General features: G+C 47.1%; 3 protein-coding genes, 2 long non-coding RNA genes and 2 pseudogenes across 17 annotated transcripts; 5 read left to right on the top strand and 2 right to left on the bottom strand.

The window, feature by feature from the left end:
• The first annotated feature begins 31,698 nt into the window (after positions 1–31,698).
• ASB18 (ankyrin repeat and SOCS box containing 18) lies at positions 31,699–104,976 on the top strand. The gene is made up of 6 exons (XM_021924180.2): positions 31,699–32,039; positions 54,734–54,856; positions 58,098–58,365; positions 82,362–82,866; positions 102,265–102,378; positions 103,607–104,976. The coding sequence occupies exons 1-6, from the start codon at positions 31,835–31,837 to the stop codon at positions 103,790–103,792; spliced, it is 1,401 nt and encodes a 466-aa protein (XP_021779872.1). The 5' UTR covers positions 31,699–31,834; the 3' UTR covers positions 103,793–104,976.
• On the bottom strand, positions 72,793–73,909 carry LOC101017889 (annotated as a pseudogene). Its single transcript, XR_635918.4, has one exon. The product of XR_635918.4 is annotated as a prohibitin pseudogene (transcript).
• Positions 86,943–87,117, top strand: LOC116269336 (annotated as a pseudogene).
• A 25,717-nt stretch (positions 104,977–130,693) lies between the features above and the next one.
• On the top strand, positions 130,694–133,728 carry GBX2 (gastrulation brain homeobox 2). 2 transcript variants are annotated; one of them, XM_009183393.3, is made up of 3 exons: positions 130,694–131,518; positions 131,789–131,825; positions 132,527–132,635. In XM_009183393.3, exons 1-3 carry the CDS (start codon positions 130,996–130,998, stop codon positions 132,633–132,635), a joined length of 669 nt encoding a protein of 222 aa, XP_009181657.1. In that variant the 5' UTR covers positions 130,694–130,995. The 2 variants fall into 2 exon arrangements, with proteins under 2 accessions (XP_009181657.1, XP_003908171.1); XM_003908122.4 differs by lacking the exon at positions 131,789–131,825 and having other exon boundaries at positions 132,527–133,728.
• Positions 133,729–166,617: 32,889 nt separating this feature from the next.
• AGAP1 (ArfGAP with GTPase domain, ankyrin repeat and PH domain 1) lies at positions 166,618–805,697 on the bottom strand. Of its 11 annotated transcripts, XM_021924435.2 has the most exons (20): positions 630,377–631,449; positions 595,361–595,419; positions 586,709–586,796; positions 585,956–585,967; positions 560,396–560,481; positions 556,858–556,999; positions 551,149–551,283; positions 504,533–504,660; positions 502,903–503,058; positions 495,101–495,193; positions 415,804–415,908; positions 389,385–389,553; positions 368,027–368,185; positions 331,384–331,545; positions 285,978–286,052; positions 264,346–264,500; positions 260,250–260,340; positions 251,815–252,037; positions 178,501–178,756; positions 166,618–174,474 (listed from the first exon to the last, which is right to left on the bottom strand). In XM_021924435.2, exons 1-20 carry the CDS (start codon positions 631,332–631,334, stop codon positions 174,271–174,273), a joined length of 3,456 nt encoding a protein of 1,151 aa, XP_021780127.1. In that variant the 5' UTR covers positions 631,335–631,449; the 3' UTR covers positions 166,618–174,270. The 11 variants fall into 11 exon arrangements, with proteins under 11 accessions (XP_021780127.1, XP_021780135.2, XP_021780128.1 ...); XM_021924443.2 differs by lacking the exons at positions 585,956–585,967; positions 630,377–631,449 and adding an exon at positions 804,920–805,697; XM_021924436.2 differs by lacking the exon at positions 585,956–585,967 and having other exon boundaries at positions 630,377–631,448.
• Positions 805,698–938,061: 132,364 nt separating this feature from the next.
• Positions 938,062–995,049, top strand: LOC110740955. Its single transcript, XR_002516318.2, has 3 exons — positions 938,062–939,601; positions 945,726–945,786; positions 994,134–995,049. It is a non-coding gene; the product is annotated as an uncharacterized LOC110740955 (long non-coding RNA).
• Positions 995,050–995,246: 197 nt separating this feature from the next.
• On the top strand, positions 995,247–1,004,192 carry LOC116269214. The gene is made up of 3 exons (XR_004176671.1): positions 995,247–997,002; positions 998,226–998,308; positions 1,002,128–1,004,192. It is a non-coding gene; the product is annotated as an uncharacterized LOC116269214 (long non-coding RNA).
• Positions 1,004,193–1,005,276: the final 1,084 nt, after the last annotated feature.

The raw sequence follows: 1,005,276 nt of genomic DNA, 5'->3' as shown, positions 1-1,005,276 counted from the left end.
TTCAGACCTGGAGAGATATTGATGTAGCAATAATTTAATTTGTTGTAACTAGTTTCTTGCTCACTTTCATAGAGATTGAACTTTTTTTCTATATTCTGGAATATTCTGTGAATATCCTTGTCTTATTAGCTTAGAGTACCTCTTCATATGTTGAAAGTATTACTGTTTCTGGTTGTTTTATAAAATCTAAATGTTCTCTCCTAGTCTGTCTTTTGTCTTTTGATTCCACATACAAATATCTGCATACAAATATCTGTCATTTTTACCTAATCAAATTTGTTCATTTTCCCACTCTAAAGTTTTTTAAAATTTTCCTTTATTTTACTTTATTACTTTTATAGTTTTATTTAAAATCTAGTTAATACATCTGGAATATATTTATATGTGTGCTGTTAGTTAAGAATCTAACTGTACTTCTTTTCCAATGAAGGAAGTCATTCATCCCAATACTGTTTACCAAATTATCTATTCTTTCTATTATTGATTTTAAATTCCATGATATATGAGTCAATGAAAAAGAGTGTTACAAAACACGTTAAGTATGATGCTATCTTTGAAAAGGTCATAAAGGAAAAATATTAATGTGGTTATTACAGGAATATAGGATTATTTGTAGTTTTATAATTTTCTGTTTCTGTGTATTTTCTGATTCCCTATCATGAAGGTATAATACATTTAGATTTGTATTTGTGTTTGAGGTTTAATGCTTCCAAGTTGTGATAGCATGGGTGTGTGTACATGTGTATGCATGTGTACATGTGTGTCTGTGTCCACATGTCCAAACCCCTGGGCTTGCCTAGGTGTACACATTCCAACGGCCTCTGCCAGGTACTTCCAAGGGAAGCCCTGAGGTTAGGATTCAGTTTCACTGACCTATCCATATGCTTTCTCGTGATTGTCCTTATGTCTGAGCAGATGCATGGGCAGGATAACTGATTGAGCTGGGTGTCATTTATGTTTGTAAAATTAAGTGAAGACACTGGCCTAAGTGGCAACGGGCCATATGGCTGCAGATAAACACTGGTGGCCTTTCAGGAATGTCATGGCTCCAGTTCCTGTGGCCCATGGTGCCACATGCGATCGTTGTCCCTACTTGCAGTCGTTGGGCCCACCTTGTGGAAAAGGGATAACCTACTTCTCCTATCGGTCCCAACATCACAGACCTGTTTCCATCAGTACAAACCCGTGTCTGTCCAAGTTTTTTATCCCACCGCTCTAAATATTCAGGGTTAAGCATTGGCACCGCGCTTGGGTTACCTGGTAAGTATAGAGACAACAATGCGTTCCATACCAGAGAGCGGTTGCTCACCCATCACTCACCTCTATGGGCAAAGTTCAGACGCCAAATGTCGGGAGCTGACAGAGTGATCTATTAGGCCAGGTGTATGGTGCTAGCCCAAAGAATTGGCCATGCTCTTTCATGACCTGACTGTCCTGTAATTTGACACACCATTTCTCAGAAGTAACTGAAGCCAGAGTCAGAAATGGACATTAGACATGCCTTCCCCATTCCTGGCTATATGAGAAAATAATTTTAAAAACAGGGGTACATGACGGCAAAAAGGCAAGGAACCCAAATGGTCTTTTGTTAAAGTATAGATGCACCAGAACATGGAATTTCTTTGACAAGTCAAGTTCATCTGTGTTTATGTGAAGATTCAAATACACATACACACACACATTAAAAAAAAAAAAAGAAAGAAAGAAAAAAATAATAACTAAAATACTTCCAGATGCTTTGATTTTATGTCTTGCAGGAAACAAGTCATTGCTTGTATAATTGGTGAAAGGGAAATAGATGCAGAAATAGACTCAAAGAAAACCACTTTTTAGGCCAGATGGGGTGGCTCATGCCATATTCCCAGACGTTGGGTGGCTTACTTGAGGCCAGGAGTTCAAGGCTGCAGTGAGCTATAATCACATGACCACTCCAGCCTGGGCAACAGAGCAAGACTCTGTCTCAAAGGAAAAAAAAAAGAAAAACATTTTTAAAATCTTCCTACTGACCAGTTTGAGTAAAACCCTACAGGTTATCAGCAAGAGATAATTCCTTAAACTAAGAATAAATAAAAGGGAACATATGTTTTATCTAAAGCAACAAAAACAAGAAGCAGGAAAGGAGGACGGGAAAAAAACACAGAACAGTGAAGCCCAATCCTGCCACCAACAGGCACAGACAGACCTCGGGCAAGACTCGGTCTCCCCAAACCTCAGTTGCTTAGTCTCCAAAACCAGTCATCTGACTAGTCCAAGATTCATCCCAGGTCTAAGAATCTGAATGTTCAAAATGTACAACTTTACTGATTTTTATTTTGCTGCTTTTCTGTTGCTTTAAGAAGATATAAACAAACACACCTAATAACATTAAAAAAAAAAAAAAAAGTTAAGTGGAAAAACAACCCACAGGATAGAAGAAAATATTTGTAAATCATGTATCTGATAAGGGACTTATACTTAGAATATATAAAGAATATTTAAAACTCAATAATGACAAGGTAAGCAATCCACTTTAAAAAAAAAACAGACAAAGAATTTAAATGGACACTTCTCAGCCTCCCGTGTAGCTGGAACTACAGGATTGCTCCACAACACCTGGCTAAATTTTTAATTTCTGTACAGATAGGGTCACTCTGTGTTGCCCAGGCTGGTCTCGAATGCCTGGTCTCAAGCAATTCTCCCGCCTCAGCTTCCCAAAAGGCTGGGATAACGAGCATCAGCCACCATGCCTGGCTCTGTTTTTCTCATTTATTTTAATTTTTTCTGGCTCCTATCACCTGTGTTTGCTTAGGTAACCAAGAACATTGAATGCTATAATTTTGATTGAGAATATGACTGCATTGCTTTTATTTCCAAATTAACAGTTTCAGCCAGGCGCCGTGGCTCATGCCTGTATTCCCAGCACTTTGGGAGGCTGAGGCAGGTGGATGACCTGAGGTCAGGAGTTTGAGACCAGTCTGGCCAACATGGGGAAACCTTGTCTCCACTAAAGATACAAATTAGCCAGGCACAATGGTGGGCACCTGTAATCCCAGCTACTTGGAAGGCTGAGGCAGGAGAATCACTTGAACCCAGGAGGTGGAGGTTGCAGTGAGCCAAGATTGTACCACTGCACTCCAGCCTGGCAACAGAGTGAGGCTGTGTCTAAAAAAATAACTAATTTAAACAAAAAGACTAGTCTCACTTGACCTAAGTAGAAAGTAACTACACTGGCCAGGTGCGGTGGCTCACTCCTGTAATCCCAGCACTTTGGGAGGCTGAGGTGGGTGGATCACCTGAGGTCAGGAGTTCAAAACCAGCCTAGCCAATATGGTGAACCCTGGTCTCAACTAAAAATACAAAAATTAGTCAGGTGTGGTGGCATGCACCTGTAATCCCAGCTATTCGGGAGGCTGAAGGCGGCGAAAGAGAAAGAAGGAGAAAGAAAGAGAGAGAGAGAGGAAGGAAGGAAGGAAGGAAGGAAGGAGGAAAGAGAGGAAAGAAAGAAAGAAAGAAAGAAAGAAAGAAAGAAAGAAAGAAAGAAAGAAAGAAAGAAAGAGAGAGAGAAAGAAAAGAAAGAAAGGAAAGGAAAGAAAGAGAAAGAGACAGAAAGAAAGAAGAAGAAAGAAAGAGAAAGAAAGAGAAAGAAAGAAAGAAAAAGAAAGAAAGAAGGAAGGAAAGAAAAAAGAGAAAGGAAAAGAAAGAAAGAAAAAAGAAAGAACTAGGAGGGAGGAGGGAGGGAGGGAGGGAGGGAACGAATGAAATGAAATAAAATACAAAATTCTAGCGAGATATGATTGTCTGCAAAGGCTCTCACTCCAAAGGAGTCCTCATCTCTTATTGTTAAAAACAGTCGAAAATGGGCAACTGACTTCCTCACTAGGGGAGCCCATGTGTCTGAAGGCGGAGTCTGTGCATCTCTTAGAACCCACTCACCTCCCTCCAGTGACATCTGTCATATGAACGTGTTCTTGCGTTGCTATAAAGAAATATCTGAGACTGGGTAATTTATAAGCAAAGAGGTTTACTTGGCTCATGGTTCTGCACGCTGTACAGGAAGCGTGGCACTGGCATCTGCTTCTGGGGAGGCCTCAGGGAGCTTCTAATGATGGTGGAGGGGAAAGGGGAACAGGTGTCTCACATGGCAGGAGAAGAGCAAGACAGAGGAAGTAGGAGAGATGTCTAAACAACATTTAAACAACCAGATCTTGCAAGAACTCACTCACAGTCTTGAGGACAGTACCAAGGAGATGGTGGAAACCATTCATGAAAAACCCACCCCATGATGCAGCCACCTCCCACCAGGTCCCACCTCCAACACCGGAGATTACAATTCAAAGTGAGATTTGGGCAGGGACAAATATCCAAAATATATCGCCTCTCCTACGCTGATAGAAACTGGAGCTAAAGAATCCCATCCATCCATTCAACGGTGGGCTCTGAAGGGAAGTGCATGAACCTCAGGGGTGCTCACAATAGTCCCTTGGGATATAGAGAGGAGATACTAAAATTTTTATTTGTATTCAACTGTCTATCGAAAAAGGGAAGAAGTGAAGTTTTTTGCTTTTGCTTTTTGTTTTTTTTGAGACAGAGTCTCACTCTGTGGCCAGGCTGGAGTGCAGTGGTGCGATCTCAGCTCACTGCAACCTCCGCCTCCCGGGTTCAAGCGATTCTCCCACCTCAGCCTCCCGTGTAGCTGGGACTACAGGCATGCACCACCACGCCCAGCTAATTTTTGTATTTTTAGTAGAGACAGGGTTTCACCATGTTGGCCAGGATTTTCTCAATCTCTTGACCTCATGATCCACCCGCCTCAGCCTCCCAAAGTGCTGGGATTACAGGTGTGAGCCACTGTACCCGGCCAGAAGTGAAGTTTTTAAACACCAACCACATGTGTCAACCACAGTCCGTCTATATGCCGCGTAAACAAGTGAACAAGTGTGCATATGATGCTTTGCACATGCATTGTCTTCACTGATAGGAGGGCAAGGTCATATGCCATTGAGGCTGCCCTGCATTCAGCCAGACCTTTTCCCATGGTGCTGGCCTTTGTCTCCACTGCTGGGCCCTTGTCCGTCCAGCCTCCTGCCTGTCTGTAGCAGTTCTTTTCCAGAGCGAGAAGGGTCTCCTCTTTCGGGGCCCCTCTCTGTCAAGATGAGTCCTGCTCAGGTTCCAGGTGACAGGTCTTGACCCCCACTTCGAAGCTCAGCCCTTCCCTGAGGGGGGCCCACACGAAAGCCAGTGGATCCCAAACTCCATGTACAGCCCAGTGTTGAGCCTGGGCCTCCGGTTCAGGCTGCCCCTCCCAGGCCGGGAAGCCAGCTGGAGGAAATGGGAGGTTTCCCGGGGCTGCTAGCAGAAGGTACCACAAACTGGATGGCTTCAAACAACAGAACTCTATTCTCTCCCAGTTCTCCAGCCCAGAAGTCTGAAATCAAGGCATGGGTGGGGGTGACTTCTCCGGGACGCTGTGATGGAGGATCTGGCCCCTGCTTCCCTCTGGCTCAGCAGCTTCCAGCAATCCTGGGTGCTCCTTGGCTTGTGTCTTGGCTCACTCCAGCTTCTGCCTCTGTGACCACATGACCTTCCTATGTCTCTCCCCTTCTCTTCTCTTCCAAGGACACTGGTCACTGGATTTAGGATCCACCCAGATAATCCAGGATGGTCTCATCTCAAGATCCTCCCCATAGCAGCATCTGTAAAGACCATCGTTCCAAATGAGGTCACATTCATGGTTCCAGGAGGCATATCTTCTGGGGGCCACCATTCAGCCTGCTAACGGGGCTTCTGTCATTTCCCATCAGCAGGAGTCAGCACCCCCGCAATCCATCAGAAAATCTCTGATAAAATCCACCTGTGTGTTCCAGGCGCTCCGATCTAGAGATGGAGTTCCCTTTGCCCCCTGATCTCGTATGTACATAACTGAGAGAGGCTCCTCAAGACCAAAAATCTCTGCTCCAGATTGCTTTGCTATCTCCAGCTACATAAGAGTAGGGAGCATGACCCTGGCAGTTTTTAAATGACAGCTCTTGGAGAAAAAAAAAAAAAAAAAAAACTGAATGCCAGAATGCCCCATCTAATTTGGCCCATGTCACTTGTAAATGGAGACCTGAAAGGGAGGGGTAGTTAAGAGTATGGTAGTGGGTATCACGCCCAGATAACACAGCAGGCACCATCTAAGCCCTTTCCAAGTGTTACATCATTTGCCCCTCACAGCAGCCTGTGAGGTAGGTAGTATTGCTCTCCCCTTTACAGACGGGGAGTAGAGGTAAATGGACTCACCTAAACTCACACAGCAGTAAGGGGCAGAGCTGGATGCTAAACCAAGACATTGGGCTCTTAGGCCCCAACACCATACATAAAGAACCCCAAGCCTTAAACTGGGGTTCACCAGGCACTACAGTTATGTATTTTTGTTTTAGAGAGCCAGGATTTTGCTCTGTCACCCAAGCTGGAGTGCAGTGGCATGATCATAGCTCGCTGCAGCCTCAACCTCCTGGGCTCAAGCGATCCTCCTGATTGTTTAGCGACTTCATGGACGCCTTGAGAATCAGGATGGGTGGGTGCTGCCCTCTGGCCAAACAAACTTCATCTCAGAGGGACGAACAGGAGTCTAATGGCTTAGCCCCTTCCCTTGTTTTTCAATTAAACCGTTTATTTTTAGATAACTGCAGATTCGCATGCAGTTGTAATAAATAATACAAGAGAGATGAGAGATCCCGTGTCCCCTCCACCCAGTTTCCCCCAATGGTAACATCTCGCAAAATTATAATACAACATCACAAGAACACTGACAAAAATACAAAGCACTGATCTTACTCGAATTATCCTCATTTTGTGTATTCATTGGTGTGTGTGCACATGCGCTTAGTTCTATGCAATTTTATCATGTGTAGGATCCTGTATCCACCGCCACGGAACATTTACTCCAGAAGAATCTTTCTTGTTGCCTTCCTACAAGCACACCCACCTCCCTGCCCTCCCCCATCCCTTAGCCCTGGAAGCCACTATCTGTTCCCCAACTCCGTAATTTTGCTATTTCGAGAATGTCATATGAATGGAATGAGACAGTGTGTTACCTTTAGGGACTGACTTCTCACTCAGCATAATGCCCGTGAGATTCATCCGAGTTACTGCATACGTCTGTGCCTCTTCCATTGCTGAGCGGTACCCCACGGTATGTCTGCACCACAGTTGCTTTAGCCACTCACCCATTAAAGGACACTTGTGTTATTTTTGGTTTGGGGTAATACAAATAAAGTTGCTACGAATATTCATGTATAGGTTTTCGGGTGAACACAAGTTTTCATTTCTCTGGGATAAATGCCCAGGAGTGAAATTGCCGGGTCTATGGAAATTACATATTAGTTCACGAAGACGCCACCAAACTGTTTTTCCAGAGTGACTGCACCGTGTTACACACTCACCAGCCAGGAATGAGGGGGCCAGTTTCTCTCATCCTCACCAGCATGTGATGTCGCAATTTTTTATTTTAGCCATTCTGATCGGTGTGCAGCCATAACTCATTGTCACTTCAAGTTGCACTTCCCTGATGGCTAATGATGGTGAAATATTTCTGTGTGCATATTTGCCATCTGTACTTACCCTTGTCTGTTCATGTCTTTTGCCCACTTTCCCTTCTTTTAACTAAATTTAATTAACTGAAAAATGTGGTGCTACTTTTAGGGGAACAGGAAGCATGAATCCCGAGCAGAAAAAAAAAAAAATCGGAAGGTGTGCCTCCTCAAACGTTCATGGACCTGCGGAAACGGCCAGAAGAATTAGCTGAGTTTATTGAACAACTGTTGTCAAGAAGAATATTTAAATAACCTAAGCCGAAGCCTCAGTTGTTTCTGCCAAGTTCTTTGAAGGCTGCAGAAGAATATTCCTATGTGATGCTCTTCCACACACAGGTCAGCGTCTGTGCCTATTTGAAGGGGGGTGGGTGTGTTGAGAATAGGGCTAATGTGTCCTAGAGGGTCCATTAGGATGCAGTCCCAATCCTAATACAGTGTGTGATGAGCATCACATTAAGAAGCTATTTTGGTAGAAATGGACATTAAGGGGCGCCTGGCTTACCGTTTGCCCAGCCACGATCATCCCTTCTCTGCTCTGTGCTGTAGCATTCTGAAAGACACTTGGGTATTTGAGAAAATAAGCAAACTGGAGTTGCCGTATCTGAGAGAAGTCCCAACTCTAGGGAGAGGAATTTCAGCCCCTCCAAGCAGGGGCAAGGGACACACGATGAAACGAGGCACAAGAAGTGCCCTTTCCACCTTCACACCACGTTCACAGCAGCGTTACTCACAATAGCCAAAAGTGGAAGCAACACGCATGGCCATTGACAATGAGTGGGTGAGCAAAATGTGATTTTCTACATGCAACGAAATACTATTCAGCCTTCAAAGGAAGGAAATCCTCACACATGGATGAACCTGGAGGACGTTATATTCAGTGAAATAAACAGGTCACGAAATGACAAAGAATGTTTGATTCCTCTTAGATGTGGTATATAAGATAGTCAAATTCATAGAGACAGACAGCAGAATGGCGATTGCCAGGGGCTGGGGGTAGATGGGAATGCGAGCTGTTCAATAGGTTCAGAGCTTCAGTTTGAGAAGAAAGAGTTCTGGAGATGGTCAGTGTGATGATCTCACAATAGTATGAATGCGCTTAAAGCCATTGAACTTAAAAATGGCTAAAATGAGGCCAAGCACAGTGGCTCACACCTGCGATCCCAGCACTTTGGGAGGCTGAGGCGGATGGATCACTTGAGTCCAGGAGTTTGAAACCACCCTGGGAAACATGGAGAAATCCCATCTCTACAAAAAAATACAAAAATTAGCCAGGCGTAGTGGTCCCACCTACTCAGGAGGCTGAGGTGGGAGGATCACCTGAGCCCAGGAGGCCGAGGCTGCAGTGAGCCGAGATCATGCCATTGCCCTACAGCCTGAGTGAGACTGTAGTGAGACTCTGTCTAAAAAATAAATAAACAAATAAAAATAAAATAAAAAAGGCTAAAATGGCAAGTTTTACATTATGTGTATTTTACCACGACTTACAAAAAACGAGGCCAGGCATGGTGGTTCACACCTATAATCCCACCAGCACTTTGGGAGGCCGAGTTGGGTGGATCACTTGAGCTCAGGAGTTCAAGACCACCCTGGGCAACATGATGAAACCCCGTCTCTACCAAAAATATGAAAAGTTAGCTGAGTGTGGTGGTGCACACCTATAGTCTCAGCTACTTGGGATGCTAAAGTGGGAAGATCACTTGAGCCTAGGAGTTGGAGGTTGCAGCGAGCCAAGGTCATGCCACTGCACTCCAGCCTAGGCAATAGAGAGACTCTCTCTCAAAGAAGAAAAAAAGAAAGAAAAATGCCGGCCGCAGTGGCTCATACCTGTAATCCCAGCACTTTGGGAGGCCAAGGCAGGCCGATCACTTGAGGTCAGGATTTCAAGACAAGCTGACCAACAGGATGAAACCCCATTTCCACTAAAAATAGAAAAATTAGCCAGACATGATGGTGCATGCCTGTAATCCCAGCTACTCGGGAGGCTGAGGCAGGAGAATCACTTGAACCTGGGAGGTGGAGGTTGCAGTGAAGTGACAGAGCAAGACTCCATCTCAAAAAAAAAGAAAAAAGAAAAAAGAAAGAAAGGAAGAAAGATGGACTGTCCACTTTGGACATACATGGATCTGTGGCCTTCCCAGTCACTGGCTGGGCCTGCTCCAAAGTGCCTTGTTTTGATTCCCCACACCTCCAGGAAAGAGCAAAGTTTAACGATCTGGCAACGAATTCTCATTACCTTCTGAAGCAAAGAATACTTTCCAATTTGCCAGCAGCTGAGTCCAGCCTGATGAGGCTCACCTGGCAATGCTCCTCTGCCCTTCGGAGCTGCGGGAAAAAACTGGCTTTGGAGCAGGAATTTAAGGGAAATTGAGGTCTTGTTGGTATTAAATAGATACTTGTTCACATTTTTATCTCTATCAAATCCAGTGGACGCTGCCTGGGGAGAGTCTAAGCACTAACTCTTAAGAGATCAAGGGTTTCGGCGCTAGAATGGACCCCAGAGATAATTTCATCCAGGCTCATCATAGTCCATATGGAGAAACTGAGACCACTTATCAGGGCAGGAAGGGATAGACCCAGGATGCTGTCCATGGCCCTACACCAACCTTGGGCATTCAGCCCTCCATTTATCACACCATCCAGGCCCCAATTAGGCTGTTACTGTAGTCAAATGCCCCTGGGAGAAACACACCTCAATTTCCTACCTGTGGCCATACGGAGGTGAATTTTTTTTTCTTTTTTCTTTTTTTTTTTTTTTTTTTTTTGACATGACGTCTCATTCTATCACCCAGGCTGGAGTGCAGTGGGATGATCTCAGCTCACTGCAGCCTCAACCTCCCAGGCTCAAGCAATCCTCCCACCTTAGCCTCTCAAGTAACTGGGATTGTAGGTATGCACTACCATGACTGGCTAATTTTTGTATTTTTGGCAGAGACAAGGTTTCACCAGCTTGCCCAGGCTGGTCTCGAACTCCTGGGCTCAAGTGATCCACCTGTCTTGGTCTCCCAAAGTGCTGTGATTACAGGCATAAGCCACCTTGCCTGACCCACCCACGGATGATTTTTACCATCATGTACATGAGGCTCTCAGCTAAATAGATCTATTTTCCTCTCCCAGGAAGAGTTCAGAAACTCCTGTCCTCACAAATGTTACACCCACGGCCACAGAGTCCTGACTGAACTGCTGTACACACCAATGTGTACAGTGTCACATTCACGCCTCACTAAACAACATTCATATAATCATAAAGAAAGCATTGACTGAGTCCTTGCCGTGAACCAGCACCGTTTATGTGTTAACGCACGTGAGAGTGTTATGTTCCCCTCATTTGATGAAGGAGACTACTGAGGCACAGAGATGTCAGGTTACACCCCATGACACGTGGCTGGTGAGGGGTGTTAACCCAGGCGAGTTCCAAAGACTCCAGTGACAAGGGGGATTTGCCTCAACCTCAGGCTGATTGATTTAGGATCCAACTCTTACAGCTAACCCCACTCCCCTTCTACAGCATCCTGATGGGTGTGTCCTGTCACCACCTGCAAGGCCTCTTCTCCCGAGGCCTCAGCTCTGCGGGTTCTGAGCAGGTGTGAGCAGAGGCCGGGAGGTCAGCGGTTGGCCCCAGGAGAGACACCTGGGGGCTGCTGCCCCAGGCTCACCTGATCTGGGCTCATCAGCCACATTCCAGGGCCTACTATGGAGAGAGAGCCCCTGGGGACAGGCTTCTGGTCACTTCTGTGAGTGGCCAGTGGTGGAAGGACATCCCTCCCATCAAAATAGCTCCTCTCTCCCCGGCTGCTCTGAGTCTGGCAAGGCACAAGCAGAAGAGCTGTGAGAGGATCTCTCCACCTCCTGAAGAGAGCCTTAGTGAGCTTTCTCGTGTGGCCTGTGCCAGTTTGGAAGCCCTAGATGTGACCTGTCCTTCATCGCAGGAAAGAGTTCCATGTCGTGTCTCCTAGTGGTTAGGGAGCGGAGTCCTGTCAAAATGGAGCCCAGGACCTGAGCAGCCAGTTATCTGCGGCCGAACTCAAACCAAGATTCCATTAACTGTATTGGTCTGTAAGATACTTAGTCCAGTGGGGATCAACATGTCCTTTCATAAAAACTGTCTGTCAGCGTTTACAATCAGGGAGGTTTCCTGAACCAGACTCCTACTCGGGAAGTAAGTTAATCCATTTAAAATGTAAATGATAAAATAAGTCCTTTATTTCTGCACTATTTAGATTCAGAATTTTTGTGAACGCTGACTGCTACACTCGGTCTTCGGCAGCCGGCTGGCCTCAGGTTCTATGATGTTTACGCTGCACCAAGCAAGATACGAACACATCGCACAAAAATAACCCACAGTAGTGGCTCAGAGTGGGGGAAAAATATTTTTTAATTCCTACTTGGGTTTTTAAGGTAGTGAAAACATCCTGCATATCAGTTGTGACAGTGCATACATGACAACATGCATTTGTCAAAAGTCAAATCTTACACTTAAAATGAGGGAATTTGGCCGGGCGCGGTGGCTCACGCCTGTAATCCCAGCACTTTGGGAGGCTGAGGTGGGCGGATCACGAGGTCAGGAGATCGAGACCATCCTGGCTCACACGATGAAACCCCGTCTCTACTAAAATACAAAAAATTAGCTGGGCACGGTGGCAGGCGCCTGTAGTCCCAGCTACTTGGGAGGCTGAGGCAGGAGAATGGTGTGAACCCGGGAGGCAGAGCTTGCAGTGAGCCGAGATCGCACCACCGCACGCCAGCCTGGGCGACAGAGCGAGACTCCGTCTCAAAAAAAAAAAAAAAAAAAAAGAGGGAATTTTATTGTATGTCAATTATAGCTCAATAAAGTTGTGTTTGTTTATTTATTTATTTATTTATTTATTTATTGATGGAGTCTCACTCTGTTGCCCAGGTTGCGGAGGCACTATCTAGGCTCACTGCAACCTCTGCCTCCTGGGTTCAAGCGACTCTCCTGCCTCAGCCTCCCAAGTATCTGGGATTACAGGCGCCTGCCGCCACACCCAGCTAATTTTTGTATTTTTAGTAGAGACAGGGTTTCGCCATGTTGGCCAGACTGGTCTCAAACTCCTGACCTCAGGTGATCCGCCCACTTTGGCCACCCAAAGTGCTGGGATTACAGGCATGAGCCACCATGCCTGGCCATAAAGTTGTTTTTAAAAATATATATATATATTTACTTGGCAATGTTTTCTTTTGTGCAAGGTGGACCCATGTACTTTGTCTGGTTTTTTGCAAATCATCCTGTGGAAACCCGAGTTTGCTCTTCTCTATCCACACTCACCCTCTGTATAGCATCATCTCAACAAAAGGTCTCAAATGCCATCTAAATGCTGATGGCTTCCAAATTTCTGTCTTCCAGCTGGACCTTTTCCTCAAACTAAAAATAGTGGAGTGTTTCCAACTGCCTACTCAACCCCTGCCTTGGATATATTATGATGAACTCCAACTTTAAAAGTCCAAAGTTAATGTCCTGGGTTTGCCCACTGATGCCTTTTTCTCCCCAAGCCTTCCCTATCCCAGTCATGGACACTCCAAGCTCTGGTGGCTCAGCCCAAAAGCCTAGAGTCACCCTGGGCTCCTCCTCCTCTCACATCCACATCTGATCCATCAGGAAATCCTGACTCCTCTATCTTTAACATATTTTCAGTTTCCAAATTCTTCTCATGCCGTCCACTGCTACTGCACTGGTCCAAGCCACCAACTCTCACCTGAATTGTTGCAGTAGCTCCATTAAGTGTCTCCCTGGTCCCACCCCTGCCCTCTGTAGTCCACCCTCAGATCCTTTCAGCAACCAAAGCAGGCGAGTCATCCTCTGCTCCAGAACTCCAGTAGCTTCCCATCTCCCCCAGCAGAAAAGTCAGCCTCCTCATAATGACCTTTAAGCCCCTGCATGACTTAGCCACCCTTCATCTCACTGCACCCCAACCCAGTGAACCTCCTGGTTGTTCCTCAAACACAGCTAGCACATTCCTTGCCCAGGGGTCTTTGCACCTGCTGTTCTCTTGTCCTAGAACACTCTTCCACCCACCCCCACCCCCAATATCTGCATGGCTCCTTCCTCTCTTCCCTTGGTGTTTGCTCAAATGTCACTTTATCCAAGAAAGCGCCCAGATCACGCCACATCAGAAAGCAGCCACCCTTCACCTCTAGTGCTCCCCATCCTTATTTTCATTCAAGGCACTTTGTGGCCTCTGAGGTGTTTATTTGTTCACTGTCTCCCATAGGAGCATGGGGACCTTGTCTCTTGTTCACTCCTGTGACCCTGGTGCCTGGAACACAGGATCACTAACTGAGTTCCTGAATTAACCAGTGTGTGCTCAGTCCCCTTCTTCACCCTTGCCCTGCTTCTGCTGGGCTCTCCCGCCCTGCCCCTCCTCCGGAAGCCCCACTCTGCCTCTCTAAATCATACCCCGCTCTGGAGCAGGTTCAATGTCACCCCTTCCAGGAAGTCTTCAGAATACAATCCAAACTTACAATCATCTTTTTTCTTATGAACTCTTCCATCACTTACATATCATGTCTACCACCCTTGCCTTTGACATCATGCATTAAAATGTTCTCTAGACTTATGACTGGCTGTCAGCCATATTATAAAGCCTCGGCAAGAGGGATTATTTGGTTTTAATGTTTCTATCCTGTGCCCTCTTACAGAGTCTGGAACTGAAAAGACATGAAGCACACACTTGTTAAACACAGTAACTATTTTGCCCCGACATCCACACTTGAGAGGTCCTAAACTCAGGAGTAGAGGGGGCCACTCAGGGGGTGCTACCGTCAGTAGTGGGGGGCCCAAGTCCCTACAACCCCAGGCAGTCTGGAAGGCACCAGGAGAATGAGCCCCTCTTCTTCTTGGGCACACATTTCCCCCACCCCAATAGTGGCTTTGTCCCGCTGGTGGGACAGATGAGGGAAGGGGATTACCACTGCAGGACAAACAAGGCCCGCAGCTGATCCACCAGAGGGAGAGCAGCAGCTCTGCAGAACCACAAGTTCCCAAACATGCAGGCTGGTCCTACAGATCCACGTGAACCCAGCATCCCCTCCCCTCCTACCTGGGTTCCCTCCCTCCATCCTACCCAGCTCTCCCCTCAGGCCATCTGCACCACTGACGGGATTAGAATGGGCTGCACTTCCCTGCCCAGCTGGGCTCAGACATCCCCTTCCTTGGCTGTCACAGAGGGAATGTCTGGCATCCTGTGTAAATTTGTTTGGGGCCTGGACGTTCTTCTTGGTGATAACTGGGCTTCTAATTGATTCTAGACATGAGGGCAACTGGACTCTCCCATGCTGTACTCCAGCCGTCCTTTACAAGGCAGAGACTTGGGGGGGTTACATGAAAAACCAGTCACAACCAAAGGACACAACCCACCTCCGGCAATGGCCACCTCTCAAAGAAGGTACAGCTAGGTCAGGATGGCAAGTGGCCAGCACCGTTTAGAAGGCAAGAAACCTGGGAACAGCTGCATGGCCTTCAGAACTCTTCAGTAGAAACGACAGATGATCCTGATTGTTGTCTTGTGGTTACTTCCCCTCTACCCTCCTCCCTCTCATCACCAACAGAGAGGGAGCTTCGAACTAGAATACATTTGAATGACAAAATAATTTATGCTTAATTAGGGTGCTGGATTTAAAATTAGAAGTGTAAATGCATAATCACGTGGATTGTTTAATCTCATTGTTTTGCCACTCATTAGCCACTCTTTAGAGATCGGTGACACAGGAGCCATCTCTCTGCCCCCAGGTTCTCCTTTCCTCTCCTTCCTAGAAATTATGCCAGATTCACCCTCCTAAAACAGCACCCTGGTCATTTCACAAGTTTTCTCCAAAAAATTATATAGTTGCTCATGAACCGTCGATCCCTGGCGTTCAGGACCCTCCCTGCCACCCCAGCCTCTTCCTGAGGCTCCATCTCACTCGTGCCTTCCTCTCCTGCTGGTCTGTTCTACACACCTGTTGGTGTTTCCATATCATATCCCTTTGCTCACCCACCTCCTTCCAACCAGGAAAACCTTCCACCTTCCAAAATTATGCCCATCCCTTGGATTCCAGTGCAAAAGCCACCTGCCCATGAGTTCTGTGGTTACTATAGCAAGAAGTTGCCTCCCCCTCACCACCACTTATTGCCCGGGCTGATCAAGTTCCTTATTTTATGTTCTTATCTTCCCACTTCTTTTGGCTAGATGCCCCTAGAGACCATGAACCTTGTTCTGCAAGCCTAGCGCAGAGGCTTACTAGAATAATTCTTTGGGATTAAGGACAACTGAAAGATAGACCATGTCTCTCCTTAACCCTTCATGATAGATCAGAGAATAAGACCTGTGACAGGCTCAAAGGAGGGAACATCCCTTACTGCAGGTGCCACTAACACTCATGGTCTCTCCATGCTACCCTCCCATTTTCCCTTTGCTCCTAATCAGCTACCTCTCTGATATGGTTTGGCTGTGCCCCCCAGCCAAATCTCATTTTGAATTGTAGTTCCCATAATCCCCACGTGTTGTGGGAGGGACCCAGTGGGAGGTAATTTAATAAGGGAGGAGCGGTTACCCTCATGCTGTCCTCATGATAGTGAGTGAGTTCTCACAAGATCTGATGGTTTTATAACGGGCTCTTCCCTCTTTGCTCAGCACTTCCCCTTCCTGCCATCATGTGAAGAAGGATGTGTTTGCTTCCCCTTCCACTATGATTGTAAGTTTCCTGAGGCCTCCCCAGCCCTGCAGAGTTGTGATTCAATTACAACTCTTTCCTTTATAAATCACCCAGGCTTGGGTGTGTCTTTATTAGCAGTCTGAGAACAGACTAATATACTCTCCCACTAACCACAACAACCATTTCTAATGTTTACTGCTGTGCAAGCTCTGTGCCCAGCCATCTCTGCCTCTCTCTCTCAGCAAATGATTCTGACTCTTATTGTATTAAAAGATACCACTAGACTTCCTCTCTCACTAATCTGGACTCCCAGGACAAACTGACATCTGTCTGTCCATCCTTATTCCCTCCTGAACCAGTGGATGTTTTCCTGCTTCAGCTGGAGGTGAGACCCCTGACTCTGCGATCATCAGCCTTTCTGCTCCATCATTGTATTGGATGCAGTACTGGCTGCAGTACCTTCCATACAATGAAGTCTCTCTGTGGGCACTTTTACTTTTCGGGAATCAAGCATTGTCAAAGCTCTGCAGTCCCACACAAAAGGATGACAAGTCCATCCTTTTCCCTTCAAATCCTGCCTCCTTGTGACAGTGGACACTCAGTCTTCTCTTTCCTCTGGTCCAATTCTCAGCAAGGTGCAGCCTTCTGCCCCTGGGGTTTGACCAAAATGGTTTCCCTCATCCTCTGTCCTTCTACACTGCTCTGTGCCACTAAACACCGCTGATGACTCCCTGGCCTCAGCATCCCGCTCTGCCCTGGGTTCCGTGCTGATCCCCTCTTCTCTGATCATCCCCTCACACTTCTGTGCATGCTCCCCTTCCCCTCCACACCTCTGGGTATTGAAACGCTGGGGTTCTGTCCTTAGCTGCTTCTCTGTTTCTCTGGGTTTCCTGGGTGACCTCCTTCAAGAATATCATCTGTTGATGACCCTGTATTTGTTCTTCTGGTCCAGAATCCTCCCAGACATGAACATCCTACCACACCCAAGAAATCTCCATCTGTACATCCTGCAGTTCTACAGGTGCGACATGTTCAAAGTTGTTCCATCATTTCCCCTCTCAGAACAGTTCTCCTCTTCTCCTGGGTGTTTCCACCTGCCCTTAACCCCACAGGCACACAGCCCTGTGGCTCTTAACGCCTCTCCCTCACTGTCATTTCAGACTCTCCAGTCATTGCTCATCTCCCTACAGGGAAGCATGATTCAGCTGGCCTCCTGTCCCAGATAATGTCCCATTAATCCATTCTCCACAGTCCAAGGGAAGCCCACACCACCAGCAGTTAGCCAAGTGCACAGAGCCAGAACCAGAGAGCCAGCCACATGAAGCAGATGTCACATGACTCCTGGTCAGGATGGCCTCAAGCTGCTGCCTCACAGGATAGAGGATTTAGCCTGTGGCTCTTTACTCTTTGGAGGCCAGGGTGCTCTCCCATGGACAGGATTTAGGAGGCCCACAATAGCATTTGCCCCCTGGCCTTTTGCTGACAAACCCCCTTGTGACTCACCCTTCCTGGGTGCATTGATTCATTGTGTCATCTGAGAGCTGAGACTTACCAACCTGAAAACCATTCCCTCTCTTTTTACATTTCTATGTAAACTTATATATAAATTGCATCTACAGTGTACTCTCTTATAAAATAAATAGATGTCACTATAGAAAAAATACAGATAAGTCAACAGAAAAAAATGAAATGCATCCTTCAAGTCTTTTCTCTAAATAAATACATACTTTTTGGAAATATGGATCATAATATGCATTTGGTTTTGAAACCAGATGTGCACTTAACAATAAACTGTAAACAAATTTCCATGCCATTAAATATTCTACCAACACAGCATTTGTATGGCCACATAGAACTCCAATGAATCAACGTACCATCGTTTACTTAGCCAATTCCCCATTGTTGGATATTGGGTTGTTTCCAATTTAAAGGGGTTTAGTAAGCAGCCCCTCCCAGGGAAAGTTCCCCCTACAGGAATCGCTTGCAATCTTCCAAATGACAGTTTTTCAGCTTCAACAGTCTTGAGATCTAATATGCACCGAGGACTATTTCTAGCCCATCTCATCTACTCCATTAGTCTGTTAATTCCCACACTCAAACAACACTTCTAATCACTGTCACTTTGTACCTTCTAGGACACCCCCAATCTTTTACTCATTCCTCAAAGTTTTCTAAAGTAGCCTCATAAATGTATCCTTTTATTTAAAAAAAAAAATAGCTTTCAGTATGTTTACAAAAATAAGACCATCTTGTGGTAGAAAACTGAGACCACACAAAAATTGTAAACACTCATTTAGAGATAACCATGGTTAATATTTGGAATCTCCCATCTTTCTCTAAACATAATTTTAAATATACTTTACCAAAAATGAAATCATGTCATGCCATGCATTCCATCCTACAGAAACTTTATGCCCACCAGAAATGTACAGAAATGCCCCTTTTCTATAGGTATCCCAGCATATATACACATATTTTCAAAGTTTTATCAATTTAATATTTTAGTTTGCATTTCTTTGAATATTAGTGAGATGGAACATCACTTTTAGAAATTTATTGGCATTTTGACTTCTTTCACGTGAATTGGCTGTAATTGTCATTGGTCCTTTTTACCATCAGAGATGTGGAGGTGTCCTTACTGAATATTAAGAAGCCCTTGACATGTGAAGGTTTGACCCTCTGTGACATTTCTCACAGGTGCCCTTTCCACTTAATTTTTAAGGTTTTTTGGTATTTGGAAGTTTAAAATCGCTTGTGTGGGCAAATCTATCTTCGATATCCTACCTTTGTCTTGAAGTTTAGGAAGCCCTTCTTCAGCCCAAGGTAATAAAACTGTGTATCTACAGTCTCCTTTAGTGGTGGTATGATTTCATTTTCATTGTTTAAATTTTTAAATCATCCGGGATTTCTTTTGGTGTGTGGGATGACAGATTTAACTTGTATTTTTTTCAGTTATGCCAACTGCGTTTGTTGACAATCCTTCCTAGAATCATGACTTTAAATGTCACTCTTTTTGTTTGGGCTGCTACAGAACAATACCTGCAACTGGGTCATTAAAAAGCAACATAATTTTATTTCTCACCTTTCTGGAGGCTGAGAGTCCAGGATTGAGAGGCTGGCGATTCGTTGTTGAGGGCCTGGTCTCCACGTTCAAGATGGCACCCTGATGCTGCATCTTCTGTTGGGGAGAAACGCTGTGTCCTCCCAGGGCAGAAGGTGGAAGGACAAAAAGGGCTGAATACTGCATGAAGCTCCTTTTATAAGGGCCTTAAATCCCGTTCGTGAGGAAGGAACCCTCGCGGCCTCATCAATCTTACAGGCCCTGCCTCTTAAGACCATCACATTGCTAACACTTGAATTTTGGAGGGGACACATTCAAACCATCACAGCCACTATGTCATATTCTAAACCTATTTGTTAGTTCTGTTTCTGAATTTAGTATTCTTCCCTTGATCTTGCATGGATTCTTTTGCCACTACCACACTTTAAGAATTATTGTAGCTTCATAACATATTTTGTCAGTTTGGCAAGGCAGATTTTCTTCCAAAATTCTTTTATTGTATTTATTGGACATTGTTATGAATTTATTTTCCCAGGATCCCTCCTTCCACAACTTGCCCAATTTTCTAACTTTGCTGGTATAGGGAAAAGCCATTAATTCTGTCATTTAAGGAAAGCAATAGGCTAGCTTACCAAACACTTCTGTAAGCTCTAATTAATGTTTTTCAATTGATTTGCTTGGATTTTCTAAATAGCTATAACATTTGCAGATAACGACCAATCATTTTGATTTTCCTTTAAGATATTTACCATTCCCGTTTCTTTTTCCTGTCCTATCACAATGGCTAAAACTTCTCAAAGAGTGTAGAATACTGTTAGGGGTCCCCTTGACTACATGCTCCCGTATGGTAAAGGTTACATTTCTGTGATGCTCCTGACCTTCCTCGAATTCTCATATTTTCCTTCTTGGGAGCATTTGTTTGGGAGAAAGAATTTGCCCGCATGGCTTGGCCTCCTCTGGATTCTCTTTGAATCTGCCACCTGAGAAGGTAGCATTGTCTGGTTTTCTCTGCTTCCTGAAAGAGCCAGCCCTAGCTGGGTATGGGTGGGGAGAGTCAGAGCTGCCAGTGACTGTGGTATGTTGTGTAATTCAGGGACTGCTGGCAAGCTCTTCTGGCTTCAGATCTAAAGCCACATGCTGCAGTTGGCTTTATCAGTAATGAAGCTGACATTTTGACCCATGTGTCTGATGACTCCTCTCAACTGATTTCAAACTGAGACAGGGAAGAAGTGATGATGGTGAGCTTGCTTGTTTTGCTCTTGACCATAGTAAAACTCAGCATTAAATATGATGTTGGTTGTTACTTTTGGACAGATAATCTCTACCATATAAGAAAATATCCTTTAATTCTAGCTCACTAGTTTTAATAAGAAATGGATATTGAATGGTATTAAATGTTATTGTATCATCTATTGAGATACAATCGTATTTTATCATATTTTATTTTTATTTTATCTCATAATATACCAAAGGATGGTAAAACATGTTAATAGTGTTTTTAAGGCTAAACAAATTTTGCAGTCCTACAATAAACTATTTGATCATATGTATTATTCTTTGAGCACATTCCTGGATTTGATTTGTTGATCTTTTAGATACAATTTTTTATCTTTTTTTTATTTCAACAGTTTTTGGGGTACAGGTGGGTTTTTATTACATGGATAAGCTCTGTAGTGGTGAATTCTGAGATTTTAGTGCACCCCTCACCTGAACAGTGTACACTGTACCCACTACGTAGGCTTCTATACCTCACCATCCCAATATCCCCCCCAAGTACCCAAAGTCCATTATATCACTTTTATGCCTTTGCATCCTCATAGCTTAGCATACAATATTTGGTTTTTCATTCATGAGTTACTTCACTTAGAATAATGGCCTCCAGGCCAGGCGCAGTGGCCCAGGCCTGTAATCCCAACACTTTGGGAGGCCAAGGCAGGCGGGTCACTTGAGGTCAGGAGTTCAAGACCAGCCTGGACAACATGGCGAAACCCCGTCTCTACTAAAAATACAAAAATTAGCTGGGTGTGGTGGCGCATGTAATCCCAGCTACTTGGGAGGCTGAGACACAAGAATCCCTTGAACCTGGGAGGTGGAGGTTGCAGTGATCTGAGATCACGACACTGCACTCCAGCCTGGGAAATAAAGTGAGACTCTGTCTCAAAAAAAAGAAAAAAAAACAAGAACAATAGCCTCCAGCTCCATCCAAGTTGCTGCAAAAGACATTATTTCATTGCTTTTCATGGCTTAGTAGTATTCCATGGTGTATATATACCACATTTTCTTTATAAACTTATGGATCAATGGGCACTCAGGTTAGTTCCATATCTTTGCAACTGTGAATTGTGTGGCTATAAAACATTCAGTGCATGTTTCTTTTTCATATAATGACTTCTTTTTCTTTGAGTAGATATCCAGGAGTGGGACTGCTGGATCAAATGGCAGTTCTACTTCTAGTTTTTTAAGGAATCTCCATATTGTTTTCCATCATGGTTGTGCTAATATACATTCCCACCAGCAGTGTAAAAGTGTTCCCTTTTCACCACATTCATGCCAACATCTATCGTTTTTTTGACTTTTTAATTATGGCCATTCTTGCTGGAGTAAGGTGGAATCTCATTGTGGTTTTATTTTGCATTTCCCTGATGATTAATGATGTTGAGCATTTTGTCATGTTTGTTGGTCATTTGTATATCTTCTTTTGAGAAATGTCTATTCATGAACTTTGCCCACTTTTTGATGGGATTATTTGGTTTTTTTCTTGCTTGTGGTAAACTGTTTTATTTCAACAGTTTTTGGGGTACAGGTGGGTTTTTATTACATGGATAAGCTCTATTTGGTTTTTTTTCTTCCTAATTTGTTTGAGTTCCTTGTAGATTCTGGATGCTAGTCCTTTGTCAGATGCATAGTTTATGACTATTTTCTCCCACTCTGTGGGTTGTCTATTTACTTTTGCTGTGCAGACGGTTTTCAGTTTAATTAGGTCCCATTTGTTTATTTTTGGTTTTGTGGCATTTGCTTTCTTTGTCTTAGTCATGAATTCCTTGCCTAAGCCAACAGCCAGAAGATTTTTCCCGATGTTATCCTCTAGAATTTTTATGGTTTCAGGCCTTAGATTTAAGTCTTTGATCCATCTTGAGTTGATTTTTGTATAAGGTGAGAGATGGGGGTCCAGTTTCATTCTTCTGCATGTGATTTGCCACTTTTCCCAGCACTATTTATTGAATAGTGTGTCCTTTCCCTAATTTATGTTCTGCATGTTTTGTTGAAGATCTGTTATCTGTAAGTATTTGGCTTTATTTCAAGGTTCTCTATTCTGTTCCATTGGTCTACATTCGTTTTTTTTATACCAGTGCCATGTTGTTTTGTTAGCTATAGCTTTGTAGTATAAGTTGGGTAATATGATGACACCAGATTTTTTTCTTTTTGATTAGTATTGCTTTGGCTATGCAGGCTCTTTTTTTTGGTTCCATGTAAATTTTAGGATTTTTTTTCTAGTTCTGTGAAAAATGATGATGGCATTTTTGTGTGAATTGCATTGGATTTGTAGATTGCTTTGGGAAGTATGGTCATTTTCCCATTCATGAGTATGCAATATGTTTCTATTTGTTTGTGTCATCTATGATTTCTTTCAGCAGTTTTTTGTAGTTTTTCTTGTAGAGATCTTTTACCTTCTTGGTTAAGTATATTCCTAGATTTTGTTTGCCGTTATTGTAAAAATAATTGGGTTCTTGATTGGATTCTCAGCTTGGTTTTTATTGGTGTATAGCAGTACTACTGATTTGGGTACACTGATTTTGTAACCTGCGACATGAGGCACAATTCAGTCCATAGGAAAAGGTATATTGTATTACTTCTTTACTTATTATGTTCTCTCTACTCTTATTTCTCCTAAGATATACACATTTCCTGAATCTGTCTTTGGCATTACTTTTCTTTATGTGCATCATTTTGTTCCTTTCACACTCTGAGTTTGAGAGGATTTCTGTGTCTGGTCTTTTAAAATCACTGACTTGGTTTTCTGCAGTCTCAATCACTGTATAAATTTCATTTTAAAACTTGAAATATGGTTTTCATCCCAGAGGACTCTTCCTTGGTCCTCTCTCATTCCTCTTTCAGACAATGTTTATCTAGATTCTCAGTGATAGTATGGATTTGGGATTTTCACAAATTTTCTCACTTCTCGCAGCAACTCTTGTTTCATAAAAAGACATTTACCCTGGGACTCAAAAATCATCCATTCTTTCCCACTGTTGAATCAGAGTTCATGCTTTGCTTATCCTCGAGTGGGGAAGGAGAGAATGAGAAAGGGAAGGATAAAGTCTGTGACTTTCTTCAAATGCTAGTTAAGGTGGTATATTAATTATCTACTGCTGCATAGCAAATTACTCCAAAAATCTAAAGGGTTAAAGCAGCAAACATTCCTAATTTTACAATTTCTGCAGGCCAGGAAACTGAACATGGCTTTTGGTGGGTGGTTCTGTCTTTCAGGAGGCTGTCATCACCCTCAGGCTCCACTAGGGCTGAAGGTTTTCCTGCCCCTTCCCCAGCCCCACTTCTGGGGCTGACTCACCACAAGGCAGCTAGCTTCCCCCAAGGGGAGCTACTGAGGAGGAAGCTAAAGAGAGCACCCAACACCGAAGCCAAAGTGTCTTTATAATTTATAACCTAATCACAAAAGTGGCCACCCGTCACTTCTGCTTTAGTGGCACCATATCTGTGAGAAGCAAGTCACAAAGCGTGGCCCAGCCCATGTGAGAGCAGGTTACACAAGGGCATGTATATGAGGGCCATCTCCAAGGCTGCCCACCACAGATGGGTTGGATCACGATTATGTGTGCCTGTGGTCAAGTATTTTCAGGCCCAAAGAGAAGAGGACAGACATTAATCCTATGGAAATTTTATTTTTCTGTAACAGAGGCGTGGAAATTAAAAAAAATCTAGCAAGAGTGATGGCCAGGGACCTTCACCACTAAGGCAGGGTATTCCGTTCCTGTTTCTTGTGTGTTTCATTTTTTAATCTATACCATCCTGAATGGCAGGCGCTGTGCGCCTTTCTGAAGCATGCATGACTGCCCCCCAGGTGCCCACCACAGCCCTCCTCACCTTGCTCACTGCCGCCAGCAGCTGAGCGTGACATGAGATGCTGAGGTTCTGGGCACACTGTGGGGCTCAGGAGTCCTTTCTGAACCTGCCAATGAGGCAAGATCTGCCCCACTCTCACCCCAGGGCCCCAGCTTGCATTTCTGTCTACTCACACCCTTGGCCAGCTGGTCTACCCTTCCTCAAGCCTGCCCACCCGGTTGATGCCAGAAATGTCTTAAACTTTTTGTCACAGGGATGCACTTTGTCCTAAGTTTAATCACTGATACAGATTTTCTCCATTTTTCTCATTTTCCTTTATTTCAAAGATGATTTCAGATGGAGGTAGGGGATTAAATTTGAAAGCATATGCTCTCTCAAATTATTCTTCATCCTTTAAGTGACTTTACACTGTCCTGCTTTGATCTATTAGGATGATTTTAACCTCTAATTATCAAAGGGCAGACTTTTCACCTTACACCATTGTGCTTGACTGATGATCCTCTTACCCCCAATGACAGTGTCAGTTGAGGAAAAAATGACGAGACAAGTTCCAATCACTTTAGGAGGTTTGTTTGCCAAAATTAAGGACACACGCCCATGACACAGCCTCAGGACGTCCTGATGACACGTGCCTAAGGTGGTCGGGGCACAGCTTGGTTTTATACATTTTAGGGGGACATGAGACATCAATCAGTATATGTAAGAAGTACATTGGTTCCATCCAGAAAGGCAGGGACAACTTGAAGCAGGGAGGGGTCTTCCAAGCCACAGAGAGATGAAGAGACAAATGGCTGCATTCTTTTGAGTTTCTGATAAGCCTTTCCAAAGGAGGCCATCAGAATATGCATCTAGCTCAGTGAGCAGAGGGATGACTTAAAATAGAATGGGAGGCAGGTTTGTCCTGAGCAGTTCCCAGCTTAGTAATGTTGGGGTCTCAAGATTTTCCTTTCACAGCAGAGACTCACATAATTAGTTAAATAACTCTTTAAAAGCCATGACCCTTGTGGTCTAGTCTCAAATAAGCATCTTGATTAGGAAAACACCATCCAGCAACCAAGAGATTATATCAAAGTAATGGCCTTTCTTTCTTTATCCAATTCCCACCTACTCTCAAGCCTCTTTCTGTTGAAGTCTCCCCTGATACTCCTGATCCCTGCCTTAGCCTTTGCCCCTCTTCTCTTCCCTCCCACCCCTTCTACATCTTTTCTCACAAAACTACATATCAAGAAACCAAAATAACCGACAGGAAGTGTATTAGTCCGTTCTTGCACTGCTACAAAGAAATACCTGAAACTGAGCAATTTATAAAGAAAAGGGGTTTAATTGGCTCTTGGTTCCACAGGCTGTACAGGAAGCATGGCTGGGGAGGCTTCAGGGAACTTACCGTCATGGCCAAAGGTGAAGGGGAAGCAGGCACATCTTACATGGCAGGAGCAGGAGGAAGACATAGAAGGGGGAAGTGCTACACACTTTTAAACAACCAGATCTCATGAGAACTCAGTAGCACGAGAACAGCAAGGGGAAAATCCACCCCCATGATCCAGTCACCTCCCCGCAGGCCTCTCCTCCAACATTGGAGATTACAATTCAATGTGAGGTTTGGGCAGGGACACAGATCCAATCCATATCATTCCACCCCAGCCTTTTCCAGATCTCATGTCCTTCTCATTGCAAAATACAATCATTCATTCTCAATAGTCCCCCAAGTCTTAATTCATTTCATCATTAACTCAAAAGTTCACAGTCCAAAGTCTCATCTGAGACAAGGTAAGTGCCTTCCACCTATAAGCCTATAAAACCAAAAACAAGTTAGTTACTTCCAAGATACAATGGGGTACAGGCATTGGGTAAATATACTCATTTCAAAAGGGAAGAATTAACCAAAAGAGAGGGGCTACAGGCCCCGTGCAAGTCTGAAATCCAGCAAGGCAGTCATAAATCTTAAAACTCCAAAATAATCTCCTTTGATTGCATGTCTCACATCCAGGTCACACTGATACAAGAGGTGGGCTCCCAAGGCCTTGGGCAGCTCCACCCTAGTGGCTCTGCAGGGTGGAGAGTGCCTGCACCCAGGGTGGAGGCAGCCATGGCTGCCCTCAAGTGCTGGCATTGAATGCCTGCCACTTTTCCAGGTGCATGGCGCAAGCTGTTGGTGGGTCTACCATTCTGGGGTCTGGAGGATGGTGGCCCTCTTCTCACAGCTCCTCTAGGCAGTGCCCCAGTGGGGACCCTGTGTGGAGGCTCCAACCCCACATTTACCCTCCATGTTGCCTTAGTAGAGGTTCTCCATAAGGGCTCCACCCCTGCAGCAGACTTCTGCCTGGACATTTAGGCATTTTCATACATCCTCTGAAGTGTAGGTGGAGGCTCCCAAGCCTCAACTCTTGCCGTCTGTGCACCTGCAGGCTTAACACCACATGGAAGTCACCAAAGCGTCTGGCTTGCACCCTCTGGAGCAGAGGCCTGAGACACACCTGGGGCCCTTTTAACCACAGCTAGAGCTAGAGTGGCTGGGACACAGGGAGCAGTGTCCTGAGGTTGCACAGGGCAGCAGGGCCCTGGGTCTGGCCCATGAAACCACTCTTCCCAAATCCAAACCATATCAGGAAGGAAGAGGAAGAAGCTGACTAGGAGATGGAAGAACTCGGCACAGAACAAGAGGCAGGACCACACAACACTGGGATGCACAGCCAGCTGTGTGTTTGCATCTTAACCCATTTAATAGCCATGTGGCCTCAGCAGTAGCTCCCCACTCAGTTTCCTCATCTCTCAAGTGATAATAACCTCAGTACCATTGAAAGGAGAAAACAAGTTATATTTGCAACACCTTTAGAAAGTGTGTGGCACGTATTGTGAATTATATAATCAACATACACATCAAGAAGTGCCTGGCATTAACCAGGGTTCAAAAGGTGTTTACTGAATGAAAATCATTTGTGTGTTACTTGGGCTTTGATGATTATATTCGTAGGAAATACCCATATCTCCAATTGTAAAACTCCATCCTTGCATCATCACAAATCATGCCCCAATAGAGAAAAAAAATATTTCAAGAATTGTCAATGACTTTCTTCACGTCTAGTCTGTGCCCACATCCCATTGCATTGTTTCCAGCCTCGGAAGACACAGGGGAAATGAAAGTGGCCCCTGCTCTCTCATTGCACAAAGAACCACCTCAAGTTCAAGTACCAAGATTGCACTACAAAGTGGCTACTGCAGCCTGGTGGGTTGACGGGTGAGCCTGGCCCCATACAGAATGGAAAATACATTCACGCAAACATCTCGGTCAAACCTGTCAAGACAGAAAAGCTAGAAAAGACTCATTGAAAAGGAATTCAAATTGGGCATGGTGGCTCACACCTGTAATTCCAGCACTTTGGGAGACTGAAGCGTGAGGGTTGCTTGGGCCCAGGAGTTTGAAACCAGCCTGGGCAACATAATGAGACCCTCTCTCTGCTAAAAAGAATTTAAAAATTAGCCTGGCATGGTGGCACGCACCTCTAGTCCTAGCTACTCGGGAGGCTGAGGTGGGAGGATTAGATTGAGCCCAGGAGGTAAAGGCTGCAGTGAGCAGTGATTGTACCACTGCACTCCAGCCTGGGCAACAGAGTGAGACTCTGTCAAAAAAAATTAATCTTTAGCAAAATTAAAAAGCTTCTGACCACAAAGAGAAACATCTATGTCACTGGAGCTGAGAATTAGGAGAAAAAAAAATAAGACAGTGGGAATCAAAAACAGGAGAGAGGATGATGCGAGATGATGGAAGCCTCTGTCCTGGGAGCAAAGCCCCAGCTGACCCAGAGTGGGAAGGGCCCAGCAGCTGGATCTGGAGGCAAGGAAACACCCAACAGCACTCAGGGCACCAGAGGATGAAGGAGCTGCTCTCCACGCTCTCAGGGAAAAGCAGGGACATTTCAGGCCCAAAGAAGAAATGAGTCTCAGTAGTGAATCCATAGACAGGGCTATGTCTCAGTCACTTTGAGTGAGTCTAGATGGGCACAGTGCTTGTCCCTCACTCTGAGGTCACAGGAGGGTCTGAGGACTTGGAACTGTTCATTTCTCCCAGACCATGGCCTTCCTTTGGCAATGGACTTAGTGCTGGGACTAAATTAGACCCCAGTTTTATCAACTAATTTATTAGGCTTTGTTATTTTGCTGCAAATTTGTTCAAAACTAAAAGTATTGATGGAGGAGAAAATCACAAGCCTGGCAGTCCTGACCTCTTTGGATGCAGAGCCGTATGACATTAAAAATTCCAGACAATATTTATGCTTCTCTATAAGATACGTGTTATTAGTCCTCATCTAAACACATTTGTAAACATAACTTGATGTAAGTTACATACAATATGTCACTGAAAATACATAAATTATGGTACCCTCCAATGATTATTTAAAAATTAAAATAGAACAATAAAGCAATCTTTATCTATGCAGAGAAAGCCAGGATCCGTCTGTCACTGATTGCTGAAATATATTCTACACCTTTCAAGGACAATCGCTGAAGGAGAAAGTCAAACAGATGATTTCCTAGAAGTTAAAAGGGGAAATATTTGTGCTGGGTTCCTTTCTCCTCAAATGATGGTTTAGGCTGCAGGGGACTGGGGTGGGGAGGGGTTGACATTAGATAATCACAAAAAGAAAGAAATAGAGACTAGAAGATTTCATGCTGAAATAAAGAAATTCATGTTGCCTTAAATATAATTTGTGTTAGTTACATTTCAATTCCTAATTTATACATAGCAGGGTTGATAAAGAATTGCATTATAACGAAATTAGCTGGATTAATTAGCATAGTGTATGTGCCACTGATTAAACACCCAGCAGATAGCTTGGTAATTAAGATCAGTGAGTGTCGTATTTTGAGGCTTTGTCATCTTATTATCTGCCTAACAAGTGCTTCATCTTTACCTCCCTTCTGATTTGAAGTTTGATAGCAGTCTCTAATAATTCTCGTTTTGTTTCTTTAAATTGCCTCCCCCAGTGCTGATCATTTTCCTATGGTCACTACCCCCCATTTCATTGTACCTACACAAATGTACCAGTGCTAGATTTCTCCCTACATGTAAGATATTTGATGCTGCAAAGTATTCGTGCTTGGAAATTTAAGCTCAAAAATCTCCTTCAAAACCCCCAGTTCTTGGGCCAAAGAAAGAAGCCGAGACCAATTATACTCTGCAGTTCGGTCAAGCCTCTGAACAGCAGGCAGATGTTCGGAGTTCGTATTTCCCTTCTGGGCAGAGTCCATTACCAGAGATTCCAAGGATGTCTCCATTGGGGTCCATTTGTCAGGGTCTGTGACACTAAAAGGCAGTCACTCCAGTGGCACTGGCTGCTGCTCATTCATGAGCCCAACCTGTGGTGCCATTGCTCCTCCACTCGGGGAGTCTGGAGTTGGCTCTTGTCATTAAAAAATCCATTGGGGTTTTATCATAGAAGGCAGGGCATTACTATTATCAAAGAATAGAAGGCTTGGGAGGATCAACTCAAGTTCTTCACTGGCTGAGCCATTCCGCCTGCACCTCCTTAGACTAAAACCAGGACATTTCCATGATTGAAAGGCAGAGTAAATACACTAGCTGTATCAATCAAGAATGCCTTCAGCTGTAACAGAAAACACACAGAAAGTGCTTACGGCATAAAGACAAGAGGTCTGGTGGCTGGTGTTCCAGAGCTGGGGCAGGGGTTCAGAAATGTCATCCCCTGTCTCTCTCCCACTTTCTGTCCCACTCTCCTTTGTGTGATAATCCTTCATTTCATATCTGTTGCTTCCCGGCTGTGATGTGGCTGCTGCACCTCCAGATATCATGTCCATGTTTAAGGAAACAAAAACAGGAAAGAGAGATGCCAGCCACTTCTGTCCTTCTTGATCAGGAAAGCAGGTAACTTCCCAGACTCACCCCCGCAGCCCATGCCTGCTACCGCCAGCCAGAACTGGGTTGCAAGGGAGACTGGACATTGAGTAGCAAGCAACGGAGACTGCGACTGACATTACCGACCTAAATCAACGTGACTCATCCCCAGGGACTGGGCACAGTGCCCCCACCAAGAAAGCCAGGCCTTGTTGGGCAGGTGGAAGGAGAGTGGATGTTGGGCAGGAACTACAGTGCCTGGCACCTCAAGTGCAGATGGAATAGAAGCTGGAAAATCACACAAAGGAGCTGAAAGGAGGAAGAGGGTATATTAGTCAGTGTTCTCCAGAGGAACAGAACCAACACTATGTAGGGAGAGACAGAGAATTTCTCTTCAAGAATTGGCTCATACTATTGTGCAGTCTTGATAAATCCATCATCAGCAGGGTGGGCTGACAGGCTGGAGACCCAGGGAAGACCTGAGGTTGAGACCAAAGGCTGTCTGCTGCCAGAATTCCTTCTTGCTCAGGGAAGGTCAGTCTTTGGTTCTAATCAGACCTTCGGCTGACTGATTGAGGCCCACACCACATTAGGGAGGGCCATTGGCCTCACTCCAAGTCTGCCGGTTCAAGAAATTCCAATCTGATCCCAAAAACACCTTCATAGAAACATCTAGACTAGCGTTGGGCCAAGTCTCGGCGCACTGTGGTCCCGGCCAAATTGAGACAGAAAATTAAGCACAGGGGAGGAGAAAGTGGGGAATGGAAAAGGTGGCAAGATGTGAGGCAAGGCGAAGGAGGCCCTGTAAGCTCCACGGCCTTCACTGGGCCCTCAGAGACCACAGTACACTTCGTGTCAGCAGAGAAGCTGCAGGAACAGCTGTGCTTAGGCACAAGTTGTCATGCAGAGACCCAAGCACACTGAAGACACAGGTAAAGGAGAGAAAGCCCCACCTCTGCCCCAGGAGTGCACAGAAATCCACCTGAGGGCTCTGCACTTCCACAAGTCATGGAATTATAGGCTTTGAGCCAAGTTTACCAGCCTTGAGGCATGGGGAGGTCGCAGGTAATATTTAGGTTACTTTTTTCTCACTTCTGTGATGATTTTTTCTTCCTGAGATCAGCCAGTCCTTCTCTGAATTTGGAAACCAAAGATTCCATTCTATTCTATGCAGTTTGAGTCATGTCCAATTTACAGGTGACCAGACACTCCTTTTAGAGGAAGTGAAGGAACACAAGGGGTAGAATATTAGAAAATATTCCTCTCTGCAGAACTGAGGTCCAAGCCCAGTGCCAGGAAGAGGTTTTCAAAGTTTCAGGAGAGAGCCTCACTTTTGATAAAAGAAGACATTATTCAACAATACCCATGAAAGCTCTCTTTGAAAATATTGTCTCTCCTTCTTGCACCATTCACAAACATGTCTGCTGCCCCCATCTCTAGAATAATCCTTCGCTGAGGCCTCTGGAAAGATTACTTCACACCTCCCTGCTGGCAGGTGGCCCTCCCCAGGGACTGTAAGAGGAGCCAGGGTGCTGCTACTTATAGCAGCCCTCATGCCACTCTCGCGGACAGCTGCTGATTTTGGAGTCACTTTAGAGGAAGAAAAGAAGGGCTGGTCACTGCACAAACGACATAACAATGTCCAACTCGGATTACCTTCCAGACTACCCACTCAACTCAGATTTAGTGAAGAGATTAAAGTCTGCCCTGGATGCCAAAGATGAGGAGAGAGTGGGGGATTTAATCTGCACTGAAGTCACGCCCGTGGACGCCGTGATAGAACTGGCCAATGACGACTGGATGAAAGACCCCTCGGCTCAGCTGCCCCCCGGCATGCTGCTAGGTAACCAGAACGAGCCTGCTGCATCTGGGACTTTATTACTAAGTTACGCTGATGGGTGGGCAGATCCTGGAGGTAGAGGGGCAAATGTTTGAAAAAAGCAAATGATATGTACTCGGATATCTGAATCTCGCACATACGTGCATACACACGTACTGCATAGACCGTGTACATGCGTGTGCTACATAAGCAACAAGTGCAAGACAACACAAAAAAACTAACCCTTGGTGCCATAATCCACCACAGTGGCTGCTCTGTGGCTCCATTGTCTTCCAAGCTTGTCCATTTGCATGTGTAAATTTCACCCACTGATAACCATATCATACACATAATTGTGTGTTCTGCTCCCCTGAGATCTAAAAAATCTAAAGTATCTTCTATGTTGCCAGTCTTCCTAATTTCAATCCCCTCTTGAAATACTTAAACCAAATGCCTACAAAAATATAATATTTGGTTACCTTTTTGCTCCTATAAATAATGCTGTAACGAGCATCTTTATTAGGATTCATATGGCTTTTTTCTTATTTGGGATTATATCCTTACCATAAATTCCTAGGAGCCATATAACTGGAACAAGAACATAACATTTTTTCAAAGTGTATTGTTTCTAAATTGGTTCCAAATTGTTTTCCGCAAGGGTTTCTATTCCCTCTGACAGTGAGGTGATGTGTTTTGCCACAGCCTCACCATGGAGCATCGCTGGTAATGAATGTTTGTATTAAATTGCCATTTAATAAGCATACACTGGTAATTCTTCACTGCCTGCGCCCATCCTTTCTTTGCAGGTCTGGACGAAGTCTTGTCCACAGGATTTTTTCTTTGTAGGCCTCATCAGGTGCAAGACTTGTCTATTTGGGTCTTGGGCAGGAACTCTCCATTTCTTTGAATCATTTTTATCATTTTGTAGGACTTCTTTATGTAGCAATAGAAATCATCCCTTTGTTGTGCTTCCTGAAAGCGTTTTCCTGACCTGTGATTTACTTTTAGTTGTATTGTGCTGTTTCCCAGCTTGTCAGATTAGGGGACGAGGTTAGTCTTGGCCCCTAAGGGACGCTGAGGGCTCCTCTTCACCTCCATTCTCCCTTCCAACATAGGTGCACACATGCACACACATGTGTGCAACATGCAGGAGGAACACGGATGGGACATGCATGAGAGTTGCTGCTAGGGAATGGAGCTTTCAGGGTGCTGAGGTACTGAGGTCTGAGATTGGAACTTCTGAGGGGGTCCGCCCTACCCCCTTGGTTTGGGTCTACTTCCTGGGCTGCCTTGCAGCGGGGACTTAAGCAAGCCGCTTTAGGAAGGAACCTTCTCTTGCTTCCTATTCACCCTGGTTTTCCTAATATCTGGCAGGGGTCAGGAGCCATGATCCAAAACTTGGTACCTTCCGTCTCTCTAGATGATTGCCCTGGAGAGATGTGGTTAGGGAAGGTTGTCATCACAAGCAATGATTGGACCGGGAGTGCTGAGCTGTACATCTTGCATTCGCCCTCAAGGCCCACCGTACCCAAGCAGCCCCAGAGGCTGATCTCTGCAAACTGCATCAGTCCCACTTGCCCTCTGGCTCCTGTTGGGTGCCACTAATGAAAGGAGCTGGGGGAAAGCGAGGGCAGGGTGAGTGCTTCCCCGGCCCTCCTTGCCAGATTGCTGCTGGGTTTAGCACCTCCTTCTGCAGAAGGCTGGGCTCCTTCCCAGCAGCTCCTGCCCCTCCTGTGCCATCAGGTACAGGGTTAGGAATGGCCACCCACTGTGGCTGCTGCCACCTGTAGGTGGTCTCCTGTAGCTCCTGTAACCCTGCCTGCCTTCAGCATGCCCTGAGCTCATGCCATCTGCTTTCTGCTGAGATCCCGACTGCAGCAAGCGTCCTCTCAACAGCTCTTCCTTCATAAACCTGTCCCAGTCGGTTGAAGATTTGTGTATTGGGAATCTTGAACCTAAATATCCTTTCTTTTCACATTACTAATTGCCCTGCAAAATCTTTACTGTGTGTCTCATTTTACCAAACACTTGAAACTGTGAAAATGGTGATAGAAAAGTTACATTCCTTCCACAATGAATCCATTAAGTTATAAATTACATACTGATATGGTTTGGCTGTGTCCCCACCCAAATCTCATCTTGGATTATAGCTCGCATAATTCCCACGTGTTGTGGGAGGGACCCAGTGGGAGATAATTGAATCATGGGGGCTGTTTTCCCCCATACTATTCTTGTGGTAGTGAATAAGTCTCACAAGATCTGAAGGTTTTATAAGGGGCTTCCCCTTTCGCTTGGTTCTCCTTATCTCTTGCCTGCCACCATGTAAAACGTGACTTTGTTCTTCTCTCGCTTTCTGCCATGATTGTGAGGCCTCTCCAGCCATGTGGAACTGTGAGTCTGTTAAACCTCTTTGTCTTTATAAATTACCCAGTCTCCGGTATGTCTTTATCAGCAGCATGAAAACGGACTGATACATATACACATGTACTTTTTCCTACCTAATGATTCAGCAGTGCAGGAACAATTTGATACTGATGACATGTTTAAAGTGCTTGGGTCTCTCCAGGTTGCTTCAATTCAGGATGATGGTATGCTAAATGATTAAACAGGTGATCCTAGGGCACGCCTTATCAGTGACTTTATCACAGAGAAAGCAGGCTGGACTTCAGGATGAGGGTGCAGGGAGCGATACAGTCAGACGTTCATTTGCGGTATGCCACTCTGGCTAACATGGGAAACTAGGATTTGAAGGAGGCAGAGAAAGGCTAGGAAGAAGATGAATCTAGCTGGGAGTTCATTGAAGGCAGTTGCCCACGTGAGAAATGGCAAGAGTCTAAGCCAAGGCAGAGGAAGACACAAAGGCAAAGTGACAAAGATGAGAGGAAGGGGGCCCAGGTTCTTGCCTAAGCTCTCCCGTGACCTGTGTGACCTTGAACATGTCAGACCACTTCTTTGAACCTTAATTTCCTCATTTTCAAAAATGGAATTGGTCTGGATCATATCTCTAAGCATCTTTACAAATATTTGGGAGGCTCAATGGGAAGGCTGTGGTGATGAGAAGAGGATAGGGCCACCGGCTAAGATAGAAACAAGAGGGATCTGGGATTATGATGATTTATTGAACCTCTACTCCACTGAGCTATGTAAGCTCAGGAAAGTCACTTTCTCTCTCCAGACCAACGTCTCCACTTATTAACAAGGGTATGAGATTAGATCACTGCTTCCCACATAGAGACCCACAAGCTTCCTGAGAAAAGCTCCATGGTGGGATGAGCTTGGGAACTGCTTTCTGCTGGGTCCTCCCCTCAGAGATTGCCACGATGACATATCAAAGACTTGGAGGAGTTTTACCACAAAGGGACTTAAGGATTGCAATTGCATTTGGCGTGGTTTCTCATCTCACCCCAGAACCTCACTTCCATGTCTGCTGACAACCCATAGAATTGGTGATTTGCAGAGGCTCTTGGGGAACCGCTGCTGGCTTGGATCATCTAGGTTCCCTCCTTCTCCATGCTTCCCTGAAGCCATAATCCCAAAGACTCACTGTCGCAGCCTAAAATGGGCGTAGGCTCCTTTTTCCTGTGGGAACAAATGTTCTCTTTCTCAAGGCAAGGGAAAGTTTGGGGGGACCATCTTTCATGGGAGAAAGAGCTGTTTGGATTGTAAGCTACATGTAGGGTCTTTACAATTTTTGAACAGTGGTCAAAACTCATCACAATGACCTTGAAATGCAGCACATATTGGGAATAGACCCTGTCAAGCATCTAAATCCCCGAGAGGAAGAATGTGAAAAGGAAGGAATGATAACACAGGAAAACGGGGCTGGGCCAAGAGAGGGGCAGAGCTAGGGATGCCCACCCGGGCCAGGAGAAGGCAAGGGTCAAGGCTCATGTTGGCAAAAGTACCTGGGGGAAAGAAGAGGGAAGAGGTTTCTATCCCAAGGACAACCCCAGTAGACAGAAGAACTCTGAGTTTTGTTCAAAAAATGACAATGTGAAAAAATAAGAAAAAGAAAAGTAACCATTCTTTCTGCATGTTAACATGATCACTTGAGGACGTTGCCTCTTGCACTGCAATCACCATGCTCATTGGCCTGTAAACTTATTACTTCCACCAAATAGAACAGAAAGAAACAGAATATATTTTGATGCGTCCATGTCAACATCACCACAAAAAAAAAAAAAAAAAAGCATAGAGAAAAAGGGGTATCCAATGGTGGAAAGAACTTTTTCTGGAGAAGTCCCTCAGGTGAACATGTGCCCCCACCTTGGTGCAGGCAGAAGTCAAAGGAACTGAAAATTTTAGCCCTAGCAGACATTGGGGCAAAGCACAGAACATACCCTGAGGCAGGCATTAGGCAGGAGAATGGCCATCAATCCGAGTTCTCTTAAAGAGGCAATTGGCCCGTGCCCTTGCGAAGACACCTGCTCTCCTGCAAGGATGGACCTGGGACACTCAACATCCTGCTGGGCTCACTGAGGCTAACCCCCCAACTCCCTACAGTCAGCCTCCCCATCCCAACAGGATCCTCCCAGCCAGGGCTGCACCTCCTCTGCTCACCTTTGCCATCTCATCCTTCTAGACCCCAAGCAGGGGAGGTCACCTCCATTGGAAGGCCATCCCTGAGCTCTGGGACAGAAATCTTGCATCCTCCCTCCATGAAAGCATAATGCCTTTAGTCTCCATCCATTACTGAAATGCATGGCCTTGCTAGGCTGGTTTTTATATACCGACTGGACAATTCAAACCCAAATGCAACCTCCTCCAGGGCAAGAACCTCACCTAACACTCGATTATATCCAGAGCCTAGCACGGGGTTTTAGCCCTGAGAGAAAGCTCGGACTCTGGGTGCAGTGATTGGCATGGAGGAGTCAAGCTCCTTTGCTCACCTTCAGCTGGGTGGGCACAGACTGCATTTCCAGACACTATTGGGATTTGTGTTTCTGCAGAGAAATATTTAATTCTACTTTCTGCTAAAGCCAAGTCTCTATTGTTTAATATTAGTAACAACTGCATTATTTGTGCTTGCCTCTTTTCAATACCAATGGGCTCAGTAGCTGCAGAGAACACAGAGAGGGAGAAAGGACGGCTGGGGGAGGGGCAGTGAGACCCATCTCGCCCCCTAAATGCATCAACTGTACAATTTGGTAACTAGTGTAATCAAACGACTTAAGAAACAACTGATTACTAATTGCTATTATGAAGGATGTCAGCATTCCATGATTTTGCTGCTGATATATTATATACAAGTCAAGATGCTACTTGAATTCTTGATTGAAATAGAAAAATAGAGGCATTATGTTGTGTTTGGGGTAATGGTATTTAAGCATCCAGAGGAAAGTTAAAGAAATACTAATTGAGTTTTTATTAAGAGATCTCACCAGCCGCATGTATAGGTGGGGAATGAGTGCGGGTAAACACACCACGGACATGTGCACACATGTGAAAATGGGGTCCATTTGCAGAATTAGACTTCTCATCTAAGGCTTGATGCGGGGCGAACCATGACACATGGGCCATATCCCCTGCTCCTTTAAGTCAGACATCCTTCCTTATGCCTGGAGAATAACATCACTCAGGACAAACCAAATGGTTGACTCTAAGTTAAATGAGCACAGCTCCTGCCTTGGAGGAATCATTTTCCAATGCAATGACAAGAGCGTACCCACTGATGGTGGTGCCGAGACGTGGTGTAATGGGAAGGGCAAGGGACTGAGAGGAAGGGGACCCAGGTTCTTGCCTAAGCTCTCCCATGACCTGTGTGACCTTGAACATGTCAGACCACTTCTTTGAACCTTAATTTCCTCATTTTCAAAGATGGATTGGTCTGGATCATCTCTAAGCATCTTTACCAATTGGACTAACTCAGGTTCTAAGACGAATGGCTTGTGTTTGTGGAGGGGATGAACAAAGCCTCCCGACCCCCATTGCCTTCCCAGGATGATGGATTCTAACAGGGGCCTGTGTGGGCCACACCCCGCCTTGGAAGGAAGGGCTCCAGTGGTGAGGTTCAAGTCAAGAGGCAGTGAGGATACCAGCTGGAAGGTGCGTAGGGAGCTGGTGTACGAACTCATATGCACAGATTAAGCAGCAGCTTGGCTCAAGGCTTAGGAAGAATAAGTCCCCAAATCAGGGCATGTTCAAACTGAAACTGGGCAAACAGAGGCAAAGAAGGAGGAGTCGGCAATGCATCAAGGACCTGCTGTTCCCTGGAGAACAGGTGAGATCATCTCCAAGAGCTCTCACCTTTCCACTCCTCCAGCTGAGGAAAATGAGGCTTGGAGAAGTTGCATGGCACACCTTGGGTTCCACAGTCGGCGATATAAACCCAGTGCCCTTTCCTGTGCTCCACGGCACCTGTAGTTCATCCCACAGCTACGTTCTACAGACGGGAACACTGCTGCTCGCCTGTGTTGCTAGTTGACAGCCAGTTAGGAGCCGAGTGGGAGCAGGTATGCTTCCTCACTTGTAGTCAGGGACTCTTGCTGCCGACCCACCCAGAGACATTTTGCAGGAAGGTCCCTGAAAAAACTTCCCAGTGAAGCTGTCTACAACCCTTTAATCTGACGTGATGCACATATATGCATGTGTACACATGCGCACACACAGTCATGCACACATGCACACACACACACAATCTCAGTAGATGGAGTCCCTGGTTTCAAATCTTTGAGCAAAAATAATCCAAAAAATCACAGGCAAGTGAGTGGGGTGCTAGGCTGGAGAATAAAAACAGAAATGGGAAGCGAGAGGTCACCCATGGCAGGGCAGGCAGGAGGAGAAGCGTTCTGCTGTCTTGACTGCTCACCCCACCAGAGAGCGTGGGGGCAGGGAGACCCTGCTCGAAGCAAAATGAAATTAAACCTTTCTAAGTACTTATAAATCAGCACCTAATGACACTATCCCACCACCAGCCTGAGCATTGCTCTTATTACTTTGATTCACAAGCCAGGAAAAGATCCGGAATTATGCACAAATTATTGTCCCATCTTCTTAATTAACGCTGATTGCAAAATTCTTGCTAAAGTCCTTGCTAACAGACTCAATTATGCGCTGCCTGAATTGATTCACCCAGATCAAGTGGAATTTATTAGAAATACACTTTCCTACAATAACATCAGATTATCTTTGAATATAGTTAAATTATTTAGGAATAAAATGGCTGCAGCAGCAGCCCTCTCTTTAGATACAGAAAAATATCTCCCACCACCTAGAATTAAAATGTTTCTTTGCTTTCTATGAGACACACACCCTAGGCTCTTTTTTTTCCCCCAGAAGCAGGTTGAATCACACTGTGATGAGATGAGATGCATGCCTTAGAGCTAATGGTCCGGCTTCAAAGGCATATGGGCAAGAAAAAAAAATCCTACAGGGTCGCGTCTCAGCTCCCCCCAAGTACGAACCGTCACTGCCCGTGGAACACGGTGAAATTGCAATTAGACTAAATCAGGATATTTTCAGAATCAAAATTGAGAAACGGGCTAATAAAGAAATAATGTATGCTGATGACATACATCTATTAGCATCACTCCCAAGCACACTGGAGAGTTTGGAAAGAACAAAAAGAAATGAGAATAATAGCGAAGAGGCTTTTCTACCTTTCCAAGATGACGACAGTTTCCTGCCACAAGTGCTCGGCTTGAGAAATAAACATTCCGAAGGAACTAATTGGAAATGGCAGGCATGCTCTCTATAGCCTGATTCCAGCTTCCCATCCAATGCCCCACTATCTTTTAATGCCAGCCTCTGCACCTGGAGATTGGACAGGGACTAGGTTTGTCTTATTTGACACATCCTGCACATAGTAGGTACCTAATAAATATTTATGGGCTGGGCATGATGGTTCATGCCTGTAACCCTAGCACTTTGGGAGGCTGAGGTGGGTGAATCTCTTGAGCCCGGGAGTTTGAGACCAGCCTGAGTAACATGGCAAGACCCTATCTCTACAAAAAGTACAACAATTAGCCGGGCGTGATGGCATACACCTACAGTCCCAGTTACTTGGGGGACTGAGGCAGGAGGGTCACTTAAGCTGGAAGGTGCTGCGGTGAACCGGGATCGTGCCACTGCACTCCAACCTGGCAACAGTGAAAGTCAGTCTCCGAAAAACAAATGAATACATAGAAGTTAAAAATAAATAAATAAGAAATAAATATTAATGCGCCAAATAGCACAGGGAGAACACAGTAGAAATCCTCTGGCTCCACCCTCGAAAGAGGAGCATGTTCCTGGGAGACTGTGACCCAAAGGAAGGAAGCCCAAATAAAGGGAGGCCAGCAGCAAACGTAGGGCCCCCAAGGCATGGCACGTGGGACAGGGAAGTGGGACCCAACTGGGACTTGGGTGTGTAACTCAGAGAAGAGAGGAAGCCCCAGGCAAAGAGATTGGGACGATATTGTTTGAAGCCACAAATTCTAGGCACAGGTGTTCACACTTACTTGGAAAGGCCATGAGGAGCCATTCAGCAAAGGAATGAGGTCATCTTAATTTGTAAAGAAAACACCTGACTCTTTTACCTAACGAGAAGATAGAGGAGAAAGGACAAGTGCCAGGAGATGCCACCAGCTGCCAGCTGTCCCCTCACAACCACCCTCCTCTTCTGCTTTACCAGCAAAATCCTGTAGCGTGCAACGTGCCCACCTGAAGAAAGAAATACATCTCCCCACTGTGTTAGTCCCTTCTCACATTGCAATACAGAAATACCAGGCCAGGCGCCGTGGCTCACACCTCTAATCTCCAGCACTTTAAGAGACTGAGGTGGATGGATCACCTGAGGCCAGGAGTTCAAGACCAGCCTGGCCAACATGGTGAAACCCTGTTTCTACAAAAAATACAAAAAGTAGCCAAACGTGGTGGTGTGTGCCCGTAATTTCAGCTACTCAAGAGGCTGAGGCAGGAGAATCGCTTGAACCTGGGAGGCGGAGGTTGCAGGGAGCCAAGATTGCGCCACTGTACTCCAGCCTGGGCGACAGAATGAGACTCCATCTCAAAGAAAAAAAAAAGAAATACCAGAGGTTTAATTGGCTCACAGTTCTGCAGGCTGTATAGGAAGCATAGCGGCTTCGGCTTCTGGGGAGACTTCAGGAAACTTTCAATCATGGCAGAAGGCAAATGGGAAGCAGGCAGCTTACAAGGCAGGAGCAGGAGCAGGAGAGAGAGTGGGGTGGGGAGTGCTACACACTTTTAAACAACCAGATCTCACAAGAACTCACTCACTGTCTTGAGAACAGCACCAAGGGAATGGCACTAAACCATTCCTGAGAACTCGGCCCCCATGATCCCATCACCTCCGACCAGGCCCCACCTCCCGCATTGGGAATGACAATTCGCCTGAGATCTGAGCGGGGACACAAACCCAAACCGTATCACCCACTTCCCTTGAAGCTAGGGCTGGTCTTGTTCCCATCAACAATGGGCTTAACAGCAGATGGAGGAGGACAGAAGACAGAGCCGGCAAATTTGAAAACATCAATAGAAAAATATTTGATCTGAAGAAGAGAAAGTAAAATGATGGGAAATTAAATGACCAGGGTCTGTGGGACAAGATAAAAGGTTTAACATACACAACTGGAGTCCAAGAAAGAGAAGAACAATAACAGTGTGGAAAAAACGATTAAAGAAATAACTACCAAGCGTTTCCCAAATTTAGTGGTAAAAAACATAAGCTTATAGATCCAAGAAGTTCAGCCAACTAGAGGAAGGGCAGAGTTGACAGAAGGGAGTCAGCTGTGTGGGCTCGCATGCCTGGGTGCTCAATTCCTGTTGCTGAGTCAAGTTTACTCGGAGAATAAAGAGCAGGTTCCATGGGAGTGAAGGGGTGAAACGTGTGCAGAGAGAAGGGTGCAATCAGTTCGATATATGGAGATGCATCATGTAACTCTTCTTCCCACAAACCTGCCATGCTCTGTACTGCCTACAGCAAAGGCTGGCCTGTGGGCTGGCTGCCTGTTTTTATGAATAAAGTTTTATTGGAACTCAGCCACCTCCTTCATTTACATATTCTTTATGGCTGCTTTCATGTGAGTGTGGCAGAATTGAGCAGTTGCCACAGAGACCACATGACCTGCAAAATGTAAAATATTTACTGTCTGGCACTTTATGGAAAAAGTTTGGTGACTCCTGTCCAACAGCACACAGTTTAAATATTATAACAGGCATCGAAAGGCCTAAAGATGTACCCTGAGCTAACTCAGCCCTGCCGTTCGTTCTCTCCCGGCTTCTCTGCCATTCTCTCCCAGCATCCCTGCTGTTCTCTCCCCACATCCCTGCACCCACGGAGGCTGATTAGTCACAGGGCTACTCTGAATGTGGTGGGAGGCAGGAGTCACTGTGGGAAGTGTTTGACTGAAATTGACAGTAAATATTTAGACATATTTACAGCAACTTAACACATTAACGTAACATCTATGAGTTTGATTTGCAGACTCGTAATTACCTGTTGTTTTTCAGTTTTATTTTTGCCAGTAACTAATTTCATTGTACTTTGAAAGAGAATCAGACCAGGTGAAGTGGCTCAGGCCAGTAATCCCAGCACTTTGGGAGGCTGAGGTGGGAGGATCGCTTGAGGCCAGGAGTTAGAGACCAGCCTGGGCAACATAGTGAGACCCCATCTCCCACCACAAAAAATAATAATAATAATAATAATAAATTAACCGGCAAGTGGCTCTAGTCCCAGCTACTCAGGAGACTGAGGTGGAAGGATCACTTGCGCCCAGGAGTTTAGGTTACAGTGAGCTATGACTGTGCCACTGCACTCTAGCCTAGGCAAGAGAGTGAGATGCTGTCCTTAAAAAAATAAAAACAGGCTGGGCGCGGTGGCTCAAGCCTGTAATCCCAGCACTTTGGGAGGCCGAGACGGGCGGATCACGAGGTCAGGAGATCGAGACCATCCTGGCTAACCTGGTGAAACCCCGTCTCTACTAAAAAATACAAAAAACTAGCCGGGCGAGGTGGCGGATACCTGTAGTCCCAGCTACCCAGGAGGCTGAGGCAGGAGAATGGCGTAAACCTGGGAGGCAGAGCTTGCAGTGAGCTGAGATCCGGCCACTGCACTCCAGCCTGGGCGACAGAGCGAGACTCCGTCTCAAATAAATAAATAAATAAATAAATAAATAAATAAATAAATAAAACAAAAATAAAGACTGAGCCCCTTGAATGAGAATCAAACTGCAACAAATTAGAATCAGAAAATAAAAGAAAATTCGTAGTCCCTCACCTCGGGTGCTTAAGAAACTCTGGTCCAAGCCACATCTCCACAACACCTCAGTTCCCAGTCCGTTCCTGGCCTTTGCACAGACCTCCTCTGCTGCTTCCCGTCCTCTTGTGTGCCAGCAACACACCCACCATCCTCCCAGTGGCTTGTGAGCTCAGGGGTCAGCATTGGATGCTGAGCAGAGTTTGTTTCGCAGGAAACTTCATAGGATTAACACCTAGAAAGCCAGGCTGGCAAGGGCAGTGGGGATCCTTGACAACGCCTAACCATGCCTTGGCTGACCCCAGGGGCAGCTCTGGAACAGAGATGACCTGTCACAGGTTTCCCTGCTTGGGGCCAAAATGGCAGGACAGCTCTAGCGGCACCTGGATCCATCACTGGATCTGGCCACGTTGGGAGGAGTGTTCCTGGGTGAGGCAGCTCTGCAGCTGAGGCAAACCGTGGAGGAGCTAACAGCTGGGGTGACAAGTCCTCCCTACAGCTGGGGCCTGGGGGGCTCATCTCTGTGTCCACCAAACCATCTAGGCCCCTCCTCTCCTCTCAGTCCTGAATCACAGGCCTGCTGTCTGTGGCGGCTTCATTTCCTGCTCAGGTGCCCATCGGCCTGACCCCTCCGCGTCATCAAAGGGCTGGCTGCCTTCCTGACTGCACCTGTGTCCCCATGCACCATAGCATGGTGGCTAGTGACACCCGCCTCTTGCTCAGGCCAGAACATAGGGTACAGCTCCCCACAGCAATAGATCAAGAGGAGGAAACAGACATCCTGGGGAGGAAATGCACCTTCCGTGTCCTGCACCTCCCTCTCGCTTTGCTCAGATGCCACATTAGCAGAAAGCGGGCCCTTTCCCTAGCCCATCACTCTGATCCCTTATTTGAGGCATCCCCATCTTAATACCTGTACCTCCATACGACAGTGATCTGATTCCACCGCTAGTTAATGGTGGCCGTCTGCCCTCCCACTCAATTCAACACTCCTTAAAGGCAAGGATTTCTACTTTTTTTGTGTGTAAGACCGAGTCTCGCTCTGTAGCCAGGCTGGAGTGCAGTGGCACGATCTCGGCTCACTGCAGCCTCTGCCTCCCGGGTTCAAGCAATTTTCCTGTCTCAGCCTCCCGAGTAGCTGGGACTAGAGGCGCACACCACCACGCTCGGCTGATTTTTGTATTTTTAGTAGAGACAGGGGTTTACCATGTTGGTCAGCCTGGTCTGGAACTCCTGACCTCAGGTGATTCACCTGCCTCAGCCTCCCAAAGTGCTGGGATTACAGGCGTGAGCCACCACGCCTGGCCAGATTTCTATTTATTTCTGTAAGCTTCTAGTACCTGAAAAATGCTCTCTACATGTAAACTCCGAATAGAACATTTCCAAACTGAACAGAAATTTACCCTCCCACCTGCCAACTGGGAGAGCATTAGTGTCACTGAACTCTTCAAAAACTTGACTTTTAAAAAATCTTTCACAATAGGCAAAAAGATCTCTTGTCATTTTTAACTTGCATTTTAAGTTAGTAAAACTGAACATGATTAGCGGTCCTGTGGTTAAGCATCACTTACAGTTCTTATCATTTTTTTTGGAAGTTTAAAGTTCTAATTTTGGAATTTAACTCCATCAGACAAAACTGGCCTCACTTTGCTGTATGCAGTGTTGACCAAATTGTCTCCCAGACCACCCTTCTCCACTGCAGGATAGGTAAACTTCTTGTTTCTAGAAGGGATATAAAGGATCACAGGGCAGAAAAATCACACCAAACCAACGTCAAGAGAGAAGTATTTTGCTCTCTGTGTGAGATTCATAAAAAACAATCAGTCTGAACATGCAATTTGTCTCAAGAGGCAGGAGCTGCAATTTTATCATGTAATTAAATCCCCACGCAAGTTGTAAAGAAACTTTGTCACCTTTATCAGGGAGAGCTTCAATGATACGCTTTCCAGCAACGTCCCCAGAGTCTATAAATGTCCTTCCAGGGCTATTTACTCGTGGTTGTGCACGCTGAGGATTGGGCCGCTGCGTTTTGCACTCATCCACAGCGGATACACAGCGTTCAAGGGCACCTTTGTTTCTGAGCTTCCAAAAAAGCCCTCCTGGGCTGCCAATGAAAGCAGCACTTGACCTTTGGATAAGATCACATTAATAATGAGAAGCGACTGTTGTTCTGCATTATCTGCACTGGGCTTGGTAGCAATGACGGGAAAATAAGTTAGTGAGGTGGTTTCGAAACTCCCTTATTGTGTTCCTCCACTTGATGGAAATGAGATTTCTTAATAATGTGAAATCAGCACAGATAATTTAAGTCATTATTAATAGATGCACTTGATCTGAGGAAGTAAAATGTTTTAATGTTTTGTTAAATGAGGTGTGCTGTGCTAACATTGTTATTCAGAGAGGAGGTTGAGATACTTTAACATTTTTGATATTAATGTCTGTGTGACTAACTCTGGTGGATGGATGTGTCCTGGAACTCTTAAAAGCAGAACTTTATATACCTGCCCAGCTTCTTATTTTTAATTTTTTTTTAATTCTTCAGGGAGTAGGGTGAAAGAAAGGTGGCTTTAGACATTAAAACAGGAAGAATAAAGACCAGAAAAGGGTGAGAAAGTAACCCCACCGGAAGGCCTGGGGCTGCTGCACCAGTTTGTAGTGATGTTACTATCGCAAAGTCCAATCAGACTTAGTACACGGCCATTTACAGAAACCCTTCAGGTAAAAAAGGGGAGAAGGAAATTGACCAGGTCAACAATGTGCACTGGCATATTTAAGAAAGAGTGCACGGAATCTCACAATGTCCACAAGGGTAATGACCTTCTGCCCCTGTCTGTCCACTTGGACGTTTCCAGAAGGAAGCCAGACATTTGCCAATGACCTAGGAAAGAATCTGAACATTTGCCCTTCCCCAAGAACAGAAGAAAACGGCAGGGTTTCCTGCAGCCTCGAAAACTCTACCTCTTGGCTTGAAGGCATGGAAAGTTGTGACCATGGAGAAAGAGCGTGACCCTGCCACAAAGCCCGCCAGCCCCAGGTTTCAGCCTCAGCTGGATTAATCCTTGGAGGCTTCTGGGGAAAAGAAAATCACTAGTCAACTCAATGGCAGGAAGCAAAGATCCCAATGTCACGTGAAAATAATAATCACCATTCAAACGCTACCATTTGGATACCCCATTATAATTTCAAGGCGGATTTTACCTTTTTCATCTCATTTGATCCAGAGGCAAAAACTCCCTCTCATTAGCTACCTACACTATAGGACTCAGTTATAAAGAACTAGTGTTTGCGTCTCCTGCAGACGAAACATTATGCTTATTATTTAAGCCTCCAAAATATTCTTTGCAAAATTATATTTAAATCCAGTTGACTTACCTGGCAAATATTAGAGAAATTCGGTCTATTCACTCAGTTAGCCAGACACAAGCCGGGCCTCCTCTCCTGCTTGGAGATTCTTGCCTTCCTTTTCCTAAATTCACTTCATGGTCTGCAACAAAAGACCACAGCAATTACATTTGTTTAGTATTCTGCCACGGTCCACCCACACAAATGAGCTTCCTCATCAACTAAGTACACCATTTGAAAAACTAAAACTATTAAATGTACTGCCTTGGAGAAAGTTACATTCACCAGAATCCCTCTATTTCAAGAAGGGCACTGTATTTGTTTAGAAGCATTTCCTTGACCTGCACCCTGGAGTAGACGTTGAAACCCCACGGGCCCTGGCAATGCACAGAACAACACTGAAGAAAAAAGGGGGAGGATTTCCATGGCTGTACCCGAGAGAAAGGAAACAGGCATGGAAGTGAAAAGTGGAATAAGGCTGTGCAAACTGTGATAGACCCCTTCACATCCTCACTGTGATTGCCAGATACACTAAGTGATGCTATTAGTGGGCTAGCTTGAAAACAAACCAACCAACCAAGAAAAATCAAAGAAGCCCATGGTGGCCGCCATTGTGGGAGGAGAGCGGAAGGTACACAGTGCAAGCAAACACAGAGGTCAAGGACAACACCAGGAAGCAAAGTACAGGGGCTCTCAGGAGTTCTCAGAGGGACTCTCAGTTCTACAAAGCCAAGAGTGCCAATGAGAAAGGGAACTTAAATGGTCATCTGTCTGACATGAGTTACTCTTACTGTACAGACATGCTTTGAATGTTTTCAAATAATTTGCTGCATTTATGCCATCTAAATTCAGGTATAAATATCAATGCATCAAAACAACCAACAACATCTGAACCTGAAAACAAGAGAAATAAACTTCTAGTGCCCCAAACAGGGAACCCATAGCAGGGAGTCACTGTTTCAGCCACGCGATTCGCAAGGATAACAGATTCCTATGGGCCTGGGGTTTGAACGCTGCCTTGCGGCATTGATTGACTCAGCCTGTTGCTCTGATCTGTTGAGACCTTTTGGAATCTTGGCTGTGTCACGCTCCATGCCACCCATCTGATCGCTAACTTTCCACATATGCATTCAAATCACGATATGTATCACACAGAATGGAAGTAAGTCCAGGGATAAAAGCCATTCCACACTGCATTGAAAGGGTCACAGATTCCACGCCTGCCTTTCACAGCAATGGTTCTCAAACTTGGCTGCGTGGTAGAAGTTCCTGGGGACTCTTTTTTTTTGTTTTGGAGACAGAGTCTTGCTCTGTTGCCCAGGCTGGAGTACAGTGGCAGGATCTCAGCTCACCACAACCTCTGCCTCCTGGGCTCAAGTGATTCTCCTGCCTCAGCCTCCCAAGTAGCTGGGACTACAGGCACATGCCACCTTGCCTGGCCAATTTTTGTATTTTTAGCAGAGACAGGGTTTCACTATGTTGGCCAGGCTGATCTCAAACTCCTGACCTCAGGTGATCCACCTGCCTCAGCCTCCCAAAGTGCTGGGATTACAGGCGTGAGCCACCACGCCCAGCCACCGGGGGACTTTTTAACAGTCCTGATGCCCAGGCTGCACCTCCAGCCCATTATGCCTGAAACTCCCAGGTGGGCTCCAGGCATCGTGTTTTTTAAAGTTCCCCAGGTGATTCATTTTTGCAGCCAAGGTTTGAACCACTGCTGTCAAGGCATCGTGTGCATTATTTCTCCAGTTTGCATTATTTAGCCAAAGTTTCCTAAAGAAAGACTCACACTGCTTCCATCTCCTCCAAGAGGCTGTCATGAAACTGGCATTGCAGGTTGTTGCCTATACCCCCTCCGCATATTTATGATAACCCTGTCACAGAAGAAAATTCTAGTCCACCCCGACGTGTTCCTAGTGACTCACGGAGCTCCAGGTGATTCCACTCCGTTTTCTAAATGCTCCCAGACCATCTTTTTCATAATCCATGTAGGCATCTTGCCCAGGTCTAATGTCAAGATCATCAGTCTGAGCAATCCAAAGTCTCTTTCCATTTGAAAACTAAACCTCTAGACTTCTGGTCCTTTTTTTGTTTTATCACAGTTCCTCAAAGACTTTGACAATTATTCAGCAACTTCATACACAAATTCACTCTTGAAAGAAGTTGAATTTGTATATGTGCTAAAGTTGGCAAAGAAGATAAAACCTGAGTTGTATCTTGAGGCTATGTATTGGCTTTGACTAAGCGGAGAAGGGTGAGGACCAAAAAAATAATGAGATTAAAATGACCTGACCCAAGCAAGCTATAGATAATGTGAAGGCGGCAGGCAACAAAGACCACAGTCGAGAGCACTGGGTCAGAAAACAGTGTTATTCACGCCACTACAGGGCATCGTTCAGCTGCTGGGAAAGAAAACTAAAGAACTTCTGTCTGCTGGAGTCCTCCGCTCCTTGCTTTCTCCTGTTTGATCCTTGCAGGCAGGGGTATTATTAGGTTTTTTGCCTTCAAACCCTCAAACCTTAAGACTCACCCTAAAACATAAAAAAGATTAAATAAATGCTTATTGAATGAATGAATGAAAATGAATGAATGAATGGGTTGGTTTTTAGGTTTGTTTGTTTTAATGCAATCATCAACATGTGGCTATTATTGTTCTTTTAAAAAAAAAGACAGCTCTCTGCCATGCTTATGAAGTCATCTGCATGTCCTACTTATGAACTAATGCTATCTACCATGAGCTATTTTTAAAGCTCTCAAAAAAAAAAAAAGTCTGTTTCTTGACTACGATGCCTTACCTACTGAAATCAAGCTTGGATATTTAGGGAGCTGTTGATAAATAACACTGGAAAGCTAAATTTAGCATCTGGTGCAGTGTGGAATGGCTTTTATCCCTGGACTTACCTCCAGTGTCCCACCCCTTTTAAAAATAACCAATGACAAGCTATATCAGGCATCAGAAAATTTGCTAGTTTAAAGTGAAACACAGGTTCAAGTTGGATCAGATTATAGCTGTGCATGAGTAAGTCCTTCAGAAATTTATCTAATCACGAACAATCAGTCCGAGAAAAACTAAAATGGCAAAATGGCTATGCTTAGAGAAAGGAAAGACCCCGAGAGCTTCATATTGCGGGGAAATGAATAGTGCAACTATGGAATACATAACTGAAGGGGAAGGAGATGAGCCCGAAGCCCATCATGTTGTTCTGGTGGACATTTGAGAAGGGACATGGTCTCCACTGTGTTACTGTTGGTCATTGTATGCATGCAAACGCATTTGATCTCCAATGAAGGCTCTAAGTTCCTAACAAATACGGTCCATTTCTTCTTTACTGATGCATTTTCCACTGCCCCAGCAGAGTCCTGTGCACACAGTGGGCTCTTTGAAAAAAAATCTCTGCTGTTCCCACTGATGACATTGATGCTGCTTTTGCTACTGATGACGTGGATAAGGGAGATAAACTTTAAAAACATGTGAAACAAGGTTTTAAAGAGTTCTCAGGGGGCATACAGTAACCAAGTTTTTTGTTTTTTTTGTTTGTTTGTTTGTTTTGTTTTTTGAGACGGAGTCTCACTCTGTCACCCAAGCTGCAGTGCAGTGGCATTATCTCGGCCCACTGCAACCTATGCCTCCTAGGTTCAAGCAGCAATTCTCCTGCCTCAGCCTCCCTAGAAGCTGAGATTACAGGGGCGTGCCACCACACCAGGCTAGTTTTTGTATTTTTAGCAGAGACAGGGTTTCACCATGTTGGCCAGGCTGGTCTTGAACTCCTGACCTCAAGTGATCCACCCGCCAAAGTGCTGGGATCATAGGCATGACCTACTGTGCCAGACCAGGTCTTCTTACAAAACCTGGTAAGGATCTCTACAGGTGGGAGAAGATGGGCTGTGCAGTGAGGTCCACAGATCTGAGGTAAGTCCCCACACTGAGCACCCGAGATCTGCCCCAGGCCAGCGGAGCGTCCACGTTACTATGGTGTTCTTCCCTAAGGGCGAAAGGCAACAGATGGCCAAGAATAAGAGCAAGAACCACTGAGGAATTTTAACATTGAGCAAATTTCAAAGAGTCCAGTCCATTCGCTCTCTCCCTTATTGACACTGAAGACGTTCTCTGTGTGGAACACCATGCAGGGCATGGAGAACTTCCCAGAGAGGAAGAGGCAGCCCCCACCGTCCTCCAAAAAGCGCATGGTGAAGTGGGACACAGACAAGGAACCAGCAGTAATAGTTAGAGTGCCCAGTGCCATAGTCAGGGTGCAAGGACAGACATCAGGACTGGTCTTGGAGGTCAAGGGAGGCTAAGCTGTGTTGGAGGATGAATGAGGCTGGCCAGGCAAGGAGGGGAAAATAAGAACTGCAGGCCGAAGGAACAGCCTGCACAGACACCTGCAGAGAGGAAGGCACTATCCGGGGACCGCAGATCCCTATGCTAAGGTGTGGCGTGCTCCAGGGACAACAGTGAGGGCAAGGTAGGAAGCCCTTGTACTCACGGGAAGGTGCTTGGGCACAGCTTTATCAGGACTGAGAAACCTTGAGAAAGGTAACTGAATCTGTGAGTCCCAGTTTCATCACCTGCAAATGACCTCAAGGGTAACCACCTGCAGGGATACATCTGACACAGAGTCTCTAACAGTGGGTGTCCAGGGAGCAGTAGCCCCCGAGGGCAGCTGGCCCTGACCCCCCAAGAGCTAAGCCCAGTGGGCCCTTCTGCAGCCTCAGAACTGAGTCTTTGCCCAGAGGTCAGATAAACATGGTAAAAAAATAAACTCACGACCCCCATGGCAACCAACTGGGGTCGTGGCCAAGCCTCCCCCCACACCCAGCTGAGGTTGACTCTCACCCGTGTGAGCTCCTCAGCTTTCATGGCACAGCCCCTGTCCCTTAACCCCCCTGCATCATAGATGTCCAAACGTGGCCTCGTCCCTCCCCACCCAGCACCCTGCAGCCCTCCTCTATAGAAGAGAGGTGGGTTTTATCATTTGGGTGAACCTCCAGGCCTGGGGTCAGTCTGTGCACATAAACTCATGCTTGTAACAAGGGTCAGAACAAGGGTTCTACAACAAGGGTCAAGACACCTCTATATCAAACCATAAATGTGTGTGATTTCTACTCTACCCTTTGCTGCAACCTCTTGTAAGGAAAATCAAAGGTCTCCCTTTGCTGGGCACCCCTTAGTTACAAAAGATCTTGGTGAAAGGGGCAACCCAAAGGCCAGGTTACTTTTCCAAATAAAGAGCCCACATAGAAAGCCTGCTCTGGTTGGACACTCAGAGGTCGGGGGGCACTTAACGAGAGGTAGGGGGAGTCACAGGGCAGCCTTTGTGTGCAGAGAAGAATGAGAGAGAAGAAACTAGCATAAGAGGAAGCTTAGGAAGCTCGACTGTGACCAAGGATGCGCAGCCCAGTGAGCTGTATTCCTTTATTTCGCATCTCTTTTCCTGTTGCTTCTCTGCTGTTGCTTCCTGCAACACCATGTGGGGATGGGATCCCATGGGTCCCCAGGTCTAACACTGGCCATGAGCAAATGGGGGCTCATGCTAATGCCCACCTCCCTGGGCGAGGGTCTGCTTAGCTCTCCCGGGCACATACTCCACTGCCCTTCTCTCTGCTCATCCAGGCAAAGCTCTCCTGACCCTTTCACCTCCCTCCAGCCTCTGCTCACATAGTTTGTATTGTAACTCATGTGCACAAGCCAAAGAACTCTGTCGCTCACCATCATTGGCCCATTCCAACCTCCTAGTGGGGAAAAACAAGAATGGTTGAAAGAAAGAAAGAAAAACAGGCCAGGCACGGTGGCTCACACTTGTAATCCCAGCACTTTGGGAGACCAAAGTGGGCAGATCATCTGAGGTCAGGAATTTGAGACCAGCCTAGCTAACAAGGTGAAACCCTGTCTCTACTAAAAATAAAAAAATTAGCTGGGTGTGGGGGTGAGAATCTGTAATCCCAGCTACTCAGGAGGCTGAAGCAAGAGAATCACTTGAACCCTGGAGGCAGAGGTTGCAGTGAGCAGAGATCACACTGCTGCACTCCAGCCTGAGTGACAGAGCAAGACTCTGTCACAAAAAAAAAAAAAAGAAGAAGGAAGGAATTGCATATGATTTATATCACAAGAAAAAAAATGAGCTTATTTAATTTTTTGACAATAAAATAAAGCCCTGAACCAAACCTTAGTAAATAACTCATAAGTTACTAATCAAGAACTGTTACCATTCATTTGAAAAAAAAAACATGGCATTTCTCATCTTCAGCAAGGGACACACATTTGGGGATCAGTTATTCATCCCTGGAAGAACCTCACCGGTACCAGCACCCCAGATCATGTCTTTGGGAACCCCCTACTGTCCCATGGAGCCTCCTAACACCCAGGGACACTTATCTGGAACCTGGTCATTTGCAGTGTCCAGTGGGGTCTCCCTCACACATCCTCAGGCTGGCCACAACCCTTGGAACACACATCTGCTCATTACTGGTCATGGCAACAGAGAACATGGATGGGATAAAAAGCAAAAAGACACACTTCAAACCAAGAAAGAGAAGGCTCACTTATTTCAGGTAGTAATTACTTTTTTTTTGAGACAGGGTCTCACTTCACTGCCCAGGCTGGAGTACAGTGGCACAATCATGGTTCCTTACAGCCTCAAGTTCTAGTGATCCTCCCCACCTCAGCCTCCCAAATAGCTGGGACCACAGGTGCACATCACCATGCCCAGCTAATTTTTTTTTTTTTTTTTTTTTTGAGAGATGGGGTGACTCTTGCTCTCTTGCCTGGTCTCAAACTCCTGGACTCAATCAATTCTCCCATCTCGACCTCCCAAAGTGCTGGGATTGGCCAGACACGGTGCCTCATGCCTGTAATCTCAGCACTTTGGGAGACCGAGGTGGGCGGGTCACTTGAGATCAAGAGTTCGAGACGAGCCTGGTCAACATGGTGAAACCCCATCTCTACAAATAATAATAATAATAATAATAAATTACCTGGCCGGGGCAGCACATGCTTGTAGTCTCAGCTACACAGGAGGCTGAGGTAGGAGAATCACTTGAACCCAGGAGGTGGAGGGTTGCGGTGAGTATCATGAAACATTATTCTTCTTTTGATTTTTCCCAACTATTTATAAAAGTAGAAACCATTTGTAGCACCCAAACCATACAAGAGCTGGGAGTGGAGAGCGCCGACTAGTGACAGCAGACAGACCCTTTCAGCCCTATCACCCTGTGAGTAGGTCCTGCTACGTGGCACCGCCTTCACTTGGAGAGAGACTAAATCCTGGGCAGCCAAGAGCCCTCTCTGGAAAGTGGCTCCTGACAGTGCTGACCCAGTTCTGAGTAGGTCCTACCTGATGAACTGGAAGCCAGCAGAGTGGTGTGGGGGACAGAGGACGGACTCTTGAGACAGACGCACGTGAGTTCCAATCACAGCATAGCTGCCAGCTTGCCAAGAGGCCGTGGTCATGCTATTTCCTTCATGTGGTTGTTATTGGGAGTAAATAAATAAATATGGTAATACTTAAAAAGCAACTGGTATACAATGGGTGCTTCATAAATATTTGTTTCTTTCCTCTGAGCTTAAAACTTTTATTTCCAGATTCTAAATATAGTACTTTTAAAAAAATCTGAGAGGATATTACTTATTTGCTAAGTAGTCTGGTCACTGACGTCATATTTATAAGTGAGTCTCTTACTCCACATAAACAGGTAAATTCAATGCTATTTAAGACTGGGGAATCATCTGCCCAACAGCAGGATAAACAAGTCCATCACAATTAAATGTGTACTGGGAGTCTGCCCTCGGTGCATGGAGAGCTGCTTTGGAGCTATCCAGATGTGGCCTGTCTCCAGAATTAGCATCTATATCATCACAAAGGGGGTGGCTCAGCACTGCAACATCCCAGTGCTCACATGCCCCTGGTCATATCAAGTAACCATTATCACATCAGAGCCCACAGGAGTTATAAATACACCACCATCGAGCCCCAACTGGATGACAATTGAGTAATGACAATAGAAATAGCTCACACTCCATAAGACCATCTTTCCCGTTCCTGAACTGAAATCGACAGTATCGTAATGGAGAGACAGCCAGAGCCAGAGAGAGGAAAACTTCAAATCTTTCAAAAGACAGAGAAGGAGCCGCAAGCTAGAGCAGGGTCTCCAGTGCTGGAATATCACACCGCCCTGGTCGCAGGGGACCTGGAGCATCTGAAGCCCCTCATGGACCAGTTCTTCCAGGATGCCAATGTGGTGTTTGAGATCAATAAGGATGAGATGGAATGGCAGGTGAAATCTCCAGCCACGTTTGGACTGTCAGGTACCCTTGTTCTTTAAAGCTCAGTCATTTATTTTTAAGGGGCTACTAATACTCTCCTGGAATGTAAGGCTCCCGTGTGTAGACTGGGCACAGTGGCACTGGGTTTAACCTATACAAGAAAAGGACATCTGATGAAGTTTGCTCTGCAGTAGTTTTAAAGTGTAGGTTTTAAGTGATGGCCTATAAGAGATCCAACTGGAAAGGCAAAGCAGCGATTGGCGGGAATGCCTGTCTGATGACGCTGTGTGTGCCTCTTGTCTTTACAAAGGAACATTGGTTTGGGTGCAGAGCTGCCTGTGCCTGCATCTGGCAGCCAGGGAGGCGGGCGCTGAAGAAGGAAAGTCTCTCCTTCAATTCTGCCCGGAGCAGCCTCTGGCACATAGCTCTGTGTGAAGTTCTTCTATGAATCTGCAAATGCCACAGCTACAGCAGGGTGACCGGGGCACAGCCAGCACCAGTAGAGGCAGGACTCCAGGGCTCTCTGTAGATCCTCCTCCTGGAATCTAGGGAATCCCAAGAATGGGGAAGGAAAGGGGAAGAAACCAGAGGTCCTGACTTCGTACATGTCTGCAGGTGCTCTTGCTGCCTGAACATGGTGACTGTGCGCTGGGCAGACAAGCAGACCTCCCAAGTGGAGAGAGGTCCCCTCCTCCCCCTGCCTACTCAGGATGTGCAGACGCTTGCTGACCACCATGCTGCATCCGGGCCTTTCTCGGCTGGCACTGCTTTGGGCACCCCACCTGCCACCGGCTCAGATGCAACATATTTACCAGGAAGGTTCATGCGTTGGAATCTACAGCAGCTCTCCCAGATCATGGGATTTGAGAATCTGAGGTCAGTGGCCGGTGGCCAGTGTCCCATGTCCCTGATTCTTAAGCTCCGGCAGGCAAAGAATGACGAAGGTCGGCTTCCAAAGAACTGACACAGTTCTGTTTATACCTCACATGGGAGAAGAGAATAAACTCAAAACACTGTCAGTGGACCAAGCAGCTTCTGCCAATCAGTGAGGCGGTGGGGGCTGTGAGAAAGGCAAATGGCAGTTCCTGTCAGGGCTGCATGTCCCAGCCGAGTCCTTCTGGGCCTCCTCTCCCTCACCTATCCCAGGCCAAAAATACCAACTGCAGCTCTGGACATACACACACACAAATGTCACCGTTTCAAATAGATAGTCATGTTCACCCATCATTTGCACATTCTGTATCCAAAATCAGGTTCCTCTTTCCCTCCTGAGTCTTCCTACCCCTAAGTTCTGCTGCTGTCCTGTGGCACACCTGGACAACAGGACACCAGGGCACGCCCACAGTGAAGGGATGTGGGCTGATATGGAGGAAACCGCAGCCACAACGTGAGTAGTGGCCCGAGGCCTCCGCACAGGCTGGGAAGAGAGGAAGGCAAGCTCAGGCTGCCTGGATTCCAGTCTCCTTCAGCACAGCCACCTGACTGCCCGGCAGCAGATCCAGCAGCAGAAACGACCAGACCCTGTTTGAAAACAGTGGCCCCACGTGCTCTCCCATGAAAAGACTTCCCGGTGGCCAATTCCAGCTCCCCTGGTGGGGAATTGAGCACATGGAGCAGGTCCCCAGTGGCCACCACCTCAGTGCCCCTCCGTGATGGAATGCCGGCCCATCCAGCCCACAGTCATAGAGAGCACTGACATGGGTGAGCTGATGCTTAGAGGGACGTACAACATGCAGAGAAGCCTTAATCCATGTCCCTCCTGGTGGCAGAACTGGGACCAGAGGGCGGGAGTTACAGAAAGCGGATTCAGGCTTCCTGACTGCATCACCAAGGACATGGAGACGGTGCTGGCCCATACTGTGGCTGAGCTAGATCCCCACCTACGGCTTCTTCCCATCAGTCCCTGGGAAGACTCAGGAATCCAGAGCGGGTTTACTGACCTGCTAGGGTCAGGTGGGGCTGGGTTGGGGACTTAGCATTCCCCAGAGAAGGCAGTAAGTAGTTTTCATCTCTCAAAAAAACGAATCGAATCAAAAAACCAAGAGCTGGCGCCTGCAGGAATGTAGGTTATTGTTACCACCGGGATAACAGTGTAGATAGAGTACATCCATCACCCCCTCCAGATCGGACCTGGTCTTCACCGGGAAGGGCAGCTCAAACCCATGCAGGTCCACGTTCCCGGGGCCTCTGGCCACCACCATTCCACGCCAGTCCCACAGCTCCCCCTTCCCCCACCGAGTGCGCAACAAGCTCCAGGCTGGGCCTTGGGGATTCAGGGCGGCTGGAACTCGGCACCACATGCAGGTAGGTAATTAATGAATGGGCTTTCAAGGCTGCTCAGCATGGGTCCCAGGAAGGAGGTGGCCTGTGAAAAGGGTCTCCTCTGCGGCTCATTACAGCCACGGTATCGATTCTTCCATCATTATCAGAAGGCCTTCCTGCCATGTGAAATCCTGCCCCTTGATGTGTATTCACCAGGGACTACGTCCCCCATTTCCACGAGCGCTCCTGGCCGCTAACAACCTTCCACGGGCTTTTTGAAAGTGCCAAAGTTTTCAGAGAAGTAAAAATGTGTAGCACCTGCTCCATTCATCCCTCAAGAAAGAGCAACCCTATACACACACACACACACCCCTAAAAAGCGCAAAGAAACAAACCAGAATTGTGCTGAATGTGGACCGCCACATCAAAGCGTGCTTCTAAAAACTCAGCCACTTGCAAGAGAGCTCAACTTTCTGAGTCCTTTTCTTGAACAACCTTGGTGATGTGTGGGTCAGTTTGTTTTGTGCGTTGTCTCTTCTTAATGACAAAGGGACAAGTTTGGGGCTCAGCTAAGGGAGTACTGGATTCGGGAAAATTCCACAACCCACTTTCCTCTTTCAAGCTGCCCTAACTCAGGGCCTGGAACGGGTGGATTCCTCACTTAAATTCGCCTACCGTGCACCCTGCTTGGACAGCTTTTAACTGACCCCATTTCCCAGTCACCCCCGTATTTGGCAAAACCCTCTTGCTTCTCAATACCTGGCGCCCCATCTCTCTGGCTCCGTTTTAGCCTTCAATCTCTCCTTCGTATTTCTTCCTCTGTTTCCGCCTGTCTCTTCCCAGTGTGTCTCTCTGCTCTCTGTCTCTGTGTGCATCTCTGATTCTATGCTCTTCTCCCTACAGGCCCACCTGGTACCTACCTTTAAGAGACGCTTCACCCTCTTTCCGCCTTAACGAACACTGCCCACCACCACCACCACTAACCTCCCCCTGAGCTTACATTCCACCTCCCTCCCCGCAGGCCTCTGGACCCTGGAATACAAGCGCGAGCTCACCACGCCCCTGTGCCTCGCCGCGGCCCACGGCCACGCCGCCTGCGTGCGATACCTGCTCGGCCGCGGCGCAGACCCCGACGCCAGCCCCGGCGGCCGCGGCGCCCTGCACGAGGCCTGCCTCGGGGGCCACACCGCCTGCGCCCGCCTGCTGCTGCAGCACCGCGCCGACCCCGACCTGCTCAGCGCCGAGGGCCTGGCGCCTCTGCACCTCTGCCGCACGGTCGCCTCGCTCGGGTAAGGACGTCAGGTCAGGCCGGCGGCGCCCGCCCCACCCCAAGACCAGACCACTCCCCCAGGCCCCCGACCCGCCTCCGCCTCCGTCCCAGCCCCCGCCTCCGGACCCAGACCCTGCACCCTTGACTCTGCACACTGGATCCCCAGGGCCGCATCCGCCCCGTCCCTACCCTGGCCCCTGCTTCGGGACCCAGAGCCAAGACCCCTGACCCGGGACCCCAGACCCGGCACCTCCCGGCCCTCGTCCCGCGCCCCGGCCCCCGCGGGTTTAATTAGCGCTTGATTGCGAGCGCGCGCGGGAGGCGCCACGCCGAGGTAATGAGCGCGGTGATCACGGCCCAGCCGCCGGCGCCGGGGATGCTAAAAGGCCACTGGCGGGGTTGGAGGCTGAAAAATTAGGGTTTTTAATGATAATTTTATGCAGAATAATTGTCACAGTGTGACATAAATGGTTAGCTCCTCGGGCGGGGCTTCCAGGCCCGCTCGGAAACGGAGCTGTGCCGGCCTCTAGGGAGGCCCAGCGGCCGCGCAGCCAGTTCGCGCCCGGGCGCGGGGTCTGGGGGTCCCACAGCCCCCGTCCCTGGAGAGCGCCCTCCCAGAGGGTGCTCCGGGGCTCGGAGAAGAAGCGGGGCCACGTGTCTTTGTACGGGACTCGTGGTGGGGTTTCTCGGCTTGCATTGTGTCATCTTGACATTTCTGTTAGTCAGAATGCTCCAGCCCTTGCCCTTGGAGTTGTCATTGCGTGACCTTCTGTCTCTAGGGGAAGATTAAGGAAAGTCGCCCACGTTTAGCGCTGGGAACCCGTGCGGCTCTCAGAAACCGCGTCGCCCTTGCTGCTTCTCCACCGACTGTCAAAGCTGCTGGATGTCCTGCCCAGCAGGGGCGGCAATGCAGGCAGGCGGGGCTACTGGGCACTCAGGGACCCAGCCAGGGGACCCACCTAAGAAAGGTCACCTGAGTTCAGAGGGGGGACTCAGAGGGCCACGTGGACCCCCGCCAGTCTTGTGAATGAGGAAGGAAACAAGGTTCTAGCAAAGCTCTTTAAAAGCAGCTTTACCCAAGTGTGATTGACATTCAGCAAGCCGCACGTGTTTAAGGCGTACAATTTGATAAATTCCGCAGATTATACACTCGTGCAACACCCCACAGTCCGTGGAGGGCAGATATTTATCATTGTCCCTGTGGCCTCGCGGTGCCCACGGTTCTCCCTCCCACTGGCCCCTTCCTTATTCTCCATCCCTAGCGTCTGCTTTTTATTACTTGGCTTAGTCTGAATTTTCTAGAATTTTGTATAAATGGAATCTGCAGTCTTTTATCTGGCTTCTCTCGCTCGACATAATTATTTTGAGATTCATCTATGTTGCTGTGTGTATCCGTCGTTCATTCCTTTTATTCCTGGGTAGTGGTCCGTGGTAGGGATGAACCACAGTATGCTCATCCATTCATATGTTGGGAAACATTTGATTGTTTCCAGTCTGGGTCTTTTACAAAGTTATCATGCACATTTGTGTGCCAGCCTTTGAATGGGCATATGCTTTTATGTCTTTTGAATAAATACCTAGGATTGGAATGGCTAGGTCACATGATATGATTAAGAACATAACTGTTAGGCTAGGTGCAATGGCTCACGCCAGTAATTCCCACACTCTGGGAGGCCGAGATAGGCAGATCACTTGAGTTCAGGAGTTCGAGACCAGCCTGGGCAACACAGCAAAACCCCATCTCTACAAAAAATACAAAAATTAGTCAGGCATGTTGGCATGCACCTGTAATCCCAGCTACTCAGGGGACTGAGGTGGGAGGATCGCTTGAGCACAGGAGTAAGCCCTGTTCACGCCACTGCACTCCAGCCTGGGTGACAGAGTTGAGACCCTGTCACAAAAAATAATAATAATAATAATAACTAAGAAATGGCCCAACTAGTTTGCAAAGTTGTACCATTTTACATCCCCACCAGCGATGTCTGCATGTTCCAGTTGCTTCATGGTCTCACCAATACGTGGTATGGTCAGGCCTTAACTGTACACATTCTAACAGGTGTGTAGACATATCTTATTATAGTTTTAATTTTCATTTCCCTGCTAACTAGTGATGTTGAGCATCGTTTCATGAACTTACTTGCCATTCACATACAGTCATCTGTGGCTTAACAGTGGGGATACATTCTCAGAAATGTGTTGTTTCATCATTGTGTAAACATCATAGAGTATATTTCACAAACCAGGATGGCATAGCCCACTGCCCCCCTTGGCTATATGGTTTAGCCTCTAGCTCCCAGGCTGCAAAACTGGACAGCATGCTACTGTACTGAATACTGTAGGGAATTGTAACACAATAGGAAGTATTTGTGTATCTAAACATAGAAAAGGTACAGTATAATCTTATGGGACCACTATTGTATATGTGGTCTGTTGTTGACTAAAACCCTTGTTATAAGCTACATGACTGTATCTTCTTTGATAAAGTGTCTGTTCAAATCTTTTGCCCATTTTTTAAATTGGGTTGTTTTCTTATTTAATTTTGAGGTTTCTTGGGATATTCTATATATGAATCTCTTGCGAGATATGTGATTGATAGGTATTACCTGCCAGTCTCTGGCTTAGATTTTATTCTCTTAGCAATGTGTTTTGAAGAACAGAAGTTCTTAATTTTTATGGAGTCCAGTTTATCCATTTTTTCTCTTTTAAGGATTATGTTGGGTTATGGTATCTAAAAAAATTTTTGCCTAACCCAAGGTCACACAGATTTTCTCTTATATTTTCTTCTAGAAATTTCATAACTTTACATTTTACATTTAAGTCTGTGATCCATTTTGAGTTCATTTCTGAATATGATGTGAAGTATGGATTGAAGCTTTTGATTTATTTATTTATTTTTGCATGTGGATATCTGACAGTTCCAGCACTGTTAGTCGAAAATAAGTATTTGTGCATCTAAACCCTTCCTTTCTCCACCAAACGGTCTTTGCACCTTTGTCAAAAATGAATGGATTATATATGCATGAGTTTATTTCTAAGCTGTCTTGTCACGCATGTGCAAAACAGGGCAAGGTCTGACTGGTTCACCTGGTGAAGACGTGAGGAGCCACTTTATTACATAAACAGTGAAAGGAAGAGTAGCCAGTGGTGTTGGCTCCTCACGGTCTTTATCCCACACACCAAAAAGGGTAACACCTAGACAAAAGGGGCTGGATAACGGCAACGCAAGTTGAAGAATACCCCATTTCTGAGCAGCCATGCCTAGCTCTGAACTGAGGGGTTCATAGCCTGTATCTCTATTCTGAAGGGGCTGAAGCAGGAAGCTCCCTGCCTCCTCAGGATCCAGAAGGCATTGAGAAACCGTCTTATAGCAGCCTCCTAGGGGACATAGCCAGGCGAGGGGGCAAGGGCCTTATAGCAACTCCTTACAAGCATCCAACCCAGGAGTATCCAGGTGTTCTGCCGAGACGTAGATTCAGTACTGGTTTGCTTTGTGGCCTATGTGGATATGTGCAGGGTCACCAGGGTGCCACGGCAGAGCCATCCCCCTTCATCTCTATTCTGTTTCATTGCTCTATTTGCCTATTTTAACACCAATACCATACTGTCTTGAATACTGTAACTTTATAATACATTTTGAAGTCAGGTAGTATAAGTTTTCAACCATTGTTCTTCTTTCTCAAAGTTGTTTTGGCTATTCTAACTCCTTTGCATTTCCAGATGAATTTTAGATTCAGTTCATCCATTTCTACAACATAGCCTGCTGGGTTATGTTGTCCAATCTATAAATCAATTTGGAGAAAAATAAAAATAAAAATATTAAGGCTTTCAAATCATGCACACAATATACTCCTCCATTTATTTATTTCTTCCTTAATTTTTCTCAGCTGTGTTTGATAGTTTTTTAAGGTACAGGGTTTGCATATATTTTGTAAGATTTATCCCTAATTATTTCATTTTTGATGCTGTTGTCAACTGTATATTTAAATTTCCATTTCTGATTGTGTGTAGCTACTATATAAAATTTATAATAATTTATTTTTGCATATTGACTTTGTATCCTATAACCCTTCTAAACTCACTGTTCTAGTAGAATTCCACAGGATTTCTTGTAAGCAATCATGTCATCTATAAATAAATACAATTTTACTTCTTCTACAATCTAGATGCCTTTTATTACTTTTCCTTGTTTTATTGCACTGACTAGAACCTTCAGTGTGCTGCTGAATAAAAGTGGTAAGAGCAGACAATTTTTCTTGTTCCTGATCCTAAGGAAAGTATTAATTCACCACTAAGTATGATATTAGCTGTAAAATTTTGCAGATTCCTTTTTTCAGAGATAGAGAGCTCTCTTCTGTTTCTAGTTTGCTGACAGTTTGTATTACAAATTAATATTTAATTTTCTCAAGTGCTTTTTCTACACATATGGAGATAATCATATGATGTAAGTTTTGTCTGTTAATATAATACTTTATATTGATTAATTTTCAAATGTTAAACTAACCTTGCATTCCTGGGATAAACCACACTTGATCATGAGGAGTTATCCTTTTTTATATATTATTGGGCTTGATTTACTGGAAAAAATATTTAATATCCACATCTATGTTCATGAAAGATATTGGTCTGTAGTTTTATTTTCTTGTAATATCTTTGTCTGGTTTTGGTATCAGAGTAATGCTGGCCTCAAAAATAATTTGAGAAGTAGTCTCTCCTCTTCTATTTTCTGGAAGACCTTGTGTAGAATTATTATTTCTTCCTTAAATGTTTGGTAGAATTCATCAGTAAAGCTATCTGGACATGAGTCTTTTTGTGATAAGGTTTTTAACTATGAATTTAATTTCTTTACTAGCTATAGGGCTACTCAGATTCTTTCTCTCTTTTTTTTTTTTTTTTTTTTTTTTTTTGAGTGAGCATTTTAGTGCTTTAATAGTTGTATTTTCTAAGAGATTGACCTCTTTCAGCTAAGTTGTTGAACTTACTGCCATAAAGTTGTTCCTTATTATCCTTTTAAGCGCTGTAGATTCTATAGTGATATCACCTCTCTCATTCATGATAGTAGAATTTGTCTTCTTTTCCCCCTAGTAAGTCTTGCTTTTAGTTTCATTGTTTTTCTCTATTTCATTGATTTCCACTACACTCTCTATTATTCTTTCTTGCTCACATTTGGGTTTCATTGGCTCTTCTTTTCTAGTTTCTTAAGGTGGAAGCTAATGTCATTGAGTCAGGAACTTTCATGTTTTTTAATATAGGCTTTTAGTGCTATACATGTCTCACTACATACTATTTTAGCTGAATCCCACAAATTTTAGTATGAGTGTTTTTTCCTTCAATCAGTTTTAAATACTTTCTAATTTTCTTTTTTTTTTTTTTTTTTTAATCATGGGTTATATAGAAGTATGTTATTGTGTTTCCAAATATGTGGGGATTTTTCAGATATGATTTCTAATTTAATTCCATTGTGGCTAGAGAATTTATTTTGTATGACTTTACTCCTTTTTAAATTTATTGAGAATTGTTTTATGATCCAAGATATGCTATTCCTTGGCAAATGTTTCATGTATACTAGAAAAGAATGTATACTCCGCAGTAGTTCAATGGAGTGTTCTCATGTTCAGTGTTCAATGGAGTGTTCAATGGAGTGATAAATGTCAATTAAATCAAGTTGCCTAACAGTGTTGTTTAAGATTTCTATATACTTGCTGATTTTCACTGGACTTGTTTTACAAGTTATTGAAAGAAGAGTGTCAAACTCTCTAAGTATAATTGTAGATTTGTCTGTTTCTCTTTGCAGTTCTATTGGTTTTTGTTTCAAGTAATTTGAAGCTCTATTATTAGGTACATAAATGCTTAGCATTATTCTGTCCTTTTGAAGAATTGACCTTTTATCATCATGAAATTATTTATCTTTAGTAATATTCTTTGGTCTAGGTCAGGTGCAGTGGATCACACCTGTAATCTCAGCACTTTGGGAGGCCAAGGTTGGAGGACTGCATGAGGCCAGGAGTTTGAGACCAGCCTGAGCAACATAATGAGAACCCTTAGCCAGGGGTGATGATAATAAAAATGTATTTCTCACAGTCCTGGAGGCTGGGAAGTCCCAGATCAAGGTGCCAGCAGATTCACTGTCTGGTGAGGGCCTGTTCTCTGCTTCCAAGATGGCATTGTGTTGCTGCATTGTCACATGGCAGAGGAGCAGAAAAAATGGAAGAGGCAAATTTAATTCCTCAAGGCCTTTTATAAGGGCACTAATCCCATCTATGAGGGCCTAATCACTGCCTAATGACCCACCTCTTGATACTATTACATTGGGAATTAAGTTTCAACATGGATTTTGGAGGGACACAAACATTTCAACCACAGCATTTGTCATGTGGATCTCTCTGACATGAAACTTGCTTCATCAAAGTATGCAAACTGAGGAGACAATAGAGACGATCTGCTTGCAAGATGGAAGTTATACTCTTCTGTAATTTATTCACAGAAACAATCTCCTGTCACCTTTGCAATAGTCTGTTGATTAGCAGCAAATCAAAGGTTCTGCGCACACTCAAGGAGAGGAGAGGAAAGCATGGATACCACAAGATAGACTTCAATGGGAAACCATGCTAGAGACTGCCTACCACACCATCCTTTCATTTTTTAACTTACCTGTGTCTTTATTTTTTAAGTGGGTTTCTTGTAGGCAGATTATAATTGAGTCTTGCTTTTTTTAATCCAATCTGACAGTTTCTGTTTTTTAATTGGGTGTAGATCATTCATATTTAATGTAATTTTGATACGGTTAGGTTCAAAGCAAATGTCTATTTCTTTTCTGTTTGGTTCATCTATTATTTGTCTCTTTATCTTCTTTTCTAACTTCTTCTATTCTGAACATTTTTAATGATTTCATTTTACTTCCTTTTTTGGCTTACTAGATATAACTTTTTGTTGTGTTAAGTGATTTCTTTAGGGTTTATAGTATACATCTTTACTTTATCACATTCTACCCTCAGGTAATACTATTCGACTTCATGTGTAGTATAAAAACTATATGGCAGTATACTTCCATTTCTCTCCTCCTGGCCTTTGTGCTATTATTGGTAATATACATTTTACTTCTACATATAAGTCCCGCAATACATTATTATTTTTGTTTAAACAGAGAATTTTCTTTTAAATATATTGAAGTAATAAGAAACAAGTGTTTGTGTTTACTCATATAGTTACCACTTCCAGTTCCCTTCATATATTTGTGTAGCTCCAAAATTCCATCTAGTATCATTTTCCTTCTGCTTAAAGGGCTTTCTTTAACATTTCTTGCACTGTATGTCTACTGGTAATGGGTCCTTTCAGCATTTGTATGTTTGAAAAAGTCTTCATTTCACCTGAGTAATTGAAAGGTGTTTTTGCTGGATACAGCATTATGAGTTGACAGTTCAGTTTTTTATTTTCTTCTTCTTTTTTCTGCACTTTAGACCCATAACTGTACTGTCTTCTAACTTGGATTTTTTTAAATGAGAAATTTGCTATCCCCTTCTTGTCTTTGTTCTTTCATAATCTAATAAATATCCTTTTATCTGGCTTTAAGATTTTCTGTAATCACTGGTTTTAAGCAATTTGGTTATAAGGTGCTTTGATGTAGTTTTCTTTATGTTTCTTTTTTATTATTATTAGATGATGTCTCACTCTGTTGCCTAGATTGGAGTGCAGTGGCATGATCTTAGCTCACTGCAACCTCTGCTTCCCGGATGCACATGATTCTCCTGCCTCGGCCTCCCAAATAGCTGGGATTACAGATGCATGCCACCACACCAGCTAATTTTTGTATTTTTAGTAGAGCCAGGGTTTCCCCATGTTGACCAGGTTAGTCTTGAACCCCCGACCTCAGATGATCTGCCTACCTTGGCCTCTCAAAGTGCTGGGCTTAGAGGTGTAAGCCACCATGCCAGGCCAGTTTTCTTTATGTTTCTTATGCTTGGGATTCATTGAGTATCTTAGATCTGTGGGTTTATATGCTTTTCATCCAATTTGGAAATATTTTGGCAATTATTTCTTCACATTTTTTTCTATACAACCAGTACTCTCCTTCAGGGACTTCAATTACACATATACTATGCCACTTAAAATTGTTCCACAGTTCACTGATGCTCTGTTCATTTTGCTCAGCCTCTCTCTCTCTCTCTCTCTGATTGATTGATTGATTGATTGATCTTCTGAAATACCTGATCTGCCATGAACCTTATCCAGTACATTTTTATCTCCAACATTGTCGTTTCAACTTCAGAATTCCAATTTTAGGACTTACGTTTCTGTATTTTACTTAACATGGTCAGTCTTTCTTCTAGCTTCTCAAACAAGTGAAATATAATTATAACAACTATTTTAATGGCCCTGCCTACTAATTCTGTCACCTGTGTCATTTCTATGTCACTTATTTATTTATTGTAGAATTGGGGTCTTGTTTTGCTGCCCAGGCTGGTCTCAAACTCCTGGCTTCAAATGATTCTCCTGCCTCAGCCTCCCAAAGTGCTGGGATTACAGGCATAAGCCACTGCTCCCAGCCTCTGGGTCACTTTTGATTTTTTGTGCTTTTTTTTTTTCTCTATATTTCATTGGGTGTTTGATATTTTTGTATTCCTGTCAATATTCTTGATCTCTGCTCTGGAATGTAAAGGTACTTGGAAATAGTTTGATCCTTTGGGGTCTTGCTTTTAAGCTTTATTAGTCAGAATTCAATTGGCGGTTAGTCTAAGGTTAATTTTTTTTTTCTACTACTGAGACAACTCATTTTGGTACTCTCTCCATACCTAATTATTTATAAGGTTTCACACTTTGGTTGCTGAGAACAGCCATTATTCCTGAACCTGTGCATGTGATGAGCACTGCACCACTTCTGTCCTAGAAACTTTCTGGTAGAAATCCACCAGCCCACACTCTCAACCTCTATGCACACAATATATTTGACATATTTCAATCAGTTCTAATCCTTCCTTTCAGGTGGTTCTTTCCACAGCTTAGGCAGTTTCCTCATGCCCACACACTACTTAGTATTGAGCTGAATACTCAAGGGGGCCCTCTGCAAAGTTCTTTCTGTGTGAAGCTTTCTCCTCTCCAGCACCCTACCCTACAAACTCCAGCTGCCCTGGGATCCCTAGACTTCCAGTGCCATCTCCTCCACTCAGAGAGCTCACCAGGCTCTGCCTGGATCCTCTTCATAGAACCCTCAGCCTGGGAGCCCAGAAGGCCTTTGGGAGGTTGAGAATTCCAATGTTGCCAATCATACTGGGGAGTAAGTTCCAACCTTGTGACACATTTCTGTCCTTAGCTGCAGGCATTCTCCACTTTCCACCAGCAGGTTTTCTTTCCAATTATTAATTAAACATGGATTAATTTCTACCTTGCATTCACTTGCAATTTTTGTTCTTGACTCATCTGATAGATGATTTGCTGGGATGTGAAAAAGTGTCACCTTGTGAAAAAATTATAGAAATTCCATTTATTTTGAAACACACAGCTCCAAGGTCAACCAATATTGACTCCATTCCTGCAAGCATTCAATCACCAGTTATTGAACCCTGTGAGGGGCTGAAGCTGGGCTGCATTAGACATAGTCCCTGCCCTCAAAGTGCTTGCAGTTTCAGGGGAGAGGAAGGTAATGATATGGCAATGTGCCAAACATTGGACCAGAAATATGTCAAATATATTGTATGCATGGAGGTTGAGAATGGGATGCTGGTGGATTTCTACCAGAAAGTTTCTAAGACAGAAAGAAGCATCAGCTTTATTAAAGGACGGAAGCCAACCAAATCAATTGCAAAAGTCTTTCTATATACTAAGAAAAGAGGCAAAATTATTCAATTGTGCATTGAATGCATTCAAGTTTGATCACATTTTCATACAATACAATTTTATATCTATACTTACATATTTAACACATTTGAGGCCCAGGTTGAATTCTAATTCCAACACTTACTAGCTGTGCAACATTGGACACATTATTTAATTTTTCTGGGTCTCTGTGTTCTCACTTGTAAAATAGGGATGATAATTGAGCCTACTACATAGGATGGTTATGAGAATTGAATGAATTACTATAGCTATAGCTAATTTGCTTAGAAGAGCACCTACCAAATAGAATTACGCAGGTGCTGACTGCAATTACTGGGGCCTCATGTCTAATCACTGTATTTCTTTTATGGGAATTGAAACTATATTTTACTATTTCAAATTCATTTGGGAGCTTGATGTTTCTTTCCTTTATCTCCATAGTTGTTGGTCATTTATTACTTACTTGCTATAATGTCTTTAGTCAAGAATATAAACTCCCCATTATAACATGTTCCTATGGAAAATATAACCCACTTGATGATATTCCAAGTTAGGGTATTCACCATTCCTCCCTCCCTGCCTTGCCAAAATGCATGGTTATATTTATTATTCTCTTGTTCAAAATTAAGTTCTTTAAGTGCAACATGGTATCCTGCATTGGATCCTAAAATCGAACATGAACATTAGTGGGAAACATGGTAAAATCCAAATAAAGTCAACAGTTTGGTTAATAGTCTTGTACCATTGTTAATTTCTTTGTTTTGACAAATATACCATAATAATATTGGATATTAACTTTAGGGGAAGCTGGTGAAGGATATTGAGAAACTCTCTATGCTATCTTTCCTAAAGATATCTAAAATAATTTTAAAATAAAAAGGTTTTTAAAAATCAAGTCTGCTTCACACCTTGGGCCCCAACTTCTCTCCCACTTTAAAGGATCAGAAAAGTATTGCTTCTTACTAAGAAATGAGAATGCAGCACCCAATCATAGCACAAAATAAACACAAATGCTGTGAACCCTTACAGTACTCCTGAAGAGAAGCCAACAAGCTTACATTTGGACACCATAAGGGGCTGATGCCATCTGCAGACCACCAGAGCTACCCAGCTTACACGCTGCACACTAGAATCTAATATCCTGCAGACCACCAGAGCTACTCAGCTTACACGCTGCACAACAGAATCTAATATCCTGGCTTCTGTTGGTTTTACAAAAATCATACGGGCCCAGGCCATTGTTTAATAAGGACTTTTTAAATGTCTTTTTATTAGCGTGGGGACTTAAAAAAATCTCTCTTCTGTCTTCCTCTTCTTCCTCCTCTTTCTTCTTTCTTGTTTCATTTTCTCTTCTCTGTGCTGCTCTATGGGAATCTTTCCCTTTGGCTGTTTAATTTGACCCTCTTGACTTATTTAAATCCGGATTATTGGGGGAATGTTTAAGATAAGTGATGAATAAACCAGCATTTCAGGCAGAACTCTGTAATAGCTGACTTAGAATCCCTTCAATATCAATGATGATAATGGAATATGCTGGCAGGTCCCATTGAACACCTCTACAATAACACAGCCAACTACCTTGAAGGATAAAAAGTTAATAGATGTCGAAAGGGCCTGAGGTTTTGACCATGGCTTTTCAGCTCTAAAGAGTCCCCCTAAAGTCATACTCTGAGGAGGTCTGGCTTCGGGTAGTATAAACATTATCACTTTGACAAGAAAGAGCTACTTTCTCTGCAATCTTTTTAAACACAGTAGATTTTAGGTCATCCTTAATTTTTTTACCTCACAGTAGAGAGGGGGTCGCTGACCTACATACAGAGCCATTCCATTTTCTGACTCTTGATGACAATGGTCTCCACACCTAGGGACCCTGTTCTGCTCCATCCCCTTTTAGTTGGCAATTCGCCATGGGCACAGGACTTTAAAACCTTTGAGTCTCTGAGTTCCTGGGATTAAAAAAAAAAAAAATTACCTGTGCTTCCTTCCAACCAGCAAGCTTCAGAATTCAGAATTCAACACACTGAAAGGGATATCAGAGCTTTAATCTAGGAGCCTTTTGAAGAGATTTTCCCAAAAAGAAAAGTTCCAGTAAAGTTACTGTGTTCACATCAGTAGCCTGCATGCTAGCCTCGCCCTATTTATTATCAGATTCCTCTCCTTGATCCTTTTTTATTCGAGATAATTAAAATAAGAAAATAATGTGTTGATGCCCTGTTCTTTTTCTTGTCTATAGCTGTCTTGATTTAAACAAAAGTGAGCATGACTTGCTTTCCTCATGGAACTTATTAATGAAAAGCATGCAAGTTTACTTTTTGTCTCAGGTGTGTTAATTCAACTAAACGAAAAATAATTCATGTGGGCACAGTGGCTCATGCCTGTAATCCCATCATTTTAGGAGGACAAGACTAGAGGATCACTTGAGCCCAGGAGTTTGAGACCAGCCTGGGCAACATAGTGAGAAAAATTAGCAAGGCATGGTGGCACACAACTGTAGTCTCAGCTACTTGGGAGGCTGAGTCTGGAGAATCACTTGAGCCCAGGAGGTCGAGGCTACAGTGAGTCATGATCACGTCACTGCACTCCAACCTGAGTGACAGAGTGAGACTCTGTCTTAAAAACAAACAAACAAACAAAAAATGATTCATCAGCTGGAGTTGGATCTATAAAAGCAGCTAATTATCTTATGGGTTGGGGAACCCAGTAATCTCCACCTAAGAACAGGAAGTTCACCTGCCTGAGATGCCAGGTTCACAGGCATTGATACATAATCCAGAAAACAATACATTCTTTCCACATCCCAGGTGAGTGACTATTGGTTATTCAAGTAGAGAGGAGAACATGGTCTTGTTCAATAAAACTTTAAGGCATCTTGAGGAATACTGAAGAATGAGATGTCAGAGAAAGGCGGCCCCCAGTAGATGATTTAATATTTGCAGAATGTCACACATTCCTGAGCATTTGCAAATGTCTTATTTCCTCTGAACCTCTCAGGCCTGCAAGGCATGGTACAGACTAGAAAACCGAGGCTCAGAGAGAGTCCGTGTTATGCCGGTAAGGTGGCAAGGAACAGAAACCAGCAGAGCCAGGACCCAAAGCCAAAGTTTGTGAGAACGACGCTAAAAGATTGCCTCTCCTTTGTTAACTGAAGTTTTTTTTCCCAAAAACTGTCTATAATCAGGAAGTAGTCCACTTATCTCTGGCCACCTCCCTTCAAACATCCTCTGTTACAAGTGTGTCCCTTTCCCTGACCCTCAGTGGCATCCCAGGCACATTCTTCAGCTTTCTGGTCACTTGGCAAGTCCCATTTTAATACCCAAAAGCCAGTCCATGCCAAATCAAAACTTTATACTCTGGGCAAAAGCCTTGATCAGACACTTTCTGAACAACATACAAATGGCCAATAAGCAAATGAAGAGGTGCTCAACATCATTAATCATCAAGGACATGCAAATGAAACCACAAAGAAATATTCACCATTTCACCATTTCACTTTGAAATATTTCAAAGAAATATTTCACCATTTTTCATGGCAAAAAAAAAAAAACCCTACAACACCAAATGTTGACAAGATTAGGGAGCAACTAGAACTTCCATACACAGTTTTGGGTGAGTAAAATGATATCTCTTTGGAAAACTGTTTGGCAGTTTCTTACAAAGCTAAATACATACCTACCAGCAATTCCATTTTTAGGTGTTTACCTAAGAAAAATGAGAACATATGTCCTCAGGAAGACTTATACAAAAACATTCATAAAAGCTTTATTCATAATAGTCAAAAAATAGAAACATGCAAATGTCCATCAATATCAATGAGAAAATGGCTTAAAATTATGGTATATCCATACAATTGAATACGACTCAGCAACTTCAAAAAAGAATGAATTACTCCATGCATGCAACAATATGGATGAATGTGAACAGCATGATGCTGAGCACAAGAAGCCAGATACAAAACAGTGGAAAATTTTAGAAAATGCAAAACTAACCCACTGTGAGAAAAATCAGCACAGTGGTTGCCTATGGGGGTTATGACTGACTGGTGGTAAATACAAGAGAAATTCCTGGCAAAATGGAAATATTCTACATCTTCATGGAGGTATTGGTTACATAGGTATAGTCCTTTGTTGAAATTCCTTCAATTGTGCTCTTAAGACCTGTGCATTTCTGTGTGTGTACCTCACAGAAGATACTGTATTAAAATATATATATATACCTGCATGCATACAACGTTTCTCTCGTCGAGTTTAAAGCTCCCCCTGGCCGGGCGCGGTGGCTCAAGCCTGTAATCCCAGCACTTTGGGAGGCCGAGACGGGCGGATCATGAGGTCAGGAGATCGAGACCATCCTGGCTAATATGGTGAAACCCCATCTCTACTAAAAAATACAAAAAACTAGCCGGGCGAGGTGGCGGGCACCTGTAGTCCCAGCTACTCGGGAGGATGAGGCAGGAGAATGGCGTAGACCCAGGAGGCGGAGCTTGCAGTGAGCCGAGATCCGGCCACTGCACTCCAGCCTGGGAGTCAGAGCGAGACTCCATCTCGGGAAAAAAAAAAGCTCCCCCCACCTCACCCCATCCCTGTCTAAAAAGCTAGTAGAGTCTTTTATTTTCCATTTCCTCCTTTTCTTTCTTTTTTTTTTTTTTTTAGAGATCTGAAGTGATTTTACCTTTATTTCCTTCGCTGTAAGCCAATCATGAAATTTCACAGTGATTTCTGGGGTGGGGGCAGAAGGAAGGCTGTGTTAAGAATCATCGGGGCTGTGGCCCAGTCAGCCTGCAGAGGTGCAGGCAGGGTGGACCCTCACTGGGGCAGCTGGAGGAGCACGGACTGACCTACCAGCAGGGAGGTGATGTTCCGAGAACGTGAGAGCTGGTATGTGATGTCCACCGCGGCTTCCAGCTTGCGCAGCTCCATCAGGCCGTCCCCTGCAGTGGCCAGTGAGTTGGCAATCAGCTCAGCCGCCTTGGAGTCACCCTCAGCAGAGATGACGGCTGCCTTTTTCTGCTGCTCAGCCTTTTCCACCACAAATCTGGCCCTCTCTGCTTCCTGCTGAGCCACCTGTTTGGCTTCCACCGCTTCTGTGAACTCCTTCCCGAAGGTCAGATGTGTCAAGGACACGTCATCCAGGATGAGCCCAAAGGTGGCTGCTCGCTCTGTAAGATCGTCGCTCACTTGCCTGGAGACCAGCTCTCTCTGGGTGATTAGTTCTCCAGCATCAAAGCGAGCCACCACTGACTTGAGGATCTCGGTCGTGATGGATGGCAGCACATGCTCATCATAGTCCTGTCTGATGCTGGTGAAGATGCGAGGAAGCTGGCTAGCGACGGGTCGGAAGAGGATGCGCAGTGTGATGTTGACATTCTGTAAATCTTTGCTACCAGTGATGACTGGCACATTGCGTGGTCAAGAATGGCAGTCAAAGATAATTGGTTTCTGTACCCATGGGATGAGAAAGTGAGTCCCTTCCCCTACCACAATGTCCTGTACTCCACGGAACCGGTCAAAGATGACAGCTCTGTGCCCACCATCCACATTATATAAGGCAGAGTCCACCACGCCTCCTGCAACAGCTAAGGCCAGGCCAAACTTGCCAATGGACTCAAACACTTTGGCAGCCATGTTTGCTTCTGCTGGACCCTCTCACACCTGCTTCCACTCTGACCTCAATTTCCTCCTTTTCTTTCCTCTCACTCCGATGCTACTGCGTCTTCCTCTTCATCTAGTATATTGGGACCAGGGGATGAGGGAAAGAGGAAGAAAAGTTACGCATGCCTTACTGAGGAAGGGGCACCAAAGAAGCTTCCAGAAAGTCAGATGCTGCTTAGTGGGCATGTGAGGTGTATTAGGCCATTCTTGCACTGCTATAAAGAAATACTTGAGCCTGGGAAATTATAAGAAGAAAAGTTTAATTGGCTCACTGTTCTGCAGGCTGTACAGGAAGCATAATGCTGGGATCTACTTCTGGGGAGGCCTCAGGAAGCTTTTTACTCATGGCAGAAGGTAAACGGCAAGCAGGCACACCACACAGTGAAAGCAGGAGCAGGGATGGGAGGTGCCACACACCTTTTTTTGGAGACAGAGTCTCCCTCTGTCGCCCAGGCTGGAGTGCCGTGGCACCATCTCAGCTCACTGCAACCTCCACCTCCAGGGCTCAAGTGATTCTCCTGACTCAGCTTCCCAAGTAGCTGGGACTACAAGCGTGTGCCACCACGCCCATCTAATTTTTGTATTTTTAGTAGAGATAGGGTTTCACCATGTTGGCCAGGCTGGTCTCGAACTCCCCTCAGGTGATCCACCCATCTTGGCCTCCCAAAGTGTTGGGATTACAGGCATGAGCCACCACACCTGGCTGCCACATACTTTTAAACAGCCAGATCACCCATGAACTCATTATCGTGAGGAAAGCACCAAGGGGATGGTGCTAAACCATTCGTGAGAGATCTACCCCCATGATCCAACCACCTCCCACCAGGCCCCACCCCACCCCCAACATTGGGGATTACATTTCAACATGAGATTTCGGCACTGATAAATATCCAAACTATATCATGGGGCACACAGTGGAGCTGACTTTACAAATCTTGTTCACGAAATCATTTTTCAGTTTGCCAAGGTTCCATTTACAATGGGGAGAGAATTTGCCCAAAATAACATCATCCACTGCAATCATCCCACACTTCAGAGAAACATATGGCAGCCATTGCTCCAAGGGAAACCATGATGATAGAAATGGCCAACCAGTTTCTTTCTCAGTCGCCCTCCTACCCTGATGGATTTGTCTATTCATATCAGCCATTTCAATTGCAAACATTTATGCCTGATAGTCTCATAACTTAGCATCCCAGGAGAGAGGGAGAGAGAAGAAAATGCAGAACAGAAAGTGGGTAGACGGAAGATCCCCAAAGGAAAGCTTCAGCAGAAGGTCCAGGGAAATAAAGTGGAACTGCTCCTCCATCAAAGTCATGGAGCTGTGGCTTCCCCGTCCTTCATCGGAGTCAGCTGGGGCATAGACCCACAGGAGGGAACCTTCCTGCAGCAGCTTCATTAGAAAACACGGCTCTGTTTTCCTCCCAAGGCTCTCCCCCTACCTTGCCTTCATAGGCTGGCACATGCCCAGCACCCACCCTGGGACCCAGCCTTCAACTGCAGCCACACTTCCCCTGGGACGTGTCTCCAGCCCATCTGCCTCCATGTCATTCCTGAGGAGGAAAAGCAGCAGTAACAGTAATTCAACAAGATGAGCTCATATCACCCATTACCCCCACTGAATACACTGTGTAGTGCTCAACCCCTTTCTGTCTGTCAGAAGAGATTCCAGCAGCAGTCACGTAAGGAGAACAGGAGAAGGAGCTCAGGATTGCCCAAAGACTCCGGCGACTTCCGGAGACAGATGCTGTATTAGTCTGTGTTCATGCTGCTGATAAAGACATACCTGAGACTGGGCAATTTACAAAAGAAAGAGGTTTATTGGACTTACTGTTCCATGTGGCTGGGGAGGTGGAAGGTGAAAGGCACGTCTCACATGGCAGCAGCAAGAGACAGAATGAGAGCCAAGCAAAAGGGGTTTCCGCTTATCAAACCACCAGATCTTGTGAGACTTATTCACTACCAAGAGAACAGTATGAAGGAAACCGCCCCCATGATTCAATTAGCTCCCATCGGGTCCTTCCCACAACACATGGGAATTATGGGAGCACAATTCAAGATGAGATTTGGGTGGGGACACAAGCAAACCAAATCAGATATTTAACATTTCCAACAAAATGTTCAGAAGCAATGTCCTTTTCCCCACACACACACAAAAGAGGTGACATTTGAGTCTTGAATGCAGCCTTATTTTTAGCAGTTGTTTGTTGTTGTTGTTGTTGCATTGCTCAGTCAGCATCATCTTTCAATGGTTTGGAGTCCTTATATTCACCACTGGATAGCTGGGGGCTGGAGTTCATATGCCAAACAGAACACACTGACTGCAAGGCCACCATCCTCTGCCAGGCCCTGCCCTTGAGACCACTGCTTAAACCTCAAAGACGAACTCCTCACCAAAAATGAGGGAGGATGTCATCTACCATGCCAGGTAGCTGGGAGGACTGGGTGAGAACTGGTTACTGTGCCACGCCATAGAATGAGGTCCATGGGTCGCCTTGCCCTACCTTCAGTGTCCTGTCGGTGAGTCTATCCAGGAATTCTTGTGGAGTGATAAAAGAAGAAACACTTCTCCTTGCCTTGAAAGGAGCATGGCACATGTTCTCTGCTTACTGAATGAATGAAAAGGTCAGTGATAACTTGTGGAAAATGCCTAGAACAGAACCTGCCTCAGAGAAGGTGCTTAACAAATAAAACCAGTTGGAAGGGGCAGTGGAGGGGTGTGTGACTGACAGTTGGGAAGCCACATGAAGCAATGAGACCTCTGCTTTGCCACTTCCTGGCCACATGGCCTTATGCAGGTCACTGGCCTTTTAAGCCTCAGTTTCCCCAGCTGTAAATTCCACCTACAATGCAAAGTTGTTGCAGGGACTAAAGATAAATAGTTGTTTAAAAAAAAAAAAAAAAAGACCAAGTACTGGGGAATCCAAAAGACCTTTCAGTTCAGAACCAGGAGGCAGAGAAGCAGCATTTCCAGGGCTTTAAATAAAGAGGGTGATCAGGAGGCAGGGGAGACAAGAGAATGGAAGCCTGGACAGGCTCTGGCTGAGAAGAGGCATCTGGGCAGAGCGTGCAGGGGGCATGGAGGTTTGGCATGCACTTGAGACAGGTGGGAGCAGGTGGGTGAGACAGGTGGGCAAAGGAAGGAGCAAACAGTGGGAGAGCCCAGGCTGAGGCCTTCAGGCCTTGTGCCCTGGGAGGGGACTAGGAAAAGCCAGTGCTTTGGGAAGGTGCTAGAGGGTGGACGGGAGGGTGTGCAGGGAGTGGCCAAAGTCCCACATCCCCTGATCCCGTAGACATGAATTGGAATGACATTGATTCAACAGTCCCTGATGGGTTTATCTCTATTAACTCCTGCCTTTGGGCTTAAGTTACTTTTTCTTTCTGCTGTCAATCCTAGGCCCCTGTAACAGCCTGTCATTGTAGTCATTATCGAAGACAAAGATGAGGGACTCAGAGATGAATGTGTTTGTCCAAGGTGCTTCATATCAGAAGCTGCTGAGACAACATGGTGTCTCCTTAATCCTTGCAAGATAAAGACAAAGTTGTTCTGACATCCTCAGATGGGAATTCTACCCTTAGATCCCAACAGTGACTGCTCTACCCTGACCCCAGGCCTTTCTGACTTTTGCCTATCAGGAGAGCAGGAAACCCACTCACAAAATCTTGCCTTGGAATAAAAGGCTCAGCCAAGGCTGGGTCCCACACATAGGCCTGCAAAGCTTCAGGGACGCTTTCCCTACTGAGCTATTTCTTCTTCCACTGGTGACATTGATACAGAGAAGGCAATAAAATGACAAACAGTATGCTTTCCCCACTGGGCCATTTCTTCCACTGGTGACACTGATAGGAGGGATTGAAATGATAGTGTTTCAAGGATGGGCCTGGGTCCTGGGGTCAAGTCTGTTATCACTGAGTAGCTCCCAGCCAGCCCAGCCCTCTCCTCTCCTCACCTTCTCATGGGCATTGCCATATATATGTTCCAAAATGCTGCCTATACCGAAACAGATCAATGCAAATTTCAAGCATATTCTGGGAACCTGGAAAGCCAAAGGGGTATTCTTAGAATCCATGAGCTGTTGCTGGAGCAGGTAGGGAGGGTTTTGTTATTAATAACCTCTGTTGTGGTTCTTGTATCAAACTGCACCTTGACTTATTTTGGAAAACTTGAAAAATACATGCAGGCAGAAAGGAAACAGAAGCTCCCACTATGCCCATCATCCAGCGATAAACACACATTGCCCTCTAAATTTCTAGGTTTTTTGGCAGGGCACAGTGGCTCATGCCTATAATCTCAACACTTTGAGAGGCCAAGGCAAGAAGATCACTTAAGCTCAGGAGTTTCGGAGCAGCCTGGGAAACATAGCAAGACCCCATCAATACAAAAATAAAACAAAAAAAAAAAATTTAGCCGAGCATGGGGGCACTCGGCTATAGTCCCAGCTACTTGGGAGACTGAGGCAGGAGGACTGCTGGAGCCCAGAAGTTCAAGGCTGCAGTGAGCCGTGATCGTGCCACTGCACTCCAGGCGAGATGATAGAGCAAGATCCTGTCTCTAAAAAAATTAAATTAAAATTAAAATCAATTAAAAACTGAAATGAGAAATTTCTGGCATTTTTTTTTTTTTTTTTTTTTTTTGCGATGGAGTCTCACTCTGTCACCCAGGCTGGAGTGCAATGGCGCAATCTCAGCTCACTGCAAGCTCCACCTCCCAGGTTCACACCATTCTCCTGCCTCAGCCTCCCAAGCAGCTGGGACTACAGCCGCCTGCCACAACTCCCAGCTAAGTTTTTGTATTTTTAGTAAAGCTGGGGTTTCACTGTGTTAGCGAGGATGGTCTCGATCTCCCGACCTCGTGATCCGCCTGCCTCGGCCTCCCAAAGTGCTGGGATTACAGGCGTGAGCCACCGCACCCGGCCAATTTCTTGTATTCTTCATATACGCATAGATATATTTATGCTTTTTCAAAATGGGATTGTACAGTGGTGCTATTTTGTAACCTGATCTCTTCACATATCCACTGCAAATATATTTCATGCCATTAAATAGGCTCTCACACCTTCATTTTTAATGACTGCCGCTGTGTGCAAGCAGAGACATGCCCCAGTCAATTTGTTGTGTTGTTTCTTCCCCATGCCTGTGGTTCTGCAACTTAAACCATTGCCCACTCTAAAAAAGTGCCAAGGTTTAGCCAATTAGAAGCTCTTCATTAAAAACCAAAAGGGCATCTGCAGCCCTCCAGAGGGTGGGCCAGTGTCCTCATTCCTCTGAAAGGTATCTGTGTTGCAAATAGCAGCCTGGCCATTAGCCAGCGAGGCTGTGCATGTGGAAAAGCCTGGCCATTAGCCAGCTACAGGCTGTGCACGTGGAAAAGGGGACTGGTCGTATTTCCCTGTGGACTTCTTTAGAGAGGCTGAGCTGCTTAAAAGATTTTTTTCTTTAAAAAGAAGAAAATGTTTTGTAATTGTTTGCAAGTGCTCACAGGCTCAGTGGCAAAACGAGATGGAACCCTTGATTTCTAACCTCCTGCTGCACTGTTCAAAACTCCTCCCAGAGAAGCAAGTAGGAAGCAAAGTGAAGCACTCTACTGTAAAATTTGCATCCTCCCTTAGCCAATCCTGGTCCCAAAGGACTCCACATCAAACTGTACTTGTTTGTAAAGATCTTTCACTCAAGACAGACCACTTCTCAAGACACTGCTGATGTAGAAACGAGACAGTCCAAAGGGAGAATTTAAAATATTGAGAGCCTCTAGGTAAAAATATAAATGGATTTAAAGACAGCCGGGAAACCCTCAATGGATGATCTTGTTCAGAGCTCCAGTTAGGTAAATATAGTAGGAAAAGCAGCGGCAAAGAAAAGCTGAAAGGTGTTAATTAATGGAATGTGTTTGTTCAACATGCTTTTAGGGAATACCAATAGTGTGGTAGGCACTGGGAATCAGAGATAAACAAAGCCTCCATTTCTATACCCAAGGAGTTCAAAGTGCCATTTTTTTTTTTTAGACACAGTCTCGCTCTGTTGTCCCCAGGCTGGAGTTTAGGGGCACAATCTTGGCTCATTGTAACCTCCACCTCCCGGGTTTAAGTGATTCTCCTGCCTCAGCCTCCCGAGTAGCTGGGATTACATGCATCCACCACTACGCCTGGCTAATTTTGTGTTTTTAGTAGAGATGGGTTTTCACCATGTTGGCCAGGCTGGTCTCAAACTCCTGACCTCAGGTGATCCACTCACCTCAGCCTCCCAAAGTGCTGGGATTACAGGCATGAGCCACCGTGCCTGGCTCATGAAATATGGGGTGACTAATGTGGTGCCTGGGCACATAGTGCAAGGCATGTGACAACACAGAGGTGTGACCCCTCTTCCTCTGCCTGGTGGCACAGGAAGGCTTCTAAAAGGAAGGAAAGATGGGACTGTGTGGGCCGTCGCGTGCAGCGGGGCAATGTGGAAGAAGCAAGCAGAGGGCGTGGGGGCATGGCACGGCAGCGTATGCTCTCAGCACCATACCTGGTCAGGTAGAACTGAAGCATGGAGAGGTGGCGCCTCAGGAGGTGAACCCGGTGAGACCCCCAGGAGCTGGATCATGATGTGTCCTGGGTCTTGAGGAGAGCAGTGTGGGCTTCGCCCAGCAGGCAGGGGGAGTGGTGGGGGTTGTCGGCAGGCACATATCTGCTCCGCACTGGAAAGGTTCCTTCCACATAGTATGCAGCTTGCTAGATTGCAGCAAGGGGCAAATAAAGAGACTCATAAGCATTCAGAGAAACGATGTGGCCTCAACAAAGGACAGTGACAGTGGGAGTGGAGGGGGGAAGCAGTTCAGGTGATGAGATGGACCCAGCACGGCTCAGTGACCAGTTGAAATGGGGCAGGGAAATAGAAGGACATGAAAATGGCAAGGAGCAAGTCATCTAGAGCAAGACCCCAAAGAGGCCAAAGAGGACTAACTCTGGGTCAAGATGATCGAGAGGGAGTGCCTTCTTTAGGCATGAGGAAGAGGGAGGCAACAGCAGTTGTCAAAACAGATTCTAATCAGTGTTGAAACAGATGTGTTTGCAGAAGGCAGGCAGGTGAGGGAGTTCCTGGGAGCCGCACCCTGAATGAAGCCAGTGCAGACAGCTAAGAGGGAGGAAGGCGGAAAGAGGGCGGAAGCTTGAGGACCAAGGTCAACACTAGGAGTGGCTAGTGAAGAGCAAGGCAGGAGGAAGTGGCCTTACCACTGAAAGGTATCAGTTGGCCCAACTGAGACCAAGTCCAGCTCCATAAATGCTACGTCCTCCAACAGGGCTCGGCAGACCGGCAGAGAAAAGGAGGGGGGTGAAGAATGGACGCTGGCTTGAAGATTCGGCCATTTGAGTAGGGGATGGCCATGGTCCCCTCCATTCAAGGGAACTGAGGTTGTAGATGAGGAGGTGACCACAGTGCTGCCCAGGAAAGGAACTGAAGCCAGGAAGGGTAGAGAGAAACAAGAGGTCCAGGGCTTAGGTCTCTATAAAGCAAACATGGCGAGTAGGACCAACAGGCGCTGGGGAGCTAGAGGACCGGGGCTGTAGTCTGAAGTCGTCATGTTTGCAGACTTCCAAGGCTGGAGCGGCCTTATCGATGGCAGGTGACTGTGGGAGCAGGTGGCTGAAGTTGGGGGTGGACTTGTGTTTTTCAGTGTCCGTGAAGGACAAGGACCAGCGGAGGGAGGAGGGTCTGTATGAGTGTCTTCCCGCTTCCAGGCTGGAGCACACTCCTCACCAGGCATCTGAGCGAGGCTGAGCTGTTTAGCGTGCCCCCAGGGGATGGGAGAGGCTCTGAGGAAGCGTTGGTGCCTGGGGTAGAGGACAGCCATGCTCCTGGAGGCAGCAGAAGAAAGACACTCATCTCTGGGGGAGACCACAGGCTCCCATGGGGGTCTAGAAGCTCCTAGAGACCACTGGGGAATTTGGATGCAGCCAATATCCAGTCTGTTCAAGGAGCACAGGTAGGCTCACAACAGGGCATGGTTGTGCTTCCCACCTAATGCTCCCCGGACTGTCAGAGGACAGGGCGGTGCCAGGCTGAGTCAGTGTCCTGAGGGATGGGGAAAGTCCCTTCGTGGTGCAAGGCAAGGCTCGCCTCACACCCTCACAAAGCTGAGCGGTTTCCAGAAGGGCCAGTTGGGGGCCGAGAAAGAATCTGACTCCCAAGGGCCTCTCCCTAGAACTGTGACTGCCAAACGCTTAACCTCCGGGTGTGACAAACAGCCCAGGTAACCAGTGCATGGAGCACTGTCATTTGAACCACATCACCCTCCCAGGAAGCTCCAAGCAGGTAACATTTCCTTATAAAATGTAACTCTGCACGTAAATTCTTATGACATGTCCTTGGCTATTTCCACCACTCGGGAACTGGTGGTGCCATAATCTCTCTTTTTTTTTTTTTTTTTTTCCAGCTTAGTTTGAATTCCTGACGCCTTGGTATGGGAGAGCGGAGCATATCTTTTCATTCAGGGATCACTTGATATTTTGGAGCAGCAGGCCGGGGGTGGAAGGGTGCGGGCGTCCTGCGGGGCGCCCAAGTGATGGGCCCTGGCCTCCTACAGGTGCGCACAGGCGCTGCTGGAGCACGGGGCCTCGGTGCAGCGCGTGGGCGGCAAGGGCCGGGACACGCCGCTGCACGTGGCGGCGCAGCGCGGCCTGGACGAGCACGCGCGCCTCTACCTGGACCGCGGGGCGTACGTGGACGCGAGGAACGGCTGCGGGGAGACGGCCCTAAGCGTGGCCTGCGGGGCGGCGCGGAGACCCGATGAGCACGGGCGCTGCGTGCGCCTGTGCGCGCTGCTGCTGCGGCACGGGGCGGAGGCAGACGCGCGCGACGAGGACGAGCGCAGCCCACTGCACAAGGCCTGCGGCCACGCGAGCCACAGCCTGGCGCGCCTCCTGCTGCGGCACGGCGCCGACGCGGGCGCGCTCGACTATGGCGGGGCCTCGCCGCTGGCCCACGTGCTGCAGACCTCAGCCTGCGCGCTCCAGGCCGCACCGCAGCGCACGGTGCAGGCGCTGTTCAACCACGGCTCGCCCACTGTGTGGCCCGACGCCTTCCCCAAGGTAAGGCAGGATCCAGCCGGGCTGGCACGTGCCCTGGAGTTTTGCCACTTAGTGACCGGCCTGGGAGCTGGGTTGCATGCGGCGCTCTCAAACTGTAATGGCCCAGGCACCCCTGGGGACTTGTGAAAATGCAGAATCTGCTCAGGGGGTCTGGGGTGGGAGAGCCTGCATTGCTAACAAGCTCCCGGGTGTGGCCTAGACTGCTGGTCCTGGGACCCCATTTTGAGGAGCGGGAGCCTAGAAGCCTTCTGATTAGAGCCACTGGAGAATTAAGGGGTTGCATGTCAAGAATGCATCCTTTCAAAGTAGTCACCTGGGGACGGACGCCAGGCACTTATTTCGATGATGCAGTCAGAGCTCAAAATATTTTGGCAGCTCTCTTTAGGTATAATTTTCAGAACAATGAAAATCAGTCTCTTGCCGCATCTGGCATTTGATGTGAAACGAAATTACCCAATCTGATCATCCACCTTGTTAATGAGAGCGCTTCGTGCATTTGCAGACTTCTCTCATTCGGTCCTCACCACATTGCAGTGAAAAACAAGAGGCAGGTGATATTCTCCCTCCACCTGGGGTTCGGCCAGGTAAAGTGCCCTGCCCAGGTCATTGCAGTGTTGGGACCTCACCCCCATTCTGATGGCTCACCCTTGCAGACTTGACTCTGAACAACTCATCCTTGTTCCACCCGTCAGATCTACCCTGAAATAATAATGATAGGCCGGGCGCCGTGGCTCACGCCTGTAATCCCAGCACTTTGGGAGGCCGAGGCGGGCGGATTACGAGGTCAGGAGATGAAGACCATCCTGGCTAACACAGTGAAACCCCGTCTCTAATAAAGAATACAAAAAATTAGCCGGGCGTCGTGGCGGGTGCCTATAGTCCCAGCTACTCGGGAGGCTGAGGCAGGAGAATGGCGTGAACCTGGGAGGCGGAGCTTGCAGTGAGCCGAGATTGTGCCACTGCACTCCAGCCTGGGCAACAGAGCAAGACTCCGTCTCAAAAAAAAAAAAAAAAAAAAGAAAGAAAGAAAAAAGAAATAATAATGATAAAGAACAAAGATTTCTCACCTCAGAAAATACCCAAAAGACTGAAAATGTTTCCAAAATATTGGTTGGAGTAAGAGGTTGTCCTCCCCAAAAGACTTCATTGAAGGAGTCATTCCATTAGATGTAAAACCCAGATGCTTTTCATTTAAAAATTGTCTCCATCAACCAAGACTCATCACTCATAGGCATAAGACATATTTTGGCTTGATTAGTTTTGAACAAATAGCTGAAAAGCTAATATGCAAAAGGACAGTGTTCTCAGTGGTCTGAACCATTAAGAAGTGAGATTCACACATTTCTCTCAAATGCTAACTTTCCATTATAGATGCGTTCAGAGTAAAGACTCTATCTAGGAAAAGTTAGAAAACCCCCCAAGACAACTCCCCTCGTGTTTCCTTACTTGACAAACAGGATGGCACTTTCCCGATGCCATCTCACCCCCTCTATGGGTAATTGTCTTGTGGTGTTCCACTAATGCAGTGATTTCAATATGGTGGACTCCTGAAAGGGAAGAAATGCGAGCATTTTTATGTTCTGTGACAGCTACCTTTTATATTTATTATTTAAATTTTAATGTTTCCCATCATTAGCAGGCTTAGTCCATCAACTTATAACATGGAAACAAGACTCACCCACTGCCCTTCCCATGCACGTTATGTCTGCATTAAACCAACACACACTTCAACCCTTGTCATATGAAACTGCATAAAGAATGAAAAGAGGCCAGGCATGGCGACTCACACCTGTAATCCCAGCACTTTGGGAGGCTGAGGCAAGAGGATCACTTGAGTCCAGGAGTTCAAGACCAGCCTGGGCAACATAGCAAGACCCTATCTCTACAAAAAAAATTTTTTTAAAATTAGCTGGGCCTGTTGGCATGCACCTGTAGTCCCAGCTACTCAAGAGGCTGAGGCAGGAGTATTACCTAAATCCAGGATGTGGAGGCTGCAGTGAGCTGTGATAGCAACACTGCACTCCAGCCTGGGTGATAGAGCAAGACTCTGTTTCCAAAAAAAAGGAATGAAAAGAGAAAACAAACTTTACAGGATGGGCCACGAGGGGAAAATATCTGGGGCAATTTTTTTTTCTGACTTATTTCTCCAGGACAGAATGGGGCAATTTATTTTAAAGAAAAAGAAAGGAGTCAGTATATTTCAGTAGTGACTACAAGTAATCCTTTGTTAGCCTTGAAGTTATTTCAATGTGAGTGATCTCTGACCAGGCTTTCAAGTCCTAGGGGCAGCCCCACAGGCATCATTTCTTGGAACAGGACCTCTGACCCCTGGACTCTGTTCCCAAGGCTGTAGGAATTACCCTGCCTTGACTAGAGATGCAGGACAAAGCACAGTGCCTCCTCTCCGGGTGTTCAGGGGCCCTGTTCTGGGATGGGATCCCCAATACTATGTCAGCCACACAGGAATGGGGTCAGTCAGTGATGCCACTCATCCTCCATTCAGGTTGGGGGTAGGTTTAGATTTGGGGGACAGTTTGTTCTGGAGAAATCTTAATACCTTGAGGCTTTTACCAAAAAGCATTGCCCACCACTGCCTCCCTGAACATAGCGCCCGCAAGTGCCGACCTTCCACCAGTGTTTGCTGAATGAATGAAGGGATTCCAGCCACTCCGGGCTCATGGCCTGCACTAAATCTTTGTAAATAAGGAGTCCACCTCTTTGCACGGGGATTCCCCCAAACCTCCAGCAGGTACCCCTACACCTGGCCAGGAGAGGGTGGCAGATGGGGACGCATTCACCATGCTGAGAATCCCCTAAGCAAAGGCAGCAGTGCCTGTCATGTTCTAGCCTTGTCCCCACAACCGAAGCAAAACACTCTGGAAAGCTAGAGGCAGCCTCTTCCTCCACCCAGTCTCCCTGCAATCGCTCCTCCAGGGACAGCATCTAATCATGTGCGACATCAAAGCAACAGACCCAACAGACGCTGCAGCCGGCCACAAAGATGCTGGGCAGGCACCACACGGGCGCCATGGCGAGGCGAGCGCAGAGCCACCAGCACTGTCACAGGGCACGCCGTCCGTGGGCAGCAGCCGTACTGTGAATAGATGTAAAGAGACACCCATGGAGCACAGAATTACTGAGGCAAAAGGTTTCACAGCGAGCTTATGACATAAATCACAGCTCCCCATGCCCAGACAAAGGCACCATCGCCGCGGCAGGCGGACACAGGGCATCCTTCCGAGCCGGCGCAGTGCTCTGCACTGAGAATCAAAGCAGTGTCACGGCTTCGGAAGCCCGCATGTTGACAGTGCCAGGCCTTTCTGCCCGGCTGACCGCTCGTTAACACTGGGGGCAGGGACAGGGCGTCGAGGGCAGGCACGGGGCAGGCTGTGGATTCTGGCAGGTTTGGATTCTGGAAGGTGTCAGGACAGGCTGGGGCTGGGCCTGTTGGGCAGCAGGCAGGAAGGCAGAGAAGCGCACACAGATGTGGACCTGAATTTGTTTGGCACCTGCCACAGGTGACTTTGTGGGCTGGATGCTTGGTCTGGATAAAAGGCTGTGCTTAGGGGTCTCTTTCCTTCAGCCTCTCCTTAGCTGGAAGACAAATGTGTGAAACAGTCATGAAGTCCCACGTGATCTTTTTCCAAGGAAGCACTACTTTGCTCTTCTCACCTCTTTGAAGAGCATTTTTCTGGTTCCACCCCAGAAAATGATGGAGCATCAAAGAGTGTGGGAAGGTGTAAGTCTAGCCCCGCTCCAAGATGCTGATGGTAGCAGCACCCAGCCAGGGCTCACACCCCTGCCCTCCCCTGCCTCCTTCACAGGTGTTCATTTGGGAACCTCCTTGATTCACTGGCTCAGTTTACATGGCCAGCTCTATTTGTTCCTGGATGTCACCTGACGCCCGTCCATGAACACTTTTCATTCGCAGTCAGCATGCGTAGCCAGCACATTCCAGCCCCTCCTACCTTGTCTCCTATTTTGTGCTATTTCCCAAAGGCCCTTCTGTTTCCTGCGGTGCAGAGGCCAGCAGCAGCCCGGGAAAGCGCACCTGCAGGTGGCTGTAAAGAGTTCAGGCTCCCACCTGGCAGAGGAGATGCCATGATCACAAAGGTGGTTTTCTCAGGGTGAGACTTCTGGACTGCATTCCAGGTCTGATGACCCGCACGGTTTTCCCAGATACGAGAAACTCATAGATGCAGAAACTGCATGATTTGTGGTTGAGAGGGACTGCATTTCCACTTTCCCCTGTGTAAAAATGAAATACTAATAATACTTCACACTCAAACTTGTCCACCAGTCAGGGACGTGCAGGGACAACACCAGTAATGAACATTTTCCCCCAAGTCATGTAGGCATTGGCTGTGCTTCCCACGGGCATCCCTTTAGTACTTAGGTATTCATTCCACAAACATTTTGGGGGAACTTGGGTGCTTGGTACTAGAGTCACGGGGAGGAGCAGGAGCATACGTATTTCCCACCCTGGTGAGGCTGCTTGTCACGTGGATCAGCCAAGTGCACATACCAAGGTGAAGTTGCTGTGGTGAGAAGTGCTGCAAAGCACAGAACAGGGGTTTCACCTGGCTGGGGGGCAGGGTCCAAGGCTCCCTCAAGTGTGTGATGAGTGAGCCAAGATCTGAAGGCTGAAGGCTCAGCTGTGTGAAACAGGGGACAAACATTCTAGACAAACGTCCTGGGCAAATGTCCTGGAGCAGGACAGGCACGATTGTCCTGTGCAGTTGGAAAAATGACCCAGTCGCTGGAGAGGAAACAGCTAGGGGGCACCAGTTGAGACTAGGTAGCCAAGTGGGGCCTTAAGGGCCTGGGCCTCTGACTTGGGAATATTAGGAGTTGATTACATAATTTTCAAAGAAGAAGATTACATCATCAAATCAGTATTTTGGAATTTCTAAGCTCAACGTAGAGAACACACAAGGTAGGGGGTGGTGGTGGTCCAGGTGAAGGATTCACATAGCTCGCATGGGCGATGGAGGTTGATGCAAGAATAACAGACTCTAGGCCAGAGGCAGTGGCTCGTGCCTATAATCCCAGCACTTTGGGAGGCACAAGGATAACCTGAGCCCAGGAGTTTGAGACCGGCCTAGACAACATAGTGAGACCCCATCTCTACAAAAAATTAAAAATAAATTACCTGGGCATGGTGGCATGCACCTGTAGTCCCAGTTACTGAGGAGGCTGAGGCAGGAGCATTACCTAAACTCAGGAGGTGGAAGCTGCAGTGGGCCATGATCGAGACACTACACTCCAGCCTGGGCGACAGAGCAAGACCTTGTCTTTAAAAAAAAAAAAGCCGGGCGCGGTGGCTCAAGCCTGTAATCCCAGCACTTTGGGAGGCTGAGGCGGGCGGATCACAAGGTCAGGAGATCGAGACCATCCTGGCTAACACCGTGAAACCCCGTCTCTACTAAAAAAAATACAAAAAACTAGCCGGGCATGGTGGCGGGCACCTGTACTCCCAGCTACTCGGGAGGCTGAGGCAGGAGAATGGCGTGAACCCGGGGGGCGGAGCTTGCAGTGAGCCGAGATCGCGCCACTGCACTCCAGCCTGGGCGACAGAGGAAGACTCCGTCTCAAAAAAAAAAAAAAAAACCAGATTCTAGAAACATCTGCAAATCTCTGGTCTTCTCTCAGCTTCTGAGCACTAACCATACTGCAAATGGAGACCTAAAGTTTTCATGTTTTCTTTTAACCTAATTACAGAATCAGGTAAAGAGACTTCACTTATCCCGATTCCACAGGATTTTTAGTGGGAGATTTCTGAGGTAGCAGTAGTCAAAAACCAGGGCTTCCCCTCCCGTTTTCACAGAGCCGAGTGCACCCGGTCCCCAGCGGGAGGAGGGAGGAGAGATCATAAGTAGGGCGCCTGTGTTTTTCTTGCTCTTGTTTTATTTCTCCATCTACATATAAAGCAATGTGCCTGTGTGATTTTCCCCCTTAATTTTCTTTCTGCCGCCTCATTAGCTGAAGAGAGTGCGCGTGGATACTAATGACATCAGCATGTCAGAGTAATGTGGCAGCCGCCTCTCCGCAGACAGCAAGGAGGCAGCGGAGATTTTTAAACTGTGTTGGCGTAAAAATAATGAAGGCAGCCAGCTGCCTGGCAAACACGAGGGGGCACGATGCAGAGGACGGGGAGGGGCAGGGAGCCCCAGAGAGGTGGAACAGAGGAGAGACAGAAAATGAATTCCCAGAGACAGGCAATAAGACTCTGTCACAGTCTGTGACCCGGTGGGGGAGGGGCGGGAGGAGGCGGTGCTTTTGCTCTAAGGAAGGGCAGCTCTTCCCAGGGTGGGGCATGTCTGGGTTACCTGCGGTCCCTGGGAGCCATTTAACATTTTGCAGAGAAGTGACAGGGCCAGTGGGAGGGTCGCTGGAGGGCTGCGATGAGCAAGACCTGAGCATCGCCTAGGGTACCAGATAAATAGCAGCAGACTCCATCCCGAGGGGTCCAGCGTGAGTCCTTCTTAATGGCGTGATTTTTTCCCAACACAGAAGGGGATAATTGAAATCAGAGACTGCCGTGCACAAGGAAATGGCATGTTAGTGGGGCTCATGATAGCCGGAAATACCAACATGTGTGGGGCGCAGAGAGGGACAGGGCTGGTGAGATGGACTGGGAAGATTGTGGCGGCCCCAGGCCACCTGCCAGGCATTCCCTCTGCGGCTTGGTCTCTCCGTGTCTCTGTGTTCATGCTCCGTCTCTCTCTTTCCCTAAAGCTTGCTAAGCCTGACTCAGTGACAGTAATGGATGAGAACAAAAATAATTGGGCGTGGGGAGGGGACCACCGATAATAGCTCTTACAGTGTCAGTATGATGCCCAGTCTAGAAAGAGCAGCTCCTGTTCTCTAAAAAATAGCTTTGAAGGCACAGATTAGAGGAAGGAAGAAAGAAAGGGAGAGAAAGAGAGAGAGGAAATCCACAGCAACAACAAGGCAACCTCATGTCTGAGTCTAGGAAGACCCAGACCCAATGTCCTTCTGCTGCACGGCCGTCAGTTTCCAGGCTGTCAGGCAGACATTACCAAAAAAAAAAAAAAAAAAAAAAAAACAAAGGTCAGCCAGGCAGTGGGGGACGCCTGTGAAGCCAGAGTAAAGTGCAGAGGTGAAAATCGCAGGAATCCCGGTTTCAGAGCAACCTGCCAACTGCAGGATGAGGGTAGCAGGAGGAAGCCTCCAGGCCAAAGCTCAAGTCCACCGGGCTAACCATCCAACTGGGAACGGGGCTGGACCAGGCCCTCGTCCCCCTCCCTGCACGCTGTCCCTCCGCAGCCTCCCGGGTGGGCACAGAGCAAGACCACAGACTTCCCCTGCATGTTGGCAAAATTTGCATCTGCTTCTCTCCTTAATCAAAGACTAATAAGGAGAAAAAGGAACGGATTCATGGGGGAAAAGAGGACAAACAAAGAAAAATAGACAGCATCCAGAAAACAGAAAGGAGATCCAAGAAAATCTCAGAAAGTATATGCCATCCTCTATGGAGTACAAGAAGACATAGCCTCTGGGATCCATCGAAACAGTACTAGTTAAGATGAAAACTCAATAGAGTGACATGAAACGGAAGATGGAGGAGACAGTATACCAAGAAACTAACAGCACAGATTGAAGTATACACTAAAGAAGGAAAAGGCAGAGTTGATTCATAAAGAATCAAATCAAATCCATGGGTGCTGGGCCATTGACCCTTGTGCCCTCAGACCCTTTTTCCTGCTGTTCCTGGGTCCCGCTCTGCATCCTGGGGGACAGGGGGAAAGGGAAAGCCCCCTCACACTGCCCTCAGAGCCCCCATCAGCTGGCTTCTAGTTGGACTCAGCCAGTGGGAGACACCATGGGAAACGAGTGTGGAGGAAGAAAGAAGCCAAGTATTTCTCCTCTTCTGTCTCTGTCTTGTGTAGCTTCGCCAGCAGCACCTGCATCTTCTCTGTGACACCAACACCCACCAGAAGCCCCTCCCTTCACGGCCCCAGTCCCCAGTGGGTAGCCCCTGACTCAACTTGGTTCCAGCAGATGGCCCTGCTCTCTGGACTCTGATTAGGCTACCTCATCCCACTGTCCCACCAACTCTAAGAGTAATGACAGCTTTCTATTTTGCTAATCTCTGGGCTACTTCACCTTCCCCTTGTTGGAATCTCAGCGGTTTGATTATCTATATAATCAATTCCATGTGTAAAGTTGTTTCTGGTTGAAATACCTGGATTGGTTTCCTTTGCCTGATTGGACTCTGATACGGGTGGTTTAAATCACAAGTAGCAGAAAACCCAATTCAAACAGGTTTAAATAAGGAAATGTATCTTTTTATCTCACATATCAGTAAGTGCAGAAGTAGCAGGCTTCAGAATTGGTTGTTTCAGTGTCTGGATGATGTCCTCAAAGAACCTGGTGCTTCCCAACTCTCTGCTGTGCCACCCTCAGTGAGTCAGCTTTGTCCTCAGAATGGCTGCCTCATGGCCACAAGATGGCTTCCAGCAACAATGGGTCCATTTCCTTGTTCATATCCAGTTGTTTCTTTTTTCTAGAAACCCTGAGAAAGTGTCATCAGTTGGCTTAAACCTGCCCTTCTCTGAACCAATAACTGGCAAAAGAGATTGGATTACCATGATTGGATTAAACTCATCATCTGAATTGTTGGAAAGTCAACCTCAATGTTCACTATAATGAAAGACTAATGTTAAAAACTCTTCTTAAGTGCAAAACAAAAACAAAAACAAGAAACTAAAAGAGAAAGTAATGGTAATAAAGGATAGAGTAGAGAGCCAACCCACACATAAGTGATGTTACTGCAGAAGAGCCTAGGACAAATGGATCAGAAATAATAACCAAAGATATAATAGAAGAAAACTTAGCTGCACTGAAAGTCTTAACTTTTGGTTGGCAATCGAAAGGGTGCTCTCTGCAAATCAATGACGGGAGGCACATACCTATATATGTTCTAACAAAAATGTTTTAAAAAGACATGGAAGAATCTGGCAAAGTATTTAAGCAGAAAACAGGCTATTCATAAAATAATAGAAACCAGGCTGGAGTCAGATATTTCTACTGTAATAGTAACATAGGACAATGAAATATCATCTACCGATTTTGAAAGGAAAAGTTTGGACACTACAATTTTAGACTCAGTGAAGATAGTTTCATTTTGATGACAAAAGACACTTTTAGATATCAAGCGTTCAAAAACATGCCTTTCTAATGCATTTTCTGAAAAAGAAAAAAATACTTCAATTATTTATCAGCAAGTATTTACTGAGCACCAGTCATGTCCCAGCAACATATTAGGCACATGGGATAAGTGAGTGAACTTATGAGGGAAAGAAGTATTCCTGCTATGTGGAGTTTACATTCTAATGGGGAAGACAGGCATTAAACACTGAGCATGATCAGCAGACCAAAAAGGTGATAAGGACTATAGAGAAATTAAAAGGGTGGAAGGCAGTTGCAATTTTAAGTTGGGCAGTTAGGGTCAGTGACTGCTGAACAAAGACTTGAGAGACGTGAGGGACCCACTGTGCGGATATCTGGGGAAGAGCAGTCCAGCAGAGGACCAGCCATCTGTAGCCTAAGGCTGGAGTGGGCCGGCCCTGCACACAGAACCACAGAGGACCAGTGTGGCCGGAGGTGGAAGGAGCTAGTGGGATGGGAGTAGGAGATGAGATTGAGGGGGTAGGGGAGAGGGCACAGGTTGTGTGGGGTCTACAGGACATTGTAATGACTTTGGCCATTGGAGGGATTTAAGCAGAGGAGTGACGTAATCCAACAATATTTTGTAAAGATCTTCCCCTCAGCACCATGTTAAGCAGATACTTGAGAAGGAGGAGAACACACATGGAAAGATGAGTTAGGAGGGTGTTGCTGTGGTTCACATGAGGGATGATGGTGGTGTGAACAAGGAAGGCAATCTGACCCTGGATATATTTTGGAGGTAGAGCCAACAGGATTTTTTTAACAGATTGGATGTGGAGTATAGGAGAAACAGGAGCAATGGATGACTCTGATTCCAGCCCAGGAGACTGCAAGAATGAGTTTGCTGTCAACTGGGAATGGGGCAGGTTATGGATAGCACAGCAGGTTGGGACCTGGTGAACCAGGGAGTTCAGTTTTTGGTATGTTGAGTGTGAGATACAGTCAGGTGGAGCTACAATGTAAGCAGCTGGGTATTCAAGCCCAAATGTGAGAGGGAGAGATTTGGCCAACTGGAGATATACCTTTGAGGGTCAGTGAAAAATGATGGTATTGTATTTAAAGCCAGGAAACTAGACAAGATCACTAGCAAGTGAGAGTAAATGGAAAAAAGGAACAGGCCTGAATGCAGAGACAGTCCAATATCTGAAGGATGGAGATGAGACAGCAGCTAAGGAAACTGAAGAGGGGCAACCAGCGAGGTGGAAAGAATGAGAGCACACCTTCCTCGAAGCCAAGTGAAGGCTGCATTGAGGTAGAAGACATCGTCAACATGTCAGGCATGGCTGACACAGCAAGTAAAGTGAGGCAGAGTATGGACCACTGGCAAGGCAGAGCCTGGGCCAAGAGCAGCATTGGTGCCCTTGGTAAGGACAGTATGGGGGAATGGCTGGGGCTAATGGCCCATTGAGGTGGACGTACTGCAGCTGACAAAGAGATAACACTAAAGAAGAGCTCAGGAATGGGGAAATCAATCCCCAGATTCTCCCCACTCTGCCCCTTAAATATCTCTCAAAATCCCCTACCCTCCTGACTGCCACCACCTGAGGTGAGGCCACCACCATCTCTCCCCTAGATGGACACATCTTCTTCATTGGGCTCTCTGTCTCCTCTAAACTCTTCCCCAGATTCAGCCTTGGTGATATTTCCTTGGTTGGTTGGTTGGTTGGTTGATTGGGTTGGTTTGGTTTTTGAGACAGGGCCTCACTCTGTTGCCCAGGCTGGAGTACAGCAGTGCAATCATAGCTCACTGCAGCCTCGACCTTCTAGGCTCAAGCAATCCTCCCACCTCAGCCTCCTGGGTAGCTGGGACTACAGGTGCACACCATCAGGACCAGCTAATTTTTAATATTTTTTGTAGACATAGGATTTCTCCATGTTGCCAAGACTGGTCTCAAACTCCTGGACTCAAGTAATCTGCCTGCCTTGGCTTCCCAAAGTGCTGGGATTACAGGCCTGAGCCACCACACCCAGCCTTGGTGATATCTCTAAAATTAAAATCAGACCCGGCCGCTCCTCCACTCATACCCGGCAAGTGCTCCCTGTGTCAGCCTCCTTCTCAGGCAAATAATGGACTCCATGGTCTTCCCTGCTTTGCTCTCCTGTTTCATTGCCGAGCACTCCCCATGTCAGACTCATTCCCCAGCCAACATTATTTGCTCCTTCTCACCTCCCAAACCTGGCGTAATATGTTTTCTCTGCCTAGAACGCTCTTGTCCCCAGAACTCTCCATGCCTTTTTTTCCCCCCGCTAACTCCTGCTCCACGGCCAGGGCTCAACTTGGATGTCACTTCATCCAGAAATCTTCCCCTGAACTCCCCCTCATATGACCACAGCACCTGCATTGTTGTTGTTATGTTTGGGACCATAAAGCTCTGTGAAGGTGGAGCTGGCCATCATAACACGCAGACAAAACACAATCCCTGTCTTCTAGTAGGAGCTCGGCAAATACCTACAGAAGGGATGACTTAAAGGACAGGTGGTGAGCATACAACCAAGCTAGAATAGTGACAAATAATTGGGAAGCGAGTTGTAAAACTAAATGCAAATACCAAAATGGTTACTGAAGGAGATATGCAATATAAAATATGATCATGTAATAATCACAAACTGAACCCAAACTCCAGTATTATTAAGAAAGGAAGGGAGAAGAACTGGTTAAGAGAGAAATGTGAGAGAAAGGGTGATGGAATATCCAGAACATAAAAGATACTATTTAGATTTTTAGAGAACTATAGGTTTATATATATATATAGAGAGAGAGAGAGAGAGAGAGTTTTTTTTTTTTTTTTTTAAACAGAGTCTCACTCTGTCACCCAGGCTAGAGTGCAGTGGCATGATCTGAACTCACTGCAACCTCTGCCTCCCAGGTTCAAGCGATTCTCCTGCCTCAGCCTCCGGAGTAGCTGGTACTACAGGTGCGTGCCACCACACCCAGCTAATTTTTGTATTTTTAGTAGAGACAGGGTTTCACCATGTTGGCCAGGATAGTCTCCATCTCTTAACCTCGTGATCTGCCCGCCTTGGCCTCTCAAAGTGTTGGGATTACAGATGTGAGCCACTGCACCAGGCCTAGGTTGGTATTTTTTTATTTTGAAGGTAACTAATAGCATTTTAAAGACAGTGCATACTTCCAAAATATGGAAGATGAATCCAAAGAAAATACAAACCTGTACAACAGAACCAGAAAACAAAGGAAACAAGAAGCAGAAAAAAACAAAAAGAATAAAGTGAGACTGGAGTGAGACCAAACACTTGATTTATAACAATAAATGAAAATCGCTTAAACTACCCTCTTACCAACACAGACTCGCAAACACATTTCAAACAAACTGAAACAAAGGTTAAAATTTAAAAATGAGGCCAGGTGTGGTGGCTCATGCCTGTAATCCCAGCGCTTTGGGAGGCTGAGGCGGGTGGATCACCTGAGGTCAGGAGTTCAAGACCAGCCTGGCCAACATGGTGAAACCCCATCTCTACAAAACTACAAAAATTAGCTGGGCATGATGGTGGGTCCCTGTAATCCCAGCTACTCAGGAGGCTGAGGAGGGAGAATCGCTTGAACCCAGGAGACGGAGGTTGCCGTGAGCCGAGATCTCGCCATTGCACGCCAGCCAGGGTGAAAGAGCGAGACTCTGTTTCAAAAAAAAATTAAAGAATGAGCAGAGTGCTGGGCACGGTGGCTCACGCCTGTAATCCCAGCACTTTGGGAGGCCAAGGTGGGTGGATTACAAGGTCAGAAGATTGAGACCATCCTGGCTAACACAGTGAAACCCCGTCTCTACTAAAAATACAAAAAATTATCCGGGTGTGGTGGTGGGCACCTGCAGTCCCGGCTACTTGGGAGGCTGAGGCAGGAGAATGGCGTGAACCCGGGAAGCAGAGCTTGCAGTGAGCTGAGATCACGCCACTGCACTCAAGCCTGAGCAAAAGAATGAGACTCCATCTCAAAAAAAAAAAAAAAAAGAATGAGCAAAGATAGATAATTCTGGCAAAAACAAACCCCCCAAAAATGTATTTTTATATCAATATGCAAATAGAATTCCAGAGAAATACACAAAATGAGAGGGGAAAAAATAGTCATTTGATATTGACCAAGGATACAGTCCATGGTGAAAAGATAACCATTATAAACTTTATGTGCCAAAGAAGATTGTGTTAAAATAGAAAAATTGACTGAAAAATAATTTAGGTGATTTTTAATTCATATCTGTCTATCACAGACCAAGTGAGCCAAGAAAAAAAAATGAAGTGCAGTAGCTCCAAATCATAAATGTGACAAACATATTTTGAAAGAAATGAAATGCGACTTCTGCTAATGCCGAAACAGACATTGTCTACAGCCATATTGCAATATACCAGAAAACTAATAGTAAAAAGCTTGTTAATTTTAAAAAATAACATAACCATTTGAAAACGTTATAGCACACTCCCAAATAACTACTGCCTCAACAGTTATTTAATTGCAGACCATTAAGAAAGATGAGCTGGGTGTAGTGGCTCACAGCTATAATCCCGGCACTTTGGGAGGCTACAGTGGGAAGATCACTTGAGCGCAGCCTGGGCAACATAGTGAGACCTTGTCTCTACATCAAAAATTTTAAAAATTAGCCTGGCATAGTGGCATGCGCCTGTAGTCCCAGGGCTACTCTTAGGAGGCCTCATGGGAGGGATTGTTTGAGGTCCAGGAGCCTGGCTAGCTGCAGTGACACGGATCCAACCAACGTGCTAACCCGCCACTGCGCTTAATGGCTATCATCCCACGCCCGCACGCACGGCACGGCACGCACGCACACGAATGCAATGAAAATAAAATGCAAATGATGATGATGATGATGATGATGATGATGATGAAGCACAAAATGGAAATAAAATGATGGATGGATGGCCAAATGAAAATGGAAGGAGGGGAGGAAGGAAGGAAGGATTTGACGGACGGACGGGAGGGAGGGAGGGAAGGAAGGAAGGAGGGAAGGAAGGAGGGAGGAGGGAGGGAGGAGGGAAGGAAGGAAGGAGGGAGGGAGGAGGGAGGGAAGGAAGGGAAGGGAAGGGAAGGAAGGAAGGAAGGAAGGAGGGAGGGAAGGAGGGAAGGGAAGGGAAGGATGGAGGGAGGAGGGAGGGAAGGAAGGAAGGAAACACTGCCTCAAAACTCTTGGCTATGACCCTACCAACGTTCAAAGGGAAATTTATACCATTTTAAAAGTTGCTTTTATTACGACTCTAGGAAAATGCTATGAAACTGATCATGAAATTGAATCCAAGGAGCATGAAAGAGAAACAAAACATACCTAAGAAGATCGGAGAAAGGAATTAATCATGATGAAGGCAAAAATTAATGGGTTAGAATATTTTAAAAGAGAACTGATCAACAAAATCCCATTGCTGATTTCTTGAAAAAAGGTGCAAAATGGAAAAACCTCCAGCAAAACTAAACAGGAAAACATTGAAAACACAATTACAGTGAATTTCAAATGAGAAAAGGGTGCTTATTCATCGATATAGTGAAGATCTCTTCCTTCCACCTTTATGGATCTGTATGGACCTCATTCTACAGCTCTCGGCCCTCTGCCTTCCAGCTGGGTTTAGCCAGTGGGGTGTCCTGGCAGCAGGAGGGAGGAAAGGAGAGTGAGGGCAGAACATGCATTCTCTGGGCTGGCTCTTTGCCTCAGGCTAGCTGTGTATCCCCAAGCAAGGATTGCTGCTTCTGCTAAGACAGCTCACTTGACTGGCCTTCAGCCCAGGATGGTAATACCTCTGCCACCAACCCCACATGACTACCCTGACCCTTGTCAGTTTCCTTGTACCCACGTCTGGTTAAATAGTTCCTGTATCAATAAACACTTCTGGAATGATCCCATATCGAACTCGCCATCTCTTTTTTTTCTTTTTCTTTTTTTAGACGGAGTCTTGCTCTGTCGCCCAGGCTGGAGTGCAGTGGCATGATCTCAGTTCACTGCAACCTCTGCCTCCTGGGTTCAAGCAATTATCCTGCCTCAGCCTCCAGAGTAGCTGGGACTACAGATGTGCATCACTATGCCCAGCTAATTTTGTTGTATTTTTGGTAGAGACGGGGCTTCACCATGTTGGCCAGGCTAGTCTCAAACTCCTGACCTCAGGTGATCCACCCACCTCGGCCTCCCAAAGTTCTGGAATTACAGGAGTGAGCCACCGTGCCCGGCCTCTCCATCTCTTTTCTATTGGACCTTGACTGGTACCTATGCAATGCTAAATTTCTTTAAAATGAAGATTATTTTCCAGGAAAATATAGATTAACAAAATGGACTCAAGAAGAAATCAAAATAAAATGTGCCAGTAAACATGAAAGAAATGAAAAATATCAAATTATGACCTGCAACTAAATGCCAGGCATAGGCAATGTCAAATGCAAGATCTACTGGGCCTTCCTAATTCCAATAATGGTCTGCTTTTTAAAATCTTCCCAAGTATGGCCGGGCGCGGTGGCTCAAGCCTGTAATCCCAGCACTTTGGGAGGCTGAGACGGGCGGATCACGAGGTCAGGAGATCAAGACTATCCTGGCTAATCCCGTCTCTACTAAAAAATACAAAAAAACTAGCTGGGCGAGGTGGCGGGCGCCTGTAGTCCTAGCTACTCGGGAGGCTGAGGCAGGGGAATGGCGTAAACCCGGGAGGCGGAGCTTGCAGTGAGCTGAGATCACGCCACTGCACTCCAGCCTGGGCCACAGAGCAAGACTCCGTCTCAAAAAAAAAAAAAAAATTATTCCCAAGTATTAAAAAAAAAACAAATTTTCTCAGATAGTTTTACTAAGTTAACATAACATGATGTTAAAACCTGACAAAAATAGCTCAAAAAATAAAACTATAAACCAAATTTATTTATTAAAAGAGATTTTAAAAAACTTAGTAAATTGAGTCTGGCACTGTATTATATATACTATACTATTTCAAATGAGAAAAGGGTGCTTATTCATAGATACTATAGTGAAGATCTAGCATGATCTAGTATATATAATAGCACATATATCTCTCTCTGATATATAGTGATATCATAATTATATTTTTTATATATAATATGTGCATTAAATATAGAAGAATAGCCAAATAGGGCCTGTTTTATGAAGGCAAAAATGGGTCAGTATTGGAAAATCTTTTTCTTTTTTTTTTTTTTTTTTGAGACAGAGTCTCACTCTGTCACCCAGGCTGGAGTGCAGTGGCATGATCTCAGCTCACTGCAACCTCCACCTCCAGGGTTCAAGCAGTTCTCCTGCCTTAGCCTCCCAAGTAGCTGGGATTACAAACGTGCACCCCCATGCCTGGCTAATTTTTGTATTTTTAGTAGAGATGGGGTTTCATCGTGTTGGTCAGGCTGGTCTTGAACTCCTGACCTCAGGTGATCCACTTACCTCAGCCTCTCAAAGTGCTGGGATTACAGGCATGAGCCACCACGTCTGCCTGGAAAATCTTTTTCTATCAACTTGGTTAGAAAAAGGCAAAACATGAAATTACATCTTAAACTTTGTAGTAACCTAGGAATAGAAAGATATTTTCTTAACTTAGAACAGAGTATCTATTTGAAACTAATATTCAAGGTTATATTTATGGTGAAACATTAGAGACAATCCTATTAAAGTTAGGAATAAGATAATTATGAATGCTATTAATGTTGTTATTTAGCATTGAACTGAAAAGCTCTAGCCAGTGTAATAAGAAATATTAATATTGAGGAGGAAAAAATCATCATAGACAAAAGTATTATCTACCTAAAAATAACCCTAATAAATAAAATGTACTTACAAATCAGTGAAGAAATGAACACACCAATAGAAAAATGAGCAAAAGACATAATTGAGCAATTCACAAAGGAAGAAAAACAAATGGTCAAACAAACAAAACAAAAGTAAATAGTCCATACTGGGCCGGGCGCAGTGGCTCACGCCTGTAATCCCAACACTTTGGGAGGCTGAGGTGGGCGGATCACGAGGTCAGGAGTTCGAGACCAGCCTGGTCAACATGGTGAAACCCTGTCTCTAATAAAAATTCAAAAATCAGCTGGGTGTGGTGGCACCTGCTTATAGTCCCAGCCACTTGGGAGGCTGAGGCAGGATAATAGCTTGAGCTGGGAGGCAGAGGTTGCAGTAAGTCAAGATCATGCCACTGTACTCCAGCCTGGGTGATAGAGCAAGACTCCATCCAAAAAAAAAAAAAAAAAAAAGAATAATTGATTGTAAATAGATTCACAATCTATTCTGCATGGAAAAAAATCAGATTTCAAAATCATATGCAAAGCATTCACCCATTGTTGTCATATATATTAATTTTCTATGTAAACACATAAAACATTAGCTTACACGAAATGTTAATAGTAGTTATCTCTGACCAAAGGAATATGAATTTTTTTTTTTAGTTTGTCATATTTGTATTTTAAAGGGGTTTTAGGCCTGGAGCTGTGGAGAAGGGAGCCAAGTTGTGAAGTGAGCAGCCAGTATGAGTGACTTCAGTACTTTCTTCTGTTTGACTCTGTGTCCATAGAGCCCCAGCAGACATGACGCAGGGCAGGCCCCGGTAGTAGTTCAAGTCATTGTTACAGATATATGGCAGCTGGTCTTAGTAAAGTTGCATAACTTCAGGTTTCTCAACCAAGAAGTAGAAAGAACAAATTGTACAACACTTGGCAAATCTTAGACCTCAAAAAGAGAGAGCTATGAAATTGCCCTGCACCTCTCCGAAATCTAATCTGAATTTGGTCCAGCTTCTTTTTTCTTTTTTTTTTTTTTTTTTTTTTGAGACTGAGTTTCACTCTTGTTGCCCAGGCTGGAGTGCAGTGGCACAATCTCGGCTCACTGCAACCTCCGCCTCCCGGGTTCAAGTGATTCTCCTGCCTCAGCCTCCCGCATAGCTGGGATTACAGGCATGTGCCACCAGGTCCGGCTAATGTTTGTATTTTAAGTAGAGACGGGGTTTCTTCATGTTGGTCAGGCTGGTCTTCAACCCCCGATGTCAGGTGATCTGCCTGCCTCACCCTGCCAAACTGCTGGTATTACAGGCGCGAGCCACTGCGCCTGGCAACTGAATTTGGTCCAGCTTCTAAATCCAACTACTAATTTACGGAAAACAGAGGAAGAGCAGCATGTCCACAAACCCCACAGGAATGTAATCAGCAAAAGCCCCACAGTGAGAAACACTACGAATAACCCAGTTCCCACCACAAATAAGTCACATGAAACCAAAAAAGACATCTAAAAATACATCACAGCAACCAGTCTCACTATGTCGGCCTTAACTAGAATGATTATTCAAACCAACAAATTATTTTGTTAATATAATGGCATTTAAGAGAAATCTGTGAATTTAAACACTGTATATGACATGATATTACAAAACTATTGTTAATTTCTCAGGTGCTATAATATTCTCTTTGTTTCTTCAAAGGGTCATATAAAAGATGCACTGAAATACAGATAAAATTATAGGATGCATGGAATTTGCTTTAATCTTACGGGAAGTGGATGGGGCAGGATTAACCATGGGTTGATGGGAGGGGTGGTACATGGGAGTTTATCATACTGTTGGTGCTACTTTTGTGTATGAAGGTTCAAACTTCTCCATAACAAAAAAAAAAGTTTATTTTTTAAAAGCAAATAGTGTTCCCATCTTTATGGTGAAGCTAATGGACTTGAATTATAAATTTGCGAGTAAGGAAATAGGAATCTTTGCCAGTGGGGACTGTGAAAATAAAATGGAAATGCCAAGTCAAGAGGAAATTCAACAGCAAAACAATTCCTCTCCCCCAGTTCTCAATTTCCTGACATTTGAAAATTGAGGTAAGAAATTGGGAACACCATCCTCGGGCCACACTTCCTCCTAACAGAACTTCATTCCTTTTCTCTGAGCAGCTCTCTGGGGGGCCAAGAAGGCCTACCGAGCCATCAGCATAGCCCCCGGGGAACCTGAATGCTTAAGCACTTGGCCCAGACTTCGCATGGGTGGCCATCATCACAGGAAGAAGGGCTCCCTTGCAGAGCCGTTGCCTTGTGTCTTTGTGTGCACTAACTCAGGTGATCCCTGCAGCAACCCTGTGGTACTGCTCTGTTGCTGTTTCCTGTGTGACTTGGGCATAGGGAGGTCACACAGCTAGGGAGAGCTTCCCCGCACACCCCCCTCACCCCTTCCCCACCGAGACCCAGAACCCAGTCAGCCTACGCTGCGCCTTTCACCTCTTCCCACCAGGTGCTGAAGACCTGCGCATCGGTCCCCGGGGTCGTCGAGGTGCTTTTCAACTCCTACCCTCAGCTCTGCGTGTCAGAGTCCTGGAAGGAACTGATTCCTGAGGAAGTATTCCAGGCAAGAGAGCTGCCTTTCCGCCTGCCTTTAGTCCAAAACTCTTGTCTGTTTTTGCTTCTTTGCATGGGGAGTTTTGCACTGATATTCAGCTAAGTGTAATACATCTGAAAAAGGAAGAATGGGAAATGAGGGTGTATTTGCACAATTTCTGGTTTTTTATTTTCTGGAGGCTCCATAATCACACAGCCAGGAGCTTGTTATAGTAGTTGCAGTGTCGTGGCCTCAAGGAGCACAGAGCCCCATGCTGGCCTGACAAACGCCAGGGTTCTCTTAACCAGTGTCCAAAGAAAGGCCGGAGCTGCCTGAATCCACGGGCCTAGCTCCATGTCAGGACATACTGTTCCGGTCCTGTGAATCAGCTTCATGCTCCAGCTGCTCAAGATATGACCAAGGAAGCAGTGGGCATTACATCTATCCACAACAAAGTCCACAGGTGACTGCCCATTAAAAGAGAATGAGAACAGGCCAGGTGCGGTGGCTCATGCCTGTAATCCTAGCACTTTCAGAGGCCAAGGCAGGCAGATCACTTGAGGTCAGGGATTCAAGACCAGCCTGGCCAACATGATGAAACCCTGTCTACTAAAAATACAAAAATTACCTGGGCATGGTGGCAGGTGCCTGTAATCCCAGTTACTCAGGAGGCTAAGGCAGGAGAATTGCTTGAGCCCAGGAGGCGGAGGGTGTAGTGAGCCGAGATCGCACCACTGCACTCCAGCCTGGGCGACAGAGCTAGACTCCATCTCAAAAAAAAAAAAAAAGAGAGCGAGAGTGAGAAGAGTTGTGTGTGTTTTTTCTGTTTCACTGACTTGAGTCATGTGTGCATGACTGACGACCAGACCAATGCCATGCACTCGCTCCTGAGCCCCTCCCTGGCAAAAAGGAAGAGCTGGTCATGACTGGGGGAGATGAACAGGGCCACCCCGGAACTGCAGGGCTGCTGTGCAAAGAGGATAGAGCAAAACGGAATTCGGGGAGACCACCTGGAGCATCTGAAGTCACCCCAGTCAGAATCCCCTCTCACTTGGCAGGAACTGTGCTTTGGGAGAGCACACGAGCCCCTGGGGCAGAGGGTGGTTCCCCACAAAGTGGTGCGTCTCTCTCCAGTGCGCTTATCAGGGATCAGTTAGCCATAGAAAAGCCCGCTTGTCCCATCAGTGGTCTAGCTAGGAAGAAAACGTATGTTGGTTTCACGTGCCCAGATTTCTAATCCACCTGCCTTCCCTTCCAGATGCACAAGCCATTCTACCAGTCCCTCTTTGCCTTGGCCCACACCCCACGCTGCCTGCAGCATCTTTGCCGCTGTGCCCTTCGCAGACTGTTTGGCAAAAGGTGCTTTGACCTCATCCCCCTGTTACCCTTGCCAAAGCCCCTGCAGAATTATGTACTTTTAGAACCACAGGGTGTTTTGCACTGAAACAACGCTGCAACCAATGCTGTTGTTCTCCTCGCTGCCCTTCTGTGGAGGCCATGTGTTGAGGAGAGCACCCTGGTGAAGATGGAGGTGATGGCAGTTCCCTTCCCAAGTGCTCTCGGTGGGACTGGGTGAAGCACAGACCTTGCCAAGCTGCAGGTTCACCTCGAAATGGAATTGGCAACAAAAGCCCTTTCTGCCTCTCAGGGTCGCCTGTGAAAATCCAGTGAAATCGTGACTATCACAGCACCTGGTCTTGGAAAGTACCTTTCAACAACAGTTAAGCCAAAAGGTACAGTGAGTCCTCGCTTAAGGTCTTCGATAGGTTTTGGGAACCAGCTTTAAGCGAAATGATGTATAACAAAGCCAGTTTTCCCAAGGTTAATTGATATAAACAAGAGTAACGTTCCCACAGCGTATTTCTGGTCACAAAAAGATTGCCACACTTCTAAATAAAGACCAATACAGTTCTAATAGTAAACATTGAAATAAATGCAAGCTACGCATACCCTTAAGAGATTAATAACAAGTAAGATAATTATTTGCCCAATTTGTAGTGAATCAGTAAGTGATGGTGTTTGTCCTGCTCATGGGTTAGATTAAGGAATAAATGTTTGCAAAACGAACCTTGTCAGGAGCACCTCCTGCCACCACGAAGTTCCGAACAGTCACCAATGTGGCAGGCTTGCTAGGCCCTCTCATACCGCATCATTTATTGTCATGCATTTGGATGATTACTGTATGCCTTATGAATTTTTACTTTACAATAATTTGTATTCATTCATTCGTATTCTAACGTGCTTATTCTAGTTCAGGGTCATGGGTGGTCAGAGGCCACCCCAGCAACTCAGTGTGCAGGGCAGGAACCAGGTCTGGACGGGGTGCTGTTCCATTGCAGGGTGCTCACACACCCCCACACCCACCCACACACACACACTGGGGCAATTCAGACACCCCAGCTCACCTCACCTGCTCAGCTTTGGGATGTGGGAGGGAACCGAAACACCCAGAAAAAACCCACACAGACAGTGGCCCTGACCAGGAATCAGTTTTGTTTCTCATCAGTGTTATAATAAAATGACGATAAACAAAACATTGCTGGCCGGGCGCGGTGGCTCAAGCCTGTAATCCCAGCACTTTGGGAGGCCGAGACGGGTGGATCACGAGGTCAGGAGATCGAGACCATCCTGGCTAACACGGTGAAACCCCGTCTCTACTAAAAAAATACAAAAAACTAGCCGGGCGAGGTGGCGGGCGCCTGTAGTCCCAGCTACTCGGGAGGCTGAGGCAGGAGAATGGCGTGAACCCGGGAGGCGGAGCTTGCAGTGAGCTGAGATCTGGCCACTGCACTCCAGCCTGGGCGACAGAGCGAGACTCTGTCTCAAAAAAAAAAAAAAAAAAATTATTTAAGGACCTGCTGTATACATATTTTTCCAATGTGGTAGCAGCCCTCATGCTGTCCCTGAGCCTTGGGACCCTCCCCTCACAGAGAGGCCTCTCACCCCGCTGGGGCCCGACCACCCGGGGAAGCTCCGTACCCTAGATCACGACAGAGCTGCGTGTTGAGAAAGGACACTTAGAACTGCCGCACACACACCTGCCCAGGGCCTGCTGGTGCTCCCAAGCACGTTACAGTCCAGAGCTCCCCTCAGTGCTCCCAAGCATGTTACAGTCCAGAGCTCCCCTCAGTGCTCCCAAGCACGTTACAGTCCAGAGCTCCCCAGGAGGACACCAGCAGGATGGTGAGTGAGAAGTTGCCATCCTGTGTGAGTCTTCGTGTGACACCTTCACCAGAAGCCACTGCTCCAGCTCCAGGAACAGTCCGGGAAGTCAGATACCAGGAACAGACACAGGTTGATTAAAGGGGCCTTCAGCTCAGCCTGAGAGTCACATGCCAAGAGAGATGCTCTAGACATCAAGGACTATATCAACCTTGTCTTATTTTCTCTATTCTATATATATATATATATATATACACCTTGAGGTAGAGGGTGGTTCCCACAAAATGGTGCATCTCTCTCCAGTGCACTTATCTGGGATCAGTTAGCCATAGAAAAGCCCACTTGTCCCATCAGTGGTCTGGCTGGGAAGAAAATGTATGTTGGTTCTGTGTGCCCAGATATATATATGCCAGAATCTCACTCTGTCACCCAGCGGTGCAATCATAGCTCACTGCAGCCTCGACCTTCTGGGCTCGAGTGATCCTCCTGCCTCAGCCTCCCATGCAGCTGGGACTACAGGTGCACACCACCACACTGGGATAATTTTTTCTATTTAAAATAGATGAGATCTCGCATTTTGCCCAGGCTCTAATTCCTGGCCTCATGTAATCCTCCTGCCTCTGCCTCCTGAGTACCTGGGATTACAGGAGTGAGTCCCCTCCCCTAGCTTACTTTCTCTATTCAGATTCTTCGACATCTGGGGCCTTGCTGATCCAAGAGGAGCTGACCGTCCCCCTGACCAACCAGGCTTAGCTAGTTCTTAGAGACAGTAAACAATTTCACACAGAGCATGCTTTTCCAATGTTAGCCAACCAATCTGGAGCCCAGAGCCCACACCTCAACCACCTCTTATATCCCACTCTTTCTCACATGCCAGACCACTGCCTACTCCAGAGCAGTTGCCACACAACTTGGGACAGCCCTATGCCCCCAGAGTCTGCTGAAATTATCAAACTAGCCAAACTTCAGCCTTGCCCTCTCCTGCCCAACCTCCTGAAAGACCCTGAGGCTTCTCCATGGGCTGCCCCATGTCACAGCATGCCCTCTGCTCTTAGGAACAGTGTGCAGTAAAACACCTTTTCAACAGCAATCATCTCCTGATCTGTTGGCCTATGAGACATCGAATTGTCTATGAATACATTGTATTTTAAAGCAAAGACTCTTCATGGTCATCCTCCAAGGAGAAGCAGTGGCTCTCCTGCTCCGATGAACCTCAGAGGAGACACTCCCTCTGTATTGGTCTGTTTTGCATCGTTCTAAAGGAATAGCTGAGGCCGGGCAATTTATAAAGAAAAGAGGTTTATTCAGCTCATAGTTCTGCAGGCTGTACAAGAAGCATTGTGCCAGCATCTGCTTCTGGTGAGGCCTTTCAAGAAGCTTTTACTCATGGCAGAAAGTGAAAGGGAGCCAGTGTGTCACATGGCAAGAGAGGGACAAGGGAGAGAGGAGGAGGGGCTGGGTTTTTTAACAATCAGTTCCCAAGTGCACTAATCCAGCAAGAACTCACTCAACACTGCAGGGAGGGCACAAAGGCCCTGTGACCCAAACACCTCTCATGGGGCCCTACCTCCAACACTGGGGATCAAACTTCAACATGAGATTAGGAGGGAACAAATATATAAACCATACTACCCTCTCATTGGTAGAGTCTGGAAAGAGAATTCAGACCCCAGCAAATAACTGCAGGGTGAGGTGGGATGTTGTATGCACCATGAGTATAGCCCATTATGGAGTGAAAGGGGGACCCAGCCTGAGCCCAGGAAGTGAGGATGGGCATCATGAAGGAGGTAGCCAGGCTGTAGCTTGGTGGACCATCAACTTTTAACACAGTGGATCTGCCCAGGGAGTGATAAGACAGCATCCCCCAGCTCCATCAGCTGACCCACCTTCACCCACCCTTTGAGATAGACAATTGATCTGTCCTACAAAAGGGCTATGTCAACTCAGCTTCAAGACCCCTCAGATCCCCATCCCAGGCAGATGATTCTCCCCAAGCCTTTCCTACATAGACTTTCAGGAGTTACCACTGCCTCCAAAGGAAAACTTGAATGAAGGCAGGGGTGCAGGGAAGTACAGGGTTTCATGGAGGGACAGTGATTTACCCTCCTGGCTGGGAGGATCCCCACGCTTTGGCAGCTGGAAGGAGGCAAGGCTGGAGAAGGTGGGGGCAGATCAGGAGGTACTTGGCTTCCAGACCTAAGATTCTGAACTTCACTGGACGGGCTATGAGGTACCACGAAGCAGGTGAGCAGGTTTGGTCTCAGTGGGACTCTAGGAAGATCGCTTTGTCCCGGAAAGGGATGCAATGCACTGGAAGATGAGTAGCAGCCCAAGGTAACGCCTTAGAGACAGGTACAGAGCTTCTCTACTGAACAAGAACAATGACATAACTGAAACTGGCTCAATTTGCTTACCTGGGAAGTGAACGTGTCTGCGCCTCTCTCACTTACTTAGGAATTAGTAAGATGTCTGATGTAAGGCAGGCCTTCTCCAAATTTGAAGGGATCTTGTTGAAATGCAGGTGCAGACTCTAGAGGTTTGCAGCGGAGCCCAGATTCTGTGGCTCCAAGCATTTGGATGTTTCTATTAACCTTGGATCCTGGTCTGCAGGCCTCACTGAACAGAGAAACTGCAAAAACCCAGGCCCAGAGCCTAACCCGGAGAAGGAATTCAATCCATGGTTCCTTCTGTTATTAGGATTGTTTTATCATTAGAAGAAGAAAACAGCCCAATATTAAGATAGAGACTGTAAAAAATGGGGAAAAATAGCAATTTTTTTTTTTTTTTTTTTTTTTTTTTCTGAGACAAGGTCTCACGCTGTCAGCTAGGCTGGAGTGCAGTGGCTTGAACATGGCTTACTGCAGCCTCGACCTTCTGGGCTCAAGTGATCCTGCTGCCTCAGCCCCTCACGTAGCTGGGACTACAGGTGCACACCATCAATTTTTTTGTTTTTTGTAGAGATGGGGTCTCGCTTTGTTGCCCAGACTGCTCTTGAACTCCTGGGCTCAGCAATCTGCCTGCCTCAGCCTCCCAAAGTGCTGGGATTACAGACGTGAACCACCATGCCCAGCCAGCAATGTTATTTAAATAGCATGGGTAAGAACAGTAAGAAATACAGCCACCATGGCCTTCAAGGAGCCCAGTCCTCACTGAATTCTGAAAATGGAAATATGCCTGTCTTCTAAGACTATACCCTCCAGCCACGCCTTCCACCCCACCCTACCATAGAAAACGGTTTGGTTGACATTCTAAAATTTTAAGTATGTATTGAAGAGTCCTGGAAGAATGCAGAGCTCTTTTAAAACATACTGACGATCGAGACCATCCTGGCTAACACGGCAAAACCCCGTCTCTACTAAAAATACAAAAAATTAGCCTGGCATGGTGGCATATGCCTGTAATCCCAGCTACTCGGGAGGTTGAGGCAGGAGAATCACTTGAACCTGGGAAGTGGAAGTTGCAGTAAGCTGAGATCACACCACTGCACTCCAGCCTGGACAACAGAGGGAGACTCCATCTCAAAAAATATATATATAAAAGAATACTGACTTAGCCGGGCATGGTGGCTCATGCCTATAATCCCAGCACTTTGGGAGGCAGAGGTGGGTGGATGACCTGAGGTCAGGAGTTCGAGACCAGCCTCTGACCAACATGGCAAAACCCTGTCTATACTAAAAATACAAAAATTAGCGGGACACAGTGACAGTTGCCTGTACTCCCAGCTCCTTGAGAGGCTGAGGCCGGAGAATCACTTGAACCTGGGAGGTAGAGGTTGCAGTGAGCCAAGACTGCGCCATTACACTCTGGCCTCGGTGACAGGAAAAGACTCTGTTTAAATAAATAAATAAATACATACATACATACTGACTTTACACTTCTAAAAATCTAATAAATAATAATCAATTATTAGGTTTCCAAAAACTTATTTTTCCCCAAATTGCAGCTTAAAAACAGCAACATGATTCTCACAATGATCCCCAAAGGTCTCCCCATAGCTGCCTGAAATTTTGTCAACATGGAGGAATTATTTCTTTTTCATTATTTTTACCCCTAAGAATTTTAAAATTCAGATGCTCCTGGGAAGAGTTAATCCATGAAGTTCCTTTGGAATAAACCATTCACTCGTTTGTTCATTTATTTATTTATTTTTATTTTTACTTTTTTTTTTTCCGAGATGGAGTCTCGCTCTGTTGCCCAGGCTGGAGTGCAGTGGCGCCATCTTGGCTCACTGCAAGCTCCGCCTTCTGGGTTCATGCCATTCTCCTACCTCAGCTTCCCGAGTAGCTGGGATTACAGGTGCCCACCACCATGCCCGGCTAATTTTTTGTATTTTTAGTAGACGTGGGGTTTCACCGTTAGCCAGGGTGGTCTCAATCTCCTGACCTCGTGATCCGCCCGCCTCGGCCTCCCAGAGTGCTGGGATTACAGCCGTGAGCCACCGCGCCTGGCCTATTTTTAATTTTTTTTTTTTACATTTTATTGTGGTAAAAAGCACATAATATAAAATTTTCCCAGCTGGGCACAGTGTCTCATGCCTGTAATCCCAGCACTAGGGAGGCCAAGGCAGGTGGATCATGAGGTCAGGAGTTCAAGACCAACTTGGCCATGATGGTGAAACTCCGTCTCTACTGAAAATACAAAAAAAACAAAAACAAGAAAACAAATTAGCCAGGCATGGTGGCGGGCGCCTGTAATTTCAGCTACTCGGGGGGCTGAGGCAGAGAATTACTTGAACCAGGGAGGTGGAGCTTGCAGTGAGCAGAGATCGCGCCACTGCCCTCCAGCCTGGGCGACAGAGTGAGACTCCATCTCAAAAAAAAAAGAAAAAAAATTTCCTCCTAGCTATTTTAAGGGTACAGTTCAGTAGTGTTAAGTAGATTCACACTGCTGTGTAATAGTTCTCTAGAACTTTTTCACATTGAAAAGCAACTCCCTGTTTCCCCTCCCCCCAGCCCTGGCGACCACCAGTCTACTTACTGTGCCCATAGTTTTGACTGCTCTAAATACCTCCTACTAAATGGAATCATACAATATTTGTCCTTTTGCAACTGGCTTCTTTGATCCAGCATAGTGTCCTCAACATTCATCCATGTTGTAGCATGCCACAGGATTTCCTTCTTTTTTGGGGGGTGGGGGTGGGGATTCAGGGTCTTACTCTGTCACCCAGGCTGAAGTGCAGTGTCATGAATACAGCCCACAGCAGCCTTGACCTTCTGGGTTAGGCTGATTCTCTTGCCTCAGCCTCCTGAGGAGCTGGGACCACAGGCACATGCCACCATATCTGGCTAATTAAAAAAAAAAAAAATGTTTTGTAGAAACAGGGTCTCGCGCCATGTTGCCCTAGCTGGTCTTGAACTCCTGGGCTCAGGTAATCCTCTCACCTAGGCCTCACAAAGTGCTGAGACTATAGGCATGAGCCCCCATGGCTGGCCTCTTTCTTTTTAAAAGCTGAATAGGCCGGGCGTGGTGGCTCACGCCTGTAGTGAGCACTTTGGGAGGCCAAGGTGGGTAGATCACGAGGTCAGGAAATCGAGACCATCCTGGCTAACATGGTGAAACCCTGTGTCTACTAAAAATACAAAAAAATTAGCCGAGCGTGGTGGCAGGCGCCTGTAGTCCCAGCTACTCGGGAAGCTGAGGCAGGAGAACTGCTTGAACCGAGGAGATGGAGCTTGCAGTGAGCCGAGATCGTGCCACTGCACTTCAGCCTGGGCGACAGAGCAAGACTCCATCTCAAAACAAAAATAAAAATTAAAAAATAAAAAATAAAAGCTGAATAATATTCTGTTGTATATACCACATTTTGTGTATCCACGCCTCTGTCAATGGACACTTAGACTGTTTCCACCTCTTGGCTGTGGTGAAGAATGCTGCAATGAATATGGGTGTGCAAACAGCTCTTCCAGATCCTACTTTCAATTCCTTTAGATATATACCCAAAAGTGGGATTGCCAGATGACACAGTAATTCTGGATTTAATCTTTTAAGGAACCTCTATATTATTTTTCCATAGCAGCTGCACAATTTTACCTTCCCAACAGCAATATGCAAGAGTTCCAATTCCCCCACATGCTCATCAACTGTAACTATTTTCTGGGTTTCTATTTTTTTTTCTTGACATTTGCTCACTCATTTAACTACCACTTTTGAAAGTCTGCTGGGGGTGGAGCCCAGTGCTTGGGGCCAAGGATCCATCATCAACAAGACAGACTTGACTGGTACCCTCCTGCTTTTGGTGCTCACAGCCAAGTATAGGACAGCTTGTCTCAAGGCTGCTGGAGAAACTTGGGCATATTAGGAAGGCATGGAGAGGAAGGGCTCCCATTCTTGGCCATGTTCTCTCTGCCTATGGGCCTGTGTTGAATGAGGGCTGTCATATTCCCAGGGCAGGTGGCAATTTGTGCACCGTGTGGCTTCCCTGGCCATTGCTCTCATCAGTGTCCCACAAGCACTCAGGCGATTTCTGTGATAAGCATTCCCTTAGTCCCACTCCGCCAAGTCAATATCACATGAACTATGGCAACCAGACGTTCAGCCAAGTGCTCTTGGTCAGCATGGACCATGTGCAGCAGTCATACAGCAATTAACTGAACTTCCTCAGAAAGAATCCTTCACTCTGCCCCTAACTTCTCAGGAACATACATCACAGCTGCAAGAGAATGGGTAGGAAATCAACTGGCACTAGAAATGAGTTCTGAGTCACCTGGGTTCTAGTGGCTGTCGAGATGTGCTGAATATTGTACCTGATTTATGGATGGCTGTGATTCTGTAAGACAAAAATGGCTCGTGGGTTCTCTGGCCCTATCTTAATCATCAGATGAGATGGAACTTATTCATAGTTTTGTAGAATTTACTGCTAGCAAATTGCTTTGTTAAAGCAAAAAATAAAATAAAATGCCTGACAAAAATATTGTTTCAATGACTGTGTTTAGCCATGCTCTGTGTTACACATGTTAGGAAGTTCTACAATTAAAGGACTTGCATAATTCCACATAGATAAGCGTATTAGTCTGTTCTTGCATTGCTATAAAAAATGACTGAGGCTAAGTAATTTATAAAGAAAAGAGGTTTAATTGGCTCAGGGTTCTACAGGTTCTATAGGAAGCATGGTGCTAGCACCTGTTCTCAGAAAGGGCCTCAGGAAGCTTCAGTCATGGCGGAAGGCAAAGGGGGAGCAGGTGCATTATGTGGCAAGAGTAGAAACAAGAGAGTGGGGAGGTGCAACATTCTTTTTTTTTTTTTCTTTTTTTTGAAATGGAGTTTCACTTTGTCGCCCAGATTGGAGTGCAATGGCACAATCTTGGCTCACTGCAACCTCCATCTCCCGGGTTCAAGCGATTCTCCTGCCTCAGCCTCCAGAGTAGCTGGGATTACAGGCATGCGCCACCACACCCAGCTAATTTTGTATTTTTAGTAGAGACGGGGTTTCACCATGTTGGTCAGGCTGGTCTTGAACTCCTTATCTCAGGTGATCTGCCCGTCTCAGCCTCCCAAAGTGGTGGGATTACAGGCGTGAGCCACCATGCCTGGCGCAACACTCTTTTACAACCAGATCCTATGTGAACAACCAGAGTGAAAACTCACTCATCACCAAGGGGACGGCACTGAGCCATTCGTGAGGGATCTGCCCCCATGATCCAAACACCACTCACCAGGCCCCACCTCCAACACTGTGGACTGCATTTCCGCACGAGATTTGGAGAGGACAAACACCACTCACCAGGCCCACCTCCAACACTGTGGACTGCATTTCCACATGAGATTTGGAGAGGACAAATACCCAAATCATATCATTCTAGCCTTAGACCCCTACATTTCATGTCCTTCTCACATTTCAAAATACAATTATGTATTTGCAATAGCCTCCCAAAGCCTTAGCTCATTCATTAAATCAAAAGTGCCAAGCCCGAAGTCTCATCTGGAGTGCCTTCCACCCATGAGCCTAGGAGGTCAAAAACAAATTATATACTCCTAAGATACAATGGTGGTACAGGAATTGAGTGTACATTCCCATTCCAAAAGGGAGAAATTGGCCAAAGGAAAGGGTCAGCAGGCCCACACAAGTCTGTAACGGCAGGGCAGTCATTAAATCTTAACGCTCCAAAACAATCTCATTTGACTCCACATCCTGCATCCTGGTGTGAGGGCTGGGCTTCCAAGGCCTTGGGTAGCCCCACCCCTATGGCTTCCCTGGATGCAGCCCACATGGCTGCTCTCACACGTTGGAGTTGGGTGCCTGCAGCTTTTCCACACTTGAGGTTGCAAGCTGCCAGTGGCTCTACCATTCTTGGGTCTGGAGGGTGGAGATCCCCTTCCCACAACTGCATTCAGCAGCTGAGCAATCCTGCATTTCCCCTCCGTATTGCCCTAGTAGAGGTTCTCTATGGAGGCTCTGTCCCTGTGGCAGGCTTCTGCTTGGGCACGCAGGCTTTTCCTTACATTCTCTGGAATCTAAGTGGGAGCTGCCAAACCTCTTTCACTCTTGCATTCTGTGCACCTGCAGTCTTAACACCATGTGGAAGCCGCCAATGTATATGGCAGCTTGTGCTCTCAAAAGCAGCAGCCCAAGCTATACCTGGGCCCCTTTGAGCTGATGTTGGAGCCAGAGTGGCCAGGATACAGGGAACAGTGTCCTGAGGTTGTACAAGGCAGCAGGGCCCTGGGCCTGCCCCACAGAACCATTCTTTCCTCCTAGTCCTCTGGGCTTGTGATGGGAGGGGCTGCCTTGGAGATCTCTGAAATGTGCTTTCAAGGCTTTTTTCCCATTGTCTTGGACATTAGCACTAGGCTCCCTTTTAGTCATGCTAATCTCTCTAGCAAATGGTTGCTTAATGGTCTGCTTGTATTCTTGTCTTGAAAATGCTTTTTCTTTCTCTGCCACACAGCTAGGCTGCAAATTTTCCAAACTTTTATGCATTAATTCTCTTTCAAATATAAGTTGCAACTTTAAGTCATTTCTTTGCTTCCCTAACTGTAGGTTGTTAAAAGCAGCCAGGCTGCCTCTTGAACACTTTGCTGCTTACAAATTTCTTCTATCAGGCTGGACACAGTGGCTCATGCCTATAATCCTCCACTTTGGGAAGCCAAGGTGGGCAGATCAGTTGAGGTCAGGAGTTTGAGACCAGCCCGGCCAACATGGTAAGGCCCCATCTCTACTACAAATACAAAAATTAGCCAAACACAGTGGTGGATGCCTGTAATCCCAGCTACTTGGGAGGCTGAGGCAGGAGAATCGCTTGAATCCAGGAGGCAGAGGTTGCAGTTAGCCAAGATCATGCCACTGGACTCTAGCCTGGACAACAGAGCAAGACTCCATCTCAAAAAACAACAACAACAACAACAAAAAACAGAATTTCTTCTACCAGATACCCTAAGTCATCATTCTTAAGGTCAAATTCCACAGATCCCTAGGGCATGGACACAATGCAGCCAAGCTCTTTGCTAACGGATAACAAGGGTGACATTTGCTCCAGTTCCCAATAAGTTCCTCATTTCCATCTGAGACCTCCTCAGCCTGGCCTTCATTGTCCATATCACTATCAGCATTTTGTCACAACAATTTAACCAGTCTCAAAGAAGTTCCAAACTTTCCTTTATCTTCCTGTCTTCTTTGGAGCCCTCCAAACTCTTACAACCTCTGCCTGTTACCCAGTTCCAAAGTTGCTTCCACATTTTCAGGTATCTTTATCATAACACCCCCCTCTTTGGTACCAAGTTTCTATATTAGTCGGTTCTTGGAATGCTATTAAGAAATAGCTAAGGCTGAGTAATATATAAAGAAAATAGTTTTAATTGCCTCAGGGTTCTGCAGGTTATACAGGAAGCATGGTGTTGGCATCTGCTCCTGGTGAGGGTGTCAGGAAGCTTCAATCATGGTGGAAGGTGAAAGGGGAACAGGCATGTCACACGGTGAAAGCAGGAGTGAGAGCAAGAAGGGGCAGATGCCACATTCTTTTAAACAACCAGAGCAAGAATTCATTCCTCACCAAGGGGATAGTGCTAAGCTATTCATGAGGGATCCGCCCCATGACTCAAATGCCTCCCACCAGGCCCCACCTCCAACAATGGAGGTTACATTTCAATATGAGATTTTGAGGGGAAAAACATCAAACCATATCAATAAGAGGAAGAGAAACAGCCAGTCACAGTGACTCACACCTGTAATCCCAGCACTTTGGGAGGCCAAAGCGGGTGGATACCCTGAGCCTAGGAGTTCGAGACCAGCCTGGGCAATATGGTGAAACTCCATCTTTACCAAAAATACAAAAAATTAGCCAGGTGTGGTCGCTTGCACCCATAGTCCTAGCTACTCGGGAGGCTAAGATAGGAGGATCACCTGAGCCTGGGAGGTGGAGGTTGCAGTGAGTCAAGATGGCACCACTGAACTCCCAACCTGGGTAACAAAGTGAGACCTTGTGAAAGAGAACAAAAAGAAAGAGAAGACAGAGAAGGAAGAAGAGGAGGAGGAGGGAGACAAGACTAAGAAAAGGAAAGGAGGCAATTAGAGAAGCAGCGAGGGAAAAAAAGGAGAGAGGGAGGTAAGTTAGTTGATAAACATCTAAAGGGGCATTCTACTTTAAGACTAGAATTATCTTGGCTTACTTCTTTTCCAGTGAACAAAATATACTCTGGTTTGTTTGTTTTATTACAGGGTCTAAAAATGTTTTCCTTTCTTACACAGTTCACATTGAACATCATTCTTTTTCTCACTGAATATATTATCCAAACTCAATTCTACAAGGCCTAAATTATTTCCTTTAATTTCAAATTTAGCTTTTAATGACACATTCACACAGCTCAAAATTCAAAAAGTAACAAAAGAGTAAAGGATGCTTTTACCAGCTGTTTCTACTTAAAAAAAAAAAAAAGAAAGAAAGAAAGATAGCAGAGGGCCAGGCACAGGGGCTCATGCCTGTAATCCCCACCCTTTGGGAGGCAGGAGGATCATTTCAGCCCAGGAGTTCAAGACCAGCCTGGGCAACACAGTGACACCTTATCTCTACAAAAATTTGAAAATTCACTGGGCATTGTGGCATGCACCTGTGGTCCCAGCTACTCAGGAGGCTGAAGCAGGAGGATCACTTAAGCCTGGAAGGTCAGGGCTCCAGTGAACTATGACTGTACCACTGCACTCCAGCCTGGATGACAAGAGTGAGACCCTGTGTCCAAGAAACAAAAAAGACAACAGAGGAATATTTTCCCTCCAACTTTTGTTGAATGTCTTTGATTATTACTTGTCATTTGACCACAGAGAATTAAAAAAGAAACAAGTGGCTGGGCACAGCAGCTCATACCTGTAACCTCTGCACTTTGGGAGGTCCAGGAAGGTAGATTTCTGGAGCTCAGGAGTTCAAGACCAGCCTGGGCAACCTGGTGAAACCCTATCTCTACCAAAAATACAAAAAATTAGCCAGGCGTGGTGGCACATGCCTGTGGTTCCAACTACTCAGGGGGCTGAGATGAGAGGATTGCTTGGACCCTGGTCGGCGGAGATTGCAGTGAGCAGAGATTGTGCTACTACGCTCCAACCTGGGTGGCAGAGTGAGATGCCATCTCAAAAAAATAAAATACACAAATGAAGCTCTCCACCAATATTGGTCCTGGGGAGGCTGGCATCTGTCAGGACCAACCATGCCAGGACACGAAGAAAAAATCACGGTTGGACCATCAGACACAATCCACCGTCCACAGGCAATTAGTACACAGAGCCAGCACTGTGTGACATGTTATGTTTAAAACTCTGAGCCCAGCATTAGGCTTGTCTTTTTAGTATATTTATGTTGATTTAAGTTACTTGATAATCACTGACTCAGTATGGTTTAAAGAAAATCAAAGCCACTGACTCTTTGAGTCTATGGAGCATTTGCTGATCCCAGTAACTGTATATAATTGTCAAATTTCCAATCTCTGAAATGACCCTTTAGACACATACTGATGGGGCAGGCTGTTGAACTTTTGCAAAGAACACTTAACCTTCTGCAGAAACAGTGTAAAATACAGGCTTGGGGAATGAGCTGGTCCACTCCAGCGCCCCCGCCTCCTGTCCACGCCAGGCACCTAAGAAATGCTCAATCACTACAATTTCAGGTACTATTAGCTTGCCAAGTGCTTTTCATGTCTTAAGGGCTGCCCTAGGACCCAGGGATAAACCAGGAATGTTGTATCTTTTATTCCATTATTTTAAGGATAAATTACTGCTTAGTCAAATTTGTTATGTCCAGATGGGATATGCAGAAACCCCTGTGTTTCAATTACGGTCAATACTGCATCTCATTTCTAGGATTTAAGTGTAGTTTGGGAACATCAAAATCCTTTTCAAACTCTGGGATTTGCCTTGAAATTGTTAACCTCTTTCTCTGTTAAAACAAAAATTAATTTCACTAAACTGCTAAAATAAGCCTGAGCAATCTAGAACCCCGCGGAAGATTGCATAGGTATTGAAATTCATTTTCAGAGAGGCCTGCAGGTGGCGCCATAAGCAAACGGTCTTACCCTCGCCCACCACCCTACTCTCCCCAGAATTAAAAAACGAGGAAAACAGGAAGATCTTAGCTCACACGGTAAAGGGGAGGACAGCCTAGAAAACTACAGATTCGTAAACTATCGTATAGAATCGTGCTGCCATAATAAAAAACTCAGTAATTAAAATATTGATTATGGAATTGCCTGCTTCCTTTGTATTAAATATGTGCAGTTTATAGGCAATGTGTTTATAAATAAATATAATTTTCAGTTGACTCTTTTATGATACCATAATAACAGCCCAATACTCATTTGTGTGTTAAACGTGTTCTTTAACAAAATTACACATTTACTATTGCAATGTAACTAGCTGGGTTTTCAGCCTTCGTCTAATTTTCCAGAATAGTATTTCTGCAGTCCTAACATTCTCTGCTTAATCACTCCAATAAAAACAGTGGATTTCTTTGTAATGCAATTTGTAAGCAATAAACATGATTGAGAATGCAGTATTTGCTGTCGACTATGTTTAACACAGGGTTTTAATTTAGTGGGTAATTATTCATTTGGTAGACACTTTTTCCATTCACATTTATTTTCCCTGCTCTTAAGAAAGTTCACAAGTTTGGAGAACCTTGGAAAACCAGGGTTGTGGCGTATTGATGTAAGCCAGAGTTTGATACAGATGTTACCGCAAGAGAACATTTTTTTTTATCTGCTAAAGACAGGAGGTCACATTAACTCGTAATACAGACACATAAAAATGTGATTATGGGTTCTAAACAGAACGCAGTAGGCTCCTAGTTAACACAATGAGATTTCTAGGAAGTGATGCATAAATTCTTCAAAAATGACACATTTCTCACGTTCCATTCCAATTAAATTACTGAGGCAGCTAACAGCCATGAGCACAAAGTACGGGATAAAATGAGGGTTTGCTTCTTGTAACTGTGTCTCTGTGAAAGTATATTTTTATGAGAAGCAGTTAATATTAAGCTATTATTTTTCAGCTGTGCTGGAAGGGATGTCTTGAGCCTTTCTTGTCGCGCTCTCCCTAGAAGAGCCTCCCCCTTTGTTTCTTGGGTTTGCTGATAGGAAGAGCGCGTTGCTCCACCGGCTACCGCCTTCACCTGGGGCTTTGGAGTGAAAGGGACCAGCCCAGGAAGGGGTCCCCAGGGCCAGTCCCCAAGGGTGGGTCTAATCGCTACCCAGAGGCCCTCAGCCAGGAGATTCAAAGGCGGGAGGCGGCCCCTCTGCTCCGCTCCCCCTACCCGCAGCGCCCGGCCGGGACGGGAGGTGCGGGGCTGGCCCCCACTAGCGATCCGCGAACACGCAGGGCCCGTCCTCCACGCCCAGCTCAGGCCTCAGGGACACGAGCGCCCCGCGGCTGCGCGGCGTGGGAGGGGGTTCCGACAGCCTGCGGAGCCCAGCCCCACTCTCCCCAGACCCGCTCGCAGCAAGAGGGGTTCAGGGCTGTTCCCCCGGGAAGGAGGCCCGAAGAGCGGGGAGCCGCCGGGCGGGGTGGGGCGGGAGGGGGCGTCGCAAGACAAAAGGATGTGAGGCTTTAAATTCAAAAAGATGTTTTGAAAGCCACGCGCTGGGGTTTGAAAGGCGCTGGGAGGACGGCGGCAGAGCGATCCCAATCAGAAATGCGATTTGAAGTCCTAATGAACTTGATTGCGTGAACATTTATAATCCCCCATGGCCCTAAATGAAATCAGATATAATCAGAAGATACAGGGAAGGGAGTGTTTACAGCCGACGCCGGGCGGCCGCGGGACGGGGAGATGCGGCCCCGGTATTGATGTCGAAAATGATGGATAACGCGGGAATGGCAAATATACTATTTGTCTAATGGCTCGGCAATTAAATTCCCCTGTAAATGACCCATGCCTCATTTCATCCTAATCTATGGAATTTTGATTGAATTCGTCAGCTCTAATTGAAAAATACTGCACTTTAATGTCTGCATTGCAGTTTCAGGACGAGAGTGGTTTTAATGAGACAGTGCCCCCATGACCCGGGAATATTTGAGACTTTTATTCGGAATTTAAAGCCAGGAGATTGCTCGACCGAGCCCTGAGATTTCCTCTCCTGTATCCACGTCCATCCATCTCCAGACGCGATTTAATAAACGCACTTGAGGATAAATGCGCCCCCGACCCTCGCGCCGACGTGTTACCCCACGGGCGCCCCTCCTCGGAATAAGGGACGGCGGAGGCCGGGGCGGTGCGGGGGTTGCGGGACTCCGAAGAAGGTCCTGGCCCCTCCCCGGCCCAAGCTTCCCTGCCCTCCCTGCCACCCTGGTCCCCAGGCACTGTCGCGAACCCCAGCCTCCGCCTTCCCTAGGCCAAACCTAGGTGACCTCCCTGGACGAGGAGGCCTGGCTGCCTGCCACCCGCTTACCGGGAGAAGAGACTCGCGCACTCGAAGGGGCCGGGCCCCGACGTGCTTTATATGCAAATGGCGAGGCGAAGCCATCCCTGAGAAATTAGCTACTTGCTGAAGCATATTTACTAGATTGAAATGAGTTAAAGAGAAACATTTTAAGTCGTGCAAACGAGATAATTGGGCCGCATTAAAGCTGGAAATGTTTGCTCCTTTCAAAAAAAAAAAAACGCCGGAGGAGGAAGACAACAGTAAAAGGAAGCGTAGAAATGAAGTCCCGGCTGGTCAGAGACCGGAAATCCGGTAGTGCACGGGACGGGTTCCCTCAAGGATCTCGGAGGGGATACCCGGACCTGGGAGGACCTGAAGGCAGCGCCACTCCCGCCCCGGCTCGCGCGGCCCAGTTCCCTCATTGCAAGGGGCCGATCCCCACCGCGGCCCGCAGGGGGCGCGCTCAAGCCAAGGTCCCGCGGCGAGAACGGTGCCCGGTGGGAGCCAAGGGCGAGGCCAGCCCTAGGTCCTTGGCCGGCAGTTCGGGTCCCGCCCCCAACTTTGCCCCCCTCCGTCCCCCCACGCTCCATCGCCAGCGGTGTTCAAAACTCTGATGGCATGGGGGGGTTAAGGGGGTGGCCCTGGGGAGACCGAGTGTGGGGGCAAGCAGGAGGCCTAGGTGCACGCGTTGCCACTCCCCGGCCCACAAGAATGTAGCTGAGGTTTTGCACACATATTTAAAGTAAAATAATCCAAAAAATGACAGAAAAGCCTTCTCCCTGGGAAGGCCATGCCTGGCGCCCTGGCGATGCCAGACTTGGTGCTGAGAGCAAACGCGGGAGGGAGGACTCTCCAGGGCCGGGGCCTCCGTCTCAGTTCGTGCAATGGGGATGGCGCTGTGCCCACCCAGTAGAGGCGCTCGCGGGCTCTCCCTTCCCGGGAGAGGCATCGTGTGTTGTGAAATGTCACACTGCGTCCTGTTCCATTGGGTGGCCTCTGATCTGTTTTTAGATGTTCCAGAGGCCGGACGCAGTGCCTCACGCCTGTAATCCCAGCACTTTGGGAGGCCGAGACAGGTGGCTCACTTGAGGTCAGGAGTTCGAGACCAGCCTGGCCAACATGGCGAAACCCTGTCTCTACTAAAAATACAAAAATGAACCGGGCGTGGTGGCACGTGCCTGTAATTCCAGCTACTTGGGAGGCTAAGGCAGGAGAATCACTTGGACCTGGGAGACAGAGGTTGCAGTGAGCCGAGATCACACCACTGCATTCCAGCCTGGGTGTCAGAGTGAGACTCTGTCTCAAAAATTAATTAGTCAATTAATAATAAATAAATGCCCCAGAATCTGGTGCCCAGAGGCTGCCCTCCCACGAATACTCTCACTCCGAGAGTACAGGCTTTCGCCCCTGGCTGGCCCGTGCTCCCCAAGCTCCCTGCAGCCTGCTTGCTCCTGCAGCTGCCCTCCCGAGCATCCTCTCTGGGCCAGGCTCCTGGCCCACGTGTGCTACACGATAGAGTTCAGTGCCCAGTGCTCACATCAACTCGTGCTATATTAATTATGCCCGTTTGGGGGACACAGTCAAGCCGCTGGTGGAGGAGAGCGGGGATTGCCGCCCACTAGGCAAATGGAACTGCAGAGGGAGGGTGGCCTCAGCCGCAGCCCAGGACCCTCAGGCCCAGGCGTCCGAGGTCTTCCTATCTATCCCCTTCCAGGACCTGCTCAGGGTGAGGCAGAGCCTGGAGAACCTTACCTGGATTCTATAAGGAAGCCGAGGCGGGTTTTCTAAGATCACCTCCAAAATCTGACAGTATTTCTTACACCTTCAGCAATCATGGAGGTCTGATTTTATTTCCCCATCGTTTATGACAAAGCCTTCTCTGGTGGCCTGGGTGTTTAAAATGAAAAGAAACTGGAGATCTTTTTCCTGTCCAACTATAGGCGTGAGAAAGACATACCTCTCGGCCCTTCTGACCCCTGGGGATGGACAGTCGGATCCTACCCTGGATTCCAGAGCCCAGCCAGCGTCCACCGCGGATGCCATTTCTTACGTGGTGCATAGGGGGCGCTCCGGGTGCTTGAGCGCCCTGCACACCCACGAGGATCTTCAGGTTAATACTTCAGAAATTGTGAAGCCTGAAATAGAACTGTTTCCTGCCATTCCCTCATTAACTATAAAATCTATAATACTTATTTGAGTTACGTTTACAGATATGAATAACCTTGTTAGACAGCTAAAAATATAATGTAAAACTACATTATGAAGTTCACTTCATTTTAAAGTATAAATTTCCAAATAACTTACAATATGGGGAATGAACTGAATGTGAAACTTTTTTGGTTAAACTTTAAAAAGTCTCTCATCTCTTAAGGTTTCCAGGATTGTCTTGTTTGTGCTTTAACTGGGTCTATAAGAAACTAGAGAACAAGGGGAAATTGATAATAATAACTAAGAGATAGACTAGGAATATCACGGTAACAATTAGATTCTACAACATTCACGTCCATAAAATAAGGGGATGGGGAGGGAATGAAGTTGGGTAAATAGAAGAAGAAGAAAGTCCCTGAACTCAATGAAGGTATCAAAGTTGGTCACATGATATCCAGTCCAATCATCGTCATTTTCTGAGCCATGATCAATTGCAGCTCCTTTTAAAGCTTCAATGTTCACTATTGTCACAGACTTCAGGGAACAGGTTTGTCCAGGTGGAGACAAGCCAGATAGCTTCTGACTTTGGTTCATTTCCCATACTAGTTTTTCTCATATGCCCAGAAGGAAAGCTGGGAGGCAGAGGGCCTGGAAGAGGCCCATTCACAAAGTCACTGTCAGCGGTGGCTGCTGTGCTGTGGCCTGGTCACACTAGGTATCTGACACACAGGGGACCCCCCCAGAACCAGCCCCCAGCTCCTCTTCTGGTGTCAATGGCTGTGTCCCCTGCAGATAGCAATTGCCCGCCTTCATGTGTGGGTGTAAAGGAACCGCAGGGAAATGACATACGGTCCTGTGAATGACTTCCCCCTGCAGGGGTGTTTTAAAGTCACTGTGCAGAATAAATACTAGATAGCAAGTCTGAACACCTTTTCTTTAACTCCGTGTTCATTATTTGGAGAGAAAAAAAAAAACCACTCACTATACACACACACACACACACACACGGACAACATGCCCCATACAAAATGTTTTCATTTCCTACAAAACCCAGAAATGTCCTCTAGGAATGTCTGAGAGGCAGCATTCTGGATTCCAGCAATTTTCTGGATTCTTCCCACTGTGACTCAAAGAATTAATCGCTCCTCATTCCCTCAGTTTCCTATTTATTTCACACGCACTCTAGCAGTTTTTGGTCCCTAGCTGGAAATACTTTGGGATCTTTGGATTTGTTCTCTGACCTCACTCTTGGTTCCCTCTTTTTCTAAAGCTTGGGAACTTCAGGCCACACCCATAGGGAGACATAATTGTTTGCAGCAAAGTCATGCAAATTGAGTTATCCGTATTTTTTCCCATGATAAATGGAAGAAACTCAAAGGTTTCAAAGGCCAAGGAGGTCACCATTCCCACTTATTTCTGCAATCACCAAGAAGGGGCTGTGTACTTAAAGAACCTGAGGCACTGGGAACAATTGCAGATCTAAAAACAAAGAGGCTCTCCTTCCTGTGAACTCAGCCCGACCTTCTCGGGCAGTGGCAGAGAATGATCAGGAGGTGTGACTTAACTGTGGAACTGCTGGAGATGGCCCCAGCCTACCTTGCATTTCTCATGGCTCAGGAGCTGGCTCAGCCTCTTGTGAGACCATGACCTCACAGCCCACCTTGGAGCCCAGGATAGATGAGGGTTCCAAGAGCCTGAAGTGGGTGGGGGCAGTTGAGTCTGTGGTCACTGGCTCTGGTTCTCCAGGACTTTCAAGTGTCTCAAACAAGAGCAAAGATCTACCCTGGGATGCTCCTCTAATATGGAAATATGTCTGCCCCAGGCGGTTTCGGGGCAAGTGTTCTTTTCTCTGATTCTGTAAACCTGGTGCCCTACTTTAAGTGAAGTGATCGTGTTTACTTTCTTTAAAGGATGGGAATCTGTTGCCCTCACTTTTTTGTAAACAGAATGGACCCCCCACCACCTCGCATCAGCGCACACTCCCCTCCTGTTCTCTCCTGGGAAGAGTCGGTCAGTTAGGGCGACTTTCCTGAGGAGCTTTCTCTGACAGGCACAGGGGTCCTTTGGAGCAATGTCAGTGGGGCTAGACACACCTACCCTTGAGTTTTCCAGATGAGCTTATTTCTGAGTGGCGTTTCCTGGGAATTCCAATGACTTTCGCCCGGGACTTCCACCTGGTGACAGAGGCCATTCCAATTCTCCCTCCCCGTTTAATCAACATCTCTCCTTTCCATTCATACCCAACCCCGTGCCCCTGTCTTGCGACATTCTTTTCAGGAGGAGGAAATAACCAGAGCAAATTCAGGCTCTGCTTTGCAGGATTTTCTGGAAGAAGAAACAGTTCTTGCTACAGCAATCACTGCTCATTTGGTCCCAGAAGAAGTTAAAGGTGGAGGGGTGCCCCCGTTGTGGAAGGCTGTTGATTCAACACCCTTCTGCTCCCTCCAGCGCGGTTTCTAAAGGGTTAAATGCGTGCCCTCCGGGCAGACCGCATCCTCTTTAAAATACTACGCCCCTGAAGGAGGTCCGGGCCATCGTGGAGGCAGCGGCTGGGGACTTGGTTTGGGGTGTCCAAGAGTCCCGGGGGTTCCAGCCTCCAGGAAGATTCATAGGGTCCATGACCTGCCTCTCCTAGACACACGGTCTCCTGGCGAGCATTGGAAGCTCATGGGGCCCACAGCTGAGCGCCGGCCATCGTCCCTGGCCTGCTGCTTCTTCCTCCGTGTGTTGGACGCTGACTGCGTCCGGCCCAGGCCCATTGCGACGCGCCCGCAGCCTTCCAGTACAAGGCAGGCGGGATGCGGCGCCCGCACGGTAGCGGACCCGGGCTCCTCAGGAGGGCTGCTCGAGAGGCCGTCCCGAAGGTCCCCAGCCCAGGCCAGTGCGCACCCCCTCACCCCTCGGTGCCCTCTGCCCGGCTCCCAGGCCGCGGTTCACGCGGTCCGGGGATTAGCATCTCTGTGAAGTCCCACAAACAATGCCTGCTGTGCGGGAGATGAAAGCCGGACTCCGGGTGGCAGGGCGCATTTGAAGTCCCCGAAAGGTGGGGCCTCGGGAATCGAGGGAGCAGATGGGAGGAGATAAAGCCAGGTGAGAAGCGCCTGGCGGCCGGCGTCTCCCTCACCAAACACTCCAGGGGCTGGGGTTCGCCAACACGCGGCCTCCAGAACCCCGGCAGGAGTCAGATCCGGACGGGACACGAGGGGACACCACTTCCATCCGCACCCCTGGCCTCTGCCCGCACAACTGCAGCCCTTGAGCCCGAGTCTCCAGCCTGGCCTCTGCCTGGTGCTCCCTCTTCCCAGGCTGGGAGCCCCGGGGCGGGCGTATGCCTCAGTCCCCACGGAGAATCCCCCTTTGCCTGGCTAGGTGCTCCCAGAGAGACGTGTGGTGAGCGCGGGCGCTGGGCTTCCAGGACGAAGGCGATGGGCGATCAGTTACCCCCGTGGTCTTGAACTCCCCAGCCTCAATCGTTAGGGCTGCTCTGAAAAAGAACTAGGACACCCGCAAGCGCCCTCGGACATCTGCATCCCGGCCGGAGGAGCCGAGCTCCGCGTGGAGTTGGGGTAGTCCCGGGCTCCAAGCGTAGGCAACGCGCACCCGGGTGCGCAGTCAGCGCCACAGCGCCCGCCCCCCCAGGGACTCCGGGGCTGTGCAGAATTCCATCCCCACCTTCCTGTCCCCAGATCCCACGAGGGCTCGCCTCGCGGGCCTAGCGGCTGTGGCTCCTCCGTTCCTCGTCGCTGGAGTGGAGAGGGTGGCGCAGGTGTAAAGGTCACGTTTCCCAGCCTTCAGGCCTGCGGATAACATTTTCCAGCTCCCAGGAGGAAATGAAGAAGAAGAAGAAGAAAAACCCTCCCCTTCACATTTCTATTTTGCAGTTGTTTTGTTTCTGCTACTTTGAGGGTGGGGGACAAAAAGCAAAGTTTCTACATAAGAATGTCGCAGCACACACAGTCCCGCAAAGTGTTTCTTCTTCAGGGCGCTTTAGAAAACCCCCTGTCCTGCTTTCTGCATGGTCAAGGAGCAGAATAATGAAACCAAAGACTTTTATTTTATAAACCACTTGATCTTTGCTTGGGAAACTCTATTAATTGAATGGGTTTGCCTTTTTTGCCAGTCCCCTTTATCATTATTTATGGGCTTTAAATTGTTTAAAGTTCCCTTGACGTTCAATTTACAAGTTTGGGGACTTTTTTTGTTCTGCCTTTTGTCCTGGAGAAAGACATCGTGTTGGAAGTGCTTTGAAAAGCCAAACATGAGAGGTTGGCAATGAAAGGGAAGCGGGCGAGATCCCTTTTAATTCCGTCCTGTTGGTGAATGGCTCTTTTACATAATTGCAGGAGCTATTTCAAAGCCAGCCAAGGGCTGACTTCACTTAGAACCACATGGAGTCTATTTTGGGCTTTCAGATTAAAAAAAAAAAAAAAAAAAAAGCTGAATAAAATGTTTAAAAAGATGAGGCTTCAATGCTTTCTGCTACTTGCAAATTGGTGTGTCTGATGGGGAATTTTACACAAGCACCCCTTTGTAAGTGCGTCCGGGCCTCGGGAGGGACTGTTCAGGGTTAGCTGGGTGTGAATCCCAATTGCCCTTCCATAAATAAAACCCATCCCAAGTTATTTCCCAACTATTGCCAGGAGCAAGAGCTGTGGCAATGACCAAACGATCGGGCTTCTCAAAATCCCTGTAAATAAAAACAACTCGGTTGCCCGAGAAACCAGCCTGTCGCCTAGGACTGGGCGACTGGCGGGAGCGCCAGACCCGCGAGGCCCGCAGGATTCCCCGCGTCCTCCGAGACCACGGGCGCCCACACCGTATCCTCTCCACGACCACCCGCGACCTCAACTCTGGCGGCGGCAGCGAAGGGCGTGATTCGCGGTGCTTCCTCCTCCAGACTGGGTTGGGCTGGGCTGGGCAGGCCAGCACAAGTTTGCTGCGTGAATATTCATTTACTTGTGCGTTTTCTATTTCACCCTCAACCTTCATACATCTGCATGCAAGTGCAGACTGGGACAACCCCGAAGCGAGGGGCCAACTTAATTACCATAACTTTTTCGGAATGTCTGAGGTTTTAAGTGGCATAATCTGAACCTGACACTAGCCTAGCACCTGTCGAGTAAAGTGCCCAGGGGCTGAGCTATCTTCATCTGGGTGGGGGGGAAGAGGGGAGGGAAGTTCACGAAGTTAACTGGAGTTGGAGGACCCAGTTCTCCCTTCGGGTGCGCCCTTCATTTTTCCTAATTGGAGGGGGGAGGGGATAAAGTTGCAAACATCTGTGCCCGGTGATTTTCCCGCGCAGACTGGGCCGAGCTGAGTCACGGAGGACTCTGCAGTTTGAGGCTGTTACGAGCTAAGGCAGGTAGGAATCCGGAGGATGGATAAGCCATGTATCTGTCGCTCCTGTCCATAAATCTCTCTGAGGATCCGAGAAAACTCTAAAGGCTTTTATTATCCGCAGTCCCCACGCTCTGAACGCTTTGCAGGTAGCTGAGGTGCCCCGAATGAGTCTTGTTAATCACGCCGAAACACAAGGATCCTTTTACGACACGAACAGTCGTTTTCTAAGCAGTTAGGCATTAGATGAGAAAGTATTACTGCATTGCATTTGCGAAAAAAGCACTAGTAAATAAAATTCATATTGATGAGAATTATCTGAACTCACTAATAAAAGATTAGTATTATAACCCCTGCAGTCAATACTTTCTATGGCAATTTATGGGTGCAAATAATATGCCATCAAATTATTTCAAGTGTAGCTATAATTCGACGGACCTAAATCTTCTTGCTGAACTTTAAATGTAGAATAATCACCAAAATAATCAAAGGAATCCCTGTCTCTCGGAGGGTAATCAGGCGACAAAAGTCCCTAGAACAATATTTTTGGGGCGAAATAGCAAAGTGCATGGCAAACCTGCGTAGGTAAAATGAATAACAGCTTCCCCCGGCATGCCAGTGGCAAGCCGGAAGGGCCCTGGCTGTAGCCACGTAAATGAAGGAAGGAGTGGAGCGTTTCTTAGTATTCAAAAAACAAGGTAATGGCACCCAAGGCTGTGTTACTGTAACTATCTCATAATGAGAGGGAGTATTTATTATGCTCATAAAGATATCAGCCTTTTGCCCTGGGATTCGATTTTTTTTCTTTTTCTTTTTCTTCTTTTCTGGGACTGAAGAAGGAGGGATAGAGCCTGGAAATCCCACAGACACCTCCTTCTCCATGGATCCCAAAGGGAATTCATTTCCCCTCACACTGCCTAAGCCACCTCGGGGTCTGGGCGTGAAGTCAGGGGAGGCAATCCAGGCAGCGTCCTAATGAATTCCTTTCAAACCGCCTGCTGCCGGAGCGATCTATTACTGCGGCCTGGAGTGGGGAAACGCGCTCGAGACGTCTTTGTCCGGGTGGTGGTGGGGAGGGAGGAGGAGGCGAGGAGGAGGAGAGGGCTGGCGGCGGGACCATCGAGTTTTCCCAGCGCCCTGGGGCGCCAAGGACACACCCTCCCCTCTTTCCTCCAGGCCCGCTGGATGGGCAGTGGGTCTTCGGCGGGACTCCTGGCGGAGGAGCTGATCTGGGATTAAGACGTCCCCCGGGGGGCCTTGGGGTTGGAGGGAGAGAAACAGGAAGAACGCGAAAAAAGAGCTTCAAAGAATCGGGTCGATAAATTCATAAAGATCGATTTATCTTTATCTCCCAATTAAATGTGCTTGTAAGTGATACATAACACACGTCCAACACGGGCCAACTCCCCAACCACTAGCTCCTCGGCGTGAGCTGATTTCTAATGACCGAACTAACAATGCCCTTCTTTTCTTCTCCCCAACCCGGTGCTGTTGGCGGTTCAGGGCTGACGTCTAGACCCGGGAAGTTGAAGCCCAGGCCTTGGAGTCGCGAGGAAGCCCCGCGCGCGCGCTGGTGCGCTCTGCACGGTCTGCCCTTGTCACGAAATTATTCCATTTTTAAAGGGAAGACAAGAGCTGAAAGTTTTTGTTTTAAAATGGAGGAGGGGATAAGAATGTCCCTGGTTTCCCTCCACCCCCAGATTCCCTTACTTCCAAATTTGGGGGTCTTTACCATTGTTGAGAACAGGGGAAACATCCTGAGGGGATCGGCTCCATCCCGCAGTCAGCAAAGAGGAACCGCGCGCCCTCGAGTCCTCGCGCTGGAAACCGGGCGGCGGCGCCAGGGTGAGCACTCCCTGCGTTCGCAACGTGCTTAATTAGCGCCTATTTACAAAACGCAGCTTTTATTTGAGCAAACATCATAAAGCTTTCATCAGGATAATCTCACGTTACACAATCTGGAGGCGCAGCAACTCCCCCCTTCCTCCCCGAGGATGGAGCAGATAAAGGACTCTCTTTATTATCATAATTATCGTGGTTGTTATTTTGGTGCGCGCTGGCAAAGTGTGTAAATAGGTGCGATGATTAAGAATGTCATGAAAAATGAGAGACGGGATCGCTCACGGGAGAGCCCAGCCCGGGATGGGGGAAGCAGCAGCCTCCCCGCCCCACCTGGAGCGCGGACCGGCAGGGAGCAACCCGGCGGGTTCCCGGCGGCAGGCAGGGCCTGCCTGCTCCCAGCCTTCGTCCCGGGGGCGGCTCTGGAGGGGTAGGACCCTGTCCCCAACTCCAGGATCCTCGCCCGGACCCCAGGAGCAGCCGGAGCACCCAGCGCTGGAGTGAGCCGCAGGCAGGTTGGTTCCATGACAAATACAGTAAAAGAAATAAAGCGCCCCCGGCCCAGCCGCGGGGGTGCGGGCTCCGGAGGCCGCCCTTCGAGGCGGCCTCGACAAGGCTGCAGGGCCCCAAGGTCCGAGTCTTGGAGGTGCCATCCGCCCCTCTCAGGTTTGCGCGGCGCGGGCTAGACACGCAGGCTCCGGCTCCCCGGCCCGCGCGCCTCCGACGGTGGCGCCCGCAGCCCGTTCGCGGCCAGCTTGGGTGGAAAGGGCGGGGCCCCGCTTTCGCCCCACCCCCTCCCCGCTCAGCCAATGGCCAGCGGCGCCCAGCCCCACGTGAGGCGAGCCGGGCCAGGCGGCAGGCAAAATGTGAATGAGAAAGAGGAGCGCGATTTAAAGGTGCTGGCGGCGCCCGCCGGAGACAAGTACGCCGGCTTTGCGCGCTCCCCAGCGGCCCGCGGGAGGCGACGGACGGCGGGACAGACGGACGGACGGACGGACGGACGGACGGCAGCTTACCGGGGCCTAGGGCCGCACCCGCGACGCGCGCGGGCTCCGACGGGCAAGCGGCGGACGGGGACTCCGGCGAGCCCGCGGGGCCCGGGCGTCCTCTCCACTCCGGGGCGCACGGTCTCACCCCGCACACACCCTGCACCCGCCGAGCATGCAGCGGGCCCAGGACTGAGGGGCGGAGGCGTCTGCTCTCGGGGTTCCGCTCGGCCCCTGCCCGACGCTCCCGGCCGTGCTCCCGGCGTCCGGCGGGCTTCCCGGCGGCGGCGCGGCGCGGGGACTTTTCGCCTCTCGCTGGCCTCTCCCGAGCGCGTCTATGAGCGCAGCGTTCCCGCCGTCGCTGATGATGATGCAGCGCCCGCTGGGGAGTAGCACCGCCTTCAGCATAGACTCGCTGATCGGCAGCCCGCCGCAGCCCAGCCCAGGCCATTTCGTCTACACTGGCTACCCCATGTTCATGCCCTACCGGCCGGTAGTGCTGCCGCCGCCGCCGCCGCCGCCGCCCGCGCTGCCCCAGGCCGCGCTGCAGCCAGCGCTGCCGCCCGCACACCCTCACCACCAGATCCCCAGCCTGCCCACCGGCTTCTGCTCCAGCCTGGCGCAGGGCATGGCGCTCACCTCTACGCTCATGGCCACGCTCCCCGGCGGCTTCTCCGCGTCGCCCCAGCACCAGGAGGCGGCAGCGGCCCGCAAGTTCGCGCCGCAGCCGCTGCCCGGCGGCGGTAACTTCGACAAGGCGGAGGCGCTGCAGGCTGACGCAGAGGACGGCAAAGGCTTCCTGGCCAAAGAGGGCTCGCTGCTCGCCTTCTCCGCGGCCGAGGCGGTGCAGGCTTCGCTCGGTGAGTCGGCGGCGCGCGCAGCCGGGACTCGGGGGCGGGAGGAGGCGGGGGCGGGCCAGCGCCGGGTTCCCGCGGGAGACCGAGGGGGCGAGGCCGCGCCCCCGCTCGACCCCCGCCGGAGGAGCTGGAGGATGAGGCCCGGCTGTGCCGCTGGGCCTCCGGGGGAAATTCAGAGCCACGCAACAAGCAGGGTCTCGCGGGGGCATTTAGCGCCCAGCGACCAGCTGCTGCCCTGGGCCGCATATCTATCTGAGGATGCGTTTGTCCGAGTCCTCCTCTACCGCTCCGTGGTGACCTGGGGTCCTGGGTAGGTTGCAGCCTCTAGGGGAGACGAGTTGGGCTGAGCGTCTCAGCCGTGCGTGTGCCCAGGGGCGCCCAGACTTTCTAAACCCCTTCGCTGGTCTTGCTACTTTCCGGGAGAACGGATTCCTGGGAGGCTGTGTGTCTGTGTGTGTGTGTTGTGGGTGTCTGGTGGGAACTTCTAAGGCCACAAAACATCCCTTTGACCAATGTTGTCTGTCTCAAAAAAGACGGTCTGGGATCTGCACGTCCCTACGCCTCCAGTCCGGTTAGGAGGCAATTGAGGTTCACTGAATTTTCACGGTGGGGGAGGCAGGATGGATCCTGAATCCCCCCATCAGTCCTCAACCAGCCCCCACCCCAGGGACAAAGCGGGCAATCTCTTGGGCCTCGCGCCTCCTGCTACTTCTCCTGACGCTGCCGAGGCTGGGAGGGTGCGGGGGAGGCATGGCGGCCCTTTGAGTGATGGTTCTGGGCAAAGGGCCGTCGCCTGTACTGCCTCCTCTTCTTTGAGCTTTCTCACGCTCCCCCCACCCCTCCTCTACCCCTCAAAGGCCAGGAAATCACAATGTGTTAATGTCATAGAAAGACAATCCGCTAAAGGGCGGGGAGCGGGAGGGGGGCGCGGAATGCCCAAGTGACAGTGGGAAGGAGAAAGGAAGGCCAGTGTGCGAAATGTAATAAAATGCCGTTTGGTTTTGCTTTCAGTCGGGGCTGTCCGAGGGCAAGGGAAAGACGAGTCAAAGGTGGAAGACGACCCGAAGGGCAAGGAGGAGAGCTTCTCACTGGAGAGCGATGTGGACTACAGCTCGGATGACAATCTGACTGGCCAGGCAGCTCACAAGGAGGAAGACCCGGGCCACGCACTGGAGGAGACCCCGCCGAGCAGCGGCGCGGCGGGCAGCACCACGTCTACTGGCAAGAACCGGCGGCGGCGGACTGCCTTCACCAGCGAGCAGCTGCTGGAGCTGGAGAAGGAGTTCCACTGCAAAAAGTACCTCTCCTTGACCGAGCGCTCGCAGATCGCCCACGCCCTCAAACTCAGCGAGGTGCAGGTGAAAATCTGGTTCCAGAACCGACGGGCCAAGTGGAAACGAGTGAAGGCGGGCAATGCCAATTCCAAGACAGGGGAGCCCTCCCGGAACCCTAAGATCGTCGTCCCCATCCCCGTCCACGTCAGCAGGTTCGCTATCAGAAGTCAGCATCAGCAGCTAGAGCAGGCCCGGCCCTGAGGGTCCAGAAGGGCCAGGGCCTGGCACCCACCTGGAGAAGCCCCCGCACCCAAGGGAACCCATGGTGGACTCCACTGTGTTTGAAGCAACAAAGTCACAGCCCAGTTGTGGCCATCCTAAGCAAATTGAGAATATATTCACTAAATGGGCTTAAAAGACTGCTTTTGAAGGGGCTTACAGCCACACCAGAAGACACGCTAAATATTTATTATACTATCCTACTTTGTACATAAATATCTCTATAGACTGGATCTCAGCTGCAGTATTTTGAAAGTTATAGGACTTAATTACCCAGTAATGTTCTCCACTCATTCCAGAAGAAAACAAAACCTCTGCTGTAATATGTGCGGTTAGCAGCCACCTTTCCATACTTTTCCAAAGGTAAACGTGAAACCCAAGAACAAGCGCTGGGGTTTAAACTGATTTTGGTTTGCGTTCTGGCTTTTTGAGTTGACCGAAAAGCAGACATTGTTAGGCAGCCTGGAAATTCGCTTTGCTTTGCTTTGGTTTTGCCTGGCTTTGGTTTCCCCTGGGGTTGCCTATCCTATCTGAGCCATGTGAAGCACGTCTCCGTTGTGTTAATTTATTTCAATGTAGCTTATTTTCTTATAAGTTATGACATTTAAACAATTTCAGTCTTGTGAATAATAAAAAGGAGAGAGGGGGGAGAAAGACCAATCCCTGGGCCTCATAAGTGTGTCCAGAATTTGACTGTCCCGGGCACTGCCAGGGTGTGGCTGGGCAACTGGTCTGGAACCAGTACTGGAGAAACATCCCCTAAAACCTGTTTCCTTAGGCAGCCTGGACTTGAGCCACCCAGCACTTTACCAGGTTTAAAATAGGAGGGCAAGAGCACCGATAGGGTTACGAATTTAAGAAAACCTAATTCTCACCTTAGAAATCTATATCCCCCTTTTGCACAGCCTAATCGATACCTAGTAGGCCGGCAAACTTCGGCCAGAGGAGGAGGTGGGTGCCCGGAGGAGGCAAGCGAGTGCGGGTATTGGTGGCTTTGCACAAACTCCTGATGCTCCAAATCGACTACAGCCAGGAAGGAAACGTCTTTCCTTTGCCCGAAAAGAAGCAATGCTCGCCTACTGGCAGAGTGGAGGGTCCATAAATCAGGCTCCGGGCGTTATCTGGCGACAGGAGCAAAAACCCAGCGAGCCCAGCCGGCTTCCCGGCAGCCCTCAGTCGGAGGCGGAGGCGGGCTGCAGTGCCCGCGGCCGCTGCGCCTCCCCCTCCGGGCGGGGTCGAGGGGGCGGGACCCGGCCACCGCCCCACCCCAAGGACGCCCCGGTATCCCGCACCACAAAAGGGGAAAAGGGGAGAGGCTACGCAGGGAGCTGGGAGTCGGTCTGCAGGGAACGGGGAGCTGCGCGCCTCCCCAACGCGGTGGGGGCGTGCCTGGTCCCCAAGCCCACTCCTGTCCCACCCCCGGCCCTGCGCTCAGAGCCCCGAGCTCCCTACCGGACCCAGAAGCGCGCCGCCAGATACTGCGGTCCGGCCCGCGGGAGGCTGCGGCGGACAGACCCCGGACGCCCAGGGGCGTGCAGCGGGCCAGCGAGGGTGAGCATGGTGCCACCAAGCCAGCAGCCCGAAGCGCGAGAGAAGCCGGGGCTTCGCCGGCCTCAGCCTTTCGAGTGGGGGAAGGAGCGGAGGCCCGAAGCCGCTGCAATACAGCGGCGCTAGGCCTTTGGCGCGGTTCTCAGCCCAAGAAGGGGAAGCGCGGCCCGCCATGGGTTAACACTAATATTGACTTAATTTTTACTACTTACAGGCCGTCACCTCCCCACGCTGGAGGGGCCTGGGGACCAAGACCTCCACCCAAACTTCAGGCGCAGGGTGAAGGCTGGGAGCGACCGAGTCACCCTTTCCCGCCGCGTTCCCAACAGTTCCGGTGGCAGAAAATGGCCCAGGCTTGGTTTTTGAGCCCAGTAAAATAGAAGGGCCAGTCCTCCGAGGGCCTCGGCCGGCTCTGCGGGGCGCCGAGAGCTGCAGAGGCTCTTGGCCGCGCCCCGCCCAGCGCCATGAAGCCTGACAGGGAGGAGATGGCGCCCGGGTCGCGCCCTGGCCTGGCGCGGGGGCCGCAAGGCCGGGATCCCACCCGCCAGGACGCGCAGAGCGCAGGTCGCCGGTGAGCGCCATCTGCTCGGGGCAGGTCCCCACTGGCCACACGACGCTGCTGCAGCATTCGAGGCCCGCAGGAACGCCGTTCCCCGACCCACACACCTGAGCCAGTCTGCCCGTGGCTGGGGGCGAAGAGTTTAGCCGGGAAGGTGGAGGAGCTGCGGCCTCTGCCCCGCCGGCACTGCGGGTCGGGGGAAGAGACCCTGGGACTCCCCGCAGATCCTGGAGTGCCCCCGACGTCCCCTTCCACCGTAACAAGTGTAACTCCCACCTGCCTTCTCCAAAAGCCCATGGCAGGGTTGAGGGGCAGAGGGACCGGAAGCCTTGACCGCGCAAACCCGGCGGGAAAGCGAAACCCACTAGGAGCTGGAGGCCGCCGTCAGGAAGCCCCGCTCCTGGGACCGAGCTCCGGGCCCTCCCAGCCTCGAGGTCCTCGCCCTATGGAGACACGAGGAGGAGAGGGCCCGAGCTGGCCGACGCCGCCCGCCCTCCTGCTCCTCGGGGCGCTGACCCCCTCCCGCCCCAACCCCTGAGCGCCCGGGCGCCCCCGAGAGCCCGGCAGGGAGGCCAAGGCCCGGGAGACAGGCCGAGGGGAGGAAGATAAACAAGCGGCGCTTGATGGCCGCTGTCATCATGGCCGTCATCATGGCTTTCATTTGGCTGCCTAATGAGTCACATCACAGGCAGAGAGAAAAATTGTCAATCGCCCGGGCCCTAATGAATTTTTTTGCAAATTGTAATCAAGCCAGGCCGTCTCAGCTGGCTGATTAATGAGACCCACGAGGCTCGGCCAGCACCTCCGCTTTTTATTCCATCCCGTCCTCCCTGCACTAAATTAACAGCAACTTGTCTGCGCTTCAAATTAACTCCCAATGATTAATTCTGATGGGGGGGCCTGAAGAATAGCTTGTTCTAATAGGCTCTGGCCTGAGATGCTGTTGGAAATTAATACACTTCCCCTTTGGCTGCCGGCTTTAATCCAAGGTTGGGTTTTGACATCACTATATTTGTTGTTACAATAAATTCCACTTACATCTGCAGATCAAATAATTACGCTTGGGAGCTCCTTGGACCTGCGCCCCTAGCCATGCACTGGGATGCCTCAGGGCTGCCTGCACCCCGCAGCCACCGACCTAGGCAGAGGTCAGAGGAGGGCCACAAGAACAGTCACTCCACCCAGTGACTGCCCTTGCTCCCTGGCAAGTCAGGCACCCCTGCCCCCTTGGAGAACCAAAGGTATGCTGAAAATCCGCAGCCATCTCCCAGTTCGTGGGGCAGGGCCCTCTTTAGCTTGGTCCTGGGCCTCAAGCAACTTCCTCTTCCAGGAGGAGCCCAGGACTACCTTCCCAGCAGCCAGGACCACCTGCACTGGAGGCTGCTCAAATCCCAACCTGCTCTGGAATTTTCGAGATTTAGTGCATGCTTGTGCATCCAGCCTTTGCCTCCTGTCTTCAGCCCCCTGGGTGGTTCTTTCACAGATGGCTTGTCAGCTAAATGGAGAGCAGGGAGTGGCCCTCCAGGCTTTTTTGAGCCCGGGGTTTGCCTCAGAGGACATCCTGACTCTATGGCTGTCTGTAGGTCTGGCCTTCAGCCTGGATGCTTATACCAGCCTGGGCACATCACTGGTACCTGCATTCCAAGAACCCTTTCTCTTGGGGTCAGCACCCTCTCCGTCTTGTTTCTGTTTGAGCTTAATGGGCTTAATTATTTCAGCTGCGTCTGGTGAGGCTCGCACAGGGCCTCCAGGGCTGCTCCCTCCAGCCCCAGACCTGTCGGGAACAGAGCCAACGTGCTATGCCCCATGACAGGTGGTTCTAGGTGCACTGAAAGCCGGGAGTGACCTCCTAGCTTTCCGGCCTCAGGAGCCTCTGGATCACCCTCTGGTTCTCACCTCAGGGCCTTCCTAGTCCCAAGTGGCTGGAGCCCACGCATTCGGCAGCACTGGCAGCAGAGACCCACTTGGGGCCCTTTTCTTTCCCCTGCTGGACTTCAGTGACGATGTGGCAGAGTGGCTCACTTATGCCCAGCTGTGGCTTCCCAGGGAAGGAGGTTCCAGTGCACACACCTATTTCTGTCCCCAGACCCCAGGCATCTGCCCAGGCATGCACAGCCAGAGCAGGTGGCCTGCTCCAACCTTCTGGCCACTGGGGCCTCCCAGGCAGCTTCAGTGCAGTGCTCAGGGCCCAGTTCCAGGGTAGCAGGGCTCTGGGGTCTTGGGGGAAGCTAAAGTCGGGGTTCTACAGGGACAGCCCGGATGAAGGGAGGTGGCATTAATCTTCATTTTAGGCCCTTATGGTGTAAACAGGAGAAATATGATCTTGGTAACCGAACATGAATGCAGATCACACCAGCAGAGTAATAAAGCACCTGAAACACCGACGCACAAAAGCAACACCATATGTATGAAGACAACCTGCATAAATTATAAATTACATCATAAAAATTGATTGCCTATTTGAACAGTTCAGAAGTGGGGGCCTAAGCTGACTTCCCCCCTGCCCTCCGTGGCTTTGGGGAAAGGTCAAGGCGCAGTTCCCCTGGACAGGCGGGACTGGAGTGACTGCACCGAGTCTCCCGGCAGCGCTGCATTGAGGCCTGGCTGGCACAGGGGGCCTGGGAGGCAGGCAGCACACTGTCACTGCAGTCGGCAAGCTCTGCTCTGCTGGGGCAGGGGGCAGGCCCACGCATTTGGGAGCCGCGGGAGGATCCAGGCTTCTTGGACTGGGGGACCAATGGCGGATCATGGCTTGGCGGGAGTCCCACCCCCAGGGAGGCTGCCCCTTGACCCAGGTCCTGGTGGCCCGTGCATGGTGCTGCTGCCCTGGAACCCGCTCGGATTTTCCAGCTTGAACTCAAAAAGGTCCCTGTGAGCGCCTCCCTCGATCCCCACGGAGTTGGCTCTGTGATGAGCAGGGATGTGAGCGTGCACGTGTGGACGGGTGTGCAAGTGCTTGAGTATGTGTGGGCGTGAGCAGGTGACAGTGGGAGTGTGTGTGTGCATATGCCATTCCCTTTCACGTCCACATTCCAAATAGCCAAGGGTCCGACCCCACTGGCTCAGCCAAAAATGCTGCCCTCAGGCACCCAGCAAAGCTGAACGGTCCCTGTGCCCCCGAGTCCGCCCCTGTGGACTGCTCCCTCTCAGTGTATCCCTTCCGTGGCGGGAAGCCCCTCCCCCCATTCTTTCCCCACTGCGTAGAGGACTCCCGCACCCCCCACCACTCTTGTCTGTGACTCCCACCCGGCATCCTACAGTCCACTTTCCCCCCACCGCCAGGGTTTGGCCTCTGAGCTCTCCCCACATACCCCCAACCTCCAACGCATGGAACACCCCCCACTTTCTGTGCCTGGGATGACCCCCTCCGCAGTTCACACTGCCCCCACCCCCACCTGGACTTCAGAGCTCTTCCGGGTCTGGCCTATGGGCTGTTCCAGCTCCCCACCTCCGCAGTCCACCATCAACACCCTAGCCTCCACCGCCAGGCGCCCCTACACTCTCTCTCTCTCTCTGCCTCTCTCTGTCTCTCTGTCTCTCTCTCTCTCTCTCTCTCTCTCTCTCTCTCTCTGCTCCTAAACTGACTCCCAGCGCCCCCACAGCCCATCCCCTTCATGCCGCAGTCGGGCACACCCTCATGCTCTCTCTGGAACCGGCCCAGAACTGCGCCACACGCTAGGCTAGGGCGAGGGAAACCGAGGCTAGGGTAGCCCAGGGGTAGGCCGCCAGGCCTGGTCCTGCAGGAAGTCGTGTACCCCGTGGGCCTTGAGGGAGAGAGGCAGGAGGTCCGGCTGCGCTACCGGCCTGGCAGCTTGGACACCCAGGGAGGCAGGGAGGCCGTAGCGGGACGCGGCGGCCCATCTCGGGCGACCTTGTTCTCCTGATACTCCCGGGGGCCTGAGACCTAAACCGGGGGCCGAGCCCCGAGGGTGCACCCACGGCCTGAGAGCGGCCTGGGCCCTAGGCGAAAGCCTGAGGCAGGGCCAGGCCCGGGGGCGGGGGGCGGACGTCACTCCGGGCACCCACCCCCAAAGCCTTCATCTCTTTATTTCACCGCCACTGGGTCCCTGACGGCCTTTGTCATGCCGGTGCATCTCTGGTGTGGCCGCCGTCGCCCTAAAGGGCCGGGCCCCCCAGCTTCAGCCCCGCGGCCTCCTGAATGACAATGGCTGAAATGGGATTACACAGACCTGATCCTATTAAGCCTGACCGCTAGCGGCCAGGCCCCCAGGCCCGGGCCCGGGAGGACACAGATCTCCTACCCCCACCTTCTCGCTTTCCCCTTCTCCCCGCCCCCCATCCGACTTCCCCGATGCACCTGGCTCGGCGGGGACCCGGCAGAGAACTGAGCGCCATGAGGGTTTGGAAGTGGCCGCCTGACCCCAGGAAGAGAGAGGCACCCGGCTATGAATAACAAAAGCCGAGCCTGACCAGGCGGAGAAAGGAAAGAAAGAGGGGCAGACCCCACCCCAGCCTGGCCCGGCCTCCGAGCGTGCAGAGGTGTGTGCAGTCAGACTGTCAGAAGCCATGCTTGATGGCTCTGCGTGGCAGTTTCCGAGGCACCTCTCCCACCACGCCACCTGGGGCCTGGGATGCCATAGAAACGAGAAAGAGGTGTCCTTGCACCCAGCACCTTACCTGCCCTCCAGTGTGGCACAGCCGCCCAGAGGCAAGGGTGAGGGTCCCTTTCTGCAGACAGAGCAGCCAGCCCGGGCAGGGGACTCTGGCTGAGCGGCACTTGCAGCGGGAACTGGCCTGGATCCCTCCAAATGCTGACCTCGTCCCCTCCACAAGCCTTGGGTTCTGAGCCAAGGCCACTGGCACTGACTTCTTGCCAGGGTCGGGGGCCAAGGCAGAGCCCCTTGCCTGCGGAGGGAAGGGCGGGACAATGGACGCCCGTCCTGGGAGAGGGGAGAACCAGAGTTTTGACCACCCCTGCTGGTGGATACCGGACAGTGCTTGGGGGAAGCTGCGATGTTTGCTCTTGTTTCAAGTTTTCCTTTTTCTTCTCTTCTCAGCCGAGTTCATCATCTTTATTTGAAGTTGGGTAGAACTTGTGGGAGAGGTGCACAGCTGTGTCCAGAGGCCAGAGAGGCCCCCGCTCCTGGTGGAGGCTCCCCTTAGCTAACCAGATCAAACCACTCCACACAGCAGAACCGTGCATGCCCTTTGCTTCTAGGGCACAGGTGTCTTGCAGACACCTTGGTTTCTCGGGGAGGGGAATGGTGTAGTAGAGGTGAAGTGCGTGATAACATCACACCCCCACGAGCAGCCCACTCAGGGCTAGGTTCACAGCTTTGAACTCAGACCACCTGACTTTCCATCCTCAGGTGGTTAATTCTCCAAGTCTCAGTTTCCTCCTCAGCTGGTCCAATGCAAGCAAAGGGTGCGGTGCCAAGCTGGGCACACAGTGAGTGCCGGTCACCATCAGCCTCCGTTTCTATTGCCACCCACACAGAGGCTGGCTCTTCTGCTGAAGGCTGAAGAGAAACAAGGTTCCAGGGCAGTCCTCCTGTGTGGCTCTACCTTGGTTAGGGTTTGCTGTGTGTCTGGCTCAGATTCTTCCGTGACAGCCCCTCCACCTGCTCGACCCAGGTCTGTCTTGCCACATTTTAAGGCCATGTCATTCAGTCCTATCCTTTGTGGAGATGGTTTGGAATTCATAGTAGCATCTTCTTTACTCACTTGGCAAACAGGCTTCAGATCCTCTGCTGGTGCCCTCCACCTGAGGAGCCTGAGGTCTGTGGAAGGAGAGAGATGGCGCTGTGGGCTGCTGACCCAGAGGTGCTTCCGTAGGACGGCTATGCACCTCTGTAACCCATATAGACCATCTCTGCTCAGTTGCCCCCATAAAACCAGAGGGTCTCAATTATCTTCATGTTCTATCTTACTGGACCTACTTTGATATCTTAGATCCAGAGACAGAGGGGTCCGGGGTTGGCCCGGGGCAGAGGCAGGATTCAGACTCTGTCTTATTCTTAGTCCTGGCAGGGGAGGTCTCAGTGAAGGTGTCAATTATGAACAATGAAGTGTCATTTCAGAAAGGCCTTTTCCATTCCTAGTATTTGCAAAATTCCTCCTTTGCAAGGGTCACCCACCTCCCTCAGAGGTGCCTGGTGGATTAGTTAGAAAGATGGCAGGAACCCAAGCATTGCAAAACCTAAGGCAAGAATTTCAACCCTGTGTTGTCACCATCCTTAGTCAAAGAATCTCCAAGCTGCGTAAGATCCTGCCAGATGAATCATTTGATTTTCTGGTAACTTGGGGCTCCGAGCCGCCTGGATGCAGAATGTTGACCTTAATGTGATCACATAGAGCGTTTCTATTACCAAAGCAGTCACTTCACACATATGTATGTGAGCATTACTTTTGAACCTGAGGTTATTGATCATTTCAAGTATGTTTATCAGTTGTCTTGAAGCAGATTTCCATTTTCTGTGACCACAGCTGGAATTTTCCCCCCAGTAATTTTCACATTTCAGCATTTTGAAAGCTACAAATTGCCAGAAAAGAATGATAATCGCCCATCTTTAAATGAGAAATTGTTAATTTGGGGTTTATAAAGGACTTTCTTTAATGAATAGTAGTGAAGACAGATTTGTCTTCCCGCCTCATTTTGCAAAGTCACATTTGTGAAGTCAGGAGATTTCCATTCTGCCTCTAATTACTCTCTCCCCCAGCAGGCCTGCAGCGAAGGAGAGGCCACCGCAGGTGAGCTGGGTGGACTGTGGCGGTGCCCTTGGTCCTGAGTAGTTGGCAGCCATATAGAGGATCTGGGGGCTGTCCTCTGGTTACCCCTACACCACCTACAGGCAGGGCTTTACCACCGGGGCTGTGGGCACTGGCACAGGATAATTCTTTGTGGTGTGGGACTGCCCATGAATGCCAGAGGGGCACCCTGTCATGTGACAGCCAAAAGTGCCCCAGAGGAAAGCAGACCTGTTCCCAGTTAAGTGTCCTCTGCAGCCACTGTGCTAGGCATGAGGGACTGACAGGCGCTTGTGTGCAATACAAGCCCTCAGGGGTTCAGAACCCACGGGGAAGACAGGTAGAAGCCGGTGTGAGGAGACCAGTATGCCCTGAGTTCACACAGGGGCCTCATCCCCAGAGTGGATGAGAAAGGTGCTCAGGGCCAGGGAGCCCTGGGCGGAGGCTGTGGGATGAGCAGGTATCACCCCAGGGAATGACTTTGCAGTGGAGATGCTTTGCGTCCCCATGGCCTGGAGTCAACATAACAGGGTTTGCATTCAGACCTCACTCAGACTGGCCACCTGGAACTCCATGCCCTCTGCCTAGAGGCCTCCAAGTTCACCGGTTCCTCCCCTCAGATGCCCTCTGGGCTCTGGCGGTCCTGCTTCCCTGGGGCTCTTCACTCTGCCTCTGAAGCTCGGGGGGATTTTGCCCATTTGAGCTCAGTGATCGCAGCCAACCAGAGCTGGGCAGTGGCTGAGGGATCCCTGCCCTGTGGGCACCTGGGCTTCATAGCTGACACCGAACGCAGGGCGAGTCCTTAGGTCTGGGCCTGGCCAGTTCTGTGCAGTGAGCCCTCCCTCTTTTCTCAAGGCACCTCTCCTCTGCCAAGGTTGGACAGCACGTATTTGGTTCAAGGGCCACTTCCTTGGGCTCAGGACCCTCTGGTCTGTCTCAGGGACATGAGGGCCTTCCTGGGGATCTGCTCTGGCCACCCAGAGCTCTTGAAGTGGCTGCTAACCCCACAGGCCTTTGGAATGCTTTCTCAAGATGAATGAATGAATAGTAGATGATGATGATGATGATGATGATGATGATGATGATGATAAATTTTAAAAAATAATAATAACCCTTCCTCCCCACATTACCCAGCCTCAGCCACCTGACAGCTAAGGAGGCAGTCTAATTTGGAGTCATTTCGCGAAGTCCTTGGTAAGGGCAAGTCTACAGCTTCTGAGTAATTCAGCACATTAAGCCCACAGGCTGCCTGCGCCCTGGCACTGCAGTGCTCCAGCTGGAGGAATTAGATGAGCTTTTCTGGAAAGTTTCTCATTGACATGATTCCTACTTGACAGAGATGCCTTAGTCTGAAAATCCTGATTTAATAAGATGAGCCCCCTTCCTTGCCCAGCCCTGTGTTAGACCCTCCAGATGCACGCCGGTAGTGGTTCCAGATGTTCAGCGCGGTCCACCTTCTCCCTTCCTTTCCCTTCCAGAGCACATGAAACCAACCCTGCTGGGGCCCTCAGAGGAGACTGGAGTCACCAGGGAGACCAGTGGGCACGGGGTGGGAGGACAAGGATTGCAAAGATGTCAGCGCTCCCCAAACTCATCTATTAGTTAAATGCAATCCCAATCAGATCCCAGTAGAGTTATCTTGGAAGCTTGACCAAATGGTTCTAAAGCACATCTGGGAGAATAAACATATGAATTCAGCTGGAGAATTTTTAAAGAGACACATCATGAAGAGGGGCACTTGCTTCAAGAGGAGTGATTGCCCCTTGTGCATGGGTGACGGACACTCTTTCTAGCATTTGACCTTGAAGCTCACAACAACCCTAGGAAGTAGGTATTACCTTTAACCATACAGAATTGCTGGTATTTGATGATTTTGAGGCCTAGGAAATGGCAATTTTCTGTTATCGTCATCTACATTTTGCAAAACCAAGGCACAGAGAAAATAAGAACTGGCGCAAGGTCACACAGCGCCATTGGTAGATCCGGAATTTAAACCCAGATAGGTTGGCTGCAGGGCTTGTGCTCATAAGATTACATTATATAATCAACAGATTATGTAACTCAGAGATAGACTCTAGAATAGGTGAAAATTTAATCTGTCATAAGGAAACCTCTGCAAATTTGTGGAAAAGGAAAAATTGTTTTGCATATGTGATATTTGGAAAAACTGGCTAATTGGAGGGAAAAGTGGAACAATCTTCACCTCCCACCTTGCCACAGATCAATTACAGATGGATTAATGTATTCAGTGTATAAAAGGCAACCTTTAAAACTATGAAAGAGGATTAGCTGGATCATTATCTGCTGTGTGGTGAGGACACAAGGGAAGAATAGCAAAGCTGTCTACATAAAAAACAGAGGTTTCTGTGCATTCCAAAGATAAAAAACAATGAAAAATACAAGGAACAATTGGGAAAAATGCTTGTCAGAAACATGACAAGGTGAATTAGTATGTTTCTACATAAAGAGCTAGAATGAAAGAGAAAGAAAATTGGAAAAGGGCATGGATGGCCAGTTCGTGGAGGGTGAAAAGCAAACACACCGATTCCACAAATATATGTGGGGCAGTCGTGACTTGTCAGATACCGTTCTGGTCTTGCGGCTGGAGCTTGCATTCTATGGGGTGAGGCTGACGCAAAACAAACCAACAGGTGATATGTAATATAACATCAGGTATTACGAAGACATGTAACTGATAGGAAGGAGAATAAGGCACAGTAAGGAGGTAGGGAGTGGAAGGGGCTATTTTAGATGAAGAGGTCAGGGACCATCTTGCTGACTATTGGGTAACTTTTTGAAAGAAGCAAGGGGCCAGGCATGGTGGTTCATGCCTGTAATCCCAGCACTTTGGGAGGCTGAGGCGGGCAGATCACTGGAGGTCAGGAGTTCAAGACCAGCCTGGCCAACATGGTGAAACTCCGTTTTTACTAAAAATACAAAAATTAGCTGGCCATGGTGGCACGTGCCTGTAGTCCCAGCTACTCGGGAGGCTAAGGCAGGAGAATAACTTGAAGCTGGAAGGTGAAGGTTGCAATGAGCCAAGATTGCACCACTGTACCCCCAGCCTGGGGAACAGAGCGAAACTCTGTCTCAAAAAAAAAAGAAAGAAAGAAAGAAGCAAGGGCTTAAGAAATGCACAGATCTGGGAGAAGAACACTCCAGGCAGAGGGACAGGCAATGAGACTAATGTAACTGGGTAAATTGGGCAAGGAGGAGAGTGATGAATGATGGGTTCACAGAGGTAGCCAGACATGCAATCATGTTTAATCGTGGGGAGGTTTGGAGGCTCTGCAAATAATTTTGAATTTTATTTCAAGTGATACAGGAAGACATTAGTGGAGTTAGAGCAGAGGAGTACATTTTTTCTTTATTTTTTAATAAACATATAAAATTGTTCAAACTCAAAAAGATAAACATTAAAACCAAAATGAAATATCAAAAAATTTTAAGACCAGACACTGATATGGTGCAGTTAGATGGACACTCATCTATGGCTGGAGGAAATACATCTGCTCACTACATCAATAGACATTCATTGAGCATCCACAATGAGCCATGAGCCAGGTAATGTTTTGTTTTGTTCCTTTTTTAGAGACAGAGTCTCACTCTGTCACCCAGGCTGAAGTGCAGCCGTATGTCAAACTTCTGGCTTCAAGCAATCCTCACCTCTTCACCTCCCAAAGTGCTGGAATTACAGGCATAAACCACTGTGCCCTTCCAAGCCAGATAATCTTTGAGGGGTTGGGGAGGCAGCACAAGATAAGAGAGACAAGGGATCTGTGTTCAGGAGGTACACCAAAAATGTTCTCTCAGCCTATTTTATATTTGTTAAACAATAAGCAATACACTTTACTATCAAAAACAGTAACGGGCTGGTCTGAGTGCAGTGGTGTTTATAGTTAATTGATCACAATGAGTTACAGATTATTTTGTTCCTTCTCCATTCTCACTGCTTCCCTTGACTAGCCTTATTAAAAAGAAAATAGGAAAACTACTATTATTACTTTTATTCAGCATTGTTACTATATAACCTAACCAAAGCAATAAGATAAGAAAAATAAACAAAAGGCATAGGATGAAGAAGGGGAAAGTCAAAGCATATTAATGAAAGATATATTTAAAACCAACAAAAATATAAAGCACACAGGAAAAATTATAGCTTTTTTTTGGAGACATGAAAGAACATCAGACCAGATAGAGAGAGACACCACAGTTTTGGGCAGAAAGATTCAATGTCATAAGCATGTCAGTTATTCCCAAAAAAAACCCCATGAAGATATTTGAGGAGCTTGGATTAAGAATAGCCTTGACCTGGCTGGGAACAGTGGCTCAGGCCTGTAATCCCAGCACTTTGGGAGGCTGAGGCAGGCGAATCAGGAGTTTGAGACCAGCCTGGTCAACACGGTGAAACCCCGTCTCTACTAAGAGTACAAAAAATTAGCTGGGCCTGTTGGCAAATGTTTGTAATCTCAGCTACTTGGGAGCTGAGGCAGGAGAATTGCTTGAACCCGGGAGGTGGAGGTTGCAGTTAGCCAAGATTGCCCCATTGCACTCCAGCCTGGGCGACAAGAGCAAAACTCTGTCAAAAAAAAAAAAAAAAAAGAATAGCCTGGACCCATGAGAAGAGGAAGATAAGCTGATGAAGGATGAAATATCCTGCCAGAAATCGGCCAGGTGTGGTGGCTCACGCCTGTAATCCCAGCACTTTGGGAGGCCGAGGCGGGTGGATCACGAGGTCAAGAGATCCAGACCATCCTGGCTAACACGGTGAAACCTCGTCTTTACTAAAAATACAAAAAAATTAGCAGCACATGGTGGCGGGCGCCTGTAGTCCCAGCTACTCAGCAGGCTGAGGCAGGAGAATGGCGTGAACCCAGGAGGTGGAGCTTGCAGTGAGCAGAGATCGTGCCACTGCACTCCAGCCTGGGCGACAGAGCAAGACTCCATCTCAAAACAAACAAACAAACAAAAGAAATATCCTGCCTGATATCAAGACTTGTAGGCCAGGCGCGGTGGCTCACGCCTGTAATCCCAGCACTTTGGGAAGCCGAGGCAGGCAGATCACGAGGTCAGGAGATCGAGACCATCCTGGCTAACACGGTGAAACCCCGACTCTACTGAAAATACGAAAAAATTTAGCCAGGCATGGTGGTGGGCGCCTGTAGTCCCAGCTACTCGGGAGGCGGAGGCAGGAGAATGGTGTGAACCCAGGAGGTGAAACTTGGAGTGAGCTGAGAACGCACCACTGCACTCCAGCCTGTACGACAGAGCGAGACTCCATCTCAAAAAAAAAAAAAAAAAAAAAAAAGACTTGTAAAGTTCTCTTAAGGAAGAAAGTGTAGCATTGACATGGGAATGAAGAAACCAGGTAAGGAAATAGAAGGAAAGGGCCAATATATATACCCCTTGCATCTCTGGAAACTTGATTTATGACAGAGATAATGGATTATCTTTTTTGTTTTCTTTGAGACAGAGTCTCACTCTGTCGCCCAGGCTGGAGCGCAGTGGCCAGATCTCAGCTCACTGCAAGCTCCGCTTCCCGGGTTTACGCCATTCTCCTGCCTCAACCTCCAGAGTAGCTGGGACTACAGGTGCCCGCCACCTTGCCCGGCTAGTTTTTTGTATGTTTTAGTAGAGACAGGGTTTCACTGTGTTAGCCAGGATGGTCTCGATCTCCTGACCTCGTGATCCGCCCGTCTTGGCCTCCTGAAGTGCTGGGATTACAGGCTTGAGCCACCATGCCCAGCCAAGGAAAGGATTTCTTAAACAGGTTGTAAAAGCACTGTCCATCAAATGAGGGGGGAAAAAAAAAAGCCATAAACTAGAAGAAAATATTTGCAAGGGATTGGTCTAAAGAATGATAAAGAACAGCTACTCATGACAAAGGAACAAATTAGTCCATATGAAATAGGAAAGAAAAAGTCTACAAACAGGGATTTCACAAAGGAGAAACCATGCTTGGCAAGTACATTTATGAGTATATGCTCAACCTCATTTGTAATCAGAGAAATTCAAACTAAAGCCATTTATTCATGGTATACGATTATACATTCATCAGATTGGCAAAGATGAAAAAGCTCGACAGTACCAAGTGGTGGCAAAGATGTGGAGTACCTGGAACTCTCATACGTAGTTGGTGGGGATGTCAATTTGTACAACCACGTAAGAAAACAGTTTGGCTTTTGTACTGTGAAGTCGAACACATGCATATCCTACCACACAGCAGCTCTACTCTTAGGGATGTATTCTAGAACAATGATTTCAAACAGAGATGCACACAATGATTTTCCAAGGAGTTGCAAGAAACTGACAGTCTTCAGGACTCTATTCAGACAAACTTCCAAATGTCCTCTTCTCTACATTTCCCCTTTCCCACTTCCCTTTCACAAGTGATGATTTTCCTACTTTCCCTTCCCCACGCTTAAATCTTTTCTTTGATATATCACTGCAGGTTGCAGAAGGTTCTAGACTGTCAGATGTAGGTGCACTGAGAGATATTGATGTCAGAATTGAAAAAGTGAATGACTACTGATTGCTTTATAAACTTATTGCAAGTCAGTTGGTTTTCAATGCATTGTGCTCAATGACATGGAAGAGGAAGTAATCAAGTTAGCAGCTGGTATAATTTTTTTTTTTTGAGGTAGAATCTCACTCTGTCACCCAAGCTGGAGTGCAGTGGCACGATCTCAGCTCACTCCAACCTCCGCCTCCCAGGTTCAAGTGATTCTTATGCCTCAGCCTCCCAAAGAGCTGGGATTACGGACATAAGCCCCTGCCTGTTCCCTTGCTTTTTAAAAGATAGTTTAGTTATTATACGTAACAAGTACTTTCGCTTATTTCTGAGCTTTATAAAACTAGAATATTCTCTTTTTACATTCAACAGATTTTCCAAGACACGTCCATGTCGTGTGTTACTGAATGGAGTTCATTCATTTGTACTTTCCAGAATGCACCACAATTTGAGTTTCCGGTTTTTGCCATCACCAACCAGGCTGCCAGGAACGTTCTCATACACTTTCCTAGTGTGCAAGAGTTTCCCTAGGTCTGTGGTCTTCCAGCTCGCCCCTCATGGACTCCCTAAAAGAGTTGGAAAAATTATGTATCCACTCACGTATTTTAAAGTTGAAATCTCAATTTTTTAAATCGTAAGTGTAATCATTGAAATATACATAATCTTGGCACATTGTAAGTATTAGCATTAAAAATAATTACACAAACTTTTAATTTTTGAAATAAAATAATTTTATTTCATTATATTTCAAGTGTACTATACAAAAAAAATTAGGAATACAAAAGTATTAGGAATTTTGTCAAATATATAAAGCAAGAAATGGCTGAATCTGTTTTGTTTTGTTTGTTTTTTGAGACGGAGTCTCATTCTATCACCCAGGCCAGAGTGCTTTGGCACAATCTCAACTCACTGCAACCTCCACCTCCTGGGTTCAAGCGATTCTCCTGCCTCAGCCTCTTCAGTAGCTGGGACTACAGGCACATACCACCATGCCTGGCTAATTTTTTGTATTTTCAGTAGAGACGGGGTTTCGCCTTGTTGTCCAGGCTGGTCTCGAACTCCCAGCCTCAGGTGATGCACCAGCCTTGGCCTACCAAAGTGCTGGGATTATAGGCATGAGCCATCGCTCCCAGCTCTGATTGTGAATAAATAACAATTTGCCTCTCTTCATGGCTTTTTTATTTTTAGTTCGAGACAGAATCTCCCTCTGTCACTCAGGTGGTGGCACAATCACAGCTCACTGCAGCCTTGATCTCCCAGGCTCGAGCAATCATCTCATCTCAGCCTCCTGAGTAGCTGGGACTACAGGTGTGCACCACCACACCAGGCTATTTTTTTTTTTTTTTTTTAATTTTTAGTAGAGATAGGGTCTCATCTCACTATGTTGCCCAGGCTGGTCTCAAACTGCTGAGCTCAAGAGATCCTCCAGCTTCAGCCCCCCAAAGTGCTGGGATTGCAGGCGTGAGCCACCATGCCCAGTCTCTTCACAGCAATACAGTTCTTTACTCTTCAAGCTACACTTTTTTTTTTTTTTTTTTTTTTGAGACAGAGTCTCTCTCTGTTACCCAGGCTGGAGTGCAGTGACATGATCTTGGCGCCCTGCACTCCAGCCTGGGCAGCACAGCAAGACTCTGTCTCAAGAAAGACAATATAACAAAAAAAAAAAAACATAAGGGAACAATTAGCACAGCATTCAAGATAGAGGTCACCTCTACGGGAGAAATACTCAGGGGCATTGGTAATTTTCTAGCACTTCAGTAGGACGGTGGGTTATTTTGTTATTCACTGTCATAGCTTCTATAAATCCCATTCTAGCATCACACCTTATCTAATGAAATCTATTTCTCAAATTTAAATATATAGGAAAATTAAAAGAATAGCATGTGAACTCCTGTATACGCTTCACCTACATTCAATAGTCACTAATATTTTATGGTTTGTGGTTGAATCACTCCAAACCCTTCACACATCTTCTGAGAATAAAGACATGTGACTAGGTTACTCTGAAATCATCACCCACCTAAAAATATTATCAGTAATTTTACAGTAGCTTTCAATTCCCAGTCCATATTTGGATTTCCTCAGGTGCTTCATATGTTATAGCTTTAAAAAAACAGCCATCAAGGTTCATAAATTGCATTTGATTATTATGATTTTTAGTCTGTCTTTCAGGAAAAATTTTTGCCGGGTGCCATGGCTCGCGTCTGTAATCCTAGTAGTTTGGGAGGCCGAGGTGGGCAGATCATTTGAAGTCAGAAGTTTGAGACCAGCCTGGCCAACATGGTGAAATCCCGTCTCTACTAAAAATACGAAGATTACCTGGGTATGGTGGCAGATGCCTGTAATTCCAGCTACTCAGGAGGTTGAGGTGAGAGGATCGCTTGAACCCGGGAGGTGGAGGTTGCAGTGAGCCGAGATTCCTCCATTGCACGCCAGCCTGAGCGACAGAGCGAGACTCCATTTCAAAAAATATATATATTTTTTTAATTTTAAAATTTTTTGTTTGTAGAGATGGGATTTCACTATGTTGCCCAGGCTGTCTTGGACTCCTGGCTTCAAGCAACCTTCCCACCCCAACCTCCCAAAGCACCAGCATTACAGGCATGAACCACAGCGCCCAGCCAAATTGGAGTCTCTCTTATTCTAGAACACCCACCTCCCCTTCCATGGCATTGATTTTTTGAAGGTTTCATGCAAGTATCCTCACCGAATGCGCTCCTGACTAGATTTGTCAAAGTATTATTTTCTTCTAGCCTTTGTATTTCCTATTGCTGATGCCTTGCTCAAAGTGCTGAGGGAAAAAAAAACCTTTAAGAAAAGACAAATGATGCGTTTTACTGTATAATTTTTACATAGGCAAAATCTGTCCATTCTTCTAAGCTTTTGATTTTTATATTTTGATGAGGCAAGCCTTCTTCAGTCCAGAATTCTAAAAATATGCCATATTTTTCTAATACTTTTGGATTTTGCATTTGCTAGACAAATTCTATTTGGAATTTATTTTTGCCTGTGGCAGGGTAGGAGTCTAAGGATACTTGTCCCTGAATGGTTGGCCAACTGTCCCTCCCTAGTTTGTTTGTTTGTTTGTTTGTTTGTTTTTGAGATGGAGTCTTGCTCTGTCACCAGGCTGGAGTGCAGTGGCCCGATCTCTGCTCACTGCAAGCTCTACCTCCCAGGTTCACGCCATTCTCCTGCCTCAGCCGCCCGAGTAGCTGGGACTAGAGGCGCCTGCCGCCACCCCCGGCTAATTTTTTTTTTTTTTTAGTAGAGATGGGGTTTCACCGTGTTAGCCAGGATGGTCTCGATCTCCTGACCTCATGACCCGCCTGCGTTGGCTTCGCAAAGTGCTGGGATTACAGGCGTGAGCCACTGCACCTGGCTGTCCCTCCCTAGTTATAAATAGTTCATTTTTTCCATTGATGTGATGTGCTACTTTTATGGAATTCTGAATTCCCATATGTTTATGGTCCATCTTCTAGAACCTAGATATAACTCTCATCTATTTGTTTGTTTGTTTGTTTGTTTGTTTTTGAGACAGAGTCTCGTCTCGTTGCCCAGGCTGGAGTGCAGTGGCACAATCTCTGCTCATTGCAACCTCCTCCTCCCCGGTTCAAGTGATTCTCCGGCCTCAGCCTCCTGAGTAGCTGGGATTACAGGCATGCACCACCACAGCTGGCTAATTTTTGTATTTTTAAAATTTTATTTATTTATTTGTTATTTATTATTATTATTTTTTGAGATGGAGTCTTGTTCAATCACCCAGGCTGGAGTGCAGTGGCAAGATCTTGGTTCACCGCAATCTCCAACTCCCGGGTTCAAGCAATTCTTCTGCCTCAGCCTCCTGAGTAGCTGGGACTATAGGCACCTGCCACCACGGTCGGGTAAGTTTATATTTTTAGTAGAGATGGGGTTTCACCATGTTGGCCAGGCTGGTCTCGAACTCCCAACATCGTGATCCGCCTGCCTAGGCCTCCCAAAGTCCTGGGATTACAGGCGTGAGCCACTGTGCCCAGCCAAGTTTTGTATTTTTAGTAGAGATGAGTTTCCACCCTGTTGGCCAGGCTGGTCTCGAACTCCTGACCTCAGGTGATCTGCCTGCCTCGGCCTCCCAAGGTGCTGGGATTACAGACCTGAGCCACTGCACCCGGCCTGATCTATTTGTTACTTCCTGCTCCAACACTGCATCACCTTAATTTTTCTAGTTTTGATACCGGTTGTGGGGAGCTCTTCCTTGTTGTTCTTCATTTTCCACTTTTTCTTAGCTAAGTTTTCACATTTTCTCTTCCAAATGAATTTTAGAATCATCTATTTGAGTTGTTTTGAAAATCCCATTTGGACTTTTGACTGCCAATGTCCTGAACTTACAGGCTACTGGAGGGCAAGGCGACGTTTTCACAATACAGTCTTGTGCGCGATCACGGGCCAGCTCTCCTGTTGTTCAGGTCTCTGCTGTGCTTCTGGAAAGATTTAGACTTTTGCTCACGTGGGGCTCGCACATGCCTTCCGCAGTGCATGCCTGGGTGCTTAACAAATATCAGTTGGTATTGTAAATTGGTAACCTTTATCTCACACAAAAATTTCAGATGTTATCAGTGTGCAGTTGATTTTTTTGTGGGGGTTCTCTCTCTTGTTCCAATATTTGTACCCCTTTTTATTCTTGTCTATTGCACTGGCTAGACCCTTCAATATAGTAATGAGTGCAGTGGTGATAATTTGCATCTTTGATGTGTTCCTGACTTTGCCAGGGATGGTTCACTTTGCTTTTTAATCTACGGCTGCATCAGGTTGAAGTTCAGCATGTGTACACACATGCACCCCACCAAGCCAGAGCTCAGATCACTCAACCAGGGATGTAGCTAGTCACATTTCCAGGGGTGCTCAGGCCTCAGTTTTGCCTTTTCACACAGTTATGTGGCCTTGGGCAGGTTCCTGACCTCTTGATGCCTCATTCAGTTCCTTTGTAAGATGGAGACGATTAGGAGCTCCTAGCTAGGGGATGCTTAACTCCTTCGTGGCTGTACTGCCCTGGCTTTAGATCATGGCTTTAGAGGGGATCACGGCTGTTATCATGGCTTTAGAGGGGATGACACACTCTATAGGCAAATTGGTCTAAATAGATCATGAAATATTTTAACTAAAAATACTGCCTTTTCCTTAGGATGTCCTTGAGAACGTAGTCACAAAACATGTATCATGCAAAAATCAATTAGTTAACATTAGACCTCCTTGCTCAACCTCTTCTGGGAGGCTTCACTATGCTGATGGGGGAACTGAGCCCACAGAGGCTGTTTGAGGTCCCATATTCAGCATTTTCCACATATATGTGTGACCACAAGGTCCTCTCTGAGGTTCTATAGAGCAGAACACTTTATTTCAGGTGTGGTGGGAAAAGCTTAACAACCAGCTCTGGGGGTGTGTGTGTGTGGCGGGGAGGACCTTGATTTGTAGCATTTGCCAATTTCCGTGGTGTAAATACTCCCACCTTGGCCAGTTCCCAGCTACCCATGTGATGTCACGGAACACAGAATTCGGAAGAAGTACTCACGAGCAGCCCATGAGAGGCGGTGAAAGCCATCTCCCGCGCATCACTGCTCAGGTACCTGACAGCTCACGAGACCTCTTCTCCCTGAGCACTGGATGGTGAGCCACTCACTGTGCTCCAACACAGGTCATAGTTTGTGTTCCTTCCAGAAATTATGTCTGTGCATGTATCAGTATGTATACATGGGTAAATGATATGCTTATGCGTTGCATTTTATACTAACAGAGATGTTTTACTCTGTACTTTGACTTTTTAAAAATTACTATATCACGGTCACTTTTCCATAATCAGAACATACAGAACATATGGAAGGGCCTGGCTCTTTTGGCCCATTTGGTCCCCCCCTTTTTCTTTTTGGAGACAGAGTCTTGCTCTGTCGCCCAGGCTGGAGTTCAGTGGCGCTATCTCAGCTCACTGCAAGCTCCGCCTCCCGGGTCCAAGCAATTCACGTGAATAGCTGAGATTACAGGCTCCCACCACCACGCCCAGCTAATTTTTTGTGTGTATTTTAGTAGAGATGGGGTTTCACCATGTTGCCTAGGATGGTCTCAAACTCCTGAGCTCAGGCAATCCGCCCGCCTCGGACTCCCAGCAACCGGCCAGTCCATAGCCTCTAACCAGCGCCCTCTATTGGACATTTCAGTGATTTCCTTTCCAGGCCTCTCCTGGGGCAGTCAGGGCTGAAGGTAACAACCCGGTTCTCCCCAAGCACACATTTCCGGGGCCTCCCTTGAGGTTCCACTCTGGGCCACCTGGCTCAGTCCTGCCTGTTCCCCATCGTGGACTCCTGCAGAGGGGCTGGGAACTGATTTATCTGGGGTGCTACTGCCTCATAACGAGCCAGGAAGTGCCCTTTCCCGAGCTCTTGGGGCTTTCCCCGTCCCCAAACCCACAGACAGGACAACTCTCTGGTGCGATGCAGCGAGGGGAGGTGGAGATTCTCCGGACCTTGGAGCAAGAAGGAGTCTCAGGCTGTGGCGGCTGTGTCCCATCTGTCTCCATCTCAAGATTCTGGGTTCTTGGCAGAGCAGCTGTTTCAGAGTCCGTCTGAACGTGGCTCAAAGCAGGTCCCAGGGCACACCAGGACACTGCAGGCAGGGAAAGCCAGCAGCAACAGCAATTGTGAGCTCCTCCTCGCAGCCACTCGGAAGTCCACAGGGATGGCCTGTCCAGCTGCTTTCCACTTGGCAACTCTGCGTGGCCAGGCCTGGGAGTCGGGGCAGACATTTCAGTGTAATTACAGCTGATGAGTTTCCAGAGCAGTGAGGGGAGGGGAAAACTGATGTATTCAGTATATTAACTAAACACTTTATGCAAGGTGTTGTTTTGGGTGCTGGGAAAAAGTGGCCAGTGAGATAGAGGTAGGGCCTGTCCTCCTGGGATCCATGTTCTGGAGACGATGTAGACTCCAGCAGGTAACAGTGCAGGTATGCTGTCACTCAGGAGCGGTAAAGCGCCCCAAAGACAAAGAAGGCGGAACAAGGGAAAAGAGAGTGTCGGTGGGGACTGAGTTACAGGGTCAGGCTGTGCTTCTCCGGGGAGATGAGCGTTGAACAGAGACCTAAAGAAGGCAAGGGAGGAGCCACGGGAGGACTGCATGAGGAGCTAACGGGGCAGGGGCCGGGGTGGGGGCGGGGCGAGGGGGAACCGCAAGTGCAAACATGGAAACTCATTCAGATTGTTCAGAAAAAGCAAGGCCGGTGTATCTGAGGGTGGGGGGCAATACATGGGGTGTGGGGGAGCTTGAGAAGGAGACATCAGAAGAGGAGGCAGACCAGATCACACAGGACCTTGCAGGGCATGGTAAGCATATTAGCACCTCCTAGAGACATGCAGGAAACCGTCCGTGTGGTGAAGCACGGGGCTTTCATGAGCTGACTTTTTTGGGATGGTCTCACTCTGCCCAGGCTGGAGTGCAGTGGCAGATCTCAGAGCTCACTGCAACCTCTGCCTCCCCTGGGTTTAATAGTCCTACCTCAGCCTCCCCGAGTAGCTGGGATTACAGACATGCCACCACAGCCTGGCTAATTTTTTTTTTTTTTTTTTTTTTTGAGGCCAGTCTCGCTGTGTCGCCCAGGCTGGAGTCGCGGTGGTGTGATCTCGACTCACTGCAAGCTCCACCTCGGGTTCACACCATTCTCCTGCCAGCCTCAGTAGCTGGGACTATAGTGGCCGCCACCTCATCCCGGCCCAGTTTTTGTATTTTTTAGTAGAGACGGGGTTTCACCATCGTAGCCAGGATGGTCTCGATCTCCTGACCTCGTGATCCACCAGCCTCGGCCTCCCAAAGTGCTGGGATTACAGGCTTGAGCCACAGCCGGCCCTGGCTAATTTTTTGATATTTTTAGTAGAGATGGGGGTTTCACCATGTTGGCCAGACTGGTCTCGAACTCCTGACCTCAGGCAATCTACCCGCCTCGGCCTCCCAAAGTGCTGGGATTATAGGCATGAGCCACTGCACCCGGCCGACTTTCACTTTAAGAGGGTTAGTCTAGCTTCCAAGTGAAGATGAAACCCAGAGGCAGCAGGAGCAGCAGGAAAGCCAGCCTGGGGCAACTGGAGTAACCTGGAACTCAGATTTGTGGGGGAGACATGGTCAACTCTGGGATGGATCTTTGGAGATGATAGGACAGACTGATAGGAGGGGGAGAGAGAGAAGTGTAGGATGGCTCCTCAGCATTTGGGCAAGCATCTGGGGAGGGCGAAGTGCTGCTTCCCAAGATGGGGCATATTTAGGAGAGTCGAACTGGGAAGGAATTGTGCATTTCTGTTTTGGGAGTTACACCTGAGATGACTATTTGCCATTGGAGGCACTGTTGCTTGGAGAAGGCAACACCTATTCCTGGCTCCTTTTTATCTTTCCCACCAACAGAACAGAGGCTGGAAGGGATAGATACTTGCTTTTCTAACCTCCCTTGCAACCAGTCATGGCCATATGACCAAGTTCTGGCCAATGAGAAAGTCACAGGGGAAAGTGTGCTAGAAGATGCCAGAAAATCTAGGAATGTCTTTACTCTCCTGATGGGAATGATAAATGTGGCAAGTTCCATCTATTTATCCCATTATTCTTGCTTTGACATGAATGTAATGCCTATAGTCATGGCAGCCGTCTTTTGACTGAGAGGTGGCAACCGGTTTGCTAATGAGAGTGGAGCAAAATGAAGAAGTTCAATTTAAAGAAGTAACATTGCTGAGCCACAGACCAGCTCTGGACTGTCTGCCTTTAAATATATTGTTATGTGATAGAATTAAATGTCTTCAGTACAAGCATTTGTCATTTGAGGATTCTACTATTTGCAGCCAAAAGCATTCCTAACTACATTCAATACCTACTCATCAGCGGATATGAGTCTAGAATCCAGGGGAGCAGCAAGGCTAGAGATACAAATTTGGAAGTCACAGGCCAATATTGGACCCTGTGGGACTAGATGAGATTGCCTAGAAAGTCCCATGGGTAGAGAATATCAGAGATTGAGGACTGAGTCCTGTGGCCTCCAATATTTACAAAAGAGGAGGGGGCAGAAGGGAAACCAAGAGGGACCACAGAATGTGTTGTGTATGTGTGTGTGTGCATGTGTGAGCACACACAGCCTCTGCTTTGGGGTCCTATGCTACATGTCTATACACTCCTCTGCAACTTGAATTTTTGTTTGTTTTTGTTTTTGAGACAGGGTCTCACTCTGATGCCCAGGCTGGAATGCAGTGGCGAGATCATGACTCACTGTAGCCTCAACCTCCCAGGCTCAGATGATCCTCCCACCTCAGCCTCCTGAGTAGCTGGGACTACAGGCGCTCGCCACCACGCCTGGCTAATTTTTTGTATTTTTTTGTAGAGATGGGGAATTGCCATGTTGCTCAGGTTGGTCTCAAACTCCTGGGCTCAAGTGAGCCACCTGACTCAGCCTCTCAAAATGTTGGGATGACAGGAATGAGCCACCACACACAGCCAAATGTTTTATTTAATAGTATATCCTGACCATCTGTAGGTCTACATGATTCTTTTCAATAGGTAAGGCTAACCTATCATGTGGATATTCCATAATTAATGTGTCATTCATTAAAAAAGACTTCCATCCTATTGTTTAATTGGCACAATTAGCTAACCATTTGGAAAAAGTAAAAATTTCACAAATGAACAATGAATGAAAATTTAAATGTAATAAAATGCCATAAAATAATAGAAGTCTACTAGAGAGAAACTGAGTTTTGGATACTATTGAACAAGGAAGAATTTTCATTTTTTTCCTTTTTTTTTTTTTTGAGATGGAGTTTCTCTCTTGTCACCCAGGCTGGAGTGCAGTGGCGCGATCTCGGCTCACTGCAACCTCCGCCTCCAGGATTCAAGCGATTCTCCCACCTTAGCCTCCCAAGTAGCTGGGACTACAGGCACCTGGGACTACAGGCACCTACCCCTGGCTAGTTTTTGTATTTTTAGTAGAGATGGAGTTTCGCCATGTTGACCAGGCTGGTCTCTGAACTCCTGACCTCAGGTGATCTGCCCACCTCGACCTCCCACAGAGCTGGGATTACAGGTGTGAGCCACCTCACCTAGCCGCAAGGAAGGGTTTTCTAAGCGTAGCACCAAAGACAGGAGTCATAAGGGTAAAGACTGATTTGAGTTCATAGTGTTAAAATTCTGCATATTAAAAAGTTGTAAGATTAAAAAGGAAAAAAATGAGATAAATGTTATAACACATTATGTTATATAAAGGGTTAGTATCCTCTAAGTTAACACATCAGTAACAAAAATATTGTGCCTAATGTCCCAGCTCCTCTGGAGGCTGAAGTGTGAGGATGGCTTGAGCCCAGGGGTTCGAGGCTGCAGTGAACTATGATCACACCACTGCACTCTAGCCTGGGTGACAGAGCGAGGTTCCATCTCTAAAAAAAAATAAAAAAATAAAAATAAATACAGAAGTGAACAAAGACTATGCAAGGGTAACAACACAAAGTGCAATCTGCATTAAACATAAAACTTTTATCCCTAATAGCAGTATAATGCAGATAAACTAAGAGAACCTATTTTTGGCCTTTCAAATTGGAAAAAACAGTGACCCCATATTGGTGAAGTATGGGGAGCCAAGCAGCCTGATTCCCAGTGGTCAGTGTTTCAATCTTGTTAGCTTTTCTTTTTCTGCCATGAAAAGTTGTTCATGCTCACTTAAATTCTAAGAAGTAGGTTCTCATGACAATTAAGAGCTCTGTGTGATTATTGATTAGATCTTGGATAAGGGGAAAAAATCAGCTGAGAAAGACATTATGGGACAATTGAGGCAATCTGAATATGGACTGCATGTTGTATCATACCAACAGTCCCATCCTGGGAGTGGTCATGGTCTTGTGGTTACAGCGGAGAAAGTCCTTGTGCTTGTGTATTTATTTAAGGGTGAAAAATCCTGCTGTTGCTCATTTACTTTAAAATGCGGCTGGGCGTGGTGGCTCACACCTGTAATCCCAGCACTTTGGGAGGCTGAGGCAGGTGGATCACCTGAGGTCAGTTAGAGACCAGCCTGGTCAACATGGTGAAACCCCGCCTCTACTAAAAATACAAAAAAAAAATTAGCCGGATGTGGTGGAGTGTGCCTGTAATCACAGCTACTCAGGAGGCTGAGGCAGGAGAATCATTTGAACCTGGGAGGCCAAGGTTGCAGTGAGCCGAGATTGTGCCACTGCACTCCAGCCTGGGTGACAGAGTAAGACTCTGTCAAAAAAAAAAAATTTTTTTTTTCAGCATGCTGTCTGTCTGTCTGTCTATCTAGAGAGATGCCATGTGTTAAAATGTTAACAACTAGTGAGTAGAGATGGGCATCTTTGGGTGTTCGCTGAACTATTCCATTCTTCAGCTTCTTTGTTGGCTTGACATTTTTCAACACAAACACTTGAAGGGAAGCATAGGCTATAAGATGGTTTGAAGAATGCTATTTTATTCTTAAAATAAAAGTACAGTGGGGCACAGCAGCTCACTCCTGTAATCCTAGCACTAGGGGAGGCCAAGGCAGGAGGATTGCTTGAGCCCAGCCTGGGCAACATAGTGAGACCCCTATCTCTATAAAAAATTAAAAAATCAGCCAGGTGAGGTGGCACATACCTGTAGTCTCAGCTACTCAGGAGGTTGAGGTGAGAGGATCGTTTAAGTCTCAGAGGTTGAGGCTGTAGTGAGCCATGATTCCACCACTGCCCTCCAGCCTGGGTGACAGAGCAAGACTTGTCTCAAAAATAAAATTATTTAATTTAATTTAATTTAATTTAAAAATACATGTGGCCTGGCACCATGGCTCACACCTATAATCCCAGCCCTCTGGGAGGCCAAGGTGCGTGGATCACCTGAGGTCAGGAGTTCGAGACCAGCCTGGCCAATATGGTGAAACCCCGTTTCTACTAAAAATACAAAAATTAGCTGGGTGTGGTGGCATGTGCCTGTAATCCCAGCTACTCAGGAGGCTGAGGTAGGAGAATCATTTGAACCTGGGAGGTGAAGGTTGCAGTGAGCCAAGATTATGCCACTGTACTCCAGCCTGGGCAACAAGAGCGAAACTCCGTCTAAAAAAAGAAAAAAGTACATGTTTATTTTAAACAGGATGCAGAATGGCGGAACACGTATCCACACCCTGAGAAGGCCTGTCTCTGGGGGTTGGTCATTGTTCATTTCATTTTCTTTCCTTCTTTTAAAAATAGTTATAGAAGTAATAATTTTTCAGACAAATAGTTCAAATGAGCAGAAAGAACAAATTAAAATCGAGTTTCATCTCAGGCTGGTGTAGTGGCTCACGCCTACAATTCTAGCACCTTGGGAGGCCGAGGCGGATGGATCGCTTGAGCCCAGGAGTTCAAGACCAGCTTGTGTAACATGGCAGAACCCCATCTCTGCCAAAAATTAGCCTGGCATGGTGGTGCGTGCCTGTGGTCCCAGCTGAGTGCGGTTTGGCAAAGGCAATTCGCCATACATTTGGAAAACCCACACAAGTGGGGCGCAGTCCTGGGCTACTCCATCCCCTCAGCTACCTCCCCAGCCTGAGGGCAAGAAGGCTGCTGCTGGCTGCACGGGCACAGTCACCTGGACAGGTGGCATCTATTGAGGACTTTGCAAGATATTCAGAGGACCCCGCATACAAGTGAATCACTGAATCCCTTAGCCAGAGGCAGCGCGATGCCAAGTTCCCATCATCCCTGCTAGTGGGGTGTGTGTGTGTGTGTGTGGGTGGTAGTTCCCCTTGTAGTGCAGTAAATGAGGGCGTTTTTTCCCCTCCAGCTTTAAAAATAAACAGATCTTGAAAGTGAGTGCAGCTAGAGCATTGGTCAATACCATATGCAAATAAATAAGTGCTAATTGCCTGCAGTGTCTTTGGATGTCAGGTGCGGTTATTGGACCACATTTATGGGCCAATTAGGAGCCTTACTGGACTCTAGTGGTGATAAATTGCGGCGGAGTGGCTTCTCGGAACATGCTGGAGACAGTAGGGCTGATCGTAACTCCTCCCCACTCGCGGCTGGAGTGGACTGCCAGGCTTTTGTCCATTGTACAGCTGCACGGTCATCTTTGCTGTCACCACGGGCAGGTCTGGGTGCAGCGAGGGCGGGGTGGGGAGCCCTGTATGAACCCAGGCTAGGGGAGAGCCCGCAGGTCAACAAGGGACCTGGCCCCTGGGACACAGGCCATAGCTGAGGTTCCACCAAAGTGCCATGGGCTGCAGGGGAGGGAGGGGTGAGCAAGCCTGGCCCTTCCTTCCAGGGAAACTGGGTGGGCCTGGCTGGAATTTGGAAGGAGGGTCCCTTGGGTGCATGGCCGCCCCAGCCTGTGTTTTGTCCTCAGTCCCGTCACAGTTATAATGAGGGTTGGTTTCCTGAAAAGTAGACGCAAAGAAAATTGCTGCTGCAGCTGGATGCTCGGCACTCAATTGCTCCAAGGCAGGCAAGGCCCCTGATGGGCCAGAGCTTGTTCCTTTGTTCATTCACTGGTTGGGTCAGTGGATATTCGTTCAGGCTGGGCCCTGGGCCCTGGGCGTAACCCACACAGATCCATGGTCTTGGAGCTCAGGGGAGGTGCAGGAGAGGGGTGAATGATCCCACAAGGAAAGGCCTGTGGTGAGCACCGCGGAGAGGGCAAGAGCAGGGAAGCCTGACGGAGCCAGGGCCAGGTACGGAGGCCTCTTTGAGGAAGGGACAGTTCATCGGAGACCCCAGAGATGACAAGGAAGAAGCCACAGAGAGCAGGGCCTTCCCAGGTGGAGGAAAAGGTGGAGAGCAGGATCAGATCCCTGGGAGGGACAAGAAAGGTCAAGGAGAGAACATTCAGGAGCCAGCATGGTCCCCTGGTGGGAGAGGAGGGGGCTGGGAGGGCGGCAGGAGGCAGGGCTGGCCTTCTGGAAGGTTCCCAACTGTATCTGGATGTTGTGGTCAGGGGTCAGTTTGAACTTTATTTCTTCAGATTCTGTAACTTACGGTTTGGTTTGCTCCTTATCGCAATGCTTCCTGATTTTTAAAAATTTATTTATCTATTATTTATTTATTTATATTTGAGATGGAGTCTTGCTCTGTCGCCCAGGCTGGAGTGCAGTGGCGCGATCTCGGCTCACTGCAAGCTCCGCCTCCTGGGTTCACACCATTCTCCTGCCTCAGCCTCCCGAGTAGTTGGGACTACAGGCGCCTGCCACCATACCCAGCTAATTTTTTTGTATTTTTTAGTGGAGACGGGGTTTCACCATGTCAGCCAGGATGGTCTTAATCTCCTGACCTTGTGATCCATCCACCTCGGCCTCCCAAAGTGCTGGGATTACAGGCATGAGCCACCGCGCCCGGCCTTTATTTATTTATTAGAGACAGGGTCCTGCTCTGTTGTCCAGGCTGGAGTGCAGTGGTGCAATCACAGCTCACTGCAGCCTCAAACTCCTGGGCTCAAGTAATCCTCCCATCTTAGCCTCCCGAGTAGCCAACTACAGGTATATGACGCCACATCTGGCTAATTTAAAAAAATTTTTTGGGCCAGGCGGGGTGGGCTCACGCCTGTAATCTCAGCACTTTGGGAGGCCAAGGCGGGTGGATCACGAGGTCAGGAGATCAAGACCATCCTGGCCAACACAGTGAAACCCCGTCTCTACTAAAAATACAAAAAATTATCTGGGCGTGGTGGTGGGCGCCTGTAGTCCCAGCCAGTTGGGAGGCTGAGGCAGGAGAATGGTGTGAACCTGGGAGGCGGAGCTTGCAGTGAGCCGAGATCTCACCACTACACTCCAGCCTGGGTGCCAGTGTGAGACCCCATCTCAAAAAAAAAAAAAAGAGTTTTTTTTTGGAGAGATGAAGTCTTGTTATGTTGCACAGGCTGATCTTGAACTCCTGGCCTCAAGCGATTCTCCTGCCTCGGCCTCCTAAAGTGCTTGAATTACAGGTGTGAGCCACCGTGCCTGGGCTCTTCCTAACTTAAAATCAATTTGTTTTCAGGATCAAAGTAGTTAACCAATGGTTTCTCCAATTTCAGCATGAGTGAACAATATATTAATAAAAAACCCCAAACACTTTCTTTAAAGTCTGTGGCAAAATGTGAGCTTCAAGATATGCCTCAATGTAACTTTTTACAATATAGGATAAGCATTGTGTATTCAAAATGTTTGGGACCAGAAGTGATCTGGCTTTTGAAGTTTTTCAGATTTTGCAATATTTGCAATGAGATATCTTGGAGAGAGGACCCAAATCTAAATACAAAATTCACGTTTCACACGTACCTTGTACACGTAGCCTGAAGGTAATTTTATGCAACATTTTCAATAATTTTGTATATGAAACCAAGTTTTGGCTGCAACCTGCCACATGAGGTCAGGTATGGAATTTTCCACGTATGGCATCATGTTGGTGCTCAAAAAGTTTTGGATTTTGGATTATTTTGGGTTTCAGATTAAAGATATTCAACCTGTACATGCTAATGGAGAAAATGGGAACAGTAAAGTATAAGAAGGAAACAAAAACCACCCAGAATTCCCCAAAGACAGCACTGTTAACATTTTTGGATATTTTTTCCTGGATATTAAAATATCTTTAATTAGGGATCACTCCTGTAAATACTTTTATATCCTAATTTTTTATTCATATTATTTCCCCACGTGATAAACACAGTTTGAAATGACTAAATCATCTTCCCCTTTATAGATGCAGGATGATATATTTAACTCTCCCCGTGTTGGCCTTTGACCTCGCTTCCAGTATTTTGTTACTCTAAATACCATAGACATGAACATTTTTAGGTACTTGTCAAAGTATTCCCATTATTCCCTGGCCAGATTCGTGGGCATTGAATTCATTCATGTGGTCAATAAACACGTATTGAGCCTCTATCGTGATGAAGGCGTGGTCCAGGTTCTGGCTTCCTGGGTCACGGGGGAAGCTTTTTTCAGAGTCTTTGTGCACAATTTCATATGGCTTTGCGGGAGCGCTGTCTCCACCAGCAGCGTGTTTGGGTTCGTCTCACCATGGCCTTGCCAGCACTGCATGTGATCACAGTAAGTCTTGGCTATGAAATCTAAACATTCAGTCTTGCTTTTGTGACCTGAGGGCTTCCCAGAGCACCTGGCCCAAGTACCTTGGTCTGGGAGGGTGATTCTGTTTTCCACCCCTGGGGCCCCGACATTTCCTAGGAGGGTGACAGATACTCCGAGGTTCACACAGAGCCCTGGAGGGAAGGTGGGTGTGGACAATGCTATGCACAGAGGAAGAGCCACTGAGCAGCAGCAGGGCAGGGACAGCCTGGCCCCGGGTCTCTCCTGGGGAGGGAGTGTTCTGTGTGCTGACCAAAGGGTGCATGTGAATGCTGGGGAAACAAGAAGGTGGCTGGGCAGGGACCTGAGCTGCCTATTCAATAACTGCTCTCCCCATCCTTCCACATCACCTCCCTCCCCCCATTTCCCAGCATCCCTTGCAGCCCTGAGGGACCCCACCCAGGCTGGTCAGTGGTGTGTACGTGGAGGCACGAGGGTGGCTTCTGGGGAAGCTGGTTAAGAGGGACCGACTCAGCTGCCTCTTCCGTCACCTCCTCTCTTCCTCCCACTGGAACACAGATGCTGGAGATGCAGCTCTCCAAGGTGCCCAGAGGTCACAAGCACCCGGGAGCCATGGTTGACCAGACGGCCGGGAGGAGGCTGGGCCCAGCAGACTCTGCAGCTGTTGGCCAGCCCAGGCTTGCCTCTCTCCAGGCTTCTTTTGGGAGGAAAAATAAACCCTTCATTTGTTTAAGCCACTGTTTTGTAAATATGTTAATAATTTCAACAGATAAGAAATATGCATTTTTTTTTTTTTGAGACAGGGTCTTGCTCTGTTGGAGTGCAGTGGCATGATCTCGGCTCACTGCAACCTCCACCTCCTGGGCTCAAGCGATCCTCCCACCTCAGTGTGCGCCACCACGCCTGGCTAATTTTTTGTATTTTTAGTAGAGATGGGGTTCTGCCATGTTGCCTAGGCTGGTCTGGAACTTCCGGGCCCAGGTGATCCACCCACCTCAGCCTCCCAAAGTGCTGAGATTACAGGTGTGAGCCACTGCGCTTGGCCATCTATATGCATTTAAATGGCACTGATTCCTCCTAAAAGCACCTCTCCTTGTGCTTTTTTTTTCTTCTGTATTTCTTAGAAGCCAAGTCAGCCCGGTACTTTTGTGCATGAGGCCTGTGGATGTCCTGTGACTGCAGATGACCAGGTCTGTGTGCTGGGTGAGGGGCTGCCCTGCCTGTGGCCTCACATTCCATGTTGGGGCTGTCCACAAGGCATTTCGTGGCACTGTGGGCTCCCATGCCATGGGAAAATGTCAACAAAAAATGTCACTAATGTGTCATGAGATCATGAGGTTCTCTATGTCTTGAATGGAAGAGTAGGGGGAAGAGGACACCCCTGTGTCTGCAGAGAAGAGTCTCTGGAAGGCATTCCCAAAATTAGTGGTGGCTTTGTTGTTTTGTTTTGAGATGGAGTGTTGGTCTGTTGCCCAGACTGGAGTGCAGTGGCGTGGTCTTGGCTCGCTGCAACCTGTCTCCTGGGTTCAAGCAATTCTCCTGCCTTGGCCTCCCGAGTAGCTGAGATTACAGGCGTGCCCCACCACGCCCAGCTGATTTTTGTATTTTTAGTAGAGACGGAGTTTCGCCATGTTGGCCAGGCTGGTCTTGAACTCCTGACCTTAGGTGATCCAACCTCCTTGGCCTCCCAAAGTGCTGGGATTACAGGTGTGAACCACCGCACCTGGCTAGTTTTCGTTTTTTTTTTTTTTTTTTTTTCGGGAGGAAGATATAATGTAGTTTGTATGCAAAAATTACAGTAATATTAATGATAATAATGGTATTAATCAGAGTTCTGGGATGGTTTTACTGCTAGCCACCTGCTGGGAACAGTTCTGATGACACACCTGGGGCATGTGGCACAGTGCAGAGATACAGAAGCATATGGAACTTCTGGGCCCAGTCAACCCTGGCTGGGCAAAGAACATTCTCTTGGAGTTCCTGTCCTTGTAAAGGAAGAAGTCAGAAGAGACACTCCCGATCTCTTTCCTCATTCCACCTGCAAATTCCCTCGGGCCTGGGGCAGCCCCTCCCCGCGGCAGACAAAGCCCCTTTTCTCATTTACCTTGCTTGGGTTAGAAACACAGTTAGTTGTGATAAATGACCAATGCCACCAAAAAAAAAAAAAAAAAAAAAAGAAAAGTCCACGGAAGCGGTGTAGACATATTTTCATTTCTTTATTAGAAAGAGGCCTCTACACCATAGCCACCTCTCTCTGTTACTTTACACGTCTTTCTTTTCCCCTTAGAATACTGTACAGCGGACACAAAAAAATCCCAAGGCAGGAAAATACAAACTGGCATATTTAATCAAAACAAGATCATATGAAATAACAAGCCAAGTGAAATGTCTGTCAATGGTTTTAATTACAGTACAAACAATATAAATAAAGCATCATTGAGTCATTGTGAAACATAAAGTTGCTGAATGAGGTAATAGAAAACATCCAAAAAAAAAAAAAAAAAAAACCTCAACCCATCTGTGGATAAGCCCACGCTGCCCTTCCACCTCTATACACTGCTATTTACAGAAACAGAAAACCGGCTGTAAGGTGGGCTGGCCTTCCCTGCCCCTGCCTAGAAATGCATCTCAGTTGTCACCTTTGACCTGCTCCGGCTCCCCTTTAGGAAACACGCCCCTGTGGCAAGATGAGAACCAAATTCCAAGCTGGCAGAAGGGAAGAGTCAGGGCAGGAGAGTGGGCCAGACCTGCCCCTGGGACCCGTGCGACCCTCCCCTCTCCAGGCTGAGCCCAACAAAGGCCTCCCCAGTGCTCAGGTGCTGAGGGCTGAGAGGGGCTGCATCTGGAGAATGAGATGTATTTCAGACACAAAACACCCAGCTGTGGGAGGGAAACTGATGCTTTTCAAGTCTGCAAGAAGGAATTATTTCTAACATTACAGTGCTGGGCCCTCTCCCCCGTTCTTAATGCCATGAAGCAGCTTCTAAATGCACACTTTGCCCATCCACCATGCAACTGCCCCGCCCCTCTCCAGTCACCTGTGCACCCTCAAAACAGCTGTGCTGAGAACCCTGCTGGGACCCTTGGGGCTGGGGAGGTCCCTCATGTGCCAACCTGAGCAGTGCGTGAGACCCACTCCCCAGACTGGCCCCTGGCTCACAACACCCTTGGAGCCTTCTCTGTTCTCCTACCCTGAGAACCCAGGCGGGAAATGCGTTTGCCCAGGGACCTCCAGGAATGTCAGGGGACACCCCAGGGCTGTGGTACTGGGCAGGGGCTGGGCTGCCTGCCAGTGTCTGCGTAAGGCCCATCAGGATTCCATGTGCCTGGACTGTCCTTCCTCAAGTCCAAAGGCCCCTGACATCCTCATGCACAGCTGCTGACTGAGTGGGCTTCCAGTGTCTTCTTTTTACCAGAGCTCTCCAAGCAGCTCAGGCATTAGCTTCCTGGGCCAGTGTAGACTGCTCGGCACCAGGGAGATGCAGGGAGATGAGGGTTTAATCTGATTTAGGGGCAGCTGTTCCCAACAGCTGGTGTGTTAAGGGGGTTTGCTCCACTGGGAAGATTCCCCAACGCACTCACGCCTTGTTTGGTTCCTTTCTTTCAGCTGCATCTCAAGGCAAAGGCCATGCAATTCCCCCAGAGAGCATTCTAGATCAGTCCGACATGGACTTCGACAAGGAGTCTCTATCATATGGTTTCACCATCCTCGGGTTGGGGGGTGCTCCCCACAGACGCCCTGTGCCAGGCCAAAATGAAAGCCAAGCCCTGAGCCAGCTCTCCCCACATTCATGAGGATATCCTGTTTCGGGCACATGGAGTGGCCCAGCTTGGGTGTCCCAAGGCCGGAAGCCACAGCTGCCTGCTGGTCTCACTTAGCAGCCTTAGGCTTGAGCACTGGGGCTTTCAGAGCCCATGCAAGTCTCTGCCGGCCACTCCGGCCCCATCTGCCCATCTCCAGGCCCTGAGGCCCATCTGTAGCGGGTGAAGGCCTCAGACAAGAACAGTTCTACCAAACAGGTGCAAAACCCCAAACCAAGTGCTGTCGTTTTACACCAAAACCAGCACCTCATAGGGAAAGACAGTAAGAATGGGTTTTCAGATTTAGGTTTGCTTACTGCTACTGGCGTGGGTGTTTACTACACTGGTGAACTTAAATACTTTCTCATACAACTCACAGGTTTAAAAAAACTTGTTGGTTTCACAGACTCCCTTTCCAGAATCACCTGCTAACGCAGACGTGTGACGCGAAGAAAGCCGCAGACACACCGATTACATGGGGCGGCGGAGGGGAGGGCATTCATATTTCAACAGCCTATTTAAGGGCAGTATTTCTTCTCTAAGGGGAAGAAAGTTTGTGTTTTTGAAACAGTAAATATCTCAGTACATATGTCTTCCTCCATGGAGAGGGGAGGGTCTGCCACAGGGGTTTCTGTCTCATCACAGACGGGGCACTGGTCACTTCTCTCTCATCACAGACAGCGCAGCATCCCAGGGGCCAGCGATCAGGATCACTTCCTCGCTGTGTCGGAAGGACCAGTCTGAGGACTGTGTCTTGGTGACCCAGCTACTCCAAGGAGATACACCTGCGCCCCTTCTGTTTCCCGCATAATGGGAGCAAAGCTGACATTTCGCTGAAAAGCAGCCTAACGTGCGTGGTGAAATGACAGAGGGCCCGTCCCCACAGGGCACACAGCAGGGCCGGGGCAGATCTGTCCACGGGGCAGGGCAGGGGGGTCTCCTGGCCCCACTATCACCTGGGCGTGCTGGCCTGGCCTGGGGGGACGGGGGCGGCATTAAAGCCGTGTGACCACAAGGGCTCCCTGAAGAAAGCCACTCAGAAATCCAAGCGCGAGCCTCGGAAAGGTGGAGAATGCACGCGGTGATGCCAAAGGCCCTTATTTAGCTTTTTGGGGAAGGATGAGGGTGACAATCATTCAAGATGTGACTTCACAACACATGAAACCCCCATCTGAGGCGGCGGTTGGAAATAAATTACATTTCCTTTGAAGGAAAGCTGTGTGTCTCCAGCACTTTTCTATCAGAACTCCTTCCTGACTGCTTTTCAATTTGTTTGCTTGAAGGCCATAAATACAACCCCAGGGAGTTCTAGAAAAGTCTCAACGACCTTGTGCAGGAGGTGAGGGATGGAAGCAGAGCACAGCCGTGCTGGGAGGGAAGCGGCCCCTCCAGAGGTTTGGGGTTTGCTTTCCAAACACCTTTGCCTCCTGAGTGGTTGCTGAGGCCTGATTATACCCCATCTCAGGGGAAGCTACATCGTTGCCAGGTTTCCCACCTCCCAGGGCAGGAATATGGATTTCTCCTCATTTCCAGAACATCCTAAGTGCAGGGAGGAAGAGTTGGCATCGTGGGCACCACGGGGACCCAGGGCGCCTACGGCACATTGCATGCTGCAGGCTGAGCAGGTCTCTCTTGTGGGGTAAGATGAGTCCACCAAGTTTAAGCACAAACACACTGGGAGCCTGGGGACGGGGAGAGAGGGACGGGCCTGCAGCCAAGCACGGCGACCCGGGGTGCTCTCCAGCAAGCTCCGATCTCAGACAAGAGGAGGAGGGGAGGCCCAATGCACGCGTGAGTCACGCAGCTCACGGCAACGGGAAGGTGGCATCTGAAGGGAGGGACGCTGTCCACGCCGACACCACCTCAACAGGCTGTAGGGGAGAGGGAAGGGTCGTCTTGGCCCTGACCAGCACCGGCGAACAGCACGAGGGCAGAACTCAGCCCCTTCCTCGCCTCTAGAAAATCAACTTCAGACTACAAAGTGGAATATCCATGTTGAGAAAAGTGGGCAGGTTCCAGAGAGGCTCTCAGGAAGCAAGGGATGCTGTTCCCCGCCATGTGGAGGGCCAGGGCAGGGCACTGGCAGGCTGAGAGAGGAGGGCCCCGGGCTCTACTGGAGGCGCTTGGCAAACATGCCCGTCACGGCCTCCCCTGGGTGCAGGCTGGAGGACAGTGTCAGCCACGGGCAGGTCTCCTGGTGTGTGTGCCGGCTTTGGTCCCATCAGTGTTTCTGCTCTTAACAAGTGCTCCTGTCTCCCCAGCATCCCCTGGCCAGGTGTGAGGCTGGCATTTATCACACGGGTTTGAAACCTCACTGCACCCTGCAACTTTCACAGATGAGGAAAAAGAGCTCAGGAAGCTGGGTGCCTGCCCAGAGCTGTGCGGGAATCCTCTGGAGGGATGGCAGGGCCGGCTGAGTCTAGGGGTCCGGCTTTTTCATCAGACCATGTTTCTCCCTAACAAGGTTAGCAGCAGCTCCTATGCAGACATAGGGAATGACCTCCAATGTGCAGATGTCACAAAAACAGGAAGACTGGTATCTATACTGGATGACAGAGGCCGAACCATGCAGACCTCATCAGGCTGGGCAAAGTCTCAGAAGAGGGAGCTTCAACGCAAGGCCCTTGTGCTGAAAAGCCACTGCCCAGAACTGGCCTGTGGACTAGGGGCCCTGCAGGAAATGCAATTCAATAAGATCCTGCTCTCTTCTGCGTCTGAGAACCCTGCGATTGGTGAACGACCTGCCGCCTTCGCCCTCCTTTCCGGTGCATATACACTGTGCACATACTTGGGAGATAGGACACTGCACCTGGTTTTGGGGCAAATGACTCAGAAACTTGTCACTTGCTCGCCCTTGGGCTGCTCATTTCCTGGGATGAAACAGAGAGAAGGACCAGGGACAGGACTGGGGTGCTGGGCGGGGCAAACCACTTGTCCGCCCCAGCACCCGAGGTCAGAATCAGAGTTCTGTCCCCGCGGGATGTTCCTGCTGCAGCCAGGTCTGCACCACACCCCTCCACTCCCCTCCAAGTTCAGTCTCTGTGAAGCTGAACGTCGGGGTGCAGACGTGTCCAGATCACCCACAGGGTTACACAGGCCGCTCGTGTGCCTCCCCCAGCTGGCTGTTTCTCGTCAAGGCAGAGTTTTAATTCTGAACAGGAAAGGTGAGGTGGCTCCTGCAGTGGTGATCTGTCATCATCACGTCACAGAACTGAACATGGAAATGAACAACAAAAACTCAACTCCCTTCTCAAACACGTTACTCCTAACTCCGCCCTCGGTCCTTGCCTCTCCCAGCCTTGGTGGTAATTAGCTTGAAAGTGGGAACAAGAGTGTGGTCAGCAAAGAAAGGGCTTCTGGTTAGACACCGAAATACAAACAGATTAGCCAGCTGTCTTCTTTATTTGGAAAGACCCTTGAAACTGCCTTTCCTTTTGCTACTAAAACTCGGGCCCTAGCAAGCGGCTGCGCGTGGAGCAGATGGACGTCGCTGAGAATGGCAGGGGAGGGGCTGTGTTTTCTGAGGGGGAGTCATGGCGGCCCGTGCTGGGGACCAGGAAGGGAAAGAGCCAATCTAGCATTCAGGTTGTGGAAGGCAAAGTGAAACAAGAAGTCATTTGGGAAAATATTATATTATAAACACATAGAATAATATGTACACAGTCATATACATCCCAAAGAGAAGCCTCAAGGAGTTCCGTTTCTTCTCAAAAGAAGCTTCCCTATGATAAAGCATTCCTATAGTGGGAATTCACTACAATGAAATAATTTAACCATTTCATTTATGCTATATTTGTGTCCACTACAGAGTCTACGGTGAAGGCTGTGTGGAGCGAGTGTGTCTAGTGGATTCGAACACCAACGCGCTCTTCAAAAATAGGCAATGACCTTTTTTTCTTTTCTATTCACATTTACAATAGCTACACAGTGACGAAACGCAGACTGAAAAATCAAATGGCAGGACGATGGGACTGTCGTCAAAGTTCTCAGACTTGTGGCTGCTGCACCTGTTATCCTTTTGGATATGAGTGAGCTCCACTTAGCTTCGTTAAGATTAGAAATTTCCATGAAACACTTACCCACATATAAATTATGTGTAAAGCCTTATTTTTTTCCCCACCTACTTTAATTTTTTTTAAAAAGTGAAAGAAGAGGAAAAACTCTTATAAAATATAAGGTTTAATATATGAGAGCAAGGAACACCCCGGAGGCTGCCAGCACGTGCGGCTTTGTGTTTCTGTGCTACAGGAGTCTAGTGTCCTCATCTTCAATCGTGACAACCCTTCTCCCCGCGTCACACTGCCAACGGGCTCTGGGCAAAGCTGCCCCGTTTGCTTTTAATCTAAGGGATGCTGTGGTTTGGCTGACTATGTTTGACTACCACCACGGAAGGCGGCGGACGTCTGAAGCGGCCAGATACCGCGACGATGGAAATCAGGCGAGGTACTAGCGTGGAGGGCCAGGCTGCCGGGTCAAGGTTGCCTGGGTTCTCAGGAGCCAGTCTGTGCCACAGAACCATCGGCATCTGCCTTCCGTAAGGCACCTCGGTCTGGCATTCGGAAAACCACCCCGTCTTGCCAGAGCCCCTTGGTCTTGGTTAGCAAAAGCCGTATCCGATCTACATCATGCTTTCAATCATGAGAAACCACATTCCTTCTTTCTCCTTTCTAATACACTTCAGTGTGTCTTTTTTTTCTTTCTCAATTTTAATAAGCAAATTGTACCACCGTCTTATTCTGAGATGCTCCTTTTTAAAAGCTGTAGATCACATTAATGGAAGTGTTTACTGCTGGGAATATCTTCCATGTACAATGATCTGTAACCCTCTTATCTCAACTAGTTGCACATTATTAGTTCACATCCAGTTCAATTTATAAATTAAGAGAGGTGCCATTTGTCTGTACAAAAATCAATGCATATTTATGAACTTCTTTTATTCAAATATATTTTCACACATCTTATCTAAATACATAATACAGAAGCCTGTGTGACTTGGGCAATGTGGCCCAGGAGGGCCTGAGACTAACACATCCACCTCGGCAAAAGGACATAAAATCTCTCTTACGGTCGGAAAAAATAGCCTTTTGTGTATTTACTTAGTTTACGAAATATACTCGAAATGCTATTGTTAGCTGAATTTGTGATTTCCTTTTGAATTTCTGAGTTATTCTTATTTATTTTTCCCATTTTGTTTTTGCACCAAGGAGACCGCAGTCAAATAATACTCAGCGACTGATTTCCTCTCTTTGGACTGAAAAATTAAACAGATACTAAATTATGACAGTGAATTTAGAAAGGAGGGCTCCAAGGGCTTGAAAGAACATGTCTGGGATAATATGATGCTTCTAAGAGTATTGCAATCACATCGTGGCAATCACCGGAGCGTGCCACGTAACTACCTCCTCGGCTAATATGCTTTCTTCTCGGTGATGACTAATCATGTTCTATTAAACAGCAGTAATGCTGGAAGAACTCAACTATACAAGTGTAATGAAGCCAGTATTCTCCCTGGACAGATTAGCTACAACTGATTTGACACATACCATCATAGGGGCTTCAAACCTGACAAACTGTGTGCTTGCTTCTGATTTATGCCGTCAAGCTCCTCAGAGAAGAGATGGAATCCAAGTGTTCCGTTTGCTAGAGGTGAAATGTACTATGTGCTTAACTGCCAGTTAACGAAAGTTGCCCCTTCTCCTTGTTCCTCGCCTCCCCTCCCCCTCACGTCCCCGTCCCTTGTGCCACCAGGACAAGGGTCCTGCGCCGTGTGCTATCGTCAAAGGGCCGAGGCCCGTCGCTCTCTCCTGCTTGTGGTTTAGGGGAGTTTATGAAAAGGAGCCACTTCTGCAGTCTCCCGGCCGCCTCTTCGCCCCTTGAGGATGTCCAGGTTTTGTGATTTTGTTTGGGGTGACAGTGGGTGGGCGGGAGGGAGGCGGCCACCAGGAAGAGGGAGGGGATGCGACGGGACTCACGTGCTGCGAATTCCGAGCGAGTATGCGGCAAGGCTGCCGCGTCCCGGGTGTGGCGAGCAGGCGGGCACGGCTGTTCCTCAGATGATGGTGGGCACCCTCCCGCTGCTGTTGTTCCGGTTATTGTTTCTCCTGGACAGGTTGGGAGTGGCCATGAGCACGAAGCGTTCGTCGGGGCAGCCGTACTGCAGCAGCACGTCGATGCACTCCTGGCTGGAGGCCTGCCGGGCGTAGGCCAGCGCTGTGTTCCCGTGGGCATCTCGGGCCATGACGTCCACCCCGTACTGCGGAGGTAACGGAGCCCACATTAGTATCCCGGGGGATGTGATGGAAGGAGGGGGCAGGGATGCTTTCTCTCAGCCCTTGTGCGTGGCTTGTGCTTGGACAGCGGGGCCAGCTACAGAACTGGCTGGCACAGCCTGCACCCGTGGCCAGCGGATTCTTTTAAGGAAAGAACGTGTCTTCTTTTCAACTGAAAGCCCCTCCTTTGTGCAACATTAAGGAATCAAAGATAACTTTAGTTTTGCTGTTTCTATTTTGACTTTCCAACTGCACAAAGAAAAAAAAGATCACTGTTTTGATCTCAGAATTTTCATTATAAGAAATATATAAATAACACATAAGAGCTCAAGAAGAAAAAAAAAAATCACCCATAATCTTGCTATTCAGAGATAACCTTTGTCAATTAGTGGATTTCCTTCCAATGGGTTTTCTTTGAATCTAAATGTGTATGTGCCTAATTGAGATAAGACTATACAAATACTTTGTATTGTTTTTCATTTTTTTTTGATCACTATACTGTGATCATTTTCTTACATCATTAAACATTACTCAGAGGCCTGGCGCGGTGGCTCACGCCTGCAATCCCAGCACTTTGGGAGGCCGAGGTAGGCAGATCACGAGGTCAGGAGATCAAGACCATCCTGGCTAACTCGGTGAAACCCCGTCTCTACTAAAAATACAAAAAATTAGCCGGGCGTGGTGGCAGGTGCTTGTAGTCCCAGCTACTCAGGAGGCTGAGGCAGGAGAATGGTGTGAACCCGGAAGGCGGAGCTTGCAGTGAGCCGAGATCGCGTCACTGCACTCCAGCCTGGGCAACACAGCGAGACTCCGTCTCAAAAAAAAAAAGAAAAAAAACAAAAACATTACTCAGAAGCATGACACAAGCTCTGTGCAGTGGCTCACTGCAGCCCAGGAGTTCAAGATTAGCCTGAGCAATATAGGGAGATCCTATCTCTAGAAAAAAATACATTTTTTAAAAACTAGCTGGGCATGGTGGCATGTGCCTGTGGACCCAGCTACACAGGAGGCTGAGGTGGGAGGGTCACTTGAGTCTAGGAGGCAGAGGCTGCCGTGGGCCGAGATCACACCGCTGTACTCCAGCCTGGGCAACAGAGTGAGACCCTGTCTCCCCACCCCCCAAATAGCATGACACAGGCAAGTCATACAATATTCCACCATAGGAACAGAATTCAGAACTCTCCCCTCAACTGTGCACTCTGTAAAAATTATCACTGGAGCTGGGTGCGGTGGCTCAATCCTGTAATCCCAGCACTTTGGGAGGCCGAGGTGGGAGGATCACGAGGTCAGGAGTTTGAGACCAGCCTGACCAACATGGTGAAACCCCGTCTCTACTAAAAATACAAAAATTATCTGGGCTTGGTGGTGTATGCTTGTAATCCCAGCTAGTCAGGAGGCTGAGGCAGGAGAATTGTGTGAACTCAGGAGATGGAGGTTTCAGTGAGCCGAGATCGTGCCACCACACTCCAGCCTGGGCGACAGAGTGAGACTCCATCTCAAAAATAAATAAATAAATAAATAAAAATTAAAAATTGTCACTGGAAGAAACAGTACCCGGATGTACGTCCTCACACAGAATCTTTCTCAGGGCTAAAGTACACAACATTTTTAAGCTTTTTGCTCATGAAAAAGAGTGAATTCACTTCCACTTCTGCCAACGCACAATGTGTGGGAGTCTGAGGCCGCTCAACAGCATGGAACCAGCGCCATCAAAGGAATTTTTGCTCAGTTGGAGGAGGAAACATGGCCTGTAATTTATAACTGTGTCCTCTGCTCCCACCACCAATTCGTATGTTTAAGTCCTAACACCCAGTACTTTCGCATGTGACTGTATTTGGAGATAGAGCCTTTATGGTGGTATATGAGCTTAAATGAGGTCACAATAGGGTTAGTATTTGTATGAGAAGAGGAAGAGGCTGTGCTGGGAGGCTGATACCTGTAATCTCAACACTTTGGGAGGCTGAGGTGAGAGGACTGCTTAAAGCCAGGAGTTCAAAACCCATGGGCAATATGGTAAGAACCTAACTCTACAAAAATTAAAAAAAAATTTGCCATTCATGGAGGTGCATGCCTGTGGTCCCAACTACTTGGCAGGCTGGCGGGGGATTGCTTGAGCCCAGGAGTTCGAGGTTACAGTGGGCTATGATTGTGCCACTGCACTCTAGCCTGGACAACAGAGCAAGACTTTGTCCCAGAAAGAAGGAGGGGAGGGTGGAAAGGAAAGATCTCCTAGGAGCAAGTGCAGAGGAAAGGACCTGTGAGAACACAGGGAGAGGGCGGCCGTCTACCAGCCACGAGAGGCCTCACCAGGAACCATCCCTGCCGGGCCTTTGATCTTGTACTTCCAGCTTCCAGAACTGTGAGAAAATAAATGTCTGTTGTTGAAGCACCTGTCTGTGGTATTTTGTTATGGCAGCCCTAGCACACTACACACAACTCTTATTTAATTTGCATTACATCACATGTATGACTAATGAGTAAAAGGCAGTATCTTTGATTTTGGTGTAGTGTCTGTATATCTCATCTCATTCTCCAACTGCACCCATCAAAAAAGTCAGATTAAGGCCAGGTGCAGTGGGTCATGCCTGTAATCCCAGCACTCTGGGAGGCCGAGGTGGGTGGATCACGAGGTCGGTCAGGAGTTCGAGACCAGTCTGACCAACCTGGTGAAACCCCGTCTCTACTAAAAATATAAAAATAGGCCGGGTGTGGTGGCTCACGCTTGTAATCCCAGCACTTTGGGAGGCCGAGGTGGGCGGATCACAAGGTCAGGAGATCGAGACCACGGTGAAACCCCGTCTCTACTAAAAATACAAAAAAAAATTAGCCGGGCGCGGTGGCGGGCGCCTGTAGTCCCAGCTACTCAGGAGGCTGAGGCAGGAGAATGGCGAGAACCTGGGAGGCGGAGCTTGCAGTGAGCCGAGATCGTGCCACTGCACTCCAGCCTGGGTGGCAGAGTGAGACTCCGTCTCAAAAAAAAAAAAAAAAAAAAAAAAAATTAGCTGGGTGTGGTGGCGGGTGCCTGTAATCCCAGCTACTCAGGGGGCTGAGGCAGAAGAATCGCTTGAACCTGGGAGGGTGGATGTTGCAGTGAGCTGAGATCACACAACTGCACTCCAGCCTGGGCGACAGAGCGAGACTCTGTCTCAAAAAAACAAAAAAAAAGTTAGATCAAAAACATGCAGAAGCCTGCAGCACTCCACACGTGCGACTGTAGAACGTTGCTGCCGTGCGGGACTGACCCATCCTGCCTTGCGAGTGGAGACAGAAGAGCCTCCAGCTGGGTGTCCCACCTCTGGGTGCCGTCCCCACTTCTGGGCACACGCTTGCCTTCCCTACCTGGGGAGCCTCCCTGCAGGTGGAGCCTGCCTCTGGTGGGGACCTGCCTCGGCTGAAGCCCCAGGGGTCCACGGGCAGCCCCTAGGTGGGCACGGCTTCCCAGACATAGCTCCCGTGTGGCACAGGCAAGGCCTCTCTTCTCATCCACTTTATCCTTCTCTTTTACTCTTTCAAGCATTGTGCCACATGCTTCAACAGGAATGTACAGAATACTTTTCCCCAGTAGAAATTCATCAGAATGGTTCAAAAGAAGCCCTCTGACAAACTCCTGCCACATCAGACCTCAAAGTTGAGGGTCCAGTATTTCTCTGTTAAGTCAATAAAAGCACCAAAGGTTTGGAAATGGCGAAACCCTACAAGCCATCCCGTTAATACACCGCCTTCTCTCCAGAAGATGATGGAAATGAAAAAGAGGGACACCACCAACCCTCCCTGACAAGGGGCAATCACAAAGTGGCAATTTTCAGAAACTCTGACAAGTACTGTACAAGGAGGACCGACTGTGTCTGTATAAGGCCCTCTGTTCTTCAATCGGAGTTTCCCATTAGGAACTGTTCCCACTTGCGGACAAAGAACAACAGCCTTCCGCCAGAAAGATGCCCATGGAAGCAGAACAAAGCAGACAGTGCCCCCTGTGGCCTCGTCCTCTGCCAGGGGTGCCGACCACCTACCCAGATCAGGAGCTGTGCCAGGACCACATTCCCCTTGCGGCAGGCCAGATGCAGCGCCGTGCGGCCGTCTCCCTCCCCACAGGTCTCGTTCACCTCGTCCCGGGAGCCATGTGCCAGCAGCAGGATGGCCGTCCGCAGGTCCTCGTCGGCGGTGGCCCGCAGCAGGTGCTGGCCCAGGGACAGCTCCGTGCAGGGTAGTGGGGCCAGGAAGAGCTTCTGCTCGTACTTGGCACGGATCCACCGTTCCTTCTCTTCCCTGCAAAGAGCCACCAGACAGGTGCAGTCACGATCAGGCCCGAGAACACAGGCTGCAAGCACCCGCCCCATGTGGTCGGGAGGAGCCGAGAGGGAAGTGAAGTCACAGAAAGCAAAGGTCCTCACTCGGCACAAAGCTCCCTGGAGGAAAGGTTTATCCACCTTCACAAAACAGTATCCTCACCAGCAGCATCAGCCCAGAAATGCAGGTTCTCAGGTCACGCCCCAGACCCCCTGAATCCGAACCTCTAGGAGTGTTTTAACAAGCCCTGCAGGGGATTCCAATGGGCCCAAGGTGTCAGAGCCGCTGATCTCAGGCTCATACGCTGTCTTGGTGCTCTTTGTTTCTGTCACTTTTAGTGCAGAATCTATCCTTAGAAAGAAAACTATCAAGTGAGGGCTCAAGGCCATGGCCTTGGATCAGTGGCTCTCACATGCCGACGCACAGGGGGAACCACCCTACTGCCTGGGACTGGTACGATGGAAGCATGGTCTCCGGGGCCGAGAGCTGTTTTACTGTAAGCAGGGCTGTAGTCAGGACTATAGGACACTTGGCTGAAGCTGGGGGGTGGGGGGACGGGACAGCCAGTGCGCTCCCCACACCTGGGGGTGCCCATGTGGTCTTAGCTCCAAACTCCGAAATAGGGTGTGTGTGTGTGTGGACTCCCCAGGTTTTCTAAACCCTTTCAGCTGAAGAAAACACGGCAACAGACTCAAGCAGGAGACGGCAGACTCCAATGAGGAGGTTTAGAAGGGAGATGCAGCTTTTGGAATCTCCAGATACTTGGGAAAGGCTTAAGTGGAAAGGACAGAATGTCAGGAATTCCTTAAATGACAAAGAACGGTTGGGTGTTCTGAGGGAAACTGTTCCAGGGCCTGGGAAACAAGCAGGTAGCTCCCAGAAGCCAGAGCTGAGCCCAGAGGCAGAGGAGAGGACGAAGCTGGGGAGGGGGTGCATGGGGTCGGTGGTGTGGGGAGCAGATGATGCTGGTGCCTGCCCGCCCCCAGCATCACAACCTGGCTAAGATGGGGCTGCCTGAGCTGGCCAGTGTAATACGTGGTGGTCTCCTCCTGGGGGGTCTACAGAGGATGGGGACCCTGCTACCCATCTGTGGGGAGGGCTGAGAAGGAGAGGACAGGACGAGATGAGAAGCTCAAGAAATAGAAGAGGAAACCGACAGTAAGACATGTTGACGTTGACCCAAAGGAAGGACCCCAGGCGAGCAGCTCCTGTACTCTGGCTACTCACGATGGTTTCTGGTTTCTTAAAAAAGAGTGTGAGAGATACTGAAAATTCAAGACTCTGTAGCACTGCTAGAGGGGGGAAAAAAGGTGGGGCGGTGGGGGACAAGAAATTTACAAAGAACAATGTGAGATTTTACAAGCAGCTCTTGAAATTTTACAAAGATCCCAGGAGCAGAGCCCAGCCAGGGAAGTGCTCCCTGCCTGCCTTTTTGATGAGTATGACAAAGAAAAGAGGCCAGGAGCAGTGGCTCACGCCTGTAATCCTAGCACTTTGGGAGGCCGAGGTGGGTGGATCACGTGAGGTCAGGAGTTTGAGACCAGCTTGGCCAACATGGCGAAACCCTGTCTCTACAAAAAATACAAAAATTAGCCGGTGTGGTGGCAGGTGTCTGTAATCCCAGCTACTCGGGAGGCCGAGGTAGGAGAATCGCTTGAACCCGGGAGGCAGAGGTTGCAGTGAGCCAAGACTGCACCACTGCACTCCAACCTGGGTGATAGAATGAGACCCTGTCTCAAAAAAAAAAAAAAAAAAAGTAAGAAAAAGGAAAGAAAAGCCCTACATGTAAGAAGGCACCGCAGTTACCCACAGAGACTTTAATAACGCGCTGATTTACAATTGCCCTCTCCAAAATTCAGGTTTCTCCAGGGGAATAATCAGAGTACACAGCTACAAACGACACGGAGAAATCACTCAGGGCCTCCGCGAAAGTCTAGAAAGAAAACTCATTACCCATGACATTTCTGCTTCCGAAGTACAGAGGAAAGGCCTTGTTTACACCTTTTACCCGTGTTTACATTGCACCTAGTGATCTAGTGTCGGGTTAGCCCTAATCTGTTTTTAAATACTTAGGCAAACAAATTCTTCCAGGAGTAAATCTGGATTAGTTTTGCTTCACTTCCTGGTACATGGGAGTGACCCCAGAGTGACCCCCAACTCTTTTCATTTGGAGATTTCCAGGACAAACACTTGGCTACAGCTGAGAACTGACACCAGCCCCCACAAATGCAGCGGAGGCAGCCCCCGCACCCCACTCGGGCAAAAACACAAGCACAAAAGCACTGACAATGTCTGGGAAATATGGGTTCAGGAGACAGACAAAAAGAAGTGCTTCTGATACTGTTTTAAAGGCCTTATTGAAAATGTATTAAACATGTGTTGATGCATTTCATAAATCACAAAAGAGAAGGAGCAAAACGTGAATTAAATGAAAAGGGATGACGGGGAAGGATACGTCCAGACTTTCCAGTTCCAATTTGCTAACTCTCATTTTTTGGTAGGCATTAAAATCACAACTATTTGATTCCGCTCCGATTGATTTTAATAGCCATTGCCAAATCACCCAGGGATAAACCAGATAACTTAACACAGTAGCTACAGTGCTAACTGCAATTATTCAATTTCTTTTTAATATTCGAACACCCCAGCCAAAGAATGAGTACAAACCTACAGCTCCTGAACCCTTCCCTGTGTCAGTATGTCCTCCCCGGGAACTGCTGGAGTGATTCTTTGTCCTCCCATCTCACCCCACAGGCAACCTCATCTGAACTGACAAGCTGATACACATTTGAATGAGCTGTTCTTTACTTTTAAAAATCAGGATTATTGGCCAGGCCCAGTGGCTCACGCCTGTAATCCCAGCACTTTGGGAGGCCGAGGTGGGCGGGTCACGAGGTCAGGAGATGGAGACCATCCTGGCTAACACGGTGAAACCCTGTCTCTACTAAAAAAAAAAAAATTAGCCGTGGGCGCTGTGGCGGCACCTGTAGTCCCAGCTACTCAGGAGGCTGAGGCAGGAGAATGGCGTGAACCTGGAAGGCGGAGCTTGCAGTGAGCCGAGATTGCACCACTGCACTCCAGACAGCCTGAAACTCTGTCTCAAACAAACAAACAAACAAACAAAAATCAGGATTGTTGATACCACCTTAATCCTTCAAGAATGGCCATAATCAAAAAAAATAAAAAAACAGTAGATGTTGGTGTGGATGTGGTGTACAGGGAACACTTCCATGCTGCTGGTGGGAATGTAAACTCGTGCAGCCGCTACGGTAAACAGTTTGAAGATTCCTTAAAGAACTAAAAGTAGAACTACCATTTGATCCAGCAATCACACTATTGTATCCACCCAGAGGAAAAGAAGTCATTACATGAAAAAGATACTTACACACACGTTTATAGCAGCACAATTCACAACTGCAAAATTGTGGAACCAACCCAAATGGCCATCAATCAACAAGTGGATAAAGAAACTGTGGTGTATATATATACGATGGAATACTACACAGCCATAAAAAGGAATGAGTGAACAGCATTTGCAGTGACCTCCAATGAGAGTGGAGACTATTATTCTAAGGAAAGTAACTCAAGAATGGAAAGCTAAACGTCGTATGTTCTCACTGATATGTGAGAGCTAAGCTATGGGGACACAAAAGGCGTAAGAATGATACAATGGACTTTGGGGACTTGGGGAGAAGAGTGGGAGGGGGGCGAGGGATAAAAGACTACAAATAGGGTACAATGTATACTGCTCGGGTGATGCGTGCACCAAAATCTCACAAATCACCACCAAAGAACTTACCTATGGCTGGCTGTGGTGGTTTACGCTTGTAATCCCAGCAATTTGGGGGGCTGAGGCGGGTGGACTTCTTGAGGTCAGGAGTTCGAGACCAGCCTGGCCAACATGGAGAAACCCTGTCTCTACTAAAAATACAAAATAGCCGGGGGTGGTGGCGGGCACCTGTAATCCCAGCTACTCGGGAGGCTGATGCAGGAGAATCGCTTGAACCCAGGAGGCGGAGGTTGCAGTGAGCCAAGATTGCACCATTGCACTCCAGCCTGGGTGACAGAGCGAAACTGTCTCTTTCTCAAAAAAACAAAAAACAAAACAAAACAAAAACCAAAAAATTAACCAAATACCACGTGTACCCCAAGAACTTATGGAAAAAATAATCAGCATTGTATAAACTATATAATAAAAGGTAGGTCCAGGTTTTGTGGGCCCGACACCCACAAATGGGAGACTGAGACAGGAGAATTGCTTGAACCCTGTGGAGGGTGGAGGATGCAGTGAGCTGAGATTGTGCCATTGCACTCCAGCTTGGGCAACAAGAGTGAAACTCCATTTCCAAAACAAAAGTTTTCAGCCAGGTGTGGTGGCTCATGCCTGTAATCCCAGCACTCTGGGAGGCCGAGGCTGGGCAGGCCACCTGAGGTCCAGAGTTCGAGGCCTGGCCAACATAGTGAAAACCCGTCTCTACTAAAAATACAAAAATCAGCCTGACGTGGTGGCACACCTGTAGTCTCAGCTACTCAGGAGGCTGAGGCAGGAGAATCGCTTGGATCTAGGAGGTGGAGGCTGCAGTGAGCCAAGATTGCGCCACTGCACTCCAGCGTGGGTGACAGAGCGAGAGTCTGTTTAAAGAAAAAAGAAAAGAAAAGAAAAGAAAAGAAAAGAAAAGAGGCCGGGCGCGGTGGCTCAAGCCTGTAATCCCAGCACTTTGGGAGGCCGAGACGGGCGGATCACGAGGTCAGGAGATCGAGACCATCCTGGCTAACACAGTGAAACCCCATCTCTACTAAAAATACAAAAAAACTTAGCCGGGCGAGGTGGCAGGCGCCTGTAGTCCCAGCTACTCGGGAGGCTGAGGCAGGAGAATGGCGGGAACCCGGGAGGCGGAGCTTGCAGTGAGCTGAGATCCGGCCACTGCACTCCAGCCTGGGTGACAGAGCCAGACTCTGTCTCAAAAAAAAAAGAAAAGAAAGCAAAACAGAAGCTTTCAATGCTGACTTCTGAGTCCTTTGGGACTGCAATATTTCAGCGTTTTTTGGACACTAGGAGGTGATCAGGCAGCTATAGGGGCAGTCACTGGGCTTTGTGTCTGCATCAGACGTGATTCTTGTTAGCAGCTGAAATCTAACTAGGATGAAAACAGGACTCAGACAAGGGCGCTGGGTTTTTTGGGTGCTACTTCAGCAACCTCACGCATGTCAGTCCCCTGCTGTGACTTGAAGCCCACCTCCTATGGATGTTCCCATCCTGATACCAGGGGCAAAGCTTAGCTCCCTGCACTTTCTGCAAGGCCCAAAGGCAGGAAAAGCATAACTCCCCACCAATACTGGGCTCACAGGCTTACTCTTAAGCATTAGAGAGATTGTGGCTTGCGTGCCTGCTTTTTTCGACTTGTGGTGCAGACGTTCACCTTTCTAATAACTTCTTGGACCCTCCTTTCCTCATCTGTCAAATGGGGACAGTGACATCTACACCAGGCAGGGCTGTTTTGGGATTTGGGATCATGCATTTGGATGACACCATGGCCACAGCAGTTCCCCTGCAAACAGCGGCTGTGGTTATGACCGAAGAGAACCTCTCTGATAATTCAACATTATGTGAGCAACAGGAGCTCACCAGTGGAAGTGGCACGTGTAGGGGAAGTGCCAGTGGCACAGGGCCGTGGGTACTGAAGGCCTGCTGGGTGCGGGAGGCTTCTAAATCACAGCTGTGTGTACATACGAGCTTCACGCAAGTCCTCATGCTCAGCATGGTACGGGGGCCGCTCTTGGCCAGAGGCCTTGCCAAGCCTGCTGGCATCTTGTGAGCTCCCCCCAGGGTGCAGAGGATCCTGAGACTCCGGGGTAAGGAGTTTGGCTGGTTTAAATGACCTCATAGCTGTCAGAGTTGCAGCAGCAACATCTGGTTGGCTCCTGCCCCATAGCCTTGAGATGTTTAAAGGCTTCTTGGATGTTAGAGGATGAGTCGTGTCCCACAAAATTCACATGCTGAAGCCTTAACCCTCAATGTTGCTGTATGTGGAGATGGGATCTTCAGGGAGAGAATCAAGGTTAAATGACGCTATAAAGGTACAGCCCTAATTCAATAAGCCAGATACCTGTATAAGAGGACGAGACACTGGCGATGTCTCCCCCACTCTGAGAGCACCTGGAGGAAAGGCAGGACACAGGGAGAAGGCACCATCTGAGCCAGGGAGAGAGGTCTCACCAGAACCAACCCTCTGGGCACCCTGACCCCGGACTTCCAGCCTCCAGAACCGTGAGACGTGAATGTCCTGCACTTAAGCCACTCGTGTGTATTACGTTATTATGGCAGCCTGAGCTGACGCATACTCTGGATAGCATCCTTCATCTTTCTCACTAGCATCTGCAAACACAGGCCACATGTGACCGAGGGACATGCTGACAATGGCTTCTTCTCGATGAGAATATTCCGTCTAGAGGCATTTGCCCTAAGAAGCCACGACGTCAAAGCACACAGACTCAGATGGTCACTTGGAGGCCGCGGTTCTACTTCTGGGATCCCTGGCTTGTCTTGGCTGAGCCTTTCATTTTCCCCAAGGAAGGCCAGTTCAAGAGCAGGCAGCCGGCAGTAGATCACCTCCCCTCATTCCAATCCCCGGGAGGACCACTGCTCACAGCCTCCGTTAGCTAATGAGCTAAAAAATGAATTATTGGCGCGGCCGGCCGTCAGCAGAAAGGAGGGGGCCCAGTTCCTCATTTGATGCGGTGCTGACACACCTTTAAATAAATCAACCGCAGGAGAGCGAGGGAAAATGAGGGAATGGGCAACTCAGCGGAAGAAAGGCACTGATACAATCCCCAAAATGAAAAGAAAAGGTACATTTAAGGCGCCATCGTATTTTATATTTGCTTTTCCTCCTGCCTAAAAGAAGACCTCTTTTGTAGGTGGCTCTTTACCTCTCTCTGGGCCATGTCAGGAAGCCATCTACAAGGACAGCCAGGCACTGAGCATAGGACATAGGAATCACTGGGTAGGTCGCAGGAGCCATGAACCCTCTGGTTTTTTCGGGGTCTGATAGCTCAGAGACAGACACTCTAGCATTGCTGCCTGATGGACTTTGCTGCACCTGACCTTGAGGGGTGGTGACTTGGCCAAGGTGGCTTTCCTGTGTCCACCCCAAAGACAATTATCTCAGACACTCCCCACCTGCAACCTGCATACTTAGTGCCCGCCACGCCAAATCCACCGCATGACTCAGCTGGCAAGGTGTAATCTCCATGTAACCAGAGCACTTAGTGTCGGGATAAGGATGACAGTAACTGACTTTATTGATCATTCCTGGTAACACCAGACTCTTAAGAGGACCCTCGAGCATATACACATTTAAAAAACAAACTCTAGCCGGGCATGGTGGCTCAGGCCTGTAATCCCAGCACTTTGGGAGGCTGAAGTGGGTGGATCACGAGGTCAGGAGTTCAAGACCAGCCTGGCCAACATGGTAAAATCCCATCTCTACTAAAAATACAAAAATTAGCCAGGTGTGGTGGTGGACGCCTGTAATCCCAGCTACTCAGGTGGCTGAGGCAGAGAATTGCTTGAACCCGGGAGGTGGAGGTTGCATGAGCCAAGATCACACCACTGCACTCCAGCCTGGGCAACAGAGAGAGACTCAGTATCAAAAACAGACAAACAAACAAACTCCGTATCAAATTTGGAACAAGATGCACACGTGACGGCAGAGCGGTGGCCATATTTTGGGAAATCACAGGAAAAAAGAAAGGCTGCAGGAAAGAAGAGAAGGTCGATTTTATTGCAAGTTTCAAAAGGGGAGAAGGAGTGGAGAGCCTAGAACTGACAGACCCGGCTTTTCCTTCCTTGAAAGAGAACAAGAAGGAAGGAAAGATCCAGGGAACTTTACACCATTCAGGCCAGACGGGGCTGCAGAGCACAAGCAGGGAGGCTCCCAATCTGGCCCCCACCTTCAGGACAGGCCTGGAGCCATGAGGTGGCCGGCTAGCACCTGGGAGGGCCAAAGTTCTCTTCTCTGGAAAAAGATGGATGCTGAGCCGCCTTCAACCTGCCCAGGGACCAGCCTGAGAGAGCGGGAGAGCCTCCTGTGCATGTACGTGTGAGCGTGCGTGCCGACTGAGAGAGCGAGAGAGCCTTCTGTGCGTGTGCGTGTGCGTGTGCGAGTGAGTGCCGACTCCCGACTCCTGAGCCCGAGCTTGGGCTGGGATGCTCACGCTGCTCCCAGTTTGCCCAGCGTCATACAACTCCCAGAACCTGCAAACAGAAAGCAGGTGCTGCACAAACAGCATGACAGCCAATCCAGTGACAACAGAATCAAGGCAGAGTCAATAACACATCAGGAGGGAGGGGATGGGGGATGGAGAGAAGCATTTGTGTTTACAAAAGAAAATGTGCAAGTCAGCGTTGGGGGAAGAGAGAGCTTTTCTTTCTCTTTTTTTTTGAGATGGAGTCTTGCTCGCTGTGCCACCCAGGCTGGAGGGCAGTGGCACTATCTTGGCTCACTACAACCTCCACCTCCTGGGCTCAAGCAATTCTCCTGCCTCGGCCTCCTGAGTAGCTGGGATTACAGGCATGTGCCACCATGTCCGCCTAATCTTTGTATTTTTAGTAGAGATGGGGTTTTGCCATGTTGGCCAGGCTGGTCTCAAACTATGGGCCTCAGGTGATCCACCCTCTTCGGCCTCCCAAAGTGCTGGGATTACAGGTGTAAGCCACCACACCTGGCCTCCAGAAAGTTTTCATTTCAAGCTCTGTGGCAAGGACTCAGGGTGGGGGCCAATCATCACATGTAGGCTGCACCGGGCTCTGTCTTGCGGTTACAGGTCCTGGGGTAAAAGCCCGAGGGAAGACCACATGGGAGCCCTCACTGCAGTGCCCACTGGAGAATGTACCTGAGCAAGACCATTCGCGTGACAACACTGTCGATGACTCCAATGAAAAAGCAACAACCAACTGTGATGGTTTATCTGTCCTCAAGTGACTGGGGGATGCCACAGGCAGGTTTGTGTGTCCCCGGCACTTCATGCTGCCCGATACTGGGATGAACCCTTTCTTCTTCTTCTTCTTTTCGAGACAGGGTCTCACTGTCACCCAGGCTGGAGTGCAGTGGCTTGACCAGGGCTCACTATAGCCTCAAACGCCTGGGCTCAAGCAGTTCTGTCAACTCAGCCTCCAAAGCAGCTGGGAATACAGGTGTATACCACCATGCTTGGCTAATTTTTTGTACTTTTTGTAGAGATGGGGTTTCACCATGTTGCCCAGGCTGGTCTCAAACTCCTGGACTCAAGTGATCCACCTGCTTTGTGCTGGGGTTACAAGTGTTGAGACACAGTGCCTGGTCTTCTTCTCTTCTTTCTTTCTTTTTTTTTTTTTTTTAAAGATAGGCTCTTGCTATGTAGACCAGGCTGGGTTTGAGCAGGCTGGACTGCTTTGGGCCCAAGCGATCCTCCTACCTCAGTCTCTTGAGCAGCTGTGACTACAGATGTGTGCCACCATGCCTCGCTTTTTGTTTTTTTGTTTTGTTTTGTAGAGATAGGGATCTTGCTATATTGCCCAGGTTGGGATTCCAGCAATCCTCCCACCTCAGTCTCCTGAATAGCTGGGCCTACAGGCATGCACCACCATGCTCAGCTGGGATCAGCCCTTTCTCATCCCAGTGACTGGAAATGCTGCAGTGAGGGTGCCTTCCCTGCACGGATTTATCAACAAAGTCTGCTCTTTTATCACTGCTATGTGTTTGTGTCACCCCCCAAATCCCTCTGCTGAAATCCTAACTCCCCAGGGTGATGTTATTAAGAGGGAGGGCCTTTGGGAGGTGACTAGCTGATGATGGCCCTGCCCTCATACATGGGATTTAGGGCTCCTACAAAAGAGGCCTGAGGAAGCTGGTTTGCCTCTTCTACCACATGAGGACGCGGCAATGAGGTATTCTCCATGAAGCAGAGACGGAGCCCTCACCAGACACCGAATCTGCCGGGGCCTCTGTCTCGGACTTTCCAGCCTCCAGAACCATCAGCAAGACACTCCTTTTGTGTATAAATTACCCCATCTAAGTATTTTGTTATAGCAGCCCCAGAGGACTAAGACAATAATGAACACAGGCCTTTCTGCATAATTTCTCCATCTTTATTTACAATGCTACCTGAGCCAAATGGTGGGTTTTAGGTGACTGATCATGGACATATATTTATATAATGTAGAGTCACTATTAAAATAGACAAACTGTGTTACACAGACTAGGAAAAGTATCAGTAATGTTCACAGCCAATGCTTATCAAGTATTTGTGATGTGCCAACCACTGACTTGAGGCTTTTTTGTTTTTGAGACAGGGTCTTGCGTTATCACCCAGACTAGAGTGCAGTGGCGCAATCACAGCTCACTGCAGTCTGGAACTCCTGGGCTCAAGTGATCCTCCTGCCTCAGCCTCCCAGGTAGGTGGAACTACAGGTGCGCGTCACCATGCCCAGCTAATTTTTAATTTTTTTGTAGAGAAGGGGGTCTTTTTTGGAGACAGGGTCTCTCTCTGTTGCCCAAGTTGGAGTGCAGTGGCTCCACCAGGGTTGCCCAGGCTGGTCTTGAACTCCTGGCCTCAAGCAATCCTCCCACCTTGGCCTCCCAAAGTGCTGGGATGACAGGTGTGAGTCACTGCACCCAGCCCAGGCTGAAGCTTTTGCACAATTACCTGATTTAATTCTGACAACACCTAGTGAGGAAGGTCATGTTCTTACCCGCATCTTAGAGGAGAAGGACAGTGATACAGCACACTGCCCAGGACCCCCAGCTGGGACACCTGACAGACCGGCTGCCCTGGCACTGTCTGACCTCTTGCTCAGGGATCTGATGCCTCCCAAATTAGGAAACTTCTTCCCATCTGCACAGCCACCACCTGGGCTTCGAGAGTCTAGGTGGATCCACAGCTCCACTCTTACTCTCTCCCTTTGGCCATCTCAACATTTGGTTCTGGTCTTTGGCGAAGGGTTAGGTAGGGTTTGCTTCAGAGAAAGAATCTAGAGATGTGCCCCCCCAATGGGGCAGCTATAAGCTGCCCGTGGGTGTAGATGTGAATTAATTGAAACAAAATAACATTAAAAACACAGTTCCTTTAGACACATTTTCACAGCTGCCTGATCCTAGAGTACGCGATTGGCAGCTGCCGCCACAGGCTGCTCGGATCTAGAGCACCGACACTGCCGCCGACTAGGACGTCTCCACGGCTGCCGGTCTAGAGCACCGACACTGCCGCCGACTAGGACATCTCCACGGCTGCCGGTCTAGAGCACCGACACTGCCGCCGACTAGGACGTCTCCACGGCTGCCGATTGAGAACACTTCTGCTATTACAGAGGATGCATGTATCTAGATCATCTCAGTTTTTCCTTCCTCCTCTTCTTCCCTATCAAAACTATCTATAATTTATAATAATAAATATTTATAATAATTACAAAGATTAATAATTCATGGAATTTTAGAATGAAGACAAAGATCACTAAAAGGAAAAGGCAAGTCATATAGATACCAGTACCCAAAACAGAAGTGCTGCCCAGGTAGGAGGTACTCGGCGGGGGGGGTGAGGCTGACCAGGCAGCTGAGTCCCAGAGGTGACCTTGGTCACTGCTAGTGGCAGTGTCATTTATGCACTGGCAAATCATTGTCAGCGATGAGCCAAGCGTAGACCAAGACCTCTGGGGACACCTGGAGAGCGCAGGGAAAGTCACACCTACACACAACTACCTTCAGAGAGAAACACTGTCTTCCCGCAATGCCCCATCTTCTGTTTCTCATGCATTTGAGAGCTACAAAGATGCAGTCTCACACAGCCACCATCAGCTGTGTTTTGGTCCTGGCAGGGAAGCGTCAGCACATTGCCAAGGGGTAATAAGGTTAATGGGTTGGATTCCCAGAAAAGAAAGTTTTAAGCAAATAACCACAAAGCTTCTGACTGCCTTTCAGCACTGTCTTGTGGCAGGGGCTGGGAGACGAACAGGACACAGACAAGGGAGTGGGCAGCCAGACGCCCGCCTTGGTCCTCACAGGGGCCGCTGTGTGTGGCAGGCCTGGGGCACTCTGGGATGCTATAAAAACGGTCTCTTGGTGGTTTCATCCTCAGCCTTCGAATCTCACAAATGTGGCTTTCTCAGCACGTCTATAAAACACTGAGCAAGAGCCTTTCCCGAAAGTGCACTCCAGGTCGAGTCTAATGTGTTCATTTTTATTGGAACCTCCTCTCTTCCAGTGTGAAAAGGCCAAAAGAATTTGTGTATGTGTGCCTGCCACTTGTCACAGTCTTCCCTTTGGAAACATCTTCCCTTGCCCCCGCCAACAGGTGGGAGAGGAGTTCAGCAGTCATATTCAAGGAGATTCTGTAGCAGAGGGGGCTGGCATGGAGGAACACCCTGGGGGTAAGGAGCAGGCACTGGAGGGGACCCGCCCGCCTGGTGTTGAAACTGACAGAGGAGGAGAGGAAGGGCAGAGGAAGAAGAGAAAAGAGGGCTAGCAGCAAGGAATTTCCAGAGTGCTTCCTGCCTCAAGCAAAACAGGAACTGGGAGGGGAGGCATGGAAGAGGGGGCTGGAACAATATGTGAGGAAGAGAGAGGGGCTTCCTCTCTCGGCAGGGGAAGACCCCGGCCCACTGCGAGGGGCGCTGACAGCTGCCTCCCCCTTGCATGCATGCCTTCTCCCCGAGCCGCGTTGCTAGGGGGTCAGGCGGAGGGACGGAGCACAGCCCACAAAGGCCAATGGATATTTATTCCTTAATTACTGAATGCTTTTAAGAAGCTGGCCACTGTAAATCCCGCACATGGGGAGCAGGAGTCAGTGGACAAGGATTTATGCTTGTGGGGCAAAGACAAAATAAATATCCCGCCTGACTTCTGATCAATATTATGAGTGTTTTTGCCAACCTGCAGGGTGTTTTATGAGCACAGAGGAACAGAAGAGGATCATTATTAATTAAATAAAGTCAACCATATTAGGCTTATTACTTCTGCAAGTCACAGTTAAATGTGCCTGGCCGCAGGTGTGGGGGCTGGCAGATCCCCGGCAGGTGCGGGCCCCAGGCGGCCCAGGAGAGCGAGGATGTGCCCGGGTGCTCTGGCCCCAGCCAGGTTTTCCTGATTCTGCACTGCCCTGTGCAGGGTGGCACAGCCTGTGTTGTTCCAGAAGGGATTGGGGCAAGGGGAGGGCCAGTTACCGGGAGGTGAGCTTGGTCTTGTCCCCAAACCTTCGCCTGAGGTTCAGGTTGAGACTTGGTGCACTCGTGGCTTTGCTGTCATTAGCCACTGGGCACTCCCAACCCTCCCTGCCTGTTGAGAACCTGACCAGCCCGAGCAGGATAATATTCCTGGATACAAGTCACAGTGCAAATGCAGCCTCATTCTTCTAGAGTTTTGAGGCAAACTATGGAGATTATCCGAGGAATCATGAAAGCAGGCACCTAGGACATGTGGGACCGCGCCAGCGGCCCACAGCAGCCCGCGAGGGAGGATGCGTGAGGCTAGCTAGTGAACTCAGCCAGCTCAGGCCCAAGGATCTGTTTGGTGTGTAGACGTGCCAAGCGCTCGAGAAGCAGCCAGCACAGAGGAGGAGGGACCCAGGCCTCTCTGGGCAGGGCCATGGTTGGCTGTGGGGCCCTGGGCAGCCCTCCTCTTCCAGGCCTCAGTTTCCCTCTAGAGAGGCTCAATGATTCAAGGCCTGCTGCCTCTGAAGTTTGAGGTCCTGTAGGAGAATCCGCTGGGGGGGGGGGTAAAGACAGGACAGAAGGCAGCTGCTGCCCCTCAGAAACAGAGAGCTGCCAGCGAAAGGCCTGCACAGCAGGTACAGACCCCACCCAGGGTGCTCTCTCACTGAGCCTCCTCCCAGGACGGCCTTGGCCCAGCTTGCCATGTTGACACATCTGTAAAATGCACCATAGGCCAGGGCAGCCACCCCCTCGTAGACTTCAGGCACCTCTGTGAGATGCAGTTGGGCAAGGAGGCAGAAGAGGTTCTTGCGGTCCTCTCTCCTGCGTCCCCATCGTGAAGCCGGACCTTGCCTGCTCCTCCCGGCCTACTCCCGCGAGACCTGCAGACCCCATCCTGCTGCCACCAGCACCATGACTAACACAGGTGGGAAAATGAGCCCATGGCCTGCAGACAGCCCTGCCCACCAGCTGGCTGTGTGTGACCCCAGCTGCTTTCTCCAACTGCATTCATGGGAGATCCACCCCAGAATGAAAGAACTGGCTTACATGAATTCTCGGGTCCCTGGAATCACAGCATGCCCCGCCGAGCCCACCCTTCTCGAAGCTTTTCACTGCCTACTTGGGATGCCACAAGGCTGGAAGAAGTGCAGCGTCCATCACACAAAGGGCAGGGGCTGGCCGAGTCACACACACAACAGCCCGGGTGGCACACAGGTGCCCCGGGGCCCCGCGCCCTGTGCCCTGCCACAGTGCCCGCACATTAACCCTCCTTAGGCCGGCTCTGGCGAGCTGCATATGGACATCTGCTTCCCACTCTGGTTTGGATGACATGCTAGGAAAGACCAAGAGAGGCTTGGCCACTGCTGCTCTGCAGATGGACCAAAGCTCCTTAGGCTTCAATCAAAGTTCTCAAACCAAGGTCCTCTCCAGCTCCAGCCACACTGATTCCAGTATGTGCTTTGAAACTGGCAAACAGAGCAGGCATCCTGATGCCCAGGGCCCGGCCCCAAAGGCTGCCAGTCAGCCAGCCAAGGGCAGCCGGAAAACAGTGATTTGCTACAGTGCAAGGTGTCCCTGGGAGGGGCCAACAGGAGCGCTGGTGTGTTCGTGCTCCCGAAAGTCACTCGCTGAAGCCCTAACCCCCCATGTGATGGTGTTTGGAGACAGGACCTCTGGGAGGTGATTAGGTCAGGAGAGTAGACCCCCATGAATGGGATTCTCACACCCTTACAAGAAGAGGCACAAGAGGGGCCGGGCGCGGTGGCACACGCCTATAATCCCAGCACTTTGGGAGGCCAAGGTGGGTGGATCACGAGGTCAGGAGATGGAGACCATTCTGGCTAACATGGTGAAACCCTGTCTCTACTAAAAATACAAAAACAAAATTAGCCGGGTGTGTTGGTGGGCGCCTGTAGTCCCAGCTACTCGGGAGGCTGAGGCGGGAGAATGGTGTGAACCCAGGAGGCGGAGGTTGCAGTGAGCCGAGTTTGAGCCACTGCACTCCAGCCTGAGTGATGGAGTCTCACACACACAAAAAAAGAGACGGAAGAGAGATGCCCTCTCCTCTCTCTTCCACATGAAGACACTGCAAGAGGCATCTGTCTATAAGCCAGGAGGAGGCCCCTCACCAGAAACAAATCAGCCAACACCTTGATCGTGGACTTCCCAGCCCTCAGAAGTGTGAGGAATACATGTCTGTTGTGTATTTTGTCACAGCAGGCGGAGCTCACAGAGCCTCTGTCTTCCTCTCTGTCCTTGGTCCCCCTGCCCGTCCCATCTTTCACCCCTACCTGGCTATCATGTTAAAACTGAAGTTGACTCAAGACTGTGTGCATGCCGGGTTCTTCATTTCAAAACAGGTAAGTGGGATGTTTTGGATTTTTCCATTCAGACCAATTCACCACTTTGCTTGAATCTAACTGCTTTTCCTTGCAGGTAGCCCGAATGCATGTCTTGCTGGCTTGGAAGGTCAGCCCTGATCTCTGCTCCCCTGGGTGAGGGCCGTGCCTTCTCTCACTGAGACAGACGGAAGGAACTCAACTTCATCTTCCTTCATAGCCTGTCTGTCCTGATGCTAACCTGCCAGGGTGGAGTTGGTGAAATGCAGTCAGAGCTACGGGCACAGGCTGAGACGGGCATCCACAGCTCTGCTCTGGTACCTCGAGGGCTCTCTGTGCACGCTGCTAGTACTTTTTTTTTTTTTTGAGACAGAGTCTCACTCTGTAGCCCAGGCTGCAGTGCAGTGGCATGGTCTTGGGCTCACTGCTACCTCCACCTCCCGGGTCCCAGTTCAACTGATTCTCCTGCCTCAGCCTCCCAAGTAGCTCGGATTACAGGCATGCACCACCACGCCCAGCTAATTTTTGTATTTTTAGTAGAGATGGGGTTTCACCATATTGGCCAAGCTGGTCTTGAACTCCTGACCTTGTGATCTACCCACCTTGGCCTCCCAAAGTGCTGGGATTACAGGTGTGAGCCACCGCACCTGACCTGTACACACTCGTCTTTGTAACCCAAGTTGGATTCTCTAAGAGGCGAGAGGGCTGTGGCTTTGTAAGGGATTCTGATGATGGTCCTGACCCTCACAGCCCTGTGCCACCATGAATCAGAGAAGGGACAAGGATTTTGTGAGCAGCAGACAGCACAGGTGCCAGTGGAGGGGCAGGATCCATCCCTGATACTGAGTTGTTTGATAAGGCTGCAGGACTGAAGTCTCCACCTGTCTAGGAGCACAGCTGGGGGACTTCTTAGTCCTGTGCAGCCAGAGGGCACTGGGGATGGAACAGGATGGGGTGCTGGAGGCTGGACTGCCTTGGGAAACTGGAACTGCCCGTGTCAGCCTGGCCTGGTGGTGTGTCTCTACAGCAGCCAACAGGCCTGGCCCTATCAGCGCCCCGGCTGCTGGCACAGGCCCTCAGCCTCTTCTCGCAGGCCTTTACACAGGTCTCCTGCCTTGCGGGGCTCGTGGGGCAGACCCACTGCCCAAGGCCCCCCACTTAAATGCAAGTGGGAAGTACCTAAGGTTTCACATTGCTGCAGGCCTGGGTTCGAATATTCAGTTTCCCTATCTGCAAAAAAGGGGATAAAACCCTCCACATCTCAGGGATACAGTAAGGATGCAAGGCGGTTATGCATGTGGCTCAATGCCTGGGTCAGCCCTTGGTAAACGCACAAGGGCAGGGTGGGGACAGAAGCCAGGGAGGATGGCGGGGTGCTTAGAAGGGGCCCAGGAGAGGCTGGGCACATGGTTCACGCCTGTAATACCAGCACTTTCAGAGGCCGAGGTGGGCAGATCATGAGGTCAGGAGTTCGAGACCAGCCTGACCAACATGGTGAAACCCTGTCTCTACTAAATAGAAAAATTTGGCCAGGCATGGTGGTGGGTGCCTATAATCCCAGGGAGGCTGAGGCAGGAGAACTGCTTGAACCCAGGAGGCGGAGGTTACAGTGAGCCGAGATCGCATCACTGCACTCTGGCTCTGGACAATAGAGCAAGACTCTGTCTCAGAGGAAAAACAAAAAGAAAGAAAGAAAGAAAGAAACAAGGGACCCAGGAGAAAAAGATGGAGCCTGTGCTGAGGTCGGGGGTGGGGAGTGGCCCAGCAGGGTCGGACTGCACAGGTTGTGAACAAAATGAGGACCAGCCAGCCCAGCTGCCCCCTTGGGGGCTAACATGCCCCGAACTGGGTGCTCAGGGCTTGTGACCAGTGGGTGGGACCATTACTTTGTAAACAGCAGAGCCTGGCACACGGGGTGACTGACCAGTGACCTTGGTGTAGAGATTTTTCCTTTTTCTGGGAGGCAGTGGGCAGAGATGAGGCCAGAGGATGGAACGGGACAGAGGTGCTGGTTTTGGTGAGGGAGACCCCTCCATGACTGTGTTGTCCAGACGTGCTGTCTGGAGCAGGAAGAGGTGCTATGCTGAGGGCTGTGTCTTCTGGGAGTCTGTTAATGGGGCAGGCGTTGGAGATGTGGCACCCAGGAGGCCAGGCCTGGGGGTGGGGGGTGGGCAGAAACCCCGGAGGGGAGGGGATAGGCAGAGCCAAGAGGTGGGGCAGGGGCTTGCGGTGGGGGAACAGAAAGCCATTTTGAAGTCTAACTTTTAGGAAAATGACTTTTGAAAAAAAGGTTACACTATTAGTGAAAGGCAAAACATCCAGAATGTTCCAGAAGCAGCCGAGATATTTTTAATTTTACAATTTCCCCACCATTTTCTAATCTGTTGTAAAAACAACACAACAAAACACGGAACGTCTGCAGGGAAAATTGTCAGTGACACCCCCTTAACTTGCAAAGTCTCTTTGTGTCTCTGAGCCCCTTCCTGCCATTCTCCACTTGCAGACGTATTTTACCTACTTGGCATTTAACACAGGTAACTTTATTATTCTGCTAAAAGGAAGTTTTTTTTTTTTTCCAGAGTCTTACTCTGTTGCCCGGGCTGGAGTACAATGACGCGATCTCAGCTCACTGCAACCTCCTCATCCTGGGTTCAAGTGATTCTCCTGCCTCAGTCTCCTGAGTGGCTCGGATTACAGGCATAAGCCACCACACTTGGCTAATTTTTGTATTTTTAGTAGAGACAGGGTTTCACCATGCTGGTCAGGCTGGTCTCGAACTCCTGGCCTCAAGAGATCTGCCCACCTCAGCCTCCCAAAGTGCTGAGATTATAGGCATGAGCCACCGTGCCCGGCCTCAAAGGAAGTTTTATAAGAGAAGTTTGTGAATTCATTTGGAAACTGTGTGCGTGTGTCTGCACAGAAACATAGCTAAGCCATGCTAGTCACACACAGAGTGGAAGTTTCTGTACTTCACCATCAGAAAACATGTGAACTACTGTTTTAAAGCATAAATCCTGATAAACGTGTGCCCAGTGAGAGGGAGCCTGAGCTAGTGGGGTGAGGCCGTCCTATACTCCGCGTAATGTGGCATGAAGCGCACGGCGGCCCTGGTGGTAGCAGCCCCCATCACAGCGAACTAAGTTCACCATAACAGTGGCTGATGTGATCTGCTTTGGAACATACCGCATCATAAACAGATAAGGGAAGAGAAATGGCCCTTTTCCTCCGCTCGGGATACTGTAAAGTGGATGCGAGCCCTTGCCGTACGTGTACCGATGCCCTTTAAACACCGGGGAGAGGAACAGCCAAGGCTCTTCTCACACGGGAGAGCCAGGGACAGGCTGGAGTGACTGCAGAGGGCACAGCACAGGCCGGTGGCTTCTCAGGGACTTGTTGGCTAAGTGGTTGTCAAACCTGAGAAAGAGAAGGTCGCAGGCTATGACACGGCAACACGTTTGGAAAAAGTTGCAGAGAACTCCAAGCAGGCTTCCAATAAAAACTGCCAGGCGGCTGTAAGAGCTGCAGCCTGTGGTAATATTATTTTTTAATATTACACACAGACACAGGACTCTTGCTTTGGAACAATAAGGAGTCTTCTTAATGTGGTATTCCTTTTAATCTGCTTGCGGTATGGGATTACAACAGTTACAACGGCCAAACAGCAGTACCAACAACCACACAGATTCTAAGAGAGGACAGGCATGGGAGTGGGGAATAACCAAAGGGAAACACATTGAAAATTAATTTGCATTTTGACTTTTTTCAAAATACGAAAACATGGAAACATGCTGAAAGCAGCTGACGGAATGAGGGGCCTGGGTCTGCAGATCCCTGTGTCAGCCTGGCTGACACTCACATTCTTTGCAATGGGGTTGCCTGGCATGAAGCCACTCCAGCCAAGATGAATTCCATCCGGGGTAATGACGACTGGAATTTTATTATAGACTGGATGGCGCTTTCAGAGAAAACCCAACAAATGTACAATACCTGGCTTTTCTTTCTCAACTAATTTTTTTTTTTTTTCCTTGAGACGGAATCTCACTGTGTTGCCCAGATTGGACTGTGCAGTGATGTGATCTCGGCTTGCTGCAGCCTCTGCTTCCTGGGCTTAAGCGATTCTCGTGCCTCAGCCTCCCGAGTAGCTGGGACAACGGGCGTGCACCACACCATGTCCGGCTAATCTTTTTTGTACTTTTAGTAGAGATGAGGTTTCACCATGTTGGCCAGGCTGATCTTGAACTCCTGATCTCAAGTGATCTGCCCGCCTTGGCCACCCAAAGTGCTGGGATTACAGGTGTGAGCCACTGCATCTGGCCTCAACTAATCTTAACCTTAAAAATAATACAAATATCAGAGTCAAATCTACACATCCACTAGGTTTCTTTCCCCCTCTAAGTTTGGCTGTGTAGCTGGAGAGCTGATGAGAACGATTCATCACGAACACACAAATTAATTCTCTAGAGTAAGGAAAGCATTATTATTTAACAACCTAAGTGAAATTCTTTCATTAAAATCACCAAACCTATCACTAATGGGATCAGGAGGCAGAAACTGGTCAGATGTTTTATTTTCTACAATCGACACCGAGTTTAACTTGCTCAATGTCATGGACTTTGATAAAGCAAAATCAAAACTTTCTGCTAAGCTTCTTGGTGGGGAAGGAACCCTAGAAGAGGGGCATAGAGGGGGCCTCGGGGCTCTGTTAGCCCAAGGCTGGCTACATGGGCGTGGGTCTCTATGGTTGCACAGGGCCCTGTGCTCAGAAGTGGCCCATGCTCGGTTCTGCTGTTACCACCTTGAAATTCTTTTTAATTTTTTTTTGAGATGGAGTCTTGCTCTGTTGCCCAGGCTGGAGTGCAGTGGCACGATCTCGGCTCACTGGAACCTCTGCCTCCTGGGTTCGACCAATTCTCTGTCTTAGCCTCCTGGGTAGCTGGGATTACAGGCGCATGCCACCATGCTTGGGTAATTTTTGTATTTTTAATAGAGATGGGGTTTCACCATATTGGTTAAGCTGGTCTTGAACTCCTGACCTCAGGTGATCCACCTGTCTCAGCCTCCCAAAGTGCTGGGATTACAGGTGTGAGCCACCGTGCCCAGCCTCAAATTCTTGATAATTATTTAAATGGGCCCCAAATTCTCTAGCTGATCCTGGAGAGCCCAGCTGCTTTCAAGTGTCGGTTGGTGGCAAAGATATCACCAAGTCTTCTGAGAAACAATATAAAACCATATAGTGAGGTTTTCAGAAAGCTAGATTTTTGAATTTGTAGGGCAATTCTGATGTTATGGCCTCCCTATAAAATGTCCTTTTTTTGAAATGATGGTTGACAGTGAATGACTTATTTAATGTCCTGAATTCTGCAAAATTAAGAACCAAGCACCCTATTTCTATTCCCCAAATACATTTTAAAACCTGACTTAACTGGGAAGCCCCATCCCCCCGTGCGTCCTTGCAGTGAAGTCCGTGCCCAGCAGCCTACCTGTGGCTGGTCCGCTGGGGAGGTGGGGTTAGTCTGCTCCTAGGCCTAGCCTCCTTCCTCTGTCCTTACGCACTAGGATGGTTGGAGGCCTTTAGAAAAGGCTTTTAGGGCCAGGCGGGCTAACACCTGTCATTCCAGCACTTGGGGAGGCTCACGTGGCAAGATCACTTGAAGCCAAGGGTTTGGGATCAGCCTGGTCAACAAGAGACCTTGTCTCTATAAAAATTAAAAAAAAAAATTAGCTGGGTATGGTGCTGCATGCCTGTAGTCCCAGCTACTTGGGAGACTGATGTGGAGGACTGCTTGAGCCCAGGAGTTAGAAGCGGCAGCGAGCTATGTTTGTGGCGCCGCACTCCAGCCTGGGCAGGAGAGCAAGACCCAAAACCCCGCTGATCTAAAAAAAAGAAAAAAAAAAAAGGGATTTCATTAAGTCAGCCAACATTTTAATTTAATTAATTTATTTTTGCATCAGAGTCTTGCTGTGTCACCCAGGCTGGATTGCAGTGGTGCAATCTCGGCTCACTACGACCTCTGCCTCCTGGGTTCAAGTGATTCTTGTGTCTCCGCCTCCCAAGTAGCTGGGATTACAGGCATGCGCCACTACGCCCAGCTGATTTTTGTATTTTTAGTAAAGAAGAAGTTTCATCATGTTGCCCAGGCTGGTCTTGAACTCCTGACCTCATGTATTCCCCCTAGGCCTCCCAAAGTGCTGGGATTACAGGTGTGAGCCCCCACACCTGGCCCAACATTATTTTAAATGAATAAAACATTCAGAATCTGAAAAAATGGTATGACAGTTCAGTATGGAATTAGTGTATAGTCCAGCAATTTCACTTCTAGGTATATACCCAAAAGAATCGAAAGCAGAGACTGAAGTAGACATTGGTATGTCCACGTTCACAGCAGTATTCTTCCCAATAGCTAAGATGTGGAAGAAACACAAGTGTTCATTGACAAAAGTTTAGATAAGCAAAATGTGGTCTATCCACACAATGGAATAGCATTCAGCTTTCTTAAAGGCTGCATATTCTAATATTCAGGGACAGAAATTCTAATATCTGCTACAACATGATGAACCTGGAGGACACTCTGCTAGTGAAGTAAGTCAGGCACAAAAGACACACACTATAGGATTCCACTCACAGGAGGTGCTGGGAGTCGTCATTTCATAGAGAAGGAGAGGAGAATAGCGGGGGCCAGGGGCCAGGGGATGTGGGAGTTTGTACTTCATAGGTACAAAGTTTCAGTTTGGGATAATGGAAAAGTTCTGGAGACGGATGGTGGTGATGGTTGTGCAGCAATGTCAACGTACTGAGCACCACCGAACTGCCCACTTAAAATTGGTTAAGATGTCCTAACCTCGTGATCCACCCACCTTGGCCTCGCAAAGTGCCAGCATTACAGGCATGAGCCACCGCACCTAGCTGAGACCAGCCTCGTCAACATGGCCAAAACCCATTTCTACTAAAATACAAAAACTTAGCTGGGCGTGGTGGCGCATGCCTGTAGTTCCAGCTACTCAGGAGGCTGAGGCAGGGGAATCGCTTGAACCTGGGAGGCAAAGGTTGTAGTGAACGGAGATCGTGCCACTGCACTCCAGCCTGGCGACAGAGCAAGACTCCCTCTCCAAAAAAAAAAAAAAAGGTTAGGATAAATTTTATGTTAGGTATATTTCATCACAATTAAAAAATCCAGACTCTGGGTACTCCTTTACTCCCTCAGACAGACACCACAGTATGAGTCAAGTTGCAAGCCCATATTTTGAAGGCCCACATTTAGCCAAAGAACTTAAAATTGATACATTTTTACCTATCATGGGTTTACCTATCATAGGTTTGGATCATACTCCTGAAAGACACAATTCCAAACACCATAATCCCAAATGCTGAAAAAAGTACAGCATTTTATTATAAACGCTTATTTGAAGATTTGAGGGACTTTGCAGGAGGAAATAGATTTCACTTGAGTCCCAAACCACAGAGACAGATTTGGAATTGGTGCCACCAAGGCTGCTGAAAGTGAATTTCAAGATATTACCAATAAACTTTGTTTTTTTCCATTCAGCACAATGCATTTGGTAAAAAAGTCAGATGAGAGGATTGGCCAGGTGATACTGGAAGGATGAAACTTGGGTTTAAAACTGCTTCATTTGGCCCTGCGGGGTGGGTCACGCCTGTAATCTCAGCATTTTGGGAGGCCAAGGTGGATCACTTGAGGTTGGGAGCTCGAGACCAGCCTGGCCAACATGGCGAAACCCCATCTCTACTAAAAAAAAATACAAAAAATTAGCTGGGCGTGGTGGCAGGCACCTGTAATCCCAGCTACTCAGGAGGCCGAGGCAGAAGAATCACTTGAACCGGGGAGGCGGAGGTTGCAGTGAGACGAGATCGTGCCACTGCACTCCTGCCTGGGTGACAACAGCGAGACTCTGTCTCAAAAAAGTAAAAAATAAAAAAAATAATAAAACTGCATCATTTGTCTGCATTGGCATTCCATCTAACTGATGACATTCCAGGAGCAGTTTTTCTTTCTTTTGAGATGGAGTCTCACTCTGCTCCCCAAGCCAGAGTGCAGTAGTGCAATCTTGGCTCACTGCAACCTCTGCCTCCCAGGTTCAAGGGATTCTCTCGCCTCAGCTTCCCAGTAGTTGGGATTACAGGTAGTTGGGATTACAGGCGCGCACCACCACGCCCAGCTATTTTTTGTATTTTAGTAGAGATGGGTGTTTCACCATGTTGGCCAGGCTGGTCTCAAACTCCCAAGCTCAGGGCTTCGCCCGCCTCGGCCTCCCAAAGCGATGGGATTACAGGCGTGAGCCACTGCGCCTGGCTGACATTCCAGGAGCTTTTAATGAGAAAAGTCACATTTGGGTGAAGAAGCCAGTGAAGTTACCTACTGGTTCAACAATAACTATGCACACGGTAGAGTAAGATATACAGCATTGCTGTTCTATCACCAGTACTGCTTCTACCAGATCTGTGGTTTGTATCTCAGTGAATGCAGAATGGATTTCCAAGTACCCAAAACAATGAAGAAGTATGGCACAGAAGCTGGGGAAATGTAATGGGAAATAACTCATGTTGGCAAACCCTGAATCACAGAAGAATTTCCAAAAGAGCAGTGTCGCACAGAAAATGAATGTGAACTTATTCTCTACAGAGAGTTACATCCTAAAAGGAAAAAAGCAGCTATGTGCCATGATGCAAAACTCAAGAATATAATGATCGTGAAAGGTGGCCAGCTCTTACGGACTATCTCTGTGCAACTACCCATAATCTATCCCTAAACTAATATACTTTTTCATATGTCAAATTTCTTAAAAGTTTTTCCCACAATTTTACATTGTCAGCATTATTCTAATTAGTTTTATGCATTTTTTGCAAACTTGACTCCATCAAAGTACATTTACCACAACACTGTAAGCACTGTGCCCATGTCAACATCTGCCAACATGAGAATTTCCTGTTACATTTTCCCTTTTATGTATTATTTAAAGAGAGTCTTTTTTTCATATTTGTAATCTTTTTTTATTTTACAGAGAAGGCATCTCACTATGTTGCCTAGGCTGGTCTCAAACTCCTGTGCTCAAGTGATCCTCCGGCCTCAGCCTCCCACAGTGCTGGGATTACACACATGAGCCACTGTGCCCAGCCAAGACAGGGTCCAAGTCTGTCAACCAGGCTGGAATGCAGTGGCATGATCATGGCTCACTGCAGCCTTGATTTTCTGGGCTCCAGTGATCCTCCCACTTCAGCCTCCCAAGTAGTCGGGACCACAGGCGCAGGCAACCACACCTGGCTATTTTTTAAATTTTTTGTAGAGAGGGGGTTTCACCACAGTTCCCTGGCTGGTCTCGAACTCCTGAGCTCAAGCAATCCACCCACCTTGGCTTCCCAAAGTGTTGGAATTACAGGCTGAGTCAGCTACCACGCCTGCCCTGCCCCGCCCCCGCCCCCCAACCTTTTTTGAGACAGTGTCTCACTCTCACCAAGGCTAAAGTACAATGGCTTGATCAGGGCTCACTGCAGCCTGGACCTCCTGGGCTCAACTGCTCCTCCTATCTCACCCTCAAGAGTAGCTGGGACCACAGGCACACACCATTACACCTGGCTAATTTTTTTTTTTTTTTTTTTGGTAGAGATGGGGTCTTGCTATGATGCCTAGGCTGGTCTCGAACTCCTGGACTCAAGTGATCTGCCTGCCTTGGCTTCCCAAAGTTTTAGGATTACAGGCATGAGCCACTGTTGCCCCGATCAATTTTTCCATCTTCTGTGCCAGGCTTTTTCATAGTTTTGGGTATGTGGAAATTCATTCTGTATGCATTTATATACAGTCCACAAATTTCATGAAATTTCTTCAATAAATGAACATCTGCATTTGTGAAAGATAAAATTTCTCCAGATCTCACTGGGTGCAGTGCTCATGCCTGTAATCCCAGTGCTTTGGGAGGTCAAGATGGGAGGATCGCTTGAATCCAGGAGATCAAGACCAGCCTGAACAACACAGTGAAGCCTGGGCTCTACAAAAAATACAAAAACTAGCTGGTCGTGGCAGTCTGTGCCTATATTTGCAACTACTCAGGAGGCTGAAGTGGGAGGTTTGCTGGATCCCTAGAGGTGGAGGTTGCAGTGAGCCATGATTGAGCCATGGCTCTCCAGCCTGAGCAACAGAGACCCTGTCTTAAAAAATATATATATATATCTTTTTTTTTTTTTTTTTTTTTTTTTTTTTTTTGGCCCAGGCTGGAGTGCAGTGGCCGGATCTCAGCTCACTGCAAGCTCTGCCTCCCAGGTCTACGCCATTCTCCTGCCTCAGCCTCCCGAGTAGCTGGGACTGTAGGCGCCCGCCACCTCACCCGGCTAGTTTTTTGTATTTTTTAGTAGAGACGGGGTTTCACCGTGTTTAGCCAGGCTGGTCTCGATCTCCTGACCTTGTGATCCGCCTGTCTCGGCCTCCCAAAGTGCTGGGATTACAGGCTTGAGCCACCGCGCCCGGCCAAAAAAAAAAAAAAAAAAAATATATATATATATATATATTTTCTCAGCTCTCAGCTCTTTTGGCTTTTTTTTAAGATACAGAGTCTCATTATGTTGCCCAGGCTGGCCTGGAAATCCTGGGCTCAAGTGATCCTCCTGACATGGCCTTCTGAGTAGCTGGGACTATGGTTGTGTGCCACACACTGGGTCCATCACAACTTCTGATCAATCTTGTCCAAAGACTGCAGTTGTTCATCACTGTATTTCAGGTGTTATAAAGCTGAGTGTACACAATTAGCAACCACAGTGGCATGCACTGATATATTTCTGACCTATGAATACGCTCTGCTTGTAACTGTTATAGCCGGATGACTGCTGTTAGTACACCGGGGGTTTTTATGCTTGCAAAAATGTATGTTATCGTTGCCTATTTTATCGTGAAAAGTGCTCTAAAAAGTGTTCTGTTGAGTTTTTACATGTTTCTCAGAGAAACCCCCTTTAAAAATGTCAAAAAATATCTTCAGTAATTTTTCAAATGATCTTTTCCAGGATTTCGATTTTTTGGGATTGTGATTTTGGGGATTTCACACTTGAGAGATTTCAGTTTTTCAAGATTTCAAGACTTGGAATTACGGTGTTTGGGGTTGCGTCTTTCACGATTATGACTGGTACCCACTGATACGTGGTCAATATTCAGTTTTCCCCAAATGATCAAAAAATATGTTCTAGGGCTGAATTTCTCTCCCAATCCAGGATATATGTTGCCTTTGGTCATCCTCTTATACCTCCTCCCATGTGAGAGTCCCTTCCAAACCCCACTCTTCTGTTTGGCCTTTCTTTACATTGGTATTTTGAGGATTTCAAGCTATTTCTATTGTAAAACGCCCCCGACTGTGTTTGTCCAATTCCATTTGGGTCAAAATATTACTACGGAGGTGCCACGTCTCCCTTGTATCACCAGCAGGAGGCACAGACTGTGAGTCATTCCACTGCTGAGTCTGTCTGAGTCTGTGGTTAAAGCAGGAGCTAATAGGCCTCTGTCCAGGTCCCCGTCCCCCTTTACAACGACCAAGTGATCCCTGGGCTGAGACCGTGAGGCGGAATATCTTGTTCCTCTCCTCCAAGGGGCGCAGCTTCAGTTGATGATCCCTGACTGAACCAATTAAAATATCACATTCTTGCCGGGCGCGGTAGCTCACGCCTGTAATCCCAGCACTTTGGGAGGCTGAGGCGGGAGGATCACAAGGTCAGGAGTTCAAGACCAGCCTGGCCAACATGGTAAAACCCCATCTCTACCAAAAATACAAAAACTAGCTGGGCATGGTAGTGCCTGTCTGTAATCCCAGCTACTTGGGAGGCTGAGGCAGGAGAATCACTTGAACCCAGGAGGCGGAGGCTGCAGTGAGCCAAGACCACGCCACTGCACCCCAGCCTGGTGACAGAGCGAGACTCCGTCTCAAAAAAAAAAAAAAAAAAAAAAAAAATAACATTCTTGGTTGCAGGATAGAGATCTTTCAGTTCCCTCATCCTGTCTGTTTACTGGTTGGCATTTTTTATAAAGAGCTTCTCCCCCACTGCCTTTCTGGAGTATCATCGTGGACCTATGTTTAAAAATTAAATGTGTCACATAAACTGCCACCAACACTATTCTTTTTGATGCTTCAATTGTTCCAGATTTGGCCAGTGGGAGGCCCGGAGCCGCTCTTGTTTCTGTCTGCTGCGTCTGCCCTGGTCCCTGACAGCTTTGTGCTTTCTTTCTGGCACAGCAGGATGTTCCCGGGCCATTCCCTACTTCTCAACCAGATCTGGAATGAGCCATTTCTCCAAGGAGCCCAGATTCTTTTAAGGGAAGCCACCTTTTAGTTTGCTTGATTGTTTTAAACTTTTCAGTAAACTTTTTTGAAATAGTTGTGGATTCACATGGAGTTTAAAGAAATAATACGGCTGGGCACGGTGGCTCACGCCTGTAATCCCAGCACTTTGGAAGGCCAAGGCAGGTGGATCATAAGGTCAGGAATTTGATATCAGCCTGGCCAACACAGTGAAACCCTGTCTCTACTAAAATTACAAAAATTAGCTGGGCGTGGTGGTGGGCACCTGTAATCCCAGCTACTTGAGAGGCGGAGGCAGGAGAACTGCTTGAACCCAGGCAGAGGTTGCAGTGAGCCGAGATCGCGCCACTGTACTCTAGCCTGAGTGACAGAGCAAGACTCTATCACAAAAAAAAAAAAAAAAAAGAAAAATAAATAATATAGAGATCTCATGTACTCCTTACCTGGTTTCCCCCCAAAGGCAGTATCTTGAAAAACTATAGTATATTATCACCATTAGGATATTGATACAATCCACCTGGCCTGTTCACATTTCCCGTTTTCCTTGCGGTCATTTGTATTTATGTGTCCATGTATTTGGTTCAATGCAATTTGATCACAGGCACATTCCTGTATCTAGCACCAGTCAAGGGTCTCTCTTGTTGCCTTTTTAAAACCTCACCCCCCACTCCATCCCTAACCCTGGACAACAACTAAGCTGTTCTCTAGCTCCGTAATTCTGTAATATCAACAGTGTGACATAAATAGAATCCTAGAGCATGTGATCTTTTGGGACTAGCTTTTTTTCACTCAATGTAATTCCCCACAGATTCACCTAAGTTGTTGTGTGTATTAAGAATTCAATCCTTTTCACTGCCAACTAGTTTTCCATAGTGTGGATGGTCTACAGCTTGTTTACTTTTTCACCCACCGAAGGGCATCTGGGTTGTTTCTGGTTTTGGGCTCTTACGAACACCACCACTAAGAACATTCACATACAGGTTTTTGTGTAAATCTAGGTTTTATGATTTATTTATTTAGGCAGAGACTTGCTCTGTTGCCCAGGCTGACTGTAACCTCTGCTTCCCAGGCTCAAGCGATCCTCCTGCCTCAGTCTCCTGCGTAGTTGGGACTACAGGTGCGTGCCACCACACCCGGCTAATTTTTGTATTTTTTTGTAGAGACAGGATCTTGCTATGTTGCCCAGGCTGGTCTTGAACTCCCGGGCTCAGCTATCTGCCTGCCTCAGCCTCCCAAAGTGCTGGGATTACAGGAGTGACCACCACGCCCAGTCTAGGCTTTTCTCTCTCTAGGGTGAGTGCCTAATAGCGCAGATGCTGAGTCATAAGGAAGGTGCATGTTTTGTTTTATAAGAAACTGTCAAACTGTTTTTCAGAGCAGAGGCAACTAAATGTTAAAAACAGTATTTGATAAAACCAAATTCCATTATGAAAAAGGAACGGTTGAGACCCTCAGGATTTAGAGGAACTTGAAATCCTCTGTGTCAGAGGGGAGGGCCCCAGGCGAGCTGGACTAGCAGTGACCTCCGTCTTCACCCCTCCAAAGTTCCTGCACAGACAGACACGCACAGCTGACTCAAATCTGTTTTTGGAAGTATACTGGACATAAAAATGCATGCAGATATGCAAACACACATGCATGTGTGTAGAAAACGCATGGCCAAGGACACGACACGCAGGCAGCAGATTGATGTGTCAGGAATGTGCTTACCAGGAGGGATTCCGGCCGGCGTGGCAGCTCACGCCTGTAACCCCAGCACTTCGGCGGGCCCAGGCAGGCGGATCACTTGAGGTCAGGAGGTCGAGACCAGCCTGGCCAACATGGTGAAACCTTGTCCCTACTAAAAACACGAAATTAGCCAGGTGTGGTGGCGCATGCCTATAATCCCAGCTACTCAGGAGGCTGAGGCATGAGAACTGCTTGAACCTGGGAGGCGGAGGTTGCAGTGGGCCAAGATCTTTCACTGCACTTCAGCCTGGGCAACAAGAGCGAACCTCCCTCTCAAAAATACAAAACACCACCACCACCACCAAAACAAAAACAAGGAAGGATTACATTTGCAAGCTGGGCAGTATAACTGGGAAGAGCCCCTCCCTGCTAGCTTTCAATATCAAAGTGATGAAAATAACACAAAAATCTGAACAACTAGAAACATGCTGCAGGAGGCAGGTCTCCCTCCGGCCCCCTCCTCTCACTCGCTTGGCAAAGCCCTTTTGCTTTTCCCTGCCTCTGTTCCCTCCCTTCACAGTCTCTTTGGGGGCACATTTGGAAATTATTTAAAAAGATAAAATGCCTCTAATCTGTTACCAATTAGAAGAAACATGTGAATATTATTTTCTAATTCGTGACTCTTGAGTGTGCGTCTCAAAAACCAGAGAGAAGTAATTGAAATAATTATGTCTGCTTCTGAATATTTCTATTATGCTCTTGAAATAAGAGGGTGGCTATGTCCTCTTTGCATGGTACGCCTGAGGGTTGAATGTATCAGTAAGAACATCAAAGTTCTGGGTGCGAACGGCCACAAAACTGCCATTTCTACACAGCCCATCCCCGGCCTGTGCAGCTGGAGGCCAGGATGGCAACAGAGGGGCGAGGGCATGGCTGGTCTCTTTGAAGGGTTCAGGCGCGCAGGGCAGTGTCAGGAGAGCAGTGGGTTTCCTGGTAAACACATGCTCCTCCCTGCAACTCCACTCACCCCAAACTTCTGTATCTGATGGAGTCATTTGCAGCCGGAGAGCCACTGTACAGGCATAAGGTTGATTTATAACAGGAGCAGTGTGGGTTTTTTTTTCCAACCTAGTCATAGTACGACTTGAGTGACTAACTCCTGAAAATTGGTAATTTCTTGGTGGTTAACAGTAGAAAGTCCACCAATGAGAAGTGAGGCATGCTAATAAATTTATAGGGCGTTATATGCCAATTAGACCTCGTCAGCCATTCAAGAGGCAGGGATGCCAGTCAGGTTATCATTCCACAAATGCACTCTTTATTGCCTGCACTCTTGCAATTCAATCCCCCATTTGTATGTCTGAAAAGCAGCATATTAATGCTGACTGTACAGGAATCAGAAATTTGCAGAGGACTTTTTGCTTACACAACCTCCCTTTTCTTCTGTGCAAACTCTTCTTTGTTCTCCAGCGCCAAATAAGGACTTCGGGATGAGCGTGAACTCTACATGGAACCAGATTCATTCCAGACTTTGGGTCCCATCAACAGCCAACAGGCGCAGGCCATCAGGCCACCTCCCAGCTGCTCTGCTCACTCTCTTCTGCCTGTACCCGGCAGCCTAGTAGGTGCTTTATCTCCAGCATGCAGTTCATTGGCAAGGACCTCAGCTTGACCCGGGATGGCATCTTTGCAACTGGGAGACTGAGAGGCACAACGGCACGTGTGTCCTTTACAGAAGAACAAGGAACATGTAGCACTGCCCAGGGAAACTGTGTGTCAGTTTGCTCTTTGTGTTAAAGCAATTGACTAGACTGACTTTAAGTTTTTATTTTTTTTCTTGGGAAAAAAAAAATCACACAAGTGTATGTGCTTTGAAAAGACCTCATCCACACAGAAATGTACAAACTGGACTTGGACGCTGCCACCCATGTGAGCGGTCTGACTTGTACCCTCTCCTTTTGGATCTTTTCTGCCCCAAGTGTGGCATCCCACTCTTTCTACTCCTTCATGTGATGGACGGTGGTGATGTACCTTCCACCTTCTGTACTTTGAAACATATTATACAAACCAGTTCTCTCTCTCTTTTGGTAGAAGTGAGTTCTTTGAATTTGATTTCAGCCCTGTGTGTCTTTAGGACTTTCACCATCACCATCGAATGCCTGTTAGGCATCCATTCTTTCAAGAAATACCAACTAAGCACTTGTGAGGAATGAGGTGCTGCACTGCACCGTGAGGTTCTGGAACACAGGTGAACAGAGGCAGATGGATACACAGATTCGTGACAATGGGGACAGGGCTACAATTGTGGTATAAACTGCTGGAATTCACAGAAACCAAACAAACCAAAGAGAATCTATGGTTTTTACTACGTAGACAGCTCTGGACTTAGTTTACAAACATTAAAGTGTAGTTAAACCCAGATAAATAATTAACACTATGTTCTGCAGCTTAAGAGCACAAAATGCCTCAGTAACCAGGAAAGCATCTATGAATCTGCCTGGAACCTGTGAGTCACTGAACCAACACCGAAGTTCACAGAGGCATCCTCCTCATGTCACAGCTACCACCCACGGACCCAACAGTGAGGAGGACTCTGTGGAAATGCCAGTCAACTCACGTGCCCACTGCAAGTGTCTTACCCTCCAAGACAGTCATTACAGAGTGTGGCAACCCAGGACCCCAAACTCCAGATGCTTAATGGGCCTTCGCACTTCCCAGCAGAGCTGGAGATATCTAGCTGATTCTTCAGTGTGCATTAAACCCCTTCAAAGCATCGCAGGAGAAAACTTTCCTTTTGCCAATTCCAAAATGAAAACCGTGCTGGCCTCTCAGTAAGGTGATGGAAGGATGCCACTGTCTGATGACACTCGGACACGTGATGAAGTTGGGGACTCAGAGATGGGGATGTGGCTAGGTGTCCTGGAGCCCAGCTGGGTATAAGGTTCACAATGAAAGGCACATTGGTGAAGGTCCCCACTTTGCTGGAAATAACAATCGTGGAGACTGAGGGTCTTTCTTGCTCATGAGGGAGTCCTGCCAGATAGCCATCATCAAACTGAATAACCTGGACCCCGGAGCCAAGGACACCAAGCAGGTCTCTCGCCCTCCCTGCCCCTCTCCTGGCTGTGTGAGATGCTGATGTTTTTTTTTTTGAGACTGAGTCTGGCTCTGTCGCCCAGGCTGGAGTGCAGTGGCCGGATCTCAGCTCACTGCAAGCTCCGCCTCCCGGGTTTACGCCATTCTCCTGCCTCAGCCTCCCGAGATGCTGGGACCACAGGCGCCCGCCACTTCGCCCGGCTAGTTTTTTGTATTTTTTAGTAGAGATGGGGTTTCACCGTGTTAGCCAGGATAGTCTCGATCTCCTGACCTCATGATCCGCCCGTCTCGGCCTCCCAAAGTGCTGGGATTACAGGCTTGAGCCACCGCGCCCGGCCGAGATGCTGATGTTTAATCAGGAACAGTCTTCAAGGTCTTTACATATCTTTAAGCAGGTCCCAACCAGAGAGGACCGCCGTAACATCTCCTCTCCACAAAGACCTCTGGTCTATTCCTCCCCACAGCCCATTCAAAAGCCTTGTGATAATAAATAGTCAATCTAGTTTAAGAAATTATAAGAATAATAACTTCTTCTTATTTGGTGCTTCATGGACATAGAAAATGGATATGTCCCCCGTTGTCACCTAACCAATAAGGCCACTTACATGCCTTATGAGACTATATAATGGACCACATGGAAACAGAAAAAAGCTTTAAAAAACGCCAAGAAATCACGTTATCACGTTTACCCAAGTGTCCCCATTCAGAACATCGCACTGGTCACAGGTGGGCATGAGCTGTCCAAGCGGCCAGTCATGGGGAAGTGTGCACCGCGGTCCCACACCGCATGTGCCATTTCAGCCGGGACTGTGGGGCGGGCACAAGCTCTCTCGGGAAGATGGTGTGGTAGAGCCATGACAAGTGTCTAGGTCATAACATAAAAGGTAAATGATCCTGCAAGAAGAGGTTGTCTGTCCTTGGAGCGGGGCTGTCGGGGACCTGGACTCTTTCAATGAACACACAGAGCTAGCCCCCGCCCCCACCCCTACCCCAGGCTCTGGCTTCCTCTCATTCCCACCTCGCCCCCTAAATAACACTGGAATGCCCTGTCCCCTGATGGGCTCCATAATGAGAAGGCCTGTCAATCACAGCTCCATTAGCCTGGACAGACTTTCACTTCCTGAAACAATTTATTGGATTCCCAGAAGCAAATGGGCCTTCTTCCTTTTCAGCTCTGTTTTTAGGGAGCTATTCAGAGGGAGTGTGTGTCCCTTCTGCTCCTGCTGCGCGGCCTTTGTTTCCTTCATTTACTCATGAAAACAGTTTCCTGAGTTTACCTACCTCCTCTGTCCTGGGTTTCCCGAGTGTTTGCCAAAACTTTTTTCCCCCACTGTTCAGTAGCCACACAAAACCCACCAGCTGCTTCCAGCTACTCAACCAGGGAGGAAGCGGGGAATTTTATTTGCAGATTTCTGGAGGGAGGGAGGTAGGGCAGGGGGGTGGGGGAGGGGAGAGGCACATACTTGAAGAAATTAAATTTATGCAAAGAAAGAAAGAAATAATGCTGATGAATACGTGCTGGCTGATGGATGCCCTCCTGTGTATCTCTGGGGTCCATGACTTCGTTCCCTTTCTATCTCATTCCTCACCAAGAATTTAAGCAGCTCTATTAAAAATGACTAAAGACGCCCTAGCTAAAATTTTATCCTAAGAATATTGAAAAATTTTTGGAATGTATGCACAACACTTCTCAGCTCTATGCTATAAGCGACGGTTAGTTTTGTTTGGATAAGACTTCCAGCTGTTTAAAAGAGAAACTATGGTACCTGCAATCAAATTGCTGCCCAAAGACTTTAGATGGGCAGTACTTCTTTCAGTTTCTGACTAGAAAAAGAAGATTTAAAATTACATAAAATAATATTTTCCTTCTACTGCTCTTCTTACAGAATAATCTACACTGTGCAACTATCCTTGAGCAGTAAGGCGATCTTCTGTTAGCATAAATCAGTTTAACTTTTAACCTGGGAAAACAGACTGAGGAAGACTGAGAGTTCTGTCTCGCCTTCTGAGAATTTCAAGTCAATAGTAAATTGGGGGGCACGTTAGTGCCACTGAGATCCAATCAGGATAAAATTATGCAGTCATGTAAGAAATAATATCTATTAGGCTAATTTAATCACCGAATACTTTACAGATGAATTAGAATTTAGAATCCAATTATTTCTTACATTCGGACTGTCAGAGCCGGTATCTAAGCAGGAGGAGGCGGGGGAAAGGCACTAGGAATAGGAAGATTAGGACAAAAAGGAAGATGAGGGCAGCTGTAAAAATGCAGTAAATGGAACAGATCCTGTCCCGCTCCAAGGCTGTGATAACAGCAGAGAAATGACGAGTGTGGTCAGGGTCGCTGCCATCAGCCTAGCCCAGCGGCCAGATGAACCCATGGCTAGGACGCTGGAATTTGCTATCACTGATGGACAGCCATTGTCCCCTCCAGGAGCCCTCCTCCTTGCGGTGGGCTTGCCTTCACAAAGGAAGCCGGCTGGGCCACATCCTGAGGTGGCCCATGGAGCCAGGCAGCTCCTTGGCCTGGAAAACCACAGGATGCCCCTGGGGGCCACCACATGGGCCCTGGTCACGCCCTGGGCAATGGGACTCGGCCCAACCCTCTTCTAGCCCCCGGTTCTCTTTAGGGCTGCGTTTCTTTTTATGAACAGTAAAGGCTGTCTGGAGATGGAGAGGAGAGAAATGAGAAAAAAGGAGCCCTGAGCCTGCTGGGCCTCTGGGATCCATGGGCTGCTCCTACCAGCTGGGACAGTGTTTATCGCTCCTTGTGTGGGGAAACTGGGGAGGAATGGAAACTCAGGCCGGGAAGCGAGGCTGGCACTAGAGACGCACTAGAGATTCGATCATCTGAGGAAGAACAAAACTAGCCTTACAGAGTGCTCCTCTCCCACACAGATCCTCTGGGCAGCTGGGGAGAGCGGCAGCAACAAAGGATGCTTCTGATTTGCACCCTGGTGCTCTAGCGTGACTGGGTGCTCCAGAAAGAATCAAACACCGCCCCCACCTTCTCTGTTTGTCCTGGCCAGTTCAGGCAGTCATAGAGTTGGGTAAATACAAAATTTTATTTTATTTTATTTTTTTGAGATGGAGTCTCGCTCTTTTGTCCAGGCTGGAGTGCAACGACATGATTTGGGCTCACCGCAACCTCTGCCTCCCGGGTTCAAGCGATTCTCCCCGCTCAGCCTCCCGAGGAGCTGGGACTACGGGCGCCTGCCAACACACCCAGATAATTTTTGTATTTTTGGCAGAGATGCGGTTTCACCATGTTGGCCAGGCTGGTCTCGAATTCCTGACCTCAAATGATCTGCCTGCCTCGGCCTCCCAAAGTCCTGGGATTACAGGCGTGAGCTACCGCGCCCGGCAAAAATTCTTATAATTGATATTTGAGTTGTGAATAGAACGACATATTTGTTTCAAGGTTTCAATTAGTTACAGCCAAACAGAGGTTTTCCTGAAAGAAAATGGCTGAAAATTAATTGTTTGCATGCTACACTTTCTTTAAGAAATAGAAATACACAGAAGCCCCTTGCATTATGGCTGTTTAAAAAAGCTCAACAATCTCCCACACTTCCAAAAGTAGAGTAGGAATGTCAGGGAAAAACCACTACTTATCATTCGTTCCAGAATGATCCTTACAGCGTGAAGTGAATGAATGTACTGTGAATTTAAATTTTAATATGCCAGCAGGTCACGGGGCTGGCCATCAAGACTGAATACACTTGTTTAAGTTTAAGGTGGCCGCAGAGACCCCTCCTCTTCAGGAAGCCACAACTAAAGCGAACCATCATTACAGCCATTCCCCACTGGGGCCTCCCAGCCCCACTCCAAGGCGGGAGCGGGAGTGAACTTTGGTGTTTACAGGCCGTAGGGGTTTTATGATGGGGGTGCTTCCTGCCCGGCTGAACAGAGAGTGCCAATCCTCCAGACTTTGTGAGTCCTCCTCCTGTACCTTTTCTTCCACCTGGCACACAATGAGTCCTTATTATCCCTTTAATTACTGAGCTGGATCCCTCTGTTCCTTCTCATCTAGAACCTTTGTGTGCATGTGTGTGTGCCTGTGTGTATGTGTGTGCCTGTGTGTGTATGTGTGCACATATGTGTGCCTGTGTATGTATGCACGTGTGCCTGTGTATGTGTGCACATGTGTGTGCCTGTGTGTGTATGTGTGCACGTGTGTGTGCCTGTGTATGTGTGCATGTGTGTGCATACACACGCACATCCCCATTTATCTCTGATTCATTTAATTGAGGGCAGGGCATCAAATGGGATCTCAGAAGAGGCACTCCTTGCTCCACGATGATTTATTGCGGCTCTTAAAAACACCTGTTCATCCATTCATCCTTTTGTAAAAAACCAGACTTAATGTGCAGTTTTTTTAAGGTATCAAAAAAAAACTTCCTATGTAATATATTAAGTAAAAAAAAAAAAAAAACCACATTATTATAAGAAAATAAACTAAGAATGATCATAAGAAAGCCTCCCAAATATGGGGTACTTCTCTTTCTATGTAGGTATAGGTGTGGGCATGGACACATTTACATGGAATTCCAGTGATGACGTCTTAGTTAAGCTGGTAACTGCTGGAAAATAAACAGGCTCTTCAAAATAATAGGAGAATTACTTGCAGCATTTAGGCACGAACTTTGATGGGTTCATACCAAAAATGTCTCTTCCTTGTAATAAAATGAAAACAATCCTTTAATCTTTCCTTTAGAGAAAATATCAGCCTCCAAAGCCACAACGTCAATGTAATAAGCCCGTGAGGAGGACGACGCTTCCTTGTAACAAACCGAGCTCATCACATGACATCTGCATTATTACGCACACACTGGCTGATCTGAAAAACCCAACACCGAAGCCTCTGCGACTGACAACAGCCCCTTCTTTGGCAAGTTCACGAGCCAGTCTAAGTGGAAGGCAGGGCCTCTTTTCTTTTTCTTTTCTTTTTTTTTTTTTTGAGGCAGAGTTTGGCTCTTGTTGCCCAGGCTGGAGTGCAATGGTGCGATCTCTGCTCACTGCAACCTCTGCTTCCCAGGTTCAAGTGATTCTCCTGCCTCGGCCCCCTAAGTAGCTGGGATTACAGGCGTGCACCACCATGCCCGGCTAATTTTGTATTTTGAGTAGAGATGGGGTTTCTCCATGTTGGTCAGGCTGGTCTCGAACTCCTGACCTCAGATGATCTGGCCGCCTCGGCCTCCCAAAGTGCTGGGATTACAGGTGTGAACCACTGGGCCTGGCCGATGGAGTTTTGCTCTTGTTGTCCAGTCTGGAGTCCAATGGCATGATCTCGGCTCACTGCAACCTCCGCCTCCAGGGTTCAAGCAATTCTCCTGCCTCAGCCTCCCCAGTAGCTGGGATCACAGGTGATCACCACCACGCCAGGCTAATTTTTGTATTTTTAGTAGATACGGGGTTTCACCATGTTGGCGAGGCTGGTCTCAAACTCCTGGCCTCAGGTGATCCACCCATCTCGGCCTCCCAAAGTGTTGGGATTATAGGCATGAGCCACTGCACCCGGCCCTCTTTTCTTCAACTAGGTGAATTTCGTAAACCAATCACACTGCAGGTGAGCTGTTTGCCCCTGATAGGCCTTTTGGGAACCATCTTCCTTTCTGGAGGGGATCGATGCTTAGGAAAAGCTCTCCCTCCCTGAGAGATCAAATGGGCAGCAGCCCCGTAGCAGGACCTGGTGGGTGAGCTCCCGCCACATGCCTAATTAATGACCCTGCTGGTCGCAGCTGGAAGAGCTGAGCTGGGGGTGATTAATTAAATTAGCTGGCAGAGGAAATTACAGTGGAAAAGCCAAGGTTTGATTGCTCCATAATTAACCGCAGTGCAAATAATATCTGCATCTATAACTTCCAGCGATGAGATCAGAAGCCAATTGAATTTGGCACTGATTGAAGCTGTAAATATCCCGTGGTGAAAAATGATAGGTTTGTTCTAGAGGGAAAACTTACAGAAATGGACATCTAGCAAATGTGATCGGGGGAAAGAAAAGGGCACCAGAGGAAACGGCAGGAAGGAAGCCTTACCTTTCATGCTGCCTTTTTCCAACATTAAAACAACTCTTTTTTCACATTTCTTTTGGATTAGTGACTAGGCGTGCTATATTTCCTGTCTCTAAATTTCAGGTTTGACTTCCCATGCATGGAACCTATGTTAGGGTTCCATCCCCCTTTCTCGTTCCAGGGATTAAAACCCAATTCAAAAATAATTTCATAGGCTAATAGGAGGGGACCGCTTTCATCTCCCTGAGAAGAAAAATGTTCTATTTAGACCATCAAATGCATGAGCTATTGCAGCTTTTCTGGATAACGACATTTTTTCTTCTTTGTAACAATTTTCATGTTCAAAATATGGTTTCATTAGCAATAGGATTCTACTTAAAAGAAAAAAAGTATTTTATACAGATAATTGCCCTGCAAAAAAAAAAAAAAAAAAAAAAAAACCACAGAACTTTCAGCAGACTGGAAACATTACTTTTTCTACCATCCACATATTCTCACTGTAAGTTGTTTTAAGGAAGGAGTCATGCATCTCTACTGGAAAAGCTTTGAAAAGTAATGACTTGGTGGCTTTGGACCAGGAGGTGTGGTTTCTGTCTGCAACTGGTCACAAAGAATTTACCCCAGGCTTGACACACAGACTCTCAGTTGGGTGGAGGACACAGTGCAGCTACTAAAATGTGACACAGAGAGTGTCTGTCCAAATGCAATGGGCTTCAGACATGCACCCCAGTCATTTTCTCCGCTGAGCTTCCATACAACCTGGGGGGTCAGTATGGCAGGAGTGCTTACTCTCTCTCTCTCTCTTTTTATTTTTAAAGAAGAAAGTTGAGGTTCTAACTGGTCGGTGTTGTAGCAGGACAAGACCCCGGCCTCCTGCCCATTGTCCTCACTCTAGCCAGGACTCTCCCTTCCCAGTTCTATGTGGTTTTCCTTCCAACAGACAACTGCATCTGCACCCTACGCTGAGATGTACCCACAGGCACCACCTGTCTGGATGGAAAGAAACAGGCAGGGCTGTGACTGTCATGGGGGTTTGATGACATGGGCCACAGTGTCTACGGAGGTCAGAATAATGTGGTAGAAGGGAAATGGCTCCCAAAGACGTCAACGTCCTAATCCCCAGGACCTGTGACTATGCAACCTTACATGGCAATTTAACTGCAGATACAGTTAAGCCAAGGCCCTTGAGAGGGGAGAGTATCTTGGATTATCCAGGTGGGCCCAATTTACAAGAGTCTTTATAAGAGGGTTATATGAATAGGAGCATCAGAGTCAGAAGATGTGAGGTCAGAGGGGATGCAAGGCCACCAAGATGAGTGGCAGCTTCTAGAAGCTGGAAAAGACAGGGGCATGGACTCCCTCATAGTCTCTAGAAGGAATGAAACCATGCAGACCCATCTTGGACTTCTGACCTCCAGAACTGTAATGGAATACATCCGTGTTACTTTAAACTACTTAGTGGGTGGTAATTTGTTACAGCAGCAATGGGAATCTTATACCTACCCTATTAGGAAGAGAAAGACTGAGAGGCTAAAAGCTGGATGGATGAAACGTGTACAAGACACGGCAGGTGGCTGTCCTTGGTGGCATCCATTGAGCTTGATGTCTGGTGTGATCTGTCCCTCTTGGCCAGCGTCTCCATAACACCTCTTCCCTTGGCCTGGGAATTCCACAGGCCTCTAAACTTGCCTGGTTCCAAACTGATGTCCTAATTTCCTCCTAGCTGTCCCTCCCAGACTGAGATGGAGGTTTCCGGACTCACAGAATCTAGACCAGAGACTTGGTGGAGGAGGCAGTTTGATCTCTGCCTTCCTTCCTTTGCCGGGTAACAATTCTTCTCTCTCCTTTCCCTGTGTCTTTCCAGCAGAGGCTCTGCCTGCCTTTTTTCCCAACTACCTTTACAAGAAGGTGCACAGGAAACAGCCTTGGACGACGGAGACAGCATCTCCCTCCAGAGCACACGGCAAATGTGCTTTCTGCCCACGGTAGAAGTTTGGGTTCCTAAGCTTAGGGTTCCATTCCTGCAATGCAGCCCTCGATGTGTGCGGATGCCATGGGGCCCTGACTGCATCACAGCTATGGGCACTGGGGCCCGGGAAATGACCCAGATGCTAATACTCTGGCTACTGCTATTGCTGTGAATAACGAATTTTTCTTTGTCTCTGACCCTGAAGTCTCGTATCTTAGACCAACTCCATGAAACTGGAAGGCCAACTTGCCAGGGAAGTAAAATCTCAAACCCATCACAAGTTCTCATTCCCTGGTAACCAGTGCCTCGAGTGTTAGTCTTCAGCAACAGTGGTATACATGTTAGCATACTGGGGGGTCCTCTTTTATACCTTTGCGTGGGGGTTCCCTTCATCTGTACCACCGCTTCCCTGTCCCACCAACTGCCTGTCAGGGCCACCATGTCTCAGGTTTTTTTCTCTGAGGCTTGCCTTGACCCTGCAGCCCACTTCCTCCTGTTTGCCCACCTCTGTTGCAGTTTTTGCATGGATCACGATATATATATATATATGTATGCATGTATGTGTGTGTGTGTGTGTGTGTATATATACACACTTTTTTTTTTTTTTTTTTGAGATGAGGTCTCTGTCACCCAGGCTGGAATGCAGTGGCACGATCACAGCTCACTGCAGCCTTAAACTCCTGGGCTCAAGCGATCCTCCCAACTCAGCCTTCTGAGTAGCTGGGACCACAGGCACGTGCCACCATGCCTTTTTTTTTTTTTTCTTTTTAATTTGTTTTTTTGTGGAGATAGAATCTCACTACGCTGTCTAGGCTGGTCTCAAACTCCTGGTCTCAAGGAACTCTCCCGCCTTGGCCTCCCAAAGTGCTGGATTACAGGTGTAAGCCATGGTGCCTGGCCAGCATGGGTCACAGTATCAAGCAATTTTTGGTGTGTCTGTCTCCCCTTCATGTTGTGAGCTTCCTGAGGGCAGGTGTGGGGCTAGCACAGTGCCTGGCACACAGCAGCTAGAGGGGACTCTGCAGAACCCTCTGTCTAATGCCAGGCCTGGCACAGCATCAGAGCCCTAACCCACCAGGCAGGGGTATGGATCAGGCTGTTTCAACCACCTCCGACACCCCCGGCCCCGGCGTCAGGTATCTTCCCCATGAGGGGATGAGGCTAATGGGATGGGACTGGAGCTTCACTGTTCAAGCCCATTGGGTCACTGTGTGAGGCTGGACCTTCTGCTGGAATGAAGAACAGAGCTGGAGGTGAGAAAGGAAAGGCAGTGGGTGTGGCCACCACTTAACCATGTGGGATGGGGCAGCTGCAGGGGTGGGAGGGTGGGCAACCGGCCTGGTAGAAAAACCAGTCTGGCTCAAACTTAGGATTCCTACAGGGAGAAGGGGCCGGAGGGTGGCCTGGGTCCCAGAGTCCCATCCCGCACCCAGCCACAGGAGCCAGGTAGGGAAGAGACGTGTGTGAAACATCTGGTATCGAGCAATGCTAGCACGCTGCTCAGCAGGTAGTTCAGCAGTAATACTTATCCAGGGAGATGACGTTTTCAAAGGCAAAAGTGCCCAAGAAGTGCAACCCACCCCTCCGGGAGAGGCAGCTTGTGGCTTTTGCCGGGAAGGAATTCTCAAGGCAGTTAAAGTCAGAGCAGGGTGACTCATGATCGGTTTCACATGTCAACCTGGCCAGGCCACGGTGTCCAGTGATTTCATCACACGTAACCTATGCACTGCTGTGAAGGCCTTTTGTAGATGTCACCTACAATCCGTGGACTCCAAGCAGAGGCGATTATCCTTGATAATGCAGGTGGGCCTCATCCCATCAGGTGAGGGCCCAAAGAGCAAAACACAGGTTTCCTGATGACGAAATCCTACATCAAGCATGCACCACTAACTTCTGCCTGGGTTTCCAGAACACCAGCCTGCTCTGCACACTTCAGATTTCACACACACACACACACACACACCCACCCACCCCCGGCTGGCCTGCCCTACACACTTCAGATTACACACACACAATTGGTTGTTTCTCTGGGGAACCCTGATGGATACAGCAGGGCTGAGGGCAGAGCAATGAGCCAATCGAAGCAGAGCTCTATGTGAGGCTGGCAGTGACCCTGGGGAGGCGCAAGGTGAGAAAGAACAGATACACACGGAGGGCGGCACCCTTCTGGAGAGTAGCACAGTGAGGCTGGATCAATACCTGAAAAAGTCCACAGCCTTTGACCTCGTTTGGCTCCTTCTAGAAACTCATCCTTAGAAATGAATTAATCATAAGCTCCATAAGCTGTACTCACAAACGTGCTCAATCCAGAAGTATTTCGATATTTCACTGCAAACCCATGTCTAAGGGGGATGATTATGTAATGACGGCTCAACCATGGATGGATTACTGTGACACATTAAAAATAACGCTTTAAAAGACACACATGGCCGGGCGCGGTGGCTCACGCCTGTAATCCCAGCACTTTGGGAGGTTGAGGTGGGCGGATCACCTGAGGTCAGGAGTTCGAGACAAGCCTGACCAATATGATGAAACCCCGTCTCTACTAAAAATACAAAAATTAGCCGGGTGTGGTGGCATGCGCCTGTAATCCCAGCTACTCAAGAGGCTGAGACAGGAGAATCACTTGAACACAGGAGGCAGAGGTTGCAGTGAGCCGAGATCGTGCCATTGCACTCCAGCTTGGGCAACAGAGCGAAACTCCGTCTCAAAAAAAAAAAAAAGACATACATAAGGACATGAGAAGATGTTCACGATATAGTGTTAGCCCAAAAAAGGCTCTTAAATTGTCTTTAAAGCATTGTTTCTTTCCACAAATGTTGCAGAGGAAGACTATATGTAATATGTCAAACATTAACTGATTATCTCTCGAAGGTTGGAATATATATATATATATAAATAATCATTATTTTTTTTTCTACTCTCTTTTTTTTTTTTTCTTTGAGACAGGGTCTCACTCTGTTGCCCAGGCTGGAGTGCAGTGGCGTAATCACAGCTTACTGCAACCTCTGCCTCCCAGACTCAAGTGATCCTCCCGCCTCAGCCTCTGGAGTAGCTGGGACCACAGACATGCACCACCATGCCTGGTTTTTTTTTGGGGGGATATTTTCTGTAGTGACAGGGTTTCGCCATGTTGCCCAGGTTGGTCTTGAACTCCTAGGCTCAAGCAGTCAGCTCACCTTGGCCTCCCAAAGTGCTGGGATTACAGGCATGAGCCGCTGTGCTGGGCCTATTTTTCTCGTCTGTAGGATATAGTCACTTCCCAAAATGTGGCTCTGGCTCACTGGAGGCATCTGTCTAGGAAGCATTCTGTTGCCAGGTATGTTCATGGTGCTGGGGCTTCCCTCTTTAGTGGTTTGGGAAATCATATGTACCGTAAAGAAGCCTCTGTAATTTTGTTTAATCCAGTTCTTAAACACAACAACTCCTTTTCCAGAAACATCTATCATAACTCTCTGAGATTAAAATTTCCAGGAGTATATTGTGGAAGTCACGGCTTTCCCAGATTCCATGGTGTCCTGGGTCACATGCTGAGAAGGTCAGGACAGCTTGTTATGGGCCATGTGTAAAGTCGTCAGGAAGTGGACATTCTCAACACTTTTTTCTGAGATGGAGTCTCACTCTGTCACCCAGGCTGGAGTGCAATGGCATGATCTCGACTCACTGCAACCTCTGCCTCCAGGGTTCAAGCGATTCTGCCTCAGTCTGCCAAGTAGCTGGGATTACAGGTGCACGCCACCCTGCCTGGCTAATTTTTGTATGTTTAGTAGATGGGGATTCACCATGTTGGCCAGGCTGGTCTCGAACTCCTGACCTCAAGTCATCCAACCACTTTGGCCTCTCAAAGTGCTGGGATTACAGGTGTGAGCCACGGGGTCCGGCCTCAAGATTTAAAAAAACTCCACAATATTCTCTTGTGAAACCAATCTGACTTTCAATTCCTAGATCTGATTGAGGGGTGCCTCTGAAGGAGGACCGCTATGACAGCACCGGTCTTGGGCCTTGGTAAGGAGCAGAGCTGCCCCCGGATCCCTGGTCTGTGTGAGGGGGTGGCACCGCCTCCGCCTGGGTGACCCACGCTGCCCTGGCCTCCTCTGCATCGTGGCCCCTGCTGTCACTCCCTGTGGAGGTTTGCTCTAATGGAACTTCTGTTGCTTCCTCTGAATATTTGTTTGCCTTCTCCAAATGAATTTCAGATTAAGCCACCTATTTGGCCACAGATTTCAAAGCCAGAATCAATGACGGCATCTTGATGACACTGGGCAGCTCTCAGCTCTCCCTGCTGTTTGTCAAAGGCTCCTCTTGGGACCCTTGTCAGGGACACAGAAAGGCCTGTGAGGTTTGGGAAGAGCTTGAAGGGGCTATGAGCTGCTCGAAGCAGTGGAGGAGAAAGGAGCTCCTCAAAGCTCCTGGGGGGCTTCCCCTGGAGGCCACTGAGGGGTACGTCGGCTGTTTCCAGTGCTGAAAAACCTGGCAGGTCCCATATTTACCTGGAAAGCTCTGAAAACCAAGGAAAAAGATCCGGGCCCAGCTTCCTTCATCCTCACCCAAGGCTACAACACTGAGCCACCGTGTCCAGCCTGGTTTCTTTCACTGAGAACTCACTATTAGGATGTCTAAGGGGGCAGCAGCCGGGACCCTTTGTGGCTTCAACCCCCATCGATCTGTCTTATGTTTTCCTTAGTTTTCTTGATAAACTGGGAGCCCTTGGGGCTGGGGATGGGCAGTACCAAGTCTTCTGTTTTCCCAACAGCTTTATTAAGGTATAATTTACATACCATAAGATCTACCTGTTTTTAGGGATACACTTCAGTGATTTTTAGTAAAAATCCCAGCTTGCAACCATCACCAGAATCTGGTTTAGAACATTTCTATCACCCCTAAAAGATTCCTCATGCCCACCTGAAATTCTCATTTCCACACCGATGCAACTGCTTCTCTTTCTATCTCTACAGACTGGCCTTTTCTGAGATTCCATATAAACAGAATCACAACACCTATATAGCCTTTTGTGCTTCGTTTTTTTTTTTTTTTTTTTTTTTTTTTGAGAGGTCTGGCTCTATCATCCAAGCTGAGTACAGTGGAGTGATCTTGGCTCACTGCAACCTCCAACTCTCAGGCTCAAACCATTCTCCCACCTCAGCTTCCCGAGTAGCTAGGACTACAGGTGTGCAACCACACCTGGCTAATTTCTGTATTTTTTGCAGAGATGGGGTTTTGCCATGCGGTCTAGGCTGGTCTTGAATTCATGAGCTCAACTGATCCGCATGCTTCTGCCTCTCAAACTGCTGGAATCACAGGCATGAGCCACCGTGCCCAGCCTGGTTTCTTTCACTGAGAACTCAGTCTTTATGTTAATTCTATAGACTCTAAGTAAACGAAAACAAGAAATGGAAATAAAAACCGAATCTGAGTGTGCTTTGCCCTGAAGAAATTTTTGGTCACTGTCTAATTCAATAAATGTTTCATAACATTGTTACACATTTATTTTGGTTGAGTGTGGTTCAGAATGCCTACTGTATGTACGCGTTAGGTTTTATGGAGACTATTATCTCGTAAGAGCAAATGGACTCTTTTAATGTTTAGAATGAACTGGAAACTGCTGAGTTTAAGCTTATAAAATTTAAGAACAGCCTGTGCCAGGCCAGATAAAAACTGCTCATTAACTTCCCAGAGTGCATAGTGTGCAGAGAACACCCCAGTATCCTTCTATGCTGATCCAAAGTCGTCCCAAAGAAATGGCTAAAGCTTTTACAGTTGATGCTATGGGGAGGGAGTGGAGAGAATCACACACTTCCCAAGCTAGCAGGGACTCTCCGGGGGTCTTCTTGCTTAGCCTCTCCCTTGCAGAGGGTACTGATGCTGACTTGTGGCCCAAATGGTCCAGGAAGGCAAGGTTTCTCACCAGGGCCCCTACTGCGTCAAGCTGCTCCTCACAGTCAGCTGGGATGCAATGGAGAAAACTCATGCAAACTGTCACTGGATCTTTAATGAGAAGGAAAGTTGTCTGCTAGGAAGGACTGTTTGGAAGTCCAAAAAACCATCGGCTATCTGTTCTGGGGGAAGCCATTTCCCCGGCCTTCTCTGAAGTGGAGGAGCCAGAATCGAAACCGAGGCACGCAGCAGAGGCAGAACCCGTCGTAATGCGATGCCAGACTGCTCCCGTTGGCAAAAGCACGGGATGGAGCATGGCCCCGAGCTCGCTCAACAGCTCCTCAGGAGGGTCTGTTCAAGCCTGGCCCTGGCCAGAGCTGGGCCTGTGTGTGGGCAGCCTGGCAGGGCCTGATGGGGACCAGCGTGGAAACCCCAGCCCACCCCCAGCCTTGCTTTTCTCTCCTCTTTCACAGCCATGTTGCCTGTCCCCAAAGCTGTGGTGGCTTTATCTGGGGGCGACAGTGGTTCGAGGTTCCTGATGACCCACGGGGCCCATCTCCAGAGGGGTTTCAGAAAAGCCCTTGCTCTGTTCGTTGGCCAGGTGTGGGCTTGTGACTCCCCTATGCAGCTTCTTCCTGGGCCTCTGCTCTCCGCCCCACCTCTTCATCCCTTCATTCAGACTCCGTCGGGCAGAGCTTCCCTAGCTTGGCTTTACACGCAAATCAGCTGCGGAATTTCTGCAAATTCTGAAAGTCTAAATCTCACCTCTGTCTAATCACAGTCTCTGGGGGTGAGGCAGACATCAGCCTTTTTAGAGCCCCAGGTGCTCTAGGGGGCAGCCACTCTCAAAAGTGTGGCCCCTGGACCCACAGCCCCAGCCTCTCCTGGGAACTTGTCAGAATGCAGATTCGCCCGTTCTGCCCCAGGCACACTGAGTGAGAACTTCTGGGCCTGGGCTGGGCTAGCTGGGCTTTCAACACGCCCTCCAGGTGATTCTGAGAACTGCGGCCCCAGGAGGGTTTCTGACCCTCAGCACTGCCAGGTAACTCTCTGTGGCAGGAGAGTTTCCCTGTGCATTACAGGCTGGCCAGCAGCATCCCTGGCCCTGCCCACTAGATGCCAGTGGCAGCTCCCCAGCCCCCCACCATGCTGGGACAATCCATAATGTCTCCAGGCATTTCCGAATGTCCCTGGGGGCAGATCAGCCCCAGGTGAGAACCTGTGCTCCTGGAGGAGACCCTGGCACCCAGAGGGTGGTTCTTGACCCGGGATGTGCAGTGGAAATGCTTAGGGGGAGGGGCATGCCCAGGCCCACCAGCATAGTGTGATTCTGTGGGTCTGGCGGGGGGCTGCAGGCCTCCTGCAGATTCTAAAATGTGTTGAGAAGGCCACGGGAGATGGTGGGGTAAAGCCATGTCGTGGCCCACGTGAACAAGCTGACCTGCCTGTACCCCCACCACTGATGAAGATACAAGTCACAACGGTTAAGCGGCTTCTAAGCTCAAAGTTGCTGTGGTGGGCCCTGGAGTTAAGATCAGGTTACTTAATCGCCATTCTCAGGTTACGTTACAGGTATTTATAAATTATTTTACATGCGAGCATCATTACAAGGTCCTTGTCAAAGACTAACTTACGACAATTACTCCCGACTGGCGCAACACCAGGATGGAAGAATCCAACACCCACACTCCCCAGCTGTTTTGCAAGGTGACACGGCAAATGTAACTCCTGCCCTGATAAGCCATCTAGACCCGTGATGGCTAAACATGGGCCACGTGTGGCCATCAGAAGCTTGAAACGTGGCTAGTCCTAACAGAGATGTGCTGTGTGAAATAACTTACTGACATATCAAAGGCTCAGAATAAAAGAAGAATATAGGCCAGGCACGGTGGCTCACACCTGTAATCCCAGCACTTTGGGAGGCTGAGGCAGGCGGTTCACGAGGAGAGGAGTTCAAGACCAGCCTGGTTAATACGGTGGAACCCCGTCTCTACTAAAAAATACAAAAATTAGCCGGGCATGCTGGTGCGCGCCTGTAGTACCAGCTACTCAGGAGGCTGAGGCAGGAGAATCGCTTGAACCCGGTAGGCGGAGGTTGCAGTGAGCTGAGCCCGCCCCACTGCCCACTCCAGCCTGGCGACAGAGCAAGACTCCGTCTCAAAAAAAACAAAACAAAACAAACAAAAAACCAAAACATATATATATATAAAAATATCTCCTGAATGCTTTTTTACATTGCTTGCTATGCTGAATTGACATGTTAGATATACTGGGTTAACTATATTATTAAAATTACTTCCATCAGGTTTTTTTGACTTTTTAACATGTAGCTACTAGAAAATTTAAAACAACACATGCGGCTCCCGGTATAGTTCAGTTGGACCGCAGACAGTGGTGATGGTGAGACATTAGAGGGGAAAATGTAAGAAAAGACTATTTTTGGGCTAGATGCAGTGCTTCACTCCTGTAATCCTAGCAGTTTCAGAGGCCAAGGTGGAAGGATCACTTGAAATCAGGAGTTTGTGCCAACCTGGCCAACAAAGTGAGACCCTGTCTATACCTACCTACCTACATAAGGAAGTAAATTAAATTACATTTAGCTGGTCATGGTGGCTCATACCTGTAATCCTGACTCCTCAGGAGGCTGAGGCAGGAGGAGCCTTTGAGCCCAGGAGTTTAAGGTTGCAGTGAGCCATGATCACACCACTGTATTCCACTCTGGGCAACAGAGTGAGACCCTATCTCTGCTTTTTTTTTTTTTTTTTGAGACAGTCTTGCTCTGTCCCCAGGCTGGAGTGCAGTGGCATGATCTCAGCTGAGTCACTGCAAGCTCCGCCTCCCGGGTTCAAGCAATTCTCCTGCCTCAGCCTCCCGAGTAGCTGGGACTACAGGCGTGCGCCACCACGCCCAGCTAATTTTTTGTATTTTTAGTAGAGACGGGGTTTCACCATGTTGGCCAAGATGGTCTTGATCTCTTGACCTTGTGATCCACCCGCCTCTGCGTCCCAAAGTGCCGGGATTATAGGCACAAACCACCGTGCCCAGCGACCTTCCTAAAACAAAACAAAACAAAACAAAAACAAAAACAAAGACTACTTTAGGAGAGGACATGGGAGACAAAAGCATTTTTTGAGAACTGAAAAACCACAGGATATGTGAGTCTTTAAAAAAGGTTTAGTTCTCTCCTAGAGATGGGCCAGGGACACCACTTGAAGGAGAATCATCTGGGGTCTTTGGACAATTTTAAGTTTACCACAACGGTGGATAATTCCAAAATCTGGATTGGTTTTTAAAACCGAGAAAAATTACGACTCTGTGTGCCAGCCACAGGCAGCTGTAGTGCTCCAACCTGTCTGTCTCAGGAGGCTGCTGGGAGCTTCCAGAAGACCCTGAACAGGGGCTGGGCAGCAGCGAAACTCCCCAGCCACACTGGGCACCACTCCCCTGCTGCTGGCCATTTTTTCCCCTCTTCATTTCTATTATTAAAACTCTCACTTTTAATTCAGCGCTTTCAGACACATCAGCCCAGATGGCTTTCCTAGGCTGGTCCTGGTCAGTCCACTGCAGATTAGGCAGGTCTTCCTGCATCGCACTGCAGATTCACAAACGCTGGCTAAACTGGTTACCATGAGTCCCCTCTGCACACACGGCACACACAAGGGTCTACGGATCACATGGCCCCAGTGTGGTTCTGGGAGAGTGGCTGTTGAACAAATGTTCCAGGTTGTATGTATCCTTGGGGTCAGGCCCTGCCACTCCCTGCTAGGCCCTCACAGTCACTTGGGTGGCCTCTGTCTGCTCTCTGTGCTAGAACCAATCCTTCCAGGAGTGGCTGGGACCACTGAGGTGCTCGGCAGGAAGCCATCTGCAGGCCAGGTGAGCTCAGAGTTGGTCCATGACTGTCCTGGACAGTTCACAAACCCCTTTTATTGTCTCAAATAAAATCTGTTGGACACTTCGAAAATCCTGCATATTTAGCGTGAGTGCTTCTTTGATTTTCTAAAAAGGATTCTTCGGGGCTAAGGCCACTGATGTTAAAGAAATGAACCAGTGCTGCCCTCCAAGCCCGACTGGGCAGGCAGTTCCCATCTTCTCGCTCCACGCCGGCAAAGCCGTGGGCTTCCTTACCGGTCTCAGAAACATGATCTCCTCCAGCTTTGTTTAAAACTCGGAACATGCTCTCTTTGATTTTTCCCACCACTTAAAATGTGGCATATCTTTTCTTTTTTCTGACAGCTTTGTTGAGATGTAATTCACATACCCTACAATTCACTCATTTCCAAATGCACCATTCAATGGTTTTCGCATTTTTCAGAGTCGTGGAACCACCATGACAATCAATTTTGGGACATTTTGATCACCCCAAAAAGAAGTCCCACTCCCATGAGCAAGGACTGCCCATCTCCCCGATGTCTCCCCACCCCTGCCCTGGCCCAGGGCCACCCCAATCCACTTTCTGTCTGTATGGGTTGGGCCTATCCTGGCCATTTCATATAATCACACGGTATGACGTCTTTTGTGACTGGCTTCATAAGGCTGAAGGTGCGTTCACATTGTAGTATACACCAATGCTTTAGTCCTCTTTGTGGCTGAACCATATTCCATTGTGTGGATACACCATCTTTTGTTTATGCATTCATTGGTGGATAGACATTTTAGTTTGTTTCCACTGCTTAGCTAATAGGAACAATGCTGCCATGAACATTTATGTGCAAGTTTCTGTTGAACACAGGTTTCATTTCTCCTGTGTACACACCTAGGGGTGGAACTGGTAGGCCCCAGAGTAGCTGTAAAATTACACTGAAGCTTTGGAGGAACTCAAAACTTTACAGATGCTCCTCACCTGCCAAGAGTCCTTCAGAATGAGCCTGAGGATTTACACGCAGCTCTTTTTCTTTTTTTTTTGAGATGGAGTCTCGCCCTGTCGCCCAGGCTGGAATGCAGTGGTGTGATCTCAGCTCACTGCAACCTCCGCCTCCCGGGTTCAAGCAATTCTCCTGCCCCAGCCTCCCAAGCAGCTGGGATTACAGGCGTGCGCCACTACGCCCAGCTAATTTTTGTATTTTTAGTAAAGACGGGGTTTCACTATGTTGGTTAGGCTGGTCTCAAACTCTTGACCTCGTGATCCGCCTGCCTCGGCCTCCCAAAGTGTTGAGATGACAGGCGTGAGCCACCACGCCCAGCCTATGTGCAGCTATTTTTCATTCATCCAGGTGGGTGAGTACGGCGTCTGGATGCTGCCCCTAACCACTTGCCCTGATGCCAAATCCAAACCAAGAGCAAACTGGGAACAAAAGGAGAACTAGCAGGTCCACTTCCAGAGGAGGAAACTGAGTCTGGGGAAGGCGCGGGTCACAGCTGCACAGCTTTCGGGAGCAATGTGGGGCTCACGTCCCAGTGGTACTCCTAACACCAACACTCTCATACAGTGCCACAGCCAGCAGATGCCAGGGCTCTAAGCGCCACTGTCACACTGGGTGAAAGGCAAGCCATGCCATTCATGTCAATGACACATCCCCGGCCCTCTATGGCTCTGATCTCATGGATAGCTTATTAAAAATCTGACCAAATTTTTTAAATGGCAGAAAATTAGAAAATAAAGATAAGCAATAAATAAGAATAAATCAGAACCCTATCCCCTAGAAAAAGAGTCACAATTAACAATTTGGGGTACACTGTATTTTAATGGAATACCATAGCTATCTCCCCATGTAATTACATTTTCACCTGTAGCACATTTCATGGCTTCAAAATGTTGCACTGGCCAGGTGCAGTGGCTCACTCTGGTAATCCCAATACTTTAGGAGGCTGAGGCGGGCGGATCACTTGAGGTCAGGTGTTCAAGACCAGCCTGGCCAAAATGGTGAAAACCTGTCTTTACTAAAAATACAAAAGTTAGCCAGGTGTGGTGGTGTGCGCCTGTAATCCCAGCTATTTGGGAGGCTGAGGCAGGAGAACTGCTTGAACCTGGGAGGCAGAGGTTGCAGTGAGCCGAGGTTACGCCACTGCCCTCCAGACTGGGCGACAGAGGGAGACTCTGTATCAAAAGAAAAAAAAAGTTGCACTGTTTATATCATGTGCTATAATCATTTGTATAAATAATGCATATACTTACCATATAAAATGTATACATTACATATAATTCATTACATTATACGAAATGTAAGATTTTATGATATATATTCAATTATACATCATGTTTACATTGCACATTGTCACATGTATACCACAAAATCATGTATTTTTTTTTTTTTTTTTTTTTTTTTTTTTTTTTGGAGGCAGAGTCTGCTGCCTCTGCAGGCTGGAGTGCAGTGGCAGATCAACTCACTGCAAGCTCCGCCCTCCAGTTTACGCCATTCTCTTGCCTCAGCCTCGGTAGCTGGGACTACGAACGCCGCCTTCGCTTGACTGGTTTTGTATTTTTTTAGTAGGGCGAGGGGTTTCACCCGTGTTATCAGGATGGTCTCGATCTCCTGACCTCGTGATCCGCCCGTCTCGGCCTCCCAAAGTGCTGGGATTACAGGCTTGAGCCACCGCGCCCGGCCAAAATCATGTATTTTATATAATGTAAGTATACGTATTACTTGCATACTAAAGTAATTATTTAATTGCCTATTTTGAATTTTTGCTTTATTTAAAATTTCTTTTCTTTTCTTTTCTTTTGTTTGAGATGGAGTTTCACTCTGTTGCCCAGGCTGGAGTGCACTGGCATGATCTCGGCTCACTGCAATCTTCACCTCCCGGGTTCAAGTGATTCTCCTGCCTCAGCCTCCTGAGTAGTTGGGATTACTGGCACGTGCCACCACGCCCAGCCAATTGTTGTATTTTTAAGAGAGACAGGGTTTCGCCATGTTGGCCAGTATGGTCTTGATCTCCTGACCTCATGATCCACCTGCCTTGGCCTCCCAAAGTGCTGGGATTACAGGCGTGAGCCACCACGCCCGGCCCACATCCTTCATTTTTTAGGATAAATGTTAAGAGAAGAACTGCTACGTCAAAAAGCATATCATTTTAAAGGCTAATTTAAAGGCTGTTGACACAGATTGCCAAGTTCCTTCCAGGAAGGTTTCCCCAACTTTCACTCTTACCAGCAGCGCCGGAGGAGAGGAAAGGGAGTCGGCCAACAGGAAGGGTTATTATATTAAGGCACTAAACAATCTTTATTTTTTATCATCAGATGTTTCATAGTGATTTGTGCTAATTATTTGATTTTTTCTTTTTTTGAGCTGGTGTCTTGCTCTGTTGCCCAGGCTGGAGTGTAGTGGCACAATCTAGGCTCACTACAACCTCTGCGTCCTGGGTTTAAGTGATTCTCCTGTCTCAGTCTCCGAGTAGCTGGGATTACAGGCACACGCCACCACGCCCAGCTAATTTTTGTATTTTTAGTAGAGACGGGGTTTCGCCATGTTGGCCGGGCTGGTCTCAAACTCCTGACTTCAGGCGATCTGCCTGGCTTGGCCTCCCAAAGTGCTGGGATTACAGGTGTGAGCCACCATGCCCGGCCAATTATTTGATTTCAGTAAGAGCCTCTCTGTCTTACAGGAACATACACAACATGTCCTTCTCTTTGCCAGATGAGCTAGCACAGGACGGATGGCTGACTCTGACAGCCCAGTGGTTATGATTTGGGACACGATGCAAAACATCCAGGAATGGTCATTACTCTGAGTCCCTTGTGAAAAACACTCGCTCTTCCTCGTCTCGTCTCACGTGAACACGACATACTGGAAAGAATGTGCAGAACGTCTCTGTTAAGAGACGAGGTTTCTTCCCCGGAACGGAGGAGAGACCGGACCCCATTCTCTTCTTCCAGTACGTGTTACTCTCCATCTTGGCCACATCATCTAGTGCACAGTAACATGGATTATTTCACACTACTTCCTAAGAAAATAATCGGACTGTCTTTCTAGAAACACCCTTCCTTTCTCAAAGGGGTCAGCTCAATCCTAGGCATTTCTGTAGATCCTGAAGACTTGTCCTGCCCACTTGATTTGGCACATTATAGCAAATATGAAAGGTAGACAGAATATTTTTCATTATAATTTTTAATGAAGTTTCTGAACTTGCTCAGTGTCTCCCTCTTACAACTTTTTCCCCTTTAAAAGCTTAGTGATTTTTCCTTAAGAAAAACTAATGGATGACTTCTATTTAGAATTCAGCCCTCTATTGAGAAGATTAGGTGCTCAGCATTGTGTTACATACATTGTTCATTTAATTCCTGAAATCATTCTGATGAGGCAGGTACTACACTTACCCCTCACTTGGCAGATTGGGAAACTGAGGCACAGTGAGGGTAACCATCCAGCCCAGGTCACACAGCAAGCCAGTGGTGAAGACCAGGTTGGATCCTGCCAGTCTGACCTGAGTTGGAACTCTGAACCCCAACTCCAAAAGCAGGTCTACACAGAGTACATCTGACATACAGTAAACTCTTAGGTCTCAGTGATTAAAAAAAAAAAAAAATTGGTTGCTGAGAAGACATTTTCAGATATCCCGTTACATGCGGAAAATGTATCACTGGTAGATACACAATCCTTTTCAATTATATTTTTGAGTGATAGCAGCCAGGCACAAAAACGTATATACCATATAATTCCATTTCCATGAATTTTCTAAGAGGCAAAACTAACCTATCCTGACAGATGTCAGATTCATGGCTGCTTCCGAACAGGGAGAATGAACAGGAGGGGGGACAGGGGAAGTTCCTGGGATGATAGGAATATTATTGATAGACCTATGCAGTTATCAAAACCAGTTGAACTGACTGTATATTCAAAATGTGTACAATGCAGTATGCGAATTATACCCCAATATAAATTTTTTTTTAAAGCTAAAAGAAAAATATGCCACTTGCTCTGGGTAATCCAACCATTTTAAGAGTTCATGATTTATCTCAACAATCTAAAAAGAATGGCATGATACTGGCACTTTGAGAATGAAGTATTCAAAATTCTAGTAATTTGGCTGGGCACGGCGTCTCGTGCCTGTAATCCCAGCACTTTGGGAGGCCGACGCAGGTGGATCAATTGACGTCAGGAATTTGACACCAGCCTGGCCAACATGGCAAAACCCCATCTCTACTAAAAATACAAAAATGAGCTGGGCGTGGTGGCGGGCGTCTGTAATCCCAGCTACTCAGGAGGGTGAGGCAGGAGAATCACTTGAGTCCAGGAGGCAGAGGTTACAGTGAATTGAGATTGTGCCACTGCACCAGCTAGGGCGACAGAGTGAGACTCTCTCAAAACAAAACAAAACAAAACAAACAACCCCCCCAAAAGAAAAACCAATAAAAAACAAAAACCAAAATTCTAGTAATTTGTGCATTCGCTGCAGCCTGCAAATCAGGGCTTCCTGAGGCCCATGTGTCAGTAAATGGATTTGCAAAGTGAGTGTCCCCTCCAGAGCTTGGGCAGGGTGGCGCTAGTGGGACAAGCAATGGAAGAAGGGTTTTCAGGACACACGGGCAAGTCATTACTGAGGGCACATCCCACTGAGGACCACGAGTAGTGACTCTGTTGCTGCTGGACACACGCCGACCACAGTGCCACCCCGGCCGCCAGATAGCTACTCCCTAGAATCTCAGCACAACAGCTGGGGACAAGCACAGTGACTTGTCACGTTTAATGACGCAAAGATCTTCCCATCTGATCAGGAAACTGCCGGACAGAAGGAAGGGCTCCGGAAGGCTTTGCTGAAAGCAGTGCTAGATGGTGGGTCCTAAGGCTTCATTTGTCCTGCAGCCCAACTGGGCGCCACAGAGCTCCGCAACCCAGCAGGAGGCAGCTGTCAGAAGAGCCCCGTTTTTAAGAGGGTGATGGAGATGATCTGTTCCGGCAACAATGGGATCCCACTCGTTTGCCTTAGGAAACAGGATTTTGTTGTAAATATGCACATTCAAAAGCATTCCTTTTTCTATGAGCTCTGCAACCCCTGTGAGCCTCCCTTTCGATAATCACCCAAGTGTCCACAGGCTGGCCGATCACTGTTCCTGTTCCACAGAGAGCCTCATGGAGGGTTAGCAACATGTCAGAAAAGCTTTCTAGGCTGCCTGTGAACAGAACATTTAGGGGAGCTTTCTTTGATGGCTGCTTCACAGCCAGATGAAAACTGGCCACGGGGCGAGTGTATTTCAGAAATAAAATGCATCCAGTTGAATGCAGAGTCACAAGCAGGCAGCAACAATAGGGGCCCGAGGAGCTGAAGACACCACCATCGACACGCCTAACTCAAAGCCAATGGACGTGCCCCTGTGTGTGAATCAGTTATTCAACTTCCGCTGGCTTGGCAATTTCAAAACCACAAGTGGGAATGTCAGTAACAGAGCCTGTTCCAACACCGTGTTGGATCCCAGAGGTGTTGACGAAGCCGGTGATGAAGGCAGCACGTAAGCCTTCTGGCCTCCGATAAGCTGCTGTCTGTCTGTATCTGCCTCACCTCTCCAGCAGTATCAGTCAGGTTGACAATCCACGGAGCCTTTGCCTGAACACTGACTTCCACTTCCTTTTTTACTCAGTCATACATTGCAACCCTAACTTTAGTTTTAGGGGAAAGAAACAATGAAAAAGTAACACTCTCTCTCAAATATTTATTGACTGACTACTATAGTTCCTCTGGAATGTTACGGAACAGGTGATTATTCTTATTTTCATTTTATGTGTTTAGAAAGGTAGAGTTTGGCCATTTAGAAGGAAAACATATTCCTCTTTCTCAGTTCATTCCTTCCACACTCCAAAGGAATTCTCCCAGGAAGGGTGCGAGGCTCTTCCAGGCCTTTTCCCGGGCTGCTGAAAGGACACCAGCAATCAGCTGGTGGGAGCCGAGCCTGGGTCCCTCTGCAGCACTGTGGGTCTAACTTTTGGGGGGCTCTTTCCATGCTCCTCAGCAGGGGCACTACTGGCATTTTGTTTATTTATTGAGTTTTGAGGCGGAGTCTTGCTCTGTCCTCCAGGATGGAGTGCAGTGGCGCGATCTCAGCTCACTGCAACCTCCGCCTCCCGGGTTCAGGCGACTCTCCTGCCTCAGCCTCCTGAGTAGCTGGGATTACAGATGTGTGTCACTATGCCTGGCTAATTTTTGTGTTTTTTTAGTAGAGACGGGGTTTCACCACGTTGGCCAGGCAGGTCTCAAACTCCTGACCTCATGTGATCCACCCACCTCGGCCTCCCCAAAGGGCTAGGATTACAGGCGCGAGCCACCGCAGAACCAATTTTCACTGTGTAGGAGTGTCCTGGGCTTTAGCATTGGAGGCTGAAAGCCACTGGAGGCATTTGCAGCCATAATTCTATGCTCCTAAGCCACGCTGTTGGCTTATCTCAGGAGTCTGTGGGTGACGGGTCCACAGGCTTGGTTAATTACAGGCCAAGTCACTTTTTCTGTCTGGGTGTCATCCTCTCAGATTTTAAATAGTTATCTCCTAATTTCTTAAGATGACAAGGATCAGTGTGAAGACACTGTGGCAGCTCTTCGAGGTTCCTGAGGAGAAACTTACAGGTAAGTCATCATGATTATGTATGTGTCCTCCAGCGTCATTTGTATTAGTTCACGTACATCAGAGATGCTTTTTATATGAGTGGATCCCTAAAACTGAGTGATGTGTACTCCAGAAAACGTTCATTTTCCAGACCCTGGTTGATTAAATTTTGTATCAGTTATAAATGACATTTAATTATTTGAAGCTTTAATGGTGTTGCCACTGCTGTTTTCCCTTCCTGGGCCTCAAGTAATTCTGTGAAGAAGTCAGATCTCTGCCCCCAGGAGTGGCTTGCTTTGCCCCACTGGCCTTGGACAGTTTGCCTCTGAAGCCCAGTGACCCGGCCACAAAGCCAAGACTGCACAGGTGAGGCTAGGCCTCTGCTACACTGGGTGGCCAGCCTAGAAATCAATCAATCAATCAATCAATCAATCAATCTTGTCAAAATCACCAGCACAAACGTGTGCAACTTCTACCTTTCTTAACATGAAAATAATCTCATCCAGATTTTAAGACCGGAATTATCTTTGTGTGTTTTGCATGTTGTTTAAAGGCTGCATCATCTTCCCAATGGCCCAAGAAAGAAACTAAACGTCCACGCGAATGCTTGTCTTTCCACACGGCACATTCACTTTGGTTAAGAGTCCCGGTGGCTCACGCCTGCAATCTCAACACTTCAGAGGTCGAGGCCAGTGGATTACTTGGGGTCAGGAGTTCAAGATCGGCTTGGCCAACATGGCGAAACTCCATCTCTACTAAATATACAAAAATTAGCCAGGAATGGTGGTGGGCACCTGTAATCCCAGGCAGGAGGCTGAGGCAGGAGAATCAGTTGAACCTGGGAGGCGGAGGTTGCAGTGAGCCAAGATCGCGTCACTGCACTCCAGCCTGGGCAACGGAGCGAGACTCCATCTCCAAAAAAAAAAAAGCAAAAAGAGTCCTGAGTACAGCCGGGTGCAGTGCCTCACACCTGTAATCCCAGCGCTTTGGGAGGCCAAGGCAGGAGGATCACTGGAGGCCAGGAGTTGGAAACCAGCCTGGGCAATACAGTGAGATCCCCATCTCTTAAAAAAAAAAAAAAAAAAGCTGATGGCCAGGCGTGGTGGCTAGTGCCCGTAATTCCAGCACTTTGGGAGGCTGAGGCGGGTGGATTACGAGGTTAGGAGTTCAAGACCAGCCTGGCCAAGATGGTGAAACCCCATCTCTACTAAAAATACAAAAATTAGCCAGATGTGGTGGTGGACGCCTGTAATCCCAGCTACTTGGGAGGCTGAGACAGAGAACTGCTTGAACCCAGGAGGTGGAGGTTGAAGTGAGCCGAGATTGTGCCACTGCACTCCAGCCTGGACGACAAAGTGAGACTCCATCTCAAAAAACAAAAAACAAACAAACAAAAAAACCGTGGAGGCACGTGCCTGTGTGCCTGTAGTCCCAGCTACTTGGGAGGCTGACTCGGGAGGATTGCGGATTGCCTGAGCCTGGGAGTCTGGGATTGCAGTAAGCTATGATCATGCCACTGCATTCAAGCCTGTGTGATAGAGTGAGATTCTGTCTCTAAAAAAATACATGAAATAAATGAAAAGTAACAACAACAACAACAAAATACGAGTCCTGAGTATGCTCCTAGAATCCCATATTAGCCTGACTCTGCCTCCCTCCTCTCCCTTCTGGCCATGGCTCCCTCTAGGAAGGTCAGATCTTGGCGGGGGAGGTTCTGGCCCATCCTGCATTCACAGGCTCAGGGAGACTCAGGCCTGAGTTTCCTCATCCAGCAAAAGGAAAGAATGACGTTGGTTTGTTGTATGGATTCCACAAGGCAGGGCTTGTCAAGTACCTGGTCTCTCCCAGGGACCCCCAGTATCTGGTGGTGATGATCGCTGATTCAGACTCACTTGCTCACCTGGATAGAGGCACCACCTTCCACCTGCTCTCACCCTCCTCTGGGACGTCCGCGGGGCAGAATTTGCCTGCAGTGCACATCCTGCTCAGAGCTCTGCTCCCCAGGCCTGAGGAGGGGCAGCCACACTAGCCCTTGCCCAGCACCCAGGCCCCGTTCCTGTGCACCAGCACCTTTGCCCCAGCTACTCTCTTTGTGGAACGCCCTGGCCCATCTGTTTTCTTTTGGAAACTCTTTTTTTTCAAAATTGACACAATTTATATACCGTAAAATTCACACTTTAAAAGTGTACAACTCAGTGGTTTTTAGTATATTTGCGAGGTTGTACAACCATCACTGCTGTGTAAATCCAGGTCATTTTTGCTGTCTCCAAAAGCAGTTTTGTACTCATTAGGCAGTCACTCCCTATACGTCATTGCCCCTCCCTCCCCTGCACCTGGCAAGCATGAATCTGCTTTGCATTACTATGGAGGTGTCTGTTTTGGCCATCAGACAGATGGAGTGGTACACGGTGTGGCTTCTGTGTCTGCTTCCTTTCCTTCAGCATCATGTTTTCAAGGTTCACCCAAGCTACAACCTGTGTCCACCCTTTACTCCTTCCCATGGCAGAATCACATTCTGGTGTATGGACAGACCATGTTTTGTCCACCCATTCATCCACAGATGGACACCTGGGTTACTTCCACTTTTTGGCTATTACGAATGACGTTGCTGTGAACACTCATGTGTACACTTTTGTGTGGACACGTGTTTCCATGTATCTTAGGTATAGACCCGGGAGAGGAATGGCTGGGTCATACGGTAACTATCGAGGTCTAACTTTTCTCTTCCCAAGTGGCTGCACCATTTGGCATTTCCGTCGGGAGTGTCGAGAGCTCCAGTGTCTCCACATTCCTCACCAACACTTGCCACAGCTGTCCAAGAGCATGTGCGGTGGGGGCTCACGGGTTTCTGATCTACATTTCCCTAAAAAGTAATGACATTAGGCATCTTTTCATGTATTTATTGGCCATTTTTATACCTTCTTTGGAGAAATGCCTATTTACATTCTCAGCCCATTTTTATTTTTTACTGATTTTATTTTTGAGACGAGGTCTTGTTCTGTTATCCAGGCTAGAGTGGAGTGGTGTGGTAATGGCTCACTGCAACCTCAAACTCCTAGACTCAAGAGGTCCTCCCACCTCAGCCTCCCAGGTAGCCGGGACTACAGGTGTGCGCCATTGTGCCCAGCTAATTTTTAAAAGATTTTGTAGAGGTGGGGTCTCACTATGTTGATCAGGCAGGTCTTGAGCTGTTGGCCTCAAGTGATCCTTCTGCCTCAGCCTTCCCACATGCTGGGATTATGGGCATGAGCCTCCGTGCCCAGCTCTTTGCCCATGTTTACATTGGACAATCTACCTTCTATTGTTGAGTTGTGTTTTTTTTTAAATTCTTATTTTTTTGAGATGGGGTCTCACTCTGTTGCCCAGGCTGGAGTGCAGTGCTGTGATCATGGCTCACTGCAGCCTTGACCTCCTAAGCTCAACCAATCCTCCTGCCTCAGCCTCCTGAGTAGCTTACCTATGACCACAGGTGCATGTCACCATGCCTGGCTAATGTTTTTTATTTTCTGTAGAGATGGGGTATCCCTATGTTGTCCAGGCTGGTCTCAAACTCCTGGGCTCCAGTGATCCTCCCACCTTGGCCTCCCAAAGTGCTAGGATTACAGGCATGAGCCACCATGCCCAGCTGTAACTGTTCTTTAAATATTCTGGATACCAGACCCCTATTAGATATTTAATTTTCAAATGTTTTCACCCATTCTGTGCATCTTTAGTTTCTTGACACTGCCCTTTGAAGCACTAAAATTTTAATTTGGTGAATATTCAATTTATCTATTGTTTCTTTTATTGCATTTACTTTAGGTATCATATCTAAGAAACCACTGCCTAACCTAAAGTCACAAAGATTTATCCCTTATTTTCTTCTAAAAGTTTTATAGTTTCAGTTTTTGCACTGAAGTCTTTGATAAATTTGGAGTTAATGTGCATGTGTGTGTATTTTTTGAGATGAAGTCTTGCTCTGTCACCCAGGCTGGAGTGCAGTGGTATGATCTTGGCTCACTGCAACCTCCAACTCTTGGGATCAAGTGATTATTTTGCCTCAGCCTCCCAAGTAGCTGGGATTACAGGTGCATGCCACCATGCCCAGCTAATTTTTGTATTTTTAGGAGAGATAAGGTTTCACCATATTGGCCAGGCTGGTCTCAAACTCCTGACCTCAAGTGTCCACCTGCCTCCACCTCCCAAAGTGCTAGGATTACAGGTGTTGGAGTTAATTTTTATATATAGCATTAGATAAGAGTCTAACTTCATTCTTTTGCAAGTGGATATCCAGTTGTCCCAGGACCACTTCCTAAAAAGACTATTCCTTCCCCATTGATGGGGAAGATATCTTGGCATCTTTTTTGGAAATCAACTGACCACCGATGAAGGGGCTTATTTCTGGACTCTCGATTCTACGTCATTGACGTATATGTCTATTTTTACACCAATATCACACAGGCTTGGATCACCATGGTTTTGTAGTAAACTCTGAAATCAGAAAGTGTGAGATCTCCAACTTTTTAGCACTTTTTTCAAGACTGTTTTGATATTTGATGGTCTCTTATCACACCATATGAATTTTAGGATAAGCTGTCAAATTTTTGGAAAAAAATCAGGCAGCTGAGATTCTGAAAGTGATTTTGCTGACTCTGTACATTGATTTGAAGAGTACTGCCATCTTAGCAATAAGTATTCCAACCCATTAACATGATGTCATTTCATTTAATTAGGTCTTCTTTAATTTCTTTCAATGATGCTTTGTAGTTTTCAGTGTACAGGTAATTTACTCCTAAATGTATTACTCTTTTTGATGCTATTTGTAAATGGAATTGTCCTTAATTTTATTTTATTTTATTTTATTTTATTTTTTTTGAGATGGAGTCTCGCTCTGTTGCCCAGGCTGGAGTGCAGTGGCCGGATCTCAGCTCACTGCAAGCTCCGCCTCCTGGGTTTACGCCATTCTCCTGCCTCAGCCTCCCGAGTAGCTGGGACTACAGGCGCTCGCCATCTCGCCCCGCTAGTTTTTTGTATTTTTTAGTAGAGACGGGGTTTCATCGTGTTAGCCAGGATGGTCTCGATCTCCTGACCTCGTGATCCGCCCGTCTCGGCCTCCCAAAGTGCTGGGATTACAGGCTTGAGCCACCGCGCCCGGCCCTTAATTTTATTTTGATTGTTCATTGCTAGTGTATAGAAATACAATAGTTTTTTTTTTTTTTTTTTTTTTTTTTTTTTGAGATAAGGTCTTGTTATGTTGCCCAGGCTGGTTTTGAACTCCCAGCTTCAAGTAATCTTCCAGCCTCAGCCTCCAAAAAACATTGGGATTTAAGGCATGAGCCACTGCACCTGGCCTTTTTGAATTTTTAAGAGTCAGAGTTGTGCTCTGTTCCCCAGGCTGGAAAGTGGTGGTGCAATTGTGGCCCACTGCAGCCTTGAAATCCTGGGCTTGAGCAATCCTCCTGCCTTAGCCTCTTGAGTAGCTGGGACTACAGGCCTGTGCCACCATGGCCAGCTAAGAGTTTTGCATATTGATCTTGTATCCTTCAATTTGGCTTAACTTGTTTTTTGTGAGTTCCTTAGGATTTTCTACATAAAAGATTATGTCATCTGGAAATGGAGGTAGTTTTACTTCTTCTTTTCAAATCTGGTTGCCTTTGGTTTCTTCTTCTTGCCTAATTCCCTGGTTTGAACCTTCAGTATAATGCTGAACAGATCTGGTGATATTCTTGTCTTGTTCGTGATCTTAGGGGAAAAGCCTGCAGTACTTCACCATAAAGTACCATGTTAGCTGTGGGGTTTTTAGAGATGTCCTTTATCAGGTTCAGCAAATTTCCGTTTTTCCTAGTTTGCTGAGTGTTTGTTACCAGGAAAGGGCAATGGGTTTTGTCAAATGTATTTTCTGCATTCCTTGAAAAGATTATGTTTTTTCTCTCTTTACTGTATTAATGTGGTATATTACATTGACTGATTTCTGTGTGTTGAACCAACCTTGCCTTCCTTGCATTCAATGCCACCTGATCACAGAGTATAATCCTCTTGTAGATGCTCTCTGGCTGTAACATCTGCTGGATATGCTAGGCCAGACAACAGTCTGGTAAAGGAAGAAAACAGAAGACTTGGGTCTCAAGAAGTGAGGAATAAAGTCCAGGGACTTGGACTAAGACAGTGAGTTCACAGGTGAGATTGTGGACTTTAATTTTTCCTACTTAGTGAAGACCAGAGTGTCTCAAACTTTAATGTGCATAAGAATTACCTAGAGAGTTAAAACACACCACTGGACCCTACCCCCTAGGGATGCTGACTGAGTAAGCCTGGGTGGGGCTCAAGAATATACTTTTCTATGTGATACTGATGCTACGATAAACCACTACATAGATACAAAGCAAAATAAACATGGACCACATCTTCTATATCAGCAGGTCCTCCACAACCACTGGGGAGGGCATGGACCACTTGTCCCTCTCACTGCCAGTATGCATGACCCAGACCTCAAAGCTGATTGTGTCTTCCAGATAAAAAGGAAGCCCAGGAAACTTCATAAATATTATTTTCTTTTAGCACTAATCTACATAATTAAGTGGCTGGAAAAATGACTAGTCTCTTCTTAGAAACGAGGAATTACCCTTCTTTTAAAAAAATTGAAATGGCAGAAGATGCTAGGCATGAAACCAGAACCAGGAACTTTGTGGCCTGAGATATGGCTCATATTGTACCATGCAGATAATAAACATGATTGTGAGGTCTCTGCAATATAGGCTTTACATTCCCAAAAGGCAGTGTTGGGTCAGGGACATGAGTAGGATGTGGTTTTGTGAAACATGGGGGCTCTAACTCTGCACCTGTGTGGGTGGATCTCAACATTTTACAGTTCTCAGTGCTGTTTTTTAGTGGAAGCTCTTAGGATTAGCACTGGTGGAAGAGAATTTAGACTTTAGAATCATGGCTGTGTGACTTAAAAGGTCAGGTTTTGGCCAGCCACACTGGCTCATGCCTATAATCCCGGCACTTTGGGGGGCCAAGGCAGGCGATCACTTGAGGTCAGGAGTTTGAGACCAGCCTGGCTAACGTGTCAAAACCCTAAAAATGTATTTTCTACTAAAATGTATTTCTCTACTAAAAATACAAAAACTAGCTGGCTGTGGTGGTACACGCCTGTAATCCCAGCTGCTTGGGAGGTTGAGGTAGGAGAATCGCTTGAACCTAGGAGGTGGAGGTCGCAGTGAGCCAAGATTGCGCCACCGCACTCTAGCCTGGGCGGCAGAGCGAGATGCCAACTAAAAAAAAAGAAAAAAAAAGTCAAGTTTGCTACATGAATGTAAACTAAAATGGAAGAGGCTTTATGATTACTTACATTACTGTAAGTGAAGCTACTGTACAGTGGAAAGACACTGTAGTTATATTATTATACATAAGTTTGCACTACTTATTTAATAAGTTTGACGCACGATGGCTACTGAGATAGAAACTGACCAGGGGCGAGTGGCAGGGGATGCTGCTAAATATGTCGGTTCTCTCAATGCCACTACTGACATGGATTTGGCAGAAAAGGAACAGGAGCAGCAGCAGGACTGCAGAGCGGCATCTGGAGTCAGATCCTGGTGTCTGCAGTCTGACCCGTGCTCCCACGTGACCCTGGCACACTCCTGGGAATGGGGATAATCCAAGCACACAGGGCACTGCAAGCTCCGGCCATGTTTTTGTCTCCCTCCTCTTCATTATGAAGAAGAAGAAAGAGAAAAGTGCCCTAGAAGACAGAGAATCCCTGGTACAAAATAAGCAAAACACCACTGAAAGACAGGGCCCCTTGGAAAATGCTCGACTGCTGGAGGAATCAAAATGAGGCCATATTTATTGGCCCATGTTATATAATTCAAGCCTAAAAAGGTTAATCTTCCCATTCCATTCCTTCATATACTCCCACAAGTAGACACGGGCTTGAACGTGGTCAGGACACCTGGAAGCCAGCTGCTGCCTGCTGATGACTTGCCTTCTCATCTGCTAGGGGTAGTAAGAATTCTTAAGCATCAGAAACTCCTTAATTGTCATGACGGTCATATTTCAGAACGTAAATGATAAGGATTTTCAACCCAAGACAGCTCTGTGGTAGCAAAGCCGGCTCCCAGCACACACTGGTGTCTTGCAGGATCAAACAAATAACTGGGGTTCGTGTGCGGCAGGCGGCATGATAAACCGAGAGCACCATTCTGTCCGTCTGGTTCAAAGGCAAATGTAAGTACAGTTATCCTTTCAAAAGCAGATCCCATTATACTTAACCTCATGGAGAATCTTCTTAGAATCACCGTTCTTATAATTAGAGCCAGTCTTTACGGAGAGCTTGCTCGAATTCCCACCAAGCTCCCTGTGGAGGTTCACTAGATGCACTGCTGTATCTGTTGTCAAGTGTAATCTATAGGTATTATTTTAAAGGCAGTGTTAACGTACTTCTCATTTGTACATTTTCCTAATTGGCTTAATATTTATAGCAGAATATTTCTGATCCGGGCCCGGAGCTCTAGTAAACTGAAGCATATTTAGCAGTGTGCTAATGAGGACCATCCAGTCATGAAGGATGGCTAAGTGAGTTATGGTTCTCTCGGTCTGATTCCAAGTTGGCTTGCTAAGAGAAGTTGCTAAAATATCTTAAGTAAAGGCTGAGGTCCCCGAGCAGCTGTTGCGTTTGCAGAGCTGAGAATGTATAAACTTTATTGGTAGTAAATGTCACTCCTGCAAGCAGACGGTGCGCCTGCAAACCCACGGCTCCTTGGAGGAGTCTGCCACTGTCGTGGCTTGAGCCTGGACGGGGAAACTAGGAGGGTGGACCCGCTCTGCGGCTGGGGCCAGGGCATGCCCACTGACAGGCACGCCGTGGTGACAGAAATTCACTTTGAGTTGCAATTAGTGGCACTGTCATTTTCGGGGGCTCCTGCCAATTAATTAAGCCTGTCAAATAGAAAAACCACAGCGTTCACATGATAATTTATATTGGAAGAGACGAGCCTCACAGAGCACAGCGGCTTCCTCCACAAACAGAATTCTCCCTCAGAGCACTGAAAGAAACACATGAAAACAAGGCACACAAAACCACACGCAAAAGTGTGCATGTGTGTACGTGTAGGGGGGTCTGCACGGGGAAGAAGAAAGTTAAACTGTCCTTGCTGTAATTGTTAACTCTGATCGCCGGAGTAGAAGACAGGCTGATTAAAACTCCAAACGAGCCCCCAGCTCCCTGAACCCTCTGCGTCCGGGATGATAGAATCAGAGGAGTTTATTCATACCATTAAGCCCCAGAGAACTTAATTGAAAGAAGAGCACAGCCCGGACCTTGACAAGCGGGAGGTCACAGTAATTGCTGCCGGACATATTTAACATTAAGATAATCAGGCCATTAATTACCCTTTGGATCATTAAATCAGCCAGTTGCAAAATGAAATTTCTGCCTCTATTACTCACTTGAGAGACCACAGGGGTGGCCTTTAATTTATCAGTGAGCTTGAGATACAAAGGCTGGGGCTGGGGGAGGGCAGCCGGGGAGGGGGCCCGGGCCCGGCAGTGGCGGCAGGGGCAGGGCATCAATCCGCCATGCTCGGTGATCGTGGCAAATTAACTAGGTAAGATAACCTCCGCTTCCAAAGGCAGGAGCTGGGGGTATGTAAATAGATGAGGGCAGACAGGGAGATCAGAGTCTGCACACCACTTAGCAGGATAATAAAGGAAATCATCCTTGATTATCAGTGCTAATTTGGACACTGCCGGTAGCTTGTTATGCGTGTTCTGAGTAGCATTTAATTAATTCAATTGCTTGTTAATGAGGGAAGTGACATGTGGGGAGCAGATGCCACCCAACTGCAGATGGACTCTGGTCATCGCGGCAAAGTCCTTTTTTTATTTTTTTTTTCTCCTTTCTCCCCCTCCCCATTTTTTTTTTTTTTAAAGAAAGAAAATAGGAAAAGGTGTCAAGCATAGAGGAACACTCAAAAGAGACAAAACATTGACCTCAGCAGGCCAAGAACTGTTGAAAAATAATAAGATGAGACAATCCTGGGGCTGTGTGGGCAGTCGTGTTCCCTGAGGCCACATTTGGAACAGTGCATCTTTATGCCAGAAATTTGAGCCCGAGATTACTATATTGTGATCTTATGATCAAACCTAACAAGACAAAGACACAGCCAAGTGGTACTGCTTTTAATATCTCAGAGTTAGCTGTAGGGATCCAATTATTTTCAGTTTGGATACATTTCCCCTTTATCAATATCTCCATGTGCATAAATAAGATGAAAGTGGAGTTCCAGAATCAAAGAGAGACGGAACTCACATCACTGGGCAGACTTGTTCCATCTGGAAGTGTACGGCCAGTCTCTCCCACGCAGATTTCTGATGTCTGGCCCCAAATCTTCCTATCGAAGGCGACATCTTTTTATAGGTTAAAGACGAGAAGGGAGTTTAGGCACGGAGGTGAACTTACAAATAACGGGGGGAAGAAAAAGAGAAAGGATGCTAAAAAAGGGAAAAGAACACGTACTAAATCAGCAAACTCGGTTCCCTTCCAAGTGGCATCAAAGAGATAATGGGTGATTTCAGTTGCGCTTAGAGCTCCTCTCATGGGCTCTTTCAGGGAATTGAAAACACTGTTCTCCACTTCCAGGTTCCTTTGATTTCCTGGCCCAAATCAGCAGGCTCCCAAACCCCCCGTGTAAACAGGCTACCTGCACTGAAATGCAAATAGCAGCGAGTCCCTGCAGGGCCTTGGGGGCCAAATGCTTTGACACCGGGACGCAGAGATGGGAGACGCAGCTTCTCGCAGAATGAGGCTTCTGCCAAGAGGAATGAGGCACCAGAGGGCTCTGCTCCGTCTTGCTAGGAAATCACTTGCACTGCAGCCAATCCCAAATGTTTGTAAGTGCAATGGGGACAACAACAAAGAACAACGGGCCAGGGCGCTGCCGTGCAGCCCCGGAAACACTGCTGTGCCGGGGAGAGAGGATGAGAGGATGGAGAGAGGGAGAGAGGATGTGCGTGGACGGGTTTACTGAGACGGCTTTGCTGGTGCTGCAAACGTCAAAGCCCCAGTGTCACTCACATGAGGAATTCCAAGGCGCCGAAGGAGCAAGAGCACCTGACATGTGTTCCATGATGACGAGTTCCCGCTTCCACTCAGTTACTCGTTCAATCATTCATTCATGCAGGAGACATTCGCTCCACTGTTTCAACATCTTCACCTCTGAGCTTATTACTCTTGCCTTTGAAAGGCTCACCAAGGAGCTTGGCAACTTCTCCCTACAGTAACACCATGTGCCTCTAACACTGGAACCCAGAGCCCTGCCTGGCTGGTAGCCCCCGGCCCCGCTGCTCAATGCCCTACAACACACTATGCTATGGTACCACACAAATACACAAGCCAGGTGTTATAAGTCCTGTCCTACACACAGCTGACTGCTCCCTTCTTAAAGCCCTAAAACCTAGTTAGTTCTGTCCACTGTTACTACCTCACCACCACTTCAACATCCCCACTTAAAATCAGTATTTTAAGTGTGTGCTTAAATGGTATCAATAGCAATTAGAGAGGGGAATTCTGATTCTACTCCAGATGTAGTTAATTGTTGTAGCATTGATCTGTTCTCTAACGCGCTTCTTTCTCCAAATTAAACCCCCATTACAGAGGGGGACGAAGGGCGTCCTCTCCCCTCCTGTGACAATAAATTTAATATCGAATGCACTGGGAAAAAATGGCAGTTGTTGCAGAATCCATCCAAAAAGATTGTTTTTTTCTTCCTGGGAGTAATTAAAAGATGCTTTTCTTGACTAATGATTCCCCTGTTTAGGAATGGGAAGTCAATACTGCTTCAGCCGTCAGCTTCGATTGATCATGATGCTGCTCAACTTTGAACGGCAGTTCTCAGGGCGGCAGAGATTCACTAGAACCAATTATAAGCCGTCCGAAGCGGCCCTAATCAGGGGTGCAGGGACACGGCAGAGGCCGGCTGTCCAGGGCGCCTGCTGTCCTAACTGGCCGCACAAATAGGTGACTCCAGTGTGTGGCAGTCTCTTTGGGGGAAGATCTGCTGTGTTCTACTTCCCCATGGTCTTGAATTGTGTGTGTGTGTGTGTGTGTGTGTGTGTGTTTGGGGGTGGGGGCAGGCGGAATGACGCATTTCTAATTATATTCCACTGTCAGAATGAATCTTCTGCACAAGATGGAATGGACCAGAGCTCCTCAGGAAAACAGCTGAGCCCTTTTTCAAAGAATTACACCGAATATATTGCACTTGGCTTTTCCTTCGATACAGATAAAAATTTATTAAAATATTTCTTTTTGGTATTACCTCAGGGCCACATTAAAAGAACCTTCCAGCTGTTTCTCCTAACAATCATAGGTTCTGCAGAGACCAGGAGGGGTGGAGGGAGCAGGGAAGGGGGAGCGGGGGTGGCTTCGAAAGGCAGAATCTTCTCACGTCATGGACAGAACTGCATGCGGAGATTCCAGCCCCAGCTTTCACTTTCCCATTTTCTATTGAGGAGGTGGTGAAGGTGGTGGGAGTCTGAATTTCTACTCTGTTATTGGGCTGGGTGTGTTTTGCTTTGGACAGTGTAGTTAAGGCTTCCCGCATGTTCCACCAGGACCCCGGCCTTCCAGCTGGAAGGGACAGAGACCTTGCTGGCTGCCTTTAGTCCTCTTGGGAACAGGTGGGACAGACAGAACCCATGAAGAGACAAACCCCTCCCCTCTCCCCTGCCCCCAGGGTTGCTTTTAAAGTGCCTGGCTCAGAGGCCCTTCCTGCTTCTGCTCTTTGGGCCTCCCCCATCCCCGCTCCTCCTCATTCATGAGAGGCTGCCATCCACGGTGCTGGACTCACCGACATGCACACCTCCCCACGGGCCAAGCCCGCACCCGCCGAGGCCACTTCCATCCTCCAACCAGCCTTCCCACCTGGTCCCCTGGCTGTGGCCCCGGGAATCACTCCCTATTCCAGCTCAGATGCCATCTCTCCAGTGACACTTCCCAGAACGCACCTACTGCCAGCACTCTCCTGAGCCCTGGCATCCTCAGGCGGCCCTGAGAACCTTCACCAATCACCAGGGAACTGCAATCATCACTTACTGTTTCTTTTCTACCAGAAAGTGCTCAATGATTATTTGCTGATTTTCATTGAAAACAAAACTCCCCAGGAAAATTACCACAGGCACAAAGAAACATTCAATTCTTGTACGTGTTTATCTTCTTAGGTGCGAAGGGAATTTGGAAATTCCACAGTTACTTTCAGCAACAGCAGGGAACCACATCACCAACACCACAGTCTCGGAGAGGAGTTACAACTCGACACTGCTCTTTAGGAAAGCTATGGTGACTGAAGAAAAGATGGGACTGACCTGCAACCACTGCACTTGTGAGAAAGCAAGTCTCGGCAATAGGTCTCTAAAATACAATGATGTGATGTATGTAACACTGGAAAAAAGACTGGGCTCTACACTCAAGAACTTAATTCAAGGATGCAAATTAGAACTATGAAATACCTGTGCACACACAATCTTCATTTATAAATGAAGACGAAATTATAAAATATTTATCAAGTAAAACATGAACCCATATATTTGCTTCTAATAATTCTAAATTGTTTCTAAATTGTAATGGATGGATAAACAAACTTTTCTAATAATTCAGGGTATTAAAAATAGTGAATGTGCTTCTTTTACATATAAAGAGTAAGATGCATCGTTTTTTCCAACTTATTTCAATGTTTTCTGCATTCATACATTCAGCTCAATCTAATTTCCAATCATTTTTCATTTTCAGACCCAGGTTTCCTCTAATGTTATTATCTTTTAAAAAATAGGTATTAAAACATGAATTCATGTTTTAAGCATGTCCACAGTCGATGACCCAGCCGATTTCTATGGTAGTGTTGAATCGAGAAAAATAATTTTTAAAGTCCACAATTTCTTCAGTTTGTAAGAAACTTACCCCTGTTTACACTATAGAGCATAACTCATAAAGTGCTCATGTATCAAAACCATGCAATTTTAAACAAATACGTTCTTTGCACCTTTCCTGTCCTCCCCACTACCACAGAATCCCTCATACGGAGAGCAAGATGAGTAACACACCAGCTTCATTCTCTCCAGTGAGCCAAAGGTGGCACCACAAATTCATTTTTCAGTGTTAATGAATTGAAGTCCACCAGCCCTTCTCACGTTCTTACTGCTCCGCAGTAGAAACCGGTTTCTGTGGCTGAACCACAGATTACCACTTGAACTTTCATTGTATCTGATCAGCAGCGAAACAAATCAGAGGAACCTAAAAAGTACCAGCGATGGGAGACCTCTCCTCTCCCTTCATCTCTTCAGACACCTGAGAGGCAAACACTGACAGCAAACCTCAAACCCCTACTTCCTATTGTGGGGGCAAAAACACGGCACCTGGGCAACCCTGGAAGCCACTTGCTTTAGACAAGCACGCAGATGAAATGCTCTATTCTGCCTCCACGTCACACGCCTTCTCGGAAGACATGCCATTTTATCACCTCTTAGGAACATTAAATATGTATGTGTACTCAAAAACGGTTTATAATAGCTGTAAATGAAAAATGAGAAACTAAACGGCCTCAAAATAAATGCGTTTTTTACACTGTTTAACAATTAACATTAATGAGGAGTTACACCATACATTATGCTGAACTTGGTTGACTAAATGTGTTAGAGATATATTTTAGAAAATAAAATATATTTTGTTACCATAAAAATAACTTTTGTGTGATGGTGGCGGGGGGGAGTGACAGAGCAGATGCTTATCAAAGCTATAAGAATAACAAAATTAAAGGATCAAAAATTCATAATTAGTGTCAACGGCACAGCTTATGCCTATTAGAAATGTATTAATTAAAGTAATATATTCATAAGGTTAGAAGCTTAATACATTTCTAAGAGGGGGAGAGAAATCCCCAAGGCCTAAAAACAAACATAAAAAATTAAGGAGTGTGAATTATCCACGTCTGCTTAAGACCAATTTTAAACACCGACATTCCTATGCCGGATGAATCAGAACTCCTGAACTCCTACAGGTTATCAGGACCATCCCAACTGTGGCTGTCATTACGATCACTTCCAGTTGCCTAACTGTTGGCAAACGTGTCGGGAGCCAGGCATCTTCCAAAGTTCCTACCTTGTGGAGTCTACTGAGGGTTTCGTCCGCCCCTGGCTGCTCTCTTCCCAGACGCTGTTGGCTAGCTCGTTCCCGATGGACGACATCACCTTGATGAGCTCGATTGGCCAGTCATCCAGGTCCAGAGATCGGACTCGGGAAAGGTGGGTGCCAAGATTCCGGTGGATCCCTGAGCACTCGATGCACATGAGGGCTCCCAAGTTCAAACTGGCCCAGTTAGGATCTATGGGAAGAGGAACAGAATGCTAAATGCAATCAGACCATCATCTCTCATTCCAACTGTCCTTAGAAATACAAGGCCACGAATCAGTCAAACTTCGCGTTGACAGGCTCTTCCTAGAACCACATCCATGGCTAGAAGAAATGCTCCGTAGCCAGTGCTCAGTCCTGTTTGAGGTGTCCCAAACGACTGGCAGTTGGTAGTAGCTTCAGAACACATTTGGCTGAAGCCAAAGCCTTGGAATTTCCTACACAATAAATAATTGACAGCGTTGGTTTGGATAGAAAAGATGCACTTTCCCATACGTCACAGCAGCTTTCACCTTGAGAGGGCTGACCTGTATGGGAAAAAAACACGTGTGACTCGGCATCCACTGGGGACAGCTGCTGCCAAGGAGAAGTGCTGAGGGGCAGCTGGGTGACACCGTGACTCTGGTCATTCCCTTATTGCTACCTCTGCAGCCACTGGCACATCAAAGTTTCCAGGAGGTACACAACGGGCATGCTTGCAAATTTCAAAGATGAGAGAGAGGTACACTACAGTGAAAAAATATCGTTTTCAGTGATCTTATTTAACTATAGCTACTGAAGCAACTGCACTGTGGGCAAGTTGGCGGGCAAGGCCCTTTGGTGGGGTTATCACGCAGCACAACCAACGCTGACTTGCAGAAGGAATGGTGACAGGCTTTGGGCTGTGAAACTAGACCAAGGACTAGTGCAAGGATTGTGCAGGACAAGAAATGGGTTCAGACAGCAGCACTGGGACCCCAGAACTGGAGCATTCACTGCGTGAAACTGGCTGGCATCATCAGAAGACCAAGAACTCAGGCCCGGGTTGACTTCATGCTAGAATCTACAGCTGATGTGCCAAGATGGGGTTGACCTTGAGAGTCAATGGCTTTCACCGCTGTTAAGTAGACACGGCTTACTCTCCTGGGAATAGGCAATGTTTACTCCGGGCACACTTGAACAGTCTACAAAAGACCAAGTAGCTCAGGTCACATTTGACTCACTGGGGAGACATCTTTTGTTTTATAAATGTCAAGTGACCAGCAATAGCGTTACGCCAGTTGATCAGAAATCAGAAAACCAGTCCTTTATTTAACATCTACTGCACGTGCAAGAAGGCAGTGATAGATACCACAAGAAATGTGAGAAGAAGCTGGGCACGGGAGCTCATGCCTGTAATCCCAGCACTTTGGGAGGCTGAGATGGGCGGATCACCTGAAGTCAGGAGTTTGAGACCAGCATAACCAACATGGTGAAACCCTGTCTCTACTAAAATTACAAAAAAGTTAGCTGGGCATGGTGGAGGGCATCTGTAATCCCAGCTCCTCGGGAGGCTGTGGCAGGAGAATCGCTTGAACTCGGGAGACGGAGGTTGCAGTGAGCTGAGATCCCTGCCACCTGCCTCCAGCCTGAAGCGACAATGAGACTCCTTCTCAAAAAGAAATGCAAGAAGAGAGGTCTGTGACCTCAGAGAGGTTCTGGCTGGGAAGGGGAAACCTATGCATCAAATGGAGAAAACCCAAGCAGAAGAGAACAGAGAAATGCAGAGACTCAATGCTAAACAGTGCAGTCAGAACCAATGCGCAGGTGGCATGGGAAGGAAGAGGGCGGCGGGGACAGGAAGGAGGGCAGCGGGGACAGAAAGGATGGCCACATGGGGGATGCCCTGGTCTGGGGGTGTGGAGGGTGGAGGCATGGCACACAGCTGGCATGGACCCCTTCTCACCTGTGGCTCTCCCTTTGTGTCTGCACAGCCCACCTCTCCACTGGCCCCCTCTGCTTCTGTACCTCTGGATCACTGACAACCAGGTCTCCACCTCCAGACCATGGATGCAGCACAGCCAAAGTCACCAGCCCCTTCCAGGGCTAAGCCCAAAAGACTCCTGTGGCCAACATTTCACTTGGCCTCTTGTGGGCTGGTCACTGCCCAACCCCTCCTCACAACATTGACTACTACTTTTTTTTGAGATAGGGTCTCTCATGGTGGCACAATCACTGCTTACTGCAGCCTTAAACTCCTGGGCTCCAGTGATCCTCCTGCCTCAGCTTCTTGAGTGGCTGGGACTACAGGTGCATACCACCATGCCTGGCTAACTTTTTACATTTTTTTTGCAGAGATGGGGTCTTGCTATGTTGCCTAGGCTGGTCTTGAACCCCTGGGCTCAAGCAATCCTCCTGCCTGGGCCTCCCAAAGTGTTGGGATTACAGGCATAAGCCACTGTGCTGGGCCAGTGCTAACTTCTGATACCTTTTTGGTCAACAACCTCTCTGGATTTTTTTCCCACTTTCCTGGTTGCTCTGTTGTGATCTGTTTCCCAGCTCTTCCTCCCTGACCTCAGGGCTCCTGTGGGGTCATCTCTTCCAACTCTGTAGTCTCTTTCAGGCCAACCCAACCCACACTTTAATCACCACCCAAGCACTAACACCTCTTCCTGGCTCCCGAATTATCATACACGCAACGACCACGTACATTTCAGTTGGGAGAATCTCCTCGTCAACATCCACTCTGCAAATGCATTCTTCTGCCAGGTCCTTCCTGTCTCAGCTATTCAAGTTGGGACCCCAGGGGTCCACCTTGATTCTTCCATCATTCCCACAGCCAATCACAACGTTCTCAACCTGTCGTAAGTCCAACCCTTTCTTCTTGAACCTACTGCTCCGATGGGCATCCTCACCAGTATCGCAACTGGGGTGCAAGGGGCTCCTGTCTGCGGCCTCGCCCGTCACTTCCCTGCAGACCTCTTCACACAACAGCCAGGGCCCCACTGAACACAGTACTGCTGATCATGTCACACCACCGCTCAAAACCCAGCACCTCTCCTGCTCCCTTACGTCCCCGCATCTGGCCCATCACTAAGTGCTGTGGGGAAGGGTCTCACACACTGTCCCTACTCACATCTGGATCCCTACAGCCACTTGCCTAAACTCTTGCCAGAACCTCTGATTTGGTTCCTATGCCCACCCCACCGCCCTCCATGCCACTGTGGGTTGCAGACACAGAAGCCACTCATGCTGGCCTCTCGTTCAGACCTTCGTGCACCTGCCTCCTACCTCCCCCAAGCAGTTCCCAGGCTGTCAGGTCCAGATCTGAAGGACGACATGAATGCGTGGGACACGTTCCTGTGCCTGGACTCTGAATTCTGTGAAACCCAAAATGCTGCAGGGGGCGGGCAGTAAAGTGTTCCAGGGCCCTGTGCTCACCACTCTCTGCTTAGAGACAGGGAAGGCTGGGGCTGACTGAGGGGAGAACCTCGCCTCTGCTCCAGCAGAGAATGACTCATCAGCAAGGGTTGGTATCTAAGCATCACCATCGCAATTTCCTTGAAAGACGTCTTAAGGCCAACTGGGACACTTCGCTGTGTCTCGGCCTGGGTGGAGAACCTCGGCCTGTGGCTGATCCCAGCCTCCTGGCACGGCCTCAGACCTCTGAACTGTCTCCTGCTCCCGACCTGGCTTCAGGCCCCGCTGGTTCCACAGCCCCAGGCCTGCCGTGCCTGCTCTCCAGGCCCCCATACCTGTGTGCGCGCCACCTGCCAGCACTGCCTTTCCACCTTTGTCCTCTGCAAGCCCCTCGCTCTCTGGGCCTCAGCTCCCCTCCTGAGAAATGAGGCTAATAATTCCCATTCTCAAGGGGCTGTCAGAAGGATTAAAAGCTACGAGGCACTTAGAGCAGTGGCTGCCCCATGGGAAGTACAGTGTTAGGTGTTGGCTGTAATTACATCTGTTCCTTCACATATTCAACCAATATTAACACACTGGCTTCTGGGGATACGGCGGTGAAGAAAACGGAGAAAAATCCCTGCCCATAGAAATGTAGGACGTAGATTCTATGGCGATAGACCAACCAGGAAAAAGTAAAAAAACCAGGCCAGGCACAGTGGCTCCCGCCTATAATTCCAGCACTTTGGGAGGCCAATGGGGGAGGATCGCCGAAGGCCAGGAGTTTAAGAACAGCCTGGGCAGCATAGTGAGACTACCTCTCCACAAAAATTTTAAAAAATCAGCTCGGCATGGTGGCATGCACATGTAGTCACAGCTAATCAGGAGTCTGAGGTGGGAGGATTGCTGGAGCCGAAGAGTTGAAGGCTGCAGTGAGCCATGATTATACTGCTGCAACCAAGGACAGGCCCTGAGAGGCAGCCCGTCTGCTGCACTGCTGCACTCCATCCTGGGCTACAGGGCAAGACCCCATCTCAACCCACTCCTGCCCCCGCCCAAACCAGAAAAGAGCTAAGAAAATTGTACGATACACCAGAGCTAGGAAGCCCCCAGGGCAGGACAGCAGGGAGTAGGGATGTGTGTGTGTGATTTCAAACCTGGTGGTCAGGGAAGGACTAAGAGGCAACAATGGGACAGAGACCCAACGTTGCGGGACCCGAGGTTCTATTTGTGGGCCAAGCTGAAGATGACAGCCTGGATGTGCTCCTACCGTAGGCTGTGGTGAGCTATCTGGTGGTAGCGGTGGGTGCCAGTTCCCTCTTGTGTGCAGGCCTGGAGTCCACAAAGGGAAATAAGGCAGGATTCTAGACATCGGAAAGGCCCAGGAGAGAGGGGCACGTGTGAGGTCCACGCAGCAGGGCGGGAGGGAGCAGCACATGGTCAGCTCTGACCAGGGCTTCACAGACGACATGGATGGGCAGACAGAAAGCAGCAGAAACGGTGGGCTGCCTCTCAGGGCCTGCCCATGAAGGTCAGACCTGCTGGTGAGAGCCACTGATGGTCCCAAGCCCTAGGATTCTCAGGGGCCCTCAGGTGTGGACTTCCCTTGGCATGTTCCTGGCAGAAGGCAGGCAACAGGCGCCCTAAACAAAGACCCCACTGTCCGATGGCCTGGGACACGCTGGGATGGGCCGTGCTAAACAGGTATCTTCAGAGCAGGACTCCTCAGAAGCACAGGTGTCCGAAGGCTGCAACTTCCTGGGAGGTAGATGCTGTTAAGAGTTTCCCAAATTCACTGGCTCTAGGAAACCCTTTATAGACAGGCACCCCCAACGCTCCAGCTCAGTGTCCACTCTGGAAACAGTGCTCTGGGATGTGCCCAGTGCGCAGACAGAGGGGGCTCCTGGCGGTCTAGAGCATTAGGGGGCCAGGGAGCTGTTACCACAATTCCAAATTCCACGCTGCATGAAAATCCCCAAGCCTCAAAAGATCCTACCACTCAGACACAACTGGTGCTAACCTTTCAGAGTTCAGCCTTACGATCTTTCCCCGCTAAATACCTGTAAATATTCGTTAGGCTCATCCAGACTCATTGTCATACCCCTTTTTCATTTTACAACACATTATGAAGTTTCTTTATCTCAATTAAGCCCCCCACCCTCCCTTTTTTTCCCTTGAGACGAAGTCTCACTCTGTCGCCCAGGCTGGAGTGCAATGACGCGATCTTGGCTCACTGCAACTCCGCCTCTCCAGTTCAAGTGATTCTCCTGCCTCAGCTTCCCAAGTAGCCGGGATTACAGGCATGTGCCACCATGCCTGGTTAATTTTTGTATTTTTAGTAGAGATGAGGTTTCACCATGTTGGCCAGGCTGGTCTCGAACTCCTGACCTCAGATGATCCACCCACCTCGGCCTCCCAAAGTGCTGGGATTACAGGTGTGAGCCACCATGCCCAGGCTCAATTAAGTCTTTTCCCATGATTTTGAAAGGTAGAAAAGAGAAGACATCACCATGAACTGCTTTTCAATTGTTAAGACATTTGGGATGCTTCTGATTTTTTCGCCATACAAAGCACTGTGATGAACACCTGGAAAGACAGATCTCTGCGCCTGCCTTGCTCAATCCCGTTGGTTTAGTTCCTGGAGTGTACACCTGGAGTCAAGGGCATCCACTCTTCAAAAGCTTTTATATACATTCTCAAAAGGCCCCATGGAGGGGTTTACAGTTCATCATCAGTGTGGGCAGTGTACCTATCCTGGTACTTTCACCAAAATTGGGTATTTTTACTTAACACATCCTTGCCAACGTGCTACATCTTCTGAGCCTTTCCATTCTTCTCAAGGCCCTTGTTCTTGAGAAAATACAGCAGGCTGGCCAACAGCTTGGTTTGAATCCTGCTACGGGACTTGCTATTTCTGTGACCTCAGACAAATGACTTGACCCTTCAGGCTCCTCAATTCCTCCCCTTTAAGTGGGGCCCACAGGAGCAGCAACCGTTAGGGTTGCAGAATGAAAAGACAACACATGCGAGGGTTTGGCATGGGGCTGACATAGACCACACATTTAGCAAATGCGTGCTTGCTATCGCCTCTTTCTCCTGAATTGTCAAACTCTGCCCTTCCCTTTGTCCCTGTCTATCTGCTCAGGTGGTCTTGCTCAGAACAAACTGGCCCACACCTCCCCTGCACTGGCCTCCCTTTCCCACCCCCATCCGCACTCACATGCACAAGCTCATCTCAGAGAGGACCTGCGACCTCCGATTTGCCAGGTATCACGGTCCCCGCAAGCCACGGATGCCCTTCTTTTAAAGCAACCTTCAGATGCACGGTGGAAACAACTGCAGGCATTTTCCTTAATGGATGTTCTAATATTTCTCAGGTTTGTGCTTTTAAAAAACCTCTTACTTTTAAAACTTTTTGATAGAAACATACTTCAAATAACTGCTTCTCTCTTCGAACTTCATTTCACCACACGTTTGAAAGTAAAACTTAAAAATTCAAACACAAGGAGGTGCTTTAAAGAAGAACCCCAAGATACTTGGAGAAGAACCCCTTCCCTCAGCCGCAGGACAGACTCCTCCACAGAGGCCGCGGACGGACTTTTGATCTCTCTCCTGCCTGCTACGTTGCTGAGTGCACTCTTGGAGGGGTGCTTCCCTTCCCTTTTGTCTGGAGCAGTCCTGGGCTCCTGTCTCCCTTCCCGGCCGAGCTGACCCCGGCTGGCCTCCTCCCTGCTTTGCCTCTATTCCAGTCTGTTCAAAATGGTCTGGCCAGATCCGTCTCCCCAAGTGGAGCTCAGGGTCCATCTCCTTCCTGCTCTAAAACTCCAATGATGTCCCTCTGCTTACAAATGAAGAACAAAGCTGGAAAGTTTCACTTAGCACTCACACTCCAACTGGCTTCTACCGGTTTCCCAGCCCAAACAACACCTCTGATCCTACAACCACCCGGAGAAGCTCTCCTCAAGCCGCTCACTTTGCTCCCAATGATTCCTTTGGCCCCTTCCCTGTACACACCCTGCCCATCTCCAGAGCCCTGCTGACAGACAGCTCCTGCGTGGGTGGCAAGGCCGCTGTGTGCCCCTGATGACTCTCCCCAGCGCTTAGCTCCATGGTCAGCAGGTCGGTGCTTTGTCCAGTGCGTTTCAGGCTTCAGGATGGCAGGACCTACCACGCCATGCACGTTTGACTCCTGGGCAGCACCCAGCCTGGTACCAGCACCTCTTACCTTGTTTGAACTGGACTTCCTTCTCTTCAAAACACTACTTAAAAAAAAAAATTCTGAATGGAAGAAGTTTACTGAATGTCTCCAATACTGTCTCTGGGCTGGGACTGCAACAATGAAAATAAGTCCATACTCTCAATATTATGAACAGCAAAATGGCTTTTTCAAAGGGAAGATAATAGTATGGATTAGACAACAGAAAGCATGAAATAAAACTGGGTTACTCTATGGCACAAAGCAGTACTTACAACTTCTATCCATTCAATCAGAGGCGTTAGTGGGTAATGGATTTAAGACCAAAAAAAAAAAAAACAAAGACATCATTTGATGGTGAAACCCAGAACATATGATTGTGAAATTAAAAAAACAATACCCAGAAATCTCTAGGCAGGAATGAACCAATTATATTCTATTTTTATGAAAAAAACATCAGTAAGTGATCACCGATTAATTAGAAAGTAAGCCAGCCACCATGCCTGGCTAATTTTTAATTTTTTGTAGCCCAGGCTGGTCTTGAACTCCCGGCCTTCCTAGCCTTGGCACAGGCTGTGGGGCCGAATCCTTCGCACCCCAGGTGTGACTGCTGCTCATCGGATGCCAAAGGCAAGGAAAGACTCAGAGAAACGCACCCCGCAGACAGGGGCGAGGCCTGTGTGGAAAGTGCTCTGTTAAGGTAAAATCCAAACAAAATATCTCTGTTTCCTAAAAGCAGTTAACTCTTATCTGCCAACAGGACAGATGTGAGTCCCCTGCAACCCGGGCCTAGTGGGACCACGTGGTCTCCAGCTGCAGAGTGCCAGCCCCTGCTGCCACCGCATACACTTACTCTGGGTATCGCAGTCCACACAGTGGGAGTTCCCGCGCATGTTCCGGATCGACTGCAGGGCCATGGCCTCGCTCTGGCTCGTCAGCCGGGACTGGGCACGAGGAAGACACAAATATAAGGAGAAACGCACATCACTGATAACATCGGGGAAAGATCAAACAGATTGGGAGCAAATGTAGGATGAGGGTAATTTCCAAAAAATCACCCGTTTTGATGTCTTTGGGAAAGAGCGTAACTGAAGGAGAAATCATCATGCATGGGGCTGGGGGAGGGAGGAAATGTCACATTTTAACACTCATCAGCTGAGAGGGACTCTGCCAGAAATGAGCAAAGAGGACAGCTCTGGATCATCTGTGAATAAACATGGACCATGGTCACCTGGAGAAGGTAAATGAGTAACCTTCTGGGCAGTAGCCACATGTCTACTTGGTATGAAGAATGAGAAAGAAATAATCCGTTTATAAGCCCAGGGTTAGGGCTTCATCAGCACTGTAAGAATATCTCATGGTTCCTTGTCAGAAAACCCCATCCGTACCACACATCACCCTGGGAGATGCACCTGTCATCTGAAGACCCTCAGTTGTCACAGTGATGAAGCCACTCACCAAGGTGGGGGCAGGGAGAAACATGAGCATAGCTGAGGGTGCTGATTCTTAACCTTACACTTGATGGCTTGCTTTATTTTTATTTATTTATTTATTTATTTATTTATTTATTTATTTATTTACTATTATTTAAGCCAGCGTCTCGCTCTGTGGATGAAGCTGGGGTGCAGTGGCACGATCATAGCTCACTGCAGCCTTGAACTCCTGGGTTCAAGTGATCCTCCTGCCTCAGCCTCCTATAGTGTTGAGATTACAGGTGTGAGCCACTGCACCTAGCTCTATGGTCTTCTTTAAAAAGGATTTAAAAACATACGTGCTCATTGCAGCAAGTTTAGAAAATACAGAGAGGGGAAAAAGAACATAAAGGTTTATAAACAATGATATGGCCATCCATAGTTAAGCATTATTAACATTTTGATATCTGTTCTTTCAGCCTGCTGTTTGAACACATCTACACACACATACGTACTTTAAAAAGCCAGCATAATACATATTGCTGCGTAGAAACCTGCCCTTTCCAGCCTAACGGAATCTGTTCATTGCTCAGTGCCATCCCATAGTCTCTGACGTCATCATTTTAAATGGCTGCATAGCATTCTACTTAGTGAAGACCTATTTATTAAGTTCTCTTTGGTGGACATTTAAGTCACTTCCAGTTTTTCTCTATCATAAACGATGCTGTAAGAACATACGATGGCTAAGTCTTGGTACACATTCATGATTATTTACTAAGAATACATTCCCGGAAGTAGAAGTTCTAAGTAAAAGGATATGTACTGGAGATGTACCTTTTTCCCCGCCTAGAGAGAAGATCTTGCTCTGTTGCCCAGGCTGGAGTACTGCAATCACAGCTCATAGCAGCCTCCATCTCCTGGGCTCAAGTGGTCCTCCCACCTCAGCCTCCTGAGTAGCTGGAACTACAGGTGTGAGCCATGCATCTGGCTACTTTAAAATTTGTAGAGACGGGGGTCTCCCTACGTTGCCCAGGCTGGTCTCAAACTCCTGGCCTCAAGTGATCCCCCCACCTTAGCCTCCCAAAGCACCAGGAGTGCAGGCGTGAACCATCGTGTCTGGCTGCTATGTAGAGTTTTTAAGGCTTATTTATTAAATATGCATTTAATACTATAGTTAAAGCAAAAATTGATCAATTTCAGAGGACAGTTACAATAAGCTTGATTTTTGTGTAAGAATTCTTCATAAATTGAAACATCTCATGTCAAATTGATGTGAAACAATATATTACTTGCTATATAATAATACATTGTAATGTATTAATTACTACTGTCTAATTAGCATCATGTGTTATTGAATTTTAATTCCCTTTGGTTAGATACCCAAGTATTCAAAATATTTTTAAACAGTTTACATTGGCTTCTGGAATGCACATGTATGATCTCACACACACACACACACACACACACACACGGATGTGCTTCTGTCTCTCTGTGTACATGTATCACTTCTGTGGTTGGTTGGTTTCTCTGTCTGTCTGTCTAGCTATGCCTATACTTGTATCAGCTCTCAATTATCCACTGGCAGGTAAAACACTATAAAGCTGGTGGTCAACTTGGCCTGTGTTTTTGCCCTCCTGCCACTCCTTGTGGAAAGTATTTCCATGTTTTATGCCCTCACACCTGTTCAACCAATGCCCAAGATGACCAGCTGTGAGTCGGCCACCTTCGGTTGCTCAACGCATCCTCCTCCCAAGGGAGCAATTCCCCGGAGCACAGGCGCCTAGTGGGGGCCAAAGGGCAGCATTCTAAAGGCTTACGTGTGCATCGGCTGAGACATGAGCGGGGAGGAGCCTGGCAAGGTGTGGAATGGGAAAGGCTGCCACCATCCCAGATCTTCCTGAATTAGGTCGAGATGGCATGGGCTCAGAGTCTGCTGTGAGAGACTGTGATTCTCCCATGAAGGCGGGAATCTGTGCCTCTCTGTTTGGTAACACATCCTGCCTCCCCGTCTTCCTTCGCACAATGAGCTGCCCACGCTTGGAGGATGCGGCGTGCTGTTGCTCCCCATCGAGGTGGCCCCAAAGCACCCTGTGCTCGTTTCAGGAGGCACATTGCGGATGCATGTGGACGTGACCCAGTAAAGCCAGGGTGTATGGAATGAAAGGCAGTGGTTCTTCCCACCTTGGGTATAAAACATCTTTTAAAAAGGGAAGCAAATTACATTATAATAATAATGACTGTGGTCTGGTTTACCCTGGTTAAAGAGGGTAATAAAATAAGACACTTTATCTTTCTGAAAGACAGACTCTCTTTTCAGTGACAAAGCCGCACATAAATCATTGGTAGAAATTTCTTTAAATGGTTACAAATGAAACTGCAGGTCGCTGGGTAACGTCCTGTCTCTTAGTTTCTAGTTGAACATAGTTTGAAATATCAAAATGCTCTCCAAAAGTCTAAAGCATCCCAACAAAGAGGTTAAAGAGAACCAAACATTAAAATAATGACATGGAAGCAATCCTTGATGGGAAAAAGGACTTTTGTGGAAGGAATATCACTGGGCAGTAGTCTAGAGAATACAGGTTAGGCCAGGTGCAGTAGCTCATGCCTGTAATCCCAGCACTCTGGGCATCTGAGGCAGGTGGATCACTTGAGCCCAAGAGTTTGAGACCAGCCTGGGCAACATGATGAAACCCCACCTCCACAAAGAATATATATTAAATCAATAAATATATAAATAAATAAGCAAGCAAGCCAGGCATGGTGGCACATGCCTGTAGTCCCAGCTACTCAGGAGGCTGAGGTGGGAGGAATGCTTGAGCTTGGAGATTGCAGTGAGCTGGGATTGTGCCACTGTACTCCAGCCTAGGTGACAGACAGACAGACTCTCCAGAGAAAAAAAAGAGAGAAAAAAAATACAGGTTAAAATCTTTTTTCTTTTTTAGCTAAATAACTACAAAAAACAAATTGCCTCTATTTTTTTAATATAAAAAAGAGCTGCAACACCACCTCTGATTATTGAATAAAACACATACCAGGCTTTATCAGTTTAGATAACAGAAACTTTATCTTCCCAAGCTCCCTGCACGCTCATACAGACCCTGTACTTTTCATTTATGTCCCTAACAAGAGACGGTTTTCCAACTTGATGTCAGTTTGAATTCTGGGCATTTATAAGAACAGTGCATCTTTTAAGTCCGTCTCTTTTTTTTTCTGAGCGTATTCTGTCCAAAACAAAAATAAATGTGGATCCAGAAGCCACAAGAGTCCAAAAGATTCCCTCTGGGATTGGCTGAGAGAGTGAAGATTTAACCTTGGCTCTTCTGCCAGGGAAGCACAGTCAGGCTGGAATACTCACATATGATGGTATAGACACAGGTGTTTCTGATCGTTTTAGTTATTGAGCTTTCTGCTCACAAAGAATAGCTAAGTCCTGTCATTCACACCGGTCCTCTATTTTCCCCTCCCTGGGGCATTACTTGGGGCCCGCATTCCCCCTGAGCAGCCGCAGCCTTGGTTTTGGGCAGCCTGGAGCCTCACCTTGTTCTTGCTGCTCTCGCACGACTGCAGGCTGGCCAGGATCTGGCTCTCGATGGCTTGGACCCAGGCGTCCCGCTCCTCATACGTCGTGGCTTCAAAGTGCCACGTTTGGCCAGTGAGGGACACAATGATAAACTCAAAGTTTTCTTCTTGTTCTGAAACACAGAGTGTGGGATGAAGAGTTTAGCTTTCATGAGACAGCAGTCCCCCTGCCGGCCCTCTGTCATAGAAGTGCCTCTGGGTTCAGCTGCCCCTGCACGGGCTGGTGGCGCACACAGCACTGGACAACCACGGCAGCGGAGATCTGAATCCATGCACCTCCCAACCCTCCAGATGCGGTTCCTAAGGCCAGCATGGCTTAGCCAGGTTTCAACCAAGGCTCAGGGGACAAGGCCTGATGAAATCGACGAGTGATGTCAGCGTCTCTGTGTGGCGCACACACAAAGCAACCTACGAGAATAACTATGTAACTCACGGCTGACCATCCTTATCTGTGGGATGAAAATTAAGTTAGGGCCGCTAACCTCCGGATGCAGGGTTAATTTCTACCCAAGCACTCGCATAGATCCACAGGCACTCCATGGAAAGAGGAACGTGGGAAGGTTTCTGTTCTTTTATGGCAGAGGACCTGTTACCGTGGGAGAGGCATCAAGTCCCATGTTTCAGTTGGCCAGAGTGCGTGGGATCCCGCGCGCCTTAGGAGGATCTCAGCTGAGACAGGCCCCAGACTTGGTAGCCACTCTGGGGCCGTGTCTGGAATGGGAAGAAAGGAACTTGGGGCTACCCCTGCGACCCCACCTGCCACATCTGAGTCTTTGGGCAAGTTCCTTGACTCCTCCGAGGTTCCTTTTTTCTAACCCATAAGATGAAGGCAAAGGGCACCAACTGTCTAGTGCTTTCCTGCTAGTTCCATGAAGTGTACAGACCCACGCGGACGTGGGGCCTGGTCCACGAGAGACACTCCACAGATTCACGTCGGCCTCTGCTCATGATTCCTGTCCTCACTCCCAGCCCCCAAGTCCCTGCCAAGGGAGGAGGCACCACTGGCAAAGAGCATAACTAATTGCAGACAAGCATGAATACTTTTTTTTGAGATGGGGTCCCACTTTGTGGTCCAAGCTGGAGTGCTGTAGTGCGATCACAGCTCACTACATCTTCCACCTCCCAGGTTCAAGCGAGCCTCCTGCCTTTGCCTCCTGAGACCCTAGGCTGGTCTCAAACTCCTAACCGCAAGTGATCCTCACTCCTTGGCCTCCCAAAGTGCTGAGTGACAAGTGTGAGCCACTGCATCAGACCCTCATTCAGAAATCTTCAGCTTGGTTTTTAGATGCAACACCTCATTTGACTCAATATTTCCAGGCCCTGGCCTGTGAACTAGCTGCATTAGAATCCGCTGGCGAGCAACTATGATTGGTACTGACTTTCATCTACCTGTCTGCCAACTACTTTACTTATCTCCGTCCCCAGCCTGTGGCCATTGGGCTGGCTCATGTCTACTGCATGGACCTCTGACCTTCCAGACTCTTGGTCCCTGTAGCCCAGCTTCCAAGCATGGCTTACTGCCTTTACCTAGGCTGGCTCTCCCAGGCCCTTCCTGGGACATAAGGACGTGCCACCCCACTCGCCCTTTCCCCTCTCCTTTCTGGCTGGGTGGACGTGCAGCCCCTTTGCGGCTGAGAGAGATCCCTTCCACCTGAACAGCCCACTGATGCTGCCAAGCCTCACTCCCAGGGGTGTGGGGACAGCGCCCAGCCAGAGAGGGCCCATGGCCTCCGCCAGCCCCTCAAAGGTCTGTGACTCCCCTAGGTGCTGACAGCCACTGCGCCCCGGGCATATTCTGGGGGCTGCAGGAAAGTGCTGTGATGTGGGTGCTGAGTGGAGGTTGGGCCTGAGGCCCTGGCTGGTTAGTCCCCCTTGGGGTGTCGGCACTGAGGCCCACCCCATCTGTGAAAGGGACTGATCTGGGCTGGAGTGGGAGGGGAGAGAAAAGTCTTCAGAGGAAGTCCTCGGCTGGCTCTCAGTCACCCTGGTTCCTGATTTCTGGAGAGCTGGTGACAAAGGTCAGGATGGGAGGGTCTGGTCGCTCAGGAATTTTATCCCAATCTACTGGGCTCTTGAATTTGAAGAACAAATGATCCCCCCCAACCCCACCACTTGTGTATTGATGCAGATGCAAACACTCCACCTGCTGTGGAAAGGGGGGTGGGGGAGGAAGGTGGGGGTCAGGGTGTCTGCAGGTCATGCCTTCAGTAATGACCTTAAACACTCAGGGACTTGGAGTTTTCATTAAAAAAAAAAAATCATTGTAACTGTAAGTTTCACATAGGTTTCACCATGGCTGACTTACAATGATACCGTGCAATTACTGGCTGAGCCACTGCCTCTGTGGGTCTTGGTCCAGCTTCTTGATCCATGGGCTTTTATGTCCTAGTACTATGAATTACAACATTTTCCTTACAGATTCTCATAGGATAGTGCCCCAATTCATGTATTTTATGCAAAACTCTCCTAGTGAACAGATAGGTAAGGTAAGAAAAAACTACATAACTCACACAGTTAGGTCATAAGGAACACTTGGTAATTCATGGGTGGGATGTGACAATTTTTCATTAGGAGATCAACTCAACAGGCTCACACTTTGTTTAATCTGTGAAATTCAAATACACGTATCAAAGCTCCCTCTGATCAGTGTTTATTGGATCTTCTAGTGAAAAAAATTACAACCATTAGCTTCCCGGTTAAATTTCTCCACAACTGGTCCCCTGTAAAGCTTTCCTGTTCAAATGTGTGGCTCTAGCCAGTCATGAGCTACAGTCACTGGAACAAAGGCCAAGAGCTGAACTTGCATTACACTGTACGGGTGCAGGTGTCGGTCACTGTGGTCCTTAGCTGCCCCCCCTCACATGCTAGGCACTGGGCTGGGTGGAAGGGATGCCAGCATGCAGAAGCCTGTGCCCTCTAAATGTCTACGTGGGAAGGACGGGCACACACAAGCAGGCAGATGACTGAACACAAAGTGATAAAAACAATGGAAATCTGAAGGAAGTTCCACGGGAACATCTCTATTTTTTGCCTCATCTCAATGCAGCAGCTGCTATCTGGTATCTTGCACTGGAATACTCTCAGTATCTCATGCAAAGACAAAACTTGCAAATTAAATTGCTAAAGCACAGTTTGGCTCTGCCCGATCAATTATGTAAACAAAATTTACCTATGCATGCAAACTCTACTTAGGGGAACAAATATATTTAAGTGTTCACAGGAACATCAGAACCCATTTCGAGCTGATTTCCAAATGTGCTCCCTACGGTGGCTGTTCTACGGCTTCATCACTCACTCTATTTATTTATTTATTTTTCGAGACAGAGTTTTGCTCTTGTCTCCCAGGCTGGAGCGCAATGGTGTGATCTCAGCTCATTGCAACCTCCGCCTCCCGGGTTCAAGTGATTCTCCTGCCTCAGCCTCCTGTGTAGATGGGATTACAGGTGGGTACTACCATACCCAGCGAATTTTATATTTTTAGTAGAGACGGGTTTCTCCATGTTGGCCAGGCTGGTCTTGAACTCCTGACCTCAGGTGATCCGCCCACCTTGGCCTCCCAAAGTGCTGGGATTACAGACATGAGTCACTGCACCTGGCTGAACATTCACTTTAACAATCTATCCCACCACCTGTCTTCTTATACTGGACACAAGTAAGTTCCCTTTTCTAGTATCTTCTATGTCACTCAACATTTCTGTCTCTCCTTTCAGCTCCTGGTCCTTTCTTCCCCTATCTCTCTGCATCATTTACCTGGTCCCCTTATACCTTCTTGTGGACCTGGATTTGGCATGGTTTCCTCACTCTCTTGCAAACTTGATGTCCCCCTTCTACAGACCTCCTGACCTCACTTCCTGATCTCACTCCATCCTTGAGAGATATCATCACCTCTTTTCTTCATCCTTCACTTGCACAGTGTGCAAAGCAGACACGTGTAAGCATGCATCCAGCTCTTTACCACACTGTCTTTTCTAATAATGCTTCCCCATCATCCACCCGATTGAAACCTCACTTTATAAGACTACAAATCAAGGAACAGCCAGGGGTCATGGGCTGTGCTCAGTCTTCTTTCTCACTGACCCCCCTCTTTTTAGACCACCTTATGGGGCTGATAGGCACCACCATCTTGTAGTATTTTCCCCCTTGGTCTTCTGAGATGCTTGATCACCCTGAAGACTCACCCAGATGTGAGCAAGGCATTTATCAGGGTGAATGAAAGAGATATGAATAGAGTTTCATGGATTCACAACTAAGGGGTACTAAGTAGCATAAACTAGTAGGAGGTCTGCAGTGGTCAACCATGGAACTTTTACCTCTGTTTTGCCTCATTCAATATTCATTATGTTTTATCAATGACTTGGATAAAGACATATAAAGTCTGCTTACCAAATTTTGAGAGCAAAGAGTTTTGGGGGATAGCAGATAAACTAAGGTTTTATTCCCATCCCCAGGGTCTAAAAAGAAGAGGACCTCTGAGCTGAACTGACAACTCAAATGGTCAAATGCATGACTAGAATTCCTTCCCTTGGACCCCAACAGCAAGAGGGGTTTGGGGGGAAGATTTTGCTTCCCAACTACAAATACGAACAGGCTGAAGGACTGCAGTGAACAGCCAGCCCATAATGGGGCTCCCGATGAAAGTGAAGGCTGTGAGTGTGTCATCCACAATGGTGAGGAGGTGGTCCTGTCTCCATCACTCAGGGTGGTAGTCAGCAGACACCACAGTGAGAGCCCAATGCCAGGGACTGCTCACTGGGGACTCTGAGCACAGGGGACTTCTGTCTGATGGAAGAGGGATGACACCTGTTCTGGGTGCCCTGGAGTCAACCCAGGACAGAAAAAAATGATGGAGACCCCGCAAGTGGAAGATTCTTTCCCTCTCACAACTATCCATAGATGGAGCTTATGGGTTCTGCTCCCTTGGGAGTTTCAGGCCCTTGAATATGGCCCTTTCAGAGGGAGACTGGTGGGAATTCAGCATCTCACAGGTGATTGGGAGGGCCCTTGCAACTCTGAGATCCTGTGGGAGTGATGCAAGATAGCTGAGAACTATCTTGCATCTGTGTTCTCAATGCAGGCAGCTTTGAGCAGCTGCAGAGAGTTCTGTGTTGAGATCTCCAAGGCTGGCTCCAGGCTCCTGGAGAAGGATCTGTGATTAGCTAGCAAGGTCTACCCCAGGGCAAGGAGGGGTGCCTGTGGCGTGCCTGCCATCTTCTCACTGTGCAACTATAGTTCTCTTTCCAGCTTTCTGATCACTGCTTCTCTTTCTCCTCCCTGGTTCCTCTGCATGTGGCCTTTAGTGAAGGCAAACTTCAAGTTTAATGTTCCTCCTTCCTCCTTCTTAAGGGTTCCTTTCCTTCCGAAGCTTAGTCAGTCACTTCCTACAGACATGTACAGTTCATATATACACATATATATACATATATACACACACACATATATAACTAATTCATATATCTAATCGGGTTTGGAATTTTAAATGCCTATGGATTGTTTCTCAAATACTTTGTCCTCATATCAAATTTAACACGCATCACATAGATTTGCCAGAATTTTCAAATGCTCCTCTTGGGGTTCTGTATTTCTCTTAATGATTACAATGCTATTCTAATCATAAAATCTCAAAATTACCTGGATTCCTCCCTCTCCCTCTTCCTACTGCCATCTCATCAGTCACAGCCCTGCTTAGCAATATCCGCCAATCTGTACCCTTCCACGGCCTTCTACTTTCAGCCCTTGCCTGACTGTGAAATTGGCTCTGGCCCAGCTTTAATCCTTCTCTGAGTTTACCGTCTAGGAAGTTTGTGCAGTTGCTCCCCTCCCCAACACTTAAGCACTTCTCCCTTGTTCCTGGGGCCTGGCTTCCCTTCCAAGCTGACTGCTTCACAACACAGCAGTCCACAGTGAGGCCTGATCTCCAAGAGGACCCTCCTTCTCCCTCCCCAAATCAAATACACGAGCTGAAACTAGAACTGTGAGCCTAAAGTGCTAAAAACCTGCAAAAGTGAAGGCTACCCTGAGAGGCAAACACCTTTGGTAGCACAACAGATAAGGTCCTAAGACAGGAAACATAAACCCAGGGTCCAGCACCCGGCAATCCTGCAAGGACAGGAGCCGGGAAGCCCCAGGTCTCAGAGCTCCCTTGGCTGCTGGTATCTTCTCTACAGGAAGGCTTCCCATGGATGGAGACCAATTACATCTGAACTCAAAACCAGAGGTCACCCAACACACTGCAAACAAGACAGCAGATTTAGATCCAAAGCATTACTGATACAGGCCGGGCACAGGGGCTCACGCCTGTAATCCCAGCACTTTGGGAGGCTGAGGCTAGTGGATCACCTAAGGTGTCAGGAGTTCAAGACCAGCCTGGTCAGCATGGTAAAACCCCGTCTCTAGAGACAGACTGGTCTTAAACAAATATTGAGACGGATCACAGACTTAAGAGTAACAGTCAGAGTCGCGAGAGTGTGGAATAATATCCTCAAGGGAAAATAACAGTGTAGACTTGAGACTCAGGAAAATTCTTGAGATTCACTCTGAAGAACAAGAGTGAAATACAGGCCAGGTGCAGGGGATCGCGTCTGCCATCTCAGCACTTTGGGATGTGAGGTGGGAGAATCACTTGAGCCCAGGAGTTCAAGACTGGTCTGGGCAACATAGTGAGACCTCATCTCTACAAAAAATTTGAAAATTAGCCAGGCATGGTGGCTTGCACCTGTAGCCCCAGCTACTTGGGAGGCTGAGGTGGGAGGATCACTTGAGCCTGGGAGATGGAGGCTGCAGTGAGCTGTGATCACACCACTGTACTCCAGCCTGGGTCACAGAGTGAGACCCTATGAAAGAAAAATCAGAAAAGAAAAGAGCAGAGAAGAAAAGAAAGGAAGAGAAAAGAAAGGGAAAGAGAAAAGAAAGAGAAAGAACGAAATACAATTTTTCTGCAAAAAAAACCCAAAAGTGCTTATTACCAATAGACGTCCACTAGGGAAATTACTAAATGATATATTTCAGGGCCAGGCACAGTGGCTCACGCCTGTAATCCCAACACTGGGAGGTCGAGGCAGGTGGATCATCTGAGGTCAGGAGTTCAAGACCTGCCCGGCCAACATAGCGAAACCCTGTCTCTACTAAAATACAAAAAAAAAAAAAAATGGCTGGGCATGGTGGCATGCACCTGTAATACCAGCTACTTGGGAAGCTGAGAAAGGAGAATCACTTGAACGTGGGAGGCGGAGGTTGCAGTGAGCTGAGATCACGCCACTGACCTCCAGTCCAGGTGACAAAGCAAGACTTCATCTCAAAAAAAAAAAAAAAAAAAATGTACTTCAGGAAGATCCTAGAAGGCAGGTTTGTGAAAGATGGGTTGATGAGCAAAGGAACTGATAAATACGTAAAAACAAAAATCTAAACAAAAACAATACCGACTAAAGCTGCTAATGACAATGCCTACCATGGGAAAAGTCAAAATGCTGGAGAACGTGAGAGTGGCGGTGAGGACATGGGAGTTAGGATGTCATAGGGGCCTTGGACTGCTGTACTGGGGGAGGTTAAGGACTCACTTCACATGTTGGTAAATTAAGTCTATGTGGTAAACTTCTGCAAGAAAAGAAGTAGAACGTGCAATTTCTCAACCAGAAGAAAGAAAAATAAATAAATAAAGAGAAAGAAGCATGATTAAAACTTCTTAGCCAACGAGGAATAGAAGAGAACTCCCTTACCTTGGACAGAGACGATCTCTCCCTAAACCCACAGTGTCACTAATCCTAAGGGTGAGATGTTAGAAACATACCTTTGAACACTCAGTTACAGGATGCTCAAGACAAGGACAGCCACCGTAACTGCTTTTTTTCGTCCCTGCTACCCAGTGTAGCAAGACAAAAATAAGGAAATAAAAGACCGAGAGATTGGAAAGGAAGATAAAGACATTCACAAGGTATATGACTGTCTTCATAGAAAACCCCAAATCACCTACAGATTATTAAAAACCTAACAGCAGTTGGCAAATGGGCAAGATACAAGATGAATACAGAAATATTAATTGCATTTCTGTACACTAGCAAACAAAAATCGTATTTAAGCAGGCCTTCCCAAATAATGGGCATATATTTATATCTGTGAGTAGCAAAGGAGAGACACAAAGACTCGTGAATGAGCTAAATACTTCCCTAAAAGTAACATAAAGAACCACTTGGCATCCGCAGCCGCTCAGAAGAGGTGGTAAAGAGAAGACTTCACACTTTGCCTGGAGGTGACGGATTAGCCAGAGTCTGAGGGTGGCCTGCTCAGGTTCAGGCCTCCTCTCTTGGAGAATGAAACCCTGGCTAATTGGCTAATTACCATGAAACACCAACAAGGCCCAGCAGAGTAAAGAGGAAACAGACGCAAGACACTCCGGGATCCAGGCTGATGGGCACCAGCTTCAGGTAAAGGCATGGATTAGGAAGGCCAGCCCCATGATAGGCCCTGCTGACCCAGGAAAGCACCGCTAAGCTTCGCTTCCCAACTAAGAACCAACTGTGCAACCCTAGGCTCACTTAAGATATTCTTTTTTCGAGGGGGAGTCCTGTGCGATAACTCTAAACCTGGAAAAGCACAGGATTATACAAATAATGAAGAAATGAAGACAAGAATTGCAATCCTCAGGATCAACAGCTCGGTGATAAAGTGTGGTGAGCAGGAAGCTGTGCCATCTCTGTGATCCTTGGGTATGGTCTGTCTCTGACGTGTACGAAGCACGCACAAAGGCCCTGTGATCACAGGGCAGGTCTTAACGCCACGCTTTTCCGTGTGAGTAGGAGTTCACCATGCAGTGAATGCAGTGAGATGCCGATGAACAGCTCTTTGGGGTTTCCGTTCTGTTTTGACTGGATGGTTCAGCCTATACCTGGAGAAGCAGAAGATGGCCCCCTCTGTCTCGTCAACGCAGGGTCCAGCACCAGCTCCCAAATCAAGAGGCAATGGTGCTGCTGACCCTGGGCTGGCCTCTCCCAGGCAGGGTGTGCTGATGGGGACCGGGGCTGAACTGTGTTGCAAACGTCTGGGACACCTGGAGGGGAGAGGCTCAGTCTGCCCTGGGGGAGGCAGGACAGAGGCGGGAGATGGAACCCTACACGCTCCATGCAGAGGCGGGCCCCAGCAGGGGGACTACCCTGTGCCCTCTTTTGGATTTTCAGGCCCTGAAATCTATGACAAGGATCTGAACAGCTGGACCTTGCTTCCTGAGGAAGGATTAACATCTGAGCACAGAGCCTAATTAAGGCCACTCTACACCAACACTGCCGAGTGGGATCCAGCTATGCTAGGCCCATGTGTTTCCTAGGATCCTGTCTTTAGGTGGCTTTATTTGTTTTATTTTCAGGGAGAGTAATAGGTGAATACCCATACGCAGAGTTTCAGATCTAATTTATATCTGCCATGTGACTTTTCTCTGCCTCCCAAGATTAAAAAAATAAGCACAAGGATTACAGAGCAACTGCACAGTCATGTTACAACTTTCAGGAAGAAATCTGTTTATCTGTAACAAATCTACTGCACGGAATAATAAATACAAAAAATAACACCGCTGGGCTCCAAATTCTGTACCAGGCACAATGCCAGGACTTTACAGCCATTATTGCGTGTAATCATTTTCCTCTCTTAAAGTGGCAGTACTCTTCCTCCATTTCCTAAAAACAAATTAACGTTAAAAAGAAGGAGCTCTCCTTGGGAATCAAAGATGGCGTAGGGGCCGGAAGGGTCTCCAGTGGCTTTCCATTATCTTCTCCTATTCCTCATGCCAAGAGAGCAAGATGGTTGGGCCTTTTGAAAGTAGTTTCCCCAGAAATCCCTCAACAGCTTGTGCTACTGTTATTCTTTTTTTTCCGAGATGGATTCTCACTCTGTAGCCCAGGCTGGAGTGCAATGGCGCGATCTCAGCTCACTGCAACCTCCCCTTCCCAGGTTCAAGTGATTCTCTGCTTCAGCCTCCCGAGTAGCTGGGATTGCAGGCGCCTGCCACCATGACCAGCTAATTTTTGTATTTTTAGTAGAGATGAGGTTTTGCCATGTTGGCCAGGCTGGTCTCGAACTCCTGACCTTGGGTGATCTGCCCACCTCGGCCTCCCAAAATGCTGGGATTACAGGCGTGAGCCACCGCACCCGGTCTGTCATACTTCTTTCTAACTGATGTCGGCTCACACAATCAGGCCAGTCTGGTAAATGCTGGGGACATGGTGCCCAGAGGTGGTGGTCCTCTGGGCCTTCCATGTGCCACCTGCTGGCTGTTTGGCTCCCTGGCCAGCACGGGGGGGCAGGGATGGCCCCATCTGTGTCTGTCAACTGGAGCATGTGATGACCCTGGCTGCTCTGATCAGTCCTGGTGGGGGCGCATCATCAAGTGTCCTCCAGCGTTTCACATCTGAGTTGGGTCCATCGAGTGCCTTCCCCTCTTATCTGGGACCTGTCAGGATGTGGTCCACAGGTGCAGGTGCCTCTGCCCGCTCCATGGGAAGGAGCACTTCTGCTATCGGGCCACTCCCTGTGGACAGGTACGAATGCTACTGCCCAGCAGTGAAGCCAGGGATGGGAGGTGGCAGGGAGCCTGGTGCCTCTGAGGTCCCTGAAGCTCCACCTGCCTGTCCTACAGTTGGTTACATGAGACATCCATCCATCCATCCGAGAAGGAGTCTCATTCTGTCTGTCACCCAGGCTGGAGTGCAGTGGCACAATCTCAGCTCACTGCAACCTCCGCCTCCGGGGTTCAAGTGATTCTCCTGCCTCAGCCTCCTGAGTAGCTGGGATTACAGGCGTAAGCCATTACGCCCAGTGTCTGACTCTTTTAAAATTGGATTTCTGTCGTTACTAAACCCAGTTCTGACTAATCCAGTGGAGAAGACCTAACCTCGTGGTGATCTCCTATGTGCTGCTCTGGTGACATTATTAGGTCAACACCTAGCAAATCTCAAGATTTAATCCGTGTTTACACTTTGGTGTGACCATTTACACTCATTATGTAAACAGTGAATAGATTTTTGGACCCAAGTGTTTTCCCTTCTTCTGTGTGGAGAGAACAGGAACATGCTCCTCCTGAGGTTCAAAGAAGAATTTTTAGCAGATGATAGAGCCTTATTCAAATCCCCGATGGCCCCGAAGGGCTGCAGCACATTACGAAGTGGCATGGTGATGACATTTTACTTATGAGCAACTAAATTAAAAATGATCAAAACAGTAATTGGCAGTGTGAGGCCCATCAGTCAGAGACAGAGCCGAGCATTACTCTCCGCTGCCACCCTCACTTCAAACGTGCAGAACAAGCACGAACCCGTGAGGATGCGCCGTTCCGAGCTTTCATTTTTCGTGGTGTCATTTCACTAATACAAACTTCCTATTAGTGACAATTGCAGTGGCTTCTATTTCATTCACTGTAAAAACGGATTTTGGGTTGTAGAAGTTCCTGATGGTATATCTATTAAAAGCATGTTGAAGTTTCAGATACACGCACAGACAGCCAAATTAATCCCCCTGCTCCTGAAAAATCAAAACGCCACCACGCCCCAAAGCCCGAAGTAACGGACGGTGTGCTGTTTCCCCGTGTGACATTCCAGGGCTTGGCTGTTTAATAAAGTTTTGTGATTGGGCTCATAGGGATTTAAACAGTTTTCTGTGTTTAACGGTTAACTGTGGAAAGGTCCACTATAATAGTATTTTAGCACCATGAACCTGTCGAAATCAACCTGCCCAATTATTCCAAACGACATTAATAACACCGGATATTACACTAATTGTGTCCAGTTTCTATGCAGACGAGGCCCCGTGGGGCTAATTTTGCCTCCTTAGGGGCAAGAAACTCAGCCATCAGACTGATTTCACAAGGAATCCCTCCTCATTACACGAATCCAGGCTGTCAAACTTTTTTTTTTTCTTAAAGGTTAATGGGCCAATCCGTCATCAATTATTTTTTGGCGGAATTCTAGCAGACAAAGGGTTAAAGGGCTAAAAACAGCTGAAAACCGTTTCACATTTGGAAGTTGCTTTCAACAGGAGGCATCTGACAAGGATGCATGGGGGAGCGTGGGTACCAGGCGAGGGAAGGAGGGAGGCACAGAGGCACACACAGGTCTCGGGCGAGGGGTTTGGGGAAGAGGACAACTGTACTGTGCTCTTGCAAAGGCCAAGAGGACCTGGATCTGTGTCCTGGACTATGACGCAAAATGGCTCAAAGCTGTTGATGGGGCCGGGCGTAGTGGCTCATGCCTGTAATCCTAACACTTTGGGAGGCTGAGGTGGGCAGATTGCCTGAGCTCAGGAGTTCAAGACCAGCCTGGGCAACATGATGAAACCCCATCTCTACTAAAATACGGATAAAAAAAATGAGCTGGGTGTGGTGGTGTGCGCCTATAGTCCGAGCTACTTGGGAGGCTGAGGCAGGAGAACTACTTGAACCTGGGAGGCGGAGGTTGTAGTGAGCCAAGATCACGCCACTGCACTCCAGCCTGGGTGACAAAGCAAGACTCCGTCTCCAAAAAAACAAAAAAACAAATTACTGATGGGTGCAGGTGCAATGCCGAGATCTGCTTCTCATCTGAATCAAAAAAGGCTCGAGGAGGATGTAGAAGTCACTCACTCCAAGTTCTTCAATGACCGGATGAGAATCTGGGTCCTGGGGTGAGAGGAGGTTCTCCCAGGGTGCCCTATAGCCTGAAATCCAGGATCCTGAGGCCCACCCAGTGTTCCATCCACAAGGCTAAGCATCTTTTGTGACACATTTAATGACAAACCCATGATGAAACCGAAATGTGCTATCGCAACGGTGCAGAGATGACACGCTCAGCGTGGAGGATGGGCATGTTCGCTGCACGAAGAGTCCAGGATCTACCAAGCCCAGAGGCCTCCAGACGGCACCACTGCAAAATGGCGGGACAATACAATAGCCAAGGCCTGAGCAGAAAGTAACCATCTTCTCCACTCCTGCCCTTGGTAAAAGAATTGGGACTTCTGTTTTAGGACACACCACAAAGCCCTGGTGAACACATTACCACCGATGCTTACCTTCCGCCAAGCCTTTTTTCTTTTTCCCCTTTTAACAAGTGAGTTTTCGCTATGGGTTCTCCCAGTTTCTGTCCGAACTGGAGCTCCAACTTTGGGGTTCTCTCTCCTGGAACCTACTTCCCACTCTGCCATCGACAGACTGGTGCCCATGAACAGCCCACTTCATCTTTCTGATTTCAGCTTTATCTGCAAGGGAGGTGCCACGCTGGACCCGGGATGACAAAGGGAAGCTCTCTCTCCTTTTCTTTGAAAAACAGACATTCCTAACTGTTCCTGAAGAGGCTGGTGCAGCCCCAGAATTCCTCTTCACACAGTTCTCCAGGTAGCCACTGTCAATGCAATGGGGTTGGAGACTCAGACGGAATGTACTCACTACCTTATGGTCTCTCTCCCTCTACCACGACCCATACCCTAAGCGGCAACGTGTGGCAATGTCAGGCACCCACCCAGGCTTTAATGCTATTTTCCATCGTATACTTTGTAAAATCCTACAGTATTTCTGTTTTAAAAGCATCTATTACATAGGCACGTGGCTTAGATATTTTACCCAACTATGCCAAAAGTGCACATATTAAGATGTCAGCCAAAGTGCAGTATTAAAAAGTCAGTTTTTATTTTCAAATTTTCTCCCGTTTTTGTAGGAAAAGATTGATGTGAAAGAAAGCCTGCTGGCCGGGTGCAGTGGCTCAAGCCTGTAATCCTAACACTGTGAGAGGCCCAGCGGGGGCAGATCACTTGAGGTCAGGAGTTCGGGAGCAGCCTGTGCGATATGGCAAAACCCCGTCTCTACTAAAAACACAAAAAGTAGCTGGGTGTGGTGGCGGGTGTCTGTAATCCCAGCTACTCAGGAGGCCGAGGCATGAGAATCACTTGAACCCTGGAGATGGAGGCTGCAGCGAGCGGAGATTGTGCCACTGCACTCCAGCCTGGGCAACAGAGTGAGACTCCCTGCCCCCCCCAAAAAAAAAAAAAAAAACAACAACAAAGAAAGCAGGCAAGCCTGGAGAATATGGACCAGGGTTGTACAGAACCAAGACCTATGGAAAATAACACATAAAGCCCACCCCTTACTATAATTGAGAAGTTATTAATTTTAAACAAAAACAAAAGATCATTCTAAACACACGCAGTTCACGGTTCTCAGGTAACTATTTTTGGAAACTCTGAATTTGGTCAATATCTTTGTTAAGCCAAGAGAGTCCAACAGAGGTGTTGTCCTGTGGCTTAATTTAGAAGAGTGTGATTAATTCTGCGAAGAAGCAAATCCCCACAGGTAAATTACAAGGTTAGGAATGTTTAACTACTAAATATTCCCCGGGAAGGTTCTCATGACGTACAAAGGACGCTTTTGTTTTTCAAACACATCATAAAGAGTTGGGATAGCAGTTCAAGGGCCATGTGTAAAGAAACTCCATTTGAAAGCGTTGGCTTCCAGATCTGTAGGATGCCATATGTGCCTTTTTTTTTCTCTTATTTTCTGAGACAGGGTCTCTGTTGCCCAGGCTGGAGGACAATGGCATCATCTCGGCTCACTGTAACCTCCACCTCCTGGGCTCAAGTGCTCCTCCCACCTCAGCCTCCCAAGTAGCTGGGACTATAGGCGTGTGCCACCACGCCTGGCTAATTTTTGTATTTTTTGTAGAGAAAAATTTGTTGCCCAGGCTGGTCTTGAATTCCTGAACTCAGGCAATCCACCCACCTCAGCCTCCCAAAGTGATGGGATTAGAGATGTGAGTCACTGTGCCTGGCCCATGCATGTCTTAAATTAAGAAAAGACTCCAAAACAAAGCTCTTGGAAAGAAAAAAAAAAAAGGTACCTAACTGCAAATTGAAAACATCTTGTGATATGGCAGGGGTGAGTGTTGAGGTCTCCCTTGTACTTTCTCCGTCCCAGACACCCTGTGAAAACTCCAGGCCCAAGTGTTCAGTTTAGAAAGAGAAAGCAATGAGAGGCGCGTGCTGTGATTTATCTCGATTTATCTCGTTCCTAAGCGGTAACCATTTGTTATTCATCCTGACACACTCCCCACTTTGCAGAGGTCCCCTTGGGCTCCTAATTATAGGAATAAGTCAACACGGTCACGCTGGGCAGGCCTAGGGCGGGTTCCTCTGCAAGAGTCCAGCATGGCCATCACGAGACCCGGCCCCCGGGCTCACCAGGAACCTGCAGTGGCACCCTCCACTGTCCACGGGGGGCTTCCTCTCCTAGGTGCTGCCCAGCGCCGAGGTGATGCCCAACACTGTCATCCTTTCAAAAGGAGGGGGCTAGAAAAATGAGCAATCTTGCTTCTCTCCCTAAAACGTCAATTCTAGTTATTCCCCGTGCAAGGGTTTCCTAAATCTGAAGTTACCTGCATTAGTTTTTTCCCGTGCAAGTGTTTCCCTAATCTGAAGTTATCTGCATTAGTGTTTTTTTTTTGAGACAGTCTTGCTCTGTTGCCCAGGTTGGAGTGTAGTGGCACGATCTTGGCTCACTGCAACCTCTGCCTCCCTGGTTCAAGAGATTCTTGTGCCTCAGCCTCCCAAGTAGCTGGCATTACACGCATGTACCACCACGCCCAGCTAATTTTTGTATTTTTAGTAGAGACGGGGTTTCACCACATTGACCAGGCTGGTCTCGAATGCCTGACCTCAAGTGATCCGCCCACCTCGACCTCCCAAAGTGCTGGGGTTACAGGAGTGAGCCACTGAGCCCAGCCTACCTGCATTAGTTCTTAGTTGGTGCTGCTCATCACTGAGGAGGGCTGGCTTTGGCCCGCTCTGCTCTGCACTGATACATGAAAAAGGCCCACCGAATAGTCCACAGATATTCTCCATGGAGTCTTTGGGTCATTTTTCTATTAAATGAGTCTGTATAGCAATTTAATAGCAGCCACGGTGGCCAGCTTACCCACGTGCCAAGCTCTGTGGGAAGCGCTTCACAGGCTTCACTTCATTTCTTCTTCAATCACCCTTCAAGGTAGGTTTCATTGTCTCCGTGCGAGAGGAAGAAAAGAGCAGAGAGGAAGGACAGATCCAGGAAAGCATCCCAAGCCACAGAGCTGGGAAGTGGCAGAGAGGGGATGAGACCCAGGCGCGTGTGACTCGACAGCTCACACTTTTAGCCAAATTTCTACAACTGACGATTCTTCTCAGATGGAGAAAGCAAATGGAAGCAGGAGGGTAGGTTTAAAAGTCTAGAAAACAGATTAAGCTTCATTTCTAAATTCCCCCCCTATGCTTCACAGGCAACGCTTCTTATCAAATCTCTGTTCCTGGCTACTTAAACAATATTCAAGCACTGCAATTTTCTTTGAATAACAGAGAGAATCTGGGTACTTGAGTACTGGGGCTTCTGGTCTCAGGCAAGGACCAATGCAGGGGCCATGTTCCACGTCTCTAGGTATGTTAGCTTGCCGACTCCTCCCCACACCCTGTGCAGTGGGCGTCATCACCCCAGTTTATAGGTGGGGAAACCGAGGTACAAGGAAGACACATCAAGAACCCAAGGTTAGAGCTATGAAGTGGGGATGTGGGACTGAACCAAGACCACCTGAGTTAAGATTTGGGCTTGAGTCTGGTGCCCACGCCTGCCTTGTACAAACAAGAGCAGTGATTCAGTGTGAAAGAGAACCCCGTCTGAGCCTGGAGAACGCTCACTGCAGAGAGCAGGTTCTGGAAGGCAGCCTCACACAGTGGGGACCTGCACGGGGCACTGGGGAGACTGCTGGGGCATTTGGCGGGGGCCTTGATCAGACACTGCAGTGAGTCCTTCAGGAAACACACAACACGATGGGTCACAGATTGTCAGGCAGGGCTGCCATCTTCCTCTGCTGGAGATGACGATGATGGCTGTCTGCAGATCTGTGGATCATCTAGTCCCCTCCACCGGTCCCAGTCCCAGAAGAATCCTCTGCACATACCTCACACTCAAGCCTAAGGGCGCGGCAGGCTCTGTACTGAGCCCCGTCCAGGTGCAGGCTGCTGCCTCCACCCAAAATTCCAGCCCCATCTCCCTGAGAGCTCCTGGGGCTCACACCTGCCCTTCTCCCAGGCTCGGTTTCTTCTTTATAAAACAAGGAGGAAAAGATCTCCCTCTGCTAGGGGTGCACGACAGGATGCAGGAAATTGCTCAGTGCCGAGGATGCGGTCGCTGTGGTTCCTGTCACATCCCGCAGGCCGTGACACCTGTCCTGACCCCTAAATTAAATGTAGTTCCACTCTCCACAAAGCCGCCAGAGCATCCAGGGCCTCCTCCCTCCTTCTGCATGAGATCCTTTGTGCAGCCTCCTAGACTGACAGTAAGCTCCCTGAGGGCAGTAGGCGGGTGCACCCTTACCCTCTCCATTGCCCCAGCACCCAGCATAGGAAATGGCGTATCTCGGCAGGGAGCTGAGTCAGGAACAAGCAGGCAGGCCTACCTCACACTCAGCAAGACCATCATTCTCAGATGTGGGTCTGTAATTTGTTTAACTGTGAATGAGTTGAAGTCTCAGAACTGTGACCAAGAATACGAGTGGTAGAGGGAATGGCCCACAAGTTAGGCCTGCTCACATCTGCTCAGAGAAACAGTGACCATCTGGGCTGTTCAGTGGAGAAGGCAGGTGCGGGTCTGACTGCAGGCCAGAGGCCCGAAGCTGTATCTGTGATGAAATCTCCAAAAGGAGGTTTGCTGTTTCTCCATGGCCACGCCTATGCTTGGAATCGCAGTGTTGGAGACTGGGTTCCAGCAATCTAGCCCACTGTCGTGAAGAGAAGTACCCAAAGCAGAGGTTTCCCAGGTCTGTTGCTGGGGCGAGCTCTAAATCCACAGAAATGAGCCTTTATAGACAGGCTCCAATTAGGACTTTAGGCCAATACTGAATCTCGCTAACACTTGCATGCAAGCGTCATCACTTGTGTGAAGAGGCCTATCTTAAGTATTCGTTCTGCTGCCAAGGAATGGGCTTGGTACCCCAAGAAGTGCCCCCTTGTTTCCTAAAACCTCTCTCCTTTATCTGTTTAGGTACTGGAAGTACTTTTCTTCTGCAAACACAGTGAGCTTAAACGCTCTTGAAAGAGCCCATGTGTTCACCCAACTCACAGCGGTTGACAACATCATCTGTGTTTAGCGGCATGGGGCAGGCAAGGCCTGGAGATGGGTCCAGGTGTTGTGCAATTCTGCCCTGCCGTGCAGCAATCAGAGGCCTCCCTCCCGAGTTTCCTCTTGCACAACGTCCACTCTTCCGCCACTTGGTCCACTTTGTTCTTTCTCCAATACACTTACTTTAGAGTTGAACATGTGTGAGTCTAGCCTCAGTCATCTGGTATTTAGAGCTTTTTCTCCGTTGGGTTGGGAGTCAGCAGTTTATTGGAGGATCATATCATTAAGACACCCTTCCATTCACAAGCTCCTGAGATGGAAAAGTTACAGCTGTATTCTGGTTGAAGAATATTCAATTTCACCCATCTTGAGAAAGTTCATTGTTAAAAAGCAACAAAAGTTTGTACATTAGTGCAATCATATATATCCAAAGTTTCTATCTCGGTTTCAGTGTTAGCCATAATGGACAGACAACAGATAAAATATTTTTGTTTTTTAATCTTGTCTGTGCGTTTCCCTTGCACGTTTTGTTTGTTTTTATCCACTCCTGATATCCATCCACAAACTCCTTCCACGTGGATCTGTGAGCAGGTCCCAGGGTCAAGAGATCCAGGCACACGTCCTGCCTCTGGTACATGCTAGCTTGTTCTGCAGAAAATCACTTGAGTTATCAGAATCCCAATTTCCCATCCATCACATGATACCTACCTGGCAAGGGGAGTGTGAAGATTAAATGAGATAATGTGGTCCAGGGGCCGGAAGAGAGAGGACATAGAAGAAAAAGGGCTTCAGAGAGATCCTTAGACTCAAAAACCGTGGCTCTGCCCATCTCTCCTAAACCTGGATCCCGAGGAAAGTTCCAGAACAGCTGAGTCCACTCCCATCTCCCAGCGGGTGTCTCCCCTTATCCCTGAAGCTCAAGTTCTCCCTCTAGACACAGGAAACTCTAGTGTCCACCTTACTTGGGTGGTGTTTTTTGGGTGCCTTTGAGTAAATCACTCAAGTGGGCCACTTTAAAAGGTACTCCACTTGGGGATGAGTGTATTTAGTGTAACACTCAAGACATGAGGTTAAACCAAAGCTAAAAAGTTCAGGATACAAATTTTCATGAAGGGTCACTTTATAGACAGTGAATATGTGATAACATCACACATCAAAAGGCTGCAAATCAGAAAGGAATTTGATAATTATTTTATGTAATTTTATAAATTCTGTAATGTACTTTGTAGTATGAGATGGGGTTTCACTCGTGTTGGCCAGGCTGGAGTGCAGTCGAGTGACTCCTGACCTCAGGTGATCCACCCGTCTCAGCCTCCCAAAGTGCTGGGATTACAGGTATGAGCCACTGCATCTGGTCTGAATTCTGTAATATATTATTAAAAACCATATGAAATGAGATTGCATGTGTACAGATGTTAATCTTAAACCCAAAGTAAATGAAGAATGCTGTCTTTTAATTGAAAATTCACACATGACCTTGAACACCAAACAGAAACCTACTGTAACTGAGAAAAATGAGAGAAAATGTGAGGGACAATTAGATATGCAGTCACTATTTAATATCCCCAGGAATGCCTTTCATAGCTACTGACAGAGGGACCCCAAGTTTGCAATGCTATACAGTACTGACAGATTTCAGAGAGGAATTCGCACCATCCGCCCCTCCGAAGTGCTGGGCAGAGCAGATGCTGTGTATTACCTGAGAAGCTAAGGCCGAGAAGCTCGCACTGCTGCAAATCCTCACGCTTGGTTCTACTGGGTCCCGTGTCACCCACCAGCGTCTCCAGGAAGGCCAGCAAGTCTCAGGGAACCATTTGCCCTCAAGGCTAAGGAGGTATGCCCCTTGCTATCCCCCAATTTTGTATACAACTGCATTTGAAATCAGACCTCACAATTTTTTTTTAAAAAGGCTGCAAGTCAATAAACAAACTTGTTGTGACAAACCTACATGCATACAAAAATAAATAAATTAATTAAAAAACCCCAACATATTTGGTAAGTACACAGGGAGGAGAAATGATATGCACGCTAAGTTGAAAAACTTTTAAAAAACAGTGAAAAGAGTACACTAATACGCTTTAAAATGCAACAAAAACGATACTGAATGTGACGTTTCTTAAATTCTATTCTTTTCCCCCTTTCATTTGGTGTTTCTTGAGTGCTTTGAAAGAAGATACCCACCAGGCCAAGCTCCATTGGTATCTTAACAGACAACAATTTCCCCTTGAGAAATGAAAAAAAAAAAAAAAAAAAAAAAAAAAAAGAAAAATTAAAAAATGGCTCTTTAACAAGCCATAGTGAAAATGTAGATTTGTTTTCCAGATTTCTTTCTTTTTCTTTTTCTTTTTTTCCTGGCTGAGAGCAGGGCTTTCAGCAGCAAGACAGGAGTAATTGTGAAAGAAAGAAAAAAGAGAATGGCGATATAAATCAGCAAAGGTTAATGACCGGGATGTGAAGAGAGGGACTTGTTTACAGAAATAGCGTGCAATTTAAAATTTACAAGAGATTTAATGCCATGGCTTGGCAATCGCTAAAATCAACAGCCCAGAAAACAGTGACATTAAGAAAAATATTACAGTTATAATAATCCCCAAATAAGTCAATTAGTGTTAGGGCACGAGCTTGCGATTACTTGACCCATTTGGCTTGCACTTAAGTGAAAAAAAATTTCCCCCTAATATACCAAGATCGCTGGATTGTGACCTGCTTTGCATCGCACCTCCTATACCCCCGCCTCCCTTATGTGTGCATGGGTGGATGGTGGTGGCTTTCCCTTGCCTGGCATCAAAATAATTCTGACCCTTGACATTTGTAATCATAAAAAAAAAAAAGGCAATTTATAATTGTGTTGTTCAAATGAAGGTGGGGGAAAAATTCAATCTGCTATTATACAAAAGCAATGACGGCTGTCTTCGGTGAAAAAAGCAACGCAAGTCAATTTGTGAACTTTGGCACCAAACGACCTTTAGAAACACAACAAAATACTGAATTTACAAGCAATAGCAGCCCATGCAAATGGCCCGGGCCTGCTTGCCTGTGGATTAGAGCTGCAGAGAGCATTATGGAGAATGCTTCCACAAAACAAATTAAGACTGTTACTTAAATGTCACGGCACACTATTGTATTTGGCTACAGATCATTACACCTGATACTAACACTTTTAAAAACTGTAATAACTTGGGAAATATTACACTGAGTGCCCACATGTATAAAGGAAAAGAAAAAAGAGGAGAAAATAGGTTTCTGAAGTAATTTAAACATCACTACTCTACAACTGAAGGGAAAGGTCAAAATTTAAGTAAGCTGAAAGGAACATGAATGGTAAAATAAAACACACAAACAAAAAGATGAAAAGACCACAGGAATGACTCTGCAAACACAATAAGGGAGCATGCGGTTTTGGGCAAATTGCATTTCCATGCCTGTGTTGAAAGGGAAGGGGCGGGCAGGGGATGAGGCGGGAAGAGGCAGGTGGAGGTGTGGGCAGGTGGAGGTGTGGAGGCGTTACCTTCGGTGTTGGTGCTGCTGCTGTATATATTTCGCAGGCTACCAACACGGTTTAGTTTCCATGCTTTGCGTTTGGCTGCATCCCGAGAGCAGAAAGGGGAGAGGGGAAAAAGAGAGAAAACAAAAAGGAAAAGAAAACAAATGAAAAGGGGAGAAAAAAAAAAGGTCAAAGCAGCACACGACGTTGCCTCAGAGCTGTCTGCGCGAAGCGGGTGGGTGCCATGGAGCTCCCTGGCCCGAGCCCTCCAACTCCCCCACAGTCAACAGAGGAACTCGGGAAGGCCGGAGGTGGACCAGGGTCATCAGGTTCGCATCTCACATCAAAGAAGTACCCACGCGCAGAAGCCTACTTCGTCCTGCTGGGTTTCACACGTGGCCACTCAAAACAGCACAAAAACTGGCCTCTGCCTTGAGAAAGGATGACGCCATTTGAAGGAGCTATGATGCCAGTCACCATAAGCCCTTTGATTCAGCCAAATATTAGCAGCATGTCAAATCAAGAGACCCTGGTTAGGAGCAGTTCATGCCTATGTGTTGCAGAAGGTAGGTTTTAAAACCAAGAGCTGTTAAAAGTGAAGTTGTCTTCCCCAAACAGATTTTTGATCCAGGCACTATCTACAGCAGCAAAACCCTAGTGCTGTTCTGCTGTCTTGAAAGGAGGAGTCCATTCTCTTTGACACTTGGGGGAGTTTCAGGCTCTAAATGGAGCTCCTGGGAACCAGAAGAGCAAACGCCACCTCAGGTTCTCAGAAGGAAGGACAAAACGCCTAGTCACCGACAGCGGGACGCTGGGTTAAGAAGAGAAGCAATTTAACAAGGGAGCACCAGGCCCACCACGCAGGCTGTGTGCAGTCCCTGGCTGGATCACTGAGATGGGACCCCCAACCTCCAGGGACACATTCCCCACTCCACCAGGCCCCCACCCTCCCAACCATCAACTCAGAAATGCTGACATCTGTGGCAGGGAAGACGTCGACTTGAGGCGTTCTCTCTCCCTTCAGGAGATACGTTATAAAAACCCAAGAGTTAAAGAGGGTGGCTCAAGTCTTCAGGCAAATGTAGGGAAAGGCACAGCCCCAGGTCACAGGGCTGGAGGGCTCGGCCTGCTGGACCGAATGCTTAGTGGCGGTCACTGCCATTCACCTTCTGAAGAAGGGGTCTCACAGGACCGTCTGTCTCTCTCAACTTCCACAGGCAGGAAGAGAAACCAGTGCACGCTCCCACGGGGCTCTATGTGGCCGTTTGTGTAATGCAGGTGAGCAGTGCTTATCTGGGACAGGCAGGCCTTTACATTTCCAGAGGCAGGTCTTAGGCCCACAAAGCAGGCAGCCAGGCTGACCCTTTGGTTGCCAAGGCATGAGTTGGCCAACGGTCAGCTCCCTAATCAACCCCAATGCGTTCCTGACTTATGACAGGTTAACTCTTCTTGCCTGCTGTGTTTGAGCCAAAATTCTCAATTTCAAACAGTACAGTTTAGGCTGTGGTTGTAGGTTCTGCGTGTGCACCAAGTTCTGGTGGCCACAAAATGACCCAGGGTGATGCCTAGGTCCCTGTGATGAGTTATGTTGCAGAAATGAATCTCAAGTGCTTCTAACTACACTGGATTTCTTTGTAGAGACAACACAAAACATACGTGACAAACCTGAACCTTTAAGGAAGTAAATAAAATTCTGCGATAAAGCACTGTATGCAAATTTTACGTCACTCACAAGTAAAAACTGGCTGTGATTTAGTTGCCTCTTGATTTAAAGTGATATTAACTTGTTATAACTAAACACATCTAACAATTCCTTTGCAGCATGAAAATCAACAAATAAGCCAGGTCCTCATGCCTGTAATCCCAGCACTTTGGGAGGCTGAGGTGGGTGGATCACTTGAGGACAGAAGTTCGAGACCAGCCTGGCCAACATGACAAAAACACTGTCTCTACTAAAAATACAAAAATTAGCCAGGCATGGTAGGGCATGCCTATAATCCCAGCTACTCTGGAGGGAGAGGTTGCAGTGAGCTGAGATCGCACCACGATACTCCAGCCTGGGCGACAGTGAGAGACTCCGTCTCAAAAAAAAAAAAAAAAAAAAAAATCAACCAATAATTTAGTAAGAAATAATCTCTAAACTAGCAGGCATCTGCAGTTTTACAGGATATGGGTCTACATTTAATTTTTCACAAGTGAAGTCTTCCTTATGTCTATATCTTCAGGTTTCTTCACTATCTATAAGGTCCTACCTAAGTATCTGTCTCAGGTAGTTCCAAACCTGGGAAAAGGATCTTCAGAACCCACGGGTACAAATACCTTGCATGAGGAACGAAGGAAACCAAACCCGTCACAGCTCTCAAATGTGCGCTTTAGAAATGTTTGATGGATATGTACCAGGGGCCCCAGGCATAATGATGCAGAATGAGGCACGGGCTTAATTTTTAACTGCTGCAGCTCTGGTGTCTGGGACAGTATTTCACAAGTTCCAGAAAGAAGTAGCCATGAGGAGGCTGCACTCCTCAGAGTACAACTTACCTCTTTCTGCAACATTTACATAGAAATAGGCAGCATGGAGGCTGGGCACCCCTCGGGAGGGGAGGGATGCTGGGGTGCAGGAAGCCTCTTTCCTCGCCTGCTCTCTGCCTTGCATTTTTCACACTCCGCTTTCCCATTACCACAGGATGTATAAGCAGGAAGTGAACTTGCAGCCTGGCTTTCTATTAACCTATTGATGAAATAATCCATTTTAATGTGCAAAATGTCGTGCCTGTGTCTTCCTCTTAAACAAATGGACGTTTTCTGGCTGATACCAAGGTCCTGATACGTGCATCGGTCTCCGGGGACATTGATTGCTCTAAGTTCCCTTGTTTAGAAGCTTCTCAACGAGAAAATACAATCCTATCATCATCAATAACACCTCGGGTTATGTCAGATGCTGCTGCCTGGAATCACGCCCGGGGCTACGGAGGCCCTGCACCAAATGGAACCAGGAGGCTCCGAGCTGATGTTCGGTGCCACCTGGCCACTGCCCACCACTGGCAGCCTCCCTCTGGTCTCAGGCCTTTGGAATAAAAGGTGATTCTCGGGGACTTCAGGGGCACTAGCTATAGACTAAACTTTCCAGGTCTTTATTTTAATTAAAATCAAATAAAAGTGTTAGTCAAATTCCTGTTTTATTTTCATGAATACAGTTTCTTCCTCTTAAACACAGGCTAACTTATTTTGATTTTGTTACTAATGTTATTTCTCACAAAACCTATTATTCTGATATCAAAATTTCACCTATTACTGACTAAAAAGGCAGCAGGGTGTGGGCATTCTGTTAGTGTTTTCCACTCTGCTATTTTGCTTGCTGCACAGGCAAAAGTCTCTTCCGTGAACAGAGTTTCACAATGCCTCCCATAGCTATGTACGCGGCGGGATGTCTCAGCACTCTCTCACATGTTTAAAAACACACATGCAAATCTCAATGGACATGAAATCCCACAGGTATAATTTCAGATGTGGTACAAACTGATTGTCAGCTCCAGTGTAGACAGCGAGATTGATCTCTTCTCACTTTAGTCTGCAAATTAAATGGAACTTTCTGAGCTCTAATCTGGGTACACGGAACAGTCAGTGGGCCTGGGGAGAGAATGCCACTCGTGGGAGGACAGCACTGTCCCCACAATGGTGCCAAAACGTGAACCGTGAACTCAGGTGAAACACAAGAGTGCTACATGTGGGTATCACAGCAAGAGGTACAACAAGAGAATCACCGCTGACTGCTGGGAATTTAAAACACACGTGGAAAACGCATCATCATACTGGCTGGAAGGTATTTTCTAAGGATTAAAAGGATCAAAACTTTGAAAAACTCACGTTAAGACAATGCAGGGAGACTCACTCCTAAACTCTAAGATAAAATGTTTACCCTTATCATAACAATGGTATTAATTTTCCTGCAAACACACACAGAGCCCTCCTGTTGAGGAACACCGAAGGCATTAGTAAACTGAATTCATAAGGCAGTCTTTGAATTATAAAGAGAGATCACTGTGGCACCTTCTGGTACCACAATCCTAACGTGGACAAAGTGTGCTTTATGTCTACACTGGCTATGTATGTATTTTCTACGTCTTCAGGTTGGCAGATGGGATGGGTGTCTCTCCACTCGTGAGGGTCTCACGTGGTGTACACCAGAGTGATGCATTTAAAGAAGAAAGCCTGATGGAAACTTTAATTCACAGAACATTTCTTAAGGCATCTGATAGTTATAAACAACAAATCTTGTGTCTGGATGACCAAACGAGGCCTGGCATAATATGCTCAACTCCTTGTAATTACTAACAGTCACAATCTTTTCAAAGAGACAGAAGGGGAAAGGGTGCAGCTTACTACGTCTTTCTACGAAGTTAGAGTAGCTGGAATCATTTAGCGTTAACAGCTCCCAATTATTACACCTCTCCTTACTTTTAGAAGCTACAGCTTTTCATCTGGATTCTTGCAACATGAGGGACTTCAATTTTTATTCTGAAATAAAATTTGTTAATTTGTTTCTCTAAAAGTTTTTTTTTTTTTTTTTTTTTTAAACTAACACATGTGAATGCCTGAAAACTTATCACCTGAGACTCTTTTGACTGGCTCTGTATAAGCAGAATAAAAATATTCTTTAGTCTGCCGGCATGCTCAAACGAGCAGGGTTTTATTCTAAACTCTTCCTCCATCATTGTACCAGGAAACCACAGGCTTATTAATGTCACCTCTGGTCTCCTCCTGACAGCACTCTTTGTTGATCAGATAAATATTCCTCAGATAGCTGATTAAAAAATGATGCAGCGCTGAGGCTGTGTGTCCAAGGCGCGTCGGCCATGTTGGACGTCCAAGTGTGCATGAATTACATCCTGGCGTGAACCGCGCAGGGCCGGCTAAATGAGGCACGCTGCAGCCCTCAGAATCAATTACGAGAACTAATAGGATCTTTTTACCTCCACGGAGGAAGGGGCTGGGTTGAAGAGGTGTGCCACTCATTTCTAACAATGTCTTGTCTCCGAATGAAACAAATAGCTCTCTCTATTCATAGAAGGGAGTGTAAATTTGTACCCCTAAGAAAAGTCAAATGACCACCTTGTCAGACAGCACTACTCTCTGTCCACATCAGACGCGTATTAATTTATTTTTAAAGATGCCATCAGTATAAATGCCACCGTTGCCGAGGGGAGCGTCTCTGCTCCTCGGAGTGTTTCAGGCTCACTGCGGCACCAGGATTCTTGATATAAAGACCATCCCCCAGGAACCTCGGCAGGTGTGAGCGGATTCTGCTGTGGTTTTGTGTCACTTCCAGTTTAGTGTGCCCGGTATCCCGTGATCTTTTGTCCGTGGCGATTTCATTGTGAGGTTAGAGATTGGGGATTTCTTTTGTGCTGGCCATTTGAACGTTCATTTGCTCAACAAGACGGTGTAAATGTTCTGTTCTCTTATAAAAAGGCAGTGGATTTCTTTTTTTCATAAGATGCAACCCAGAAGATTCTTCCACTATGTGAACTCACTACTTTAGCTGTGAAGGGGCTTGACATCATGGCCGCTTCCTAGCGGAGACCTCACAGAGAAGGAGTCATGTTGAAACGTCAGTTCAAAGGGCCTTTGAAGGGATTAAACAAAACCCGAGGCCAAGCAAATATATAGGACACATGTTCAGGAAGGAAAATAACTTTATCGTGATCAGTTTCTGGCAAGGCCAATAGTCTTCGTAATTTGGAGCCACAAAACACAGAAGATAAAATACCTAAGTAAAACTCATGAAATAAAAGTCATCAGTCTCGAATTAGGGAATTTGAATCTGGTTTCCAATAACTTATAATGGCTTTCTTTACAGCAAATACAACTTTCACATTGGTGGCTTCTTTCAACCTCTTACTCTGTGAAAACTGCCAAGGGCTTCTCCATAGCGGGCTAATGTAGGTGCACCCGGGAAATACCATCAAGCCGGGAAAATAGGGAAAATAAAAACGAAGCAAGACCTCCAGGATATGCAATAAAACCAGAAGTTCCAATTAGGTAGAGAGCTGGTTTTCCCTTTGGCCTAGAAACACGCAGAGGCAGAGATCAAGGGTACAGGTGCACCCCAAATCCACCGGGTATTTCGGTACAACACCAAGAGTAAGTTTTCACAGGGAGCGAAAAGTGGTGAGTTGAAGTAGAATATAACTTCACGATACATTTCTAATGTAGACGTTTTGTTTTGCACATTGTCATATGAACATGAGAAATGCATCAGTGAAAAACAGAAACTTCTCTCCCTGTTTTCACGGAGTGCCTGTTCATTTTGCAAAGGAAAGGCCTTTTTGGAGGATGGCCTGTCAGGGAATCGACACCGGGGCTCCATGGTTCCCGGCCTTCCCCTTCTGCGGGGTATATGACAACAGCACGAGAACAGAAACCGACGAGGCCTCCGGTGTGGCTGGGCCCCAGCCAGCATCATGAGGCATCCCCTGCCTAGAAAATAACTTCACCGTGATCAGTTTTATTTTCTAGGTCTAGTTATTCGGCTGCACAGTGTTACATGCACTCCAATCGTAACATACGTTAGGACTGAATACTTGGCAATCAAAATTGAAAACACACACACAGCAAACCAAATTCTCACTTAGAAAAAAATGAGGTTCAAATTAGTTTTTCAAAACCAAATGACGTGTGGAGTAACATGCACCTCTTTCTTGTGAGATTTGATCAGTTGTGGTCACACCATTGTGTGGGTTGAGCAGTAGTGGTGCCTGGGAGCAGCCGCAGGTCCCCTGACTTCTGCCCCTTCTCACATCCCCTCTCCAAGGACTGGCTGGCTGCTCTGTGAAGCGGATAGCAGGCTGGGGGCTGGGGATGCAGGGATGGGGAGGCTGGTGAGGAGGGGCCACCTCAGCCCTCCTGAGACAGAAATGGGTGATAATGGGAAACATTCATCTCTTTTTTTCCCTCATCCCTTTCTTCTTTTTAATTTCCTCTAACAGAATATATTGCAGGCCTTTTGGTTCTTTTTTTTCTTTCTTAAACACAAAATCTTTTTCAAACATTCCAAAAAACTTGTTTTTTTAATCAAACTCCAAATTGTGTTATCATATTTCAAAGGCAATGGGCAGCTCAAGCAACTCATCAAAGGTATAATTATGTAATGACTGCTGCTTGCGCTCTCACGCGGGGCCGTAATTGGGGGGCTGTGATCGCTGGACCACCAGCCTCCACAATGGCAAACAACCACCCTTCTGGAAGTATTTGATCTGCCATCTTTGTAGTTGAGTTCTGACAACTAGAGCGGGTGAAATGATACACTTCAGGGTTATCCAGTCAATCGTGTTCCTCTTATATGTCAGCCATCTGAACTGAAGACTGGTGGAAATATCTACTAGAGATAATTTTAGCTTTTCCATTTAAGGACTTCTCCAGAAATTCCCAAAAGTATCCTGATGTATGGTTTGAGAAATCATGAAACCCATAAGACACATGGCATTTATTCAGTCAATCAAGTATTAATACAAAGATCAGCGTGGAAAAACAAAGGAAGCATTCCCAACTCCGGACTCTTCTCGCTATTATGGAAATATCTTCCTTTAAACACTCACAGATTTCCTCCCATAACACTGCTCTGACTGTAACTTCACAACTTTTTAGCATGCTCTTTGGTTACTGTGAATGAGTAAACAAGGTCATTATTGATCTGGGAGGGCCTGCAAAAGCACTGCAGGGCTAACACAACAACGGAATAAAAAAAAGTCTCATTTCTTTCATTTAAAATTAAATACATCAACTTCATTCAGGTTTCAGCAAGAACTCATAGGAAGACTAATATTAATGAAGAAGCAAAGTTAATTTTATGTTAACTTAATATTAAGAATAAGCCATGGCTAATCTATCTTTTCCATTTTTCCTTTAAAGTTCTTATCCGTATACACACACAACTCAACAGAGACCTGTACTACTTTTTAATGTGAAGTATTGTGTTTTCATAGTTTTCCAAACTGTCCCTTATAACGGTTGCATCATGGAGGTAGTATAACATAGTTGTAGCCATTCCTTATGTTAAAACACTTAGTTATTTCCAATTTTATGCCAGTGAGAATATGAAATCTGTTAAATATAGATACAAATGGTTACATTTAGAAACATTTGTAGATATATATGCATATGCAGGTTAGTATACACACATTTATTTCTCTACTCTGTTGGCCAAGAGAACCAAGAAATGGCACCCCAGAAACAATGTGCACACCTAGCTCCACGACACTGATTTCTAATACTCTTCTCTGGTAAAAGGAACCAAAGCTCTTTGGGGAAACAGCTGATTCTAAGATTGTGGCAGGAAAGATACAAAATGCACCCTGTACTGACCGAAAGGAAGGAAAGTGCTCAAACAAAAGAAAACCCACAGAGATGGGGTGCAGGAGCAAAGGGCGCGGGAGCAGCCAGAAGAGCCCCTAGGAGCCACAGGTGGAATAATCTGAGCCACAGCAGTATTGGATAGCAGGCTAGATTACAAAATAAATATTCACAGGTCCATAGGAATATAAATAGACCATTGAATATATTCATAAATGGGGGACAGAGACAAATCTCCCCTGCAAAATAATTCTAAATAATTTACATAGGCACTCCGCCCTCAAGGACAGGGGGTCTAACACCCCACTCCTTAAGTGCAGAGTGACTTCCTTCCAAAAGTGCAGCATGGGCTGGGGAGGGGCACAATGACTTCACAGCAGAGAAACTTGACAGACACTACCTCCAGTCAAAGGATCAAGGTCGACATCAGCAGCCATAAATAAAATTGACGGTAGATACCCTCGCAGGATAGGATGGAAATAGCACATCACCCTGTGGTCTTTCTCCACAAAACTCCTCACTCAAGACTAATCCTGAGAAAAGCATTGCACAAATTCCAATAGAGGGACTCCTATCATACACCTGGCCCAGCATGCCTCAAGACCTTCAAGGTCATCAAACACAAGAAAAGTCTGAGAAAATGTCCCAGCCAAGAGAAGGCTAAGGAGACGTGACAACGGAATAGAATGTGGATCCTGGAACAGAGACAGGGCATGAGGTTAAAGCTAACGAGATGCAAAGAGAGTGTGGAATTTAATTAATAAAAACGTGTCAATATTGGCTCATTAACTGTAAGAAATGTACCATACTAATGAAAGAGGTAAATTAACAGGGGAGAGGGTGGGCATGGTGGTTTCACACCTGTAATCTCAGCATTTTGGGAGGCTGAGGTGGGCAAATCATTTGAGGTCAGGAGTTTGAGACCAGCCTGGCCAACATGGTGAAACCCCGTCTCTACCAAAAATGAAAAAATTAGCCGGTGGCACACTCCTGTAGTCCCAGCTGTTTGGGAGGCTGAAGGATGAGAATCGCTTGAGTATGGGAGGTGGAGGGTGCAATGAGCCAAGATTGCGCCACTGCACTCCAGCCTTGGTGACAGAGTGAGACCCTGTCATAAAAACAAACAAAAACCAAAACACACACACACATAAAACAGTGGAAACTTGTCAGGGGGAAGTGGTGGGAAGCCTATGGGAATTACCTATAATATCTCCTCAATTTTTCTAAAAGTCTAAAGCTTTCCTAGAAAACAAAGTCTATCAAATACACTCTAATAAGTATCTTGAACAGGAATATTATTTTTTCTTCCATTCATTTTAGTCGTTTCCATTGAATAAAATGCCAAGAGTAACACTGCCAAATTAAAGGCTGGAAGTATTTGATAGCTTGGAGTACACACAGAGAAAACTATTATCTCGTCACAATATGTCATTTCTTCTCCTCACTAAAGTTTACAAATTAATGACAATTTGAAATCTTACTGTGGCACACACACTATATGTCATATTTGGTACTGAACTGCTTAACAACTCAAAAGCCTGCCCCAACTGGCATTCACTTGTGACTGAAAGAAGTACTATTTAATTTACGATTGCGAAGATGGCTTTCAAAGTATGTTTGGTAACTAATATTCTTTGGAGGCAATAAGTTACCAATGCCAGTTCTTCCGGATACTGTGCTGTCTCCTTATATTTTATTTGAAATTGTGGGAGGAGGGCATAGCCTCCTGCTGCTCTTTGGGGTAGACCAGCTGTTTCCACAAAGACGCAGAACACTGCTTGAAATTATTATTTTTGCCTTTAACAGATTACAACGTATGCTTGAATCATGTTCCAGCTAATTTTCAGGATTAGCTTTTAATGATCAGAAATGAGTTTTGGCCCACTGGGAAAAAAAGGTTTGTGCTTATGTTGAATTTGGATCCCAGCTTCTAATCAGCGCACTAAAATCATCTTTTTAATAACAATGACAAAGTTCAGTAAAGCTGGAGACTTGGGTCACGCTAAGCTGGCTTTGTGAAATTCACCGAGGCACATCTGTGGTCGCTCATCTCCCCTGGGAAGGTCTGAACTCAGGAATGGTCTCAAGAACCCCAACTGCTACAGTCGGGAGACAAAATGAGCATCTTTCCTGAGACAGGAAAAACAGTGACAAAGTTACACAGGAGGAGATTTGCAGTCACCCAGGCATCCAGAATACACTGTCCTAAATAGGAATATGTGGGGCACAAGATATGAGGTGCCCACTGGCTATTTTCACCAAAACTCACTGCACCTGTAAAAGCCCCAAGTGAGTTGCCAGAAAAAGGAATACTAAACCACCCATTCCACAGAGCCACGGAGTCCAGGGGCTGACTGTCTGACCGCATCAATCTATACCACAAATGTATTATTTAGGGGTTCTCTCATATTCTTTCCTTTTCAATTCTTTGGAAAAGAAGTTACATACTTACAGATAGGGTAGGACACGTAAACTGCCAGAAAAAAAAGTAGCAGGACAGCGGTGACCCCTCCACAGTGAGCTGAACGCAGGCCGTGTCAGGTTTCAGTGGGGTTAATGACTGAATTGGATCAGTGTGGAAGTGCCCCCCCACCAGGCCCTCCTCTCTGCACTACCAGGTGCACGGCCAGAGAAAGAACAGGCGCAAATCCAAGGGAGAGTGTGGGGTGGAGAGAGCTCGGGTGTGGGTCTTAAGGTCACCCCATGCGGGTGGCAGCGGTGCAGGGCGGCTGGGGGTGACTCCAGGCCCTGGGCTGTGGGTCCCTTGTCTGTGCTCAGAGTCCACCTGCATCTCAGCATGGCCATGAGGAGGACGTGCGACCACACACACAGGGGGTAAAATCTTGGTGCCTTGGTGCGGGCCAGCATCCTCCCCTGCTGTGTGAGGTCAAGGCCCTCCAAAGGACAAAGACTCATGAAAAGAAAGCATCCTGGGCCGGGCGTGGTGGTTCACTCTTGTAATCCTAGCACATTGGGAGGCTGAGGCAGACAGATCACCTGAGGCTAGGAGTTCGAGACCAGCCTGGGCAACATGGCAAAACCCCGTCTCTACTAAAAATACAAAAATTAGCTGGGCGTGGTGGCATGTACCTGTAATCCCAGCTACTTGGGGGGTTGAGGCACAAGAACTGCTTGAACCTGGGAGGCAGAGGTTGCGGTAAGAGCTGAGATCGTGCCATTGCACTCCTGCCTAGGCAACAGAGTAAGACTCTGTTGGCACACAGTGGGCAAATATGTAAATAACTTTCTAACTGACTTCTGTGTTAGTTCTGTGGTTCCTGAGTCTTCTTTCTCTTGGTGAGCAAAACAAAAGAAGAGCTGGGTGCAGAGCAGGTATCTCGTGGCTGTGCCTGGAACCCAGTGACCCCGGCCCTCCTGTTCACCCACAAATTTCACCTTAGGAGGCTTGGTCATTTTTCAAACCACACTTAACTTGAGCATATACTGAATTCAATGCAAGAAATATCATATACATGTTTATATTTATAGAAATCTAATACGAATTGGACTTCTGAAACTTTTGGTAAAATTCAATACTTATATGAAATCTCGCTTTTCAGGGGGACTCTCACAGACCTGCCCATTTCTGTGTCCCCGCTTTAAAAGTTTAAGTGTCCTGTATTCATCCAGGAGGGACAAGAAGATGCAGAGTTTCACCCTCAAAGGCCAAAGACTGCCAATGAATAGGAATGCATGAAGTCATTCTTTCCAAGACCTTCTATAAGCACAGCCAGTGACCCCTCATGAGAGGGGGTGACATTACTTGTTAACATATTTGTTTCATGTCTCTTTTGTCAGAAAATCAGGATTTGCTTATGAAAGCACACAGTCTCCCCCCTACTCACACAGGTGCACACATGTGCGCATGGATACACGGAAGAGAGAGAGGATAGGAAAGGGGATGGGGAAGAAGGAAAGTCATTTGCAGACCGTCCAGCTGGGGATGACGTCTGAGCTCTGAGACACTGGCAGTTCCAGGACATGACCAGCAGCCTCCTGGGCTCAGGCTGGGTGCGTGGGTAATGTGTTTGTCTGTTTAGTCTCAGAGCCCAGCACGTGCCTACCACACATGTTCTGAACGAGTTTGCTGAATGAATGACTCAGTAACAAATGGACCCCTGGTAGCAGTGCTTGTGCAGGGAAGCCAGCAGTTCCAGGCACGTCACTTGAGAAACTCTCTGTTCTCACCCATGGCCCTGTCAACACAGATGTCCCAAGTCTGGCTGTTTCTCATGGTGTCCTCACCCAAGTCCAGGACCAGCCACGGATGCATGAGTTGAATATGCAACGCAAGCTTCTTATCAGGCAGAGATGTCCACAGGAGCAAAGCATGAGCGCTTCAGAGTGTATTTAAAACAACGTTCAGGACAGTATTATTGGCAACTGTTAAAACACAGTTGGGGCAATTTCAATGCCCAATGAAAGGGGCTGGCATAACCTATTAGAGGCCACGCATTCTACACAGTGTCCTGCAGCCTTTCAAACAGCTTGTGGAAGAACTGGAGACCCATGGGGCACTAAATTAGAAAAGTAAAATTCCAGAATATACATGGTATGATCTAATTTATGCAGAAACAAAACAAAAGGTGAAATCCCCGCCCCTCCAGGATGTGATGTTCTACTGCTCTCGGCCTCCTGGTCTCCCAGCCCTGGCCTCTGTGTCCCCTCACTTCCCATATTAACTCCATCAGCAAGTCCTGCCAGCTCTGCTTCCAACCCACAGTCTGTGTCCCTCCTGTGGTGCTGACGCCTGGGGAAGCTGCTGTCACCACTGCCTACTTCAGCCCCTGCAGCCCACTCTGCCCAGCCGCCAGAGGGGAATTTTCAATGTTAACAGGCTCACGTTAACACACCTTCCCCGGCTCCCTACCGTGCAGAGGACACAAGAGACTGGGCAGGGGGCACTAGTAGCCTGCACCTGCCACAATGCACTGCACGCTGGGTGGCGTGAAACCACAGAAATGCGTTTCCTCTGGGTTCCTCAGAGGCCTGAAGGCTGTGCTCCTCATGAAGGCTCCCCAGAGGACCTGTCCCTTTCCTTTCTCTTGGTTTCTGTTGGTGGCGTTTATCTCAGCTTTTTCTGCCCACAGCCGCGCTGCCCCAGCCACCACCCAAGTCTCCACGTGGTGCTTTCTGTGTGTCTGTCTCGCCTCTGAGGATCCATCCCTTCCCCTCCTGTATGGCTAATGACATCTGCCATGACCCTGGTTCTATATAAGGCCACATTCTGAGGTACTGGGGGTTAGAACTTCAACTCATCTCCTTCTAGAGGTCACAATTCAGCCCACAACAGATGCATGACAGTCCTTGGTGGCACAGACTCTCGCCCTACTCATGCCATGTGGTGTCTGCCTCCCTCACTCGGCCCCGGTTCCTCCCCCGCAGGCCCTCTCTCATCAGGCACTCTCTGCGCCTGGAAGACCGTCCTCACAGCTCAGCACAAGCGAGGCTCCTTCTTGCTGTCACGGGCAACTCCTCCGCCCTCCTTAGTGGCCTTCACTGCAAACACAATCTCTAGCACCTGGCCCGCCACACCATCAGGGCTCATCGCCCCAGGCACGTGCCACTATCTGAAAATACCTGTGTTTTATTCCTCATTGTGCACCTCCCTGCAGGGAAGTGAGTGCCAACGATGTCCGTGTCCGTCCTGCTCAAGTCAGGCTCGGGCTGGTGTTTGCCCAGCCTCTGCACAGAGCTGGGGCTCCATGGCCTTCTAGGAACAGACTCAGGGGGTGGGGGATTCACACCCTACCATCAGCGCTCAGGGTGGGGGCTGGACGGGAGGAGAGGGACGCAGGACCACTGTCTCTAAACAACTTTTTATTATTTGAGCCGTCACGCATAGTGATTTTTGTACAGAAAGTCCTCAGTGTCATCGACAGGTTCTTGGACATGTGTGACTTTAAGCGAAACTGTGTACAGCAGGTCCTCAAATAACTTTGTTTCCTTCCAAGTTGTTTCGTTATGATGCTGATGAGGAAAAAAACTGGCTTCATTATAAGTCATTTTGCTTCAAGTGAAAGTTTTAAGAACCTATTGACGGCATTGAGTGAGGACTTAGTGTAACTGGAAAGATAAAAATAAGAACGTAACACGCAGCTCTCCAGTGATGCTGAGACGAAAGCTGACCTGCAGGGGGTGTGTGTCCTCCCAGATGGACGCTGCATGCTTATGGCTACTAACAAACCAACCTGGGAGGACGCCCGCATGTGAGGACACCGGTCCAGAAGCCGGCCTTCACACATTCTTTCTGACAGTCATTAGAAGCAGGATCAATGGTCTACGAGACTATTCTGAACTCATGACTATAAAACTACATTCTTGGTGTAGTTTTGTTTTGGGCACGCATCAGGAGCACCCAAAAATGTAAAAATCGTGACTTACAAGTTTAAATGAATGGAAGTCAGAACACTGCCCCACTTTACACAGCTCAGGCCTGACCCCCAACGTTCAGGGAAGCATCAAGATACAGGTTCCTCATCTGTGGCTCCCCTCATCATCATAATCAGCATCATCACCACCATACCATATTAGGCATCAACACTGCCATCATCGCCATTACCACCACCACTATCATCACCACCACTCATCACCTCCACCATCACCACCACCATCATCACCACCACCTCTCACCATCATCACCGCCATACCATATTGGGCACCACACCATCATCGCCATTACCACTCACCACCACCATCATCACTCACCACTATTTCATTTTACTTTTTCTTTACTTGTTACTTAATTATTTTTACTTAATTTTATTACTTACTTTATTTATAATTTCTTTTTAATGACATTTTCATTTATATTTATAGACAGATTACATTATTAAGTGAGCATTACTTCATTTACGACACATTACTTATTTACTACGACATTTGATGACATTTAATTTTAATTTTTCTTTTAATGACATTACATTTATATTTATATTATTATTACATTTGACATTACTTGTAATGATGACATTACATTTACTAATTTTACACATTTTATTTACATTAAGACATTTTTCTTACTTCACATTACTTAATTATTTACTTACGAGAGTTAATGCATTTTACTTCATTTACTTCTTTCCTGACATTACATTTTATATATTATTACTTTATACCATCATCATCATTCTTGCCATCACCACTACCACCACCATCATTAACTCTCACCACTGTCACCACAATCACCACCACTACCCCTGTCACTACCAGCGCTATAACCTCTCACCATCATCACCACCATACCATATTGATCATCATACTATCATTGCCATTGCCATCACCACTACTGCCACCACCAACTCTCACCATCGTCACCACACTCACAACCACCACCACCACCAACTCTCACCAATGTCACCACAATCATTACCACCACTGTCACAACCACCTTCATAACCTCACCATCATCACCACTGTACATTAATCATCATACCATCGCCATCAGCATTACTGCTATCATCACCACTGCTATCATCATTGTCACCACCACCACCCGTACCTCTCACCATCGTCACTATCACCATCCCTAACTTCTGCTGAGCCAGGTACCATGCTGAGCACTTACCATAGCTTTAGATTTAGAAAGCTGGCCCTAAGGCATTATTTTATCTCATTCCATTTTCCCAGCCTTTCCATGAGTGAAGTGCTATTCTATCTCCATTTCAGAGGTGTAAGAGCTAGGCTGAAGCCCCACAGCTTTCAGGGGTAAGGTAGGGGCTCAGTGAGAGGGGCTCCGGAGCCTGCTGGCTCACCTCCAACGCATCCATCTTCTCACCCCTGTCCCTGCAGTCAAGAAAATCTGACATACGCCTCAGGTAATCTTTAGCTTTTTCTCCTAGATTTCTCCACTAGGTGGTAACTGAGCAGAGCTTCCTAAACACAATTACAAAATGTTTTCCTCCCATCTGCAATAAAATTAGAAAAAGAGGCTCTGAGCAGCGTCAGGGTAAGTCAGTTAATTGTACCTCGGCCAGAGCTTACACTTGCTCTCTCCCGTCGGCGCTTATGCGGTCTTCTTCTATGAAACGATGGTGGCACTCCACGGTGGTTATTGTTTTAAACATCCTTGTTTGGCAAAACTCAAAGTTAGTCAATCTTATGTTAGTCTCTCAATTTACTGACACGATTTCGTTAATCACTGAAATTAAAAATGCCTGGGGTCCACTTTCAGAGTAAAACAGCAGGCAACAGCGACCTAACTGCATCCAAACTGTGGGCCCTTCACATATATCACCGGTCTCCAAGACCCTGAAGTGCTACGTGGAAGATGACCGTGGCTCGCAGTTTCAAAGAATACCCCATAAACAAATGCACTGGGAGGTCTGCTTAAAAATGCAATCCCTACAGAAGGGACTGAGCTACTATGCAATTAAGAGGGCAGACCAGAACCTTCCATTTGAATGGGCTTCAGATTTTTTAGTTAGGAAAAAAAAAAAAAGTTTTTCTTGGTTATTCTGGAGACGGACTGCGCTGGGGAGCTGGAGTGGCTCAGAAGCTCTCAAAGCCACTTCTTCTTAAACAATAAACCAAAAGCTTTCACAAGGATCCACGCAGGCAGTCCCCACATCCAGTGGGCAGTTACCACACGGTCAGCTAGATGCTGCGGGCATGGAAGACACAAGACAGGGCTCCAGGCCTCACAAAAATGTCTGGCCACGCTACAAAAATACCGAACAGTAACCTTAAGGTAGTAGAGAAAGGTGCTGGAAAGTACTAGAAATGCAATTTAGAATGACATCTTAAATTACGAGTTATACTATATTTTAAAAGATCTTCATTAGGCCAGGCACGGTGGCTCATGCCTGTAGTCCCAACACTTTGGGAGGCTGAGGCGGGCGGATCACCTGAGGTCAGGAGTTTAAGACCATCCTGACCAACACGGAGAAACCCCGTCTCTACTAAAAATACAAAATTAGGTGGGCGTGGTGACGTGCGCCTGTAATTCCAGCTGCCTGGGAGGCTGAGGAAGGAGAATCACTTGAACCCGGGAGGCAGAGGTTGCAGTGAGCCAAGATTGCACCGTTGCACTCCAGGCTGGGCAATGAGAGTGAAACTCCGTCTCAACAACAACAACAACACAAAGATCTTCATTAAAGGCAATACGCACGTATGTATGTACCTATGCACGCACACACACTCCTGTCTCCATTATGGGAAAAGCCAGAACTCTGGCAGAATAATTAAACAGGTCTCCATGATACATACGTTCAGTGATTTTTTTTTTTCTTTTCCTACATTTAGCTAGTGGTGGATTTATTTCTTCTGATAAATTAGACTTCAGTAAAAAAGTAAAAAAATTGGCAAGGATTAATCTCTTTCAGTGGTTCCCAAATTTTACAAAATATGCAGAGGTGTTTTTGGATGAGCACGATTTGGCAACATCCTAAAATGACTGTTTCCCATTAATCACAATCCCACTATATGGTTACTTCCACCTACACACACCTACACACTGAGTCCAGGCCCTTGGCGTCTCCAGAGGTCTGTTCCTGCAGGCTGGGAGCTGTGCTCCATCCTCTCTCCTTACTCCAGATGAACTGGGCGTAATGGTGAACAGAAGGTCCCCAGTGGGCGGCCGGCTGGCAGGGCCTGGCTCTACCACCAGGTCATGCTGATGTCAGGGCTTGGGTGCAGGTAGGAACAACACCATTTCTCTAATCAAGATGGTTGGCATTTAAATTAAAAGGCAAGAATATTTTCATAAAAGGATCAGTAGGTGGTAATAGTATAATGCCCACCTGTTTACTATTCTCATAACTACAGTAGAAATTATGTGTCAAAGCGTAAGTTAAAAAAATTAGAAGACACCTGTCAGACACGAATCTCTAACGGGCCAAGTGGCCGTGGGAGGTGAGTGTGGCCTAATTTCTGCTGGAGAGGTGGGCAGTGGACGGGTTTCCACCTGGGTGCAGGTGTCAAGCGGGCGCCCTGCTGGCGGAAGCTTTGAGTTGTTAACTACAGATAAATAAATGACAATGGCTGCTACTAATCGCTTATTGAATAATGAAACTGACACAACTGATAAAAGGTTTCAATCTTGAGAAAAATGATTTATCGTATCCCAGTTTACTGGCACTGCTATTTGTGTGACAAACGGTTGGCAAGCCTCCAGTTAATCTCTGTACCCCTCCGAGCCCACGTGGCAGCTTGCGCTCACACATCCAAATCAGGAACAGCTAATAACACTGCACGGAGGCTGAGAGGGCTGAAGACTGGTCTTTTGTTGAGGCTGACCTCCAGACCTATTGCACAATGACCTCCAAACCCATTTTTGGCAATGGGTGAGGGAAAGTGAGGGACAGAAGAGCCAGAGGCAAGAAAGAAAGGAACACTGCCACACCACCACCACCACTACCACCATCATCACGACACCCAGGCCACAGCTTGCAGTGACGCATCTAAAGCACGGTTCCGAGAAGGAGAAGTGGAATCATCAATAGGACCAAAGCATCAACAGCTTCCGATAAGGTCTGTGCAGCTTTCTCGATGGCAGAATCGGACCCGCAGTGTCAAGCCGCTCTGCCAAGGTTGTCTGCCACACATCGGTGCGGGGGCTGCTGCGCACGGTGAATGTACCTTCCATTTGTGATGCACAGAAGGTCTTTCTTCTTTAAGTATAATTTTTTCTTTCTTTTGTTTGTTTTTTGAGTCAGAGTCTTGCTCTGTCGCTGAGGCTTAAGTGCAGTGGCATCATCTTGGCTCACTGCAATCTCCGCCTCACGGGTTCAAGCGATTCTCTTGCCTTAGCCTCCCAAGTAGCTGAAATTACAGGAGCATACCACCACGCTTGGCTAACGTTTTTGTATTTTTAGTAGAGATGGGGTTTCACTATGTTGGCCAGGCTTGTCTCAAACGCTTTTTTTTTTTTTTTTTTGAGACGGAGTCTCGCTCTGTCGCCCAGGCTGGAGTGTAGTGGCCAGATCTCAGCTCACTGCAAACTCTGCCTCCCGGGTTTACGTCATTCTCCTGCCTCAGCCTCCCAAGTAGCTGGGACTACAGGCGCCCGCCACCTCGCCCGGCTAGTTTTTTGTATTTTTTTAGTAGAGATGGGGTTTCACCATGTTAGCCAGGATGGTCTCGATCTCCTGACCTTGTGATCCGCCCGCCTCAGCCTTCCAAAGTGCTGGGATTACAGGCTTGAGCCACCGCGCCCGGCCTTTGTCTCAAACTCTTGACCTTGTAATCCACCTGCCTCAGCCTCCCAAAGTGCTTAGGATTACAGGTGTGAGCCATTGTGCCTGGCCTATTCTAATTTTAGTTAAAAAAAAAAAAAAAAAAAAAAAAAAAGAAAAGAAATCCATCACGCTCTTCCCCTCAGAAGTTTGTGTAACGTGGAAATCTAAACAACTGAGCACTCTGCGCTCTCCACTGCTGCCTGGTCACTGTAGCATCTGTTTGCGGGGGGCTGGGAAAGTCAGGACTGAATAAGGTAATAACCTACTTCTCAACTTCCAAACCAGAAAGAAACGACCCGCTGTTCACGCTGTCCTATCCACAGGTAACTAAGTATGAGCGCTAAAAAAGTTGTTACATGAGAAGAAATGAATTTTGAGGTATGCCTTATCAACTGTTATCTTCATCAACTATTGCACAGCACGAACATGACAGGGAACACCCCAAATGGAACCAGCTTTCAGGAGGGCATAAAAGCACAGACATGGAGAAATGCTAAATATGATGGGTTTCAACAGGAATGGACGTAGGCACTCTAAGATGAAGGTGTCCTGCCGAAATGAGAGTATGGAACGACAAGACTGTTAAAAAGGACACACACGCAAAGCGTGTTTAGAAGCTTTGGGGGATACAGAAAGAGTGCCGTAACTTGGGCATGATATGCTAGAGGAATTAGAAGCTGGGGGACACACAGCCAATGGGGGTCCCTGGGGAAGGTGTCTGTGCTACAGCTGTCCTGTGGAGTAGGCTTATGAGCTGTCCTAACTTTCCAAAGCTGGAAAAAATAAAACACCTAGGACCTGTGCTCCTATGACATCTGGAATGTTCTGGGTTTTCATATTAGTAAAATCCCAATTGCTCACAGACTTTTCCCATATTAGAAGTGAGGAGGTCTCAGGACGTCGCAAATGTTGCTGGGTAAGTAATTAAAACTCTACCTTCTCAAAGTCTACCTGGGGACACACCTGTGCTCCCCAGGACTGGAACAGCATCTACACAGCCAAAGCAGAAGGGCGTGGCAAAGCCGGTTTGGTAAGAAAGAGTTTAAGTTAAACAAGGGTATTTTCAAACGGAGGGTTTCTCAGAGCCCTTAATTGGGCATTGTGCATCAAAAACTCCAACACGGAGACAGGCTGCAACAGTCTCCATGCATTTTCCTTCACGGTATCTTGCTGGCTTCAGTTTCCACAATGCGAACTTTGGGAAACATTGGTTTATATCACATAAAACCATACTTGCAGAAAAGAAGTACATTGCAAATCCAATTAGTACCTCCCTATAGGCCTGCCGAGGTGCTCCCCATCTTCCACTTTGAGAAGCAGTTTCCATCAGGCACATACCACATGCACACCCTGTGCTGGACTTTCAGGGACACCAGGAAATACCTGAGACTAGTCTCCTGCCTTCTTGGGCTTCCAGTCTAGTCGAAGGGACAAGGCTAACCCAAGTGAAATGTTTAAAACACTGACAGCAGGTCAGAACACAAGGCTGCCAAGGCTGCTCCAAGGCAGTAAATATCAATAGTATTGTATAGACTGGCCTGAGCTGAGGAAAAGATCACTGCAAATCGCCTTCCTCCCTGTAAAACCAGTTTGGTGTTTGAACTGTACAACTGTCAATTGTGGGAATCCTATATATACGCTGCTATCAATACTTACATACTTAAACAATACTTATACAACTCCATATACTAGCCAGAATCTCTGCTCAAGTCATTTTCGGATTGTACATATGAAAAAAATCAATCCATGTCTTAAACTCATTTTTTTGTAATGTATGACAATAACTTTTGCTACCATCTTACATGAAAGGCACACATGACAGCACGGAGGCAATTCCAGTTCCACTATGTGGCCAGCCAGGCTCTCCCAGGTATGGAGGAGGTCAAAGAGAGACATCCATGGTCCACAATGGAAAGAGGCCAACACACGCTCAACTGTGAAGGCCACGAAGCAATGCGCAGCCTGTGCGTGGAAACAGCTGGTCTACCCCAAAGAGCAGCAGGAGGCTATGCTCTCCTCGGCGTCCACGGCGCTGACGCATCCCCAGGCGGGCATGACCTTAGTGGCCAGGATATTCTTGGTGAGTTGAAGAGTCACCTTAAAAATGTGGTTCAGTGCTATTTAATGTGTAATTTCTGATGATTATTGCCTTCAACATTTAAAAAGCATAACAGAACAAGTGATCTCTTAGAACACGACAATGTCCCCGAGCCTTTCTCAGGTGAGCCAATGAAATCTGAAAATACACTGTACATAATTTGGCTCCCATGAGTAATACTGCAGTCTATAAGAGCTGAATCCTTAGAAAGGAATAGGTGGCAGCCTCTGTCCCCACATGGAGGGTCGCCTGCCGCTACATGCCAGACACTTGAAGCACAGGAGTCCACTGACTGAATCCTGACAACGGTCGTGGGAGGTAGACAACCTGACTCTTCCCATTTTACAGCACAGAGCACTACAGGAGAGCGTGCCGTGCGGCACTCGCCCAGGCCACCCTGCCAGGAAGAAGTGGAGCTGCAATTCAAACCCAGGGAGACTGGCTCGCCTGTGCGCTCCTCACCACCCCTGTCATCTGGGCCCTCACAGATGAGAGAGAGGTGCGGACATTTGTGAGGCTGGATGTTTCACTTTCGCGGACAGCAAGATTCTGAGCATTTTTCTGCAAGTCTGAATCTGTGGAGAATCTTTTACTGTTTTCCCCTGACTCACAATTCAAGAAGACATTACAGGAGAAAATCAGAGGTAAAAAGAATATTTTCCAAAGTCGGAGCAATGAGAAGAAATGAAACCCTTACATGAAATATTTCAGCAGAAGAGAAATTCCTTCTTCTTCATTAGATTTCGGAATTGCAGAAGGAAATGCCTTAATTACCCAGGAAGCAAGATAGCCTTATGTGACTGCCTTCACTTTAAGAGCCTTAGAGAGAATGCCCAGTATCAAACGCTTATGTATTTTTCCAACTGCTGGGCAACTCCAGTGCCATGCACCAACCTCTGAAAATAATCTTAGATGAAATGAAATGATTTAAAAAGCCATCTTCTTTCTTTCTTAAGAGGTGGGGTCTCACTGGGATGCCCAGGCAGTACTTGAACTCCTGGCCTCAAGCGACTTTCCCGCCTCAGTCTCCCGAGGAAACTGCCTTGAAACTGTAAGAGTGATATGCATTTTTGTTAGCACCAGTTCATATTTGCTGGTTCTCTGGACCACTTTTTAAAACTGTCCAATTTTCTGATTGATCATGCTGCTTGGATAGAATAAACCCTACAAATATTGGAATATAATTGTATGTGGAGAATGAGCTAGAACATACGGAATGAAGTATTTTTTTTTTTTTGAGACAGAATCTCCCTCTGTCACCCAGGCTGTAGCGCAGTGGCGCAATCTTGGCTCACTGCAAGCTCCGCCTCTTGGGTTCACATCATTCTCCTGCCTCAGCCTCTCGAGTAGCTGGGACTACAGGCGCCTGCCACCACGGCCGGCTAATTTTTTGTATTTTGGGTGGAGACGGGGTTTCACTATGTTAGCCAGGATGGTCTCGATCTCCTCACCTCGTGATCTGCCCGCCTCAGCCTCCCAAAGTGCTGGGATTACAGGCGTGAGCCACCGCATCCAGCTGAATAAAGAATTTTTATACTGACCCTTCCAAATGTAAGGACACAGAAATAAGAAATGTATAATAATTCTTGAGACATAAAATACTTCTCCAGTCATATTACCAGAGAATAAGTACAACACAAAAATCTAGGTAAAATTCAGCTTGTTTTACACAATGCAGTAGAACATAAGCATACAGCACGTGATGTTAACTATAAACAAGTACTGAGTTTAATGCGGCCACCGCAACAGTGCAAACACAATTCCCCGGCCAGGAAGATGCTGACCGCAGAGGGCCACCTGGCGACAGCCTCATCTCTGCTGGGCCTCTGCTGTGTGGTCTCTCCTTGGTGAGCCCTGCTTGGCTGCCTTCGCAGAAAAGAACCTTGCCCACCCCTAGTGGTCCCAATTCCTCTTACTCTATCTTGTTCCACTGTGTTGATCACAATCTGACATATCACACATTCACTTATTTACTGTTGCAGTCCACATGCACTTCTAGAACCTTGCCACTCTCCATCCAGGGGCAGAGTCTATTTCTGCTACCCTAGACCCTAGGTGGGACTCTGTTGACTACAGATGGAGTAAAATTGACACTCTGTGTCCTCCGAGGCAAGGTCACAGAGGACACAAGACTTCTGCCCAGCCATGCACCTCTCTCATGTGATGCCTGCCCTTAGAACCCAGCCGCCAGGTTGGAAGGAAGCCCTGACCACATGCAGAGGTCCCGTGTCGGTGTTCTGGCTGAAAGCCCCTGCTAAGGTCCCACCCAACAGGCAGCATCAACAGTCAGACACGTGAGCGACTGGGATTCGAGATGTTGCCAGTCTTGGCTTCTGAGTCTTCCAGGTGAGGCCCCAAACATCATGAGGCAGACACAGGCCTTCCTAGCTGCAGCCATCCTAATTCCTGACCCGCAGAGGCTGCAGGGAAGCATCTTTGTGGGAACTCTGCTGGAAGGTGTGGCCGGACACAGGGGCACACGTCAGCGGACAGAGATGGGTGCTTTGAGGAGGATGATCTGTTTTGAAAACAGCATCTACTGCTCAAATGGTAACTTTGACACAACAGATAATATTTGAGCTTTTATTTTTCTGCAATTTGATTTAAACCAATAAAACAGGGTAGGAAAAACATGAAAAAAAAAAAAAAGGTTTTAACAGGAATCCTAATGGTAGAGCTCTTGGGACAACATAAGAATGGCTTGTGGGGCTGTGGGTCTTGGGGTGTGGCCCACATTTTGATGAGGCTGAATCTCGGTGACGCTGGTCCTTCACACAGATCTAGCTGATCTTAACCTAAACCACTGGTTCCCAATCCTGGCTACACAGTTGAATGATCTAAACTGTCCAGATTGCTGACTGGCCAGCCCCTCCCCCTCTGTTTCATCTCTTCTCCTGTGGGCAAAAGGAAGACTCATGGATTCCCTCTTCCGAGGCTGTCCCTCCCAGTGAGCTGCTGCTGTGACTGCTCCACTCCATGCACTTCTCCCGCATGGAATGATGCTTGCCAATGTCTTCAGTCCTCCTCGCACTGACCCACCTCCTCCAGGGATTCCTCGTCCTCCTGGACTCCTCGATTCACGACGCTTTCTCCAACCAACACCCAGGAGCTGGTGCAGCCCGAACTCTCCTAATCCCCTCTAGTTTCTCCCACATCTTCCTGGGCGGCCCTAAGCTTCGTGTGTGGCTTCACGTCCTCCTTCCACACAGGCAGCCCCTCAGCTATGCCACCAGTGTGCCCAGGCCCTGCCTGGGGCTGCCTCCCCAGGGCAAACCCTCCTCCAGCCCAGCTCGTCCTGTCCCAGCTCCCACCTCTCCCCTGTGCTCATCACCACTGAGCTGCGGACCCTCCTGATGTTTCCAACTGGTCTGTTCTTCCTCCCCGCATGGTTCTAGTTGGGGGAAGGCTTAAGAACTAGGTTTTCATTCAGGACATTGTAAGCTTACAAAGTCACCAGATGGGCAGAGAAGCTGGGTGAAGCCACACGCAGCAGCGACCTCTACATAGTGCCCAGTCAATAAACACCTGTCAGCGGCTTGAATGAAAAATATGTGATTCTAAGGAAGAAGGAAGACACCACAGACAACAAGCTGTTAAGATCTGGTATTGCCTAAGTCTTACAGTTTTAAATAACAATAACAACCATCATCATCACCTTCATCTCACATTATTATCTGAAGGACACAGGAGAGGAATTCTCAGGGGATGCAAACTCTGAAGAACAGGAAAACCAAGACTCCACATTGTCGGCCAAGGGAAGCCTGACAATATGGTCTGTGCGGTCCTCGGGAGACCCAAACTAAAACTCAACGACCCCAAGGTGCAGGTGACCCCAAGGTGCAGGTCCGTGAGAACTGGAGGCTCACCAGCTCCCAGGCAAAGCAGCGCTGAAGCAAATCACCTGCTGGGAGACCACGTGAGTGATGAGAGTCAAGGAGGTGACAGTGACGCCCAGCCTGGGAAACACGAGCCGACCACAGCAGAAAGGGTGGGTGCAGGGGAATGAGTATGCATCCCCGATTCTGAAGTGCAATCTGAGAGCTCATCTTGCCCAGAGTGGAGTCGGCGGGGAAAAAAATAAGCATCTCTCGTCTTTAAGATTCCATTTACCCACTGGGCCACTCATTACTGGAAAGTTATAGGATAAATGCAAGTGTTTCAGAGACAATGGAAAATGCTGACCTCTGCAGACAAACAAAAACAAGGAGAAATGCCTGCATGCCTTGACTCAGTACCTGCTGCTCAGAGACACAGCCACACCCGCCAGAGAACACTTACACTAAGGTTCAGAAATCACTTTCTGACTTCAGGGTGGGGGCGCGGGTGGCATTTAAGGACGAGAAATTCTGAGCAGTATCTGAAGCAGGAGTGACTGATTCATGGCAGCAAGGACAAGGAATCCACTGTCAACCATGCACCAATCAAAAGGAGTGTTAGGCCAGGCACAGTGGCTCATGCCTGTAATCCTACCACTTTGGGAGGCCGAGGCAGGTGGATCACCTGAAGTCAGGAGTTCAAGACCAGCCTGGCCAATATGGTGAAGCCCCCTCTCTACTAAAAACACAAATATTAGCCAGGCGTGGTGGCGGGCACCTTTAACCCCATCTACTTGGGAGGCTGAGGCAGGAGAATCACTTGAACTCTGGAGGCGGAGGTTGCGGTGAGCCGAGATCGTGCCACCACATTCCAGCCTGGGCAACAGAGTGAGACTCTGTTTCAAAAAACAAAACAGAACAAACACACACAAAATAACAAAAGGGGTTTTAACTATCAACCTTCTGCATACTTTTGGTTTTATTTTCTGGAAAAAGCAACAATACTTTTAACGTGTTTAAATCACCTACTTTTGTAATTAGGAGGGAGCCTAAAAGTTGACTGGCTCCATTACAGGAGCTGCTTTAATTCCATATTACGTATGGATGGATGAGGACAAGGTGAAGTCACAGAACGATGTAAGAGAAGAATTTGGCGGTTCCCACACAGTTACATGGAAATTGAATAACCTGCTCCTAAATGACTCCTGGGCAAATAATGAAATTAAGGCAGAAATCAAGAAATTCTTTGAAACCAATGAGAACAAAGAGATAACTTAGCCAGAATCTCTGGGACACCATTAAAGCAGTGTTCAGAGGGAAATTTACAGCACTAAATGCCCACATTGGAAACAGCTAGAGAGGCAAGAACAAACTAATCCAAAAGCTAGCAGAAGACAAGAAATAACTAAGATCAGAGAAGAACTGATAGAGACATGAAAAACCCTCCAGAAAAAAAAAAAAAAATCAATGAATCCAGTAGCTGGATTTTTGGAATAAAAACAAAAAACAATGAATCCAATAGCTGTTTTTTTGAAAAAAATTAACAAAATAGACTGCTAGCTAAATTAATAAATAAGAAGAGAGAGAAAAATCAAATTGAAATAATACAAAATGATAAAAGGGATATTACCACTGACCCCATAGAAATACAAACTACCATCAGAGAATACTATAAACACCTCTATGCAAATAAACTAGAAAATCTAGAAAAAACGGATAAATTTCTGGACACATACATCCTACCAAGACTAAACTAGGAAGAAGTCTAATCCCTGAATAGACCAATAACAAGTTCTGAAATTGAGGCAGTAATTAATAGCCTACCAACTAAAAAATAAATAAATAAAAAAAAATAAAAAAGCCCAGGACCAGACAGATTCACAGCTGAATTCTAAGAGAAATACAAAGAGCTGGTACCATTCCTTCTGAAACTACTCCAAACAACTGAAAAGGAGGCACTCCTCCCTAACTCATTTTATGAAGCTAGCATCATCCTGATACCAAAACCAGGAAGAGACACAACAAAAAAAGAAAACTTCAGGCAAATATCCTTGATGAACATCGAGGTGAAAATCTTCAATAAAATACTGGCAAAACAAGTCCAGCAGCACATCAAAAAACTTATCCACCACGATCAAGTTGGCTTCATCCCTCGGATGCAAGGTTGGTTCAATATATGCAAATCAATAAATGTAAACCATCACATAAACAGAACCAAAGACAAAACCACATCATTGTATCAATAGATGCAGAAAAGGCCTTCGATAAAATTCGACATCCCTTCATATTAAAAACTCTCAATAAACTAGGTATTCAAGGAACGTATCTCAAAATAGTAAGAGCTATTTATGACAAACCCACCGGCAATATCGTACTGAATGTGCAAAAGCTGGAAGCGTTCCTTCTGAAAACTGGTACAAGACAAGAGTGTTCTCTCTCACCGCTCCCATTCAACACAGTGTTGGAATTTCTGGCCAGGACAATCAGGCAAGAGAAGGAAATAAAGGGTATGCAAATAGGAAGAGAGGAAGTCAAACTGTCTCTGTTTGCAGATGACATGATTTTATATTGAGAAAACCCCATCATCTCAGCCTAAAAACTCCTTGAACTAATAAGTAACTTCAGCAAAAAGTTTCAGGATATACAAGATCAATGTGCAAAAATCACAAGCATTCCTTTACACCAACAATAAGCAAGCAGAGAGCCAAATCATGAATGAACTCTCATTCACAATCATTACAAAGAGAATAAAATACCTGGGAATATAACTAACAAGGGATGTGAAGGCTGTCTGCAAGGAGGACTACAAACCACTGCTCAAGGAAATAAGAGAGGACACAAAAAAATGGAAAAACACTCCATCCTCATGGATAGGAAGAATCAATATCATAAAAAAGGCCATACTGCCTAAAGTAATTTACAGATTCAATGCTATTCCTATGAAACTACCATTGACATTCTCCACAGAATTAGAAAAAACTATTTTAAATTTCATTTGGAATCAAAGAAGACCCTGTATAGCCAAAACAATCCTAAGCAAAAAGAACAAATCTGGAGGCATCATGCTACCTGACCTCAAACTACACTAGGAGGCTACAGTAACCAAAACAGCATGGTACTGGTACCAAAACAGACATATAGACCAATGGAGCAGAACAGAGACCTCAGAAATAATACCACACATATACAACCAACTGATCTTTGACAAACCTGACAAAAACAAGCAATGGGGAAAGGATTTCCTACTCGGTAAATGGTAGTGGGAAAACTGACTAGCCATATGCAGAAAACTGAAACGGGACCCCTTCCTTACACCTTTTACAAAAATTAACTCAAGATGAATTAAAGAGTTAAATGTAAAACCCCAAACCATAAAAACCCTAGAAGAAAACCTAGCCAATACCATTTAGGACATAGACATGTGCAAAGACTTGATGACAAAAATGCCAAAAGCAATGGCAACAAAAGCCAAAATTGACAAATGGGATCTAACTAAACTAAAGAGCATCCACACAGCAAAAGAAACTATCATCAGAGTGAACAGGCAACCTACAGACTGGGAGAACATTTCTGCAATCTATCTATCTGACAAGGGCTAATACCCAGAATCTACAAAAAACTTAAACAAATTTACAAGAAACAAACAAACAACCCCATCAAAAAGTGGGCAAAGGATATGAACAGATACTTCTCAAAAGAAGACATTTATGCAGCCAACAAACATATAAAGAAAAGCTCAACATCACTGATCATCAGAGAAATGCAAATCAAAACCACAATGAGATACCATCTCATGCCAGTTAGAATGGTGATTATTAAAAAGTCAGGAAACAAAAGATGCTGGTGAGGCTATGGAGAAATAGGAATGCTTTTACACTGTTGGTGGGAATGTAAATTAGTTCAACCATTGTGGAAGACAGTATAGCGATTCCTCAAGGATCTAGAGCCCGAAATACCATTTGATCCAGCAATCCTATTACTGGGTTTATACCCAAAGGAATATAAATCATTCTGCTATAAAGACACATGCACACATATGTTTATTGCAGCACTATTCACAATAGCAAAGACATGGAACCAACCCAAATGCCCAACAATGACAGACTGGATAAAGAAAATGTGGTACATATACACCATGGAATACTATGCAGTCATAAAAAGGAATGAGATCATATCCTTTGCAGGGACATGGATGAAGCTGGAAGCCATTATCCTCAGCAAACTAAGACAGGAACAGAGAATCAAACACCGTAGGTTCTCACTCATAAGTGGGAGTTGAACACTGAGAACACATGGACACAGAGAGGGGAACACCACACACCAGGGTCTGTTGTGGGGTCGGGGGTGAGGGAAGGGAACTTAGAAGATGGGTCAATAGGTGTGGCAAACCACTATGACACATGTATACCTTTGTAACAAACCTGCACGACCTGTGCATGTATCCTTTTTATTATTTTGTTTTTGAAGAAATAAAGAAAAAAAAAAGAAAAAAGAATTTGGTGGTTCTTTGAAAAGCTGAACAGAATTACCAGATGACCCAGCAATTCCACTCCTAGGTTTATACCCGGAGAAAACTGAAAACAGGGACTCAAACAGATACTCGTATGACAATGTTCACTGCAGCATCATTCACAATAGCCAAAAGTTGGAAACAATCCAAGTGTCCGTCAACAAACAAAATGTAGTAAATCCACACTATGGGATATTATCCATCCTTAAAAAAGAGTGGTGTATGGACACATGCTACAATATGGAACATCATGCCAAATATAAGATGCCAGACACAAAAAGATCCATATTCAACTATCACATGATTCTATTTATATGAAATATCCAGATGACGCAAATTCACAGACAGAAAACAGATCAGAGGTCACAGGGGCTAGGAGAAGTAGGGGCTGGGGAGTTGTTGCTTCATGGTTAGCAGGTTTCTGTTTGGAATGAAGAAAATGTTTTGGGAATGGTGGTCATGGTTGTCCAGCACTGTGAATGTGCAAATATAATTCAATGGCACTGAATCGAACACTTAAAAATGATTAAAATGCAAATTTTGTGTTACATACAGCCATGTATCCCCATCGTTAAGTGATGCATTCTGAGAAACGTGTTGTTAGGCGATTTTGCCATCGTGTGACCATCACAGAGTCCATACATAAGCCTAGATGGCGTGGCCTACCACATACCCAGGCTGTGTGCAGAGCCTACTGCTCCCAGGGCATAAACCCATACAGTATGTGACTATACCAAATACTGTCGGTGGCGGTAACACAATGGGAAGTGTGTATTTAAGCATCTAACCACAGAAAAGGCACAGTAAGGACATGGTATTCTAATCTCATGGGACCACCATCACATTACGTGATCCCTCATTGAACAAAATGTCGCAATGTGATGCATGACTGTATTTTGCCACAATAAAAAAGTTCAAAGAAAAAAGAAAGAAAAAAAGGGAATAAGAAAGGGAGAAAAAGACAATGATGAAGTTATGGATGGGAAAAGAAGAGAAATTAAATAAGAGAAGCAAGGACAGCCTTACAGGAAAAAGGAGAATGGAACAGAAAGAGGGAAAGGAGAAAAAGGGGCCAGAATGTAGAAAGTGATGGGAGGTTGGGCTGCGGAGGAGGAGCTGAACAAAAGGAGGGGGCGTAGTAAGAGGAGAAGCCCCCTGCCCGGCCCCCAGCCCCGGTGGATGCCCTCCCAGCCGTGTTCCCTGCAGCAGCACTGGTCCTTTGCACACTTGTACAGAGACCCTGCTGCAGCTTCCCCTTGCTGGGCACTTCCATAACCCCCCATCCTGCCCCTTCCACCAGCCTCAGCATCCTGGGAGACCCCTGAGGCCAGCTTCCTCTCCCAGCAAACGGCCCTGCAGCGGTGAGTACACTTCCAGAGACCCTGCAGGCTTATGGAATGTCTCCTCATGCTCACACATCACGCATCTGAACAGTGTGGAGGAGTGTTTTCAAATGCTTTTTAGGGGTTGGGAAAAGAATTAAGACAAGAACTGGATTTGGCCTATACACGAATGGGTATCAAATCTTGTCTCAGAACTCAAGTAAAAAAACTTGGGAAAAAATAGTTCTCCTGGGCAAACTAAGCTGATGGGCAATCAGAAGTAGAAGGCAACAAGTCACTGATGACATAACATATTAATCTTTGAATGTTCAGAAGGAAAGAAAACCAATTTCCCATCAATGACATTCTGGAACCACTCGGGACACAATGGTGGAAGTCTGGAAAGAATGGCAACCAAGGGCTGGCTTTGGTTCTGCCCTTCCACGAATGGACTGGGCAGGTGTTTCTGTGCTGCTCAAAAGGAAACAGGGCCTAAACCTTCTCTATGTCCCTTCAATGAGCCTGGGAGAGCAGATGAGGAAGAGGAAGTTTGAAAATTCCTATCTTCGGTAGTCCCCTAGAGCCAATGATAACACAAGTTACTTTTACCATGTATGAGTTCTTCAAACCAACACCCCACAACAGCAGTGCCTCATCGGATGAATCAACCCCCCTTCCTTCTGACCACCTAGCGATGACCCTCCCAGTTGATGTCCCCACGTTGTGCAGAATAAAGTAATATTTGGGGGGGAAAATCAAGAAAATAGTGACAGATCTTAAATGGCTGAATTAATTGGCCTGTTGAGGTAATTATATGTTCATTGTAAGAGTGACTCTGCATTCACAGCTCAAAGTGTTTCTGATGTTTACTGACTCTTTGATTCTCCTTAAATGTGAGAAATGGATTTACTTGTCCAGGTAAAATTACCAGGCTGCAAAGAGATCATCATTATATATGCCAGCTTTCCAAAATTACAGCCTTTGAAACTTTGATCATTTGTTCTTCGTGGATCTGATATTTTCCAAGTGCTGTAAAAACGCCTTCTGTCAATCTGCCGAAGCACAGCCTCCGGTAAAATGTCAGAAGTTTTTATGGTTGGAATATTAACTTATTAAAATTAAGAAACACTCTTCAGATAACCCATAATAAAACCCCTTATTTTCTATGAACTTCTTCTGTAGGAAGAATCCTAGACAAGCCAAGATTTGGAGGCAAGACCACTGAAAAGACAAGCACCCCTTCCAGGGGGAGGGAAGGTCACCGTGGAGACGCGTCAGAGGCAGCGAGCACTGCTGCCCTCGCCTGGATCGGTGGCCCAATCGCCGCTTTCTATGTCTATGGCCTTGAGCAAGTTACTTAAACTTTATGACCCTCGGTAACCTCGGTTATAAAAATGCGGATAATGGCACCCACCTCCCAGGTTTTTGTGAGGGTTATGAGACGCTGCGTGCAAAGCATTTAAGCCCAGTGCCTGACACATGGCAATAGTCAATAATTGATTGTGATGATATTGCTAATAGATTGTCAACTACGAGTTTCTGTTTTGAGATTGATTTCCTCTCTGAAAGAGGCATCGCTAAATGTGTATTCTGGTAGAAAATATTTTATTTTCATGAAATTCAGAAAGAAAAAAAATACCACTCTGTGTGTGTGTGTGTGTGTACACATGGAACATGAACTTAGAAATTCTGGTCAGCTCTCTCAGGGGTGTTCTGGTAACCATGCCTACAGTATATCACGGCTTCTGCAGAAAACCAACTGAAGGGGAAAATCATTCCTACCTGAAGAAAGCAAGAAAGATCCAAATGAAAAATCAAGCCAAAGAACAAAGCTACCTATTTATTTAAGAAGAGTCAAATCAAGTGATTGAAATAACTGCTGGAGCAATGCTAGGACTCTCATCCCTCACATAAACTTAGTGACCAGAGGCCCCCAGGCAGCGTGTCTTGGCGAGTTCAAGACAGACTTTGAGAGACATCTCACAGTGATCACATACTCTGGGGTGTCCAATTCCTTAAGCCTTGCAGAAAATGTTAAAAAACAAAAAACAAAAAACACCTTAGAAATTGTCCTAACAATTCTAAGACAATCCTTAAGACAAGAATCGGAATTAACAGCATAACATGAGGAGGCAAAAAAACTTGGTTTATACCAGTTTTCACTTCTACATAGTAACACTGGTTTAATTGTCTGACTTTCCTAACAGGCAACATCATGCCTCATTCTGGTAGGAAACAATCCCATTCTTTAAAATGTCCCCAGACTTCAAGATCAATAGCAAGGGGAGGGAGGAAACAATGGGAAAAAGCCTTTTGGGCATAGGGTAGCAGGCTGAGCCCAAACCCAGCAATGCTGACATGAGCTCCACGGTCACACGGAGCGACCACTCAACAGTAGGAAGAATTCTCTGCCTATTTTCCTGCAGATGAAAATATCTTTAGATAATTAATGCTCTTATGCCAAGATGGAAACTAACCGCCAGATCTCCTCAAAGCTTGGAGCCTCCCCCGGATCAATCCGGGAACCTGAACACGGTGGCCACATAATTGAACCTGTCCTCGACGCTCAACATGTGTGCTCAGTGGCAAATGCAGTGAGATATCTTAAATATTATCAAACACTGTATCATTAAACAGAAATTAGATGGAAACAAGGGAAGCCTAAAAATTGACTAGGAGTTCGGATGCTCTCAATGGCTAATATGTCCATTTTTCACCTGAAGCCCTCTCCAAACGCAGTTTTGCTATTAAGCAAAACCCAAAGAAAGGTAATCAATTCCAACTAAAAAGCACTTATCCTGGGATGACGATGTACAAGGCACTTCAAACCCCTGGCTGCCTGCCAAAACCTAGACAACAGCCATCAATGTTTCCGACTATTCGAGGAGCACAGGGGCCATGCATAATTGACTAGAAGATGGGCTAAAACTGTGCCCAATCAGTGTGTGATCAAAAACGCGTGGAATATTCAGCGCCACTTGATTACACGGAGGTTCGTCCTTTCACTCTCCTCATGAAATCTCTTCAAGGTCCACAGTACTGTAATAAGATCATTACTGTCAAGCGGTACGAATCGCAGGCAATGAGTCTTGGGATAGGGAGTCATACTTCACAAGCTCCCCTGCTTTCTCTTGCTCTCTTTTTTTTGTATTTTACTGCATGCAGAGGCAGCAAGGCGACGAGGTGGCAGATAATGATCACATCACTGTGTGGCAACTAGAAAGGCACTTTTAAGAAAAAGCAGAGCGAAATCAGCTTAAGAGAAAACTAAAACATTTTTCCTTTGCTTTTTTCCACTTAAAAAAATTAAATAGAATTAAACTGTGTGCAGTAGGCACTTTTCATGAACTCTGATACAATGTCATTGATTTTACCCATTTGATAGATTTTCATATTGCAGCAAAGCCCATTACCCCACAGACAAATGGCCAATTTTCTCCATGTCCCACGTGCACAAGAGGCCCTTGTGAAGTTGTGTGTGCGTGCACGGCAATGCCTGCCGAAGCGTTCACTGCGCCTGTCCTTTCATTGGCTCCACACCCTGGTGCCTATGGTATGTCTGAGATGAGAAAGGGGTGGAGTGGAAAGCCAAGAGGGTATTAGCAAAGATTACTAAATAAACACACAAAGTTTATCTCAACTACACCTTCTCCAAAGCATGAATAATACATCGTGATAAAATGAGAGCGAGTCAGTAACCATGATCGGACCCCGCAGCCAGGCGAGACAGGCATTTGATTAACACTTAAATCAGCGATGCAGGATTCAAATGAACGATGGGAGGGCTTAATCAATCGCCACCCTCCTCCCTCCAACCTCAAACTGCCCTTAAAAATGCGCACTCTAGCTGGCTGTGGTGATACATGCTTGTAAACGGCAGCAACTCAGGAAGCTGACATGGGAGGATCTCTTGAGACCAGGGATTTGAGACTAGCCTGGACAACACAGCGAGACCACATCCCAAAAACAACACAAATACACTTCTCTCATCCAAAAAAAAAAAAAAAAAAAGGCGTATCAATCTTAAAACGAACAGGAAAACTGGGTTTACTGCATCTGAATTAAATGTCCATAAGTCCAAAAAAATTTCAAGACATGTCCCCTTGTAACACAGCCCATCTAATCCTGTAGGTTCTAACTGTCAGCAAAGCAGCTGAAGCAGCGATTTACATCATTTTTAACAAACGTATCAGAGTGTGTGTGCACTGTTTGCAAGGAAGCCATACCACAACCCAACAGGCCTCCTGAGAAACCCAGCAAAGGAATGACTGCTTCCCAGTTCTCAAGGGCAGTGGTGGGGATCCGTGGGCACGGCCCTGCCGTGCTGCAGAAATGGACATGTACAGAGGGAGAAGCAACTCTGAGAGCCACAGGATTGAGAGTCAGAGGCCTGCAGAAGGCTCTCCTCCCACTCCAATCCCCTGAAGCCTTTTCCAGGTTAACAGATGAAATGCAAAGCAAAATACAGACTTCCAAGTCCCAGAGGCCACTCATCTACTGACCTGGGGCAAATTACTCAACTTTATTCAACCCTCTTCCTCATTTGTGACAACAGAAATGCCACCACACACCTGCCAACACTGCACAGGGCTGTTTTAAGGATGCAATGAGGTAGCGCACATTTACGAGCAGGCAGTAAATCCATGGTGTCCTTCCTTTGCATTGGATGATGTCTCCTGACAACAAATCCAAGACTCGGGAGGGAAGAGTGAAGAGGAAAGGACAGCTGTGATCTGTCCAAGCAGTTTCTGACCTGAGAGAGTCCATGAAATATTTTCCTTAAATGGCATATGGTGGGTGGGTGAGTGGGTGGGTGGGGGCCACAGGGACATTAATCCCACAACCAGGAATAGAAAGTCGCATGGTTTTACAGACTGAATGTTTGTCTCCCCCAAAATTCACATGTTGTAGCTGTAACTCCTCACCCCACCAACGTGCTGGTATTTGGAGACTGGGCCTTTGGGAGGTGATGAGGGTTAGATGAGGCCATGAGGGCTGGGCCCTCATGATGGGATGGGTGTTCTTATAAGAAAAAGAAGAGCTTCTCTGTGTGTGTGTGCACACCACAGAAGGGCCACATGAGGACACAGCAAACAAAGGGCCACCTGCAAGCCAGGAAGAGAGTTCTCCCTAGGAACAGAGTCAGTTGGCACCGTGATCTTGGACTTCGCAGCCTACAGAACCATGAGAAATGAGTTTCTGCTGGTTAAGCCCCCAGTCTGTGGCGTTTCGATATGGCAGGCTAAGACAAACAGTAGGTGCAATTTTATTTCATCCTCCCCATTTGCCAAGTTGCTTCCACATAGACTAAGTTTTACATTAGTCAATATCCCTTTTGTTTTACATCTTTAGACAGAGGAACGAAGTCGCCACTGCCTGTGAGATAAAACACTGCCTAGTTTCATTATTGCCAGGGCTGGGAGGAAAGACAAAGCGAGCTCAGCTAGAACATCTGAAAATATAACCCCCCGGGCATCTCTACTTCCCGAAGCCCAGGCCGCACATGTCTAACAGAGCATGGGAACATCTGAGGGCTGCTGAGGCCGAGAAAAATGCCCTTGTGCATGAGATGAGAACCTCTCGTATCTTGCTGCTGAACATTCCAATCTGCATCCCTGTACTTTGTGTGTAAAATACATGCAGCTGAGAAAGCATAAAAGAGTAGATGAGGATTTAGAATAGTAAGGAAGACACAAGTTGAACAGCACTGGCCGCCAGAACCAGCCCCTCTTCCGGCTTCAGGACCTTGATCGGAGTGGACCATAATTTCACCATGGCTTAAATGACATACAAAGAGCCTGAGAGCTCAAACATTTTGAGACCATCAAGAAAAGACTTCAAGACAGATCCTAGATTCTGATGAAAGTCGACCAACGCAGGGTCTCCCAAGCTAGCCCGAATTCTACTCCCAGGGTGCACAGAGGAAAACATGGTGTCGCGAGTTCTCTGCTGGTGGGCACCGGAGCCTGTGAGCAGCTCATGCTAACCGAGCCTCACTTGCAGGAGAGAATCTCGAAGTCTAGCTGAAAAAAGGAGGTGAGGTCCGTCACATTTCTGTATCTTAGAAAGGGACCTTGTGAGTAGTCAGCATTTTTCAAAGGCGAGTTTATGCTTCTGTGGAGCAGGAGGCTAAGGAGCTCAAACGCTTGTCTGTGGCGTCAGGAGTTGCCTAGGTACCCCCAGGAGCTCCAAGCCACCTCCTTACAAGATTTAGTTTGTTTTGACTTTTCAGATTGTTTCCTTTTTTCTTCCTTGGAATAGCAGATATTTCATTCTCTATAGAATGTGTGTAAGTGTCTATTGCCCTTTGGGGAACCTCCCTGAGGTCCTCCAGGCAGCTGGGGGTGCCCTGTGCTCCTGCATATCCAAGTTTCCCAGCGTGTTTCTACTTTCTCCACTGGTCTATGTGCGTCCTGATGGCTGGGCTGCTTCAGTTAACGTCCCATCCAGCATCAGACAAAACTCTTGAGTGCAGTAGGTGCTCAATGAACGTTCTTGGACCTGAATCTAACCCCTTTAAGTTTGCGTGTGCTTAAAAAAATCAAAAACAAACAAACAAAACCACACTACCAAAAATCCTTTGTGCATCAGTTCATCATGATGGGAATCCTCTGTTCTGGCTGCCCCTGCTGTGATCGACTCATCTTTGTTTATTTCCGACCTGCCGGCTTCCACAAAGGATGTGAGAGCGCTTACAGCTTGTGTGTGTTTGTGGTGGCCGGACCGTACCCTGCAGGATGGCTTTTGAGTCAACTGTGCCCAATCTACAATGTCAATGTCTAGAGTAAACACAGATGATCTACTCAATTTCAGCAACTTCATTCTCTTGGAAGCTGGAGTTACAACCTGAGAGCAAACTGTCTTTGGAAAAGTCATCTAGTTTGTGGGGAGGAGGCAAGTCCATCAGGATACATGACAGCTCAAGGGTGAGGAAACCCAGCCAGTCTCCCGATACCCTTAGCAGAGTCAAATGACTGCATTGCCAGTGTATCTCCCAGGAAAATGTTCTGATTCTTGGTTTTCCACATTCGCTATAATGAACTGTTCAACTTAACTGTTCAGATGCACTAACCAGTGGTTCACCAATAAGGAAGTTTAATTAAGAAGTCCTTATTGTATCAAAAAGTACTGTTGATTATGCAGTTTTTAACGGAGCTCATTGTGGAGACTTCTTGTTCCATTTCCAGGGTAGCTGCCAATGGTAAACAAGGAGCAGACACGGGAGGTGCCAGTGGAACGTTGACGGAGATGAAAAGGAGAAAACCCGAGGGAGGAATGACATTAACACTCGTGCAACTGGATCTCCCCTCCAGCTTCCTCCAAATAACACAGAATTCAATGTGAAAGCCCCTGTAGACCGGATATAAACCTGGAAGGTAACAGTTTCCGGGCCCTGACACCTTGCCAGTCATGTGCTCACCATCACGTGCATACTAATTGCACCCCAGGAGTGAGAACAGATGAGAACCTTGTGCTAATAAGACTCTTACAACCTTGTTATATTCTAAATAATAAAACAAACACACTGTCCTCCCAATCACAGCATGCGAAATCCCCAAACTACCCAGCAATGGCTCAAGCTGCATGATAGTCCATCTAACTGGACGGTTACAGATTAACTGAGAGCTTCCACGCACCCACGTATTGCTTTTCTGTAATAATGAGTATGCAAGAAAAAAAACAAAACAAAACAAAAAAACACCGTACGTTACGCATGCACGATTCTTTAATTTCTCTCCAAAGTGCCTTCCAAAACATCAACTAATTAATATAAAAAAAAAAAAGTCCTAAGGTAAAAGGTAACTGATCAAGAAGAGCAACATCTGTTTCTTAGCATCTAAGTAAAAACAAAACTCCATTTTGTGACTAATTAAATCACCACCACTGGCGTTTAAAGTTGTAAATAGGCAACATTTAATGAAAAAGTAATGCTTTCTGCAGTTTTATTAAATAAGATAACCATTATGTGCTCAATCTGCACAATAAAAATTAAGCTCTACAACAGGTTAGCCTTCCCTAACTTTTACAACTCAGTGCGTTTTTGTGCTTCTTCTGAATTCCCATGCCTTTCTCGAATATTCTGCCTGACATCCTCGTTATAGTTTCTTGCATGTCTTATCTCCATAATCAGGCTCTAAACTCCTTGGAGAGAGAGAGGAACTGAGTTTCATTTCTCAACATCTCCCATGGAGCCAAACACACAACGCTCTCCCTGTGGTGGTTGCTTCATATTTGATGAAAGAATAAAATGATCCACAATTTCAGGTTCTCCTTTGAAAGAGTGAAGGGAAACTAAGTCCTGGGTGACCTCTGCAACTCTGGAGTTAATGAAATTTGTCAACATTTCATAGCTCAGTGAGTGCAGCTGTGATGAGCAATTCATTTTCTACCATAACAGTGAGAGGCCCGTTTGTGACTTACCCTCTACAGGAGAATCTTTCAATATCCATCCAGGATCAACCACACAATGGTGCGATAAAGACCAGAATGAACAACCAAAGGAACAAGATGAGAAGGATAAAATAAATTCCCTTCTGAGACCTTCAGAACAAAGCGCTGTGAACCCAAGAGGGGGAAAACACCAGGATTTCTGCATACCCTCTCGTATAATAAGATTGGGTAAATCCAGCCCGGTCCTGCATTTTTAAAGAAAGATCTTTGCTACACAACTTCTAGATGTTATGAGACATATAAAAGTCAGTGTCTTTACATGGAATCTGAGAAATATCAAGGAAGCTATTCAGTGTGCCCCACTCCCAGATTCAAAAGCAGCTCCACATACCTCAAAGACTTGCTTTTTGCCTGGTGGAAAGAGTTTGAGGCAGAGAATCAAGAGACAGTTCTGTCACCTACCAGCAATCTGACCCTGGACAAGAAAGCCACTTAACCTCTCTCTACTTCAGCCTTTTCACTGGGGAAACAGGGAAATTAGCACTTGATGCAAACTTGCATGAATGTTATAAAACTAACGAGAACCACCAGGTTTGGGGCCACAGAATGGGACTGCAGAGACCGTTCATTTTAGCAATGACAACCTCACTACTGGACCCGAGATAAGAAGATGCCCAGAAAGTATTGTAATTCAAAGACAATGCCAAGAGGTGACAAGCCATTAAAGATCTGGAAAATCCCAGATCTTTTCCAGGTGCTTTTCTCTGGAAACATACCCTTAAACTCGGACCTGGTCGGGAATCCAGGGCCGTGGTGCAATCACCTTCCAGAGCCTGGGTTCCTCTACTGTGGTCCAATCCATGCAGACCCCATGCAGAGTCAGGGTCACTCCCTCTCAGGTGGCCCTGGTTCATAGAGCTTTACCTAGGGTTCTTAATATCAGAACCAAAATACATCTCCTTGAGGCTTCCACCCATCAGGTCCCATGGTTACCACCTGGGCCATCCAGGACAAGTTAGGATGCCCTTCACTCGGCAGACCTTCCACCAGCTGGTCACAGTCACCATGCCTCATGATCCTCATCCTCATCACCACCCTTTTCTCCAGTCACTGCATGCTCCCTCCATGCATGGGCTTCAGGCCCCATCATCATCCTGCCCAGTCACATCTCAAGTTCCTTCCACTGGTCTACAGTGACCAGGCAGCACAGCAGCCCGCCTGTGATGTAAGAGCCTAGTGGCGGGCTCCATCATCCACACATCTCCTGGTAATCCTCAGGACCCAAAATATACACAACAAGGTAAGGGATTCTCCAGTCACAGTCCCTGCTCCTGCAACTTTCCAGATTCATCTGATTCATGTTAAATTGTAAACCTAAGAAAATAAATGCTCTCCTTAGGCTTGGGTGTGACACCCTCTGCCATCTGGTACAGAACAAAGTGGCCGTTCTTCAGCAAAAAGAGCACAGCAAGGACCTGTGCAGGGAGAAACTCAATGGCAGGAACGGCCCTATGTCCACCGGTCACCCTGACAGCCCCGTGCAGACACAGCGTTTCTGGGTTTGCAGCAGCAGATACTGATGATTCCTACCATTAGCCTTTACTTTCTGCATAAGCGCGCCACAGAGGTAAGAAACAGCCAGAGTGAGAACCTCTGCGCTCGGCTGGGAGTCTAGGAAGACCTTCTGGCAGGGTCCTTGTCGCGCACAGCTGGGGAAGGGCGCCGAGGTCTGTTCAGGAAGCCGCGAGGGCTCCCTGGGCCAGGCTAAAGCCAGACCCTGGGGGATGATGGATGGGAGCACACACCCGTGCCCTCTAGAGGCTTCGTTTCCTGTGCTTGCGGACCACCAGCAGAGTGGCATGGCACAGGCGGCAGGAGGTGCTGTGAAAGACGAACACCCTACGGCTTCCGCTGGTTTTGTCTTGGTCCTGGGAGCCAACTGTGTGAACTGGCATCCGAGGCTCTCAGGCCTTTTGGCTTCTGGTTGGATTTGGTCAAGGAGGGGCCACTGGAGACCAGTGGGAGGGAGAAGAGTGAGGTCACCCTCACCCTCCCGGTCACCACAGCTGGATGTGTCTCTCTTGAAGGCCACAGATCCTAGCTGGAAGCTTTCCCAGATACTTGCCCTCTCTTCGCCCCATTACATCCCAGGTTCTACACCAAACGCACCGCTCTCCCCGCACCTCTGCAGACAGTCCCAGGAAGACTCTCCTCGGCGAGCCAGCTTGCGAGCCCCATCCCATTCCAGATTCATCAGCTGACTTCAATGGATTCTACTGACCAATGGATTCAAAGGACCCTGAAGAATTTGCTGACTTCAATGGAATTTTATTTTTCTTATACTCTAAAGAGATTTGAACCTAGTTATTTGTTCCAATAGGTTATGTTAACAACCACAAAATTCAACTACTTTACACACATCTTCCATACAACTTTTTATATCTGTAATTCCAACTTTTCCGCACTTGGTCAGGTGACAGAGAACACACTAGTAGTAACTAGTCACAGAGCCTTGCAGGAAAGAGAAGCAGAAATGGTTTCTTATAACTGAACAGTATTCTTAGAACATAAAATACGGGCCAGGTGTGGTGACTCATGCCTGTAATCCCAGCATTTTGGGAGGCTGAGGTGGGAGGATTGCCTGAGCCCAGGAGTTCAAGACCAGGCTGGGCAAAAGAGTGAAACTCCGTTTCTACAAAAATACAAAAAATTAGTCAGGTGTCATGGTGCCTGCCTGTGGTCCCAGCTACTTGGGAGGCCGAGGTGGGAGGATCACTTGAACCTGGGAGGTCGAGGCTGCAGTGAGCCATGATCGCACCACTGCACCCCAGCCTGGGTGACAGAGTGAGACTCTGTCTCAAAAAATACAATCAATCAATCAATCAATAAAATAAAACAAAACATATATAACTAGCTTTATTTTCAAGAACAGAATGTTTAATTTGGGTGTTTTACACAATGTACTTTGAAGGAATTAACAGTATATAAAATGATCAAAAACATCGTATATCATTGAATCTACAATGATAAGATATGTTCTGACTTTAGAGATGTTACAATTTGGGGGGAAAACATGGCTTTGAAAAAATGAAATATAGACTGTTTCATAAAAGCGACTCATTTGTAGTCTGATAGGTAACTTTTCCCAGGGAAAAAAGATACATTTTCTTTTTATAAATAACTTATGACTTATTTTCTATTGGAAAGATGTCATAGCCGCTGACATAGAGACCAGACTCTCCTAATTAGAGAGTGGGTGGTTCCCTCGAAACCTCTGCCTTGGACTTCCAAACACACGCCACCCACTTACACATCCATGTTTGAGACACTTGCCATTTCCTCATCTCGGAGTTTCCATGGTGCCTGAAATCTTTCTGCTGGTGTTACCACTTCGGCAGTAAGACCCTTTAAGGAAAGGGGTCCCCAGTTGCTGCTTGGACACAGCCCGTCTCAGCCTTGGTATCCACTATTGCCTGGCACCCACATACCATCCCACTCACTCAGCAAGTGGACTCGAAACATCAGGCATCCAACATGGTCACGGTCACTTGTCAAACTTCCTTCAAACGCACCCGTGCTGAAGGGAACACTGGGTAGTACCAGCTGCTCAATTAAATGTGCAGAAATGCTACTGATTTATGGTAGCGCCCCCTCCCCGCCCCCATTCACTTGTTTACACAGCAGTCAACACGTGGGTGGGATAACGAAAGTGTATCTAAGTGGCAACAGTCAGTTCCTACCAGGCTGTGCATTAAAAAAACCCACAGACCTCGACTGGAAACACACAACAAATGCAAGAAGACGTGTACCTGTGAAAATGAGCACACGGCCTGACCCTAAAGGGAATCTAACCCCTGCCCCTGTGTGTGCAGCCTGGGGGTGTGGAGGGCACAGGCTGCCCACCCTTGGGGAGGCTAACCTTCTTCCCAATCAGGGACGGGTGGCTGCACGTGCTTGCCAGGGTGATTTTTGCCAAACAGTTGTCTGAAGGAGTCTTACCAACACAAAGCGCTTGTGGCTGAATCCGTTTTCAGTGGGAAGGTCAGTGGCACCTGTGGCTGCTCTGACCCGTAACCATTACTTTCCACCATCGCTGACTTAACGGAATTATCCTCACTCACCACTACATGAGAAAAATCTTTTTTTTTTTTTTTAAAGACAGAGTCTCACTCTGTCGCCCAGGCTGGAGTGCAGTGGTGTGGTCTCAGTTTACTGCAACCTCCACCTCCTGGGTTCAATCAACTCTCCCGCCACAGCCTCCCAAGTAGCTGGGATTACAGGTGCACGCCACCACACCCAGCTCATTTTTGTATTTTTAGTAGAGACGGAGTTTCATCATGTTGGCCAGGCTGGTCTCAAACTCCTGACGTCACGTGATCTTCCTGCCTTGGCCTCCCAAAATGCTGGGATTACAGGTGTAAGCCACCGTGCCTGGCCGAAAAATCAGTTTTTATTGCCTCAATATGTTAGCAGAAAGCTTATAGGAGGCAAAACGGGAAGAAATGTCGTGAAGGAGAAAGGCTTCCAACCATTCTGCAGAGGCTGGCGGGCTACTCAGAGTTCTGAACTTCAGCTTCCTGATGATGATGGAAATGATGCTCCCCGCCTCGGGCGTTATGGAAACACACAACACACCCCACGCTCTGCCCCTTCCCTGCTAACACACGCACCTTGGGTTCACGCACTCCGCTCTGGACATGCGGAGGGGACGGGCCACTCCCTCTAATGTGGCCACTGTCTGATAGCTCGCGGGTTTGAACCCTCAATCGAGCAGAGTATCTGGAAAAAGCGTGGCAGCCATAGAGAAAGGACGGAAGCCATAAAGGTTGCCCCTGGGCACGAAACCCTTGCTGAAGACACGCTTTTACCATTGCCGGTCTCACAGGTATAACCACACTCTCTTACCACTGCCGGTCTCACAGGTAACCAACCACACTCTCTTACCACTGCCGGTCTCACAGGCAACAATTCATGTTCTGACAACAAGGTTCTCAAATGTTAATTTTTCCTTTTAAGTATTCCTTTGTTACAACTGCACTAATTTGACCTCTCATAATGTGGGGGTGTGTGTGTGTGTGTGTGTGTGTGTACGTGTGCACTCACGTGTCTCTACTTGCATCTATGGAATTAAAAAAAGGGAATTCATTTGGAGGAGCCACTTCAGGAAGCTCAGGTCCAGCCATCAGTGGCAATAAAAATGAAGGAAGGACTCAGGTGAAAGGAGACCTCACGATGAGCGGTCACAACTGGAATATTAATAGAGCCCACATACCAGAAAGAGCTGATGGATGTTAACAGAAGAGGTGTTTATCATAACACGTTGCTAAAAGCTGAAATCAAGGCAGGTGTCTGCTTAGTTAAGAGTCACCAATATCAGAGACGATTCCTAAACTAGAAGTAGGCACCGTCCCCAGCAGAGTCACGCAGCATGGCCCGCCTTGGCTGGAGAGGACACTCGCCCAGGCTGCCAGGGTGGGCGAGACCTCAGAACCGGATCAGGCTCGTAGCTGGGAGACCAGCACTTCTACCAGCTACCAGCAACAGCGGCCAAGAGTGAGAGCAGATTTGGTTGAGAAACATGAGAATCAGACAGTGATGAAAAGGTCCCAAGGGCCCTCTAGTGCCACCTTGCAAACAGAAAGCACATTCGGTGACCAGCATTACTGTGCACTTGTGGTGCTAAGGGTGTCTAATTTCACACATTTGAAGAATAACAAAAGTATTTTCCAAAGTGGAGACTCTCTCCCTGGGCACCCCGGAGCCCTTACCTTCAGCAGTGCCGGACAGGCCATCGGCTTTGAAGTTGCTAGTGCTTTTCTTCCTTCGGTGCTTCTTTCTGTTGGCGTGAGGGGAGGGGGGCGGGTCGAGCTTGGGGCTGGTGGTGCTGGAGATACTGGGGCTGGAGCATACGGAGTCACCCAGCCCCGTGTCTGCCGTTGGACCGGAAAAGGCAAAAAAATGCAGAGTGAGCACTTACAAAGTAGAGTACGCAGAAACAGCACAGCCACGCTCCTCCCACATCACACGGGGTCCTGCAAGTAACGTCCCATCACTGCATTGCTGGGTTGGAGGCCCAGAGCCTCTGGTATGAGATGGGCTCAGTCCCCCTTGCTCTACTGTGCCACCCGTTATCTAAAAACAAGCATTTATTTTTCTATCACCAGCATGCTATGGATAAGTTCTCCTTCTCTCCTTTGCATGACTGGAGCTCTGCAAAAGGAAAGGGGTGAGTTTATGCTTTTTAGTTGTCTTTCTCTTCTTAAAATTACTTTGATATATTAGAAATGAAAATGATGCATTTAAGAATACATTTGGAAATATCACCTGAAATGGATTTGACTCCTGTGGGTGCGCAGGATAAGGGATTCCTGATCCTTTCTTCCGGCCTCAATATTACAGCTGACTGTAACTTCATCTTGTTTTATTATCAGTGAAAAATTCTATGCTATGTTTTTCTCTCTCTCACCAATGTCCAGTGACAGTGTTTGGAAGTCGATATAGCAGGCCTGCCAATTTTTGATTCACTGAAGCCACTTAGAAAAGTTTCAAAACCAGTGCACACACGATTATTCACTGTAAGTGAAACTCTCAATGTATTCTGTCCATTTGTACCTTTATCAAAGAGAAGGCCAAAGTGGTACTAAATAGCCAGAACGCACATATAATTCAACCAGGGTGGAAAAGTACACTGAACATGTGCAGGAAAAACAGGTGGTGCGTGCCTCTAGAGTCTTGAAAAGTTTTTATTTTCCGATTCGGCATCTTTAAGTACAAAGTCAGAGTTCTGTGCAGCACACTGCACCCATTCAGCTGATTTTCTGAGCACTGACTGTGAGCCAGCAGCTTTTCGAGATGCTGGGAGCCGCCATTGATTGAGGAGAAACAGACAAAACATTCCTGCCCCCAATGGGAACCCTCTAAAGTGGAGTGGCAGTGACAAGGCAGCCGGGCTAGAACCTAGAGTCCACCAGAAGCTGGTAAGAGTTATGGGAAAGGCAGAATAGGAACACGGGGCATCGAGGCTAGGAGGTCTGGGAGAGGAGGCAGCGATGGGGGGTGTCATTTAAAATAGGGTAGCTGGGGCAGGTCTCGCTGAGCAGGGGACACTGAGTTGACTTGAAAACGGCAGAGGAGTGAGAAGGTAATGAGGGCAGAGAAACAGCCAGAGCCTGGTTCTAAGGAGGGAGCCTGGTGTGTTCCAGAAACGGAGAGGGGGCCGGAGTGGCGGTGGCCGGTGTGGGTGGGGGAGGCCTGTGGAAGGTGGCCCTGGAGAGGAGGGGGCTCGTGGGCCACCGTGCTTTGGGGGAAATGGGGAGCCACTGCAGGGTTTTGAGCAGAACAGTGACATGATTTCAAATATAAAGATAATGGAAATCAAAATGAATTGAAAATATGTATATTTTGCGAAGTTCTAGGAATTTTTATCGTATGTTGAGAAATGTAAAAACATTCAATTTAAGGTATCTGAGAAATACATATGGTCCCAAGAACACCCCAATGCACGTTCCTGGCCGCCCTAAGGCAGAGACCCTTCGCCCCTCTCTGCACGGTGGGAAGCGTCACCCGTTACTGCACGCACCCTTTACACGTGGAAGAAGAGGGCTGTGGGGAGCTTCTCCTGCGAAGGGGGTGAAGGGCCACCCCAGGGCTCCTGCAGGGCAGCCCAGGCGGCACTGGACACCGCGAGACCCCTGCGACTGTGTCAACCGTGTGCACTCCTTGTGGGTGGACACTCACTCACAAAAGGTGGAAGGTCCCTTCACCACTTTAAGGAGTTGCGAGAAATGTGGCAATTCGGTGTCTCAGCGACTTTCCCTCTACCAGGGCGGAGGTGCTTCCTATGGACGCACATCCTTAGATGCAGAGGCACACGGACAGGTCAGTGTCCCCTGGTGGCAGGTGGGAGGTAACGTCAATGGCAGAAATCTGGCTGTCAGCTTCCTGGGGCATCACTGCTGTGACTCCACCATCACGGCTCCTCTACTGGTCTTCTTGCCGTCTCCTCCATTCCCAGAGAAACGAGCTCCCCTCTCCTCCATCCCTAGAGGAATGGGCTCCCCTCTCTCCATCCCTAGGGGAACAGGCTCCCCTTTCTCCATCCCTAGAGAAATGGGCTCCCCTCTCTCGCTAAATGAACCTTCCTAGCTTGTCCTGGTTCTATCTTTCATCCTCACGTGTCTTGGCCGGGTCACTTTCACTCATTCCTCCCTCTCCATCGCTTCATTCCTGTCCTCAGAGGTCCCAAGATCTTTCATACCTGCTTCCCTACACCTTTCCCTAACCCCATTATTCCTTAAAGAGTTATTTCCTTAACCCTTGAAGCCATAGTCTCAACAGCAAATACTCATCCGAGGTCACTACCCATCAGGGGCTATTGCAAGCTCTACCTTCAGCAACGCGTTCAGGGCTCTAAGCAATCCGCTGAGGCACGTGGTGTCCCTACCACCTCCACTTTACAGATTAGAAAACCAAGGCACAGGGGGAAGTTAAGTAACTTGCTGAAGTCACAGAGCTCGGTCGGGTCTGCTCAAAACCGCTGCAGACCTCTCCAGACAAGGTTCCTATCCAGATAGAGGGTTTAAATCCATTGCGTTCCTTTCTGACTCCTTGAAGTCTGGCTTCCCTCACCACTGCTTCTTCAAAATGGCACACTGTTTCACTGTGCCTTCCTTCGCCCCCTTAAGCCTTCCTTTCCCCTATCATGCTAACTGTGCCGACCCAAGATGCCATGTTTTCCTGCCTCTCCTCCCTACGTCCACGGGGGCATTCTCCATGTGCATGACACCAACACTGGTTCCAGGCTCGGCTCTACCCGACCCTCTCCTCCCAGCAGTTGGCTCCCAAGAAACAGCACTCACTCTGACCTTTGCATTCCGGGCAGCTTTCTCTGCTATCACTTTGGGCTTCACCCTTGAAACTTGACACTTGCCCGCCACTTCTGCCCAACTCCTGCTTTCCACGGTGGACATCTGGTAAACCTCCTCGGTCAGCTGGACCCAAGGTGCAGCCAGCAGTCCTGAGACCCCCTGAGCCTGCACTATGGCTGTTTGGTTGCGGTGGGACTGCAGAGGTCGGAGCGGGCAGGTTTAAACAAGACACGTCCCTTGCCTTGAGCAGCCTGGAACCCCGAGCTCAGTCTGTTTTCACAAAGCCGCTCCTTGGCTGCCTGCTCTCCATTTAAGCACCATTCACCCCTGGTCCAGTTCTTACCTCACCCCCAAGCCTGGACCGTGCAGCCAACTCCACAAGGTCCCTCTCCTCCCAGACTTTTTAAGCTGTCCCATGTTTTTACAATACTAATATTTCTAAAGTAGTGGTTCTTAAACATGTATTTCTGAAATACCAGATTCCACTGAATATCAGATAAAAGTTATAGATACCCCGGAAAAAAGGGCAAGACTAATTCATTTTTGTGTATGATTTAACACTGTTCAGAAGTCTCGTAACGTTCAGGGGTAGGACATCCAGAGACCCCCAAGATCATGACCTGGTTCTAAAGCAACCCTTCCCTGTGTTATTTATTCAATGCTCAAACCAGGCAGTGAATCCTTTCGCTCATTTTAAATATTTTCTGCCCAGGGTTCCCAAGTCTTCAACCCCTTACCCCATCCTCTCTATTCAGTGTTAGGAGCCCAGTCTGCCAGGCCTGGTGCCAGGCCATGGGAAACAATGGTCACTGTGACTGTCTTTGTCCTCAGAGAGCTCAACCCTAGCCCTGCAGGCAGATAAGCAGAACAGGCAAACGCAACTTTCCTGCTGCCGGGGGCCGCTATTAAGTAATATTATATTAAAATCATATTATTATTTTACTCTGTCCCTTGGGTGTCCTCTCATTTTGACAGGCCATGTTCATCCCCAACTGTGTGTCCTTCCTTCTGTCACTCTGTTTAACACCCTCTCCCAAACTAACATTTCTCATCTCTAAACTCCTATGGAGCCCACAGTTAGGACCTTTTGCATGCGGCTGCCAGTCGCTTATCTCAACCTAACTAGCATGCCTGCGCCCATGCCCAGGGCAACCACCAGTGCTCGCCTCCCCCGTGACCTGTGCAATGCTGAGCCCACAGCAGGGGCATTATACCATAAACTGTCCTCCGTTATCCAGCGGTTGTTTTTATGAGTGTACACCAGAACACATACATTAGCTATGTCGTCCACACGACAGGCTTCCACATGGGCATGGTCTACGACTAGGCTCTCTATTCCAGGCCACCACTCTTTATGTCTCTCTCGGTGTTCTAAGCCTATGCGTTGTTACTCTTCACAATTGTCTTAGTTATGCTTGGCCGTTCTGACCATATACTCCCGTACATCCATCCACGTCAACGAAAAAGATGGTGAACAGGGTGGAGTCAAGATAGAGCTTCCCACCTTCAGATGCACCATCCACTCCTGGAAGGTTCTGAGACCGACCACTGAGCCCAGATAAATCATACTGTCTTTGTGTTCAGCTCACATATCTTTCAACTTGCCTACGAGGAAACCAAGGAACAATCTTGTCAAATACTCTGCTGAGGGCTATATGGGTACCCAACTCACACATATTTTTGACAACTTAAAAACAACAAAGGGACATCTATTTGATGTCTACCCATTCTCTTTAATAAACTCTCCCTGTTCAAATACATGCTTCCTTTTCCACGTGCACACGAAGCACCTCTTTAACAATCAAATTCAGAATCCCACCTGGGTGTGACCTGACTCACTGGCACCTAGCTCAGAATTCATGTTTCTGGAAATCAAAATGGCACGTCTGTTACTAGGCCCCTTCCCACTTCTAGCTGTAGAAAACTTTTTGCAAAATAGTTGACAGGGACAGGGACCTCTCATTTCCAAGCTTTCTCCATATCTTGGAATATTTATAATTCAGGGAGAAATCCCGGACTCACCTGGAGGAAGCAGCTTAGTGGCAGTCTTGGGAAGGAAACAGCACTCGGAAATACCACCACCCACCTTCCCCTAAGAGACCACCACAGCCAACCCATCAGCATTTCCTCCACATCCGCATTTTCCTTTTGCGTCCTTCCACACCAGCACTTCCAGCCCCATGGGACTCTCGATTTCCACAGATCCACTGGTTCTCCAGGAGCCCCCACCCAGGACCTCTGGCAATGGATGGAGACGTTTCTGGGTATCAAACTGGGTGGGGTGGAGGTGCTAGAGGCATCAGGTGGTAGAAGCCAGAGGTGCTGAAAAATGCCCTACAATACACAGGACAACCCCCGCCACAAAGAACAGTCTCAAATACCTAAAATATCAATAGCGAGAAACCCCACAGAATTTAACCAGAACTTCTAGTCTTCAATCTCTCGCAGGCTCCTCATTTGGAATTTTGATCTGTCTGCATCTCAACCTCCTGGGTGTCCTTTCCAGCACTGTGGCCTCTGCATCACTCCACCCTCATGAAGCTCTTCTGCCCTGGACCTCAGCCACCCTCTCTCATGGTCTCACCCAAGCTTGCTACCAGCAAGAACCACAGTTTCTGGGGTCTACAACTGCCACCCCCACCCCTGCCTCCCCAGCTCACTAGGCCTTCACTTCCATGGCTCCTCTATGCCCTGAGTTCCACGCCATCTGACATCCAACCCGCTCACATCCCACTGTTGTCCTTATACAGCCGGGCGGCATCCCACACTACTTGAAACTCATCCTTGTAAGTTTCCCTCCTCCCACCACCTCTCCTGAGCAGGAAGCCCCAACTTTACTGACTTCCAACCCTCCACGTGCTTGGCACCGTCACGGGCCAGGGCTGGGAGAGGGTGGTGCTGTGCACACCAGCCACCTCTGCGTGATCAGTGTACCCCTCCGTGGTCTCTGGCCTGCCCTTCAATCCTACCTCACTTCTGTAGTAACCCACTTCCCACTCTCCAGGGGGCTATTTCACAGCCTCTCCTCCCGCTTCAAACACCCCACGCTCCACACCATTCCTATGATGACCTCACTTTTCACTTCACTGAAAAACACAAAACAAAAAACCAAAAGCATCCATCAGAAGAGGGCACCCTCCACCCCGCCCTGCCCCAGCCTGTCCCAGCAGTCTCCATGGGCACGGGGCCCCTCCCCTGGGAACTGGATGCTCCCCCACCCTCGCTCACCCAGTGCCCGGCACTAAACATGAGCTGTCATCTCACTTTTTTTTTTTTTTTTTTTTTGAGATGGAGTCTTGCTCTGTTGCCAGGCTAGAGTGCAGTGGCGTGATCTCGGCTCACTGCCACCTCTACCTCCCAGATTCAAGCGATTCTCCTGCACCAGGCCCAGCTAATTTTTGTATTTTCAGTGAAGATGGTGTTTCACCATGTTGGCCAGGATGGTCTCGATCTCTTTACCTCGTGATCCACCAGCTTCAGCCTCCCAAAGTGTTGGGATTACAGGCATGAGCCACTGCACCCAGCCCCGTCATCTCACATTTTTAATGCAACTCTCCCTTGGCCCCACACTTCCACCCTGGACATTGGACTCCTGTCCTTCTTTAAAGTGCAACTCCCCAGGGCCTGTCCCTCTGCACTGCTGTCCACAGCTGGCCTCACTCCAGTCCCGCTCACATCCCACCAACCACTGGGGTCAGCAGCACCCTGCAGGTGCTGCATCAGTGGACAAGGTTCAAAGCAGTCACACCAGTCTCGGCAGCGTCCACACAGCTCATCCCTGCCGCCTTAGATGGGGAACTGTGTTGAGGGGCTCTGCTAGGCAGGCAGAAGGGATACCAGGAAGTTTTAGACTCCAGAAGCCAAAGGAAGAAGCCCTAAGAGAGGCCTTCCCCAAGCTGGCCACTGGCACATCCAGCCCGTCCCAGGCCCCTGAGCTCGGTGGCTCTCTCCACATGGGGACACGACATGCTCCATGAGGGTTTCTTTGTTTACGGAACATCTTCCCTGCGAGTGCTCGAGCTTCAGGAAGGTGGGCCTTCGCGCATCCTCTTCGCCAGCACACATCCTTCCTGAAGCATATTCAGGATGAGTAATGGGGTTCCATACGTATTTGTTTTATGAAAGGACTGACCTCTGTGTGAGAGGCACTTGCACAGGCGGATGGAACGGACGCTTTCTGGTGTATCACACAGCAGTGTATCAATTTCGCGACTTACTTTTAAAACTAGCCACAAGCACGCTTTTGTGCCAAAGCACTGTCCTCTGAGTTTCCAGCCATTTGGAATCTAGTTTTAGGCAATCGATGGAGCCCATGAGTGAAGTCTATTGACATGGAGAAAGCATCTCCCTGTTGAGTGTTCCCATGCACCAAGCATGCCCTAGGAGCTGGCTGCTCTCAGAGAATAAAGGGCAAGACCCCTGTCTCCACGGGGCTGATTTCTAAGGAGTGAAGAGAATGCCTATCAGATTTCTTGCTTGATGCCTTCCATAAAAGACGATTTTTCCTGGGCCCTGCTACTTGAACAAAGAAGGACAAGGGGAATCACATCTCCGGCAAGCGCGCCGATGGCAGGGGCCGCAGGTGCAGGGAGAAGTGAGGTATGGAAGAGTCCGCACGCACACCTGCACTGGGCCGAGCATACCCAGGCCACCTCCAGCCGCCCCAGAGAATGGGACCAACAGGGAGACGAAGGTGTCATTGCACCAGGAGAAAGCCCAGGAGAGGGCTGGGGAGAAAGAGCAGAAAAATGCGAGCCTTGTTCTGGCCACTGCAGGGGGAGGGAGTCAAGCTTTTCAGAGGACACAGAGTTGTCATGGAATAAAAACAACGGTGATCTCAAGAATGGAAACAGAAAGCAAGGCCAGCATTCAGGAGCTCCTGGTAATCGTCCTCAGGAGGCTATGACTTGAGTAACTGACGTGTGCAAAGCACCCGAGATCCTGGAAGCAGCACCAGCCCATGCTCCAATCTGCTGCTCACAGCGCCGAGGTCCTTGGTCCTCCAAGGTGGGCCCGCAAGCACCCTCCCTGCCCCCATTTGGAGGCATGGAGTTGAGGCAGTAAGTGACTTTCCAGGCCACGCTGCAGGCAGGGTGGGTGCGTCTCTGTCCACTGTGTTCTCCTGCCACGGCAATGCTCCAACACTCTATGACCCAGGCCCTGGACATTTTACTCCAACTTTCTTGCTGGAAGGAGACAACCAGTGGCACCTGACCACTCCGAGGTGGGGTGTCTATGGTGGCCCAAGAGGGAGGCACTCAAGCCCTTAGAGAAGCCACGTGCTCTGGACTGGGGCGAGTGGGAGCAGGTTCGGCAGGAGTGGACAGGCAGCCGGCGGGGAAAGCCGCACAGCCTTGACAGGAGGGAGCTCTGGTGCCAGTTCCAGATGCCTGCCCGTGGGAGGGCCCAGCTGCAGCAGCAGGGGCACCGGCTGCACGAGGGAGTGGTCACCATGGTGCTGAGAAGGCGATGGCAGCGGTGAAATGGGATGTGAACTGAGGGGGCCGTGGCAGGAGACAGAAGTCGGGCAAGAAGTGTGACCTGGGACTCAAGACCAGTGAGGACCAACCGGAGAGGACCGGCCTGGAGGCCAGGCCCTGACCTCTCCTGGGCTGGGTGTTCTCATGGTAAGAATGACCAGGTTCCCGTCCACTGGGCGCCGGGCTCCGCCACGGGAATATGAATGCCCCTGGCTTCTAGGTCTTGAGAGCTCCCTTTCAAGGAGTTGTTTAACATTCCCCTGGTTTAAAATATGAGCAATCACAACGCACTAGGCTTCCACGCTGTGCTTTTCCATTCCGACTACTCCTCTCGCCTGACAAGGTATTCCTCAAATTGAAGAGGCCCCGAAAGCCCCGCCTGAGACACTGTAAATGAGCTCCAGCCGGCCCACGGAGCGCCATCCGCTCCTCCTGGCTGCATACAAAGAATGCATTTTATTTTGTATCAATTACCGGGCACCGGGACAGACGACTACTGTCGATGGTGTTAAGTACGGGAGGGGAGACACGAAGAGAAAAAAGCCATGCCAAATTAAAAAAGCGAGCGCCTCATTACTCCACATCTAAACTGGCTTTGACGGAGGGACTCGGGGTCCCCAGCCGAGCGGCGCTGAACCAGGATGGGCCGGCACCATCCCGCACATTCAATGTCAGCCATTAGTTCTTCCCAATCGGGCATCAATGTTCAACGCACACCCCAAAAAATATATAATACGAGCAATAATGATCACAATCTGCAGTCTCTCCGAGCTTCGGAACGTGAAGTATGAGTCAAAGAAGCAGTTTCACTTTTCACTCGGAGAGCTGACAAGCATGACTAGAGGGGGAATAAAATAACATTCCGTCCGCATAAATATCAAGCAGCCTGCTTGAGACTGATGGGCCAGGAATGTATTCTTAGCTATCATTCCGGCAGACAGGCCCAAGGACACTCATAACTTATTTTACAATCATTTAGTTTCAGCTCAAGTGGAAAACGTGACAACTTATCTCTGCTGACAAGATGCCATATCGAACCTTACAATTAACTCTCCTCCGATTATCTGCCCAGCCGATCATTAGCCGGGCAATTTTTGATGAACCGTTGCACGGAGCTCGCCTTGGTGAGGGTCCTCGCCAGGTGTGCGGATGGGTTTTTGATATCCCGGGTGATATTCAAGAGAGAAGGCTCCGTGCTTGTGATTCTCATGTCCCTCCCGTTCCGGAGGGCCTCTAAGCGTGTCCGCCGGGGGAGGTGCTGGGGGAGGTGCACCTGATCTCTGCAAGCCTCCCTGCCGCAAGGACTCCCGCCGCTGCTGCTGCCCTTAGCAGGGCCTTAATCCCCGCCCGGGTCAGATCTTCCCTGACCCTGGAGCCTGGATTTCAGGGAGTGCTGAGCCCTCCAGAGACACCTCCAACCACTCTTCCGCAGGGGGCTCAGTTTGATGAGGGGCACACCAAGAATTTGCTAGAAGGAGCCAACACTCACTCTGGGGGAGCTTCAATGGTTCCTGAAGGGTTGGCCGTTAATTTTCTACATGTTGATTAAAGATACAAAAAGCCTTAAAACATGTTCATAAGAAGCATGCATCTATACAGGAAAAAAAGGAAAAGAAAGACAAAAGAAAAGAGAGAGGAAAACGCTGAGCACATGTGTATAGGCCCCCCCGCCCCCGCTGGCTTCCACCCATACCTTAATTTACCTATTTGGCAGTGTCAGGTACATGACTAAAAATCCTTTTTTGTTTGGTATTAAAAGAATTTAAAATTATCAAAGACAGGCCCATTTGTAGATGTCAGGAGGGGAAATCAGTTGAGGGCTAAAGCCCCCTATGAACTCAAGATGAAGTCGTCGTAGGAACTCGTAAATTAAAACGCACTTCCTTTGATACACGGCCAACGATAGAAAGCTAATTTGGATCTTTAATAAGGGCTCTGTTCTTTCTGAAGCTTACAGAGATGTGTAGGCCGGTAAATAAAGAACAGGCCACCTTTGCCATCCAAGGAAATCACAACATCCTGGGTCTCTGTTAAAAGGTGAGTGTGAAGTGAGGTTCAAAACCTCACCCCTTCGCACAGTCCTTTTGACGGGAGCTTTCAGCGGGAGGAGGCTGACTTGAATCCCCCATCTCTGAAGATGTTTCAGAGACTGGTATTATTGTCCCTTCCCTTTGCCGCTCACACAGAGGTACACAATGTCAGAGGGGCAGCGGGGACACGGCAGGGGGCCCAGGAAGATGACAGGTGTTGGCGAAAGGAAAAGACAACACAGTGTTAGGCTGAGTTATAAAAATGGGGAGGAAAGGAATACAATAGGAGGAGCCAGAACCAAGAGAACACACGGGGGAGAAGAATCGCCTACTCGGGCCATTTTCAATTACGCCCAGAGATCTCTCTAAATTAAGCCGAGTCAGTAGGAATTTAGGAAATTTGATCTTCCATTGAGATGAGGACCTTGATTACTGAAACATGTTTATAAAGCCTTACAAAGAAAAAAAGCACATGTTCTGACCACCGATTCGGGTACAGAGTTTCTTTCCGGAGACGATGAAAATGTTCTGAGATTGACTGTGGTGATGGTTGCACGTATCTGTGATACTGAAAACTACTGCACTGCACCTGTTAAATGGGGGAAGTGTGTTACGTGATTTTTACCTGAATAAAGCTGTTTAAAAAAACAAGAAAAAAATGGGAGGGGTCATTGTGTTAAATGCTACAAAGCAATTAAATACGGAAGATTTTAAAAAGTCCACTGTACGGTCCAGTGAGATGGGGGAGGGGGTCAGAGGGGGGAAAAGGTGGGCCGGGTTCCCCCAGAAACAGAAGCTAAAGGCCATCATGAGACTTGGGCCACGAGCTGAGTCTGGACGTGGCTGTCTGGTCTCCAGCCACCTGCCAGGATCTGGCTCTACACAGCAGACCCACGGGAGGCCCTAGTCTTGAGCTGCTCATAGGGCCCCACACTGAAGGGGTGTCCCCAGCCTCCTCCTTCCCACAGAGGGGACAGCCCTGGGCTTCTCAAGCTTCTCTGTGTTCTCGCCTCCCAGGTCATACTCCTCTGCTCTTTCCTCTTGGTTCCTGTCTCTTTCTTTGCATCCCATCCGTTTCCTGGTATCTCTTCTTTCTTGTCCACTACAACAGTTTTTTTTTTTTTTTTTTTTTCATGCTGGAGGGCCAGCTGGCGCCGAACGGCATCATCCAATTTGAAGGGATGACAGAAGGAACACAGAGGGGCCAAGTAAGGCAGAAAGTCTGGGGAAGCCATGGGGAGTGTGCTAGAAAGGAGTATGCTTGGGAATGCACGTCAGGATTTTATCGTTAAGGCTCAAAAATCAAATTGTTCTCTAGCTGATTTTTAGCTGAATGCAAGCAGCACAAAGTTTAAATTACTACGGTGAACTCCGATAAATGGGAAGGCACGATGCGCAGTGCTGTGAGGTGGAAATGAAATCATTTCGAGAGATTCCTGCTTCTCCCCAGCCTCTTCACTTTTTACATAATCAGCCACTACCATTTCTCAAGTTGGGTGCTCAGATCTGCTAAATTGAAAAGAGATTCTGTTTCACGTGTGAGGGTGAGCAGGCTGGGGAGAGACTGAGGGTGTCTTGCAGAAAACTCAATTAAATCAGGAAGGCAATTAGATGTAGGAGCCCTCTTTGATCACATAAATTTCTCATCTTATAGAAATTTAGCTGTTTCTATGAAAAGTCACATGTAGTCAAATGACCCACTGCTGCACAGGAAAGCGTCCTGTCTGAGCAGGGAAGGTGGGGCTCCTTAGGCCAGTACAGCGAGGGGCTTTGTCCAGGGTCCTGAATGCACCTGGCCACTTCACTCCGCTCAAGGTACAGCAATACACCAAACTCAGGCCGCTGCCTCGAAATACATCCCTGCTCTTATCTACTGACATCATGTGGTTTGAAAAAGTGTGTTGGTGTCCTCAGCTACAGGAAAACCTGGTATGCAGACGCCCAGACTTAAAAAGGAGGCAATCTGGTTGTGAGATATCCTCCCATGGGTTGAGCGTTAAATGTCCTAAGAAGATACGTAACAGGATTCTTTTCTTCTTTAACATCATAAAGAGCAGAATATGCTTTGGTTTGCTTGGTCAGTTCCCTGCTGCTTAGATGGATTCCAAATTTTTGACCAAAAATCAGTACTTCTGTGTGTTTTTAGTAATGAGAATTAATGACTTTGGGGGCAGTTTTCGAGACAGGTTCATGAACACGAGCATTCGTGGGGCTCTGGATACATGCTGCTGAGCCGAAGTTCTGGGCTGCTCCCATCAACGGTGTATGGGGATGTCCAAGCTGTGTGTCGCTGGAGCCGACACGTCTGTTACACTTCAGCTCCCACCCTGCCCACCTGCTGATGGAGAGGTCCCCGTTCCTCAGGATGGCCCACACCCAGGGTACAAGGAGGAGGCAGATGGAGGTCAGGGAGAAAACTGCATGGTGCTCCATGAACTGGAACCGCACAGACTCAAAGTCAGCTCCAGCCCCAGCCTAGCCACCTGGCCATGTGACCCTGGGCATGTCATTTCTTTTAGCCTCAATTTCTTCACACGGGAAATGAACAAAATAGCACCCCTGAACCTCTACCCTCAAACAGCCTCACCCTACTTTCGCTCTCTTCTCCATCTTGGTCAACTAAGATGGCCAAGAGCCAGTTAAAGACCCTCCATGTCAAACCAAGGGGAGGCAGTGCCATGTGGCCCATCTACCATGTGCTTGGTGTGGGGCTAGACAACGTCCAGACACATGGAGGGACAGACAGACTCACGCCCCAGTCAGGCTGTCTCCTAGGAGCTGCGATAATAGCAGTAAATAAACAAAGCTCCTGCCCTGAAAAGCTTAGGTGCCAGCAAGGGGAGAGAGTTAATAAGCATATATATGTGTGCGTATCGATCATGAGGAGGGATGACAAGTGCTGTGGACAAAACTGAAGGACTCGCAATGGGGTGGCAGGTGGAGGCGGGATGGGAGGCTGCTGGTGTGCCGAGTCCCCCTTGTTCCTAAAGAAAGTGCAAACATGGCTGTGAAGGGCCCCCGGCTTTTCCAGAGAATCATCATTCACACAGTTAAAACGCAGGCCCTCAACACAGACCCGTAACATATGAGATGCACATCACTTCTGGAAAAGATGAGGCATAGTAAGGAGAAAGTCAGAGAATGATGAGACAGGATGTTGGGAAATACAGTTTTAGACCTGCCACAGCGAAAGCTGCACAAACCACCGTGCCTGTGGGCGGCGCTGGGAGGGCTGAAGCCTGTCCTTCAGTGGCACAGGAGGCAGCCTCTCTTCCCAGCTCCCTCGGACTCTGCACCCCTTTCATGGCCCTTAGTGTGTTATGATTGCTTCTGTGGATGTCTCCTTTACGTGGCTATGTCCCTCTGATTTTTTTTTTGAGGCGGAGTTTCACTCTTACGGCAAACGCTAGAGTGCCATGGCGTGACCTCGACTCACAGCAACCTCCGCCTCCAGGGTTCAAGCGATTCTCCTGCCTCAGCCTCCTGAGTAGCTGGGATTACAGGCATGTGCCACCATGCCTGGCTTATTTTGTATTTTTAGTAGAGAATCGAAGAAACAGGGTTTCTCCATATTGGTCAGGCTAGTCTCAAACTCCCGACCTCAGGGAGTCCTGCCTCAGCCTCCCAAAGTGCTGGGATTACAGGCACGAGCCACTGTGCCCAGCCTGAGTTTTAAAAGCACATTTTCTTTTTCAGACAATGTCTCACTGTCACCAGGCTGGAGTGCAGTGGCATGATCATAGCTCACTGCAGCCTTGAACTCCTGGGCTCCAGTGATCCTCCTGCCTCAGCCTCCCAAGAAGCTGGGACCATAGGTGTGCCCCACCACGCTCTGATGATTTCTTTGTAGAAACAGGGTCTCACTATACCTCCCAGGCTGGTCTCAGACTCCTAGCTTCAGTGATCCTTCTGCTTTGGGCTCCCAAAGCACTGAGATTACAGGCGTGGAAAAAATTTTCTTTACGGATGCTCAGTGGCCAGCAAGCACCATGCACAAAATAGGTGCTCCATAATCAAGTCTGTCAAGACAAGGAGGTGCCAAGTAAGACCACTGCAGCACAAGAACAAACAAAATTTGAGTAATGTCTTTGAAATGCTGGAGGGAAAAAAATGCAGTATACTTCTAATTATCTATTTAAGGCTTAGGAGTGTTGAATATTATTTAAATACCAGCTAAGAAATCTGTATGAAATATCCTTGCAGTTTGAACATTTTGGAGAATAAAAAATTAACATAATGATAAATTACATCTTCTTTTCCCTTGGCCATCACATGTAACCTTTTGTTATGTTAGAAGGTAACCATGGGAACCATCAGGGTACTTTTTAGGGGGTTAAATCAAATACTAATTTGCACTAATTTGCAAAATTCATTCCCCCTTATCTGTCCTCATAGAAATATTTTGTAAACACCTAAAATATTTGAAAAGGTAATTTCGTGACTCTCTCCTAAACTGTGGACAGGAGGTTTCATTATGAAAAGGGGTCCTTGGGGCTCCCAAGCCTTTAGTGGAGGTGGGTGGCATGTCCCAGTCAGCGAGGATGGTGATAGCATCGTGGTGTCAGGTGCCTCGTACGGAAGGCCCAGTCACTTGAAAGAGAGGCTGTACGGGTCCTTCCGCCACACCTGGCTCTAACAATTGCCCCAGTCAACAGGCTGGAGGTCACAGAGCAATACTCTGGCTCTTGGAGCCACCCAGCCCACAGGGCAGCTTTGAGGGCTTGGGTTCCACTGGTAATTTATCCACAGTGACCCTGAACAGAAGGCTGTGGGGCTGAGCTGAGGGAGGGGATGCAACTGCTCAGGACCACCAGGATGGTGAGGCTCAGCACCGGAGGGACACGATCTTGACGGCACACTTGAGGGCTGTGTGCAGGAAACTCCAAATATTTACGGATTTGACCACCAACTACCCAGGGCCACTCAGGGGGAGGCACTGTTTAAGGCCCTGGGGAAATAGTAGTGAAACAAAACAGAGTATTTCTAGTTTAAAAAAAAAAAACAACAACAGGTGAAATTTACAGTGCAAACACTTCACACTAATCCAATCCTAATTCTATACTGATATAGATTGACTCGTAGACACAGGGGCACTCAAAATATATCTGTGTACACTTGCATCATGGGGTGCCTGGGGCATCTCTCTGGTACCTGGATAACCATTTAAGAATATAAACATTTTTGATAAAAATACAGGAAAAAAGTCCCCATATTTAAATTTGAGGATTTGGCTGATGAAATTTTTTTTTAAAAGGTATATTATGACTTCTTTGACAGCTACTGAAAAGAAAATATTTTTCTCTCCTGCTGTTTTCGGATTTTGCAAATGACTAATGACTGTGCTACATATTTTATGTAGATTCCGAGGCTGGGGTTCACCTCTAACTTCTTCTGCTTGAAAACTAGATATTATCAGCCCATTCATGTCTCTGACAAGAGGCAGGTGAGCTCTGCTCAGCACATTCATGTCAATAAGGAAGTTGAAACATGAGGTCATCTGTGCACTGAATATTGGAATCAATCTGGTGTGGTGTTAATGAGAAGATGAGGCTTATGACCTTTCATTGCTGACTACACTATTAAACAACTGTGTTTAAAAATAATTTACCAGGTCACAAATACATAGCAGGTAGGATGACAGAAGCTTCCCCAAACCAGATGGTAAATGAGTAGATCAGGGTGGACCATTTGTTTCCACCAAAAACCTGTAGCTAAGACTTCCTCTTGCAAAGGAACCTGACAGTTTCCTGCATTTATGAAGCTCTAAGTTTGGCTGGTGTAAAAACTGCCTGTGTGTGATGGGACTGGGAGACTGGCGTGCTGTGACTCAGCTGCCGCCCAAGGCTCCGGTCATCCTGGATAGGAGGAAATGTTTATTTTATACCAACAGACAACGAGCGATTCCCGAGAATGAACTGGTGAGAAACAAAGGCTGTAGCAAAGGACAGTGACATGAGCCGCCTTCACCAGGATGACATTCATTCTGTCTTTCCCGGGACAACCTCCGTTTACACGTGTTTCTCAGTGCAATTATTAATATGTGGTCGCGGCAATCTTAAACCAACCCTGCAATCATTCCAAAAATAATGAGAAGAACAAAGTTCAGAGGAAATCTAATAATTTTGACTAAGCTTTGGGCAAGTAAGAGGTTTGAAAACCTGCTACACGTTTTTCAGTTCCATGCTACTCTGTCTCTTGATGACCGACAGCATTGTCCATAGTCATACCTGGGGCTGGTAAACGCTGGGAAAGTTTGCAACATGAAAGATAATTTGAATGTGCTGTGGACATCGATCGAGTGTATACTTGGGATAACTATCTCCACCAACACCTCCACTCATGAGCATCTTCATCCACAACTGCAGCTCAAAGTCGGAAGTGTCTTCTAAAGCACAGCCTTTTAAAAACAGTTCCATCACAGTGGCCAAATGTGTCTTCTTTAGTCTGTATTTTCCACAAAATTAGAAATCATGCAGAGTGCAAACTCTGGAATTAATGATATTTAAAAACTAGAATTAAATTTACTTCCAACAAAAAACTATGAGTAATTCACCATTACTATTAGATACTATTAGAACATTCTTTTTTTAAAAAAGAACTGAGTTTGTTTGTACCACCAAAGTTGTATCATATTATTTCCACTAGTGTCTTGGAATTTGGGCTCTGTCCTAGGCCAAAAAAAAAAAAAAAAAAAGCGCCTGGAGCTCCCAAGTTACATTTGCTGTCCGTTTAAAGCATTTCCTTTATCAAACTAAAATTTTGTTAACATAGTTTGGCCAGATACTGTGGTTGATCTTTAGGGAAAATTGCTTTAAAATAAACTGAAAGGTAAGATTGTGCTCCAAAATGTAAAAACTGACATTTTTCTCTTTTCCTTTAAGCAAAACCCTGACCTCCTGTGGCTGCTGGAAGGGTCAGTGTTGGATGTGGAGAGAAGTAGAATCCTGGCCGGCTGGCTATTCAGCAGACAAAGCTCCGGCCATTCTTCCCTACAGCGGCCTTTCATCCCCCACCTCTCAGCCAGAATCAGGGTTCCTCCCTTCCTTCCCAGCGCTGCCAGCCCCCAATCCTCAGGAGTACACCCCTTTTCTCCTCCCGCAATTCCTGCAGGTTCCCACCAGCCATCATTTTCTCTTGCATGCACTCCTGGCATTTGCTCCTGCCCACACACCCTGTGATGTCCTACGGCACAGCCATGGCCAGGTGTGGCTGGCTGGCTCCTGCTGTTCTTTGGAATTCTGTAGCTCACCAGCCCAAGTCCCTGAGATGGGCTGGGGAAACCTGGAGTCACCACTGGGAGAGAAGACTTTCCCGGGGCACTCTGGGCATGAGACTGGTGGGAGTTTCTTACTCCAAATCTGTGCAGGCTCACTGGGGCTGTAACCCAGGCTAGACTTTCACACTCACCCCACTTTCTGCGCTCTCTAACTCCAGCGTGGACCTTCACCCATCCCGACTGGCTTTTCCCAGCAAACACCTCACTCTCTGTGTCCAAGCGTCTCCCAGCGACCCTCCAGGGAGCCGCTTCATCGCTACTTTCAGTGTCTTCCCAGATTTCCCAGCTCTGGCTACAGAAAAAGAAGAAACAGGTGCAGTTTCTTCCATGAAATTCAGGTTAGTTTTCTAGTTCTACATCCAGGATACTTTTGCCTAGGCGAGGGAGTCCATTTTTCCTGGCAGAACTTTCCATTCTGCATGAGCTGTGACTCTGGCCTTTGATACTGTGGTCAGAGATGAGCACAGCATCCACGTGCTGGGGGGTGCAGCGTGGGGGGGGAAGCTCAGCTCCAGAGGTGTTTATGCAGCTGGAGCAACTTGTGTTTTGCTTGTATTTTAAGAGGCTAAGTGGAAAATGTAAAGGTTTTAACTGATATTAGTTAATAGAAATAACTAATTTTCTAATAGATAATTAGAGAAGAGCATGGCGCTTATAAGCTTACTATGCAAAAGAGGCACAAAAATGGAACTTGCTAGGCATGCTCCAAGCGTCAAATCTACACGGCCTTGGGTGCTCGAGGGATTTAAGCAGATCTGTTCAGTTGTGAAGAAAGAGACTAAGATGATGATGTGGAGACACGGTGCAGAAGAACAAGCTGAGAAGCAGCATAATCAGGAATTTCATGGCATTTTTCAGCTCCTTAGGAAGAGCACCCCCGGCCACTGCCCTCTTTTCAAGTGGTGTGGCTGCACTGCTTACCAATTCAACTTCATAGGTGTTTCCAGAAAAAAAAATTATAAAGGAAATGACAGGTTGAGTATCCCTAATCCGAAAATCTGAAATGTTCCAAAAGCTGAAAATTTTTGAGTGCCGATGTGATGCTAAAAGGAAATGCTCAATGGAGCCCTTTGGATTTTGGATTTTAGCTTTAGGGAGCTCAACCTGCATGTCTGAAAGAAGAGGCCTTCCTGTATTTGACTGCACATCAGGCACTTTTCAAAAACCTATCTACCCATGCCATGCCTGCCTCACCCAGGGAGAAGGGGCTGGGGCAAGAGAGGATTCAGAGCCTTGCTCCCCATCTGGGCAGGTGAAAATATTCACTGACTATGAAAAATTATAACTTGCTTAATCTAACTAAACTGTAAGTCGTGATGTATCCTATTGTGGACACTGCGTTTGTAAATAATTCCAGGTAACACTGGAATACTGTCGGCTTTACTGGACACGGCATAGGCTCTGCAGAGCTGCACCGTGATTTGATACCTGGCTGCTCTGTATTGAATTGGATCTTCCTGTACACCTGTCATTTTCTTGACTGTGTGGCAAGTGGCAGGATGGAGGCCACGATCCTAGCATCCTGACTCTGTCCTGACACATGCCTCTGCTTGGGCGCTGTGCCCCCACTGTCCCCTCCAAGTCTCAAACACTCGCCTTTGCCTGCCCTTCTCTGTCACGGCCAGCTGAGGACCCCTCTCTAGCACCACAAAGACAGACTCACTGCACTCACTTTGTAAATTAAAGTTTCAAACTAAACATCCCCACTGCCGAAGCGGACGTGGAAATTCTCAAATGTTCACCTCTCAATATGTGTTTTCATTATGAAATTTGTATTTTAAAATAACTTCATTTAAAACATTTTTCGCCCAGGCGCAGTGGCTCACGCCTATAATGCCAGGACTTTGGGAGATGGAGGTGGGGGGAACCTTAAGCTCAGGAGTTCAAGACCAGCCTGGACACTACAGTGAAATCCCCATCTCTACCAAAAATACAAAAAATTAGCTGGGCATGGTGGTGCGTGCTGTGGTCCCAGGTTCTTGGGAGGCTGAAGTGGGAGGATCCCTTGAGCCCAGGAGGCAGAGTCTGCAGTGAGCTGAGATCGTGCCACTGCACTCTGCCTAAGTGACAGAGTGAGACCCCGTCTCTAAGACAAAAAATAAAATAGAGTAAAATAAAAACCCGGCACATTTTTAGGTAAGTATGTACTTATTACTAAAAGCTGAAACGGAACAGGTAAAACAGGTAAAACTTCCCATGAAAACAGGTAAAACTTCCCATGAGTCCCCTGCCCTCTTCATTTGCTCCATATATGCCAGATCCTCCTCACCCGCACAAGTTACTCAAATTCTTTAGGACTTGAGCAAGTTATTCAAATTATTGAGGACTCAGTTTAATCACTTGAAAATGAGGATAACAGTACCACCTCAGAGAACTTCAGCGTAGACGTAACAAATAGTGCCTATGAAGCATTGAATCCAGGGCTTAGCCACTGGCAAACAGTAACGTTCAGCTGCTCATTCTACCACCTAATACTTAGAAAAATCACTCAAGAGAGGCTGACTGTGCCCCTACCGATGAAGACACTGTTCTAGGCTTTGAGAATAGAGGCAAACAAGACAGTCCCTCCCTTTAAGAAGCTTAAATTCTGGTGTGTGTGGGGGGGTGTAGATGACAGATCAGAAAATGGATCCAGCAGTCCCACTACTGGGTATCTACCCAGAGGAAAATAAGTTATTATACAAAAAGACACTTGCACACGTATGTTTATAGCAGCACAATTTGCAACTGCAAAAATACGGAACCAGCCCAAATGCTCATCAATCAACGAGTGGATAAAGAAAATGTTATATATATAAATGTTGTGTGTGTGTGTATATATATATATACACACACACACACACATATATATATAAAAAACTATGGAATACTACTCAGCCATTAAAAAGAACAAAACAATGGCATTTGCAGCAACCTGGGCAGATGTGGAGACCATTATTCTAGGTGAAGTAACTCAGGAATGGAAAACCATACAGGGTATGCTCTCACTCATAAGTGGGAGCTAAGCTATGAGGATGCAAAGGCGTAAGAGTGATACAATGGACTCTGGGGACTCAGGTGAAAGGGTGGGAGGGGGGTGAGGGATAAAAGATTACACACTGGGTACAGTATACACTGCTCGGGTGATGGGTGCACCAAAATCTCAGAAATCAGCACTAAAGAACTTATCCATATAACCAAATACTACCTGTTTCCCAAAAGCCTACTGAACTCAAAATAAAAACCAGAAAAAAAGAATCAGATTTCAACCAGCTAAATAAAACATCTATATATAATATTTTTAAAGAAGAAAGAAAGGAGTAGAGGACAAAGGCTGTTAGAAGGTGAGTGGTGGCATGGAGAAGTAAGGTGGGGAGGAAGGACATGGGCAAGTTTAAACTGGGGTCAGAAACGCCTCATGGTGAAAGTGGTATTTGGTGGACATGAGGGTGGGGAGGGGTTCCCATGCACAGCCGGTGAAAAGGCACTGGGGTGGCAGGGATATGCCTGGCTTGGCAGAGGGGCGGGACCACACAGTGCTGCTTCCCTGCTGGTTCTTAGAATAATGACACCTGGTGATTTCAACGGCCAGCTTTCCAAGTTGCTACATAGAAAGCAGCATTGAATGGCTGCACAGCCTCCCGTGGAGGGTCCCTCAGTCCCCTACTGCTGGACATGGAGATTGTTTCTAGTTTCTGAACTGTTTCCAGAGAGCGTGGAAATTTAACATATTTATACTTATTTTCTTTTAAATGCCATTAAGTACACGAAAATATTCTATGACATGGAAAATTTTAATGAACATATTGCATGTTTAAGTGGAAAAAGCCTGGTCGGGCACAGTAGCTCACATCTGTAATCCCAGCACTTTGGGAGGCCAAGGCAAGTGGATCACCTGAGGTCAGGAGAATCGCTTGAACCTGGGAGGTAGAGGTTGCAGTGAGCCGAGATCGCACCACTGCACTCCAGCCTGGCTGACAGAATGAGACTCTGTCTCCAAAAAAACAAAAAAAGGAAAAAAAGCCTATTATGATCCAATCCACTTTGGGGGAATAAACAAATAGCCACACACACACAAACTGGAAGGGTATACACCCCGAAAATTAACAGCTTTGTTTACGACTGAGTTTTCTAGAAACCAAAGCGCTTATCCGCATTTTAAATGTTTCTAAAATGTTTTTAAATTAGGGGAAAAGCGCATCATTTGGATCTGTGTCTCCGCCCAGATCTCACGTCGAATTGTCATCCCCAGTGCTGGAGGTGGGGCCTGGTGGGAGGTGACTGGATCACGGGGGCAGAGTTCCCCCTCGATGTTGGTCTCATGAGATCTGGTCACTTGAAAGTGTGCGGCAAGTCCCCTCACACCGACCCCCCCGCCCCTGCCAGCCACGTGAAGTGCGGGCTCCCCCTCTGCCTTCTGCCATGATGGTAGGGTTCCCGAGGCACCCTCCAGAAGCCAAGCGGACGCCAACATCACATTTCCCGTACAGCGTGTGGAACAGTGAGCCAACAAAACCTCTTGCCTTTATAAATTGCCCAGTCTCAGGTGTTTGTTTATAGCAGTGTGAGAACGGATTCATACAGGTACACACACCCAAATCTAACAGCTTTGTGTAGGACGGAGTTTTTTTTAGAAATCAAAAAGCTTAATTGCATTTTAAATGTTTCTAAAATTTATGTTTTTTTATTACCGGAAAATGCAAGGGTATTATTGTAAAATTAGCAAAGAGAAATGGTAGGTAATCCACATGCTGGAAGAAAAAGGCAGACTTGTAAAAACAGGCTGAAATATGCGCAACAGATACCAACATCCTGCTGCCTTCCAGCCACGCACTGTGGCCTCCATTTACTGGTGGGACTTGTCCACTAGCGCACACGTTAACCATGCTTCTGTAATGAAGGAATTTTAAAAATGAAAAGCTTCACATAACACAATTTTAGGAAAAGAGAAAAGTTGTTTAAAAGGACAAATAATTTCTTTTTTAAAAAATTAATTGTCAGGAACTTGGATTAGCAAGATGTGATCAATAACCCTTTGGTTTACAATGTTGCCACCGTCCCCCAGGAGAAAGTCCTACGTAAAAGCCAGGTGCTGGTCCAGGTAATAACCCAAACCTTGACTGCTTCAGAAGGTGGTGTAAGATGATAATTTTTCCAGAACGTGTGGTCGGAACGGATGCTGCAGCCTCACAAATCTCATCTGGGGGCCTGACCCGCCTGTCTTGCTGTCGCTGCCACTGCCTCCTGATTGATGAGGGCCTGACGTGCCCCTGGACTCCAATTCCCCTCGTACCACCCCCATAAAGGCTCTCGCAAAGAGACACTGACGTGGTGCCTCTGGACACAGGCTTTCCTGAACATTTGGATGTTGAGGAAAGCAACAGCCAGCCAGATGATTTCAGATGTATTACTCTGGGGGAGTGGAGATACTCATTTCACTTTCTGTATTAATACGAAGCTTGATAATAGAACAAAGAATGGGTCAACGGCTGGTTTAAAGTTGAGTTTCCCAACTTGGGAAAGTAAGCTTCAAATGTGGAAGTACATAAAGAATTTGGAAGTAGATGGAATTTTCTGATTCTATTTCACGTAGGAAGTAATTCTTAAGTGGTAAGCTTACCCAGTTACAATTTCAAAATCCAGCAAAGGACTATTTATCTACAAACATCATAAAAATAGAGTACCGAAAAAGATAACTTTTAAGATTGTTAACCTGATGAATGTTCAGAGAGCAAGTCTCCTCCTAGAGCTGAATTCTTGAACTATGACCAGATGGAATGATCATGTGTGAGAACAGTGTGATGTACTTATCGATAATCTGAAGCCCCTCATTCTGTTCTCTCAATGTAATTATAATTGTTGCCTGTAAATAAGTATATCATCTAACAGGATCTGAAATATACATAGAAACATTTCCTTGCAAATGTGGTAAGATTTTAAAAATCCCACTGCAGAAATAATGTAGCAATTAAAATAGCATTTATAACTAAATATGTTTAAAATGTTTCTTCTCATATGAAAGAGTAAAATTTTAAGTCATTTAAAATAACCATCTGCTTCTGTGTGATATAAAATTTTTAGTATCATTGTATAATTAATATTAATATCACTTTCTGTTAATAACCTTATCTGTCACGTAATAAAGCCAAGATGTAACATGATATGTTCATTGAAAGAAGTTTAAGAACGCAAAACCAAAGTAACATACATATCCTAAAGGAGAAGCTGCACAGTGGGCTTGCTCGGTCACACCCCACCCTCTGTCACACTCAATCTCTCGAGCTAGCCATGTTATAACCATCTTACAACAACTTGTTCGTTTTAAATACCTCTCTTCTCCAACACTCACTTCTTCCATGCTTTTCTTTCTCCTTGATACCCCTCACCCCCGCCAAATTTTAAGCGACCAGGCACGGTGACTCATGCCTGTAATCCCAGCACTTTGGGAGGCCGAGGAGGATCACCTGAGGTCAGGAGTTCGAGACCAGCCTGGCCAACATGGCGAAACCCCGTCTCTACTAAAAATACAAAAATTAGCCAGGCATAGTGGCATGCGGCTGTAATCCCAGCTACTTGGAAGGCTGAGGCAGGAGAATTACTTGAACCTGGGAGTGAGCCAAGATCGTGCCACTGCACTCAGCCTGGGAGACAAGGGTAAAACTCTGTCTCAAAAAAAAAAAAAAAAGGCCTTTAGGTCTTTGCCTTTTTGCGTGTGTTTATAAAATCTACAAAAGGAAGTGATGGAGGAAATGAGAAAGATTTGACCAATTTTATTCGAATAGTTGACAGTCACCAGCGAGACAGTACGATTGAAGTTTCTTAACCTGTTGGCTTCCTAGGTTGTGCAACTGAACAAACCACAGAAATACAAAGTGAATATTTTCCTGTCCCAAGAGTGGTATAAAGTCATGTGGAAAAAAAGTCCTGTATTGCTTAAAAATGTACATTATAAAATCAGACCTTCTAATGTGGAGAACACAAAAGATCACAAACTTTTCTTTCCAGTTGGAGAAGCAGCACATATATTTGGCAAATATTCAAATATATGTGCCTCTTAAGTAGCTGGGACTACAGACACACACCACCAGGCCCAGCTAATTAAATGAATTTTTTTAGTAGAGATAGGGTCTCTCCCTGTTGCCCAGGTTGGTCTCAAACTGACAAATCTTTCTGTACTGTACTACCTATTCATAATTTGAAGCTAAGGTAGTCAATGATGCTTTCTATCTTTAAAAAGTCTCCCTGAAATTCAAAATTTGCATCTGCAAACATGGGGACTAAAAAAATTAATAAAACGCTAAATAATTTTGTAAAATTTTAGATTTCTGTATGCTAGGAAATTTTTAAAATGTACTTTTTTTTTTTTTGAGACGGAGTTTTGCTCTTGTTACCCAGGTGGGAGTGCAACGGCACGATCTCGGCTCACCACAACCTCTGCCTCCCAGGTTCAAGCAATTCTCCTGCCTCAGCCTCCTGAGTAGCTGGGATTACAGGCATGCACGACCACGCCTAGATAATTTTGTATTTTTAGTATAGATGGGGTTTCTCCATGTTGGTCAGGCTGGTCCTGACCTCAGGTGATCTGCCCGCCTCGGCCTCCCAAACTGCTGGGATTACAGGTGTGAGCCACCGCGCCCGGCCTAAAATGTAAGTTAATGACACATTGTTGCCTTGAGGCCAATGAGAAGTGACCTGACTAAAAATTGGGCCAAGCAAATGAGAAAGGAACCAAGGAACGAGATGCAAATTTCAGTGATGGCTCTACCCACGGCTCCTAGACTCCTGGAACCAGGGGAATTGTGGGTTGTCTGCAGTGAGCCCACTCTGCTCTCGATTAACTAAGCCTGGCATAACCTGTCTACATAGTAGACAACCCAGGCTGACTCAAGGGGGATCTTTCCATATGACATTCCTCTCCTCCCTAGGAGACGATGAGAGCAGTCATGGCTGGGGATATGAGCTTGGGTATCTTCAGTCCAGAGGAATAGGCAGGCCTATTTCAAGAGGGGTGCAGGGAGGATGGGAGAGAGCTGAGTTCTGGGCCACATCCATTAGGGCATTCTGCTGGCTCAGCCTCACGGGCAATCCTTTTTAGAATCCTTTTCCTCACTCTTCCTGACTGGGTTGGAACCCTCCTTTCTTCCTCCGTGCCTCACCTTCAGTGGCTGCCCTTCTTACCGCCCCCCACAACAAAGCTCCATAGCCGCACACACCCTTCCCTTTGCGTGGATACCACACGCTCTTTAGCCTACTGAGTTCTTGGCAGCATCTGTTGAACTGGACCCACTGATGCGTCCATCCTCTCTGGGGTCACTTTCCAGTGTACCCTGGGACACCACTGCACATGATAAAGTGCTAGTTATATGTTTGTCAAATGAATGGAACGAACGACAAACAGATACGTTGCTGTGATGGTCTCAGTTGAAAACACGCTTAGTAATTCACACACTCATGCATGCACGACTTGACTTCAGAACGCGAACGGATGCCTCGCACCTGCTCACCCTCATTTTACTTTTCACCACCTGACAAAGCAGATTTCAATTTGTTTCCTTAGTGATGATCCGTCCGTTCTTCTTTTGCAACTAGAGAGACCTGGGAACTCCGTTGGGATTCCTGCTCCACTCCCAGGGCCAGGGCAGTGGGTGGCCACAAGTGGTCAATAAACACTTGCGGACTAAATGAAGTTACGTATGAAATAACTGCTGTGAAATGTACCTAATCTACATAATCCCTATTAATTTACACCACTGACTTTACTTATGATTCAGGAACAGGCTAAGATGATCCAAGGCAGGAAACCCAGTTTCCACTGTAACTACTGATACTAATTTAAGAACCTGTTGCTGAGATTGCTCCCAGTGTTTTCTGCCATACACTGTACACATGGTGACCAACATGCTGTCTTAAGGGGCACCAGCACTAGTTCTGTTAAGAACGAGTTTCTAAAGCAATATGCAAAGCATTAAGATACTTAATCTTAAAAATTCAAAAAATTATATCATATAAAACTGGCGGGAGCCTTGGAGCTCAGTTTGCAAGTCCAATAAAATACACCAAGCCACCCGCCCCTGCCACCACTTGGACGATTCCTATTTGGGGATGCCATTCAAGTGTGCTCACTAACTCAGCATAATTCCTGGGCAATGACATTGTGATGATGGGCTGGGCACAGCTCCAGGTAGTCAAGAAAGTGGAGACAGACAAGACCCTGAAGCCCCTCTTCCTGGTGGAGTTAGAATTCTCGCAGAAGACACATAAGCACACAGGATCATTTCGGATAGTGACAGACGCTAGGAAAACCATACAAGATGGCGGGGGCAGGATGACTGCTAGTGACGGGGTAGGAGTCAAACACGAATGTGCCCAGAGTAAGTCAAGCCACAATACTTGCTGAGAAAGATAAGAAAAGTCTGGGTAACCGCGAAGAACAGGATGGAGAGGGGTTGTCTGTAGTGATGTGCGCATGCTGGACCTGACGTCTGGGCGGAAGCCTGAACCATCTGGTGGATGACTCATCCCAGATCTCAGCAGAGCAGCCGGCTGGAGCCGTGGAGAGGCTGTCAAGAAACAGGGGTCAGACCAGCTGGGGCCTTGCCAGCCAGAAATCAAGAATTGAGAATATATTCCATGGGCAGTGGAAAGCCACTGGAGTGGGTGTGGGGAGTGGCAATCTGGCTCATGTTTTGTTTTTTTAAAAGGTGAATTTGGCTGCAGAGAGAGAGGACTTTTGGGAAGTAAGAATGACAGGCCAGAGATAAGTTACGACTGATGCAGCAGAAGGACTGGGGGAACACAGAGGAGGTGGAGGCACGGGGCAGACCCAGCTTGTATTCTTGGAGGTCAAGTGGAGGGAACCAAGCAAATGAACAGACTGTGAGGTGAGGCCAAGGGAGGGTGTGCACGTGACGCTTTGGGTGTGTCTTTAGCTATCGGGAGGATAGATGGTGAAAAGGTGGGTGAGAAACAGACGCTGTGGATGAAAGCTGGAGTTCTTCAAACACACTGAGCATGAGCCGCCCAACTGCCTTCCACGAGTAGGCATCTGGTTACCTGTGTTCGATGTGGAGAGAGTGGTCATGGCTAGGGATGTGAACTTGGGTATCTTCTGAGTCTAGAGGAATGGTCAGGCCTAGTTCAAGAGGAGTGCAGGGAGGATGGGAGAGAGGTGAGTTCCGGGCCACATCCATCACCTGAGGTCTGGTGGTAAAAGGAGGATGACACAGGGGGCAGCCAGAGAGCAGCACGAAAAACCCGTGTGTGTCTTCAGAGAAGCCCAGAGGAGAGAGGGTTTCAAGCAAGACGGGGAGTCAGCAGGACTCCCACTACGAAGATTACCACGGGAACCAAGGAGTGCTTCCGGGACCGACACGGATGAGAGCAGTGTTGGAGGGTGCTGGCCTGACGACACATGGGAGAGGGTCGAAGAGAACGTGGGTGGTAGCTGGGGACAGTGAGGACAGACGAGTGTCCTGGAATGTGTGGTGAGAAGGAAAGTAGGAGGAGATGTGGAAACTGAGGAGGGCCATGGTGTTGGGCTGAGCGATGGCCGAGCAGGTGTGTAAGCTGAAGGGAGTGATCCAATATCTGGGAGAAACCGCTGGGACAGGAGAGAGGGTGTCCGCAGAAGCAGAGTCCTTTGGAAGACGAGAGGTGATGGGTTCAGAGGTGGAAGGGATGCCCTACCCCATGTCCAGGCAGGAACAGATCATACATGGTAGCTCCACAGGCTGGAGAGGCATATGGGTTTTGTATGGGAGAGACATGGGCACCATCCCCCGTTTCACTGGCAAAGAAGGCAGAGGGACTTCAGGCAAGGGAGAGGAAGGTGGAGATGCCAGAGGAGAAAGCTGGAAACAGTCACTGGGAACGGTCTCACTGCATCACACTACTTGGTGTCAAAAAGATGTCTTTCCTGCAACTCCTACCCATTGCTCCCAGTTCAACTGTCCGGGTTTACACAGAATCAGGATCAGATTTTGTCCTATGACCACCAGTCACACACATCATTCAGGTCCCTCTGAAAGAGCTTCTCAACTCTGGTTGCGTATCTGAAACCCCTGGGGGACATTCCACTGCTAGGGCTCCATCCCAGGCCAAATGGACTAGATCTCTAGCTGTTGGTCCCAGGAACAAGCTTTCAAAAATCACCCCCAATAATATAATGGGCAGCCATTGGACAACGCCTTCCCGAGAGGCTCCTCCGGCCCTCCCAGGTTTTCAGCCACGCTGGCTGCTGTGGGTTTCAGGCTCCTCCCTCCATCCCGGCCCTTCGATTCATGTGCTTCCCAGTCCACCTATGTCTTTCTCAAAATGTGGGCCCCGAAAGGATCCTCGGAGCCCAGTGAGACGTTCAGAACCTCTCTCGTCCTTAGTGCAGAATGTTAAGTCTTGAAAGCATTTCTGCAGACAAACCACATCCAGGCCTTCCCCACCAGGGTCCGGTACTCCTATTCCATTATCTGTAAAGCTGGTTTATTGAGCCTGAATTCAAGATTTTATCTGTTTCACTTTGTTAGTTTTGACCCATTTTGTAGTCTCTAAATCTGGAGATTTCAATGTAGATTATGTCTCAGCTTGTGGCATCCACATATCTGATGGCCTCACCCTCCCTGTCCTCATACACGCAGCGGAGGGACACGCTGAGCACCCAGTGTTCTTGGAGGTGGGTCGGGTGGGCAGGGGAACAGCTTAGTGACAATTACAACACAGCCTGTTTGAATCTAGCCTTGCCCACTGACCTGCTGCTGTAATAGGCCCAACTGCCCTCTGCCCCTGCTTCATCTAAAATGAGGAAGTCTCTGGCGCTCATCTCCCAGGGGCCTGTGCCCGGCAAGCAGCGAGTTCCATGAATGTCACATCACGTCAACGCTGGTGGCAGCAGGACTGCTGCTGAAGCGGCCGTGGCCCCAGGCGGATGCTCTGAGAAGTGGTGTGGAAAGCAGCCTGAGGACCAGGCACTGCCCTGGATTGGCTGCAGTAACCCTCTTGTAAACCAGAAACCAGCTTTCCCTTCTTTGGGAAGGATTCTTACTGACCTACGGTGCAATGCAGCAACCGCAGCTGGAAGGGGCCACAGAAGCAAAACCTTCATTGCCCAGATCGGGGTTTCCTGACCATGGCACCGCTGGTGTTTTGGGCTGAATAACTCTTGGCTGTGGGGGCTGGCCTCTACACCACGGCACACTCAGCAGCACCCTGGTGGCTTCTACCCACTAGCTTCCAGTAGCATCACCCTCCCATATGTGACAACCAAAAACGCCTTGAGACATCACGAACTGTCCCAGGGAGACAAAATCACCCCTGGTTGGGAGCCCCTGGAATAGAGGAAGACACGCCGAGGGCCAGAGGACTAAGAGGTCTGGTCCAGGCACTACAGCAACTATCAACAATATCCTTCTCTACTCCCTGTTTACAAGGATTTCTAGAATTTTTTTTTGCCTTGCAACGACATAAGGATTTCTGGTCTTCGGGCATGAAATGCGCTGCCCCCGTTTGGTTTTGATCACGGGGCAGCATTTCACTGTCCTCTGTTTCCCCTGGTCAGCAGCTACTGCTGAAAATAGCTGATAGGAAGGAACTAAGGAGACAAAGTACAAAGTTACAACATTCTGATTGGGAGGAAAAAAAAATCCACCTTTCACCCCCTGTGTCCAGTTACCCCAGGACGCTTCTGCCTGCTCCTCGGCCACATGCAGAGATAGGAAAGCAGGCTCCGAGCACAGAAGGGAGCGGGGTCAGCCTTTTAATTAGGCCGGCCAGCCTGGCGAGCCGAGCAGCCCCCCGGCGGTGAGGCAGGGAGTGCCCAGCTTTGAGAGATGAGAGCCCAGGGGCCTTTAACACTGAGCTAAGCTGAAGGTTGATGACAACCCCCAGGGAAGGCTTTTGAATGCCAGCCAAGATTTGGGAAGAATTGATAAAGGAAACTTCAGCATCAGTGAGAGAAGACAAAATGTCTATCCATCTTAGAATGTATTTCCTTGAAAAGCAAGTGCTATCAAAAGACAAACAATTTTTATGATACAATGTTTTAGTACTAAGCATGCATTTCTCCTTTAAAAAAAAAAAAAAAAACAGCAGAGGGGAATGATTATAAGCTTTGAAATCAGAAAGACCTGGGTTTGAATTTTGGCTAATTATGATAAGCATGGTCTTGGTTTCTCAGCCTTTTGGAAGCTCAGTTATCAGGCAGAGATGATGATCCCCAGGGAAATGAGTGTTAGGTGTGAAGGTCACCACAGGGGAGGCAGTCAACACATGTACTTCCTCCTCACCACGCTTCATTGATACCCTCCCATCAAAGAAGCTTCCAGGTCAGAGACCGGCAGTATCACATTACCGCCGCCTGCTGGTCATGCACTAAAATTGTCAGTATAACATCCAAAAAGAAAAAAAAAAATGCTCCAATTATAAATAAAAACTGATGAACGGTGTGGACATGCTTGCTGGAAAGTGTGGTTCAAATGCACTGGCTCCAAAAGGAAGTGTGGGACGGACAGCTTCCGAAGCTGAAACTCGTGTTTCGAACCCCCTTCATCAAAATTGATGTGCAAAACATTTTTATAATGAGAAAAGACATTTAAAAGTTGGCAAAAACTCAAATGCTTTCCACTGAGGATCAGCTGCTTTACAACCACAGAGTGTACTGGAAAGACACAATGATTACACGGCCAGAAGGAAACAGGGAGCAGAGCATACACACGCGCACACACACGTGATGCACTCCTTCCACGTGGAAGATGGATATGGTGTTTGTGCTCGATGGTGACAAGGCCGCGTGGTGGCCTGGGGGAGGCCGAGGGAAGTGAGGCTCAAGAGCCACACGGAAGAGTCATGTGAAGAAATGCAATATTAACAGTGATGGCCAGTCGGCGTGGCAGAAGATAAACTGTTGGACTGAAGCAATCGGGGATGGGGTGGAGCTATCAGAAGAACCTGACAGCCCAGGGCTGGGGGAGCGAGGCTGCCACGGCAACAGCATCAGCTGAGGCCACCAGCTGAGGCTGGCCCAGGCAGGAGCCAGGGGGGGACGGCTGGCCAGGCTCACCCAGGTACTCAGGAGGTAGGCAGGCAGGTAAGCGCTCTGGCCCTGAGGACAGGTGTGATGCATCTTGCCTCGAAGTAAGATAGGACGGCCAAGTATGCTACAAATGACCTCCCAGGGCCCCCGCTACCCACAGTGATGCTGACTCGTGGCTAACACTTCCAGAGGAAATTACCTATGGAGGAAATGATTAATCAAAAAAAATTACAGGCTTCCAGTAAGATTCAAGAGAACCCTCAGCCAATAGTTGTTGCAGAGATAATTGTTCTGAATCTATCAATAAAGCAAAGCTGCCCCTTCATTGACTGCAAACACCAATTTCTTTCACCCAGGATTATAAGTTGGTGTTCACAGGCTCACTACTGCCATTACAGTGATAAACAGTTTAAACCACAACAGGATCTGACATGTAGATCAATTCAGGGTCCATAAAGAATCTACACAAGAGGTTGCAGGACAGGAATTTACAGCCACCAGTTTTTATTCTCTCTTGCTGCAAAAATTACTTCTGTCAAACACTTAGAAGAGTGAGAAAAAATGTAAAAAAATTAATTTTTCATGTACTCCTGGAACGGCCTTTTTCAATGCAGAGGCTCAAGATGAATATGTTTCTGCATTTAAAAAATTACACTCAGCAGCATGTGGTGCTCAGCAGAGGAGGGATCCAATCCTCTGTGCTGCCTGCAAGCCAGCAGACGGCAATTTGAAACCCTGAACCAAGCTGTCGGCATTTTCTCTAAGGGCAGATGCGGGTCTCATGTTAGCAACGCCAAATTATATTAGACATTTAATTTTAAACCTCAGGTACTTAAATGTGAAACCTTACAACAGTAATAGTCATAAAGCAGTGGGCATTCCATTTCACAAAATGGATTCTTTTCTTCTTCCCTTAATTTAAGCAGCACCTCCTGTTTTGTAGGTTGCCCCTACAAAGGAATCTATCTAATTAGGAGTTTCTCACAGCTGCTTTAAAGGCAGAAACCCCGGGGGGACCTGTGTGTCTAGAGAGTTCTGGAAAGTTCTCCAGAGCCAAAGTCTTAATTTAGGGTGGAAAGGAGGGCAGAGAAACAGTGAATCCCAATGTTGTTATGATTATTATGTTTTAGAATAAGAGTGCGCGACAATGGGAAAGCAAACTTGCCAACACGGGCGTCTATCTTCCCAAGCTGCTAGGCTCTCCCCATTCATTCCTGCTGCTAGCACAGAGTTAGCGACTCTGAAACCCAAACCAAAGACTAGGGATGGGGGCAGATACATTTAAAAAGAAAGTGGGGGCAGGGGGGACTTAATATGACCTGCAACTTAAGAAGAAAGAACATGACAGAAAGCCCTTAATCATGTTGATTTCTTCTGTGATTATTTTCTAAGCCCTGCAGGGACGGTTTATGTCAAGACTGAGGCCTTGAAATCCATTCATAAACACGTTTTCTTGAAGTTGTCCATGAGATCCCGTGCCCTGGTGTTCACTAAAACTTGCTGGGGTCTAGCCACTTGACGGATCAGCGCACTGAAGGGGGGAATGACGCGAACCAGAGGGATGCCGGGATGGTGTTCTCGGCGCAGAGAGACAAGGATGGGTCCAGCAGGTCTGGGTGGAGCCTGAATTCTGCATCACCAGTCAAATCCCTGGAGCTGGCAGATGCCACATGGTCCGTGGACCAGGCTTTGGGAAGTGAGGACTTAGAGCAGTGGTTCCCAAGCTTCAGCATGCCACGTGGTCCCAGAGGGCTTGCTATACACAGGTTGCCTGGTCCCATCCCCTGAGGACTGGATTTAGTGGGACTGACACGGGGCCTGAGAATGGACATTTCTAAGCAGTTCCTAGGGGTGGCTGCTGCTGCTGCTGCTGCTCCTGGAGGCACACCTTGACATGCAGTGATGGAGAGCTGAATCGGGCCACCTGAGTTTGAATCCCGGCCCCTCCTAGGATGTGACTTTGAGCAGGTGATATTTAACTCTTCTGTACCAAAGGCAGCCCCTGTAGAAGGGAGGTAACAACTGGATCTACTCTGTGACGATCAAATGAGATTATCTACATAAAGCCCTCAATAAACTGTAGCTCTTATTATTACTATTATCGTCTCCCTTTTCAAAATATTTTGGGTATGACATATTATTAATCCTTAGAAAATGCAGGAATCAACCAAGATCCCCGTAAAACTGTAGGAATCAGACTTCTGTGCACCATTCTGCTGTCTTTCTGGATCTTTGCTCTGTAAAATGTCAGCTCCCAAGTCTGAAAATCAGATGCTAATTTGGCAGCGCTGGGCTCTCAACACTCATCTCTTCTGGTCTCTCCTCATTTTTCTGCACCCCAACTATCACCTTTCACTTCACTGTAGCTCGTGGCTATTCCATCTTCCCTTTTCCTCCTCTCTGGGTCTTTGTCCAAAGTGCCCCAATGCTTATAATAACTTCCTCCTGCTGTTTTGCACAAAAAATCCGTCTGGTTCTTTAAGCATTGCTCAAGTTTGATTTTCTTTGGGAAGCTTTCCTTGATCAACTCTATCAATCCTTAAACGACCTGCACAATTTCAGCCCTGGGCTCTCCCTACAGCTCTCCTTCCATGTCCCTCAGCAGGCTGACATCTGGGGCATCCGCTGGCTTGTTTCTTATCTTCTGTGTCCAGGGTTCAAGATTTACGAGGTCAGGGAGCACACTGGTCTTTAATGGACACCCACGTGTGTGAATATTATAGAAATTGCTTTGTGAATAAAAAACCGGCATTCAAACTTAGGTGACTTTAGACTCGCATGGGTACTGTACAAATGCGTGTGTGCAGACAATGCGGCCCACTTCCGTGGAAAGAGACTTCCAACCAAACCGAGGCTCTGGAAAGCAGAGTCTCACGACGTGGCAGTGTGGAAACGCCCATCGCACGTACGAACAGCTCAACAGAAAGAGCTACTCAGTAGAGGGAAAGTTACCCGGTGAGTCTTTATCAAACAGGTACGTGTGCAAAAGGAAAATCTGTATAGGATGAATTTTAGATGAGTACTTAAAGACCTGTATTACTGGTACCTCAACTACTCTCACTCAGCAGAGGCTGCTTGGAAAGGCAAGGCCTTGTCCGTGTCACTTGTGCACCTGGCTCCAGAAGGCCCAGCGTGGATCTCCCCACACCCTCAAACGTGGTCCTGAGCAAGAACACCTTCACCAGATGGCGGCCACAGAATGAAACCTTATCAAATAGTAATAGTCATTGATAATATATATTTTAAAGTATTTGATAATGAAGTGAGTATGTGGACTCTTTGCTCCTCCTAAAGGAACCGTGATAACAGTAGTTCTTCAGTCATGAAGGGCCAAGTGTCCTGTGTTGTGGCACACGCCTAACTACTAGGTAAGGGAGGGGAGAACGTGTCCATTGAACAGATGAGAAAATGGAGGCTCATGGAGGTACAGAAGCTCATGCTAGGCTGCCTGGTTGGCAGGTGGCGGGGCTTCAGCTGCAGCACATAGAGGTCTGATGAAAGGCTGACTACGAGGCCTGCTGGGGCACGCAATGGTTACAAAGAGAGTAAACTGTAGACAGTTAATTTATCCTAACTTCAAACTTCTTGTTTGGGGTTTTCAGGCCTTTCATCGTGATTCCAGATGAGGCAGAGAGCCTTGGAGGGCCCTTGAAGAGGCTGCAGGCAGACCTTTGCTATCTACCAAAGCGCCTTCTTTTGAGGGAAGGAAGGAGCCCCGACACTGGGGTGGGAATGGGCCAGCCGGGGCAGGCGCGTGACGCTCTGTGTGTCTGCTCCAAGTCACAGGCTTTTCCAGACCCACAGCGCTACGGCGTGGAGCTGCCTCGCTGACTCCGCGTCTCCTGGCTCAGTTTGGAGATGTCTTCCTTTAAGGCTTCTGCTCGGTGGTGTCTGCGGAACCACTAGAAATAAGGATGATGTTTACCCAAAGCAAACGTCCTGCTGCAGCAGCTGGTGGGTCTACAGGGAAGACCTGATGCTGAATCTTTTAATTAGAACAAATTATGCTAAGATTACTCTAAAACCCTGTCTGATAGATTACATACAACAGTGGGAATTCCTTTAAATACCGGTGAACAGGCCAGAGACAAAACGCCACAGGCAAACCCTGCTGCAGTCGCCAGGGTGCCCTCGGCGCCGCGTCACTCACACTCCACACAGACGGCTAGATCGTTTCCAACGTGCACGCTTGTTTCCCGAAAAGCTGGCTACACTTGTCAAAATAATAATAATAATAATAATAATGATAATGCCGAAGGAATGTGAAAACTGAGGGATTACAAAGGGGACTCCAGGATTTAGAGGGTACACCAGGAATTCTGGAAAACAGACACGGAGACTGAATTCATCCTAATGATAGAAAATGTGCACTAGTGTAGAAGTGTAGGCCACGCCATGTAGGGCAGTGTGATTGGGGAGATAAAATCAGATACTACTTCTCAGCGCTGCCACCTCTGTCACGTGACCCTGGGTAAGCCACTTGCCCTGTCTGCAGCCTCAGTTTCCAAACTGACCCAATGGGATGACCACCTCCTCCCTGTGCCAAAGAGGAACAGATGAGATGACACGGGCAAGACAGCCTAGCAAGGACAAAACGTTCCATAGATGAAAGGTAAGGTGTGAGTCTCTGCTGCAGCCGCCCCACGGGGTGCCGCGCTCCCAGAGGAGCATGAGAGCTTAGGGCGTCCTGTCCAGCCCCCGGCTTACAACGAAGGACCTCGAGGTGGCCGCGGGTCCGTGGGGCTGCGCCCCCTCTTACCACTGCTGATGGCCGAGTTTGCAATGACCGTAGCCTCACTCCACTGGTCGGCACTGGAGACTGAGTAGGAGCGCTGGTGCATGCCGTCGGGTCGGCTGTTGAAGGAGACCAGGCTGATGCCGCTTGCCATCTGAGACCCAGATGCACTAGTGACATTCCCTAGGAATAAACAAGTCAGGTGAACACCACCGCGGACTGCAGACCACAGAAACCAGCGCGAGTTAGTCTACGGGACCCACGTGTTGGCACACAGTGCACCTTACCACCGAGAGCAGCCCTCGTCCTGCCTGCATGGCAAACGGAAGCGCCAGACAGAAGATATTTGGGAGGAATAAAAGGCGGACGCCAATCTTGATGGTGCCTGACAAAGCAATGTGAAGGGACCTCAAGCCGCAGATGACTCGCACAGAACAACCCTATACAAAGACGCAGCCCAAGTGCAATCGCAACACTGGGTGAAGAGAAGACAAAAGACCCAGTCGGTCTCAGCAGAGGCACCGCGATCCGGCAGGCCGGCAAGATGGTGGCTCCAGGAGCCTGGCCGTGTCACCCTATCAACGGAACAGAAAATGATCACCTATTGAGAGTCAACTGTCTGGTGCCAGAGGATTATTTTCATGGGGAAGCCATACTTTATGACGAACACAAATCAAAGTCCCTAGACACGACACGGAGGAAATGCAGGCTCTTCAACCAGGTAAGTTTACTCTTAACCTTGAAAAGACTAAGCAGACGAAAAATAACCTGCGTGACTTCACAGAGCACAAGGGCTGTGATGAAAAATGATTCCATTGTATACTTAATGATTTGAATCAGTTGCTCAACATCAAAATGAATTATTATCTGGTCATACCAATTTTAGACTCAAAAACATAATTAAGTGCCTTTCTCTAAAGCTCAGCCAATCATACCTTGCTGCCAGCGAATTAGTCTGTTAGGTCTGTTTGCAGATCTTCGGAGGTATTAGGGCTTTTTATAAAAAAAATTTTCTTCCAATTGTTTTAGTTCAGAACCAACTAAGTTCTAAACTGTCTCAACAGAAGTTTTTCAAAGTGCAGGATTTTATAATAAATGCGCAGCCCATATTAGCAGTTCTTAAATCTGGCCAATTACCAGAATTTCCTGTGGAGCTTTTTAAAACTAGAGGCTTCAAAAAATACAGATTTGGATTCAGAAGCTCTGGGAATGGGGCTCGGGAAAAGATGCATTTTCAAAAGCACGCCGGTGATTTGGATGAGAAGCCAGAGGCAGGAACCAGGGCTCCCCTCAAACAAGTGGCCTCACCGCGATCCCGTGCAGCACTGGGAAGCCAGGGAATGACGAGCTGAAGCCAGCGTACGAGCCCTACACCCAATCAGCGATGAACAACAATGAGGCGTTTGGCTTTGAAGAATAGAGTTTTGCCTTAAAAAAAGAAAAGATACCTATTTTATGCTGTTGTCTGAACTGAGTACATTCTGAACGTCATAGGCAGGTCTGCTTGATTCCAGAAAAAAGCCCAAAGTGATGCCCCAGGAAGGGAAGGATGGGAAAGCCACAGAGGCTGTGGTCTTTGGACCTACAGAAGCAGCATTGCCAAGAGGCATGAGAGAAATGCAGAATCCCAGGCCCCACCCACCAACTGCCTCTTAGTAAGATCCCGGGCGATCTGCATGCACATTAATTACAAAAACAACTCCAGCCAGAAAATCACCACCACGAAACAAAACATCGCAACCAAAACTCCACCACGGCAGACCACTGGCATCCAAGGGGCTCAGGTGGGAGGAGCACAGCGCAATGGCTTGGAAGCCTCGGGTCTGGGCTCCCCTGCTTACATGTAGGGTCTTGAGGCAGTTTCTCATGCCCCTAATCCCTGATGTTCTGAGAGCTCCATCTCAGGGCACGGGCGCGCCCTAACACCCTAGAAACGCACAGCGTCATTTGGAGCCCACATTTTGCATGACAGTGCCATGTGGTGCTCCCACGCTTCCTCTTGCACCAAGCCTCACAGCAGCCTGGGGAGGTGGCCCAGGCGTGTGGCATCTTAGAGACATGGAGGAGCAGCCCGGGGCTGGCGATGTGGCACTAAGGGGAGCACTCACGCTCCTTCCTGTATTCTCCACGTGCCACCATTGAAGCCACCCTGGGGTTGTCCTCTGGGTATTGTGTGCCTTAGCCGGATCCGTATTACAATAGGACATTCAGACCCTACAGAAGGCAGCATCCGCACAGAGCAGAGGAGACATTGCCATCTGCAGGATCCCCTCCTGGAGCCCGTGCCCACCGTGTTCCTGCCATACCACTTCTCCGCCCCGCTCTCCTCCTGGGAAGGCACCCATATGGGCTGCACCTGTCGGCTCCAGCACCTTCTAGCTTCTCACTGGGCTCAACCAATGGCGAGCATGGCAGGAATCTAAAGGAGAGAGGAGGGTGAGGGTGGGTGCTGACTCCAGGGCTCCTTCCCCGAGCAGTCGTCTTGCTGGGTGACCCCCTCTCTCAGTGGCCCTTGGTGCCTGCATTGTCCTGTGTGCTTCTCTTCCCCTTCTCTACCTCAATCCCACACAGCCACCTCTCGAAGGTACGCTTGGGGAGGAGGTGCCTCCCAAGAGTGGCTGCCGGGGCTTCCTTGGCCTGGTTCCACTTTCGTTACGTGAATTCCGAGCAGACAAAAGGCTTCCAGACACTGCTGACGTTGTTATGGTGGGCGAAAGGACTCCGGAAAGGTGGAAAAGGACAATGACAAGATGCCTGCAAACAGTTGGGGGTGCAGCGGTGGGGACACCTCCCTTGCCGGGACCCTGACTTCCGTGCCAGGCACTTCTCGGCCTGCTCCACCTGCAGGGACGCCTGCTGTGTGGGTACGGCGTCAAGGTGGTGATTTCTTTCCCACTGCAATGCCCAATCAGACCCCTGTCAAGTCGTCATTAGGCATGCCATCTGTCCACAGGCCTCATTTTATACCAGCTTTAGGCACATAAGGTTCAAACACCTGAAAAACAAAAAGGAATTTCACGGTGTCTGTCTGTCCCTCCATCTTTGGGTCACTGATGACAACATGGCACTCAATACAGCACCACTTCTCTTGCTCCGCCTCCCTGGAGAGTGCTTCTCCGATGACAACCGGGCCTAGAAACCTTCCAGAACAATTCCCTTTAAAAGGCAGAGGAAAGTATTTCAGTGTATTCACTGACTACTTGCAATTAAGCTCCAGAAATAAGTATCCACACAGTAAGGAGAGCCAAGTCAATCTCAACTCTAGACAAGGGACCACGAAATGTTCCAATGGAGGTAGCTGATCAAGAACTCATCTTAGGTTTACAAGTTCTGCATCTCAAGGCCAAACATCACACTGCCAAAAAAGGAAGGGAGAGATTCCTTCAAGTCTACACACTAATGAGAAACAACAGGACTCTGCCGCGAATGCACTTGTTCTCAAACTTCTGTCTGTCCAGCAAAATTCAAGGACAAGTCCAATCCACTGAGATGCTGGTGGAGCAGCTCTGGGGGTGTGGCTCACAGCCCACCTTCTGCCTCCTGAGAGAGTCCCAAGGAACCAACCTGGAACCTCTGGGGTGAAGAACCTCCTGGCAAGACCACAGGCTCCTGGTGTCCAGATGGAAGACACCAGACCAGCTACGCACAATCCTTCTGACGGCAGACTCTTAGAGCCCCATAGCTCGTGAAGGCCCCCCAGCCCCAACCACACCCACTTCCCCACTGCGGGACTAAACTGAAACAGCCATGACTGAATCTGGGCCACATCACGGTGTATACACGGACACACAGGGATAAAGGTGAAATTTTCAATCAGATCCATAGACTATCGCCTGACGTCCAGGCTGAGCTCATAGATGCATTTTACTTAGTTGATCATTTCTTTCAAAGTAGAATTAAATTGGGAGATTTCACCTAAAAACTGGTGGTTTCTGGCATCACTTAGAAAATGAGAGTATCCGGGAGCTGTGGGCCTGTGTTTGTGAACAAAGAGCTGACACAGTCTCTCTCTCTGGATCTGTCTGCAGGATCTGAGTGGGTTCCGCTGTTGCCCAGGCTCACACCTGCCTCCCCCAACCCCACTGCACTCAACCCACCTCACTCTTGACCTTTGGTCAAGACCTTCCAAAATGCGCAGAGGAGGAGTCTCATTCCATAAGCAAAACATTTCCGATTTTCTCGTAAGGGAGTAAATCTCTGTTTTAATATATACCCATTCACTATATTTGATGTCAGTTAAACTTTCTTTCAGAGAAACCAACTAACTATGATGTAAAGAAACAAAAGTATTTTCTGTGATAATGCAGAAACATATTTAACTAAAAAAAATTACAGAGGGTCAGGAATACTGTTTCTGGGATCCGAACACAGTACCTGCCTTTCAACGTAAATGCATGAAGACATCTGCTTTAACTCTGAGGCAAATCAGAGGTCCACGGCCTGAGCCACGACACTATGGAAGCTGCCATGCTGGGTTAACAGGCCCGTGGAGCATCTCGTGCCACGTGTCAGCGGTCCCAGGCCAGTGGCCACACTTTGAGGCATTTCCACTCACTTTCAGTAAATCCACCCGTCAAAGAAATGAACCACCCCCAAATGTGGAGTGAATCTTTTTAATAACTGTGCACATTCCAAATCCAATTATAGTGTCATACTTTCTCATGCTTATTTTTATACACATGCGCATACAGTCTAACATGTAACCTCATTTCTGTTCTTGAATGAATGTCTTTAACTAACTGACCTACTAATGCTGTCCTGGCATCCAGTTTTGTTATGTAAGCATCAAGCAATACCGGCCCTATGTGTTACCACACAGGAGTTTTGAACACTTCTGGAAATATCTTTAGGCATAAAAGGAAGACTCTGTTTAAAATCACTGTCTTCTCACTCAAAGTACTTGAGGGCTACTGTTTTCACTGACTGGAATTCATTTCATGTTAACAAGTTATTAATTAAGGCTGAAGGTCTGAAGTCCTCATTTGTGAAAGAAGCTGATGACTTTGATTGCTTGAGAGGTAAGGATCCTGACATCAAGACCAGCGAGGATACAAGTGCATCAAACACTGTTCTAAACACAGTCCAGGTCAGCCCGAAGCAGTCCTGCCAAGGTGGGGGCCTCGTACCCAGCAACCAGGCTGAAGGGCAGGGGACCTAAACCCATGTGGCCACCAACAGTCAACAAAGACATCAAGCTCTGCTGCTACTACACTGATTAGTTAAATCAAATTTTCACACCTAGACCTGATAGCTAACAGGGTAAGTTTAAGGAAAGGCCTGAGTGCTTGCTACCCAGGCATTAAAGTTACTACTTCAAGAAGGCTACTAGACTTAGAGCTACATTCAGAAATGCCAGGAGGAATGCAAGGTGCACGGGGTCTGCAGGAAGCCACGCCCCAACCTTCAGCCTCTTGAGTTTGTCTCCATCAGGGACCACCTCAACACACTGCTGTTTCGCCACAGAATTTCATTCCTGTGTCTGAGGAAGAAGACATGAAGCTGGGGTCTTTTAGACGTGGGGGAACTCTGTGCACCATAGTTGGAAATGTTCTTTGCAGGCATGTCTGTATTTCCCTAGAAGGAAGAGATTGTAAGAGCCAGATTAGAATGTCCTCCTTCCTGGGGCAGACGAGGTAAGTCTAACAAGTGGTCCTAACTCACCAACCTCAAGTCATGGGCAAATACAACAGTCTTAAAAGGAAGCTTCTACCCCCAGAAGCTGAGGGGACACTTGTACTCGGGGATAAGTACAAGGATGTGGCCCCTTTGGGGGTGAGTACTCTCCACTCTTCCCTTCCCTTACATTCCTCCCTGCCTTCCACTCTCCCTGCCGCCACCAGCATGTCCTGCCCCACTGCTGCTGGCAGCCAGCTCTCCGCAGGCCTCAGTTTCTTCTCGTCTTTTGAGTGTGGACACAGGCAGGTGCCCTCTGCTCTGGGTTATTTTGCAAGGGATGCCAACAGAGTGAACAGACTGGTACGACAGGGGTGGTGTCTACTTCCACAGAGGCGCACATCTGTTTGCTGTCTGGGACAGTAAATGTCGCTTTCCACGGCAAACTTTGGACAGGCTTGCTTACGCGCTATTATTAAACACAGGGGTTTCCTAAGCTCAGGGTTGTCCCAGGACGACCTATATCGCTCTTCTAATCGACTTACCAGATGCAAAGCTTTCATAAAACATTTCAAGATCAATTCTTTTTTTCTCCTTTAAGATTTCTCTTCTCCTTTCACATCTTTCAGATTTAAATCATACAGATGCACATAAACATGGCCACCAAAAAGTAGGTGCTAGAATGTTCAGAGTAGCAGTGCTCATAACAACCCCACGCTGGGAATGACGGCACTGTCCATCACCGTAGGTACATCATGGTACAATGGAACATTACACAACGGTAACAATGAACTACTGACACGGGCCACAACTGGGGCAACATCACACACAGAACACAGTGCCAGAGACAAGTGCGAGAGTGCCAAGTGTTAGGATCCTGTTCAAGGACAGGCGAAACCCATCTATGCAGTGAGAAATCAGATGGTGGTCACCCTTGTGAGTGGGGTGGGGTGGGGGTGCATGTGACAGGAAGGGGTCCATGAAGGTTGGCTACCTCCTGCTTCTGGATGTGAGTGGTGGCCCCTGTAAACCTGGCTGTGACTTACGATTACAGAAACAAAATACTTTTGTTTCTTTACATATGACTTACGAACCCTGAGCTTAGGAAACCCCTGTGTTTAATAATAGCATGTAAGCAAGCCTGTCCAAAATTTGCCGTGGAAAGCGACATTTACTGTCCCAGACAGCAAACAGAAGTGCCCATCTCTGGAGTGGCACAGAGTGCACCCTCTCAGAAGTACAGAATCGTAAGTCATTCTTATGTGTATGTTGTATCAATAACACTTATCCAAAAAACGAGAAAATGTCATTGGAACGGTTTGTGAATGCAGAGGTCGGGTCAGGAAGTGTAAGAGATAGAACAGGGTTGTGCAAGGGAACAGTTTTACCAGCAACAAGTCCTTAAAAAGTGGCCCAGCCCCAAACTGTATAGGATGCTGGCTTCCACAAGAAGGCAGTCATAAAAGGACCTTTTCGGCATTGTCCCCCAAATATTATTTGCGTTACCATGAAATACATGATTGACGAGTTGGCCCATTCTGAACTCAGAAAGAGCGTTTCCTCAAATACTCCATCTACGGATCAGCTGGTACTCGCCCCGATTAGCAGGGGGCGAGCGCATTACCATGCTAATCCATGTCCTCGCAGCGCCACTTCCTTGATATGGATATGTGTGTGTGCTTACTGCGCTGCCTTGATTAGTGCAAGCTTCCATGTGTCAAAAGCGCCAGATTCTTTCCAAAGAATAATTTTAGCTGTACTTATATCCCTAAAGTGGAAGAGTTGATTTGAAAAGGTACTTACCTCCACCATATGCTATTTTTCTTTAAACAATTTGCATTTCAAAGTGAATATGGCATTTATATCTGAATGAATATCAGTATGTTGCCTGAACTGATCTCAAATGAGCATGAAAAAGATGCTGGTTTTCTATTGAACAAAAATGTTTTCATCCACCAAATGACATCAAAGACAGAATCCCTCTTTTAAGCTATTGGCTTATTACATTAAAAATAGCCTGTTCTGATTTTTAAAAATATACTCTGAAATGATGGCTTTTCACAGCATTCAAAGGAAGATTCATCAACAAATCTTTACAATAACAATAACAAAATACAAAAGTTCATTCCTTGCACCTTCCAATTTTGGTCTGTCTTTACAAATAGGACTTAACTTCACCAGAGCATTTCACTAGGAAAATAATAGTTGGCATTTGACTTATCGGTTAAATAAGCCTGAAGACAGGAGCAACTATTGGTGATGGGTGATAGGAACTTTCATGTACATAGAAAGAGGGCAGGGAAAAAGCCAAAAAGGATTCTATGAGCACCTGAGTGCAAACCAGACGTTTATTCCCACTGCAGAATTGTATACCTGTTATTTAAAAAATCCTAATTACAGGAATATGACTGACAGGAATTCACCCCTCCCCTCTGGAGCCCTCACCCTCAGAAACATCCAGGGACTGCTTTTTTCGGTCCAATCTCATTCACAGATAGCTTCAAATGCTATAAAAACTCAGCGTGAGCGGCTACCTTGCAAACCCTACAGCTGCACCGCATCCGTTCTGCGCATGCGTGGGAAAAGCAGGTTCCCTGGAATCACAACTGGATGAAGGCGGCGACGCTAATGGTCACATCACTTCAAACTAGGCCTTCGCCATCTGTTCTGTCCTCTAATTACAAATCCAAAAAGAATATAATTCACAACACTACCATAAAAAGTGACACACATGATTTAAGGCCTGTGAATGGGACCCCTTCGCTCCTCTATTTGCATTGGAGATCTGCCTTGCTTTTGGCAAGCGGAATTTCAGGCTAAGAGGATTTTTTTTCCAAGGACACACTCTGTATCTTGTAAGATACAGGCATTCAGGACTCCGCATCCTGTGATACTTGTTTTGTAAAAGAGTACAATTCAACACATCTACTAGGGAGACACAAATCTGGTGTTTCTTGATACCTTTCTTTTTAGTTAAGAGATTTTCCATGTTATGTTTATCACAGACGAAGTACAGAGTTCAGACCTAGTCACAATGACAGATGTAATTACTACTAAATACAGCAATGTGGCCAGGCTTAGGATTCAACATCCTGGAATTATACAGCTCACGGCTCTTTCCTACAATGTAGAAACAGCTCATTGTATGCTGCTTCCTCTCTGCTCTAAAATATGAAGTCAAGGAAAAAATAATGGGGGCCTATTTTGTTGTACTGTTAAAATTTACTTGGCAAAAAAGTACAGATAAACAAATAATGTAAACTGAATCCACCAAAATCTCATCTAATAGATCGATTTTGTAGTGAACATACGCATACATTTTTCTTGGTTATGGCCACAGAAAAGATATAACTTTATATACTTCTTTAATGTGATTTCCTAACCATTTCTCTCATGTTATGTAATCTTCATAATTTTAGATATGTAACATTAGTGATTTAATGTACATAATTTATATTATCATTTTTCTACTTCTGGATAGTTTTGGTTGTTTCCAATTTCTGACTGTAAACAACACTGCAAAGGACATCTTCTACTTTTGAATTTTCCTTAGGAGAAATTCTCAGTAGCATTATTACTGGAACAAACAGCATAATACGTCTTTCTGATTCATGATATGTGCTGCTAATTTTCTTAATGACCAGTAACTAAAAGAAGATGGAACCTGGGCATCTTTAAAACAATTTAGTCCATAATTTCTAAAGTGGATAATAATAATGAAGAAATGGTGATAATGATAACAGTATGCCCCATGTGGTTAATATAATGATCAAATTATGTAAAGCACTCTGTAAACTGCAAAACCTCTGCAGATATCAGTTATTAATCTCATCAACAGTGGGTTTTCCTATCTCTACAGTTTTTCAGCAGAAGCTTAAAATGATGATGTTGCTCATTTTGTCTTTAAAATCTAAAATGTCTGAATATTCTCCTTATGTTTCCCTTGTAATGGTGTCTCTACAAGTATAAACTGTCATGCCATCTGCCTTCTGTTTGCTTTAGTGCTGTAGTTGGCATCACTTTGCTTGAGCTCACTCCCTCAGTGAGTGCTTACTGAACACCCACCATCAACTAGTGAAGTGCTTGGTGCTGTGGACAACTCCACGGCACCCCCATCTTCCAGCATCCCAAAGGTCTGATGATCAGAGCGATGCCAATGTTGTCAGAGGTACAGTTTACAAAAGAAAGGAAGGAGAGAAAACAAAACAAACAAAACCCTGTGTTTGGGGCACCATGTACACGCAGATGAAGGACATGGCCTGACAGCAGGTGACAGTGAGCTGCAGCGCCAGGGTCATCCCTTCCCTCCCATCCCTGGGTTACTGCTCCATGTTGGGGGTGGATATCATGTGGCAGCTTGTACAATTCAAGACAAAATATTTACCATGCCAGACGCTAACTTCTCATTTAAGTAATTGTATTTAGAAATAAGTGTATTTATTTATTCTAAAGACAAAGTAGCTTTCTCCAGCCACACAGTTCTACATTGAACAGAAAAAATATATAGAATCCAGACCCAGCTGCAACGACAAATGTCATGACTACTAAACACATCAACGTGGCCATGCAGAATTCAACATCCTAGAATTAAGACGGTTCACTGTCACTTCCTAAAATGTGGAGTTTTATTCTGATCTTCGCAAAACAATGCGTGCCCTTCTCATTTCGCCATTTTTATCTGCTGAAGGAACACGTGCTGCTCCAGATTCCGATAGTGTTTACAGAGACAGCCATCATACGGCTGGCTTGGCCACAATCCATCTCCTGGTATGGGTTATATGGACAAGCTGATATGCAACAGTGAGGATGAGGTGTGTAAGCATTATGAAAATGGAGAAGAAAAGAATTTTTGTTTGTTTGGTGTCTTCCTTTGCCATGAATAACGGTTCCATCTTCATTCTTTCTCCTTTATATGATAAATGCAACAGGTGTGTGTGTGTGTGTGTTTAAACATAGAATTCATTTTCATTTGACAACACTGTTTTGAGGGGAACTTTCTCTGGTCATCTCTGAATTTTATAGTCCCTTTCCAGGAGCAGGTGGCCACACTGCTCTACTCTGAGAAGTATTTACTGCTACTTCTTTCTCTGCCTTCCAGTTCTTACAAAATGATCTCACAACCGAATCCAGCACTAAGCACCAAGGAGTACCCCGGGCTCACAAGTTTGATAACATGGGCGGGTTTTACAGGTTTGCTGGTTGGGATGTTGCCGAGTTTGACCAACACTCACTAGAAATATTCCAGAAAGGCAATCGTTCACTATATGAGTGGTAACTCAAAACAATGGGTCACAAGGTTTCGAGACGGAAAAATGTCATGATTACTTCGAGAAACTCTCCTCTGCCAACGTGGGAAAGGACTGCAGAAAGCAGGGAAGCCACGGACTCAACTCTAGCCTAGAAGAGTCAGAAGCCCCTTCCCAAGGCCTCGGTTCTCACTGGCGCCTGGGGCTGGCAGCTGGCTCCCTGGTGGAGGGGGCCCGAGTAATTCACACAGGCTCTTCCCGGCACCTCCTCTTTCCCACAGCTGACCCTGCAGACCACTTCGCTGGTCTCAGAAGCATCAGTGCAGCAGCTGAAACACTATTCCTCACCACCCACACACGTTTTTGAGAGAAAAAAAGTTTTTGAAGCACCTTTTATTTACTTGTAGGCACACCTGTTACCACACCCAACTCGGGAGCCTGGCCATCCTGTTATGCCTCAGCTGAAATCATCAGGAATCAAGTTGCTTTAGTTGGTTCTTTCAGAAAAGAACACTCTGCTTAGAGTTCAAATAATGGAAGCTTTCCTTACATCGGAAGTGCGACACTTACTTCTGAATTGCACACCAATGCTCGGGACCATGGAGGGCTACTACAGGGGAACAACATCTGCAGGAAACCAACTAATCTCCTCAACATCGATCACTTACATGTCACATGACGGGTAACATGCAGGACTATAGACTTAATGAAAAAATAATTGCTAGGTCACAAAACTAAAAGAGGATAACAAAGAAAGAGAAGTAACAGTGTATGCCTCAAAGAGTTTACAATTTAATGACAGCAGTAATATCACACAAATTTGCCTAAACCTCAGTGGGAGCAATGTATCAACACAGAAACAACTAGTAGTCAGAAGGCATTACTCATACAAGCTGAAGATGCTGCAGTTCTTAAAAAGAACTAAGATGAACTTTAGTGTCTTTTAATGTCAGATTTAGCTAACTTCCTGATGTCTAAGAGAAGCCTCACAAAACATTCACTTTTTCCCTAAAAATTGTCAAGTAGACATTAAAACCAATTCCAACAAAACCTGGTTTATGAAAGTAGACATCACACGCTACTGATATTGAGGTTTTATTTCAGAAAAATAATTCTCAACCCTCAATAAGGCTTCCGTTTGCAAATGGTCTACCCAGGTGCTAGAAGGGTACTTAGCAGAAGCCTCCAGTTTACATATCAGAGGTTGGAACCAAGATCCAGCGTGTGGGAAACTCCCGGGTGACCTCGGTCGACACGAGTGGGAAGGAAGGATCTGTGTTCCACCAAGCCTTGGCCACGCCGCATGCCGGCAGGGGACACGCGTGGACTGACACTGCTCATCCAGGGCCCACAACAGACTCCGGACTCCAGAGTTATTACAATGTTTTCTAGACCGTTTGAAACTAAACAAAGAAAAACTTTCTTTCCATGAGACAACAACGGGTCTAGTTCTGATGTTGCGTTATTTTTTTTTAATAGCTATTACCACTGTAACAGCAGCTTCGCGACTCCGCGTCTGCAGTGTGAGCAGTTTTGATAAACAGCCTCTGCGGGCCACACAACAGGGATAATGTATCCTTAAGTACCACCAATGAGCTGCCATTCTGCACAGCCAATTACTTCTGTGCGTCTGTCACTCAAAGGAAAAATGACTGAGCCCATTAGATCAAACCTTTGTCACTGTTCCTAATGCACTCTTAGGCCTCATTAATCTCCGGGAGCAGCAACAGAGCCGCCGGTGCCTCATTGCCTCCCCCGAACAGGCCCACGTGAAGCCTCTCATCTCTCCCCCAAGTGCACCACGTTAATCAAGCTCTCCTTATTACCCCGGTCCCTGTCACGGCGGAGAGCGCTCCCTCTTAAATGCTCTCATTATGACCCATCTTTAGAGCCGGCTAAGTGGAAAAAAAGAGAGAGGGAGAGAGGGAGAAAGAGGACGAGAGAGAAAGAGGAGAGGAAAAAGCAAGTCCGATCACATTAATATTCATGACAATAATTAGTATTCTAGGTCACTGAATATTCATGCTATTAGTTTGGTTTTTTATGGGTTTGCTGGATGTCCTGATTGCTGAAGTGTGGAGAAAACAGCATGGTTGAGACTTTAGATGTCAACGGCAGTTCAATACTCAAAACACATTTGCTGTCCCCGCCTCCCCCACCTCCCCTGGAAAATCAGCTTCAACCCTCCTGACGGCTTTAATATTTCGAAACCGCTGGGGGCCTCAAGTGGGGAAGGGGGGGGATGTGGAGGAGAAGCGGAAAGGTTTCCTTTGACAAAGGTCTAAGCATCAATCTGGTTAGGATAAAAACATATCCATAGTTGCAAAAACCCAACAAAGACACACTTTAGAGACAAGAAGATATCTGTCATCCTAGAACAAAAATGTCACAACCAGGAGTTACAGAATAAAGTGACCACAGGACACAGACTGGAGCAGATAGCTCCATGGAGATCCATGAAAGTCCGAAAGAGCATTTCTTCTGTCTGCCCCCTCATTGCCATGATAGTGGGATGCTGTCTGTTGGGGAGCATGGGTTTGTGAAGTCTAAGCCCTATGTCCATTACGTCTACTCAAAGGCTATGTCAATGCTTTATTGTATTTGAAAAATTAATTCAAGAACATAATTTCTTTCCCCTCTTCCTTCCTTTTGGCATAACCATTATGATGAAGTAATGATATAATTCTGTGAAGTCAGCATCAGCCAAGTTTTTCAAAGGAATGCTGTGTGTTCTTCTCTGTAGAATAGAAGTGGACACCATTTCCCCATTTTAAAAACAAGGAAGCTGGGGTTTAGTGAGACAACTTCAGAAGGGTCTGAGACAGGAGAAATGGCATTCTATTCAGTGATTTTGACTCCGAAACCCTTGCTCTTGGCCATTATGTTTTCCTGCTCTCTACTTAAATGTGAAAATAACTGTGGAAGCCAGTACAACTCTGCATTCTGTTACATGTGGATAAAGCTTCACCAAACTAGGCTGGCCAAACATTCATGTCAGAAAATACGTTGTTTCACCTCCTTCTCTGGACCTATACCTGAAATTCAAGTTGGGAAGATTCTCCAAAATGTGGCTTCTGGTGGATCCCCATTAGAATGGCAACTTAGACAGCGTAAGTTCCAGGCCAGAAGAATGGAAGTGGATAATGGCCATGGACATCCTGAGAAGCCAGTGACCTTGAATGAGGAAGGGAAGGTTTAACCAGGCCTGAATAAATATTTTTTGGATTCTTCTTTTTTTCTGGAGTAGATCCTTAAGTAGTTTTTTCAAAACCCTTTAAGATGGAGATGTTGTATAGCCCTGTATGTTGTCTAAAGATGTCTTTTTTTCTACCTTCATTTCATTAGTCGTCGTCTTTGCATAGGCTTCTAGGTTCAGATTTAATTGTCCTTAGGAGGGAATATTTCCATTACATTTAAGAATGCATGTTGCTCTTGAGAATTCTACAGTCAGATTTCTCTTGTAAGGTTACCTTGTTGTTCTCCTATTTTGGGTGTGTTTTAAGATTTTATTTTTATTTTTGCAGAGCCTCCTCTCCCATCCAACTTGATACTTGACTCTTCAGATATCCTTACTTGCCTCTAGCATATATTCTTCTGTTATATCTTTGACTACCAACATGTCTTTAGCCATGTTCTTTACAGTATTTGTCTACTGAATTTTTTTATTTTTGCAATCTTTATTTCTAAAACTCTTTCTCCTATAGTATTTTCACATACTCTTTATTGTTTTGACACAGGCCTCACTCTGTTGCCCAGGCTGGAGTACAGTGGCATGATCATGGCTCACTGCAGCCTTGACCTCTTGGGCTCAAGCTATCCTCCCACCTCAGCCTCCCCAGCAGCTGGGACCACAGGCACTCATCACTATGCCCAGCTAATTTTTGCATTTTTTGTAAAGACAGGGTTTCATCATGTTGCCCAGGTTGATCTCGAACTCTTGGGCTCAGGTGATCTGCTCACCTAGGCCTCCCAAAGTGCTGCGATTACAGGCATGAGCCACCACGCCCGGCCAAACACATGCTGTTTGCTTAATTTTATGAGTATCATTAATAACTAACCTATTAAATCCTTCTGTTGATAGGAGTTACAATTTCCTTTTAAATTCCCTTTCACCAAAATGTCACCCTTTTTCCTAAGATCAGTTATCCTTCACATTTTTACTGTTGATTCCCACAAATGTCTTCGTTGTCCATTATCTACGAATAAGAGTATGTGGGCTGATGAGGCAGATGAAGTGGCCAAGGTTTTCTCTGCAGCCTCGACCAACCAGAAGGCTGGTTGTGGGCTCTGAGCAGGTGTATGGCCCATGGTGACTGGTGGGTTTCATTTTAGACCTACTGTGTGGGGCGCTGTGAGTGGCTGGTGCACTTCATACCACCTATGGTCAGAGCTGCCTTGCCTCTCCATTTCTTTCTCTTCCTCTGTGACTGTGAGGAGGTTTGAGTTTCACAATCATCTCCGTTTCCCTCTTTCGAGCACCAGCATCCACATCAAAAGGTTCTGCTCTCCCTAGGCATGCTGCCTGTTCCGATGCATGCTCTCTTGGGGGTGTTGGTGGCAGGGACAACACTGGCCAGCTCTCCTTGATTTCGTCGCACAGCCTGCTCTGTGCCCCAGCCCACTCCTGAACTCCACGACCGCCACAGGGAGCCCAGAGCCACCCCATCACCATTGCAGCTCCTCTGCTCTCCTCAATGCATGAGCCCCAGAGGGTGGCCTGAGCCCAGTCATCAGCAGTGCACAAGGCAGCTGCTCTGACAGTGTGTGTTTCTTCCTCTCTCCCAAACCCACAGCAAAAACTGACAGGAAGATGACCACATTTCCAGCGTTTTAAAGTGTGAAATGTAGTCACTATTCCAATACAGGCAAATAACTTCCCAAGTCCTAGGAATACCCCACCCCAAACCCCCTCCAGGTTATTTTCTATTCAATTGCCCCAAGTATCCCTTCAGCACTTATCACTCCTTACAACGATCTTACTTGTGTGTTTATCTTTGGAATCCTCCACCCCCACTTGAGTGTAAGGGTCCTGGAAGGAGACCGTCTTGTCCTCCCCCTACCCGGATATCCAGAGCATTAATCAAGGGTGGGCGCACAGCAGACTCAGTAACAATGGAGATGAATGGCACAGGAGGCGGCGACACAATCCACTCTCTGTGTCAGTAAACTGGTGGGAGAAATTAAAAGTCAACACTGACTGACAGTTAGGCATTATAATATTTGAAATATGGAATGCATGATGACTGTGTGCTAGAGAATCAAGAGAAACCTCCAACAGCTATTCCAACTAACAAGAGTTCAGCAAGATGGCGGAATATAGAAAATACAAAAATTAGGAGTTTTCTTAATTCTTACCAATTAGATGACGTAATAGACCCCACCCCTCTAAAAACGATTAGCTTCACAATGCATCAAAAATTATAAACTAACAGAATAGATTAACAAGACATGTCCAGCATCTAAATGAAAACAAAAAATGCTGAACTTTGCTGGAGGCTATAATACAAATTTGAATAAATTGGGAAATAACATAGTAAAGATGTCACTTCCTCCACAATTAATAGCTTAAAAGCAATGCCAGTTAAAAGCCATGATAGGATTATTTTTATTATTTTATTTACGTGCCCGTATCACAGCCTCAGGAAGTCTTGATGTCACGTGCCCCAATGAGGGGATTATTTTTATCAAGACGGAGAAGGTTTCAAGTTATTCTTTAGTTCATTTGAGAAAAATAAGCAGGTAGCAGTAGCCAAGAAAAACTGGAAGATAAAAGAGAAATATTCAACTATGTTATATACTACCAGATATAAACGGAGTCATAAACCTACGACATTGTGGTAAATCTACCTAAGATAAGACAATGCAGGGATATCAGGTCTCGGAATAACATCTGAGAGGCCAGAAACACAGCCCATTTGATGAAATCATTGAGTTCTACAACAAAGGAGACATATGGAATTAATAGGGAAAGAAAAAAAAATTCAACAAAGAGAAAAAAGGACAGTTGATTATTTATTTGAATAAAAAATTCAATTAGATTTCTGTCACACACAATAGACCCAAACAAATTAAAGGTGGGTTAGGGGCTAAATACACGCATATACATGTATACACACACATAAACACATATACATATATTTTTTAAGGAAAAAAACAATAAAACTAAAACTTAGAGGTATACATATATAAACTGTGATCTGGTTTCAAGATTATTAAAGGCTTTCTAAATAGCTTAAAGTAGAAATCACAACAGTAAAAGATAATCTGATTATAAATAAAAGAGAGGGAAAACCTCTTTATGTAAAGAAGACCATAAAATTTAAAAGGCAAATAATAAACTGAGGAAATACCTGCAAAATATATTCATATCCTAAATATACAAAGAGTTCTTAGATATCAATAAGAAAAAGACAGAACCTAGAGCAAAAATGGGCAAATATACCCCTAAACAATTAATTACAACGTAAGAAACACGTACAGCTAATACATGTGAGCTGTTCAGCTTCACTACCTATTGAAGAAATCCAAATAAACAAAACATGAGGTGTTTTTATGGCTTATCAGATTAGCATAAATTCTAACAATAATATTAATAGCATTAGCAAGGGTGTGAGGCGAAATGGGTGACGGCTATGGATGGGAAGAGTTTTTATATAAAACCTTTTAGAAGTTAATTTGGAAATGTGTATCAAGAACCCTGGGAATGGTTGTACCAACTGAATGAATCATTCCACATATGGACAGTAATTCCAAAGCAATAATAGGTGTTATCCACAAAGACTTAGGTTCATACATATATCAGGTCTATGTGAATGCAAATTACGGGAAGAGAAGGCGTAAAACGTTGATCTAATTCAATCACATTGAGATAAGAAAATGAATACAGAAATGAAAATACAAAGAAAGAAAACCCTCCAGCTCACCTAGAACTGAGACAAAACAAACGAGTCTCAAGAGTGAAAAATAAAGTATTCAATTTTTTGGCAAACAGCTCTCTAATACCTATTTTTAGCTAAAAGTCCGTCTCTTAAATGTAGCCTCAATTTATTTCAGATTGAATTTGTTGTGTTGGAATTCCTCAGGTGAAAGGACATTTTGTGAATGATGGTTTTAGACATAAGAAACTCAATTTTCAAAGAGCATAAAAACTCAAATCCCCAAATGCTTTAATTTCTTAAGCAAGAAAGAATGTATCACTTTACAGATTCATGTTCATGTTTAGAGGAGGTGAATGCAAATTAAAATTTCCCAATATTTTAATGAAGCTGCTTCCTCTTACAGAAGTGCCTCCACCCATGGCTTATTCTCAGAACCCGAGAACGAAGCTGAGCAATCCACAGGGGGCTGCCATCTGAGGATCTATCTGTGCATTCTCGCTGCACACCAGCTGATGACTTCACCGGCATGCTTGGTCAGGGTGCCACTTCCCTTAGCACTGCTGTGGCCATCAGGCATTTTCTTCTTCCCAAAGTGGCACTGCCTTTGTGCTAAGGCCATACCCCCACTTCTGTAGCCCTAGTTGGAATCCAGAGAAGAGGGAAAGTCAGCCAGGCCCCTGTGTGGGATTAACCTGTCTGAGGGTTGCGGAGATGTCCTGTTACACACTGAGGGCTGTGACCATGGAAAAGGGATTTCAATCACGTCACATCCCTCCCATTTGCCCAGCAGGGGGGCTCTTAAAGAGAATGAAACTGAGCAATGGGAAATGCCTTCCAAGGACACACAGCTCACTCCCTCAAAGAGAGAGGCCCATGCCACAGCCGATTCCATCAGCTATGGCACGGTTTATAGGGCCTTTGTATTATCTACTTATAATCAAACACTAGTGTTTCCCTTAGGACAACAGTGGCATTTGGCTCCAAGGAAAGTAAGTCTCAAGATGAGGATGTTCGAAATCCTACTTTTACACAGTGAACGCTTCTTCACAGAATTGGTGCCCTTCCTTCATATCTGTGTGCCTGGCAAATTCCTATCCTTCATTCAAACTCAGCAGGTATCCCCTATTCCTTGAAGCCTGGCCCACCTCCTGGGGTGGAGCCGACCACAGCATCACTGTGTCTCCATGCCCTGCCCTTTACACAGCCCTGCTGGGGTCTGGGGCTTGGTGCGGCCTCTGTCTACTTGTCTCTTTCCCCAACAACAGGGGAGATTCCTGAGGGCAGGAACTGTATCTCAGGCACACATTAGAAACTCCACGAATGGCATGATTTAGCCATTCCACAATGTATATACATAATTCAAAACACCGTGTTACAAAGATAAATAACTTTTTATTTAAGTTTAATTAATTCTATTTAACATATTTTTATCACTTTAAAATTATAAAAACGAAACTCAATAAACACTTGTTGACTTAAATAACTAGATGACTAGATGTGATGTGATGGGTCAGAAGGGGAGGTGGAAATGGAAGAATTCTAGAGGTTAGGGACTCCATATCTATAGTTTGCACAATTTCTGGCACATAATAGGTGCTTGATATATATATATTTTTTTGAGACAGAGTCTCACTCTGTCGTGCAGGCTGGAGTGCAGTGGCGTGATCTCACCTCACCGCAACCTTTGCCTCCTGGGTTTAAGCGATTCCCCTGCCTTAGCCTCCTGAGTAGCTGGGATTACAGGCACGCACCACCACGCCCAGCTAATTATTGTATTTTTAGTAGAGATGGGGTTTCACCATGTTGGCCAGGCTGGTCTTGAACTCCTGACCACAGGTGATTCACCCACCTCAGCCTCCCAAAGTGCTGGGGTTACAGGCGTGAGCCACCGCACCCGGCCTATAGATATTCTTTGAATAAATGAATGACTTTACGTAATGTGCTAATGCAATAAAGCCTTCAGCTTTTTCCTCACTACAGATTGTTTTCTCTTTCTTGTGCCCTTCTTTTCTCTCTTCTCACCCCATAGTTAGCACACCGCTCTAGTAAGAAAAACCTCACGCACGTCTTGGGAGAAAGGTCGGCAGGTCATAGAAGCCCCAGGAAAAATACTGTTCTCACTTTTCTGGGAGGCACTCAAGACTCCTTTAGCATAAAGCCAGTTTTTATTTTGATGAGAAACAACAGCTTGTGTTTGTATTCAGCTTTCCCAGCACTATCATGTTATCTTCTCTGACATCGCCCCCCTGCAACACAGGCAGGCCAGGCAAGAGCACCCCAATGTGGTGGGAAGGAACCAGCTCAGGGACTGCCTAACACTGTGTGGTGGAGCCCAGGATGGAGGACCCAAATCTGAACTCCTCTGTACCATCCTGCTCTCACCTACCAGTGTCGTTCATGCCACAGAACCAGGCTGTCAGCACCGTCCCTCTTTAAAAGCACTTAATGCTTCAGAAGAGGAAAGTGCAGCATTAAAGACCAGAAACTCTTGTAGGAGAGAAATCTGTTTTTTTTTTTTTTTTTTTTTTTTTTGAGATGGAGTCCTGCTCTGTCACCCTGGATGGAGTGCAATGATGCAATCTTGGCTCACTGCAACCTCCGTCTCTTGGGTTCAAGTGATTCTCCTGCCTCAGCCTCCCAAGTAGCTGAGATTACAGGCACCTGCCACCACGCCTGGCTAATTTTTGTATTTTTAGTAGACATGGGGTTTCACCAGGTTGGCCAGGCTGGTCTCGAACTCCTGACCTCAGGCGATCCTCCCGCCTCAGTCTCTCAAAGTGCTGGGATTATAGGCGTGAGCCACTGCGCCTAGCCAGACATCTGTTTTAAGAAGACAGGATGTAGGTGGGAGAGAAGAAAGTTCTGGACTTCCTGCTGGAGAAAATGCAAAATTCTTGAAGGGATTTCCCTATGCTGAAGGAGCCTGACTGTGTGTGTGGGAGGACTCAAGAGCATCTTCACCTTATCTCTGATGAACAGCAATGGGAAGGTTCATGACACAGGGCAATTATTTGCAAAAACGTAAATAAAATGAACAACGTCATTTTGGATGGCTTGCAACTGGGCACAGAAGCCAGGAATTTATCTAAACACATCAACATTTGAGAAAATACTAGCTTTCTCTGATCCTGAATGAATAAAAAATCTCCTTTAAAAGAGAATACAGAGAACCAAAGTTGCATTAAAGAATGGCAGATAATTAAAATATAATAACACAAAATTTACATTTTATATAGGTCAAATGATTTCCTCTGAATCTTGCGTCCGAATGGTTTTTCCACTTTCATACATACAGTTACCGCAAATGAGTTAATCTTTGACATTTAACATTAATTCATGCTTTTCAGAAGGCCCTTAAATACCCAGTTCACATGTTAAACTTCACTTTCCACCACGCGGCCCCGCGAAAGGCCTAGATGCATGGTTTTTGCAGCTGTGATTCAAAGCACCATTTGCTCGCTGGCATTTGCGGAACTGAAAGTTTAAAGGAAATGATCAGCCACAGAAGTGATAAGGTTTCTAAACCTTAATCTGTAATGTGATAGTTACTGCCTCCACTTAACCTAAGAGCCCAGCAATGTCCTCAAGCCTGGACCATCTGTTGCCGTTGAACTTGATTTCTTAGTGCGTTTGCTGTAAGCTTACCTGAATTGGGTGAGATGTGTAAACTGCTCATGTCCTTGGACAGGCCATTGGTTTTAGGGCTGGAGATGGGCGCGCAGGCCGACGTGGCTCGGGGTGGCCTCTTCCCTGGGACTTTCACAGTGGTTCTCAGAAGGTCAATCTCCTTACCATGAACATTCTGCATGTAATCCTGTTCAAAATGTTAAACATCCAAGAGAGATAAAAAAAAAAAAAAAAAAAGACCTTTTACAACCTAGAACAAAAGGGTCTATCAGATGTCATGAGTTATAACCCTAAGACCCTTCCACTGTGGAAAGCACTTTAAAAATAATGAGATTTTTATCCGCAGAGTACTGGTAGCATCATCATTATATTTAAATCAGAGTTTTGCTTCTGTGTCCTGAACTAACCCAGGAGCTAGAGATATAAGGAGAGACACAGCAGGTACCTCCTTCAAGGGGCATTAGGAAGTAAGTCTACACATAAAATCTGATTTTTTGAACTCCTGCTTATCAGAGGGTACATTAGGCTCCTCCCATAAATTCCAAATAAAATTCCATGGAGTAGGAAACCATGTTGTAATAACCTTTCTGTTTCAGCTGGGAATGTCATTAAAATCTTGATAAGGCTGAAGCTGTCTGGTGAAAAATCAGGAGAAAACTGGAAGTAAAAAGGTCAAGTGTTTTGCTAAGAACCAGGAAGACATCCAAGGGGTGGGAGTTATGGCATCAAAAAAATGGGGAGCTCAGGGATGGATACAAAAAAGCTGGATGTTAGAAAAAGAATCTGGCTTTCTAGGCCTTAGAAGCACATGACCAGCAGCGATCAGGGAACTACCGGGACGCCTCGGTGGACAGTGACGGCTCTCTGGCAGCTCACTTAACTCACCGTGGAGTCAAACAGTACCTGGGAACTGGCTGAAGGGCAGGGAAGGGGGAAGGTGAACAAGCAACTGAGAGCCGGGGGATGGGCCTGCTGGCCAGTGAGTTACTGATCCTTTAGTGCATCATCATCATCATCATCATCATCACTCATTGTTACTTATTTATTTTTTTTTGGTAATGAGACTCCCTACCTGCAAACACAGTATCTTAAGCACTCTGGACACATATTACTCAATATCACACCTTAAGAAAGAATATATACTCAGCCCTCTGTAACAATGTAACAATTAAAAAAATACAAAATAAGAAAATATTGCATTTACGTTGCATGAGGTATAAGTAATCTAGGGATGATTTGAGGTATACGGGAGAATGTGTGCAGGATATATGTAAATACTATGCTGTATTATATAAGGAACTTGAGCATTTGAGGATCTTGGTATTCTGGAGGGTCCTGGAGTCAATCTCGCATGAATACAGAGAAATGATTGTATTTGGAAATCACCCTTGGAAAAACATTTCAGGTGTTTTAAGACTCTGCAGGAAGTGGGAATAAGTATGCTCTTTCTTTGGCAGCATCTTGGTGAATTCCCTTTAGATTTGAAAATCAATACATTTGTCTTTGTTATAAGTAATTAAGTTCAGGTGAACATAATTCCATTTCATTTATTAATTTTTTTAGAGATGGGGTCTTGCTAAGTTGCCCAGGTTGGTGTCCAACTCCTAGTCTCAAGTCACCCTCCCAAAGCACTGGGGTTACAGGCATGAGCCACCGTGCTCAGCCAACGTAATTTTAGAAGAACTGCCTAATAAACTCACATGCTGGATGCAAGGGACCGAGGCAGGGTGGGGAAGTGGGCTGCTGTCTTTTAACTGCCCAACGGCAGTTACCTGATGCAGAGAGATAGTTGGATAAAGTTCTAGAATCATTATGCAAGGGTTGGAAGCCTCTGTCTCAAGGACTAGGAAACTTGGCCAAGTGTTTTGAGGGAGCTACTGGGACACAGGGTAGCAGAGAGGCCAAAGCGAGATCCCAGTGGCTTCCAGGAAACAGGCTGTCTACCTTTTTTTCTTTTTTGAGACAAGAGTCTCACTCTACTGCCCAGGCTGGAGTGCAGTGGCATGCTCTCAGCTCGCTGCAACCTCTGCCTTCTGGATTCAAGTGATTCTCCTGCTTCAGTCTCCTGAGTAGCTGGGATTACAGGCGAGCAGTACACCTTTTAATTGCAGGACAACACCCACACTGGTGTCACAGGTTTATCAACAAGTAGATGTTTGCTGATAGAAGAAATGGCACAACGAAAGCCACGAAGTACACAATTCCAGTTCAGGGGAAAGGAATGAAACCGTGGGTCCTTGGGGCAGAGGATGAGAAGACCTGTTTTCTCCCTGCCCAACCATGGGAAGGTGGGTGAGCCTGGGGTGTGACAGCGCAGACCTCCCGCAACCGACACGACTTAGAGGGTGCCACGTGGAGGCAAATCAGACTCAAGGGAAAAGGGTGCAGGAAGTCTCAATGGCAGATGGGCGGGAGGAGAACCTCTTACATGAGGGCACAGCCACACTGGCGGGGGACATTCTGGCAGAGAAATACAGAAATGCAGGTTCCCCTACACCAGCCCCAGAGGGACAAGATGCTTCAGGGTCCTTGGTGACCCCTGAGGACAGAAGTCTTGGTGCAGACAGAAAGCTCAAAACACCAAGGTCAGAACCAGGAGGAAGAACGATGGGCTGAAGACCACTGGAGAAAGGATCAGAAACTGCCACAGTGGGGTAAGTTCAGAGGCAGGGGCGAGGCCGGGCATCCCCGGCAGAGGACAGACAGGCCATCCAGGCGGAAAACCCCGGCACGCGTGCATCTCACATCAGCCCAGAGGCCGGGAGCAGAGGCGCCCGGCCACCCGAGGCTGCTGACTGGCCATTTCATCTCACAGGGTGGCTCAGGGAGGATGGCCTGACTCTCAGGGCAGGCTGGCCGGAGTCAGCCACGGTCCCATTGGAGGAAAGCTGTCATGGTGGGTTTGGGGTATGGGAGGGTGGTATCTGGGCTGGGAACCACAAATCTGACTTCACCAGCCCCCGAAAGGAGATTCCACTTGGAAGCCGAGAAGCTGGACTCCACAAAACATAAACAACTTTGAGAGGATGTAGACCAAAGACAGAAAAAAGTTATTATTGAATTAACTCTGTTAAAGTAGATGGAAGGAAAGGTAGAGCCGGAAGAGACACAGGAATTCTCAGGACTGCGCTGTGTTGAGGATGACAAATGAAAAGCATATCAGGCTGGGTGCGGTGGCTCACGCCTTGTAATCCCAGCACTTTGGGAGGCCGAGGAGGGTGGATCACTTGAGGTCAGGAGTTCAAGACCAGCCTAGCCAACGTGGTGAAATGCCTTCTCTACTAAAAATATAAAATTAGCCAGGCGTGGTGGCACGTGCCTGTAAGCCCAGCTACTTAGGAGGCTAAGGCAGGAGAATCGCTTGAACTTGGGAGACAGAGGTTGCAGTGAGCAGAGATCATGCCATTGCACTCCAGCCTGAGCGACAAGAGCGAAACTCTGTCTTGAAAAGAAAAGAAAAGAAAAGAAAAGAAAAGAAAAGAAAAGAAAAGGCAAGGCAAGGCACACCATAGAGTGGTTAGTGTTGGTCATTTCTTAAAAAAGGTTTTTCTCAAGCATCTTTAGTTTACTTCCATTAATATCCACTGAAAATATGCAAACCCAACTTTCCAAACCAAAGTTAATGCTTGTAAATAATGAATTCCTTCTTGCACAGTTACTCCTTTAAAAATATCAACTTGCTATAACTTTCTTCCTTAATGCCAATTCTTAACAAATTAAAATACAATAACAGGAGTGTAATTGAGCATTTATTGCTTATGGGCTCTAAAATGAGGCTAATCAGATAGTGACTAAGCCTCAGCATGGGCTCTTTTAATAGGCATGTTTTAACATACAATAACCAGGATATTTTATTTAAAATTATTATAGAAATGAACCAAGTGTCTGCTCTCCAGATTCGAAAGCGGCAAGGGAACCCATTTATCTTTAGCTCAGCATGGGCTAAGGGATCTGTTTTCTCGCCTGAGTTTGGCATTACAACCTCAGAACTAGCTCTAAAAAAAAATCGGTATATAAAATAGCCAATTCTTATATTTCAAGGCACTGTACAATTTAAAAAACTTTACAAAATGCATTTCCTAGTCAATAAAAGCCCTCCGACTCAGTGCTTCACACACAGGTGGGAGGTGAAAACACAGGTATCTGTGGCTTCTAGTTCCTCCCAAGAGGAACGACACTGGTTTTGAAAGAACTGATCCTTTTCATCTCTCTCCCCAGCTTGGTACCTGAGGAATTAAAGCTACAACCACTAAACAATGTCCTCCTTAGAAGTCAAGGGGCTGTGCAGACCCTTCACAGGTCTGAGGCAGGGTACTGGGTAAAATTAAGACAGGAAGCTTGATTCTGATATGCAAATGTTACAGATACTATCCTTCTCCATGTTCCTTGTTGAAAATGCTGATCGAAGATAAAAGAGGAAAAACCCTTTAACAAGGCATGAGGGTAATTCAAAGCCAAGTACTTTTAAACAGCACTTAACAAGTCCCTGGGGCCCACTCAAGAGCCAGGCCCCCCAGAGGTGCCATCTCCTGCCCCTCAACAGCTTGAAAAAGTAGTAATTGCAAACCTATTTGCATTTTCCTTCTCAAGTTGTCCATGATCATCATGCGGCTTATTTTTTCCAAGCAGGCGCCAGAGCAAAGGGACCTGTTTCCGAACCCGCCAATCGCTCGGTAACTGTGCCTTGCTGTCCCCCTGCAACCCTGCTCCAGCACCTTTGCCATCCCTTGTTTTTTACATTTCGCTCCTAATTATGTTGCATCTATTGCCGTACACTTAATTAGCTGCATTAATGTGATTTCTTTTCACATAGTCAAGCAATTAAGAGCTATGATTGAGTTTCATTCAATTAGCCTCAACAAACATGCTAATTGATGTCCCAGATGCAAATGAGGTGCAATGAGAGAAACCTGCTAGCAATTGAGAGCCGTGTCAGAGACCCACAGCTTTCGGCTTGCTGACAGCAGCACAGCTTAACGTGGCGCCCGCCTTCTGTGGGGCTGCCTTTGGAGAAGGACGCAGAGTCATTAGTACCTCGGTGTACCAGATCCCTCCTGATACAGAGAATTAATTGATTCGCTGCTGTATCACGTTGTCCTAGAATTTCACAGTTATGTGTTCCCAGGACCGGGAGGTTACCAAATGAGTAACACTTGGCTCCAGTAAGGAGGGTGGTACAAAGTCCTCATCAAAATACCATATTAGGCTACTAAAAAATATACAAGAATTCTCCCCAAAACTACAAAGGGAAAGGTGCGTACATCTTGTCTTGGCAATCCCAGATTCCACTATGTGCCTGATGGCCTCTCCCATCCTCAGTAAATGGTGAGTTCATCTTAGTCAGCTCTGGGGCATTTGGCACTTGAAGTTAAGCTCAAAATACAGCAATCCATCAACAGTCCCTAAAAATACCCTTACTATATTGATTCTTATTGCCTCGCATCCGGAGGTTACCTTTGGCTGTCTGGTGAAAGATGGTTTGCTGATGTGTTCACAGGGGTACTAAAAGCAGTTAACAAGATCTTAAAGCTAAACTGAAATGCATAAACTATATGATTGGCATCTCAACATTAGATTAGAAATAAGCATAAGGCTTTGAAAATCTGACAGTGCTGACGCGCCGCTTTCTTCAAGGATAGATAATGTAATCAGCATACTCTATTTTTACGTATACTTTACAAAAGTATTAAGACTTTTAATTTACATAGTTCAAGGATGGAAAAAATAATGGAAAATAGTGGAAATCTTTTCCAATTCGGTTTCTCCATTAAGTTCTAAACTGTACATGTATGTTGAGAAATATAACATTTTATATTAATATATAATACTGAAAAGATAGATAACTCTTCAGACAAATCAATAAGATTTTCAAAACAATTCAGAAACAGTACTTGACTTTTTAGTGCTGTGTTGACATTGGTTTTGATGGTGCAAACATGCTGGTGATTAACATGAATCAGAGTAGTAGCCCCAAACTGTACTAGTCACCATCACATTATTCACTGGCATGTTCTTTAAGTACGAACAAAAACAGTTTCACTTACAGATGTTCTGAATACACTTAAAAAAGAAGTGCTACTAATTTTTAAACATTTCACCCTTTGAGTGCATGTCTTCATCTCCTCAGGTATGACATGGAAAGCAAGCATAAAGCATTTTTGCTGGGTACCAGGGGGTGATGGTTGTCTTACAGAAAGGCACTTCTGCAACTGTTGGAGTTGCAAGCTGAACTAGCCACTTTTTTGGTGGGACAACATTTTTACCTGAGAGAATGACTATGCCAGACATTGACTGACTATGGCTTTCAGTTCTACGTATGTGGCAAACTTGTATCTCTAACTACGAGCTTGATACCTTCCAAAGACTTAGCAACTTTTCTGACAAGATTGGCGGTGATATGAATGACATTTTTTGATGCTCTATGATGAAAACGGTCACTATTTAGAAATCTGCATACTTCATTTCAAAAATAGTTTTTCTTGAAATGGCCGGGGTATGACGTCACATGCATCGATGCACGTGGATATGCCTGCGTGGATGAAACACACATAAAAGATCATTGAAAGGGCAAGTCAGTTGGATGGATTTTAAGGTAGTAGAGGAGGAAAAAAAATTAGTGATTTCACATTGCAGTACTAAGCTTTAAGAAACTATCACATGTTGAGTTTTGGTGAAGTATGCAAGAGGAATATCCACAATGATCTGAAATAATGATTGAAATACTCCTCCCTCTTCCAACCACACATCTGTGTAACATGAGATATTCAAGGACTAACCAAAACAACCTATCACAACAGACTGACGCAGATATGAGGATCCAGCTCTCTTACACGAAACTGGGTACCAAAGAGACCTAAAAAATATATAAAACAATGCAACCCTTCTCATGACTTTTTATTTTGAAAATTATACTTTTCACAAAATTATTATTTACATTAACATGTAACAGGTGGTTTATTGTTAAATGGATTACACATTTAAAATTTTTCTCAGTTTGAATTTCTAACATGATGAATATCAATAGACAAAAGCTATATGAATAAATGCTCTTTGGGGTCCTTCCATAAATTTCTTTTTTTTTTTTTTTGAGACGGAGTCTGTCTCTGTCACCCAGGCTGGAGTACAGCAGTGTGATCTCGGCTCACTGCAATTTCTGCCTCCCGGGTTCAAGCGATTCTGCTGCCTCAGCCTCCCGAGTAGCTGGAACTACAGGCACGTTCCTAAGCTCAGATAATTTCTGTAGTTTTAGTAGAGACGGGATTTCACCATGTTGGCCAGACTAGTCTTCAACTTCTGACTTCAGGTGACCCACCCGCCATGGCCTCCCAAAGTGTTGGGATTACAGGCGTGAGCCACCATGCCTGGCTCATACTTTTTAAAAAGATAAAGGGGTCCTGAGTCCAAAGTCTTGAGAACCACTAGTCTAGCTTTATGTCTGCAAAGCAGCCATTGGCTCCACGTGTACGCTTTTATGTACACAACCCGGGAGGAGCAAACGGTTGGACTGTGGAAAGATACTGTAAATGTTTTCACATTTGTTTGTTCCTCCTTCTCCTGGAGGAAAAGAACGACTCAATATTTCCTATTTTTACTGCACTTCATGAATATCCAGCATCAAAAGGAAGCAGTAATTTATTAAGCTCTATCTTTAAAAAGCCTCCCTTCTGGGCTTAAAAAAAAAAAAAAAAAGCCGGGGCGCGGTGGCTCAAGACTGTAATCTCAGCACTTTGGGAGGCCGAGACGGACGGATCACGAGGTCAGGAGATCGAGACCATCCTGGCTAACATGGTGAAACCCCATCTCTACCAAAAAATACAAAAAACTAGCCAGGCAAGGTGGCGGGCGCCTGTAGTCCCAGCTACTCGGGAGGCTGAGGCAGGAGAATGGCGTAAACCCGGGAGGCGGAGCTTGCAGTGAGCCGAGATCCGGCCACTACACTCCAGCCTGGGCGACAGAGCGAGACTCCGCCTCAAAAAAAAAAAAAAAAAAAGTATGTAAGAGAAGCCATTGTAAAGTCCACTGCTATTCTCAAACTCCATTTAATATTATTTTCAAAGGAAACTGATCATAAAGACATATAGAGGACCACCCATTCAAAAAGATCAAGCAAATGTTCACGTCCCACATTCATGAATAATAAACAATAGCCTCGTACGTAGTCACAGGTGCAGACCAAAGTCATGTTCCTAAAAATACTGTGAAAACATTGTAGAACTATGAAAAATCTTCTGGCCACATCCCTTCAGATCACAGAACTCAAAGAAGACAGTTTCTCTTCTCTCCAAAGGATCATAGTCACAATAGCAAGGTAGGAAGCAGCTTCAAAAGGAAAAATCCCATGAGAAATAATTCTGTTTCCGAAGACAGCCAACAGCATTCCAGTGTTTCTCTTTCACAACTGCCTTCCTAAAGACTACTTGATCCACGCTTGCAAGTACATGAGAGTGACCAGCAGCCATGGCAGGAAGAAGGCACCTGGCCAATCAGATGTGTAGCACGGATAGAGGCAAACGGCTCATGCTTATGGAATTCACTGGTCTTACCATGTTCCCCATCATCCTGAAGCAGCTGGATTGATAGAAGGGTGGAATGGCCTTTTGAAGTCATAATTACAAGGCCAACTAGGTGACAATCCTTTGCAGGGCTGGGGCAAAGTTCTCCAGAAGGCCGTGTATGCTCTGAATCAGTGTCCAATATATGGTACTGTTTTTCCCATTGCTAGGATTCACAGGTCCAGGAATTGAGGGGCAGAAATGGAAGTGGCACCACTCACCGTCACCCCTAGTGACCCACTAGCTAAATTTTTGCTTCCTGTTCCCGCAACATTATGTTCTGCTGGCCTAGGGGTCTCAGTTCCAGAGGGAGAAATGCTGCCACCAGGAGACACAATAACAATTCCATTAAACTGGAAGATTGTCACCTGGCCACTTCGGGCTCCTCCTACCTCAAAGTCAAGAGGCTAACAAGGAAGTTACAGTGTTGGCTGGAATGACTGACCCGGACTATCAAGATGAAATCAGTCTATCACTCACTCCATCATGGAGGTAAGGAAGAGTATGTGTGGAATATTCTTACTTAGTAAATCCTTTATTGGGTCTGGGTCATTACACTACACATGGCAAAAGAGAAGGTTGGTGAGGCCTTGTTGGGGACCAGTGGTGGCAGCTTCTCGTACAATGGAGAGTCCCTACATGACGGCAAAAGCAAACTTCCCTGCTCCATGTGCTGCAGAGGCCAGGATCCAACATGTGTGGGCTCAAGTCTACCAGCCCAAAGGGGTAAGTTATTCTAATACAAATCAAAAAGCAGAAAATTCCAAATCGAATTATGAATACACCTCTTGCTTCTTGATTGTATCTGTCTTGACTGACCTACTATATTGAGGTTTACACTGCGGGAAAGATTTTTCTCATTCTAGGTTAAAATGAGTATTACGCAGTTGTAAGCCACGCCTGCTCAAACCTAGCCTGTACAATGAATGCCTCGGATATGAAAACAGCTGCCTGTCTCTACACAGTCGCTGTAGGCCTCTCACTACAATGAACTTCAAGGAGCCAGCACCATTCCTTTGCTGTCCTAGTATTTTAATATTTGAATATGGCTTGAAACAACTAGATCAACAGATCCTAGAAATTTTGTTATATGGAAATGTTCACCATGGTGATACTGCCTGTCTGGGTCTCTTTAAAACTTCAGATTTCTTTGGATGAATTTGCTGAAATGTACAGCTAAAACAGACAGTATATATATATGTGTGTGTGTGTATATATATATAGACAGACTATATATATATATATATATATATATTTAGACAGAGTTTCACTCTTGTTGCTCAGGCTGCAGTGCAATGGCATGATCTCAGTTCACTGCAACCTCTGCCTCCTGGGTTCAAGCACTTCTCCTGCCTCAGCCTCCCGAGTAGCTGACATTACAGGTGCCCGCCACCACGCCTGGCTAATTTTTGTATTTTTAGTAGAGACGGCGTTTCTCCATGTTACCCAGGCTGGTCTCGAACGCCTGACCTCAAGTCCCAAAGTGCTGGGATTACAGGGGTGAGCCACCGTGCCTGGCCAAACAGTAGAGTTTTAAGACAGCAGAGCATACACATCTGTCCTCTGAAGTCAATATCGATTGCTACATTGTGTCTTCTGCCATCAGACCCAAGGTAACATGGAGAAACTCCCACTTCGGTTTTTGGTTTTTCCCCCATGACAAATGGTAAGTACTTCCAATTTTTAAACTTTCCACCTAGGCCTATTTAGAACTCTCCTATATGTATTTTTCCCATGCATTGCTTTTATAGGAATTACTCTGTTTTCCTAAACATAATGCCTGCTAAGGGAGTTCACAGCACCTTGTATTAGATTCCATTCAAATGAATCAGGTAATTCACTGATAACCACACTTGTCTGACTTCCTAAAGAAGTCTTCCGAAGACAAAAGTCCACTTTCTCTTGGTCAGGGAATAAGCCTCGAACTCAGAGCGCCTCCACTGTCTTCCGAGTTGCACACGGAGGGCATGTCATTCAGCCACTCAGAGTCCCCACGTCCACATCTTTAAAAACAGTTCTTGCTTCATGATACTGTTGTGAGGGTTCACTGAGATAATAATGAAGTGTTTAACAGAGCGCCAAAGCCCTCAATAAATGTTAGCTCTTACCACTCTTGTCCAATAAAAATACTGAAATATTTTCTCTCTGACTTTATGGGGCAATTTCTTGAGCTAAAGGTGTTGTTCCCACTTGAGGTAGCAATTCTGACATGATAAGTCATTAGGGTTGACCCGCAAAGCCATTTTTCACTTTGCAGCACAGGGGGGGAAACACAAAAAAACCTGTCCTCTGCAAACGTATGACATTTTCTGCTTTTCCTTCTTTCTCTTCCCCCACCTTTTTTTTTTTTTTTTTTTTTTTAAGTGGGGGTGGCTTGTATATGATAGTCAGACATTTTTATTGCAAAATGCCGTCTGGAAAAGATGCAAAACAAAATTGCTAAAATGCAAGGGGGGAAAAAAAGGGGGGGAAAAACAAAAGGCCCCGTTCCCTTTGCTTATTGAGTTCAAAGGCATAACATGTAGCACCCTGCAGCAAATGGGAAGCTACACTAATTTTAAAGCCATAAAACGCTATCAAGTGCCCTGCGGGGCAGGACTACTCTGAAGCTAGTGGCACCTAAATAAGACATGGTTCATTTACTTCGCAGCTTAGCCTAATGTAATCATCAGCGGATTTTTAGCCTAGAGTTGTAACAGGCAAATAGCCGATGCGGCAGAGGCGGCCCTCCCAGCCATCGAGGGGGCTGCAGCTAGATTGCTGTTGATTAGAAAATTTTTCAGTTTTGACAAGCACTTAATGAACATAAATCGCACCTTGATTGGTTTCCATTTGGGGCCACAGGCACACCTGAGAAGAAACAGGCTTCTCCAGCCCCGCCCCTCCCTACCTTCCAAGACCGCGGCAACAAGCCCACAATCAGGTTAGGAGCCAAGTAAGAAAATATTTATAAAATATAATAACGAAATTCAATTTCTTAGAAGTAAAAGAACATTCCTCATGACCCCCCACAGTCATCCTCTCCCACTGAGTCCTCGGCTGTGACTTACTGTTGCTGAGGAAACCAGAGGGATTGGATTTATTTACCTTGCGTAAGAATTTTTGGCCTCTATGAGTAACACTAAAAGGCCAAAAACGGAAAACAAAATGTTATCAGTTGGGTACAAAGGATGGCCAGAGACGATCTGACATATCACGCTGTATACTGGTAGGACAATGTCTCTTGGATTCCACTGGAAGCTTAGAGACTCAAACCCTCCAGCCACACTGTTAAATCTGCTATTTATAGAAACACACATATGCTCTATTTTTCATTTTATCAGGAAATGCAAGAAGGCAGAATTTTTCAGTGTTGAAAATAGGTTAGATAGGATCTACGCTATTTAGTGGTTTAATTTTTAGAAACATGAGGACTTGGTCAGGCGCAGGGGTTCACGCCTGTAATCCCAGGACTTTGGGAGGCCGAGGTGGGCGGATCAGTTGAGGTCAGGAATTCGAGACCAGCCTGGCCAATAGGGCAAAACCCTGCCCCTACCAAAAATATAAAAATTAGCAGGGCATGGTGGAATTGCTTGAACCCTGGAGGCGGAGGTTGCAGTGAGCTGAGATAACGTCACTGCACTCCAGCCTGGGCAACAGAGCGAGATTGTGTCTCAAAAAAACAAATAAAACCAAATAAAACAAAAAACAAACAAACAAAAAAACAGAAAAGAAAAAAATGAGAGGACTTATTTTGTCCAGTCTCACCCTACTTCCATTCACTGTGTGTCAACAACATCAACAATGAAATGTTGTGAGGACAGCTTTCGGCCCTTTTATTTTTAAATCCCAAACATTTCCAAACCCTGGGGGTATATAAAATAAAGAATTCCTTAGACAGAAATAGACTTTGATAAAGAATCCTTTTTGCGTTTGTGAAACAGCAGTGAGTTTTTCAGTAGGTTCCGTTTCCAACAAAAGTTGTCAATATGCCCTGAAAATATTTCTACCTTTATGGTGGTCTAATACCTTGGCTTTGGAACTGTTGCTATATGGGAAAAACAACAGACCATACTCTTTCAAACAGGTCACACGAATGACAAAGCTCCTTCCCAGGTCACCCAGGTGCCTGGCAAACTCCGGGGGGCCCACGTGACCATGTCATTGCTAGGTGGTTTTCTTATCACATGGCTTCCAGACCACCATGCAGGTTACAAAGCCTGCACCGTTCACTGCGGTGAGGACTGGGCCCAGCAAATGTCCCATGACCAGAGTGCTGGCAAGGTTGGGCAGGTTTAACATTCAGCCATACTCTGCAGCTTTCCCATGTTACAGTTTTTACATTTAAAACCCAAGCTCTGTATGCTCACATTCTTAGCAGCATTGTTCAGAATGGCCAAGATGTGAAAGCAAGTGTCCATCCATGGACGAACACAATGTGGTGTGTACATATGACGGAATATTACTCAGCCTCAAACAGGAAGAAAATATTGACACACATTACAACTGGAAGAACCTTGAGGACATAATATTAAATGCAACAAGCCAGTCATAAAAAGACAAACAGTGTTATGACTTCATTTATATGAGGTTTCTAGAGCCGACAAATTCATAGAGACGGAACCTAGATGCTGGTTGCCAGGGGCTGAGGGGAGGGGGGATGGGAATTAGTGTTTATGGGTAACATAGTTTGTTTTGTAAGATGAAAAAGTTCTGAGAGCCGTTCGATGTGCCTCAACGACATGTAATCCTAGCACTTTGGTACTATTGAACTGTATACTTAAAATGGTTAAGATGGCAAATGTTGTATGTATTTTACAATTAAAATGAAAAAAAAAAAAAAACAACAAAATCCTGAAGCTTTTCTCCCACCGAGATCCTTCTCTAAGTTGCAGCAAATGGAGCCAGAATATGGCCGAGACATATTTCTGCTTCCTAAGAGCGTTGCATGGTGGATTCCTTCCACGAGGTTTCAGGAACTCTAGTCCTACAGATTTAACGAAAGGTTAAGCATATGGGCTAACTGTGCCTCCATCCATCCGTCTGTCCGTCCGTCCGTCCGTCCATCCATCCAACAAGCCAGTGTTCCAGATGTTACAGATACATTGGTAACATATACATCCGTGCCTCAAGGAGCTTCCAGTCTTGTGGGAGAATCAGAGAGATGGCCCTCTAGAGTAATGTGAGACCACACACAGCACGGGTGCTCAAATAGGCCGAGTGGGGGGAAACTCCCAAGAGGAGGCAGCATTTAAGCCAGGATTACCAGAAAACATGGCAAGTATGAGAAACTAAAAGCAAACAAAGACAGCGATAGAGCAGGAAGGGGGTGAGAGATGAGTCTGAGGAGGCAAGCTGGGGCAAGAGCAGGGGCATGGACATCATCCAAGGGGGAGGAGGGATCTATCTCCATCATTGAAATACAGAAAAGAACTCAAAGGAGGGAAACAGACAAAAATATGATTAGAATGACAAGGTGAAGGTTCAAAGCAGTTGAGGAGTAATCGCTATTCTTCGTACAGCCAACAGGTTGTGGAAAACTTTATGAGCAGGCCACTGCGCTAGTTGAACTGAGCAAAAATGCAGGATGCACACTCAGGGGAGTATGGTCTGCAAGATCATCTCGGTGTCCTTCTGACGCCATTCTGGATGAATTCCCAGGAGGAAGAGAAAACGGAGGCCGAGGTTATGGGTGGAGGAAGAAGAGCTAGCAAAGCAATCACTGCATAATTGACCTTGAGAGGCTCAGTGATTCTCACACTGTGCCTGAGTCCCAGGACTCCACAAAGCCATGTTGGAACCAACATGGAGGTGGGTGGGGAAATGGCTGGACCAGAAACCATGTCTGATTCCCAGTTCTGTGTTCCTTTGACCTGCACACTAGAAGGATCAGCTAAGAAAGGAGCTGACTCTCACTTTAGAATCAAGGAGGGGAAGAAATCTTAAGATGGAAGGAGGTAATTTAGATTTGCAAACCACAAAGATCCAACACCTTTACTTCACAATCTACATAAAAGAAGTTGAAATGAAGTTGTGCCCATAGCTGTGTGTGTGTGTGTGTGTGTGTGTGTGTATGCGCATGTGTATGTGTGTATGTATGTGTGAGTGTGTGTATTGTATGTGTGTCTGTATGTGTGAGTGTGAGTGTATGATGTACGTATGGTCCCATGCATGTGTTCACAATACATTTTCACATCAATTGTCTGTTGGAAGCTGCCTCAAATCCTATCGTGGAAAGAGGCAGAGCTGCAGTACGACTCGACGCAGGCAATATCTATGCATCAAGGTTGCCGAGGTGACATTCATAGAAATGGCTTGAAGGGCCAGGTGTCCCTGTGAAAGCAATCCATGCGGAAAGTTGGACTCTGGCTGTTCCCAGGGAACTGAAGAACATTCACAGACTCAAGGATGTGAGTGTAAGCTCTGTTCGATGGGGATTATTTCTTTAGTCCCAAGAACAGCCAACCAACTGAGGATTCTTCCTGCTTCCCCCGAGCTGACTCCTGCCAGTCTTAGAAACTTGCAGAAATCCCCCTTGCGGTTCGTATTGTTTACAAAACCGTTCCCATTTGCCTAAAACAGACAGCTCAGGCTAGAACAGCCATGTTGGTTTGTTGTCATAGAGTTCCAGATCTTTGTTCTTTAATATCTGTATAATCTCCTCATATACCTCTAAATGGATTGTTTTTTGGATTCCAGTGATGTTTTTAGATTTTGCAGCATTTGTAATAGTGCCGTGTGAGTGATTACTTGTGTGTGTGTGTGCTCTCTCCCTACCCTATGTCAGCTTAGGGAGTCCATGTTGTATGACGTGGTGAGTATTGTTAGCTCAATCACACCACAATCTGTAGAGCAGAGCCAGGATTGCCAAAGTTGAGGGTTGGAGTCCAGGCAGTTCAGGAGCAAAGATGCTGAAGGAGTCACATGATCGGAAGCTTCATTGTGGCGGCACTCAAGTCACTGTGACCGGTGCGTACTAAGCAATAGCTATGTGCCACTCACATGACAACCCCTGGGCAGACTGTGGGGAACACAGCTCTTCTCCTCAATGATGTACACTAGATGGGGCAGAAAAGGACATTCTCACCAGAGGCAATGACACACACTAGATGGGGCCTGGGAACCATGAAGGCACAACTGTATGATGGACACGGTGTACCCTCATGATGGACAAGGCACATCCTCACCACAGACATGCCACACCCATGCCACAGACACGGCACTCCCTTATGAGGGACACGGCACACCCACACCACAGACACGCCACACTCATGCCACAGACACAGTGTTCCCTTATGATGGACATGGCACACCTGCACCACAGACACGCCACACCCATGCCACAGACACGGTGCTCCCTTATGATGGACACGGCACACCTGCACCACAGACACACCACACCCATGCCACAGACATGCCACACTCATGCCACAGACACGGCGCTTCCTTATGATGGACACGGCACACTTGCACCACAGACACACCACACCCATTCCACAGACATAGCACTTCCTTATGATGGACATGGCACACCCGCACCACAGACACGCCACACCCTTATGATCGACATGGCAGACCTGTGCAAAAGACACGATGCACCCTTATGATGGACATGGCACACCCTCACCACAGACATGCCACAGACACGGCGCTCCCTTATGATGGACGTGGCACACCCTCACCACAGACATGCCATACCCATGCCACAGACCGGCACTCTCTTATGATGGATACAGCACACCTGCACCACAGACACGGCACACCCACGCCACAGACATGGCACACCCGCACCACAGACATGGGCCTCCCTTATGATGGACACGGCACACTGCGCCACAGACACGCCACACTCTTATGGTAGACATGGCACACCCGCACCAGAGACACAGCACATGAAAGGCCAAAGGACAGCTCCAGGCACCTTGGCTTACGACCAAGAAAGCAAGATGAAATCATTTTTGATCTTAAGATGAATCACGCCTTCTGCAGCAGCATGCCATAGACTTGACATGTCTGACTACGCTCTTTTCAGTAAGAAAGGGAGGTCTGTCTTTTTGGTCATCCCAGCCTCACATCTGAAAATCTGGCCTTCACATTTGTCAATCCAGTAGCCTGTACAGGAGTTATTCTGACTGTCTCAATGTTCTGGGGAAATCGGTGAAAAGTTTCTCTGAGTGTAAATGAATATTCACCACCTTAAGAAGTTCGAGGTCCACCCTAGCAGACATGTGAAGGTGGGTGAAGAGACGGATCACAGATTCTTAGTGAATCCTCAATCCAAGTAAAATATTGCAGTCCTGTGTGAGGAATTCGTGTATTTACAAAGGCAATTACGGGCACTGAGCACAGCCACGAGCTGCTATTCTACATAGCATAAGTATCTTTTTTTTTTTTTTCCTTGAATGATTTCTTTAGAGGAAAATACCCACTTAGGAATCATCACAGATCTTTTTGTTATCTTTACATCAGTAAAAAAGTGGGTCTTCCGTCTCATTTTGAAACTAGAAACTTTCTGAAATCTGCCTTCTGATGATAATTTTAGAGAGTCCAGGTTTGGCTGCCCTGGCTTTGAAAAAACAAAACCAAATCTCGACGACACACAGAATCAAAGGGTTTGTGTGTTGCAGGGGAGTCCAAGCCACTCAGTTAGAAATTAACCTGCCCAGTAATGAAAAGAAGGAAAGCTCTTTAACAATTTTAAAGGTGGAAAACTTAAGAAGGAAAATTCCAGTATTGCAGGTCAGGAAGAAATGACAGAGCCACAGCTGTTTTAGTCTGGGCACATGCAGAATGGAAAGGAATCTAAGAATGAGATTTTTTTTTTTTCTGAGATGGAGTCTCACTCTGTTGCTGAGGCTGAAGTGCAGTGGCACCACGTTGGCTCACTGCAACCTCCGTCTCCTGGGTTCAAGGAATTCTCCTGCCTCGGCCTCCCAAGTAGCTGGGATTACAGGCACCCACCACACCTGGTTAGCTTTTATATTTTTCGTGGAGACGGGGTTTCACCATATTGGCCAGGCTGGTCTCGAACTCCTGACCTCAGGTAATCCAACCACCTCAGTCTCCCGAAGTGCTGGGATTACAGGTGTGATCCACCGCGCCTGGCCAGAAGGAGGTTTTTTAGAAGTCTGAGCAGTTCATGCACGTCAGCCAGGTATGGCCCGGAAGGAAGGAGTTTCACAGCTGCCAAACGACCTCCCGAGGAAGCCCAGAGAGCCAGGATTGGAACCCAGGTGAGCTTTCCTGGACAGGGGCACCGTGAAGTCCTTGGCTTGACCGTGAGGCCACCGAGCTCATCCTTCCAGGTCCATTTAGGAATCCCACTGCACACATTTTTGTCAGCAGGAATTGCAGCCATGCACTCGATGGCCGTGCTCGCGACACGGAAGATGAATAGGTGGCCACGCTGAACTGTGAAGCCCTGAGGTCCAGGTTCTTTCTCATTATGCCTCCATTTTTCTATCAAGGTGCTCCCTAAGGCTCACATTTAAGTCCACAGAAAGGGACTCTCAGGGTCTCAGAACAGGCTGCCCTCGATCCCCCTCAACTGTGATCCAGCGAAGTGTCTGAAACCCTGAGACACTCATATATATTTTCCCCCAACAAAGTTAAGCAGTCAGGGCTTTTTAAAGGTCTTGGAGACATACAATTTTTCAAAGACACAAACATGTAGACCACGGAGCAGCAGCAGCAGCCAGCGTGCTTGCTTTGACCGTGTCAGTCTTATTTACACGTTTGGGGTTATCTCTGTGAAATGCCAAGTGGAGGTAAAGGAGCTGGTAGGGTGGTCAGTCCCGGAGTAAGTGTGACCAGGTCCCAGCTTGCCTGGGACTTCCCTGATTTCAGCTATGGCAGTCCGGCACCCTGGGAACCCCTCAGTCCTGCAGAAAACCAGGGCGATTGGTCACCCCATTAAGGCAGTTTCATTCATTATTTGGTTGAGCTTTCTATGTGTTATCTAAACTGGGTTATAGGTTTCATTTAATAATAGCATCTTGAGAAAGAAAGATGAAATAACAGCATCTTGAGAAAGAAAGATGAAATAACTGAAGGTTTTTTTTTTTTTCTTTTTTTGAGCCCCAGTTTTAGTCTTACCCCCAGTAGCTTCAACTTCAGGACAGCGTTTTCCTTAGAAATCCAACTAACTCCATTAGCTTTTGTTTGCTAAGAGCTTTTGCTGAAAGTTTTAGAGCTTGCACTCGTCAGAGTATGAAGTGACTCTTTCTCATTATGCTTCCATTTTTCTCTCAAGGTGCTCCCCAAGACTCACATTTAAGTCCACAGACATTATTAAGTTTGAAGACGACGTCATCAAAACTTCCTACCCAGTGAAAGAACTCGTTCTCCACGTTTCCAAAACGGACACCTTCCAGCCAGTTCCCAATGTCTACTTTCAAACGTACCCACTAGAACAGATGTAACCTGAACGTCCGCAGCGGGGCACCTCTGTGTGACCCGAAAGCTACGCAGACGCTCCTGGACAGGCTGGGCAGCCCCCGCCTACTGTCAACCAGTGGCTGAACATACTCTGCCAGGGAAGCAATGATGTGGACGCTGTAGGTTCATTCACCTCTCCCGACTCTGGCGCTGTCCTTGTTATCCTGCCCTACCGCTGGCCTTTAGGAATAACCACAGCCAGGTGCAGTGGCTCACGCCTGTAATCGCAGCACTCTGGGAGGCTCAGGTGGATGCATCACTTGAGGTCAGGAGTTTGAGACCAGCTTGGCAGCTTGGGCAACATGGTGAAACCTCATCTCTACTAAAACAAAAAATTAGCCAGGTGTGGTGGTACACGCCTGTAATCCCAGCTACTTAGGAGGCTGAGGCAGGAGAATCACTTGAACTCGGAGGTTGCAGTGAGCTAAGATTGTGCCACAGCACTCCAGCCTGGGGGACGGAGCAAGACTCTTAAAAAAAAAAAAAAAAAAAAAATAACTACAGTGGAAATCTACCATCACGTCCTCCTGTGCCCATACCTCCTTCTCTCAACCTACAAAGCACAGAAGTGCAGGGACCTCATCATCCGGGGCAGCCAGTGCTAACATCTCCTAACCCTTTGGGGAAGAGTTGAAGGAGGCTGGGAGATGCGGCTGTGGGTGATGGCTGGGGTCAAGACTTCATAGAATCCAAGCTGAGCAGATTCGGGGCCTGGAGGGACCACTGCCATAAACTTTCAGGGAGCTTTCTTAGTCTCAGTTGGCTCAATGTTTTGCTTATTTTCCCCTCTGATTTACAGGGAAATTATCACATCCTATGACCTGACTACTCCATAAGCAATTCTGTTCCACTGCTTAGAAACAGAGGTTCTCTCCTAAGAAAAAGCTTTAAGATTTTCAACAACAGGAAACAGACCTGGGGAAAAAGATTTCCCTCCACATCTTCCATCTGTGGTGTAGGAAAGGTATGTAGATTTAGCTTATGTCCTAAGTAAAGGGCAGAGTGAGGCTGGGCTGTGTGTCAAAGGAACTAGGGATTGCTGGTCTCCTAACAGTCTTTGTAAGGACTGAGCTTGGGGCTCAGGGCAAAAAAACCCCCAAAAAACCCCCAAAAACAAACAAACCGAGAAAGACACTTCTGGGGGATGACAAGAACGGAAGGAGAAATCTGAAGCAATTCAATGGGAAGGAAAGTGACATCCCAGGGCCACCACCCAGCTGAAGTCCCTTGTCATGATCTTCTGCACGTAGAAAGCTGCCACCATTCTGAGGGAGACACGCAGTCCCTGGGGATCAGTATTTGTGAGGTTCCCAGGCAGCCGACCCATTCCAGGTACATTTTCAGCCTCACACCAGCCCCACAGTGTCCTCCAATGCCAGATGCCCCCAGTTTCATGACTGGCTGCTTTGTTCTGAAGCCAGAGTTCCAAAGAGCAGGTCATCCTGCTGGGATTCCACAAGCTCAGCACATAGCACGGCCACATACTGACTGGCCAAGAGCTGGGTCTATTTTAGAACACACTGATGTGTGGAAAACATCTGTCTGGGACTGATACTTGAAGTTCGTATCCAAAGGTGATCGATCTTTCACACAAACATGTCCGTGGACACTTGGGCAATAAGCAAATGGTGTTCAGATACCTCAGGAATCGAACTCGCCTCTTCAGGGAGATCTTTTTCTAAGGGCATCTAACAGAGACATTGAAAAACCCTCACCCAGAGATTTTAGCAAGGTTAGGAAATGGTCAGTCTCCTGCTTCCACAGCGTGCAAAGGAACTGAAAGCCAGAGCTCCCCACTGCTGGGGCATCTTTCCTAAGTAAAGGTATGAGGATGCTGGCACTGCCGGGAGCCTGCAGGAGCGGAGGCGGCCACAGGGAAGGCTGGGGTAGCGGGTGGCCGCTCCACCCGACAGCGACAAACGCTGTACCTGCCTCTATCAACTTATTTTTTTTTTTTTTTAAAGACAGGGTCTTGTTCTGTTGCCCAAGCTGGAGTCACTGTGCAGCCCTGACCTCCTGGCTCAAGCGATCCTCCTGACTCAGCCTCCTGAGTAGCTGGGACCACAGGTGTGCTCTACCATGCCTGGCTCATTTTTTTATTTGTTGTAGAGATGGGGTCTCTCCATGTTGCCCAGGCTGGTCTATCAACTCGGCCCTTGCATGCCTGTCTTGTCTAGGGAGGACCGGTTGGGGAGCTTGCTGGGGAACTCAATTTGGTTGACTAATGCAGGAGCCGTGTGGAGCAGCCCTAGGAGGGGAGCTGAGTCTTCTAGACCCTCCTATCCCACATGGGCAGTCCTCTGACGTCGGCCACTATGCCTGAGCATCCCTGTGTCACAGAGGGAGAAGGACAAGGCTGGTAAAGACCCTCGATTTCACCTTCTGGGTTTGATCCTAAAGAAGAAACAATCCTGAGATCCTCTTGAACTACCGCCTCCCCCACCCCCGCCCATAACCACACTGGCCTATAGAATTTAAACTTGACTCAGTTTACTCCTGCTCCAACGTTCCTTGTGTGCCAGACCCTCTCCCCAGATCCCTGAATTTAACATGATAAGCAAATGGAAGGAGGCTGCTGGTGGCACCAGGGTCCAGCCTCACGGAGACTGTGAGCAGCATACACGTGTACAGAAAATAAATGTCTGTGCCGGAAGGAAGAGCGCCTCGCCGCCACAGGCAAGCGTTGGTGTTGATCGGCTGCTGCACGGCCCTACCTCATCTCTGTCTGAATCTGCCATATTTAATACAACTGCAGGCCTGGCGCTCTCAAGTCCCCACCCCATAATAGAAGTATCAGCTGGTTAGAATCCCGTCTCCCCAAAAGCATGCTAGTTTCCTTTTGGTCCACTAATTACCTGGGCTTCTTAAGTTAGTGGTATACACCAGGAGCTGGTACAGCAACCTCACTATTGATACTCGCTTACATCTTTGTAGAAAACTCTAAAAATATCTGATGGTTTGGCCGGGATTTTTTCCTGGGCTCTGTGGAAAAGAACGGGCTGTGGGCTGTGCTATACGAGAACAATGCAGGTCCCCGTTCCAGGGGCTCCTGCTCTGGGGGCTCCTGTGGAACCTGGGCCCCATCTGCCTTTCAGAGAAAAGGTGGATGAGAACCGTGTTCTCAGAAACCAGACAACATTTTCCTCTGGTGTAAGACAGGGATTTATTCTGGTCCACTGACAGGTTAACATCTACTTTTAATGACTTGATACAGCTCTACAGAGGCTGGCATGGGCCTGAATCCCACAGGAGAGAAAAGGAAGCAGGTTCCCATGTTCAGACAATAGGGTGTTAGCAGGGAGAGGACCCACTGCACGCTGTGGTCAGTAATAGAGTCAGGACCAACAAGAATGACTCTGAAACCCAAATGCCACCAATCTTGGCAGCTTTCCCAGCACTTCACCACTCACGCCACCACTGCATGTCGCCAATGACTCTCACGGTCCTTCTGCCGTAATACATCCTGGAGATAACCAAGGATGTGGGTGTCACAGTGTGGTCCGTGTTTAACTGAGATCACCTGGTTCTACGATCTTTTGAAATTTTCCAGACTGAGATAATGGGGTCACTCTCACGGTGTAGAATTTTGGGACTCGAACCAGCAACACATTTGCACACTCTCAAGTTTCTTATTAAGGAAAATCTGGATTTGGCTCATGGGTGTCCCGTTGAATGCCTCTTCCCATTGTGAACCAAGACCACCGGACTAACTCAGCTGGTGTGGGTCAGCACTTCCCCTAACAACTCACAACAGAACAGACTCGGACGCACCTGTCAGAGAATACACCTGGAAGTCACTACCTCTCCACAATTTTATCCAGTGCTTGGCTGTGAAAATGAAACCAATGGAGGATTACATGGAAGGTCATGCAATCTCACCAGGCTCTAGTGATTCAAATCCATTCCTGGATTAAGCCCCTCCCCTAGGGAACTATATAACTGCATCAAAAATTTCAGTTCCAAGGAGACTAGCATTAACAGGATTGCATTTGAAAATGACATTGCCTCGCCGGGCGCAGTGGCTTAAGCCGGTAATCCCAGCACTTTGGGAGGCCAAGGCAGGTGGATCACGAGGTCAGGAGATCGAGACCAATCCTGGCTAACAAAGTGAAACCTCGTCTCTACTAAAAATACAAAAAATTAGCTGGGTGTGCCGGCGGGCGCCTGTAGTCCCAGCTACTCTATAGGCTGAGGCAGGAGAAAGGCGTGAACCTGGGAGGCGGAGCTTGCAGTGAGCCGAGATCATGCCACTGCACTCCAGCCCGGGCGACAGAGCGAGACTCCGTCTCACAAAAAAAAAAAAAAAAAGAGAAAATGACACTGGCTTTTGCTTGCTATACAATTATACAACAAAGCCCCACTGCGCTCCTCTTCTGTACTCCAATAATATTCATGCATACTTATGAATGAAGGCGAAAGGATGGAATTGGCAAACACTGAGGGACATGACAAGAAAATGCCTGTGGATAGGAGAATTTTTGAAGAACTGGTTGTGATTCTATACCCAAGAGGTTGGATGAAAAGCAAACAGGCTTTAGGCCTCCTGAGGGAATCTTCTGATACATATCGTTGTTACCACACCTGCCCCTTGGCAAGAAGCAGCAAACATCCCTTCCACGGAGCCTGGGCTCAGCAGTGAGCGTAGGTTGACTGGAAACGTATCATTCATCAGCTCTCCCTTTTTACTGGCCAGTGAGTCTTACCAAGAATGATATTTTGATTGCACTTCTCTAACTTACATAAAGCAACTGGTTCAATAGTTAAGACCTCCACTCTCTGACAGGGTCCACAGGAGGAGCTAAGCCAGCAACACGGCCACTGCTGCTGATGGAGCAACTCTGCGGAGAGAACGAGGGAAGACCCGGTGCCTTGCTGTTGTTCTGATGGATGGAAGCTGGGTGTGCAGTGGGCTGCAGAACTGGAGACCTAGATGGGGTGGTCCTGGAGAGATGCCAACCTGGTCCCAGGTGGGCCTCATGGAATAGGCATTACATCTCTCTGATTTGAAGGCCCCCTGGAGAACCAGTCTGACTATATTCCAAAACTAAACGAGTGGGTCACTGAGCACAAAGGAATTTCCTTACTACAATAAAGAATATCTATGTAAGAATCTATCTGTATCTGTATCTTGAACCCCACTGAATAGTAACGCATGGGAGGTGCTCTCAGTAACAACAGAAACCAGAGATGCCGATGGAACACCTGCTTTGCTGCGTGGTTCTGAAAGGTGTAGCTACTGCTAAACGATGAGGAGACAAGGGCAATTCAGGCCAGCAAGCGAATTCGGCATCAAGGTTACCGTGTGCTACCTATCATATTAGGAAAAGCTCTTCTTTCTGAAGGTAAATGCTCTTGAGAGGGCAGAGAAAAGGCCAGATGAGACAAACTAATACAACCTTTCTGGGAATTTGACAACATACATCAAAACCATGAAAGCACACGTAACTCTTCAACGCAGGAAGCCGACTGCTAGGAAATTATCCTTGGCAAGGCAAACGGACAAGGGGACAGAGATAAACAGAGGAATGCTGATTAGAGTTCTTTGATAGCGAAAAAACTGAAAGTAAATTTATTTGAGAAGGTTCATTTTTCAGATACTGTGGGATCAATGAAGGCATATCCACACAGTGAAATATTATATAATCATTAAAAATGGTGGTGTACAAGTACATTCCTTGACATGAAAATATCTACCGTTAGTGAGGAAGGCAGGCTGTGGGCAGTGTATACACAGTGGCCACGTGTTTGTGGAAGGAAAAGGCATATATACATAGAAAGAGCTGGGAGTAGGCACCCTAAAATGTTAAGTCAGGTTCCCTAGGTGGTATTTTAGGAATAATATTAATTTTCTTCAATATGCTTTTTCTAACTTCTCATCAATAACTGTGCCATTTTATAAAGCATTTCAAATTTTTAAAAATTGATAGCTTAGCTGGGTGTCATGGCTCATGACTGTAATCCTAGCACATTGGGAAGGCAAGGTTAGGCAGATTGCTTGAGGCCAAGAATTCAAAACTAGCCTGGGCAGCATAGGGAGACCCAATCTCTACCAAAAAATACAAAAAATACTGCTGCTGCTGCTACTATTACCACTAGCCTGACAGTGATAGAAAGTTGTCCTTTGTATCTGTGGATTCTGAATGTGCAGAGTCAATCAATCGTGGATTAAAAATGTTTAAAAGAAGGCAGCGTGGTGGCTTATACCTGTAATCCCAGCATTTTGGGAGGCCGACACAGGTAGATTTCTTGAGGTCAGGAGTTCGAGACCAGCCTGGCCAATGTGGTGAAACCACGCCTCTACTAAAAGTACAAAAAAATTTAGCTGGGCATGGTGGCAGGCACCTGTAATTCCAGCTATTCGGGAGGCCGAGACAGGAGAATCACTTGAACCCAGGAGAGAGAGGTTGCAGTGAGCCAGGATCGCACCACTGCACTCCAGCCTGTGAGACACAGTGAGACTCCTCTCAAAAAAAAAAGAAAAAAAAATCAAAGAAAAAAAAGTGAAAAATAACTAATACAACAGTGAAAAATTATACAAATAAAAAACAACAGTATAGCAACTATTTATAGACAATTTACATTCTATTACATATTATAAGTAATCTAGAGATGACTTAAAAGCATAGAGGAGGATGCGCTCAGGTTATACACAGATACTACGCCATTTTATATAAGGGACTCGAGCATCATGGATTTTGGTATCCAAGGCAGACCCCAGAATCCATCCCCCATAGATACTGAGGGACAATGGAATAGAAGGACTGACTTCCACCATATATTCTAATCTACACATTTCTCTACATTAAGTAACAGTTATGGAATGTATTGCTATGAAACTAGAATTAACACCCCAACTTTAAATTTTATCAAGGGTAGAATGTCTGCATTTCTTCCCCAAGAATAAAGTTAATTTTGTTTATAAATCTATCTTACACACCACCAGTATAACAAACTGATATATAACACCGACTTACATCTAACACGAAGAGAAAAGTTTCCTTTGCCTAATGAACTGGAATGTGTTATCTGACAGTAAAAGCTGAGTCATGAATTGCATTTAACTTCTGATTTTTGTTCACAGCTTTTCAAAGCTAAATCCTGGATTCAATTGTGATTGTTTCCTACATTCTCGATTTTCGGATACATCACTCTTCTCTCCTTTCTCTTTTCTTCTTGCCCCTGTCTTTTTACTCTCATCTAAAATTTTACTTCATCTGTGCCTTTTATTGTAATTCTTTGTAGAATTGGAAAGCCACAGATTGACTAGCAGGGAGGGGAAGAGAGAGAAAGACATATGGTCGAGTGGAGTGTGAGGGACAGTGTTATTTATCTCGCAGTTGAGCAGGAGACCAAATACGAACTTTCACTTCAAACAGAGACAAGAGGCTGGGCTGCTGGTAGGTCCCCCTTCCCCACGGTGTTTAGTTGAGGTCTGCAGCTGTTAATTGCTCCGAGGGGGCCATACTCACATGTAAACTGGGGTGATAGGTCAGCACGCCATTGTCACACAGGGTGACATATTTCTTTTTCCACTCTTTATTCAGCGATTTGCCACTTCGCTTCAACAGCATGCCCTGCAAGGGAAAAAGAGCCAAATAGAAAGTCTGACGTAAATAAAAAAAAAAGAAAAACCAGGTACACAGGCAACACATACATTCAAAACACTTGTGTGTGTGTGTGTGTGTGTGCAGAACTTCACTCTATGACACTGGCGAATGCTGAAAGATGTGCCGTTAGTTCAACAAGCATGACACAAACACATGCAGGCGTGCTACGCTTAGATCTTTCGGATAATTAACTGCTAAACACACAGGGAACACCTAAAGGTGTAATGTTTTAAAGAAAGAAACCTCAGGCTGGGCACGCTGTAGGGATCATTTGAGCCCAGGAGTTCGAGACCAGCCTGGGCAAGACGCTGACACCCTCATCTCTAAACAAATAATAAATAAATAAATAAATAAAATTAGCTGGGCATGCTGGTGTGCTTCTGTAATCCCAGTTACTGGGGGGCTGAAGTGGGAGGATCCCTTGAGCCCAGGAGGTTGAGGTGGCAGTGAGCTATGATTGTACCATCGTACTCCAGCCTGAGTGACAAAGCGAAACCTTGTGAAAGAGAGAGGGGAGAGGAGAGACAGAGAGAAAAATAAGAACAAACTTTAAAAACTGCATTGGCCAGGCACGGTGGCTCAAGTCTGTAATCCCAGCACTTTGGGAGGCTGAGACGGGCAGATCACGAGGTCAGGAGATCGAGACCATCCTGGCTAACATGGTGAAACCCCCGTCTCTACTGAAAAATACGAAAAACTAGCCGGGCGAGGTGGCCGGCAGCTGTAGTCCCAGCTACTCGGGAGGCTGAGGCAAGAGAATGGCGTAAACCCGGGAGGCGGAGCTTGCAGTGAGCCGAGATCGTGCCACTGCCCTCCAGCCTGGGCGACAGAGCGAGACTCCGTCTCAAAAAACAAAACAAAACAAAATTGAAAAAAAACTGCATTAACTGAGCTGGGCACAGTGGCTCACGCCTGTAATCCCAGCACTTTGGGAGGCTGAGGCGGGCAGATCACCTGAGGTCAGGAGTTTGAGACCAGCCTGGCCAACCATGGCCAATACTGGCGAAACCTTGTCTCTACTAAAAATACAAAAATCAGCTGGGCGCAGTGGTGGGCACCTATAATCCCAGCTACTCGGGGAGGCTGAGGCAGGAGAATTGCTTGAACCCAAGAGGCAGGGGTTGCAGTGAGCTGAGATCCCGCCACTGCACTCTAGCCTGGGCTCTAGCAGGAGACTCTGCCAAAAAACAAACAAACAAACAAACAAACAAACACACACAAACCAGCCGGCTCGGAGCGGGATGGCACTGATTGTTTTAAGAAAATGGCAGACAAACCAGACATGGGGGGAATCGCCAGCTTTGATGGGGCCAAGCTGAAGAAAACAGAGACGCAGGAGAAGAACACCCTGCCGACCAGAGACCACTGGGCAGAAGCGGAGTGAAATTTCCTAAGCGCCTGGAGGATTTCCTGCCCTCATCATCCCTGAGACCCCAGTCATGGTGTGGAGGAAGAGCCACCTGCAAGACAGACACGAGCCACAAGCCGCACTGTGAACCTGGGCAGCCCGTGCCAATGCCACCGGCCTGTGGGTCTCTGAAGGAACCACCCCCAATCGGACTGCCAAATTCTCCGGTTGGCCCCGGGACATTATAGAAAATTATTTCTATGAATAATGAAAATAAAACACACCTCGTGGCCAAAGAAACACCAAAAAACAAAACAAAACAAACCCCACAAAAACCCCAGAAAAACCCAAACTGCATTAACTGTATTCTCACCTTAGATTTGTAAAGAAGAATTTTTTTTACAGTTTCCTTCATTTCAGATTTTTTATTAAAACCAAAATTCCACTGGCAAATTTCAGTAACAATATTTAACAGATGAATCCCATGTAAGTGACTCTAATTCACTTTTAATGAAATCATATTAGGTCTCCTTGAAAACCACTCAGAATCTGAAACCAACACATTTTTGAAGCCATGTTTAATCCAGTTTTCTTAAACGGTTGCTGAGAATTTCTTCTTATTTTAACACCAATTCCCAGCAAGCCTTGCTCTATCTTTACAGGTTTCCCTTTGTTAAGGAAGCCGATGGCCAACACAGAGCCTGGGCAGGCCCAGTGCCTTGAGGTGGGGTTCTCTCCTTCTCAGCCTGGGCTCCATGCCTGTCCAGCTTGGTCCCTTTCAACGACAGCGTTCACGTTGGGAGTCTCTGCCTCTGTCTTCCTCCCTTCTCATCTTACTCTGCTCCATGTTAACCAAGAAAAATGAGAGAATCTCTTTACTTCCTTTTCCGCTATCCTTTTATAAACTTATGTAACCTTAACAGGACTGAGAAAGCGTAAGACTCAGGCTAGCGAATTCACCTGGACTGAGGCAGAAGGAAAGTTTTGAGTTTTGAAATTAAGAAGACACTTTGAGAAAGCCGAGATGCCCTACGAATCGCCTTCGGAACTTTTCCCAGCCTCCACTGACCTCCTAAACTCTGCTATCTTTCAAGAATCACAACATGAGAATGAATTAAGTACTATTATGGGATATAATTGAGTTCAATTTCCAATTAATTACCAGTACTGCGACAATACTGTTTTTTATTTACTAAATCGTAACCAAGTTTCGCAAACATAATGAAGTAGGGCCAGCTTGGGGCTCCAACCACCACTAGACATCGTTGCTTAAGGGAAAACATTTGAGTTTGAAACAACTTTGGAAGATGATTTCTTTGCAAGTTCTTATTCACGGAAACGTGGCAAAATGTGGCATACCTTGATTTCTTGGAATCTAAATCACTATAAACCAAATACGGAACTGAGACCAATCAACTGAACGAACCAAGTCCATAGGAAAATGCTACTAAGCTGCAAACCAAGACAGTAAGAGCTTCCTCGCATGCAGGAATTACAGGAGAGGGGCAGTCACCACTACTGACGCAGTAATAAATAAGCAATTGCTTCAACTCATGAGAGACCCCTCTCCAGTGGGATTCCCGAGGATTTTAAAACTTAGCATAACAAAGCCTCACTCAAGGTCCTTTTTTTTTTGAGACAAAGTCTCCCTCTGTCGCCCAGGCTGGAGTGCAGTGGCGCGATCTCAGCTCACTGCAACCTCCACCTCCCAGGTTCAAGTGATTCTCCTGCCTCAGTCTCCTGAATAGCTGGGATTACAGGCACGTGCCACCATGCCCGGCTAAATTTTTTTATTTTGTATTTTTAGTAGAAACAGGGTTTCACCATGTTAGCCAGGCTGATCTCGAACTCTTGACCTCAGGTGATCCACCTGCCTCAGCCTCCCAAAGTGCTGGGATTACAGGCGTGAGCCACTGCGCCCGGCCCTCAGTCAAGTTCTCCAGTGGGCTCCCATTTTTCCGTCATTCATTTCAGATGGAATTCAAACAATGACAGGTCTCTGGTGTCACCAGAAGATTACAGAAGCTCCCGGCTTCATTCAAAAAGCTTCGTCCGTTCCCACTCAGACAAATGCTGGCCACGGCGCACACCCCTGGGGCTCCATGCAGATGGACTTGCACCACTCTTCTGGCTGGCGTGTGGGGGGTGCTTTCGTGAGCAAATCATATCCTCAAAATTGTGCTACTGCAGTGAAGGCTACGAGGACTTATTTGTTAAGGAAAAAAGGGGAAACAGTCTAATCGGGAGGCATGTGAAGACATGATTTCATTGCTTTCTGAAGAACTAAACTACGCTGAAGTAAAACTTTTTTTAAATTAAAAAAAAAAAAAGGCTGGAGTGCAGTGATGCCATCATAGCTTCTTGTGGCCTTAAACTCTTGGGCTCAAGTGATCCTCCCTCCTTCCTCCTGAGTAGCTTGGGATTACAGGCGTGTGCCATCCTGTTCGGCTAATTTTTTTATTTTTGTTTTTTGTAAAGATAAGGTCTCGCTGTGTTGCCCAGGTTGGAGTGCAGTACCCTGATGCAATTACAGCTCACTGCAACCTTGAACTTTCTGGCTCAAGCAATCCTCCTGCCCCAGTCTCCTCTGACTAGCTAGGGCTACACATATATGCCACCATGTCTGTCTAATTTTTTATTTTACTTTTTGTAGAGACAGGGTCTCACCATCTTGCCCAGGCTGGTCTCAAACTCCTGGGCTCAAGCAATCCTCCCACCTTGGCTTCCCAAAGGTGCTGGGGTAACAGCGAAGTGAGCCACTGTGCCTCGCTTAGGTCTTCAGAAAGTGCTGGATGACAGGGAGTGAGCCACTGCACCTAGCCTAGGCTGACTTTCTTCTGATCCTAGGAAAACTCTTAATAAACTTAAGAGCTTATTAAATAAATAAACTTAACTTAAACTCTACGTCTTGCCAGGGAGGATAATCTTGGATTACAGGCACTATTCAAATGCTGCGTAAGTCAGCAGGACTATGGAATACCCTGGCCTCTTAGGAGTCATATTTCTGCCTTCCAGCCTCGGCCCCAGTTGGTTTATTATATGACCCCCCCCAAGAATTGCTGTGGAGACGAAGAGCCACTCGGCTGCCCCGCTTGTCACGTCATGGCTGTGGTCCAGCTGGGCTGGGGCAGGTGCGCTTTCCTTTCAGGGGCTGGAGCACTACTCCACGCTCAGCCTGGCTGTGCAGTCGTGTCCCCTGACTCCCCTGCTCCCCAAAGGAACAGGTCAGGGGCAGCAAAGTTATGGAAGCCATGGCTCCCTGAAAGCCAGGACTCTGAGTTACACAGGGGAAGTGTCTTGTTAGCTAATGGAACGTGGCAGGGCCAGCCCTCCTGCCAGGACACTGGGCTGCTGGGCTGCCAAAGTCTCCCGTTCTACTGATGGGCGGTGACCTGCTCCCCACACAGAACCTCTGGGTGTTCCAGCCACTGCCCAGCCTAGCACTTTTGGTTTTGAACTTCAGCTCCCCCTTCCAAAGCACAAACACCAAGAGGCGGCTGCTCAGGATCCCTCTGGCAGGCACCTCTGTCACCTGAGTCCCTTGTAGGGAGAGAAGTGAGACTTTATGACAACTCGCATTTTATCTTCCCGCTGCCCCCCACAGTTTACAGAGGGTATCCCCAATTCCCAAGACATTCTGATTCAGTCAAGGAACATAAGCAGACAGGGGCTCCGCTTCACTCCCAAATTCCCACTGAAACAAAACATGAGCTCGGAGTGAGAGCAGATGAGCAAACATTTCCCCTAACTGAGAGTGCACATGGCTCTAGAGGAAGCAGTTTCTGTTTGCTAAATCCAGGAGCAGCCTGAGAAGGCCTCCACTCTGAGTGTCTTCAAGGAAAAGAGAACAGGACAAGAAATCTTTTTTTAAAAAAATTATACTTTAAATTCTAGGGTACAAGTGCACAACGTGCACGTTTGTTACATATGTATACATATGCCATGTTGGTGTGCTGTACCCATTAATTCGTCATTTACATTAGGTATGTCTCCTAATGCTATCCCTCCCCACTACCCGCTCCCCACAGTAGGACCCAGTGTGTGATGCTCCCCTTCCTCTGTCCCAGTGATCTCATTGTTCAACTCCTACCTATGAGTGAGAACATGCAGTATTTGGTTTTCTGTTCTTGCGATAGTTTGCTGAGAATGATGGTTTCCAGAAATGAACAAAACCTCCAAGAAGTATGGGATTATGTGAAAAGACCAAATCTACGTCTGATTGGTGTGCCTGAAAGTGATGGGGAAATGGAACCAAGTTGGAAAACACTCTGCAGGATATCATCCAGGAGAACTTCCCCAACCTAGTAGGGCAGGCCAACATCCAAATTCAGGAAATACAGTGAACGCCACAAAGATACTCCTCGAGAAGAGCAACTCCAAGACACATAATTGTCAGATTCACCAAAGTTGAAATGAAGGAAAAAATGTTAAGGGTAGCCAGAGGACAAGAAATCTTAACCCGACTAGCAAATTCCAGTAATGGGGTGCCCAGGGCTGCTGGAAACTGGAGGTCAGACCTGCTTGGCAAGGAGGCGTACTTTAGCCCAGAACGTGACAGGGCCACATGCCGCCACCACCAGGCCCCTGGGGTTGTGTGACACAGCGACCCTGCAGGGCTGGAGGGCCCCATGTGTCCAGATATCCTGATTATCGAAGAGAAGTAGAAACATTGGACTTGTGTGTGATGGCTTCTTATTTTAAAATACTGGCCACAAGTTCACATTTTTGCACTGAACACAGGCTACACCAAACCTGCTGCAGGCCAGCTGCACGTGCGCACGGTGTTTGTGACTTTTGGCCAAGAGTCACTGGGGTTGGATGGAGCCCCCCTGGCCTCCCATGGATCTAAGGATCCAGCAGTCACAGCACCCATACTCTCCATGCGGCATGGGGAGCGTGGCCTGAGGGGCAGCAGCGTGCAGAGGCCAGCAGCGTGCAGAGGCCACACTCTCAGGTTTCCGCGGGCACCGTGGGCCCTTCTCTCAAACCAGCAGGCTACCCTCAGCCCCACTTCCTGTCTGGCCCTGGAGGTGCCTGAAAGTCTGGGCCCTGCCACAGGTGACTAGCGTGGAGGAAGGAAGGGGTTATCTGATTTGCATTCAGAAAGATTCCCCTGGTGAGGAGTTGGCAAGATGGAAGCGCTTTCCGGCTCAAAGTGTGGCCCACTTTGGAGCAGCGGTTGGGTCTACTCGAGAGGGGAGGAATCAGTCCGAATGTAACAAGATCCCCAGACGGTCTGAGCAAATTTGAGACACGTTGGAAACCTGTCATTTTCTCTGGAACCATAATTTCTCCAAGAGAATTTTTAAAATTTTGAGTGTATTTTAATCACTATCTAAAAAGTGATCCAAAACCACCACTGGATTCCACCACCCGAGCTGGCATCTCTGACTTCCTGGGTCACGAGCTGCGCTAAGGGGGAGAGCACTGAGGGAGACGCAACATGTAAATCACTCACTCCGAGAACAAGTCAACCCCCGGGGAAGGCACCGCATGCTGCACACAAAACGATTTCTCAGTATGAAAGCAGGAAAGGAAGAGGCTGGGGTCACCACGTGATACAGTCACGAGGCAGCTGAACCAAAGGAGCCTGCACTGCAACCGTCATCCCTAACCCCTGGCACGGAAGGCCGTCATTTTGTTTCAGCAAAACATCATCATCCTTATTATTAAATGCACAATAAATTAATGCTATTAATTTAAATTTTTAATAAATATAACTTTCATATTTATTCAAAAGCTATAAAGACAAGGAGCTGAATCTTAGTTTTCTGCTTGTACCTAACTGTATACTTATCAAAACAATTAAATAAATGTTGAAGGATTCATGAGATTTTTGTTCTTTTAAAAGGCTCTGGCTGGGCACGGTAGCTCACGCCTGTAATTCCAGCAATTTGGGAGGCCGAGGTAGGTGTGGATCACGAGGTCAGGAGTTCGAGACCAGCCTGACCAACATGGTGAAACCCCATCTCTACTAAAAATACAAAAATTAGCCGGGCACGGTGGTGCATGCCTGTAATCCCAGCTACTTGGGAGGCTGAGGCAGAAGAATTGCTTGAACCCGGGAGGTGGAGGTTGCAGTGAGCCAAGATTGCGCCACTGCACTCCAGAATGGGCAACAAGAGCGAAACTCTGTCTTAAAACCAAAACCAAAACCAAACCAAACCAAAACAAAACAAAAGTTCCACACCACTCAAATGTGGGAAAGACTGGTCTAGAATGGCAGTGATGATCAGGGATTCTTCTGGGGGCAAGGGAGGAGAAGGTGAGGCAGGCAAGGAGAACGCAGGTGCGAGAAACACGCTGGAGGTAAAATCGGGACAAGGCGCTGGGTGGGGTGGGGCAGGGCCAGCACAGACAAAGTCAGGCTTTAGTTGTTGTGGCCCAGTGGGGTCATTCACTGAGCCAGAGAGTACAGGAGCTGGTGACCAGGAGGGAAAAGAAGACTTTGGTATCAGCCACACGGCACTGGAGGGGCTGGTGACCCAGGTAGGCAAGGTGGCCAGGCCAGCCGTTGAGGTTCCATGTTCAAGGAGGAAGTCTGGGAGATGGAGGGTGGCTGGGGAGGAGCCAAGAGATACAGGAAGAAGCCTAGGGGGTGAACATGGTCACACTTAAGGTTTAGCACACAAGGGCCGGGTTATAATCTGCTTAGCCAACACAGAATCAGAATCCCATTTTGAACAATTATTATCTAAGGGTCAGCAAAATTTTCCTGAGAATCTTTAAGATCATGATGTAATTTAATAGGTTGACTAGTTCATTCTCCTTTAAAAATAAATTATTTTAAATATTTCTAAAAGTACATAAATTGATAGTAAAAAGCATCATGTTCACCTTAGGAAAACAACAGATAAGAATATTTGCACTTTCAAATGAGGAAGCTAGAGAATAATGAAGTAAATAAAGAGAAAGCAACGCACACCTGTATTGGAGATGAGAAAATTATCTGCAGGTGAGCCCCTTACACTGGAAACGAGTCATCTAATTATAGCGAGGAGACCTTGGTCATGGGTCTGACATAGAACAACTACTTTTTGAGGAAATTAGCATTTGTTCCATTATATGGTCAAATTTAATTCTCATTCAATGAATCCATGTTAAATATAAACAAACAATGCATCGAGGTTTTAAAATGAAATAAAAAGACATTCACCAGTTGAATAAACATTTGTAAGTCCCTAGTGCAATTACAATGTATTTGGGAAGATGTTTTTGTCTGATTGGTCTAGATAATCAGCCATCAAAATCAGTGCACGCACTGTTTGGCAATGAGAAGTGTAGATATCTGTGCACAACTAACACGAAAGTCTCCAAGTGGCTCCATGCGTTGGTTTCATGGCGCCCCATAAGCAAATGCAGATGGGAAACAGGACAGCACACACTCCCAGGAAAGCTGGGGAGAGAAGCTCTACTCAACCACAGGCCCGGGCTGCAGGTGGAACCTCAGGAAACGTGCTGGGAATCATGTGTCCAATCGTAGCCTTCAAAGCACAAGCGTTCTAACACACAGGAAGCACGTGACTCAAAATCGACCTGGCCCTGAGAAGCACAGCCTTGTGGGCATCACAGACCTGTGTTGAGGTCTCAGCCCTGGCAAACATCCAGTGGGGAAGGCTGGTCCCCTGGGAATCAGATCTCTCAGCAGACAGCACGATGGTGAGACTTGCACCTCGGTGGGCTTTTATATTAAGATCCCAGGAACCCAAAGTGCTTGTTCATCCCAAGCATTTAAAATACCATCGATTCTATTACAATTGTTGTTAGTCCCAGGAATTCTAAGAGGTGAAAACAAACGATGGGAGTTGCTCTCTAGTTGGCAGATACAGAAACAGGACGGGGCCATGGACCAGCGAGGTTGAAAAGTGACCCCATTTATAAAACAAGGCTGACCTCCTCCTTGCAGCAAGGGCAGATGGGGGAAAGGGGGTGACAAGGCTCTCTCCATCCCAGGACTCCAGGAATACTGCCCCTGGCCTCCAGGGTTCTTCCCCCAAAACTCAGTCTTCAACCAGTTCTGGTTTCTCTTTTCGTCCACATTTGGGAGAGCTGTTTCTAGTTTGCTTCCACTTCACAAGAGGTTACTGCTTATCTAATGGAAATGTGGGGCCATGAGAGTGACAATTTCTCTGATAAGTGGGTATTTTAGTACCAGTTTTTAAACTCAGCCCGTGTTTGCCTTGATCCATGAACATGCGCGCACGTGCGCACGTGCGCACACACACACACACGCACGCACATGCACGGCACATACACAGTATCTTGGTTCTAGGAGTGATGCTGTCTTTGTAATGAGTTTTATACATGAATGCCTTCTCTTTCATATTCACATGTCCAGGTTCTCTTGAAATTTCCAGAGTAGATGAAGGCAAAGCCAGAAACATGACAGAGTCCTGTCCTGATCCCTGGGGATAGGAGCAGCTGATCCAAGTGAGGCCTGCCACAGCATCTTGAACGCACCCCTGTCCCACCCAAACCCGTCAGATGTTAGCAACTGAGCCTCTCAGCTCCCTGCAAAATGCACTTTGGTTGCTCTGCCTAGGTGAAAGCATCTAGAGTGATGGACAGCAACTATAACCACAGCCCTCAACTATAACCACAGCCCTGGCCCCAAGGAGGCATGAGGGCAGCCATGTCTGAGAAGCTACTGCAGTGCCCCCAGTTAAGCCACCTTCTTTCTACATCACCAGGTAACCTCGGGAGCTCAGCTCAAGAATGTGGTTCTGGGCCAGGCGCGGTGGCTCACACCTGTAATCCCAGCACTTTGGGAGGCCGTGGTGGGCAGATCACGAGGTCAGGAGATCAAGAACATCCTGGCCAACATAGTGAAACCCCCATCTCTACTAAAATGCAAAAAATTAGCTGGGCGTGGTGGTGGGCGCCTGTAGACCCAGCTACTCAGGAGGCTGAGGTAGGGGAATCACTTGAACCCGGGAAGCAGAGGTTGCAGTGAGCTGAGATCATGCTACCGCATTCCAGCTGGGCAACAGGGCAAGACTCTGTCTCAAAAACAAAACCAAAACAAAACAAAACAAAAACAGAATGTGGTTCAGGGCTGGGCATGATGGCTCACGCCTGTGACCCCAGCACTTTGGGAGGCGGAGGCGAGGGGACTGTGTGAGTCCAGGAGTTTCAGACCAGCCTGGGCAACAAATTGAAACCCTTGAAAGCCCGTCTCTACAAAAAATACACAAATGAGCCGGGTGTGGTGGTGTGCACCTGTAGTCCCAGCTACCTGGGAAGCTGAGGTACAGAACTGCCTGAGCTCAGGAGGTCGAGGCTGCAGTGAGCCGTGACTGTGCCATTGCACTCCAGCCTGGGTGACAGAATAAGACCTTGTCTCAAAAACAAAACAAAAATGTGGTTCTGGATAGACATCAAGGTCCTTCCACATGGACCGGACAGCTGCACTGGCCTTCCCACAGCCGGGCAGCTTAGGCCTCCAACTTACTACACAGGCTTCAACTTCTTTGAAGGGCCCCAATCCCAGGAAAGCCCAGACTCCGCAGCTGTGGTTTTAATGCCCACAGATCGTTGACATCAGAGAGTCCATGTCTGCACTTACACATGTAAACCTTAAAAAAAAAAAATAAAAAAAAAAGTTTGCCAAAACAATAGGATAAACTACAAAACTCTCTATTGTCTCTCCTTACATAATTCTAAAAGGCCTTTTCTCAAAAGCACGATTAGACAGCTCTCTGATGAGTGAAGACGTTGGCTGGGGCTTCAGAAGCAGGAGGCAAGATGAGCGTTCGTAATCAGAGGTTCCATTGGACTACAAATGAGCAGACTCGGGAAATAGATTTTGTGGATTAAAAACATGCTTTTTCTTTCTTGGCTTAAATTAATTCTGAACATTGATTTTTGAAGAGTGTTTGTACCAAGTGGGAATCACAGAATTTCAGCCTAGAGCGGCCCCAGAAGTTAAACCATTCAGCCCTGAATCTGCTACAAAAATGTTTTGCATGATCCCCACCTGGGACCCCTCAGTCTCTGCATGAGCACCCTGGGGACAGAGGTCCACAGGTCTCAACAGTGAGAGCTGCCTGGACGGTCTCCCTTGGAAAGAGCCAGGGTCCTCTGCCCTCCCAGGGCGCGGCTGGTACCTAACGCTAGAGCTGCACTGAGCTAGTGGCGACTTCCAGGGACTGTGGAGCCGCCACAAAAGCCCCAGTGAGATGTCTTCTCACATGTGGCAACACAAGCCAAGCCCCTTCTTAGTCCACACTCTTCCCAAAGCCAGTTCCAGTTCGACCGTGGGACGCCCCTCTGAATACACTCAGCGTTCCCCACGTGTAGCAGCTAAATGGAAAACAACTGGGGAAGACACGGAGCCCGTCGCCTTCCTTAGGGAGGAAGTGGTACTAAGGTGGCCTCCACTGGTCTGGGCTGAGCGCGCAGACAGCCTCCCCTAAGCTTCCATCAGTCTGAACTTTCACACTTCCCTACTCTAAGGACCAAGAAAATGGAAAACTCTAAAAATAGTTCATTTGAAACTTTTAGAGGAGATGAAGCCACGATCCTACTGGTCAGGAGATGACAGAGGCCGGAAGGCTCTGCCGGAGACGCTCAGGCAGACAGTTCCCGTCAGTGAGTGCCAATGGCCCCTGTGATCCTAAGTCTTTTTGATTCCGCATAACCCAGGGCCAAACGGCATGGTGGCATGTCACCATGCATACTTTGTCCATCTTTCAGATGCCACTTTTGTACATGTGAAAACCACCTCTGCTTAAGATTCTTTTTTGCTGTCCAGCTGTCACAGTGAAGACATCAATTAAAATGCCTTCTTTGACTCCTATGTGGCTTCGGCATTTATTTAAAAAAGTTTTTTTTTTATTTCTATACAATATTGGGCTCACTCTGAACCAGATGCTGCTGCTCTAAGTGCCTTGCAACTGTTAACCCACTGCAAGTGCATGACAACCGGATGGTCATTGATTATCCTCATTTCATGGACGGGAAGTGATATGACACTTTTAACAGGGGTCCAAAGAGTATGAACAACAATCCCTCAGCATTCACAACTGTGTATTTCATCAACTGCATTCACAATTGACATCCATGACGATCCTCATTTCACAGATAAGGACACTGAAACAGACTGGTTATGTAACTTGCCCCACGTGCACAGCCAGCGTGGTATCTGTTCTCCAAAGACGGCTTCCACTGAACCACACTTCGTGGCACTGGTGCCCCGGTATAAATAAATCCTCCCACACTGACCCTGGGCTGCCCAAGACTCACTTTAGCTAACAGCATCCATGGGAATAACACTATCTCCTTTGGGTTTAATTCTCGAGAAAGCCTGGCAGCACCTGCCTTGGGGAGCTCTGACAGACAAGTCAGCCCTGCTGGGCTCTGTCCACAGGCCCCAGCCACAGTGTTATAACAAACAGTCAAATGATCATCTTCTTAAATCCTGAAGTTTCAGGGTGGATCCTTATGCAGCAACAGGTAAGAAAAACAGAATTAGCCTCCTGTACTGCTGTAACAAAAATAAAAAACACAGGGCAGTGGCTTTGGAACTAGGCAGCTGGCTGAGGCTGGCAGAGACGTAAGCAGCATGAGTGGAAGTTGTGAGGACAGTGAGGAAAATTCTACCTGAGGATGGAAATGGGGCTGGCAGACCGTGCACCAGCAGGGCAATCAGCAAACCTGCCCCCCCATCAGGGGGATGGGTAGCATAGCAAGAGCGCCTCGTGAGCCTGCACACCTGGCTACCAGATTGCCATGCCGGATGCTGGAAGTGCTCCTGGCTCTGTTAAATACGGGAGGAGAGAGTGGAGGTCCAGGGAATTTTCCAGCACAATTAGAACAAATATTTCAACTGAAAACCTTGCTGGACTGATCACAAAACAGTTTCTCATTCCCAGCTTCTCCTGACAGCAGAAAACCCTTGAGTAAGAACCGGCATCGGAACTAAGATCAAATTCTGGGGATACCAGTAGCTGTGATCACAGAATGAGGACCCCTTCAACAGTGTGGCAGTCAGACCCTTTCCATGAGAACTCAAAGATTTGAAGGCAATGCCTCACAGACCCTTCTGATTAGAGATCCATGGATTACAGAGAGAAATCTGTGCATTAGTTTTTGCTTAATGGAACAGATTCTGATCCAACACAAAGGATACCCACAAGATTTTTAAAGGAATTATACCACCTTGGATTAAAATGCACAGAGAAAGTTTAGAAAGAAAAGTGGTCTCTGGGCCCTCAACTTTAAGTACAGCAGGAAGCAGGCTGAGAAAGCTGTGTAGTAGCAAACATGGGTCAATTCTTATGGGAAAGGCAGAGGCAGAGCCCAGGACCAAGGAGGATGCCTCCTGGGGAGAACATACCATTCTTATGCCCAGAGCAGGGTGAATCAGCATCATGTGCTGGCTGGATTTCAGAATTGTTATGGGCCAGTGACTGCTCCATGTCTCTTGTCCCTCTCCACCTTTTTTTGTTTTGTTTTGAGATGGAGTTACGCTCTTGTTGCCCAGGCTAGAGGGCAATGGTGCGACCTCGGCTCACCACAACCTCTGCTTCCTAGGTTCAAGTGATTCTCCTGCCTCAGCCTCCGAAGTAGCTGGGATTACAGGCATGTGCTACCACGCCCGGCTAATTTTGTATTTTTAGTAGATTTCACCATGTTTATGGCCCTGGGTTACGCAGAATCAAAAAGACTTAGGATCACAGGGGCCACTGGCACTCACTGACGGGAACTGTCTGCCTGAGCGTCTCCGGCAGAGCCTTCCGGCCTCTGTCATCTCCTGACCAGTAGGATCATGGCTTCCTGTCCTCTGAAAGTTTCAAATGAACTATTTTTAGAGTTTTCCATTTTCTTGGTCCTTAGAGTAGGGAAGTGTGAAAGTTCGGACTGATGGAAGCTTAGGGTTTCACCATGTTGGCTAGGCTGGTCTCGAACTCCCGACCTGAGGTGATCCACCCGTCTCAGCCTCCCAAAGTGCTGGGATTACAGCCTCTCCACCTTTTTAGAATAACGGTATCTGTTGCAGTTCTCCTTTTCCTGAGTCACCCCTGCACAGTGTGTGAGATAACTTGTCTCCTGGGTACCCTGGTCTTCCGACGGGGAGGACCATATCCAAGGAGACTCATCCATATGTGTACCTGGTGTAGATGACAAGGCCATGACCTTCAAGCCTGAGCCGGATGCCATAATGGCTTGAGACTTTGGGTAGCTGGGGATAGGCTGTGGGTACTTTGCATGAAGGAGGGTAGAGTGAAGTAGACAGTGGCCGAAGACGGCACACAAAAACCAGTCCCCTCGTCCCCTGCGGTGCTCATACCCTGTGTGGTCACTCTGCCCTCTGACTCAATTGAACCAACAGAATGTGGTGGAAATTATGCTGTGCCACTTCTGGCCAAAGCCTGAAGGCGGCCTGGAAGCTCCTGCTTTTATGCCCCTGGGAAGCCTGAGCAGCCTTGTTAAGAGGTCAGACTATCCTACCAGGGAGACCAAGTAAAGAGGAGACATCCTGAGACTACTCGAGGAAGAACTGGGGTCTCAGACAGATGACTGCCAATGACCTTTTCATGTTAGCCCCCAGCCAGCTGAGCCACTTTTGCTGAGGCACCAGATACATTAGTAAAGAAATGATCTTGGACGCTGTAGCCCTAAGAAAGTATATTGTGGAGCACGGACAAACTGTCCCCAATATGCCCTGCCCAAACTCCTGGCCCACAGAATCACGATAAACAATAAGGTGGCACTGTTTTTAAAAATTATTTTTTATTTTTGAGATGGAGTCTCGCTCTGTTGCCCAGGCTGGAGTGCAGTGGCGCGATCTCGGCTCACTGCAACCTCCACCTTCTGGGTTCAAGTGTTTCTTCTACCTCAGCCTCCTGAGTAGCTGGGATTATAGGCACCTGCCACCACGTTTGGCTTTTTTTTTTTTTTTGGTACTTTTTAGTAGAGATGGGGTTTCACCATGTTGGCCAGGTTGGTCTCAATCTCCTGACCTAGTGATCCACCTGCCTCGGCCTCCCAAAGTGCTGAGATTACAGGTGTGAATCACCACACCTGGCCAAAATGGCACTGTTTTAAGCCACTATAATTCGGGCTCATTACCGAGCAATAGATAACCCAAACGGCAGTAAAGGGCAGAAACAGGGGCAAGATTTGAGGTACAAACCAAGGGTTTGTACTTGTCACCCCGCTGCTTTGCTGCTTCCGTGCGAACCATTTCATCTACCAGACAAATTTTAACTTGTTTGTATAGCAAGAAATTTTAAGTGTTTTGTGACACCTCAAATTATTCTTCTTATCTTACTTGGAAATGGCAAATGTTGGTCTAATTCCTACCACCTAATTTACTGACATACCAGAAAGACTGATTTTAATGATCTACAACCAAAATATCAGGATTCCAGGCAGGCACATTTTGCTTTCTGCCAAAGGAACCTTTTCTACAGTGGAGCAAAGAGTAGAATTGTCTTTTGGCTGCAATCTCTTTATTCGTCATGTGTATTCTTTGTCTAGTCCCAAGAGGTCATTGAAAGCCAAAAGCAATGTTAAGTGTACAAGCTTTAAATAACTTACAAAGTTAATGTAATGAATGTAAGTGCTATCTGAAATCCATCACTCAGTGTTTGCTGCAGCCCCAAGCTGTGATAAAACACCACTCATAAATTTATATTAAAACTCTGCTCGATAGCAATTATTTACCAACAAAGATTTATTGACTGCATTAGAGACTGGGGGTCTTAACCAGGCAAATCAGTCTTTGTTTTGAGTCTCGGGGACCAAATGGCGCTGGCCTCTGCTCGCACAGGGATCGTCGTTACACAGAGCGAACATTTCATGGCTAAGCTCCTACGTGGTGATGGAGCAACAGTCTCAATGCAGGCGGCTCCAAGTCAAGATCAGATTATCAACAGGCACGTCCACAACCACTCGCCTTCACTCTGTGGGCAGCATTCTTTGTCGGCTTTAACAGACACCGGGAGGCCGCACATGCATTTGACTGAATGTAAAGGACGGTGCCCGTGTGATTTCGCAGCGAGGTCCAATGAATCCTCTCGCTGCTGCAGGAGCACTAATAGTTTCCCAATTACCAAGTTAAAAAAAAAAAAGTTCTTCCTGGCTTAAAAACATCCATGCAAGTTCAAAAATGTTTGTTTCTACTTCTAAAAAAAAAAGTGATGTTTGAGTACTTCTGTGGTTTTACAGTGAATACTGTTAATCGCTCATTTGGTACTTTATAATTTGCATTCATTACACTTTGGAACAGGTTCTTGTTAAAGGTTTCTATGAAGTTCTAAAATGGCTCAGAGAAAAGCTGGTACCTTTAACTGAGATCCAAAGAGTGTAAGTACCAATCACTCAATTTTCACATTTGTGTTTAATAATTTTATTCTAATTAAGATTTTTTTCCCTAGAACACGTATTAAAATTGTGGCTGACAGGAACCAAACTGACCTCAATAAAACTAGAGAAATGCATTTGGGTGGGTGGTAGGTAGACGGAATGTCATCATTGGAAAATGGAGAAGCACACGGGTCATAGAAGCTGTGACCTATTCTTCCCCCACGGCACCAGCTCCATGCGGAAAATGGTCCATCCAGGTGACGCCCCTGCTGAGGCTCCCGACATCCCACTCTTCCATGATGAACACTTACTCATCTTGCTTTTGCTCTCTCATTATGCTAAGCTATACCCTGCAGATAACACCTAGCTAGAAATAGGCCTGGACCCATGAGAGTGAAAATCCATGGCCCCGTGTGCCTGGTTTGGGGGTCACCCTCCCTCACTTGCACTCATGATTAGGCTGGTGCGTGCGCACGCACGCGCACTCTCACTCACACACACACACACACACACACACTATAGCACCAGCATAAGGTGTACAATCCCGAGTGGCCAGAGCCTTCCCACCTAACAGGAACTCTCACAGCCTGTGCACCCTCATCCAGACTATTAGCATTGGGGATCCTACGGGCCTGGGGCCGGCAAGCTCCCACATGTTGGCCAAATCTGATCTTCTGCCTCTTCCTGTAAATAAAGTTTTATCGGAACAGAGTCAAGTTCATTCGTTGGAATGGGTGCATCTGCCCTGAACTGGCAGAGGTAGGTAGTTCAGGAGAAACCACAGGACCCATGGAGCCTAACGTACCTCCTCTCTAGCCTTTTATAGAAGACTGCTGATTCCTGCTACAGGACAGGAAACCATGCAGACCCAACCAGAGGCCATCACCTTTAATGTAAATTGGGAAATTCAATTCTTTCTCCCCGAAATGTCCTTCTTACATCCTCCCCCTTACTCCGACCATCCTCGTGAGCACCCCTTTAGCCTCCCATGCTGAGCTGCAGGGTCACAGGCTCTACATAAGCAAACACCCCCACCAATGCTCATCCATTAGATGATGACTATTATGGGCTGCACTGTGCTCCACTCCCTAATCCAGATATTGAGATCCTAATGCCCAGCACTCACAATGTGACTCTATTTGGAGTCAGGGCCTTTACAGAGCAAATCATGTTAAAATAAGGCTGTTAGGATGGGCCCTAATCCAATATGACTGTTGTCCTTATTAGAAAAGATCAGGACATAGACACTCACAGAGAAAGACCACGTGAAGACACAGGGAGAAGATGGCTGTCTGCAAGCCAAGGAGAGAAGCTTCAGGAGAAGCCAATCCCGCTGATGCCTTTATCTAAGACTTCCAGCATCCAGAACTGGGAGACAAACGTTTGCTGTTTAAGCCAAAGTCTGTCGTCTTCTGTTAGGGCAGTTCGAGCTGACTCACACACAGGTGCATGAACAGGCCGTGCACTGCTCTAGGACAGAGAAATGCTGTCCTCCCCTTTCCCCCTCCCACACCGACGGCACCCGGCACGGGAGGCGGTCCAACGCTGACCTCACCAGTCTCACCAAATACGCCCCACAGGCCCTGGTGTCACACTGGGGACTTCAGCTGTCTCTTCCCCACTTGCTGGAGTCTCAATTCCCACTCCGTCCTGGACACACTTTCTCAAGCATCTATCAGGCACCTCAAGTCCAACACACCCCAATCACACACACGGATTGTCTCCCCAGTGGGGAGTCAGGACTGTCTGAGGCGGCTCTGGCTCCCAGATTCCCACATCAGTAGCTGGCACCCGGCTCAACCTGCAAGAATAATCACACCAAGTTATAGGTACTCCTAGTCTCAGAAAATAAAATAAAATATCAAAGCAATCCATCAAAAACCTAAAACCAAAAATAAAGAAGCGCACAGGACGTCACATGCTGCCGCTTAATTAAAACAGCATCAAGTCAATCTGGATGAGTGACGCACATACTGCAGGACGTAGGATTTAACAGAAAAAACCAAGGGTGGCAAACATGACCAGACCACAGATACACATATATGGATCAAGGCGGCTTTCATTCAAGCTGCAGAAAATGCCGCTAAGTGGAAGAAGTAAATCGATAACATAGAAATCATTCGTTGGGTGCAAAAACACATCCCAATTAACTGGTTTTCCCCAGTCCTCCACAGATGGAAAACTTCTGGCAAATTCACATCCACGATGCTGGGAGGTAAATTTTGGTGAAAGGAGATGACTAGAAAATCTGACCAGTAGACACAAGCTTTGCCACTACTAAATCTTTTTAACTTTCTATCCAGTTTAAAGTGTTTCCATAGGAACAGCAGGAATCCCCCCTTAACCGAGCTTTTTAAAATAGTAATATTTCCCGCCCTGCCCCTCCTCCAGAGCACCTATTATTTTACAGATGGAGGCTTTTCTGTGGCTCCTTCTGTACAGCGGAGGGAGTTGGGGGAGGGGCAAACGGGCCAGGGGCTGATTCTGGATCTTTAACCAGCTCCCCAAAGACCCCCTCCCTTTTCTGGCGAGTAATATTTCTGTCGTTCTGCCAGGTTGCAGGGTACAAAGGGTTACACTTTAATTGAGCTGTCAGCATCTCCAACAATCCTATAAAGCCCCGATTATGCACGGCGGGGTTAGTGACACACTTGTTATTGTGGATGCCCTATTTGCGAAACCCAAGCCTGTGCCACACACAGGTCAGTTCACCCGCGCGACCTTCCTGTCATTAGCCGCGTCTATTCCTACCTCACTGCTGAGAAAATCACACAGCACAGGCTTCAAAGCGCCGGTCGGGACTGGATTCGGCCAGGAGCTAATCACCCACAAATCCAGCTCAAATGGCAATAATTGGCTAAACTGCTCCCCTCTCCAGAGCTCAGCAGTAATTTGGGATAATAAAGAAAAGAATTATTCAGCTAACTGCCCCGAAATGTATGCTTTGTGACCGACACACTTCACATTTTAATAATGATGGACACAGAATCCAATTTAATACAGCGTCCACTGAATAACAAGACCAAGAACAATGACAGGGAAAGAAATAAAAAGTTTGTTGTGTTTCTTTCCTTCCCTTTAAAAAAAACCATGCTGACGATAAGTAATGCCGATGACATGTATGGTTCACATTAGGTCTGGCTAGCATTATTAAGTCTCAACCAGAACCAAATGCTAATCAAAGGAATTTTGAATATGGGCAGAAAAAAAGCCAATGAAGCTACTATATGCTGGGGTACTAAAACCAAACCAAACCTCCTCCATCCGAAGGAAAGAAAAGAAAGGAAAAGGAAACTAAGAAAAACAAAAATATTTTTTTTGTCTTTTTTTTTTTTTTTTTCCCACCAGGACTGACAGATCCCATCCTGATTTTTCTAGTTAATATTATATCTTGATTGCCTCGTTTTTCTTTCTCTTCACTCTGTCTCTCCCTGTCATAAGATTTTCAGGGACGACACCAGGGACGACAGTATCTGCACTTAATGGCTGCCGGTAACACCTCTGCAGGCCGGCCCTCCGTGCTGACCTGCGTTCGGGGGCTCCGGGGGCCCCGGGGGCCGTGCAATGGAGCAGAAACGCTCAATCACCTTCTGGTCGCCCATCTCCTCCTCCCACCCAGACCGCCCTGGAGGCCAGAACCGCAAACAAAACCAAAGGGCACTTACATGGTCTGGAAATGGACTCCATTTCTCCCATAGCTAAAGAAAATTAAACAGAATCCAACTGCCTGCCTAGGAAGTACACCCAGGCCTCCAGGCCGGTCACAGAGTGAGCCGAACCCCCACTTCACGTGATGGGGGCATTCTGCGAAAACACAAAGAGTTCACGGGACTCCACAGTGGCACACGGATATGGCAGGGAGGAATTCCTGTAAAAGGAACAATCGGAACCTGCTGCTCCTGCTTTATTCTAGCGAACGATCCCTAAATTGTTGCCATTGCAAAGATTATACATGCTACCGCAACTGTTTATTAAGTCACGTGGGAATGGCCTGCTTGCGCATTCAAGTCAGATCTAGAGAGTCAAAACCGGGGACACGAGGCAAGCTATGAAGTCGATCTTTGTATCTATGGAAAATACTTACAAGTCCTCTGCATGGGAGATTTGTCCTTTCTCTCCAACACACACTTTTAAATACAGAAAGTTCCTGAAAGACACACTTCCCTTGTTCCCTCTAGTTCCTCTTTCCCATTTCTGGCAACTTTTCATCCACCTGACTCTTCAATGCTCAGAGTTCCTTTCTTTCCGAGTTAACTCTTCCCCTAGAAGGTCTCATCCACAGCTGCAGACATCAGTACCTGGTGTCCCACAAGTGGCACATCCTCAGTCCGCACGCCAGGTGTCCCACCTCACACCAGGGCTTCCTCCCACGCTGCTGTCTTGCATTGGTGAGTGACCTGCAGCTAGCCATGTGCTCTCCCGACCCAGGCCTTCGATGACGTCGGGCCCAGGAGGCCCACCTCACACTGCCTCCCCAACCCCAGCCAGCGTCTGTCTCCTGGTCAGCTGAAATCATCCCTTGCTCAAAGAGGAGGCTGTCCCTGGACCTGTACTGTCCCACAGGGCCACCATCAGCCACATGTGCCAACTGAGGACTCGACGGGAGACCAATCCCAGGTGAGAGGTGCTGTATAGGTGAACTACACACCAGATTTTGAAGGTTCCACAGGGCACAAGGTAACTTTTTGTATTGACTATATGCTAAAATGATCAAACACTGGATATACTAGGTTAAACAGAGCACACTAAAATAAACTTTGGATTCACTTGTTTCCTCTTACTTTTTCTGATGTACCTGCCCCTGCAAAATGGAAATTACATTGTGATTGGCACTGTGTTTCCATTTGACAGGGCTGTTCAGACCACATGGGATGCCACTGCTGTCTGGCTCCTTAGTTGCTGGATCATGGGCTTATGGACAGTAGGGACCATTCCCGTCTTGCCCATAACCTGGCAAATATTAAGTGTTCAAAAAGCATTGGATGAATGAATTACTGATTCTAACAAATATCATGAATGGTAAAACGTTTCACGGAGGTTAAATAATTGGGCAAGGTAATATAACCAGTGAGGAGGAAAGGTGAAGCCACATTGTCTGTGGGCTCCAAATCCCATTATGGTAACCACATACATATGCCCTGCCCTACACAGAGCAGAGGAGATTAGAAATAGCATGCACACAGAGATCTCACCAGAGACCAAAGCAACCCAAACAGTCTCAATGCACGCATGCTGAGTGGACAGCACTACCCTGGATGCGAAGAGGCATAAAGAACACACCCAGGGTTGCCCTCAGGATCCTGACATCTGTTACAGAAGTTCAGAGGTGCATATGGTCGGGGAAGGCACTTCAGACATGGACTAGAGGTTCTACTGCAGAAATGAAAAAGATTACTCACTTTCTTCCTGATTAAAGAAAGAAAAAGGTTTATGCAGACAAATAGCCATGTGTCAATTTTAGTCTTAAAGACTTAAACCAAGAATGGCTAAAAGGTACCTGGGACAGTTTGCAAGTGGGCTCCCACTGCCCTACCCCAATGGTGATGGCAGATGGCATCTGCAACGCCTGAGCCTCAGAAGCCTTCTCAACACAGTACTCCATGCAGTCTCTGCTATGGATGAGAACTGGCACGGAAAATGCACCCTTCATCTGGCCCTGATCTACAGAAACATTCCATGTGCACATTTCATTATGAGCAGAGCAAATATTTCCTTATACTGCTATTACTACCACTGCCACTTTGACGATGACGATGACAAGGACCGCTACCACTGCTACTAGCAGTGATTCCCTACTACAAATAACTTAATTTCTTGGACATCTGAATACCATCCCGAACGGATTAGAAGTTAGAAAACAAACTGTGCTTCTGGAAAACAAAGTGCATTGAATCAGGATCATGGTCCTGGTCTGTGTGTGCATGGAGCCATGGATGAACGGAGTCATGGATGAACGCCCGGGACAGCTGGGCCCCTGAGTGGTCTAATGTGCTCCTGCAGTTTTCTTCCTGAGACACTCACCTGCCAGGTGCTAAGCTATCCGGTAGCACAAGCTGAAGAAGGCACTCGTGGTTCTGACCTGTGATGAAAAGAATGAGCTCAAGCAAAGGTACCCAGGACACTCAGGAACCCCATGGGGCAGGGTTCCCAATGGTTTTCTTCCTCCCAAATGGTACTTTTTAAGTCATGTTACATCTAAAATGTCAGAGAGCTTTTTCTACAGATGTTAACGTTTCATTGAAGGAAATGCCAAGTTACTGGAAATGGTGACCAGATGGGGGTAAGATATAGATATGCATAGAGAAGGTGAAGGGTCATGCTCAGAATCATTCCCCAGATGAGCAGGAACCAGGGTATCTACCAGTCCACCGCTGCCCACCAGGGACAGTGGGTCTTTCTACAGACAAGCAGTCAGCTCAACCGCCTGGACCTTCCTGGAACTAAGAAGAGGGAAGAGAGCTGCCAGCATGTGCTCCCTGCAAGTCACAGGCAGAGGCTGCCCTGCTAAACACAGGTGGTGCACGTGGGACGGCTTGGATGTGTTTCGTTTCCACCAAATGTCCTCTACGAAAGCCTTCTCTGTTCCAACTTAGAGGCTGTAACAGAGATTGCATGCTGTTGCTATCAACAAGAAATGTGTTCCCTGATGACGGAGTAGATTTACATGGTGCTTCTGACACCTTACCAGTTCCAGAAATCCGGATGAAATGCATGGCCATGGTCAAAATGGCACTTCTGGAAATGACCACATAAAACAGACCACACCTTATTCCACTCCAAAGTTCCCAAATGCCAATTACCATTTAAAGAAGAGAAGGAAGTGATGTTGAACAAATCCTCTGATTCATCACATTTAAAAGAAAACGACTCAAATAGTCCCTCTATAGAAGCTGACTGTTAATCAGGACAGTCGAATGATGAACCACTGCAAATATTGTATCAGCAAGTTAAAGACGGCCTTGTTTCAATGGAAGAATCACACGTACATAACATAAAGTATTGTATTTCATGCCCCATTTCCTGTAACATATTAGTGGGTTCAGTCATCAAGTGACAATTGTCTCCTTGCCTGGTTCAGATATTGTGGGGGTTGAGAGGAGGGGTGTCTGCAGTGGGAGAACAGCCCTTGGAGGCTGATGGCCATACACAGGGACAGATTTGGTACTATTTGTTTTATGGGTCCATCAACAATATTAAATAATTGCACATCTCCGTTTTGGCAAATAATGCAGTCTTGGTAAATATTTATTTTTATACATGCTAATTGAACCATCATTTGGCATGTTGTTCTTCCTTTAATTATTTAAGATTACTCAAAAAAGAACGGCTGAATAGCAGGATCTTCCTGCAATTATTTGATTAATTTACTTCACTATTAAAATGTCAGAAATATTTATTACAAAAAACCAGAACCTGCACTCCCGCCACTTCTCTGTGAAGCTAAACCCTGTACTGTCTTTAATTATGAGCTGTTTGGAATGCCGGTCACTTGCTATATTTTCAAAAAATTCCAAAACTGAGAGTAAGATTCACGAGGACAATATTGCACTTGTTAGAGTCCCTTTAACACTATCCTAGATACCATTAATAAAATACTTATCTGTGATGTGAGACTGGAAGGTATGGGGAGACAGTGGTGACTAGAAAGCTGCGCAGTTAGAAAAAGGCAATCCTCATATTAAATCCATAAGCCACCTCCTTGGGGCAAAAAAAAAAAAAAAAAAGAGGTAATTATAATTACGGTTTCAAGTTAGAACACAGTTAAAGGAAATACAGAATGCACTTACGTAATGACTTCCAGCAGAGCTCAGAATTATCTTCCTTTTTGCCTTGAGTGCTAGGACGCTCAGAGACAAAGTTATATTTTTTATTTCCCAGTGTATGTTTTCTGGGATAATGTCCTTTCCTTTGTTGCTTGACAACTATCTTTTCACTGTTTTAATGAGTATCTGTGTTTCTTTCAGGGTAAGATACAAGTTAAAAGGAGGAGGAGGGAGGAGGATAAGAAGAAAACAAATTGTGATGAAGGTTTAGCCCCTAAACTTAGCATTACTGAGGACAGAAGAAAGCAATTATGAGACTGGGCTGGGAGGGGAAGGTAACCCATGGGGATGGTGATCCCAGCCTAGTTCCTTTACAAGAGACATTCGCTGTGGCCATACAACCTCTGCTTGCTGGTGGAAGGCGCTGCGCACAGCCAAGAACTGAGTTGTCCCAGAATCAGAGCTGTTTGTTGCCTCTTGCTGCCGAAAGAGGAGCAGCTCCAGGGCGGAGGCATTTCAGAGCCTTTTGAACTCCACACAGTGCTGTGAAGGGCAGGCAATGGCTTTTCAGACAATAGTTCAGAACTTATTCAGCAAAGCTCGATTCTTTCCTTCAAAGGTTGAAATTTGTTCTACAGATAAAAGTAATGCCTTCGGGAAAATAACTCTAAGGCCTTCCGGACAAATGCGAGACTCTCTGAGCATTGAGTTACTATTGTGTTAAGGTATAGTCAGCTATGGAAATACAGTTAGAAAAGGGAACCAGGAACTTTAAAAAAAAAAAAATGCTGAGGAAAAATAAGAAACTAGAAGGCCTCATACCAATTAGTCGTTCTGCAGATCCAAAATAGTGTGTAGTTTTTAGAGGTAATATGCTCCAGTTTTGAAAGGGGATGGAACAAAAGGCGGAGGGGGGGTTGCAGATTTCAGGATGGGGGTTCTAACCGGGCCAGTCATGGCCATTTCCCCACAACAACAGAGAATGGTTCTCTGGCCTTAGCAAACAATTCCTTCCATTTAACTTCTCTGAAAACTTCTTATGGGTGGAGAGGGAGTTAACAAAAGAAACAATATGTATAAAAAAAAAAAAAAAATGCAAGGTGCCCAGAGTACGGCTAATGGAATTTGATGCTGGCTTTAATTTTAATGAAGAAAGTTGCCAGTAGCAACAAAACTGTCAGCAGCCGCCGAGCACCATTAATAAAGATCGAGACAACATTAGTGGTCGGCACCAGTACAAAAGGTTCCCCTCGCTTCATGCTGAGCTAAATTGGCTGCCCAATTTTTCTTAAGTGTCCATTCTATTTAGAAGACAATTTATTAATTTTTGCCATTCATTGTCAGTTGACAGGCCATCATTTTGTAGCCCGAATTTTAGATGAAAACTAATTGAAAAGACTGGCAGTATTTATGAGGGGTATTATTTGTCAATTACGGTGGCAAATACTCCTTGCTACCACCAACTTTGATGCCCCAGATCTCTGGGTGTGAACACTGTTACCGCTGGCATTAAAATATGAGTAAGCCTCTCCCTGCTCATCAATTTCACAGGCATGTAGGGAAACCACCTTTCATGTTCTAGGGACCTTTTATGGTCGATGGATACATTATAACTTTTGACAAAGGGGAAGTACACATCAAGTAATGATCACAGACAAATGATCAGGCACACAAAATATAATTCATTGTGAACTAATTCATATTTATGATTTTTTTTAATCATCTCTCAATAACAGTTATTGGTTAAAAGGTCTGTTTCCTAAATTTTGTATGGTTTTAAAACATTTTCCCCCTAAACTACTGCATCTTAAACTCAAATATGTACAAACAGGATATATACATTCTGCCCATTAATTTGCCAACTTGAAAGCTCAATGTCTTATCTTAAAAAAAGGCTGACATTTTATAAGTAAAAACGTTTTTTAATCAGTAAGAAGCCCTTAGAAACTTTGTAACTAAAGTTTGATAAGTAGACTTCTCTAAAAATGTTATGTTCATGTTCTATAACATCATCCTTACATTTTTTAACTAACGCTACCAAAACCGTTGATAAAACGCATCTTAGCAATGAATAGTAATCTGCTTACTAACTAAAGAAAAATTTACTGAATTACAATTTTATATGCCCAACTTAACTTCCTTTATGTGGTAATGTTGATGATGGAATTCATTAAAGATTGCTATATAGTCTGGATTATGTTCAATTTGAATTTATACAAAGTTGAAGATTTTAGCAATTAAGATACACATATTCCCAAAGTGGTGATACTAAATTAAATGCTGTACCATCATAGTATCGTGTAAACTCTCCAGTCCTGTACCAGAAAAATGAAAATCCCCCAAGATCACCCAGGAAGCAGCCCTGGGGATATGCCTCACCCTCCCAACACGGGCAGACAGGGTGGCAAAACACATGGCACAGGGCGAAAGGCTGCTCCCGCAGGCTGGGTTCTTTCAGTGCTTTTACTGGAAAACTCTTTACACCCAGTCAATTCCCAAATGCTGACTGTACTACATTCTTGCAAATGAATTATACAAAAATGCTTATTATTAGCATCCAGTCTTCCCTCATCACCAACTGACTTTGAATTTGCTGCTATACAAAAGCTGGTTGGCAAACCGAGGAGGTGCTCTTCTGTGTCATGTCTGTAGGGTGCACATGTGGAGACACAGACAATATATACACATGACACACAATGCATCCATGTTCTTGGTGTATCGACTTCTGTAGGTTCTGTTTAAGAAGCAACAGCTGCAACCAGGGTGGAAAGCCGCACGCATGCTGTGAGCCACTGGAGGGTTGGGGTCAGGACCCTGCAAGGCAGGAAGCTGTGTCTGAGGGTCTCCTCGGGGATGCTCATGAAAGGATCTACGACAGCGGCCCCCAACCTTTTTGGCACCAGGGACCAGTTTCTTGGAAGACAAGTTTGCCATGGATAGGGAGGGGGGATGGTTTCAGGGTGAAACTGCTCCACCTCAGATCATCGGGCACTAGATTCTCAAAGAAGTGTGCATCCTAGATCCCTCACATGTGTAGTTCTCAATAGGGTTCGCACTTCTATGAGAATCTAATGTCCCCGCTGACCTGATGGGAGGCGGCGCTCAGGCAGTAATGCTCACTCACCCGCCGCTCACCTCCTGCTGTGTGGCCTGGTTCCTAACAGGCCATAGACTGGTACCAGGCTACCACCCAGGAATGGGTGACCCCTGCTCTAAAGTGTAGCCTCTCAGGCTCACCACCTGCGTTTCCATGGAGATCACTGACGCTACTACTGCTCCAGTGAGGGCACTTCACATGGAACGTCTGACTCCCACTTACACAAATCCAGGCCCATTAAATACCACGTGGCCGAGTGTGTGTGTCTTCACCTTTCTCTACGGCGGCATTCTTTCAGGCATTGGTCTCACATCTACCACATCCAACCGAACCGCAGCGTGGGAACCAAGCGTGTTCTCAGAACCCTGAGCTCATGACAGTGGCCAGCACTTGCAGGAGGCCTTCAGGTCTGAGTGTCAAGTAGGGAACATTGGCCGAAGTTCTAAAATTTCAGGATAACATGGGCAAGGGACATTTATGGTGGCTGTCCTACATCCAACTCCTGTGCTCATGGCCAGGACCTGTGACTCTGCATGGGAAGGTGACCCTTTCCCATCCTGGCCTGTGTACTCTGGGTTAACATGTGGCCTAGGCCAAGACAATGAGCCCCAGTCACAGGAACTGGTTCAGTACTGGATAAGCAGATGGTCCACATGGGGCTGCTCACGATTGATGAGGGCATTTCCAGGACGCTGGTTTGAGTCTACTGCTGGCTGACACGTGGAAAGGACAGGAACCTCAAGGGCCCAAGTTTAAGCACACGGGTCATGAGAATGTACAGATCCTGACGGCAGTCCCGACCCAGAGGGATCAAACTCAAGCCATGCCTCCTCACAGTGCTGTTTGGGGTGACCCCCCTGCTTCCATGAGTCAGAGAATCCCTACTTTACTGACACCAAGCGAATCACATTTTCTTACATGGAAAACTCAAATAATTCTCGGTGAATCACTGGGTATAAGAATAAACTAAAGAGAAGAAGCTATAGCTTCAGTGATGCTAACTTAAGATGAACATTTAAGAATATTCTCGGCTGGGCGCGGTGGCTCACGCCTGTAATGCCAGCAATTTGGGAGACCGAGGCGAACGGATCACAAGGTCAAGAGTTCAGGACCAGCCTGGCCCATCCGGTGAAACCCCACCTCTACTAAAAATACAAAAATTAGCCGGGCGTGGTGGCACGTGCCTGAAGTTCCAGCTACTCAGGAGGCCGAGGCAGGAGAATCACTTGAACCCAGGAGGCAGAAGTTGCAGTGAGCCAAGATCACGCCACTGCACTCCAGCCTGGGTGACAGTCTGAGACTCCGTCTCAAAAAAAAAAAGAATATTCTCAGTACTTCTGAGACAAGGCTGACCTCCTGGGAATGCAGTAGCCTCTGTGCATATAGAGACCCCATAGGGTAAGCAAGTCATTTCCTCTAAGGCATGAGGATCAAGGATGTGTTCCCACTCACCCACTTGTCACTGTCACACATTTACCAACACCCAGTCTCCAATTCAAACAAACATCTTCTGACTTGAATTCAGGGGAGCTGCTCAGCCTCTCAGTCTTCCCAGCACGGTGGAGGTAAAAGAATGAGATGAATAGTTGTATATTTATAATATCAAAATCAAAAGTTCAGAGCAGCGAATTTAAAGGAAAGATTGATACTCTATATTTAAAGCAGAAACCACTCGATTTTAAATTTACTATAACTCAACTTTTATGACTTCAAAAACGTACTGAACGTAACGCAGTTTAGAATTTGGTGTGAAAAATGATAAATCTGTAACTGAATGAATAAGGACATCTAAGAAACTATAGCAATTATCTTTAAATGTAGTATAGCAAAGAGAACTTAGAATTTCAGCTGACATTTAGCTTTGAATAAATCTACTGATGATTAATTTTGACATGCCTGTCACACTACTAACTCCCTGGAAAATCAAAGCAACCATTTTCCAGGTAGACTTTTGTTACTGATCACAAGGATGACCTCACGCTTCCATTTCCGTGCGCCACCCCCAGGGATGGCAAGCACACGCATCACCACGTCAGTTTTCCACCTGGGGCCTGATGAGGCCGGTTTGTTGAACATCACAGACAAATACCTTCATCTTTTTTTGCCTTTAAACCTTTTCTACTTTTCTGTTCCTTCACGAAATAAGGGTCCATTAGTCACCCTAGTTTAAAATAACTGGCATTAAGATTTCAGAAGTAACAAATACAAGGAGGCAGACCTCATGGTGGGGCCTCCTCTGAAGCATCCTCTCACAAAGTCTACGTGATGAAGTTATAGCTGACCAAACATCTTGGGCTCCCGGAGCAGAGGCAATCTACACTTCTGAGGGCATTGTACAGGATGCAGACTCCAAACAGAAGAATGAATAAAGATTTGTTTCTCATTTGCTCCATTAACTCCTCTATGAAAACAATAATAATAATAAAACAAGTGAAACCAGGGGACACCCAGCCACTTCTGAGCTCCTCCCATGAGAGTACCTATCACTCCACAATTCACTGCCATCAGCAACTGCCACTTAATAGATAAAGCAGGTCAAGCTTGGAGGGTAAGAAACATCCCCAAGTCCACCATTAGTAAGCGGACGCGGCAGCCCTAGGCTCCAAGCCGGTCTGGGTTGAAAGCCTCTGGTTTCCTACAATGCGCTGAAATGGGCTGCTGTACAGTTGGCTGTACCTTTGCAGCCACAATAGCAGCTGAGGCTGGAATGAGGCTGCCATCTTCCCCCACCTCTGTGATGAAGGGCAAATGGCCAGCAGGGAGGTGCGCTGGCAGGAGTGGCCCCATCTGATGCCAAGCAGGGCTAGAGACAGGCCTCACAGGTCCCATCTAAGGGGGAGAGAAGCAGGGAAGGAGAGCAGGCCCGCAGGGAGCCAACAGGACCACAGCCCATGTTCAGTTGGATGCGGGGGAGGAGCAGGGTCTACTCCATGCAATATTCTTTCTCCATGTGACCTTGAACGAGGCCTGAGTTTCTCGGCTGTGACGGGAGTTGTCAATGCTTGATCACTGGTTTTCAAATTGGGTTTGCTGGAGGTGACCCCACAAGCCCTGGAAGACAAGGGGAGGCTGAGGGGGAGTGCCTGCCTCTACACGGCGGCTCCCCTCTCTCTAGCTGAGTTATTTGGATTTTATCCAGTCGTATAAGGTGCAATCATCCCATGAGCCTACACATCAACTTTCTTTTGCTATACTCAAAGCAAGCCTGGAATGGACATATTTACCATATTTGCTTCATTAAAAACTTGGAATTGTTAGGTGTGGCTCAATTATGGCATTTAGTATCTCCACATGGGCAGCTGACAATGAGTCTACAATGAATGACTAGGGACTTCCGCTAGTCACGGTGCTTCCCAATTTAACTCGGTATGGCCTACACTTAAAAACAAAACAAACTAGCAACCATCCTTTACCCCATCCACACACACCTGTCTGTTGGCTTCTCATCCTACTTCGCAAAAATGAACTCGTTTGTTCTACAAATTTCAGCACTTGTAGATGCACTTATCATACTTTACTCCCTAAATGAGGCTGAATAATATATTTGTCTGATTAAATTTTCATTAACATCCAAAATCATTATTCAGCCATATTGTCTGATAAAACATTCTGGCCTTAAGTCCCCAAATAATTACCATAGGGTGGTCTGGAAAAGTGATACCTAGTCTTGCTAACAAAGAAGAAACAAAACTGCCATTTAATCTGTCTATTATAAAACACTGACTGTAGAAGAGTGAGAAGAAAGGCTCACATCTTCCTATCTGCCACATCCCTAGGGTACTGAGAGATTTATCTGTACCTGCCTGGGGGTTAATTAGAAAGGAACAACTAAAATCACAAGGAAGTTGACATTATTTCCAACTCAGTACCAAGAAAGTCACAACCTTCCCTGTTCCTTAAACAATTCCTCACTCAACCTGCCTGAATCAGATATTTCAAATCTTGAAGCAGAGTAGGGGAGCCATTTTACCCTGTTTTTTTCTCATCCAGTCTATAAAACGCAGTCAAGACATAGCCGCTCAATCTTGAATTTTAATGTCCTATGGTTCTACTACTGCTCGTACCCAAAACATGCAAAGTGCCAGCAAATGGTTTTTTCTTTAAAAAAAAGGTTCCTTAAAGAAAGAGCGTAAACTCTCATTGATTTCCTTCCTTTGTGGACTGAATTGCCCGCTATAGAAATTAAGGGGTCTTTTGTGAGTTGCCCAACTTTCTGGAGGAGTGCTCCATTTCTCCAGCTCTCCCTCCCGTAACCTCTTTGTTGGAAGGTGTCAAAGGTCTATCAGAGATGCGCTGAAGTCAGGACAAACAGTGGCGGCCTGCGAGCTATCGGCAGATCTGGAGTTCACCTCTATGTTAACTCCCACCGCTAATTCATCATGGCCCGGACAGCTGGGCTGATTGTGGGCCTTCAGCACAATGCGGGCTGGGCTGACCACCCCTCGGCCCTGGCCAGGGGGAGGACTGACGGGCACGGGCTCCAGCAGGCCCGAGATAAGTGCTGGCTGTCAGTGCAAGGACAAAGAAGGGCAGGCCCTGGGGAGAGAAAGGAGATAAAAAAAATTCTTCACAACTGCTTTATCTGATGAGGGTTATGGCTAATTAATTATAAACTCAATTACCTAACCCTTACTTCAGCAGTCTCTATTCATTAAGAGATAAAACTTGACTGACGGCTAACTTTCTCTCGCACACATCCACACACAGCATGCTCGCTTCAATTTATACTCGCAAACACCCAATTTCCTAAAAAGATCTCCAAAGGCACCCATACCTGTCAGGCGCCTGTCAAAAGGCGGCCTGTTTGGGGGTTCCCTCCGTTTCCACCCCAAGCCCCCTCCGCGCACACTAGGAGGTCCCTGCTCCCATGCTGGGCGCTGGCATTAAAACGCAAACGCAGACGCAGACAATAGGCATTATGCATGCCCGGGCCCCTCTCCGCTGCCTCCCTTGTCTCTGCTGCATTTTAAGTGAATCTTTTAATTTGGGTGCTCACATTGGGTAATCGGCTACAGAACTGTTTTTCCTCTTCCCGAGTAAATCTTTCCAATCAGCAACAGGGGAGAAACGAGCACTTAGGCATATATTAGTTTTAAATATAAATTTCCATTGCCCCCCTAAATTCTGGACAGGCCTGACCTTCTTTTCAGTTCCTGGCACCTTGTTTCAGAGTCGGCAGCAGCTCACAGGCCTGTTTCATCAATGGGTTCTATTCAGCGGAGGTTGTTAATCTCTTTCACCCTCTCTCCGCTTTGCCCACTTTAATGTATTTTCATGTCTATAAGTTCTTTTAATAAGCTGGGAGGGTCTGGGAGAGAAATACTTCAGGTTTCCTTACTGCTTGTCGCCAAAATTACCTCTGGCGTACTGCAGATGAGATGTGCGAGTTGTGCATCAAAACACAGGGTTTTATTTCTTTTCCTAACAGGAGGCTACCAAAGCCCCCAGATTTAATTTCAGCTCAATTATTTTTATGGCGAGCAGTCAAGAAGCGCTTCCCCATCCCCTTCTTCTTCTTTCTGTTCATGGGCTCCTTGCAATTGCACTTGTATTTCCGGGTGTTCTGGGTTCAGGGCCACACACGCGGAGATGAGCCCAGAGTACACTGCCGTGGGCATCCTGGTGCCACTGGCTGCAAATGCTCCAAGGGGGGAGATATCCAAGGGACACTGGTAGCAAGTAATTGCAAGAACACACAACACACTTTGCCTTAAAAAAAAAAAATCCCCAAAACAAGGGCCATGTTCCCATCACTCGCCTGTGGCACACGGTACATTGGTGGACAGGTGAAGTTTAGGGAAAGGGGTGATGTGCAGACCCCTGGGGCTAAGCTGCTTCTGCCCTTCCCAGGAAATGGCCTTGCTAAGTGTGTTCACCGTTCCATGGCCTCCCAGTCCAAACCCCATGTCTGTAGCAGAGCCGCATTTCCCTCCCAGCTCTGACCGAACAGCAGGAGTGCCAGGCGGGCACTGATGGTCTATATTCAGCACTGACAGCCTGGACAGGGCCCTCTGAGGTCCACTGGCTCCTCGCACTCTAGGTCAGGCCATGAGCTCAGAGGTCCTGGTGACACCGGCTGCTGTGTCCAAGGTTAACACTGGGCCGTGCCTAGAAATCAGGTCTCCTGGCTCCTTGACAGCCCGGCACCCTTCCTGTGGGAGAGTCCTGTGAACGCCAAGCCCGTGAACAGCCTGCCCGGGAGCCCCTCCGTAGGTTGAGCAGGGAGGCTGTGTACAGCGGGAGGATGCTGGGCCAGGTCCTGGAACAGCCATTCCCTTGCTAAACCCCTCGGGCAGGTCAGTCAGCCCCTGCCCACCACAGAACCCCAGTCCCCCAAATGGACTTGAACCTGGAACCCATTGCTCCCTGGAATGCACCTGACATGAGTGGGCTGTGGGGTGGGCCATGGAATTCCCCGACTTTGAAGTACAGTCATCATCCTTTCAAATCTAAAATGTGTGTGAAGTCACCACCCCCATCCTGTGGGATGGCATGAAGATGAAGGGTGACCAGAAACAGGAATACTCTTTGCCAAAGCAGCTATTTTTGGTGAGAACACACAACAGCTATTCCAAAATGTCCTGACGTATGTCTTTGCAAAGCCCTACTTCCCAGCAGCCTCAGGAAACCAAGGAGCAACACCGCGCCCTCGCTTCCCAAGCGAGGCCTCTGAAGTCAGAGCTGCTCAGAGCGATGTCTTCACCAAGGTGTGTGGACACTCATGTGGGGTGGCAGAGCAAGCTGGCTGATGTCCTGCAAAGGTGCATGATGCAGAGGTGCTGGGACCAAGGACACCACATCAGGCACTGCCCCTGGGAAGGGGGCTCCTTTCAGAACTACAGAAAGGCCACACATGAGTAGAGCAAGATTGGAAGAGAGGTAGAGGCCAGTCACTTGTGGCTATGGAGATTTCCATTGCATTTAGATGTAACAGAGCACCTCCCACTGCTTCAGCTGTTTTTCTGCAGAGCTGGAACATACACATCTTCCTTCTAGAGTCTCCATTCCTTTGGCTCAGCTGCAGCCTCTGTGTTTGCTAATGTTTTCCGGTTACTAATCCATGGTTCACCTGAATCTGTCCACAGCACTGTAAGAGGTGCTGTGGGCTGCAGAGCCCTGGGGCCAGGACACCGTGGGGTGAGTGGGAAAGGCAAGGAGACAGGTGTGTGTACACCCAGCATAGGCAAGTGCCAGGCCAGACCTGCTCAGGAGGCATCGATGCTCCTCCCCGCCTTTCCTCTGCCCTGTCCTCCATCAAAGAGGAAGAGGCCGTGAAGAAGGCTGAGAGGGAAAAGTGAGAAAGGCAGGACCAAGAGAGAGTCGTGGTAAGAGTGAGAGAGAAGCATGTCAGGGTGTGAGTGGCTTGTTCCACACATGTGTGAGATGGGGACAGGCGCACACGGCACCCAGAACATGCTTGTCTTCCTCCCCTCCAGGGGCAGGACGCAGAGTGGACGGTGGAGCGGGGAAAGGCCATCTGTCCTGGAGAAGGGAGGGCTTGCCCTAGAGGCCATGAGGAACGGAGAAAGGCCAGGTGAGGGGTCGGGTGAGACTGGACACTCCATGCCCAACAGGCGGCAACCCTTATCCAGGCCTAGCATCCCTGCAGCATGGAGAAGTCGTGGCTGCAGAGGCTGAGCTCTCAGGGTACAGGCGGAAGGGGGCCAGGGCTTCTGCTCACTCCAGAAACCCTCCAGAGTCACACATGAAAACCTGCACTCAAACTGTGATGTTTTGCAAACCTGTCCTCCACTGCAGGAGGAGAGGCCGCTGCCTGAAAACTTCACGTTAGCTTGTTTCTATCATCTACACCACTCCGATAGAGAAATCACTTTTAAATTTGATTTCAAACAATGAATACTTGGAGAGACATTCACCAAAAAACCAGTTAATTATAGTCATATGTGTACTCATAATTGGCCCTGGTTGGCCAATAGAAGGAAGATATTTGCAACTTTTCCCAGGAAATTATATTCTAAATCCTTCACGAGGTGGACCTCGTCCTTTTTCTGAGAAAACTTGATGGCGGTCTTTAGTATTCACTGGCATAATTAGGACTGCAGTTAATTTCATTAAATTCTCTTGCTGCTAAATGAAGCAGATTATGAGACATCTTTTATTGCAAGGCGTGAAATTACAGCCTGTCAGCTGCCAATGGTGGGGTGAAACTAATGAATTACAGGGTAAATAACACCAGAATTAACCAGCCAATTTAACATAGTGCCACGGAACAAAGTCATTTTTACTTAGAGCTTTAAGGAATAACATGGCCAGGATACCTCCAAAGCACACGGACGGACAGGGAAATCAGTCCTGGGATACTGACAACCCTAAACACTGAGAGGGGCAGGAAGGGGGGAGAACAAAGCAGCCCCGAATACAATTCCTAAAGCCTTCCCCAATATCAGAAAAGCATTCAGAGCCCAAATGAGAGAAACTCCTCAAATACTCACTAGCTGGGGGGGGGGGGGGGAAAGTTAAAGCACTAAATGATTAAGGTGCAACTGTGTGTTCTCACTTGATCTTTTTGGTCAAAGGACCAGGAAAATCATCTGGTTATCTGGGTGCTGTGTGATTTACATTTCAACACACACAGCAGGGTTTGGAAAATATAAAAGTACTTTGAAAATAGGACCTTCTGAGCAAACTAAATTACCAGGATGATTCTCAAGGGTAATGATCTCACCATGGACATCACAATCAATGGATTATTAATTTCATTGTGAATTATTTCCAGTTTTTGCTAAGTCCAAATCTTTGTTGAGACAATAATTATTTCCCTCTTTTTCTTAAGCATGTTCTTAAGCATGTTCTCATATGGCATAGGCAGTTGAACAGCTCCCAGTGTTAGAAGGAAGAGATGTGCCTCTGAGTATGACCTCGTTCCTTATTCACTGACCTTGCATGGACTCTGTCCCAGGTCCTGTGCTGGGTGTGGGTGGAGAGATGACAGCAGAGGCAAAGCACTGGCTATCCACAGATGTGGACAGACAGACGCAGTTTAGTGAAAGCTAGGCCAAGACAGGGCCATGGCCAGAGCACTGTGAGGAGCCAGGCAAGGGCCCTTACCTAGCGTGAGGACAGCTGTGTGAGCCACGGCTCACGGAAACAGCGTCCTCAGGATGATGGCGAGTGACAGTGTAAGCGGTGGGATCCTCCCTGTCTAGGGCACCCAGAAACCAAGCAGTGCCTAGAAACAGGTATCACTCAGGAGGCTGTGAACGGCTTTTGCTTACAGAATGGACCAAAAGTTGTGTTATGCCAAAGGTTTTAATTCTTCCCCATTGTATTAACCGGACTGTGAAAACACAGGACTTTACTACCCTGGTGTGAGAAGTGGCTTCCAAGGCTGCCTGGTAAGATCCATCCTGTAAAACGTACGCCAGGAACAGGATCACTTCCTGGGGATTCTGCCATCCTCGGTCAAGAAACGGAAAACGGAGCCCCAGGGAGCTTGGCTTGGGCAGCACCTTCACGTGAGATATACGTCAGGCGTCGTGTACGAGAGCCACTGTCGTGGCAAACAAGCACAGAAAGGCGCCCGTTTCAGGATCTGCGAACGGTACTGAATAGAAATGACCTCTTTAGTAACACCAGCTGTACTGCTTGAGTGATGAGTAGTCAAAATATTAAAAATTTTTCTTATTTGATAAAATGACTCAGATTAAATTACTATGGCTAGAACAGCTTTACGATAAACTTGATTCATTTTAACCCTGTCATATCTTTTCAAAGATGTAATTTTCTATACAAAATGAACTTCAAGCTAAATAATTTATGAAGTGGTTCACATTACTTATGAATTTAATATTGAGTATGTACACTGTGTAACAACATCATTTTCTTTGTGAATCATTTTTCTTTTGGACAAAATTGAAAGCAACAGCCAGTGAGTAGAAAGGGCATTCGGTATTTTGGGATAGAGTCAAAAGCCAGAATGGCCATACATGAAAAAGACGGCTGATTTTCAGTCCCAGTTTCCTTTCGACAGCATTATTTTTTCTGAACCAAATCATCTTTTCTTCCTTAGTTTGCTAGTCTGTTAATGAAACCACCATTCTTACAGGCACCCATTCTGGAAACCTGAAGTCTCATGAGATGTTCTACCTTCAAGCCTCTATATTCAAAAAGTTGCTGAGTCTTGGAGCGCTTGCTGGTCCACCTGTTTGCCTGCCACGGTGGCCTCTGCACCACCCTCCTAGCATTTCGCTCAACATGTTGAACCTGGGACATGTCAAGCAATCCACGACTCTTAACCTCTTAGGGTGGGGAAGATGTGGAGGCCACAGGCCCTCTTCAAAACTGTGGAACCAGAGCAGGCTCAGTGGCTCATGCCTGTCATCCCAGCACTTTGAGAGGCCAAGGCAGGAGGACTGCTTGAGACCAGGAGCTCCAGACCAGCCTGGGACACACAGTGAGACCCTGTTCTCTACGAAAAAAGAAACATCAGCCAGGCATGGTGGAGTATGCTTGTAGTCCTAGCTACTGGGGAGGCTGAGGTGAGAGGATCACTTGAGCCCAGCAGTTAGAGGCTGCAGTGAGCTGTGATTATGCCACTGCACTCCAGCCTGGGCCTTGTCTCTAAAAACAAACAAAAAAAATTATTTATTTAATAAATAAATAGGCCGGGTACAGTGGTTCATGCCTGTAATCCCAGGACTTTTAGAGACTGAGGTGGGAGGATCCCTTGAGGTCATGAGTTCCCACCTGGCCAACATGGTGAAACCCTGTCTGTACTAAAAAAAAAAAAAAAAAATTAACCAGGAATCATGGTGCCTGCTTGTAATCCCAGCTACTCAGGAGGCTGAGGCAGAAGAATCACTTGAACCCAGGAGGTGGAGGTCGCAGTGAGCTGAGATCATCGTACCACTGCACTCCAGCCTGGGTGACAGAGTGAGATTCTGTCAATAAATAAATTAATCACCCATAGAACCTCTTCTGAGATGTACATACAAACTCTTACATTCCATTTTGGGTTTCACAAGGGTCTACAAACCTCAGGGTAAGAATTTACAAATGGCTTTCTTTAAAATCTTCTGTATCTTCTGAGTCCTAGATCAAAATTTCCAACAGTTCAGTAAATGATTTACAAGGATGTCTCTTTCAAACTCAATGGCTTATGGAGAAAAAGACATCTAAATATAGGATCTCAGTAAAATATGGTGAGTGTAAAGGTGAGAAGTTTGAGGAAATAGTGAAATTTAAAAAAAAATTTTAAAATTTAATTTAGTATTCTTTAAATTTAAGCCTTATCCGGGAGGTCTGGAGGGCCTGGGAAAGATTTCAACCCTGTGGCTGCAGCGGAAGGGCGAGTGGAGGGGCCACTCTGGGGGTGCAGGAAGGAGGGCGTATCTGAGGGCTACAGACTGAAGGCTGGAATCCAGTGAGGAGGCCCGAACACACATCCAGGCCCCAAACCACATGCACGACTCCTTCGGCGGGCATGACAGGACAGGTGCTCAGGAAGAAAGGGAGGAAGGACCTGGTGACCATCCAGGAGTAGCTGGAGAAGGATAATAGATGAGACCAGGAATAGTCCTAACTGGCAACTTGGGTGACTCCATGGATGTCACCGAGAGGCAAAGACAAGCAGATTATACCAGAAAACATACACCGAGAAATTAAAAAGCAGATCTGGGGGGGTCAGGAAAGGAGGAACTGGAAGCAAAGGTCTGCGGCTGACTGGTTAGGCTGTCGGTGGCTAGTGGTCACCCCACAGCTAAGGACTGGGTGTCCTCAGGAAGCCCAGGGTTCGCCCAGCTGGCTGAGCAATGCTCAGCCCCCATTCCATTTGCTGACTCAGAAACTCAGGGTATCACATGATTTTCTGCTTACATATCTGCAAAATCCGCACTCCCAGAAGCCAGCACGGTGTTGGATTTCGGTCTGGGGGTCCCCTGAGCACACCATACATGTGGTCTGAGCTGGATTCATTACAGACTCAGCCTCTAGAGTCCTGTGCAGGGGTCTGGCTGTCTCCCCCATACTCACCGCTGGGCCTCTTTGTGAGATCCTGGGATGGCTGGGCTGGTGCTCCCAGGTCTCCTGGACACGCGTAGCTCTTGGGACTGAGCTTCAGCTTCTCCGTTTGAGTGACCGGCTAAACAGGGTGACGCAGGACTTGCGGTTAGGAGGCTGCTTTGTAGACTGCTCAATTCAGCCATGTGGAGCCCCACTGCTGGGCCAGGACCCCGCTAGGTCCTGGGGACGTGGAACAGCAAGCTATAATTGCTGTTCATACAAAAATCAGAGTCTAGCGGGGGAGGCGGCAAAGGTAATAAATTATCATTACCCAGCATGACGGGTGCCACTACGTTCGTCTACAGAAGGCCATGTTGGGAAGGAAGGGATGAGGCACAGGAAAGAGGCGCCCCCTCGGGCCAGGGAGAGGAAAGCCAGGAAGACTTCTGAGGGGCGACAGCACTAACGCCATGTCTTGGACCAGCAGGACCAGCCAGGCGGATGAGTGATGGATGGAAGAGCACTGTGTGCCCAGGTACGGAGAGGAGGCATGTCTTGGACCAGCAGGACCAGTCAGGCGGATGAGTGATAGATGGAAGAGCACTGTGTGCCCAGGTACGGAGAGGAGGCCACTCAGATGCCTAGGGACTTGGGTGTTGGACGTGGATAAGACAGAAGCTGGGACAGGAAGGCAGACATCGGTTGGGGGAGCCTTAAATGCCGTGCCAAGCTGTATGAGCTTCCTGGGAAGGTCAGGGGGTGGGTTTAATGCAGAGATGCCATCTTGGTGACTTGGGGACTATTTCTAGTCTGCAGAAGCATTTTCATCAGCCCCCAAGAGCGCATAATAGATGTTTGGAATCAGTTGCCAACATTTAAATATTATAAAATTTTATATGCAAATCAAAATTCCTGGCTTTCCTTAAACACTAGGACCATCCGGGAACACGAGGCCACTGAGCGTGAGGAGGGTGGAAGTGAGGGATGGCTGCCCTCCCTGTTCACCCAGACCCTTGCCCCCTCCAAACCCACTCATGACAAGTACCTGCCTGGCTCCTGCATTCAAGTTAAACATTTTAATTCACTGTTTAGAACATTCATGATGGATAGGGAATGGGGATGAGAGCCATTAGCTGAGCTCCAGACCAGCAGGGGAGGCCTGTGGGGGCAAGCCAAGGACGCCCACATGCAGACAATGGATGGCCCAGAAGGTTTTCAGCAGGAAAGACTTCATTAGCAGTGGGGAGAGGAGACTCAATGGGGCCAAGACTGAGGCTGGGTGGTCCTATGAGGACCCCTGCCAGATTCCAAGAGGGAGAGGTTCAAGCTCTGAGCTGGGGCAGCAGGCAAGGTCCTGAGTGACACTGATGACAATGTGAGGCCATGCTGGGAAGCAGGCTCCTTTCTCTGCCAGCTCCACACCACTGGCGGCCCAGGAGGCTGCCTGGACGAAGATTCTGGGCCAAGTGCGGACACAAAAGGAAAAGAAATGTGGCAGTGACTCTCGATGGTGGCCACCGGCACCCAGGTCTATGCTGTCCACTGACATCTTGGAAAAGTCCAATGGGGAGGTCCTGCCGGGAGCTGGGCTGATGAGATGAAAAAGATCCCAGTGGCTACACATCTAGGGAGAGCTGGCCTAAACACAGCGATCTCACATGCAGGGCGGAGGGGAGCCCAGGTGCAGAAAGACCATAGTTGATGGCGAAGAGAAGGCTGGCACTGCTGGTCAAGACATGGCACCCAGAGGCTCCAAATGGGGAACGAAGGGAGGCGGAGGCATCCCAGGGCAGAAAGAGTGCCGTGCAGGAGGAGCTGCACTGCTTTTCTGGAAATGGTAACATGGCTCACTGGTCCCAGAAATACCTTCCCAGGAAGAAAGTGGGGCCCAATCAGACCCTGCCATGCAATAAGCAGACACAGAGGAGGAATTCTGAAATGAACGCAAAGAAAGGAAGAGAAAGGGACTCAGTGTGGGACAAAGGGAGGAGATGGAAAGAATCGCCCGGGTGAGAAAGGGGAGGCAGTGAGCAGTGAGACCCAGGGGGCTGGAAGGGCGCAGCCGAAGCTCAGGTCCCCCCGAAGACTGCTCTCTAAGAGGAAGGAGGGCTGGTGATGGGTTCTGGGAGCCGGGGGAACAGGGAGCCTGCAGGGATGAACAGCAACTTCACAGGTGGATTTGGTCTCGAAGGGCTGCAGGGTGAAAAACCGACAAGGGGGTAACAGGACAATGAGCACTTCTGTGTCATTTTGAAGACCCGCGTCCTCAACTTTACATCAAATCTCACATGGGCCAGGCACGGCGGCTCATGCCTGTAATCCCAGCACTTTGGGAGGCCGAGGCGGGCAGATCACCTGAGGTCAGGAGTTCGAGACCATCCTGACTAACATGGTGAAACCCCACCTCTACCAAAAATACAAAATTAGCTGGGCGTGGTGGCATATGCCTGTAATCTCAGCTAGTCGGGAGGCTGAGGCAGAAGAATCACTTGAACCTGGGATGTGGAAGTTGCAGTGAACCAAGATCGTACCACTGTACTCTGGTCTGGGTGACAGAGTGAGACTCCATCTCAACAAAACAAAACAAAACAAAACAAAAAAACAAACCTCACACATGGGATGAAAACTTCAGTTTATAGAATTAATAGGGTAAGAAACTCAAATCCACAGGGAGGCTTGCTACAGGTGAGTCTTTTTTGGCACGTCCCAAAGGATCCCTTCGCAAAACATTATGTTTCAATTCACAGGATTACAAAAGAACCAATCATATCAAAATGCAGTCATGAAAATACAAGCAATGCCTGTGGCTGGGTAATAAGCACACTGCTTTATTAATGCACTGACACCCGACGGCAGACCTAGTACCTACCATTGCCAAATGGTGACCAGAGCAAACAACCTATTCAATTATCTGTGACAACGGCAACGTGCTGTGAACGTGTCTGCAATTCCGAGGGCTGCAAAGTCACAGGTACTGCTAACACGACTGTGGATCGTTGAGTACATTCATGTCGGAAGGAAACGTTAACTTTCAGTTGAAGTCAGTGGAAATACGAATGAATTTCCCCCAGCCACATTCGCGGACCCCTGAATTCTAGCTACAGAACCACAGAGTCTGTGCTCCAAAACTAAGAAACTGGGAGCAGGAGGAAGCCCAAGGCCAGCAGGCTGGGGAGAGGCACAGCCATGGAGTGAGCCAGGGCTTCCAACGAGAGGCCCTCGTCCACAGAGCGGCACCCTGCAGGAAGCAGCAGGTGAAAACCTTAGTATCCGAGCATCTGCATGGAGTGGTGATGGCAAGGTTTCTTCTAAACACGGAGAAGCCTCGAAGTTCCCTAACTCACTAATGAGTGCGTACGGAAGACTTCCCAGAGCTTCAGGGGGAGAGAGAGAGCAGTGGGATATGGGTGAGGAAACAGGAAATCAGGAGGAAATGCGACCTGGATGAGACTATAGGCGGGAATATAACTTACGCTCTCGGCAACAACCGAGGAAAACAGAAACTCAGAGCTGTCAGGAAGGAACTGTCCTTCGGTGAAAATTAAATTCGTGACATAAAGACAAATTACAGGCCGGGCGCGGTGGCTCACGCCTGTAATCCCAGCACTTTGGGAGGCCGAGGCGGGCGGATCACAAAGTCAGGAGATCGAGACCACAGTGAAACCCCGTCTCTACTAAAAATACAAAAAACTAGCCGGACGTGGTGGCGGCGCCTGTAGTCCCAGCTACTCAGGAGGCTGAGGCAGGAGAATGGCGTGAACCCGGGAGGCGGAGCTTGCAGTGAGCCGAGATCGCGCCACTGCACTCCAGCCTGGGCGACAGCGCGAGACTCCGTCTCAAAAAAAAAAAAAAAAAAAAAAAAAAAAAAAAGACAAATTACAATGCCTAGCGTGTACAAAGTGTTTGACAAATACAGGTAATTATTTATAAATTGCTAAATGATAGGCTACAAGTTTTCTTTTTTGAGACAGGGTCTTGCTCTGTCACAGCTCATGCTGGAATGCAGTGGCATGATCACGGTTCACTGCAGCCTCGACCTCCCTGGGCTCAGGTGATCCTTCTACCTCCGCCTCCAGAGTCGCCGGGACCACAGATGGACACCACTACGCCTGGCTATTTATTTTTTGCAGAGATGGGGTCTCACTATGTTGCCCAGGCTGGTCTAGAACTCCTGGGGTCAAGGGATCCGCTCGCCTTGGCCTCCTGCAGTGCTGGGATTAGTTGTGAGCCACCACATCAGGCCCGCAAGCTACTAACTTAAATCAAATGTATCTCTACTCTAGGGTTTCCTTGTGAGTGGGGACTGTTGGTAACTTCTGTTTAGAACAGTTTTCCACTATAGCATTTATTATTCCAAGCGAATTGGTAACTTCTAGACCTGTTCCTCCCTTTAGCATCACAGTTGGGCCTCTCCTGGGCGATGTCTACACTTGCTGTGCCGTGGCTCCCTCCTGCTCATTGTTCACAGTCTTGTCACCGCTTCCCCTCCACCATTTCCCTGATGTCATCAATGACCCCTCCATCCCACAAGCCAATGGACATGCATTAGTTCTTTTCCTATTTGATCTCCCTCTTTCAAAAGGCAAGTTCTTTTTTGTTCTCCTAGGAGAACAGTCTCTCACGTTTCTTTCCCGCTTCTCTGGTCCTGTTTGCTTTCTGGCGATTCTGCCTTTGTCTCTCCTAAGAACACCAGTGCTCCTTAGCTCTCATTCCATGAAATTCCTGGATCTCACACTCTCTCATGTCTTCAATGGCTATTTCTGTATGATTCCCAAATACATACCACCTTCAGCACAAGTGTCCCTCATCTATTAAAACAACAACAACAACAACAAAAAACCTCTTCTTTCTCCTTCATCCTCCATATCGAATCAACCTGTCCATCAGTCCTATCTATTCTACTTCCCGAACGCCTCCAGACAGGTCTTCTCCTCTCCAATCCTGCAGCCCCCAACTCTGACAGCCCACCAGGCTCTCCCTGGGAATGCTGCTCTACCGACCACCTCCTGCCTGGGCTCCTGCCCTCCGACGGCCTCCATTCTGCGGCCAGCTTGGCCTTTCTGAAGTACGACATGGTTGAATGGTACCGCCAAGACAACACGGACCCATGAGTATTGAGGACTGACCCACCACAGTGCATGGCTTCTAAAGGGAGAAGCATAGAAAGGAGGCTCAGGAAGAGGCTGTTTCTAACACCTTCTGGGCAAAGGTGAGAACAAGGAGAGGAACAGCCGTGTCTTCTCTGCCCCTGCATAAATGTCACCCTGTTATGTCTCTAAGCCACTTTACTTTCTTTAATGGTCACTGCAATGGCTGAAGCCATCAGAATGGACAGCGGCTTGTTGCCATGAAAGCCCGGCTGTCAACAGGTGTCACCTCTGGAGGGAACCTACCCTAACACCCCTAACTGTAAGGCCAGGAGGGGAAAAACAGAAGCCACAGGCTGTGGGAAGATCACAATATGACCTGATTACAAACATCCCCATCAAGGGTTTTGAATAAACAGCTAATACGCTCTTAGATGGAAAATTATTTTCCTCATAAATTATTTCAGATTTTAATTTTCCCCTTTTCTGGGTATGCCGCCTCCCTTCATTGACTTTCTCATTTTAACAGAAGTTCATAATTCTTTATAAGGTTCTCTCATCCTGTGTTGGTGACATCTATTTCTGAGTGGAAATCAGGCTACGAAAATGTCTTTCAAACGATAATCTGCAAATAAAAAACCATTTCAAGTACAAAAAGGCAAATATTCCTCTTGTTCCCATGTTTCCTGGGAAAGGAGGCACACATAGGAGCCCCTTTCCTCTGCCTAATGTTCCTCTAAAGTGGTTGTTCTTAAGAGGGTGGAAATGAATTCGCTGGGAAAATGGATTCTCAACAAATCTGCCCTCTCCAGGAAAGCCCATTCCCAAAGCCTGGGGTCTGGCTCCTCCAACATCATGTTTTGTTTTTAAGATGGGGTCTTGTTCTACCGCCCAGGCTGGAGTGCAGTAGAGCGATCACAGCTCACTGCAGCCTTGAGCTCCTGGCCTCCCGTCTTAGCCTCCCAAAGTGCTGAGATCAGAGGCATGAGCTACTGTGCCCAGTTTGTTTTTTGCTTTTTTAAGCTCTCCAGGTGATTCTAACGAACACCTTTAAATGGGAAACACTAGAGAATAGATGCCCGAGCCCCACCCAGGCCCAAGGAGTGTGAACCTGACCCTCCGTGGATAGTGTGTGTGTATGTGTGCGTGCATGCGTGCATGCCTGCACCTGTGGGCATTTCCAGGGTTGAAAATCACTGGTCCAATGGCTTTGGGGTCTCCTTGTGCCATATTTAAATGGAGAAGCACAGGTTTGTGTTCTCAGACATTCTATTACAAACTCATTCTATTGTTTGTAAGTTTTTTCCATAAAACATTGCTTCATACTAAATGCAGACTCAGGTCGCTGGGGAGAGAAATGGCACCGGCATGACTTCTGATGTTTAGACCTCGGTCACACGAAATACCAAACAGGGTTAATGTGCTAAATACTGAAACACCAACCATTTATCTCTTGAATAAATCTCACATACATCCGAGTTAGCCTAATGAATGGCTTTATGTTTCCAACTGAAATTCGAGAGTGGCAACATTTAACCAGAAAGAAAGTCTTAGGCACCGGATTTTTCCCTTATAAGTCCAAAAAGTTGTGTTCACTTCTAATTTACGCTTCTTAAAAAAAAGTCTTTAATCAATTAAGGTCTAAGAGAGAGGCTTTCTGTTCACTAAATGTCATCTGAAGAAAATACTAGAAGGTTGCGGATGGATGTAACACATGAAACCGAAGCAAATGCTCCCTTTGGGGTTCCCCTGGCACATTTTTTCTAGTGCGTACCTAGTAGAGTCAGATCCGCACGGCAGTTACTTCCTAGGTTGTGAGTTCTTAAGAGCATAGATGTATCTCACTCAAATCCATTTCCTTTTTATAACTACTGATGGTGGCTAATACATATATACGGTCAGTAAATGCTGGCTGGCACAATATGCAGTTAATCATGTCATAATATTTTGGAGCAAACTATTTTGAATTCATCAGATTTTCTGAACACTTACCCCTGGGAAAAATTCTAAGGAGGAATGAATGCTTCAGAGAGCACAGTGCCTCTTCCTCCTTCTACCGTATGAAATGTTATGGAAAACGTATATATACATACTTTTAGCAAAATCACTTTGGAGGTAAAATATTCACCAATGGCAAGCCTGTTATTTATCAATAGTGCCATTTACTTACATTTGTGAGATGGCTCAATTGCCAATTAAATGTGTTAAACTACAGCTTTGTAAAGTAACCCTGACATTCCCTCTTTTTTTTGGGGGGGGGGGGGGAGACAGTCTCACTCTGTCACCCAGGCTGGAGTACAATGGCACAATCTATGCTCACTGCAACCTCCGCCTCTTGGGTTCAAGTGATTCTCTTGCCTCAGCATCCCAAGTAGCTGGGACTACATGTGTGCACCACGATGCCCAGCTAAGTTTTTTTTGTGTTTTTAGTAGAGATGGGGTCTCACCATGTTGGCCAGACTGGTCTCAAACTCCTGACCTCAGGTGATCTACCCGCCTCAGCCTCCCAAAGGGCTGGAACTACAGGTGTGACCCACCACACCCGGCTCTGACATCACCACTTAGTCTTTATTAAGGGAGCCTGTACTCCCTTATCTATTCTATTTTTCTGCTTAATTTTTTTCTAACACTTATCTGGAATTAACAGTCATAAAATTATTGATGAGAAAAGAGACTCCTCCGATATGGAGTTACTATGACCTAATAAGGTTCAACGTCTAGTGTTTACATATGGTTACTTTTATAGGAATACAGAGATCATGATGATAGTAACTGTTATTTAGTGGGCTATTATTATATTCCACCTGCTTTACAGGTAGTATCCATCATCTTATTAATCCACCAACAACCCTGGGGAAGAGGGTTGTTCTATCATTCTCATTCTGCACCGGAGTTAACTGAGGTTCAGAGAGGTCTAGGGGTTTGCCTGAGGCTCACAGCCGGCAAGTAGGGTCTCCTTCCAAGGCTTACGGCCCTGGACCTAGCAGCCCTCCCCACTTTCCCAGCAGTTCTCACCCTGAACATTAGTGTCAGGGCTCAGGCCTACAACTGCGTATCTGGATCCTTTAAAGTAAACGTTCCCTCTCAGTAAAGTACTCAGTGTTACTTTAATGTAACCGCTGTTAATCATATTTAACCTGAACCTTTCTAAAAAAAAAAACCCATGAAGGCTGGGTGTGGTGGCTCATGCCTGTAATCCCAGCACTTTGGGAGGCTGTGGTGGGCGGATCACCTGAGGTCAGGAGTTCAAGACCAGCCTGATCAACATAGAGAAACTCTGTCTCTACTAAAAATACAAAATTAGCCAGGCGTGGTGTCACATGCCTGTAATCCTAGCTACTTGGGAGGCTGAGGCAGGAGAATCACTTGAACCCCAGAGGCAGAGGTTGCGGTAAGCCGAGATTGTGCCACTGCACTCCAGCCTGGACAACAAAAGCAAAACGCTGTCTCAAACCACAAAAGAAAAGAAAAGAAAAAAAAAAACTCTTGAACTCTCCAGCCAGCTGCCTGAGTTGTGATCTCATTTTACACCGGCATTCTGAATCACCTAGAGAGTTAACTGTGAATGTAAATGGCACCAGTGTTACCCGTTCCTTCTGTTCTGTCTGTGCCCCCATTGCTCTGGCCTGGGTCATAGTTCTCTATCTTGAGGAGGGAGCTTTAGAACCCATTGCTCTGGCCTGAGTAGTAGTTCTCTATCTCGAGGAGGGAGCTTTAGAACGCACCACTCTCACCTGGGTCATAGTTCTCCATCTCGAGGAGGCAGCTTTAGAACCTACTGCTCTGGCCTAGGTCATAGTTCTCTTTCTCAAGGACGGAGCTTTAGAACCACTGCTCTTGCCTAAGCCATACTTCTCTATCTCGAGGAGGCAGCTTTAGAAAACATACCAGGAACTTGATTCTTCAGGGCTGTCTCCATCTTCTCCCGCTCCTTCAGAAGAGTGGATAAAGGAGTCCTGGATTTTTGGAATCACCCACTTAAACTGGTTAACTTTAAATGCCTCCCCCTGAAGCATGACACAAATCAACAGTTTGAAATCTGAGAACCCAAGAGGAGAAAAAGTGTGATGGACACACGATTTTCACCTCCCAGCTAAGCTCCTTGCAGCAGGCTGGCTGAGACACTGACTTTGGTATCACAGTGCGAACCTGTACTTAAGTGACTGGGTTCTGAAGCAATCCCAGTCACGAGCGTAGCTTTCAAAAGTCAGCAGCATTCCCACAAGGGAGTGGACGCACTTCCTACGGGACCACTTTTTGGTGTCTCTCCTCTATCGGCCCCTAAAGGATTCCGCAGGGCCATCACCAGCGCTCCCGACCACCTGCTGCAGTGCTCTAATTTGAGGATTACTCACTCAATATTGCTTTTGATCGCTGTACCTTTATCAAAGAATTAAGGTAATGGAAAATTTATGGCAATATTTATAGCCATCAAAAGTTTGCTTCATTCAAAAGCGGGCTAAAGGGCTTTAGACGCGTGCTGTTCAGTTTACTCTTTTGATTGCTTTTCCACTATGTAAATCAATTTGTTAATGTTCCTTACAAAATGCATGAGCCAGTTATACTGACAAACACACAAAGCTCATTCGTAATTAGCAGTTAATTAGTAAGAAGGAACAGATGCTGTTAGAGTTTCAGCAGGCGAACAGGTTCTGTAAACAATGCTTATAAATCTAAATGAATTTATTAACCACAATACAACTGTCAACATTTTGTTGGCAACCATACAAAATATGGCGGAATCCCCAAAATGTCTTTACAATGTATTAATAATCACAGTGACAGCCGGAGCCTCTCCAGTCAGTGGTTGGCTGTTGTCAGCTGCCTTCTTTGTCTAAGCAGCAGTATCAAAATCATTACTTTCTACCTTAATCTCTGATACACACTTATTAGTAAGCCACACAAGCAAACTTTCTGCAACGGAGACATGATTTTGTTGTAAAGTGCTCAGCACAGGGCTAAGCACCAAAGTCCCAGCCATCTCCAGGAACTCAGTGTCCATGGAGAGCCAGACAGGAACCTCTCATCCTCCTTGGAAAAGCTTACACAATGTGCCAGGTACTTTAACAAAGTAATGGACAAAGTGCTAAGAGGCCCACAGGGTGGGGCAGCGGGCAACTTACACCTCAGATGAATGAGAATGGTTACGCGAGAGAGGGGCTACATGAGCAACATCTGAAAAGATGACAAGTTTACAAAACAGACGGGACGCAGATGAAGGAAGAAAAATGCTTCAGGCTGAGGAGCATCTCTGGCAGGGGTGGCAGCACAAGACACACTGTGTATCTGAAAACCAACAAAGTTGATGGCTGGGAGCTCTGGGGAAACTATCTGAGACCAGACCAGGGCTGGGGTGTGCAGGGCTCCTTCGCCTTTCAAGGGTTGTAAACATTTTGGTGCAGGCCATGGGGAGCCACTGAAGACTGCAAGTGAGGCAGTGACAAAATCCTGCTGGCACTCACTGAAAGCTACCTCTGAGCTCAGTGTGGGAAATGCAGGCCCGGGGAACACACTGAGGGCGCCTGTCCATCCGGTGAGGCTACTGTGCAACTGGGGAGAGCAGAAGTAGTGAGAATCGGGAACGGGGGAGGTGTGAGGCCGACGGACGGGGATGCCAAGGCTGTAAGCGAGACTCCCTGCTCTGGTTTCTGAAGTCGTCCCCGTCCACTCCAACTAACGAATCACATGTTCTCGTGATGTTAGCAAAATGCTTCCGCAAGTTTTCTGCATCGAGTCTGTTCCACCCGCGTGGCGTGATTAAGACGGGCTCTCCCTATGGCAGAGGGGCCTCATCCTTCACCACCCGGGCCTCTAAGGGCCCGCATATTCCACAGAAGTGCCCAGAAGTCAATCTCTCTTTCCACATCCACCTTTCTCCAGACGCCTGTCTAACTTCGGAGCCTCTCGCTCTTGCTGACCTTTATTTAAATGGCATTTTCCTATCCTCTCACCGGGACCTCGCGGGGACCTCCTTTCTAATGGTCTGCTAAGTGAATAATTGGTGAAAATGAATGTGAACTCCAGCGGATGGTACCCAAAAAACTGACATTCCAGGTAAAATATTTTTTCAAGGCAGGCACGGAATACGTAAATTAAGAGCCGTAATTACGGGTTACGCTGTGGAGGAGGACAGGGCTCTGCCCTCCAGCTGTCCACAGACCCAGCTCTGTGGCCTGGGTGGGTGCCGCCCAGCTCCCAGATGGAACACGAGGACAGGACGCAGCATGGGAAGCAGTTATTCCAGCAGGTGGGGACAGAGGATACACCATTTGAAAGAGCAGAAGGCACACCTGAATCTGCAGTGTGATCCTGTCCCCATGTTCTGTCTGACACTGCTGTGTCCCTGTGAAATAAAAGCCTGCACCTCATCCTATACGGAAGAACATGCAGAGACACAAACCCCACGGCCAGCACACCTCTATGTACCTGTGGACGCAGCTAAAGAAAACCTAGAACTTTTCTCCCACAAGGCACCATATGGGGCACCCATCTGACCACGGTGATCACGCTGAGAACTAACCATCAGGTGTTCCAACCGGGTAAATGAGAACTCAGCATGCCAGCAGACTGCATGGAGACACAGCACTGGATTGCTCCAGACTGACCTACGTGGAGAAGGCTGGCTCACCCAGGATGACAGCTAACATGTCAATACTGGACAAAGAGCCAGTGCTGCTCCTATGATGTTTTACAAAATATGTGAGATAATTAGTGGGTCATGAAATTACTTTAGTGAGCTGCAACCAGAGCTTTAAAACAAAAACAAAAAAGAGCCAGATTGGAGGACTGGCATGAGATGCACTCAGGATCATTTCATGGAACTTTTGTTTCAATTATACACATGTATACATAAACGTGCACACATATAACCAGTGTGTGGTTCCATTTTATAACTGCATTTGTAGTGGGATCCCATTTGATAAATGTATTTAAAGGGTTACCAGTTATCGTTCCATTTATTCCTTCAGGATGTATTTCTTGAGCACCTTTTGTGACATTCACTGTAACGAAAAGTCAAGATTTCTACCCACATGGAAGCCGGGGTAGGTGGGATCCACAGTGACATTAGCAAGCACTCCGAGGAGGGAGTGCAGTGATGGGGAGAGCCAAGGTGAGCACAAGGCCCTTGGGGAGTGGGGGTGGGTGGGTTAGAAGGTGTTTCAGAGAAAGTGAACTCGAGGGGTGCAAACTATGGGGATAATCACTTTCATCCCAGAGTAATGGCATTAAGGGGGTGAATTCTATGTTTTTGTCCATGAACATCTCCTAATTTTGCTACAGCGAGCGGGCACGATTTTTCTAAGTTTCTAAAATAATGCTGCCTAGACCCTTCCTTCCTGCTCATCTGGCCACGTGTGGTCCCTCTCCCGACACGAGCCTCTGCTGTGGCCCTGGCATTACTCAACATTGCTGCAGGCCGACGGTGCTTCCACAGCACTGCTCCAACGGAGAGCACCTGTAGCACCCAACAGCCTGCTTGCTGCCTGCACCCTAGGGTCCTGCCACTGTCCCCAAGCCAGCTGCTCTCCGGCTTGCCTCTTCTGCCATGTTTCCTGGCCCACCAGCCCCCTCTAGGTCTTGTTTCCTTGTGATGATGTCCATGCCCTGGCCATCAGATGTGACATGGTCTCAGAGCCAAAGGCCCTGGCCCTGGGTCAGGGCAGTGACAGAGGCTACTCACTGCCTTGGGGCTGCCAGTCTCCTGTCGCACACCACGAAGCAGGGGAGAGACCAGCCTCCTCCTGGCAGCCTGGGCTCTCCCTCCCTCCCTCTCTCTCACACGCACAGTATTGATCCATGGGAACTGGGTGCCAGCTGCCCACCTGCCTTCTAATCTGTGGGGCTGAACATCCCCCCACTCCCAAGGCTCAGCCAGGCTTGGTTTGCACGTGGTCACTTCAGCCAATGAGCACAGCTGCAAACAGGCAACGACTTCCCCAGCTGTTAATTACAGATGTTATTAGCACTGACACGGGATGGGGAGAATGATTATTCATAAGAACTTCACGGATTCCTGAATGCTTATTACGTGGAATGAAGTCTAGAATGTCTACAACATATAACTTATAAAATGTCACCCATTCTACATTTCATACAATGTATAAAAGTGCTTTTAAGAACTGTACATGCTCCTAAGCAATTACTCATCGGAAGAGTTGATGATTTTGAGGATGTGCTCACTCAGAAGGTTTAACAGTGTAGAAATTGTTGAAATTAATTTTACCAAACTAAAGAAAATGCTAATGATATATTACAGGCAAAATCAAGCCCAAGATCTATATTAACGGCATATCAATAAGCTGGAGAACCTTGAAGGAGAACAATGATTAGGAATGAAAAGAAGAAAGATCAAGAAAATGAGAAGACAAGCTAGAGACTGGGAGAAAATATCTATAAAAACACATCTGAAAAGGAGTATCATCCAAAACATACAAAGAACCCTTCAAATCAACAATAAGAAAGTGAACAACTCAATCGAAAAATGAGCAGAAGATCTGAACAGAAACCTCACCAAAGACGATCTACAGATGGCAAATGAATGTATGAAAAGATGCTCCTCATTATATGTCATTAGGTAACTGCAAATGAAAATGGTCAGGGGATACCACTATACACACATCAGAATGGCCAAAGTCTAACACTGACAACACCAAGTGCTGGCAGGATGTGGAGCAAGAGAAACTCTCATTCATTGCTGGTGGAAGTAAAAAGTGATACAGCTACTCTGGAAGACAGTTTGGCAGTTTCTTACAAAACTGAAAATATTCTTACCATACCATCTAGCAATCATGTTCTTTGGTATTTACACAAATGAGCTGAAAACTTAGGTCCACACAAAAACCTGCACCCAAATGTATATTAGCAGCAGAAATCATAATTGCAAAAAGTTGGAAGCACCCAAGATGTCTTTCAATAGGTGAATAGATAAACACACTGTGGTACATCCAGGCAATGGAATATTACTCAGCACTGAAAAAGCAATGAGCTACTGAGCCACGGAAAGACATGGAGAAAGCTTAAATGCATATTAGTGAAAGAAGCCAATCTGAAAAGCTTACACCTCTATGATTCTAACTCTATGGCATCCTGGAAAAGGAAAAACTAGAGAGGCAGTAAAAAGACCTGTGATTTCAGGGGGTGGGGGAAATGAACAGGCAGACCACGGGATTTTTAGGGCAGTGAAACTGTTTCTTATGACCCTATATACCACAGTGGTGGATACAGCTCATTATATATTTGTCCAGATTCACAGAACACACTCCAACAGTGAACCCTAAAGTACAGATGGACCAAGGGTGACAGTGCTGTCAGTGCAGGCACATTGGCTGCAACAGACTGCGGGGGACAATGGTGGAGGCTGTGGGTGTCCTTCTGCTCAACTTTGCTGTGACCTAAAACTGCTCTAAAAAAGAACATCTACTTTTTTTTTTTTTCTTTAAAGAAGAAGAATGAAACACTCCAGACCAATCCAGTTAAAGTCTTGAATGTGATTCCCTAACAGCTGTCATCAGTGCAGAGAGCAGCCAGTGGGTGCTGGTACCACTGTGACTCTCATGGGCCACACTCAGGACATCTTATAAAGGTAGCAAATGCCTGCCCCGTAGAAGGGCTTCCCGGGTATTGCCTACACCTGTGACACACAGGTGAAGAGGCAGCACCCATCAACATTCTCACAGGAGTCCCCACCATCCAGTCCCACTCCTGCTTAGCTGCAGACAACTAACCAGCTAATAACTTCCAAGGAAGAAATATATTATAAATGCATTTTCCACCTGCTGTGAGGAACAGTGGGAGTGCCGCGTTAGTGGCTTGGGGCCGCACCCTGTCCTGGGCTGGCCTGGGAACCTCAAGGTGCAACCCCCACCCCCAACATTGCTTCCCCCCACAAATAAACTCCGAGCCCCTTGAGCCCCCAAAGTGTCTCTCAAAGAGCGGTCAGCATGCAACACTTCTGAACTGTAAACTCGCTGGTACACACGGACCTGATGAGAGGGCACCCTCTATCAGCGGCTTTCTGACTGATGGGATGTTTAATGAAATGAACACTTTGAAAAACAATGAATGCACTCGAATTAGGAGAAGCAAAAAGGGTAAATATCTATGCAGACTCTAAGTATGCTTACCTAGTCCTCCATGCCCACACAGCAATATGGAGAGGAAGGGAATCCCTAACTTCTGAGGGAACACCTATCAAAATCAGGAAGCCATTAGGAGATTATTGTTGGCTGTCCAGAAACCTAAAGAGGTGGCAGTCTCACACTGCCGGGTCATCAGAAAGGAAAGGGAAATAGAAGGGAACCGCCAAGTGGATATTGAAGCCAAAAGAGCCGCAAGGCAGGACCCTCCATTAGAAATGTTCATAGAAGGACCCCTAGTATGAGGTAATCCCCTCCAGGAAACCAAGCCCCAGCACTCAGCAGGAAAAACAGAATAGGGAACCTCACGAGGACATACTTTCCTCCCCTCCAGATGGCTAGCCACCGAAGAAGGAACAATACTTTTGCCTGCAGCTAACCAACAGAAATTACTTAAAACCCTTCACCAAACCTTTCACTCAGGCATTGACAGCACCCATCAGATGGCCAAATTATTATTTACTGGACCAGGCCTTTTCAAAACTATCAAGCAGATAATCAGGGCCTGTGAAGTGTGCCAAAGAAATAATCCCGTGCACTGCAGGCCATACATTTCAATCCCTGTATCTTTAACCTCCTTGTTAAGTTTGTCTCTTCCAGAATCAAAACTATAAAACCACAAATCGTTCTTCAAATGCAGTCCCAGATGCAGTCCATGACTAAGATCTACCACGGACCCCTGGACCGGCCAGCTAGCCCGTGCTCCCATGTTAATGACATCGAAGACACCCCTCCTGAGGAAATCTCAACTGCATAACCCCTATTACACCCCAACTCAGGGGGAAGCAGTTAGAGTGGTCGTCACCCAACCTCCCCAACAGCACTTGGGTTTTCCCGTTGCGAGGGGGGACTGAGAGACAGGACTAGCTGGATTTCCCAGGCCGACTAAGAATCCCTAAACCTAGCTGGGAAGGTGACTGCATCCACCTTTAAACACGGGGCTTGCAACTTAGCTCACACCCGACCAATCAGATAGTAAGGAGAGCTCACTAAAATGCTAATTATGCAACAACAGGAGGTAAAGAAATAGCCAATCATCTGTTGCCTAAGGGCGCAGTGGGAGGGACAATGATCGGGATACAAACCCAGGCATTCCAGCCAGCAACAGCAACCCCCTTTGGGTCTCCTCCCTTTGTATGGGGGCTCTGTTTTCACTCTATTTCACTCTATTAAATCTTGCAACTGCAAAAAAACAAAACAAAACAAAACAAAAAAAAGAAAGAAAAACAATGAATGGAACTGACTGCTTCAAAAGCGCCTGCAACCAGAAAATTCACTGGCCTTCATTTGAAGACAACGGACACTGCTAAGCGGCAGCACACACATCTATCTCCTCATTGACATGACCAAAATATGATGAAAAATTCCATCTGCTACATAATTCAGTAGACTTTTAAAATACAATGAATTCACTAAGTAAACTAATCCTCCACCAGCACTCAGACGGAGACTGTAGCCTGGCTCACTGGTGTCATGGGGAAGTCGCACAGAGCCGATTCCTACCTTGTCTGCATCTTCTCTGGGCCTCCCAGTCTCGGATCACCGTGCCCTTGCATTGGAAAGTACTGCTTTAGCACCGGACAATGTCTTCCCAAATGAGAACGTCTCCATCAGCTGCCAAAGCTCTGCATCACGCTGTCCCACCCCGACCTCGTGTTCCTTTGACTGTCCATGTCCCGGTGTGCTGGTCCCCATGTGCCCCCACTCTTCCTTTGACTGTCCATGTCCAGATGTGCCAGTCCCCACCCCCAGCAATCTTCCTTCTGACTGTCCATGTCCCGGTGTCCTGGTCCCCATGTGCCCCCACTCTTCCTTTGACTGTCCATGTCCAGATGTGCTGGTCCCCACCCCCAGCAATCTTCCTTCTGACTGTCCACGTCCAGGTGTGCTGGTCCCCAAACACTACCTGTCGCTTCCTGAAGCTCTGCCTGTCCCGGCCCAGGGACACCCACTCTCTATTGCCAGTTCTTCACACCACCTCCTCCGGTGCTTGACCAGCCCCTGCATGGCAAACTCCTCAGGGCCAAGCAGCCTCCTGTCTATCAGGCGGAGACACCAAACCCTCGTGGAGTTTGAAGAATTTCCCACAGAGAAGATGTAGAAATACACAGAGTCCAAAAAATTAAAAATCATCTATCACCAACTTCTAAAAAATATCTTCACAATAGGCAACAAGCTAACATCATGATTAATTTTTCACAAACTACCCAACTGGCTTCATCAGGAGTGGTAGTGAATTCTCCAGCGGCAATTCAGTACCTATTTGGCCAGGATTGACTTAGATGTCAAATGCTGTGCCCTTTCTTGCTCACAAGGTCTCAGGGTTCTTAGGAAAGTTAGAACTTGGTTATTAACATGGCCAGTCTCTACGTCCCGAAAATACTTCTCCCTTTGGAAACACAGGTGACCGACTGCTAATGCTGCCCCTATCACATAATGGACACAAAGAAAAGAAATCCTTGATCAAGAAAGTGGAATTCTGACAAAGGCCACAGTGGTCCAGCTCTCTCTCTTCAGAAAATGAAATGCACCATCTAACAGCAAGGCCAGGGGCCGGGGGGATGCACAGAGGCCACCTGCAAGTCCAAGGTCAGCCAGGCTCTGCCTCACGCCCTATGGCAGAACAAACAGGGAAACGCAGGTTGTAGACAAAGTCCTGGTGCCAATCCACCCAGACACTGGTGACCATCTACCCAGCGGCCCAGATGTTGAAAGACAACAGGAATAAAACAGAGAAATCTGCCTTAGACTGAACTCTGTACCAGTCCACAAAACTTCATCTTCAAACAATGACACCTGACCCCCAAAACTGAGGCTCAGAACTCTGGAGGGGCCCCGTCTGAGAGCTGTGTCTTGCAAACGAGGACTCAAGGTCTGTCCTTTCTCGAAGGATCCACTGCACATTCGAATGGTAAAGGCTGTGACTCATGCAAAATGACACCCATTATCTTTGTGTGGTTTAGTATGTCCTCAATGTGTCAACCAGGGACACCTGGTGACACCCAAGTAGCATGTGGACCCAACAGTCTTGGGATGGACTTTGAAAATGCTGGGTGAGCGAAAGCTTCTGGAATTTGCTCCTTGACATTCCACTCTTAGGACAACCTGCTCTCAAAATAAACTTGAGCCTAAATTCTACCACGGATGACCCTCTACGTTTCCAATTCCAGACGCTTATCAACTAAGACGTACACGCCCCTGGGCGTGACCTCTCCAGGTCTTTTCTGCCTTCCCACAGAACAAATGTCACTCGTGGGCAGTCCCACACAACGCATAAGCATTAGTTTACCACTCCCAGGCTGTGTGACATTGAGTAAGTGGCTCAACTTCTCTGAGCATTCATTCTGTCTGTGAAATGGGGATTATGCTATTATCCTTCCTAAGGTGGTTGTGAGAACTGCGATTTTTCATTAAATAAGTATTTACTGAGAGCTACTCTAGGTGTCTGGGATACACTAGTGACCAAAAAAAAGAAATTCCCGACACTGGGGTGCTTACGTTCCAGGGGCTGCCACGGAAAGGCGTCGACCTAGCACAGAGAAATGCTCATTTCACTGAGTTCAAAATACCTCCTCTTCCACCAAGTCCTGTACCCAAGAACGACACTTGAATTTAATCCCATTATTCCCAGAAACCTGAGAACAAACCAGAAAACACTCGTCCCCAGGAAACCAAAATTCAGGATCCCCACCCGCTCTCATCTTTCTCTGGGATACTTGCCGTTAAGTCTGTCAAAATGCAGCCCCTCGGTGAGCCGACCTGCTGCGCCGTCAGGACCCGCAGTGGCTGGGCAAGCCTCAGTACGGGAACCCTGCTAGGCCGGCCCGCTCCAGAAGCCAGCGCAGCCTCCCTCGCAGCCCGGCCCTCCAGGCCTCACCCCTAAGCGTGCTAGCAACACCCCAACAGGCCCAAAGCATTCCAGAGTGAAGACAGCCAGCCCTGAAAACACCCCTCCATCTTCAAGGCCTACATTTCTTTAGTATTCTGACAGCTCTTAGTAGGGGCAAGCTATGTTAGGGCAAAGCCTCCCAGACTAACCTTGGGAGTGTAATTCAAGACCGGTGGCGATTCAGCTACTCTTAGGTGTGCGGCCTGTGCCACTTGTGACTTACGCTCAGAGGGCAGAATGGGGGCCATGGCCATGGCCACGCCCTCTCCCCTTCCTTCCAGGGGCTGCAGCAAAGTATCCCGGCACACTAAAGAACTTTTAAAAGTCATTGATAAGGCTCATTAATGTATCAAAATGTCACCTACTCAATGTGAACCATTAAAAATTATTAGTACAAGTATTAGTAGAAATAGTCATTAAAGTGCAGAAATATCATGAGAAATATCAAGTAGAAATATTCATCACCTTGGAGCTATACCCACAGCCCTCGCCTCCTGCTCCAAGCCCCTCAGCCACGTGGGTCAGGAGCTGTGCCCTGTGGTCTCAGTCCTCAGTTCAAAGCCCTGAAACCACCGGGTGAGCAAAGAGAGTCTGGGTGGAGAATCAATTTCACTCAAGCACTTGGAGAAAAAAACAGCAATGTTAACTGACAAATAATAGAAAGTATATTCAAACACGTGATAACGTTTATGAAGCAGAAAGCAAAAGTCACATCTGTTTTTAAAATAAGATGTTTGCAGCTGCGTCCTCTCATGTTGAAGGGGGGACGTATTTCCTCTCCTCTGCGATTTGGGGAGATGCACAAGCCACACTACAAACCCGCCCAGGGTTGAAGAGCTCCCCTCCTCCCCGCCCCGCTTAGGATGAGCCATGATCTGGTACTGAGTTCTCCAACAGGTGGAGCCACCATATCTGAAGAGGGAAGGTACTTTTCTCTAACTTAATCAAAGTTAGTGAAACAGGAGGAAGGAGTTACGAATCATTGCTTTGGAGGCTGTTTCGCCAAATTTGTGTCTTTCAGAAACATTCTGTGGAGAAAGTGACGAAGACAGCCAGCTACTTCCACAGGAACTTCGTGAAGAGACTTTCAGGGGGGCTAATGTTAAAAAAAAACATTTTAAAAAAGATATGGGGAAGCAGGACGGGTGCAGTGGCTCACATCTATAATTCCAGTACTTTGGGAGGCTGAGAGGGGTGGTAGGAGTTCGAGCCCAGCCTGGCCAACGTGGTAAAACCCCGTCTCTACTAAAAGTACAAAAGTAGCCGGTGTGGTGGTGGGAGCCTGTAATCCCAGCTACTCGGGAGGCTGAAGCAGGAGAATCACTTGAACCTGGGAGGTGCAGGTTGCAGTGCGCCAAGATCATGCCACTGCACTCCAGCCTGGGTGACAGAGCAGTAAGACTCTGTCTCAAAAAAAGGAGGGGGGTGGGGGAAGAAAAAAAAAATAAGTGCAACAGAGACAAAAGTAGAAAGAATGAACCTGCAATGCATGGTTATGCAGCTGATGGTTACCTTTGCTTATCCCCAGTCAGGTCCTGTATCTGCCCAAGCCGCACCTCTGAGTTGGCAGAGGTTGGACTTTGGGGCCCTTAATAAGTCATGCTCATGAGGAAAACCAGGTTACTCCATTTGGGGGTAACCTGAAAGGAATCAATCAGGGATAGAGAGGCTGCCAAAGCTCTGCCATCCAGTAAGCAAACAGAGTGCTCCTTCTTCTTCTACTGGAGCCAACAACTAACCAAGTGGCTCTTTCATCTCAGGGCGTGGCGCCATGTAGGCACGGTTTAGCACACCTCTTCCACGGCTGGGTGCAGCAACAATTGAGAGGGTTTCTATTTTTTTTTTCTGTTTTTAATTTTTGAGTACACAGTAGGTGTATATATTTATGAGGCACAGGAGATGTTCTGATACAGGCATGCAATGTGAAAGCAGCACACCGTGGAGAACAAGGTCTCCATCCTCTCATTTAGCCACTGAGCTACAAACAATCCAACGACACTCTGTAAGTTATTGTTCAAGGTACAGTTATTACTGACTGTAGTCACTCTGCTGTGCTGTCAAATAGTAGGTCTCACTCATTCTATTTTTTGGACCTAGAGAGTGTTTTTGTATTTCAAATTAAACACTATTTTTTATTGTATATACTGACCAACATGGAAACATATTTCTCTGATAAATTAGTAACTGTGTTCAATGTATATTTAGTTAGCCATCTTAAGCTTTTTAATGAAGACATTGCTAAATACATTTTCTGCTTTACCTAACTGAAAATAAACTACCACCATCTACTTTTAAAAGTAGACACAGAAATAATGCACATGATTTTTGCCCCAGTTAAGCAAAAGCATAACGATATTTATATGTGTAAGTGATCACAGGAAGGGCAATAGAAAAAATAATGGACTGGCCTAAAATTAATAATAATAGTTTTCAAAAACTTGTTAATGCTGCTTTTCAGGCCATAAGCACAGCCAACAAGATATTAAAAATGTTTTCCTCAAAATGAACCCACAGCTACCATGTTGGCAGCTGTTCAAAGGGTCGCCGAATCTTCTGCTGGAAATTGAAAAGGATAATGGTTTCTACATCTTCCACATAAGCAGCACCAGTATGTGCCTCATTTCAGTGTCCTCTCCCCTTGGTCACCAAGAAGGAAGGGGTCTGGAGATGGGAGCCCGCATCCAGGAAGCCTGGCCCACGATGGCTCACTGTCTCTCCTTCTATCCACACTCAATTTAAACAAGGAGAAACAGGTCTCATTTTCTTCCAGTATCATTTTCAGTAGCAATTTGCACTTTTCTACAAATGGTCTTTCGTATGGTTATTCTTGCTGAATTGCAAACAATAAGAAAAAGCTTCCATAAATCAAGTCTCCTGAATCTCCTCCACTGTTGATAAAAAAGGAGGGTTTCCATTAGGGGGAAGGAAAAATCAGAAAAGTGCCTGTAAACGTAAGACATAAAAACATGCTTTCCTTTTCCTGAAATTATCCAAACCCGTGAATGCACCGGTTACCTTGATGGGTATACATAAAACAACAATATGCCTGAGAAAAACACAGTTGTGTTTTAGGTGGGTATTTTTTGGTGCCGCGAAAGAATGAGGGCCGTCTGATATAAGGGCACATCTCATCTAAGTGTGGAATATATTTTTATTGCTCTGGGAATAGTCACTGTTAACTGAATGCAACAACAAAAAGGGGGAAAAGGAGCATGCAGACCCGAGGGAATCACCAAATCAATTAACAAGTAATTCGGGAACTAATTTCTATATTGCCTCTTAGCACAAAATTGTATCTTTAATTTCTCCGGCAATAAGCATCTCAATGATGGTCCTAACACACACTGACGCTGTAAATGAGTTTACAAGTATCTCTTTTTGATTGGCTGTACAACATTATTTCTTCACAGTTCAATGCTACTGTAGCCAAGTGCTCTGAAATATTTAATTATACTGGTAGCTACCAGTTACCAATTTGCAAGATCCACAGTGAGTACAGTACATTTTAAAGAACTAGTAATCAACTAATTAAAACCACTGTCAATCCCAGATACTCCAATTACAAACAACTGCTTTCGAATACACTTATTCGAGGATTCCTGCATTAAGTCGAAAGGGATCTCGCAGAAGGCCAAGCTGTATCATGGAACGCGGGTGCCACCCACCGAAGACCCCTCAGCGCTGGCGCTATTTGGAAACCGTTTGTGCAGCAGTCCCTGGGTGTAGTCCTGTGCCTGAATTTTTAACATAAACAAAATGTAAGTTATATATTTTTAAGTTAAGTTAGATACTGGGAGCTCGGTGCCACATAAGGCCCTTCAAGGTGAAGGCCACTGGTTTTAGGATAAGTAGACCTGGGTTTGAATCTTATCTTTGCCTCTTCCAGGCTCTAGGAAATCATGCAAGGCGAGCCTCAGCTTTCTCATCTATAAAATGTGCAGAGGAATGAATGCCAGCTAGCCTCACAGGACTGCTGGGAATCAATGAGCCTGCGAGATACATAAACACAAAGGATGGTCATGTTCTCTCTTAGTAACCAGATGCTTTCAAATGTAATGCTTTTTATCTATTCCCTTGCATATTAAAAACCAAACAGATAAAACAGCATGAAGCTTAAGAATTCAACTTAGAAAAAGCTGACCAGTCACAATACAATAAAAATATCTGGGTTGAAACAGTAAACAAACACTATTTGTTATTTCTATTTTTTTGAGAAGTGCATAAGGAATAAGGAAATGGCAGTGTCAGTGGTGGAAAGGGTACTGGAAGAGCAGCTGGAAGGACCTCGGGCACGCTCTTTACCCTTTCCGGGACTCAGTTTCCCTATGTAGAAGATGAAGGTGTTCCAGCTTTAAAAACAGCACGTTTGTTGGGCAATTCACCGTAACTCTGGCACTAGCACGGGGAAAAGCACTCTAGAGCTGGGTGTGGTGGCTCACACCCATAGTCCCAGCTACTCCGAGAGGTTAAGGCAGGAAGTTTGCTTGAAGCCAGGAGCTCGAGACCAGCCTGGGTGACATGGGGAGGTGGGGAAGGAGAGCACTCAGTTATTTGGGCAACAATGGGAAGATGGAAGGGAAAAATAAATCTTAGGGTTAATCTACAGAATTATAGATTACAATTGTTAACATAATATATAATATGTTACATATCATAACATGTTAACATATTACATGAATGTATATATGTATACACATACTATATATAGTTTTTGTTCTCTGAGAGAAATTACTTGGGAAAAACAGGTAAGATTCTGAATAACAGAATTTCCAACCTTCATGAATGAAATTATATGAGACGAAACCCAAAGAAAACACGTTGGTTTGTGGCAGTGCCTTTGTGAAGCTTCTTTACCTCAACAGAGGACCACACCTGGATCACAGCAGCACTTGAACTGCACCTTTTGCTTGATAAACATATTGGCATGGCCTGAAAGGAAATCAATAGCCATCCATCCATCCTTCCCTTGGATGTGCTGGGTATCTATGGCGTGCCAACCCCTCGGGGTCCACGACCAGGGGCCCCCCTCTTGTTCAGTTCCAGAACTGCCACCCCATTCTCACCAGATCTATCTGGGAAGGTCCACTCACACTCACACCCTCAACACTCCCATCTTGGGCTCACTCAGGGCTTCTCCAGTCCCTCTTCACCACTGAGCTTCTTCAGCTTCTCCCCATTCCCAAGCTTCTCCAGTTCCTCCTCACCCTTGGGTTTCTCCAGCTCCTCCTCACCCTTGAGCTTCTTCAGCTTCTCTTCATTTTTGAGCTTCTCCAGCTCCACTTCACCCTTGAGCTTCTCTAATTCTTGAGCTCCTCCAGCTCTTCCTCACCCTTGAGCTTCTCCAGTTCCTCTTCACCCTTGAGTTTCTCCAGCTCCTTGTCACCCTTGAGCTTCCCCTCATTCTTGAGCTTCTCCAGCTCCCCCTCACCCCTGGGCTTCTCCAGTTCCTCCTCACCCCTGGGCTTCTCCAGTTCCTCCTCACCTCTAGGTTTCCCCAGGTCTTAAGTAACCAATAAGTTTCAAAATCATCCTCATTTACTCCTTCCCTCCAATACAGGAGGAGTGAAAAAGCACTTTAAATTTTATTAAAGATTGTGCACATTTACCAGAAGAAAAGAGTTTTCATGTTATAAAACCTACTTATCATTGAATACAATGTCCAACTTTAAAAATGATCCGCACAGCCTCAAAGTATCTCCCCCAAGACATGCATCCCTATCTTTATCAAATGGAAAAATAAGAACTCAAGGGAGAAATCCAATAGGTCTCGCCTTGTCCAAATGACCAAGGTCAATGTCCTCAGGAATAAGACAGGTGGCTGTCAGGTGCCTCTGGCAGACAGCACAGGAAGGTGCAAGGCTTCTGTGGTTTTCCTGCCAGAAATGTAGATCTTCTATCTATTCAGGAGATGACATCGGGCAATCCAAATTAAAGGGCTTTCTACAAAGTAACTGATCAATATTCCTAAAATAGTGTCAAGGTCATGGACCGTAAGACAGGAATTTTCTCAGGGTAGAAGTGACAAAGTAAATAAAGCAATTAAGTGAAAGGAGGGATCCTGGATTGGATCCTGAGATAAAAAAGAACGTTTCGGGAAAAACTGGTGAAATGTGAAGAAGGCATATAGATAAGTTACTAGTACTTTACCAATACTAATTTCCTGGGTTTTATAGCTGTACTAGTTACATTAAAATGTCCACAGTGGAGGAAGCTAAGTGAAGGGTATATGGGCTCTCTGTATTATTTTTTGCAAATTTCCTTCAAATCTAAAATTACTTCAAAACAAGAAGTTAAAATTTTTAAAGTTCCCTGTCGTCCCAGCTACTTGGGAGGCTGAGGCAGGAGAATGGCGTGAACCCAGGAGGCGGAGCTTGCAGTGAGCCGAGATGGTGCCACTGTACTCCAGCCTGGGTGACAGAGCGAGACTCTATCTCAAAAAAAAAAAAAAAAAAAAAAAGTAAAGTTCTGCTGTAATCCTAGCCCAATTCACTTGTTACTGTGTTCCTATTCATCCAATTTAACACCACATGTATACATATTTTCATGTTTCAATTATTATAAACAGTTTTATGTTTTATGCTTTCAGTTATCCCTAAAGAGTATTCAAATTGGTCATTTTAATGGCTGTACATCCTGGTACTATTCAGTCAGCAATTACTAATTTAACTTCTTGCTTGTTGAAAATTTGTAGCTCCCAGAATTTTAATATTATAAATAACTGCTATGCACACTGTTTTACACTGAAGGTGTTTTTCCCTTTCTCCTAGTGAATTATTCCCTCGAGGATAAACTTCTACAAGACAGATCACTGGGAGAAAGTGCATCAAATTTCTTATGTCCATCATGCATGACTGTTAGATTGCCCTTCAAGAGGGCTGGGTCAAGTTTCAGGACTATAGCAGTGTATTTCCACAACTCTGCTCCTGCTCATTTTTCTTAGAGTAGGATTTTATCGTTCTTTGTTAATGATACATTTTAGTATACAATGATTTCATATTGTCTTAAATCTCCATTACTTTAGATATGAGCACAGGAAGACCACACACCCATCCAGGGCTATCTGCTTCTCCCGGTGCCTCACTGCCTAATCATGACTTGGCACATTACTCATGTCTCCACTAGTATTTCTATGTAGTTGGTGTTTTATATATTTGTATAAAATTAATTTTTATGTATGCTAAAAATATAAACATTCTTGTTTTTAACACTAATTACAGTCACAGAGGTTGTGGCTGATAGAGACTGAACAATACGGTAAAAACCTACCAATTACAAAAACAGTCCGGTGTTTCTAAAATTTGTGGGTTTAACCTTAAAGAATTCCTTATAAACAAAATTATGTATGTGAAGACATTTATTTGGACAAATTTTCTTCTGTATCAATACTCAAAAGTAGAAAAGTTGTATAAGAAACCAGTTTTCTGAAATTATTTTGTGTCTCTGGCAAAATTTTATTCTTTGCAGATTAAAAAAAAATGTGACCACTTTTGTGTAACCTAAATATACTATCTTATATACATAAAAGTTAAAGAATGTTGACTTAAAAATTATAATGTTCCTGAAAATACAATTTAATGAATACTGCAACCTCTCCAATATAACATATTCTTTTAAACAAACAAAATCTGTTTCGATGAAGAAAAGACATTTTAGCCGGGCACGGTGGCTGTAATCCCAGCACTATGGAAGGCCGAGGCAGGCGGATCACCTGAGGTTGGGAGTTGGACACCAGCCTGAACGACATGGAGAAACCCCACCTTCATTAAAAATACAAAAGTAGCTGGGTGTGGTGGTGCATGCCTGTAATCCCAGCTACTCGGGAGGCTGAGGCAAAAGAATCACTTGAACCTGGGAGGCAGAGGTTGTGGCGAGCTGAGATTGCACCATTGCACTCCAGCCTGGGTAACAAGAGTGAAACTCCGTCTCAAAAAAAAAAAAAAAAAAAAAGAAAAGAAAAGAAAAGAAAAGAAAAGCCATTTTACACAATTAACTTATGCTACCTAGTATTACTACCACCAGCAACCTCCCTAACAAATACCCTCCCTGCTGTGTAAACAATGCGGGAGAAAGAACATGTCTCGGAGTGTGCACCATCAGGAAGCACGTGGCAAAGGAGACGTGAAGGATGCAAACATGTATCAACAGGGAAGACAGAGAGCAAAAGCCCAAGAACGGACAGGCATCGAAGGACAGAAGAGGAAAGAGAACACACCTCATCAGTTTTCTCAGACCAGAAGGCATCTGACACGGGCCTCATGGATGGCAAGATTTTCACGAGCACAGATTAAAGGGGTGGCACCAACCAAAGTTAAGAGTCATCTGTGTGTGAGGCCAGAAAGGAAAGAAGCCCCAAGTGACCCCACGCACCTAGAAAGGGGATCTCAAAGTATGGCTCCCGGATTAGCAGCATCAGCATCACTTGAGAACACAGAAATACAATTTCTTGCCAGGTGCAGCGGCTCATGTCTGCAATCCCAGCACCCAGGGAGGTGGAGGTGGGTGGACTGCCTGAGCTCAGGAGTTTGAGACCAGCCTGGCAACATGGCAAAAACCGGTCTCTATTAAAAGTACAAAAAATTAGCCAGGTATGGTGGTGCACGCTTGTAGTCCCAGCTACTTGGGAGGCTGAGTTATGAGGATCAATTCAACACAGGAGGCAGAGGTTGCAGTGAGCCAAGATCGCACCATTTCACTCTAGCCTGGGCGACAGAGTAGACTCTGCATCCAAAAACAAAAAGAAATACAATTTCCTGATACTCGATTCTGACCTACTCAGGCAACCTCTAGGCCCACAGGGACTCTGATGAACACTGGAGTTCAAGGACCTCATCTGATCTTCATCCAGGTGCCAGACAGCACAGACTCTCCAGGACAGCCCTGCAGAAAGCAGCCTGCCTTGCTGGTCCCCCACCAGGAAAGTACACCGTGTACTTGACGCTTGATCTCGCATTGAAAAGACGGCCACGGGCCGGGCCTGGTGGTTTATGCCTGTAATCCCAACACTTTGGGAGGCTGAGGCAGGTGGATCTCCCGAAGTCAGGAGTTCGAGAACAGCCTGACTAACATGGTGAAACCCCGTCTCTACGAAAAATAGAAAACTTAGCCAGGCAAGGTGGCTTGTGCCTGTAATCCCAGCTACTCAGGAGGGTGAGGCAGGAGAATTGCTGAAGGTCAGGAGTTCGAGACCAGCCTAACTAACATGGTGAAACCCTGTCTCTACTAAAAGACAAAACGTAGCCGGGCATGGTGGCCCGTGCCTGTAATCCCAGCTACTTGGGAGGCTGAGGCAGGAGAATCGCTTGAACCTGGGAGGCAGAGGTTGCAGTGAGCCGAGATCGTGCCATTGCACTCCAGCCTGGGTGACAGAGCAAGACTCTGTCTCAAAAAAAAAAAAAGAAAAAGAAAAAGAAAAAAAAGACGGTCATGGTGAGCACAGATGGCATGGTGGGGGCAGGAGGGGGATGCAACAGCACAGGCTTTTCTAGAAAGTTTCAGAGAGGCCTCCTGGATTTGAATCCCAGCTCTTCCACTCACGGGGAGGTAACATCGGTCTCATACCTTAACATCCTCAAACCTCAAACTTCGTCTAGAACAGAGTAGCAAGTTGTATCTTAGGTTGGTGGAGGATTAAATAAGGTCCTATGATGAAGCATCCAATGTAATGCACAATATGTACTCGGCATATGCCAGCATTCTTATTACAAGTCTCACAGAGTAATAATGTGGTTGATTCTGATGAGTTTAAGCAGAAAGAAAGGGTAGGGAGTAAATATTGCAGAGAGCAGATTGGACTGAACTAGGAGGACTAGGCTTGGGACGGCCCTAAGATGTTAATAGTATTTTGAAATGTTTCTGTTTTCACCAGTCTGCAAACATTAACTACAGTATTAGGTATTTTATAGACAATGTCTAACTAGGAACATATTTCCCAAACTAACAAACTCTTCTTTTTTTGGCGGGGGACAGAGTCTCACTCTGTCACCCAGGCTGGAGTGTAGTGGTGCGATCTCAGCTCACTGCAACCTCCCTCTCCCAGGTTCAAGCGGCTCTCCTGCCTCAGCCTCCTGAGTAGTTGGAATTACAGGCATGCACCACCATGCCTGGCTAATTTGTGTATTTTTGGTAGAGACAGGGTTTCACCATGTTGGCCAGGCTAGTTTTGAACTCCTGACCTCAAGTGATCTGCCTGCCTCAGCCTCCCAAAGTGCTGGAATTACAGGCATGGGGCACCGCACCCAACTCAAACTAGCAAACTCTTCTATGCCTGCTTTATAATATTTACATTCCTATATATTTAATTATAGCTGTCAGCTTTGGTACCAAGGAAATAGTGTTTTTTGGTTTCAAAACGTGGCCTTCTGAGTCAGTTAAAAGTAAATTCTTTTACTTTTAGATGTAGGAAAGGAAAAAGTGTTTTTGCTACTCAAAACTATCTGATAAAAATGTCATTGTCTGATGACTTTCCTGCAAAGCCTCAAAAGAGGACTGTGAAGACTTCTTAAGCTGCCACCTTCTTTAGAACTTGTGGAGCCAAAGGCTCTGGAGTAGGCAACAAGCAGCCCCATGGCATCAAGCGGTGTGTGAGGGAGAACCACAGCGACAGTCTTGGGACAGAGTGGACAGTCTGGGCTTTCCTGACCACGCCTGGGAAAACGTGTCTGGTGTGACAGCCATGCCAAGTGCCGTTAAGTTTCATGGTTGCTGCTTCTAAACAAAACATGAAACGCTGACGGCCAGTGATTCTCTCTGCCAGGAGAGGTGCTTGTTTGGGTGTCAAATTCTCTACTCACAAAGGACAAAACTCAGCTTGGGAGAAGTCCTGTTCCACAGTCCAAGTTCCTACATGAGGAGAAACTGAGTCTGCTGTCAGGAACTGTTAAATAAATACTGCAGAACTGAAATAAGGCTTTAATGATATGATTTCCTCAGGATTATTGGTCTTGGTAGATATCTTTTTTTTTTTTTTCTTTTTGAGACGGAGATCCAAAAAGGAGTCAGTAGTGTGATCTTGGCTCACTGCAACCTCCGTCTCCGGGGTTCAAGTGATTCTCACGCCTCAGCCTCCCAAGTAGCTGGGATTACAGGTGCGCACCACCACATGTGGCTAGTTTTTGCATTTTCAGTAGAGATGAGTTTTTGCTGTGTTGGCCAGGCTGGTCTTGAACTCCTGGACTCAGGTGATCCACTCACCTCGGTCTCCCAAAGTGCTGAGATTAGAGGCGTGAGCCACCACACCCAGCTGGTAGACATCTGTTTCTATGTAGTGTTTGCAAATGGCCAAAGACTGTGGGAAGTAGTCATAGCTACTCGTCATGTGTGTGGATTTTAACCTTTAAGGTGAAAGGCATCCTAAGTCTGACCTGGGGTCTCTGCACTCCTGCTCTTTCTTTCTTTTCCCTTTCTTTTCCTTCTTCTCTTCTCTCTTTCTCTTCTTTTTTTTTGTGAGACGCAGTCTTGCTCTGTCACCCAGGCTGGAGTGCAGTGGCGCGATCTCAGCTCACTGCAACCTCCGCCTCCTGGGTTCGCGCAATTCTCCTGCCTCAGCCTCCCAAATAGCTGGGACTACAGGTGCCCGCCACCACACCTGGCTAATTTTTTGTATTTTTAGTAGAGACGGGGGTTTCACTGTGTCAGTCAGGATGGTCTCGATCTCCTGACCTTGTGATCCACCCACCTCGGCTTCCCAAAGTGCTGGGATTACAAGCATGGGCCACTGCGCCCAGCTGTATCTTTCAGTAGTGAAGTAAGTATACAGCCATCTTTTATACCTGGGAGAAATTAAAACACAAAGCACCACAGCCACTGTCAAAGCAACCAGTGACACAACTGACGGACAGTGGGCACCTGCTCAATCCACAGGCTTTTCCAGAACATCCCCAGCTGCAGGCCCAACGTTTGCCCAAGGCCCTGAGGAGCTGCCTCTGCACGGAAAGGGAGTTTTGGTTTTCCAAACCAGCCTGAAGGAGGTCTCCCATGGACGCGACTGAAAGGCCTTAACAGCTGTAAAATGCACTGCACAGAGTGAGAGCTACGCACCTTGGATAAGGATTCGTTCCAGCAACAGTCTTATTTCAAATGACAATAGTTTACCAAACTTAGGAGAGTTTCAAAGGAAACCCTCAAGTCGGAGTACTTTGAGCCTCGTATGTTTCCTATCTAACGCATGAAGCCTCTTAAGTTTTTCTTTTTTATTCTCAAACATGCTGGTTAGAAATCAAGTGGCCTCACCCTGTATGACCAGGAAGGCCTAAGCTAGGACATTCCAGATGGAAAGAACATGGCAGATGGCCCTTGGCCACACAGAGCTCAGCTCCCATCCCAGCTCTGCTACTACCCAGCTGTGTGTTACAGGATAAAATATGTCCCCCCAAATTTGCACATTGAAGCCCTCAACCCCAGGGGGACTGTATTTTGGAGACGAGGACTTTAAGGGGGTCTGTAACGGTAAACGACGTTGTACAGATGGGGCCCTGATTCCATGGGACTGGCATCATTCTAAGAAAACGAGACACCAGGCGTGTGCACATGGAGTCCAGGCCATAGGAGGGCACAGCAAGAAGGCAACAGGCTCAAGCCAAGGAGAGGTCTCTCCAGAAACCGGTTCTGCCAGGCCTTGTCTCGGAGAACCGAGAGATCAACTCCTGCTGTTTAAGCCGCCCAGGCTGCAGGACTTCATTACAGCAGCCCTGGGGACTCATGCGCTGTGTGGGGCTGCCCGGCATGCCCCACTGTCTCCCCAAGCCTTAATGTTCCCATATGGGAAAGCGGACCGTGGCACTTCCTAGGTAAGAGGGACGGCGGCAGAAAACTCTAGAACAGGGCACTCGAAAAAGTGGTCAATAAACGCTGGTTACCGCCAATACTCTGGTACATTAGAACCCCCATCATCTCAAACCCTGTGGGGACAGGGTAAGAAGGGGAGGGAGATCCGCTCCGTGTGGCCACAAGTCTCTAAACCCCCACACCACTGCTCCTACAAACAATACGGGGAAATCAACTCCCCTCTGCAGGGCAGCCAGAGGCCTTGGCAAGCAGATGCCCCGGGCCTTTAGGACCCTCCTGCCCACTTCCTCCTGAACCCCTCCATCCGCAGCTCTGCTCTCCGCCTCCCTCCTGTTCTGTCACCACCTACTTGTACGTCCCAGTCCAGTGGGATTGTCCTCATCTCCATTTAGCTGTCCTTTCCTCACCCTCTCCTGTCTAACTCAGTAGAATTCACCATTCCTTGGTGTGACACCCGTCCACTTGCATTGGGGGTCATGGGATGGGATTGTCAGTACATGTCTGAGCTGAGCCCGGACGCTGCAGACACCTTCTGCCTCCTCCAGCCCTAGCAGAGGACCCAGGGCATGTCACACAAGGACCAGAGCACAGTTGTTACTAGTTGATCAAATCTGGTAAGAAATTAATTCCAGAAATAAGTATCTTATTGATTCATCAACACAAAAACAAGTTCTGGCAACATTAACTTTGAGAATCTTTCCTCTACTTGTAGGATAGTTTGTATTTCTGAGCTCATGGGGAATTGAATTTCACCACCACTGCTCAACTTTTAAAGAAAATAAGCACTATTTTGCTGAAACAAATCACTTAGACATTATCGCGGTGAAATGGGAGGCAGGCAGGGAGGCAGGGAAGTGCTGGGTAGAGAAGGGCAGGCTACCTGGTGAGAGCTCCACCCTTGGGTCTATGTCCACAGACCTAGGTAAGGACAGGCACTCCAGTTTTTGCGCCCAAACACTGCATTTTCCGAGACCATCCTGGCCTGCCATGCCCCCCCCATCCTGTGCCTATAAAAACCCTGAGACCCTAGTGGGCATACACACAAGCAGCTGGGCATCGACAGAAGCACAGCGGCAGAAGAACAGACCAACATGCTCTGGAAGGCCACCAATGGCAGAATGATGTGGATGACATGGAATTCAGCTGGGGGCGGTGGGAGGAGAGTCTGGCCACTCAATGGCTGGACTCCAGGGGAAGACCACCTTCCCACTCCATCCCCCTTCTGGCTCCCATCCATCTGCTGAGAGCTACTGCTGCCACTCAGTAAAACCTGGCACTCATTCTCCAAGCCACTGTGTGATCCAGTTCTTCCAGAACACTAAGGAAAGAATCCTGAGATACAGAAACCCTCTGTCCTTGCAATAAGGCAGAGGGACTAATTGAGCTGACGATCACAGGCCGCCTGTGGACAGTCAAGCCGAAAAGCACACTGTGAAACATGCCCACTGGGGCTTCAGGGGCTGTAAACGCCCAGCCCAAGCCCATGCTGTGGGGTCAGAGCCTACGCTCCCCACAAGCCGCCTGTCTGCCTGCCCCTCTAGGGGTCTGAGCTGCGGAGCACCGAAGAAGTGAGCCCCACCCCATCACACGCCCTGCGAGGCGGATAAAGGAACTTTTCCTGTTTCACCAGCTCCTGGAGAATGGATACACAGAGGACACACTGAGTCTTAAAAGTAACTTCCGTTCTCGGAAGTGCCATTCTGCTGGCATGGCAGTTGGCAGTGTATGAAGCACCTTGGCCTACACTACTTCCCATCACCCTCACGCAGCCCTCATGACCAAGGGAAGTATTCTTTCCCACTGCTTTGCAGATTTGTGTATAAATGATGGGTTTTGTGTTTTGGCTAAAGTAATTCCAATAAACATTCTGTGCATCTTGTGAGGAACATATTGTCACCCACCGCCGTTGCCAAAAGGGCGGGGATGTAGGGGAGGGTGTGCCCGATATGCTCAAAGACGGATGACTGTCATTTCACGTGTAGGCCCCCAGATATTCCGGACTGTTCTGGCAATGACAATATGAGATTTGAGGAGTCAAAGTAAAAGCACTGATACACCTGCCTGGCCACTAAATTAATCATCGTAACTGGGCCGGGTCTGTTGTGAACCAGGCTGAATACGACTCTCAGGGAGTTGTTCACCCAAGTGAGGTCAATTAGCTCGCAGGGCACGGCAAGTTCACCCCGTAAATTATCTGCTTCTGGGGAGCACAACGGGCCCCGATGCCCAGGCAGGGCTGATTTGCCACGTGGGTGGGCATCGTACGCTCGGCGAGCCTCTCGCTCACCTTGTTTCCTCAGTGGTCGGGCTTAATGAACGTGAGCCGTCCTCCTGTAAACCTCTGTCTACGCAGAGAGGCCGCAGGCCTGCGAGCTCCTCTCTCCACAGTCCTGAAGGAAGGGCGCTGCCATTCCTCACCATCTCCTCCGATCTCTACCAAGTTTCAGCGTGGTCTGCACATTTGTTTCCTCCATGAAAGCAGCACGCGACGGCGAGGCAGTCAACCAACTCGCTGTGACCAGTGTCAAAGTTTCAGGAGCTGTTCACGCGGGCGTCATTAGGCTGCTTTCATTCTGCCCACGCCACACAATACACCCCTCGTGTTGATCCCAGGTACCAGACAACACAGGTCGGTGGCCTGCGGCAGGCTGGACGAGGGGATTAACTCCAGAGGTTCCTTTCACTTAATTGACAATTGCCTCTTTCTACTCAACTGAGAATCAAAAACACGCACGGCTTCAAAACAGTTCACAGGCCTGATGGCGGGTGCGGCGGGCTTGCCCCGGGCAGGCCGGCTCTTCCTCTGACAGCTTGGGAAGGCTTTTCCCGCGGCTTCAGATGGCTGCTGGAAAATGACTGCTCTCACAGCTGACTCCCTGGAGGTGGCCATGACATCAGGGTTCAAGGTCAAAATGAAGACTTAACAAAAAAAAGTTTTGAGGAATGTTGTTTCTTTGGTGTCTCCACCGAGCATCACAAAAGGGAGCCTGCCGGATAGGAGGGTCCCCCTTAGCGCCCTGCAGCCCCGAGAACTGAAAAACAGCACCTTGGCGGGCATCGCAGAGGAAGGACCAGAGCGGGTGGCCTGCAAGAAAAGGACCCCCAGCACGTGACCACCGCAGCCATCCGGGCTGTCGCCTCCCGACGCACACCTCTCTGCCTACCTTTCTTTGAGGCAAGCAGAGACCTGGTTCTCTCAAAACAGCCAGTTGATCAAATAAACACAAAACTTCCGAAAGTCGCAGGCAGTGTTCTTCCCGTGAATCTCTAAGGGCTCTCTGGGAGTCCTGCTAGCACTTAAATCCTTAAACACAAAACCGCGAGCGCGAGACACCCTGGCCAAAGCTGAGCCAGGCCAGGGGCGGCCCCTCTGAGGGGTCTGCATGACAGGGAGGGGTCGTCCCCATGGCCTGAGGCACAGAGCATGCCCCGCACACTTTCTGTATTTCTCATTCCTGACTAACCCTAGGAACGCCAATCCTCTGAGGGTCCAACCACAAACCAGGGACGGGGATAATGGCTACATACAGGTGGCCTGTCTGAAGCAGCAGGAAAAGAGCCCCAAATGGAAGCATGATAAGGCAAAGATGGTCTCTTCCATTCTGTTTCATTCTGAAACCTCATGAGACAACACACAGTCTCAAAAAATGTCATGAGGAGGTTCTGCGTGTCCCCACCACATAAAAATAATATGTTTTCAATTGTGTAAGTATGATGAAATAAACTAAGCACGATTTTCAAACAATTCAAATCCTTCTAGTGTACGCTACCCAAGTACAAGGCAAGTCTTGAACGGTTTCTGCAGCCTGGACATCAGGGGCAGGAGGGGATGGCCAGGTTCTCTGGCCAGGGCTCTGCGAAGGGCAGGGAGGAGGCCAAGGCGTACGGCTGTGTATCTGTACTCAAATATAGAGATTAAAAAATGCTAAAGAGAAAGAAAGAAAGGAGAGCACACAGCTGCCGTCCCCCAAACAGACCTCCCATCTGCCACCCACGATTTGCATGTCACCTTCTCCGGGCTCATTTGTACTTCATTAACTGCCATTGACTTAACAAGATTTATGCAAATGGCACCATAGGAGCTCCCTAACTCCCACTGCAATCAAGTGATTATGTATGTACAACTCTCCACAGCAATGAAAAATTAATACGTGACAAGCCCACTCGCCGCTGAGCCGGGCCTCTGGCTTTTATTTTTCTTGCTTTGCTTTTTAATTTTTACTCCAATGGACCTTATCTTCTTAGTTAAAAAAAAAAAAAAAAAGAAAAAAAAGAAACCGAACTCTTTGAACCAATCTCTTCCAAGACCCCAGAAAGGACACAAAAGGAGAAGTAGACCGAGGTCCACAAGAAATGAAGTTATAGTCCAGAAAATAAGTTACATTCTTGATGGGGAATCTGTAATTGGGAGAAAGAAGAGATAATGTCATCGACCATCATGATTCGGCGAACTCCCACACTGAGGTCGGGGGCGCCTTGGGGCTCACGGTGAACGAGATATCACATGGAAGTGGAAGGGGGTTGACATAAGCCACTGCAACATGTACAATCTGTAAACTCAGAGGTTAGGTTGCAAAGAGTGTTGAAGGCTGCCTTGCCTGGGTCCTAAACCATCCGTTACAAGACTCCTGTTGGGGGAAAGAAGAGTCTGCAATAGCAACTCCACGCAGGTTGCTGAGGTTCTAAAACGATTCCTCTGCCATTAGGCAAAGGTCCATCAGCTGGTGTGTGAGGCTTTGATCACGCAGACCTGAGTCTTCCGCATGGGCTGAGCACTAAGACACAGTTCTCTGCAGCTGGTGACAAGAGCAGAGAACACGTTTGCGGCAAACACGGTAAGGAGGGGAATGGGAAGATGCCTCCCACCCGGAGAACGGCTGAGCACGGCTGGGTTATGCCTGGAGAAACATGTTGCTGCAGGCAGTCTCAGAAGTTTCTTTCTACAGTCATAAGATACTTTTGTCGCAGGTTGTGGTTCACTTATTTAATTTAAAACATGTAACGTTGCTTCCTAAGCTTTCTGAAGGCTTTTCATCGATGGGCAGTGGAAAGAGCACGGGCATGGGGGCAGAGAGACCTGGTCCGCATCCTTGCACCTACTTCCTGGCTGCCTGGTATAGGGTCCTCCCCATCTCTGTGTTTAAAATAAGGACAACACAGCTACCACAACTGTGGCAATGTCGAGGATTAAACAGGATCCCGAATGAACAGCACTTACATAATAAGCACTCATTTAATTGTTCATTTATTCAACAAATAATTCGGTTGAGTTTCTAGAATATGGCCATCAGGCTCCATCCCCTGCAATCCTCTCATTTCATTTCCACACTGAAGTCATCACACCAGGAGGGTCAGGAATTCGAGGCTACCTGGAGTGATCTATGTTCCTTTAGAAACAAGGGCACACACAGGGATGTGAGATAAATCGATACAACCGTCTGCAAACCCACATCAATCCGCCCGATGCATAGAGAGGCTCTGACAAGGGTGCCCTGAACATGACTAATTCAAAAATCCAGTATTGCTAACATTTAAAAATTATCTGTGGAACCTCCACATCTAACTGCTTCAAGGGCTTCAGACATCATCCAGTTCCCCATTTTACAGATGTGGCACCTGAGGCCTGGAGAGCCAGCCACAGGGGGACTCTGCTGGGCCAGGTGTGGATCTGAGGAGGGAGCTGTCTATGGCTACAAGAGGGGGACAATTAGGAGGGACAAGGAGCTCCCTGTGCCCAGGAGTCACCGGGAAATCAGACCATGATTTAGATTTCAACGAGATTACTTTGAACATTCACAATCGAAAGGCTTCCAAGGACTGGATAATACTCATTTTACGCTTGATGGTCAACTCCAATCTGCACACATATTGAAAAGCTAGCCTGCAAAGCTAGCCCCCTCCACAGATGAGCAGGGTACAAATTGAATGAAGGTTCCAATTATTCTGGGGGCCCGCCTGGCTCGCACAGAGGGACTCCTGCCAGGCTGGTGAGCACTCCCACCCAAATCAACCACAGACAGGCATTAAGAAAACGGTCTATTATTTAGTTTTAATATTCCCCAAAGTAAATGTCCTGGCACCAGTTTATAAAAAAGAAAATAAAATGTTAAATGATTTTTATAATTCCAGTTGAAAAAGGCATCAATGGCATAAAAATTACACATTAATATCAGCTTACGCAGAATTAGGTTATAAATAAATGCACCAAGAAAGAATAAACAACTATGTGCACGGACCTCTAAAGTGAAGGACCTTTTTTATAGTGAAAACACCACCCACCATCAAAGTGGGAAGTTCTGTTGTTGTTGTCTTTGAATATATGGAGGGAAGAGAACCTCTCCTAAAGGTGCCCCGGGCCAATCCATACATGTGCGGCCCAGTAGATGAACGTGTGTCTTACACAGATGCATGAGGGCCTTGGTGATGACCTGCAGGCCTCCTCCTTCTCTGCCTGGCAAAGACATGCCCTGTGAGCCAGGAAGGAGAAAGCTTGATCCCGGGCAGGGTCAGTTACACTGCGGGCAGAGCTGTGGTCTTTGCAGTAGTTCCTGGGCATCTTGGGAAACTCTGTGGACTCCCTCCTCTGGTCTCACCCAAGATGTCATGGTCCTATTTAACCCCTTCCTCTCCCACATCTTCACACTGACACTGCCTGGCCCGTCTCTAAGGCTGTGTTCCTATTTGCTTCAAATGCACGAACCCTACATCACCAGAATAATCCTACTCCATGTGTGGAACGACTGTCCCCTTGTTAAGGGCAGCCAGTGCCCACACAGTTCCTAAGGGATTAGGGACGCCGTGTAGGTACCTGCAGGAGAGAGGACAGCAAAGCAGTGAGCTGGACCAGAGGTGCACACCGGTCACAAGCCCTGTGCCTGAGAGGCGGAGCCCTTCTCCTGCCCACAGAGGCTTTTGCTCAAGAAGGATGCACTCCAAATCAACTGGCTTTCTTTAACAAACCAGAAGATGCCATTTCCAGAAGCCACGGTGTGGGGTTGAACTCTATTTTTATTCTCCTTGGAAATCGAACCACAATCTACGTCACACGTGGACTCCAGGGTTTTTTTTTTTCTTATTGGAGACATAAAGTGATTTAGAATCCGGTTCTGGGCTAATGAAACCCTGTTCCAGGCTAGCAACACAGGCCAAAACAAATGGTTGAATTCAAGTCCTGTTGTGTAATGAGGAAGTTTAATTAAGGCCCCACATTACAGCTGTAAATGTTCCTTTATATAATAAGGTCTAAATGAAACCGAACCTAATCAAAGTTACAATTCCTTCATTAGCAAATTACAAACAAGAGCGCACAGCTGACACACCGGCTATGATTATCACAACTAATTGCCTCGTTGTTACAAACCAGCCTGAAACAGTGTTCAGATGTCCGTCTGTGAGAGCAAATTAGGGCCACGTCGGGCTGTTCCTGTGATCACAAGGGGCTCTTGTAGGCGATCTGAGTTACCCCTGTTGCCCGGCGGCCCGCGGCCCAATCAAAGCCGCGCTACAAAGGCAGCCTTTGAAGGCTCTCAGCCTGGAAACGCACTCCATATGCAGGCGGGCAGCCCGCACTTCATTAGGTCTGTTGTCTCCGTTCCCTCTTCTCATTCTAATGATCCCATTTGAATACACACAGGAACTCTGCTAATTGATGTCAAGTGACAGACTTCTACATTCATCAACAGAGCACAGCAGACAGACCTTGGCGCGCGAGCCAGCATCATCTCCGGGAAGACCTGAGGTGTGTCTCCGGCCACAGGGAAGGAAGGATGGGGATGCTGCTCACCTGTTTAATTGGGATGGCTCGGCCGCTCCCGATGCTGTCCGCACGACTCTCCAGGCCTTTCTTCTCTTTGTCTGGGTCGCTCCCTTTCCGAGACTGCAAAGCAAAAGGAAAGTTGGCATCTGGGTAAGGGCTGCAGTTCACAGACGGGGCTCTGCCCCTGTTTGCAGAATTCCTGCCAATACACATTTAGAAAACACGCGTGATCTATGTGTGCGCACAGACGCGTCCGACCAGCAGACCGCTCAGCAGTTCATCTCCACTGACTCATCATTTTTAAAGAGAACCGTCTAAACTTTCCCACTGACTTTTCTACCACAAAATTATCCTTTAATTCTTTTTTAAAAAGTTCAAAATTCAATTACTACAAACCAATGGGCCATAGAGGAAAGTAACGCCCCAACAGAAAAACGCATTCGAAAGCTGCAGTTCACATAGTCGAGGAAAAAAGGGGCTGCTCAATGTTCATTTGGAAAATCCACTACATAAACATACATATTTAACTAATGTTTGAATGATTTTAAAATTCTATTAACTAGTCAGCTGTGCAATTTAACGGCACACCCTTGATTAGTATCAAGGTGCTGTTAACATTTTCCTTGTATTGCTTCTGGGTGGGTGGAAAATGGCAAATTCGAAGTTAAGCTAATGGACAAAACCACAAAAAATAACGAAGGGAAAAGAAAACCCCTGAAAATCGCCTTTGGACAAAAGGTCAGTATTTGGGAAATAACGAACAGCTTTGTTTGACGAGGTCCTGAGTCAATTATCTCCGATGCACTGCTGAACTGCTCCGGACGACGAGTGACGGGCGCCGGGTGGGAAGGGTGGCGACCTTTAACCCAGGGAAGCCCCAGCCAAAAGCACACCTTGACTTGGGTAAAACTGAAGGAGCTCCATCGTCTCAGCCTCCTCTCTCGATGGCATGAGGAAGTCTGAGCACAATGATTTTCTGACAGATTTATTTTATTATGAGAGAAAGATCGGAGACTCGTCCTCCTTAATAACTGTGCTGACAAGTGACAACTTCACTCCATTACTTTTCAATGGGAACATTACTCACGCAATATTGAAAATGGAGAAACATTTTCATGTGCTTTTCAAATCTGAGATGATATATGAAATGAACAGACTTTGTGGTGTCCACTGCTACAATGAAAAGCTAATGGAATCCAGGTTCAAAGGGATGTGAGATGGAACAGCTGATTTAAAAAATATACATATTAAAAGGGGCAATGTCACGGGTCATAATAAAAACAAGGGCTGATGGGACACATTTAGGATTCTAGAAGAGGCTGCTACCAAATTAAGGAGGAGGACAAGGAGAACAGTTCCCATGATGGAAACTCAGATCCAGCACTTCAAAGGGTGCTACTCTCCTGCGCAGCTGTGCTCATTAGGAAACACGCTTCGCAGACGGTGATAAGAGCTGATGTTTATTGAACACCTACTACGTGCCAAGCACTGTGCACTTGTTTCTCTTAGGATGGTGGATGCCTAGAATGAGATGACAGGGAATAAATCAAGTAACAAACACAAAGTTGCAGAAGAATATAAAACGTAAGGTTAACCCTTTGGGCTAGAAGGAAAAGAGAGATATTTATCAGTTCCTTGTCAAGAGCTCGTTTTTCTCTTTAATTAATTAATAATGTATAGTAAGAGCTACACAATAGCCTTAAATTCTTTTCTCCATGTCTCAATTGATGAGAAGAGCTGGCTCCTGAGGTTCCTACTTTTAAAATAAATTTCAGAGCACACAGTGATAACACTAAAAAAAAAAATATTTTTTAATTAACAAAGAATATTTAGAGTACTTTAGGAATTTTACAAATTCTAAATTTCTAAATTTGGAAATCCATCTTCATTATTCTCTGTTAACCAGAATAATTAACAAAACAAACATTAAAAAAATTAACATCTTCCTCAAGGCAGCACATCTGTCCCCCCAGCCACTCCATTCTCAGAAGAGAATTTCAGATTCCACTTGAAATGGGAAGAAACAGCTCACTGCCCTGCTGCAAACACCTTAGAACACGAACTGCGAGCAACGCAACTCAGCATCCGATCACACACTGAGATAAAAGGGACTGAAACTTCAGCAAGACTTCATTGCAAAAATAAAACAAAAATGTCCTGACAACTTGAACAATTGGCTGGAGACAGTCAAAACACTAAAATTTCCAGGAAAGAACAGTGGCAAGCTGTGAGGCAAAAGAGTTTGCTGTACCTCAGCCTCACAATCACTTTGTCTACATCAGGCTGTATCCATAAAATTGAAATCCGACAACCAGACTAAACCAAATCCAACGGACAGAGACACCCCAGCATACACAAATTCCCAGGAAGGTTTCCTTTCTCTGCCAACTTGGGAGACTTCATCACTAATGGCACATCCTTCTGTGATGCTGGAATGGCTCCGAGGAATCATCAGACACAAGGCAGCCCTCAGCACCCACGGCGTCTGCCAGGAGTGACCCTGCCCTGCATACAGCCTGCTGCACACTGCCAGAAATGTAACAACAGCAGATCACACCCATCCCAGAAGGGTTGCAGATTTAAAGTCAACGCACAGCAAGCCACCATAGTAACTGCTTCGCCTCCAACAAACACTCAATGCAGAGGAAAGAAAGGTTAAGGTAATCCAATTATCACCTGCTTCTTTACAAAAATGTTTAACTTCCCGACGTGGTGAGAGAAGCCATGAAGGACACCCCCATCAACTAACTACCTGCCTACAGGAACAAGGGCATCATTGCCAAGAGCCCTCTGTATCAAACAGAAACCGCTTTCCCCCTTTCAACCAGTGGCTAAGTCAACGGCTGCTGGAACACACTATGGGAGGTACCCAGGAGCTCCTCTGCAAAAACAAATAAATGCCATTCAAACAGTTCTGTTCACACTATGAATTTTTCTGCCTTATTTTTTATGGCAAGTTTCTGAGTTGGGCAATGTATATTCACAATCTTTGCTTCCTGGGTACGCTTGGCTCTGTTTAATGGTATCAGCATTATACAGTAAGCTTTTAAAAAACATCACATAAATGACATCGTTATTATAAAGCTTGAAAATGGACAAAGCCATGCAATGTATAATTTCAGGACTCAAACTAGAGCAAGTTGACAGCATGGACACAGATAATATAGACCAAATTCAGGTTAATGCTGATCCCTGGGCAGACAGGCAGGAGAAATGTGTTCTGGAGGCACATGGAAGGAGCTGCAACTTATACTTAGGATTTGCTTATTTCTTGCAGTAGCAGCGTGGCAGAAAAGGGCTTGTATTTGATGAAGTGTGTGGTGAGTACACATATGCTTTTTATTTCTGTATGTCTGAAAAATTTTTCTAACAAAACATTTTAACTACATGTAAACTAGGGCTGCTAAACTAAATTAATTGCTCTGAGAACCCATATTACCAAACTAGGGATTAACTGGAGACAGTCTTTTAATGCTTTTTTCCCCAAAGAAATGAATGAAATAAAATATAACTTAGTGTTTGATTAGTAAAGTATAATTCCTACTGTAAATGTAACATATAATTTGGACTATTACAGAGATTTTGTTTGTACTCTTTTGTAAAAAAGTGTCATTTTTGTTTTAAAATTGTATATGAATATATGCAAACGAACATCCGGGAGCACAAAATGTTAGCCCAGAGCAGTACATTACAGTCTACTTTATAAAATGTATAAGAATGGTATCGGAAAAAATGATGCGTGTACTACTTAATTAACTATGGCCTCTTTATGATGTTCTAATAAATATGGTGGATAGTGCCCCTCCAGCTGGGTGTTACAATCCCAGTGTGCACAAATTTTTATTCACTAAGATTGTCTGTATACCATGCACCTGTCCTCCGACTAGACACTTCCAAATACACACACATTTTGACAGTTTATGCCTATAATCACCAACAACTGCCAGGGATGAAGAGTCTATCAAATTTTACATATTTAAAAACAGAAGAAAACTGGTCATGCTAAAAATTTAATTACTTAATTGCTATGATTTCAAAATTAATTTGCCTTCTTTTTGTTCCTTGGATGACACTGACATCTAGTGGAGTTACTATTTCCAAGAACTTCAACTTAAGACTACACCACATGCATCATCACCATCCACCACCACCACCACCACCATCATCACCTACACAGCCATCCATCTGCCGTGCGCCACCACCACCACCACCACCATCCCATCCGCCATCACCACCACCACCATCATCACCATCACCGCCACCATCCACCGCCATCCATCCATCCACCACCACCACCACCAAATCCACCATCCGTCACCACCACCATCCGCCGCCGCCGCCGCAAATCCGCCACCACCACCACCACCGCCGCCACCACCACCACCGCCACCACCGCCGCCGTCGTCACCGTCATAAATCCGCCGCCGCCGCCATAAAATCCGCCGCCACCTTCATATCGCCGTCCGCCATAAATCCGCCATACCACGCGTCCGTCGATCAGTCGTCGTCACCACCGCCGCCACCACCGTCCGCCGCCGTCCGTCAAATCGCCGCCACCGCCACCGCCAGTCATAAAATCCGCCACCGCCACCGCCACCGCCACCATCGTCACTTAAATCACCGCCACCGCCACCGCCACCACCACCACCACCATCATCACCATCACCACCACCACCACCACCACCACCACCACCATCATCACCATCATTTTGTTCAATGTCGAGCCCACTGAGGACCAACATATGGATCCCTGCCCAGAACTATCACCATCTTTTCCTTAAATGCCACAATGCAAACCTATTGTAGTGGCAGCTTCTTTTATGACTCCAAGTTCCTATTCCCACTAATGCCAATGAGGCAGCTGGATTCAATTTCTGATCTGATCTCAAATTTGTTTTCCAGGATCAAGGAGAAAGAGAACAAACACTGGTCACACTTAGATCCATAGGCAGGCCATTATATTACACGACACATTAATGGTGAAATAATTAATTGTGATTTCTGGTCACTGTAACGATGAGTTTTTACTGGCTTCTGCACCTGCCCTGCCCGGCCTCTTCATGGATGCCTGTAAGTGCATCTGTGTGTCTGCAGCGTGAATCTACAGGAACAGGGTCTCTCCTCCTAGGGTGCAGAGTCCCTTCTCCTTCACCCTAAATGCTTTCTCTTGAACATGCGTTGACTCTGGCAGCAAGTTTCTCCTAGACACTGAGCTAAACCAGGGCTGTGCAGACAGATGTTAAGTCAGTATTTATTAACTGAGCTCTTATTTTGATTCTCTCTGCCTTAAAGTGTTTTCCTCCCTAAGTCACCTGGGTGGTCAGTTACCCAGTGGGATACTACTTTCTGGCACACTCCAGTTCCAGAGCTTATAAAGGGAGGGGACAGGAAGGTGCTGGCATTCTCCTCGTAAATATTCTCATTTTTAAAGGCGTTTTGTGGTTTTTAAATTTCTCTCCTTTGAAGAGAAAGCAAAGTCAACAAGCAGAAAATGTGGCCCTCAGAAGGTGTCTGAGAATGAGTGCTGTCCCCCTTCCACTCCCTTAACAAAGGCACAGAAGGTGTTCTCGACCACCATGATGACAAGCCCGCCCTTCCTCCCAAGGCACAGGCCGCCTGTCCACAGCCCACCCTCTCTCAATCCAGCTGCATCTTTGGCTATTGGTTTCTCAAGTCACCGAGTCCTTGTGCAGACTGTTCTGAGAGGAAACACTTCAACCCAAAGCCCCCCAGCCTGGGTGCAGACAGGGGCTCCAGGTGTTAGACGGAGCTGGGAAGCAGCTATTTAGGTAACTGCTGCTGTTCTCGGTGTGTCTGAAGAAACTGCCCAATAAAACATGTTATCCGTGCACTAATTTAAGCATGTGAGATACTCACCTGTATTTTGCAGAAACCTAATTACCCACCTCCTATAATCTATCACATATGCTTAACACTACCAGAAATCATTTTATAGCATCAATGGGAGTGAGGAAACAATGGAAGCAATGCCACCAGGTCTCTTCTGCCTCCTCCAGGAAGTCTTCCCGGAAGTCCCACTGCAGAAGTACTGTGGTTTCCAGCCCAGAGAGGTCAAGTCATTTGCCTAAGGTCAAACATCCATCAGCAGTGGAGGCCAGGGTCTGAGCTTGGTCTATCTGATCAGTCCTCACCCTGATGCCCAGCAGCAGCCTCTGTGGGAGCTGATGTGGTGTAAGGCAACCAGCAAAGGCAAGGGGAGGCTGGGGAGGAGGGGGTGTGTGCAGCTGGCAACCGCCTCAGCAGTCACGAGCGTCCAATGAGAGACTGCCCCAAACACGTGGCAGAGGGGCTGGGGATCTCCCAGACTTGGCAGGAACCACAACGTAATATCAAGATCGGATTTACAAAGGGGCAGCAATCTGACTCCCAGCCACCCCTCTAGAGTCCTCCTTTAACTCAATAGGAAATATTAAGCTTTGCATCTGGGTCAGCAGTAACCAACCAGAAATGGAAGTCAGATGGTTTAAAACAGGGCACCACTGACATGTGGGGCTGGATAATTCCCTGCTGTGAGGGGCTGACCTGTGCACTGTGGGATGCTTTGCAGCACCCCTGGTTGCTACTCACGGCTAGACATCTGCAGAACCTTACCTTCCCACTCCCATACTCCTGTTGTGATAGCCCAGAGTTTCTCCAGAAATTGCCAAATGTCCTTGGAGAGCAAAACCACCCTGGTTGAGAAGCACTGTTTCAAAAGCATGTACTTGTAATGCATGATCCAGGGAGGAAAAGCATTCTTCTCAAGTCCAAAGACTTCGGTCACCTGACAGCAGCCGTGCCTGGAGTTTGGGGCTCAACTGTGTAGACTCCAGATTGACTGGTAATGTCTGCTATGCACAGGGAAGGGACAGGCTGGTGGCATTTCTGCCTCCTCTGTAATTCAGGGATTCTCTGCATCTCAATCACCCAGGGAGTTTTTAAGCACTTCACATGCTGGTTGTGCACTATAGCTCTTGCCTGTAATCCCAGCACTTCAGGAGGCCAAGGCAGGAGGATGGCTTGAGCCCAGGAGTTCAAGACCACCCTAGGCAACACAGTAAAACCCATTTCTTAAAAAAAAAAAAAAAATAGCCACACACAGTGGTGAGTGCCTGTGGTCCCAGCTACTCAGAAGGCTGAAGTGGGAGGATTTCAGGAGGTTGAGGCTGCAGTGAGCCATGGCTGAGCCACTGCACTCCAGCCTGGGCAACAGAGTGAGACCCCATCTCAAAAGGGGGGTAAAAAAAAGGAACTACGCGTGCCCGAGTGCACCCAGATTGTGAATTTATAAACCTGAACCCAGATAGCTCATCTCTGCTTTCAACATGCTCTACAGAAAAAACCCCAAGTGGAGAGCCTCATGGCAATGAGCCTCCAGGAAGCACCTCCCAGCCCCCAGCCTCCACCCCAAGGGCAGCGCCAGGCACGCCAGCAGCAGCAGAAGGGGGCCTGTGGACAGTGACAGCTTAGATATCATCTGAACGGTTAGACACACACATCTGGGAAACTTAGAGTTTTGTCATCTCCTTGTATCCACTGTGACATGTGTTTAGCTGGAGCCACAGGATAACAAGTGCCTTTACACACACCCCCAGCTCTTTATTTCAGACACATGAAGTCAGGAATGTCTACACTAAGAAACCCCCACTCTACTCAACATCCAAATCTTTGCTTCTCATGATTTTCTTAGTCTTCCACAGAAATCAATGGTATTAACTTTAATATAGTTGAGATTCTACAAATACCACTGAACCGTGCGGCAACCAGGTTTGCGTTAATGGAGACGCTTCAGAATCCCATTCAAATCTCCACCCAGGGGTGACACTCACGGTGAACAGGTTGGACCGGCGCTTGGACTGCTTGCGAACGGGTGTGGGCGTGTTGGCAGTGGGAGGAACATCGATCCGAAGTTCCTTCTGGCTGGTGCTGGGAGTCGATGGAACGGAAGAGGAATAGTCGCTTAAACTCCCACCTCCATTACTTGTCTGAAATGATTAAAATCCAAGGTTTTATTAATGACACACTCAGGAACGCAAGCCCTCCACTTAAGCAAGGTCATAACCAACAAGTGGGCATGAGTCCCACGGAAGGGATGCGTGAGAATGGCTGACTGGCGTCTATGGCTTTGCCAGGTGTATTAGCATCACGTCTACGAAGTCTCATCCTGGAACATGCCAACCATCTCACTCACTGGCGTCCCCTAAGAAAAGTGACTGAAGACAAAGAAGTCTCTTTCATTTAACTTAGAAGATTTCTGAAGTTCAAATTTGATTATTTTCTCTTTCCTCTGAAAATGAAAGAGATTGGTTAAACTAAATGGATTCTATGTTTCCTTCACTGCCTTAGATCAGTAGAACCACAGCTAACATTCTGAAAGCGACACCTGGAAAATCTGAGTGTTTTTGAAAAGTATTTCAAGATTCACAGAAAAATAAACACAGCAAGTGAAGACATTCTTTTTTTATGTATTTATTTATTTTTTTGAGACAGGGTCTCACTCTGTCACCCAGGCTGGAGTGCAGTGGTGCGATCTCACTCACTGCAGCCTCAATCTTCTGCTGGGCACAGGTGATCCTCCCACCTCAGCCTCCCAAGGCACAAGCCACCATGCCTGGCTAATTTTTCTATTTTTTGTAGACACAGAGGTGTGATTCTGCCATGTTGCCCAGGCTGGTCTTGAACTATTGAGCTCACGCGATCCACCTACCTTGAGCTCCCGAAGTGCTGGGATTACAGGCATCTGCCACTCAGCCCAGCCAGCATGAACATTCATGACTGTACCTGGACAGGCTCTGACAATACATGCCCTAACTTTACTGGCTTCCCAAGTGAACTGAAAGCATGACATTGAACCTTTTCGCCATGTCCTTAAAAAAAAAAAGTGCCAATAGAGTACCTGCCCAGGAAACGTAATCAAAAAACAAGCACAGGCAAAAACAAAGCATTAAGAGGTTTTTGGTTGGGTTCTTCAAAGTGACAATTATTTCGTTTGCTTCCAAGTAAATAATTTTGCAAAATGTTGTTATGGAAAGATAGCAGTTTCTATGGGACCTAAGGGAGATGATAATTATAATTGAATGCCACTACCAAATTTAAGTATAAAGCGAGATTGGCCATTAAGATTTACTCACAACTGTTCAACCTATAAGCAGACTAGGACCAAGACCAGAGAAGGGTGGTTTAAATCACCAGCGAGGACCACAGCCACACACCTCCCATCACCACCCGGGCCAGCATGCCTCATAACACAGGCAGCATGAAGACAGAAAACATTAACGAATGATTCCCATAAAACTCACTTGGCCACAGCAGTTTCTGAAGAAAATGTTAAGTCAATTACATCATGCTGTTACTCATAAAGTTGAAAAAAAAAAAAAATCAACCTTGCATTGGCTGGGAACACTATTTGCACATTCTCTTTGGTTCTAAGAGTCCGACTTCTCACGTCACCTAACGTACCTGGCTGATGTGCACGGCGGACACCTGCGCAGAACAGACGGAGGAATGGCTGGGAGAATTAGGCAGCGACTTGCAGGGTCCTATGGACAGCTGCTGCTTCTTCCTTGTGGCAACAATCTTCTGGGCAACTGGTGGACACACAGACAAAAAGAAATCCATGTCAATCAATTTCCAAATTCAAGAACAGAGCAGAGATCATCAATCTGTCATCGAAATCTGTTATTTCCTTCTTTCGCAGTAATAGCATTCCTAGTTCTTAGTTGGGCGAATGACAACCAGAATAAATATGACATTTTCCAGAGCCTCCTCCCATCCCCCCACTCCCACATCAGCTGAACATGGCCAGGTACGCCAGCTCTGCCCAGCAGGATGAGAGCAGAAGGATCACAGGGCAGCTTTTAAGGATCTTTCTTGAGAGCTTCCCTTTGCCCCCAAATTCTTGCATGTTTTTCCTACTTGTTGCCTGAAATGCACAAATGTTATGTTGCCTCAGCAGCATTGTGGAACACGAGGTGACACTGGGAACAGGAGCCACATGGGAGGGAGACAGAGCCGGTCCCCTGACTCTGGTCTCCCGCCTCCACAGAAGGCCTCAACAGCCCTGCACAGACCACCTCAGAGGAATGTGAAGCAAAAAAATACACACCTGTCTCATTTAAGTTATTCTCATAAAATGATCTTTTTTTCCAGTTACTTGGAACAAAAATAATCCTAAATAAGGCAGGGCAATTTAACCAAACCCCCTGGGAAGACAAAAACTGGTTTTTTTTGGGTTTATTTTCCCCTAAAGCCTAAAGAATTCCTCTTAACTCTACAAGCTATCATACAGAATTATATTCAAGGACATGTAATTACATCAAAGACCTCTTTTATTTAAATATACTACTGCACACATTGGAAGTTTATCTTAATCAATACAAATCTAAATTCAAGCAGCCATAACTTCTCTTGGCAAATAGGCTCGCTGATAAAGCATACTGGATGTAATTGGAAAGGAAGTCAACGATTAGAAAACTTCCTACACCAATGGGTGTCACTGCTGGAGAATAACTACAGTTTTGATTTGAATAGATGTGTGTCTTTGGGGACCAGCAGTAATTAAGTTCAACGATATTCAATCCTTGTCTTTGCCTAGATAGTTGCTATTTTCGAAGATGTCCACGGAAAAGAACATGTGATCTCCCCAGCAATAGGTTATAACATAGACGGGGCCCATATCGTGTTTGCAGATAATTTCTTTTCCAAATGAATACAATTTTAATAAGAAACTGGTTTGTCCACAGCCTATAGGTTTCATGTAAATGAATGATGGTATAAATATGATTAAGTGAAAATGCAATATGTAAAAAATGGCTAGCAGAGATGAAGAAGCAGCTTCATTAGTTACATCCCACCTCCAATAGGCCTCTTATCATCCTGAAAGGATGATATCAATTAATTTATCTTCTGGTAGTGTATTGATCATAACCTTCATCAGCTAATCATGTTTAAATTACAGAGGAATATCGTGGCACTCTGTCATTTCAGAACCATTGGCATATTGATCTGGGGTCTTTGAAGACATTTACTAGAATATTTTAAAAGTCATTACGTGAACTCAAAAATAAAATCTAAGACTTCAACAGATGCAAAATGTGTTGTCTAGGTACCCTGAAATTGGAAAAACCAAAAGTAAATTAGCCAAAAATCGTAATTGCCTGGGTGAGTGCTAAAGTACTGCTACTTTGTTTTTGAAAAATAGCAATGAGGGGCTTTGATTATCAACTACACTGATACCTGATTTTACTCCCAGCCTCAGAGTTACTATTCAGCTGGACGGCCACACTGACTTTACACTCGTAAGAAATGTGCAGACGTCAGAATTAGATAGGTCTAGGATGCAGGCTTTGAGAGCTTTGCAGACATTTTCATTTGTAGAAACTAGGGAAGATGTGAGAAACTTCCTAAGACAAGTCAAATATGTTATTGAAATCTCTATTGTATGAAACTTCAAATGCAAATGAATATTCTACTCTTCCTACTTGGAGTCTAGGAAGAGTCAGTTCATGAGTAAAGAGAATATTTTTACAACAAAGCCTCTCATCAAACTACAGACAGGATGTACAAAGTATGAGTATTCAGCATTGTTAACTGCTGAAATTCTTCTATTTAATTATTGTTCTAGCACATTAATTAAAAAATAAAACGACGTCACAACATCCAATAACTGGTAGTATTTTTAAAACTCTATTAATAGTTTTTTTCGTATTTGTCCTATTTTCCCTCTACCTGTAACTGTTATGTCCTTCCTGCTTCCAAACACAAACGAAGGAAAGAAAATGATTTATAAATACGTTGTTCTAAAATATACAGACTGCTTGAATGCTTTAAGACTATAGGGTGACCCGTAAGAATAAGGGAAAACTTTAATGAAGAACAAAAAGTATCTGACTTGAGGAGGAGGAGGGAGAGCATGAGGACTCGGAAGGGAAAGGACTCCTCTGTACCATCTGCCCATGTCTCCCCCATCTTGAAAATGCAAACTGACTACAGAGTCAACGCTGGCAAACAGCCACAAATTTGCCAATGGCTGTTGCTATTTGCTCGATGTCCCAGGGATGGGGTGGAATCTCTAGGCACCTCACTTGAAGACATCCCTAAATGAATTGTTTGGGCAAGCAAAAAACTAGTGTGACGACTGCCATCCAAGACATCTGCAGTCCTTCTCCACATAACCCAGCAGCAGGCTGGGTGAGTTCACAAAAGCTCCTAGAGGGAAAAGCTTGCTGGGTCTATGTGAGTGGAGGAACCCCCCTCCATTCCCACCCCCAAAAAAACAACTCAAAGAAAATGGATGGAATGTCACTGGAGGGAGCTCCTCTTCTGTGGCTGTAATCGCTAATTACTCATAATATTTAGAACATTTAAATGTTAATAGGTTTAACATGTGAATATTACCCCAGACTATGCTGTCTGGGAAGCTTTTTATAACCATTGAGTTTTTGTCTATATTTGATTATTCAAGAAATAAATTTGCTGTTTTATATAAATACATATGTTCAATGTAAACGTGTGTGGGTGCAGAGACATAAATGTTCAATGTAAACGTGTATGGATGCATAGACACAAATATATTCAGTGTAAACGTGTGTGGGTGCATAGACATATATGTTCAATGTAAACATGTGAGGGTGCAAAGACATAAATATGTTCCATGTAAACGTGTGTGGGTGCATAGACATAAATATGTTCAATGTAAATATGTTTGATGCATAGACATAAATATGTTCAATGTAAATGTGTGTGGGTGCATAGACATAAATACGTTCAATGTAAATGTGTTTGATGCATAGACATAAATATGCTCAGTGTAAATGTGTGTGGGTACATAGACATAAATATGTTCAATGTAAATGTGTGTGGGCACATAGACACAAATATGTTCAATGTAAACGTGTTTGGCGCATAGACACAAATATGTTCAATGTAAATGTGTGTGGGCGCACAGACATAAATACGTTCAATGTAAACGTGTTTGGTGCATAGACATACATATGTTCAATGTAAATGTGTGTGGATGCACTGACATAAATATGTTCAATGTAAACGTGTTTGTTGCATAGACATAAATATGTTCAATGTAAATGTGTGTGGGTGCATAGACATAAATATGTTTAATGTAAATGTATGTGGGTGTATAGATCAGAAACACAATCATGTGGACTTACATAAAAAAAATCTGGAAGTTGCTGGGCGCGGGGGCTCACACCTGTAATCCCAGCACTTTGGGAGGCCAAGGCAGGCAGATCACCTGAGGTCAGGAGTTCAAGTCCAGCCTGGCCAACATGGTGAAACCCCATCTCTACTAAAAATACAAAAATTAGCTGGGTGTGGTGGCAGATGCCTGTAATCCCAGCTACTTAGGAGGCTGAGGCAAGAGAATCACTTGAACTCGGGAGGCAGAGGTTTCAGTGAGCCAAGATTGCGCCACTGCACTCCAGCCTGGGCAACAAAGACAGTCTCAGAAAAATTAAATTTAATGTTTAAAAAAGTCTGGAAGCTTTGTCATTGAGATTTGATCTTTTCTCAAATTGGACGGCACACTTCACCATGACTCTGTCACACGAGCTATTCCTAAATCTAAAACAGTGTCAACGGGTACAGAAAACATTTGCTCTTACTACTGACACTACCAATTAAATTACCCTCCTGAGACTCCCAAGAGTAATGCTTAGCGTTCTTTTAAAAGTCACTTCCTCTACAATTTTAAAATTTTATTTGGATTTACAGATAGAAGATACCTTTAGCTAGCCCTTCGACTGTGCACGTGTGCGTGTGTGTGTACCCTGTATAAAGGTGAAAACCAAGCCGGTTTCACCACGGGGTCAGAAGGTAGAAGTGTGCCCATCTTTAGGGAGCAGAGCAGGCAGGTGCCTGGGACAGGATGCAGGGGGTTCTGGGGGCTGGAAATGGGTCCTTCTTGACCTGAGGATAATTTTGTGACAACTTTTTAAGCCCAAATACACTTTCATGTATGTTTCCATTCTTCAATTAAAAAAAAGTTTAAGAACTTAACGAAAAAAGTGAGGCATACATTTACTTTATCTACAAATTGTAAATGTTTTATTCTATAGAGGGAAACAACACCCTTTAATTAGTGGTTAAAAATAAGACAATAGCTCCCAAACAAGGCTTCATTAAATCCTGACATAATGCCCAATTTCTACTTCCACCTTGTTTCTAAATCACACAAAATGAGGCAAGGAATCGCCCTTGGTCACCCTATGAGCCTCCGGGCCAGCCTCATGCCCTCTGTAACCAGAGAACAGCCCCTCCTCCTCCTCCTCTTTGCTGCTCAAAGGCTGAGCAGGGCTGGGTGGCCTACACTTCCCATCTGTTAACTCATTTCATCCTCTCAGCTCTTTCATTTTGCAGGTGAGAAAAACCAGGCAGCGAGTTCACCAGAGCAATCCGACAGCTCCGTGACTGTTCATGACACCACCACCTGGCAATCAAACACCCAACTTCCCTGCCAGCACCCCAACAGACCGTCCTGCCTCCACAGTACGAATCATGTGTTCTTTTGCCCTGCACTCTCAGTTTCTCATCAATTTCTAACTTTAATTTGGGTGACTAAACAAAATGCTGAACAGGACTGAGTGTGGCCACCGGCACACAGGAGGTGCTCACCAAGACTGCCCCGATGACACCGTGTGCCACACCCCATTCCCAGCCAAATGCTGAAAAGGACTGAACGTGGTGACCGGCACACAGGAGGTGCTCACCAAGGCACACCGATGACACCGTGTGCCACACCCCATTCCCAGCCAGGCCTTCTGGAAAGCCTGGGGATGCTGCTAGACTCTGCCTCTCCTGCTCTCTGCAATCCCTGGGCTGGGCCTGCCATTGCCATGGTCACTGGGAACGGCCCGGAGGCTAGGTCGCACGTTCCTGGACCTCTGAGCAGCACGTGGCATTCCGGGTCATTCCCTCCTTTCCCCTTCTGCATCTTCCTCGGGCTTCCATAAACCCTGACGTCCCTGGTTTTCCTCCTCCGACTGGAACTTCTCTTTCTCATCCTCCCTTGCTGGCTCCTGAAGTATGGGTGCTTCCCTGGCGCCCTCCTGGTGTCCTCTTTGTTCCCATGCCCTCTGGCTGGGCAATCGCCTCGCGAATGTCTCAGTCACCACTTCAGTGCCAGGTGCTCCCAGCATCGCCATTGCCATGAAGAGCTCTGCCTCGCATCCTGCCTTCTAGAGTTGTCCAGCCAATGACCAACTCAGGATCCCCCCTTGGATCTGCTTGCAGCGCCTTCAAGTCCACACCGCCCAGCCTGGGCCTCCTCGCCTCTCTCCGACCTGTCTCTCATCTGTTTTCTAGCTCAGTCGATGGCACACCCACTCTTCAGCATGGACAGAACACGCCTAAAAGATTACTGGTTCAACCACCGAGTTTCCCAGAAATTCGTCTTCACTTCCACTGCCTTGATCTAAGACTGATCCCTCCATAGCTGGTGACCAAAGCAGCTTCCAAATGAGTCTCCCTGACTGCCCCCTAAAGGACCTGAACACGCCGCGGGGTGACCTCAAAGGCAGATCTTACCACGGCACTGTTCTATTTCTACTTCTTCAACAGCTCCTTAGCAAAACTGGGCTCTTTCACGTTTGGGGAAGGTGGCTTGTCCACTCCTGGTATTTCCTTGTATTAGCACTACTGGATAAGGATCATAGTCTCTTCTGGAATAAGCAGAAAGCTCAGACGAGCCCCATGCAGAAGCTCTGTGGGGGACCGGATGACATGCGAAGGGTGGGAAAAGTGGGGGCAGAGAACTAAGGAAGACACAGAGAAAGCGTAGAGATTCCAGTGACACTGAAGAGCCACCATTAGATGACAACCAACAACTCGGTGTAAATCGAGCCCACGTTTGGGAAGAGGATTCCTCTGCTACCTGGAAAGCTGGAGCACAGTGAGGCCAGTAACTCGGGAGAAGTGGAGCAATTCCGAGTAAGCACTGTTAGGTAGGGATTATAAAGTATGAACCATGTCTCCAATAAAACCGTATTTTAAAGGTTCACCATAGACACACTGATGAAATTTAATTCACACGAGATGAAACACTAACTTTACTCCACAAAAATATTTTAAAAGCAAAATTTATACAGCTGAGGGCACTGCATGTCTTGTCATGTCTTTATTTACTCCACCTTTCATTGAAAGGCTCTTCCAGGTCGGGCACGGTGGCTCACGCCTGTAATCCCAGCACTTTAGGAGGCAGAGATGGGCGGATCACCTGAGGTCAGGAGTTCGAGACCAGCCTGGTCAACATGGTGAAACCCTGTCTCTACTAAAAATACAAAAATTAGCCAGGCATGGTAGTGTGTGCCTGTAGTGCCAGCTACCCTGGAGGCCGAGGCAGAAGAATTGCTTGAACCCAGGAGGCAGAGGTTGTAGTGAGCCATGAGCCAAGATCACGCCACTGTACTCCAGCCTGGCCAAAGAGCAAGAATCCGTCTCAAAAAAAAAAAAAAAAAAAAAATCACATCAACGTGCCATCTTATTGTTTATCATGATTCTGTGGGTCAGGAGTTTGGGCAGGGCATATCAGGGACAGTTTGTCCCTAATCCATCTCAAAAAAAAAAAAAAAAAAAAAAAAAAAAAGAAAAAGAAAGGATCTTCCATTCGAAACACAGGGGGCTTACCTGGAGACCTTCCTATCGGCTGTAAATCTTCCAGTAACAAATAAAAGATCCCCTAACGTCTCAACTCAGTTTTAAATTACAGTAGAGTGATCATTAAACTATCTTATTAATTAACAAGAAACTAATTACCAAATTATCTATGTAGTTCCGAATGTGTGACTTTGGAGTGAAAAGAAATATGCAGAATTTTTCTCACCATGAAAATCTCAAAGTTAAATGTTAAAGAAGGTGTACTCTATATGGTTGATAATTCAAGCCCATCTTCTAAACGTGTTTTCATATGATCTGTGTTTTGAGCAATAAAGAAAAGCTAAGTCAAATCATAGCCATGTGAGGAACCACACACATCCATGAGGGTCTCTTGGGTCTTCCGGCTACAGTATGTTCCTTAATGGCAATCAGTGAACCATGGGACCCACGGCATGGCCTGGCACTTACACACCTGTGGAGATCCTGCCCAACTGTGCCGTCTACTGAAGAATACAGTCAGCCCATGTTCCAAGACAATGGGTCAACTCCACGGAGCTGGGACCTCTTCCGGAAATGCTTGAGGCCATGCTGTATTTAACTTCCCAGGGCCAGGGCCTGCCCGACACTCAAAGGGCACACACCAACTGGATGAAGGAATGGATGGATGGATCAACAGTGGGGCCGGAGTGGGAAGGTTGTAAGAAGGTAGTGGGAGAAGATGCTGAAACGGGCAACCAGAAATGCATTTCTAAGGACTCGATATGCAGAGAAGAGTGGCAAGTGTGAAGCTGTCCTTAGGGCAACGGGGGTTATTCAAATTGAACAGTGAAGAGATTTACGCTTTGGAAAGATACCTGGGGTGGTTAGAAAATACAGGTCATTCCTACCTGGAGTGTGCAGGGGTGTGGGGAGGGGAGAGGCTGGGAAAGAGCCTCAGGGGCTGAACTCAGCAGACTGGTTCCAGCGGTTTCCGAGAAACACACAATTTGAATTTTGTTTTGAGACTCCCATATCTAAAACTGTGTCCCTCTACCCTTTTACTGGATTAATATTTTGGCAGCACATAGAATTCTAGGCTAATTACATATCATCTGATGATTCTAAGCTACCCAAATGAGTTCTGATAAGCGGATACAAGCTCACTGATACAGTTTTAGCTAAACTCCAATAGTTTCTTTAACCTGCGTTCCATCTTCCCATAAGCACGGCGACCCCACAAGGAGAAATTCATTATCCCTGTTCTAGAAGAAGAGGCTTTCATCATTTTTTTGCCACTACCTTTAAAATCAGCACTTCGCTATTCACCCCAAATCTACTCATTCCCACCCATCCTTCACACAGATACTGCATTTATCAACAAGTCTGGTCCAGCCACTTCCACATTTCAACAGGACAAATTCTAATTTTTGCAAATTATTATTTTTTTTGCAGAATACTTTCCCAATCAGAACAAATACTAACAAGGAAAGTAAGACATCCTGCAATAAACAGGTCATAAATTTAACGTAGGGGTGTAAAAATAGGAAATGCTCTTCTATGCATTTGCTTTTCGGTTCCTTGTCACTGAAAGCCTAATGAGAGGCTGTGGCCAAGATTCAACTGCTCAAGCAAGTCATTAGGACTTGCCGTGCCCCAAACAAGGCAGCAGGAGAAAGGGTGTGGTGGGTGGTAATCCTTCGATGACTTACCTTACGTATATCAAAGTAATCCTTTGATGCCTTACCTTCTGAGTATCGAAGCACAAAATATGACTCTCTCTCTCTCTCTCTATATATATATACATTTTTTTGCGCAAACAACCCTCTAATCTAAAACAGGCTATGGTTAAAAATGCAAGCTTGCTTTAATTTCTTCTAGTGAAGCTTTCAAGTTTTTCCTGAAGTACTGAAGTCCGCATTCTTAATCTGAAATTCAGTTCTTGTCTGTATTCTTTTTATCTCGTTGTATTAAAACAAATTTATCTTCATTTATGTCGCAATTACCTATTAGGGTTGTTAATTTGCTGGAAATGAAGCTATTGTTTAATTGCTCCTATTAATCGGGGGATTTAAATGCCGACTGTAATAAACAGTTACCTTCAGGACGGACCAAAGTCAAGGCTGCTGACATTAATTTCAGAATTTTAGAATGAGGGGGAATTTCTACCATGTCTAGGGCAGCTGGAGTTCCCTTTTCCTTTCAGAGAAAAGGGGAAAGAACACAATTAAAAACAAAAACAAGAACAAAACCACTATTTGCTGAAACAAATAGAGTATATTTGACATTTGTTAACATGTGTATCCAACTCTGGTATAAAGTAGTTGTTTGTGGTAAAGGGGACATCAAATCATGCTGCAGGAAACACACATCCCTTCCTCTTCCATGCATTCCTTCACAGCACAATTGTTCCTTAAAATTTCATCCCAAAATCAAGCTGCCAAAAATCAGGCATGTTTGATTCCCATAGTCACCCTGGGCTAGAGGGCCGCAGGGGCTGGGGAGCTGACCATCTGCCAGGCTCCAGGCCTCGGAAGGACCAGGGATCCTGTATTCAGAAGCACCAACATGCCAACATTCACTCCCCTGAGAGATGCTGAAAAGCACCCTAAACGTGCTGTGGCCCTGCAGCTGATTTTTGTCTACTGCCAGTCTGAACGCGCGCTTCTGAGGGTTCCATTCTGCTTCCATCAGCACGTCTCCCCTACCATTTGGGAAAGGAGAAGGGGCTCGATATGATCCTGTCTGGAGAACCCTCGGGGGTCATGTGTCAGGCTTCAGTCTGCCCCATGTGCCAAGAGGACGCCCACCAGTCAGTTCCAGGCACTGGGATGTGCACTGAGGACACCGATGGACCCTCCCACTCCTCTCCTCGCCTCACTTTACTTCCCACTCCTCTCCTCGCCCCCACTTTACCTCCCACTCCTCTCCTCACCCCGTCTCACCTACTCTCCCACTCCTCTCCCCGCCCGACATCGCCTTCCCTCAGCATTGGTCTCATCCATGCCTTCTCCAGTTTTCAAACTCAGCCACCTTCATCCAAAATCCGCACCATACCATCCCGGCTTACTAGCTGTTTATCCTTTTGGTGGACCTTCCTGAATTAAAATCCTCAGATCTTCTAGGTCTTTTCCTATCCTTAGGGATTAGGAGTTTGTACATCCAAGTCATACTCCAACCTGAAGGACTTAAGCTGTGTCTGTAACCCTGTGTCTCTGGCTGGCTGTACCAGAGTCCCAGGATGGAGCTCTGCTTCTCAGTGCACTTGAGCTAAGTACTGTGTATGATCATGGCCTTTCAAAACCTCCTGCCCTACTCAAGTAAGTCCCACCCATCAAGCACAGGTTAAGTCAGGATGACACCCATGAGGCACGCGTGACCCAGAGGCTGCAGTGCTGATGCCAGTGGCCTAGGAAGGTCCCAGAATGTATAATACTTCGTCAAACTCTTGGTCCCGGAATGCTCATCATGGTCATGGCTCTTGGTCCTGGAATGCTTATCATGGTCATGGCTCTTGGTCCTGGAATGCTCATGGCCTAGAATACTCTTGATCCTACAGTGTACTTGGTCATCTTCCTGGTCCCAGAATGCTCTTCGGCTTGCTCTTGGTCAATGCAGAGTTAAGCAAGTCCTCAAAGAAACCAAGCAAGTTGCTTCCCATTCTTTACAACATGGAGTTGGCTGCTTTTCCCTTTAATGTGTCAAGGAAGGTGTCTTCACTATGCTTTATAGCATCCCTCACTCATCTCATTTACTGTTTTCATTGAGCAACTAGTATGTGCCAGGCAACTTGCTAGATGTGAGAGACTGTAGGATCCAGACAAATCTGCCAGCTGCACCATCTAGAAAATGTCAACCAACCAACCAGAACATCCCATCCACCTCCTGCACGCCTTGTCAGCACCTTTCTCTCCCAATGTGTAGATAAGTGACAGCGTGTGGGATACAGAAAGCGCTGTCTAGAGAGGTGTGTGTTTATGATGCAGACAAAGAAGGAATCATCTGCAAGAGGGAAATACTGAGAAATCATGAATGTTGCATAGACACGGAAGAGACACTTAAAGCAGGAAACACTCAGATGGGTGAATGAAACATGAGAAAGTATTCCGCCTGTGGAACAGGCGGTCACTAGCGCACGACGAAGAAAAGCTTTCATGACATAGGAAACCCACATGGTTTGCAAGCAGCAGCCAAGGGGGGAGGAGAGGGGAGAAGTCTGAGAACTCAAAGGCAAGAAGTGAGAACTGGAACCCACTGATCACAAGCCTGTGGGGCCATGGCCCGGGCCAGCTCGGCTCCGAGCACTGCCTAAGTATGTGTCAAAGTGGCAGGAGCTGGTATCAAGACCCTGATGGGGGGCTGACACCTCCCTCAGAGAATACGGGAGCCAGTACAAGCGGGGAAGAGTGGCAGGCCCGGGAGGATCAATGGACAGAGCTCACGCTTTCTCACTGGAACTCTAGGGGTCTCCTGATCCCTATAAACAAATGAACTTATTCTTCAGGACCTTATTAATGAGCTTCTTCTTCGGGACCTCACCTGCTCAGAGTAAGAGAGCTGTGCTCTTCTCATCACAGGGCACAAGAAAATAGACGAGATCTTGTCACAGCCACATGCTCCTTCGGACAGCTTTTAACTTTCCAGAAAAATGGACTTGAACACAACTGAAGCTGTTTTCCTATTTCCAAAAATAATTATCTCTACAACAATCTCCATAAAAATTTCAGAATCTCTTAGAGAGCTGAGCACACCATTTCCCTCCACGCCCAACTACAATTCTTTATTAATTATTCCGCTTAATTAAATAAATCATCATCAACAACAAGCAGGCAGAATTCAAAAGCAGCTCACACAGCTTAGGTTAATCTGAAATGGAGAAAGATATGTAAAAAGCATAAAGATCTTCCGAAGAGCAGAGCTTTCTAGAGTAGGACACTGTTCTATTCTCCTTGTGATACAGGTTAACACAGGGTTGAATATAGACTCTCATTAGAAAACATGTAACATTTCAAACGCTACAATTAAACACAGTACAAATCTGTTCCAGAGGCCAGGAGATGATTAACTTTCTCGCTCACTCATTCTCAAGCTGGATGCAAATCAGCGTCTTCCAAGACGAGGCAAGTGAATATCCCAGTAAATTGGCAATACAATTTAGATGGCAGGCAAGGATCTCAAAGATAAATGGCTTAAACAAAGAGGGGAAAGATGAACCTGTCACTTCTTCTCAACTCATCAAGCTGTCTCTCAGAGAAAGTTGATGATCCTGGAGCAGCCATGCTTCTGCCACCCCCTGAAGGTGAAGGCTCACCGGTAATTCTTTAATCTGCTCGGCGAGGCTCCTCCACACTCTTCCACGCCAGCGAGGCCACAGGACTTCCCTTTTCCATCCACATTTTTTTAAAAGGCCCAAATTAGGGGTTACAAAGTAAACTAACACAATTTGTCAGCGGAATGAAAGAAAGACCTAAGTGCAGATAAATGTGGTGGCATCAAAGGAATACGACACACTATGAAGACAGAATACAGAAAAAGTGACTGGCAAAGGATTTTAAAACATACACAGAGAAAAACACACCAACAAAAACATGATAGCGTGCCAGACTGATTACGCTAAATTATCCCAGCTAAAGAAACTACACAAAATTTAAAATAGATTGTGCTAAATTATCCCAGCTAAAGAAACTACACAAAATTTAAAAGAAAATAGGTTATGCTAAATTATTCCAGCTAAAGAAAAATAGATGACACTAAATTATTCCAGCTAAACTACACAAAATTTTAAAGAAAAAAAGATGACAAGATCAAGATAAATGAGGAACAGGAGACTCAAGAGTCCTAAAGAAGGGAAAATGTAAGATGTAAAGGCCAAAAGTCGATTTTGAAATCAGGAACCTTGAGACAGATTCGGTTAAGTACAATAATTGGTTTTCTTTTTAAAAAATTAACAGTTTGATTAATAGAGGCTTAACAACTTATCATGTCTAATTTGCTTCCTATTTTTAGATACGAATATCAACAGAAAAAGGAGTTTAGAAACTTCTCTAATCTTTCCATTTGTCACAGGCACACTCTCCTTCGGATAGCTTCTAACTTTTAAGAAAAATGGACGTATCTACCACCACTGAAGCTGTTTTCCTATTTCCAGAAATAATTATCCTTACAACAATCTCCATAAAAAAGACATTTTCTTCTTAAAGTGGGGGAGAGAAGATGTCTTGGTTGGAACCTGAGAGAATTATTCCTCTCCTCCCTGCTCTGTTAATAATGAACCAGCAGTGGTGGCCCTGTGCACGGGAAGAAGTGACAGTGACACACAGGCTGAATTATACAATGTATTGTGATGCAATTAGGAAGAAGGATGAGATGACAAAACAGATTTCCACTTGGTCTTCAACAGGGCTTTGTGCATTAAGTCATTGTAATACTCTCCCCAGCACCCATCCATTATTATTACTTAACCAGCACTACCTCCCAGAAACCTACCTTTTCTGATACATGAAGATCCTTTGGGGAAGTTTTGCCCTTTGTGATGTTATAGGAACATTACCCACGAAGTTAGGAGATGCATGATGAATGTGAGGCTCCACATAAACACTTTTAAAATGATCTACAATTCGACATGATTGACATATAAATCTAGATAATTTTTTTTTTTTTTTTTTGCATAGGCCACGGCTACTGAAGAGTTAAGTATACAGCAGAGAGAAACTTTTCATGGTTTTTTTTTTCCCCTTTAATAAGAAATTAAGTTTATCAATTGCCATTGTAATTACTCACAGCACCTCAGGTAATTAAAAGGGATCTAAATCTAATTTTATTTACATTTAGAATACCTGAGGTCATCGCCGATCAAGATTTCACATTTGTGACTAATAATGTTTAAGTGTTAATTAGAGTTCAGCAGAGAATACTGATTGATTTTGAATCTGTAATCTGCTGTGATTTAGGAATTGTGAGGAAGTCAAAGTATTCTTTTCTGTTACTGCAGTTTCTACGCATTAGTGAAATTCTTCAAAGAATAATGTATGCCTTTTAATTCTGGCAGGATTCACTTTTTTAAAAATTGTGGCTCATCATAATACTGTACACTTCTACTTGTGAGAAAGCACTCACATTACATTAGGTTTGTCTGGATCCATCTTCATGTAAGAGATCTACAGTGACATTTTTAATGCAGTAGCAATTATTTTGATTTCCCCCAATATTTTATTAACACATTTTTTAAGCGTACAAAAAACATTGAAAGCGAACACCTCCTTCCACTCCAGCTACATTTTATAATTGTAACATGTTGCTATATACTTGCTTTATTATATATCTATCTATCCATCCATCCGTCTGTCCGTCCATCCGTCCGTCCATCTGTCTGTCTGTCCATTTCATTTTCTGATGCAATTCAACTATGGTGCAGGCATCAGTTCACTTCACTCCCACACATTTCAACATGCACGTGGTTAACTATCAGGTTCTTTTCTTGAGATTAAATGTACATACTGTGAAATGCAGAACACCTTAGTCGTATCAGTCCATGAAAGTTGACAGATGCCGTGTGAGCCAAGCCACGATGACGATATCCCTCTAAGGAGCTCCTCTGGGCCACCCCCAACCCCAGCCAACCCTGCCTTCTCACTTCCCGGCAACCGCTCTTCCGATTTCTTTCATCACCAATTAGTTTGCCTGTTGTCGAACTTCATATAAATGGAATCATTCTTTTCTGTGCCTGCCTCTTTCCACAGAGCATAATGTTCTGCGGGCACGTCCATAAAAACAAGTTTTCAAACCACATCACTGGCACAACAAGATACTAGAATCCTGTGATGACAGGGACGGGACAAGGTCTTTTTCTCTCCACAGTGACACAGAGCAGTCAGTCCTCTGCTTCCTAACAGGACTCTATGAGAACATGGTGATGTTCTACCACAAAGAAAGGAATACCTGATTATCAAATAACTTCTCTGGTCCGGCCACGGATGAGCAAGGAACAGAGTTTTTAGAACATTAAGCATATATCTAAATTTATTTGACCTGAGGTATGTAAGTGTTAGCTATAGGTAAAAGGTTATGACGACTCTTCCGGCCATAAATTCAACTTTTTTGCCCCCAAATCTTGCTATAAACTACCCGAGGAAACTATCTTTCACTAAGAAAAGCCTGAGAAACACTGTCTTTGGTGACATCATGGTGCAAAGCTCACTGAGAAAAATGGTATTTAAGAAAAAAAAGCCATGGTGAACACTTTGAAAACAAGTCTCAATCATAGACTAGATCCTCACTCTGCAACCTACACACACACACAAACACACACACACACACTCTCCTGCTGATCACAAAGTCGTCTAAAAGGTGAAAAACTAAAACAAATAAACCACTATTTATTGCACTTACAGCTGAAAATGCTGCCTCCCGTACGATGCCTATTCTGTCGCTGCCAGTTACACAACTACTTGGAAAAGGTATACCGCAACTTAAACACAATCCGTAGGTTTACCTTAACACTGAACGCTGTGAAAATTAAGCATGCAATACAGTTTCCTCAATACCATGCAAGGGTGATAAAGAGAAAGTGGGAATAACTGACAGGGACTCCTATTCAGTTATTCCAAAGAAGGTAGATTTTCCTTCTGGGCTTCAGAGTTCTCCCAATGGTACTGCTACACAGCACCTTTTTATCTATTACCAGCATAAATGTTTACATAGAAGCTTTTCTAGTGATGCTTTTGCAAATTCATTTTGAAGGGGGAAAAAAACAATGTGCATAGATAAAAAGAACTCAAATTTGTGCCAGTTAATAACCCAAACCATTAGCACCCATCTGAAGAATTAAAGGAAGTAATCTGAAAGTAATGCAACCATTTCACTGTGGACACTCAAATACATCTGTGGATGAGATACCTAAGAAAAACGCAAATTACAGCTTGTAAAATTTAAGATGGCAAATGGTGACACTGTCAAAGTATAGAAAATCAGCTATTTCCTTCCTCCAAAAAATAACATACATGAGAAAAGATGGTAAAGTTATTACCTCTGTTTTCAAAACAGATTTCTCTTTTGATGGAAAAAATACAAAAACAAAAACAAAAAAACAGGCAGGAGTGTATATACTGTATAGTAGCCAAAGTTATCCTTCAAACAGATTGAAAATCCACCCAACCATGGCTTTGAATCAAACGCCATGCTCTCGGTGCCCTGCGTCTGGCCTGCAGCCTCTCGTGAGGAGGGCACCTGCCCAGCTCCATCTCCTGGGCTGGAGGCCTTCCTTCTGAAATGAAGAGTTAGTCCTGCTGTCCAGTTACACTAGGCCTTAAAACAACAATTCCAATCAACTGTGGCCAAACTGTGAACAATGAAAGGAACCACATTGTATCACTGGGTCTAGAAAGTTAAAGGGTATCACAGCTTCCACGATGCAAAAAGATGTAGCTTTAAGCTTCCTTGATTCTACAAAAGGAATGCAGAAACTCCGTATGCACTAGTGGCGTCCATTAGAGAAACAGGCATCTGATGAAAAGATTATTTACATCCAAAAAAAAAAAAAAAAAAAAACCCACCCTTTACCCACCCCCCCCAAAAAAAGCCAACTGGTGATAGGCACAATAATTTGCCATTTGGGTGTTTTTCAAAACAGCTTCCACTGGCTCAGGCCTTACCCTTCCAGAGCCCAACTGCATTAGAAAAAAGAGATACTGGATACTGTTTGGCTTATGAAGGCTTCTAGGTGCCTCCGAGACTGTGAATCTAGGAATGAACAGGTGTCCAATGAAAAACTGTCTGCATTCGGTAAGTGTGATTTAGTCTCCAATAAAGACCCAACTCTTCATTTGTGCCTTTCTGGCCTTTATAAGCATTTAACTGTCATAACATCCATAATTCAGCATAGAAAAGGCATCATAGAGCATTTATTATAAATCTTACAAAACATCTAAGGCCCCTTTGCACTTTAATCATGAGCTAACAGTTACAATAAGATTGTATTAAAAATTTAAACTGCCCTACTTAAGCAATTTACCTTCAAACGTCCATTTCCAGGGAATGAATCCAAGGGATATGAATGTCGAACCCTTGGTCAGATTTATTGCACCAAAGAATATTTCTCCCGATATAGCTCTGATGAGTGAAGTCTAATGACTTTAGTTTTATTACTTTTTAAGCACTTAATGGGAAAATTTAGACATTTTCACAAGACTGAGCTTCAACAGGAATGGTACATTTAAAAAATGACAGGTAGGGAAAGGTCTATAAGATTACTTTAGACATACCCAGATTAAGTATAATCAGTGGAAATTTTAAGGCAATGACTAATATCACAGGCTTGCCTCTGCCATTATTAGTTCGGGTGTCTTTTTTTTTAAGTGTCTTAAATAATAGTCCAGAGAATATTTAGCAAAGAGTAACTGCAGAGAATTTTATTATTATACATGTAAAATTTTAAAGCCATTTAAAAACCCCACAGTATTTAATTTTTTTTCCCACACTTATAAACCACCTACCTTGAAGAGGCTACACAGCAGATACCGTAATTATCTCGGTATAATTACCCCAGCCTTGGCCAGGATCAACTGTTTCTACCACCAACCAGACTGTCAGCGGGAGAACTATCTTCAAAATGTTAAGAAGCAAATCTAAAAGTTTTCCTTTACTTGAAGTAATTTTTTCCCCCTAACTTAAACCCACAGCTGTGATCCCTCAGATTTCAATTAATGCCTAGGCAGTAATCCTATCAATCACCAAGGACTATAAATTTCTTATCTTTCTCATTAGCTACACCGTTGCACAGCTTAAATATAAACATACCTTGCCACAGCACTGTAAATTACTTGGCCGAGCGACTCTACCCACCTTCAGAAGGGGCAGGAATGATTTGAGCAAATCTGTGGTGTGCTTGCTGCACTAAAGCTGATTTACACTTCTCCAAAAAAATAAAAAAAAACACCAAGAATCACACTGACAGCAGATCTCTTTGAGTTTGCTTATTTGGCTTAAAACTGGTAATGACCTGACTTTATTAGTATTACTAAGTTTTATGGGCAGAATCCAATTTTCTGTGGAAAACATATATATATATATTTTGCTGCATCTGCCAATGATATCTTTTGCAGTTACCTGTAGCTATTAATTTTTTTAAACTTAAATTCCTCAACTTACTTTTGAAAGCTGTAAAAAAAAAAAAAAAAGGCAACAAACTATCTTCTTCTTGAAATAAAATTAGGCACAACTGTATCAAGAGATGGCGAAAACAGGAGATAGGGGTGGAGGTGGGAGGGGCAGTCCCCCAGGAATGTCACCTCCTATCTCAAACACTCTTTTAGGCTAACGTGGTGATACCATTACTCTGGGTCTTACATGAACCGCTTCATTAAATTTTCTCTAAGGAGACTGTGCAGTCCAATTCTTTAATGGGATAGAGACTATTTATGCCATTTGCTGTTAGGTACAAACTTTGCAGCGTATATTCCGAGTGCCAGTGATGAGGATTTTGGTGCTGCACCTTACAAAGCAGCTGCCAGGGGTCCAGGCTTTAGGCTGCACAGTTCCCACAGCGGACTGGGCCTCAGCCCTGAGCTTCCAGTTTCCTATCACATTCACTTTATGCCTAATTTAATTAATTGTATCTTTCAAATTAAAATGGATGTAGCACATTAACTGGCTATCACCTTCAGTCTGCAAAGCCTATAGGTTACTGATGATCTCACCTGAAGGAAACCAGGGGCAGGGATGTCTGAGCCCCAGCTCCAAGGGCACCTCTAGCCAGGGTGGTACTGCCATCTAGTGGCCTCCGCTGTCACTTGCCAGACTTTTCCAAGGGGCAGAAACCGGAGAGCCAGCGGGTTCTGAGTGCTGAGCTCTGACAAATTCTCACACAGCCAAATATGGCATTTGAAGAGCCCGGAGGGGTAAGGCTAATAGACTGAGGTCCTATGGGAGGAAACGTAACCAACATTCATCCCCAACTATTTTCAGATTACGAACAACCCAAGAGTGGCGCAGGCCCCTCAAAAAAAGTCAAACCCAAAACTATCTCAAAAACAGAGCTAAATCGTTAAGTTTGAGGCTATGTGAATTGTATCCTGGGGAAGCTGTATTTTAAAAATCACACACGCCACCTGAATCCACTGATGTGTCTACAAGGATTTTTCTCCCTCGAGTCCTCTAGCTGCTCCTTGTCAGGTTACTGAGGCTTTCTTGCAGATGAGTCTGTGTTTTTGGCAAATGTTCACAGGTCGCCTGACAGAGGTGGGGAGCGCCGACGCTGACTGCCTGGGTTCCCAGCTCAATTAGGCAATTTATGACCTGCACGATCTTTAGCAAGTTACCTGGTTCATTTGTGCCTCAGTTTCCTTATCTGCAAAATGTACACACACGATATACTTCTTGGGGTTGGTGAAAGTCAGTTAATCCATGTGAGGCACGGACAGGGTGCCAGCCTCACGCAGTGAGGACTGCCACGGGGCTGGAGAGACCACAGAGGTGTAGGTGACAAAGATGGGGTACCCGGGCTGGCATCCCTAATATGAGGGTCTAGATGTGGTTCTTGATCCCGTGGGGTTTATAGTCTAGACCAAGAACATAGCCATCAGAGGTCACTGTCATCTCCAGGCCATGCTGAGCCCCACCTTGTGCGGGGCCCTGCTGCAAGCACTGGCAGGGCCTCTGTCATCACCAGTTTCTCAGATGAGGACCCTGGCACTGCGTCGCGGGTCAGGGGAGCCACATGGCAGCCGGGAATTCTGACCCCAGAACCGAACTAGGGAGGAGAGGCAGAAGAAATACTCCCTGGGAAGCTAGGAGCTGAAGCTCTACGCTCACAGATAAGGAGCGAGTGAGGGGTTCAGGGCAGGAGGAAGAGCACAGAGCAGGAAGGATGAGGACAGCGACTCTAAGAATCTCGAGGAACCTTCTGGTTCTCAGGATCCACAGCATAGGGGGGTCTGAGAAAGACACTAAAGAGCTGCTGTCTGATGAGACGTGAAATAAAATTCCCCGCTGGCTGCACTGGTCAAAGAACGGGGGGAAATGGGTGGATACCCAAAGCGGAAAGTGCAGAAGGAAACCCAGGCGGGGCGATGGTGGCTGGGGCCAGGGCACTGATGGCAAGGGTCGCACAAGGTACATGAACCAATATAACCTGGTGCTCAAGTGGCCACAGGGACTAAGGAGAGTCAGAGCGGTCCAGAGGTCTAACCTGAGCCAGGGACACAGGGGCCACTCAGCTGGGGCCCAGGTGTGATGTCAAGGACACAGCTGATATTTAAGTCTCAAGCTCAGAGAAAGGATCTCAGTGGGCAGAAATGTGAGCGCCCCGGTGAAACACACAGATATGAGATCATCCAGGTCCAAGGCAGAGGGTGAGGGCAGCGGGCCCAGGGCAGAGCCAGGAGGGGCCAAGGAAGCCCCCTCCTTCTGACCACTACAAACATTTCAAAGGTACAGAAAATGTAACATACAATAGATAAACCCCATAAACCCACCAACATCCAACAAATACAAGTCCTTTGCCATATTTGTTCTATCTCTGTATTTGTCAACTGAGTCAATTACATCAGAGCCATCATTTGTTAACATCCCAAACACCTGAGCATGCACCTTTATCAGGACATCTGCCTACCTAGTCCTTATGCCAATGGCAGTGCTCAAGGAAGGTGCTGGGCAGGAGGCTTGGATGTGCTCAGGTGACAGCTGAAGGCACTTAGGACCAGCGTCGGATTCTGAGGCGGCGATTGGAGGGGCGCAGGTGAGACAGCTGGGACTCGTCCTCTACGGCAACAGGTCATGGCGAGCACCGCCAACGTAGTTCGCTGCTGAAACAATGGTTTCTGCTCCCAGAGGCAGCCGTGAGGCTGCCTGCTGATAACGAGGAGGGAGGTGGGCGGGTATCAGCCCCACACAGGCTCTTCACACCCAGAATTTTTCTTCTGTCCCAGGTCTGCTGGTTCTGTCTCCAGCTTGGAGCAACTCAAGAAATCACTTTTGTCTTTTTTTTTTTTTTTTTGAGACAGAGTCTTGCTCTATCACCCAGGCTGGAGTGCAGTGGGGCAATCTCGGCTCACTGCAACCTCTGCTTCCCAGGTTCAAGGGATTCTCCTGCCTCAGCCTCCCGAACAGCTGGGACTAAAGGCGCCCACCACCACGCCTGGCTAGTTTTTTTTGGTACTTTTAGTAGAGACGGGGTTTCACCGTGTTAGCCAGGGTGGTCTTGATCTCCCGACCTTGTGATCCGTCCGCCTCGGCCTCCCAAAGTGCTGGGATTACAGGCGTGAGCCACTGCGCCCGGAATCACTTTTGTCTTTACTTCCTCGTTCCTCTGCGGGATCCAGTCCGGCCTCTCAAGAGCAGACGCTCATATGATAAAACGTGCCAGGAACTCGCCATGTACTCCGCAAAGGGAAGCAAGAGTGAGCACAGCCCCAGCTTTTCCTGCTCAGAGGCTGCTTCCAGGTTGGCGGAAAAGGCAGAGATAGGTTTCAGCCAAGAAAGGGCTAGGGGAGCCTGGAGGTTTTGGAAAAGGGGCTCTGAGCTAGTGCCGACACCTGAGGTATGGGCAGGTTTTGGCTCAGTGGAGCAAGCATTCGAGGCTAAGGAAAGGGTGCAAGCTTGCAGTGCCTGGAGTACAAGGTGTGCAAGGGGAAGGGGCATGGCATCTGCAACACAGGAGGCTCTCTGGGAAGAGCTGCTCAGTGAGCGAGGGACGCCCACTGGGGCAGGTGGTGCCACATTCAGAGGGCAGGAATCCCGGCGCCCTGCACTGCCTGCTGCCTTACACACTGGCCTTCAACTTAGGAGACCCTCGACGAGTTCACAGCCAAACACAAGTTTGGAAACCACTATGGTAGGTGCTAGGGAGTCATCGAAGGCTTTTGAGCAGGAAAGAATCCTATCTGAGCTGTCACAGGCAAGTGCAGAGGCCAGCACAGCAAAGATTCGGATCGGGGTCATCTGTTTGGATACAGAAGGGGGAGGCTGACAAAGCAGTCTCAGTGACCGAGGAGGAGGCCTGGACTTCCAAATGGGCGGTGGGGAGGGGGAGAGAGGCTGAGGGACTGGAGGCAACACCAGTCCTGACCACCCCTGCTTGGCCTGGGAGCCCCACCCTCCTCCCGTGTCACTCTCATTCATTAAGCCACACTGATGGAGAATTCACCACATTCTAGACACTGTGACCAGAATTTTGAAACAGGTCCACTTTTGGCCCTTGTAGAGCTTATCAAAGCAAAATCAGTTCTTAAGAGGAAGGGTCACGCATCTAACCTATATTCAAAACCAAACACAACGCAGTCTCCTACGCCGTGCAATGTCCGATGTCCACACTTCCTATTAAACTAGGAAAATATCTTAGGAAAACCTTCAAAGGACCAAAGCTGGCAGTTGCACATAAGGCAATCCCAGGCACAGAAAAACCTAAACACTTAAAGGAAGCAACAGGCCATCTTCATGTTCAATTCTTATTGCCAACTCTGCACAACCTCCTTGAAAACTTATGTTCAGAAATTCCTAAAATGTGTTTCCAACGTTCTTCTACCTTTGAAATACTTCCAGGAGTACTAATCAATGTTTTGATTAATTACATGTACACAGAATTTAAGACGAAGTAAAGGCTCTTCCATCCCCTCAAGTCCCCAGAGAAAATTTATAATAGCAAAGGACCATCATTACTAAATTAGAGTGTAACCAGGTATGTACCGGAGTTAACCCATAACTCGGGGCAGGGTGGGAGGAAGGACTATGACACTTCTCAGTGGCCATGAATTATTAAGCCTTTATCCCCTGGCAGACAGAGAAATCTAGGCTGACAATAACAGAGGAAAGTACATTTATTTTTCTTTTTTGTCTTTAAGGAATAGGCTCAGAAGGTAGGAAATCACATTTTTAAAAAAAGCTTTCTATGGTAACTTGTCCTGGAAAGAAAGTCATTACATCCACGATTTAAGAGAACAGCTTTTTATGCTTCCACTAATAAAACTCACTTTTGGCTGGCACAAAGTGATCTCACAAGAATTCTTCCAGTCATCAGGGCCCCAAACACAGGCTATACTGATGCAAACCTCCTTTCGATGAGGGTGACACGGCCCCACGACAATCCTGCGCCGAAGAGCGTGCAACCGTCTGGGACAGGAATCCCAAATGGTTGGTTCCTGGACACCTGCAGGACCTGTGGGCGCTGTCTCCACTCACCTTCTCTGTTCCCCGGCTGGCTGCAGGCAGACAGGACAATCTCCAACGTCCCTTCTGTCCACCCAGTCCTTTTTCTTTGTCACCACTCCTGGAGCTTTCTCTCAAACCTTCCCAGAATTTACAGGGGAATCCCTTCCATAAAAGAAATAAATTTGGCTCTCAGAAGGAAGCTCCAGCCTTCCCCAAACTGACACTGACATGTCAACAGGGACCCCAGTGAGGGGTGGTGGCTTCGTTTTTGTAGCCTGGTGACAAGCACAGGAGGTGAATGAATGGGCGAGTGAATGCAGGCGTCAGTCACTCAGATCATCCCACTGCAGAGATCTCACTCATCTGAATTCTCTTTCACAAGATAAAAAGGTTAGTAATTACTTTAGGACTGCATCTGTTTTCTACTCTGAGACTTCACTGAAGATACCAAAGTAAGTTCATTTGACATCTCTGATTGGAATCAAAGTACCACCATAAAGATGCAGGCAGCCTGCTGCAGCTAAGGTAATTGGAAGCGGCCTAACGACTATTTTAATTACTGCATTTAGGCCCAGCTCTACTTCAGAGCGCTGGCTTCATTTCCATTTTAAATGGGACAGTTCTCAGCCCTTGATCGCTTTCCTATCAGCAATTTTTAGGCTACTACATTTGAAGGTTTGGATTCTTATATTCCCATTAGCCTACTGGTCTTGCCCAAGTCCACGCTGATTTGGGAAAAGTGACTGCCCGCCGTGATGGAAGGGGGGTACCCAACCCGACAGACTCAGCCCTTTTTAAAAACTGGAAGCAGGGGTGAGTCGCGGAACTCCCTCTGCAGCAGGGCCTCCATCTTCCCATCCCTGGGCTGGCGACGGTGCGCCAGGGACTCCTCTGATGGCTGTGGATGGGGGAGGCTAGCATTTCTGTCTTACGGATTTTCCGGATGTGCATTCTTAGAGGGATGCCGTACTTCATGGGAGAAATGTCTATAATGTCAAGAATAAGGGCATTTATCTATCAGTTGAATTTTCAAGATTTTCTACAAATAGTTTTCTCCTAGATCTGGATATTTAATTGCAAGACAGTAAAACAATTTGAGATTAAGAAATTTAGCTTTTGTTCATAGTAGTCATAATAGTAGTAATAATTGCTATCTCTTGGTCCTGTTTACTTTTGCTAAAAATCTTAGAGGAGGGGGAAAAAAAACACTGGCTGAATGGACCAGCAGGCGAGATGAAGAGTTGGTTGTCTTCAAACATAAAATATCTCTTCAAGCAAGAAAAGAAGAAAAAAATCTCTTCAATAAATGTTGGCAATATTTTCAAAAAGATTTTTTTTCTTTTGGTGCAAGGACAATAAAGGAAAACAAAGGACACTCAATTAATTAGAAAATAAACTGTGGTTCTCCGAAGAAAACCAGCCCCATCTCAGAAAACTTTGATAGGAGAGGACATGACTCACCAGTCCATTCACAGGTCCAACCACTGTTTCTAATGAATGAGCCAGCGCTATTATTTAAAAGGATCTGAATGTATAGTGAGGCAGTAGAATAGAGTATGGGGGCAGGGAACCTAAGGCCGATTCACGCTGACTTCCTGGAACTAAATAGAAGGAAAACCCCAACTTTCCACACCTAAGTAACAAAAGGACCTGAGGCTGCTCCCTTTGCAGCCCCCTCCCTGCCTTCTTCTGCATGGCAGACAGAAAATTGAAAGCGCCTCTACCTGGTTGCTTTCTGCAGCCAATCAGACGTTTGCATAGGAGTGTACCTTTGTAACTTTGCTTCAGCCTTTGATTGGCTGCTTTCCACAACCAATCAGACTGACCCTAGGTCAAATCTTCATTTGCATAGAAGCATAAACTTTGTAACCTCACTTCCACCTTGGATTGGTTGCCTTCCGCAACAAATCAGACTGACTGGGGGCCACTACTTCATTTGCATGGGGTGTATGCCAAGTGGCCAATGGGAAACCTCTAGAGGATATTTAAACCCCAGAAAAGTCTGTAACTGGGTTCTTGAGCCCCCTATGCTCCGGCTGCTCCCACCCTGTGGAGTGTACTCTCGCTTTCAATAAATCTCTGCTTTTGTTGCTTCATTCTTTCCTTGCCTTGTTTGTGCATTTTGTTCAGTTCTTTGTTCAAAAGGCCAAGAACCTGGATACCCTCCACCAGTAACAACAGTAAGTTGATCTGCTTCCAAAACACAGAGGGGAGAAAAAGTGGTTACAGAGAGCTTGGTGCTTTTTACGCTAGATCCCAACAAAATCAAACAGAGCCATTCCAACAGCTTTACTGGGCACGTAAAGACTGCAGGGCCCACAAGGACTCGGTAACCTCCTGAAGGTCAGAGACCGACCAGTGTGCATCCCAGGCTCCGAGGGCGGCCTCTGCCTGTCTGCTTGCGGCTGGTTCTGTGTAAAGGCTGCTCACAGCCGCTCAGCTGTGCTCAGTCCTGTGACAATGAACTCTCTGCCTTGTGTTTAGTGTCACCCACCTTCTTGGGCCCAAGCTACAGACATTTCAGCTATGACGGGCATTCCCAGAAGGAGATAATTAAGAAAAGGCAGATCCATTTCACAGCTGGGTCAACTGAGTGAGATGCTGAATCACCATGAATGAGAGGACTCTGTGGTCCAGCCCAGCGTTTATCCATCCAGAGGCCATAATCTACAAGTGCTGGCTTCTTGGATAGCTGACTGAGGAACAACTAAGATGGAGATCTGATGGGGCTGGAATTAATGTGCCTACTGGTGAGTAGCTATTTGTCAACAGCTGTCTTTAGGGAAGCTTGTCAAGAGAAATCAGAGTTTCTCAGTATGGTCTGTGATGAGCATCCGCTCTGCTTGTCTTTAGCAGGATTAGAAGAAACATCAGGGGCTAGGTGTGGTGGCTTACACATGTAATCCCAGCACTTTGGGAGGCTGAGGCAGGCGGATCACCTGAGGTCAGGATTCAAGACCAGCCTGGCCAACATGGTGAAACCCCATCTCTACTAAAAATACAAAAATTAGCCAGGCGTGGTGGTTGGTCAATTAACATAATCTCAGCTACCTGGGAAGCTGAGGCAGGAGAATCGCTTGAACCTGGGAGGTGAAGGTTGCAGTGAGCCAAGGTCACGCCACTGCACTCCAGCCTGGGCAACAGAGCGAAAGACTCCATCTCAAAAAAAAAAAAAAAAAAAAAGAAAAGGAAAGAAAAAAGAAACATCTCAGTTCTGGAACGTTGCATTTACTTCTATTTTCTAAACAGAATTGTTAAATGTAATTCCATCTGAATTTTTTGTCACAGGTCTCGAAACAGGTAAAAAGGATGAATGATTAAAATATGCAGTATCATAAGGCTAAAAACGACATACTGATTCTTTGAAGAGAAATTCAGAACTCGTATCTAACGCTGGGGAGAGACAGGAGTGCTGGGAAGATGGGGAGGTAAGGAGTGAGTGGGTGGGAAGAAGGAAGCAGGGAGCCCCTGGCTGCATAAGATGAAACTGATGCAGATGGGGGCCCACCACAATGGCCGGAGAGGAGCCAGCAGTCACAGCCTCTCCTGCTCGCTTCAGCTTCCCAGGCTAAGCCTCTCCAGGCGGGGATGAGTCTTCGGGGAACACCCGACAGGGCAGATGGAGCTCTCCAGTCACGTGAACACGCGGCCACCTGTTCCACGAGTCAGAGACCAGCATGTCTCCAGTCGAAAAGCCACACCCGTCATCTCTGCACGCCACACATGCCTTAGGTCACCCTGGCTGTGTCGTGTGGCAGGTCTGTGGGTTCCTGGCGGTGCCCTGCTCCCAGCTGTGCCCACGTGTGGTGGGAGCCCCAGAGCAGCCCCGAGGCTCCTCAGGCGCACCTGAACCTTCTGCACCTACGGCACAGCCTGGAGACGTGCTCCCCAGCAGAAGCCCTGTGGAGCCGGCCTGCCTCTGACCATCTGCCTTAGCTTCCCGCAGCTACTCTAACAAGTTCACACGAACCCAGTGGCCCAACAGAAACTTAATTTCCTCAAAGTTCTGGAGGTCAAAGTTCGAAATTGCCATCACTTGGCTGACAGCAAGGTGCTGGGGGCCACGCTGGGCCCAGAGACTCTAGGAGAGCAGTGATCTGTGGGCCTCCCAGCACCTGTGGCTGCCGCACTCCTGGGCCATGTCAGTCCCAACATCCAGGCAGCATCTTCCAACTCCTTTGCTCCACGTGGACCCTTCTCCCTCCCTATTATAAGAATACACGTAACTGCTTTCAGGACCTGACCAGAATGTATTCAAGATTCTTCATCACATCTGCAAAGACCCTTTATATTCTGGACACAAAATATAACATGCATCAATTCCAGGGACTGGAACATATCTTTTGGGAACCCATCTTCCCGCTCACCACACCATCTCGGTACAGGGATCGGACATTCCTGAAGCTTTGGAATCTGTCATTTCGAGCCTAATTATCCTAACACTGACTGTGATAATCCACCAAAGGCAATTTTTTTTTTCTCAAAATCCACCAGCTTTTCTAAGTAGTTTAAATAAAAGTCTGAAATGATTCTGAGTGTTCTAAGCCTTGTCCTTCAATTGAAGCTTCTATTTAAATCTACTGTAGGAGATTTTATGATTGGGTGAATACTCATCACGGGTTTAGGAGTGGATCTTTATAAAATTCAGCTCAGCTTTATCATTTGCCAGCAAAAAGGGGATTCAGTGAGCCTGTCCAGTCCCTGGCAATTTTCATCAAATGTATTTATTTAATGATATCAGTTCCATTATTTCCAATGAGACATCTACTTATCAAAGGGATGGGCTCCTGTCACCCTCTGGCTACTGGTGACTTCTCATGGCGAAATCTACCTGGAAGCCAGTTTTTAACTGCACAGTCCACGGGTGACCAGGGACGCAGGAGAGGGGGTCCTGACAGGCTGGTATCCCCCCCACACAGGAGGGAGTTGGGGCACCCATCCGGGAGCGCTGCCATGCGCCAGCTCCTGTCTCCCCATGACCGGGGTGCTCTGGTCAGACCCAGGAATGTCACAGCTGGCTGTGCCTGGGCTAAATGCCCAGAGTCTAAGCTGCTGTGAGTTCAACAAAAGCTCTTGAACAAGAGGCAGCCACTCCTGCTACCCAGTAGGCACTCAAAAAACATGCACAGAATGGACCCAGCGAAGGACTGAGCAGCACATGGCTATCTCTGGGGATGTCCATCCACGGCCAGCAGATGCCAGCAGGGAAAAAAATGCTATGGTGTCATCAAGACATGGGTTCCAGAGGAAATTAAATAACATGGTAAATAGTGTCAGGCCTTATTAAAGCAAATTATTTAAAAGAGTCCCAATTTTACTTAAGAAGTATTGAAAACTAAGGGGCATTTACAATTAAATATTAGTTATTGGCTGGGCACGGTGGCTCATGCCTGTAATCCCAGCACTTTGGGAAGCCGAGGCAGGTGGATTACCTGAGGTCAGGAGATCAAGACCAGCCTGGGCAACATGATGAAACCCAGTCTCTACTGAAAATACACGTAACAAAAATTTGCCGGGTGTGGTGGTGCAGCTTGAGGAGATTTTATGATCGGCTGAATACCCGTCATGGGATGCAGGAGCCCTCCGGAGTCCCGGCTTGAGAACCACTTGAGCCTGGGAGGCTGCAGTTGCCATGAGCCAAGATTGCACCACTGCAGCACAGCCTGGGTGACAGAGTGAGGCTCTGTCTCAAAAAGAAAGGTTAGAAAAAAAAATGTGTGTGTGTGTGTATATATATATATAAGTTATTACTAGCAGGTGGGATTACAGGTGATTTTTACTGGCTTTCTTATAGTTTCCTGTATTTTTACAAACAAGTTATTTTAATCACAAAAACACGTTTAAATGTATGTAAATATTGAGAAGATATGAGATACACTTGCTAATATATGAAACATACATAACTGTGTATCTTAGTAGAAACGGATGTGAAGTGTAACTCTGGAAAACCAAAGTCCATGAAAAGGACTGGATGCTCCTTGGCAGCTGAGGGCCATGTCCTCCCCTGTGCCAGGGCAGAACTCAGCCGACACAAGCCAGGCTGCCTCTGCATGTCGTCTGTGCCTCCCCCATGATCCACGACCGGGTGAGAGGCGGCACCTGGAGATGCCCTTTAGTCCCTGCTTTTGTTTTTCTTCACTGCCTCCCCGACATTTTGACGATGTTTTACAGCAATTAATTGTATACTGTGTTGGAAGGATTTCCTTTGAATGTCATTAAATTTCTTCAAAAGCATCCCAACTTATCTCACGCAACAACACGAATGGAACAACTAACTGTTTGCGTTTCTTTAACAACCATTTGGGCAAAGGGCCTGCCTAGGAAGGAGTACAGAAACCAAAGGCCCAAGACAGGCTTGTCACCATCTCTCTCGCAAAACTCCAATTCTTTAAAATATTAGTTAGTAGCATAAGCCAATGATGCAATGCCAACAATTTTCTGCAGAAGGGTGAAGATCACACAAACCTTGCCATTAGAGGAAAAAGAAAACTCCAAGCAGAAAGACTTGGGCACACCCCGCTCAGCAGCCCAGGCACGTCCTGGCTCTCGTGGGTTGAAGAGACAGACCCAGCTCTGTGTGCAGGTGAGCAGTGACTGCATGACCTGCCACCAATCCTAGGAGTGCTCCTGGAGGGCACCATGCCAGGCACTGGGGGACAAAAGACACGCCTGGACCCCAAGGCAGCAGCAACAGGACTGTGTGACGGAGCTACTGGGGACGGGCACCAAGAACCCAGAAGAGGGAAAATACCCAGGGAAACAAAATATCTGGGAAAACGGTCCTAGGCTGGCCGTTTCTAATGCAGTTGAATACTTTTCACTCATTTGTTGTGAATTACTCGAGTCACTGGGATCTTTAATACAGTTGGTATAATTATTGGAATATCTGCTAAGGTCATCAGGAATCCTATTTCTGAGATGAGCGCTTTTCAAACTGCATTTCGGCAGCAGGTGCTTCTTTTTCTGAAAGCAATGCATCTCGGAACTCGATGAATCAGACAGAGGAAGCTGCAGCGGTGGCCGAACTGGGGCCTGGACCACATGGCGACCCCTATCTCCCTGACAACCCTGTCAACCGCTCACGGTGCTGGGAGCCGGCTTCATCCCACGGCGGCTGTGCCTCTCTACAAAGCCGTGCCCACCTGCAGGCAGGTTCTGTGAATGCGCCCCGGCACCGTGCACATCCTTGGATGCCGCCCGAGTTTATTGATTCGACTGCACCTCCTGAACGCTGGGCCACAGCTCTACCCACTGGCTTCCCATAGAATGCCCTAATTTTTAGAGGATGGTAAAACATTGTCCTTTGGTACTAAAAGACTACTTTGAGAGAGTTACCCTCCTAAAGGCAATGCGGCACTCCGTTCTGATGAAATGCCCACTTTCACTTACTTTTCTCATGACTTTCTGCCAAATGTTCACTATTCTATATACTGAAAGTAGTAAAATTCTCCAAAATCTTTATAAATTCTAGACACTCAATTTGTACATATTCTGATAGAGAAAATGTTTGAAGAATACTGAGTTTGTGATTGGATGTATTATTTCTCATTTGAGGTATTGAAAATACAATTAGTACCATTTTACAAATACAGAAATCGAAAATGTTCTGATCTGAGATGCTACAATTTCTCAAATTCTAATGAACCTTATGTAGTGAGAGAAAATAAAGGATGAAAACAGTAAAAAAAATAAAGGAAAACTGGCAAGGAACAGCCCTCTATCTAAGGGTGAGAAAAAGTACAAGGGAAAAGAAAAAAACCTTCAAGAAACTAGAAGACTCTGCCCAGGCACGTTGGCTCACACCTGTAATTCTAGCACTGTGGGAGGCAGAGGCGAGTGGAATGGTTGACGCCAGGAGTTCAAAACCAGCCTGGCCAACATGGTGTAACCCTGTTTTTACTAAAAATACAGAAATGAGCCGGGCATGATGGTGTGGGTGCCTGGAGTCCAAGATACTTGGGGGGCTGAGGCAGGAGAATTGCTTGAACCTGAGAGGCAGAGGTTGCAGTGAGTCCAGATTGCACCACTGCACTCCAGCCTGAGCGACAGAGCCAGACTCCTTTTCAAAACAAAACAAAACAAAACAAACCCCAAAAAAACCTTTGTATCTTTGGCCAACTTTTCTTTGATTCTTCCGTAAAGTTACATGCAGGGCAAAATCACAGAATATATAACCACAGAATGTAGAATTCTTTAACCACAGAATATAAAATTTCATCTTTTTAATTTTGTTCTCCTCCTCATTCCAATGAATGAAACTTTTTAACTTCTGCACTCATGTGCTGCTGATCCAGTAACTTCACACGCTTTATGGAGTGTATCTTATTACAGGTCTAAATGGTCTCTTAAACCAGTGTGTTTTATTACTTCTGTGTTCTCCATGGTGACAGCAAAAGGAAAAAATATGCGCGAGAATAATCCTTAGAAGCGCTTTCAATGCCCCCTGGTGGCGGTTTACTAAATTACAACAGCGCTTGAATGCATACACTGTACTTCATGGGCCATATGGTCCTTCTACCTCAGACCTTGTCACAGATCCAACGTCCTGTTACCCACATGTTCTGCTGCACGCAGAAAACGCTCTGTGTGAATGAGTTTTTATTAGTTAGCTTATAAAAAATAATCGATGTGTTGATTATCATACTGCATTTAATCCAAGCACCCTGTGTTAAAATGGCTTAAATTTTATTAAAAATAGTAACTTAAAGGAGCATTTTATTTTAGCTCACTACCAAGTTTTTAAATGTAGCCAATGGCTTCTAAGTATCACATTCATAAAACAAGAAAAAAAACTGTGCAGCCAAAATATATAGACCTAATTTCTAGCACCTGCCTTGCTGCTGAACACTCCGACAAGACCGGTCCTGTCCACCTGTGAGGGGAAGGGTCGAGCTAGGTGGGGTCTCTGTCCTTCCAGCTCTGAAATTCTACACATCTAGAGGTCAGGCCAGAAATGTAAGCGCTACCTTGGACTTTTCATTGAATAATGAAATCTCGGTGCGGGCATGGGAGTATTTCCTCGTATCCAGATGACTATGTTGGTGTTCAGTATTTTTTCTTACAGTTTACACACAAAGTTAAATGAGGGAGTTTTCTGAAACTCCAGAATTCACAGACCATAAACAGTCACTCTGAACTATGGCTGTACTTGGAATACAGTTGGCTGGGGACGAGTCACAGCCTCTCCTGCAGAAGTAGACATGTACAAGCCAAAGTGCTGCTGAACATTTAGGGGGGAAGCGAGTGCTCAGCCAGGGAGAAGAGAACACGTGGTACAGTCCACTTGGCTGCACTCACGGCACCAGGACTGACCACGCAGCAGCAAGTCGATGAGCCCCCAAACAGTGTTCGGCTTCTCTTTTTAGGCTGGACTGCTGCTGATTAACTCTATGTTTGACTAAGAAGCGCAGGCACATGTTCCCACTGGAGGGGCCGGGCCTGTGGGGGCAGCATGAGACTGCCACCCATGCGGAAAGCAAAGCAGCTGCCACGGATGCTCCCAGATGCCCCCATCCCACGGACGCTCCCAGATGCTCCCCATCTCACGGACGCTCCCAGATGCCCCCATCCGACGGACGCTCCCAGACGCCCCCATCTCACGGACGCTCCCAAATGCCCCCATCCGACGGACGCTCCCAGATGCCCCCATCTCACGGACGCTCCTAGCTAGGACAGGTGCAAAATCAGTTAACAAAACTGATGACAGGACGTGGACTTATTTTCTTATTTGGGGGTGACTTACATGAAATAATACTTGATTTTTTTCTGTGTAGAAACTGATAGAGGTTTTCAAAATGAATATACCCAGTGTGGCCAGGTATAGAAAAAGGGCAGCTGCTGGAGAACCCTGAATTAGGATGGGCCTCCTAGAAGGCAAGTCAACACTGAGGATTGAAAGCCCTAACACTCTGCAAGCCGTGGACGCACAGTCTCACTTCCAGAGATGTATCCTAGGGGAAATTAGGAAGGACAAAGACACAGCTTTCAGTAAAGAGAACCATGCGTGGAAGCACTGATCAAAATGAAATACAGAGGGATAAAAACCCAACTGAATGTCTAACTGGAGACTGGATCCAAACGCTGTTCTGTTTGCTCACGGAAATGCCGCGCAAAATCAGTAACCACAGGGTAGGAAAAGTATTCACAGGTTGGGGATCTCTTATCCGAAATGCTGGGAAACCACGGTGTTTCGAATTTTTTTTTTTTTTTTTTTGATTTTGGAGTATTTGCAGAATATCTGCAGACTGAGCATCCCTAAACTGAAAACCTAGAATCCGAAATTCTCTGTGAGCACTTGTGTGGCATGTCTGCACTCAAAACGTTTCAGATTTTGGAGCATTACCAGTATTAGAGTTTGGATTTTCGGGTTAGGGATGCTCCTCGTGTATGTGAGAGTTCGCTATAAAGTCTCACAACGCGTGCAGTCCATCTTTTTCAAACACGGCAGGCACACACGCGCACACACACACACACACACACACACACCCCCACCCACCGAGCCTTAACAATCATTGCCCCTGGGTGGCAGTGTTGTGACTGGTTTTATTTCCATATTTTATATCCTTTAAAAATGATCTTTCTTCTTTTTGGCAAATTTCACAAAATCCAATGTACTCACTGAAGGTTTTACAATCTATTTTTCCTTTTTTTTTTGAGATAGAGTCTCAACTCTGTCTCCCAGGCTGGAGTGCAGCGCTGCAATCTCAGCTCACCACAACCTCTGCCTCCTGGGTTCAAGCAATCCTCCTGCCTTAGCCTCCTGAGCAGCTGGGATTACAGGTGCCCGCTACCATGCTCAGCTAAATTTTTTTTTTCTATTTTTAGTAGAGACAGGGTTTCTCCATGTTGGCCAGGCTGGACCTGAACTCCTGACCTCGGGGGATCCACCTGCCTCGGCCTACCAAAGTGCTGGGATTACAGGTGTGAGCCATTGCATCTGGCCTATTTTTCTCTAAGAAAAACAAGTTTGAAATCCACTCTTCACAGCTGACTTTTGCTTGCATCAGGGAAGACTGACAAGGCTGTCAGTGCATCACTCTCCTCGTCACAATGCTTCCAGCGGTTTCACATTCAATATACAAACTCACCCTGGATTCCAGAGCCCAACCTTCAAGAATGCCCCTGATCTGCTCCAATTCTTCACATCCTCTTGGAGCCAGTGCCTGGCCAGGCTCATCCTACAAGGACCATGCAAAAAATATCAAAGTCCACGAGACAAAGCCACCCTTTCCGAGGTTAAAGAACTTCACGACTTAAAAAGGATTACTTTTCCTCATCTGCCATGAAGTGAACAAATTCAGTGCTGCTAACCCAGTGGTTTGAGGGTAGCTTCCCTATGAGTGAAGTCTACTTAGGAAAAAGGACCATATGGCTATGTCCATATTCTCTGCAAATTTTTTTTTTTTTTTGAGACGGAGTTTTGCTCGTCCCCCAGGTTGGAGTGCAATGGCACAATCTTGGCTCACTGCAACCTCTACCTCCCAGGTTCAGGCAATTCTCCTGCCTCAGCCTCCCGAGTAGCTGGGATTACAGGCGCGCACCACCACACCCGGCTAATTTTTTGTTTTTAGTAGAGACAGGGTTTCACCATGTTGGCCAGGCTGGTCTCAAACTCCCGACCTCAAGTGATCCACTCACCTTGGCCTCCCAAAGTGCTGGGATTACAGGTGTGAGCTACTGTGTGTCCAGCCTATGTCCATACTCTCTAAGGAAAAAAATTATAAAAAACTTCAAAATAACTGGAAAACATCAGCTACGGATTGTAACAACTTCTGACTAGCCTAGTTAAGTACTATTCTCTTATTCTTTTGATCAGCGATTCCGTGGAGGGTTAACTAGGTCAAAAAGTACATCACTACTTAATCATTTTAAAAACATTAGAAAGAGCAGAATGCCGTGGCATTATGAACAGATTATGAACAAAAATAAAAGCCATTTGTATGCATTAATGATACATCACGCTAATTCAAGCTGGCTAAAGTCATTAGAGAGAAGTCCTGGGGCAAAACACAGCTATGATACCGCAGTGCAGAAAAGTATTCAAATAACCATTTTCTACGTCATTGATAAAATTAATTCTATGAGCAAAAGAGATGAGTCTTAACATGAAAATCAAAACAGAGAACTTTCCTAATAGTGTGTTTAATGATCTAATGTTGGCAGTGTGAGAGTTAATTCAGGCATTTCTCTGCACACATATGAGCATATCTGTGCACACTTAACGTTTCCAGTAAGAGAAGCACAGCAGGAAAAATCCCAGACTTAGGGTAAGAAATTGCCAGAAGAGATCACAGGCTCTATTAACACAATATTTTACAACACTACTAAATAACAATGTATTTATTGTCTCTCGTTGTTTGTAATATCAACCTTAAGATTTTAAGATAATTTCTTCCTGTTATCTTTGAATCAAAATTCCTTTCCTTATTGGTTCCTTTGGTGTCACTTTATCATGTTTCATACTTGACCCCACATTGTTAAGGCCAGCAGGTGCAATCTGTGGAGTACGGAGCACAATGATAATTAAGATATTCCCTCCCCCACCTAAACATTTTCATATTAAATGGCTGGTGTTAAGCAAATCAAGGGATAGACTGAGAGAGAATCCTTTAAAAGCAGGGCTGCTGGGAGCGGTGGCTAACGCCTATAACCCCATCACACTTTGGAAGGCTGAGACAGGAGGATCACTTGAGACCAGGAGCCGGAGACTAGATTTGGCAATATATCGAGACCCCCATCTCTACAAAAATTTTGAAAAATGAGCTGGGCATAGTGGCATGCACCAGCAGTGCTAGCTACTCAGGAGGCTGAGGCAGGAGGACTGCTTGAGCCCAAGAGTCTGAAACTGCAGTGAGCTATGAGGGCATCACTGTACTCCAGCCTGTGTGACAGAGCGAGATCCTGTCTCCACTAAGAAATAATAATAAAAAGAAGGGGCAACTGCAAACAAGAAGCGAGCTGATTTCCTATTGCTAAGATGACATCATTGAAATGATATTCAAACACACTTGGATGATTTAAGGATCATCACCTCAAGCACATTCTCAAATTAGTTCTGAAAATGGTTGGTGTAGTTTCGTAATGAATTCTATCTTACACATTCGTATTTATTTTGTTTTTGGTTTTGTCTTTTTGAGACGGAGGCTCACTCTGTCGCCCAGGCTGGAGTGCAGTGGCGTGATCTCAGCTCACTGCAACCTCCGCCTCCTGGGTTCAAGAAATTCTCCCGCCTCAGCCTCCTGAGTAGCTGGGATTACAGGCGTGCGGCACCATACCCGGCTAATTTTTGTAGTTTTAGAGACGGGGGTTTCGGCATGTTGGCCAGGCTGGTCTCAAACTGCTGACCTCAGGTAATCCGCCTGCCTCAGCCTCCCAACGTGCTGAGATTACAGCTGTGAGCCTCTGCGCCCAGCCCATCTTCTATATTTGTATTTATTGAGTCAGTATGGAAGATTTTTGTCTCAGCTGATGTGCCAGAAGCTTCATTCATCAGTAAAACATGTGCTTTTATAGCTTCATGAGGGTAAGAATTTTTCAATCCAAACTAATTTTTTTCTAAAAATAATAACTCAAAAGTATTTTTCATTTTGTTGGATTTTTTAAACCTCTGAATGTATGGTTTATTATACAAAAAGCTTTATTTTAGTTTTGGTATTAATTTGCTATTTCAGTTTATAATTTAACCCCGTTATAGAAAGAGCTTCTTTGGTTAACAACTGAATTTGAAAAAGCGTTACGAAGAAAGGAGTTGGCAATGTCATGTTTCATAAAAATGATCACTATCAAACATGTACAGATTTTCCCATCCAAATATAAACCAGGGATATGGCATAAGAGAAAGACCCACACAAACCCACAAAGGCTTCTTCCTTACATGTGCGCCCCCACCAACAGGCTGAACCAAGTCTCCTTACAGTCAATGGCAGGTCGGCACTCCCCCATTCGCTGGGAGATAAGCTACTAGGCCGGCCAGATGTGGCTCTTCTGGAGACATCTGGAGACAATCTGCAGATTCTGCCATGCACCGAATGGCCCTACATTAGAAGCTGCCGGCGAGTGACATCAATGACCCTAGGGCTAATGATGCCAGAACGGCTCCCAAACTAGCATCAAACCCCCTTCTATGGCCGGGTGCCATGACTCACGCCTGTAATCCCAGCACTTTGGGAGCCTGAGGCAGTCGGATCGCTTTGAGTTCAGGAGTTCGAGACTAGCCTGGGCAACATGGCAAAACTCCATTTCCACTAAACATGCAAAAACTAGCTGGGTGTGGTGGCACACACCTGTCATCCCAGCTACTCGGGAGGCTGCCATGGGAGGATGGCTTGAGCCCATAAGGCAGAGGTTGCAGTGAACCAAGATTGTGTCACTGCACTCCAGCTTGTGCGACAGAGTGAGACACCGTCTCAAAACAAAACAAAACAAAAACAACACGTCTTACGTGACTTGATCATCCAACCTCCATTTGTACTGGTGCCGCATAAGTGCTGCCAGAGCCTTACGGAAGTCACTTTCTTCGTGTCATCTTTGTTCTCAGAAAATGTTAAAATATGAACCCCCTTAATGAAGTGTAATTTAAGCAGCTGAACCTCTTTCATATTGTCCTAATACATGTCAACCACCCATCTGCCCCAGGAAGTCTTGGAATTAGACTTTCAATGTGTGGAGGGGGTGGGGGTGGGGGTGTGGAGAGGGGCGCAGTGATGAGTACAGGTGCACAGCCAAGACCACAGGTAGAAACGGGAAATGCTGGCCCGGCCTGACACCAGCTGCACCATGTGCCTCTGGGAAGGAAGCATTTCCAGCAATGTAGTCCCAGCTGTAACTGGGCCTAATGAGATCCACTATCCTACATCATAAGCCGTTAAATTGTTACATAATTATTAGTCATTACAAGTGATTAAAAAATGGACAATTAATGACCCATTAATTCACCTTTTCAACATATATCAAGTGCCTAATGTACACATATACAGGGCTTGCTTTCAAGTGTAAAGAATCTTATTTTTTGAAGTATTTCCTCGCTAACACACACACACATGGCTGCACACACACACACACACACAAGTTCCAATCTAATCTCTAACATAATAAAGGAGGAAAAAAAAATAGCAACAAAAACAAATCATAAAACCGGCCACCCCGACAATGAAAATGAAGCTGGTTTCAGGAAAGAACGGAATAGGCCTAATTGATATATCCTTTAACAGCACAAAGACTGCGGTGTAAGCAAAACGAAATGGTCCAAGATGATGGAGGACTCAGGAGAAAAGGCCCAGAAGCCTGCGTACATTCACCGACGCTCTAGCGCACGCAATTAGGTGGCACCAACGGGCTCATTAATACAGCTCCCCTGGTTGTGGACACTCCTGTAATTAGGATCAGGCAGCTGCAGACATTTAATATGAGGTGGGTTCTTTGTACACTAGGATTTCAATCTCTGGAAGCAAAGCATCAAGAGCACACTGAGGTTCCCTGACTTGCCGCACAACCTTGGTAAAATCACGCAACCTCTCCCAGCTCGGGCTCTCGGCATGGATTGGACATGCCCAGGTGAGCTGTTACTGGGAAGGGACAAAAGACACATGGAATGGCTTCTGTAAAAGTGCTTTCCAGAATGTTAATTGCAACACAAACATAAAAAACCCGGGGCAATGAGGTCAAAGGACTAACATAGATCTGCCTAGACCAGGAACTACTCTGCCAGATAAATACCCATCCACCAGGATGATGTACACAGCGGGGAATCAGAGGAATCCCTAATAAGCCACAGGCTGTGGCCATGCTAGCACCTGGCGCACAGAGCCCTTCCAGCGCCACTGCCCAGCTTTCCCATACACCTAGACCCCACTGTCTCTCCCTCCACAATAATGCAGGTCTGTTCTAGGACAGAAGTCTCCTATGTGAGATCACCAAACTGGCCCTGGAGACAGTTAAGCAGAGAGATGATAATTTGTAACTTACCTCTTTGACATGATCTTGACCTGGTCTAACAACTATTACCAGAGTCAAAGTTCTGCATGTAGGTTTTCCTACGGTCGTATGAATACTTGTATTAAGAAGAGGCTGATGTTTTGGTGGGGAGCATGCCCTAGCACAGCGCAGATCATACATATAATGTGATGCTTTGAATTGGGATTTAACCACTGACTAGAAGGTTCAGAAGATGCATGCAAGAATATTAAATTCTATATACCAGCAGTCCCCAACCTTTTTGGCACCAAGCACAGGTTTCATGGAAGACAATTTTTCCAAGGATCAGGGGTTGGGGGGCAGGTGGGGGATGGGGATGGTTTTGGGATGAAACTGTTCCACCTCAGATCATCAGGCATTAGATTCTCATAAGGAGCGTGTAACCTAGATCCCAGGCATGCGCAGTTCACAACAGGGCTCGTGCTCCCAGGATCTAATGCTGCCGCTGATGCGACAGGAGGCGGAGCTCAGGGAGTAATGCTCGCTTGCCAGCTGCTCACCTCCTGTGCGGCCTGACTGGAGACCCCTACTGTATACAAAACATGCTGGGATGCAAATAAACAATCCACGCATAAAACCACACTGTGGACCACTCAGACACATCTTTACTAGCTCATTCTAGGAGACGGGGAGTGAAGGGAGAAAGGGCACCAAGCTGTTTGGAGAAGAAGAAATGAAAACAATTATTGTACCACTATCAGGCTGTACTCCTGGTCGCACATGAAGGGGAAACCCCTCTTTCTGTAGGTATCAGGGGCCTTTAAAATCCCACATGCCATATAGCTACCACAAGGACACCATAATTTAAGTCATAAACTATGCCCAATGAAAGTTGGGGTGCATTGGCTCTAAAATGTCAAACAAAAACACCCTGATCCTGTCTCCCCCACTGAACAGATGCCACAACACAGGCCCCTGTGTGCCTCTATGGCACTGCCACCCGCAGCAGAGAAAGCTCCTAACACGCCACTCACGAAGACAAGAAACTCAAACGCATCTGAAGACAGACTAAAACTGATGCTCTCCAAAACCTAACTGCAGGGAACGACAGTGCTGAATGCACCATCCAAGAATATACAGGCAGAGCCTGATCTCTGCTCTCTTCCTCCCAAGGTGCACGTGTAATGCTCAAAAGGGCCCTGTCACTACCTATACACGGCTTGCTACCACCTTGAACATACATGACTTGGCCTTCTGAAAGGAGGATTTACTTTTGTCGCTAAGTTATAACTATTTTAGGTGACCTTTCAGCATGTAAGCTGAGAAATCCCATCACCAACACTACACCCTTCCTGAACTTCCGGAGACCTGACTACAGTCCCATGTCAGACACGCACTCTGTCTGTCCGGAAGAGCTGCTTGCTGCCACTCAGAAAGCGAGTTCTTCATATGACGTGGGAGAAACGTCTCTTTAAAAAAGACTCGCAAGCTGGGCGCAGTGGGTCATGCCTGTAATCCCAGCACTTTGGAAGGCTGAGGCCAGAGGACCACTTGACTTGAGGCCAGGATATCAAGACCAGCCTAGCCAACATGGCAAAAACCAGTCTCTACTAAACATACAAACAACTAGCTGGGCATGGTGGTACATGCCTGTAATCCCAGCTACTCAGGAATCTGAGGCAGGAGAGCTGCTTGAAACCAGGAGGTAGAGGTTGCAGTGAGCCTAGATGGTGCCACTGCACTCCGACCTGAGTGACAGAGACCCTGCCTGAAAAAGGAAGGAAGGGAGGGAGGGAGGAAGGGAGGGAGGGAGGAAGGGAGGGAGGGAGGAAGGAAGGAATCGCAGGACCAGAGAAACAATGTCTATGAGGAATGAACTTTATTTTTCCGTAATCCTTCATGTTCATGTCTCCAGGCTCTAGGAGAACAAATGAACAGGGACTTTCAAAAAATTTAATGCCAAACACTGAAACCACCATTTTAACCTTAAGAACAGAAAAACTTGTATATAGGTAATTTCCCCGATGTGGCAAGAGGCAAACAGAGCCACGCAGAATCTGACAGGTGCAGAGCCGCTGGCTGTGGGGCGATCTAGGAACGGGAGCCCTGTGCAGCCCCCACAGACGGACCTGCAGCCCCCAGTTGCCAAGTCCACACGTCCAGCCCACCCCAGCCCCCAGTGTCTCCCTCCCCCAGGGCTCTGCTGAGAATCCGAACAGTTGGGTATCCATGGCCCACGTCCGGCTCAGCTGCCCAGGTGAAGCAGAAACCATCTTGTGGAGCCAGCTCACCTGCCCCGCAAGCTACACGATCCCGCCTGCGAGCAGGAGCGAAGACGCTCCCAGGCTGCTGGGAAGGACCCCCAGAAAACGGCCTGGGCCGCCACACTTCTCCACCCCCGGGCAAGACACAAGGTCATGTTTCTGGGTGACTGTTTGATGTTTATCCTCCCTAGCGGACCTTAACTTCACAGAGGAAGAGACCCTGCCCGCGCTTCCGAATCTGCCTCTAGCCCCTGACCAGACGCACAGTGGGTGGGAAGCTGGTGCTCAGACGAACGAGTGACTGGATGGATGAACCAGCTTGCCAGCCTGCTTCCCAATACCTAAAGCCACTTGCTAGTAGCCATCTGGCAACTCCATGAATGAAAGAAAAGTAAACAGGATTACACAAGTGAACAGGAAAGTGAATGCAATGTTTCTTCATTAATTTTTACAATGTCCTTTTGTTACAAGACACTAAGAAGTCAAATGCTGAAGAAGCAAAGAATAAGGTCCCTGGCCTTTTAAATGAACCTTGGTACAGAGCCAATCAGGAACGCAGACTCCGCAGGGCAACGGAAGCAGCTGGATTGGTTTTTCTTTTATTTACAAGCCGAACATTATGTAGAAATTACACGCTTTTCCTTCATGTTTTCTTTCTACCATATATAGGTATAAAAAGCAAATAAACAAAGTAAGCCCTAGGGCAAAAAAGAAGCCAGAGAGTCATCGAGATAGCTGAATAAACTGAGTCTGCGAGCGGGCAGGCGCCCTGCTGGCTGGTTGCGTCCCCTGCCAGGCCCTCCCCAGACCTGTGGGCAGAGTGGGCAGGGGCCCTGCTGGCTGGGTGCATAAGAAGCCCTCCCCAGACCTGTGGGCAGAGCAGGCAGGGGCCCTGCTGGCTGGGTGCATATCCTGCGAAGCCCTCCCCAGACCTGTGGGCAGAGCGGGCAGGGCTGCGGCTGGAGTGCATATCCTGCGGCCTCTGAACCTGTGGGCAGAGCGGGCAGGGAGGCCCTGCTGGCTGGGTGCATATCCTGCGAAGCCCTCCCCAGACCTGTGGGCAGAGCGGGCAGGGGCCCTGCTGGCTGGGTGTGTCCCTTGCGAGGCCCTCCCCAGACCTGTGGGCAGAGCTGGTGTGTTCTATGACGCCCCAGGATCTGACTTGCTTCCATTTTAATGACAAAATGTTCCAGTGTTGTGGTTAAGTTGAGACTCTCAGGTCCCAAGATGGGGGATCCAGTCCAGGCTGTGCCCCTTTGGGTCAAGCTACGTCATTTCTCTAAGCCTCGATTTCTTCAACATTATATAAACCTTACAATGTTTAACTTTCCTTGAGGATTTTTACTTTGTTATTGTTAGGGATTGCTAAGTACTGAATAAAGCTCCTCCTCAGCAACTACTTTTATCACTAACAATGAGAGTGCTTGTGATTTAAGTGAAAAAAAATATATAAGAAACCATATACCATATAACTACTACATAAAATATGCAGAGTAACCCTGATTTTATTTTTAAAATGTATCTTCATACGAAAATATTTGAAGGACAAAAAAATCGCAACAGTCACAGAAGTTGCAGCATCACAGGTATTTGCTTTTCAGATTCCATAAAATTCGAATACTTTTTTTTCTTTGAGACAGTGTCTCGCTCTGTCACCCAGGCTGGAGTGCAGTGGTGCGATCTCGGCTCACTGCAACCTCCGCTTCCCAGATTCAAGCAATTCTCCTGCTTCAGCCTCCTGAGTAGCTGGGATTACAGGCACTCACCACCACACCCAGCTAATGTTTTGTAATTTTAGAAGAGATAGGGTTTCGCCATGCTGTCCAGGCTGGTCTCAAACTCCTGGCTTCAGGTGATCCACCTGCCTCGGCCTCCCAAAGTGCTGGGATTACAGGCGTGAGTCGCCACACTTGGCCAAAATCTGAATACTTAATGAGAATGTATTATGTTTTTTTTTCTTTTTGAGACGGAGTTTTGTTCTTGTTGCCCAAGCTGGAGTGCAATGGCGCAATCTCAGCTCACTGCAACCTCCACCTCTGGGGTTCATGTGATAGGCCCGCCTCAGCTTCCTCAGTAGGTGGGATTACAGATGCATGCTACCACACCCAGCTAATTTTTTTGTATTATTAGTAGAAACGGGGTTTCACCTTGTTAGCCAGGCTGGTCTCAAACTCCTGATCTCAGGTGATCTGCCTGCCTCGGCCTCCCAAAGTGCTGGGATTACAGGTGTGAGTCACCGTGCCCGGCAGAGAATGTATTATTTCTAAAACACGAAACTGGAATGGAAATCTCCTGCGCCTATGAACACAGACACTCGTCACAGCACTACCTGGGGAGGTGTGACATGAGCTGTCACAGCAACGGAAACGCTTTATCTAAATATTTTAAAGTAAAAATATTCAGAAATATCGGTCCTTATTCTCCCCTTGCCAACCCCCCAACTTGAAGAAAACGAAACACTTCCAACACAGAGGTGGCTGCCTGTCCTCAGACTTGAACGTGCTGGGTATGGTATGGAACTCAACCCAAATTCTTACCCTGAAATCCCGACCCTCAGGGGAAAAGTGGGGCCTCTGCCAGGTGACTGATCACAAGGGTGGCGCCCTGTGATGGGTTAAGCGCCTTTATGGGAAGGGACAGGCGAGGGCTCATGTCCTCTCTTCTCCACTATGAGCACACAGCCCACCAGGAGGATGGCCCTCAGCAGGCACCACACCCACCAGCACCTGGCCCTGGGCTCCCATCCTCCATAACTGGGAAAAACAAAAGTCTGTTGTGTAAGCCACTGGGTCTTGTTAGAGCAGCCAGAACGGACGAAGATAGGCTGTTTGGCAGGAAGGCACCATCATCCTGACATCCTCCAGCATTCGTTAACTGATAACATTATTTTTATAAGGAATGTTCATCAATTTATGGAAAACTCATGTATGTTAACCATGATAAATACAAAAGCAAAGGAGTCACTGTGCAGACTCAACTTATCCAGACAACTGAGTCCCTGATATCCTGCATCGGGGACTGGCAGGCTCTCTGCATGGGCCAGAGAGGAAATATTCTGGGCTCTGCGGGCCGCAAAGACCCTCATCTCTGCTGCCACAGCTGGAGAACAGCCCAAACCCGCTGCAGCCCATTGACACCAAGCGTGGCTCTGTGTCACCAAAAGTCTATTTACAGCCAGGCGCGGTGGCTCATGCCTATAATCCTAGCACTCTGGGAGGCCAAGGTCGGCGGATTGCCTGAACTCAGGAGTTTGAGACCAACTTGGGCAACACGGTGAAAATCCCGTCTCTACTAAAATACGAAACATTAGCCAGGTGTGGTGGCGAGTGCCTGTAATCCCAGCTACTGGGGAGGCTGAGGCACAAGAATTGCCTGAACCTGGGAAGTGGAGGTTGCAGTGAGCCGATCACACCCCTGCACTCCAGCCTGGGTGGCAGAGTGAGACTCTGTCTAAAAAAAAGAAGAAAAGTCTATTTATGAAAACAGGGAGCTGGCCTCATGCATGGGCCTGGGGACGCTTCATCTACAACGCTTTACTTCAACATTCACGGGGCCTCAGCAGCGTGGTGGCCGACAGTGACCTTGCTCCCTGAGGGTTCACCTCTCGGAAGAGCTCCAAGGGCCTCCCTGCACGGTTCTTCCACGTCTTACTAACATGTCACTAACGTTCACCGGCACGGCTTGACATGAGGTTTGCTCCCCACAGGACGTTCTCCCAACAGAGGCGGCACGAGGTGCCCGGAATAAACGTGAGTGGAGGGAAGAAGGGGCTGTGGGCCCCCAGCGACTTCGTGCTGCCTCTCAGGGGAACCCTGTGCTTCTTCAGCACTGGCACTGGAAAAGGCGAGAAGAAACGCTGAAGCCGTGAAGGACTAACTAGGAGCAACGTGCTGAAGTGCAGCTGAGTATCTGAGAGGCAGAGATGCGCGGGAAGAGACGGCAGGCTCAGAAAAGGAACCTCACTGCTACAGGAAAGAAAACGTAAAGTCTGAGAACTGACCGAACTGATGTCATCTTTGAAACTGAGTTGAACAGTGAACGTATAGAATCTCTACAACGGCATCTGAAGACTAATTGAAACATTTAAAAGAACAACACAGGTTGCCCCATTTGGAGGAGGTCCCGAAACAGTCCCGTAGTCACTGCTTTCATAGTTGGTCTTCGGGGTCAGGGCGCGGCGAGTCCTCCATCTCCTCCCAGCTCCGAGCGGCTCTGGCACTCTCCGGAGAGCCCCAGTGTGGCTGCCCTGCTCTGCCCCCAACAACCCCCTCGGCACCAGAGCAGGGACACAGGTGGCTCGGCCCCCATGCATTTAAACCAGAAGGGGAGAGGACCCTACAAGTGATTTCCACCACTCCCGCCAGCAGTGCGACCCTCTGCCAGAACACCAGGCCTCTCCCAAGCCCCCAGGTGGAAAAGACTGGATTTAGAAATATCAGTCTTTATTCACCAGGGTGACGCCACCTCTCCCGCCCACCCCACCCATCTCCACAGGCTCCTCTCTCATAGCCGACGTCTGGAGCTACCATCATCCGCCAGTATCTGACCCCCTTGCAGAATCTCAGCTCTTCTAGAATTGTCTGTCTGATTTGTGGCCGTTCCTGAAGGCAGATGATCAATAATGAATAAAATCACCTGAAAACAATTCCAAAAGGCTGGTCCTCACTCGTGGCTGTGAGTCCCACCGTGCCATGTTATTATGTTTTTGGTGGGAAAGTCCAAACTTGATACTCTCTCTCCTCCTTTCAGTTCTCTCCTCAAAGCCTGATATCAAATATTGAAACTGCTTTAAAGGACGGGATTGGATTAAGTATGGGCAATGACAATAAAGAAATGGCTCACAAACAAGTTTTCCGGAGCCCGTGGATGAACAACAGCTCAAGAAATGTTCTATCCTGTATACAAAAAGGCCCCATAGGTGACACGCAGACCCAACACCAGGCTGTTCTCAAGCCACGTCTTGTTGTCTCTTCTGAACACGGCACTTTATATCCGAAACATACCTGAGAGTCGCCTCTGGAATGGAGTGCTCTCGATACTAACGCCCACCCATCAATGATCACCCATCAATGACGTATTTCCGCCACCCATGTGCACAAGTGCAGGCAGGACTGGTTTCTTGAACTGCCTCCTGTATCGTGAACTGAAAGTAAATTCCCAGCCGTGCGCATTTACCGTCCTGGAAGACCCTCTCCACGTTCAGCCCGTAGGTAGCACACGTCTCGTAGTACGTGCACCGTTTCAGGTCGTTGGAGAGCTTCCTCGCTCTGGCGTCATCGATGACCCTCGGGTTAGTAGAACTTATGGCATCTGGAACAGAAGACCAAAAAAGTAACAACGATAGCTCTGATTACTTCCCACACTCCCCACATCGCAGAAAACCGGTACCTTACTCAACAGAAATGTTATTAGTCTATGAATCTGGAGTTTGTAGAGCATAGTTTGCCTCCCAAATAACAGACTCAAACACCGGAGAAAGTTATTCATTAGTAGAAATGTGTTTTGCAGGAGAGCTTCTGAAACTGAAATTTTACAATGTTTAGAAAGAAGCAACAAGACTTAAATGTGGGTCTAGAAGACACATACTTCAGAAAGAAGGAAAAACCACACACACAGTCCCTATGTGCAGGTCCCCTTCTGTGCACCACGCAGGTGGCTAAGCATATTCCCTACACTGGCATTATTCTTCCAGGTGTGGTCGCTTGTGCAATGACCCATTGAATAAATGCTCACTGAGCCCCCATTTGGGGTCTGTTCCTGTTCTATGCACAGGGACACCCCAGTGAATGAAACAGACATTCTAGCTGGCCAGAGAGGCAAGCAGAAAATAAAGACGAATGTGATGAATGGTTCTGAATGTAAGATGGCCACACTGTGAGTGATGCCGGGAAGGAGGTCAGGAGGCTTGGGTGAGTCTGGGTTTTAGAACCCTTGCTAAAGGGATCAGGGAACCCTCACCTGCAGCAGGTGGGTGCAGCCGCCACTGCCTGGGGCAGAGTGCCTGAGGCAGAGGGCGGCAGGGCAGCTGGTGCATGTGAGGGAGATGCTGCAGGGGTGAGGCCTAGGGGGTGAGGGAGGTGTGCGGAGAGGGGAGCAGCGAGTCCCCTGAGGTTTTGATGGACCTCCTCAGGGTCACAGGTGACCTGAATCCACCCAATCTAAGTCATGTGTGCACATGGGGGCGTTTGAGCAGCTGCAGGGATGTTGGCACCAGTTTCCTAAAAAAGAAACTGAGCCATTTTTTTTTCAGTTCAGCTGCCAGGATTCCCCACCCTCAGACCCGCCGCATTCATTCTGTTACTATTGAGTTACAGTGGCACATGGAACACAGAAATGAGGGGCTGGAATGTGAACCGCCACGAGGCTTAGGGCAGAGACAGGACTTTTCACAGACGGTTTTCTTTTTCTTTCTTTCTTTCTTTTTTTTTATGAGATGGAGTCTCACTCTGTCGCCCAGACTGGAGTACAGTGGCGTGATCTGGCTCACTGCAACCTCTGCCTCCTGGTTTCAAGTGATTCTCCTGCCTCAGGCTCCCAAGTAGCTGGGATTACAGGTACCCACCACCACGCCCAGCTAATTTTTTGTATTTTTAGTAGACACAGGGTTTCACCATGTTGGCCAGGCTGGTGTCAAACTCTTGGCCTCAAGTGATCCACCCGCCTGGGCCTCCCAAAGTGCTGGGATTACAGGCGTGAGCCACTGTGCCCAGCCTTCAGAGACAGTTTCCTAACCTGAATCTTTTTCATAGGGCTTGAAGGCTCTTACGCCAAAGAAAACAATAAACAACTCTTTAAACAAAAATCCACCAACAGGATTTCTCTACCAGCCAAAGAAATAGTAGCGAAGTTATACTGCAGAGCGACCACCTTTGACATTTTTTTTTTGTGGAGGAAGGGCATTTGGCAACTCCATTCTCTGAAGTATATTTAAAACGTGATGTCCTGAGGAATGTATTCAGTTTTTCCTTTTCTGTTTTCTCATGTTATTTTCTCAGCCCTATGAAATAGGTTTGGGCTGACGTTTCTCCGTTACCAGAAGGCAACTGAACTCTGTAGTTAAGGGTTCTTCCTCTGACAATCGCCACTACAGCCTCCACAGGCTGCACCCCCGTTCCAGGGATACGGTCAAAGGGCACCTCGCCCTGCCTTCTTGTCTTGCTGATTAGTAAATCTCACTTGCATTTCACAACATTTAAGAAAATACAGTTTTTTTTTCTTTAAGTATAAACATTTCTTTTTAATTGTAGAAAGAAGTTAGAAGTCCATGATGTTTCAATGTTCTAGGATAATTTTGAAAACACAGGCTACGTGGCATCCACCCGGCTTCCACGAGACCCTGACCTGCGGCCCAGCGATCCCGCAGCCCCTCCGTCCTCAGTGGCTCACTCGGTTTCTGTCAACTTTCCGCTTCAAAGGTGCACCATGGGAATCTCTGCCACTGCATGGAAACCGGCTTCTGCACTCGCATTTCGGTTCTATACCTGTCTCATTTTCATTCCACTTTTAACTCCGTAGCTTTTTACAGATCCTGCTTCTCCCTCAAATCCATTTAATTTGCAAGTCTTTAAAACAGAACCTGTTTAACAAACATTAGATGATTACCTCATTCATTCCCATCTTGTCCAATTACGAACATTCGTGCAGTCCTTAGCTACTGCCCAGAAAGAGCTCCTGCTGGCCGAGCTGCCCCTCCTGCCAGCGGGCGGAGGCCTCACCCCAGCCCAGGCATTCTTTGGCAATGAACCTAACTCCTGTTCGGTTCTCTCCCATCCCATATGCTCTGACCTCTCTGGCGGCCTACCCCAAACCAGCAGGAAGAGAAACGCCAGGTGCCCTCTTGGACAACGTGGTCCCTCTTTTGTCTCTGGCGGCCCAGGAAGCCAAGGCAGCCGAGCACAGGCTTCACAGAGAGCAAGTCTGCAGGCAGGAAGCAAGCGTCGCAGCAGGGACCCTCCGAGCCCACGTGCATGCCAGCTTCCTGCCACCGGGCTGCTGGGGTGCTCCTTGAAGTCTAGGTAAGGACCAAGAGAATCCCACAGGTGAGGAATGCAGCCCTAATTGGAACTTTTCGTTCTGGTTCATCTGGGGGTGGTCCAGCTAAAAAGAGTCCCACAAGGAGGGCATGGGGCCGGCTTACCTGCTCGCCCAGGGAGGGTGTGGGGCCGGCTTACCTGCTCGCCCAGGGAGGGTGTGGGGCCGGCTTTACCTCCCCACCCCGGAGGCCACCCTCGCACATGCAGACACTCCCCTGTGGTCTTCCTGGGCATCTTTCCACATCCGATCAACGGATGTTCATGGAATTCATGGGAATAAACGGGGGTACTTTCTTTTACTCAAGGACTTCAACTTCATTAGGATTTCCCGAGAATCTAAGTAGCCATCCCGGCAGGAGGCTCGATGTGCCCCTCGGCTCAGGCAGGAGACTCAGAGGGATATGCTGTCTCCAGGGTCAGGGATAGTCGGGGGTGGGGTTCAGGATCCCAGGCAGGGCCTTGGAACACCAGTCACACACTGAAATATGAGGGACAAAAGCAGCCACCATTAGACGCCTATCACCTACCCATGGATGCACTGAGTGTCTTTTGGGAATTCCTGTTGAACCCCACCAGAGCCCTGGGGGTCACGGTCACCCAGCAGCAGCCAGTCACACGCAGGTGTGTGTGGTCCCAACTCCGGGGATCTCAGACATTCCCTTCCCCCTGACGGAACATGGCTGTGTACTCAGAACTCAGAGAACAGACCCTGATCGCAGAGAATCTTTCCAGGCTGGGAACTTCACTGCCACTTTTCACAGTGAGTCCAAGCAAAAGCCCATTCTGAGTCCTAAAATCAAACCTCCTGAGCTCCAGCAGCCCACGAGCAGTGTCTGCATAGCCCCAAAGGAGTCTGCTCAGAAAGGCCACGGTCGGGCCTGCGGGAAGGGGAGCTTATTTGGAATTTCTCTATTCGACTTCAAGGCAGCTTTAAGCAGAATCTGCTGTGGATGAGCATCCACTTGAAAACACGATGAGGAATTTTCAAGATGCCACCTCAGAGTGCAATTCTGCATTCTCACAAAAACCAAGGACTTTTTGGTGGCGCGGCCTTGTCTCCTGGTGAACACTAGAGGGCGTGTTAGGCCTAAGAATCCCTCCTCCCATCTGAGTTAGGATAAACAGAGCTCTGGCTCTGAAGGTTTCAGGAGGGAGAGTGACCGGTGGCCACTCCACGTGTGCTTTAAAAAAAAAAAAAAAACGCGGTGGAGAGGTGCTCTCCAGGAAGCCCAACTCTAACACCTCCCATCTATCACACTGAGAAGATGCTTTTAGTTTTTTCTCTTTTTTTTTTCTTGAGATCGAGTCTCCCTCTGTCTACCAGGCTGGAGTGCAGTGGCACAATCTTGGCTCACTGCAACCTCCACCTCCCCAGATTCAAAAGATTCCCCTGCCTCAGCCTCCCAAGTAGCTGGGATTACAGGTACCTGCCAGCATGCCGGGCTTTTTATTTTATTTTATTTTTTTGAGACAATCTTACTCTGTCACCCAGGCTGGAGTGCAGTGGCACGATCTCAGCTCACTGCAACCTCTGCTTCCTGGGTTCAAGTGATTGTCCTGCCTCAGCCTCCTGAGTAGCTGGTACTACAGGCATGCGCCACCATGCCTGGCTAATTTTTCTATTTTTAGTAGAGACGGGTTTTCACCATGTTGGCCACGCTGGTCAACTCCTGACTTCAAGTGATCCACCTGCCTGGGCCTCCCAAAGTGCTGGGATTACAGGTGTGAGCCACCATGTCTGGCTGCAAAATGCTTTTAGTTTACGCCACACTATCTATCTGGGCTTTTGTAGGTTCCTGATCAAGCTGCCAATCATTTGTCTGCGCAACCTCCTACTTAGACCACACCCAGTGCGGTATGGACAGCTGACGTCCTAAAGAGAAACATCTCGCATCAGAGCATGGACAGGCATGTCAGATAGGCTACTTTTAAAATAATTTGCAAAACAGTCTATGAATAACCACAACAAAATGAAGGGATATACAATTTTTCCTGACAGGATTATTTGTCAGTTACCCATATTTCTGACAAAGCAGTTTTAAAGCTAACCTCCACCTGGCTTTTAAAAACATCCTATGTGACATCACAGATCCTAGTGGCAGACCCCAGCACAACCATGGGTCTGCGATCAAGAGCGAGGATGCTGTGCCTCAGTCCATGTGACAGCCATTCTACTAACAGACCAAGCGTGAAGTGACCTGAGGGAAAACAAGAAACGTGCCCAGTATGATTCTACGCTCTCTGAGGGGCCTGCTAGATTAAATATGAGATACAGATCACAAGACGGTGACAAATAGAACTTAATACACGGAACTGCTCTTATGTTGAAAATCAGCACTATTTTCAAGATGCACTGAAAGACAAGCTTTAATAGAGTGAATACACGGAACTGCTCTTATGTTGAAAATCAGCACTATTTTCAAGATGCACTGAAAGACAAGCTTTAATAGATTGTTTATAAATCATTTTATAGAAAGAAGAATTAAAATACAGCAGAAAACAGTATATGTATTTGACTATATATGTTTATATACAAAACATATACACATACACACACACACACATATATATATATATTTTTTTTCCCCAGAAAACAAGGGAAAATAGATTTATTTTTCCTAAAGCACATAGGACATGTGTGTGTGTGTTGTTTTCAGGTTGTTAAATGAGTGGTTTCACCATAAAATCCAATCAGGAAATGTGATAATTTCAGTTTCACGATTTTTCCCAAAAAAAGTGAGCGTTCAGTAGGCAATTTTTCCTTTTTTAAAGCATTTTTAAACTCCCTCATACTGAAAATACATAACTGTTAGAATCCTCTGAAAACCACCTGCACACGAGCATCACTCACCCTGGGTTCCCACGAGAACCAGAGGAATCTCGCTCGTGTTCCGATAGCTGGCCATTCGACTGTAGTAGTGGTAAACGGTCTGGAAACTTATTTCATCCTCCAAGCTGAAGACAAATATAACAGCGTCCACCCACATGGCAAACTAGGGAGAGAAGAAGGGGAGGAGAGCAGGAGCTGAGTGAGAAGGCTTAATTAAGAACAGACGTCTGGACGGTGGCGGGCAGCAGGGGCTGCAGGAATCCCCTCGGTCGCGTGCTGGGTGCCTGACTTGACCGTCACCGTCACACACTGTCACGGCACCAACGTCCTCCTCCTGAGCACACCGTGGGCGGTGTTCCCCTCGGGAATGGGCCCTTCATCCTGCTCCCACCCAAGACACTCTGTCTTCAGAGGACACAAACCACACAGTCTCCCCGCAGTCCTCATGCTCCTGCCCTGTCCACCTGCTGCCGTGACCAGCCAAGGCGGCCCCGCAGACAGAAGGCCAGCCCCACCTCCTGCCAGAGCCTCTCAAACCCCGAGGCTTTCCACTGTACTCTCAACCGCTTAAGGAAGCCTTGCTGGACCCCTCAGGCCTGCTCAGAACCCCCCACCCCACAGTCCTCCCCAACTCGCCACCGCAGCGGCCGGCCTACTCTGCCAAAGGGTAAAGATTCAACCCAGGCTCAGCCTTGGCTGAACTCCTGCAGCACCCCTGCAAGAAAATGACTACTTATTTTCAGGGAAATTAACAAAACTTAGGGAAGAAAGCCTGACTCTTGCCATTTTGTTCTTGCTTTGCTGTACTCACTTTATTCTTGTCTTGCCAGTTTAACCTACATCACATCCTCTTTCTGACAAATACCCACACTGTCAGGCATATATTAATACCTCATTTAGTACCAATAACCATCTTGCAAAACTGGAGCTGAGTGAGTAGAGCCTCCCTGCAGGGCAGAGGCTTCCCACACTCACTGCAACTGGCTCAGCACATCTGACATCAGCTCTATCAGGCAACAAAGATCCTTCTCTTTCCAAGTGGAAATTTGAAAAACAAAACCAAAATGCATCCTGTTTCCCTTCTCTCTAAAAGCAGCTGTAGTTCCTAGATAGGTTTCTATGGCCAAGGTTATCATCTCTAATACATTTGGGGAAAGTGTTTAATGGGTTAAACTCTGACTTCAGGCATATAAGTGAAAAGTGTATTCAGTTATATGTAAAACGTTTACATGAGAAAACTTAACCCAAAGTTCTAATGATAAATACAAAATTAAATGAGAATGAGGACTTGAAAACAAAGAAGGCTGGGAGAGACCTGGGAAGACCGCGATGGCAGCTCCCACAGAGTGCAGCAGGACCTAGACTGATAAAAGGCATCTCCTTTTCCTCTTCTCTGCCTTGAGGAAGGCTCTTCCTGTCTCTTCCAAACACGTGGGAGGAGCAGACTCCCTCTGCGCCATGAAGACTGCTGGCTGACCGGAACCAGACCTCAGTTCCCAAACCGGGAGCTGAAGCCCATCTGAGCGTCCACCCGGAGGAAACATGCACCGTGGCCGTCACCTCCTAAGGGTGCATTCTGACTTCCATGCTCCTTGTGTGGGGGGTACCCAAAACGTAACCCCCCACTCTAACATGTTCACCAGCAGAAAACTGAAACTATGCTTTGGGGTTTTTTTTGTTTGTTTTTTGAGACAAAGTCTCGCTCTGTCGCCCAGGCTGGAGTGCAGTGGTGAGATCTCGGTTCACTGCAACCGCCTCCTTCTGGGTTTAAGCGATTCTGCTGCCTCAGCCTCCCAAGTAGCTGGGATTACAGGTACACGCCACCACGCCTGGCTACTTTTTGTATTTTTAGTAGAAATGGGGTTTCACCATGTTGGCCGGGCTGGTCTCGAATTCCCGACCTCAGGTGATCCGCTTGCCTAAGCTTCCCAAAGTGCTCAGATTACAGGTGTGAGCCACTGCATCTAGCCTCTTCTGTAGATTTTTCTGTATCTATAAGCTTTCGTGCTTCATATTCAATTTTGTGCTTCATATACTGCTAAGACTTGCTCCTTAATTGTGGAGAAAAAAGCTTGTTTCCAGTCACTCAAAACATTTACGTGCTGGGGAAAATGGAAAATAAACTCAGGTGATTCTAAATGTTACCTACTTCTTTCTCCGATCACCAGCCATAGGAGGGCCCTTGCGCCCAAGAGTTCCTGTGCAGCAGAACACAGTCCTATACCCTCCGTGGGACTAAGAACGAGCTGACTTTGATCAGCATCACAAACCGAGGATCCTGTCAGTCAGAACTCTAACTGTGCCCCGCCTTCCTATAAACTACCAGATGGTCACTGAACACGGTCCTATACCCTCAGTGGGACTAAGAACGAGCTGACTTTGATCAGCATCACAAACCTAGGATTCTATCAGTCAGAACTCTAACTTTGCCCCGCCTTACTATAAACTACCAGATGGTCACTGAACATGGCTCAAACTGCTTTGCAACTAAGTTTTCACTTTTAACATGTCTTCAAGGTGTTTCCTTATTATGATCAGTATATGGTATCCTTAATGCTAAGAAACAAAATGTTACACACTTTAACATCTTTGAAATCAGAATGCACCTAATTATTGTGGCTGTTTCACAGTTTAATTGGCAGCATTCTCCCTTTGAATATTGGTACATCCTACGGTCACTGGTGTTTTAGAGTCAATGGTACATGGCAAATCTGTGGCATCTTCTGTATAACCACACAGCCCTCCGATGTGTGGAGTACTAGACCTGAGGCCTAAGAAGTCCTGTATTCAATATCTTTCACTTTCATCATCTTACAATCCTATGCTGCATGTTCACAAAAAGACAGGTCCAGGAGATAATGCCAAGAAAATCTTCGACATTCAGTTTGCATTTACTAGCTCCTGGCTCCTTTCAAGTGTTTACTCGGTAAATTATGCTTCAAGTAAAACAAAGCAGGTTAAAGAAACAAAAAAAAAGAGATCTTCCACACTCATGCTTTGTTATTTCCAGAATGCCCATCTTTCCAGGAACTTCCAAAGAAATCATAATATGCTTCATACCAGCTTTCGGTGGAGACCGCCTTGCTTGGGCCAAGGCCAGGGAGGCACAGAGGCGCCAACGCCTACAGTTAGCAGAGACAGAGAGAAGACGGGACTCCAAATTCCGCCCAGCAAGCTCTCTACATCTCACTGCTCTAGAGATCACACCAGTCAAAGGAAAAGGCCAAAACACAAACCAAACTACAGAAATGTCCACATGTCATTTCAACTGGGTTCCCCAACCAGGGCAGGGGGTGCGTTTCCTGCCTTTTTAAAAACACAGAAAGTGAAAAGCTACCATATAAACCCAACTTCTCTGTAGGATTTAGTCTGGGCAGGGAGGTGGCGGAAGAAAAGACTTAGCTTCTTAGAGATGAGAAAAAATGTAGTGACAGGAAACATTTTTTAAGGGACTTCCACTTTTTTGGAAAGCACGTCACTGGTTTCCAGAAGCACGTGTTGCATGAAACCTTAGAAAACAAAGGGAAACAGCTGGCTTGGGGCGTGTGCGTGTACTCACCTGCGCCTCCGGGGGGCCCCCTTCGTCTCTAATCAGCAGCAGATAGCTCTGTCCGTCAACGACAATCTCTTTCTTGAACCTGCCACCTGCCACACACACAAAACACCTCGTTACACAAGAACAGCAGAGAGTGAGGAGGGCAGACAGACGTGGGCTTCGCTTGTGGAAAAATACACCCTAGGCTGTCGCCCTGGAGGCAACCAAGTATTTAGGATATCGCCAGCCAACGCTGCATTTTAACAGAGCTGAACTCAGATTTAAATGTTCGTCTTTAAGAACCCGTGTGCGTTTCCAGTTAGAAGGCACAGCCTCCTTTGCAATGCCAGTCACTCGTGGCCGAGAAGTGTGGACTTTTCATGTGGGCTTTCTATGTAAATTCAGGAATTCTCACTCACTGGGAAACAGAGAACATCAAAATTGTCATTCTCTTGTTGGGTTCACGAAACTGAAAACAAATTTTTCATGCTTAACAGGTGCCTGATCTGCAACGTCTTGGTAAATGACAGGGCCGAGAACCTGTATTCTCCTCAAGAGAAACCCAGTTCTTGAAAGGGAGACATAGAACATCATGAGAATGGTGTTTCCAGAGTCACAGGCCACAATTAGGGGGGGGACGCTTCACTACTACACACGGGTTAGACAGAAACTACTGGATGGGACCTCCACACAGGTGGAGACAGCAGAGCAGCAGCTGACAGGAGGCGTTAGAGACCACGCGGGTTAGCGGGAGACCACCGGGACCCTGCAGGAACAGAGGAGACCACGACGGGGGGGGGACGGGCATGAGGGGCCCGGTGCTACCCTGGATGTCCCGGCCCCTGACGCTCTCAGGAGGGGATGGTACAAGGTGGCTGCAGTGCCCAGCCGGCCCTCTAGGCCAGCCCTGCTCCTCCTCGGCAGCGGGAAGGACTCCACCGTGGCTCCTCTGCCTTCTCCAACGACAGACGCCCCCTCCAGATCCTGGGCTCTGAGACCACGCTAGGGAACCCTCACAGGGACTCGGAACTCTCATTTTAGAGAGGGGAAGGCACGCATCAGTTCCTAGCTCTCCTCTTCTGCTCCTCTGTGCGGGATGTCTTCCAGAAACCCTGTCTAAACCCCAAATCACTGGATCCAGAGGACTGGACAGTGCTCCACTGGTAGCCCAGAGGCTACCTGCCAGCTCCTCTGCCACCCAGAGACACGTCTGATTCCCTCCCCTGCGATAGGAACCTTCCCTCCTAGAATCCCGGGTCTGAACCACATCAGTGCCCGAGAAGCAAAAAATCAAGAGTACCCATCCCAGCCTGAAAGTGTCCGAGGCCCTCCAGACGGGCAGCTACCCTCTGAGGCCACAGAAGGCTGACTGGGGTACTGGCTCGTTCCCGCAAACTCCCGCCGCGCTCGTGTGGTCACACTCAACACCTATGCCACCATCACAGGCAGCTGCATTTGCTAAAGCAAATAAATCTGCTGTTCAGTTCACTCAATAACACAACAATGAAGAAAACCTTTTGATATTAAAGCAGGTAAACTCTCATTTTGCTGTCCCCCCATCACTGAAACAAGAGGGTAGGGCCTGCTGGAAACAGTCAGGCTGAGGTCCATTAGCAGGGGACAGAGCCAGGCCAGTTAGGATGCTGGGTCCAGACAGGGTGAGGCCCAGCTGCACGAGGGGCCCAAAGACTCAGGGTCCCTGAATCGAGAGTGCTCATAGGCAAAAAGGAAACTGCTTTTCTAGCAGAGCTGTTGTCATCATGAAACAAGCTGGGAAACATATGACACAGGTGGACGTCCCCACGTATGTGAAGATGATGCAGACGGTCGCCCCCAGACCCCGATACTGGTCTAGCTCTGCCTGAACCCTGGCTCTGCCACACACAGCTGTGTAGCCTCGCCTCACCTCTCCCCACCTCAGTGTCCCCAGATGCAAAGAGGATGATGTCCTAGCAGGTGAGGAGTAACGAGTTGACACAAAGCACCCTGAACAGTACCCAGCCTGGTCTTACTCGAAATTTCTGGCAAGGTTCTTTTAACCTGCTTTTATAAAAGTCATATTTAACACTGAATAAACCTGCTTACAACAGAAAAATGTGCAACAGTGATAGCAATATTATTTCTCTTTAAAAAAACCTTTTAAAAAAGAGATGCTGGAAACCTGCTATATCTTGGAGACATGAATCGAATGTGACCCTTTTAAGAAAAATAACATTTGAGGCTGAATGTGGTGGCTCACACTTGTTATCCCAGCACTTTGGGAGGCCAAGGCAGGTGGATCACCTGAGGTCAGGAGTTCGAGACCAGCCTGACCAACATGGTGAAACCCTGTCTCTACTAAAAATACAAAAATCAGCCACGTGTGGTGACTGGTGCCTGTAATCCCAGCTACTTGGGAGGCTGAGACAGGAGAATTGCTTGAACCTGGGAGACGGAGGTTGCAGTGAGCCAAGATCACGCCACTGCTCTAGCCTAAGACTATGTCTCAAAAAAAAAATAATAATAAAAATAAAAATAAAAAAAGAAAAAGAAAAAGAACATTTGAAAAGGAAATCTGTTACTCTTTATTTGGAGAAAAATCTCCTTCATACCCTGATCTGTGCATGGCCCCAGGTACCAGCCCACCAGGTTCAAATCCCTGTCTAGCCCTCCCTGGCTGGGTGACCTGCGGCAAATAACTCAACTGCTCGGTGCCTCAGTTTCCTCACCTGTGAAATGGGGGTAAACAGAGCCTTCCTTAATGAGTTAACGCATGAAAAGCACTTAGAATCCTGCTTGGGACAGAGAGCTCAGTGAACAGGTATCCTCATCACCTCCACCCCACTTATCTCACCCCCAAGTATTTTCATCTCCCTCTGCTCTCCTTCCCTACCCCTCACATTCATTGAAATCTACACTTCTTTGCTAGGTTTCTGCACAAGTTTCCCACCTGTCTGCGCCCGCTCCCGGCCTCGGCTCCTCCTTCCCCTAACATATAGCACAGCAGAGGGACCTCACCGCGACATCGTCCTGACCCTGTGGCCTGAGCCCCCCATGTGCTCCTCTGTGCCCTCCGGACGCTGATTGCCCTACAGGGCCCTGGCTCCAGCCCTGCTCTCTGACGGCTGCCCCAGATACAAGAGCACGTGGAAGCCCTCCCTGCTAGATGAACCGTAGGGTTCAACTTTGCTGAGGCTTCGTCTTGTCGAGCACGCTGGCCCCAGGTCCCGTTCCTCAATCACTAGACTGTGTCACCGCCAGAGCAAGAAGGGAGGAGTGGGGCCTGTCCCAGGGGCGCTGCAATGCCAGTGTCCCTCGGCTGCCTACCTCCCTGGGAGTGGGAACTTGGGGAGTGTCACCACCCAGCTCTCGTGGAATGACCATGACGCCTTGGCAGATGACCCTCCCTGCTGCATTCCAGTGAGTACACGCAGGACGGATTTCACGTCCATCCTCTCCTCTGCTTCCTCTAACGTGTTTTTGCAGAGTCACGTTCACAAGTGAAGAAGCTTCCAGGTGGCTGAATCACAACATTCAAGTTACAAAAGCTTCCCTAGGAGGGCACTGAGCCTTCTCCCTTCTGCTCTTCTAAAGTCTCTGACTTTGTGACCTCAAGCAAAGGACTCCAGGCCCAACTTTCATTGCCTCTAAAAGCAGCAGTGATTCCTTCCCTCATCAGCAAGGTCTCTTCGAATCCTAAAGTTGGTTTACATTTCCCTCCCCAGATACACAGTACAATTAACAGTTCTTTTCAGCATTTTACAGTTTCAAACACTAGATACTGGTAATTGATTTGCATGGTTTTTTTTTTGTATTACCCTTAGAAAGCAAAAATTAAATACTGCTATGTATTTGCCACAAACCCAAAGGTGAAAAAAAAGATAAAAGTCAGCCAGGTGCTCAAGCAACCAGATTATAAGAATTCAAGAATGTCTTTAAAAAGGTCCTGCAGGGCACTACTGATAGGAGCAGGCTCAGCTCAATAGGATCACTGGGCCTTGAGAAGCCTGGGCTGGCAGGTAGGTAACACTTTAAAATTCATTTTCTGCACCTGAACCACTTTAACCACAGAAGGAGAGCCTTAGGATGACAGCATGGTTGGCAACAAGCTGGTATTCTGCCGGCACCACCACTCGCATCATTTTAAATTCACCCCCACCATTTCATCAGATCTCATCCCAGTCATTAGATTTTTCATTGTTGTTGTTGTTGTTGTGTGTGTGTGTGTGTGTGTTTGAGACAGTCTCACTCTGTTGCCTACGCTGGAGTGCGGTGGCACGGACAGGCTCACTGCAACCTCGACTGCCTAGGCTCAAGAGATCCTCCCACCTCAGCCTCCCGAGTAGCCGGGACCACGGACACGCGCCGGCATACCTGGATAAATGAGATGGGGCCTCATTACCCAGGCTGGTCTTGAACTCCTGGGCTCAAGTGGTCCACCAGCCTCAGCCTCCCAAAGGGAGATCTTTTTTCCACCAAAATTTTAGAGGATATCACCAAATGCTACATCCAGTTTCAAGCTGAATGACGCTTTTTAAATGCCTATTTTGTCCCCATTTCCATGTATTTTCCTGCAGGTCTGTTTCGCCCACCTGGATCCTCCCAGCACCCGATGCACACAGCTTGGCCCATGGCCCATGTGACAGATCTGCCATGAGTGATGTGCAACCATCTCTGCTGCCAATTATGTTGACATAACATTAAATCGTATCAGGATAACTTCATTCTCAAAAAGGGTTTTCAGTCTCCCCAAACCTGACATCCCTGTCAGACACGCATCTGACCCAGGCACACCTGTGAACGGGTGCTAGGAGAGCTCTGCAGGCAGGGGCAAGCGTCACCCTGGAACCGTAGCACCTCCCAATGGCGGGCACCCCCAGGCTGAGGAACCAGACAGATCAGCCGCAGCTGCCTGACCCTGAGGTGGAACCAGGTTGCTGGGCAGCTGTGACCGCATCTCAGTGAGAAGGGAAAACAGAGTCCCAGTCTCACTGAAATCTGTGCTTCCCCAGGACACAAGGATGTCACTGGAGGTAAACAGCATCACATGGAATCCTCAGCCTAGAGCAGAGGGAGGTGAGAACAGAACCCGCATCCTTTCTGGGCTTGGCTTTCTGTACTGAGTTTAAAGCAGAATGGAGTGCTCTTATCTCGTCTGAGTTACTTGGGGATACAGCGGTACTGTCTTCTTGTCTGAAGTCAACTTCAAGTGCAATGTATTAGGTTTCTGTTTCACCCCAAGGCAAGTGTTCAGGGTTCCCAGAACATGTGGAAACTGCACTGGGAGCCTTGGTTTGCCCTTGAGCTTGTATTTGTGAGAGTCGAGGTCTTAATTTCTCCCTAAATCCCACACTGCAGAGAAAAGTGTATGGAAGGTGGAACTGAGTTATTTCCACCAAGATGCTGAAGTGGATGTGTTCGCCATGAATGAATAGCACACCAGGAAGAAAAGGATACAGCTGCACTCTTGTTTTTTAAATACCTTTTTCTAAGTCCTCCTAGCCTTTCATGATTACCACTCTGAATCCTGGTCTCACAGTGTGAGAACCAGTGCTAAATGTGGGCTGCGGGGGGAAATAAAACAAGCAGGTTCCTTCGAGTTTCTGCACTCACGCGGGGTGGAGCTACAGCGGAGCCTCTTCAACACAAGTGCGGTCTACACAGACGGACGTCGGAGAGGGTATCATCTATGCTGTCCTTTCTGCTTTCAGAAAAAAAGAGAAGACTGAATTTTCCCGTTCCAAAAAAAAAAAGGGCTCTTTTGGGAGTCAACACTGCAACAGATGTTTGGCATTTCTGTCATTTTGGCTAACTGAACTGAAAGCTATCAACGTATCATCAACAGTCCTCCAAGCGACAGCTATGGCAACGACAGTGTGCCTTCCAAAGCCGTCGTCTACAAAGCACTTGTTTTCCCACATCATCTCCGTTATCCCTCACCCCGTCTTATGATGCAAACATCACCGGCGACGCCCAAATCCACGCAGGAGGAAAAGGAGTTCAGACACAGAGCAAGAGCTCCACGGCCAGCACGCGGCAGGACCAAGACTCAAATCCAGATGCTCTGACTGCTTCTGACCCCTCCCTCTCTTTCCATGTGAACTTCTGCTAAGACAAGCCCTACAGAAACAAAGCCGGCAGCCTCCGTGTTTGCTGGGTTTTGCAGCACCCACAGGGCCAACATCAAACATGCAGAGAGGTGGGACTATCTTATCCTTACTCCACTCACACTGGGGGAACGGTGGTCTCTGCCTTTAGCTCCAATCATCATCACTGTGCTTAGGAAACTAAAAAGACAGACACCTATCTGTAACTTTCATTTTTCACTGTTGATTTTTATCTTTTTAAAGTGTTTTAAAATTTTTTATTATTGTTTTTTTTTTTTTTTCATGCCTGAGCTAAGGCCGAAAATGACTCCTGACTTCAAAGCTGCATGTGCAGAGCCCACTGTTTCCCTTTGCCATTAGAGAGGGGAGGGACCTCATGCAGTGTCTGATCAAGATGCAGTGGAGCCCTCCGGTTGTTTCAGCAGGTGCAAGCTGGTCATGCCTCGTCAACTGCCCAGCGCTATGGGGTCAGACTGGATGGGAGAAAGACAGGCGGAGCATGGCTGGCAGGTCCTGGGTTCCTTCCGGCCATGTGTTTGGGATTTCTTCCAGGAAAACATTTTCAAAATTCATCTACAATATTCTTTGTTGCTGAGTGCCATCATGGCATCGGGAGAAAATCTGCAAACTGCATTGTTCCCTAATTATTTTTAACAAGTGGGATGAGATGGATACCTTGAAAAGGACAATCGCCCCTCGTTTTTCCCTAGGAGAATACTTAAAATTTCAATCATGAATGCGCCAGAAATTTGTAAAAAATTAATTTGGCTCGTTTAACTTGGATAAAAATACTGAAGTCAGTCACCAATGTTGGGGTTTTGGAAAAGTTTCGTATTGTGACATTTAAAAGGAATTTTGGACCACATATTTATTTATACACTGGGAAACAGGTTTTATTGGTAACATCTTTGTTTACAAAATTTAGCCAAATCAGATTTCACTTCCTCTCTCAACTTGTTTTTTTAAAACTTACATTGTAAAATAAAAAGTAACTACTATACAAAGGTACCAGCAGTGAGTGAGGACCCCACACGTGGGGACTGCTGACTATTTCCGGGGGGGACACTCCGGGGTTCTGACCCGCAGTGAAGTGGGGGCACTTAACACACGATTTTCCTGGGCAGGCCACGGTCTCTCATGGTTTTATATAACCCAGATCTAAGCAAGGTAGTAAAGGAACATAGAAAAAGAAAAACGCCAAACTCCAGGTTAAGATGGCGGATAAGAACTTCACTATAACTGAATTTTCCTTCCTCCTTTGCTAATAAAACAAGGGGGAAACATGAAAGCCTGAAGAAAGGAACTTCACCATCCAACAGGAAAAAGGGCACAGCTTAACATAACACACCTCAAAACATGCAGGCTCTAAGGAACGAAAAGGAAGATCTGAGCTGGGCGGAGGCTCCTCGTCTCTCCTGAGCCATCAGTACCCCATCACTCCACCCCAAAGTGTGCAGGGAAGAAACAGAAGGGGCAGCCGTGGCCTCATCTTTTGGGTCTCCTGACTGAGGAATGGAAATGACAAAGCCTTGGAAGTGAATGGCCCGACAAAGGTTCTCTGGAGGCGAAGAAGATGCCCGCGTTGCCTGGTGAGTGGGAGAAGTGACCCACGTAGGGGGGCACCTCAAGGGGAACAATGATATATTCCTCCCACCCCCCAGGACAGGTGAAGGGAACCTGGAAGAGGACGTGGTAAATTCCCAGGAAGAGCAGAGCCCTGGTCCCTAATGAAGGGCAGACTCCTTCAACGGGAGGCAGCTCCCTCCGACTACAGAGGGATGGCAGGGCATGGATGCTCGGCAAATCCTGGGATCTCTGGAAGAACGGCATCCAGTCTCAGGTCCTGCGGCATGGGCAGTGACACTCGACAGATGCCCCCGAACGCCCCTGCAGCTGGCTGGAGGAGGTGGCTGAGCTCTGGCAAATGGGAATGTGGGCAGAATGGTCCGGCCCATCTCGTCCGGGGCACTCAGGATGACAGCATCTCCTCTCCCTCACCTTCTCCCACCACAGGAAGCAGGGCGGTGAGAGGCTCCCAAACAGCCTGACTCAGAATGAGGGAGAAGCCTTCCCAGTGGTCAGCGTCAGTCTCGGGCAAGACAATGTGTGGGAAGAGAGGTCCAAGCCGAGAAGGCTGAAGAGCAGGGCTGGGGACATTATGCAAAGGCTCCCCAGCAGGGAAAACAGCAAGGTGGGAGAGGCTTGGGAATAGGAAGGAGGGAAGGGAACAGAAGAGAAACAAAGCAACAATGGAGAAGAAAACAAAACTCAAAAAGCAGAAGGAAGTCCCTTACACCGCTTCCCACTCCAATGTGACTTAAGAAAGAACAGCCATTCCGTGGGACGAGAAACTCCAGGATGAGAATTTGAAACAACATGAGATAAAATGGAAACGTCCAGATCTGAGGATCAAAACAGCATTTGGGGAACTGATGAATAAAATTAGAAAAAGTAAGGAGCAGGAGAGACAAGGCTGAAAGCTGAGTTTCTGACACAGAGGAACGGCTTGAAACAGACACAGTCAATGAGATTAAAAAGACAGAGGTAAAGTATTTAAGAGAGAAGTTCATTGACAAACGGACCTAAACAAAAGGATAAATGGTATCTCTGACAACACATCCCCTGCAAAAGAACTCAAAGACTATTCGAAGATAAAAGACAAAGGAATGTTTCTGAGACGCAGAGAGATCTGAATCCGCAGATCAAAAGTGCACGCGATACCCCAGGAAAACGTGACACAGATTCGCAGCTTTCAAGATGAGAAAACCGAGGTCTGGGGAAAAACAGCACACGCTGGCCGAGGTGGGGGGCGGGGTTCTTATTGGCTGCAAGACCTCAGAGCAGCAGGGTTTCAAAGTGAGTTCCAAGGAGCACTTTTCCAAGGAGGCATCAGCAAATTCAAAACTGGCTACAGGGCCGGGCGCGGTGGCTGATACCTGTAATAATCCCAGGACTTTAGGAGGCCAAGGTGGGAGAAGCGCTTGAGCTCAGGAATTTAAAACCCGTCCTGGCAACATAATGAGACCGTCTCTATAAAAAATTTAAAATTTAGCCAGGCATGGTGGCACAGGCCTGTAGTCCCAGCTACTAAGGAGGCTGAGGCAGGAGGATCGCTTGAGCCTGAAAGTTTGAAGCTGCAGTGAGCCATGACTGCCCCACTGCACTCCAGCCTGGGCAACAGAGTGAGACCCTGTCTCCAAAATAAAAAATAATTTCTTAAAAAAGGCTGCTTTAGATATTTTAAAATACATATATATACCTGTTTTTTAAACTGTATCACAGTAACAACAAACCTGCACTCAAGTGTGCTACCGAATAAAAGTGAGACCAAGAACACGGAATACGTGGGTAAACTCGTGTTGGGTAAACTCCTGTGCAAAGCAGAGTCCACCTGCTGTGGCTTAGACTGGAAGGCTGCAGCTTCACACTGGCCTTTCAACAACCTTGGCCTGCATTTGTTTGCACCTGAAAATTATGCAGACAAGCACACAGCTGTGGGAGGCATCTGACCTTCTCATGAGTGACATGTCAGGTAAGCAGTAAGGACTGTTAACTAGCTGACTCTTCAAAGTATGTTATGGTGGGTTTAATGTTTACCATGACTTAGAAGGCTTCTATCTGACAACTTCCAAGGAATGAGAACAGTTGCTTTTACTGACCCACCTTGGAATTCTTGAAGACCCACTACTCCTATTACTTAAAGACTTTGGATCTATTTAATTGAAGAGCGCTTGAAATTACAAGTAGGTTATACGTTAAAGAAAGGGTGGGGAGAAGTCCTTCTGAACCCCTTCAGCACATCTCTGAATGCACACAAGCAGGAGGATGGCCTGAACACAGGAGGTGGAGGTTGCGATGAGCTGAGATCACACCACTGCACTCCAGTCTGGGCATCTCCCCGCCAAAAAAAAAAAACAAAAACAAAAACAAAAAAACAAACAAAAAAAAAAACAGGAGAGGACTTACCTGAGTAGCTCAGGAATTACTGACACAAAGTAAACAAAAACAAACTTAACTGGATGAAAAACCAGATATAAAACGGAAACCTGGAGACCTAATATGTGTTCATGAAAATAACTTCATTGCTGTCTTCAACAAATGTACAAATGTATAAACTTGAACTAGTAAAAGTTATACTTACGATATTTTTGAAAAAACATGATATTGCTGCTCGAAAAGAAGCTGAAAAACTAGTGTTTGCGAAAACAGTTTCTTGCCCAATAGTTACAATTTAATTTCCTTATATCTTGACTTCCAAGAGCTTTGAGAAAAACAAAACTTAGCAGCTTAACACATAAAACCTAGTAAGAGCTCTCTCTTCCAAATAACGTATTTTAAAAACTAAAATAAAAACAGGCCAGGCGTGGGGGCTGACACCTGTAAAACCAGCACTTTGGGAGGCTGAGGCGGCTGGATCACCTGAGGTCAGGAGTTCGAGACCAGCCTGGCCAACATGGCAAAACCCTGTCTCTACTAAAAACACAAAAATTATCTGGGCATGGTAGTCAGTGCCTGTAATCCCAGCTACTCAGGAGGCTGAGGCAGGAGAATCTGGGAGGTGGAGGTTGCAGTGAGCCGAGATTGCACCACTGCACTCCAGCCTGGGCAACGCAGTGAGACTGTGTCTCACAAACAAACAAACAAATACACAAACTAAAATGGAAACAAAAAGTCTGGCAAGGTGGTGTAGGCTGGTTCACACGAACCAATTTCCATCATCAGTATCCGACGACATCCAGCTGTCAGCAGAAGCAACTTCATTAGATTGTATTAGTCTTTTTCCCTCTAGAAAACACTATATCCTTAGAAAAGCAGACGTTAGAATAAAAATAAGAGACAAGAGAAAAAAAGATCTAAAACTACTGCAAAATAGTATTATCTCAACAAAGTGTTCTCTAACAGCTGCAGAATTTCAGATACAGTCACCTGCACCCTAACAACACTTTCGTCAACCACGGAGCAACAAATGACAGTCGTCCCATGAGATCACAGTAACCTATTTTTACTGTATCTTGTCTACGTTTAGATTATACACAAATACTTGCCACTGAGTTACAACTGCCTACAATATTCAGTACAGTCACATGTCCAGGTTGTGGCCCAGCAGCAACAGGTCCTCCCACGTAGCCTGGGTGTGTAGCAGGCTACACCATGTAGGTGTAAGCACATGTATGATGAGTGCACAACAGTGAAAGCGCCTAACACCACATGTCTCAGAATAAATCCTCGTCATTAAGGGACACATGACTGTACCACAAAGAATAACATATGCCCTGCAGCATCATCAAACCTGAAAAGGGCAAGCACTTCACAAAGCCCAAGGCATGTTTTTTCCTGTGAAGTTATAAGGACTTCACTTTGAGATAACGGCGTGAAAACACGGAGAATGCCTTCGGGAAAGAGAAGTCGGCCTGCAAACGACCACTCACCTCCCTGGGCTGCCAGCCCAGGTCTGTCACCAGCCATGGGGTCCTGCGTGTGCCTGTCTCAGAACTTTCTGCACATTGGAACTTTCTGCAAATCCACTGTTGGAAGCAAGACCCCAGACTCCCGAAGAGCTTCACAGAACTCACACTTCTCTCAATAGCTCAGCAGCTGCTCTGGGGTCTCACCCGGCCCAACGTGTGGGCTCAGCTCCAGTCCACTGGGTGAGGAGAAGTCCTTCTGAACCCCGTCAGCACATCTGCTGACCGCGAAATGAGTGGCGGCCCTCTGGGCAGCAATGCAGGGGAATGGGCTCTGAGCCACCTTCCAAGAACACACCTCAGGCCCATACCTCTAGGCTGTGTGACCCTGAATATCTCTTGTGGCCTCTGGTGCCTCTGTTTCCCTAGGTGTAAATGAGCTAATCCACGTCGGCTGTCTGTCAGCCTCCTGAAATGTCACAAGTGGCTCATAAAAATTAACGAATGACTGCTACATTACGACCATGACCATATCATTTCCAAATGGAAACTCACACATGGAGGGAGAGTTTGGCAACACCAATTCAATGAACAGAAGCAGTAAAACTGCAACAACTAGAACAGGAGAGATGCATCTGTCTTCCGTTCAATTCCCATAGGAAAGCCAGGCCTCTTCCTAATATGCAGTCGTAATTTCATGCTTTCTGGAAGATTCAGGATACATCTCTTCCCTGACATCAAAATAGCCTGTAAAATCGCATGTCTTGGACAAGTGCTTCTCAAATGGCTCCAGGGGAAAGATTCTACAAATCTCCAGTAAAGGAGTCCATGTTGATCCAAGTGTGTGGCATGTTCCTAAAGTCAGACCAGAGCTTGCAGGTAAGCAAGTGATAAAAGAACAAAGGGGAACGCATCTGCTGTATACTCAGCCAGTGATACAATCTGGTTCCTATTGGTGTGAGCTCCTTTTCTGCAACTACACCACAAGCACCTGTGCCTGTTTCTCCACTACCACCCCACACAGGTCAAGAACATCTTGGTCATCTCAACCACCACCAAACAAACATGCAGCCCCGTAACATGCCAGAGACAGCCTTGATGCCAGGAATAGGGTGAACAAGACAAGGTCTCCGCCCTGATGGAGTTTATTGTCCAGAGCAGCAGGAGAAGCAAACTGACTCATGTTAGACAAGGAGAGCCGGGCTGGGGGCTGGGGGTTGGGGGTGAGCTGCAGGCAGGCTCAGCCTGCACCTCTCAGAGAAAACGGTTGGGGGCTGCTTTTCAATCACCACTCTGAAGAAAAAAAATAGTCACATAATGATGGGCCCCACCCAGTAAAACCTAATTTACAACCAAATAAGTAAACTGTTGATTGAAAATCTTCCAACACCCACCAACACAATGGTGCTTGAATATTTCAGCATCTCCCGCTGTCTCTGAAATAGCCTGCATGGTCAACTTAACATATTTAGTCATACACATTTGGTTCTTGTGAGGAAAATGATTTTTAATATTTTGTATGTTTATTTTAAGCATAAAAAAGGTAAATAGGCATGGTGGCTCACACCTGTAATACCAGAACTTTGGGAGGCCAAGTCAAGAAGATTGCTTGAGCCCAGGAGTTCAAGGTACAGTGAGCTATGATGGCACCACTGCACTCCAGCCCAGGTGACAGAGTGAGACCTTGTCTCGTTTAAAAAAAAAAGGAAACAAAGGAGCATTGCAGAACTGGAGAAAGTGCCTAACTCCTCACCTGGGGTATTTAAATAAGGCGTTCTCACCAAGTAATGGCACCGTGACCTGAGATGGATGCACAATGGCACAAGTGTTACGTTAGAATCCAGAGAGGGCAGGAAGCAAGTGGGACAGCAGAGTGCCATGCAGGGGCCCCTCAGCAGTTACTCGGCTGCCCACACGGGCTCCTCATCCCTCAGAGCCTATTGCTCTACACTAGTGGTTCCTATGTGAACATAACTTTAGATTAAAAAATAATTGGCTTTACATGAACTCTCTTTTTCAACATGCAATTCAGGAAGTGAGTATGTGAAAGTATGGGCTGATGAGCTGTTAGTCCACATATAATCTCTGAATGTAAATAAGGTGCTTGTTTCAAGAAACTAAGAAAGGGTGGTTGCTATTCGATGAGCCTGCATGGAGAAACCAAGAAATCCTATGCGATTTGACTATTCTACATCGGTTTTCCATACCGTAGGGTAGGGGCTGGCGAACTGCTCGTGTAAAAGGCCAGAAAGTAAGTATTTTAGGCCTTGCATGTTGTATCCTTGTTTTTATGTTTACGGCCCTTTAAAAAAAACTAAAAACCTCTGTTCTCAGGCAGTAGCAACACAGACGAGGTGACAGGTCGCTGCTGCAGTCTCATCTTTGGTATTTCTTTTGTTGACAGATGCACTTTGCTCTTCTAACTGCTAGACTCCTTTTACTCTGGGGACTCCGGAAAACGCATTTGTAATTCTTACAATCCTGAGGTGACACTGTAATGGCTTTAATGGAAGGAGGCCACCAAGTTGTCTCCAGGCCTGTCCCCATCCTAACTAGGATTTTGGTCCCCAAGAATACCCAAGTGGACCAACGCCCTGAGCTGGAAAGCACCAAGACCGGGTCCAGCCTCTCATCCACAGGTGGCAGAGGTGAGACCGCCCCTAGACCACCCCTACAGCATCCTCGTGGGGGATGGGGTCACTGGCTCTCAGGCTGCGCTGACCACCCAAGGCCCAGAGGTTCTTCCAGGAACCTCCTGCCTCTGGAACATCTTGGAATGAGCTACATCTGCCACTGAGGCACTGCCAGGCTCCCTGGGGCTCCCAGCCGAGATGCTGCCCATGTTAAAGTAGGTGCCAGGCCACATGGTTCTAGACAGTCCAAACACACCTGGGAACCAGTTTTTCTTAGGCCTAATAAGCAGATGCAGCTCCTGAAGGAGAAAGTGCCCTAGTCAGCACAGGGGGCTTCATGGTGATGGGTTTCAGCAGCTCATCCCATTAGCCAGTGTCAAGGTCCAGAGGTGGCCTGGGGATTCCCCTATCTGTCCTCTTAAGTCCCTCTCCAAAGCCAGTGCTTCTACTAACAACCTGGCTGGAGCCCTGGAGCCCAGCCGCCCTGACTCTATCGTGCCTCTGCCCGGCCAACCCCACTTCTCCTCTCTCTGTCCCTGGAAGACCCACACAGCAGCTGGCCTGGTTTCCTGCCAGATGGTGCAGCCACATCACGCCTGGGTTTTGACCATTCCTCCACACCCCCTGCTCTTGTCCAGGCTCCAAACCTCCCTTGTGTCTAGAGGGAGACGCTGCAGGCTGGCTTCCCCTCCTCCCCGCCCCACTCTTGGTCCACCAGGCATGCTTTCATTTCACCGTATTCGGCCTTCAAAGAGCAAGTGCTGATTTTTTTCCTTCTTGCTTGTGGTGGTGTTAATTATTTTTAAAAATATACAACATTAAGAAACGGGGCTCCGAAAATAAACGCTGGCCACATGGGCTGCCCTCACGCAACAAGAAGAGACCACCAGCTTGTGGACCCAGGGCAGGTACCAGAAGCTGTCACACTAGCACTCCTCCTGCACCCAGACCCTGTCTTAGATTCCTCCTGAACTCTGTGCCTTCCAGAAGCCACCAAGCATGGATAAAGGACTACACTGTGAGTTGAATCAGGTTTCCATTTCAAGTCTGGGTCAATCATTAATGAACTTATTATGTTAAGCCATTGGAACCATATGAAACTGTCATCTTTTGCAGATTATTGGCAGCCGTACATAGCCTAATTTACATTGATTTAAGAGCACGCGTGCGCACACACACATATACACACACACACACACACACACAGAGAGAGAGAGAGTCTAGCCCAGTCCTTTTCAGATCTCATGGCTGGTAGCCCATGAAGCGGAGTGGGGAGCTGGAGGGCACTTTCATTACATCTCAAATTCTCCTGATGTAATTCTTTCTGGCACTCGACCTAATTTGCTATTGGGACCTTCCTTCAACTTCTACTTTCCTTGTCTCCACTGTCCTGGCCCTTGGAGTTTGCCACAGGCAGAGAAGTAGCACTTAGTGTCCAGGTCCCCACTGGGCAGGCACGATCTTACAGGATGCAACGTTTTCTTCGGGGAGCTGCGAGAGGCAATCCCAGCTCTAACCACTGCTGAGTGGAACGTGTGCTCCGCACATTCAATTTCATTCCCGGCCTCCTCTCAAGTATCAATCTCTCCATCCTGACCTACAGCCAGGCCCTCAAACTAGACATGCTGCACCCTCACCCTGTCTTTTCTCTGCACTTCACCTTTTTCAGTATGCTACCTTCCACAGGAAACCATTCAACCCTGATTGCTGGACTGCCCATGCCTAAGAAAGGCTGTATTATGATCAATATGGGTACCTTCTGAGAAACTGCTCTCTCCCCTTTTCTGACACCGATAAAATAGGTTGGGGGAGAAGGGGAGAGGAGGAGTGGTGGTGAGTTAATGTGGCTGATGATGTTGGAGGAAGGATATAAAAACATTTTGTGAGCTGACATTTTTAAGATCCAAACAATGTATAACATTCCAAAGACTAAGCTTTCGGCATTGGAGATTAAGAAGGAAAAACTTGCCTGAAAATGTCAGAGGTCCACAGCCCAAGTGAGATTGTAAAAGTCACAGGGAGACATTTACCAGAGGTAGCTTTGGGGTGAATTCAAACATACCCCAGGTGCTTCTCCTTTAGCACCCAAGTTCAAACCGTGCAAGCTGGGTGTAACCTGATCTGTGAATTAGGAGAGAGAACTGCACTGCACAACACCCCCCTCCCTCCAACCCCCATACTGGTCAAAATGCTTAAAAAGGACAAACCCTGAAGACACAAGGTGTAGACGTGCCTCCCTGCCTTTTCTGGGGTCCACGTTCTGCCCAGCCCTAGTCTATCATACTCCTCCTGCTCAAGCCACTCAGCTCAATTAGGCCGACCTCATCTCCCTACCCCAAGGCACAGAACAATCAAAACATCCCCTCCAACCCCTGTGATACTGATTGTTTTAGGGAAAAGCACGTGGCTCAAACGAGGCCACGTGGAACTGACTTATAGTCTTTTGCTGGAGCTATTGACAAAAATACTCACCTTTCCCTCCTCACCATATCTGAGCACTAAGGACCATGAAACCACCATGAAGGGCTTGCTACCAAGTGGGGAGACCTGGCTGGGCATGAAGACCAACACAGGCAAGAAATGGGGGAGAGGGTTCCTCAAGAACTCCAGTGCATCAGGAGATTAGGGTCTTTCTAAAACTAAATCCATCCCCTTGGCTGCTCCAGGGATGCAAGTTAAGAAGTTAATAATTCACCACTGGCCCCCTGCCTTTCTGTTTTAGCTCTTCGAAGTTGGTCAACCATCTCATGCAACCAAGAGCATAAACTAACACAATGGGCATGGCCCTGGGGCTTCCAGACCAGAGCAAGAGGTTCCTGGCCAGGGGCAGACTGGTCTGCTGCCATCTAGTCTCCTGGACCTGGAGCTGGGCTTCCAGAGAGATGGCGTGATCAAGGCCAAAGACATGGGCAGACGGGAGCAGTGAACACAGGTGAAAGCGTGTGATGGTGGTTCCGTTGGGATAGATCCAATGGCTCTGTTAATCCGCAATTAACAGGTAAATGCGCACACAGCCTCAGAACACCTTTGGGGTAAAATTTCTCTAGGAAAAATGAAAAATGATTAGTAATTACATATGTGAAACTTTCTAGGCTCTAGTCTCCTTTTTCCTCTTAAAGAACGGTTTTGTTAAAACCTCTGATGCCGTGAGGTTTCTTAGGAAAGCAACAGTTACGTCAACAGCATGTGCTGTGCTGTTTCTGGGCTCTCTGTGAGTTAAGGGACACGTATGAGCGTCTGGGTCCTGCCCTGAGGAGACAGTGACTCCCGACAGAAGCCAGCGGGCTTGTCCTCTTCAGGGCGCTCCCAGATCGGGTGTAAGTCCCAGCCCTGAATCACGGTTACTCATTCAGAAAGGTCTTTTCTCTGGAACGCAGGCTCCACCGCAGGCCCAGTATGGCTTTCAGTAAGCCCTGGATTTCTTGTCAAATTAATTGTAACAATATGGGACAATACATTCTGAGTCCATGCAGCCAACTCAAAAACACACTTTGCCCTGCCAATTTCGTCAATGCCAAAAACATGACAATCTCCTTAGTCTGATTTTACAGCTTTTTTTTCTTGCTCAAAATGAAACAGAACATGCTTCCTTTTATTATTTTTTTGAACATCTAGTAATGTTAGCATCCTTTACCTATTTTTAGACAATATCACCTGATCCTCACAGATAGCTTCCATGCCAGGGGTCAAGTTAGGGACTGTCACACACAGAGGAAGACAAGAACAAAGGGGAACGGTATTTCCATGGTGAGCGATCAGGGTAATTCTGAAAATCATCAGTGAAGATGGCTGAACTGACTTCTGCTTTATCTATGAAACCAACACAGCAGCAGGCTCATAATCTCAAAGTTTACAGATAATCCTCATTAAAAAATTATCACGTGTTTATAATCACTTGGTTGCAACTAACGGTCAAATTCAGGTTGAAAAATCTAAATGGCTAGATGTCACGACTAGTCATGTGTTACTGGAGTATTACAGGTTTTTTTTTCCACTGGAACATTAAACAGCACCCAAGAACAGCTTTAGAAATAAGCCCTAACATCTGGGATGCAGTGGTAGCTGACAACTATTTTTTTTTTTTAAACTTATTTGACTTGGAAAGGGTTTTTGGAGCTGACAGCTTAAACACACTTCATGTGTCCCAGAAAATAAGACTGGGTGTTTACCACATGTTTTGTTTCTAGGAAACTAAGTAAACATTCGTTAAAACATATTTAAGATACACGTGCTCCTGAGAACACATTTACTATCCTGATGACAGGAAAAAATTCTAGGCAGTCCTGGAGGAGGGTAGTAAGGCTGACCCCGGGAGAAAGACTCGAAGGTGGCCGTACAGCCAGCTGGCCCTGGGCGCCAGAAGCCAGTGGCCAGTAGAACTCTCCTCCAGCATGCCGCATCAGCAGCTAGGAACAAGCAACAGAAACCAAACACGCAGTGGAAAATCCCAGAACCCTTCAGCCTCAGTACAGCACAGCCTGACCCCCGAGATGCTGGAAACGAGACGTCCTTTCTCCAGGAGGTGAAGCAGCTCATTTCTTCCTACGGAACCTCCAAGACTTGAGCAAACTCTGATGTGAACCAAATAAACCGAACAGACAAGCGAAAGGGTTCTCTGGAGAGATGTGAGAAATGAAATGGGTCTGGTGTACTTTCCTACTTCCCAGGCACAAAGCAAAAGTATGTTTGAGAATTTCCTAGGACTTATGCTCAAAAACTCGACTTTCCTGAGTTATGGAACCGTCAAGCTTAATCTCACCCACTGTTTCTCACTGGTCCTTACCTGGCAGTTATAATTGCTCTTAGCACCTGCTATTTTCTCTTAAAGCTTTTCCTCATGAGCATGGGGTGTTGAGGTTTCTTCAGTCTCCCTTATCTGTTTTGGACTCTTCTTTACATAGGGAAGCCCCCTCACAGGTACCTTTTCCACCTGGGAGGGCACCGGCTTCCCCTGCCCTACGCTGGCAGGCTCTCGAGTGAAAGAGCTGCCTTGAGTTCCTTCACCTTACTCTTCCAGCTACCTCGACTATCATATTCTATCGGCAAAATGAACAGGGGAGGCTAACCTCCTAGTGACCAATGTGTTCTGTCTTTGGGACAGAGCATGGGGATAGCTGCTACCTATGCGTGGCCCGAGCTGGGAAGATGGGAGAGCCTGGAGATGGGGCTGATGGGGCTGGAGGGTCACCCTTCTGGGAGGGAGGCAGGGCGGGCACAGCTTTTACCAGCCATCCCCATTACCAGGCTCCCAGCCAGGAGCTTGCTGGCTGTTGGCCTAGGCACATTCAGGACTGTCTCAGCCTTGGAGCTAGCTTGCTGCCTAAAATTTTGCGTTGGTTAAGAATCAATCAGAAACTCCAGATTCCATCACTGAAGGAAGGAGCCCCTGCTGAATTAAGCTCATGAAGACTCGGGAATGACAGGGCCGATGTTCCCACATCATGCCTGGCTAAGGCCCTTCCCTGCGAATCCCTCTGTGTGGTGGCAGCAGGCTACGACAACACTGACCCTCGCAGGCAGCCACTGGGCCCCATTGGCAGGCCGGCCTCGGCCCTCCTTTTGCCACTTTCACACCTGGATGTTGGTTTCTTCCAGATCTGGGATGAAAGGCGGCTCTCAGATGGCACACCTTCCTCTCAGTACTTTCAGTGCCATTTCGCAGCTTGGAGTTGGTCTATGAACATTCTCAAGTCGGTCTCGACCAGCCAACCATAAAAGCGCCCACTCAATCCATACACAGTTTATTCTCATCTTGGGAAACTTGTGGGGCCACCTTTCTGCCCTACTCAGGTGTGCCACGATCTCAACGTGGTGCCGGCTTTCAGCTTTTCTGGTCCTTAGGTCCTTCTAGCACATGGGCTACCCTGTACAGCTCAGGAGGGCCCACGGCCCAGGGCACCTGGGATGCCATGGGTGACACAGAGAAAGACGTCCTAGCGAATGGGTCTCAGAGCAATGACTCAGTTCTGCAACCTGGAAAGATCTCAGGAGGTCGCCACGCTCTCCCCACCTGCGGGGGCCGCGCTCTCCCCACCTGCAGGGGCTGAAGGGTCTCAGGGCAGGTCCACATTTCCTATCAAACGTCCACATAATACTGGATGTCCTAGCTTTGTTTCCTTTGACTTTTTCTTTTTTGAAAGAAGAGTTAAAAGCTCAGTGGCATCATGTGGGGCCTGTGTTGGGGGAGGCAGGCACATGCTGAATATGAAGCACATAAACACACGATGACAAAAGTCACATCACACCCCCAAAATGTCACACGATTCTAATCAGCAGCCATTAATAGGGCTCAACTGGCAAATGAGAAATTTTCATCTGATTCTGGAAGTGAATGGCAGCTGTGAAATTGTCCTCAGAGGTGTGAAGGTCACTGCCAGCCAATGAGTCCTTGTGAGGTTCTAGAACACCAGTGGAGCTTGCAAAAGCGTCGCCGGCAGAACCGTGACCACCACCAAGTGATGGGGCCAACTCCAGCAGTTCTAAGTGCAGTGCCCGTCTAAACCAAGCTTCTCTAACCTGCCACCCAGGACGGCTTTGAATGAGGCCCAACACAAATTCGTAAACTTTCTTAACACATGAGTTTTTAGTGTGTGTATAATTTTTTTTTTTTAAAGCTGATTGGCTATGGTTAGTGTATTTTATGTGTGGCCCAAGACAATTCTTCTTCCAATGTAGCCCAGGGAAGCCAAAAGACTGGACACCCCTGGAAAACATCACAGGTATATAACGCACACACTGTTGCGGATTGAATGTGTCCCCCAAAAGATACGTTCAAGCCCTAACCCCTGGGACCTGTGGTGGGACCTCACCTGGATACAGGGTCTTTGTAGATGGGATCAAGTAAAGATGATGTCATGCTGGAGGAGGGTGGGCCCTAATCAAATGGCTGTTGTCCTTATAAGAAAAAAAGTTTGGACATGGTCACCGGTAGCTGGGAAAACGCTGTGACCACAGGGACAGAGACTGGAGTTAGGAGTCTATGAGCCAAGAAACGCCAGGGATTGCTGACCACCACCAGAAACTCTCCCAGCCATCTAAATATCCCAGCCACAGGTCATGATTAGGATAAAGGATATTCACGCACTAATTAAATCACAACAACTGTGCACAGACATACAACAGATTCAACCTCAAAGCCTGCAGAGGGACCAATGCCGTCAACACCTTCATTTCTGACTTGCGAGAACTGTGAGAATACATTTCTGTTTTAAGCCACAGTTTGTGGTACTTTGTTAGCACAGCCCTAGGACTGAGGTACACATACATTCATTACACACCTGGGTGTGCGCACACACACACACGCGTGAGCACGCACACCCAATTAAGGAAAGTGTCTATACGAGAGGTTTACTCTCTGACTGCTTTCATGAAATCACAAGCTCTCTGCGGAGTTACCCACTTTCGCATTGTTAATTCACTAATTGAAAAACAGTATTTACATCCTTCCCTCATTTGAACCGCATCTTTAAAATCATCTAAATCTTGTGAGTTGGCTCTCTTCACTGTAACAATAAAATATCAACCAAAATGCATCACACAATTAAAAGACAGATGTTACCCACTGGGATGGAGCTAAAATGCATCTGATGTATCTGCTGAAAAGTAGGCTCAGATCTGGAGACGGCTCTGCACCAGAAATGTTTCTACCAAGAGACAGCTCTCCCCTGAAGACAGGAAGGCCCTCACCACCTCACCCCTCCCAGCAATCTACATATCCTAGCTACAGGTCAGGATTAGGACATAAAGGATATTCACGCACTAATTAAATCAGAACTGCACAGACACGGAACAGATTCAACATTCAACCTCGAAGCTGCAAAAGGAACCAACCCCGTCAACACCTTGATTTCAGACTTCTAAGAACTATGAGAATACATTTCTGTTTTACGCCACACTGTGTGTGGTAGTTTGTTACTACAGTGCTAGGACTGAAGGACACGCTTTTAATAGCCATTACACATCTATGTTATACACACACACACACACAATTAAAGGAATCTGTCAATACAAAGAGAGGTTTACAGCCGCATCAACACCTTGATTTCAGACTTCTAGAACTATGAGGGAATACATTTCTGTTTTAAGCCACACTGTGTTGTGGTAGTTTGTTACTACAATGCTAGGACTGAAGTACACATACATGTACTACACACCTAGCTATACATACACACACACACACACACACACACACACACAATTAAGGAATCTGTCAATGCAAGAGGTTTACGACCCCATCAACACCTTGATTTCAGACTTCTGAGAACTATGAGAATACATTTCTGTTTTAAGCCACACTGTGTGTGGTGGTTTGTTACTACAGTGCTAGGACTGAAGTACACATACATGTACTACACACCTAGCTGTACACACACACACACACACAGAGTTAAGGAATCTGTCAATCCAAGACTTTTACTCTCTGACTGCTTTCATGGAATCCCAAGCTCCCTACTGCATTACCACTTCTGCGCCACTAATTCACTAACTGAAAAACAGAGTATTTACATCCTTCCCTCATTTGAACTGCATCTTTAAAATTATCTAAATGTTGGCTGGATGTGGTGGCTCATGCCTATAATCCCAGCACTCTGGGAGGCCCAGGCGGGTGGATCACTTGAGGTCAGGAGTTCAAGACCAGCCTGGCCAATATGGTGAAACCCCACCTCTACTAAAAATACAAAAAGTATCCAGGCATGGTGGCGCGCACCTGTAATAGCAGCTACTCAGGAGGCCTCGGCAGGAGGATCACTTGAACCCTGGAGGCAGAGGTTGCAGTGAGCGGAGATCGCGCCACTGTCCTCCAGTCTGGGTGACAGAGCGAGAGACTCCGTCTCAAAATAAATAAATAAATAATATGATCCAAATCTTGTGAGTTGGCTCTCTTCACTACAAGAATAAAGTTCAACCAAAATGCATCATACAATTAAAAGACAGCAGATATTACCCTCTGGGATGGAGCTAAAATCCATCTGATGTATTTGATGAAAAGCAGGCTCGGATCTGGAGACAGCTGTGCACCAGAAATCTTTCTACCACGAGAGAGCTCTCCCCTGAAGACAGGAAGGCCTTCACCACCTCACCGCTCCCAGCAAGCTACATATCCCAGCCACGGGTCAGGATTAGGATATAAAGGATATTCACGCACTAATAAATCAGAAGAACAGGGTACAGACATTTAAGAAGCACAGGGAGAATCCAAGGAACTATCTGGACAGGCAGATACACAGCAAAATGCCTTTCATTCAAAGCAGCTGCCCAGTTGATCGCTCTAGCAGTCATACAAGGAAAGGGGGGCTGATGAGAAGGGAGCAGTACACCAAGAAATGAGAAGGTCACAGAGCTCACTCAAAATCCAATCCCTCAACCGGGCGCCGGCCACTCCCACCATCGGCTGTGCCCTCACCTTTGTGTGGGTAACTAACCACAGGTGAGGCTGGGCCATCGTCGGCTTTGTCAACCTCCAGCACTCCCCTAGGACAACACATCCCTTTGATATTCTCCACACCTCCAGGCGACAGCACAGTAAATTATATCCCAAACCCACAACACTCTATACCTAAAGCTTCTCAATTAAGCAAAGCACCGGTAATTGATCAACACTCACTGGACAAAAATTGAAATCACTTTCCAGGTACAGGCTCCCTGAGCATGAGAAGGAATTTCAGGATGGCAGGACCATGGTATGAAAGAAATCACGGCTTCTCATTCACTTTCTTTCCCAAACAGCAAGTATGGCTCCCTTCATTACAGGTTACAACACAACAAGCTATGGCTCCCTGCTGCCACTGTCATGAGGCACACAGTCAAATGAACAGGAAGTAAAAGTCCGTTCCCTGGTCTCGTTAAGAGGGGCAAAGACAGTGTGGAACCACCTGCTTGGTTCTACACGGGAAAGGTGGCTCAGCCATGAGAAGTATGAATTCAGCAGGATCAAGAGTCTTCCAGGCACGAGGAGCCACATATTCATAATTCTTTCAGCACCCGGGGGCCCTAGACGCACACCCACTGGGGTGCACCTGGGTGTCTGCTGCTGTCAGCTCCTCACACTCCCACAGAACAATCCCTGGGACCATGAGTGAAAAGATGAGAGGCCACATCCCCAGGGAGGGCTGCTGCAGGGCATGAGAAAAGGTCAGGGATCATGATCTTTCCCCTGACCCAGGAAGCCTTGGGCATGGGGCCCCATGGAGGGGATGAGCTAGTTCCACTCTGCAGATGAAGAAAGGGAGGTACTCACCCACGCTCCTACTCTTAACAATAATGTATTTTTAAAAACCATAGACAATACTACGAAATTTCAATGGAGTAAAATGTACTACTTGAAAAATCAAAGAAGCAGGGCTGTTAGTGATCAGTTTAGGTCCCCCCAAAATCCTTCCTTTTGATGTATAAACGTTCAAGAGAAATGCCTTGGTGATAGTCAAAACGTGAGGGTCGATTACGCACTGCAAAGACATCACAGCTGGAACCAAACACAAGGGAACACACTGTGAATGCCCAGAGGGAAAAAAGCAAAAAGCCATAAAAATGCCCAAATAGCCATACAGCAGAAAGGCTACCATGAGGGAGGCGTGGTCCTTGTTCTTACTCCAGAGACCCAGGGCCTCCAGCGCTGCCCCACCAGACACCTGAACCCCAGAGCCAGGGACAGCCAGAGCAACAGCAACAAAACCAGAGCCCCACCCACGTCTAACTTCCTGTGATCCCAGGTTGAAATCCACAGAGTTGCAGGGTCCTGAAGGTAGATTTACTTGGAAAAGGTGGTCATTTCACTGGCAGGTGAGTTAACCTCTGTATAACCTCTACAATAGCGAGCCCTGAGAAATAAGTGGAAAACCCAAGGAAACATCTCTAAAAGATTCTCTAGCTGTCATCAGCTGGCTGTGGCTAAAATTCAGACTCCAACACAAAGGAGCAAATAAAAGCCATCAAAACCCAGGGACAGAGCCTTGGCAAAATGTGGCCTTTGCTCATTTCTCCAAATCATGCCATTTTCTAGCATCTGTATGCATTTCTCAGTGGAGAGGCAAGCTTTCTCTTACTGACCCCCACATACGAGCCTTCATTTCCATCTCTCATCTTCCTAAATCATCATTTCCGTACGGAAGGTCTTTTCCTGAAGCGTGAGGTGTTCATTACATGACTGCACAATTCTGCAAAACAGTGGCAGAGCCTCAAGCCACTTCTATACTTTTCCGAACGGTTCCACAGTATTCAGGACAAGAGTTAAATGCTAGGACAGGTGTTACAGGAAACAGGTGAAGCTACTTGGGACTACTGCTAAAAAGACAACTAAGGGACAAAACAGGGTGGAATGTTCAACTGAAAAAAAAGATAAAATGAAACAAAATAGGATGGTACACAGAACAAGAGGGGAAGGGAACGCTACAGTACAAAGTGGTGCCTTTCCTCTCTCTCCAAAACAAGACAAGCGCTGCCATGAAGAAAATGAATAGTTACCTGCATCCATATCTGCAAAGAATGGAACAGCCAGTAAGAAAAAGAAGGAACCAGAAATTCAGTGTCTCAGAGTTGGATTTAACAAGGTTACATGGAGAGAAAATTTCATTTAGAAAACTGCTTGTCAACTACACCCCTTCATTAGGGGACATGGGAGCTAAATGCTTTCCTATCATTATCATAACTTTATTTAAGGCAAAAAATAAAATATGGACATGTTAACTGAAGAAGTAAATGCCTAATGGCAAAAAAAAAAAAAATCTTACTCTCATGCAAAATGATTATTAAATGTTTATAAATATAAGGGGGGAAACATACTCAAACATATGGTGGTGGTAATCTGAACGTCTTATCCAGAAAGGCTCTTATCTATAACTAAGTAACATTACATACAAATTATGTATAAATTCAATATCCAGATCACAGAAATGTCCAGTCAATATTTAAAGGAGTAACAGTGGATAAAAAGGACACTGGATTAAAAACGACATTTGAAAGGACAGAACAATTAGATAAGAAATAAATTCAATGGTATTTCATGGTTCTACTGTACTATTCCAAATATCAAAGTGAATATAATGGGTTTGCTAGAAATACTACAGAAGAAACCACATACTTAAGGGTTTTTACTGCTTGGTATGTTTTATTGCTTTCTTGACCTGTGATACATCAAAGTCATGATTTACAATATGCTAAGGAAAATTTTTTAAAAACTACATTCTTAAGCTTGCAACTGCCTGCCAAACAGCATACCTTCCGGAGACTCCTCCTGGACATAAGTGCCCGTCAGGTACCGGTGCACCAGGGCAGACTTGCCGCTGGCCAAGTTACCCACAATTCCCTGAAACAGAAACGGACAACCGTTAAGCATAAGCAAATCACTCTATTTGGCATTTTGCAAATACAAAGAGGCTAAAATAGACAGGAGGCCTAAACACAAACATAACCAAGCACTGGCTGGATGGCCAAAAACAAGCTCGTTCACTACTTCTATTGGAGTAAAAGGGAGTCCAACACTCTTAATTAACATCTCACGTTCTCATCAGCCTCAACAGCTGCAACGGCATCAGCAATGCTGGTATAAACACTGGTTTGGTATTCTTCCAGAAAACAAGCACATTGCTTACATCAGGGCTGTGTTCCTTGAGTTAGCTCGCCGGCATCTACTGTGCACCCTCCAGAGACAGGGAAAAGCAGCAGGTGAGGTGGCATCCAAGGGCAGAGCTGAGTGACGTGGGCAGAGTGGCGAGGACCCATGCATGGCAGCATCTCTAGGGAATGAGTCTAGGGTAGACTTGGGGGCAGGACAACAGGAGCAGAAAAGAGCAGTGTGGGGAGACCTGGGGGTGGAGCAGTGAGGCAGGGGCCGGCCATACAGGTAAGGAGGGGACACACCTGCCTCCCAGACACAGGACCCACCACGGCATCTCTGAGAAAAAGGGGAAGGTGCCGGGGCTGCTGGGAGAGACGGCAAAGGTGCTCGTTTGTGCTGGATTAGAAGGCGACCCTCAGGAGTAAGGGTGACATGAGGGCCACTGTCCCAGCAGTAACCTGGCGGCGAGGCTGACGCTCCAGGGGCTTCTTCAGAGGAAGGCTCCCTGTTGACACAGTGGACACACCTGGCCTCCAAGCCTCCAAGTGGGCGGATCCCACAGGAAGCCTCCCTTTCCCTGTGCCTGGGAGCTGTATACCCCCGACGCCGCCTTCTGTGGGAAGCTGCTCATCAAAAATCTCCTGCATTTTAATCTTTTCCTCCCCCACTAGAACATTGCTAGCGATCAAATTTAAGCATGATCGAACTGATTCCTTTAAAAGCCCAAAACATCACAAGGGACCCATCCTTGGGCACAGGTGCTCATTAAGGCCACCTGCCATTCCCAGAGCTGGGACTCGGCCCCACTTGCTCTTGGCCCCACTTGCTCTCGGTTCCACTTGTTGACCTCCCTCCTGCCTCCACTCAAATTATCTGAAGCTCTGGCCCTGTTGCTACCAGGAAACTGCCCACTAGGTCACCCGTGACTTTCATTTCAAAGCCACTAGCCTGTCTTGCTCTGACCTGACCCCATCACCAGCAGCTGCTGCTAAGACACTCTTCCAACTCTCACACTGGCTTCCGCCTCTACCTCCCTCCCAGCCCTGTGGGCTCTTCCTCCATCTGCTGGCACACACTGGGGCTCGCCAGGGCTGCATCCTCACATCTCCAGCTGATCCTCCACTCTAATGTCCCAACATGTGCCTGTCCATATCCAACTTTCTCTCAATGAGCTGTGATTCCATTTAAAAGAAGACGCCCTGCAGATTCTGGAATCATAGCTCGTTGATAGAAGGTTGATGTGGGAAAAAAGCGGCCTATTCCCAAAATCTCATCCCCTGGCCGCTGTCCACCCCAGCTCCAGGCGCCCCTATTCAGCTCCCACCAGGACTTCTTATATATCCATACACCACCTACGTGGTGCTCACGCCTCGACGAGTCCACACCTCGCCTCTCTCCCCCAGACTACTCATCAGCTTCTGAGGCCACATCACACCCAGCCTCTCAAACCAGAAAGCTGGAGGCCAGCCCCGACTCCCTCCTGGGCACGCTGCTGCCACCTCGGTGTGGACTCTCCGGTGTGCACAGATCAAGGAGGCAGCCTCTAGGGCCTCTCCCTAACTGCAAGCACCTGCTTTTCATCCTGAGAACACCAGAGAGGTTCCTGGAAACAAACTGACCATGAGAAAGTGGCATTCCTTCATTTCACAAGCCCTGGGAGACTCCTGCTGCCTGGAGGCCAAACTCCAAACATTTTAGGAACAAACTGTCTCCCTCCAAATCCTCACACACAACTTTGCTGGCAGCTAACGGACCCAGCAGGTCCGTGAACTTGCCACAAGAACACTTCACTACTCCTGTCACCTGAGCACCCCTCCCCTCTCACCTGATGAGGGCTTCACTTTCTCTTGGGAAGGCTTCCCTGCTTTCCTCCCACCCCCAGAGGGCCTTGACAGTGGCTGGTGAGGCCCTGGGCTCCACCTCCCACTACACTTAGGACCCTGAGGGCCAAGATCTCTGTCTCTGGATACCGGCCAGGACACCAACTCTGACTCTGTACACTTGTCATAGTTCCTGGCCCCAGGAGAGGCCTGGTAAACACAAGATGGGTCGATGGATAGATGGATGGCAAGGAAGAAGGATGGGAGGGAGGGAGGAAGGAGAGATGGAAAGAAAGGGGAGAGGAGAGGAGGAGAAACAGGAGGGAGGAAGGACCATTGATTAAGTAGATGATGAAGCCAATAGCTATAAGAACAAACAGGGCCGGGTGTGGTGGCTCATGCCTGTCATCCCAGCACTTTGTGAGGCCGAGGCGGGCAGATCACGAAATCAGGAGATCGAGGCCATCCTGGCTAACACGGTGAAATCCCATCTCTACTAAAAATACAAAAAAATTAGCCGGGCGTGGTGACACACCTATAGTAGTCCCAGCTACTTGGGTGGCTGAGGCAGGAGAACCGCTTGAACCCGGGAGGCAGAGGTTGCAGTGAGCCGAGATCACGCCTCTGCACTCCACTCCAGCCTGGGTGACAGAGCGAGACTCCTCAAAAAAAAAAAAAAAAAAAAAAAGAAAGAAAGAAAGAAAACAAACAAACAAACATAGAAGAACAAATTTTGCATGAGAGTGTAGAAAAAAGGTTCTCAGTGATTTACAGGCCACCGTCGTCTGCTGTCTGAGTGATGGCTTATGGATCCAAATGTTCTCCTTCACCCAGTCATGGCCACTCCCACTCTCTACTCATCAGCCAGAGTGGCCTTTCTAAAACCTATACCCAGTCCTTTCCTCTTTTACACCCCAGTTACAACTCTCCTATCTCTCACCTTCCTGCTCTCTGCTCGGCCTTCTAGTCAATCAGCTACCAAGCCCCATCCTAACAGGCCTTGCTGTCTCCAGGCAACTAAAGCTTTCCACATCAATCATTCCCTGAAACCTACTCTTTCTATCAGCTCAGATGTCACTTCCTCTGAGAAGCCTGCAGCTATGGCAGGAATGTTTAGGCTTCCCCCTCCTACCCACACACTCCTGGCCAAACTCGTATGTTGAAACCTAACCCCCGGCTGGGCATGGTGGTTCACGCCTGTAATCCCAGCCCTTTGGGAGGCTGAGGCAGGTGGATCACCTGAGGTCAGGAGTTCAAGACCAGACTGGCCAACATGGTGAAACCCCACCTCTACTAAAAAACACAAAAATTAGCCAGGCGTGGTGGTACATGCCTGTAATCCCAGCTACTCGAGGCTGAGGCAGGAGAATCACTTGAACTTGGGAGGCAGAGGCTGCAGTGAGCTGAGTTTGCACCACTGCACTCCAGCCTGGGTGACAGAGCTGACAAAAAATAAAAACAAAATAATACATAATTTTTTTAAAAAAGAAACGTAACCCCCGAGGTGATTGTATTACGAGGTGAGGCAGTTGTGGCAGCAGATTAGCGCCCTTATAGAAGAGGCCTGGGAAAGATCTCTTGCCTCTTCCTCCACGTGAGGACACAGCAAGATGCCACCTACAAACCAGCAAGCAGGTCCTCAGGCATCAAATCTGCAGGCACCTTGATCTGGGACTTCCCGGCCTCCACAACTGTGAGCTATACATTTCTGTTGTTTATCAGCTGCTCCGTGTATGATATTTTGTTACAGGAGCCGGAAGAGACGAAGATACCTTCCTAATGCCACAGTCACAATTGGATGCCTCTCCTGAAAGCTCCCTTAGGCCACTGCCCCAAGGACATCTTACAAGGGAACACATTATTTTGGAAACAACAGTATGTTGATCTGGCTCCCTCCAATACTGACAATTCCTCAAAGGCAGGCACGCTGTCTTACTTGTCTTGTTCTCTGAATTCCTGAGTAACACAGAGCCCAGGGTAGATGCTCAACAGCACTGGCCGAGTAAATGAATGACTCCACTGCTGGTGAGTATGAATGAGATGCTTATTACTAAGGCTCAGAGCCAGGCTCAAGTCAGGCTGTGTGGACAGATTCTAAAAAAAGCTGTTTCCCCTCCTAATTCGACATACATCTTTTTTTACCCTGGGGCCTCTATAATCTGAGAATTTCTACCTACTAATTATTCTTTTGCTCAAGGGCACCCGCTGTTTGTCAGCTTCATGCTGGGAAAATCCAAAACAGTATGCCACAGAATTAAATTTTTAATTAAGATCAGTTTCTCTTTCCCGAGGAAGAAAATGCTCAAAAACCAAACATCCGTTGGTCTGCGCCTTCTCTGCATAGCAACGTTCCTGCCTTCTGCCTAACAAGACGGGCAAAGACTAAGCTCACACCTTAGGGGAACAAAGGCAGTCAATCTTGGAGTGCAGTGGAAGGGGCTTGGTTTGGCTGGAACAGCCATCTCACAGACCACCTCACAGTCACACATGATGGCATTATTTTACTTTGAAACGCTGGTGAAATGAACGGTTGATGGTGAAAGGAAAATAAAATAAGGGGTCAGAATGCCCTTTCAAGTGCACCACGTCACCCGTGAAGGTGTCGGAGCGGCTGCTGGAAGTAAACCAAGATGGAGGAAATCAATCCAGAGCGAGCCAAAGAATTACGTGAGGAGGAATGAGGTGTCTTAAAAACCACAGAACTACACGCTCAAGGCAGGAAGAGGTCGCCACTGTCAACCCCGCATCGTCTGTGCAGGGCCATGAAGTGTGTCGGAGTCCATACTCGGCCCTTCATATTACAAGGCCAAAGGGAATGCAGTGTCTTTCTAAACTGTTTTTCTCCAGCGCCCCACACTTCACCACTGACCTGCTAACCTTAAGATTTGCTAAGAAGGGAATCAAGGCTTTTAGAAAAATCCCAGTTGGTGTTCAATGAAAACACACAAATAGGATGTGAGGAGCTGGGGACTGAGGTCCCCGACACAGGCAAGACGTCCAGGGCCTATCTACCTTCCCCTCCGACAGAAGCATCAAGTCTTTACTGTTGGGCACACATCTGCAGCCAGCAGTGGTTGGCTACTCTGCAGCACCAAAAGCAATTGGTCATGGACAATCTGACCACAGTGCAACTTCAGAAAACATAAGGCCGGGTGCCGTGGCTCATGCCTGTCATCCCAGCACTTTGGGAGGCCAAGGCAGGCGGATGACTTGAGGTCAGGAGTTCGAGAACAGCCTGGCCAATGTGGTAAAATCTCGTCTCTACTAAAAATACGCAAATTAGCCAGATGTGGTGGTGGGCGCCTGTCATCCCAGCTACTCAGGAGGCTGAGGTACGAGAATCACTTGAACCCAGAAAGCAGGTTGCAGTGAGCCGAGATGGCCCCACTGCACTCCAGCCTGGGTGACAGAGTGAGACCCTGTCACAAAAAAAAAAAAAAAAAAAAGAAAGAAAGAAAAGAAAACATAAGGCATGGTACTACCACTCTTGAGAAGAAAGCGAACATTGAATTTTTTTCTCTGACAGATTTCAAAAGATTCATTGCAAAATGTTACATAAAGGGCCTATTGGAGGCTTGCCATGACATCATGTCACTGCTGCGTTTGCGAAGCAGGGGCTGGGTTCCTGAGACGCTGACCTAAAGGGCCACCTGTCCTGGGGGGGCTGCACTAGGAAGGAAACAATTGCAGCCCTATAGGCACTTGGAGGCTGCTTAGGAAACAAAGCAGCGCTTTCTTCAGACCCTGAGCACTCCTTAGCACACAAGGGATCTGCTGGGGCTGCTGATGAGGACCAGCGCCCGCTGATGCCACACAGGAAGGCACTTGGGCTAGAGCAGAGCTGGTGGGCCTGCCAGGATCTAGTCCATCCACACGGAGGCCAGGGAGAGGAGCGTTCTGAGAACTGTAGAACCAACAGCAATGAAGTCCCCGGTGTCAGCAAATTGAAGCAAGCCTTAAGACAATCCGTTTCAGAATGAGGAGCCCCTGCTGCCTTAAATGCAACTGTCTCTCCTCCAGCTCTAGGCAGATATTCCAGAAAATCACATGCCTTCAAAATACTGGTAGAGTACAAGTTTTTGGTGGTAAGTATCCTCGATTACGGGTTGGTATGATCACGTGGGCCCTCTCTAAACCTGTAACACCTTGAACTGCCAAGTCAGGAGGTTCGATACTTGACGATCAGTTAGTCTGTAATGTTGGCACTGGGGTGGCCACTGGCCCTGTGTGGCTATTTCAATTTAAATGAACTAGAATCAAACTTAAAATGCAGCTCCTTGATGGCACTGACCGGCCACATTTCAATCACTCAACAGCCACATGGTGCCAGCCACAACCGCATTGGGCAGTGCAGACACAGGAGGTTTGTACCGTCGAGAAAGTTCCATCAGGCAGTGCGGTGGTGGAAGCCCTAACTCCAGGTTCAAACCTCAGCTCCACCACTTACTGTGGCTCCTTGGGCAAGTTCTTCATGTCTCTGAGCCTCGATTTCCTCATCTGTGAAATGGGGATAACCATACCTACCCCTCCCCATGGGGCAGTTGTCAGGAATTAAGTAATGTTGTCAAGCACTCAGAACACAACCCGCACAGAGCCGAGCCAGCGCTGTATCGACACCATCACCACCAGTAAAGCACCATGCCTGCTGTTCCGTGCCCATCACAGCACCCGAGTGGCAGGGGCTGTCTTAACAGGGAGTAACTGAAACTGGGGGATTGTTCTGGAAATCTCCTGGTAACAACATTGCCAAGCCTGTGCCATTCATTCAACGCATATTTCCTGGACGGCTTCAATGGGCTTAAGACACCCTGCCAGTGCCGCGGTGACAAAGCACACAAAAGGCAGAAAGAGGAGGCTCTTTGCAGGCCAGTCTTGCGGAACCCCAGGCTTCTGAGACAGCACTGGGACTGAGAGATGCTTTGTCTCCCATGGGCGAGTGCTGCAGGGACAGCCCAGAGACCTTCAGGGAGGAACGGGGCGGGGGGCAGACACTGGGAAGGAGATAGGCCCAGCCGACGACACCCCGTGGTCGCAGTGGGGATGCGTGTGTCAGACACCAATGAGAGAGAGGGCACAGTGACCACGGGGCCTTCCATCTCAGGACACCTCCCACTCATTGTACTTCATCTCCTAAGTTTAAAAACGAATACTTTTCCTGGTGACAAAAGTGTCTTCAAAGACCTAGAAGTTCTTCGTTGCTCTATCTCCTCATCTCAGACAGGAAAGACGGAAAGGATCCTGTCTCCTGGCCCCTGTCCTGTCCTCCAAGCACGCAATGAGGTTGGGGGTCAGTGGGGAGGAGTCCACGGGCCGCAGGGGATCTGGTGCTGTCAATAGAAATGCAGAGGACAGAGACACCAAGCAGGCCCATGCCGGAGCCTGTAGAACAGTGAGATCTGCTTTCCTTTCATGGTCAAATTAGAAAATACATACACACACATACAGAAATTAGACATATATGCACACATATATACATACATACATAAATATAAACACACACACGGAAATTAGACATATGTACCCATATATACCTACATACATAAACATACACACAGATACCACATATTTCACAACAAAGAACGTGGTTGTTTCAAAGTTCGACTTGCCCCTTCCTTCAGTCCTATGGTGGGTGGTGACTAGAGGGGAGTGGCTGGAAAGGGTGGCTGCAATGGACCACTTTTTACATACGCTAATTCGAAGCTCTAGATAATTTCACCAAAAGAGTAAAGTTCATAATAAATGATAAAAATTTTAATTTTATGGGCGGGCGTGGTGGCTCAAGTCTGTAATCCCAGCACTTTGGGAGGCCGAGACGGGCAGATCACGAGGTCAGGAGATCAAGACCATCCTGGCTAACACGGTGAAACCCTGTCCCTACTAAAAAATACAAAAAACTAGCCGGGCGAGGTGGCGGATGCCTGTAGTCCCAGCTACTCGGGAGGCTGAGGCAGGAGAATGGCGTAAACCCAGGAGGCAGAGCTTGCAGTGAGCAGAGATCCGGCCACTGCACTCCAGCCTGGGCGACAGAGTGAGACTCCGTCTCAAAAAAAAAAAAAAAAAAAAAAAAAATTTTCATTTTATGCCAATACTTGGTCATAGGGTAAATAGTTACATTTCAAAAATGATGGATGCCAAAGCTTGGCGACCCATTACAGAAGCTTTCCATGACATCCTGCAAAGGACAAATCAACCCACCCACGAGATATAAGAGAGAGGAGGATGACGGCCTCTGCCCGGCACACGAAACGCCACCCTGGCTGGGTGGCAGTCATGGCTGTCGTAGCTGTCCCAGGGGCACTCAGGGACTTGGACTCTAGTCCCAAGCTACCAGCTACACCTGGCCCTTCCCAGGAACACACCCAGAGTCACACTCCCTGTCTGGGCCCCAGGCAATGACCAGCTGCCTGGGAATGCAGGCTTGGGTGTGCACAGAGCCCCTCCCTTCCCACAGGTGAGGAAGGACAACTGCCAGGGCCAGAAGGAACCACTCACCACTTTGAGCTCCGGGACAGATCGACTCAGCGTCCATTCCTGGCTGTTCACAAAGGCATCTGAAAAAGAGGAGGACACAAAGTCAGACACCACAACTCACGTAAAGGCCAAGTCAAAGTACCTTCAATGGACCATTTTCCCATCCGAAGGTCACCGGAGATGGTGCAGACCAGCCTCCCTGTGTCACTCCCACTCCAGAAAGATCAGTTTGTCCCAGTTCATGACACTCAGCTAGATGCCAGTGGGGTGTTCCAGCTCCAAGTCTGCGGTCGGTAACAATGACTTCGAAAGTTACTGAAAAATCTAACTTTCCATTTTTCCCCTGCTCAAGCCATAGCCCTTCCTACGGAGGAGCATGTATCTTCAGACCCTCCTGACTGTGCCTGTTCACAAGTGTGGAGATGTTTAAGGACACGCCTAGCTTTCTGGGAAGTGATTCTGTTAGAGCCAGTAGGTCCACTTTTGGTCTTTTGGTTGTCTACTACAACAGTCACTTTTCTGAAATCCCACACACACAGAAAAAAGTACGATGACTGAATGTGAAGATCTTAACACTCACAATGTAAGTAAACACTTTCGTGTTTATAAATAACAGATTATAGCTCAGAAGAAAGATCTGGTACTAGAATTTTGATCCTCACAAAGATATTAAACACTGAAGACCCAGCCAGGATGGTTTAGACTATGTCAGAAAGATGCAGGGCTCCTAAGCTCCATGGGGTGGTCTATAGAGCCCAGCCCTGTGCAGGGGCACTCTCCTGCCGCATCCCCTGATGGGCTGTGCACAGGGACCCACCTGATACAGATGACCCAAATGACCATGGCTTAACCTGCGACCCAGTTTTCCACACCGGCCACAAGCCAGTCTTAACATAAATGAGACCCCACGATAGTAGCCATGATCTGTCCTGATGACCATGTGGCAGCTCAGTCAACACAAGCCGAGTGGGCTGGACTAGAGGAAGGAAGTGCATCCCACTGACAGAAAAACAGCTCTTTCCACATGGGATTCACTTCCGATATACTATCCTCCAATGTTGAAACTCACTCGACATTATGTCTAAGAAGTGACGTGATTCGTAAGATGCCTAAAAGTTAAGAAAAGCCATCACCTTCAAAGAACTGTGTGATATGAGGACCGCGTGGATGCAGGGCTGGAAGCCAAGGGCCTGACCAGACCACGGATGTGACACAGGAAGGCAAGACCAGCATCTGAAGGAGGCCAGGCACACCCTGGGGAGCACAATCCACCAGGTCACACGATGGGGGAGCACAACCCACCATGTCACACGCTGGGGGAGCACAACCCATCAGGTCACACACTGGGGAGGGAGCACATCTCACCAGGTCACATGCTGGGGAGCACATCCCACCAGGTCACACGCGGGGGAGCACGTCCCACCAGGTCACACGCTGGGGGAGCATGTCCCACCAGGTCACACGCTGGGGGAGCATGTCCCACCAGGTCACACGATGAGGAGCACGTCACACGTCGGGGAGCATGTCCCACCAGGTCACACGATGAGGAGCACGTCACACGTGGGGGAGCACGTCCCACCAGGTCACTTGCTGTGGAGCACGTCCCACCAGGTCACACGCGGGGGAGCACGTCCCACCAGGTCACAGATTGGGGGGGCACATCTACCCAGTGTGTGCTGGGCGGGGAGCTGGGGGGGCAACGGTGCAGCAAACCAACCAGATGCCACAGGCCCTACAACGACAGCACCAAGGGTCTCCCGATGTCGAGTGAGACATCCAGTCAGAGGAACACTCCCTGCTCCAGAAAAGGACGGCTGGGTAGATCAGGAGATCTGAGTGATCTCTAGAGGGCAGAGACTTTCGGGGCACAAAAATGCCTATCCAGCCGGCAGAGCAGGCCGGCAGAGGCCCATCTGCAGGAGCTCAGGAGGAAAGCACAAGCGCCCTGAGGAAGAAGATGCCTGGGAGGCGGACTTCTCCCTGCACCGCCCACAAAGACTCCAAGTCACTGTCCCTCTACTCTCCTCCCACTGACGCATTGGCAGCTAAATATCGGGGGTGCACATTGTGATTTTGCATAATTGCGCACCCAAACACCACCCCAACATGCTGCAGACAAACTCTACCCGTGGATAGATGACGTGAGGAACGCACTAGCATGGGCCTGACACTCAGCAGGCGCTCAGTGGTAACTAATTGTGTCTTAATACCATGAGGGAACAGCATTACCAATTAAGTTGCAAAACACTTCTTTCTGTTACCAACTACTCTCGCAGAAAAACGGCAATGTGGCCTCAGAGGATCTGCAGGGTGACCCCAATGGTCCAGGGAAAACTGAAAGGTCAATGATGATGACTCCAAAATGCATGCACCAACAGTGTCCAGCTTCTCAGAACGTCACCCTGTTGCTGCACTGTAACAAACCACACCCTGGTTAAGTAACTGTGGATATATCCACATAATGAAAAAGTAAAACCAGTAATTGAAGCTCAACATACTGCAGTGGAGATCCCCCAAGGTCCCCAGGCTATTATCACAGCCAGGTGTGATACAGAGATGGATGGATAGGACCCTCACAAACGCATTCCTAAAAAGTGTATGGGGGGTGAGGGGTGCAAAACATGCATATGCTTGTCAAAGCTGAGACTGTTTCTGGTAAAATTTCAAACTTAACAGGTGCTGATTTAGGGTTAGGAACTGGATGGCTGAAGTCAAGGGTGATGAGACGATTTTCCTTTCATTGTTACCTTCTGGCATCTTTTAAGTTTTATTCCGTTTGGCACATAAGAAATTAAATTGTGAAGTTTTAAAAATGAACTTTAATAGTAAAGCAAAGAGGGTAAACTGTGAATTAAAATGAGCTCTATTCATCAATGCACTGCTGATTTTTCAACACATACCATCATAAGATTAACTTTCTAACAATAAATATAAAATATTCATTATAAATTAAGCAGTGCTCCATTAAACAAAGATGCATGATTATATAAACATTGGAACAATGTGAGGCATCTTTTTACTTGCAAATACATCCTCACTTGAATGGAACATATTTGTGTTTGTGGCAACAAGAGTAATAAAATACATGCTAGACTCAATTAGCCAAAACTCCTCATCTTCCATTAAAAAATATTTATTTTAAAAACTTTCATCACCTCCATTACTGCCCAGTCAAAATGGAATGCTGCCTCCTACAAAGCTAAATGAAAATTAACAAAGATTCGCGAAAGCCATACATACCAAAATAGTCCTTCCTCCTACTCCACTATGGGGACCTATCTGTGAGCTGGACACGGTGCTGGCGTGCAATTGTTCATCACTCAGTAGGTGGGGTCGAGGAAGGGCGGGGCAGGGCCCAGGCCAGCTGTTCTGCCTCCTTCTGAAGTGCAGGAACACCGGAAGGATAAACATGCTTCAGGGAAACACAGCTGGGCATGTGCGCATGAGTGTGTGGATGCACATCCGGATACATGCACACCTGTGTTCCTGGATCAGCCAGAATCCAGTGTCACAGAGGATGCAGCTCGTTCTCAGAAGTGTCTCAACCAGGAGTTCAAGACCAGCCTGGCCAACATGGCGAAACCTTGTTTCTACTAAAAATACAAAAAGTAGCCAGGCGTGGTGGCACATGATTGTAATCCCAGCTGCTCAGGAGGCTCAGGCAGGAGAATCGCTTGAACCCGGGAGGCAGAAGTTGCAGCGATCCGAGATCCCACCATTGCTCTCCAGCCTGGGTGACAGAGTGAGACTGTCTCAAAAAAACAAAACAAAACAAAACAAAACCACGTCTTGTGAGTGTTTTACAGTTGAGGTTGGTGACAGTAATGATCCTTCCCAAGAGCTAGCCAGGTGCTGGGCTCATTGATCACTACAGCCCTTCAGGGCAGGTTCTCCCTGCTGCTGCCCCTGGACACAGTGGGACACTTGGCAAAGTCCCCCTTGGCCCCCTGGGCAATGCCAGATTCTAAAACCCTCCCTCATTACCTGCTGTGTTGCTCAAGAGTCTGCTTGCCCTAGACTCACCTGGGATGCTTAGCAAAGCCGGCAACAGGTGAGCATCAGCTAGGACTCTGGAAATTAGAGCCTTCAAATCGGCATTTCTTTTTTCTTTTTTGAGACAGAGTCTCACTCTGTCGCCAGGCTGGAGTGCGGTGGCGCGATCTTGGCTCACTGCAACCTCCGCCTCCCAAGTTCAAGCGATTCTCCTGCCTCAGCCTCTCAAGTAGCTGGGACTACAGGTGCCCACCACCACACCCGGGTAATTTTTGTATTTTTAGTAAAGATGGGGTTTCACCATGTTGGCCAGGATGGTCTCGACCTCCTGACCTGGTGATCGCCTGCCTCGGCCTCCCAAAGAGCTGGAAATATAGGCAAGAGCCACCACGCCCGGCCTCAAATCAGCATTTCTAACAAGCTCCCTGCAGAGCTTTGTCCACACTTTATTACTCTCCATCTTCAATTTTTCAAAATTTGCTAAGCAGATGTTACAAGTGTAAAACACCAAGAGCGGGAATTTCTGAGAAATATGAAAACAGCACAGGCTGTCATGGGCAGAAAGTGCTGTAGTTACTGAGGCTAAAGGCTCCTACCCACCCCACAAAGCAGGACAATGAGTCCTGCTTTTCCCACCTAGCCCTGCCCATCCCAGTGTCCATGGGAGACCAACAGGAGGCAGAGGGAAATCGGTGAGGGGTCAGGGAGCCAGGAGTCATGGGTCTGACAATTACCTCAGTTAACTTTCTGGTCTCTCCATTTCCTTGCCATAAAACAGAAGCATTTCTGGCCAGGTGCAGTGGCTCACGCCTGTAATCCCAGTACTTCAGAAGGCTAAATGGGGGTGGATCACCTGAGATCAGGAGTTCAAGACTAGCCTGCAGGCAGATCACCTGAGGTCAGTTCGAGAATAGCCTGCAGGTGGATCACCTGAGGTCAGGAGTTTGACAGTAGCCTGGCCAACATGGCAAAACTCCTATTTCTACGAAAATACAAAAATTGGCTGGGCATGGTGGCAGGTGCCCAATCCCAGCTACTTGCTGAATGCTGGACCGAGGCAGAGTTGTGGTGAGCTGAGATTGTGCACTCCAGCCTGGGGGATAGAGCAGGAAAGCTGGCTGCTGCATCACCTGGGGGATGAGGGGAAGGGGAGAGAAGAGGGGAAAAGGCAGGGAGATGCAGGAGGGGGGGAGGAAGAGGAGGGGGAAGGGTCAGAGAGAAGGGGTGAAGGAGGGGAGGAGGGAAGGAGGGGAGTAGGGAGGAGGGGAGGAAGGAGGGAGGAGGGGGATAACGATGATGACGATGATGACGACGATGATGATGACGATGATGATGATGATGATGTGATGTGACAACGATGCACGATGAGGATCAAAGATGATGCAATGATGTGATGATGTGATGATGATGATGATGATGATGTGATGATGATGATGATGATGATGCGATTAATGATGTGACCATGCATGGCGATGTAAAAGATGGACGATGTCATAAAAGATGATGATGATGATGATGATGATGATGATGATGATGTGATGATGATGATGATGATGTGATGATGAAAGATAAAGCGTGATGTGATGATGATGTGGCGATGATGTGATGTGATGGCGAGGGATGTCCACACCGCAGGTTCACGATGCTACCAAAGAGGTGGCAGGATGCCTGGGAAAAGGCCCAACTACCCACAGAGGAAGCCCCCTATTACCTTTGGAGGTAGGATTAAAGAGCAGGGCTTGAGGCCCCATCGTCCAGGTGCCACAGCGGGGGAGGATGCTCCTGCTCAGAGACAGGCACACAGGCTACCTGAACTTGCTGCTGTGCTGGAGGCACAGGTGAGCCTGGAGCACCATATGGCCTGCCGAGTCCTGATGAAGCAACCACACCACGGAGATCGAAAACTGTGGCTCAGGCCGGGCATGGTGGCTCACGTCTGTCATCCCAGCACTTTGTGAGGCTAAGGCGGGCGGATCACTTGAGGTCAGGCATTTGAGACCAGCCTGGCCAACATGGTGAAACCTCGTCTCTACTAAAAATATAAAAACTAGCCAAGTGAGGTGGTGTGCACCTGTAATCCCAGCTACGTGGGAGGCTGAGGCAGGAGAATTGCTTGAACCTGGGAGGTGGAGGTGGCAGTGAGCTGAGATTGCGCCACTGCATTCCAGCCTGAGTGACAGAGCCAGACTCTGTTAAAAAAAAAAAAGAAAAGAAAAGAAAACTGGCTCACAGTGACCATTAACTCTACACAGAGTAAAACAAACTAAAAGGCATTACTAGAGTTAGTTTTCATCCAAGGTCAACTTATATTGCATCAAACCACATAAAATTGCTAGATCAATTTGACTGCAGCCAGGAGGAGATGCTCCAGCTTGGAGACAGGCACATATGCTACCTGTACTCGCTGCTGCACTGGAGGCACAAATATGGTCAAATATGGTTGAATAACAGCAATTTCATAGGGAGGTTCAACCTACAGCACACAAACATGCATGAAAAAAGTCGTCCATGTGATATGACTACTAACAAATACCAGAAATTCTAGAGTAGGAAGTAATCCTGGAAATGCCTCCAGTTGGCCTTTCTTAGCATTCTACCTCAGCAAACAACAGCATCAAAGGAACAGGGTCCAAGGACTACGGTCAAGGAAGAGAACTTTCAGCGGAGACTGGACCTGAGATAAGGAAGCCCCACCTTCCCAGGCTGCAGGAGCCCGGCTGCAAGGACCAGGGAAGGCAGCTCCTGTCCAGCGGCGCCTCCACTGCGTCCTTCCCGGGGAATTCAGAGCCTTCTGCTAAAGGCTCCCCGACAATCTTCATTCGACAAGGGAGCCAGGACCTCATCTTCATTAAGACAGCCATCGCCTGGGAGGTAGGCTCATTCCCCAGCAGAGTTACGGACTCTAATTTTCTCCTCCAACTTATCAACTAGAAGCACAGCGGGCAGCCAAATATCAGAATGACTTGATGGTCTCCTGTGTCATGCTCACCCCCAGCCCAGCCCCCAGCCCTGTTTGGCTCCAGGAACCACAAATATGCATTCCAGACAAAACACGTGAAATTATACACAAGGGTAAAAAAAGGAACCAGAAATTGCAGGTGAGATTTTAAAAACAACATATTATCTCAGAGATTGGGATGTTTCTTTGAAAACCTTAAATGTCACAAGGATTTTAACTACTATTTTTAGCACAGAAAAAAGGGGAGGTGCGTTTATTTTTAGTTTAAAGCAGCCGTAAAGTCCCCAGATATAAAATAAAACAACAATGGAAGAAAGATGGCACATCCACACAGAGGAGAGGAGCGCTGGAGGAGGCTGTGGCTGCCGCGGCCGGTCAGTTCTGTGCCGAGGAAGGAAGTGGAGTCCTTAATAAAGAAATCCATTTCAATGCAGCCGGAAAAGAGCCCGCTGCAAACTGGATCAGACATAATCCGCTGATGACTTTCAAATGCAGGACTTAGCAGAAGTTCACCAGTACAGTTTCAATGGTATGATTTAATTTCTTATTTGGAAATCCTTGAATCCCTATAATAACTGAAATAAAACATAAACCCTGGGGATACCAGATTGGTTTCCGACTTCCCTGGAAGTTCAGTCTCAAAGATCCTTTTCAGCAGCCTCAAAGATCCACAAACAAGACAGGTTCCCACCCTGACACGTCCCGACAGCATCCCCTGCCCTCCCATTCACCGGGCCCTCTCAGTGCAGGGTGACGAACACCTGGCCACCAACATGCCACCATGCCCACGCCTGCAGGCACATCCACACCATTGCCTGCAATTCCAAGGCTCTTTCCCCCGAGCCCTGAGGTGACTCAGAATCTGTCACAACAATGTCAGCATTTGACTGGGTCCTCTCTCTTCTCCTCTAAGGAAATCCCAAAGCAAAAGTCTGCCAGCCCAAGTGGGCTCTAGAGGATTTGCAGGTTTTTAACTTCTTCAGATGATGGTGACTGTTTTTCCTCTCTCTCTTTCTCTCATATATATGCATACATATATACATATATGTATATATATGTATACACAAAATACACGAGTATATAATATATACATAATATATGCATATAACTATATTATATATTATAGAGTGTACATAATACATATAGGCATATATATTATAAATATATACTATATAGAGTATATAATACATAATATACACATAATATATACATATGTGTACATTATAAATATATACTATGTAGAGTATATTATACATATATAATATATATAATGTATACTATACGAACACACACACCCGAGATTGATTCTCACTCTGTCACCCAGGCTGGAGTGCAGTGGCACAATCTTGGTTCACTGCAACCTCTGCCTCCAGGGTTCAAGGGATTCTCCTATCTCAGTCTCTCGAGTAGCTAGGACCACAGGCACGCGATACCAAGCCTGGTTAATTTTTGTATTTTCAATAGAGACGGGGTTTCGCCATGTTCCCCAGGCTAGTCTGGAACTCCTGACTTCAAATGATCCGCCCACCTTGGCTTCCCAAAGTGCTGGGATTACAAGTGTGAGCCACCACGCCCCACCTCATTTCCATTACAGTTTCTTCAAAAGCATTCCTGAGTGCCTCATAATACTCCTGCTCCAGAATCACCGTGTTCCCCAAGAACGCCCTTGTTGTGGGTGTCTAAAGCACTGCTTAAAGGATTCATGTCTGAGAGCAGCAAAGCAGAGGGCGTGAGGATTTGAAAGTGAAAACGGCAAGGAAGAAAATTGCCCTTTCCTTTTTAAAATGTGAAAACAGAGGCCCCACCTACAGCCTTGAGGGGCAGAGCACAGTTCTCCCACGCTGCTGGGATTATTTTCCACATTTCCTTTAGAAGAACTGTGTTTCATTAGCTGAGGCTGCTTCAGAATATTTAATGCATAAATAATAACTTGACAATCCTGAAACCCGTGCCCCAATTCCACCTAATTTCCACCTCACTGTTATAAACCAAAGTGATAACAGGTTTTGTTGCAAGCATCTTCCTAGGGCAGGTTTTGGGTCCAGTGCAGTATGGCCTTCTGGCCCCAGCTTGTTAACCTACAGGCTGAGTACAAGCTTGTTCACAGATGCAGGGAAGACGTTCACCCCAAGCTCCAGAAACAGGCCATTCCCCCAACACCGAGGTCCCCAGAAGAATCAGCCTCAGGTTGCCTCCAAAATACATTTTGCGGCCTCCTTGGCACTTCTGGCAAAGCCCCACACCTCACAAGTTCCTTGTTTCACAGTCTCACTTCCATCTTTAATTCCCGAACCTGGACTTGGTAGAGAGTGCAGATACCCCCACGGTGATGGCAGAGAGTGCAGACACCCCCACTGCGATGGCAGAGAGTGCAGACACCCCCACTGCGATGGCAGAGAGTGCAGACACCCCCACTGCGATGGCAGAGAGTGCAGACACCCCCACTGAGAATGCTGGTTCTCCTGGAGCCCGGACTGCTGACGCGGTCAGTGGAGAAGGAATGGCCTGCCCATCCTGTGGGTAAAGCACTGCGGCTCTCAAAACCAAAACTGCTTTCGAGTTTGCATCTCCGAGTGACGTTAACCACTTTGGGCATGCAATGCAATTTGGATGTGGTCCTTTACTTTTTGGAGGGCATTTCATGACTCTAAGAAGTAAACTTCAGCCACAAAATGCTGCGGGGGTTTTACAAAGAGGGAGGGAGTATCCAGGATCCCATTTAACCCCTGAGGAGTCACAGAACTCCAGGGGAAAAAAAGTACAATTCAACTTCCAGTATATAGTGAGCTCCAATGTTAGGAAAAGTCAGCCCCAGTTTCCCCTGCTAAAGGGACCAAGCCCCTGATCACCACCATCCAAAACCTTCTTAGCCTTCCTACAAATACATCAGGTTCTCTGGACCAAGATAACCCAACCAAAGACACTGCCTGCATCTACAGGAGGTCTCCCCAGGCCCTGGGGCCCCGTCCCCTGATCCAGCTCATCCACTGTAGTTCCCATGCCTCGGCTGTAACACCTGACTCCCCCCACCAAAAGAGGGGAAAACCTGGAGGGGAAGGGAGAGGGCATGGGGCCCAGTGGGGACATCCTGCCCAATCAGTTCTTTCCTTCCCACCTTCCAGTCCCTCCTGTGCGAGCCTGGGGTGGGGGAATGGGGGGTGGCGTGTCTGATGCCAGTGCTGGTCCAGGCCCCCATCTCCTGCCTGCACCACCGACCAGCCACAGGGACGGGGCTCCCCTGTGCTCCTCTCCTCTCTAATCTCCAGACACCTGCCTTCAGGAGCTTGCTAAAAACCCACCCCGAGGTTTTCACACGCTGACTACATGTTCAATTTATTGTTGAGCCTCTGAGTAACTGAGCTTCTATGTAAAGTGGGAAGAGCAATAAAAATTTAAAAATTGTGATAGGTGTGATGAACAATTATGCAACCATCAAGCTGCTACAATAACAAGAACCTGAGAAAATGACTGCAGGAACACACTGAGCGCCACCACCAGAACGCCAGCTGTCACACTAGGGAGACACGGCCTCCTGCCAGGGGTTCCTGGCAGCCCTAAGAAGCGGTAGAACATTGTCACCTTAGACCAAAGCCAGAATCCTACATTTCATATAAGACGTAGAATTTTGAACAGATCTCGAGAATGTTTTAAAACATGTTAACACCTAAAACGAAACCGCCGAGTCCTTGAGAGTAAAAATGTTGAAATAGGGGTATTTTATGAAAAGGTACGAGTCAGAAACTGCAAGAGAAAACAAAATTCGTAGGTTAAATTCACAGCCTTTTTTTTTTTTCCTGAGATGTAATAGTAGACAGCTATTTGTCTTACTGCAGTTTGGGTGGACATATATATTATTTATTAAAACGGGTCCCCAACCGCGGGGACATGGACTGGTACTCATCCATGGCCTGTTGGGAACAGGGCCACACAGCTGGAGGTGAGCGGCATGTGAGTGAGCAAAGCGAAGCTTCATCTGTATTTACAGCCACTCCCCATCGCTCCCATTACCTCCCGCGCCCTGCCTCCTGTCATATCAGTAGCAGCATTAGAGTCTCATAGGAGTGCGAGCTCCACTGTGAACCGCACCTGTGTGGGATCTAGGATGCGTGCTCTTTATGAGAATCTAATGCCTGATGATCTGAGGTGGAACAGTTTCATCCCAAACCATCCCGCCTCCCCCGACCCCTGGGTCCCTGGAAAAACTGTCTTCCACAAAACCAGTCACTGGTGCCAAAAAAAACGATGGAGACCACTGTGTTAAAAGATAATTTCGACTCTGCAGCTTAGATGCTGGTAGCATGCAAGAGCCACCGTATTTGCTGAAGTTCAGGCAAAGTTGATGGACATGAGAACATTTTCCCGGGTTAAAATAAAGAACGTAGGAGAGAAGATATTTACAATTCATATGTGGAGTTTCTGTCAGTCCTGGGCTGGATATAATTGGGCCTGACAGTTTTCATTTCAGAAAGAATTATTAACTCAGTCAGTCATATTGTTTAATTCATGGTGAAATTAATGTTTATAATAAGGGATGGCTCAATAATAGACACAAACAAATCCAGAAGATTACTACAGAAAGAGCAATCAGAATTAACTCGCTCCTTACTGGTGCTGAATTTTGGCCATAACAGCAGACTAAGAAATTGGTTGGGGGAGGGTCCTTGAGGCAAGGTGAAGGGAGCACAGTCTGTGAAGCCAAGGGTCACCCCTCCCAGGCAGAGGGGTGACAGGCACAGACAGTCTACTGCCATGTCACTCACAGAGAAGCACTGCTTCATCAGGGATTGCAGGGGGAAGTGGGAGCAGTGACTGATGTGGCTAAACTACTTCTAACAACCTCACATGAAGACGAACTACATGTACATCCAACACAGCTCACAAGCAAACCAGCACCTCCCCATCCCGATGCGGCAATGCTCGTTCAAATCCACGCTCTGCATGGAACACCTGGGCAGCTTTTCTGCGAGTCACTTAGCCTCTTGGGGCCTTAATCTCTTCATCTGTGAAATGGGAGGGCGGCATCTGGTTCTTCCAGCTCTCACCTCCCAGAATCTACTCTTAGTAAGAATACCCTTTCCATGCAGATCTAAAGCTGGCTGGTGCCTGGGGCTGTCCCAGCTTCTCTCAGGTTAACGGGCTGGCACTGACCAAAGGGGAAGGTTCAGCTAAAATCACCCCTGACTTAACGTTGATAAAACCAAATCGAACCAAACAAAAGTTAGGGTATTTCTTTTTTTTTTCTTTTTTTTTTTTTTTTTTGAGATAGAGTCTCCAGGCTCTGTCGCCAGGCTGGAGTGCAGTGATGCCATCTAGGTTCACTACAACCTCTGACTCCCTGGTTCAAGCGATTCTCCAGCCTCAGCCTCCTGAGCAGCTAGGATGACAGGCATGCGGCCACCACACCCAGCTGATTTCTGTAGTTTTAGTAGAGATGGGGTTTCACCGTGTTGGCCGGGATGGTCTCGTATAAGGTGGGGACGAGGCTCATTCTGAGAGGCGGCAGGGATAACTTCTCCCCCACAAATAAGTCTGCAGCACATGCATGGGGAACGGGCAGCGATTTCATGGTGCCACTACTGATTCTGTGGTTGTGTTACATGATTAAAACAAATCCTGCCCATCAGGTTGTAATGCCCGGCAAACCTAACCAGCCTCCTGGGAGAAGGTCTGTGGAGCCAGCTGACCCACACAGACCCTCTCCCCTTCCTGTGGGCTTGGTCTGTGCCTCACATCCAAGATGCCACGATCCAGGCTGGAAAGTGTGGAAGCTGGGGCACCCGGCCCGCCCTTGACACTGAAATGTCCACCGTGCACCCTGGGACCTCACACGACTCTTAGTTTCCCCATCACTGATGCTCAGGGCAAGGGTCATAAATCATGGTTAAAAAATTGGTAAACAGGCCGGGGGTTGTGGCTCACACCTGTAATCCCAGCACTTTGGGAGGCCAAGGCAGGTGGATCACCCGAGGTCAGGAGTTCAAGAACAGCCTAACCAACATGAAGAAACCCTGTCTCTACTAAAAGTACAAAAATTAGCTGGGCATGAGGGTGCATACCTGTAATCCCAGCTACTTTGGAGGCTGAGGCAGGAGAATCGGGAGGCACAGGTTGCAGTGAGCTGAGATCATGCCTCTGCACTCCAGCCTGGGCAACAGAGTGAAACTCCGTCTCAAAAAAAAAAAAAAAAAAAAAGGTAAACAAAACAATTATGCAGGTTCCCTCTGGGCAATACCCATCCTGGTGTCACTCTGTTGACAACCCCATGCAGGAATCTCCTTGGCCCTGCTCTGTTCTCAGCACAGACCTTCCACGGGTGCACTGAAGGGAATCAAACTTGAAGACTACGTCACAGAGGTGTTGGTTATTCAGCATCTCCCATGACCATGCTGTCTGGTGTCCAGAAAAGAAGCCTTCACCTCCTTGTGAAGGCAGTGACCCCTCTCAGCTCCCTGGGCTTGGAGCTCAAATGTTCCTGTAAATACGCACGGTTTCTTTGTGCCCCTGCTGACTTACCTCTTACCTCTTTCACCCAGCAAAGTGCCCCCACTGTGCCCGGCCCTCCGCCTGACCAGCTCAGATGTGGAAGAGACACTGCTCTGCCAATATGTATGCTCAGAGGCAGACCTTGGCCCCACCAAATAGTGTGTCTGGAACAAAAGCTGTCTGTTCTCGAAAAAAAGTTCCATGACAGATCAAGTGTAATATACTGAGCACAAAAACTGGGCTACAGATTGTCTGTAACCTGAGCCCCTGAGCTCCCCTCACGGACCCTCAGCCCCTAGGCCCAGCACCTCAGAGAAGCCGCTGACTGACATGCACCCCACCAGCATCAAACCACACTTCGCCCTGCTGCCCCCATGCCCTCCCCCCTTGCCTTCCTGGGCCATCCTTTTCTGACTCGGCCTCAGTGCCTAGCCAGTGGGCTCCCCTCACTGACCCACAGCCCATGTTCACCGTGTCACTGACTGATTGAGACAGCATATAAACACCTGTGGAGGAAGCTGTCTTCAAGAATATCCAATTGATCTTACAACAGCAGCTATCTCTGAGGGACGGGGGCTAGGGGATTGCCTTTTTCTCTTCACCAGTTTCAATCCTGTTGTAAGTCTGTACGATGAGCATCTAGTATTTCTGTAAGATAGGGTAATAAAGGTGCTCTCACGGAGAGGAGTAATTCCTTTCTACACCTCTAAGGGCTATTAGGGCGTGAGCTGATTCATCCGTATCCACGTGGTGATCAAGCTGAAACCCTGAAGCCTGCAAAGATCAGCCTCGATGCTTAAAACACCGGCAAGCATCGTTAAGGAAGAAACATGAGGCAAAGGTCCTTGTTATTTCCCAGCTTCTCATTCTTCACACTATGAATGTCAAAGATTCTTACCTGGTTTCGAGGGTATACAGTCTATTTGATAGTAAAATAGCAGACACAAGATTTTTAAAATACTTACATTCCCCAACTATGGAGCCCTGCTCAGCACCTCCCACCCGCCCACATGCAGGTGAAACTGCAAAGAAGCCGGAGCCCCCCAGGCATCCTGATGCTTACGCGTCTCTTCATTTGATACCCAAGTCTGAGATGCGTTTGCTTCCTAATCATCCATAACTCCTCAGGAGAGGAGAAGAACACCCTACATATACAAGGTGAGCTGTGCAGTGACAGCAGGACTTGCCCCGAAAAGTGTCCAGGAGATGCCTGAGCAAGACGAGGAGGAGCAAGTGTCCTTGGGAAGGTAGCAGCTTCTTGATCTTTTTCTTTTTTCTCCCTGAGGCGGAGTCTCACTTTGTCACCCAGGCTGGAGTGCAGTGGCGCAGTCTCGGCTCACTGCAACCTCCACCTCCCGTTAGAGCAATTCTCCTGCCTCAGCCTCTCAGTAGCTGGGATTACAGGGGCCCGCCACCAGGCACAGCTAATTTTTTGTATTTTTAGTAGAGATGGGGTTTCACCATGTTGGCCAGGCTGGTCTTGAACTCCTGGCCTCAGGTGATCCACCCACCTCAGGCTCCCAAAGTGCTGGGATTACAGGTGTGAGCCACCACGTCCGGCCAGCTTCCGATCTTATTTCTTATGCTTTACATCACTAGACTTCAAGATAAACGGATAGTTAACTATGCAGCTTCCAGAATCACATGGTAGTCTCTGTTACTTTTTACAAAATGTTCCTGGTATGCTTTGCAACATTAGGAGACACTGAAACTGCCATGTTTTTCCAATGGGAACGTCATTAACTCCCAAGTAAATGCTGGGGACCAACTCACAGGACCCACACTTATGCCAGAGGAAATCAAGTTTATTTCTGATTTTTTCAATGGGAATAGAAACCAATTCAAATCCATTCTCAGTTAACTCTTATCTAATTTCTACACCCTCCTATGGGAATAGCAAGCACTACTACGTCTAATGTTTTGAGGGGTTTTTGGGGGATGAGGTCTCACTATGTTGCCCAGGCTGCACTCGAACTCCGAGCTCAAGCGATCCTCCCGCCGCAGCTTCCTGAGTAGCTAGGACTACAGCCGTGAGCCACCACGCCTGGCTTCATGCTCTTTTAATGAGGGCTTTCCGCAATGCCTTTGCGTGACTGTGGTGGGCACCAGCCCGCCCCTCTGTTCAGGGGTAAAGCCTTCAGTACCTGGCTGCCGCGAGCGCAGGTGACTGGTCACTCCAGTCCGAGTCCCCACGCCAGAGACTGCACTTGGGCTGAGAAGTCAGTGGTGTGGCTCAAGGATATGATGCCCGGAGGGCAGAACACGTCCAATCACAGACTGGTAACAGGCATAAAGGCCCAGCCCCCTTGCCTAATGAGGGACAGCTTTGAGCGCTACCCCAGCTCCTAAGCCCACAGTGCTACCACCTTCAGGGCCCCTGAACCCTTTGTGGAGACTGAACTGCAGCCCCAAAGCCCCCTCCTCCAGGCCTGCCAGCTGAGCGAACCCTTAGGTAGGAGCTCGAGAGGCGCTGCAGCACGTGCTCTCCTTCCAGAGGCTCCTTCCCGAGGAGCCGCCCTCTGCCTGGCCTTCCCCAGCGGTGACTGTCGCAGCCCACACCAGGAAGGCCCCTAGGCCAGTGAGTGGAATCTGACACTCTATAGTCCACACTGGGCCTCAGCCACTGGTCTGCAGGCCACACTCCCTCTCCCATGGACGGTACCTGCCAACTCCACTGACGCCACCGCCCACAGCAGCGGGTCCTGCTCACTGCCTCCCTCCCTCCCTCCCTCGCTATCTCCGGAGCCAGGCAGTACCACACCGAGGGAGATACGCACGCCAAGCATGCCCTGACTCTGCCTTCGAGAAGCAGCAGAGCAGGCGACCAGCAAGTCCACCGCAAGACCTGTGACTGCGGGCTATAATGAACGCCATGGAGGACACACGAGGTGGCGGGAAAGGATACACAGGGGAGGCTGGTGGGGTGCATGTCAGTCAGCGGCTTCTCTGAGGTGCTGGGACTAGGGGCTGAGGGTCAGCGACGGGAGCTGGCCTCCGCATGGCCGTCCCCAGCAGTGAAGGCACCGCTGGCAGGCACTGAGGCCGAGTCAGAAAAGGACGGCCCAGGAAGGCAAGGGGGAGGGCACAGGGGCAGCAGGGCCAAGTGTGGTTTGATGCTGGTGCTGGAGGGCAGAGTTTGGGTTTCATTCTAACGGCAGTGGAAGTCACCTGGTGGCTTTTGGGAGTTGGAAGGCAACATGAGTCACATTTTCCAGCTGGTGCCCCTCCTGCTCTCTAAGCCAGATTAGGCTTGATGTGTGCCTGGCAGTGCAGGCATAAAGGAGAACGTGGACAGCCCAGTGCTGGAGAAGGCAAGGTACCCACCGGCACCCTGGGGAAGATGGAAGGCAGGGGCCATGTTCTGCTACGGGGATGAGGCCAGAGGAGCAGGTGCGAGGCAGCGGGCATATCTACATGGGTGTCACCACCTAGACTGATGAGACCTGGCCAGGCAGGGGCATCTGCCAGGGAGCCCCCAACTTTGGCTTATGGATACATAACACATGTACAAAAGCTTCCTAGATGGATATTCAAAGTCAAACTCAATATGCGCACTTGGGGTCTGAATTGATTTGGTTTACTTCGTTTACATCCTCTTGAGAAAACTTTATGGTCTTTGTTAACTGGCTGTGTCTTACCACTAGTAACTAGATAACCAGCAACTAGAGAATGTGCTATCGTGATGCTGCTGACTTCGCTGTAACATTTCACAATATGCTGCATGTTTGTTTCTACTGGGAACTCCGATTCTGCATTCCTGCCTTGCCTCTAAGTTCCCTCTCCTGGATGTCACTGGCCATTGTCCCCAAGCTCATCCCTATCCAGTACTTTCTCCTAGTGGGTGAACAGGGGGTGGGCAGGAGCACAGGGGTCAACATGACAGAGGCCACACTCAGGACAGGGAAGGAAGGGAAGGGAGGCACGGTCCCCAGAGCAAGAGGCCCCTCGGTTCCCCAGCTTGGAGCCTTCTGCAGATGTGCACGAGCCCAAAGCAACATGACTTGTCCTGAGTCTTCCGCCAGTGTCCACTGTCCAGCACTTGTCAACATAGGGCCTGGCAGTGGTCACATCCACAAATGACCATGGCTGTCCAAACGTTTTAGAACCAGTGTTGCTGTGTGGAGGGAGAGGGACTGACAGTCAGTCACAGAATCCTCAGTGCCCCAAATAAATGTTGGCACATCTTAAATGAGTATCTTTAGAGTCTTCAGCAGATTGTAAAGATGTGTTAAATCTACTTTTGCTTCTTGCGATGGACACGTTTAACAATTCCTGCCTCCAAAAGTAAGCACTGGCAACCATTGGCCGTTACAAAGGTGTGTCTTTCTAACTTGCCACCAACAGGGTGGCGCCCACTGCCAGAGAGGGGCCTTTCCCTGGATATGACAGTCCTGGGGCCGGGTGCAGAGACCTACGTGCATGTGCTTGATTGATGGTGGGGAAAAAGGCACCAGCACCCAGCAGCCCAGAACCTCCCAGGGCTGGGGTCTCTCAGAAGGGACCAAGGCCTCAGAATTGCCTGGGGCAGACTCCTCACCGGCCCTGCCTCAGCCTAGGGAGCAGAGTCTGGAGGAGGGGGTAGAATCTTGCCTACAACCCCCACCCCGGCACTCTAGGCACACTAATCTGAGTGTTCGAAGATATAGGCTCACAGCCTAATTGGAGAAAACTGGGTGGTGAGCAACTTCCAAGAAGGCTCCTGGCGTATCTAAAATAGCAGCCACGAATCCCTGCCAAACCCTCAGGCCAGATCCGAAGTATTTATATGGCTGGATTTAGAACTCCGAAAATAAAACCATTGATTTTGACTTCTCGAAACCAATACTATGACTAGACTGGAGAAAAAATAAATACATCAAGAAGAAACACAATGACTTTGCCCGAAGATACTGTAAAAGCAACAAAAAGTCAGTGCGCCTGCCCCAAGCAGACAGTAGCCGGAAGTCTAGTAGCCGGAAGTCCATACCTCTTCCCAAAGAGCTCCTTCAAATACATTCAGGGCCAGGAGCACTGGCTGCCCGGCCCGTCAGAGCTCCTCAAGCAGACACCGTGCTGGAGCTCTCAGCTTTAGCAATATCCATCCTGCCTCGGACTCTGGGTCTGATGTGGCTGCTTAGGTGTCTGAGCTGGCCAGCCTCCTCTACCGGAAGCTAGGAAGAAACCACGCTTTCCTCCTTGGTTATCACCTTTAAACTAGAAGCTGTGTCTCAATGTTTCAAATGCACAATATCAAGTGCTCCAATGTAAGCCCTGCCTCTGAAACAAAATTTAACCTGAAGACCCAGGCTCCCTCCTGTACCTGCCCCGCCCCCAGGGGCACGGCCTCCCCAGCCCCAGGAATCCGCCCCACCTGCTGCTTTCACCTTTAAAGGGTGGGGTGCGGAGGGAGGGTCGGAGTACCTTTTAGCTCAACATTCCAGGGTTGTTTAAGACTGTGTACTGAATGAAGTTCTCTGAGTGATAAAAGTGAAGCCACTGGATTGGTTCCAAGCATGAGGTAGGAAGCGAGATCCCTCAGTACCTCAGGTAGGGGTAGAGGGGAACCTGGGGAACTAGCGCCTGGGGAGAAGAGACTGTCAATACTGCATGAAAACCCACAAGGAGAGACACCCAGGGGCTTAGAACTCCCAGTCACCGTTGCATTTGCTGTGATATCACTTTCATCAAATGCATGCAACAATGCGATCCATTTACCATCCAACAAAATTAGACCAGGGAAATAAACAAAAGCAGTATTAAAAAAAAATACCATAAATGACACTATAGGTCCTGAAGTGCTCCATGCACACAGAAACTCCTGGAAAGGAGGTGTAGGACACCACCCTAGACACTTTCCTGGCAGCAGCCTCAGCCCTGCTGGCCGAGTCTCTGCAGGCACGAGCTGGCACATCACACAAGTGTGCACATACATACATGCAGGACAGTTTACCAACAGCACAGCTCTATGACTGTCCCAAAAAGTAGAACTCTCAACCGAGTGGGAATGTTTCAGATACTTCATTACACAGATTTGAGGTTAGGGGTGGTCCCTACGGTGACCTGCCAATTTGGGGTCCATCAGAAATTATTTGCCTGAAACCAGGAAAACGAGCGGAGTTGAGAAACAGACTTAAGACTTTCAGAATTCCCCACCACACAGTACCATCTTTCTCTGGCTTACAAATGCACTATTATTTTCCTGGACAAGCTATTCTGCCTGCCTCTCTGTAGTCAAAATTGTTATGTTCTATGGTTTAACGCGCTACTTTCTGCTCACTAACCCGGTATTGTGCAGGAGACCCTACGGGCCGATGAATAGCAGCAGGCACACGCCAGGCCAGCATGGTGAGCTGTGCAGTGACCTGTGGACACAGCAACCTCACTCTCTCCATTGCTCTTGCTCTAGCTCCCAAGTGCCCTGAACCATCTTAGTGCTGGCGAATGAAGAGTGTCCAAGGCACAGGCAGGGCCAGGGCCATCTACTGAAGGCAGCACAAGGGCCAGCAAAGCACAGAAGCCCTGAAGCTCCTAACTCATGGGATAGCCTTGGGCTTATTTCTTCACTGCTCTATAACTATGTATATGTAGATGTCTCCTACAGATAACCAATCAATCTTACAGATCTACGGGACAATAATCGACCGCACAGGGTTGTTGCTGGAATCGCTGCACAAATGCATGCCAAGTGCTTCCAACAGTACCCAGCTTGGCGAATGTCACACGGGTGTGGCCGCTGCTGCTGCAACTGCGTTACTGTGGCACAGCAACAAACCCCGTCTAAACACAGGCACAGGTGGTTCTGGCCCTCAAATAGCACTAGCAGGTGAATTAGGGGACAGGATGAGGGGACCCAGGCCTAGCCCTGCCATTGATTCCCCTGCTCCTCCGAGATGTCACCAAGACATGCCAATGCTCATTTCCTCCAATACAAAATGAATAAACAATGACTCTTCTTTCAGCAGCGGTGACTCCCTTGTCTAGTCTAAACGGGTACACACGTGGTCATGACGAAAATCTCAACAAAAGGAAAAAATTCCAATTCCCACTTCCCACCCACCTAAAACTGGAGATGTAGGATTCAACAGATTCTAGCATGCCCTGCAGTTTCATGTGGCGAGATCTGGCTTTTTCTGAAAGCAGCTTACGTCTGCAGGGCATACTAAGCACCCCGAGAGAGGCAGAAAGTTTCGGAAGTCTGTCTGAAGCGAGGGGGCTGGAAATGTGAGAGGTGAGTGAGTGCAGGGGACCCTCATGACCTTCCAGAGAGAATGAAAAAAACAATGTCGGGAAAGCAAAAGTGGAGAGTGCAGATTCCTTCCTGCACACACCTGCTCCCCAAACAGACATCACGGAGCCCCAACACCAACAAGCAAAAGGAGTGGTCACACACCGAAAATACTGACACCTCTATCCATCTACAGCCCAGCAAGAGCAGACAGGAGGTTCAAGATCTGAGGGCAAGGCTGGGCATGGTGGTTCAACGCCTGTAATCCCAGTACTCTGGGACACCGAGGCAGGCTGATCACTTGATCAAGGTCAGGAGTTTGAGACCAGACTGGCCAACATGGTGAAACCCCGTCTCTACTGAAAATACAAAAATTAGCTGGGCATGGTGGTGTGTGCCTGTAATCCCAGCTACTCTGGAGGCTGAGGCTGGAGAATAGCTTGAACCCAGGAGGTGGAGGTTGCAGTGAGCTGAGATCGCACCACTGCACTCCAGCCTGGGTGACAGAGTGAGACTCCACCTCAAAAAATAAATAAATAAATTGTCAGAGGGCAGAGATTAAGAAAATCCAAAAAAAAAAAAAAAAAAAAAAAAAAAAGGAAAAAGAAAAATCCAGGAACACACATCCTTCTACCAGAGAGCACCGATTCCTCAGTAATGTGTACTTTGCCCTCACTTAAATTATCTGACCTTCCTCATCACAGCTAATGTCTTAAATAAATCTCTGGCCACATCCTGCAAAGGCAAATAAGTCTGATCTGAATGAAGGTGGTGTTCAGGCGTTCCTACATCCCTGTGTATTTTGGAAATGGACAAAATGAAAACTCATCAGGTCATGTAAACCATCTTTCAAACGCTGGTCCTCATGGAATACATTTTTATCTGCATGTTTACCAAATTAAACTGATACACATCCAATGTATCTGTTTGGAAACTCACCTAAAATGAACTTTAAACTGGTATCTACGATGAAGGGCTATTACAATTTACACATATCAGACTGTCACCCCCAAAGGTCAACTACAAATGAAATCTGGACTCAAAGGTCTGCAGAGGGATGACATTCCGACACATGAAAGGTTTGGGTTAGCACTCGCCACCTAGGAACATGAAAACTGAAATCATTACACCTGATGGAACTGGAGAACTTAATCTCCTTCCAAGGGATCAATATCTACCTTAGACTTCAAAGAAATGCGAAATGTCGCAAACATCTCCTGTGGTGTGGAAAATTAACTGCCTGAAGAATGGGAATCTGTTTGATAGCAAATGCCCAGATTCTTCTGTTGAGAATAATGTTTACTTTTAGAGCTAGGGTGCATCCCTTCACTGGACACACGAGGAAACTGAGGCCAAGTGAGACTGTTATCAGTTCCCGCCCACCTGATCTGCAATCTGCATGTCAAGTGAGCAGACATGTAATACATTCCAGCAGGGTTCATCAGGACTGAGTGGAGAGTGAGCAGAAAGAGAATGAGCAAGATGATTATTCAAAAAGCCTTCCTAGGCCAAGCCCAGTGGCTCAGGTCTGTAATCCCAACATTTGGGAGGCAGAGGCAGGAGGTTCACTTAAGCTCAAGGCTCTGAGACCAGCCTGGGCAGCACAGTAAGACCTCATGTCTACCAAAAAAAAAAAAAAAAAAATTATTTTAATTACCTGGGCATGATGGCATGTGTGTGTAGTCTCAGCTACTTGGGTGGCTGAGGTGGGAAGATTGCTTAAGCCCATGGCTGTTGTGAGCCATGATCATGCTACTGCGCTCCAGCCTGGGCTTCACAGCGAGACCCTGTCTCAAAAAAATATATATATACACACACACACACACACACACACACACACACACATACACGTATACATACATATATGTATACATGCATACACACATATACGTACGTATGTATATGTACATGTATATGTGTGCATGTGTACATATATGCATACATACACGTGCACATGTATATATGTATATGCGTATATGCACACGTATGTGTGTATATGTGTATATACACATATATAGGTGTGTATCTATATATGTATATATACACATATATGCAAACTGAAAGTGAATCCTAGGTCTTGCTCCTTCACCAGGCCACGATGGGCTGTGTCTCATGATTGCCTTAAGAAAGGCTGTCTCCCAGTGTGGCGATTCCTCAAGGATCTAGAACTACAAATACCATTTGACCCAGCAATCCCATTACTGGGCATATACCCAAAGGATTATAAATCATGCTATTATAAAGACACATGTACATGTATGTTTACTGTGGCACTATTCACAACAGCAAAGACTTGGAACCAACCCAAATGTCCATTAGTGATAGACTGGATTAAGAAAATGTGGCACATATACACCATGGAATACTATGCAGCGATAAAAAAGGATGCATTTGGCTGGGTGTGGTGGCTCATGCCTGTAATCCCAGCACTTCGGGAGGCCGAGGCGGGCAGATCACATGAGGTCAGGAGTTCGAGACCAGCCTGGCCAACATGGTGAAACTCCATCTCTACTAAAAATACAAAATTAGCTGGGCATGGTGGTGCCTGTCTGTAGTCCCAGCTACCCAGGAGGCTGAGGCAGGAGAATCATTGGAATCCAGGAGGCAGAGGTTGCAGTGAGCCAAGATTGCGCCACTGCACTCCAGCCTGGGTGACAGAGTGAGACTCTATCTCAAAAAAAAAAAAAAAAAAGAAAAGAAAAGAAAAAAAAAGAAAGAAAAGGATGAGTTCATGTCCTTTGCAGGGACATGGATGACACTGGAAACCATTATTCTCAGCAAAACTTTCACAAGGACAGAAAACCAAACATCACATGCTCTCACTCACAGGTCAGAGTTGAACAATGAGAACACATGGACACCGGGCGGGTAACATCACACACCGGGGCCTGTCGGGGGGTGGGGCCTGGGGGTGTTGGGAATAGCATTAGGAGAAATACCTAATGTAAATGACGAGTTGATGGGTGTAGTAGCAAGCCAACATGGCACATGTATACCTACATAACAAACTTGCATGTTGTGCACACGTACCCTAGAACTTAAAGTATAATTAAAAAAAAAAAAAAAAAAAAAAAAAAAAAAGAAAGAAAAAAAAAGGCAATCTCCTTGAAGGGGAGTGAGCTGGACTCCTGACCTCAGCAGACATCTTTCAATCCAGAGCTTCTTTGTCTTTCTAACAAGTTATTCCTAAATTTTACAAACTTACATGTAACACATTTAAATATTAAAATAACTTATTTTATAATCTATAAATTTTATTGTATAATTTATAAATATTAAATATAATACGTATTAAGTATTGTACAATATTTATAAATTATACAAACGTAGATGGCATTATATCAAATATGAGGGAGGCAAGTACATTTTTAATAAAACAATGGTATCTAAAATAGTTAATTCTTTCCAAGGGGTCAGTATTTTTATCAATTCTGTCTTTTTTGTTGTTGTTTTTTGAAATGAGTCTCACTCTGTTGCCCAGGCTGGAGTGCAGTGGTGCGATCTCAGCTCACTGCAATCTCTGCCTCCCGAGTTCAGGCGGTTCTCCCACCTCAGCCCCCCGAGTAGCTGGGATTACAGGCATCTGCCACCATGCCTGGCTAATTTTTTAAATATTTTTACTAGAGACGGGGTTTCACCATGTTGGCCAGGCTGATCTCGAACTCCTGACCCCAAGTGATCTGCCTACCTTGGCCTCCCAAAGTGCTGGGATTACAGGAGTTGAGCCAACGCGCCAGTCCCCAGTTCTGTCTTAAAGAAAATAATTTACTTTGGGTTTTCCAGGAGAATAAGATTTCCCATAGACACAGAACCATGGCAGGGTAGCCGCACTTCCTTCCAGAACATTCCCTGTGTTGGAGGGGGTGGGATGAGTCCATCAACAAAAAGGACTGTAAACTACAGCAGCTGGCAACAAGCCGGAACACGAACTCCACGCTCGTGCTGCCTGAAAACACACACACACACGCACATGCGCACACTCCCACACATCGAGTTCACTCACCAATGCCCAGAAGGTTAAATGCCATTGCCAGTCCTCACTTTTCGGGTGAGAAAACTAAGGCACAGACAGGTTAAATAACTTGCTAAAGGTCACACATCTAGTAACCGGCAAATTCAGTGTTCTGGGCCAGGCATGGTGGCTCAGGCCTGTAATCCCAGCACTTTGGGAGGCCAACGTGGGCGGATCATTTGAGGTCACGAGTTCCAGACCAGTCCGGCCAACATGGCGAAACCCCATCTCTACTAAAAATTTTTTAAAAATTAACCAGGCATAGTGGCACACACCTGTAATCCCAGCTACTTGAGAGGCTGAGGCAGGAGAATCGCTTGAACCTGGGAGGCAGAGGTTGCAGTGAGCCGAGATTGCACCACTGCACTCCAGCCTGGACAACAGAGTGAGACTCCATCTCAAACAAAACAAAACAAAACCCCCACCAAACAGGTTCCTGGCTCCAGACACCTCATTCTTAGCCACCAAGCTAGTTCAGAGTGAAAATGAAATATGCCCATCTTGAAAGGAGGAGTCCACAATGTATATATTGTTATTTCTACGTTAAAACAAACAAAAGTGCTGATACTGTTTTATAACACAGTATAAAATATGCAAACTGAGGCCAGGCACGGTGGCTCATGCCTGTAATCTCAGCACTTTGGGAGGCTGAGGCGGGTGGATCACGAGGTCAGGAGTTCGAGACCAGCCTGGCCAACATGGTGAAACCCCGTTTCTACTAAAAATATTAAAAAAAAATGTAGCCAGGCGTGGTGGCGGATGCCTGTAGTCCCAGCTATTTGGGAGGCTGAGGCAGAGAATTGCTTGAACCCGGGAGGCGGAGGCTGCAGTGAGCCAAGATCACACCACTGCACTCCAGCCTGTGCGACAGAGCAAGACTCCATCTCAAAAAAAAAAAACTACAAGCAAACTAAATTAGACCCTTTATAGTACTTAAGGTATACACACGTGGAAAACAATAAATTTCGCCAATACTGTAATTTCCAACCTACTGCTCTATTAACAATCTACTTTTAAAAGTCAATTAACACAGTCTAAGAGCACATCATTCAGTAAGTGCTGGTCAATGCTAACGGTACAGATGAAAATTAAAACTGTATTATATTTTTAGGTGCATACTGTATTCCACATTTATTCTTGTCTTGTGAACTTGAACTGTTAGTCTCAAGAATGAGTGAACAAAGCCTTTACACTTTCACAGGTCTTTGAAAAAACGATGGCTCTGCATGTGTCTGGCTGTCCACATGTGGGCTGTGTTGGGAGAAGGGAGCAGACAAGATGGTTCACTAGCTGGAGGAAAGGTGACAGGACAGTCACCCCTCTCCCGCTCTAGCACGGCACCAGGTTTGCAGTCACCTGCTCCTCCGCTCTAGTGCATGCTTCCTCCTTGGGAGGCACGTAAGAAGGATCAGAGTGTCAAAAGGGCTGAAATTTTCAGAGGCCAGCAAACTGCCCAGCTGAGAGGAAGTAGGAAAAACACAGCTGGCTGCATCCTAAGCTGCAGCTGTGAGCACAGTCATCGTATCTGGGTTCACAGTCCCAGTGTCGGCTCAGGTGTTCAGAGGGGGAAGCTGGCCCAGGAAGTGTGGAGTGGGACTCTGAGCTGAACCTGTGGGAGCCCGCAGCCACTCTCTTCCCACCAGGCCAGGCAATTCTTCTGGTGAGGCCTGAAGATGAGGATGTGCCTAAGGACAGCATTCCCAACAAGGAGAGGCTCAGGCAGGAGACCCACGCCAGGATGCTCCTGGCAGGTACAGCCCCAGCTGCACACACCTACGCAGGTACACTCACCATGTCAGCACCAGCCAAAATGGATGTCATTTGCTCCCTGCCAAGAACAAGACACCAGGAGAAGCCAGCCTTCTGCTCTCGGTGCCTCCCCCCATGGCATCAAGGGGATGCCTGGGACCCCTTCCCCAGGCCCACAGAGAGCCACAGAACAGAGACGGGGGGATCACACATCAAGTCACCTGAGATGGGTCCAAATGGTCACGAGCGTGCTTCCCAAGTCACAGCTTCCAGAGGGGGCTGCAGGGCCCCTGACCCCTCTGGACACCAGCATTCACACTCAAACCTCTGCCCCATCCCACCCCCACCAGGGCTCAGGCCCAACACTTCTCCCACAGCCAAATCAAAGCCCAAATCCTGGCCAAACATCCTTGAATTCTTAATATTTTAGCTCATTTCCACGGACAAAGTAGATTTTATCCATCTTCTATGAATATGTATTTAATCACTGCTCTTCAGTCGTAGGGCGTGAGTAGCCACAAGGAAAGCCAGCCATGGGGCCAGCTCCCTGTGCTCTGATCTCTTGCATATAAAGCTAAAGTTCCTCTCACTAGTTACCTGCTGGCACAACCATTATCTAAGTCTGTAACATTATCTTCAATGGTTAAGCCATGGTGCTTTTGATCCAAAGTAGTCGTACGTTACTTACAAACGACAGTCAAAATGTCAGCGTCAGTACAACACAGATCCACGTAACACCATTCGCATCATATTAGAAACCTAAATATCTGAAAATACCGAATTCACCGAATGACCTTTATTACACTCCAGTGAACAAACCTCATCGATATATTGTGTCAATGCTTTCTTACTCTGAAGATGGAAAGTCACGCCCAACAACGAATATCCATCCTTATTCTCTAAAATCTCAAGAACACAGATTACTCTGCTTTCCAGGCAATGCTCTCTGGTGCCAGCTCTCCGGAAGAAGGCACAGCAGGGATTATGAAAGGTGACGCTGGGACGCAGCACTCAGACTGGCTCTCCAACATAAACACATATTTGGCTTGTACCAGGAATGAGACGAATCCATATGCTGCCAAGTAATCGTTACTCCTCCAGTTCTACGAATAAGAGGAGTGGGAAGGGGATTAAGCCAAAGGAAAAAAAGAGCTTTATTCTTCCCGTTTATAATTTTAAGGTAACAATGGTCAATAATTTTCAAGGAAGTAGTTAAATTGAAGATCATGAGAAAACACAGGGGAAAACAGTGAAAGCAAAATACAAGGTTGGCTTATACTTGTAGCTTCGGGATATAAAAAATCCACCTGAGCAAATGTGTATCTCATAGTAACTATAAATACAAACATAGCCACATATGCAATGTTTCTATTTTTAGGTCTTTTGCAAAACTCGTATTACAGCTAAATCAAATAAAACAAAGATATGGTGCTGGGCTGTACAGTGACACATTTGTTTACTGGCATAAGGTAGGCAGGGCTCAGAGACGTAGATAACTAGGCAGAACCACCTTACTAACCGAAGTATTGTTGTGAAGACTAAATCCACTCCACTGAATCAAGACACTGCTTTCTCCATGTGGCAATTTAAATGTGTTCCAACAACCAATAGAAAAGCGTTCATTCTTTCTTGTCACCATCATTGTATTATCCACACACCTGAAATCAGTTTTTGAGTCAAGACTGTGCACGGGGAGAATCCGATTAAGATCATGCCCAGCCACCACTCGCCATCTGGATGCCCAGAAGACAAATGGCATCGGTATTGAGAGGGGCTTCATGGCCAAACACAAGCCCAGGCAGCACTACTGTGGGGCTGGCAGGCGGGAAAAGGAGAGTGGGAAGCAGGGACCTTCCACCCAGCACTTTGCAGCTGACAGGCAGAACTCTTACTACGTCTCAGGTGAGCCGGCAGAACATACCAGGATTTCAAGGTGGGGGCGGGAGGCAGGCAGGCAGGAGGACAGTCCAAAGAAACTTCAGACAATTATCTTCCTTTAAATCTGGGAGAAAAGTAACCGCTGAGAGAAGACCAGGTGAAAAATCAAATCCTAGATTCTGAAAGGACTCTAGACCTTGAAAACTAGGATGGGACTTGAAGACCACCAATTCTACCCGCGACCACACACACAGCCCCCATCCTAACAGTCCCTCACCAGCCCGAGTCTGGGTGCCTCCAGAGATAGGAGAAGCCAGCTTCTTCCGCATCGGAACAGCTCTGCTTGTGAGAAATGACTTCCTAATTCGGAGCCCAAATCCTTTTGCCTTTAAGTTTCCTTAAGCAGCACCAGACACGGTGTCCTTTCCATGTCTGTTTCTCTAACACTAGGAACAAAGCCTCCATGCTCCAGTCTCCTCTTCCAAATGACACATCCACAGTGTCCTCCATGAACTTGGCTTCCAGAGTGTTCATGAACCAGATCAGGAGAGCAGAGTAGACATCTATGAACAAATCCAAAAGAGAACAGACTCTCAGAAGGTTGGGATTCTAGTTTGGCAACGGAAATAGCCAGAAGAGTGAGATATCCAAGTATCTTGGAGCTGCCAACGAGCTGCACTGGCACCAGAGGAGCAAGACCAGCGCCGCGCAGGCCCATCGGCGCCATAAGCGACTGTGTCCGCTCCTGAGGCAGCAGCACTTACGGCACAGGAAAGCAAGTCACAAACACACATCCTCAAGGCCAAAACCCTGCTTTGCATATTTCACAGAACAACTGGTTTTGCTTTTTTTTTTTTTTTTTTTTTTTTTTCTGTAAAGAGCTAATGGGGGCAGAAAGGCAGAAACTGGATAAATATTCTTCCCTCACCTCCACCAACAGAAGTGATATCTGAGTGATTCTGATCCTGTGTAGGAGTCAGAGAGGGCGGGGCCCGTGTCAGAAAGGCTGGCGGCATTGTTCACCGAGTCAGTCTCAAGTGCCTGACGGTCAGCAGACCAGCTCAAAGAAGCCCTTGCAATGACAGGCACAGAGAGCAAAGGAACACAAGATTCCCTCTGACAGTCGTCTCAAACAAATGAACATCCACTCAAACGATGCCCCCAAAGGCCGTACAGAGAAAAAAGGAGCGTTCCTGCATGCTGACCAAAACACCCCGCACACGACGTCGCGTGAAATCTTGGACCTAACGATCACACCAGAAACAGATTCAAAATATTTTCACCATTCCCAACAAAGGACAGTATAGGAAAGCAACTATTATTTTCCCCTCCACTCCCACCGACCAAAATGCACCTCATAAAAATTATCTTCATTTGTTAGACAAGGAGCCACCGAAACAATCCCTTCACAAGCCTCTCACTGGTACACCCTGGTACTGGATGAGAGAGGAGAGGACTCCCATCTTCTGACCCAGGGAAGCGTGCTGCCTGGTAAGCTTTCTGAGTCTTTAGAGCTGTTAGTGATGTCACAATTAAAAATCAACCAGGAAAATGAACACAATAAAAGATTATAAGAAAACAAAGGGCCAAGACCCATTGTTGAATTAAAACTAGCTAAATGAAATTAAAGGAGCAGCTACATTCATGTCTTAATAGGAGAAGAGAGAACTAGCAAAGGTGAGTGCATGTATCAACAATGGGAAACACAGTTCTAGGATTGTCATCCATAAGGAAAAATCAACACCACAGCGGATTCTAATTTGGGCTGAACAAAACCTAAACCAAAACGATCATGGGCAGATGGTACTTCTTTCTAAATAACGAAGAGACAATAATCTCCCCCCTTTCTGCTAATCCATTGACCTTAATACCAATTCTGTTCTTAATCACCTGGCAACATGAGTGCAGCTGTGCGCACTTCAGCTCATCACGAGACTACCCTCAATAACTAAAACTTTTTTTTCGTTATTTCACTCACTGTGACATCATTTTAAGTTAATATAATTGTTTCGAATCATTACAGGAAAATAAATTGACAATAGCCTAAAGGAGAATTCCTATCAGAAACAAAAACCATATACCAAAAATAGTTTTCAAAAACAAAAACACCAAAGCTCACTGTAGAAAGAGTAACATCCTGTTTTATGTTTAGTGTTAGCATTAGTCATAAAGATCTGGGGAACACGAATAAATTCTTAGCAATTAACTACAGAAATCCCAAACACCTTGCTGGTGGAGTCGTCTCTACCTGGTAAACTCCTACAGATCCTACAAGATCCAGCTCGTTTACCCCTCTGTGAGGCCTTCATTAATTCCTTCCCATTAACTCAAGGACATTCAATTCACTCCCTCTTCTAGTTCTCTCATTAGTTCCTCCCACAAACATTTACTAAAATCTACGTGTCAAGCACGGTGTCTATAACTCTGCAGTACACAGAGGAATGATCATGCTTCATGCCCAGGAAGAACTCACTAATTAGAAGTGGCAGGCATGTATGCGAGGTTATTATTATACAGTGCGACTAGTGCTCTAATGGAGATATGCTGTGCAGAGAAACAGTCATATCTTCCCTCAAGTACCCCGTGAGGCTGTAATTCATTCAATCGTTTCCATCTCCTCCAGTGTGCTACTGACCTGTGAAGACAGGAACTGTGCTCTAGTTAGCCCCAGCTCCCACTGCCTAGTGAACGCAGAACACACCATAGAAACGCAATATATGTTTGTTAACGCATTAGAGACAATAAGATTACTTAAAAAAACAAAACTACTGGTGCTTTATAATTGGGTCTTACAGCTCCAAACAAAAGGTATTTGTTAACCGTATAACCCAATAATTTGCTGCAATGTGCGTGTTAACACTGGAGGACCTCTGGAGCAGATGTACTTTTTGAACATTCCCCTGGTGGCGGGATATTCCACCCCAAGTCATCAAAGAGAAAGATGTTAACAGGTGACCTATGCTGAAACTTGGGCTCCATTCTAAGGAAATAAACACAGGACACAGACCCCGGCTGGCTTAGAAGGTTCCCTGGCTGACCTTCAGCACAGCTCTTCCATGTACCCCAAGTACAACTGCTCTGTCTCCAGGAGAATAATTTTAGCCCTAAACAAAAATAATGAGGAGTTTCCCAAATTGCTATCTGGAGTCACTTACAAAAAGCAAGCAAACTCTAGGAATATTCAATTGTAACAACAAAAGACTGTAGCTAATCAATTCTAATAACAAAAAACTGTGATCAGTTCAAAATGTTTCAAATGAGAAACACTGAATTACATAGCTTCCTTACAAGTGTCCTTTTCAGGAACAAATCCAATTTAAAAATCAAAATTTATCAAATTGTTTCATTTAATTGCTGTGTCCTCACATTCTCCACTGAAGGTTGTTTAAAATGATTAAAAAAACAAAAACAAAAACAAAAACAAAAACAGGGTGCGGTGGCTCATGCCTGTAATCCCAGCACTTTGGGAGACCGAGGGGGTGGATCAAGAGGTCAAGAGATGGAGACCATCCTGGCCAACATGGTGAAACCACCTCTCAACCAAAAATACAAAAACTATCTGGGCATGGTGGCGGGCGCCTGTAGTCCCAGCTACTCGGGAGGCTGAGGCAGGAGAATCGCTTGAACCTGGGAGGGGGAGGTTGCAGTGAGCCGAGATTGGGTCACTGCACTCCAGCCTGGCAACAGAGTGAGACTCCGTCAATTAAAAAAAAAAAAAAAAAAAAAAGGTCTATCACCCTACAGTAATTGAGTGATATAAATCAAGGGAATCAGAAATTAAAGAACAAAGCCAGTCATAAAATGTGCTGTCAAAAATTAGTTGTAAATTACTAATTTTAAAAGCTAACCTCAGTAAGAGTATCAATGAATCACTTTATTACTGTAATCAATCCTCCCAGACAGCTAGAGAACACCCTAAAGACACTGAATGCTCTGGATGGGCATAGTCAGTGTGGACTTCACTCCCAGCGCAGCTGGTTCCAGGGCCGGCCCGGAGAGCATCCACTGGGATGCAGAGCATGCGCTGCAAGGGGACACCCTACAGTGTCATTAATCATTTATTATTTGATCTTTCCTTGCATTAAATTATACTTGAGTCAACGGACTCTGCCTCAATACATGTGTATCAGGTAACACGAAACTGCCCTTGATGTGACACAGGGTCTTTCTGGAATGTCTGCTGGCTAGCTGCTATCAGCTGCAAGCCTTACATAGAGGGAGCAGCCCTGAACTCAGGGAGGCAACTGTTCTGCGTTAGGGGGAAGAACTGGGAAGAGCCTAAATAGACAAGTTCCAACAAGGATCAGAGAGTACAAGAGAATCATCCTACAAAAGGTAGGTGTTCCAATCCTTTCATCCTTAACGCCTTGAGTTCAGAATACAGGCAAACCAAAGGCACACATATGTAGGAGCCCGTGTGTGCTTTAAAATAAGACTCCAGCCATCTTGCTTCCCTGTGCTAATGGAAATACCTTGCCTAAGCATTTAACGCTGAGAAGCCAAATAGACTATTTAATGCAATAATTACTTAGTCTTTAGTTTCCTGTAGCCAATTCAAAAATTTACTTAGCTGTTTTAAAGAAGATGGAAAGATTCTAACAGAAGGAAAACCTGCACAAGCTGATGTCATTTTTAATTTCCTTTATATTTTCAAGGACTCTAAACTTTAAACATTATGGCCAAGATGCAGAGAAAGCCAGTGGTGCTTCTCATGATGCTTATCATGTTGCAGATCTACAACAGTTTAGCTGTCAATCTAAAATCCAAAAAGGTCTGAGAATGGAAGGAACTTCTTTTCATAAATGGTTGGCAAATTATTTTGGTGGCAAAACCAGACTCTAACCTAACTGGCATGAGGCTATTTTTAATCACTATTTATTTCACTGAGTGTGGATATCTCAGGCTTTGCTGCAAAATACTAGTGTGTTATTACAGGGCGCCACCCGACCTCACAGGCAGTGTTCTACAACACACACCATTTTACCTTCCTCAGATCCAAAATTTCCGAGTTCTACAAACTCACCTGTCTCCAGTGGTTTGGGGACTTGCATCCTATGGACATTTACAGGGAAACCGAGCTTGGGCTCTACTGCATCTGACTCTTACCTTAGAGACTCTCATCTAAATTCAAAATCTTATACAGCACCTAAATTCTGAATAATTTATGTCACAGGAAGCAAACATGTAAAGACTGGAGAAGTGTAATAAAATGAGAGGTTGTGATACCTGTGGGGACTACAACTTTTACCTGTAATAGACACTGGTATCACCAAAATCCTAAGAATATTGATATTTCAGACATTTTAGCCAAAGGCAAAGAATTTATCCAGGTGAAACATGTAGCTTTTTTGAGTACGTGATTACTTAGAACTTCAGAAAAAAGTGAGGCCCTAGAGTTCTGACCATATGTGCTGTAATGTAGTTCATTAAATTTCCATTTTTCTATACAACTCACAATGCTAGTAATATTATGTCTCAGACCAAAGTAATTCCACCCAGAGAAGGACTGACCACAAAGAACAAACTGAGCATTACTATAAACATTCCAACACACGTCACCCCCTTACTACTCCAAATCTACTATCAATCCATTTGACCAGAGAGGAACTACCCAAACCCCAAATGCTTTTAACTTGTATCAAGAGGGACCACAACGAAACGCATCCTCTATAAATCATGTCTGTGCCTTTCTCTTTCTCTCTCTGATACAAACTCGTCTGGAACCAATGCAGCTAATTACTGTTTTCTTCAAAGTCCACAGAACAAAGATGCAAGCCTGCTTATTAGAGAACTGGGACCTTCAGGTCTTAACTTCCTCTGAACGCCAATGATGACAGGAGCAACTTCGTGCAAACCAATTCTTTTAACAAAATAACACGCATCACTTTCTAATATTTTAAGAGAATACACGAAGGGAAGTTTCTGGAGGCTCTGACCCCCAAATGCTACCTACCAAAAGGTTAACTGATTCCTGCAGTGGAATACCATATCTGGCTGGAGATCCCTCCCTGCAAAGTCCCTGTCAGAGGACACAAGGGAACAGACACCTGAGGTTTCAGAACAGGCTGCAGGGCTGCAGTTTTCCTGCCCCTTTGCTAGCCTACATTACCAGGAAACAGATCCGGTCCCAGACTCGCTCTCCACATTAAGATGCCACCTGGCAGGAAAGCTGCGGAGAGAGGCCTCCGTCCCGCCCTGCGCCCCACCACTGTAGTGAAGTGTCCTCACAGCCAGCTCACTACCGAGGGCCACGGAGTCATCTGAGGCCACACCACAGCATTCACAGATGGTAGCACCAACAGGGAGACGACTGCAGGCAGGGAGGGGCGCCAGGATGAATGCCGGCTTTTCCCACCCAGGCAGCGGCACCTGTGCGGCGGCGACCTGCGAGCCTCGGCTCCCTGGGGCGGCCTCACAGGTGTCGCGGGCAGCCAGTTCAGGGCCCGCTCCCGCAGAAGGCCCAGCCAGAACGCGAGGGAGGTCGGCGCCGCCTGGCAAAGCGACCTGTCCCGGGTCAAGCTCTCCTTGATGAAGGTGGTGGACCCCGAGGGAAACTGGCACGCACAGCCAGGCGCAGGGGCAGCCAGAAACCCCAGGACCGCTGCGCCCTGCTGGGGAAAACCGCAGTACCCGAGTTCACTTCTCTCCAGGCCACGTGCCGGCTACCGACCCGGGAGGGCGGGTTCCATGGCCACTGTGGAGCCAGCAAGTCCCCACCACGCCCCTTCCCGTCCCGGGACCCCCGGGCACGCTGCCCACCTCTGCGCGGGGAGCCGTCGATGCTCTCGCCGCTGGACGAGTGCGCCTCGACCGGCGGCCGCCGCAGGCTGAAGTAGCCGCGCGGCCGCGAGGCTCCGCTCCGTGGGGAGGGCCCGCCGCCCGGGCCCCCATCCCTGCGCGCGAAGATGCCGCTGAAGAAGCGCAGCAGCCGGTGTTCCGAGGCCGCGCCGGCCCCGGCCGCCGCCCGCGCGCGCTCCAGCCGCTGCAGGTCGCTGTTGTCTAGCGTGCGGTTCTTGCTCTTACTGCGCTCCCAACGCTCCAGGTCCGATAGCGTGTCGTTCTTGCTGAGCACCTCGCCCACGTCCAGGGTGTTGCGCTTCTCCGAGGAGGGCTGCGTGGCGGCCGCGGGCTCCAGGGTGGCCCCGGCGGCGGCCTCGTCATCCGGCGCCCAGGCCAGGCTCCCTGAGCTGCTGTGGCGCCTCCCGCCGCCCAGTGTCCGGCCCTGCGGCGCCTCAGGCCCGCTCCAGTGCCTGAAGCTCAAGCTCCGCCGCAGGGGCGCGGCCCGGGCCCCCTCCACGTCGGGGCTGCCGGGCGCGGGCGAGCCTCGTCCTTCCTCCTCCGCCCGCGCGCTGCTGGCCAGGTCCGCGGGCTCCAGGCCGCGTGCGCACGGCCGGAGCCGCCCCAGCTCCAGCTGCCCGGTGCTGCGGGTGCGGAAGGTGCGGAAATCCCATGCGCGCGGCCGGCGACCCTCCGGTTCCTCCACACCCTCCGCCTCCTCGGCTTCCTCCTCAAGCCGCCCGGGCGCGTCCGGGGAGCGCGCGGGCCGGGGCCGCCGAGCGGGGCGCGGGTCCGGGCCGCCAGAGCCCGGCGCGGCCAGCTGCTCTTTCCTGACCATGGTCACGGAGATGCGGTAGACGGTCTTTCTGGGAGGCGTCCCGCGCGGCATCGCGTCCGCGGGTGGCGACGCGGGCTCGCCGCTGCCGTCCAACAAGTACATGTCGCCCGCGCACTGGGGCCCCGCCGCATCCAGCGAGCCCGCGGGCTGGGAGGGCGCCGGGTCAGGCGAGGAGGGCAGGCGGTCCGGGAGTGTGGCCCACGCCCCCCGCTCGCCGCAAGGGCCGCACTCAGGCTGCGGGGAAGGCGCCCCTGGCACCCGCCGGCCCGTACGCCGCGCCGCCCGAGTGCCGGGGTCCGGGCCCGGGGCGCCGAGCCATGGGCCGGCAGGGTCAGGCGAGGCGGCCGGTCAGGCGCGAGAGCGCTCTCGCCGGCAGGTGCGGCCGCGGTGCGCAGGGCCCAGGGCGGGCGGCGGCGCCCGCGGCTTCATTGTCTACGACGCGGGGCCCGTGCGCATCCTCCCGCCCCGGCAGCACAGCTCGGCGGTTCCGCAGCCTCCGCCACTCCCTGGGCTCCGGGACGCGCGGACAGCTGCGCCGGCTGCGACCGAAGGGTGGCGGGTGGCGGGCGGCGGGCGGCGGTTTAAAATGGAAACGCGCGCCGGGGCGGGGCGGGCGGCGGGGGCCGACGTGCAGGGACCGCGGGCCGCGCGCCCAGCCGGGCTGGCGGAGTCCCGGGAGCGCGGTGGCGGCGGCGGCGGCGGCGGCGAGCGCGGCGGCGTGCAGGCCCAAGCGCCGGGATGGATCGGCGCAGCGCGGACCGGAGCCTCGGGGGGCCTAGCCTAGCACCAGCCTGCACCCTAAAACCACGCACACTTTGGGGCTTGGCCTGCAAAAACAAAACTAGGGGCATATCTCACCTGCTGCGCGTTTATATGAGGCATCTTTCCTAACCATGCAGCCTCGAAGATGAAACTCATGTGACTCGTTTAAAAAACCAAGTATCTTTGGTACCTGTTACCCCCAACCTCACCTAGGAACAAGTGGGCTTCCAGGAAGACAAGAACAAAGAGATGCGACTGTGAGGGGAGGGTGCTGTTTACACCAATGCCCTGCCAATGAAGGGCCACAATCTGCCTCCTAACATAATTCTGTCTTGTTTTCATTTTCAATTAGCAATAATCTCACCCCAGATAAACTTCTATGGTACCATACACTGCCATACCATATCATACATACTCTGTGCAAAGCTTCTAAAATAATCTCGTAGGGTTATTTTACCAATGTGTGGGGAAAGATTCCTCACAGGTAAGCACTTACTCCCCATGACGACAGACAGGAAAATACTGTGGTTAAGAGCAAGAAGACAGACGTGCCTGCCCGCAAGCCAGGCTTATCCACTGACAAACCACCTGCTTTTCCACCTGTAAAATAGGAGCGCCGATAAAAGCTCCTAAACTTTGAGCATTCTTGTGAAGATTAAATTGATTAAAATCCTATGTGCCAGGCATTCTGTGTACATGCGAAATATTCACCATTAATACTGAAAACTGAACGTCTCTTCCATCAAATCCCCCACTTCCTACCTGGTGGGCTGACAGATACTGGTCTTGGATATTATCCCAGGCCACACAATGTTTAGACATAGGTGATCAACTTATCAGTTCCTCACGCTGTCTTAAACACAGATGTATTGTTTCAGAGTTTCCTTGATGAAAAAGTTTCAGAAGGAAAAATACAATGTCCCCTAATCACACCACTTGCTTACACGACCTTCTCCAGACCTAGAAATGCCACAGCTTGCTACAGGCTGTTTCTGGGCAAGGTGCTGGTGGCCAGGCCAGGGGGAAGCATTACTTTGGGATATGCTATTTGCAGGCAGGGATTGTCAGGTGCCAACTTTCCCTACTTTAATCTTATTGTGGGGGTACCTATTGTGTTCACGGCACTGGAAGTGGCATAAAAATGAATTGGGCAAGCTCTCTTTTGAAGGAAGTTATAGAAGTTATAGCCTAGGAAATCTGGATTTTATGACAGTTTGAAATTTAATATTCAGATTTAATGAAATATATGAGAGTGCTAGGTGATTCACTTTATTTTTCTTGAAAGGATACTTTAAAATACACCTGACCACCCTCTGTGGCCTCGACCTCAACATGATTTTCACCATCATAGGGTCACACCTCAGCCTACCAGCTACTCAAACTTTAAAGGCTCTGGATGCGGTACCTCTGATTACATCCTCATTGTAAGGAGGGGTTCCCAAGACAGAATCATTTTACCTTTTGAGTTTCAATAAAGCAGCCCTCTTTGATAAGAACCAAGAACCCCCAACTTCTAGAGTGGGAGCCAGGCGGGATTCATCTGTCAGAATGGTTCAGAATGACAGCCTAACGCCCATCTGGTTAGGGAGATGCAGAGGCTTGGAGACAAAGGGCACTTCCCCAGGGCTACACAGCTCCTCAGTAAGGGTGAAATCTGGGGTTTGGGGGTCACACTGCCTGTGCTCATTTTTTTTTTTTTGTCTTAGTAAGCATCAGCATTCTGCTTTGTTGATAACAAAGACAAAAGTAAACATGTGAATATTACTAAACTCCAAGCAAATCAAATGTAAATGTTATCTTGACATTTCCAGGTAGCATTTTTAGCAAACTTTCAGACTTACTCATTTTTCTATTGGTTCATTTATTCATCGAATATATATTGAGTACCTACTGCAATGCTACACAGTGACAATACTGTGACAAAAGGGGTTCTGTCTTCAAAGAATTGACACAACACCCAAAAAATGCTAAGACTACGTGATTTTACCACAAAAGGACAGTGAGGGAGATAAAAGCTTCGCGATAATCCCAGAGACAGCTACAGTGCCATACCGTCTCTTTAATGATGAACACCACTAAAATTTGGCAAAAGTCTAAAATGTTATCACTGCAGCTGTACAGACTTAAAGGTCACCCAGGTCTGTAAGTTGAAAACAGAGCAACGTGGATAGACAGAGATCTTTGCTACTGTCAAGGGTGGGACCAGAACCCTGGGCTCCTAACTTAGCCAGGTGCGGGAAGGGGAGATCAATTCCCACGATTTGAGACCATGGCTCTGTTCAGATACTGAGATGAACTTTAATATGAAAGTAGCTTGTCCAGAATTAAGATATGCAAATCTATCTCACTTGTTATCTGAAGCATTCATAGAGCCCAAAGTAAAAAATAAAGTAGTACTCCTTCAGGGCTCAAATACTGGACTGTTTGTCTCTCCCAATTACTGTACCTTTGTCTAGAATCCATCCCAGGTTTTGCACTTTGCCATATGAGATGCAGGCTGCAGAGTAGAAGAATCCATTCCGTCCACCTTAGATGACACTGACTCTTCCAGGGAACCTCTTTCAGCCATAGCCAGTGTGTTTGTGATCCTTCAGCATTTCCACCTCAGAAGGAAGCATTTACTTTCCATACCGATCATAATGCTGCCATGTCAAGTACGACTGTGGGTGCTGAAAAACCTGGTCAGAGAGAATTGCCTTTCCCCACTGCCCTAGAGAGATGGGCTCTCCCGATGCAAAGAAGACACATGCTCCCGACATGTCACTCCAAAATCTAAATCCCCTTCTACAAAGCCAGACCAGTCTTTTTTGAAGAGGAAAAAAAAAATCATAATACTATATATGTTCAGATGGCATTATGCTTTATTTTCCTGTGGTTTTTTAAACTGACTCCACTAGACTGTCATTTCTTGAATTTTTCCATGCCATGGAGCATATCACCATTTTTTTTTTAAGCATGTAGTTGATTTCACTGCTACCTCAAAACCAAACAGCAGCCGGGCAATGCCTCCGTGCTGCAGGGACTAATGCCGCCCGAGAGAGGAAGACTGCAGAGGAGAGTTCAGGAAAGGTGCCAGCCCTAGCTAACCCCCATTCATCACCCTCAGCAGCTGGCTTTGCTCCCTTAGTTCCAACTTTATGAGATGCTTTGGCCACCCTCCCACGACTCCTCTGTCCCGGGTCATTTCTAGCGACCTATAAATCAAACGTTCTCCTTGAGAATAGTATTTCCAAGTGTTGCTAGAGTCGATAAGCCTTATTTAAAGGAAACTTCTGGTAGCCAGTCAGTAGAGCCATCTGCTACACAGGCTGGCTTTCCAAATAACAGAACCTGACAGCCAGTAATCACGTTTGCAGTATCTTAGCAGAACCGCGTCTGCTGACTGTAGAAACTGGCCAACCACTGGTTCTGCCCTGGCCCGAGCATGCCCACCCCGGGAGCCAACCAAGAGCCCCTCCATGGGCACATCAAAGGCTATTTTCTGGTAGCCAGTTGACTGACAGATACATGTAAGGAGAAGCAATTAGAAAGACAGTTCTGTCTTATTAATACTTTTATATTTTTAGCATGAGACTCAAATTCTCATCTGAGAATGTCATGGTAGAATGGTTTCTAAGCTAAGATTTGCCATGATGCTCAGCTTCTAGGAACTGAAAATTCTGCATGCATCTCTTTGCCTGGCACATTCCAGCTGAACTCACTGGGGAATCCCATTTTTCTCATTTTAAAAGCTGAAGGTTAAACATGGAACTGTAAAAGAGATGAGGACTTGACCCTTATCTGCTAGTCAAGGAAGGACTGGTATGGTCTGTCTCTAAGGCAGGAACATTGATCCAACAGGAAAAAAGACCCCAGAAGGTCCTGTGAGCACCTGCAGCATCCTTCCTGTGTTTTTTCTTAAGGACCAACGACAGCAATTCCTGCCAACAGAACACTGGCCATTTCTATTGTGTATGAACACACCACCACACAGACAGGCTAGAGGGCAGTGGCAAGATCATAGCTCACTACAGCCTTGAACTCCTGGGCTCAAGTGATCCTCCTGCCTCCTGAATAGCTGGGACCACAGGCATATGTCACCACCCCTGGCTAATTTTTAAATTTTTCTGTAGAGAGGAGGGTCTTGCCATGTTGCCCAGGCTGCTCTCGAATGCCTCGCCTCAGGTGATTCTCCCACCGTGGCCTCCTAAATCCCTCCTAAAGGGATTTACAGGCGTGAGCCATCATGCTTGGCTAATGTTTTTTTTCATTTATTGTAAAGATGGGGGTCTCACTATATTGCACAGGTGGGTCTCCCTTGTTATGCCTGCACCTGGCTAAGGGTTGAGGTGGCATCACTCACACATACCTTATGCTCTGAGAATGGGAACTGCCACGTTACAGAAGAAGAGGCTTTAGTTCTACCCACGCATGAGGAACACGGGAGATTCAGGCCCAGTTTCCTTTCCTCCATGCAGCCAACAGGAAGCATCGGACCCCACACTGAGACTTCATTTCCACTTAAACAGGCCAGTGAGAAGCAAGCTTGGTTTTAAAGCAAGCCAGTAAGTGTCCGTTGTGAGTAGATTCTTATTACCAAACAAAAGGAAAATATTAGATATTTCTTGGTAGTTTTTCTTGCCAAGTGTCAGGCAAAGGTGACTTAAGATATTAAATCAGGCCGGGCATGGTGGCTCATGTTTGTAATACCAGCACTTTGGGAGGCCGAGGTGGGTGGATCACCTGAGGTCGGGAGTTTGAGACCAGCCTGGCCGACATGGTAAAACCTTTTTTATATCTGTAAAAATACAAAACAAAAATTAGCTGGGCGTGGTGGTGTGTACCTGTAATCCCAGCTACCTGGGAGGCTGAGGCAGGCAAATCGCTTGAACCCAGGAGGCAGAGGTTGCAGTGAGCTGAGATCATGCCACTGCACTCTAGCCTGAGCAACAAGAGTGAAACTCCGTCTCCAAAAAAATAAAAAATAAAAGAAAAAGCTATATATTAAAATTCAATCTATTTAAGCATTGTTTTATAGAGCCAACACAAACAACACTGAGCAGCCACTTTACAAACACAGCAGCTCCCAGTTCTGGCCACAGTTAGAGAGTCACCAAAGGAACTCCCATCGACCATCCAGCCTTCGAGCTCAGGGACAGGAGGGATGAGGTCAAGGGTAACACACAACACTGCAGCTGTCTATCAGACAGCCTCCAGGCAGCTCTGGAGCTTGTGTGCAGAAAAACCAAGACATCTCTACAAATTATCTGATCTTCCTAGTATTAGGTACACAGGGGAACAGGCCTCTTTGGTAACATTTTCCTCTACAGGATTCACGGGAGGGAACTCTTCTAATATCGCCATCTGTACGGTGGTCTTCATGCAGACATTCCTTCTCAAAGCACAGGGAAGAGTCAGATTTGGATTCTCCTAAGAGCCTCCTGGAGTAGGAACGAATACCACGAACTGTCAGAGAACAATGACCTAAATATGTTTGACAACATCTGGATGTTTACCAAGCTTTTCTTTAGATCCACTGACCTCAAAGATTTAGAAAATCCATGACTTACATGAAAATCACATCGAGGCCACAAACGATGTCCTGGGAATTTCTGCCAGCCCCATTACAAAGCCCAGCTTCTGGAAGAGCGTCATTTTACACAGTTCTCCCTTCTGCATCCCATCTGGGATTTGGCTGCAGAGATATCTGAAAAATCTTTCATCTGTGCCGAGGGGACTTGAATATTTGATGTATCTTTTTCCTCTAAATGTGGAAAGCAAAATGCCTACGATGCCAGTTCAAAGCCCAACCCCTGGCTGCTGCTCCCGTCCCAGCAGAGGGAGGGACATGATTGCTCCCCTTCCTTTTTTTTTTTTTTTTTTTTAAGACAGAGTTTCGCTCTTTTTGTCCAGACTGGAGTGCAATGGTGCAATCTCGGCTCGCTGTAACCTCCGCCTCCCAGGTTCAAGCGATTCTCCTGCCTCACCCTCCCAAGTAGATGGGATCACAGGCACCCGCCACCACGCCCAGCTAATTTTTTGTATTTTTAGTAGAGGCGGGGTTTCACCTTGTTGGTCAGGGTGACCTCAAATGATCCACCCGCCTTGGCCTCCCAAAGTGCTGGGATTACAGGCGTGAGCCACCACACCTAGCTCCCCTTCCTCTATTAGCCAGCGTGTCCCTAGCTTGGTGTTCCCCAGGCTTGGAGGAAAACACATCCGGGCTGCTGGGAGCTGCAGCTACCCGCCCTCCTAGTTAGAATGTGCATGGGAGCTCTTAAGAAAGAACTGGGTCCCTGGGATCACGGCTGACACAGTAAGATGGAATAAAACCTCTGCTTGCCATGTACCAGTCAGCAGTGGCCAGGAGCACTGAGCAGGGTGAAGGGTTCTTACAGCGGGGCAGAGGGATGAGGGACACAGAGGCTGGGTGTGAGCCCCGAGAACCCCAACTCCTGCAGCTGCTGAGCACCTTTGCTGAGTTATGACACTGTGCTATCTTTCCTCTGTCCAAAATCACCAACTTCGGCCAGGCATGCTGGTGTGCACCTGTAATCCCAGCTACTTGGGAGGCTGAGGCAGGAGCCTCAGCTTGAACCCAGGAGGCCGAGATTGCAATGAGCCGAGATGCCACCACTGCAATCCAGCCTGCGCAACAGAGTCAAAAAAAAAAAAAAAAAAAAAAAAAAAAAAAAAAAAAAAATCACCAACTTCCATGAAGGCAGAGACTGAGTGGGGGAATGATAAACTAAATTGTGATGGCCACACGATCTACATTACTTCAAAACCGCTGTGAGTCCTCCCCTCCAAAGACGCACTCTGTCCCGAGGAGTGTGGCTGAAGGTGGGACCTGGTTGATTACGTACCAAGACTTTCCGAATCTGGAAAAGGAGGTTAACTCCTCATCAGCTCAGCTCTGCGCACTGACTGAGGGATCAGAGGCAGCCTGCACAGACACTCTCTAAAGCCATGCCACAAGTTAAGATGTGACTACCTGGCATGACACTTGAGTGGATACACCAAGCTGGGATTCATGTGCCACCACCCTGGGTCCCGTTTTTCCTGGTCACTGCCTCACAGTCACTCCACCCTAAAGGAGCTGAGTAGGGTGGTCAGCCTGGAGGTGGAGGGCCAGGCCATGTCGCCTCCTCAGCGCCATGGTCTTTTCCTTCCCTGAGTTCCTGGGGCCTCCTCCCATGGCCACACCCCAACTCACCCAGGATAATGCTGCCCTACAGTCTTGGCCTCCAAAAGCCCTTTCTCTGCCCACAACTCCCAGGTTGGCCATCCTTTCTTTCTGGAACTTCCCCTCCAGCTGTAGGGGAGCTGACTGTCATGTATCCTTTCCATCCCAACTCAGAGCTGCCTCCTGGCACCTCCTTCTCTGTCCAGCAGAGGCCAAGGGATATCACTGTATCACTGTCCACTCCAGACACAGCCCCACCTGTACCTGGCTCCTGTAAGACCCCACCTGGGCATGCCCCAAAGGCGGATCTGTACAAACTCCAGAGCACTGGACCAGTGTTCTCCAAGCACGGTCCACAGATCAGCAGCAGAGGCTTCACCCGGAAACCTGACCCCACCCCGAGATGCCCCACGTCTCCCGGAGATTCAGGGGAGCACGAGCATCAGAAGCCCCAAGTCCACCTCACCAAGCCCAGCTGCAGATGCACACGTGTTGGGGCTGCTTCCAGCATCCCACAGCCCCACCACCCCCACAGCCCTGGCCAGCCCTTTTCCCATTCCTAGGATTCCTTGAAACTATCACTGCCCCATCCCCTCAGTAGGATGGCCTCTGGCCATGACTTCAGAGCTCCCTCAATGTCCTGCCTCCCGCCCACACCCAACTCTCTGGCTCAGAGTTGGCAAATGGACCCTGCACCCTCAATCACAATCACTGCCTTTCCTTCACTCGGCAGAGGAGAACACTCGATTACGTCCCACTTAACAGAAAACACAAACGGCCTGCCTCTCCGCCCTCCTTCCCTCCAGCCCCCCCTCCAGCCCCCCCTCCAGACCCTCCTCCAGCCCTCCCTCCAGCCCTCCCTCCAGCCCTCAACAAAAGCCTGTCCTCCGCCTGCCAATCTCTCCCCACTTGCGTATCTGTCTGAACCACCCGAAGAGTCCACTCTCCCTCTACTGGTCACAGCCTCTTCCTCCATCCCGGGATTCCCACAGCACACGCGTCCTTGCTGACCCACCCCCAGACACAGCCTACTCTCAGGAAACCATCCTTACTCCTGCAGTCAGAGTCTGAGGGTACGATTCTGTTTGGAGCCCTCAGTGAGTCCCTGTCACCTGCAGAATAAAGTATCCATTTCCTTAACCGGTATTCAAGGCCCCTGACACTCTCCAGTCTCCCCAGTTGCACTGAGTGGCTAAGAGGCTGGGGTCCAAGGCCACAAGGATGCAAACCACATGTGACCTCGGGAAAGTGACCTTGAGGCTCTGCATCAGGTTTTCATTTCTGCAAAAACGAGACAATAACAATACGGTAGCTGTGACAGTAAGATGTGATGACGTATGGGAAGCATCTGCTCCAACGCTGAAAACCAACAGGGGCTGTTTCTGCTGCATCCCAGGATTCCCCATCTAAACACACCAGTGTCCTTTCTAGTTCCCAACCACACCATACCCAGTCTCGCCACTGTCTCCTGCTGGCACCAGCAGGATGCAGCTCAACTCTACACATCACTGGGGCCTGGACTGAGGAGTCCCCAAGCTCTTTCCCCTGCTGGCTCTGACCCCGTCTTCTCCCCTCACACCTGGGCACACCTGTGCGCACCTGGGCATCTGTCACCCTGCCCTGACACTTCCATTTATAGAACCCCCTCCTTCAGTCAAGGACAACTTCTGTCTCTCACCCTCAAGCCCTTACCAATGTTCTGCTTAATAAATGCGGCTTGGTGATTGACTTAATCAATCCAGGTAATGCCTCAGTCATGTTACCAACAACAAGGTTGGTCAACTTGTGCTAAACCCCCAGGAAGCCCATTTACCCTTCCACACAGTGCCTCCCCCACCATGACCCCACAAGTTTATCTATGAAGTCTCCAGTGGTTAGGGAAAGACACAGAGAAGAGGGTGATTCACTTCTTCCCCTGGCCACAAAAATCCTCGGCGCAGCTGATCTTGGGTGGCCGCCCCCCTGAGAAAGCCTGTCCCTCCCTCCCTCGGTGGAAAACATGAAAACACTCACTGTGTGTGCCGAGGGGGTGGGGAGCATCCCAGAGTGTGACTGCCTGCAAAAAGTCAGACTGGTGGCAGCTGCTTCATTTCAGAGAATGGGATGCTGGTCAGACAGAGGGGTCTGCAGCCTTGAGGGACCCATGCGGGGGTGCCTGTGGGCCTGTTCCTTCCCTGCCCACCCCACCAGCCTGGGCCCATGCCAGGCCCACTGCACAAGGAGCCAGATGTAGATTCACAAGTCCCTGACCCTCCCAGGACCAGAGGTGGCTGGCTGGTTCCCCAGACTTCGCATCCAAGGGCTTATCTGCAGAGGCCAGGGCCCTAGCTGAGAAACAAAGAAATATACACTATTGATCCAGGGCTTGGAAGATCCATTAAGAAACGGAATACTTGGAATAACTGAGAACTGTTTATAGAGAGGATAATAATTGAACCCATCCCCAGAGTTGATGCAGGGATCTGATAGCTCTCGGCACCTGGACCTGCACAGGTTCTCAAAGGAATGGTTGCTGTGCTTCAAATAGCACCTTCAGGGGAGCTGTAAAGGGACCCCGAGCAGGGCATCGACGTCTGGGAAGTGACCCACAAAGACACGTGTTCAGATAGCACCCTGACTGTCAAAGGATTTCCCCAGAAGCCACAGTTGTTGGAAATTTTGAAAAAGGTGACAGGTTCAGCCTGCTCAGCTGACACCCCTTCCCAATGCACCAAGACCAATGCTTAAGGAGGACGTGGTGGCACTTCAGACATTAATTCAGTTCATCCATTCTACCCCCAAAGTGCCCCGGAGAGGTAGGTACTATTACTATCCCGATTTTACAGACACAGAAAGACATAAAAAGTCAGCCACAGGTTAAAAGGGTCCCTGGATCTCACTGTAAAGGGTGGGGCTGGAATGAAGTCCACGACCCACTCATCAGATTCACAGAAACACACAAACTCTTCTCGGCGGGGTGTGGGAATCCAGCTCCAGGGCCTTCCCCAGGGCAAGCCCAGAACAGCAGGTGGATTTGCAAAAGGAGGCCGGCGTGGAAGTTGGCAGGGCGGGAACAATGGAGGGCCTCTCAAAGGAAAGCGAGAGCTGTACATTTTGCTGGGCTGCTTCAGAGTGAGAGCAGGAAGGAGGAAAGAGGAGGGAGGGAGGGCAGAGAGAAAAGCAATGTGCTAAAAGAGCTTTCGGAGAAAGTACCCAGAAATGGTAGTCAAAAGGGGTAAAACACCAACGACAAAAACAGAAGGTCCCTCACTGGTATTCCAAGGGGGAGGGCGCTGAAAACTCAAGGCTGATTGGGGTAAAACAGGCTCCCATTTCATTTGAATGTCAAAGGACAAAGGAACAGCCCAGTGATTAGGATTATCTCCCAAATCCCACCCTCAGCACGAAGTCCCCAGTTTCCTTCCAGAGTTCCTGGAAAGGCTGGGCAGGTGTTCCTTGAGCTGGCTCTGCCCCGCCAACAGCTCCAGGGAAGCCCAGCCTTGTCCACTGCCCAGGTCTGTCTTTTGAGCCTGTCCAGCCCTCCACCCCTGCTGGGCGCGTGACCCCAGCACCCTCTCACCCAACACTCCACTGCACACCTCCTCCCAGACTCTTGACCTCGACCCCGGGAGGCTGCAGGAAAGTCTTTCAATTGTAGATGTCTCTTTGCTAATGCGGAAATACTCACTTATAAAGCCATAAATTCTTCCCATCCAAAGCATTCCGGATATAATTAGAGCAGTACCAAGGCCTGGGCCTTCGAAAAAATCGCTTATTTCTCTGAACACATCCAGACCTTTCGCAGGTCTGTCAACCCAGACCCTTCCAAGGAAAATATCAACACCATTATTTCTAAAGCTGGTAATAGAAGACATTTTGCTAATAGAAGAAGGTATGCACAAACAAGAAAAAATGCTTTGCAAAAGTGTAAAGGAAAAAAATTCCATAAATATTTAATAGGCCACCAAGGTTTTAACGCCCTTCACTAGCAATAGAAAGATTTTAATGTTCATAACATTTGAAGCCATCACTGTACGAGTTTACCAGCGTTGACCTAACAAAGTACCACGGGCTGTGTGGTTCAAACAACAGACACCTATTTATTCCAGTTCTGGAGCCTAGAAGGCCGAAATCAGCACAGTGTGGACAGGGCTGGTCTCTTTCGAGGTCTCTCGGCTTGGACATGCCGTCTTCTCCCTGTGTCCTCACATGGTCTTTCCTCTGTGTGTGTGTCTTAATCTCCTCTTCTTATAAGGACACAGTCTTACTGGATTAGGGCCCACTCTACTAACCTCATTTTGACTCAGTCACCTCTTTCAAGAACCTGAATCGCATTACGAGGCACTGGGGTTAGGACTTAAAACACACACATTCTGGGAGGCACAGTTTAGCCCACAGGAATCACCACCATGGTTATGTAATAATCACACCACTGGGCTGGGCATGGTGGCTCACAGCACTTTGGGAGGCCGAGGCCAATGGATTACCGGAGGTCAGGAGTTCAACACCAGCCTGGCCAACATGGTGAAACCCCATCTCTACTAAAAATATAAAAAATTAGCTGGGCATGGTGGTGGGCACCTGTAATCCCAGCTACTCCAGAGGCTGAGGCAGGAGAATCACCTGAACCCGCAGGCAGGGGCAGGCAGAGGTTGCAGTGAGCTGAGGTCATGCCATTATATTCCAGCCAGGGAGACAACAGGGAAACTCCATCTCAAATAATAATAATAATAATAATAATACCACCACCATAACTCATTCTTAAAGTAATGGGAACATTCAGTGTGTAATAGTCACATCTGGATTCACAGAAGGCCTTTTTCTCAATAAAAACTCAAACAGCGACATAAACAAGGTCACGCATTGCACAACTCAACTCCAGGGCTACCCAGTGCCCTACAACTGAAGTAGCAGTTATAAATGGGAGAGAAACTCAGGACTGAGAGAGACAAGATCTCCCGTGTCTGAGGATGAAGTCCAGAGGCTTCCAACTGGAAGAAGCAGAGAGTCCCTCACGGCTCAATTTCACTGTGATACTCTTGGGGAAAGCAGAAACGCTGGAAAGTAGGAAAGTTAACAGTACATGTGTGAGAGCTCGGTCAGCTTATCTGGACTCTGGTTTCCACTTTTCAATGGAATATTAATTGGATTCATTTAAAATCATGTCTTGCTCAAATATTAAATCATAATCCATGTGACTGTGGTCAGCAATTTCAGCGGGGACCCCTAGTGCAGAACTGAACAGGATGCCTTTCCTTTTCCTTTCTGTTATGTTAAAGGACTGCAGCATTATGTCATAAATAAAGTTTTGGTGCCGCAAAAGAAATAGCACTCAAATATAAAATTTTCTTTTTAATTCTCAGCAAGGCAAGTCACTTCCATAGAAGGGTGCGCCCTTAAAGATGGAGCAATGGTGAGCGCGCACTTGGACAAGGGAGGGAAGGGGGTTCTTATCCCTGATGCACATGACCCCTGCTGCGGTGTCATTCCCCTATTGGGTTAGACCGTACAGGCTAAATTAATTCCGACTGGTTAATTTAAAGAGAGTGACGGGGTGAGTGGTTTGGCGGCAAAAATGGTTATGCAGGGTGGAGAATGGTCAGGGCAGAGCAGGAAGCAGGTAATCAGAATGAATCAGGGTGGAGTAGGTGATTGAAATGAGTCAGGGTGGAGCAGGTAATAAAAAAAGGTTGCTTTATAAGAAAGTTAAGCTTAAAAGTAAAAGGCAAAGAATTGAACATACTGACATATTGATTCTTCGAAAAGAAATTTAGAACCCATATCTAACAATTAGCTTCATGTAAACCCAAGTCTTAGGCTTGAAACTGTTGTTTGTTCTCGCATGTAGCCTTAAAACAAGCATACAATGCCTGCCCTGCAAAAAAAGTTGTCTTCTTGAAAGCCGAATATCTGTCTCCATCACAGTACAAAGCACCAAGATAAATGAAAGCAATATTCTCTACTGCTCGTCCTCATTAGCTATCATCAGCAGGAGCGGCCCCCTGAGGCCAATCAGAATGGGGGCTGCAGTCTTCCTGGTGAAGGAGAACTCCAGTGCCCTTGCAGGGAAGGAAGAAACGTGCGATGGACTGCTTTCCCTGGACTCTGCATTTCTCTGGCTTTCCTGGTAGAGTGCGTACAGCCCTGCTAGTTACTTACTAGAAGTATTGGAGCTCCAACAACTGCCCTTGCCACATCCTGCACTGCCCCCTCCCTTTTCCATGCAAAACCCAGGGTCGTATTCCAACAAAGATTCTTCCACAGCATCCAGGACGGTGCCCCACTTTAAAAAAAAAAGAAAAAAAAAAAGGCCGGGCGCGGTGGCTCAAGCCTGTAATCCCAGCACTTTGGGAGGCCGAGACGGGCGGATCACGAGGTCAGGAGATCGAGACCATCCTGGCTAAAATGGTGAAGCCCCGTCTCTACTAAAAAATACAAAAAAAAAACTAGCCGGGCGAGGCGGCGGGCGCCTGTAGTCCCAGCTACTCGGGAGGCTGAGGCAGGAGAATGGCGTGAACCCGGGAGGTGGAGCTTGCAGTGAGCCAAGATCCGGCCACTGCACTCCAGCCTGGGCGGCAGAGCGAGACTCCATCTCAAAAAAACAAAAAAAAAAAGACCTTGGAAATTTCTACTGAATAAACCTAATCCTGAAGAAATCATGCTTTTGGAAATGTGTTAAAAATACACGCATGGCACTACTGATCCCTTCTTTAAGGAATCTTGTTCCATGTGGACTTGCAGAGTGACACACGGGGCACCTGCTTTGCTGGAACGCAGTGAACTGCTTAGCCTGGGATCCCACTCACAGGCAGCCTTGCTAGAGAAACGTTTTCACAGCTACTAACTCATTAGATACAGGTACTCAACACAGGTCAGATATTCCCATCTAGGGGCAGGGAGTATTATACCGGTGAAATACCAGAAAAGGGATCAAAAGTAAGACTAGAGAGCCCATGAGGCAATAAAGGACTGGACACCTGGGTTGTCCAGGTGTGATTCTGCAACACTTAAAGAGATCCCTGGGCATTACCAACACTGAAATTACCTAGAAAGAAATTCAGGCCACATCACTTTCCAGCCTTCCATCTATTGTATTTATCACCTACTCGATGTATTAAAACACACCACAAGGAATGCATACACCAGGCTACGAAATGGTGATCTCCCAATGGAATAAAGTGCTTTAAAGAACAAAAATGGAGACAACGACCCGTCTACCTTCCAGCTTCTGTACACTTAATGAATTCCATGTTCAATTCCAGCATGAATAAATTTTCAAAGCTTATGTCTCCTGATAAATCTATGCTGACCTTGTACCAAATGCACAAATGTTTCTGTTAACATACAACTCAAAAAAAAAAAAAAGAGGATCATTCTGGATATAGTAATTAATATTATTTATTCGTGAAAGAGCTTTGTTTAAAACGGTATGATTCAATCAGAAAGTCATTTTCTTTCCAAGTTTGCTGGCCTTCCGATATGAATGCAAATCATGGTGACAAAGACAACACAGGGCTTGAAAACACACTGCCTACTCCTTATAATTGTTTAATCTTGCTCCAGATATAGCTGGGAGATTCTAATTGAATATTTTGAATATTTTTATTCCGATTTTCTTGAGACCATTTGCCTACGTGAAAATAAAGCAGAGACTAGTGATGGAGACCTTTCTGATGAAATTATCATCAAGCACTATCATTTGATAAGAGAAAGAAAAAAGGATCTTAAAAATCCTGTGGGTATGATTAGAAGCATGTCATCTTTAGAAGTGGCCGGGGGGACTACTGACTACTAATAATCTAGTTCGCGTCACTTTAAATGTGTCACCGTCTTGAGATGGCTTTATCTCCACTAACAGACACGTAGGGACATCTGAGGATGATCTGACTTGGTGAACCATTCTTTACTTTTGGTCTCTACACTGCGACAGCAATGCACCTATTAAAATATTTCTTGTCATCATTCAATCAGTGGCGTAGAATATTGTGCCCCTTCTGAAGCCATCATTTATTACAATATCCAATTGGAAAATCTGTTTCCCTTATCTTGCTATTGTAGTTACACAGTTAAGCAACCCTAGCTGTGCAGGAAATACCACGGCAGTGAAGACATCATTGAGCATAGAGGAATCCATTGGGGTTCCTGTCAAAGATGTCACAGGCCACAAAGAGGCCAGGGGATAAAACACAAACACCCACGTCACACTAAGCACACAGTTACATACAAAATCCCTTCATGGATCTCTGTTGTCCTGTCCCAATCCAGATTGAAATAAGCAACGAATGAACCTAAAGGATGCTGATTAAAACCTCCTCTAGGTAACCGTCTGATTCTTCTTCTGGTTCTGTATCTGTACTTTCTAAAATTAACATGGATTGTTTTTGTTTTGTTTTGTTTTTGAGACGGACCCTCACTCTGTCACCCAGGCTGGAGCACAGTGGCGCAATCTCAGTTCACTGCAATCTCTGCCTCCCGGGTTCAAGCGATTCTCCTGCCTCAGCCTTCCAAGTTGCTGGGATTACAGGTGCCCACCACCACACCCAGCTAATTTTTGTGTTTTTAACGGAGATGGGGTTTTTTAGTAGAGACGGGGTTTCATCATATTGGCCAGGCTGGTCTTGAACTCCTGACCTCCAGTGATCCACCCGCCTGGGCCTCCCAAAGTCCTGGGATGACAGGTGTGTGCCACCGCGCCTGGCCTGGGGTCATTTAGTTTCTGTTCGACTCTACCCTTGAGTTCTCTTCCCTGATGTTCAGTGATGGCTCTGAAATGATGACGTGGTGTCTTCTGAATCACACGGACTCTCCTCCCTCAGCCTGGTAGAGGCTGCTTTCTTAACATGGACTCAGTGTTGTCACCCCACAGACAGGTGACCAGGTGACTTGCTTAGGGTGGCTGTTGGAGACTGATGGGCCTCTAAGGGGCAGGAAGCATGCAGAGGACAGGGGTTCTCCAGGGACACAGTGGCCTGGGGCAGGGCGGGGGGAGAGGGGCCCTCAGGGCTGCGTGGGCAGAAGGCTGGAAAGTGGCCAGATAACTAAGATGGCCATCTCCTGAGAAGCATGGAAGCCAGGGCCCTGTCACAGGGCCACAGAGAGGTGGGCTGCTCCCAGAGGGACACAGGACATTCAACCAAGCTTCCAGTCAGCCTGTCAGGGAAGTCACTATAAAAGCTGCCTCTGCCACCTGGAGAGCTGATCAGCAGGTCTCCTGCCCAGTCCAGGGGTCTTTCAAATGAAATTAAGTTTGCCCCCTTCAATATGGTCTAGGGTTTGCAATATCCTGTATTTCTCAATTATAACCATTAAAAAAGCAGAGAGTTCAAAAAACAAAAAGGGTGCCCCAAACCCTAAGAATTTCATACCAAAAGACACTTGCTGTAAAACTTGTTCCTTCTCATCAAGACAAGCTGTCTTCTGCGTGCCATGCTGCCTTTATGTGCCTGTCCCTCCCCGTGGACCTCTTTATCCTTTCTGGAACAAGATACGAGTATAAATATAAATCAACCTGTCAAGTATTATGAAAATCTCTTTAGCTTAGATTCCTAGAAGCACAATTCCTGAGTCAAAGGAAGCCAACATTTCATACATCCACATTTCCAAACAAGTGTTTACAAAGGTTTCCATTTCCACCATCATTATTTGGGGGGCTCAATGATGCTCACTCCCAGCCCACCCACCAGCACACAGGCTTCATCTGCCAACAGCCACAATGTGTCTAGAGGGCTGAATCTGTCTATGTCGTCGTCGTCACTGTTTTTAGTCTTTGCTGATTCGTTCAATAACAGCGTTTCAGATTAATTCGTTTTTGTCTATTTGCCTATGGGAATCTTCATGTTTTTCCAATCTATTTGTATGGGCTGTTTAAACATCAGGAATAACCATTTGTCTGCAACATTCCCTGCAAATATGTTTCCCTTAAACTTGTCAAAATGAGGATTGGAGTATGTCAAAAACAAAACATGTTAGGAACATTGCTGATGCAGATATCTGGCAGATCGTTTTCTCAGTGGTACTAGATCTCCTTCCTGTTTATCATCCTCCATTGAGTCGCTCCCCACCTCGTCCACCAGACTCCTCAGCCTGTGACCACTGCCTGCAGGGGTGTCTCTCTGTTTTTTTTGAGACGGAGTTTCACTCTGTCGCCCAGGCTGGAGTGCACTGGCTGGCACAATCTCAGCTCACTGCAACCACCGCCTCTCAGGTTCAACCGATTCTCCCACCTCAGCCTCCCAAGTAGCTGGGACTACAGAAGCATGCGACCATGCCCAGATAATTTTTTATATTTTTAAGAGAGACCGGGTTTCACCATGTTGTCCATGCTGGTCCTGAACTCCTGACCTCAGGTGATCCACCCACCTCAGCCTCCCAAAGTGCTGGGATTACAGGCGTGAGCCACCGTGCCCAGCCAGGGTCTCTATCTTGGCTGTCTCCTAACGGTGCCACACATCTCAGAGGCTGCTCTGCCAGACCCAGTTCTTCCAGAGCACATACTAGCTCTTTTTACAGGACATTCCTTTAATAAGTCTTTCTAGAGTTTTACTTAAAGCTAAGCTCACAGGTTTGTAATCTGCGAAAAACACACTTTTTCCTACTCTGAAAATTGGTACGTTTTTGACATTGAGTTTTCTGTGCCCTATTTGCCAAGGTTTTCTTCAGCAGAGCAGGGTAAAGAGCAAGCTAATTTCCAGGAACACTCCGGACCTCAGAAGGCACCACTTGCCACAGCATGAGACTGCAGAGTTTTATTGTTCTTCTTTGCTGTATCCCCCGTGCCTAGAACTGAAACAGAGCATGCTCAAGTAACACATAATGGATGGATGGGTGAGTGGGCAGAGGAAGGAGAGGAGGAAGACATGGATGTCTAGGTGGCTGGAAGGATGGAAGGACATAAGGGCAGATGGACAGTTGAATAAACGAATGAACAAACCCAATTCCCAGAACTCACTCTGTGGCCCAGGCTGGAGCGCAGTGGCACCATCTCGGCTCGCTGCAACCTCTGCCTCCCGGGTTCAAGTGATTTTTCCTGACTCAGCCTCCTGAGTAGCTGGGATTACAGGCACGTGCCGCCACGCCCAGCTAATTTTTGTATTTCTAGTAGAGATGGGGTTTCTCCATGTTAGGCAGGCTGGTCTCAAACTCCTGATCTCAGGCGATCCGCCCGCCTTGGCCTCCCAAAGTGCTAGCGTTACAGGCGTGAGCCACCATGCCTAGCTGGTTTAATCAATTCCTTTTTAAATATTTTCCATCCAAAGATCACCATCTAATCAAAAATACATTTTTCTGATGTCTAAGAGGATCCGGTTTCATTTACTGAATGGTGTTGCCCTGGAATCTCATCAATTAACCTGAGCCAGACATTAGAAAGCCACTACTCTGGTGTAAAAGGCACTCCACAGTAAAATGAGAGAAGCCAGCCCATGCTTGCGTGGAGAAGTACTTCAATTGGTTTCATTTTCATCAGCCTAGATCTTTAAATTAGTGACACCTGATGCCCTGTATGTTACAGTATCATTACAGTGATAGAATCTACAGAGTAGTGCTCCTCAAGGCGAAGTCCCAGACAAGCAGCATCAGCACAACCACCTGGGAGGTGCTAGAGACGCTGAATCTCAGCCAGGTGCCGTGGCTCCCATCTGTATTCCTAGCACTCTGGGAGGCGGAGTGGCGGGTGTGGCGGCTCATGCCTGTAATCTCAGCATTTGGGGAGGGCAAGGGAGGAGGATCATTTGAGTTCAGGAGTTCAAGACCAACCCAGGCAACACAGCAAGATCCCATCTCTACAAAAAGTATAAAAATTAGCTGGGTGTGGTGGGGTACACTTGTAGTCCCAGCTGCTCGGGAGGCTGAGGTAAGAGGATCGCTTGAGCCTGGGAGTCTGAGGCTGCAGTGAGCTATGACTGCACCACTGCCCTCCGGCCCAGGTGACAGAGCAAGACGTTGTCTCAGAAAAGAAATGTGATTGCTCAACTAAAAACCTCTATTCACTAAGGCTTCAATCTGATCTGAGACAGTCATGCTACATGGGTACCCTTAAGCAAATACATGAATGGCAGGGCAGACTGTGATCAAATTGTTAAGATGATAATTACAAAACTCAGTTGCATGCAGTTGTGACCAGACTGGAACCTTTGAAAAGCAAACAAAAAGCTGACCTTGTCTCACTGGCAACATTCACTGTGAAGACTCTTGACTTGCTGTGATGAGGATGAGCCTGCTTGGAGCCCGGCCCCTCCACACTGGCCAGGAGGTTGGACAGAAGGCCTCAGCCTGTGCCTCTCTGTGCCTAAGGGTGGCCCAAGCACCCACAGGTCAGTTCCAGCAGTGACCTTGAACTTATCTCTAGTTGTTGTTCAGGGGTTGGAAAGATGGAGAAGTCAGAGAGCAGGTGGAAAAGTTAGGGGCGGGGCGGGGCGGGGGGCAAGGGAGAGAAGCAACACATCAGCACAGGAAAAGCAAGCATGTCATGTTAAAATTCAGCAAAGCCTAATCCAGCTAACCAAAATGCCCACCGTTCCTACGTGGAGAGGAGGCTTCACAAGGCTGCAAGCTGATGTCTGGTTTCGGTCAGTAACATTATTCCTGAGGCACATCTTAGAATGCTGCATTTCAATCACCTGCATTTCAAGTCTTGCTAGTAAGGTTGGTACAGGCAAGAATTTCTAGTTCTTTCAAAAGATTCATTTTGGACCTTGAGAGATTCTATTCACAACTGTTAAATAAAGATGCATTATCTTAAGATGTCTCCTTTTCTGTTTACCGAACAGAACAATCTTTTTTTTTTTTTTTTTTTTTTGAGACGGAGTCTAGCTCTGTTGCCCAGGCTGGAGTGCAGTGGTGCCATCTCACTGCAACCTCTGCCTCCCAGGTTCAAGGGATTCTTCTGCCTCAGCTTCCCAAGGAGCTCAGATTACAGGCACCTACCACCACGCTCAGTCAAGTATCTTCAGTAGAAACTATGTTTCACTGTGTTGGCCAGGCTGGTCTCGAACTCCTGACCTCATGATCTGCCCACCTGGGACTCCTAAAGTGCTGGGATTACAAGCATGAACCACCGCGCCCGGCCGGAACAACCTTCTTGATGTCAACCAAGAAGCTTGATAGACCTGGTTTCACCACTTCTGGGTTGGGGCAATTGTAGCAATGGAGCAAAGAATTGTTAGATTCTGAAGTCCTTATCCCAAGTTGTAATTTTCAGACAAGACCCTCGCTGAAAAATTAGAAAAGTTCTCTAAGCCGTTTAAAAATTACCTTCCTATAAATTCTGATGTAACAAGCAGAGACTGGCTAGTTGTTTCTGGCTGGTTTTCTCCTACCCCCAGACACTCAGGCCGACCTTGTCTCCCCACCTCCCTCTGCAGGAAGGGGTGGTCATCTGACTGCGTGCTGACCCGTAGAAGGGGGATGTGCAAACCTTTGTGGCCCTGCCAGGTCTGGGGCGTAAACCCCTACAATACCCCATCCTCTCAACTCTTCTCCTTGCACGGTGGCCCTGGATGGCTGAGCTCAGTCATGGAAGGAGTGCCTCTAAGCAGAGGCATCTCTTTCCAACTTAATGTGAAAGGGCAATAAACATCCCTTTGGTTAGTCATTGAGAATTTGGGATTTATCTGTTGCTGTTTAACAATCGTGCCCTAATAAATACAAAGCCGGAGACCTCATTTCTCGTGAATTCTATCCCTTAGCTTCCTTTAAATGGGCTAAATCCATCTTCTAGAGCAACTTTGAGATAGGTATGCGAGCCCACCTCTTCATTTTTGTTTTATGTAGAGTTAATTAGTTTTCAACTTTAATTCTACTTTGCCATATGGCAGGATGTAGGCCTAAGATTAGAACTCATATCTTGGCCGGGTGCAGTGCTCATGCCTATAATCCCAGCACTTTGGGTGGCCGAGGCGGGCGGATCGCTTGAGGTCAGGAATTCAAGACCAGCCTGGCCAACATGGCGAAACCTCACCTCTACTGAAAATACAAAAAATTAGCTGGGTGTAGTGGAAAGCACCTGTAATCCCAGCTGCTCAGCAGGCTGAGGCAGGAGAATCGCTTGAACCTGGGAGGCGGAGGTTGCAGTGAGCCAAGATTGTGCCACTGCACTACAGCCTGGGTGACAAGAGTAAAACTGTCTCAAAAAAAAAAAAAAAAAAAAAAAAAAAGTCTTACACCTTGATTGCTGTTGCTCAACTACACTTAAATGCAATCTATGCAAGTCATCCTTGAAAGACAGCGAAGCTGAACACAGTAATATTGCTGTAGCATCAACACATAACAGGGGTTCTCAATGCATGGGTCATGGTGGACCAACGGACGCAGCACCACCAGTCAGAACTCCGGCACCAAGGCGCACTGGGCTGCGTATCAGTTCTACTCAAATCCCACGGCCTCTCTTGCCAAGATCCCCTGGTGGCCAAGCGCCTGACCTGGCTTTTCCTCATGCTGACCCAACAGGGATGTTTGAATGATTCCCTCCAAGTGCAGAGAAAATGGTTGGTCTCCAGTTCTGGGGATGAAGATTCCGCAGTGAGCTATTTACACCCAAGCAGAGAATGATGATGAGCTACTCTCAGATAAACGGGGGCGATCCTCTGTGGTTTTGGTACAGACTCCATGGAAACGCATGCGTAAGCACCAGCATGTCCAAGGGCTAAACATCAACAAGCGTTCTCAGGAGTCCCTGCAGACACACATATGTCCGTGAAGAGGCCACATGACAGTGAACGGGACGGAGACCGCGCTGGCAACAGGCTCCGCTCCGTTCTTCCCACTCTCACTTGGTATTATCTAATCAGGAAGAAATCTAACTGTTCTTCCAGACTTTCTTCTCCCATCCTCTCATCTCGCCTCCAAGGATTCCATCCAGTACTTCCCAACCACCTGCAGCGGAAGCAGCTCAAATAATCCTATGACATCTGCAAGTCTGCAAGGCTGACCTTCCCCGGCTCCAACTGCTCCCTGCTTCCAGAACGTGAAGGCTGCTTTGCGATAGAGTGACCCCCCTTTGTGGCCAGGGGAGCCATCTTTCTGCTCATTCCAGGCCTCCCTTACTACAGAGGCACAGAACAAGGGCAGCACACATCACGGGGGCTCTGTCATCTGCTTCCTTTGAGTAGATAATCAGTTTTCACTCAGAGGAAGATCACAGGACACGGAAGAACCAAATGTGTGTGCTGGCTCAGATACCAGGGGCCCTATTAAGAGATAGCATAATGGGAAAGTCGGTTGTTTTCCCCCACAAAGTATCTATTTCGAAGCTATGTTTCAACAGTGCCCTGCAGTGGTTTCTGGCTTCCTACTCAAGGGAAGAGAAACGGGGTTTTGCTCAGATGGCCGTGCTAGATACGGTTGTCTCACTGGGCCCCTGCAGATGGAGATGGTAAATGCCTAATGACTTTCCCAGGGGAGATGTTTGGGGGCTCACTTGGCAACACTAAACAGATCTATCCCTTTCTGTCAAACCAAGAAAGTTTTCCAGTTTTTTCCATTTCCCCAGTGCCACAATGATGATCACTGCTCCTTGATGAACACATTAAAAGATGATGTGGAGAAAATTTTTAACATCCTTTAAATTTTCTTTTCTTTCTTTCTTTTTTTTTGAGACCCAGTCTCGCTCTTGTTGCCCAGGCTGGAGTGCAATGGCACGATCTCGGCTCACTGCAACCTCCGCCTCCTAGGTTCAAGCAATTCTCCTGCCTCAGTCTCCCGAGGAGCTGCGACTACAGGCGCCCGCCACCATGCCCAGCTAATTTTTGTATTTTTAGTAGAGACGGAGTTTCACCATGTTGGTCTCGAACTCCTGACCTCGTGATCCACCCGCCTCAGCCTCCCAAAGTGCTGGGATTACAGGTGTCAGCCACTGCACCTGGCCATCCTTTAAACTTTCAAAGAATTCATGTATGCACAGCCTGAGCCTCAGTTTCCCCCTCTGCAATAGAAGGAAGGGGGAAGAAGCTGGTCTCTGGAGTCTGTCCCAACTGTGTATTTTCTCCTCCCAAGGAAACCTGCCACAAAGCTAGGGCTAATCCTACAGTCACCTCCGTCGTTCAGCACCTCGCCAGGTCCCCCGCTACAGTCACCTCCGCAGTCCGGCACCTCGCCAGGTCCCCCCCCCCCCCCTACAGTCACCTCCGCCGTCCAGCACCTCACCAGGTCCCCCTCTACAGTGACCTCTGCCATTCGGTACCTCGCCAGGCCCCTCACCACCGTGCCTTGTCATGGCAGCACATCACAGACAGGCGGCCCCAAACACCACAGTCTAGGCCATGAGAAATCTGTCAAGACTCAGCAACCTGGGATTCGCCTGATCTTTGTTTTGCAAAGCAAAATAATTTTATTCCAAGACAATGAGATAACTACTTCTCTATTTTCCCTCCTCCTTCTAAAAGCAAGAATTATGTCTGCACATCTCGCATAAGCAGAGTCCTCTACGGCTGCTGTAACTTCTGAAGCAAAGTGGCCTTGGGAAAGTAGTGGTCAGAGCACCCGCTGATTCACCCCCAGGCTGGTGTGGAGGCTGGAGGCTGGCCTGCCTTCCAGGGTGGGTCTGCCTCTGGACAGCTGGCCCCTGGTGGATGACGGTCCCAACAGCTGTTAGGACAAGTGGAAGGTGGAGAAGACAAGTCCAGGCATGACTGTCCACTGGGAGTGCTGACAAAACCAAGACCCAAATCCCCATCCAGAGGGCTGCTGCTGTCCTGGGCTCTGATAAACCGACTAGGGACAGTCCCCGCAGATAAATACCTAAGCCAGGTTTTCCTCGGTCACAAGCTCTCTTCCAATCAATGCCAGCGGGTGCAGCCCCAGGTCCCAGGAGGTTGAGTGCAGAGGGCCCCCCACCTCAAGTTTCTTTGTAAATCCTCCCCCACTGAATGCCCCCAAATGTCAGTGAGGAAATAAATGCACACTCAGGAAAGAGATACCAGTGCACATGCCACGAGCTAGCAAGACTTAGGAGAGGAATCCCCAGTGTCAGAAGGCCAAGTCGAGCAGGTGCCCCACTCTGTGGATGGGCATCCTCTGGAGGGCCCCCGGGGAAGTAAGGTAAAAACACAGGCCTGTGCACGCCTGGGACCTGAGAATCTACCATGAGGCTTTATGCTGAGTGAAGAAGCAAGATGATGTAACAAGATACCTGAAGAAACGGACAATCAATAGTAAACGTCTTAAATGCTCACAAAATGGGAATGAAGAGAGAGGAGCAGTTTCAGAGAATCTTGTGCCACTGTTCAAATGACAACTGTGAAGGCTAAAGAGCAATGCAGAAAATGCTAATGATAATTTTTAAAAAGCACTGAAATCAGGTCATATCTGTGCACAAGGAAAAGCACGGCTGGAGAGGACACAGAATACTCCACCCAGGTAATGTGTTGAAATTAGATGATGGGAAATCATTCTTCAACCATTATATCCTACAGTGTGGTAACATTATGCCAGTAACATTGTTTGTGAAATAAATAAAATACGTATTTTTTAAAATGTAACAGATAATGTCACTGAATGTATGCGGTGGGAAAAAGTAAAGCCTTGGGACAAAGACAAGAGAAGCAGGGTTCTGAGTAAGAGGCACAGCCACGCGGGCGGGAGAGGAGCCCACAGGCACAGACGGGCCACGCAACCCACTCAGCCTCTCCAACTTTTTGACATTTACCACAGTACTGCTGGAAGTGCTGCCTTGGAATGCAAAGGGAGGCATCCTATCCGCCCCGCTCCCTCCCCCCAAAAAAACAGGTCAGGAAGAGGAGAGGCATTTCTTTTCTAATCACAGATTACCCCTAACACAACCAGGACACTTAAAAAAAAAGGGAGGGAGGGAGGGAGGGAGGGAAAGAAAGAGAGAGAGAAAGAGAGAGAGAGAGAGAGAGAAAGGAAGGAAAGAAGGAAGGAAGGGAGGGAGGGAGGGAGGGAGGGGAGGGAGGGAGGGAAAGAGAAGAGAAAGAGGAAAGAGAAAGAGAAAGAGAAAGAGAAAGAGAAAGAGAAAGAGAAAGAGAAAGAGAAAGAGAAAGAGAAAGAAAGAGGCTGGGTGTGGTGGCTCACCAGAATCCCAGCATTCTTTGAGGCCGGATGGGGCAGATCATCAGATCAGAGTTCGAGACCTCATCACGTGGTGAAACCCCATCTCTACTAAAAAACACAAAAAAAAAAAAAAAAAATTAGCCGGCAGGGAGTGAGACCTGTAGCCCCAGCTACTTGGAAGGCTGAGGTGAATGGTGTGGAACCTGGGAGGTGAGGATTTGCAGTGAGTCGAGATCACCCCACTTGACCCAGCCTGGTGGCAGGAGCTGAAAGACTCCATCTCAAAAAGAAAGAAAAAGGAAGGAAAGGAAGGAAAAGGGAAATGAAAGTGGGGGGAGGGGGAGGGGAGGGGGGAGGAGGAGGAGGAGGAGGAGGAGGGGAGGAGGAGGAGGAGGAGGGAGGGGAGGGGAGGGAGGGGAGGGGAGGGGAGGGGAGGGGAGGGAAGATAGACAATTGAGGGACTTACACATGGATGGTTTGAATGAATGAAGATGAAAGGGAGTAATAGGAATGGAATAGAGTAGGGATATGGAACATGGAATATGGAATTAAATGGAAAGAACATAGTGGCTGGCCAGCAGTGGTGAGGACAGGCATAATAGGGTGGAAACAGGTGGAGCGGCCAGCTCGGCTTGCCAGCCTGCCTAAATGAGTGGAAGCAATCAGGACTCCTGGACTTTCCTCTCCAATCTCTTCCAATCCACCAAATTTCTGACACTTCTTCAAGTGGAAAGAAAAAGAATCTGCCTCCCATACTCACTCTCAGGCAGGTTTGCAAAGTGAAGTTCAAAGAGTTTGCCTGCCTAGACTATTCTTTAGAATTTGCCCCCATGGCATTTTTAAAAGAAGACGGGAATAACAACGGTGGTAGGTAACAGAGCAGACAGGGGTTAGAGAGAGCCAGGCCAGCCCCATTCATGGTTTTTCCTGCAGTCATTCCCAATTAGACATCTTAATTACAGACTGAAGCTGTTTACCAAAGAGAACAGCCAGTAAACAACCAGGAAACGCAACTCCTAGCTGGTCTCTAATTAAGCTGGGCCTGTCAGCGGGGGAAAAATGGTCCTTTGGAGTTTTAGGATTTTCTTGTTCCTAAGTTCTGAGATGGGTAATACATGCTTCCTTCTTCTTCTGAGATTATCCTTCTGACCTGGGTTGGGCCAGCCTCCCCTGACCTTCGAATTTCTGCTGGAAGGAACAGCACCTTTTCTCCTGGCCTGAGGCCATATGGCCAGTAGAGATCATTTTTCTTTTTTAACTGCAGGGTAAAACCAGCCAGAGCTAGGGAGATAGGGAGTTCGAATCAAAAAGGCTAAGAAATGTTACAGGGTCTTAAGCTTGCCTGAAACAACTGTCCTTCTCTATCTGGGAATCTAGTGGAAAAGAGCAAAGTGAGTTTCTGACTAACTGCAACTGTCCACCTCACACAAGAACTGCCAGTATTAGTGACAGACAGTGCTGGTGTGCACCTGAGAAGGACGAAGTTAAGTGCTTGTAAACAAAGAAATGCAATTAGGTTGCCCTAAAGGCTGCTAACCACTTCCTAAGAGATAACCCAAATCTAGCGGAGAACCCCATTATCAAGAAAAACAAAAAGTGCTTTTGAGCAACTGTGGGTCTCTAACCCCATCATGGGCAAATTACAACTACAAAGGTGCTGATATCCCGAAGGGGAAACTGTCCATCCCTGCCAACTCTATCAATCCCTGGACCCCTCAAGACGTTGCAAATAATCCAAAAAGGAAGTCCGAGAACAGTTTATCCTGCTCCTAAAGTGTTTTTCAGAGCTGAGAAGCAAAACTGGATGGTCTAGAATGTGAGATGGAACGCACTGATTTTGAGAACATGAGATGCAGCAAGGCAAGCGCTGCCACTTTTCTAAGAGTGAAGGACAGTCCCTGCGATTCTTCCCCAGAACATTCGGGCACCAGAAACACAGCAGGCAACTTGACCAATAAAGGCCAGAGAGTGCTGAGTGGATGATGGGGACAAGTCCCACCCACCATGAGATCATCCCATGATGTTTCCACATCTGTTCATGAGCCTCATCCTCACCGGCCAACAGTCGCTGAGCAACAGCTCTGGCCAGAGAAACAAATTCCCTTCCCAGCCTCCTCTTCTTCTGCCCACCCTGGAAACGCTGGGATTCCCCGGGTTCTATCGCAGGCCGACTTCTCAGGCCACGCCATGGTCCTGGGTGAGCTCACCCACCCACCCCCAGGGCGTGCTTTCTGTCTTCCGATAACCTTCAAACGGACACCCCCAGCTGAGCTCTGAGCTTGAGAACCACTCACCCAACAGCCTACTCAGCTGCTCCCTGGGAACCACAGACAAACACAGCATGGCCAAAGCTGAGCCCATCCCCTCCCTCGACCTGTGGGCCACTATCATCCGTTCAATTCCCCAAGCCCCACATCCACCCTCATTCCTGCCTTGACCAAATTCCATCCATCAAGTCCTCTAGAAGCTCCCTCTCAAATGGCTCTAAGACTCTTTTGTCCCCTCCTCTCCACCCCTACTGACACTGTCTTAACAAGTGGGTCTCGGCAGGCGACTCTGTCCCCTAGTGGACATTTGATCTGGATTGTCTGAAGACACTGTTGGTCACCGCAGCTGGAAGAGATGCTACTGGCATCTAGTAGGTAGAGGCCAGAGATGCTCCTAAACATCCTGACATGCACAGAACAAAGAATTATCTGGCACGAAATGTCAATACTGCCGAAGCTGAAGACCCCTGAGGCCCACACTAGCCCTCGCCTGGGTTGCAACCAGCTTCCTGCCTGCTCCCTCCTCCTCCGGCCTCAGCCTGTTCTCCACTGGGAAGCCAGAGCAGCAGTGTGACTCCAGGACACCACGTTACTCTTCTCTGGAGAGCAAAGGCAATGATGGCTCCTAATTCTCCTACTAATTGGGAGCCACCATTCATACTGTGGTATCTTTCTTTCCTGTCTTTTTTTCTGGGCATATATCCAGGTTTGAGGGTTTTTCAATACAAAACTGAGCTTATATGTGACCTACTATTTTATAACTTGTTTTAACTTAATAAAGTGAAATAACATTTTCCATCACCGTTGTGATGTTTATTTTAACTAGTTTCTATTCACGACTTCTTCTTGGAGCACACTCCGGTTTTCCCCACGATTTTGGAGCACCCAGCCTGTGTAGTGCACCTCCCAAGATGAAGGCCTGGAGTCTCCAGGCTCCAGTTCCAAGAGCCCAGCTGTGAGGGGCCACACTCACCTCTCACAGCACATCTTGGGGTCATCTGATCAAACCTCCTACCTTACAGCCCAGGATACAGCAGCCCAGGCGGATGGGAGGAGTATACCCAGGCCACACAGCTCTGCTATGTGACAGAACCAACTAGAGTCTTGCTCTCCTGACTGTCTACCCACACCTGTGATGGTTAATGTTATGTGTCAATTGGACTGGGCATTTCATTGGGCTAAGGAATGCCCCGACAGCCGATAAGGCATTATTTGTGGGTGTCTATGAGGGTGTTTCTGGAAGAGATAACAATTCAATCGGTAGAACGAGTATAGACGAGCTCCCTCACCCATGCCGGGGGCATCATCCAATCCACTGAGGACCCAAAGAGGGCAAAAAGGTGGAGGAAGAGCAAATTCACTCTCTCTGTTGGAGCTGGAACGTCTGTCTCTTCCTGCGCTCGGACATCAGCGCTCCTGGTTCTCGGGCTGAAAGATGCCACCAGCCTTCCCAGTTCTCCAGTTAGAAGACGGCAGATCATGAGGTTTCTGGACCTCCATAATCTCACGAACCAATTCCCCTAACAAACCTCCTCTTCTATACCCATACATCCTACTGGCTCTGGTTCTCTGAGAACCCTGAATAATGCAACACTCACTTTCTTCCATACACAATACTTCCTCTTCGTATTTGTAAAGGTCTGAAACATACAGCCCTCTGGCCCGAACTTTCCACCTTCACTTTTGTCCTAAAAATAATAATTAGGGCCGAGCACAGTGACTGTACACCTGTAATCCCAGCTACTCAGGAGGCTGAGGCAGGAGGATAGCTTGAGTCCAAGAGTTCAAGACCAGCCTGGCAACATAGTAAGACCCTGTCTCTACAAAAAAAAAAAAAAATTACAATTAGCCAGGCATGGTGGCATATACCTGTGGTCCCACTCACTGGCGGGGCTGCGGTGGGAGGATCACTTGAACCCAGGAAGTCGAGGCTGCAGTGAGCTATGACGGTGCCACTGTACTCCAGCCTGGCCTGGGTGACAAAGCAAGACTCTGTCTTTTTAAAAAAGTCACATTTTGAGCTCCTAGGAGGTACCAGGCAAACTGTCACTACCACTCGATAAAGCAAGTCTTAGCCTCATTTTACAGACAAAGGAACTGAGACCGGTGGCAACTGCCTCGTACAAGACGCTGAATCCCACAGTGAGTCAGGTAACATTTTAGTTTCCTGCGGCTGCTGTAACAAAGTGCCACAATCTGAGTGGCTTCAAAACCAGACACACATCGTCTCACAGCTGTGGATGCCAGCAGTCCAAGATCGAGGCATCAGCAGGGAGGGTCCCTTTAGGGGCGGTGAGGGAGGGTCTGCTGCAGGCCTCTGTCCTGGCTTCTGGTGGCTGTCTGATTATCCTTGGCATTCTTTTTGGCTTGCAGAAGCATTACCACAATCTTCACATGATGTTCTCCCTCTGTGCATCTGCGTCCAAATTTCCCTTCTCAGAAGGACACCCATCATATTAGATGAGGGGCCCACCCCACTCTGGCATGACCTCATCTTAAATACTTACATCTGCGACGACCTTATTTCCATTCTGAGAGACGACCACATTCATAGGCACCAGGCAGTAGGACTTCAATGCCCAACAAGTGATGACACGACAACCTGGTCAGGCCGACTCACCCCTGAGCCAGCGGAGTCCCAGAATGGTGAGTCCAGTCCAATGTCATGGGACGCTGATGTGGAGGGTCCCACAGGTGAGGGATGCCTAGGGGAGTGGATGCTGGCGGGGAGGGGGGAGCCTCTGGAAGGGGAGGCTTCACTTCATCTTGGTTTCTGGATGAGTCCTCTGCCATCCCTGACACTGACTCAGAGAGCTCGAGACCAGACAGCCAACTTCCCTTTCCACAGGCATGACCAAATCCACAGCGAAGGGCTTTCTCCTGGGTGTGAATTGATTTCAGTGATCCCACAAATGCTCCCTGAGTGGGTGTGTTCATTTTTTAGTGGTCACCCCAAAAATTCAGGGTAGGGGACACTTCCCTGTCTGTCCGCACACAGCCAGATAAAGTCCCGGAAAGGTGCCTCAAGGATAAAGGTCCTGCACTCGCCGAACAAAGGAGAAGAAACCAAAACTGAGCTGGATGAAATTCAGGACCAGCATAAGACTTTTATTATTTATTTATTTTCTGAGGCAGAGTCTTGCTCTTATTGCCCAGGCTGGACTGCGGTAGCACTATCTCAGTTCACTGCAACCTCCGCCTTCCGGGTTCAAGCAATTCTCCTGCCTCAGCCTCCCAAGTAGCTAGGATTACACGCTTGCGCCCCCATGCCAATTTTTGTATTTTTAGTAGAGACAGGATTTCACCATGTTGGCCAGGCTGGTCTTGAACTCCTGACCTCATGATCCACCTGCCTTGGCCTCCCAAAGTGCTGGGATTACAGGCGTGAGTCACTGTGCCCAGTCTAAGATGAGACTTTCAAAGCACTGAAAGGACATTTGTTCTACCCAGAACGACCTATCGATAAACCTCTAAAACCAACACATTTTAACCTTCTCGCCTCACGCATCAGACTTCTGGGCAACATGGCTCTCCACAGCACAGCATCAGTGCAGGAGTGAGGCAGCTTTGGAGAAGGCGCCATGGCTAACTCTGATGCCTACCCTAGAAAACTCATTGATCTAGTAGGTTGCTCTAGGTTTCCAAAAGAAAACCAAAGTGCGTTCTTTCTTCTGTCTTCTTGTTCCTCCGAGACTTATCCCATGGTTTCCAAATCATGTTACATCATCTCAGACAACGGAACTTTTTGGATGATGAATAAAAGAACGAATTCACCACATCTAAATGACAAATTTTCAGAGTAACCTGTTTTCCTAGGAGGGCTTATTACCAGGCAAGATGAAAGTCAATCCTACGGGCAAAGAAAAGGAGAAAGGGAGAAATGACCTGCTTGTACAAGGAGACCAAGCGCAGCTCACTCACGGGCGTGTTTCATTCTCTGCTACGTTACCTCGGGTAGGTATCCTCATTCCCATTTTCAGATGAGGACCCGGAGACTTGGAAAGGTCTGACCGACCTACCGCTGCCACACACAGGGTCAGGGTAAGGCTGGCATCGACACTCAGGACCCCTGTCTCTAAGTCCAGCTGCTCTTTCTATATACCCAGAGTCCCTAGACCACCACGTCCTGGGGCAGGAGATTCCCAACTGGAGAGGAAACATTCACACTTCAGAGGGAAAACTGGTCCCAGAATTGAGAAAGGGCCACAGAAAATTCCATGCAGATCTGAGGACACACAGTTGGCCACTGTCTACAGCGGGGGGAGGATGAGGGTGAGGAGGTGGGGGTGGACCAGGCACCGTCTGCTCCATCCACTCGTGCATGCAACACACACATCCTAACACCGATACCCAGCCAAAGCATGTTCTGGAACAAAACAGACCCTCCTTCGTGGTACGTAAACTCCATTCTCTCTGAAAATTAAACATTTGGACATTTTGAAAAGATGGCTTTATTTTGATCAAAATAAAAAAAAAATTAGTGTTCTCAGTTTCGAACTAAAGCAAGAACATAGAGAAATCTGATGAGGAAAAAGCCACAAAAATGCGGAACACAAGCCTTTCTAAAATGGAATGCGGAGGAAGAACTTAGGCTGTACCCAAATTCCCCAAAAGGCTCAGCTTTCTCTGATGAATCGCCGTGTCTTGGTCACAATTAGTCTGCAGTACAGGTGGCTGAATTGATTAGAGATGGGCTTGCTTCACAGCCTGAGAGACTCCATTTTGACACAAAAACTTGTTTTTTTGATGGACAGCTTCTAAGCTCCAGCTCCCACAGCTGCTTGTGGCAGGACCAAGTCCCATCTCAGGGATGCCCTTGGCAACCTTCCGGAGTCTCAGCTCTTTGTTGCTTAAACAGTACCATAGGCAGGGTGCACAATTATTACAATGACAGTGCTGCTGCTGTGTTTAAGACTCCAAAGGAAGTGTAGATGAAATATACAAATACACAGAGATACACAGTGAACTAGGTGCTTTCCTCTAGCAATGCACCAACACAAACTCAAACACATATTCTGGAATACATGCCATAACTGATCATCAGGACTTGAAGAAATTCAGGAGACAGACAAGATTAATGGTGGGAAAATCGAGTGAGAAGCCCCACAAACTTGCCGAAAAGCCTCAGCTATGGCTTTCCCCAGGCCTGTGGGACCGTCCACCCAAGATCTTTAGAAAATCAGGGCACCAGGCTGCAACGTTGCGGGCAGGGGCTTGCTGGGGGCTGCAACATTGTGGGGAGGGGCTTGCTGGGGGCTGCAACATTGCGGGGAGGGGCTTGCTGGGGGCTGCAACATTGCAGGGAGGGGCTTGCTGGGGGCTGCAACATTGCAGGGAGGGGCTTGCTGGGGCTCGGAAAAATGATACTCCAAAGTAAAGGCCTCCCCCAGAAGCAGCCAAGTTTCTCTCTAAGCTTCTCCTGTTCTCCTGTCCTTATCCCTCATTCTCCCCTGAGCCACACAAACTAGAATTCTTCTTCCCTAAGGCAGGTCATAGAAACCAAAACCCCTTTTCCCCAAAGCTCGCCATAAGCCTAAAAATATCACTCTAACCTTCCCCTATCTTTTTAGGTAAAGCTGTCATAAGGTAATTAACACCCTCATTCCAGAGGGTCCCATCCCATACCCGGGAGGAGGAAGTGTTACACAGAGGCCAAGAGGAATCCGAACAGACAGGCCTTGCTGGGCCTCCCCACTCCGTCTATGACAATTCACTCAGGTCCTTTTTTTTTCTGAGACGGAGTCTCGCTCTGTCATCCAGGCTGGAGTACAGTGGCGCGATCTCGGCTCACTGCAAGCTCCGCCTACCAGGTTCATGCCATTCTCCTGCCTCAGCTTCCCAAGGACTACAGGCATCCCGCCCACCCATGGCTAATTTTTGTATTTTGGTAGAGGCGGGGTTTCACCATATTATGGGATGGTCTCCATCTCCTGACCTTGTGATCCGCCCACCTTGGCCTCCCAAAGTGCTGGGATTACAGATGTGAGCCACCGCGCTCGGCCTTTTTTTTTTCTTTTTTTTTAAGATGGGGTTTTGCTCTTGTCACCCAGGCTGGAGTGCAATGGCACGCTCTTGACTCACTGCAACCTCCTCCTCCCAGGTTCAAGCGATTCTCCTGCCTCGGCCTCCCAAGTAGCTGGGATTACAGGAGCCCGCCACCATGCCTGGCTAATTTTTGTATTTTTAGTAGAGATGGGGTTTCACCGTGTCGCCAAACTGGTCTCAAACTCCTGACCTCAAGTGATCCACCCAGCTTGGCCTCCCAAAGTGCTGGGATTACAGGCATGAGCCACTGTGCCTGGCCCGCTCATGCCCTTTTTGTCCAATTCCACTTCTACTTGGCTGCCCCCAAGTCATGGAACCAAGGCACACAGATGACCTCCCCTGAATTTTCGGGTCTTCATTCTGCAGGCTCCCATGTGACATAAAATCAGGATCAAAGAAATGTGTAATGCTTTTCTCTTGTTAACCTGTCTTTTGTTACAGGGATGTGGGCCATGACCCTTATGATGGAGTAGAAAGGGATCACCCCCTTTCTGCCACTAGAGGTTCAAGCAAAAAAAAGAACTCAAAAGCCCACCAAGAGCCAGGGGTTCAGAGGCTGCACCACGGGCTTCTGGTTTGGAAGGAAGCCAAGACCCCTTCCTGCAAGACTAGGGCCAACCCCACTTTGCAAGAGGTCATCTCCCTTTTTCTGCCAGCAAAGCACCTGAACCTTCTTCTAAAACAATTATGTCAATCCAAGCAGGGAAATCAAAGCGGCAGAGCATGTTTTATAAACCACACATCAGCACACCACCAGGCACCACAAGAGGAAGACCGGGCTGATGAACGTGCAATGGCCGGCTATCAAGTCGCTTGATTAAATCAGCAGGCACTGTTTAGCATGGGAAACACGGCCACCTAAACAGCAGGTGAGGCGACAGAGCCTCGGTCCCCAGAGGGAGGCCAGGTGGAGCTAGAAAAATTGAAGTAACTGAAGCAATCAAAGTTTCCCAACTGCTGCCAAGACCCCAGTCCGATTTCAGCAAAGAAAGTAAAAATAAAACCTATCAGACTTGGCCATCAGCAGATGGTCACGGATGACCCCAGGTGTGCTTCAGACTTGCCAGCTCACCAAAGCCCATCAGGCATGCAAAGCTCACTAGGCAGTTGCTGACTACTGCAAGTGTAACAGATGTGGCAAAACAGGGGCTCATGGAAGAACACAAAGGCGGAGGGGAGGCTGAGAGGTCCCAGCTCCCCACAGCTGCCCTCACAACTCTGAGGCACCCCGAGGATAGCCAGAGGCTCTCAAGCTCAGAAACTGACTTCTTCAGCTCCTTGGGATGGCTGGCTGGGCGGTTCATGGGAATACTGCTCGGGTGGTGGGAGATGAAGTCAGAAAACCAGTTCATTAACTCCCCTTAAGTCACTGAACTGCCAGGGTGGCTAAGCTCTGGATCTTGCAGATAACACATTCTCACCTTGTGTGTTAATTAGAATCACTTGGCCACATATGTCTGAAAATCCCAAATAACAGTGGCTTATACAAGACAGAAGGATATTTCTCTTATCCCTTAACAAAATCTCCAGGTGGGCTGTCCCTGGAGGCTGGTGACCCCATAAACCCAGACCCCTTCCAATGCCAACATGACCCTCGCTGTCCCGGTCTCAGATGGTGGCCAGCTATCATATATGTATGCAGGTAACAGATGGAAAAAGCAGAAAGGAAGGGTCAAAGGGAGATCTTCCAGAAGCTGCCACAAAACACCTCCAGTTGCATCCCATGAGTGGCCACACCTGACAGCAGGAAGGGCCACCCAGCCGAGGAGACCATCACAACAGCCGGAACTTAATTAGCACCGCCACCTGCCACAGGCAGCTCTAAGGCTCCGTGCGTGACCTCACGGATTTTTCACTCCAACCATGTGAAGCAGATACTACTGTCCCCCGTGCCATCAAAGGTCATGTAAGCATAGAGAGGTTAACCAACTTGCCCAGAATCATATGGAAAGCAAGCCCAGGGAAGAAGCAAAAAGCAGAAGAAACCGAAGAGGAAAATAGGTCCTCTAGGAAGGGTGCCCTGAGTGTCCATTTTCACAAGGAGGGGCCTTGGCAGATTGACCTTTGACCAGCAGGTATAACCAGGACCATGCAGTCCGGTCCTAGGACCCAGGAACCCTCTCTACCAGCAGTGATGGCCCACCTAGAGGCTGTCCTCCTTGGCTCTCCCGCTACCTGGCCTCTCCTTGGCTAGCTCGCACAGCCTGGCCGGTCATGGTTGGCGAATCCATCGTCCTTCCTTGTGCCATGCTGGACATTTCCAATGAACTCTCTAACTCAATCCTTCCAAGCCTTTAGGGGACACCACCCTTTTGTTACCCTGGGATCTGACAGCATTCCAGTTATCGAGTTTGCCATTTACCCACTGGAAGGAGCCTTTTCAACGTGTTTATTTGCAGAAGTAATGAACCCTGCTAACATCAGCCCTTGTCCTGTGGATTTTCCCTGAGTGTATAACCCTGGTATCCAGGAATTACCAGCGCATTTGCATATGAAGGAGCTAGCCTGTGGGCCCTGTCAAAATATTTTTGACAGGCCAAAGACGCGTTTTACGACACGATTCACAGTTACCAGAGAATGTGTTCACAATATGCTTCCGCAATCTGCCCCTCTCGTGCAGCGGCTCTTTGTTTTGATCGGGCTGCGGCTGGCTGTCACTCGTGTTCATACATTATGCAGACCCGCAACGGGCTGGGCCAGCACATAGACCTCAGTTCAAATCATTAGGAGGAGAAATGACAAACGGAGGCAGCGGGGCTGAGCGTTGCCATGGTGGCAGCAACGGAGGGTGGTCTTGTTTCGATGAAGGACGAATGTACCTGCACCTAAGCCAGTGGCGAGCCAAGGGGCACACCAGGGCAGACAAGGAGCAGGACCAATTAACGAGAACTGAGGCACACATCAGCCGCTGCTCCCCAAACCAACCCCCTAATTCTTTCTCAAATACAGCTTACCAATAACATGGATGTGCAACATTACAACATGACATGAAAAAATGCTAATATGTTAAGGCCACAAGCCCTATCTCAAACATCTTTAAAAAAACAATGTGCAGGGGCTAGGCATGGTGGCTCACGCCTGTAATCCCAGCACTTTGGGAGGCCGAGGCAGGTGGATCACCTGAGGTCAGGAGTTCGAGACCAGTCTCACCAACATGGTGAAACCCTGTCTCTACTAAAAATACAAAAATTAGCTAGGCTTGGTGGCAGGTTCCTGTAATCCCAGCTACTCGGGAGGCTGAGGCAGAATTGGATGAATCCGGAAAGTAGACGTTGCAGTGAGCTGAGATCACACCACTGCACTCCAGCCTGGGAAACAGAGCGAGACTTCGTCTCAAAGAAGAAAAAAAAAAAGTACAGAAAGATGTTTAGGAAGAATTCCACTAAAATATTAACAATTGTGTGATAACTCCCTGGGTTTTCAAAAATTAATTTTTTGTTTCAGTATATGTTTAATTTGGCACAAAATCTTTCTACATTCTTATATTTTTAAAGTTTCATCTTCATGCATTTCCACCCTGCTGGAAAAAAAATTAAATGTAATCAGACATTTTGTATACAGTGATGAAGTGGTTAATATCTTTGAAGATGATACTTTAATTAATAAAGTAAAAATCATAAAAATCTCTGGAGTAATGGTAATTCCATGTCTTTCATGAAGTCTATTCATGTCACATTATCAATGGTGATTTTTTTTTTTAAGAAACAGGGTCTCACTCAGTCACCCAGGCTGGAGTGCAGTGGTATGATCACGACTCACTGCAGCCTTGATCTCCTGGCTCAAGGGATCCTCCAGAGGGGCTGGGACTACAAGTGCATGCCACCACGCCAAGGTTTTTTTTTGTTTGTTTGTTTGTTTTTCTTTTTTTTTATTGTAGAGATAGGGTCTTACTATGTTGCCAGGGCTAGTCTTAAACTCTTGGGCTCGAGCAATCCTCCTGCCTTGGCCTCCCAAAGTGCTGGGATTACAGGCATGAGCCACTGCTCCCAGACCCTCAATGATTTCTTACTCTTAAAAATCCTCATGAAGTCCCCATGCTGAACACTCGGTCCCCGTGCTGGACACTTGATACTCACCTGCTGATTTTCATGTCTCTGTCCTGTTCTCCTTTTCTTGGTCTATGGTGTCTGACTAGGGCCAGAGCCTCCCACCACCCACTTTCCTCCTTGTTCCCCAACAAGTCTGATCCTGTTGCATCTCAAGAGATGGGCAGTGGCATCAATCAACAGGTGGATAAAGAAACCGTGATATATATATATACACGATGGAATACTACTCAGCCATAAGAAGGAATGAATTAAGGGCATTTGCAGTGACCTGGAAGAGCTTGGAGACTATTATTCTAAGTGAATAACTCAGGAATGGAAAACCAAACATTGTTGTTCTCACTGATAGGTGGCAGCTAAGCTATGAGGACACAAAGGCATAAGAATACTACAATGGCTTACACCTGTAATCCCAGCACTTCTGGGAGGCCGAGGCGGGCGGATCATGAGGTCAGGAGTTCGAGACCAGCCTGGCCAAGATGGTGAAACCCCATCTCTACTAAAAATACAAAAATTAGCCGGGAGCGGTGGTTCGCGCCTGTAATTCCAGCTACTTGGGAGGCTGAGGCAGAAGAATCGCTTGAACCCAGGAGGCAGGGGTTGCAGTGAGCCAAGATCACGGCACTGCACTCTAGCCTGGGTAGCAGAGTGAGACTCTGTCTCAAAAAAACAAAACAAAACAAAAAATGATACAATGGACTTTGGGGACTTGCGGGGAAGGATGGAAGTGGGGACAAGGGATAGAAGACTACAAACAGGGTGCAGTGTACACTGCTTGGGTGATGGGTGCACCAGAATCTCAAAAGTCATCACTAAAGAACTTACTCATGTAACCAAACACCACTTGTACCCCAATAACCTATGGAAAAAAAAAAAGAGATGGGCAATGGCTCCCTCTTCTTTCCAGAGCATTCAAGGCCCCCCCAATCTTGTCTCCATCTTCTCCCAAAGATACTCTGGGCTCTTCCAGAACCGGGTCCTTCTACCTGCTTGTTCTTCTGCCTGGAGCTCACTTCCAGGCTTCCCTTCTGCCAAGCACATTCCCAGAAATCCATGCAAAGAACACCCCTTTTCTGGCCCTGCCCGGGTCCCTGGCTCCCTGCTTGGTGCCCCTGGACATGCCCAGTGCTCCTCCATGGGGACGGGAACAAGCACAGGGCAGTGGTCAGGCTCAGAATCCTCTGCCCCAGCAGCGGCTCCACCACTGGCAGGTGAGGGGCTCTCGCTGAGCTGCCAAGTCTCTGAAAGGACTATGGGCGGCAATGCACAGGTGCCCAGGACAGTGCCCGATGTGTGCTGGGGGCTGGCCCTGCCTTCTCCCCATCCGCTCACCACTGAGCTACCCCAGTGCAGTCAATGGTCTCACGGAGGGGTCTAGTGCTCCCCCTTCTCCTCCCACCAGATGCAGGTCCACCTTGCTTCGGGGGGAGACCTGCCCAGTAAGTGCATGAGGGACTCGGACCCTCTCCCTGTGTCAGTCAAGGGCACGGTGCCAGCTCAGCCTATGCCCCCCTTCTTTTCCACCAAACGCACCATTTTCTTTCCTAAGTTCATGCTCCTGAGGGAACCTCTTCCTCCCTCCCATCGAGAAGATTCCAGGACATATTTTTCTAGTTCTGATCTTGTCCCATCTCTGTTTGGCCAAAACTCAAAAATAACATTCAAACCACTGAGAAAAATCACCAAGAAAAACCATTTCCCTTTCTCAGCAATAGACATGAGCCCCAACTGTGAATAATCTCAAATGGGAGTATTGCAATGGGAGACTAAGGGCTGAGCCAGGGACAAAGCATGTTACTGTTATTATCCTAGGCAATCTGGGGGACACAGACCCCAAAATCAACACATGCTGCTGCTTCACCTCACACCACAAAATAAGCCCCAAGGGCACTGGACTTGGTACCAAGACGGTCAGACGCTAAGGCTGGGGGATCCGCATGCCCAACATAAAGAACTCAAAACAGCTGGGTGCCGTGGCTCACGCCCGTAACCCCAGCACTTTGGGAGGCCGAGGTGGACTGATCACTTGAGGTCAGGAGTTCAAGACCAGCAGGGCCAACATGGTGAAACCCCGTATCTACTGAAAAAAATTAGCCAGGCATGGTGGTGCATGCCTGTGATCCCAGCTACTCAGGAGACTGAGGCAGGAGAATTGCTTAAACCCAGGAAGTGGAGGCTGCAGTGAACCCAGGTCGCGCCACTGCATTCTAGCCTGGGCAACAGAGACCCAGTCTTAACAACAACAACAACAACAACAAAAACATCTCAAAACAGCCTGGGGCCCGCATAGGAAAATCAGGGGACAATGCCACTCCCCCTTACAATTCAGACTGAATCATTTTATGAAAAGGATTCCACAGCATAAAATTAAATGACAAAACAATATCCATGCGATTTCTTACTTTTCAACTTAAGACAGTTCGGTTTCAAACTGACGTTATGTGAATAGTGAAAATAAACCCAACACACCTATGTGCTGGAATGACCCAGTACCAGTGGATTTCAAAAATGAAGTCCTTAATGGGACATATTAGAACAGAGATCAGGCCATGGGCCATGGGCCAAATCCAGCCCACCATGTGTTTTTGTAAATAAAGTTTTATTGAAACGCACCCATGCCAAGTTGTATCTGCTCCTCTCCCTACAACAGAGTTGAGCAGCTGCCAGAGATGGTACCATCCACAAAGCCTAAAATAGTCACCATCTGGCCCATTCTGGAAAATGCACTAAAACATTTTACTTCAACTATACTTTCGCCCCTCGGAAAATACATTTTTAGTATTACTCAGGTTACTTCTTCTTAAATAACTATTCACATAATTAATGTGTTCATTGAGGAAAGGAGATATACATATTTAAGAAAAAAATGTAAAGGGAAAAAAAATCACTTACAAAATCCACTGTCACTGCCACAAACATTCTGCCGTATGCCTTTCCAGACTGCTATAGACATATGTACTTTTAAAAAATGCCACCATTAACTGTCACACATTTCCCATGTGCCACGCACTGCACACAGGCCTTACATGCATCTCCCCATTAATGCACCAAGGAAGCTTACAAAGGAGTGACAGCCATATTCAGTTCGTTTTTTTCTTGAGACAGTCTCACTCTGTCACCCAGGCTGGAGTACAGTGGCGTGATCTCGGCTCACTGCAACCTCTGCCTCTCAGGTCCAAGCGATTCTCCTGCCTCAGCCTCCCAAGTAGCTGGGATTACAGGTATGCGCTGCCACGCCCGGCTAATTTTTTTTTTTGTATTTTTAGTAGAGATGGGGTTTCGTCATGTTGGCCAGGCTGGTCTCGACTCCTGACCTGAAGTGATCCACCTGCCTCAGCCTCTCAAAGTTCTGGGATGACAGGCAGGAGCCACCCCACAGGCCTATGTTCAGTGATTTCTGCACAGTATGGAGGCAGACACAGATATCACACCTCCCAAGTTTTCGCGCATAGGCTGCAGCAGCAAATGCCTGTGTGTTATTTTTACAAATAGCTCTGCTAATATTCCACTTCCCCGAAACACCTTTCTATGTGTGGAATTTCAAGACTAAATGTGAGAACATTTTCAATGTTTGGTCACATGTTGTCACAATGCTTTCCAGATGCAGCAGCAACATGTACACCTCCCAACAGTGTGGGGCAACTTCCTAAATTATTTTAATCTTCTCTTAGAAACCTCACTGAGCCATGATTACAATGAAAAGTACTAGCTGAAGCTACAAACAAACCATAATATATTTCAGATGACTATCTTCCCTCCAGCCGAATATGTCACAGTCAACTCCGTATTTAGAAAAGTTGCACAAAGATCTCTGAAACACATACCTGCCCTCATTTATGTTGTTCCCTATTAACCCCTCCTTTTAAGCTGAAGTTTATAAACAACTAAAATTTGGTGACTTGTACTTGCAAAATCAGCAATTTTGTTGAGTTGGTAACAAGACACATGCAAAGCATGGTTTTCTCTTTCAAACCATTGAAACCCACCATCCCTCCAAAGGAAAGGCACCTTTCTCCCAGATATACAGAACCTCCCCTGACCTCAGTGATGCAGGACTCCCATGAATTTCTTCCAGCTGCCTCAGCTAGGCTTCCAAACTGTCCACACGTGCAGGTCTTCACACCTCCTCCAGGTCACCTTCTACTCACTGCTGCTAAAAGCATCACCCCAGAGTTGGAGGCCTGAGTGTCCTGCAGGGTGCCCTGAAGCAGTTCCGGCACGCACAGAGGGGACTGCTGGAGTCTGAGAGTTCAAGATCACGAAGGAAAGAGCAACACCAAGAGCCTAGAGCAGGCACCTGGAATGATTCTGAGAGCCCTCCGCATCCAGTGATCACACCTGCTGTGTTAGTCCACTCTTGCATTACTCTAAAGGAATACCCGAGGCTGGGTAATTCATAAGTTCAATTGGCTCACGGTTCTGCAGAGTGTGTAGAAAGCATGACATCAGCATCTGGTTTTGGTGAGGCCTCAGGAAGCTTCCAATCATGGTAGAAGGTGAAGGAGGAGCAGAGTATCACATGGCAAGAGCAGGAGTAGAGGGGTCGGGAGTGGGGAAGAGGCGCACTCCCTTGAACTGAATCTTGCATGAACTGAGCAAGAACTCGCTCATCACCAAGGGGAGGGTGCTAAACCATTCATGAGGGACCTGCCCCCATGATCCAATCACCCCCCCACCAGGCCCCACTTCCAACACTGGGAATCACATTTCAACAAGAGATCTGAAGGGGACAAACATCAAACCATATCACCTGCTATGACCTGAGGGGCTATAGCTGAGTCCCCTGGCAAAATCAGAATCTCCTCCACCCTCCGCACAAGCACAAACATTACAACGCCAGCGCACATGCACATATACTTTATGGCACACAGAACAGAAAAGGCTATATTTAAATAACAAAATATTTTAAGTTCTAAATGGAATATTCTAGAGCAGGTAAAATGAAAGAACCAGAGCAACACGCAGCAGAACAACTGTTTTTCCATTCCGACCGCCGAAGGACATCTTCAGCAGGTGACCACCGTAGGTGCTTCCCCGCACACACACAGAGCACCATCGACTGTCAGCGGAGGAAAGAGATCCGATGGGAAAGACAGACCATCTTCAACAGAGCAGAGGAGGGGGCAAGGGGACTTCACTGTATCGGCAGGGGCTTCTTCCATAAACGTCAACATGCACAACATATAGAGAAAGCAAATATGGTAAAATGTCCAATCAGGGAGAAATGACATCCATCATGGTCTTCCCTCCAGTTTTTAGTATTTGAACCATCCTGTACATTCAACAATTAAGATACAAGGTACGTTTAACGGTGAGAAGTTTCCTTTCACAAAGTCTCACTTGTAATGGTGGCTGCAGAGCTGATATTTGGCCACTGGCTTTCCTGGATTCAGCCTGGGAGCAGGTTGGCCTTATTTTGGTGTTTTCCTATGAGTCGTAGGCAGTGACAGATCCCCCAAGACTGCTTACGAGCACACTTAGAAACACAGATGGATCCAACTTCTCCAGGAGACAGCTCAAATTGGAATCATCTTGAAAATGGAAACAAAATATTCCTCTTGGGCACTACACCTTATTAATTCTGACCTTTTGTTGCACTACAAATACTAAGCATTCTATAAATACTGAAAAACACTACAATACTCAAAAAAATCTGACATGTAAATTAATGGCTTAGGGAGGCTGAAAGCAGAGATGCATCGTTCATTCTGAGAAAACGTCCAAAATGAGGGGAGGAGTGAAGATCCAAAAGTCAAGAAATACGTTGCAACTGCATCACAGACCTGCAGCACAGCACCCTGACCTACCATGCATCTGCAGCCTGGCTCAAAGGTCCACAGCTTCAGCAGCCGGCGTGGGAGCACCATGCAGTGAAGGCCCAGCAGTACAGGAACAGGAACGGAGAAGCGCTGAGCCAGAGGGGCTGAAACAAACATACTCGACCTCCTGGCTCGTGTCATCCCGAAACCTTAAAGCAGCAAATCTCAAAGCCACCACGTGCCGAACAAGTGAAGTCTAATAACCCACCATCTCCAAATTAACTAGTTTTCCATCCCCAAAATACGGTTTGCTGATATTGACACAACGAGACAAAGCAAATCTTGATTCGTAGGCTAACGCCCAGATTCATTTGATATGCCCAACATGCTATAACACAATCAACAAGCAGAGGTCAGCCTGCAGAACATGCATAAATCTCCAAAACAGTCCATCCGTTCAGAGGCATTGTTTCTGCAGCTGTATTGAAAGTTCAAAACGAAAGGAAAGGCCCATTGATGTAAAAATATCATAGCTGTAGCAGCCTGGAGAACATCAGGCCATCCACAGGAAAATGAGCTGCAAGACAGACATCTGTTCCCCCCAAAACAATGTCCAAGTTAGCTTCTAACCTCATCCACTTTTCTCAACCCAGAATAAACTTAGATTCAGTGACAGTCATTGCTGTTGACTTTTTTCCCCTCCTGCTTCCCTCCAGTGTGCAGGTGGGAATAGTGGGGACGTGACTCTCATGCCAATAGGACCGTGAAGCAATGCTGACTCCGAGAAGAGACGATTAACATCATAATTTACTTTCTACAATGACTGTCCAGTGTGTGTGCAGGAAGTGATATGTGTGCCTGCCCTGAAGTCTCACAGTATAACAGAGCCTGGGTAAAAGGCTTAGTGCTAAGAGAGTCAGGCATGTGTGAGTGTGCTACAAACATTAGCTACTGTGGTCCAAGTGATCCACAGCACCTCTGAGAGTGTCCACCGAACCATGTGCTTCTGATCCAGCCAGGGCTCCAATTTCGCACGTCGGGTTCTCAAAACTGACGCTGGCTATAGTGTTAAAGTTCACGTACTGAGTGCAAGAAGAGGAGCAACTGAGACACGGGGGTTCAGTTAAAGGAAACATAGCGACAGCCAACACTGTCCTCAACTGCTGTCTTCAGATCCCAGACACCTGTCTCTGCAGACTGAGTCCAGGCACCAGGTCTAGACCTATTCATCACCCCAGTGACATGGGCAGACAGGCATGAGCAGTGTGGCCGTCAAGAAGCTGAGGGAGCTCTGAAGGATGAGAATGCTACAGACCACTAATGCTGTCCAGAGACTCATCCCAGGACCTGCTGACAGTCCATCCCACTATAAGCACACCACAAAGCCAGCGGGAGGGCTGGGGTGACTGTGACCATTCCCAGGAAGCAAAGACGACGGGTTCCTTTCCCAAAACTGGGAAGAGCATGAAGAACAGCAGCTTTTGACCTAAGCTACTTTAACTAAATCTAATCTTGTACAGAAAAGAAAAAAAAAAGTTTATTTTGGATGTCTGCATGTAACCTATTCAAAACACAACAAGACAAGACGAAGGCATCCTAAAGTGTTGAATATGATCTTAGGTTGGACAGTAGCAAGCTGACCACTAGCTAGAGGCATGCATTTAAAATTCTGCTCCATCAGCGACAACAAAAAGGACAGAGTCTGTAAGAGGCCGTCAGAAACATCCACACAGCGGCCGCTGTTCTGAGTGGGTAGGGGTCTGCGTGGCACTCCCTTCAGATCGCACCCCGCCTCCACTCGTACCCAACTGCAGAGAGCCGGAATATCAGCGGCTGCTCCCAGGGGGTTACTGCCATGTGCCCTCTCCTGTTAGACTGGGAATACCTCCCAAGTGACAGCTGTGCCTCTTCCATTTTCAAATCCTTCGGACATCATAAACCCAGGGCAGAGAGCAGGCACTCCAACTTCTAACGCGTGAACAATGGGCTCAGGGAATGACCGTCCCTTGTGTAGGAGACACCAGAAGGGTCACTGACCTCAGGAGTCAGAGGAGCTCCAAATGCATGATGGGCAGGGGCCACTGGGGTCAGCCCAGCTGGTGGCCAGAGAAGCCAGATCAGAGACATGACATGGCCCTTGATGGTTTAGGTGGGAGCCCTTGACACATTCTCGTTACGGCCTTGTAGGTACAGGAGGTAAGAATGGTGACAACGCCAACGACAGCAGCAGAGGCTCTGGCTCATTCGGCCCTGTCTAAGTACCTGATGCTGTTCCAAAGCTGACTTCGCATAACCCTCCCACCCACTCTGGGAGGTAGGGACTGTTAACATACCCATTTTACTGGAACACATGAAAAAACCAAGGCACAATGAAATTAAATAGATCGGCCGGGCACGGTGGCTCACACCTCTAATCTTAGCAATTTGGGAGGCCGAGGTGGGCAGATGACAGGAGGTCAGGAATTCAAGACCACCCTGGCCAACACGGTGAATCCCCGTCTCTACCAAATATACAAAAATTAGCCAGGCATGGTGGCGGGTGCCTGCAGTCTCAGCTCCTCGGGCGGCTGAGGTAGGAGAATTGCTCGAACCTAGCAGGCAGAGGTTGCAGTGAGCCGAGATCGTGCCATTGCACTCCAGCCTGGGCGACAACAGTGAAACTGGGTCTCAAAAAACAGGAAAAAAATTAAGTAGATCTCCAAGGCCACCCAGCCACTTCAGCAGCTGAGCCGAGATGCAGATGCAGCCCACTGGCTCCTGAACTCACAATGGACGCCAGTCCTCTCCATCAGAGGTGATGGGGAGTCAAGAACTTGTCACCAATAAAAGCTGTAGGGCTGCAGTTCGGGAATTACTTCCCACAACTAGAAGGAAACCAGAGCAAAATCAGCATCATTCATTCACTTGTTCACCTGCATGCCTAACGAACATCGATAAGGGGCCTAGCATGAGCTGGGTCCTGTCTAGGTGCTGGGGACACAGCAAACACAAGCCCTTATATTCCATCCAGTGGGGAGAGAGAGACACCAGGCATGTCAGGGAGCTGGGGTTTACGGGGAAATAGGAAGCAGGTGAGCAGGAGGGGCTGTGGCTGGGAGCAGGGCCAGGTGCCACAGAGGATCCTCAATGATACTGGAGGTGAGGCTGAAGGAAGTGAGCGCCGAGCCGCAAGGGCCCCGGGAAGGTTTTCCAGAAAGAGGAAGCAGTGCAGACATGTAAGGGGGAGGAGCATGCCTTTCACTGAAGGATCAGCAGAGCCATGCAAGGGGAGAGCGGTAGAAGGCGAGGGTCAAAAGAGGTTTTGGCACAGGGCATCACACATCACACCCTGACCCGGGTTCTGAGGGATGCGCCTGGCTGCTGGGCAAGTGGACTGTCCAGGAGAGTAGCAGCATCGGCTTGAAGAGGAGAGCAGTAATCCACCAAGCAACGCTGCTGCCCGCGACCAGGGTGCCAATGGCTGAGGTGGCCCAGGAAGCCACTGCATCCTGGATATACTTTGAAGGCACAGCCCAGCATTTGCTGATTTCTGGAAGGTGGTTCCATTGCCAGCATCCGTGCCCTGCAGGAGAAGAATGGCAAGTCTCCAGCATGCGAGGACTTCAGCTGTGACAAAGAAGGTCCCTGGGGGCTGAGGGCAGGTGCTGCAGAGGCCCAGGAAGGCAGCACCACACCTGGGGGCACAGGCAGCTACAGAGACAGTAACACGGGTCTCCTTGGGACAGCCATGCCACCAAGAACAACTGGCCCGGGATCGGGGGGCCAGCAGCAGCCCAGGCTCAGGAAAACCAAGCCCAGCATATAGTCTGGCCGCATACTCTGGACAAACCTTGCAGAAAATAGTAGAACGGGGCCCTTGCTGCAATGCAGAATCACCCGCATACCTGTCCTCTAAGAGGAGGTGGACGCCCACCTGAGTTACTGGGATAGTTTGCAGCAACTGGTGTTGCTGACCTCCAGCAGCTGGCTGCCTCTTGGCAGTCTTGTCCCCTTCCAGTGCAGCCAGCCCAGGATGCTCATGAAATTAAAGGGGTGGGCATGGGGGAAAGGGCTGCGTCCACATGGAGCCTTTTCTCTCCTCCAGCCGGAGACTGCGCTCAAGATCCTAGGGTCCAACAGCCCCAGGTTTGATCCCAGCTCCCCCACTTCATGATGTGAACTCGGGCAAATCATTCAACTTCTCTGAGTGTTGGTTTCCTTCATGGTAAAGCGAGGATAGCCCTGTCCTTACTGCGTGAGTTCCCCATTACTACTTTAACAAACCGCAAACTTGGTGGCTTGCTTGACACAACACCATTTCTTACCTTACATCCAAGGTCTAAAATCCATATGGGCTAAAATCAAGGTGACTTAGGGCTGTGATCCTGGAGGTTCTGAGATACAGTCCATTTCCTTGCCTTTTCCAGCTCCTAGAGAGCTCCCCCATTCCTTGGCTTATAGCTCCATCACTCCAGCCTCTGCTTTCATCTTCACATCTCCTTCTGTGACTCTGACCCAAAAGATCATTCTTACTGTCTCCTTTTACAGAGACCCCTGTGATTATCACAGACCCATCCAGATAACCCAGAATAATCTCCCAATGCAAGGTCCTTAATTTCTTTTGCCAACATAAGGTCACACATTCACAGGTTTCAAGGATTAGGACTCAGGACATCTTTGGGGGCCATTATTACCTCTACCACATCTACCCACCCAGGTTTTAATTTCTGCTTTTGTTTTGAGGATTACATAAGATTATACATACCACATAACAAGGGCTCAGTAATAATAATTATTAGCAGCCACTATTAAAATTTAAAGTCTTGTAATTTTAAGCTTTTATGGTACATTATTTAAATGTAAGCTTAATAATGGATCTTAATAAAAAGATAAAATAATTAAAGCCTTTTCATCTATAAATCCTTTTTTTTTTTTTTTTTTTTTGAGACGGAGTCTTGTTCTGTCGCCCAGGCTGGAGTGCAGTGGCCAGATCTCAGCTCACTGCAAGCTCCGCCTCCCGGGTTTATGCCATTCTCCTGCCTCAGCCCCCTGTGTAGCTGGGACTACAGGCCCGCCACCTTGCCCGGCTAGTTTTTTGTATTTTTTAGTAGAGACGGGGTTTCACCGTGTTAGCCAGGATGGTCTTGACCTCCTGACCTCATGATCCGCCCATCTCAGCCTCCCAAAGTGCTGGGATTACAGGCTTGAGCCACCGCGCCCGGCCTCATCTATAAATCCTTAACTTGAAGCTTTATGCTTGAATTGAGACTGAAAACTTTTTGCACTCATGTGAAATGGGTCTACCAGAAAGTGAAGGTTAGAAAAAAAACTAAGAAAAGACCAGACCTGCAGGAGGCCAATTAAACTGGACAGACAGGGGCTTCAAATTGCAGGAACAGACCAGGTGCCCCACGACAACTGAACCTAGTCACATCCACTCTGTAGTGTAGGATGAAGGCCAAGGAAAATCAACCGCTCCCCAAAAATCACCTACAAAAACCTACTGGCATTTTCCAGCTCTTGTGGTTTAGCAATGATAACACAGAAATTACTAGCATCCCATGTATTTGGAGCTCTGGGTCAAAACAAACAAACAAAAAAATCACAGTAACTCATGAATATCACGGGTTACACATCACCACTGCAGTAATAGTAAAAGGGAGCAGAAACTGCACGCGCCCAAGACTGAACACATCCCACCCTCCAAAACGTGCGCGATCACATACAGATGCAGACCTTCCAAGTCTGAGCTTCTCAAAATTACACAAGTTGCCTACTCTTGGTTGATGCTCCATGAAATGTGAGCTACTTAACTCAGTTCGGTTAACTCGCCATCCCCTACAAACCCACACCACCACAAAGGAGACTCAGGTCCCCCAACTGCCATCTCAGTGTGTATTTAAATTCAAAAGTGCACGCATGCATATCTCAAAACTATGTACTGCGTCCACTTACTTAATAAAAGAAATCTGAATTCGGAGTGTTTTTAAAAACAAAAACCAAAATACTCATGTATGTAAGACATGTTTCTATCCAAACTATTAGCCAGGCCACAGAAATAGAGATTATAACTCAAAAACAAACGTTATTTTGTTTGTTTGAGATGGAGTCTCACTCTGTCGCCCAGGCTGGAATGCAGTGGTGGGATCTCGGCTCACTGCAACCTCCGCCTCCCAGGTTCAAGCGATTCTCCTGCCTTGGCCTTCCGAGTAGCTGGGATTACAGGTGCCCACCATCGTACCTGGCTAATTTTTGTATTTTTAGTAGAGACAGAGTTTCACCATGTTGGCCAGGCTGGCCTCGAACCCCTGACCTCAGGTGATCCACCCACCTCAGCCTCCCAAAGTGCTCAGATTACAGGTGTGAGCCACCGCACCTGGCCAAAAACAAATGTTCTTTACAACAACAAAATTAACAGCAAGCACACTGCTGATTTGGGGCTTAATGATTTCAACCACTATTCTAATTTCCTCTTAAAAATAAAAAATGTTTTCAAAAATTGTTTGTAGAAAAAGCATCTTGGCTGTGCTTTGACCATTAACAAAATCTAATTCTCTGGACATTTTAACCTAGTTGTTGAAAGTTATTATTTTAACTGCTGTTCCTCGTCTATTCACACGTGTTTGTTTTCTGTTTTAACAACATTTTTTCCCCCTACATTACAATTAATTCTTACAATTAAAGTCACAATCCCCTGGTAAGGCCACTTCAGCATGCCAGAAACGAAAGCAAATGTTTCCCTTCTTTACTGCAAATTCATAAAATGTGAGCCCAGCCCAATCCCTAGAGAGCTGATGTGACTTTGACTTTTCAACTCATTCGGAGCTTAAAAAAAAAAAAATTAAAGATTCACATTTGTTCATTTTACAAGCATCCCTAGGGAAGTTAATAATGGCATTTAAAAATTACAAGATACACCCCTCCTCACTTTAGTGAAGCAACAAAAAAAGTACGTTTCCTAAGTGTTAGTTAAGCTACAAAATGATTTTTTAAATCATGCATTCAGAATTTTGTTTTCACTATTTGTTTTTAAATCTGTTCAGGACAGAAACATTTATTAAGGGTCTACTCTGTGCTAGGCACCAAGTGTTTTCCAGTTGAACACAACCAGACAGAATGAAACTGCAGGAGGGGCAAGAAGCCAGAAACCTATAAAGTTTTGTATACCCACAGATGTGTTTTATTTAACGAGTTTAATTAATCTAGGGTTAAGAGAAGATAGGTAGAAATGAAGTTGCTAGGTCAGAGGCCAAATACATTGTCAGGGTTTTTATTACAGTTTGACAAATTTCTCTCCAGAGAGTTATCTCAATTTACATTTTTCCCACTTAAACGTAAAAGGGGAACTATTTTCCATCACCTTCGCCAGCACTGGGCCTTGTTTTTAACACTGAACTTAACCAGATGAAAAGAAAGAGGTCACCTGTACTTTTTTTTTTTTTTTTTTCCTTCTTTTTTTATTTGAGATGCAGTCTCACTCTGTAGCCAGGCTGGAGTGCAGTGGCGCAATCTCAGCTCACTGCAACCTCTGCCTCCTGGGTTCAAGTGATTCTCCTGCTTCAGCCTCCCGAGTAGCTGGGACTACAGGCGTGCGTCACCACGCTCAGCTAATTTCTGTATTTTTAGTAGAGACAGGGTTTCACCATGTTGGTCAGGATGGTCTTGATCTCTTGACCTCGTGATCCGTCTGCCTCGGCCTCCCAAAGTGCTGGGATTACAGGCTTAAACCACGGCACCTGGCCCAGAAGTCACCTGTCATTTTAATTGTGCTTCTTTAATCAACAAAGCCAAATATATTTACATCTTGATTGCTCCTTTGTTTCTTCTTTTATGAATTTTGTGCCCATGTCCTTTCGTTAGGAAATTTCTGTTTTTCTTATTGTTTTGTAAGAACTCTTTACATATAGAAGACAATGCTCTACATGTAATAAATATTTTTGTTGGTCTTTTAATTTTGCTACAAATGTTTGTGCTGTTCAGAAGGGGTTCCGTTGTTCAGATGCTGTCAAAGTAATTCCCTTTCATTTATTTTCTGCCCTCGAAGTCCATCCCAAGAATATATGAACACTAAAAAATACTCATTTTTTGAGGAAAGGATTCTGACTTTGGAATGGCTATGAGCACAAAGAGAAAAACAATAATTTGACCTAGTTTCACAACAACCCAGCTCCCCGAGAGGCGAAATGCATAGCTATCCTGTGAAGTCAGGGGAGCAGAGGAACGCTGACCCCACTTCCTTAAAATACTTTCTCTTGGCATTAAAAAATAGGTTCCAATGGCTCAGAGATGAGATTCATGCCAAATGTGCATTTGATCCATGCTTACGGATAAATTTAGGCAAAATTTAATAAATTCTCTGCCTACAAACAGTAGTGAGATAATGCTTTGAAAAAAAAACAGCTCAGGCTGTGAGTAAAGAATGGGATCATTCCAACTTTTGGTCGTATTAGATCACTCCAATTGTAACAATACTGGCAAGCTCCTCAGTGGGGCCCATTAAAAGGCGGTGCGAGGCAGAGCAGGCAGGATGGATGCTGTAGTCACATGCCCTTTGAAGTCTGGTTCTGACTCCCAACCACGTGATCCTGGACGACCCAACCCAGGCTGGGGACGTCCCTGGACCGTGCAAGCTGGCTGGCAGTGGAAGTGACAACGCCCGCCTCTGTAGGTTGTCATAGCAATCAAATGAAGGAGCAGAGGCTGCTCGTTCCCTGCGCAGAGGAGTCACGCATACTTGCGCTCTTCGTGGAAGAGGTTGTAATCATTTGCATTTTATTAGAAATTTTAAAAACCGCACCGCCAGTAAAACCACTCAACTCGAACTGCCTCCTTTATTTGAGCGCACCACACACAGGCAGACGCTTACTTGGACTTCGACTATTTTCAAGTCAGCCCCAGTAAACCAAATTCGTTGTAAAATATCACATATGGCATTGGGCTGAGTAGAGAGCTAAACATCTCTGCTAAACGATTAATTTAATAGCCACAGAATCAAACTGATTCCCTAAGAGGCCAAGAAAATGGGAAAACACAGCACCCTCTTGGTACCCAACATTGTGTTCTATTTCACACAAAAGAATTCATGGAGAATATTGAGTTAGCCAGTCTAACATCTTCCCTAAGTGTGTGGAAAAAGGGGCCTGCCCCTGAGCCTGGCACACCCCAAACCGTAAGCCAATCTGCAATGGGGGTAGAGAGCCAGCCCACACTCCTGCAGGCCTGGGTGCTCCGGATGGAAGCGAAACTGATAACAGATTTTACACCAGACAGCCTTCAATGACCTTCCACTGCTCACGGGCTAAAGGGCAAAGTCACCCTCCACCCCCGCTTGCCATGTTTCTCCTTGCCTTCTCTCTCCCTTGAGCTACAACTGCCTTCTTCCCTCCCCAAATACATCCAGCCAGTCACAGGCCCTTTGCTGCTGCTCCTCTGGGATGATACACCCTCCTACACCATCTGAGACCTGAAGCAAGAGCAGCAGCTCCCTAGAAAACTCCCACTCGCCAGGAGCCCTTTCTGGATCCCACTTTTGTTATACACGCTCCAGCACCAGCCACCTCCCAGCTTTAAGTGACACTGACCACACTGCTAACTGTATGATTATGGGGTGACTCTGGCCAATGTCACCACCCTTCTAGACTCCAAGGACCCCCGAGGCCAAAGACCTTGGCTGCTTCTGCTCACCAGCACCAGTAGGGTGTACAGCACATTCACAGATGTACAATTAATATTTGGTGAATCAATAAATGAATAGATACGAAACAAGAAAACTCAGAGCTTTTATGAGTATTTGGCCAAAACCCACACAAGGAAAACAAAACAAAAAAACATACCAAAGATCCTGAATTCTGATTCATCCACAACATTCCCATTAACAAAGCATTTTTGCAGGCTACCGCTAGCCAGGTGTCACCTAAGTCCCCTACACAGCAGATGGACAAGGCCACCCTGCGGGCCGCACAGAGCCGCTATATGCTAATTCACTGTTAATTACAGCCTCTCCTCGAACTGCAGGAGGAGCCTCGTTCTATAGGGAAGGCCGCGCCAATTAGGCACATTCACAAAGGAATATTTTAAAGTAATTACCAGTTTATATTAATCCTTCTTTCAATGTATCAGCAGATCACCTGGAATAGCAGCAATAAAGTGCTTCTAGTTACCTGTGATTTATTTCCTCTTTTATTCTCTTCCTTACAATTTCTTGTAGTTTTTTTTTTTAGGGAGAATGGGTAGATAAAGGGAGAGAGGAAAGAAGGCTTTACTATTTACCTAAAAACACTCTCCCTGGCCTCTACCTCCTTAAGGAGAATGAAGAGTTCTGTTGGTTTCTGAATCCACAGTTTCTACTCAAAAAGATATATGTCTTCTCATTGAAGGAAGCAAAAAGGTTTGGGTAACAGCTCTCAAAATATGCATTAAGTGTAAACAGCTTTGGATTTTAAGATATAACCCATTTTCTTATCAAATAAGCTGCCAAATTAAAAGGTGCTTACATCCCCAGGTCTGCTTGCCTCAAAAATCTCAGGTAAAGAACATTAAATGTGGCTGGGTGCAGTGGCACAGACCTGTAATCCCAGCACTTTTTGGAAGCCGAGGCAGGCGGATCACTTGAGGCCAGGAGTTCAAAACCAGGCTGGCCTTCATGGCGAAACCCAGTTTCTACTAAAAATACAAAAATTAGCTGGGCATGGTGGTGCATGCCTATAATCCCAGCTACTCGGGAGGCAGAGGTTACAGTAAGCTGAGATCGCACCTCTGCACTCCAGCCTGGGCGACAGCGTGAGCTCCATTTCCACAAAGAAAAAAAAAAAAAAAAACTCTCCCGTTACAATCTATATCTATTTGCTAACCTCACCTGGGAAAGAGAGGTTAACTCCAAATCAGAAGGTCATCCTTAGGCATCATCAGAGATGCCTCACAATGGAGAGATAAAAGGCCACAAACATAACCTGGGCTGAGTTTCACGTGGAAGCAGAAGCCAGAATCCAGAGACATGGGGTCATTCCCCCGTCCAAGATCACAACATCAGCTGGCAGGCCAACCTGGAAGCAGGTGCCGGGCGGGCGTTCAGCATGCAAGCCCGGGTGGGACTCGGCACACCTGGCTGGCTGGCCACCCCATGCAGAAGGACCACTGCACCTCAAGCGACGCTGGATGCACTGGTCAGGAATTCCCAGGTTTGGTCCATGTGAATCACAACTGTTCTTATATGAGTTGTATGCATTTGCAGGTTCTAAGGAGTCAGGAAGACCCCCACACAGTCACGTTCTTTTCCCTTAGCACCTGAACACAATTAGCTATTAAGTACGTATTTGTCAGTTTGAATAAGTACAAAGGCAAAGACCAACTCATAGATCATCTGGAAGGGTCCAGCACTCTAGGCGTTGCCCCTGAGATCTCATTACCAGGGCCAAGGGCTCCAGCTGACATAAATTATTTACTGCTGTCCTTGCCCTCTGATTATGCACACACATTAAATGCAACCAAGGGGCATCTGAGCCCCACTTTAACCAGGCACCGCCTCCACACCACAGGAGAGGTGCAATCAATTCACAAGCACCCCTGAGATGAAAGGTGCTGGCGTAAAATCTGTACACTCTCTCTTTCAGCGCAGCAAACCCACCCAAGCAGCAGATTACCTGGGCTTCACTGAGAGAAGAAAACGTGTGAAACAATGAGCCATCTGGAAAACAAAGACCTGAAATTGCACTCAGATTACGATTACAAGTAGAAAATAAAGCATGTCTGATTGTTCTCCAGTGAGACTGTAGGCTGCAGACCAGAATGATTTTACATAATTATTAACATCAATATTGATGGAGGACTGCCTAGCAGGGAGGCCGCTGGGCCGGGTTTGTGACCGCAGCTTAGGATGTGGTCTTAACCCTTAAACCGTGCCCACAAGCACGCCAAACAGCAATGCTCCCAGTCACAGAACAGTGACCATATGTTCCACAACTGGAACAGGGAGGGAAGAATTCCTTTGTCTCCTATGTACATCTATTTATATGAAAACTCCTACAAAGGTATAAATGAAAATCATTAATATCATTGACAAATGCTCTTTAAATGAAGACAGTTATACGAAATCTAGATTCTAGCAGAAACTCAAGGTTGTTTTTTTTCTCTATGTAACGTTCCTCACAATTGGTTTACTATCCTGCTTATCAATCAAAAGATCCAAGCCTCCCTGGGCTCCCTGCTCAGAGGACACATATGGAGGGGGATTCTCCAATGACACCACGTCTGTAATCTGCACACCTGGGCACCACAGGGAAGTACATGGGCATCCTAAACCACCACCTCAAAGCAGGAATCAGAACCACCCACCCCATGTTACCACAGGTGTGTGCACATGCAGACAAACCACTCCTCCAAAAATCAGCTCCTTAATGATAACTATTCATTATGAAAATAGGAAGGCTGCACTGAGGATGACCACGACCTTGAAATATTAACATCATTTTCTATTATATTCATTGCAGCATCCTGACCTCAAGGGGCTTGCAATCTGAAAGGGAGACTCTTCATCTCCAAGGAGAGTGTTATGTGGGCCAAAAGGGAGTCAAACCAAGACCACCTTTGCAGCTGCCTGAGAAGATGCTCTGGCAAGACGGCATGGAAGTGGTAGTCCCTACACCGGGTGGGGGAACATTTCAACTGGCAAAATGAAGTGAGAGACGGAGGACCCAGTGGGGCAGAGTCCTCCCCTCAGGGCAGTGTAAGGTCAACACACTGGCGCACTCAGGGAGCTGACTGGGCTACGGGGACACAGGCAGGCGGTCAGCAGGCTGCCGGAGGTCATGGTGCACAGTTTCAGTGCAGAAGACGGTGCCTTGGGAAGAAAGCCAAGCTAACGTCAGTCAACCATCCCACTGGGTGGCTCTTCAGAGGGGCTGAAAAGCATCACAGGCAGGGGACAGCTGAAACAAAACTGGGCTACAGGAAAAGAATGAGAAGGTTGTGGGCAGGGGGTGCTTTCAAGGCAGGAAGCAGGGCCTGCAAGAGTTTTCTGAACCAGAGCACACCGGTGGCCCAGTCTTAGCGCACCTCCTCCCCAGCCCGGGGTCTCAGCTCCAGGTCAGGGAGCTCATAGGAGTGCAGGGCGTTTGAGGACGGCAGGTCTGCATTGTGGATGTGTGCGGAAGCACTGTGCTATGGGCTGTATTGAGCTCTCCTGAAATTCGTATATTAAAGCTGTAGCCCCCAATACGATGGTATCTGAGGTGGGGTCTTTGGAAGGTAATCAGGGTTGGACAAGGTCATAAGGATGGGGCCCTCATGATGGGATTAGCACCCTTATAAAAAGAGACAGCAGAGAGCTGGCATGCTCTGCACCACGTGAGGATAGCAAGACAGCGGACGTCTAGAAGCCGGGACAAGAGTGTCTCCAGCGCCCAACCGTGCCAGCACCCTGATCTTGGACTTCAGCCTCTAGAATTGTGAGAAAACGAATTTCTGTGGTTTAAGGCACCCAGCAACTGGTATTTTGTTACGGCGGCCCAAGCGGACAAATGCACGTTGGACTCCAAGATGACCAGGTATCAGGGCACAGCAGATCCCACCTGGCCAACTAAGAAGCCAGAGCCGTGTTCGGTGCAGACTCAAGTAGACACACAGGATGACTGTGGCTCTATCAGGTAGCAGTCAACACAGAGCAGAAGCCAGAAGCCGGGCTGGAGCTTACCCCAAAGGTGGAGACAAGCCTGTCACCGTATCTGTAACTCGGAGCTCAAAGTGCTGGCCCTGCACAGAGTCGGGACAAATGCAGGAAAAGCACTGCTGTTGACAACTTTACAATTATCCCACCCTAGCTAAATGGAGCTGTCGCCCAGTGCCAAACTGTCCCTGAGGAAGGAGACGTCAGGTATTCCAAGGTGGCCGGCCACTCACTCCCTGCACCCAGCCCAGTGACTTCACCTCATGCACCCGGCGAGCAAGACTCCATTTACCCACCTCTGAAACACAAAGCCAAGAGTTGCGCCTTCAATCCTGCCAAGAGCCACATATGCCCACAGCCTCCTGCTACACTTTCTGGCCTGTGAGATGGGAGCAAAAGTGGCCACATAACTTCTGAGCCAGAGCATGCAAAGGCCAACAGAAGACCTCCAGGGCTCCTGTCCCTCCGGTACAGAACCAGGGACGTTTACAATAAGGATGGTTCCCCAGCCCGGGACCCCAGGGCACTGAGACAGGCAGAAGCCCCTCTGCCATCCTCAGCACGCATGTAGGTCTGGGGTCAGAGCGAGGAGCAGGCCTTCTCTACCGAAAACTCAAGACGTGTAGGCTGCCTATGACCACAGCACACCCAGCCTGCCTTCCCCACAGCCTCTCATGCTTCTTCCACAGCCCAGCCCCTAGTTCTTACGTCTTGGAATCTCGAATGATTGTGCCCAGCAGACCTTGCTAGTTTCTCCACCGGTTGTGGAGGCTTCCTGCTCATTCTGAAGCTCTCCGTGCCCCATGTCTCCATGTCCTCTGGCCATTTCAATAGGGACTTCTCATGCTAGGGACTCAATTTCATTGTGTTCTCTTCCAAGCATCACCAGTGGCCACGTCCGCTTTTCCTTATGTTCCCACGGCTTGTTTACGGTCATCATCAGTGATCAAGAAAAAGTGCTCAGAAAGCTGCCTCACTAGGACCTGGTCACAAACTCTCCTGACCATCAAGAAAGAAAACTGCCAAAAATAAGGCAAGAACAAAACAAATTCACCAGTCCCCTGTGATAAGCACCCTTCCCAGTGACAAAGCTCTGTGCAAAAATGCAGAACTTGACCGCTGCCTCCTTCCTCCCTCCATGGTCTCTTAAATGTGCTCTTCTGTAATTATTATTACTATTTCTACTACTATTATTCCCAGTACTATTGTTTGCATGGTTGGGGGTATTAGGGATTGGGGGGAAGTCAAGAACAAGCTGAAAGGTTTTATGGCCAAAGTTGGGTCATGCCAGCTCAAACCTTCGGACAATCTGTTTGAATTTCACCCTTGTCCCCTGATCTCCCAGGCCTCCGACAGACTGACCTCAAGGCCCGCCATCAGATATATTCCATGGAAAATCGCTCCTCTCTCCCCTACTAAGAAAGTAAGGACAAGAACAATTTTTTGGTTGGAGGCCAAGTAGCAGCAGGGCCTCTGGAATCCAGAGACCTCGTTCCTGTCTTGGCTCTGTTGTTTCCTGGGCCTGGGACCCTGGATGCATTCCCCAGTCTTGCAACCTCTCTGGACATCATCAGCTCCCCAACGTCCTCCCATCCATTCAGAGAGTAGGGTTGGTCTCACTGGGAGAGGCAGAGGGTCCCAGTCCAACGCTGGGCCAGGGAGGCCGCTGCCGTGGAACCCGGGGCCTGACCACTCCCTCCCTGAGCATCTCCAGGTCTCCATGGCCTGAGGCAGCTCCACCTCCTGAAGGCCCCACCCCACGGAATCCTAGCCAAGCCCTCTCAGCTGGTCTCCAATCAGCGGGTTTCCTCCCAGAGCCAGATTACATGGGGGTGGGGGGGAAGATACAATGGAATTTTACAGAATACGGCCATGGATCCAGCCTGCTCTGACTCTGACAGTCTCCAGCATGTTTGCCAACACACTTTCCCTGCAAGATGAAGAAGGGCTGCTAGACGTGGGCCAAGGAGAGAAGAGATGCTGAGGCTCCACAAGGGGATGCTCCAGAGGCATCACTCTGTGAAGCCCAAAATGAAAAGTGAGCAAAGCTAAAAACGACCCAGTCAACATGCAGACGATGCCAACCTGCCTACGCTCTGAGACAGGACGCTATGAAGTTGGGGTAAGCTCTTCAGCAGCCGCCTCGTGTCTGAGACACAGCAGGCACTCACTCACTCGAGGCACTTCCAAGTCAAAACTTGAAGATCTAGATGCATTTTTTTGGTCTAACATATTTTCAAAAGAACAATATTTGTTTTGGTAGAACACAACATCTAGATATTATCTATCCTTTAAAAAATCCTAAAATACTACTAAACCTCAAAGAATGTTCCCCGACAGTGACTTGGGGTCTGGGAATCCGAGCCTTCCACCAGCACAGCAGTCCCCCACCCCGCTGCCCTTCCACCTCCAGAAGGCTGCCCTTGAGGCTGGCCTGCAGCTTCCCACACCCAAGCCCGCACTTAAAGTGGGATCCAGAGTCCTTGGTGGAGGCCCAAAGCTGTCCTCTTGTGTGCGCCAGCTGAAGGGGGCCTTACAAGGCTTGGGGTCTAGCCCCCTTCAGGTGACAGACAAGGTAAAGGCCGAGAAAGGTACCCCAAATCAATCTCCATCCGCTAACAGTGGATACCCAGGCCAATGGGCTCCTGGCAAGGCTACCTGAAGTCAGAACAGCTCTCTTCCTGCCCTGGGCTCTGTGAGTTTGCTTGTTGCTGTGGGGAGTCCTAAAGGTAGGTTAATATTATTCTGTATAATAGCTAGATTTCCACATAACTGCGAGATTGCATGAATATAAGGTAAAGTTTGATCCAAGTACATTGTTATTAGCACACAATGGAATATTAGAACCCAAGTACTAGTGGGCTAAATCATGCATTGAGCTTCAACAAAATGTCCCATTTCCCACTTAGGATTCCCCTGCATGGTCTAGGGGCAGCCCTGGGTCAGGGCAGGGAGGGGGGCTCTGGATTTGGAAACAAAGGAACTCACTGTGGTCCCACCTCTGCCACTTAACGAATCCAGGAAACGTCCCTCACTCAGCTGAGCCTGTTTTTTGTCAGTGGGATGTAAACAATAATTTAATACCCATTTTTCTCACCTGACAGTCTCATGGGCCAGATGAGATAATGTGTGTGAAACAGGATTGTAAACAGCTTTTTTGTAATTTTACAAAATTTACAATTTTGTAAAATTGTTTGTAAACAATTTTAATTTAAGGTAAGCATTTTTTTTTTTTTTTTTTTTTTTTTTGAGAGGGAGTCTTGCTCTGCTCTGTCATCAGGCTGGAGCGCAGTGGTGATCTCGGCTCACTGCACCCTCTGCCTCAAGCAATTCCCCTGCCTCAGCCTCCCGAGTAGCTGGGACTGCAGGCGTGCGCCACCACGCCAGGCTAATTGTTTTGTATTTTAGTAGAGATGGGGTTTCGCCATGTTGGTCACACTGGTCTGGATTTCCTGACCCTCAGGTGATCCACACGCCTTGGCCTCACAAAGCGCTGGGATTAAAGGCGTGAGCCACTGCACCAACAGGTTTGTAAACAACGGTAAACAATTATAATTTAAGGTAAGCCGTGCTCCTCCTTTCTTTCAAGTTCTGGCACCAATGAATGCTTCTATGACCAAGGATTGGCTTTCGTAATATCAGTGACATGCAAGATTCATTCTGATGCCCAATCGCTTTTTTCAAAAAAGGTTCATTATGGATGTGATACTAGACATTCCAAACATACGCCCAGATGATGCTTTCACAGAAGTACTTCTTGGTCTCTGAATCAAGTAACTCATTCCTGCCACCCCAAACCCCCAAATCTACCAGAGGCTGGCTCCAGGGTGAAGGATACTCATCCCTGGCAAGCGGGTTTTGCTTTCCTTAAAAACAGACACGCGATCGGCCCTCAGCCGTCTGCTGTTGTGGAGAACAGAAGTCCTTTCTTCAGCCTCCTATATCACATTCACCAAGGAGTTAAAAAAGGGCAGCCGCAAACACTTGTGAAGCAATGCCTAGGGTGATCAATGGAACGCAAGCCACTGGCCAGAGCAGACGCCTCACTTCTCACCTGTGAAAGGCCGGGGAAATGGCCGATCTTGGGAACCATGATTATTCAACACTGTTTACAAGAACTCTTCTCTGCAGACCTACAGACATGTTTGCTTGTTTTGTTGTTTTCCTTATAAAACACATACTAATTGGATAAAGTGTAGAAAATTCTTAAACAGTAGAAAGAAAAGCGCTGTAATTCCACCAGGCAAACACATCTTAGTGTCTGCAGACAGCATTAAGCAACCGAGTGCTTTTCACCACCACGCTGCAGCATAGGGAGGAGTGTATGCGTGCCGCGTCGCCATGGCAACACAGGGCGTACACCGCGTCCTCTATACTCATCGGATCTGCGCTGAAATTCTAGAGTCATTGACTAATTGCTGGTTGAGAACAAATGTTAGACAACAAAAATGTGCTGACCGGGTACAGCTGGCAATTTTTACAAAAGCAGCCTCTTCAAAGACCTCCCTGTTTCTGATGGAGAATGAGTCTAAAATGCTTAAATTTTTGTATGTGTGCCTGCATTTCTTAAATGTCGCTTTCCTTCTGGTCTCCCTTAGGGTGTCTTGAATAATTGGTGTTTCCATCCGTTAGGGACCCACACTTGCCTTGGCAACAAGGTAGGGAGAAGATAAATGATGCCGGGATACAAATGGTGGGTACCAGATAATGCCGTGCTGCACGACAAGCTGGAAGGGCGGGCATCGTCTGGTGAAGAACAGATTTTAGGATTAGCTAGAATCTTCACATGTGGCAAAATTCTGCTCTCTGGATGTCAGTTGTACAGCCTTGGGGTGGTTACAAACTCCCTGGGCCTGGCTTTCCTCATCTGCAAAATGGGGATAATAAGAATAATAATATAAATGAAGATGAGGGGTGTGAAACGCAAAATAGCACAGCTCCTGGAACGCGGAAAGCATTCAATTATTATTTATTACTTATTACCACTTATTTATTACTATTAAATGTTATCTGTCAAAAGAAACATGAGGCTGGGCGCAGTGGCCCACGCCTGTAATCCCAGCACCTTGGGAGGCCGAGGCAGGCAGATCGCTTGATTGAGGTCAGGAGTTGGAGACCAGCCTGGCCAACATGGTGAAACCTGTCTCTACTAAAAATACAAAAATTAGCTGGGCGTGGTGGCGCCCGCCTGTGGCCGGCTACTTGGGAGGCTGAGGCATGAGAATCACTTGAACCCAGGAGACGGAAGTTGCAGTAAGCCGAGATGGCGCCACTGCCCTCCAGCCTGGGGGACAGAGCGAGACTCATCTCAAAAAAAAAAAAATGACAATAAAAATAAAAAAGAAGCATGAAAGTACAACCTAAAGGAACTGGCATAAAGAGGACAGTAACAAGCATTTGCTTTTTGAGGCAGGGTCTCGCTCTGTTGCCCATGCTGAAGTGCACTGGCATAATCATGGTTCATTGCAGCCTCAACCTCCCAGGCTCAAAGGATCCTCCTGCCTCAGCCTCCTGAGTAGCTGGCACTATAGGTGCACACCACCATGTTCAGCTAATTAAAAAAAAAAATTTTTTGGCCGGGCGCGGTGGCTCAAGCCTGTAATCCCAGCACTTTGGGAGGCCGAGGCGGGTGGATCACGAGGTCAGGAGATCGAGACCATCCTGGCTAACATGGTGAAACCCCGTCTCTACTAAAAATACAAAAAAATAGCCGGGCGAGGTGGCGGCGCCTGTGGTCCCAGCTACTCGGAGGCTGAGGCGGGAGAATGGCGTGAACCCAGGAGGCGGAGCTTGCAGTGAGCCGAGATCGCGCCACTGCACTCCAGCCTGGGCGACACAGCGAGACTCCGTCTCCAAAAAAAAAAAAAAAAAAAAAAAATTTTTTATAGATGGGGTCTCACTATGTTGCCCAGGCTGGTCTCAGATTCCTGGAGTAAAGCAATCCTTCCACCTTGGCTTCCCAAAGTGCCGGTATTACAGGCAAGAGCCACACTACTCTTTTCATATATGCCAGTGGGAGGAATGATACATCTGAACTAATTTGTTTTTAATTCCATTCCTGAAGCCAGGTTCAGAAATATGCCTCAATTCTGATATATTTATCTTAAAAGAAAAAAAAAATGAGCAAATTAATTGCATGGCTGGAGAGCTTCTAGCAAGATCCAGCTGCTCCACAACAGTTTTTTCATTCTTCATCTCAGGGATGCTCGAAGAAACCAGAGTCACCAGTGTGTCATTCTGATGGGTGGGAGCCTGTGCCAAGACGGCAACTTGCAGACGGTCAACTAACTCGATGGATGCATTCCTTTCTGACAAATGTGGTAAGACCCACCTAACTCACGACCAAGAATTCCAGTGCTCAAATTCCCCATGAAATATTTCATAGCCAAAACACTTACAAGCAGGACTTCACAGATATGAGGGGAGAAAATACTTCACACATGGAGAGACACTCACCGTCAAGAGGTAAAGATAAAAAGCCACTTGTTTGAAAAACAAATCACTGAAAGTTGCCGATTTACGGCAGTGAACATAACTTTTATACCCAAAAGAGAAGGTATCTAACTAAAGAATTGCATTTCCTGGTGTATGCTACAGTTTCTTAAAGCATTTGCTCTATGACTTTCATACTGCTCCTAGCACCTGAACTTCGTGGCTATTCATTCTACATTAAGTCATTCCATAAATAATGTATTGAGCACTACGAAGCACCCATTCTGATCTCGGTGTTCGGCACACATCCGTGCGCTCTGGGAGCTCACAGTTCCGCAGTGGTGCACGGACAAGGAAACAAATACAGTAAGTGCCTTAGTTCGTTTTTCATGCTACTGATAAAAACACACCCTAGGCTGGGTAATTTATAAAGAAAAAGAGGTTTAATGGACTCACAGTTCCAAGTGGCTGGGGAGGCCTCACAATCATGGCGGAAAGTGAAAGGCGCATCTTACATGGCCGGCAAGAGAGAAATGAGAGCCAAGCAAAAGGGGTTTCCCCTTGTAAAACCATCAGATCTCATGAGACTTATTCACTACCATGAGAACAGTATGGAGAAACTGCCCCCATGATTCAATTATCCCCCACTGGGTCCCTCCTACAACACGTGGGAATTATGGAAGCCACAGTTCAAAATGAGATTTGGAGCGGGACACAGCCAAACCGTATCAGTAAGAAATGTGTCCTATGGGCCAGACACGGTGGCTCACGCCTGTAATCCCAGCACTTTGGGAGGCTGAGGCGGGCGGACCATCTGAGGTCAGGAGTTCAAGACCTGCCTGACCAACATGGTGAAACCCCTTCTCTACTAAAAATACAAAAATTAGCCAGGTGTGGTGGCAAGTGCTTGTAATCCCAGCTGCTTAGGAGGCTGAGGCACAAGAATCACTTGAAGCCAGGAGGTGGCAATTGCAGTGAGCCGAGATCACGCCACTGCACTCCAGCCTGGGTGACTGGGCGAGATTCCATCTCAAAAAAAGAAAAAGAAATGTGTCCGATGCAGATAACTGCTACGCCGATGCAGATAACTGCTACGGAAAATGGAAACAAGACAAGAGGAACTGTGGAGGTGGAGGAAACACGCACCGTTAGGCTGAATGGGACGGCCACACTGAGAAGCTGAGGTCTGAGCAAAGGCTTGAAGGAAGGCCAAAATGCAGGAAGAGGAAGGGCACTCAGGCAGAGGGCATGGCTGGCGCAAAGGCCCTGGGGCTAGTGTGCTAGAGGAACGGCAGGGACTGAGTGTGGCTGGAGTGGAGGGAAGGAGGGTGAGCCTGGTGGGCAAAGAGGTAGCAGGGAAAGAAGGCCACACAGGGGTTAACAAAGTTCCACTGCCACGGGCCAGACAGTAGATCATTTAGGTTTTGTGGGCCAAGAGACAAAATCGAGCGAATTATGTAGGTCTCGTCACAACTACTGAATTCTGCCGATGTCACGTGAAAGCAGCCACAGATAACATTTGAGCAAACAGGCATGGCTATGACCCAACACGGCTTTATTTGTGCTCACTGAAATACAAATTTCATATCATTGTCATGTACCACAATTTATTCTTTTGATTTCTTTCCCCAACTACTGAAAACCACAGCAACTGTGCTGAGCTAGAAAGCCATACAGAAGCAGGTGGCAGCAGTTTGCCAGTGCCTGCTCTGGGGCCCTGTAGACCATAGTAAGGACATCAGTGTCTATCCTGAGTATTTCGGAGAGCTGCTGCAGGTGTGAGGCCCAGGAGTAACGTGACTGGACTTGGGTTTTAGGGGTCACCCTGGAGTCTCCTTTGAGATGGACCTTTTGGGTTGGGGCACAGAGGCCAGCTAAGAGGTTACTGCAGTGACCTGGGTGACATGGTGGCTGGATTGTGTTGAACCTCCAGGGTGACTGTACCAGAAACAGGGCCTGTTGGGAGGTAATTAACTTTAAAAGAGGTTGCCCAGGCTGGTCTTAAACTCCTGGCCTCCAGTGATCCTCCCGCCTCAGCACTGGGATCACAAGTGTGAGCCCCCACACCTGGCTCCACGGACTGGTGATATGTTTTGGCTGTGTCCCCACCCAAATCTCATCTTGAATTGTAGCTCCCACAATTCCCATGTGTCATGGGAGGGGCCCAGTGGGAGGTTACTGAATCATGGGGTGGTTTCCCCTATACTATTCTGTGGTAGTAAATAAATCTCACAGAATCTGACGGTTTTATAAACAGGAGTTCCCCTGCACAAGCTCTCTTGCCTGCTGCCATGTACGATGTGACTTTGCTCCTTATTTACCTTCCGCTATGACTGTGAGGCCTCCCCAGCCATGTAGAACTGTGAGTCCGTTAAACCTCTTTCCTTTATAAATTACCCAGTCACAGGTATGTGTTTATCAGAAGCGTGAGAACAGACTGATACAACTGGTGTTCTTATAACAAGAGGAAGAGACAGCAAACCTGTCTCCATCTCCTTCTCCTTCCCTCCTCGCCTCTCTCCCCTCCCCCAAGCACAGAGAGGACACAGTAAGGAGGAACCATCTGCAAGCCAGAAAGAGGGGCCCCTCCAGAAACGCCACCTTGACCTTGGACTTTCAACTTCTGCAACTATGAGCAAATACACTTCTGTTCAGCCACTCACTCTGCGGTCTCTGTCGTGACAGCCCAAGCTGACTAAGACAGCGGCATCCAGCGGAGGTGGGCAGCGGGCCGGACCCTGCAGGTACTGGGGCAGTGGCATTTCTCAGCTGGGCTGGATACAGAAGGCAGTGAGAAGAGGAGAGGCGTTACCAGGACTCTGAGGTCTGGGGCCAGAACAACAAGCCGTAAAAACAAAGTGAGCACCAGCTGAGATGGGGAGGCTGCAGGTGAAACAGTGGTGGGTGTGATGGTTAACACTGAGTGTCAACCCGCCTGGATTGAAAGATGCAAAGTATTGATCCTGGGTGTGTCTGGGAGGGTGTTGCCAAAGGAGATTAACATTTGGGTCGGGCTGGGAAAGGCAGACCCACCCTTAACCTGGGTGGGCACCATCTAATCAGCTGCCAGCAAATATAAAGCAGGCAGAAAAACACGAATAGGCGAGACTGGCTTAGCCTCCCAGCCTACATCTTTCTCTCGTGCTGGAACATCGGACTCCCAAGTTCTTCAGCTTTGGTACTAGGACTGGCTTCCTTGCTCCTCAGCTTGCCGACAGCCTATTGTGGGACCTTGTGATCATCTGAGTTAATACTCCTTAATAAACTCCCCTTTATTATGTATCTGTCCTACTGGTTCCATCCTTCTAGAGAATCCTAATACGGTGGGGATGGTGGGGGTCTTAATGAGGGGGTATCTACAGGGGTATGGGGGTTTACAGGGCAGTGGATGGGTAAGAGGAGGGCTTCAGGTGAGGGCTCCCTGAGCTTGAGTTGCTACTGTTTCCAGCACAGTCCATGAAGGCTGAAAAGGTAGCGCCAACGCCTCCCTTAGGAGCAGCCCCCTGGAAGCAGGCACATTGATCGTCTGTGGGGTAAACAGAGGCCATAAATCATCCGAATTAGATCATCAGTTCTGGCCCTGCTGCCAGATGAGCTACAGAATATTTCCAGTGTCGGCTTTTCGGATTTTGGATAAGGGACGTGAACCTATAATTACTGAGTAAATAACATCTACGAGAGAGGAGGAAAGGCTGGGATGGAGAGAGGGGCTCCCAGAGGCTGTTTCCATTCCCCAAAGTTGGCACCCGGAAGTTTCCTGTGGCTGCAGTGTGTACCTACACGTCTTTAAAGTTGTCTGGAAGAACTGCCTGTTTTCAAATCACAGTGGAACCTCCGTCCTGAACACAGGCACCTCCCTGAGTCAGTTTCTCAGAAATTATTTTCCTCATCCTTCAGGGCTCCACGTCGTGCGTACCGGCACTGCCTCCACCAGGGGCGACTGACCGCACCATCGCATCCCAGGATCCCTGCTCATCTTCCCAGCCCTGGGGCAGGTGCTCTCTCTGAACCTGGAGGGGAAAAGCCCTCGGTAGTTGAATCTGCCTAGAGAGCCAGCGATCAGGTGGAATCAAGTGGGGCCCAGAAAGGGCACTGGCGGAAGTGACACTGGGCAAGTGGCCCACAGGATTCCATCTGAAGGATGAGAACAGGCTCTACGATCTATTCCCGGGAGGTTCTGGAGGCACGTGGGCCATGGCAGGGGATCCACAGTTCTGTGCAATTCTCCAAAGCAGAGTGACCATTCTGGACAAATACTGATTTTGTGGGGGCTTTTTATAAACTTATTTTTGTGGCCATGGAATAAAGAGTAAGAGAGCTTTGCAGTCATTTCCCACATCACACATAACTGCCCTCTGCATGTGGCTAATTCACACCTCCTCCTGGGTCATCCAGAGCTCACCCTGCAGCACCCACTTCCCCAGCCTCCTCGACGCCTGCCACACCTTCTCCAACACCAGACTCCTCCTGGGCAAAACTGGGGCAGGAAGAAAGCACACTGCCACCCAACACACAGTGTAAACGTACCCCTGCCCACATGCCCTTGGCCACTGAAATGAACAGCTGTGTGGGTTCTCGCAGTATTTGTGGAAGGGGCTGGCTGCGCAACCCGGGGTGCTTTCTACAAGCAGCTAGAAATGTCCTTTCTGGCGTCAAGTAAGTTTTCCATGAGGAAAACAGAAGCAGCATCTCAAACGGACTTACTGCAAGCATCTGAAGGCATGCGAGTAAATAAACGCATTCCTACCTGCTCCGAGGACAGCAGTGAGTCCATCTGTGTACACCACCACACAGGGAAATGTCAACAAGAGGAAGACAGGCTCCCACTCATCCACCCAACCAAATATTTAAAGCAGCTGAGCCCATCCACAGCCCTAAATATTTAGATCAGTGAATAAAGAACTCGTTTCTCATGTGCTTTTTAAATAAAGCCATTGCTCGAGTACACACAGCAAGTGCGAGGGGAATGAAGCCCCAGCTCCTCTCTCTGACCACCAGTGAGAAGTAACCAATCACCTCTCTCTGCCAGGGGATCTTGGGTTCACCAGGGGAGAGCAGCTCTCTAAGGACAATGAGGACTCTCCCGTGTGACCTGGACCACCACACTCACCTGCCCGAAGAAGCACCACACAATTTCAGAGCTCTCAGCTCCCGGATGTGAGGAAATGGCTCCTGACTTCTCCCAGGAGAAAGCCCCAACTCCTCAACTTGCACTGATACCCTCCCTTCAGATCAGCAGAGTCATATATGCATGTGGTGACCTCCCACCCTCCCCACCCACCAAGCCCCATCACCTGCCTGGGCTCTGAATTTAATTTACAAGGAGCCCTTTGCTCACATCCTTAATCAAGGGCTCCCCATTCCTATGGTTCTTTCTGTTCAAATGCAAAGTCTCGTTGCCAAATCAAGGTTTCCTAGAACCATGCTTTTTAAACGTGGTGCCTTGTCCTTCATGGACAATACACAGAAAGTGAGGACAGATCAACACCCCCTGGAAGCACCTATTGTGGGACCTTGTGATCGTGTGAGTTAATACTACTCAATAAACACATATATATATGTGTGTGTGTGTGTATATAATATACTACTCAATAAACACATATACATGTGTGTGTGTATATATAATATACTACTCAATAAACACATATGTGTATATATAATATACCACTCAATAAACACATATATATGTGTGTGTATATACTACTCAATAAACACATATATGTGTATATATACTACTCAATAAACATATATATGTGTGATATATGATATATAGGATATATGTATATATACCCATATATAGGATATATTATATATCATATATTGGATATATATATCATATATATCACACACACACACACGCACACACACATCCTATTAGTTCCATCCCTCTAGAGAACCCTGACTAATACAGCAGGGGTGTATTGAGGAAGGTTTCCCAAAAAGGTGGTCAACAGACCTGGTTTCAACAATCTTCAGGGGTGATGTATGTTTTTAAATGGGTTTTCATTTTGAATAAAATCTAAAATAAATTATCTTAAAAAATAAGGACTTTGCCATGAGTCCGACTGAGGTAGTGGGACTAAGACGTTCCACTGTGCACCAAACACACAGCCCTGGGCCACCCCACCATGCTGAGTGGTACAGTCAGCACCAGAGGGACGACTCCGTCACAGCAAAAATGCATCATCTGTACATTCAACGTAAAGCAGCTCCTTTTCACATCTTTGCATTTAATTTGGCAATCCTGAGTTTATACTTGAGTAATCCCAGGATGATGAGTAAAAGAAAGTTAAAATTTGTTTCATGTCACCCAGTAAGTCCTCACTTCACATCACCAATAGGTTCCTGGAAACAGCAACTTTAAATGAGACGACGTACAATGCAACCAAGTTTCCCATAGGCTTATTTGATATAAACAAGAGTTAAGCTCCTATGTCTTATTTCTGGTCACAGAAACATCGCCAAACGTCTAAATAAACACCAAAGCACTTCTAATATTAAACACTGCAATAAATGTGAGCTTACATACATGTAAGAAAGATTAGTAAAAATAAGTAAAACAATTATTTACCCAATTACTCTAGTTCAGGGTGGTGGGTGGCTGGAGCCTGCCCCAGCAGCTCAGTGGGGGCCGGCAAGAACCTGGGCGCTGGCCAGGGCGCTGTTCCATCGCGGGGCCACTCACACATGCCCACACTCACTCAGACTGGGACGCTGTAGACATGCCATTTACCTAATGTGCACAGCTTTGGGACGTGGACAGAAACCGGAGGACCCAAAGGAAACACGGGAGAACATGCACGCTCCACACAGACGGGGCCCCAGCAGGAATCCATTTTTTTCATCATCAGCATTAGAACAAATCCATGTTATTCCAGGGCGTGCTGCACATTTTTGGGTAACCCAAAAATACTAACAGTATCAATTGTGCAGTGAGGTGGTTACAATGTTCTCCTTTACAAGCAGTCTGGACAGTTATTTACAGCTGGAGACACTCCTCAGGGTCAACTAGTCTGAAGCTCAGGAGACAGAGAAAAAGGAAAGGAAGTGACGGAAAGACTGGCCAAGCAAGGGGTGCTTGCTGGGTGGCCAAGGTATGTGGCCCTGGAGGGGCCAAGGCCCTGCACGAAGGGCTGTGACAGAGGACAAAGCAAACCCCGTCCTCATCTCTGGGAGCTGTGCTTGCAGAGAGAAGGTGGCCCTGAGCACACAACACTCACTCCCAATCTTCTCCACGTGTCCTGAACACCTCCGGTGACCCCAGCTCTGCCCTGGAGGCTGGCAACAAGGGTGACAACACTGAACCACAGGGCACCCCTGCCTTTGGTGGCTGAAGGGACATCTTTCCAAATAGAACTCTGGAGCTGGAGTCTGGAACCTTGAGTCTTTTTTTGTTTTTTGTTTTTTTGACCAAGTGAGGTTTATTCCTAAAACGCAAAATTGGCTTAAAATTTTTTTTTATTATTATACTTTAAGTTCTAGGGTACATGTGCACAACGTGCAGGTTTGTTACATATGTATACATGTGCCATGTTGGTGTGCTTTTAATCTCCATTCCCTTAATCTGGCTGTGATGAGTCAGCCGGGGTTGCTGTCACAAAGACAGAGGCACTTCCACAACACACATTTACCTCTCACCGTTCTAGCAGCTGCAAGTCCAAGCTCAAGGTACTGGTCAATTTGGTTCCTGGTGAGGCCTCTTCCTGCAGAAGCCGTATCTCCTCATGATGTCCTCATAGGGTACAGAGCAAGCACTCCTGAGGGGCATTCATGCCACCACGAGGGGTCCACCCCCGTGACCTAACACCTCCCACACACCCCATCTCCTAATACCATCCCACTGCAGGGTGGGGCTTCAACATACAAATGCGAGGTGGGACACAATTTAGCCCACAGCCCCAGCCTTAGGAAACATCAGTGGTTTTCTCATCTTTAGGACTGGGGCATAAGAGAGGAAGAGTGAAAGCTGATTGACCACCAAGGTTTCTTTTCTATCTAAAAGTCTATCGTTCTAAAAACAAATTTAACAATGTCTCCTTAAGTAATCGCATCAAATACAGCCATACAATGACAGAGCACCTGCAGTCAGGAACCTGGGAGGTGTCCCTCCAACTCAGCCTGCCTCTCCCCAGACCAGGGACCAGCAGCCAGGGTGCTACCTGTCGCTCACCAGAAACACAGACTCTCAGGCCCACCCTGCCTTGCTGAATCCAAATCTGCAGGTAACAAGGTCCCAAGATGACTCCAGGCACACGGGAGTCTGAGCAGCTGAAGTAAGTCTCTGGATGCCCCTCCCAGGTAGATTCCCGTCCTCAAGGTCCTTGGGGCTGCAGTCTGAGACTCTGTTTCCTCATACCTCCGTAGGGCCCCACGGGCATCTGGATAGTCCCACCTGTCTAGTTTGAGCATCTGTTAAATAAGAGTGGTACACATCCATGGCCAGATTCTGACTCCGTTTAATCTTAATCGCCTTAGATGGAGTTGGGAATGTTTACAGTGTTCATGGACAGCTGTGCCGCTGACACTTGACATGAAGTTAGAGTGAAGGCTGTACTTATGGGTGATTTCCATGGAAAGATGGCATCACTCTGTTAGGAGCACAGCAGGCTCTCAGGGCACACAATTTCACAGGGCTGCGATTTTCACAACCACTTCCAAGACCATAGCTTCTAACAACGGAAACATCTGCCGGTCCCTGTATACAGTACGCAAAGTAATACATTACTGCTTCATTCTGAGAGGAAACACTTTGACCTTGTCCTTCTCCATCATAGTTTAAGAAGCTGCCCTAGTTTATGCTGATTTATTCTTAAACAGTTCTTAGCAAGGCAAGTAAATGTATAATTTTTTTTAATTTTCAAAGACAAGTGAAACTTTCTCAAATAGCCTTTGCCACCTCATATCGCTATCAACTGCTAGTTTTTGTTAATTTCACATCAATCGTCAGCTACAAATATTTGTGCCATATCAGCAGGGGATTTATTAGTGAGCAAGCTTTAGCGATGCATCTGCACAAACACCAAGCGTGAGGAACAATTTGTTTACGCATCTCACTCCCTCCACCTGCTGGCGGCTGCTGGAAATGAGTCCCCCAAAAATCCAGGCTTTAGTTTGTACTAAGTGGCACCGACAAACCGAGCTAGCACTGCTTTACTTAGCTATAAGTAACAGCATAACTGAAAGTGCTATACATGTTTTTCAGAACAAAAACACAGGAGCAGGCACATTAAGGCAGCAGCAGGCCCAGGAGTGAGAGTAAGGTGAGTTCCGGACTTCAGCTGCACTTACTTCCCAAGAATGTATTTCAGTGTCCACTGGACCTACCAGCTTGGGGTCAATTTCATGGTTTCCGGCCCCTCGGGGGTGTGCTCCCCAGGAAGCCTGTCTTTCTAAGAGTCAGCTGCCAATGCTGGTGAGAAGTCCAGGAGCTGTTTCCAGGCATCAAAATCATGCTGGCCAGATCCCCTACAAACCCTCAGTTTCCCTCCCCTTCCCCCAGAGGCTGGGCTGCACTTACTCCTCTCCCAAGCCCTCTGAGTCAAGGCTGCCCCTTATTCTCTGAAGCCCCCTTTCTGGAAAAAACACTGGAGTTCTTCAGGTCTGCAATAGGCCCCTCTGGCTCCACACCTGCCTCACCGGGGCCACTCCATCCATATGCCGGGAGGCGCCCTTCTCCTCCTTGCCAGTGCCAACCTGGTGCTCTGGCTCTAGCTACCTCCTCTAGATAGCAGCAGATAAAATTTTCCTTAAAAAATATGTTGATACTCTTATTTGTTATCATTAAAAAAAAAAAAAAAAAAAAACAGTAATCTGGGCCGGGCGCAGTGGCTCCCGCCTGTAATCCCAGCACTCTGGGAGGCCGAGGCAGGTAGATCTCTTGAGGCCAGGAGTTCGAGACCAGCCTGGCCAACATGGTGAAACCCCTTCTCTACTAAAAATACAAAAAAAAAAAAAAATTAGCTGGGTGTGGTGGCATGCATCTGTAATCCCTGCTACTTGGGAGGCCAAGGCAGGAGAATTGCTTGAACCCAGGAGATAGAGGTTGCAGTGAGCCAAGATCACGCCACTGCACACCAGCCTGGGTAACAGAGCAAGACTCCTTCTCAAAACAAACAAAAAACCCCAGCAATCTGGAAAACTCCGCATCATATTGTCAATTCTTTAAAATTGATAAATGTAATGAAATGCTGAACACAGTGCCTGGCTGACAGAGATGCTCTACCCATCAGAGGAAGGAAGGACAAAAAAACTATCATTTACAAAGAACAGCAAGAGACAGAAAGTTATTCCTCCTCTCAAGGAAGAAAGGACCGTACAGGGGAGGAGATGCTACCTCTGATCCTCATTTTGTTTTTCAGGTTCAATAATAAAACTAATATTTAAATATGAAAAAAAAAAAAAAAAAAACCAGAATGCCTATTTGCTACAGATACTAGAATCTTCCTCGTCACCAGAAGGGGGCAGCATTTTAAAGGCCATGTAAAAACTGTTTCTTCTGTCTCTAGAGTAAGAAGCTCAAGTACTAAAAGTCTATTTGAAAAGCAAATGCCTATCAGATTCTATTTAACATCTCAATCTCCACTTTCTTAATACCACTTGAAAACTATCCTTACTACATGTACCCCTGTGATTATTAAATAAACATTTTCATTAAACTTACATATACTCTTAAATTCACCTTAGAATTTGATTCATTTTTTTTTCCTTCTCTTCTTTTTCCTTTTGAGACAGGGTCTTGCTCTGTCCCCCAGGCTGGAGTTCAGTGGTGCAATCATGGCTCACTGTAGCCTTGAACTCCTGGGCTCAAGTGATCCTCCTACCCCAGCCTCCCAAGTAGCTGGGACTACAGATGCTCACTATCATGCCCAGCTAATTTTTTTTTTTTTTTTTTTTTAAGAGATGTTGGTCTCACTATGTTGCCCCGGCTGGTCTTGAACTCCAGGCCTCATGCAATCCTCCCATCTTGGCTTCCCAAAGTGCTGGGATTATGGGAATGAGCCACTAAGCCTGGTCCTTTTTACTTAATTAGCTGTAGTGCTACACAATTTGAATACACATTTTTGAAAACCTCAAAGCCAAAACACACAGTAGATATATTTAAGTATGTATATACCCAGAAAACATATTTATGTTGTAGAGTTGGCAGGCATCATTTGCTTAAATGAAGCAAAAACCTTGAAGATTTTAACAGTTCATCAGAAACATTTAACATGTAAACCAAGCAGGAAAAAGTACTGTAATCTAAAACAATTAAAATTAGATTCTGTCCTCCCCACCTAAAAAAACTTACTAATATCACCATAACTCATTCTGAAATAAATTTTAAGCCTTTGCTTTTGAAATCAGAAGGTTGTTCTGTTCCACTTTTGTTTCCTAAGCTCAGTCTTGGGTGTCTGGGGTAACACCATCCCTCCAGGTAAGAGCCTATTTACCCAATCCAATAGTCACCCATCAGCTGCACGACAGAATCTTCTGGAGAGCTCAGGAAAAGCTGCCCGTCTGAATGCCAGCTTGGGAGCCACAGGTGATTCTGATTTACATCTCAGGTTGAGGGCGGATGATATCAGTAAGGATTATAGGCCCGCAACCTGCACCCCTCTCCCTTACTTCCAAGCCATCTCTCACCTGGTCAGGTGAACAGGGGCCTTCAGCAGGTCAGGGTCACCTAAGGCTCATTTCAGACGCTCAGCGGCCCTCCAGGCCACCCTCCCTGCCCACCTGATCATCCGTAACTGAAGCTGTCAGACAGCCTATCCTTACTTTGAGATGCCAGGTGTCTCCCTGAGACGCCAGTGTTCCTGGAAACTGTGCAGAAGCTGATCCCCACCCCATCTTCCATTTCCCAAGGGGTGCTCTCTTCTCCAGATGAGCAGCCACCCAGCACCCTCACCCTGCAAGGGCACAGCTTTAGCCATCACGTCCCCAGGCAACCTCGGCCAGACACAGGCTTTGGGACTGAACCCTAAGATGCGCCCATATTCCGTGTGCAACATCAAGCAGTACTGAGGTCTCACCTCCCTGCCTTGACTCGGACATGGTTACTTGCGTTCAACACGCCTTCCGTGAAGCCAGCTTGGAATCTGCTCAAACCCACGAGAAAGGAAGGCCTGATTGGCTGATTCCTTAGGGAGAATCTCCGAGAGCTCATGCCACCAGCAGCAAGCCCGCAGTCAGCCCTAAAGGAGCCTGTCCTGGAGCCCAGCCCTCCAAAACCCTGGAAAGGCGAGGTCTTCTTGTGGTTCAAAGCCCCTTCACCATCTTGCTCATTGCCCCCAGAACATGGCTCATCTGCTCCTCCTTCTGGAGTATGGTGCCCAGAATTAAATGCAGCATCCAGGTGGCCAGGGCAGTGGAGGAGGAGCCTCCTCAGCTGTAGAGCAGGGATACCGAGCACAGCTCCTGGCCTCCAGCCACCCTCCCTCCCCAGGCCTTCCTGGCCACAGGGGGTTGTCCAGCCAAGCCTGGGCCCCTGTGAACCAGTGCCACTTCAATATATGACTGTGTGAGTCTGTTCTTGCGTTGTTATAAAGGAATGCCTGAGGCTGGGTAATTTATAAAGAAAGAGGTTTATTTTGGCTCATGCTCCTGAAGGCTGTACAGGAAGCTGGTAGCAGCATCTGCTCTTGCTGAGGGCCTCCCAGAGCTTCCAATCATGTGGGAAGGGGAAGGGGGAGCAGGGATGTCACACAGCAAGAGAGGAGCGAGAGAGAGAAGGGGGGGTGATACCAGGCTCTTTTAAACAACCAAGTCTCTTGGCATCTAATACTGTATATTGTTTTGTAAAGGAAAATTAAAAACAAAACAAAACAGATCTCTCATGAACTATCAGAGCAAGAATTCACTCACTGCCAAGGGGGTGGTGCTAAGACATTCATGAAGGATTCACCCCCATGACCCAAGCACCTGCCCCAGGCCTCACTTCCAACACTGGAGATCACATTTCAAGGTGAGATTTGTAGGAGAAAATCATCCAAACCACATCAGTGACATCAGGCTGAAGAGGCCGTGCGCTCATCCCAGACTCGAGGTCAAACAGCTGACGGCAGCCTGGGGCACATCTGCCTCTGCGGAGTCAACATCACACCAAGAGAAGGAGGGATTAGGTCTCTAAACCCAAATCCACGCGCCTTTGCTGCGCATTCTGGCCAGGGCCACTGCGTTTCAGACCCCAGACCTGGGTGGCACATTGCTTCCCACTCCACTCCCCCTCCATTCAGTCAATTCATTCCTTTGCTGTTTACAGAATTTAAAAAACAGGGCCGGGAGCAGGGGCTCACGCCTGTAATCCCAACACTTTGGGAGGCTGAGGTGGGCATGTCACCTGAGTCCAGGAGTTCAAGACCAGCCTGGCCAACCTGGCACAACCCCATCTCTACTAAAAATGCAAAGATTAGCTGGGTGTGGTGGTAGGCGCCTGTAATCCCAGCTACTCGGGAGGTTGAGGCACAAGAATCGCTTGAACCCAGAAGGCAGAGGTTGCAGTGAACCGAGATCGCCCCACTGCACTCCAGCCTGGGCAACAGAGCGAGACTCTGTCTCAAAAAATTAAAAAATATATCAAAAAAAAAAAGCAGAAACAAAAACAAAAATGAGTGGCCTCTCCTGGCAGGCTCTGTTATCTTTAAACTCGAAAAGCAGGTTGTGGTGGAGAGTGCAATGCAGGGCGTTGCCGGTGACCCCCAGAAGCCCCGTCTCTGGGCACGGTCACAGTCTCCAGCCTCCCATCCCTTCCTGCCCACACCTGTTCATCACCAGCTTCAACACCCAACCTCGCGGAGCTCAGGCCTCCTTCCATATCCCTAGGAGGTGCAGACACTGGGAATCTGCGCAGACACTCCCTGGTCAACTCGGCATCCGGCATAAAAGGATGGGCACCTAAAGGTTAAGAATATTTATCTTTGGGCAGAGAGCTTATGGATGCTTACATCTGTATTTTAAGAAAGACTAAAAACTAGTTTTGAAGCTAGAGCTTTTAAACGTTACCACGGAGTAAAAATTCAGGGAGACAGCAACAGTGACAGAAAAGAAAGGGCCGGGCATGGTGGATCATGCCTGTAATCCCAGCACTTTGGGAGGCTGAGACAGGCAGATCACTTAAAGTCAGGGGATCGAGATGAGCCTGCTCAACATAGTGAAACCCCCTCTCTACTAAAAACACAAAAATTAGCCAGATGTGGTGGCACTCACCTGTAATCCCAGCTACTCGGGAGGTTGAGGCAGGAGAATCGCTAGAACCCGGGAGGCAGTGGCTGCAGTGAGCTGAGATTGTGCCACTGCACTCCAGCCTGGGCAACAGAGCGAGATACTATCTCAAAAAAAAAAAAAAAAAAAAAAAAGGAAAAGACACTTCCTACTCATTCCCAACCCCTTTCCTAAGAGGTGGGCCTCTCTCTCTCTCTCCAGATGCTCTGAATTCTGGCTACCCCAACTCTGAGTGAGTCCTGACGGTGCCCTCCTGGCTAAAAAACGCTAAAATGACCACTGCTTCCTCCAATTATCTCCAATCTCTCTCTCTCTCTCTCTCTCTGTGTGTGTGCGTGTGTGTATGTGTGTGTACATATATATCTCAAAATATGTATATTTTTTGAGACAGGGTTTCACTCTGTCATCCAGAATAATTTTAAAACGCAAAGACAGCCTTCCCAAAGAGGACATGCCACCTAGAGCGGACATGGTCTTCCTGCCCATGAAGAACCAGGAGTTACACTTGAAAAGTTTGGTTGGATGGGAAATTCAGAAATAAGTCATTAACTGGGACCAGCACTGGCGCAGTGGCTCATGCCTGTAATCCCAACACTTTGGGATGCCAAGGTGGGCGGATCACCTGAGGTCAGGAGTTCGAGACCAGCCTGGCCAAAATGGTGAAACTCTATCTCTACTAAAAGTACAAAAAAGTTAGCCAGGTATGGTGACAGGCGCCTGTAATCCCAACTACTTGGGAGGCAAGGCAGGAGAATCACTTGAACCCGGGAGGCAGGGGTTGCAGTGAGCCAAGACTGCGCCATTGCACTCCAGCCTAGGCAACAAGAACGAAACTCTGTCTCAAAAAAACAAAAGAACAAACAAACAAAAAAAAAACAATAAGCCATTAACTGGTATTTCTCAAAATCTCCTTTTCTACCAGCATTGGGGCTCCGGAAACCTTCCAGAGGCCCTGGGCACTGTACCCAAGAGGAACCAGAAAGGGCATTTCAGGGTCTCCCAGAGCAAGGAGCACCTGGGAAATCTGGCAGAGCTATTCAAGGTCAAGAAAACACAGTTGTATTTCAATAGGAAAACAACTCACGAACACAGCAAACAGTGGGAAATATAGACTGCTGAGAAACCTAGGGGCCAGGCAAAATTCTCAAACAAGCCAGGAAAGCAGGCCACTCGGGACTTTTCCCAGCCAGAAGATTCTTTAAAGGTCTTGTCAGTAGTCACAATCCCCAACGTGCTGTGTAAAGCAGGCAACACACTGTCTGCAGAGCTGACTGCACATTCCAGTGAATAATGACATGTATGACATTCTTGATCTATAATTTACCCTAGTAATCTCCAAATCAAAGACGGATTTTAAAGGAACAGAAAGATCACCATTTGTGTTACTCTGTGAATTTAACAAAATTCAGAAATTTTTCCACCCAGAATGCTCCACACAGAATGACTTTTCCACCCAGAATGCTCTGCACGGAATGACTTTTCCACCCAGAATGCTCTGCACAGAATGAGGAGACAAGAAGTGTCTGCTCAGTTAACAAGTGAAATCAAGGTGAGTCTATTATCACCACCATGTTTCTGTTTGGGTAATACCGTCTCCCTACAAATGGCTCAAAAACTATTCAATTCAAACCACTGACTCATCCATTCAAATAAGGATTCTGTGAGCATTTAAACTGCGCTGGAATTAACTAGAGATGGAGCTAGACAGAGTAAATGTGTTTGTTTTCATGGGACTCAAAACTGCCACCCTGGTAATTTCCTGCCTCCGGATCTGGTTGCTAGTTACACACGTGAGTTCATCCAAGCTGTATGCTGACAGGCCGTGCATGGTATGTGACTTACACTCCAACAAAACCCGTCCTCGAGAAAACTCCTTCACTCAGGTCTTTCCCAGCCAACCACCCCTCCTGTCCCATCAGGAATGGGAGGATTTGTCCCCCAAGCTATGCTTCCTCTGATGGAAGAGCTTTGTCACATCTCTTAGTGGTCTGTGTTGTTCACGTATAGAAACCATACTGTACACGGAGAGCCCTGCACAGCCTTACTCTGACAACAAGTTGGAAACGCTGCAACACCAAGGCCCAGGACAGTGTGTAGATTATCACCAAGAGACCTCAGTCTGCAAGGGCCTTCAGGTCACACGGGCCTGTGCGCAGCATCCTCTGGCGTCAGCCTCTGCATGGACACAAGGAGCACACAAGACACTCGCTCGCGGCAGCCCTGACTGCTATGAATTCAAGGCCCAGACATCACATAACATCTGCCTCCACCTTGCCTTCCACAGGGGAGTCCAAATATTTGGGGAGGTCACAGCCTCTTCAGGTTCAACATCCCGTCTCTTTCCCAGCTCCACACACACCCAGGGGGTTGCGGCAGGGGGCCCACCTGCATCCTTTATGGGATGAGTTTGCAGAGGGCCAAGTGGGTGGTCTGGTCGGTGCAGAGTGCAGCAGGCTTCTCTCTGCTCTCTTCTGGATAACATGCCCGTATGGCGGGCCGAGGGCCCACTCTGTTCACGTGTAAGCACGTGCACACGCACACACATGGTAGTGTTGACTTACACTCAGCCAACGGCTGACCTAAATCCTTACATTTACTGTTTTTTCCAGGAGGGGTTTTTTTCAGCCACTTCCCCAACCTGCATTTGACTCGCTCATGAAGCTCCTAAATCACCTTCCCACTCGAGCCCAACACCAAACCTGCTGCCAGAACCTGTCTAAACACACTTCTCAGTGACGGCTGCAATCCTGAAACCTGAGAATTTAACTGATTTCTCCAAGTAGGTTGGTTTGCCAATGCATGCAGGATTCACTGGGTTTTTAACAACTCACCTGTGCTCTCCAGGCCCTCCAATTAAACAGAAAGGGTGAGACTGCCTTTATTTCGGGTCCGCACAAAATAATAAGCCAACCCTGCAGCAGAAGGTAAGACAGTGGCGGACGGTAAAAGTCGGCATGTGATCGGTTTGAATGCATCTGTTGGTTTTTACCTGCAAGTTTTTCTAAAGGTAAAAGTACATTTAAGTAAAAATGGACTCAAATTTCTGTGGAGCCTTTTTAAGTACCTCTTCCCAACCCTAGATTGAATCACCTGTTCCCTGCAGATGATGAAGTAATGATCAAAATGAACGTGAACTCAAAGAGACAAAATACTAAGCCTCAGAACGCATTCAGGCTGCACAGTGGCCCCCAGAGATGCCCACAGACTCATTCCTGGAACGTGAGAGTATGTGGCTCCACGTGGCAAAGCCACTGTGTGCGTGTGATTAGGTGAAAGACTCTGAGATGGGGGTTTTGCGATGAGTCTGGATTACACAGGTGGGTCTAATGTAATCACAGGGTCCTTCCAGGAGGTCAGGGTCAGAGCAGGCCACGCAGCCACCGCGGCAGAGGCCAGAGCGATACAGAGCTAAGGCCAGGAAGGCAGTAGTCACCAAAGCAGGAAAAAGCAAGAAAATCGAGTCTACCCCAGAGCCTCCAAAAGGAGCACAGCCTTTGATTTCAGGCCTGTAAGGCCCATTTGGAGCTTCTGAGCTTCAGAACTGTAATAAATCTATGCTGTTTTAAGCCATTTAGTGTGTGGTAATTTGTTACAACAGCAATAAGAAACGAATCCACAGCCAAAAGAGGGAAAGACCAGAGCTAAAGAAAAATGTCAGAGCTACAAGAAATTCACGAGTCTCTATCAGAGTCAGAAAGAAGGCTGCAAGAAGCCAGGGGCAGCAGCAGAAGCACCGGACCTCAGAGGCTCGGGGGGGACGCCTAAAAGGAGTTTTTTGGTTTCGGGTTTTCTTTAAAAAAAAAAAAGAGGTAATGGCTTAGCCACAATACACTGGGTAACCACACAAGAGCCAACAGCCTCCAAGTTTCCACCGAGAAAAGCAATAAAAGCAGAGACCACGTGGCAATGGGAGAGGGAGGAGTGAGCAGCAAATAGGTCCTGAGGTCATGGGTAACTGTGGGGAGGGTTAGCACTGCCGTAATCGAGTACCACGGACCAGGTGGCTCAAACAGCAGAAATGTATTCCCTCGCAGTTCTGGAAGCCAGAAGTTCCAAAAATCCAGGTGTCTGCAGGACCGTGCTCCTCATGAAGGCTGGGGGAGGGGATCCCTCCTTGCCTCTTCCTAGCACGGCTCGCTCCAGCCTCTGCCTGGTCCATCGTGACATGGCCCTTCCTGCCTGTTGCTGTCGCAACCTCCCTCTTCTCAGATGAGCACTGGTCACTGGATCAGGACCCACTCCAATCTAGTATGACCTCATCTTAACTAACTACAGGCAAAGACCCTGTCTCCAAGTACGGCCACACACACAGCTACCAAGGTTAGGACTTGAACATCACTATTTTGGGGGACACATTTCAACCCACAACAGTCTTTCCTCAACCCTGTTCCTATAAGAACAAAGAGTGTAGAACTTAAATCACTCACTCGTTAATGTAATTATTACGTTCAATGACAGGCCTGGACGCAGGCTTTCCCAAGGCCTTCTTCCTTCACAGATTTCCATGCAAAAAAAAAAAAAAAAAAAAGTGGCTTATTGAGGGTCATGCTTCATGTTCTTAGTGAGGCAAGGCTGGAAGACGGCCTGATGTCATGCTCTGCAGAAACTCCACGGGTATCATGAGCTACATCTGCACGCTCCAGGAGGCTCTGCCACTACTGTGTTTTCAATCCTGATAATGCAATGTGGGCAATTCGACAATTAAAAACAGGCCCTGGCCAGGTGTGGTGGCTCATGCCCATAATCCCAGCACTCTGGGGGGCTGAGGCAGGAGGATCATTTAAGTCCAGGAGTTCAAAGACCAGCCTGGGCAGCAAAGTGAGACCTCATCTTTTTTTGTTGTTTTTTTTAAGACATGATCTCATTTTGTCACCCAGGCTGGAGTGCAGTGGTACAATCTTGGCTCACTGCAACCTTCGCCTCCTGGGTTCAAGCGATTCTGCCTCAGCCTCCTGAGTAGCGGGGATTACAGGCACACCACCACACCCAGCTAGTTTCTGTATTTTTAGTAGAGACGGGGTTTCACCGTGTTCGCCAGACTGGTCTCGAACTCCTGGCCTCAAATCATCCACCTGCCTCAGCCTCCCAAACTGCTGGGATTACAGGCATGAGCCACCACACCAAGCCTCTGAGACCCCATCTTTACCAAAAAAAAAAAAAAAATTAGCCAGGAATGGAGGTGCACGCTTGTGGCCCCAGCTACACGAGAGGCTGAGTATGAGGCTGAGTATGCTCTCTTCCTATCAGGCCAATAACCACCGGCCTGAAGCAGCCGCATAGCTTCAAATGAGTTTCTCTGGTAAGATCACCATGGCCAGGGTTCTGTGGCAGTGAGACTAACCCAGGCAGGGGACCCACACCTGATCCTGGCCCCCTTGGAGTTGCCCCAGAGCCCCTGGCTTCTGGCCTTTCCCTTTATGAGTCAAGGACAAATGAGGATTATTCTAGAAAATGCAGCTGGTCTGAAAGTGGCCAATTTACTAGGGAAAAGTATTTCAACTTTAACACACAGGGGTCCTTGGCAGGTTCCGAGCCAAATCCCCAACAACGTAAAATGAGTGGAAAGCAGCCCTACAAGTTTCCTCCCGATTCCGGAACACGCTCCATCAAAGGCTCACCAAAATCCTTGCCAGCGCTGCCTCCTGGAATCAGTCAGTGCTAGAAAGCACTTTAGGAAATGCGGCAGAAGGCTGTGATCCCGGGAGGCTAGGACGGGAGACACAAGTGTCAACTCCCGCTAACAGCAATGAGAGTCCAGTAAGGACCACGAGCCACCGCTCTGACTTCTCCCGGGCTCCTTTGGCCATCGCTGCGGCAGCTAAATCCTTCCTTCTGAAGTACGTTCCGTGCTTTTGTTGTAAAACACTTCTAAGAAGTATTTATAGGTCCTCCTCCAAAGAATCCTTCTTTTATATCTGAGAAGCCCAAAATGTGGCATCCCTTTAATCTCAAGGCACCAAACCTCACCACATAATCACACGCATGACCAACCAACCCCACCATCTGACTCAATGCAATGAGCTCCATGATGCCTAAGGGGACAGCCATGCTTCTCAATGAGGACTCATCAGCATTTAGGGCCAGTCACTTCTATACTGTGTGGCTCCTGTCCAGCACACTGCAAAGGCCAAGCAATCCTGGTCTTGGGCTTTAATGACAACCTGAATGCCAGCACACAAAGCCACACCACCTCTGCAGGCAGCACCACGCAGCTGGGTAGAAAGGCTCAGCACACTCCTGCACCTGCCAAAGGTCAGGCTCAAGCTGGGGCAAGAATGAGTGAAAACCACAATCATGCGCTCCAGGACTCACATCTGGGGACCAGGGGCCCCACGAGGATCCAGGGGTCTCTGCTCCTCGTACAGGGCAGACAGCCCCACAGCATCACTACAACTCCTGCCTGCTGCAATCATATCTTCCCTGGGTGGAAGGAACATTTCATGTCTCCTAAAGATGGCGTTAACATGTTGGGTTGCTGAAGGACATCAACACTCAGGCGTTAAGAATTTCCTGGGGTCAACACAGAACAATAAAACCTCCCCGGGTGCTAATTCAACAATCATAGTCCAGTTTTCTTCTTCCAGGTTTCAAATTTTGACACCAATCACTGTGATGTTTGAGAACGATCATGTGACTGCAGGATATCCATGGTAACCTTGTTATTTTCTTTCTTTCTTTTTTTTTGAAGATGGAGTCTCACTCTGTCGCCCAGGCTGCAGTACAGTAGCACGATCTCAGCTCACTGCAACCTCCACTTCCCGGGTTCAAGCAATTCTCCGGCCTCAGCCTCTTGAGTAGCTGGGATTACAGGCACACACCACTATGCCCGGCTAATTTTTTGTAGTTTAGTAGAGACAGAATTTCACTGTGTTGCCCAGGCTGGTCTTGAACTCCTGAGTTCAGGCAATCTGCCCGCCTCGGCCTCCCAAAGTGCTGGGATTACAGGCATGAGCCACTGTACCCACCTATTTTCTTTTTAAATGGCCTCCTGGAATATATTTCCACCAGTTTCATACTCAATCCATTAAAAAAAACAGAACAACATAAACAATCATATTCATGATCGAATTCTTATAAAGCTGGGGACAAAGACCGAGCCAGAAGTCCTGCACCTCCACTGAAGAGTGTGCAACCTCCAAGTCTCCATCTCTTTTTTTTTTTTTTGAGACAGACTTTCACTATTGTCACCCAGGCTGGAGAGCAATGGTAGGGTCTGAGCTCACTGCAACCTCTGCCTCCCAGGTTCAAGCGCTTCTCCTGCCTCAGCCTCCCAAGTAGCTGGGATTCCAGGCACCCATCACCACGCCTGGCTTTTTTTTTTTTTTTTCTTGAGATGGGGTTTCACCATGTTGGCCAGGCTGGTCTCAAACTTCTGACCTCAGGTGATCTGCCCACCTAGGCCTCCCAAAGCAGTCTCTGTTTCTTAAGCCTCCACTCCACACCTCACGGATTATCATAAGGATCAGAGGATGCAATAATATATACAAAAGTGCTTTGTAAACTGTCAAGCCATGTGGTAAACACAGCAGTCACGAGTTATTCACCACACGAGGAGCAGGGCCACATTATGCCCTAAGGTCGAGAGCAAGAACCCACTGCTCAGAGACAGGATGATCACCTCTCACACCAGGTCAGATAACATCCTCTCTAGATTTTTCTCTTTCCACCTTGAACTTAGGCTGTGTGATTTCATTCACTATTGCAATTGCTGACTGTCATCTAAGTGCCACTGTCAAAATATCAGAGGCCAAAGAAGTCAAGAAGAACTAAACACAAAAAGATAGTTATCATCAGGTAACAAAACCATTCTCAATAAACTCAGCTTCGAGAACTCCTGTACATGAAAATGCCCAGTTAGGCACAAGCAGCTGTGTTTTCATATGTTAATGTCATTTGTTCTAAGAGGGAAGCACTCTCAGATACACTCAACTCTACCTCTAGAAGACACTAGAATGGCGGAGTGGAAAGCGTGCCCTCCTCAACCGCTGTCTCCAACAAGCACCAAGGGAAAAGCCACCGCTGCCACTGTGAAGGAGATGCAAGAAAATGAAGAAATCAGCCCAACAACATGTAAGCGGCTGGCATGTCTTCATTCTCACCACTAATGGGGAGAACTGTATGGCGGTTCTTCACAAAGTCAAATACAATTACCTTTCCACCCAACCACTCAGCTCCTAAGGATGTACTCCAAAGAAGTGAAAATGGTAACTCAAGCAAATCCCTGTACATGCACGTTCATAGCTGCACGGTTCCCTGTAGCCAAAAGATGGGCACAGCCCAAACACCCATCAACAGATGAATGAACGAACAAAATGTGGTCCCTCCATACAGTGAAATATCATTCCGCTGTAGAAAGGAATGAAGCACCGATGCGTGCCACAACCTTCGATGAATCTCAAAAACATTACACTAAGGGAAAGAGCCCAGTCACAAAAGGTCACATGTTGTATGGTTCTGTTTATATGAAATGTCCAGAATGGGAAATCCACAGGAACAGAAGATGGGCGGTCATCAGGGGCTGGGGAGAGGGGGAAACGGGCAATGATGGCTAAAGAGTATGGGGTTTCCCCTCGGGGGTGATGAAACTGTTTTGGAACTAGACAGGGGTGGGTGGTTACATCACATGGCGCATGCACTAAATGCCAGGTAAGTGTTCACTTTTAAACGGTTAACTTTATGTTATGTACATTTTGCCTCAATAATAATTTTTAATGACACCAAGAAGAGCCAAGTCACAAGCCCCGGGATTGCAACCCACAGCTGTATTGATCACGCCCAAGTAAGGTTTGTTTTGTTTTTTAACAAAAAGGGTGGAGACCTCGGGGCATGGGAAGGACAGTGAAAGGTCACGTCACACCAGGAAGGACTAAAGCAAAAGTGTCGCCTGGTAAACTGTCAAGTACTGATGAGCTGCCTCAGAAAGTGGCCTGGCCGCCCCAGGATGCTACTGTGTGGCATCAGAGTGAGACCTTCAGGGGTTTCCAAGGTGCTTCCCATGCGGAGAAAACCGGAGCCCAGCTCTGCAGAAGCCAGCTGGGTGTAAATAGAAGTGCCTTTCATTTCTGAAGCCCTCAGTGGGCAGGGGCTGACACAGTGCGCCCTTATACGAAAGTTTGACGACAGTAAACAAGCCACAGAAATGAGCGCTCCACGGTGACACACGCTGGGGAAGGCTGTTTCAGGATGATAATTTGGTTTCCTGGTTTTCTTTCCATGATGATTAAACTGGGTACCTTTTAACTGTAGCCAGTAATAAGAAAATCTTTAATTCTTCTAAGACTTAGACTAACAAGAGAAAGAAAGAAAAGTAATTCAAATTACATATCTACATCCGTCTGTATGACTGACAGCTAGAGGGACAGGTAGACAAAGGTAAAATTTTGACCCTCAAAAGTGAAAAACTATTGGGCTACACACAAATGTTTAAATAGCTTATTGTGAAACAAAAAAAAAATTTTTTTTTTTTTTTGAGACTGAGTCCTACTCTATTGCCCAGGCTGGAGTGCAGTGGCACAATCTCGGCTCACTGCAACCTCCACCTCCCAGGTTCAAGTGATTCTCCTCAGCCTCCCAAGTAGCTGGGATTACAGGCACCCACCACCACGCCCAGCTAATTTTTGTATTTTTGGTAGAGACGAGGTTTCACCATGTTGGCCAGGCTGGTCTCGAACTCCTGACCTCAAGTGATCTGCCTGCCTCAGTCTCCCAAAGTGCTGGGGTGGCATAAGCCACTGCACCCAGCCTGTAATTTTTTAAACTACAGCAAAATACACATAAAATGCACCGTTCTGACCACTTTTAAGTGTGCAGCTCAGTGGCACTAAGTACCTTCACACCGTCACATGCTTACTATAATTTCTGAAGGTCTTAGTCACGTCACTGACTTCTCCCAGGACACCTGGGGGCAGGTAAGGTGAATAGGCATTGTGGTTCTTGGGTCGTAGGTCGGGAAGGAGAGGTCAGATCCTTGTCCACAAAGGTGTGGGGCACAGTGCAGGTGGGACCCGTGGAGCTCAGGCTGACTCTGACAGTGGCAGTTTCATGACCTGGGGGGCTCAGCTCCAATGCTGGTGGCCAAGTCCTTTATAGCTCTACTGATCAGTGGTGGTCCCAGAACTGAGGCCCCCCCCCCCCGCAGAACTCTTCCCTCTGCTCCCAATCATGCTCGGACCCTCAGAGCAGCAGGCAGGATAACAGTGGTACCCAGCTCCTCACGAGGGGCAGTCCTGACAGCGGGGCCAGCACAAGCAGGTACCTGGATGGTGTCAGGTGCGATCCAGGCCCCCCCATGCAGACACTGCTCCCTTCTCTGCAGCAGGAGCCTCAACCAATAGCCCCGCTCAGACCAGGCTCAGTGTTTGGTTTTTTTCATCTGTACAAAGGCGAACTATCAGGTCCCAGCGAGCAGACATGGGGCTTTTGTGCAGCGCTGAAGGAGGGATTACATTTCAGGAATAGCAAACCTACTCTCTCTCCCAGGGGAGGCCAGCAGACAAGCCTGTGCTGAATGCACTTTTTGTTTACTGGTTCAATCAGCCAAGCCTTCGAGGGGATGACGACACACACGTTCCACTCGGGGAATGTTCCGAATGCTCAGAGTTAACTGCCCAAACAAAACTAACCAGGCTTCGGAAGAGCCATGCAGTCAGGCAGCCACACAGCCATGCTCCGGGCAGCAAGGGACTCTCAGCTACCACCGACTCCAGCAAGCGACCAGGGACACAGGAGCTTCAGATCATTTCCAAACAAACACAGGACTCTGCTCCGAGCAGGAATTCAGTGAGAGGCAGCGTCTCATCTGGCAAAGGCTCTGGGCAGAAAGTCAAGAGAAAGGGGTTTAAATCGAAACCCTAAGGCCGTGGTGTCCAATACAGTAGTTCCAGCCACAGGTGCTACTGAGCACTAAAACATGGCCAAATTGAAATGTGTGATGAATGAAGGTTACACAGCACCACCCAAAGCATCAGTACCGAACAGGATTATAGCACACCTCGTCCACAAATTCCAGATAATTGCAATGAAAGGATAATATTTTGGATCTGTTGGATTAAACAGAGTTTATTAAAATGAATTTCATCTGTTTCTTTTTATTTTTTCTAATGTAGCTAGTAGAAAATTTTAAATGACCTATGTGGCTGGCATTCTACTTCCACTGGACAGAAGTACAAGGGGGTTCAAGAAAGTCTGATATTTCAGGACAACAGAAATGCTTTCCGGGGTGGAGATGCGGAAGTGGAGTTTGGCATTTGGGCTATGGAGGGAAGACAGATACCTATGGAAGGAGGGGAGGAAGCAGAACTGGCCACAGAGAGGCGGAACTGCCAGGCAAGCCTGAGGCCACCTCGCCAACCCAACAGGGAGCAATGGAGAGGCCATCAGAATTGTCCCATGATGGGTCCAGATGGCCCCACCCTTCTGCCCTTCACACCCTGGAAGAACAGTCACGGGAAGACGGTCTGATAGGATGTGCCCTTAAGCTGGGCATCTCTCCGTGAGGGGCTGCAGCTAATGATGCTCCCAGCAGCAGGGGCGACAGTCCTCCCTCAGAGGGGGCCCAGGCCAAGGCAACCCTCTCCTCTCCAGAGTTCCACCTTGTTGCCTGCGGGACTCGAACCTGCCCTCCACGGCCTCTGAGGTTCTAGCAGCCTTTAGGGCACAGCACGACCACTTGGGAACACTGCAGTCAACCAATACCTGCAACAAAGTTCCTAAAACCAGATGCAATAAGTCAACTCATAAAAATCAGGCAATGCTTCCAGCATACTGACAGTAGATATTCCCCAAGCACCACCTGCCTCGTGACCAGAACATACCATACTCGCCAAACTTCAGGGGAAACAGCAAGTGAGGACACAGCGCACTAAGAAACACGTGCTGAGTACAACACACACAAAAATCATCAATGCATCAGCTCCGAGTGAACCAGGTTAACACCTCCCAGCCCCCAACACTTTTATAGAAAAGACTGGAGAGTAAAATGAATATGGTGACTGACGAACTGGACAAAGACTCACAGCACAGAGGCGACCAAAGCCCCCATCCTACCTTTGCCACTGGGGACCTGAGGCCCAGGGTTGTGCCAGGTATGGGCCCGGCCTCCTACCTGGTGCCCTCCCAGCCTGGTGGCTCCTCCTGTTGCAGCCAGGCTCTGGGGAGCAGCAAATCACCCACAGTTGGTCTCTGCCACACAGCGGCTTATCGCAGGCTGTGCCTGCACAGTGACACCCAGAGAGGCTCAGGTCCCTAGGACAAGAGAAAGGGACCCAAGAAGTTATGTGAGGGGACAACATGTCTTATAAAAATGCCGCTTTTTAAAATTTTTTTTTCCACATTATCTTTTGAAAACAGAAAAGAAGGTAATGTCTTTTCTGATGTTGACAAGAGACAATTCAATGGAGACATACTTAAGAGGTGGTTATTTTACAGAAAGAAAAAGGACGCCAGAAACAGAAGAAAGACATATCTCCATTTACTTGAAAAGAAAAAAAGCTGAAAAGAACCTTTGCAATAAAAAAGTGCTATAATTTTAGGCATGCAAACTTGTGCATTCACACCTTTCCCTACGGCAGCCCTTTCTTCCAGGTTCCAGGAATAGAGCCGAGGGCGCATCTCTGGACACCAGTGTCCAACGCCTGGCCACCCACAAGCACAGGTCACGGGGGAGGCAGAGCAACAGGCTAAATGGGTATCTGAAGATATTGTTCAAGAGTCTAGAATCACATTGGTCCTTAAAGGAGAAAGCCTTCAAGTTTCCTTGGCTCAGCTTTTCCCAAACTTCATGCACCACCTTTGTGGTTTCTGCCACATTCAAAGACCACCCAAACTATCAACTACTTCACCTCTTTTCAACTTTAAATTCTTTCAAACCTTAGGTTTATCCTAAGTATTAATATTTATGAACTCATACCTTTGGTGTCTTTTTAATACACATTAAAACATATACAAAGGCCGGGCGCGGTGGCTGACACCTGTAATCCCAGCACTTTGGGAGGCCGAGGCGGGCGGATCACAAGGTCAGGAGATCGAGACCATCCTGGCTAACACAGTGAAACCCCGTCTCTACTAAAAATACAAAAAAAATGCCGGTCGTGGTGGCGGGCGCCTGTAGTCCCAGCTACTCGGGAGGCTGAGGAAGGAGAATGGCGGGAACCCGGGTGGCGGAGCTTGCAGTGAGCCGAGATCGCGCCACTGCACTCCAGCCTGGGCGACAGAGCGAGACTTCGCCTCAAAAAATAAAAAAAATTAAAACATATACAAATAATCAACAAACATCACATGTAATTTAGGAATTTAGGAAACACTCATTAAGCCAAGCTACATTTTGTACAACTATTGAGCAGCTGGAAAAATACCCACAAATCCAACCACCATCTCTTTATTCTCAAAGTCATCTTTTTCTGGTTTGTTGTTTTTGTTTTTTGAGGCAGGATCTCACTCTGTCACTCAGGCTGGCATGCAGTGGTACAATAGTGGTTCACTGCAGCCTCAACTTCCCAAGCTCCAGCGATCATCCCACCTCAGTCTCCCATGTAGCTGGGACCATAGGTGTGTGCCTCCACGTCTGGCTGATTTTTGTATTTTTGGAAGAGTCGGGGCTTTGCCATGTTGCCTAGGCTGGTCTCGAACTCCTGAGCTCCGGTGATCCACTCGCCTCGGCCTCCCTAAATGCTAGAATTACACGCGTGATCCACTGTGCCCAGACTCAACTAAGTTTAGATTCTAAACCAAAGGTCTCAGAAAATATTCAAAATTAGTTATTTGGTCTTGTGTGATTTTTTTTTTTTCTTTTTTTTTTTTCTCGTTCATTCCCTCCTGGTGTACTTGCTCCATTATTCCTCTTAATACATTCTCTTTAGAAAGCAAAAGGGTCAAATGTGCATAGCTATTCATTAACTGTTACACAGAACCAAAAAGGACCTAAAAGAATACTGCTTGACTTTTTGAACAACCTGGTAAAAACTACCAAATCAAGGAAACCAAAGACTTCAGTGGTGGGAAGTGTTTAAAGAGATTTAAAGGTATAATCTGATCACAGCTATTAAAAGAGAAATTACACTGCCAAAAACGGCTCTTACCAGTGGCTGAGATTTACTTTATCAGATAATGCACCTCCACTAATTACATTTTGTTATACAGTTTATGCATTTAGCAAAGAAGAAAAAATGCTTCACACATACAATTAAATCAATCCACTGAGGCCTTTCCCGTAAGGTAAGGGAACATTTGCAGCTCTTCTGTTCGGAAGATTTTAATGCCTGATGGCAGGAGTGGGGGTGGATCTCAGAGGCGTTTTTAGTATCCAAATGGTAAAACAACCTGAAAAGGTCCGTCCAGGCCCTGATGCTTCAGGTTCCAGAATGCATTCACAGCTGAATGCCCAGCTTGGTCTGCGTGCTGCTAACGAAGCTGATGACAACTTTTAGGTGATGTCCCTGCAGGCTGTGGACCTCAGACAGGACAGGCCCCAAGGCACCCAGGCCCTGCCTTCCTGACAAGCTAACAGCCAGGGTCTGGTGAAGCCAGCAGGCTCCTGGCCAACACAGGAAGGGATGGGTCAATGAAAAGGTTGTGCAGACAGCAGGGGAAAGCTGAACAGAATGCCACCCCGCTGGGAGGCTCTGCCAGGAGCCAGCTCCAGCCATGAACGTGCACCAGGTCTCCAGCCTCTCAGCTGGCCAGGCTCAGCACTGGGGCGAGGCAAACATTTGGATTTAGGAATGCATGTTCCATGTGGTAACAGCTAGCCTGAGCAGCCACCCCTGACCTGACTCTCCAGATGAGCCGAGGCACACCTGCCAAGCCCACCCACTGGTGACGGGGTGCACCCACGCCGCTTGCAGAGACCAGAATTCGGTCCTCCAGTGCCAGCAGTGTTGTTGCCACACTTTCTTCCATACGCTTCCTTCTAACTATAATTACCTCACTTAAATATCACACAAATCGATGAAATGGGAGCTTTAATAACAGTAACTATAATGACATCATCTGATTAAACATTATACACACTGACTAAATAAGAATTTAAATAAGAGGGTTTTTTCCTCCGAAAATTAAGTTGAACGTCTTGATAAGTCTCAATGAAGACAAGTTGCTTTAAAAAAAAAAAAAAATGTAAGTAAGTGTAGGCAAGACAGTTTTAAAGATGGAGCAGCAGCCAGGTGCAGGGGCACACACCTGTAATCCTAGCACTGTGGGGGGCTAAGGTTAAAGGATCACTTCAGCCCAGGAATTTGAGACCAGCCTGGGCAACAAAGTAAGACGCTGTCTCTATAAAGAAGTAAAAAAGTAACCAGGTATGGTGGTACACGCCTGTCGCCCAGCCACTCTAGGATCGCTTGAGCCCAAGGAGATCCAGGGTGTGGTGAGCTGTTTGTGCCACTGAACTGCAGCCTGGGTAACACAGCGAGATACTATCTTAAAAAAAGAAAAAAGAAAAAAGAAAAAAAAATGCAGCAGTGGGGGGAGTCTGACAGCAGCTCTCGTGCTGCTTCTCAATCACGTTCTAAAAGGAGTCTCAGGCAGAACGTCTGCTTGCCTGCCCCCAACGCCAGAAGCTCCCGCAGCCGAGCTGGTCCTGTTCACGTGTGTAGCCTTGCTCGGGGCTGGGCACACACTGGGCACACAGTAGGTCCTCCTTCATGGGGCTGAAGTCAGTGTGATACACACAACAGCCTGCCAGAGCAGGAAGACTCTAAGGGCAGCTGCTATGGCGTTCCAAATTGAGGGGTGACTTTTAGCCAAGGTGATGGGGAAGTTGGCCACTATTTTCTGGAGAGGTGAGATTTTAGCTGGGGCAGAAGCCCAGGTGCAGAGAAGTGGGCAGGAAGCCCCTATCAGAGGGACTTCAGAGATGAAAACAGCAAGGGCAGGGGTGACGGGACCTGTGGGGTGTGGTGCAAAGGATGCAGGAGGCAGGACTTCTAGAGGACAGAGGAGCACCCGCCGGGGAATGGTGGTGATGCCCAGTGGTGGAACCTGGCTGGACGGATATCACTCCCATGTGCCCCCACCAGTGCACAGCAACAGGGAGGTGCCACTCATGGGGCTCAGTCACTCCGTGCCTGGTGCCCTGCAGGGGAAGCCAAATGCACTCAAATGCCACTCCCGAAATTATGTGCATCCAGAAAGTTCTAAGTCACACAGCCATGCTGGGGTGGCAAGAGGCTGTCAGGAAGAGCCAGCTGACACACACAGGGAATGGCACGCAATCGCCCCCACCCTGAAGGGCTCTCAGTAATGCCACCTGGTAACACTTTCTTCGTTGCATTTGCCAAGCAAAGCTCAATAACGTTCAGACCCAAATTAGAGGCTAAGCCCCGCCAAAGCCAGGAGCAGAGCTGTGAGCTTTGAAAATCAGGTTGGATGTTTTGAGAAGTTTCAATAAAGACGAGTTGCTTTAAAAAAAAAAAAAAAAGAATACACACACACACACACAAACACACACACACACACAAGTGTGGGCAAGACTTTAAAGATGGAGCAGCAGCTGGATGTGGCAGCAAATGCCTGTAGTCCCAGCACTTTGGGAGGCCAAGATTGGAGGACCATTTGAGCCTAGGAGTTTAAGACCAGCCTGGGCAACAAAGTAAAACCCTTTCAGAGGGCCACTTTGTTGGGGAAGTGAAGCCCCTTTCCCTTCATTGAACACTGACTATATACTACAGTGTCTGCCTCTTCCCTTTCAGCAAGTCATCTCCCAGGTGAGTTGCCTTTAAAATGAAAATTCACAACTTCCCTGTAACACAAAGAACTACCCAGGCATTAAGTATTGGGAAAGAACCAAGGAAATGGGTTTAGATACAAAGGAAGTGTAGGTGGTTAATATTTTAACCTTAGCTGAACAAGCACTGGCCAACAGAACTCTCAGTCGTGACAGAAACCTTTCATTATCTGTGTGGTCCAATAAGGCAGCCATCAGCAGCACATGGCTATCAGGCCTGGAAAATGTGGCTAGTGCACCCAAGGAACTGAATCTTTCATTTAAATTTAGCCACATGAGGCCTATACTGGAGGATACACAGCTACAGCATATAGAGACAATCATTCATAAAATGCTTTACTATGCATAAGACACTGATATGGTGTGAATCCTGTCCTAATCCCAAACTTCATGTTGAATTGTAATCCCCAATGTTGGAGGTGCGGCCTGGTGGGAGATGACTGGATCATGGAGGTGGATCCTCCATGAACGGCTTAGCACCATCCCCTTGGTGCTGTTCTTGTGATAGGGAGTTCTCACGAGATCTGGTTGTTTAAAAGTGTGTGGTACATCCCCCTACAACCCCCTCTTACTCCTACTCCAACCATGTGATACGTGGGCTCCCTCTTCGCCTTCTGAGATGATTGTAAGTTCCCTGAGGCCACCTAGAAGCTGAGCAAATGCTGCCATGCTTCCTGTACAGCCTGCAGAACTGTGAGCCAGTTAAACCTGTTTTCTTTATAAATCACTCAGTCTCAGGTATTCCTTTATAGCAGTGTGAGAACAGATGAATGCAGATACCTAAGATTCCTCGAGCAGCAGTACTTGTCAGGCACCGGCCTAATCACCTACATGCACTGTCACACTGAATCCTGATAAAATGTTTTCAGATGTTTGCCATTATCTCCACTTCACAGAGGAAGAAACCGAGGCTCAAGGAAGCTGGAACCTAAATGGTCTTTGGATTTAAAAGAATCTTGGGACGCCCAAAGAAACTTCATTTTAAAAAACTAGTCTAATGCCGAGGCCAAAGAGCAGCACTAAAACCACCACCAAACACACCTAGCAAGTGATCAAAAGAACGCTCGATGAGTGCATTGCTTCTTCTCAAAGTCTCTGCAAAGACAGACAGGAATGGGAGGCTGCCTTTACAAGGAATGTGCTTCCCACATTAAAAGGGACCCAAGCATATTTGTGTAATAAGTCTTCATCCTCTTTTTAAGCAGGACTCTCTCACACATTATAACTATAAGATAATGATCTGGCTTTAACATTCCTTTTGGTCAGCAACAGGGAGACCAGCATTAAGCAACCTGTTGTTTTCTTGAAATGAACCTCCTGCCCCTACCTAGGCCCCATAAATAAATGGCTTCCTAGTGGAGGCGGAGGCTTGTAGGCGGCAACAGCTGCTGGTTGGGGGCTGCTCAAGCCTTCTCCACCAGGGCAGTAGCACCGATCATTGCTTTAGGAAGAAGAAATGTAACAACTTCTTCTCACGGAACTGGGCACAGCAAGTAAAGCAAAGGCTGGGGGGAAGCCTGGGAACTCATTGTGAAGAAAATGAAAATAATTTCCCTTTGATTCCCTCTTCAAAAAGAAAAACCCAAACTGAAAGAAACAGAGAGAAGGAAAGAAAAAGAGAACTGACAGAGTTAACAAAGACGACAGGCGGTGCAAATATTTTGGATCCCGGGCCAGTCACACCATGTTTTCCTTAGATATACAATTCTGGTTTTCATGTTCAACTCTATAAACATTCTAAATTTTTGCTGTTTTCACTAAGCAAGTAAAGAGATCACCAATCAGAAAAACAATAGCATCCACTTTCAGCTACTGATTAGCAATGGGGATTTGGGAGAACTCCAGAGAGCCTAAGAAATAAAAACTACCCAAGGCTCCGTCTTAGAACCTACAGGCTCCATACAAAGACCTGGATCTCCTGTGAGGGGCAAAACCCAGAAAGCGTTTGGCAAAGGTGTAAGACTGCAAACCCTCACACAGGGGCACAGTCCCTCCAGGGATGTCCGTCCCTTCGAATCCCCCGAACCTGTCCCCAGGAAGGTTTGCTCACAAACCATGCTCACATGGGCAGAGGGCAGAATTCAGGGCTCAGAGGCATAAGAGGCCAGGTTCGTTTTCCATTTTGCCCTGTACTGCCTATAGAGCCACCAAAAGTCTCTCTGTGCCTTAGTTTCCCTATCTGTAAAACTGAATCCCGAAACCTACTTTGGAAGGTTGCTGGAAGATTTAAGGATAACATACACAAGGGGACACCTGGCCAGGAGAGGCATCCACTCGGGGTCATGTACTTACTCCAAGATCCTTTCTAACAATGTGAGGGAAACTGAATCATGGGTCCCCCAAAATGTCCATGTCCCAACACCCAGAACCTATGAATACGCTGCTATATCCTTATATGGCAAAAGGAACTTTGCTAGTGTGATTAAATTAGTGGCATTGAGGTGAGGGTGTCTTGGACTATCCAGGGGGGTTCAATGTAATCACAGGCATCCTTGTAAGAGGAAGCAGTAAAGTCAGGGGTCAACATGATGATGGTACAGAGGGACAGAGAGGTGGGAAGATGCTCCATCCACTGCCGCCTTTCAGGATGAAGGATGGACCCATAAGCCAAGGACTGCAGGTGGCTTCTGGATGCTAGAAAAGGGAATGAAATGGATTCTCCCTGCACTCTCTAGAAAGAACACAGCTTTGTGGATGCATTTAAGGACTTCTGACCTCAAAGAGAATGACGTGTGCTGTTTTTCACCACTAAATATGTCGTAATCTATTGTAGCAGCAGTAAGAAACATCTGCAGTTGCTTCCTCTTACAACCGGCACTGAGCCAGCAGCGATCCACATCCTCCCCCAACACACACACAGCTTCTCTTTCCTGCCGTCTGGGTCTCGGTTCTGCTATAAGTCCATGCTCATCCCATGCATGCTTGCCAGGTGCCCGCCACATGCTAAGTGCTGGTGGCTTTAGGACATGGCTTCACTTCATCAAGAAGCTTCAGTTTCTTTCTCCGTAAAATGGAGACAAACTCTGGTTCAATGGGTTGTTGCGTCAACAGAGTAAGAGAACGGGCGTCCATGCTCCACACAGCGCCTAGCCCACGGCAGGCAGCCCACGAACAGCAGCAGCTCAGATTCCACAGAGCTGCTCATCAACCTGCTAGCACCCCTTTGCCCTCAAGTTAGCTGGCAGAGCATCACCAAGCCCAGTAAGGAATGACGTCCATGTGGGCCTCGATCTGACAACCTGACACCTTCAGGGGCCTCCTTTCATGCAGGCTGCAGCTCAGGATGCTGTCCAGGGGCCCTGAGGCCACTAGAGACATCACAAGGTCAGTGTGGAAATCCCCACTGAGTCACAGCCCCAGAGACTGTAGGGAACTGGCAGTGACACCCAGCCCAACGCACAACCTCCCAGAGGGCATATACTTGGCATTTCTTAAATACCAGCAAGGATGCTGGCTCCAAAGCCACCTTCTGGAAATGCCTCAGTTCTGCCCCAGACCATCCTCTACGCACAGCCCTCCTGTTCTCAAGGCCCTCCGCGTATTGATAGGCCACTGTCACCTCCCCCTTTCCACCTTCATCTTTGTCCTTTCCTCTCTCCTCCCCCACTTCCCCTACAGGCCCAGACCCCTCGGCTTCCTCAGCCACCCCCCACAGTGGACAATTCCCACTCTTCCCACCCCAAGGCCACCTTCCTCCTGGCCACCACCATCAGATGCTCCTGCCCTGCAGCTCCTTCTCCCACCACTCCCTGGGCCTCTAAATAGTCCACCAGTCCCACAGTACGCGATGGGCTGGGAGGAAGCAGGTTGAAAACCTGGGGTTCACAGCTCCCCAGCTGCATACTGGCACAGACCTGAGACCCATGAAAAGACAGCTCCCATACAGATGTACAGCACAAGAAGAGACACAGCGGGAGAAGCAAGGGCACAGGTGTGGGTGGGGAGCTGTGGGACCTCTCCCAGGGACAGTGACTGGGGCTTGGACAGAAGTATGACCAGGTAGGTGCTCGAGCTAAATGACACCCAGGACCCATCTCCCAGCTGAGGGCAGGGCCCACTGGGGCTCTGGAAGGGAAGGCCATGGGCCAGCTGAGGGCAGGACAGTCCTCTCCCATGAACAAACGCCGCTCTGTCTTTTCCCGTTCTCATGTCTGAACATCCTTCCAACTGAAACCGGGACAGGAAAGAAGAGAGGCAAAGACATCCAGCCCACACATCCAAGCTCTGTGTACACCCTCCAAGGGCTGCCTGCTGGCCTGGGGGTGGGCACACTGGCAGTGTGCTCCCTTTAGGGGGAGAGACCCGTGGGAGAGGTCCACACGGCCCCCACAACCAGGCTCAGGCCTGTACTGGGGTGAACAGTGTCCTCCCAAAGTTCACACTCACCCAGAAGACACACGCCGGGAAGAGGGCACATGTTAACAGAAGCAGAGACTGGAGTGACGCAGCTGCAAGGGATGTCCAGGATTGCCAGGGGCCACCAGACGCCAGAAGAGGCTAGGAGGAATCCTGCCCTAGCTTCTGGAGGCAGCACAGCTCTGGGCACACCTTGATCTTGGGCTTCAGGCCTCCAGAACTGTGAGAAAATGACGTTCTGTTGTTTTAAGACACCTAGTTTGTGGCTGTTACGGCAGTCATGGGAAACTGACATAGGACCCCCTTCGGGCAGGGAAATCTAGGGTCCACTCATGTTAACCCTAACAACTTCCTGCCTGAATACACATACTGTGTTCCTCGAACAGCCTCTCCCCGGTCCCGGCTGGTCCTGCAGGATGAGGAAGGTGCTCAGCATACAACATAAATACGAGAGGCAGGAGACAGACCTGCCCACTCACAGCACTGGTCACCTAGTCTTCTGTTTCATAAAATAAAGTGCTGGCCAAAACTCACGGCACACTCATGATTTGTGCTTTTCACTGTTTATGAATGCTTATCTGGAAATTAAAAAACAAATCAGTAAATCAATATTGATCTCGAGTTAATAATAGCAGCTATGGATGCAGCAGTCCTTCAGTCTGCCGTTGACTTTGCAGTGCACTGAAAAATAATACAAGGCCGTGCGTGGTGGCTCACGTCTGTAATCCCAACACTTTGGGAGGCCAAGGCAGTCTGAAACCAGACTGACCAACATGGAGAAGCCCCGTCTGCACTAAAAATACAAAATTAGCCAGGCATGGTGGCACATGCCTGTAATCCCAGCTACTTGGGAGGCTGAGGGAGGAGAATCACTTGAATCCCAGAGGCGGACGTTGCAGTGAGCCTAGATGACGTCATTGCACTCCAGCCTGGGCGAAAGAGCGAAACTCTCTCTCAAAATAATAATAATAATAATAATAATAATAATAATAATAATACAATCGAGGAATGGACAAATGAAAGATGACACAAGCAGAGGAAAATATTGCTGATAGAATCTACACAGTGTACAAGTACTCACTACAAAACTATTTCCACTTTTCTGTATGAAAGTTTTCATAATGAAATGTTGTAAAACAATAGTTCAGTTCTAAAACAATAGTTCAGTGGCAAAACATTCTTTAATAGTTTCTTAATATCTTAGGAGGTTGAGGTGGACAAACTGCCCACCAGCCTGGGCAACATGGTAAAACCCGGTCTCTATCAAAATAAAAAATTAGCCAGGCATGGTGGCATGTACCTGTAGTCCCAGCGACTCAGGAGGCTGAGGTGGGAGAATGGTTTGAGCCTGGGAGGCCGAAGTTGCAGTGAGCAGAAATCATGCCACTGCACTCCAGCCTGGGTGACAGAGCCGACCCTGTCTCAAAAAAAAAAAAAAAAAAAAAAAATTCCAAAAAGTCTTTTAATGTCAATGACATGAGAAGCTTTTGGTATTGACGTTTTATAGCAGGCCTTTTAAGAGTATTTTCATTACAAATAACTAATGAGGTAAAGGGTCTTCACAATAACATTCACACACAGGAATCCCTGGTCAGTTCCTGTGAGCCCCGCCCCACCTTTCGTAGGTCACACTGTTAATTATGCTGGGTGGGCACAAGTGGTTAACTGCACAGGCAACACTGGAGATGAGAATCCTAAGATGAACCTGTTAAAATACCTGCTTCATTCCTATAAAACAGATACCACATAGCTAAGTGGGACCTCTTCACCTTGGTTTAAAATGCTGACAAGGGACAAAGAGCACCATGTGGCATGGGGCCAATGCCAGGCTCACACCTGGCCCTGCGAGGATGCTCCTGGCTCACACCTGGCCCTGCGAGGATGCTCCTGGCTCACACCTGGCCCTGAGAGGATGCTCCTGGCTCACACCTGCCCCTGTGAGGATGCTCCTGGCTCACACCTGGCCCTGGATGGATGATCCTGGCTCACACCTGGCCCTGCGAGGATGCTCCTGGCTCACACCTGGCCCTGCGAGGATGATCCTGGCTCACACCTGGCCCTACAAGGACGATCCTGGCTCACACCTGGACCTGGATGGATGATCCTGGCTCACACCTGCCCCTGCGAGGATGCTCCTGGCTCACACCTGGACCTGGGTGGTGGTCTAGGCTCACACCTGGCCCTAGGAGGATGATCCTGGCTCACACCTGGCCGTGGGTGGTGGTTCAGGCTCACACCTTGGCCGTGGGTGCTGGTCCAGGATCACACCTGGCCCTGTGAGGATGATCCAGGCTCACACCTTGGCTGTGGGTGCTGGTCCAGGCTCACATCTGGCCATGGGTGGTGGTCCAGGCTCACACCTGGCCATGGGTGGTGGTCCAGGCTCACAAGTAGCCCTGGGTGGTGGTCCAGGCTCACACCTGGCCATGGGTGGTGGTCCAGGCTCACAAGTAGCCCTGGGTGGTGGTCCAGGCTCACATCTGGCCATGGGTGGTGGTCCAGGCTCATACCTGGCCCCCTGGCAGGCTCAAGGCAGGCAAGCCCTTAACTACATGTGAACTGGATGAAAAGTGGAAGAACCTTAAATTTAGGAGTAGCACTTGAAGATATACTCAGAAGTATAGACAGCTCCATGGAATTTGCAGGGAGCTAGTCTCGGGAATTTGGCCTGAGCAACTAAAATCCTTCCCCCACCGAAGGTACCTGCAGGCCTCCCTGGCCTACTGTATGGCAGAAGGAATCAACTTCTGCAGCAACGAACGCTCAGTAATAGTAACAGTATCCCTGGAGAGTGTGACTGCTCCAAAGCAAGGCTCAAGGCTGTCACGTAAGCCAGGTTTCTCAGTCCAAGGAAAGCATCCCGGCTGTCACTCCTGGTCAGTAGTAGCCAGATCACTTTAGGATTAGATGGATAAAGGCCAGGGTCACGATCATAAATAGATTTTAAAAGGTTGTGTGGGCTAAAGGAAAAACGTTCATGAGAAAAGGTAATTGGAAAGAGGAAGACCTATTGACTGGTCCGGAGACATTTCCTCCAAACGCAGAGCCACGTACTTGCCGCGACACACGCACTCTCCCACAAACAGGCTCCGGGAGCATCTGAGGATGGGTTTGAGAATCACAGACCTGTCCATACCCACCACCCGGCTTCCCAGTGATAGCCATGTGACCTGGAGCAAGCTTCTTAACCTGCCGGAACCTCAGTGGCCCCATCTGTAAAAAAGGGTAACAGACCCACTTCACAGAGGTGTGACAAGGATTAAATCAAACAGTCCAATTCAGCAGCCAGCACAGAGCCTAGCATATACCAGACCCTCAAGAAACGCTCGCTTCCTTCTCTCTCTCCATGCAGAGGTCCCTTCCCAAGCCACAGCAAAGTTCATTAGAATCAAGAGAATACAGCAAATTCCTAGAACTTACCCAGAGAGCCAAAATCACCCTATCCAAGAACAGGACAATCACTTTCTGAACAATCCAAGTCCCCCGGCCCCTGGCTATAATTTACACAGGAGAACGTTATAAAACGACAACTTCCTGTCCAACTGTAAAAATAGCCCAGTGTGTGCTGAGGACCCTGGATCCAATTAACACATTACTTTCCTCCACAGAAGGAGCCGAGGCAGCTTAGTTTCTGCGTGGGCGGAGGAAAGGGGGGTTGATTAGCGGAGCTCGGGAAGCTTCTCGGGGGGTCACCTGGGCAAGAGACATGACAGTGTGAGCTCAAGCCACGGCCAGGAGAGGAGGGCACAGAGGCAGACACAAGAGCAGTGATAAAAGAACCACACACAGCAAAGGGGGGCAGGATGGAAAGAAATGAAGTGCTGGGGACGCCCAGTGGGCCAGGGCTGGGGGGCACGGCCAAGGCCAGGCAGCTCAGGCATGAGAGATGCTGGAACTGCACGCCTCCCAAGGACAACAGACGTGCTGCATTCAGCATGAGGCAGGTCCTGTTGGAAGACTCCCCACAGGAGCCCCAGGCCAAAGTGACTGTACTTTTTTTATTTTTATGATTTTTTGAGATAGGGCCTTGTTCTGTTGCCCCAGGCTGGTGTGCAGTGGCATGCTCCCAGCTCACTGCAATCTTGGCTTCCTGGGCTCAAAAGATTCTCCCGCCTCAGCCTCCGCAATAGCTGGGACTACAGACGCACACCCTCATGCTGGGCTAATTTTTTTGTATTTTTTTTTTTTTACAGAGACGGGGTTCTCCCTATGTTGTCCAGGCTGGTCTTAACCTCCTGGGCACAATCAATCCTCCCACCTCAGCCTCCCAAAGTTATGGGATTACAGGCATGAGCCACAACACCAGCCAGTATCCCCATTTTAAAGATGAAAAACATAGAGGCATGGTGACTTGCCCAAGGTCGCCCAGCTGCAAAGGACCGGAGCCAGGACTGAACCGGAGCCGTCTGGCTTCAGAGGCCCTGCTCTTAAACAGGACTAAGGGTTTTCACAAAAGAAGGCATGTGGAGGAGGGTTTTGCGAAGGACTCAAAGATAGTCCTGAGTCTGCCAGGCCACCAGAAAGCGTGGGGCAGTGGAGAGAAGCTGGACTGCTGGGACTGGGGAGACACCTTGGCGAGTTGACGGCAGGAAGGGAAAGCAGTCTCTTACACACCGTGCTCAGAAACACGTGCCATCAGTGCTATTCAGGAACAGGGCGCTCTGCCCCAAAACGCACAAGAGGGAGCGGGCTTCAGGGAACCATCTCTCTCCAAGGTTAGTGCCAAGTGGTGCAAAAAAAGACACGCTTTCCACTCCTCACACCACAGAGGCAAAAAGTATAATCACATGCTATAATCACTTGATTGCAGTCATAATATGTTATGATTTGACTACACTGCTTATCAAGGCATGAGAAAATAAAGGCACAGTTTCAATCACACTTAATGTAACACAGGAATCAAAGAATTGCTTTAAATCATGGTGAACAGCCTTAAAAGTTAACTAAAAACTGACTGATTTCCTTTAGAAGATTGCTTGACATAATCTTTTACATGCAAAAGTATAACACTACACATACCCCAATCTCTCAGCTCAAATATTTCATGATCATTTGTTAAGATGTGTGTTTTTGCTATTTTGACAATGTCAAGGTATGAGCTGGTTTGCTTTGGAGAAAAACCTCAAGATAGTCCATGGAAGAGCCATAAATCTAAGTTAAGTTAAAAGCCTTGAATTTTGTAAAACATGACAGAGGTCCAACTGGGAAGGGTATAAAGAAACCTATGTTTCAACTTGACTGGAAGTCACGGCTTTCCTCTACAAACAGAAGCAGCTTAGGCTCTGATCTGTCAACAGTTTTTAAATCAAAGGCCTTAGTTTCTGCCTTAAACACTAAGTCAATTACAGTTCTAATCCACAGAAGGTATGTAATGGGCCTCTATTTAAGTTTACAGATACTTTTTCCAAATACTGAATTAGCTATGTAATCCTCTCAACATCCTCCCCAGCTAGGCAGACAGCAATAAGCCTCAAGAATACTTGCCTGGGGCTGGGACTGTCCAGGGTTAGCCCTAAATCTTAGAAGGAAGCCAGGTACACCCATCCGCAACCCTCCAGCCCTCCCCTTCTCCCAGCATCCCTCCAGGTCTGCAGCCAGAGGAAGCCGGAGATAAAGGGTGTAACTATTAATAATCACACACCTGAACCAACGAGTAGGAATAAAGAAAAATTCTACCATGTCGGGAAAGCCCTCCCAACCTCACCCCCTAAGTCAGTGGAAGAGCTTAGCAAGCCCTCCTGCCCTTCCCCGCAGCCCCTGACCTACAAGGTTTCCAAAAGGTCATTTGTTTGTGGGCAGTTTAAAAGCGGGGATACCCTTCCCTAAGGAAATAACATTGGAAACAGCGACTAGGTCCATGGACAACTCACTGAAACCTCCCCATCCCACAGTGACACCGAAACTCTGTGCTCACATAAACAGCACAGGTGAGGAGGCAGTGAGACTACGGAAGCCGACACAACAGAGAAGGCTAAATCGAGACCCTAGGCAGGGGTGCACCCAGCACCAGTCCTGGGAGACCTCATCCCACGCTCTCCCCTGCAGGAGCTACCGTCTCCTGCCGCAAGCCTTCTGTGCGTGGCCCAAACAACCAGGCAGCGGCACCCACTCCAAAGAAACACTCGCACCTTTATTGCCTGCACTGATATTCTGGACAACATTTTTTACCACTTTTTAAGGAGACATGAGAAACTGACAGAGGGCGGAGCATCTGGCTGTGACCTGAGGTTCCCTGGAGCATCGCTTGGCCTAGTGGAGAAGGCAACATCTGAGGTTTACAAGGCTGGAAAGGGGAGGTGCACTCATCTCCCACTGCCACGGTGACCACTCAGCTGACTGGCTACGAATGACGTGATTTCACTGTCTGACAGTTCTGAGGGTCACAAGTCCAACGTGGGTCTCACCAGGCTTACTCAGGTGTCAGCAGGGCTGTGTGCCCTTCAGGAGGCTCCAAGTTTCCTCACCTTTTCCAAAACTTTTAGATGCCATCCACAGTCTTTGGCTGGTAGCCTCCCTCCCTCCATCATCAAAGCCAACAGCGCTGCAACTCTCTCGCCCTCCTTCCACAGCCCCCTAACTCTCCTCTTTCACTTCCCTCTTCTACTTCTAAGTACTCTCATCATTTCATTGAGCCCACAAGATCATCCATCTCAAAGTTCTTAATCATATCAGTAAAGTCCCTTTGGCCATGTGAGGTAACATCATCACAAGTTCTGGGGATTAGGGGACAGGCATCTCCGGGCCATTTTTCTACCTACCACAGTAGGGGAAGGGATGGGGAGGGGAAGGGGGAGGCAAGGAGGGAGGGATGGGGAGGGGAGAGGGGAGAGGGGAAGGATGAGGGGAGGGGAGAGGGGAGGGGAAGCAGAAAGAGAGAAAGAAAGAAAGCAATCAATCAATCAATCAATCGATCTAAGCATGCTGATACAAAGACAGCCAAATACGCTGTGGATGGGAAAACAACCTGTACAATAGTAATAGAATTTCATTTTCCTTTTAAAAAATTGACAATTACCCCATCTTATAGCATATACAAAAAGTAAGTCAAAATCAAAGACCTAAATGTAAAATAAACCATCAGAAAACTGTCAGAAGAAAACATAAGGAGTATATTCTCATGACCTTGGATTAGGCAATGATTTCTTACATATGACACCAAAGTCCAAATAACCAAAGAAAAAAAACAGGTAAATTAGATTTCATTAAAATTAAAAGCTTTAGTACCTCAAAGAACAATATCAATAACATTAATGGACAAACCACAGAAAAAAAAGAATATATTTGCAAATCATACATCTAGTAAGTGTCTACTATCCAGAATCCATAAATAACTCCAAACACTCAACAATAAAAAGACCCAATTTAAAAACAGTCAAAAGATTTGAATAGGTATTACTCCTAAGATATACAAATGGCTGATAAACATATTTAAAAAAAAAAAAAAAAAAAGGTCAACACCTTCAGCCACTAGGGAAATGCAAATCAAAACCACAGTGAGATACCACATCATACCCACCAAAATGCTAAATTTCAGGGGTATAGAAAATTTCTGGGAGGCCATAACATAACCACGTAACAGTGGTCATGTCTGGGGATCTGGATGAGGGATCATGAGGGATATCCTTCAGCTTTGTATCTCCTGTGCTAATTTTTCCTACACTGAGTACACATTACTTTCATAATGAAAAACTGACTTTCAACCTTAGAGAAGAAAGTTCACAATGAGAGATACTGACACTAACGTCAATCAACCCACTGGCATACGGCAAGCACCCACCAGCATCTGCAGGCGTGCTCATCACAGAGGCCTCCGGCTTGCCGCAGAGAAGCCCATCGAGTACAGAACATCAGCACCTGCTTCTCAGAACAACCTTCCAAACAGTCTTGGGATACCCAAATCACCCCTTCATTGTATTTTTATAAAGTCTAAGCTGGCAAGTTTCTAAAAAATCTTCAAGCCAGCCGTGGTGGCAGCTCAGGCCTATAATCCCAGCCCTTTGGGAAGCTGAGGCGGGAGGATCGTTTAAGCCCAGGAGTTCAAGACCAGCCTGGGCAAAATGGCAAGACCCCATCTACACACACACAAAAATACAAAATATCAGTCAGGTATAGTGGCGCATGCCTATAGTCCCAGCTACCTAGGAGGCTGAGGTGGGAGAATTTCTAAGCCGAGAAGTTCAAGACCAGCCTGGGCAACATGGCAAGACCCCATCTACACACATACAAAAATACAAAATATTAGTCGGGTGTAGTGGCGCATGCCTGCAGTCCCAGTTACCTAGGAGGCTGAGGTGGGAGAATTTCTTGAGCCTGGGAGGCAAAGGCTGCAGTGAGCGGAGATCACACCACTGTACTCCAGCCTAGGACACAGAGCAAGACCCTATCTTAAAAAAAAAAAAAAAAAAACAAAAAAAACACTTCAATGATGTGTAATGAACTTTTTTTTTCCTTATTAAGAACAGACATGTTTGAGGCTATGGTAGTGATTTCACAGCACTCACATTTGTAGATGTTCTCCTTCTACCCACAGTACCTTGGGGCTCCTCAGGAAATCAATTTGCACAGTGTTTTTATGGCTGAGGGTATAACGGCATTATTGTAAGTTGCTGCGGCTGAAAGCGGTTGCATCTTTCTAATCGCACAATTCAAGGCAGAGTCCTTTGTGAGGAATGCGGTCCCCATCCCATAACATTGTTCCTATGGGAAAACCAGACTGAGCTTCCTGGAACTCAGTGTGGGGGAAAGTGGGCTGGCCTCTCTGGGGTCTTTTTATTTCTCCTGAAGGGTACAACTAGAGGGTAGAGGGGTTAAAGCAGAAAGGGAAAGGAAGTGGATGGAGACGTGAGAACATTCTGGAAAAGCTCTGAGTATTTTCAAGGGCTTGAGAGGTCAGATTTCAAAACATATGGCTTTCCTGGTCACACTTGATTCTTGGAATCAATCATACACATATCTCCCAGAGATGCTGGGAGACAGGGAAACCGGAACCAAGAAAGACACACAGAGGTCTCCAAAGCACAGAAGCCTGTCAGGGACAGACAACAGAGGTGATGAGAAGGAGGTGACAGAAAAGAAAAGGAAGAGGTGACAGTACTCGAGGAGGAGAGCCTGGTCCATCTCCACTGAGCATCACACCCCCATCTACACACAGCCCATGCAGAACCGAATAATCCCCATAAACGTGCGTCTGTATTGCATACCCTGCAGGGCCAGGCACAGAGCAAGGCCCCTTCCACACAGGGAAGGCCGCCAGCCTCCTACTCGCCATCCCCCTTCTCCACAGCCCATGCCTGGTACTCTTCCCACTAACAGATGGACTCTGCCCCAGGTGTATCCGTCTCTAAAGACCACTTTGCTCGTCTAAATCTATCATTTTACAAACAGGCAGCCTCTAGAGGGGAGCTAACCTGTCCAGGACCTCACTCACATGGGGCAGGGCTCAAGGAAGCACCAATAGGTTCCTCAAACGTCATTTAACCATCAGCAGTTAACTGTGAATCTAAAGTGTCTAACTTCCCCTCATCGAAATGTAGCCAAGTCCGTCGTTTTCATAAGTCACGACCCCAGTACGTACCATGAAGGTGCACACAGCCACAGGGCGGGACCTGAAGTGCCTGCTCTGGGGTCAGGATATCTGGGTGGACCACAGAAAGTTCCTCGACCCTCTGTGCCTCAGTTTCCTTATCCAGACAGCAGGGAAAGTTCTAGGACAGGATGCTGGAAGGATTAAGTGGGTTTCTTCAGGTTAAGCACTGAGAGTTATTGGCACAGAGAAAAAGGCCAATAAATGTTCACTGACATCATTTCTCATTTTCCGTTTTTTATAAGTTCTCTTTATATAAGTTCTCAAAAGCCAGAATCTCTGGAATGAACTCAGACTTCACGCCTTTTACCAAATCAAGATGACTCCAGAGTCCGTCCCCAGCACCACCGTCTTCGGAGTGATTTCCCTTCCCAACGGCGATACATGAACAAGCCTTTCCAGCTTAAATAAAATCAACACGTGGTGAGCAACAGCTTCCGAGGGGAACGGACCGGGATCCCATGAAAGAACCGGGCTCTGGGCATCCCCACGACCAGCCCAGCTCGGTTCCAGCCTTCCCCTCTCATTCCAAGTGGCAGATGTTCCCAGGGCTTCACCTCCCAGGATCATGAATGGTGGTTCACGTCCCACAGGCTCTGCTATGGAAGCAAGCAGGAGGCAGATCCAGTCAGCAAGACAACCAGCCCCACGGGCTCCAGAGCTCATCCCAGGACCCAGTCCCGTAAGTCCCCAGTCCCGCGCCAGCTGGGAAGGCCAAGCCTGCCTTCAGGATCCGCCCCCCAACCTCCAGAAAGCCCTGTGTTGCACAACAGAGGTACGCACTAAATGCTGTATCCTCAGAAAATGATCAAACCTGGATCTAAAATAAGCCAGCCCTCAGTCCAAACCTGACTTCTACATTGACAGTGAAGAGCAAAAGACCACACAAGCTCAGGTCAGGAATTGAGCCAAAAGACACTTCTAGTAACACATTCACTCCAGGGTAAATAAGCGCCACTTCTCAAATATACAATAGGCCACGCCTTTTTGATTCATGACCTTACGGTCTGAGAAGTTTAATATTCATCTTACTGTACTTTCTAAGGCAGTAGACACATAGAACTATCTTACATTCGTTTGTGTTAATTTACATGTAGTAGCATATTATTTACATGCACACAGGGGAGAGAGGGAACCAGAGTATTGGAAAGGAAGACCAGCCTCCACTGAACTCAGCAGAAGGCTCCGGATGCCTTCCCTCCCACCAGGTGCCTGGTTAGAGCAGAAAACAGATAAAAGGTTAAGCACTCATGGCCTTCTACTGAAATCCTTCTCTGGTTTGTGTCACCTGAGTCCCCAAGACTGCCTTGTCCCATCCTGAAGACTTAGGTGTGGGCAGCCTGGACGAGACTGGCCTGGGCCTTGGGGTCGGTGTCTCTCCTCTCTCTTCTGTAGCCACTGAAGCAAAGGGTGAGCCCCAGAATGCAGACGGCAGGTGTAGGCCAAGGACAAAGGGGACCCAGGGGGTCACAGGCTTGTTCTTGGACCTGGACCTGGGGGCTGATCAGTGGCCTGGACAGAAAGGGTGCTCTGTGATCAGTCGAGGCATGAGGAGGCAGCTCTGAGGAGCTGCTGCAGGTGTGCAGGCCAGGCCCCACCAGGCTGGCTCCCTCCCACATGCACAACCCTTCTTCAGGTCTCAGTCTCCCCGTCCATCCTTCTGGAGGCTTCTGGAAGTCAAGCTGGAGGCATCGCTCTCCTGCAGGATGCTGTTTCTCCCTCACAGCTCCCAGGCAGCCCACAGGTAGAAACACAAGGTCACAGCGGCCAGGTCTACATTGCTTTGCTTTTGAGGTCTAAGTATTGCTTTGCCTCATTGTGTACCTGGCCCAGAGCAGGTGCCCCAAATATTCCTCAGCCAATGAACCAACCGACCAATCAATGCCCTGCACAAACCTGCAAACTCAAGTCCCACACACATGGCATGCCCCCAAATCAAGTCGCTATTGAACTTCTGTAACTCAGAAATGAGTGATGACCTCCAAAGTCTCCTCTCCTGAGCAACCAGGGCTTCACTACGGTCTGAATCACAGAGGGAGACTGACAAGGCCAAAGCAGAAGTTCAAAAACATGGTTTGGGCCAACTTCCTTATATTCTGTCAAAAGGAATCTGATGAAAAGGCCCCAAGGCCTGAAGAGCTCACGCACAGCCCGGCCTCCAAACATGACTACCTCTTCCTGCTGCAGCACAGCTGGCGGCGGCGGAGGGAATGACATAAGCTGCCTTCGCTTGCGGCCAGTGACCCCCATGCCGGCCCCAGTCCAGCCCTGGATGTGCCTGGAGAGTGTGCCCCACATGCCTGTTCCCTGAGCTCCACCCACCCACCTGCTCGAGGTTCACGTGTGTCACTGGCAGGGACCAGGCGTCTATGAGCATCTTCCTGTGCACGTGGTCAGGCTTTGCAGACCGGACTGGGGACTGCCTTTACTCAGACACTAGAAATGGAGACCAATGAACACAGAGACAGGGCAGGGTGGCAGGTTCTGTGCATCACAGAAGTGGGTGGGGACGGCAAGAAGGATGGCACTGCAGGGCAGGAAAGCCTCTGGCTCCTTTAAGAGAGACTTCAGAAACATCCATCCGGCAACAAGAATCAGCAACCCCTGTGGTTCTGCCTAGGAGCATCCAGGCTGACGCTGGCGGCCGCACTGTCCTCACCCCAGCCCCACCCCACAATGCTGAGAAGCCAACTGCTCCACGACCTCTCAAGGACCCTCTAAAATTGAACTGGCTGGAGAAGAGGCATTGTTTGAAAAACCCAAGAAACAGTTCCGGCCAAGTGCTGTGGCTCACACCTGTAATCCTGGCAATTTGGGAGGCCGAGGCAGCCGAATCACCTAAGGTCAGGAGTTCGAGACCAACCTGGCCAACATGGTAAAACCCCGTCTCCACTAAAAACACAAAAATTAGCCAGGCACAGTGGCAGGCGCCTGTAATCCCAGCTACTCAGGAGGCTGAGGCAGGAAAACTGCTTGAACCCAGGAGGCAGTGAGCCAAGACTGCGCCACGGCACTCCAGACTGGGCAACAAGAGCAAAACTCTGTCTCAAAAAAAAAAAAAAAAAGAAAAGAAACAGTTCCATGATTTTAAAAGGGAAAGGAAAGAGAAGAAAGAAACAGCTCCAACGGACATCAAGGCATTTTTCAAGGCACTTGGAACCTCCAACCACAGGCGTGTAAATGGACCATCCTCCCTAAAGCTGGAGCTTTGCTGGTGGTTTCCTGAAAGGCACGGGGAACAGCAGGCCCAGGTGCAGAGAGGGCTTCTGATTAACGGGCTGTAACACAGCAGCCTGGCCTGGCGTCTTCTTTCCTTCCCAGGAAATCAATGCCCGGGCGCAGGTGCCCCACCTCTACCTGGGGTTGTCAAGAGCTCACCCCTGGGCCCTAGGAGGGACCTCAAAACAAATGTCACTTGGCCCGGTCACATGCAAACTTCCCAAATAAGAAACCCAAATAAATGGTGCGGAGCATCTAAGCAGGCCACTCTGCTTCAGCGTGAGCACCGCAAGGCAGGCTGGACCACGCTAATTAAAATGAGATGCTCAAGATCAGAGTTCCTAATTACCTGCCAAATTAATGTGCTGTCTTACAGGCTCCTTCTGCTTCTCCCAAAAGCCCTACCTTAACCCAACCTTTCTATTTCTGAAGATCACTTTCCCCAGAGCCCTTCTGCAGCCTCCCGCAGCGACTGGGTGGTATTGGTTACAAATAAGCGTCCCCGAATTTCTGCCAGAGGTAAGTCACCGACAAAAGCCTTTGTCCACCCAGTAAGGGGTCCAGGAGGGCCGACCTCAGAGGGCTGGTCTCGGCACAGGCCCCACCACGGGGTGGGGTGGGAGGTGGAGGCAACCGTGCTTTGGGATCCTTGCATGGAAGTTCCTTTCACGCATCAAGTGAACCAACCCACTGTCAGGTGGAAATACGACTTCAACTGCTCAGCATGAGGAGTGCCACTTACGAATGTCACATGTGCTCACAGGTGCCCTGAACACTCCTCTCCTGCACCCCACCGTCACCTGCTTGAGACTCTGGCATTTGGCTCTCTCCAAATCCCGGACCCTGGAGGCAACGTTCCAAACGGTGGCTCCAGACATAAACTGTACCTGGGTCACCAGGGACCAGGCTCCACTTCACGCACAAATGCCACACCCCCAAATGTGAGCCAGCAGGCCAGAGAGATGCGTGCACTTGTCTTCTTAATATCGACAATGGTGATTCCAGCTGGAGCAATTATTTACTAACTACTCACCATGTGCCAGTGACCTCGAATCAGTTCTTAACTAATCCTACCAATACGATCATGTAGTTTTTAAAACTAACTGTGGGATTAAAGGAGAAGTATGTAAACAACTATGTTTTATTAAAACTTCACAGGAGCATCATGACCTGATCAAGACAAAAAAACTCACAACTTCCTCTGACCCCCACTGCCTCCCAGATGTCCGCAGTCATTGGTCACGTCTTGATCTCAAACCCCTCCTCTTCCCCAGCCCTTAATATAAAAAGCCTAAAATCTGTACTGACTTAAGACAGTACTTGAGAATGTTAGTTCACCATCTTCTTGGTTTTCAAATACCCCTGCTTTTTCTCCCACCAACCCTTGGCTCTCAAGTCCAGCTTTCGAGTGGTGAGTAGCTGATTCTGTATTCGGTTACAGTATTAATGCCAACTGCAGATGAAATAAAGCAGAGGCTCAGAGGAACCACCCAGCTAGGGAGCTGACTGAAAACTGAAACCCAGATGTGGCTGTCCCCATACCCTTCACTGTGTCACACACACAGTCAGATACATGTGTGTGGATGCATGTGTGTGAGAAGTTAGCGCCAAGACAGGCGCTGCCTCTCTGCACTCCTAGAGCCCACAACAAGGCCTCCGATGCTCTGCGGAGTCAGAACCCGGCTTAGCAGAGAGGGATGGGGCCCATCACACTCTCTGTCGGGCACTGCATTCTGCAGCTGGCTTTCTGAAACGCAACTCTCTCAACTTCGGCCACTGCTCTCTTCTCACTCTTCAACTCTCTGAACTCTCCTGGTCTCCTTTTCCTCCATTCTCCAGGTTAAGCCTCTCTGCATCCCTCACCCACAATCCAGCTCCAAACCTCTGCCAGGTGTGTGTGCACCTGCCCATCTTCCGCATCCCCAGTGCCTGGCCAATGGCAGCAGCATCCCCCTACACACATTGTGGGTGAGCTCATGAGGGCAACCGAAGCCAGGTGTGAATGAAGGAGTAGCAGAAAAAATCGCACACTTCCCAGGAAGTCCATTCCCCAGTGCTCTGCACGGCACTCAAGCAGCCAATGGCTCTGCTTGCCTTAGTTGGTCTTCCTGAGCTCCAACAATGCCAAGCCTTAAACACATAATGAAATCCCACTTGCATTATAAGGACACCAAGGCAGCACTCCAAACCTGGCTTCCTAAGCTATTTGCAGTTACTAAATGTCCCCGACAGAATTTCTTGGCGCCAATGTTTCTCTACTTCCTGCAGAAACTATTTCTCAACACCATCAATAAGCAGAACTGCAGGTGGTTCTCAGAAGCCCTGTCCAGAGTACTGCGGCCAGAGTTACGGGGCACTGAACAGCCAAGCACACACACTTCTTGCAGTCCCCTTCCAGCGGGTGGCAGGCACCAGAGAAAAAACGTTGGTTCTACAACTCCAACCAGAGTTATTTCAAGAAATCTTGCAAACTTCCTCTCTTTTTAAGAGGGTAAAATTAACCAGGAGAAAGCTGGGATCACCCTCCTGGCTCCTCACAGCTGAAGGACAGCAGTGGCCGCCTCCAGCTTCACAGGAAGCTCCTGAGGCCCAGCAATGCTCAGTTTGTGTTCTCCAGAGGACCCCCTTTCTACACCTTCGGGACCTACCAGTCAAGGTGAAGAGCAAAGGTAACATTCAGAGAAAGCCTTTTAGGGTTTATCCTGCTTTCCCTAAAGATGCTCCACTCACAAATGCTCAGCAAACATCCTGCAGGAGAGAAACAGCGCCCATCTGCCATGTGCCTTGGAAGGAAAAACGTTTTAACTAGTCTCACAAAGGGAGCTGGGAATGTATGCAGCTCAGGCTGGCGATGGTAGTTCATGCCTATAATCCCAGCACTCTGGGAGGCTGAGGTGGGTGTATCCCTTGAGCCCAGGAGTTAGAGACCAACCTGAGTATCAATGGGTGACACCTGTCTCTACAAAAAAAAAATAATAATAATTAGCCAGGTGTGGTGGGACCTATAGACCCAGCTACTTGGGAGGCTGAGCTGGGAAGACCACCTGAGCCTGGGAGGTTGAGGCTGCAGTGAGCTATGATCGGGTCACTGCACTTCAGCCTGAGTGACAGAGTGAGACCTTGTCTCAACAGAAAGAATTCGTCTAGCCCTTCTCTCCTCACCCTCTAAGAATCAACTCAAGAGATGCAGAGGCCTGGAAATCCTGATCCAAGAAGGCGTACAAGTGAGACATGAGGACCGTTCCCAGGTGGCCTAACCTCAGATGACATCAAGCAACCAACTCACACCACTGAGGGTGGCCAGGGAGGTGGGATGTCCCCAACCCCCACTTCTCTTCCTCAGAAGCAAACTCACTCTTAAGAAACACGATCTACGGCCAAGCGCGGTGGCTCACGCCTGTAATCCCAGCACTTTGAGAGGCCAGGGTGGGTGGATCACTTGAGACCAGGAGTTCAAGACCAGCCTGGCCAACATGATGAAACTCCATTTCTACTAAAATACAAACATGAGCTGGTTGTGGTGGTGCACGCCTGTAGTCCCAGCTATTCGGGAGGCTGAGGCAGGAGAATTGCTTGAACCCAGGAGGTGGAGGTGGCAGTGAGCTGAGACAGCGCCACTGCACTGCAGCCTGGGCAACAGAGTGAGACCCCATCTCAAAAAAAAAAAATAAGATAAAAATAAATAAACACTATCTCATCAGCATGGACGAGCTCACTCCAGCCACAGGAAGGCTCTGTGATCGTCACCACGTTCGGCATCGTGCACGGAGATCCCCACGCCTCGGGTGTGGGCGCTGCTGATCCTGTGCTACGGTCCTGCTGGGCCCTCGGCACCTCTGCGGCAAGCACACCTGTCTGCGGCTCTCAGACTGAAGCCTGTGGACCCTCATCCACTCCAAGTCTGGAGTCAGCAGGTGTGCGGTGGGGCCCAAGAACTGGCATTCTAGCACACTCCGGGCAGGCACTGACACTGCTGTGAATGGCATTTGAGGTGAGGGAGGCAGAGCTGGGACCAGGACCTGAGAGCCCGTGTGCACGCTCAGCTGACTCCCAGTGACGAACAGCTATGAGAAGTCACTGAAAGTGATTTTATAAAGAGCTCAAAGGCAAAGAAACACAGAGCCCCAGAGAAAGAGTGCCAGAGGGGACCCTAGCACAAGGCATGAACGTGGGGACTTGCCCTCCTCGCCAGTCGGGGCTGCGGAGAACACTGTGATGAGCAGGTGTCTCGGGCTGCCTGTGTGCTCGGTGATAATCCATCTGCTAAGACAGCCACGGGGGCTGGGAGTGTGCAGGCTGCACACAGGATGCTGGTTCTGCCCCACTCAGGGTCTAGTCCAGACATGGACATGCCACTCGATCTCTGAAGCAGCAACCCTACCCGTCCTTCCTGAAAATGTACAACACAAGGACATTCATCATGTTATACAGCTGCAGACCACGAAAGAGTTATGTGAGACTACCAGAGCCAAGGAGCAAGGCCCAGGTAGTTCCTCCACCGAGGGCCGCCTCACACCTGTGGTCACCCGCGAACATCCCCAGCCTCTCATCACCCTCCACCTGTGCAGGGCGAGTCCTCCCACTCACTCCACCAATCTCCATGCTCCCAGGGATGTTAGGCCACTGTGAGATGCAAGCAGGGTGTTGTCTACACCTGTTTGCCAGAGTAAGAATCCTGAGAGGTGTCAACAGTTCTCCTATATAGACCGCGAGCTGCTAGGGGCACCCTTAAATTCATGTGAATGCCCAGAAATTATCAACACATTTGCCAGGTGCTAAAATATGAACAGTATTAGGCTCATTTTTAAAAAATTAGATGGTGCAGGCCAGGCACAGTGGCTCACGCCTATAATTCCAGCACTTTGGGAGGCTGAGGCGGGTGGATCACAAGGTCAGGAGATTGAGACCATCCTGGCTAACATGGTGAAACCCCGTCTCTACTAAAAACACACAAAAAAACTAGCTGGGCGTGGTGGCGGCGCCTGTAGTCCCAGCTACTCGGGAGGCTGAGGCAGGAGAATAGCGTGAACCCAGGAGGCGGAGCTTGCCAAGACCGCGCCACTGTACTCCAGCCTGGGCGACAGAGCGAGACTCCGTTAAAAAAAAAAAAAAAAAAAAAAGATGGTGCAAAGCAGTTTTAAAGAAACAAAAGTAATCCAAAGGAACAAAAGCTGCCCACAGGCAGGCGGAAGACGGACGAGCAATGCAACTCCGTACATAAAAGGCTGCCAACACCACCTAGAACAGCAAGGCTGGGCTAAAGGCACAGGCTGGAAGCAAGGGTCTCATGCTGGCTGGTGAACACCCTACATCGCCTCCCAACCTCAACAGCATCTCTCCAAGTAGCTGAGGGTGCTCTCTCTGGGGTTCTCTGACAGGAGGGGGCTTAAGCAGTCTGCAACCCTGCATGCTGCCCTTCCCAGGTAAGAGCTGGCATCCCAGCAGGCTGCACTCGCCAGCTCTTCCCAGTCATCCCTGTCCTCCACGTTCCTCCCACCTTTGTCATCTACAGGAACCAGCCTCTTCTAGTTTGCATTCCTTAGAAATAAAAGGTCTGGAAAATCCCGCTGAACATGGCACACCATCCTCAAAGAACTAAGAGGTATAAAATCTAAGAAGAGGAAGCCTTGAATGATTTACAGTCATCAGCATGAGCTCCAAGTACCCTGGGGTTGTGTCTCTACAAGGAGAGCAGGTCCCAGTTTCTGCACAAGCTGCCCTGCAGTGCTTTCCACGCAGACTTGCACCACCTTGCAAGCAGGGCAGGTCCTCTCTAGGGCAGAGGTCCAGATGCATTTTCTGTAAGGACCAGGTGCAAACACAGCCAAAGGCAATATAAGCGAAAGGCTATGGCTGTGTTCCAATAACCCTTTATGTTAAAAAATGGGGCAGTGGCCTGAGTTGGCCGACCCATGTCCCAGAGCACCCCTGGTCAAACGCACGGGTACTCTTCTAATGAAGGGTGCACCCTCACATGCGTAGATAACTCAGGTTCTGCTGCCAAATGAGTGGGCTGCAAAAATCTGTGCTTTGGGGTTTTCGAATTCCAGATAAGGGGCTGCAGGTCTTCATACATTGTGGCTTTTCTTTTTTTTTTTTTTTTTTGAAGATGGAGTTTCATGATTTTTGCCCAGGCTGGAGTGCAATGGTGCAATCTTTGCTCACTGCAACCTCTACCTCCTGGGTTCAAGTGATTCTCCTGCCTCAGCCTCCTGAGGAGCTAGGATTACAAGTGTATGCCACCATGCCTGGCTAATTTTGTATTTTTAGTAGAGATGGGGTTTCACCATGTTGGCCAGGCTGGTCTCGAACTCCTGACCTCAGGTGATCTGCCCATCTCCCAAAGTGCTGGGATTACAGGTGTGAGCCACCGCACCTGGCCCGTCGCTGCGTCTCTGAAGGTAAGTTGGAGAGAGGTGAAACGAATCTGAAAGTGAAGGAAAAGGAAATGGGAGAAAGTGAGCCCATTCAGCAGCACCAGCCTGTACCGCATTTTACATGAGCGACACTACAGGAACAGGAGAGCAGTGCAGTGTGCAGGGCAGCTCTACCACTGCCGTTCCAAGGGAGATGAGATGCAGGCTGCTGAGTGCTTGACTCAGCTCTCTGCCCTAGAACAGGAACAGCAGAGCAATCACGCCGTTTGTTTTCTTGCTCTAAGGTGGACACAGCAATTTCTCATGACACTGGGGCAGAAACAGCAGCCTGACGCCAACCCTTTGACTACAGCTTGGCTAACAAATATTGTACCTGTCACCACTATACCTGCATTCTCATGAAATAATTCAGGAACCACGTGCTAAACACAGACAGGCGTGGAATTTCACCGGGCTCTTTTCTGTTCAACCCACAGACACCGAGCATCTGACTGTTGCCTCTACTACCAAGTTCACCTTGGCATTTGCGAATTCAGCTTCTCACAGGAGCAAGGGGAAATACGGCCAACCCCACAGTAGAAAGGACTCATGGCGGGGCACAGTGGCTCATGCCTGTAATCCCAGAACTTCAGGAGGCTGAGGAGGGCAGACCATTTGAGGTCAGGAGTTTGAGACCAGCCTGGCCAACACGGCAAAACCTCGTCTCTACTAAAAATACAAAAATTAGTCGGGTGTGGTGGTCGGTGCCTGTAATCCCAGTATTTTGGTAGGCCAAGGCAGGCAGATCACCAGAGGTCAGGAGTTTGAGACCAACCTGGCCAATATGGTGAAACTCCGTCTTTACTAAAAATACGAAAATTAGCCAGGCGTGGTGGTGCATGCCTGCAATCCCAGCTACTCTGGAGGCTGAGGCAGGAGAATCGCTTGAACCCGGGAGGCAGAGGTTGCAGTGAGCCGAGATCGCACCACCGCACTCCAGTCTGGGTGACAAAGCGAGACTCCGTCTCAAAAAAACAAAAATAAGTCAATGTAAGCAGCATATTACTGCCCGGAGTTTTATTGAGGTGTTGGGAGAAAAAAAAAATTAAAAACAGGTAAAGACTTGCTAAAGAGATTTCTTAAAGCCTTCAAGAATCAGAAAAAGAAAGTGTGTAACTCTGGACACGGGCCTCAAGTGGCTAGCTCATCTCCTTGGAGTTAATGGTGTCCCAAAGCCACTGTCTGTCCCCGCCCTGGTCTGTGTTGGAGCGTAGAAAGCATCTCTCCACCGTGGGGTCTTACCCTACGATCCTAAAAGCATGGGGATTTTTTCCCTGTTAAACAGTCAAAGACTCCTAGATCTCCGTGGGGAAGCCTCTTTCTGCTGAAGCGGTTCACCTCTGCACAGCTTTACGGCTGCCACAGCAGGTCCCCACGGGTGGAGAGCCGAGTACTGCCAGTGAGCCGCCTGCACAGTCGGCTTCCACAAACTGCTTGGTTTTCCTTAACCTTCTTTTAACCTGCTTCAAGATGCACAGCAGCATCTAGATAAAAATCTTTTCATTTTGTCAAAGAAGAAACTGATGACCACCGAGGTAAAGCAATTTGCTAACCAAGAAAGAGCACAATGAGAGGCCTCAGACTGACAGCTCCTTGTTCTGACCCACCCTGAGGTCATTCACGTGGTTCTGGACTCCAAACCTGCTGGTGAGAAGACAAGTCATCATCGTCATCACTCCCAAGGATGCCCCCACACCCCCATCACCACCCCAGCCATGTCTCCACACTCACACCCTCACCATCACCACTAGCTGCGAAGAAACCTGAACCCTGGATGGAAACCACCATTCACCTTGGAAGGGCCCCAGCCTGGCTTCCCAGCAGAGATCTGCGACAGACGTGCGGATCCCAGGCACGGCTCTGGGGCCATAATTCCTTCTCTTGTGAGCATGCCAGGAACCACCAGAAGTGCAACCTGGTTAACTTAAAATCTGGCTACTTCCAGACTACACTTCCACTTTTCTTGTCCCTTCTGCCTCTGAAAAAAGGCTTTCAAGCCATCTATTTCTCTTTGTGGGATATAATCAAGGACCTGAAAAAGCAGGATGTCCCCATCAGGTGGCAACTGAGGGCCTGCTGGACACTCAGACATGGGGTTCCTGTAGCTCCATCTTGGGCTCGGATGAACAACAGTCACATAAAATAAGAAATCAACTGAATTCTAGCAGAACAGCCCGGATTGCTGTGGCCTGCTTTGAGGAGAGCTGTCCTCCATCCCTGAATTTCTGCCCTCCCCTTCACAGACAGACTGTTGCAGTTCATTTGAAAGCACACAGCACAGCTGGGCACAGACGGAACCTAACTCACTCCTCACAGCAGGCGAGGGCTGAAGAATCTTAAAGAATGAGGAGGGTCTGGCCAAGGTGCCTACGGGCGAAGGGTGGGGAGCCATCCAGACAGAGGGGACCCTGCCTGCCTGCCTTCATGGTCAAGAGTCAGTCATTCAAGTACTCAGCAACGCCAACGATGCCTGGTGCTTCTTCGAGTACTCAGCAAAGCCAACGATGCCTGGTGCTTCGCCAGATATCGGAGGTGTGTGGACAGTGGTCCTGGGCCTCGGCACTTTCAGCACCAGCAGAGCCAAGACAGAATCCAGCTCTGTCCAGCATAAAGCAACATCCCCCAGGCTGGAAGAAGCATGTCATTGCAGGTGAGAGGACGGAAAGAGGACTCCAGCCAAGTAATCCGGGGGAGCACGGGAGCAATACGTGTTGATTTCCAGAGGCAGAATCTGCAGGGAGAGCTGCCAGGAAGGAACTCCACTAAGGGCAGTGACGCCCACGGCCCAGCGTCTTCAAAAAGAGCAAATGACTCTGGGAAACAGCAACGGAGTCGGAGTAACACTAACAATGTGCTAGAAGCAGAAAACCGCAGCTGCTACTACTTCCCCTGCAGGTGCAAGAGACCCAGAAAGGTTCTGGCTCAGTCTCAAACTTCCTATAAGTAAACCTCTAAGTAAGGGCTCACACGCCAGCCCTGCAGAACTGTGACTAGGAGGGAGGCACTGTTCTCCTGAACCTTGTAACCCTGCAATAATCGTTCCTTCCTTTCCAGGGCTAAATACTCACACTCGGGCTGTACAGCTGAATTAAGCCGTGTTTCACCGATCACATTCTTGAACACTGAACACTATTTTCCACACGAGAAGGAGGTGATGGCCAAAATGATTTTACTCACTGGCACTATTATTAAGAAGTCCTTTGAACCTATGTGCCGTTATTTAGAACAACTTGTACAGTGCCCATATCATGGGCCGCGTGGAGTCATATTTCCGCTAACAGACCATGATCTAAACAACAAAGCAGCAAGAACCATGGTAAGGGACGGAAGGCTGGGACGGAAGGTTCAGAAAATTGTCTAATTCCACTATATAGAGTGTAAAAGACTTATTGGTATGTCATATGACCCCTTGTCCCATGAGAATACTGCTGAACTCAAACCTGAATTTTAAAACTATTCAAAATTTAACTTAAAACCTTCCCCACCACACCAAGAATACTCGAGTATTGAGAAGACAGCAACGTGACCCAGCAGAAACAAAGCAAGTCTGAAATCTGAGAGAAAAGGTCCCCTCAAGTCAACATTCCAGCAGGAAGACAGATTTTCCCTCAACTGGAAATTCGAGTTTGACAGTTACAGTGTGGGAGGGCCTCAGGCGAAGGGCTGCCTGTGAGAGGCAGCATTGGTTTTGGGGGCCATCTACAATCCAGCAGGGGTACCCAGCAGGCCTCCCCACCTCCGCCTGGCCCAAGATGCACTGTCCCACCTCGGTGGACCACTGATGGGATAACACCTGGACGACTTCGTGCGTAACAGAGGAAGGGGCTCTGTGGTCAGCCCGGCTGGCTCCTCGCTTTGAGAAATGGATTTCCAGCGATGGAAGCCTCCTTCCAGCCACAGTGACCAGGGGAAGACTCAGATGTTCAGTCCAAGGGGACCGCTGAGGCCCCAAAGAGTATCCTTTCCTTCTAAAACTTACATGGTAGGAAACTCCTAGAGAGGAAGAAAGCCAGTGCCTGCGGGACTCAGAACCTCGTAAGCAACGCCAGGAGGCACAAACCCAGGCGGTGCGGTGCTTGCACAAATTTAACAAAAGGAAGTCCGCTGGCTCCCTTCTTGCCACACCACCTGACCCTCCCTGGCCCACTGGACAGGAGGAGACCCCTCCTGAAAGCCAGGGAAAGTCATATCTGAGCAATCTGTCACTTCTCATAAAGACATGCCGCCATTCACAAATGAAATGCCTTTTAAGCATCTGAGCATATTCAAGGTTAGCCTCATGAAAATGTCACCCCGAATCACTCTGCATTCAAACGTGTTTGTTTAAAGTGGGGGCAGGGGGTTACTAACAGCCAGCACACGAGGAACAGGGCACGGCCAGAGCCAACCTGAACTAGGCCACAGCAGTGGCCTGGGCACAGGCAGCAGAGAGAGAACTCTTCCTATTTGCAGCAAGCCCTTGGCCAGGTATCACCCTGGAACCATCCCGTGATTCCCTGACAAGTCTATGCTTCTAGAGGGCACGTGTTGCCTGGATACAGCCCCTAGGACCAGTGTGAGCTCGGATGGCTACCGCCCTGACACCACCACTCCAAGGAGCTCTCGTGCTGTTCCTCCAGATGCACAGGCCTGAGGTGGTTTCGGCCCAGTCTCCCAGGCCTGCACGGAACGGCTCCAGGAGACAGATCCTTGGAGAGCGAGGTCAACCCCCCACCTGCCTCACTGCTATCCCGGGCACTGTAATCAGGCACCAGTGCCACAGCTCCGGGCTGAGGAGAGGCCCAGGAAACGCCCCTGGCCAGCCACAGCCCTTGCTGCACACCTCAATCCAGCACAGTTCTTCGCAGCCAGGTAGACCAGGCCGAGCCCCAGCTTCTCCTCTGGATGCTCTGCCATGTCCTTCGTCCCCTGGTTAAGACTGAAACCAGCAGTTCTCCTCGTACACGGGGACACAGCCCATCAGCCAGAATTCCAGGCTCTGATTGAACTCTCTCCTGGAGATCATGCCCCATAGAAGTGGAAACTGAATACAGGGAAGCCACTAACTTTACCCTGAAGAACACGTACGTTCCGACTAGGTATTTCTTACTGATGCTGCCTGGCTCCGTCAAGTTCCCACTCAGAACCTGTGGGCGACACTGAGTCACTTTGGCTGCTGATGACTGATGATCTGACTACTGCCTGCATCCCAGCCGGGAAGGAGAAGCCCCGGGACACTCAACAGCCAACACCCAATGGGGGGCAGGGGGCGGGGGTTGAGGGGGGAGCAGGGTCTCACAATACCCAAGGAGGGAATGACTGTGGCTCCAGGCTCAACTTGCCAAACAGGTCCTGAAGAAAAGTCCGCCCTCAGCAAACAGGAAGTCGGGCTTCCAGGAGACCATCCCCAGGTCAGGAAAACAAGGACAAAAGCCCAATGCAACTGGACTCCTCCCCTTGGGTGATGCAATTCACACAGGTGAAAGTGAGATTTAGCGCCTGTTACGGGAGGGGCCTCAGTCCCAAGAGACACAGGGAGCAGTGTTGGGGGCTGAAGCACCACGGGGCCTGCAGGAGTCTCAAACGGCTCAGTACAAAAAACACATATATTTATATACATAGAGATTGATAAAGCAAATACAACAAACTAGTTTTTTAAAGTCTCCAAGAAAATCAACTTTTTAAGATCATATTTGCAAACGATTCTCAGAACAGTCTATTTTTTGAAATGATTGTACATGTAAAATATGTATCATTTTATTAAGAATTTTTAATCTGAATGGACACATCAAAGGTATGTATTAGTATCACATGGGTCAGGAGGATGTACGGATTTGGGATTGTTCCTTTGTAACAGTGAATAGGTATTATCAGACAGAGATGAGACTTGCTTGTTCGGTGATGGAGGCTGGGAGTTGATGAGCTCTTTTGATCCGGTAGAGACGGCGCTGTCTGAAGCTGCGGGAGGAAACGAGCTTCATTGATTGCTTCCTTTTCATCTGAGGATTCAATCCCGCTCATCCACACAAGGGCGGGCTCCCTGAAGGCCAAGGCCAAGACCCTGGCCCTGGCCCTTGTGCTCAGGGTGGGTCTCTGCTCACAAGGCTTCAAACACCTAACTCCGGGCTCTCTGACAACTGGCCCCCCCAGGGACCCACTGTCTGAACTGCACTTTGCTTCCTAGGTCCCGCTCTGAAGTCCAGTTGCAGTAAATGAAAGTGAAAATACAAAGCACACAAACAGTTCCAGCCTTGAGAGCAATAACCCTGCTTCCACAAAGGATAACAACTTCCATCCTGGAACAATCTGGTCATTCGCAACTTAGGTCCTTATCCATTTAATATGTCAAGATAATATCCAGTGACGGCAGAAAAAAATAAATAATGCAGCCATTAGAAAGAAGAACCAATGGAGGCCATACCGTGCAATTCATTAAATAGAACATTATATAGCAGTGAAAATGGATGAACTATAGCCACGTGCATTATCATGACTCATTACCAAAAATCATGTTTAGCCAACAAAGCAAGTCACAGAACCACCTACAGGTAAATTACATCTATATAAAGTTTACAGAAACAGGTAAAATTGAGCAATATATACTTTAGGGACATTATATACATAATGAGGTAGAGATTCAGATACAGATACAGGTATGTTAAGTGATAAAATTAAGAATGGAAAAAGGAAATAATGAACAGAAGATTTAGGAAGGGGGTTGGGGGGTAGAAGCAAAGTAAATGGAGAAGAGGCCCACAAGATGCTTCAAAGGTTTTGTAAAACATCTCCTCAGTCAGATGGCGGCCAGGCTGGCATTTTTATTATCCCTTAATCTGTACATTCAAATTTATTCTTGTTTGTGTGAGGCAAATCTACATGTACTGATGAAAGTCCACGTGCCCAACAGTGATTATTAAACAGAGCTACTGCGTTTAACTGTTTTAGATGAGGAGATACAAGCTCATATAAGGGTAGAAAATTTCTGGAATATCCAAAATCATTCGCTAGAGTTACTTTTGATGGTTATACTCCCTTTTTTAAAACTATAAGCAAATATTACTTGTATTAAAAAAAAAATTCTAAGTCTACCCAGACTTTGTGTAAGCCATTGAATGACCACATAGAGAGCCACGTAGGGTAAGAAGTGGCTGCAAACATCCCTCCAAACCTGTAACTTTTTGATTCCACGCCCCCAGAATACCAGAAGTCATATATTTATCCAACATGAAGTTTACGCACCAGCCCTGAAATGTTTCCTTCTCCCATTTTACACTGCCCGGCACAGAAAGTGAAGGGGCTACACGTCCCGCTCCTATCCCCACCATCTTCACCTGCTTTCTCCCTTCATAAGGGTCTCTTCATCCCATTTTAATTCAACAAGGATGTGCTCACCATTACTCTCTCCCAGGCACTGCAAGAGGAAGACTTTGTAAACATTTTCTCCAGCATTCCCCTCCAAAAAGAAAGCACCCAGGGCGGGAGCACAGCTTTCTAGCATCTTTAAAAACATCATTTATTTTGCATTTCTGATAACCAGGCCCTTTTCTCTTTTTTGATTCTATTAATTTCTTTTCAAATTCTCTCCTCAATTAGGATAAAGAAATGGATTGAGGCTGGGTACAATGGCTCACGCCTATAATCCCAACACTTTGGGAGGCTGAGGCGGGTGGATCACCTGAGGTCAGGAGCTCAAGACCAGCCTGGCCAACAATGGCAAAACCCCATCTTGACTAAAAATACAAAAATTAGCCAGGCGTTGGTGGCGCGTGCCTGTAATCCCAGCTACTTGGGATGCTGAGGCATGAGAATTGCTTGAACTCAGGAAGCAGAGGTTGCAGTGAGCTGAGACTGCACCACTGCACTCCAGCCTGGGCAACAGAGTAAGACTGTCTCAAAAAAAAAGAAAAAGAAAAAAGAAAGAAAGAAAAGAAAAACAAATGGATTGAGAGGAACAAAACGAGATGGTGGTGTCCCCACCTGCCACTGTCCATCTGTCCATCCTGCCTACCCCTTCCCCACCACCTTCCGAAGCAGGACACAGGGCAGTTCCCTGGGAGGGATGGGGCAGTCCAGAGACCTGTGGGCCTGAGCGGAGGCCAGGAGGACTGTGGTGGATGACCAGGTGGAGGCACTACACGCTTCCTTGCCCCAGACTGAAAGGGCTTGCTTTCCTATTCCCAAAACAAGTGCAAGGGAAATCTTCATGTCCCTTAGTTGCTCTTCATTTTCATTCCTATCCCTTCTGTCTCTCCTGTCCCCCACTGGCACCCAGAACTAACACCCCTGACCCCAGGCCCCACAGCAAGTCCTTACCGAAGCGTCTCTCCTGGAAGCCTCTCTTCTCAGAACAAATGGTTGATAAAAGAGAGGTGAGCTGATCTAGATTCCAGCTACCTCTGCCCCACAGCTCAGTATCTCTGAGGACACAGCAGCCACCTGCACCACCTCATACCTGGGTCTCCTCCCTCCCACCCTACAAGGGAAATATGGGAGAGGAGGTGGAAGAGAAAAAAACACCAAAATAGACACAACCCGAAAAATAACCGCACAACAAGGAAGGAGGGAGCATGGCTTCCTGAAAAGGAGCAAGAACTGGAGGCAACAGACCAGCACCCCTCACAAGGCAGCGCCAGGCAGGGATGAGACCCACGGCCCATCCCCATCCCTCAAAATGGGCATGGCGTTCAATCAGAAAGCTCCCTAAGAGATCCACTACCTGGCATGCATCATGACTGCAAAGCACTGTTGTCACTCCGTGCCCTGCTGGTATCTCTAAGGCCATGACAATCCTGTGCATCATAAAAGTCTAGCTGCAGAAGGTAGCCTTCCTAGTACACGTTTTCCTGGCAGGGGTTGCAGAAAAAGTCCTGATTCGATGCAATCGGATGTGTGCGGGGCAATCTCTGCGAGGCTGCACAAGGTCTTGAGACCAACGCAGATCACTATTGTAAATTAGGAAAAGGCAGGCAGGCATGGGTTCCCTTTCTCACCCTGAAAGCTTGCAATTAGCAATGTAGCTGCCACTTGGCTGTGAACAAGAAGGTATAATATAAAACTCTCCCTTTAAGAAAGTAGTGAGTGAAACATGACCGAGTTTTTCTTTCTGCCTCTCACTAGGAAAAAAAATGGCTTTAAAATGCTATAAGAAAGTAATAACAGGTTCGAAAAGCCTTTTTCCACTTACTTGAAAAAACTTTTAAAATGCCACAATAAAGTAATAGTAAGTAAGCTTTCCCCACACTGGAATTCCAAGTCTGGCTCCAGGATACTAAATCCTATCTTGGACAACACACTTCCACAGTCTCCTCAAAAAGGAACGCTCAAGGAAAGTAGGAAACACTGATGCGGAGATGAGAACGGGAGGCTCTACGAGATGAGCGAGGATGGTTCAGCCTCAACCAGAGGCAGAGGGAAGGCGGTCTCCGTGGCGGAGACTGGAGTTACCACCGGGTGATAATTTGCTCCACGCCTGCAACAAGGAGGAGACAGCACGGCGTGCGGAAGTCTGTGCAGAGAACAGGACCCCAGGACTTAGGTCTCAGCCCCTTCCCCACCCTCGGTGTACAAGCATGCATGCATACACACACACACACACACACACACAGTGGCTGAGGTTCTTCCTCCACAGCCTAGGAGAGGAGCAAGCATATTCTCCCACAGTCTGAGTAGAATCCAATGCATTTTGTGATCGCATAATGCAAATCACATAAAAATAAGATGCTCTTTTTCCTTCAGCAGCCCCACAGACACAAGATGCCTTGGCCAGAAACGAACCTTGTCCCTGCCCTGGAAATTCCGATTTTACATTATAAGTCAGTAACACCCAATTCGTACAACCAGAAACAGTGAAAGGCTCCAAATAAGCCTATAACCCTATTTCCTTTTCAGCAACATCACAGCATGGATTAGACTTCACAGCGATTCTCTGCATTTATCCTGGGAGAACAGGGTATAAGCTGAGATTTGGCTTTTCTCTTGAATATGCAACAGTAATGGCTCTACCACGCATATTAGCAGTCTCAGAAAATATGAATTAACAGCTAACAAGAAACCTCTTAGTGCGGTTGGTACAAAATATCAGAAAAAGATGTCAAGCCTGCTATTAGGGGAACACATGCCAGTTATTCCGACGACCGAAGCACACAAGCTAAAATGCGGCTGACTTAATGCTGTGCAGAAAAATGGAGGGTGAGAGGGAGAGAAAAAAACCCACAAAACATACAAGGGACTGCAAGCAGTGAGTCCCACCAATCACTCGGTGACTTTAGCCTGAAAACCTCCATGACCCTCAGCCAACGGTATCCCAATTGCTGAGATAACTATTAGACAAGATTTGGAACTCAACAATGTGAACGTGAAAGCACTACAGGATCAATATTAATATTGATAATTAATAAGAAGAAACAAACAGATCATTTTCACATGGAGAGCTGCAAGCTTTAAGATTTCTCCTATTTTACACGTGCCCAGCAATGGGGCAGCCAAGACATGAACACAAGGGCATATTACTATGGTGCTGTCCTCTCCCCGCTGCCTGAGCAGTCAGAGCTCCCCCGTCCTCATGACTCCCCAGCCTCCATGAGGCCCCACACCACCTGGCCTCCCCGCCTGGCCTCCCTGCTTCCCTGAGCTGACGCCAGCCCTCTCCCTCAAGCTCTGTGCTTCCTCAAGGTCTCTGTCTTTCTCTTCCTTGGGCCTGGAAGCAGCATCCACCCTTTCCCCTCCTGGCTCTGCAGCAGATGCCACCTTCCCAGCCAGGCTCCCGAGGTGCCCCTGGACCCACACACACATTCACAACACCCCCGCTCTCATTGTTTTCCATGCCACGTTTGCTAGCTGTGGTACTGTATGTTTTACTAAATTGTGCTTATTGTTTATATCCTCCACTCGTCCCCCAAAACATGAGCTCTGTGAAGATGCGTTTGAGTCTGTTTTGTTCATCATGGCATCCCCATCGCTGGACCTGGGCAGGCGCGGAGGAGCCGCTCATCAGGTGCCTGCCTCACTAGAGAGGAATGAATAAACACATATACAGATAGATGGACTCACAGAGGAGCTGGTCGGACTCCCGCACCTGCCCACAGCAGAGAACCAGGGAGCCATGGCCTGTCCAACTGCAGAGGGAGGGGAGAGGTGGAAGGAAGCCATAATCCCTGGAAACTAAGAAAAGGTGAAACACGCTGTCCCCCAGTCACAGAAGTGAAAAACACTGACGCGTGAAGACTCAAGCGAATGCTCCCTCTCTCTTTGGTTCGCCACTGCATTTGGGGATGCCAAACAGACTCAAAGACGTCTTCACAGACCTCATGTTTTCAGGGACGGGTGGAGGACATAAGCAAGGGGTGTGTGTGTGTGAAGGATGCCACACACAAACCCGGGGGTCCTTCTGTGTGTGTGTGTGTGTGTGTGTGTGTGTGTGTGTGTGTGTGTAGGATGCCACACACAAACCCGGGGGTCCTGCTGTGTGTGTGTGTGTGTGTGTGTGTGTGTGTGTGTGTAGGATGTCACACACAAACCCAGGGGTCCTTGTGTGTGTGTGTGTGTGTGTGTGTGTGTGTGTGTGTGTAGGATGCCACACAAACCCCGGGGTCCTTCTCTGTGTGTGTAGGATGCCACACACAAACCCGGGGGTCCTGTTGTGTGTGTGTGTGTATGTAGGATGTCACACACAAACCCAGGGGTCCTGTTTTGTGTGTGTGTGTGTGTGTGTGTAGGATGCCACACACAAACCCTGGGGTCCTGCTGTGTGTGTGTGTAGGATGCCATATACAAAGCCGGGGGTCCTTCTCTGTGTGTGTGTGTGTGTGTGTGTGTGTGTGTGTGTGTAGGATGCCACACACAAACCCCAGGGTCCGTGTGTGTGTGTGTGTGTGTGTGTGTGTGTGTGTGTAGGATGCCACACACAAACCCGGGGGTCCTGTTGTGTGCGTGTGTGTGTGTATGTAGGATGTCACACACAAACCCTGGGGTCCTGTTTTGTGTGTGTGTGTGTGTGTGTAGGATGCCACACACAAACCCGGGGTCCTTCTGTGTGTACATGTGTAGGATGCCACACACAAATCCCAGGGTCCGTGTGTGTGTGTGTGTGTGTGTGTGTGTGTGTAGGATGCCACAAACCCGGGGGTCTTGCTGTGTATGTGTGTAGGATGCCACAAACCCTGGGATCCTGCTGTGTGTGTGTGCGCACGCACGCGTGCGTGTGTGTGTGTGTGTAGGATGCCACACACAAACCCTGGGGTCCTGCTGTGTGTGTGTCTGTGTGTGTAGGATGCCACACACAAACCCAGGGTCCTTCTGTGTGTACGTGTGTAGGATGCCACACACAAACCCCAGGGTCCGTGTGTGTGTGTGTGTGTGTGTGTAGGATGCCACACAAACCCCGGGGTCCTTCTGTGTGTGTGTGTGTGTGTGTAGGATGCCACACACAAACCCGGGGGTCCTGTTGTGTGTGTGTATGTAGGATGTCACACACAAACCCTGGGGTCCTGTTTGTGTGTGTGTGTGTGTGTGTGTGTGTGTGTAGGATGCCACACACAAACCCGGGGTCCTTCTGTGTGTACATGTGTAGGATGCCACACACGAATCCCAGGGTCCGTGTGTATGTGTGTGTGTGTGCAGGATGACACACAAACCCCGGGTCCTTCTGTGTGTGTGTGTGTGTGTGTGTGTGTGTGTGTGTGTGTAGGATGCCACAAACCCGGGGGTCTTGCTGTGTGTGTGTGTGTGTGTGTATGTGTGTAGGATGCCACAAACCCTGGGATCCTGCTGTGTGTGTGTGTGTGCACGCGCACGCATGCATATGTGTGTGTATGTGTAGGATGCCACACACAAACCCTGGGGTCCTGCTCTGTGTGTGTGTGTAGGATGCCACACAGAAACCCCGGGGTCCTGCTGTGTGTACTGCGAGGAAATCGTGAGAAAGCCACAAAGAAGGCAGCCCCTCCACCCCCACAGGGGTCTAGAGGAGGCACCACCAGGGGAACAGAAAGACATCTTGGAAGCGTGAGTCTTAAAGGTGGGGCCAGTTCCAGGAGAGCAGGAAGCAGATGGGGCGAGGGGCCTTACGTCCACCAGACAAGGAAGGCAGGAAAGCCCCTGTGGCCGGAACCTGGAGAGCTTCAAAGGCCAGGCTACCTGCGCGTGGGCTCCCAGTGGTGTCTGCCACTCCCAGAAGGTTCTGGAAAGCAGAGCCGCTGCCTGCCGGGCTATGCAGAGACTGAGCCCACTGCATGTCACACGCTCACTTATTAGGCATGAAAATACAAGTTTTGTGAAAGGCGGCAGAAAGGCTTTTCTATAGAAAATGAAAGTGAGTGGCTTGAATGGCAAAGAGCATTAAAGGGCTGGAGCTGGAGCGCAACGCGGGTGCCTGGCACAGCCCCGCCCGGCCCCCAGGGTCTTTGAGGAAACCTTTGGCCCCGCCACCGTTCCTTGCTACCTGCCGCGCAGAACAGAGAGAGGGGAGGATAAAGAGGACAGGGATTTCATTTCATGTATTTTTTTAAATCCAAAATACTACCCTAAGATCAATTCCTCCTGCACCTCGATGGGAAAAAGAAAAGGGGCAGTGAAGTTCTAATTTCATTTAGTAGTAACTGACATAATGAGGGTCAGGCGCCGTGACCTCACACCCTCTTCAATAAACTTGCTCGTCGCACGCAGTACTTCATTTTCTTGAACTCGGCTCTACCTGGAAGTTCGCACGCCCGCATTGAAAGAGACGTGCAGATGAAACGGGAGGCAGCGGCGAGGGCACTGTGAAAACTGCTCCGTCGGGTCCTCCGCTCCTGCAAAGGGTGGGAGGCAACCTGGTGTGGGTGGCCCGGTGGAGAGAGGCTGACCTGGGCTGCCTGGCACATGCCCCTGCGGAAAAGTATTGGCCCTGGCGAGAATCCATTCACCTGCGGGGGCAGGTTCTTTTACATCTGCAGACACATGGGCTCCAATTCCAGCGAGGATACGGGAATGGGCGAGAGGCATTTGCAGGAAAAAAGCATCCTGGGCTGCTCCCTAAGAGCTGGTGTCTGCTTCCCACTGTCACTCGCTTGAGTGACACTATTTACAGAAAATGTCAATACTACAACTGATAACTCATCCAAAGACCCCTAAAGAGAGCAGGATGAGGCTGAAACAAGATACCCTGACAACTAAAGATGTAGACTGATACTACTCCCCAGGCACTGACGCCTGCACGGGCTGCCGTCGGCTCTTCCATGGATGACTGCCTTTGAATTTCCCCATGCCATGCTGAAAACGCACTACCACTATCCCTGTGTCCCTGCATGAGGAAACGGTGGCACCGTGTACCCCTGAGGCTTCAATGAAATGATTTGCACTGGGCATACATTATGATTAGACTGAGCAATATAATTTATAGATGAATATGTATATAAACAAACCTCTAAGCTTCAAGCACTGATCAAAGGTAAATGACCTTGAGGCTGAAACAGGTTATGGAGACAAAAATACTAACCCAACAATGAACTACCATACGTGCATCTCCAAAAAACATCGAACCTGGTAAAACAGCACAGCCACCCTCGGGCACTGCAGGCAGGTGCCATGGTATTTTTTTAGGTGTACATTTAATCCAATGAGTCCTCAGACGGACGCTGCTTTTTAAATAGTGGAAATGTCTGGCCGACCCCTATCATCACGGCAGCGACCTCTTATTAAACATGGACCGTGTGCGAGTGACGTGGCAGCAGGCACTGTATTTACTTCCCCAGTCCTCCCCTCTTCCCCACAATGAGTACACTATCGTCCCATTTGGCAAAGAACACCGACCATCTGGCAAGCCCTTGGCCTGAGCCACCAGGGGTCGGCAGGAGGGCACAATCCGAACACGCCATGCTGATTCTGAGACAAAAGGGCACGGAGAACACGCAGTGAGTACTCCTTCTGCACCAGAGGACCACGGTGGCATCAACAGAGACGTGAGTACTCCTTCTGCACCCAGAAGACTACTGTGGCATCAACAGAGATGGTGTTTGGAGGCTCCAATCAAGTGCTACAGAAATGTTGGTTGGGGGCTACCCATGTGGCTCCCCTGAAGCCCACTCCCTCTCTGGAGAAGTTCTTTGCACGAAGCATTGGTTTGGTTCAGCAGTTAAGCCACAATCAACATGGTTTAAGCAGCAAGCGCTTGTCCAGCTCACAGTCCAAACCAACCAACTCTCCTGACCATTATCCCCAAGTCCAAAATGGATGCTTGCAGCACAGAGGGGCCGGTGGGGAGGGATGCAACTCCTGGGAGCAGAGCTGAGGGGTGAAACCAGGGGACAGGAGCAGTAACAGCTCCTCACACATGAGAAAATCCGGACGCTGATTTCTTGCTGGCCTCCCAATGCCATTTTCTAAGCATTCCTTTTTATCAGAGCAAAACATGAAAGAACAAAGACCCAAAAAATATAATAAAGCCTGGCTGATGATTTTAAATACTGGAGTAGGATGCTTGCCATGTGTTTAATCTCAGCCAGAGTGTAATTTTGCTCCACATTCCAAGCAAAATCTTTGTTTTGATCCTTAGCATAAAATGCCACCCAGTTCCTAATTATCTGACATGCTTCTTTCTATACGATGGTAATTATAATATAGCAAACTAATGAGTAATGGATGTACACATTTCCCTGAGATTGTTCTCCACTTGTCTGATACAGAAAAATTAATCATTAAGCTTTCTTACATAATTTCCCATTAAAATCCGCTTCATTTCCTGCCTGCCACAAACATTTGGATGTATCTTCATTAATTTTTAAAAAATTAAAGTCAAACTCTTTCATCAGAATGTGGCTGATGATGGTTTTTAGCGAGCTTGACCATTTCTGGTTTTTAATGAACTATTACTGGATTTTTAAAAGATGTTTTCTTAAAATAAACACATCCACAGCAGAGCTGTGACTCCACACATCCGTGACGCTCCTAACTTAACGCGGTCATGACTCCTTCCACATCGACTCACTCCCCACTATACATGGTTGTGGTTTTTTTCCCTTTATAAAAATCTATAGCAAGTTATTGATATTGACTGATTGATTTCTTTTTCCCCTTCAAACAAAAGCATGACTAGTCTGAAGCATCAATGACAGAATCAAACCAAGGAGAGCGAAAGCCACAATTTCCAACATACAAAAGTAGCACTGGGTGGGTAACAAAGTAGCCCACGGCTATTCAGTCACTGGTAAGGACCACGGCCAGCCATGCACTGGCTGCCAGGAGGGAATGGCACGGCTCACTGCCCACTGCAGCCACAGCCACGCTGCACCCACGTACCAAACAAAGGGTAAGCTGAGGCAGGCAGGAGCTCTTGGTTTTCTTTTCACTTCTTTTACAGCATTAACTTATGACATTTTTTATTTAAAGCATCCAAAGAGTGTTTTTAACAGAGTTTGAGATGAATCAATCTCAATACATCCATGATTAAATATCAAGCAAACATTTAAAAAGACAGTTTATGAAAAGGTGAGGACACAGAAAAATGTCGCTGTAGTAGTAGGAGAAAAACTGGACAAACCACTGCATATGTGACACATACACAACCCTCATAAAACACAAAGATAGGGCAGGTGCAGTGGCTCATGCCTGTAATCCTAGCATTTTGGGAGGCAGAAGCAGGAGGATCGCTTAAGTCCAAGTCTGACACCATTCTGGGTGAAACCCCATCTCTACAAAAATACAAAAATCAGCTAGGTGTGATGGCGTGGGCCTGTAGTCCCAGGTATTTGGGAAGTGGAGGTGAGAGGATCACTTGAGCCAGGCAGGCAGAGGTTGCAGTGAGCTGAGATAGCACCATTGTACTGCAGCCTGGGTAAGAGACCGACCTTGTCTCAGGTAAAAAAAAAAAAAAAAAAACCACAAAGGTAGAAAAAAAAAAACCATCCCCAAGAGTAACAGCAGGTACCTCCAGATGGACGAATTATAGGTGACTGTTTTCTTTTTTTCTTTTTTTTTTTTTTTTTGAGACGGAGTCTCGCTCTGTAGCCTGGGCTGGAGTGCAGTGGCCGGATCTCAGCTCACTGCAAGCTCCGCCTCCTGGGTTTACGCCATTCTCCTGCCTCAGCCTCCGAGTAGCTGGGACTACAGGCACCCGCCAACTCACTCGGCTAGTTTTTTGTATTTTTTTAGTAGAGACGGGGTTTCACCGTGTTAGCCAGGATGATCTCGATCTCCTGACCTCGTGATCCACCCGTCTCGGCCTCCCAAAGTGCTGGGATTACAGGCTTGAGCCACGGCGCCCGGCCTTTCTTCTTCTTTATAATTTTCCATAGTAGCATATAACACGCTGATATGGTTTTAAAAAGTTAAACTCACTTCCTGCAAAATCTACTTTTTGTGATCAACTCTACCTTTTCTCCTGTATTTTCGTTTTTAGAATTCTAAAACTTAAACAAGAGTCTGCCAGGTGTCCGATCTAATGGGGACAGCCACTTCACAGGGCTGGAGTCCCTGCTTGCAACTTAAAAGCAAAGCTAGGCCGGATGTTGTGGCTCACGCCTGTAATCCCAGCACTTTGGCAGACGCATGGATCATCTACGGTCAGGAGTTCAAGACCAGCCTGACCAACACGGTGAAATCCCCGTCTCTCCTAAAAATACAAAAAATTAGCCAGGCATGGTGGCAGGTGCCTGTAATCCCAGCTACTCTGGGAGGCTGAGACGGGAGAATTGCTTGAACCCAGAAGGTGGAGGTTGCAGCGAGCCAAGGTCGTGCCACTGCATTCCAGCCTGGGTGCCACAGCAAGACTCTGTCTAAAAAAAAAAAAAAAAAAAAAAGGCAAAGCTACCAGAGAATCAAAGGTGTCCCAATTCCCTTGTCCCATTGGATGTGGCACAAGCAAGGACACATGCACGAATCATTACCAAATTTCGAGGCCAAAGTGGCAGGTGACATGGGAGCGGGTCACTCATGAGCTACAGGACATGAAAAGAAAAGACTGATGCAGAGATGAGGACAGGAAGCCACGGAGCAGGGCGGAAAGGATGGGCAGTGAACACTCAACACCATGGGTGATAGGGAGAATCCAGGAGCCAGAGTCTGCCCAGCTAGAAAAGTCATAGGAAGGAGTGAGACCTCTTCCATGCACGTGACCAGCAGCATGAGGCTGGCTGCAAAAGTGCCAGTCATCTCATGAACTGCAAGATGAAGCACTGCCTCCCAGCAAAAAGAGGAGCTCCAGCCAGTGAAGAAGAGCCCAGAGGTATCACTGGACCAGGAGAATCCGCTGTGATCCCAAAGTCAGCCTCCTTGTGCTGAGTCTAGATTTGCGGACACGTGAATTAGCAGATCTGTGCTAAACACCCCAAATCTTTATTCAGCTACTGGTTTTCTCACTGTACTTCCTAAACTGAAGTGGAAGTCTGTGGAGACCGCCGAGAGCCTTTGGGTTGGCCAGTGCCCCCCCTACCCTCACCCGGTGTTGACTGGCTCAGCCCCAAGGACAGCAGGTGTGCAGGGCCTCCCACAGTGAGGGAAGAGTCAGCCCTCAGGAGAAACACGGAGGAAGGAGACTGGGACACACACCACCCTCCCCAAAGATGCCCAAGTCCTAATCCCCGGAACCCGCGACTGTGACTTTATATGATAAAGAGGCACTGTCACTGTGATTAAGTCAGGGATTTTAAGACAGGGAAATTATTCAAGATTATCCAGATGGGCCCAGTGTAATCACAGGGGTCCTTTTCAAATGAAAGAAGAAAGCAGAGGAGCTGGAGAAAGGGACACCAGGATGGAGTGGAGCGCGGAAGAAGGGATCAGAAGACGCCACGCAGCTAGTTTTGAAGACAGAGGAAGGGGGCCATGAGCCAAGGAATGCGGGCAGCCTCTAGAAGCTGGAAAAGTCAAGGAAACAAATTCTCCCCTGGAGCCTGCAGAAGGAATACAGCCCCGCCAGCACCTTGATATTAGGAGCTGACCTCCACAACTGTAACAGAATAAATGTGTGTTGTTTGAAGCCACTGCATCTGGGGTAACCTCGTACAGCTGCAATGGGAAATGGAAACAGTGACCGAGATCACAAGGGCTCCCGTGAAAGCCCTTGTAACTACTACCTATCTAAAGCAAAAGCACAGTCTAAGGGGATATCACATGGCACATATGACAAGTCAACAGTACATCGAAATCTTTCAATCCTGAGTTCAGATACACCAAGACTGGGAATGAGCTCAGCCTCTGCAGCAGCTGGCTCTGGTCAGCTCGTGAACCTGCATTTGAGGTTAACTGCAGCTGTGGGATGATCCCATTCTTGTAGTCCTATGGAGGGTTTTACTGTCAGTGGTACAAGACTCCTCAGTACACTGGTACAAGACTTGTACAAAACCATACAGAAGCTTTAGACCGGAAAGCCTCCAACAAGCCTTACCGTAACCTTTCAATCTCCAGAGGACAGGTAGTTGTTGAATCCCATCCTCATCACCCAACAAGGTGGACACTGCCTTTGCCCAGCCCAATTCTTGCACCAATCCAGCTCTGAGCCCTCCTCCCAACCACTCAGGCTGATGGGCCTGGGGCCTGGATGTCTGCCCACCCAGCTTCCCTTCTCTCCTCGGCTGCCCAGCCACTGCTTCCAACACTCCCAACAGTCCAGAGCTGAGGATTCACATGCAGACAAATGTGTGCACCTCACACGGGGGGTCATCGGTGGGGTCAGGTTAATACAGTCATGAAATAACCTCAATGTGGGGGCTCACTGCTCCCTTCCAGGTCCTGGATTCTGTGATGTGGGGAGCATGAGCTCTCAAGCGCTCTGTATTAACTGGAGTCTCATGCTGACTGCACAGCTGTCCCCCGTCCCACAGACACTCCGCATGCTTGCGAGATCTGTACCTCCTGCCAGTTCAATCCCCAACCAAAGGCTCTAAGATCAGGCACCCCTGGACACCAAACCTGGATTCACCATTTGCCACTTTAATCCTTACAATGGCAATGACAGCATGGATTCTGTAAATTATTATAAGAGGTCACCAATGTACATAAGATACTTGGCAACAGTGGCTGTCCACTAAATTGTGGCTATGACAACCAGCAGCACAAAGCAGCCTTCAGCATACACTGTAAGACTAGTTCCCTGGGAGGACTGAGATCAACTTTCCACCACTGGAAAGGACCGGCGCCAAGGCAACACTTGCACGGCCACAGGGGCTCTGTCACAATGCAGCTAGGAAAGTTACCAGACAGCAGAGGTGCGGCCTAGGGGCCACGGAGCTAGAGTCTCAAGCAAGGGGACCTGGTGTTTTGTGGCTCTCAGAAACAACTGGCACCACAGAGAAGGAAAGAGAGAAGACACACAGCAGGAGAAATCCAGTAATAACCAATAGCCAGACGATGATCACAAAAATTCACCCCACTGGCTGGGGGTGGTGGCTCATGCATGTCATCCCAGCACTTTGGGAAGTTGAGGTGGGTGGATCACCTGAGGTCAGGAGTTTGAGACCAGCCTGGCCAACATAGCAAAATCCCGTCTCTACTAAAAATACAAGATTAGGCCGGGCGCGGTGGCTCAAGCCTGTAATCCCAGCACTTTGGGAGGCCGAGACGGGCGGATCACAGGGTCAGGAGATCGAGACCACCCTGGCTAACACGGTGAAACCCCGTCTCTACTAAAAAATACAAAAAACTAGCCGGGCGAGGTGGTGGGCGCCTGTAGTCCCAGCTACTCGGGAGGCTGAGGCGGGAGAATGGCGTAAAAACCCAGGAGGCGGAGCTTGCAGTGAGCTGAGATCCGGTCACTGCACTCCAGCCTGGGGGACAGAGCGAAACTCCATCTCAAAAAAAAAAAAAAAAATACAAGATTAGCCGGGCATGGTGGTGCATGACTGTAATCCCAGCTACTCGAGAGGCTGAGGCAGGAGAACCGCTTGCAACCTGGGAGGCAGAGGTTTCAGTGAGCCAAGATCACGCCACTGCAGTCCAGCCTGGGCAACAGAGTGAAACTCTGTCTCAAAACAAACAAACACTTAGCCCCACATACAAACGCACACAAGAGAAGGCTGGAGAGGTATGGTCTCCCAGAACTACTATACAAAACAAGCTGAGCAGACACCGTTTGTTGAGAAGCCAATCTTCCACTGACTAAAGGAAAATGACGATCTCTCTGACATCTCGCCATACGCAACTCCCACACTGTGCTTCGACTCTTCCCTGCATTTCTGTCATTTTTCCATCTCACTCTGTAATTCTAGATCCGAAATCAGCCAAAAGTCCATAATCAATATCCTTATAAAGCATAAGAAATAAAAATAAAACTGCCAGTGGGAGGGGAGGGGGCAGGGGATGGAGCCTGAGTGCACAGATGGTGGCTGGAGCAGGGCTTGCTGGGGTGAAAGAATTCATGCGCTCCAGCAGCCTGGCATGGCTCAGGAATGCCAACCACGCGGCCAGGCTCCCCCTAAGATGCAAGGTCCTGAATGTGGGGGGATGGGGAAGGAGGTCCATTCTGCTTGGAGGGTAAATTGGTACAAACTTTCTGGAACAATATGCTATCATTGTTAAAAACAAATTTTTGACAGACCAATTTTTGACAGATCCAGGACAACATCACAAAGAGCCTAATGAGGTTATCATGAAAATATCCTCACTGCGTTGCTGAGAATAGTGAAAACTGAGAAACGACTTACGTGTCCAAAGAAGTGTGGCTAGTTAAGAAACATCTGTGTACTCGAGACGATACAGACAGAATTTGGTGAAGATGCTCTACTTATTATACTGCCAGGTGTGAAATGCAGGGCATAAGGCTTACGAATACCTTTATACAAAGGAGCCTCTCTGTTCTAAGGTGTGAATGGGAGCAAGTAAAGAACATCTGTAATGACAGACACAAGAATTAAAACATTGCGTCTTGAAATGCCAGGCTGTGAGCATTTTTTTCCGCCCTGTTTCTACTGTGAATAATCCTACAATGAACACAAATTATAGATGTTTAAAGTAGGCCAGGAGCGGTAGCTCACTCCGGTAATCCCAGCACTTTGGGAGGCCAAGATGGGCAGATGGCTTGAGTAAAAGGGTTCAAGACCAGCCTGGGCAACGTAGCGAGACCTTGTCTCCACAAAAAAATGCAAAAGAAAAAAAAAAAAAATTAGCCAGACACGATGGTGCATGCCTGTGGACCCAGATACTCAAGAGGCTGAGGTGGGCGGATCACCTGAACCTAGGGGGTCGAGGCTGCAGTGAGCCATGATCGTGCCCCTGCACTCTAGCCGAGGCAACAGAGTGAGACCATGTCTCAATCAATCAATAAGGTAAGTAAAGTCTGTTTCAAAATAATAGAACAGCCCTGACAGGCACAGGAATGGAGTATGATTTTTCTGGTGTTTTCCCCATTTATTAATAACTGCGTGATTTAGGTCAATTTAAGTGTGTAAGCAGCCCTGCCTCCACACTGAGACGCTTGCCTGGCCAGCGTCTTCATTCCGCTCCCTGAATCCTCCTCCTCTCATCACACGTCATCCACCATTTCTCATTTCCAGGGGATTTTCCAATATCCCATCCCTTATCTATTTCTACTGATTGCTGTATGTCATGGACAAAATATTAACTTGTCACAGGACGACAACTACTGTTTCATTTTTGCTTGATAAAGCTTCACGGAAGACTCTGAGTTTGCCAGTGTTTCCATCTCAGAAGAAAAACAAGACTAGAATGCCTCCACCCCAAAAGTATGGAGATAAATCCTTTCCAAAACAAAACCACCATATCTGGTCCACTATTTCATTCCATCTGTGGAAGTTTTCCTGTTTGTTTCTGGACACAACCCACCCACATATGATTTGAGAGAAAAGTTGGTATTTTGACTTTTAGGTTTATCATGAATCATAACTATTCTGAACCCGAAGAAGCAACAAGCACCTCAAATTTCCAACCTCAGGGTGGCAATGACCTTTTACTCATCACCCATGTTGTTCAGGTCCTCATCAGTATATCCCTTTGATATTAATGTATACACAGTAATTCTGTAAAGTTCTTATTACTTGTGAAAACCTTTTTTAATTTTTAAGGTTTTTTTTTTTTACTTCTCCAAATAATTCATTCCTTGTCACCCTAACTTATTCACTAGAGGCTTGTTAAATCTTTTTATGTAATGAGATTTCAAGAGGAATAGTCTACAATTTCAAATGATTTTCTAGGTGCAAAAATAAAAATCTAATTCACAGTCTCCAGTCTCCGAGTAAACAGGTATGAGTTATAAGCAAAGGGAAGTCACTGGAAGAGACAGGCCAAGACATCTGTGGTGCACCAAAGCCCTTCCCACACCCTCCCCCATGGAAGACCACAGGACCAAGAGCACAGCTGGTCTGCAGGTTCCTGTCAATCAGGAGAACCCAGATATGCCTCTGAATTCATCTGGCTGAGTGGCCTTTACTTTGAAAAAAGCCATCCGGATACAACTGCCTCTCAGTTCTCCACTTTATAAATCAGTCCTCTCTCCTGTAATGGAGACATTTGCTTAAGATCACATCAATATCTCCAGTTTCCAAAGAGGCTCTGACATACAATACAAATTTAACATTAAACAGTTACTGCCCCAAAAGAGAGAAAGTAAATGAAAGTAATCAATCTCAATTTTCTGTGCTAAATTTCATGCCTGCCCCACGTACTAACCGTAAGAAATTTAACCCTGACATTTTAAGGTGACATTCAGATACTGCAGACTAAGGAGGAACACATGATACATTTTAAAGCTTTTCTTAATTGAAAAATCCTATTTTGCAACAGAGACATTTTACCTAGAATCTGTAAAAAGAATTAGTTTTTCTAGAATTTAACAACCAGCTGGCAAGCAATATCCAACAACTGGCCCAAGAAGACACCTGTTCACTGAAGAGTTTCTCTCCTCGCCCCCACCCCCACTAATTATGTTTGGGTCCAAGACAAGCCAATGAGGTCCCTAAAAGAAAAGGGTGAGGTCCCTACTAGAGAGCGGTGATGTGTTACCTGCCATCAGGTTTTCTCTTGGACACAGGGTCCCTTCCTCGTGGGCAGCAGGAGCTGTTGTTAGGCATCCTCTCCAGCGGTAGCATGTTTTCCTCCTTTACAGGAGGGAGCAGCTCATCCACGTGGGGAAGGCATGGTGGGCGGGCAGTGGTGGGGTGGGGGTTACACTTACCCATGGGGGCTGCGTGCAGCCCCGTGGCCTGTCTTCTCACAGCAAGGACGAGCAACTGCCCATCTGCATCCACTGCTCTCTCCAGATTCTCAGCTCAAAGGCTCTAAACTTGACCCCACCGTCAGGCTGTGCAAAAATACCGCATAGGACTGTACACTTTCACTCCCACCACACTGCAGCCTGCTAACCACCCTGTCCTGTTCCTGCCAAACCGGATAAGGAGGCAGGACTAAAAGTTACATCTCGGCCACAGTGGACCATGCTGTCCCCAGCCTCACTCTGGCGTGACCCTACTCGCTCTGGGCAGGACTTCTGATCAGAGCCCAAGTCCCTGGGTGTTGCTGGGTTCCAAGGGCAGCCAGATGCCAGGAGACAATGGCGGCCCACAGATGCCCGTGGTAAGAATACACATCAGCATTTCTGATGGAGCGTCTACAGTGACACAGCCCTTTCCACAGTCCCATGGAACTCAGCAAATGCCAGTCATCATCCCCACCGGAAGGACAGGGAAGCAAGGCACAATCCCACACCCTGGCCAGGTCACAGGGTAGTGAGTGAGCCATTTAACCCAAGGCCACCGCCCCCAGCCACATCCTTGCAGGGTCATCCCCACTGGAAGGGTGGGGAGGCAGGCTGCAATCCCATACCCTGGTCAGGTCACAGGGTGGTCGGTGGGCCATTCAACCTGAGACCACCGTCCCCCTGCTACACCCATGCAGGGTAATCCCCCCTGGAAGGGCAGGGAAGCAGGGTGCAATCCCATACCCTGGTCAGGTCACACGGTGGTCAGTGGGCCTTTCAACCCAAGGCCACCTGACTGACCACTGGCCACCACCCCCCACCAGTACATGCAGCCTCCCCTGCAGACATCCATTCCCACCCCACTGCCTGACTGGTAACACCTGCCATTTCATCCTTGGGTGAAACAAAGCCTTTCTCAAATCGGCTTTTCACAGTGAGGACCACTAAGGGCTGGGAGGGAGCCAAGCGGACAGCGTGCACCCGGACATGGGCGCAGGAATCTGCACCAAGTAGCCGACCCTGCCAGGCACCATCCGTCAAGTCCTAGGCACTGGTAAGAAGCAGTTCCTCTCAAAATTCACAACAATCACCACGCAGCACAGGTGAGCAAAGCCTAGATCCCCACAGGGAAGGAAACGCTTTCTCCCCAAGAGCCTCCTGGGGCTCCAGCTGAAGAACTGCACCCTCACCCTGTTATGGGCTGAATGCATGTGTCCCCCCGAATCCGTATGCTGAAGCCTTAAACCCCAGTGCGATGGCATGAGCAAGTGGGGCCTCTGGGAGGCGGTCAGGTTTAGATGAGGTCATGGCAGTGAGGAGCATGATGGGATCAGTGCCCTTACAGGAAGGGAAGAGACCAGCCTTTCTCTCTCTCTCTCCACCATGAGAGGCCACAGCGAGAAGGCAGTCGTCTGTAAGCCAGGAAGACAGCTCTCACCTGAGCCTGCCCTCGCTGGCTCCCTCGTCTCGGACTCCCAGCCTCCAGAACCGCGAGACATAAACAACTACTGTTTAAGCCACTCAGTCTTCGGTGTTTTGTTACAGTAGCCCCAGCTAAGACATCCTGGTGGCATAATGTCACCCACAAGACATCCACCGTGCCAACTGCCAATCCCGGGAGATATCAGAAGGCTCTATCCTTCTCCTCTTCTGCCCGCAGGTTGCCCAGAGATGCAGGTCAAATCGCTCTAACAGTACCAAACGGATATCACCATAAAGTTCAGCTTTCCAGCTTACAGAGAAAATAGGCTCAGGCGCAAAGGCCAGGACGTCCTCCCTTCCTCTCATCTTGCTTGTCTTTCCCACTCCGCCATCTTCACACACCCTTCAGCCTCTCCCCTGCCTTGTGGCCAGCCTCTTCATCGGCATCACCCCGTCCCTGCAATCGCTCCCTCATCAGGGCCAACATCCTCCAAGCACTCATCATACTCAAGTCTCTCCCAACTAAAAACCTGGCCTTCCTCATGGGCCGTCTCCCTTCCCTCCCCACCTTGGCTTCTCCAGGGTGTCTCCCATTCTCTTGCGTCCTCTCCTTCCTCACCTGCATCATCACCACCATCACGCCTCCTATGAACCACGAGATTGGTATTATCAAGACCCCACAGGCACAGAGAAGCTGAGCATCTTACGGAGGAGAGGTACCTTGGAGCTGGTACAGACAGAAGCCCAGGAGGTCTAAGTCCAGTGCGTCCACTCCTTACCACCTTTTTACCAAAACCAGTGACCTCTCCAAATCCTCAACAGACGTGACATTCTCGCCACTCCATCTGGACTCCCTGTACACAGCTCCAGCTTCTAACAGAGCCTGGCCTGAGGCGGGCACACGAACAATGTTTACTGACATTTAAGGAACTGCCAGGAAGCCTCATCACCCCTAAACAGACTCTAAGCCTCTTGAGGAAATGTTCTAGGCTTCTCAGAGCCCAGTCAGCCTCTAGGAATCAAAAAAACTGTACATCCTGATTACATCCGATGTATTCAAAAACCAAGCTGTGCCTCTCTGGCGAACATCCAGAAGTTTGACAACACCCTGTTGGGAAAGAGGCACTCACATATATTGCTGGTGGCACACTTATTATGGATGGGAATTTGGCAACCTTTAGCAAAACTACATGCACATTACCCTTTTGACTTAGCAATCCTCCTTTCTAGGCATCTATCCCAAAAATACATTGACAAGAAATAAGAAAAAGATAGATGTAGACTATACAGCACTATTTTTTAAATAGCAACACACACACACATAAAACAAACAAAAACAAGAAACTGGCTCAATCCCAACGTCTATCAATAGGGGACCTGTTAATAAACTGGGAACAGTTTCACAATGAGGCCTGTTCTGGAACCCACGCTATGGAGTGGTTTCTAGAACATGCTCCTAAGTTAAAAAGGCAAATGAAAAACAGTGCATGGCAAGCTACATGTATCTAAGCAGGAGCTTATGTTAAATACCCATACACATGGATTTGCTTATATTTAAAAGAGACGATATAAACAATACTTACTAAAAAACATTTATAGGTGAAGAGAAGAAAACAAGGCAAAAAACTGACAAAGATAGAGTCTTTGAATTTATCTTTAAGAATCAAAGCCAGGACTCTTAGAATTTCTTTTGATGATGTGACACTGGTTCCACATAAATATTTAACTAGTTACATAACTATTTCCCTAAAAATTGAAAATAAAGAAATGCATCTAAGTACATCTCCACCAGGATAGCAGAGTCACAGAGAAGACCAATTCCACATGACTTAAAACACAGTAACTGGAGTTCATCACCGAAAGTGAGACAAACCCTAAAGATGAAAAGCACGTTGAACTCGTTCTGGTGGTCACACTGTTGGAAGTCGCGCTGGAGATGTCTTCTGAGAGTTGTCTGGGGAAGCCCAAAGCAAATGAGGAATTATGTTCGCGTTCCTGAAAATCCTGACTGCTAGAGAGATGACCAATGTACCACACGAGCCTGGAGCATCTTTCCGTCTTTATCTTTCCTGTGACATCAGAAATCCAGGAAGCAGTCAATGTCATGTCAAGAGAACACAGGAGAAATGCTGAAACGCTGCCACATGCCGAAGATGGGATCACTGGAGCAACCGTAACAGCTTCCATCCGAATGCACCACGTACATTTAATCCGGAGAGTTCACAATGATCTAAAACTAATTAGTCAATTTTAATAGGAGTCTACTAAACCAAAACTTGCTATTTTTACAATTAGTAAATAAAGAGGGTTATCTTGCCTTTCCTACATGACCTACTCTTTATAGAATTATCTCATCTTAAATAACAGCAAAAAAAAAAAAAATGACAGGACTATAAAATCATCATTTTGCAACCTCTGACAAGCTAACTGGTCCAGACTGCCAACGTGGACAAAATGACAAATACAAGGTGGGATCCTCCTGATGAACCACACAGACCCGCCCAGGAAGGAGTCCAACCAAACCAAACAAAAGCTAAAAACCTAAACAAGCCTCCAAACACCCACTAATTTATAGGAAAATACAGGAGACAAAGGAGCGTGCCAACTGACTCCAAGGGGAGGCAGTCAAAAAACTCCAGACCAGCAATGCTGGCTTCTGAACAAACACAGGCCCTGGGAAGGAGAGAAAGACGGTTGTGGAACCTACTCATTGGAGGAGTTTTGGAAGAAGTCTCCACCAACTGCAACATGCACACAGTATTTGATCCTGATTCAAACAGGCAAACGGAGGGGAAAAGTTATGCTAATCATGAGACAACGGGAAATGTGGGCACAGACTGGATATTTGACCATATTAAGGAACTGTTCATTTTCTAAAGTGTGGTAATGGTCATGTGTGCTTTTTTAAGTTCTCATTTTTTAGAGATAGATACTGAAATATTTATGGATGAAATGGCAGGGTGTCTGAAATTCACTTCAAAATAATATTCAGGCCAGGCGCAGTGACTCACGCCTGTAATCCCAGCGCACTGGGAGGCTGAGATGGGCGAAATCACCTGAGGTCAGGAGTTTGAGACCAGCCTGGACAACATGGTGAAATCCCATCGCTACTAAAAACACAAAAAAATTAGCCAGGTGTGGTGGTGGGCACCTGTAATCCCAGCAAATCGGAAGGCTGAAGCAGAAGAATTGCTTGAACCCAGGAGGTGGAGGTTGCGGTGAACCAAGATCATGCCACTGCACTCCAGCCTGGGCAACAAGAGTGAGACTCCATCTCAAAAAACTAAATAAATAATGATAATAATAATAATATTGGTAGGTGGCAGGGTGTATACAGGATAGGTTAATTACTGAAGCTGGTTGAGTGTACACAGGAGATCATTACACTTATTCTACATACTTATATGTATTTGAATTTTTTGGTAAGCTCTAGAAAATAATACTTAGCTAAAAAAATTTAAGCCTAAATGTTTCTTGTGCCATTGTTCACTATGTACACACAACACATATACACGTATACACAAGAAAATATGTGTTATGTCAGTACATAGAAAATTCTGTATTTTCTTTTTTTTTTTTTTTTTTGAGATGGAGTCTCACTCTGTCACCCAGACTGGAGTGCAGTGGCCGGATCTCAGCTCATTGCAAGCTCCGCCTCCCGGGTTTACACCATTCTCCTGCCTCAGCCTCCTGAGTAGCTGGGACTACAGGCGCCCGCCAGCACGCCCGGCTAGTTTTTTTTTTGTATTTTTTAGTAGAGATGGGGTTTCACCGTGTTAGCCAGGATGGTCTCGATCTCCTGACCTCGTGATCCGCCCGTCTCGGCCTCCCAAAGTGCTGGGATTACAGGCTTGAGCCACCGCGCCCGGCCAAAAATTCTGTATTTTCTATGCTTATCATTACACCTCCTTCCAGAGAGGCGAGAAATGAATTATCACTCAATACTCTTCAGTCTCAAATTCTGACACCTATATATCAGGAATTATATCTTTAAATTGCTGGGAGGGTTAAACCAATTAATAAATATAAACTAGGGCCATGTGCGGTGGCTCAACTCGGGAGGCCATAGTGGGAGGATCACTTGAGGCATTCAAGACCAGCCTGGACAACCGAGCAAGACCCTGCCTGTCTCTGCAAAAATAATAAAGAATTAGCCAGGTGTGGTGGTGTGCACCTGTAGTCCTAGCTACCTGGGAGGCTGAGGTGGGAGGATTGCTTGAGCCCAGGAGTTTGAGGTTATGGTGAGCTATGATTGTGGCACCGTACTCCAGCCTAGGCAACAGAGTGAGATCCTGTTTCATAAATAAACACATACACACACACTAAATGATATGATTCTTGTCACATAACCTGCAAATTGCTGTTGTTAATAGTACTCGTTTCAGATATGTTGAGGTTTGCTCTGACCATTCTGCTGTTCCCAAACAGTGTGAAGCCAACTGGCCGCAGCCTCCTGTTGCCATCCCTGCCGCTGAGGCCCAAGGACAGGAGACCCTTCGGCTGCAGGAGCAGGGGGCATCCACGAAGTGCACCCGCGAGGCAAGCCTGCCAGTCCAGATGTGAAGTTTAACCTGAGGACGTGCAGCTGCTGTTAGCTATGCCACCATCCCTCTGGCTTATGATACAGAAAGTTATTATTACTTTGAGGATTAAAAAAGTGATATCCAAGCATTAATTTTTTCTGTTTGTGTGCAGGTGGAGGCTGTTTTCTTATTAAAACATTCAAAACACCACACGTCACTCTCCTTTCTCTTTGTCCTATGGCAGAAAACACCAGCTGAAGAGACATTTGCAAAGCTCCATGCCCCTCCCGAGGCTGACGGTGGGAAACAGCAGGCACCCGGTGACCTGCAGCTTCCGCCCTGGCTCTTCGTCAGAAAAAGAGGAAATCCAAGGAATTTCTATGAAACCAATTGCAGGGCGGGGCACACACATCACAAAAAGTCTTAGAAGAGGTAATCTGGGAGGTAAGGAAATTGGTTGATTGCCAATTTTATTTCTGTCACTTTTTATATTCCTTATGAAAAACCTTTTTAAAAAGCATTCAGAGATCACTGTCAGTGGGAGAAAAGAGAAGTCAAAGGCATCCGGTTGCCCAAAGCTGGGTTTTGAGATTCCTGATAAGCACCCAATCAATCAAACAGTATAAACAGCTCCACTGTCTTCACGTGGATTAAACACCAGGGTTACAGAAACAACACAGTGAAACCAACGCAGCAGAACAGTCGTCTTCAGGCAAATGGAGATGGCCACAGCCCTTCTGCGCTTTCTCTAAGAAAGCATTTCCAGCTCTCAGATTAAGGTCCCTGCGCTGCACTTTCGGAGACTGGGCCTGCCTGAGCTTCCACCCCTCACCTGTAAATGGGGACAAGAACCCCAACCGAGGCAAGCCAGGACTCAGACTTCAATGGCAACTATGAGTACTACCTTTTTTTTTTTTAAACAGAGTCTCACTCTGTCACCCAGGCTGGAGTACAGAGGCACGATCTTGGCTCACTGCAACCTCCACTTCCTGGGTTCAAGAGACTCTCCTGCCTCAGCCTCCCATGTAGCTGGGGTTACAGGCATGCGCCACCATGCCTAATTTTTGTGTTTTTAGTAGAAACGGGGTTTCATCATGTTGGCCAGACTGGTCTCGAACTCCTGACCTCAAGTGATCCGCCTGCCTCGGCCTCCCAGAGTGCTGGAATTACAGGTGCAAGCCACTGCACCTGGCCCAGAATTATTTTTAAATAGAGTTTTAATTTTTTTCATAATCTAGTTTATATTTTTAAAACATGACTTTGATCTAAACAAGTTCTTTTACTTTTTTTTTTACAAAGTAAAGAGGATCTCCTGCCTCATGGCTGCTACTTCTTTCCAGTAAAATTTAGATCATAAAGATCTATGTTGGGCACAGCTATGTTGTCAAAGTCCTGCTCTGGGTTAAGTGACGAAACACTCGTGATGCTACATCAGCGACAAATCCTCGGAAACCACCAGGGAGGGAGGGATGCTGTACGGACTGCGCAGTATCCCCCAAATTCCTCTGCAGAGGCTCACGCCCCATGGTGACTGTCGCTGGAGATAAGGTCTTTAAGGAGGCAATCACGGTAATATGGGGGCTTAAGGGTGGGACCCTCGTCCAACAAGACTGGTGTCCTCCTGAGAACGGAAAAACACTGAAGACCACACGCACGGAAAAGAGCAGGTGAGACACAGAACGGGAAGAAACCAAAGCTGCCAGCGCCTGGACCATGGACTCTCGGCCTCCAGAACTGTGAGAAAATACGTTTGGGCCTCCCAGTCTGTGGTATTTTGTCACAGCAGCCCGCGCTGACTAATGCAGGCGCCAAGCCCCTCCAAAGCCGCACGGCACCCGTGGCTGCAGCCTGCCATGCTGGTAGATCTACCCTGTAGGGCCAAAAATGCTTCTACCTGCAACTGCCCATCAATAACATCTGCATGGCTGTTTGCAGAGGGGCAACCCAAGAAGAAAGTTCAGTCCCGCTGCACCAACCCAGCTGACGGAACAGGGTCCCACATGGCACTCTCCCAAACCAGGCAGCAACCCCACTTACTCCCAGAATACAGGGAAGTATTCTGACGCCTGCCGGGGAGCTGAGTGGACCCGCATCCACTCACTCATCCACTCCACCAGCATGTGTCCCAGGGTCTCCAGGTGTGACAGGAAGCCAGGGTGCCTAGGGCCAGAGGCCACAAACACATTCCTGCTGGGTCCGGGAGGACGGAGGCCAGCCAGGAACAGGGGCAGCATGACCTGCGCTCAGGCGGCAGGTGCCAAGCACTCATTTGTTTCCTTTGGAGTAAAGCAAGAGGAAACTGAGGCTCCAAATTCAGACGGCTTTCCCAAAAGCACACAGCTAGAAGGAAGCTGCACCAGACTCCATTGGAGGACTCTTCTTAGACACGACATACGCTGTGCATGACATACGCTGCCTCTCCACATGCAGCTGTACCGTGGAGGAGAAAGTAGAAAAGTGCCACAAGAGATTAAAAAAAAAAAAAAAATGCGCCTGGGCCTGAGAGAGGGAAGGAGTACAGCATTTCTGTTTTATTTCTATGGGCTCAGGAGCAGAGCAGAACATTCAGGAAAGACATTCATTCTGCAAAACCTTTACTGGGGATATACTATTCGCCAGGCATGCATGTAAAAGAGAAGCCACGTGCCCAGAGGGATGGGAAGACAGCACATTCCAACCATGAAGTCGGGGAGCAGAAGGAAGCACAGGTGAGGGAGAGCCCATGGGAACCGCTGGGCCAGCAGCAGCAGCAGCAGCGGAGCCCATGCGGCAGGGGCAGGAGCCCATCCCTGAGCACTGAGGCACCCAGCCACATGTCACAATCCTCAGAGGATTGGGCTACAGAGGCCACACACCCCAGTAACCAACTTCTCCCTGCTCCTAGCAGGCCCTTAAGTCACTGTTGCTGAGCTCCCCTCACCCCCTTAAATATCTCTTTTCCACCAAGATGCAAAAGGCAACACCATCCTCTAGCATTTGCCCAGCACTATGTGTGTTTAATTTCCTTCCTATTTGCAAGAAGTCATTCAAAATGTAGACAGCATCTTAATAGTTTGCACATGATATGTCTGCACACCTTCATGTTAGCATCCGTGTCAAAAGTCACCAATGAACACATCACAATCGCTCCATTTCCATTCTCTTGTAAAGGCTGCAGAATGTCTGGCTCAACACCAAGCAGACTTTTTCTGCAAAATTACAAGGAAACACTGAACAAGGCAGATGCACAAAATGATCCCCATGACGCCTGACGAACGACTTGAGAGAGCAGCTCGTGACCCTTCCCACTCCAGTGGATCAGCACTGTTACTGCCAGCTCAGTATCTACACCCCTGTCTTTCAGAGAACCTTTTCAGTGTTCCTTTGAGGACCTGCCCCGCTCTTCTCTCTGCTGCCACTCTGATGAGGCTGTCCATGAAAGGCCTCCCCTGGCCAAGGAGTGGCAGAATCTGGGCCAATCAAACACTCTCCAGGCAACCCAAGCAGTGCCCTAAATACACAGGCAGCCTGCGCCTGTCCACTGGGCCCCCGGTTCAGTCCACCCCAATGCCTCCATGCTCAAAGCCATCCCCACATCCTTCCAATAAAATCCGTGTCTGCTGGAGTCAGGCAGAATGGGATTCTCATGTTTTCAACCAAGGACCCAAAGAGTCAACTTACCACAGTCCCCAGCTTGAAAGGTAAACAAGTTCTGACAGTTCTAAAAGGCAAAAGCCCATCTGCTTAAGGCAAACATTACCTAAATGTCAGGACTTTTTTAATGCCCTAAATTCTGATGGCAACTCCCAAAGAAAAGATTCCCAAAATGGTGGCCATGGCAACCTCAACGGCCTGAGTATACAAGTTCCCCAACGATCAATATGGCCGCAGCCTCCTTCTCTGGGACATGAGTCATTGAACATCTGATCTAAACACGAGGTATGTTCCTTGTTGCTACACAGGCTGTGCCCTGCAGGCCAGAGTCCATCTCACCTCCCTCGTGCAGTTAAGCTCCACGGAGCTCTCACCATGTGTCCAGTCCTGGACAAGACACTGGGGTTTGGTCCCTGAGCACCTTGAGCCCACGCTGGGGAGAGACGTGCAGTCCCCATCACAGCAAAGTGTACAGGCCACCAGGTGGCGGGCCCTGGCATCGCCAGCAGGAGCCATCGAAATGGCCTTGGGGAAGCAGGACTCTTGAGCTGGGTTGTGAAGGCGTCGGGTGGGTTAAGAAGGTTAAGAACAGAGGCTTGCCAAGGGGCAGGACTCAGGTGATCCAAAGCCACAGAAGGGGCCCCAGGCAGAGCAAGCAGCCTGCCAGGAACTGTGAGCCTGGTTCCTGGTATCCTACGCAGCAAACGTGCCACAGGCCGGGCGAGACCAGGCTGGAGAGCAGGCAGGGCCACAGCAAAGGGCCTGGGAGTCCAGCGAGGCAACTCCATTTCCATTTCTTTACTTCCTCCATGACTCCTTCTAAAAAGGCTTAAGGGTGAGGCCAAGGAATTTCAACTTCATTCTAAAAGCCCTAGTGAGCCATTTAAAGGCTTAAGCAGGTTGAGGTCTGGGTAGATTTATATTTTGGGATCTATTTATGGGTTAACCCAGCTGTCAAACGTGAATTGCCACATCATTCTCTGAGAGGAGATGTGTGTGTGTGCACGCGGACCGCACTGGCACACACCAAGGTGAGACTCGGGAAAATCGCCTGTGCTCAGTCATCTGAATACAGATACATGTCTTCTGGACACATGAACACCCACAGGAAAGATACAGGGGAACGCACAGCCTCTTCATAAAACATCTCAACAGGAGCCTGGGAGTTATCAAACTGTTAACACTTGAAAAGCTACAAAATTGCCCTTTATTTGGAAGAGCTCAATCATTCTTGGGAGGGTTGAGTGTGGGGGGACTGTGTGTTGTTGGGTCTTCGGATTTTTTAAGTAAGAAAGGACTCCAACCTCATGGACATCATAATGGCAAACCAGTTTCGATGCTTCTAGACCCCATCAAGCACAGCTACGTGGTATTCTATCTGCCAGCCAGGAATGCGCCCACTGGAACAGTCCAGGTTCCAGGTTTTGGTTTACCCACTGTTCCCCATGCCATGGCACCTGGATTGGCAGTGCCCAGAGCCATAGTACCTAAAATGTGGCACCAAAATGGCAGCAGCAGCCTCTCCAGGGGACTCGTCAGCAAGGCAAGTTCCCAGGTCTCACCCCACACCCACTGAATCAGAACTTCTGGGGGTGGAGCCCAGTGATCTGCATTTCCTCTTTTTTTTTTTTTTTCTGAGACAAGAGTCTGGCTCTGCCACCCAGGCTGCAGTGCAGTGGCACAATCTCAGTTTGCTGCAACCTCCGCCTCCTGGGTTCAAGGGATTCTCCTGCCTCAAGCTCCCGAATAGCTGGGATTATAGGTGCCCGCCACCACTACTGGCTAATTTTTGTATTTTTAGTAGAGACGAGGTTTCACCATGTTGGCCAAGCTGGTCTCGAACGCCTGACCTCAAGTGATCTGCCCACCTCGGCCTCCCAAAGTGTTGGGATTACAGGCATGAACCACCCGCATCCGCACAGTTATCTGCATTTTAACCCACCCTCAGTTAAAACACAGGTGACCTGAGGTAACCCTGATGCAGGCTAAAATCTGAGAACCACTGATCCCAAACCTTTAAGACCACTTAGCAGCAAGAAAAAGCTGGAGAAGCCACATCTGAACTAGAAAAGCACAAAGGGGTCCAATGAAACTGCAAACTAGATTTTCTCAGAAATGACCCGAACTGCCATGAAATGAACTGGTCAGGATAAACTTGACCAGAAAGAACCAAGAGTGCCCAGCTCTAAACAGAAGCTGTTGGAGGAATCTCAGGTGCAGAGGGCCCAGGCCAGCCGGGAGCCCTGCAAGTGGATTAATGGCACAGTGTGTTTTTTTAATAACATCCAAAGCACTTAAAAGAATAACATTTTCACTCATGTATCTCAACAACTTCCTGGAGAGGAAGGCAAAGGGCAGATTCTCTGGCTGGCGCAAAGGTTACACAGTCAGGAGGGACCCAGGAGCCACTGAGCACACTGAGCAGGGGCAGGCAGGGTGGGAGGCCCAGGGAGCTCATCACCTTCCTCCAGTTCAGACGCCTTTGCCCAGCTGCCCACATCATGGCGAATCCTAACAGGGAAATCAAGGCAGGAATGGGGGAGGATATGCATGGATTGATTGATCGATTGATTGGTTTTTAGTGATAGGGTCTCACTCTGTTGCCCAGGCTGGAGAGTGGTGCTGCAATCATGGCTCACTGCAGCCTCAACCTCCTAGGCTCAGGCAATCCTCCCACCTCAGCCTCCTGAGCAGCTGGGACCACAGGCAGCACCAGCACACCTGGCTTTTTTTGTTTTGTAGTAGAGATGGGGGTCTCCCTATGTTACCCAGGCTGGTCTTGAACTCCTAGCTTCAAGCAATCCTCACACCTCAGTCTCCTAAAGTGTTGGGATCACAGGTGTGAGCCAATGCGCCTGCCCAATTTTCTTATTCTTATGTCAACAAAGCAGTGTTTCCCCAACCTTGGCATTCTCCCCTAAAAGTTAAAAAACAGATACTCAAACTCTCAAACTCCAAACAAGATATAGCCACCTGCCCCACATTCTGCTGATGCAGCATCGGATCAAGAAGTGATTGGCATGGCCACCAATGTGGACAATGACCATCACCACACACACACACACATTCATACACACATTCATACACTCACACACACACATTCACATACACATTCACACACATTCACACTCTCACGCACTCATTCACACACAGTCACACTCTCACACATTCACACTCACATTCACACACACGCATTCACACATTCACACTCACACACTTGCACTCACAATCACACACGCATTCACATTCACACACATGCATTCACAAATTAACACACATTCACACACACACATTCACACACATTCTCACACAGTCATTCACACACACACATTCACACACATGCATTCACACACATCCACCCACATTCACTCACTCAGTCATTCTCCCACACATTCACACACACATTCACACATATACACACAATCTCACAAGCATGTTTTATAGGAACAAAATCCACAGTCTGGGGAAATTACATGGGTTTTTCTCCCCACCCTACAAATAGAACTGGCAGGGGAACTCTCTCGAATGCGGAATTGTCAAAAAGATTTATATATAAAAGTTTCCTGATTTTCTCTTGGCCAGAAAACAAGTGAGTAATTTCCCTCAGCCCAGCATAGGTTAATAATCAAAGAAGTTCGTTAGGAACTGCCCTGAGCTCAGGCTGCCAGGCGGTTAGTCATAAAGAGCTAGGTGGAATTTGCCTACTCAGGCAATGGGAGGAGAGAGGGAGAGTCATATCCCCACGGAGAAGCCGGTTTCCTAGAACACTTGTGGGCCAGGAGTTGGCTGAGCTCCCTGCTGCTCCTGGCTGCCCCCTCCCTGAGGGCCAGGGTCAGACCCCAGGGAACCAGGTATCCTTGCTCACTGAGAGGGCGGTCCCCTTTGGACACACTGGTAGACACACCTCTAGATAATTCCACCAGTTTCCACCTGAAACAGAAGCGTGTACCAGAGTGACCCTTGGTGAGTGCAGATCAGAGGCTGAGGGGGTCACAGAGCTCATCTGACCTGGGGTTCTCAGTCTCAGGATGATGAAGACTCAGGGCTGCCCCCAGCATTGTGGGATCTTGGGCAGCGTCCCTCACCTCCACCTGCCACGTGCCAGTAACAACCACGCCACCCCAAAGTTGTAACAAACCAAAAATTGCCCCAGACATTGCCAAATGTCCTCTTGGGGGCTACAATGCTTGCACACCATACCCACCCACCGCTAGCACCTTGTTGAAAACTGATCTTCGCCAAACATCTGGATTTACAGACAGGGAAACTGAGGCCAGAGGTCACAAGGAGAGGCACACTGGTTCTGCTCCCTTGGGTTCTGCGACCTTATAAGGTGGTCTTCAGTCTGCACCTCTTTCTCGGGCTTCTCCTTTCCCTCCTCAGCCTCACCCCTACAGCCTCCCACCCCCTCATCAGTACAAGACACTTCACAGCCCAAGAGACACAGACGGCAAACACTCTTTCTGAAGGACAGCTGCTGTCCCCTCACTGCCAGAAGCCTGCTGAACTTAAGCCCAAAGTGGACACTGCTAGCAGGAGAGTAAAATCAACCGATTTGGAAAACAGTAGGCAGTTTACATAAAAAATATACACTCACCACATCTACCAGCCACTCCACTCCTAGGTATCTACCCAAGAGAAATGAAAGCACGTGCCCATATGTAGACTTGTGTGTGAATGTTCACAGCAGCTCTATTTGTAAAAGCCAAGAACCGGAAACAACTCCATCAATATCCATTTGCAGGATAAACACACTGTGGTAAATCCATACAATGGAACATTACTCAGCAATGAAAAAGAAAAAGCTACAGATATACATGACAACTTGAATGACCCTAAAAATCATCCTGCTGATTGAATGAAGCCAGTCAAAGAAGGGGTCCTTTACTGCAGCGGTCCCTAACCTTTTTGGCACCAGGGGCCGGTTTCGTGGAAGACAATTTTTCCAGTGATGAGAGGCAGGGGGATGGTTTCGTGATGATTCAAATGCATTACATTTATTGTGCACCTTATTTCTATTATTACTGCATTGTAACACATAATGAAATAATTCTACAACTCACCGTAACGTAGAATCAGTGGGAGCCCTGAGCTTGTTTTCCTGCAACTAGACGGTCCCATCTGGGGGGGATGGGAGACAGCGGCAGACCATCGGGCGTTAGTCTCATAAGGAGCGCCAAATCTAGATCCCTCATATGTGCTGTTCACAGTAGGGTTTGTGCTCTCATGAGAATCTAATGCCACCACTGATGTGACAGGAAGTGGTGCTCAGAGGGTAACGCAAGGCACAGGGAGTGGCTGTAAATACAGATGAAGCTTCACTTGCTGGCCCGCCACTCACCTCCTGCTGTGCGGCCTGGTTCCTAATAGGCCCAGTACTGGTCCATGGCCCAGAGGCTGGGGACCCCCTTTTTAATGCATCTTATTTCTATTTAATTCTGGAAAATGCAAACTAATCCACAGTGACAGACAGCAGATGAGTGCAAGCAGACAAGTAGAGGTAGTGTGGGTTGCAAAGGGGCACGAGGAAGTGTTGGAGTCAGGGAATGGTCACCTCCCATACCTCCGTTGTGGCTACACGGGTCAAAACTCATCAAATGGTGAACTTTCAAGAGTTGGAGTTTACTTTTTATGTAAATCACACCTCTGGCGAGGCGCAGTGGCTCACACCTGTAATCCCAACATTTTGGGAAGCTGAGGAGGGCGGATCACTTGAGGTCAGGAGTTCGAGACCAGCCTGGCCAACATGGTGAAACCCTGTCTCTACTGAAAATACAAAAATTAGCTGGGCGTGGTTGTGGATGTCTATAATCCCAGCTACTCAAGAGGCTGAGGAAGGAGAACTGCTTAAAGCCAGGGACCCGGGAGGCAGAGGTTACAGTGAGCCAAGATCATGCCACTGCACTCCAGCCTGGGTGACAGAGCCAGACTCTGTCTCAAATTAAAAAAAAAAAAAATCACACTTTTCTAAAGAGGTAGACAAAAATCAAGTAAGTGCAGAAAAAGCATTCCAACTATAAAACCCACCAGTAATTTTCATGGTAACTGTGAGTAATCATTCACATCACATGAGTTCACACCACCCTCTAGGCAAGTCTGGTTCAAGCAGGTGAGGGTGGCTGCAGGTGAGCATACCCCCCACACTGCTACGACGCCAGTGAGTGGGAAGCAGACAGACAGTCACCACCACACCCCCCACTAAAGCGGTGGAGAGTCTGGCGACACTCGGCATCAGGCCCATGCACTGGATTCTGCCACTTCCGGCTCTGCCACCTTCCTCTGTGTAACCCTGGGCAAATCACTTTGATGCCCAGAGCATCCCTTTCTCCCTCTTTTGCTAATTACAGCACAGGGGGAAAGTAACTTCTATTTACATGTATAAAAAGTTAACTGCCCACTAACATCTCCATTATTAAAATGTCACAGAATTCGTGTGGCTTAAATGTAAGCTGCATTTTCAGCTAGCTAGGATTAAAGGTGGTGCAGATTTCCTAAACTCAGGTGAATTTTCAAAGGCATGCTGTTCGGAAATCCTCCCTCCTAACGCACTGCGGAACCTGTAATCGCAGGCAGTCAGCTTGCCTCCATGCCTCCTCCTCATGTAATCAAAACCGTCAGTCAGCATCCCAGCCACCACCAACTCTCAGCAAGGGAATAAAAGTGAACCAACAGCTGTTATTTTCTTTATAACCTTGGTGAGTAAAAAACTGAGGGTGAATGTGAGTTTCAAAACACAAACTGAAATCTGCAGGAGAGCTGCAAACTGCACAGAGAATTCCCCAAGTACTTCTGCAGACTTACGGGCTGATTTCTGAAGTTTCCTTTTCTGCTTTATTAAAACATCAAAACTGTAGGTGGCATTACTTGGCATATACCTGAAGGAATACACATTGTTCTACCATAAAGACACATGCAGTTAGTTGTGTGTTCACTGTGGCACTACTCACAATAGCAAAGACATGGAATCAACCAAAATGCCCATCAATGGTGGGCTAAATAAAGAAAATGTGGTACCTATACACCGTGGAGTACTATGCAGCCATAAAAAAAAAGAATGAGATCATGTCCTGTGCAGCAACATGGATGGAGCTGGAGACCAATATCATAAGCAAACCAGCAGAGGAACAGAAAACCAAATATCTCATGTTCTCACTTGAGCCAAACATTGACACAAAGAAAGGAACAACAGTCACCAAGGCCTAGTTGAGGGTGGAAGGTAGGAGGAGGGAAAGGACTGAAAAACTACCTATCAGGTACTGTACTTACTACGTGTGTGATGAAATAATCTGTACACCAGACCCCCATGACACACAACTTACCTATGTAACACACCTGCATGTGTACCCCTGAAACTAAAAGCTTTTTAAAAAAATAAAAATAAAAACCCATGGGTGGCTGGTGTCCATGGGTCCTGAGTTCGAATCCTGCCTCTACCACCTTCAGGAGTGGGCAGATTCAGGCAAGGCTTTAAACTCTCCAGGCTGCAGGCTCCTGATCTGCCAAATGAGGGTTCTACCACCTCTGTCTGGCAGTGAACAGGATAACAAAATGACACAAAGGGCACCCAGCCCTGAACACGGCGTCCTGAGTGTCGTCCCCAAACACTCAGGCGGCAGGTGCTATTACGGATTTTACTCAGTGAGGGGAAGGGAAGAAACCAGGAGGATGGTTCAGGAAACGTTCCATAGAAATTTCTGGAATCTGGAGCAGGAGCAGCTGTCAGAGATGCCTGCAGGCAATGGTGTCACTTACAAGGCAAAACCGCACCGGCTGCTGCAGTAGAGCTGTGCCCCAGTCCAGCGGGATGCCCCCGACTCCTCCACCAGCGCTCCCCTGCCATCACCATCCAGACTCTTGCCAGCTTCTCACTTATCCTCCTCACTCTTATGTCTTCTCGTCCTAAACACAGATTCATAACTAACGTCTGAATAAAACCACAGGGGACAGGGTGACAGGGACAAAAACTCCTTAGTTGGTCGGCACACAGGACACTCAGCAACTGCCCATCTATTGATGACAAGACAGATTCTGGGCAGCTGCTTCATTCAGGCCTGTGCAGGTACTGACGCTCAGCATTAAAGAGACGACTCACGACTGCAGAGCAGTCACCCAGAGAAATGGCAGGAGCTCCTAAGTCAGGGTCGCCCCAGCGCAAGCGTCACCGGCTGCCCACGGGCTCCAGGAAGAAAGACTCAGCAAGTGGCCACTCCAGCTCCAGCTCCCTCCAAGCTCAAGTCCTGCGAGAGACGATAATGTACACAAGACTGAAAGGAAAATGCACAGAAATAAACCTTGCCCATACCCTGTGGGCAGACAGCCGAGGTCTCTATGTCACCTGCTCTGCCGTTCAGTTCCCAAGGCTCCAGCCCTCATTCTCTCCCAGCTTTGCAAACCATCAACACAGGAAAGAGGATGAACATGGATGTGAATGAGGAAAACAAGAGTGTGTGCTTCGCTTTCATGTGTGGTTTTGCATCTCACTGGCCCTGCCCGTATAGATCCTGCTTCTGGCAGCTCCTAACCAAGAATGTTCCCAGTGGCACCCTATTTTCAAAACAAGAAACTGTTGGACAAATAAATTCAAGTTTCTACGTAAAATTCTGAATTTTATGTCCAGACAACCCCCAAAAGACAATGTCATAGTCTTCACGGTTCAATTTTTTTTGAGACAAGATCTCACTCTGTCACCCAGGGTGGAGTGCAGTGACGCAACCATAGCTCACTGCAGCCTGCAATTCCTTGGCTCATGCGATCCTCCTACCTCAGCCATCCAAGTAGCTAGGACTAACGGCACTCGCCACTGTGCCTAGACTGGTCTCAAACTCCTGGCCTCAAGCAATCCTCCCACTTCGGCCACCCAAAGTGCTGAGATTACAAGCACGAGCCAACGCATCCTGCTTCAAATTTTTTAAAATACTGAAATTCAAGCTAAATAAATAAATAAATAAATAAATAAATAAATAAAATAGGGCCGGGCACAGTGGCTCATGCCTGTAATCCCTGCACTTTGGGAGGTCGAGGTGGGTGGATCACCTGAGGTCAGGAGTTTTGAGACCAGCCTGGCCAACCTGGTGAAACCCCATCTCTACTAAAAATACAAAAATTAGCTGGGTGTGGTGGCAGGTGCCTGTAATCCCAGCTACTCGGGAGGCTGAGGCAGGAGAATCACTTGAGGCAGAGGTTGCAGTGAGCTGAGATCGCACCATTGCACTCCAGCCTAGGTGACAGAACAAGACTCCGTAAGAAGAAAAAAAATTAAAACATAAAATAAAAATTAAAAAAAACACAAAAACTCAGTATCTGGATCTAACACGAATTATGTAACAAGAGCCAAGGTAACAGTAACCATGGAAAATGGGTCTTCTAAACACACATTTCTGGAAACGCTGACTGCAATGAGCTCCCTCCCTTATAACAGCCCTGATGCTGTTCCCACAGCCCAGACCCCCGGTCACCAGCATCTCCATCCTGCGTGGTAACAGCTGGGAATCAAAGCACTCCCGGCCGGGCGCAGTGGTTCACGCCTGTAATCCCAGCACTTTGGGAGGCCGAGGTTGGCGGATCACCTGAGATCAGGAGTTCGACACCAGCCTGGCCAACATGGTGAAACCCCATCTCTACTAAAAATATAAAAATCAGCTGAGTGTGGTGGCATATGTCTGTAGTCCCAGCAACCCAGGAGGCTGAGACAGGAGAATCGCTTGAACCTGGGAGGCAAAGGCTGCAGTGAGCCGAGATCACGCCACTGCACTCCAGCCCGGTCGACAGAGCGAGCGAGACTCCATCTCAAAAAAAAAAAGAAAGAAAAGAAAAAAAGCCAAAAAAAAAAAGCATTCCCCTCTCCAAGCGAGATCCATAATCAGTAGTTCCTATCGTCCAATAAAAGGTCTCCCAGCCTGCTTTCGGGGGCTGTCAAGGATCACCCACCATTCGGCCGCCTACCCTGCTCTTCCTAGGTTGAAGAGACTGTTCCGGATGCTCCAATCATAGTACCCACTGGCCTGGAAAGCCGGGAAAGCCCTCCTGACGGGTACCTGGCTTCCAGGAGCTCTCCCTGGACTCCGCCCATCCCCCAGGCCCCTCCCACACAGCCTTGTGTGGCTCAGATCTCTACCGTATCGGTGGCTCCCGGGTGAGATCTGAAGGGCCCTGAGTGTCCCACACATCTGCCTGTTCTCCCAGCTTCAAAAACTGGGCTCTGCCCAGTGCAGGGGCTTGATAAAATCTTGTCTATTGATTCTCACATTTAGCCATTTCCCCTACTAAACAAAGTGAGTATAAACTTGGTCCTCCCACCACCATCCCTCAAAATAAATATTTGCCATTGCAAAGCCACCAGAGAAATCCACACATGCACACACCGCCCTTACTCAATCCATGGCCCCGCGTGTCCTTCCTGGCTCTGGCCTTGTTTAGCACTGGCCTTTGTGGAGGGGGATGGGCAGCTCCCAGGACACAGCCCCGGAACAAAGAAAATTACTCCTTGAGTTGGCAACACTTAGCTTTTTTTTTTCTTTTGTGTCTTCAGCATAATTGCTACAAACAACAAAAACTGAATAATGCTAATACATAACTATGAAGGCCGTAACACAGTTTAGGCCAAACATACAGAGTGAATTCCCTTTCAAACACCAACACAGATCCAGTGGGTTATCTAAAACCCAGCACAGAGATGGATTGGGGCTGCTTGAGGCTCAGCCAGAAAGAGTCCCCCAGTTGACAACTGACTTCTGCTAGGAGCCAAGGAGAGCCAAAGGGGGCTCCTGTTCCAGTCCCAGGGGAACTGCGCCCTCTTCCTGGTGAGGGATTTCACTTACACAGCTCCATTCACAGCCATCATTATTTAACTCACAAGGAACGAATAGCCTGCAGACAATCCAAAAGTTTAAAAACCTAATCTCTAAGACAGTGCTGGAAATGCATTAGCCATGCAAATATTTGTTTATGAACAAACAACTGAAAGAATGAAAATCAGCAGAGGGAGACAAACGGCCATCGCGAGTGTCATAAAATGAACCTTGAAAGCACTGAAAGGTTTCCCAGGTAGCGGCTGCTGGGCTGAAGGAGCGGCCTCACGAGCAGCTACATCCAACCCACAGAGAGAAAGAGACACAGCCCAGCATACACCCGACAGAAATGAGGCCATAAGGGCACCAAAAGGCAAGCTAGAATCTGCGCAGTGGTGCTATTCATGATGGTCCCAAAACAGGCAGCCACTCAAACACTGACAGCCGCCAAAACAGGCAGCCACTCAAACTGGCTTAGCCCAAAACAGGCAGCCACTCAAACACTGACAGCCCCCAAAACAGGCAACCACTCAAACACTGACAGCACCCAAGGCGACCACTCCAAACACACTGACAGCCCCAAAACAGGTAGCCACTCAAACACTGACAGCCCCCAAAACAGGGAACCACTCAAACACTGGCACCCAAAACAGGCAGCCACTCAAACACTGACAGCCCCATAACAGGTAGCCACTCAAACACTGACAGCCCCCAAAACAGGGAACCACTCAAACACTGACAGCCCCAAACAGAGAACCACTCAAACACTGACAGCCCCATAACAGGCAGCCACTCAAACACTGACAGCCCCAAAACAGGAACCACTCAAGCACTGACAGCCCCAAAACAGGCAGCCTCAAACACTGCAGCCCAAAACAGGCAGCCACTCAAACACTGACAGCCCAAAACAGGCAGCCTCAAGCAACAGCCCAAACAGGCAGCCACTCAAACACTGACAGCCCCAAAACAGGCAGCCACTCAAACGCAGCCAGCCCAAAACAGGCAACAACTCAAACACAGCAGCCCAAGCAGGCCCTCCAAACACAGGCAACACCAAAACAAGGGAACCACTCAAACACCCGACAGCCCCGACAGGCAACCACTCAGAAACACTGGCAGCCCCAAAACAGGCAACCACTCAAACACTGACAGCTCCCAAAACAGGCAGCCACTCAAGCACTGACAGCCCCCAAAACAGGCAGCCACTCAAGCACTGACAGCCCCAAAACAGGCAGCCGCTCAAGCACTGACAGCCCCAAAACAGGGAACCACTCAAACACTGACAGCCCCAAAACAGGGAACCACTCAAACACTGACAGCCCCAAAACAGGCAGCCACTCAAGCACACATCACAGGCAGAAGAGACCAATAAACAGGGGCTACAATTTCTAACCATTTCCCTCAAGGCAGATGAGTCTGTGCTGGCCACTGAACTGGATGCTGGTACCACAAACAGTTTGTGAAAACTTTCTCCTTTATAACGCGGGCACCTTTCTCTATGTTATGTGTCAAAAAAAAGAGAGTTCGAGGCTGGGTGCAATGGCTCAAGCCTGTAATTCTAAGACTTCAGAAGACCAAGGCAACATAGCGAGACCCCATCTCTACAAAAAAATTAAAAAAAAAAAAAAATAGTCGGACATGGTGGTATGTGCCTGTGGTCCCAGCTACTTGGGAGGCCGAGGCAGGAGGATCGCTTCAGGAGGGCACGGCTTCAGTGAGCCATGATCATGCCACTGTACTTCAGCCTGACTGACATTCGAGACTGTCTCAAAAATTAAAAAATAGGTCAGGCACGGTGGCTCATGCCTGTAATCCCAGCACTCTGGGAGGCTGAGGCAGGTGGATTGCTTGAGTTCAGAATTTCAAGACCAGCCCGGGCAACAAGGTGAAACCCCGTCTCTACTGAAGATACAACGAATTAGCCAGGCGTGATGCACGCCTATAGTCCCAGCTACTTCGGGGGCTGAGGTGGGAGGATCACTTGAGTCTGGGAGGTTGAGGCTACAAATGAGCCCCAACAGTGCCACTGCACTCCAGCCTGAGCAACAGAGACCCTGTCTCAAAAAACAAATCATAAATAATAAAAAGTTCCAAGAAAGAGTTTGAAGTCGTCTCAATCCCACCAGTTCCAAACCCAAACTTCAAGTACTACATGAACACTCAGAGACCCAGGCTTGATTGCTGAAGCTAACATTACCACAATGCTGTTCCCCGCCAATCACACCATCCCCTCCCAAATCAGGTTCACCAGCCTGAACTTCCAGCAGGAGCAGTGTCTTCAGAACAGGAGCAGATACTCGATCCGGGCTCACAGCAGCACCCCAGACCTTCCAAAACAACAACAAAGCGGGGGCAGACAGGCTTCCGGAAGTGCCGTCTCTGGAAAACATGCTGGATTCTCCCCCACTGAAAAGGGCAGCTCGATGCACAAACAGGATGGAAGTTCAGGGCAATCAGCTCTTTCCAAATCAATTTCTTTTTCATTACATAAGCGAGCCAGCACTTCTGACAATACCAATCCTGCTGAAGGGTACCATCACACGGTGGGCATGCCCCCAAGGTGACATTTAAGAAGTGAAAACTCTTTCCTGAAACAAGGGTAGGTCTTGTGGCTATTTGTTGCAGGCATTCATATACATTTTTTTTAAATGTCTAACTTCTGTCTTTCAAGTATCCTCAATACTATAAGTCACTATCGGCTAAAACTAAAACGCGTTGAATTGAAGCTACATTTACTTTCTAAAGATACCGTTCTGCCTTTAACACTATTATCTGAGTGAGAATAGGGTAACAGTACTTTTGTCCTAAGCTGGAAATCAACATGGTTATATTTACTAGAGCCTGTTGAATGTTGACATTTCTCCAAGACCAAACATAAATCATTTGTGAACACGGCCAGTAATTATTTGAAATTCTTCTCCCAGAACCATGAAAAGTGTTTTCCCACCCTTTAAAAAAAAAATTTAAAAAGGAAATAAAAAGCTTCTAACCATGATGCTAATGACAACCAGACGGCATGAGCAGTTTTAAAGATTAGACAGTTGCTTGTGTAGAAACACTGTACAAATACTCCAACACTGCAGCCCAAAAAAGACAGTCCCCATCAAACAGCGGGAGAAGTGTGAAATTTGCAAATGAGCCCCTGGTTAAACAAAAACACCAATCTGTTCCCAGAGAGCTCAGGGTGGCCACCTGTTCGGGGCTGGTGGCAAGTTCTGGTTACCAACGGAAGAAACAATACTGGAGCGAGCAGCGACGGCCCCCTCTCGGGCCCTGGTCCCCACCCTCGAGCCTATATTTAGTCTGCTCTTTATGGAAAATGTCCCAACCTCGCACACAAACAAGCTATCCGGCTGGTTATTCAAAGGGTCCATCAACGATCTCTTCTGCAGGGGGTGGTATTTGTTTTCCTTTCCTCCCCAGGCCTCAGACACGAGCACGGTACCCACTTCTGGCCATGGTCACTTGTGAGAAACGCCCTGGAAAAGAGAGGGACTGGACCCAATGGACAATGCCAGCCCTGCCTCCGGATGGTCATCACTGCATCTTGGGAAAGACAGTGGCCCACACTATGAAATGGGACCCCCAAATCCCCCTCAGCCCCTCAGAAGCACAGAGCTTCCAGAAGGCCAGGGCTCACGGCAGCACACACAAAGCACTTGTACCCCTGAATAAAAATAACAGATGCTGCAAAGATTAGAGATTAACATCTGTAGAGTGCATTTTGTTTCTCGGAGAAAGGTACTTAACAAAGGGAAGGAATTATGTAGCTAAGCACCAGATCAGAACCTCAAACCCTGGATTTTAAAAATAGCTAAGCCTCATCCGCTTTGCCAGACTCAATCACTTAAGCTAAGGACTCGAAGGGTCTGGAGGACTGGGATGGGGGTAGGGAGGGGGACACAGGTTTGCTAGAGTGTACAGAAACATGAGACAAAACGAAATCGGTGGTTAAAACAAGCCAGAGTGAGACTCACAAACTATAAACACCTGCAGGGTACACAGGGAGAAAAACGGATGCAAAATAAGGGATTCTCATCTTAACAAAATAAAATGCCTGGTTTAGGCAAAAAACAAGAGGTGGTAGCAACAGGGCTGCAGGTTTTGATTTGAAGGTTCCTGTAGCTGCCCCCACTGCTTCTCTCCCTTCTGAGTCACTTCCTTCAGGCTCCTCCAACAGCTCTTTTAAGCTACTAGTAACATCTAGATCCTGTCTTTTACAGAAATGTGCTTTCAGCTTGGAAATATTGGTAACTAAATGTGTCATCTGCCAAATTATCATACAATAAGTGAATATTGAAGAACCCCATCTAAATATACATGAGACTACATTAAAAAGCAACAATCTCCAAAAGACAAGAAGGAAAATCCACAAAACCACAGAACGAGACTAGAAGGAAATGGACATCAGCTGTCTTCACCTCCAGACCAGATTCTCTTGGCAATGGCCATCCGCCATGCCACCATGTCGCAGAAACACAGCCCACTGGCAGATGCCCCTGAGAGCAATAACTGAAGCACACCCTGAGAATGGCCCTGCATGGCAGGTGCACCTGAATGTGTGTTCACGATTCTGAGCTAAGGAATCCGGGAGTGGCCAACCCGGAGATTCATTCCTTATCTATGAGGAACATCTAAACCCCCAGCCTGTCCCATGGAAAGCAGGCCATACAGGGTATTGAGGCTCTTTGATTGGGGTTAAAAGAAGGTTGCTGGGTGGTGGTTGTTTGGAGGAATGTGTTAAGTGGAAATGCTATATAAACTGCACACTTTCTGAAAGCAGGTAGCAGCGCTTCTCTTGCCCAGGCCACCATGGGACCACTCTGTACATAAATTCCCCTAAATAACCCTTTGTCTTTTGTTTGCTGGCTCTAGGTCTCTTCTCCAGTCTCTTGAACCCAGTGCCATCCCTAATGAAATTCAAAGGGGTCCAAAACGACAGACCCAGCATTCAGCTCCTTTTCAAATAGCATCATGGAGCTCACATGAACACCAGCTTGATACCATTCGGATCTGGTTTAAGTCCCTCCTCCACCATGCTTAGCCTGTGTGACCACAAGCAGCTCCCTGAGCAGCTAGCCTTCGGTGTCTTCACTTGCAACCTGCAGGAGAGGCTGATGAAACCTTCTCACCTGGCTACAAGCACAGCAAGGAAGAAGTAGTAATGGCCCAGAGATGATACCAAGTCAACTGGAGCTGCCTTCCCTCTACAGCAATGCTTCCTGAAGTGTGGTCCCTGGACCAGGGCATCTGCATCCTCAGGACACTTGTTAGAGAGGCATATTCTTGCATCCTGCTCCAAACCCACAGAACTAGAAACTTGGGAGGTAATAGGAAGGGCCAGCAATCTGTTTCCACCAGCCCTCAATGTGACCTGACACACACAATGTGCTCTCAGTGTGACACCAAAGATACATCATGGCAGTGACACAGGCTGTCACCCGTTTGTCCTCTTAATATTGATTCTATGTCTGAAATTCACTTACACCAAACATAAACACCAACCTGTTGTAGACAGGTGATCTGAAAAAGCTGCCAAGATTTAGCAAGCAAATCTTTTGCTTCCCCTACCTACAGTAGAGAAAATTTCACTTCCATCCCAAACACCACATGATACTGAGTTCCCACCAAGCCAGCCCACCAAATCCAAAAGGTGTCAAACCCTAACTTCTGTGCTCTGGGGACGTTTCAAAATGCCCTTACTTCTGCAGCGCATAAACACTGTTGATCCTACCAAGAAGGAGCTTCTGAAAGGACCCTCTGGCAAGTCAGCCAGTCAGCCAACAAACAATCCTCGGGCATCCTTCGAGGGCCAGACATGATATATCAAACCACTGAGGATACAACAATAAACAAGCCCCGACATCTGCCCTCGACCAGCTTCCAGACCTCCCGACCAGCTTCCAGACCTCCCGACCAGCTTCCAGACCTCCCGACCAGCCTCCAGACCTCCCCGCTGGAGTGGGATTAAGTAGGTGAGCCAAACGGGGAGGGCAAAGAGCAGGAGGGCCTTAATTCTGGCAAGGCAAGGCTGGTCATGAGTGACACCAACACAGACCAGGCCTCGCATGGTGAGCAACAGGCAGAGAAGGCAGCATCTCAAAGAGCACCTGCACCACAACTAAGAGGCATGAGTAAGCCGGACTCACAAGGAACGCCCGCATGGTGGAGGCCCCGGGTGCCGGTAAGGTACAAGAGCTCACCTGGAAGCAACTAAAAGCCAACTGAGTGTTATTTTTAAGGAGGGGACTGCAAACCTGCTGCCTTCCATTCATCTTGAAGGATTATGAACATGGCCAATGGTGACAAAGAAACATGACACTTATCAGCGGCAGGAAGAAAATGTTTGTTTCCCTAAACATGCACACCCGCATCAACCGGACTAAATACACTTCCACGTGAAAACAAACGCTTCTGGAAGTTTTGCCACAGTCAGTTGCTTTACAGAGAATACTTTTGGTTCTTTGGGGCCTTCTCAAATCCTCTTGCCTTAGGTGGCGGAAACAAGCATGGAACGCTTTGCACACACGGCCTATGGGAAGTATGAATAACAGAGGCTCTGCTTCTATCTCACACAGCGACAGAGGGCCAGAGGGGAGGTCGGACGGGCCCAGCTCACCGCTCTTGCACAAGTGTCCCAAGCTTGCTGGGCCTCAGCAGTGCATCTGTGTACAGGATCGCCGCAGGACGAACTGAGATGATGCACATTAGACACTCCGCACTCTGCGGGGCACAGATGCTCAACAGAGCAGCTGTATCATGGGACAAAATGGGGAACCCTGACCCACCTTCCCAGGTCCCCCAAACACTGGGGCTCAGATACTACTACGGGGTCCTGGAATCTCCCTGTGAAAATGCCCTTAAGAAGTGCAGCGCAGGGTTCTCCCACCAAATGCCAGGCCAGGCCAGGCCAGTGGAGAGCTTGGGTTTCCTCTCATCGGCCACCTGGTGGGGATGGGGGCTTGAGGGCTGGCTGAGGGCTCAACCTCAGAGGAAGGCCAACCTTCCCGGCGATGCCTGGGAACCTGGGAATCGCGCTGCCTGGCTGAATGAGCTGGCTGGGTTATCACTTACTCACATCACGGTCCTGCTGCTGGCAAGCTGAATTACGATGTGCGACTGCTAAGAGAGGCTTTATCCTTGAAAGAAGAACAAGCTTTATTGAACAAGAAAGGCAGTTGATTCATCTACCTCGACGCCATCAACCCCAGATGGAGTTTTCTAAAGAGAATCAGAGGGCAAACTAACACATGCAGTTCAGATTGGAGGCGAGGTGGGTCTCAGGCTCATTTCTGGGCATGGTGGCTGCAGAGGCTCCGGAGACGACACAGCTGTGTGGCTACGTTTCACAGCAGCCCATGCCCCATAGGACATCCCAGAAACCTGATCAGATAAATCTGGAACAATCAGCAATGCTTCCTTAAACTCTAGCAATTTGGGGGTGGGGGGAGGGAGGAATAAACCTCTCAATGTACAAAATAAAAATTGGGGAAAAAAAAAAGTTCTCTCCTGATAAGCTAATGTTTTAAAACAAGACTGAGGGCAAAATCACATGTAATCCCATGCCTACAAACAGGATTACAGATCTGTTTTTATTTGGGAGCCTTGGTGAGCCTTTCAACTAAAATATATTTCGTCCATTGTTAAGAGATTTTCCAACCCAGACCCACTTCAACTCGCTCTGAAATGAGCATCAGCCCAAAACATCCTTCCCTTGGACAAGGCCGCACCTCACTCCAACAGCAAAAACTCCTGAAGATGCCAGAAAACAGTGAACTTTTGAGTAAGGTGCAGCCAAATGCAGGAATATTGTGCCAACAAGAGAAACCCTATCTTCAAAAGCTCTTCATAACATTAAGAAGTGCCCACATCATGGTAGTTCAGAAGCTTTGGAAGTCAGACCCCAATTTTGTGTATGTACATATGGAGGAAGGGGGGAAAAAAACCCTAGCTGAAAATCTTCTACAGTGTGGCTAGTTTTCTATCTGGTGGGACAAGTGACTTTTTGAGCCATTTGTTATGACGTGCACCTGCTGTTCTGATTATAAATGGTTAGACTTTAAAACCTCCAAGGTGCACGCACAGGCAGGGACAGCTCTTTGCCGGGAGCCCTCTGCAGTTACTGTGATGTTCCAGCACAGGCTGAGTTGCCAGCACTGGGTTTCTGCCATCCACACGCAGTCTGGAGACTGAAGCTCCATTCAAATGACCCCTTGGTTCAGATCAGACTTTAAACCACCGCAGTCAAATGTTCAGGAGACCATTATCCCTCCCTGAACCTCCACCCACTTCTCCATAAAATGAGGATAACAAGCCACCCACCCTCCCTTACAGGGTTGGTGAAGTCACACAATGAGACAACAAATGCAAAAAGATTTCTGTTAAAGTTCTACAGAAATGAAAGGTGGTATCATGATTGATCACAGAAGAACATGCAAAGAACAGCAGCATGTCTGAGTGGTTCTTCAGCCTCACTGAATTAACTACAGCTCCACACAATGTAGACATCCCTATTTCTAAGAGAAAAATAACAGCATCGCCCCAGTTCCAAACAAGATTCGCCCAATGATTCTAAGCCTTAGTAAAAATGACAAGGACCCTGGCCAAGAAGGGGCCTAAAATCTCAAATCATAAAGGGAGGCTCATGCTGTCAAAAACCACCATCATCTAGGAACGACTTTTTTTTTTTTTTTTTTTTTGTTTTTTTTTTTAAGGAAGAAAGGAAAAGGCAACCACATCCTCTTTCTAGAAAGTCAAACTGCTTTGCTGGAAGTGCTTGAGCCCCAGAGCTCAGCTTCAAGAATGGGAAATAAAAACGAGGTGCTGTGAACCCCACTCAGCCAGAGGTCTTCACCCAGCAACAGAGGCTCTCAGCCAGGTGCCTTCAATATCTGACGCCAGCTTTCACAGCATTTCATCAGACTTCTGCGGATGCTGCCAGCCAGGAAGAACCATCTGAAATGAGCACCGTGCAGCCTTCACAGCTCCCGTACCAGACGCAGAGCGGGAGCTCTGGAGGAACCTTGCTGCAACACCACCCAACCATCAGCAGAGGGGTGCAGGTCCCACCGCCTCTCACCACGAGTCATGCAGAGGCAGACACGGCCTGTCTCTTGAGGAATTCACAGAGCATCTTAAGTCACCAACAAGGCAGCCAGGTGACCTCATGGGAGACAGATACACACAAAGGGCCAGGACCCCATAAAGCTGGAGCTCCACCTGGATCCTCCCCTGGAATTAGCAAGTCCCCCAAGGGTATAGTCTGCCAGTCAGCCAGCCTGGCTGGGACATGGTTCAAGTCTACAGGGCTGCCAAATGCCAAGGGCTCAGCAACACAACATCCACTTTCTCCACCTAACTGGCCAAGTTTCAAAACAAAACACTTCGGGGTTAGTAGTTCAGACTGCATAGTGCCAAGGCAAAGCCTCTCTGTGGGCTGATACCCTCTCCCTCACAGAGGGAGGAGGCTGGGCAACGCCAGCACCAGGCTTTCAGGCACATTCCTGCCGGCCTTGAGCCATTCTCAATGTTCCTCAATAGAGGTCTTACCGGCCAGTGTGTATTATGGACAAGCCACTCTGCAGGCTTTTTACCATCACTGGCCAATAGCGCTGACAGGGGAGAAAGTGCTGATCAACTGTGGCTAGGATATGACTCCACACCGCCCACACACATGCCACCTGGTGCCCCAGGTGAGTCTTGGCAGGACCAAAGGGATGAAGTAAGGAAATAATTCAGCAGCCTGGAAACAGAGAAATGAGAGCCACCAGAAATCCAAAGGGCACTGTCCCGGAAGGCAGACTGCTGTTGCAGCTCTCCTGGAAGGCCATGGCCCTGCCTGACATGCAGAGGGAAGCGGGGGGTGGGGGTTCTGCCCAAGTATCCTGCCCGCCTTAAAACCACAGCACCCTCCACTTCAGTGGCCTCCAACTGCAAACATACGAAAGCGAGACCCTTCCGCTGGAGGACGCCCTGCCCTCCTGGTAGGGTTCTTCCTTCCTGTCATCCAACCCAGGACTTCTGGTTGGTACAAAGCACACTACCGGGGCCAGCGTCTGCACAGGGGCAAATGGAGCTGCATCTGGACACGATGCTCCCGTGGTTGGCGCTGGCTCTCGGCATCCACTAAGTTCAACTGCACCCCTGAATTGAGCAAAGACACTAAGGAGGGCAGCCCTGCACCGCCCAAACACGCCGGCCCGGGCCTCGCCCCCCGAGGCAGCACTTCTGCAGAACTCGTCTTCAACGTCCAGCAAGACGCCCAGGCCTGGCAACCTGTCAGGGGTCGGGTGGCGCCAACCCCTCTGGCTGCCCTCCGGCGTCTGCTGGGCCGGGACGCTTGGGCGGCCCAGGACGCTGAGGCACCGAGCCACTTTCCCGCAGGAGAGACTCTATTGTCCATTATCAAATTAACGCTGACGATCCATCTTCCTGGCGGAGCTCGCGGCGCGCGGGGCGCAGGCGACGCTCGCCGGCCTTGCAAGGCAAGCAGCGCCGCAATGCTCCCTCGGCGGGGCAGCCGCGTGCCCCGGCCGGCGAGTGTGGACACCCGCACGCACACAGCGCACACCCCCGCCGCGCCGCGGGCGTCCGCGCCTTCCCGAGGCCCCAAGGCGGCCCGGCCCTCACCTTCGATGGCGATGACGTGCTCCCGGATCTGGTTCTGCAGCACCGGCTCCTCCACGCGCTCCAGCAGCTCGTAGATGGAGTAGATGTTGGGGTGGACCGATTCGAAGCGCTGGATCTCGGCCCGGATGGCAGCCGAGTTGGCCAGCTGCTGCTGGTAGTTCATGGTGCAGGCGCCGCGCCTGGAGCCGCGCGCCCGCCGCCGCCGCCGCCCGCGCCCCGGGGCCGGGGCCGCCGGGCCAGGGCTCCACAGCCCCAGGGGCCAGGCCCGGCGGCAGGCGGAGGAGGCGCGAGAGAAGAGACGCCCAGGCGGAGCAGGCACTGGGCTGGCCCGCGGGCTCGGCATGCCCGGGACGCGCGGCCGGCAAGCGAGCGGGCCCAGGCGTCCCGGGTCAGCGGGCCGCCCGCGGGGAGCGCGCCCCCATGGAGCGCGCCGCGGCGGGCGCGGCCGGCCCCGGAGGTCAGGCGCCTTCAGCCGCAGCCGCCTTCCAGCCCTAGGGGCTGCTCCGCCGAGCAGCCATTAAAGCCCAGGCAGCCGCTGCACTCGAGGCGCCGGGGCCGAGGGCCGACCCTGGGCGGTGTGACCGCGCCACTCCAGGCTCCCTAGCCACCCAGCATTAGAGTCCACGCACTGCCTTCCTACACCACCCAGCATCAGGTTCCACCGAGCCACCATTACTCTCCTTGAGCTGGAACCGAGCCTCAGGCGCCGTGCAAGCCATGAGCCAGCTCAGGCGCCACCACCGCCTGCCGGCCCCCACTCCCTGGCACCTGGGGCTCCGGCCCCTCGGCCCCCCGCCCCGCCTTCCGCCCGCCCGCCTCCCGCCCGCCGCCCGCGCGCTCGCCGCCCTCCGGCCGCCGCCGCTGCGTCCTCGGCGGCGCTTCCCGGCGCGCCAGGATCCCGGGGAATTGCGCCAGGCCCCGCCCCGCGCCTGCCTCTGGGCTTCCTGGGACTTGTAGTCCGTGCCCCCGGCGGGCCGGGGCAGCGGGGTGCGCGGGGTGTTCACACCAGGCCAGGGTGTAGGACCCTGCCGCCAGCCGGGCCCTGCGCCTCCCAGCTCCTATCCGGGTTCTCGCGGCGGTCCCCGCGCCCGGGCACGGGGGAGGCTGCCCAGGAGTCCGCCCGCCTGCGTTTTTGTTTGTTTCCAAGCGGCTGGCTCCAGGAGCCTCTGCGACTCGCCAGCGTCCCACGGCCTCGCTTGGTTAGCGGGCCTCCCCCTCCCGCGTTTGGTAACTTTCTACCTCCTTTCCTCAAAGTAGCACACGTGTTTTCTCTTAATATATACGATTTCTTTCCAAAGGCGAAGCGCCTCCTGAACCCATGCGGCGTGGGGATCCACACTCCACGAGTGGACTAAAGTTTAGACAGGGGTGCGAGATGCGACAAAATACCACGGAGGCTTTCGAGGCATCCTTCTCCCTTACAATTTTTAAAAATTGAGCCGTGGATCTCAAGCTGCTGCCTCCTGAGCGCCGCTACCTGCTCCACGGGGGTCCCTAGCCCCTGGCCTGTCCGTCCCACAGCAGTCCCCGATTGAGCTCAGCCCCGGGGACCCCGCAGAGCTGGGACCGCACTGCAGCAGCGCTTGGAAGGCTCGTCCCGCAGCCTTGAGGCAAATGGGACCCTTGAGATTTGCGGAAGCACCGACTGCTGGGCGGTCTCACAAGGTCCTGGACTGAGGACACTGGCTGAGTCCCTGCCCCCAGCCATTGGCGTGGTCTTTTTGAAACACAACCAGCCGGCCGGCATCCCAGTTTAAAGCCTGCTGAGCCTTCACCGGCTCACATGCAGTTTGCTATGGCCTAAGCACCCTGGTAGCCAGCTGTGTTGGCTTGCTGGCTGGGTTCCACAACTTGCCAGAGATGTGCTGACATTTTTACTATTCCGGGCCTGCTCGTCTTCTCCTTGACACTTAGGCACAGGTCATCACCCCATACCTCGGGCTTTCCACGCATAATTAACTCTAGTAACCAAAAGGCAGGCGTGTGGCCTCACCTAACCTGACTAAGCAGCAGGTGATCACTTGCGGATCACTCGGTTTCCACTCCTGGAAACCCCTTCTCCCAGTGCTCACCAGGGCTTCCTGCTGTGTTTCTGGCTTCGCTGTCCCTTTTGTGGTTTTCTCCTACTCCCCTAACCTCTAAATATGGAGGGCCCCAGGGCTTATGGTTAGGCCTCTTTCATTTGCTATTTGCTGTGATCACCTCTGTCTTATGATTTGAATATCATACACAGGTTAATGAAGCTCATGTGTATCTCCAGCCTTGACCTCATCCCTGAATAACAAATTCACATACACCTGCATCCTCAACATTTCCGGAAGCCTAGCTGGTAGTTTAAGTCCAGCATGTTGCCAGGTGAACTCCTGCCATCCCTTCCTGCTACATCTCCTAAAAATCTTCTCCATCCCAGTCATGGGCAACTCCAGGCCACCATTTGCTTAGGCTAAAAATTCGGTTCTGTCCTTTTTGCTTCTCATTTTCTCATATCCCAAATTGTGTCAGCTCCACCTTCAAAGGATCCAGAATCCCACAACTTCACTCACTCCCACCACTCAGCTGAAGTCAGGATCATCTAGCTGGATCATCACTAGATCTAACAATTGTAATAGCTCCCTGCCTCCTACCTGTTCCCTTACAATGTATTCTCAATAAGTCAGACCTGGTGAAACTTACAAAACCTTCGTCAGGGCTTGTCATGCCTTTTCTCAAAACCCTCCAGTGACTCCCATCTGGCCTCCCCTACACGCATGAGCTCTTATCAAAAGCTGCTCAGGGACTGAGCTGTTCCCCTACTTGTAAGCTAACAAGTTAGCCTGCCACAATTCATGGATGCTGGCAGAAGACATGAGACTCCCAGATCAGAAACAAAGGACTTTGTTATTCATAACGATAGCATTAGTCAGAATATCAGCATTTTCATGCACCGGTTCTCGGAGCCCCAATTCCCATGGGCAACGTGAGGCCCAGGTGAAGCCTGTACTTGCAGTCAGCTGCCCTATAGGAGTTTTGTAAGTTTTATAAGTTTTTAATCCTGAGCTTAGAGAGCTCAGATCCTTCATATGGGCAGTAAGTGTGTCTGCCCTTCACTCCAGAGGGAGACACTGTTTTTATCATGGACAGTAAGTATGCCTACCCTTGACTTGGCAGAAAACATTATCTCTGTCTTCCAAGGCTGTTTGCTCTGCAAACATCCTTGAGAATATAGTCCAGAGCAAAGGCAGCTGGTGTCTCTGCCTGTGTACCTATGTTACCCAGCAAGGGCTGCCATAAAAACCTTCCATGGGCCTGGCATGATGCCTCATGCCTGTAATCCAACACTTTGGGAGGACTGCTGGAGCCCAGGAGTTCGAGCCCAGCCTGGGCAACATGGTGAAACCCTGTCTCTACAAAAAATACAACAATTAGCCAGGCATAGTATAGCTATGCCTGGTACTATATAGTATAGTATATAGTATAGCTATATAGTATAGCTGGGACTATAGTCCCAGCTACTCAGGAGGCTGTGGTGGGAGGATGGCTTGAGCCCAGGAGGTCAAGGTTGCAGTAAGCTGTGATCATACCACTGCACTTTAGCCTGGAAGACAGAGCAAGACGGTCTCAAAAAAAAAAAAAAAAAAAAAAAAAAAAAAAAAAAGCTTCCACAGACTGCATGATTTTAACAGAAATCCGTTTTCTCACAATGCTGGAGGCTGAAAGAGCCAAGATCAAGCTGTTGCAGGGTTGGTTTCTCCTTGGCTTGTGGATGCTGCCTTCTCACTGTGGCTTCATGGGGGTTTTTCCTCTGTGTCCGTGTCCCCATCTCTCCTTCTTGGAAGGACTCCATTCATATTGGATTCAACCCCCTCCTAATGACATCATCTTAGTGTAGTCATCTCTTTCAAGGTCCAATTTCTGAATATAGTCATAGTCTGGAGTACTGGGAGTTAGGACTTTAACATATTAATTTTGGGGGCATAATTCAACCTATGACTGTCCCTCTTGCCACAGCATCTCTACTTCTAGCCTGTTCTCTTTGGCCACACTGGCCTCCTTGCTGCCCCATAAGTACACTCATCACACCCCCACTCTTGTCATCTGTTTCTCTGTCTGCCTGCCCCCTTCCCCAGGACTATTGTTCCTTATGTATTTGCTCCAAAGCCACCTTCTCAATGTGACTTTCCCTAACATCTTCTCTAAAATGGCATCCCTGTTCCCCAACACTTCATGTCCCCTTCCTTGCTGTAGTAGAAAGAATAATGGTCCCCTAAGATGCCCACATCCTAATCCCTGAAACCAGTAGATATGTTAGTCTAAGTGGCAAAGGACTTTACAGGTGTGATTAAACTAAGGATCTTGAGATGAAGAGATTATCCCAGATTATCTGAGTGGGCCCAGTGTAATCACAGGAGGCTTTATACAAGGAAGGCAGGAGGTCAGAAACAGAGGAGATGTGAAGACAGGTGTGAGGGAGAGAGAGAGGAGAGGAAGGCAAGGGAGAGAGAGAGATCGGAAGATGCTGCTGGGCTGGCTTTGAAGATGGAGGAGGGGGCCACCAGCCAGGGAATGCAGGCTGCCTCTACAAACTGGAAAATGGAAGAAAACAGATTCTCTCCTACAGACTCCAGAAGGATCACAGCCCTATTGACCCATTTTTGGACTTTTGACCTCCAGAACTATAAGATAATACATTTTTGTCATTTAAGCCACTAAATCTGTGCTAATTTGTTATAGCAGCAATGGGAGATGAATGCACTTGCTTTATGTTTTTCTTAGTACTTATTCCTATCTAACTCACCATATACTTTACTTATTTATCTTGTGTATGGTTTGTGTCCCCCATTAGAACATACGCTCCATGAGGGCCAGGATTATTTTTTGTCTGTTTTGCTCCCCATTCTATTCCCAGTGCCTATAACAGTAGCTGACACATAGTAGCTACCCAATAAATGTTTGGCAAACAAACAGCTTCCCCATTAAATTGTAATTGTCATGAAGACAAGAACCATATTTCTCTTGCACAGGGCTTGGAGCATTATAATGCAACAAACATTCAATAAATTAATTAATCAGCAATAGCTCTCATATGGTAAGAGCTGTTCTCTCATCATGCCAGGCACATAGTAGGTGCCTAATAAAGGTTTGCTGAGTTAAAATTGAAGTTTCTCCAGCAACATGGGACCCAGTGACATTTATCAGGAATGTGCTGCAGATTTATCTTCTGTGAATACAGCCAATAATTCTAGCCGTGTGTGTGTGTGTGTGTGTGTGTGTGACGGTCCTTCCAGGCACTTATAAGCTCTGAGTGAAAACTCCACTGTGAGAGTAAGCCAAGTCTTAAAGTAGTGAATGTCTTCTGTCCCAGAAATATCAAAGATGGTTTGAATGATCAGCCCATTCATTCGTTCATTCATTCTGTCACTTATTTATTCATTCAAGAAATCTTTATTGATCATCTACTGTATCCTAGGCAGGGTGATATGTTCTAGGGATAAAGAGGTGAAAGATGAAGCTTGCCTTTAGTGAGTTTGCATTCCAGGGATTATCTCTTGAAGAAACATTGCTTCTAGGGTTCAATTTCTGAATCCAATCTGAGGCTGTAAACAAAGAATAAGTGAGAGGCCAGGCACAGTGGCTCGCACCTATAATCCCAGCACTTTGGGACAGCGAGGTGGGTGGATCACCTGAGGTCAGGAGTTCAAGACCAGCCTGGCCAACATGGTGAAACCCTGTCTCTACTAAAAATACAAAAATCAGCTGGGCATGGTTGTGCATGCCTGTAGTCCCAGCTACTCAGGGAGCTGAGGGAGGAGAATCACTTGAATCCAGGAGGCGGAGGTTGCAGTGAGCCAAGATCGCACCACTGCACTCCAGCCTGGGCAACAGAGTGAGACTCTCTCTTAAAAAAGAGAGAAAGAGAGAAAGGGAGAAAGAGAAAGAGAAAGAAAGAAAGAAAGAAAGAAAGAGAGAGAGAGAGAGAGAGAAAGAAAAGAAAAGAAAAGAAAGGAGGGAGGGAGGGAAAGAAAAAAGGAATAAGTGAGAATATCTGTGGATGAAGGCAGCTGTGATGATTCATACACATGAACACAGAGCTCACACACAAGAACGTTCAATGGCTGAGCAAGGCTGGAAGAATAATTCTGGTAATGTCTAATTAAAAGTGTGAATTAAAGACAATTCTGCCAGTGACCAGCATGGTCCTGTATTCCTAATGTACAGCAGCGGGAGTTGTGAGCTTCATAGGAATACCTTTACAGTGATCACTTGATTTTATTTATTTATTTATTTATTTATTTATTTATTTATTTTTTAGACAGGTTCTCACTCTGTTGCCCAGGCTGGAGTGCAGTGGCACGAACACAGCTCACTGCAGTCTCAACTTCCTGGGCCCAATCGACCCTCCCGCCTCAGCCTCCTGAGTAACTGGGACTACAGGCACATGCCACCTTATAGGACTATTTTTTGTATTTTTTATAGAGATGAGATTTTGCCATGTTGCCCAAGCTGGTCTTGAACTCCTGGGCTCAAGTAATCTGCCCACCTCAGCCTCCAAAACTGCTGGGACTACAGGCGTGAGGCACCGCACCCAGACACTGCCATCACTTTAAACATCAAAATGCTCCTCAACCGCCATGGCTGCAGACCTTACACACAGCTACATAGCTCTTCCACCTCAACTAGCTCTAAGAAGTGTTTTAGGAAATGTGTGAAGCTTAATGTGTCTCTAGACTTTTGTGTGCTTTACCCATTTGCCTGATCTTGAACTACCTTCATTAGTATCCTTCCCACACCTGGATAAAGAGCTTCATGACATTTTTGTTTGACATGCATGTGGACTGTCATATGACAGAGCGTGATTCATACAGCATGGGACCACCAGCAGGTCTTGGTGAAGCCAGCATTGGGAGCTTTGGTTAATTCGTGCCTCATAAAGACTTTGGGCTCCTGGTGGGGGGGGTATATGGGAGAGAAGAGGAGGGCAAGAACAAGGAGAAATAATCCAGAAACACCACTGATCAAATTTCCTTTTCTTGCTTTTTGCCCTTCTTTGGTGAAATAACTCTGCAAAGAAGACCAGATATACCCCGATTGTGTTTGCAGTTTGTAGTTTGGGCATTCGACGATGTGTTGGTCTCACCAGCAATCTGTGTCAGTTAGCTTTGCCCACAAAAATGCTGCATAACAAATATTCACAAAATCTCAGCAGCACGCAACTTCGAGCATTCATTTTGCTCACCCTTTTAGGGCCGGCTGTGAGTCAGCCAATCTAGGGTGGGCTCTGTTGGGCTTTTCAACTCTACCTTATGGTGCTCTCATTCTCCTCCTGGCACCACCAGGCTGGACCAGGCATCTTAGTGATGGCAGAAGTGCAAGAAAAGAAACCCCAGTGTGCAAGTGTGCAAGCGCATTCCAAGCGGCTGCACCCTTCACGTCCGCTGATATCCCCTTGGACAAGTCAAGTCACAAGACTGAGCCCAGAGTCAGGAAGGGACACACACCCCACCACAGCAGAGGGCCCTGCAAAGTTACGTGGCAATGGTGTAGATGTATAATCCCATCTCTGGGAGGTAGTGCAGAGCCAGCTACTAGTTCGGTCTGTCACACCGTCTTTGGCCACTCATTAGGCTGAAATTGAGTGCCTCATTCAGTTCTTTAGCTCACTGAAGACAGCAATGATGTCTCACAGGGTGGCGGTGAACATCAATAAGAGAAGCATGCTATGCTTTGTTAACTGGAGATGTTATTCCAGCAGGGGAGCCAAAGAGCTCTTTAAACCTCCATTTTATTATGTGTAAAAGATAAATTATTACACCTAAAGCATTCCATTATTACTGTTCAAAAAGCTCTAGTCAACTTGCCTAATTCACATAGCAAAGAAATGACTGAGCTAGGATTTGAATCCAGATCAGTTTTACTCCTTTTTTTTTTTTTTTATGGGAAGCAATAGAAAGGTGGTGTCCATGTTTTCTATATGTGTAATTTCTCCAACCACCGAATGCAGCAAAAGCAGTGAGGCAGGATTTCTGAGACTGGCTCACAAAATCACTACAGCTTCTACTTGTTTCTTCTCCCATACTCCCACCCACTTGCTCTTGACCACCATGTTGTGAGGAAGCCCAAGCCACATGGAGAGGCTGTATGTAAATAAAATATCCTTCAGATGACTCCAGCTCTTATGCTTCAGGTCTCCCAGCTGATACCCTAGATATGGTGGAAAGATACAAGCTGGCCCCTCTGAGCCTTGTCAGAATTCCTGACCCACAGAAACTCCGAGAAGTAATAAATGATTATCATTGTTTTAAGCCACTAAATGTCAGAGTAATTCATTCTACAGTTATAGATACTTATAGCATTCCTGGAAACCTGTGAGAATACATGAGAATTCTGCTGTGTGTGTGTGAGAGAGCTTACCAATGCATGACATCTTTATTCCTTGAGTCATCATTTACCAAGTATTGCATGTTGAAAGGGCCACATGTTTACCTTGAATAAGGGACTCCTTGAGAGAGAGTCCAGTCCCCATGCTGGTTCTGCTTGTCATCTCTAGGCAGCCCTTATCTGATGGCCATGACTCATCTTCTAAAACATTATGAGTTTCCTATTGCTGCCGAGTGGCTTAGACACACAGGCATTATCTTACAGTTCTGTAGGTCAGATCTCTGATGCAGAGCTCACCAGGCTAAACTCAAGGTGCTGGCAGGGCTGCGTTCATTTCTGTGGGCTCTGGGAGGATCTGTTTCCTTGCCTTGCCCAGATTCTACAGGCCACCTGCATTCCTTGGTGGTGGCCCCTTCCTCCCTCTATTTCAAAGCCAGCAAAGGTGAATTGAGTCTTTTTCACATCACGTCACACTGACCTTCTCCTTTGCCTTCCTCTCCCAATTTTCAGAACCCTTGTGATGATAGAGTCCAGCTAAATAATCCAGGGTGATCTCCCCATCTCAAGGCCATCCACAACCTGAATTCCCCTTTGCTATGTAAGGTCACGTACCCAACAGGCTCTAGATATGAGGACGTGGACATCTTGGACAGGGAATGTCGTTCTGCCTGTGACACACTGATAAAATCTTGCCACTGTCCAACATGCATTTCCTGTTGACTATTTGGGGTTGTCAGGTGTAATAGAAATTGCCTTTTGCTTTTGTTTTTTAACAAGGGGGTGTCACTTTGCTGCCCAGGCTGGAGTGCAGTGGCACGATCATGGCTCACTGCAGCCTCAAACTCCTGGGCTCAAGGGATCCTCCCACGTCAGCCTCTGAGTAGCTGGAACTGCAAGTGTGCCACCATGCCTTGCTAATTTTTGTATTTTTTTTTTTTTGTAGAGACAGGGTCTCACTATCTTTTCCAAGCTCACTTTGAACTCCTGGGTTCAAGTGATCTCCCTGCTTCGGCCTCCTAAAATGTTGGGATTATAGGGGTGAGCCACACATCCAGCCAGTTATTGTATTTCAATCCACATCTACATAACTAGAAGAACACTCAATGCTTTTTAGGTTAGCCTGTGCTTATTTATAGGCTTAAAAGAATATCTTCCTGGCCAGATGTGGTGGCTCATGCCTATAATCCCAGCACTTTGGGAGGCCAAGGTGGGAGGATCACTTGAGCCCAGCAGTTCAAGTTCAGTCTAGGTGACATAGTGAGACCTTGTCTCTATTAAAAACAAAACAAAAAATTAGCTGGGCATGGTAGCACGTGCCTGTAGTCCCAGCTACTCAGGAAGCTGAGGTGGGAAGATCTCTTGAGCCCAGGAGATAGATAGAGCAAGCTTGTCCAACCCCTGGCCTGCGGGCCACATGAAGCCCAGAACAGCTTTGAGTGTGATTCAATACAAATCAGTAAACTTTCTTAAAACATTATGAGATTTTTTGTGTGTGTGATTCTCTCTTTTCGCTCATCAGCTATTGTTAGTGTGAATATGTTTTATGTGTGGCCAAAGACAATTCTTCTTCTCCCAGTGTGGCCCAGGGCAGCCGAAAGATTGCACAACCCTGAGTTAGAGGTTTCAGTGAGCTATGATTTTGCCACTGCACTCCAACCTGTCCAGTCTGGGTGACAGAGCAAGACCCTGTTTCAAAAACAGAGAATATTTTTCCTGACGTGCAAAGTAAACAAAACGTGCGGCAGTACTGTTTGCTTAAAGTCACTTTTAAAAAGATTTTCCCATTTATTGGATATCCTTAAAATTAATTTAATAGAGTCTATAGCTTTTATCACAATTTTCAAAATCTCATTCAAAATGCAGCCTTCACCTCCCAGGCTCCAGCAATCCTCCAATTCCCCTGTCTCGGCCCCCCAAGTAGCTGGGACTATAGGTGCGAGCCACCGCGCCCAGCTAGTTTTTTTTTTTTTTGTATTTTTTATAGAGATCGGGTTTCATCATGTTGCCTAGACTGGTCTCAAACTCCTGAGGTCAAGTGATTCACCTGCCTCGGCCTCCCGAATGCTGGGATTACAGGTGTGAGCCACTGTGCACAGGGAAGGTGTGTTTCTTAAAGGCTCTTAGAAACCTTTAGGCTAACAAAAGGTGAGACAGGGGCTAATGAAATCTCAACACTGGATACCACTTTTCCTGCAAGTTCCTTAGTCACAACTATGTGGCCTGGCCACCTTGCCTCACCTGTGCCCTCAAGGACCCACCGTCTGCCCTCTGACCTGTCTCCTGCCTTCTTCTGGGGGCAGTCACTCCTTTCCCACAGTTGCCACCCTCTTGGATTGCCAAGAAGGAATTTTCCCTAAGCCATAATATTTTATGGTACTCACATATTTTCCTAAATTACAGAGTGTTACTCAGAGATGACCTCTATGGGTCAGGATTTTTTAATAGGCTGAGAAATCAATTCAATCAATCCCTAGGCTACGCTAGACTAAGATAGCGGTACACCGCAGATAAGGGTCTATCCACAGGTACTATCTAAAGGTAACAATTGTTCTGTGAAACTTTTGTAATTGAAGACAGAGAAGAAGTACTATTTCCCAGAGGACAAGCACATAAGCAAAACCTGCACCCTGCTTTCTACCTCAGTGTGTTTGCTGAGCATAACTATTCCGGAGTTCCCATGTTGTACTGGTTCCCCGTGGCTGCTGTAACGAATTAGCAAAAACTTGGTGGCTTAAAACAATACATGTTTATCGTCTTACAGATCTGGAAGAACTATAACGGTCTGGGATAATCTGTCTTACAGAACTGGAAGTCAGAAATGGGTTTCGCCGAACTCAAATCAAGGTGTTGGGCAGGGTTGCATTTCCTTTCTGGAGGCTCTAGGAGAGGGTCTGTTTCCTTGCCTTTTCTGGCTTTTAGAGGCTGCCCACATTCCTTGGTCCCTGGCCCTTTACTCCATCTTTAAAGCATTGTAGCACCTTCAAATCTCTGACCCCCCTGCTTCCTTCTTTGGCTTTAAGGACACTTGTGATTGCGATAAACCCACTTGGATAATTCAGAATAACCCCCCTTCTTTAGATCCCTAATTTAAGCACATATGCAGAGTTCCTTTTGCCATATAAGGTGCATTTTCACAGGTTCTGGGCTTGAGGACATGGACATTTTGGGGGAGCCTTTCTCCAGCCTGCCACTCATGCTGAGAATGCACAGAAATAGATACAGGCTTTGCATATTTCGCCGAAATACATCATGGGATGTTCCTTGGATATATCCACACCAAAAAATACTTCATCACACACACACACACACACACACCAGCCTGTCAGTGCAAAATTTAAGCACTGTTGGCTTTCTTCATTTTCATTTAAAGCAGGGAATTAACCTAAAAAAATTTTTTTTTGAGACAGAGTCTTGCCTGGTAACTCAGGCCGGAGTGAAGTGGTATGATCCACGGCTCACTGCAGCCTTGACCTCTCAGACTCAGTTGATCCTCACACCTCAGCCTCCCGAGTAGCTGGGACTACAGGCATGTGCTACCATATCCGGCTAAATGTTTTACTTTTTGTAGAGATAGGGTTTTGTCATTTTACCAAGGCTTGTATTGAACTCCTGGGCTCAAGCAATCCGCTTGCCTTGGCCTCCCAAAGTACTGGGATTACAGGCCTGAGCCATCACACTTGGCCTAATTTAATGTTTTAAAATGTATTCAATGTAATACATAGAGTACAGAGAAAATTAGTTATATTGAAATGCAGTTATCAAGATATGTAACCATTTGTGATATACGAATATATATGCTTCTTTGTTAACAAAATAATTAACAAGGTGAAGTGCTGGTCTAACTATGATAACTCTGGATTATTGATGAACTTAAGCAACATTTAAATATACTTGTAATATTTGAATGTAATAGGAAAATATCTAATTCCTTTTGGTGACAAAGTCACAGATATTCCTACTTCTGTGATTTGTTGTCTACATTTGTGATGAAAGGAAATGCTACATTTCAATTCAAGTTAAGTAAAATTAGAGATGTCAATGTTTTCTTATTCAGGTTCATAGAATGCTTCCTTTAAGGCCAGGACAGAGACAGAGAGGACAGTGCCCAGCCCGGGCAGAGGGTTAGGGTCTTCCAAGGCAATTCTTTTCTTTTTTTTCTTTCTTTTTTTTTTTTTTGAGATGGAGTCTCACTCTGTCGCCCAGGCTGCAGTGCAGTGGCGTGATCTTGGCTCACTGCAACCTCCGCCTCCTGGGTTCAAGCGATTCTCCTGCCTCAGCCTCCTGAGTAGCTGGGACTACAGGTGTGTGCCACCACGCCCAGATAATTTTTGTATTTTTATTAGAGACGGGGTTTCACCATGTTGGCCAGGATTGTCTCGATCTCCTGTCCTCATGATCCGCCTGTCTCAGCCTGGCAAACTGCTGGGATTACAGGCACGAGCCACGGCGCCCGGCCTGATCCTTTCTTTTAGATTGTAAAATACACATAACACAGCATTTCCCACCTCAGTCATTTCCAGGTGCACAGTTCAGCAGTGTGAAGTGTTAAGTATATTCACGTTGTGGTACAGCCAGCTCCAGCTCTCTTCTCACCTTGCAAAACTGAAACTCCCTGTGCTTGAAAAAAACAACTACCATTTCTTGCTCCCCTACGTCCCTGGCAATCACCATTCTACTTTCTGTTTCTGTGAATCTATGTTAGGTACCTCATACAGTGTTTGCCCTTTTGTGACTGGTTTATTTCATGTATCATAATTTCCTTGAGATTCATCTATGGTATAGCCTGTGTCAGAGCTTTCTTCCTGAATCATATTTGATTGTCCCTGCCACATTTCGTCCATCCATTCATCTGTCAATGGACGCTTGGATTGCTTCCAGCTTTTAGCTGTGGCGAATAATGCTGCTATGAACATGGGGGTACTGAGCTCTCTTCCAGAACCTGCTTCTGATTCTTCTGGGTACACGTCCCGAAGCAGCACTGCTGGATAAGGCAGGTTCTTTTTTTTTTTTTTTTTTGGAGACGGAGTTTCGCTTTTGTTGCCCAGGCTAGAGTGCAGTGGCATGACCTCAACTCACTGCAACCTCCGCCTTCTGGGTTTAAGTGATTCTCCTGCCTCATCCTCCCCAGTAGCTAGGATTATAGGCACATGCCACCACGCCTGGCTAATTTTTGTATTTTTGGTAGAGGCAGGGTTTCACCATATTGGCCAGGCTGGTCTCGAACTCCTGACCTCAGGTGATCCTCCTGCCTTGGCCTTCCAAAGTGCTGGGATTACACGGGTGAGCCACCACACCCAGCCAGGCAGGTCCTTTTAATGTCACGTAAGAGCTCAACTCAGCTTCGTGGAGTTCACTGTGCATTCAGGCCAAGGTGACAACTCCTAAGCTTTGTGTCTGAGGGAAATAGAAGGATGCATTCTGTTTAAGTGTGTCACAGAGTCGGCTATGAAAGGAACCTCAGAGCTCCTTTTCCACACTGATGAGAAAACTGAGGCTCCACAGGTGAAGTGACTTATCCAACCTCACACAGCTCCTTAGAAACAGACCCAGGAACGAACCTGAGCTGCTGAAGCTACCAAGTGCAGAGCAAGTGTGGGGGTGGACCTGAACCAGCTGCAGACCCTAAGACTTGTGGTGTCAGGTAAGAGAGCAGAGGGTGGTGCGGCCCCCTGGGATGAGGAAGAGGAAGGGGCGATGTAGAAATTTTACTGCTGGATGGAAACGCTCCTGCCCCTTCTCTGATGGGAACACAGTCACACAAGGACTGCTACCCTGCAAGGTTTCCACGGAGGTGGCAGCTGCTGCTTTTTCCCTTTTCAAATGAGGGTAATGTGCAAAGAGTCCCATTCTTCAAACAACCTCCTCAAGCCACCTTCTGCAAATGCCACAAAAACACCAGTCCATGTTGACACCAGCTATGGGGACAGGGGGAGGGGAACTTCCAATCCATCTGTAACTTGCACACCCACTTGGCTTTCAGCAGTGTTTCAAATGGATGTTTATAGAGACACATGCTAACACAATTGTGCAAATCATTTCCTCCGTGCATCCAGTGCAAAACGCAGGATAATTCTGAGTGTATGAATTCTTCTCTCATAAAATGGAAGATTAATTTGCTTATACACATTCCGTGAGCTGATTAAAAAGCTGGTTTTATACACATAGCTTTGGCTGATGCACAAATTAGACATTGAGAAATCAGATGCAAATGAGTAGTTTGCAGACACTTTTGAAATTATATAATCATTTCTCAGATCATGTGAATACCAAGAAACTGATTTAGAATAGATCTATTGAGGCAGCTAAAAGAAGGCTTCTGTAATGTTGACCAACTTCATTCTTCTCATCACATTTATCATTTATTTTTGTAAACCATCTTTGCACTTTAGCTGTTGTTTGCTCATTTGTTTTGTATATATTCTGCTACAATATCTTTGGGATTTTTGTTAAACTTTAGGATTTAATACATTTGATAAACTGTTCCTTTTAATGCAGCCCCTGAGCAGAGCATACACAAAATGACAGCCACTGCAAAGGACTGCTTTTCTGTTCTTCAGTTTTCCCCTGGTTTCCAAAAATAGATTCAGTTTAAATATTTATTGAACTGCCACTAAATACATGTGAGGCACCTTTCAACATTATCTCATTTAACCTTCTAAGACCTTGCAAGGCAGACAAAACTGTCCAAAGATGAAACCCTGAAGGTTGAGGAAGCGGTGACTTGCCCAAGGCTCAGTTTTCTGAGTGTAAATCCACAAATCCACAAGTTTTCCATTATAACCACAGTATTTCTCCTAATTTTAAAAACACAGTGGGATATTTCATCTGTGTGATCACAGGGACATTTTTCTGCGATTTAGAAGACAAGCCCATTATAAATCGTATGTTGATCAATGTGCATGGTGACTACATGACTTCCCATAGCATTGGAAAACATTTTTACTGACCATTTTGCTTATCCAGGCTGGAGTGCAGTGGCATGATCTCAGCTCACTGCAACCTCCACCTCCTGGGTTCAAGTGATTCTCCAGCCTCAGCCTCCCAAGTAGCTGGGATTACAGGCACCTGCCACCACACCCAGCTAATTTTTGTATTTTTAGTAGAGACAGGGTTTCACCATGTTGGTCAGGCTGGTCTTGAACTCCTGGCCTCAGGTGATCTACCCACCTCAGCCTCCCAAAGTGCTGGGATTACAAGTATGAGCCACTGCGCCCAACCTCTCAATGCTTTTTGGCTGTGTAGTATGACCCACCCAGTTGACTTGCTAGCTCACCATAATCCCTTCTGGTCAAACTGTGAGTGTGCATGGCAGACACCCCCAGCACGTGCCCCGCCCGGATCCATGGCCACATCTGTCACGCAGCAGGCTGGCCGACATTTTGGATATATCCCAAGAACATAAGAGGCCCTTTGGAAGAGGAACATCAACAATTTGTTTGGACTTGCCACCTCCTTTCCTTAGAACAATGGCCATCAGACTGTGTTCTGTGGAGCCTGCCACCCCTGAAAACCTGCACAAAATGGGGATAAGGGCTCTATATACTCTCTCCCACCGACAGGTAGGTTAAGTGATAATAGTCCATTCCTTCTTCATTCTGTCTGATCAGAGATTTGGATGGACTGGTACCTACAGCCTGGGTACTCAACTGGCTATAGCCCCCAAGCCCTGACCCCCTTTGTGTAAAAACTCCACTTTGATCTTTTTAATATATGAGGTTCCCCATTAGACTCACTTGGTGGGGGGCAGTTAAGAACCACTGGTACTGAGTGTCAAAATATTTTGTAGATATTAATACTTTCCAAGGCTGGGAGTGGTGGTTCATACCTGTAATCCCAGCACTTTGAGAGGCTGAGATGAGCAGATCATTTGAGGTCAGGAGTTCAAGACCAGCCTGGCCAACATGGTGAAACCATGTTTCTACTAAAAATTAAAAAAAAAAAAAAAAGAGCCAGGCGTGGTGGTGGGCACCTGTATTCCCAGTTACTTGGGAGGCTAAGGAATGAGAATCCCTTGAACTCAGGAGGCAGAGGTTGCAGTGAAAAAAAACAAAAACAAAACTTTCCAGTGCCATGACACTTCTTCATTATTATCTGGGCATCAGCCACTTGGGTGTCTTTGCTGTACTGGTTACATAAGGAGAGAGTGAAGGAATGATATGGGCAAATGAGGAATTAGTGAAGAAGACTCCCCTTTGACACCTCCCACCAGTTCTATTTTCCTTTTCTCCACTGAATGCGCTCTGTACCCTGCAGCCTCCTGGCCAAGCTGAGCATCTTCCCTCTGGCCTCTGTCCAGCTTTTCCTCAAGCCCAAACCTCAAGGATTGTTTCGTGTCCCTTGCAGGGCGCTGCTCTAGGAGGCTGCCCAGCCATCCCATCCTCCGTCCATCTCCTGGGCTGCAGCGAGGAGAAGGGAGTTCCTAGCTGTAGAGGTGGTGCAGCAGCAGTGGAAGGAGCAGGAGGTTTGCTTGGGCTGGAGCATGGTGGGTGCAGGGCTCTCCTGGCTCAGCCACCAGCTTCCTGTCATGTGGAGTAAATGACTTTCTCTCCTAGACCTCAGGGTCCTCACTTGAAAAACGTCAGCTGGACCAGAGGACCTGGAGGCCACATGCCTTGGACTTTAAAGTGTGCAGACATCACCTGATATCTTCCTTACAATGTGTATTCTGATGCAGTGGGTCTTAAGGAAGAAATAATTCTGCACTTATTTATTTTTTAGAACTTGAGATATTTAATTTTGTTTCTTTAATAATGGCTAATATTTATTTTTTAAATTTCAACTGGTATTTTAGATACAGGGATTACATGTGTAGACTTGTTACGCAGGTTTACTGTGTGATGCTGAGGTTTGGGATAGAGATCCTGTCACCCTGGTAGTGAGCATAGTACCCAATAGGTAGTTGTCAATCCATACTCCTTCCCTCCCTCTTCTAGTAGCCCACAGAGTCTGCTGTTCCCATGTTTATGCGCATGTGTGCTCACTGTTTAGCTCCCACTTATAAGTGAGAACATGCAGTATTTGGTTTTCTGTTCCTGTGTTATTTCACTTAAGATTATGGCCGCCAACTACATCTGTGTTCCTGCAAAGGACATAATTTTGTGGTTTTTTAATGGCTGCATATTATTCCATGGTATATATATACCACATTTTCTTTATCCAATCCACCATTTATGGGCACCAAGGTTAATTCCATGCCTTAGCTACTATGAATAACACGACAAAGAACATATGAATGCATGTGTCATTCTGGTAGGATGATTTACTTTCCTTTAGGTATACACCCAGTAATGGGATTGTTGGGTGGAGTGGTAGTTCTGTTTCAAGTTCTGTTCTTTGAGAAATCTCCAAACTGCTTTCCACAGTGGCAGAACTAATGTACATTCCCACCAACAGTGATAAATGTTCTCTTTTCTCCTCAGCCTTGCCAGCATCTCTTGTTTTTTGACTTTTTTGTAATAGCTATTCTGACCAGTGTGAGATGGCATCTCATTGTGGTTTTGATTTGCATTTCTCTGATGATTAGTGATGGTAAGCATTTTTTTTTTTCATGGTTGGTTGGCTGCTTGTATGTCTTCTTTTGAGAAGTGTCTGTTCATATCCTTTGCTCATTTTTTAATGGGGCTATTTGTTTTCTGCTTGTTGATTTGTTTAAGCTCCCACTCTCACCATTCCTATACAACATAGTACTGGAAGTCCTAGCCAAAGCAATCAGGCAAGAGAAAGAAATAAAAGGCATCCAAATAGAAAAAGAAGAAGGCGGATTATCTGTCTTCATTGATCATACCATTGATCATTCATTATACATAAAAAACTCTACAGGCTCTGCCAAAAGGCTTTTCAAAAGGATATAAAATCAATACACAAAAATCAGTAGCATTTTTATACACCAGTAACATCTAGGCTGGGAGTCAAATCAAGAACACAATTCCATTTACAACAGCCACAAAGAGAATGAAATATCCAGGAATATAGCTAGCCAAGGAGGTGAAATATTTCTACAAGGAGAACTACAAAACACTGCTGAAGGAAATCAGAGATGGTGCAAATAAATGAGAAAACATTCCATGCTCATGGATTGGAAAAATCAATATAATTTAGGTGCCCATACTGCCCAAAGCAATATATAGATTTAATGCTACTCCTATCAAACTACCAATGTCATTTCTCACAGAATTTGAAAAAACTATTCTAAAATTCATATAGAATCAAAAAAGAGCTAAATAGCTAAAGCAATCCTAAGTAAAAAGAACATAATTGGAGGCATCACATTATCTGACTTCAAACTATACTATAAGGCTACAGTAACCAAAATATCAGGGTACTGGTACAAAACAGACACATAGACCAACAGAATAGAATGGAAAACTCAGAAATAAAGCTTCACACCTACAACCATCTTATCTTTGACAAGGGTGACAAAAACAAGCAACGGGGAAAGAAATCTCTATTCAATAAATGATGTTGGGATAACTGGCTAGCCTTATGCAGAATAATGAAATTAGACCCCTACCTTTCACCATATACAAAAGTTAACTCAAGATGGATTAAATATTTAAATGTAAGATCTCAAACTATAAAAATCCTAGAAGAAAACCTAGGCAGACCGGGTGCGGTGGCTCATGCCTGTAATCCTAGCACTTTTGGGAAGCCAAGGTAGGTGGATCACCTGAGGTCGGGAGTTTGTGACCAGCCTGGCCAACATGGTGAAACCCCGTCTCTACTAAAAATACAAAAATTAGCTGGGCGTGGTGGCAGGTGCCTATAATCCCAGCTACTTGGGAGGCTGAGCCAGGAGACTCGCTTGAACCCAGGAGGCAGAAGTTGCAGTGAGCCAAGACCATGTCATTGCATTCCACCCTGGGCAACAAGAGTGAAACTCTGACAGACAGACATATAGAAAGAAAGAAAGAAAGAAAAAGAAAGAAAGAAAGAAAGAAAGAAAGAAAGAAAGAAAGAAAGAAAGAAAGAAAGAAAGAAAGAAAGAAAGAAAGAAAGAAAGAAAGAAAGAAAGAAAGAAAGGAAGGAAGGAAGGAAGGAAGGAAGGAAGGAAGGAAGGAAGGAGAGAAGGAAGGAAACCAAGGAATGAAGGAAGGAAACCTAGGAAATACCCTTCTCAACATCAGTGTTGGCAAAGAATTTTTGACTAAGTCCCCAAAAGAAATTGCAACAAAAACAGTAATTGACAATTGGGATCTAATTAAACTGAAGAGCTTCTGCATAGCAAAAGAAACTATGGGCAGAGTAAATAGACAACCCACAGAATGGGAGAAAATATCCGCAAACTATGCATCTGATGAAAGACCAATATTCAGAATCCATAAGGAGATTCTGCATTTCCAACAGGTTCCAGGAACAGGTCCGCCGCTCTTGTGTGGAGAAGCCAGACTGGAGGCACCAGCCCGCTGAAATCTCTGATCAGGCAGGGTGATGCGGGAATGGGCTCTTGTAACTTACACAGCTGTCATTGGAAAGATTTCTTTTCTGTGTTCTAATCATTGCTGTTCAATTTCTCTCTCAACTATTTTAGACTATAGCCCTGTTTGAGGAAGCCTACTGTATTTGTGAAAACCAAAGTAGCTCCCAGAAATTTCACAGAAACGAACACAATCCTTGCTTCTTTCTCTCTGAGATCCAAAGGCCCTGGTTGTACATGTCGTCACACTGCCTGCTTAGTTATTAGAAGCAGAAAGTCATTCCCAGGTTTATAGAGTAAAACATCCTTGCTGGGGTGCGGTGAGTGTCTCACCAGTTATCTTTCCTCAGACCTGGAGTAGAGTCTCGCGGTCCATGACTGCTGGAAGCTCACCCGTCTTCTGCCTTGACAGCAGCCTGGGCTCAGCCTGGGCTCAGCCTGGGCTCGTGCTTCCTAGAAGTGATGTTAGGCTCAATCAGCCTTATGCTGCATGGGTTTGATGAGGTCCCGCGTGGCAAGACCTGGGTGCCGCACCTGCTGATGGGTCTTTTTTATGGATGAGGAAACAGAGGCTTACAGCTAGCCTCAAGCCACCCCAAAGTCAATGGCAGAGGTAAGAGGAGGACAAGATGTCAGCTCCATCACCCTCTCCAGAGAACCCCTAAACCTAACACAAAGAGGAGGTTGCATACACTGGTCCACTTGATTCAAATTCTGGCTCTGCCATGGTTAGCTCTGTGATTTGGGGTGAATTCATTCTCTTATTCAGGCCTTGGTTTCGTCATGTGTAAAATGGAGCCACTAAAAACATCTCCTGCCTACAGAATTATGACGATGTTTCCAGGAATTTGCCCCATCTGCAATCTTATTAGCGACATGAATAACTTTAATTTATGCACATGCAATTACAATGTTTAATGTCTTTTTACACTTGCCTTCGAACTCAGAGTACATCTAACTGAATTTAAATATGCCCTCTGCCATCTTATTTTTCAAGATATATGCATTGGTATCCTGGCTAACACGGTGAAACCCCGTCTCTACTAAAAATACAAAAAATTAGCCAGGCGTGGTGGTGGGCGCCTACAGTCCCAGCTACTCAGGAGGCTGAGGCAGGAGAATGGCATGAACCTGGAAGGCGGAGCTTGCAGTGAGCCGAGATTGCGCCACTGTACTCCAGCCTAGGCGACAGTGCAAGACTCCATCTCAAAAAAAGAAAAAAAAAAAAAGATACACGCATTGGTAGGGTGGGTTAGGGTTAGCATAAAAATGGGGCCAGTCAACCAATCAACACATATTTGTTGAATCTTGCTCTGTGTCAGGTGGTATTTGGGGAGACAGGTGTGTATTTGGGGAGCATGTCGCTAGAGATTCAGGATGCCGTGGTAAAGGAAGCAGAAAGGTCACTTCCTTTTCAGAGCTGCTGGGGTGGACAGAGAGTAAGTGAATACTTTCTCATCACTAATTAACTAATTTCAAGGGTGCGCTCCCGTGCACATGAGGTAAGTCACACTTGACATTGGCTTCAGCGTCTGCACCCCAAGGGTGTGGAGCCAGATTTCTGTTTTCCTTTCTCTCAGATTCATGCGTTTATTATTCCATGGTACCTGAGCTTCCCTTTGACTCTGAGCTTCATGGGCATGATGAGCTGGAGTTGCAGGGACAGGTTTGAAGAGCAGAAGCTGGTCAGGTTTTGGCAAGTGATAGGAGTTTTTGTTTATGTGTTTTTTAGAGTGAGGGTCTTGCTCTGTCACCCAGGCTGGCATGCAGTGGTATGATCGTGGCTCACTGCAACTTTGAATTCCCGGGTTCAAGCCATCCTCCTGCCTCAACCTCCCAAGTGACTAGGACTACAGGCGTATAACGCCACGCCCTGCTAATTTTAAAAAAGGAAATTTTGTAGAGATGGGGGAGTCTCACTACATTGCCTAGGCTGGTCTCAAACTCCTGATCTTAAGCAAACTTCCCTCCTTGGCCTCCAAAAGGGCTGGGAGTACAGGCTTGAGCCACTGCACCCAGCCTTGTTTGTTTGTCTTGAAGAGAAGGAATAAATGTTTGCAGAAGAATAAAGTTAAAACTCTCAGGTGATTAAAGGTAGGGTTTCAAGGCTCTCTGGGAAGAAATGGGAGGAGGAGAGGATACCCGGTAATGGGTAGTCAGGTCTAAAACCTAGAGGCAGAAACAATATGACTAATGGGAATCTTCGTTAAATTTTACTATATGGCACATGATCTATTTTAAACCACTATATGACATTCTTTTCTTTCTATAGGAAATCCATAAAATCTACATTACTTGCGCATGCATTGGACCTGGATGTGGACCTTTTAGTTTGAATGGAAGGAGTGCTGGGGCTGAGTCGGGGAGTGAGGGACAATACTCCTAGGCTCCAGCCTCCCAGGGTACAGGTGTGTGGGTTGGGTCAGAGCAGGGTTCCTAGTCTTGCCCTGCCTGTTCAAGCAGCTTCACCCACCAGTTCTGGTCTCATGGGTACCACTTTTGCTCCCTGGAGGAATCCCTACGGCCGAAGTGTAGACCCACTGGGAACTGTCCAGCACTGCAGAGCATAAGACGTGGGTGAGGGGCATATTGGCAGGGAGACCATCTTTTTTCCATCTTGCCTTGAAACAGAGAGCCCCTGGCCAGTTGTGGACTGTTTGGTCATGGTGATAGAAGGGGGTGAGGACTGACCTTGGGGCAGTTTGGAGCAGGTGATGCAATGGGAGCCAACCTTTGTGAAGCTTGCTCCAATCAATGCTCAGCTATTGCGTCACCTGTCTCCAAGGTGCTGGCGACGTCAGGAGGCCAGTGATGCTCTTAGAGATTATCTAAAGCAAACAAGCCCATCTTCATTATGCTACTCCAGGATCCTGGGGAAGCTGGCAAGGTCCTGGTGGTGGTGTCAGGTCACCCTAAGATCCGAGCATTCTGGAGGTGCAGGAACCTGACAGGTGATTGTTAAGTGATAGATTTAGGTCTAGAATGCCACTGCCTCATTCTCAGTGTGCTTCAGCTGCGCTCATATCCAGTGATTGTCAATTACAAACAAACCAGGTTGGAATCAGTCTGCTGGTCTCAACGTGGAAATCAAACTTGCCCACCTCTCTGTTTTAATGACTTCCCCCCAAACTCTGTTAAAGGTGCAGAGCTCATGTTCCCTCTTCTGATATCACGCAGGCTTTTCTGCAGAGAAGAGGCTGGTGGAGTGGTATGTCCGTGGACAAGCTGGGCTCAGATGGTCCAGGAGCTTCTCTGGTGGGTAGGGTTACCGCTATGGGCTGAGTTGTGTTCCCCCACCCCAGTGCATATGTTGGAGCGCCAACACCCAATCTGGTTGTTTTTGGAGATAGTGCTTTCAGGAATTTCTTAAGGTTAAATGCGGGCATAAGAATATGGTCCTAATCTGATAGGGTTGGTGGCCTTAGAGAAGATCTTGTTCTCTCTGTCGAGTGCACACTCCAAGAAAATGCCATGCGAAGACATAGCAAGAAAGTGGTCATCTGCAAACCAAGAACAGAGTCCTCATCAGAACCCAATCATGCTGGCACCCTGATCTTGGACTTCCAGCCTCCAGAACCATGAGAAATAAATTTCAGTTTCTTAAGTCTATAGTATTTTGTTATGGCAGCCCCAGCTGACTAAAATAGCTACTGTCTTCCTGGCTTCCTGGCTCTATTCCTGTCTGAGCAATTCCTCCCAGCAACTCATAGGCACAGAACACCATTATAACCCAGCGGGAAAGCAATGTGGCAACATGTTGCAAAAATGTTTATGCCTTTGGCCTTGTCATTCCAGTCCTGAGTATTTTTAGGAAGCAGTTTAACAGGAGGAAAAAACTGTGTACATTGAAGATGCTCCCTGGAATAATACCTTTCAGGTCATCAAATCAGAAGCATTTAACAATATAGAACTATCCAAAACAGGCAACAGTGTGTCACCTTGGTAAAATGTGGTACAGTAAGACTACAAGTAGGAGCGTTATATAGAGATGTAAAATATATATATATATTTCACACCAAGTTTCGCTCTTGTCGTCCAGGCCGGAGTGCAGTGGCACAATCTCCACTCACTACAACCTCCACCTCCTGGGTTCAAGTGATTCTCCTCCCTCAGACTTCCAAGTAGCTGGGATTACAGGCACCTGCCACGACACCTGGCTAATTTTTTTTTTTTTTTTTTTTGAGATGGAGTCTTGCCCTGTTGCCCAAGCTGGAGTACAGTGGCGTGATCTCGGCTCCCTGCAAGCTTTACCTCCCAGGTTCACGCCATTCTCCTGCCTCAGCCTCCTGAGTAGCTGGGACTACAGGTGCCTGTCACCACCCCTGGCTAATTTTTTGTATTTTTAGTAGAGACAGGGTTTCACCATGTTAGCCAGGATAGTCTCAATCTCCTGACCTCGTGATCCGCCAGCCTCGGTCTCCCAAAGTGCTGGGATTACAGGCATGAGCCTCCGCGCCCGGCTACACTCGGCTAATTTTTGTATTTGTAGTAGAGATGGGGTTTCACCTTGTTGGCCAGGCTGGTCTCGAACTCCCTGCCTCAAGTGATCCATCCACCTCAGCCTCCCAAAGTGCTGGGATTACAAGTGTGAGCCACCCCACCCGGCCGAAAATAGATTTTATAGTATATAGTTTAAAAAGCCAAAATGCTACAACTTGTGAGTGTTTTAATTAGAAATATGAAAAAATGTACCCATGCATAGGAAAATAGGAAGAAAATATACCAATTAATTAACTTAAGGTGGTGGGATGTTAGGGAATTTCAACAATTTTTCCTTATGCTTGAAGCTTCATTGTTTCTACAGAGAACAAAACAAGGCTTATGCTTGTCAGCCTGCATCCTCAGCAGAGCCTGTTTTTCTCCTCTAGCTAAGAGTTTCCAGACCCACAAGAGGCCTTTGATGCCAGTCCCATGGGGCTCTGTTTTATAATGGAAGAGAACATCCACTTGTCACAGGAACTGCATCCTACACAGCAGTGTAAACCGTCACCGCAGTCCCCCAACAGCCTTCTCTGCACCTTGCCATTAACCTCGCACCTGACTTCACCTCTGGTTAATAGAAAAACCTACATAAAGTCCGGAGCCAAGACTAACTTCAATTTTCCACAGCTTTACACTGGCCAGCCATTTCTCACACTGGGGTGTCACATGATTTGTTTCTCATGACAAAATTCCCTGGAACCAGATCCTTCTGAGTCAGAGCTGAGTCCTCAAGCTGAGCTGAGTATTGGGTAGCAGGAGGGAGGCGATACCCGGCCTGGCCATTTTTGACATTGAGACATCAGGAATGGGACTGCCTCCACTTCCCTTCCCAGTGATGGGCAGGAGCATCTCCTGCTTCCGTGTGTGCCGGGACAGAGTCCATCTCACAGTCCCTAGACTCGTAGGGTCTCTTTATCTACATTACTCAGGTGCATGCTGTCCTTTGGAATTAAATTTACACAGGAAGTGAAGAATATTCTCCATTGATACAGCATCTTTATTCAGCTTTTGAGTCTGTTTTCTTTTCAATGTAAACAAATGAATATATGGCAAAAGCCAAACCAAACCAAAACAAAAACAACAAAAACAAAACAAAACCCAAAAACACAAAATGATCTAAAGAAAAAAACCAAAACTATGTCCCTGCCCACCAGTTCTACTCACTGGGAGTAATTATTGGCAAATTCCTATGTATCCTCGGGTCTATCATGTTTGCCTCTAAGCAGCATCTGTGTGAATATTCTGTATCCTTTGAAAACAAAAAAGGACCAAGTTAGGATCATACAGTGCTTTGTTCTAGCCTCACGTTTTTCACTTAATTATATATCTTGGGATCTTATCAGCACATATATACTTTTAATTTTTTATTTTTGTGGGTACATGGTAGATGTACATGTTTATGGGGTACACGGGATGTTTAGAAACAGGCGTGTAATGTGTAATAATCACATTGTGGAGAATGAGGTATCTATCCCCTCAAGTATTTATCCTTTGTATCATAAACAATCCAATGACACTCTTAATTATTCTAAAATATACAACTAAATTATTATTGACTATAGTTACCTCATTGCAACACTTTTTTTTTTTTTTTTTTTTTTGAGACGGAGTCTCACTCTGTCACCAAGCTGGAGTGCAATGGCGCAATCTCGGCTCACTGCAACCTCCGATTCCCTGGTTCAAGCAATTCTCCTGCCTCGGTTTCCCGAGTAGCTGGGATTACAGGCACGCGCCACCGTGCCCAGCTAATTTTTGTATTTTTAGTACAGACGAGGTTTCACCATGTTGACCAGGCTGGTCTCAATCTCCTGACCTCGTGATCCATCTGCCTTGGCCTCCCAAAGTGTTGGGAGCCACTGCGCCTGGCCAACACACATATTTTAATGGGTGCATAGTATCTTACTTAGAGCTGTAGCATAATTTATTTACATAGACCCTTTAATAGACATTTCAGGGATTTTTCTTTTTCCTTTTTTTTAAATAACAAATGCAAGTGAGCATTTTGTGCACGTAACTTTGTGCACATTTGAAAGTATATTTGTAGATTTGTAGGGATTTTTTTATTTTTTATTTTTAGATAGGGTCTGGCTCTGTCACCCAGGCTGAACTGTGGTAGCATAATCATGATTCACTACAGCCTCCACATCCTGGGCTTAAGCAAGCCTTCCTCCTTAGCCTCCTGAGTGACTGAGACCACAGGCACATACCACCAAGCCCGGCTTATTTTTTGTAGAGATTGGGTCTCACTATGTTGCCCAGGCTGGTCTTGAACTTCTGGCAGAGTTGAAGCCAGGAGTTCGAGACCAGCCTGGGCAACATAGTGAGAAGCCTGCCTCAGTCTCCCAAAGTGCTGGGATTACCTGTGTGAGCCACTGTGCCCGGCCTGGTAAAATTTTAGTGATGGAAATACTGGGTCAAAGATAACATGCATTTAAAACGTTGATTTCTGCTGGCAAACTCAATACACTGATGTAGTTTATTCTTCTACCATCAATGTGTAAACCTACCAGATTTTCCACATTCTAGCAAATGATGCATGCAAACTGTTTAATTTTCCCAATGATAGTTGACAAGTGGTCTCTTCCATTATTTAATGATGATACCATCATTATTTAATTTGCATTCTGGGGTTAAACATCCTCTAATGTATTTGTTGGCCGTTAATATCTTTTTAGTTCAACGAAATGCCCTGTTCTTGACACATTTTTTTCTCTTGGGCTTTTGTCCTTCTATTATTATTTTATTAAGGAAATTAGCTCTTTATCTGCTTGTAGGTTATAAATCTTCTTCTTCTTCTTTTTTTTTTAACCATTTGAAGCCTGTTTACTAGATTATTTTTCACACAGAGGACATTTTAAATTTTTATTTAGCAATTTGAACAATTGTTCTCTAGTTTTTAGGTTCTTGCATTGGTTTTTAGGTTTTGCATTGATTTATCTCCATTCCAAGATTTTAAAATCCACGTTACGTTTTCTTCTAGTGCTTTAATAAGATACATTTTTAGGCCAGGCACCATGGCTCACTGCAGTAATCCCAGCACTTTGGGAGGCCGAGGCTGGTGGATCACGAGTTCAGGAGTTTGAAACCAGCCTGGCCAACATGGTGAAACCCTGTCTCTACTAAAAATACAAAAATTAGCTGGGCGTGGTGGTGCGTACCTATAGTCCCAGTCACTCGGGAGGCTGAGGCAGGAGAATCACTTGAACCCAGGACGTGGAAGTTGCAGGGAGCCGAGATCGCGCCACTGTACTCCAGCCTGGCAACAGAGCGAGACTCTGTCTCAATAATAATAATAATGATAATAATGTACATTTTTACATTTAAATCTTTGAACAATCCAGAGCAGCTTCATTCAGTAGAACCTCCTGTGTTAATGGAAATGTTCTGTGTTGTCCAATATGGCAGCCACCGGCCCCATGTGGCTCTTGAGCACTTGAATTGTGGCTAATGTAACTGAATATGAGTTTTTACCATTATTTAATTTAAATTAATTTAACTTCAAAGGGCTCCAGGTGACTGGTGGCTACATTATTGTAACCTGCACATCTAGAGTTTATTCTGGTCTTAAGATTGCAGTAAGAGCCAGGTGCGGTGGCTCATGCTGGTAATCCCAGCACTTTGGGAGGCTGAGGTGAGTGGATCCCTTGAGCTCAGGAGTTTGAGACCAGTTTGGGCAATATGGTGCCCAATATGGTTCTCCAAGAGAACCCTCTGTTGAGGCTGCTGGTGCCTGTGCCTCACTCCACCTAACAGTGGCTGAGCTGCAGAAGTGCAGGCCATTCTGATGCACTGGGATGGAGTGTAGGTGGGAGGGCTTGGGAGAACTGGAGCCTGCTCCCCAGCGGAGGACTCTGACAGTGGGAGCTGGCTGGGGCACCTGTGATAGATGGCAGGGCTGGGGGAGTGGGCTGCTGTACAGTTGCACAGACCCCCAACATTTTTGTATCTCTAAAAAAATACAAAATGAGCCAGGCATGGTGGTGTGCACCTATAATCCCAGCTACCCAGGAGGCTAAGATGGGAGAATTGCTTGAACCCAGGAGGCGGAGGTTGCAGTGAGCTGAGATCTCACTACTGCGCTCCAGCCTGGGCAACAGAGACTCTGTCTCAAAAATAAAATAAAATAAAAATAAAAAAAATTGCAGTAGGGGCAGGGCAAGATATCTCATGCCTGTAATCCCTGCACTTTGGGAGGCTGAGGTGGGTGGATCACTTGAGGTCAGGAGTTTGCAGTCACCCTGGCCAACATGGTAAAACCTTGTCTCTACTAAAAATATAAAAATTAGCCAGGCATGGTGGTGCATGCTTGTAATCCCAGCTACTTGGGAGGCTGAGGCAGGAGAATCACTTGAACCGGGAGGTAGAGGTTGCAGTGAACTGAGATGGAGCCACTGAACTCCAGCCTGGGAGAAAGAGCGAGACTGTCTCAAAATAACAATAACAACAATAATAAAAATAATAATTGCAGTACAGATCACTTCCCCACCCCCACTCGCTGATACTAGTTGTCCCAATGTCATGCACAGAACCTTGCTTTTGCCCTAGATGTGAAGTGTCCCCATTGCCATATGCTCAATTCCCATGTATATTTGAGTCTATTTCTGGATACTCTGCTTAGTTTCATTGATTTTAGGGAAACTTTATATCTTTATGAGAGCTTTCGGAGAGCTTCTCTACTTTACAGTATCTCAGAGCCTTAGGATTGCTTAACAGAAGCATCTATTGGCTAACCTTAGCATAGAAGATGGCAATTTATTCTTTGTTAATTCTCATTCTATTTTTTGACAATAACATTAAACTTGAACTAACAATGATGGCAAAGAACATGGAAAAACAGCCGAAGAGTTGACACGTGGGATTTTTAAAGAACTGAAAACACACACACACACACACACACACACACACACACACACAGATTTTTCCAAAGTTTTCATGGGGAGCCAGTTCCAGGTAAATGGGGCTGGGCGAGGTCAGTTTCAGCATCTTCATGTACATGTCTCTGGGCCCTCCCATCCCAAACAGCAGTTATTCCTCACTCATCCTGAGCCTCCCACACCTGCCCTCCCCTCCTCACTCAGGAAAGGACCGAGCCAATGTCCTCTCACAGGAAAGCCCAAGGGGTCCTTCCCAGAGGGTGGAGCATTTCAAAGGGGAGAAGATCCCTGACTTTATAAGAATAATAATGACAAATTGCTGGGGAATTTCTGGTACAATCATTGAGAAGAGACCAATAGTTGGGGATGTTAAGTCACCTTCTTGTCTGTTAAGAAACTTGATTTCTTAGATTTATAAGATTTGTTGGCTGGGTGCGGTGGCTCACGCCTGTAATCCCAGCATTTTGGGAGGCTGAGGTGGGTGGATCACCTAAGGTCAGGAGTTTGAGACCAGCCTGGCCAACATGGTGAAACCCCATCTGTACTAGAAATGCAAAAATTAGCTGGGTGTGGTGGTGTGTGCCTGTAATCCCAGCTACTTGGGAGGCTGAGGCAGGAGAATCATGTGAACCCGGGAGGCAGAGGTTACAGTGAGCCGAGATGGTGCCACTATACTCCAGCCTGGGCAACAGAGTGAGACTTGTCCCAAAAAATTAAAAAAAAAAAAGATTTGTCAAGTGGGTAAACGCCAAGGAGGAGCCATAAGGAAAGTCTTGACTCCCAGCTGTCTTTCTTCTTTACTTTTCCAATCCTGCTCCATTGCTTCTCCCTTTCCAGTCCTGCATGACTCTTTAGGGCAGAGCCACAGCTTTCTGGCCATCTCAGCTGTCACAGCCTCATTTAGGTGATGCCAATTCCCTTCCCAAGATTAAATGATTGAGGCCAGCCTAATACCCAGACTTCCATCTTGTAACCGGGGTGTGCCTAGCTCTGCCAGCCGAACCCCACTGTGGGAGAGAGGGTGCCTCTGCTCTTCCTTCTCCCATCCTTTCCTGTCTGTGTCTTCTGGGGTCAGGGCAGGCAGAGAAGGGCTTAGCAGAAAGGAGCAAAAGTTATTCGACTTTGAGGGTGTTCTTTGTAGTTCTCTCTTGGCTCTCAAAGCCCTTGGCCATGGCAAGTGTCCAAGTGCTGGCTCTTTTGTCACACTCAAGATATCAACTCTTAGGAGGGCCTGTGCTCTAACTTACTGCAGCTCTGCCCAACTCCTGCCCCAGGGTCCAGCCCACAGCTTCTTACAGCTGAGGACCCTAAGCCCTTGGAGGCTGCCTTTCTGGGTGGGTTCCCATAATGTCAACTCTAGTCAGTCTATCTTCTCAGCATCTACTTGCCACTCCCCTCCCAAAGAAAAAACTCATGCATTCATACCAGACCCAATGTTGGGGGTCCGTGCAACTGTATAGTGGCCCACTCCCCCAGCCCTGCCATCTATCACAGGTGCCCCAGCCAGCTCCCACTGTCAGAGTCCTCCGCTGGGGAGCAGGCTCCAGTTCTCCCAAGCCCTCCCACCTACACTCCATCTCAGTGCATCAGAATGGCCTGCACTTCTGCAGCTCAGCCACTGTTAGGTGGAGTGAGGCACAGGCACCAGCAGCCTCAACAGAGGGTTCTCTTGGAGGCATCTGGGGTTTGAGGTGGGAGTAGCGGGAAAACACTTCAGTGCCCTCCCCCACCTCAGTTGGACTCCTCTCCATTTCTTCCTCAATTCCTACCAGCGATCTCTGGTAAACTCCAGTCTTTCTAAAGATAGCTTGCTGATGGGAGTGGATTTGAGTACTGCAGAACCTACCTGGTCAACTCAGGATAAATTCTATGGGGATGTGTCATGTCTTGTCTGGTCTTGTCTGGTCTTGTCTTGTCTTGTCTTTTCTTTTCTTTCTCTCTTTCTTTCATTTTTAGATGGAGTTTTGCTCTTGTTGCACACACTGGAGTGCAGTGGTGTGAACTCAGCTCACTGCAACCTCCATCTCCCAGGTTCAAGTGATTCTTCTGCCTCAACCTCCCAAGTAGCTGGGATTACAGGCGTGCACCACCACACCCAGATAATTTTGTATTTTTAGTAGAGATGGGGTTTCACCATGTTGGTCAGGCTGGTCTCGAACTCCTGACCTCAGGTGATCCATGCACCTCAGCCTCCCGAAATCCTGGGATTACAGGCGTGAACCACCGCGCCCGGACAGGGTGTGTCTTGAAGCTGGACTTTAGAACCTGAAGTTATTTTAGAACGAAATGCTAGAACAACAGTTAGCAAAACAAAAAGAGAAAAGTTTTTAAGTCAGTAGGTATTCAGATTCATTTTGAAGTTCTTTCTTTGCATTTGCACTGCCACTGGGAAGGTTTTTTCTCCTCTTTGGCAAAAGTAGGCTTCATGTTATCCATTCCAGCTCGCTGTGTGCAGCAAGCACGTGACAGACATCCTACCTGGCTGCGGCTGCAGCTGTAGCTGAGCAGAGTCAACCCGTGGAATCCAGGTATGGGCAGCAGAGATGGCCCCACGATGCTTGGCACAGCTATAAGGTCTCCCCATGGGAACAGGTGGAAATTGTGCTGAGTTCAGATAAGAGGTATCTAATTAATAAGAAATTTAAAGAAGACCCAGTTTGTGCCCCACAGTGAGTAGTCTCCTTATACAAATACCATAGACCGGCGGATTCAGGGAACCTCATGGCCACAATGGGCCTAATTGTCCTTTATGGAAGCACAACTGAGTATAGCTGAGAATCAGAAACAGGGCTTTGGGAAATAGATATCAGCCAGTTAGTTCCACATTCATTTTCAATTGCTTGTGAACTGAGACATTTTCCTCACAAATAAAACACAAAAGATAATTTTCCTCTGCTGATATTGAATTTTGAAAATCAGGCTGGATGTGTTGGCTCATGGCTGTAATCCCAGCACTTTGGGAGGCCAAGGTGGGATGATTGCTTGAGCCCAGGAATTTGAGACCATCCTGGGCAACATAGCGAGATCTTGTCTCTTTTTTAATTAGCTGGATGCAGTAGTGTACAACTATGGGCCCAGCTACTCGGAAGGCTGAGGTGAGAGGATTGCTTCAGCCCAGAGGGTCAAGGCTACAGTGAGCCATGATTGCACCACTGCTCTCTAGCCTGGGCAACAGAGCAAGATCCTGTCTCAAAAATAAAACAAAACAAAAACAAACAAACAAAAAACAACAACAAAAGAAAATCATGCTGGCCAGGTGTGATGGCTCACGCCTGTAATCCCAGCACTTTGGGAGGCCAGCCTCAGCTGGCGGATCACGAGGTCAAGAAATCGAGACCGTCCTGGCTAACATGGTGAAACCCCGTCTCTACTAAAAATACAAAAAAGTAACCGGGTGTGGTGGCAGGCACCTGTAGTCCCAGCTACTCGGGAGGCTGAGGCAGGAGAACGGCGTGAACATGGGAGGTGGAGCTTGCAGTGAGCCGAGATCACACCACTGCACTCCAGCCTGGGTAACAGAGTGAGACTCCATCTCAAAATAATAATAATAATAATAAAATCATGCTGAAGGCCTTTTGGTTTTGCATTTAAGTCCTAGAAATATAAATCGGTAGCCAGAGCTGTCCTGAGCGCCTTGTCAATGCCAAATGCATGAGCAGGGCATGCATTCCACTCATGCATCTGCTTCTCTAAGTCCATGAGCATCCTCATTTTCTCTCAAGGGGAACCATTGTTTTGTTCAACCCACATCCATTGAGCAGCATTGATAACCAGCTCCTCAATGAGTAGAGGCAAGGGAGGGAAGAGTCAGGATGTGGGTTCTAACCCTGGTGCTGTGTCCGGCTCTAAACCTTTCCCTATGAGCCTCCTCGGGCTGCTCTCACAAAGGCCCGCAAACTGGGTGACTTAAAACAACAGAAATTCACTCTCTGGCAGTCATGAGGCCAGAAGTCCAATAGCATAGGTGGCAGCAGGGTGGGTTCCTTCCTGGGGAGCCCAGAGGTTGAATCTGTCCCATGCTTCTCTCTTGGCTTTGCTGGGAGTCTTTGGCGTTCCTTGGTTCATGGACACATCGCTCCAGTCTGTGCCCCTGTACACGCACAGCATGCTCCCTGTGTCTGTCTCTGTGTCTCTTTATAAGGACATCATTCGTATTGCATTAAGGGCCCACCCTACACCAGTAACACTTCATCTTAACTTCACATCTTAATGACATCCACAAAGACCCTATTTCCAATTCAAGTTGTATTCACAGGTTTAGGACTTCAACCTCTTGTTTTGGGGGACACAATTCAACACCTTCCAACCTGGCTTCTGCTGTTGGGATATTTACTGTGAGAGTCACGAGGAAGAGCTCTGCAGTCCTGGTGACATCTAGCTAGCCCACACTACCTCTTCCCCAGTGCTTCGAAGAGCAGCCCTTGGCTACTGATGGCAGACCAATGATTGTAATTTGTGTTCTTCATTCGGTCACACAAAACCCAAACTAATGCACAAAAAGTGAATGTAGTGGGTCACAGTTAGTAATAGAGCTAGTACAATCTTTGAAAAATCTCTTCTCCACAAATCTCAGATTATTCCTAACCATTAGCCTTTGGTCTAACTGAATTTTCATACTTGTTCTCTTGCTCTACTTATTTCCTTCTGAGATCGCAAATGAATCACCTCGTGAAAGTACACACTTGTCACACTTCTTCTGAATTCTGATCCCTTTAATTCTGATCCTTTGTCACTGACACCCATCCTGTTTCCTGTGCTAACAGACCAACAGCTTTGCTCTTATCTTTACCCCCTGGCAGCATGACTCTGAGTTGTGTCCCTAGATAGCATGTAATTTCCACCAGTGTTTATGGAACATTCCATCTAGCCCATCTCTGCTGACTCATCATGTTCAGTTTGAGAGCTTCAAACTGACCAGTGTTGGTGGACAGGGCAAGTGTGACACAAGAGCCACCCACAGGCAAGTAGCCCCCACTCTGGGCTCACCTCTTCTTCCCTTTTGCATAACCCCATCCCAGTCCTCCGACTGTCGGTCTCTTCCACTCAGCTCTCCCAACAGCTGGGCTGTTTAGTTGACATCAACTCCCAACAGCTGGGCTGTGTGGTTGTCCTGATGTTGACGTCCTTGGGCTGTTTGCAAAGCAGAAGCCTCTAGCATTCTGCCTGGATTTTCCTTTTTGCTGTTGTTTTGTTTTGAGTTACAGTCTTACTCTGTTGCCCAGGCTGGAGTGCAGTGGCTCCATCATAGTTTGCTGCAGCCTTGGACTCCTGAGCTCAAGTGATCCTCCCATCTTAGCCCCCTGAATAGATGGGACTACAAGCACATCATGTCCAGCTAATTTTTTTATTTTTATTTTTTTTTGTAGAGACAGAATCTTACTATGTTGCCCAGGCTGTTCTCTAACTCTTAGGCTCCAGCAATCTGCCTGCCTTGACCACCCAAAGTTCTGGGATTACAAGCATGACCCCTGAACTCGTGCCCGGCCCTGCTTAGAGTTGAGGTCCTGCAGCCCGTGCTCTGGAGCTGTGAGAGGAAGGGGCGGGGTCTCAGTATCCGGAAAGCGAACATTTGCCAACCTCCCCATCTTTAGTAGGAGGCTCTGCTCTCAGGGGAGCCTGGTGTGGCCAGTCCAGAGGGCATTTGCTTTCCTCTCTCCTGAGAGTCCAGTCCCAGGCTTTGCTGGGTGGGAGGAGGCATTTTCTCAACTGAGAGTTGCTTAAATGAACTCTCATCCCATTCTCCTTGATTCAGCTCTATGCCCGCTGCCCCAACTCACCCTACTTCTGGAGGCACCTAGACTTTTCGGTGATTCCACACCTTGGATCTTAGCCTTGTCGTAGACCGCATAAAGTTCCCAGGCTCTGTTGGGTCTTTATCACTCACTGGACTGCTTTCCAACTTCCAAGTCTTGTGGCTGTTGTTTATTCTTCCATTTTTCTCATTTATATGCCTTAAAACAACACTTTTGTATTGTATAATGTGGCTCTATTGTAATACATTTAGTTAATCAACTATTGTTTTGGACATTTAAATTGTTTCCATTTTTGTTACATTACAGTGAAGCTGAATTGAACAGCCTTGTGCATATTTGTTCCTGTAGCTGTTCGACTGTTTCTTAGAATAAATTATTGAAAGAGAAATTGCTGGAAACAAAAACACACACAATATTTACTACATATTATATATATCCTAGGTATATATGATAATATTGTTTAAAAAATGGTTTTGATGCTATCCAGTGCAGATATGCTTTTCTTTCGTTAACTTTAGTGGTTGGGATCAGACTCTTTGGGCTCAAATCTCAGCTCTTCCACTCACAGTTGGTGTGATATCATTAGCCTCTGTGTGTCAGTGTGCTCCTCTGTGAAATGGCCATGATAGATTGCCTGACTTTCAGATTCAGTACAGCAATCACTGTAACGACCCTGGCATTGAGCCCAGCACAGAGCCAGCCCTTAGAAAGGTTCTGAAACGCTGGCCTTCAGGGTCAGGAAATAGCATTCCCCTTCCCACCTGATTTCTTTTTTTTTCCTTTTTTTTGAGACAGGATCTTGCTCTGTCACCCAGGCTGGAATGCAGTGGCACCATCACTGCTCGCTGCAGCCTTGATCTCCTGGGCTCAAGCAGTTCTCCTACCTCAGCCTCCTGAGTAGCTGGGACCAGAGGTGCATACCGCCAACCCTGGTTAATTAAATTTTTTTTTTTTTTGGTAGAGATAAGGATCTCACTATGCTGCCCAGGCCAGTCTTGAACTCCTGGGCCCAAACAATCCTCCTGCCTCAGCCTCCCAAAGTGCTGGGATTATAGATGTGAGCCACCGCTCACATTATAGATTATAGATCTGATCCCCACCTGACTTCTGAACAATGCTAAACTAAATAAAAATAATCAGTGGACAGAGACCTCAATGTCCCCTTTATTACTGGCAAGGCCAGATTCAAGGAACAGCTTGCTAGCTCCCTACCTGTACTGCAGAATTGGCACAGGCATTGGAGGGAGGTTTGAGTCTGTGCCCAGCTAGACATTATACCCCATCCCTTCCTTGGGCTGTTCTGCATAGAGACAGAAGGGGAAAGACACACTCTTGGGGCTTAGACTGTCCATAGGTTACCTTCTTGCAGGAGAGCAGTGAGAGCTGGAGCTTTGCCCACGGAGAGCTTGCTCTGCTACTGTGGGGTGGGGGCAGGAGGCCTGGAGTGCTCTGGGAAAATCCTTCTTCAAGAAAACCAGAGGGGCAGCTTCTCTAATCCCAGCTTTCCATCCTCTTTACCCCCTGGGCCCTCCGTTCAAGACAGTGGTCGACCAAGGGCCAGCCTCACCTCCCAGAGCAAGCAAAGCAGCAGTTTGTCTGAGCAGGACTGTGCCCAATTTCCTGTCATGCTATCTAACACCAGGCACTGGGCTTTCAGGGATTCTCTTAGGAGCTTAGAGCAGTACAGAGTTTGCTCCTAAAGAGCTCTGCAATCAGTCAGAATACCACATGAGTTAAGTCAACTCAAGGTCACTTTTCCCCAAGGCCAAACACTCACTGTCTTTTATTTCTCATCTCAAATTATATCTAACCATGTTGTTTGACATCGCTTATCAGAGGTTCTGCAATGTGATCAAATGACATCCTAAAGACACCCCCAAAATTCAGAGGCACTAAGAAGTTGTCTCGTATTTGAATATAAACCCTCTCTTCATTAAGAAATTCCTGGGGATAAAATAAAACCAGAAGATTAAGTTTCCTTGCAAGTTTTAGTTCAAAGAAGTGAAAGTCCAAGGGAATCAAAGTTGAAATTAAATTTTTTTGCCCTTGCGAGTTAAAAGTCGAAGAAATTAAAGACCAAACATCAAGCTCCCCAGTTTCTAATTTGTCTTGGTCTCAGCCATAGATGTTCTTGACAGATGTGTGGGTAGCCCTGGGGCACTTGCTGCAGTTGGGTTCTCCTCTGTTGGAGACGGCAGGGTTTCCAACTTCGGCCACAGAGGACAGTCACCTCGTATCTTAGTTGCCTAGGACTGCCATAACAAGAGAGCACAAACTGGATGGCTTAAAATGACTAGAATTAGCCTGGGCAACATAGTGTGACCCCATTTCTACAAAAAAATAGAAAAAATTAGCCAAGTGTGGTCGTGCACACCTGTAGTCCCAGCTACTTGGGAGGTGGAGACAGGAAGATCACATGAGCCCAGGAGTTCAAGACAGCAGTGAGTTATGATTGTATCACTGCACTCCTGCTGGGCAACAGAGCAAGACCCTGTTTCAAAAGAAAACAAAACACAAGTCAACAAAAAACAACAGAAATGTATTCTCTCATAATTCTGGAAGCTAAAAGTTCAAAATCCTGGTGTCATCAGGATTGGTTCCTTCTGGAAGCTCTAAGAAAGAAACCATCCCATGCCTCTCTCCAGCTTCTGGGGTTGCTGAGACACCTTGCTGTGCCTTGACTTGTGGACCCTCCACTCCAGTCTCTGCCTCTGTCTTCATGTCACCTACTCTGTGACTCTGTGTGTCCTTTTTCGGTCTCTTGTAAGGACACTCATAGGATTTAGGGCCCACCCAAATTCCATATGCTCTCTGTATTAGTCTGTTCTCTTGCTGCTGCTAAAGACATACCTAGGACTGGATGATTTGTAAAGAAAAAGAGTTTTAATGGACTCACAGTTCCACGTGGCTGGGGAGGCCTCACAATCATTGTAGAAGGTGAGGGAAGAATAAAGGCACACCTTACATGGGGGCAAGCAAAGAGACAATGAGAGCCACGCGAAAGAGGTTTCCCCTCATAAAACCATGAGATCTCGTGAGACTTATTCACTACCCTGAGAACAGCGTGGGAGAAACCACCTCCATGATTCAATTATCTCCCACTGGGTCCCTCCCACCACACATAGGAATTATGGGGGCTACAATTCAAGATGAGATTTTGGGTGGGGACACAGCCAAACCACATCACTTTCACTTAGATCCTTAATTAATTCCATCTGCAAATATACCCTGTTTCTAAAGAAGGTCACATTTTGAGCTTCTGGGTGGACACAAATTTTTGTGCTACTGCACTTGGGGAGAGTCAGTGACCCCTGGCACCCAGGCCATATCCCACCCCTGTGGATTTGGAATCTCTGGGGCGAGGCCCCAGCAATGGGACTTTTCAAGTCTCCTTGGGTGATTCCAACATGCAGCCATGGCTGAGAAGCTGATTCAGGCCCAGGAAGTTGAGTGGGTCTCTTGCATGTACCTCTTTTAAAGTAGTCAAGAGTGAAAAGGATGGGAACAAGGGAATGCCCTGGGCACACCATCTGCCTTAAGAAAGCAGGCTCATGCCAGCCTTGCAGCCACCCAGGGGTGGGATCTGAATGAGGGGAGGAGGTGGGGAGAACCTTGCTTTCACCTCCAAGGATGCCCACCAGTCCAAGGCAGTTGACTGCCACTTTCATAGTATATTTTATTTCAGCTGGGGTTTTTAACAACTTAGATGGAGTTTAGCTTTATTGAAGGCAGACTTTAAACACTCTTTACGCCGAATTCTATTAGCTTGGGTTAATTGTATGGCTGTGGTGGCTGGCACAAAATTGACCAACCCTAAATATTAGTATAGCTTAGTTAAACTTTTGTTTATTACTAAAGATTTATCACTGCTGTTTCCCGTGGGGGTGTGGTTGAGCAAAGTGTTTTGAGCTGCATTCGGACTGGTGGGCACCCTTGACCTCTGAGTGAAATGCAAGTGGAAGAACCTGCATCAACGCGTCGTGATGATGCTGTGTTTGCTTCATCTCAGGGAGAATCCATCTGCTCATTGGAGACTTTGCTGTCTTCTGGCAAAGCTTACACATTTGTGGTGGGTGCACACCCCATTCCCAGCTCTTACTTGAGATAACGCTTTTCCTCATTCTGCATAAGGAGACCTCTGATTTTGCCTTTTCATTTTCAGCCCAAGCTCTGGGCTGCTCCACTGGGCTTATGGGGCCTGGTCTTGAAGTGTTTGGCTGGTGTGGGTTTCCCACTGCTGCCCTTGTCTGACAGTGGTGGTGGGGGCCCTTGAGTTTCTAGTGGTTTAAGTTATTTCCTAAATTAAGCATGTAATTTTTCTTAATTTTGTATTTCTTCTTAGTTGTTCTTAATATTTTTTCTTAATTTCTTTCTAATTAAGCATGTAGGGTGAGCCTTGCTTGCCTGGTCTGAGTGCCTTGCCTCCTATTTCCTGTGGCTTTGGTTTTTCTAACTCACTCATCCATACTCTGCCTTGTGAGGCTGCCATAGTGAGAAAAATGAAATCAAAATGTTCTAGGTCTGTCGTAACCACCCACTGTTCAAAAAGTTCTCTTCTGCTGACGACTGACTCCCTTCCTGAGTGGGACAATTCTACCTGGGTGATATTCTCCCATAAGATGAGTATTTAGGCTGCACTTGGACTTAATTTATTACCGCCCTCCTTGGCTCAGGACATCTTGGCTGAATCTCCTCTTAGAGTTCTTATTTCTGGAGCTTGTTCTCATAGGGTACAGGAAGTACTCTTGTCACTCCGACTGTGACACCTTAAAATCCACCTAAGGATGCTGCTTTCAGTGTTTTGCTCTCATCTTGGCGGCCTTCTCTCAAATCTGTTCATATTTTCTGTACCCACTTAGAATAGCTGTTCAACCATTAATGGTGTTTTTCCAGCTACACTCACCATAGACTCTGATGCTCCAAGCGGTTCTCCTGGAAAGGTGGTCCTTCCAACATAGCCCTGAGAGTGCAGAGCTGCTAGATTTCATCAGACACCATTGCTGCTTCTGATCTGTTGACAGTGAAGATCATGTTGTCACCAGCATCCTCCCCCTTTCCCCTGTAAGAGTAGTTAGGAGTGCCCTTTCCTGTTGATATTTGTCTCTCCTAGACCATAGATCTCATTTTTCCCCTGCAATACTGTTGTGGATGTCTGCTGAATTCCACTCTTTCTCCTATCTTATAAGGAAATGTCTTTCTCCAGTGGAAACCTCCTGGTTGGCCTTATTTTTATTTTTCCAAGGCTGCTGTTCTGACTTTAAGCCTTAAGCATTTTTTCTTAAATGTCACTCTGATTTCTTCTTGATTTTTCAGCAAATATGATTTCTAAAGACAACATGTAACGGGCACAGGCCTTTTTAGCTTTTGGGTTGGCAACAATTTACTGACTTGTTTCTCTATCTTAATCTACAATGGCAGCTTATGTGTACACACACACACACACACACACACACACACACACACACCTGCATATATATGTGATGGTAGCATAAGTATATATTATTTTACAACAGAGACCTGTGGTTTTTTTTTATTTGTTTATTGCCAGAAATTCGCCACCTCCTGAGAGTGAGTCAGTTTGGGTCTCTGAAGTTGAAAGCCAATATCACAACTTTTGCAATGAACAGATCCAGAGCTGACCTGAGACCCTGGTGGGGAACCACATGGTTCAGCTGAGTCCCTCCAGCTTTCTCTTTGGCTTTGCGTGAAGAATAGAACTGGGTAACCAATCTATTACTGCCCATCTCCCTCATGCTAAAGCCTCAGTGAATGTGGAACCCAGCTGCCTCACAGTTTAAAAGCAGAACATATTCTGTCAAAGGAGGTCTCCTTTAGCCTTAGCCTCACCTGCAATACCAGCATGCATATTCTGATGTGTCTGCACAGTGCAGCTCAAGGTCAAGCCACAGCAGCCTGCACACCAAGGCTGCCCACGCAGCTCATGTCTGGCTAATGCACCTGCTTGGTGCCTGTGGCACATGCCTGTGCTAAGGCCCCGGGGTCTGTGCAGCTTCCCTGCAGCTTGTGCCACCTGTTCAGGTTTGCATAGGTTGTCCTAGCTTGGGAGCATTTGCTAAGGTGTGGGTAGCCTGTACCTGGTCAAGGTCAAGACCTACTGCCCTTCCTGTTTAAAAACAAAACTATCCAAACCTGCAGCAACTCACCAAGGTAAACCTCATTTGGACTGTTTAAAATCTGCTTGTCCAGAAGCTACGAGAAGTTACCAGAAACTGTCAATATCCAAAATCTGCAAGGCCTGTTCTCACTAAAACCTCAATGACCCGTGTCTTTTGTAATCCAGAAAGGACTCCTATACCAGATCATGGTTTAGACGTATGGCAGGCCCAGGCTTAGAAATATCCTATCAACTCACCATAAGTAAAGACAAAGAATGGCAGCCTGGAAAGCTTGGGGCTGGAAGCTGTAGATGTAAATTCAGCTCTTTGCTGGCAGGAGTGGGGGCAGGCCTGAGCTATGCATACTCTCTTTTCCTGACTTTCCAATCAGGTCACTGAACCCAGCCTTCTAGGGAAAAGTAAGAGGTAGGACAAGGAATTGGAGTATTTAGGGAAAGTTTCTCTCATGGAAACCAGTGTAGCAATGGAGAAGCAATGGAAATGCAGTTACCACTAATAAGGAGGAGTTGAATGCCTTTTAGACATTTAGCACTATTTTGAGGTTGTCATTGACACATCTTGTGTTAGCTTGTGAATGGTAAGCTTCACATGAGCATCTTAACTCTGGGGTTTCCAGTGTCCCTTATTGAAGTGTTAACTTAAATTATACACAAGTCTTTCACCCAACATGCAGTTAATTGCTGTGGATTGGTAGAGCTCCAATGTCCACAGAAAATGTAATTTTGGAAATAAAATTCAGTGTGATATAAGTATCTTAATTTATTTGACTCTTTGCCAGTTATAACATTTAGAGAATTGGCACTTACATTAGGATCATTTTCATTCTATTTCGTGTCCTTGGCTCTATGACGGTAACAAAGGGAAAAGGTTATGTATTTGTTTCCAGTTGAGGCTGAGCCCCTACATCTGTCTTAAGCTGCATCACTAGAGGAGGAGCTCAAGTGAAGTGTACCCTTGAGGGGTGTTCATGAGTACTCTCGGGCTACAAAATGGACTGGGGGTTTCTGGAGGATTAGTTTTGCTGCTATTTCCATGACACTGGTAGCCTCCCCAATATACTTACCTAGAGCAGGATAAATGAACCCTGTGGTATTGGATTGGAATCAAAGGTATCAGCATAAACTCATCATTTTAAAGAGCAAGCGTAACAGATGATGGATGGTATAGTTGTATGTGTACACATGGGTTATTAACACATACATATATTTCCTAGCTCTGTCTGCTGAGACAGTCTAGAAACAATGACATCCCACTAACAATGAGTAAACCTAGTGCCCGTAGCTTGGTCTTTAAACACCATCCCCAATAAAAGGAAGCAAGGGAAGTGGTGCCAGGGCAGGGAAAATACAAGATGAGCCTAGAACATCCTGTGATGCCAGGAAGTAAGGGAGTGCTCAAGAAAAGATGGAGTTTGTCAAAAGATTGCCAGAGTCAACCCAAAGGACTTGTTAGTGGCCCAAGAAAAAACATTTGAGCAAGAAAACAAATGATGATAATACTGAATTTTAATGTAAAGGATAAAATAAGGGTGGGCATGGTGGCGCAAGCTTGTAATCCTAGCACTTTGGGAGGCCGAGATGGGCAGATCATGAAGTCAGGAGTTTGAGACCAGCCTGGCCAACATAGTGAAACCTTGTATCTACTAAAAATACAAAAATTAACTGGGCATGGTGGTGTGTGCCTGTAATCCCAGCTACTGGGGAGGCTGAGGCAGGAGAATGGCTTGAACCCAGGAGGTGGAGGTTGCAGTGAGCCAAGATTGTGCCACTGCACTCCAGCCTGGGAGACAGAGCAAAACTCCATCTCAAAAAAGCAAAAACAAAAACAAAAGCCAAAAAACAAGAAGCAAAAATTAGCTGGGTGTGGTGGTGGGCGCCTGTAGTCCCAGCTACTGGGGAAGCTGAGGCAGGATAATCGCTTGAACCTGGGAGGCGGAGGTTGCCATGAGCTGAGATAGCACCCCTGCACTCCAGCCTGGGCAGCAGATTGAGACTCCATCTCAAAAAAAAAAAAAAAAAAAAAAAAAAAAGAATAAAATAAAAAGCCATCATGAGTTTATAATGGTATAGATGAACAATTGCATAAATAGGTGAGTAAATGGGGGAGCAATAGAATTTCAATTACTAAAGAGAAACAGAAGGAAGTAGAGGAGAGCATTAAGCAGACACCTCAGTAATAATTGCTGCAGATAAGAGCCCCATTGATACTAAAATTAGTAGTTTTGGAAACCACTAAACTAAATCTAGAAACTACTAAACTAAGCCTACTTAGTAGTTTAACTAAAAACTAAGTAGTTTTAAATTAAAATTAGAAAGTTACAGGAGAAATAGGGTTTGCATAGTCTCAGAGTATCTCCCCGAAGATACGAATCAACTACCAAGAAGAGAGAAAGATAGTAACTTACAGGTGGAGAAGGCTGGCAGAGACCAACATAATCACACGATCAAGGTAAATGTGCACATGTTGGCATCAGGAACTCCTTGATAAGATGCACGGAAAGGATGTAATGTCATTTTTTTTGCCACATTATTGCTAAACTATGTACAACTTTGCACCAATCATGAGGAAACATTGGCCAAACCTAAACTGAGGAACATTCCATAGAATAACTGATCAACATTCTCCAAAAATGTCAAGGTTGGGAAAGATGGGGAAAGACTTAGGAACTGTGACACACTGGAGGAGATTGGTAAGAACTAATTAAATGCAACATGGGCTCCTAAATGAGCTCTTGGGGCAGAAAAAGCACATTCATGAAAAATTTGCTGAGATTCTAATAAGGACTGCAGTTTGGTTAATAACAGCATAGCAGTATTAATTTCCTGTTCTTGATTAAACTATGGTTGTGTTAGCATTAGTTGGAAGCACAGTATGCTACTTTTATACCTTTTTTAATGTCTAAAATTAATTCAAAATAAAAAGTTTAAAGGAAAACATTTTCTCTCCTTGTGACTTCATGCAGAGGCAGGTCCAGATTTTGTGGAGACTGAAGAATAATTTTGGAGAGCCTCTTTAAGAAGAATGTCAAATTATGAATATTAGGTACAAAAACTATGAAAACTAGTCACCAAAATCGATATTAATTTAAAAAGAGTAAAGAAAGTACAAGAGATTTTTGATTATACGTAATTTTGTAATTGAGTTGCGCTCATACCACAAACACTGACTTATAGAAAAATATTATGCTTTTGGTTGGGGACGTTGGATTACGCCTATAATCCCACCATTTTGGGAGGCCGAGGTGGGCGGATCGCTTGAGGTCAGGAGTTTGAGATGAGTCTGGCCCACATGGTGAAACCCTGTCTCTACCAAAAACACAAAAATTAGCCAGGTGTGGTGGTGGGTTCCTGTAATCCCAGCTACTCAGGAGGCTGAGGCAGGAGAATCACTTGAACACGGGAGGTGGAGGTGGCAGTGAGCTGAGATTGTGCTACTGCACTCCAGCAGGGCAACAAGAGTGAAACTCCGTCAAAAAAAAAAAGGAAAGAAAGAAAAATATGCTTTCAATGAAACCTTGTTTATATAGCCCATTTTGCTGTGTGCGTAGCAATTTGCATGCTGTGTCATCTAGAGCCATCAGACTTGGTAAGGACAAAATGTGTCCGATATGTGAACACACAATCTACAGGTTGATGTGCATAAACAATGCATCTTTATCCATGGGTGTGCCTGCTGTTTGTATCACTGCTGCAGGTTAGTGTGCACTTACCCAGAAATTCTGGTAAGTTCTATTCACACAATTCCCATGGGTAAAGGAAAACTTTGTCCACGTGCAGCATTAAAGTGTAGATTCCTTATGAGAGAGGATGACCACTGGAGGTAGCCGCCATGAGCACTGAGGCCTCAGCTTGTGATTTTACACACATAATGGCTGGGAGAGCTTCCCACAGACCAACTTCAGCGTCTGCCTTTAAACTGGTGTTTACTCTTCCACCCACATGTTTGGAATGCTGGGAACCGAAGAGTGCTGGAAGCCCGCAGGTCACTAAGCGATGGCCCAGTCAGTACATCAGGTACATCGAGTGAGCCACAGAGTGCGCGACAGGGTTATTCCTGGCAGCTGTTCCTACGCAGAGATGGCTAGAATACCACAACCATGTACAAAAAGTCACCCCAAGCCAGATATTAATAAATAACCCATTAAACTCCAACTGAATATATCACCAAGGCAACTTCCTCTCGGTCAGATCGCAAAACCGCCCACAGTAGTTTAATGCCACCAGCATGAGGAGAGGTGGACAGAGAGAAGGATTAGAGAGAGAGAGTGTGTATGGTTGTAACCAACTGCTGTTAAAACATCTTAGTTTTGGCCGAGCACAGTGGCTCATACCTGTAATCCCAACACTTTGGGAGGCTGAGGCAGGAGGATTGCTTGAGTCCAGGAGTTTGGGACCAGCCTGGGCAACATATTGAGACCCTGTCTCTTCAAAAATAAACACATTAAAAAAAAAAAACAGCTGGGTGTGGTGATGCGCAGCTGTAGTTCTGGCCAGCAAACCTTTTCTGTCTGTCTTTCCCATCCCTTCTCTTCTAGCCCCTCTTTGTGGAGACACCTCTGACTCTGGCTTCCTTGGCTTTTCTCTTCAAGACACTGCAGACAAGAATGACCCCACCCTGGAAGCTAGAGAGAGGGAAGGCTGAGCATGACCCCGCACTGGTATTGCTTGTCTCTGTTCTACACTAAGAGCTTAGGTTCCCTTATAATCCAGTCCTGATGGTTAACTTGTACCAGCTGCCAGGTGAGCTCTGCACGTTGCCCCTTGGAATATTCCTAATGACTCCATGACAAAAGCAAGAGTGATATTCAACTTGGGGAGCTTTGGTAGGGCGTAAACAATGACCGATTGGAAATGGACTTGGCTATAGTGATGGATCAGGGCCCTGGAGGCCTGCCGGTGAACTGGGCATAAACTTTCTCACTGCCACATTGTGTGAAAATGGTGGGACAGCCCTGGGGGAGAGGCCGGGGGAGTTGTCATGGAGAGGGTCCAGGCAAAGAGATGGGGACAGTGGCTATTTGCCAATTAGTTTATAAACATTTTGATATTTTATGGCCCTCCTAGTGCCAATAGCCTGAATGCCAGCTCTGGAGATGGGAACTGAGACTGTCTTCATTTCACAGAGGAGAAAAAAAGGTTGAGAACCGGTAACTCATTCAGGCTTACCCAGGAGTAGCTTGCAGAGGCAGCTGTAGCGTCCACTTCCTTAACCATTGGCCTTGGGGTCTTTACATGAAGGCAGGGTCCCCTCTTGCTTCCTCTGCCATTCACTCTGTCCCTTGGTGTTGCTGCACACCTACTGGGATGGGAAATCCATGCTTTAAAGGAGAGGAAATCAAGTGAGAGCCTCTCATGAGAAACCATCTGGCTCCAGGAATGGGTTTGTGGCATCTGGGAAAGGCTTTTTCATGGAAGAGAGAATGCCCATGACCTCCTCAGCTGCTGGATCATTGAAGGCCAAACTAGACTTTGCATAATAATTTTAAAAAGCCCAGCATGTAGATATGCCAAGACCAGCCTGACCAGATTAGCAAAGCAGCATCTTAAACAAAACGCCACTTAGTGTGAGAATGACTTCTCTCAAACTGTTGCCAGCACTGGCCATCTCCCAACAGTTTCATCTTTGACAATTAGGCAGGTAGGAATTGGTATTGTATTGTGGTTTTGATTTGCATTCACTTCTGAGAGAGATTGAATATCTTAAAGTCAATATTTAGGAAGGTGATTTTTGACTACATGTATCAGAACTAAATGTACTTACACATGAGTTTTATTTACAGAAATGTATCATTTATTCTGGCACAGGAACACAAAGGTTTATAATAATAATAATAATATTTGACAATTACTGAGTGTTTACAACATGCCAGATGCTGTTCTAAGCACTTGATGTTATTATCTCATTTCACTCAGACAACAACCTATTGGGAGGTACTTTGTCTATTCCCATTATACAGATGAGAATACTGAGACAGAGAGAGAGTAATATCTTGCCCATAAGTCACAAAGTGAATTTATTACAGTACTGTATATAATTGCAACATCTGGAAATGACATATAGCTGGTCAATTACAGAACTGGCTAAATAAAATTTAGAATAGTCATTCAATGGAACGCTGGACTGCTAGCTACTTGGATGAGTAACATAGATGCTTATTACTATGGTGAGGAAAGATGTCCAAGATATACATGATTGGGTGAAAAAATAAGTGACAAAATAGTATCAGCCCACTTAAATATATTATAAATGTATTTATGTATGGATCTGCTTCTGTATGGGTAGACATTATCTGGAAGAACATGTAAGAAAGCCATATAGGGCCGGGCATCGTGGCCCACGCCTGTAATCCCAGCACTTTGGGAGGCTGAGGCGGGCCAATCCCTTGAGGGCTGGAGTTTGAGACCAGCCTGGCCATTGTGGCGAAACCCCATCTTTACTAAAAATACCAAAAAATTAGCCAGGCGTGGTGGGGCACACCTGTAGCCCCAGCTACTTGGAAGGTTGAAGCAGGAGAATTGCTTGAACCCAGGAAGTGGAGGTTTCAGTGAGCTGAGATTGTGTCACTGCACTACAGCTGGGTGACAGAGTGAGACTCATAAAAAAGAAGAAGAAGAAGAAGAAGAAGAAGAAGAAGGAGAAGGAGAAGAAAAGGAGGAGGAGGAGAAGAGTGGTTAGCCAGAAGAGGAGGAGGAAGAAGAAGAAGAAGGAGGAGGAGGAGAAGGAGGAGGAGAAGAAGAAGAAACCCATATAGGACAAATAACCTACTGTATTAACAATGAACACAGGAATTAAAAGATAAAGGAGAGAAACCATTTTCACTTTATATACTTCTATACAGCTTGGTTTTTAAAAAGTACCATGAATATGTATTAATTTATAAATTTTTAAAAATTGCATTTTAAATGCCATGGTTCTAGCTTCATGGGACTGTTCAATACTAGTAACTGTTCTGCCCAACCTGCAAAGTTGGACCTCAGTGAATATTAATTCTGAACCTAATACAATGCTTGGCAAGGGGTATTTCATACATTCCGTTATTAATCAGCATGTCCCAGTCTACAAGGTACTAACTGCTTTTAAACTAAGTTTTTTAATTAAAATAATGTAAGAAAAATGCTAACGCTAACTTGTAGAGCTCATGTGATTGCTGTGAGGACGAACATGCCATAGAGAAAGTCACCTTGGATTTGGCTCAGAGTGCTGGGCTAAGGATTTAGTGCCACCACTTACAGGCATGTGTCTGCAGGAAGCATGTGGGTCTCAGGTTGCTGCGAGGATCAATTCGATAATGTAGTCAAGGCAAGGCTTCTGTCAATGCTAAAACACTGCACCTGTGTTTGCTGTGTAAAGGCGTCACATGGACAAATGATGCAACCCCCCGATCTTGTCCCATTCATTAAAAACAAACCAAATGAAATAAACTCAGGGGCTGGGCATGGTGGCTCACGCCTGTAATCCCAGCACTTTGGGAGGCTGAGGCGGGTGGATCACCTGAGACCAGGAATTCAAGACCAGCCTGGCCAACGTGGTGAAACCCCATCTCCACTAAAAATACAAAAGTTAGCCGGGAGTGGTGGTGGGCGCCTGTAATCCCAGCTACTCGGGAGGCTGAGGCAGGAGAATCGCTTGAACCCTGGAGGCAGAGGTTGCAGTGAGCCGAGATCATGCCACTGTACTCCAGCCTGGGCAACAGGAGTGAAACTCCGTCTCAAAAAATAAGTAAATAAGTAAAATAAACTCAGGGAGCACTCACCGAGATGGATTACATTAAATCATTTCAATCAACTCTCTATTCTTTTTCTTTCAGAAAAAGGTGGGAGGACTTCCAGGTTCCACTTAGGATGTAGGAAGGTGGAAAGAGCAGGGCTCACACCCCAACAACAGCACATCTCCAAAACCGTGGCCTTTCCAATCCCATCACAGCGCTGAGGTCAATGGGCAGTCAGCCTGAAAGTTGAGGAAAGACGCATGGCTCGGGCCTGAGCGGCGGCTTATCTGAATCAGAGCATGGGAGGAAATGGGTGGGGGGTAGGATGGGGGGCGCAGAGGAACACACAGCAGGTGAGAAGATTCCAGCCAGGACTTTTAACTGATTGACAAAGGCCGAGTGAGGGCTCTCCTGAGAGCATGGGCTCCCAGGGACTGCAGCCACGAGGGAACTTTGCACTCACTCCTGGCTCTTCTCTGCAGACCTCACCAATTGCTCACAAGAAAAATGGGGGTGGGGTGGCAGGAGCAGCTGCCACTAAGGGAAAGGCCCAGAGGCCCCCAGGGACCTTCTCACATGGGAAATGAGAGCCTTAAGCTGCTGGGGGGCGGAGGTGGGGTGGTGGAGGAGGAGCAAACCCTGCTGTCTCTGTTACTTTAATTAGTGGAAACTGAGATTTAAAGCTGATGAAGACTCATTTTGGTTGAAGGAAAGAGGGAAAAAAGCCTTCTACTCCTGGCAGAGTGACAGGGAACCAAGAGAGGGTTCTTGGATCTCACACAAGAAAGAATTCAGGCAGGGCATGTCCATAAAGTGAAAGCAAGTGCATTAGGAAAAGAAAGGAATAAAATAATGACTGCTCTGAGGGCTGCTGGTTGCCAATTTTTTTGGTTATTTCTTGATTATGTTAAATATAGTGAACCCCAAGTTTCTCTTCAAAGAATCAGTATGTCAGTATGTTCAGCTCTGTTATTCTTTGATTCTCCATTTTAAAGTTTAAGTTCCTGGTTCTCTTCGGTCCCTCACGTGTTGTTTCAGTAAACAACTTTCCCGTCAGTCCTAATCAGTAGTTCACATCTGTTCCACTGGTCACCTGCTCCGTCCTGACTCATCCCTGCCACCTACTTTGACCTGAGTCACCCCTGGTCACCTGCTCTGACCTAAGACACCCTTAGTTACCTGTTCCTCACCGTCCTTCATGCCAAACTACTCACCCCACCACTCTGGCTCATACCCCTGCCCTCTTTTAAAAAAAAAAATCTGAATTAGCTTAGGCTATGCAGTCCAACCCTAGCCAACAGGGGAATGACACAGCAGTAGGGGCTACCTGCATCAGGAATAAAAACTCCTGCCCCTCCCCTGTCCAGGTATGCTCTCGCCATTGTTCCATCCATGAGGAGCACCCTTTCTGCAGAAAGCAAAAGTTGCCTTGTGAGAAAATTAAATTTATATTCGAGTGCTGTTTCTTTATGGCACTGGGGAACAAGCATTTTGCATTTCTAACAATTATATGCTAAACAAGGGGTGGATTATTCGTGTCTCCCCTTTGTAGACCATACAGGGTAACTTCCTGTTGTTGCCATGGCATTTGTAAACTCTCATGGCGCTTGTGGGAGTGTAGTTGTGAGGATGACCAGAGGTCACTCTTGTCGCCATTTTGGTTTATGTGGATTTTGGCTGGCTTCTTTACTGCAACCTGTTTTATCAGCAAGGTCTTTGTGGCGTGTATCTTGTGCTGACCTCCTATCTCATCCTGTGATTTAGAATGCCTTAACCCTCTGGGAATGCAGCCCAGTAGGTCTCAGCCTCCTTTTACCTAGCCCCTATTCAAGATGGAGTTGCTCTGGTTCCCACACCTCTGACCTTTCCACCGGGGTAGGGACAAGAAGGAGGGGAGAGGCATCCTCTGCGGCGTGCGTCACAGGAACAGCCCAACACTGAGATGCAGCACTGGCCTTTAGAAAAGCTCTCTGGCCACTCAGTCTACGCCCTAGCAGGAGGTAATTCCCGAGGAATTTGAAGCTGGTGGTGCACTGAGGATAATCATAGCAACAGGACTCAAACCCAGTTCAACTCCTGCCTAGACTGACCCAGCATCTCAAGCCAGAGGTCTGGAAGAAAAAGAGGCATGCCTGTCTCAAGGCACAATACAATGAGATGTACCTCAGCCCTTGCTGGCCTATGTAGGAAGGTCAGTTTTCAACCCCAAACCAGAAAACACATAACAAAGTCAAGAAAAATCAGCCTACTGTTAAGAGACTAAGCAATTGGTAAAACCAGATTCAGAAACGACTCCAGAAGTTGGAGCTATCAGAGGAAATTTAAAAGAACTACGATTAATATATGAAAGTTCAAATGGAAACAGTGTGTATGTAGGTGAGCAGATGTGGTATTTCAGTACAGAGATGGAAACTATTAGAGACAATCAAAGGGAAATTTTAGGGGTAGGGAGGGGGGGAAACCCATGGCAACAGAGATGAGGAATGCCACTGACAGGTTCATCAGACAGCTTCACATAGCTGAGAAAAAGACTCCAGTAAACCTGAAGATAGGTTAATAAAAATTTACCCAAACTGAAACACAGAGAAAAAATAATCAAACAGAAGAGAATAACCAAGCCGGGCGCGGTGGCTCATGCCTGTAATTACAGCACTTTGGGAGGCTGAGGCGCGCAGATCACCTGAGGTCCAGAGGTCGAGACCAGCCTGGCCAACATGGCAAAACCCTGTCTCTACTAAAAATACAAAAATTAGCTGGGTGTGGTGGTGTGTGCCTGTAATGCCAACTACTTGGGAGGCTGAGGCAGGAGAATGACTTGAAGCCAGGAGACGGAGGTTGCAGTGGGCTGAGATCGCACCATTGCACTTTGCATTTCAGCCTTGGCAACAAGAGTGAAACTCTGTCTCAATAAAGAAAGAAGAAAGAAGAAGAAAAGAAGAAGAAAGAAGAAAGAAAGAGGCGAGGACGGCCGGTATGATTGACTCAAACCATGAAATCAACACTGGAGACCGGTGAGGTGGGATCCGCGAGGTCAGGAGATCGAGATCATCCTGGCAACAAGGGTGAAACCTCATCTCAAAAATCACAAAAACAGCGGGCGAGGATAAATATGGTCAACTACTCGGGAGGCTGAAGACAGGAGAATGGTGAACCGGGAGCTTACAGTGAAACTGAGATCCGACCATTACGCCAGCCAGGCAAACTCCGTCTCAAAAAGAAAGAAAGAAAGAAAAGAAAGAAAGAAAGAAGAGAACAGCCAAGAGCTGTAGGATGGTAACAGCATGTGGTCTAATATGTGTGCAACTGAAATCCCAAAAAGAGAAGAGAGGAGAGAATAGACACACGAAATATTTTAAAGAGATAACAGTGAAGAACTTTCTAAAAAGCATCAAAGACCTTAATCTACACAGCCAAGAGGCTCAGAGAATACCAAGTGGGCTAAATGATAAACAAAACAAGAAGCCACACCTAGACTCACCATAGTCAAACTGTGGAAAATCCACGGAATAAAATGAAAATAGTGAAGGCAGCCATGGTGGGAGGTGAGAACACGTTTCAAAAAAAGAGAGAATTATGGCAGACTTCTCTCCAGAAGATAAGAAAGCTAGAAGAAAGGCTGGGTGCGGTGGCTCAGGCCTGTAATCCCAGCACTTTGGGAGGCTGAGGCAGGCAGATCACGAGGTCAGAAGATCGAGACAATCCTGGCTAACACGGTGAAACCCCATCTCCACTAAAATACAAAAAAAGAAAAAATTAGCTGGGCATGGTGGCGGGCACCTGTTGTCCCAGCTACTCGGGGAAGCTGAGGCAGGAGAATTGCTTGAACCCGGGAGGCAGAGGTTGCAGTGAGCCAAGATCACGCCACTTGCACTCCAGCCTGGTGACAGAGAGCGACTCCGTCTCAAACAAACAAACAGAAAAGAAAGCTAGAAGATAATGAAGTGATTCTTTTTTTTTTTTTTGAGACGGAGTCTCACTCTGCTGCCCAGGGTGGAGTGTAATGGTGCGATCTCAACTCACTGCAGCCTTTGCCTCCTGGGTTCAAGTGATTCTCCTGCCTCAGCCTCCCATGTAGCTGGGATTGCAGGCACCCACCCCCACACCCGGCTAATTTTTGTATTTTTAGTAGAGATGGAGTTTTACCATGTTGGCCAGGCTGGTCTTGAACTCCTGACCTCAAGTGATTCGCCCACGTTGGCCTCCCAAAGTGCTGGGATTACAGGCATGAGCCACTGTGCCCGGCCTGAAGTTATATTTTTACAGTAAAAGAAAAAAACTCTAAACCTGCCAACTCTGAGCTCTGTACCTAGAAAAATACCTTTCAGAAATGAAGAAGATAGAGATTTTTTTTCCCCCCCAGTAAAGCAAAACCTGAGAGAATTCATCACAAGCAGACCTGTACAAAAGAAATGCTAAAGGAAATTCTTCAGGCAGAAGGATTAGGAAGAGATTATGGATCGACACAGGAAATAGAGTGCTAAAAATAGAATGAAAGTACAAAGAAAATGCACGTCTTTTTCTTATTTTTAATCACTGGAAGACAATTGACAGCTGCAGCAAAAGTAGTAGCAATGGGTCGGGCACGGCGGCTCATGCCTGTAATCCCGGCACTTCGGGAGGCTGAAGCAGGTGGATCACCTGAGGTCGGGAGTTTGAGACCAGCCTGACCAACATGGTGAAACCCCGTCTCTACTAACAATACAAAAATTAGCCAGGCATGGTGGTGGGCGCCTGAATCCCAGCTACTCAGGAGCCTAAGACAGGAGAATTGCTTGAACCCGGGAGGTGGAGGTTGCAGTGAGCCAAGATCACGCCACTGTACTCCAGCCTGTGTGACAGAGTGAGACTCTGTCTCAAATCATTCAATCAATCAATCAATCAATCAATCAATCAATCAAGTAGTACCGATGCGACTGTGTGTTTACAGCAGGTAAATGAATGACAGCATGAGGGATGGGAGAGAGGAATTGGGGTTCTACTGTTGTTAGCTACTCTACACACGAAGATGTCTGATATTATTGAGGGCAAATTGTGGTTTGATTTGCTTTGTAGCCCCTGTATTCCTGCATTGATTCACCCTTTCCTGTCCCTCAACAGCTTCCTGGGAGGATCCCGCAACGTCCCAGCCTTTCAGATATTGAAATGCTCGGTGCAGTCCCATTTGATCCTGCAGTCTCCTATCCAGCTCCTGTCTTCCCCGAGGGCTCCAGCACCCACCAGGCATCATCCTGAGGGGCCGGCAATGGGAACATTCCCTTCTCGCCTCCTCCCCGGCTCCCGGGTCTCCGTTTCTCATCCAGCATTTTGGTGTCTGGGAGGAGGGATGAAGGAAGGGCCCAGGTCTCTGCTTACCTGGCGCTGCTGTGTGTGTCCGCCCTGTGCTTGGCAGCTGTGTGGGTGCCCTGTGTGTGTCCAAACCCCTCGGGTTTGGTTGCAGCCCCTCATTACCCAGTCCTCAGACTCCCGCTTGCCCTATTCCCCCTTGGCGGCTGCCCAATCATGCCGTCCACCTCCCAGCCTCCCGCGGCGAGGGCCCAAGGTGCCGAGTAGTCCCCGATTCTCTCTCGGGAAGCTCAGGTGTCCCTGCTGCTAGAAACTGGGGAAGATTGCTGCTCCCAGCGGTGCCCCTCTCTGGCCTTTCATCCGGCACTGACTGTCCTTTCCTCTGCTCAGATAGACTGGGGAACAGCCAAGTCGGTTTCTTCAGCCACCGCCCAAGTGGGGATGAGGGCAGCCTTCCTTTCTTCAGGCATCCTCCAGTCTCTGTGGGACAGTCCCAGGGCTCCTCCTACCACCTGCTTTGCAGGGAAAGTTCCATTCTTTGGTAGCGGTCAGATGCACATGGGCTGGTGGTGTATGTCTTTTCTATGCCATTGAAAACACGACAGATGAGCCGATCCATTTTAGTTATTCCCCACAAATGAGCCCAGATGCCAAGGCAAGGATGCATAAGAGAAACCTATTAAATACTAGGAATAATGCATTTCTTTTGCCTTCCATCTCTAGGTCAATTTTCCATAGCTTACTATGCAACCGACAATGTAAATAACGCAACTGAAGAGTATCCTTAAAATATTATTTTGTGATTGTAGAAAAGAGGAGTTTGAGCTTCCCAATTTTTTAAACCTTATTTTCTTTTCTCCCTAAATACAAAAACAATGAACATGGTCAAAAAAATGAGGAAAGGGTATGTAGAGGAGATAGAAAAATTGCAGAACCAAATTTCTTAGCCTGATAGCTAAAGTCTCATGACTTGGATTCAGGCTGGGTTTCCCACTTCCTGGTGGCCCCTCTGCAGCCACGGGGGCTGCCACCATGTACCTCTCCTGTGCATCTTTGCTTATGATGAGCTGTTGCTGCCAAAGGGCTTTAGACTTACCACCAAAATACAGCAAGCATTTTGGTTTACATTTTCCACAAACTGTCTCTGCATATATACGCTTATGTAACTTGACTATGCTATTTTGATTAAAGCTGTTGATAGAACAACTCAGCCAAGCCTCCCTTTCTCAACAGCAATAGAGGTGGCAGACTTTGATATTTCAAAGCCCTCCAGGAAGAAGCAGGGTGGCAGTGCCAGCACTGTGCCGTGTGCTGGAAGTGAAACAGCTCTGCAAACAAGCGCTCCTTGCAGAAAGCAGAAAAGATGTCCAGTGACACTGAACCTTGGTTGTGTGTGTGTGTGTGTGTGTGTGTGTGTATGTGTCTAATGACAAGTTGGAAGGGAAGAGATCTTTTGCCAGGCTTTCCTTCATCTATTGTCTTTCTGCCATTATTTTCTAACTCAGGGATTGGCAATCTATGCCATGGCATGGTGGTGGGTGGGCACGTGGCATTGGGGATGACTTTGGAGGGCTCTGAGGATGGGCAGAAACAGGTTTGAAGCACAGCCTTGTGTCTACTAGGCTTGAAGCTTGTTCTCCACCTTAGCTGTCACTTAAGCCTGAGAAAAAATAAGAGAGGGAGGGAGTGAGAGAGAGACAGAGAGAGAGAGAGAGAGAGAGAGAGACAGAGAGAAAGAGAGAGAGAGATTCCCTAACATATCAGACATGCTTTACCCTCAACGGAGAGAGATTTTTCTCCCTTCTGCCTATTTGTACCTGGAGTTTGGATTTTTTTTTTTTTTTTACTTTCTTTGTTCTTTTTTTCCTTATCTTGAAACGTACAGACTTTTGAAAAGATTACTATTATTATTTTAAAATAATATTGGATTCTTCCTGACCACCTAATACATTTAGAGGCCAGGCCCATATCAGGTCATATTGTCTTTTTTTTTTTTTTTTTTTTTTACTTTTACACTGCAGTTCTTTTGCAACTGGAAAGTTAACATAATTTTCCAATTCACAAGGCCATGGGCCATGAGGAAAAGAGGTGTTATTGCTAATTTCTAACCTATAAGTTGGAAAGACATTTCCCAAACACTATACTATGGAACACTAGTACCGCCAAGTGTCTATGGCTATTTCATGGGCAGACCACTCTGTGACTAAAAAAAAACAAGAAAGAAAGAAAATAAATTGTGAATATTGGTGATTCATTTACAATGAATGTTAGCTTTGTAAAGGCTTCTGTAAGTTTTGCCATAGAGAAGTGTATCTAACATGTTAAGCTAGAATTCTCCAAACTTACTTGACTCCAGAAAAATTTTTCTTTAAGAATTGCCAAACCCGGGTATGGTGGCTCACTTCTGTAATTCCAGCACTTTAGGGGGACAAGATGAAAGAATTGCTTGAGCCCAGAAGTTCCAGACCAATCCTCACAACATAGCAAGACCCTGTGTCTACAAACATTAAAAAATAAAAAAAGTTAGCCAGACACAGTGGCATGTGCCTGTAGTTCCAGCTACTCAGGAGGCTGAGGTAGGAGGATAGCCCGAGCACAAGAGTTCATGGCTACAGTGAGCTATGACCAAGCCATTGCACTCTGGCCTGGGTGATTGAGTGAGGCCCCTGTCTCTAAAAAAAAAAAAAAAAAAAAAAAATTGCCATACAATAAAGAAAATGTGGTATACCTACACAGTAGAATATTATTTAGCCATGAAAAAGAATGTAGTCCTGTCATTTGCAGCAACATGGACAGAACTAGAGGTTACATTAAGTAAGCCAGGCACAGAAAGACAAATATTAAATGTTCTTACTCATATGTGGGAGTTAAAAAGGTAGATTTCATGAAGATAGAGAGCAGATGGTGGAAGGGTATGGGGGAGAAGGGAATGAAAAGAAATTAATGGGTACAAATATACAATTTCATGGAAGAAATAAGACCTAGTGTTAGATAGATCAATAAGGTGATTGTAGTTTACGATAATCTATAGCAGGGGTCCCCAACCCGTGTGCCGTGGACTGATACCAGTCCATGGCCTGTTAGGAACAGGGCCGCACAGTAGAAGGTGAGTGGCAGGTGAGCAAGCATGACTGCCTGAGCTCCGCCTCCTGTCAGATCAGTGGGCATTAGATTCTCCTAGGAGAACTGTGCGTGCGAGGGACCCACGTTGCATGCTCAGCTGATCTATGGTACATTTCAAAGTAGCTTGAAGAGAATTCAAATGATTCTAACATAAAGAAAGACAAATATTTGAGGTGATGGATATTCCAACTACATTGGTTTGATTTTTGCAACCTATATGAACATAATAAATTATCACATGTACCCCTCCAAATTAACTAAACATATGAGTGGTTCAATTTTCTTTTGCTGTATTGATCTATATCTCTATATATCTTTTGTTAATACCACATTATCTTGATAACTGTAGCTTTATAGTGAACCTTGAAATCACATGATGTGAATATTCTGTCTGTTTTTATTCTTCTTTTTCAAAATGATTTTGGCTATTCTAGGTTCTTTTCCTTTCCAAATTAAATTTAGAATTGACTTTTGAATTTCTACACAAAAGAATTGCCATTTTGAAAAACTGAATTGTGTTGAATTTAAAAAGTTAAATAACTGGGCCAGGCACAGTGACTCATGCCTGTAACCCCAGGACTTTGGGAGATTGAGGTGGGTGGATCACCTGAGGTCAGCAGTTCGAGACCAGCCTGGCCAATATGGTAAAACCCTATTTCTACTAAAAACACAAATCAGCTGGGTGTGGTGGCATGCACCTGTAATCCCAGCTACTCAGGAGGCTGAGGCAGGAGAATCGGCTCGAACCCAGGAGGCGGAGGTTGCAGAGCTGAGATCGTGTGACTGCACTCCAGTCTGTGTGACAGAGCGAGACTCCATCTAAAATAAATAAATAAATAAATAAATAAATAAATAAATAACTGGGCCTATTCCTTTTTATAAGCAGTTGAAATATAAGCTTGAGAGGCTGCAATAAGATTAAATTCTGAGCCTCCATTCAAAATCATTCTAATAGGCCTTACACTTCTAATGTGCTATTTGTCTTTGGTCCCCAGACGATTTGTTTGTTCATTTGCTCATTCATTCATTCATCAATTTGCTAAGTATTCAAGGAATCTGAAATTTTTCACCTAGAGTCTGCCCTCAAGAAGCTGTAGTCTAGAGATGAAGATGACAACTGGCTCCACTGAAGGGCAAGATAATACTAATAATATCAATTAATCAATTCATTAAACTAGTAATTTAGTGAATAGTAAATAGAATGCACTCAACAACATTTCTGGGGAAATGTGAGTAAACAAGGCCAAGTCCCCGCCCTCATGGGATTAACACTGTTTAGGAGAGGCGGACAGTAAACAAACACATATGTAAAACACCGGTATGTCAGCTGATGACATGTGTTGAAAGTAGGGAACGGGGCTAGGCACGGTGGCTTAAACCTGTAATCCCAGCACTTTGGGAGGCTGAGGTAGGCGGATCACCTGAGGTCAGGAGTTCGACACCAGCCTGGCCAACATGGTGAAATCTCGTCTCTACGAAAAAAAAAGCATAAAAAAAAACCCAAAAAACAAACAAACAAAAAATTAGCCGGGCGTGGTGGCGTGTGCCTGTAATCACAGCTACTTGGGAGGCTGAGGCAGGAGAATCGCTTGAATCCGAGAGGCAGAGGTTGTGGTGAGCCGAGAATGCATCATTACACTCTAGGCTGGGTGACAAGAGCGAAACTCTGTCTCATAAAAATAAATAAATAAATAAAAAAGAAAGTAGAGAACGGGACAGGGAGTGCCGGGTTGGGAGAGTGTGAGGTAAGGGTGGTCAGAACAGGGTTCACTGAGAGGTAACATTTGACGTCTGCGTGTGGAGTTGCTTACTTCCCTGGCGAAGAGCATTCCCGCAAAGGAAAGAGGCAGTGTACCGGCTGGGGATCCGGTCTGCTGAGACAGAGCCTTCTAGAATGTTGCATAGTCGCAGGCTGACATCCCATCACCTCTGCCATATTCCGTTAGTTGGAAGCAAGTGACAGGCCCTGCCCACACCCAAGCAGAGGGGACCACAGGAAGGTGCCAACACCAGGAGGCTGAGATCATGGGGACTGTCTCAGTGTTTCCACAATAGGGCATTTTTCAAGGAGGCCAAATGGCATTTGATGTTCAGAAACCCACCTCTCTGACAACAGCCCACCTGAGCACATGGAGAGTTTCTCTGTCCTGTAAGTTTATTGAGAAGAGGGACCTCTGTCTTATATATACCTGTGCTTTCAGATTCTAGCTCAACACCAGACACATAGTTGGCACTCAAAAAAATGTTTGTTGCAATGAATGAAACAGAATGAAGCTGTGTTGCATTACAGAATAGTGACGTAATTGGCAAAGGGGGACCATTCTGTCCAACACTGAAGGAGATGGAGAAAACGAAGGTGAAAGAAAGTACAAAATAAACACATCTGAAATGGAAAGGGGATGGATATAGACAATTTTGCATGCTTTCTGAAATATTTAAGATCTTCTTAATATTATTAAAGAGTTGTTTGTAAGGCAGTCACTAGGAACCAGCAAGTGTCCCCCTCCAACAGGGCATACTGTGCACATGGTAAGTCTTTCCTGATAGGGAGGTTGGAGGAGCAGATAAGCAGAACACCAAATATGGGGGGGACATCCTCAGAAGGGTCCCCAAATCTTCATGATATTGTTAGGATGAAGGGTTTACTATCTGACCTGGATTACAGTTCATGCAGTCATGAGCAGCTGTGGGACAATTATACCCACAGAGCATTGATTAACTGACCAATGTCAGCATCAATGATGGTTTTCGGTCGGGTGTAGTGGCTCATGCCTGTAATACCAGCACTTTGGGAGGCCAAGACAGGTGGATTGCTTGACCTCGGGAGTTCAAGACCAGCCTGGGCAACATGGTGAAACGTTGTCTCTACCAAAAATACAAAAACTAGCCAGACGTGGTGGCACATGCCTGTGGTCCTAGCTACTCGGGAGGCTGAGGTGGGAGGATCACTGGAGCCCGGGAGGTGGAGGTTGCAGTGAGCCGTGATCGTGCCACTGTACTCCAGCCTGGGTGACATGACAGAGCAAGACACTGCCTCAAAAAAATATAAATAAAAATAAACAAACATTAAAGAAAAGAAAAGAAAAGAAAAAGAAAGGAAGGAAAAGGATCGTTTTCTATAGTGCCTCACCTCGTCCTCGTCAACATTTTAAAAACCTGAAGCTCCCTTGCTCAGTAGGGTCTGTTTCTCTTTGGTGACATTTGTTCAAGTCACAGCTCCTCAGCTTAGATCAGCTGTGTCACTGGCCTTGCACAGTTCCCTTCCTGGCTATGACGGATGCCAAGGTGGCTGTCTTCCAAGTTCCGTCATTTCCACTGCACTCATTAGATCTTGTGTTGCTCAGCCTTATATCAGCAGTGTCGGTTCCTCTCCTAGCCTTGGCCATCTTCTTAGCGTGAACTTGTTATTAAAACTAGCTAAGACCTTTCCAGAGGCTCTTCTTTTAGTCAAATGAGACATCTGGTGGACACCCAGCTCCTCCATATATTTCAAGCCACACTTTGTTTTTGCGATGGATTTGTGATTTAGAATGTAGGATGTGTGTGATTTAGGTGTAGGATGGAGTCATATGCCTCCTCTGAAAGGCCACGCTTTCTCCCAACTGAGCTGTTTTCCTTTCCTGGAATCAGCCTTTCTCTCCCCGAGCTCCTCTCCTCCCCAAATGTTTCTACTCTTTCTCCATAGATGCATTTACAAGCTCAAAATTCTGCCTAACTTAGCTGACAGTTTCAAGGCAAGCTTAGAGCAGCTCCCTTTGGTGTAGAAAATGAGAATTCTTCTTATTTAAATGATGGTGAAATATTTAAGGCTGAATTATTCTACTGAACTTAAACCCCCTAATGGACATTACAAAAGTGTTTCCCTTGTAACCATTTAAACCTGCAAAAAGGGCACGAATGTGCAAGGAAGCATTTCAAGGTCACGTTGGAGACCGCGTCCTGGGCTGTGATTCAATTTTCAGTTGGGAGGAGGACACACGTGTGAAATGGTGTCCCTTCTAGCTTTGGGGAAGTTAGTTTTGTAAGTCCGGGGAATGTCTCAGTGGGTCTTGGGCAAGTGGCTCTTTTCTCAGCTGTGTTCTCCGAGGGGAGAGAGCTTGTCTGCTTGGGTCAAGTCACATCCTGTGAAGTCGGAGTGCTGTGAAGATTCTTGGCACGGACCAGCTTTTGTGCCCTTAGCCACTATGGTCTTTCCCTTGGGCTCCTTCCAACAGGATGGTGTGGGCATACGGTGCCAAATGGCCCTGAAACAGAGGCAGTGATGTGAGCACAGAAAGGACAGCTGCCTTGTAGCCTGACATCCGCCTAAATGCCCCACTCCACACACAGCGCACAGGAAGAAAACCTGCTTACGTTCACATGGCAGACTTGCCTGAGTTCATTCTCACAGTCGAATTTTCTATATTTAGGCTTTTCCTTCATCTAGGGAAGCACCTGCAGGTTACTAATACCTCAAAGTACTGATTTTCTTTTTTTCTAGAAATCAACACGTGTAGGGGTTGATAGGCTAGAATGACACAAAAATAGTCCAGCACTTGCAACCACTAAAATATGTTAAAAGCGAGCAGAGGAGTTATTCTAGACAGTTGGCACAAAAGTCAGAGCATCTTACTAAATAAGAGCTCATTTTGGAAACTTAGCATTGCTTTATTACACAAGTAATGTGTGATCATTGCTGAAATATCAGAAGATTCAGATAAATCAGGAGAAAACATGGGGAAAACACTTGTAATCAGAGGGTAGCATTTAAGGACTTCTGAATGTCCTTGCAGAGTATTCTCCATGTTATGTGGAAATCAATCACATGCTATTTATAACCTGCTATTTTTTTTTTTTTGAGATGGAGCTTGCTCTGTTACCCAGGCTGGAGTGCAGTGGCATGATCTCGGCTCACTGCAACCTCCACCTCCCAGATTCAAGCGATTCTCCTGCCTCAGCCTCCTTAGTAGCTGGGATTATAGGCACCTACCACCACATCTGGCTAATTTTTTTTTTTTTTCGTATTTTTAGTAGAGATGTGATTTCATCATGTTGGCCAGGCTGGTCTCGAACTCCGGACCTCAAGTGATCCACCCACCTCGGCCTCCCAAAGTGCAGGGATTACAGGTGTGAGCCACTGTGCCCAGCCAGAACCTGCTTTTTTACTTAATACATTATGAATAACTTTCCATATTGATTAATTTATTTCTGCAGTATAACTTTTAAGGGCTGCATATTATTTCATCATATAGTTGTGTCATAATTTACTGAATTGATCCCTTAATTCTTGACTGATGAAATAGCTTCTAATCTTTCACCACAATTTTTCTCACAATAGTCATGAATGTTTGTAACGTTTCTGTTTTGTGTCCCAGGTACACAGGATTGGATTGGGCACCATCTCCAGCTTGGATTGCTGTATCTTCATTAATCCATTTTAAAAACATTTCCTATTACTTTTTTGTTCTTTACCCTCATTCCAAGTCTCACTCCATTTCTCCCCTTAGATCCTACTGTTGAGTAATTTATGTGTGTCCTTCCGAGCTATCTTCCATTTTCTAGACCTTTATTTACATGCAGGTGTAATCTGGTGAAAGATATATATTGCTTTACATGTTTTAAAATGTGAACTTCTCAATTTCCCTTCAACATCACGTAGTGAGCATTTCTCATGTTGGTTTGTGTAGCTTCCTTCCTCCCTTTTCGTTTCTGGGGTGTATTCAATCACGTGCAGGAACTGAATGTCGTGCGTCTTTCCATCCCGGTGCTGGATTTTTAGATTATTCCTAACTTTATGTTATTATAAGCAATGCTGTAAGGAACATCCTCATAGATGTACTTTAGTGGCCCAATGTGCCAGTTTATTGGAGATATTTACCTTGGAGTTGAATTTCTAGGTACCATTATGCGTGCAGAGTAATTTCCATTAATTAGCTTTGCCAGTTTATACTCCTACTAATGGTGTGTGGGGATTCATGCCCCACCCCCCACCCCCAATAGGATCTTGTTTAAAATTGTGGGCCAATATGATAAGTACAAACTGGCCATTTTTACGGATTTAATTTATGATTACTAACAGGGACATTTCATTATGTGTTTTTAGCTATTTATTTGCTTCCATCTGTGAATAAACTCTTCATAGCCTTTTACCGTCTTCTATTTTTTCATTATACATTCTAGACTTAATTTTCTTTGTTATATATGCTGAGGTCATCCTTCAGTCAGTTATCTGCCTATTAATTTTATCTCTGAATTGAAATCTTTACCTTTCAGTTGATCTTAAACCATAAATCTCCTCCTTTATGGTTTGATCTTTCAGAATCTTATGTAAGAAATCATTTCTCACCCCCATAGTACAGAGTTCTTTCTTAATTAACTACTTCCTTAGAATACATTATTTAGAAATGGTATTGCTGGGACAGTAAGTATTTATTAGATCTTTTTGCTTACAATGGAAAGAAATTCAGCTCAAACAGCACAATGTAAGGAAATGTATTGGCTCACTTAACTGAGAGATCAAAGGCATGGAGTCAGTTTCAGGAGCAGCTGGATCCAGGAGTTCAAATAATGTAATTAGGGCATTGGTGCTGTGTCTTCCCATCTTTCCCTGTTGCCTGGGCTTGATTTTCAAGCAAGAAGTCTCCATGTGGTGTCAAAAAGGAACACCGGCCAGTTTTGTCCCATAAAGTCTACAGAGGTTGCAATTGTCTTTCCTGGTATCCCTGGGAAAAGTCCTGAGAAAGGCTTTGCCTAGTGGCTTTGAGGTAGGAGGTGGGACTTAATGCAGAGGTGGGGCTCGGACACTGGACCAAATTGAGGAGGAAGTAAAACAGGTCCAAGGCGGAAGTAGCTTTCCATAAGACACATCCACCAGTGTGCCATGTCAGTTTACCATTGCCATAGCAACACCTGGAAGTTACCACCCCTTTCCATGGCAGTAACCTGATGACCCAGAAGTTACCAACCCTTTCCTAGAAATTTCTGCACAATGTGCCCCTTAATTTGCACGAAATTAAAAGTGGGTATAAATATGACTGTAGGTGTGCCTTTGAGCAATGACTCTGGGCACACTGCCTGTTGGGTAGCCCAGCTTGCAAGAAGCCGTACCTCTGCTGCTGCTGTGCAATGCCACTTCAGCAAAAGCTGCTGTCTAACACCACAGGCTCGTCCTTGGGTTCTTTCCTGGGTGAAGCCCAGAACCCTCCTGGCCTAAGCCACCATTTTGGGCTCACCTGACTTGCATCAGCTCAAGTCTCACATCTAGCCTTGGGAATGGGGAGAAATGGCTCTTGATTTGAAGTATTATGAAACCTCCCCAGAAAAGGAGAACAGTGGTTTCTGAGAAAGGGACATGCTGGACAAATAAGCATATGTCCATATTTTTTTATTTTGTGATACATACTTGTTCCAGAATAGTGAACCAATTTCCATTCTCAGAAATAGCCGTGAGAAATATTCCTTTATGACACCCTTCCCAACAGTAAGTATTATCATTTTAAAGACTTTACAAGTTTAATAGACAAAAGATAACCCTGTGATTTATTTAATTTTTTGTTTGTTTTGAGAAGGAGTCTCACTCTGTTGCCCAGGCTGGAGTACGATGGCACAATCTCTGCTCACTGCAACATCCACCTCCTGGGTTCAAGTGATTCTCTTGTCTCAGCCTCTCGAGTAGTTGGGATTACAAGTGCTTGCTGCCATGCCCAGCTAATTTTTGTGGTTTTAGTTGAGATGGAGTTTCACCATGTTGGCCAGGCTGGTCTCGAACTCCTGACCTCAGGTGATCCACCTGCCTTGGTCTCCCAAAGTGCTGGGGTCACAGGTGTGAGCCACCGTGCCCAGCCTGATTCATTTAATTTGGTTTTCTGCGATTACTATGCGGGTTAAGCATATTTTTATGCGGGTTAAGCATATTTTTATGTATTTATCAGTCATTTTCTTTGAAGGGATTTTCACATATTTATTGGTCATTGGCTTTGGGGTGTGCATGGTGAGATCATTTCTTGCCCTTCACAGGGCACAGCACTCACTGGGTAATGAGGGAACTGGCCGGTTCTCTGGTTGGGATGCCTAAATCTGAACCTGGGAGTAGAAACTAGGGTGAGATTCTATTTTATGAAACAAAGGTGGGCCTACCTTCAGCAGAAGCCTGGGGATACATTTCCTAACCTATTGTTGTTTGCCTGATAACCAGTGTCAACTTCTTTCCCCATCCTGGCAATAGCTTATATTGTCACTCATTAAATGGGAGTCCTTCTGAATTTGCATCTTCTACATTTTCATAGAGACTGGGGGTTGTTGTCCAGGCACCATTTCGGACTAGAAGGGGAACACTTTTAGATTTCCGAATCACGTGAATGTCCCCTCCTACTCTGTCCCACTGGATTACAGGCGTGTGGACGAGGATACAGCACTGGGCACAGCTGTGCTTTGACGATTCATACCTGAGACCAGCAGTCTCTCCTCCTGCTGGAGCTCTCTCCATGAAGCTTCTTATCACACGTCCTTCAGGCACTCTCCCAGAATCATGTCTGTCCTGTACAGCAATCATCTCTCTGTCCATGGCTGACTGCCTGCCGGCTTGCTTCCTCTTTGGCCCTGCCGTGGCCACTCCAGTGAGGTCCAGCTGGGCGCTTGGCCAGTCCGGCTTCCCCTTCTGGCCCAGGATCTCCTTTCTCACCAGAGACAGATGGGGTCTCTGCAGCAGAGAGCAATGCCTGAATGGTCGACTACTCTGCATCCACTGACAGATTTCATTGTTTTACGATGTATAGCTTTTGAGTGCACCAAAATCATGATTCCCATTCAAATCCTTCAGAGCTGAAAAGTTTTTCTTCTTTTTAAGAGAACTAGTTCATATAAATATTTACTCTAACAGATACAACACACTAAACAAAACCAAACCCAAAAAAGCCTTTAAGACTGTTGTTTTATTAATGTCCTTGTGAAGATTCGTCTGGGATTGATAAAGAAGGACAGGAAGTGGTCCCTTTGCTCTGGGAGCACGCAGAGTCAAATGCGGGATAGGTGAATGCTTCCTTATTTGGGGTGCGAGCCAGGGACCAATGGGAGTGCTGCTGGTGGCTGACTCCACCCTTGAGGACCCTCACACCTGGCTTCTTCATTGTCCTGCCTCTGGGAGACTGCACCCAGCAGGAGGAGAATCACTTAAAAGCTCTCCAAGTTCCTGCGGAGCCACTTTAGGGGCCGCTCAGACTGTCCCCATCCCACAGTGCTCCTCTGAGCACACCGGCTGATCCTCCACAAGTGCCGCCACCCACCCTGCTGATCCTGCCCCCAACAGCTAACAGAGCGATGGGGCTGCTGTAGTCCCAAGTCGGCCCCTTCCCCAAATCAGCTAAAGTGGGTATCTAGGCAGGCCGGGTTCCCCAGACAGCCACACTGGCCCCATTCCCAATGCCTTTTGCTCAGGAATCTCTTGGAGCTGCCAGGAGATCCAGAGATGGTGGAAGAGGGCACCCGCCCATCCTGGGTCCTGGGGAGCTTACCCCTCCTGTGCTGGAGCAGGTCAGTCATCACCCAGGAGCCCTGAGCTGGGCCCGGCTGATGCATGCGGTGGCTTAGGGCCTGTGTAGCTTCTGGCCAGGAGGCTGTTTCTGAGAGAGCAAACTGACAGTTCGAGGCAGCAGGGCCTAGAGTGCAGTCTGGCCTATACACGCAGCTTAATATGTGACTCATAAGTGTTTGGACCTGAGGTTCATGTTGTCCATTTGTGTGCATGCATCCACACATGGTAAGGGGGAGCCTTGGAGCAGGGGATGCCTGATTTTCCATATGCCCCGAGTTTCCTTCTTTGTCTGATTCTGCACAGATTTGGGACACCTGCTCCAGTCTTCTTGTGACCCAGGGGTGATGGCTCTGTCCAGAGAGAGAAAAAGGGTGAAGAGGGACTGCCTCATGGTCATCTGATGGGCCTGGGCTGTACTCTCCATGGAGTGGCACTCGCCCAGGAGAAGACATCCCTTGGGAGATCTGGTGTCCTTGCTCCCCGCCTGTGTGGGGCAGAACCAGTCAGCCTTCAGGTGAGACAGTCAGCCTTCAGGTGCCCACCAAGTTGCATAGGGTAAGTCACAAGCCAGGAAATGAGTATTTGGTGGCCACAGCTCAGGCATGGACTGGAGATGCAGAGATGCTCGCTCTGCTGGGTGACAGGACACAAAGCATCCCAGAGCAGGGGAAGCAGTGTGGTGGTTGAGGCTTGTCATGCTCCCTGGAGACTGGCCGGATGTCTGAGTGTTCCTGGAATGGAAGACAGCGTGGGAACTGCTGTGATTCTCAAAGTGTGGTGTGGAGAAGCTCCACGTGGTGGCCTCATGCAGATCCCCAGAGGCAAGTCATGTATTATACCTAAGGGCCGAGTGCAAGTCCAAAGACTTGATTTCATTTATGACCAAGCCCTCCTCCAAATGAGTTAGCAACAACTTCTACAAAAGAGCACTCAGAAGTGAAAACTAACATGTCACTAGCGTGTGCTGCAGTTAATTTGTTTAGCTGCTAGCAAAACTGGCTGCCACGAAGAGCCAGAAATTTCCTTCTTTCTCTCTCTCTCTCTCTCTTTCTTTTCTTTTCTTTTTTTTTTTTCTTTTTTCTTTCAACAGGTTCTCACTCTGTCGCCCAGTGCAGTGTCACGATCTTGGCTCGCTGCAACCTCTGCCTCCCAGGCTACCTTAACCTCCCGAGTAGCTGGGATCACAGGCATGTGCCATCACACCTGGGTAATTTTTTTGTAGAGATAGGATTTCACCATGTTGCCCATGCTGGCCTCCAACTCCTGGGCTCGAGCAATCCACCAGCATCAGCTTCCCAAAGTGCTAGGATTGCAGGTGTTAGCTATTGTGCCCAGCCTAGAAATTTCTACCAAGCCTCTGTGCACGTGGATTCTCAAGGTTCTTATTTTGGGGTAGGTTTTTTGTCCTTATCAGTACATCATCAATGCCATCTTCAATTGAACATGGTTATTAATTTTAGCTATTTTTTTAAAATTCAATTTTATTGAGGTCTAATTTATATACAACAGAATGCATCCATTTTAATGTATAATTTGATGAATTTTGATAAGTCTGTCATCTAATTACTATCTCATTCAAGATACAGAATATTTCCATCACTTCAGAAATTTCCTATGGGCTCTCCTTTGTGGTCAGACTCCACCATCAGGTAACCACTGTTCTGGTTTCTATCACCATTGGTTAGTTTTGGCTATTCTAAACTTCATATAAATGGAACCATACAGTACGTGTTCTTGTGTATCTGACTTCTTTTGCTTAGCATAATACCAGTGACATGCATTCATGTTATGGTGATCATCAGAAATTTCTTCTTTTTCATTGCAATTATGGGCATACCTTGGAGATATTGTGGGTTTGGTTTCAGACTCCCACAATAAAGTGAATATCACAATAAAGTGAGTCACACAAATTTTTTGGCTTCTCAGTGTATATTAAAGTTATGTTTAGGGTGGGCATACTGGTTCATGCCTGTAATCCCAGCACTTTGGGAAGGCAAGGCAGGTGGATCACTTGAGGCCAGTAGTTCAAGACCAGCCTGGCCAACAGGGTGAAATCCCGTCTAAAATGCAAAAATTAGCTAGGGGTAGTGATATGTGCCTGTAGTCCCAGCTACTTGGGAGGGTGAGACAGGAGAATCACTTGAACCTGGGAGGCTGAGGTTGCAGTGAGCCAAGATTGCTCCACTGCATTCCAGCCTGAGTGACAGAGAAAGGCCTTGTCTCAAAAAAAAGTTATGTTTATACTATATATAGTCTATTAAGTATGCAACAGCATTATGTCTAAAATATATATATATATATACCTTAATTAAAAAATATTTTATTGCTAAAAAATGCTAGCAATCTATCTGAGTCTTTAATGAGTTGGAATCTTTTTGCTGGTGGAGGGTCTTGCCTCAATCTTCACGCTGCTGACTGATCAGGATGGTGGTTGCTGAAAATTGGGGTGGCTATAACAATTTCTTAAAATAAGACACAAAAGTTTGCTGCTTTGATGATCTCTTCCTTTTATGAAAGATTTCTCTATAGTGTGTGATGCTGTTTGATTGCATCCTACCTATAATAGAACATCTTTCAAAATTGGAGTTAATCTTCTCAAACTTTGCTGTTGCTTAGTCAACTAAGTTTATGTAAATTACCAAGCCAAGTTAAAAATAAAATAAAGTAATTTCTTCTATGAAAATTACCAGGCCAAGTTAAAAATAAAATAAAATAATTTCTTCATTGTCATTTCAACAAGGTTCATAGCATCTTCACCAGGCGTAGATCCCATCTCAAGAAACAACTTCCTTTGCTCATCCATAAGAAGAAACTCCTCATTCATTCAAGTTTATCATGAGGTTGCAGCAATTCAGTCACACCTTTAGGCTCCACTTCTAATTCTAGTTATCTTGCTATTTCTACCACATCTTAAGTTACTTCTTCCACTGAAGTCTCGAACCCCTTAAACCCATGAAGGTTGGGATAAACTTCTTCCAAACTCCTGTTAATGTTTATATTTTGAGCTCCTCCCACAGATCACAAAGTTCTTAATGACATCTAGAATGGTGAAACCTTTCCAGAAGGTTTTCCATTTACCTCGCCCAGATCTATTATAGGAATCACTATATATGACAGCTATAGGCTTATGAAACATATTTCTTAAATATTAAGACTTGAGAGTTGAAATTACTCCTTGATCCATGGGCTGCAGAATGGACAGTGTGTTAACAGGTATGAAAAGAACATTAATCTCCTTGTACATCTCCATTAGAGCTCTTGGGTGACCATGTTCACTGTCAATAAGGAGTACTATTTTGAAAGGAATCTTTTTTCCTAAGCAGTAGGTCTCAACATTGGGCTTAAAATATTCAATCGACCATGCTGTGCTGTCATCCAGGCTTTGCTGTTCCATTTATACAGCAAAGGAATCAATGTAGCATAATTCTTAAGGGTTCTATGATTTTCCAAAAGGTAATTGACCATTAGCTTCAACTTAAAGTCACCAGCTGCATTAGCCTCTAACAAGAGAGTCAGCCTGTCCTTTGAAGCTTTGGGGCCAGGTGTTGACTTCTCTCTAGCTATGGAAGTCTTGGATGGCATCTTCTTCCGGTAGAAGGCTGTTTCCTCTACATTGAAAATCTGTTGTTTAGTGCAGCCACCTTCATCAGTGATCTTAGGTAGAGCTTCTGCATAACCTGGTGCAGCTTCTACATCAGCACTGGCTGCGTCACCTTGTGCTTTTATGTTATGGAAACGGCTTCTTTCCTTCAACCTCATGAACCAACTTCTGCTAACTTCAAATTTTCTTCTGCAGCTTCCTCACCTCTCTCAGCCTTCAGTAGAATTAAAGAGACTTAGGGCTTTGTTATGGATTAGGTTTTGGCTTAAGGAAATGTTATGTCTGTTTTTTTTCTTCTACTTAAATCACTAACACTTTCTTCATATCAGCAATAAGGCTGTTTCACTTCCTTATCATTCGTATGCTCACTGGAGTCGCACTTTTAATTTCCTTCCAGAACTTTTCACAACTTGGGTACCTGTTTGGTAGAAGAGTAGCTTTCGGCCTACTTTGGCTTTTGGTGTGCGCTCCTCACTAAGCTTAATCATTTCCAGCTTCTGATTTCAAGTGAGAGACATGTGACTCTTCCTTTCACTTGATCATTTAGAAGGCCTTACAAGGTTAACTGGCCTACTTCCAATATTATTGTGTCTCAGGGAATAGGGAGGCCAGGGGAGAGGAAGAGAGATGCCAGGAACCACCGGTTAGCGTAGCAGTCAGACCACATACGATATTTATAGATGAGTTTGCTGTCTTCTATGGGCATGGTTCATGGAGCCCCTAAAACAATCACAATAGTGACATTGAAGATCACTGATCACAGATGACCATCACAGATATAATAACAATAATAAAGTCTGAAATATTGCAAGAATATGTCACCAAAATGTGACACAGAGACACAAAGTGAATGCATGTTGTTGGAAAAATGGCACTGATATACTTGCTCAACTCAGGGTTGCCACAAATCTTCAATTTGTAAAAAATGCAATATCTGTAAAGTGCAATAGGCAAACTACGCCTGTGCATTTTTTTGTTTTTTTGTTTGTTTTTTTTTTGAGACAGGGTCTCGCTCTGTGCAGTGGTGCAATCTTGGCTGTCTCCTCTTGTTTGTTAATAATTAGTTTTTCACTTTACTCTCTCTTTTGCTTTCCCTGTAGGTGGAAAAGTTGGAGGTATAGCTGTCACTCTCATGTTCAGAGCTGCTCTCTTTCTGAGCCATCAAGAACTTGCACACCATGAGAGCTGGGTTTGGCCTGAGTCCCCATCAGGCCTACAGCCCCCCACCTTCATGTGCACCTGGCCTCTAGTCATGTGTTCTCCTGCCTCAGAAGGTACCTGAGACCTAGATCTGTGTGTTTTCATATTATGAGTCATGACTTCTAGGGGGTCATGAAACAATGTAGAGATTTCTGATCTGCATTACAAAAAATGAAATTCCCAGCAATTTGGGATGCCGAGGTGGGCAGATCTGTTGAGGTCAGGAGTTCGAGACCAGCCTGGCCAACATGATGAAATCCCCATTTCTAATAAAAGTACAAAAATTAGCCGGGCATGGTGGCACATGCCTGTAATCTCAGCTACTTGGAAGGCTGAGGCATAAGAATCCCTTGAACCTGGAAGGTGGAGGTTGCAGTGATCTGAGATCGCCATACTGCACTCCAGCTTGGACAATAGAGTAAGGCTTTGTCTCAAAAAAAAAAAAAAAAAAAAAAAAGAAAAAGAAAAAAGAGAGAATGCATCAGAGTGTATTGTACTCAGTAGGAGTAACTAATATTTTATGAAGTTTTGTTTCATTTGTGCATGTGCTTGTGTGAGTGAGAGAGTGTGTGTGTGTGAATGTGTGTGTGTAACAGGCCATCATGTAAAATGCCTTTTTACTGTGGGTCATGCACAAAAGCAAGGTTTGAGAAACACTGGTCTGGAAGAACCCCCAGAATCTCTGTCTTCTGCGTGCAGGCAACTCTGGCTGCAAATGTGTTGTGGATGTGTCTTTTTTTGTTGTTGCCATTATCATTATTATTTTTGAGACAAGAGTCTCACTGTATCATGCAGGCTGGAGTGCAGTGGTATGATCTCGGCTCACTGCAGCCTCGACCTCAGGGCTCCGGTGATCCTCTCACCTCAGCCTTTTGAGTAGTTAAGACTACAGGCATGTGCCACCACACCACCACACCTGGCTACTTTTTTTGCTTTTTTTTTTTTGGACAGTCTGGGTTTTGCCATATTGCGCAGCAGGTCTTGAACTCCTGGGCTTAAGGGATCTGTCTTAGCCTCCCAAAGTGCTGAGATTACAGGCATGAGCCACCACACCCATATGTGGATGTGTCTTTGGCTATCCTAGGAGTGTCCCCCAAGTGCCATCCAGATCCAGATCCACCTTGAAGATGTTCTAGCTTTTCCTCCCTCCCTCTCAGGACAGGAGTTGGGAATTGGCACCTGTCCTGCTCTGGCTGGGTCCAGTTCCTTGCAGCCCTGCCAAAGCCCTCTCTGGTCCAGATCCCAACACCCCCTTGCCATGGTTGCTGTCATCTGGAGCCTCACTGCCCTCCCGCAACGATGCAGCCGCTTCTGCTCTGCCAAGACTGTGACCTCTGCACCTGGTTGGCAGCTGCTGCTATTCCTCTTGCTCCGCTCCAGCTGGCCACCCTGGGCTGCTGCTGGATCTGCCTGGCTCAAGGCTAGGATGTGAAAGCTTCAGCATACAGATGGGTGTTTTTAGAGGTTGGGACCCTGGGACCTGGACCAGACTGGGTGAGAACCACACAGTGGTGGCCCAGGTAGTACTTCTGCGAGTGATGGCATCCTGATTGATGAGGGAAGGCACCAGGAGTCAGGTTAGGGGGAGGGAGGAGGGAGGGAACAATGGGAAAATGAATCACAAGGCTGGGGCTGGGAGGATTGGAGGGAGTTAGATGTGCTGTGCGAATCAGCTTGGGAGGGATAAAGATGGAATCTGTGAGTGGGAGGAGGGCATCCGAGGCCCATTTTAATGTGGCACTGGACACACTGGGTGAGGACAGACTGGGTCGTTGAAAGAGCTAGGTACACCAGATAAGCTGGCAGGGCACCAGGCACCTCTGGGCTCCTGCCTTAGGAATCTGACTCTCTAACATCTCCTCATCTCAGAGTGAGTCCCCTCTTCCTCCAAGTGTCCTACCCAGGGCTTACTCTGAGGTGCCCGTCTCCTCCTGCTTGTTGTCAAAAACTGGAGCATCTTAACCTAAGTGCAGGTGATCTAATCTGAGCTCCAAATCCTTCTTAAAGGCCCACTTGCTGGAATTTTGGGGCTTCTTATGTCACAATGGAAGTAGACACAAGAAAATGGTGCTCTTGGATTGGGTGCAGTGACTCATGCCTGTAATCCCAGAACTTTGGGAGGCCAAGGAGGGTGGATCACCTGAGGTCAGGAGTTCAAGACCAGCCTGGCCAACATGGTGAAATTCCATCTCTACTAAAAATACAAAAATTAGCTGGGTGTGGTGGCAGATGTCTGTAACCCCAGCTACTCGGGAAGCTGAGGCAGAAGAATTGCTTGAACCCTGGAGGTGGAGATTGCAGTGAGCCAAGATCACGCCACCATACTCTAACCTGGGTGACAGAGTAAGACTGTGTCTAAAAACAAAAACAAAAACAGTGCTCTAACACAGAAACGGTGACTGAGCACTTGGTCAGAGGACCTTGCACACAAGCTTGGCTCTGTCCTGTGAATTTCTTGTGTTCCAGAAGTTCAAGGGCCTTGTCCTGCTCTTTGCAGAAATGGAACTCCATCCTGAAGATAAAAGATTTCTGCTGCTGGGCTCACTTGAAGAACTTTCTGACTTACATGAATAACTAGCATGGTATAAACACACTTTATCTGAATACATGCTTTCTTCTTATTCAAAACTGTATGCTCTTTTGAAGTCAGAGATAACATGTCTTCATCTTTTATTTCCCCAGCATGGCCAGAGACTTGTATACAGTGGGTGCTAATTAAGTATTTGTTGAACTGAACTGGAAAGCCAAAGTGAAATGCTCTCAGTCCTCACAATGGGTTGTTCCTTCTGTGTTTAAAATCTCTTTCCAGAGCCACACTGTGACCGTCTACGTGAATCGTGCATATCTATGTTACCTCCGCCTCTCCTGATGCAGCAAAAGCATTTAACAAAAGCTGCACCTCCCATTCGGAAGCTTGCCTTCTTACTGGGAGGACAGCTCCCGTGTGTACATTCATTCCTTGCTGGAGAGGTGGGTGTTGGGTGGAGTTGGGGGAGGGAGAAGGTGTTAAAACACCATGGGAACAGGTTGCATTGAAACTATTGAAAGTCAAGGGTGGCGCCTGTGTTTTCTCACTTAATTAACCAAGTAACACAGTTATTAGCTAAGTGGAACTTCACGGAGAGGATGCCCCACCCGGGCTGGCTGTGTGGAAGCAACAAGAGCTTGAGTGTTGGAATGTTGACCGCCATCACTCTCCCTGCGTCCCACCATGAAGGGGAAAACACAAGTCACCACGAGGCCACTGAGAGTGGGGGACAGGGCCATAGACTGAACGTCAAGACACCCAGGATGGAGCCTGGGCTCAGCCTTTAACTCACTGAATGACCTTGGCAGGCCATTTCACGCTGCTGCAATTCAGTATCCACATCCATAAAAGCATTGGACAGATCAGATGACCTGCGAGGTCCCTTTCATCACAGACGCTTTAAATCTGAAATTTCCTTTGGGCTTTAACATTCTCCGCCTGAGAGGGCAGAACAGTGAGGCATCAAGACACAGACTCTGAAGCTGTGGCATGGCTGGGGGGCCCAGACGTGGCTCAGTGAGGAGGGCACTGGCAGAACACTTTGGGCACAGCGTGGTCCACAAATGAAGGGCTGACCACTCAGCAACTCTGAAGACTTGGGGGTGGCTAATGATACAGTTTTTCCAGTTTTTCATAGCTATTGAGGACATTTATGAAAATCTCTTTATATGCAAGCAATCGGCCACAGACCTTTAGACTGAAGTTTAGCGTTGCCCATCTTCACATATAAGTGTATCTCCTAAAAACAATCGTGCCTTGGAAAAGTAAGATGCAAACGGCACGTGGTCTGATAAAGTGGTTTGCTGTCAAAATAGAGCCAAATAATAAGATGTGCTGGATGTAGGCAAGTAATATCGTTCACACTCAAATAATATGCAGAGTTGGTAGGGAAATAATATTTTGCATAAATAGCTTCAGAGAAGGACATTCAGTTCCACCACCCTCTGTTCTCATCTGATCAAATTTTCTCCACAAGGGGTGAGCTAAGCAGGTCTCCAGCTCAACATTTCCTGGAACTGCTGGGAAGCAAACAGACTCCCCTGGGAAACATTTTTTGTTTGTTTGTTTGTTTAAGGAGACTCAGAATTTTATGCAATGTGGAAAAATGCATATCCTAGATCATAAAATTAATGTAGCATTTTGGGTGTTAGTTTAAGGTTGAAAAATAGCAAGATGAAAAATACTGAATGTGGAAGTATTCTTTTTTATTTGAGACAGAGTCTCACTGTTGCTCAGGCTACAGTGTAGTGGTAGAATCATAGCTCACTACAGCCTTGAAATCCTAGGCTTGATCTATCCTCCCAACTCAGCCTCCTGAGTAGCTGGGATTACAGGCACGCACCACTGTGCCAGCTGATTTTTCAAATTTATTTTTAGTAGAGACAAGGTCTCACCATGTTGCCCAGGCTAGTTTCAGACTCCTGAGTTCAAGCAATCCTCCCCACCTCAGCCTCCCAAAGTTCTGGGATTACAGGCGCGAGCCACTACACCTGGCCTGAAGTATTCTTGTAGGTAGATAAGTACAAATGCCATCCTTTACATAGAATAAGATCTCAAAGGAATGTTGTTATAAGGCATTTGTGTTCTTCATTAATTTGGAAGACCCTGAAGACCGTAGAAACAGAGAGGTATAATGATAATGTATGAAATTAATTCATTCAATGCTGCAGTCTTGGAAGAAGTCATTTATCATATGGTGCATGTGCTTCCTGAAAAGCAACTTTTAAAATTAATGATTACTTTAAAAGTTGATGAACTATTTATAAAAAAAAACAGTGTGGGTTTTTTGTTTTGTTTTGTTTTTGTTTTTTGCAACCTACAATGGGATACTTCAAGAATTTTGCCAAGAAGTTAATATTTTGGCATATATATTTTCTCAGGCTGCCATAACAAAATACCATAGACTGGATGGCTTAAACAACAGAAATTTGTTTCCAATAGCACTAGAGGCTGGGAAGTCCAAGATCAAGGTGCTGGTAGTAGGTTTCGCTTAAGGCCTCTTCTCTTGCTGTGGGCACCTGGCATCTGGCTGTGTGCTCACATGGCTTCTCTCTGAGTGTGGAGGGAGAGAGAAAGCTAGCTCTTTGGTGTTTCTTCTGTAAGGATGCTAATTCTATCATGAGGGTCCCATCTTCATCTAATCCTATTCCTCTCCCAAAGACTCCATTTCTAAATACCATCTATTGGAGGTTAGGACTTCAATTTATGAATTTTGGGTGGACGCAAACATTCAGTCTATAACATGTGCTTTGTACACACATTTACTCATAAGCTATGCTTCTTTTAGACTGTTGCTTTGAAAGCCACAGGCAGGAAAGCTGGGATCATCCAGCCAGTGTGAAGGGGCTGCCAAGAGGAAGTGGGTGGAGAAGGGACACAGATCTTTCATCCCAGCTTGGCGATGGAGGTTGGATGGCACTGACTGCAGGGCCAGCTTTGCAGTGCCCCTGCCTTCCACCCCACACCTGCTTAGCACGTTTGGTGTGGGGAAGGCATTGTTAAGACAGTGCTTTTTCCATCCATCCATGAGTTTATTATCCACAAGAAAAATAGCACAAACCATGTGACCGTCACTGGGACACCAACAGCAGCCATCCAGGAGACCTCTGGCAGTCCCATTTCATCAGGCAAAGTCACGCACGGTGGAAGAGCAGGGATTCTGGGAGGACACTTCTCAGTATTAGATCTTCCATTCTGTTCTACCTGCATTCTGCCCTACCAAATTTTAACTCACTTCCCGAAACCTCAGATACTTTCCAAGCCCAGACACTGATGATGTGGCAATTTCTCTTTGAGGGAAATGATGCCCCTCCCCTCCAACCAAGCAGCTCTTTCTCCTCTTCCTACCCTTGGCTCAGGGACCAGCTTCTCCATGACCTGCCCAGAAAACCCGGGCTTCAAGGGATCTCGCCCCTGAGCACACAGCACATTTTCTCTGTACCATTTGAGCTATCTCACCAACTCCTTGTGTTGTCAACATGAAGATTCTGAGGTCCTTAAGGTCGGGGGAAAATGCAATTAGGTTCTTCTTTGAACTTGCTCAGCTGCTGAGAACCAGGTTAGGAGAAGGCTCTGGAGTGTGTGCTGACTGGCTCAGGCCCCCAGATCATCGACCCTTGACAAACACTAAGGAAATACAACAGGAAATTCCTTTCCTCAACCAAGAGAACATCTTGTTGCTATGAAACATGTAACAATTATGAAAGACATGACAATGTGCTACAGCGAAACTGACCCCGGTCAAGTATTAGGAGAAAGAGAAGGGGTCCACAGCTTATTGGGGTGATCAGCAAGTGGCAGGTTCTGTCTATTATTTAATTTAATTTTCACAACAAACCTGTGAATTAGGTATTTGCTTCCCTGTGTAATTGGTGAGGAAGCTGAGCCTTGTAGAGATTGACTTGACAGAAGCCAAGTAATTAACAAATGGTAGAATAGGAATAAAATTTAGATGCATTTGATTTCTAAGTCTATGCTTTTTTTCATATATTAAAGAGCCTTCTGACATATTATACATATGCAAGTATATTTAATCACAGTAAATTTCAGATTTAAAACATCCTCCTTCATGCTGAGAATTAAATACATGAATGGGTTCTCAGAGCTTCCCTCTGTTACGTTGTGTCTTTATTCACCTTGATACCTGTGGACAGTGTTCATGTCACTTCTGGGTTAGGTAATCCTGATCTGTCCAATCTAAAGTGGTGACCTTCAGTGCTTTTTTGTTTTTTCTTACGTCAAGAAGTCAGTCATTTATTAAACTTTTAGGACGGACTTTAAGAAGACAGAACACATGAAAAAAACCTGACTATTATTAGTCAGCAGGGAAATGCAAGTCAAAACCATGATGAGATACCAAGTTACACCCATTAGGACATCTGTAATAATAGTAATAATAATAAGCGGGCACCTGTAATCCCAGCTACTTGGGAGGCTGAGGCAGAAGAATCGCTTGAACCTGGGAAGCAGAGGTTGCAGTGAGTTGAGATCGCGCCACTGCACTCCAGGCTGGTGACAGAGCGAGACTCTGTCTCAATAATAATAATAAGAAGATATTAAGTATTGATGGATGTGTGGAGAAATTGGAGTCTCATTCATTGCTGGCGGGGGTGTAAAATGGTACACCCACTTTGGGAAATAGTCTGGCAGTTCCTAAAAATGTTACATATGGAGTAATCTTGTGACATAGCAAGTCCACTCCTAGGTATCTACCCAAGAGAAAGAGAAAGATATGCCCTCATAACAACTTGTACGTGAATGTTTGTAACAGAAGTATTCAAAATAGCCAATAAGGGGAAGCAAACTAAACGTCCATCAACAGATAAATGGAAAAACAAAATGTGGTAGATCCAAACAATGGAATATTATTTGATAATAAAAGGAATGAAGAGCAACAACATGAACGTTTGAAAACATTATGTTAAGTGAAACGAGCCAGTCACAAAAGACCATACATTCTTTGATTCCATTTAAATGAAATTTCCAAAATAGGCAAATCAATAGAGATGGGAAATCGATTCGTGGTTTCCAGGGACTGGGAAAAAGAGGGAGTGATTCCCCCTCTCTAATGGTGTGATGGTTAATACTGAGTGTCAACTTGATTGGATTGAAAGATGCAAAGTATTGATCCTGGGTGTGTCTGGGTGGGTGTTGCCAAAAGGGATTAACATTTGAGTCAGTGGGCTGGGAAAGGCACACCCACCCTTAATCTGGCGGGCATAATCTAATCAGCTACCAGCTAAAATAAAGCAGGCAGAAAAATGTGGAAAGGTGAGACTGGCCTAGCCTTCCAGCCTACATCTTTCTCCTGTGCTGGATGTTTCCTGCCCTCAAACATCGGGCTCCAAATTCTTCAGTTTTGAGACTCGAACTGGCTCTCCTTGCTCCTCTAGCTTGCAGACAGCCTATTGTGGAACCTTGTGATTGTGTAAGTTAATATTAAGAGACTCCCATATATATATACATCCTATTAGTTCTGTCCCTCTAGGGAACCTTGACTAACACAAATGGGTATGGATTTTCTTTTTGGGATGATGGAATATTTTAAAGTTAGATAGAGCTGAAGGTTGCACAGTATTGTGAACGCACTAAAAACTATTGAATTGTACACTGGAATGGATGAATTTTATGTTATGTGAATTATATCTCAATAATGCTGTTATTTAAGAAAAAATAGAGAAAGGAAGGAAGGAAGGCAAAAGGAAGAAAGAAGGAAAGAAAGAAGAAAGCAGGCACCCCTACTGCCTGTCCTTGTAGAGCCCAAGGGTCTGGGTCGTTCAAGAAACTGGTCCACTAGCAGTTTCTCAAGTCCCCAGGCACGTTCTCAACACCATGCTTCTGTTCATCCCATTGATCCTGGAAGGCTCTTCCCACTTCTGTCTGTTTGGCCCAGCTCCTTTCATGCCCACTCTTCCCTGGGGTTTCTGCAGAGTGACCTGGCAGGTTGCCCTGCTCTCTTACCTGTGTTCCCAAAGACTGAGCTCTTTTGGGCTTATCACATGGTGCCATGGTTCCTGGCCACCTGTCCATCTTCCTGATGACTCTGAAGGTTTGTGGAGGGTCAGGACACACTTGCAGTTATTTCTGAGTACCTAGCAGCTGGCACGGGACCTGGCAGACAGCAAAAGCTGGTAAATGCATGTGGAGTGGAACTGCAGCTATCCACACAAAGGCCACACGCACACCAACCCCCACCCCCCACCCCGCCCCAGGGAAAAGCCCAGGCAGAATTCACTGCATTTCTTTTTAACCAATTTCCTCTTTCCTGTTAAATTTAGGGCAAATGATCAGGTATGTGTGTTGCCATTGTGATTAAAAAAAAAGAATCCCCAGGTTTGTAATCCAATTCAGGAAACTGGAGATTCTACTAACCAGTGCTGAGAAAAACTGGCAGGTTCTGCTAGAAATTCAGAATGCCAAAAAAGTCAAAGGCAATTACCTTGAAAACAGCAATTTACCTTGTGCTACCAACTTACTTTGCCTTCTGTAGAATAAGTAAAATTGATTTAATTTAATAATGTGTTTGCCAATTCTGAGAAAACTTGGTCAAAATAGTAAATAATTTCATGGAAGATACATATTTGCTGCCTAAATGCCAAATTATTTTGTTCACAGTTTATATTCCATAAATGTTCACATTCCATAAATGTTTTGAGAGTATCAATGGAAAATTCCGATTGCAAATTGATCAGTGCTGGCCTGCTTCAATTATAGTTTGTATTATTTAGGAATTTTGGTTGCAAAGGACAGAATGTCCTATGAACTGTCTAATCAAGAAAAGAAATCCATTTTAAGGGCATCGGACCTCTATGAACCTAAGGCCTGGGAGGCTACTGAGCTTCAGGGCAGAATGGAATCAGGCACTGGAATTCAATGGGACTCTCAGGAAGAACACTGCCAGGGCCTCCAGTTTCTGCTTCCCCCAGTCTCTGTGTCAGCCTTTGCTTTGCTGCCCAAAGGCCATCTCTGCATCCCAGCCAACACATTTCAAAATGGCGTCCCAACAGCTCCAACGTTCATGTTGGCTTTATTCAAGACAAGAGTCAAGCTTACATGGAAACAGCCTCATTTCCAAATTACATATACATTTAAAGTTAATCTTGGTAAATTTCAGATTAAAAACATCCTCTTCCAAGCCAGGAATTAAGTACACAAATGGAACTTCTCTCCACACACAAAGAGTTCTTTGGTCTGGCTTAAGTCAGGTGCCCAGCATAGTGATATACGAACCTGGATGTTCCCTGTGGGCCATGTAGATGAACAAAGCAGGCTCAGTCCCAGCAGGAGGAAGGGCCTGCTGGGCAGATAAAACAATCTTGCCTGTCATACAGGGACAGAGCTCTTGGCTCCTCCTCTACAACTTTGACACCAGTTCCCTACAACCGCACTGGAATTTCCCTGAGCTCTTTTCTGTGCAGCTCAATAACAATAGTAAATAATCATTTACTATTCTCACTACTTTTTTCTAAACTCTTTTTTCATTCTATTTCCTTAAAAAAGATGCTTTCTTCCCCAGCAATTTATAAATGCCTGTGTTGCCATATGGATTATTATTATTTTTTGAGATGGTGTCTTACTATGTTGCCCAGACTGGACTTGAACTAGGCTCAATCAATCTTCCTGCCCCAACCTCCCAAGTAGCTGGTACCACAGGCACGTACCACCACTCTCAGCTAATATGGATTATTTTATAAGTAACACTTGGAAAAGTTGAAGTTCCATGGAGACCCTCTAGAGGTACAGGGCCAGCTAGCGGTGGGATACAGTGGGAGGGGTCGAGGGAATGAGGAAAGGGTGTTAAGATCTCGGATCTCCAGTCAATATCCATAGTTGGCCTACATCCTCCACTGTGGACTGCTGTTGGAATCAGGAGTCAGGTTGGAGGTCTAGTCAACAAGAGGGGAGGATAAGGACGGGGGACATTTGGCTGCTTCCATAGGTGTCTAGGGCTGGTTCACTGGAACCCCAGGCTTGGGTGGCTATGGGATATAGATCACACCCACGAAAGATGACAACCCGTGTTCTTCTGCCCAGCTGAGTCTAAGGGAAGTGGGGCTTTGATACCCAGAGCTAGAGACTGGGGGACTGCTGGGCCAGGAAGTCTAGGGGCTTTGGCCATCAGCTTGTCCAGAGATGGCAGTTATGGAGGGAATGTGGAGAGGGGTCGTGGGCTGGCAGATTTTCATAGGCCCTGAGCCTGGATGGGATTCAGGGATGGGTTCAGGAGGCAGGAAGTCAAGATAAGCTGCTGCTTATTCGCAAGGCTGAAGAGGGCAATGGAGAGGTATCTTGGGATGGTCTTCACCCACTGCTATGGCTGAAAGTTCTAATATCTTCTTCCCTTCCAGGACTGGGTGGGGCTGAGATGGCAGTTTCAAGGTGTATTATTAGTCCATTCTCACATTGCTGTAAAGAAATACCTGAGGCTGGGTAATTTATAAAGAAAAGAGGTTTACTTGGCTCATGGTTCTGCAGGCTGTACAGGAAGCATGATGCTGGCATCTGCTTAATTTCTGGGAGGCCTCAGGAAACTTACAATCATGGCAGAAGGTGAAGGGGGAGCAGGGCCATCATATGGCCAGGTTTGGAGGAAGAGAGGGGAGGAAGATGCTATCACCAGGACAGTACCAAGAGGACGATGCTAAATCATTCATGAGAGATCCACTCCCACAATCGAATCACCTCCCACCAGGCTTCCCCTCCAGCATTGGGGATTACATGTTGACATGAGATCATATCACAGGGTGACTCAGGAAGGTAGGGATTGGCCACTTGGAGTGACGGATAGTGACCAGGTCCAGGGGTCTGAAGACCTGGGTTCTTGTGAGAGCTCTCTCCCTATTAGTCATTGATCTCACAGCATTTGCCATCTCTGCAAGCAGGCTTCCTCAGCTGTAAAATAGGAAGAAGAAAAGTAACTCCCTGTGAGACTTAAATAAGGTCACAGACCTCAAGTCTCTTACACAGATAATTTGGCACAAGGGAAGCTTAATGGGTGTCAATTCCCTGCCCTCAACTTCCCCTTCCCCATCCCCTCCTTTTCCTTTCCTCTCCTTCTCCTTCTCCTTCTCCTTCTTTGTCTCACTCCAGTTGCCCAGGCTGGAGTGCAGTGGCATGATCTTGGCTCACTGAAGCCTCGAGCTTCCTGGCTTAGGTGATTCTCCCACCTCAGCCTCCAGAGTAGTTGGGACTACAGGCATATGCCACCACACCTGGTTAATTTTTTATATTTTTTGTAGAGACAGGTATTTGACATGTTGCCCAGGCTGGTCTCGAACTCCTGGGCTCAAGGGATCTGCCTGCCTTGGCCTCCCAAAGTGCTGGGATTATAGATGATGTGAGCCACTGCACCTGGCCCCCTTGGCTTCTTCGAATGCTGAATAAAATACTTGTCTCCTTGCCTTATAAAAGGGGATAGCAAATTTCCTTCTGACATCACAGGGATATTTGCAGGTTCAAATGTTCTGATGCACATGAGGGTGCCCTGGCTGTGATTAGTAGTGAATGCTGAATACTCCTCAGTCCTCTAATTTCCCAGTCTCGCTTAAAGTTAGGTGGGGACTAGGTTCCAGCTCATGTGATGTGGGCAGAAGTTATGTGAGCCACCTCCAATCCTGACTTTAAGAACACCCTCCAGATTCCCCAGTTCTCTCCCTTCTTCTGCCATAACCACCTTGGAAGCCAGGGAAGTAAGGGGGCTGCCCCACCTGCATTGTGAGAAATCAACCTTTACTGGGGGTTTGTTTTGCAGAATAGCTGAGTCTATTCTAATTCAGGTACTTTGAAATTCCTCAAGGGTTATCCAACAAACAAGCTCGCAAACAACCAAACAAACAAACAAACAAAACCCACACACTGAAGATGATGCCGAAGCTGCTTCCTGCTTACAGAGATCCATTTGGGAAAATGTGAAACATACAGGAAATGTACAGCATCCTAATGTTCAGTTGGTATGTTTTCTACAATGTAATGCTCTAGGCTTGAGAATTGTTTCATGCTTGTCTTTATATTATAATTTTTTTTTTCTTTTTGAGATGGAGTCTTGCTCTGTCACCCAGCCTGGAGTGCAATGGCGCGATCTTGGCTCATTGCAACCTCCGCCTCTCCGGTTCAAGCCATTCTCCTGCCCCAGCTTCCCAAGTAGCTGGGATTACAGGCGCCCACTGCCATGCCCGGCTAAGTTCTGTATTTTTAGGAGAGATGGATTTCACCATGTTGGCCAGGCTGTTCTTGAACCCCTGACCTTAACTGATCTGCCTACCTTGGAATCCCAAAGTGCTAGGATTATAGGCATAAAGCACTGTGCCTGGCCTATATTATAAAATTAATACATGCTTACAGTAAAAAATTTTTAGAATGTAGAACGGTACAATCTGAAAAGTAGAAACTACTCTCACCCTCTCAAACACAGTCCTGTTCCTGAGATAGTATTTCTTGTAGTTATTCTCTTCAGTTATAAACACTTTTTTAAATAAAAGAAGCACAACTGGGATTCCCTTAAATATATTCTTCAATAATTTGCCTGTTAGCTTTTAATATAGATTATGAATATCTTTCCATGAAGACCTATTTTAAAAATGACAACATAGTATTTCATCATGTAAATATACCATAATTTATTTAAACAATTTTATGTTTTTCAGGGTTTTTCAATTGTAAATAATGCTGCAATAAATGTGCATGTTGGCCGGACACATTGGCTCACACCTGTAATCCCAGCACTTTGGGATGCCAAAGTGGGTGGATCGCTTGAGCCCAGGAGTTCAAAACCAGCCTGGGCAACATGGTAAAACACCATTTCTGAAAAAAAAAAAATACAAAAAATTAGCTAGGCATGGTGGGATGCACCTGTAGTCCCAGCTACTTAGATGACTGAGGTAAGAGGATCACTTGAGCCCAGGAGGTGGAGGTTGCAGTGAGCTGAGATCATATCACTGCACTCCAGCCTAGGCAATAGAGTGAGACTGTGTCTCAAAAAAAAAAAAAAAAAAAAAAAGTTAACATTTACATCTTTGCAAATTTGCAGGAAAAATTTCTAAAAGGGGAGTTTCTTGGTCAAAGGGTATGTGCTTTGGAAATGCTGAGAGATTGTGCCCAATGGCTCTCCTAAAATACAATAGCAATTTACACTCCCAAGAGGAGTACCTCAATGCAATCACTGCTTTCCAAGGAGGGTTTTTATGTATTTATTCATGCTTGCATTCAACCAATCATTCAATCAACCAATCAACCAAGCTTCACTGGATTGCCTATTATGTGTCAAGGGCTCTGTGGATAATATGGTGAGGGGAACAGATTTGAACTTTGCCCTGCTTGGGTGACAGTGTAGTGGAGAGTAGCTGTGCACCATTATATGTACTTTGATATATGTAGTAAGAAAAAGTATGAGAGACCACGAGACCACAGAGCCGTTGGTAATGATCTACTCTGGGAGCATCAACTTAGACCATTTGCAGGAATGATCGGCTGGAACCCCATGTTTAGGTCTTTCAGAAACTAACACAAATACTCTCTGTGGCTTGTTTTTCTTTTTCTTTTGCCTTGATTAATACTTATTTCCTCTATTCTTTATCACTAGGCACAATGGAGTCCTTCATTTCTCTATATTTCCTTCTTTATTAAATAGGACCAGCTGGTGGTAGCTTGCCTTCCTTTTGTTGTAAAATCATTGTGCCTTCACCTTTACTTGATGTCTGGACTTCATAAGACTTTTTTTCCTTCCTCAAAATTATTATTTAAAAAAATGTTTAATTGGGTGGGGCTCTTGGCTCACGCCTGTAATCCCAGCACTTTGGGAGGCCGAGGTGGGTGGATCACCTGAGGTCAGGATTTTGAGACCAGCCTGGTTAACATGGTGAAACCCCGTATTTACTAAAAATGCAAAAATTAGCTGGATGTGGTGGTGTGCACCCATAATCCCAGCCACTTGGGGTGCCTGTAATCCCAGCTACTTGGGAGACTGAGGCAAGAGAATGGCTTGAACCCAGGAAGCAGTGGTGGCAGTCAGCCGAGATCCTGCCACTGCACTCCAGTCTGGGCGACAGAGCAAGATCCCATATCCAAAAAAAAAAGTTTAATTGATGTAAAAGATACATGACATAAAATGTACCATCTTGACCATTTTAAAGAGCACAGTTCAATCTTGGTAAGGACATTCGTGTTGTGCACCAGTCTCTAGAACTCTTTTCGTCTTCCCAAATTGAAAATCTGTATCCATTCAGCAGTCACCCACCCTCTCTCCTCCCCAGGGTAGCCACCACTCTCCTGTCTGTCTGCATGATTCCGGCTACTCCAGGTGCCTCATATAAATGGAATCGGACAGAATTTGTCCTTTTGTGACTTCTTTCACTTAGCATAATGTCCTCAAGTTTCATCCATGTTGTAGTATGGGTCAGGACTTCCTTCCTTTTTTTTTTTTTTTTTTGAGACGGAGTCTCGCTCTGTCACCCAGGCTGGAGTGCAGTGGCGCGATCTCGGCTCACTGCAAGCTCCGCCTTCCGGATTCACACCATTCTCCTGCCTCAGCCTCCCAAGTAGCTGGGACGACAGGCGCCCGCCACCACGCCTGGCTAATTTTTTGTATTTTTAGTAGAGATGGGGTTTCACCATGTTAGCCAGGATGGTCTCGATCTCCTGATCGCATGATCCGCCCTCCTCGGCCTCCCAAAGTGCTGGGATTACAGGCGTGAGCCACTGCGCCCGGCTGACTTCCTTCCTTTTAAAGGCTGAGTAATATTCCCTTGCGTGCATACACCACATCTTGTTTGTCCTTTTCTCCCCTGATGGACCCTTGCGTTGCTTCCACCTTTCGGCTGTTGCAAATAACGCTGCTACAAACATGGGTATACAAATAGCTCTTTTAGTTCCTGCTTTTTATTATGTTGAGCATTTACCCAGAAATGGAATTGCTGGATCACACTGCAATTGGTAATCGTATGTTTAGTTTTAGTTGTTGTTTAAAGAGACAGGGTCTTGCTTTGTCATCCAGGCTGGAGACTAGTGGCACGATCATAGCTCACTGCATCCTCGAACTCCTGGGCTCAAGCAATCCTCCTGCCTCAGCCTCCCAAAGTGCTAGAATTACAGGTATGAACCACCACGCCTAGCTCTGTTTTAATTTTCTTTTCTTTTTTTTTTTTTTTCAGATGGAGTCTTGCTCTGTCACCCAGGCTGGAGTACACTGGTACGATCATAGCTCACTGCAGCCTCGAATTCCTGGGCTCAAGCAATCCTGCTGCCTCAGACTCCCAAAGTGCTAGAATTACAGGACTGAACCAGCATACCCAGCTCTGTTTTAATTTTTTTTTTTTTTTTTTTAGACAGAGTCTCTCTCTGTCACCCAGGCTGGAGTGTAACAGTGCGATCTTGGCTCACTGCAACCTCTGCCTCCTGGGTTCAATTGGTTCTCCTGCCTCAGCCTCCCAAGTAGCTGGGAAAACAGGCATATGTCACCATCCCTGGCTAATTTTTGTATTTTTAGCAGAGGCGGGTTTCACCATGTTATCCATTCTGGTCTTGAACTCCTGACCTCAAACGACCCACCTGCCGCAGCCTCCCAAAGTACTGGGATTACAGGTGTGAGCCACCGCTCCCGGTCTGTTTTAATTTTTTTTTTTTTTTTTTTTGATAGCATCCATCCTCATGGGCATGACATAGTATCTCATTGTAGTTTTGATTTGCACTTCCCTCATAATCACTGATGTTGAGCATCTTTTCATGTGCTTCTTGGCCATTTGGGTATCTTCGCAGAAATATCTAGTCAAGCACTTGGCCTATTTTTTAATCAGGTTGTTTGCTTTTTTGTTGTCGTATTTTTTCTTTTTAAGACAAACATATGCAGAAGTGAGCAGGGTGAATTCTGAAAGTTATCACTGCAGCTTTTATTCTGAAACTCCTGGCCCTGGGCCACATTCTCAAACTAAAGAAAAACCATTTCTTCCACTCAAGGCTCAAGTTCAATACCCACAGAATGTTTCCGGAGTGCTGACTTCATGCCAAGAGGGCATTGTCTTCCTTCAAGGACTGTGTGGCCTGTTCCTGCTACGGGGTTGCTCTCCTGGCTGGGAGGCTGGCAGGCGACCACTCAGCCACCTCCCTGTGCTTGAAGGGGAGTGGCCTGGGGAAGGCACATGTGCCAAGGCTTTCTTCTGATTCTGCTCCCCAAGGCCACCTAGTTCTTGTCCTCCTTCCTTAGAGTCCTGAGAGCAGCTTCCTAGAGGCCTTCCTAGAAGTCCTTAGAGCAGCTTCCTAGAGGTCTTTGGTTCACCCAACAGTCGCCCGAATTTAGGCCCAAGCTGATCACAGCCCTCTCTCTCCCTGGTGGTGGGGAGTGGAAATGCGGCTTCTGGGCAGTCAGGACCCGCCAGGGCAGAGGCAGGCTCCTGTGGACCCCCAAGGGCCCCTCCAGGCTCTGCGTCTTTTCTCCCTGGTTTCCCGTTTTTTCCCTTCTGCACCCTGCAGCAAGCGGTCCTTCAGGTCTCACAGGGAAGAAACTTTGTGTCCTTCCGATTCTATCAGCTAAAATACTTCTGAGGTAAACAATCCTTTTTCTTACAAATATTGACCAACTGTCAGTGCATAACTCTGGTTCGGTGACTTAGGCCAAGAAAGTTCTGTTCTCATGAGCGAAGTCTTCCCAGAAAGCGAGATTGGGAAGGAAAGAAGGGACAAGAGGCTCCCAGGAAGGTTTCATTTAAAAGAAGTGTTCCTCTGGTTTAGAAGGAAAGGAGGAAGGAAGAAAGAGGCAGGAAAGAAGGAAGAGAAAGAGAGAGAGAGGAAGGAAGGAAGGAAGGAAGGAAGGGAGGGAGGGAGGGAAGGAGGGAGGGAAGGAAAGGAAGGAAGGAAAGGAAGGAAGGGAGTATAACAAAATGATATTTGAAAACTACCTCTCCTGGTAGTGGGTGCAACTAGGAGGGTGGCGGCCCAGGACTATGTGTGTAGTGATTCTGGACTTCTTTTTTTTTTTTTATTTTTTTATTTTTTATTTTTTATTTTTATTTTATTATTATTTTTTTTTTTTTTTTTGAGACGGAGTCTCGCTCTGTCGCCCAGGCTGGAGTGCAGTGGCCGGATCTCAGCTCACTGCAAGCTCCGCCTCCCGGGTTCACGCCATTCTCCGGCCTCAGCCTCCCGAGTAGCTGGGACTACAGACACCCGCCACCTCGCCCGGCTAGTTTTTTGTATTTCTTAATAGAGACGGGGTTTCACCATGTTAGCCAGGATGGTCTCGATCTCCTGACCTCGTGATCCGCCCGTCTCGGCCTCCCAAAGTGCTGGGATTACAGGCTTGAGCCACCGCGCCCGGCCAGATTCTGGACTTCTTTTTCCTTCTGGAGGCTTGGATAAAGTATTTGTGAAAGATTTTTTTTTCTATTGTTGTTGTTGAGATGGAGTCTCACTCTGTTGCCCAGGCTGGAGTGTGGCATGATCTCGGCTCACTGCAACCTCTGCCTCCTGGGGTTCAAATAATTCTCCTGCCTCAGCCTCCCTAGTGGCTGGGATGACAAGCGCCCACCACCATGTGCAGCTATTTTTTTTTTTTTTTTTTTTTGTATTTTTAGTAGAGACAGGGTTTCCCCATGTTGGCTAGCCTGGTCTCGAACCCCTGACCTCAGGTGATCCACCTGCCTTGGCCTCCCAAAGTGCTGGGATTACCAGTGTGAGCCACCGCACCCAGCCACGTTTCTTAAGTCATAGAACTGATATCCCATTCTGACTGCACTGAGGTCAGACAGCTGAGTAAAGTTTCCTCTATTTCTTTTTCATAGCATACATTCTATTTGAGTTGTGCTTTCAAGATTCAAAGCACCTAGCATACTTCATATTAACCCTATGAGTGTGGGAGGCACAGATTCTTTTTCTCACTTTACAGCTTAGGAAACTGAGGTCCAAAGAGATTAAATGACTTGCCTGCCCTGAGATATGAATGCCAGGGCCCAGATGTGAAATTAAAATCCTGTTTATTCTCTTCCATACCAGGGATTTACAAACTCTTCAGTAAAAGCAGGCCTGTTCTTCTATATTATGTTTTCTATATTAGAATTTGTACTACAAGACTTTCTCTAAAGATTTTGCTTTATAGCCTCTGGCCCTCTGCTGTGTCCCCTGAGGACTTTCTGTAGTATTGAGCCTGGGCAACCCTTCCTAAAGCTAGACTTTACAATTGCAGGGCATCCTTTTCCAAAGGTGTTTGCACCAAGGAGAGTTTCAAACTTTGATTGCTTTTAAGATCTAAAGGAAATGAACCTCAGGTGTGGTCATGTTCCAGGTCTGAGACAGGTTTACTATAGGGACGGGGCTCTGGATCTTTTGCTCCCTGGAGAGTTGGTCACACTGTAGTCATATGAAGCCACTCCAGGCATCCACACATCCACGTAATATTTATTCACTGAGTACTGACTGTATCGATACCAAAATTCCATCCTACTTTTTTTTTTTGAGATAGAATCTTGCTGTGTTGCCCAGGCTGGAGTGCAGTGGTGCAATCTCTGCTCACTGCAATCTCTGCTGCCTCTTGGGTTCAAGTGATTCTCATGCCTCAGTCTCCTGAGTAGCTAGGACTACAGGCATGCACCACTACTAATTTTTTGTATTTTTAGTACAGACGAGGTTTCGCCATGTTGCCCAGGCTGGTCTCCATCTCTTGAGTTCAGGGAATCTGCCCTCCTCAGCCTCCCAAAGTGTTAGGATTACAGGTGTGAGTCACCATGCCTGGCCCCAACCTTCCTTTTAATCAGTTAATTGAATATAAGCGCACTTTAAGAACAAATGTATAGGGTGGGTATTTAATTCTGCTGTCCATGTTTTGGTAATTTAATTATTTTCTCAAAGATGTGTTGCCTTTCCATAGACTTAGGGTTGGGGTTGACCAGCTGTCCCCAGTTTACCTTGTACTGAGGGATCCCTAGGTCATGGACTTTCAAAGCAAAAACTGGAGAGTCCCAGGCAAATGGGGATGGTTGGCTACCCTATGACCTATAACTTAAATCAGGCTGAAATTAAGAGGTCTCCTCTCTTCTAGGACCCTGTCTTCAGAATGCAGTTTCCTTCTGATAATTAGTTGACCTTAAATTAATTGTGGTTGCTCTTTACCCTCGAAGCATTTATGTTAAACAACCAGCCAATGAAAAGTGGGTTTCAAGGTTACTTGAAGTTCAGATGGCAATTTAAAACCAACGCTTCCTTCTATGCAGTTACAAATTCTACTAGGGTGAATAGTACACTCCCCATTCATGTCTGGTGGAACCTGCAAATGTGCTTATTTGGAAATAGGATCTTTGCAGATGTAATCAAACTTAATGTGGTCATACTGTATCAAGGTGGGCCTTACATCTAAGCTGACTATTGTTGATTTAAAAAGAGGGAAATTTGGAGAAAGAGGCAGACGAACAGGAGAGAAAGCCATGTGAAGACTGAGGCAGAGATCGAAGCAGTGATCTGTAAGCCAAGGGATGCCAATGATTGCTGGTGACCTCCTGAAACTCCAAGGGGCCAGGAAGGATCCTTCCTGAGCCTTTAGAAAGAGGACGGCCCTGCTGATGCCTTGACTTCAGACTGTTGTCCTCCAGAGCTGTGAGAGAATAAATGACTGCTGTTTTGTTACCAGAAGGGGGTCCTGATTCAGACCCCAAGAGAGGGTTCTTGGACCTTGGGCAAGAAAGAACTTGGTGTGAGTCCATAGAGTAAAGTGAAAGCAAGTTTATTAAGAAAGCAGAGGGATAAAAGAATGGTTACTCCATAGGCAGAGCAGCCCTGAGAGCTGCTGGTTGGCTATTTTTATGGCTATTTCTTGATGATATGCTAAATAAGGGGTGAATTATTCATGAATTTTCCAAAAAAGGGATGGGCAATCCCTGGAACTGAGGGTTCATCAGTTCCTGGTAACTTCCCAATGTTGCCATGGCATTTGTAAACTGTTATGGCACTGGTGGGAGTGTCTCTTAGCATGTTAAAGCACTGTAAGCAGCATATAATGAGCAGTGAGGAAGACCACAGGTCACTTTGGTCGCCATCTTGGTTTTGGTGGGTTTTGACCGGCTTCTTTACTGCAGCCTGTTTTATTAGCAAGTCTTTGTGACCTTTACCTTATGCTGACCTCCCTTCTCATCCTGTGACTTAGAATGCCTAACCTGGGAATGCAGCCTGGTTGGCCTCAGCCTTATTTTGCCCAGCTCCTATTCAAGATGGAGTTGCTCTGGCTCAAACACCTCTGACAGTTTGAAGTCATTCCGTTTACGGTAATTTGTTACGGCAGTACTAAGAAACAATACGCAAATCAAGCCACTCCCTACCTTTTTTAAATGAAAAGTTGCTAAGCAGACAACTTGTAGCTGTGTCTAATGAGAAAATGTGCCTTGATGTATTTGTAGAGGTTTGTACATTCTTGGTTTCATGTTTTCTTTTCTTTTTTTCTTTTCTTCTTCTTCTTTTTTTTTTTTTTTGCTCTGTCACCCAGGCTGGAGTGCTGGCAACCTCCCAAAACTCGAAGAGGCCAGGAAGGATCTTTCCTGAGCCTTTAGAAAGAGGATGGCCCTGCTGATGCCTTGACTTCAGACTGCTGTCCTCCAGAGCTGGGAGAGAATAAATGACTTTTGTTTTGTTACCAGAAAGGGGTCCTCGATCCAGATAATTAGTTGATCGTTGATTAGTGGTACGATCTCGGCTCACTGCAACCTCTGCCTCCCATATTCAAGTGATTCTCCTACCTCAGCCTTCCTGAATAGCTGAGATTACAGGCGGTGCCACCGTGCCTGGCTAATTTTTGTATTTTTAGTAGAGACGGGGTTTTGCCATGTTGTCCAGGCTGGTCTCGAACTCCTGACCTCAGGTGATCTGCCCGCCTTGGCCTCCCAAAGTGCTTTTAGTACATATTCCATTTTAATCTATACTCACTGCCTTTGTAAATCCAATACTCTCCATGACTGCAGCATGCCCTTTGTGGTACCTGCAGTATTATTTGTCAACTTGTCTCTTTTTATTGATCTTGGAATCTTTAGAGCCTAACAAAGTGTCTGATTAAGAATTTATTCTTAATATTTGTTGAATGAGTGGGCGATTATACGAATGTAGCCTTTTTCTTTCTTTGGAGAAGTCTACAGTCATTTAAGCATGATTTCAATCTTGTCTTATCCATATAGGATAAATGACCTTTAATATTGACTTTTAGACATGAAGACTTGGAGTTAAGCTGCTCAGCTTTTCTGAAGTCAGAGGCCAGACCCCAGTCCGTTACACAGATTTTCTCGGTGCTGGTTGATATGAAATTCCACTAGCTCAGCCCTAACTGCAGTAGAAAGACAACAACAGTTCAGGACTGTTTTAAGCTGTGTGTGAGGTAGAGAGAACCTATTTTTCCTTTTAGCTTTAATTGCATCCATTTAGACTCTCATTAAGGTTTAAAAAGCAGCTTTGTTATTTTCAGGTACAGAGGATTCCAGTTCATCTTATTGCCATGATAGCTACTGAGTGACCATGTCATCTTGACCTTTATTTATTTGTTTTGGTCTTTATACCGCACACTCCAACACAGCTCATTGGGTTGGGCAAACTTATTCACAGTCTTTCCACAGTCTGTGCTTTTGTCAGTCTCCTTAAATTCAGGATAAAGGAAATATTTATTGTCTAGGAAAGAAAGGAAAACAACAACAATAACAAAACAACCCATAATTCAGGCATTCTGGTAGTCACTTCCTTAAAAGAAAAGGGAAATTGTCTTCTATTTTTGACACCTAAAAAAAGTTTTGTCACATATTGCCCATGAAAGTAACTTAAACTCCATTAAAAAACCCAAAAAGCCAACAAAAGCACCACCTCCCCAAGTTTGTTTAACAGTATCTGTTGGGAGGTTTTCCTAGGGGTGGGGTGCAAGGGTGAGAACAGAGTAGTATCAGCCAGGAAGTTTTACTTTCTTTACCTGTGTATTGCTTGAATTTTCTAAAGCTAGTTTGTATTACTTCTGTGATCAGGAAAAGCAATAAAGAGAAATTATTTCCTTGAGGGTAAAAATGTTGGGAAGGAATAAGTGGGCTTTTAGAAAACAATTTCTGGAAAGCCTTATGCAATTTCAGGTAAGCTTCTGTTGCTAGGGGGTTGCTAAGGAACATCAAGTTCCTAACAGAATCCACTGAGCGGTGATCAATGGCTGCAAGAAAATGTCACACTCCTTTAATGGGTATGAGAACATTCTTTCCTTTTGATTGAAAGGGATCCAGGCAAAGTTCAGGGTTACCATACAAGGAGGGTACTTTTGCTTTTGGAAAGCCAGGGAGACAGGTTAGGTCCAACAGAGGTGGGAAATAGACCAGATGCCCTGTGGAAGACCTGAGGCATGGAGTTTGGCGTGACACAGACACATCACATATTTCTAAGTCTCACTACTGCCCTGAAAGTTAAACAATCATGACACCATTGGCAGATAAAGAAGCTCAGAAATAATGTGCTTGCCCAGATCCTATAGTTATTAATTACGGGCCTGGGACTGAAACCCAAGTCTGTCTGGTGCCACAGATTACGTTTTTTTTCACTGTGCTAGTCCTCGTCTGAGAGAAATGGAGAATCACTGGGGGATGACTTCTGATAAAAATGGCCAAGGAGAGCTGTTGCAGTAATGAACTGAGATATTCACACTCTGCAAGTGTTACCTTTTTGTCATTAATCGGTTCTGACATCTCAAAGCCAGGTTTAGCCTTGGAGCATTGGATTCAGGAAAGGATTAACTGTGGCAAATTATAGAGATGTATTTGAATCTACATCTCTGCATAATAGGATTGGAATAAGTTCATGAGAGTTAAGAAATACTGATAAATGTATCAAATTAAAATTAGACATTTAAATAATTTCAGTCACTGCTGGAGAAGGAGAAAGTTGTAGACTGTTTTAAATGCAGGTGAATTTTTTCCTATTACTTCTAATGGCTTCAGGAATTGGGTTAGTGACAAGGATCTGGGTCAGAGTCTACTCTTTACTTCAAATCCCCATATTCTGCGAAGGCTTGGCTTGCCTGACCGGGACACCAATCAAGAGTCTGAGGACAGGGAATTGTATTGGAGAGGGGAGGAATTCTCCCTAAAGGTAACACTAGAAAAAGCCAAGATTTAAATGATGGGATGATCACGTGTTTAAACTCTATGCATAAATGTTGAGAGACTGTATTGAAGTATCAAATCTAGATGTGGTAACTCATACCTGTAATCCCAACACTCTGAGATGCTGAGGCAGGAGGATGACTTGAGGCCAGGAGTTTGAGATCAGTCTAGGAAATGCAGTGAGACTCTGTCTCTACAAAAAAAAATTAAAAATAAAAAAAATTAGCCAGGTGTGGTGGCACATGCCTATAGTCCTAGTGTATTAGTTCATTCTTGCATTGCTGTAAAGAACTACCTAAGACTGGGTAATTTGTAAAGAAAAGAAGTTTAATTGACTCATAGTTCCACAGGCTGTACAGGAAGCATGACTTGGGAGGCCTCAGGAAACTTACAGTCATGGCAGAAGACAAAGGGGAAGCAAGCATGTCTTACATGGTGGGAGCAGGACGAAGAGAGTGAGGGGGAGGTGCCACACACTTTCAAGCAACCAGAACTTGTGAGAATTCTGTTACGAGACAGCACTAGGGGCATGGTGCTAAACCATGAGAAACCACTTCCAAGATCCAATCATCTCCCACTCTGCCCTACCTCCAACACTGGGAATCACAATTCAACATGACATTTGGGTGGGGACACAGAGCCAATTCTACCTCATGGCATATTATTCCATCCTGGCACCTCCCAAATCTCATGTCCTTCTCCCATTGCAAAATACAATCATCCCTTCTAACCAGTCCCCCAAGGTTTTAACTCATTTCAGCATTAACTCCAAAGTTCACAGTCCAAAGTCTCATCTGAGACAAAGCAAGTCTCTTCTGCCTATGAGCCTGTAAAATAAAAACAATGGGTATACAAGCATTGGGTAAATACTCCCATTCCAAAAGAAAATAATTGGTCAAAACAAAGGGGCTACAGGCCCCATGCAAATCTGAAACCCAGCAGGGCAGTTGTTAAATTTCAAAGCTCCAGAATAATCTCCGTTGACTCCATGTCTCCTATCCTGACCACATTGATACAAGGGGTGGGCTCTGAGGCCTTGGGCAGCTCTGCCCCTGTGGCTCTGCAGGGTACAGCCCCAGGGCAGTTTTCATGGACTGGTGTTGAGTGTCTGCAGCTTTTCCAGGCACACAGTGCAAGCTGTAGGAGGATCTACCATTTTGGGGTCTGGAGGATGGTGGCCCTCTCCTCACAATTCCACTAGGCAGTGCCCCACTGGGGACTCTGTAGGGGGGCTACAACCTCACATTTTCCATTCACACTGCCCTAGTAGAGGTTCTCCATGAGGGCTCCACCCCTGCAGCATACTTCTGCCTGGAATCAAGTGTTTTTATATATTCTCTGAAATCTAGGCGGAGGCTCCCAAGCATGAACTCTTGCCCTCTACACACTTGTAGGCTTAACACCACTTGGAAGCCACCAAGGCTTGCAACTTGGACCCTCTGGAGCAGCGGCCTGAGACGTATCTGGAGCCCTTTTAGCCGTGGCTGGAGCTGGAGTGGCTGGAACACAGGGAGCAGTGTCCTGAGATTGCACAGGGCAGCAGGGTCATGGGCCTTGCCCACAAAACCATTCTTCCTTCCTAGTGCTCTGGGTCTGTGATGGGAGGGGCTGCCGTGAAGATCTCTGAAATACCTTCCAAGCATTTTCACCATTGTCTCGGCTATTAACATTTGGTTACTCTTTATTTTTGCAAATTTCTGCAGCCAGCTTGAATTCCTCCCCAGAAAATGGGGTTTTCTTTTCTACCATAAGTCCAGGCTGCAAATTTTCCAGTATTTTACATTCTGCTTCCCATTTAAATTTAAGCTCCAGTTTCAGATCATCTCTTTGCTCATACATATAAGCATGAGCTTAAATGCTCTGCTGCTTAAAAGTTTCTTCCTCCAGATACCCTAAATCAACTCTCTCAAGTTCAAAATTCCACAGATCTCTAGGGCAGGGACACAACACCTCCAACTTCTTTGCTAACTCGTAACAAAGGTGACGTTTGCTCCAGGTCCTAATAAGTTCCGCATCTTCATCTGAGACCTCCTCAGCTTGGACTTCATTGTCCATATCACTATCAGCATTTGGTCACAACAATTTAACAAGTCTCTAGGAAGTTCCAAACTTTCCCTTATCTTCCTGCCTTCTGAGCCCTCCACACTCTTCCTGTTACCCAGTTCCAAAGTCACGTTCACATTTTCAGGTATCTTTATAGCAATGCCTCACTTTTGGTTCCAATTTTTTGGATTAGTTCATTGTCACATTGCTATAAAGAGACTGGCTAATTTGTACAGAAAAGAGGTTTAATTGACTCACAGTTCCACAGGCTGTACAGGAAGCATGGCTAGGGAGGCCTCAGGAAACTTACAATCATGGCAGAAGACAAAGAGGAAGCAAGCATGTCTCCCATGTCAGGAGCAGGAGGAAGAGAGAAGGGGGAGCTGCTATACACTTTTGAACAACCAGATCTTGAGACAGCACTAAGGAGATGGTGCTAAACCATCAGAAATGGCCCCCATGATCCAATCACCTCCTACCAGGCCCCACTTTCAACACTGGAGATTACAACTGGACATGAGATTTGTGTAGGGACACAAATCCAAAGCATATCACCTAGTTGCTTGGGAGGCTGAGGTGGGAGGATTGCAGGAGCCCAGGAGTTTGAGGCTGTAGTGAGCCGTGATTGCACCAGTGCACTCCAGCTTGGGTGACAGAGTGAGACCCTGTTTCCAAAAAAAAAAAAAAAAAAGAAAAAGAAAACAAAGAAATATTAAGAGTACCGGAGCTGAGCATGAGATCAAGGTCATAAGAAGCTAAGACAGTTAGAGTGAGTGCTGTGATGGTCATAGCATGCCCCCACCTTTCCTCATTTTGCTGATGTGCATGTTCTCTTGAACTGAGCAGGTTTAATGGGAAAATGCAAGGAAGGATAGTCCCAGTGGTTTTTAATCTGGGGTCTTGGACTGGCTTCATGGAAGGACTCCATGGGCAGCTCCTGTAATTGTCTGCAGTATTTTGTGTACATGCATCCACTTCATTTTTAAAAAATTTTCTGCTCTGGCTCTTACTTTTTGGCTACTGCTGCCTGCAAGACCTCACAGCTCCCCTGGCTGATGGTTTTCATTATGTTGGGCACATGTGCATGCCAAGGGTGCTGCCTCCAGGTGTCTCTAAAGCTGATGGCTTTTTGTGAGTCAAGAGTGGAACTGGTTCAGAAGAGAGGTAAAGAGAAGGGCCTTTCCCCCATTCATGCTTTGTACATGCTTTGTCATGTCACCTCTCAAGGCTCTGTTCTGCTCAGAGACTCATGGTGTTCTTTCATGAAAGCAGTTCCTTCAGCACCCAGCCCAAACTCTCTAAACACAGGGCCCCAGACCTAGTTCAAAAGCCAGAGGCTGCAGAAAGGAACTGCTACTCCTCCGCATTTATCCGCTATGATGACCCTTCTCTCCAAACTAAAACCTTCCTTTTATAACCTCACTACTATGCACATTAGTTTCTTTTTTGGGTATTTTTTTATATTTTTAATTGACTAAATTGTATATATTAATGGGGTAGAGCATAATTTTTTGGAAACATGTAGGCATGGGAGAATGGCTTGTATTAGTTTTCTATTGCTGCTGTAATAAATTATCACAAACTCAAAGGCTTAAAACAATACGCATTTACTTATTTATTATTTTACTTTTTTTTTTTTTGGAGACAGAATCTTGCTCTGTTGCCCAGGCTGGAGTGCGATGGTGTAATCACAGCTCACTGCAGCCTTGACTTCCCAGAAGAGATCTTCCCATTTCAACTTCCCGGGTAGCTGGGACTACAGGCGTGCACCACCACACCTGGTCAATTAAAAAAAATTGTTTTTGGTAGAGATGAGGTCTCCTTATGTTGCCCAGGCTGGTCTCGAACTCCTGGGCTCAAGCAACCATCCCTCCGTGGCCTCTCAAAGTGCCTGGATTACAGGGGTGAGCCACTGCACCCAGCCACAAATTTATTATAGAATTTATATAGAAAGATTCCAAAATGGATCTCACTGGTTAAGATCAGGTGTTGGGAGGGCTGCTTTTCCTCTGGAGGCTCTAAGGGAGAATCTGTTGATCTGTTTTCTTGCCTTTTTCATACTCTTAGAGGCCACTGGCATTCCTTACCTTGTGGTCCTCTTCCATCTCCAAAGCCAGAATAATCCAAATTCATGTTTCTCACATCACATCATCTTGACCCCGACCCTTTGCCCACTTTATTTCACATTAAAGAACCTGGTGATTGCATTGGACACACTCAGGGGCTGCTACCAGATAATCCAGGACAATCTCTTCATTTTAGGGTCAGCTGATGAGTAACCGTAATTTCCCCTTGCCGTGTAATGTGGCCTATTCCCAGGTTTGGGGTATTAGGACATGAATATCTTCATGAGAAGGGCTACTATCTGCCTATCATCCTATACAAACATAATTCTAGGTGCAAACAATCCAAATGGCAGGCACTATTATCTACACCAGGAATCTGGGCCAACTCAGCCAGCCAATATTCCCTGCTATGGTCATAGCTATTATTATTACATTGAAGGTGCACTTACATAGGGAAGTATTGTTTTGTCTGTTCATCTCTCTCCTGGTGAGAGCACTTTCCTTCCAGTGTGTGGGTGGGCTTGAGATCCTATGGTTAGAGGACTCAGGGCCAGGAGCTAATAATCATTGACTCAGGTCAACGTCAATGGATCTGGTCTGAGAACCTGACCCAAGCCAGCCTGCTCAGCACATCTAAAAGTTCCTGGGACTTCTCACACTGCACCTGAAAAGGTGGAGTGTGTCTCTGATGGTGGGAGACCCAAGATGTCACACGTGGCAGGTGCTGGCCACCATACTTCCAGCCACATGGGGAAAGCCAGCTCAGGCCGAGAGGGAATGAGGCTGGAAAGCAGAGACGAGGCTGAGATGGGAGAAGAATAAGAAAGACAAGCACCCTTGGAGTCCAAGCTCTGGTAGTTTCAGCTGCTTTGCATCCTGACCATCCTGTGCTGGCGTTCATTAACCTCTCCTTCCACCGCATCAACTGACACGGTGTTCTTCCAATAACTTATCCCTTTTGTCTAAGCTAGTAGGTTTTTGTAGCTAACAGGTAAAATAATCTTCACTAATACTACTTATTGTAGAAGTAAAGACAAAAAGTGTAAAAGGAACCTAGAGTTAATAAGAAAAGGTGTCTGTTATAAGGAGGAGGAAAAACCTGCAACAACAACAACAACAACAACAACAAAAAGACATTTTGAGTGTGAAAAAGAGAAGAAAGAGACATGAGGAATCAAAGCGTAGAAGTGTTAAAATGGGAAAATGACTTCCTCCCTTCACAGGTCTTCAAGTAGAGGCTGATAGAAAGATAGTTTGTGGGCCAGGTGTGGTGACTCATGCCTGTAATCCTAGCACTTTGGGAGGCTGAGGTGGGCAGATCACGAGGTCAGGAGTTCAAGACCAGCCTGACCAATATGGTGAAACCTTGTCTCTACTAAAAATACAAAAATTAGCTGGGCATGGTGGCATGTGCCTATAATCCCAGCTACTCAGGAGGCTGAGGCAGAATTGCTTGAACCTGAGAGGCAAAGGTTGCAGTGAACCGAGATCACACCACTGCACTCCAGCCTGGGTGACAGACCAAGACTCTGTGTCTAAAAAAAAAAAAGAAAGGTAATTTCTGCATTGGATGATGATATTTCAGATCGTTGATGCATCTGAAATTCTATGACTAGGATACTCCAGTGCTCTAGTTTTCTACCTCCCTTTCTCTCTTTCTCTACAACTTTCCATTCCAGCTTTCAATTCATGGAGAGAAATCCAAAAGCTAAATGAAAATCACAGACCAGAGGGGAAGAAAACTCTGTTAGATGGTGATGACCTATGGGACTGTCCTCACTGTAGTTTCAGAAAGTAGTTTCTAGGACCTGCCTCCCAAATTGGGAAAGGTTTTGTAGGATGAAGGATATTGCGTGTGGCTTCCTGCACATGAGGGTATATCTCACGTGTTACGGTGCCTCAATGCTCATCTTCAGAATTGTAGAGCTGGAGAGGAGAGAGTTAAGTTATAGTCCCCAAAATGAGAGAAATAAAATAGTTTATTGAACAGAGGACTGGGAGAATGGGCACTGGCTATAGGAAGCTTAGAGGAGACATAACCAGAGTTTTTATGACAGGGCTGGAAGAGAGGTACAAGAGTGATAGGTCACAGGAAGAAATGCATTCAGGCACCTCTCCCCAGCTTGAGGCAGGGCAGGTATAGATGGATGTTTTGTGGTTGGGAAGATGTAGGAGTGGGAAGCTGGGGTACCGGTGGTGAAGGCAGTGTTCTGGGCAAAAGAGTGATGTGACAAAGTTGTGTGAAGATTTGGCTGGGACAGGGACAGGGTAGCAAATGATACAGTTGAAAACAATTTGCCAGAAAGCCATTTGGGAGAAAGCAAAATGGCCAATGGAAAGCAAATTGGTTGAGGCAATAGTTTGGTCCATAAAGAACATCCATAATATTTTTAGTTTTAGTAACTTTCATGCACCAACGGTTGCATGGTTTTGCAACCATTTGCAAGTTTTTTCAGAATTTTTTCTGCATTTGAATTACTTAAAATTTCTAATTAACATCCAGTGAAGTTTCTTGGCCAAGATTAGCTGGAGCTGGGGGAAAGACAGGTGACCTAGAACTTTTGGTTCCAGAAGTTGTAGCATCTGAACTCAGGGAGAAAATGTGATTAAGTTCCAGAGTCAGGTCAGGAGCTATGGCCTGTGAGCTTGGAAAAGAGGATGGAGTCTGGATGTTGGAAAGGGGCCGATTTGAACCTGAAACGCGAGGTCAAGAACAACTTCAGAGCACAGGTCATCTGGGCTGTGGTCCAAAGGTGAAATCGTCATGGTGGAGTATTTCCAAATCAAGGCTTTTGTAAGCCTTAAATTCCACCCTTATGAGTAACAACTCTGAGTCATAAAGTAGTGGAGAAGATGCCTGACAATACTCAAATCCAAGTTCAATACGGGCATTACTCTGTTTTTGCACTGCTATAAAGACATACGTGAGATGGGGCAATTTACTTGAAAGACAGGTTTAATTGATTCACAGTTCTGTGAACTGTACAGACTTCTGCTTCTGGGGAAGCCTCAGGAAACTTACAATCCTCATGGAAGGTAAAGGGGAAGCAGGCACGTCTTACCATGGTAGAGGGAGAGAGAGAGAAGGGGGAGGTGCTACACACTTTCAACCAGCCAGATCTCGTGGGAATTCTCTCATGAGACAGCTCTAGAGGGATGGGGCTAAACCATTAGAAAGCACCCTCTTGATCCAATCACCTCCCACCAGGCCCCACCTCCAACACTGGGGATGGAAATTCAACATGAGGTTTGGGTGGGGAACACAGAACCAAACCATGTCAGCACAGGCTCCCAGAGGTCTCCTCTGCTGTCTTTCCACTCTTTGGAAGAATGTCAGGGGCTGATGGAAGGCTTTGAAACCAAAAGGGACCTACCAGGGGAAACCTCATATGAATAGGAAGAGCTGGCAGGGGCTGTACTGCCCACAATAACGTCCTCTCTTGCTAGAGAAATTCATTCTCCTGTTCAGCTGACCTCATTGCAGGAACTTCTGCCCTCTTTGGATGTCATTGGTTGCCACTCTAAACTGAGCATGTCAGCACATAGAGAGAGGCCTTTCTTTTGATTTTTGATCACCTTATGATTTGATTTATTTGGATTCGATCACTTTTTTGTTGTTGTTGTTGAGATGGAGTCTCACTTTGTCTCCCAGGCTGGAGTGCAGTAGTACGATCTTGGCTCACTGCAATCTCTGCCTTCCAAGTCCAAGCGATTCTCCTGCCTTAGTGTCCTGAGTAGCTGGGACTACAGGCGCCTGCCACCACGCCCGGCTAATTTTTTGTATTTTTAGTAGAGACGGGGTTTCACCATGTTAGCCAGGATGGTCTTGATCTCCTGACCTTGTGATCTGCTCGCCTCGGCCTCCCAGAGTGCTGGGATTATAGGCGTGAGCCACCGTGCCCGGTCAGACTCTATAATTTCTACCTGAACCCTTTCATCCCACCTTCCCCAAGGTTGTGTGAAAAGCGCAGACATCACAGAGTCTCTGAGAACTATTCTGTGGTGACGGCTTTCTCATTGAAAACCTGAGGACCAGAGCCTGTGGCGTGGTTGAGTGCCTTACAAGAGTGTTTTCTAATTGAAAAAAGTCGTAATGCTCATGCCAACAATTTAGACAACTAAGAGATATAAAATGAAGATAAAATAATTCTTCCTATCTCAGGACCTCAATTTTTTCCCCTGGGGGACTCCTGTCATTTTCCAGGGGTAGTCTATGACCGTGTATCATTCCAGAAATGTCCATGCCTGTATTTATTTTTGAACTAAACCAATTCATTTCAATCAGTTGTCATTATTTTCCTCTGGTAACTCTGTCTTGAAACCAGGCTGCAGTACCCATGACGAGCGCCACGTTCTCTAAAACGAGAAGAGCTGGCCGGGCATAGTGGCTCATGCCTGTAATCCCAGCACTTTGGGAGGCTGAGGCAGGTGGATCACGAAGTCAGGAGTTCGAGACCACCCTGGCCAACACAGTGAAACCCTGTCTCTACTGAAAATACAAAAAATTAGCCAGGCATGGTAGCAGGCTCTGTAATCCCAGCTACTCAGGAGGCTGAGGCAAGAGAATTGATTGAACCTGGGAGGCAGAGGTTGCAGTGAGCTGAGATGGTGCCACTGCACTCCAGTCCTGGGCGACAGTGCGAGATTTCGTAACAACAACAACAACAACAACAACAACAACAACAACAACAACAGAAGAGCCTTTGGCAGACCATCCTTGCCAGGCACCTTCTTGAAAATCCCATTCTTCCTGTTTTGGGTTGATCTTGTCTCTGAATCTGTTACCTTCTCTCATCCCGATGGTGACAGCTGACATTGCTGCTGATGGCCAAACCACAATACTACATTTCAAAGTGTTAACAGTTCATTTTCTCCAGCCATAGGCTTGTCTGGGGGACTTAGCCTCTCTTCCTGGGGTGGATTCCTGGTTGGTTGAGGACTTGGACTCATACAGATGGAGGTCTTCGTTTCTTAGAGGCACACAGTTGGCTGCAGGGGTGAGGAAGCAAAGCAAAGCTCATGTGGCAGAAGGCCACGAGGCACCTCTAGCAAGGTGGCAGCTCCCAGCTCCAGGGCTACCGGGTTAACAACTGAGAATGTTACCCAGCGGCAAGGGAGAGCTGGCTTCCAGCACATTCTCGAGGGCATCGTGGTATCTTATGTTGCCGATGGCTGTTTCTGTCCGAAGGTATTATTAGACTGTCACGCAGATGGAAATAGCATCGTGCTGGCGACGTCACATACTGATGCCTGATCTGGGACGCGCACCAAGAGGCCTCATTTCATTCCCTTCCTGGGAGGCAGGTGCCACCACTGCCGTGGTCCTCGCTCTGCAAAAATTCTTCCTCGTGTGGATGTTTCTAATTGTCTGCCTTCCCTGCCAGTAAATGTACAGCTTGTCGGAGAAGACTGTCACGTTAGGGAGCAGTTTGCTTCACGAGCTTTGTTATTTTTCTACGACAGCTGTCCACGTAAAGATTAAAATCCTGAGAAAGCTTGAGTGTCGCCCCCTCTACCCCCAGAGAAACCTGGCCCACCAAATGCTAGAATACGCAGCGGTTTGCTGATTCTCCTCCTTACTCTGTGGAAGTCCGCTTTAAACGGTGTGTCCCGAGGGAAGCCCAGTCGGTGTATTTATACATGAGGATGCCTAGAAAGCCACGTCTTCACAGTATTTCATATATTTACAGAAAACAAACATATGGCTCAGCAGTGTGTTGAATATATTTTATATATCTATAGCTGCATATTTCTACCTTTCGGTGTGTATCTAAAACCACAGATTATTAAAGTGGAAACAGGTGGTAGAGATCATCCTGTAACTAGTAGATTTCCGTGCCACAGTTCACTTTTAGGTGAGGAAAATGAAAACCTACAGAGAGTAAATGACTTGCCCAAGGAGGCAAAGCTATTATAGTCGGTGACGGAGTCCGGCTAGAAAGCAGGGGGCTGCTTTTTCCTGGTTCCTGCTTCACCCCAACAGGATCAATTCCTGCTTCTCTCTGTCCTCTCTGTGCCTCCAAAGACTAACTCCTTGAGTCGCATCTCCTGGGCTCCCCTTCCCGTTGGCTTCTGGTTGGGTTTGGCCAATGAGAGGCACTGGTGTAGGTGGAGGGGAGGTAGAGAGGGATGTTGGGGTGTTTCTGCCCACCACCCCCTGCTTTGACAACCCACCTCTGACAGTAGCTCTGCCCTTCATGACGACAGCTTTCTCCTCTAGGTTCCAGCTCTCACCTGCCTTTCCTTGTTCCTTTGGTCCTAGGGAAGGTGGCACTGCCTACTGTTAGAAGTCTCGGGGTTCCCCACCATCTCCTGTGTGGTCCCCCAGCCCTACCCATGCCTCCGTAAAGAATCCTTTCTCTAGAGTCTCTTCCTTTGGACGATTTCCTGGTTGGTCCCTGACAGATGTGCCTGGTGTCCTGAAGGCTCTTCTCACTCCCCTGTGCTGCCTTGTGTCTGCGTCCGCAATCAGTCTGCACAGCCTGCACAGTGCGTGGGGCTAGCAGTCCTTTGGCAAACACTTGTGGAAAGAGTAAATGAGTGCCTGCGGGAAAGAAGAGAAATGCCCAAACGAGGAACATGACCTAATATTTGAGGAAAATGTACCCATTTTGAAGTTTTTCTAGAGTAGGAAAATAATGTTAAGAAGTAAAACTATTGATACAGAGGAGTTCAGAGAAGGTACAAGGATGGTACAAGGAAAAAAAAATGTGGCCTAACAGAGCTGTAACCTCATTTGTGCTCCCAACTAGAGAAGCACAGCTGGCAGATGTGTCTGTGAAAGCAAATCAGACATTGCCCTTTTGAGAACGGTGAACCACAAGCCACAACAGGAAGAAATCTGCCAGAGCCTTAGAGATCTTCTCATTCTACTTCCTTATCTTACAGAAGAGTGGTACGTGGTCTAGGAGAGTGGGAAACTTGATGACGATCCCTAAAGGTTCACACCTCTGTCCCTGGCACCTGTGAGTATGTCCCCAGTGTGGCAAAAGTGACTGTAGAGGGGGTTAAGCTGAGGATCTTGAGATGGGAGATTATATCCTGGGTTATCTGGGAGGCTCCATGTAATCACAAGGGTCTTTATAAGAGGCAGGAGGTCGGACTGAGTAGTAGGAGCTGAGATGATGGAAGAAGAGGTTGCGGTGATGCAAGGAAGGGGCCGCAAGCCAGGGATGCAGGTGGTTCCTGGAACTGGAAAAGGCCAGGAAGTGGATTCTACCCGGAAGGGTACGCACAAGGAATGCAGCCCTGCAGAAACCATGATTTTAGACATTGGCCCTCCAAAACCGGGAGAGTAAATTTATGTTGTTTTAAGCCACCGCGTCTGTAGTAATTTGCTACAGCAATGCTATGGACTGAATGGGGTCTTCTCCCCAGTTCGTAGGTTGAAGCCCTAACCCCTGATGTGACTACATTTGGAGATGAGGTCTTAAGGAGGTAATTAAGGTAAAAGGAGGTCATAAAATCTGATAGGACTAGTGTCCTCATGAAAAGAGACACTAGAGAGCATGTCCCCTCCCTGTGCACACTTAGAGGAAAGGCCACGTGAGGACAGAGTGGCTGTCTGCAGGCTGGGAAGAGCCCTCATCAGAAACCAGCCCTGCTAGGCCTTAGTCTGGGACTTCCAGCCTCTAGACCTGTGAGAAATCAGTTTCTGTTGTTTCAGCTGCCCAGCCTGTGGTATTTTGTTATGGGAGTCCCGGCCGACTAGTATAGTCCTATAGAGCAGGTCAGAAATGCTGAGGTCTTTCCCGAACCTGCCCATCACTCCTGCCTGGGCTATGGGATCACAGGCATCACATATCACCTCTGCACTTCAATTTCTCTACCTTGAAAATGAAGCTAACAATATAAGTCCTTGAATACTTCATCAGAAGGTACTAAGGGTATAATGCAATGATGAGGAAATACTCTTTTAAAATTGTACAGTGTCAGCCAATTGTAAAGGGCAATATTTTTTATAAACTCAAGTTTTGTTGTTGTTGTTGTTTTTTGAGACAGGGTCTCACTCTGTTACCACAGGCTGGAGTGCAGTGGCATAATCACAGCTCACTGCTGCCTTGAACTCTAGGGCTCCTGCCATCCTCCTGCCTCAGCCTCCCAAGTAGCTGGGACTACAGCCTCCCAAGTAGCTGAGACTACAGGTATGCACTGCCATGGCCGGTTAATTGTTTTGTTTGTTTGTTTGTTTTGGTAGAGATAAGGTTTCACCATGTTGCCCAAGCTTGTCTTGAACTCCTGGGCTCAAGGGATCCGCCCACCTTGGCCTCCTAAAGTGCTGGGATTACAGGCGTTAGCCACTGCACCAGCCAAACTTGAGGTTTGAGAGGCGGTGTATTATGGGGAACTGCCCAGCCAGGTACTTCCCAGGGTGTGGTTACCTCATCTACAAAAAGACAGATGAGGGTAGATCACTTGCCAGGGCCCATCACCATCCGGACTCCATGTACGGGGCACTGCTCCTCTTGTCCACAGCACCTGGACACACCCACAAGCCCAGGATCCAGCACCAGGTCAGTTCATGGGAGCAGGGCGTGAACATTAGTGATAACGACAGCAGAGGGCCATCTCAAGGCACTAGTCACTAAGATTGTGCTTTACAGAAGCTCATAAAATGTGACTTAGGAAATGGGCTATTGGAATGCAGATTTGGCTTATTAAAGTGACAGGCTTAGTCCAAGGTCCCTTAATGGGACAGCATTAACCATAAACTCACAGCAGTCTGTCCCTGGCCATGTTATAGGTTACCCAGAAAAATTAGAGGGCACTGAGATGACCAAAGTGCTGCAGAAACTCTGAAGCAAATAATTACAGAGGCACAGCTGGAGAAGAGAAGAAGCATTTCCAGGACCAGAGAGGGCTGCACCTTCAAGACTAGAGAGGCTTCCATGGGGATTGGCCCCTGGGGCCTTCAAAAGAGAGCTGGCTGCTTAAAAGAGTGTGGAATTGATTCGAGAACAGACAAACAGACCAAAGGAACAGAATAGACTGAAGAAATGCAATAAAGAGCTCAGAGACAGACATGAGTGCATATGGAAATCTAACGTGTGATAAAGGTGGCATCATATATCAAGGGGAAAAGACAGGCTGTTTTGAAAATAGTGTTGGGAGAACTGGCCATCTCTATGGAGAAAAGTGAAACTAGATTACTGTCCAGCATCACACGCAAAGGTGGAATCCAGCTGGACCTGAATGTGAAGGGTAAACTGTAAAATTTATTATGTGTGTATCCTTTTGACCTAGGGAGGAAAAGGACTTCTAAAACAAAATTTTGATGTCACAAACTATAAGGTAACACCAAGCCAAAACAGAAAACCAACGTGATCATATCAAATCGATGATTTTGTCTTTTGTTGTTCAAAAAGTACATCAAACTCTTACTACTCAATACTTGAAAAAAAAAAAACAATTTAATAATGAACAGAAGATCTGAGTGGACATTTCTCCAAAGAAGACGTATAAATGGATGATAAGCACATGAAAGATGCCCAACATCATAGCCATTAGGAAAATGCGAATCAAAACACAGTGAGATGCCACTTCACACCCACTAGCGTGGCTGTGATAAAAACGACATCACTAGGATTGGTGAGAAAGTGGAGAAACTGGAACCCTCATGCATTGCGAGTGGAAGTGTAAAGTGGTGCAGCCACTGTGGAAAACAGTTTGGCAGCTCCTGAAAATGTGAAACACAGACTTACTATATAATTCCATTCTTAGGTACACATTAGAGAGAAATAAAAATATATTTCCATATAATAATTTGTATACATGAATATTCATAGAAGCATTATGCATAATAACCAAGAAGTGAAAACCCAAAGTCGATTCACTGATTAATGGATTAACAAAATGTGGTATAGTCAAGCAATGAAATGTTATTTGGCAATAAGGAATGAAGCATTTTGGGAGGTTGAGGTAGGTGGCTCTCTTGAGCCTAGGAGTTCAAGACCAGCCTGGGCAATACTTGGAAAAAAGAAAAATCCTGTCATGGTGGTGCGTACTTGTGGTCCCAGCTACCTGGGGGCTGAAGTGGGCAGATCACTGGAGTCTAGGATGTTGAGGCTGCAGAGAGCCAAGATCACACCACTGCACTCCAGCCTGGGCGACGGGGTGAGACACCGTCTCAAAAAAAAAAAAAAAAAAAAAAGGAATGAAGTACTAACGAATGCTACCACAAGTGAACCTTGAAAACATTATGCTAAGTGAAAGAAGCCAGCCTCAGAAGACCGTATATAATATAATTACATTGATATGAAATGTCCAGAATGGACAAATCTATTGAGGCAAAAAGTAGATTAGTTATTTTATAGGACAGGGTGCTAGGAAGTGACTGTTAATGGGCATGTGGCTTATGTGGGAGCTGATGCAAATGTTATCAAAATTGATTGTGGTGCTGGTTGCACAACTCTGTGAATATACTAAAAAACCATTGAATTGTACACTTTAATGGGGTGAATTGCACAATATATGATTTATTTCTCAAGCTGTTAAAAAGTACACCATAAAATTAGTAAAAATATATCAAAGTGGGAAAAGGCATTTGTCTGTAATTGAAAAGGAAATAATACTTAGAATATGTAAGGAGCTACTGCAAACCAACAAGACAAGGATATAAACAGGCAATTTACAGAAGGAAAAAAACTCAAAGAATAACAATCATGTGAAGAGATACTTCAACTCCCTCACAAAAATAAATGCAAATTAAAACTATAATGAGAGCTCACTTTATTAGACTGGCAAAAATTGGAAGAATAGCAGCTGGATAGTGCTAGTGTTGGCAGGGCTGTGGCATATGGGGACCCCCATGCTCTGATGTGAGGAGTGTAGACTGGTACATTCCTTGAGAGATCAATCTGGAAGAGTTCAATTAAGCATGCCCTTGGGATTCCGTGGGGTTCTATGGAATTTATATGCACACGCATACCACCAACAGTCCTCTCTGTGTCGATCAGGGCATAGCCCAGTGTGTTTATGTGTATGTGGTGGGGTATGGAGACAGCTGAGCACCCATCACTTGGAGGGTGCATAGATAGAATGTGGGAGACACCACACCACAGGGATCCGTGTAGTCCTTCCAAACGATGGAGGAGGGGCACACATAGCCACATGAATACACCTTAGGAACTTCATGCAGGATGAAAAATTAAAAGGCAGGCTGGGCACGGTGGCTCACGCCTGTAATCCCAGCCCTTTGAGAGGCTGAGCAGGACAGATCGTCTGAGGTTAGGATTTCAAGACCAGCCTGATCAACATCGTGAAACCCCATCTCTACTAAAAATACAAAAATTAGCCTGGCATGACTTGGGAGGCGAAAGTTGCAGTGAGCTGAGATTGCACCACTGCACTCTAGCCTGGGCAACAAGAGTGAAACTCCATCTCAAAAATAAATAAATAAATAAATAAATAAAGAAGCAGCTATGCAAGGCAACCTTATTTGTAGAAGTCATACAGGTACACACCAAGAAATAGGCACTTTCTAAGGTTACATCTAAATAACAAGATGCATATTATCCATTGGTCTGGTTGCCTAGGATGGGGTGGTTAAAACAGGAGTGAAAAGAGGCAAAATAAATAATAAGAGAGAAGGGAGATTTGAAAATACTTTATAAGGTTCTGGTCTTCCCACTGTCTAGAGAAAGTAACCCATGACGTTGTTTTCGCACACCTCTTTCTAGTTTAACCCATTTATGCCTAAGGTTGCTATTTTTGAGTTTTTACAATCAGACCTTGGCGATGAGCTTGAGCAGTAGGAAATAAATAACTCCCATATGCTCAGCATTCCAATAATGGAACACTAGGCATACATGTGTTTTAATGAGCTCACGTGGCCCCTCTAGAGCTCTTTTTTTTTGACAATGCCCATTCCCAGGCCAGAGCTTTGCAGCATCTTTTTCTGTTGGTCTGGGGTAGGAACAGTCTCACTTTGTGATTCTGACACAGATGGCCCTTAGGCCACTGGAGAAGCTGATCAAGACAGACTTTGACTTCCCTGTTTTGGACACATGCTCCCCTTGCTCACTGCGGCTGGACTTGGCCTTGGTCTGGTCTGTGTAGTCTCATCTTGCCCCACTGGGATCTGCTGTCTGCTCTTCACTAACCCAGCAGCTAGACTGGTCCCCATTCTGGCTTTGCTGGGTGGACGTGGCATTGGCCCTGACCATCTGCCTTGCTGGCCTTCATTACAGCCAGACCCCTGCCCAGGGCTCACAGCTCCTGTGACCTCATCCCCAAGAACCAAGACAGGGCAATGTCTCTTACTGCCTGTAAGAGCTTGTTGTCCTGCAGCAAGAACGACTGTGGACCCCAAAGCCACAGGAACGCCTCTGCCTGCAGCGGATGCCTGGTCAGGCTGAGGCACGCGTGGGAAAGTGCTAATCAGGACTTTTCTCTCTGGGTGGCTCACACCATCCTGGCAGAAAGGCAGCGGGTCACTGTGTGGCCACACAGCCCAGAGCCATTCGGGGGCAGGAGGGAACATGCAGAGCGGAAATGAAATGTCCCCTCTCGGAGCTGCCAGGCCAGATGATGTGCCCCGAACAGTCGCGACTTTCTTTGTGAGAACCAGGGCTGCATAATGCGCGTCCCCGAATAGAGCCCCGTCACCCGGGAGACAGAGGCCTTTTCTTTCGCAGGCTGGTGACTTCATTGTACATTCCCAGGCCGCGGGAAGCTCCGGGAAGCCTCTCTTCCGCCAGGCCTCGGACAATGCCGGGGAAGCAGAGGAGGCCCTCGCGGGGGCCTGGACATGGGCAGCGCCGGCAGAGAGAGGTCCACATTGCCACGCTGGTCATGTCGAGCCCAGGCTGGCCACAAAAACGGCCTCTGTGAATGGGGATCAGTGGGGCAGGGGCTGATTTCCTTTCACACCTCCCCGAGGAAGAGGCTGAGATGGAAAACAGCAGGCGAAGAAGGAGCCGGGGAGCTGGGGTCGGGCGAGCACAGGCCCAGAGCTCCACCACACACTGACTGTCCCCCGGCAGGGACTGGAATTTACATAAACGAGTTCGGGAATCTCTCAGAGACTGTCTTCTTAGCTGTAAAAGGAGCTCCCAACGGCCGGCCACTCACGGGATGGCTATGGGATTAAATTTCACTAAGTGCATAATAGTCCTTGCAAGATAAAAGTTAGGAATCCTTCAGTTGACACTGCCCGGAAACTCTACTATGGGCCAAACAATGAGCCCTTATTAATATCAATGGATACAATCTAAGAATAGTTTGCAAAACAGATTTTCTTATTTCATCTCATTGGCCCACTTTATAGTTGAAGACATTGAAACTCAGATAGTTTAGGCAAGGTGCTCACCCAGCGCACGGGAATTGGCAGATCTTTTATCTCCAAGTTCAGTGATTCTTCCCCTGTGCCTACAATGTGTCTTTTCTATGTCCCAATAGTTTACCCAACTGGGAATTCTGCCCCTTCTGGAAAACTTGACCGAGCCTCTGTCCAACACAGAAGTGATTCATTTTCAGATCACTGTCCGCGGACAGCCCCCGCATTGTCTGGCCTGACCTATTTCTCCTCCCCCTACCCAGGGCAGAGAGAAGCCTTTCTTCCCAGCTGTGCCTCCTCTTTCAGATTGCCCACCACTCTTTCGATGGCTTGATTTGAGACTGTCCCCTCTGCCGTACACCCAGCATTGGTGAGGCCAGGTCAGGCAGGCATCCAACCTCAGCCATGGAATTCAACCTGCAGCTGTGCACTCATGCAGCTGGCAGCTTCAAAGGACAAATGCTAGCATTTCCTCCAATTCTGAGGGCTTCTTAGAGTTGAATTCTCACTGACTTCTCTTGGCACTGGTCAGGACGAGGGTCTTAGTACAGTGACCCCGGAGTGCTAGCCTTTATTGTGGTCTTTAACATGACTGGTCCTGCAGCGATCCACGTGGTAGAAGAAATACCAGCCCTTCATTATCAAGACTTTGGGCCCTTTTCTTCTCTAACTAAACAGGTGAGTGTATGACAGTCACTGGCACTGTGATTGACTGATAGAAGAACACCACAGACACTCAACAGAGGAGAGCATGGGGACCAGGTGTCTACCTAAGGCAGGAGATGGCCCAGCATGTGCTTTCTAGAAGCTCAGAGCTGCACAACTGAGCCTACAGGTGACTGACCTCTCCTGCCAGGAGCGAGGAATCCGCCGGGTGTCAGGAGCTGCTTAGCATCTGGAGCACATCAGGCATCTCCAGATGTGGGGTACCGTTTGCCATTAAAGAAATTGACATTCTCTTACTGGGCCTGCAGTCGTCTTTAGTCAATCATCTTCAATGATCATCTTACGTTGGTCACGAGCCACAGCAGGCAAGGAAGTGGGAGCAGCATGACATGGTGAAGAGGTCTGAGGCAGGAGTCCAGGCTCTGCAGGAGGGAATCTGGTCTTGAATCCTGTCCTGACACAAACTGTGTGAGCTCTGCCAAGTTCCCTCTGCTTCTCTAGACTGCAAATCTCTCTTCTGTGAAATGAATGTGTTTGTTTCCTATTGCTGCTTGTATAAGTCAAAGTTCTTCAGGGGAACAGAACAATAGGATTCATATGTATATGTATATATACTTTTTTAAAGGAATTGGCTCATGCGGTTATGGGGGCTGACAAGTTCCTAGATCTGTAATTGGCAAGCTGGGGACCTGGGAGAGCCAAGAGTGTAGTTCCAGTCCAAAAGCTTAGCAGGCTCCAGACCCAAAAAGAGCTGACGTTTCAGTTTGAGTCCAAAGGCAGAAAAAAATCAAACAAACAATGCTCCAGCTCAAAGGCAGTCAGGCAGGTGGAAGTCTTCCTTTACTTGAGGGAGAGTCAGCCTTTTTGTTGTATTCTGGCTGTCAACTGATTGGACGAGGCCCACCCGCATTAGGGCAGGCCGTCTGCTTCACTCACTGTACTGATTCAAATGCTGATCTCATCCAGAAACGTCTTCAAAGACACACCCGGAATAATGTCTGACCAAATGTCTGGGCACTCTGTAGCTGATGAAGCTGATACATAAAATTAACCACCACATTAACTTTGTCTAAGAAGTGTTCTTTCTACTACAATTATACTCATTCTCCCTCTGGCAAGTTATGAGGAAAATCGACCAAAAGCCAGACACTAGGCTTGGTGTTTGGTCCTAAAATAACTCAGGAAAGGTTTCTAGAACAGCTAGATTTGAAGAAAAGAGTTGAACTTTAGGAGTCTCCTCCTTCATGTGTTAAGCACCCAAGGCCTTATTCTGATGTGAAAGACAAGGATGAAATGGGAAGATGTCCAATGAGGACGCCATATTTCTAATATGGAGAGCAGAAGCCAAATGAGAGACAATGGAGAGAAAATCCAGTTAGAGTTTTGAGAAAACATTCTAGGCAACCAAACAACACACCAACCAACCAACCAACCAACCAACCAACCTATCCACCCACCCACCAACCAACTAACTAACCAACCAACCCATCCACCCACCGACCAATTAACCAACCAACCCACTCACACCCCTCCTCCACCACCAACCAACAAACCAACCACCCCCTACACAAACAGCTTTTGGTTGCACATAACCAAAGCTGTTGTTGAGTGGAAGTGGTAATTGTCTAATTAATAATCTGTTTCATTATTTTTCAGATCATGTTGCACAGGTTACATAAAGCTGAATCATTTGGGGGAAGTTTGCTAAAGACACAGAATGCAAAACCCCATCTCACTCTTCTTGAATCAGAATTGCTGACTGTGGTGCTCAGGAATTTGCATTTTTAATAAGCTTCCCTCAGGTGAGTCTAATGAATGCAATTTGAGTACTGCTTAGTATATGCAGCTTTGATGTGCTGCAGGGATTAGAAGAGTTTTCTGATTTTGACCTTCCCATTTTGAAATAAGTAGATTCACCTTTTTTTTTTTTTTTAGATGGAGTCTTACTCTGTCGCCCAGGCTGGAGTGCAGCGGCACGATCTCCACTCACTGCAACCTCCGCCTCCCGGGTTCAAGAGATTCTCTTGCCTCAGCCTTCCGAGTAGAGGTGGAGTTTCGCCATGTTGGCAAGGCTGGTCTCGAACTCCTGACCTTGTGATCTACCCGCCTCGGCCTCCCAAAGTGCTAGGATTACAGGTGTGAGCCACTGTCCCCGGCAAGTAGATTCACTTTTACATGACAAAGAAGACTTTGTCACTCCTCCCACCATTCATTAGTCACTAACTCAAAGAGGAAGTTGGGACCAAAAGTCATGCATCTGAGAGGCTGCCATGATTTCTCCCCAAAACACACTGGCAGGTGTAAAATTACAGAATGAATCCATCCCACATGTGGGCTGTGTTTCTGCCTGGGTTTGACCCACTTGCATATCTGTGGGCTGCTCTGTCTAGACTCTTCACTATTCCAGCCACATTTTGTGCCTTAGAATGAAATTGCGGTCGAGATACTGATCTACGTTTTTGTCGGGGTGCAGGAACTTTATTCTATGTTGTCAGGAACCCCTCTGGGTGGTGTAATAATATTGTGAAGTAGGTCTTTAACATATCTTTAAATCTTCATGTTTACTTTGAAAAGACTGGAAATTTTAGGAATATGCACTCACTTTTTGCACCATCTAGAATTAACAACTGATAGTATTTGATTTATTGGCTTCCTTAGTTACAAAATTAATTAAAAAATTAAAATATTAAAGATATAGCTTATGTCCTTGTACTTACCAGATCTACCACCCCTACTTCAATTCCATATTCTTCTCATCTCCCCCAAAGTCACCTACTTTCCTAAGCTTGGCACATGTCCCTCTGTTCCATTTGAAGATAATTTAAATGTGTATGTCCACATGTGCACAGTATCTAGTATTGTTTTTGTGTTTTCAAAATTTCTCACACACATAGCATAAACTTTTTCTTATTCTGTATCTTGTCTTTTTCACTCAGTCTTTGACTTTTGAGTCTATGCATAGAGCCATCTGTGGATCTAATGCATCTCTTCGAACAGTTGAACCTTGGAGACCTACCCTTATTTTATTCATGCATTCCTACACCGATGGACATTGACACCTGGTTTCCTCCATTGCAGATAACGCTACACCAAACATCTCCATACGTATCACTTTGTGCATAGAGTTTCTCTAGGATATAGAACTAAGAGTTAAATGGCTACACTGTGGAGCATGCACAATTTTTTTTTTTTTTTTTTTTTGAGACGGAGTCTCGCTCTGTCGCCCAGGCTGGAGTGCAGTGGCCGGATCTCAGCTCACTGCAAGCTCCGCCTCCCGGGTTTACGCCATTCTCCTGCCTCAGCCTCCTGAGTAGCTGGGACTACAGGCACCCGCCACCTCGCCCGGCTAGTTTTCTGTATTTTTTAGTAGAGATGGGGTTTCACCATGTTAGCCAGGATGGTCTCGATCTCCTGACCTTGTGATCCGCCCGTCTCGGCCTCCCAGAGTGCTGGGATTACAGGCTTGAGCCACCACACCCGGCCGAGCATGCACATTTTAAATTATCATAGATATTACAGAAACACTCTGCAAAATGACTGAAAGAATTTATTTTCCCACCGGCAGTCTGTGAGAAGGGCATCCCTTCCTCTCCACTGATGCTGATGCTATGTATTTTATATCAATTTTTTTTTTTTTTTTTTTTTTTCCGAGAGGGCATCTAGCTCTGTCACCCAGGCTGGAGTGCAGTAGCTCTATCTCGGCTCACTGCAACCTCCGCCTCCTGGGTTCAAGCGATTCTCTTCCCTTAGCCTCCAGAGTAGCTGGGATTACAGGCACTCACCACCATGCTCAGCTAATTTTTATATTTTTTTAGTAGAGAGGGAGACAGGGTTTCACTGTTTTGGCCAGGCTGGTCTCAAACTCCTGACCTTGTGATCTACTCGCCTCGGCCTCCCAAAGTGCTGGGATTACAAACATGAGCCACTGCGCCTGGCCAGTTTACCTAATTTTTGTCAGTCTGGTTGATGAAAATGATGCCTTGCTGTTGTTTTGCTTTTTGGGTTTCACTAATAATTGTTGAGACTGAGCATGTTTTATAGGTGTCTATAATACTTTTTGATGAGTAATTCATTATCCACTCCTCTAGATTATAGATTAGACACAATTTGTAAGTGATAAACTGTTTAGACTTTTAAAAACACTATTTTATTATAAAATAATCAGTGATCACCATTAAAAATTAAAACTTTACAAATTTAAATGAAGTTAAATGTAAAATCCTCTGTTCCTCTTAACCCATTCCTATAGCTGGTGACCAAGCGGCTTATTGTCCATGAAGGGAGGCTTGTAAGTATCACATTTTAGGACATGCTGTGGAAGCCAGGACTGTCCTGCACAGCAGCCGCTGTGAGCAGCTTGCGATTTGTGTGAATCTCCCTGGACTTCTTCCAGCTTACAGAAAAATAATAATGCAATGATTTTGTATATACCCTTTACCTAGTTTTACCAAGTTGTTCACGTTCTGCCATATTTAAGCATACACTCTCTCATATACATATGCGTGTATACATATATGCACACAAGGATTGCTATTATTGCAGAGACATTTGGGACTAAGTTGGGGGACATCTTCATGTTTTACCACTAAATATCTCAGCGTGTATCTCGAGAGAGCAAGGGCATTCTCTCATACGTGCAGAGTACAAATCATTTTCAGGGAATTTCACATCCATATAATACCACTATCTAATATACAGTCTATATTGATAGTCCACCAGTCATCCCAATAATGTCCTTAATTGCAATTTATTCTTTTGATTTGGGATCCAATCCAGGGGCACTCACTGCCTTTGGTTGTCCTGTGTCTTCAGTCTCTTTAACTATTGCTCATCCTCTCTCCAAGACACTGAGATCTTTTAAGGCACACAGGCCAGTTTTATAGAATGTCCCTCAGTTTGAGTTCATCTGAATGTTTCCTCACTGCTAGAGGCAGGTGATTCATTTTTGGCAGGAGTCCTGCATAAGTGATGCTGCCATCTCAGCGCCTCACATCAGGAAGCTCCTGATGTCACTTTCTGTTACCCTCATTTCCCTTAACAGTTGCATGATTGTCACATTTCATCCTGTGGGTGTAGCAGAATTACTCCAACCCTGACCCTGTTGATGGCTTTTAGGTGATTCTCAGTGTTTGGCTAATGAAAGTAATGCTGCAATGAATGTGACAAGGAGAGTTGTAAAGGTTAGAATAGATAGAATGAATGTGATCAAGAAAATAAGAGAGAAGAAACAATAATGGAGAACAGTGCTTTAATCAGACTTAGACATGAATCTTGATGGAAGAATGGTTGGCTGATGTGGGGAGCGGGACATGATGGAAAAAGACATGATCACTTTGGCTGCAATAAGGAGGATGGGTGGGAGAGCAAGACTGGAGGCAGGGAGACCACTTGGAAGCTATTCAAGGCAACAGTGAGGGAAGAAGGAATAGAGAAGAGAGAAGGATGAGGGAAGAGGAGATAAAGGCCTGAAGTAGACAAAGCAGGGGTGGTAGAGATAAAAATAAATGGAACAATTAAAATAATTTAGATGAATACTGACACATGCTACAACTTGGATGGACCTCACAAACATTATGCTAAGTGAAAGAAGTCAGTTGCAAAAGACCACAGCTTGCATGATTCCTTGTATATAATATATTCCTCATAGGCAAATCCATGGAGCTAGAAAGCACGTTCACAGTTACCAAGGGATGGGAGAGTGGGGAATGGAAGTGATGACTTTAATGGTACAGGGTATTTCTTTGATGTGATGAAAAGTTTAGCAACTAGAGAGAGGTGGTGGATGCCTAACCCTGGGAAAACACTGAATGCCGCTGAATTGTACACCTCCAAAGAGTCAATTGCATGTTATCTGAATTTTACCTTAAAAAACAAAACAAAACAAAACAAAACAAAAAACCTTAAAAGATACAAACCATCAGGATGCAGGATTTGACAGATTTTGTGAAATGAGAACTGGTTGTCTTTCAAGCTTTCTGGTTTAGGTGCCTGGGCAGAAGGTGATGCTGTTAACTGAAATAAAACTTGGAGGAAAAGGGGCAGGTCAGAATGGGACAAGAAAATGATGTGTGCAGATGTTTGGAAAGCGAATCATATGGCAAAATGTCAGACGCATGCAAAAGTACCCAGAAAAGGGTGATGAAGCCCCAAGGGGCCATTATCCAATTTCAACAGCAACCAGTCATGGCCAGTATTTATTGCTTCTTCTGTACCTGCCTCCCACTTCCATATTATTTTGAAACAAATCCGAGATATCATATTCTGTTATCCATTAATAGTTTAGGACATGTCTATAAAATATGAGGAATTAAATAAATACTAAAAATGCTGTTATTGCAGCTAAAAAAATGAACAATGATTCCTTAATATGATCTGATATTCAACCAGTGATCAAACTTTCAATTATCTTGTGATTTTTTTCTTATGATTTATTTGAGTCAGGATCCAAATAAGATCCTTTTGTTGTGATTGAATAATACGCTTCTCAAATCTCTTTCTATCTCTTTCCCCCTACATCTCTCTCTTTTTCTTTGATGATGATGGTCATTTTTAGAGGCAAGTCTTGTTCTGTCACCTAGGCTGGAGTACAGTGGCACGATCATAGCTCACTGCAACCTCAAACTCCTGGACTCAAGTGATCCTTCTGCATCAGCCTCTCAAGTAACTGAGACTACAGGCATATGCCACCATGCCCGGCTAAGTTTTAAATTTTTTGTTTGAGATGTTGTCTTGCTATCTTGCCTGGGCTGTTCTCCAACTCCTGGTTTCAAGTGATTCTCCTCCCTTGTTCTTCCAAAGTGCTAGGATTACAGGTATGAGCCACTGCACCTAGCTCTCTTTTCCCTTTACGTTCATATGTTGGAATATTAGATTATTTGTCCTAAAGAGTCTCCTGTGGTTTGGATTTAGCTACTGCTTCTCCATGGTGCCTTTTACATGTCCTTCTGTTCTTTGCATTTATGATTGGTAGCTGGGTCAAGACTTGATCAAATCTGAGCTCAATTTTCTAAGCAACCCCTTCCATCAAGAGGCATACAAAGGCCGACTGTCTTTTTTCTGGTGATGTTAATAGCTGCTGCTGATCCATGTCTAGCTAATCCAGAGAACCTATTCCCAGATTCCTGATCCTCAAAAACTGTGGGAAAACAAATGTTGATTGTTAATTTAAGCCTTTAAGTTTTGAGATCACTTGTTAGGTAGCAATAAATAACTAATACAGCAAAGTCAAATCAATATTAGGAAATCCATTAACATAATAGACATACTAATAGACATAAGGAGAAAAACCACAAAATCATCTCCAAAGATGCATGACCAGACCAGACCAAAGCATTTGATAGAAAACAATACTCTCTCCATCAAACAGGACTTGACAGATAGTTTCTTACTACGATTATGTGTGTGTGTGTTCATATGTGTGTATGTATATATGTATATGTTTATATATGTGGTACATATATGTGTGTGTGATTTTATATATATATATATATATATCACCCCCAAAGCTAGCACCTTACTTGATTAGAAAACATGAGAGACTTTCTCATTAAAGTAAGCAATAAGACAAACACGCCCACTATTTCAGCTGCTTATAATGTGTTGAAATTATTAACCCAAGCATTTTGGCAAGGGAAAGTAATAAAAGGCTTCAGTACTGGAAGGAAAAGCTGAAACTTAGTGAAGTAGTCAGTTATGAAATTAACATATAAATATGAAGCAGAGCAAGACAGAAGATATAATAGGAGAGAAGACCCAATTTATGATGGCAAGTAAGAGAATAAAATAGCCAGGAATAAACTTAACAAATGCCTACCATCTGCATAAAGAGGGCTTTAAAATCCTTCTGAAAAACTCAGGAGTAAAACTTAAATCAATGGAAAGGTACACATGTCTTTGGATAGAAAACTCAACAACTTAAAGATGAAAATTCTATTGGTTGGAGCAAAGTACTACAATTACTTTTGCACCAACCTAATACCTATTAATTTATACGTTAAACATAATCACAAAAAAATCTACAGCTTTTTTTTTTTTTTTTCTAGAGTTAGGTCAATTGATTATAAAGTTCCTTGTGAAGGACAAACAAACAAGCATTGTCAGGAAAACGCTACTGCTGCTGATTTTAGTCATAGGGATTCTTTTTTTAGATGGAGTGTTGCTCTGTCACCAGGCTGGAGTGCAGTGGCACGGTCTCAGCTCACTGCAACCTTGGCCTCCTGGGCTCAAGAGATTCTCCTGCTCAGACTCTCGAGTAGCTGGGATTACAGGCATGTGCCACCACGCCCAGCTAATTTTTGTATTTTTAGTAGAGACGGGGTTTCACCATGTTGGCCAGGATGGTCTCGATCTCTTGACCTCACGATCCGCCCACCTTGGCCTCCCAAAGTCCTGGGATTACAGGCATGAGCCACCACGCCCGGCCAATGATGTTTTTAAGTGTCCATGGATTTGAGTGGCCAGGTGAAAACGTTCAGCCAGGAATTAGACCTGTGAGGCTGCAGCCCAGGAGTCCTTAAGGACCCAGGTGGGTGGAGTAAAACCAGGAGGGCCTGGGCTTTCCTTGGAGCCGCTGGGCTTTTCCAGAAGGATTGTGAATCGAGAAAGGCCTTGGGAAAGACCAGTGAAGAAAGAGGGTGTCAGTGAGTGAGCGAGTGGTGAGGGAGGGGAGGGAGAAGGGGAGATGGAGGCAAAGGATGAAAAATAGCAGAGAGGAAGGAGAAGACCCAGGGAAGAGCAATGCTACAGGAGGCAAGCGTGTGGAGGGTTTTCCAAAAGGAGCCGATGAAACCAAGCGGCTGAGATTCTGGAAATAATGACAGAACGTTTCGTCTGGAACTGGCCGTGAGTTCATTGTTGACCGTGGCATGGTAGGGTTTGAAACCGACGTGCAGGAGGTGGAGGTGTGAATGAGATCACCAGAGATAACTACTAAATACAATGTTTCGATGGCTCTCCTCCTAGAAATGGCGCTCTCCGGCCGTGCACGCTCTATGTGCGTACATTGCAAATGAATGCATCACACTAGAAGAATGTTCTATAATCTACTTTTTGCACTCAGCAATATAGTGTGGAACTCATGAAGTCACATCTTAGTCATCTTTCTAAGTCTGGCTTAACACAAGAAAAATTCGGTAAATCTGAGGGCTTCACTCCCTCCTTTAAATACGTAATGCGTGCCTCCACATCCGGCGTTATTCTGCATGTTTGGGACATACTGTGAACAAAACAAAGATCCCTTCCTGACAGAGCTTCCCTTCGAGACACCAAATATGTAGAGGGGTGGTGAGTGCTATGCTGGAGAAAGAGTGGTCAGGATAAGGAGGACTGAGGGATAGAGGTGGGTGGGTGACAGATTGCAGTCTTGCAAACAGTGATGGGGCAGACTGGCAGGAGGTGAGATATTGGGAGGTGCTGTTCATCCAGAGAGGTAATGATGGAGGGAGGCAGGGTGGGGGGTGGGCAGGTTGGATAAAATGATGATATGATTTTCACCCAGAGGAGTCGAGGTGCCCTTTAGACATCAGAAAAGCAGATGCCCTTTGGGGAATTTAATTTGTGGGTCTAAAGCCCATTAAAGATGTTTGGCCTGGAGCAAACGGCCTGGAAATTTTAACGAGATTACGTGGAGCAATGCTTGGGCTCGAACCCCAGAATTTCCAATTCAGTGGGTTGAGGGCGAGGCCTGAGTACCTGCATTTCTCACACATTTCCAGTTGATGCTCCTGGTCCAGGGACCACACTTTGAGAACAGCTGGGGTAGAGCAAAGGAAACTGGGCTTAGAATCTGTAGACAAAGGGAAATGGATGAAGAGGGCCTTGGACGAGGGGTGGGGAACGGGGGAGGGATAGAAGGGGCAAGGTGTAAACTAGAAAGAGTAGGTCACAGAAGCCAAAGGAGAGAGAGTGCAGGGCAGTGGGAGAGGGCAGCAGAGGGAAATACTCCGGTAGATAAATCAGAGATGTGCTTGCTGAACTTAGTCATTGGAAAGCTATTTCGATGGTTTGAGGGCGAGAAGAAGCTGGTTCTCAACTGGCAAGCAAAGGAGCAGCTGCTCTGAAGACCAAGGGGGCATGAGGTTAGGTATTAAACAAGGACTCTCTCTAATTCATTATCTACATGAAGTGAATAGTGACTACACTTCTGCAAGATGCAATTACAGAAGGAAAAAAAGATTTCTGCTAGACTGATGGGTTTAAGCATATGTTCCTTAATGATAATTGTTGTAGCTATTAGAAAGGACATTTTACTTAAACCCATCTGTAAGGTAGGAACAAGTTTTTCATATTTGTAGGATAATTGATTCCTTTGAGCAACTAATGCTTCTTATACACTGACAAAAATTTCGATGCACTAAAATGGACCATTAAGAATGGATTCAATCAATTGTTAATTATAATATACATGGATAGGACATGTAATATAGGACAATGTAGCAGAAACTATTAAGTGTACAGCAGTTTAAAAATGTAATTTAGCAATGAGGTACTGCCAACCAAAGCAGAAATCATAAAGCAAAATATTGGCAGATTTTACTACATACAGAAAAACCTTAGTATCCCAAACGTGTTGTATATAAAAATAAAAATAAACACATAGCATACAAATGTTAAAACATTTGAAAATATGTATTACATATATGCAATAAAGGGTCAATATCTTTAAAAGATTAAGACCAAATCTTTGAAATTAGCAAGAAAAACACACAAACACTGCAATGGGCAAATGACCATCAGACTAAAAAAATCCTCAGAGGAAGAAATAAAAATTGTCAATAAATATTTTTTAAGTTGCAATTAATATTCTTGGGTATATAAATTAAAGTAATATTCAAATTTTCACCTTTCAAATGGACACAGATGAAGAAAATATTAAAACCTCATAAATTATTCAGGTTTGGTAGTTGTGTATGGAATTTTTTAGAGGAAAATATTTTTAATTCTGAAAGTTTGCAATAGGCTTAGAATAGGGAAAAATCAACCAGAGGCAACCTAAACATGGAATAATAGAAAATTGATTATCAAAATTATGAACCAGCCTGGCAGTGCCTCCCTTACAGCCCTGAAAAATGATGGCATAGAAGAAAATGGGTTGGCATGAGGGGGTGGCCCCTGTCTTTATCTGTTTGGTTAGCTTGTTCTTCCAGATGCAGTTTTGGGCAGCCACCTTTGACTTTTGGGCAGCCTCTGCTTTGCTGAGCTCTAATGGAACTTTGGTAATTATGTTAGTGGAGACCTGTTCATTGTGTACAGTAATGATTTATTCATATTTCTTTTCTTTTTTTTTTTTTTTTTCCAGACAGAGTTTCACTCTTGCTGCCCAGGCTGGAGTGCAGTGGCACAATCTTGGCTCACTGCAACCTCTGCCTCTTGGGTTCAAGCAATTCTCCTGCCTTAGCCTCCCGAGTAGCTGGGAGTACAGGCACCTGCCACCATACCTGGCTAATTTTTGTATGATTTATTCTTATTTCTGTTATTTGTACTTGAAAATGAGCTTTTCCATTGCAGGGATCATATCTTACTAATTTATCGTAAGTTCCCTCCCCTCTTCACCCATCTCTCTGTCCCTAACACTGCACAGGGCCAAGGAAAGTACCTAGTCCATGTGTATTGAAGAAATGAAGATGGAGGTGGCACTGGAGTTCTTTAGCAATGCTAGAGGCACAGGACCTGGGAGCCAGGATTTACAGGCTGGGTAACACTCACACATTCGACTGCAGCTCAGAATCAGCTGGGGTGCTTTTGAGAGAAATAATTCCTAGGCTCCAGCTCATACCACTTATGGGTCTAGAAATCTGTACAGATGCTCCTCGACTTATGGTTGGGGTTTCATTTCAATAAACCTATCATAAGTCAAAAATGGATTTAATATTTTGATAAACCCATTGTAAAGTCAAAAAATTATAAGTAGAGCCAGCAGGGACTGTCTGTAATTTAAACTTCCTTTGAAATTGAGAATGACGCAGCCAAACCAGTTCAAATCGATTCAGGTTCAAGAGTTGCCCAGAGAAAGCTCTGGGCTGAGCGGGTGCTGTATCAAGCTGGGTAGAAATGGAGGAGCCCACAGGAAGTGTGCTCAGGTATGTGGGCAGGTGCATGGGCAGGTGTGTGGGCAGGAGTATGGGCAGGTGTGTGGGCAGGCGCATGGGCAGGTTTGTAGACAGGTGCGTGGGCAGGTATGTGAACAGGTGCGTGGGTAAGTACGTAGACAGGTGTGTGGGCAGGTATGTGGACAGATGCATGGGCAGGCGTGTAGACAGGCGTGTGGGCAGGTGTGGGGGTAGGTATGTAGACAGGTGCATGGGTAGGTATGTGGGCAGGTGTGTGGGCAGCTGTTCAGAGTCTGCAGGAGTGAGTGGATGAGCAGTTGGTAACTTTTGAGCCAGGGTTCCTTGATTCAGCCCTGATCTTGTGCCCTGGGACTCTAAGGAGAAGGTTTCTGGGCAGGATTTGAGGTGGAAGTGAGAAGCTGATGGGGATCTATCCATCCTAGTGGAGAAGCATAAGATGAGAGGAAACTGGTCTGCTGGGAAGTCTGGAAGTGAGAGGACCCAGAGTCTGGACAACCAGTGTGGTGAGCAGGTGGAGAGAATGGGCCAGGTGGGGTTAGATTAGCCCTCATGCCTCCCAGGTGACACTGGTGCCCATGACATGCTCTAGGGTGGCTTCTTGTCTTTGGGCTTCATTTAGGTGCCAACAATAAGGGTAGCAGTTGCAATACTTATGCAATTGCAGCACAATCTCCGAGCAATTATTTTTACTCTCCCTGATGACTCTGGTCCAGAATCACAGGTTAGTTGAGTAGTTTAACCATTTGCTGTTGTGGAGATAAATCACTTACTGTTTCCATTCCCGGGGCACAGTCACAGTCTAGTCTTGGGAAATTAGGACGGGGGTGGGATGCCATGGGCTGGAGGTCTACAATTTAGTGTGGATGTGAGTGGCTGTGGAGAGGGAGGTCTTATAACTTTCATTAGAGTCTGACCCTTAGACCCCAAAGCTAAAAAGATTTCGGGAACTCTTGATGCATGATGCATTTATAGTATTTGGTGGAGAAAGGTTGATTTCTGCCTAGTTTGGGAGTTGCCAAATAAACAGTTTCACGAGCTGGGGTCAGGATAATAGTACTCAGGTCACAGCAGGAAGGTCTCTGGTCTCTGGGGATCCTCCTGGGAAGTACAGCTCTGGGATGCCTAGACAGTAGTCTCTAAGAGGTGATGGCTTTTGACTCTGAATTGAGGCCAGTTCCTATAGCATCTACCATGTAAGCCTTCTCTGCCCTGGCCTGGCCCTTCCTCTACTTCTCCTCCTCCTTCCCTCTCCTGCTCAGCTTCTCACACTACCCAGCAGCCAGGCCAGACAACCACTGTTCACTCAATGTGCTTTTCTACCTGTCGTCTTTGTGAGTGCTGGGGCCTGTCCTTGGGAGCCCCTCCTTACTGCTGATATTCACAGTCCCAAGGTCCAGTCCAAGGCCCCTCCTTCGAACCATCTTCCTGGATCCCCGGAATGGAATGGACCCTTCCCTTCCTCCAAACTGCTGCCACAGTCTGCCTGTTCCTCTTTCATATCTTCCTCCATCCTGCCAGGAGAAGCAGGGGTTGTCCCTGCCTTTACTCCTGGACCGTGGTGAGCTCTCCCATAGTAGAGACATTACTTTCACTCTTCTTTGGGGTTGATGCCCCTGCTACGGTGGCCGGTGCACGCTGCCTGGGACACAATTGAGGCCCAATGGAAAGGAGCTAATGTGGGTAAGGTGGGCGGTGTAGGAAGGTGAGGAGGATGGAGAGGTGGGTTTGGGTGGGCCTGGCCACCATGGACTTGGTCTGCACGTCCTCACCTCTGAGCACTGCCTAAGTGTGTAAGGTACGAAATAGATTTTCATTTACAAACTTTTGAGTAGACAGGCAAGTTCATTCTACTCTAGATTATTCACACTTATTTCAGCATTCCTCCACTTCCCCTTTGTGATGACTCTTGAAAGAAAATGTGAGAATTCGCTTTGCTTTGAGTTCACATTAGAGCTTGGGAATATGTTTAAACTGTGATTTTGGAGCTCTTCATGATAACACTTTCTTCCTTGTTTGTGAAATGAGCAAACGCCTAAGTTAGTCACATTCGTTTTCTCTTGCTCAAAGTGCAAATTTTTACAGATTTAGTTTGCTGCTCCTTTTCTTTGTGAAATCGAAAGCCTACAACTGAAGAAGGCTTTTTAAATAATGCATCTATTACAGAGTCCCCAAAATTGAAACAGCATTTTCTTTTTTTTTTTTCTTTTTTTTTTTTTTTTTTTGAGATGGAGTTTTGCTTTTGTTGCCCAGGTTGGAGTGCAGTGGTGCGATCTTGGCTCACTGCAACATTCGCCTCCTGGGTTTAAGTGATTCTCATGCCTCAGCCTCCCGAGTAGCTGGGACTACAGGAACACGCCACCATACCCAGCTGATTTTTGTATTTTTAGTAGAGATGGGGTTTCACCATGTTGGTCAGGTTGGTCACGAACTCCTGACCTTAGGTGATCCACCCGCCTCGGCCTCCGAAAGTGCTGGGATTACAGGTGTGAGCCACCACACCCGGCCTGAAACAATATTTTCTGATTTAGTCATAGAAATGGACAGATGCTTTTCCTTGTATATTTCCTAGATTTTCCTGAGGTGTTTTCCATGACATGTAATAAAGCAGATATTCCTTTCCTTATCCCAAGTCACTTTATCAATTGCAAACGAAGAACAACCCTGGCCCATCATCAACGTGGCGACTCTCTTGGCAGGCCTCGCCGTCTAGTGGCTGGGCAGAAAGGAGAATGGTTTCCCTCGGAGGCCAACTTGTCTCCTTTGCTACTGCTTCCTTGCTGAGACACGTCAATAGCTTTCGTAACAGAAGGGTACCTATGTGTCCATGTGCTTATCGTGGTCTTGTCACCAGCATGTCACACTGAGACCGAAAACGTTAGGTCCTTGTGCAGTCTCTTCTGCTGCCTCCTTCTCTCTAGTACTTTTGCTGGTGCAGAGCACAGCCATGGGATGTGACACTTCCACATTTTTAGAGCCGACAGAGACCAAAGGCTTTTTATAGATGAGGAAATGAAAATCGACGATTTTGAGCATGAAAGTGACATGATCTAATTTAAGTTGAAAGTAGATTGCAGGGGACAGAGCAGAAAGAGAGAGCCCAGGTGGAAAACCTTGCTACACTGGGAGAGGTGAAGGTGCTTCGGACTGGTGTGGTAGTAGTGAGGGTGAGAATCGGTCAGATCCAGGGTATATTTGCAGATGTGGACTGGATATAGAGAGTGAAAGAAAAGAGAAGGGTTAAGAAGGAGCTCATTGTTTTGGCCTGATCACGTTGGTGAATGAGTTTGCCCCTTACTGATATGGGCTATGCTGGTGGAGAAACGGGAGAGAAGAGTTAAAATAAGAGTTCTATTTTGGATAGGAAAAGCTTGAGATGCTGGTGTGACATCCAAGGAGTAGTGAGGAGTAGAACATTGGAAGGGTGGGTGAGGAAGCTCAGGGAAGGGATTGGGGCAGGACAAATGTTTAAGAGCCAACTGACTTTTGGATCTGGTAATGCGGAGGTCTTGATGACCTTAACCAGGCTGGATTCAGTGCAGTGACGAGGAGAAGACCTTGTTGGAATGGGATGAAGAGTGAGGGGAGGGTGAGGAGGTGGAAGTACATTTATGGATGGCTCTATTTTTTTTTTTTTTTTTTTGAGGTGGAGTCTCTCTCTGTCACCCAGGCTGGAGTGCAGTGACACCATCTCGGCTCACTGCAACCTCTGCCTCCTGGGTACAAGCGATTCTCCTGTCTCAGCCTCCTGAGTAGCTGGGATAACAGGCACCCACCACCACACCTGGCTAATTTTTGTATTTTTAATGTAGACGGGGTTTCACCATGTTGGCCAGGCTGGTCTCGAACTCCTGACCTCAAGTGATCTACCCACCTCGGCCTCCCAGAGTGCTGGGATTACAGGAGTGAGCCACCGCACCTGTCCTGGACAGCTCTTTTCAAGAGCTTTGTCATAAAGAGCAGGGGAATGTGGCAGGGTTGGAAGTGGGGTCCACAGACCATCAAGCATGTCCGAATCATTTCCCGACCTGGGCTCCTGGCCCTGCCTGCTGGCTGCTTGTTCCCTGTAGCGACTCATAATGGCTCATGCCCATGGAACCTGCCCTAGGACAGGTGGTAATGTGCGTGGTTGGACTTCAATGAAGCGCCTCATTAAAGCTGACACATCCTGCTCTAATGAAGCCACGCTTCACAATTCACAACCCCTGCCTAAAAATAACAACATTGTGGAACCCTTGCCCAGCACTTTGCCAGCTAATTAGCTCCTTCCTGCCCCTTAACAATTTGATTTATGTAGCTCCTCCCTCAGTGAGGCAAGCTCCTAGGTAAGGAAGTGCAGAGACCTTGGGTGACCTGCCAAGGATGTCCCAGGTCTGCACTGGATTCAAGGTCCACACCCTCTTTTCCTAACTTGCTGATGGCTCCCCGAGCCACGGAATGAATGGGCCTGCCTCTGTTCGGTTTCTGGCTGGGTGGTCAGGAAGCTGTCCTTCCTCAGGGAAGGAAGAATGTGCTTCAATATTCTGGGAGCAGAGAGTGGCAGGAGCTAGAGTCTGGGGTGTGGGCTGAAGCCATGAAGAGTCTGAAAGACCTGTTCCATGGGAGGGTCAGGTGGAGTGGCATCAGCTGGAAGCTCAGGTGTGAGTGTACCTAGCTGTGTTCCAGCCCCTCCCCTGGTCCTTCCCCATTCTCGCCCAAGCCATCACATTCTAGTAAGACCAAAGGGTGAGCTTCATGGCTGTTTTAAAAAATTCATGTATTCATTTGCTCTTCAAACTTGTTCTAAAACAAGAGAGGCTTCCCCAGTGTCAGGGCTATGAAGGGCAAGGTGCAGCCAGCTCCCATGCCAGGCAGACTGTGGCACCAGGGCAGCCTGAACAATTCCCTGGACCAAATCCCTCTTGGACTTTCTGCCCTTCCCTGTAGCTCAGGCTACTGAATTGTGTTCAAGGGGAAAATGCTGCTGCTTGTGTTTAGCTGGAAGCTGGCTCCTTTCACTGGGTGAATTAGTAGTTGATGGACAGCAAGAGAAGGGGACATCTGGAGTGCAAAGAGGACCCTGTCTCACCCCTCTGGGGGGACTTTCCCTTGAATAAAAGAGAGCGCACTACTAGTATATGTGTAGGTACATAAATAATGGCAACTTATTAAAGTCCTGAGTGCCTTGAAAATAAAGTTCAGAAATTCTCATATTACAAATGAAAAGAGACCTCCACTTTGTATTGTCCAAGAATCTCGGGGCTTTCTTGGCTGAGTTGCCAGCTCTGCTTCTAAACGCTTCTAGGGGAGGGAGGATGGAGGACGTCAGCCCTTGCACAGCCCCCAGCTCTGCTGCTAGTGCTCCTGCCTCCCTGCGTGGCTGGAGGAAGCAGCCCTGCCTTGAGTGGTGTGCCTGGCCCTGCAGCAAGGGTGCCCGTCGGTGTCGCAGAGCGCTGCCTACATTGGTGGGGCCCATTCCTGGGCTTGTGAGTTTCCAGCTCTCTTTATTTCTGACTCCTTTGTTCTGCCCTGGTGGCTGGAGTGGGGGCATCTTCCAGCATTACTGCTTTCCCCCCACACGGCTCCTCCCTTGCAGGATGGGCCCAGGCTCCCTTCCCACGGCAGCTCCTGCCTCAGCTCCTTGGAGCATTTTTCTGCTGATGAGCCTCAGGGGGGCGCTTCGGGAATCCTTAGGAGACCCCTGAGGGTACAGCTGCACCCTCTCACTGGGACAGGTGAGCCTAATAGATGGGGACACTGTTTTTCAGTAAGGAAGGTCAAGCTTGTGATCTCAGTCTGTGGTGGATCCCAACCGAGGAAAGAGAAGTGCAGCCCAGAAACCAGGCAGGGAAATTTGTTTAAACATCTTGTTGCTTTTCTCCCCTTCCCTTCCTCCCTCCCTCCCTCCCTTCCCTTCCTCCCTCCCTCCGTTCCCTCCCTCCCTCCCTCCCTCCCTCCCTTCCTGCCTTTCTTCCATGTGGTTGCCTCCATGGACAGGTTAGGAAGACCTTATCTTTGCATCCCAAAGAGAAACAAAGCAAGTTAAAACTGGAGTTTCACTACAGCCTTGCAACTTCCATTCCAAGGTATGGAGGGGGAGTTTCAGAACATCCCCCCCTGTTCACTGGAGGGGAACCCTGTGGTCCCTGCAGGGCGCACAGGTGGGTCCTCCCTTCTCAGTCACTGAGTGGCAACCTCTAACTCTCAAAGACACTCCCCGGGGCTCAGGCCATCCCCAGTGTCTACAGGCAGAAGTCAAGGGTTGGTTGGCAGCTTCTGCAGAGAGCATGAAGTCATGTTTGAGAGCGAATGGAGGGCACAGAAAACCCTATCCCTGGCTTCTGTCCATGGTGTCTAGAAATATCTGTCTTGCTGCAGTTGCAACTACTCATGTGATGGGGGCTCCTGAGAGGAGACAGTGCCTTGTGGGGCAAACGCTATGACTGCGACCGTCTCAGTGTGTCTGAGGGAAGAGGCCCAGGTCTCAGGATCTTTCCCCCTAGCCTTGGTGGAACCATCCAGAGGGTCCCGCCACCCCTGCCCCCAAGGCCATGGCTAGCTGATGACACCCCTTCCGTGGCATTGGAGAGGCCTCTTGAGTGAATCTTCCCAGGACCTGCGAAGTCAGTCCAGGGTGACAGGGGTGGCTGCTGTCCACCAGGTCAGAGAAGAAGCTGGTTGTGTTAACAGCAGTCTTCTCGTTGATCATTTCAGAGTCCTGTCCCCCAACCTGGCCCCTGCTAAAAAGAGACAGCAGAGAGTAGAATATTGTTAACTTCCCTACAGTCAGTTGACAATTTGTCAGAGACAAGGGCTTTACAAACCACTTAAATATCAGCCCCCTACCCTGCAAAAGAGCAGCCGATGGCCTCTGAAGGCAGATAGCATTTTGCACATTAGTGGACATATTCACAGTTTTAAGCCCTGTAACCACATAGGTGATGCTGCTGGCAGAGTATTCCCTGCTTGCTGTGCTCACTCTCTCCCAAAGAAATTTTCTTGCCTGTGAAAAACAGGCTGTGATTAAGGTATTAAGATGACTTAGTCAGTGACTGATGAGACTGAGTGCCCATCTTGCTTCCATCACTCCTTCCACAGACATTAATTCTGATCTTGGCTGTTACTGTCCCAGAACAGGGAAATCGCCTTCTCTGCTGCCTTTCCCACAGAGCCTCATCAATCCTGCACTGAGATCTTCACTGCTGAGGGATCTTGTTCCCATGGAATGTGGGCTGAGCATTTCTCAAAGGACACTGTGTAGGCTGGGCCCGGTGGCTCACACCTGTAACCCCAGCACATTGGGAGACCGAGGCGGGTGGATCACCTGAGGTCAGGAGTTCAAGACCAGCCTAGCCAACATGGTGAAACCCTGTCTCTACAGAAAATACAAAAGTAGCCGAGTGTGGTGACACATACCTGTAATCCCAGCTACTTGGGAGGCTGAGGCGGGAGAATCGATTGAACCTGGGAGGTAGAAGTTGCAGTGAGCCGAGATGGTGCCACTGCACTCCAGCCCAGGCAACAGAGTGAAACTCCATCTCAAAAGAAAAGAAAAAAAGGACACTGTGTGCCGTGGAACTCTAGCTCTGGGGAATGTTCATGGACAGATGGAAAAATACAGTGATTTGGGACATGCTGGGTCAAGCTGGCCTTCTCAGCACAGGATGACTCAGGGTCCTTAGCTGTGTACAAATGTATGTGTATCTTCCAAAGAGGGAGGACATACACGATGGCACTCCTCAAATTACTTAACTAAGGAGGCCTTGTGTGGAGAACACCCGTGGCACTCATGTCCTCAGGAAGATATTTTGGGGAAAGCTGCCATAAAAGGAATGATTGAGTCTTTTCAATGTCCAGTAACAATGCAGCCTGAGCCACAAATGTGAGCCACATTTGTAATTTTAACTTCCCAGGCTGGGTGCAATGGCTCACGCCTGTAATTCCAACACTTTGGGAGGCCAAGGTGGGAGCATCACTTGAGTCCAGCCTGGACAAATGGTGAAACCCTGTCCCTACAAGAGAACACAAAAATTAGCTGGGTGTGGTGGAATGGCACAGCTGGGTGTGGTCTTAGCTACTCTGGAAGCTGAGCTGGGAGAGTTGCCTGAGCCCGGCAAGGCAGAGGCAGTGAGGCAGAAGTTGCTGTGAGCCATGATCGTACCACGGCACTTCCAGCCTGGGCAATGAAGCAAGACTGTGTCTCAAAAAAGAACAAAAACCAAGTGAAATTAATTTTAATAAGATATTTTATTGTGTATTACAATATATCATATGAAAGTAACTTTTCCTGCCACCTGCCTCTTTTTCCTTTTTTTTTTTTAATTGTGGCTGCTGGATGATTTAAAATGACTGAAGTGGGTTGCTGTAGGTGAGTTGGATGCATGCTGGAGCATGAGACCTGCTGTCCTAAAGCTTAGGACTTGGAGGAACTTTAGAAATACCAGAAATCATTGCTAGGAGAGAAGTGGCTGGCGCCGCAGGCCAGGAAAATGAAGAGGACTTGCTTACTCCCTAGGAAACAGGTCGGAGAGGCAGGAACTTGAACTTTTCATTTTATGCCCCTTTGCATTTGTTTTGCGTCATTAAACTAAATAAAATGAATTCAAACTAAACAAACACCAAAACAACAAATACAACAGAAGTTAGAAGAATTGAGGCAATGGGCATTTTCAGCATTTCATTTATGGGGAGAGGAAGGAAAGCGATCCATTTTCTCACTGCTGACTCAAGTGGCAGACACTCCATGAATTCCACCCATCTCTATATAAATTTACATAGATGCAAATATCATACTACCGCTATGCAGATTGGTCCCATCTCTTCAGAAGTAATGCCTTTGGTACCTACTTAAAAACAACACAATGTGGGGGTGGTCTGAGCCTTCCGTTTAGTTAATCATATCCGTCCCACACATTTTTGTATGTGGAGAGGAAGACAAGAGTGTGGAAGGCAGAGTTGGGTAAGTTTTCATTGGGTTGACGTTTTAACTGCGCTTGTGCCAGGGGACTGCTATAAACTGAAAAGATGTGGCAGAGCCGAGCTGGCAGGTCTCCCCCTGCGTTGTTGGTGTATTGATCGTTGAGGCACACGTGGCAGAGGTTTGCATCGTACCCACATCACTGGGCACCAGGATCCTGGCAATAAAGAAAGCAGGTTCCTGATCACAAGAATGGGAACATCGCGGCAAGAAGCCCTCTCTTACAAAGCTTAAAAGAAGTCTGGTTTTGTTTTCTGTTCTTTATTTTTTATTTTTGGCATTTATGGGGGAACGAAATGGAAAGACGGGTTAACTGAGGGTGTGTGCGGCTGAGGGTGGAAGTCATTGTCCAGGGTGATTTAGGAATAGGAAGGTGGACGGAATCCTGGTGTGGAAGGAAGTCATACATGATTGAGATGCTCTTTTCATCTCTAAACGATTTTCTCTTTCAGATGCGTAGACTTTAAGAGCAAGATCTTTAAGTTTTGGAAGAAACCAGACTTTTCCTATGGTGACCTTTTTATATGTAGAGAGGAAGACAAGAGTGTGGAAGGCAGAGTTGGGTAAGTTTGAATTCATTTTATTTAGTGTAATGATGCAGTACCTATAAAGAGGTGTCCAGTGTGATGTTCACCAAAGTCCTACACGGGGTACTAAAGATGAGCCAGTCAGGGGCAGCCTGTTTTTCCCTTGACTACTGCCTATTTAGAATTATTATTATTATTATTATTATTATTTGAGACAGAGTCTTGCTTTGTCATCCAGGCTGGAGTGCAGTGGTGCGATCTCAGCTTACTGCAACCTCCATCTTCCAGGTTCAAGTGATTCTCCTGCCTCAACCTCGTAAGTAGCTGGGATTACAGGCACCCACCACCATGCCCAGCTAATTTTTGTATTTTTAGTGGAGATGGGGTTTCACCATGTTGGCCAGGCTGGTCTTGAACTCCTGACCTCAGGTGATCTGCCCACCTCAGCCTCCCAGACTGTTGGGATCACAGGCATGAGACACCGCGCCCAGCCTAGAATTATTTTTAAAAGATTTGCTGGCAACATGATGTTTTCAAAGAACAGTAAGGGGGGTGCTTCAGTCCAACAGTTAGCCAAATGCTTTTAGGTGTGAGGTTGTCTGTCTTTTGCAAGCCTGGTAATGAGACAGACATTCCCAGCTAAGCTGAGCCTGCAATCCTGGAGGCTGCCCTTGTTTCTATCTCTAAAACCACGTGTATTAGTCAGGGTTCTCCTAAGATACAGAACTAAGAGGATGCTTAGTTTGTATATAGAGAAAGTGGGTTTGTTCATAGAGAAAGAGATTTATTTCAAGGAATTGGCTCACATGATGATGGAGCTGGCATATCCAGAATCTGCAGGAAGGGCCGTCAGGCTGGAGACCCAGGAGAGAGCCAAGGCTGCAGCTCAAGGCTGAGGGCTGTCTGCTGCAAAATTCCTTCTTGCTTGAGGGAAGTCAGTCTCCTTGTTCCGTTCAGGCCTTCAACAAATTGGATGAGGCCCCCCGGCATTAGGTAGGGCTTTACTCAAAGTCCACCGATTTCAATGTCAGTATCATCCGAAAACAGCCTCATAGAGAGACCTAGCATAATGTCTGATCACCTATCAGGGCGCCCTGTGGCCCAGCCAAGTTGACACATAAAATTGGCCATCACATGTTATGTCCTGGTATATCACAGAAGAGGCTCTTCAAACAGAATTGTATTTAATCCCTTCTGGTTTGAGGAAATGGAAATTGAGCATGTTGAAGCCACTTGTCTAAGGGCCCTCAGCTTGGCCCTCCCCGGCCCAGTGTGTCTCTACGTTGGGAGGTCACCTCCACTCACCAGGTCCCCGATAAGTAGGAGAGCCTGTGTGTGCAAGAGGCTTGCCAGTCTTGCTTTCGAGGAGGGCTCAGGTTCTACAACAGAAGGAAACTACGGGGAGGGTCCTGCTGCTTTTCAGGAAGCATAATATCAATGAAACACGCTTTTCCAATTGTTAGTGTTTTTCAACCTTAAGTTTTCTTTTCTTTTTTTTTTTTTTGAGACAGTCTCGCTCTGTCACCCAGGCTGGAGTGCAGGGACCTGATCCCAGCTCACTGCAACCTCCGACTCTTGGGTTGAAAAGATTCTCCTGCCTCAGCCTCCTGAGTAGCTGGGATTGCAGGCACATGCTGACACACTCAACTAATTTTTGTAGTTTTTAGTAGAAACAGGGTTTCACCATATTGGCCAGGCTGGTCTCAAAATCCTGACCTTAGGTGATCTGCCTGCCTTGGCCTCCCATAATGCTGGGATGGCAGACATGAGTCACTGTGCCCAGATCGATCTTAAGTTTTCTTAAAGCATTGGCATCTGCCTCTGCTTTCCTGCTAGTGGGTGCTAACAGGCCATGCAGCCATCCCACAGAAGCAAGCCCCCGCCACAGCAGCACATTAAACCATTAAGCCTATTCCTCTGGAGTTGTCTGAATCCTGACCCAGCCGCCTCTTGGCCACATGACCTTGGGCAAGGTGCATAGCCTTGCTGTGGCTCCCTCTCTTCATCCACAAGAGTCACCCCTTCCAGAGGGCTGTGGGGAAGAGACAAGACCCTACTCCACATGGACCCAGCTCAGCCGTGGAGCCACTCCGGGTCCAAAAATTTGCCTTGCTTTCTGGCCGGAGGGCCCAGCACTGGCTTATGTTGGGAGCCAGTTGGTGAGAAACACCTGCAGTGGTGGCTCCTTCTGATCCTTCATACTGTGGGCAGGTATGGCCTCACAGCTCCCTGCTCATACCCATACCTCTATCTGCCTGCCTCCCGCCCTTGGCATTCCATTTCTACTGAGGTGCCAGACCCCACGGGAGATGTGAGGCATCCAGGCCTGGTGTTGAGGAGTGGGTCAGAAGGCTCACATAGGCGGGATATTAAGGTGGATGTGCCACATAGGATCTGGGGGCTTAGAAGGACCTAGAGGACATTCCCTTCAGAGCTAGATAGGAAGTGCCCAGGAGGAGGGCTGCTGGCATCTCAGAGGGGTTTGGAGGAGGCTGTCCTCCATGGTTGGGGTTGACTCGGAGAGGCTCCAGTAGAACTGGCTCCCTTGTAGGAGTGGAGCCAAGGGCACATTACCAGCAGAGACAGAGTGCAGGTGCTCCCAGGGGTGGCACCGAGGCCTCAGTACAAACAGAGAGAGCTGGCCCTTGGGGATCTGTGCTGATAACCATGAGGCTGTAATGATTTTCTTAGGGGTGAGAGAGATGAAACAGCCAATCAGAGTGTTACTTGCTTTCTAGGATAAAAAATTGTGGGGGCCGCGTGCGGTGGCTCATGCCTGTAATCCCAGCACTTCAAGAGGCCAAGGCGGGTGGATCACGTGAGGTCAGGAGTTTGAGACCAGCCTGGCCAACATGGTGAAACCCTGTCTCTACTAAAATTACAAAAATTAGCCGGGTGTGGTGGCCCCTGTAGACTCAGCTACTCAGGAGGCTGAGGCAGGATACTCACCTGAACCTGGGAGGTGGAGGTTGCAGTGAGCCGAGATTGCTCACACTGCCTGGGAGGCAGAGTGAGACTTCATTTCAAAGAAAAAAAAATTGTGGCTTGAATTGTGTTCTTCAAAAACATGTGGAAGCCCTCACTCCTGGTCCCTGTGAATGTGAGCTTCTTTGGAGATAGAGTCTTTGCAGATATCATCAAGGTAAGATGAGGTCATACAGATTAGGGTGGGCCCTAAATCCAATGCTGTTGCCATTAGGAGAAGGGGAGATTAGGATCCAGAGACACTGAGGAGACAGGGAGAAGAAGGCCCTGCCCCATGATGATGGGGGCAGGGATGGGAGTGATGTAGCTGAAGTTAATCAAGAGACGCCTAGGCTGACCTCTGCCACTACCACAAGCGAGGAGGAGGCCAGGACAGACCCTTCCCTGGAGTCTTCAGAGAGAGCATGGCTCTGCCAACACCGTGACCATGGACACCCAGCCTTCAGGACTGTGACAGAAGAGATGTCTGCTGTGGGCAATTTGTTGGGGCAGCCTAGGAAGCTGACCAACAGTCAAGGCCTGGGGAGAAGACTGCTGCCTGCGGCTGCCACGGAAAACTGTGCCCTCATCCAGCTCAAACCCGAGTCTGAGCAGGTCACAGTGAGCTCGGGGGTGCAAGCTCACCCTGGTGTAATCTCCCCAGCCTCCTGACAGGTGACTGGGAGAGACCCTCCTAGAAGCCGGCAGAACCTTCATCTCCGATCTCTGATATGTGGAGGACGAGTAATGACAGCGCTGAGTGCCACATGGAACCATGGAAACATCAAGACTGCCACGCGACAGATGAAGCTCACGGGCCACCCCAGGGCCTAGCAAGGGTGTGTGTGGTGCTGCATCCATGGAGCGAGACTGCTGAGGCCTGCGGTGGTGGCAGCTCCCAACCCCAAATGTCAACGGCAGACAAAACCCAGCAGTGCCTCCCTACTGGGCATCACACGCCTCTTTCTTTGCGCTTCGTTATTGTGGCTGAGGTGCACAAGCCATGGTCCTCACTCACCCCAACACATGTGCCTCTGGGACGAGCAGGGAAGATGACACCCCCACAGGTGAATTTGACAGCGGGAGACAGGGGCCAGTGGGTACACTTTTCTCTCCTCCCCACCTTGCACAGGCACTTGTTCTTGGAACGCCTCAAACAATAAGGAATGGGCTTTGGAGTAGGGCAGCCTTCCTTCTCCACCACACACTTACTACTTACTTTGACTTTGTGCAAGTTTCACAGCCTTGAGCTTCACGATCATAATTTAATGACAACGGCAACCTGGCAGGGTTGCAGGGTTGTCGGGGGTGGTGGGGAAAGAAGGAACATCTATGACACACCTTTTTTTTTTTTTGAGATGGAGTCTCACTATCGCTCAGGCTGGAGTACAGTGGTGTGATCTCAGCTCACTGCAACCTTGGCCGCCTGGGTTCAAACAAATCTCCTGCTTCAGCCTCCCCAGTAGCTGGGATTACAGGCACGTGCCACCGTGCCCGGCTAATTTTTGAAGTTTTAGTAGAGACGGGGTTTCACCATCTTAGCCAGGCTGGTCTTGAACTCCTGACTTTGTGATCTGCCCGCCTTAGCCTCCCAAAGCACTGGGATGACAGGCGTGAGCCGTCATGCCCAGCCTGTGAGGCGCCTTCTACAGGGTCTGCACACCATAGACATAATAGCTGCTATTAAAAAAACATATTAACACAAATTTGCCTTGTGAGTTTGAAAATTAAGACTCTTATCAGGAAAATTTGGGTCTTCTAAGCCTCTGTCCATGTCACCTGTGACCATGGAGTGGGTCATCTCGAATCGTTTCCCCGTCTGGGTGCCTTGCTGATTTCCTTGCCTGCATCACACCTACCTGGTTGAAGGTGAAGTGGAAAGGTGTCAGTTACTCAGTGACTCAGAGACAGCCTGAATGAAGAGGCATGGAGCTCTTAGCAGCTGACTGCCTGAGCTCAGTGGGATGTCTCTTGTCAGCAAATGCTTTTCTCCTCTGCATCTGCAGTTGGTGTCATCTACACCTGCATGATGTTAAGGGAGGCTCCTGGTGGGACCTCATTACAGCTTCTCTGTGAGGAAGATCCCACCCTTTGGCAAAACCAAGGCCACGGAAAATGGGTTCATTAAATAAAGCCTCCGGGACACATGTCAGTCGTAACAACCATGCTAAAGGAGATAATTTCCTTTTCGTTTCTATTCACGTGGCTGGAAAAGCCAAAAGAGAAAACTAAGCTCATACAACCCATCAATCTAAAAGAAAAAAAAATCCTCAAACCACCAGAAGTGTGGCATAATCCTTAGAGTCTAAACGGTATGATTGGGCTGCCATAAAGGCAGATAAACAGAGGCGAAATAATTTTTACAATCAAAGCCTCTCTTAACATTTTATACATTATTTATAGTGTGAGGAGGCAGGGGCCTTCACAAAGAGCTACTTTTTGAATATATGGGACAGTTTAATATCAAAATCATCTCTGGCCTTATTTTAATTTAGATTTCCATTTATTGTGGAGGCAGTAAAATACTCAAAAGAATCAAGCTTGACATCCGATTCTTATGTCCAATTTGTTTACTCATTATTCTATGTAAAACACAAGCCTCTGTTTTTGTACTAATCCTTTAAAGCATTTCTTCAGCCAGCCTTCATTATCTGTTTCCTTTTTTTTTTTCTTTTGAGATGGAGTCTTGCTCTGTCGTCCAGGCTGGAGTGCAGTGGCGCGATCTCGGCTCACTGCAACCTCCACCTCCCGAGTTCAAGTGATCTCCTGCCTCAACCTCCTGAACAGCTGGGATTACCGATGTGCACCACCATACCTGGCTACGTTTTATATTTTTAGTAGAGATGGGGTTTCACCATGTTGGCCAGGTTGGTCTCGAACTCCTGACATCAGGTGATCCACCCACCTTGGCCTCCCAAAGTGCTGGGATTACAGGCCTGAGCCACCGTGCCTGGCTGTCTGTTTCCTTTTAAACACCCTCAAGATAGCACTGTCAGGCAGTGTGTGTGTTCTGGTAGCAGAGTCACTTCTAGATCCAGCATGAAATGAGATGAGATGGAAGCTGATGAGGCAGAAGGTCTGTATAAAAACTTAGTGCAGTCATGTGGCTAGGTTAGAAAAAATCTGTCTAAGTTTTGCCAGCCTCTCATTTCCCTCCTCACTCTAACCTCTGCTTTTCCAATGTCCTATCGTCCAGGTGGAAGGAAATCAAATATGCATAAGCAATGCTGCCGACTGTGGTAGAAAACCTGAGTAATGTAGGTATTGCGCTGTTTGAATTAGTTAATTAGTAAATACAGTATTTGTAAAGTAGCATCTGTTTGACTTTTTCCCCAGGGATAGTATGGGTTTGTCTTGATCTCTCCGTATTAGCCGGCTTAATCTCTTTGGACCGAGGTTCCTCAACCTCAACATGAAGACATTTTGAGTGTGCTGGTGGGGGCTGTCCTGTCCATTGCAGAATGTCTAGCAGCATCCCTGGTCTCTTCCCATTAGATGTGCCCACTACCCTCAGCTGAGATAACCAAAGATGTCCCCAGAAGTCTCTAAATGTGCCGGGGGCACAGCGAGTTGTGTTCAGAACCACTCTTTGGACCACAATGGCTGTGTTGCTTTTACAGGACACCCTCCCTTCCTTTCCCCTTGAGGAAGAGTAGGTTTCAAGGTCAGTAAGGCCAATCTATTCTTTCTTTTTTGCAGAATTTCGATGGGAGAGGTGGGCAGAGAAAGGACAGAGAGATAGGGAGGGTGTATGTAGTTCTCTCCTCCTCCATTTTTAGAGGGAATATGGGAGCTGTGTGACACCCCATGGAGAAGCTGCTCTCAATCTCTTGGGCTAAGGGGTGTAAGTGAAGCCAGGGGTGGGAGGCAGGGTTGGGTGAGGAGAGAATGGCCATGTTTTATGTTCATGTCCGAAACACCCCACACAGTTTCTGGCACATGGTAGGTGCTCAGAGGCTGGTCTGTCCCCTGAGCCCGTGTAGAATGTGTGTACTTCCATCCAGAACACTGCTTTACCTGAAAGCAATGGTCTCCCTCTTGCACTCACAAGCAGAAGGGGCTCAGGATCTTACAAAGTCATGGGTAAAAACCACCCAGCAAGTGTTATGTCTTTTTGTATAACCTGATAGGAATGTTCCGTTTTTATCACCTTCCTTCCCACTTACTAATGTTTTTGCTATTATTTTTATTATTACTCATTAATTGACAGATACATTTCTCTTTTTTTTTTTTGTTTTTTGAGATTGAGTCTCACTCTGTTGCCCAGGCTGGAGTGCAGTGGTGCCATCCTAGCTCACTGCGACCTCTGCCTCCCAGGTTCAAGTGATTCTCATGCCTCAGCCTCCGGAGTAGCTGAGATTATAGGTGCCTGCCACCACACCCAGCTAATTTTTGTGTTTTTAGTGGAGATGGGGTTTCACCATGTTGCCTAAGCTGGTCTTAAACTCCTGGGCTCAAGCGATCCGCCTGCCTCAGCCTCCCAAATTGTTAGGAAAACAGGTGTGAGCCACCACACCTGGCCGACAGATAAATGTCTTCTGAAGTTTTCTTTTGCAGTCTTGACAGTCAGGTGGCTGCTAAAATGAACAATTCATTTGTTACCAGGACAGTGCTGAATACTGACAGGGGATGTTTCCTTGTGGTACCAGGGCTCTGAGGACTGACTGGAGATGCAACTTTAGATGGGTAGATTGCAGCCACCACTCTTACAGCGAGGTGGTGCCACGGGCCTTTAAAACATTTTACATGGCACATAATTGGTTTCTGTGAGTATGTGGCCATGTTAAGGTCAAAGGAGACTGTAAATGAAATTCCCACAGCGCAACATGACAAGAATTGTGGGTTTGTATATACCATGTTTTGATTAAATAGAGCATATTCATATAACATAGCATAGGGTGCAGCATTATTGATGGAAGCCAGGTGGGTGTTTGTTGAGGTCTGTTTAGAGGCTGAGACTCTAAAATGTACGTCTCTAGCCTCATCCTTTTTCCTGAATTCCAGACTTCAACTTGACATTACCATTTCATCATACAGCAGACATTCCAACCCGGTCCTGTCTAAAACTGACTCCCCGATGCCCTCCTCCAAGCCTGCTTCACCAGCATGCCGCCTTCCCAGTGGATGGCAACGACAGAATTCCAGAGGCTCCTGCCAGAAAACTTGGCAACTTCCTTCACTTCTCTTTTTCTGTCTTCCCCCTGCCATCAAAACCATCAGGAACCCTCCTGACACTCGACTGGCTTCAGAATAGATACGGAAACTGACTACTTCTCATGGCTCTGTAGCTACCTCCCCGTTTATGCGGTTGCCATCTTTCTCCTTTGTTGTTGGGCTGGTCCTGCTCCGATCCCTGACCTCATCTCCCTTTCCCTCCCCCACTCTTTTCTCAACACAGTTGACAGAGTGATCCTTTAAAATTAAATATGATCAGACCGCTCCTCTACTCAAAAACGATCTCATGGGGTAGTTTTTCATCAGACTAGAAAACAAAACTCTCACAATACCCTCCAAGGTCAACACGAATCTCCCTGCCATGACCCCCCGCCCCCACAAGCATTATCAGCTACCACACTCCCGCATCACCACCACCCTGGTTGCCCTGATGTTCCCTGACCCTGCTGGGCCCCCCGGAACCTGGCCACTGCATTTGCTGTTCCTTCTGCCTGGAATACTCTTGCCAAATATACCCACACTCATTCCAGCCTTTGCTCAGAGATCATCTTCTCAGTTTGGCCCACTCTGGCCATCCTACTTACAACCTGCATCCCTTGCTCCTGGGACTCTCAATCCCTTTACCTGCCATTTCTGTAACATTCAGTCTTCTTCTTCTTCTTTTTTTTTTTTTTTGAGACAGTTTCACTCTGTCACCTAGGCTGGAGTGCAGTGCAGCGGTGTGATCTTGGCTCGCTGCAACCTCCATCTCCCGGGTTCGATTCTTGTGCCTCAGCTTCCTGAGTAGCTGGGATTACAGGTATGCACCATGCCCGGCTAATTTTTGTATTTTTGTATTTTTAGTAGACACGGAGTTTCACCATGTTGGCCAGGCTGGTCTCGAACTCCCGACCTCAAATGATCCACCTGCCTTAGCCTCCCAAAGTGCTGTGCTGGGATTACAGGTGTGATCACCACGCCTGGCCCCCAAAGTCTTCTATAATAACATATGGTAGCCTCCCTTTAGGGTCTGTCTGCTCCAGCTAGAATGTGAGATACTCAAGGCAGAGATCTTTGTCTTTTTTGTTCCCTGATGCACCAAAGCACTGAGCAGAGTCTGGTACACAGCAGTTGCTCAAGTGTGTGTTACCTGACTGTGCACGCATGAACGAACCTCTCAGTTCTTCTTTCTCCATTCCCATATTTTCTTTTTCTTTTAGTTCTGGAAGCATTTTTCCATCTGTTCTTTTAGGTCGTTGTTTGTTTTCTGCAATATACAATCAATTGTTCGCTGCCACCATGAAGTGAAAAGATTCCATTGTCCTATTTTTCATGTCTTTCTTTTGGATTCGAGGTGGCTCTTATTTCAAGATGGCTGGCTATGATTTTAAAGATGTAGAGTCCTTTCAAATCATATTGAGAAGATAGTAGAGTTAAAAAAAATCTGTTCTTGTACTTGCAGTAACTCTTTTCCTGGGCTTACATTTGATTGACTTGCTCTTTCCTTCGGAACTGGCAAAGTCTTTTAATGTGCTCAGTAGTTGTTTTCTCTCTGTTGACACTTGTTTGGGATTAGTGGCTGAGATGGGCTCTATCAAAAACTGTTGAGGTCACTGTTCTCATCTTTCAATCACTGTCAAGAGGGAAGGGAAATGTTTAGACTGATCACAATTCTCCTTGACTGTTTGAACAGCTGATCATTTTTTCTAAAGAAGGGCAGAGCTGTAGGAGAGAGAGGTAGCTCAGTGCTGGGAACCTGTCCTCCCAGCCAGCAGAGGTTGGCGCCTCCCCCAGCAATGCCCTCCCCCTTCCCTTACCCCCATGTCTCTGCTGTCTTCCAAGGATCATCTCTCTCTCGCGGTCTCAAGGAGAAGGCTTTGGGCATTATCCAAACTCTCAGGTTAGCACTGAGGGTGGACCAGAGACCACACTGCCGTCTGTTCACCCTCGACGGTACTTCATCATCACCATCCCTCCTTACTCAGGTCCCCATGATGGGAGTGGCGTTCCAGGATAAGTATGGGGAGGTGGGAATGGCCCCATGTGTTCTTCCTGACTGAAGACTGCTCCGCCCCACTTTTTTTTTTTTTTTTGAGACGGAGTCTCACTCTGTCACCAGGCTGGAGTACAGTGGCAGAATCTTGGCTCATTGCAACCTCTGACTCCCTGGTTCAAGTGATTCTCCTGCCTCAGCCTCCCCAGTAGCTGGGATTACAGGCACATGCCACCACGTCCAGCTAATTTTTGTGTTTTTAGTAGAGACAGGGTTTCACCATGTTGGCCAGGATGGTCTTGATCTCCTGACCTTGTCCTCAGCCTCCCAAAGTGCTGGGATTACAGGCATGAGCCACCATGCCCTGCCCTCTACCCCACATTTTGCATGGAGGTAGGAGAGTGTCCCCCTTACCACTCCTCATTCCTCTTTCAGGCGAACTGTTGGCTGTGTGACATCATTGATGTTTCAAAAAAGTGACAGAGAGCCCTTCTCATTTCCAGTAGTATGTTAGCATTTCTTCTGTGGTGCTGGGCGGCTGGGAGAATCAAGGTGAATAGGTGGGTTTAGGATGCCTTCCTGGTTCTACACTGTATTTTAATTATTAACTATCCTATGTAAGTTGTGGGTAGTTAATAATAGTTAACTAATAATAGTAGTCATGGGTTGTACATTACAGGGTACCTAGAAGAATAAACATGGTCCCTGCACCCAAGGAAGCCATGATCCGGTTGGGCACAGAAAATACATCTTGCAGAGACCATTGGCCCATGTTCCGCTCTGTGCCTTCCATAGCACCTGACCCAGTTTCCCAGCCCCTCCTTTTGCCCCTGTGACTATGTGCAATCCTTGTTGCTTTCCAACGTCTCACGTTTCCCAAGAGCAGGTGTCTCTGTCCTCCCATCCCCATTCTCCTATGCTCCTCTCTCTGTTCCCACCCATGGACCTCCTTTTACTTTTATGGTCTTAGCCATCTCCGGAGGCCCCATCCTTGTCTGGGTGGAATGGTTTGTCTACCTCCTTACTCTACAGCTCCCCTGCCTGTTGCCTCCTTCATTCAAACACTTAAAACCAAATTTCCATGATGCTCCTCCACTCTCCATGGGCTCAGCTTATCCCACTCTGCCTCTCCCCTTCCCCATTCCCGTGTCCTCTCAAAGCCTTTCTGGCAGCACAGGAGTTATTTTCTCTTTTTCCACCTCCCACTGTGGCTGTGGATTAGACCCTTGCCACGTCTCCCCTGGATGATTGTGTCTTGTTTTAACTCCTGCCCCCGCTCTGGCTTCACTCCAGTGGAACTTAGGCAGCAAGCCTTCAGTCTGACGTCCCCAGACCAAGCTCAGATCATGTCGTTTCACTTGACCAAAAATGTCTTGCCAGTAACATGAAATTCACGCTTCTTAGTTTGTCAGGGATCTGGTGAGTTTTCTTCCTCCACATTCGCTCTGAGTGTTCTGCTCCCTCCTCTGCCCTCCCACCACACTGGGCTCAGTGGCTCCTGTGTGTGCCCCAGGTTTCTCTACCATTGCTCCATCTCTCATCCTTCTGGGCTGCCTGACCCCTAACCATGCGTATCTCATCCATCCCTCCTAGTCCTCCTATTCCTGATCACCTAGCTGCAGAGTCCTTGGCTGCCTCTCCATTCACCTAGGGCTTCTTAACCCATACACTCTCGTGAACTATCTTTGTTCCTGGTATCCATGCATATGCCTTTTCGCCCTAAAGACTGCTTCTTAACTCATTGTGTTGGGGACATAGCGCATTACACAGTGTAGGCCTCAGAAATATTTCCTGAGTGAATGAATGTCAAATAATGGCTCTAGGGCACTCTTGACATTGTGGTGATCGTGTCGAGACCTGTGTTAGTCCATTCTCGTATTGCTATAAAGCACAACCTGTGAGACTGGGTATTTTATAAAGAAAAGAGGTTTAATTGGCTCAAGCTTCTGCAGGCTGTACAGGAAGCATGGCTGGGGAGGAAACTTAAAATAATGGCGGGAGAAAAGGGAAAGTAAGCACATCTTACATGGCTGGAGCTGGAGGAAGAAAGAGAGGGGGAAGGTGCTACACACTGTTAAACCAGATCTTGCAATAACTCACTCTTGCCATCATAACACCAAGGAGGATGGTGTTAAACCATGAAAAGCTGCCTCTGTGATCCAGTCACCTCCCAGTAGACCCTACCTCCAACACTGGGGATTATAATTCGACATAAGATTTGGGTGGGAACACAAATCCAAACCATATCAAGGTCTTTGAGTGCTTTGGGCTGTCGTTATGAATATGAGTTTTCCAGTTAGACAGATTTGGGCTTAGGCACTAGCTGTGTGCTCTTGCAAGAGTTACTTAACCTTTCTGAGCCATCGATCCTTAAAGATAACAGCTCTCTCATAGAGCTTTTGTGAGATGAGGCACGCAAGGCCCTCAGCACAGTATTTGGCATGTAGTAAGTGCTCAGTATGTGGTAATTATTAATATTACTATCTTTTGCCTCCATCCAAAACCAAAACCCATAAAAGGCAAGGGACCCTTCTGACCTGAACCCAGTAACAGCAGAGTGTAAAGCGAGCTGAGAGGCTCCAGGTTTTCTCATTAGCAAGTGGTCTCTGCATGTGCTTTTCAGGGCGCCCAGACCTTCCCCGAATGACCAATTATTCACGTGTCTTTGACATTTGGAGCCCCTCAGGAGTATCTGAAATTGAGTACTTTACATCAGTGTCAGGCCAGGCACAGCCAAGGATGCCTCTTGGGGGTGCAGCAGGGAGACCAGCTCATTCCCATTCTGATCTCTCCGAGAACCCTCCAGGCGGAAGCTGCCTAACGCGTCCAACGTGACCCACAGCTCCAGGCCCACCATGATTTGTGTGTGCTGACCTGCTCCAGATTGCCAGGAGCCGAGGCCAGCTCTGGAGACTCCTTTTTCTTGTTTATTTATCTACAGTACAACCTTATCTTCCTAGGTGTCACCCTTCTGCGCAAGAGAAGAAAAATTGCTTTCCTAAGGCAAAGCATTGTTTTATCAATAATGTTCCAATAAATCATAGCAGGCTTGAGTCCCAGTAATGAAACCGGAAACCATTGTTCTTTTATCTTATTTTTAGATGTTCTTAAATGCACTGCCATTTCTAATAGAAGGAAAGGCATTTACTTCCCATCAAATTCATAATGACTGTCAAGAATTGGTAAAATGCTCTTAGCTGAAATGGTCAATCTCTTTCTCAAACTCTAATGTGTGCCTCATTTCCTGTTATTAAGCAAGCCTCTGATATTGTATGGAGTTCGCTGATGAAGTATTTTCTTTTTATTTTTTGGTTAAACAGTGCCTTAGCTGGTCCTTTTGATGCCTAATGACGATTGTCTTGGAGCTCCCTGGCTGGGCTGTGAGTCACAGAATCTGGTAATGTTTGAGGTCACGGTGACTCATCACACTCAAGAACACAACTTGATTGGGTTTTCTGTAAAATAAAAAGAAAAATGAGCAATTTGTCAAAGACAAAACTTGGCAGTAAAGTCTAGGATTAGCGAGACTTCTGGGAGATTGGGGATTGGCTTGAAGAGTGAGGGCATCTAGGCTTTGGTTGTGGGTGTGTGGGTTTGGGGCCAGAGTTATCTGCGAAGAGCTCAGTATGGCAGTGGAAACTCATTGGAAGGGAAGTTACAGTAGAGACCCGGGAGTTGGCCCATGGGCTCTGAGGACTGAGGCCATGCCCTGGAGAGGGTTCCAAGTACAATGATGTCCTTGATGGGGACATCAAAGCCAGGAGCATTCTGTGGGGTATGGTGATGTTGGGCTGCATGCTTTCAACAGAACAAAGTTCCAGAAGCAGAGCACAAAGGTCTCGAAGGAGAGGAATGTTGGGAGAGCCAGGGCAGAGCAGAAAGGGAGGAGTGGGCCAGAGACACTGGCCTGGGGGTGGCAAGGATGAGAGCCGTGGCGGGACAGCCACCTTGCAAATTCAGAGTGGGTATAGGTGTGACTGTGCTCCTAGGAATTGCTTTGATAGCATGTGTTTCCTGAAGCTTGAGCGAAATGGAGATTTAAAGATGGAGAAAATGAGAGAGGAGGTGTTTGTATTACCTGATGCATCGGGGGGCCTGGTGAGACACAGATGGGACACTCAGGTCGGGTTATTGGAGGAGAGTTTGATGAGGGGCGATTTACAAAGGTGTGAGAAAGATGCAGGGATGGGGCCAGGGTCAGTGCACCCCCTGGGGCTAGTTCTAGTCTGGTGCTGTTACTTCTCTGCTGAACGTTTGTGTCCCCAAATTCTCACATTGAAATTCTAGCCCCCAAGGTGATGGTATCAGAAGATGCAGCCTTGGGAAGTGAGTAGGTCCTGAGGGTGGAGCCTCATGATTGGTATTAGTGCTCTTATTATTAGAGACCAACGAGGGCTAATTAGTCCCTTGCACACAACAAGGACACAGTGAGAAGGCACTGTCTATGAGGAACCGGCCCTCACCAGACATCAAATCTGCCAGTGCCTCGATCTTGGACTTTCCAGCCTCCAGAACTGTGAGAAATAAATTTCTCTTGTTTGTAAGCCACCCAGTTTGTAATATTTTGTTATCACAGCCTGAACAGACTGAGACACTAAGGTGAGGCATAAGCTCAGATTTTTGGTCAGCAGAAAAGGGAGGCAGCCAGCTGGTGTGACTTCACTCTGCTGGATTGGCAATATTTGACATGAAGGAAGGTCTGTAGGAGGAGAGTGTCTGATGTTCACAGCGTGCCTCCCGTGGCCCAGCTATAAAGTTTCTCTCCTGCAGAGGAAGGGAGCTTCTTGTTGGGAAGCGAGCTGTTCTAACATTTCAAAATCTAATGTGTTCATAGAAACGGATGAGAAATGTTGAACTTTAATCTGCCCTTAAATTTCATTTGCTGATGTTGCTCAGAAGTATATTGATTAGACCATTTCTGTTTCCAGGAGAAAAGTTCACCTTTGAGTTAAGGCCAAGCTGGGAAAATGACAGTTAGGAAGAAACTCCAAAAAAATGGGAAAACCTGAAAAAGGGGCTTCAGAGAGAAATTTCCTTCTCAGCCATGGCACTGTTGTTCTGAATATCATTGTCTTCCTGTGTACACACACGTGCAACTAGACACACGCAATCATGCGCCTGCACACACACACACACAGCACCACACCATACCATACATACCATACCCCAGGCACACACATACCACATACATACACATCAAACACACACAATCACACATATGCACAACCATATACATAACCATGCACATAACCACACACATCACAACACACACACAATGACACACACAACAGACAACGCAACCACTTGCATGCACACACAGCACCATACCACATATGCCATACCACATGCACACAGATCATGCCACATGCATATGTATTAAACACACATAATCATACACATACACACATAAATACAACCCCCCACACAATCATACACACATAATCACATACACCATAAAATGCACAACCATGCATTACAACACACAGCATAACCATGCATACACAATCACATGCACACACATGCAACATCACATCACACACACCATACCACATGTGTACACATATTTCATGCATATCTATTAAACACACACAATCACACATATACACACAACAGACAACACAACCATATGCACGCACACACCATGCCACATGCACACATCACGCCACATACATATAAAACACAACCAGACACTCAAACACATACATACAACCCCACACACAATATCACACACACACAATACACATTATCATAATATGCACAATCAAGACATTAAGCAACACACACCAACACAGCTACATGCATATAGCATCATACGCACACACACACAACACCATACCACACACACCATACTTCATGCACACACATCATGCCACATACAGATGTATCAAACACACACTCACACATATACACAGTCATATATAAGCACACACATACATGCAACCACATATGTAACCATACCTATCACCATACACATACAATTCCACACACCACAACAGACAACACAACCACATGCATGCACACAAACAACATACCACATGCACACATATCATGCCCTATCATGCCACATACACATATATCAAACACACACAGTCACACTCACATCACATGAACACAGTAGCCACTTCCAGCCCCATCTCCACTTCCCCTTGCTCAATGCTCTGACAGGAGTGAGATTTCGGTGCGGAGTGGAGCCATCTTTCTCTATGAGAGCACAGGCGACTGCAGACAAGCTGTGTGCCTGCCCTGGGTGGTGCACTCACAGTCGGCCCCCGGCAGCCCTTACCAGAGGATCCACATTGATGGCACAGAGGTGTGAGTGGGCATTGTATTTACTGAAGCTCAGGGGCAACTTTGACCTTCATCTCCCTCAGATTGTGTGTTTGATATATATGTATGTGGCATGATGTGTGTGCATGTGTTATGGTGTGTGTGGTATGGTGTGTGTGTGTGTGTGATTGTGTATGCATGGCTGTGTTGTGTTGTAATGTGTGATTGTGCGAATTATGATGTGTGTGATGATGTGTGTGATATCTGTGTGTGTGTGTGCAAGTGAATGTGTGGACTGTGTATGACAGTGTGCGAGCATGGTGCTTTGGGTGGATCAGTTAGTGGAAGGAATGGAGGATGGAAGAATGGAATGGAAGGAAGGAGTGGAAGGGAAGGACAAAAGGAAGGAAGGAATGGAGGGAAACCCGAAATGGAACAAAGAAGGAACACCAGTGGACAAAGGAAGTGGGGTGGGTGGAGTGCCCTGTGTGAGAGCTCCATGGCATCCAGGCCTGTGTGTGTGTGTGGTCTGTGTCTGTGTGAGTGTGCAGGTATGTGGCAGGCCTGTGTGTGGTGTGGAGGCCTTGGTGGAGAGTGTGGACCCAGGTGGAGGCCCAGTGGAGGTGGAGTGGAGGCAGTGGAAGGAATGGATCAGGATAGCCAAGGAATGGAATCCTTGCCGGGGAATGTCTTGAGGAATGGAACGAGTGGAATTAGTGGCCCAGGGAAAGGAATCCGGGTTTAGACTCTTCCCACGCCCTCACCCCAGTTCGGTCTTTCTGTCGGAACTCTGTTTTTAGGCTCTCCGCGGCACTGGGTACAAATGGTCCTTGTGGATGTGGGCATCTGGGCAGCTGCTGAAACTTCGCCTCCCCTGCTGCGATTCTCAGTGGAAAGAGCAGAGGGCCACTCCCAGCCCCCGGAGGCCCCCAGCGGGCTCTCTGCTTTGCAGGGGAGGAAGGCTTTGTACTGGGTGAAAGGGCGGAGAGAGCCCTGGGTCCCTGAGCTCTCCCTGCCTCTTCCCCGGGGTGACTGATGTTCTTGGGGAGCCTGCCACAGCCTCCAGGCTCCCGGGAGAGGGTGGCAATCAGGGAACGGGAAGGATGCAGAGGGCAGCTCCTCAGTGGTTCCCAAACTGGGCTAGCATGAGCTGATTTCAGAAGCAGATGACCGGAGTCATTTCCAAGATGTGCAAACTTATCACTTCCAGAAGTGGGTCCCAGTGTGGGTATTTCCCAGCAGCTCCCCCAGGGAGAGGGAGGCAACCATGGATGTATCTTGAGGTTTTTCTGAGGTTTAACCTGGCTCACCGGGGGAGGAAAGGATGGACTTGGGGCAGGAACTTGTCTTTTAAAAAGTGCTTTTTTAGGCTTGTGCCCTGTTACATGGCTTCTGGGGTGAGACTTTGTTACTCCTACTCATTGATTGGGTTTCTGTTTATACTTTGCTGCCTTGGCTGACCTCATAGCCCAGCTCAGCTGTCCCTTCTGTTTGGTGTCACAGCATTCTGGCATTTTTCTATAATAGTCCCTAACTTATTGAATTATTTACTCTTAATTTATATATTCCCAGGGCCTGGCAGAGGAGTATCAATTAAGATTTTTCCAGAGATTAAGTGGTGGGGGGATGGGAAGAACCCAAGCAAGGAGGACCAGAAAGGAGGTAGATGCATAGACTAAGTCAAGGACCAATGATTAACACCTGAAAGGCTTCCCTTATTTTCAGGCTTTTACTCACAATATCATCATTGCCACATGTATCAGTCAGTGATTGCCACAGTAATGCTGTGTAATAAGCTACCCCAGAACTCAACAGCTCAGAGCAACAAGCATTTACCCTTACATTCATGGGTTGACTGCAACTCGTGTGGGCCAACCTGGACTTTTACCTTCAGTTTGTAGTCTGAGCTCAAGTTCATCCTCATTCTGACTCTCAGACTGCAAGGGTAGTGGCTACCTGGGGTGTGTTCTTCTCCTGGCAGAGATCAGAGGCCTCCGGGACCAGCCACACCATGAGAGCATGTGGAAAGCCTCTGCATACATCATGACCACAAACATCCCATTGACCAAAGAAAGGCACACAGCCAAGCTTAGTCTCAATGGGGCAGGACAGCACACTTCACCCACCCCTTGGAGGGAGAAGAGCGAATCTTTTCTGAACAATAATTCGAACTATCAAATAACTTAATTCTTTCATCTTAACATTTTGATTATTCCTTGCTAAGGAAGAATCACAGTAACAATATTTAAAGTTTGCGGAGTCCTTATTCGTGTCAAATATAAGTTCTGTGGACTCTAGATACATTTTCTCATTTAACCCACCTGAAAATCCTATGAAGTGGTGCAGTGTTCATGGGACTTGCCTGAGTCACAAGCTGGAAGAAACAGATGAGGCCCAGCACTTCTGATTTCCAAGCTTAGGTCCTAATACTACCCAGCGGTTCCCTCTCTTTCTTTTTCAAGAGTGGTTCTGATGGGAAAGAGTGAAAAAACAAACAAACAAAACAAAACAAAAAACAGGTTCTGAGGTGGAGGCTGGGGGCATTCCTGAAGCCCAGATGGGGAGGCTGGGGAAGCCAAAGGCAAGCTCTCCTGGTTTCATTTTTGAGCTAACCCAGAATGAACGTGTACATTTCCAAAACAACTAACGGCAATTACCAAAAATGTAGGCCACGGCAGATGGCAGGTGCTGAGATGTTTAACTAGTCCCACCTCCTCATTTTACAGATGAGGAATTAGAGTCTGAATGGGGGAAGTAACTTGCCCAGGACATATGGCTCATTCATGGCAGACCTCGATGAAAACTAGATTCGCAGTGCCAGATCCAGCACTCTATTCCTGCCTGCTCAGTGGGAGCCATGAAGGTGGTGCTGGGTCACACTGCCCTAGGAGGTTTTCCTGGGTAATTGATCATGACAGAACATGCAACTGATTCTACAGAAGCAGTTGAAACATTTGCATAGGTATGTCCAACAAGGTCACTTGGCATCTCATAGGCACCGCTTTGATGATTTTTATTTAACATGCTACCACCTGGCATTTGTGCAGTCCTACCAATTACTTAGTGGTGGTGATGTAAATATTAACTGTTGGCTGATCTGTTTTATTTTATTTGAGAGTGAAAAAATGCAAATCCAAATGAATAATAGGTTTAGAGAGGCAAAATTATCTAGAAATATGGTCTATGGTTAATATTTTAACATATTTAATATTTGTTATTTTCTGTGTGAAGAGTGAGATAGTTGGGTGGGTTTTAGTTGTGGCTTTTAAGGGCAAAGAGGATATAGGGGAAAATAAAAGGAACAAGTGTGTAAAGCTTTGCAAACTTGCATAGGTGGCAAAGTTAAGGTTACATAAAAATAGGGGATTAGGAAAGAGGCTGGGTGTGGTGGCTCACACCTGTAATCCCAGCAATTTTGGAGGCTGAGCCAGGCAGATCACTTGAGGTCAGGAGTTCAAGACCAGCCTGGCCAACATAGTGAAACCGATCTCTACTACAAATATACAAATTACCTGGGTGGGTGGCACGTGCCTGTAATTCCAGCACTTTGGGAGGCTGAGGCAGGCAGATCACTTGAGGTCAGAAGTTGGAGGTCAACCTGTCCAACATGATGAAACCCCATCTTTACCAAAAATGCAAAAATTAGCCGGGCGTGGTAGTGCACACCTGTAATCCCAGCTACTCAGGAGGCTGAGGCAGGAGAATCACTTGAACCTGGGAGGCAGAGGTTGTGGTAAGCTAAAATCGCACCACTGCACTCCAGCCTGGGCAACAGAGCGAGTGGACTCTGTCTAAAAAAAAAAAAAAAAGAAAAAAAAAAAGGGGGATTAGGAAAGAAATAGTAAAAACAGCATTGAGTGTGTGTTAAAAAATCACCCACTTGTAACACAGATCAGGTTCATCAAAACTTGCTCTGGAAAGTAGCAGTTCTTCTTAATCACAGTTTTTATATTTATTTAAATTTAATTTATGTATTTAAATGTTTTTGAGAGACAGAGTCTTGTTATGTTGCCCAGGTTGGTCTTGAACTCCTGACTTCAAGTCATCCTCCTGCCTTGGCCTCCCAAAGTGGTGGGATTACAGGTGTGAGCCACCATGCCCGGCCCTACTTTAAAAAATCTTAATCATGGTTTCTGACTCTTCTGGAAGCAGTGCTATGGTATTTTGAGGTTCTGGTACAGAATTTTGATCGTGTCTCGTATTCACCACTGTGTTCTAAGCAATAGGGTCTGTTCCATAATAATTGATTAACATATGTTTGTGGAATGAGAGTTTCCTCCTCAGATTAGGATGCAGAAGATCACCTGTGTCATAAAAACTAGAAAGAAAAACTTACAAATGTGAAAAAAACAGTGTATTTTAAAAATCTATCTAAGAGACTGCAAAGAAGTCTAAAGGAATAAATTTTCAGAGAGAGATAAATGATTCTTACAAGAACTGAGATCAGCAAGCCTTTTCCTCTCTGAGGGAAATTGGTAAGTCTGAGGACATCAGACAGAGACAATTTCTGAGAGTAAGAAGGAACCAGCTAAAGGCAAACTCTGCATGTTTAAAGGCCATGTGTTCTAATCATATGGACAGAGTCAGGAGCAGGCTCAAAAGCAGCTGGGTGCTCCTTGTCTACTCCTTTATTCTCCTGGGATTGCTCAGTGCATGGTGTATGGAAAACTGAGGGATGGTGGGGGGTAAGGAGGGAGAGAGAGAGAGAGAGAGAGGAGAGAGAAACACTAAAGAAAGGTTTAGAGAAATTTATAGCCTTAAATATAAGTCAATAAGAAAGTTTAAAAATCAAATTTTCAAGCTTTCATCTCAAAAATGTTGACTTTATATTTCTAGCCTTAAATAGAAGTAAATAAGAGAGTTTAAAAATCAATTTTAAGCTTTCATCTAAAAAAACGTAAAAGTAAGAGAACATGAAAACAAAAGAAAGGAAGGAAAGAAATAATAAAGGTAAAGTCAGAAATCGAAATAGAAGATAAACGTATGGTTGAGAAAACAATGAAGTCCAATGCTGGACTTTTTGGCAATATTCATACATTGATATACTTCTAGCAAGATTGAGCATGAAAAGAAAGAGAGGAAGTACAATCATCATGATCAGGAATGAAAAAGGAGGAAACCACTCCAGATTCTTACATTTAATGGATAATAAACTATTATGATACAATGTATAGATTTTTATAATGAATTTGACAGAACAGATAAAATGGACATATCATTGAGAAAGACAACTTATCTGGCTCAAGCCTGTAATCCCAGCACTTTGGGAGGCTGAGACGGGTGGATCACGAGGTCAGGAGATCGAGACCATCCTGGCTAACACGGTGAAACCCCGTCTCTACTAAAAAATACAAAAAACTAGCCAGGCGTGGTGGCGGGTGCCTGTAGTCCCAGCTACTTGGGAGGCTGAGGCAGGAGAATGGCGGGAACCCGGGAGGCGGAGCTTGCAGTGAGCTGAGATCCGGCCATTGCACTCCAGCCTGGGCGGCAGAGCAAGACTCCATCTCAAAAAAAAAAAAAAGAGAAAGACAACTTATCAAACTTGACACAGAAAAGATATAAAACACTTGTGGAATGAAAGAACATTTCATTTTATACAGTTGTGTACTTTTTCTAGAGTTTTGACCCAGCTCTTACTGGTTTGAAACATAATGTCTTTTACACTTGAATTTTCCCTTAGTTGTCTCCACACACCTCATTGGAAGGCTTTTTACCATTCAGGCATTTCTGGTGTGGTTGTGGATCTTTGGAATACATGTTTTGGAGCCTCATCTTCTGTCAATACATTGAGTGGTTTGAGCATCAACTAACCTTTCCACATTACTCCATTGATATGACCAGGTAGTTAATGAGAGAGAGAAGTGAAATTTCTCAGAGTTCTCTAATATTCCTGGATCTGTGGTTTAAAGTCTTTCATTATTTGTGGAAAATTCTCAGCTATTTTCATTTCAAATATCTCCTTTGCCCTCTTTTCTCTCTTTTTTCCTTCTAGGATTGTAGTTATTTGTGTGTAAGTCCACTTGGTATTGTTCCACAATTCTTCAGTGTCCTACTCTTTTTATTTTCTCACTTTTTTTGTTCTCCTTGTTTGACAGTTGGGTAGCTTCTTTTGATCTATCTTCAAATTCAGTAATTCTTTCCTTAGCCATGTCAGGTCTACTGATAGGTCTGGCAAAGGCGCTCTTCATTTATGTTACCATGGGTTTTAAAAAAAAATGTTGCATTTTCTTTGGGCTCTTACAGTTTTCTTTTTTTCTATTGAAAGTCTCCACCTGTTCACATATGAAAGTTTTGACTTGTTAATCACATGCATTTTACATTTCCTACCTGATAATAACAATATCTGGGTCATCTCTGCACCTGTTTTTGTTGATTTCCTTGTCTCTTAGAAGATAATTGCTTCTTTTTGCTTTTTTTTTGTCTCAGAATTTTTGTGTTATTGCTGGACATCATGTATAGAACAATAGAGACTGAGGTAAAAGTATTATGCCTGGAGTGGGCAAACCTTTTCTCCTATACTGTTAGCGTGGGGTTGAGTCACTCTGGTCAGAAGTTCAGCTGGGTTTGGGTTTTCTTGTTGGTCTGGTTATGTTCCGTGCACCCCCATCCTCACTGAATTCTTCTAGTTATACCTTCTACTTATGGAGGAGTCTGGGGTTCTGGAGGGTTTTTCTCAATGTTCCTGCTCCATATTCAGCTATAGACCTTCTCTGTGTGCGTCTGTTACAGACAAGAGTCTTTCTCTATGCTCATGGCCCTCTCGCAAGAGTAGACTCTTGTTTCTTGTTACTCGGTTCTTGGTAGCCTGGTGATTGGAGTGATTGGGTTCTCTGTTGTCCTGGCCAAGCCTCAGCCTTGGGCGGGCCTGTGTGCCAATGTCATTAATCTGCGACTTTCAAAGTGATGGTGTCCCTCCTGCCCATGGTGGCCAAACACTTTGTGTCTTTGGCTGGACTCTTATGGAAGAGGCTTTCAATAGTATTGGTATAGGATTGTGGGCCCATTTCCTACCCCAGGGGTTGCGGCTTTTTATTTTTACTCTTTTCCTAGCCCCAGTGGGTTGTCTCTTGGTGCTTTATGGAAGATAGCCCTTACCGTGCCTCCTCCAGAGGCTTAAGATTGTTTTTTTCCTAATGGAATAGGGTCCAGGTGGGGCTCATGTCTTTCCTGCATCTGCTCCCTTTCTCAAGGTCTGTGCCATCGTTCTCATCTCCTGCCCAACCCCTGACCTTTCTTGTAAGTATTTGCTGGAACTCTGTGGAAAAGAGCCGTTAACTGGGTGCAGACCTCCCTTGTGTCTGCTAAGGTTCAATATTCTCATGCAAGCCCACACTCAAACATTTGCAACTTCTTAGAATTGCAGCTGAGTCCTTCTCACCTGCCTCTGTGATGCTCAGCGCCTCCTCCTGTCGTGTGCCACAGGTGGGCGGATGTTTGTGTTCTGCACTGGAGCTACCCTCATTTCTTTGGGTTTCAGGATACTTGGTTGCCCATACCCTCAGATCTCTGATTGGTCCAGCAAAGTGATGATTTTGTAATTTGTCTGCCTTTTATCATTAGGATAGGGGTGATGCTTTTTTTCTAGCTTTCTACAGCCCAGGTGGAAGAGGAGCACCATAGTTTTTCTCTATTCAATTTTTGTCTTTCTTTGGGATTTTCCTCTAAATATTTCTGAAAATAATCTTGATTTCTTCCCAAGTTTGATTTCTAATCCTGGGGAAGTAGTTTTGATTTGCAATGCTGGGGCTAATGGAGTTGGCAGAACAGCTTCAGCTTTGCAGGCCCTCTGATTCTCTGTGTTGAAGAGAGAAAGGTCCACATGGTTGGGTTGAATTTTTGAAAATTTACAGCAAATTGAACCTAGTAATAAAAGGACTTAGGATAATCCTTTTTTATTATGTATAGGGTTTAATTTCTTTAAAACCCTATTGATTGGCTTGACCTATTTTATTTCCTCACTGTGACAAGATCTGATTAACAAATATCTGAAATTGTTCTCCTTCATGCCAGTCCCTATATCTTGCAAAATAGCTTTACTTTTATTTTCTAAATATGTCCTCTTGGAGCTATAGATATTCTGGGAAACCTAGACCAAAATTAACTACCCAGTAATCCGAATCCATTGAGGCCTCACTGACCTAGCTATTCCGGAATTCCAAAGCTATGGTTCGTGGGTTTGTTTTTTTTTTTTTTTCCTTTTTCTTTCTTTCTTTTTTTTTTTTTTTTTAGACAGAGTCTCCCTCTGTTGCTAGGCTGGAGTGTAGTGGTGCGATCTCAGCTCACTGCAACCTCTGCCTCCTGGGTTCAAGCAATTCTCCTGCCTCAGTCTCCCAAGTAGCTGGGACTACAGGCACGTGTCATCATGCCTGGCTAATTTTGTATTTTTAGTGGAGATGGGGTTGCACCATGTTGCCCAGGATGGTCTCTATCTCTTGACCTCATGATCCACCCACCTTAGCCTCCACAGTGCTGGGATTACAGGCGTGAGCCACTGCCTTGCAATTCTCCTTGCAATTCTCTCTGCTTGCAATGTTTTCTCTGTTGCTAAAGCACAGACTACTTCACTGTATCTTCAAGCAGGGAGTGCAAGAGGGGAACATTGCCCAACAATGCTCATGTGCTGATGGCAGCCTCAGATCCTCTGATCCTCTTGTAAAACACAGCCTTGATGAACCTTGCTCAAGTCTAAATTTCACGACCACTGGAGTCATTTCCAGAACTGACTATTTAGAATGGCAATTAATTTATGGCTAATTAACTCTAGTGTTAACCACCTGTTAGGCTTGGCAATGATGCTTGAAGTTTAAAGAGAGGGAAAGGAGAAGGAAGAGGGTTTATCCAGGCAAATGACAAAAATATAGCTGGAGGACTCACAAAGGAAAATATGAAGAATTTGTTTGCGCAGGAGTATTTTATATCACCACTCTGTGAAAGGATCCTTCGTTTAAACTAATGCCCATAGTTAAAAGTGGCAAAACAAGCTTCTTTTGTTTGACTAGGTCTTGGCTTTAATTAGCAGTATTATCAAGAGCTGAGCAACGCTCTTCATTAGGCAGCGAGACTCATTAATAACACCATTCATTGGTCTAGGGGTTCCTCTGGGAGGGGACGGACTTTGCAGCATGTACATTCTCATCCAAATGGGTCACGAGTACCCTACGTGGTCTGACAGCACTGGAGGACATGGTTCCGGGTAGAGAGGGGTCAAACCTCACCCCCAGCTCCTGAAGAGTGCAGAGGAAAGGGGCTAGCCCAAGATGGAGGTGATGAGATGACAGCTATGGCTCTTTACTACCCAAAGGGCTTGAGATGATGTCTGTTCCTGAGACTAAGATGTCTTGTTGCTCATTCATCTGACATTGTCAGTAAGTGAGGAGCTCCTCAGTATGAACGGTCTAGATGGGGATCAGAAAATGATAACCAGGGACCAAATCTGGCCCACTTCCCAATTTTGTAAATAAAGTTTTATTGGGAACACGGCCATACTTATTTACATAGTCTTGTTTATGGCTGTTTTCATTTAGCCCACAGAGAAAGAGCTTGCCAATTCCTGTTCCAGATCATGGAAGCAGCAAAACATTGTCATGATTTCAGGCGGAAATATTTCCAGAATGCACTGTCTGTGTTGTCTGTTTTTAAGGTGAGAATACATGAGTAATAATTTGACTTATGAGAAAAACCGCAGCCACTGGGCATTCAGTGTAGGGACAAATATCTTCACACCAGCAGAAGTCCTGAGGACATGATTGGGTGCTGTTTCCAATGACAGTCTTAAGTCACCAAGATAATCATTTTGCCCTTTTTTTTTGCTTGTTTTAATATTGTTTTTCTTACCGTCAGGCTGTTGGCATTGATGCCGTTGTCACTCACACCTGCCTCTGACTGTCCTAACTTCCGTTAGAGGACTGATACAATGCTTCTAACCACAGCTGTTTAAGAAAAAAGAAAATCATCCTGAGAAAACTATGTCTAAAGTCAGTGGGAAAAGGCTGCTTCCGATCTGTTTATTCCAGGGTCCACTGTGAGGGCTGTTGTGGCAACTGTCTCACTGAGTCAGTATCAATGAAGGATGACTTTGTGCAGGGTCTGCTGTCTGCATCTGTCCTGGGTCTCACTGTCTGGTGGGGGAGCCAGTCGCTTACCTCTCACATGGATGCATCTTAAATACAGACTCAGGAGCAGGCTCTAGAAAGGAGTGTGATTCTCCCTGAGCAGGGAACTGAGGAATCTGCCCATGCCTGGAAGGCTTCTGTGGGCAAGTGGCAGCAGGGAGCAGGAGGAATTGCCTTAAGGAGGAGGCGGGGCTGAGGGTGAGCAGCCATCTGCAGGGTTGTGTGGTGGGGGGAGGTCAATGGGGAGTGGAGGCCCTCACTCCTGCGGGGCTGTGTGGTTGCCGGGGGCATGGGGAGTGGAGGCCTTCGTGCTTGCAGGGATGTGTGGTGGGGGACCACGGGGAGTGGAGACCCTTTGTCTGCAGGGCTGTGGGGTAGGGGTCCATGGGGAGCAGAGGCCTTCATGCCTGCCGGCCTCTGCCGTGGGGAGTAGAGACCCTTGTGCCTGCCAGTCTCTATGGTGATGGGAGACCATGGGGAGTGGAGGCCCTCGTGCCTGGGCCTGTGAGGCGAAGGTGTCTGCCTATGGGCCAGATCATGTGGGGCCCTACAGACCATGGAGAAGGGGTGCAAACCCTTGGAGGCTCTTGGGGTGTGTCTAAACAGGGATGGTGGGCAACAAGATCGCTAGGATTATTCTTGCATTTTTCCATGTTCCCTGGAGCATCAGTGCAGAAAAGACCAGAGGGAGGGAGGAGCCCAGGAAGGGACCTTGAGGTTTTAATAGGTAGAGACTATCTTATGTCCCTTGAAGGCCCTTAGATCAGGCCCTGTTCTGATCACATGACTTCCTTGTTGTCACCTGTCAAGTCTCATGACTCTCCTTGTCAGCACCCAGACGTCAAGAGAAACCAGTGGAGAAAGTATTACACCCAGGCTCTGATCTTGTTTGCACCACCAGCTCATTGTGTAAAACAAGAAAGTACAAAATGTATAAGGCCCCTTTTCTCACCCAGAAGCTTTGTGACTAGGAGATTCTCATGTTGGGCCAATCACATGCAGTTGCAGGTAAGACTCAGTGTAGACCCAGATACTGAGCCACAGATCTGGGTACAGTCCACAGATACAGTCCACAGATCATGAGCCCTTCCTTTCTTCCATTAGGCTCCTCTGAATTCTTAACTTGTCACATGTTTCTGCTTTTAAAAAACAAGCAAAGCTTCTAGGTTGTATTAGTGCTATTGCAATTTCAAGTTCACAGGTGATTAGATGAAGGATTTGTTGGTGCATTGCCTTTTGGCCACCTAGATGATCTCATAAAATTGAGACAGAGACGGGGCTTGGCTTCAGCTCACCTCCAGTAGAACATTCCCATCGCTCACAAAACCCATACCAATATCTCACGGACAACATAATGTTTAACCATGCCTTTTACTTAAAGAATTCCAGGAACTGGCCTTAGGAGATAACCAAGGTTGATAGTGTCCTGTCCTGGGAAGGAATGCTAAACAATCGATTTATAGCCTTGTTGCTGCAGGCCTGACTACCAGGTGGCCCATTACTCCAGAGAACCATGGCAGCCAGATAATGTTGACCTGCATCCCCTGCCCGTCACGTGCTTTGCCCAGCCCAGCCTGCATACCCTACTCCTGATGTCAATTCCTGAGTGTTGCCTAATAAAAAAGCTCTACTGGCTCTTTCTGGAGAGTCAGTCAGGGAATTCTCTCTCCCTCTTGTGTCCAGGAATAAGCTCCAATAAAATCCTGTCTGGGCAAACTCTTTTGGCCTCATGTCAAATTCTATGGCATTGAGAGCCTGAGAACCAGTGGTCGGTAACAAAATGGCAAGTGAATCTTGGCTTGTCCATTAATGTCCTGGGCTTATCCTCAACTTGGCTTCTTCAGAAACTCAATTTTGCCAATGCACCTGGGGGAGAACTTTCCTTAGAGGCAGATCTGATTGTCTCTCCGAGGCTGGTGCATGTCTCTACCTGTAGTGAAGGCTGTGGGATGCCGACCCACGTAGGTGCACCCACTGTATCTGCATGCATGTGCACATATGTTAACAAACCTTATGCTGGTTTGTTAAGAGTTGGGTGAAATGTGCCTGTACAATAAATGCTTGGGGCAGCCCAACAAGTATGTTCTCTTACCTGTGCCTGCCTCAGGAGATGCCATAGGCAGATGGTTTCCTGGGAGCGTAGAGTCAGCACAAGGGAAGCTGTTGGTCTCAGGAAGGTAACCTCAGGGGAGGGTTACCACACACATTGGTAGGGTCTGTATTAGTTTTCTTGGGTGGCCTTAACAAAGTACCATGGGCAGGGTGGCACAAACAACAGACATTAATTTTCTCACAATGCTGGAGGCTGGAAGTCCAATGTCAAGGTGTTGGCAGGGCTGGTTTCTCCTGAGGCCTCTCTCCTTGGCTTGCAGACGATGTCCTCTCTCTGTGACTTCACATGGTCTCCCCTGGGTGCGTGTCTGTGTCCTAATCTTCCCTTCCTATAAGGACACCAGTCATATTGCATTAAGACCGACCCCAATGGCCTCATTTAACCTTAATTACCACTTTAAAGACCCTATCTCCAAATACAGTCACATTTTGAGATACTGGGGGTTAGGACTTGGCATATAAATTGTGGGGGGGGGGGGGCGCATAATTCAGCCCGTGGCATGATTGAATCTAAGATGACAACAGCCTTTGTTTTAAGAACCTCCATTTCTCACCATACTGCTATTGCTGACCAACTCTTTCTTTCTATAAGCATGCTGTGACACAAATGCATAGATTTCTGCTTATTATATGCCAATCACAATGCAATCCTACCTTCCTGAGATTTTTCTCAGTTGGTCTCTTTTCCTTCTGCCACACATTAGCCACCTCTTGGTTTGTTCCTGTGGTTGGCTATTCACATGCACTGTGTGACAGTTTTACTGAGTTCAGAGAGAGGTCATGTGCAAGTTCTTTGGGGGCACCTTTCTTGTCTTTTTTTTTTTTAGATAGGGTCTCACTCTGTGGCCCAGGCTGGATGGAGTGCAGTGGTGCAATCTCAGCTCACTGCAACCTCCGTCTGCTGGGTTCAAGTGATTCTCATGCCTCAGCCTCCTGACTACCCGGGACTACAAGCACATGTCACCACGCCCAGTTAATGTCTATATTTTTACTAGAGATGGGGTTTCACCATATTGGCCAGGCTAGTGTCAAACTCCTGACCTCAGCTGATCTACCTAACTTGGCCTCCCAAAGTGCTGGGATTACAGGTGTGAGCCACTGTGCTTGGCCTGGGGGCAACTTTCTACCTCACTCTTTCATCCTCTCCACAAATTGCCTACAGATATGACTACAGTTCTTGTAAATAAGAAATGGAATATAAAGAATTATTGGACTGAGGCCATGGAAATTTCAGAGAGAAAATCTGAACAAAGAAAACATTTACTTCTGTGGGTGACACAATGTTGGGAAAAATCCAAAAATATCTGAACAGCCTGGAGCAGTGGACTGACTCTAAAAAGATGACGTCTGATTGGGGATAATTGTACAGTCAGGTATTTGCGTTCAGACGATTCGGCTGTGAAACATAAGATGGAGGAGATGCGGCTTCGCAGCAGGAAGAAGATGCCGAGGCTTTGGTTGCCTGTGAGTTTGCTGTGAGTCACTGTGTGTTGGCTTCCAGGAGTCAATGCCAGCTTAGCTCGGGCAATGACAGGATTTTGTCCAAAACAAGAGAGAAAACAATCTCATTTTCTCTTGGGACAGATCAGATTACTGTGGGGCTAATTCTTCAGATGTGGGCACCACACTTTAAAGCGGGGAGGGCAAAGTGAAGTAATAGTTTTTGAAACTCTGTCCTGGAGGAAGAGTGATGAAGGAATGGAAGGTATTATAGAGAGAAGACCTAGGAGAGGAGGAACATGCTGGACATGTCAAATATCTGCAATGTCATCAGGTACATAAAGATGGGGCTCATTTTATGGGGATACAGCATGAAGATCTCTAGGTGGAAATCAAGGGGAATTTGATTATTTACCTACATGATATCTATTAGCTATGTAAGGTTGGTGCCCTTAAATTGTATATATTTAAGCAGAAACTAGGCTTGGAAAGAAACTTGAAGGTGATGTAGGGGAGATTCAATTATTGAGAATAAAAGAAAAAACATGGTTATAAAATAGAGAGCAATATGGAAGAAATAAGTTCAAAATATATCTAATTACAGCAAACATCAATGTGTGAATGCAGCTATTAAAAGATGCATAATCTGGCCGGGTGCGGTGGCTTACGCCTGTAATTCCAGCATGTTGGGAAGCCGAGGTGGGCAGATCACAAGGTCAGGGGTTTAAGACCAGCCTGGCCAACATAGTGAAACCCTGTTTCTACTAAAAGTACAAAAATTAGCTGGGTGTGGTGGCATGCACCTGTAGTCCCAGCTACTTGGGAGGCTGAGGCAGGAGAATCATTGGAACCTGGGAGGTGGAGGTTGCAGCGAGCCAAGACTGTGTCACTGCACTCCAGCTTGGGTGACAGAGCAAGACTCCATCTCAAAATAAATAAATAAATAAAGCAAGCAAGCAAGCATAATTCAAATATATGTTGTTCACGAGATAAAACATGAGCTGACCCGAAATGTTTAAAATTAAAGAGATAGAAAAAGATGCACCAGATAAATATTATGAGAATGGAAGCAAGCAGTTTGTAGCTAGAAAGTAACAATACTAATAAAAGAAAATCTTAGTGATTGTACCACTGGACTCCATCCTGGGAAATAGAGTGAGATGCTGTCTCACAAAGAAAAAGGAAAGAAAATAAAAGAAAAACTGATATAATTCAAGGTGGCATTTATTTCCCTCTTTTAATTCTCTGCGTAGAACCTATCATTGACATTTTCTCTCCCCCTCTACTCCATGATAGACTATAAATTTTGTGAGAAGAGGGATCTTGTTTGTTCTGTTCAGTGCTGAATTTTTACTGCCTGGAACATTTCTTGGGTCATAGCAAGAGCTCAGTAGATATTTGTTGAATGAAGAAATAACCCCTAAGACTTCTTTGAGTTCTGAGATTCTAGGATGGAGGGCATGGGAACTGGCCTTTGTTCTCGTTATCTAGTGCTGCATAACAAATAACTGTAATGCTTAGTGGCTTAAAATGCCAACTTGCAATGATTTCCTGTGGTTCTGTGGGTTGACTGGGCTCAGCTGGGCGGTTCTCTTTTGGGATCTCTCATGCAGTCACCGTCTGCATGGCTGGAGCTGGAATCATCTAAAGCAGCAGTCCCCAACCACTTTGGCACCAGGGATTAGTTTCATAAAAGACAATTTTTCTGCAGACAAGGGTTGGGGGGGCATGGTTTCAGGATGATTTAAGTGCATTACATTTATTGCACACTTTATTTCTATCATTATGTTTTAATATATAAAGAAATAATTATACAACTCTACTATAATGTAGAATCAGTGGGAGCCCTGAGTTTGTTTTTCTGCAACTAGCTTGTCTCATATGGGGGTGATGGGAGACAGTGATAGATCATCAGGCATTAGATTGTCATAAGGAGTGCACATCCTAGATCCCTCGCACGTACAGTTCACAATAGGGTTTGCACTCCTATGAGAATCTAATGCTGCTGTTGATCCGACAGGAGGTGGAGCTCAAGTGGGAATGCGGTGATGGCGAGTGGCTGTAAATACAGATGAAGCCTCACTGGCCTGGCCGCTGATCACCTCCTGCTGTGCAGCCTGGTTCCTAACAGGCCACACATTGCTACTTGTCTGTGGCCCGGAGGTTGGGGACCCCGGGTGTGTCTGTCAGCGTGTTGCCAAAGGAGATTAACATTTGAGTCGGTGGGCTGGGAAAGGCAGACCCACCCTTAATCTGGGTGAGCACCATTTAATCAGCTGCCAGCGAGGCTAGAAGATAAAGCAGGCAGAAAAACGTGAAAAGACTAGACTGGCCTACCCTCCCAACCTCCCAGCCTACATCTTTCTCCCGTGCTGGATGCTTCCTGCCCTCGAACATTGGACTCCAAGTTCTTCAGTTTTGGGACTAGGACTGGCTCTCCTTGTTCCTCAGCTTGCAGACAGCCTATTGTGGGACCTTGTGATCGTGTGAGTTAATAGTTAATAAACTCTCTGTTATCTACGTATCTATCCTATTAGTGCTGTCCCTCTAGAGAACCCTGACTCTATTATTTATCCTATTATTTCTGTCCCTCTAGAGAACCCTGACTGAGTGTGAGGCACAGCTCTCCCCAGGGAAGGAAAAGCTCACCATGGAAGAAGAGTGCTGTTCCAGAATCTTTGTAAAATGTGTGGACTGGACCAAGTGCCATCTAAGATCTTTTTCTTTTTCTTTCTTTTTTTTTTTTGAGGTGGAGTCTCACTCTGTCACCAGGCTGGAGTGCAGTGGCACAATCTCAGCTCACTGCAACCTCCACCTCCCAGGTTCAAATGATTCTCCTGCCTTAGCCTCTCGAGTGGCTGGGACTATAGGCACGCACCACAATGCCTAGCTAATTTTTGTATTTTTGGTAGAGTTGGGGCTTCACCATGTTGGCCAGGATGGTTTTGATCTCTTGACCTCTTGATCTGCTGCCTCGGCCTCCCAAAGTGCTGGGATTACAGGTGTGAGCCACCGCACCTGGCCTCTAAGACCTCTTTCTAGTGCTGACATTCGTAGAGGGAAACCTCAACAAACAGACCAGGGAGGAAGTCACAGTGATTCAGTTAAGCCTCAGAAGTTTGCAGGTTTCACGAAGGGAAAGAATTTGAGGTCTGCCACCAGTAATCACATATGTCCACTTTGACAATATGAAGCACTTGTTTTCTAGAGCTGCCCCTCTGGAATCTGGTGCCAAGAACAGAGCTATACGTCATACAACACCAGTCTTGGGGACTGTAATACCTCAGGGAGGTGCTGTATCCGTCATGCAGATGCTAACACCTACCTATCCCCTGAGTGATGGAGTCAGCCTCTGTGCCTCATGGTACTTCTCCTCTCTAAAAACAACGCTGAAATAAAAAAACAATGATGGGCTTTTCTGTGCTTTTGGCTATTGCAAATTTTTAGATGTTAGACACATTTGGGAAATGGCTAATTAATTTCTCTTGTTTTCTTCCCTCCTTTTCCAGGGTGGTAGAAGCCCTTCCCTGAAGCCCTCTCCTTTATCTAGGGTTCCTTGAGAGAAGCCCTCAGGTCCTGAGTGGGGTCACAACCTCCTTGCCAGGCTAGGGCAGAGGAAAAACAGGTGCTTCCTGACCTTGACCCATATTATGTCATCATGCAGCAAGAGCCTGGAGCCCTTCTAGAGACCCATGCCACTTTTACACATGTTACCTGGTTCCGCAGAGCCTCCTACAGCACGGAACAATTACAGAGACAACATGGGGGCCTGGTGGAGGCCTGGGGAGGCTCAGAATACCAGTTCAGAGGCTCCCTGTGCAAAGAAAACCAAGTCTGCCCTTTGCGTTCACTAATTGCTGTGGGTCTTGGGAACCTGCTGTAGTTGGATGAATTATTTCTGTCAATCATTTCACAAATGTTCATAGATGGCCCCCTGCTTTGCTCCACACAACAGGCACTGTGGACAGTGTATAGGGGGAAATTGGCAATCGGTGCTGTGCTAATTTCCTAGGGCTGTAGTGAAGTACAGCAGATTGGGTGGTTTAAGACATTGGACATTTATTTCCTTTCTGTTCTGGAGGCCGTTCCTTCTGGAGGCTTTCAGGGAGAATCTGTTTCATGCTTCTTCCAGCTTCTGGTTGGGCTTGTAGATGCACCACTCCAGTCTCTGCCTCTGTTTTTGTTGTTGTTGTTGATACTTATTTATTTGTTTATTTTTTATTTCAATAGGTTTTTGAGAAACAGGTGGTATTTGGTTACATGAATAAATTCTTCAGTGATGATTTCTGAGATTTTGATGCACCCATCACCTGAGCAGTGTACACTCTACCCAGTGTGTAATCTTTTATCTCTCACCCCCCTCCCACCCTTTCTCCAAATCCCCAAAGTTCATTGTGTCATTCTTATGCCTTTGCATCCTCATAGCTTAGCTCCCAGTTAAGAGTGAGAATATATGATATTTGGTTTTCCATTCCTGAATTACTTCACTTAGAATAATGGTCTCAATTCCATCCAGGTTGCTACAAATGCCATTATTTCATTCCTTTTTATGGCTGAGTAGTATTCCATGGTGTGTGTGTGTGTATACACTCATATATATATATATATTTATATATGTGTGTGGGTATGTGTGTGTGTGTGTATATATATATATGTATATATTGTGGGTATATGTGTAAATCACAATTTCTTTATCCACTCATTCATTGATAGGCATTTGGACGGGCTCCATATTTTTGCAATTGCAACTGTGCTGCTGTAAACATGTGTGCAAGTATCTTTCTCATATAATGACCTCTTTTCCTCTGGGCAGATACCAAGTAGCAGGATTGTTGGATCAAAGGGCAGTTCTATTATACTTTTAGTTCTTTAAGGAATCTCCACACTGTTTTCCATAATGGTTGTACTAGTTTACATTCCCACCACCCATGTAAAAGTGTTTCCTTTTCACCACATCCATGGCAACAGCTATTATTTTTTGGCTTTTTGATGATGGCCTTTTGTGCAGGAGTGAGGTGACATCGCATTGTGGTTTTGATTTGCATTTCCCTGATCATTAGTGATGCTGTCTGCCTCTGTCTTCACGTGGCCTTATGACCTGTGTGTGTCTGTGTCTCTGTGAGTTCTCTCCTCTTATAACCCCAGTCGTCAGGTTTTGACCCCACCCTAACCCAGTATGACTTCATTATCACTGATTTCTTAACTAATCACAACTGCAAAGACCCTGTTTCCAAATAAGGCCACATTCTGAGGATCCGTGTGGACATGAATTTTGGGGGACAACACTCAACCCACTCCATGTACCCTAACGCAAATGCTATGGACGAGCCGAAAAGAGACCACGTGGAGGTAGGAAAGGCTTTGGGGAAGCCAAGTGACATGGAATCCTTGGACATAGGTAGCATTTGAATGAGAAAGCAAGGAGAAGGAGAAAGGGCCCTCAAAGAAACTAGAGCACACATGGTGCCCTGAGCTCAGGTTGCCTGCTTATGAGGGATGTGGGTTGGGGCAATGGTGGGGGAACAGGGAACCTTAGAAAATGAGGTTCTGAGACCAGCTGGGAGCAGGCAGTGGGCGGCCTCGACTGCCAGGCTGGGTTGGGCTTCTCTGGGTCTTGGACCCTTTTCCATAAGTGGAGACCAAGACCGCCCTCTCCCGGCCCCCACAGGCTGCTGCTCCCGCTGGTGCTCTGTACCTCCAGGGGCAGCTGGGTGGGAACAGGCAGATGGAGGCATGCACAGGTGACGCCAAGACGGTGGAGTTCAGTGAACAAGACTCCCCTCCCTCATGGGGGCTGCCAGAGCTGGGCCTGCTCCTCCACCTCCCAGTCAGTAAAAGGGTCCTTGCGTGGACAAACCCCTCAAAACAGAGACCATCATGCTCCAGCCACAGTTTCCTCTGGGCTGGGGGAGGGAGGGGAAAGGACGATTAACATACTCAAAACGTTGCCTTCACTCAACGTGCTACACCACGAAGGCATTTCAAAAGGAGCCCAAACAAATATCAAATCACACAGATGTGAATTTTCTCAACAATGCAAGTCATCATTCTGAACCTAGAGTCCACATACAAACAAGTTGTTCAATTTCAAATGGGCAGTTTCAATCCATTGTTGTTAAAAATGAAGGAACAGCAGGAAATGTAGAACACTTCACATCTGGAGTGCTTCCAAGCACAGCTACTGTCCCTCGAAAGGCATTTTTATTAATCTCATTACTGGCCCTAATTTACCCCATTTTATCAATTAGTTTAAACTACTGAGAAAGAAGGGGCCTCCCACGGCTTCAGGGAAGGGAAAGACAGGAAGCACCTATTTATCAAGCAGTTACCGTGGGAGCCTCCCTGGTCCACCCTCCCCAGCCCCGGCTCCCTCCTTTGCAGAAATGCCCGCCTGCCTTTGATCCCTGGGCTGGACCTACGGAAACTTTCTCCCTGCGTGCCTACTTCAGGGCAGGGGCTCTGCCTGCCTCCTGCAACTGGGGCACTGTCCATTTACCTCCAGCCATTTACCTGGGGCCCTGCAGGGGCTCATTCAGCCTAGAACTGGGATTTCTGGCTGTCAGCATGGATCTTGGTGATGTCATAGCCGTTCACCCGACCTCTGTCTGACAACATCTGCTTCAATTCATTTGTGGAAATGGGGAACCATCCATCTTTTCCATCTTTTCACACCCGTGCTGACACTGACAGCCCCGAAGAACTCGGGGCAGTGAAGTTGCCTCCCGTCAGCCCCGGAAAGGTAATCAAGGGAGCCGTTCCATAATACTAAGAAGAATCAAACCCTGCAGTCTGTGGTTCTGCATAAATACAGCAGGCAAAGTGGATTGCTTCCTCTGTGCCATATGAGGATGTACAGGGGCTGTTCTGGGAGACTGAGGGCTCCATTCGAAGGGGCGTCCCTCCTGGTGACAGATAGGGGTTCTCCATCAAGGTGAACCTCAGAATCACTTGGGAAGCATTTCAAATTGCAGCCAGACCCCACATCAGACCTCGAGGGCTCAGCTGGGGAGGGAGCTTGGACTTGTGGGCGACCCATAGTGCATTCTTTTCTTTTTGGGACTTTATCACATTTTCTGAACACATATAAGTTATGTTCATGGTTTTTTAAAAATGAGGCCAGTAAAGAATAAAGACAGCATAAAGAGGACATTAAAGTAAACTGTAGTCCTCCCAACCTCCTTTAAAATGCTGACGTCTATCCTTCCAGACTGCTTTCCAGAAAAGAAAGGCAGATTATGAAGGAAGTGCCGATTATGGGAAGAGCAAGCCCCTGCCCCCAACCCTGGCAGTACCGTACCCGTCAGGAATGGAACTCTCAGAAGTGTATGAAATTGCACAATATAAGGCGTGGACGCATGGACTTATTTATGCTGCAAATGTATAAAAATTGTTCAAAAGAATTACATCAGGATAAAAAATAAAATCCTGCTGCAGCCACTCCCAAATCATCACCTCTCCCCAAATGTTTTAGCTGTCATACCGTAGATCGTATATATGGTTTTCTTTACTTAAGATTATGCAGAGTATACTGTTTATTACCTACTTTTCTTACTAAACTACAAATTATGAACATTATGTCATTACAAATTTTTTTAAGAGATAGGGGTCTCACTCTTGTCACCCAGTGGTGCAATCATAGCTCACCGAGCTCAAGCAATCCTCCTGCCTCAGACTCCCAATTAGCTGAGACTACAGGCTTGAGCCACTGGAATTTGCTCAACTTTTTTATTCGTTGTATAGTACAAGGATGAAGAAGATAAGCCAGTAAGTCAAATCAACTGGGTTTGAATTCTAGTTCTCAGAATTACTAGCAGTGTGTCCTTAGGTGAGTTAATTGACATCTCTGTGCCTTATTCTGTCCTCTGAAAAGAAAAATGCTAGCATACACCTCATAGGGTTATTGTGGGAAGCTGAAACCAAGTGCTTTCAGTTTGCAAAGCAATGCCCAGTACATTCCAACCATTATTATTTTTCTTTTAATTTAAATTTTAATGGCTGCTTAATAGTTCACCATATAGATATTCTATAAATTATTTTACCATCTGTGAATTTTGTGTTTCTATTTCTTTGCCACTATAAAAATGATATAATGAATAACTTTTTTTTTTTCTTTTCCTGAGACAGAGTCTTACTCTGTTGCCCAGGCTGGAGTGCAGTGGTATCATCTTGGCTCATTGAAAACTCCGGCTCCTGGGTTCAGATGATTCTTGTGCATCAGCCTCCCGAGTGGCTGGGACTACAGGTGTGCGCCAGTGCACCTGGCTAATTTTTGTATTTTTAGTAGACATGGGGTTTCGCCATGTTGGCCAGGCTGGTCTCGAACTCCTAACCTCAGGTGATCTGCCCGCCTTGGCCTCCCAAAGTGTTGGGATTACAGGTGTGAACCACCGTGCCCAGCCAATAGAATGAATATCTTAGTGTCTACCACTTAGACAAAATTCCTAGAAGTAGAATTTTTAAATTTTTTGGTTTCCCCATACATAGTGAACTATGGAAGTGGAGTTTTTGGAGCTTAATTTTTACTTATAATGCAGTCTAGATAAAGTTAAAAATAGTCAAGTGGGATGGGTGTTTGTTACACAGGCTTGTTACTTTGATGTACATAAGAAAATACACTCATTGTCAACCAAACAGAACTACATGTGATGCTTGGGTTACCCTGCTGTCCTCAGACAGTGAGTAGCTAGACAGCTTGCTGGAGAAGAGGTGACTTGGTTTGCCACTGGGGTCACATCTGGACTCTGTCTTCATCCCCTCTTCCACGGGGCCTCTTCTTCCAGGTCTCAGGCACTAAATTTTGGATTTCAGGCCTGCATGGCCGTCTTCTTGACTGTCTGGACCCCACCAGGCACTGCTGTATCTCTCTGGCCCTCATTGTTACCCCAAGAGAGCCTTCTTAGATCTCACGCAAGAAAGAATTCAGGGCGGGTCCATAGAGTAAAGTGAAAGCAAGTTTATTAAGAAAGTAGAGGAAGAAAGAATGGCTACTCCAGAGATGGAGCAGCCCCCAGGGCTGCTGGTTTGTATGATTATTTCTTGATGATATGCTAAACAAGGGGTGGATTATTCATACCTCCCCTTTTTAGACCATATAGGGTAACTTCCTGTCATTGCCATGGCATTTGTAGACTGCCATGGCACTGGTGGGAGTATAGCAGTGAGCCGACCAGAGGTCACTCTTATCACCATCTTGGCTTTGGTGGGTTTGGACCGGCTTCTCTACTGCACCCTGTTTTATCAGCAAGGTCTTTATGACCTGTATTCTGTACTGACCTCCCATCTCATCCTGTGACTTAGAATGCCTTAACCTCAACCTCCTATCTCATCCTGTGACTTAAAGTACCTTAACCATCTGGGAATGCAGTCCGGTAGGTTTCAGCCTCCTTTTACCCAGCTCCTATTCAAGATAGAGTTGCTCTGGTTCCCACGCCTCTGACACTCACAACACACCTCCTTAGCAGGACTCCTTTCTCCAGGCTTCTCAAGGCTTTTGTGATTTTGCCCTCTGCCCACCAGGAGGGATGAGAAGGAGCCAGGTCTGAAATGGCAAGCGGAAAAGGGTTCCAGGCGTTCGAGACAGCAGGAGGGAGGCAGGACCAGGTACAGAAGGGGGACTTTGTGGCTGGACACACAGGCGAATGCTGCTGCTTCAGGGGGAGGCAGCACCCCCACAGCCCCCGCACTGGCCAGCAGGGAGTCATCAGGCAGCCCGGCTTCCTTCTCCCTAGAGGAGTTTGCTTTTCATCCCTTTCCCAAGTGTCTCTTTAACCCCACTGATCCACAACTCAGCCCTGCATTGCAGTTATGGCTAATTTGTCCACGAATCAACCAAACCCAATGTTAGCTTTGTAAAATCAGGTTTATAGGTAACAACGTGTTTATTCCTATAGAGAGAGATGAGTTGTAATTCGACACAAAATATAAAAGGGAGAGGAGCATGGGCTCTTTGCAGAATCAATCCCTGCTACTTTTCATGGATCCTGTGTATTTGAGATGTCAGGGACATGCCCTCTCCATTGGTTGCTTAGCCACTATGACTGGCTCCTGAGCACGCCTCCTCCCTGAAGCAGCAGCACTCGCCCTTCATCCAGTCATACAGTCCCCCTTCTGTACCTGGAAGTCCCGTCTCCCTCCTGCTGTTTGCTCTGTCATTTCTTATGTAGCGCCTTCTCATCCCTCCAGGTTCAGCTCAAATGCCACCTCCTCAGAGAGGCCCTCCCTGACTGCCCTCTAAGAGCAGTCCCTCCACAGTCCCTGTGAGGTTACTCTTCTTGTATAAAGGATGTGTCAGAAATCACCTGAAAACATCTTGTTTCAGGTGGGTCCTTCCCGATGGGCTGTAAGCTCAACAATGGCAGGGAGCTCGTGGTCTTTCCTAGGGCTGTGTCCCATGCAACAAATATCTGCAGAGTGAATGCAGGTGCTCAAGCTAGTAGCTTTGCAGTGGAACAATACAAAAATGACTCACATCTGTAATCCCAGCACTTTGGGAGGCTGAGGCAGAAGGATTGCTTGAGCCCAGGAATTCAAGGCCAGCCTGGGCAACATGGCCAGACCCTGTCTCTACAAAAACATACAAAAATTAAGTGGGTATGGTGGTATGCACTTGAAGTCCCAGCTACTCAGGAGGCTGAAGTGGGAGGATTGCTTGAGCCTGGCAGGTGGAGGCTGCAGTGAGCAGTGATTTTGTCACTGCATTTACCTGGGTGACAAGAGCGAGAGCCTGTCAGAAAGAAAGAAAAGAAGAAAGAAAGAATAAAGGAAGGAAAGGAAGGAAGGAAGGAAGGAAGGAAGGAAGGAAGGAAGGAAGGAAGGAAGGAAGGAAGGAAGGAGGGAGGGAGGGAGGGAGGGAGGGAGGCAGGGAGGGAAGGAAGGAGACGATGTTGGTTTCCTATTACTGTTATAAGAAATTACAGCAAACTTAGCTTAACCAGCACAAATTTATCGTTTTTCAGTGCTAGGTCAGAGGTCTGCAAATAGGTCTTATGATGGGGCTGGTTCCTTGTGGAGGCTGGAGGATGGAGTCTGTGTCCTAGCCTTTTCCAGCTTTCTCACCTCTATCTCCTTCCTTTCTCTACCTTTGCCCCTGATCACGTTTTTCCTGGGGTAGAAAGGGGAGAGGGGCTGGGTTTTTGCTGAGAAATATTGGTGATCTCTGTTAAGTCTCCATCACCTCCTGGGCTAACTCTAGGTCATTCCCTGGCTTCCCATGATGTCACCGATGTTTTCCCGGGAAGCAGCTAGTTGTGGGTTTTGCTCTCTGGTGGGTGACCCGGAGCCCACTCACTGTGCCGCAACAACTGGGCGGTTAATCGATTCTCAGGCTATGCTGATCCCTAGAGGCTGCCTGTGATTGTTGGGGAAGACTGAGCAGTAGAACTGCCTGGTGAGGCCAGGCCGACAGAGTGCCTTCTTCCCCATAGCACTGCCTAGGAGGCTGTGGGAGGCTGCAGTGCTCTCTTAGGGTCATCTCTGTATGTGTCATTTGAACAGCAACAAGAAAGATCGCTGTATGCCTAGATTATTTACATCAGAAATGACCAAATATATCATTGATAGCTTTGAGGACATGAAACCCAGAAAGAAAAGCAGAAAAATGTACGCTTGCTTCAGGGAGATTTACAATAAGGAGGAGTGGGGATCTGTTGCCTTTACTGCAAATCCCACAGGGCGAGGGGCGTGGATTTCTTTTCTCCACAGCACTTACTCCTTTCAATGTACAATGTGGTTTACTTATCTATTATTATTACCTTATAACTGCAAGCTGCTCAAGGCCAGGTTCTCCCTTCCCCCATGGATTAATCCCAAGCACCTAGAAGAGTGGATGGTGGATGCTCAGTAAATATTAATACAGTGAATAAGTGTGGGTGGGCGAGGTTCTCAGAAGCTATCAGGTGACACGGATTTAAAGAACACGAAACTCTTACCACCTGCCTGACCCTTACAAAGGTGTGGCGGTTTTCAGAAATAAAGTGAGGCAGGAATGTAAGGAAACAATCCGGTAGAGGAATCCTCACTGGGACATCAAATACAACTGTATACAATTAGTTACTCTTGCATGGATTAACTGATCCACAGTCCTATAAAGAAACCCTTACACCATGCACGGGGCAGGTATGCAATTCACAATTCACCCAGTTTGATATTAGGTTAATTTCTCACATAGCTGTCATTGATCTCCTGGGAACAGATCTTCCTACTGTAATACTATTTCTAGGATAAAATCAGTTACCACTGAACTTTGACTCCTCGCAATTGGCTCCAAAGTGAAACTCTGCTGCAGGATCTAGTTTACCTTTTTTTCTTTCTTTTGAGAGAGTTTCGCTCTTGTCGCCCAGGCTAGAGTGCAATGGTGCGATCTCGGATCACTGCAACCTCTGCCTCCCAGGTTCAAGCGATTCTCCTGCCTCAGCCTTTTGAGTAGCTGGGATTATAGGCATGCACCACCATACCTGGTTATTTTTTTTTTTTTTTTTTGGTATTTTTAGTAGAGACGGGGTTTCACCATGTGGCCAGGCTGGTCTCGAACTCCTGACCTCAGGTGATTTGCCCACTTCAGTCTCCCAAAATGCTGGGATTACAGGTGTGAGCCACTGCGCCTGGCCTCTACTTTACTTTTTAGCTCCTCTAGAGAGTTTTAATTTTCACTAACAATGTTATTACATTCTAGCAGCTAATTTCTCGCTTCAGACCTATCCTTGTTTATTTCAGAGTCTACTTCTTTTCCTGTAATTTTGACTTCTCTTACTATTTATTGTGTCTGTGGTTTGATGTGGGATATTGAAGAGCTCCTTGCTGAGTGTCTGTTATGGAAGATTGCTTTATGGTTTTTGGATCCCAAACTCATGTTAAGTGTTGTTGTTGTTGTTGTTGATTTTTCCTGTGGAATTCATGAGGTTTTCTGTTTTTCTTCCTCCTGCTTTACTGAAATACAATTGACAAATAAAATTGTATATATTTAAGATGTACCATGTGGTGATTTGATACATGTACACACTGTGAAATGATGACCACAATCAAGTTAGTTAATACATCCGTCACTGCACATAGTTACCTTTGTGTGCGTATGTAGATCTTGCTAAACGATCTACTCTTTTAGCTAATTTCAATGGTGTGCATTAACTATAGTCACCATGCGATATGGTGTGGCTGTGTCCCCACCCAAATCTCATCTTGAATTGTAATCCCCATAATCCCCACATACTGAGGGAGGGATCTGGTGGCAGGTGATTGGTTCATGGGAGCGGTTTCCTCTATGCTGTTCTTGTGATAGTGAGTTCTCATGAGATCTGATGGTTTTATCAGCATCTGGCATTTCCCCTGCCACACACTTCTCCTTCCTGCTGCATTGTGAAGATGTACCTGCTTCTCCTTCACCTTCTGCCATGATTGTAAGTTTCCTGAGGCCTCCCCAGTCATGTGGAACTGTAAGTCAATTAAACCTCTTTCCATCATAAATTACCTAGTCTCTGGCATGTCTTTATAGCAGCGTGAGAATGGACAAATACATCATGCTGTAATTAGATCCCCAGAATTTATTTATTTATTCAGTTAATTGTTTTCTGAGACAGAATTTCACTCTTGTTGCCCAGGCTGGAGTGCAATGGCATGGTCTCGGCTCACTGCAACCTCCACCTCCTGGGTTCAAGTGATTCTCCTGCTTCAGCCTCCTGAGTAGCTGGGACTACAGGCATGCACCACCATGCCTGGCTAAATTTTGTATTTTTAGTAGAGATGGGGTTTCACCATGTTGGCCAGGCTGGTCTCGAACTACTGACCTCAGGAGATCCACCAGCCTTGGCCTCCCAAAGTGCTGGAATTACAGGTGTGAGCCACCTTACCCAGCCCTGAATTTATTAATCTAACTGAAATAGACCAGTTTAACAATATTCCCCCATTTTCCCCGCCTCCCGGCTGTAGGCATCCATGGGGTTTTTTTGTGTGCCTCAGGCATGTCACTGCTTCTGTATTATTATTATCTTTAACCATTAACTTCACAGCTTGGGGTTTCCCGTGACTATGAAATCAAACTCCAAACCGGCAGGAGGCGAAGGTGATGTTTTATTTTTGAAGGGAGACATTTCTCCTGTCCCAGATTCCAGCGAGTCACAGGCTTCCTGCTTCTTTTCTTGGGCTGGTCAGCACATTTTTTTTTTTCTAGCCCCACATTAAAAGCCCTGACAAAGCGTGGATCTCCACTCTCCCATTTCACCTCCCGCACAGACTCACCTAAGCTTGTCCTCTGCTGCTCGGTTTCTCTCCATGCCCCCACCCACCACACTCCATCCCTTACCCAGCACTATTTTTCCTGACTTAAGTAGGCATTGTTGTTTTTCATTTTAGTTCTATTTTTTCCTGCATTTTTAGTAGAAAGGTTTTCACATTCATTTTGTCAAGCATCTTGCAAGAAACAGAAGTACCTTTAGTTTACATTCCACTATCCTCTCTCTCATATGCAATAACTGAGGAAGGTGGGGTATGGGTCTTCTCAGTGTCTTTTTCTCTTATTGTGGTAGCATCAGAAGCCTTGACCTTATCTCATTGCAGTCTATTACTATAACCCTATTGCAGTGGTTCTTGGCTTAGGATGATTTTGCCCCCAGGGTTCAATCAGCAATGTCTGGAGACAGTTTTAGTGTTGGGACTAGGGGACTGCTACTGTCATCTAGCCTATAGGATGCTGCTAGACATGCTATGATGCCCAGGAGGATCCCACAACAAAGAATTATCTGGTCCCAAATGTTGGGAGTGTCGCAGTTGAGGAACCTGGTTCTAAAGGAATGGCTCTTTCTTTCTTTCTTTCTCTTTCTTCTCCTTCCCTCCTCTCCTTCCTTCCTTCCTTCCTTCCTTCCTTCCTCTCTCTTTCTTATTCTTTTTGAGACACCATGTCACTGCCACCCAGGCTGGAGTGCAGTGGTGCAATCACAGCTCACTGCAGCCTGGACCTCCTGGGCTCAAGTGATCCTCTTGCCTCAGCCTCCCCAGTAGCTGGGACTACAGTTGCTTGCCACCATGCCAGGCTATTTTTTTTTTTTAACTTTTTTTGTAGAGATGGTATCTTGCTATCTTGCCCAGGCTGCTCTTGAACTCCTGGCCTTAAGCAATCCTTCTGCCTTGGCCTCCCGAAGTGCTGGGATTATAGGCATGAGCCACCACACCCGGGTGGCACGTTCTTAATTATTAGTCATCCCTGTGTGTGGTATTCTCTGCCTCCTCCCTGGCCCCAGCCATCCTCCTCACTCCTCTGCTCTGAGATCCCTCCCAGATCTGCAGCTTCTGTCTCCCTGCCTGCTGGCTTCCTGTTGGCTTGGGCATTTGGGAGGCACTAATGATTGACTATTGAAGCAGGGGGAAAGGTCTGAATGTTTCTTTCCAGGTCTTATTTTGGAGATGGCTGTATCCCTGCGTGTCTGCAGTTCCTCCTGGGCAGCCCTTTCTCCACAGCTGCCCCTCTTGCTGGGCTCTTGCTGGGCCATAACCACCCCTAGGCTATTTCCTCTCCTGTCATTTTGACCCAGGTAGGCGGCAATGGCTCCCACTGTGGCTGGGCTCTGGGTACCTCAGCATCCTTTGATGTGTCCGCTTACTCTGCCCACAGCTCTGTAAACGGGAGCTTCATTAGTTTTGCTCTTAAACCATCTGAGTGGAACTCTGTGTCCTGCCAGGATTCTGACTGATACAGTCACCATGGTTTCATTAACCGGAGGGCACGGTAACCTCATTTAATGCACCCAATTGTCTTTCCTCTCTATCCTGTGTCTCTGCTACACTAGGCTCATGTAGGCCCGTCACCCAATAAGGTGACCTCTGTCTCTGTACATTATGGTGATACAGTGGCATCCGTCCACCGAGAGGCCTTGACCCAGATTCCTGTGCTTAGGAAGAACTGCAGAGACAGAGCTGAAGACAAAAGTGATTTGACTTTTGAAGGTTGGCAGCCAGATGCTGAGCTACGGATGCCTTCATCTGTTCTTTTAAAATTATATATATTTAATTTTTTTAATTAAAATTAAATTTTTTTTTCAAGCCATGGTCCCACTCTGTCCCCCAGGCTGGAGTGCAGTGGCACAGTCTCGGCTCAACTGCAGCCTCGACTTCCTGGGTTCAAGCGATCCTTCCACCTTGGCCTCCTGAATAGCTGGGACCACAGGTGTGTGCCATCACACCTGGTTAATTTTGTTTATTTTTTGTACAGACGAGATTGGTCTCCAACTCCTGGGCTCAAGCGATTGTCCCATCTCAGCCATCTGAAATGTTGGGATGACAGGCGTGAGCCACTGTGCCTGGCTATTTTTTTTTTTTTTAATGTATATCCTTTAATGTAGATATTTCCCATATTATGTTCTCTTTGTTCTTGTTCCAATTTCTCCCCTCTCCTTGGGAATGCCTCACTCAAAGGCTAGGACCATGTACGCCTCACCTCTGAGAGCGGCTGCGCTCTCCCTATGTGGGTGTCTACTGGAAGTCTAATCCACAGCTAAGAGAAGAGTGGGCCTTTTACCCCAGCTTTGCCCTGGAGTACAGTTTTATCTTCCTTTGGCTCAGGATCCGAGTGAGTATGGCCCTGAGCAAAAGAACTGGAGACCTGCAAAGCTGGACAGTGCCTGTGCTCTGAATAGCCCATAATGGGGTTTAATGAACTCTGGGCAAGAAGCCAAGCTTGTTCGCAGGAGAAGCTGAGTCCTTCTCTGACTCTGACCTCAGACGCCTTGCCGAGTGGCTCCTCCATATCCCCTGAGTAGGCCACAGCTTGTGATGATACTGCAACGAGGAAGCGGCAGACAACTGCACAGAGCCAGAAGGAGGGGCCGCTGCAGGCACTGCTTGCTGGTGGGCAGGTGCCAGGAGCGCACAAATGACACTGAGCGATGCTTTGGACACAAGCATTTGGAAGGGGAGGGAATAAGCGTGCATGCTCATTTTTGTGTGGGATTTGTGTGATTTAGGCTCTTTTAGAAGGACTGTTCCAGTGACAATGACAACGAACTGAGTTGTGGACTTGCATTGTCCTGTGTTACACCAGGGACACTAACCAAATTCTGCTCACTTGGGGGTTCTGGGTCACTTTAAGTCTCCGGGTCTCCTCCGCTGTGATTGTGGAGGGCGTGGTCTGAGTCTCCCTGGGGTCAGGGTTCGGCTGTGGTCAACAATGGGAGTTTTGTGTCCACTGGAGTCCTAGTCCTGCAGGAGGGTTTTGACGCCAGGGCAGGCTGTGTGTAGGAAAGACGGCACTCGATCGGTGCTTCAGCAGAGATGAAGTCTGAGGGAGGGCAGCCACAAAATGCTGACCGCACCCAGGGGCCTCCCCAGGGCTCAGAGTCCGCCCCTCAGTGCAGGGCACAGGTGTGCAGATTCCCTGGCTCTGTGGGGCTCCCTGACTGTAGAATCAGACCCCTGGGCTGTGGGTGGGGGCTGGGGTGAGGGCCTTGCTGGCACCAGTGTGGCTGCAGACAAAGCTGTGCTTCCCCATTCTCCTGGACGTTATCCAGCACTAGCAGGCAGGAATCTGTCAGAAAGGGGAAGGGACAGGCATCTGGGGCACAGGGTCCTCTGGCCCTCCCTTGGGTAAGTCCCCTAGGCTGAGGGCCAGGGCTGCCTGTAGTCTCCTCTCCTGCCTCAAAGCTACATCCGTTTCCCGTACCTTTTTGGGATCCGAGATTTCCATGACCTTCGTCTTGGGTTGACTCGGTGACGTTTGCACTGTTTTCCTGATAGTTCATAATTTTCATAATATGGTACTGCTTATTTCACCTGACTTCTAATTATTTTTGAATTAGGAAGCTTGAGCTCTTGTTCGTCCCTATTTTAAAGGGAAGGATTCTACTTTAAATTTCTTATCATTTCTTTTATATTTTATCTTGTCATTTTTTAGTGTCAATTTTTGTGCCTTTTAAGTTTTAAAAATTATCTTTTAGTTTGTTACATTACTCTTTAGAATATTTTCTACTTGATTTTCATCATATCATGATTTATTATTCTTATATTGGCTGGTAAAATACTTAAATTTCATTTTGCTACCTTGTCCTTTACCACTGAACTATAAAACTTCTTTTCTTTTCCTTGAGACAAGGTCTTACTCTGTTGCCCAGGCTGGAGTGCAGTGGTGTGATCTCAGCTTACTGCAACCTCTGTTTCCTAGGCTCAAGTGATCCTTCTGCCTCAGCCTCGTGAGTAGCTGGGAACACAGGCATGCACCACCACAACTGGCTTATTTTTGTATTTTTTTGTAGAGATGGGATCTCACTATGTTGCCCAAGCTGGTCTCGAACTCCTGGGTTCAAGCAATTCTCTCATCTTGGCCTTCCAAAGTGCTAGGATTATAGACATGAGCCTCTGTGACTGGCCTTTTTTTTTCCCTTTTTTATACCTTTATTTATTTATTTATATCAATTCTTATGTTGTTTCTCTGTAGTATCCCTTTACATTTTTTCAAAGTGGCAAATGTTGTAGATAATCCCCTAAAGTTGCACTTTTCTGAACTGAGCAGTTTCATCTCTGCAATAACTCTTTGTCTATAGGTTTGCAGGTACATGTTGAAGGAAAACAGAAAACAGAAACAAATACAACCTCCTTCCCTAAAACAGGATGTTGTATTTGTTTCTATTGAGGCATAACAGCTTACTGCACACTTAGCAGCTTCCAACGGCACTCATTTCTTAATGCACAGTGCTGTAGGTCAGAAGTCAGGGTGGGGCATGACTGGGTTCTCTGCTCAGGGTCTGGCGAGGCTGAAATCAAGGCATCAGTGGCCTGTGTTCCCCTCTGTAGGCTCTGGAGAAGAATCTGCTTATAGGACCATGGAGGCTGTTGGCTGTTCTTGTGTTTGTAGGACTGAGCCTCCTGTTGCCTGGTGGTCTGCCTTCTGCTGCTAGAGGCTGCCCCCATTCCTTCTCACGTGGCTCCCTGTCTTCAAGCCAGCAACAAACCCCTCTCATGCTTTGAACCTCTTTCCCTGCAAAAAGCCAAGTGCCTTCATTTTCATTTTACTTATTCATTTATTTTAGAGATGGAGTCTTACTTTGTTGCCCAGGCTGGAACGCAGTGGCACAATCATGGCTCACTCCACCCTCAACCTTCCGGGCTGAAGCAGTTCTATTGCCTCAGCCTACCAAGTAGCTGGGACTACTGATGCATGCCACCGTGCCTAGCTAAGTTTTTAGTTTTTTGTAGAGATGGGGTCTTGCTATGTTGCCCAGGTTGGTCTCAAACTCCTGGCCTCAAGCAATCAGCCTTCCCAAATGCTGAGATTACAGGTTTGAGCCACCGTGCCTAGCACCCCTCCACTTTTAATAACAACTTTATTGATCTATAATTCACATACCATATGATTCATCCATTTAAAGCAGGGGTGTCCAATCTTTTGGCTTTTCTCGGCCACATAACAAGAATTGTCTTTGGTCATATATAAAATACACTGATAGTTGATGAGCTAAAAAAAACTCACAAAAAACTCACAATGTTTTAAGAAAGTTTAAAAATGTTGGGCTGCATTCAAAGCCAGCCTGGGCTGCATGTGGCCTGTGGGCTGTGGGTTGGACAAGCTTGATTTAAAGTGTAGTATTTAATTATTTTTAGTATATTCACACAATTGTGTAACCATCACTACAATCTAATTCTGGAACATTTTTATCACCTGCAAAAGAAACCCCATACCCCTTTATCAGTTCATTTCTCCCCAGTCTCCAACCCTAGGCAGCCACCGATCTACTTTCTCTCTCTATAGATTTGCTTATTATGGACATTTCAATAAATGGAATTATTTAAGATGTGGTCTTTTGTGACTTGCTTCTTTCATTTACCATAATGTTTTCAAGGTTCATCTACCTGGTAGTGTGTCAGCACTTCATTCCTTTTCTTTTTCAAGACGGAGTCTTGCTCTATCACCCAGGCTGGGGTGCAGTGGTGCAATCTCGGCTCACTGCAACCTCTGCCTCCCGGGTTCAAGCAATTCTCCTGCCTCAGCCTCCTGAGTAGCTGGGATTACAGGCATGCATCACCAGTCCTGGCTATTTTTTTTTATTTTTTATTTTTTTATTTTTAGTAGAGATAGGGTTTCACCATGTTGGCTGGGCTGGTCTTGAACTCTTGACCTCATGATCTGCCCACCTCAGTCTCTCAAATTGCTGGGATTACAGACATGAGCCATAGTTCCCAGTCAGCACTTTATTGCCAAATAATATTCCACTGAATGGATATACCACATTTTCTTAATCCGATCATAGGTTGGTGGACATTTGGATTGTTTTCACCTCTTGACTATTATGAGTAATGCTGCTCTGAACATCCATATACTAGTTTTTGTGTGGACATATGTTTGCCCTTCTCTTAGGTATGTTCTCAGGAGGAATTTCTGAGTCAAATAGTAACTCTACATTTAACTTTGTAAGAAATGTCCAAGCTGTTTTCCACAGCAGTGGCACTACTTTATATTTCCTCCAACAATATATGAGGGCTCCAATGTCTCCACATCTTCACCAAGGGTTGTTACTGTCTTTTTGATTATAACTGTCCAGTGGGTATAAGGTAGTATCTCATATTTGGTATACATTTTCTCAGTGACTAATGATATTGAACACTTTTGCGTATGTTCTTGGTCATTTACACCTCTTTTTAGAAGAATTTTCTATTCAAATCTTTGGCCTATTTTAAAATTGGGTTATTTTTCTTTTTATTGTGGAGTTGTAAAAGTTCTTTATGTATTTTGAATGAAACTCTAATCAGATATTGATTTGCAAATAGTTTCTCCCATTCCATTGTCTTCTCTCTTTCTTGATAGTGTCTTTTAAAAGACACAAGTTTTTCATGTTTGTGAAGTTCAATTTATCTAGCTTTTTGACCAGGCATGGTGGCTAATGCCTGTAATCCCAGCAGTTTGGGAGGCTGAGGTGGGTGGATCGTTGAAAGCCAAGAGTTTGAGACCAGTCTGGCCAATACAGCAAAACCCCATCTCTACTAAAAATATAAAAATTAGCCAGGCATGTTTACACGCACTTTAGTCTTAGCTACCTGGGAAGCTAAGGCATGTGAATCTCTTGAACCAGGGAGGTGGAAGTTGCAGTGAGTGGAGATCGTGCCACTGCATTCCAGCCTGGGTGACAGAATGTGTCTCCATCTGAAAAAAAAAAAATTACGTAGCTTTTCTTTGGTTGCTTGTGCTTTTGGTGTCTGATCTAGGAATGTTTGCCTAACTGAAGGTCATGAAGATTTACTCCTATTTATTTTATAAATAATTTTAGCTCTTACGTTTAAGTCTATGATTCATGTTGAGTTAATTTTTGTGTATGATGTAAGATAGAGGTCCAACTTCATTCTTTTTCGTGTAGATACCCAGTTATCCCTGCACCATTTGTTGAAAAGACAAGTCTTTCCCCATTGAATATCTTGGCATCCTTGTCTAAAATCAATGGACTATAGATGTAAAGGGTTATCTCCAGATACTCAATTCTATTTCACTGATCAGTATGTCTGTCTTCACACTAATAACACACTATTTTGATAACTATCCCTTTGTGATAAGTTTTGAAAATGGGAAGTATGAGTCTTCCAACTTTGTTCTCATTTTTAAAGATAATTTTGGCTACTCTGGATCCTTGCATTTCCACGTGCATTTTAGGATCAGTTTTATTATTTCTGTGAAAAAGGAAGCTGAGATCTTGATAAGATTTGCATTGAATTTATAGATTGTTTTGGAGAGTATTTCCACTTAAACAATAATGGACATGGATTGGAAATGGAATTATTTTTCCATTTATTTAGGTCTTCTTTAATTTTTTTGCAATATTTTATAGTTTTTGGTGTTCAAGTCTTTCTCTTGTTTCGCTAAATTTTTTCCTGAACATGTTATTATTTTTATGCCGTTGTAAATGGAATTTTCTTCCAAAATTTCATATTGAGATTGTTCATTGTTTAGTGTAGAGAAATATAATTGATCTTTTCATATTGATCTTGTATCCTGAAACCTTGTTGAATTCATTTATTAATTCCATTCATTTATGGGGGGTAAATTCCTTAGAATTTTCTGTATACAAGATCATGCCATCTACAAATAGAGATTTTTACGTCTTTCCCAATCTGGATGACTTTTGTTTCCTTCTCTTGCCTAATTGCCCTGGCTACAACCTCCAATACAATGTTGAATAGAAGTGGCAAGAGCAGACGTCTTTGTCTTGTTCCTGATTTTATGGAATTTTTTCAGTCTTTGACTGTAAGTATGATTACTAGTGTGTTTTTGTTTTTTTGTTTTTTTGGTTTCTTTTGTGACATAGTCTTGCTCAGTCGCCTAGGCTGGAGTGCGCTGGCGCAATCTCGGCTCACTGTAAGCTCCGCCTCCCGGGTTCACGCCATTCTCCTGCCTCAGCCTCCCAAGTAGCTGGGACTACAGGCACCCGTCACCACGCCCAGCTAATTTTTTGTATTTTTAGTAGAGACGGGGTTTCACCCTGTTAGCCAGGATGGTCTCGATCTCCTGACCTCGTGATCTGCCTGCCTCGGCCTCCCAAAGTGCTGGGATTACAGGCATGAGCCACTGCACCTGGCCCGATTAGTAGTGTGTTTTAATACATGCTCTTACATTGTTGTTTTCAGGAGACCTTAGTTTTTGGAGATATCCATTGAAATATTTACAAATTAGATAATGTGCTGTCTTAAATTTACTTTAAAATAATCCAACAAAAGGAAATGGGGGACATAGATAAAAAGGAGTTAGTTATATGTTGATAACTATTAAAGCTGGGTGATGAGAACCTGAGAGTGCATTCTACTCTAATGAACTCTAATTTTGTGTATGCTTGAAAACTTCTATAATAAAACTTTAAAAAACCCCATCAGACACACATTCTCCAGTCAGTCCCCAGGCCCCTACAGATAATTGACTAAAGGCTTTAGAATTGAATGGAGCCTCAGTTGGATATGATTACTCATTAAATGGTGTAACCAATGCCCTGCCCTAAGCTCCCATGCAGGAGGAAATCTGGCTGGAGTATACAGTCACCGTGTCTCAGCACAGGCCTGGTCCCTTTATGAGACCGGGGTGCACAAATGATCAGGCCCTGGATGAGCAAAGTTTCAGTGAAAGAGTAGACAGTCTTAGTCCATCTTCCCTGGATGCAGGCTTTGGGTGGAGAAGGGGTGGGGTGGTCCCAGTATGTCTGGGAGGTAATCCTAGAAAACAGTAGTAAAGAGTGGGGAAGTGAAACGGGGAAGAGAGGAAGGAAATCCAATACAGAATGCATTATCAAACCAGTGACAGTGTGGGACACTGGGCCTTCGACGAGCTGGGGAACTCTCCGCAACAGTGTGGCGTATGCATGCCTCAGAGGTATCCTAGCATAGGAGCTGGGACATTTACACAGTAAATCCTGCCAGTCTTTGATGGAGGTTGCTCCCTGGGGGTTAGATTTTCTAGCAGAAAGCCCTCAGGCAAAGAGACGCAACTGCTGGGCTGGAAATCAGGTGGGCATTCATTGCAATGTAAGGCCCATGGTCATATGGGGCTGGGGTGTATCACTACAGTGAGAGTATGCACCACACAGGATATCTGTCTTTAATGTATTTTCACCATAATCCTGTCCTGCAATTAACCTTGGGTGTCGTTTAAGCATTCACCCAGAAATTCACCTCTTTCCCAGGAAATGGGATAGAGAGTGACCTGATTAGCTGTTTACTTCAATTGCAGCTTTTCTTTCAAGGCCATTGATATGGTTTGGCTGTGTCCCCACCCAAATCCCATCTTGAATTGCACTCCCATAATTCCCACGTGTTGTGGGAGGGACCCAGTGGGAGATAATTTGAATCATGGGGGCGGTTTCCCAGACACTGTTCTCATGGTAGTGAATAAGTTTCATGAGATCTGATGGTTTTATCAGGGGCTTCTGCTTTTGCATCTTCCTCATTTTTCCTCTTGCCGCCACCATGTAAGAAGTGCCTTTTGACTCCTGCCATGATTCTGAGGCCTCCCCAACCATGTGGAACTGTCAGTTCAATTCAACTTCTTTTTCTTCCCAGTCTTGGGTATGTTTTTATCAGCAGTGTGTAAACGGACTAATACAGTCATCCTGTAGAATCTCAGAGAAGCAATATTGAAAACGAAAGAAAATGAAGATGCAGTCTTTCAAGCTGTCACAGACATCTGTTATGCCCTCTTACTCTATGAAAGGCAGCAGAAGTGACTCATGTTTCTAGATGCCAAATGGAAGAATATTTCTGATATAACCTCTGGCTTCAATCATCCTTCCTTCTGAGAAATCTCATCTCCTTCAGTACCATCTTTTTGGGCTTTCCAGTAGCCCGTGAAAGCAATTAGGAAGTCTGTGTCAGGTTCTCCTGGTAGCCAAGATGTGACCCAGCTGCAGTGGTAGGCCGGCAAATGTTTAACAATAGTTCAACAGTGGACCAAAAACCCAAAGCCCCAATTTTAGCATTTGCTGATTTCGGTAGTGTAAGTGATTCCACTGTGGCTGATTTCAAGCTACCAGTGGTTTGCCAACTGGCTTGCAAAATTTCTGAAAATGTACTAATTGGCCCTCAGGAGCTGTTATAAGCTGGACCCAACACGCCACACCTCTCCTGGACCCCTGTGGTTTAGAGCCCAGTCTCTGCAAATCCTGCCCATGGCATCCACCGCAGGAACCAACCCAGCCCTGAAGGGACCACAGGAAATCAGTGCTGGTCCAGACCCCTGAGGTGAGGAGATCAGCAGCTCACTGCAGCCCTGCACAGACTATTCATAGACCCTGGCTGGTTCTGAAAACCAATCTGGCGTGACAGATGAGGGTTGGAAAGAGGCTTGTTATGGACCAGCAGAGAATGCAGAAGTCCCAGCTCTGCAGACAGCCCCTCAGGCTAAAAGGCAGGTTACAGATCGTTCAGAATTCACGGTTGGAGTTTAGACTCCCACTGCTCCTTGTCCTGATCAGCACACTCTGTGGGAGGTCACTGAACCTCACCTAACTTCACCTGAGTTTGGTTGTCCTACAGTCACTCTTCATGAATCACTTTTCATTTTCTTTAATAGAGGCCAAGTTAACTTCTGGGTACTGAACTAAGCCCAGTGTCTGGTGGGATGGGTAATGGAGCTAAAGAGAAGTGCCCCTTGGCCAGTGAGAGTAGCCCCTTGTGCCCAAGAAAACAAGAAGTTCAAACTCTAGAAAACCTCACGTTCAGCCGAGTTAAATTAGTTGATGATATTTAAATTAGCTAGCTATTTTTCTAAATTGGTGTTTCAGTGGAATTCCAGGAAAATGTAGATGGAAGGGAAAAAACAGAGTTAGGAGAGAGAAATTTAGGATAATTTGAGAATTTATTTTTGGAGAGTCACTAGAAACATTTTATAATTACAGAGCAATGCTCTTTATTTCAGCCTAAGTTTTCCAGGTAACCAACATATTTGCACCACAAGACAGTCTCTATTGCCCAGGCTGGAGTGCAGTGGCATGATCTTGGCTCACTGCAACCTCCACCTCTGAGTTCAAGCGATTCTCCTGCCTCAGCCTCTTGAGTATCTGGCGTTACAGGCACCCACCACCACAGCTGGCTAATTTTAGTATTTTTAGTAGAGATGGGGGTTTCACCGTATTGACCCGGCCAGTCTCGAACTCCTGACCTCAAGTGATCTGCCTGCCTCGGCCTCCCAAAGGGCTGTGATTACAGGAATGAGCCACCGCACCTGGCCTAGATCAGAGTATTATGTGCTTCTTTTGAATGCTAAAAGGACTTACTAATATCAGATGTAAAATGTTGGAAAGCTTCATTGTTCCTGGCTGAGGAAAGAGCACCTTGGCTAATCAAGCCACTTTCCCCCATTATGTTTCACGACTGAAGTGGGAGCTTGTCATTTTATTAGCAGGCCTCCTCACCAGGAAGGAACAAGTCGCTCTGTTCATTTTTCATCTGTGATATGGCATTTCAGTGCTTACAGACTGGAACAAAACAATATGCAATAAAAGAGGGAAAGAAATTCTCTCCACTTAGCCTACAAAATTCCCGGAGATGACGGTTCTGCTGTTGATCTCAAATGACACGTTATCAGATAGAGATGTGGTGTGTCAATACAGCCTGAAAGGATCATATTAAATCGATCTACTCAAACATTGACTTTCAATGCATTAAAGATCTTTTAAAAACACGGTCCTTCTTGCATGCGTGTTCTGCCTGCTCAATTTTTGCATTATTGCTAACAAATGAAACCGGTCATCAATGATGAAAGACAATTAAAATCTTCTCATAAACATTAGCTGATGCATCCTCAAGTACATGTATATTGAGAGACTATTGAGAGAGGCAGAAAGACTATGGAGAGAGACAAAGAGTGAGGGAGAGATTGAGTCACTGAAGGTTTGGGAAAGAAAAATGCTGGAAGGGGGTGCTCTTTGGGGACACGGACTTGGCAGTGGCGTGTGGTGGAATGTGGGTAGCAGTGGGTGCGGGGAAGCCTGGTCTTGTGGAACTGATTTCTTTGAAACTGGATTCTGCTCCCCAAAATGTTCCCTTTTATTTTCAGGTGTCTGGAGCAGGCTGGCAGCTGTGATCTGGGGAGAAGGTGGCATCGGGAGACAGCTTTTGAAGAGGGAGTGTTGAGATGTCAGAGCAGCCAGGGAGGGTGGTCAGCCAGGTTTTCTGCCTCTCCATCCCCCAGGTCTAGACCCGCCTTCCCCCAGATGTGGTCCGGGGCCACTCTCAAGCCTGTAACTGGTCTCCCTGTGGCTGCTCTTGCCTGTTCCCGTCAGTTCTCACCCAGCCCCCGAGGGAGCCGAGCACCTAAATCTGCCCACGTGCTGCCCTCAGAGCATTCCCACTGCACCTGGATGCAGTCCTGCCTGATGTCCCCTCCCATCTGCCACCTTCAGCTCATAGCCTGGCCCCATAGTCTCTTGTGGTCTCGTGCCTTTTCTGGCCCTTAAACATGCTATTCCTTCCCATCTTCGAGACTTTTTTCATGACGTTTCCTCTGGAATGTTCCTCCTGTGGCTGTCTCTCTCCTTCACATTCAATTTAAATGTTGTTCCTTTACAGAGGCTTCCAGAGAAATGGGTGCTGCCTATAATCCCCCATCTTAGGCCTCATTTTCTTCAAAACTCTGTGCCCTTTGTCTGACCCATGGTGTGAGCCTGTTCACCTGCTTAGTTTTTATCTCACATTAGAACTGAAGTTTGGCTGGGGCTGGGCAGTGGCTGTCCTGTCCAATCCATGTCTATGGCACCTCACAAGGATCATTTTGAGACTCTGACAAAAGCTAAGAACTTCCTAGAGAAATGCACACACATTTCTAGATGTAACAGCAGCAGTGCCATGGTTCCCCCGGGCAGCGACCATGTGAAGAACCACCACCACCCTAGAAGGTCTTTTCCAGCAAGACTGAAGACGGGCTGGATACAGAAATCGTTTTGCTCAGAGAAAATGTAAACTGCCTTAAGGTCGAAAGAACTTCTTTTTTCTCCTCCTCCTCCTCCTTCTTTCTTTCTTTTTCTTTTTTTTGATGGGATCTCGCTCTGTTGCCCAGGCTGGAATGCAGTGGCACGATCTCAGCTCACTTCTCCTGCCACAGCCTCCTGAGTAGCTGGGACTACAGGTCCCCGCCACCACGCCTGGCTAATTTTTTGTATTTTTAGTAGAGACGGGGTTTCACCGTGTTAGCCAGGATGGTCTCGATCTCCTGACTTTGTGATCCACCTGCCTCGGCCTCCCAAAGTGCTGGGATTACAAGCATGAGCCACTGCACCCAACCAAGAACTTCGTTTTCTAGAGCAGAAGCCAGAGTGGCAGAAAACACATTTTTCCATTTTTAGGGGAGGGCCCTTTGGCTGCTCATGGAGATGGTCAGAGGTACAGGATGGACTTTGGCCGGTGTGCACTGGGGTGGTAACTGGGACAATAAGAACTGTGTGGCCTGCTCGGCATGGAAAGGTGCAAGGAAGCCTCCATGGGCCTCAGCATCTCAGGGTGTCCTTTCATGTTGTTTCCTTCACTGACTTTGTGAATTCCTTCATTTTGATGTTGATCTTTGCTAAAATTCTGCTTCCAGGGGAGAGCTGGGAGCTGGGGGAATAGGAATGGGCCTTGGTGGAGGAGGAGGGAGAAGATGATGATGATGAAATGATGATAAATGATGATGATGTCATGGAAGATGATGCAGGATGACAAATAATGATGATGAAATAATATAGAATGGGAGGATGAGGATATAGGAATGATGGACGATGATGGAAGAGGAGGAGAGGGAAATGGAATGATGATGGTACGATGATGATGGAATGATGGAGGAGGATGGAAGAGAGGAACAGTATGAAGAGGGAGGAGGAGGGGAAGGAGGCAGGAGGATGAGGAGGGAGGAGGAGGGAGGAAAGAGGAGGAAGGAAGGAGGGAGGAAGAAGGAGGAGGAAGGAAGAAGGAGGAGGGAAGAGAAAGAGGGAGGAGGAGGAGGAGGTGGAGGGATGGAGGGAAGGATGGATGGAGGGGGAGGAAGGGAAGGAGGGAGAGGAGGAAGGGAGGAAGAGGAAGAGAAGGAGGGAGGATGAGGAGGAAGGAGGAAGAAGAAGGAGGAGGAGGTCTTCACACCCAGCACCTTTCTACCCGTGTTTGGGAACTTCACTCACTGTCCTCTGTGTCCTTTCTGGCTCCCCAGGACAGCTGCCGTGAGAGGACCCTATGACCCCACTGCCGCTGCTGTGGTCTGGATCATCAGTCACCTGCATCACTGGACCCAAGGTGGGCAAGAGTGCTTTGTGGGGCTTTGGAACTTGGAATTGAGAAAGTCAGCCTCCTTTAGGTGTCTGAAGTTTTAACACAAAACTGCAGTTTCCGCCACGTGGGCTAAAGAAGGGAAGGGAGCTGGGTGGGGTGGTGGGAGGGGAGAGAGGCTCCTGAGAGCACCCTGCCTCCGGCTTTCTTGAGATTCATTGATGCCTGAAGCCTAGATGGATTCTTACTGTTGAGTTACTGAGACACTTCATGATACTTTAAATACGTCCCCCTTTTCGCTTATACTTGAGTTGGGTTTTTGTTATTTGTAACCCAAAGAATTTGCACTGTTGCAACTTCGACGGTTTCAGAGTCAGGTCTGCTCAGGGCATGACCCTAGCCCCATCGAGAGGAGCACTGCCCATCAGGGCTCCTGAAAGCAGAGGCACCGTGGGGTGGATCTGTGAGGTCTCTGAACCACCGAGGGCGGGACAAGAAAACTGGAGGCGCCAAAGGCCAGGAGTGGGTCAGCCGTCTTGCCTAAAAAGGAGGTCAGGAGAACACATCTCGGGGGACTTCAACCTGGGACACAGCCTTGAGACACTAGTGTTTCTGCTTTGGCACCAGAGTGTGTGATCAGCTACGGTCCCTCTGTGAGTCAAGGAGTCCCTGTGTGAGCTGCATTAAAGGAATTACGTTGCTTTACAGGACGAATGGTGTAGAATGATCAGCTAAGACCTACCTCTGATGAGTGTCCTTTGGATTCGTGGAGTTAGTTAAGGACTCAAGAATAGAACCAGGGGTAGTGACTACCAGAAAGCCTTAGCTACGAAATCAAAGTGAATAAAGTGCTAGGTGGGCATAATGTAGAGGGGGAAAAGTCAAGCTCACACCAGGAAAAAGGAATTACAATTTCAAAACATGGGAATACTTGTGGTCTCAGAGAGGAACGCGAAGCATGCCTGGCAGCAGGCCGAGCCCCACAGCCTTTCCCGGCATTGTGCCCTCTTCCCCACAAATCTCACTTGAACAACACCCAGGAGAGGTGTGAGAAGGGTAGGCTGCTCTTTTGTTGTTGTTGTTCTTTTTTGGAGATGGAGTCTCCCCCTGTTGCCCAGCCTGGAGTACAGTGGCGGGATCTTGGCTCACTGCAAGCTCCGCCTCCCGGGTTCACGCCATTCTCCTGCCTCAGCCTCCCCAGTAGCTGGGACTACAGGTGCCCGCCACCACGCCTGGCTAATTTTTTGTATTTTTAGTAGAGATGGGGTTTCACCGTGTTAGCCAGGATGGTCTCGATCTCCTGACCTTGTGATCCGCCTGCCTCGGCCTCCCAAAGTGCTGGGATTACAGGCGTGAGTCACTGTGCCCGACCGGCAGGCCGCTCTTTAGGGGCAGCTGGTAGCTTGATGCATCCACATTTGATTTCCTCCTCCAAAGAGGCACCTTCATCTTGGGATGACATTTAAGAGTTGGCAGAGACCTAAGAGGTCATCTGGGGTCCTTTAGCAAGGATTCTAGAGTGGGCTTTCCTTGTTCCACAAGTTCCTGACATTGGACATGAAATGTCTGTGGAACTCTAATTAGGCAAAAGGAGTCAGACTGCCGGGACCAAGGGAAAGCAAAAAGAGAAAGCAGGTAGGCTGTAAATCTGCCCTTCTTCATGGTCCAGGACACGTGGCCCTACGGCACAATTAACACAGTTGTTTTCTGCTCCTAACTTATCACCAGACCCTTGGGTGATAGAAAAATGCAAGTTATAAGGCTAGGAGATCAAGACCAGTCTGACCAATATGGCAAAACCCCATCTCTACTAAAAATACAAAAAATTAGCTGGGCGTGTTGGTACATGCCTGTAATCCCAGCTACTTGGGAGGCTGAGGCAGGAGAATCACTTGAACCTGGGAGGTGGAGGTTGCAGTGAGTGGAGATCGCACCACTGCACTCCAGCCTGGGTGACAGAGTGCGAGTCTATTTAAAAAAAAAAAAAAGTGCAAGTTAGCTCACTGCAACCCTGATGTTACCAACACTGGACAAAGCCCTCCCCAGCACACAGCACAAGCACCAGCCTACAAAATCTCCAGCAAGGCTTTGTCTCTTTGCAGTCTGCTCCCCTCTTGCTAATTTGCCCCTTGTACCATTGCAGTGTATTTCTGTACTTACTTTTCCTAGTAAATCTGCGTTTTTTTTTTTTGTTTTGTTTTGTTTTTTAAAGAGTCTTGCTGTGTCACCCAGGCTGGAGTGCAGTGGTGTGATCTCAGCTCACTGCAATCTCCACCTCCTGGGTTCAAGCAGTTCTTGTGCCTCAGCCTCCCAAGTAGTTGGGACTACAGGCGTGCACCACCAGGCCTGACTAATTTATGTATTTTTTAGTAGAGACAGGATTTCGCCATGTTGACCAGCCTGGTCTCGAACTTTTGGCCTCAACTGATCTGCCTACCTTGGCCTCAAATCTGCCTTTCTTTACCTACAAATGTCTTGGTAAATTTTTACTGCCTACACAATACTGACCTAACATAGTTGCTACCTGTGACAATGTTGTGTGTCACATTACTGGGGAAGAAGGTCTGTGGCTTTCATCAGGTAGTCCCAGGACTTGTCACCTTCAGCTAGTTCAAATCCACTCTCCAAACCAGTCACTGGGGATGAAGAGAGAGAGACCTGAGGAGAGAAGTGTGGGTGAAGGTTCTGTGGGCGGGCGACAGCAAGGCCTGGATGAGGAACAAAATATACTAAGACCTGGATTGCTGTTTCCCCCGTTATTGTGTCTTTTGAATAATTCACTGGAAGGACCCCAAGGAAGCTTAATTTTGGAACTTAGAGAAGTGTGACAGATGTAAACCATGCTTTTCTTAACTGGGAATTAATAAGTAAACAGGAACTCCCCAGCTTCTAGAATGGAAGAGGATATTAGGATACTCCTGGTCATGACTTTGTATTTTAAAATACTACTTGCCAATGTTCTCAAAGTTTTGTATAAATATTAACTCATTAATCTTCATATTTGTTCCATAAGACAGATTTTTGTTTTTTTAGTTTGAGAATTACACTTCTACTTCCACTAGCTTTAAGGCATCTTAAGTGTTAAAACTCATCGTGTAAAACAAGATACCTAAAAATAAATGTAAAAATATATCTAACAGGAGGAAAATAATCTGAGATGCTGAATTTGGCATTCAGATTCCTACTTGCAAAAGAAAAACAAAAGCAAAAGCAAAACCCACAGCTTTCATTTTCCATTTATGTACCCAAGAAAAACTAGCATTGTCCACATTGCCATAGAAGAAACACAGGAGCTTCTTTAACGTGTGTTCTTAGGTACATAACTTGGCACTTCTCCCTTGGTTTCCCTAGTCACAGAATGAAGGTAGAAATGAGTAATGCCCCTTCCCAGGGAAAGCAGGAAGTGCAGTAATTAGCATAGAAGAGGCTTCACCAGCAGGATACCATGCAGGCGAGCCCTCCCGAGAGATGAAGCAAAGTGAGGAAATTTTGTTCCAGGGTCATGAGAATGATTTTCAGTAGCTTCTTTCCATCTTCCCAGAGGCATCTGCAGAGATCAGCCCTCATCTGATCTCAATTTCTCATGAACTGCCCTTTCAGCTCCTCCTCCTATTGTGGTAAATGACTCCTCCTGATATGGTTGGGATACATGTCCTGTCCAAATCTCATGTTGAATTGTAATCCCCAGTGGTAGAGGTGGGGCCTAGTGGGAAGTGATTGGATTTTGGGGGTGGATTTCTCATGAATGGTTTCTCTTGGTACTGTCCTCATGATAGTGAGTTCTCACAAGATCTGATTGTTTTAAAATGTGTGGCATCTTCCTCCTCTCTCTTGCTCCTACTCCAGCTATGTGATATGCCAGCTCCTCCTTCACCTTCTGCCGTGATTGTAAGTTTCCTGAGGCCTCCCCAGAAGCCAAGCAGGTGCCAGCATTATGCTTCTTGACAGCCTGCAGAACTGTGAGCCAATTAAACCTCTTTTCTTCATAAATTACCCAGTCTCAAGTGTTTCTTTATAGCAATGAGAGAAAGACCTAATACCCCTCCCCAGTGCCCGAGCCCCCTCCTGTTTTGGTGCCTGAGTGCTGTGACCCCACACTGCAAACCTACCACGTGTCAGTCATGGCCCTGGAAGATAACACAGATGTCTCATGTGGTCAGCATAAAAACTCTTTGAGGAAGTAATGCATAGTTATGTTGCCAATCAGGGAATTGATACCTAGCAACTCCCTTATTTCCTTTAATCTTCCCTCAATTCTTGCAACTCTATCTTCTCTAAGATCACCAATGACTGCAAAGTATGTTAGGAAACATGCCAAACTGATCAGTTAATTTTTATAAAGTACATGTTTAGGTTTTCTGAATATACAAGTAATACACATCCTTTGAGAGGACATAAAAACTACAAGAAGAATATAGATAATTATGAGAACACCTCTAATCACACCAGAGATGTAGCAACTCTGGAGGTGTGTTGCTTTAGTCTTCCTTCAAGAAAAATCTTGCCATTGAAGTGCAGTTAGCAGATGGACTCCAGCTGTCAGCATCTTCAAGACCCGCCTCAGTGTTGGAGAAGCCATATTCTTCCTGGATGGCCCACAGCCAATGATTGAGTATGCTGGGGATACCATGACTGATCAATTTCTGCCCAGTCTAAGACTATTCTAATGGGCAGTCTTCTCTTCAGAGTCCCCCTTGGGTTGGCAGGGGCCAGAAGACTTCACTACAGTGTGATGTTCCCTGTTCCATGGGAAGACCTGGGGACACACTGTTCACGAAGGCCATTGGGAACGTGTGGGTGGAGGGGCACCAGCATCACAGAGAATTAACTGATTACTTTTGGTAAAAATGGGAGTAACTCTAAAAAAGATTGTATTTCAGTAGAAAACTATAGTGCACCTGTTATCAAAGTATAGTCCTGCTCATTTTCTTTGAGGTTTTATCTCTCTGTGAATTTAACTAAATCTATTGGAAGCCAAAATAAAATTCTAAGGCCCCTCAATCATCTGAGTGGACCCCTTGCCATGGCCAAGGGCATTCCAAGGTTGGTTCAGGCCATGACAGAAAAGGGGTGTTTAACCTGCCTCATTATACTCTCCTCCCTTCTGGAATTTGGGAAAAGCTGATCAGTATTAACATCAACACAGATCCTAAGTCTGATAAGGAACATTCACAATCTATTCTCTCTGAAGCCTGCTATCTGGAGGCTTCATCTGCATGATGAAACTTTGGTCTCCACAGCCCCTTATCGTCATAACCCAGATATTCCTTTCTATTGATTCCAGGTCTTTGATAATAACTCTTTCAACCAATTGCCAATCTAACTGCCTTTCCAGATGGAAGCAATGTAAATCTTACAAGTATTTGATTGACGTCTCACGTCTCCCTAAAATGTATAAAACCAAGCTCTACCCTGACCACCTTGGGCACATGTTCTCAGCATTTTCTGAGGGCTGTGTCACGGGCCGTTAGTCACTCATATTTGGCTCAGAATTTCAATTATTTTACAGAGTTTCACTCTTTTCATCAACATGGGAAACATTCAACTGCCGTCTTTATTCCACCATCTAAAGATGCTTCAATCTCAAATCTAAAATCTTGACTAGCTGCCTTTTGGCAGATAAGAAAGACCATAATTAGCTTCAAATGTTAACCTTTGTTTTACTTTTGTTTTCGTAGAACAATACTTCGAATTCCGATCAAGCAATGCCATCTGAAATGAACAATTTAGCCTCAAGAGTACTCCAAAACAGAAATTCTTGATACCTTAACAACTTAATAAGCAACAAGTTTGTGCTATGATGAAAAAAGTTGTTGCTATGTTAATAAATTAGAAATTGTTGCCCTATATCTAAAAGATCTTAATGAAAAAATATGAACTTTTTTCTTTTTTTAGATGGAGTCTTGCTCTGTTGCTCAGGCTAGAGTGCAGTGGTGCGATCTCCACTCATTACAAACTCCGCCTTCCTGGTTCAAGGGATTCACCTGCCTCAGCCTCCCGAGTAGCTGGGATTAGAGGTGCCCACCACTGCACCCAGCTAATTTTTGTATTTTTAGTAGAGACGGGGTTTCACTATGTTGGCCAGGCTGGTGTCGAACTACTGACCTCGTGATCCACCCGCCTTGGCCTCCCAAAGTGCTAGGATTACAGCCGTGGGCCACTGTGCCTGGCCGAATTTTTTTTCTTAATCAGAAAAGCATTGCCTCTTCTGCTGATTTATTCAACTGGTTAAATCTTGACTCCAGGAAATCTGCTCAGAGGAAGTTTTTCAGTCCTCCGCGTTTATTCTCTGTATGGCTATTGGGTTTACCCCTGGTGTATCATATGCTCCCAAGGGTTTTAAATGCTCCCCAGCAGCCACTTGAACATCAAATGATTGCCATCCGGCTCAGACAACTTGAAGAAACCAACACCAATTATGTAATTCCTGGCAGTGAGATGACTTTGAACCCCAACATATCTTTTGATAACGGTAACATCTTCCTGACTCTTCGTCCCAACAAGTGCATCAATAGTGCTAAGCGAGAGGAAAGCTGTGCCATTTGGTCAGACTCTCGGCTTGCTGAAGGAAAGACCGAAGTGGGGAGAAATGTTAAAAGAAAAAAATTAAAATGAAGACTCAGGCCTGAAAAATTTCTGAACAAACAAAATCAGGTAAGTCTTACAAATATCTTCAATTTTGCTTAAATTGCAAGCGTAAGTAAAACAAAACTTGCGTCATTTCTGATAAATGCTTGATTAGAACTAAAACATAACCGCAGCCAACTAATGTATGATAAACATCCAACTAACATATGATTTTGTGATTTTCCATCAAGATACTTAAAAAAAGGCAATTTTGTAATTGCAAACCCCGTCAAATAATTTCTTTATTTTGCTTCCATATTTACCCCATAAATACTTGCCCCAGGCAATTTGCCACTGGAACACTAAATCTTTTTCAGTCTGGTGTTCTCTAATTCAGGAATTGCTTCTTAAGTAAACTCTTTATGATT

This window comes from Papio anubis, chromosome 10, assembly GCF_008728515.1.
Source record: "Papio anubis isolate 15944 chromosome 10, Panubis1.0, whole genome shotgun sequence".
Classification (NCBI taxonomy): Eukaryota; Metazoa; Chordata; class Mammalia; order Primates; family Cercopithecidae; genus Papio; species Papio anubis.
The sequence above is the reverse complement of the archived record's forward strand: the minus strand, read 5'-3'. Positions and strand labels throughout refer to the sequence as shown.

Excerpts from the sequence above, each read along its gene's own strand:
- GBX2 (XM_003908122.4), top strand. The coding sequence starts at position 130,996 with ATGAGCGCAGCGTTCCCGCCGTCGCTGATGATGATGCAGCGCCCGCTG. Across the intron at positions 131,519-132,526 it reads GGCGGTGCAGGCTTCGCTCG|TCGGGGCTGTCCGAGGGCAA; the intron begins GTGAGTCGGCGG and ends TTTTGCTTTCAG.
- ASB18 (XM_021924180.2), top strand. The coding sequence starts at position 31,835 with ATGTCCAACTCGGATTACCTTCCAGACTACCCACTCAACTCAGATTTA. Across the intron at positions 54,857-58,097 it reads AGCCACGTTTGGACTGTCAG|GCCTCTGGACCCTGGAATAC; the intron begins GTACCCTTGTTC and ends CCCTCCCCGCAG. Across the intron at positions 58,366-82,361 it reads CGCACGGTCGCCTCGCTCGG|GTGCGCACAGGCGCTGCTGG; the intron begins GTAAGGACGTCA and ends GGCCTCCTACAG.
- AGAP1 (XM_021924435.2), bottom strand. The coding sequence starts at position 631,334 with ATGTACTTGTTGGACGGCAGCGGCGAGCCCGCGTCGCCACCCGCGGAC. Across the intron at positions 389,554-415,803 it reads CCTATCACCCCAGTTTACAT|GATTACATGCAGAATGTTCA; the intron begins GTGAGTATGGCC and ends CATTTTGAACAG. Across the intron at positions 178,757-251,814 it reads CCCTCAGTAGACTCCACAAG|GGAAGAGAAGGAACGGTGGA; the intron begins GTAGGAACTTTG and ends GGCTCTTTGCAG.